General features: G+C 45.1%; 3 protein-coding genes and 1 long non-coding RNA gene across 7 annotated transcripts; 2 read left to right on the top strand and 2 right to left on the bottom strand.

Annotated features, from left to right (window-relative positions):
* The first annotated feature begins 143052 nt into the window (after positions 1-143052).
* Positions 143053-160082, top strand: LOC310835949 (RNA-binding motif protein, X chromosome-like). Of its 3 annotated transcripts, XM_083720913.1 has the most exons (10): positions 143053-143178; positions 143364-143470; positions 144718-144886; positions 145805-145924; positions 146564-146678; positions 151188-151313; positions 151401-151502; positions 154619-154704; positions 155182-157137; positions 159788-160082. In XM_083720913.1, exons 1-9 carry the CDS (start codon positions 143070-143072, stop codon positions 155490-155492), a joined length of 1245 nt encoding a protein of 414 aa, XP_083577039.1. In that variant the 5' UTR covers positions 143053-143069; the 3' UTR covers positions 155493-157137; positions 159788-160082. The 3 variants fall into 3 exon arrangements, with proteins under 3 accessions (XP_083577039.1, XP_083577041.1, XP_083577040.1); XM_083720915.1 differs by lacking the exon at positions 151401-151502; XM_083720914.1 differs by lacking the exon at positions 151401-151502 and having other exon boundaries at positions 154604-154704.
* A 147791-nt stretch (positions 160083-307873) lies between these two features.
* LOC310835950 (uncharacterized protein) lies at positions 307874-758117 on the top strand (the record flags this gene model as incomplete). Its single annotated transcript, XM_083720916.1, has 3 exons — positions 307874-308022; positions 308136-308916; positions 757492-758117. 3 exons carry the CDS (start codon positions 307874-307876, stop codon positions 757729-757731), a joined length of 1170 nt encoding a protein of 389 aa, XP_083577042.1. The 3' UTR covers positions 757732-758117.
* On the bottom strand, positions 752579-979338 carry LOC310835936 (cullin-4B). Of its 2 annotated transcripts, XM_083720891.1 has the most exons (20): positions 978887-979338; positions 973983-974098; positions 972251-972354; positions 968395-968464; positions 964730-964803; positions 961876-962038; positions 961690-961779; positions 959920-960002; positions 958967-959034; positions 939695-939813; positions 938713-938911; positions 797192-797296; positions 795688-795798; positions 774837-774922; positions 774186-774293; positions 771458-771571; positions 761292-761397; positions 761046-761218; positions 755548-755700; positions 752579-753224 (listed from the first exon to the last, which is right to left on the bottom strand). In XM_083720891.1, exons 1-20 carry the CDS (start codon positions 979056-979058, stop codon positions 753129-753131), a joined length of 2310 nt encoding a protein of 769 aa, XP_083577017.1. In that variant the 5' UTR covers positions 979059-979338; the 3' UTR covers positions 752579-753128. The 2 variants fall into 2 exon arrangements, with proteins under 2 accessions (XP_083577017.1, XP_083577018.1); XM_083720892.1 differs by lacking the exon at positions 973983-974098.
* LOC310835994 lies at positions 904352-906077 on the bottom strand. The gene is made up of 2 exons (XR_014559814.1): positions 905016-906077; positions 904352-904943 (listed from the first exon to the last, which is right to left on the bottom strand). It is a non-coding gene; the product is annotated as an uncharacterized lncRNA (long non-coding RNA).
* Positions 979339-1029376: the final 50038 nt, after the last annotated feature.

Genomic DNA, 1029376 nt, shown 5'->3' with positions numbered 1-1029376 from the left:
GGTGAAGGCGCTGCTGGATTCAGGCAGCTCCTGCAATTTCTTCAGCAAGGACTTCGCTCTGGAGCACCAACTCCACCTGCTGCCCCTAGATTTCCCCTTGCAAGTGACCACCATCGATGGCAGAGAACTTCTGGGAGGGGAAGTGACGCACCAGACCCCACCAATGAGAATGAGGGTTTCCAGGCACATGGAGACCATTGCCTTTCACGTAGCCACACTGGCAGGACCCCCAATAATATTAGGGATGAGCTGGCTGGCACTACATGATCCAGTAGTGGCATGGCATCAGCGGACAGTCACCTTTGGGTCAGCTCACTGCTTGGAACACTGTCTAGGGGAAGAAAAACCAAGGATGACCGTGGCCAGGGTGGCTGGGGTGGCTGTGGAGCCAAAAGGGGAGGTGCCACCACAATATGCTGACCTGCAGGAGGTCTTCAGCGAGAATGAGGCGGATAGGCTACCCCCTCATAGGCCCTTTGACTGCCAAATCAACTTACTCCCAGGGGCTCAGCTGCCAGTGGGTAAACTGTATGCCATGTCGGACCGGGAAATGCAGGAGTTGCGGGAATTTATTGACAAGAACCTGAAAAGAGGTTTCATAAGAGAATCAAAGGCAGTGGGAGGCAGTCCGGTGTTCTTTGTGGACAAAAAAAATACTAATCAGCCCAGGCTCATTGTGGACTGCCGGGCCGTCAACCTGGTGTCAGAACCCGTGACCTTCCCAATGCCCAGGATTGATGACATTTTAACACGGGTGAGGCAGGGGAAATTTTTTACCAAGCTGGACCTCAGGGGAGCGTACAATTTGATTAGAATGAGGGAGGGGGACGAATGGAAAACCACCATGTTCACCCCCCTGGGGGCCTTTGAGTACTTAGTTACGCCATTTGGATTACAGTCGGGCTCCGCCTGTTTTCAAGCTTTAATGCACCACGTGTTAGGGTCCCTGCTGTACAAGAACTGCGTAGCCTTTTTGGACGATGTCTTAATCTATTCGGACAATGAGAAGCAACATGTCAGAGACGTCAGAGAAGTGCTAAAGAGACTGCAGAAGCACCAGTTGTGGGTCAAGCTGGAAAAATGCCAATTTCACACAAGGGAGGTCGAGTTTCTGGGGTACAAGTTGTCAGACAAGGGCCTAGCTATGGACCCCAGCAAGGTGCAGGCGGTACTGGAATGGAAGGCCCCCAAGACCCGGAAGGACGTGCAGAGGTTCCTAAGGTTCAGCAACTTCTACAGGAAGTTCATCAAGAACTTCGCCCATTTAACAGCACCCATCACAGACTGTCTCAGTAGCAAAAAGAAGTTCGTCTGGACGGAAGGGGCCCAGCAATCCTTTGAAAGCCTGAAGAAAGTGTTCGCGTTGGAAGAGCAGCTCCTGCACGTGGATCTGGAGAAGCCCATGAGGCTAGAGACCGACGTGTCAGACCGGGCTATAGGAGCCGTACTTTTGCAGCCAGGAACCCAGCAAGACTGGAGGCCGTGCGCCTTTTTCTCGAGGAAGCTGAACAAGTCGGAGCAGAACTACACGGTGTATGACCGCGAACTGCTAGCTATCTATGCAGCGTTTCGCCGATGGAGACATCTGTTAATAGGGGCGCGGCACAAGATCCAGGTTTGCACGGATCACAAGAACTTGGAGTACTGGAGGACTGCGTGAGTACTCAACCAGAGACAGATTCGATGGGCACAAGAGTTCTCCAAGTTTTCCTTCGAGATCCGGTATGTGCTGGGAGAGGAGAATGTTAGAGCCGATGCTCTCTCCCGGAAGCCGGAGTACATGGAAGGAGAGGGACCACCGGAAGCCCGACACATGTTCCCCAAGGACAGATGAGTGTGTGGGGGAGTGTTGGTTGGGAAACGAGAACTAGCCGGTCTCACCAGGGACGACGAGTTCGCCCAAACTAAAATCAGGGAACTACGGGAAGGAAGGGAAAACCATGGAGAGTTTGAGGAAAAGGAAGGGGTACTGTACTATAAGGGAGCACTGTACATACCGGGGGAGACCTTGAGGGGAAGGGTACTCAAACAACTCCACGACAACCCAACAGCGGGGCACTTTGGTCAGCACAAGACCATGCTGCTTGTCACCAGGCAGTTCTGGTGGCCAAGGGTAAGGGAAGATGTACGGGAGTATGTACGGGGGTGCGACCGCTGCCAGAGGGCAAAGGGGGAGAGGGCGGCCCCTGCAGGGTTACTGGAACCCTTACCCACGCCGGGAAGACCCTGGGAGGTGGTGTCCATAGATTTTATGACAGATTTGCCCAAATCAAGGGGGAAGACAGCAGTCATGGTAGTAGTCGATCTACTGACAAAAATGTGCCATTTCATAGCTTGCTCACATGCGGTGACGGCAGAGGAAACGGCTAGATTGTTTGTGGATCACATCTTCAGGTTGCATGGGGCTCCCTCGAGGGTCACCTCAGATCGCGGGAAACAATTTACTTCAAGGTTCTGGAGGAAGCTCATGAGCTTGCTGCAGGTCGAGGTGGGCTTCTCGACGGCGAGACACCCGGAAACCAACGGGCAAGCGGAACGAGCGAACAGTATACTCCAGCAATACCTACGCTGCTACCTCAGCGAGAGACAGAACGATTGGGTAGAGAAACTAGCACTGGCTGAATTTGAATACAACAACGCTGAACACGTGTCCATGGGAATGAGCCCGTTCATGGCCAATTATGGGTGTCACCCCAGGGCCTTCCCAGGGAAGGGGGAGGAAGAGTGGAGCGTACCTGCTGCAGAGCAGTTTGTGGAAGAAATGGAGGCCTTGCACCAGCAACTCCAGATGAATTTGGAGAGGGCCAAAGAAATCTACAAGAGGCAGGCAGACAAGCACCGTCGGGAAGGGGAGACCATACGGGTGGGAGACTGGGTGTGGTTGTCAACCCGAGGGTTACCCTTTAAGGGAGGGTGCAAGAAGTTGCAGCCGAGGCGCCTGGGACCTTTTGAGGTAACTCAGCAGGTGAACCCCGTGGTGTTCAGGCTCAAGCTGCCTGACAGCATGAAGTTACACCCGGCGTTCCATAGGTCCCTACTCTCTCCGTACAGGGAGGGGCAGGAATTCCCGGGACGGGAGGGAGAAGTCACCACACACCCACAGGTAGAGGAGAGGGAACACCACAACCAAGCCACGGAAATACTCGATTCCAGGTGGCGAGGGCGCAAGGTAGAGTACTTAGTAGCGTGGGAGGGAGAACCCCGGTCAGAAGACACGTGGGTTCCCGCAGAAGCAATCAATGACGGGTATCTAGTGGAAGAGTTCCACAGTCAGTTCCCACACAAACCACAACCACCAGCGAGGTTCTGGGAGGAGCACTTTGGCGCCACCGATGACGAGGAGGACTTTGAGGGTTTTCCTGCCTCCGACGAGGAGGGAGGAGAAGCATCGGAGGGGGAGGATTCAGACTGGGAGGCCCAACCCGCGGGGAGAGATCAGATCAGGTGGGAAGCGTGGTTTGAATCCTCTGAGGATGGCGACAGCTCCTTCCAGGGATTCCCTGCATCGTCAGCCGAGGACAGGGACGAAGTTGGATCCAAAGGTCGGGCCGGGGGTGGAGGGGGTTCTGGGGGGGAGATGGATGTCAGGGAACTGCCATCACAACTAGCGGAGGAGGCGAGGCTCCACAGCGATGCTGGAGAGGGGCCAAGTAAGGAGAGAGGCAGGTCTCCGGCTGGGGAAGATAATCAGTGCTACACCAGGGATAGAGGGGGGCCGATGGGGGAAGCAGAGAGGAGGCTCCAGGACTCTTCGCAGGAGACCAGCGAGGAGAGGAGAGCACAGGTCCTCCACTGCCCAAACCCACCCTGTAGGCGGCGACTTGGTGTCAAAGAGCTTCTTTGCTGGAAGAGGTTCAAGAAACGCCCACAGACGGATTCTGCCAGCGACTGAACAGCCACGGAGTGGATGGCTGTCCAGCGAGAAACGGTTTAACCAGGCAACCTAGCCCAGAGAGGCGGTAACTTATGCACAAGCAACCCCATATAACCATTACAGAGCCCAAGGAGTCGTTTTATGGGAAAGGTATTAGACAGGAAGCAAACCTAGAAGCATAAGGGTCATAGGTTCAGGATATTCTGCAGAACCAGAACCAGGAAGCATTCTTCAGAAGGGTTGATTGATTCATAAGCCATAGACGTTCGGTTAGCTGTCCAAGGCTAATTGTTTGTATTGCAATAAATCTTCAGGCTAATTACAACTTGTGTGCTGTATTATCAAGACGGCAGCCTGGGCTTCTGACATCAGCTGGATGTCTGAATGTGGTTCTGCTGTGTGTGTACTTTGCTGTGTGTGTGGTCTATGTTAAAGTTAAGAGCCACTAATTTATTTGTCTCTAAGGAGCTCAAGGTGGCGTCCATGCTTCTCCCCCACTCCTCATTTCGTTCCCACAACAAGTTTGTGAGGTTGGTTAGGATGAGAGGCAGTGGCTGGCTTCACGGCAGAGTGGGAATTCAAGCCCTGGTCTCCCACGTCCTAATGTGACACTCTAATCCTCACAACAACCCTATAGCCTTCATGGCTGGTGTTTTCTGTTCTAGTGGCAGTGAGTTTCACAGATGCAGTGAAGATGTTAGTTGGTGTTGCAGGAATTTATGTATAGGTTGGGGGGGTTGCCCCTCCAGCAGATATCATGCACATGCAGCCCACTACCAAAATCAGCACAATCACTTTTGTGACTTTTGTGATTTGTCCCCACAAAACACTTCATCACAGTTTCTTCCTATCTATTCAAAGGGCCTCTGCTGCACAATACCAAATGTAACATAACAATTCACTGATAAATGTATCTATGTACTGGCTCACTGGGAAAACTTCCGAAATTCATATAGACATGTGAGCTCAGCTACTCAGCAGCCCCTCTGCCTGAGTGATAATTCCTGGCATCCTGATACCTGAGTGCCAGACAGGTAGCCATTCCAGAAATAGCAAACCCAGATGAAGACAAAAGGGTGTGATTAACTTGGCTGGGAAACAGGGAAGTGTAAAAATCTCTTTTGTTACACTTGATGGGTGTTTGGTGGAGGGCAAGGGGAACCATGGGGCAGGGTCCAGGATGCTCAGATTACTGCCACCAGACCGCCCCTTTCATGATGTAACCATGATGTATTAGTGATGTAGTTTGGGGGGGTGTAACATGGAGATTAGCAGCTAATAAAAGTTTGGGTTCTCTTTTGTTCGGGGCTTCTGCTATGTACTGAGTTGAATAGGATCCAAAATGCAGCAGCCTGATTGGTCCTAGAACAATACAGCAGTATGATTGGTCCACAGGAGCCACCCAATCCAGCTCCAAGTGGAAGTGAAGCCACAACCTGATTGGCCTACAGGAGAATCCTGGAATTAGCCAATCACGTGCAGCCCATTGTGTAAATAATGTATATAAAGCAGATATTTGGGGGGAACATTCATTCCTCCTCACCACTATGAGCTGAATAAAAAGCATGAAATCCACTCTTGACTCCAGGTATATTTCACTGACGACGAGGATGGGATCCCGCTGAGCTGACCACCACAAACAGCACCGTCACCTGCCGCACCGCTGCCTCGCACCGTGTATCTGTCAGAATCTCCGCTCGGCTAAGCTGATAAAGCTCATTTTCCTCTAGCAGAGTCCTCCGATGATAATTAACAACCTGAGCCTTTGATGAGGCCTCAGGCACATTCCCGTTCAGCAGAGAATCAAAGCAGCACAGGGAAGTGATGAGATTTATGGCTACATCGCTATGCTTCACTTCTTACTACGCAGGCAGCAAAGAAATATACATTCTCTCTCTATGAAAGCAGAGAGCAACTGCACAACAAAGGAACAAAGGAACAGGAAACCACTAACGTCACATCCCGTCTCCCATCTCCCGTGAGACTTCCAACAGCCTGGACTGTCTCTGGAATGTAAACAGAGTCCTGTGACTCTAAGCAGCTGCACAGTGGCACAAACAGAAACTACCATCCTCCCCCTTTCTGTGAACACCACTGGGCAGTGTGTCATGTACAATCTCAGTACAAACCCAATTTCTGTACATAGGTACAGTGTTGATCCTTCGGAACAACCTTGGACAATAAATCAGCAGGAATTTCATTACCTGGCATGTAGAACACCATTACGAGTCCTTTCTGAACACATTCCCTAGCGTGTTGCAGCTTCAATTGCAAGTGCTTTGTGCTTTGTGCTTTGCTTACAACCTTCAGAAGTCAGCAAAGCCAAACATGCTTTGTTGTCCTGATAAACCTAGATTGGACACTTGACAGGAATTCTCATGTCTTTACACAATTGTAACAACCATTCACAATCCACCAGTGAATAAGACAGTGCATTCAGTTCAGCTTCACAAGAACTTAAGCTTACTGTTGTTTGCTTCTTGCACGACCAATCAAATAGACCCTGGTTGTACATGTAGCAAACTCCAGGCGTGCTTTTCCTGTCTGTTGTGTCACTTCCAGAAGTTGCATCAGCAAATATCACAAGACCACCAGACTTCTGATTGTTAAACCTCAGTCTGTAATGCATAGTGCCTTTCAAATAATGTGCTATGCGTTTCAGAGCTTTCCAATCCTTAACAGTAGGATTGTTGACTTCTGCTTAGCAAATTCGTGCTAACTTCAGGGTCAGGTCTTGAACATCTGGCAATGAAGTTTAGTTTGCCTAGCACACTTCTGTACAGTGTCGTGTCAAAAAATGCTTCTTAAGTATCCTCTACCTGATAACCTGTTGTCATTGGTGTGTCTACAGGGTTAGCATCCATCAGGTTTAGTTTGGTTAACACATCAGCAATTTTCTGTGACTGGTGTACTAAAATATTACCATCTTGGTCTCTCTCTATTTTCAGAGATAGGTAGTTGGTTACCTCACCAAGATCTTTCATGTCAAAGTGCTCCTTCAGTTGAGCTAGGGCGCTATTGTACATCCTTCCAAAAGAAAAGAATATAATCAACATAAAATAAGCATCGTGTTGAGAAACATGTAGATTCTCTTCTGCAGCAAGTTTGAGCATAAGCCTAATGCTCTCATATCTCATGGTGGTCTCGTGATAGTCTTCTTCTGGTACCTGTGAAAAACCTCTGGCTCCCAATCTGGCTTTGTGTCTGACTTTGCTTTGAAGACCCATTTGCTGTCAAGCAGTTTCATCCCTGGAACTGATTGAAGTAGCTCCCATGATTTGTTCCTCTCTAAGCAATCAAGCTCAGCCTTCATGGCAGTTAACCATGGCTCAGCATCCTTCGAGTCCAAAGCCTGCATCTCTTGGAAGCTTGAAGGTTCAAATACCTTCCTGGAGTTATTAACAACAGTTACAGCTTTTGCTGCTTTAGCAAATTCATCAGCAAATCTCTTTGGAGGTCTACCCTTTGTGGCTCTTTCAGACCTGCGAATTAGACGTAAGTCTTCAACGCTCTCCTCTTCTTTCTGAGGAGAAAAGTGGCCTATAGTGAACAGTGGTTCCTCCGATTCTCGATCAGAGCCTTCAAAGGGTCACAGAGAGGCCTTAGCACTCTTGAAATCGTCTGAACCATCTGAGTCAGTTTCAGATTCAGAATCAGAATCTTCATCAGTGGGTGTGGGGTATTGCTGCTGTTTATCCTCAGTCTCTTCAGTGTCATCAGGATAATATTGGAAAATTCCCACATTCCCTCCCCCCCCCCCTTGGCATTGTACTCAACACTTCTAGTGAGCCTAATTGTCCTAGAGTCAGTCATCATTACTCTGTAAGAACCTTTCTGATATCCTAGAAAGACACCATGCAAACCATGTTTGCCTAACTTGGAGATTTGTGGTGTGTGAACCCACATGTCAGAACCAAAAATCTTCATGTGCTTGATGAATGGTTTCTTGCCAAACTTCTTTTCATAGGGGGTACAACCAATCGGTGATGACAATCTGCGATTATAAGCCTAAACAAAACAGCCGAGCGCTTCTGCCGATTGGGATCCCGCAGCAAGGTTTTCAAGCCCTGAAGCAAAGTTTGGCTTGCCCTTTCACAAAGTCCTTTTATCCAAGGAGACCATGGACTTGAAAGGTCATGTTGAATTCCTTTCTCAGTCAGAAAAGCTTCAAACTGCTGAGAAGTGAATTCTCCCCCTCGATCTGTAAATAAATATTTCACCTGTTTATCATGCACATTTTTCAACCAAGCACAGAATTCCTTGAACCTTCTGATTTCTGCTTGAGATTGAACAGATGAATATACCTGGAAAATGAATCATTGAGGACCATAAAGTACTGTGATGGCCTGGGAATCTGATTCAGAAGCTGAATCTGAGGAGTTCCAGCCTGCACAGGAGTCTCCGCCTCCAGGGCCGGCTGAGCTGGGGCAGGGGCTTGAATCTGAAGGGCCTGCACCTGTGCCGGATCCTCAGGAGCAGACACCAGATGCATTCATTCTGGCTCCGAAGGTGATCCTGTGGGAGGAGATAAAGGCCAGTCAGCCCAGTCCCAGGTTGCGGGAGCAACGTCGTTGGAAACCTGTTTCTGCCAGCACCCAGACCTGTTTTTCCGGAGTTCCAGACCACGCCCGGCTTCTTGCTTTGGACCCCGCTTCCCCCTTGGTGGACAGTCTCCAGACCCTCGGCCCAGGACCGGACTTTGACCACACCTCACGGTAACACCCCCCCCCCCCCGGGACCAGCACAAGTACCTGGCTCCACCCAAAGAGGGTGCTAGTGGACCAACTAGATCAGCATGCACTACCTGGTATGGTTCTGTAGCTTGTCTACTAGATACCTTACCCTTTGCAGCCATTTTGACCTTGTTTGCTGCACATGCCTTACACTTCATGTGGTAACTGCAGGGTTTAATAGTCATACCTTCAACTAAGGCAGGCATTTTGGAAACTGCCTCAAAGGTTAAATGACCAAGTTGCCTGTGATAATCATGAATACATCCTGCATGCAAAACCTTGTTAGTATCTGCAATGCAACCAGTTTCATCCTGCACAACATCAACAGAATCATCATAATGCAATACAAACAAACGATCAATATAATCAGCATGCAATACAAAGTCATCTTTCTTGGTGATGGTGCACTTCCTCTTCTTGAAGGAAACGTCTATGTCCTGTTCAGTCAGCTGCGAGATGCTCAATAGGTTTTGTGCAGCATCTGGAACAAAAAGAACATTGCGTATCGATGCATCCAAGCTGTGAAGAACAACCGTCCCGTAGCCTTGACTGGAGATCGTGTGGTCATCTGCTTGGTGAATCGCACCTTCCTGCGGAGTAAAGGACACGAACAGGTGTTTGTCTTTGCAGATGTGCCGGGTCGCTCCCGAGTCAACGATGAAGAAAGATCTAGACGTCTTCTGAACCTGTGGAGTGTAGCATGAGACCATAGCCTTGTGTTGCGTCGTCCTGGACTTCTGACCTTTGCCTTTGCCTTTTCCACGTGTTGAGCTTTTGCTGCGCTGCGCTGCTCTGTTGCCTTGGCCTTGGGATGTTTACATTCCCTCTTCACGTGGCCTAGACGTCCACATGAGTAGCATTTCACTGCCTTCAAAGCTTTCAAATTCAAATTTATTTATTTACGGCTATTAGCCCATAAAATATGTACAAACCTAAAAGCACAGAAACATAAAAACCAATACATCTAACAACAGAAGGGGAACACCACGATGCAAGGGTGGGTCATTGAGCAGTGACAAATAACAGCTTGGGGCCCGGAAAAATCCAAGGGACGGTTCACAGAAAAAGGAGAACTGGAGACGAGATCCGTCATGCACTCTCATCATAACTGTCCGATTAGTTTTTGTTGTTGATGTTGTTTTTTGGTGGTTTTTGTGTGTGAGATAACCGCATTCAGGAATCTCGCCACCTGCAGAGTTACAGAAGGATCTGTATCCTGCAAAAGCAGTGCGGCATGTGACTCAACAGGCCTGCCAACCAAGCGCAGTAAAGCAGGACCCAGGAATTTAGTCCTGGCTATGCTATGTAAGGGACAGTTAAACATTATATGTGGAAGAGATTCAACTGTTTTCCCGTCACACTCGCATAGCGGAGACACCAGACCCTTGGAAAATCTGTGGCTCAGCAGGTTCGATGGAAAAACATTGAACCTTGCACGAATAAATGCAAGTCGGTGTGGTACAGATGAAAGAGATGACATATATGATGGAAGGCCAAGTGGTGGGGTTATTCCATGATACCTGGGGGAGCAGACACCCCCACCCCTGGAGAGGTTGTGTTGATTTTCAATGTCTGCTAATCTTTGCTCGATAAGGCTTTTGGCTGAGCGTAGGTTCATCTTTAAGGAGTCTGCTGGGGAAATTCCGATGCTCAGAAGTTTGGCATGGATTTTTCCTACCCACGGATTAACAAAGTCATCCCGCCAGAGGCACTGAAAGAGGTAATGGTCGGGAAGCCTATGCCAGCTGGACAGCCAGTAGCCAAAGACTCGCTTCCAGATGACAGTCTCCAATGATGCAGTCCTTAGCTCCAGATGTATGGCTGCATTGCTCACACACATAGGGAGTTTCAGGAGGCGACGGAGAAACTGATTCTGCAATGTCCCCAGCGATGTTAAATTGGACCCTGGGGCCCAGAGTGGGGCAGCATAACAGAGGGTGGAAACCACTTTTGCGTGGTACACCTTCAATGCAGAAGGGATGTGGGAGGCTCCGTCGACCGCAAAAAATTGGAGTAGAGTGTAAAGTATTGTTTTCCCTTTGTTCAGTAAATACTGTATCTGTGGCTTCCAGCTTAGGTTGTAGTGAAAAAAGACTCCCAGGTATTTAAATTTGAAAACCTGTTCTAATTGGACTCCATCTAACTTCCAGCTGTAAGTTTTCCGAGACCTGGTAAAGACCAGTACTTTAGATTTTCCATGATTAATTGTCAGATGGTTGAGTTTGCAATAAGCCGCAAAAATCTTTAGAGCTCTGCATAAACCGACTCTAGTGTAGGAAAGGATCGCTGCATCGTCAGCATATAGGAGCAGAGGGCAGCGAAAATCAGCTAGGCGGGGGGCATGAATGTTGGCTTGAGACTCACTCAGAAAGAGCTTCATGTCGCTAATAAACAAGTTGAAGAGGAGTGGGGCCAAAATGCAGCCTTGGCGCACTCCTCTATTTATTGGGACCTCATTGGATAGGTTTCCCGCCGGTGTGAGTCTCACTCTAGCCGACGACCCGTGGTGTAATTGGGTTATAAGCCATAACAGCCTTCTATCTATGCCCCATCTCTCTAATTTCTTCCATAGACAGTTTCTTGGGATACTGTCGAAGGCGGCCTTTAAGTCTATGAAAGCGACACATAGGCGCCCCCGACTCGGGGCAGAATATTTTCTGGCAAGATGATACATAATTACCATATGGTCCGTGGTCGAATAATTGTTCCTAAAGCCCGCTTGCTCATGGCCAATCAAATTTGAGTCGTATGCCCAATGGGACAGCTTAGACAGCAAAAATTTTGCATAGATTTTCCCGATGATAGACAAAAGGCTGATGTTCCGGTAGTTCTCTGGGTCAGCAGGGGGACCCTTTTTATGGACTGGTACGATCACGGCCTCCTTCCATGACCTAGGGATAAGCCCCGTAGAATTAATTGCATCAAAGACTTTGGCCCTTCAAAGCTTTGGCACCATCTAGTGGTTGCACTGCATTCTGGGATGACATCTGTGAGGACTCCCTCTTGGTGATACAGCTGGCACTACGCTGATCCGCTTCATTCAACACCACAGCAGTAACATGCACTACCGTTAGCTGAGAAGTAGGCAAAACAGCAAGCTGGCTGGCAATTGCTTCCCAACTTGAACCCAAATAATGTAGAATCATGAAGGAATACACAGCCTCTGGAAAGGTGATTCATTCCATGCTGTTGCAACTCATGGCTGAGATTCTGCATTTCCATGAGGTGAGCACATAGGTCTGCTCCATCAGCGAGTGCCATATCATGCAACTTGGCATCAAAGAACAAAGAAGCTCCCGCCTCTGTTCTTAAATGTGACTGTTGAAGACTGTCCCACATCTCTTTGGCTGACCCTTTGCCACTCAAAAGACATAACTCTTCAGGAGACACAATAAGCGTCAGAGTCCCCCTTGCTTTGGAATCCTTAGCCTCCCATTCTTCAGACACTGGAGCTGGGTGGGGGGGGCGTCTGATATCACATTAAACAGACCCTCTTTTCTTAGCAGAGCTTCTGCATACTGCACCCAGTCCTGATAATTCCCTTTTGAAAGCTTAGTGTAAGGGTTCCAAGGGGTTGCTCAAGAGCAAGCAGGCAAATACCTCCCTGCTTGGCGGTGAAGCCTTGCTTTTGATGCAAAAATAAACTTTATCTGTCCAGAGTGTCACTCTCCCGTGGCTGGCTCATTCACTGGCAGAATCCGTGAGTGGGCGGTCCTTAAACTTTCCCCAGCAAAGTAATTTCTTGACACCCAGTCTGCGCCTCCCCTCTCGGCACGAAAGCTTACTGCGCAAGGAGGGCATGGGTAACGGAGGACCTCTCTCCTCCCGGCTTTGCCCAAGCAAGGTGTCCTGGCACCGCCTCGCCTCCTCCGAGCCCTGCAGCTCCTCTCCACTGGCAGCGTGGTTACTCTCCTCCGCTGAGGAGGAGCTGCTTCACACGATCTTTGGGGGCTCTCTGTAATCCATCCGGCTTTTCCTCTCTTCCTCCTGAACCGATGGCAGTTCCCCGACACTTAGGAATTGCCATCGCAAATTGAAGAGCTTCTGTCACTCTCGCACTAGCCATCTTGTGTCTTTAAAGCAGGCTGTGTCTGTTTACAAGCAAGCTGCATTCCAAAGGCACACTACTTGAGGCTTTTGCTTTCTCCTGCCGCTGCCGGTAAGTGCTTTGGCTAAAAGTTCAAAGTCCACCCTTATTGACATTAATTAGGGACTGGCAGGCTTTCTGGGGCTTGAGCACATACCTCTCATCAATCTTCTTGACAGGCAGAGAAGATAACCTGCATTCTGTTCTTCTGGGCCCGGAACCAAAAATGTCGGGATCTCCGCTCGGGCAAGCTGATAAAGCTCATTTTCCTCCGGCCGAGTCCTCCGACGATAATTAATGACCTGAGCATTTGATGAGGCCTCAGGCACATTCCCGTTCAGCAGAGAATCAAAGCAGCACAGGGAAGTGATGAGATTTATGGCTACATCACTATGCTTTATTTCTTACTACACAGACAGTAAAGAAATATACATCCTCTCTCTATGAAAGCAGACAGCAACTGAACAACAAAGGAACAGGAAACCACTAACGTCCCATCCGTCTCCCGTGAGACTTCCAACAGTATGGAATGTGTGGAATGTAAACAGAGTCCTGTGACTCCAAGCAGCTGCACAGTGGCACAAACAGAAACTAACATGGACTACACTGACAGGTAGCAGTTCTCCAGAGTTTCAGACCAAGATGTCTCCCAGGCATACCTGGAAATGCTGGGGTTTAATCCTAGTACCTTCCACATGCAAGGCAGATGCTGTATCACTTAGCTACACCCCTTCCCAAAGAGGGCACAGCTGGGGAGATAAGCTGGGAATTCTTCTCCCGGTTGTTTATTTATTCCAAACATTTGCATTCTGCCCTTCATCTAAAAGATTCCAGGGTGATGAGCAACAAGTCTAAATAAATTATTTCTATCATAAACACTAAAATATACAATAAAGACATAGTATTAATAGATAATATGAGGCATCAGTTACAATAATTCAGGAGACAAAGGCATTCCACAAATTAAAGCACGTGGGAAAATTAAAATGTTTTAGCCTGGTGTTGAAAAAACTAAAAAAGGGGGCAATGTACAATACAACTCTTTGGAAAGAGATACAATTCTTTGGAAAGTGCTTGGGTTGTAATCTGAACTGGAGAACAATTCAGGACACCCTTGATACCCACAAATTTTAAGACAAACCCTGAAACTGATAATGGAGCCTGAAGACCTTTGCTGGCAGCCCAATAATAATAATAATAATAATAAATTTTATTTATATCCCGCCCTCCCCAGCCGAAGCCGGGCTCAGGGCGGCTAACAACAATAAACAGTACAAGAGTATAGCACAAACAACACTCTAAAATCATTCATTATAAAATTGATTCAAATCAAGCCACTGGCAACCATTGTGCCAGAGCTCCACGAAGATTGCCGAGGGAGGGAGTCAGGCTGTGCCCTGGCCAAAATGAGTCCTAGATCAGAAGAAATTAACTTTGGCTGCATCATGCAAAGTGATAATATGATTTGCTCTGCTAGTAAAAGAATGAAGAAACACTGGGGTGTACAACTGATGTACCACAGTTTAAAGCTAATTCAGGCCCTGGGTAATTTGATATTTAACAATTTGTGGTTCTATTTTTAAATTTGCGCACAGTGGTTTAAACATATGAGATGCATTTATTTGATACATAGGGGTTGATGAGGTAAATTTATAGAAACAGTAAATATACATACATATTCCCATTAGCCATAGCTGTTATTTTATAAACCCAAATAGCACCAACCTGCTATTTGTTGTTAAATGGCTTCCTTTCAGTTATTACTGTTGCTTCAGTTTATTTTTTATTAGTGTGGGATAATTTTTAACCATAATATGTGCATGATCATTAAAGTGAGCACTGAAACTCCTATATTTGGCTTGAACAAATCATTTGCAACTGAAACAGCAAACTCAGAGTCTGATTAACTAAACATATTCCATTTATACTAGAAGGAGTGGGAGGCTGTGAGCAACAATTCATGGTTCTTGTATGAATTCAATACTTATCAACCTTTGGCATAAATTCAGAATGTATTGTTCCTTGAAACACCAGCATTTTTTGGAGTCCTGTGGAGAACAGTGAGAGGAGAAAGACCAAAATATGTCAGCAAAAAGGTTTCTTGGAAACTGGTGGATCCTATCTGTCATCCTGACCTAAGGTCTTCAAGGTTGCTCTTGAAAGACTTTGTTTCCTTAGTGGCACACCATAAACATGGCAATAGCTATGTGGAGATATTGTTTTATAGCTGATCCATTCCTAAGATTAAAACCAGTTAAGTACATGAAGCCTGCTAGAAGGAACCTGCCCTTTGAACCAATGCTCCCTAGTAAATACCGTATTTTTCGCTCTATAGGACGCACCAGACGATAGGGGGGGAGGAAACAAGAAAAAAAAATTCTGAATCCCAGAAGCCAGAACAGCAAGAGGCTATCCCAGAAGCCAGATCCCTCTTGCTGTTCTGGCTTCTGTGATAGCCGCTGGGATAGCTGGTCTAGCTTTGTACGAAGCCTCTGCAGGGCATGGGGAGCCTACATCCACGTGTCCTGCGGAGGCTTCTGGGACAGCCCGCGAAGCCCCCAGAGGGCAGTGGGATGAAGGCACCCCGCTGCCCTGCGGAGGCTTTGCGCCGCTAACCCCGAAGCTAGAACAGCGAGACGGAGTGCTGCGCAGCGCTCCTTCTCACTGTTCTGGCTTTGGGGACAGCCTTTGAAGCCTCCGCAGCTAACCCTGAAGCCTTTGGAGCGCAGCGGGACCTCGCACTGTGCTCCAAAGGCTTCAGGTTCCTTTCGCTGAAGCCAGGAGAGTCTTGTTCTCCTGGCTTCAGCGAATGGAACCTGAAGCCTTTGGAGCGCAGCACAAGGTCCCGCTGCGCTCTCCAGGCTTCAGCGAAAGCAACGCGTAGCCTCCGGAGCGCGGAGGGAGCTCTCTCTCTGTGCTTTGGAGGCTTCGCGTTGCTTTCACTGAAGCCAAGGAGCCTGCATGCGCTCCATAGGACGCACAAACATTTCCCCTTAATTTTTGGAGGGGAAAAAATGTGTCCTATAGAGCAAAAAATATGGTACATCTAAATGTCTGTGAAGTTTTTTATATATATAATAATATTTATTAACATTTCAAAAAATTACAAACATAAGAAAAAAGTAATAATAATAAAACAAAAAATTACAAAGAACTGAAAAATAAAATTAAAAAACAAATCAATTTTTCCATAGCTTATCTTTCATTTACTTGTTTCTTTGACCTCCTCACACCTTCCTTTTTTGTATTCTAGTTCAATTAGTTAATTCAGCAAATCCTTTCCATCTTTGTTTTTATCTTAATCATTTATCTTAATATGTTATGATTTTACATTCTCACCTCTTGACAACCCATTTTTACATACTCCTTTATAACATTACTGCTAAAACCACATAACTTCATTCCAGCATCCTTCTAACATTCCTTAATTTTGCAATGTTTCTGTAAATAGTCTTTAAACTTCTTCCAACCTTCTTCTACCGATTCTTCTCCCTGGTCTCGGATTCTGCCAGTCATTTCCGCCAGTTCCATGTAATCCATCACCTTCATCTGCCATTCTTCCTTGGTGGGTGAATCTTGTGTCTTCCAATACTTTGCGATGAGTATTCTTGCTGCTGCTGTAGCGTACATAAAGAAAGTTCTGTCCTTCTTTAGCACCAATTGGCCGACCATGCCCAGGAGAAAGGCCTCTGGTTTCTTCAAAAAGGTATATTTAAATACCTTCTTCGTTTCATTATAGATCATCTCCCAGAAAGCCTTAATCCTTGGGCACGTCCACCAAAGGTGAAAGAATGTACCATCGATCTCTTTACATTTCCAGCATTTATTATCGGGCAAATGATAAATTTTTGCAAGCTTGACTGGTGTCATGTACCACCTGTATATCATTTTCATAATATTCTCTCTTAAGGCATTACATGCCGTAAATTTCATACCTGTGGTCCATAACTGTTCCCAGTCAGCCAACATAATGTGTCCAACATCTTGTGCCCATTTAATCATAGCAGATTTCACCGTTTCATCCTGAGTGTTCCATTTCAACAGCAAGTTATACATTCTTGATAAAATCTTAGTTTTGGGTTCTAACAGTTCTGTTTCCAATTTTGATTTTTCCACCTGGAAGCCAATTTTCTTGTCCAAATTGTAAGCCTCCATTATTTGATAATAATGAAGCCAATCTCGCACTTTGTCTTTTAGTTTCTCAAAGCTCTGCAATTTCAATTTGTCTCCCTCTTGTTCCAAAATTTCCCAATATTTCGGCCATTTGGCCTCCATATTGAGCTTTTTCTGAGCCTTCGCTTCCATCGGTGACAACCACCTTGGGGTTTTATTTTCAAATAGGTCTTTATAGCTTATCCAGACATTAAAGAATGCTTTCCTGACAATATGGTTTTTAAATGCTTTATGTGCTTTGACCTTATCATACCACAAATATGCATGCCACCCAAATACATTGTTGAAACCTTCTAAGTCCAAAATGTCTGTGTTTTCAAGAAGCAGCTATTCTCTCAGCCAGCAAAATGCGGCTGATTCATAGTAAAGTTTAAGGTCTGGCAGGGCAAATCCACCTCTTTCTTTTGCATCAGTTAGTATTTTAAATTTTATTCTGGGCTTCTTGCCCTGCCAGACGAATCTAGAAATATCTCTCTGCCACTTCTTGAAGCAGTCCATTTTATCCAAAATTTGCAATGTTTGAAACAAAAACAACATTCTTGGCAATACATTCATTTTCATCACAGCAATACGGCCTAGCAATGAAAGCTTCAGATTTGACCATATTTCTAAGTCCTTTTTCACTTCCACCCAACATTTTTCATAGTTATCTTTAAATAAATTCACATTCTTAGCAGCCATATTGACCCCCAGGTATTTCACTTTCTTAACCAATGTTAATCCTGTCTCCTTCTGAAACCTTTCTCTCTCAGTCTCTGTTAGATTTTTCTTTAAAACCTTAGTTTTTATCTTATTCAGCTTAAAACCCGCAACCTGACCAAATTCTTGAATCAATTCCAATACTCTTTTAGTACTAGATTCTGGCTCCTGTAATGTCAATACTAGGTCATCAGCGAATGCTTTCAATTTGTACTGTTTAGCTCCGACTTGTATTCCTTTAACCAATTGATCCCTTCTAATCATATTTAAAAGAACCTCCAGGACCGATATAAAAAGCAATGGGGAAATTGGGCAACCTTGTCGTGTTCCTTTCTCCATCTTAAGTTCCTCCGTCACTACATTGTTGACAATTAGTTTAGCCTTTTGTTCTGAATATATTGCACCTATACCATTTCCAAAACCTTGACCAACCCCCATCCCCTGTAGGTTCTTCTTCATGAAGCTCCAAGAAATATTGTCAAAAGCTTTCTCCGCGTCTACAAAAATCAAAACTGCTTTGGTATTAATATTCACTTGTAGTTTTTCTAAAATATTAATTATATTTCTCGTATTGTCGGACAAGTGTCTGCCCGGGAGAAAGCCTGCTTGATCTTTATGTATCTCTTCTACTAGTACTTTTTTTAATCTTTTAGCTAAAATATCTGCAAAAATTTTGTAATCCACATTGAGCAGAGATATGGGGCGGTAATTCTTAAGCTGTGTCTTTTCAGACTCTGCTTTCGGTATAAGTGTAATGTAGGCTTCCTTCCATGACTCTGGTGCTTTTTTCCCTTCCAAAATTTCATTACAAACTTCCTTTAATGGTTGTATTAACCATTCTTTCAGGGATCTATAGTATCTTGAAGTTAAACCATCCGGCCCTGGAGATTTGCCCAATTGCATGTTCTGAATGGCACCTTCTACCTCCTGCTCGGTTATATTATAATTCAGCATTAGCTTGTTTTCTTGAGAGATTTTTTGCAATCCATTTGTTTCCAAAAATCAATCAATGTCCATTTCTTTCTGTGTCCCTTGTGTATATAGTTGTTTAAAGTACCTCTGGAAGCACTTTCTAATCTCTACTGGATTCTGTATGTTCTTTCCTTCCACTTCCAAATTTGTAATAGTATTGAGTTTTTGTCTTTTTTTCATTTGCCACGCCAGCAATTTCCCACATTTGTTTGCCGACTCAAATGTTTTCTGTCTCATCTGTTTAATTTTCCATTCTATTTCCTGGTTCATCATTTTCATTTTTTAAAAAATATATTTATCAGCATTTTTTTAATTTAGTTACAATTCCAATAAACAATACCATATAACATATCTTTTAACATAATCTTCTTAACTTCTTTGGACTCCCTCACATTTCCCGCTCCTGCGTTCCTAACCAAGAAGGTTTTTCCAGCAAATTTATCCCCTTATTTCGATTCTTATTATCTAATTTTCCAATATTATATCTCTAATTTTTAATATCCTTTATTCAAATCTAAAAGAATTAAATATAACTTAAATTTTTTCCAAAAATTTATCTTTTCTTAAATTTAACTTATCTTCATATATCACTTCCTCTATCTCAATGGTGCCCAATTGTTTACATTCTAGCATCCTCCTTAACATTCATATAATTTACAATATTTTTGTAGATAGATCTTGAATTTCTTCCAGTCTTCTTCCAACGTCTCTTCTCCCAGGTCTTGGATTCTGCCCGTCATTTCAGCCAGTTCCATATAGTCTGTCAGTTGCATCTGCCATTCTTCCAGCGTGGGTAGATCTTGGGTTTTCCAATACTTAGCGATAAGTATCCTTGCTGCTGTTGTTGCGTACATAAAAAATGTTCGGTCCTTCTTTAACACCTTCTGGCCGACAATACCCAAAAGGAAGGCCTCTGGTTTCTTAGGGAGGGTATACTTAAATACCTTTTTCAGCTCATTATATATCATTTCCCAGAAAGCCTTCACTCTGGGGCAGGTCCACCAGAGGTGAAAGAATGTTCCTTCATTTTCCTTACATTTCCAACATTTGTTATCAGACAAGTGGTATATTTTTGCAAGTTTAACTGGGGTCATATACCATCTGTATATCATTTTCATAACATTTTCTCTCAGCGCATTACATGCAGTAAAATTCAGCCCAGTAGTCCACAACCTCTCCCAGTCCTCAAACATGATGTTATAACCAATGTCCTGTGCCCACTTTATCATAGCCGATTTGACCGTTTCATCTTGTGTATTCCATTTTAACAGCAAGTTATACATTCTAGAAAGTACCTTAGTCTTGGGCTCTAGAAGTTCAGTTTCTAACTTCGATTTTTCCACCTGGAATCCTAACTTTTTGTCAAGTTTAAAAACATCTTTAATCTGAGCGTAATGCAACCAGTCTCGCACTTTATCTTTCATTTTCTCCTGACTCTGCAACTTCCAATTATCTCCATCTTTTTCTAAAATTTCCCAATACTTCGGCCATTTGGCCTCCATATTGAGTCTTTTCCGGGCCTTAGCTTCCAATGGTGAAAGCCACCTTGGAGTTTTACTTTCCAATAAGTCTTTGTATTTTGTCCAGACATTAAACACTGCTTTTCTGACAATATGGTTCTTGAAAGTCTTATGAATTTTAACCTTGTCATACCACAAATATGCATGCCATCCAAAAGCATTGTTAAATCCTTCCAAATCTAGAACATCCGTGTTTTCAAAAAGCAGCCAATCTTTCAACCAGCAGAAAGCTGCTGATTCATAGTACAGCCTTAAGTCTGGCAGGGCAAAGCCCCCTTTTACCTTCGCATCAGTTAGTATCTTAAACTTAATTCTGGGCTTTTTGCCCTGCCAGACAAATTTGGAAATATCTCTCTGCCACTTCCGAAAGCATTCCATTTTGTCCACAATCTGCAAAGTTTGAAACAAAAACAGCATTTTTGGCAATACATTCATCTTTATAGCAGCGATTCGGCCTAACAAGGAAAGTTTCAGTCTCGACCAACTTTCTAAGTCTCTCTTAATTTCTGACCAGCATTTCTCATAATTGTCCTTAAAGAGACTCAGGTTTTTTGCTGTTATGTTTACCCCTAGGTACTTTACTTTTTTAACCACGTTTAACTCTGTCTCTTTCTGAAACCTTTCTGACTCTGTAACTGTCAAGTTTTTCCCCAATACCTTAGTTTTCTGCTTATTCAATTTAAATCCCGCCACCCGACCAAACTCTTGGATTAATTGTAGTACTCTTTTCGTACTGGGTTCTGGCTCCTGTAAAGTCAAAACCAGGTCATCTGCAAAAGCTTTAAGTTTGTACTGTTTCGCTCCGACCTGAATTCCTTTAACCAACTGGTCTCCTCTAATCATATTCAAGAGCACCTCCAGGACTGAAATAAATAACAATGGGGAAATAGGGCAGCCTTGTCGTGTCCCTTTCTCAATTTTAAACTCTTCTGTAACCACATTGTGGTTTAGCCTTTTGTTCTGAATAGATTGCATCTATCCCATTTTCGAACCCCCTACCCACTCCCATCCCTTCCAAATTTTTCTTTTTTTTTTTATACATTTTTTATTGCTTTTTTAAAGATACAGAAATACAGAAAAAAGAATAAAGAATGGTTATATGAAAGAGGGATATAAATAACAAATTTCCATATTCTTTTTCCATCTAACCTATAGGACTTCCTCACATCCTCCGAACCCTGCGTTCTCTGTCTTATAAGGCATCAGCAATTTCTTAACTTATTTCAAAACTTATTGTAACTTCCATTTTATCATGTTCCCTATTTTCAATTTTACTGTCACTCAATTCTTATATGTTTTATATTAAACACAATAAAGTTATTTCATTATTTTACCTCTGAATTCTTGTGTCTTAATTTTCATTCCAATAACTTACATTCGCTGAAGCTAGAATTTCCTGAAAGGTGCATTTTTTTTTTTAACATTCATACAACTTATAGTGTTTTTTCAAATAGTCCTTAAACTTTTCCCAATCCTCCTCGGTTGTTTCTTCTCCCGCGTCTCGGATTCTGCCAGTCATTTCAGCCAGTTCCATATAGTCCATCAACTGCGATTGCCATTCCTCCAGCGTGGGTAAATCTTGTATCTTCCAGTATTTTGCAATCAGGATCCTTGCTGCTGTGGTAGCATACATAAAAAAGGTTCTGTCCTTCTTAAGCACTCTCTGGTCCACCATGCCCAGAAGGAAGGCCTCTGGTTTTTTAGGTAAGGTAAATCTCAATACCTTTTTTAGTTCATTATGGATCACTTCCCAGAAGGCCTTCACTTTCGGGCAGGTCCACCAGAGATGGAAGAATGTCCCTTCCGCCTCTCCACATTTCCAACATTTGTTGTCAGACAGATGATATATCTTGGCTAACTTGACTGGGGTCATGTACCACCGGTATACCATTTTCATAATATTTTCCTTCAAGGCAGTACATGCCGTGAATTTCAAACCGGTGTTCCATAACCTTTCCCAGTCTGCAAACATAATGTTATGCCCCACATCCTGAGCCCATTTTATCATAGCGGATTTGACTGTCTCATCCTGTGTATTCCACTTAAGCAGCAAGTTATACATTCTCGAAAGTAGTTTACTTTTTGGCTCTAACAATTCAGTCTCTAGTTTCGATTTTTCCACCTGGAATCCAACTTTTTTATCTATTTTAAATACCTCTTGAATTTGCGCATAGTGCAACCAATCTCGTACCTTAGTTTTCAATTTCTCCAAACTTAGCAACCTCCAATTGTCTCCAGTTTTTTCAATTATTTCCCAGTATTTAGGCCAATGGGCCTCCATGTTGGGTCTCTTACGAGCCTTGGCCTCCACCGGTGAGAGCCACCTCGGAGTTTTACTCTCCAATAAGTCTTTGTATTTTATCCAGACCCTCCAAATTGCTCTTCTGACAATATGGTTTTTAAACAATTTGTGCACTTTAACCTTGTCATACCACAAATATGCATGCCACCCAAACGCATTGTCAAACCCTTCCAGATCCAGGACATCAGTGTTCTCCAATAAAATCCAATCTTTCAACCAGCAGAAGGCTGCAGATTCATAATATAGCCTCAAGTCTGGCAGGGCAAATCCCCCTCTTTCTTTCGCATCAGTTAATATTTTAAACTTTATTCGGGGCTTTTTGCCCTGCCAAACAAACTTAGAAATATCCCTCTGCCACTTTCCAAAACATTCCACCTTGTCCACGATCTGTAGGGCCTGAAACAAAAATAACATTTTCGGCAATACATTCATCTTTACAGCAGCTATTCGGCCTAACAAGGAAAGTTTCAGTCTTGACCATATATCCAAGTCTCTTGATTTCTGACCAGCATTTCTCATAATTATCTTTAAACAAATTCAAATTTTTGGAGGTCAAGTACACCCCTAGGTATTTTACTTTTTTAACCACATTCAGCTCCGTTTCTTTAGAGAACTCATCTGTTTCTGTAAGTGTCAAATTTTTTGCTAAAACCTTGGTTTTTTGCTTATTTAACTTAAACCCCGCCACCCGACCAAAATCAGAAATTAATTCTAACACTCTTTTAGTGCTGGAGACTGGTTCCTGAAGTGTTAATACCAAGTCATCTGCAAATGCTTTCAATTTATATTGTTTCACTCCGACCTCAATTCCCTGGACCAACCGGTCCTTTCTAATCATATTTAGCAACACCTCCAGGACTGAAATAAACAATAGGGGGGATAGGGGGCACCCCTGGCGTGTCCCTTTTTCAATTTTAAACTCCTCTGTCACCACATTGTTTACTATCAATTTAGCTTTTTGTTCTGTGTAGATTGCTTCTATACCATTTTCGAACCCCCGCCCCACTCCCATCCCTTCCAAATTTTTCTTCATAAACATCCAAGAAATATTATCAAAGGCCTTCTCTGCATCAACAAAAATCAAAACCGCTCTGGTATTCAGATTTGTTTGTAGAAGTTCCAAAATGTCAATAATGTTTCTTGTGTTGTCAAACAAATGCCTACCAGGGAGAAAGCCAGCCTGGTCTTTGTGAATCACTTCATTTAGTACTTTTTTAAGTCTATTTGCCAAAATATCTGCAAAAAGTTTGTAATCCACATTTAGGAGTGAGATGGGGCGGTAGTTCTTAAGTTGGGTCTTTTCAGTCTCTGATTTAGGTACCAATGTGATGAAAGCTTCTTTCCACGTTTCCGGTGCCCTCCCTCCCTCCATTATCTGGTTGCAAACCTCCATCAAAGGTTGTATCAAATAGTCCTTTAAAACTTTATAATATTTGGAGGTTAAGCCGTCCGGGCCTGGGGACTTGCCAAGTTGAAGATTTTGAATGGCACTTTCAATTTCTTGCTGTGTAATATTACAGTTCAGGTTTGTTCTCATTTCCAGGGGTATTTTTTGTAATCCATTAGTTTTTAAAAATTGATCCACCTCTGAGGCTTTTTGCGGCCCTTGTGTATAAAGTTCTTTGAAGTACCTCTGGAAGCACTTTCTGATTTCCTCGGGTTTCTGAACCATTCTCCCTTCAATCTCTAGATTTGTAACCGTATTAAGCTTTTGTCTCTTTTTCAACTGCCAAGCTAGCAGTTTCCCACACTTATTCGCCGATTCGAAGGATCTTTGTTTCATTTGTTTAATTTTCCATTCCACCTCTTGGTTTATCAGTTTTGAATATTGCGCCTGGAAGAATTTCACTTCTCTTAACACGTCCTTCGACTTAGGCCTAGATCTTAATTTTTTCTCACCTTCTCTTATTCTCTCCAATATCTTCTCCTTCTTTTCATTCCAGAGCCTTTTCTTAATCGTGTTTTGTTGTATTAGAAACCCTCTCATGACTGCCTTACTTGCGTCCCAGATTGTTCTTTTTTCCACAGTAGTATTCAAATTTATCTCAAAATAGTCCTTTAGAGTTTTTTGGGCCTTCTTAACAATCTCCTGATCTCTTAGAATAGTGTCATTCATTTTCCATCTAAAGGATCCGGTTGTATTTAGTCTCAATTCCACTTTCAAGGCATTATGGTCGGAGCAGGTTTTTGGGCAGATTTCCACTTTTCTAGTCTTAGGTGCCAGTCCTCTAGTTGTCCAGATTTGGTCGATTCGTGTCCATGTCAGATGAGCTTCAGAAAAGAAAGTCCCTTCTTTCCCTAGGGGGTTCTTAACCCTCCAAATGTCTACTAAGTCCATATTGTCTGTCATTTCAAAAAAAGTTTTGGGTAGTCTGCCGTCTTTCGATATGTTGGCACTTTGTGACTTATCCATATTTACAGACACAACCCCATTCATATCACCCAGCATAATGATGTTACTATAGTCCAAATAATCCAGCATAGTCTCATGCAGCTTCCTGAAGAATTCCGACTTTCCCTCATTTGGAGCATATATTCCTAATATCAAAATTTTTTCTCCTTGCGTCTGTATTTCAATCGCCAAAATTCGGCCATATTCATCTTTAAATAAAAATTTCGGTGACAGGCTCTCCTTTGCGTAAATCACCACTCCTCTCTTCTTAACTTTGTCTGAAGAAATAAATTCTTGGCCTAGTCTTTTGTTAATTAACACTTTTCTATGGAGCCTTGTCACATGTGTTTCCTGTAGGCAGATAACGTCCAATTGTTCCTTTTTCAAAATGTGAAAAACTTTCCTTCTTTTTTCCGGGGAGTTTCCGCCATTTATGTTCCAACTAAGAAGCTGTAGAGACATCCTGAATCAATTGACGGGTTCTACAATGGGGTATCTAAGCTTCCTCCCGATCCCGGGGGAGGTAATGCTGGTCCTGGTCCTGGTGGTATAACTCTTGGAGATGGTCCTGGTGGTGGTGGAGGCCAAGAAGCTGCAGCTCCTTTTTGCAGGTCCTCCTCGTGGTCGTGTAGGAACTTCTGCTGGTCTTCAGGTGATTTAATCTTTATTTTCCTTCCTTTGTAAGTAAATGAAAGTCCTTGTGGAAACTCCCACCTGTAAGGAATTCCGTTATGTCTCAACAATTTGGTCAAATCTATATAGGTAGTCCTAAGTTCCAAGAGATATTTGGGTATATCTCTGTAAATTTCGGCCCTTTTACCTTCTACCTCCAAAGATTTCTTAAAATGTAGGCCTAGTATCTTATCCCTTTCTTCTCTTGATCTCAGAGCAACCAAACAGTCTCTGGGCTTGTCTTTCTTTACTGATTTTCCCAGTCTAAAGGCTGTCACAATTTTAAAGTCCTTTTCTTCCTCAATTCCCCAGAATTTGGAGAACAAAAGTGTCAAAAATCCCTCTAGATTATTTTGTTCCAATTCCGGGATAGCCCTTATCCTGAGATTACTATCTTTACTTTTCAATTCAACCAATGCCAGGTAGGCTTGTTGTTCCCCTACCTGCCTTCTCAAAGGTCTTACCTCTGCTTTAATTTCCTCCACCTTTAAATTCGCCTGTTCTGCTTTTTGATTGGCTTCCACAGCTAATTTAAAGTTTTCTGCCGTAGCTCCTTGCAATTTCTCAATTGCCTGAGTGTGCTGCGAAACCTGTTCAGTTAATTTGCCAATAGAGGATGTAGCTTGGTCAATCTTTGATGTTTGATTGTCCACTTTTTGGTTTAAAACTGCCAATTGTTCCAAAATTTGTTTTAAAACTGTTTCAGATCCTCCAGTTGCCATGTCTTCTGCAGCAGGCTGCACTAGTTCCACCTCCTGTGCTGTCAGCACAGTTGGGACAGATGATCTGCGGTGATGAGTTAGAGTTGTTTGCAAAAGTTGCCCAGATTTTTTCTCTTTTTCTTTATCTTTAGCTTTAGCTGCTCTTGTTCTCCCTGTGCCGCTCATTCCACACCTGCCTCTGTTCAAGGTCAAATGGTCTTTTGTCCCATGGGAAAAACAAGTCCCAAATATAAATAAAAAGAACCACAAAAAGTTTCAATAAAGCTCAGTTCCCATGCAACTATATTTCCACAGTCCTATAGGGGGAGTATTTCAAAGCTTCAAAAAAGAAAGGAACTATTTTCCGCCATTGAAGTTCCTCAATTCCCCATATTAAGTTTTGTAATTCCCAAACACAAAAGGAAGGTTTCCAGAACTTCTAATCTCTTAAAATCCAGCCATAAAGTATCGATACAGGTCCATGCAACAATGTTTAATGTTAGTATCTCAGTCTATGCAACAATTTCGATCTCTGCAACAATGTCGTCAGTTTGACAGCAGTTTGACAGTTCTTTTTCTATGCACTGGCAGCCCGATGACGGGGTTATCTCTTTCAGCCCCGTTTAGCCCAGAAATTGGAGGGTAGTTCTAAAGAATAAAAGTCTATACAATCCACAGTTCTTTCCTTTTTATCTTCAAAATACAGAGTCTCTCAATGCACCCTTTCTTCCACTTTTACAATCCCTTTTTAAGTACTTCAGCTCGTTTCCGAGCCCTTGCTTTGATCTAATTAGCAGAGTCGGGAGGCGGACTTCCTGTTACTCGCCTCCCGCTTTCGGCCGAATTTCTTCAGTTTAGTTAGAAAATTTAGGACCCTTACTCACGGGTATGTTGCTCCAATTCCGATAATTTCAAGAAGAAAGGTCAGCGCTCATCAGCAGCAGCAGCGCGGCTTTGCTTCCACGAAAAGAGCGATGAACTCACAGCGCCGCTCCCCCTTTCACGTTCCGGAGCCTCTTACGAGGCTCCTTCCCCGCTTCTGGGGGGGCTCCAGGCGCCCGCCGAGTCCCACGGCCGCAGGCTCACTCTGCCTGCGGTTTTTCTTGATGGGTCTCCGCTTTGCCGTAGCGGACGACCCTTTTTCGCGGAGCCCCTCTTCACAGCGCAAAGAGGACCGCCATTGCTGTTTCGCGCCGCCTCCGGAAGTCCTTCCAAATTTTTCTTCATGAATTTCCAAGATATATTGTCAAAGGCCTTCTCCGCATCTATAAAGATTAGCACGGCTCTTGTATTAATGTTTGTTTGCAAGAGTTCCAAAATGTCTATAATATTCCTTGTGTTAGCAAACAACTGTCTACCTGGGAGAAAGCCTGCCTGGTCCTTGTGAATTACTTCATTTAAAACTTTTTTAAGTCTCCTTGCTAAAATGTCTGCAAATATTTTGTAATCCACATTTAAGAGGGAGATGGGACGGTAGTTCTTAAGTTGTGTTTTTTCCATTTCCGATTTGGGTATCAATGTGATAAAGGCCTCTTTCCACGATTCCGGCACCTTCTTCCCCTCCAAAATTTCATTGCCTACCGCCATCAGCGGTTGTATCAAATAGTCTTTCAATGTCTTATAGTACTTGGAGGTAAGCCCATCTGGCCCTGGAGATTTGCCCAGTTGCATGTTCTGAATGGCTTGTTCCATCTCTTGTCGTGTAATTCTGCAGTTCAGGATTGATCTATTCTCTTGTGACAATTTTGGTAGCCCATTCTTTGTCAAAAATTGTTCTATCTCAGCCTCATCTTGTGGCCCTTGAGTATACAGTTATTTGAAATACCTCTGGAAACACTTCCTTATCTCCATAGGGTTCTGTACATTTTCCCCTTCAATCTCTAAATTTGTAACTGTATTCATTTTTTGTCTCTTCTTCAACTGCCAAGCTAGCAGTTTCCCACATTTATTTGCCGATTCAAATGTTTTTTGTTTCATTAATTTAACTTTCCATTCAATTTCCTGGTTTATCAATCTAGAATATTGTGCCTGATAAAGTTTAATTTCTCAGAATCGGCTGTGACTTCGGTTTTGATCTTAATTTCTTCTCACATTCTTTAATTTTCTCCAAAATAATGTCTTTTTTCTCATTTTGTACCCTTTTCTTAACAGCATTCTGTTGTATCAAGAACCCCCTCATCACAGCCTTACTTGCGTCCCAGATGGTTCTTTTTTCCACCGTCGTTTTCAAATTTATCTCGAAATAATCTTTCAGAGTTTTTTGGGCCTTCTTGGTAATTTCCTGATCTCGAAACAAGTTGTCATTCATCTTCCATCTGAAAGAGCCAGCTGGTTGTAGTCTCATGTCCATCTTTAGTGCATTATGGTCGGAGCAGGTCTTTGGGCAGATTTCCACCTTTCTGATCTTAGGTGCCAACCCTCTGGATGTCCATATTTGGTCAATTCTTGTCCATGTCAGTTGGGCTTCAGAAAAGAATGTTCCCTCTCTTCCCAAGGGGTTCTTTATCCTCCAAATATCAATCAAGTCCATATTGTCAGTCAGTTTGAAAAAAGTCTTAGGTAGTCTGCCATCCTTTGTTACACTTTGGCTTTGTGACTTATCCATGTTAGTTGATGCCACCCCATTCATATCACCCATCATTATGATGTTGTCATAGTCCAGATAATCCAGCATACTCTCATGCAACTGCTTATAAAATTCTGATTTCCCCTCATTCGGTGCATAAATTCCTAATATTAAAAACTTCTTTCCTTGATATTGTACCTCAATTGCCAAAATTCTTCCTTGTTCATCTTTAAAAATAAATTTTGGTGACAGGCTCTCCTTTGCATAGATCACCACTCCTCTTTTCTTCACTTTGTCCGAAGAAATAAATTCTTGGCCTAATCTTTTATTTATTAAAACTTTTTTATGGAGCCTAGTCACGTGTGTTTCTTGCAGACAAATAATGTCCAGTTGTGCTTTTTTCAATATATGAAAAATCTTCCTCCTTTTTTCCGGGGAGTTGCATCCATTAATATTCCAGCTCAAAAGTTGCAGAGACATCCTGAATAAATCTGTTATTGCCCTGGTGGTGGTATCTTTTTCTCAGGGTCTTCAGGTTCCAAAGGTGGGGGTACAACTAATGGTCCAGGCCCTAGCAGTGTTTCAATCCCTTTCTGAAGGTCCTCTCCGTAAGCAATCAAAAATTTATCTCTGTCTTCTGCTGTTTTAATTTTAACCTTCTTCCCTCTGAAGGTAAAGGATAAACCCTGAGGAAATTCCCACCTAAAGATGATTGAGTTGCTCCTCAACAATTTAACCAATTCAAGATAGGTGGATCTAAGGTCCAAAAGCTGTTTCGGGATATCCTTGTAAATTTCAGCTCTTCTGTCCGAGATATCCAGTGACGTTTCGTAATGAAGGCCAAGTATTTTGTCTCTTTCCTCCTTTGATCTCAGGGTTATCAAGCAATCTCTGGGCTTGTCCTTCCTTGCAAACTTTCCAAGTCTAAAGGCCGACACAATTTTAAAATCCTTTTCCTCTTCTAAAGACCAGAATTTAGAAAATTCTTTAGTCAGGAACTCAATTAAGTTTCCTTGTTCAAGTTCTGGTATCGACCTCAATCTTAAGTTATTTTCCCGGTTCCGAAGTTCTATCATAGATAGATACATCTGTTGCTCGCCTACTTGTTTGTGCAGTGGCTTTACCTCTTGTTCTAAGTTTTCCACTTTTTGGCTAGTTGCCTCAGCCAATTTACGATTTTCAGCAGTGGCTTCAGATAACTGTCCAATTGCTTGTGCGTTCTGGGCCACTTGTCCAGTTATCTTATTTAGACAGGCTGCGTTTTGGTCAATCTTGGCCATTTGCTCGTCTACTTTCTTATCCAAAGTGTCCAATTTTTCCAAAATTTTATCTAAAGTCGAACCCAATGCTCCTGCAGCCATATCTTCCAACTGTGGTTGCTCAGGTTCTTCTTCTCCTGCCACCGGCAGAGTAGGAACGGAAGATCTACGTGCCTGTGAGGCTAAGGCTAAAGTTGTTTGTCTGGTTCTAATTCTGCCCTCTTTCTTTTTTGCGCCACTCATACCAATTTTGTCTAGCAGTCAAGGTCAAGCTGAGTTGTTCCCATGGGAATACAGCAGCCCAGAGAGTAAACAATTAAATAGGAGGAAAGGAAAGAGAAAGTAAAGCTAAGTCACTTCTATAAGTCCAAAATCCTCTAGAGGGAGCTCCTAATGTTATGAGGGAAGAAGCCAAATCAGAAAAATTCAATAAAATCCAATTAAATTCCCAAGAGCCTTCAGTTAAATTGTCTTAGCAGAGTTGGTTTAGAATGTATTACTTTGTCTCTGACAAGTGGCAAAATGATGTTTCAAAGTATCTAGTCCAAGGGCACTCAGATTGTAGCAAGTCCCAATTACAGAGTAACAAAGTCTGCAGTCTGGCAGCTCTATTGTTCAGGCAGTCCCAATACCTGGGTTTCTCAATGTAAATGTAGTTCCAAAAAGAAGAAGTTTAGCACAGTCCATATAAGAAGATAAATCACCAAATTAGGTTAAGTCTTCACTTTAAACAAAGGCAGTTTCAATGGATGCAAAGATCAATCTTTCTTTTAACGCCTCTTCAAAGGCTCCAAACGTCAGAGTCTTTTGCTTTGATGTTTAAGCAGCAGCGGAAGATGGACTTCCTGTTGACGTCTCTCCGCTTTCAGCCAAATTTATCTGTAATTTAAGCTCGAATTTTATAGTCCCCTCTTACTCACGGGTAGTTGTTTTTAAATCCGATCTCTCCAGAAAGAAAGGTCAGCGCTCACCGACAGCAGCTGTGCGGCTTCACTCCACGGGAATAGCGATCGACTCACAGCGCCGCGATACCCCCTCCACGTTCCGGAGCCCCTTACGGGGTTCCTTCTTCGTTTCGGGGGCCGCTTCTGGCGCCCGCCGAGTCCTGGTTCATCATTTTCATATACTGTACTTGATGTAACTTTATTTCTCTCAAAATCTCCTGCGACTTTGGTTTTGCTCTCAGTTTCTTCTCACCTTCCTTTATTTTCTCCAAAATTTTATCTTTTTTTCTCATTTTGAGCTCTCTTCTTTATTGCATTCTGTTGTATCAGAAACCCTCTCATAACTGCTTTGCTTGCGTCCCAGATTACTCTTTTTTCAACAGTAGTATTCATATTTATCTCAAAATAATCTCTCAAGGTTTTTTGGGCCTTCTTGGTCACTTCTTCGTTTCTAAACAAGGTGTCATTCATCCTCCATCTAAAGGAACCAATTGGTGTTAGTTTCATCTCCATCTTCACAGCATTATGGTCGGAGCAAGTTTTAGGGCAAATTTCCACTTTTCTTTTCTTCGGAGCCAGTCCTCTGGTTACCCAAATTTGGTCAATTCTTGTCCATGTCATTTTGGCTTCAGAGAAGAAGGTTCCTTCTCTGCCCAAGGGGTTCTTTACTCTCCAAATGTCAACTAAGTCCATATTGTCAGTCATATCAAAAAACATTTTTTGGTAGTCTGCCATCCTTGGTAACTACCTGTCTCTGTGCCTTGTCCATATTTTAGACACCACTCCATTCATATCTCCCATCAAGATCATATTGTAATCCATATAGTCCATCAAAGTCTCATGCAGCTTCTTAAAAAATTCTGATTTTCCCTCATTTGGTGCATAAACGCCTACTATCAGGAATTTCTCTCCTTGTATTTGAATTTCAATTGCCACAAATCTTCCTTGGTCATCTTTAAATATAAATTCCGGTGATAGGCTCTCCTTTGCATAAATTACCACTCCTCTTTTTTTAACTTTGTCTGATGAAATAAATTCTTGACCCAATCTTTTATTGCTCAATACTTTCCTATGGAGCCTTATCACATGTGTTTCCTGTAGGCAAATCAAGTCCAATTGTTCTAAATGTCTGTGAAGTTTTGTTCCTGCTACACCTAACTAATTTACTATTATGTTTTGTGGGCCTACCTCATCATTGACCCTTTGATGTGTGCAGATCTATGAATTTGTTTAAGCAGTTCAACCCAAAGTTTCATTTATTTCATGTGCATTATTTTTGGATACACATTTTGAGCTGTGCAAGTGGCCACTTTGTCTGCACAATGAAAGTGAAATGAGAAGGAGGAAGACATTGAGAAATCTGCCATTTGTCTTTGAAGTGCAACTGCTTGCTGAGTGTTATAAAGAAAGCTCTGGCAGAGCTTGAGAGCGGCCAGGGGGGAGCCATGTTACTCCTCTGGTCCAAATGTACTGTTTCTAAGACTTTACATTCATTCCTACATCTCTTAGATCAAGAAACCATACAGCCTTATCCTTTGGTCTGTGTTTTTTCTTCCATTTTCATGCTCAACAACATGCAATATGGCTAAACACTATTTTCCATGGAGGTCAACCTGAAATTAATCTTATATTGCATTTCTTTTAGCAAGCTTTATTTACAGAAAAAAATGCATTACATGTGATGGGAGTTATTTATTGGAATTAGACTTTACGTATGGAGGAGAAGGCCTGTCATTGGCTGTGATTGTTAAATGAACCTCTATGTTCAGAGGAAGTCTACTTCTAAATGCCTAGTGCAGCGGACTATCTGGTGATTCCCCTTCATCTGGGCCTGGTCAGTCTCTTCCCCTTCCTTACGTTGCACAAACAGTTGACAGTAATTGAATTAGCTACTTTTCTAATTTGAACCTCATTTCACTATCACCTTCAGCTCCAGCTTGTGAAAGCTCAAAAACATTTATATATCCAGTGCTGAAACGAGAGTAGATGGACTTCCATCATTCCTGACCACAGACCAGGGCTGATGGGTCTTGGAGTCCAACAAAATCTGCCTGGCCCTAATAAGGTCTTTTCTTAGGTTGTAGTTGCAAATCTTATTCTCAGTCAAAAATAAGAGTCTACACTTTCCCACTGAGAATAAGATTTGCAATAAGAACAGCCTTGAAGTTCAGCTATGTTGTATGGAAATGTTCTGTTTACAGCATGAGCTATCAGTGATACGTGGTAGAAAACATAATATTTGGTTGAGCATTATAATGAAGTGTGTACCGTTGAACTCAGTTATGCTTATTCCAAGTAAAAATGTCTACCATTATACCGTATTTTTCGCTCTATAAGACGCACCAGACCATAAGACGCACCTAGTTTTTTGAAGAGGAAAACAAGAAAAAATATATTCTGAATCCCAGAAGCCAGGACAGCCAGCGGGATCGCAGCGCGCGGCCAAGCAAGAAGCCAGGAGAGCCAGCGGAATTGCAGCACTGTGATCCCACTGGCTGTCCTGGCTTATGGGATAGCCGTGCGCAGTCTCCCCTTGCCCGGGAGAGGCTGCGTGCAGCCAAGCAAGAAGCCAGGCTGTCCTGACTTATGGGATAGCAGTGCACTGTGCTCCGGAGGCTTCCGGCGGCTATCCCTGAAGCCAGGAGAGCAAGAGGGGTCAGTGCACACCAATCCCTCTTGCTCTGCTGGCTTCGCGTTGCTTTCGCTTAAGCCATGGAGCCTGCATTCGCTCCATAAGACGAGCACACATTTCCCCTTACTTTTTAGGAGGGGAAAGGTGCGTCTTATAGAGTGAAAAATATGGTAAGTACTGATTATGGATTTGCTGCTGGGAGATTCTACTATAATTAGTTACGAGAATATTGTTGTTGTCAACTTCACTATTGGGTAGTTGAGGAAGTAAATTATAATTGATTGCTAAAGGGAAAGTCTGGCATGAATTACTGGAATCAGCGCAGTTAAAAAGCTGTTCAGAGGAAAACATCACACAGAGCCAAACAAACCCAGTCAGGTTTTTGATAGAAGAATGCAGAGGGAGAGAGGCGGAGGTCAAGCAGAGGAGGTCACAGGACAAATTTGTAGGAGGAAAATGTATGAATCCCTGTGACTCACATGTGTGGGGTAAATTATAAAAGAATCAGCTGGGTGCATGGATTCAAAATGTGGAGCTAAATTCACTCTGAAACAGGAGAGAGCCTCTAGTAGCTGAATTTAAACTCACAAAAGTCAAGCAGCAGTTGGAAGTGTAGGTTATTAAAACTTTTTCATATCCCATTTAGTCTGCTTGCAAAGTGCTCCCTTCTTTTTATCCCTATGTGAGTGACTCTAAGCAAAAGACCTGCAGCACAATACCTTTTTAAAGCAGTTTTCTTCTTCACCTTTCCCCAACCCACATCACCCCCCGCCCCACAGGGCACAGAAGCTTCATGCACAGAAGCTTTATCAACCTCTATTCAGGCTGTTGCAAGTGAACTCAATATTGCCCCCCTGCTAACTTTGTTTTTTCCATGTTTTGGAGCAACTGCCAAACCGACATTTTAAATTATCTATTTTGCACTGGCTTGCAAACAACTCCTCCATTACAGCTCAGAATGAAAAAACATAAGCTGTTACAAGTGTCAAACCACTGCAGCTATCATGTATTCACCCTGCATTATTTTAACGTTGACACTTGCTTTTCCTTTACTGGATTTCCCCCCTCGTGTTCATGGGACTAGTCAAAGCTTTGCAAGATCCGGAGCTGGGCCTCTCTGAACTCGGAGGCTATAGTCACATCAGTGTCACTCTGTAGATCAGACTTCAATTCCTAGCTCATTCCTTTTCAACCTGTCTGTCTCAAAATTCACTTGCATTCTGGATGTGACACTTAGCTGAATTACCATAGATTCCGGTGTATTAGGCGACTGGGCGTATAAGACAACCCCCCAACTTTTGCCTTTAAATTACAGAGTTTGGCCAAGCGCCGCCAGGGGCAGAGCACGCACCCCTCCTCTGCCTCTGCCTCTGCCGTCGCAGCAGCAGCAGCCCGAGGCGAGGCGTTTGGTGGGCGGAACTCCCTCTCTCCCAGCTCCCTCCCTCCCTCCGGGAAAAGGCCGCGAGCGGCTCCCAGCCCTGCGCGATCTGGGGAATCCTCGGACACGTCATCCCCAGGCCAGCCAATCGGCTGGCCCAGGGGGTGTGGCTTGCCTCATTTAAGGCAAGCGCGGCTGAGGAACTCCCTTTTTGGCTCGATGCCCTTGTCATTCAACTGGGTGAAAATGATCTGGCCTACCGGAAGGGCGTCGACTTAATGTGGAACATTTTTGATGATTTTGATGATCTGAGGATTTCTTTCCCAAATTTAGTCATAATTTGGTCATCACTGTTGGAAGGGCGCACTTGGAGGGAGTGCCGATGCCCTATTGCTATAAACAAATCCAGAAAGACCCAGTAATGCTCAGTGGCTCGTAGAGTGGCAGCACTGGGGGGGGGGGCGGGTCATTGACCATCCCAACATCCAGTTCAGCAAGGTGACCCTCTACCGCGAGGATGGCGTGCATCTTTCCAATGCGGGAAATGATGTTTGGTTGGCTGGCATATCTGTGGGGATTAGGGATTGATTGCAAGTCTGAGGGTATTGGCGGCGAGCTTTGCTCGAGTGGCGGTTAGGCATTGGTATGGGTATTGTTATGTAGATGTCTGGGGGGGAGCGCCATCACCTCCCCCGGATATTAAAGGGCAGTCCGGTAAAGGATTCTGGGGGGCGTGGCCCCGTCCAAAGCCTATGGAGGCCAGGGCCCAAGGCACGCCCCCGAGCAGTGACCCTGGGGGAGTGCCTAGTTGATGTGCATCAGCAGGGCTCCCCGTGCTGGTGTTAACCCTTCCCGGTCTTCAAGCAAGCATGCTGAAGCCGGATAGTCAGATAGGACCAATGCCTAAGCCAATACCAGTCATCACCTGTAAGCAATAAAGTTGTGGCCAATTTTAGCCCATTAACCTTAAATTAACAGTGTCTTGTGTCTTTATTCCTACTGGTGGGAGGTGGGAACTTGCCACGCGAAGGGGAAATTGGTCATCCAATGTCATCAATACTTCAGGTGACTGACAGGATGTGGGACCCTACTGCGGGTCAGGGGCTTTGCCAGTAGTCAGAGTCCACCAGCTGGATCCTGTCTTATGTTTTCAGCAGAGGTATGCTCCAGAGAAAAAGACAACCATAAAGAAAGTCTGTCAGGTCCTTGTTCAAGGATGAGTGCCTTTTATAATTCCCTCTTAACAGGGAGGAACAGTGAATGCTGTGATTGTAGCAAGTGAGTGTTGGAGAAAAATCAAGAATTCCCTAAATCTTTAATATTTTTCAAAACTAAAATAAACACACACAAAGCCTCTGGGATAGGAAATAATGCAGCCTGAAATAAACATATAGTGTTGTTGTTTAGGGAGGAAAGGGTCCCAAAAGCTTTAGCGTTGAACTAGAAACAATAGATAAAAGAAGCAACTAGGCTGAGATTAAAAGAAAAATAATAATTCAGGACTATTTTTTAAACCCTATATCTGTAACTCATAGCGTTTATTTGACTTGTGTGACTTCTATAGTTAATAATATACCACACTGCAGTTTGATGGTGAGTGCAGAATAAATAGTCTCTCTGTTTGTGGGCCAGATATTTTCTCATTTCATCCTTTATTTAGAATGCAGAGCAAAGACAGAATAAGTACAAAGCTTTAAAACAGCATACATGGGTATTGTGCTAAGGGAGTTTTTGATACATAAGCATAGTTATAATGACCATTGAAGAATGTTTCCTAGTTGTATAGATGCTAAATTTGGATCTCCGCTGCTTTGTTAGGCAAACAGGAAGATACATTGCAGAAAGATTGTGGAAGATGACATGGAGAACCAATTGGGTTTTTAGGAGGGAAATTCAGCTCCTAATGCCAGCACCTGACTGGCCAGTTAGGAAAGCTGAGGCGTGCATTTATAACATACCTCCTCCCCTGTTGGGCATGCCAAACATTTCCTTGCCTGTTTGCGATTACCTGAAGTCCATTATAATGGTCCTAATGAGTGGCAAAGGCATTTTTCAGCAAGGCAGCTATTTTGATTTTTCCTAAATGCACACCCTTGGTATAACGTTGTCATTTCAAGAGGCAATGTAATTTTGTAGGCTCCATCCAAGTGCTGTGCTGGCAAACAATAGAAGAGGAGATTGGAGATTTCCATTTAAATATATTTCTGACATGTTGCTTGTTCCATTTTTTTCTTTCCTGTTAAATAGCATTCCTTTCATATATGATTGTTCGGGTAATCAATCCCAGTCAGCACGGCCAATGAGCAGGAATGATTAGAGTTGAGTTTCACAACATCTGGAGGCTACTGAATTGGCTGCCCTGATGTAGCAGCAGGAAACCATGTTTTCCTGTCATATTTGAGCCATGCCCGTGGTTTTTCTTGGTTAACCTAGATGTCTGGAATATACATGACAGAAAATGAAGTGTCGCCATTAAAATAACTCTGCGGTCCATCAGGAGTATGATTTTTTATAATAATAAAAAACTGCTAATAAATACATATGAATTAATAGATATTCCACAATGGAGCACCGAAACACATAGATTTAGGTTGCAATTTTAACTTTTTTCTTTTCTTTTCTCAAAAGCTTATACTATAGGAAGTTCACAATGAAAGGAAAGCATAGTGTTGACATCACAGTGAGCATCTGAAGCAAATGTTGCTACCTGAAATATTTACTTCACCAAGTAAGAATGTTGAAAACAATCTGGCTGGGCCCATACTAAAACCCTTGCTTTGCCTGTAATGGGAGCTGGCAACAGCCTGATGAATTGACCAAAAAGGGGCTGGGTTGGATGGCAGTCATGAGATTTAAAGTACAAGATGATGATGGTTGTCTTCCCAGGGGCCCAAATAATTTTTCAACTCGCCTGTGTTTCTCCTTTCTATCCATATTTGCTGTGAACACTCTTGTTTGTTTCATCAAGGTATCTGCAGCTGGGATAGGAAACCTCAGGCCCATGGCCAAATGAGACCCTCCTGTCCTTCCCTATCAAGCCACTGGGACTCGTCCCGGGCCATGTCCCACTGTGGGTCACATCTCCTGTCCTCAGAACACATTCCTTACCCCCTTATCCACTCTCCTTTAGGGCTTTTGCCTTTGATCAACAGGTAGAGGGTGATGAGAGGGGTATCGATGTATAGAACTTTCTGACTCTTGCACAGCTGAGATGGAGCCTGCTGTGGAAAGGTAAAAATCACATTTGATTGTTTTGCCCACTTCCCTCTGCTCCTGGCCACCAGTGGAATACAGTCCCCAGAAGGATGTCCACAGGAGAATGCGGCCCTCAATTTCACCACTCCTGATCCTAAAGAATTCAGATAGCTATTAATGAAATAATATAGTTGGTGTTTTAAATCCAAGAACAATGAAGCAGATGTTTCTAACCATACTGACATGGTCATTCATCATCTCCAGCAGTCATGTATTTTGCTTATCATATCTATACGCCAACCTTCTTTCAAAGAAGGCAGAGTGTCTTGCATAAAGTTTCCAAGCAGTCTTTCATCCAGATAGCTGATAGAGCCAAACCTTTTTAAATGCTACCCTATCTAAGCAAAGTCAAGGTTATTTATTTACTTAGGCAAGTCTGGATTTAAGCCGATCACAAAAGGAAGTCCCTTTTCTGTCTGTGGAAGGCCTTTGATTCAGTGAAGGCAACATTCTGGCAGACTGAGAGAAGAAACTATTTTTGCTTATTCTCCTCTCCGTGTACAGCCTCCTATGTCCCCTAGAAATCTGCCCCAGGTGAATGGGAAGAGCCTCTGGAACAATGCAGGAGGTGAGCCTGGGAGCTGCAAGGGAGAAGTGAAATGTCCTGAGTGACACTCTACTTTGAGGATGCTACTGCCAATGATGGGATAATCTGTACCCAACTGTCAGCTTCCTTCCAGAGCTGACAGAGGCTGGGAATGAGAGCAGACAAAGAGAGATAAGGACACTGGAATGTGAGCTGGAATGTGAGAGGGAGGAGGGGCAGCCTAGCGGCATGGCTTCAGAGAACAGAGAGCAGGCAGCAGATAGCAATGGTAAAGCCACTTCCGAACCTGAGCAGGAGCTGAGGTTGCGGGCTTCACGCCCACCCCACTGTTTTCAGCCCCCGCGAGAGCAGGGGAATCCCGGCCGTGTCGTCCACCCAGCCAGCCAATCGGGTGGCTGGGGGGGCATGGCCTGCCCTATTTAGGGCCCATGCGGGCCGGGGCTTGCCCTCTTTTTGCTGTAGAGGGGTTTTTCTATCCTTCACCAATGCCTTTTCTTCTGCACCAAAATTAAGAAAATAGTATATTGTTGTTTACTAACTTTATGAGAAATCAATGTTCTGGTACAGTATGTGAACACATTCACTTTTGTTGTGGTGTCATATGTTGAAGACTTTTAAAGGAAAAAAAATGAGGTCTGTTAGAGTAAAATGGGTCCTTCAAAAATTATGGTAAATATGTTAGGCTGACATGCACTCAGTAGCCTGTGTGAATTTATTTTCAACCCATCAGCCCATTTCATCAAGATCCTAATTGGGCACTAACTGCTTGGGCAGGTTGGCATGAAATTTAATTTTGCTAATCAGCCCAAGGCAACATTAGCATGAAATAAACAATTTGTGTAGGTTTCATTTTTTTTGTAATGGGCAAAAGATCATCGTCTTGCTTTTGAAGAAATTCTGCTGTTTGAAGCAAAATGTATTTTGGCAAGTGGCATGAAAAATATGCATTAAGGCTAAGGTAATGTCAAATCTGTTCTCAGCAGTTCATTTCATTTTCTCTCTCTCTCTCTTATTTACTCTCAGGCAGCTAACTGCATCCCAAGTCTTACTGAACATTATGAACCTTCTTTGTGCTAATGCACAGAATGAAATTCCAGGAAATGCAACACTTTCCCTTTCTGTAATCATTAAAAACCAGACCCTCAATACTTAAGACTAGAGTACATATATTGGATGGAATCTTATAGTTTATAATTTTGGCAAGGAGTGTTTTAAGTATCGTAACAAGAGGTTGTTTCATCCCCCATACTGACTTAAGTATTTATTTATTGCTAAATAAAATAAGGCACTCTATAAATAAATAAAAAAATATTAATTATCATCACACACAAACATTTGGTTACAGTGGCTCTTTTCATTGCAACATGGCAGCAAGGAGAAAGCCGTATTCAGTAATTGTGAGATAAATATTCCACTGAAAATATGGTGCTTCCCTTTTTAACGTTTCATTTTCTTTTTGTTCCTCCACTGACGTATGACTGCTAGAGTTTTACATTTGTTGTTTTTTTAAAATAATTTTTATTAAGTTTTCCATTTTAACAATCCAATCAGATCACATTAAATATTCCAAATTATACAAATACATATCATAAAGTCCAAATATTTTGCCAAATTATAAATTTTTGTTGGGGCTTCTCATGTTTCAAGTTCAGTGGGGTCCAATCATCTTATGGTTCTACTGCCTTAAGTTTCCAATAGTTCTTTCTTTAAATCTTCCTGCTGTTATCCTTCTTTCTTTCATAGCCTCTGAGTTGTTTCCACAGGTGACCTGAAGTGAGCTATAACATGCTTCTCTGTGAACTTTGTATGACTCTCCTTTTTTTTTGCAGTTGGTAAGTCTTTTATTTTCAGTATGACCTCACACGCTGGTGTTTATGCCGAATCGATCCCAAAGTAATAATAATAATAATAATAATAATAATAATAATAATAATAATAATTTTTTAATTATACCCCACCCATCTGGCTGGACTTCCCCAGCCACTCTGGGCGGCTTCCAAGAAATATCAAATACTGTAATAAACTCAAACATTAAAAGCCTCCCTAGACAGGGCTGCCTTCAGATGTCTTCTAAAAGTCTGGTAGTTGTTGTTCTCTTTGACATCTGGTGGGAGGGCGTTCCACAGGGAGGGCGCCACTACCGAGAAGGCCCTCTGCCTGGTTCCCTGTAACTTGGCTTCTCACAGTGAGGGAACCGCAAGAAGGCCCTCGGTGCTGGACCTCAGTGTCCGGATAGAACGATGAGGGTGGAGGCGCTCCTTCAGATATACTGGACCGAGGCCGTTTAGGGCTTTAAAGGTCAGCACCAACACTTTGAATTGTGCTCGGAGCCAATGTAGGTCTTTCAAGACCGGTGTTATATGGTCTCGGCAGCCACTCCCAGTCACCAGTCTAGCTGCCGCATTCTGGATTAGTTGTAGTTTCCGGGTCACCTTCAAAGGTAGCCCCACGTAGAGCGCATTGCAGTAGTCCAAGCGGGAGATAACCAGAGCATGCACCACTCTTGCGAGGCAGTCCACAGGCAGATAGAGTCGCAGCCTACATACCAGGTGGAGCTGGTAGACAGCTGCCCTGGACACAGATTTGACCTGTGCCTCCATGGACAGCTGTGAGTCCAAAATGACTCCCAGGCTGTGCACCTGGTCCTTCAGAGGCACAGTTACCCCATTCAGGACCAGGGAATCCTCCACACCTGCCCACCTCCTGTCCCCCAAAAACAGTACTTCTGTCTTGTCAGGATTCAACCTCAATCTGTTATCCGCCATCCATCCTCCAACCGCCTCCAGACACTCACACAGGACCTTCACCGCCTTCACTGGTTCTGATTTAAAAGAGAGGTAGAGCTGGGTATCATCCGCATACTGATGAACACCCAGCCCAAACCCCCTGATGATCTCTCCCAGCGGCTGCATGTAGATGTTGAAAAGCATGGGGGAGAGGACAGAACCCTGAGGCACCCTACAAGTGAGAGCCCAGGGGTCTGAACACTCATCCCCCACCACCACTTTCTGGACACAGCCCAGGAGGAAGGAGCGGAACCACTGTATGACAGTGCCCCCAGCTCCCAGCCCCTCTAGACGGTCCAGAAGGATGTTATGGTCGATGGTGTCAAAGGCCGCTGAGAGATCCAGCAGAACTAGGAAACAGCTCTCACCTTTGTCCCTAGCCCGCCGGAGATCATCAACCAGCGCGACCAAGGCAGTTTCAGTCCCATGGTGAGGCCTGGATCCCGATTGGAAGGGATCCAAATGGTCCACATCCTCCAGGCGTGCTTGGAGTTGTTCGGCAACCACCCGCTCAATCACCTTGCCCAAGAATGGTAGATTTGAGACTGGGCGATAGTTGGCCAAATTGGGCGGGTCTAAAGATATTTTTTTAAGAAGCAGTTTAATGACCGCCTCTTTCAGCGGGTTTGGGAAGGCTCCCTCACAGAGGGAAGCATTCACCACCCCACAGAGCCCATCGTCCAGTCCTTCCCAGCTCGCTTTTATCAGCCAGGATGGGCAAGGATCAAGGAGACAGGTGGTCGGTTTCACTTATCCTAGCAGCCTGTCCACATCCTCGGAGGTAACAGATTGGAATTGATTGCCCAAGCAGCCTGTCCACATCCTCGGAGGTAACAGATTGGAATTGATCCCATGTAACAGGAAGCCCATGTAACAGGACTAGACAGAACTCTAGCACTCTCCCACCCTGGCCGATAGATTGCAAACCACCTGAAAAAGTCTCCTGCTGCTGTTTTCTGCAGATACAATGGAGGTGGCGAAGAAGGCCCTCTTCGCCGTCGCCGTCGCCACTTGGTAGGTTCGACGTTGAGCTCTAGCCCGTGTCCAGTCTGATTCAGAATGAGTTTTCCGCCACCAGCGCTCTAGCCGTCTCAACAATTGTTTCATCGCCCTCAGCTCCGGGGAAAACCACGGGGCTATCCAGGCTCCATGCAATCGGAGAGGGCACTTCAGAGCCAGACAGTCAATAGCCCTGTTTAACTCCGCATTCCAGCGGGCCACCAGGGAATCAGCTGAAAGGCCATCAACTTGGGATAAAACATCCCCTACCACTCTCTGGAAGCCAATTGGATCCATTAAGTGGCAGGGGCGGACCATCCGAATCGGTCCCACCTCCCTGCAGAGGGCAAGGGTCGTGGAGAAGTGCAGTTGCACCAGGAAGTGATCTGACCATGGCACTTCTTTTGTTTCGCTTTTAGTTAGTGTCAGATCACCAACATCCGTAGAGGTAAACACCAAGTCTAAGGCATGTCCGCGGCTATGAGTTGGGCCTCTAAACTGTAGTGGTGAGTGCAGGCCCCGCCCCCTAGGCCGGATGGAATTGGCAGGAGAGGGAACGGTTCTCCCAGCAGTCACGAGAGCAGCAGCAGCAATGTCCCGGAGGCCTCTCAAGCTGTGGTGGTGAGTGCAGGCCCCGCCCCCTAGGCCCGATGAAGTTGGCAGGAGAGGGAGCGGTCCTTCCAGCACTTACGCGAGCAGCAGCAGCAATGTCCCAGAGGCCTTGATGGAGGCCCTCAAGCTGTGGTGGTGAGTGCAGGCCAGATGGAGTTGGCAGGAGAGGGAGCGGTCTCCCCAGCACTCATGAGAGCAGCAGCAGCAGGTCAGAATGGCAAGATAGTCAGACACAAAGCCAGATTGGTAGCCAGAGGTTTTTCACAGGTACCAGGTGAAGACTGTCACGAGACCTACGCACCCACTGTGAGATATGAGAGCATTAGGCTTATGCTCAAACTTGCTGCAGAAGAGAATCTACACGTTTCTCATCACGATGTGAATATAGCATTTTTGTACGGAACCTTAGGTGAATCACTTTATATGCTTCCACCTGATGGCGTACAGGTAAAACAGGGATTTGTTTGTTTTCTGAAGAAGTCCCTATATGGTCTCAAGCAAAGTGCACGATGCTGGCACTCTAAACTCACTGAAGTGTTGTTTTCTATAGGTTTTCAGCAAGGTAAAGCTGATCCATGTGTATTTGTCTTTTTTTTTAATTTAATTTTTATTCAAATTTCCAATAACCATTCTGTCAGGGAACTGCCATCGGAAGAACAGGTGGTAGAAAGGCTCCAGGAGAATAGGAGAGACTCTGCAGCAGAAGAGGGAACCAGTAGGGGGAGAGCAGGAGCTCAAAGGGAAAGGGAGTCGGAGGGGAGGCTCTGGGATACTTCCAGTGAGAACAGTGAGGAGGTAACAAGACCCCCTTTAGCAACCCCCACCCCTCGCCGGAAGCTGTCACGCAGAAAGTCCAGGAGGCGCATGTCCGTCAAACAGCTTTTATGTTGGAGTAAGTTCCGTAGACGCCCACTGTCGGATTCTACAAGCGACTGACGGAGTCATGCTTTGGGGGCTCCGTTAGAGACTTAGGTTGGCTGACCAGCCAAAACCCGGAGGGATCAAGCTTTACGCACAAGCAGCTCATTATCCCATCACAGCAATCCGACAGTCTTTGAAAGCAGCTTGTGCAAGCAGAGGGCATCATGAGCGAACCAGCCGGAACCGGAGGAGCAGGAGCTGGAGCTGGAGCGGGTCCAAGCCTGGAAGAAAGGTACAGGGTGTTGGAGGTCCAGCTCGCGCTGCAAACGGCGAGGCTCGAGGAGAGGAGGGCTCAAGATGCGGATAAGGGGAAAACCACCCCACTTGCCAGAAAGGTGCCTGGATTGGTGCAGAAATTTGGGGGGGATCCCAGGAACTATCAAGCCTTTAGAACAGAGATGCAATATGGTCTCAATCTACTGTTTGATGACTTCCCCGATGAGAACTCTAGAGTGGCGTACGTTATTGGCCATCTAGAGGGAGGGGCGAAGGACTGGATTAGACCCCTGATGGCAGCCAACAATGAAATCTTAAAGGACACGAGGAAGTTTTTCCGCGCCATGGACCTGATGTTTTCCAGCGAGATTGAGCAGGGAGTGGTGCGCAGGCAGTTAATGGCGTGTAAACAGGGGAGCCGATCTGTACGTGAGTACTGGACTGAGTTCACCATGTTGATACATAGACTGGGGTGGGACCTAGTGAGTGAACCTATTCAAATGCTGTTTGAAGAAGGGCTCTCTCCGGCAGTGAAAGATGAACTTTCCCGGGCGCCTAGGGCGGAGTCTATGGATCATCTGACTAAATCTGCGCTGTCCATAGGAGCGCGCCAGGAGGCAAGAGCTTTGGAAAAGCGGGAAGGAAAGGGGGAACGTTGGAAGGACTTCCGCATTCCAGAGATTCCGGAGCAGCCTTTCCCGCCAGCAGAGCCGATGGAATTTGGAACAGCGCGCGCGCGCGCAGTTTCAAACACCAGTGAAGGGCGGAGGAAGGAGGGAAAGAGTGCCAAGAAATGTTATCTCTGCCAACAGCCAGGTCACTTTGCCAGAGTCTGTCCGCAAAGGAAGGAATGGCAAGGGATGGCGGGAACTGTTGGGGGGAAGGAGGAAGAAGAAATCAAGGAGCAAGTAAAAGCCAACGCCTGGCTGCCAACATCAGGGCACAGCAGCCAGGCCAAGGAGTAGTGAATGTGCCCACGCCGGAACCTCCAAGACCAGCGCTTGTGATAGAGGTGTTGTTGGAACTGTCAAACGGACACCCACTAAAGATAAAAGCGCTATTGGATTCAGGCAGCTCCTGTAATTTCATGAGTAAGGAGTTTGCAGCTGAACACCAGATACAGACTATCCCATTAAGTAAGCCTTTGCAGGTTACCACGATTGATGGGAGGGAACTGTTGGGCGGAGAAGTGAGCCAACAGACTGTGCCAATGATAATGAGGGTGGCAAGACACACAGAACTGATAGCGTTTAACGTAGCCACTTTGGGAGGAGCTCCTATTATTTTGGGGATGAGCTGGCTGGCACTACATGATCCGCTAGTAGGCTGGCATCAGAGGGTGGTTTCCTTTGGATCAGCACATTGCCTAGAACACTGCAAGGAGGGAGAGGCTCAGGCAGGGGCCAGGGCCACTCTAGCAGGGATGGAAGTGATGGACAAGGGGAGGGTGCCACGACAATACGCTGACTTGATTGACGTATTCAGCGAAAAGGAAGCAGATAAACTGCCCCCGCACAGACCCTTTGACTGTCAAATTACCTTACTCCCAGGAGCACAATTGCCAGTGGGCAAGCTGTATGCGATGTCAGACAGTGAGATGCAGGAGTTAAGGGAGTTCATTGACAAGAATCTCAAGCGAGATTTCATCAGAGAGTCACGAGCGGTGGGGGGCAGCCCAGTGTTCTTTGTGGACAAAAAAAACACGGGTAAACCCAGGCTTGTGTGTGATTTCAGGGCCCTAAATGCAGTGTCAGAACCAGTGACTTTCCCTATGCCTAGAATTGATGACATTCTGACACGTGTGAGAAAAGGGAAAATTTTTACCAAGCTGGACCTTAGGGGGGCATATAACTTGATATGTGTGAGAAAGGGGGATGAGTGGAAAACCACTATGTTCACCCCCTTGGGGGCTTTTGAGTACCTGGTTATGCCTTTCGGATTACAAGGGGGCTCAGCCTGTTTTCAATCATTCATGAATCATGTCCTGGGGCCATTGCTCTACAAGAACTGTGCAGCGTTCTTAGATGACGTCCTGGTGTACTCTGAAAATGAGGAGCAGCATGTGCGAGATGTAAGAGAGGTACTGAGCAAACTGCGAGAAAACCGGCTGTGGGTGAAACTGGAGAAGTGTCAGTTTCATACCAGGGAGGTGGAATTCCTGGGGTACCGGTTGTCTGACAAGGGATTGGCCATGGATCCCAGCAAGGTTCAAGCGGTACTGGAATGGAAAACACCAAAGACCAAGAAGGACGTGCAAAGGTTCCTGGGCTTCGGAAACTTCTATAGGAAGTTCATCAAAAACTTTGCCCATTTAACAGCGCCCATCACGGATTGTCTTAGCAGCAAGAAGAAATTTGTTTGGACGGAAGAAGCGCAGCGGGCATTCGAACGCTTAAAGCAGGCGTTTGCGTCGGAAGAGCAACTTTTGCACGTGGATCTACAACAACCAATGAGAGTGGAGACTGACGCGTCAGACCGAGCGGTGGGGGCCGTGCTTCTCCAGCCGGGAAAAGATACGTCTGAATGGAGACCGTGTGCATTCTTCTCGCGGAAGTTGAACAAATCCGAGAGGAACTACACAGTATACGACCGAGAACTGCTCGCCATTCATGAAGCATTCAGGAAATGGCGGCACTTGCTGATTGGGGCGCAGCACAAGGTTCAAGTCAGAACTGATCACAAAAATCTGGAATACTGGAGAACAGCACGAGTGCTGAACCAGAGACAAGTGAGATGGGCCCAGGAGTTCTCCAAATTCCACTTTGAAATTCGTTATGTGCCAGGCTCCGAGAACGTAAGGGCGGATGCTCTTTCCAGGAAACCTGAGTACTTAGAGGGGGAGGGAGCGCCTGAGGAAAGGCATGTAATCCCTGAGGACCGCTGGGTGTGTGGGGCGGCTTTGGTGGGGCAGAGGGAATTGATAGCGAGTCCTGAGAACGATGAATACGCCCAAGAGAAACTAAGAGAACTCAGGAGGACAGAGGAGAACACAGGGGGGTTTGAAGAAAAGAACGGGGCGTTGTATTACAAAGGGGCACTGTACATACCCGATGGGGAACTGAGGGGCAGAGTACTAAAGCAGTTGCACGACAGCCCCACAGCGGGGCACTTCGGGCAGCACAAGACCATGTGGTTGGTTACCAGGGAGTTTTGGTGGCCCAAGGTGAGGGAGGACGTACGGGAATATGTCAGGGGGTGCGACAGGTGCCAGCGAGCGAAAGGGGAGAGGCTGGCACCGGCGGGGCTATTAGAACCCTTACCCACACCAGAACGGCCATGGGAGGCAGTATCCATAGATTTTATGACGGACCTGCCAAAATCCAAAGGCAAGACAGCGGTCATGGTGGTGGTAGATCTATTAACTAAGATGTGTCATTTTATAGCCTGTTCACATGCGGTCACAGCGGAGGAAACCGCCAAGTTGTTTGTAGAGCATATTTTCAGGTTGCATGGCGCCCCCTTGAGGGTGGTCAGCGACAGAGGGAAACAGTTTACTTCCAGGTTCTGGAGGAAACTCATGAGCTTACTGCACGTGGAAATCAATTTTTCAACTGCCCGGCACCCAGAAACAAATGGGCAAGCGGAGAGGGCAAACGGGATTTTACAACAATACCTGAGGTGTTATGTTCAGGACAGAGAAAATGATTGGGTAGATAAGTTACCTCTGGCAGAATTTGCCTACAACAACGCAGAGAATGTGTCCACAGGGATGAGTCCCTTTCTGGCAAATTATGGGTGTCATCCCCGGGCTTTTCCAGGAGAGGGAGGGGAGAGGTGGAGCGTGCCGGCGGCGGAACATTTTGTTGAAGAGATGGAAGCGATCCACCGTCAGCTCCAACTCAACTTAGAGAAAGCCAAGGAAGAATATAAGAAGCAAGCAGACAGAAATAGGAGGGAAGGTGAAACTATAAGGGTGGGAAACCGGGTGTGGCTATCCACCCAAGGACTACCGTTCAAGGGAGGGAGTAAGAAATTGAGACCCAAAAGATTGGGACCCTTTGAGGTCATACAGCAGGTCAACCCAGTAGCATTCAAACTCAGATTGCCCAGTCACATGAAATTGCACCCAGTATTTCACAGGTCATTACTGTCGCCATACCGAGAGGGACGTGAGTGGGGGGAACGTGAGAGGGAGGTCACCCAAACGCCCGTGATAGAAGAGAGAGAACGCAACATGAACGTGGCGAATCATTGATTCCAGGTGGAAGGGGAATCAGGTGGAATATTTGGTAGAATGGGAGGGGGAAGTAGAGTCAGAAAACACATGGGTACCAGCAGAGGCAGTCAATGACGAGATTTTAATAGAAACGTTTCATAGGCGTTTCCCAAAGAAACCGCAGCCCGTGGCACGATTTAGAAGGGAACATTTCGGGACCACCGATGAGGAAGGGGAGTTTGAAGGGTTCCCAGAGTCAGGGGTGGATGAGGAAGCAGACTCCGACGAAGAAGAGGAAGACGGGGCAAGAGACGGTAAGCCGTGGTAAGAAGTGTTTGAATCCACGGACGACAAGGAGAGTTCCTTCAGGGGCTTTCCACCCTCACCGCCAGTGGGAGAGGAGGCGGGAGGGGGTGAAGGGGGCCCTGGGAGGGAGGTGGATGTCAGGGAACTGCCATCGGAAGAACAGGTGGTAGAAAGGCTCCAGGAGAATAGGAGAGACTCTGCAGCAGAAGAGGGAACCAGTAGGGGGAGAGCAGGAGCTCAAAGGGAAAGGGAGTCGGAGGGGAGGCTCTGGGATACTTCCAGTGAGAACAGTGAGGAGGTAACAAGACCCCCTTTAGCAACCCCCACCCCTCGCCGGAAGCTGTCACGCAGAGAGTCCAGGAGGCGCATGTCCGTCAAACAGCTTTTATGTTGGAGTAAGTTCCGTAGACGCCCACTGTCGGATTCTACCAGCGACTGACGGAGTCATGCTTTGGGGGCTCCGTTAGAGACTTAGGTTGGCTGACCAGCCAAAACCCGGAGGGATCAAGCTTTACGCACAAGCAGCTCATTATCCCATCACACATTCCATTTATAATTTAACATCCAATTTAACTTATACATCTTTTAGACTTCCATCAGCCTATCTGACAATTTTCGTATTTATCACAACTTCTCACATTTCCTAAATTTATGTTGCACTTTAACAATCCTTATTTTATCTTCTCTTTTAAGCGACATTCCTATCTATTCTTTTCACAGAGCTTCCTGAAATCCAACAAGCGTTATTTCCTTATCACAGACAGTTTTGATATACTCTGTAAATTTATTCCAGTCCTCGGTGAATCTCTGATCGCGTTGGTTTCGAATTTTTCCCGTTAATTTGTCCATTTCTGCATATTCCATCAATTTCATTCTCCATTCTTCCCTCGTTGGCATTTCTTCCTGTTTCCACTTTTGGGCCAACAAAATTCTGGCTGCTGTAACTGCATATCTAAATAACTTCACATCTTTCTTTTCAACATCGTTCCCTAATATGCCTAGTAACAATGCTTCTGGTTTCTTAACAAAGGTATATCTCAACATTTTTTTCATCTCATTATAAATCATTTCCCAAAAGCATTTCACTTTCTTACATTCCCACCACATGTGATAAAGTGTTCCTTCTTTCTCCTGACATTTCCAACATTTATTACTAACTTTAAACATCTTTCCAAGTTTCACTGGAGTTATATACCATCTATATATCATTTTCATGACATTTTCTTTTATCGTAGTACATGTGGTGAATTTCATACCCTCTTTCCATAATTTTATCCACTCCTCTAATTGTATGTTATAACCAAGATCTTTGGCCCATTGAGTCATAACCGTTTTTACTTCTTCATCTTTTGTATGCCATTCAAGTAATAATTTATACATTTTTGACAATATTTTTACATCACTATACAAAATTTCTTGATGAAACCTTGGTTTTCTTTCTGAAAAACCTTTTTCTCGCATCTCTTTTTTAAACATTGCATTCAACTGGAAGTAATGCAGCCAATCATTCACCTTTTCTTTAACCTCTTCATATGGTTTCAAATTCAGCTTATCTCCTTCTTTGATTATCAGATTTTCATATGTAATCCAGTTCCCTATCATATTGACTTTTTTCGTACTCATTATCTCCAGTGACGATAACCACATTGGCGTTTTAGGCTCTAATAGGTTTTTATACCTATTCCACACTTCGATTAACGTTCCTCTAAAAATATGGTTTTCAAAACCTTTATGCATTCTGTTCTTATCACACCATAAATACGCATGCCACCCAAATCTATTGTCATATCCTTCGAAATCCAATAATTCCGTGTTCTCTAATTTTATCCATTCTTTCAACCAGCAAAGACACGAAGCTTCATAATATAACTTTAGGTCTGGCAGGGCAAAGCCTCCTCTTTCTTTTGCATCTGTTAATATCTTAAATTTAATTCTTGGCTTTTTGCCCTGCCAGATATATCTTGACACTGTTCTTTGCCATTCTTTAAATATTGTCACACCTTTAATTATTGGTATTGTTTGAAACAAAAACAACATTTTCGGTAGCACACTCATTTTTATCGTTGCAATTCTTCCCCATAGTGATAATCTCATTCTTGCCCATACATCTAAGTCACATTTGATTTTATTCCAGATTGGTACATAATTATTTTGAAATAAGTCAATATTCCTAGGAGTTAATGTAATTCCTAAATATTTTACTTTTTTTACCACATTCATTTCTGTTTGTTGCTGTATTTCTTCTATAACTTCTTGATCTAGGTTTTTAACCATTATTTTGGTTTTTTTCCTGTTTAATTTAAAACCCGACACCTGACCAAAATGTTCAATTTCTTCTAACACCTCTTTAACACTCTGTATAGGATCTTCTATAGTTATAACCAAGTCATCGGCAAAGGCTTTAACCTTGTATTGATTACCACCCACTGTTACATTCTTCTTATGTTCCATTCCACTTCTTTATTAATTATCATTGCAAATTGTGTCTGAAGCATTTTTATACTCTGTTTAACCCTCTCATCATTTGGTCTTATAGTCAATTTCTTTTCATTTTCCATTATTTGTTTTAGAATTTCTTTCTTCCCTTTTTCTCTCATTCTATTTTTAATTGTGTTTTGTTGAATGAAAAATCCTCTCATTACAGCTTTGCTGGCATCCCAAACCGTACTCGTCTTCGTTCCTTTGTTAGAGTTGTTCACAAAATAGTCCATCAAACACTTCTTAGCCATATCCACAGTTTTTTGGTCATCTAGGAGATTTTCGTTTAGTCTCCACCTGAAAGATTTTTCTTCATTCCCTTTTAGAATGGTTTTAACCGCATTATGATCTGATAATGCTTTGGGTTGAATCTCAATCTTTAATATTCTTGTAGTTAATTCACCAGAAACCCAAATCTGGTCAATTCGAGACATCGCTTGGTTGACTTCTGAATAGAAAGTGAATTGTTTTTCTAACAGGTGCCTCAGCCTCCAAATGTCCACCAAATTGCAGTTTTCCGCCATATCAAAAAAGGTTTTCCCTTCTTTCGATTTACCTTTGGCCCGAAGTCTATCCATTTCCATTGAAACCACCCCATTCAGATCTCCCATTATTATTATTTTCTGGTCCAGGTATTCAAATAACTTTTCCTCCAATCCTTTGAAAAATTCTGCTTTGCTTCCATTTGGTGCATAGACTCCAATAATTATTAATTTTTCGCCTTGCCAGTTGACTTGTACTGCTATAATCCTTCCTTCTTCGTCTTTGAATAGTTGTTGTGCCTCTAGTTTACTTTTTATATACAATACCACCCCTCTCTTCTTGCTTTTATCCGATGAAATAAATTCATTTCCCAATTTCTTATTGACCAAAATTTTTCTATGCGCTTTTTTAACATGAGTCTCTTGTAGACAAATAATATCCAAATTCTTCTGTTTTAAATATTGTACCACTTTATTCCTTTTTTCCTTTCATTCAATCCATTTGTATTCCATGTCCATAATTTTAGTGCCATGATGTCTGCCAATTAAATATATATTTTTTCTTCTTGTTACTTCTCTTTCTCTTCCTTATCTTCTTCACTTTCCTCTTCTTCGTCTTGTTTCCCTCCTCTTCCTCTTCTTTTTTCCTTTCTGCTTCGCTCTTCTTCCTCCTCCAGCTCCAGCGAATCTCCCTCGTCACCTCGTGCTCCTACCGCCTCTGCAACTTCTCCTTCTCTGGTCAGTTCTCTGTATCTTCTGAATTTTTTTTCCACATCTTCTAATTTTGTCAATCTGTGCCTCTTCCCTTTGTATATAAATGTCACTCCTTCTGGAAACTCCCTCTTGAATTCTATTCCATTTTTCTTCAATGTTTGTACTAATTGTCTATATTGATCTCTTTTTTTCAACAGCCTCACCGGCACGTCTTTAAAAATAATTATGTAGTTCCCATCAATGTTTAGACGTTTTTCTCTGTTTTTTTTGCAAAATCAGATCTCTCATTTCCCTATCTTTAAAGATAATCAGACAGTCACCAGGGAATTTTTTGGCTTTAGTCGTTCTTGTTTTGATCCTGAAGGCGTTTTGTATCGTTTTCTCCACTTCTTCAATTTTCATGTCCAACCATTGGGCAATTTCTGCCGTCAATTTTTCTTTAATCTTTTCTCCTTGGGTTTCTGGCACCGATCTTAATCTCAGATTAGACTCCCGTTGCCGAAGTTCATTCATCGCAACCGTGTCCCAGAGCTCTTCCTGCGTTCTATTCACTTCTGACATTTCTGCCCTAATTTTTTCCTCTTCCTTTCGGACCTCTCTCATTTCTAATTTTGTCCTTTTCATTCCTTCTTCTAAGTTCTGTGTTCTTTTAACAATTTCAATATTATTATTTTTTGCAATTTCTTTCATTTGATCTTTCAGTTCATTCATTGTTAAATCAATTTTATTGTCCATTTGTTCTAATTTGGTTTCCATATGACCCAATTTACTCTCAAGATTTTTCTCACTACTTTTTATATCTGTCTTGAGTTCTGAGAACATCTTTACAATATCTGCTTTCCATTCCGGTTCTTGTCTTGAACCCTTTCTCTCTCCTGGTGTTGCTCCTTCAGTCTTTTTCTGAATGTGCGACATTTTTACCTTCTCCTCCCCTTTTTAACTTTCACAGAAATAAAGAAAAATAAAACAAAAAAACCAATAATTTTGTTTTTCACGACACCTGATAAATATCAACAAATCAACAAATCAATCAATTTCCCAAATCGTCTAGTTTCTTACACTGTTTTTGTTCAATATGAAACCAAAATAAAATCCTTAAACTTAATATCAATCATATAATTTTCATGTCCTATATATCTACCCCCTAGATGAAATCAACGTACATTGAGTTCTGGTAGAGAGAAGAGTTAATCAATTTGTTAATAAACAACAGAAGAATAAACTGAGAGGCCCTTCAATATCTTCTTGCCACTTGCTTGGCTAAATCCCGGGAGTTGGTTGCGAATTTTAAACTAAAACAGAGACCGCTCCTTTTCTTCTATCTTTTTCCAACAGTCTCTTGCAGAGATCGTATTCTTTTAATCCAATAATCCAAATTCCAAATAGAAGGTGAGGAAGGGGGACACCCCCAGAACCAGTCAGGGAAAAAAACAAAAAAACCCCAAAAAACAGACAAACTGATATTCCTTATGGAGAGGGGGGAAAAGACGAAGCAGAGCAAAACCATATATATCCGCTATAATGAGATAAATAAAGTTCTTTTCCCTGGTAACTAAATAGCCACCAGAGTGTTCTTCTTTGGCAACAAAATGGCGCTTTGTATCCCTTGCTTATAGCTTCAAAGAAACGAGGGGGGGCTACTTCGTGTGAAAAATAAAGGCTTTACAGTCTCAAACTCCTTAAATATCCCAACAGAGAGATAAAAAAAAAAAGGGGTAGGTGTCTATCATCATAAGTCTCTTTTATTACCTGGATTGCACATATTTATATAGTTCCACATCGATGCCTCCGAGTCCGTAACTTTACTACGCAGTTTTTTTAAAAAAAAAAGTGAAAGTAATCTCGCTGTCTTCCTTTCTCCTTACCCCGCTCACCCCGGTAGGCTGTTTTTAAATGCTTCTCCACAGTTCCTTTCCCCTTTTACTTATTACAAAGTCAATCTTTTTGAGAAGCTTCCCCCTCCCTAAAATATCTCTGTAATATCCTTAAAAACTTTGCCGCTTGTCGTAACTTACAGTCTTTCCGCTCCGCGAATTCTTCTTGTGCCAAAATCAGGTTCCCGGCAAGGCTGACCTCCTTTTTAGCACCTTACCACCACGAATTAGTTCAAATTTGTCCAAATCCAGTCTTGAAATTTAGCTTTTTTAAGTCCCAATTCGTTTTCTTCTTGTTTGAGAACAGATTGCTTTGTGCGCAAGCTAGGGGCTTCGCTAAGGAGAGATAGAAATGGCTTCCCGCTGCCGACGTCTCAACCCCGCCACACTCGTCACCTCCAAAAAGGGGGTTACTTGGTGGCCGGGGGAGAATTTAAATGGCAGAGCTGGGACCCCTGCCTCTTGGATTCCTTTCCAAGAGTATTTGGGGGGCTGTGGCGCCCTTGCAAACCCCCCTTTTCTCTCCCGATAGCTGGATGCTCTTGCGAGCAAGAGATCCCACTTGCTTTCACTTCGCGGTCCGCCGGAAGTCCGCCGATCCATGTGTATTTGTCAAAGAGGAAGGGAAAAAGAGACTGTATTGCTTCTTTTATGTTTATGATATACTTTTTTTTTGGAAGGATGTCAAGATGTACAATAGTGCCCTAGCTCAACTGAAGGAGCACCTTGACATGAAAGATCTCGGTGAGGTAAACAACTACCTATCTCTGGAAATAGAGAGAGACCAAGATGGTAATATTTTAGTACACCAGTCACAGAAAATTGCTGATGTCTTAACCAAACTAAACCTGATGGATGCTAATCCTGTAGACACACCGATGACAACAGGTTATCAGGTAGATGACACTGAAGGAGCATTTTCTGACACTACACTGTACAGAAGTGTGCTAGGCAAACTAAACCTCATTGCCAGATGTTCAAGACCTGACATTGCAGTTAGCTGTAATTTGCTAAGCAGACAAGTCAACAATCCTACTGTTAAGGACTAGAAAGCTCTGAAACGCATAGCACACTATTTGCAAGGCACTATGCACTACAAACTGAGATTTAACAATCAGAAGTCTGGTGGTCTTGAGATATTTGCTGATGCGAGTTTTGGAAGTGACACTACAGACAGGAAAAGCACGCCTGGAGTTTGCTACATGTACAACCAGGGTCTATTTGATTGGTCGTGCAAGAAGCAAACAACAGTAAGCTTAAGTTCTTGTGAAGCTGGACTGAATGCACTGTCTTATTCACTGGTGGATTGTGAATGGTTGTTACAATTGTGTAAAGACATGAGAATTCCTGTCAAGTGTCCAATCTAGGTTTATCAGGACAACAAAGCATGTTTGGCTTTGCTGACTTCTGAAGGTTGTAAGCAAAGCACAAAGCACAAAGCACTTGCAATTGAAGCTGCAACACGCTAGGGAATGTGTTCAGAAAGGACTCGTAATGGTGTTCTACATGCCAGGTAATGAAATTCCTGCTGATTTATTGTCCAAGGTTGTTCCGAAGGATCAACACTGTACCTATGTACAGAAATTGGGTTTGTACTGAGATTGTACATGACACACTGCCCAGTGGTGTTCACAGAAAGGGGGAGGATGGTAGTTTCTGTTTGTGCCACTGTGCAGCTGCTTAGAGTCACAGGACTCTGTTTACATTCCAGAGACATTGCAGTCTCACGGGAAAGGGAGATGGGATGTGACGTTAGTGGTTTCCTGTTTCCTTTGTTCCTTTGTTCCTTTGTTCCTTTGTTCAGATGCTTTCTGCTTTCAAAGAGAGAGGATGTCTTTTCTGACTGCATAGCTTAGAAATAAAACTCTTTGCAATGTAGCCATCAATCTCATCACTTCCGCATGTTGCTGGAAACTCTGCTTAATGGATAAGAATGTGCCTTGGAGCCTCATCAAAGGCTCGAGGTCGTTAATTATTCGTTGGAGGCGATTCGAAGGCTCGGCCAGAGAAAAATGGAGCTATATCAGCTTGGCTGAGTGGAGATTCCGACATTTTTAGATCTGTGGTTATGTACAAGATATTTTAATAAAGGGTAAATTTGGGGTTCCCCAATGCAAAAGTATCTGTGCTTCAGAACCACGTTTTTGGGCCATGGTATGACCAGGAAGCCGTGGATTCGAGTTTTTTGTGGTGCAGGCTGTACCCATGGGCATGATATGTGATTTGACAGTGAGTTTGGGGTGGCCCAATGCAAAAGGCGTGAAGATCCATGAGGATCCGTGCTTCAGAACCACGTTTATCGGCCATGGTATGGCCAGGAAGCAGTGGATTCCAGTTTTTTGTGGTGCAGGCTGTGCTCGTGGACATGACGTGTGATTTGACGGTGAATTAGGGGTGGGCCAATGCAAAAACCCTGAGGATCCGTGGTTTGGAACCATGTTTTTGGCTCACGGTGTTGCCAGGAGCTGTGGACCCATGATTTTTGTGGTTGAGGTTGTGCCCATGGACATGATGTGCGATTTGATGGAAAATTAGGGGTGGTCCAATGCAAGAACCCAGAGGACTCATAAGGATCCATGGTTCTAAACCACTTTTATGGGTCCCGGTGATGCCAGGAAGCCATGAATCTGTTTTTGTGTGTGCCCAGGCTGTGCCCATGGTCATGACGTGTGATTTGACGGTGAGTTAGGGGTGCCCCAATGCAAAAACCCTGAGGACCAATGAGTATCCATGGTTCTAAACCACGTTTATGGGTCCCGGTGTTGCCAGAAAGCCGTGGATCCGTGTTTTTTGTGGTGCACAATGTGCCCATGGACATGACGTGTGGTTTGACGGTGCATTTGGGGTGGCCCAAAGCAAAAGCCCTGAGGACCCATGAGGATCCGTGCTTCGAAACCACTTTTATGGGTCCCGGTGTTGCCAGGAAGCTGTGGGTCCGTGTTTTTTGTGGTGCAGGCTGTGCGCATGGACATGACATGTGGTTTGACAGCAGTTAGGGGTGGTCCAATTCAAAAACCCTGAGGATCCATGTTTTGGAACCATGATTTTGGCATACGTTGTTGCAAGGATACCGTGGATCCATGTTTATTGTGTTGCAGGCTTGACCCAATGGTTTGACCCAATGCCAGAACCCTGAAGATCCATGAGGATCCATCGTTTAGAACCATGTTTTTGGCCCACGGTGTTGCTAGGAGCTGTGGACCCGTTTTTTGTGTATGCATGCTGTGCCCGTGGACATGACGTGTGATTTGAACATGAGTTAGTGGTGCCCCAATGCAAAAGCTCTGAGGATCCATGAGGATCCATGGTTTGAAACCACGTTTTTGGGCTATGGTGTCGCCACGAAGCTGTAGATCCGTGTTTTTTGTGGTTGAGGTTGTGTCCATGGACATGATGTGTGATTTGATCTTGAGTTTGGGGTGGCTCAGTTTAAAAACCCTGAGGATCCATGGTTGGAACCAGTTTTTAAGCCATGGTGCTGCCAGGAAGCCGTGGATCCGTGTTTTTTGTGGTGCAGGCTGTGCCCATGGACATGACATGTGATTTGATCATGAGTTTGGGGTGGCCCAATGCCAGAACCCTGAGGACCCATGAGTATCCATGGTTCTAAACCACATTTATGGGTGTTGCCAGGAAGCTGTGGATCCGTGTGTTTTTTTGTGGTGCACGATGTGCCCATGGACATGATGTGTGATTTGATGGTGCGCTTGGGGTGGCCCAATGCAAAAACTCTGAGGACCCATGAGGATCCGTGCTTCAAAACCACTTTTATGGGTCCCGGTGTTGCCAGGAAGCCGTGGGTCCGTGTTTTTTGTGGTGCAGGCTGTGCGCATGGACATGACATGTGATTTGACAGCAGTTAGTGTTAGGATATGTGATGGGATAATGAGCTGCTTGTGCGTAAAAGCTTGATCCCTCTGGGGTTTGGCTGGTCACCCAAACCTAGGCACTAACGGAGCCCCCAAAGCATGACTCCGTCAGTCGCTGGTAGAATCTGACAGTGGGCGTCTACGGAACTTACTCCAACATAAAAGCTGTTTGACGGACATGCGCCTTCGTGACTCTCTGCGTGACAGTTTCCGGCGAAGGGTGGGAGTTCCTAACGGGGGTCTTGTTACCTCTTCACTATTCTCATTAGAAGTATCCCAGAGCCTCCCCTCCGCTGTAACTCCTGCACTCCCCCTGCTGGTTCCTTCTTCTGCTGCAGAGTCTCTCCTATTCTCCTGGAGCCTCTCCACCACCTGTCCCTCCAATGGCAGTTCCCTGACATCCACCTCCCCCCCAGGGCCCCCTTCACCCCCCCCCGCCTCCTCTCCCACTGGCGGTGAGGGCGGAAAGCCCCTGAAGGAACTCTCCTCGTCGTCCGAGGATTCAAACACTTCTAACCACGGCGTACCGTCTCTCTCCTCGTCTTCCTCTTCTTCGTCGGAGTCGGCTTCCTCACCCACCCCTGACTCTGGGAACCCTTCAAACTCCCCTTCCTCATCGGTGGTCCCAAAGTGTTCCCTTCTAAATCGTGCCACGGGTTGCGGTTTTTTGGGGAAACGCTGATGAAATGTTTCTATTAAAACCTCGTCCTTGACTAACTCTGCTGGTACCCAAGTGTTTTCCGACTCAACTTCCCCCTCCCATTCTACCAGATATTCCACCTGATTCCCCTTCCACCTGGAATCAATGATTCGCCACGTTCATGTTGCGTTCTCTCTCTTCTATCACGGGCGTTTGGGTGACCTCTCTCTCACGCTCCCCCCACTCACGTCCCTCTCGGTACGGCGACAGTAATGACCTGTGAAATACTGGGTGCAATTTCATGTGACTGGGCAGTCTGAGTTTGAATGTTACTGGGTTGACCTGCTGTATGACCTCAAAGGGTCCCAATCTTTTGGGTCTCAATTTCTTACTCCCTCCCTTGAATGGTAGTCCTTGGGTGGATAGCCACACCCGGTTTCCCACCCTTATAGTTTCGCCTTCCCTCCTATTTCTGTCTGCTGGTTTCTTATATTCTTCCATGGCTTTCTCTAAGTTAAGTTGAAGCTGACGGTGGATCGCTTCCATCTCTTCAAAAAAGTGTTCCGCCGCCGGCACGCTCCACCTCTCCCCTCCTTCTCCTGGAAATGCCCGGGGATGACACCCATAATTTGCCAGAAAAGGACTCATCCCTGTGGACACGTTCTCCGCGTTGTTGTAGGCAAATTCTGCCAGAGGTAACTTATCTACCCAATCATTTTCTCTGTCTTTTACATAACACCTCAGGTATTGTTGTAAAATCCCGTTTGCCCTTTCCGCTTGCCCATTTGTTTCTGGGTGCCGGGCAGTTGAGAAATTGAGTTCCACGTGCAGTAAGCTCATAAGTTTCCTCCAGAACCTGGAAGTAAACTGTTTCCCTCTGTCGCTGACCACCCTCAAGGGGGCGCCATGCAACCTGAAAATATGCTCTACAAATAACTTGGTGGTTTCCTCCGCGGTGACCACATGGGAACAGGCTATAAAATGACACATCTTAGTTAATAGAGCTACCACCACCATGACAGCTGTTTTGCCCTTGGATTTTGGCAGGTCCGTCATAAAATCTATGGATACTGCCTCCCATGGCCTTTCTGGTGTGGGTAAGGGTTGTAATAGCCCCGCTGGCGCCACCCTCTCCCCTTTCGCTCGCTGGCACCTGTCGCAACCCCTGACATATTCCCGTACGTCCTCCCTCACCTTGGGCCACCAAAACTCCCTGGTAACCAACCACATGGTTTTGTGCTGTCCAAAATGCCCCGCTGTGGGGCTGTCATGCAACTGCTTGAGTACTCTGCCCCTCAGTTCCCCATCGGGTATGTACAGTGCCCCTTTGTAATACAACGCCCCGTTCTTTTCTTCAAACCCCCCTGTGTTCTCCTCTGTCCTCCTGAGTTCTCTGAATTTCTCTTGGGCGTATTCATCGTTCTCAGTACCCTCTATCAGTTCCCTCTGCCCCACCAATGCCGCCCCACACACCCAGCGGTCTTCAGGGATTACATGCCTTGCCTCAGGCGCTCCCTCCCCCTCTAAGTACTCAGGTTTCCTGGAGAGAGCGTCCGCCCTCACGTTCTCGGAGCCTGGCACGTAACGAATCTCAAAGTGGAATTTGGAGAACTCCTGGGCCCATCTCACTTGTCTCTGGTTCAGCACTCGTGCTGTTCTCCAGTATTCCAGATTTTTGTGGTCAGTTCGGACTTGAACCTTGTGCTGCGCCCCAATCAGCAAGTGGCGCCATCTCCGGAATGCTTCATGAATGGCGAGCAGTTCTCGGTCGTATACTGTGTAGTTCCTCTCGGATTTGTTCAACTTCCGCAAGAAGAACGCACACGGTCTCCATTCGGACGTATCTTTTCCCGGCTGGTCTGACGCGTCAGTCTCCACCCTCATTGGTTGTTGTAGATCTACGTGCAAAAGTTGCTCTTCCGACGCAAACGCCTGCTTTAAGTGTTCGAACGCCTGCTGCACTTCTTCCGTCCAAACAAATTTTTTCTTGCTGCTAAGACAATCCGTGATGGGCGCTGTTAAATGGGCAAAGTTTTTGATGAACTTCCTATAGAAGTTTCCGAAGCCCAGGAATCTTTGCACGTCCTTCTTGGTCTTTGGTGTTTTCCATTCCAGTACCGCTTGAACCTTGCTGGGATCCATGGCCAATCCCTTGTCAGACAACCGGTACCCCAGGAATTCCACCTCCCTGGTATGAAACTGACACTTCTCCAGTTTCACCCACAGCCGATTTTCTCGCAGTTTGCTCAGTACTTCTCTTACATCTCGCACATGCTGCTCCTCATTCTCTGAGTATACCAGGACGTCATCTAAGAACGCTACGCAGTTCTTGTAGAGCAATGGCCCCAGGACGTGATTCATGAACGATTGAAAACAGGCCGAGCCCGCCTGTAGACCGAAGGGCATAACGAGGTACTCAAAGGCCCCCAAGGGGGTGAACATAGTGGTTTTCCACTCATCCCCCTTTCTCACACGTATCAAGTTATATGCCCCTCTAAGGTCCAGCTTGGTAAAAATTTTCCCTTTTCTCACCCGTGTCAGAATGTCATCAATTCTAGGCATAGGGAACGTCACTGGTTCTGACACTGCATTTAGGGCCCTGAAATCACACACAAGCCTGGGTTTACCCGTGTTTTTTTTGTCCACAAAGAACACTGGGCTGCCCCCCACCGCTCGTGACTCTCTGATGAAACCTCGCTTGAGGTTCTTGTCAATGAACTCCCTTAACTCCTGCATCTCACTGTCTGACATCGCATACAGCTTGCCCACTGGCAATTGTGCTCCTGGGAGTAAGTTAATTTGACAGTCAAAGGGTCTGTGCGGGGGCAGTTTATCTGCTTCCTTTTCGCTAAAGACGTCAATCAAGTCAGCGTATTGTGGTGGCACCTTCCCCTTGTCCATCACTTCCATCCCTGCTAGAGTGGCCCTGGCCCCTGCCTGAGCCTCTCCCTCCTTGCAGTGTTCTAGGCAATGTGCTGATCCAAAGGAAACCACTCTCTGATGCCAGCCTACTAGCGGATCGTGTAGTGCCAGCCAGCTCATTCCCAAAATAATAGGAGCTCCTCCCAAGGTGGCTACGTTAAACGCTATCAGTTCTGTGTGTCTTGCCACCCTCATTATCATTGGTACAGTCTGTTGGCTCACTTCTCCTCCCAACAGTTCCCTCCCATCAATCGTGGTAACCTGCAAAGGCTTACTTAATGGGATAGTCTGTATCTGGTGTTCAGCTGCAAACTCCTTACTCATGAAATTACAGGAACTACCTGAATCCAATAGCGCTTTTATCTTTAGTGGGTGTCCGTTTGCCAGTTCCAGCAACACCTCTATCACAAGCGCTGGTCTTGGGGGTTCCGGCGTGGGCACATTCACTACTCCCTGGCCTGGCTGCTGTGCCCTGATGTTGGCAGCCAGGCGTTGGCTTTTACTTGCTCCTTGATTTCTTCTTCCTCCTTTCCCCCAACAGTTCCCGCCATCCCTTGCCATTCCTTCCTTTGCGGACAGACTCTGGCAAAGTGACCTGGCTGTTGGCAGAGATAACATCTCTTGGCGCTCTTTCCCTCCTTCTTCCGCCCCTCACTGGTGTTTGAAACTGCGCGCGCGCTGTTCCAAGTTCCATCGGCTCTGCTGGCGGGAAAGGCTGCTCCGGAATCTCCGGAATGCGGAAGTCCTTCCAACGTTCCCCCTTTCCTTCCCGCTTTTCCAAAGCTCTTGCCTCCTGGCGCGCTCCTATGGACAGCGCAGATTTAGTCAGCTGGTCCATAGACTCCGCCCTAGGCGCCCGGGAAAGTTCATCTTTCACTGACGGAGAGAGCCCTTCTTCAAACAGCATTTGAATAGTGTCAGGGTTTCAGGGACAGAGAGCGAGGGGGAGGGGTCCCAGGGCGACGAGGAAGAGGACGACGACGACCCGAGGTTGTCAGTGAGTCCGTCAAGTGAATCCGACGATTCCCAAAAGGGAGCCCCCCTGGTCAGGCCAAGGGGCAGTAGAGAGGGAGGCAGTCAGAAGCAGGGGAACGAAGGGGGAATCCCCAGTGGGGGCTGGAGATCGGGACCGGCCTCTCCGTCGGAACGGAGTGAAGGGGGTGGAGTTGCCAGTGTGTCAGAAAGAGCAGAACAGGAAGCAGAGAGGGGAAGGAGTTCGGAGCAAAACGTCCTGCCGGAAGGGGAGGAGTGTAGTACCGAGAGTAGCGTAACGGTCGAAAGGAAGGTCAGAGGCAACGTACGCGCGCCAAGTTCAAATGTGGAGGCGCGCGGAAATGAGGAGAGCCCTGAGGAGGAGCCTGGTCCCAAAGCACGAAGGAGGGGGGAGCAGGCGGCAGAAGACTCAGCCTCGGGGGAGTCCCGGAGGGAGGGAGCACAGGGGGGCAGGAAGACCCTGCGGAAAAGGAAAGAGAGGAAAAGGTGGAGCAGTACAAGCCTCTTAAGCTGGTGCAGGGGCGGGACTGACTCAGAGGGGACTTCTAACATCTAAGGGTAACAGATGCGGAGCCACGGAGCTTGGATGTAACGACAACAATGTTCTTCAATAAAACCTTTTGTATATAACTTGGACTGGACTTTGGTCTCTTGTGAGCTGGGACCTCGGGTGGCTCTGACAGTAAGTCCCCTCCCAAAGAACGCAAAAATTTTTTTTGCAAAGCTCACAAACGGTGACAGCCATGAGTGCGGAGGATCAGCTGACAGCACTGCGAACTACAGTTTCCGAACTCACCGCTGCAGTCCTTGCGTCTCAGAAGAAGCATGACGAAATGGAGAAGCGCTGCCAAGACCTGCAAACAAGGTGGGAGCATGCAAGCAGGGAAGGGTTCCCAGGGTCCAGATCAGAGGGAATTGGACTTGGAAGGCGGGGGGGCAGCCTAGTCACCCACTTCGATGGGAACCTGAAGCACTACCCCAGTTTCAGAGCAGACGTTTTGTATGCATTGCACTTGCTTCGTCATGACTTTAAAGATGAGGAGGAGAAAGTGGGGTTTATTGTTTCTCACTTGTATGGGGCGGCCAGAGACTGGTTGCGCAATTTGTGGCGTGAAGATGGCCCTGCCCGCCGCGATTCTGATGAATTCATTAAAGCGATGGATGCCTGCTTCCAGTCAACCGTAGATTTGGATCTTGCACGCAGGGAGATATTTGGACTGCGGCAAGGCAAAGCCACTGTGCGTCAGTACCATTCCAGATTTTTTGCTTTACTGACTGCGTTACGCTGGGAGAAAGACTGCACACCTGTGAGGGATTTGTTCTGGGAGGGTCTCAGCGGTCCCATAAAGGACGAACTTGCCAGTGGAGACAGACCTCAGACCCTGGAGGAGGTGGTGCAGAGGGCTCTGGCGATTGGGATACGTCACGAGGGACGTCCTTGGCACAATGAGGAAGAACGTCAGGTGCGTCCACCAGCGAGGACGTCTTCTTTCATCCCCAGGGAGTTCAGTCAGTCACATCCCTTGCCGCTGGGGAGGCAGGGGGAGGAGCCGATGGAACTTGGTGGTGCTAAGGCTCAAGCAACAGCCAGAGCCCCAGCTTCCGGTGCATTAAAGGCCAAACCTCCTAGAGGGACCAGGAAGTGTTACATTTGCGACAGTGCACTGCACATGGCGAAAGAGTGCCCCCAGAGGCTCCAGAAACACACTGCAGCTTTAGCAACAGTAGCAGCAGAAGTGATCCAAGAAGAGGAGCCTCAGGGAAACGAAAGTGCCTGGCTGTAAGCACGAATGCTGGGGCTCAGCCAGGCGGATCTATAGAACAGTCCCCAGCGTCGTTGCAACCCACAGACCCTTTACCACCCAAGCCAGCGGTGCAGCTCACCGCAACACTTCAGTTGCCAAATGGGACCACCCTGGAAGTGCCCATCACGATCGATTCTGGGAGCAACGCCGATTTCGTGGGGATGCAATTCGTCAAGCAGCATCGCATAGCGCTTCTGCCCGCCACAACGCCTCTGAACGTAGTCACGGTGGATGGCAGGAAATTGCTTGGAGGGCAAGTTGTGCAACAGACACCTCCCATGGTGATGCGGATAGGAGATCACCGAGAAGTCATTAGCTTCAATGTCACCCACCTGTCTGACACGCCTATAGTATTAGGCATGAGTTGGCTGGAGAGACACAGTCCTGCTGTAGCGTGGTACCAACGCCAGATCACCTTTTGCTCATCGTACTGTGCTCAAAATTGCATCCAGTCCTGCCAGGAGGAGGGGGCTGAGCAGCAGCTGCGACTTGGCATGGTGCAGGCAGTACCTAGCAAGTACGAAGGGTTCCTGGAGGTTTTCTGCGAGAAGGAAGCTGACCAGTTGCCGCCCCACAGACCTTATGATTGTGCCATCGACCTGGTGCCGGGGGCGCAGTTGCCGACTGCAAAACTGTATTCCATGTCTGAGGACGAGATGCAAGAGCTCAGGGAGTTCATAGAGCACAATTTGAAGCGTGGATTCATCCGGGAATCGAAAGCAGTGGGGGGCAGTCCTGTGTTCTTTGTAAAGAAGAAGGACACGCCCCAAAAAAGACTCATTGTGGACTATAGGTTCATAAACAGTATGACCAAGCCCAAGGCCTTCCCCATGCCCAAGATAGATGATCTCCTAGCAACCGTGAGGAAGGGGAAGATCTTCACCAAATTGGATCTGCGTGGAGCGTATAACCTCATACGCATCCGGGAGGGCGATGAGTGGAAGACGGCCATGTTCACGCCTCTGGGCACGTATGAATACAGAGTTATGCCGTTTGGTCTCCAAAATGGATCTCACGTCTTCCAAGCCTTTATGCATCACGTGCTAGCGGGACTTCTCTACAAGAAATGTGTGTGTTTCCTCGACGACATCCTGATCTTTTCGGAAACGGAAGAGGCCCATGAGAAGGACGTAAAAGAAGTCCTGCAGAGACTACGGGAGAACAGGCTCTACGCCAAGTTAGAGAAGTGCCAGTTTGATGTGACGGAGGTGGATTTCCTAGGCTACAAGCTGCCCGACAAGGGGCTCGCCATGGACAGCGTCAAGGTCCGCGCGGTGTTGGACTGGAAGAGCCCACGCAATCGGAAGGAAGTCCAGAGATTCATCGGCTTCGCCAACTTCTACCGCAAATTCATCAGAGGTTTTGCAAAGGAGACGGCAGCGATCACGGACACTCTGAGTTCCAAGAAGAAGAGGTTCGTGTGGACGGAACAGGCGGAGCGCTCTTTTCGGAAGCTTAAAAGCCTTTTCGCCTCCGAGGAGCAGCTGCTGCACGTGAATCCAGGCAGGCCCATGCGAGTGGAGACCGACGCGTCAGACAGAGCGGTTGGAGCCGTACTCCTGCAAGAAGATCCACATGGAAACTGGAGACCCGGTGCCTTTTACTCCCGAAAGCTCAGCAAGGCGGAGCAAAACTACACCATATGGGCCAGGGAGCTGTTAGCCATTCACGCAGCTTTCAAAGCGTGGCGACACTTCCTCATAGGAGCCAAGCACACAGTACAGGTCCGCACGGATCACAAGAACCTAGAGTATTGGCGCACGGCGAAGCTCCAAAGCCAGAGACACATGCGCTGGGCGGAATTCTTCGCGGATTTCGACTTTCGGATAGAGTACATCCCAGGAGATTCCAACGTTATAGCCGATGCGCTATCCAGGAAACCGCAATATCTCGATGAAGCGGCACCAGTAGCAGCCAAGCACATTTTCGCACCGCAGGCGTGGTCGTGCGCTGCCATCACAGTAGATCTGGACGCGGTGCGACGCGCGTTGCAAGTGGATCAGTTCGCACAGTCCAAAATGGAGGAGTTGCGCAGAGGTGTGCAGAGTGGCGAAGAGTTCCAACTACGCGACGGACTGCTAACTCGCAAAGGTGCCCTCTACGTGCCAAGCGACGAGCTTCGCGCAAAGGTTCTGCAGCAGTTGCACGACGCCCCCAGTGCTGGCCACTTCGGTAAGGAGAAGACAATAGAACTGGTGGCAAGGGACTTTTGGTGGCCCCGGATGCGCGGAGAGGTAGCGGATTACGTCGCCAGGTGTGACACTTGTCAGAGGTTCAAGCCAGTACACCAGAAGCCAGCGGGGCTGTTGGAACCGCTGGAAACGCCACAGCAACCGTGGGAGAGGGTAGCCCTGGACTTCGTTACTGACCTGCCCAGCTCCAGAGGGAAGACGGCGGTACTGGTGGTTGTGGACCTGTTCACCAAGATGGCGCACTTCATTCCGTGCGCAAAGGTGGCGACGGCGGAACAGACTGCCAAACTCTTCATTGATCACGTGTTCAAGGTGCATGGGCTGCCGCAGTCCATCCTGTCCGACAGGGGGCGCCAGTTTGTTTCCAATTTTTGGCAGAAGCTTTTAGGTATCCTGAACGTCAAGATCAACCTTACGTCGGCGAGACACCCACAGACCAACGGCCAAGCTGAGAGGGTCAACGCGATCATGCAGCAGTACCTGAGATGTTACGCCAATCAGCGACCCGCAGCTTGGGTGGACTACCTGCCGATGGCAGAGTTTGCCTATAACAACACGAAGCATGCGTCCACGGGGGTGACGCCGTTCTTCGCGAACAACGGTCGTCATCCCAGAACCTTCCCGGGGTTCGGGGCACCGAGAGAGGGGGTGCCGCAAGAAGCCGACCAGTTTGCAGCGGAGCTGCAGGAGGTGCACGAAGAGTTGCGGAGACATTTGGAGCTGGCCAAGCAAGCATATAAGGTGCAGGCAGACAAAAACAGGAGAGCGGGGGAGGAGATCCAGGTGGGGGACTGGGTGTGGTTAGCGGCCCAAGCGATGCCAGCCAAGTCGTTGGCCAAGAAGAAGCTAGGGCACAGGCAGTTAGGGCCGTACCAGGTGGAGGCTAAGATCAACCCTGTAGCCTTTCGACTAGCCCTCCCCGAAGGTTCCAGAGTGCATCCGGTATTTCATAGGTCGGTGCTCACCCCCTACAAGGCACCGCACAGGTTTCAGGAGTCTGAAACAGTCCCGCAACTACACACTAAGTCACAGGAGAGGGAGAGGGCGCCTAGGGCCGAACCACTCAACGAGGTCACAGAAATCCTGGACTCGAGATGGGGGGAAGAGGGGGTAGAATACTTTCTAGCCACAGAGGGCACTCCAGCCAGTGCCAACGGTTGGGTGCCGGGCTACGCTTTAGACGAACCTCTTCTAAAAGACGAGTTCCATGCCCTTTTCCCGCATAGACCCATGCCAGCCGAGTACTTTGATGACTGGCTCTTTACGCCCACACTCTCAGACAGTACTTTCCGGGGTTTTTCTTCAGCCGAGGAGAGAACGCCAGAATCTAGCCCGCCCAGGGGATCGTGCTCAGGGGTGGACACAGAACCCTCTTATTGGTGGGACGAGCAACCAGAGGAGGACTGGCGCAGGAAATGGCTGACGGGACCTTGGCCGGCAGCACCAGACGAGGTACCAATGGAAGAGGGAGAAGAGAACACTTTGGGTCAAGAACCCGAATTCGAACACTCATACACCGAACTGCAAGCAGAGGATATGGAGGTACACAACCTGTATCCTGCATCCACCTCCGAAGAGCTGCAGCTCCTACAACCTGCACCCGATGGGCGGGAGGGGGGAAGGGGGGGCTTCGAGGGGGGGATGGATGTCAGGGTTTCAGGGACAGAGAGCGAGGGGGAGGGGTCCCAGGGCAACGAGGAAGAGGACGACGACGACCCGAGGTTGTCAGTGAGTCCGTCAAGTGAATCCGAGGAGTGTAGTACCGAGAGTAGCGTAACGGTCGAAAGGAAGGTCAGAGGCAACGTACGCGCGCCAAGTTCAAATGTGGAGGCGCGCAGAAATGAGGAGAGCCCTGAGGAGGAGCCTGGTCCCAAAGCACGAAGGAGGGGGGAGCAGGCGGCAGAAGACTCAGCCTCGGGGGAGTCCCGGAGGGAGGGAGCACAGGGGGGCAGGAAGACCCTGCGGAAAAGGAAAGAGAGGAAAAGGTGGAGCAGTACAAGCCTCTTAAGCTGGTGCAGGGGCGGGACTGACTCAGAGGGGACTTCTAACATCTAAGGGTAACAGATGCGGAGCCACGGAGCTTGGATGTAACGACAACAATGTTCTTCAATAAAACCTTTTGTATATAACTTGGACTGGACTTTGGTCTCTTGTGAGCTGGGACCTCGGGTGGCTCTGACAAATAGGTTCACTCGCAAGGTCCCACCCCAGTCTATGAATCAGCATGGTGAACTCAGTCCAGTACTCACGTACAGATCGGCTCCCCTGTTTACACGCCATTAACTGCCTGCGCACCACCCCTTGCTCAATCTCGCTGGAAAACATCAAGTCCATGGCGCGAAAAAATTTCATTGTGTCCTTTAAGATTTCATTATTGGCTGCCATCAGGGGCCTAATCCAGTCCCTCGCCCCTCCCTCTAGATGGCCAATCACGTACGCCACTCTAGAGTTCTCATCGGGGAAGTCATCAAACAGTAGATTGAGAGCATATTGCATCTCTGTCCTAAAGGCTTGATAGTTCCTGGGATCCCCCCCAAATTTCTGCACCAATCCAGGCACCTTTCTGGCAAGTGGGGTGGTTTTTCCCTTATCCGCATCTTGAGCCCTCCTCTCCTCGAGCCTCGCCGTTTGCAGCGCGAGCTGGACCTCCAGCGCCCTGTACCTTTCTTCCAGGCTTGGACCTGCTCCAGCTCCAGCTCCTCCGGTTCCGGCTGGTTCGCTCATGATGCCCTCTGCTTGCACAAGCTGCTTTCAAAGACTGTCAGATTGCTGTGATGGGATAATGAGCTGCTTGTGCGTAAAAGCTTGATCCCTCTGGGGTTTGGCTGGTCACCCAAACCTAGGCACTAACGGAGCCCCCAAAGCATGACTCCGTCAGTCGCTGGTAGAATCCGACAGTGGGCGTCTACGGAACTTACTCCAACATAAAAGCTGTTTGACGGACATCCGCCTTCGTGACTCTCTGCGTGACAGTTTCCGGCGAAGGGTGGGAGTTCCTAACGGGGGTCTTGTTACCTCTTCACTATTCCCACTAGAAGTATCCCAGAGCCTCTCCCCCGATTCCCTTTCCGCTGGAACTCCTGCTCTCCCCCTACTGGTTCCTTCTTCTGCTGTAGAGTCTCTCCTATTCTCTCCTATTCTCCTGGAGCCTCTCCACCACCTGTCCCTCCGATGGCAGTTCCCTGACAGGATATTTCCGTTCCACCTTAAAAGGGAGCAGGCTTTGTGAGTCACAGAGTCTGCATATTTCCTGTTCACAGGAAGTTTCTCTTTTTGTTATTGCTTTCGTTTCTCTCTGTGCCTGAGACATCGAAGCAGGCAGTCATGTTTTTTTCTTTGTTCTGACCAACGCTGAATAAAGTTGTAAATATGCTCTCCTGAGTGCGCCTTTTGTTGTGCAAACTCTGCTGATAGAGCGTGCACGAGCTCTGGAATGTGGCAAGCTATTTCTGAGGCTTCGTGTCGTTAATTGACTGATACTGTATCTACAGGAGATCAATGGATCGTCCGGCATCGGCGTGGGGGCATGATGGACTTTGTCTCCCTGGCAGTATCCCAACAGTTAGGGGTGGTCCAATTCAAAAACCCTGAGGATCCATGTTTTGGAACCATGATTTTGGCATACGTTGTTGCCAGGAAGCCATGGGTCCGTGTTTTTTTTGTGTTCAGGCTGTGCCCATGGACATGATGTGTGATTTGAACGTGAGTTAGGGGTGCCCCAATGCAAAAGCTCAGAGCCCATTGCCTGCAGGTGCTCCACTCTCAGTCCCGTCTGGGGAAGAGGAGGTTGTTTCTGGGTCCGGTAACCCTCCAGCCTCTCCTGAGCTGCAGAGGCTCAGGGCAGAGAGGCGGAGAGAACTAAGTTCCTGCAGGAGGAGTGCTCGCCTCCAGGCCAGGAGAGGCGAGTCACCTGTGGACCGGGGCCGCCCTATGCCTCGGGGCAGATAAAAGCCAGTCAGCCCCAGTCCCAGGTTGCGGGAGCAACGTTGTTGCTAGCCTGTTTCTGCCTGCACCCTGTTCTGTTCTGCCAGAGTTCCTGACCCCACTCGACTCCCTGCCTTGGACCCAGCTACAGCTTTGACGGACAACCTCTATACCGCACCATTGACCTCGGACTGGACTCGGACCTCACCTCTCAGTAGCCCCCAGGACCAGCACAGTTTGCTCCCGCCACACCCACACTCCCCCTTCGTTGGGGTGCATTCGGGAAGAACCAGAAGCCATGGCCGACCAGGCGGCTGTGCTAGTGGCATTGGCCCAGGAAAACCAGGCCTTGACCCACACCATTCAGCAGCTAAGCGATGCAGTTACGGCGCTTCAGCAGTGTTTGGATGCCTTACCGGCTCCTGGTGCAGACACCCCAGCTTCTGGCAAGTACCCAGTGGCCCTGCCAGAGAAATTCAATGGGACCCCAGCCAGCTTTCCCATGTTTCTTGCCCAGGCCAAGCTGTATATTCAGGGGCGAGGCCAGAATTTTCCTGACGATCACACCAAGGTGCACTTCTTGATCAGCTTGCTGAAGGACCAGGCAGCCAAGTGGGCATTGCTGCTGCTCCGGCAAGACTCTGCCTTGCTGACAGACTATATGGGGTTTTGCAACCATCTGGAGACCGCGTTCGGCAACCCTCAGAAGGGGAGTCAAGCCAATCAGGTGATTCGGCGGTTGAAACAGGACAAGTCCACAGTGGCCGCCTACGCCACGGAATTTCGGCTGTTGGCACAGGACTTGTCCTGGAATGACTCTGCACTTCGGGATCAGTATCTCGAGGGGCTTTCGGACGAGATACTGGACCAGCTGGCCTCGATGGATCGCCCCGCCACGCTGGACGCCCTCATTCAACGGAGCCTGCAGATTGACGATCGATTGGAGGACCGTCGCCAGGCCCGGGACCGCCAGCACTTCCAGCTCTCAGCTCCAGTCTCTTCCAGAGGTCCACGGCCACAGTCGAGTCGCCGGAGGAGCCAACGCAGCTCGGGGCAGCACGGCCTTGCCTGTCCCCCTTGGAGAAGATGTGGCGCCGGGAGGGGAACCTGTGTCTCTACTGCGGTGGGAGTGAACACTACGCCTGATCGTGTCCTGAAAACCGCCAACTGCAAGGAAAACTGCCAACCCCAGTAGCCGATGGTCCAGCCTACCTGGGTTCCCAAACAATGTATGATGGGCCCTCACCGGTGGAATTGCAACACCTCATGGTCCCAGTGCGTCTATACCCCCCTGGCGGGCCCTGGATCCTCACCCACGCTCTGGTGGATTCAGGGGCAACCCGCTCCTATATGGACTCTGCCTTTGCCACCCATCATCAGGTGCCACTCCAGGATAAACCAGAACCGGTACAGGTGGAGGCAATTGCGCTCGGGCGCCGTTACTCAGGAGACCCAGCCCTTGGTTCTGTGTCACCAGCAGCACCGGGAGGTGCAAACTTTGGACATTGCTACCATGCCCCGGTTTTCCCTGGTGCTCAGGATGGCCTGGCTGGAGATTCACAATGTTCAGATCGACTGGGTCAATCGGACTGTGCGCTTCCCAGACCCGTGTCCCCATGCTCGGTCCAAGATGCTAGCGGTTGCCCCCACTGGGGAGGCTGAGTCAACGCTCCCTGCTGTTTACCAGGACTACCAAGACATGTTCGAGGAACAGGGGGCATACCAGCTGCCGCCTCATTGGTCTTTCGACTGCGGCATAGACCTCCAGCTCACGGCGCCCCTGCCTGTGAGTCGCTTATACTCTCACGGAGCCAGAGCATGAAGCTTTGCAGGACGTCCTGGGCAAGAACCTGGAGCGTGGTTTCATTCGGCCTTCTACCTCGCCCACCGCCGCTCCAGTGCTCTTCGTTAAGAAGAACTGTGGGGAGCTTCATCCTTGCCATGATTACCGGGCCCTGAATAAGATTACCATCCCAGACCAGTACCCCTTGCCCCTTATCTCGGAGTTGCTGGAGTGGGTGCAAGGGGCGCAGGTGTTCACCAAGCTAGACCTCCAGGGGGGCTAAAAATTTATTCAGATCCGAGCCGTGGATGAGTGGAAGACAGCATTCGGGACCCGGTATGGGCAGTTTGAATACCTGGTTATGCCCTTCGGATTGTGCAACGCGCCCGCTGTGTTCTAACGGTACATCAACCACGTGTTCCAGGACTTGCTAGACAAGTACGTGGTGGTGTACCTAGATGACATTCTAATTTTTTCCCGCGACCTGGCTCGCCACGAGGGTCATGTCCGGACCGTGCTGCAGCGCTTGCGGGAGCACCACCTGTATGCTAAGCTCAGCAAGTGCGAGCTCCATCAGCAGTCAGTAGACTTCCTCGGTCACCGATTCTCTCCAGATGTGCTGCAGATGGATCCTGGGAAAGTGGCTGCGGTTCAGGAGTGGGCGGCACCCCGGAACCGCAAGGACCTACAGCGGTTCCTGGGGTTCGCCAACTATTACCAGACCTTCATTGCAGACTATGCTCATCGCAGCACCCCGTTGACCCAACTGCTGCGTCCCAAGATGCCATTTTCCTGGGACAAGGAGGCAGAGGAGGCATTTCAGGGGTTGAAAGCCTGTTTCCAGAGGGCGCCGATTTTACAGCATCCTGATCCCTCTCGACCCTTCGTGGTGGAGACCGACGCCTCCAGCACAGCTCTCGGTGCTGTCTTGTCCCAGCAGCACGGACCTGATGCGCCACTGTTACCCTGCACCTACTATTCCCGCCAGCTCCTTTCGGCGGGAACTACTGACCATCAAGGTGGCCTTTGAGGTCTGGCGCCATCATCTTGAGAGGGCCCAACACCCGGTGGAAGTGAGAACCGACCACCGGAACCTGGAGTACCTCCAGACCACCCGCAAGCTGAACCAAAGGCAGATCCGGTGGGCATTGTTCTTTTCCTGGTTCCAGTTCCGGATCCGCTACATCCCTAGCTCCCCAAACCAGAAGGCGGATGCTCTGTCCCGGAAACCTGAAGACGTCGCAGACACGGTACAGCAAGCAGTACCAATAACTATCTTACCACCGGCCACGTTCCTGGCCACTCAGGAGGCTGAGCCACTGCGGGCTCGGGTGCAGGAACAGCAACAGGTCGACACTTGGGCTCGAGAACAACTCCGGGAACTGGCCGAAGGGTCATGCCCTCAGTATCCGGGGCTGGTCTTGCACCAGGGCCTACTGCTGCACCACGGTCGTCAGTACATCTCGCCAGGACCACTGAGGGCTGAGGTTCTCCGGATGTCCCACGATGCCCCAGCAGCGGGACACTTCGGGCGGTATCGTACCACCCATCTGGTAAGCCAGGGGTTTTGGTGGCCCCGCCTGAAGGCTGACGTGGCTTGCTATGTTGCTGGTTGCTACGTCTGCCGGCAGGCCAAGGGCCCTACCGGGCGACCCCCCGGCCTACTCCAGCCGTTGCCAGTCCCACCACGTCCTTGGCACATGGTCTTGCTGGACTTTGTGGTGGACGTACCCCCGTCTTGTCACTGTACCTGCCTCCTGGTTTTCACAGACCATTTCACTAAGATGGTGCACTGTGCCCCCTGCCCATCTGTACCCACGGCTAAGGAAACTGCTCAGCTCTACCTTCAGCACATCTTCCACCTGCATGGCCTTCCCGAGTGTGTGGTTTCCGACCGGGGCATCCAGTTCACATCCCGCTTCTGGCGAGCGTTGCACCAGGCCCTCGGGACAGAGGTCTGTCTGTCTATCGTCAACCTACCACCCACAGACCGATGGCCAGACAGAACAGGCGAACACGGTGCTGGAGCTGTACCTCTGGTGTTACTGCAGCTTCCAGCAGGACGACCACCTAGCATTGGCAGAGTTCGCTTACAACAATGCGGTGAACGCATCCACCCAGCAGACCCTGTTCCAGGCCAGTTACGGTTATCATCCACGGCTGTTTCCGGATGTGTTGCCGGCATCCACGGTCCCTTCAGTGGCAGATTGGCTCCAGGAGCTCCAGTCTCAGCAACAACTATTGATGGAGCAACTGAGCCAGGCCAAGGATGCATACAAGGCCCAGGTCGACCGCCACCGCCAGGTGGGGCCGGAACTCCACGTCGGCGACCTGGTATGATTCTCCATTTGCCACCTTCACCCCTCTCGGCCTTCGCGGAAGCTGGATGCCCGCTTCACCGGCCCATTTCCTATCGTGGATCAGGTCTCGCCTGTGGCATCCCGTCTCCGGTTACCCTCAACCCTGAAGGTTCACCAGATATTCCACTGGTCCCTACTGAGACCGGTGGCCCCGCCCGACGAGTTCCACCCGAACCAGCCACGACCGCAGCCAGTTTTGGTTCAGGGGGAGCCCAGGTACGAGGTGGAGCGCATTCTTGTATCAAGATACCGCAGGGGGAAGCTCCAATATCTCATCGACTGGAAGGGGTATGGGCCCGAGGTTCGTTCCTGGGATCCCACAGACAATGTCCACGCTCCTGCCTCCGTGATTTCCATGCGGAGTACCCCAGCAAGCCTGGTCCGGTCCCTCGGTTGAGGGGGGTCTGGGAGGGGGGATTGTGTGATGGCCTGGGATTCGGACTCAGAGGCTGAACCTGAGGAATCCCAGTCTGCACAGCAGTCCCCGCCTCCAGAACCAGCTGAGCCGGGGCTGGGGCCTGAGCCTGAAGGGTCCTCACCTGTGCTAGATCCTCAGGTGCAGGCACCAGCTGAGTCTGCTCTGGCCCCTGAGGTGATGGAGGGTCCATTTCCTGCAGGTGCTCCACTCTCAGCCCCGTCAAGGGAAGAGGAGGTTGCCTCTGGGTCTGGTAACCCTCCAGCCTCTCCTGAGCTGCAGAGGCTCAGGGCAGAGAGGCGGAGGGAACTAAGTTCCTGCAGAAGGAGTGCTCGCCTCCAGGCCAGGAGAGACGAGTCACCTGTGGACCAGGGCCGCCCTATGCCTCAGGGCAGATAAAAGCCAGTCAGCCCCAGTCCCAGGTTGTGGGAGCAACGTTGTTGCTAGCCTGTTCCTGCCTTCACCCTGTCCTGCTCTTCTGCCAGAGTTCCTGGTCCCACCCGACTCCCTACCTTGGACCCAGCTACAGCTTTGACGGACAGCCTCCATCCCGCACCATCGACCTCGGACTGAACTCGGACCTCGCCTCTCGGTAGCCCCCAGGACCAGCACACCACCATATGTGTTAAAAACTGCCTTTTTCATCCCACATTTCCAACAATTTTTACTTCCTTTTTTATTTTATTATTTATGTTAGTTTGTGTCAGGTGCTTTTGTGGCTGCTCGAGAGTAAACAGGCAAGACTCCGACCTGTCTTTTACAGGCTTTATTCTTAGTGCAAACTATTTACACTGCAGAGCATCGTAAGTTCATGTCTGGCTCAATCGCTAGCAGAATCTGGGAGTGGTCGGTCTTTGTACCTCCCCCAGCATAACAGTCATGTGACCCCAGCCTTCTCCACCCCTCCCTGCGCTGAAACCTACTGCGCAGAATGGGCGCTGGCAAAGGGGTACTTCCCTCCTCTCCGGTTTGCTCAGGCTCCATAAAAAACCAAGACACATTATCGAACGCCTTCTCCGCGTCTATGAAAATTAATGCAGATTGTTTATTTATCTTGTTTTCTAAGTATTCAATTATGTCCAGAATGTTGCGCATATTGTCTTTTAGATGGCATCCTGGCAAAAAACCTGCCTGATCTGAATGAATTTGTAAAGCCATAATCTTTTTTAACCTCTGCGCCAATACATTAGCAAACAGTTTATACCTAGTTGTTGTTCAACAATGAGATCCGTCTAAAAAATTTTACATTTGTAAGATCTGTTCCTTGTTTAGGTATTAGCATGATAAACACCTCTTCCCATTTCTTAGGAATCTGACCTTTCTTCATTATGTTATTCATTACATCCCTCAGTGGGAGAACTAGTTGTTGACTTAGTTTCTTATAGTATTTTATTGGTATACCATCTGGCCCTGGGGCCTTTCCATTTTTCCCTTGTGCAGTTGCTTCTATAATCTCTTCCTCTGTAATCGGCCTTTCTAGTTGTACTGTTCTTTCTTGCAGTATTGCCTTTAAGTTATGTTTCCCTAACTAACTCATCTTGTCCTTATTTTCTTTGGGTGCTTTATATACAGTGGTACCTCGGGTTACATACACTTCAGGTTACAGACTCAGCTAACCAAGAAATATTACCTTGGGTTAAGAACTTTGCTTCAGGATGAGAACAGAAATTGTGCTCCGGTGGCGCGGCGGCAGCAGGAGGCCCCATTAGCTAAAGTGGTGTTTCAGGTTAAGAACAGTTTCAGGTTAAGTACGGACCTCCGGAACGAATTAAGTACTTAACCTGAGGTACCACTGTAATTCTTTATAAAATTTGTAGAAAAGTTTCCTCATTTCTTTAGAATTATCTATTATTTCGTTATTGCCTTTTATTTTATTTATAATATTTTGGCTTTGTTTTTTCCTTAATTGCCAAGCCAGCAGTTTCCCAGTTTTGTTTGCTGATTCAAAATTTTGTTGTTTTAATAGTTTAATTTTCCACTCCACTTCTTGATTTATGATCATAGAAAATTGCATTTGGAACAGTTTAAACACTTGTTTTAATTTTGGATCGTCTGGTTTCTTAACCATCTGTTTTTCTATATCATTTATTTTGTTTAATATTTCCTCTTTGTTCCTTTCCTTTTCCCTCTTGAGAATACAATTCTGTTGCAAGAAAAACCCAGACTACATTGATATCAGTACCTTTATTTAAATTTAGTTCAAAATATGTGTTTAACTTTTATATGCCTGGGACTTCCGGGTTAGCGCCTCGGGTAATGGCAGAATTCCTCTGACCAGGAGGAATTTGCCCCGTGGAAATCCAGGTCTGGCCATCACGGCGAAGGTGGAGACCCATCAAAAATCGCAGGCGGGTGAAGCCTGTGAACGTGGTATTCGGTGGGCACCTTTTGCGGGGAAACCCGGTTTCGGGGATCCGGAGCGACGTGGGGTGAGCGGCGCGGTGCTTCGAATCAACTGCTTCTTCCACGGAGCGAAGCCGCAAAGCCGTTGACGGAGAGCGCTGACTTTTTCCTGTGGACAATTTGATCTAAAAGCAACTACCCGTGAGTAGAGTGAAGAATTGGATTTTTAAAAGTCTTAATTTGGTATCGAAACGGGGAGGCTCAAAACAGGAAGTCCGCCTTCCCCTTTTGTAAATAGACTGAGGCAAAGAGGCTGTAAGCTAGAGTCTTGGAAAGCCTACTGTAAAGGACTAAACTTCCATCAGTAAAAAATATTAAACCCCCCTTGGAAGCAGGAGAAGAGGGGGGAGGATTTGGACTGTATATGCCTGCAGGAGAGAGTGAAGGAAGTTATAATATCACCGCTCAGAACCTGGAAACGGGCTGCTAATAAGACTGACATGCATTGGAACGTTCATTGACTGTGAATAGAACGTTCGCTGACAGCTAGCAAAATAAGAGAGATACTGATTTTATTGATTGGTTTATTACGGCCGTTGGCCCATATCTAAAAACAATACATCAAAATTTATCCATAAACAATACAATTTAAACAGTTCCAAGTTAAAACACCCCTATAAAACCAATTTTACTTTAATTAAGTAAACTATACACAATAAGCTCCCTCTATGTCAACCGCAATTCAAATCCCTCAGATTTTGGGGGATATGCGTCTTAGTTCTGGCACTTATTGATGGTTCTTAAGTTTGGCTAAGCTGTCAGAGTCATACAGTGATCCATTTCTCCTCTTATGAAATAAGACATTAATCAGGTATCTAGCGACTGCAAGGGATCTACTTGAGTCTTCGTCGTTTAATAAGTATATTATTTGGGCTTCCTGAGGTCTGTCAGCTATTCTCGATAAATATGGGGCCAGAAACTTGGACCGTGCAGGACTTCCGGGTCGGCGCCATCGCCGAATGGCGGGCTCCCTCCGAGCTCCGGAGGGAGCCGGCTTGGCAGGGGCTGGGTCCTACCGCACCAGCGATGCGGGGACCCTTAAAAACCACGGCCAGATTGAGGCCGTGGACATGGAGACTCGGCTGGCACCGTTAGCGCTCTCCCGACTCATGAAGGAGCCTTTTTAAAGGCTACGGATCGGGTGCCGGGGAGAAGCGTGGTGCTTTGAGTTCTCTGCTATCCCTGCCGAGCGCAGCCGCATGCCATCCGGCGGAGAGCGCTGACTTCTTCTATTGAAAATTCGGCTCTAAAGAAGAACCCGTGAGTAATTGGAATATGGACTAAAAAAAAAGGGGATAAATTTTTAAAATTCGGAGCGAACGGGGGAGGTGGAAAAAAGGAAGTCAGCCCACCCCTAAATTGTAGAAGAGCCAAAACAAAGGACTGGACAATTAAGATCGAGTGTAACCTTATCTTGCCGAATCAGCAACTTCGCGAGGGAAAATTATAAGATTGAGCTGGAGGAGAAAAGTGGAATTGTTTTAAAAAAAGCAACCCCCCCGGAATCCCTGGAGCGATTCGTGAAACTGCCTGGAGAAAAGTGATGGAGGTTTTGACAGCTGTCAAAGAGCTGTCAAAAAGGAAGATTAAAATAGAGACTTTGTTATGAGGACTTTGCCGGTTATATTTGTTACAAATTGAATACAAACTGTTTTAAATATCGGTCAACAAGCTACTTGGTCTGGTGGATGTGATTCTGGAAGGGAACTTTGTTACTGCAATCCACCTAGAGGAGCCGAGGGACATTGCATGTGTTTTTCACAGGAAATCTGAACAGCTGAATGGAACTTTCAATCTCCTGGGAAACTGCAGGAATGGAACAATATTTTGTCTACAGAGGTCTACACACTACAGGAAACAATGGAACTATTTGTTGGAAAATGAAAGGAACATGATGCAATGCTTTGCTCCATGAATAACAAACCTCTGCAGAGACACTAGAAACTTTTGGAAAAAGAACATTTCTGTGGGAGAACAGAGAAATAAAAAGGAGGAGAATGATTGATAAGAACAAGGAAATAACAAGAACTGGACAGAACTGGGGGAACATTTGGGATATTCAGGTTTGACAAGCTTATGGATACAAAATTGGAGTTTTTACTCCTGGATATAAAAACCTGGATAGAAGAAATGGGCCCTTATTTGATAGACTCCTTCTACGATTGGACATCCGTAATTAAAGACTGGCAAAGAACCGGAGGGACATAGTGTAATGTGGGAACTCCAGGAAGATATTAGAAGTGGAGGGATAGGTGAAACGCAAAGGGGAAAGAGGGGAGGGAAAATTGGAATCCAAAGGCTGTAAAATTATTATTCATATTTATCTTATTTCCATCTGTACTATGTTTGAAAGGGGGAAACTCGTGGAAGGGTATAGATCGATCTTAGGGGATGAGAATTTGGATAAATTGGGTTATTGATGAAGTGTGTAACTTGGGGATAAGAATTTGTTGAATTTAATTGCTTATTTGGAAGATTTGGAACACAAGAGGGGGTAGGGAGGGGAAGTCCTAGTTATTGGCAATAGATTGGATTTAATTTGTTTTGATTTGTTTTAATTTGGAAAACCTTAATAAAAATTATTATAAAAAAAAAAAAGAAACTTGGACCTAGCGACTGCAAGGGATCTACTTGAGTCTTCGTCGTTTAATAAGTATATTATTTGGGCTTCCTGAGGTCTGTCAGCTATTCTCGATAAATATGGGGCCAGAAACTTGGACCGTGAAGCCGAATGTATAGGACAACAGAAGATTATATGATATAACGATTCTGTAGATCCACTTTTACAGTCACAGAGGAGTGAGATCTGTCCGTTGGAGAGTCTGTTACCCAACACATTTGATAGGAAAACATTGAATCTAGCCTTTATAAAGGCGTACCTGTGCATCACCACAGATAAGGTAGTTAAATAAGATGGAAGCTTTGTTGGTGGTGTTAAGCCAAGGTTTATCGGCGAACAGGTGCCACCACCTGTCGCAATATTAAATTGTAAATCCATCTCCTCTAATTTGTGAGTTATAATTCTCTTGGCAGAAATTAAATCCAATTTTAGTAGTTCAGATGGAGATAGTCCTAAGGACACAAGTTTCCCATGTATTATTTTTGCCCAAGGGCTAGGGAAGTCGTCTCTCCAGAGACACTGTATCAAGTGGAGATTTGGAAGTTTATGCCATAATGCCAACCAGTAACAGAGGATGCATTTCCATAATGTGGTTTCTAGAGATGTAACATTTAGTTCGAGACGTATAGCAGTATTGCCTACACACCTGGGTAATTTTAGCAACCTTCTTAGCAGCTGGTTTTGGATTACCTCCAATTGGGTTAGATTAACAAAGGACCCCCATATTGGGATTGCATATGCTATTGTTGCAATCACCTTTGCCTTGAAAACTTTTAACACTGATGGAATATGGAAAGCCCCATCTGAAAAGAAAAAACGCAGTAGCGCAAAGGAAAGGGCTTTAGCTCTATTTAATACATATGCCAGATGGACCTTCCAGCCCATGTTGTGTTGGAGAAGGACTCCCAAGTATTGAAATTTAAAGACTTGGTCAATGGCTTTTCCGTCTATTCTCCAATTATAGGTTTTTCAACTCTTGGTGAAAATTAGAACTTTGGACTTGGCATGATTAATTGTAAAAAAATTAGATTTGCAGTAAGCATCAAAAATTTTCAGTGCCCTCCTAAGGCCTACTCTTGAGAAAGATAGGATCACTGCATCGTCTGCGTAGAGTAGAAGGGGGCAACGATATTGGGCAAGGCGGGGGGCATGGATCGTTTCTTGAGAATCTATCAGAGGCGCCCTCATATCACTTATAAATAGATTAAAAAGGGTCGGAGCAAGGATACATCCTTGACGGACACCTCTATTGATGGTTACTGAATTTGAGAGGTCGCCGGCCGGAGTGATTCTCACCCTTGCGGCTGATCCATCATGCAATTTAGTTATTAGCCACAAAAGTCTTTTGTCTATTCCCCATCGTGCTAATTTTCCCCAAAGTAATCCCCTGGGGATGCTGTCAAAAGCGGCCTTTAAATCAATAAAGGCTGCACAAAGTTGGCCTCTATTTGGGGCGGAATATTTCCGGGCAAGGTGGTATAAAACTAAGACATGCTCAACCGCTGACTGATTCGGTCTAAATCCAGCCTGTTCAGGCCCAATCAGGTTGTTCTCTTCGGCCCACTTAGTAAGCTTAGTTAACAAGAACCGTGCATATATTTTCCCAATTATTGACAATAAACTGATATTCCTGTAATTTCCCGGGTCATCTGTCGAGCCCTTTTTATGAATTGGAATAATAATCGCATCCTTCCATATTCTTGGAACCTTCCCACTGTTGTTTACGGCATCAAAAGTAACGGCCAGGATTTTCGCCCACCAGTGTGCATGAAGTTTTATAGCTTCCGCCGGGACTAGGTCGGGACCGGGGGCTTTTCCAACTTTGAGATTGGAAATGAGTCCGTGGATTTCTTCCGGGTCAGTGGGTGGCCAAAGAGGGAGCTGCTCATAGAATCCATCGATTTTATTAATATTAAGGTCTGGTAAGGCAAAATAGTTCCTTAGAAATGATTCCCAAACTGGGACAGGAATAACGGTTAGTGGGTAACTTTTAGATTTTCTGTTAACCAACAGCCAGAATTTTCGGGAATTACGGGTATTTGAGGCAGCTATAAGTGCATGCCAGCGGTTCAGTAGCAAAATAAGAGAGATACATTGTTTTAACTGTCTCCGTCTGATTTTAAAAAGGAGTAAAAATAGCTGAAAACTGAAACTAACTTTAACTGTGTTTTAAAAGGCGACATTACGGATAAATACAAATAGCAACTGTTTTCCCCTAGAGGAAACTTTTGAAACTGTTACAAGAGCTGGATTAGGGGATTTTCCAGCTGCAAGATAAAAACTGTGTGACTGTGGGACTGACCTTGAATTTCTTAAGTGTTATGGCAGATGGAAAGGAAAAAATAGATTCGTCAATTCCAGAAAAAACAACAAAGTCTGGGAAGACCTGGCAGCAACCTAGGAGAGCCTCAGCTTCTGGCCCCTCTGTTTCCTCTGCGGCTGTACCAGCACATCCCAAACCAAGAGGAATGCTATCAGAAGAGGCCTTAGCGCTTGCATTAAGTAAGATAAATGACTCATTGGAACAGCTTAATAAGAAAGCAGACGTGACAAATACGAAAGTGGATGTTGCAACTACTAAAATTGATCTAAACACAGAAAGTTTAAATAATTTGGGACAAAAGGTGAATACTAACACAGACCGCAGAGGAAGCTAGGGAAAAAGTTGCTGCTGTGGAAGGTAAAGTAACACAACTGGAAAGAGAGAGAGTCCCAGCCCTACAGAGGCAACTTGAGGACCACAAGTTGACACTTTCTATGATTGAGCTCAAGGAAAAACAGACGAATTTGAGGATCAGAGCTTTACCTGAACTGGAGAAGGATAGTTTGATAGACTTTCTCACGCAGGAGTTTGCAGATTTTTGGGACTTGGACTTGGAGCAAGAGGAATTTAGAATTGTGAGGGCCTTCAGACTTGGAAGAGGAGGGAAGAAAGAGAAGAATAGAATAAGAGGCTGTTTGATAACCCTCCGAACTAAGGAAGAGAGAGACAAAATTTTGGGCTGGCATTACCAGAAGACTTTGGAAGTACAACAGTCAAGAATGGAAATATTTAAAGACATTCTGAAACATCTTTTGGACCTTAGGTCTAACTATGGAGATTTGGTTGCCCTGCTGAGAAGGAACAAAATCATCTTCAGGTGGGAATTTCCCCAAGGTCTATCCTTCAGTTTCAAAGGAAGAAAAATAAAAATAAGATCAGTAGAAGATAAAGCAAAGTTTTTGAATAACTACGAAGAAGATCTGCAGAAGGAACTTGGAAAAGAGTCAAGAGCATCGGACAGAAGATCACCAGACAGAGGACTAGAGCAAAGAGCATTGGACAGAAGATCACCAGAAAGAGGAATAGTGGACATAGCAACATTATCCTTTGGACTGGATCGCCTAGTGAATGCGACACCAACACCACCAACAGAAGAAGAGCAAGCATTGGGTGCAGTTGGAGGAAAATCAGAGTAATTACAACATGGTATTGCAAGTATTAAGCTGGAATGTTAATGGACTGAACTCCCCGGAAAAAAGGCGGAGAGTCTTTCATTTATTGAAAAAGGAACAATTGGACTTGATTTGTCTACAAGAAACACATGTGATAAGGATACACAGGAAGATATTGAGCAATAAAAGATTGGGCCATGAATTTATCTCATCAGATAAAGTGAAAAAAAGAGGAGTAGTCCTTTATGCAAAGGAGAGCCTATCACCGAAATTTATATTTAAAGATGACCAAGGAAGATTTGTCGCAATTGAAATCCAATCACAAGGAGAGAAATTCTTGATAGTAGGCATCTATGCACCAAATGAAGGAAAATCGGATTTCTTTAAGAAGCTACATGAGACTCTGATGGACTACATGGATTACAATATGATTTTGATGGGAGATATGAATGGAGTGGTGTCTACAAATATGGACAAGGCACAGAGACAGGTAGTCACCAAAGATGGTAGACTACCTTGCAGAGTCAGGAGAAAATGAAAGACAAAGTGCGAGATTGGTTGCACTACACTCAGATTAAAGAAGTTTTTAAACTTGATAAAAAGTTAGGATTCCAGGTGGAAAAATCGAAGTTAGAAACTGAATTACTAGAGCCTAAGATTAAGGTACTCTCTAGAATGTATAACTTGCTGTTAAAATGGAATACACAAGATGAAACGGTCAAATCGGCTATGATAAAGTGGGCACAGGACATTGGTTATAACATCATGTTTGAGGATTGGGAGAGGTTGTGGACTACTGGGTTGAATTTTACTGCATGTAATGCTTTGAGAGAAAATGTTATGAAAATGATATACAGATGGTATATGACCCCAGTCAAACTTGCAAAAATATACCACTTGTCTGACAACAAATGTTGGAAGTGTAAGGAAAGTGAAGGAACATTCTTTCACCTCTGGTGGACCTGCCCTAGAGTGAAGGCCTTCTGGGAAATGATATATAATGAGCTGAAAAAGGTATTTAAGTATACCTTCCCTAAGAAACCAGAGGCCTTCCTTTTGGGTATTGTCGGCCAGAAGGTGCCAAAGAATGACCGAGCTTTTTTTATGTACGCAACAACAGCAGCAAGGATACTCGTCGCTAAGTATTGGAAAACCCAAGATCTACCCACGCTGGAAGAATGGCAGATGCAACTGACAGACTACATGGAATTAGCAGAAATGACTGGCAGAATCCGAGACCTGGGAGAAGAGACGGTGGAAGAAGACTGGAAGAAATTTAATATTTATCTACAAAAATATTGTAAACTATATGAATGCTAAGGAGGATGGTAGAATATAAACAATTGGGCACCATTGAGATAGAGGAAGTGATATATGAAGTTAAGTTAAATTTAAGAAAAGATAAAATTTTGGAAAAAAAATTAAGTTATATTTAATCTTTTTAAGATTTGAATAAAGGATATTAAAAATTAGAGATATAATATTGGAAAATTAGATAATAAGAATCGAAATAAGGGGATAAATTTGCTGGAAAAAATTTTTTGGCTAGGAACGCAGGAGCGGGAGATGTGAGGGAGTCCAAAGAAGTTGAGAAGATTATGCTAAAAGATATGTTATATTGCATTGTTTATTGGAACTGTAACTAAATGAAAAAATTGCTAATAAATATATTATAAAAAAAACCAAAGATGGTAGACTACCAAAAACCTTTTTTGACATGACTGAAAATATGGATTTAGTTGACATCTGGAGAATGAAGAACCCTCTGGGAAGTGAGGGAACTTTCTTCTCTGAGGCCAAAATGACATGGACAAGAATTGACCAAATTTGGGTAACTAGAGGACTGGTTCCGAAGACCAGCAAAGTGGAAATTTGCCCCAAAACTTGTTCTGATCATAATGCTGTGAAGATGGAAATGAAATTGACGCCAATTGGTTCCTTCAGATGGAGGATGAATGATACTTTGTTTAGGAATGAAGAAGTGACCAAGAAGGCCCAAAAAACCTTGAGAGACTATTTTGAGATAAATATGAATACTACAGTGGAAAAAAGAGTGATCTGGGACGCAAGTAAAGCGGTTATGAGAGGATTTCTGATACAACAAAATGCAATTAAGAAGAGAACTCAAAATGAAAAAAAAGATAAAATCCTGGAGAAAATAAATGAAGGAGAGAAGAAACTGAGAGCAAAACCAAAGTCACAGGAGATCCTGAAAGAGATAAAGTTATATCAAGTACAATATATGAAAATGATGAATCAGGAAATAGAATGGAAGATTAAACAGATGAGACAAAATACATTTGAATCGGCAAATAAGCGTGGAAAATTGTTGGCTTGGCAAACGAAAAAAAGACAAAAACTTAACACTATTACGAATTTGGAAGTGGAAGGAAAGAATATACAGAACCCAGTGGAGATCGGAAAGTGCTTCCAGAGGTACTTTAAACAACTATATACACAGGAGAAGCAGAAAGAGATGGACACTGATCGATTTCTGAAAATAAACGGACTACAGAAAATCTCTCAGGAAAGTAAGTTAATGTTGAATTATAAAATAACGGATCAGGAAGTGGAAGGGGCAATACAGAACATGCAATTGGGTAAATCTCCAGGACCGGATGGTTTGACTTCAAGATACTACAGATCTTTGAAAGAATGGTTAATACAACCATTGAAGGAAGTCTGTAATGAAATATTGGAAGGGAAAAGGGCACCAGAGTCGTGGAAGGAAGCTTATATGACACTTATACCGAAAACAGAGACTGAAAAGACACAGCTTAAGAATTACCGCCCCATATCGCTGCTTAATGTGGATTATAAAATTTTTGCAGATATTTTGGCTAAGAGATTAAAAAGGGTGCTTGTAGAAGAAATCCATAAAGATCAAGCGGGCTTTCTCCCGGGCAGACATTTGTCTGACAACACGAGGAACATAATTAATATCTTAGAAAAACTACAAGTGAATATTAATACTTTTTGTTTGATCTTGTGGTGTTTAATGTCACTGGCTTTTGCCGCAATAAAACTTGATGATGATGATGATGATGATGATGATGATGAATACTAAAGCAGTTCTGATATTTGTGGACGCGGAGAAAGCCTTTGATAATATTTCTTGGAGTTTTATGAAGAATTTACAGGGGATAGAGGTAGGTCAAGGTTTTTAAAATGGTATAGGTGCAATTTACTCAGAACAAAAGGCAAAATTAATTGTGAACAATGTAGTGACAGAAGAATTTAAGATTGAGAAAGGAACACAGCAAGGTTGCCCAATCTCTCCATTGCTTTTTATATCGGTCCTGGAGGTTCTGCTAAATATGATTAGAAAGGACCAATTGGTTAAAGGTATACAAGTGGGAGCTAAACAGTACAAACTGAAAGCTTTTGCTGATGATTTGGTATTGATTTTACAGGAGCCAGAATCTAGTACCAAAAGGGTATTGGAATTGATTCAAGAATTTGGTCAGGTAGCAGGTTTTAAGTTGAACAAGACGAAAACTAAGATTTTAGAGAAAAATTTAACTGTGATTGAGAGAGATAAGTTTCAGAAGGAGACAGGATTAACATTGGTTAAGAAAGTGAAATACTTAGGGGTTAACATGACTGCCAAGAATGTGAATTTATTTAAGGATAACTATGAAAAATGCTGGATTGAAGTGAAAAAGGATTTAGAAATATGGTCAAATTTGAAGTTATCATTGTTAGGCCAAATTGCTGTGATAAAAATGAATGTATTGCCAAGGATGCTGTTTTTGTTTCAAACATTGCAAATTCTGGACAAAATGGACTGTTTCAAGAAGTGGCAGAGAGATATCTCTAGATTTGTCTGGCAGGGCAAGAAGCCTCGAATAAAAGTTAAGATATTAACTGACGCTAAAGAAAGAGGTGGATTTGCCCTGCCAGACCTTAAACTTTATTATGAATCAGCCGCATTTTGCTGGCTGAGAGAATGGCTGCTTCTTGAACACACTGATGTGCTGGACTTAGAAAGTTTTAACAATGTATTTGGTTGGCATGCATATTTGTGGTATGACAAGGTTAAAGCACACAAAGCGTTTAAAAACCATATTGTTAGAAAAGCACTGTTTAATGTCTGGATGAGATACAAGGATTTGTTAGAAAATAAAACCCCAAAATGGTTGTCACCAATGGAAGCAAAGGCTCAGAAAAAACTCAATATGGAGGCCAAATGGCCGAAATATTGGGAAATTCTGGAACAAGATGGAGACAGAATAAAACTGCAGAGCTTTGAAAAATTAAAAAATAGAGTGTGAGACTGGCTCCATTACTACCAAATAATGGAGGCATATAATTCGGACAAAAAACTGGGCTTCCAGGTGGAAAAATCAAAATTGGAAACAGAATTGTTAGATCCCAAAACTAAGAATTTGTCAAGAATGTATAACTTGCTGTTGAAATGGAACACTCAGGATGAAACGGTGAAATCTGTTATGATTAAATGGGCACAAGATGTTGGACACAACATTTTGATGGTTGACTGGGAACAGTTATGGACCACAGGTATGAAATTTACGGCATGTAATACCTTAAGAGAGAATTTAATGAAAATGATTTACAGGTGGTACATGACACCAGTCAAGCTTGCAAAAATTTATAATTTACCTGACAATAAATGTTGGAAATGTAATGAGATTGAAGGTACATTCTTTCACCTTTGGTGGACGTGCCCAAGGATTAAGACATTCTGGGAGATGATTTATAATGAAATGAAAAAGGTATTTAAATATACCTTCCTGAAGAAACCAGAGGCCTTTCTCCTGGGCATGGTCGGCCAATTGGTGTCAAAGAAGGATAGAACTTTCTTTATGTATGCAACAACAGCAGCAAGAATACTCATCGCAAAGTATTGGAAGACACAAGATTTACCAACCCGGGAAGAATGGCAGATGAAGTTGATGGACTACATGGAATTGGCGGAAATGACTGGCAGAATCCGAGACCAGGGAGAAGAGTCGGTGAAAGAAGATTGGAAGAAATTTAAAGATTACCTACAGAAATATTGTAAAATTAATGAATGTTAGAAAGATGTTGGAATGAAGTTACATGGCTTTAGCAGAAATGCTATAAAGAATTAAGTACAATAGATTGTAAATGGATTAAAGGAAAGAATAAAGTTAGAATGTGTTAAGATAAATTATAGGACAGAAAATTGAGGAAGATGGAAAGGATTTGCTGAAACAATTAATTGAAGTGGAATACAAAAAAGGGAGGTGCGAGGAGGTCGCTGAAACAAGTAAACGAAAGATAATAATATTGAAAGTATTGGATGTGTTTTTAATTGTTTTTGTCTTGCTTTGTTATGTATATGTAGTGTTTTTGTTTCTGTATTGTATTGTATTGTTATGTTTAATTCTTTTTCTTTTCTTTTTGTAATTTTCAAATTCTTAATAAATATTATTTAAAAAAAACTTTTATATGCCTGTTGCCTTTGTTCATGGAGTTTTCTTGGCAGGGATACTGGAGTGGCTTGCCGGTTCCTGCTCCAGGTGGATCACATTTGGTCAAAACTCTCCACTATGACCTGTCCATCTTGGGTGGCCCTGCACGGCATAGCTCATAGCTTCTCTAAGTTATTCAAGCCCCTTCACCACGGCAAGGCAGTGATCCATGAAGGGGACTGCAAGAAGATCAAACGCACCCATTCTGAAGGAAATCAGCCCTGAGTGCTCACTGGAAGGACAGATCGTGAAGCTGAGGCTCCAATACTTTGGCCACCTCATGAGAAGAGAAGACTCCCTGGAAAAGACCCTGATGTTGGGAAAGATTGAGGGCACAAGGAGAAGGGGACGACAGAGGATGAGATGGTTGGACAGTGTCCTCAAAGCTACAAACATGAGTCTGACCAAACTGTGGGAGGCAGTGGAAGACAGGAGTGCCTGGCGTGCTCTGGTTCATGGGGTCACGAAGAGTCGGACACGACTAAACAACAACATGTGTTTAACTGTTTAGTTCTTTCTAAAATCTCTATATTATCTAACAAGTTGTCATTCATTCTCCACCTGCACAGTGTTAAATCTTTAACTTTCCATTCTATTGCAGTAGCATTGTGATCTGACATCGTCTTAGGTAAAGTTTCTGCTTTCACCACTCCTGTAGTTAATTCTTTCGATATCTAGATTTGGTCTATCAGACTCCAACTTTGATTTGGTTCTGAATAAAATGTAAATTGTTTTGTTAATGGATTTTTCAACATCCATATGTCTACTTGTTCATTGTTCTCTGTTAGAGATGAAAAGAAATTTGGTAATTTGCCCTGGTTTGTACTCATTTTTCCTTGTTGATCTATCCTTTTCTGTAGAATTTACCCCATTGAAATCCCCCATCAATATAATCTTGTGATCCATATATTCCATCAATATTTCCTCTAATTTTTTATACAAATTTGATTTCCTTTCGTTTGGTGCATATATCCCGACTATAATTATTTTCCCCCTTCTATTTGTATCTCTTGGAACTTTGAAGTGTCAGGCATAGCTCTAATGGCTTTAGCCCAAACGTAGCAGAGTTTTCCTGCACAGCGAAGAAGCTAGTTGAGGTGGAATGACTAGTCAGCTAGACTCAGAATAACTATTTACAGGATTTATTAAAAGGAAAAATAAAACCAGCAGAGTTTCTGCATACAAAACAAAGCAAAATAAATCCTTTCTTTCTCTCTCTCTCTTAACCATACACAGCACTTCTTCTCCTAACACACCCACCTAACACAAACTGTGCTAGCATTCCTAGATAACAGAGTTGAGTGCTGGTCGTTAACCAATCAGAGTAAGTAGCTTCTAGGTCAAGCAGACCTTGGCTTTCTTCCAAGAGTAAATTGACACTGCCTTGAGTTAATTGTGTGAAGCCAGAATCTGTAAGTTTTCATGAGAATCAATTAACAGAAACTGAACAGTATCTGTACTCCTATTATTCTACCTTCATTGTCTTTGAATATTTGTTGAGCATTATACTTATTTTTTACATATATAACCACTCTCTTCTTTTGCACATCTGAGGAGATGAATTCATTTCCCAATCTTTTATTCTTTAAGACTATTGTGTCTCTGTGTTACGAGAGTTTCTTTCAAACAAATTATATCTACCGTACTTTTCTCTCTATAACATGCAGATTTTTTCTCCTAAAAAGTAATGGAAAATGTCTGTGCATGTTATTGAGCGAATGTGTGGTCCCTGGAGCTGACCCTCCTGAGCGCAGGGGCAAAAATCAGGCAAAAATCCAATCACGCGCGTCAGGGAGGAGGGAGCTCCGTAAGAGAGGAAGCTGTTATTTTCCTCCATTCTGCCTCAGGGTCTTACTGCCCACCCTCTTCTGTTTCGGTTGCTGTTTGCTCAAATGGAACAAAGAGCAGGCAAATCCCCTCCCCTCCAGGCAACCCCTCCCCTCCAGGCAAGCAGAGAGGAAAGGAAAGGATTGCGTCCTAATTCCTCTCCGTGCTCCGGTGCTGCTGCATCCAGGGAAGCATTTTAGGGACTCGCAGGCAGCCGGAAAACATGCAGGTGGGAGAGAGAGAGAGAGAGAGAGAGAGAGAGAGAGAGGAGAGGGCTGGCTTGGGTGGGTGTGTGGGTGTGTGTGGGGGAAACTTTTGCCTTCCCTCCCTCCCGTTAAACCCCTCTCCTGCATTCTTAGCCAGCTGCTTCTCTGCACACCCCTCTCCTGCTCCTTGTCCCTTCTGTGTTTTTCCTTCCCTCCCCACTTAAAACGTGGTTACAAAGCACGGATCCACATGGATTCTCAGGATCTTTGCATTGGGTCACCACAAATTCACCATCAGATTACATAGCATGTCCATGGCTACAGCCTGCACCAAACAAATCACGCACCCACTGTTGCCTGGGGCCACAATGGTGCAAAAACGTGGTTACAAAGCACAGATCCACAGGGATTCTCAGGATTTTTGCATTGGGCTACCCCAAACTCACCATCAGATCACATGTCTGTGGCCACAGCATGAGGCACAAAAATGATACATCCACTGTTTCATTCAGAATTCCCCCCCCCTTGTTTTCCTCCTCTAAAAACGATGTGTGTGTTATGGTCAGGTGCATGTTATAGAGCGAAAAATACGGTACTTTTTTTTAATAACACATGTCCAATTTTATTTCTTTAAGCTTTATTGTTCATGCCATTTACATTCCATGATATTGCTTTTATTGTCATTTTAAATTTATTTAATTGAATATATTTTTATTTTGTTGTTTAAAATTATTTTTCTCCCTCTCTTCCCTCTTGTTCTTGTTTGTCTTCTTCACTTTCCTGTTCCACTCCCTCTATCTTCCCCAGCTCTTTATATCTCCTCCCAAATTTCTGCATTTCTTGTACTGTCTTAATTTTAAATTTCTTATCTTTATAATAAAATGACACTCCTTCTGGATATTCCCATCGGAACCTTATTTTGTTAGTATTTAGATTTTTAGTCAATTCCTTAAATACATTTATCTTGAGAAAAAAACGATTTGGGATGTCCTTAAACACCACAATTGTTTTACCATCTATGACCAATTGTTTTTCTCGGCTTTTTCTCAAAATGGTATTTCTTACGTCTATCAAGCTGAGAGTTGCTAAACAGTCTCCTGGATATTTTTTAGCTCTCGCTTGGGGTGAGGTGACTTTTATTCTAAAGGCATTAATTATCATGTAATCTATCTCCTCCTCCTTCATTTCTAACAGTTTAGCAATTTCTATAATTAACCTCTCTCACACATTCTCTCCGTCCATCTCTGGAAGACCTCAAAACTTCAAATTCTGTGCTTTTTGGTTCATTTCAAGGAAAGCTAAATTGTCCAATGTAGTCTCCTGTATTTTGGAGAGTTCTTCTATTTGCCCTTTCAATTTCTCTCCTTTTTTATTTTCTCTCACTTCTTTTATACTCGCTTCAATTGTTCCTGTTTGGATCTTTACTTTCAATTCCTAAATCTGTTGCTACTTCCGCTAGCTTATTTCCAATATTCTTTTCACTTTCCTTTACTTCTCTCCTACTCTCTTTTATCTCAGCCAGTATTTTTGCAAAATCTCCCTCCCCTTCCATTTCAACTTTTGATGACCTACTCTCTCCTGGTGTTGTTACTTTTAATCCTTTACGCTCCATGTTTCCTTTAGGTTAGTGGTTTTTTAAAAAATATTGTTTCATATATCCCCACTAGGGGTCGTTACCTTGTTAGCCAATAAACTCAATAAACTTGTTCTCTTAGCTGCTATTCCCCCTTCCACCAGCGGGTGTCTCTGATCTCCTTTCCTTAACTTCCTCTTAAGTACCTTTTTTAAACATTCCTTCCTCCTTATCGTCTAGATTGTTTCCTTATATTGAATCTCCCCGCTTAGAAAACGCTACACATAATTAAATACCCAAGAACATACATAATAATCACCAATTTGTCAGGTTACAATCTGACTGTATCTAACCCCATATATCCCCCCGGTAGTTCGTCTCCTCCAAGTCCCGAAGAGATCCTCTTTTTTAAAAAATAAAATAAAAAGACATCGAGCACCTCGCCCTCTAAGATCTTCTCTCTTCCCTCAATCTTCAGCCTCTTATTCAGTTTCCATTTACAACCTCCGACTGAGGCAGTGGCGGGGGGGGGGGGATGGACGTTGCACATTCACTGGTTCAGTACCTTCAGTACGGTCTTTACAATGTTTTCAACAATGGTTGACATTGCTGCTGCTGCTGCTGCTCTCGTGAGTGCTGGGAAGACTGCTCCCTCTCTTGCAAACTCCATCGGGCCTAGGGGGCGGGGCCTGCTCTCACCACTACAGTTTAGAGGCCTGAGCAGCTCCCTGCAGAAAGGGACAAAAATGGTTTTAAATGTTTTAAGTGCTTTTAATTTGCTGCACCTTAAATGGTGGTTTTTTTTAAATAATATTATTTTATTTTATTATTTTATTTCTGCTTGGGGTGGGATAAGTATTTAGTCAGGTAGTGAGTAGTTTAATTTGACATAATTGTTTATTGCTTTGTTTTTATTAATTTATTATTCTGTTAAGTTACTATATAGTTTGTATTTTGCTTTTTAAGGGGAAGGGTCAGGGCTGCCTGGGAGTGGGCCTCAGCCAACAGAATGGCTGGGGCAGGTTCCACAGGGGGGGATGTATTGGGACACCCGATCTCAGTGATCACGGGCAGGAGGAGGAGTTAGGCTAAGACCAGACCATGTCATTACCGAGGAGGCAGGTTTAGTTGTTGTTTGAGGACTATCCCTGCCTCCAGGTCTGGTGCTGACAGGAAGGATACAGGAATCAGCAAGGGAAACCCACATGACCGGAAAGTGTTGCTGTGCAATGCCAGATCAATGATGAATAAAACCACTGCCATCCACGACCTGATTGTGGATGGAAGTCTTGACCTGGCATGTGAGACAGAGACCTGGTTGGATGAAGCAGATGGGCCTGTCCTTGCCGCTGCTTGCCCACCAGGTTTCTCTTACGCACAGCAACCCAGGTCATGTGGGCGGGGAGGGGGGGTTGCAGTGATTTTTAGGAAGTAATTGGTCTGCACTAGGCATCCTATTGGGAAGACCCAGTTTTCTGAGTGCATGTTCTGGAAGTTGGGCAATAGGGGCAGTACAGGATTCCTATTGGTGTATCGACCTCCCCGCTGCACCAAGGATTCCCTGCCCGAGCTGCTTCAGCTCGTGGTGGATATGTTCCTGGAGACACCTAGCTTGGTTGTCCTGGGGGATTTTAACATCCATGCCGACACGACCTTACAAGGGGCTGCTCGGGACTTCGTGGAAAGCATGGCCTCCATGGGGCTGTCCCTGAATAAGTTTGGCCCAACTCATGCCTTAGACTTGGTGTTTACCTCTACGGATGTTGGTGATCTGACACTAACTAAAAGTGAAATAAAAGAAGTGCCATGGTCAGATCACTTCCTGGTGCAACTGGACTTCTCCACGACCCTTCCCCTCTGCAGGGAGGTGGGACCGATTCGGATAGTCCGCCCCCGCCACTTAATGGATCCAATTGGCTTCCAGAGAGTGGTAGGGGATGTTTTATCCCAAGTTGATGGCCTTTCAGCTGATTCCCTGGTGGCCTGCTGGAATGCAGAGTTAACCAGGGCTATTGACTGTCTGGCTCCGAAGCGCCCTCTCTGATTGCATGGAGCCCGAACAGCCCCATGGTTTTCCCCAGAGCTGAGGGCGATGAAACAATCATTGAGACGGCTAGAGCACCGGTGGCGGAAAACTCATTCTGAATCAGACCAGACACGGGCTAGAGCTCAACGTCGAGCCTACCAAGTTGCAATGGAGACGGCAAAGAGGGCCTTCTTCGCCACCTCCATTGCATCTGCAGAAAACAGCAGCAGGAGACTTTTTCAGGTGGTTCGCAATCTATCGGAACCACCTGTACCACTGGGGCCTGGTAGGGACCCCAAGATCTCCTGCAATGCTTTTGCAAAGTTTTTTGCAGATAAAGTCACTCAGATTCAGAGGGAGGTAGACTCCACCGTGGGAGCAGGGCCAGGGCGGGAGAGTGCTAGAGTTCTGTCTAGTCCTGTTACATGGGATCAATTCCAATCTGTTACCTCCAAGGATGTGGACAGGCTGCTTGGACAAGTGAAACCGACCACCTGTCTCCTTGATCCTTGCCCATCCTGGCTGATAAAAGCGAGCTAGGAAGGGCTGGACGATGGGCTCTGCGGGGTGGTGAATGTTTCCCTCTGTGAGGGAGCCTTCCTAGACCTGCTGAAAGAGGCGGTCATTAAACCGCTTCTTAAAAAAACATCTTTAGACCCGGCCAATTTGGCCAACTATCGCCCAGTCTCAAATCTACCATTCTTGGGCAAGGTGATTGAGCGCGTGGTTGCTGAACAACTCCAAGCACGCCTGGAGGATGAGGACCATTTGGATCCCTTCCAATTGGGATTCAGGCCTCACCATGGGACTGAAACTGCCTTGGTCGCGCTGGTTGATGATCTCCGGCGGGCTAGGGACAAGGGTGAGAGCTGTTTCCTAGTTCTGCTGGATCTCTCAGCGGCTTTTGACACCATCGACCATAACATCCTTCTGGGGACTTCCGGGTTGGCGCCATCGTTTAACGGTGGATTCCCTCCGAGCTCCGGAGGGAATCAGCTCTGCAGAGACTGGGTCTTACCGCTGCGGCGACGCGGGGTCCCTTAAAATCACAGGCGTAGAAGCCTGTGAGCGTAGTGACTCGGCGGGCACCATTTGCGCCCCCCCAATCCGTGAAGGAGCCTTTTTAAAGGCTTCGGAACGGGGACGGGGTGCGGCGCGGTGCTGAGAGTACTCCTTCATCTGCGGAGTGAAGCCGCGAGCCATTATTGGAGAGCGCTGACTTTTTCCTTGGAACATTTGGACTCTAAAACATCAACCCGTGAGTAATACGGAAATTGGAATCTTAAAGAAAAAATTTTGCGGATCAGGAACGAGCGGGGAAGGGTTAAAAAGGAAGTCCACCCCCCCTCTTTGTAAACAATTTAAAGCAAAGGACCTGCTAGCTAAGGTCGAGAGAATCTTTTCTTTTTTTAGTAAAAGACTTTAATTTCACGGTTTAGACATTATAAGAATTTTTGCTGGAGGATAAAAAGATTAATTTTGGGAGCTGAAGTTTCACCCCCCCCCCCCCAGACCCGGGAGTGTCCCACGAGAGAGCCTGTTGATGAAAGACTGGAAAGTTTGACAGCTGTCAAGTTGGCTGTCGAGACGGAAAAGGAGAACCTAGTTTTTGTTGCTTCTGTTGGTTAATTTGTAATAATTTGTTGAAAATAAGGAAGGGCTGATACAAAATAATCTGACTTTTGGACTTGAGCTGAAGGGAATACTAAGGAACTAAAATCCCCCTAGAGGGGTTTAGTGACATTACAGGAATGGCTGGAGGAAGGAAAATCCAGGATGAATTGGACAGAGCATTTGTTCTCTTGGGAAAGTTACAAGGCCAATCTGATGTTTTGGCTACGAATGTTACAGCTCTGGATTTAGCAGTAAAGAACATTGTTGAACCTGATAAGGACTTGAAACAAGGAGCCTATCCAATTGAACAAATAGAGAAAACGGAGAGCTTTGACAATATGGAGCAGGTGACAGATGTTGTCCCTGAAGAAAAGGAAGGAGGAGCTGAAACTTTGCAGAAGTTAAAGGAGAGCAACATTTTGAAGCCTGACATGATGACAAAAAAGGAAAATAAAAATCTGATGTGGAGAGCCTGGCCTGAACTGGAGGTGGAAGCTGGAGCCTGGGGGACATTTGGACTTGAAAGGAGTATAAAACAAGATTTGAAGTACCCCATAAGCTTTATCCCTAAAAATGGAGGTCTGGCTGGTAGAAATATGGATCCTGTTGGGCCAGAGCTTCTTCGAGATTTGGATCCTGTTGGGCTGGAGCTTCTTCGAGATTTGGAGTTTAACATTAAAGACTACCAAAAAGACCGGCAGAGAGGAACTGAGAGAGAATTGAGAGCCTCGGACGTGAGATCTCCAGGCTAAACACTTGTGCTGGTCCCGGGGGGAAGGTACCGTTACCGTAGACAGAGTTCACAAGATGAGAGGCGAGGTCCAAAACAGGGAGCCGGGCGGGGAACAGGAACGCTGGAAGGTCCGAAGCTGGGAGCCGGGCGGGAACAGGAATGCTGGAAGGTCAGAAGCAGGAGGCCGGGCAGGGAACAGGAACGCTGGAAGGTAAGGAGCAGGAGGCCGGGCAGGGAACAGGAACACTGGAAGGTCTGAAGCCAACAACGACGTTGCTCCCGCAACCTGGGACCGGGCTGACTGACCTTTATCTTCTTCTAAGGCCAGGGGCGGTCCCGGCCCCCAGGAGCCCCGCCTCCCCTGGCCTTAAGGCGAGCACTCCTCCTGGGAGAAACCAGTTCCCTTCGCCTCTCTGCCCTAAGCCTCTGCAGTTCAGGAGAGGCCGAAGGGTTACTAGGCCCCGGAGGAGGCTCACCTGTAGACACTGAGTCCTCAAGCACCTCTGGGGCCAGAATGGTTTCACCTGGTGCCTGCTCCTGAGGATCTGACACAGGTGCAGGCTCCTCAGAATCTAGGCCTTGCCCCAGTTCAGCCGGCCCTGGAGGCGGGGACTTCTGTGCAGGCTGGGATTCCTCTGGTTCAGCCTCTGAATCGGAATCCCAGGCCATCACAACACTATATTGAGACTGATGGATTTTTGTTGAGGACTGAAACCGGGAAAAGGGTGGGTGGAGTTTGGGAATCCAAAGGGTATATAAATATAGTTTGTTTTATTTTTACTTTGCTTTGCTATTGGTATGGAAATTGGGAAAGACGTGGAAGGGAAATTTTGGTCGATTTTAGGAAAATGTTTAAAATGTTTAAGAAAAAATAATGAGGTATTGTCAGGACTGCCGCTAGGTCCCAGCTCACAGAGGACCAACGCCCAGTGGATATTATATACAAAAGTCTTTATTGAAGTTTAGTTTCCATTTCCAAGCTCTGGGCGCGCAGGCCCACGTCTTAACGCTAGACCGGCTAAGTCCCCTCTGACTCACTGCTCCACCCACACCAGTTTAAGATTCTAGCCCGGCTCCACCTCTTGCGCTGCTCTTTCCTGCGTTGGGTCCTTCTGCCCTCTGGGGTTCCCTCCTTCCTGGACTCCTCTGACGCGGAGCCTCCTGAGTCTTGCCCCTCCCTCCGGCGGGCTTTAGGACCTGGCTCCCTTCCCGGGCTCCCCGCTGTGCCGCGCTCCTGTACATTTGAACTTGGCGCGCGCGCCCAGCCGGTGACTTTCCTTCTGACCGTTTCCCCGCTTCCTGATGTGGGTGTTGCCAAACCTGACTCCTCTCCTCCCTCTGGTGGTGAGGACACTGGTCCCGACTCCTGGGACTCCCCCTCCCCACTGCGCTCTGGTGGAGACGCTGGCCCTGATCTCCAGCTGCTGCTCAGGGACTCCCCGCTGGCCCCTCCCTCTTGAGGTTTCTCCCTTGGAATCTCCCTTGCTCTGGCCACCGGCGCTCCCTTCTGTGAGTCCTCCGATTCGCTAGAGAGGCTTGTGGAATAACTCTGGCCACTGTCACTGCCTGCGCCCCCCTCGTACTCCTCCTCCTCACTCTCCATTTGCTCCCCCTCCTGTGTCTCTCCTTCTGAACCCCTGACAGGTATAAATATTGATGTGTAAATTTGGTTAAGTTAAAATTGATCTTTTTTAAAATGGCTAAATTAAATGAAAATAAGGTTTGTAAATATAAATTGAGGAAATGGAAGAAAGAAGAAAAATAAAATAATAATATGTTAGAATAAATTAAATTAAGTTAAAATGGAGAAGTAAATTAAGGATTTGCTGAGCCAATAATTTAAATTGGAATACAAGAAGGGGAGGTGTGAGGAGGTCTGAGAAACAAGTTAAAAGAAAGTAAGTATTTGAACTTTCGGGTGTTTTTAATTGTTTTTATTTTTAAGTTTTGTATTTTTGTATTTTTTGTTTATTTTTGTCTTTGTTGTTATATGTGTTGTTCTTTTTTGAAAATGCTAATAAATATTCATTTTTTAAAAAAGACCATAACATCCTTCCCTGGTCCTGAATGGGGTAACTGTGCCCCTGAAGGACCAGGTGTGCAGCCTGGGAGTCATTTTGGACTCACAGCTGTCCATGGAGGCGCAGGTTAATTCTGTGTCCAGGGCAGCTGTCTACCAGCTCCATCTGCTACGCAGGCTAAGACCCTACCTGCCCGCGGACTGTCTACTGCAACGCGCTCTACGTGGGGCTACCTTTGAAGGTGACCCGGAAACTCCAATTAATCCAGAATGTGGCAGTGTTGGTGCTGACCTTTAAAGCCCTAAACGGCCTCGGTCCTGTATACCTGAAGGAGCGTCTCCACCCCAATCGTTCAACCCAGACACTGAGATCTAGCGCCGAGGGCCTTCTGGTGGTTCCCTCTTTGCGAGAAGTGAGGTTACAGGGAACCAGACAGAGGGCCTTCTCGGTAGTGGTGCCCACCCTTTAGAACGCCCTCTCTTCAGATGTGAAGGAAATAAGCAGCTATCCTATCTTTAAAAGACATCTTAAGGCAGCCCTGTTCAGGGAAGTTTTTAATATTTAACGCTGTACTGTTTTTAACACTTGATTGGGAGCCGCCCAGAGTGGCTGGGGAAACTCAGCCAGATGGGCGGGGTATAAATAATTATTTTATTTTATTATTATTATTATTATTACTATTATTATTATTATTATTGGGAGAGGGTAAACCCTTACCCAAAGTGATATTCCGAAAACTGAGCAGCGGATACAAAGTTCCAAACCTCTCTCGGTTACGCTGAGATTCTTGGGCATTTGAAACATTGTCTTAAGTCCCACAGTCAAATTTATTTTATCCACCTTCTGTCTATGCCTCCTTTTCCACCTTAGGGTACTGAGACTCTTTCCCCCTTATTACTCACTCAGTAGATCTTATAGTATGCTGGCTCACTCATAACGATCTTTTCATGCGTCATTTTCTCCACCAGCATCAGGTAGGATTTCCTTAGTTTCCATGTTTGGAGCAACTTTCCGGACCTCCTTAATACTTCTGCTTCTGTTCTGATTTTTCCTTTTGTTTCTTTAGAGTCCGGAGTTAAATTTTATGCCTCGGAATGCTTCACCGCTTCTCATTCGGAGCTTGTGGCATTGCTTTGCGGGTCTAGAATGGATCCTAGCGTTCATGTCTGCAATCTTGCCTCCTTCCCAAACCCCTGTGGGTTTGGCACACATTCCTGCATAAATTTCAGCAGGATATCCGTGAGTTTGAGAATGTCCACATGGTTAGACCCTGCTCCATAGGCGGGAAACAGCACCCTTTCCACAGTTTCTCCATTTGCAGCCACATCAGACAGGTCCAACAGGGTCTTTTGCTCTCTTTTATTCCTCTGTTGCCCTGCAGGGAGATGTGGGGTAATCCTTAGTCCTGGGATGATATATGCCACAAAGCAAGATCCAGACATGTGAGGGCTAATCCAGGTATACACTCGATGCCCACAGATCCAGAACAAACCATTGAGGAAGGAGTCCATCCTTCTGGAAGCAAAGGCTTGGAGAAGCATGGCGTTGAGGTAATCTGGCTGCCACTTGGCAGGGTGGCCCACGGCCTCCTTCAATGTGCTGGTGAGGTCTGGGTAAGTCCTAGACTGAGTGTTGTTAGAGGCAGTCACTTGCCCTGTGATCAAGATGTCAAGGTTGATGTCACAGGTGCTTTACCCAACAGGGGTTCCCTCCCCTGCGAAGAGGTGGCAGAGGGGTCCCTTTTGTGGGTTCCGTCAAGTACAGGTATTGATGGGTAAGGTTCAGGGCTGTCAGGTTCCAGGAAGTGATGTCCCCAGTGGAGTATTGGTCCAAGGTCACAGCCACTGCTACCAAGGGCAGGCCTTGCTTCTGGTGATTTGGTGTCTGAGCACAGATCCAGCAGTTGGGGTAAGGAGCTTCTCTGGCCACCTTGCTCAACAGTCGGATATTTCCTCCTTGCCCCAGGAGCAAAGATCTTGCTCTGGGTACAAATGGGTTGGGCCAACATGCCTCGGTGCAGTGCCTAGGGGATGCAGAGGGTCATTGATTTTCAGAAGTCTCATGTCCTTGGTGACCCCCCCCCCCGCCCCACACCTCTGAGGCCCAGTGTGGTCCCACTCGGGGTTTTGTGCAGCCCCTGCGGAGTGAAGCCAGCCTTCCAGGTATTCTGGCCCTTCCCAGTCGTTGGTTACTCCAATGTCCCAGAGGCAACAAAATCGCCGTAGGCAGGAACTTCCGGGTTGGCGCCTCCAGACAATGGCGGAATTCCTCTGATCGGGAGGAATTTGCTTCGTGGCAAAGGCGGGGACCCACAAAAATCACAGGCGGGAGAAGCCTGTGAATGTGAGATTCGGCTGGCACCTTTTGCACCTCCCCTACTCGCGGGGAAACCCGGTTTCGGGGATCCAGAGCGACGTGGGGTGAGTGGCGCGGTGCTTTGAATCGACTGCTTTTTTCATGGAGTGAAGCCGCATTGCTGTTGCCGGAGAGCGCTGACTTTTTCCTGTGGACAATTTGATTTTAAAACAACTACCCATGAGTAGAATGGAAAATTGGATTCTTAAACGTCTTAATTTGGCACCAAAATGGGGAAGTTTCAAACAGGAAGTCCGCCTTCCCCTTTTGTAAATAGACTGAAGCAAAGAGGCTGCAAACTAAAGTCTTGGAAAGCCTTTCGTAAAGGATTAAACTTCCATCGGCTAAAATTATTAACCCCCCCTTGGAAGCAGGAGAAGAGGGGGAAAATTTTGGATCGTGTAAGCCTGCAGGAGAGAGTGAAGAATGTCAAATTACCACCGCTCCGTACCTGGAAACGGGCTGCTAGTAAGACACGTTTTGGAAATGCTTATTGACTGTGAATAGATCGTTCGTTGACAGCTAGTTAAATAAGAGAAATACATTGTTTCCATTGTCTCCTTCTGCGTTTTAAAAGGAGTAAAAGTAACTGAAAATTGAAACTAACTTTATTGTTTGAACTGTGCTTAAAAGGATTGATACAAATAGAAGTTTTTCCCCCTAGAGGAAGCCTTTGAAATTGTTACAAGAGCTGAGCTGGGGGAATTCTCCAGCTGCAAGATAAAATACTGTGAGAATCTGGGACTGACCTTGGAGCGCTAAGAATGTTGACAGAAGAAGCCTTAGTGGTTGCATTATGTAAGATAAATAACTCATTGGAACAGCTCCATAAGAAGATGGATGTCATTGTTGGGAAATTCAAGCCCATATCAGCAGGAACTGGCAACAATCCCAGGCACCCGGCTTGATTCCCTGTTGACCTCCCTGGTTGCATTCCCCAGCAAGCGCAGGCTATGTCTCAATCGGCGATTCTTCTCAAACGTGAGAAGAACACACCCTCTTTCCTGCCCCCCCCCCCCCGGCAGGGGAAAGAGATAGACAGAAACGTATTTACATGCCTTTATTTCTGTCTTTGCAGCGTTACAAAAAACATGACTGCTCTCTTCAAACTCCAGCAGTGTTGTAACAAACACTTCCTGTACTTCCTGTACAGCTCATATTACACTCTGAGCTAATTCCGGTGCTTCGCACTGTGAACTGACTGTCCCTTTGTTTCCCACGGGCAGTCTCAACATTCCCATCATGTTTACTTTTCAAGCTAGCACTTTGCAGCCGCATTGCTTCAATATCGTAACATACTCCCCCATATGAATCGATGTGCGCTGCGAACATAGCTTGATCCAGAGAAGAAAACAAACAGTTGTTATACATATAACACTCCCCTGTTGTTTCAGTTCCATCCTTGGAACTACCCGCCACTGGTTTCCCCAATGTACCTCTCTGGTTCTCTGACTTCCAAGGAATGAGTGCATCTGCATTACCTTTGCTAGGGAATGTAGTGTTACGCTTAGCAACTCCCTGTTGTGTCTTTGTCTCTGACTTAGACACAGCTTCAACCTGTCTTGAGTTGTCAACAATCGTAACACATGCAACAGCTGAGTTAGCAAACTCTTTTGAATACCTCTTGGGTGGTACACCCTTTGTAACTCTCTCGGACCTGCGTATGAGGTGCTGATCCTCTCTGCTCACTGGTTCAGTCTTAGGACTCTTCGGAGAACCAGTTCCAATAGTAAACAGTGGTTCATCCTCCACCTGTGAAGGTCTAGCCATTGTGTGAGATTTCCTCTCAATGACTGTGTCAACTGAGCTCTTTGAGCTATCACTGTCACTCTCAGTACCACTGTAGTCAGTAAAATCATCATCACCATCTTAATTGTCCTCAGTGGGAAATGTGTGAACAATTACTCTCTCCTGTTCAGGAGCGCACTCTAGAAATTTTGTGAGAATCACCTGACCAGATCCAGACAAATTTACTCTGTAGAGACCCTTTTCATAACCCACAAAAATGCCTCTGGCATTCTTTACTCCACCTGGAGCTTCAGTCCTGACTTGGGACCCAAAAACCTTAAAATGGGCTACAGAAGGTTTTCTGTGAAATAGTTTTTCAAAAGGAGAACATCCTAAACCTTTTGAAACCTTTCTCAACCACGAGTAACAAAAACACAATAGCGATTCCGCCCAATACTCATGTGGCAAATGTGAACTCAGCAATTGTGCCTTCATGCCATTTTGCAATTCTTTGTTCACTTGCACACAGACACTATTTTGTTCCATACTCCTGCAGAAACAGCAGTCTTGTGCCTTATCCCTTTCTTATCCAGGAAACCCTGAAAATCCTGTAAAAGAAAAACTGGCTTTTCATCTGTGAAAAGACAATCAATGTTAGCATCATGAACAGTCTTAACCTTGTCACAAAACTCTTTAAACCTTTCTAAGGCTTCTTGTGGTTTCTGCAATATGTATATCCACACATAATGAGTGAAATAATCCACACACACAAGATAATATCTTGCATTGCCTCTAGATAGTGCTAGAGGACCAATCACATCAGCATACACTCGCTGAAATGCACTGTTAACTTTGGTCGCCTTCTGGACGTTCCTCGCCATACCTGCAAGAGAAATCATGTTAGATTCAGATGCATTACAATTTATGCAATCACTTTGATCAAAAGTCAACAAATACAGTCCATCTTTCTCTCTGGCAGAAAGATACAGCTCTCCATCTTTGAAGATTTTGCAGCTTTCTCTATCATAGGACAAAGTCAGTCCTTTCTTTGTGATCTGCGAAACACTCAGCAGATTGAACTTTAAATCAGGAACCAAATACACATTGTTAAAAGTCAAGTTCAGACTTTCAAGATACACAGTTCCAAACCCGGTCGCTTCCAGCTCCTGGCCATTGGCCTGTCTCACAATGAAGCTTTGCTTCTTAAACGTTGAAAACAGTCCTTGGCATGACGTCATGTGTTGCGTGCAACCAGTGTCCAAAACAAAAGCGTTCTCCATTGAAAATGCGGCTTTTATTGACAGCAATGCCTTTGCAGGTTTCTTTTTTTATATATATAATTTTTATTAAATTTTCTTTTACAAATTATTCAACACAATCTTATTCTCATATTTTACAATTTTTGAACTTCCACCAGCTCCTCCACCAATCATCCATATTTCTTATTCATTACGCATTTTTCATGTCTTGTATTGCCAGTTAATAGTAACTTAACACTTCTGTTTTTCTTTTACAGTACATCTTTAACAATCACAAAGCCTCTTTAAAACCGATTAACGTTGTCTGTACATCACATCTATTTTCCAGATAATCCGTGAACTTTCCCCAGTCCTCGATGAATTTGTGGTCTTTTTGATATCTAATTTTCCCAGTCATTTTGTCCAATTCTGCGTAATCCATAAGTTTCATTCTCCACTCTTCAAGTGTCGGTAGATCCTCTTGTTTCCATTTTTGGGCCATTAAGGTTCTTGCCGCTGTTACTGCATATTGAAAAAGTTTATAATCCCTTCTGATAATCTCTCTTCCTGTTATTCCTAGCAAAAAGGCTTCTGGCTTTTTTACAAATGTATATTTAAACATCTTTTTCAATTCGTTATATATCATTTCCCAGAAACCCTTAACCTTCTTGCATTCCCACCACATATGATAAAATGATCCTTCTTTTTCTTTACATTTCCAACACTTATTGCATGTCTTATACATTTTTGCTAACTTAACCGGTGTAATGTACCATCTATATACCATTTTCATGATATTTTCTTTTATAGCCGCACATGCAGTAAATTTCATATTTTCATTCCATACTTTTTCCCAGTCTGTCAATTGTATATTATAACCAAAGTCCCTGGCCCAATGTATCATAACCGATTTAACCTCCTTGTCCTTCGTTTGCCATTCCAGTAAAATTTTGTACATTTTTGACATTATCTTAATGTCATTATTTATTATCTCTGTTTGAAATTTCGATTCTTTTTCTGAATATGCCCTCTCTTTTAATTCCATTTTAAACATTTCATTTACCTGAAAGTAGTGTAACCAATCAAACACATAGTCTTTTACTTGTTCATATGGCTTCATTATCCATTCCCCCCCCCCCACACCTTTGGTTACCAAGTCTCCATAAGTAATCCAGTCTCCTCTCATATTAATTTTCTTTACACTCATTACCTCTAATGGAGACAACCAATGTAGGACTTTAGGTTCCAATATGTACCTATCCCAAATTTCTAGTAAGGAGCTCCTGAAAATATGATTCTCAAAACCTTTGTGGCTTTTCTTCTTCTCCAACCATAAATAGGCGTGCCATCCAAATCTGTTATCAAAACCTTCCAAGTCTAATAACTTATTTTTATCCAATCCCTTAACCAACAGAGACAAGACGCTTCATAGTATAGTTTCAGATCTGGCAGGGCAAAACCACCTCTTTCTTTGGCATCTGTTAGTAACTTAAATTTTATTCTTGGCTTCTTGCCCTGCCAGATATATCTTGAAATCATTCTTTGCCACTCCATGAAGATCTTTGTCCCCTTAATTATAGGAATCATTTGAAACAAAAATAACATCTTTGGAAGCATGCACATTTTAATCGTTGAGATTCTACCCCAAAAGGTGAGTTTCATTCTGCCCCAAACTTCCAAATCTTTCTTAATTCCATTCCACACCGGTATGTAATTGTTTTGAAATAAGTCGATATTTTTGGGGTTAGCCAAATTCCCAGATATTTAACCTTCTTAGCCACTTCAATTTCTGTTGTTCTCTGGATATCTTCTACTAAAGTCTGATCCATATTCTTCACCATTACTTTGGTTTTTTTCTTGTTTAATATAAACCCGGCCACCTTACCGAATTGCTCAATCTCCTTTAAAACTTCATTTAAACTGTTTTCAGGGTCTTCCATCGTTATTACCAGGTCATCGGCAAAGGCTTTAACTTTACATTCGTTTCGACCTACTGTCACCCAATGCCTTTGCAGGTTTCATCTGGGACTTAGTACGACTTTTGCCTGACGCCTCAGGCTTTGCAGAGCTCCCCTTAGCTCCTTTCTGTTGACGTGGCTTCTTACAGCTCCGCTGAAGATGTCCAGTCTGTCCACAATTGAAACAACGGACAACGTTCAAAGCAACAGTCTGTTCTTCACTTGCACTAGCAGTGGGGGTGTCAGAACTCCGAATTTCTCTCCCCCTGTCTTTGACATCTATTGCAGCAAGTCTGTCTCTCTCATTGAGAATCACGGCACAAATTCTCTCCGCCGTTAGATCTCTGGCAGGTAGAGAACCCAGCTGACTTGCAACCGTTTTATAAGTCTGATTAAGGCTGTTAATAATCATGAAACAGAATATCTCTTCCTGTAGAGGAAAATTGCGTTGCGCCATCTGCTGGCGTAAGAATTTCATTTCTGTCAGATGCGCTTGCACATCTCCATCAGGCGCTAGCCTAAGATTGGTCAGCTTTTCAAAATGCAGCAATGCTGAAGAACCAGCATCTCTTTGATGTATTCTACGCAGCATTTGCCAAATCTCACACGCGTATTCCAAATCCCCAATATGCACAAGTTGATCATCCGAGACACACAGAATTATGGCCGTCCTGGCTTTCACATTCTGTGAATTCCAACCTGGTGTTGGTGCAGGAGGGATGGGGTTATCAATCACCCCAAAAATCCTCTGATTCTGAAGCAGGGCTTTCATCTTTACAGACCATGAGGCATAATTGTCATTAGTCAGCGGAGGTAGGTAAGGTAAGCCTCCCCCCTTCTTGGTATCCATTTTGAATCCAAGTCTGAGCTCTCACTCTCGAGCCTCTAAAATCCAATAGCTGGCTGTTTACTCTTTGCACCTGGCAGCTAAACGCAGGCTGCTTTGGAAAGTCCCTCCAAGAGCAGTGAGATAGCAGACAAACAAACGCTGTTTTCCCAGTGTTTTCCCAGCCTTTAACACTGTCAGCCGTGTTGGCTAGTAACTTTCCACTTTCTTTTCAAGCTAACTATCTCTGAAGTAGCTGAAAAGACTGACTTCTCGTTGCTTAGCAACTGGACATTCCAGGCTTTGAGCAGCAAACCGTTATCAGTCCCAAGAATGCGAAGAATTTGGCTGTCTCTCAGTGCTGTTTTTCTATCCAAAAAACAGCTTTTGTGAACCAGAGAAGAATCAATCTGCGTCCACTCTTTTAGCCCTTAAATCAGCATACCTTGGGGGTTCCGTAGCTCCTTGCTTATCAGCAAAAACGTCTGCTTCGGTGTTCAGCCGTTCGTTGTAGCCTCCATCCACACGCTACCACAAACTCCTTTATCTCCTTGCAGAGGATGAATACGATCCATCAACCTCTTTAGCTGCTTTCATGGATCGATGCCATCGGCTCCGTGCTACCAGATGTTGGGAAATTCAAGCCCATATCAGCAGGAACTGGCAACAATCCCAGGCACCCGGCTTGATTCCCTGTTGACCTCCTTGGCTGCATTCCCCAGCAAGCGCAGGCTAGGTCTCGATCGGCGATTCTTCTCAAACGTGAGAAGAACACACCCTCTTTCCTGCCCCCCCCCCCCGGCAGGGGAAAGAGATAGACAGAAACGTATTTACATGCCTTTATTTCTGTCTTTGCAGCGTTACAAAAAACATGACTGCTCTCTTCAAACTCCAGCAGTGTTGTAACAAACACTTCCTGTACTTCCTGTACAGCTCATATTACACTCTGAGCTAATTCCGGTGCTTCGCACTGTGAACTGACTGTCCCTCTGTTTCCCACGGGCAGTCTCAACATTCCCATCATGTTTACTTTTCAAGCTAGCACTTTGCAGCCGCGTTGCTTCAATATCGTAACAGTCATGACTATAAAAATTGATATCTTGGGACAAAAAGTGATTAATTTGGGACAAAACGGGAACATTATTACAGAAACTACTCAGGAATCGATACAGGGATCTACTTTGACAGGGCAAATTGTGGAGAAGGCAGGGGAGAAAGTTGTAGTTGATGAACCTAGGGCAGCACAGGTGAAGAGGAAGAGAGCCCCAGCCTTACAGATGCAATTTGATGATTATAAGTTGATGCCATTTATGAGTGAATTTAGAGAAAGTCAGATTTTGAGGATTGAAGCCCTGCTTGGACTGGAGAAGGAAAGTTGGATAGATCCCTTCATGCAGGGATTTACTGACCTTTGGGACCTGGACTTGGGTCAGGAGGAGACTGGAGTTGTGGGGACCTCCAGATTTGGAAGAACTTTGAAATATGTCCTGAAATGTTTTTTGAATTTTAGTTTTAATTATGGAGATTTGGCTGACCTGTCGAGAAGGAATAAAAATATTGCTAGGTGGGAATTTCCCCGAGATCTACTCTTCAGCTTCAAAGAAAGGAAAATAAGAACAAGATCAGAAGAAGACAAAGTAAAGTGCATGCATAAATATGAAGAAGATTCGCAGAAGGGACTTGGAAAAGAGTTAAGAGCCTCGGACAGAAGATCACCAGGTTGATGGACTACATGGAATTGACGGAAAAGACTGGCAGAATCTGAGACCAGGGAGAAGAGACGGTGGAAGAATATTGGAAAAAGTTTAAAGTTTATATATAGAAACAATGTAATATTAATGAGTGTTAGAAAAATGATGGAATGGAATTATATGGCTTTAGTAGAAATGTTATAATGAATTAAGTATAAATAAGTACTATAGTATTAATGGAAAATAAGGTTAAAATATGTTAAGATAACCATATGACAGAAAATGGAGAAAGATGGAAAGAATTTGCTGAAATAATTAATAGGAATGGAATACAAAAAGGGAGGTGAGAGGAGGTCGATGAAACAAGGGGATGAAAGAGAGTATTGAGACGGTATGATGTGTGGTTTTTTTGGGGGGGTTTGTTTAATGTGTTAATGTTGTGTATTGTTTATATATTGTATTGTATTGTTTTTTCTTTCTTTTTCTTTTTCTTTTTTCTTTTCTTTTTCTCCTTTTTGTAAGGTTTAAAAGTAATAAATATTATTTTAAAAACAAAATCGCCATAGGCAAAGTCCTTGTAGGTGGGTTTTCTGGGGCTGAGAGTCCATTTGAAGGCATTGGAACCCAAAAATTAAGTTCTCTGTGGGGTGTTTGGAATCTGTGTAGATATAAACAGCTCACCCATTGTCCACCTCTGTCTAGTTTGGGTGCTTGGTAACTTCCCCTTGGCTGTAAAGGAGGTAGCTACCGTTCGTACATTGCAGGCGATTTTGTTCCAGGGTAAGAATGGCAGTACCCAGGCGGGTGTAATGTCTGTCTCATATAAAAAGTTCCCAATATTGAGTTCCTTGGAGCTGGGGTGTCAGTGAGTGTCTGAGCAAGGCTCGTGACTCAGGCTGGCAGATGTCAAATTCCCCCATTCGATCCATGTTTGACTTGCCCCTACACTCTACAGTGGTCATAGTCAAGAAAGTTGTAGTCCGTTTGTAGACCTGGGCATAAATCCAAGGGGTGTGCACAGTGTGAGCTCCAAGGGAGAAGGATGAGAAGAAGGATGTATTTGTTCATCCTGGAGCAGCATGGAGCAGTATTAGCTTTCAGAGGCAGTGAGCTGTCAAACAAAGAGGTGAGCTGTCAAACAAAGCAGTTGTCAAGGCAAACTGTCAAACGAAGCGGTGGGCTGGCGTTTTAGCTGGAGTTTGATTCCGGCCCCCTGTGGGATGATCTCAGAGGTCCAGATAGTGCTAGGTTCGCAGTGGAGTCTGGTCCGGTCTGTTGGGCCCGACTCTGGCCTTGATCTGGTCCGGTCTGTTGGACCCAACCCTGGTCCCAATCTGGTCCAGTCTGTTGGACCTGATCCTGGTGCCGATCTGGTCCAGTCTGCTGGTCCTCGTCGTTGTCAATGTAGGAGGTTGGAGTGGGCAGAAGTGCAGAAAAAACAGTGTTGGTGTCCTGGGTCTCGTCTTCCTCAGGTGGTTGGACCACTTTGCACCTCGTGTGATGAATACAGACGTTCTTTTCTCCAACCTTAATGGCAGTGGGCAAGGTGAGCAGAATCTGGTACAGTCCTTCCCAGGCTGGTTGCAATAGTTGTTTTTGGTACACCTTCGTAAGGATCCAGTCACCGGGTTGGAAAGAGTGGGCTCAAGCGTCAATGGGCAGAATCTGTCCTTCAATCGCAGCATAGCTGTGAAGGCGATGCAACTGTTTCTGAAGCTGAATAACATAGTAAGTTCTGATTCCCCTACGTCCCATTCTGAGAGGGGAAACTGAGTGTTATAGACCGGAGAGGGTCTCCCAAACAAGAGTTCACAGGGAGACAGTTTCAGGAGGCCTCTAGGAGAGCTGCGGATGTTGTGGAGAACTAAAGGTAGGGCATTTACCCATTTAAGTCCAGTTGCACTACAAATTTCCCGTAGCTGAACTTTTATTTCTTGATTCATGCGCTCTACTTGTCCAGACGAAGCCGGGTGGTATGGTGTATGTAGTTCCCATTTGATACCTAGCACCCATGCAACTTGCTGGATCACCTCCGATGTAAAATGAGTTCCCCTATCACTGTTCAGTCATCGGGGTACCCCATAACACAGGATTAGTTCATGAAGGAGGGCTCTGGCAACTACCTGTGCAGTGGCTCTCCTACAAGGAAACCCAGGAAGAAAATTTATCCACGATGATAAGAGCATGTTTGAACCCTTGGCAAGGAGGTAGAAGTAAGCTTTCGAAGGGAACAAACACCCAGGGTGTGGCCCCTGGGGGGTGATTAGGTTCACATTTGGGATTAAAGATTTGGCATGTGATACAGTTATTTGAGGTGGCTGTGGCCGCAGTAGCCACTTCTGGAGTATACCAACATCTCTGTATGTTGTCTATCATTTTTCCCTTTCCCCAGTGAGTGCATTGATGAAGAACTCTCACATATTTGGGGATCCATGCCTGCGGCATAACAACCCTCCCATTGAGGAGAGACCACGTTCCATTTATTTTTGTGGCTCCTAAGTATTCCCACCTAGACTTCTCCTCCTATGTGGCTACTTGATACATTTGCTCAAAGTCCACATAAGCAGGCATTTGTATTCCCTGAAACTCGGTTGCATCATTGGAGAGGCATATTGCTGTTGCCTGAGCTGCCCTGTCTGCCCTCCTGTTTCCCTTTAAGACTTGGTGTGTGCTTTGCAATGGATTACTGTGATCGCCTTTGGCATGTAGATGGCCGTCATCAGTCTTTCCACTAGGGCAGCATGCGAGATCTGTCATCCTACAGCAGTTAAAAACACACAATCTGTCCTGTTGTATGCCTGGAGGCCTCAAACAACCTTGTGGTAAAATCCCCCCCCCAAAAAGCTCAACAACTCCCCACCCCTTTTTTCTAAATAATTTTTATTAATTTTCCATTAAGAACATCCAATTAAAAACAAATCAAATCATAATCCAATTCAAGGGGAATGAATGAATGAATGAATGAATGAATGAATACATACATACATACATACATACATACATACATACATGCAAATTACAATCCAAATTATTATTAAATTTCACATGGACTTCCCATATTCTGGACCTCTAAAGAATCATCTCACATAATTATATTTCTGCCTTTTCCTTGTTGTTTTCATAATTTCCACATTCTGATCTTAAACTCTGAAAGTCTCCAGTCCCTGGCTAATCAATTCTCAATCATGTTGAACAGTCATGTATCATTTCATCTGGCGAGCACAGCTTAATTTGTGTGTGTGTGTGTGTGTGTGTGTGTGTGTGTGTGTGTATTCCTTTGTCAGTTTGCCAGCACAGCTTTTTATGGCTTACTATTATCTTCCAGTCCAGGCTGTTGTCCAAGTCTGCCATTTTAAGTTTTGTGATGCAGTAAATTCCCGTGTTGTCAAGTTATTATGCATACTGTTCACAGATATATGTAGCAATTGAAATGGAATATTTTCCACAGATATAAATCATTTAGCGATTGATCAGCTTTTCTGGGGACCCCACACACTCTCCTCTGGGCCCTAGAAGGGAGCTGCTAGACACCCGTTTCGCCTTCTCTCTCGCCCATAATGAAGAAAAACCTGCAAACAGATGCACTGTATGTTGTGGGATATTTCCCAAATTATTGTCTCAGATCTTTGTAGAATCAGCCAAAGGATGTTTCCCACTCACACAAAAAAGGGAGGAATACGCTTTTTCCATCCTGTGTCACAACTAGCAAGCACCATCTTTGTTCCTCTCCTTTATCTTTGTGAAGTCCAATTAAAACTGCACAGCTGAATAATCAATTGCAAATAGAAGTCCATCTGTACTCGGTTTTAAAAAATTAGATCTTTTTTAATGAGGCTCGGCATATAAAAGCAAATATAGATATAAAAGAGAGAACGTACCAATCACCTCCGTAAATCCAAGCACCGTGATGAGAATCTCTTTGAAGTCCAAACTTAGACACCAGTGACTGTGCAGTTCCACAGATTTTCCCCCCTTATCTCCATCAGTCCATAATACGCCTGTTTTTCCCCCAAATCTTACTAATTTTTAAGAAACAGGTGTCCCTGCTCAAGAGAATGACTCAAGAGAGTGCCCAGTTTCTGTGCCAGGCTTAGCACCCAAAGTCCTCTGCCCCCACATCTGCCAGATAACGGACTCCACAGGTTAGACAGCCCTCTCCTACCCTGGAGAGAGATTAGCAGGACTAATTACCGTATTTTTCGCTCCATAAGATGCACCTAGTTTTTAGAGGGGGAAGGCAAGAAAAAATATATTCTTTAAAGGGAGCACTGAGTGGAGCCTGTATGCATCCCAGGCTCTGCTCAGCGCTCCCTTTCACGAGCCGCGTGGAGTTTGTGTGCAGCACTTGCAGGCTTTTCCCTGAGGAGGGAGAAGGGGAAAAGCCCCCAAGAGCCACACACACACTCCGTGCGGCTCATGCGGGCTTTTCCAGGAGGTGGGGGAAGGGACAGAGGGGCTAAGCCAGAAGCTAGAACAGCAAGTGGGAGCGCTGTGCAGCACATCTAGACGTCTTCTGGACCTTTGCAACCTTTGGAGTGAAGCGTGAGACCATTGCCTTGTGCTGCGTTGTCCTGGACACCGGACCTTTGCCTTTGCCTTTTCCACGCGATGAGCTTTCGCTGCGCTGCTCTGTCTTGGCCCTGGGAAATCTGCATTCCTCCCTCTTCATATGGCCTAGACGTCCACACGAGTAGCATTTCACTGCCTTCAAAGCTTTGGCGCCATCTGGTGGTTCCACTGCATTCTGGGACGACCTCTGTGAAGACTCCCCCTTACCCATGCAGCTAGCACCTCGGCGGTCTGCTTCATTCAGAATCACGGCAGTAACATGGGCTACTGTGAGCTGAGCAGTTGGCTGAACAGCAATCTGAGTGGCAACGGACTCCCAACTTGAACCCCAAGAATGTAGTATCATGAAGGAATACACAGCCTCTGGAAAGGTGAGTCCTCTCTGTTGCAGCTCATGTCTCAGATTCTGCATCTCCATCAGATGTGTTCGCACATCTGCACCTTCAGCAAGTGCCATATCATGCAGCTTGGCATAGTAGAACAATGAAGCACCAGCTTCTGTTCTCAAATGAGCATCTCTTAAAGTGTCCCAAATTTCTCTGGCTGAGGTCTTATCACGCAACAGACAGAGCTCTTCTGGGGATACTATCAATGTAAGTGTTCCCCTTGCTTTGGAATCCTTAGCTGCCCATTCATCTGTTATTGGAGCTGGGGGGTTGTCTGTAATAACTGTAAACAGACCTTCTTTTCGCAGAAGAGCCTCTGTGTAGAGTACCAACTCCGCATAATTCCTCTTATTGAGCTTAGGAATCCCAAAAGCATCAGCTAGCCTTGCATTAGCCATCTCTGCTCCTTTAATCAAGCTGCTTTCTAGCAGGCTGCGCCTGTGTACAGCAGCTGCATCCAAAAGCCCTTTTAAAAGTACTTCGGTTTTCCAGCCTCTCAAGCCTTTGAGCCTGTGCCACGGCAAACGGCTTTAAAAGTTCAAAGTCCAGCCTTAAAGCCATTAATTAGGAGCTGGCAGGCTGCCTGGAGCAATGAGCACATACCTCTCATCAATCTTCTTGACTCGCAGAGCAGATATCCTCCGATCCGTCCCTCTGCCTCTGCCGGCGTTCCGATCCTTTGTTTCTTTGTTCCTTTGCCAGCAGCCATTCTTCAGTCTGATTCCGTTTTTCTGGGCCCGGAACCAAAAATGTGAGATTTTGACCAGCTTCGGCCCATCTGAAGCTGAAGCTGATACAGGCTCGTCTTATCTTGAGCCCAAGCAGAGCGTCGTCACACACAGCGGAAGGATAAGCAGTATGTGCTACATTCTTAATTTTATTTACACTCTATGCTGAGAGAATACAAACATGCATCTTGCCTCTGCGAGAGCAGAGAAGCAACTCCTCTCGGAAACAAAGAACACCGAGAGAACAGTGAAAAACAGGAAACCAGTGTACGTCACATCCAGTCTCCCATTCCCGTGGGAATCCAGCAGTAACTCTGACTGTGGAATGCAAAACAATGTCTTGTGACTGCAGTTGCTGCTCAGTGAGGGAAATAGAAACCAACAGAAAGAGCAGGTACCATGGCACCGTTTAGGGGAAAGGTTCCTGCTTGTTCCTTTTCATAATGTGAAACTAAATATCTGACCTAGAGCACTAGGAACATTTTAGGGAACACCACGTAGAAGGCTACGACAGCATACAAGCAGCCCAGATAAGAAGTGCCTGATAACTTCCATATTTGAAAATGTAGCACCCTGCTTGTGGTTAACGCTTAGCTATGAAATATTCAACGCAGCAATAGAGAAATTAAAATAATAATTTATTTGTCAGACAAATAAATGAGAGACACAGTGGTATATGGTTACCAAAGCTCTGCCCACTCCAGCCCTGATGGCCAGCACTTATATTTCCTCAGCCCAGCCCCCTTGCTCCTCCTTTGGCTGCCTCTGTCCAATCAGCCTGGTTGAAATTCCTATTGGCTGTTTGCTAGAACCAATCATAAAAGATACACCCATTTCCTATTACCTTTTATGGGAGACAAAGAGCTATATTTCCTTCTATCCATAAATGGCAGACAAGTAGCCATATATCTTACATTTGCCTCGACAAGGCACCTTAATTATCAGATCATCTTTGCCCTATTGCCCTATTCACTCCAAAACAGATGGCTAAAGCAGATGGCTCATGGTTTTAAATTTTTATCTTAAACAGAGATCTTGGGTTCACCTTCTCACACACCATCAATGAAATAAGAATCTAACATAAGAATCTAACATTTCTTACTTTCTAAATCCTTTGCATAATTATAACATATATAGATTTTTAGAAGCAAAGGCCTTTTCAAAGTAAAAAGTAACTTAGTAAAAACACTTTCCAAAAGCAGTCCCTTAAATTTACACCCCCCTTTCAAGCCAGCTGCTGTTTCTATTAGCTCTTGCCCTTTAACCTTATGAAAATATGGCTCAAGTCTAATGGGAGGCACCTAGTATTATTTTCTGTTAACCAATAAATCTCACTATTTACCAACTCTTAATTGTGTTTTTGCAGCTTGATTGTATTCTGTAATATGTATGGTCAGTATGAGCTTTTGCTCACAGCCTGTAATTTCCTTTTACAACTTTGAGAAACGTGTCTCCTGCTACTGTTATAAATCAGAGGGGCCTCTGAGCAGGAAGACAAACAACTGCCAAAGCACCTAGCCAGCTGCTTTATGCCTGGCATGAAACACACAAGCATCTGCAAATATATATTTTAAGCTCATTTTAAAATACAAGTCTTGATCAGATTCCTCATTCCCCCCTTTCAAGCTCAAGGACTTTCATCCCAAGTGTCCTTGATAGCTTGACCTTCATCATATTCCTGAGGTAAAGCTCTGTATAGGGCCATGATATGAGGTAGAGTTTCATTTGAAATCATCTTGCTAATTGTACTTCTAAAACATGAAATGATACATGGCACCATACATAAAACCATTACTACTACCGTCAAGAAAAACAAGCAAGACAATAGTATCCCTTTGAGTCCCGCAACATTAGGTAACCAATTGGTGAGCCACCCCATATCCCATCCTTCCCATATTTGTACTGGGACATGTGCTATACTCTCCATCTTTGTGGCCAACACACAGATTGCCTCACCATTATCAGAAATGTTAAAGCAACAGGCATTCCCTGTCAAGTTCAAGACTCCACATAGGCCTCCCTGCCTGGCAAGTACATAATCCATTCCCATTTTCAGCTGCAAAATGGCGGCTCTACTTTCATCCAACTGTTGTGCAATAAGTCTCAAACTCTGGGCCGTTGCATTGGTTACAAGTTCCACTACTGCTTGCAATCAAATTATTCTGTTTAGATTATAAATAGGATCCCGTGCCCCTTGTATGAGCTCATCAGGATTCCAGGAGGCAGGATCATAATAGGCTATAATGCGCTCTGGTGGCCAATCATCAGTATCGCTCCAACTTTGGGTACTTCCTCCTGCTATATGAGAAATATCAGCGTTTCTTCGTGTACGCTTGGCCGAACTAGTGGGCATAATCCACATTGGTGGTAATACCCATCCCAGGAAACAAGTCCCACTCCATTTGGAAGGGAGTTGCTTGTATGCCCATTCTCCACATATCCACCACAACCATCGGGTCTGAGGTTTTTGGTACGTGGAGTGCATAAGGCGAAATATCAAAAGGGGTATAGAGTTCACAGTGCAGTATGCTAGATTGCCTTTTGCTGTCACAGTTATGTTCCACACCATTTTCCATGCATGAATAAAAGGAGGTGCACAGGGCAAGGTATTCCGAGTTCGATAGGTAGTACCGTTTGCCCAGGTTTGACTATTCTTAATATAATCCCAAGTATAGTGGCAATGAGAAGAGCCTACCATGGTAGAATCAGCTGCATCTGATGATTTATGTACACAGAATTCCCCTTGCACAGGTATAACTCGTATTGGTTTAGTTGAGTTCCATCCGGGGAAATTCTGTACTTCTGTTTGGTGTGGCATTTCGCTTACCATACCAATGGCATTTAATGGTATCGGTAATAAGGGCATACCTCCCTCTGAATCATCTGGCCCAAGAGAGCAAACAAGGCAATTAGTCCTGTTTGTAACATTGGCTACCATCTCAGCTAAGCCTACCCACATATTGTGGTCATGGCGGAATCCATATTTAGCAAATTTGGTCAGATTCAAGGACCCTTCCCCTTCCCAAGGGATCAGGATTAATAATAAAATCATGTTGATGTCTAGTATATGCATTCCTGCGAGATTGTATAGTTGAAGGAAAGAGCCTCTAATAGAGCTTTTGTTTGCTTTTGAAGCTGTAGACATTATTAACACACAAATATTGGGTCGGATCTACCCACTAGTCCTCTAATGGGAGGGGGGTAATTGTATTAGTAAGCACTGAGGTACATCTTGATTCTGCTGTCACTAATGCATTTGACAACTTTGGAGGTTCAGTCAACACAAAGAGCTTCACAATGTCTCCCTTTCTGATATAAGATGTTTGTTTTGGAACACTTTCCACAGCCTAATGTGAACAGGGAAATAAAAATTATTTTGCCTAAGACCTCTCCTGGCATGTACACTCAGAGCCATCTCAATTTTCAATTAATAGATGTCCAAGGAGTATCTTTCATGGGAGGGACATACTAAAAAAAAAACCCCACAAACAACATTCCAGGTCCCTATTCTTGCCGTTAATTTTTGGGTGGTTAGCTGTCCAGCCAGCCAAAAAGAGGGCTGTTCTATAATATATTATATTCTTAATTCAGAATTCAGAATTCTTTAAAAGCTGTTTTTACTCATGAAAACCTCAACCAAGAATCTGATTGCATTTTAACAGCACATGCAAGACTTTGACAACAGTGTGTCGCTGGTCACACACACCCTTTATGCAATTCAGCTTTTACTATATTTAGTAAACTCTCTCTCAATAATACCATCTTAATATATTACTTTCATTAATACTCATCAGCATAAACACTCAACCGTCTTTACATCCCATTACCCAACTTTCCTCCTGTTCCAACATTCTCACTTCTCTACCCTCTACCTCTCACCTACTTTTCTATTTCCCTCTACCTTCTCCCACCGAGACCACTACTTCACCTTCTGCATAACATTTGGGACACAATTGTTCATCCCTTTTACAAATAAAAATTATACGCATTTCAAAAATATATGAGAAGAAAGGTAGTGCAAAAATCAATTTTGGTATCAAATAGTGTGCTCATCCTTATTTTAAACTGAGCTGAGATTTATAATAAAATCTAACTTGCAGAGTTGCTCTGGGGGCTGACATGCCATGCAATATTTAGTAATTTTGTAATTTTCCTGAGTGTTCTTTGCCCCCATTTTCTGTGTTTAGCACACACACACTGCAGGGGTACATTTGTACATTTTTACTTTTGATCAACATTTAACAAGTGGTTTCTAAATCACCCAGGGTACCTATGCAACAGAGTCAATAAGAAACAAACTTTTAACAAAAAATTTAAGATACCAGGTAGCTCAAAGCACAGTGAATTGATGACATTCAAATTCTGAAACCAGTACATGATTACATGATTGTATTAGTAATTGAAACCTTCCCACCTTTAACATGAAAATATAAAATTTGACCTCATGAGCAACTCATGTCACTTTTAATGTTAAAGACGAAATAATCCCTCCCCCTTTTTTATACTTGTACTCTGCAAGATTCTAGGTGTTTTAAGGTCTGTTTCCCAACCCCCTAAGATGCAGCACAGTAGATGTGGCAGAATTGGGAACCCCTTCATGCAGGGTTCTATTCCTGGCGCCTCTTGCGCGTTGGCAGAGCACATATCTCTTTTTCCCGGACCCCACATGTTGGCAATACAACACAAGCCACCTGGACGCACCTATGCTGGTCACTGCCAGAATACAGAAAGGAGCTCACAAGGGTTTTCAACTGGAGCTTGACATTTCCAATTGTCCCCAAAATAAAACACTGCAAGGGGGTCAATTTACTGCAATTTACTGGGACACTCCGACCACCTAATGTAATTATTCACTCAGTCACCTTTCTCCGCGTCCTGTCAGTGGCCTAGACGGACGGACTCGCGTCGCTAGGAAACGCACCTCAAGTACCACACTTCGCTTCACCAGTGGCTTCTGACCCTCGACGTCTCATCCACTCAAAACATTCACTGGAGTGTCCCCACACACAAATAAATGTACATACATACAAATCCCCATACACATAAAAAAAACCCCATGCACCTCCCCAATCCCCTTTACCCATAAACTTCCCAAGACCGGTGGCACTTACTGCTCTTCTACCGGCAAACCAGCGGCACTCTGCTCTCTACTGGTTAAACCCAGCGGCACTTTACTGCTCCTACTGGGCGGGGCTGATCAAACCCCTGACTCCCACAAAACAAGCTGTGGAGCCTACCTTTCCCCTGGGTACCCTTCTCCCGTGCAGCTGCTGTCTTTCTTCCGTCTCTGCTGCATCTCCATTCAAGTACGGGGTGGGGGGCTCCCCCTAGAAAATGTAGGGTGCGCGCTTGGAGCCACCGACGCCGACCGAGCTGTTCACTGAGCAGTGACGCCCCAGTCCTTCGTCCTTGTCTTCAGAGAACGCGAATTCCCGGCCAATGCACCAAGAAATGTAGCCTTATTGGAGTTCACCGATTGGGTCTGCGTTGCTCCGGGACAGGAGGAAGGAAGTCAAAATGACACCGAGGTTGGTTCAAAGAAAGAGTTTATTCTGCTCTCCGGAAAGCAGAAGGCACTTGCGTGTTGAGTCCACAGCAAGTACAAAGAAATGACAGGTTTCATGCAGTTTATATATCCTCCAGGCACCCTCTCACTCCTCCCCTAGGAACCCAACCACGTCGGCCTACGTACGAAGGTTGACATCACATATGTTCCTGCTCTGGTACTCTCAACCATAAAAGGATCTTCCTTCTTGTACTTCTGACCATCAAAGGATCTTCCTCTTCCTACTCTTATCTGGGAAGACGTCATAATCTCCGGGAACACGCTTTTGGCGTTTTTCTCGGACATTGGTCTTGTGCGTATTTTGTGGTCAGCACATAAGATAAAGTTCTGACGTGTTTTCTTTTTCCCCCTGGAGAGCCAAGGCCAACTGTTTATGCAGTTGTGTCCTTATTATGGTTTTGCTCAACAGTTCAAGTTTTACGCATTTAAAAGTGCTCTCTCTTCAAAGAACAAAAGGGGGGGGGGGTTAAGTCAATTTTAAACTTGCTACACAGAAACCCATTCCTTCACTTGAGATTGGATATAGGCTCTCTGGACTTAAAAACGCTGGAAAAACTGCTGAGCCATCCAAAAGTAACAAAGCTACTTCTCAAATTTCAAAGTCATGACATCCCCCTGCTTCTCCCCAAAATGGGTGGCTTCCTGAGTCATTTCCACATTACAGTTAAAAAGGTGTTTGCAGACTTGGACGCTGTACCTCTACTTCCAGCTATACAGAGGCCGACAAGTCGGTTATCTCCTAAGCTACCCCCCGACTCAAGCTCTGCCCCACCTTCAAGATTAAGCCAACGTGGAAATTTTGCAGATCCTCTGATTAACAGTAACACAGCTGCAGTTAATAAAGGAGGACCTCAAAGAGTGACTTTAAAGACATCTCCACTCCTTAGAAATGTTGAGCAAAGAGTAACGATAAACACAACCCCAATTAACTCCATACTAGAGGAAATTGAAGAAATAACAAACAGTATTCAAGATTCAATGCGTGACCTCAACAAACCCCCATGAACCTGCTAACTTGGGCAGCAGGAATACGAATAATGATAGGTCTGGTAAAGAGGAGATACTGGCCTTTCTACAGGAGGAATCCCCGGTAAGAGACTCACCCAACCAAGAAAGGCGTTTACAAACCAAGGGACTGGATCCAACTATATGCCGAATCAACATCTATGACACTATATATAATCCATCCTCACCTCTATCCATAGAACAGACTTTGCCCACAGTTATGGAGGAGGAGTAAGCAAGATCAGAAACTACACAAATATCTGGGGGACTTTTTGAACTCAATCAGAAGATGCACACTAGGAAGCTGGTTACCCCGAGAGCTGAGCTACGATTGCCCCCAGCCGAGGACCAACCAGAAACCTTCCCGATAGATAACATAATGCCAAACCTACCGGATGTATCACAAACTGTTAAGCAACCTATTCTCCCACCTGTGTTCCAGGACTGTCCCAAAGCTCATCTGCAAGAAGTTAACATTTTAATCCATCAACCTTCAACTTGCCCCGCAAATGCTGACTTGGATATGCCGGCACTAGAGGACACCTCAACAGAAGAAGAACTCCCGGGAACGACTTCTGGAACGCACATTCCCGTCGATGCTCTCAGACCTAGTGATCTTGCCCCCCAAACTGGCTACTTGACTTCAAACAAGGAGTTGACAGCAGACAGTTTAAGAAGCGCCGACAATAGGGACCATGAGTCTTCTTTGAGTGAACAGGAATGCTCTTCTGATATTAATCCTTCTGGTAATGTAAACAAATTAAGTGGAAATGTGCTTCCTTTATCGGATTGACCATTAGTATCCGTAAATCATAGATCTCTGCAAACACTTTCTATCATGTCCTGGAATGTAGCTGGACTTTTATGTAAATTAGCTGACCCAGATTTTATAAATTTTCTTGATTCTCATGATATAATCCTTTTGCAGGAAACTTGGTCTCTTAAACTTTAGTTATTCCTAATTTTATTACTTTTAATTTACCCACCACTAAAATGTCAAGAAAAGGACGCCCCAAAGCCAGTTTGATCTGTGGTATTAAACAGTCTTCTAACCTTAAAATTAATTACACTAGAAATATTGGACAGTATGCACAATTGTTATCATTTCCAATTTTCACAAGGAAATTCTTCTTTTAAATATATATTTCCCTCCCATAGAGTCAGAAGCCAGACCACATTATTGTTGGAATATAGTCTTTGAAGAGCTGTACTTAATACGCAGTAAATTCCCAAATATCCCCCTGATTGTAATGGGGGACACTAATGCGCGAATTGGATCAGATAACACAGCTCTCTATAAATGCTATGTCTCTTTTTTTCTTTTTTTTAAATGATATTTTATTAGATTTTACAAAAGTTAACAACAATAAAATTAACTAAAATCACAAAACCAACAAACACACACATCAAAAATACAAACAAAAAGACAGAAAAAAATAAAAGCATAAAGAAGAAAATTCAGCATTAAAAAAAGCTCTGTTTCAAGTTAATACCCTTCCAGAACTTATTTTCTTTGCTTCCACCCGCCTTCCTTTCATGTATTCCACTTTAAAAATTAATTCAGCAATTATCATATTATTCAAATTCATCCTTTATCCTTCCCTTTATACTCTTATTTATCTTAATCACTAGAACCCCTTCATTTCATTTACCCTTAGCATTCATAAATTTTACAATGTTTTTGTAGATAAACTTTAAACTTCCTCCAATCCTCTTCCACCTGCTCTTCTCCTTGATCTCGGATTCTGCCGGTCATTTCTGCCAGTTCCATATAGTCCATTACTTGCATCTGCCATTCTTCCAGGGTTGGTAAATCTTGTGTTTTCCAGTGCTTTGCGATGAGTATTCTTGCTGCTGCTGTGGCATACATAAAGAAAGTTCTATCCTTCTTTGACACCAATTGGCCGACCATGCCCAGGAGAAAGGCCTCTGGTTTCTTTAGGAAAGTATACTTAAATACTTTTTTCAGTTCATTATAGATCATTTCCCAGAAAGCCTTGATCCTTGGGCAGGCCCACCAAAGGTGAAAGAATGTACCTTCCGTTTCTTTACATTTCCAACATTTATTATCGGGCAAATGGTAAATTTTTGCTAGCTTGACTGGGGTCATGTACCACCTGTAAATCATTTTCATAATATTTTCTCTTAAGGCATCATGCCGTAAATTTCATACCGGTGGTCCACAACCATTCCCAGTCCGCAAACATAATTGTCAGGGGCTCAGGAGCAGAGGTACAGGGAAGAGGGGAGATGGAGAGCGAGGGGGAGGAATCCGAGGGGAGCGTAGGAGGGGACAGTGGTCCGAGGGATTCCATGAGCCTCTCCAGCGAATCGGAAGATTCACAAAAGGGTGCGCCAGTGGCCAGGGGCAGGGGGTTCCCAAGGGGAACGCCCCAGGAGCAAGGGGGCAGCAGGGACTCCCAGAGCAGTAGTTGGAAATCAGGACCAGCTTCCCCACCAGAGCAGAGTGGGGGGGAAGAGTCCCAGGTATCGGGGCCAGTGCTTTCCCCACCAGGGAGAGGAGACGAGGCAGAGCTGACCACGCCTCCATCGGAGAGTCAGGCAACGGAGGGGAGGTCAGATCCGGCCAGTGTCACGGAAGAGGGAAGCAGTGATAGAAGCAGTGTAACGGTTAGGAGAAAGGTCACTGGGTTGGCGCGAGAAACAAGTTCAAATGTACAGGAGCGCGGGACAGCAGAGAATGAGGATTGGGAACCGGGTCCTAAAGCCCGCCGGAGGCAGGGGGAGGAGCTAAGCGACTCAGCGTCGGAGGAGTCCAGAAAGGGCAATGTCCCGGTGGGCAGGAGGACCCAGAGGAGGAGAGATCGGCGCAGAAGGTGGAGCAGGGCTAGGATCTTAAACTGGTGCGGAAGGGGAGGTGATTCAGACGGGACTTCGCCGATCTAAGGTCTAAGACGTAGGGCTGCACGCTCTGGCGTTGAAATGGAAACTAAACTTCAATAAAGACTTTTGTACATTACATCAACCTGGCGTTGGTCCTCTGTGAGCTGGGACCTAGAGGCAGCTCTGACAATAATATTATGACCAATATCTTGTGCCCATTTTATCATAGCAGATTTAACCGTTTCATCCTCAGTATTCCATTTCAACAGCAGATTATACATTCTCGACAATACCTTAGCACTGGGTTCTAACAATTCTGTTTCCAGCTTCGATTTTTCCACCTGGAAGCCATTTTTCCTGTCCAAATTATAGGCCTCTCTTACTTGGAAATAATGTAACCAATCCTGCACCTTATCTTTAAGTTTCTCATAACTCTGCAATTTCAGTTTGTCCCCATCCTGTTCCAAAATTTCCCAATATTTTGGCCAGTTCGATCCCATATTCAGTTTTTTCAAGGCCTTAGCCTCCATTGGTGAGAGCCACCTTGGGGTTTTATTCTCAAAAAAATCTTTATATCTGACCCAGACATTAAACAATGCTTTCCTGACAATGTGGTTTTTAAACGCCTTATGTGCTTTGTCCTTACCGTACCACAAGTATGCATGCCATCCAAAAACATTATCATGTCCTTCCAAATCAAGAATGTCTGTATTCTCAAGAAGTAGCCATTCCTTCAGCCAGCAAAAGGCTGCTTCCTCATAATATAGTTTAAAGTCCGGCAGGGCAAACCCCCCTCTATCCTTTGCATCAGTAAGAATTTTGTATTTAATTCTGGGCTTTTTGCCCTGCCAGACAAATCTAGAAATTTCTTTTTGCCACTTCTTGAAACAGTCCATCTTGTCAATTATTTGTAACGTTTGAAACAAAAACAACAATCTTGGCAATACATTCATTTTAATAACTGCTATTCTACCCAGTAAGGAAAGCTTTAAGTTTGTCCACGTTTCAAGATCTTTTTTCACTTCAGACCAGCACTTTTCATAGTTGTCTTTAAATAAATTAACATTCTTCGAAGTCATATTCACCCCTAGGTATTTTACTTTTTTCACCACTGTTAGACCTGTTTCTCCCTGAAACCTTTCCTTCTCCATTGGTGTTAAATTCTTCTCTAAAACCATCGTTTTTGATTTATTAAGTTTAAACCCTGCCACCTGACCAAATTCTTGTATTATTTCCAAAGCTCTTCTAGTACTAGGGATTGGCTCCTGTAATGTCAAGACTAGGTCATCTGCATAAGCTTTCAATTTGTAATGTTTAGCTCCGACCTGTATACCCTGAATCTGTTGGTCCCTTCTAATCATGTTCAGCAAGACCTCCAGGACTGAAATAAAAAGCAAAGGGGAAATAGGGCAGCCTTGTCGTGTCCCTTTCTCTATCTTAACTTCTTCTGTAACTGCATTGTTCACTATTAATTTTGCCTTTTGTTCCGAATAAATCGCCCCTATACCGTTTCCAAACCTTTCTCCCACCCCCATCCCTTGCAGGTTTTTCTTCATAAAACTCCAGGAGATATTATCAAAGGCTTTCTCTGCATCAATGAATATGAGTACTGCTTTTGTGTTGATGTTAATTTGTAGTTTTTCCAAAATGTCAATTAGGTTCCTTGTATTATTTAACATATGTCTGCCTGGGAGAAAGCCTGCTTGGTCTTTATGTATAATTCCTGCTAGAACTTTTTTTAATCTTTTAGCTAAAATATCCGCAAAAATTTTGTAATCCACGTTAAGTAGGGATATGGGGCGGTAGTTCTTAAGTTGTGTCTTTTCTGATTCATTTTTCGGTATAAGCGTGATGTAAGCGTCTTTCCACGACTCCGGCGCTCTTTTCCCCTCCATAATTTCATTGCAAACCTCCATTAATGGTTGAATTAAATAGTCTTTCATTACTTTGTAATATTCGGAGGAAAGCCCATCCGGGCCTGGAGACTTGCCTAGTTGCAAATTCTTAATGGCACCTTCAACCTCCTGTTCAGAAATTTTGTCATTCAGTATTAATTTGTTCTCTTGAGATATATTTTGTAATCCATTTGTTTCTAAAAATTTCTCAATCTTGGTCTCATTCTGTGGCCCTTGTGCATACAATTGTTTAAAGTATCTCTGGAAACAGTCTTTAATCTCCTGTGGGTTTTGTATATTCCTTCCATTTACTTCAAGATTGGTCACAGTGTTTAATTTTTGTCTTTTCTTCAGCTGCCAAGCTAGCAGCTTTCCACACTTATTAGCCGATTCAAAAGTTTTTTGTCTCATTTGTTTAGTCTTCCATTCTATGTCCTGATTAACCAATTTCAGATATTGTGCCTGATATAATTTAATTTCTCGCAGGATCTCCTGTGACTTTGGTTTAGTCCTTAATCTCTTCTCTCCTTCTCCAATTTTCTCTAAAATCTTTTTTCTTTCCTCTTGAAGTCTCCTCTTTATAGCATTTTGCTGGATTAAAAAACCTCTCATAACGGCTTTGCTCGCGTCCCAGATTATTCTTTTTTCCACAGTTGTCTTCAAATTTATTTCAAAGTAATCTTTCATGATTTTTTGGGCCTTCTTGCTAGTTTCAGAGTCCCTAAACAAGGTGTCGTTCATTCTCCATCTAAAGGAACCAATCAGTGTTAATTTCATATCCATTCTCACGGGGTTATGGTCGGAGCAGATTTTTGGGCAGATTTCCAGATCTTAGGTGCCATCCCTCTTGTGATCCAAATTTGGTCAATTCTTGTCCAAGTCATATTAGCTTCAGAGAAGAAAGTCCCCTCTCTACCTAAGGGGTTTTTAGTTCTCCAAATGTCAATCAAGTCCATATTGTCTGTCATTTCAAAAAAAGTCTTTGGTAGTCTTCCATCTTTTGTAACTACCTGTCTTTCAGATTTATCCATGTTTGTTGACACAACTCCATTCATATCTCCCATCAAAATAATGTTCTGGTCCATATGATCCAACAACGTCTCATGCAGTTTCTTATAAAACTCTGATTTCCCCTCATTAGGTGCATAGACTCCAATTATTAGTACTTTCTCTCCTTGTAGTTGTATTTCAATTGCTATGAATCGTCCATGTTCATCTTTAAAAAGAAATTTTGGTGTCAATTTCTCTTTTGCGTATATCACAACTCCTCTTTTTTTAACTTTGTCCGATGAGATAAATTCTTGGCCTAGTCTCTTGTTTATCAATAATTTCCTGTGGAGTCTTGTTATATGTGTTTCTTGTAAACAAATCAGATCCAATTGTTCCTTTTTTAACATATGAAAAATTCTCTTCCTCTTGCTAGGGGAGTTAAGGCCCCGAATGTTCCAGGTTAACATCTGCAGAGACATGTTGTAGTTATTGTAGAGTTCCTCCAACTGCTCCCAAAAGTTGTTCTTCTTCTGATGGTTGTGTCTCTTTCTCTAGTCGGTCCAACCCCAAGGGGTGCCTTTCTAGATCAGGTGGTCCCAGTCCTATTATCTCCAGTTCTTTTGTTCTTGCCTCCCTTCGTAGTTCTTCACCAAAATCTTTCAGGAAACTCACTTTATCTTCCTTTGATCTTATCCTTATTTTCTTTCCTTTAAATGTGAACGAGAGGCCTTGCGGAAATTCCCACCTGAACAAAATGTTGTTCTTCCTTAGTAGGTCAACCAAATCGCTGTAGTTAGTTCTAAGGTCTAGTAGGTATTTTGGGATATCTTTAAAAATTTCAATTCTCTCACTTCCAATCTCAAGTGCTTTCTGGTAATGAAATCAAGCAGTCCCTTGCTCTGTTCTTCCTTTTGACCCTTCCCAGTCGAAAAGCACTCACTATCTTAAATTCTTCTGTATCCAGACCCCAAAAGGTCTCAAATTCCAATGTAAGAAACTCTATTAATTCTCCTTTCTCTGTTTCTGGGACTGCTCTTATTCTCAAATTGGCCTGCTTTTCCTTAAGTTCAATCAAAGAGAATTGTGCCTTGTAATCATCCAGTTTTCTATTTATTGGCGGTATTTTTTCCTCTACCGCCAAAACCCTCTCTTTCGCTTCCTCTGCTGTCTGTTTTGTCTCCTTGGATTCCTGCAGTAACCTGTCAATTGCCTGGGTGTTAGAATTCACTTTCTGTCCTACGTCATTCACTTTTTGTCCAAGGTCTTTAATAGTTGAAGTATTTAAATCTATCTTGGCTGTCAAATTTTGTAAAGCTGAAAGAATCTTGTCCAATGTTGTAGAATCTGGTCCTGCTGGTCCTGCTCCTTTAGGTTCTTCTCTTTCTGTAACTTGTGGGGCAGAAAGACCTGTTACAGATGCTCTTCTGTAATGTTGTTGTTGCTGTGTCAGCAATTGCTGCTGTTGTCTGGTTTTATATTTTATTGCTTTCTCTTGCGCCTTCTCCTGAGCCTTATCTTGTGGTTTGTCTTGATCCATTCCTGTGTCTCAGAAAGTCAAGGTCACTCACACAGTTCTCACAACTCCCAGGTTTGTTTCTCAGCAGTAAGAAAAAAGGACAGCTGCAGTGGAAAATCCCCAGCTATAACACAAAGTTCCTCTAGGGGAGCAGAGTAGCAAGATGTTTCATGGATGATGATTGTAAAACAGTATCTTCATACGTATATCAATGTTATGCAGATAGCAACAGTTACAAGCTCAGATATTCCCTTAAAAAGTTACCATTTTTTTGCAGAGATCTACAGTAATGATTACAATGTCTATAAAACGGTGCATTCAGGGTGACCTTTCAATTGCTTAAGGCAGTCCGAAATCAAAGATTGAGTGGTGGGTTCTGTCCCCCCCTTTCCCTTTTAGGGGAGGCTCTTCTGTCAGGCAATGAGATTTAGCTCTTTATAATAAATCAATTTCCTTGGTTCCAAGCTCCTTTGTCCCTTGCTTTTAAACTGTCTACAGATCGGCAAAGCGGGCTTCCTGTTTAAACTTTGCCAATTTCAGGTTTAAATTCAAGATCAAAGTCCAGGATCAAAGTGTCAAAGTCAAGATCAAATTCCTGGTTCACTTGTATTACGTCTTATTCTTTGATCCTTTCAAGATTCCCCAGTTCTTACTCACGGGTAGATGTTTCAGTTCGATGTTCACAGGAAAAAGGTCAGCGCTCTCCGGCAACTGCTATGCAGCTTCACTCCGCAGAAGTAGCGATCGACTCCCAGCACAGCGCCAAAACCCCGCTCCGCTCCGGAGCTCTTTACAGAGCTCCTTTGACAGTTCGGGGTGCGCTCTGCGTGCCCACTGAGTCCCACGGCCCCAGGCTTCTCCCGCCTGCGGGTTTTTTAAGGGTCCTCCGCTTCGCTGCAGCGGTGGACCCAATTTCTGCGGAGCTTCTCCCTCCGGTTAGAGGGAATCCGCCATTGCCGATAGGCGCCGCCTCCGGAAGCTCCTATAAATGCTATGTCTCAACTCTAACCGAAGATGCTCCACTTCCTTTGAGCATAGGGAGGATTTCAAAAGACATTACTATTAATAAAGCGGGAGGAAAACTCTTACAACTGGTTTTAGAATTTAATCTTGCATTTTTGAATGGCTCAATACGGCCTGATATTCCAGGAGATTTTACCTTCCGCTCCAAAAGAGGCAGGAGTGTAATTGACTATTCCTTAGTCTCCTTAGAAATGTTAGATGAAGTTGCCTCTTTTACAGTTGTACCCCGCTTTGAGAATGACCACTTTCCAATTGTTTTAGAGATGTATAGAAACTCCAGAATTAATGACCCTTGTCCTCTTAGTAGTACCGATAAGACTGGTTATGCCAAAAGAATTTATATAAATGATAAAAATAGGGAGGGTCTATTAGCAGTATTTGAAAATAACCCAGTTATTCTCGAACCTTTGGCTAACCAAAATTTGATACCTTTGGCAGACATTGATTATTATTACAATACTATTCAGGAATTATTTTCTTCTTTTTTAAATCTCTAGTTCAGCAACAAACCTTTAAATAAGTATAACTGTTTTGATAAAGAATGTATTAACCATAAAAAAGAACTTAGAACTTGTCTAAAAGAAGCCTCTATTACTAACTCCCAAGATCTCTGGAAGACCTATTTTGGAATGAAAAACGCTTTTAAGAACATGTTCCTGGGGGGGGGGGGGGATCTGTTTTCACAAACCAAATGGTCCAAAATTGTTACTGCATTAGAAATTAAAGATACCAAAACTCTTTGGTCACTCCTTTCAATAAAAGCTACCACTGATTTCCCTAATATAAGTGATGAAGCTTGGATTACGCATTTTACTGCTGTTTTCTATGATTCCCAAGTTTTTACGAAGGAAATTTTTAACTCTTCTTTGGCAATAACCACACAATTTCAAATTACTGTTGAGGAGATGAAAAGGATAATTCTTTTGTTTAAGCAAGGAAAATCTCCAGGTATAGAGAAAATCTCAATAGACCTGTTGAGATTAAATGTGGAATGGTGGGCCACTAATCTTGTCCCGCTCTTTAATTCTATCTATCACTTAGGCCTTGTACCTAAATCGTGGAAGAATTCAATAGTGGTGCCGATTTTTAAAAAAGGTGATAGGAATTGCCAAGAGAATTACAGGCCTATTAGTTTGTTACCATGCAGAAGCAAAATCTATGCCAAATCCCTGCTTATTAAACTGGAAGAATGGATGCTTACAAAAGGTCTACCTGGTAAGGAACAAGCTGGTTTCAAGGCAGGCTCTTCAACTCTTGACCAGTGTCTAGTGTTAAGTCATCTTGTGGACAAATATGTCTTGAGAAACAAACAAAGACTCTTTGTGGCATTTGTAATTTAAAAAGTGCCTTTGATTTGCTCAATCGTAATAAACTGCCGACCAAATTGGAACACCTCGGTATTGACCCATACCTGCTTACATTGATTAAAAGTTTACACTCTAGTAACCAAATATATGTTAAAGTTTCAAAAGATGGTAGACTTGCAGGTCCAATTCTGAATAACCAAGGAGTTAGGCAAGGCTGTATCTTGGCCCCTACCCTATTTAATCTCTTTTTATCTGACCACCCATTATTTATTCAAAATGCAACCACTCATATCCCTTATTTAAACAATATCCCAGTTTTTTAATTACTTTATGCAGATGATGCGGTAATTATCTCACTTTCCTCTTTGGGTTTAAAAAAATATATTTAAGAATTTCTCAAATTTTTGCTCTCTTAATAACCTCAAAATTAACTATGATAAGACAAAAATTATGCAATTTACAACGAGAGGAAACCCCCAAAATTGGATAATCAATGGACATCTAATACAAGAAGTTAAGCATTTTAATTATCTGGGAATAGGTATTTTAAAATAACATGAATTGGAACACACATATCTGTGCTGTTATAGCTAAGACTAAAGTGACAGCTCACCATATTAAATCTTATTTTTTCCCACCCGTAGGAAATAGATATATTCCAGCTGTATTGCAAGTGATTGATATGAAACTTTGTGCCCAACTTTTATATGGCACCCCAGTGTGGATTTCAGGTGACCTCAAGAGGTTGGATAAATTTCATGCATCCCTTCTGAGGTCATTATTAGGACTTGCAAACTCTGTAAAATATCAATCAATATGTTGTGAGTTGGAAATACGTCCTTTATCTGTAAGAGTATGGTTGAGAACCTTGAAATATTGGATCTTCCTGCATTATAGAGCCTTATCTCCTAATTCTCTCCTTTACGGCCTCTTTTTTTTTTTAATTCTGTTTATTAAGCTTTTACAAAATACATTAAACAACAAGTAGACATAAAAAAGAGCAACAACAGCATTAAAAGACAAAAGCAAAATAAAGAAAAGAAAAGGAAAAGGAAAAAAGAAAAAAGAAGAACAAAAGAAGAAAAAGAACACAGTACAATTACCTCGTTTCACACACAATTACGAACACTTGACCTCCATCCAACCCGGTTTAGATTAAAAACTCTTAAGGTCTTTCTGCAGTTATATGCTGCCAATACTATGGTCTGTATGTTGCGGGTATTAAATTCCATCCACTGTTACTTTGGTGATTCCCAAATTAACTTCAATATAACTTAAAAATTTGTTCCAGTCATTTTTTAATTTAACATTGTTTTGATGCCTGATTCTTTGTGTCAGTCTCGCTAGCTCTATGTATTGAAACAATCTCATCTGCCACTCTTTGATCGTGAGGGTGTTGGGCGTTTTCCAATTTTGCGCCAATAGGATCCTGGCCGCCACCATGGCGTATTGAAAGAAAGTTTGATCCTCGCTCTTGATCTCCTCTCCCACCATACCTAATAGAAACGCCTCCGGTGTTTTGGGGAAATTATATTTCAATATTTTCTTTAGCTCATCATAGATTTGTCCCCAGAATCCTTTCACCACATCACAGGTCCACCACATATGAAAGAAGTTTCCTACCTTATTTTTACATCTCCAGCAGGTGCTGCTTCCGGTTTTGTACATCTTCCCCAGTCTTGCCGGGGTGATGTACCAGCGATACATCATTTTTTCTAAATTTTCTCGGAGGGCAGCACATGCTGTAAACTTCATACCCCTCTTCCAAAGTTTCTGCCATCTCTCATATTCTAGATTGTGTCCCAGGTCTCTGGCCCATTTAACCATCACTCCCTTCACTTCTTCATCCTTAGTTTCCCAGGCCAGCAATTGTTTATACATTTTAGAGAGGAGTTTGGTGTTACTTTCCAGGATTTCCACCTGATATCTCAACTTTTTTTCACTCATCCCTGGTTTTTTATGTTCAAGCCACAGTGCATTAATCTCTCTCCTTTACGACCTCTTAAGTGATAATGTAATTTACAATTTATCATTGATTTGTAGGAGAAAATTGAATTTGATAGGGCTTAATCTAACTGACTTTGAAAATTCTGACCCCAAAGATATTTGGGAAATTATCAGGAAGAATCTTACAGAAAAAAGTGTTCTCTCCACTCTTGAGGTTGCAAAGCACAGCACTTGCTCTCCTCTCTATTTAAATCTCCCTTTGTGTAGAGATTTTCAAAAGGGATACATGACAAATCTGAAGAATCATGAATTGTGCAGGCTGTTTATGTTAGCCAGATTTAATGTTTCCCTCAATGATAGTAAGAGGAAGATATTTAGCTCTCCCAGAATCAGAGCGTCTCTGTAAATGTAGTAAACAGGAACCTGATACTTTGGAGCATATTTTCTTTTCTTGTGATTTTAGCATTTATGCCAGAAGACAATTATTAGAGGCCTTACAACTCAATAGGCTGATTTCTATGCTACCAACGGTTCAGGACCTGCTTTTGGACAGGAATGATCAAATTACTTTAATAGTGGCTGAATTTCTGAGTGCTGTCCATGTAGAAAGACTGGGTCATTATAAAGAGAATCAGTAGTTCTTAACTGATCGGGGAGTCGGTAGGTCTGTATTGTATTATTTATGCAAATTTATTTTCTCTGGAGTTAAAGATCTGTCTGGGACAAACCTTGTTATGTTGAGCTTGTATTTCGCACAATTTGTATACGGTGTCTGTTTGATAATGTGTGGTTTGCTATGCCTAATAAAAGATACTGGATTGTAAGTGTAGATGGGTTCAAGGAGTTAACTCTTTTTATGGTTATGTTGGAAGGGGTGAGGAGGAGTGCTTCATAGTGATACGGAAAGGGGGGCCATGCCTTCCTTCACCCTTCCGCCGGTCACCAGAGGGTCCGAGGCGATGACCTCAAGGGCACCCAGCCCTACAACGACCCCTCAGCCCCCACACCGTTACACAAGCACCACACTCTACCCCAAACCCCATAAATAAAGTGCCTTTCCCTTTCCTACACGGGCGAAATAAGCCCAAATTCTTATGCCTCTTTCCCGCTCTATCTTTACTGTGGGTAGACCATATGAAGCTGTATCCCCCATTCCTTTCAATGGCTGCGTCCTACCCAATCAGAACCATGCATTCGCTTTGCAGAGCTAGCTCAGCGAGCTCCTGCACGCCTCATTTAACCTCTTGACAAGCTGCTGACGGCTCCCCGCTGGGAGAACAATGGAGCCGAAACTTGTGAACTCATAAAAGTGTCAAATCTTGCTACAATGTATCTATTTTGTTTCCAACTTCAATCACCAATATAAAATGGACTAAAAACGGACTAGAAATCCTTAAAATTCGTATAAAATCAACCACAACTCCGATTTTCTTGCTTTTGGTGTCGATCGGCTCAGTCTCTTCAGGACTCCATGACACCTCCCCTGCCTCCATGATCCCTCGAGCGAGGTGTCACGTACTCAGGAAGACCCTAATCCAGTCAAATCGCTCTGCCCAGCCTTTCCTCCGGGCAATGCCAGGTGGCAGACTTTACATACTTGGACTATTGTCTTCTCATCACCGGTACTCAGGAAGTGCTTATCTGCGCATATCTCCAGCTCTGCATATTCCCCCTCCCTCCTCTGTATGTTAATCTGGTGTAACCCAACCTCTCTTTAATGTATTCATGATGTAATCTGTGTAACCCAACCTCTCTTTAATGTATTCATGATGTAACTATGATGTATTTTGCACTGTATTATGGGACATGGAGGGAAGTTTCAAAAGCTCATGTCACCCCTTTCTCGGGGTTCAATCTCGTCTTGAACCTGTTGCGCAATAAACTTGGATCTTCTGCTGCTTGCTCCTGTTTCCGGCTGAGCTCATTTTCCTCCGCAGGGACCCGCGGACTCAGTCCGACGAGCTGGGTGGCAGAGTAGCCTCGCACCCAGATTTTACCGTAACAATAGCGATTTAAGCGTGGATTTGAAAAGTGGTGGCAGCCTTTCAGGGTTAAGAGAGTAGAGACTACATGTGGGACATGGATGGTGACTTCATGACATAGTACTGTCTCTTGCGACTTTTGGAGTAGGATGGCAACAGCAGCAATGGCTCTCAGACATCCTACTGCACCCTTTGCTGTGTTATCTAGGTGTTATGTACTGAGTTGAATAGGATCCAAACTGCAGCAGTCTGATTGGTCCTAGAACAATAGGATCCAAAACGCAGCAGTCTGATTGGTCCTAGAACAATGCAGCAGTATGATTGGTCTGCAGGAGCCACCCAATCCAGCTCCAGATAGAAGTGAATCCACAACCTGATTGGCCTACAGGAGAATTCCGGAATTAGCCAATCGTGTGCAGCCCATTGTGTAACTAATGTATATAAAGCAGATACTTTGAGGGGACTTTCATTCCCTCCTCACCACTATGAGCTGAATAAAGAGCATGAAATCCACTCTCGACTCTGAGTATATTTCACTAACTGTAGGCTATAGTAGGCTACTGGTCTCTGTTGGTCACAGAAAGTTTGGGTTAAACCTCTGGAGGCCACCCCCCATTTGTTCATGAATAAACAGACCTTAATTCTCTTTTGAGGCGTTCAAAGCTTGAGTATGCATCACCGTTCCAGACTAACTCATCGGGATGGTCGTTGGGTCATGGCTGATAGTGGCTTTGTTATTTTGCTGTACCTGGCTATCCAAGCCCTGCAGAATCCTGCCATGCCTAGGAAGCCTCACAGTTGGCACTTGGTTTTTGGCAAGGGGTTTTTAGTTCTGGCTTCTATCTGTGGCCAAGCTCTGGGTGCCGACCCACAGAATGTGTCCCAAATATTTGATTTCTTGCTTACAGTATTGTATCTGGTTAGGGGATACTTTATGTCCTTTGTAAGCTAGTGCTGTGATGAGGTGTTTAGTGTCTGTTTTGCATGCTTCCTTGCAGGTAAAGGTAAAGGTAAAGGTACCCCTGCCCGTACGTACCAGTCTTGACAGACTCTAGGGTTGTGCGCTCATCTCACTCTATAGGCTGGGAGCCAGCGCTGTCCGCAGACACTTCCGGGTCACGTGGCCAGCGTGACAAGCTGCATCTGGCAAGCCAGCACAGCACACGGAATGCCGTTTACCTTCCCGCTGGTAAGCGGTCCCTATTTATCTACTTGCACCCGGGGGTGCTTTCGAACTGCTAGGTTGGCAGGCGCCGGGACCGAGCGACGGGAGCGCACCCCGCCGCGGGGATTTGAACCGCCGACCATGCGATCGGCAAGTCCTAGGCACTGAGGTTTTACCCACAGTGCCACCCGCGTCCTTGCTGGTAGAACATATTAAAAGGTCACCAACGTACTGTAACATCACAGACCCTGCAGGCAGAAGTAGGTCCTGTAGATCCTGATGCAGAATTGAGGAGAATATAGCGAGTGACTCTGCGTACCCCTGGGGCAGCCTTGTCCATGTGAGTTGGCTTGCCATTGGAAAAAAAAATTAAAGTCATATATATATATATATATATATATATATATATATATATATACACACACATATATACATATACATATAAGACAAATGTTCGTAACTGCATATATAAACCACATGTCTGAGACCCCACAGAAAAAGTCCTGAAACCATTTTGTCCCTCCCAAATTGACCTCACATATTTCTCTGCAAGGTCAAAGGAAAATGGAAAAGCCTCCCCATTGTCTTTTCGTTCACAAATCCTGTCTTAAGGGTATGCCTGTGTATGAATAGGGTGAGCCTGTGACCTGGCTCAGGAACTAAGTATTTGTCATTACAAAAGACTGCCCAGGCTCCCCAGGGTATCCAATCAAGTGACCATTAACAGGTTATCTGCCAGACAGGAGATAACCAATGCACTGAGATTTCTGTTGTAGGTATGATGTATCTGGGGGTGGGTAGTCTTGAGCTACACCCCTTCTGTGATGTATGTATGATGTTTCTGGGGGTGGTCTTGGACTCCAGGGCGGGCAATTTAAAATGTCTATATAAGGGTGGGCACACCTTTGTTTGGGGTCCTCCTCCTTTCCTGCGTGTGAGGGGAGCACTCTGTTGCAATAGAATCAATAAAGATCAGGCTTACTAGCTGCTTTGCTTCTCAATATTCTCTGGTTGGCCTCTGTTATTGTGATGGCCTGGGAACCCGATTCAGATGCTGAACCGGAGGAACCCCAGTGTGCTAATCCCCGGGGGGGAAGGTTACCGTTGGCGTAGTCAAAGTCCGGTCCTGGGTCACTAGTCTGGAAGCAGTTCACAAAGAGTGAGGCGGGGTCCGAAGCAGGAAGTCGGGCGGGGACGGGAACACTGGAAGGACAGGTCTGGGCAGGAGCAGGTATTCAAAGACGTTGCTCCCGCAACCTGGGACCGGGCTGACTGGCCTTTATCTTCTCTGAGGCCAGGGGCGGTCCAGGCCCCCAGGAGACCCGCCTCTCCTGGCCTTAAGGCGAGCACTCCTCTTGGGAGAAACCAGTTCCCTTCGCCTCTCTGCCCTGAGCCTCTGCAGTTCAGGAGAGGCTGAAGGGTTACTGGGCCCAGGGGGAGACTCACCTGTAGGTACTGAGTCCTCAACCACCTCTGGAGCCAGAGTGGATTCACCTGGTGCCTGCTCCTGAGGATCTGGCACAGGTGCAGGCACTTCAGATCCAAGGCCCCGCCCCAGCTCAGCCGGCCCTGGAGGCGGGGACTCCTGTGCAGGCTGGGATTCCTCCGGTTCAGCCTCTGAATCGGATTCCCAGGCCATCACACCCAGCCTGCACAGGAGTCCCCGCCTCCAGGGCCGGCTGAGCTGGGGTGGGGCCTTGGATCTGAAGCGCCTGCACCTGTGCTGGATCCTCAGGAGCAGGCACCAGGTGATTCCACTCTAGCTCCGGAGGTGATTGAGGACACAGTGCCTACAGGTGCACCTCTCCCAGCCCTGCCAGAGGAAGGTGAGTCTCCCCCTGGGCCCAGTAACCCTTCGGCCTCTCCTGAGCTGCAGAGGCTCAGGGCAGAGAGGCGGAGGGAACTGGTTTCTCCCAGGAGGAGTGCTCGCCTTAAGGCCGGGAGAGGCGGGTCTCCTGGGGGCCGGGACCGCCCCTGGCCTCAGAGAAGATAAAGGCCAGTCAGCCCGGTCCCAGGTTGTGGGAGCACCGTCGTTGAATACCTGCTCCTGCTGTGCTGGTCCCGGGGGGGAAAGGTACTGTTACCATAGCCAAAGTTCAGTCCCGAGGCACTAGCCTGGTAGACGTTCACAAGATGAGAGGCGAGGTCCGAAACAGGGAGCCGGGCGGGGTCAGGAACACTCGAAGATCAGAAGCAGAAAGCCGGACGGGGAACAGGAACGCTGGAAGGTCCGAAGCAGGAAGCCAGGCAGGAAACAGGAACACTGGAAGGTCCGAAACAGGGAGCCAGGCAGGAACAGGAACGCTGGAAGGTCAGGAGCAGGAAGCCGGGCGAGGAACAGGAACACTGGAAGTTCAGGTCTAGGTCCGGGTAAGAGCAGGTACTCCACAACGACGTTGCTCCCGCAACCTGGGACCGGGCTGACTGACCTTTATCTTCTCTAAGGCCAGGGGCGGTCTCGGCCCCCAGGAGACCCGCCTCTCCTGGCCTTAAGGCGAGCACTCCTCCTGGGAGAAACCAGTTCCCTTCGCCTCTCTGCCCTGAGCCTCTGCAGTTCAGGAGAGGCCGAAGGGTTACTGGGCCCCGGGGGAGGCTCACCTGTAGGTACTGAGTGCTCAAGCACCTCTGGGGCCAGAATGGTTTCACCTGGTGCCTGCTCCTGAGGATCTGACACAGGTGCAGGCTCCTCAGAATCTAGGCCTTGCCCCAGTTCAGCCGGCCCTGGAGGCGGGGACTCCTGTGCAGGCTGGGATTCCTCTGGTTCAGTCTCTGAATCGGAATCCCAGGCCATCACACCTGCCCAGACCCAAACCTGTCCTTCCAGTGTTCCTGTCCCCGCCCGGCTTCCTGCTTCGGACCCCGCCTCGCTCTTTGTGAACTGCTTCCAGACTAGTGACCCAGGAACGGACTTTGACTACGCCATCGGTAACCTTCCCCCCGGGACCAGCACAGTTATTTTCTCTGAGCGATGGGGAACCTACAAAGGACTCCATAAGGGCTCTTGTGTCCCCCATAAGGGAATAAGGAAGATTTTTGTTTATTACACCTTCCAGGTAAAAGCGAAAAGAAACTGACTCTCAGGTGCTAAGGGAATGCTTAAAAATGCTGAGCAGAGATCTGCAGCGCTGTACCAGGTATTTCCTGCCAGGATGGCATTTAGAAGAGAATTTGGGTTGCCAGCAATTATATATGTACAGACCCTCCAAGTGTCCCTATTTTCCAGGGAAAGTCCCAGATTTACAGAAGCTGTCCCACTTTCTGATTTGTTCCTAGAATGTACTGCATTATTATTATTATTATTATTATTATTATTATTATTATTATTATTATTATTATTATTGAATAGGATGTCCGTATTTTATTTTAATTGGAGAAATGTTGGAGGGTATGTATGTACACATGTATCCGTGTTGAGATTGTACGTGCATGTCTCTGTGTGTGCACAAATATTATGATATACTGTTGTAAACAACAAATTGCCCTTTTCCCTTATGGGGTATCCAAGAGCCCATATAGAGTCCTTACATAGGTTCCCTATTGGTAGGAGAGAATAACAGAGGCCAACCAGAGAATATTGAGAAGCAAAGCAGCTAGTAAGCTTGATCTTTATTGATCTGTTGCAACAGGGTGCTCCCCTCACACACAGGAAAAGAGGAGGACCCAGAAAAATGGTGTGCAAAGCCTTATAAAGACATTTGAAATTCCTATCCTGTAGATCAAGACCACCCCCAGAAACATCATACATACATCACAGAAGGCGGTCTAAACAGAAATTTAAATGTTGTTTATCTCTTGTCCTTGTTTATCTCCTGTCTAGCAGGTTACTTGATTGGATTTCCTGGGTAGCCTGGCCAGTCTTTTGTAATGATAAATACTTAGTTCCTGGCCAGGTCACAGGCTCACACCTTATTCAAACACAGACATACCCTTAAGACAGGATTTGTGAGGAAAGAGACAATGGGGAGGCTTTTCCAGTTTGACCTTGCAGAGAAAAGATTTGGTCAGTTTAGGAATCAAAATGGCTCCAGGTTGGCCTTCCTGTGCTGATCTATGTATGTGCTTGGTTGGTACACTTATGAACATTACCATAGATCTAAGACCATAAAATTCCTATTACAATACAATAGTATATAATATTCCTGGGTCCAGTAAGTGCTAGAATTTAAGCAAGTCTCCTGAATCCCAGGATCCAGGAAAAGTTAAAACATAAGACAGGCCAGTTTCCTGATGAGGTAATGACCTGGAAGATGAGCCATCAAGGTTGTATATAGCGTATGTGCAAATTACCCATATATCAGAAAGACAACACAGTGCCTCATTTTCAGAAGAAATCACAGACCCTGTGTAAAACTCCAGGAACCCCCACTCAGAGATTGGGGCGGCATGCAACAATACAGTACAGTCGGGGACCATTTTGCACTGTTATATAGAACCCCCCCCCCCCATTTGATTTTTTTACATATCTTGTGCTTGTGCTGATTGAGCCTTTTCTTTCTTTCTTTCATATGCATGCACACACCCAACTGTTCTCCAGAGAAAGCTGCCCTCCTATCTGAAAAGGCCACGCCTATCTTGCCCGGTGTGTCCCTGTTCCCCCCTTGCCCCGTCCCATTCCTTTTTACTCCTACATCCGGGCTTTTTGGCCTCGAGACGAATGTGCTGACATCAGCTATATAAAGGCCCTCGGCGCCTTTCCTCCTTCTCAGTGCGTTGTTGCTGATGATCTAGCGTTTTGGAGGTAAGTTCGCGCGGGTGGGGTGGGGGGGGGGGAGAGAGAGAAGCGCACGCCTTTCGAATCACCTGCCCTTTACTATCCACACCAATTGTTCTACACCGGCGGCAGTGAGCGTGGGGAGAGATTCGCCTTCTGCGATCTGCCGCTTATTCCTTTTTAATTCCTCATACGCACACACCCTCTCAACGCCCGTTCCTCTCATTCATACGGAGGCACCATTTTAAACCGTGAGGGAGGGGTGGGCGGGGGTCAGTTGCCGCCTTGGACCAGCCCTGAGGGAAAAGTGAGCCGGAGGGGGGAGGAGAAGGGGGGCTGGGCTGGCAGGGAGGGAGTGTCGCCAAAGCCGCCATTTTCCGATCACCTTCAGCCCCTCCTTTGTGGCCCCCTCCCCTTTCCCCGAAGTGCGCATCACGCGCGAGGGCGCCGGGTGGGCGCTGGAAACCGCGACTGCGCAGGCGCGACTCGTTCTTTTCTTGCGTCTTAATGGAATGCGCTTTCACCCCCTCCCCTATTCTTGGCGGTCTCAGCGTCGCGCATGCGCGGCCGCAGGGTTACCTGAATGTGGCCTTTTGTCATTTTGGATATATTCAGTTGCTCGCTTTTCTTTAATTTCTGAGTTTCCCTCTCCCCTCTCTATTGTAGCCAAGAAAGGCTCTGAGAGCGGCTTATAAAATCACTATTATAAAAGCATAAATATTTATGATGGCAGCCGCTGTCCTTGGGCTTAAGAGTCTAAAAATAAATTTTAAAAGGTGTAGGATGGAGGAGGGGAAAGCAAACGCCTCAGGTTCATGTTTAGGGGAAGGGTTGTAGCTCAGTGGTGGAGCATCTGCTTGGCAGGCAGGAGGTCTCAGGTCCTGTCCCCAGCATCTCTAGGCAGGACTGGCAAAGACCCCGGAACCCTGGAGAGCAGACAATACTGAGCTGGATGTACCAATCAGCTTACTGTGTGTAAGTTCCTCAAGTTGTAGTTCATATAACAGAGTTAAGAGCAGTGACTCCTTGTCATTTGGTGTGCTTAAGCACCATAAATTGATTTAAGCTCTCCCTCCCTGCTACGAATTTGGGTCAGCTTGCTACTTCAAAGTATGTGTGGGTAGGATTGGGCTGTTGATGGACCTTGTTGAACACAGTTTTTTTAAATCCTGAAAGTTCCTCACTGAGCCTTTAGCCAATAATGTTGTGATGGTGGAGCATAGAAACATTGCGAAGCATACAACATAGTGGTGATCTAATATATACAGAAGTTGCTTGTTTATATTTTTGTTTAGTGAACTGTTCGGTAGAATTCTGAATGTATTCCTTGTCTCAATAAAAGGGCTAAGTAGTTTCCCCGCCTTCCTTTTAATGGGGGGAAAAATTCAGGTGGGGGGCGGACTTAAATATCCCTGTGGGATATTTCTGTGTAAAATAGCAAAGATAATGAAAATGGATACAAAAAGATGTAAGGAAGTATAAGATAACATAGAAAGAACAAAGTAACAACTATTAGTACAACAGAAAAAAGAAACTGTAAATACAGTGGGGGTGATGGGAAGTCTTATGTATATGAATAATAATGTATGGTGAAAGGAATTGTATAAGTTTGAACGGATTTTTATTTGTATATTTGGACATAACATACAAAATAATGTTTTGCTATTAATCAATTTCAGTAAAGTTCACAAAAAGCAAAATAAATAAATAAACATCCATGTGGGAGACGGCTCCCTTTGTAGTAACCACTGTGGTGCATTTTCAACCTTTTTCAGTTTTTGAAAAATCATAGGGGAGCTGTTGTATTTTATTTCCCTGTGAATGTTTCCTTATCTTAAAGTAGGTTTGCTTTTCTTTTGTAAAAAATTGTAACAGTTTCTTGCATTAGAGCTTTTGCTTGCAGGTAGTAATTAAAGGGCCATTGTTCTGTATTTTGGGGCAATGTGTTTGTAGTGTCAATATTTGTTCTCAATTAGATGCTTTTAAGCAAGGCCTTAGGGGCGTGGTGGGTTAAACCACAGAGCCTAGGACTTGCCGATCAGAAGGTTGGCGGTTCGAATCCCCACGACGGGGTGAGCTCCCGTTGCTCGGTCTCTGCTCCTGCCAACCTAGCAGTTCGAAAGCACGCCAAAGTGCAAGTAGATAAATAGGTACCGCTCCGGCGGGAAGGTAAACGGCGTTTCCGTGTGCTGCTGTGGTTCGCCAGAACTGGCTTAGTCATGCAGGCCACATGACCCAGAAGCTGTATGCCGGCTCCCTTGGCCAATAAAACGAGATGAGCGTGCAACCCCAGAGTCAGCCACGACTGGACCTAATGGTCAGAGGTCCCTTTACCTTTTTAAGCAAGGCCTTGGTCACCACAAAAAGGATGCTGCCATTTCTGTTTAGCAACTATAAGGGCATGGACAAGCTGATAAGGACCATCAAGCCCTAATCAGATTTTCCAATATCTGCATATTGCTGTCTGAGGATTTATCCTGTTGTTTTGTCAAATATTTCCAAAGGACCCAAGCTTCTCCCATTTCAAGTTGAATGTGTGTTGTTCCAGATCCCAAACTGCTGTGTCAAAATGGTTGAAGCAGATCGTCCTGGCAAGCTGTTCATTGGTGGGCTGAACACAGAGACTAATGAGAAGGCTCTTGAATCTGTCTTTGGCAAATATGGCCATATAGTAGAGGGTAAGCACACAGCCTTTTTAGGGCATAATATTAAGTTAAAGGTCTGCTTTAATGAATTTTACAGCTTTGATCAGTTGAAGTGATAGAGCTTATATGTCCTCTAAGAAGTTCTGAGCAGGCTTGTGTACAACTTGGGATGCACCATTCTAAGATGAAAGTGGAATAACACTTTTGTCTTTCTTCAGTTCTCCTTATGAAAGACCGTGAAACCAACAAATCAAGAGGGTTTGCTTTTGTTACCTTCGAGAGTCCAGCAGATGCCAAGGATGCTGCCAGAGATATGAATGGAAAGGTAGGAACTAATGTGTTAATTGCAGAGTGTCAAGCTGAGGGTGATTGGATTGATTGGTTGACAGAGTTGCTTTTATTCAGTTAATGAGACAAGTTCAGCAATGTGTTATAATGGAGTGAATGCTTGGGTAATAGCATTTAGGGATGCTAAGGGAATTTGTTTAAGGATGTTAAGGGTTAGCTTTAAGACAAATAAAGCCTTATGGCTTATTTTCTTCAAGCATGCTAGTATGGGCATTCTATGGGCTACTCTTAAATTAAGAATGAAACTGGATGTCTCAAGAACTGCCTAAATAATACAGCATTGCTTCCTGATTGTGATGGCTCAATCAATTATTTCTAGAAAATACCTGTAGTGACTGTTACTTTTTAATAACATGCACTGTCGGGATCTCTGCTCGGCCAAGCTGATAAAGCTCATTTTCTTCCCCTGAGTCCTTTGGAATCGCCTCCCAACGTGTTTAACGACCTGAACCTTTAATAAGGCTCCAAGGCACGTTCCCACATTAAGCAGAGTATCAAAGCAGCAGAAGTGATGAGATTTATGGCTACATGCTATGCTTTATTTCTTACTACGCAGACAGCAAAGAAATATACATCCTCTCTCCATGAAAGCAGAGAGCAACTGAAACAAAGGAACAAAGGAAACAGGAAACCACCAACGTCACATCCGCCTCTAGTCTCCCGTGAGACTTCCAACAGTCTGGACTGTCTCTGGAATGTAAACAGAGCCTTGTGACTCTAAGCAGCTGCTCAGTGGCAAAACAGAAACTTAACATCCTCCCCCTTTCTGTGAACACCACTGGGCAGCATGTCAGTACAATCTCAGTACAAACCCAATTTCTGTACATAGGTACAGCCTTGTGACTAAGCAGCTGCTCAGTGGCAAAACAGAAACGAATAGGCACATCATGGCAAAACCTTTGCTTCTGAAAATTGGTTTGAATGCACTTGGAAACTAAAGATCTAGAAGAATTGTATGTAAACAAATAAGATTGGCATACTGAAAGCATGTAGCTGTAGAATATGGGTGTTCAATTTTTAAGTTCACCTTGGTTGGTTAAATCCTAGAGTGGTTTACAAAGTGGGGTTAAAGCAATATATTCATTTTTAAAATTATGTTTTTTATCTGCATAATACAAAACCAAACGTATTTGCTAGAAACCACAGCAGGGATAAGAACTGAGGCTCTCTGTCCTACAAAAAGAAGCATTTGCAATTAATGTTAAGTTAGATTCCTTTGTTCAGTCTTTAGACGGAAGATCAATTAAAGTTGAACAAGCTACCAAGCCATCCTTTGAAACCGGTAGACGTGGGCCCCCTCCCCCTCCAAGGAGCAGAGGTCCTCCAAGAGGTTTGAGAGGCGGAAGAGGTGGAAGTGGAACACGGGGTCCCCCTTCAAGAGGGAGTTATTTGGGTATGTGTGTTTTCCCATGTGTAATTGGGCAGCATACAAGACACTGCATAGAGAATGCTGGTTTACAGCCTACTCTCAAAATCAAGACACAATTAGGACTTTGCAGTGTCTGGTTTTCAACATTTTATATATCAGCAGCTAAATATTGCATTATACTGCTACATTCCAAACATCATGATATATCTTAGCTGCCGCTTCTCTCCACCTTAGGGGAGGAATAAACAGCCTAGATACATATGCCCTGCAGTTACGTAAGGCCCCATATTGCCTTAAACTTCTTGGCTGACGGGCAAGAAGCCCCTAAAAATATCTGAAACAGATACTGCGATCTGAATGCCATACTGGTTTCAGACAATTTACCAATATATCGCCCAGCTCTAGACACAATACAAATGATGAATTTCTGGTGGTTATCTTACCCCTTTTGGAAGTTTGGGAAAAGATTGTCGTCCTGCTATTTCACAGGATGAAGTATAGAGATGAAGCTAGCAAACTTGTAGGCTTGCTAAAAACATTGAGGTGTATTTTGGAAATTGGGCCAGGGATTAATCTCATGTTAAGCAAATTGGCAATTTGCCTTAACTGAAATTTTGCAAGTTTAGGCAAAAGTTATTTAATCGGTGTCAGTAACATTTAAAAACAAGTATTGCAATCCCTGTAATAACAAACACGGCAGCAAATAAATAAACAACAAATTCATGAAAACAGAACGGTAAAATCATAGTTATTCAAATTATCGGAAAGAGCTGCTGAGAATCAGTTCTGTTCCAAATGACATTCTCTCTGGGAAGGGACAGTGTAGAATATTCTGTGTGTATCATGGGTACTGCCACAGTGGTACATTGTGCTCCTAGTGAGGCAGAACTGTCTGAGGAATCCTGTTTCTGCTATCTAGCTGGAACATTGCTGCTCTTTTAGGTTCTTCTAGAGGCCCTCTACCGATGAAAAGGGGTCCACCCCCACGTAGCGGTGGCCCACCACCTAAAAGACCTGCTCCTTCTGGACCTGTTCGTAGCAGTAGTGGAATGGGAGGCAGAGGTAATTTTTTAAATCACTTTGATGCCAAACAGCATGTAAATGTAATAAAGTATTTTTTTATTGTCCATTGCATGGATCCACAAATCTGTGGTGGTTGGAGAAAGGCTTTTACAACTGTGCTGAGTTTTACTGGCACTCAGAAATAGCAAGTTAGTTGTGCTGCTTCCAGGACCCTCCAGCAGTGCTATGTTGGGAGCAAGTCCCCGCTAGTGTCTCTGTGTTAGGGCAGATACCCCTTGCTGGATTAAGAGGTATGAATTGACACTCCTTAGTTATGCTGGATGACTTCGGTTTTCAGCATATCTCCACATGTGAGTCCTATGCAACACATTGGAAAAGGATTCTTGAGTTGTAGAGTATGGGCTAAATACTCACTAGTCAGCCCTTGTTGATGTATGCTTAGTTTGACTAGGCCTCTGTTTGGAAGAACTGAAAGCAACCTTTCTTTCAGTATAATGTAGGACTTTGCTATCTCTTCATCTTGCTGATAGAGGTTGTATTGAACTTAAACCACCACAGAAAAGTTTGATTCAGTATGGTGTGGTCTTAGCTCATGGTGGGAACAACTTTCTCTACTAATACCTTGTTTTCAGAAGGCTTTATTTCAAAAATATTTCATTTTTTGCTTGATTACTTAAGCACCCCTCTCACGTGGTAGAGACGGTTATGGAGGACCGCCACGGAGAGAACCACTGCCATCACGAAGAGATGTCTACCTGTCTCCAAGAGATGATGGTTACAGTACTAAAGACAGGTAAAATCAAACTCTGTTGGATATTTTTCAGATCAAGGAACTTAATTATTGAACCTACTGCATTTTGATTGCAGAAGCAGTGATTTAATGGAAAGGGTGTAGGGGGAGCACATCTGGGACATTTTTTGGACTGGGCGTGTCCCATCTGTCAGGACAACCAGACAATTGATTTGTTTTTTGTTTTTGTTTTTTAAATAATATTTATTATCATTTCTGAAAGATACAAATAGCGAAAATACATACATAAAGGGGAAAAAAGAAAAAAATAAGAAAGAGAAAGAAAAAGGAAAGGAAAAAAAGGTTCCACCTTTTAGATCCCATTTTCAATAGCTTCTTTTCTGGACTTCCCCACGCCTCCCCTTCTTGTATTCCATTTCCCATATTTGTTCAGCAAGTTTTTACCTTAATATCGTCACTTATTTTAGCCATTATTTCAATGTTGTATTTACTTTAAATCTAATCAAAGACACTTAAACTATATACCTTATTTATATATAAAAAAGATAGGATAGCAGAAGAGATAAAGAATAAAAATAAAAATACTTTTCCTAAGGTTGTCCGTGGTTCCCATCCACGAATTCCCCGTTTTATTACTAATGAGTGACATAAAAAAAGAAAAGAGAATTTTTACACTGCATAGTGAAAATCAGGCCCCCTTCGGGCTCCCAAACCCTCCTTTTCCATCCCCAGTTTCGACCCCAAACCTAAATCCGTAAGTCTATCTTTTTAGCCCGGTGCCCTTACGTCTGAGGCTCTCAGGTCCTCTTCAGTCCCTCTCAGCTGGCTTCTTTGGAAATCTTTTATGTTAAATACCCAAACTCGAAAAAGTACTTTCTCAATACTGTCAGTGATTTTTTCAACCAAGTCAAGTTGTTTAAATGTGAAACTCCATCTTTGTTTCTTAAGTTCATACATCCCAGATAGTCCAGCTTTCACTCTGGTCGGGTTTGAAGTCATCTTGATAAGTCCTCGGCTCTCATTTGTCTTCTGTATCACTTCGGCCGTCCCTTGTTTAACAAGTGTCTTTTCCTCCTCTTCTTTCTTTAATTTCATTTCTTGTCCAGCTGCCGGTGTTTTGAGTATCAGGCCCTTTTCCATCTCAGTAGCTATCTTTTCTGTTGGTTTCAACTTTGAAGGGCTTGTAGACCAAACATGACCTTGCTCGTACGTCTCTTGCAACTTTCTCATGAGAACGACCAGCTCTTGCAGCTCTGCTCGTATTTCCCGACATATTTCCATCTTGTAGTGTCCGTGAATCCCCTCTAGAGGGATTCTTGTTACTTAGTATTCCTTTCACTTCCGACCCAAAAGTCAATGTTATTTGTATCAATCTTCCTTCGCTTTGAGTTACTTTATATCAAAATAACCGGCTAAAAGTTAAAACTTTCAGTTCTTTCCAGACCTTGACAGCTAAACTGACAGCTGTCAAAGGCTTCCTGTAAGTCCACCACAGGCTCTTTCACAAATTACTCCCAGTCTCAAGAAAAGTGGTATTTAATCCAAACATATAAGCTCTTGCCCTCCAGCACGATAACTTGATCTTTTAAAGTCCGTGGAATTAATATCTTTTATCCAATCACCAAAAATAACCAACAACTCTTCTCACAACCTTAGTTGGCAGAACCTTGCTGTTAGACTGTTTACAATGGGGGTGAGGCGGACGTCCTCTTTTCACCTCCCCCCGCTCGTGCCAGATCCATAAACGAAATAATTTAAAAAGTTCGGTTCCAAATTACTCACGGGTTGTTGTTCTTAAATTTAAGTCCGGATTTTAGACGGAAGAAGTCAGCGCTGTCCGGCAAATGGCATGCGGCTTCACTCAGCAGGGGAAGCAAAGGACTCACAGCACCACGCCGCTCCCCGGCACCCGTTCCGTAGCCTTTAAAAAGGCTCCTTCGCGGGTTGGGAGGGCGCTAGCGGTGCCCGCCGAGTCACCACGTCCCCGGGCATTCGCGCCCGCGGTTTTTGAGGGTCCCCGTGTCGCCGGCACGGCAACACCCAGCCCCCGCTGAGCAGATTCCCTCCGGAGCTCGGAGGGAATCCGCCATTAGCCGATCGCGCTAACCCGGAAGTCCCAGACAATTGATTTGTTCTGGCAAATCAATGAGATAATGAGGCTTCCGGTGTTTACTGTTTATGAACAGTTTGTTATCTGCATAAAGGAAGAATGAGGAGAATCAAAGTGGCTGGATATTTTCTTTCTTTTAATTGAATTTGTACTTAATGCTAGTCATTTAAATTGTAGCAATTAATTGTAGAATTGGTTGTATTTCTTATTTAAAGCTAAATGCTAATCAGAGAAGTTAACTCAGGTTTCTGCAACCCAAGTTTAAGATGCTAGTGGCTACACCACCTTTTGAAGTTCAGTATTCTGTGACTTGTCTTTTTTTTTTTAAAAAAAAATCATTTTATAACACAAGTAAACAACACAAACAGAAAAACAAACAATACAAACATTCTTGTCTTATCCTTATTTTTTCTAAACATTGTTAGGTGGGCTTCCCCAAGTCCCCCCATCTGATTTTCATTTTAACTCATCTTTAGCAGTTTACATATATCATAATTTCTAACTATTTTTTTTATCATCACACTTACTTTAACCATAAAAATATTCACATTTCATTTACAAATAATACTATTTTAAAATACACTAGCTTCTATTTCTAACCCTACAGCCTATATCCACTTCCAGAGCTATTCTAAGATTTAAATATTAACATATTTTTTCAAATATTCCTTAAACTTTTTCCAATCTTCTTCCACTGTCTCCTCTCTCTGGTCTCGGAGTCTCCCAGTCAGTTTGGCAAGTTCCATATAGTCCATCATCTTCATCTGCCATTCTTCGATAGTTGGTAAATCTTGTTTCTTCCAATTCTTTGCTAGCAATATTCTCGCAGCTGTTGTGGCATACAGAAAAAAAGTAACATCCTTTTTGGGGATTTCACCCCCCACTATGCCAAGTAAAAGGCTTCTGGTTTCTTAATAAATGTGTTTTTCAAGACTTTTTCCAGTTCATTGTAAATCCTTTCCCAGAAGTCTTTTACCTTGGTGCACGTCCACCACATGTGATAAAAGGTTCCTTCTTTTTCTTTACATTTCCAGCATTTATTATCATGAGTATGATACATTTTTGCTAACTTCACTGGTGTTAAATACAATCTGTACATCATTTTCATCAAATTTTCTCTTAATACGTTACAAGCTGTAAATTTGATTCCCTTTTCCCACAATTTCTCCCAATCCACCATCATGATACTGTGCCCCACATCCCTGGCCCATTCAGTCATTACAGATTTCACTTGTTCATCTTTCATATGCCATTCCAGCAATAAATTACACATCTTACTTAGGTTTTTTTATTTTGTATCTAGTAATTCCGTTTCCAGATTCAATTTCTCTGTTTGAAAACCGATTTTCTTATCCATTTTAAACACTTCATTTATCTGGATGTACTGGAACCAATCATCTACTTTATCTTTCAACTGATCATAAGATTTTAATCTAAATTGGTCCCCTACTTCCATCAAAATATTATACTTCAACCACGTGTCTTTCATATTCAACCTTTTATGGGTCTTAGCTTCCAATGGTGATATCCACCTGGGTGTTTTCCTTTCTAAACAAATCCTTATATCTCATCCAAACATTGTACAAAGATTTTCTAACTATATGATTTTTAAATCCTTTGTGAGTTTTTATCTTGTCGTACCATAAATATGCATGCCAACCAAATACATTATCAAAACCTTCCAAATCTAAAAATCTGTATCTTCCAATAAAAACCATTATTTCAGTCAGCAAAAGGCTGCAGCTTCAAAGTAAATCCTTAAATCTGGCAGGGAGAAACCCCTCTCTCTTTCACATCTGTTAATAATTTAAATTTAATTCTGGGTTTTCCCCCCTGCCAGATAAATTTAGATAATACATTTTGCCATTCCTTAAAACAATTCAACTTATCAATGATAGGAAGTACTTGAAACAAGAATAACAGCTTAGGCAATACATTCATCTTTACCCAAGAAATTTGGCCCAACAAAGATAGTTTCAACCTTGTCCAGATATACAAATCCCTTTTGATATCTTTCCATAACTTTTCATAGTTGTCTTTGTACAAATTCAGTTTTTTTGCAGTCATATTTACACCCAGATATTTCACCTTTTTCACAAACTTCAGCCCTGTGGTTTCCTCTAAATTAAGTTTTTCATGTATTGTTAATTTTTTTTCTAAAACTTTGGTTTTATTCTTATTCAATTTGAAACCTGCAACTTGTCCGAACTCTTGAATCATCTTCAGCGCTTTAATTGCACTGATCTCAGGGTCCTTTTGAAGTTCAGTATTCTGTGACTTGTCAGCCAAGTCTAATTAGATGTTACACTATGTCTCCTCCACTTTGTGGTAGGGTGTCTGCTGCTGCATTAGGACTCTGCTTGAGCGTATGGCTGTGAGCTGTTATGAGGAGCTCCTGCACTTCACTATCGGAAAAAATACTTTAGTTTTCATTTCCATAGCTATTCAAGTCGGGACTATCCAAGCTCCAGAGAAACAAGAGATTATGCCCCACCGCCAAGAGATTATGCCTACCGTGATTATGGTCACTTCAGTTCACGTGATGAATACCCCTCAAGAGGCTACAGGTAGCTAATGTTTGATTTTGTGTGTTGTTGAACAAATCTCTCATATTCCATTAACAAGCTAGTCAAGCTCATTGTTCAATTGGCAAGTTCCAGAGACAAAAAAGAATATACTCCATCTCCAAGAGATTATGCCTACCGTGACTATGGTCATTCCCGTTCACGTGATGAGTATCCCTCAAGAGGTTACAGGTACTTAACGTTCACTTTTGTGTATTCTCAAACAAATCTTTTAATATTTCATTCAACAAGTTAGGCAAGCTTATGTTTCAGTTTGCAGTGTGCTTCTTTGTACTTGATTCAAACGATAAGCACAATAATATAACAAGTGTTTTGTGGCACCTTGAGCAGCTTCATTATGCCAGAAGGTTTGGTGGACTACAGTCCTTTTCATCAGACACTTCTGAAGTCTTATACCTACTTGCAACTAAGGATAGTACTTCATGTGTCAGGTGAAGTGGACTGTGGTGCATGGAAGCTTATGCCATACTAAATCTGTTTATATTTAAGGTGCTACAAGAACATGTGTATCCCTCTTACGTTACAGAAGAGAAACCAATGAACAATTGTTGGCTTTCTTTAAGCAGTTCTAAAGCCACTAGCCAGCCATGTGAAGGTGGATAATGTAGGTCTATGGGAAGCTATATGTCATTATTTTCTATAGCACCATCTATGTTTATCAGGGATGGGGCAGACTTCAGGCTTTTGGAATATACTTTATTTGGAACTAAAACCTAGGAATCTATTAACAGGAGTCTAGTGTAAATTATGTACTTGGAATTAAAGAATTTTGAGCCCAGGAGTTCAACTGAAGAGCGCTCATGTTCTACGTACAGATCCTTTAATGGTTGCCACAAGCTTTCTACATTTTGCTGCTATAATTGGGAATCACAAATCTTTGCTGATCTACTAATAGATCCAGATCTATCTTCTGACTACCACCCCGATAAGTGAAAGGTCTACCTTACTCTGTGCAAAAGTCACTGTGACCCTTCCCCTCTGCAGGGAGGTGGGACCAATTCGGATGGTCTGCCCCTGCCACTTAATGGATCCAAATGGTTTCCAAAGAGTGGTAGGGGATGTTTTATCCCATGTTGGTGGTCTTTCAGCTGATTTCCTGGTGGCCCGCTGGAATGTGGAGTTAACCAGGGCTATCGACTGTTTGGCTCCGAAGCACGCTCTCCGATTGCATGGACAGCCCCATGCTTTTCAACGGATCTGAGGGCAATGAAACAATCACTGAGATAGCTAGAGCCCCGGTGGCGGAAAACTCATTCTGAAGCTGACCAGACACAGGTTAGAGCTCAGTGTCGAGCCTACCAAGTAATGGGAGCAACAGCGGAGAAGACTTTCTTCACTGCCTCTTATTGCATCTGTAGAAAACAGCAGCAGGAGACTTTTTCAGGTGGTTCGCAATTTAGCGGAACCACCTGCTACATCGGGGCCCAGTACAGGCCACATGATCTCCTGCAATGATTTTGTAAAGTTTTTTGCAGATAAAGTCGCTCAGATTCGGGAAGAGGTAGACTCCACAGTGGGAGCAGGGCTGGGGCGGGGGAGTGCTAGAGTCCTATCTAGTCAAGTTGTGTGGGATCAATTCCAATCTGTTACCTCCGAGGATGTGGACAGGCTGCTTGGACGAGTGAAACCAACCACCTGTCTCCTTGATCCTCGCCCATCCTGGCTTATAAAAGCTAGCTGGGTGATGGGCTTTGCGGGGTGGTGAATGCTTCTCTCTGTGAGGGAGCCTTCCCAGACCCACTGAAAGAGGCAGTTATCAAACCGCTTCTTAAAAAACCATCTTTAGATGTTGTCAACATGGCCAACTATCGCCCAGTCTCAAATCTTCTATTCTTGGGCAAGGTATTGAGAGAGTGGTTGCTGAACAACTCCAGGCACGCCTGGAAGAAGCGGACCATTTGGATCCCTTCCAGTCGGGATTCAGGCCTCACTATGGGACTGAAACTGCCTTGGTTGCACTGGTTGATGATCTCTGGTGGGCTAGGGAGAAAGGTGAGAGCTGTTTCCTAGTTCTGCTGGATCTCTCAGCGGCTTTTGACACTATCGACCAGAACATCCTTCTGGACCGTCTAGAGGAGCTGGGGGCACTGTTATACAGTGGTACCGCTCCTTTCTCCTGGGCTGTGTTCAGAAAGTGGTGGTGGGGGATGAGTGTTCAGACCCCTGGGCTCTCACTTGTGGGGTGCCTCAGCGTTTCGTCCTCTCCCCCATGCTTTTTAACATCTACATGAAGCTGCTGGGAGAGAGCATCAGGGCTTTGGGCTGGGTGTTCATCAATATGCAGATGAAACCCAGCTCAACCTCTCTTTCAAATCAGAACTAGTGAAGGCGGTGAAGGTCCTGTGTGAGTGCCTGGAGGCGGTTGGAGGATGGATGGTGGCTAATGGATTGAGGTTGAATCTTGAAAAGACAGAAGTACTGTTTTGGGGGGACAGGGGGGCTGGCTGGTGTGGAGGACTCCCTGGTCCTGAATGGGGTAACTGTGCCCCTGAAGGACCAGGTGCGCAGCCTGGGAGTTAGTTTGGATTCACAGCTGTCCATGGAGGCGCAGGTTAATTCTGTGTCTAGGGCAGCTGGTACACAGGCTGAGACCCTACCTGCCCGCAGACTGTCTCGCCAGAGTGGTGCATGCTCTAGTTATCTCTCACTTGGACTACTGCAATGCACTCTATGTGGGGCTACCTTTGAAGGTGACCCGGAAACTACAATGAATCCAGAATGCGGCAGCTAGACTGGTGACTGGGAGCATCTGCCGAGACCATATAACACCGGTCTTCAAAGACCTACACTGGCTCCCAGTACGTTTCCGAGCACAATTCAAAGTGTTGGTGCTGACCTTTAAAGCCCTAAATGGCTCCAGTCCAGTATACCTGAAGGAGCATCTCCACCTCAATCTTTCTGCCCAGACACTGAGATCCAGCGCTGAGGGCCTTCTGGCGGTTCCCTCATTGCGATAAGTAAGGTTACAGGGAACCAGGCAGAGGGCCTTCTTGGTAGTGGCACACGCCCTGTGGAACGCCCTCCCACCAGATGTCAAAGAGAAAAACAACTACTCGACATTTAGAAGACACCTGAAGGCAGCCTGTTTAGGAAAGCTTTTAATGTTTAATAGGTTATTGTATTTTAGTGTTCTGTTGGAAGCCGCCCAGAGTGGCTGGGGAAACCCAGCCAGATGGGCGGGGTATAAATAATATATTATTATTATTATTATTATTATTATTATTATTATTATTATTATTATTATAGCAATGGCCTGTACTAAACCCCAGCAGTTATTCTTCTTACAGTAATCGTGATGGCTGTGGAGGGCGTGACCGGGACTACTCTGATCACCCAAGTGGGGGCTCATACAGAAATTCCTATGAGAGTTATGGTAAGTGCTTATTTTGAAGGTCTTCAGGAACTCAATAGGCCTCACTCTTGACTTAATAGACTGCATCTACTTAAGTGGGGAATTGGCATTCTGGGCTTGTCCACTGCAGTGAAAATACACCGTTACTTCATTTTTAACAAAATGATTGAATTACATTTCCCATAAACTAACGAAGCAAAAGTTCAACTGTTCTGAATTGCATCTATCACTGGAGAAAAAAAATGGTGGAATTTCTGTTGTAAAAATAGCAAGCTGTTCTGGAATAATCCCAAAAAGAGCTGCCTTGAGAAATATCGTCTTCAAACAGTCTTTATTTCATTCACTATCCGATACTCCCCTGCCAAATGTATATTAAAACTTTTAGTTAATACAAAAGAGTAACAGACACCATTGATACAAATTCTTTTAAACTTAGATGTAAAGTTGTGGTGATATGATTTATCGTGTTGTCCTATTACCTGACCATTGAACCTGCAGGTAACTCACGTAGTGCTCCACCTGCACGAGGGCCCCCTCCATCTTATGGTGGAAGCAGTCGCTATGACGATTATGGGAACACCCGAGATGGGTATGGTGGAAGTCGAGAAAGTTACTCAAGCAGCAGAAGTGATGTCTACTCAAGTGGCCGGGATCGTGTGGGAAGACAAGACAGAGGCCTCACCCCTTCTATGGAAAGGGGTTATGCTCCTCCACGTGATTCTTACAGCAGCTCCAGCCGCGGAGCACCCAGAGGTGGCGGCCGTGGAGGGAGCCGCTCTGATAGAGGTGGAGGCCGAAGCAGATACTGAAACCTTTAAAAGTGCTGGACCAAATCAGTTTTTTCCTCCAACAAATGAGATGTGGAAGTTCTATCCCCACTCCAGAGGACTACTGAAACATTTGTCTTTATCTTTTTTATTGTTTCTTGTTAAGCTCCCCTCCATTACTTAATATTTTTTTTTTTTTTGGTGAGGAGAAAGTAAACTTGTTTTAATTTCATTTCAAAATTGTTAAGATTTGTCTCAGAATGCAGGTGTTAATGTATGACATTTTTAGCCTGTGTACTAGTGTTGTAACTTAAAGTAAAGGTTAACCCTGAAATGCAACGCTCTCACCTCATCCATGAAACCGGCAACCCTAAGGCTTCCTGTACAACGTGCAGCCATCTAAAATGGCCATGGATCGTTCTACACATGCAAACATGTGCCTTCTTTCTAGCAAACCCATTTTAGCTTTTGGAGGGTGGTGGGATGCGTGCCAGACTAAAATGTTAAAACATCCTCTCCTTGCTGAAATGCACACAATGCTCCAAAATAGAAAATTAGTCTTGTGTAAAAATTCAGGATACCATTCAGTCATTAAATCCAAACGACATACAGATAATGCTGAATGTACATTGTGCCTTTCTAAATACTTCATTTGGGAATTTGCAAGAACCTCACCCCCCAAAATAACCTATTAACCTGTAGTAAGCAAGCTACAGATGTGTAAGAGGTTTGGCCAGTTCCATCAAAGAAGCTGCAAAACAGTACTTGCTCTTACTGTTTCAAATTTTTGCAATCCTGTAGTGTCTCATTTTTAAAGGAACATCTTTGCCGTACATCATGGCAATGGAAGCTCTTTTAAATTTTAAAGCAGCACCCAATAGAAAAACTGCTGGATAGCCTTAGGCGAAGCCTTACAAATTCAACATAACCTTATCTTAGATGAAAATGTATATGGCACAAAGCTTTTGAAAGCAACACTAAGAAAGCAACTCACTGTAGACAAACATTTCTTTAAAGGGTTGGGAGGGGTTATTTTTTGCCCAGTATGTTTCGAGGAAGAATTTAAAAAAACAACTGCTTGTACTATACTATACTAGGAAATTAAAATGCTAGCAAATCAGAAATTGGCTTAAATAGCCAAAATATATACCAGCTTGGGGAATTACAGACAAGCCGTTAATACAAACCTGATGTTTAGTTGGATGCCTAACTTCTTTGTACCAAGTCAGGTGGGCAGTTTTGATACAAATAGCAGAACCTGTGGCAAGTTGTCATGATCCAGGTGCAGCCAGGAAGTCCAAAAGATGCTCTTGAAATGTAGTAAGACTTGAAGACCTCCAAATAAAGTTCTGCTATAATCCTTAAAACATGCCAGTCAGGTTGTGGATTTACCACGAAAAGCACGATTGGAAAGGAAATGAGAATCCATAAGCCATTCCAGTTCATTCCAATCCAGTGAACCTTCCACCTCTCAAACTTAAAGCATCAGAGCTTGAAGCAGGTTAATTGGCAAACACAGGCATTCTTGCTATGTTTCTGGGGGTGGTTAGGGGCTTGGGCAGTTTGTGCTAGAATAATCTTTCATGCCTGTTTTAATTGTTGCAGGATGACAGCGGTCTTTAATATGTGACCTGGTGCATGGCAGTGCTGGTGGACAACATGGATTTCTACTCTAATAGTACAACAGGTAAGCTGTGGATGGACGCAATGTTAGGAACACTGCATACTTTTTGCAAGTTAAAGATGGTGCAGATAGAGTGTACAACTTAAATTGTTGATACCTTCAGTGAAGTTTGTGGTGAGTTCTTGGCTGCTCAGTTTGGGTAAATAAATAACCACCCTGTTTTGGAATCTAGCCTTTGCAAATTTCTGAGGGAAGAGGAGAGAATAAACTAGATTTTTATTATTTTTATTTTTAAATAATTTTTATTAAAATTCCATTTATCAAACCAATCCTATCCAATCATATTCCCAATTATATCAATTCAAATCACAAAGTCCAAATGCTAAGCCAAATTTTATTTTTTTTGTAGGGGGTACCCATGCTTCGAGTTCGGTAGGAGTCCAATCTTCTTGTATTTCTGCTGCTTTGATGTTCACAGTCCCATCTTCTCATCTCCTTGTCATTATCCTTTTAATTTTAATAACCTCCGAGTTGTCTCCACAAGCGAGGTAAAAGAAACACCTTTGTTTATATTTCTGTGTGAACTTTGAAATCCTTTCCCGTAATTCATCTCACATAAATCCATCCAAGAGTCCGTTCAAGCGGCAGTCGCCATTTTAGACAATTCTGATGAAATACAGTCTCAGCGTCCGTTCTTTAATTTTCACAGACCTTATGCACAATAAATCAGCCTTTCCAGGAGGTTTGTTGCCCTTTCAAATTTACGATCCAACCTGATAACAGAACAGTGGCTCATACTCCCTATGACTGGAAATCTTGCAGCAAGGTCTGCCCCTTAATGGCAGATCGCTTTTGTAACTACGCACAAGAAAGCCTCCATTCTTTCCAGATCTCCCACAGAGTAAAACCTTTTATTAGCAGTTTTTGTTTCCACACAGTTTATTTTTCCATCTCACTTGCTGTCAGTCATTGTGGCAGTTCTTCTAAAGGGGGGGGGGTTGTTAGGTAAATCATATTAAAAAGCAGAAAGTTCCCTCCCTTTCCGTTCAGTTTCACATACCAACATAGTTGTGTTTCTTTGATATAGTCCTCACTTCATTCCATCGCTTCATCATTTCAGTGGTAGATTTATTTAGCAGATAACACACTCCTGACCTCGCTTGAAGCATGTGTGTTTACTTCTCCAAATTTTTTTCTTCTTAAGCAACGCAGCCAGTTTCGCTCCTGAAAGTAGCGTCCGGGAGTTCCAGGACTCGCACAAGGGCTTTCCGCCCAGTGCCCCCACCCCCTCCTTCTTTCAAACTCGGGGGTGATTTATGGGCAAACCGCGGGCGAGGCAGCATTTTCCCATCCCCTGGGGAAATGAGGGAGACTGATATACTCCCCCTAATCAGCCTCTAATTACCTCGTGCAAGCCGGAGAGATGGTATTGTCGGCCATCTTTCAAGGCGCCCCTAGCGGCCCCCCGAAAACTAGATTTTTTTAAAAGGCAAGCTGTGAATGGCATTTCAGGAAAAGAATATGCAGATGTCACTGATATGAGTGCAAGCTTTGAAGAGGCTCCACTAGGGATGGTGATTCAATACCAGTTAAATATGCTGTCAGGGTTCAGTTCACTTGTTGCCCTGATACCTGGAATGCCCTTAATGGTGGCATAGAAATCTGTAGACTTTAAACTGGTTAATAGCTTTGACCAGGATTTCAGACATGCTGTTCAGGAGTCTTGGGAGTATTACTATTTTTCACCTTCCACATACGTCCCAAGGTGATGTATGAAATAAAATAAAAACAGCAGAAAAATAGCAAGATGAAATTAAAAACAAAAGACATCCGTGGCAAAGATATACCATAGATTCCAGCATATTAGGTGACTGGGTGTATTAGGTAAAGGGACCATTAGGTCCAGTCGTGGCCGACTGGGGTTGCAGCGCTCATCTCGCTTTATTGGCCGAGGGAGCCGGTGTACAGCTTCTGGGTCATGTGGCCAGCATGACTAATCCGGTTCTGGCGAACCAGAGCAGTGCACTGAAACGCCGTTTACCTTCCCTCCGGAGCGGTACCTATTTATCTACCTTGCACTTTGACGTGCTTTCGAACTGCTAGGTTGGCAAGAGCTGGGACCGAGCAACGGGAGCTCAGCCCGTTGCGGGGATTCGAGTCCTAGGCTCTGTGGTTTAACCCACAGCACCACCCATGTCCCTATGGGCGTATTAGACGACCCCCCCATTAGCAGCTGCAATTTGGGGATTTGTCTTAGAAGCCCAGTCGCCTAATATGCTGGGCAGCTCCAAGCCGGGAGAAAGCCGCCCGGTGCGGAGCTGAGCCTGCCGCTCATTGAGCCTGCCACTGGGGGGGGGGGGGGGGCTCCTCACCGGCCGGCTTTCTCCCAATGCGGAGCTGAGCTCATTAGCAGTGAGCAGAATAAGGCTTTCAGCAACCACATTGCACCTAATAAGGATCCTTGAGTGTCTAATATTTTTGGGTTTGGCTGTGCTGTTTTAGAGGAAGCCTCTTCTATCCCTTAAGGATCATGTGCCCGCTTGTGACTGTAAAATAACACTTTTTCCAAGTAGACCATCGTAGTTTATACAGCCTGTATTTTGAGTTTGTTATCTGCATCAAAGCACACCCATTCATGACTGTCCCTGAGCAAATAATAGTTTTCTGATAACTTCCTTTTGAGGCACTGCTAATGTTACTCTCTTTATCTTAGGTACAAGATTAATTGTGGCTGACATTTGAGGAATGGATGCCCATGGAGAATGCAGCTGCTGAGCAACTTAAATATGTCTACAGTGTTTCATGAAGACATTTCAGAGGGAAGTCAGATCTTAAATGCCAGTGTCAGTCGTTGTTGTGAGCATTGGATGTTCATAGAAGAGAAGAGGAAGAGGCCTAAATGTCAGAAACACCTGGATACAGATTGTTTGTGCCCTCTTACAAATACTGTGTATCAAACGTTAGCATGTAATGTGCTACTCTGGCAGTACAATACTATATGATGACAACTTGTGCAGGAGTTTGGTTCCAGGGGTTCCATGTATATGCAAAAACACTCTCTAGCCTGTGGAACTCCCACACACTTGAGCATCCCAGGGTTTCCAGAGCTGGCATGCCAAGAGGGCTTCAACACCCCCATCCCCAGCAAGGCAGAGAGCTTAAAAACTCTTTGCATTGGGTTTTCCCAATGCAAACAAAGCGCTTTTAAGCTCTCTGCCTTGCTTGCTTTTAACTTTGCAGGATTTCAGCTAGGAGGCTTCAACCATGTATGTTATGTTTTGTTTATTGAAAATTTTAAAAACAAAGTTTGTAAAAATGGCTCAAATCCTGCAAGTTAAATGCTTGTAACATTCTAGCTTGTAAAGGGTCTGTCATGCATAAGTCTAGACATTTCTACACATCTCCATCCAGGCCTACAAGAGGCACGGCTTTGTTCAGCCATGCATTCTAGTAAAAACGCTGGAGAACAGGCCTGGGGAGAGTCTCAGGGGGTTCATAGGTCTGAAGGGCCGCATTCAGTTCCTGAGTCTGAGGTTCCCACCCCTGGTTTAGGGTAACAGAGTGGATCTAAATGTCAATTATCTGTTCATTTTTTAACCTTGCCCAGCATATTTGGGCTGGGTCTGAGTTCCCCTTTAAATTGGGGTTGGATACACATATTTTTGCATTGTGTGAATGTACACTGGCATTCTTTACACACTGGGTAAGGAATCTTAGTTTTGTGTGTTTTGTGAGCTGATGCCTAAAAAACATACATTATTTATTTCAAACTTAAAATTACAGCTGCCTTAAATATAGTTTCTTAAAAGATGGCTGCTGTCTTGAAAGTTATAGCTAACACTTTAACATTTCCTGTGCAGGTCTAGCTGCTGAGCAAAACAGAGTGAGAATGAAGTGACAGGGACTGAGGTAAGGTAAAGGTACCCCTGCCCGTACGGGCCAGTCTTGCCAGACTCTGGGGTTGTGCGCCCATCTCACTCAAGAGGCCAGGGGCCAGCGCTGTCTGAAGACACTTCCGGGTCACGTGGCCAGTGTGACATCGCTGCTCTGGCGAGCCAGAGCTGCACACGGAAACGCCGTTTACCTTCCCGCTAGAAAGCGGTCCCTATTTATCTACTTGCACCCGAGGGTGCTTTCGAACTGCTAGGTTGGCAGGCGCTGGGACCGAGCAACGGGAGCGCACCCCGCCGCGGGGATTCGAACCGCCAACCTTTCGATCGGCAAGCCCTAGGCGCTGAGGCTTTTACCCACAGCGCCACCCGCGTCCCCCAGGGACTGAGGTAGACTTACCTTTATCTCCTCAGGACTGCAGGAGGGGGACCACATTTTTAATTGATTCCTGCATTTAAAGAAAGAGTCCTGCATGTAAAAAGCTAGTGCAGTAAGGTTCAGCCTGGGCTTAACTTGCTTGCTGGTGAGTTTATTATTATTTTTGCACAGGGGAATACTCAAAAAGGGCATCTCCCATGATCCCTTCTACTGGCTCATTTTGCTGCAAGAGTAGTCAAGGTCTCTGTTTTATGTTATGCGGTGTGCAAAGTAAACATTTGAGAGATGCAGGGTAAGGGCATCTCTATACTTACAGCGAAACATCCGCCACAAAAGCTCTCCCCCTTCCTACTTCTTCAGAAATGATCGCAGAAGACCAGAAACCATCATGCAAATGCATACAAACCTGTTCCACCAGTCAGAGGAAAGTCTTTCTGGTAATCCCCCCCCCCCAATCAACCTGTTTGTGGCTTTAAGTGCAGGGCGGTAAGTAACCTCCACTGCTGTTCTGCTCACTCCAGAAGAAGCAGGAAGATACAGTCACAGATGTGGGTTAGGCATCGTTGCATGCAAGGTCTGCAAAGCTGAAGACATTACATCTTCAACCATGAATCCAGAAGAGCAAATCGTAACATGGCTGATTTCTATGGGGGCTTAAAATTCTCCCAAAATGATTATTGGTGACCCTGTGCAGTTCTTGAAAACATCTCTGAAAGATGGGGTTGTTCTGTGTAAATTGCTTCTCCGCCTTCTTCCAGGATCTGTAGGAAAGGTAAGACCATGAAAGTTGTTGTTCACCTGCCCACTGACGAAAGCCTTTATTTCGGGCATTGTAGGAGAGGTACCATTTGGAAGTGATCCTATATACAGTGGTACCTCAGGTTACATATGCTTCAGGTTACAGTCTCCGCTAACCCAGAAATACCGTAGTACCTCAGAAATAGTACCTTTGCTTCAGGTCAGGATGAGAACAGAAATTGTGCTCCGGCGGTGTGGCAGCAGCAGGAGGCCCCATTAGCTTAAAGTGGTGCTTCAGGTTAAGAACAGACCTCCAGAACAAATTAAGTACTTAACCCGAGGTGCCACTGTCTTTTCCAATGCCCTGCTGCAAGGATGTGGCCATTGCTTTAAATCTGAACCCCTGGTTCTTTCCAACAAACTTTAATATTTGCAAGAAGAAAAGAAACTTGATGATAATAAGCATGGTCCTGGTGTACAGTGGTTGTGTTACTCTGCTAGTATGGGAGCGACAACAGGCCTGCTACACTAAGACAACAAGCCCCAGACTACATAGAAGCAGCCAAGGCTTTGTCAACTTGGTTAAAGCTGCTGTCAGAATCTGCCACTAGAGTGGCTAAGGTGTCTTGGCATTAAAAAAAAATGCTTTTCATAACAGCAGTTATGAAACTGCAATAGCCCTATAGAGTAAGCTGCTGCTGCTGCTGCTGCTTTCTCCAAATTGCAGAAAGGAGGTGGGCAGTAATGCAGCTGAGAGAACAGTGGTTTGCCTATTTCTGTCTATTGATTTCATGGAAGGTGGTGATATGAGAATTTGAGACAAAAGCATCTGCTTTATAACTGGTCACATTATTTCCTCGACTAGTAGCTTTCGGGGGCCTCTGGCAGAGACTGCTTTCTTAGTTCTGTTGCCTCTAGGCTGAGGGATCCCAAATGCAACTGATCCCTCCCCAAGACCCACTGGTTGGACACAGCGGTGAACCCTGCTATGTGAGGAAATTGGCTTCTGAGGATTTCAGTAGGGGCAAATGTAAGATTCTACACTTAGGTATGGTGTTGGATTAAATCCTGTGGAGGCCCCTAGGCAGTCGAAATCTCGGGGGGTCCCCCTCTTGTTGGCATAACACTGAACTAAGAAAGCTTGATTGTAATTTTCTTTCAAGATCTAATCAATATTATTTTGATCCATTGTTACGGGGCTCCTAAAAGGCATGGGGCTCATCGACGAGTGTCTATTCTGCCCATTTGATGATCTGGCACTGCTTAGGCAGGAAGAACCAGTTGCACAAATATAAGAAGCAGATCACCGGGCTTGCAAGTTGTACATGTGAAAAGGAGCTGTGGGTTTTAATAGACCACAAGCCTTGCATGAGTCAAGAGAGTGATGCAGCAGCAAAAAAAACCTAATGCAGCTCTAGGCTGCATCACTATGAGTATAGCGTCCAGACTTTTTAAAAATATTTTTTATTGATTTTCCAATAAGAAACATCCAATTAATATATCCAATCATAATACTCCAATTAAAATAACGAAAATAAAAAGACCAAATTATAGTCCAAATTATAATTAATTTTTTGGAGCTCCCCACCATCTGGATCTCTGAAGCTTATTTCCACATCTCAGTCCTGCGTCTCGTTTCCATATCTTCCACACCTCGATTTTAACGCTTTATAATTCTGCGTCCCTGAGGCCATTCTCAATCATGTCAAACCATCAAATACAGCTTTATTAGTATATATTTTTCCAACTGCCTTTTTATCAGCGCAGCTTCCTCTGACTCCATTCCAATCTGGGGTGTTGTCCAAGTCTGTTATCTGAAGTTTAATAGCGCAGCAACTCCCAATCTGTGATGGCCTGGGATTCAGACTCAGATGCTGAACCTGAGGGATCCCAGCCTGCACAGGATTCCCCGCCTCTAGAACCAGCTGAGCTGGGGCTGAGGCATGAGCAGGTGCAGGCATCAACTGAGTCTGCTCTGGCTCCTGAGGTGATGGAGGACCCATTGCCTGCAGGTGCTCGACTCTCAGCCATGTCAGAGAGTGTAACTCCAATCTCTCCTGAGCTGCAGAGGCTCAGGGCAGAGAGGCGGAGGGAACTAAGTTCCCGCAGGAGGAGTGCTCGCCTGCAGGCCAGGAGAGGCGAGTCACCAGAGGATCAGGGTCCCTCTGTGCCTCGGGGCAGATAAAAGCTGGGCAGTCCCAAGTTGCAGGAGCAACATTGTTGGTTGCTAGTTCCTGCCTGAACCCTAACCCGCCCTGGCTCCCTGTTTGCAAGCCTGTTCCTGACTTCACCCGACTTCCTACCCTGCACCCAGCATCAGCTACTGCGGACTGCCTCCATGTTGCACCTTTGACCACAGACCGGACTTTGACCTCGCCTCTTGGGTAACCCACAGGACCAGCACACAATCATTAATTGTCCAAACCTTCCTTTTGAGCTTTATTGAACCAGTACCTTCCAAGTTATCAGGGACGCGGGTGGCGCTGTGGGTAAAAGCCTCAGCGCCTAGGGCTTGCCGATCGAAAGGTCGGCGGTTCGAATCCCCACGGCGGGGTGCGCTCCCGTTGCTCGGTCCCAGCGCCTGCCAACCTAGCAGTTCGAAAGCACCCTCGGGTGCAAGTAGATAAATAGGGACCGCTTACTGGCGGGAAGGTAAACGGCATTTCCGTGTGCAGCTCTGGCTCGCCAGAGCAGCGATGTCACACTGGCCACGTGACCCGGAAGTGTCTTCGGACAGCGCTGGCCCCTGGCCTCTTGAATTTAACCTTCCAAGTTAAATTGTTAGGCAAAACTGTTTGCAATATTGCAAAGTAGATAAACTGTATTCCACAAATATCAGTCATTTGGCAATCGATCAGACTTTGGGGACCGCACTATCCACCCTCTGGGCCTGGGGGTGGGCTGCTAAACACCCTTGGCCTTCTCTCTCCCTCATAATATGAAAACTTCTGCAAACGGCTGCACTGTGTATTGTTCCAAGTTGGTATCTCAAATCGTTGCAAAATCAGCCAGCACATAGCTCCTGCTTCCAAGTCCAAGCTTAAACCCCCAGTGACTGTACACGTCTGCAGGTTTTTTCTTAAGCTTCTTCAATCCAGTCCATGTCTGTTTATTGTCCAAACAACGTTTGTTTGTTGTTCAAACAATGTTCCCGGCTATGAGAATGGCATCGGAGAGTGCCAGCCGTCCCGTACTCTCTGCAACCCAGTGTACTGCCGCTTGTACCTTGATGCAAGTTGGCAATCTCAGACAATCCATGGGTCCTCAGGGTTTTTGCATTGGACCACCCCTAAATCACTGTCAAATCATACGTCATGCCCATGGAGACAGCCTGCAACCCAAAAAACATGGATTCCTGGGGACACCATGGCCCAAAAACAATGGATCCTCATGCATTCTCAGGGTTTTTGCATTGGTCCACCAAAAACTCACTGTCAAATCACACAACATGTCCATGGCCACAGAGTGCTCCACAAAATACACGGATCCACGGCTTCCTAGAAACACCGTGGCTGAAAAACATGGTTTTGGAGCATGTATCCTCATGGTTTTTGCATTGGATAACCCCAAACTTACGGTCAAGTTAAACGTCAAATCTTTGGGCACAGCCTATGCCAAAAGAAACACGGATCCACAACTTGACACCATTGCCGAAAAACATGGTCTTGGGAACGGATCCTTGGGGTTCTTGCAATGGGGCACCCCTAACTCACCGTCAAATCACACGTCATGTACATGGGCATTGTTCGCACCACAAATATCACAGGTCCACGGCTTCCTGGTGACACCAGGGCCCAAAAACATTTCGATGCACGAATCATCATGGATCATCAGCGTTTTTGCATTGGTGAACCCCTAACACACAGCCAAATCAGATGTCATGTCCACGGGCACAGTTCGCACCACAAAAATCACGGATTCCTGGCGACACCGTGGCTGAAAAACGTGGTTCCATACCATGGATCCTCATGGTTCCTCAGAGTTTTTGCATTGGGCCAACCCTAAATCAATGTCAAATCATACGTCATGTCCATGGGGACAGCCTGCAACACAAAAACCACGGATCCACAGCGTCCTGGCAACACCGTGGCGGAAAAACGTTTTGAAGCAGGGATCCTCAGGGTTTTTGCATTGGATCACCCCAAACTTAATGTCAACTTAAACGTGAATTCTATGGACACAGCCTGTGCCAAAAGAAACATGGATCCACGACTTCCTGGCAACACCAGGGTCCAAAAGCGTGGTTTTGAAGTATGGATCCTCATGGATCCTCAGGGTTCTTGCAATGGGGCACCCCTAACTCACTGTCAAATCACACAGACAGCCTGCACCACACCACAAACCCATGGATCCACTTCCAGTTGGTCACCCGGTAATGGCAGACGGGAGCTCTTTCGGCTGAAAGAGCCCCAGCTCAGTGAAGCAAGGGGAGACCGCGAGAGCGATGTGGTCCTCCGGGAAAAAACCTTAGATCAAGCGTTCTGAAGACCTGGTGATCCGGTGGGTTCCTTTTGGCGACTTCCCCACTCCCTGGTAAGCTCGTAAATAGCCCCGAGAGCGAGTGGGGTTGGAGACGCAGCACACTGGAAATGATTGCTTCCTTCACAGCGTGAAGCTCTGAGTCTGGCGATCATGAGCAGCCAATTCCTAAAAAAAAAAAAAGGGATAAAAATTCAGAACTGTGAGTAAAGGATGAAACTTAAATTTGACCAATATTGGGAGAGAAAGGGATTTAAAAACTGAGGTCAATCCCTTTGTTGAACTAAAGGAGAGTCGGTAACCGAGGACTGAAGCCCTAAGAGAGAGAAGACTGTTTGAAAGTTTGCAAGTTAAGTTTAAAGCCCCCCTCGGAAGAGGGGGAAAATTATTTTAAGCTTTATAAACCATGCAAGACTGTGCATTAAGACTAAGAAGCTCCTTCATTCTGAAGCGGACCTGCCAGCAGGGAAAGGCTAGACTCCATTGTGACGTCACAATGGAAGAGGAAACATTCAACTTTCCTTTCCATTGACTCTGATATATTGTATCCTGCTGCTGTCTGGACTTGTTTTTAAGTAGCAAAAAGTATCTGTTACCTCCAGGATTGCCTCTTAAATACAAAAAGGGATTGAATTTTTTTTCTTACAGCCTGCCTTTTAGTAATAAGGAGCTGGGAGGCTGCTGGCTGCCTGAAACTGACTCCTGTGGGATTGCGGGAACCTGTTTTTCTCTTCTTTCCCGCTTATTGTGGGACTGACCTTGAAATGCCTGAGCAACTATGAGTGCTGATCAAACAGACAAGGGACCTGTAAGACGAGGCTCTAAAAGTGCAGCTTTTGAGGACTCTGTAATGCAACTGTTGTCTGAAATTAAAGACAATACGAATCGTGACTCAGAGGGTATAGAAAAACTAAATAAAAATCTTGAAGATTTGAGTGCGGAACTGAAAGAGGTGAAGACTGAGGTTACAACACATGAGACAAGGCTGACACAGCTTGAGACAGAGTTACTGATTTGGAAAGATTACAATATGAAAATTCAAATTTGATTGCATTTCTTCAGATGAAGGAACGGGAATCTCATCTAAGATTGAGAGGTGTCGCTCAACAGGAAGAAGAGCGACTCAAGGAGTGGTTGACAGATCAATTTGTGGCGTGGTGGGACTTGAAAAAAGAAGAAGTAGACTTGTGGATAGAAAAGGCCTATAGATTTGGCCCCAAAAAGGATTAAAAAATCACCTATGATTGTATAGTTGTCTTTAAGACCAAAGAACAAAGAGATACCATTTTGGGACTGCATTACTAAAATTCAGGACAAAGCCATCGTCCTTTTAAAGAGATTCCTAGGCACTTCCTGAGCCTGAGATCCAACTTCACAGATTTGGCAAACATTTTGAGGAGGAAAAATATTTTCTTTAGGTGGGAATTCCCAGAGGGTCTCTCCTTTAAATATGGAGGAAGAAAGCAAAGAATCAAGACTGTTGGAGAGAAAGACAGATTTCTGCAAAAGTACTCAGTGGAACTTGGATTGGAAAGCCCACAGTTGCCAGGGGTGGGAGCAGCTACCCCTTAATTTATCATCATAGCTTTGAGAATTTATTCTTGAAATGTAAATGGCTTAAATTCTCCACAGAAAAGGAGGCAGATTTACTATGTTTTGGCAAAGCAGAATTTGGATGTAATTTGTTTACAGGAAACACATATTACAAGATTACATAGAAATTTTTTATCAAATAAGAAACTTGGTCAAGAATTTATCTCTTCAGACAAAGTGAAAAAAAGAGGTGTGGTTTTCTATGTTTAAAAAAAAATGGAATCCAAAATTGATCTTTAAAGATGAGGAGGGAAGATACATTGCAGTGGAAATTACAGCACAAAGCAAAAAATATTTGTTATTGGGAATCTACGCACCTAATGATGGCAAAGCAGAAATTTTTTTAAGAATCTGGAAACAAGTCTTTTGGAACATTTGGATTATAAATTAATTTTAATGGGAGATTTGAATGGAGTGGCATCTACGTTAATGGATAGAACTCAGAGACAAAAAATATTGAATGCTGGCAGATTACCTAAGACTTTTTCGAAATAACTGATAAATTTGATCTGTCAGATATATGGAGAGTTTGAAATCCAACTGAAAAAGCCTTCACATTCTATTCAGATGCAAATCAATCATTCTTGAGAATTGATTATCTATGGATATCCAGAGACTTGGTTCCTAAAGTATCAAAAACAGAAATTTGTCCTAAAACTTGCTCAGACCATAACACAGTTTTTATGGAAATGAAAATATTTCTACAGGAAACCTTCAGATGGAGAATGAATGATGATTTGTTGAGGAGTGACCAAATTGTAAATAAAGCCCAAAAAGGCCTAAAGGACTATTTTGAAAATAATATGAACCAAGGATTGGAAACAAGGGTTATTTGGGACGCCAGTAAAGCAGTAATGAGAGGATTCCTCATTCAACAAAATTCAATTAGGAGAAAGATACAGAATGAGAAAAAGGATAAATTTTTGGACCAACTGAAAGATAAAGAGAAGATCCTCAGAGGAAACCCAAAGAATTTGCAGACACAAAAGCTCTACAGACTCAATATTCACAGATTATTAATCTAGAAATAGAATGGAAATTAAGGATGATGAGACAAAGGAACTTTGAATCTGCAAACAAATGTGGGAAACTTCTGGCTTGGCAAATACAAAAGAGGCAAAAACAAAGCACTATCACAAGCATTGTATCACAAGGAAAGTCTGTGGAGAACCCTGTGGACATAAGAAGATGTTTTCAGAAATATTATAAACAACTGTACATAAAGGGTAAAGAAGATAATGCTAAAATTGAGCAATTTATTAGAATTAATGGTTGGCAGGAGCTGGGACAGAGCAATGGGAGCTCATCCCATCACAGGGATTTGAACCGCCAATCTTCTGATTGACAAACCCAAGAGGCTCAGTGGTTTAGACCACAGCGCCACCTGCGCTTAATAAGCATGTGGTTGTTCCATGTGGGGTATATTTAAATATCTGAAATGGCATGATAGCCCTAGTTATGGAAAAAGGATAGCCAGCTTGGGGGGGGGGGGAGATTTAATTGGGCTATGTCAAAGAAAGTGTAATGCATTTATGAAAGCATTCAGTATGGAAGATATTGAAGCTTTTTTGTGGGGGTGGGATGGGGAGGGAAAGGGGACTTTGACCAAGAGGAATATCAGGAATATGTATAATTATATTATGATTATTATAAAGGTGCCTGACTCATAAACCTAACAATTCACCTCCGCTTTCCCCCGAGCAGTAAAGCATAGTCTATTAATGCAGTTTTTGTTGCTAAAGTCAACAAAGAGCCTTTTGTACCCTACAACTGAAGGGCATAACGTTGTGTGGCGAGTTCCTGCCTCCCACCAGTGGAAATAACAACACATGACACCATATTTTAGGTTAATGGGCTAAAATTGGCCACAACTTTATTGGTTACAGGTGATGAGCTGTATTGGCTTAGGCATTGGTCCTATCAGACTATCCGGCTTCAGCCTGTTTGCATGAAGACCGGGAAGGGTTAACACCAGCAGGGGGAACCCTGCTGATGCACATCAACTAGGGACTCCCCCGGGGTCACCGCTCGGGGGCGTGCTTTAGGCCCTGACCTCCATAGGCCTCGGACGAGGCAGCGCCTCCCAGAATCCTTGACTGGACTACCCTTCAATATTTGGGGGAGGTCATGGTGCTCCCCCCAATACCTCTACATAATAATACCCCTACCAATGCCTAGCCACCACTCGAGCAAAGCTTGCCGCCAATAACCTCAAACCTGCAACCAGTTCCTAATCCCAGCAAATATATCTGCAAGCCAAACATCGTTTCCCGCATCGGAAAGATGCACGCCATCCTCATGGTAGAGGGCCACCTTGCTAAACTGGATGTTGGGGTGGTCTATGACCCGCCCCCCCCCCCCCCAGTGCTGCCACTCTACGAGCCACCGAGCGCTCCAGGATCTTCCTGGTTTTGTTTACAGCTACAGGACATCGGCAATCTCTCCAAGTGCACCTTTCTAGCAGTGATGACTAAATTACAATTAGATTCGGGAAAGAGATTCACAAATCCTCCAAATCATAAAAAATATTCCACATTAAGTCCACTCCCTTCCGGTAAGCAAGATTTTTTTCACCCAACTGGATGACCAGTGCCTCCGGAGGGCCTTCTGTGGCGGCTCTAGCTTTGACTGCAGGCAGAAATTCCACCCAACGCATTCCACGGCGGGTGATCCATGATATTTCAACATTTTTTGGTAGGTCTAAACCGCCCCCTCATCCACGTCTGACAGCTCTGTTTCTGGCCCAATGGACGATACTATGGCCTATGATCCAAACACGCACAATCGTGCCACCTAAAAGGAAAAGAGGATGGGGGGGGTCAGGGGTGATGCAAACCAGTCAAAAAGTCTTCCGAATGTAACCCTTAAAAGCATCGGATTTCCATCTACCCATGTTCTTTATCCTTTCTGCTGGTAGGCCTAAGTCTACTGCAGTAGTGGCTGCCCCAATTCGAAATGAATGGGCGGCAAATTCCATTGAAGGGAGACTGCAAGCCGCAATTGCCTTACGCATCACGCGTGTAAATTGATATTTAGTGAGGTGGGAGCCATCTGAATGTATGAAAAATGGGCCGGGGGTGTTAGGTCTCACATATAAGTATCATCTTGCATCCTTTACTGGGCATGGACCCTTCTTTTGCATAGCTAAAAGCCGAATTAAAGTCCCTTTTCTTAGTTGGTCGGTTTTAGAGCTCCGAATATGAAGAACCAGATCTAAGGGAGATAACGCTATGTCCTTTAATAGGATCCCCCTCGTGACCGGGTGTGGCTGGTCATGCTGGTCATCGCAAACGACCTTGCCTATGCGCAGGGTGCCAAAGAAGGTGAAGGAGTAAGCTGCCGAGAATAGGCGTGCTTCATACTTTCACCAACAAATTGTCCTTAGTTTTGTATGAATTTGACATAGGATATCAAATGTTATGGGCCTTCTACTATCGGTGCTGGGGGGTTGAAGCCTACGCCAGCCTTCAAGCGCCTTTCGCACCAGGAAGTCAGCACAAGGGTCAATCGAGTACATGGCCTTACAAATGAAGGATATTGCTGCAGACTGTATGTTAAGCATCTTTGCAGCACGACCCAACCCCCACAAATGCACTAGGCATTTTAAAACTTCTGCGCTTGCAGGGGGGGTATTGAGTCTATCCTTCCCCATTTTACTCCGGAATGCTGAAAAGTCAGACCACGCCTTCTTATATGATCTAAGAGTTGATGGTGCCACAGATGCTAATACTCCCTTTAGACCTTCTCGCTCTCAAGGCTCCAAAGGTGCTCCGGAAACGGTTGTGGCAATTGCTGCGCATCCGGTGTCAACGAGTGGAAGTGATCCATCTGGAAACGAAACAGAGCATTCGCAATGTCATTATTAATACCTGGTACAAACTTATCCGAGAAATATTTAGCTTCAGGCATAAGAGGACAAAGGACCGCAGCAAGACTGAAACTCCCGGGGAACGCGAAGACTGCCTAGACAGGACTGACACAACCGACTGCTTGTCAGTCCAAAATCATACCCTGTGATCTTTAAACTGCTCCACCCACAAATGTACCGCAACCACAATAGGAAAGAATTCTAAGAAGGTAAGGTCCCGGGTTATAGGCATACCTTGCCAGTTCGAGGGCCATGGCTGCGCACACCACTGACCTCTAAAATAGATTCCAAACCCTAAGGAACCCGCCGCATTGGACTGCACCTGAAAATCGGCCTGCAGCGACAGGCTGTCCTGCCATAGTGAGATACCGTTGTACGCCTCCAAAAATTCGAGCCAAACCTCTAAATCCGACTTGACCTCCTTTGGAAGTCGCACCCTGTGTTGGGGGGCCTGCAGACCTGCTGACAACCTTGCCAACCGCCCACAAAAAGGGCGGCCCGGGGCCACAACCTGGCAGGCGAAGTTGAGATGACCCAGGAGCGATTGAATTTGCCTTAATGCGACCTTCTTGAGGGGCAGCAGCTATAAAATAAACTCCTTAAGGGCAGTTAACTTTTCCTTAGGGAGGCGAGAAGTCTGAGCGATTGTGTCCAGCTCTATGCCCAAATAAGTCATGGTAGTGACTGGGCCCTCACTTTTGTCATTTGCCAAAGGAACACCGAGCTCCTCTGCCAGGGATGTAAAGGCTTGTAGCAGTGCTAAACAGTCTGGCACATTACTTGCCACGAGAATAAAGTCATCCAAATAATGTCCCACCCCTTCAGAACCGGTTTTAAAGCGAAGAGCCCAGTCCAAAAATGTGCTGAAGGCCTCAAAAGCTGCGCATGCTACTGAGCAACCCATGGGTATGGCTTTATCTATGAAATACGCCCCTTCAAATTAAAAACCTAGCCAACGGTAGTCGTCTAGATGAACCGGAAGGAGGCGAAAAGCAGACTCAATGTCACTCTCCTGAATCTACATACGAGCTTTACCGCTTGGTCAAAGGAAGCGTACTTCACTGAACACAGTTCCTGCGGAATAGCATCATTAACTGAGCCCCCTCTAGGGTAAGAAAGATTGTGTATCATGCGGTATTCCCCAGGGGCCTTCTTTGGAACAATGCCCAAAGATGAGATGTGTAAGCCGTCCATGGGAGGAACTGCAAATGGGCCAGCTACCCTCCCAGCCCTTATTTCTTTTTGTATTTTCTTTTTAGTGATAGCAGGCATGTCTTTTACCGATTTCTGATTAGGGGGGTTCCCAGGGTTAGGTGTGAATGATACTGGGTTTCTAAAGCCAAGGGAAAACCCCTCCAATAGAAACCTGGTGGCTTGTTTATTAGGGTATAAATCTAGGAGAATTTTTAGAGGTTGCAGTTTAATTGGAGAGAAGTCCAGACAAAGGGATGTATTAGTAGCTGTTTCTGGCTGTCCTTTGGGAGGGACCGGGGGCACCTCGGTTTCCCTGGTGAAAGTGCCCCCTGCCACCCTGAAAGGGCTGCTTACCTTTAAAGCAATATGTGGCCGGATGATTGCCCAGGCACTTTTCACATTCATGCAAGTACTTACAACCTGGACACACACAAGTTCCGCGGTTATACTCCCAACACTGCCTACGTCGTTTTAGCTTGACCTTCCCAGACTTAAATGGGTCCTGAGGTTTCTTTTCGACACAAGGACCCACATGCTCCATCCAATAGTTCTGGTCTCTAAGGTCCCAGCGGGTAGTGGGTAGCAAAGAAGCGTTTCTGCGAAAATCTTCATCATAGGTTAAAGCGGCCGCCTCCCCGGCCAGGGCATAGGCCCTTCTTACGTGGGCCAGGTAGGCTGCCAGATGCATACTGTGTTTGGGGTAACAAGCAGAAATTCCTCCCATGAAAACCGTCCAGCCAATTCTCAAAATTGCGCTCTGCCCGTGGCGTCCGGTACCTTCGTTTCCCGTACGTGTACTTCTTTTCCCCCTTCCCTGACACTTTCGTTGGTGGAAGCAGGGTGAACATATCTACATAATCCCCATTTAGAATCTCGGTCCTTTTCCTCTTGGACAGGTGATTGTCCAAAATGAAGTCTGTGGAAACATTAGTGGACGTCTTAACATCCTCCACCAAGGCACCTCCCTTCCATTCCAAGGACCCATTAAATGTTTTACGATGTGAATTAGCCCTCCTCTCATGAACCCGAAGAGGGACCCCAGACATATCCTCGCCCAGGCCCCAGTACTCTTCCAGTGGGGTGTCACTGTCAGAGTCTGAAGATGACGTACCTGACTCGTCCTCAGTGTCAGAAGGCTTACTTTTCTTACTCTTCTTCAAAATGTGCATCTTCTTTGCTTTTCTCTCCCCCCCCCCCCCATGTCTCGCTGACGACCGGGGCCGGCTCAGTGGTTGCAGGCATTTCCTCTTGTGCCTGCGCCTCCTCCTTGGATGATGAACCAGATCTGCCCTCCGTGGGTGTGGGCTGAGACGGTGTGTTCTGAAATATGCTAGGGACATCCAGAACCTGCTGCTGTGGAATAGAACGATTAGACCTAGCCGATTTTGCTCTGCCACCCCCAGAACTGGGGGTAGATTTCTGGGTGCATGAAGACTGAGAACGTGTGAGGGGGTGGTTGCCCGAGCTGCTACTAGGCTGTGCCACACTGGAACCTGATGCTGATGAACCTGGGCGGCCCTGTTCACAAGTGGGGTGTCCGGAATGCAGTCCTGCGTGCATGAAATTGCCACGGAGGTACCTGCGACCGTTGGCCTGCATTGTAGATAGAAGGTTTCAAAAGCAGAAAAGAACTGAGCAAAAGCCTGAGGATTGCAAGAATAAAATTTAAATTATTAACAGATGTGAAAGAAAGAGGAGGCTTCGCCCTGCCAGATATGAAATTATATTACGAAGCAGCATGCCTATGTTGGTTAAAGGATTGGATTAAACTAGAAAATATGGAATTACTAGACCTTGAAGGGTTCGATAACAGATTTGGTTGGCACGCTTACTTATGGTGTGACAAGAAGAAAGTTCATAAAGGCTTTGTGAACCACATTTTCAGGAATTCGCTAATAGAAGTATGAGACAGGTATAAGAGTCTTCTGGAACCGAGAGTCCCACATTGGTTATCCCCGTTGGAGGTCATGTGTGCAAAGAAAATTAATATGAGAGGTAAATGGGCTACGTATGGGGAAATGGTAACTAAAGAAGGAGGAAAATGGAAATCAAAACCATATGAACAAATTAAAGATCATGTATATGATTGGTTGCATTATTTCCAGGTAAACGAAATGTTTAAAAAAGATATAAAGGAAAGTGGTTATGAAGGAAAAGATTCTAAGTTCCAAACAGACATAATAAATAATGAATATAAACTTTTGTCAAAAATGTATAAGATATTGTTGGAATGGTACACGAAAGATGAAGAGGTCAAATCGTTAATGATACAATGGGCCAAAGATTTTGGTTATAATATTCAATTTGAAGACTGGGAAAAATTGTGGAAAGAAAATTTAAAATTTACTGCATGCACGGCGCTGAAGGAAAATGTTATGAAAATGTTTTATAGATGGTACATCACATCACACTGGTAAAACTTACAAAAATGTATAAAACATGCAATAAGTGTTGGAAATGTAAAGAAAAAGAGGGAATGTTTTACCATATGTGGTGGGAATGTAAGAAAGTGAGGAGCTTTTGGGAAGCAATATATAATGAATGGAAAAAGATGTTAAAATATACTTTTGTTAAGAAACCAGAAGCTTTTCTTTTAGGGATTACAGGAAATGAAATAAGAAGGAAAGACTGTAAACTTTTCCAGTATGCAGTTACAGCAGCAAGAATTTTATTGGCCCAGAAATGGAAACAAGAGGAAGTACCGACGATACAAGAATGGAGACTGAAATTAACGGACTATGCGGAACTGGACAGATTTACTGGGAAAATAAGATATGTTTGAAACCAAAAGTTCATCGAAGATTGGGGAAAGTTTGTAGATTATCTGAAAAATGTATGTGATGTGCAAACAACGCTAGTGGGGTTTCAAGAAGCACTGTGAAAGTTTGAGATGTATTGTCAAAAAGAAATAGAAAGGGGACGGAAGACAAATGGCAATACAATGAAGGGAATGCGTATTGAAGAGTAAATATGATTACCAGAGAAGCGGAAGTCAAAAAAGATTAATTTGTTAAAACATAGAGAAAAATGTATAATTGTGTTGGAAAACTAATAAAAATATTTATATATATTAAAAAGCCTGAGGATTGCAAGGTATAGAAGGTACTTGAGAACTGCCCTGAACACCGGAGGGGGCCTGTGAGTTACCCCTGTTAGCCATATTGCCACGGAATTATTTACACAAACCACAAAGAGGCCAATGGAGGTACAGTTCAGTATTGCCTACGCTAACCTTGCCCTACTGGCGCCCTTGTGCCACCTGACAACTACAGAATTTGATGTTGCAACAGAAGGTATCTCTCTTCTGGCAAGTAAGGAACCAGGGTCCCTGGCTAGAGTCCATGCACCTTATATGTACTAGATTTCTCAACATAGAATCATAGAATTGTAGAGTTGGAAGGGAACTCTGGGGGTTACACTAGGCCTTTGGCCAAGGCACAGTCTGACCCCCTCCTTCTGTAATACCCATAGAACTCTAGCCCAATGGTTGCCATTAATTTGACTCTGAACTGATTTTAGAATGTATTTCAATTAATTGATTGTGATTTTATGTAAACTGTGTTATTTTTAGTGTTGCTAGTAGCTCTGAGCCCGGCTTTGGCTGGGTAGGGTGGGATATAAATAATTTTATTGTTGTTGTTGTTGTTATTTAGTCCAACCCCCTGCAATGCAGGAACCTCAGCTAAAGCATCCATGACAGATGGCCATCTGACCTCTGCTTTAAAACCTCCAAGGAAGGAGAGCATTTCATTTTCGATAGGGGATCATTCCACTGTCAAACAGCTCCTAACATCAGACAGTTTTTTCCTAATATTAGCTGGAATCTCATTTCTTGTATTTGAAGCCATTGGTTTGAGTCCTCCCCTCCAGAGCAGGAGAAAACAAACTTGTTTCCTCTTCCATGTGACAACCCTTGAGATATTTGAAGACAGCTATCATATCTCCTCTCAGTCTCCTCTTTTTCACTGTACACATGGAGGTATGGTTACCATGTAATTTCCTTTTCACAAAAACATACAGAGAGCCCTACTGGATCGTACCAAGGGTTTATTTAGTTCAGAGGGCTTTTCACCAATACTGGGCAATCTGGTGCTGCAGGAAGTCCACAAGCAAGTGTGAAAGCAACAATTATTCCCATTAAGTTTTAGCAGTTCAGTTGTAGCACAGGTCTGTATGTGTAAAGTGAGATTTCTTTCACTTATGTAGTTTCTTACTGCACTGATGCTTGTATTTTAGCATGTTTTAGTAGTTCCCTCCTGTGGGAGGAAGGACAGTATACAGTAGGATGATGACAGTGATGGTGGTGGGTAATAGCAGTTGATCAGCCTATACTCCTCCTTTCTTTAACAGTAAGTGGCTATCACAACTTTCAGTGGCAATGAATTCCGTAAGATAACTATAAATTATTAAATTTTGTGTGTTTTGAGTCTACTATTGACCAACCCATTTAGGTGAACCTGAGTTCTAGTACTGTATGAAGAGAACAATATATAACTTTCTACCTCTCCATAACATGATATATTTTTTATAAATTCCCATCAGTTCCTCCCATGGCCTGTCTCATCTCTTCGCTGCCCCAAATGAAGAATCCCTTCACACTTCAGACTTTCCTCTTAGGGAAGGTAGTTGAGCCCCTGAAGCATTTTAGCTCCTTCTCCTTACTCATTTCCTGTTACAATAATGAAGCAATGCTGCTGCAAAGTCCTAGCTTGAAGTGCAAACATGATGGGAATGTTGGGACTGCTGTGGGAACAGAGGGGCAGTCATTTCACAGTGCGCAGCACCGGAATTACCTCAGAGTGTAATATGAGCTGTACAGGATGTACAGGAAGTTTTAGTCACAACACTTCTGGAGTATGGAGAGAGCAGTCATGTTTTTTGTAACGCTGCAAAGACAGAAATAAAAGCATGTAAATACGTTTCTGTCTATCTCTTTCCCCTGCCTGGTGGAGGCAGGAAAGAGGGGTGTGTTCTTCTCACGTTTGAGAAGAATCGCCGATCGAGACCTTGCCTGCGTCTGCTGGGGAATGCAGCCAGGGAGGTCAACAGGGAATCAAGCCGGGTGCCTGGGACTGCTGCCAGCTTCTCCTGAGAAGGGCTTGGATTTCCAACATATGGTAGCAACGAGCAAATGGCATCGATCCATGAAAGCAGCTAAAGAGGTTGATGGATCGTACTTCATCCTCTGCAAGGAGATAAAGGAGTTTGTGGTAGCGTGCGGATGGAGGCTACAACGAACGGCTGAACACCGGAGAAGATGTTTTTGCTGATAAGCAAGGAGTAACGGAACCCCCAAGGTATGCTGATTTATGGCTAAAAGAGTGAACACAGATTGAAACTTCTCTGGTTCACAAACGCTGTTTTTTGGATAAAGAAACAGCACTGAGAGACAGCCACATTCCTCACATTCTTAGGACTGATAAGCCGGTCAGGCAAGTCCAGTTGCTAAGCAAGGAGGCGAGTATGTTTTCCAGCTACATCTGAGCCAGTTAGCTTGAAAAGAACGTGGAAAGTTACCAGCCAACACGGAAGTGAGGCTGGGACTGTGATAGGCAAGAAAAACGACGTCTGTTTTGACTGCTATCTCACTGCTCTTGGAGGGACTTTCCAAAGCAGCCAGCATTTAGCTGCCAGGTGCAAAATATAAACAGCCAGCTATTGGATTTTAGAAGGCTCGAGAGTGAGAGCTCAGACTTGGATTCAAAATGGATACCAAGAAGGGGGGAGGCTTACCTTACCCACCTCCACTGACTAATGACAATTATGCCTCATGGTCTGTAAAGATGAAAGCCCTGCTTCAGAATCAGAGGATTTTTGGGGTGATTGATAACCCCATCCCTCCTGCATCAACACCAGGTTGGAATTCACAGAATGTGAAAGCCAGGACGGCCATAATTCTGTGTGTCTCGGATGATCAACTTGTGCATATTGGGGATTTGGAATACGCGTGTGAGATTTGGCAAACGCTGCGTAGAATACATCAAAGAGATGCTGGTTCTTCAGCATTGCTGCATTTTGAAAAGCTGACCAATCTTAGGCTAGCGCCTGATGGAGATGTGCAAGTGCATCTGACAGAGATGAGATTCTTACGCCAGCAGATGGCGCAACGCAAAAAGGGGAGCTCTGCAAAGCCTGAGGCGTCAGGCAAAAGTTGTACCAAGTCCCAGGTGAAACCTGCAAAGGCATTGCTGTCAACAAAAGCCACATTTTCAATGGAGAACGCTTTTGTTCTTGACACGGGTTGCACGCAACACATGACGTCACGCCAAGGTCTGTTTTCAATGTTTAAGAAGCAAAGCTTCATTGTGAAACAGGCCAATGGCCAGGAGCTGGAAGCGACCGGATTTGGAACTGTGTATCTTGAAAGTGTGAACTTGACTATCAACAATGTGTATTTGGTTCCTGATTTAAAGTTCAATCTGCTGAGTGTTTCGCAGATCACAAAGAAAGGACTGACTTTGTCCTATGATAGAGAAAGCTGCAAAATCTACAAAGATGGAGAGCTGTGTCTTTCTGCCAAAGAGAAAGATGGACTGTATTTGTTGACTTTTGATCAAGGTGATTGCATAAAATGTAATGCATCTGAATCTAACATGATTTCTCTTGCAGGTATGGTGAGAAACGTCCGGAAGGCGACCAAAGTTAACAGTGCATTTCAGCGAGTGTATGCTGATGTGATTGGTCCTCTAGCCCCATCTAGAGGCAATGCAAGATATTATCTTGTGTGTGTGGATTATTTTACTCATTATGTATGGATATACATATTGCAGAAACCACAAGAAGCCTTAGAAAGGTTTAAAGAGTTTTGTGACAAGGTTAAAACTGTTCATGATGCTAACATTGATTGTCTTTTCACAGATGAAAAGCCAGTTTTTCTTTTACAGGATTTTCAGGATTTCCTGGATAAGAAAGGGATAAGGCACAAGACTGCTGTTTCTGCAGGAGCATGGAACAAAAGTGTCTGTGTGCAAGTGAACAAAGAATTGCAAAATGGGATGAAGGCGCAATTGCTGAGTTCACATTTGCCACATGGGTTTTGGGCAGAATCGCTATTGTGTTTTTGTTACACATGGTTGAGAAAGGTTTCAAAAGGACTTCCGGGTTGGCGCCATTGCCGAATGGCGGACTCCCTCCGAGCTCCGGAGGGAGCCTGCTCGGCAGGGGCTGGGTCCCGCCGCGCCGGCGACGCGGGGACCCTCAAAAACCATGGGCGCAGATGCCCATGGACCTGGTGACTCGGCAGGCACCGTTTGCGCCCCCCGACCCGCGAAGGAGCCTTTTTAAAGGCTACGGAGCGGGGGATGGGGGTGGCGTGGTGCTATGAGTCCTCCGCTTCCCCTGCCAAGCGAAGCCGCATGCCATTTGGCGGAGAGCGCTGACTTCTTCCATTGAAAATTTGGACTAAAAACAACAACCCGTGAGTAATTGGGAAATTGGACTTAAAAGGGAAAAAAATTAAATTCAGAACGAGCGGGGGAGGTGCAAAAAGGAAGTCCGTCTCCCCCCTGTTGTAGAGGATTTAAAGCAAGGATCTGACAACTAAGATCGAGAGAAGGGTCTGTTTTTTATTGATAAAAGTTATTAATTTCACGATGGAAAATTACAAGATAGTGCTGGAGGAGAAAAGTGGATCGTGTGAGATAAAGTACAACCCCCCCCCCCCCGGGAACCGGGAGTGATCCGGGAGAGAGCCTGGTGAGGAGATATAAAGATTTTGACAGCTGTCAAAGTAGCTGTCAAAGTTGGAGAACAAAAATAGAACTTTGTTACGATGACTTTGCCGGTTAGATTCGTTACAATTTGGATATAAATTGTTGAAAACAAGGGATAATAACTTAGTCTGACTTTTGGGTGTGATCTGGAAGGAAACAAAGTTACCATAATCCCTCTAGAGGGGGCTTTGGGACACTACAAGAATCGCTGAAAGTGGAAAAATACTCATGGATTTGAACAGGACTTTTTAACTCCTGGGAAAGCTGCAAAAATGAAACACTATTTTGTCTACAGAGGTCTCGACACTAAAGGAGACAATAGATATATCTATTAAGAACGGAAGGGACTGGACGTAAGTTTTTGTTCCTGAATAAATAAAGCCTCTGTAGTGGAACTAGAAGTTTTTGGAACTAGAATGTTTTTGCAGCGGAACAGGAAAAGAAACCTGAGGAAAGTGAGGAAAAAGAACAACAAGAATTGGATAAAGCTGGAACTGGGAGTATTTGGGACATTCAGATTTAAAAAGGTCTAAGAAACAAAATTTGAGTTTTACTCTTAAATATAGAGATCTGGATGTAAGAAAAAATGGACCTTCTTGAGATAGAGCTTTTCCAAGACTGGGTGTTTGAAACTAAAGTACTAAAAAGATGGCAAAGACTACTAAAAAGACGGCAAAGTGGAGCTGAGCGAGATTTGGACATGGATGTGGGGTCTCCAGGCCGACAACAGATAGATTGATGGATATTGGGGATCGAAACCGGGAAAGGGGGGAGGGAAATTCCGAATCCAAAGGATGTAAAATTATATTTTGTTCTTTACTTTGTTATTTCATTCTGTTCTGTGTATTAAAGAGGGGAATTCGTGGAAGGGAACAGGGGTCGATCTGAGGGGGAAAAATATTTTTAAGTGGAAGGACGGTGGAATATATAAGGAAAGTGGTTATATAAGATGAATTAAATTGAACATTGGGTCAATGATAATAACGATAATAAGCTTAAAATTTGGGGTAAGAACTTGTGGAATTAATCTGATGGAAATGGAATACAAGAGGGAGTGGGGTGGGGAAGTCCTGGGAAGATGTTAATGAAAGTAAGGCCTAAATGCAAATGTTTTCTTTTTCTTTTTCTTTTCTTTTTTTTCTTTTTTTGCTTTTATATTTTGTATTTTTCTGGAAATTTCAATAAATATTATTTTTTTAAAAAAGAGAAAGGTTTCAAAAGGTTTGGGATGTTCTCCTTTTGAAAAGCTATTTCACAGAAAACCTTCTGTAGCCCATTTTAAGGTTTTTGGGTCCCAAGTCAGGACTGAAGCTCCAGGTGGGTTATGAAAAGGGTCTCTTTTTGTGGGTTATGAAAAGGGTCTCTACAGAGTAATTTTGTCTGAATCTGGTCAGGTGATTCTCACAAAATTTCTAGAGAGTGTTCCTGAACAGGAGAGAGAAATTGTTCACACATTTCCCACTGAGGACAATTCAGATGATGATGATGATTTTACTGACTACAGTGGTAGTGAGAGTGACAGTGATAGCTCAAGGAGCTCAGTTGACACAGTCATTGAGAGGAAATCTCACACAATGGCTAGACCTTCACAGGTGGAGGACGAACCGCTGTTTACTATTGGAACTGGTTCTCCAAAGAGTCCTGAGACTGCACCAGTGAGCAGAGAGGATCAGCACCTCATACGCAGGTCTGAGAGAGTTACAAAGGGTGTACCACCCAAGAGGTATTCAAAAGAGTTTGCTAACTCAGCTGTTGCATGTGTTACTATTGTTGACAACTCAAGACAGGTTGAAGCTGTGTCTAAGTCAGAGACAATGACATAACAGGGAGTTACTAAGCGTAACACTACATTCCCTAGCCAAGGTAATGCAGACAACCAGAGAGGTACACTGGGGAAACCAGTGGCGGGTAGTTCCAAGGGTGGAACTGAAACGACAGGGGAGTGTTATATGTATAACAACTGTTTGTTTTCTTCTCTGGATCAAGCTATGTTCGCAGCGCACATTGATTCTTATGGGGGAAGTATGTAACGATAATGAAGCAATGCTGCTGCAAAGTCCTAGCTTGAAGTGTAAACATGATGGGAATGTTGGGACTGCTGTGGGAACAGAGGGGCAGTCATTTCACAGTGCGCAGCACCGGAATTACCTCAGAGTGTAATATGAGCTGTACAGGATGTACAGGAAGTTTTAGTCACAACACTCCTGGAGTATGGAGAGAGCAGTCATGTTTTTTGTAACGCTGCAAAGACAGAAATAAAAGCATGTAAATACGTTTCTGTTTATCTCTTTCCCCTGCCTGGGGGAGGCAGGAAAGAAGGGTGTGTTCTTCTCACGTTTGAGAAGAATCGCCGATCGAGACCTTGCCTGCGTCTGCTGGGGAATGCAGCCAGGGAGGTCAACAGGGAATCAAGCCGGGTGCCTGGGACTGCTGCCAGCTTCTCCTGAGAAGGGCTTGAATTTCCAACATTTCCAAGCTGTTAAAATATCCCCTTTAGGTAGAGTGTATTTAATGCTAAACTTTCCAGCTTCAAAATTCTCACTCCACCAGTTCAGTTCGGATGAAAAGAATAATAATATGTGCCTTTTTGCCATTCTGCTCATGATTTTTCTAAGGAGGAATAGAAAGCAGAACTGAAAAATACAGAGCCGCTTCTTTGATACATGTTCCCCATTTCCTTCAGACAACATGATAAAAGCACAATTTCTCAGCTCCCTACAATAGCAGGTGAGGAGACTTGGAGGAAGCAGAGCTGGCTCATTCATCAAGCGAGTTTACTGACTGCAACCCAAGCCACAGGTGCCAAGCTATTTTTGTTCTGGGAGTCCAAAGCTACATAGCCATGGGTGGGGCCAATGGTTGTACCACCACACCAAGAGTAAAATATCTGGGTTGGGGGAAAAAAAATAATGGTGCCTGAAGCCTCTCAAAATATTGGTGCCGTACGTTGCGACACTGCACATGCACCACTGAGCAGTTTGCCCCGCCCCTGTGGGTGGTTCGCCCCGCCCCTCGACACCCCGCCCCCGGTGCCGGAGAGCCTTCCTTCACCCCTGATCTGGCTAACCTGATTCACAACACCCACCCACCCCACTCACACATGGAAACAAAGTTCACCACAGCCAATCACAAATAAACAACCACACCCTAGGCCAACCCCAACCTCTCTCACCACCAAAGGAATACAAGTGAATAGCAAACAGAACCCACACAAGCGACGCTGACACAAAACCCCACACATACACCAAGTAGAACAGAAGCATTGCCACCCAACCCCACCCCACCCACCATTCCCCCTCTCCCTCTTCCCCCTTTTCTTCCTAATGTAACACTAATGTCTCAACAAATGAAACTGATCTGTAGAAAATATAACTTGAAAAAAGAGATCTTGCACATACTTTTGTAAAGCAAGAAATCTTTAATAAAAATATGTTTTAAAAAACATGTTAGGTAGATTTATTGCTTTATTGTTTGGCGTCCAGCCACGCTCCCCTGCCAGTCTCTGCAGGTCGTAAAGCAATTAGCAGATAGCAAAGTTGCACAGCGGTCGTGTGTTGTAAAGGGCAGTAAAATAGTCCCACACGTTTCTTCTGTCCTAAGATCACTTTATTTGCTCAAAAGTAGCATATTTACAAAGAAGAACTTCCATCCGATTTAAGCTGCATCTTCTCCCTCTGTTTGCAGCCGCGTAACAAAGCTGCTTTCACTTTCCACTCAGCTCACAGCATTCCAAGCTGCTTTCGTCAAGTCCTGGCTTACTTCCCTTGTAAGCGCCTCCTCTCAGGCTCGAGGCACAGAAGGTTAACCCTTCACTACACCCAACACCCCCTCTTGTCTCGCGCCTGAGGGGAGAATCGACCCTTGGTTGTCCCAAACCCACACCTTCACAAAACTCCCCATGTCTTTGGAAGGTGAGTGGCTTCGTGAACCCATCAGCTAGGTTCTTGAGAGAGGGACAATACTTCAGCGCAACTAATCCCTCCTGAACACTCTGGCACACATTCCGAAAGCGAATGTCTAAGTGTTTAGTTCTCGCCTTGAACTGACCTGACTCTGCCAAATGTAGGCATGGTTGATTGTCCTCGAAAACACGTATCGGCAGACAATCCACTCCGTAGAGTTCCTGCACCAAGCAAGCATAGAACTCTACCTCTCTGCACACCTCTGAAAGAGCACTGAACTCAGCTTCAGTGGATGAGAGCGCTATAAGACTTTGCTTCTTGGACCTCCATCCAACTACTGAGTTCCCAAACTTCACCACTAGACCAGACACAGACTTGCGATTCTCAAGATTAGCCCAATCTGAGTCCACAAAGCAAGTCAGTTTCACTTCTCCTTGTGCTGGCAACCTAAGACAAAAGTCTTTGGTTTCCTGCAAATACCTCAGAACTCTCTTGATGCCATTCCAGGCTTGCACACTAGGGTTTGAAGCTTCCCTGCTGAGCAGATTGACAGCAAAAGCTATATCAGGTCTGCTCCACTGGGACAAGTACAACAAACTCCCTAGGGCTGACTGAAACACTTCAGTATTTTCGAAGGCAGCGCGTTCTACTTGCTGGCTGTCCTTCACAAAACTAGTCTCCATAAGACTTCTCACTCCTGCACAATCACTCATCCTCATTTTCTGAAGCAATTGTTCGATTTTGCCTTTCTGGCTGAGCAAGAAACTTCCATCCTGTGCACGCTCAACACTGACACCTAGCTCTTTGGCAAACTTTTCTGCCTGTTCATCCGTCTCTGAGAAGAATAACACGTCATCAACCCAAATCAGCAAAAACTCTTGTGTTGCCTCTGAACCTCTCAAATAAAAGCAACTATCCGCAACACTTCTCCTGAAACCTAGCTCTTCTAAGGCTTCATTCAGGCACATGTTCCAGTTTCTGGCAGATTGACGTAATCCGTAGATGGATTTGTGCAATCTCCACACAACATCCTGCCTCAAGTCCTCAAACCCCGGAGGAGGAATCATGTATAGCTCCTCCTGGAGATCTGAGTTAAGGTAGGCAACATCCACATCAAAGTGAAAACAAAAAAATTCCTTCCAGTAGCACCTTAAAGACCAACTAAGTCAGTTCTTGGTATGAGCTTTCGTGTGCATGCACACTTCTTCAGATACACTGAAACAGAAGTTTCCAGACCCTTCTATATAGTGAGAAGTTGGGGAGGGGTATTACCCTCCAGTCTCCCTTCCAGTGGTTTACCTTCCAGCCTCTCTGTGCTGCACAAGCTAAAAGCGTTCTCAGAGTCTCCGCTCGTGACGTTGGTGAATACACCTCCGTGAAGTGTATTCCCTTCCTCTTAGTGAATCCTCGAGCAACTAACCTGGCTTTATACTGTGGCTCTCCAGCGTCAGTGGGTTTCAAGCGGTAAACCCACCTGCAAGTAACAGCCTGCTTTCTTGGTGGCAACTCTGTGAGTGAGAACACACCTAGGTCTTCCATGGACTTCATCTCTTTGTCCATTGCCCTGTGCCACTTATCTGCTTCTTCCTCAGGTAAACTCTGAATATCCTCGAAGGATTCAGGTTCACATCTGGCTGAACCTGCCCAGACGCTTGAAGCATCGTACCGATCAGGAGGCCTCTTTGTCCTCGCTGATCTCCTCAGTGTGAATCCTGGTGACCCTGCTGCTTCACTGGGTCCAGCTAAATCATCCTCAACTTCTGTGTCTTCCCCCTCTGACCTGCTGCGCCTCTTGGGCCTTACAGCTGGTCCAGCAGGTGAAGAAGGCTCACTCTTTGGCTCAAACTTGACACTTGCCTGAGGAGATGTTCTAGGTTCCCCCCTCTGAGGGATCCTGAGCTGTCCCTGCCTTGGACTCTGTTGTTCTGGACAACTCTGACTGTGGAATGTAAACATTGTCTTGTGACAAGCATTTCGCTGCACAGTGAAGAGAGCAGAAACCAACATCCTCCCCCTTTCTGTGAACATCACTGGGCAGCGTGTTCGTACAATATCAGTACAAACCCAACTTCTGCACATAGGTACAGTGTTGATCCCTTGATACAATCTTGGACAATACATCAGCAGGAATTTCATTACCTGGCATATAGGACATCGTTACGAGTCCCTTCTGAATACGTTCCCTAGCATGTTGCAACTTCAATTGCAAGTGCTTCGTGCTTTGCTTACAACTTTCAGAATTCAGCAAAGCCAAACATGCTTTGTTGTCCTGGTAAACCTGGATTGGACATTTGACAGGAATTGTCATGTCTTTGCACAATTGTAACAACCATTCACAATCCACAAGTGAATAAGACAGTGCATTCAGTTCAGCTTCACAAGTACTTAAGCTAACTGTTGTTTGCTTCTTGCATGACCAATCAAATAGACCCTTATTGTACATATAGCAAACTCCAGACGTACTTTTCCTATCTGTAGTGTCACTTCCAAAACTTGCATCTGCAAATATCTCAAGACCACCAGACTTCTGATTGTTAAATCTTAGTCTGTAATGCATAGTGCCTTTCAAATACCGCGCTATGCGTTTCAGAGCTTTCCAATCCTTAACAATAGGATTGTTGACTTGTCTGCTTAGCAAATTACAGCTAACAGCAATGTCAGGTCTTGAACATCTGGCAATGAAGTTTAGCTTGCCTAGCACACTTCAGTACAGTGTAGTGTCAGAAAATGCTTCTTCAGTGTCTTCTACCTGATAACCTGTTGTCATCGGTGTGTCTACAGAGTTAGCATCCATCAGGTTTAGTTTGCTTAACACATCAGCAATTTTCCGTGACTGGTGTACTAGAATGTTACCATCTTGATCTCTCTCTATTTCCAGAGATAGGTAGTTGTTTACCTCACCAAGATCTTTCATGTCAAAGTGCTCTTTCAATTGAGCTAGGGCATTATTGTACATTGTGACATCCTTCCAAAAGAATAAAAGATCATCAACATAAAACAAACAATACAGTTTCTTTTGCCCCTCCTCTTTGACAAATACACATGGATCAGCTTTCCCTTGCTTAAAATCTAGAGAAAACAATACTTCAGTGAGTTTTGTGTGCCAACACCGTGCACTTTGTTTGAGACCATAAAGGGACTTCTTCAGAGCACAAACAAATCCCTGTTTTACCTGTACGCCATCAGGTGGAAGCATATAAAGTGATTCACCTAGAGATCCGTACAGAAAAGCTGTATTCACATCATGGTGACTAATGTGTAGATTCTCCTCTGCAGCTAGCTTGAGCATAAGCCTAATGCTCTCATACCTCACTGTGGGTGAGTAGGTCTCATGATAGTCTTCACCTGGTACTTGTGCAAAACCTCTGGCTACCAATCTGGCTTTGTGTCTGACTATCTTGCCATTTTGATCTGTCTTCGCTTTGAAGACCCATTTGCTTCCAAGCAGTTTCATTCCTGGAACTACTGGAACAAGCTCCCATGTTTTGTTCCTTTCTAAGGAATCAAGCTCAGCCTTCATGGCATTTAACCATGGCTCAGCATCCTTTGAATCCAAATCCTGGATTTCTTGGAAACTTGAAGGTTCAAATACCTTCTTGGAGCTTTTAACAGCTGTTACTGCTATCTTAGCAAACTCATCAGCAAATCTCTTTGGAGGTCTGCCTTTTGTGGCTCTCTGTGACCTACGAATTAGCCTTAAGTCCTCAACACTCTCCTCTTCCTTCTTAGGAGAAAAGTGGCCTATTGTGAACAATGGTTCTTCCAATTCTTGATCAGAGCTTTCAGAAGGTCGCATAGAGGCTTTCGCACTCTTGAAATCCTCTGAATCACCCAATTCAGCTTCAGACTCAGAACCAGAACCTTCATCAGTGGGTGTGGGTTGTTGCGGTTGCTTTTGCTGTTGACTATCCTCAGTCTCATCACTGTCATCAGGATAACATTGGAAAATTCCCACATTCTCCCCCCACTTGGCATTGTACTCAACACTTCTTGTGAGCTTAATTGTCTTAGAGTCAGACATCATTATTCTGTAAGAACCTTTCTGATAACCTAGAAAGATACCATGCAATCCACGCTTGTCTAACTTGGAGCTTTGTGGTGAGTGAACCCACATGTCAGAACCAAAAATTTTCATGTGTTTGATGTATGGCTTCTTGCCAAACATCTTCTCATAGGGGGTACAACCAATCGCTGAAGATAACCTGCGATTATAACTGTAAACAAAACACGAGAGAGATTCGGCCCAATAACTCTCTGGAAGATTGGCATCATGCAGCAAGGTTTTTAACCCTTGAAGCAATGTTTGATTTGCCCTCTCACAAAGTCCATTCTGCCATGGCGAGCGAGGACTAGACAAATCGTGTTGAATTCCTTTCTCAGTCAGAAAAGCTTCAAACTGCTGAGAAGTGAATTCCCCCCCGTGATCAGTGAAAAGAGTCTTTATCTTCTTACCATGCACATTTTCCAACCAAGCACAGAATTCCTTGAACCTTGGAAAAGCCTCTGATTTCTGCTTGAGATTGTAAACATAAATATACCTGGAAAATGCATCAATGAGAACCATGAAGTACCTGTTTCCACCCAAAGAGGGCGCTAGTGGACCAACCAAATCAGCATGAACAACCTGGTATGGTTCTGTAGCTTGCCTACTAGACACCTTACCTTTCGCAGCCATTTTCACCTTGTTTGCTGCGCATGCCTTGCACTTCATGTGGTACCTGCAGGGTTTAATAGTCATACCTTCAACCAAGGCAGGCATTTTAGATACTGCCTCAAAATTCAAATGACCAAATTTCCGGTGAAAATCATGAATACATTCTGCATGGAAACTTTTGTTAGAACCTGCAACGCAACAAGTTTCATCCTGCACATCATCATCAAAATACAAAACATACAAACGATCAACATATTCAGCATGCAATACATAATCATTTTTCTTTGTGATGATGCACTTTTTGTTTTTAAAGGAAACGTCAATTTTTCGTTCATTCAGCTGTCCAACGCTGAGCAGATTATGTTTGGCATCTGGTACATAAAGCACATCCTTTATGGATAAGTCCAAACTGTGAAGAACAACAGTTCCGTAGCCTTTACTGGGGATTGTGTGGTCATCCGCCTGGTGAATCGCACCTTCCTGTGGTGTAAAAGACACGAACAGTCGCTTATCGTTGCACATATGATGGGTCGACACTGAATCAACATCGAAGAAAGATCTAGACGTCTTCTGGACCTTTGCAACCTTTGAAGTGAAGCGTGAGACCATAGCCTTGTGCTGCATTGTCCTGGACACCGGACCTTTGCCTTTGCCTCGGCCTTTTCCACGCGATGAGCTTTCGCTGCGCTGCTCTGTCTTGGCCCTGGGATATCTGCATTCCCTCTTCATATGGCCTAGACGTCCACACGAGTAGCATTTCACTGCCTTCAAAGCTTTGGCGCCATCTGGTGGTTCCACTGCACTATGGGATGACGTCTGTGGAGACTCCCCCTTTCCCATGCAGCTAGCACCCTGGCGGTCTGCTTCATTCTGAATCACGGCAGTATCACAGGCTACTGTGAGTTGAGCATGTGGCTGATTGGCATCAGATTCCCCACTTGCATCAGCCAGCCTTCTGCAGCTAGCCATCATGAGTCTGGCATTAGCCTTCTGCATCATCTCTGCTGCTTTAAACAAGCTGCTTTATACAAGCTGCGTCTCTGCTTTCTGCAGCTGCTTTATTCCAAAAGCAAGTTCAGAAGTACTTTCGATTTCCAGCCTCTGCCTGTGAGCCTGTGCCACTCTTAACTGCAGCTTAACTGCAGCTGCTTCAAACCTCTTTCCAAAGGCAATTTTAAAACTGCTTTCGGTTTCCAGCCTCCCCAAGCCTATAAGCTTGTGCCTTTGAGCCTTTGCCTGGTCGCGGCAAACGGCCCTAAAAGTTCAAAGTCCAGCCATAAAGCCATTAATTAGGAGCTGGCAGGCTGCCTGGAGCATGAGCACATACCTCATCAATCATCTTGACGCGCAGAGCAGATACCGTCCGATCCGTCCCTCTGCATTCCGATCCTTTTGCCGGCACTCCGATTCGACTTCTGAATTCCAATCTTAAGATGACTGCGTTTTTCTGGGCCCATAACCAAAAGTGTTGTTTTTGCAGAGTCTTTTACGCAGTGGAATGATGAGCAGTACGTGCCACATACTTTATTTTACTTTATTTACACTCAATGCTAAGAGCTTACAAACAAGCATCTTGCCTCTGCGTGAGCAGAGAAAAGCATCCTCTCTCCTCTGAAGCACGGAGAGAACAGAGAAAAACAGGAAACCAGTGTACGTCACATCCAGTCTCCTTTCCCGTGAGAAACTCCAACAGCAACTCTGACTGTGGAATGTAAACATTGTCTTGTGACAAGCATTTCGCTGCACAGTGAAGAGAGCAGAAACCAACAGGTCTCCAGCAACAAGTTCCTCTTCCTCCTCGACGTCTGAGTCATAGAACTGCTGTGGAATCACGTCTGGATTAGCGTGCAGACGCTTCCAACCAGCTTGCTCACAGAACTCAGCGCTATTGTTGATAACCAACCTTGACTGGTCTCCACTTGGGTACGCAAACCGCCAGGCCTTTGAGCCAGGCTCATACCCTACAAAGATCATTCTTCTAGATCTTGGCTCACCTTTCTTGCGTAGAGCCTTTGGAATAAGCACCCAAGCCTCACAACCGAACACATGAAGGTAGTGTACCCTGGGTTTCTTTCCATGCAGTAAGAAATACGGGGTATTTCCTACACTGGAGTTGTACACTCTATTCTGGGTATGGACCACATAGCACCAGGCCTCAGACCAATATTTCTGGGATAGCCCTGCGTCCCACAGGATCGCAGACACAGCTTCCTGCACCGTGCTGTTCTTTCTCTCTGCGACCCCATTCTGTTGCGGAGAGTAAGGAGCGGTCAGTCTGTGGCTAATCCCCTTCTCCTTAAAGAAATCCTGCAAAGCAGAACCAGTGAATTCAGAACCTCTGTCACTTTGAAAACCACGAACTTTGGTGGAAAAGGTTACCTCAACTGCGGTGATCCAATCCCTGATCATTTTAGCCGCCTCCCCTTTCGTTTTCAGAGCAAAAGTCCAAGCAGACCTCGAGAAATCATCAATCAAAAGCAGAGAATACTTCGAACCTCCCAGTGACTCAACAGATATGGGTCCACACAAATCTGAATGAATTAATTCAAAGGGTTGTGTGGTCTGCCTCTCTGACTTTGGATATGAGCATGTCACAACTTTCGCCTGCTTACATGCATTGCAATCTAAAAATTTGTCACAAACATTAAATTTGCACCCTTGTGTCAGCTCTGGTGCTTTCTGAAGATATCTCCAATTCAAATGGGCGAAGCGTCGGTGCCAAATATGTGAACAACCATGGTGGGGCGCTACATTCACACATTGGCCCTTCACATCTTCGGTGTCATCCTCTCCTGTGGAAAAAGGCACATTTACAGCAAACAAATTATCTTTAGACTGCACTGTGTACACGTGTTTCCCATCCTTGGAAAACTCACACTTTGTACCTGCAAAAGAAACATGATAACCATCACTGAGTAGATCATGTACACTTAACAAACAGTTGGTTAAACCGGGCACTGCATAAGCTTTGACTTCATGCTTAAGAAAAGGACAGAAGAAGAAACCAGTTTCCGTCAGCCTTTTTCTGCTTCCATCAGCAATCGTCACATATTTCTCAGTTTTTACTGTCCTGCAATTCCTCAAAAGACCAGGAGATGGCACCAGCGTATTTGTCGCTCCTGAGTCGATTATTACAGTGAGAAAGTCTTGTTGTTTACATTCCTGGGTCGCCATGGCAACAATTGTCTCACTACCCCCCTCCTTGGGGCTTCTGCAGATGTCCTCTCTGGTTGTCACGGCAACAGACTCCCCCCGGCAGGAAGACTTGCCCACGACCTTCACAGCTTCCATAGATGCAACTCTCTCAGTTGCCTTGGTGACCGGACTTGTCTCGGCGTTCCCACACAACTCCACAGCTCTTATCTCTCCTTGCTGCAGGTGGCTGGCCTTGAAGCCTCCAGCATGGCTAGGCTTCAGCTCTTGGCATAAACAACTCTTAGCAGCTTTTGGAGAAAGAGACGTCTCTGAGCTGTCACTGCTCACTGCCCCCCCCCCACTACTCACGGGGCTCCCAGGACGTTTGCCTGCACCCCCTCTGGTGGGTAAAGGGCCCCCAACACTTGGCCTCTCTCCTGGCTCCTCACACAGACACGTTGCAGCATCCACACAGCTTCCAGGCTCAGCAAAAGCACTAGCAGCAGTCCCTTCGCCCCCGTGAACACCCAGCTGTGTGTTGACTCTCAAGAATGTGGCCGGCGCCATCTTGCCTCTCCCCTTCGGGTGCAGCCACGTCTTGGCCCTTGCTTCCCACTCCCGCTCCACAAGCTTCTTGGAGTGCTAGCCAAGCGGCCTCTGGCCTTCCTGCATCCAGGACAATCGGCACTAGATGACCATCCACATTCTCTGCCAAAAAAGCAAGCACACGCTTCTCAAATTCACTTTGCTCTGCAGCCCTTTCAGCCTCTGCTTTCTCAGCTGCCTTGTGTGGGGGGTGGACTACGTCCCACAGCTGCTTCCCCACTAGGAAAAGCTCTGCCTGAAAGGTCCACTCCAGCCAATTTTGGCTAGTCAGTTTCTGACATGGCAGCTTAAGCTCAAAGGCATGTTCTTGGGGCTGGGGCTGAGCCATGCTTCCCTTCTGTTGGCCTTTGCAAAAGTACTCACTCAGCAGCCAAACCTGGCATTCCAGAACGACGTGGCTCTCAGCTCCCACTCCGTCAGCCTCCTTCGATCTGTCCTCTGCTCTCTTTGAAGCCTTGGCAGTTGCTCAAGCTGACGTTCAGTCCTTTGAAGTCTTCCAAAGCCCTTTCTCACACGCTTCGTGTCGACCCATAACCATTGTTAGGTAGATTTATTACTTTATTGTTTGGCGTCCAGCCACGCTCCCCTGCCAGTCTCTGCAGGTCGTAAAGCAATTAGCAGATAGCAAAGTTGCACAGCGGTCGTGTGTTGTAAAGGGCAGTAAAATAGTCCCACACGTTTCTTCTGTCCTAAGATCACTTTATTTGCTCAAAAGTAGCATATTTACAAAAAAGAACTTCCATCTGATTTAAGCTGCATCTTCTCCCTCTGTTTGCAGCTGCGTAACAAAGCTGCTTTCACTTTCCACTCAGCTCACAGCATTCCAAGCTGCTTTCATCACGTCCTGGCTTACTTCCCTTGTAAATGCCTTCTCTCAGGCTCGAGGCACAGAAGGTTAACCCTTCACTACACCCAACAATCCACCTGTCAGTGCCACAAAACTCTGCACATACACTATGCAAAATAATTAAAGATCATTATTTCCCCTTCTTTCTCCCACATCTCTTTCTGCCCAACTTCACAATGTCTGTGACAGCAGCACCTCACACTGAATGTAACTGACCTGTAGAAAGGACTCTTTGAATTGAAAACAGAGATGGTATATGAACCATTGTTATCCATAAAAAAAATTCAATGAAAACAAACCAACAAAAAAAGCACACAAGTTGTCTAAGCTACAAATGTCTGTGGTTGTTTTTTTTCTTGGAGGGTGGGGGCAAGGAACATTTGCACTCCCTTTGTTAAAGCCTGCAATAAATTGGCCCAAAGGACATTCCATAGTGAGGGTACCAGTATAGAGAATGCCATGGATAGGGATGTAAGATTACGGAGGTCCGTTCTTAACCTGAAACTGTTCTTAACCTGAGGTACCACTTTAGCTAAAGGGGCCTCCCACTGCCGCCCCCCCCCACTGCCGCATGATTTTTGTTCTCATCCTGAAGCAAAGTTCTTAACCCGAGGTACGATTTCTGGGTTAGCGGAGTCTGTAACCTGAAGCGTCTGTAACCCGAGGTACCACTGTACATTTTGCTACAGTGTACTCTTGGTGCAGTGATCATTAACAAAATGGCTCCTATGCTCTTCAACCAACAACCTTCGGTGCTGTCTCAAAGTGACTTGATCCCGGCTCCCCAGGAGAGGGTGCTACTGACACACCAACAGAAATTTTAAAAATGTAGGGCTGAGCCAAAATTTCCCAGAAAATAATTTTATGACAGGTTTTGCAAATGTTCTTTATCAACCTACCCGCTGGCCAACGTTACCATTCATGAACGTTGTGTGCAGCTGCGGATTCCATTTTAATAATGTTTAATGTTATTTTAATGTGGAAGGGAACAATGGTCTTCACTCCTAGTCCTTCTTGACCATCTCTCTTAGCCCATTGTTTTCTTCATCCACCCATATGAATAAATAATATAGGACATGGTTGCCTAAAGAAAAGAACAAACTGCAGGGGAATTTAACCTCCAATAATTGTAAGCAAAATCTCTCTCTTTTTTTAAAGATATTTATTGAAATTTTCAAAAAACAAGAAAAAAAACAAAAGAAAAATTAAAACACATAGCATTTACATTCCTTATTTTCAATAACATCTTTCCCTGACTTCCCCACACCTCCCCTTCTTGTATTCCAGTTCCAATTGTTAGCTCAGCAAGTTCTTGTCCCCAAATTTTGCCTTATTATATTTAATTCATTTTAATTAACCAATTTTAACTTATAAACCTCAATTTGTACGTCAATGCTCATTCTTTAAACCCTTTTCTAAAGTCGGCCCAAGTTCCCTTCCACGAATTTCCCAGTTTTTATACTGATAACGAAACAGAATAAAAAGAAACAAAATGTAATTGTACATTCCAGCTCCTCCTTCCCTCTCCTCCGGAACAACACGTATCTCTTTCTCCACTCTCTCAAAAATCTCAGATTTCTTTTCTTGTTCAGCTGCATGGGCTTCTTGAGTCAAGTCCTTATCAAATTCAGTGAGTTTATTTACTGTTAAGTTCAAAATTGTAACATTTGTAGCCAAAACTTCACTTTGACCTTGTAACTTTCCCAAGAGAAAAAACATTCTGTCCAGTTCAGCCTGTATTTTTCCACCTGCAGCCATTCTTGTAGTGTCCCTGAACCCCCTCTAGAGGGATTCTGGTTACTTAGTATTCCTTCCAGCTCCAATCCAAAAGTCAAGTTAACTTGTTTCAGTTCTTCTTTGTTTTCAACAGTTTAAAACCAAGTTGTAACAAATATAGCCAGCAAAGACAACAGAAACAAAGTTCTCTTTTTTTCAGCTTTGACAGCTAGTTTGACAGCTGTCAAACTCTTCTATGTCTCCTCAACAGGCTCTCTCGCGGATCACTCCCGGGTCCCGGGGGGTTGCACTTCAGCTTTCAAAATCAACTCTTATCCTCCAGCAAAATTACTTATACTGCCAAATCGTGAAATTAATAACTTTTATCCAATAAAGAAAAAGATGTTCTCTCGACCTTAGTTATCTAATCCTTGCTTTAAATTATCTACAGGACGGGGAGACGGACTTCCTTTTTGCGCCTTCCCCGATCGTGCCTAATTAAAAAAAAAAAAAAAGAAATTTTCCTTTTTAATTCCAATTTCCGTACTACTCACGGGTTGTTACTTTTAGAGTCCAATTGTTCAAAGGAAGAAGTCAGCGCTCTCCGGCCATGGCATGCGGCTTCGCTCCGTAAGAGAAGCAATCGACTCTCAGCACCGCGCCGCTCCCCGTCCCCCGTTCTGTAGCCTTTAAAAAGGCTCCTTCGCGGGTTGGGGGGGCGCAAATGGTGCCCACCGAGTCACCAGGTCCACAGGCTGCAGCGCCTGTGGTTTCTGAGGGTCCCCGCGTCACCGCCGCGGCAAGACCCGTCTTCTACGGAGCCGATTCCCTCTGAAGCTCAGAGGGAATCCGCCATTAGACGATGGCGCTAACCCGGAAGTCTGTAAGCAAAATCTCTTCTCCCCCCCCCCCCCCAATTAACTGCTCACAAATTGTGTGGAGAATTTTGGTAGGCAATTTTCTCTGAGTCCTAGCAAAAAGATTCCAGAAACACAGCTGGGGGCAGGAGCATCCCTAGCTATGATCAGGACCCTTCAAGGGGGACTATAGATCCTTACAGAACATAGCTGTCAATGTTTCCCTTTTTTAAAGGGAAATTCCCTTATTCCGAATAGGATTCCTCGCAAGAAAAGGGAAAAGTTGACAGCTATATTACAGAACCAGTCTACTGTCTCCTAATTCAAGTGAGCCACCCAATGTCAGATTTAGTTTCACTTGGATTGCATTTCAGTCCAAGCTATTAATATAGTGGTACCTCGGGTTACAGACGCTTCAGGTTACAGACGCTTCAGGTTACAGACTCCACTAACCCAGAAATAGTACCTCGGATTAAGAATTTTACCTCAGGATGAGAACAGAAATCACGCGGCGGTGGCGAGGCAGCAGCAGCGGGAGGCCCCATTAGCTAAAGTGGTGCTTCAGGTTAAGAACAGTTTCAGGTTAAGAACGGACCTCCAGAACGAATTAAGTACTTAACCCAAGGTACCACTGTATTTCGGAAGTCGAATGGAATCCGTTCTGGAAGTCCGTTCGACTTCCAAAACGTTTGAAAGTGTTCAGCCAACCGGAAGCCGCGGAAGTCATATCGGACATTCAGGTTCCAAAGAACGTTCGCAAACTGTAATACTCACTTCCGGGTTTGTGGCGTTCGGGAGCCAAAACATTTGACTTGCAAGGCGTTCGGGATCCAAGGTACAACTGTACTTCCAAATATTGGTGAAGAGATTCTATCAGCTGAGACATTTCAGCAAAGGCATCTTTTTTCATCCCTGCATGGTAATCTACACCTGCTAAAAAAATAATAATTCATTAAATGTATTAAATGTACACTGACCACACAGAACAAGTCAGACACTTCTGGCCAATGGATCAATGAAATGCATACTTACCAAAATGCCAAGCAGCCTAATAAAGTTAGAAGTGTATTTTCAGTCCTCATCATATGCACATTGCTCTTAACAAGAGTTTATTCTGCTTTCTGTAGCCAAAATCTAATTTGATCAGGAGCTTTATTAATAATATCAACAGGCACATATATTAATTGAATTCTAGTGATTGTAATGAGTGAGATAATTAAATGTTCTTGTTAGTTTCCTCCCCTGGAAATTTGTGAATTGTGTCTTGTTAATAATACAGCACACATGTTGGATAGTTAAAAGTTTCTCAAAGTTATTTATATGTTTATTTCATAATAAACTCTAGACTTTGTGAACGCCATTAAGAACCTAAAAAGTACAATTCTCAGTGGTCCCTTTGGTTTATCATAAAGTAAATGGAAATTCCAAAATAAGTGGTCTGAGAATTACACTATAAACATTAATTTAAAAGCCGCAGAATTCAGATGCCTTCTCTAGGTATTGTATTAAAATTCTGTCCAAGTGAGTTAAAAGGTTTGCTTGTTCTTATTGAGCATTTGTTAGTCACTTGTTGTTGTTTTTTTAAATAATTTTTATTAGGTTTCTGTTTAACAATAAAGAACACATAATAACATAACATTTTCCAGTATCCACATTTCATACACTTCCTTGGACTTCCTCACACCTCTTGTTCCTGCTTTCTAAACTCAAAAGTTTTAACAGCAAATTATTAACTTATTTTAATTTATATAATAAAGTTTTCCAGTATTAAGGTCTCAAATTTTAAAATTTAGCCACTCTCTTATTAGAGCTTAATTATAAAATATTGTTAATCCAAAATTTACTTTCTTTCAATTACATTCAAATTTATATTCCTTATTACTAATTTATTGGAGCCATGTTAATATAAATCTTACATCTTTCTTAACATTCATACAATTTGCAATGTTTTTGTAAATAGTCCTTAAATTTCTTCCAGTTCTCCTCCACCAGTTCTTCTCCCAGGTCTCGGATTCTGCCAGTCATCTCAGCCAGTTCCATATAGTCCATCAGTTGCATCTGCCACTCTTCCAGTGTGGGCAAATCTTGAGTTTTCCAGCCTTTAGCGATGAGTATCCTTGCTGCTGTTGTAGCATACATAAAAAAGATTCGATCCTTCTTTTGCACACTCTGGCCGACAATGCCCAAAAGAAAGGCCTCTGGTTTCTTAGGGAAGGTATACTTAAATACCTTTTTCAGCTCATTATATATCATTTCCCAGAAAGCCTTCACTCTGGGGCAAGTCCACCAGAGGTGAAAGAATGTTCCTTCAGCTTCTTTACACTTCCAACATTTATTGTCAGACACATGATATATCTTTGCAAGCTTGACTGGAGTCATGTACCACCTATATATCATTTTCATAATATTTTCTTTCAAGGCATTACATGCTGTAAATCTCAAACCTATGGTCCATAACTTTTCCCAGTCAGCAAACATGATGTTGTACCCAATGTCCTGTGCCCATTTTATCATAGCTGATTTGACCGTTTCATCCTGTGTATTCCATTTTGACAGCAAGTTATACATTCTTGAAAGTATCTTAGAGCTGGGTTCTAACAGTTGTGTTTCTAATTTTGATTTTTCCACCTGGAATCCTAATTTTTTATCTAGCTTAAAAACTTCTCTGATCTGAGCATAATGTAACCAATCTCGCACTTTCCCCTTTAGTTTCTCCATAATCTGCAGCCTCCAATTGTCTCCATCTTTTTCTATTATTTCCCAATATTTCGGCCATTTGGCCTCCATATTGAGTCTTTTCGGGGCCTTAGCCTCCATTGGTGATAACCACCTTGGGGTCTTGTTTTCCAATAAGTCCTTATATTTTGACCAGACATTAAACAATGCTTTTCTAACAACATGATTCTTGAAAGCCTTGTGTATTTTGACCCTGTCATACCACAGATATGCATGCCAACCAAAAGCATTATTGAATCCTTCCAAATCTAAAACATCCGTGTTTTCAAGAAGTAGCCAATCTTTCAACCAGCAGAAAGCTGCTGATTCATAATACAACTTTAGGTCTGGCAGGGCAAATCCCCCTCTTTCTTTGGCATCAGTTAATATCTTAAACTTGATTCCATTTGTTAGTCACTTGTTGAACAACCTAGTCCTCAAGGCTATGCAAACTTTCCAAAACTATCAGTATTTTACTTCTTTTAATGTTTTCTAAATTGCCCTTCATCTGGACGGGTTGTAAGCAGAAAACAACAACATATGATATTCTGCCAATGGACAGGGAGGTTCTTTTTTAATTTGGAACACAATGAACACACAAATGGGGTGGAGGCAAAATATTTTATTTACTAACTAGCAGAAAGCTAGAACACTGCAATTCTTTTGCGTCTCTTCTTTTGTTCATTGAGAATCCTGTCAGTGACAGACATGAAACCTGAAACAGGAGCTGGAGTAGGAGCTAGAGTCATGGCTATCCAGAGATAAGGTTCTGACCAGCGGAAGTTTTCATGGAACTTATATATTATTAGGGTTACACAAAGCACATCTGGTACTTGGGATATTATCCATGGCCTTGCTTGCTAGACTGAAGGACTACTTAATGCTTGGCAGGCAGTGAACATAAATCTAACTCCCTATATCAGGAGCCAACCCGGGACCCTGTTCCCACACAGTACCATCTCAGCATATAGCTACCTTTGCCAGGTATACCTGTTGCCCCACCCCAGCATAGAGAAAATTTATGTAGAGGTACAGGTAGAGGGGGCCCCGTGCCGCATGGAGCTTGACACAGGTTCAACTGTATCCATAATCTCGGCAAGGACCTTAAAGAAACTGTGCCCAAGTGGGGGTCCCAAACTCAGGTCGGCCCCATTCACCCCCCAGGACTTCCAGAAACGTAAGGTCTCCACAATGGGGGTGGGGACCTTCAGAGTGCAATACCGAGGGCGGACGCGGCAACTGGACTAGCTTGTGGTCAAGGGCCCCTACGTTAACTTACTGGGATTGGCATGGTTTGGACCACTGGGGTTAGCCGTCACTGGGGTGAACCGCACTAGCTTACAAGTGGACGTGGATGCCATATGCAAGGAATTTCCGGAGGTTTTCAATGGGAAATTGGGAAAGTATACGTCCCCCCCATTGCCCTACAGCTTGACCCCGCAGTATGACGTGTCAGGTTCAAGGCCCGCCGGGTCCCGTTCGCCCTGAAACCCCATATAGACGAGGAATTGGACGGGCTTGTGGAGCAAGGAGTGCTGGAGCCTGTGCCTAATGCCCCCTGGGAAACCCCAATTGTCACACCCGTCAAGCCTAATGGTTCAGTCCGCATCTGCGCAGACTACAAATGTACCATAAACAAGACCCTCATGGCCCATGCATACCCAGTGCCAGTGGGCAGCCATGTCATCGCCACCCTGGCTGGGTCAAAAATTTTCGGTGAGCTGGACTTGGTCCAAGCCTATCAACAGCTGCCGGTGGATGAAGCCACAGCAGAGGCACAGACAATTGTGACGCACACAGGAGCATTCAGGGTAAAGCGGCTGCAATTCGGTGTCAGCGTGGCACCAGGCATATTCCAGAATCTAATGGACTCTCTCCTTAAAGGGATTCCTGGCATCACCCCCTTCTTCGATGATCTGTTGATTGCCGGGCCCATGCCAGAGGAGTTTGAGGACCGCCTCCGCACTGTTCTGCACCATTTCCAGATGACAGGGCTCAAGGTGAAGTGGGAAAAGTGTCTACTAGGAGTGCCTCAGGTGGACTTTCTGAGATTTATGGTGGATGCAGAAGGACTCCACCCAACTGGGGACAAGGTACGGGCCATTTGTGATGCCCCAGCGCCCAAGGGCAAGACTGAACTGCAGGCCTTCTTGGGTCTATTGAACTTTTACCATGCCTTCCTTCCCCATAAGGTGGTGGTAGCGGAGTCTCTACACAGACTCCTGGACAAGCGGGCCCCTTGGGTGTGGGGCCAGCGCCAGGAGGCCGCATTCCAGGCAGTCAAGGACTTGCTTGTCTCAAACTCGGTCTTGGCGCACTTTGATGAGAGGCTGCCGGTGGTGCTAGCTTGCGACGCCTCACCCTACGGCATCAGCGCTGTCCTGGGACACCAACCCCCGGATGGAAGAGAGGTACTGGTGGCATACTTTTCCCAGACACTCGATGCAACCGAGAGGAACTACTCGCAAATCAACAAGGAGGGTCTGGCAATCGTGAAGGGAGTAAAAAAATTCCATGATTTCTTGTACGGGCGGACCTTTACTGTGGTGACGGACCACAAGTCGTTGCTTGGCTTGTTTGCCCCTGAAAAGCAGACCCTCAGTTTTGGACTGATTGGTGGATATCTTTACATCCTCCACCAACGCCCCATCTTTCCACTCAAGCGTCCCATTGAACGTCTTCCGGTGCGAATTGGCCCTTCTTTCATGCGCCCAAAGTGGGATCCCATGATTATCGTCCCCAAAACCCCAGTATCCGTCCATTGTGCCCTCGCTATCAGAATCCGAGGAGGACGTACCTGACTCATCCTCTGTCTCCGATTGCTTACTCCTTTTCTTCTTAGCCGACGTGTGCTTCCTATGGACTTCCTTTTGCCGCCATGCACCTCAATGCTGACCGAGTTCTCGTTGGCCGGTGGCTGGGCAACTTGGGCATTCGGTAGCTCCGCATCAGAATCGGAACCCGAACTACCCTCTGTCGAACTGTGCTGTACCTGAAAAACACTGGGGGTACCTATCGCCTGCGAAGTGACATTGCTGCTGGACCCCTTTGCAGGCGCCTTTCCCTTACTGGCGCCCTTTGTGGGTGCCTTGCCTTTTCCGGCACCTGAGGTGGTTTTCTTAGCAATGGCTGCTTGGGCGCGAGTGTTGGGGCGTCCAATTGCCATGGTTTCTCCTTGGGCGTTGCCCGGCGCAGCGGCTGCTGAGCCCTGCTGCACTTGATTATTAGGGGGAGTATCGGGTATAACATCCTGGGAGGATTCTGGCGCTGGCAGTGCCAGGGCCCTCAACCTACACTGTCTAGAAAAAGTCTCAAAAGCTGTAAAGAATTGAGCAAAAGCTTGCAGATCACAGGGCATAGCCGGCAATTGGGCGCCCCCATGACTCGTGGAGGGTGACAACTGATTGCTTGCGGAGGATGCCTGTTGGTTGCTGCCGGAAGCCATTCCGCACTAAGAAAAACACCCAAGAACCTTCAGATTATTTGCCAACCACTAGTTCAGAATTACCCACACTGGTGGAAATGCGTAGCCGCTGTGAGCTGCTTGGAATAAACCACCGCCTTAGCGTTGCCTAGTTCAGTATTATCTACACTGATTTTAGCTCTCCCTTTGATTATGGGAACCTAGTTCAGTATGATGTACACTGACTTTTTGCGGAAAACTACCAGCTAATTTGGCCTTTCTGGAAGTTACAGAACCTTATCTATTTTATTTATTAATGTCTTTGCTTAATTTTTAAATTACGTAATTGGTAATTATTTATCTATCTATGAGTTCTTAATTATGTATTTATTTATTATCAACTTTGCTATATATCTATATATAGACCTTAATATCTATTTTATATATATATAAACATATATTATTATTATTATTATTATTATTATTATTATTATTATTATTATTTTATTATATATATATATATATATATATATATATATATATATATATATATATATATTTGCTTTCGTAGATTTTCACGGGTACAGGAATGCAGGTTTTGGTGTCCTCGGGTGTCTTCCCGTGTAAAAGTTGGGGTGTCTAGGCGACGTTTCGACGAGGTCTCACTCGTCATCTTCAGGCTGGTGCTTTCGGCTTCTTGTTACTGGAACAGAGCGGAATCTCAATGTTTGAGTTCCTATAAATACTGTAGAGGGGGTGTGGTGTCTAGCCTCCAATGTTCTGGGCAGAGAGGAAGTTCCCAGGCTAGTGTGCCTTTTCTTCTTTTGTTCCTTAATTACTTGAGAGATACCTTGAGTGATTTCTTGAGTGATATCCTGAGTACCACTTAGGTGGGTCATTAGGTGTGGATTAGTTGCTAAAGTCTTTGTGTCTTGACCTCTTGAACTTTGTGAAGAGTTTTCCTGAGAAGATGGCTGTATTGCACTTAGTTGTGCTTTGGCTTGGCTTCGTGTATAGGGGCGAGCTGTGGTTTTGTGGCTTGTGTCAGCCAGATCTGTGTAGGGATTGCAGGGGGGTGCAGCATCCGGAGGTGCCACCATGGATTGGCTACTGGATGGTGTCAGTAATTCATCTGTGGAGAGGGTCTGGGTTTGGGTCTGGTGTGGTTGATTGGTGTTGGCGTTCTGTGTGCCTCTGGATCTGGTGTCAGTTTTTGTGGGGAGGGCTAATTTCCAGATGTCTGGCAAGCGGGATGTGTCGTCACGCTTGTTCATGTTGTGAGGGTGTTTCTCTATCTCGATGGCTTCCATGATTATTCTCTTGTGGTGATGTTCCGTGTTAAAGAGCAATTTGGAATCTGCAAAATTAATTTCGTGTCCTGTTTCTTTCATGTGTTGGAAAAGAGAGGAAGTTTTTTCTTCTTTTTTGACGGCATTCTTGTGTTCTGCGATACGTGCATTTATTCGTCTGTTTGTTTGTCCAATGTACGTGGCTGGGCAGACTTTGCAGGGTATTTCATAGATCCCTTGGTTTTCCAACTGGATTTTATCCTTGGGGTTTCTGAGGATATTGGCTATTTTTTGGTTGGTGCAAAAGGCTGTTTTGATATTGTGTTTATGGAGGATTTTGCTAATTTTATCTGTAGTGCCCTTGATATAAGGAAGGAGGGCCATGCCATTGTTTTCTTCTGTGTCTTGGTTTTTGGGGGGTGTTTCCTTTTGGATTAGCTTCGTAATCCTGTTTTGCTGGTATCCATTGGCAATTAACACATTTGAGAGATTCTGTAACTCAGTTGTCAAGTGGTCTTTGTCAGCCAGGCGTTTGGTTCTGGAGATGAGAGTCTTGGCTACGGAGTTTATTTGTGCAGGGTGGTGGTGTGATTGTGCATGTAAGTAGCGGTTGGTGTGTGTTTTTTTCTGGTAGATAGTGTGTCCTAGGGAGCCATCAGGTTTTTTGTAGATTAGGACGTCAAGGAAGGGAAGTTGGTTGTTGGCTTCTATTTCCATAGTGAATTGTATTTTGGGGTGTAAGTTGTTGAGATGTGTGAGGAAGCTATCCAGTTTTTCCTTCCCGTGTGGCCAAATTACAAAGGTGTCGTCAACATATCTGAGCCAAAGTTTGGGTTTGTGTTCTGACTTGTCTAAAGCATTGGTTTCAAAGTGTTCCATGTACAGGTTTGCGATGACCGGTGAGAGGGGTGATCCCATAGGTGCTCCTTCTATCTGTTTGTATCTACCAGAAAAAAACACACACCAACCGCTACTTACATGCACAATCACACCACCACCCTGCACAAATAAACTCCGTAGCCAAGACTCTCATCTCCAGAACCAAACGCCTGGCTGACAAAGACCACTTGACAACTGAGTTACAGAATCTCTCAAATGTGTTAATTGCCAATGGATACCAGCAAAACAGGATTACGAAGCTAATCCAAAAGGAAACACCCCCCAAAAACCAAGACACAGAAGAAAACAATGGCATGGCCCTCCTTCCTTATATCAAGGGCACTACAGATAAAATTAGCAAAATCCTCCATAAACACAATATCAAAACAGCCTTTTGCACCAACCAAAAAATAGCCAATATCCTCAGAAACCCCAAGGATAAAATCCAGTTGGAAAACCAAGGGATCTATGAAATACCCTGCAAAGTCTGCCCAGCCACGTACATTGGACAAACAAACAGACGAATAAATGCACGTATCGCAGAACACAAGAATGCCGTCAAAAAAGAAGAAAAAACTTCCTCTCTTTTCCAACACATGAAAGAAACAGGACACGAAATTAATTTTGCAGATTCCAAATTGCTCTTTAACACGGAACATCACCACAAGAGAATAATCATGGAAGCCATCGAGATAGAGAAACACCCTCACAACATGAACAAGCGTGACGACACATCCCGCTTGCCAGACATCTGGAAATTAGCCCTCCCCACAAAAACTGACACCAGATCCAGAGGCACACAGAACGCCAACACCAATCAACCACACCAGACCCAAACCCAGACCCTCTCCACAGATGAATTACTGACACCATCCAGTAGCCAATCCATGGTGGCACCTCCGGATGCTGCACCCCCCTGCAATCCCTACACAGATCTGGCTGACACAAGCCACAAAACCACAGCTCGCCCCTATACACGAAGCCAAGCCAAAGCACAACTAAGTGCAATACAGCCATCTTCTCAGGAAAACTCTTCACAAAGTTCAAGAGGTCAAGACACAAAGACTTTAGCAACTAATCCACACCTAATGACCCACCTAAGTGGTACTCAGGATATCACTCAAGAAATCACTCAAGGTATCTCTCAAGTAATTAAGGAACAAAAGAAGAAAAGGCACACTAGCCTGGGAACTTCCTCTCTGCCCAGAACATTGGAGGCTAGACACCACACCCCCTCTACAGTATTTATAGGAACTCAAACATTGAGATCCCGCTCTGTTCCAGTAACAAGAAGCCGAAAGCACCAGCCTGAAGATGACGAGTGAGACCTCGTCGAAACGTCACCTAGACACCCCAACTTTTACACGGGAAGACACCCGAGGACACCAAAACCTGCATATATATATATATATATACTATCAATTTTTTATGTTTATTTTTGTAATATAAGCTTCTGCTCAGGCAGGCAACTCCTGTATTGTAGAGCCACAAACAAGGATCGTCTGAAATTCCAAAACTGGAGCAATATCAAGCAGTGAGGGCGCGAAGCAAACTAGATAAAGGACCTAAAGCCTTTCAGGAAATAGGAAAAACAATGTGTTTTACTTTGGTTTTTATTATTATTATTATTATTATTATTATTATTATTATTATTATTATTATTATTATCTTTGAGGGAACAATTTTTTTTAAGCACTCAGCACTTTGCCTCAACAGAATAACTAAGCAGCTACCTAAAAGCCAAGCAGACAAACCTCCATTTATATTACTGTAAGCGAAAACACGACACTTGTGCACTCAGCACTTTTTGTTTCAGCAGTATATCCACGCCAGCTAATGTACCACGTGCAGGGAATAAAGCGGATCAGCACTCAGGGCAGTATTCGTCCCCTTACCCAGGCGGAAAGGCGTCCGCGATTACCACGCGATTTGTGCCTGCAAGGCTAGCAAGTTAGCAGTATTCCCAGTTTAAACTTTAAAATGCCTAAAGCGAGTTAAAATCATAAAATTACTAAATGCGCCAAAGTATCAACGGTTTAAAGGCACCCCGTGCCACACTCAAGATGGCCGTTCGGGCTACAGCATGTGGACCTCACCAAGATGGCGCTGGCTATCTGCCCTTACCCCAGCCTTACACAAAATGGCCGCCCGCGCTTCCCCCACGTGCCCCTCCTAAGATGGCGACTATTTGCCAGTACTTCAGCCCTCAAGAGATATGGTTGTCCAGGCTATTACGCACGCCCGTAAGAGGCAGGAGCAGCCGTGACCACGGCAACCAACAAGCAAGTCAGGAGAGTAAAGAAAGGTTCGGCGGATAGCAAATCAATAGAGGTGGCTGCTGCACGAAGGCTCCGCGTGCCGGCTCTTCGCCGGAGCAACAAGACTGAGATCGCCAAAGGAAAGAGCGAGAAGCCCCGCGCGGGTCTCGGTGGCTAAACGCGGCAGCGGGGTTGCGATTGGTTAAAAATGCCCGTTTGGAAGAAAATCAGGTCAGGAAGACGGCCAGGGAGGACAAAGAAGACACCCCCCACGGCAAAGAACCCCTTGAGGCTGGAATAGAAGCTACTCACAAAGATAGAAAATTGCCGCTTGAAGCTAGCAAGGAACAGGGGGACAAATAAAGCCGCAGGAGGAGCGACCCGCCATGCTTACTTTACCCTTGCAGATCAGCCAATGGGAAGGCGAACACGCTCCGCACTGAACCGCAGCTACTCTTCTTATCCCCTTTGCCGAAATCCGAAAAGCAGGGAAAATCCAAATAAATCCTGGCCAGCTTCACAAAATGAGCCGCGATTCGGAACAGCACCTCGCCACCTATCGCTCACACAAACCTCGGCCACCAACGGCACGCTCGCAACGCAAGTGATTTCAGCTCTTAAAAAGACCAAGGTCTCTCAAGTAATTTCAGCTCCAGAAGGTAAGCCGGCGACGAGGCAAGGTAGGAATGCGGTGGTGCGAGGAGAAAGAACCAAAACCGGGCAGTAGGAACGGGAGCAAAGAGGGCGGTCCCCGGGCGCCCTGGCCTTAAATGGGGCCAGGCCATGCCTCCCCTGCCTGCCGATTGGCGGGCCGGGTCGCGGGCACGCCCAGGGATTCCCTCTTCTCGCGGGGGAAGTGGCTCTGTGGTGATGGACCACAAGTCGTTGCTTGGCTTGTTTGCCCCCGAAAAGCAGACCCCTCCAAGTGCTGTCTCCTCACGTCCTCAGGTGGTCAATTTTCCTTGCCAGCTACCAGTATGCACTGATTCACCACCCTGGGAAGGCGATGGGCCACGCGGACGCCCTCAGCAGGCTACCACTACCGGAAACAGGCTCCGACCCAGCGCCCGCGCAAGAGGTTATGAGCCTGGAGCTGCTTCCCGACCGCCCCATTCAGGCACAAGAAGTTGCACACCATTCCAAGAAAGATAGTGTCATCTCCCGGGTCCTGGACTGGGTGTGGAGGGGATGGCCCAGCAGCAGCCCCGGGCCAGAATTCGCCGGCTACACAACCTGAAAACATGAATTGTTGGCCCACAAGGGGTGCCTGTTATGGGGAAGCAGGGTCATTGTTCCCCAACCCCTCCGCAAAAGGGTCCTCACAGCCCTACACGAGACACACCCAGGGGTAGTGAGAATGAAGGCCCTTGCCCGGAGTTATGTGTGGTGGCCGGGGATTGACGGAGAGATAGAGGACTGGGTCAAACACTGTCAGGCCTGCCAAGAGTCCCGCCCAGATCCCCCAAGGGCCCCAGTCCAGTCCTGGGAGTCCGCCCGAGCACCATGGTCACGCCTGCACGTGGACTTCGCTGGCCCCTTTCAGGGGAAAACATTCTTCATAGTGGTGGATTCCTACACCAAATGGCTGGAAGTCACACTGGTACCATCCACTTCCATGTCCGCAGCCATCCAGGTGCTACACAGGCTGTTTGCAACCCACGGGCTTCCTGACACTCTCGTCTCAGACAAGGGAACCGCATTTACATCAGGAGAATTCCAGACCTTCACAGTGCAGAATGCCATCCGACACATCCGCTCGGCGCCATTCCACCCTGCCACCGATGGCCAAGCAGAGCGCATGGTGCGGACCACCAAGGACACCCTCCGCCGCATGACACAAGGGGATTGGGAGTACTGCCTTGCCACATTTCTTTTAGCACAGCACAGCACCCGCAGCTCAACGACTGGCCGGAGCCCCACTGAACTACTAATGGGCCGGTGCCTCACAGTCAGACTGGACCGCCTACACTATGACAGAGCTCAGAAGGCAGGAACCCCCGGACCTTCATGGCCCAGGACCCAGTATACACAAATAATTTTGGGGCAGGCCCAGCATGGGTACCTGCCACAGTCACCAGGGTCACTGGCCCCGTGTCATACGAGGTGCTAACGGAGGGGGGGTAATGCTGGCACCGCCACTGCGACCAGATACGGCGACGATTCCCGGGAAAAAACCAGGAGGAGTACAGGTCAGAGGAGTCCCAAGGGAACAGTGGGGAAGTCCCAAGGGAACTAAAAGATTCAGTGGAGGGTCCCCGTGTTAGAAGGGAGCAGAGAGAGAGAATGTTTATTTGTTCCGTCTGTAAATCCCCTGTGATGCCTTTCATCCTGTCCTGGAGGGTCCTTCACCCCTCTGGAGTATATTAGAGGTGGGTGGGTGGGGGAGACAAAGGGCTTCAGGGGGAGGGGACATCAAGCAAAGGGAGGAGCATCCTTTGAGCTAAACTCTGCTCAGGGAATGCTCCCACCAATGGAGGTCCAAATATACAAAAAAATAAATAAAATGTCCAGTAGCACATTAGAGACCAACTAGGTTTGTTCTTGGTATAAGCTTTTGTGTGCATTCACACTTCTTCAGATACAATGAAAAAGAAGTCCAGTTACTTCCACCAATGGAAATCCAGTTAGTATCCAAGCCACAACACACAAACCATGCCAATATATCAGTACTAGCAGTCGATTCCTATGAATGTTTACTCAGAAGTAAATCTCTTAGTATTCAGTGGGGTTCACTTTCAGGTAAGCATGCATAAGACTGTAGCATTAGACTTCCACAGCATATATGTATACAATATCACTTCAAATCTAAAACTCTAGGGGCTCCGCTAGGGGCGCCACGGAAGATGGCCGACAATACCATCTCTCCAGCTCACACGAGGTAATTTAGAGGCTGAGATGGGAGTAATCAGCCTCCCAAATTCTTCCTGGTGGAAGGGAAGATGCAGTCTCATCCGCAGCTGCCCACAAACCACCCCCAAGTTCGTAAAGAAGGAGGGGGTGAGGGCACTGGATGGAAAGCCCTCAAGGGAGTTCGGATCTCCTGGACGTTGTCTCTGTGAGTGCTCCAAGTTGCAGTTCTTAAGATAAAAAATTGGATTTAAGAATTTTGGACATGCTTTGGGCCAAGAAAGGGTAATTAATCTGCCAACTGAGAGTGTGGTGTAGTGGTTAAGAGCGGTAGTCTTGTAATCTGGGGAACCGGGTTCACGTCTCCACTCCTCCACATGCAGCTGCTGGGTGACCTTGGGCTAGTCACACTTCTTTGAAGTCTCTCAGCCCCACTCACCTCACAGAGTGTTTGTTGTGGGGGAGGAAGGGAAATGAGAATGTTAGCCGCTTTGAGACTCCTTAAAGGGAGTGAAAGGCTGGATATCAAATCCAAACTCCTCTTCTTCTTCTTCTTCAACTACAGCCACTGAGGTGCCAAGAGTGACGGGAGGAAGAAAGATAACATCAAAGATAACATATCTAAACCGGTATGTTGGAACGGAACGGAAAGGAGGGGGAAAAAAACTTTTTCTACTACAATAATACCTAACAACCCCCCCCCCAAAGAACCGTCTACATTACTTATAGCAAGTGAGATCAGAAAATATAAACTGTGTGGAAATAATAATATTAATTAAAGCCTTTGCTCTTTGAATTACTTGGAAGAAGATAAAAGACTCTCTTGTGACGCATTATTTAATCGGGATCCGCCATTATGAGACAGACTGAGTTGCAGAGATTAATAGTCATAGGGGGAGGCGAGCTCTTACTTTGTTATTATATCTGTATTTCAGGTCCGATTTGGCAAACCTCCCCTGGAAAGACTAATGTTTGGTGCAACCTGTCTGAGAAAATTAATGAGCAAACGCCTAGACTTTATTTCATCAGAACTGAGAGAAGATGGCGTCTGCCACCAGAGAAGGACCTGAAGCCTCAAAAGGACTGCTCTGCTGCCCAGGAGGACTCCCCTGTGTGAGTGCCTGAGGGCCCTGCTCCTGCCACTCACCACCTGGCCCAGGGCGGGGCCTGAAGCCTCACAAGGACGGTTGCTGTTACTGCTGCTGCTGTCCAGGAGGACTCGGAGGGGCGCAGAGTTCTTTTTAAAATGTTTTTAAAAATTTCTTTTGATTTTTTTGTATGTGGGGGGGTGGGGGTGGGATGGATGTTTGGTTGGGCTTGGGAATTTTTTTGATTTTGATGTTTTGTCACTTTTACAGTTTTTTTGTTTGTAGTGTTTTATTGGTTTTTTTTTTTTAATTTTTAAGGTTTTATTTTGTTCTCAAAGGGAGGGGTCAGGGCTGCCGGGGAGTGGGTCCCAGCCAACAAAATGGCTGGGGCATGTTCCACAGAGGAGGATGCGCTGGGACAACCGATCTCAGTGATCACGGGTAGGAGGAGGAGTTACGCTAAGACCAGATCATGTCATTACAGAGGAGGCAGGTTTAGTCGTTGTTTGAGGACTATCCCTGCCTCCGGGTTTGGTCCTAACCGGACGGATACTAGAATCAGCAAGGGATACGCACATGACCTGAAGGTGCTGCTGTGGAATGCCAGGTCAATGATTCATAAGACTTGATCATGGATGGAGGACTTGGCCTTGTGGGCGGGGAGGGGGGGGTTGCAGTGATTTTTAGGAAGTCATTAGTTTGCACCAGGCATCCTATTGGGAAGACCCAGTTGGGCAATAGGGGCAGTACAGGATTCCTATTGGTGTACCGACCTCTCCGGTGTACCAAGGATTCCCTGCCCGAGCTGCTTCAGGTCGTGGCTGATGTTCTCCTGGAGACACCTAGTTTGGTTGTCCTAGGGGATTTTTTTTAAAAATATTTTTTATTAATTTTCCAACACAAATTAGAGACAAAACAACACACATACATAAACAAACAAAAACATATAAACATGTATAATTTCAAAAACTCTTTTTCCTAAACCTTATTTCTCGGACTTCCCCTTACCTCCCCTTTTCTGCATCCCTGTTTTAAATTTCTTCAGCAACTCTTCACACCCATTAATTAATCACTTATTTTCTTTTTACGCTTCTTCTCATACATAATCATTTACAGCTGTAATTCTATATTTTCCTTTCCTTTGACATTTTAGCACTCATCAATTTTACAACAATTTTTGAGATAAACTTTAAATTTCTTCCAGTCTTCTTCCACCGTCTCTTTTTCTTGGTCCCGGATTCTGCTGGTCATCTCCGCCAGTCCCATATAATCAATCACCTTTGTCTGCCATTCTTCCAGTGTGGGTAGCTCTTGTGTCTTCCAATACTTTGCTAAAAGGATCCTTGCTGCTGTGGTAGCATACATAAAAAACGTCCTATCCTTCTTTAACACCAATTGGCCGACCATGCCCAAGAGAAACGCCTCTGGTTTCTTATGAAAAGTACATTTAAGTACTTTCTTAATTTCATTATAGATCATTTCCCAGAAGGCCTTAATCTTCGGGCAGGTCCACCAAAGGTGATAAAAGGTTCCTTCAGTCTCATTACATTTCCAGCATTTATTATTGGGCAAATGATAGATTTTTGCAAGTTTGGTTGGGGTCATGTACCACCTGTAAAACATTTTCATAATATTTTCTCTTAAGGCATTACATGCCGTAAATTTTATACCGGTGGTCCATAACTGTTCCCAATCCGCAAACATAATGTCATGACCAATATCTTGTGCCCACTTAATCATAGCTGATTTGACGGTCTCATCTAGTGTGTTCCATTTCAGCAGCAAGTTGTACATTCTTGATAAGTTCTTAGTATTGGGTTCTAACAGTTCTGTTTCTAGTTTAGATCTCTCCATCTGGAAGCCAATTTTCCTTGTCCTAGGGGATTTTAACATCCATGCCGACACGACCTTACAAGGGGCGACTCGGGACTTCGTGAAAAGCATGGCCTTCATGGGGCTGTCCCTGAATAAGTCTGGCCCAACCCATAGCCGCGGACATGCCTTGGACCTGGTGTTTACCTCTATGGATGTTGGTGATCTGACACTAAGTAAAAGCGAAACGAAAGAAGTGCCATGGTCAGATCACTTCCTGGTGCAACTGGACTTCTCTGCGACCCATCCCCTCTGCAGGGAGGTGGTACCGATTCAGATGGTCCGCCCCCGCCACTTAATGGATCCAAATGGCTTCCAGAGAGTGGTAGGGGATGCTTTATCCCATGTTGATGGCCTTTCAGCTGATTCCCTGGTGGCCCGCTGGAATGTGGCGTTAACCACGGCTATTGACTGTTTGGCTTCGAAGCGCCCTCTCCGATTGCATGGAGCCCGGACAGCCCCGTAGTTTTCAACGGATCTGAGGGCAATGAAACAATCACTGAGACAGCTAGAGCGCCGGTGGCGGAAAACTCATTCTGAAGCTGACCAGACACGGGTTAGAGCTCAATGTCAAGCCTACCAAGTGGCGGTAGCGACGGCGAAGAAGACTTTCTTCACCGCCTCTATTGCATCTGCAGAAAACAGCAGCAGGAGACTTTTTCAGGTGGTTCGCAATTTAGCGGAACCACCTGCTCCATCGGGGCCCAGTATGGGCCACGTGATCTGCAATGATTTTGCAAAGTTTTTTGCAGATAAAGTCACTCAGATTCGGAAAGAGGTAGACTCCACCGTGGGAGCAGGGCTGAGGCGGGAGAGTGCTAGAGTCCTGTCTAGTCAAGTTGTGTGGGATCAGTTCCAATCTGTTACCTCCGAGGATGTGGACAGGCTGCTTGGGAGAGTGAAACCAACCACCTGTCTCCTTGATCCTTGCCGATCCTGGCTTATAAAAGCTAGCCGGGAAGGGCTGGGTGATGGGCTTCGTGGGGTGGTGAATGCTTCCCTCCGTGAGGGAGCCTTCCCAGACCCGCTGAAAGAGGCGGTTATTAAACCGCTTCTTAAAAAACCATCTTTAAATGCGGCCACGATTGCCAACTATCTGTTGGGATACTGCCAGGGAGACAAATGCCATCATGACCCCACGTTGATTCCGAATGATCCATCGATCTCCCGTAGATACAGTATCAGTCAATTAGCGACACGAGCTTCAGAACTAGCTTGCCACATTCCAGAGCTGGTTCACGCTCTATCGGCAGAGTTCGCACAGCGAAAGACGCACCCAGGAGAGCATATTTACAAGTTTATTCAGCGTTGGTCAGAACAAAGAAAAAAACATGACTGCCTGCTTCGATGTTCAGACACACAGAGAGAACGAAAGCAATAGACAAAACATATACTTCCTGTGAACAGGAAATACGCAGACTCTGTGACTCACAAAGCCTGCTCCCTTTTAAGGTGGAACGGAAATATCCTAACACCCTCCCCCTTTCCGTGTAACCTGTAGTACCTGTGGTTCAACCCAATTTCAACCTCTGTACATAAACCTTAAGTTGTTCTCTGTTAACAACCTTAGACAACAGATCAGCAGGAATTTCATTTCCTGCCATGTAGGACACCTGAATCAGTCCTTTCTGAATACACTCTCTTGCATGATGTAGCTTAATCTGCAAGTACTTGGTTCTTTGCTTGCAACTCTCTGAGTTCAGCAAAGCCAAACAGGATCTATTGTCTTGATACACTTGTATAGGACATTTCACAGAAACTCTGATGTCCTGAAACTGTTGCATCAACCATTCACAGTCCATGAGTGAAAATGACAGAGCATTGAGTTCTGCTTCACAGGAACTTAGGCTTACTGTCGTCTGCTTCTTGCACAGCCAGTCAAACAGACAGTGGTTGTACATGTAGCATACTCCAGAAGTGCTTGTACCATCCGCGGTGTCACTTCCAAAACTAGCATCTGCAAAGATTTCAAGACCTCCAGTCTTCTGACTGGTGAACCTCAGCCTGTAGTGCAAAGTCCCTTTCAAAAAGCGGGCTATGCGCTTCAGCGCTTTCCAATCCTGAACAGTAGGATTGTTGGCATGTCTGCTAAGCAGGTTAGTGCTTACAGCTATGTCAGGTCTTGAGCATCTAGCAATGACATTCAACTTGCCTAGAATGCATCTGTACAGTGTAGTGTCAGAAAACGCTTCAGCAGTACTATGTACCTGGTAACCTGTCACCATCGGTGTGTCTGCTGGGTTTGCATCAACCAAATTCAACCTGGTTAATACATCAGCAATTTTCTGTGTTTGGTGTACCAGAAAATTACCTGCTTGGTCCCTCTCCGCCTGCAGAGAAAGATAGTTGGATACCTCAGCAAGATCCTTCATGTCAAAGTGCTCCTTCAGCTGAGCTAGGGTGCTTTGGTACAAAGCCTGATTCTTCCTCAGTCAGGAAAGCTTCAAACTGCTGAGAAGTGAACTCCCCACATCGAACAGTAAACAAACAGCTGATACGTTTACTGTGAGCATTCTCCAACCAAGCACAGAATGCCTTGAACCTAGGAAACGCTTGCGATTTCTGCTCGAGCATAAACACATGAATGTACCTGGAAAAAGAATCAATTAAAACCATGAAGTACCTTGCTCCACCCAAAGAGTGCGCAAGTGGACCAACCAGGTCTGCGTGGACTAGCTGGTAGGGTTTGGAAGCCTGCCTGCTAGACTCCTTGCCTTTTGGAGCAACCTTCACCTTGTTCTCTGCACAAGATACACATTTCATGTGAAACTTACAGGGCTTGATGTTCAAACCCTGAACCAACTCAGGCATCTTGGCCAGTGCCTGCCAAGACATGTGAGCAAACCTTCTATGTGCCTCGTGAATGCATCCTGCATGAAGAACTTCGTTAGTTTGTGCAACACAACAAGAATCAACATTTGACACAGCAGCACCAATGTCATCATAAATTATACAGAACAAACCATCTATAAATTTTGCATGCAAAATGTCGTCTTTGCCTTTCCTTATGACACAGACGCTCCTCTTGAAGGAAATCTCAAAGCCACGCCCAGTCAGCTGTGGGACACTGAGCAAATTGTCTGCAGAACCTGGAACATAAAGTACATCTCTGATGGTAGTGTGCAGACTTGCCAGTTTCACAGTCCCGAGTCCTGCAATTCGCAACGTCTTTCCATCAGCCTGTTGGATCTCTCCATCTTGAGGTGTGAAGGAGATAAAAAGGTGCCGATCCTTTGTTAGATGGCAGGTGGCTCCAGAGTCAATAACAAACCTGGCCTTGGCCTTTGGAGCAGCTTTTCCAGCAAGCAAAACCTTGTTTTCCACCGGTGTGGGCTTTTGCTGCTTGCCCCCCTGCTCCTGGCCATCAAACTTGCCTTCGGCTTTTGGAGAAGCAGTGCCAGCAAACAAAGCCTTGTTTTTCCCTGGCTTGGGCTTTCCACCCCCCCCCCCCCGCTTCGGGCCATCTGCAGGCATCTGTCTCTGTTTACTTCTGGCCTTCCGGCCTCTGCAAAGACGATGACCTTGGTTCTCATGAGAAACAGAGCTCTCAGCTGCTGACTCCTTGGCTCCCCCTGGAGGCTGGAATGCTGCCTGGGATGACATCACAGTCAGCTCCCCCTGCAGCTTGCAACCGGTGCCCTCAGCATCCCTGCATTCACTCGCATTCTGGGAAACAGCCAGGACCTCCGACGCAGTCAAATTCTGGGCTGGGATGATTGGCAGATGGGCTACTTTCAAAGCATTCCACATCTGACGTGCTGTCGCATTGCCAGCTAGCGTAGCAATTTCCTCCAGAGAAACGGACAAGACAATTACCTCTATGGCCCATGAATCTTGGGCCCTCCATCTATCTGTCAGAGGAACTGGAGGGGCTTCACACACAGTATGCCACACTCCAAACTGTCGTAGTAAACTCTCACACCACACAGCCCAGGTCTCATAATTGTGCCGATTTAACTTTGGGCACTCAGTGCCTTCAGAGGCTTGGAAAAAACTCCATTCCAGGCTTTTACTTGAGGCGTGAGCCTTTATGCCTTCAAAAACTTCTTATCTTGGCAGCTCATAAATCACGAAGCCTCTGGAGCGGCTCCCAGGCCAATTAAGCCAGCCGGACATCAAAGAGGCTGCCGCGGCAACAGAAAAGTCTTACTTTTCCACACATACCTCAGCAGTCTGTCGCAGTCTTACTCTCCTGTAAGTGCCGTGAATCTGGGCCCGAAACCTGTTGTTGGGATACTGCCAGGGAGACAAAGTCCATCATGCCCCCACGCCGATGCCGGACAATCCATTGATCTCCCGTAGATACAGTATCAGTTAATTAACGACACGAAGCCTCAGAAATAGCTTGCCACATTCCAGAGCTTGTGCACGCTCTATCAGCAGAGTTCGCACAACAAAAGGCGCACTCAGGAGAGCATATTTACAACTTGTAATGGTTGTTAGGGGTTACTTGTGCGTAACCTTACTTCAGTTCAGTTAGCTTGCTTGCCCCAACCATGCCCAGGGTCGGAGCTCGCCCTCCATGACCTGTTAGTCACTTGCAGAATCCGAGAGTGGGCGTCTCTTGAACCTCTTCCAGCATAAAAGCTGTTTGACCCCGAGTCTCCTCCTATGTTCTCTGCGCGGAACGCGTCTGCGCAAGTAAGGGGAAGGCAGGGGCGTCCCAGCGCTCTCTCCACTATCGTCGGGGAAAGGGTCTTGGAGCCCTGTCACCAATTCCTCCATCTCCCTCTCTTCTCTATGGGTGTTACGTTGAAATCCTTCCCCCCTGCTCGTCCCCTCTCCGGCATCGCTGGGTGGCCCTGCCTCCGTCTCTCGTTCTGATGGCAGTTCCCTGACACAACTTTATTCAGCGTTGGTCAGAACAAAGAAAAAAAACATGACTGCCTGCTTCGATGTCTCAGGCACAGAGCGAAACGAAAGCAATAACAAAAAGAGAAACTTCCTGAGAACAGGAAATACACAGACTCTGTGACTCACAAAGCCTGCTCCCTTTAAAGGTGGAATGGAAATATCCTAACACTAACTGCTGTCAAATCACATGTCATGTCCATGCGCACAGCCTGCACCACACAAAACACGGACCCACGGCTTCCTGGCAACACCGGGACCCATAAAAGTGGTTTTGAAGCACGGATCCTCATGGGTCCTCAGAGTTTTTGCATTGGGCCACCCCAAACGCACCATCAAATCACACATCATGTCCATGGGCACATCGTGCACCACAAAAAAACGGATCCACAGCTTCCTGGCAACACCCATAAACGTGGTTTAGAACCATGGATACTCATGGGTCCTCAGGGTTCTGGCATTGGGCCACCCCAAACTCATGATCAAATCACAAGTCATGTCCATGGGCACAGCCTGCACCACAAAAAACACGGATCCACAGCTTCCTGGCAGCACCATGGCCTAAAAACATGGTTCCAACCATGGATCCTCAGGGTTTTTAAACTGAGCCACCCCAAACACACAATCAAATCACACATCATGGACACAACCTCAACCACAAAAAACACGGATCTTCAGCTTCGTGGCGACACCATAGCCCAAAAACGTGGTTTCAAACCATGGATCCTCATGGATCCTCAGAGCTTTTGCATTGGGGCACCACTAACTCATGTTCAAATCACACGTCATGTCCACGGGCACAGCATGCACACACAAAAAACGGGTCCACAGCTCCTAGCAACACCGTGGGCCAAAAACATGGTTCTAAACGATGGATCCTCATGGATCTTCAGGGTTCTGGCATTGGGTCAAACCATTGGGTCAAGCCTGCAACACAATAAACATGGATCCACGGTATCCTTGCAACAACGTATGCCAAAATCATGGTTCCAAAACATGGATCCTCAGGGTTTTTGAATTGGACCACCCCTAACTGCTGTCAAACCACATGTCATGTCCATGCGCACAGCCTGCACCACAAAAAACACGGACCCACAGCTTCCTGGCAACACCGGGACCCATAAAAGTGGTTTCGAAGCACGGATCCTCATGGGTCCTCAGGGCTTTTGCTTTGGGCCACCCCAAATGCGCATGCGCGACGCTGAGACTGCAAAGAATAGGGGAGGGGTGAAAGCGCATTCCATTAAGACGCAAGAAAAGAACGAGTCGCACCTGCGCAGTCGCGGTTTCCAGCGCCCACCCGGCACCCTCGGGGAGGGGGCCACAAAGGAGGGGCTGAAGGTGATCGGAAAATGGTGGCTTTGGCGACCCTCCCTCCCTGCCAGCCCAGCCCCCCTTCTCCTCCCCCCCTCCGGCTCACTTTTCCGTCAGGGCTGGCCCAAGGCGGCAACTGACCCCCGCCCGCCCCTCCCTCACGGTTTAAAATGGTGCCTCCGTATGAATGAGAGGAGCAGGCGTTGAGAGGGTGTGTGCGTATGAGGAATTAAAAAGGAATAAGCGGCAGATCGCAGAAGGCGAATCTCTCCCCACGCTCACTGCCGCCGGTGTAGAACAATTGGTGTGGATAGTAAAGGGCAGGTGATTCGAAAGGCATGCGCGCGTGCGCTTCTCTTTTTTATATATATAAATATTTATTAGAGTTTCCAGTTTAATACAGACATAAATACCACAGAAAAGAAACAAATAGTACACAAAAAAGAAAAATACAAAAATATCAAAAAGGGGGAAAAAACCATTTAAAACAAAACAAAGCATAACAAATATAATTCCCATCACTTATTTCCGTTACCTTATGTCTCGGACCTCCTCTCACCTCCCCCCTTTTGTATTCCAAATCAAATCTTATTTCAGCAAATTCTTATTATAACTTAATATAAATTATCTTAGCTTATTACTCAACCTTTACATTACAACTGGGAACCACTTAATTTCAATCCAACATCATTCTAACATTCATTAATTTTACAATATTTCTGTAAATAGTCTTTAAATTTCCTCCAGTCCTCTTCCGCCGACTCTTTTCCCTGGTCTCGGATTCTGCCGGTCATTTCTGCCAATCCCATGTAGTCGATCATCTTCATCTGCCATTCTTCCAGCGTGGGTAAATCTTGTGTCTTCCAATATTTTGCGATGAGAATTCTTGCTGCTGTTGTCGCATACATAAAGAAAGTTCTATCCTTCTTTGACACCAATTGGCCGACCATGCCCAGGAGGAAGGCCTCTGGTTTTTTCAAGAAGGTATACTTAAATTCACGGCACTTAATACCAGATTAATACCGTGAATCTGGTATTAAGTGCTCCTGTAAGTGCCGTGAATCTGGTATACTTAAATACCTTTTTCATTTCATTATAAATCATTTTGTCTTTTTTCTCATTTTGACTTTTCTTCTTTACTGCATTCTGTTGAATCAGAAACCCTCTCATAACGGCTTTACTTGCGTCCCAAATTATTCTTTTTTCAACCTCAGTTTTCATGTTTATTTCAAAATAGTCTCTCAAAGTTTTTTGGGCCTTCTTATAGACTTCTTCATCTCTAAATAAGGTGTCATTCATCCTCCATCTAAAGGTTCCAGTTGTTATTTGTTTCATCTCCATCCTTACGGCGTTATGGTCGGAGCAAGTTTTGGGGCAGATTTCCACTTTCTTTATCTTTGGTACCATCCCTCTAGTTATCCATATTTGGTCAATTCTGGTCCATGTCATTTTGGCTTCAGAAAAGGTTCCCTCTCTTCCCAAAGGGTTCCTTACTCTCCAAATATCCACCAAGTCCATATTGTCAGTCATTTCAAATAAAGTTTTGGGTAGTCTACCATCATTGGTAACTACCTGTCTCTGTGCTTTGTCCATATTTGTAGATACAACTCCATTCATATCTCCCATCAAAATTAAATTATAATCCAAATGTTCCAGTAGAGTCTCATGCAACTTCTTAAAAAATTCAGATTTCCCCTCGTTCGGAGCATAAATTCCGACTACTAAGAATTTTTCTCCTTGATGTTGAATTTCAACTGCCAAATATCTTCCTTGTTCATCTTTAAAAATTAATTTCAGTAAGAGTCTCTCCTTTGCGTATATCACAACTCCTCTTTCTTTAACTTTGTCCGATGAAATAAACTCTTGACCCAATCTCTTGTTGATAAGCAGCTTTCTGTGTTGCCTCATTACATGTGTTTCTTGTAAACAAATCAGATCCAATTGTTCTTTTTTTAGTATGTGAAACACACCTCTTCTCTTTTGAGGGGAATTCAGTCCATTACAATTCCAAGTTAGAAGTTGCAGAACCATGATGGGATTACTTCGTTTCACCTCCAACTGCTCCAAGTAGTTGCACTTCTTCTGTCAGTGGTGTCTCTTTCCCTGGGCTAGGAAGTCCAAATGGTAAATTTGCTATGCCCAAGATTCTCTTTTCCAGTGTTTTTGGCTCTTCTTCCGATTCTGCTTCTTTCTGAAGGTGTTCTCCGTAGTCTCTCAAAAACTTATCTTTGTCGTTTACTGTTCTTATTCTTATTTTCCTTTCTATATATTTAAATGATAGGCCCTGGGGAAATTCCCACCTGAAGAGTATCTTGTTTTTTCTCAGCAAAGCCACGAGATCTCTATAGTAGGTCCTTATATCCAAAATATATTTTGGGATTAAAGGGAAGTTTTCCTTCTGCACACATGTTTTCCCTCTGCACATAACTGTTGCATTATAGGGAAGCATTGCATCTCTTTCTACACATAACTGTGGCCTTATGGGAAGTCTTGCTATGGGAAGTATTGCTTCTTTTCTCTTGCATTCTGGGAAGTCTCGCTTATAATCTTCTCTCTGTTTCTGCACACACTGTACGAACCTGTTCCAAACACCAAGACATTCCCTCATCGCTCCGTTCACCTTAAGTTCATGGTGACTTGTACTCCATGCATAGCTGACCACATCTATAGAACTTGATTATTGTATTCTTTCATGTTATGATCAATCATTAGTAATTGTTTCATGCCATATTAATCTTTAGTTAGGAGGTTTCATGCTTGTCTAGTCCCAACCTCGTTTCCCAGCCTTTAATCTACCAGTGATTAATGTTCACATGTAATTCCCACCCCTCAAATGTAATTCCCGCCTTGCATTTGCATTAACCAATAGGCAATGAGTTTCTTTGTGTTTGTATCAACCAATCAGCCACAACCACACCTGTGGCAATGTTTGTAATATTCAATAAAAGAGAGTTCCCGGGGCTTCCCCGGCAGACGCCTCTCACATGACACCTACTACTCGTCTCCCGTGATTTTCATTCCTACATCTGGTGACTCCGACGTGCCAGATCCCTTACGCAGCCTAGCCCCTGTACTTCACTCGACTGGAAAAGTCTCAGCGCGCTTACTTCGTGAGTATGGGGAACGATTTGACGAAATCGCAGAGAGAACATGCCAGGGAATTGTTTTCTCTAGTTAGGCAGCGGGTTGTGGGTGTTCATGTTTCCTTAAAAGAAATTGAACAACTACTAGGTGAAATCAATTGCCAATATCCGTCCTACCCAGAGACTGGCTCTCTGGAGGTGGAGACTTGGCAAAAGATCGGAAAGACCCTCTTTGCAGAACCAAGGGCTCCGATTCATTGTCTGCTCACCTGGCAGAAATGTGCAGCTGCCGTTGCTAAATTAGGACCCCAGGCGTCTCCTTCGGCCCCTGCCCTTCTGGCTGTAGCAGACAATCCCCCCCCTCCTTATCCTAAGCTTTTGCCTCCATTGCAGCCTTGCCAACCCCTCCCTACACCTCAGCCCACAAACCCATCCACCCCTCCCCTTCCTCCTTTGCCTGCTTTGCCTGCCACAACCCCTGCGTGCTCTCCTACAGGAGCTGTGTGCACCTCACTTTCTCTGGCTAGGGAGAAAGGAATTCTGTCCTTAGAGGAGGAATCTGTGTGGGCTGGGGAATTGCCTTCTGCTTTCCCTATTAGCTCTTTTGTTAATATTAAACAACAACATTCAGAGCCCTACCATCAATTTATAGATAGATTGAAAGAAGCAGTCACCAGGCAGGTTGATAATACTACCGCCCAGAATGAACTGATGAAAAAATTGGCTTTTGAAAATGCAAACACCGACTGTAAGAAGGCTTTGCAGTCAATCATTAACCGTCCTAAATACAATCCGGCTCAGACGATTCAATCCTGTGCGGAAATTGGCAACCAGAGCCATGCCATGTCCTTGCTTGCCGGAGCCAATCCAAATTTGGCAGCCAACCAAATGCTTTTATTTGCTGCTCAATATGTAGTTTTTGAAAGTGAATTTAAGCATAGCGCAGTAGCCCTCTCCTGTTGGATGCCCTTACTGTGTTTATTAATGGAGCCCCCTCCAGGGGGGTCGTTGCATGGCAACAAAATGATAAATGGCACAGCCTCTACATTCTTCCACAGAAGTTTGCCCAGCATTCTGAGCTGGCAACTGCTGTTAAAGTTTTGCATCATTTCTCTACGCAGCCAATTCCATGACCCCATACGTGGCTTCCTTTAATGTTACTTGTGCCCGTATGGTGAACTGCACAAAAACCAACAGTGTGAAAATGGGCGAGGCTAATTTCAACTGTTCTGATTATGTAAATATTTCATATATATATAAATACACAGAGCTGCCTGACGGCTGGTTTTGGTCATGTCCAGGCTTCACGTTTAATTACATTCCTGCAAACATTAGCCATGGCACACCTTGCTGCTTAAGCCGTATGTCTATTATTTTACCAAAAAAGCATCATTTGTCCTGCTCTCGATATTGACGCTCTGTGCAATTGACTAATGATTATAACGATTTTGTTTTTCTCCCTAGCAGATCTGAATATTTCTCTCTAGCTGTCTCTCTTTTAGGAGTTCCTGGATTGGCTGTACGAAATAGCAGGAATATTAACTCTTTAGCTTGCTCTGCAGCAAAGGCTCTGAACTTTACATCACAAGCCCTTCATCTTTTGAATAAAGAGCAGAGTGAACCCCAGCATGGCGTCCTGCAGAACCGCGCTGCTATCGATTATCTATTGATGCTCCATCATTACGGATGTGAACAAGTGGAAAATATGTGCTGCTTTAATATCACTGACAATTTTAAGGCTATTCAAAAACAAATCTCTCATTTGCAAAATCTCACACATCACATCAAACAGGATGTTGGTTTTCCTGCTTTCTGGGATTCTTTCACCCAGTGGCTTACCGCTTGGTTGCCAAACTTTACTTGGCTTCGTAGTCTTTTTCAATATGCCATTGTTATGATACGTATATTAATTTTGTTTTGCTGCTTCCTCCAATGCATTCCTGGCCTCATAAGTCTTTTCTCTCGGCTTCTCTCTCCCCCTCAGCCACCCAATAAAATCCTTGCTGCTTATTTTGCGAAATGGCAACACCAACAGTAAACCAAAGGGGAGATATGGGCAGATTTATTTCGAGCATGCGTTGGCAAACCACGTATCTCGTAGTATCTTCTGTCCCATCCTCCCTGGCGAACTTATTTTGGGCATTTGCTGGCACACCACTAATCCCGAAATATTTTTGCCTTATTTACCCAGTACGCCTCGCAAAAAAGAAAAGAAAGGGGGAGATAAAGGGAAGTTTTCCTTCTGCACATATGTTTTCCCTCTGCACATAACTGTTGCATTATAGGGAAGCATTGCATCTCTTTCTACACATAACTGTGGCCTTATGGGAAGTCTTGCTATGGGAAGTATTGCTTCTTTTCTCTTGCATTCTGGGAAGTCTCGCTTATAATCTTCTCTCTGTTTCTGCACACACTGTACGAACCTGTTCCAAACACCAAGACATTCCCTCATCGCTCCGTTCACCTTAAGTTCATGGTGACTTGTACTCCATGCATAGCTGACCACATCTATAGAACTTGATTATTGTATTCTTTCATGTTATGATCAATCATTAGTAATTGTTTCATGCCATATTAATCTTTAGTTAGGAGGTTTCATGCTTGTCTAGTCCCAACCTCGTTTCCCAGCCTTTAATCTACCAGTGATTAATGTTCACATGTAATTCCCACCCCTCACATGTAATTCCCGCCTTGCATTTGCATTAACCAATAGGCAATGAGTTTCTTTGTGTTTGTATCAACCAATCAGCCACAACCACACCTGTGGCAATGTTTGTAATATTCAATAAAAGAGAGTTCCCGGGGCTTCCCCGGCAGACGCCTCTCACATGACACCTACTACTCGTCTCCCGTGATTTTCATTCCTACATGGGATATCCTTAAAAATCTCCACAAATGAGTCTCCAATTTGCAAAGTTCTTTGGTAGTGCAAATTTCTTCTTTCGTTCACAGAGTGATCAGGCAATCTCTTACCTTGTTCTTCTTCTGTCGTATTCCAATTCTAAAAGCACTCACTATCTTAATTTCTTCCTTCCCCAATTCCTTTTGCCAAAAGTCTGAAAATTCCTTTGTAAGAAAGTCCACCAGATTCTCCTTCTCAATTTCAGGCACCGCTCTAATTCTCAATTTTTTCTCCCTCGATTGTAATTCTATAAGACACAATGCCAAATCATGATCTTCCAGTTTCTTATATGCGGGTAGAATCTTCTCTTCAGCTGCAGATGCAATCTGTTTAGCTTCCTCGGCTACCTTCCGAGTTGTAGCTGATTCCTCAATTAATTTTTCAATAGAATCTGTGTTGGATGTCACTTTCCTTACCAGGTCATTGATACTTGCTGTATTCACATCTATTTTTACTGATGCTGCCACCACCTGTTTTTTGGTGTCCGCCACTTCTTTTGCTAAATTTTCCAAAGAGTCATTAATTTTACTAAGTGCCTGGGTTAATAAATCATCAGTTGACATTGTCTTTGGTTTAGCCTGCATGGCAGCTCCTCCTCCTGGTACTCCAGAAGTTGAAGGCCTTCGCTGGTGGTATGTTTTTCCTGACCTGGTAGAATATGCTGTGTCTAATTTTCCTTTACCATCTGCCATAGCCTTCTCATATGAATTCAAGGTCAATCCCACGCCTGGGAGACTTGTTAAGAATTTGTTTTGAGAAGTGGCGTAGTTGTTCTTGCCAGAGAGGAATTTTCCAGTGGCATAGATGTTATTGCAATAATGTCTCTTTCCCTCTAGGGGGGCAGTATCAATTTGGAATCTTTAGTTACAAATTCAAGCTTCTCTCTCCCCCCCACCCGCGCGAACTTACCTCCAAAACACTAGATCATCAGCAACAACGCACTGAGAAGGAGGAAAGGCGCACATTCGTCTCGAGGCCAGAAAGCCCGGATGTAGGAGTAAAAAGGAATGGGACGGGGCAAGGGGGGAACAGGGACACACCGGGCAAGATAGGCGTGGCCTTTTCAGATAGGAGGGCAGCTTTCTCTGGAGAACTGTTGGGTGTGTGCATGCATATGAAAGAAAGAAAGAAAAGGCTCAATCAGCACAAGCACAAGATATGTAAAAAAATCAAATGGGGGGGGGGTTCTATATAACAGTGCAAAATGGTCCCCGACTGTACTGTATTGTTGCATGCCGCCCCAATCTCTGAGTGGGGGTTCCTGGAGTTTTACACAGGGTCTGTGATTTCTTCTGAAAATGAGGCACTGTGTTGTCTTTCTGATATATGGGTAATTTGCACATACGCTATATACAACCTTGATGGCTCATCTTCCAGGTCATTACCTCATCAGGAAACTGGCCTGTCTTATGTTTTAACTTTTCCTGGATCCTGGGATTCAGGAGACTTGCTTAAATTCTAGCACTTACTGGACCCAGGAATATTATATACTATTGTATTGTAATAGGAATTTTATGGTCTTAGATCTATGGTAATGTTCATAAGTGTACCAACCAAGCACATACATAGATCAGCACAGGAAGGCCAACCTGGAGCCATTTTGATTCCTAAACTGACCAAATCTTTTCTCTGCAAGGTCAAACTGGAAAAGCCTCCCCATTGTCTCTTTCCTCACAAATCCTGTCTTAAGGGTATGTCTGTGTTTGAATAAGGTGTGAGCCTGTGACCTGGCCAGGAACTAAGTATTTATCATTACAAAAGACTGGCCAGGCTACCCAGGAAATCCAATCAAGTAACCTGCTAGACAGGAGATAAACAAGGACAAGAGATAAACAACATTTAAATTTCTATTTAGACCACCTTCTGTGATGTATGTATGATGTTTCTGGGGGTGGTCTTGATCTACAGGATAGGAATTTCAAACGTCTTTATAAGGCTTTGCACACCATTTTTCTGGGTCCTCCTCTTTTCCTGTGTGTGAGGGGAGCACCCTGTTGCAACAGATCAATAAAGATCAAGCTTACTAGCTGCTTTGCTTCTCAATATTCTCAATATACATGTGTACATACATACCCTCCGACATTTCTCCAATTAAAATAAAATACGGACATCCTATTCCATAATAATAATAATAATAATAATAATAATAACAATAACAATAATAATAATGCAGTACATTCTAGGAACAAATTCAGAAAGTGGGACAGCTTCTGTAAATCTGGGACTGTCCCTGGAAAATAGGGACACTTGGAGGGTCTGTACATATATAATTGCTGGCAACCCAAATTCTCTTCTAAATGCCATCCTGGCAGGGAATACCTGGTACAGCACTGCAGATCTCTGCTCAGCATTTTTAAGCATTCCCTTAGCACCTGAGAGTCAGTTTCTTTTCGCTTTTACCTGGAAGTTGTAATAAACAAAAATCTTCCTTATTCCCTTATGGGGGACACAAGAGCCCTTATGGAGTCCTTTGTAGGTTCTCCATCGGTCGGAGAAAATAACTGTGCTGGTCCCGGGGGGAAGGTTACCGATGGCGTAGTCAAAGTCCGTTCCTGGGTCACTAGTCTGGAAGCAGTTCACAAAGAGCGAGGCGGGGTCCGAAGCAGGAAGCCGGGCGGGGACGGGAACACTGGAAGGACAGGTCTGGGTCTGGGCAGGAGCAGGTATTCAACGACGTTGCTCCCACAACCTGGGACCAGGCTGACTGGCCTTTATCTTCTCTGAGGCCACGGGCGGTCCCGGCCCCCGGGAGACCCGCCTCTCCTGGCCTTAAGGCGAGCACTCCTCCTGGGAGAAACCAGTTCCCTCTGCCTCTCTGCCCTGAGCCTCTGCAGCTCAGGAGAGGCTGGGGAGTTACTGGACCCAGGGGGAGACTCACCTTCCTCTGGCAGGGCTGGGAGAGGCGCACCTGTAGGCACTGTGTCCTCAATCACCTCCGGAGCTAGAGTGGAATCACCTGGTGCCTGCTCCTGAGGATCCGGCACAGGTGCAGGCGCTTCAGATCCAAGGCCCCGCCCCAGCTCAGCCGGCCCTGGAGGCGGGGACTCCTGTGCAGGCTGGGGTTCCTCCGGTTCAGCCTCTGAATCGGATTCCCAGGCCATCACACCATCCCCCCTCCCAGCCCCCCCCTCAACTGAGGGTCTGGACTCGGCTTGTTGGGGTACGCCACATGGAAATCATGGAGGCAGGCAGGCGCGTGGACGTTGGCTGCTGGTTCCCAGGAACGGTCCTCAGGTCCATACCCCTTCCAGTCTATGAGATACTGCAGCTTTCCCCTGCGGTATTGGGAGTCCAGAATGTGTTCCACCTCGTACTCAGGCTCCCCCTGAACCAAAACTGGCTGTGGTCGGGGACGGTTCGGGTGGAACTCATCGGGCGGGGCCACCGCACTCAGAAGGGACTTGTGGAATACCGGCTGAACCTTCAGGGTTGCGGGCAACCGGAGACAGAATGCCACAGGCGAGACCTGGTCCACGATGGAAAATGGGCTGGTGAAACGGGCGTCCAGTTTCCGTGAAGGTCGCGAGGGGTGGAGGTGGCGAGTGGAGAGCCATACCAGGTCACCGACATCGAGTTCTGGCCCCACCTGGCGGTGGCGGTCAGCCTGAGCCTTGTACGCCTCTTTGGCCTGGCGCAGTTGCTCCATCAATAGTTGTTGCTGAGACTGGAGCTCCTGAAGCCACTCTGTCACCGCAGGGCCTGCAGATGCCGGCAGAACATCTGGGAACAACCGCGGATTATAACCGTAACTGGCCTGGAATGGGGTTTGCTGGGTGGACGCGTTCACCGCGTTGTTGTAGGTGAACTCCGCCAATGCTAGGTGGTCGGCCCAGTCATCCTGCTGGTAGCTGCAGTAACACCAGAGGTACTGCTCCACCACCGCGTTCGCCCGTTCGGTCTGGCCATCGGTCTGTGGGTGGTAGGCTGATGATAGACAGACCTCTGTCCCGAGGGTCTGGTGCAATGCTCGCCAGAAACGGGATGTGAACTGGTCGCCCCGGTCGGACACCACACACTCAGGTAGGCCGTGCAGGCGGAAGACATGCTGAAGGTATAGTTGAGCGGTTTCCTTAGCTGTGGGTACGGATGGGCAGGGACACAGTGCACCATCTTAGTGAAAGGGTCGGAGAAAACTAGGAGGCAGGTATAGCCACGAGACGGGGGAAAGTCCACCACAAAGTCCAGCGAAACCGTGTGCCAAGGACGCGGTGGGACTGGCAGTGGCTGAAGTAGGCCGGGGGGTTGCCCGGTAGGGCCCTTGGCCCGCCGGCAGACTTCGCAACCAGTGACGTAGCGAGCCATGTCAGCCTTCAGGCGGGGCCACCAAAACTCACGGCTTACCAAATGGGTGGTCCAATACTGCCCAAAGTGTCCCGCTGCTGGGGCATCATGGGGCATCCGGAGAATCTCAGTCCGCAGTGGCCCTGACGGGATGTACAGGCGACCGTGGTGCAGCAGAAGGCCCTGGTGCAAGACCAGCCCCGGATACTGAGGGCATGACCCTTCGGCCAGTTCCCGGAGTTTTTCCTGGGCCCAAGCGTCGACCCGCTGCTGTTCCCGCACCTGAGCCTGCAGTGGCTCAGCCTCCTGAGTGGCCAGGAACGCAGCCGGTAGTAGGATCGTGGTTGGTACTGCTGAGATAAGATGGCGCCCGGCACACTTCCCCTGCGCCGATGGATGCCTGTGCCGATAGAAAAACTTGAGCTCTCTTAGCAGAGTTCTGTAGTGGTAGAAAGTGTTGCCTTGTGTGTGGATAATAAATCAGACTGAATGCAGGCTTCTTGCTAATCTCCAACAGCCTTTAATGAGAAGAAAAACATCATAAATCAGCCCGGCGAGAGAGCGGACATTCTTTCGTCTCTCAGCCAAAAACGAAAGGAAACTCACACACAAAGAAAGATTCCCGTATGTGAATATAACCACGCCTCAGAATGTGAGACGTCACACAGAACTGTTTAACCCTGTAAGTTCTGATTCGCCTCACACCCCCTCTCGTCTCCCATCCTGAGGGAAACTGTGAGTATAACTCACCCCAAACACAACCCTTCACAGAACTCCCCATGTCGCTGGAAGGTCAAGGGTTTGGTAAACCCTTCAGCTAGGTTCTCCCGGCTCGAACAATACTTGAGCCGTATCCAACCTGCCTGGACACTCTGACATACATTCTGGAAACGTATGTCCAAATGCTTGGTTCTGGACTTGAACTGTCCAGATTCTGCCAACCTAAGACAAGGTTGATTGTCTCCCCAAACAGTTATGGGCAAGCAACAATCCCCACAGATCTCTTGGATCAAGCACCGGTAGAAGTCCAACTCCCTGCACAAATCTGACAACGCACTGAACTCAGCCTCAGTGGAAGAAAGTGCAATAAGACTTTGCTTCCGGGACTTCCACCCAACCAGGGATTCCCCAAAATTTACCACCAGCCCAGACACAGACTTCCTGTCCCCAAGAGAAGCCCAATCGCTGTCACTCCAGTACGTAAGCCGTGCGTCACCTTCAGCTGACAACATGAGGCAAAACTCTTTGGTATCCTGCAAATACCTCAACACTCTCTTGATGCCTTGCCAGGCATTCACACTGGGCTTTGTAGCCTCCCTGCTGAGCAGATTCACAGCAAACGCTATGTCTGGTCTGCTCCACTGAGAGAGATACAACAGACTCCCTAGCGCTGACTGAAACACCTCAGGGTTTTGGAACTCAGAACTCTCCCCAAGCTGACTGTCCTTCACGAAGTTGGTCTCCATGGGTGTTCTGACCCCTGCACAGTCAGACATCTGGAACTTCTCAAGCAACTGCTCAATCTTGCCTTTCTGACTGAGCAAGAAACTCCCGTTCTCAGACCTGTCTATCCTAACGCCAAGATAAACCTGAACGAGACCAAGGTTTTTGAGCTTAAACTTCTTACCAAGCTCTTTGGCAAAACCTTGCACCTGTCTACCTGTCTGTGCCACGTACAGAATATCTTTTTTTTAATTTATAAATATTTATTAAGAATTTTTATAAGAAAAAAGCAAAAATAACAAACAACATTGCTTATGTCATACACAAAATTTCATAACTCGTTTGGACTTCCTCACGTCTCCCGCTCCCACTTACACTGTTAAAAAGTTTTTCCAAGCAAATTATCATCTTGTTTACAATCTTATATCCACTCGTTTAAATATAATCTGATAGTTCTCCCAAAGGATTTGCCTTTTCCTTAATCTCACTTATCATCTAATTTCAATCTAGTTTAGTGGTGGCCAATTATTTATGATCAAGCATCCTTCTTAACATTCAATCAAATTACAATATTTTTGTAAATAAGTTTTAAATTTCTTCCAATCTTCTTCCATCCTTTCTTCTCCCAGGTCTCGGATTCTGCCGGTCATCTCTGCCAATTGCATATAGTCTATCAGCTGCATCTGCCATTCTTCCAGTGTGGGTAGATCTTGAGTCTTCCAATTCTTGGCAATGAGTATCCTTGCTGCTGTTGTTGCATACATAAAAAATGTTCAGTCCTTCTTTAACACCCCCTGGCCGACAATACCCAAGAGGAAGGTCTCTGGTTTCTTGGTGAAGGTATACTTAAATACCTTTTTCAGCTCATTGTATATCATTTCCCAGAAGGCCTTCACTTTAGGGCAGGTCCACCAGAGGTGAAAGAATGTTCCTTCATTTTCCTTACATTTCCAACATTTATTATCAGACGAATGGTATATTTTGGCAAGTTTGACTGGAGTCATGTACCATCTATATATCATTTTCATTACATTTTCCTTCAAAGCATTACATGCAGTGAAGTTCAGCCCAGTGGTCCATAACCTTTCCCAGTCCTCAAACATAATGTTATGCCCAATATCCTGTGCCCACTTTATCATAGCAGATTTAACCAATTCGTCTTGTGTATTCCATTTTAACAGCAGGTTATACATTCTTGATAGTACCTTAGTCTTTGGTTCTAACAGTTCTGTCTCCAACTTCGATTTCTCCACCTGGAACCCTAGTTTTTTGTCATTTTAAAAAACTTCTTTAATCTGGGCGTAGTGTAACCAGTCTCGCACTTTACCCTCCATTTTCTCCAAACTCTGCAATTTCCAATTGTCACCGTCTTTTTGTAATATTTCCCAATATTTTGGCCATTTGGCCTCCATATTGGGTCTTTTTCGGGCCTTAGCTTCCAGAGGGGAGAGCCACCTCGGAGTTTTGTTTTCCAATAAGTCTTTATATTTTGTCCAGACATTAAATACTGCTTTCCTGACAATATGGTTCTTAAAGGCCTTATTGATCTTAACTTTATCATACCATAAATATGCATGCCAGCCAAAAGCATTGTTAAAACCTTCCAAATCCAACACATCAGTGTCTTCAAGAAGTAGCCAGTCTTTTAGCCAGCAGAAAGCTGCGGCTTCATAGTACAGTTTTAAGTCTGGCAGGGCGAAGCCCCCTCTTTTATCATCTACGAACACCAGAATTGCCTCCTGTGTCTCTCCTGACCCCTTCAGGTACAGGCAACTGTCTGTAAGACTCTTCTGGAAACCCAAACTTTCCAGAGCTTCATTCTCTACGTGAACCCTCTCTACGTGAACCCTCTGGCTACAAGCCTCGCCTTGTATTGTGGTTCTCCAGACGCTGTGGGCTTAATCCTATAAACCCAACGACAGCTCACGGCCTGCTTGCCCTCTGGCAGCTTCGTGGTGGAGAACACACCTAAGGACCTCATTGAGTTCAACTCCTTTCCCATTACCTCTTGCCACTTCCTGGCCTCTGCTTCAGGCAACTGTTGAACTTCCTCAAAACTCTCAGGTTCGCACTGCGCTAAACTAACCCACACGCTGGTGACCTCAAACCTCTCAGGTGGTACTCCCTTTGTGGTGCGTGTGGAACATCTGAGCACTGTCTCAGGTGCTCCCTCTGACCCACTGGGGCCAGCAAGTGTGTCCTTGTTATCAGAAGACTCCCCCTCTGACTTACTGCGTCTTCTGGCCTTCTGCACTTGACTAACGGGAGACAAAGGCTCACTTCTGGGCTCTCTTTTAACAACCTGTGAAGATGCCTGTCAGAGCTGCCCCTAGGTCCCAGCTCACAGAGGACCAACGCCAGGCTGTCGTTATGTACAAAAGTCTTTATTGAAGTCCAGTTTCCATTTCAAAGCCGCAGCGCGCAGCTCTACGTCTTAAACCCTAGACCGGCGAAGCTCCGTCTGAATCTCCTCCCCTCTGACACCAGTTTAAGATCCTAGCCCTGCTCCACCTCTTCCTCTCCTCTCTCCTCCTCTGGGTCCTCCTGCCCGCTGGGGCATTCACCATTCTGGACTCTTCTGACGCTGAGTCGCCTGACTCCTCCCCCTGCCTCCTGCGGGCTTTAGGACCTGGTTCCCAATCCTCGTTCTCTGCTGTCCCGCGCTCCTGTACATTTGAACTTGGCTCTCGCGCCAACCCCGTGGTCCTCCTCCTGACCGTTACACTGCTTCTATCACTGCTTCCTTCCTTCTGGAAGCTGGCTGGACGTGACCTCCCCTCCGTTGCCTGACTCTCCGATGTAGGCGTGGTCAACCCTGACTCATCTTCTCTCCCTGGTGGTGAATACGCTGGCCCCGATACCTGGGACTCCTCCCCCCCACTACGCTCTGGTGGGGAAGCTGGTCCTGATCTCCAACTGCTGCTCTGGGAGTCCCCACTGGCCCCTTGTTTCTGGATTGTCCCCCTTGGGCCCCCCCTTGCCCTGGCCACCGGCGCCCCCTTCTGTGAATCTTCCGATTCGCTGGAGAGGCTCATGGAATCTCTCGGGCTACTGTCATCTTCTCCTACGCTGCCCTCGGATTGCTCCCCCTCGCTCTCCATCTCCTCCCTTCCCTGTGCTCCCGCTCTTGAGTCCCTGACAATGCCCTTCCCTGTTCTTGAGACCTGGTCCTCATCAACAGGTTAAGCTTCTAACTCTCCCTCCTCAGCAGAATCAGACAGACACTCTGAGAGAAAGTCGGGATTTGCATGGATCCTTGACCAACCACTCTGCTCACAGAACTCAGCACTTCTGCTGACTAGAATCCTGGACTGATCGCCTTCTGGATAGGCAAACCTCCACCCTTTTGTCCCAGGCTCGTACCCACAAAAGATCATTTTCCGGGACCTCGGGTCACCTTTCTTGCATTGAGCCTTTGGCACAAGCATCCAAGCTTCACAACCAAACACACGGAAGAAATGCACCTTGGGCTTCTTCCCGTGCAGCAGAAAGTAGGGTGTGTCTCCTACAACAGAGCTATAGGACCTGTTCAAAGTGAAGCTGGCAGCTTTCCAAGCTTCGGCCCAAAAGCTCTGAGGCAAACCAGAGTCAAACAGTAGAGCGTCAGCTGCCTCAGCTAGCGTTCTGTTCCTGCGTTCCGCTACACCATTCTCCTGAGGAGAAAAAGCAACCGTCAACCTGTGACTTATCCCCTTCTGGCGGAAGTAACTCTGCAGAGCAGACCCGGTGAACTCTTCGCCTCGGTCGCTCTGAAAGCTCTGCACCTTGGTGGAAAACTGTAGTTCCACCGCCACAACCCAGTCTTTGATCAGTTGTGCCGCCTCGTTTTTCCGTTTAAGTGAGAAGACCCAGCCGTTCCTCGAAAAATCATCTGTCAGCGTGAGTGCATACCTGGCTCCGCCCAGACTCGGCACTGGCATGGGTCCACAAAGGTCTGTATGCACTAGCTCAAAAGGCCTTGTGGTTACCCTCTCCGATCTGGGATAACTGCACCTCTTTATCTTTGCTCTTTTGCATGCCCTACAATCCAAAAATTTATCACATGCTTTCATCTTGCAACCCTCAGTGCATTCTGGCAACTTCTGGATATATTTCCAACAGTTATGCGACATTCTCCTGTGCCACAAATGAGCACACGAATCATGTGTGGGAACGTTAGCACACTGCGCCTGTGCTGTCTCAGTGTCCCCCTTACCCTCCAGAGGTGTCTCCAGAACAAAGAGGTTGTTCTGACATGCAACATTAACCAGTTGTTTCCCACCCCTGGAAATAGAACAGACATCATTTTCAAAGCAAACCTTATAACCCTCCTTTACAAGAGCAGATACAGATAAAAGACAACACTTCATTCCTGGCACAACGTAGACTTCCAGCTCTGCTTGTAAAAAAGAAACAAACACATTGCCAACAGTGGTTAATTGTCTCTGTGAGCCATCAGCAAGAGTGACTGTTTTCCCAGTTGAAACAGCCCTGCAGTTCCACATTTCGCCACTAGATGGCGATGGCATCAGGTGATGGCTGGCTCCTGAGTCGATGACCCAACGCAGCATGCTGCCCTCACTGAAGTTGTCCTTCAGCGTTGCCATAGAGGCAGCTAGGTGATAAGAAGAACCGTCCTTCTCACTTCCTCTGTCACGTCCTCCCTTTGCATTCCCACGCTGGCCTCCTCTCCTAGACTGGCTGCCATGGAAACCTGGCTGGCTGCCACAAGGACTTGCCTGACTGCCATGGGAAGCGACCTTGGAGACATCCTGCCCGGCCTCTCTGGCTCTCCTCGGACAGGACCGACGCAGGTGTTCAACAGACACGCAGACAAAACAATGACGAGTGGAAAAAGCCTGAACTGTGCCTTCTGGCTTGGCCCCCCCTCTGTTACCGGCAGGGCACCCTGCGCCAGCTCGGCCCTCTCTGAGACGGCGTTCCTCCTCGTCACACAAACGATCAGTCACATACTGCAGCGTAAGATCTGCTGGATTCATCGATTCCAAAGTTAGACACAAATTGTCATAACTTTTGTCCAAAGAGCTGAGCAAAATATAAACTTTCAGTTCCTCAGAAAAGTTGACTTGCAACAGTCTCATCTTGTTGAAAACAGAGAGCATCTTAGTCACATGCTGTCTGATGCTATCACCAGGATGCAGCTTCAGCTCAAACAAGCTTCTGGTGGTGTGGATCTTTGCCCCAGCTGTGGTCCTGTGGTGCACTCTCTCTAGTGCCTGGTAGGCCTCATGAGCAGTCTCAAGACCCTCCACCAAAGGTAGCTGTGAGCCCTCCAAACTGAGCACTGTAGCTCCTAGGGCTTTCTGGTCTTTCCTCTGTGAGGCTTGGGCAGCTGCAACAACTGCTGCTGCAGCTCCGGCTGCAGCTTGCTGTGGGGGCCCTTGGGTCGCCTCCCACAGACCCTTGGCTACCAGCCAGGCCTTCAGCTTCCTTGACCACTCTTCCCAGTTGCTCCCATTTAATTTTTCAAAGGGGACTGAGAATGACTCCTGTCCATCTGCCATCTTCTCCCCCGGGGCTGAGCCTACTCACGTAACAGCAGCTCCTCTTGGCACCCAGTCCTGAAGATGAGATCCTCCCCAGCAAGCTTTGCTGCTTTAAACGTTAGGCAGGGGCTCCAGCTGGCTTCTCCCACACACACAGGCACAATGTGGCAACAGTTTCCAAAGCTTGGCTAGCTCCCATAACCTGGGCCATAACCTGCTGAGATAAGATGGCGCCCGGCACACTTCCCCTGCGCCGATGGACGCCTGTGCCGATAGAAAAACTTGAGCTCTCTTAGCAGAGTTCTGCAGCGGTAGAAAGTGTTGCCTTGTGTGTGGATAATAAATGTGATGGCCTGGGATTCCAATTCAGAGGACGAACCAGAGGAATCCCAGCCTGCACAGGAGTCCCCGCCTCCAGGGCCGGCTGAACTGGGGCAAGGCCTAGATGCTGAAGAGCCTGCACCTGTGGCAGAGCACCAGGAGCTGGCCCCAGGTGAAACCCTTCTGGCCCCAGAGGGGCTTGAGGACTCAGTGGCTACAGGTGAGCCTCCTCCAGGGCCCAGTAACCCTTCGGCCTCTCCTGATCTGCAGAGGCTTAGGGCAGAGAGGCGAAGGGAACTGGTTGCTCCCAGGAGGAGTGCTCGCCTTAAGGTCAGAGGAGGCGGGGCTCCTGGGGGCCGGGACCGCCCCTGGCCTTAGAAGAGGATAAAAGCCCAGTCAGCCCGGCCCCAGGTTGCGGGAGCAACGTCGTTGTTGGCTTCGGACCTTCCTGTGTTCCTGATCCCTGCTCGGCCTCCTGTTCCTGACCATCCGGTGCTCCTGTTCCCTGCTCGGCCTCCTGTTCCAGCGTTCCTGTTCCCCGCCCGGCTCTCCGCCTCGGACCTCGCCCCTCTTCGTGTGGACTCTGCTTACGCCCACGGTACCTTACCCCTGGGTCCAGCACAATAAATCAGACTGAATGCAGGCTTCTTGCTAATCTCCAACAGCCTTTAATGAGAAGAAAAACATCATAAATCAGCCCGTCGAGAGAGCGGACATTCTTTCGTCTCAGAGCCAAAAACGAAAGGAAACTCACACACAAAGAAAGATTCCCGTATGTGAACATAACCACGCCTCAGAATGTGAGACGTCACACAGAACTGTTTAACCCTGTAAGTTCTGATTCGCCTCACGGGTACTGCTTGCTGTACCGTGTCTGTGATGTCTTCAGGTTGCCGGGACAGGGCATCTGCCTTCTGGTTTTGGGAGTTAGGGATATAGCGGATCCGGAACTGGAACCGGGAAAAGAACAACGCCCACCGGATCTGCCTTTGGTTCAGCTTGCGGGTGGTCTGGAGGTACTCCAGGTTTCGGTGGTCGGTTCTCACCTCCATCGGGTGTCGTGCCCCCTCAAGATGCTGGCGCCAGACCTCAAAGGCCACCTTGATGGCCAGTAGTTCCCGCTCCCACACGGTATAGTTATGCTCCGCCAGAAGGATCTGGCGGGAATAGAAGGCGCAGGGTAAGAGTGGTGCCTCAGGTCCGTGCTGCTGGGACAAGATGGCACCAAGGGCCGGCTGGAGATGTCAGTCTCTACCACAAAAGGTCGAGAGGGATCAGGATATTGCAAGATCGGCGCTCTCTGGAAACAGGCTTTCAACCCCTGAAACGCCTCCTCTGCCTCCTTGTCCCAGGAAAATGGCGTCTTGGGACGCAGTAGCCGGGTCAACGGGGTGGTGTGATGAGCATAATCCGCAATGAAGGTCTGGTAATAGTTGGGGAACCCCAGGAATCGCTGTAGGTCCTTGCGGTTCCGAGGTGCCGCCCATTCCCGAACCGCTGCCACCTTCCCAGGATCCATCTGCACCCCATCTGGAGAGAGTCGGTGACCAAGGAAGTCCACTGACCGCTGATGGAACTCGCACTTGCTGAGCTTTGCATACAGGTGGTGCTCTCGCAAGCGCTGCAGCACGGTCCGGACATGACCCTCGTGGCAAGCCGGGTCACGGAAGAAAACCAGAATGTCATCCAAGTACACCACCACGTACTTGTCTAGCAAGTCCTGGAACACGTGGTTGATGTACTGTTGGAACACAGCGGGCACGTTGCACAATCCGAAGGTCATAACCAGGTATTCAAACTGCCCATACCGGTGTTAGGATATTTCCATTCCACCTTAAAAGGGAGCAGGCTTGTGAGTCACAGAGTCTGCGTATTTCCTGTTCACAGGATGTTTATGTTTGCTATTGCTTTCGTTTCTCTCTCGGTGCCTGAACACGCTAGCAGGCGGTCATGTTTTTCTTTGTTCTGACCAACGTTGAATAAACTTGTAAATATGCTCTCCTGCTGTGCAACTTTTGCTGTGTGAATTCTGCTAATAGAGTGTGCACCAGCCTAAGAATGTGGCGATCTATTTCTGAGGCTTCGTGTCGCTAATTGCTGATACTGCACGTCTACGGGGGATCGATGGACGTCCCAAGTCAGGCTGGAGGCAGTGACTGTCGATGTCTCCCTGGCAGTATCCCAACAACCGGGTCCCGAATGCTGTCTTCCACTCATCCTTGGCTCGGATCCGAATTAAATTGTAGGCCCCCCGGAGGCCTAGCTTGGTGAACACCTGCGCCCCTGCCACCCGCTCCAGCAACTCCGAAATAAGGGGCAAGGGGTCTGGGATGGTAATTTTGTTCAGGGCCCGGTAATCATGGCAAGGGCGAAGCTCCCCACACTTCTTCTTAACGAAGAGCACTGGCGCAGCGGTGGGCGAGGTAGAAGGCCGAATGAAACCACGCTCCAGGTTCTTGCGAAGGAAGTCCTGCAAAGCTTCGCGTTCTGGCTCTGTAAGAGAGTATAAGCGACTCACCGGCAGGGGCGCTCCGGGCTGGAGGTCTATGCCGCAGTCAAAAGACCGATGCGGTTGCAGCTGGTCTGCCCCCCGTTCCTCGAACATGTCGTGGTAGTCCCGGTACTCAGCGGGGAGCGTTGATGCAGCCTCCTCAGTGGGCGCAGCTGCTAGCATCTCGGACCGAGCATGGGAACATGGGTCTGGGAAGTGCACAGTCCGCTTGACCCAGTCAATCTGAACATTGTGAGCCTCCAGCCAGTCCATCCCGAGCACCAGGAGATGTCCAAAGTTCACATCTCCCGGTGCTGCTGGAGACACAGGACCAAGGGCTGGGTCTCCTGAGTAACAGTACCCGAACGCAGGAGCCGTCCGTCAATTGCCTCCACCTGTACCGGTTCTGGCTTGTTCTGAAGTGGCACCTGATGATGGGCAGCAAAAGCAGCGTCCATATAGGAGCAGGTTGCCCCTGAATCTACCAGAGCATGGGTAAGAATCCAGGGCCCACCTGGAGGGTATAGACGCACCGGGACCATAAGGTGTTGCAATTCCATTGGTGCGGGCCCATTCTGCGCTGTTTGGGACCCCAGGTAGCCAGGGCCATCAGCTACTGGGGTTGGTGGTTTCCCTGTGGCTGGCATTTCTCAGGACAGGACCGGGCGTAGTGTCCGCTTCCGCCGCAGTAGAGAAATAGGTTCCCCTCCCGACGCCGTGTCTTCTCTGCAGGGTAGAGGCGTGGCCGCACTGCCCCGAGCTACATAGGCTCTTCCGATGACTCGGCTGTGGCCGTGGAGCTGCTGGTAGAAACTGGCGCCGAGAACTGGAAGTGCCGGCGGCCCCGGGCCTGACGACGGTCCTCCAGCCGATCGTCTATCTGTAGACTCCGTTGAATGAGGGCGTCTAGCATGGTGGGGCGTTCCATCGTGGCCAGCTGGTCCAGTATCTCATCCAGAAGCCCCTCGAGATACTAGTCCCGAAGAGCAGAGTCATTCCAGGTCAAGTCCTGTGCCAGCAGCCAAAATTCCGTGGTGTATGCGGCCACAGTGCACTTGCCCTGTTTCAACCGCTAATTGCCCGGTTGGCTTGACTCCCCTTCTGGGGGTTGCCAAACGTGGACTCCAAATGATTGCAAAACCCCATATAGTCTGTCAGCAAGTGGGAGTCTTGCCTGAGCAGCGGCAATGCCCACTTGGCCGCCTGGTCCTTTAAGAAACTAATCAAAAAGTGCACCATGGTGCGGTCGTCAGAAAAGTTCCTCGCCCCTGAATATACAACTTGGCCTGGGTGAGGAACATGGGAAAGCTGGCCGGGGCCCCATCAAATTTCTCTGGCAAGGCCACTGGGTACTTGCCTGGAGCTGGGGCGTCCACAGGAGCCGGTAGGGCGTCCAACCGCTGCTGAAGTGCCATAACCGCATCGCTGAGCTGCTGCACGGTGTGAGTCAAGCTCAGGAGAGGCTGGGGAGTTACTGGACCCAGGGGGAGACTCACCTTCCTCTGGCAGGGCTGGGAGAGGTGCACCTGTAGGCACTGTGTCCTCAATCACCTCCGGAGCTAGAGTGGAATCACCTGGTGCCTGCTCCTGAGGATCCAGCACAGGTGCAGGCGCTTCAGATCCAAGGCCCCACCCCAGCTCAGCCGGCCCTGGAGGCGGGGACTCCTGTGCAGGCTGGGTGTGATGGCCTGGGAATCCGATTCAGAGGCTGAACCGGAGGAATCCCAGCCTGCACAGGAGTCCCCGCCTCCAGGGCCGGCTGAGCTGGGGCGGGGCCTTGGATCTGAAGTGCCTGCACCTGTGCCAGATCCTCAGGAGCAGGCACCAGGTGAATCCACTCTGGCTCCAGAGGTGGTTGAGGACTCAGTACCTACAGGTGAGTCTCCCCCTGGGCCCAGTAACCCTTCAGCCTCTCCTGAACTGCAGAGGCTCAGGGCAGAGAGGCGAAGGGAACTGGTTTCTCCCAGGAGGAGTGCTCGCCTTAAGGCCAGGAGAGGCGGGTCTCCTGGGGGCCTGGACCGCCCCTGGCCTCAGAGAAGATAAAGGCCAGTCAGCCCGGTCCCAGGTTGCGGGAGCAACGTCTTTGAATACCTGCTCCTGCCCAGACCTGTCCTTCCAGTGTTCCCGTCCCCGCCCGGCTTCCTGCTTCGGACCCCGCCTCGCTCTTTGTGAACTGCTTCCAGACTAGTGACCCAGGACCGGACTTTGACTACGCCAACGGTAACCTTCCCCCCAGGGATTAGCACACTGGGGTTCCTCCGGTTCAGCATCTGAATCGGGTTCCCAGGCCATCACAATAACAGAGGCCAACCAGAGAATATTGAGAAGCAAAGCAGCTAGTAAGCCTGATCTTTATTGATTCTATTGCAACAGAGTGCTCCCCTCACACGCAGGAAAGGAGGAGGACCCCAAACAAAGGTGTGCCCACCCTTATATAGACATTTTAAATTGCCCGCCCTGGAGTCCAAGACCACCCCCAGAAACATCATACATACATCACAGAAGGGGTGTAGCTCAAGACTACCCACCCCCAGATACATCATACCTACAACAGAAATCTCAGTGCATTGGTTATCTCCTGTCTGGCAGATAACCTGTTAATGGTCACTTGATTGGATACCCTGGGGAGCCTGGGCAGTCTTTTGTAATGACAAATACTTAGTTCCTGAGCCAGGTCACAGGCTCACCCTATTCATACACAGGCATACCCTTAAGACAGGATTTGTGAACGAAAAGACAATGGGGAGGCTTTTCCATTTTCCTTTGACCTTGCAGAGAAATATGTGAGGTCAATTTGGGAGGGACAAAATGGTTTCAGGACTTTTTCTGTGGGGTCTCAGACATGTGGTTTATATATGCAGTTACGAACATTTGTCTTATATGTATATGTATATATGTGTGTGTATATATATATATATATATATATATGCTTTCGTAGATTTTCACGGGTACAGGAATGCAGGTTTTGGTGTCCTCGGGTGTCTTCCCGTGTAAAAGTTGGGGTGTCTAGGCGACGTTTCGACGAGGTCTCACTCGTCATCTTCAGGCTGGTGCTTTCGGCTTCTTGTTACTGGAACAGAGCGGGATCTCAATGTTTGAGTTCCTATAAATACTGTAGAGGGGGTGTGGTGTCTAGCCTCCAATGTTCTGGGCAGAGAGGAAGTTCCCAGGCTAGTGTGCCTTTTCTTCTTTTGTTCCTTAATTACTTGAGAGATACCTTGAGTGATTTCTTGAGTGATATCCTGAGTACCACTTAGGTGGGTCATTAGGTGTGGATTAGTTGCTAAAGTCTTTGTGTCTTGACCTCTTGAACTTTGTGAAGAGTTTTCCTGAGAAGATGGCTGTATTGCACTTAGTTGTGCTTTGGCTTGGCTTCGTGTATAGGGGCGAGCTGTGGTTTTGTGGCTTGTGTCAGCCAGATCTGTGTAGGGATTGCAGGGGGGTGCAGCATCCGGAGGTGCCACCATGGATTGGCTACTGGATGGTGACAGTAGACACAGTGACCAAGACACAGAAGAAAACAATGGCATGGCCCTCCTTCCTTATATCAAGGGCACTACAGATAAAATTAGCAAAATCCTCCATAAACACAATATCAAAACAGCCTTTTGCACCAACCAAAAAATAGCCAATATCCTCAGAAACCCCAAGGATAAAATCCAGTTGGAAAACCAAGGGATCTATGAAATACCCTGCAAAGTCTGCCCAGCCACGTACATTGGACAAACAAACAGACGAATAAATGCACGTATCGCAGAACACAAGAATGCCGTCAAAAAAGAAGAAAAAACTTCCTCTCTTTTCCAACACATGAAAGAAACAGGACACGAAATTAATTTTGCAGATTCCAAATTGCTCTTTAACACGGAACATCACCACAAGAGAATAATCATGGAAGCCATCGAGATAGAGAAACACCCTCACAACATGAACAAGCGTGACGACACATCCCGCTTGCCAGACATCTGGAAATTAGCCCTCCCCACAAAAACTGACACCAGATCCAGAGGCACACAGAACGCCAACACCAATCAACCACACCAGACCCAAACCCAGACCCTCTCCACAGATGAATTACTGACACCATCCAGTAGCCAATCCATGGTGGCACCTCCGGATGCTGCACCCCCCTGCAATCCCTACACAGATCTGGCTGACACAAGCCACAAAACCACAGCTCGCCCCTATACACGAAGCCAAGCCAAAGCACAACTAAGTGCAATACAGCCATCTTCTCAGGAAAACTCTTCACAAAGTTCAAGAGGTCAAGACACAAAGACTTTAGCAACTAATCCACACCTAATGACCCACCTAAGTGGTACTCAGGATATCACTCAAGAAATCACTCAAGGTATCTCTCAAGTAATTAAGGAACAAAAGAAGAAAAGGCACACTAGCCTGGGAACTTCCTCTCTGCCCAGAACATTGGAGGCTAGACACCACACCCCCTCTACAGTATTTATAGGAACTCAAACATTGAGATCCCGCTCTGTTCCAGTAACAAGAAGCCGAAAGCACCAGCCTGAAGATGACGAGTGAGACCTCGTCGAAACGTCGCCTAGACACCCCAACTTTTACACGGGAAGACACCCGAGGACACCAAAACCTGCATATATATATATATATATATATATATATATATATGACTTTAATTTTTTTTTCCAATGGCAAGCCAACTCACATGGACAAGGCTGCCCCAGGGGTACGCAGAGTCACTCGCTATATTCTCCTCAATTCTGCATCAGGATCTACAGGACCTACTTCTGCCTGCAGGGTCTGTGATGTTACAGTACGTTGGTGACCTTTTAATATGTTCTACCAGCAAGGACGCGGGTGGCACTGTGGGTAAAACCTCAGTGCCTAGGACTTGCCGATCGCATGGTCGGCGGTTCAAATCCCCGCGGCGGGGTGCGCTCCCGTCGCTCGGTCCCGGCGCCTGCCAACCTAGCAGTTCGAAAGCACCCCCGGGTGCAAGTAGATAAATAGGGACCGCTTACCAGCGGGAAGGTAAACGGCATTCCGTGTGCTGTGCTGGCTTGCCAGATGCAGCTTGTCACGCTGGCCACGTGACCCGGAAGTGTCTGCGGACAGCGCTGGCTCCCAGCCTATAGAGTGAGATGAGCGCACAACCCTAGAGTCTGTCAAGACTGGTACGTACGGGCAGGGGTACCTTTACCTTTACCTTTACCTGCAAGGAAGCATGCAAAACAGACACTAAACACCTCATCACAGCACTAGCTTACAAAGGACATAAAGTATCCCCTAACCAGATACAATACTGTAAGCAAGAAATCAAATATTTGGGACACATTCTGTGGGTCGGCACCCAGAGCTTGGCCACAGATAGAAGCCAGAACTAAAAACCCCTTGCCAAAAACCAAGTGCCAACTGTGAGGCTTCCTAGGCATGGCAGGATTCTGCAGGGCTTGGATAGCCAGGTACAGCAAAATAACAAAGCCACTATCAGCCATGACCCAACGACCATCCCGATGAGTTAGTCTGGAACGGTGATGCATACTCAAGCTTTGAACGCCTCAAAAGAGAATTAAGGTCTGTTTATTCATGAACAAATGGGGGGTGGCCTCCAGAGGTTTAACCCAAACTTTCTGTGACCAACAGAGACCAGTAGCCTACTATAGCCTACAGTTAGTGAAATATACTCAGAGTCGAGAGTGGATTTCATGCTCTTTATTCAGCTCATAGTGGTGAGGAGGGAATGAAAGTCCCCTCAAAGTATCTGCTTTATATACATTAGTTACACAATGGGCTGCACACGATTGGCTAATTCCGGAATTCTCCTGTAGGCCAATCAGGTTGTGGATTCACTTCTATCTGGAGCTGGATTGGGTGGCTCCTGCAGACCAATCATACTGCTGCATTGTTCTAGGACCAATCAGACTGCTGCGTTTTGGATCCTATTGTTCTAGGACCAATCAGACTGCTGCAGTTTGGATCCTATTCAACTCAGTACATAACACCTAGATAACACAGCAAAGGGTGCAGTAGGATGTCTGAGAGCCATTGCTGCTGTTGCCATCCTACTCCAAAAGTCGCAAGAGACAGTACTATGTCATGAAGTCACCATCCATGTCCCACATGTAGTCTCTACTCTCTTAACCCTGAAAGGCTGCCACCACTTTTCAAATCCACGCTTAAATCGCTATTGTTACGGTAAAATCTGGGTGCGAGGCTACTCTGCCACCCAGCTCGTCGGACTGAGTCCGCGGGTCCCTGCGGAGGAAAATGAGCTCAGCCGGAAACAGGAGCAAGCAGCAGAAGATCCAAGTTTATTGCGCAACAGGTTCAAGACGAGATTGAACCCCGAGAAAGGGGTGACATGAGCTTTTGAAACTTCCCTCCATGTCCCATAATACAGTGCAAAATACATCATAGTTACATCATGAATACATTAAAGAGAGGTTGGGTTACACAGATTACATCATGAATACATTAAAGAGAGGTTGGGTTACACCAGATTAACATACAGAGGAGGGAGGGGGAATATGCAGAGCTGGAGATATGCGCAGATAAGCACTTCCTGAGTACCGGTGATGAGAAGACAATAGTCCAAGTATGTAAAGTCTGCCACCTGGCATTGCCCGGAGGAAAGGCTGGGCAGAGCGATTTGACTGGATTAGGGTCTTCCTGAGTACGTGACACCTCGCTCGAGGGATCATGGAGGCAGGGGAGGTGTCATGGAGTCCTGAAGAGACTGAGCCGATCGACACCAAAAGCAAGAAAATCGGAGTTGTGGTTGATTTTATACGAATTTTAAGGATTTCTAGTCCGTTTTTAGTCCATTTTATATTGGTGATTGAAGTCGGAAACAAAATAGATACATTGTAGCAAGATTTGACACTTTTATGAGTTCACAAGTTTCGGCTCCATTGTTCTCCCAGCGGGGAGCCGTCAGCAGCTTGTCAAGAGGTTAAATGAGGCGTGCAGGAGCTCGCTGAGTTAGCTCTGCAAAGCGAATGCATGGTTCTGATTGGGTAGGACGCAGCCATTGAAAGGAATGGGGGATACAGCTTCATATGGTCTACCCACAGTAAAGATAGAGCGGGAAAGAGGCATAAGAATTTGGGCTTATTTCGCCCGTGTAGGAAAGGGAAAGGCACTTTATTTATGGGGTTTGGGGTAGAGTGTGGTGCTTGTGTAACGGTGTGGGGGCTGAGGGGTCGTTGTAGGGCTGGGTGCCCTTGAGGTCATCGCCTCGGACCCTCTGGTGACCGGCGGAAGGGTGAAGGAAGGCATGGCCCCCCTTTCCGTATCACTATGAAGCACTCCTCCTCACCCCTTCCAACATAACCATAAAAAGAGTTAACTCCTTGAACCCATCTACACTTACAATCCAGTATCTTTTATTAGGCATAGCAAACCACACATTATCAAACAGACACCGTATACAAATTGTGCGAAATACAAGCTCAACATAACAAGGTTTGTCCCAGACAGATCTTTAACTCCAGAGAAAATAAATTTGCATAAATAATACAATACAGACCTACCGACTCCCCGATCAGTTAAGAACTACTGATTCTCTTTATAATGACCCAGTCTTTCTACATGGACAGCACTCAGAAATTCAGCCACTATTAAAGTAATTTGATCATTCCTGTCCAAAAGCAGGTCCTGAACCGTTGGTAGCATAGAAATCAGCCTATTGAGTTGTAAGGCCTCTAATAATTGTCTTCTGGCATAAATGCTAAAATCACAAGAAAAGAAAATATGCTCCAAAGTATCAGGTTCCTGTTTACTACATTTACAGAGACGCTCTGATTCTGGGAGAGCTAAATATCTTCCTCTTACTATCATTGAGGGAAACATTAAATCTGGCTAACATAAACAGCCTGCACAATTCATGATTCTTCAGATTTGTCATGTATCCCTTTTGAAAATCTCTACACAAAGGGAGATTTAAATAGAGAGGAGAGCAAGTGCTGTGCTTTGCAACCTCAAGAGTGGAGAGAACACTTTTTTCTGTAAGATTCTTCCTGATAATTTCCCAAATATCTTTGGGGTCAGAATTTTCAAAGTCAGTTAGATTAAGCCCTATCAAATTCAATTTTCTCCTACAAATCAATGATAAATTGTAAATTACATTATCACTTAAGAGGTCGTAAAGGAGAGAGATTAATGCACTGTGGCTTGAACATAAAAAACCAGGGATGAGTGAAAAAAAGTTGAGATATCAGGTGGAAATCCTGGAAAGTAACACCAAACTCCTCTCTAAAATGTATAAACAATTGCTGGCCTGGGAAACTAAGGATGAAGAAGTGAAGGGAGTGATGGTTAAATGGGCCAGAGACCTGGGACACAATCTAGAATATGAGAGATGGCAGAAACTTTGGAAGAGGGGTATGAAGTTTACAGCATGTGCTGCCCTCCGAGAAAATTTAGAAAAAATGATGCATCGCTGGTACATCACCCCGGCAAGACTGGGGAAGATGTACAAAAACGGAAGCAGCACCTGCTGGAGATGTAAAAATAAGGTAGGAAACTTCTTTCATATGTGGTGGACCTGTGATGTGGTGAAAGGATTCTGGGGACAAATCTATGATGAGCTAAAGAAAATATTGAAATATAATTTCCCCAAAACACCGGAGGCGTTTCTATTAGGTATGGTGGGAGAGGAGATCAAGAGCGAGGATCAAACTTTCTTTCAATACGCCATGGTGGCGGCCAGGATCCTATTGGCGCAAAATTGGAAAACGCCCAACACCCTCACGATCAAAGAGTGGCAGATGAGATTGTTTCAATACATAGAGCTAGCGAGACTGACACAAAGAATCAGGCATCAAAACAATGTTAAATTAAAAAATGACTGGAACAAATTTTTAAGTTATATTGAAGTTAATTTGGGAATCACCAAAGTAACAGTGGATGGAATTTAATACCCGCAACATACAGACCATAGTATTGGCAGCATATAACTGCAGAAAGACCTTAAGAGTTTTTAATCTAAACCGGGTTGGATGGAGGTCAAGTGTTCGTAATTGTGTGTGAAACGAGGTAATTGTACTGTGTTCTTTTTCTTCTTTTGTTCTTCTTTTTTCTTTTTTCCTTTTCCTTTTCTTTTCTTTATTTTGCTTTTGTCTTTTAATGCTGTTGTTGCTCTTTTTTATGTCTACTTGTTGTTTAATGTATTTTGTAAAAGCTTAATAAACAGAATTAAAAAAAAAAGAGGTCGTAAAGGAGAGAATTAGGAGATAAGGCTCTATAATGCAGGAAGATCCAATATTTCAAGGTTCTCAACCATACTCTTACAGATAAAGGACGTATTTCCAACTCACAACATATTGATTGATATTTTACAGAGTTTGCAAGTCCTAATAATGACCTCAGAAGGGATGCATGAAATTTATCCAACCTCTTGAGGTCACCTGAAATCCACACTGGGGTGCCATATAAAAGTTGGGCACAAAGTTTCATATCAATCACTTGCAATACAGCTGGAATATATCTATTTCCTACGGGTGGGAAAAAATAAGATTTAATATGGTGAGCTGTCACTTTAGTCTTAGCTATAACAGCACAGATATGTGTGTTCCAATTCATGTTATTTTAAAATACCTATTCCCAGATAATTAAAATGCTTAACTTCTTGTATTAGATGTCCATTGATTATCCAATTTTGGGGGTTTCCTCTCGTTGTAAATTGCATAATTTTTGTCTTATCATAGTTAATTTTGAGGTTATTAAGAGAGCAAAAATTTGAGAAATTCTTAAATATATTTTTTTAAACCCAAAGAGGAAAGTGAGATAATTACCGCATCATCTGCATAAAGTAATTAAAAAACTGGGATATTGTTTAAATAAGGGATATGAGTGGTTGCATTTTGAATAAATAATGGGTGGTCAGATAAAAAGAGATTAAATAGGGTAGGGGCCAAGATACAGCCTTGCCTAACTCCTTGGTTATTCAGAATTGGACCTGCAAGTCTACCATCTTTTGAAACTTTAACATATATTTGGTTACTAGAGTGTAAACTTTTAATCAATGTAAGCAGGTATGGGTCAATACCGAGGTGTTCCAATTTGGTCGGCAGTTTATTACGATTGAGCAAATCAAAGGCACTTTTTAAATTACAAATGCCACAAAGAGTCTTTGTTTGTTTCTCAAGACATATTTGTCCACAAGATGACTTAACACTAGACACTGGTCAAGAGTTGAAGAGCCTGCCTTGAAACCAGCTTGTTCCTTACCAGGTAGACCTTTTGTAAGCATCCATTCTTCCAGTTTAATAAGCAGGGATTTGGCATAGATTTTGCTTCTGCATGGTAACAAACTAATAGGCCTGTAATTCTCTTGGCAATTCCTATCACCTTTTTTAAAAATCGGCACCACTATTGAATTCTTCCACGATTTAGGTACAAGGCCTAAGTGATAGATAGAATTAAAGAGCGGGACAAGATTAGTGGCCCACCATTCCACATTTAATCTCAACAGGTCTATTGAGATTTTCTCTATACCTGGAGATTTTCCTTGCTTAAACAAAAGAATTATCCTTTTCATCTCCTCAACAGTAATTTGAAATTGTGTGGTTATTGCCAAAGAAGAGTTAAAAATTTCCTTCGTAAAAACTTGGGAATCATAGAAAACAGCAGTAAAATGCGTAATCCAAGCTTCATCACTTATATTAGGGAAATCAGTGGTAGCTTTTATTGAAAGGAGTGACCAAAGAGTTTTGGTATCTTTAATTTCTAATGCAGTAACAATTTTGGACCATTTGGTTTGTGAAAACAGATTCCCCCCCCCCCCCCCCAGGAACATGTTCTTAAAAGCGTTTTTCATTCCAAAATAGGTCTTCCAGAGATCTTGGGAGTTAGTAATAGAGGCTTCTTTTAGACAAGTTCTAAGTTCTTTTTTATGGTTAATACATTCTTTATCAAAACAGTTATACTTATTTAAAGGTTTGTTGCTGAACTAGAGATTTAAAAAAGAAGAAAATAATTCCTGAATAGTATTGTAATAATAATCAATGTCTGCCAAAGGTATCAAATTTTGGTTAGCCAAAGGTTCGAGAATAACTGGGTTATTTTCAAATACTGCTAATAGACCCTCCCTATTTTTATCATTTATATAAATTCTTTTGGCATAACCAGTCTTATCGGTACTACTAAGAGGACAAGGGTCATTAATTCTGGAGTTTCTATACATCTCTAAAACAATTGGAAAGTGGTCATTCTCAAAGCGGGGTACAACTGTAAAAGAGGCAACTTCATCTAACATTTCTAAGGAGACTAAGGAATAGTCAATTACACTCCTGCCTCTTTTGGAGCGGAAGGTAAAATCTCCTGGAATATCAGGCCGTATTGAGCCATTCAAAAATGCAAGATTAAATTCTAAAACCAGTTGTAAGAGTTTTCCTCCCGCTTTATTAATAGTAATGTCTTTTGAAATCCTCCCTATGCTCAAAGGAAGTGGAGCATCTTCGGTTAGAGTTGAGACATAGCATTTATAGGAGCTTCCGGAGGCAGCGCCTATCGGCAATGGCGGATTCCCTCTAACCGGAGGGAGAAGCTCCGCAGAAATTGGGTCCACCGCTGCAGCGAAGCGGAGGACCCTTAAAAAACCCGCAGGCGGGAGAAGCCTGGGGCCGTGGGACTCAGTGGGCACGCAGAGCGCACCCCGAACTGTCAAAGGAGCTCTGTAAAGAGCTCCGGAGCGGAGCGGGGTTTTGGCGCTGTGCTGGGAGTCGATCGCTACTTCTGCGGAGTGAAGCTGCATAGCAGTTGCCGGAGAGCGCTGACCTTTTTCCTGTGAACATCGAACTGAAACATCTACCCGTGAGTAAGAACTGGGGAATCTTGAAAGGATCAAAGAATAAGACGTAATACAAGTGAACCAGGAATTTGATCTTGACTTTGACACTTTGATCCTGGACTTTGATCTTGAATTTAAACCTGAAATTGGCAAAGTTTAAACAGGAAGCCCGCTTTGCCGATCTGTAGACAGTTTAAAAGCAAGGGACAAAGGAGCTTGGAACCAAGGAAATTGATTTATTATAAAGAGCTAAATCTCATTGCCTGACAGAAGAGCCTCCCCTAAAAGGGAAAGGGGGGGACAGAACCCACCACTCAATCTTTGATTTCGGACTGCCTTAAGCAATTGAAAGGTCACCCTGAATGCACCGTTTTATAGACATTGTAATCATTACTGTAGATCTCTGCAAAAAAATGGTAACTTTTTAAGGGAATATCTGAGCTTGTAACTGTTGCTATCTGCATAACATTGATATACGTATGAAGATACTGTTTTACAATCATCATCCATGAAACATCTTGCTACTCTGCTCCCCTAGAGGAACTTTGTGTTATAGCTGGGGATTTTCCACTGCAGCTGTCCTTTTTTCTTACTGCTGAGAAACAAACCTGGGAGTTGTGAGAACTGTGTGAGTGACCTTGACTTTCTGAGACACAGGAATGGATCAAGACAAACCACAAGATAAGGCTCAGGAGAAGGCGCAAGAGAAAGCAATAAAATATAAAACCAGACAACAGCAGCAATTGCTGACACAGCAACAACAACATTACAGAAGAGCATCTGTAACAGGTCTTTCTGCCCCACAAGTTACAGAAAGAGAAGAACCTAAAGGAGCAGGACCAGCAGGACCAGATTCTACAACATTGGACAAGATTCTTTCAGCTTTACAAAATTTGACAGCCAAGATAGATTTAAATACTTCAACTATTAAAGACCTTGGACAAAAAGTGAATGACGTAGGACAGAAAGTGAATTCTAACACCCAGGCAATTGACAGGTTACTGCAGGAATCCAAGGAGACAAAACAGACAGCAGAGGAAGCGAAAGAGAGGGTTTTGGCGGTAGAGGAAAAAATACCGCCAATAAATAGAAAACTGGATGATTACAAGGCACAATTCTCTTTGATTGAACTTAAGGAAAAGCAGGCCAATTTGAGAATAAGAGCAGTCCCAGAAACAGAGAAAGGAGAATTAATAGAGTTTCTTACATTGGAATTTGAGACCTTTTGGGGTCTGGATACAGAAGAATTTAAGATAGTGAGTGCTTTTCGACTGGGAAGGGTCAAAAGGAAGAACAGAGCAAGGGACTGCTTGATTTCATTACCAGAAAGCACTTGAGATTGGAAGTGAGAGAATTGAAATTTTTAAAGATATCCCAAAATACCTACTAGACCTTAGAACTAACTACAGCGATTTGGTTGACCTACTAAGGAAGAACAACATTTTGTTCAGGTGGGAATTTCCGCAAGGCCTCTCGTTCACATTTAAAGGAAAGAAAATAAGGATAAGATCAAAGGAAGATAAAGTGAGTTTCCTGAAAGATTTTGGTGAAGAACTACGAAGGGAGGCAAGAACAAAAGAACTGGAGATAATAGGACTGGGACCACCTGATCTAGAAAGGCACCCCTTGGGGTTGGACCGACTAGAGAAAGAGACACAACCATCAGAAGAAGAACAACTTTTGGGAGCAGTTGGAGGAACTCTACAATAACTACAACATGTCTCTGCAGATGTTAACCTGGAACATTCGGGGCCTTAACTCCCCTAGCAAGAGGAAGAGAATTTTTCATATGTTAAAAAAGGAACAATTGGATCTGATTTGTTTACAAGAAACACATATAACAAGACTCCACAGGAAATTATTGATAAACAAGAGACTAGGCCAAGAATTTATCTCATCGGACAAAGTTAAAAAAAGAGGAGTTGTGATATACGCAAAAGAGAAATTGACACCAAAATTTCTTTTTAAAGATGAACATGGACGATTCATAGCAATTGAAATACAACTACAAGGAGAGAAAGTACTAATAATTGGAGTCTATGCACCTAATGAGGGGAAATCAGAGTTTTATAAGAAACTGCATGAGACGTTGTTGGATCATATGGACCAGAACATTATTTTGATGGGAGATATGAATGGAGTTGTGTCAACAAACATGGATAAATCTGAAAGACAGGTAGTTACAAAAGATGGAAGACTACCAAAGACTTTTTTTGAAATGACAGACAATATGGACTTGATTGACATTTGGAGAACTAAAAACCCCTTAGGTAGAGAGGGGACTTTCTTCTCTGAAGCTAATATGACTTGGACAAGAATTGACCAAATTTGGATCACAAGAGGGATGGCACCTAAGATCTGGAAATCTGCCCAAAAATCTGCTCCGACCATAACCCCGTGAGAATGGATATGAAATTAACACTGATTGGTTCCTTTAGATGGAGAATGAACGACACCTTGTTTAGGGACTCTGAAACTAGCAAGAAGGCCCAAAAAATCATGAAAGATTACTTTGAAATAAATTTGAAGACAACTGTGGAAAAAAGAATAATCTGGGACGCGAGCAAAGCCGTTATGAGAGGTTTTTTAATCCAGCAAAATGCTATAAAGAGGAGACTTCAAGAGGAAAGAAAAGAAAAGATTTTAGAGAAAATTGGAGAAGGAGAGAAGAGATTAAGGACTAAACCAAAGTCACAGGAGATCCTGCGAGAAATTAAATTATATCAGGCACAATATCTGAAATTGGTTAATCAGGACATAGAATGGAAGACTAAACAAATGAGACAAAAAACTTTTGAATCGGCTAATAAGTGTGGAAAGCTGCTAGCTTGGCAGCTGAAGAAAAGACAAAAATTAAACACTGTGACCAATCTTGAAGTAAATGGAAGGAATATACAAAACCCACAGGAGATTAAAGACTGTTTCCAGAGATACTTTAAACAATTGTATGCACAAGGGCCACAGAATGAGACCAAGATTGAGAAATTTTTAGAAACAAATGGATTACAAAATATATCTCAAGAGAACAAATTAATACTGAATGACAAAATTTCTGAACAGGAGGTTGAAGGTGCCATTAAGAATTTGCAACTAGGCAAGTCTCCAGGCCCGGATGGGCTTTCCTCCGAATATTACAAAGTAATGAAAGACTATTTAATTCAACCATTAATGGAGGTTTGCAATGAAATTATGGAGGGGAAAAGAGCGCCGGAGTCGTGGAAAGACGCTTACATCACGCTTATACCGAAAAATGAATCAGAAAAGACACAACTTAAGAACTACCGCCCCATATCCCTACTTAACGTGGATTACAAAATTTTTGCGGATATTTTAGCTAAAAGATTAAAAAAAGTTCTAGCAGGAATTATACATAAAGACCAAGCAGGCTTTCTCCCAGGCAGACATATGTTAAATAATACAAGGAACCTAATTGACATTTTGGAAAAACTACAAATTAACATCAACACAAAAGCAGTACTCATATTCATTGATGCAGAGAAAGCCTTTGATAATATCTCCTGGAGTTTTATGAAGAAAAACCTGCAAGGGATGGGGGTGGGAGAAAGGTTTGGAAACGGTATAGGGGCGATTTATTCGGAACAAAAGGCAAAATTAATAGTGAACAATGCAGTTACAGAAGAAGTTAAGATAGAGAAAGGGACACGACAAGGCTGCCCTATTTCCCCTTTGCTTTTTATTTCAGTCCTGGAGGTCTTGCTGAACATGATTAGAAGGGACCAACAGATTCAGGGTATACAGGTCGGAGCTAAACATTACAAATTGAAAGCTTATGCAGATGACCTAGTCTTGACATTACAGGAGCCAATCCCTAGTACTAGAAGAGCTTTGGAAATAATACAAGAATTTGGTCAGGTGGCAGGGTTTAAACTTAATAAATCAAAAACGATGGTTTTAGAGAAGAATTTAACACCAATGGAGAAGGAAAGGTTTCAGGGAGAAACAGGTCTAACAGTGGTGAAAAAAGTAAAATACCTAGGGGTGAATATGACTTCGAAGAATGTTAATTTATTTAAAGACAACTATGAAAAGTGCTGGTCTGAAGTGAAAAAAGATCTTGAAACGTGGACAAACTTAAAGCTTTCCTTACTGGGTAGAATAGCAGTTATTAAAATGAATGTATTGCCAAGATTGTTGTTTTTGTTTCAAACGTTACAAATAATTGACAAGATGGACTGTTTCAAGAAGTGGCAAAAAGAAATTTCTAGATTTGTCTGGCAGGGCAAAAAGCCCAGAATTAAATACAAAATTCTTACTGATGCAAAGGATAGAGGGGGGTTTGCCCTGCCGGACTTTAAACTATATTATGAGGAAGCAGCCTTTTGCTGGCTGAAGGAATGGCTACTTCTTGAGAATACAGACATTCTTGATTTGGAAGGACATGATAATGTTTTTGGATGGCATGCATACTTGTGGTACGGTAAGGACAAAGCACATAAGGCGTTTAAAAACCACATTGTCAGGAAAGCATTGTTTAATGTCTGGGTCAGATATAAAGATTTTTTTGAGAATAAAACCCCAAGGTGGCTCTCACCAATGGAGGCTAAGGCCTTGAAAAAACTGAATATGGGATCGAACTGGCCAAAATATTGGGAAATTTTGGAACAGGATGGGGACAAACTGAAATTGCAGAGTTATGAGAAACTTAAAGATAAGGTGCAGGATTGGTTACATTATTTCCAAGTAAGAGAGGCCTATAATTTGGACAGGAAAAATGGCTTCCAGGTGGAAAAATCGAAGCTGGAAACAGAATTGTTAGAACCCAGTGCTAAGGTATTGTCGAGAATGTATAATCTGCTGTTGAAATGGAATACTGAGGATGAAACGGTTAAATCTGCTATGATAAAATGGGCACAAGATATTGGTCATAATATTATTGTCAGAGCTGCCTCTAGGTCCCAGCTCACAGAGGACCAACGCCAGGTTGATGTAATGTACAAAAGTCTTTATTGAAGTTTAGTTTCCATTTCAACGCCAGAGCGTGCAGCCCTACGTCTTAGACCTTAGATCGGCGAAGTCCCGTCTGAATCACCTCCCCTTCCGCACCAGTTTAAGATCCTAGCCCTGCTCCACCTTCTGCGCCGATCTCTCCTCCTCTGGGTCCTCCTGCCCACCGGGACATTGCCCTTTCTGGACTCCTCCGACGCTGAGTCGCTTAGCTCCTCCCCCTGCCTCCGGCGGGCTTTAGGACCCGGTTCCCAATCCTCATTCTCTGCTGTCCCGCGCTCCTGTACATTTGAACTTGTTTCTCGCGCCAACCCAGTGACCTTTCTCCTAACCGTTACACTGCTTCTATCACTGCTTCCCTCTTCCGTGACACTGGCCGGATCTGACCTCCCCTCCGTTGCCTGACTCTCCGATGGAGGCGTGGTCAGCTCTGCCTCGTCTCCTCTCCCTGGTGGGGAAAGCACTGGCCCCGATACCTGGGACTCTTCCCCCCCACTCTGCTCTGGTGGGGAAGCTGGTCCTGATTTCCAACTACTGCTCTGGGAGTCCCTGCTGCCCCCTTGCTCCTGGGGCGTTCCCCTTGGGAACCCCCTGCCCCTGGCCACTGGCGCACCCTTTTGTGAATCTTCCGATTCGCTGGAGAGGCTCATGGAATCCCTCGGACCACTGTCCCCTCCTACGCTCCCCTCGGATTCCTCCCCCTCGCTCTCCATCTCCCCTCTTCCCTGTACCTCTGCTCCTGAGCCCCTGACAATTATGTTTGCGGACTGGGAATGGTTGTGGACCACCGGTATGAAATTTACGGCATGATGCCTTAAGAGAAAATATTATGAAAATGATTTACAGGTGGTACATGACCCCAGTCAAGCTAGCAAAAATTTACCATTTGCCCGATAATAAATGTTGGAAATGTAAAGAAACGGAAGGTACATTCTTTCACCTTTGGTGGGCCTGCCCAAGGATCAAGGCTTTCTGGGAAATGATCTATAATGAACTGAAAAAAGTATTTAAGTATACTTTCCTAAAGAAACCAGAGGCCTTTCTCCTGGGCATGGTCGGCCAATTGGTGTCAAAGAAGGATAGAACTTTCTTTATGTATGCCACAGCAGCAGCAAGAATACTCATCGCAAAGCACTGGAAAACACAAGATTTACCAACCCTGGAAGAATGGCAGATGCAAGTAATGGACTATATGGAACTGGCAGAAATGACCGGCAGAATCCGAGATCAAGGAGAAGAGCAGGTGGAAGAGGATTGGAGGAAGTTTAAAGTTTATCTACAAAAACATTGTAAAATTTATGAATGCTAAGGGTAAATGAAATGAAGGGGTTCTAGTGATTAAGATAAATAAGAGTATAAAGGGAAGGATAAAGGATGAATTTGAATAATATGATAATTGCTGAATTAATTTTTAAAGTGGAATACATGAAAGGAAGGCGGGTGGAAGCAAAGAAAATAAGTTCTGGAAGGGTATTAACTTGAAACAGAGCTTTTTTTAATGCTGAATTTTCTTCTTTATGCTTTTATTTTTTTCTGTCTTTTTGTTTGTATTTTTGATGTGTGTGTTTGTTGGTTTTGTGATTTTAGTTAATTTTATTGTTGTTAACTTTTGTAAAATCTAATAAAATATCATTTAAAAAAAAGAAAAAAAGAGACATAGCATTTATAGAGAGCTGTGTTATCTGATCCAATTCGCGCATTAGTGTCCCCCATTACAATCAGGGGGATATTTGGGAATTTACTGCGTATTAAGTACAGCTCTTCAAAGACTATATTCCAACAATAATGTGGTCTGGCTTCTGACTCTATGGGAGGGAAATATATATTTAAAAGAAGAATTTCCTTGTGAAAATTGGAAATGATAACAATTGTGCATACTGTCCAATATTTCTAGTGTAATTAATTTTAAGGTTAGAAGACTGTTTAATACCACAGATCAAACTGGCTTTGGGGCGTCCTTTTCTTGACATTTTAGTGGTGGGTAAATTAAAAGTAATAAAATTAGGAATAACTAAAGTTTAAGAGACCAAGTTTCCTGCAAAAGGATTATATCATGAGAATCAAGAAAATTTATAAAATCTGGGTCAGCTAATTTACATAAAAGTCCAGCTACATTCCAGGACATGATAGAAAGTGTTTGCAGAGATCTATGATTTACGGATACTAATGGTCAATCCGATAAAGGAAGCACATTTCCACTTAATTTGTTTACATTACCAGAAGGATTAATATCAGAAGAGCATTCCTGTTCACTCAAAGAAGACTCATGGTCCCTATTGTCGGCGCTTCTTAAACTGTCTGCTGTCAACTCCTTGTTTGAAGTCAAGTAGCCAGTTTGGGGGGCAAGATCACTAGGTCTGAGAGCATCGACGGGAATGTGCGTTCCAGAAGTCGTTCCCGGGAGTTCTTCTTCTGTTGAGGTGTCCTCTAGTGCCGGCATATCCAAGTCAGCATTTGCGGGGCAAGTTGAAGGTTGATGGATTAAAATGTTAACTTCTTGCAGATGAGCTTTGGGACAGTCCTGGAACACAGGTGGGAGAATAGGTTGCTTAACAGTTTGTGATACATCCGGTAGGTTTGGCATTATGTTATCTATCGGGAAGGTTTCTGGTTGGTCCTCGGCTGGGGGCAATCGTAGCTCAGCTCTCGGGGTAACCAGCTTCCTAGTGTGCATCTTCTGATTGAGTTCAAAAAGTCCCCCAGATATTTGTGTAGTTTCTGATCTTGCTTACTCCTCCTCCATAACTGTGGGCAAAGTCTGTTCTATGGATAGAGGTGAGGATGGATTATATATAGTGTCATAGATGTTGATTCGGCATATAGTTGGATCCAGTCCCTTGGTTTGTAAACGCCTTTCTTGGTTGGGTGAGTCTCTTACCGGGGATTCCTCCTGTAGAAAGGCCAGTATCTCCTCTTTACCAGACCTATCATTATTCGTATTCCTGCTGCCCAAGTTAGCAGGTTCATGGGGGTTTGTTGAGGTCACGCATTGAATCTTGAATACTGTTTGTTATTTCTTCAATTTCCTCTAGTATGGAGTTAATTGGGGTTGTGTTTATCGTTACTCTTTGCTCAACATTTCTAAGGAGTGGAGATGTCTTTAAAGTCACTCTTTGAGGTCCTCCTTTATTAACTGCAGCTGTGTTACTGTTAATCAGAGGATCTGCAAAATTTCCACGTTGGCTTAATCTTGAAGGTGGGGCAGAGCTTGAGTCGGGGGGTAGCTTAGGAGATAACCGACTTGTCGGCCTCTGTATAGCTGGAAGTAGAGGTACAGCGTCCAAGTCTGCAAACACCTTTTTAACTGTAATGTGGAAATGACTCAGGAAGCCACCCATTTTGGGGAGAAGCAGGGGGATGTCATGACTTTGAAATTTGAGAAGTAGCTTTGTTACTTTTGGATGGCTCAGCAGTTTTTCCAGCGTTTTTAAGTCCAGAGAGCCTATATCCAATCTCAAGTGAAGGAATGGGTTTCTGTGTAGCAAGTTTAAAATTGACTCAACCCCCCCCCCTTTTGTTCTTTGAAGAGAGAGCACTTTTAAATGCGTAAAACTTGAACTGTTGAGCAAAACCATAATAAGGACACAACTGCATAAACAGTTGGCCTTGGCTCTCCAGGGGAAAAAAGAAAACACGTCAGAACTTTATCTTATGTGCTGACCACAAAATACGCACAAGACCAATGTCCGAGAAAAACGCCAAAAGCGTGTTCCCGGAGATTATGACGTCTTCCCAGATAAGAGTAGGAAGAGGAAGATCCTTTGATGGTCAGAAGTACAAGAAGGAAGATCCTTTTATGGTTGAGAGTACCAGAGCAGGAACATATGTGATGTCAATCTGCGTACGTAGGCCGACGTGGTTGGGTTCCTAGGGGAGGAGTGAGAGGGTGCCTGGAGGATATATAAACTGCATGAAACCTGTCATTTCTTTGTACTTGCTGTGGACTCAACACGCAAGTGCCTTCTGCTTTCCGGAGAGCAGAATAAACTCTTTCTTTGAACCAACCTCGGTGTCATTTTGACTTCCTTCCTCCTGTCCCGGAGCAACGCAGACCCAATCGGTGAACTCCAATAAGGCTACATTTCTTGGTGCATTGGCCGGGAATTCGCGTTCTCTGAAGACAAGGAGAAAGGACTGGGGCGTCACTGCTCAGTGAACAGCTCGGTCGGCGTCGGTGGCTCCAAGCGCGCACCCTACATTTTCTAGGGGGAGCCCCCCACCCCGTACTTGAATGGAGATGCAGCAGAGACGGAAGAAAGACAGCAGCTGCACGGGAGAAGGGTACCCAGGGGAAAGGTAGGCTCCACAGCTTGTTTTGTGGGAGTCAGGGGTTTGATCAGCCCCGCCCAGTAGGAGCAGTAAAGTGCCGCTGGGTTTAACCAGTAGAGAGCAGAGTGCCGCTGGTTTGCCGGTAGAAGAGCAGTAAGTGCCACCGGTCTTGGGAAGTTTATGGGTAAAGGGGATTGGGGAGGTGCATGGGGTTTTTTTTTATGTGTATGGGGATTTGTATGTATGTGCATTTATTTGTGTGTGGGGACACTCCAGTGAATGTTTTGAGTGGATGAGACGTCGAGGGTCAGAAGCCACTGGTGAAGCGAAGTGTGGTACTTGAGGTGCGTTTCCTAGCGACGCGAGTCCGTCCGTCTAGGCCACTGACAGGACGCGGAGAAAGGTGACTGAGTGAATAATTACATTAGGTGGTCGGAGTGTCCCAGTAAATTGCAGTAAATTGACCCCCTTGCAGTGTTTTATTTTGGGGACAATTGGAAATGTCAAGCTCCAGTTGAAAACCCTTGTGAGCTCCTTTCTGTATTCTGGCAGTGACCAGCATAGGTGCGTCCAGGTGGCTTGTGTTGTATTGCCAACATGTGGGGTCCGGGAAAAAGAGATATGTGCTCTGCCAACGCGCAAGAGGCGCCAGGAATAGAACCCTGCATGAAGGGGTTCCCAATTCTGCCACATCTACTGTGCTGCATCTTAGGGGGTTGGGAAACAGACCTTAAAACACCTAGAATCTTGCAGAGTACAAGTATAAAAAAGGGGGAGGGATTATTTCGTCTTTAACATTAAAAGTGACATGAGTTGCTCATGAGGTCAAATTTTATATTTTCATGTTAAAGGTGGGAAGGTTTCAATTACTAATACAATCATGTAATCATGTACTGGTTTCAGAATTTGAATGTCATCAATTCACTGTGCTTTGAGCTACCTGGTATCTTAAATTTTTTGTTAAAAGTTTGTTTCTTATTGACTCTGTTGCATAGGTACCCTGGGTGATTTAGAAACCACTTGTTAAATGTTGATCAAAAGTAAAAATGTACAAATGTACCCCTGCAGTGTGTGTGTGCTAAACACAGAAAATGGGGGCAAAGAACACTCAGGAAAATTACAAAATTACTAAATATTGCATGGCATGTCAGCCCCCAGAGCAACTCTGCAAGTTAGATTTTATTATAAATCTCAGCTCAGTTTAAAATAAGGATGAGCACACTATTTGATACCAAAATTGATTTTTGCACTACCTTTCTTCTCATATATTTTTGAAATGCGTATAATTTTTATTTGTAAAAGGGATGAACAATTGTGTCCCAAATGTTATGCAGAAGGTGAAGTAGTGGTCTCGGTGGGAGAAGGTAGAGGGAAATAGAAAAGTAGGTGAGAGGTAGAGGGTAGAGAAGTGAGAATGTTGGAACAGGAGGAAAGTTGGGTAATGGGATGTAAAGACGGTTGAGTGTTTATGCTGATGAGTATTAATGAAAGTAATATATTAAGATGGTATTATTGAGAGAGAGTTTACTAAATATAGTAAAAGCTGAATTGCATAAAGGGTGTGTGTGACCAGCGACACACTGTTGTCAAAGTCTTGCATGTGCTGTTAAAATGCAATCAGATTCTTGGTTGAGGTTTTCATGAGTAAAAACAGCTTTTAAAGAATTCTGAATTCTGAATTAAGAATATAATATATTATAGAACAGCCCTCTTTTTGGCTGGCTGGACAGCTAACCACCCAAAAATTAACGGCAAGAATAGGGACCTGGAATGTTGTTTGTGGGGTTTTTTTTTAGTATGTCCCTCCCATGAAAGATACTCCTTGGACATCTATTAATTGAAAATTGAGATGGCTCTGAGTGTACATGCCAGGAGAGGTCTTAGGCAAAATAATTTTTATTTCCCTGTTCACATTAGGCTGTGGAAAGTGTTCCAAAACAAACATATCAGAAAGGGAGACATTGTGAAGCTCTTTGTGTTGACTGAACCTCCAAAGTTGTCAAATGCATTAGTGACAGCAGAATCAAGATGTACCTCAGTGCTTACTAATACAATTACCCCCCTCCCACTAGAGGACTAGTGGGTAGATCCGACCCAATATTTGTGTGTTAATAATGTCTACAGCTTCAAAAGCAAACAAAAGCTCTATTAGAGGCTCTTTCCTTCAACTATACAATCTCGCAGGAATGCATATACTAGACATCAACATGATTTTATTATTAATCCTGATCCCTTGGGAAGGGGAAGGGTCCTTGAATCTGACCAAATTTGCTAAATATGGATTCCGCCATGACCACAATATGTGGGTAGGCTTAGCTCAGATGGTAGCCAATGTTACAAATAGGACTAATTGCCTTGTTTGCTCTCTTGGGCCAGATGATTCAGAGGGAGGTATGCCCTTATGACCGATACCATTAGATGCCATTGGTATGGTAAGCGAAATGCCACACCAAACAGAAGTACAGAATTTCCCCGGATGGAACTCAACTAAACCAATACGAGTTATACCTGTGCAAGGGGAATTCTGTGTACATAAATCATCAGATGCAGCTGATTCTACCATGGTAGGCTCTTCTCATTGCCACTATACTTGGGATTATATTAAGAATAGTCAAACCTGGGCAAACGGTACTACCTATCGAACTCGGAATACCTTGCCCTGTGCACCTCCTTTTATTCATGCATGGAAAATGGTGTGGAACATAACTGTGACAGCAAAAGGCAATCTAGCATACTGCACTGTGAACTCTATACCCCTTTTGATATTTCGCCTTATGCACTCCACGTACCAAAAACCTCAGACCCGATGGTTGTGGTGGATATGTGGAGAATGGGCATACAAGCAACTCCCTTCCAAATGGAGTGGGACTTGTTTCCTGGGATGGGTATTACCACCAATGTGGATTATGCCCACTAGTTCGGCCAAGCGTACACGAAGAAACGCTGATATTTCTCATATAGCAGGAGGAAGTACCCAAAGTTGGAGCGATACTGATGATTGGCCACCAGAGCGCATTATAGCCTATTATGATCCTGCCTCCTGGAATCCTGATGAGCTCATACAAGGGGCACGGGATCCTATTTATAATCTAAACAGAATAATTTGATTGCAAGCAGTAGTGGAACTTGTAACCAATGCAACGGCCCAGAGTTTGAGACTTATTGCACAACAGTTGGATGAAAGTAGAGCCGCCATTTTGCAGCTGAAAATGGGAATGGATTATGTACTTGCCAGGCAGGGAGGCCTATGTGGAGTCTTGAACTTGACAGGGAATGCCTGTTGCTTTAACATTTCTGATAATGGTGAGGCAATCTGTGTGTTGGCCACAAAGATGGAGAGTATAGCACATGTCCCAGTACAAATATGGGAAGGATGGGATATGGGGTGGCTCACCAATTGGTTACCTAATGTTGCGGGACTCAAAGGGATACTATTGTCTTGCTTGTTTTTCTTGACGGTAGTAGTAATGGTTTTATGTATGGTGCCATGTATCATTTCATGTTTTAGAAGTACAATTAGCAAGATGATTTCAAATGAAACTCTACCTCATATCATGGCCCTATACAGAGCTTTACCTCAGGAATATGATGAAGGTCAAGCTATCAAGGACACTTGGGATGAAAGTCCTTGAGCTTGAAAGGGGGGAATGAGGAATCTGATCAAGACTTGTATTTTAAAATGAGCTTAAAATATATATTTGCAGATGCTTGTGTGTTTCATGCCAGGCATAAAGCAGCTGGCTAGGTGCTTTGGCAGTTGTTTGTCTTCCTGCTCAGAGGCCCCTCTGATTTATAACAGTAGCAGGAGACACGTTTCTCAAAGTTGTAAAAGGAAATTACAGGCTGTGAGCAAAAGCTCATACTGACCATACATATTACAGAATACAATCAAGCTGCAAAAACACAATTAAGAGTTGGTAAATAGTGAGATTTATTGGTTAACAGAAAATAATACTAGGTGCCTCCCATTAGACTTGAGCCATATTTTCATAAGGTTAAAGGGCAAGAGCTAATAGAAACAGCAGCTGGCTTGAAAGGGGGGTGTAAATTTAAGGGACTGCTTTTGGAAAGTGTTTTTACTAAGTTACTTTTTACTTTGAAAAGGCCTTTGCTTCTAAAAATCTATATATGTTATAATTATGCAAAGGATTTAGAAAGTAAGAAATGTTAGATTCTTATGTTAGATTCTTATTTCATTGATGGTGTGTGAGAAGGTGAACCCAAGATCTCTGTTTAAGATAAAAATTTAAAACCATGAGCCATCTGCTTTAGCCATCTGTTTTGGAGTGAATAGGGCAATAGGGCAAAGATGATCTGATAATTAAGGTGCCTTGTCGAGGCAAATGTAAGATATATGGCTACTTGTCTGCCATTTATGGATAGAAGGAAATATAGCTCTTTGTCTCCCATAAAAGGTAATAGGAAATGGGTGTATCTTTTATGATTGGTTCTAGCAAACAGCCAATAGGAATTTCAACCAGGCTGATTGGACAGAGGCAGCCAAAGGAGGAGCAAGGGGGCTGGGCTGAGGAAATATAAGTGCTGGCCATCAGGGCTGGAGTGGGCAGAGCTTTGGTAACCATATACCACTGTGTCTCTCATTTATTTGTCTGACAAATAAATTATTATTTTAATTTCTCTATTGCTGCGTTGAATATTTCATTCCAGCTAAGCGTTAACCACAAGCAGGGTGCTACATTTTCAAATATGGAAGTTATCAGGCACTTCTTATCTGGGCTGCTTGTATGCTGTCGTAGCCTTCTACGTGGTGTTCCCTAAAATGTTCCTAGTGCTCTAGGTCAGATATTTAGTTTCACATTATGAAAAGGAACAAGCAGGAACCTTTCCCCTAAACGGTGCCATGGTACCTGCTCTTTCTGTTGGTTTCTATTTCCCTCACTGAGCAGCAACTGCAGTCACAAGACATTGTTTTGCATTCCACAGTCAGAGTTACTGCTGGATTCCCACGGGAATGGGAGACTGGATGTGACGTACACTGGTTTCCTGTTTTTCACTGTTCTCTCGGTGTTCTTTGTTTCCGAGAGGAGTTGCTTCTCTGCTCTCGCAGAGGCAAGATGCATGTTTGTATTCTCTCAGCATAGAGTGTAAATAAAATTAAGAATGTAGCACATACTGCTTATCCTTCCGCTGTGTGTGACGACGCTCTGCTTGGGCTCAAGATAAGACGAGCCTGTATCAGCTTCAGCTTCAGATGGGCCGAAGCTGGTCAAAATCTCACATTTTTGGTTCCGGGCCCAGAAAAACGGAATCAGACTGAAGAATGGCTGCTGGCAAAGGAACAAAGAAACAAAGGATCGGAACGCCGGCAGAGGCAGAGGGACGGATCGGAGGATATCTGCTCTGCGAGTCAAGAAGATTGATGAGAGGTATGTGCTCATTGCTCCAGGCAGCCTGCCAGCTCCTAATTAATGGCTTTAAGGCTGGACTTTGAACTTTTAAAGCCGTTTGCCGTGGCACAGGCTCAAAGGCTTGAGAGGCTGGAAAACCGAAGTACTTTTAAAAGGGCTTTTGGATGCAGCTGCTGTACACAGGCGCAGCCTGCTAGAAAGCAGCTTGATTAAAGGAGCAGAGATGGCTAATGCAAGGCTAGCTGATGCTTTTGGGATTCCTAAGCTCAATAAGAGGAATTATGCGGAGTGGGTACTCTACACAGAGGCTCTTCTGCGAAAAGAAGGTCTGTTTACAGTTATTACAGACAACCCCCCAGCTCCAATAACAGATGAATGGGCAGCTAAGGATTCCAAAGCAAGGGGAACACTTACATTGATAGTATCCCCAGAAGAGCTCTGTCTGTTGCGTGATAAGACCTCAGCCAGAGAAATTTGGGACACTTTAAGAGATGCTCATTTGAGAACAGAAGCTGGTGCTTCATTGTTCTACTATGCCAAACTGCATGATATGGCACTTGCTGAAGGTGCAGATGTGCGAACACATCTGATGGAGATGCAGAATCTGAGACATGAGCTGCAACAGAGAGGACTCACCTTTCCAGAGGCTGTGTATTCCTTCATGATACTACATTCTTGGGGTTCAAGTTGGGAGTCCGTTGCCACTCAGATTGCTGTTCAGCCAACTGCTCAGCTCACAGTAGCCCATGTTACTGCCGTGATTCTGAATGAAGCAGACCGCCGAGGTGCTAGCTGCATGGGTAAGGGGGAGTCTTCACAGAGGTCGTCCCAGAATGCAGTGGAACCACCAGATGGCGCCAAAGCTTTGAAGGCAGTGAAATGCTACTCGTGTGGACGTCTAGGCCATATGAAGAGGGAGGAATGCAGATTTCCCAGGGCCAAGACAGAGCAGCGCAGCGAAAGCTCATCGCGTGGAAAAGGCAAAGGCAAAGGTCCGGTGTCCAGGACAACGCAGCACAAGGCAATGGTCTCACGCTTCACTCCAAAGGTTGCAAAGGTCCAGAAGACGTCTAGATCTTTCTTCGTGATTGATTCAGGAGCCATGAGACATTTATGCAATGATAAGCGACTGTTCGTGTCTTTTACACCGCATGAAGGTGCGATTCACCAGACGGATGACCACACGATCTCCAGTCAAGGCTACGGAACTGTTGTTCTTAACAGTTTGGACTTGTCGATACACAATGTGCTCTACGTTCCAGATGCTGCACACAATCTACTCAGCGTTGCGCAGCTAAATGAACGGAACATTGACGTTTCCTTCAAGAACAAGAAGTGCACCATCACAAAGAAAAACGATTATGTATTGCATGCTGAATATGTTGATCATTTGTTTGTTTTGTATTTTGATGATGATGTGCAGGATGAAACTTGTTGCATTGCAGGTCCTAACAAAAGTTTGCATGCAGGATGTATTCATGATTTTCACAGAAAATTTGGTCATTTGCATTTTGAGGCAGTATCCAAAATGCCTGCCTTGGTTGAAGGTATGACTATTAAACCCTGCAGGTACCACATGAAGTGTAAGGCATGCGCAGCAAACAAGGTGAAAATGGCTGCGAAAGGTAGGTGTCTAGTAGGCAAGCTACTGAACCATACCAGGTAGTGCATGCTGATTTGGTTGGTCCACTATCGCCCTCTTTGGGTGGAAATAGGTACTTCATGGTTCTCATTGATGCATTTTCCAGGTATATTTATGTGTACAATCTCAAGCAGAAATCAGAGGTTTTTCCAAGGTTCAAGGAATTCTGTGCTTGGTTGGAAAATGTGCATGGTAAGAAGATAAAGACCTTTTTCACTGATCACGGGGGGAATTCACTTCTCAGCAGTTTGAAGCTTTTCTGACTGAGAAAGGAATTCAACACGATTTGTCTAGTCCTTGTTCACCATGGCAAAATGGACTGTGTGAGAGAGCAAGTCAGACATTGCTTCAAGGGTTAAAAACCTTGCTGCATGATGCCAATCTTCCAGAGAGTTATTGGGTGGAATCTTTGGTGTGTTTTGTTTACAGTTATAATCGCAGGTTATCTTCAGCGATTGGTTGTACCCCCTATGAGAAGATGTTTGGCAAGAAACCTTACATCAAACACATGAGAATTTTTGGTTCTGACATGTGGGTTCACACACCACAAAGCTCCAAGTTAGGCAAGTGTGGATTGCATGGTATCTTTCTAGGCTATCAGAAAGGTTCTTACAGAATAATGATGACTGACTCTAAGACAATTAGGCTCACAAGAAGTGTTGAGTACAATGCCAAGTGGGGGGAGAATGTGGGAATTTTCCAATGTTATCCTGATGACAGTGATGAGACTGAGGATAGGCAAAAGCAGCAGCAACAGCCACAGCTGCCACAACCACCCACACCCACTGATGAAGGTCCTGATTCTGAGTCTGAAACTGAATCGGGTGATTCAGAGGATTTCAAGAGTGCGAAAGCCTCTATGCAACCCTCTGAAAGTTCTGATCGAGATGTATTGGAGGAACCATTGTTCACAATAGGGCACTTTTCTCCTAAGAAGGAAGAGGAGAGTGTTGAAGACTTAAGGCTAATTCGCAGGTCTCAGAGAGCCACAAAAGGCAGACCTCCAAAGAGATTTGTTGATGAGTTTGCCAAGACAGCAGTAGCAGCTGTTAAAAGCTCCAAGAAGGTATTTGAACCTTCAAGCTTCCAAGAAATCCAGGATTTGGATTCAAAGGATGCTGAGCCATGGTTAAATGTCATGAAGGCTGAGCTTGATTCCTTAGAGAGGAACAAAACATGGGAGCTAGTTCCAGTAGTTCCAGGAATGAAACTGCTTGGAAGCAAATGGGTCTTCAAAGCGAAGACAGATCAAAATGGCAAGATTGTCAGGCACAAAGCCAGATTGGTAGCCAGAGGTGTTTTTTTTTTTAAATGATATTTATTCAAAATTTCAAAAAATACATAAGTATATAACAAAGAAAGAAAGAAAAATACAGGAAAATACAACAACAACCAAAAAAGAAAAAGGAATAAAAAGCAAAAATACAAAGAAAAATACAAATCCAAATTGCATCTTTTCATTTGCTTGTTTCTTGGACCTCCTCACACCTCCCTTTTTGTATTCTATCTTAATTCATTATTTCAGCAAATTCTTCCCATATTTCTCAATTTTTATTTAAGTAATTTATCTTAACAATCTGTCTTTTTTATTAACTCAGCGCATCCTTTCCAACTTTTACTATATTCTGGTATTCAATTTGCCGTTAATTTCTTTAACCTTATCTTACCTTAAAAACCATAAAAATTTCAAAATTTAGACCATATTTATACATAACTCCTTCAAACCTTTCTACTAAAGCCAATTAGTTCCTTTCCAGCATATTCCCTGGTATTTCATTAGAAAAATAGAAAGAAATTCTCTTTTTTATAAATTTCTCTAATTTTGTCCAGTGTCCCTTCTTCCTGGTCTCGGGTTATGTCAGTCCTTTCTAACCATTACATCCAGTCCATCAACCTGGTGTTCTTATGTCCGAGGCTCTTAAGTCTCTTCTATGCCCCTTCTGCAGATTTTCTTGTTCTTGTTTGTGCTTACACCCTTCTTTGTCTTTTGTTGGTTTCTTTCGCGGTTTCTTCCCTTTCTCCTTGAGGAGTGGGTTTCCGGGGAATTCCAACCAGAAGTAATCTCCATTTTCTTTCATCAAGCTAGCCCATTCCCCACAGTCCCACTCCCCTACATCAATTTTGTAATCCAAAAAATAGTTATCCCAAAAATAGTTGTCAACCTGTTTCACAGTCCCACCAGAGCTAAGAGCTTCCTTGACTTGGTAGCCAGAGGTTTTTCACAGGTACCAGGTGAAGACTATCACGAGACCTACTCACCCACTGTGAGGTATGAGAGCATTAGGCTTATGCTCAAGCTTGCTGCAGAGGAGAATCTACACGTTAGTCACCACGATGTGAATACAGCATTTTTGTACGGATCTCTAGGTGAATCTCTTTATATGCTTCCACCTGATGGCGTACAGGTAAAACGGGGATTTGTTTGTGCTCTGAAGAAGTCTCTTTATGGTCTCAAACAAAGTGCACGGTGTTGGCACACAAAACTCACTGAAGTATTGTTTTCTCTAGGTTTTTAGCAAGGGAAAGCTGATCCATGTGTATTTGTCAAAGAGAAGGGGCAAAAGAAGCTGTATTGCTTGTTTTATGTTGATGATATTCTGTTCTTTTGGAAAGATGTCACAATGTACAATAACGCCCTAGCTCAACTGAAAGAGCACTTTGACATGAAAGATCTTGGTGAGGTAAACAACTACCTATCTCTGGAAATAGAGAGAGATCAAGATGGTAACATTTTAGTACACCAGTCACAGAAAATTGCTGGTGTGTTAAGCAAACTAAACCTGATGGATGCTAACCCTGTAAACACACCAATGACAACAGGTTATCAGGTAGATGACACTGAAGAAGCATTTTCTGACACTACACTGTACAGAAGTGTGCTAGGCAAACTAAACTTCATTGCCAGATGTTCAAGACCTGTCATTGCTGTTAGCTGTAATTTGCTAAGCAGACAAGTCAACAATCCTACTGTTAAGGATTGGAAAGCTCTGAAACACATATTTGAAAGGCACTATGCATTACAGACTGAGATTTAACAATCAGAAGTCTGGTGGTTTTGAGATATTTGCAGATGCAAGTTTTGGAAGTGACACTACAGACAGGAAAAGTACGTCTGGAGTTTGCTACATGTACAATCAGGGTCTATTTGATTGGTCATGCAAGAAGCAAACAACAGTTAGCTTAAGTACTTGTGAAGCTGAACTGAATGCACTGTCTTATTCACTTGTGGATTGTGAATGGTTGTTACAATTGTGCAAAGACATGACAATTCCTGTCAAATGTCCAATCCAGGTTTACCAGGACAACAAAGCATGTTTGGCTTTGCTGAATTCTGAAGGTTGTAAGCAAAGCACGAAGCATTTGCAATTGAAACTGCAACATGCTAGGGAATGTGTTCAGAAGGGACTCGTAACGGTGTCCTATATGCCAGGTAATGAAATTCCTGCTGATGTATTGTCCAAGGTTGTATCAAGGGATCAACACTGTACCTATGTGCAGAAGTTGGGTTTGTACTGATATTGTACGAACACGCTGCCCAGTGATGTTCACAGAAAGGGGGAGGATGTTGGTTTCTATTTCCCTCACTGAGCAGCAACTGCAGTCACAAGACATTGTTTTGCATTCCACAGTCAGAGTTACTGTTGGATTCCCACAGGAATGGGAGACTGGATGTGATGTACACTGGTTTCTTGTTTTTCACTGTTCTCTCGGTCTTCTTTGTTTCCGAGAGGAGTTGCTTCTCTGCTCTCGCAGAGGCAAGATGCATGTTTGTATTCTCTCAGCATAGAGTGTAAATAAAATTAAGCATGTGGCATGTACTGCTCATCCTTCCGCTGTGTGTGACGACGCTCTGCTTGGGCACAATATAAGATGAGCCTGTATCAGCTTCAGCTTCAGATGGGCCGAAGCTGGTCGAAATCTCACATGTGGCCCCAAAAGATGCACGTTTTGTTGGTGTTTTGCAACTTTGACCTGTTGCAGGACCTTAGCAGAGCATACGCAGAGTTCATGAAAGCAATCAGCTGCAGGCAGGATGGACGAAGCAGGAACCAGTAACTTGTTACTTATAGGTGTATTTATTATTTACAACAGAACTGACTTCAAGTTACTATTTACAGGAACAGAACAGACACACGGATCTTAACTAACTCTCTCTCACCACACGACTCTTAGACTCCACACTGACCAACAAACACATTCCAATCAGTAGGTCATAAATCATTATGCCTGTATGAGGTCTTGACCAATGGTAGAGCTGTTTCCAGGCTCCTATATCTCCAGGCAGAAATTCTCCTTTCTGCTCAGCCATCGTTGGCTGTCTGCCAACTCTTAATTGACTCTGTGTGAAGCTGCACAGAATTGCACGTAGTCAAATTCCCAACACCCCCTCACAGCTCACACAGTGCAATTAACTTCTGAGCACATACAAAGTATTTCAACCAACTTTGTTCTGCAAACCCAAGCATTGACACATTTGCCTGTTTTTTTTACAAAGGACAACGGTTTAGTCAATATGTCAGCAACATTTTGAGCACTCTGAACATATTCCCATGCAATGACATTTCTCTGCACATTACACAAAACATTTTGGAAAACTCATTCTGAATCTGACCGGACACAGGTTAGAGCTCAACGTCGAGCCTACCAAGTGGCGATAGCGACGAAGAAAAAGACTTTCTTCACCGCCTCTATTGCATCTGCAGAAAATAGTAGCAGGAGACTCTTTCAGGTGGTCCGCAATTTAACGGAACCACCTTTACCACCGGGGCCTTGTAAAGACCCCAAGATCTCCTGCAACGATTTTGCAAAGTTTTTTGCAGATAAAATCACTCATATTCGGAAGGCGCTAGAAACCACCGTGGGAGCAGGGCTGGGGTGGGAGAGTGCTAGAGCCCTGTCTGGTCAAGTTGCATGGAGTCAATTTCAATCCATTACCCCCGAGGATGTGGACAGGCTGCTTGGACGCATGAAACCAACCACCTGTCTCCTTGATCCTTGGCCATCCTGGCTAATAAAAGCAAGCCGGGAAGGGCTGGGCGATGGGCTCTGCGGGGTGGTGAATGCTTCCCTCTGTGAGGGAACATTCCCAGATCCGCTGAAAGAGGCAGTCATTAAACCGCTTCTTTAAAAACCATCTTTAGACCCGGCCAGTATGGCCAACTATCGCCCATTCTCAAATGTTCCATTCTTGGGCAAGTTGATTGAGCGTGTGGTTGCTGAACAACTCCAGGCACGCCTGGAAGATGCGAACCATTTGGATCCCTTCCAGTCGGGATTCAGGCCTCATCATGGGACTGAAACTGCCTTGGTCGCTCTGGTTGATGATCTCCGGCGAGCTAGGGACAAAGGTGAGAGTTGTTTCCTAGTTCTGCTGGATCTCTCAGCAGCCTTTGATACAGTCGACCATAACATCCTTCTGGACCGTCTAGAGGGGCTGGGAGCTGGGGGCACTGTTATACAGTGGTTTCGCTCCTTCCTCCTGGGCCGTGTTCAGAAAGTGGTGTTGGGGGATGAGTGTTCAGACCCCTGGGCTCTCACTTGTGGGGTGCCTCAGGGTTCCGTCCTCTCCCCCATGCTTTTTAACATCTATATGAAGCCGCTGGGAGAGATCATGAGGGGGTTTGGACTGGGTGTCCATCAATATGCAGATGATACCCAGCTCTACCTCTCTTTCAAATCAGAACCAGTGAAGGCGGTGAAGGTCCTGTGTGAGTGCCTGGAGGCGGTTGGAGGATGGATGGCGGCTAATGGATTGAAGTTGAATCCTGACAAGACAGAAGTACTGTTTTGGGGGGAAAGGGGGCGGGCTGGTGTGGAGGACTCCCTGGTCCTGAATAGGGTAACTGTGCCCCTGAAGGACCAGGTGCGCAGCCTGGGAGGCATTTTGGACTCACAGCTGTCCATGGAGGCGCAGGTCAATTCTGTGTCCAGGGCAGCTGTCTACCAACTACACCTGGTATGCAGGCTGAGACCCTACCTGCCCGTGGACTGTCTCGCCAGAGTGGTGCATGCTCTAGTTATCTCCTGCTTGGACTACTGCAATGCGCTCTACGTGGGGCTACCTTTGAAGGTGAACCGGAAACTGCAATTAATCCAGAATGCGGCAGCTAGACTGGTGACTGGAGGCGGCTGCTGAGACCACATAACACCGGTCTTGAAAGACCTACATTGGCTCCCAGTATGTTTCTGAGCACAATTCAAAGTGCTGGTGTTGACCTTTAAAGCCCTAAATGGCCTCGGCCCAGTATACCTGAAGGAGCGTCTCCACCCCCATCGTTCTGCCTGGACGCTTAGGTCCAGCACCGAGGGCCTTCTGGCGGTTCCCTCATTGCGAGAAGCAAAGCTACAGGGAACCAGACAGAGGGCCTTCTCGGTAGTGGCGCCTGCCCTGTGGAACGCCCTCCCATCAGATGTCAAAGTGATAAACAACTACCTGACATTCAGAAGACATCTTAAGGCAGCCCTGTTCAGGGAAGTTTTTAATGTGTAATATTTTAGTGTATTTTTGGTTTCTATGGCAGCCGCCCAGAGTGGCTGGGGAAACCCAGCCAGGTGGGCAGGGTACAAATAATAAATTATTATTATGATGATGTTTGGATTTAGACTTAAACTGTTCAGTTTTACTGAGTGTAATACAAGCTTGATTGTCAACATACACTTGAATTGGATAATTGCAACAGCAACTGCTTGTAATACATTAATTCACTGCAGAGCTCACTTAATGCAGCATATTCAGCTTCAGTGGATGACACGCTGACGATACTTTGTTTCCTGGACTTTCATCCAATTAGTGACCCACCAAACCAGAACACTAGCCCAGTAATTGACTTTCGGTCAGGTAAATTTGCCCAGTCGCTATCTGAATAGCACACAAGTATTTCATCACCTGCTGAGCTTAACTTTAAAACACTACCAGCAGTATGCTTCAGATACCTCAGAACACGTTTTACTGCCTTCCAGGCACTCACAGTGGGATTAGACACTTGCCTGCTCAAAATCCCTACTGCGTAGCTGATATCAGACCTACTCCACTGCAATATTTACAGTAAACTTCCAATAGCTGACTGATATAAATCAGGTCGCTCAAACACCAAGCTTTCATCAGCTTGCAGAGACTTAACAAAACCTAAATCCATGGGAGCATTTGCCCCTTTGCAGTCCTGCATTCCATATGCTGTTAGCAGTTTGATTTTCTTTTCCTGGCTAAGCAACAAACTGCCATCATCCACCCAGCACACTTCCAGACCAAGATAACTTCACAGAACCAAGGCCTTTAATAATAATAATAATAATAATAATAATAATAATAATAATAATCTATTATTTATACCCCGCCCATCTGGCTGAGTTTCCCCAGCCACTCTGGGCGGCTCCCAATCAAGTGTTAAAAACATTACAGCGTTAAATATTAAAAGCTTCCCTGAACAGGGCTGCCTTCAGATGTATTTTAAAGGTAGGATAGCTGCTTATTTCCTTCACATCTGAAGGGAGGATGTTCCACAGGGCGGGCACCACTACCGAGAAGGCCCTCTGTCTGGTTCCCTGTAGCCTCACTTCTCGCAATGAGGGAACTGCCAGAAGGTCCTCGGCGCTGGATCTCAGTGTCCGTGCTGAACGATGGGGGTGGAGACGCTCCTTCAGGTATACAGGACCGAGGCCGTTTAGGGCTTTAAAGGTAAGCACCAACACTTTGAATTGTGCTCAGAAACGTACTGGGAGCAAATGCAGATCTCTCAGAACCGGTGTTATGTGGTCCCGGCGGCCACTCCCAGTCACCAGTCTAGCTGCCGCATTCTGGATTAATTGCAGTTTCCGGGTCACCTTCAAAGGTAGCCCCACGTAGAGCGCATTGCAGTAGTCCAAGCGGGAGATAACTAGAGCATGCACCACTCTGGCGAGACAGTCCGCGGGCAGGTAGGGTCTCAGCCTGCGTACCAGGTGGAGCTGGTAGACAGCTGCCCTGGACACAGAATTGACCTGCGCCTCCATGGACAGCTGTGAGTCCAAAATGACTCCCAGGCTGCGCACCTGGTCCTTCAGGGGCACAGTTACTGTTAGGATATTTCCGTTCCACCTTAAAAAGGGAGCAGGCTGTTGTTTGAGTCACAGTCTGCGTATTTCCTGTTCACAGAAAGTTTCTGTTTTTGTATATAGCTGTTGTTTTTCTCTCTCTGTGCCTGGACATCGAAGCAGGCAGTCATGTTTTTTTCTTTGTTCTGACCAATGCTGAATAAAGTTGTAAATAATGCTCTCCTGAGTGCATCTTTAGTTGTGCGAACTTTGCTGAAAGGGCATGCACTAGTCTTGGAATGTGGCATGCTATTTCTGAGGCTTGTGTCGCTAATTGACTGATACTGCGTTTCTACGGGAGATCGATGGATCGTCCAGAGACGGCGTGGGGACATGATGGCCTTTGTCTCCCTGGCAGTATCCCAACAGTTACCCCATTCAGGACTAGGGAATCCCCCACACCCACCCGCCCCCTGTCCCCCCAAAACAGTACTTCTGTCTAGTCAGGATTCAACCTCAATCTGTTAGCCGCCATCCATCCTCCAACTGCCTCCAGGCACTCACACAGGACCTTCAACGGAACCGTGAGGCATCTACCTTGCCCAAGAATGGTAGATTTGAGACTGGGCGATAGTTGGCCAAATTGGCCGGGTCTAAAGATGTTTTTTTAAGAAGCGGTTTAATGGCCGCCTCTTTCAGCGGGTCTGGGAACGCTCCCTCACAGAGTCCATCGCCCAGCCCTTCCCAGCTTGCTTTTATCAGCCAGGATGGGCAAGGATCAAGGAGACAGGTGGTCGGTTTCACTTGTCCAAGCACTCTGTCCACATCCTCGGAGGTAACAGATTGGAATTGATCCCATGTAACAGGACTAGACAGAACTCTAGCACTCTCCCGCCCCGGCCCTGCTCCCACGGTGGAGTCTACTTCCTTCTGAATCTGAGCGACTTTATATGCAAAAAACTTCGCAAAATCATTGCAGGAGAACATGTGGCCCGTACTGGGCCCCGATGTAGCAGGTGGTTACGCTAAATTGCGAACCACCTGAAAAAGTCTCCTGCTGCTGTTTTCTGCAGATGCAATGGAGGCGGCGAAGAAGGCCCTCTTCGCCGTCGCCATTGCCACTTGGTAGGCTCGACATTGAGCTCTAGCCCATATCCGGCCTGATTCAGAATGAGTTTTCCGCCACCGGCGCTCTAGCCGTCTCAATGATTGTTTTATTACCCTCAGCTCCGCGGCAAACCACGGGGCTGTCCGGGCTCCATTCAATCAGAGAGGGCGCTTCGGAGCCAGACAGTCAATAGCCCTGGTTAACTCCGCATTCCAGCGGGCCACCAAGGAATCAGCTGAAAGGCCATCAACTTGGGATAAAACATCCCCTACCACTCTCTGGAAGCCAATTGGATCCATTAAGTGGCGGGGACGGACCATCCGAATCGGTCCCACCTCCCTGCAGAAGGGAAGGGTCGCGGAGAAGTCCAGTTGCACCAGGAAGTAATCTGACCATGGCACTTCTTTTGTTTCGCTTTTAGTTAGTGTCAGATCACCAACATCCGTAGAGGTAAACACCAAGTCTAAGGCATGTCCGCGGCTATGAGTTGGGCAAAACCTATTCAGGGACAGCCCCATGGAGGCCATGCTTTCCACGAATTCCTGAGCGGCCCCTTGTAAGGTCGTGTCGGCATGGATGTTAAAATCCCCCAGGACAACCAAGCTAGGTGTCTCCAGGAGCATATCTGCCACGACCTGAAGCAGCTCAGGCAGGGAATCCTTGGTGCAGTGGGGAGGTCGGTACACCAATAGGAATCCTGTACTGCCTCTATTGCTCAACTTCCAGAACATGCACTCAGAAAACTGGGTCTTCCCAATAGGACGCCTGGTGCAGACTAATGACTTCCTTAAAATCACTGCAACCCCCCCTCTCCACCCACATGACCTGGGTTGCTGTGTGTAAGAGAAACCTGGTGGGCAAGCAGCGGCAAGGACAGGCCCATCTGCTTCATCCAGCCAGGTCTCTGTCACACATGCCAGGTCAAATCTTCCATCCACAATCAGGTCGTGGATGGCCGTGGTTTTATTCATCATTGACCTGGCATTGCACAGCAACACTTTCAGGTCATGTGGGTTTCCCTTGCTAATTCCAGTATCCGTCTGGTCAGGACCAGACCTGGAGGCAGGCATAGTCCTCAAACAACGACTAAATCTGCCTCCTCGGTAATGACATGGTCTGGTCTTAGCATAACTCCTCTCCTGCCTGTGATCACTGAGATCGGGTGTCCCAATACCCCCCCCCCCGCCCCGTGGAACCTGCCCCAGCCATTCTATTGGCTGAGGCCCACTCCCAGGCAGCCCTGACCCTTCCCCTTAAAAAGCAAAATACAAACTATATAATAACTTAACAAAATAATAAAAATAAAAACAAAGCAAAAAACAATAGTGCTCAAATTAAACTACTCCCCACCCTGACTACATACTTATCCCACTCCAAGCATAAATAGAATAATATAATAATATAATAATATAAAAAACAACAACCACCATTTAAGGTGCAGCAAATTAAAAGCACTTAAAACATTTAAAACCATTTTTGTGCCTTGCTGCAGGTAGCTGCTCAGGCCTCTAAACTGTAGTGGTGAGTACAGGCCCCGCCCCCTAGACCCGATGGAGTTGGCAGGAGCGGGAGCGGTCTTCCCAGCACTCACGAGAGTAGCAGCCTTTTGGCTAACTGCGTGGAAAACACTTTGATTTGTTTACCTGTCTTAGAAAGATGGAGCAGATCATCTACAAAGACTAGACAGAACTCTTGTTTGTCATTAGCGCCACGCACATAAAGACAATTGTCTGCAACGCTGCATTGGAAAGCTAGAGAAACCAGAGTCTCATCTAAACACTTGTTCCAATTTCTCGCAGATTGCCGTAAAACATCAGTGCCTTGTGCAACTTGTACATGTTGCCCGACCCAGACTCAAATCCAGGGGGTTCTGCTAAATAGAGTTCCTCACTCAAACTAGCATGTAAATAGGTGGTCTGGATGTCAAAGTGGTTTACTTTTAGCTTGCGTTTTGCTGCAAGTGCCAACAACAGATGCAGGTTTTCACTTCGAGCTGTAGTAGCGAACACTTCGTCAAAATCAAGCCCCGGTCTTTTGGGAAAAACCCTGAGCCACGAAGCATGCCTTGTACTTAAAATCACCAGTGGCTAAAGGCTTGAGCTTGTAAACCCACCTAAAAAAAGTAAAGGACCCCTGACAGTTAAGTCCAGTCGTGAACGAATCTGGGGTTGCGGCGCTTGTCTCGCTTTACTGGCCGAGGGAGCCGGCGTTTGTCCGCAGACAGTTTTTCCGGGTCATGTGGCCAGTCATGTGGCGAAACCAGAGCAGCACATGGAAACACCATTTACCTTCCCGCCGGAGCGGTACCTTTTTATCTACTTGCACTTTGACATGCTTTCGAACTGCTAGGTGGGCAGGAGCTGGGACCGAGCAACGGGAGCTCACTCCGTCGTCACGGAGATTCGAACCGCTGACCTTCCGATTGGCAAGACTATTTTAGCTCCTTTGCGTGGTGGTGTGGGTGTAAACACTTCATGCTCAACCAGAGAATCCATTTCCTCCTGCATGGCACTTTTCCAGAGCAAAATTTGGTCCTCTGGTAACACCAGCACCTCCTTGTAGCTTTGAGGTTCAACAGCTACATGAAAAACATTAGCAGTACCAGGTTTAAAACGATCTGGGGGTACACCTTTATTCTCCCTCTGAGACCTTTTGGGAGTAAAACTGTCTTTGCTTTTACTGTCACCCCCCTCCAATTCTCGCCCCCCCCCCCTTGAGGAGAGTGGAATTCCTCCTGTGGTGAAAACTGACTGCCATTCTCATTTGCCTCAACAGAAGAATCCTCTTCTGTGTCTGTGTCTGGTTTTCTTTTAGCACTCAAAGATTCCCGCTTTGATATCTGAAACCAAACCTCAGAATTGGCATGCAGCTTCTCCCAGCCGCTATGCTCACAGAACGTGGCATTCCACCAGCCCATTTTTACCAACAGCAAACCTGTAACCTTTACCCAAATCTTGGTAACCTACAAAAATAAGCTGTTGTGCTTTGGGATCACCTTTTTTATGCTGTGCTCAAGGCACATGAACCCATGCCTTTACACCAAAAGTACGTACATGATCAACTTTGGGCTTCTTGTTGAACAATTTGAAATAAGGTGTTCCAATTGATTTATGGTATAGGCGATTCTGCAAATAACAAGCCAAAAGATAAGCTTCAGTCCAAAAAGCTTTTGATAGACCAGCATCCTTAAGCACTGAGTACATCATCTCTTGAAGAGATCTGTTTTTCCTCTCTGCCAAACCGTTTTCTTCCGGAGAATAGGGGTTCGTTTTTCTATGACCTATGCCCTTTGTAACCAATACTGAAAAGGTCCAGACAAAAATTCGCCTCCGCGATCAGACTGCAGCTTTTTTACTTTGAAAGAAAACTGCCTTTCAACATAAGTCACCCAGCCTTTGAACTTGGTAAACACTTCACCTTTGTGCTTCATAGGGTAGACCCAACGATCTATGATCGTTAGCACAAAACAGGAATTACCCCTGCTGAGTGCGAAAGGACCCACCACATCAGCATGCACAAGTTGAAATGTTTTTTTTGCTCACCCTCTCACTTCTGGGATAAGACCCTTGGTGGCTCTTGACTTTTTTACAAATATTACAGTCAAGATACTTGTCACAACGCTGTAACTCACACCCGTCACTTAATTCTGGCATTTTGGTTACACTGTGCCAGTGGGCATGACCTAATCTTCTGTGCGATAGATGCAGACATTTTTTATGAAAAGCTTCATTTTTACATACAGGTTGTGTATCATTGCTAGCTAGTACAGACTCTTGAACACAGTTTTTTAGCACAAAGAAACTATTTTCTGCCAGAGCCCTCCCCAATGTCTCTCCGCCTTTCTGGATCTCATAGTAACTGTCCTGGAAAAGCACTACAAACCCAGCTTTCAGCAGACAGGAGACGGACATCAGGTTGCTCCTCAGCGAAGGAACACACAGAACTTTGTCCAGATGCATGCATAGACAGGAGACAAAAACAGAACCACCCGACTCCACGTCAGATTTCCTCCCGTCAGCCAACGCCACCTGGCTCCGTGGTGTAGAAACCTTCTTGGCAAAAAACGCCTCTGAAACAACAATGTGCTGGGAATTCCCTGAATCGATAATCCAGGTGTTTCGCCGACCATGGCCGTCACAAGTTGCGCCGCCGGCTTCTTCTTTGCAAACTTCTTCTGCTGTTTCCGCTGCTTTTGACGCTCAGATACGGCCTCCTCCGGATACTGCTTCCTCAGATGCCGAGTAGAACCACACTAGTAACAACAACGGACAGCAAACGCAGAGGCTTCACCAGCCATAGCTCAGGTACGCTGTTTTGGCTGCTCCTCCTCAGAAATGCTGCCTGTATTCCTCACAAGCCGATCGCTTGTTGAAGCACTCGAAGCTGACAACTGCTTGCTGTCATGCCTCTGCCATTTCTCCAGCAGCCGGCCAGTAACATAATCCAAGGTCAAATCTTGTTCACGCATAGCTTCCAGCGTGAGAACAAGATTGTCCCAGCTATCAGGCAGAGAACTTAGGATAATGCAGACCTTTTCCTCCTCAGAAAAGCCACTTCCACGATAACGAGGAGGTGGGGTTGCGGGCTTCACGCCCCTTCCCCACACTCGCGGGGGCTGGCTCCCACACTCGCGGGGGGGGGGGGGGAGTCCTTGCCACATCATACCCCGGGCCAGCCAATCGGCTGGCTCCGGGGACGGGGCCTCGGCTATTTTTTTAAATTTTTAAAAATATTTTATTAAGTTTTACAGAAGATTAACAATCAACAAAAATCTCAAGAAAAAACAACAAACAACAAACATCAAAAATACAGACAAAACAGAGAAAAGAAAAACATAAAAAAGAAAATTTAGCATAAAAAAACCTCTTTTTCAATTTAATAACCTTCAAAACCTTATTTTCCTTACTTCCACCCGCTTTCCTTTCTTGTATTCTACTTTAAAAATTAGTTCAGCAAGCTCATTCATTATTTATTTTCATCCTTTATCCCTCCCTTTATACTCTAATTTATCTTAATCACTAGAACCCCTTCATTTCATTTTCAATGCCTTCAACATTCATAAATTGTACATACATAAAAAAAAAATGTATGCAACAACAGCAGCAAGGATACTCGTCGCTAAATATTGGAAAACTCAAGATTTGCCCACACTGGAAGAATGGCAGATGCAACTGATGGACTACATGGAGTTAGCAGAAATGACTGGCAGAATCCGAGACCTGGGAGAGGAAACAGTGGAAGAGGAATGGAAGAAATTCAAGGACTATCTACAAAAACACTGTAAACTGTATGAGAGTTAAGAAGGATGAGAGATTTTGAAAACAATTGGGTACCATAAAACTTGGTGAAAGGACTGCGAGAATGAGTGATCATTATGAGAAAAATAAATTTTGAATAAATTTTATGGTAATAGAGATTTAAGACCTAGACAAAAATATTCAAAGTTAGGGACAAAATATGGGAAAGGGAACATTATTAATGGAAATAAGGTGATAATTTGCTGGCTAAGGTTTTATAAATTTGGAAAGTAGGAGTGAGAGACGCGAGGAAGTTCAAAGATGAAAAGAAGGAATATTGTTTGTTTTATGTTATGCTGTTTTTTCTTCCTTCCTTCCTATTGTATTAAAAAAAACAAACCCTTAATAATTTTTTTTTAAAAAAAAACATTCATAAATTGTACAATGTTTTTGTAGATAGGCTTTAAACTTCTTCCAGTCCTCCTCCACCTGTTCTTCTCCTTGATCTCGGATTCTGCCGGTCATTTCTGCCAGATCCATATAGTCTATTACTTGCATCTGCCATTCTTCCAAGATGGGTAAGTCTTGCGTCTTCCAGTACTTTGCAATGAGTATTCTTGCTGCTGCTGTAGCATACATAAAAAATGTTCTGTCCTTCTTTGACACCAATTGGCCGACCATACCCAGGAGAAAGGCCTCTGGTTTCTTCAAGAAGGTATACCTAAATACCTTTTTCAGTTCATTATATATCATTTCCCAGAAAGCCTTAATCCTTGGGCACGACCACCAAAGGTGAAAGAATGTTCCTTCAGTTTCTTTGCATTTCCAACATTTATTATCAGGCAAATGATAAATTTTTGCAAGCTTGACTGGGGTCATGTACCACCTGTAAATCATTTTCATAATATTTTCTCTTAAGGCATTACATGCCGTGAATTTCATACCGGTGGTCCACAACCGTTCCCAGTCAGCAAACATAATGTTATGACCAATATCTTGTGCCCATTTTATCATAGCAGATTTGACAGTTTCATCCTCAGTATTCCATTTCAGCAGCAGATTATACATTCTCGACAATATCTTAGCACTGGGATCTAGCAATTCTGTTTCTAACTTTGATTTTTCCACCTGGAAGCCATTTTTCCTATCCGAATTATAGGCCTCTCTTACTTGAAAATAATGTAACCAATCCTGCACCTTGTCTTTAAGTTTCTCATAACTCTGCAGTTTCAATTTGTCCCCCTCCTGCTCCAAAATTTCCCAATATTTTGGCCAATTCGATCCCATATTAGATTTTTTTCAAGGCCTTTGCTTCCATAGGTGAAAGCCAGCTTGGGGTTTTGTTCTCCAAAAAATCTTTGTATCTAACCCAGACATTAAACAATGCTTTCCTGACAAAAATGGTTTTTAAACGCCTTATGTGCTTTATCCTTACCATACCACAAATATGCATGCCATCCAAAAACATTATCATACCCTTCCAAATCCAAAATATCTGTATTCTCAAGAAGTAGCCATTCCTTCAGCCAGCAAAAAGCTGCTGCTTCTTAATATAACTCTATCCTTTGCATCAGTAAGAATTTTATATTTTATTCTGGGCTTTTTGCCCTGCCAGACAAATCTAGAAATTTCTTTTTGCCACCTCTTGAAACAGTCCATCTTGTCAATAATTTGTAACGTCTGAAACAAAAACAGCATTCTTGGCAATACATTCATTTTAATAACCGCAATTCTACCCAGTAAGGACAGCTTCAAATTTGTCCAAATTTCAAGATCTTTTTTCACTTCTGACCAGGACTTCTCATAATTATCTTTAGATAAATTAACATTCTTAGAGGTCATGTTCACCCCTAAGTATTTTACTTTTTTCACCAATATTAAGCCTGTTTCTCCCTGAAACTTTTCCTTTTCGATCGGCGTTAGATTCTTCTCTAGAACCATAGTTTTTGATTTATTCAATTTAAAACCTGCCACCTGGCCAAATTCTTGTATTATTTCCAAAGCTCTTTTAGTACTAGGGATTGGCTCCTGTAATGTCAATACTAGGTTATCTGCGTAAGCTTTAAGTTTGTAATGTCTAACTCCGACCTGTATACCCTGAATCTGTTGGTCCCTTCTAATCATGTTCAGCAAAACCTCCAGGACTGAAATAAAAAGCAGAGGGGAAATTGGGCAGCCTTGTCGTGTCCCTTTCTCTATCTTAACTTCTTCTGTAACTTCATTATTTACTATTAATTTTGCCTTTTGTTCAGAATAAATCACACCTATACCATTTCCGAACAGCATTTTGTTCAGGTGGGAATTTCCGCAAGGCCTCTCGTTTACATTCAAAGGAAAGAAAATAAGGATAAGATCGGAGGAAGATAAAGTGAGTTTCCTGCAGGACTGTGGTGAAGACTTACGAAGAGAGGCCAGAACAAAAGAATTGGAAATACTAGGACTGGGACCACCTGACCTGGGAAGAAACCCCTTGGGGTTGGACCAACTAGAAAAAGAGACACAGCCGTCAGATCAAGAGCAGCTCCTAGGAGCGGTTGGAGGAACACTGCAATAATCTCAACATGTCTCTGCAGATGTTAACCTGGAACATCAGGGGTTTGAACTCCCCTAGCAAGAGGAAGAGAATTTTCCATATGTTGAAAAAAGAACAATTGGACCTGATTTGCTTACAAGAAACACATATAACAAGACTCCACAGGAAATTATTGATAAACAAGAGACTAGGCCAAGAATTTATCTCATCGGATAAAGTTAAAAAAAGAGGAGTTGTGATATATGCAAAAGAGAAATTGTCACCAAAATTTCTTTTTAAAGATGAACATGGACGATTTGTAGCAATTGAAATACAATATCAAGGAGAGAAAATATTAATAATAGGAGTCTACGCGCCTAATGAGGGGAAATCAGAGTTTTATAAGAAACTGCATGAGACGTTGCTGGACTATATGGACCAAAGTATTATTTTGATGGGAGACATGAATGGTGTTGTGTCGACATATATGGATAAATCTGAAAGACAGGTAGTTACAAAAGATGGAAGACTACCAAAGACCTTTTTTGAAATGACAGACAATATGGACTTGATTGACATTTGGAGAACTAAGAACCCTCTAGGTAGAGAGGGGACTTTCTTCTCTGAAGCCAATATGACTTGGACAAGAATTGACCAAATTTGGATTACAAGAGGGATGGCACCCAAGATTCGAAAGGTGGAAATCTGCCCCAAAATCTGCTCCGACCATAACCCCGTGAAAATGGACATGAAATTTACATTGATTGATTCCTTTAGATGGAGAATGAATGACACCTTGTTTAGAGATCCAGAAATTATCAAGAAGGCCCCAAAAATTGTGAAAGACTATTTTGAAATAAACCTGAATACTAATGTGGAAAAAAGAGTAATCTGGGACGCAAGTAAAGCTGTAATGAGAGGTTTTTTGATTCAGCAAAATGCTATAAAGAGGAGACTTCAAGAGGAGAAAAAAGAAAAGATCTTAGAGAGAATTAGAGAAGGAGAGAAGAGATTAAGGACTAAACCTAAGTCACAGGAGATTCTGCGAGAAATTAAGTTATACCAGGCACAATATTTGAAAATGATTAATCAGGACATAGAATGGAAGATTAAACAAATGAGACAAAAGACTTTTGAATCGGCTAATAAATGTGGAAAACTCCTAGCTTGGCAGTTGAAGAAAAGACAAAAATTAAATACTGTGACTAATCTTGAAGTAAATGGTAGGAATATACAAAACCCACAGGAGATTAAAGACTGTTTCCAGAGATACTTTAAACAATTGTATGCACAAGGACCACAGAATGAAATTAAGATTGAGAAATTCTTAGAAACAAATGGATTACAAGAAATATCTCAAGAGAATAAATTAATATTGAATGATAAAATTTCTGAACAAGAGGTTGAAGGTGCCATTAAGAATTTGCAACTAGGCAAATTTCCAGGCCCGGACGGGTTAACCTCCAAATATTACAAAGTTATGAAAGACTACTTAATTCAACCGTTAACGGAGGTCTGCAATGAAATTATGGAGGGGAAAAGAGCGCCGGAATCGTGGAAAGATGCATATATCACGCTTATACCGAAAAATTAGTCTGAAAAGACACAACTTAAGAACTATCGTCCCATATCCCTTCTCAATGTGGATTATAAAATTTTTGCTGACATCTTGGCCAAAAGATTGAAAAAAGTTTTACTGAAATTAATTTTTATTCAAATTTCCAATAACCAATCCATTTATAATTTAACATCCAATTTAACTTATACATTCTTTTTGACTTCCATCAGCCTATCTGACAATTTTCATATTTCTCACAACTTCTCACATTTCATACATTTATGTTGCACTTTGACATTCCCTATTTTATCTTCTCTTTTAAGCGACATTCCAGTTTATTTTTTCACAAAGCTTCTTGAAATCCTACAAGCGTTATTTCCTGATCACACACAGTTTTCATATACTCTGTAAATCTGTTCCAGTCCTCGGTGAATCTCTGATCGCGTTGGTTTCGAATTTTCCCAGTTAATTTGTCCATTTCTGCGTACTCCATCAATTTCATTCTCCATTCTTCCCTCATTGGCATTTCTTCCTGTTTCCACCTTTGGGCCAACAAAATTCTGGCTGCTGTTACTGCATATCTAAATAACTTCACATCTTTCTTTCCAACATCATTCCCTACTATACCAAGTAAAAATGCTTCTGGTTTCTTTACAAAAGTATATCTCAACATTTTTTTCATCTCATTATAAATCATTTCCCAAAAGCATTTCACTTTCTTACATTCCCACCACATGTGGTAATATGTCCTTTCTTTCTCTTGACACTTCCAACATTTATTACTAACTTTAAACATCTTTCCAAGTTTCACAGGAGTTATATACCATCTGTATATCATTTTCATGACATTTTCCTTTATCGTAGTACATGCAGTGAATTTCGTTCCCTCTTTCCAAAGTTTAATCCACTCTTCTAATTGTATATTATAACCAAAATCTTTGGCCCATTGAATCATAACCGTTTTTACTTCTTCATCTTTTGTGTGCCATTCAAGTAATAATTTATACATTTTTGACAGTGTTTTTACATCACTATTCAAAATTTCTTGCTGAAACCTCGATTTTTTCCCTAAGAAACCTTTTTCTCGCATATCTTTTTTAAACATTGCATTCAATAGGAAGTATTGCAACCAAACATTCACCTTTTCTTTAACCTTTATTAGAGCCCAAAACTCCAATGTGGCTATCGCCATTGGAAATAATGAGTACGAAAGGGGTCAATATGACAGGGAATTGGGTCACATATGAAAATTTGATAATCAAAGAAGGAGATAAGTGGAATCTAAGATTGAAAAAAGTTTTAACAGGATTGATACATAAAGACCAAGCTGGCTTTCTCCCAGGCAGACATATGTCAAATAATATAAGGAACGTAATTGACATTTTGGAAAAATTACAAGTCAATATTAATACAAAAGCTGTTTTGATATTTATTGATGCAGAGAAAGCCTTTGACAATATTTCTTGGAATTTTATGAGGAAAAACTTGCAAGGGATGGGGGTGGGAGTAAGGTTCGGGGCCTCGGCTATTTAGATCTGCTGCAGCCGAGGCTCCTCCTCTTTCCCTTGCTGCAGCTGACCCGGTTTGTATATGCTTGGTATTTTTGATTCTGTAGCTTGGTTCCTTGGTCTTTGCTTGGTTTCTTTTCCTTCCTTTTTTAGGTTTACCCCTTCTGCAGCGTGTTCGAAGAGCAGACTTTAGGCAGCAGGAACAGAGGTTTCTCGTGGCGTGTCCTTTGCTCCCCAGACCGCCGATCAGCTGTTCCCTCGGAGCGGCTTTCCTCAGCCTTGCGGGGAACAAGCGTTGGGCTTTTAAGCCCTCCGCTAGAGGTTCACAGCAAGAGCGAAGTCCGCCGATCAGCTGTTCCCTCGGCAGCGGCTTTCTTGCGGCCCAGCAGGGATCAATCTTCTGGTTTTTGAAGCCCTCATTCAAAGGCTCACAGGGTCTTTGAGCCCTCACCCGGAGGCTCCCAGCGCGACGCAGGGAGACCATTGGTCCACCTGGGTTACCGTTCCAGTTCACGGGTGCCAAGCAGCATAACCCTACTTGTGGATTATACAGTGTCTTCGGTAACGCAGGTTGCTGCAGCCCCCGTGTGAGGTTGGTGACTGGGGTTTAAACATTAACTGGGTCATTTATTTAAAATTTCTTTGCATGAGTGAAAGGGGAGGCAGCTTGTGAAAGGGGGCCAGGGTTTAAAAGTGTAGGCAGCTTGTTTAGTGCGCGCGCGCGAGCCTGAGGGGCAGCTCTAGCCCTGCTTTCTAAAAGAATTGTTTGCCGGTTGCCGTGGTCACCGCTGCTATACGGCGCCATTTTAGCCTGACCACGTGGCAAGGAGGCGGCCGCCATCTTAGGAGAAGCAATTGCCCTCCACTGCTTAGGTCTACTTAAATAGAACTGCCTTATTCGAGTTTTCACCCGGACCTCTCTGTACCGGTTGCTGTAACTTTTTTTGTTTTCAGCAGCACGGCTGACTGTTGCAAATTGCCTGCACAATAAACCGGCACTATAGCTTGTGTTAGTACATCGGGACTTTGCAAGGGGAATCACTACTGTTGCAAACTGCTGGCAGCAAGTTCCTAGGGTGTGTGATTTTTTTTCAGGGAAAATACATCCGAAGTTGGTAAAGTGCTGTGTGCTGTTTCTAAAGTGCTGTCAGCTTGCAAAATTAATTGGTGTAAATAGCAAAATAATTAGCAAACGCTGCAGCTTGTATGTTATGTAGCGCTGCTCTTAAAACCTAAACTCATAAAGGCAATTAAGACTTGCCTGCACTGGGAGTTGCATCTGGTAATTTAAGGACTGCCTCATTAAGCCTTTATTCATAAAAGCAATTAAAGGGCTTATTATTAAAACTGTCTTGGAGCATAGTCTTCTCAGATAATTCAATTCATCCTATTTAACGGGATTCACTGCTCAAATTATCACATTTAATAAATAAATAAAATAAAATAAATAAATAAATAAATAAAAGATTAAATAAGATAAAATACAATAAAAATACAATAAAATAGATAGTTATATACACAAACACACACACACACACACACACACATATAGATATATATGTATATATATATATGTGTGTGTGTGCGCGCGCGTGTGTGTGAATATATATATATATATATGTAATAATAAAAAACCCACATAAATAAATAAATAAATAGAATAGAATAAAATAAGATAAAATAAAACAGAATTTGGATTAGCTGGGACACGGCTGCGTAGTACTTACCAGATCGGGTTTCTTAAATAGGTGCTGGTACGCCTTTTCCGGCATGGCTCACGGGAGGAACCAACAAGCACCTTCCTGCAAAGGGAACAGGGAAGCCAACCAAAACGATTCGCTTATGCCTGTTATGCCGTGTAACCCGCAAGCATTTGCTAAGTTTTTTGCGGCATTTGAGACCTTTTATAGGTAGTGTCGCCCAGGAGCCATAGCACTCCCAGCGCCACCGCCAGCCTCCCAGGATTACATTCCTGACACACTACCCAGTAACCAGGAGCGCCCGAGTACCTCTGCCTCTGGTCCGGGCATAGCCCTTCAACGGGTTCCTGAAATGGAAAGGGGGGTCATTGGTGGAAGACGTAAAAACATCCACCAATGTGTCCACTGATTTCATATTGGGAAATCACTTATCACAAAAGAAGAGGACCAAAATACTCAATGGGGATTACATTGATATATTTACTCTCCTCGCCCTGACTAAAATGGCAGGTAAAAGGGAGAAAAAACGGGCTTGCGTGGCAAGTCCCCTCCCCCATGTGAAATGAAAACACAGGACACATTATTTAAGGTTAATGTGCATAAAAAGGCCACAACTTTTTTGATTACAGGAATAGGAAGGTATTGGCCTTAGGCATTGGCTCCTATCGACTACCCAGCATGCAGACCGGGAAGGGTTATCCACAAGCCGTGGGGGTCCTGTTGAAGTACGCCAACTAGGATCCCACGGGTGTCACCGCTCGGGGGCGTGCCGGAGGCCCTTACCTCCCTAGGTTTCGGACAAGGCAACGCCCCCCGGAGTCCTCTACCGGACTACCCTTTTCATTGGGGGAAGGTGATGGCGCTTCCTTCCCCCTTCATTTGCATAACAATTACCCCTTCGGTTACCAGCCGCGCAGGATAGCGGACCCTGCCCAGTTAGGGATGCGAGGCGTTTCCTCTACTTAAGACCCAATAGCCCTGGCCCTTTCTTAATTCACATGGATGGATCGCTCTTGACCAGACACCAGTTTACATGGGTGATGCGCATGGCTTTGGCAGCATTTCTCCCAGTCGTTTCTGGCTCTTCGTGACCCCATGGACCAGATCCGCCTTAACTTCTTTGGAGAGGCGCACCCTATGCTGTGGTGCCCTGAGACCTGCCGACAATCTGGCCAGGCGGCCTCAAAAGGGCCGACCTGGCACCACTACCCTACAAGCGAAATTTAGGTGACCTAGCAGGGATTGAATTTGCCTTAGGGTAACCTTCTTTAGGGGCAATAGCTGCTGTATCAGTGCCTTACGGGCGAACAGTTTTTCCTCGGGTAACCTAGACGTTTGGGCCACGGTGTCTAACTCAATGCCCAGATAGACCATGGAAGTGGCTGGACCCTCCATTTTCTCGGCAGCCAGTGGCACCTCCAGCTCCCCGGCCAGGGCCGTGAAAGCCTCCAAAAGGGCGGAGCATCGTTGCCTATTATCTGCCACCAAAATAAAGTCGTCCAGGTAATTCGAAATTCCCCTGGGGCATTTTTAGGTACAATGCCCAGAGGGGATAGGTGAAATCCTTCCAGGGGAGGTACGGAAAAGGGGCCCGCTACCCTACCTGCCCTGATTTCTTTCTCTATCTTTTTTCTGACTATCTCGGGCCTTTCCCTAACTGATTTTTTATTTTGTGGGTCCCCGGGGGAAAAGCCATGGGGATTCTGAACCCCAAGGAGAACCCCTCCCAAAGGTATTGTGCGGCTTTTCGATCAGGATATTGGTCTAGAAGGGTTTTGAGGGGCTGAAGACGGATAGGGGAGATGGCAAGACCAAGATACCTATTACTGACAGTTATCGGGACCCTGATGAGAGGATCTGGGGGCACCTCTGGCATTGTTGTTGAAGTACCCCCTGCCCCCCGAAAGGGCTGCTGCTTATTTTTAAAGCACACCGAGGCAGGGTGGTTTCCCTGGCACCGCTCGCATTCATGAAGATACTTACAGGAGGGTCGCGAACACACACCCCTGTTGAACTCCCAGCACTGGCAGCGCCGTTTCGCCTCCGTCTTACCTGACTTGGCAGATTCCTGGTTCTTCTTTTCGATGTAAGGGTTAACGTCCTCGCCCCAGTAATTAGGATCCCTTAGGTCCCACCGGGTGGAGGGCAGGAGAGAAGCATTTCTACGGAAATTCTCATCATATGTTAAAGCAGCAATTTCCCCTGCCAGCATGTGAGCCCGCCTCACATGAGCCAAATAAGCAACCAGATCCATGGAGCGCCTAGGATAAGCCGCGCAAACACCTCCCATGAAAACCTGGTACCCATCCAACCAATTCTCAAAGGTGCGTTCCGCCCTAGGCGTCCTATACCTCCGCTTACCGAAAGAGCGCCTCTTTTCACCTTTCCCCGTGAGTTTAGTAGGAGGGAGAAGGGTAAACATGTCCACATAGTCACCGTTGAGGATCTTATTCCTCTTCTTCTGGGACAAATGGTTCCCCAATATAAAATCGGTGGACTGATTGGTGGAAACCTTTACATCTTCGACCAACGCCCCATCCTTCCATTCCAGTGTTCCATTAAAGGTCTTACGATGGGAATTGGCCCTCCTTTCGTGCGCCCAAAGTGGGATCCCATGATTCTCTTCCCCAAAACCCCAGTAATCATCCATAGGCCCCTCGCTATCCGATTCGGATGAGGACGTACCTGAGTCATCCTTGGTCTCTGACTGCTTGCTCCTTTTCTTCTTAGCCGACGTGTGCTTCTTCTTGGATTTCCTCTTACCCCCTTGCACCTCACTGCTGGCCGGGTTCACGCTGGCCGCTGGCTGAGCCATTTGGGGTTCCATCTGTTCTTCCTCTGAACCGGAACCCGCACTGTCCTCAGTAGAGCTGTGCTGAGGCTGCTGTTCCTGAAAAGCACTAGGAATACCTACACCCTGTGAAATAGAATTGTTGCTGGCCCCTTTAGCAGGCGCCTTCCCCTTGCCGGGACCCTTTGCAGGTGCCTTACCTTTACCAGTGCCTTGGATGGCTTTCTTAGAAATATTAGGGCGACCCACCGTTGCGGTTTCGGACTGGGCACTGACCACTGCAGCGGCTGCAGTGCCCTGCTGCCCCTGATTATTAGGAGGAGTATCAGGTATTACCTCCTGTGATGGTTCCGGGGCTGGGAGTGCCAGAGCCCTTGGCCTACACTGCCTATAAAATGTTTCGAAAGCCATGAAAAATTGAGCAAAGGCTTGAGGATCACAGGGCATGGACGGTAATTGGGCGCCCCCATTACCTGTGGAAGATGCCAGCTGGTTACCGCCAGAAACCATTCCACACTATGAAATACACCAAGGAAACCTCCAAATTATTTGCAAACTACTAGCTCAGTATTGCCCACACTGGTGGGAATGCGTACTCGCTAGCACCTGCTCAGAATCAACAACACCGCTTAAGAGTTGCACCTAGTTCAGTATTATCTACACTGGCTTGGCTCTACCCTGAATCTAGAGAAGCTAGTTCAGTATAATCTACGCTGACTTTCAGCGCAGAACCACAAGGCTAGTTCGGTATTTCCTACTCTAACCACCAGCCGCTAGAGGCTCTGGCTATATACGGTGGAAAAATTAGGCAAATTTCCTTTATTTAATTTTTATTTTATTTTATTTTATTTTTGCTTGTTTTATTTTATTTTACTTTATTTTATTTTTTCTTTACCTATTTTTAATAGGACTATATATATATATATATATATATATATATATATGCTTTATTTGTTTGTTTGTTTGTTTTTTGCGTAATATTAAGCTTCTGCTCAAGCAGGCAGCTCCTGTAGAGGCAGTCCTCTTTGCCAGAACCAACCGCAGTGTAAGCAAGTCCTTTAGTTGCCTTTATGAGTTAACACTTAAACAAAACAAAACAAAACAAAAACAGAGCTGAAATAACATATAAGCCACAGTGTTTGCCAATTGCACCAATCAATCAATTGCACCAATCAACTTTGCAAGCAGTCAGCAAACAGCACTTTAAAACCAGCACTCAGCACCTCCAAGGACCTTCAATTGCCTCTATGAGTTTAGGCTTTTAAAAGCAGAGCTGAAATAACATAAAAGCCACAGTGTTGCCAATTGCACCAATTAATTTCAAAAGCAGTCAGCAGTAAGCACTTTGTTTTTGTTTTTCAAAAGATATTTATTAGAGTTTTACAAAAAGCAAAAAGTTACAGAATAAAAAAGAAGAAAAAAGAAAAATACAAAAAATACAAAAATACATAGAAAAAAAGAAAGAAAAATACAAAATACAGAAAAAATAAAAAGAAAACAGTTAAAAACAAATCAATCTTTTCATATCTTAAATTTCATTAACTTATTTCCCTGACCTCCTCACACCTCCCTTTTTTGTATTCCAGTTCACATGGTTAATTCAGCAAATCCTTACCCTCTTTTTTTTATCTTAATTCTATAACTTAACATATTATAACTTTATATTTTCATCCTTTATCGATCCATTTTTACATATTCTTATTAACCTTGTTGCTAAGGCCGTTTCATTTCAATCCGGCATCATTTTAACATTCATTAATTTTACAATGTTTCTGCAAATAGTAATAATAATAATAATAATAATAAATTATTATTATTATTATTATTATTATTATTATTATTATTATTAATTATTTGTACCCCGCCCATCTGGCTGGGTTTCCCCAGCCACTCTGGGCGGCTTCCAACAGAGATGAAAAATACACTAAAATGTCACATATTAAAAACTTCCCTGAACAGTCTTTAAATTTCTTCTAATCTTCTTCCACTGACTCTTCTCCCTGGTCTCGGATTCTGCCAGACATTTCCACCAGTTCCATATAGTCTATCACTTTCATCTGCCATTCTTCCAAGGTGGGTAGATCTTGTGTCTTCCAATACTTTGCGATGAGTATTCTTGCTGCTGTAGTAGCGTACATAAATAAAGTTCTATCCTTCTTTAACACCAATTGGCCGACCATGCCCAGGAGAAAGGCCTCTGGTTTCTTCAAGAAGGTATATTTAAATACCTTTTTAATTTCATTATATATCATCTCCCAGAAAGCCTTGATCCTTGGGCACGTCCACCAAAGGTGAAAGGATGTACCTTCATTCTCTTTACATTTCCAACATTTATTGTCGGGCAAATGGTAGATTTTTGCAAGCTTGACTGGTGTCATGTACCACCTGTATATCATTTTCATAATATTCTCTCTTAAGGCATTACATGCCGTGATTTTTTTTTATTAAATGTTTATTAGCATTTTCAATAATAAAACAAAAACAAACAAACAAAATAACAAACATACAAAAATAAAAACACATAAAATTTCAATTGCTTATTTTCTTTTACCTTATTTCTCAGACCTCCTCACACCTCCCCTTCTTGTATTCCAATTTAAATTGTTAGCTCAGCAAATCCTTATTACTTATTTCTCAACCTTGACTTAATAATTTATTTTAACATATTATTATTTTACTTTTTCTCTTTAGTCCATTTCCTCAATTTATTTTTGCTAACCTTATTTTCATTTAATTTGGTTCATTTTAAAAACCAGTTTTGCCTTATCCAAACTTAAACATCAATACTTATACATCAATACTCATTCTTAAAACATTTTTCTAAGATCAACCAATATTCCCTTCCACGAATTTCCCACCAATAACAAAACAGAATAAAAACAGAACCAATTATAATTATATCCCCTTTGGGTTCCCAAGCTCCATCCCCCCTTTCCCGGTTTCAGTCCCCAACAAGTGTCCATCAGTCTCAATCAACTATCAGCCTGGAGATCTCACATCCGAGGCTCTTAATTCTCTCTCAGTTCGTCTCTGCCGGTCTTTTTGATAGTCCTTAATATTGAACACCAAATCTCGGAGAGGCTCCGGCCCAACAGGATCCATGTTTCTTCTAGCCAGACCTCCATACTTAAAAGTGGAGCCTATGAGGTACTCCAAATCTTGTTTCTTACTCCTTTCAAGACCAAATGTCCCCAAAGCTCCGACTTCCACCATCAAATTTGTAATCCTTAGGTCTTCAGATCTCCACATAAGGAGATATTTCTATTTTTCAATCTCCAATTCAGGCCAGACTTTCCACATCAAATTTTTATCTTCCTTTGTTGCCATCATGTCAGGCCTCAAGCTCTCCTTTAACACCTGCAGAATCACAGCTCCTCCTTTTTTTTCTTCAAAGACAACATCTATCTCCTTCTCCAAATTCTCAGAGCTCTCAAGTTTCTCTGTTTGCCCAGTTGAATAGGCTTCCTGATTCAAATCTTTCTCAAACTCAATGATGTTGTTTACTGTTAAGTCCAGAGTTGTAACATTTGTAGCCAAAACATCAAGTTGGCCTTGTATCTTTCCCAAGAGAATAAATGCTCTGTCCAATTCCGCCTGGATTTTCCCTCCTCCAGCCATTCTTGTAATGTCCCAAAACCCCCTCTAGAGGGATTTTGGTTCCTTGATATTCCTTTCAGCTCAAATCCAAAAGTCAAGTTAGTTTGTATCAGCTCTTCCTTATTTTCAAATTGTAACAAGTATAACCAGCAGAAACAACAAACACAAAGTTCTCTTTTTCCATCTTGACAGCTAATTTGACAGCTGTCAAACTCTTCGATACCTCATCAACAGGCTCTCTCGCGGGGCACTCCCGGGTCCGGGGGGGTGACACTTCAACTCCCAAAATTAGTTCTTTATCCTCCAGTAAGATTTCTTATACTGCCAAACCGTGAAATTAAAATCTTTGACCAAAAAAAAAAGAGTTCTCTCGACCCTAGTTAGCAGGTCCTTTGCTTTAAATTATTTACAAAACGGGGAGGCGGACTTCCTGTTTAAGCCTTCCCCGGTCGTGCCTAATTCATAAAAATTTTCTTTAAAGATCCAATTTCCGTACTACTCACGGGTTGTTACTTTACAGTCCGATTGCTCACAAGAAGAAGTCAGCGCTCTCCGACAAAGGCAGTGCGGCTTCACTCCGCAGAAGGAGCAGTCTACTCTCAGCACCGCGCCGCTCACCCCATCCCTGTTCCGGAGCCTTTAAAAAGGCTCCTTCACAGCTTGGGGGGGGGCGCAAATGGTGCCCGCCGAGTCACCACGTTCACAGGCTTCACCGCCTGTGATTTTTAAGGGTCCCCGCGTCGCCGCAGCGGCAAGACCCGATCCTGCGGAGCTGATTCCCTCCGGAGCTCAGAGGGAATCCGCTATTAGTCGATCGCGCTAACCTGGAAGTCCTACATGCCGTGAATTTCATACCTGTGGTCCACAACTGCTCCCAGTCAGCAAACATTATATTATGTCCAACATCTTGTGCCCATTTAATCATAGCAGATTTAACCGTTTCATCCTGCGTATTCCATTTCAACAGCAAGTTATAGATTCTTGATAGTATCCTAGTTTTGGGATCTAACAGTTCTGTTTCCAATTTTGATTTTTCCACCTGGAAGCCAATTTTTTTATCCATATTATAAGCCTCCCTTATTTGATAATAATGAAGCCAGTCTCACACTTTATCTTTTAGTTTCTCAAAACTCTGCAATTTCAGTTTGTCACCTTCTTGTTCCAAAATCTCCCAATATTTTGGCCATTTGGCCTCCATATTGAGCTTTTTCTGAGCCTTCGCTTCCATCGGTGATAACCACCTTGGGGTTTTATTTTCAAGTAAATCTTTGTATTGTAGCACCCTGCTTGTGGTTAACGCTTAGCTGGAATGAAATATTCAACGCAGCAATAGAGAAATTAAAATAATAATTTATTTGTCAGACAAATAAATGAGAGGCTCAGTGGTATATGGTTACCAAGCTCTGGCCTGGCCTCTTGCCATCCTGGCCAGCACTTATATTCCCTTAATCCAGCCCCCTTTGCTCCTCCTGTGGCTGCCTCTGTCCAATCAGCCTGGTTGAAATTCCTATTGGCTGTTTGGTAGAACCAATCACAAAAGATACACCCACAAAAGATACACCCACTTCCTTGCCCTTATAAGGGAGACAAAGAGCTATATATGTGACAAATAAGTAATAATATATCTTACATGGAATCTTAATTACCAGCTCACCTCTTGCCCCTCCTTGCCCTATTGCCTTCTAAAACAAATGTTTAATCTTACATTTTTATGTTCAACAGATGTCAAGGATCTTGAGTTTCACATCAATATTGAAAGATTTCCTTCATTTGAAAGTTTCTAAACAAATGCCTGACAACCATATATATCAAGAGTGCTTGGATGGCGTCTTCTGTCTAGCAGGGGGGCTAGGCTGGTGGCTGACTTAATTTCAGGATAAATACAACTCTTACAACCATATGAAATAAGAATCTAGCATTCCTTAAATCCTTTGCATAATTACATTTAAGCCAATATATTTAAGCTAATATATTTCATTCACTTATCATAGGTAGCCTTTTAAAAGAATAAAGCCTTTGTAAAGTAAAAAGGAACTCAGTAAAAAACAGCTTTTAAAAAGAAGCCTCTTCAGTTTACACCTCCCCCCTTTCCCCCTCCTTTCCCAGCCAGCTAGATGCTTCTCCCATTAGCTCTTCCCAACAGCTTTAGAAAATTTCCCAAAAATGCTCTTTTTTCTTCTAGCCAAGCCAGTTGCCTTTTTCACTGCTCTTGGCCTTTCAACCTTGGAAAGAAGATCTGGCTCATTTTACTGAGAGGCACATTGGTATTATTTTACTATTTACCCTTGCCTTTAATTGTGTTTTCTCAGCCTTGGGGCAGCATATGTAATTCTCCCTTTTTTATGACTTTGAGAATTGTTTTTCTACTATAAATCAATGGGGCCCCCTTGTCTTAGGAGAAAAACCTCTTGCCAAGGTTCTTTCTGCCTGGCATGAAACATTTGAAAATCTAAGCCCATTTAATTTAGGAACCTGATCAAGATATAAGCCAATATAAGTCTTGATTAAAAATGCAGTCTATATTCAAATGCCACATTCCCCCCTTTCAAGCTCAAGGACCTTCATCCCAAGTGTCCTTGATAGCTTGACCTTCATCATATTCCTGAGGTAAAGCTCTGTATAGGGCCATGATATGAGGTAGAGTTTCATTTGAAACCATCTTGCTAATTGTACTTCTAAAACATGAAATGATACATGGCATCATACATAAAACCATTACCACTACTGTCAAGAAAAACAAGCAAGACAATAGTATCCCTTTGAGTCCTGTGACATTAGGTAACCAATTGGTGAGCCATCCCATATCCCATCCTTCCCATGTTTGTACTGGGACATGTGCTATATTCTCCATCTTTGTGGCCAACACACGGATTGCCTCACCATTATCTGAAATGTTAAAGCAACAGGCATTCCCTGTCAAGTTCAAGACTCCACATAGGCCTCCCTGCCTGGCAAGTACATAATCCATTCCCATTTTCAGCTGCAAAATGGCGGCTCTACTTTCATCCAACTGTTGTGCAATAAGTCTCAAACTCTGGGCCGTTGCATTGGTTACAAGTTCCACTACTGCTTGCAATCGAATTATTCTGTTTAGATTATAAATAGGATCCCGTGCCCCTTGTATGAGCTCACCAGGATTCCAGGAGGCAGGATCATAATAGGCTATAATGCGCTCTGGCGGCCAATCATCAGTACCGCTCCAACTTTGGGTACTTCCTCCTGCTATATGAGAAATATCAGCATTCCTTCGTGTTCGCCTGGCCGAACTAGTGGGCATAATCCACATTGGTGGTAATACCCAACCCAAGAAACAAGTCCCACTCCATTTGGAAGGGAGCTTTTTGTATGCCCATTCTCCACATATCCACCACAACCATCGGGTCTGAGGTTTTTGGTACGTGGAGTACAGAAGGCGAAATACCAAAAGAGGTAGAGAGTTCACAGTGCAGTATGTTAGATTGCCTTTTTCTGTCACAGTTATGTTCCACACCACTTTCCATGCGTGAATAAAAGGAGGTGCACAGGGCAAGGTATTCCGAGTTCGATAGGTAGTACCGTGTGCCCAGGTATGACTATTCTTAATATAATCCCAAGTATAGTGACAATGAGAAGAGCCTATCATGGGAGAATCAGCTGCATCTGATGATTTATGTACACAGAATTCCCCTTGTACAGGTATAACTCGTAATGGTTTAGTTGAGTTCCATCCGGGGAAATTCTGTATTTCTGTTTGGTGTGGCATTTCGCTTACCATACCAATGGCATCTAATGGTATCGGTAATAAGGGCATACCTCCCTCTGAATCATCTGGCCCAAGAGAGCAAACAAGGCAATTGGTCCTATTTGCAACATTGGCTACCATCTCAGCTAAACCTACCCACATATTGTGGTCATGGCTGAATCCATATTTAGCCAATTTGGTCAGATTCAAGGACCCTTCCCCTTCCCAAGGGATCAGGATTAATAATAAAATCATGTTGATGTCTAGTATATGCATTCCTTCCACAAAAGATTACCTTATTGTGATAGCAAATAATTATTAGCCCCAATATAATTCCCCCAGTGACAGAAATGGGGTACCACCAAGACCAAAACATATATCCCGAGGATCCCCAATGAGTAATATCTCTGATAATTGTTCCACAAGGGGGCAGTCAATCAATTGTATTAGAGAATCTTTCCGTTCACAGTCGCTGGTTCAGACGCTCCTCAAGCTTCAGGCGTGCGCAGGTCAGCCAGCTTCCAGGTTGTGGCTGCAGCAGGCCGGTCGTCAAATGTTGCCCGTGACCTAGCCCGTTCCCGGTAGGGCTAGATACAGGGGTTTTTGAAGAGAGTTAGTTTTAAAGGATTAGAGGGGTCACCTTTGCACGTCCAACTGCCTTCGGACTTCTTCAAACGAGAGTGATGAATCCAGGGGGTCACCTCAGCTACCTTCACCGCTGTTGGAGTAGAGAGCAAGACGGTGTAAGGTCCACGCCACTTTGGTGCAAGTGGATCACGTTTCCACTCTTTCACCCATACGCTATCGCCAGCCTGGAACTCATGAATCGGCTCGGCAATGCTGCACGGCGTGCATTCGAGGGCCCACCTGTTAAGAGAAACAAAAACACGGGAGAGAGATTGCACTTGTCCCTGTGTCACATGATCTCCTATTTGTTTAAGGTCAGCTGGAATATCCTGAACAAAGGAGGGCGGTCTCCCATACAGGAGCTCAAAAGGTGACAACTTAAGTCTTTTTGTGGGTGCACACCGAACACGAAACAGTGTTATGGGTAACACATCTACCCATCCCAATCCCGTTTCCTGGGTTAATTTTGCCAATTGGGTTTTCAGAGTCCGATTCATTCTTTCAGTTTTCCCTGAACTCTGAGGCCTATATGCTGCATGCAGTCTCCATTTTACTTGTAGGACTCGACATACATCTTGTACTACTTGATCAATGAACGCTGGCCCATTATCACTTCCAATGCATCTAGGTAATCCAAACCTTGGGATCGTAGCAGTAATCATTCTGCTGTTTTCAGGGGCTTCAGGGTCAAAAGGAGTCCATATACGATAGGCTTCTTGCAGCCTCTCTAAAAAGTCTCCTGGACTCTCATTTGGTTTCTGTTCTACTTCTGAGACTTTAGACATATTAGTGGGCTTCTGGCATGCCCTGCGGATACCTTGCACAAGTGTCTGGCGGTAGGTGGTAAGTCTGGCCAGGTGAATTCCATTGTTTGGATCCCAATTAGGATCTTCCAAGGGAAAGTTATCTTGGAGATGACGGTCAATATTAAAAATATTTCCCACTCTGGCCTGCTCACGCAAATATATCTGTGCCTTTTCAATTATGTCTCTCCTTTCCTCAGTGGTGAAAAGAGTATTTAGGAGCTGGCGACAATCTGTCCAAGTAGGGCTATGAGTATTTACTATTGAAGTCACCAAGTCCATCATAGCCTGAGGTTTTTCTGCAAAAGATGGGGTGTGTGTTTTCCAATTCATCAGATCTGTAGTTGTGAATGGAATATATTGCAGGGTCGAAGTTCGAGGTGGCCGTGGTCCGGGTTGCCCGTTAACCAGCGCAGGCTCCTCAAGTGCATCAAATACTCTTCTAAGAGGGGCTACTACGTGATCTTTCTCTTCGCTTTGCTCTAGGGGCCTCAAATCATAGGGGATGGTATTTGTCCCAAGGCGTTCTTTTAGCAGCTTTATACGCCTGGCTGTATTGCTTGCTGACCGATTAAGGTCTCCCTGTAACTTCTGTAATATTTCTCTGGGACTTGGATGTACAGGGGTTTGGGGTGGGCAATCAGTTGTTCCACTAAAGGAGACTGTAGATGCAGGTCTATTAGGAGTCACAGGTGGAATAACCACTTCTGCTTGGGCTTTATTATAGGACTCCAATGCCTCCTGAAGATATTTATCATAATCTATCAAGGAATCAAGCTCTGTGACTCCACTCCCATTATTCATTCCACTTTCTTGCCTTGGGGTTACAACTGGCGGAGTGTTTGAATTAAGCTCCCTTCGATGTGGAGCATAGGGTGGAGGTGGAAGCACCTCTTCCTCTGGTCCCTCAAAAATGGGTTTGAGTTTATTTGGCAAGATTCCTTTCCTAGCTTCAGCTTTTACAGCCAATAATTTGCATCGTTTGACTTTGCATTCCCTTATCCATGGAGGATTTTTATTTAATGTGCTCAGCCAGGAATCTATATATGGAAATTGTTCTGGGCACCCTCCAGTTTCTTTGGCGATGTTAGACCAAAGTTTGCTTACTAAATTTATATCAAAAGTTCCCTGAGATGGCCATTCAGTATTTTGTTTCGGCCATTCTAGTTCACATAACGTTCTCAAGCGCTCTGGCGTCATTTTGACTCCATATGCCCCTGAGAAGGCTTTCTTAAAATTATTTAACATACACTCAAGAGGTGTATTTTCCCCCTTTGAACCCCCAACTCCCATTGTATGGCCCTGTGAAGTATCCACTCAGTCACTCGCACACTCAGGTCAGCTACAGATTGCTCTGTACTTTCTCACACATACAATGCGCTAGATACTTCACCACACTCTACCTCCCAATTTTCCCTTTTCCTCCACCAGACCAACATCTGATGTACCCAACCACCTAGCGTACTCAGTTTCCCCTTACTGAGACGCAGAAGTTTGATCAAGACTTCTCTTCCTCCCAATTAATTGGAGGGCCAAAAATCCCTTTGTGCACTTACCCTTGGTTGGTTCCCTGTTTACCCCGGTCCGTCGCCGCCAGTGAGCAGGGTATCAGACAGACGAGTCTTCTGCGTTCCCCCTGGAAAAATTTACCAGTGCGCGCTGGGTAAGCAGTGGTCCTCTCTCTTGTACCCTGCCCAGTAGGGCGAAGGGGCTGCGTTCCAGCAGACCACTTATCCGAGTCACAGTGGCACCATAAAATGTAGCACCCTGCTTGTGGTTAACGCTTAGCTGGAATGAAATATTCAACGCAGCAATAGAGAAATTAAAATAATAATTTATTTGTCAGACAAATAAATGAGAGGCTCAGTGGTATATGGTTACCAAGCTCTGGCCTGGCCTCTTGCCATCCTGGCCAGCACTTATATTCCCTTAATCCAGCCCCCTTTGCTCCTCCTGTGGCTGCCTCTGTCCAATCAGCCTGGTTGAAATTCCTATTGGCTGTTTGGTAGAACCAATCACAAAAGATACACCCACAAAAGATACACCCACTTCCTTGCCCTTATAAGGGAGACAAAGAGCTATATATGTGACAAATAAGTAATAATATATCTTACATGGAATCTTAATTACCAGCTCACCTCTTGCCCCTCCTTGCCCTATTGCCTTCTAAAACAAATGTTTAATCTTACATTTTTATGTTCAACAGATGTCAAGGATCTTGAGTTTCACATCAATATTGAAAGATTTCCTTCATTTGAAAGTTTCTAAACAAATGCCTGACAACCATATATATCAAGAGTGCTTGGATGGCGTCTTCTGTCTAGCAGGGGGGCTAGGCTGGTGGCTGACTTAATTTCAGGATAAATACAACTCTTACAACCATATGAAATAAGAATCTAGCATTCCTTAAATCCTTTGCATAATTACATTTAAGCCAATATATTTAAGCTAATATATTTCATTCACTTATCATAGGTAGCCTTTTAAAAGAATAAAGCCTTTGTAAAGTAAAAAGGAACTCAGTAAAAAACAGCTTTTAAAAAGAAGCCTCTTCAGTTTACACCTCCCCCCTTTCCCCCTCCTTTCCCAGCCAGCTAGATGCTTCTCCCATTAGCTCTTCCCAACAGCTTTAGAAAATTTCCCAAAAATGCTCTTTTTTCTTCTAGCCAAGCCAGTTGCCTTTTTCACTGCTCTTGGCCTTTCAACCTTGGAAAGAAGATCTGGCTCATTTTACTGAGAGGCACATTGGTATTATTTTACTATTTACCCTTGCCTTTAATTGTGTTTTCTCAGCCTTGGGGCAGCATATGTAATTCTCCCTTTTTTATGACTTTGAGAATTGTTTTTCTACTATAAATCAATGGGGCCCCCTTGTCTTAGGAGAAAAACCTCTTGCCAAGGTTCTTTCTGCCTGGCATGAAACATTTGAAAATCTAAGCCCATTTAATTTAGGAACCTGATCAAGATATAAGCCAATATAAGTCTTGATTAAAAATGCAGTCTATATTCAAATGCCACAGTATCTTGTTCAGACATTAAACAACGCTTTCCTGACAATATGGTTTTTAAATGCTTTGTGTGCTTTAACCTTGTCATACCACAAATATGCATGCCACCTGTTATGGTTATATGGGGTTGCTCGTGCGTAAGTTGCCGCCACTCCTGGCTAGGTGGCCTGGTTAAACCTTTCCTGGCTGGTCAGCCCCTCACTTCGTGGCTGTTCAGTCGCTGGCAGAATCCAACAGTGGGCGTTTCTTAATCCTTTTCCAACATAAAAGTTGTTTGACGCCCAGTCTCCTCCTACTCTCCCTGCGCGGAAGTCTTCTGCGCAGGGAGGGCGTGGGTAGCGGAGGACCTGTGCTCTCCCCGCTGGTGTCCAGTGAAGAGTCTCTGAGCCTGCTCTCTGCTTCCCCCATTGGCCCCCCTCCATCCCTGGTGTTGGGCTGATGTTCTTCCCCAACAGGAGACCTGCCTCTCTCCCTAATTGTCCCCTCTCCAGCATCATCGTGGAGCCTCGCCTCCTCCTCTCGTTCCGATGGCAGTTCCCTGACATCCATCTCTCCCCCAGAACCCCCTCCACCCCCGGCCCGACCTCTGGATCCAACTTCGTCCCTGTCCTCGGCCGAAATGCGGGAAATCCTCGGAAGGAGCTGACACCATCCTCAGAGGATTCAAAACCCGCTTCCCACCCTCTCTGATCTCTCCCCTCGGGGTGGGCCTCCCAGTCTGAATCCTCCCTCTCCGACGCTTCTCCTCCCTCCTCTTCGGAGTCAGGAAAACCCTCGAACTCTTCCTCGCCGTCGGTGGTGCCAAATTGCTCCTCCCAGAATCTCGCTAGTGGTTTTGGTTTACGTGGGAACCGACTGTGGAACTCTTCCACTAGATACCCGTCATTGATTGCCTCCGTGGGAACCCACGTGTCTTCGGACTGGGGTTCTCCCTCCCAAGCGACCAAGTACTCTACCTTGTGCCCCCGCCACCTGGAAACAAGTATTTCCGTGGCTTGGTTGTGGTGTTCTCTCTCCTCTACTTGCGGGTGTGTGGTGACTTCTCCCTCCCGTCCCGGGAATTCCCGCCCCTCCCTGTACGGAGAGAGTAGGGACCTATGGAACACCGGGTGTAACTTCATGCTGTCAGGCAGCTTGAGCCTAAATGCCACGGGGTTCACCTGCTGTGTTACCTCAAAAGGTCCCAGTCGCCTCGGCTGCAACTTCTTGCACCCTCCCTTAAAGGGTAACCCTCGGGTTGACAACCACACCCGGTCCCCCACCCGTATGGTCTCCCCTTCCCGACGGTGCTTGTCTGCCTTCCTCTTGTAAATTTCTTTGGCCCTCTCCAAATTCATCTGGAGTTGCTGGTGCAAGGCCTCCATTTCTTCCACAAACTGCTCTGCTGCAGGTATGCTCCCCCCTTCCTCCCCCCTCCCCGGGAAGGCCCTGGGGTGACACCCATAATTGGCCATGAACGGGCTCATTCCCGTGGACACGTGTTCAGCGTTATTGTATGCAAATTCAGCCAGCGCTAGTTTCTCTACCCAATCGTTCTGTCTCTCACTGACGTAGCAGCGTAGGTATTGCTGGAGTATACTGTTCGCTCGTTCCGCTTGTCCGTTGGTTTCTGGGTGTCTCGCCGTCGAGAACCCCACCTTGACCTGCAGCAAGCTCATGAGCTTCCTCCAGAACCTTGAAGTAAATTGTTTCCCGCGATCTGAGATGACCCTCGAGGGAGCCCCATGCAACCTGAATATGTGATCCACAAACAATCTGGCCGTTTCCTCTGCCGTCACCGCATGCGAGCAAGCTATGAAATGGCACATTTTTGTCAGTAGGTCGACTACTACCATGACTGCTGTCTTCCCTCTTGATTTGGGCAAATCTGTCATAAAATCTATGGACACCACCTCCCAGGGTCTTCCCGGGGTGGGTAAGGGTTCCAGTAACCCTGCAGGGGCCGCCCTCTCCCCCTTTGCCCTCTGGCAGCGGTCGCACCCCCGTACGTACTCCCGTACATCTTCCCTTACCCTTGGCCACCAGAACTGCCTGGTGACAAGCAGCATGGTCTTGTGCTGACCAAAGTGCCCCGCTGTTGGGTTGTCGTGGAGTTGTTTGAGTACCCTTCCCCTCAATGTCTCCCCCGGTACGTACAGTGCTCCCTTATAGTACAGTACCCCTTCCTCTTCCTCAAATTCTCCCTGGTTTTCCCTTCCTTCCTGTAGTTCCCTGATCTTAGTTTGGGCGAACTCGTCGTCCCTGGTGAGACCGGCTAGTTCTCGTGTGGAGTTTGGAACTAACAGGGTTAAAACTCCGTGGTGTCCTGTATCTGGGAGGAGCTTGACGCAGACAAGTGAGTCACAGTCTGTGTTACTGTTCAGACTTGCTTTCGCTTCTGGCTGACACGCAGCACAGAAGCTGCGAGAGAGTGCTTTTGGAAAGCACAGAGAATGGCGGAGGTTTCCGATGGATTTACTGCTTTGTAAATAAACGCTACTAGAGATAAGAACAAACTGTCTCTGGACTTAATTTATCCCTTTTCTCACACGGACGCAGGACCGCTGCTACTCTGCTCTCCTGCTAGGTCAGCTTTCCAGCAAAGTCCACGCAGGGAAGAGTGACTGGACGCAGGATTCATTTTATTTACGCCAATATCTCGTTTCCCAACCAACACTCCCCCACACACCCATTTGTCCTCGGGGAACATGTGTCGGGCTTCCGGCGGTTCCTCTCCTTCCATGTACTCTGGCTTCCGGGAGAGAGCATCGGCTCTAACATTCTCCACTCCCGGCACATACCGGATCTCGAAGGAAAACTTGGAGAACTCTTGTGCCCATCGAATCTTTCTCTGGTTGAGTACTCGCGCAGTCCTCCAGTACTCCAAGTTCTTGTGATCCGTGCAAACCTGGATCTTGTGCCGCGCCCCTATTAACAGATGTCTCCATCGGCGAAACGCTGTATAGATAGCTAGCAGTTCGCGGTCATACACCGTGTAGTTCTGCTCCGACTTGTTCAGCTTCCTCGAGAAAAAGGCGCACGGCCTCCAGTCTTGCTGGGTTCCTGGCTGCAAAAGTACGGCTCCTATGGCCCGGTCTGACGCGTCGGTCTCTAGCCTCATGGGCTTCTGCCGATCCACGTGCAGGAGCTGCTCTTCCGATGCGAACACTTTCTTCAGGCTTTCAAAGGATTGCTGGGCCCCTTCCGTCCAGACGAACTTCTTTTTGCTGCTGAGACAGTCTGTGATGGGTGCTGTTAAATGAGCGAAGTTCTTGATGAACTTCCTGTAGAAGTTGCTGAACTAGACAAACAACCTTAGCCTTAGCCTCACAGGCACGTAGATCTTCTGTTCCTACTCTGCCGTTGGCAGGGGAAGAAGAAACTGAGCAACTACAGTTGGAAGATATGGCTGCAGGAGCATCTGGTTCAATTTTAGAGAAAATCTTTGAAAAATTGGAATCTTTGGACAAGAAAGTGGATGAACAAACGGCCAAGATTGACCAAAACGCAGCCTGCCTAAACAAAATAACTGAACAAGTGGCTTTGAACGTACAATCAATTGGACAGTTATCTGAGGCCACTGCAGAAAACCGCAAATTGGCTGAGGCAACTAGTCAAAAAGTTGAAAACCTAGCACAAGAGGTGAAACCACTGCACAGACAAGTTGGCGAGCAACAGATGTATTTGTCTATGATTGAACTGCGGAACCTCTCCTGCGGACTCTCCTGTATGTGAGTGTCTGAGGGCCCTGCTCCTTCTTGCCACTCACCATCTGGCCTGGGGTGGGGCCTGAAGCCTCATAAGGACTGCTGCGCTCGGCTGCCCAGGAGGACTCTCCTGCGTGTGAGTGTCTGAGGGCCCTGCTCCTTCTTGCCACTCACCATCTGGCCTGGGGTGGGGCCTGAAGCCTCATAAGGACTGCTGCGCTCGGCTGCCCAGGAGGACTCTCCTGTATGTGAGTGTCTGAGGGCCCTGCTCCTTCTTGCCACTCACCATCTGGCCTGGGGTGGAGCCTGAAGCCTCATAAGGACTGCTGCGCTCGGCTGCCCAGGAGGACTCTCCTGCGTGTGAGTGTCTGAGGGCCCTGCTCCTTCTTGCCACTCACCATCTGGCCTGGGGTGGGGCCTGAAGCCTCATAAGGACTGCTGCGCTCGGCTGCCCAGGAGGACTCTCCTGTATGTGAGTGTCTGAGGGCCCTGCTCCTTCCTGCCACTCACCATCTGGCCTGGGGTGGGGCCTGAAGCCTCATAAGGACTGCTGCGCTCGGCTGCCCAGGAGGACTCTCCTGCGTGTGAGTGTCTGAGGGCCCTGCTCCTTCTTGCCACTCACCATCTGGCCTGGGGTGGGGCCTGAAGCCTCATAAGGACTGCTGCGCTCGGCTGCCCAGGAGGACTCTCCTGTATGTGAGTGTCTGAGGGCCCTGCTCCTTCCTGCCACTCACCATCTGGCCTGGGGTGGGGCCTGACCGGATGAATACTGGAATCAGCAAGGGATACCCACATGACCTGAAAGTGTTGCTGTGCAATGCCAGGTCAATGATTCATAAGACCACTGCCATCCATGACTTGATCATGGATGGGGGACTTGACCTGGCATGTGTAACAGAGACTTGGTTGGATGAAGCAGATGGGCCTGTCCTTGCCGCTGCTTGTCCACCAGGTTTCTCTTACGCACAGCAACCCAGGTCATGTGGGCGGGGAGGGGGGGGGTTGCAGTGATTTTTAGGAAGTCATTAGTTTGCACCAGGCGTCCTATTGGGAAGACCCAGTTTTCTGAGTGCATGTTCTGGAAGTTGAGCAATAGGGGCAGTACAGGATTCCTTTTGGTGTACCGACCTCCCCGCTGCACCAAGGATTCCCTGCCCGAGCTGCTTCAGGTCGTGGCGGATGTTCTCCTGGAGACACCTAGCTTGGTTGTCCTAGGGGATTTTAACATCCATGCCGACACGACCTTACAAGGGGCCGCTCGGGACTTCGTGGAAAGCATGGCCTCCATGGGGCTGTCCCTGAATAAGTCTGGCCCAACCCATAGCCGCGGACATGCCTTGGACCTGGTGTTTACCTCTACGGATGTTGGTGATCTGACACTAAGTAAAAGTGAAACGAAAGAACTGCCATGGTCAGACCACTTCCTGGTGCAACTGGACTTCTCTGCGACCCATCCCCTCTGCAGGGAGGTGGGACCGATTCGGATGGTCCGCCCCCGCCACTTAATGGATCCAAATGGTTTCCAGAGAGTGGTAGGGGATGCTTTATCCCATGTTGATGGCCTTTCAGCCGATTCCCTGGTGGCCCGCTGGAATGTGGAGTTAACCAGGGCTATTGACTGTTTGGCTCCGAAGCGCCCTCTCCGATTGCATGGAGCGCGGAGAGCCCTGTGGTTTTCCACGGATCTGAGGGCAATGAAACAATCGTTGAGACGGCTAGAGCGCCGGTGGCGGATAACTCATTCCGAATCTGACCGGACACAGGTTAGAGCTCAACGTCGAGCCTATCAAGTGGCGATAGCGACGGCGAAGAAGACTTTCTTCACCGCCTCTATTGCATTTGCAGAAAACAGCAGCAGGAGACTCTTTCAGGTGGTTCACAATTTAGCGGAACCACCTGTAACATCGGGGCCCAGTACGGGCCACATGTTCTCCTGCAATGATTTTGCAAATTTTTTTGCAGATAAAAGCGCTCAGATTCGGGAAGAAGTAGGCTCCACCGTGGGAGCAGGGCCGGGGCGGGAGAGTGCTAGAGTCCTGTCTGGTCAAGTTGTGTGGGATCAATTCCAATCTGTTACCTCTGAGGATGTGGACAGGCTGCTTGGACGAGTGAAGCCAACCACCTGTCTCCTGGATCCTTGCCCATCCTGGCTTATAAAAGCTAGCCGGGAAGGACTGGGCGATGGGCTTCGTGGGGTGGTGAATGCTTCCCTCCGTGAGGGAGCCTTCCCAGACCCGCTGAAAGAGGCGGTTATTAAACCGCTTCTTAAAAAACCATCTTTAGATGCGGCCACGATGGCCAATTATCGCCCAGTCTCAAACCTTCCATTCTTGGGCAAGGTGATTGAGCGAGTAGTTGCTGAACAACTCCAGGCACGCCTGGAAGAAGTGGACCATTTGGATCCCTTCCAGTCGGGATTCAGGCCTCATCAAGGGACTGAAACTGCCTTGGTCGCACTGGTTGATGATCTCCGGCGGGCTAGGGACAAAGGTGAGAGCTGTTTCCTAGTTCTGCTGGATCTCTCAGCGGCGTTTGATACCATCGACCATGACATCCTTCTGGACCGTCTTGAGGGGCTGGGAGCTGGGGGCACTGTCATACAGTGGTTCCGCTCCTTCCTCCTGGGCCGTGTTCAGAAAGTGGTGGGGGATGAGTGTTCAGACCCCTGGGCTCTCACTTGTGGGGTGCCCCAGGGTTCTGTCCTCTCCCCCATGCTTTTCAACATTTACATGCAGCCACTGGGAGAGATCATCAGGACGTTTGGGCTGGGTGTTCATCAGTATGCAGATGATACCCAGCTCTACCTCTCTTTTAAATCAGAACCAGTGAAGGCGGTGAAGGTCCTGTGTGAGTGTCTGGAGGCGGTTGGAGGATGGATGGCGGCTAACAGATTGAGGTTGAATCCTGACAAGACAGAAGTACTGTTTTTGGGGGACAGGAGGCGGGCAGGTGTGGAGGATTCCCTGGTCCTGAATGGGGTAACTGTGCCCCTGAAGGACCAGGTGCGCAGCCTGGGAGTCATTTTGGACTCACAGCTGTCCATGGAGGCACAGGTCAAATCTGTATCCAGGGCAGCTGTTTACCAGCTCCATCTGGTATGTAGGCTGAGACCCTATCTGCCTGCAGACTGTCTCGCCAGAGTGGTACATGCTCTGGTTATCTCCCGCTTGGACTACTGCAATGCGCTCTACGTGGGGCTACCTTTGAAGGTGACCCGGAAACTACAACTAATTCAGAATGCGGCAGCTAGACTGGTGACTGGGAGCGGCCGCCGAGACCATATAACACCGGTCTTGAAAGACCTACATTGGCTCCCAGTACGTTTCCGAGCACAATTCAAAGTGTTGGTGCTGACCTTTAAAGCCCTAAATGGCCTCGGTCCAGTATATCTGAAGGAGCGTCTCCTCCCCCATCGTTCTGCCCGGACACTGAGGTCCAGTTCCGAGGGCCTTCTGGCGGTTCCCTCACTGCGAGAGGCCAAGTTACAGGGAACCAGGCAGAGGGCCTTCTCGGTAGTGGCGCCCGCCCTGTGGAATGCCCTCCCATCAGATGTCAAAGCGATAAACAACTACCTGACATTCAGAAGACATCTGAAGGCAGCCCTGTTCAGGGAAGTTTTTAATATGTGACATTTTAGTGTATTTTTCATCTCTGTTGGAAGCCGCCCAGAGTGGCTGGGGAAACCCAGCCAGATGGGCGGGGTACAAATAATAAATTATTATTATTATTATTATAACCGGGAAAATAACTTAAGATTGAGGTCGATACCAGAACTTGAACAAGGAAATTTAATTGAGTTCCTGACCAAAGAATTTTCTAAATTCTGGCCTTTAGAGGAGGATAAGGATTTTAAAATTGTGTCGGCTTTCAGACTTGGAAAGGTTGCAAGGAAAGACAAGCCCAGAGATTGTTTGATAACTTTCCTTGAAGGAGGAAAGAGATAAGATACTAGGCCTACACTACGGAAAGTCACTGGACATTTTGGATAGAAGAGCTGAAATTTACAAAGATATTCCGAAACAACTTCTGGACCTTAGATCCACCTATCTTGAACTGGTCAAACTGTTGAGGAGCAACTCAATTATTTTTAGGTGGGAATTTCCTCAGGGACTATCCTTTACTTTCAGAGGGAAGAAGGTTAAAATTAAATCACCTGAAGATAGAGACAAATTTCTGATTGCCTACGGAGAGGACCTTCAAAAAGGGACTGAAATACCTTTGGGGCCTGGACCATTAGCTGTACCTCCACCTTTGGAACCTGAAGATCCAGAGAAAAAGATACCGCCACTAGAGAAATAACAGATTTATTCAGGATGTCTCTGCAACTTTTGAGTTGGAATATTAATGGATGCAACTCCCCGGAAAAAAGGAGGAAGATATTTCATATATTGAAAAAAGAACAATTGGACATTATTTGTTTACAAGAAACACATGTGACTAGGCTCCATAAAAAAGTGTTAATAAATAAAAGATTAGGCCAAGAATTTATCTCTTCGGACCGAGTGAAGAAAAGAGGAGTGGTGATTTATGCAAAGGAGAGCCTTTCACCAAAATTTTTATTTAAAGATGAGCAAGGAAGAATTTTGGCAATTGAGGTACAGTATCAAGGAGAGAAGCTTTTGATATTAGGAATTTACGCACCAAATGAGGGGAAATCGGAATTTTACAAGAAGTTGCATGAGAGCATGCTGGATTATCTGGACATTGACAACATCATTATGATGGGAGACATGAATGGGGTGGTATCAACCAATATGGATAAGTCACAAAGTCAAAATGTGACAAAAGACGGCAGACTACCTAAGACCTTTTTCGAACTGACTGACAATATGTTTTTTTTTTAATATAAATATTTATTAAGATTTTTATAAGAAAAAAGCATAAGTAACAAACAACATTGCTTATATCACACACAAAATTTCATAACTTGTTTGGACTTCCTCACGTCTCCTGCTCCCACTTACATTGTTAAAAAGTTTTTTCCAGCAAAGTATCATCTTGTTTACAATCTTATATCCACTCGTTTGAATATAATCTAATAGTTCTCCCAAAGGGTTTGTCTTTTAATCTCACTTATCATCTAGTTCCAATCTAGTTTAGTGGTGGCCAATTATTTATGATCAAGCATCCTTCTTAACATTCAATCAAATTACAATATTTTTGTAAGTAAATTTTAAATTTCTTCCAATCTTCTTCAATCCTTTCTTCTCCCAGGTCTCGGATTCTGCCGGTCATCTCTGCCAGTTGCATATAGTCTATCAGCTGCATCTGCCATTCTTCCAGTGTGGGTAGATCTTGAGTCTTCCAATTCTTGGCAATGAGTATCCTTGCTGCTGTTGTTGCGTACATAAAAAATGTTCGGTCCTTCTTTAACACCTTCTGGCCGACAATACCCAGGAGGAAGGCCTCTGGTTTCTTAGCGAAGGTATACTTAAATACCTTTTTCAACTCATTATATATCATTTCCCAGAAGGCCTTCACTTTAGGGCAAGTCCACCAGAGGTGAAAGAATGTTCCTTCATTTTCTTTACATTTCCAACATTTATTATCAGACGAATGGTATATTTTGGCAAGTTTAACTGGGGTCATGTACCATCTGTATATCATTTTCATTACATTTTCCTTCAAAGCATTACATGCAGTGAAGTTCAGCCCAGTGGTCCACAACCTTTCCCAGTCCTCAAACATAATATTATGCCCAATATCCTGTGCCCACTTTATCATAGCAGATTTAACCATTTCGTCCTGTGTGTTCCATTTTAACAGCAAGTTATACATTCTTGATAGTACCTTAGTCTTTGGTTCTAACAATTCTGTCTCCAACTTCGATTTCTCCACCTGGAACCCTAGTTTTTTGTCATTTTTAAAAACTTCTTTAATCTGGGCGTAATGTAACCAGTCTCGCACTTTACCCTCCATTTTCTCCAAACTCTGCAATTTCCAATTGTCACCGTCTTTTTCTAATATTTCCCAATATTTTGGCCATTTGGCCTCCATATTGGGTCTTTTTCGGGCCTTGGCTTCCAGAGGGGACAGCCACCTCGGAGTTTTGTTTTCCAATAAGTCTTTGTATTTTGTCCAGACATAAAATACTGCTTTCCTGACAATATGATTCTTAAAGGCCTTATTGATCTTGACTTTGTCATACCATAAGTATGCATGCCAGCCAAAAGCATTGTTAAAACCTTCCAAGTCCAACACATCAGTGTCTTCAAGAAGTAGCCAGTCTTTTAGCCAGCAGAAAGCTGCGGCTTCATAGTACAGTTTTAAGTCTGGCAGGGCGAAGCCCCCTCTTTCTTTCGCATCAGTTAATATCTTAAACTTAATTCTGGGCTTTTTGCCCTGCCAGACAAATTTAGAAATATCTCTCTGCCACTTCCGGAAACACTCCGTCTTGTCCACAATTTGCAATGTTTGAAACAAAAACAACATCTTTGGCAATACATTCATCTTAATAGCAGCAATTCGGCCTAACAAAGAAAGCTTCAATTTTGTCCAACTGTCCAAGTCTCTCTTAATTTCAGACCAACATTTTTCATAATTATCCTTAAATAGACTCAGATTTTTTGCTGTTATGTTCACCCCTAGGTACTTTACTTTTTTAACCACAGTTAGTTCTGTTTCTCTCTGAAACCGTTCTGACTCTGTATCTGTCAAGTTTTTCCCCAACACCTTGGTTTTCTGTTTATTTAGTTTGAATCCCGCCACCCGACCAAAGTCTTGAATCAGTTGTAATACTCTTTTTGTACTAGATTCTGGCTCCTGCAAGGTCAAGACTAGGTCATCTGCAAAAGCTTTAAGTTTATATTGTTTCGCTCCGACCTGAATTCCTTGCACCAACCGGTCCCCTCTAATCCTATTCAAGAACACCTCCAGGACCGAAATAAATAACAGAGGGGAAATCGGGCAGCCTTGTCGTGTACCTTTTTCAATTTTAAACTCTTCTGTAACCACATTGTTAAATATCAATTTTGCCTTCTGTTCTGAGTATATTGCATCAATCCCATTCTCAAAACCCCGTCCCACTCCCATTTCATTTAAATTTCCCTTCATAAATTTCCAAGAGATATTATCAAAGGCCTTCTCCGCATCTATAAAAAATAACACTGCTTTTGTGTTTATGTTTGTTTGCAAAAGTTCCAGAATGTCAATGATGTTCCTTGTGTTGGCAAACATATGTCTACCTGGGAGAAAGCCTGCCTGGTCTTTATGAATTACTTCATTTAAAACTCTTTTAAGTCTGCTTGCCAAAATATCTGCGAATATTTTATAATCCACATTTAAAAGGGAGATGGGACGATAGTTCTTGAGTTGTGTCTTCTCAATTTCCGATTTTGGTATCAATGTGATGAAAGCTTCCTTCCACGATTCCGGCGCCTTCTTTCCCTCCATAATTTCGTTACTGACCTCCATCAATGGTTGTATCAAATAATCTTTTAATGTCTTATAATACTTGGAGGTCAGGCCGTCTGGCCCTGGAGATTTGCCCAATTTCATGTTCTGAATGGCTTGTTCAATCTCTTGTCGTGTTATTTTGCTGTTCAGGAGTAATCTATTTTCTTGTGAAAGTTTTTTAAGTCCATTTCCCCCCAAAAATTGTTTAATCTCCGCCTCATTCTGCGGCCCTTGAGTATATAATTTTTTGAAATATTTCTGAAAACACTTTCTAATCTCCACGGGGTTCTGAATGTTTCTTCCTTCAATTTCCAAGTTTGTAACTACATTTAACTTTTGTCTCTTCTTCAACTGCCAAGCCAGCAGTTTCCCACATTTATTTGCTGATTCAAAAGTTTTTTGTTTCATTAGTTTGATCTTCCATTCTATTTCCTGGTTCATCAGTTTAGAATATTGTGCCTGATGGAGTTTAATTTCTCTCAGAATCGGCTGTGACTTCGGATTCGATCTTAACTTCTTCTCTAACTCTTTAATTTTCTCCAAGATCTTGTCTTTCCTCTCATTTTGTGTTCTTTTTTTTTACAGCATTCTGTTGTATCAAGAACCCCCTCATCACGGCCTTGCTTGCGTCCCAAATAATTCTTTTTTCCACCGTAGTGCTCATGTTTATCTCAAAATAGTCCTTCAAAACTTTTTGGGCCTTCTTAATAATCTCCTGATCTCTAAACAAGTTGTCATTCATCTTCCATCTAAAGGAACCGGTTGGTAATAGTGTCATGTCCATTTTCAGTGCATTATGGTCGGAGCAGGTCTTTGGGCAGATTTCCACTTTCCTGACCTTGGGTGCCAGACCTCTAGTTATCCATATTTGGTCGATTCTTGTCCAAGTCAGCTGGGCTTCAGAGAAGAATGTTCCTTCTTTTCCCAAGGGGTTCTTCGTTCTCCAAATGTCAATCCAGTCCATATTGTCTGTCATTTCAAAAAAGGTCTTTGGTAGTCTGCCATCTTTCGTAACATTTTGGCTTTGTGACTTATCCATGTAAGTTGATACGACTCCATTCATGTCTCCCATCATAATGATGTTGTCATAGTCCAGATACTCCAGCATAGTCTCATGCAACTTCTTATAAAATTCCGATTTTCCTTCATTTGGTGCATAAATTCCTAATAGCAGAATCTTCTCTCCTTGGTGTTGTATTTCGATTGCCAAAATTCTTCCATGTTCATCTTTAAATAGAAATTTAGGTGACAGGCTCTCTTTTGCATAAATCACCACGCCTCTCTTCTTTACTGTGTCTGAGGATATAAATTCCTGACCCAGTCTTTTGTTTATTAACACTTTTCTATGGAGCCTAGTCACATGTGTTTCTTGTAGGCAAATAATGTCCAATTGTTCCTTTTTTAATATATGAAAAATTTTCCTCCTTTTTTCCGGAATATTACAGCCATTTATGTTCCAACTCAACAGTTGCAGAGACATCCTGAATAAATCTGGTTATTTTTCTGGGGGTGGTACCTTGTTCGCTGGGTCTTCAGAATCCAAGGGTGCCGGTGCCTCTGGTGCTCCAGGCCCTGAGGGTAATTCAAGTCCTTTTTGAAGGTCCTCTCCGTACACGTTTAGAAATTTATCTCTATCTTCCAATGTTCTAATTTTAATCTTCTTCCCTCTGAAAGTAAAAGATAGTCCTTGAGGAAAGTCCCACCTGAAGATGATTGAGTTGCTCCTCAGCAGTCTTGCTAGTTCCAAATACTCAGATCTAAGATCCAAAAGTTGTTTAGGAATGTCCTTGTAAATTTCAATTCTTTTGTCCAAAATGACCAGTGACTTTCCGTAATGCAGGCCCAGAATCTTGTCCCTTTCCTCCTTTGATCTCAATGTTATCAAACAGTCTCTGGGTTATTCTTTCTTTGTAAGTCTTCCAAGCCTGAAAGCTGATACAATTTTAAAGTCTTTTTCTTCTAAGTTCCAGAACTTGGAAAATATTTTGGTCAGGAACTCAGCTAAGTTGTCTTCTTCCACTTCTGGGACCGACCTTATCCTTAAATTAGTCTCCCTGTTCCGCAATTCAATCATAGAGAGGTAGGTCTGGTGTTCACCTACTTGTTTACTGAGTGGTCTCACCTCTTTTTCTAACTTTCCAAGTCTTTGGCTGGTATCCTCAGCCAATTTCCGATTTTCACCTGTAGCCTCCTTCAATTCTCCAATTGCTTGTGCATTCTGTGCCACTTGTCCAGTTAATCTATTTAGACATTCTGTGTTTTGGTCGATTTTAAATGTTTGCTCATCAGCTTTTTTATCCAAGGATTCAACTCTCTTATCCAAAGATTCCAATTTTTCATAGATTTTCTCTAAGATAGAAACAGTTGTTCCAGAGGCCATATCTTCCAATTGTAATTCCTCAGTTTCTCCTTCTCCTGCCCTTGGCAGGGATGCAGCTTCTTCCTCAGAAAGTAAAATAGGCACAGACGATCTACGTGGCTGTAAGGCTGTGGCTAAGGTTGTTTGTCTAGTTCTTACTCTATATTCCTTTCCTTGGGCTCCTTTTCTTTAGGCTCCTTTTTTCAAACAATATGGACTTGATTGATATTTGGAGGATAAAGAACCCCTTGGGAAGAGAGGGAACATTTTTTTCTGAGGCCCAACTGACATGGACAAGAATTGACCAAATATGGATATCTAGAGGTCTGGCACCTAAGATCAGAAAGGTGGAAATCTGCTCAAAGACCTGCTCCAACCATAATGCAGTAAAGATGGACATGAGACTACTACCAACCGGCTCCTTTAGATGGAAGATGAATGACAATTTGTTTAGAGATCAGGAGATTACCAAGAAGGCCCAAAAAGTCTTGAATGATTATTTTGAGATAAATTTGAACACTACGGTGGAAAAAAGAATTATCTGGGATGCAAGTAAGGCTGTGATGAGGGGGTTCTTGATACAACAGAATGCTGTAAAGAAAAGGACACAAAATGAGAAAAAAGATAAGATTTTGGAGAAAATTAAAGAATGTGAGAAGAAATTAAGATCAAAACCAAAGTCACAGCCGATTCTGAGAGAAATTAAACTCTATCAAGCACAATATTCCAAATTGATAAACCAGGAAATAGAGTGGAAAGTTAAATTAATGAAACAAAGAACATTTGAATCGGCAAATAAATGTGGGAAACTGCTAGCATGGCAGTTGAAGAAGAGACAAAAACTAAATACAGTTACAAATTTAGAGATTGAAGGAAGAAACATTCAGAACCCTGTGGAGATTAGAAAGTGCTTCCAGAGATATTTCAAACAATTGTATACTCAAGGGCCGCAAAATGAGGTTGAGATAGAGCAATTTTTGATAAAGAATGGACTACCAAAACTATCACAAGAAAATAGATCAATCCTGAACTGTAAAGTAACACGATTAGAGATTGAACAAGCCATTCAGAATGTGCAGCTGGGCAAATCTCCAGGGCCAGATGGGCTCACTGCCAAGTATTATAAGACACTGAAAGACTATTTGATACATCCATTGATGGAGGTTGGCAATGGAATTTTGGAGGGGAAGAAGGCGCCGGAATCGTGGAAAGAAGCTTTCATCACATTGATACCTAAATCGGAAACGGAAAAGACACAATTTAAGAACTACCGTCCCATCTCCCTTTTAAATGTGGATTACAAAATATTTGCAGACATTTTAGCAAGTAGATTTTAAAAAGTTCTAAATGAAATAATCCATAAGGACCAGGCAGGCTTTCTCCCAGGTAGACATTTGTTTGCTAACACAAGGAACATTATTGACATTTTGGAACTTCTACAAACAAATATCAATACAAAAGCTGTGTTATTTTTTATAGATGCAGAGAAAGCCTTTGACAATATTTCCTGGAAATTTATGAAGAAAAATTTGGAAGGGATGGGAGTGGGAAGGGGTTTTGAAAATGGGATAGATGCAATTTACTTAGAGCAAAAGGCCAAATTGATAGTCAACAATGTGGTGACAGAAGAGTTTAAAATTGAAAAAGGAACACGACAAGGTCTCCCCAACAGGAGACCTGCCTCTCTCCTTACTTGTCCCCTCTCCAGCATCATCGTGGAGCCTCGCCTCCTCCTCTCGTTCCGATGGTAGTTCCCTGACACCACCCAAAAACATTATTAAAACCTTCTAAATCCAAAATGTCTGTGTTCTCAAGAAGCAGCCATTCCTTCAGCCAGCAAAATGCTGCTGATTCATAGTAAAGTTTAAGGACTGGCAGGGCAAATCCACCTCTTTCCTTTACATCAGTTAGTATTTTAAATTTTATTCTGGGCTTCTTGCCCTGCCAGACAAATCTAGAAATATCTCTCTGCCACTTCTTGAAACAATCCATCTTGTCCAAAATTTGCAATGATTGAAACAAAAATAACATTCTTGGCAATACATTCATCTTTATAACAGCAATTCAGCCTAACAATGAAAGCTTCAAATTTGACCATATTTCTAAATCCTTTTTCACTTCTGACCAACATTTCTCATAATTATCTTTGAATAAATTTAAGTTCTTAGCGGTCATATTAACCCCCAGGTATTTTACTTTCTTAACCAATGTTAAACCTGTCTCCTTCTGAAACCTCTCTTTCTCAATCGGTGTTAAATTTTTCTCAAGAACCTTAGTTTTTAACTTGTTCAGCTTAAATCCTGCCACTTGACCAAATTCTTGAATCAGATCCAATACCCTTTTAGTACTAGATTCTGGCTCCTGTAATGTCAATACTAAGTCATCTGCGAAAGCTTTCAATTTGTACTGTTTAGCTCCGACCTGTATACCTTTGATCAGATGGTCCCTTCTAATCATATTTAACAAAACCTCCAGAACCGAAATAAAAAGCAATGGGGAAATAGGGCAGCCTTGCCGTGTCCCTTTCTCTATCTTAAATTCCTCTGTCACCACATTGTTGACTATTAGTTTATCCTTTTGTTCTGAGTAAATTGCACCTATACCATTTTCAAACCCTTGGCCAACCCCCATCCCCTGAAGATTCTTCTTCATAAAACTCCAAGAAATATTATCAAAGGCTTTCTCCGCATCTACAAAGATTAAGACTGCTTTGGTATTGATGTTCACTTGCAGCTTCTCCAAAATGTTAATTATATTCCTCGTGTTGTCAGACAAGTGTCTACCCGGGAGAAAACCAGCTTGGTCTTTGTGTATCTCCTCCACTAATACTTTTTTTTAGTCTTTTAGCCAAAATATCTGCAAAAATTTTGTAATCCACATTAAGCAGGGATATGGGGCGGTAGTTCTTAAGTTGTGTCTTTTCAGACTCAGTTTTCAGTATAAGTGTAATATAGGCCTCCTTCCACGACTCTGGCGCTTTTCCCCCCTCCAAAATTTCATTGCAGACCTCCTTTAGTGGTTGAATTATCCAATCTTTCAAACATCTATAATATTTTGAGGTTAAGCCATCCGGCCCTGGAGATTTGCCCAACTGCATACTCTGGATGGCACCTTCCACCTCCTGTTCTGTTATTTTATAATTCAGCATTAGTTTATTTACTTGAGAGATTTTTTGTAGTCCATTTGTTTTTAGGAATTGATTTATATCAGTCTCTTTCTGTGGCCCCTGTGTGTATAACTGTTTAAAATACCTCTGGAAACATTTTCTAATTTCCACTGGATTCTGTATATTCTTTCCTTCCACTTCCAAATTAGTAATAGTGTTGAGTTTTTGTCTTTTTTTCATTTGCCAAGCTAGCAATTTCCCACATTTATTTGCCGATTCAAATGTCCTTTGTCTCATCTGTTTGATTTTCCATTCTATTTCCTGGTTCATCATTTTCATATATTGAACTTGGTATAACTTTATTTCTCTCAGAATCTCTTGTGACTTTGGTTTCGCTCTCAATTTCCTCTCTCCCTCTTTTATTTTCTCCAAAATTTTGTCTTTTTTTTCATTTTGAGTTCTCTTCTTTATTGCATTCTGTTGAATTAGAAACCCCCTCATAACCGCTTTGCTTGCGTCCCAGATTACTCTTTTTTCCATAGTAGTGTTCATATTTATCTCAAAATAGTCTCTCAAGGTTTTTTGGCCCTTCTTAGTAACCTCTGTGTCTCTAAACAAGGTGTCATTCATCCTCCATCTAAAGGAACCAGTTGGTGTTAATTTCATCTCCATTCTCACAGCATTATGGTCGGAGCAAGTTTTAGGACAAATTTCCGCTTTTCGAATCTTGGGAAGCAGTAAGCACTTTGAAACCCGTACTCAGGCTTTCCAAAGACTCCTTTATTATAACATTTTTAAAAGCATTTCCCCCAGTAAACCGCACTTTAAAAGCCTGTCATTCAGCCGCTTGCTACAGTAATAGATTCTCCCCTGTAATGCTGCAGACCCGGGAGCCAGCTATGGGACTGCAACAATGTAGCAGCCCAAGCACGGAGCAGCTAGCTTGTGCTGGCAATTTATAAGAAGCGTCGGAGCTGCTGCTAAGAAGGAAGGGTAAAACAAAGTTGCGAATACTAGGAGGAAGCAGCTTTATTTAAAGAGACTGACCCAGCGGAGGGTGAATGCCTCTCCTAAGATGGCGGCTGCCTTTTTTGACCACGTGGTTGAGTTAAAATGGCACCGGATAGCAGAGGTAACCAAGGCAACCGGAAAACAATTTTCTTAGAAAGCACGGCTAGAGCGACCCTGCGATCACTGCCTCCCACCTTTCCTTTAAAACTGACCCTGTTTTAAAGCTGCCCCCCTTTTACTCTTGCAAGGAAGATTTAGAATAAACGACACAAAGTTAAAACCCGGAGAACCCTGAGAAGGTTGAAGCGCGAAATGAGCTGCCTACACTTTAAATCCTGGTCCCCTTTTACAAGCTGCCTCCGCTTTCACTCATGCAAGGAAAATTCTGAATAAACGACACACGCAATGTTAAAAGACCCCAGTCGCCAACCTCACACGGGGGCTGCAGCCACCCGCATTACAGAAGCCACTGTATATTCCGCAAGTAAGATAGAGCTGCTTTGAATTGAGGGCTTAAAAAACCAGGAGATTGATCTTTGCCGGGCTGAAAGAAAGCTGCTGCTGTGGGAACAGCTGATCAGCGGACTTTGGTCTCTCCGCGAGGCTGAGGAAAGCCGCTCTGAAGGAACAGCTGATTGGCGGTGTGATGGCCTGGGAATCCGATTCAGAGGCTGAACCGGAGGAATCCCAGCCTGCACAGGAGTCCCCGCCTCCAGGGCTGGCTGAACTGGGGCAGGGCCTTGATTCTGAAGTGCCTGCACCTGTGCTGGATCCTCAGGAGCAGGCACCAGGTGAATCCACTCTGGCTCCAGAGGCGGTTGAGGACTCAGTGCCTACAGGTGAGTCTCCCCCTGGGCCCAGTAACCCTTCAGCCTCTCCTGAACTGCAGAGGCTCAGGGCAGAGAGGCAAAGGGAACTGGTTTATCTCAGGAGGAGTGCTCGCCTTAAGGCCAGGAGAGGCGGGTCTCCTGGGGGCCGGGACCGCCCCTGCCCTCAGAGAAGATAAAGGCCAGTCAGCCCAGTCCCAGGTTGCGGGAGCAACGTCGTTGTTGAGTACCTGCTCCTGCCCGGACCCAGACCTGACCCTCCAGTGTTACTGTCCCCGCCCGGCTTCCGGCTTCGGACCTCGCCCCGCTCCTTGTGAACTGTTTCCAGGCTAGTGACCCAGGACCGGACTTTGACTACGTCAACGGTAACCTTCCCCCGGGACCAGCACAGTTTGCTCCCGCCACACCCGCACTCCCTCTTCATTGGGGTGCGTTCGGGAAAAGCCAGAAGCCATGGCCGACCAGGCAGCTGCGCTGGTGGCATTGGCCCAGGAGAACCAGGCCTTGACTCACACCGTGCAGCAGCTCAGCGATGTGGTTACGGCACTTCAGCAGCGGTTGGACGCCCTACCGGCTCCTGTGGCTGACGCCCCAGCTCCAGGCAAGTACCCAGTGGCCTTGCCAGAGAAATTTGATGGGGCCCCAGCCAGCTTTCCCATGTTCCTCGCCCAGGCCAAGTTGTATATTCAGGGGCGAGCCCGGAACTTCCCTGACGACCGCACCAAGGTGCACTTTTTGATCAGTTTGTTAAAGGACCAGGCGGCCAAGTGGGCTTTGCCGCTGCTCAGGCAAGACTCCCCCTTGCTGACAGACTATATGGGGTTCTGCAACCATTTGGAGGCCGCATTCGGCAACCCCCAGAAGGAGGGTCAAGCCAACCGGGCAATTAGGCGTTTGAAGCAGGGGAAGTCCACTGTGGCCGCCTACACCATGGAATTTCGGCTGTTGGCGCAAGACTTGTCTTGGAATGACTCTGCACTTTGGGACCAGTATCTTGAGGGACTGTCGGACGAGATACTAGACTAGTTGGCCATGATGGATCGTCCCACCACGCTGGACACCCTTATTCAGCGGAGCCTCCAGATAGACGATCGGTTGGAGGACCGTCGCCAGGCCCGGGACCGCCAGCACCCCTGGCTCCTGGCTCCAGTCCTTCCCAGCAGGTCCACGCCCACAGCCGAGTTGCCGGACGAGCCAACGCAGCTCGGGGCTGCACGACCTCGCCTCTCACCCTCGGAGAAGACGCGGCGTCGGGAGGGGAACCTGTGTCTTTACTGCGGTGGGAGTGGACATTATGCCCGATCCTGTCCCGAGAAGATGCCAGTCACAGGAAAACCGCCAACCTCGGTAGCCGAAGGCCCTAGCAACCTGGGGTCCCAAACCATGCAAGAGGGGCCCTCACCAGTGGAATTGCAACATCTCATGGTTCCGGTGCGTCTCTACCCTCCAGGTGGGCCCTGGATTCTTACCCACGCTCTGGTAGATTCGGGGACAACCCGCTCCTATATGGACGCTGCCTTTGCCGCTCATCATCAGGTGCCACTTCAGAACAAGCCAGAACCAGTACAGGTGGAGGCAATTGATGGACCGCTCCTGCGTTCGGGTGCCGTCACTCGGGAGACCCAGCCCTTGGTCCTGTGTCTCCAGCAGCACCGGGAGGTGCGAACTTTTGACATTGCCTCCATGCCCCGGTTCCCCCTGGTGCTCGGGATGGACTGGCTGGAGGCTCACAATGTTCAGATTGACTGGGTCAATCGGACTGTGCACTTCCCAGACCCATGTCCCCATGCTCGGTCCGAGATGCTAGCAGCCGCACCCACTGAGGAGGCTGCATCCACGCTCCCCGCCGAGTACCGGGACTACCAAGACGTGTTCGAGGAATGGGGGGCAGACCAGCTGCCACCGCATCGGTCTTTTGACTGCGGCATAGACCTCCAGCCTGGAGCGCCCCTGCCGGTGAGTCGCTTATACTCTCTAACAGAGCCAGAGCGCGAAGCTTTGCAGGACTTCCTGCGCGAGAACCTGGAGCGTGGTTTCATTAGGCCTTCTACCTCGCCCACCGCTGTGCCAGTGCTCTTCGTTAAGAAGAAATGTGGGGAGCTTCACCTGTGCCATGATTACCGGGCCCTGAACAAAATTACCATCCCAGACCCCTTATTTCGGAGTTGCTGGAGCGGGTGCAAGGGGCATAGGTGTTCACCAAGCTAGACCTCCGGGGGGGCCTACAATTTAATTTGGATCCGAGCCGGAGATGAGTGGAAGACAGCATTCGGGACCCGGTACGGGCATTTCGAATACCTGGTTATGCCCTTCGGATTGTGCAACGCGCCCGCTGTGTTCCAACGGTACATCAACCACGTGTTCCAGGACTTGCTAGACAAGTATGTGGTGGTGTACTTGGATGACATTCTGGTTTTCTCCCGTGACCCGGCTCGCCGTGCTGCAGCACTTGCGGGAGCACCGCCTGTATGCGCGAAGCTCAGCAAGTGCGAGTTCCATCAGTGGTCAGTGGACTTCCTTGGTCACCGACTCTCTCCAGATGGGGTGCAGATGGATCCTGGAAAGGTGGCAGCGGTTCGGGAATGGGCGGCACCTCGGAACCGCAAGGACCTACAGCGATTCCTGGGGTTCGCCAACTATTACCGGACCTTCATTGCAGATTATGCTCATCACACCACCCCGTTGACCCGGCTACTGCACCCCAAGACGCCATTTTCCTGGGACAAGGAAGCAGAGGAGGCGTTTCAGGGGTTGAAGGCCTGTTTCCAGAGAGCGCCGATCTTGCAACATCCTGATCCCTCTCGACCCTTTGTGGTAGAGACCGACGCCTCCAGTATGGCTCTCGGTGCCGTCTTGTCTCAGCAGTACGGACCTGATGCGCCACTCTTAGCCTGCGCCTTCTATTCCCGCCAGCTCCTTCCAGCGGAGCGTAACTATACTGTGTGGGAGCGGGAACTACTGGCCATCAAGGTGGCCTTTGAGGTCTGGCGCCACCATCTTGAGGGGGCACGACACCCAGTGGAGATGAGAACCGACCACCGGAACCTGGAGTACCTCCAGACCACCCGCAAGCTGAACCAAAGGCAGATCCGGTGGGCGTTGTTCTTTTCCCGGTTCCAGTTCCGGATCCGCTACATCCCTAGCTCCCAAAACCAGAAGGCAGATGCCCTGTCCCAGCAACCTAAAGACAACGCAGACACGGTACAGCAAGCAGTACCCAACACGATCCTACCACCGGCTGCATTCCTGGCCACCCAGGAGGCTGAGCCACTGCAGGCTCAGATGCGGGAACAGCAGCGGGTCGACGCTTGGGCCCAGGAACGACTCCGGGAACTGGCCGAAGGGTCATGCCCTCAGTATCCGGGGCTGGTCTTGCATCAGGGCCTTCTGCTGCACCACGGTCGTCTGTACATGGCCACTGCAGGCTGAGGTTCTCCGGATGACCCATGATGCCCCAGCAGCGGGACACTTTGGGCGGTATCGGACCACCCATCTGGTAAGCCGTGAGTTTTGGTGGCCCCGCCTGAAGGCTGACGTGGCTCGCTACATCGCTGGTTGTGATGTCTGCCGGCGGGCCAAGGGCCCTACCGGGCGACCCCCCGGCCTACTTCAGCCATTGCCAGTCCCACCACGTCCTTGGCACACGGTTTCGCTGGACTTTGTAGTGGACTTACCCCCGTCTCGTGGCTGTACCTGCCTTCTAGTTTTCTCCGACCATTTCACTAAGATGGTGCACTGTGCCCCCTGCCCATCCGTACCCACAGCTAAGGAAACCGCTCAGCTGTACCTTCAGCATGTCTTCCGCCTGCATGGCCTACCTGAGCGTGTGGTGTCCGACCGGGGCGTTCAGTTCACATCCCGGTTCTGGCGAGCATTGCACCAGACCCTCGGGACAGAGGTCTGTCTCTCATCAGCCTACCACCCACAGACCGATGGCCAGACGGAACGGGCGAACGCGGTGCTGGAGCAGTACCTCCGGTGTTACTGCAGCTACCAGCAGGATGACTGGGTCGACCACCTAGCATTGGCGGAGTTCGCCTACAACAATGCGGTGAATGCGTCCACCCAGCAGACCCTGTTCCAGGCCAGTTACGGTTATCATCCACGGCTGTTTCCAGATGTGCTGCCGGCATCCGCGGTCCCTGCGGTGACGGAGTGGCTTCAGGAGCTCCAGTCCCAGCAACAGCTATTGATGGAGCAACTGCACCAGGCCAAGGAGGCGTACAAGGCCCAGGCCGACTGCCACCGCCAGGTGGGGCCGGAACTCCACGTCGGTGACCTGGTATGGCTCTCCACTCGCCACCTCCACCCCTCTCGACCTTCACGGAAGCTGGACACCCGTTTCACTGGCCCATTTCCTATCGTGGACCAGGTCTCGCCTGTGGCATTCCGTCTCCGGTTGCCCGCTGTCGGAAATCTCTTAGCCTAGTCAGAGGAATGTGCCACTCTCCAGGCACCCGGCGTGATTTCCTTGTTGACCTCCCCGTCTGCGATTCCTGGCAGGATACAGGCGAGGTCTCTATCGGCGATCCTCCTCAAACGTGAGAAGAACACACCACTCTTCCCTCCTCCCTGCCTTTCCCAGGGAGGGGAAAGAGACAGACAGAAATGTATTTACATGCCTTTATTTCTGTCTTTGCAGCAGTACAGAGAAACACGTCTGCACTCTCCAAACACCAACAGCAGAGAGAGAGACTCCATCCCTGTACTTCCAGTACAGGTCAGATGACACTCTGAGCTAACATCCGGTGCTCAGTACAGTGAATAGACTGTCCCTTTGTTCCCACGGTACAGTCCCAAACATCAACATCCTGTTTGGCTTTCCAGCCAGCTGCAGCTCGCTGCTGCATTGCTCCTTTTTCGTAACACCCGTGACCTTGAAGAGTCATCCGGTCTTCCACAGGTCCCTTCTGAGTCCGGTGGCCCCACCCGACGAGTTCCACCCGAACCATCCCCGACCGCAGCCAGTTTTGGTTCAGGGGGAGCCTGAGTACGAGGTGGAACGCATTCTGGACTCCCGATACTGCAGGGGAAAGCTACAGTATCTCTTAGACTGGAAGGGGTATGGACCGGAGGACCGTTCCTGGGAACCAGCAGCCAACGTCCATGCGCCTGCCTGCCTCCGAGATTTCCTTTAAAAAAAAAAGAAAGATTTTTATTAAGTTTTTCAAAAGTTATATAAAAACAAAACAAAACAGTAATAAAAATCAGACAAAGAAAACAAGACAAAAGAAAAAACAAGTATAATTTCATTCCCTTTTTTTCTTATAACTTACTTTCCCGACTTCCCCATACCTCCCCTCTCTGTATTCCAATTTCTATTTTATTAATTCAGCAAATCCTTTCCCTTAATTTCGTTTAGTTTTTAACCCTTCTTTTCTTACTACTTATCCAATCCAGCTGGAAACCACATAGTTTCTAAACCAACGTCATTCTAACATTCATTAATTTTGCAATATTTCTTGAGATAGTCCTTAAATTTCTTCCAATCTTCTTCCGCTGTCTCTCTCCCCTGGTCTCGGATTCTGCCAGTCATTTCTGCCAGTCCCATATAGTCTATCACCTTCATCTGCCATTCTTCCAAGGTGGGTAGATCTTGTGTCTTCCAATACTTTGCGATGAGTATTCTTGCTGCTGTTGTAGCATACATAAAGAATGTTCTATCCTTCTTTGGCACGGTTTGGCCGACAATACCCAAGAGAAAGGCCTCTGGTTTCTTCAGAAAGGTATATTTAAATACCTTTTTCAATTCATTATATATCATTTCCCAGAACGCCTCCGAGATTTCCATGCGGCGTACCCCAGCAAGCCGGGTCCAGACCCTCGATTGAGGGGGAGGGCTGGGAGGGGGGATGGTGTGATGGCCTGGGAATCGGAGGAATCCCAGCCTGCACAGGAGTCCCCGCCTCCAGGACTGGCTGAACTGGGGCAGGGCCTTGATTCTGAAGTGCCTGCACCTGTGCTGGATCCTCAGGAGCAGGCACCAGGTGAATCCACTCTGGCTCCAGAGGCAGTTGAGGACTCAGTGCCTACAGGTGAGTCTCCCCCTGGGCCCAGTAACCCTTCAGCCTCTCCTGAACTGCAGAGGCTCAGGGCAGAGAGGCAAAGGGAACTGGTTTATCTCAGGAGGAGTGCTCGCCTTAAGGCCAGGAGAGGCGGGTCTCCTGGGGGCCGGGACCGCCCCTGCCCTCAGAGAAGATAAAGGCCAGTCAGCCCAGTCCCAGGTTGCGGGAGCAACGTCGTTGTTGAGTACCTGCTCCTGCCCGGACCCAGACCTGAACCTCCAGTGTTACTGTCCCCGCCCGGCTTCCGGCTTCGGACCTCGCCCCGCTCCTTGTGAACTGTTTCCAGGCTAGTGACCCAGGACCGGACTTTGACTACGCCAACGGTAACCTTCCCCCGGGACCAGCACAGGCGGATTGCTTCGTGCGCAGAGGAGGGCTGTGGAACAAAGGACACGCAGAAAGAAACCTCTGTTCTTGCTGCCTAATGTCTGCTCTTTGAACTCGCTGCAGAAGGAGTAAACCTGAAAAGGAGAGGAAAAAGAAGCCAAGCAAAAACCAAGAAAACAAGCTATAGACTCTAAAATACCAAGCACGTAAAAAACTGGTCAGCTGGAACGGGGCAAAGAGGGCGGTCCCCGGTTGTGCCTGGCCTTAAATGGACCAGGCCACGCCTCCCTAGCCTGCCGATTGGCGGGCAGGGTTGCAGGCACGCCCGGGGATTCCCTTGTTCTCGCGGGGGGAAAGGGCCAGCCCCCGTGTGTGTGGGAGGGGGTAGCCCGCAACCCCCTCTCCAGTTCGGAAATGGCTTTATGGGCTTGCTATCCCCTCCAGCATCCCTATCACATAGGAGGATTTTAGGCCGGAATCAGCAATGGCTCTCCTTAGTTCTCTCATAACAGAGTAAGGAAGTGTCTTGTACAACACCTGTTGTTGAGCAGTTCCTGGGTTTGTATAGGTGATAGGGAAAGCAGATGGCATTTCACCAGCCCATTCAGACTCTTCCTCTAAGGACAGGATCCCTTTCTGCCTAGCTAGAGAAAGTGCGGTGCGCACAGCTCCTGTAGGGTGGAATGCACCCCGGGTGGAACGCACTTTTGAAAATTGGTTAGATGGCTACCAGATCTTTATGGGTGTGGTTTCTGCGGCTTATCCCAAACGTGTGATGCATGACACACGTGAGAAGGGCCTTTGTACTAGTGGGGGAGAATGCTGCCTTATCTTATGATGAGGATTTCCGTAGAAACGCGTCACTTCTGCCATCCACTCACTGGGACCTGAGGGACCAGAACTACTGGATGGAGCACATAGGTGCCTGTGTTGAAAAGAAATATCAGGATTCGCCAAAGGTGGGGAAGGTGGAGCCAAAACGGTGTTGGCAGTGCTGGAATTTCAACAGGGGGGTCTGTTTACGACCCACGTGTGAGTATGCCCATGAATGTGAAAGGTGCCTTGGTAACCACCCGGGCTCCGCCTGCCTCAAAGGAAAGCAGCCGTTATGGGGCAGCAGGGGGTACTCACACCAAGGCCCTAGGGGTACCTCCAGACACCCACAGGGGACTACGGGAACCGCCAGTAATGTGGCCCTCAGGCTAGCTCTCACACCTATCAAATTACACCCGTTAAAAGCCCTACTAGCTCTATAGCCCAATAAAACACCAGCGAGATACCTCTAGGAAGGGTTTTCCTCAGGCTTTATAATCCCGGTGTCCTTCCCACCCAACCCAACCCAGGCGATCCTCCCAATCAAAAATCAGTGAGGGAAATGCCAGAGATAGCCAGAAAGAAAATTCAAAAGGAAATTGCAGCTGGGAGGGTGGCCGGTCCCTTCAGCCAACCCCCTATCGAAGGGTTACACATTTCCCCCCTAGGCATAGTTCCCAAAAAAGCCCCTGGGGAGTTCCATATGATCCATAATCTCTCATACCCAAGGGGTGGTTCCGTCAATGATGCCATACCTCAGGAGCTTTGCTCAGTGAAATATACGTCATTTGACCAAGCAGTTAAACTGATTCGTAAATTTGGAAAGGGGGCGCTGCTAGCAAAATGTGATATAGAATCAGCCTTTCGCCTCCTCCCAGTGCACCCTGAGGATTTTTGTTGGTTAGGCTTTAGATTTGAAGGGTCTTACTTTGTCGACAAAGCTATGCCTATGTGCTGTTCAGTGGCTTGTGCAGCCTTCGAAGCTTTTAGTACATTCCTGGATTGGGCGCTTCAATTTAAAACAGGTTCCATCGGGGTCTCGCATTACCTCGATGCCTTTATTTTCGTTGCAGCTACAGAACCCCAGTGCACCAATTTGCTGATGGCATTTATCTCTTTAGCTGAGGAACTCGGAGTCCCGTTGGCGGCGGACAAAACTGAGGGCCCTGCCACCAGAATGGTGTACCTAGGCATTGAATTGGACACAATTGCGCAGTCTTCTAGGTTGCCAAAAGAAAAATTAGTTGCCCTTAGGGAATTGATTCAACAGCTTCTTCCATTGAGAAAGGTTACCCTCAGACAAATCCAGTCTCTATTAGGTCACCTAAATTTCACCTGCCAGGTGGCATCTCCAGGGCGCCCCTTTTGTGCCCACCTAGCTAGATTGTCAGCGGGCCTGCGCGCTCCTCAACACAGGGTACGCCTTTCCAAGTTGGTTAAATCCGACTTGGAAGTATGGCTTCATTTTCTGGACAATTACAATGGTATATCTCTGTGGCAAGACACCATGCTGCTTCACGCTGATTTTCAGGTGCAGTCCGATGCGGCAGGTTCGCTAGGATTTGGGGTTTACTTCAAGGGTCAGTGGTGTGCTAAACGCTGGTCCCCCGATTGGCAGGGAAAACCCATCACGAGGGACCTTACTTTGTTAGAATTCTTTCCCATCGTAGTAGCAGTTCATTTATGGGGGGAGGTATTTAGTAACCACAGGGTGTGCTTTTGGACCTACAATCAGGCGGTAGTAGCAGTCTATTTGGCTATTTGCAGTATGGTAGCGCTGCAGAGAGCTTGCTGGGGAGACCATGCATTAAAAAGAAAGGGACTCAAAAATAACTTAAACAAGGTTTTAATTACAAAAACAAAAACTCCTTATACACTAAATACATCAACAACAAACCAGACCCAACCACCAACCCATCCCCCAGGGTAATGGGAGAGCTAGGTGCTGCTCCTTATATACTACACCCAATTGCCAACACAGCTTAATCAGTACAACTCAGCAGCACCTACTATGTTTCACAGCTGTAAAGCTGGGTCTCGTTATCTTGCTCTGGCCCTTGCTCTGGCCCCTTAAAGACATACACATCGGGTGGAACAATGATGAACCTTTACATTTAAAGAAACCATTCAACACTTTCGACGCAATCCTCACGCTCCCCAAGGGTGGGAAGCCGCCTACGTTCGTTTGTCCTGCTATGTCTTCAGCGCAACATCTATTTTTCTGCCAAGTTCGTGCCGGGCGTTAATAATGACATCGCGGATGCTCTGTCTCATTTCCAGATGGATTGCTTCCGCTCGTTAGCGCCAGAGGCGCAACAATTCCCGCAGCCTTTCCTGGAGCACCTTTGGAACTTTGGAAACACGAAATTATGAAGGGAGTATTGGCCGCATTGGCGCCATGCACTCTGAGATCATACACAAAGGCGTGGGCGGACTACCTAAAGTTCCGTAACAGAGCAGGCAACTCGAACACCGCACCCCCCCCCAAAGTTGAAGTCCTAAAATACTTATTACACCTAAAAAACTTAGGCAGAGCATCAAAGACCTTAAATATTCAGTCGGCCGCTATATCCTTCTTTTCTAAAGCGGCTTACTCCATGGACCCCTGTGCAGACTTCGTAGTGTGCAAAGCACTTGAAGGTTGGCGCAGGCTACAGCCCCCCAGCAAGGACAAAAGAAAACCCATTACTTTTGATATCCTTAGCCAAATTCATAGAAAATTAAGAACCATATGTTGGTCAAAATTCGAAGCTCGACTATTCTCAGCAGCCTATTCCATTGCATTTTTTGGAGCGCTTCGGATAGGGGAGGTGGTATGTGAAGGAGGCCAGGATAATGCTCAACGGGATATATTGTTGAATGACCTGACCCTTTCGCGCTCAGACTTGATTTTACAAGTGCGCAGTTCTAAGACCGACCAGCAAGGAAAAGGGGCCCTCATTAGATTACTACCAACTAGGAAGGAAGGAAGGGCCTTGCCCGGTGAAAGATACCAGATGTTTCCTATACTTGAGACCTAGGTTGCCCAGCCCCCTATTAATTCATATTGATGGTGCTCCCCTGACTAGGCACCAATTTACACAGGTGATGCGGATGGCGATCACGGCTTGCGGCCTCAATCCAGCAGAGTTTGCAGCTCATTCCTTTAGGATCAGGGCGGTTACTACTGCTGTACATCTGGGCCTCTCAGCAGAAAGAATTAAGTACATGGGGCGCTGGAAATCTGAGGCTTACAAGACCTATGTTAGAAAGACCCAATGACCGCTGCTGCACTCCTGATCTTTCCTTGTCATTTCATTCCCCGCTGCCATGGCGGGCCTGGGGCCAAGACTGGGTTTACCGCCAAACACAGATGTGATATGGATGGCTAGGAGAGGGATGCGATGGGCCGAGTTCATGCCGATCATCAGGAACAGAGCTGCGATCGAGGGCCCTCCTGACGCCTTAGTGATACAGCTTGGTGAAAATGATCTAGCTTACCATAAAGTCATTTATTTGCAATGGAATGTTTTCGGAGACTTTGAGGAGCTACTCACCTCTTACCCCAGCATTAGCATTCTGTGGTCATTCTTGCTAGAAAGGTGCACGTGGAGAGATTGTCGCTCCCCTGCTGCGGTGAATAGAGCCCGAAAGATCTTGCAACGCACTGTGGCACATAGAGTGGCGGCTCTGGGGGTCATTGACCATCCCGAGATCCAGTATGCCAAGGTGGCCCTCTACAGAGATGATGGCGTACATCTTTCTGATGCGGCGAATGATGATTGGTTGAGTGATATTATATCAGGGATTAGGGATTGGTTACAGATTTGAGGGTATTGGCGGTGAGCCTGGGATCGAGTGGCGGTTAGGCATTGGTGGGGGTACCGTTCTATTGTTGTGCAAATGAACGGGGGAAGGAGCGCCATCACCTCCCCCCAAACAAGGGATAGTTCGGTAAAGGATTCCGGGGGGCGTGACCTTGTCCTAAGCCGAATGTCAGCAGCTTTGAGTTGTGAGCGCTCAGTGGAGATAAAGGTCCAGGAACTCAGCCATATTTTACAAGTTTTATTTTATTTTATTTATTTTTTAACAAATTTTTATTAAGTTTTCCATCATAATAACACAAACCACAAAGCAAAATGATACACAAAAACAAAAACAAAAAAGGGGGGAGAAAAAAGAAAAGAAAAGGGGGGGAACAATAAACAAATATACAATAAAAACAAACTTAATTCTTCCCAAATCCAACTTTTTAAACATCTTAATTGACTTCCTCAAGTCCCTCCCTTCTGAGTTTCCTTGTAATTTAAAAGTAACAGCTTTCCAATATCCTTATTAAACTAAAACAATTTCCAATTATAGTCATCTTATTCACTTTTCTTAACATTCTAAATCCCATTTATTTAATTATAACATAACTTATCCTAGGCCTATTTGTTTCTTTCAAGTAATTTCTAATTTTTTATATTACAATATTTGTTCAAATAGTCCTTAAATTTCCTCCAATCCTCTTGAAACTCCTCTTCTTTCTGGTCGCGGATTCTTCCAGTCAGGCCAGCTAGCTCCAAAAAGTCCATCATCTTCATCTGCCAATCTTCCACTGTTGGTAGTTCTTGTGTTTTCCAATTTTTAGCAAGTAATATTCGAGCGGCCGTTGTGGCATACAAAAATAATTTAACATCTTTCTTGGGCAATTCTAAACCTATTATTCCAAGGAGAAAGGCCTCTGTTTTCTTAATAAATGTATATTTCAACATTTTTTTTCAGTTCATTATAAAGCTTCTCCCAGAAGTCTTTCACCTTGAGACAAGTCCACCACATATGGAAAAAAGTACCTTCTTTTTCTTTACATTTCCAACAAAGGTTATCACTTTTGTGATAAATCTTTGCTAGTTTTACAGGGGTCAAGTACCATCTATACATCATCTTCATAATATTTTCCTTTAACATTGTACATGCAGTGAACTTAACCCCTTTCCTCCATAGCCTCTCCCAATCCTCCATCATTATGTTATGTCTCACATCCCTTGCCCAATCAATCATAACCGATTTAACTTGTTCATCCTTTGTGTGCCACTCTAAGAACAAACTGTACATTTTAGACATATTCTTATCATTAGTATCTAACAACTCCGTTTCCAATTTGGTTTTTTCTGTTGCAAAACCATTTCTCTTATCCATCTTATATAATTTGTTAAAGTGAATTGGTTGCAATATTATCAAATTATCTTTAATTTGTTCAAATGGTTTTAATTTAAAACCTTCCTGATTCTCTAACAACAAATTTGAATACCTCAACCATTTGTTTTCCATATTTAACTTTTTTTGGACCTGTGCTTCCATTGGTGAAATCCATTTTGGTGTTTTTCTTACTAAGAGATCTTTGTATCTAGTCCATACATTGTATAATGCTTTTCTAATTACATGATTCTTAAAACCACTGTGGGCCTTCACCTTGTCATACCATAGATATGCATGCCATCCAAAATGATTATCCAATCCCTCCAAGTCTAAAACATCATCATTCTCTAATTGAATCCAATCCTTGATCCAGCAGAATGCGGCAGCTTCAAAGTGTACCTTCAAATCTGGTAGGGAAAAGCCCCCTCTCTCTTTTATATCTGTAAGTAATTTATATTTAATTCTAGGTTTTTTCCCCCTGCCAGGTAAATTTAGACAATGCCTTCTGCCATTCTTTAAAACATTTAACATTATCAGTGATTGGTAAAACTTGAAATAAAAACAGCATCTTCAGCAATACATTCATCTTAACCACCGATATTCGGCCCATCAATGAAAGTTTTAGGTTTGACCATATGTCAAGATTTCTTTTGATTTCATTCCATAATTTTTCATAGTTATCTTTATAAAGATTCAAATTCTTTACCGATAGGTTCACACCCAAATATTTAACTTTTTCCACAGAAACAAGGCCTGTTCTTTCAAAAAGGTTTTTTCTTTCCTCATTATCTAAGTTTTTTCCTAAAACTTTGGTTTTGCTCTTGTTTAATTTAAATCCTGCTACCTGCCCAAACTCTTGAATCAGCTCCAGTGCTTTTACTGCACTGGTTTCTGGATCTTGTAAAGTTAAAACCAAGTCATCAGCAAAGGCTTTTAATTTATACTGCTTGGATCCTACTACAATGCCTTTAACCTCCTACTCTTTCCTCAACATGTTTAGCAAAACACCCAGAAGAGAAATAAATAGCAGAGGGGAAAGCGGGCACCCTTGCCTGGTTCCTTTCTCAATTCTGATTTCCTCTGAGACCACATTATGATTTTTGCTTTTTGTTCAAAATCGATCGCATTGATACCATTTAAAAATTCCTTGCCAACCTCAATTCTTTCTAGGTTTTTCATCATAAATAACCACGAAACATTATCAAAGGCCTTTTCAGCATCAATAAACATTAACATTGCTTTACAATTTATTTTCGCTTCCAACCTTTCTATTATATCAATTATATTTCTAATGTTATCTTTCATATGTCTCCCAGGCAGAAATCCTGCCTGGTCCTTATGTATATAATTTGATAGAACCTTTTTTAATCTATTGGCCAAAATGTTTGTGAAGATTTTATAGTCCACATTAAGTAATGAGTCTATAATTTTTTACATCAGATCTATCTTGATCTATTTTTGGAATCAGAGTGATAAATGCATCTTTCCAGGTTTCGGGAGCTTTGTCCCCTCTTAAAATTTTATTACACACATCTGGCAACGGTTGAATTAGCCAATCTTTCAATATTTTATAATATTTTGCAGAAAGACCATCCGGTCCCGGGGTTTTGCCTAACTGCATCTTATTTATTGCCATCTCAACCTCCTGTCTTGTAATCATGCCATTTAGTAGGAACCTTTTATCCTCGGGAATTTTCTGCATTTCATTCGCCGCAAGAAATTGCTCAATTTTATCCTTATCTTCTTTACCTTTTTTATACAGCTGTTTAAAGTATTTCTGAAAACATTTTTTTATATCTGCAGGGTTTTCCATAGATTTTCCATCAGATACAATGTTTGTAATAGTACTTTGCTTCTGTCTCTTTTTTAATTGCCAAGCCAACAATTTCCCACATTTATTCGCAGATTCAAAATTTCTCTGTTTCATCATTATAATTTTCCATTTTATTTCCTGGTTAATAATTTGAGAAAATTGAATCTGCAGTGCTTTAATTTCTTTTGGAATCTGTTGACTCTTTGGCATTAATCATAAACTCTTCTCTTTGTCTTTTATTTGAGACAGAATTTTCTCTTTTTTCTCATTCTGTATCTTTTTTCTTATCGAGTTCTGTTGTATGAGGAAACCTCTCATTACTGCCTTACTTGCATCCCAAATGACTCTTGTTTCAACCTCTGTGTTCATATTTAGTTCAAAATAATCTTTTATTTTTTTTTAATAAAATTTTTATTAGGGGTTTTTACAGAATAGAGTACAAAGACAATAAACAACCTTACTTTTATCTCAACAGAGTTTCATAACTTCTTTGGACTTCCTCACATCTCCCGCTGCCATTTTCATCATCATAAATTTTTTTTCCATGCAATTTATCATCTAGTTTGCAAATTTTATAACCGCTTATTTAAATATAGTCCTCTACAAATTTATTTCTCTTAATCTCGCTTTACATCCCATTTCAATCCAATTTTGTGGTGGCCAATTATTTATGATCAAACATCCTACTTAACTTTCCACCAAATCACAATATTTTTGTAAATAAGTCTTAAATTTCCTCCAATCTTCTTCAACCCTCTCTTCTCCCAGGTCTCGAATTCTGCCAGTCATCTCAGCCAGTTGCATATAGTCCATCAGCTGCATCTGCCATTCTTCCAGCGTGGGTAGATCTTGAGTTTTCCACTTCTTAGCGATAAGTATCCTTGCTGCTGCTGTTGCGTACAAAAAGAATGTTCGATCCTTCTTTGGCACCATCTGGCCGACAATGCCCAAGAGGAAGGAACCCTGCAGGTATAATTTCATCTCCAAAACCACTGCATTATGATCTGAGCAAGTCTTAGGGCAAATTTCTGTTTTAGTAACCTTAGGAACCAAATCTCTGGATATCCATAAATAGTCGGTTCTCAAGAAAGATTGATTTGAATTTGAGAAAAAAGTGAAATCTCTCTCCATTGGATTTCGTAGCCTCCATATGTTCGACAAATCGTATTTATCAGTCATATCAAAGAAAATCTTTGGTAGTCTGCCGGAACTTGGATTTTTCTGACCCTGTGTTTTATCCATTAATGTTGATGCTACTCCATTCAGGTCTCCCATTAAAATCAATTTGTAATCTATATAATCCATGTGTTTTAAGTCCAGATTCTTAAAAAAATCCACTTTGCCATCATTTGGTGCATAAATTCCCAGCAAAAGAAATTTATCGCTTTGTGATGTAATTTCAACTGCAATGTACCTCCCTTCCTCATCTTTAAACAACAATTTGGGGTTCCATTTTTCTTTAACATAAAAAACCACACCTCTTTTTTCACTTTGTCGGATGAAATAAATTCCTGCCCAATTTTCTTATTTTGGAGAATTTTCCTATGAAGTCTTGTAACGTGTTTCTTGTAGACAAATTATGTCCAAATTCTGTCTTGCCAGTACGTGATAAACTTGATCCCTCTTAAATCGCGAATTTAGACCATTCACGTTCCAGGAGTAGATTTTCAAAGACATCCATATTATCTCCAAAATGGAATATGAAGGGCTTGCAAATATAGTTAAATACAAATTTGCTTTCTGAATGTAAACAAATATTTGCCAACAGGGCTTCCCTTTTCCCCCAAAGGCATTCATGTTGCTCTTGTTACAAGACAGTGATGTAGTATTAGAGCACTGAGCTTGAGGGCATGTGTGTTGCTTTGTAGGCAAAGAATAACAACACATCTCCCCACCCTGCCCCTCTAGGAATTTGCTATCTGGATCACACCACAATGCAACAGATGACAGTAATTCCAGGTAAGATACAAAAAGAAAAAGAAAAAGAAAAAACCATCACATACTAGGAATGGAGGAGTAATTCTTTCTTTATTTGCATTTTAATAAGAAACTACTTAATTCATCCAGCTCGAACCAATATGCAAACCAGAACACAGCAATGCATACAAAAACAATGTCATTTCAATGGGTGGGGCAATAACCCCCTAGGTGCAATTATTACTGTAAAGTATTCTAATGCCATGGTCTGAGGTCTGACTTTTAAAATATTTCCCTTCTCTTTTTTTGCAGATAAATTGTGACTTCCCTAAAAGAAGTTGCGGTGAGACCTGCAGACTGACCTCCTGGTTGTGGGTGGGTCTATTGGATAGCCACAACACTCGATTGGTAGGTCCCTCGTTGCTGGGTGCAATCTGGCCAATGGGGTGCAGTCTAAACAGATCAAGGGACCTATATAAACCCATGCACGTGTCTCAGAGCTTCCTCTTTCGGCTCGTGCATTGAAACACCCGCCCACCTCTCCCTAATTTTAGGGAATTTTGCGATTGACCTTGCTATGCCGTCGTGTGTTGTCTGTCGTTGGGACAGGGGCACGGCAGGAATTTTCCCCACTTGGCTGATTGGCTGTAGCCATTTGGGTTTTGCCCGCCGTGTAGCAAATCGTCACAACTTGTAAGGTTGCAGATAGGCTCTGGTTCAGGTGATGGGGATGAGAGAATGCTCTCGCCATCCCTATGTGAAGGGTATTCCGTTAAAGGAATCCAGGGACTCAACTTGGTTTGGTCAACCCCCAAGAGGGGGTTGTGCCCGTGCCTGAGTCCAGGGGAGCATCTGGGGAGTGAACAGAGTCTGTTCCTGGGCTTTTCACCTACCTCAGGTGTTCACCCTTGGCTGCTTGGCTGACCTATGCTGGTGCCCTGGGTCAGCGCTACCTGCAAGGGTGCAGGAAGCTAGTCGAGCCAGAGCCTACAGGTGAAACTCGTAAAATTAGAATATCGTGGAAAAGTTCATTTATTTCAGTAATTCAACTGAAAAGGTGAAACTAATATATGAGATAGACTCATGACATGCAAAGCGAGATATGTCATGCCTATATTTGTTATAATTGTGATGATTATGGCGCACAGCTGATGAAAACCCAAAATTAACAATCTCAGAAAATTAGAATATTAAATGAAATCAGCAAAACAAGGATTGCAAATAGAGCAATATTGGACCTCTGAGAAGTAGAAGCATGCATATGTACTCAGTACTTGGTTTGGGCCCCTTTTGCATCAATTACTTCCTCAATGCGGCATGGCATGGATGTGATCAGCCTGTGGCACTGCTGAGTTGTTATGGAAGACCAGGATGCTTCAATAGCAGCCTTCAGCTCTTCTGCATTGCTCAGTCTCATTGTTGGTTTCTGTTTCCCTCACTGAGCAGCTGCTGGTAGTCACAGAACTATGTCTTCATTCCACAGTCTAGATACTGTTGGATTCCCATGGGAAAGGGAGACGGGATGTGACGTTTACTGGTTTCCTGTTTCCTTTGTACTGTCGTTTCTTTGTTAGAGTTGCTCTCTGCTTCTCACAGAGACAAGATGTATATTTGTATGCTCTCAGCATAGCTTAGTAATAAAGCGTAGCAATGTAGCCATACCTGCCTCATCCTTTCATTGCGGGCTCTGGGTGTTTTATACTCTGCTGGGCTCAAGCCAAAATGAGCCGTATCAGCTCGGAGGACCGGAGCTGACTTTATCTAACATGACTGACTTTATCTAATATGTCAAGCCTATATTTGTTATAATTGTGATGATTATGGCGTACAGCTGATGAAAACCCAAAATTAACAATCTCAGAAAATTAGAATATTAAATGAAATCAGCAAAACAAGGATTGCAAATAGAGCAATATTGGTCTTCTGAGAAGTAGAAGCATGCATATGTACTCAGTACTTGGTTTGGGCCCCTTCTGCATCAATTACTGCCTCAATGCGGCATGGCATGGATGCTATCAGCCTGTGGCACTGCTGAGGTGTTATGGAAGTCCAGGATGCTTCAGTAGCAGCCTTCAGCTCTTCTGCATTGCTCAGTTTCATGTCTCTCATCTTTCTCTTGGCAATGCCCCGTAGATTCTCTATGGGGTTCAGGTCAGGCGAGTTTGCTGGCCAATCAAGCACAGTAATCCCATGGGCATTGAACCAGGTTTTGGTACTTTTGGCAGTGTGGGCAGGTGCCAAAGGCCTGCTGGAAAATGAAGTCAGCATCCCCATAAAGCTCGTCTGCGGAAGGAAGCATGAAGTGCTCCAAAATCTCCTGGTAGACGGCTGCGTTGACCCTGGCCTTAATGAAGCACAGTGGATGAACACCAGCTGATGACATGGCTCCCCAAATCTCTTTTCTGATGAGAGCAGCTTTTGCATCTCATTTGGAAACCAAGGACCCAGAGTCTGGAGGAAGAATGGGGAGTCACACAATGCTAGATTCTTGAAGTCCAGTGTGAAGTTTCCACAGTCTGTGTTGATTTGGGGAGCCATGCCATCAGTTGGTATTGGTCCACTGTGCCTGTGGACTTTCCAATCTGAGATCCTTGACATTTTTTTCCAAAAACCTTGTTTTTTCTTTGACGGTCCTAATTCTTTGTATCCTTCCTTGAAATTTGAAGGAGAGGCCCTCTGGAAACTCCCACCTGAAAAAAGATGTTATTCCTTCTCAGAGCTCCAGCCAAATCTGCGTAATTATTCCTTAAGTTCAGAAAATGTTTTAGAATCTCCTTGAACAAAACAATTGGCTTGTCTTTAATCTTCAGGCTTTTTTATAATGTAGACCCAAAATATTGTCCCTTTGTTCCTTTGTCTTGAAAACCGCTATACAGTCATGTACAATTTTTGAGTCTTTCTTAGGCCCAAACCTATAGGCCCTCTCAATGCAAGAATTTAGCTCATCTTTTTCCAGACCCCAACACGCTGCAAACTCCTCAGTTAGCCAGTCCTTAAGATTATCTTGTTCCAATTGGGGCGCGCCTCTCACTCTCAGTTGATTTTCCCGTTCCTTCATCTGTAAGAAAGCAATTGCATTAAGGGCATCCTGTTGGGTCCTCTCCACATCAGGCACTCTCACTGTTTCCAATTCCGTCAATCTTGTTACGTTACTGGCAACCTCTTCCTTGACCTCTTGAATGCCTTTTTTCAAATCTACAAATTCTTGTTTAAGCTCCTGTACATTCTGCTGGGTTCCTCTGACATCTGTTCTTATTTCTGGTGACATTTGCATCACCGTCTCTTCAAATGTTGGTGCTTTGGAGCCTCTTCTGTCTTTAGTTTTACTTTTGTCAGGCTTATCTACACCATTAGCCATAACTATTCCAAAGTGTCAAGGTCAACTCACCCAGACACAGTCCACAGGATTTTCAGTGCACAGACTACAGCAGACAACTCAGCAGCTCCCCCCTTTCAAAGTCTAATTCTTTTTACACTTCTTATTCTTTTTGGGAACCATCTAAAATTAATTTGGGCACTTATATCCAATTCAAGAAGGGTAAGAGAAGCAATGTGTACTATTATAGCAAGCTCAGACAGCAGCAGTTACCTTGTAATCCCCAAATAGGAAAACGAAAGTTGAATGTATCCGCTCCCTTCGTGATGCAATAATGGAGTCTAGCCTTCCCCCGCTGGGAGGTCCGTTTCCAAAAAGCAAGAGTCTATTCCACTGTCAAATCTATCTCATGCAGGGTCTCAATTCAGTCAAATTCACCCTACTTCCCCCTGCAGAAAGAGGGGCTTAAAGTGTTTCCTTGGAAGTTTTAACAAATCTTTTAAATTTACGGCTTCGGTCAGTGATAACTGCTTTTACTTTTACTTCTGCGGAAAGGGATCGACCTCCGTAATTTGAATCCCTTCCAAACCAATTAACAGCCCAAATTAAAATCCCTGACACTCACGATTATCCAATCTTTTATATTTGGTCAGAGAAATTGGTCGCTAACGATCGCCAGACTTTGGAGCTTTGTGCAATGAAGAAAGCGAGTAGATTCCACAGTACCCATGTCTCCAACCCAGCTCGCTCTCGGGGCTCTTATTAGAGCTTACCGGGGAGCAGGGAAGTCGCAAGGGGTACCCGCTGGAACACCAGGTCCTCAGAATGCTCAATCTGAGGTTTTTTTTGGGGGGGGGGTTCCGTCACACTCTCATGGTCACCCCAACCTTCAAAGCGCCGGGGCTCTTTCATCCGAAAGAGCTCCTGTCCGCCATTAATCGTGCGGCCAACTGGGCCCTGGTCTCTTCTGGCAGAGCGTTCCACCAGGCCGGGGCCACAGCCAAAAAGGCCCTGGCCCTGGTTGAGACCAACCTAATATCCCTGGGGCCTGGAACTTCAGGGTGTTGTTATTTGCAGACCGTAAGGTCCTCTGTGGGACATACCAGGAGAGGCGGTCCCATAGGTACGAGGGTCCTAGGCCGTATAGGGCTTTAAAGGTTAAAACCAGCATCTTAAACCTGATCCTGTACTCCACCGGAAGCCAGTGCAGCTGCTATAGCACCGGCTGAATGTGATCCCATGGCGAGGATCCCGTAAGGAGTCTTGCTGCGGCATTCTGCACCTGCTGGAGCTTCTGAGTCAGTTTCAAGGGCAGCCCCACGTAGAGTGAGTTACAATAATCAAGCCTGGAGGTGACCATCACATGGATCACAGTGGCGAGATCAAGGCGAGAGAGGTCAATGTACAGAAAATGGAAGTAATCAGAGATAAAGACTTTATTGGCATGCATGAATGAAAATATTATAAAAGAACCAGGGGAGGGGTGGAGGGAGGTCAGAGGATTCAAGTACTGATTGTGTATATAGTTGTTCTAAATGTTTTATTTTATTTTAAAAAAATATTTTTTGTGTGAAAAATAATAAAAATATTACAAAACAACAACAACAACAACAAAATGGAGAGGACTTTGAGTTGTTGCCAACCATGCTTTACTCAGAATGTTTTACTCAGAATAGCTTTATGGAACTAAGCTAGTCATCATTATTCATTATAATGAATTCACTCTGAGTAGACTAGCACTGGATACTCCACCATTACACTGAACACAGGTACAAGCTGTCTCTGAACATGTACAAGCATTTGTGTGAGAGAGTGTACACCTGTTGATTTGTACTGCTCAGCTATTGTATACACCAACTGCACACTCATTGAATCTTACATGTCAATAACTGTACATGTACACTACTCATCTATCTGCATACACTACTACACTGATTATAGGCTCAATAAATGTAATAGAATCATAGAACTGAAGAGGTGGGGCTCTATTTAGAATAAGAACTTCCTCCTCCAAAGTCCATTGGTGCATATGTGCTGCTACACATTGGTAACACACCACACCAAAGGTTTTTTGATAACAACACAGTTGCATCTAGTGGAGTTGCATCCATTGGGACTGGTGGGGCAAAAGGCAGGGAGGCCAGCAGTAGGTGGCACCAGACCAGAGCCAAGAACAGGCGGAACCAAGTCATTCAAATTTTGCAACTATCCTCTTCCTCACTGCTAAGTTTTACCAGGGCAACTCTGAAACTGAGGAAGAAGCTGCAGGGTGGCTCATCCCGTTTCACTGCCTGGGGCAAAACGGGAATGTGCCACACTGCTGCACTGCCACTGCCTACCTTACATGGGTTGTGTAGTGGTGCATGCAAAGCAACGGCAGCATCAGGTTCCAATGAGATCTCTCGATATCTCCCCAAAATCTCATGAGATCTCAACAGACACTACTCCTGCCAATGGTGCTGCTTTTCCACTAGCAACGGAGGCAGTGGGGCAGACAGGGTATCTGCAGGGATGCTGCCTCTTGGGCTTCTGACACCTGAAGTGACTGCCTCATCCTGCCTCATGGACAGTCGGGCCCTGGGAAGCTGACAGGCTCTGGGCTGGTTGTAAGGAAGGAAGGTGGAAAGGTGAGGGCAGAGTGATGCTGGTAGGACAGTACTTGGTTTGCCTTAATGGGTCAACCTCCATGGTTCCCACAGTGATCACTTTTGAGGGGTATTCTAACTATACACTTGGGTATCGCTTAGTGGTCGGACAGGCACAACAGAACTGAAAGACGCTCCTTGCTCTGTGTCTTCAGAATGGGACGGGCTATGCATTTTTAAGCAGGCCAATTGACAAATTTAAAGAATTCACAAATCAGAGCTGTTTCTGTTGGAGATAAGCAGTGTCCAGTGCACAGCGGAATGATGAAAAGTACGTGCCAACATGCTCTATATTACTTTATTTACTCTTCAAAGCTGGTAATTTACAGGAAAACATCTTCCCTCTGCCGGAGCAGAGAAAGGCATCCTCTCTCCTCTAAAGCACGGAGAGAAATAACACTGAACTGCAAAGAACAGTGAAAACAGGAAACCAGTGTACGTCACATCCAGTCTCCTTTCCCGTGAGAAAACCCAACAGCATTTGACTGTGGAATGTAAACATTGTCTTGTGACAAGCACTTCGCTGCTCAGTGAAGAAAGCAGAAACCAACATCCTCCCCCTTTCTGTGAACATCACTGGGCAGCGTGTTCGTACAATATCAGTACAAACCCAACTTCTGCACATAGGTACAGTGTTGATCCCTTGATACAATCTTGGACAATACATCAGCAGGAATTTCATTACCTGGCATATAGGACACCGTTACGAGTCCCTTTTGAATACGTTCCCTAGCATGTTGCAACTTCAATTGCAAGTGCTTTGTGCTTTGCTTACAACCTTCAGAATTCAGCAAAGCCAAACATGCTTTGTTGTCCTGGTAAACCTGGATTGGACATTTGACAGGAATTTTTATGTCTTTGCACAATTGTAACAACCATTCACAATCCTTAAGTGAATAAGACAGTGCATTCAGTTCAGCTTCACAAGTACTTAAGCTAACTGTTGTTTGCTTCTTGCATGACCAATCAAATAGACCCTGATTGTACTTATAGCAAACTCCAGACGTACTTTTCCTGTCTGTAGTGTCACTTCCAAAACTTGCATCTGCAAATATCTCAAGACCACCAGACTTCTGATTGTTAAATCTCAGTCTGTAATGCATAGTGCCTTTCAAATACCGCGCTATGCGTTTCAGAGCTTTCCAATCCTTAACAGTAGGATTGTTGACTTGTCTGCTTAGCAAATTACAGCTAACAGCAATGTCAGGTCTTGAACATCTGGCAATGAAGTTTAGCTTGCCTAGCACACTTCTGTACAGTGTAGTGTCAGAAAATGCTTCTCCAGTGTCATCTACCTGATAACCTGTTATCATCGGTGTGTCCACAGGGTTAGCATCCATCAGGTTTAGTTTGCTTAACACATCAGCAATTTTACGTGACTGGTGTACTAGAATGTTACCATCTTGATCTCTCTCTATTTCCAGAGATAGGTAGTTGTTTACCTCACCAAGATCTTTCATGTCAAAGTGCTCTTTCAATTGAGCTAGGGCATTATTGTACATTGTGACATCCTTCCAAAAGAATAAAAGATCATCAACATAAAACAAACAATACAGTTTCTTTTGCCCCTCCTCTTTGACAAATACACATGGATCAGCTTTCCCTTGCTTAAAACCTAGAGAAAACAATACTTCAGTGAGTTTTGTGTGCCAACACCGTGCACTTTGTTTGAGACCATAAAGGGACTTCTTCAGAGCACAAACAAATCCCTGTTTTACCTGTACGCCATCAGGTGGAAGCATATAAAGTGATTCATCTAGAGATCCGTACAGAAAAGCTGTATTCACATCATGGTGACTAATGTGTAGATTCTCCTCTGCAGCTAGCTTGAGCATAAGCCTAATGCTCTCATACCTCACGGTGGGTGAGTAGGTCTCGTGATAGTCTTCACCTGGTACCTGTGCAAAACCTCTGGCTACCAATCTGGCTTTGTGTCTGACTATCTTGCCATTTTGATCTGTCTTCGCTTTGAAGACCCATTTGCTTCCAAGCAGTTTCATTCCTGGAACTACTGGAACAAGATCCCACGTTTTGTTCCTTTCCAAGGAATCAAGCTCAGCCTTCATGGCATTTAACCATGGCTCAGCTTCCTTTGAATCCAAATCCTGGATTTCTTGGAAACTTGAAGGTTCAAACACCTTCTTGGAGCTTTTAACAGCTGTTACTGCTATCTTAGCAAACTCATCAGCAAATCTCTTTGGAGGTCTGCCTTTTGTTGCTCTCTGTGACCTGCGAATTAGCCTTAAGTCTTCAACACTCTCCTCTTCCTTCTTAGGAGAAAAGTGACCTATTGTGAACAATGGTTCCTCCAATTCTTGATCAGAGCTTTCAGAGGGTCGCATAGAGGCTTTCGCACTCTTGAAATCCTCTGAATCACCCGATTCAGTTTCAGACTCAGAATCAGAACCTTCATCAGTGGGTGTGGGTTGTTGCGGTTGCTTTTGACTATCCTCAGTTTCATTACTGTCATCAGGATAACATTGGAAAATTCCCACATTCTCCCCCCACTTGGCATTGTACTCAACACTTCTTGTGAGCTTAATTGTCTTAGAGTCAGTCATCATTATTCTGTAAGACCCTTTCTGATAACCTAGAAAGATACCATGCAATCCACGCTTGTCTAACTTGGAGTTTTGTGGTGAGTGAACCCACATGTCAGAACCAAAAATTTTCATGTGTTTGATGTATGGCTTCTTGCCAAACATCTTCTCATAGGGGGTACAACCAATCGCTGAAGATAACCTGCGATTATAACTGTAAGTGAAACATGAGAGAGCTTCGGCCCAATAACTCTCTGGAAGATTGGCATCATGCAGCAAGGTTTTTAACCCTTGAAGCAATGTCTGATTTGCTCGTTCCGCAAGTCCATTCTGCCATGGCGAGCGAGGACTAGACAAATCGTGTTGAATTCCTTTCTCAGTCAGAAAAGCTTCAAACTGCTGAGAAGTGAATTCTCCCCCGCGATCACTGAAAAGAATTTTTACCTTCTTACCATGCACATTTTCCAACCAAGTACAGAATTCCTTGAACCTTGGAAAAGCCTCTGATTTCTGCTTGAGATTGTACACATAAATATACCTGGAAAATGCATCAATGAGAACCATGAAGTACCTGTTTCCACCCAAAGAGGGCGCTAGTGGTCCAACCAAATCAGCATGAACAACCTGGTATGGTTCTGTAGCTTGCCTACTAGACACCTTACCTTTCGCAGCCATTTTTACCTTGTTTGCTGCGCATGCCTTGCACTTCATGTGGTACCTGCAGGGTTTAATAGTCATACCTTCAACCAAGGCAGGCATTTTAGATACTGCCTCAAAATGCAAATGACCAAATTTTCGATGAAAATCGTGAATACATTCTGCATGCAAACTTTTGTTAGAACCTGCAATGCAACAAGTGTCATCCTGCACAACATCATCAAAATACAAAACATACAAACGATCAACATATTCAGCATGCAATACATAATCATTTTTCTTTGTGATGATGCACCTTTTGTTCTTAAAGGAAACGTCAATTTTCCGCTCATTCAGCTGTCCAACGCTGAGCAGATTATGCTTGGCATCTGGCACATAAAGCACATCCTGTATCGATAAGTCCAAACTGTGAAGAACAACAGTTCCGTAGCCTTTACTGGGGATTGTGTGGTCATCCGCCTGGTGAATCGCACCTTCCTGCGGTGTAAAAGACACGAACAGTCGCTTATCGTTGCACATGTGGTGGGTCGCCGCTGAATCAACAACGAAGAAAGATCTAGACGTCTTCTGGACCTCTGCAACCTTTGGAGTGAAGCGTGAGACCATTGCCTTGTGCTGCGTTGTCCTGGACACCGGACCTTTGCCTTTGCCTCGGCCTTTTCCACGCGATGAGCTTTCGCTGCGCTGCTCTGTCTTGGCCCTGGGATATCTGCATTCCCTCTTCATATGGCCTAGACGTCCACACGTGTAGCATTTCACTGCCTTCAAAGCTTTGGCGCCATCTGGTGGTTCCACTGCACTCTGGGATGACGTCTGTGAAGACTCCCCCTTGCCCATGCAGCTATCACCCCGGCGGTCTGCTCCATTCAGAATCATGGCAGTATCACTGGCTACTGTGAGTTGAGCATTTGGCTGATTGGCATCAAATTCCCCACTTGCCTCAGCCAGCCTTCTGCAGCTAGCCATCATGACATTGGCATTAGCCTTTAGCGTCATCTCTGCTGCTTTAAATCAAGCTGCTTTATACAAGCTGCGTCTGTGTACAGCTGCTTCAATCCAAAAGCAAATTCAAAAACAGCCTCTGCTTTGTGAACCTGTGCCTTTCTGCTTAACTGCTTTGCTTATCTGCAGCTGCTTCAAACCGCATTCCAAAGGCAAGTTCAAAAGTGAAAGTTCTCTCTGCTGTCTTAAATTCATGCTGCGACACTGCTGCAGCTGCTTTACTTTCGATTTCCCCCAGCATAGGAAAAATTTATCCTTCTAGCCTTTTGCCTGTGCCACGGCAAAACCGGCTATAAAAGTTCAAAGTCCAGCCATAAAGCCATTAATTAGAAGCTGGCAGGCTGCCCGGAGCTGTAGCACATACCTCATCAAATCATCTTGACGCGCAGAGATATCGTCCGATCCGGCCCTCTGCATTCCGATCCTTTGCCGGCACTCCAATGCTTTGCTCCTTTGTTCCTTTGCCAGGAGCCCGATTTCTGGAGTCCATTCTCAAAACACTGCGTTTTTCTGGGCCCGGAACCAAATATTGGAGATAAGCAGTGTCCAGTGCACAGCGGAATGATGAAAAGTACGTGCCAACATGCTCTATATTACTTTATTTACTCTTCAAAGCTGGTAATTTACAGGAAAACATCTTCCCTCTGCCGGAGCAGAGAAAGGCATCCTCTCTCCTCTAAAGCACGGAGAGAAATAACACTGAACTGCAAAGAACAGTGAAAACAGGAAACCAGTGTACGTCACATCCAGTCTCCTTTCCCGTGAGAAAACCCAACAGCATTTGACTGTGGAATGTAAACATTGTCTTGTGACAAGCACTTCGCTGCTCAGTGAAGAAAGCAGAAACCAACAGTTTCCAATCCCCCTTTTCCATGCTCTGCTTTCCCAGCCCTCAGTAGCTTTGCTTACAAGCAAAGCAGTGACTGCAGAGTCCCCAACAGCAGGTTGCCTTTGTGACTTATTACACTGTCATAACTGTAAATATTACAGTAAATATTACTCCTCCACCAAGGAGGAGACAGGAGACTCCCCTGAGAAGGAGGCTAGTTCACCAACACAGGAGCCAGATATATGGAGAAACGTGACTCAAAGAAGTAGGAGGCCCAGGGTTCGTTCTGATTGTTTAGAAATACACAATCACTTTGAGGTCCTCTCCCCTAGCATGGAAGACGAAGAGCAGACTCCATTTGAGGATCTCTCCCTCATTACAGTCGATCAGGTATATGAAGACGAGCAGCAAAGTCAGTCCTCAGGGAATGTGCAGGCGACCTTGGAACGGACAGCTCACGGAAGAACCCCGACCAGACCTAAGAGGAGGCATGTAGTGGTGATAGGGGATTCCCTACTGAGGGGAACAGAAGCAGTGATCTGTGGGCCTGACAAGATGTCTCGGGAAGTGTGCTGTCTCCCTGGGGCTAAGATCCAAGATGTAACTGAACGACTGCAAGGAATCATAAAACCCAATGACAAATACCCCTTCCTCTTGGTTCATGTGGGAACCAATGACACTGCAAGCAATAGCCTCCAGAAGATCAAAAGAGACTACGAGGCTCTGGGCAGGAAATTGAAGCAATTAAATGCACAAATTGTCGTCTCATCTGTCCTCCTAGTTGAACGACGTGGCCCAGGGAGAGAGGGAAAAATAGTGGAAGTGAACAGCTGGCTTCGCAAATGGTGTAAACAGGAACGGTTTGGATTCTTAGATCACGGACTGCAGTTTCTTGAAGATGGACTTCTGGCAAGCAATGGGCTGCACCTCACAACGGTTGGGAGGAATGTTTTTGCCAAAAATCTCAGAAACCTCATCAGGAGGGCTTTAAACTGACTAATGTGGGGGGAAAACAAAACAAAAATTCTTTCCAGTAGCACCTTAAAGACCAACTAAGTTAGTTCTTGGTATGAGCTTTCGTGTGCATGCACACTTCTTCAGATACACACGGCTACCTATCTGTAATGTGGGGGAGGGAGACAGTGCTCCTGAAGGTAGGAGTCTATCAATTGATGAAGATGATCATCCAAATGTCATAGACCAAATGGAGCAAACAGCACGCAGACCTAGTGGTGGGAGGAAAAAATCCTTAAATAAGAGACACGGGGGAATGATTAATGGACTTCAATGTCTGTACACTAATGTGCAAAGCATGGGAAATAAACAAGATGAGCTTGAGCTCTTGGTACAGCAAACTAAATATGACATAATAGGCATCACTGAAACCTGGTGGGATAAGTCCCACGATTGGAATGTAATCATGGAGGGATACAATCTATTTCAGAGAAACAGACCAGACAAGAAAGGAGGAGGAGTGGCGTTATATGTCAGGGATGTGTATACCTGTGAAGAGATCCAAGATTTAGAACCTCAAAGCCAAAGTGAGAGCATTTGGGTCAAAATTAAGGGAGAGAAGAATAACAGTGACCTCATTGTGGGAGTTTACTATAGATCCCCAAGCCAAATGGAGGACATAGATGATGCCTTCCTGGAACAGATGGCAAAGCATGCAAAAGGAAGGGAGATAGTAGTAATGGGGGACTTCAATTACCCGGATATTTGTTGGATGTCAAACTCAGCCAAGAGCATAAGGTCAAACAGATTCCTCACTGGCCTTGCAGACAACTTCATTGTCCAGAAAGTGGGAGAAGCAACAAGAGGAACAGCCATTTTAGATCTGGTCCTAACCAATGCTGATGACCTGGTTAGTGGGGTAGAAGTGGAAGGATCATTAGGCGCGAGTGATCATGCTCTTCTGAAGTTTACTATACAGCGGAAAGGAGCAGCCAAGCATACTAGGACTCAATTTCTTGACTTTAAGAAAGCCGACTTTATAAAACTTAGGGAAGTGCTGGGTGAGATTCCATGGACAGTAATACTAAAAGGAAAGGGAGTTCATGATGGCTGGGAGTTTGTTAAGAGGGAGATAGTAAAAGCACAACTTCAGGCAATACCAATGAGACGGAAACATGGAAGGTGCCTAAAGAAGCCAGGGTGGCTATCTAAAGAACTTTTAACTGAGTTAAGATTAAAAAAGGATGTGTACAAAAAATGGAAAAGGGGGGAAACCACCAAAGAGGAATTCAAACAAATAGCCAGCACGTGTAGACACAAAGTCAGAAAAGCTAAAGCACAGAATGAACTCAGGCTTGCTAGAGAGGTTAAAAGCAACAAAAAAGGCTTTTATGGGTATGTTCGTAGCAAAAGGAAGAACAAAGAAACCGTGGGGTCACTCAGAGGAGAAGATGGTGAAATGCAAACAGGGGACACAGAAAGGGCTGAACTCCTCAATGCCTTCTTTGCCTCAGTCTTCTCCGATAAAGAAAACAATGCCCGACCTGAAGAATTTGGAGCAAATGATTCAGCAGAGGAAACACAGCCCAGAATAACTAAGGAGATAGTACAAGAATACTTGGCTAGTCTAGATGTATTCAAGTCTCCAGGGCCAGATGAACTGCATCCAAGAGTATTAAAAGAACTGGCAGATGTGATCTCAGAACCACTGGCAGTCATCTTTGAGAATTCCTGGAGAACAGGCGAAGTCCCGGCAGACTGGAGGAGGGCAAATGTTGTCCCTATTTTCAAAAAGGGGGAAAGAGAGGACCCAAATAATTACCACCCTGATGTCAGTCTGACATCAATACCAGGGAAGATTCTGGAGCAGATCATTAAGCAAACAGTCTGTGAGCACCTAGAAAGGAATGCTGTGATCACCAATAGTCAGCATGGATTTCTGAAAAATAAGTCATGTCAGACGAACCTGATCTCGTTTTTTGACAGAATTACAAGCCTGGTAGATGAAGGGAACGCAGTGGATGTAGCCTACCTTGATTTCAGCAAGGCATTTGACAAGGTGCCCCATGATATTCTTGTAAAGAAGCTGGTAAAATGCGGTCTTGACTATGCTACCACTCAGTGGATTTGTACCTGGCTGACTGACCGAACCCAAAGGGTGCTCATCAATGGTTCCTCTTTATCCTGGAGAAGAGTGACTAGTGGGGTGCCACAGGGTTCTGTCTTGGGCCCGGTCTTATTCAACATCTTTATCAACGACTTGGATGATGGACTCAAGGGCATCCTGATCAAATTTGCAGATGACACTAAACTGGGAGGGGTGGGTAACACCCCAGAGGACAGGATCACACTTCAAAACGACCTTGACAGATTAGAGAACTGGGCCAAAACAAACAAGATGAATTTTTACAGGGAGAAATGTAAAGTATTGCACTTGGGCAAAAAAAATGAGACGCACAAATACACGATGGGTGACACCTGGCTTGAGAGCAGTACATGCGAAAAGGATCTAGGAGTCTTGGTTGACCACAAACTTAACATGAGCCAACAGTGTGACGCAGCAGCTAAAAAAGCCAATGCAATTCTGGGCTGCATCAATAGGAGTATAGCATCTAGATCAAGGGAAGTAATAGTGCCACTGTATTCTGCTCTGGTCAGACCTCACCTGGAGTACTGTGTCCAGTTCTGGGCACCACAGTTCAAGAAGGACACTGACAAACTGGAACGTGTCCAGAGGAGGGCAACCAAAATGGTCAAAGGCCTGGAAACGATGCCTTATGAGGAACGGCTAAGGGAGCTGGGCATGTTTAGCCTGGAGAAGAGGAGGTTAAGGGGTGATATGATAGCCATGTTCAAATATATAAAAGGATGTCACATAGAGGAGGGAGAAAGGTTGTTTCCTGCTGCTCCAGAGAAGCGGACACGGAGCAATGGATCCAAACTACAAGAAAGAAGATTCCACCTAAACATTAGGAAGAACTTCCTGACAGTAAGAGCTGTTCGACAGTGGAATTTGCTGCCAAGGAGTGTGGTGGAGTCTCCTTCTTTGGAGGTCTTTAAGCAGAGGCTTGACAACCATATGTCAGGAGTGCTCTGATGGTGTTTCCTGCTTGGCAGGGGGTTGGACTCGATGGCCCTTGTGGTCTCTTCCAACTCTATGATTCTATGATTCTATTACAGCCATATGGATTTTCAATAGCCAAACACCATGCTGCTATTAATATCAAATGCAATAAGATATTTTGTGTGTTTGGATGATTGCAGGCAAAAATTGAGGAAGGGGTAGGTGGGCAGAGAAACCTCCTGATGGCATTGTCTCTTTATTTGCTTGCAACTTCCCACCAGGTAGGATATTACAATGGAATTGGAGTGGATGAGGGATGGGATTCATAATAAATAATGGAACTAATGAAGTTACTAGTCTTTCCTCTTCAGAAGATGTTTGGGAACGGCTTGCTATGAGCCTCACAGTATTTTGAGAAGAGGGATTGCTCACTGCAAATCACTTTGAGGTAATTAAAATATAGGTCATATTGCTGTTGTTGTTTTCTGTTTCCCATCCCACCCCAGAAGTTAATTTGGCATATGATCTCTGTCAGTTGACCAGGCAGGATTATCTTAAATATTTAGCACTTCCCATTGAAAGGATACAACCATCTGAGCAGCTTTTAATGAGTGTTTGTGGTTGGGTGCACAACTGTTCTGATAGGGGGACAGAATGGGGACAGGGCAGGGGTGGAGAATGTAAATCTTACCTTTGCAGGGCAGGCTCATTTCACACCCTTCACACAAACTGTTAAGGATTGGAAAGCTCTGAAACGCATAGCACATTATTTGAAAGGCACTATTCATTACAGACTGAGATTTAACAAACAGAAGTCTGGAGGTCTTGAGATATTTGCTGATGCGAGTTTTGGAAGTGACACTACAGACAGGAAAAGCACGTCTGGAGTTTGCTATATGTACAAACAGGGTCTATTTGATTGGTCGTGCAAGAAGCAAACAACAGTCAGCTTAAGTACTTGTGAAGCTGAACTGAATGCACTGTCTTATTCACTTGTGGATTGTGAATGGTTGTTACAGTTGTGCAAAGACATGAGAATTCCTGTCGAATGTCCAATCCAGGTTTATCAGGACAACAAAGCATGTTTGGCTTTGCTGACTTCTGAAGGTTGTAAGCAAAGCACGAAGCACTTGCAATTGAAGCTGCAACATGCTAGAGAATGTGTTCAGAAAGGACTCGTAACGATGTCCTACATGCCAGGTAATGAAATTCCTGCTGATTTATTGTCCAAGGTTGTTCCAAGGGATCAACACTGTACCTATGTACAGAAATTGAAGGCCATATTTATGGGACAGAAATTGCTTTTGTACTGATATTGTACGAACACGCTGCCCAGTGGTGTTCACAGAAAGGGGGAGGATGTTAGTTTCTGTTTCCTCACTGAGCAGCTGCTTGCAGTCACAGGACTGTTTACATTCCACAGAGTCCAGACACTGTTGGATTCTCACGGGAAAGGAAGACGGGATGTGACGTTACTGGTTTCCTGTTTCCTTTGTTCTGTTGTTCTGTTGTTTCCTTTGTTCAGTTGCTCTCTGCTCTCAGAGAGAGAACATGTATATTTCTTTTCTCTCTGCATAGCTTAGTAATAAAGCATAGCAATAGGAATCGGCTTCAGGAAGAGCTGACTTCACCGAGGGCTCGTGCCAAGTGTTCGGCACCCCCATCTCTCGGATCAGCGTGAACACTGCTGACAAGACAGGATCCCCCCACATCCTGGGGGGTAGGGAAGGCTGCATACTTCCCATAGCAGCCCCTTAATTACCTCGTATGGGTCAGAGAGATGTTATTGTCGGCCATCTTCCAACGCGCCACCTGGTGGCCCCCCACTCCCATCTCAGCCTCTAATTACCCTGTGGGCGCTGGAGCGATGGCATTGTTAGCGATGGTATTGTCAGCCAATTAATAATTACAGACCCATATCATTGCTTAATAATGATTATCAGCTGTTTGCGAGTATTCTAGCAAACAGACTGAAATCAGTTATAAAGGACAATATAAACCAAGATCAAGGAGGATTCCTTCCAAACAGACATATAAAGACAAATATGAGAATAGTGATTGATTTATTGGAATATTTAGAATTAAAAACAAATAAAAGAATGGCATTTATGCTAATAGACGTTGAGAAGGCTTTTGATAATTTAGCAAGGGTATTTCTACAGAAAGTATTGGAACTAGTATCATTGGGCGAAAATTATTGCAGAAGTATAAATGCGATTTACGAGAAGCAGCAGGCTAGTCTAATAATTAATAGTGTCAAGACAGAATGCTTTCCAGTGGAGAAGGGCACCAGACAAGGATGTCCTCTCTCACCTTTACTTTTTATATTGACATTAGAAATATTGTTGTTGGAAACAAGGAAAGACAAAGAGATCATAGGAATAACACTGGGAAAAGAGGTTTATAAGATCAGGGCCTTTGCGGATGATATTTTGTTAACAACAGAAGAACCAGAAGCAAGTATCACTAAAGCAATAAAGATAATACATGATTTTGGCAAGGTGTCTGGCTTTAAAATGAATATGGAAAAGACAAAACTTATGGTAAAAAATATGCAAGAAGAAGAGCAAAAAGAACTTCAGGAAAAGGTTGGCTTACAGATTGTTAAGAAAGCAAAATATTTGAGTATAGATCTAACTATGAAGAATACCAATCTGTACAAAAATAATTATGAGAAAGTTTGGAAAGGAATAAGGAAAGATTTTGAAACCTGGAGTAGATTAAAGTTATCATTATGGGGAAGAGTCTCCATAATTAAAATGAATGTCCTGCCAAAAATGCTATATTTGTTCCAAACGATACCAATTATAAATAAAGAGAATTGCTTTGAAGAATGGAGGAAAGATATAATGAGTTTTGTATGGCAAGGGAAAAAACCGTGGATAAAATATAAATTATTGACAGAAAGAAAGGAAAGGGGAGGATTAGCATTGCCAAATTTAAAATTATATTATGAAGCGGAATGTTTTATTTGGGTAAGAGATTGGATTAGATTGGAAAAAAATAATATATTAGATCTTGAAAATTTTAATAATAGATACGGATGGCATGCGTATCTTAATTACGAGAAAGTAAAAGTCAATATAATAAGAGGTGCATTATATAAAGTTTGGAACAAATATAGATTACATCTGGAACCACAGACACCCTGGTGGATATCATCGCTGGAGGCATATGCTATCAAAAAATTGAATATGAGGACAAATTGGCCAACATATAGACAATTATTGGAAGAGGAACAGGGGAAACTCAGATTAAAATCCTATGAAGACATATGGCAATATGAAGTTGACAGATGGCAGTATATACAACTTAGAAGTATATTCAACTCGGATAAAAAGAAAGGATTTGCAAAAGAGGATTCGTAATTTAACGTCACAGTGATACAGAATAACAACAAATTGTTATTCAAAACATATAATCTTTTATTGGACTGGGAATTGATGGAGGAAGAAGTGAAAGAAACAATGATTAAATGGTCTCAGGATTTCAGACATACTATCTATCTAGAGCAATGGGAGAAACCCTGGCGAGAGGATATACAATTTACTGCCTCATATACAATTAAAGAAAATTTTGTAAAGATGTTCTATAGGTGGTACTTAATGCCAGTGAAGTTGGCAAAGATATACAAACTGAAATCCAACCTCTGTTGGAGATGTGGTGGAGAAATAGGAACAATACATATGTGGTGGAGGTGTGAGGAAATTAAGAAATTTTGGATAGTAGTACACAAAGAACTAAAGAAGATGTTGAAAATATCAATAACAAAGAAACCAGAGACATACTGTTTTTTTTTTGCCCTATAGGACGCACTTTCCCCCCTCCAAAAATGAAGACGCACCTGTAGCCTTATTGGAGTTCACCGATTGGGTCTGCGTTGCTCCGGGACAGGAGGAAGGAAGTCAAAACGACACCGAGGTTGGTTCAAAGAAAGAGTTTATTCTGCTCTCCGGATAGCAGAAGGCACCTGCGTGGTGAGTCCACAACAAGTACAAAGAAATGACAGGTTTCATGCAGTTTATATATCCTCCAGTCACCCTCTCACTCCTCCCCTAGGAGCCCAACCACGTCGGCATACGTACACAGGTTGACATCACATATGTTCCTGCTCTGGTACTCTCAACCATAAAGGGATCTTCCTTCCTGCACTCCTGACCATAAAAGGATATTCCTGTTCCTACTCCTATCTTGGAGCAAGAGGTCACTACTTCCGAGAACATGCTCTGGCGTTAGTCCCAGACTTGGGTCTCTGCATCATTTGTGTTCAGAACATAAGATATGTCTGTGTCTGTTCTACTGGGAGAGCCAAGGCCAGTCTTGCCGTCAAACTGATAAGGGAGATAGCTGTGTTCTTGTTTTGCATTTGCTCAACGGCTGAAGTTTATGCATTTTAGCTAAGGAGAAATGGGGATTTTGGTGCAGTTTAAAAACTGCCTGCACAGTCAGTTTTTGGGTTTTGGAAACCCATTCCTTCATTCCCTACTCTTCTTTTGGACAGCCTTTCGGCTCGTCCCAAGGTACTGGCCGGTATTCTCGTGTCAGTGCTGTAATCTGGGGCCGAATCATTCGTAACATCGTTTATGCATCATATTTTGCAGGCATTGCGTTAAGCAGGGTATACAGGAGCAGAAAAGAAGCAAGCTTAGTCTATTAACATCATTACAAGTCCTCTAAGCCACCCAAGGTTTGGAAGCCACTCAGTCAAAGAAGACATGTCCATCCCTTCCTGGTTGGGACAGGAACATGGGCTACTTTCTCTCTTTCTGTTGCCAGGTGTCGAATAGCTACACCATGGTCAGAGATGTTAAAGCAACAGGCTCCTCCTGTCAAATTTTTAACGCAGCCCAAAATCCGGTGGAACCCAAAATCAGGGCCGTAGCTGAGGACTCATTCCAAGGCACAGGGAGGAGGGGTACTCCTCCCAAAGCATCTGTAGGTCACAGAGTGCGAGAGGTTCCAGGTGCAGACCGTGCAATTGGTTCGGTTTTGCAGAATAGGCTTCCATTTCTGCGTGTTGCGGGCACCCCATTCTCTCATTAGCCGCTGGGTTACCTTAAGTGGTGTGGGCGCGGTGATGGCTAGAAATAAGAAGATCACCATCCCGGCCAAAACCATGTCCCCCCTCAGCCCTACCTGCATCATTTGGGCACAGGGATATATATCTATTTCCTAATACCTTCCTTCTTCTAATACCTGGGGTACCTCCCACAAAGCAATATACAAAGCTACATATTCATTCAAGGGGAAAGAAAAGAAAATGTCCTCTTTTAGTCCACACTGGAATTTTCTCTTGCCATGCATAGAGATGCCAGTTTCCCGGGGTGGCACCAGCAGGGTGGTTGTTTGGTGGGCGCCGAGCCGATGCGGTGAGGAGAAGCATGAGGCGATGTCTGTAGGGCACCGAGAGATGGTGAGTCGAAGGGGTTGGTGTAGATCAATCGTAGCAGTCCAATCTCATACTGCCTGGGGTTTGCTTCATCCTTCAAATCAGGCCTGCTGTAATATATGCAGTCAGGTGTTGGAGGCCCATCCTCTCCCATAGGTAACCAGGTTAAGAGTCTCAGTAATTTGCAGCTGCAACCGTGGGTGCATGGGCAATATAAGTCAGCTGCTAGGCGCTTCATCATCTCTGCTTGGGATAGAAAAATAAGTTCCTTTCATGTCCACCAATGCTGGCACAGCATGAGGAGTGACGCACGTAGTTTCTTGTCCAAAGGTGAACCTGTCAGTTCTCTTTTAGTCAGTGGCAGCCACCACTACTGCTCACATGCAGGGAGGCAAACCTTGTTCCGTAGTGGTTAATTTTTCAGACAAATAGGCTATGGGTTGGTCATCATCAGGGTCTAACAATTACCTTGATAAAATTACCTTGATAAAAACATATTTTGCCATGTGCAAATGGCTTTAGATACCTACTAGGTCCACAAATCACCATATAGCATATATTCAACACACACACAAAATGACAATTTGATCCCAACAAAGGACTGCTGGACCTCCAAAGGGCCCCATTACCCCATTAATGCCTTCTGTTTCTTCAGCCAATTCCCATCCCTGTACTCTGCTGCCCTCAGGACCAAAGGCGCTACACCCACTTTATCGCTATATGATCTTATATCCTGAAGCTCCCTTTTTTACTGTCCTTTTGTCCACTTCACCTCCTTTTCTTAAGTCCTTTCTAAATTATTCAATCCCAACATCATCATCATTATTATTTTCCCTTCTCTCTCTCTCTCTCTCTCTCTCTCTCTCTCTCTCTCTCTTGTTTGTGTGTGTGACACTGACACAAAGATGAAGTACATTAACAAGGTAACACAGGTGATGATCTGGCATCTGAAATCATTCACACAAACAGAAAGCTTAAAAACACACAAAAAAAGCATACCAGATGCTGGCTCTCTTCTCCAGGGTTAAATGTGATTGTAGCATATACACACAAATTGCAAGCAGAAATTAAATCACAAAAGAATGGGATCCTCTTGGAAGGTAGCATATTACCGTGATTACCCTTCCTTTGCCTCTTAAGATATGCTTCTGTTTTAAATTCTTTCTGCAGAATATTTACTGCGAAAGGGTGTTCTGTTGGGCTGCATTTGAAAGTTGATTGAACTTTTGAATAAACTGTAGGACAGTCCTTCCCAGTTTTCCCTATTATTATCTATTATTTATCTGCAAATAATTTAATCCTTGATATCCATATTCATGTACTTAATTGACTTGGGACAGTGGTTCAGTTAAATTAGGGTACAGCAATAGGTTAAGTTCTGCCTGCTGTATGGCTCAATTTTCTTATAAAAAGCATCTGATAACAGTTTGACAGGGTGCAACTCAACTTTTAACACCAATTTTTTCTTCATTTCTATTCAATTCAATCCTATATACATATCAGATGGGGGGTCGGGGGGGGGTTGAGAGAGCAGGTACCAAGACACTGTTTAGGGGAAAGGTTCCTGCTTGTTCCTTTTCATAATGTGAAACTAAATATCTGACCTAGAGCACTAGGAACAGGGCAATGACAGCATACAAGCAGCCCTGATAAGAAGTGCCTGATAACTTCCATATTTGAAACCACAAAGAAAGGCACAAACCACAAACGAACGAATACAGGCAGTGGGGCCTCTTGCTTGGTGTTATTTGCTTTATGAATTAAGGTCCCAGTTTCTCAATACACACACTTGCTATTCACCCCAACACTCTTCCTACATGGATTCACACACACAGAATTCTTATCAAGTAGTTACAAGAATATTAAACTGGAGTGTGCCTGAATTTGCGTCAGTGTAACCATGTTTGGTAATGTCAGGGTTTCAGGGACAGAGAGCGAGGGGGAGGGGTCCCAGGGCGACGAGGAAGAGGACGACGATGACCCGAGGTTGTCAGTGAGTCCGTCAAGTGAATCCGAGGATTCCCAAAAGGGAGCCCCCCTGGTCAGGCCAAGGGGCAGTAGAGAGGGAAGCAGTCAGAAGCAGGGGAACGAAGAGGGAATCCCCAGTGGGGGTTGGAGATCGGGACCGGCCTCTCCGTCGGAACGGAGTGAAGGGGGTGGAGTTGCCAGTGTGTCAGAAAGAGCAGAACAGGGAGCAGAGAGGGGAAGGAGTTCGGAGCAGAACGTCCTGCCGGAAGGGGAGGAGTGTAGTACCGAGAGTAGCGTAACGGTCGAAAGGAAGGTCAGAGGCAACGTACGCGCGCCAAGTTCAAATGTGGAGGCGCGCGGAAATGAGGAGAGCCCTGAGGAGGAGCCTGGTCCCAAAGCACGAAGGAGGGGGGAGCAGGCGTCAGAAGACTCAGCCTCGGGGGAGTCCCGAAGGGAGGGAGCACAGGGGGGCAGGAAGACCCTGCGGAAAAGGAAGGAGAGGAAAAGGTGGAGCAGTACAAGCCTCTTAAGCTGGTGCAGGGGCGGGACTGACTCAGAGGGGACTTCTAACATCTAAGGGTAACAGATGCTGAGCCACGGAGCTTGGATGTAACGACAACAATGTTCTTCAATAAAACCTTTTGTATATAACTTGGACTGGATTTTGGTCTCTTGTGAGCTGGGACCTCGGGTGGCTCTGACAGTAAGTCCCCTCCCAAAGAACGCAAAAATTTTTTTTTGCAAAGCTCACAAACGGTGACAGCCATGAGTGCGGAGGATCAGCTGACAGCACTGCGAACTACAGTTTCCGAACTCACCGCTGCAGTCCTTGCGTCTCAGAAGAAGCATGACGAAATGGAGAAGCGCTGCCAGGACCTGCAAACAAGGTGGGAGCGTGCAAACAGGGAAGGGTTCCCAGGGTCCAGATCAGAGGGCATTGGACTTGGAAGGCGGGGGGGCAGCCTAGTCACCCACTTCGATGGGAACCTGAAGCACTACCCCAGTTTCAGAGCAGACGTTTTGTATGCATTACACTTGCTTCGTCATGACTTTAAAGATGAGGAGGAGAAAGTGGGGTTTATTGTTTCTCACTTGCATGGGCCGGCCAGAGACTGGTTGCGCAATTTGTGGCATGAAGATGGCCCTGCCCACCGCGATTCTGATGAATTCATTAAAGCGATGGATGCCTGCTTCCAGTCAACCATAGATTTGGATCTTGCACGCAGGGAGATATTTGGACTGCGGCAAGGCAAAGCCACTGTGCGTCAGTACCATTCCAGATTTTTTGCTTTACTGACTGCGTTACGCTGGGAGAAAGACTGCACACCTGTGAGGGATTTGTTCTGGGAGGGTCTCAGCGGTCCCATAAAGGACGAACTTGCCAGGGGAGACAGACCTCAGACCCTGGAGGAGGTGGTGCAGAGGGCTCTGGCGATTGGGATACGTCACGAGGGACGTCCTTGGCACAATGAGGAAGAACGTCAGGTGCGTCCACCAGCGAGGACGTCTTCTTTCATCCCCAGGGAGTTCAGTCAGTCACATCCCTCGCCGCTGGGGAGGCAGGGGGAGGAGCCGATGGAACTTGGTGGTGCTAAGGCTCAAGCAACAGCCAGAGCCCCAGTTTCCGGTGCAGTAAAGGCGAAGCCTCCTAGAGGGACCAGGAAGTGTTACATCTGCGACAGTGCACTGCACATGGCGAAAGAGTGCCCCCAGAGGCTCCAGAAACACACTGCAGCTTTAGCGACGGTAGCTGCAGAAGTGATCCAGGAAGAGGAACCTCAGGGAAACGACAATGCCTGGCTGCAAGCAGAATTGCTGGGGCTCAGCCAGGCGAATCTGTAGAACAGTCCCCAGCGTCTTTGCAACCCACAGACCCTTTACCACCCAAGCCAGCGGTGCAGCTCACTGCAACACTTCAGTTGCCAAATGGGACCACCCTAGAAGTGCCCCTCACGATCGATTCGGGGAGCAACGCCGATTTCGTGGGGATGCAATTCGTCAAGCAGCATCGCATAGCGCTTCTGCCCGCCACAACGCCTCTGAACGTAGTCACGGTGGATGGCAGGAAATTGCTAGGAGGGCAAGTTGTGCAACAGACACCTCCCATGGTGATGCGGATAGGAGATCACCGAGAAGTCATTAGCTTCAATGTCACCCAACTGTCTGACACGCCTATAGTATTAGGCATGAGTTGGCTGGAGAGACACAGTCCTGCTGTAGCGTGGTACCAACGCCAGATCACCTTTTGCTCATCGTACTGTGCTCAAAATTGCATCCAGTCCTGCCAGGAGGAGGGGGCTGAGCACCAGCTGCGACTTGGCATGGTGCAGGCAGTACCTAGCAAGTACGAAGGGTTCCTGGAGGTTTTCTGCGAGAAGGAAGCTGACCAGTTGCCGCCCCACAGACCTTATGATTGTGCCATCGACCTGGTGCCGGGGGCGCAGTTGCCGACTGCAAAACTGTATTCCATGTCTGAGGACGAGATGCAAGAGCTCAGGGAGTTCATAGAGCACAATTTGAAGCGTGGATTCATCCGGGAATCGAAAGCAGTGGGGGGCAGTCCTGTGTTCTTTGTAAAGAAGAAGGACACGCCCCAAAAAAGACTCATTGTGGATTATAGGTTCATAAACAGTATGACCAAGCCCAAGGCCTTCCCCATGCCCAAGATAGATGATCTCCTAGCAACCGTGAGGAAGGGGAAGATCTTCACCAAATTGGATCTGCGTGGAGCGTATAACCTCATACGCATCCGGGAGGGCGATGAGTGGAAAACGGCCATGTTCACGCCTCTGGGCACGTATGAATACAGAGTTATGCCGTTTGGTCTCCAAAATGGATCTCACGTATTCCAAGCCTTTATGCATCACGTGCTAGCGGGACTCCTCTACAAGAAATGTGTGTGTTTCCTCGACGACATCCTGATCTTTTCGGAGACGGAAGAGGCCCACGAGAGGGACGTAAAGGAAGTCCTGCAAAGACTACGGGAGAACAGGCTCTACGCCAAGTTAGAGAAGTGCCAGTTTGATGTGACGGAGGTGGATTTCCTGGGCTACAAGCTGTCCGACAAGGGGCTGGCCATGGACAGCGTCAAGGTCCGCGCGGTGTTGGACTGGAAGAGCCCACGCAATCGGAAGGAAGTCCAGAGATTCGTCGGCTTCGCCAACTTCTACCGCAAATTCATCAGAGGTTTTGCAAAGGAGACAGCAGCGATCACGGACACTCTGAGTTCCAAGAAGAAGAGGTTCGTGTGGACGGAACAGGCGGAGCGCTCTTTTCGGAAGCTTAAAAGCCTTTTCGCCTCCGAGGAGCAGCTGCTGCACGTGGATCCAGGCAGGCCCATGCGAGTAGAGACCGACGCGTCAGACAGGGCGGTTGGAGCCGTGCTCCTGCAAGAAGATCCACATGGGAACTGGAGACCCGGTGCCTTTTACTCCCGAAAGCTCAGCAAGGCGGAGCAAAACTACACCATATGGGACAGAGAGCTGTTGGCCATTCACGCAGCGTTCAAAGCGTGGCGACACTTCCTCATAGGAGCCAAGCACACAGTACAGGTCCGCACGGATCACAAGAACCTAGAGTATTGGCGCACGGCGAAGCTCCAAAGCCAGAGACACATGCGCTGGGCGGAATTCTTCGCGGATTTCGACTTTCGGATAGAGTACATCCCCGGAGATTCCAACGTTATAGCCGATGCGCTATCCAGGAAACCGCAATATCTCGATGAAGCGACACCAGTAGCAGCCAGGCACATTTTCGCACCGCAGGCGTGGTCGTGCGCTGCCATCACAGTAGATCTGGACGCGGTGCGACGCGTGTTGCAAGTGGATCAGTTCGCACAGTCCAAAATGGAGGAGTTGCGCAGAGGTGTGCAGAGTGGCGAAGATTTCCAACTACGCGACGGGCTGCTAACTCGCAAAGGTGCCCTCTACGTGCCAAGCGACGAGCTTCGCGCAAAGGTTCTGCAGCAGTTGCACGACGCCCCCAGTGCGGGCCACTTCGGCAAGGAGAAGACAATAGAACTGGTGGCAAGGGACTTTTAGTGGCCTCGGATGCGTGGAGAGGTAGCGGATTACGTCGCCAGGTGTGACACTTGTCAAAGGTCCAAGCCAGTACACCAGAAGCCAGCGGGGCTGTTGGAACCGCTGGAAACGCCACAGCAACCGTGGGAGAGGGTAGCCCTGGACTTCGTTACTGACCTGCCCAGCTCCAGAGGGAAGACGGCGGTACTGGTGGTTGTGGACCTGTTCACCAAGATGGCGCACTTCATTCCGTGCGCAAAGGTGGCGACGGCGGAACAGACTGCCAAACTCTTCATCGATCACGTGTTCAAGGTGCATGGGCTGCCGCAGTCCATCCTGTCCGACAGGGGGCGCCAGTTTGTTTCCAATTTTTGGCAGAAGCTTTTAGGTATCCTGAACGTCAAGATCAACCTTACGTCGGCGAGACACCCACAGACCAACGGCCAAGCTGAGAGGGTCAACGCGATCATGCAGCAGTACCTGAGATGTTACGCCAATCAGCGACCCGCAGCTTGGGTGGACTACCTGCCGATGGCAGAGTTTGCCTATAACAACACGAAGCACGCGTCCACGGGGGTGACGCCGTTCTTCGCGAACAACGGTCGTCATCCCAGAACCTTCCCGGGGTTCGGGGCACCGAGAGAGGGGGTGCCGCAAGAAGCTGACCAGTTTGCAGCGGAGCTGCAGGAGGTGCACGAAGAGTTGCGGAGACATTTGGAGCTGGCCAAGCAAGCATATAAGGTGCAGGCAGACAAAAACAGGAGAGCGGGGGAGGAGATCCAGGTGGGGGACTGGGTGTGGTTAGCGGCCCAAGCGATGCCAGCCAAGTCGTTGGCCAAGAAGAAGCTAGGGCACAGGCAGTTAGGGCCGTACCAGGTGGAGGCTAAGATCAACCCTGTAGCCTTTCGACTAGCCCTCCCCGAAGGTTCCAGAGTGCATCCGGTATTTCACAGGTCGGTGCTCACCCCCTACAAGGCACCGCACAGGTTTCAGGAGTCTGAAACAGTCCCGCAACTACACACTAAGTCACAGGAGAGGGAGAGGGCGCCTAGGGCCGAACCACTCAACGAGGTCACAGAAATCCTGGACTCGAGATGGGGGAAAGAGGGGGTAGAATACTTTCTAGCCACAGAGGGCACTCCAGCCAGTGCCAACGGTTGGGTGCCGGGCTACGCTTTAGACGAACCTCTTCTAAAAGATGAGTTCCATGCCCTTTTCCCGCATAGACCCATGCCAGCCGAGTACTTTGATGACTGGCTCTTTACGCCCACACTCTCAGACAGTACTTTCCGGGGTTTTTCTTCAGCCGAGGAGAGAACGCCAGAATCTAGCCCGCCCAGGGGATCGTGCTCAGGGGTGGACACAGAACCCTCTTATTGGTGGGACGAGCAACCAGAGGAGGACTGGCGCAGGAAATGGCTGACGGGACCTTGGCCGGCAGCACCAGACGAGGTACCAATGGAAGAGGGAGAAGAGAACACTTTGGGTCAAGAACCCGAATTCGAACACTCATACACCGAACTGCAAGCAGAGGAAATGGAGGTACACAACCTGTATCCTGCATCCACCTCCGAAGAGCTGCAGCTCCTACAACCTGCACCCGATGGGCGGGAGGGGGGAAGGGGGGGCTTCGAGGGGGGGATGGATGTCAGGGTTTCAGGGACAGAGAGCGAGGGGGAGGGGTCCCAGGGCGACAAGGAAGAGGACGACGATGACCCGAGGTTGTCAGTGAGTCCGTCAAGTGAATCCGAGGATTCCCAAAAGGGAGCCCCCCTGGTCAGGCCAAGGGGCAGTAGAGAGGGAAGCAGTCAGAAGCAGGGGAACGAAGAGGGAATCCCCAGTGGGGGTTGGAGATCGGGACCGGCCTCTCCGTCGGAACGGAGTGAAGGGGGTGGAGTTGCCAGTGTGTCAGAAAGAGCAGAACAGGGAGCAGAGAGGGGAAGGAGTTCGGAGCAGAACGTCCTGCCGGAAGGGGAGGAGTGTAGTACCGAGAGTAGCGTAACGGTCGAAAGGAAGGTCAGAGGCAACGTACGCGCGCCAAGTTCAAATGTGGAGGCGCGCGGAAATGAGGAGAGCCCTGAGGAGGAGCCTGGTCCCAAAGCACGAAGGAGGGGGGAGCAGGCGTCAGAAGACTCAGCCTCGGGGGAGTCCCGAAGGGAGGGAGCACAGGGGGGCAGGAAGACCCTGCGGAAAAGGAAGGAGAGGAAAAGGTGGAGCAGTACAAGCCTCTTAAGCTGGTGCAGGGGCGGGACTGACTCAGAGGGGACTTCTAACATCTAAGGGTAACAGATGCTGAGCCACGGAGCTTGGATGTAACGACAACAATGTTCTTCAATAAAACCTTTTGTATATAACTTGGACTGTATTTTGGTCTCTTGTGAGCTGGGACCTCGGGTGGCTCTGACAGGTAATAATAAAATTCTGCACATTTATGTAATTCAGACATACAAATTATAATGCACTTTTGCATTCAGTTGGGCCAGTGTTCACATCATCCTGTTTTACTTAGCATATTGGTTTGAAAACCCAAGTTCCACTTTCTCTGCACTTCCTGCAAGATTGTACAGTTGAAGGAAAGGGCCTCTAATAGAGCTTTTGTTTGCTTTTGAAGCTTTAGAAATTATTAACACAAAAATATTGGGTCGGATCTACCCACTAGTCTTCTAGTGGGGGGGTAATTGTATCAATAAGCATTGAGGTATTTGTCTATCAACATCTTGATTCTGCTGTCACTAATGCATTTGACAACTTTGGAGGTTCAATCAACACAAAGAGCTTCAGTATCTCCTTTTCTCATATAAGATGTTTGTTTTGGAACACTTTCCACAGCCAAATGTGAACAGGGAAATAAAAGTTATTTTGCCTAAGACCTCTTCTGGCATGTACACTTAGAAATCAAAAAGGCCCATCTCAATTTTCAATTAATAGATATCCAAGGAGTATCTTTCATGGGAGGGACATACTAAAAAGAGCACAAACAATATTCCAGGTCCCTACTCTTTGCTGTTAATTTATGGATGGTTAGCTGTCCAGCCAGCCAAAAACAGGGCTGTTCCATAATATATTATATTCTTAGTTCTTAATTCAGAATTCTTAAAAGTTGGTTTTTACTCATGAAAACCTCAACCAATAATCTGAGTGCATTTTAACAGCACATGCAAGACTTTGACTAAGTGTGTCGCTGGTCACACACCACCTTTATGCAATTCAGCTTTTACTATATTTAGTAAACTCTCAATAATAGCATCTTAATATATTACTTTCATTAATACTCATCAGCATAAACACTCAACCGTCTTTACAGTCTATTACCCAACTTTCCTCCTGTTCCAACATTCTCACTTCTCTACCCTCTACCTCTCACCTTCTTTTCTACTTCCCTCTACCTTCTCCAGCCCAGACCACTACTTCACCTTCTGCATACACCTCTTTTCAAAAGAAGAGCCTTGTCCGACAGACCACTACTTCACCTTCTGCATACAATTGTTCATCCCTTTTACAAATAAAAATATTATACGCATTTCAAAAATATAAAGGTAGTGCAAAAATCAATTTTGGTATCAAATAGCTCAGGGGGGGGGGGGCCTGGCATGCCATGCAATATTTGGTAATTTGTCATTTTCCTGAGTGTTCTCTGGCCCCATTTTAACCTGGTTTCCAGACTCCACTAATGGCTGCATGTGTTAAACACAGACACTGCAAGGGGGATGATTTACTGCTTTGTCCCCGTAACCCTCTTACTTCTCTTCTCATCTGTCTGAACATGGGATGGGGGGGTTAAAACCCCATCCCTTTTGACAACACTACCTTTTTTCCATACATTTGTACATTTTTACTTTTGATCAACATTTAACAAGTGGTTTCTAAATCACCCAGGGTACCTTATGCAACAGAGTCAATAAGAAACAAACCTATTAACAAAAACATTAAGATACCAGGTAGCTCAAAGCACAGTGAATTGATGACATTCAAATTCTGAAACCAGTACATGATTACATGATTGTATTAGTAATTGAAACCTTCCCACCTTTAACATGAAAACACAAAATTTGACCTCATGAGCAACTCATGTCACTTTTAATGTTAAAGACCAAATAATCCTTTTTTTATACTTGTACTCTGCAAGATTCTAGGTGTTTTAAGGTCTGTTTCCCAACCCCCCAAGACGCAGCACAGTGAATGTGGCAGAATTGAGAACCCCTTCATGCAGGGTTCTATTCCTGGCGCCTCTGCAGAGCACATACCCTTTTTTTCCCCGGACCCCACGTGTTGGCAATACAATACAAGCCAACTGGACGCACCTATGCTGGTCACTGCCAGAATACAGAAAGGAGCTTAAAGGGGGTTTTTCAACTGTAGCTTGACATTTCCAATTGTCCAAAAAGAACAAACACTGCAAGGGGGTCGGTTTACTTTTTCTTTTCTTTTCTTTATTTTCTTTTTCTTTCCCTTAACCTCTGGGACACTCCGTCCACCTAACGTTGTTTCTCACTCAGTCACCTTTCTCCGCGTCCTGTTAGTGGCCTAGACGGACTCGCGTCACTAGGAACCGCACCTTACAAGGACCACACTTCGCTTTGTCAGCGGCTCTGAGCCTCAATGTCTCATCCACTCAAAACATTCACTGGAGTGTCCCCATACAAAAATAAATACACATACATACAAACCCCCATACACATACAAACCCCATGCACCTCCCCAATCCCCTTTACCCACAAACTTCCCAAGACCGGTGGCACTTTACTGCTCTTCTACCGGCAAACCAGCGGCACACTACTGCTCTCTACTGGCTAAACCCAGCGGCACTTTACTGCTCCTACTGGGCGGGGCTGATCAAACCCCTGACTCCCACAAAACAAGCTGTGGAGCCTACCTTTCCCCTGGGTACCCTTCTCCCGTGCAGCTGCTGTCTTTCTTCCGTCTCTGCTGCGTCTCCACTCAGGTACGGGGTGGGAGGCTCCCCCTAGAAGATGTAGGGTGCGCGCTTGGAGCCACCAACGCCGACCGAGCTGTTCACTGAGCAGTGACGCCCGGGTCCTTCATCCTTGTCCTCAGAGAACGCGGCTTCCCGGCCAACGCACCAAGAAATGTAGCCTTATTGGAGTTCACCGATTGGGTCTGCGTTGCTCCGGGACAGGAGGAAGGAAGTCAAAACGACACCGAGGTTGGTTCAAAGAAAGAGTTTATTCTGCTCTCCGGATAGCAGAAGGCACCTGCGTGGTGAGTCCACAACAAGTACAAAGAAATGACAGGTTTCATGCAGTTTATATATCCTCCAGGCACCCTCTCACTCCTCCCCTAGGAGCCCAACCACGTCGGCGTACGTACACAGGTTGACATCACATATGTTCCTGCTCTGGTACTCTCAACCATAAAGGGATCTTCCTTCCTGCACTCCTGACCATAAAAGGACATTCCTGTTCCTACTCCTATCTTGGAGCAAGAGGTCACTACTTCCGAGAACATGCTCTGGCGTTAGTCCCAGACTTGGGTCTCTGCATCATTTGTGTTCAGAACATAAGATATGTCTGTGTCTGTTCTACTGGGAGAGTCAAGGCCAGTCTTGCCGTCAAACTGATAAGGGAGATAGCTGTGTTCTTGTTTTGCATTTGCTCAACGGCTGAAGTTTATGCATTTTAGCTAAGGAGAAATGGGGATTTTGGTGCAGTTTAAAAACTGCCTGCACAGTCAGTTTTTGGGTTTTGGAAACCCATTCCTTCATTCCCTACTCTTCTTTTGGACAGTCTTTCAGCTCGTCCCAAGGTACTGGCCGGTATTCTCGTGTCAGTGCTGTAATCTGGGGCCGAATCATTCGTAACATCGTTTATGCATCATATTTTGCAGGCATTGCGTTAAGCAGGGTATACAGGAGCAGAAAAGAAGCAAGATTAGTCTATTAACATCATTACAAGTCCTCTAAGCCACCCAAGGTTTGGAAGCCACTCAGTCAAAGAAGACATGTCCATCCCTTCCTGGTTGGGACAGGAACATGGGCTACTTTCTCTCTTTCTGTTGCCAGGTGTCGAATAGCTACACCATGGTCAGAGATGTTAAAGCAACAGGCTCCTCCTGTCAAATTTTTAACGCAGCCCAAAATCCGGTGGAACCCAAAATCAGGGCCGTAGCTGAGGACTCATTCCAAGGCACAGGGAGGAGGGGTACTCCTCCCAAAGCATCTGTAGGTCACAGAGTGCGAGAGGTTCCAGGTGCAGACCGTGCAATTGGTTCGGTTTTGCAGAATAGGCTTCCATTTCTGCGTGTTGCGGGCACCCCATTCTCTCATTAGCCGCTGGGTTACCTTAAGTGGTGTGGGCGCGGTGATGGCTAGAAATAAGAAGATCACCATCCCGGCCAAAACCATGTCCCCCCTCAGCCCTACCTGCATCATTTGGGCACAGGGATATATATCTATTTCCTAATACCTTCCTTCTTCTAATACCTGGGGTACCTCCCACAAAGCAATATACAAAGCTACATATTCATTCTCGCTCTCCAGGCTTCAGGCAGCTATCCTCAAGCCTTGGGAGCTCCACGGGAGTTCCCGTGGGGCTCCCAAGGCTTGCGGATAGCAGCCTCCAAACCTGACCCCCACCACCAGCCCCACCAGCTCGGGGGACAGCGGGCAGGCGGAGCGCGTCTTCCCTCTGTTCCCCGACCTGGTTTGGAGGCTGGCAGTGGGGAAAGCAGCGCTTCTCTCCACCGCCAGCCCCATAAGCTCGGGGGACAGCGGGGAGGCGGAGCGCACCTTCCCACTGTTCCCCAACCTGGTTTGGAGGCTGGCGGTGGGAGCTGCCTGCATCCCGAAGCCTGGGGCGCGCTGAGCCACGCGCCCCGGGCTTCGGGAAGATATCCGCAAGCCTGGGGAGACCGCCGCGCCTTCCCGCCGGGCTCCCTAGGCTTGCGGATAGCAGCCTGTTCTGGGGGCTGGGGTTGGGAGAAGCTCAGGCTTCCCCTGCCCCAGCCCTGCACCTGGGGGGAATTTTTGTTTTTTTTTATTCCCCCCCCCAAAAAAAAACTAGGTGCGCCCTATGGGGCGAAAAATATGGTATCTCCTTGGATTGATAGATGATGAGATTGTTGGGATTTCAGTTCCCACAAGCTGCGGGAAAACAGCTGAATTGTTTACATCATGTGATGTGTCTGATGTTTCTGAGCGTGAGACAGGATGTCTGAGCCAGGTCTCATTGTTTCTCAGTGTAACCGGGGTGGAATTACAGGGAGCGTCTTCCGCTTCTGGACTGAAGCAGAGTCGAGTCGCAGACTCTCATGCTGGACTGTTTTGTACAGTCTTAATAAAGTAGTTGTTAGACTACGGACTGCCTCATTCTTCTGTGATGGATTGCCAGAGGTTTGTTAGTGTGTTCCTCTCAGAAGGGAGGGATTGCTTATTTACGGCCTCTCTGGACTGAAGGTGGATTCCTGGGTTCCAGCCAGAGAGTGGCCTCTGGAGAATGCCCCGGACTGCCTGGGAAGCTGGCAACCGTCCCAGGCAGGCATTTTTCCAACATGTGGTAGCAGAGGATGGTTCTGTGATAGCCAGACCTCTGATGTTTTGCCAGCGGATGGCTGGAGGTTGCCTGTTTGCAGATGGGTGCCGATGCGGATCGATGGTCAAAAGGCTTGATTGAATGGTGCCGATCAGATCTCTGAAGTTCTGCAAAAGAAGCTGCTGCTTTGGAACAAAGCACTGCCCAGTTCCTCATTCCGGGGGAGCGACAAGCAGCCTATTACAGCAGTTTGTTTTCCTGCCAGTAGAAAGACAGAAGCCGGGACTGCTTGCAGCTAAAAGGGGAACTGTGAGTAAATCAGCTTTTGATTTATGAGGCTGCTAAACCTCAAAGAGAGAAGCAAGTCAGAATTGAGCAATTAAAGAGGCTCATAGACTGCTTTAAGATTTACAGCTTGTTGCTCAGAAGAAGCTGATAGCTGTTTTAAAGTTGGAGCCAAGATGGATTCTTGGCAAGGGCACGGCAAGATGATCTGCCCCCCCCCCCCCGGACCAATGCTAATTATTTGAGCTGGTGTCTGAAAATGAAAGCAATGTTACAGCGCCAAAGAATATGGGATGTTGTTGAGAACGCAGTTCCTGCAGCCCCGGGAAGGCTATGGAACGATCACGACACCCAAGCAAAGGCTGCAATAATTTTGTGTCTGTCTGATGACGAGTTAATTCATGTGCAGGGTTGTGCGCACGCAAGGCTAATGTGGCAGGCATTACACCGAGTGCACATGCGTGAAGCAGCCAGGACAGCTTTGCTGCACTTTCAGCAGCTCATCAATATGAGGTTGAAAGTGGGAGGAGATCTCTGGGAACACCTCACCAGGATGCAATATTTGCATCACCAGCTGGCGGAGAGGAATTTTCCATTAGATGAGGCTGTGTTTTGCTTCATGTTGATAAACAGCCTAGACCAGAGGTTTGGGACTGTTGCCAGCTGTGGATCTTAATGTCTCAAGGATCTGTGCAGCTCTGATGAATGAGAATGATTGATTGGCTGCACTTGCCGTTTCCAAAGGAGCTAAGGGGAGCTCTGGAAAGGCAGAGGCTGGTAGCAAAAGTCGTGCTAAGCCTCAGACAAAGCCTGCTAAAGCTTTGTTTCTGCCAAAGTCTTTACGGTCGACCTGGAATTTGTTTGTTGCAGACATGGGTGCAACAAACCATTTATCTGGAAGAAGAGGGATATTTTCCACGTTTGAGAGTCGACGTTTCACCGTGAAGCAAGCTAATCGTCAGGAGCTGGAAGCTACTGGATTTGGGACTGTTTTTCTTCAAAGTCTCAATCTGACTATTAACAGTGTGTACTTTGTGCCAGGTTTGGAATTTAACCTGCTCAGCATGTCACAGCTGACAAAGCAAGGACTGGTGGTGTCCTTCAATGAGAGAAGATTTACAGTCTTCAAGGATAAGAAGCCATTTCTTTCTGCCAAAGAAGAAGATGGACTGTATTTGTTGCGTTTTGATAGTACTGATTGTAAAGATTGTAAAACTAACGTGTCTTGTTTTACAGGTTCTTCTACAGAAGGTGCCAAAGGCCACAGGTCTACGAAGGTTACCAAGGTGTTTCAGCGAGTGTATGCTGATGTAATTGGTCCTCTACCGCTCTCTAGAGGCAGTGCAAAGCACTATCGTGTAATGGTTGATTGTTTTTCTCAATATGTCTGGATTTACGTATTGCAGAAGCCGCAACAGACCTTAGCAAAATTAAAGAGTTTTGTGAAAAGGTGGAATTTGTTCATGATGCTAATATTGAAAGTCTTTTCACAGATGAAAAGCCAGTTTTTGTTTCACAGGATTTCAAAGATTTCCTAGAGAAATGCGAGATAGAGCACAAGGTTGCTGTCTCAGAGGCTTCATGGAACAAGAGTGTATGTGTCAAGATGAACACAGAGTTGCAGAAAGGCATGAAAGCACAACTGCTAAGTGCAGATTTGTCCCAAGAGTTCTGGGCTGAGTCGCTGAACACATATTCTTACACGTGGGTAAGAAAGGTATCAGCAGGTATGGAAAGTTCTCCATTTGAGAAACTGTTCCAGAGAAAACCTTCAGTGAAACACTTTAGGGTTTTCGGATCCCAGGTGCATGTGGAGACACCACAGGTAGTCAAAGGTCCTAAGGGCATTTTTGTGGGTTACGAAAAGGGTTACTACAGAGTAGTTCTTCCCGAGTCTGATTGAGTGATTCTGACAAAACATGTAGAATGCACTGGTAGACAGGAGAAAGAGGTTCTCCACTGTTTTCTCACTGAAGTCAATACAGATGTGTATTCTGATATTGAGAGTGACCGTGAAAGCACCACTGAAAGTTCTGATGACACAGTCATTGAGGTGGGTTCACACACAATGTCCAGGCCTACACAGGTTCAGGCTGAACTGGAATTGACAGAACCATTGTTTACTGTTGGGCGTGTTTCTTCCAAAGGTCCCAAGGAAGAATCAGCCAGCAAGGAGGATCTGCACCTCATTTGCAGATCTGAGAGAGTCACAAAGGACGTGCCACCCAAAAGGTACTCTCAGGAGTTTGTTAACTCAGCTATGGCATGTATAGCTGTTGTTAACAGCTCAAGCCAGGTTCAAGGTTTGTCCAGGGCAGAGACAAAGCCATTCCTGGAGGTTGCAAGGCGCAACACAATTCTCCCTAGCCAAGGTAGAGCCGAAGCTCTAGTTCCTTGGAAAGGAAATCACCAGAGGTTTCAACTGGTAGATCCAGTTGCAGGTAGTTCCAAAGGTGGAGCTGGAACAACAGGGGTTTGTTATGTGTATAACAACTGTTTGTCTTCCTTGCTTGATGCTGCTTTTGCTTTCGCAGCTAGTGTGACTCAAATGGGGGAGGATGTTGGGATTTCAGTTCCCACAAACTGCGGGGAAACAGCTGAATTGTTTACATCATGTAAAGTAGTTGTTAGACTACGGACTGCCTCATTCTTCTGTGATGGATTGCCAGAGGTTTGTTAGTGTGTTCCTCTCAGAAGGGAGGGATCGCTTATTTATGGCCTCTCTGGACTGAAGGTGGATTCCTGGGAGAATGCCCCGGACTGCCTGGGAAGCTGGCAACTCTCCCGGGCGGGCGTTTTTCCAACAGAGATACCACGGGGGGGGGGCGAGAATTTTTCTATATGCAAGTACAGCTGCTAGAATAGTGATTGCTGCTAGGTGGAAGTGACAAATTATACCCACAAAGGAGGAATGGATTTGTAAACTAAATTAATATTTAATTTTGGCAAAATTAACTGCTATAATTGTCAGTGTTTGTAAAAAAAAAAGAAAAGGAAAAGAGTTCTGACCTCCCTTTGTCTCCTCAGCCTGGTCCTCAGACCCTTGTCGGCATAAAAGAGTCCACAAGAATATCCTTGCAGAGTGCTTTCTGCTTTTATTCTTAAAAGTCTTTGTGCAAAAGCGACTGACATACAACAACACTACCAGCTTTCACTAATCAACCAACCAACCCCACAACAAACTAACATTTCTCATCTCCAGTGTTTATCACTCACATCCTCCTGCGCTCTGCAAGCAGAGCTGCTGGGGCTTATCAACCTGCAAGAGTTTCCCCAGAATGCATGTGGGTCTTTTCTTGGAGTGGGGAGGGAAGGAAGAAGAGAAAGCGAGTTGAAACAGGATTGGTTCCTCCTCTGGGGCACGGTGGCCTTTTCCAGAGGACAGTTTAAACTTTTTAGAAACAGATGAATATAAGACCCAATAATCCTGTAATGCCAACGGTGGATGAGAAGAGAGGGAGATAATTTCAATAAGGAAGGAATACAGGAGAGGAGCTCCAGCTGCTGAAGTTTCTTCTGCATGTCTCCAGAATTTCATGCTGACAGATTTAGGCCTATGTTCCTTAAACTTTATTTCTCAGTGAATGCCCATAGTGGGCAACACCTGAAAATTCTCAATACGAGGACTTTTGACACCCACAGTGGGTGGGGGGATTGTTCCCATAAGCTCTGCCTGCATGTTCAAAAGTTGCCAGCACATCCTGGAAGAAGACTCAAGCATACCTAATAATAATAATAATAATAATAATAATAATAATAATAATAATAATTTTTATTATTTAATTTTTTACCCATCTGACTGGGTTGCCCAAGCCACTCTGGGTGGCTTCCAACATATATAAAAACACAATAAAACATTGTTATATAGAGGTTGTATAGTTACTTATCTTAACTCCATACTGTCCAACATTTCTCCAATAAAAATAGGGACATTTTACCATACCCTCCAACATTTCTCTGCTGGAAATAGGGATATCCTAAGGGAAAGTGGGACATTCTGGGATCAAATCAGAAACTAGGACGGCTTCTTTATATCCAGGACTGCCCCTGGAAAATAGGGGCACTTGGAAGACCTGCTCAAGGGGCAAGTAATGGGAGTAAGTTCATGTTTATTCATCTGACAATTAATAACCAAATTGCGTAAGTACAAGCAGGTGGGATTGAATTAACATCTATGCAGGAAGTATCAATCAAATTAGCCAGGTGTGTAAACTGCCTCATTCTGTTACTCCCCAGCCAAGAATTGGGAGGAAATGTTCCAACCTGTCCAGCATTCACCAAGGTCTGCCCACTAGGTCTAGAGGACACCCTTTCAATCCCCTGCAGGCTGAAGACAGTGCAAGGTAACTCAAATGTGCCCCATATCTCATAAGGCCTTGCGGGGCTTGCCAATTAGGTTCTGAAATTTCCTTATCTGACTGAACTGAATGCCAAAGATACCAAATACAAGTGTAACAAGGTGTTCAAATGAACCCTACAGTAGTGAGCAGGTGAAAAAAAGGAGTCCCTGGAGCCAAATGGGGATTCCTCCCACATCCTATTCAGTCCCAGCAAAGTGCAACTAAAAACAACAAAATACCTGCCTGAACACCCTCATCCATTGGGCACTCCTGCTCCCATGGCTGTCAGTCTCCCTCCCTTTGTCTTATCACAAAGGTGTGGGAGAGGGGGAGAGAGAGAGAAAGAGAAATTTGCCCCCATTGAAAAGTGGGAGCAGCAAAGTGATTTGTTTATTTCATTTATGAATCACTTCCCATGAAACATTCTAAGAGATTAACTATGAAAACATAAAAGCCTCATGAATAAAGCATATATAAAAACAATCTCAAATTCAATACTGATACAGAATTGCTTATAACTTATTGAACGGCCTGTGCATGTAAAAGTAGATGAATTATGTCAAACATTCAAGACAGGGGGCGGGATGGAGTGTTTGGCAGAATCTGCATCTCCTGTTAATGGGGAGGTGGGGGGGATCTTTTTGATTCCACAGGCTAGATTCTTATTATATCCTGGCTTCGCAGGCCAAATTTGATAGTTGGGCAGGGCTAGTTACCTGTCAATGTGACCTCCCCATGTGGTTTGGGTGCTTTGAAGTCACACAGTCAGGACTTCAAAGCACCACATAGCTCTTGCAGAGAGTCATGCATGGTGCTTTAAAGTTCCTGAGACTGATAGGTGGTAGAGCTGAAGCCTGCTTTTGGCAGGTGTCACCTGAACCATTGCGTTATCACTGGAACCAATCTGTCACACTTCAACTCTACTACCCAACAGCTGTTAGGTGACACAGCTGAAATATTCCCTTTGCACTGGCAGATGTGTCTCTACCTGTCCCACACATGACATCACAGGTGTCATGGTTTCGGGAAATGGGGAACTTGCTAGTGCAGCTGATTCAGAGGGTATTGGCTGTGAAAAGAGTCTCCATATGGGGGGCCGCTAGGGGCGCCTTGGAAGATGACCGACAAAGCATCTCTCCGGCTCACACGAGGTAATTAAGGGGATGATGATGGGAGTAAATCAGCCTCCCGGGGTCTCCTCAGGGGATGGGGAGACACAGCCTCGTCCACGGTTGCCAATAAATCACCCCCAAGTTTGAAAGAAGGAGGGGGTGGGGGCACTGGACGGAAAGCCCTCGAGTGAGCTTTGGATCTCCCTGACGCTGCTTCTGAGAGTGAGCTAGTTGCATTGCTTAAGATAAAATAATTCGATGTAAAAAGTAAATGCACATGTTTCGAGCGAAGGAGAGGGGGTTTTATCTGCTAATCAAATCTACCGCTGAGAAGTTAAGAGTGATGGGATGGATTGAACAGAAGACTACAGCAAAGAATCACAGCTATGTCAGTATGTTGAAACGAAACGGAAGGGGGGGAACTTCTTTCTTTTTCAATATGTTTTACCTAACAACCCCTCCCCTAGAAGAACTGTCACAATGATTTATAGCAAGTGAGACTGGAAAATAAACTGTGTGGAAACAAAGATTAATTAAAGGCTTTGCTTTGTGGAAGATTTGGAAAGGAAACAAAAGGCTTTCTTGGTGACGCAGTCAGGGATCCGCCATTACGAGACAGACTTTGTTGCGAGATTCACAGTCAAAGGGGGAGGTGAGCCATTGTTCTGCTATCTTGTTTGGATGACATCTATTTGGCAATATCCCCCCCTGGAAAGACTGATTTATGGAGCAACTGGTCTGGGGAAATTAATGAGCAGATGCTTAGACTGTGTTTCATCGGAAATGGCGCCTGCTGCGTGAATCAACGTGTAAGCCCACACAGAAACATAATATTGCTTGCTTCATCTCACTTGTGGAAACAACTCAGAGGTTATTAAGAAGAAAAATGATAACAACAAGAAGAGTGGAAGATGGGACTTGTGAAATATCAAAGCAGCAGAAATATGAGATGATTGGACCCTTTCTGAACTCGAAGCATTGGTACCCCCAACAAAAATTTAAAATTTGGCAAAATATTTGGATTTTTATGATATGTATTGATATAATTCGGAGTAATTAATGTGATATGATTGGATTGTTAAATGGAAAATTAATAAAAATTATTTTAAAAAAGAAAGAAAAGAGTCTTCATATGGGGACTTCACTTGCTCACCCAATTCATCAGATTGCAGCTTTACCATCCATAGAACCAAAGTTTGCTTTCCCTTGAAGGGTCTTCTCAGTGCATATAACATCAGGTGTTGGTTAGATGGATGTGTTTTGGGTGAAAACAACCTGTTGGTCCAAATCTGAACCCATGGTGTGTCAATTTTGACACACAGGCTGGAGATTTCCCATGCCAGTCCTGTAAGAACATGGGTTACTGGTGACTCAATGGACTCTATGGGTAAGAACTGACCAATGAACTACAAGTCATGTGCTACCTTGTAAAGAAATCATTGGACACCATTTTGAATCACATGTCGCTGGTGGGCAAAGCTAAAGGAGAAAGTTGGTGGAGCAATGAATGTAAATTTTACCATGGTGCCGTAGGCTAGTTTCTACACACATCTACACACTCCTCTCTGTCCTCCATCAAGGAAAGGAAGATGCTTTACTGGAGTTCAAGGACACAGCCCAGCCAGGCAAAAGCCATTGGGATGTGAAGCAGGACTAGCAAGAAGTGTGGCCTAAGAAGGGGGTTTCTGGCCTGGGGACAGTCCTAAGGGCCAGTTAGACAGGTCTAGAGGGTCACATTTGGTCCCCAAGTCTGAGTTCCCCTCCTCTGGATGGAAAGTGACAAAATGAATGGATCACTCTGGCAGAGAAAGTTCAGTCACTGCAAAGTACTGCTTAGATGTGTTATGACCTACAACGCCCACATTGGAGCTGGCTGATTTTATTCCAGTAGACAAATATCAAGTCTGGCACTTTTCCATCATCCCTACGATTAAGTCCAGCAATCATTTCAAGCATTCTTAAATGTGATGTGTGTGTGTGTGTGTGAGAACTGTGTTGGTATTCGCAGGATACTGGATAAGTCTGCAGGCTTCAACAGGATGATGCAATACTCTGCTGGGTCAGAGTGACTCAGCAGGAGTGTGATTAATGTGATTGGCTATCACCTGTTTTAAAAAGGAAAGCCTGCTCAACAGTGGTTTTGTGGTGGTTGTGCTGTAGTGTGGTGGTGCTGTTGTGGAGAGTATTCGTTTGTAAGTACTCTGTATGGACTGTTTCTTTTGTAAATGCCTGTATATAGCTCACATTAAAAAAGACTGCACTGGAAAAACCTGGAACTCTTAGTGTTTCGCTGAAAGCGCCGCGTGGAATACGCGACAGGGTTATGGGCCCAGCACGCTTCCGCTGCACATGAGTACAGGTGGCAGTTATCTAGCCGTGGGTGCTGGAGGTGAGCTGCAGGGATGGAGCAGTCCAGAACTGGCGTGTTGCTGGAGAAGCTGACGGCCACAAACTACAGCAACTGGTCGGTCCGCATGCAACACTTCCTCAAGCGTGAGGGCCTGTGGAAGGTGGTGGAAGAGCCACCGCAGCCCCCTGAGGAGGATGAAAAGGATGAGAAAGCTTTGGCTACGATCATCCTTGGAGTGGACGACAGCCAGCTAGTCTATGTAGCTGATAAGGTGATGGCAAGTGAGGCGTGGAATGCGCTCAAGGCTTTCCATGTGCGAGAGACAGCTGGCTCACTGATAACACTGACCAGAAGACTGTACCGGTGTCGGAAGAAACCGGGGGACTACCTGGTAAACCACCTAAAATTCCTACAGGCTGTTTCCAGGAGCTAGCCTTAAGAGGGAGGCCTGTGGGGGAAGAGGACAAAGTCTTTATAGTCCTGAGTTCCCTTGATGACAGCTATGATATGCTGGTCAACTTCCTTGAGTCTGTAGAGACTGATAAGCTGACTCTGGAATACGTTACCGGACGGTTGTATGCAGAGGAGGACAGGCGTGCAGAGCGAAAGATGACCTCAGCCCAGCTGTTGGAGCATCCCAGAGGGAACAACAGCCGGGAAGAGCAGAGGTGTCGGGAGCCGGAGAAACAGGCAGGAGGAGCTGCTGCAGACCAGCCAGTGGTCAACAAAGTAAAAAGGTGTTTTTGCTGCAAGTCCAGTGGACATCTGCTGCGGGACTGCCCAAGAAAACAACAAAAACAGCAGAAGCACAAGAGGCAGCAGAGGGAGTCTACCGCTTGGGTGTCTGCGGATGGTCAAGAAAATGAAGAGCTGTGGGTTCTGGACAGTGGAGCTTCTCAAACCTTTTGTAAAAGAAAAGGACTGCTAACTGATGCTAGGGCTTCAAACAAAAACATGTAAGTCTTGCTACGGGCCAGAAAGCTAATGTGGTTTGTGAGGGGGAGGTTATGTTCCCACAGCTGGGACACACATTCAGGAATGTGTTGTGTGTGCCTAGTTTGCAAAACAATCTCCTGAGCATTCCTGACTTGGCAAAAGCAGGCTTTGAAGTAAACTTTTTGGGAGATCAGTGCCAGATAAAGCAAAATGGGGCAGTGTTGGCAAATGCTAATCTTAGAACTAATATATATGTACTGCAGTGTGAGTCTAAGGTTGCGAATGTGCAAAATGTCCCAACCCATGATATGTGTATTCATCTCCTGCACAGGCGTCTGGCTCATGCTAGCTATAAGGTGCTAAACAAAACATTGGAGTTGTGTGTGGGGATGAAAAACATAAAAAGTTGTGATAATTACTTAGACTGTAATATCTGCAAGGAGGTTAAAAGCAGGGCTTGCCCAGTAGCAAGAGCAAGCCAGAGAGAAACCAAAAAACCACTGGAGTTGATCCATGCTGATGTAACTGGCACTTTTCCACCAAGTGTCTCCCGTAACAAGTATTGTTTGATCCTAGTGGATGACTATTCTAGATTTGGCTGGGTCTATCCATTAAAGCAAAAGTCTGACGTTGCCCAAGCTTTGAAGTTCTGGGTAAGAAGGGTAGAAAGGCAACTTGGTGAAAAGGTGTGCTCTATTCAGACAGACAGGGGAGGAGAGTTTATGGCAAGCTCCCTAAGAAACTGGTTGCGTTCCCAAGGGATTAAACATAGGCTTACCAATGTGGCAATGCCTCAGGAGAATGGAGTAGCAGAGCGTAGGGGAGGTGTCTTGCAGACACAAATGAAAGCATTGTTAGCAGATGCAAATCTTCCAATTAAGTACTGGGCTGAGAGTATTAAGACCGCGAATTATATTGGGAATCGCTTGTGGTCAAGGGTACTAGATGACATACCCTATAAAATTCTCTATAACAAAAGTCCCAGTTTGCAACATTTGAGAATCTTTGGGACAAAGGCGTGGGTTGACATACCTTTAAAGAACCGAAGAAAAGGTGGGGAAAGGGCACAGCAGTTGCTGTTTCTTGGGTATGAAAGTGATACGAAAGCCTACAGGTTTGAAGATGATAAAAATCTTTTGAGTTATAGTCGATCAGCCAGCTTTAATGAGCAAAGAAATTGGCCCAAGATACATGCAAACCTGCTGCCAGAAAAAGTTTTACTGCCGAGCATACCTGATAAGGCAGTTAAAACAAAGCTGAGAATTGGCAGCTCTCCCAGAGAAACTGAAAGGGAGGAGGTAAAGGTTGAGCATTTTTCTCCAGCTGCTAGCATGGAGCAGGGGAGAGAAGAAAGTGCAACAGGGACAGGAGGAGGTAAATCTCCAGAATCAATCCACCCCAAAAGCAGTCCTGAAGGTAGCCCAGGGGGTGAGGTTAATGAACCAAGGAGGTCTGCAAGAAGTAATAAAGGTCAGCCTCCAGACCGTTATGGGTTCCCAGCCACCATAAACCAGGTTTGTGTAACTGAGCCAGAAAACTTTGAAGAAGTGCAAGAGTTACCTACTCTAGAGAAAGAGGCGTGGTTAAAGGCAATGCAGGCAGAGTATAACTCTCTGCTAAACAACAATGTGTTTGTCCCTACAGAATTGCCTGAAGGTAAAAAGCCAATTAGCTGTAAGTGGGTTTTTAAAGTGAAAAAGCTGGCTGATGGTAGTTGTCAGAGGAAAGCCAGGTTGGTTGCAAGGGGCTTTACACAAAGGAAGATGATACATTATGATGAAGTGTTTGCCCCAACAGCAAAGGCTGAAACAGTAAAATCAGTTTTAGCAATGGCAAGTCTGAGGGGGTTAAAAGTTAATCATTTTGATGTTGCCTCAGCATATTTAAATGCTCCTATTGACGCCGAGGTGTATTTACAGCAAATACCAGGTTATGAGCTGGAAAAAGACAGCATGGTGTTAAAGCTGCAAAGGGCACTATACGGGTTGCACCAAAGTGCACGTCTATGGCATGAATGCATAGACACAAGTTTGAAAAAGATGGGATTCAAACAAAGCCTGGCTGATTCCTGTTTATATTCAGCAATGGTGCAAGGAAGTGTTTGTTATTTACTTTTGTATGTTGACGATATCTGTCTAATAACAACTACACAAAAGCAAGTGTCTTGGTTTATAAACAGGTAACAAATACAAACTGAAGTATTTGGGAGAGATTCAGAATTACTTAGGAGTAGAGGTTCAGAGAAATGAAGAGGGCGTCTACTCTCTGAGTCAGAAGGAAAAAATCGAAAAGTTGCTGAAGACATATGGAATGGAGAGGGCAAATGAGGTTGACACTCCCATAACTACCCAGTACAAAAATGAACCAGAAGGGCAAAAATGTGAAAATGCAACAGCATTTCATTCTCTGTTGGGTTCTCTGTTATATTGAAGTTGCTGGACAAGACCCGACATAACATTGGCAGTGCACATGTTAAGCCAAAGAAGTGCAGACCCGGCTCAGAGATTGGGTAGCACTTAAAAGAATCCTAAGGTATCTGAAAGGCACAAAAGATTACAAACTGGTGCTGGATACAGGATATGATCAGCAAGTGTATGCATACGCTGATGCCAGCCGGGGGGACAAAGAAAATGGAAAGTCTACCACTGGCTATGCCATATATATTGGAAATGCCCTGGTTCAGTGGAAATCCCAGAAACAAACATTTGTTGCCACAAGTACTTGTGAAGCAGAGTACTCAGCCATAAGTGAATGTGTGTCACAAATAGAGTGGTTTGCTTGTCTAACAAAAGAACTTGGAATACCTTCTGAAATGCCAATCACTGTGCTAAGTGACAACATGGCTGCACAACAGCTGGCTAACCAACAGAACTTTAAAAGCAAGAGTAAACATATTGCTATAAGATACGGAAATGTGAAAAATGCTTTGGAAAGAAATGTGTTAAAGGTACAGCACTGTAACATGAACTGTAATGTGGCAGATTTGTATACAAAATGTTTGGATGCTCCTAAATTTCGAGACTTAAGAGAATTATTAGGTCTCAAGCCTTTAACTTAAGGAGGAGTGTTGGGATTTGCAGGATACTGGATAAGTCTGCAGGCTTCAACAGGATGATGCAATACTCTGCTGGGTCAGAGTGACTCAGCAGGAGTGTGATTAATGTGATTGGCTATTACCTGTTTTAAAAAGGAAAGCCTGCTCAACAGTGGTTTTGTGGTGGTTGTGCTGTAGTGTGGTGGTGCTGTTGTGGAGAGTATTCGTTTGTAAGTACTCTGTATGGACTGTTTCTTTTGTAAATGCCTGTATATAGCTCACATTAAAAAAGACTGCACTGGAAAAACCTGGAACTCTTAGTGTTTCACTGAAAGCGCCGCGTGGAATACGCGACAAACTGTGGCTGATTAACAAAATGCTCTTTGCCCTCAGGTTAATAACAGATTTCTCAGTCCTGCAATGGAGTAATTATTAGTTAAGGAGTTCTCAGCATGAGTTTTTGATACGCTCAAGCCAGCTGGCATCACTATGAATTAACACTAAGATGTAGCTGCTGTGTGTGTATGCAAGCGCACGTGTGCATCATTTTCAAATCTAACTCTGTCTGTTCAACATTCAAAGCACAGATTTCGTGACCCAACCCACCCCAATACAAATTCAGAATTTGAGAAGAAGAAATTATCTACTTGCACCCAAATCCACTTTACTTCTGGTGATAGGGATATTTGGCAGCAGTTTAGAGTTGGAGAACCTACAAACCCCTGAATCTACAAAGTTCCATTTTGAACAGCCTCACAACTGCTGCCAGAGGTATGTTACAAGTGTTTGCATTTCATAGATGGATAACAGAGAAACAGTTGCTGCACTTTAGTGCCCATGGCGTGGCCCAGAGGCTGTACAGGGATAGCTCAGTTGGTAGAACATGAGACCCTTAATCTCAGAGTCGAGAGTTGGGCAGAAGATTCCTGCTTCACAGGAGGTTGGTCTAGATGACCATTGTGGTCCCTTCCAACTCTATGATTCTATGATTCTATAACTCAGTGGTTGAGCATCTGTTTTGCATGCATAAGGCAGATGGCAGGGGCCCAGTCTCCAACATCTCCTGGTAGGGCTGGGAAGGAGCTTAGTCCAAGACCCTGGAGAGCTGCTGTCCATTGTTGTGGATGATTCTGAGCTAGATGGACCAGTGACTCAGTATCATGTAGCATGTGGAGTTTGGTGGTTATAGGGTTAACCTATAGGGTTAACCTTCTGTATGTCCTACATCTGGGGAGGAGCTTCCTAAACAAACGGAAGCTGAAGTTTCTTTGTCTGCGTGAGACACTTTCACTTTTGACCGGGAAGCGAGAGAGGCAAATGCCATGTGTCCGAACTCCGATGGAGTTGTTTGTTGTTTTGCCTACTGATGTAAATAAAGAGCTGTTAGTCTAGAAAGAAACAGTGTATGGACTTTTCCTTTCTCTCACACGTCAAGCACTCACTGCCTGCTCTGCTGCTGCCTGGAAGATTTATGCGGCAGCGGAAACATGCCGGACCCAGGCAGTAATTCCACATAGCATCCTATGTTCCCAAGGCAGCTACATGACTTATTATAACTGCATTTACTTTGTGTTATAACTGTAGGCTTTATTCGGTTAGGGAAGGACTATGGCATCTAGGAGCGGGGCTGTAGGTCCATAGCTGTCAACGTTTCCCTTTTTTAAAGGGAAATTCCCTTATTCCGAATAGGATTTCTCGCAAGAAAAGGGAAAAGCTGACAGCTATGTTTAGGTTAGTGGCAGAGCAACAGCCTTGCGTGCAGAAGCTCCCAGGTTCAACCTCTGGGTAGGGCTTGACACTTGAGAGCCACTGCCAGTAAGCATAAACAAGCTAGATAGACCAGTTATAAGGTGGCTTCCTGTGTCCCTGTGGTCCTACCCCCCCCCCTCTTTCCCTCCCTCCCTGGGGCAGCCCATCCTGTTTGGCCATCCAAGGCGGAATGGGAAGATGGAGTCCCCACACCACCTTGCTGTCGGAGAAGTGAGGAGAACCTGCAGCTTCAGGTGAGATCTCAGGGAACTCTTGTGAGCTCTTGCAGAGCTCTGTGAGATCATGCCAGAAGCTACTGCTGTCACTTCTCCTCACTTCTCCAGTGGTGGCGGCAAGGCTGGGTGGGGCACCGATGGAGGTGCCACCCCATGGGATTCTGCTGCCTGAGACAGCTGCCTCAGTCTTGTGGGTGGCCCTGATCCCACCTTCAGATTTTTTATTTAAAAAGTGTTCATTAATCTGAAAAAGGAACTGAGAAACTGAGAAACAAGCAACAAGAATGACAGACTGACTTGCTCAAGGCCAGTCATCAAGTCCCCCCTACCACACTCCCATTCAATATTTTAGTTAATTTTTCCTTTTTAGGCCTCCAAGTGAAGATATTTCTATTCTACCCAGGTTTTTAATTGTTTTTAACTGCTGGAGTCTTGGAGCACTCGTAAAGGGTCTTGTGTCCGTTGGCATGGCTTTTATTGTTGCTCTTTTTAGCTTTGTTTAATGTACTGCTGCTTTATTGACTTATTTTTTATGTTGCTTAGAATGTACTATTGTGTTTTGCAAATTGTGTTTGTGTGTGCGCGCGCGTGCGTGCGTGCATGTTTGTGTGTTTTATCACAGAAAAAGCAACATGCACATGAAGAACAAGGAAAGCCCAGTTAGTCCAAAATGCTGTTTACTTCCTTTTCTTATATTGAATTTGTATACCGGTCTCCCTCTTGAAGGAACCAGATTCTCACCAGTTTGCAAAGTGGCCAACCAGATGACCCAATAAGAAGCCCAAAGGCAGGACCTGAGCACAACAGCACTCTCCCCACTTGTGATTCTCAGCAACTGGTACTCAGCAACTCAGAATCAATGGAGGTAGAATATAGTCAATGTGGTTTTTGTTGTGGTTCTGGACTGTCAGGAGTTAACACTCCAGGAGCATTCTTATCAACTGGGTGCACTGCCCACATGATCCGTGCTTTTTTCCTTTGATCTGTGCTCTGTGAGGGCTGAGCTCTCTCTGGAGAGCAGTCTGTCTGAAAACGTTAGCAAGGTCGTTTCATTTTTGTTAAGAGGCAGAAAGCTGCGAACATGCAGCTAGATTCTGTAGGTTTTCTTTTCTGTTTTGAATGCTACTAAATAGTGTTAGATTAGAAGCCCTGGTGCCGTGCTGAGTTATTCAAGACACCTAGTTGACACAGACAAGCCATTTTATGCTGCGTGTGAACTCTGCTATTATCTGGCAACTGAGGAGAGTGGCAGCGCGCAGAGTGGAAGCGTGTGGGTGCCGTTGGAAGTTTGTCGGAGTGGCAATAAATCAAATTTATTGCAGGGCCGTTGCAGCAGACTCAGTGGGTCAAAACATATACGACCCAACAAACTTTAACAGGTTATGGTCGGCAGTAACACGCTAATGGCTGAATGTCCTGAGGTGATTGATGGCCAGGACTGGAGTTCTGTGTCTCTGCTGCAGCCGGCAGCTAGAAAGTCCAGCTGGAGGCCTGTTTTCGTGCCATGCTTGAAGGCACAGAACAATAGAAACTCGCTGGTGAAGCAAGCCATTTTTCTGGAGCTGGGAGCTGGGAGCTGGGAGCTGGAAGCTGGAGAGAGCGGCAGCTGTGTGAGTAACACAAGCCCCAGTGGGGGGAAATGGCAGAGGTGCAGGAAAATTTTGTGGCGGCTTTCCCAAAGCTGATGGGGAAGAACTGGGCAGACTGGTCCAAGAAAATGCAGGTCTTGTTAACTGCTAAAGGCCTTTGGACTTGCACGCAGAACCCACCTATGCAGGCCCAGGATGGGGCCGCAGCTGGAGTTGTAGCTCCTGCAGCCAAGGAACTGAGGAGAGAGCAGAGAGCCGTTGCTCACTTGGTCATGGCCATAGACGATGTCCAGATGGTTCACATTGACCAGGCCACCTACGCTCACAAGGTCTCGGGTGCCCTGCAACGCATGCATCAGCAGGACATGGCTGGGGCCCGGATTCATGTCACCAGACAGATATTTGATTTACATTTGCAACCCGGAGGCTGCATCAAAGAGCACATTTCACAGATGCTGGCGTTGTTCAACCGTTTGAGGCAACTACAGATTTCCTTTGTTGTTGTTGTTTAGTCATTTAGTCGTGTCCGACTCTTCGTGACCCCATGGACCAGAGCACGCCAGGCACTCCTGTCTTCCACTGCCTCCCGCAGTTTGGTCAAACTCATGCTGGTAGCTTCGAGAACACTATCCAACCATCTCCTCCTCTGTCGTCCCCTTCTCCTTGTGCCCTCCATCTTTCCCAACATCAGGGTCTTTTCCAGGGACTCTTCTCTTCTCATGAGGTGGCCAAAGTATTGGAGCCTCAGCTTCATGATCCGTCCTTCCAGTGAGCAGTCAGGGCTGATTTCCCTAAGAATGGAGAGGTTTGATCTTTTTGCAGTCCATGGGACACTCAAGAGTCTCCTCCAGCACCGTAATTCAAAATCATCAATTCTTCGGCGATCAGCCTTCTTTATGGTCCAGCTCTCACTTCCATACATCACTACTGGGAAAACCATAGCTTTTAGTATACGGACCTTTGTTGGCAAGGTGATGTCTCTACTTTTTAAGATGCTGTCTAGGTTTGTCCAGATTCCCTTTACTGAGCAGCAAAAAGTCTATATATTGCTGAACTCTTTAGAATCTAGCTATCAGACTCTTTCTCTCATGATGGAAGCTATTCCAGCTCAGGAGCTTAACCTGGAATACGTGTCAGGTTGGCTGCAAGATGAGCAGGATAAAAGGCTGAGAGAGAAAGGAGGGGGGCTGCGAAGGGGGGTTGCTTTGTGCCCAGGAGTGGGAGTGCAGAAGATGCTGGGAGCTCTGTGCAAGTTTTAGCAGCGAGGAGGTGCTACGTTTGCAACTCAGACCAACATCTGCAGAGAAATTGCCCCAGGATCCTCTCCAATAGCAACCGAGAGATCAAACGCAGACCACGTCGTGGGAGGAGAGGCCCAGCGAGAGGGAGCAGAGGAGGAGAGCCAGCAACACATCAGAATGCTGCTACGTATGCTTTTGTTGGACAGGCTGCAGCCAACGGCAAACAGCGTTGGATCATTGACAGTGGGGCCAGCAGGCATCTAGCATCACCTGGTGGCCAGTTGCGATACTGCTGGCAAATTCCAGATGGGACAACAGTCACATTGGCTGATACAACCAAGAGAGCTATTTCAAAAGCTGGTGTTGTTTTTATGCCCTGTTTGAAAGCTGATATTGATGTGTATGTACTTGATGGTATGAAATGTGGGTTACATTCTGTTTATGCTCTTGACAATGCTGGTTTTCAGGTGCAGTTTGGGAACCAGGTATGCACCATTTCCAAAGATGGGGAGCAGTTAGTACAGGTACGAGGCCACGATGGGCTGTACATACTAGAAACAGGTGATGACACTTCTGAGGAAGCACAGGCAAAGTGTGCCAACGTCCCCACTCATGACCAGTGTATGCACTTATGGCATAGAAGATTTACGCACACGAACTGGCGATGTGTGCACAAACAGGTAGAGTGTGCTGATGGCTGTAAAATGAAGGAGTGCTCTAAGTTTCTTGAATGTAGAGATTGTAAAAAAGCCAAAGTGCACACCACCAATTACCCGAGGTGACCAAGAAAGCCTTTGAGCTCGTGCATGTGGATCTTTGTGGTCCGATGTCAGTGGCTAGCTTGTGTAATTCCAGATACATTCTGCGTCTCACCAATGATTTCTCAAGGGTGGGATGGATTATCACACTCCGAGATAAAGGGCAAGCAGCCAAGGAGATCAAAGAGTGGGTGGTGGCAGTAGAACTGGAGTTTGACACCCGTGTCAAAGCGTTTCAGACAGAGGGTCGGAGTTTATAGCCTCTAGTCTGCAAAACTTCTTCCATGTGAAGGGTATTAAGCACAGGAAGACAGCACCTTATTCCCCGCAACAAAATGGAGTTGCGGAGCGCAGGAATCGAACCCTGCAAGAGGCCATGGAGGCTCTTCTGTTTGATTTAGGGCTGCCCAAATGCTATTGGGCCGAGGCTGTGAAGGCAGCGTCGTTCACGTTGAACAGGATGTAAAATTCTGTGGTTGGGAACACGCCCTATTTCATGCTCCATGGAAGGAAACCCGAGGTGCACTACTTTCGTACCTTTGGGGCGGAGGCTTGGGTATTGATTTCTAAACAGCAGTGCAGGAATGGTGGCCCTAGATCGCACAAAATGATTTTCTGTGGATACGAGCCAGGGTCAAAGGCCTGGAGGTTTACGTATCCAAGTGGAGATTACTCACATGTGGTAATCAGCAGGAACGCTGAATTTTGTCAGCAGGCTGGTTGGGACAGGATTCACGGAAACCCCGAAGTGCTCACAGATTTGTTTAGAGGTCTTGGTTCAAGGGATCAACCAATTGCACCTGCTGGCGGAGCTGATGGCAATGCACCTGCTGGCGGTCCTGGCCAAACTGCTGACCACCACCAGGGTGCAGTGTCAGAGGGGGCAATTCCAAAGAGAGAGGTGAAGTCAGAACCCAGGAGTGTACCCTCATCTCCGCAGGCTTGGCCTAGTTGGCACAGGCGCAGAAGGTCTCCCTTGTGTCCCACAGACAAGCGCAGTCCAGAATCGCAACGCAGGCGCAGCAAGTCGCTTGGTGGTTTACCAGATGCCAGGGACTCACAGGCAGAGTCTAGCACGTCTGGGTCAGAGGGGGAGTCCGGCATGGGGCCAAGACGGTCTAAGAGGACCACGAAGGGTAAACCACCTGACCATTTCACAGTCACGAATGTGTGGGCTGGTTTTGCTTAGTGCAAACCAGAAAGCTTTGGTGAGGTTCAGAAGTTACCTCAGGCAGAATCCAGCAAGTGGCAGCAAGCCATGGAAAAGGAGCTTAGTGCCATGAAGTCTCTAGGAGTCTTCATGCTCACAACTGTCAGCTGACCAGCAGGCAGTGAGTTGTTGCTGGGTCTGCAGGTTGAAACCCACTGCAGGTGGAGAGCCACAATATAAAGCCAGATTGGTGGCAAGAGGTTTCAGCCAGCGACGGGGGCTGCACTATTCCCAGGTGTACGTGCCCACGGTCAGAAATGAGACCATGCTATTGCTTTTGGCGATAGCAGCGCAAAGAGGTTCAGAGGTCGCTCATTTCGACACTGATGTTGCCTATTTAAACTCACCACTGCAGGAGGAGATCTACATGTTACCTCCACTAGGGTTTGAGGGTGACAAACCAGGTCTGGTATGGAGACTGCACCGTTCCATTTATGGCTTGAAGCAATCAGCCAGAAATTGGAATTTATGTCTCAACGAAGCTCTGGGGAAGCTAGGGTTCCAGAAGACTCTGGCAGACAGCTGCCTGTACCTGAATGGGACAGGCCAGCAGCAGGAACTGGTTCATATCTTTATTGATGACATTGTATTTGTTGCCAGGAAAGGTAAACAGGTGCAGGAGTTTGCAAGGAAGCTGAAGCAGCACTTCAAACTCACGGAGTTGGGTCATGTGAGCTTATACCTTGGGGTGCAGATTCACAGAGACCAAGATGGCAGTTTTTTGCTAAATCAGAGAGCAAAGATAGAGCAATTACTGCAAAAGTTTAAGATGGCAGACTGCAAAGGTGTCAGAACACCAATGGAAACGTGTTTTCTGAAGAGCCCACATAAGATTGAAGTGGTATTAGGTCTGTGGCTATCTTTAAGTTTTGAAGGATATATTGTGAGAATGTCTCATTTACCTAAGAAGGGTGGGGAGGGAGGAACACCAGGAGATAGAAGAGGGTCAAAACCAGAAGCAGATTTTAAGGCAGAAATTTTGAAAATGTTTGCGGAAATTAGACAGAGCGAAAAGAACATGGAGGACAAATTGGAGCATGTGGATACAAGAATAGAACAGGTAGATACGAGAATTGGGAAAATGGACCAAAAAATTGATGAAACTGTAAAAGAATTGAAAGGGCAAATTAAAGAAGTCTCCAAGAGAACACAATCTTTGGAAGAAGGAATGAAGAAGACAAGAGTAGAAATGAAGGAAGTGAAGTGGGAAGAAGAGAAAATTAAAGCAGGACTATCGGAAGTTAATAAGACACAGGAGGAGATATGGGACGCAATTGCTATGAATGAATTGAGGCAACGGGAGGTGAATCTTAGGCTGAGAGCAGTCCCTGAAACACAAGGTGAAAATATCAGAGAGAAATTGATAACAGGAATAGCACAACGGCTGGAACTACAAAAGGAAGAAGTCGAAAGATCAGTTCAGAATGCATTCAGAATGAGAGTAAGAACAACCAAAACAAGGAAAATGCCTGGAGACTGTCTGATTACTTTTAAAGACAAAGATATGAGAAGTTTAATTCTTAAAAAAATTAGAGAAACAAGATTAAATATCGAAGGGAATTATATAATTATTTTTAAAGACATTCCAGTCAGATTGCTGAAACGAAGAGACCCATATAAGCCACTGGTCCAAATTCTTAAGAAGAATAAAAGTTAGTTAGTTAGTTAACTAACTTATAATAACTTGTCCCTTATAATATTATAAGTCCCTTATAATATTATATAAGTGTATTATATAATATATAATATAATATATACTTATAATATGTATTATATAATATATATAATATATAATATAATATATACTTATAATATTATATAATATAATATATACTTATAATATTATATAAGTATATATTATATTATATAATATAATAATATTATATAATATATAATATTATATATTATAATATATAATATAATATATATTATATAATATAAGTCCCTTATAATATTATAACTTGTCCCTTATAATATTATAAATTCGATCATGGACTTCAAAATTGGAAGGCGTACTGAAAGCGACCATCAGCCATTATCGTTGTCTATTAACTTAAAGGACGAAATCAAAATAACTAAGTACAATATCATAGAACCTTCTCAATACAAACAAATGACCCAATTAAAATGGTCCCAGGAAATGAGTGCAGCAGTGGGGCAAAAACTTACAGCCAACCTGAGAAAACAAGTATTATCCAACTTAAAGTCTACTAATTTCTATAGTGATATTCCGAAAATTTATAATGAAATCTTCCAAATGTTTGTAGAGCTTAGTACTCCACCTAAAGTTTGGGTACTTAAACATAGCGCTAGCCCTTGGTTTGACGATGAATGTTTCCAGCTAAAAAGAAAACTGCGCCAAACATTTAAAAATAACCGCACTAAACTAGAGCCCTCTTATCTTGATGAAAAAAGAAAATATCACTACATGCTGGCCGAAAAGAAACAGAAATACGCAACCCAAAAATGGCTACAATTATTCGACTCAATTCAAAGTAAAAACAACAAAGCGTTCTGGAACCTAGTGTACGGAGGATTGAAAGCCGAAAATCAACTAACTCTACCACCAATTGCAGAATCCAAATGGTCCCAATACTTTACATCTGTATTTAACAATCTACACAGTGAACTTAAAGGAAATGAAACCACTAAAAACAAAATTAATAAACTCCAAGAGTGGCCAAGGGTAGAGGAAGAGGAAATTAGAGCGATAGTTAAAAATTTCAAATCGGGGAAATCTCCTGGGCCAGACGGTCTACCAATAGAATTATTTAAGACCTATATAGATTGGTGGGCAGAACCCTTAGCTCAACTGTTTACTCTTATAGATAAATACGGGATCATACCTGAGATATGGCTAAAATCAATAATTATTCCAATCTTTAAAAATGGCGACCCAAAAGAACCAAGGAATTATAGACCGATAAGCCTACTATCAGTGATAGGGAAAATCTACGCTAAGCACCTCTTATCTAAACTTCTTACCTGGATGAAAAATCTAAACTTACCAGGGAAAGAACAAATAGGTTTCTCCAAAGGTCGCTCTACACTAGACCACTGCCTTATACTTATGCATCTGGTTGAAAAATACAGATCCCAAAGGCAATCTAAGATATATGCTGCTTTTGTAGATTTTCGTGGTGCATTCGACTCAATTGACGGCCCAAAGCTGTGGAGGAAACTCGCAGAATTAAAAATTGATCAGCGCTTATTGATTCTAATGCAAAATCTACACTCTTCCAATACCTGTCAAGTCAAACTCAACACCAAAGGTCACCTTTCATCAGACATCCCAAACACGAAAGGGGTAAAACAAGGGTGTATTCTTGCCCCCTTTCTATTTAATTTATTCTTATCAGACTTGCCAGATTACCTTCAAAAAATAGAATCACATGCCCCTAAACTTAATCAGAAACCAGTTCCTCTTTTATTATACGCAGACGACGCTGTCCTACTATCACTAACAAGCTTGGGTCTGAAACGTCTTATATCTTCACTGATCCTTTACTGCGAATGTAACAAACTCTCTATAAATTATGAGAAGACAAAAATTTTGGTCTTCTCGAATGGTCGGAAATTAGAGAAATGGAAAATAAGAGGGCAAGAAATCCAACAAGTGAAAATCTATAGGTATCTGGGAATCTTATTCCAGAGCAATTTAGGGTGGGCTACCCATCGCACAAATGCCATAAAACAGGCAAAGTGCACCTTATCAGCAGTTGCCCGCTTTTATTATCAGAAAGGTAATCAATTCATTCCTGCGGCCATTCAGATATTTCAAACAAAAGTGCAATCCCAGATACTCTATGGAATCCCGCTATGGGTCCAAGCATATAACAGTGATTTAAAAAAGATTCATTCCAGCTTCCTGAGACGTATTCTTGGACTCCCAGCTGTGATCAAATATGAAACAATGTGTGCAGAAATAGGCATACACACAATGGAATATTGGGCATGGTCTACCTCAATAAAGTACTGGTTACGCTGCCACTTTCGCTGCCCCCCATCAAGTCTGCTCGCTGATTTGCTCAAAGACTCCTATAAATCAAGTTGGTATCAGCACCTTGAAAAAAAGATTGAATCTTTAGGTATCGAGCTGGAGCCCCTGTACAATTCTAATGAGCAATACATTTTTCATAATATTCTAACTAGACTAAAGGATGTCGAGAGACAAAATATTATGGCAGCTGTAAACAAAATTTGCTCCCCCATATTCTATGATTTAAATATCTTAGATAGCAGAGCCAATTACGTCACTAAATTAATAATTCCAGCCCAACGTAGGGCTTTTATGCTGGTCCGTTTGAATGTTTTTCCCTCAGCATTTGTCAGGGGAAGATATCAAAACGTTCCTAGGAACAAGAGATTCTGCAGATGTTCTATGAATGTCCCGGACACTGTTGAGCATATTCTCTTTCATTGCCCACTGCACAGTACGCTCCGTCAACGCGTGCTGTCCCCTCTTTCGGCTGGTCTGGAACCCCAGCAAGGTGAATGTGTGGGACTCTACCTATCCGACGCTGACCAAAGGGTAACGGCGGGGGTAGCCGAGTTTTTGGTAGCAGTCCTCCAAGGAGCAGGTTAACAAGGAAAACCACTGATTCTAGACGTATATATATATATATGTATGTAGCCAACTGCAGCCTTTTTATATATATTTCAAGGCTTTTACATGTTATTTTCTCTTTTATGGTTTTATTTGTATAATGCCTAATAAAGGTTTGATAAGTAAGTAAGTAAGAAGAATAAGATCGAATTTAAATGGGAGTTCCCTCAGGGGATTTCCTTTGTTTATAAGAGCAAGAAACATAGACTCATTAGTCCGGAGGAAACAAGTAAATTCCAGAGGCGTTACAAGGAATTGATGGAAGAAGAAGAGGAAGAAGGAGGAGCGGTAGGAGGAGCTGGTCCGCTGGGGAGGAAGTTTCCGGAAGAAAAGGAGAAAAAAAATGGAGAGATGGATGAAGAAGAAGAAGGAGAAGAACAAGAAGAGGCTAGATTATAATTAAATAAAATAATTTTAATCAGGAAGAAAAGATGGCGCTTAAACTTTGGAATTGGAACATTAATGGAATGAACGATAGGAAAAAACGAAACAAAATTGAACAATATTTAAAAAAGAAAAATCTGGATATCATCTGTCTTCAAGAAACACATGTGGCAAGGAAACACAGAAAAATTTTGATCAACAACAGATTGGGAAATTAATTTATATCTTCTGATAAAGGAAAAAAGAGAGGGGTCGTATTATATGTAAAGAAAAACATTGAAGCTCAACAAATTTTCAAAGATGAAGACGGAAGAATAATTGCAATACAGGTCAAATGGCAAGGCGAAAAATTAATAATTGTCGGGATCTATGCATCTAATGGAAATAAGACTGATTTCTACAAAAATTTGGAAGAAAAGCTGTTCGAGTATATGGATCAAAAAATGATACTTATGGGTGACATGAACGGAGTAGTTTCATTGGAAATGGACAGATTAAGAGAAAAAGAGGTAAGCAGGGAAGGAAAATTACCCAAGACTTTCTTTTCTATGACAAAAAACTGCAACTTAATTGATATTTGGAGACTTAGACACCCATTGGAGAAACAGTTCACGTTTTACTCGGAACCAAATCAGTCAATGTCAAGAATTGATCAAATTTGGGTCTCTAATGAATTAACTCCAAGAATCCGACAAATTGAGATCCAACCAAGAACAATCTCAGACCATAATCCAATAAAAATGGAGATTAAAGGATATGAAGAAAGATCTTTCAGATGGAGACTCAATGATTATCTCTTGGATGACCAAAAAGTCATTCAAGAGGCAAGGAAAAAGTTGATGGAATATTTCATGGACAATATGGACAAAGGTACAAAAATGAGTATAGTCTGGGATGCAAGCAAAGCGGTAATGAGAGGGTTCTTCATCCAACAGAATGCGATTAAAAACAAGAATAGAGAGAAAGGAAGGAAGGAAATTTTAAGACAAATAATGGACAATGAACAAAAATTAATTAAGAAACCGCATAATTTGAAAATAAAACAGAACATCAAAGCCATGCAGACACAATTTGCAATGATCATAAACAAAGAGGTGGAATGGAATATCAAAAGGTTAAGACAAAGAAATTTTGAGTTTGCCAATAAATCAGAAAAGGAAGGAACAAAGTACAATTAACAAAATTATGGTGGATGGAGAAGAAGTAGAAAATCCAAAAGGTATTAGGAAAGGATTCTTGGACTTTTACAATCATTTATATAACAACAGAGAAAAGAACAACATGAAGAAAATAGAAAGATTTTTAAGAGAAAAAAAGGTGCAAAAGATCCCGACAGAAAAGAAAGACAGACTGAATGCTCCAATCGAAAATGAGGAAATAATTGAGATTATAAAAGAATTGAAAAAAGGAAAGGCACCAGGAGCGGATGGTTTTACATCTAGCTATTATAAAGAATTGAGGCACACCTTGACGATACCATTGAAGGAAGTTATGAATAATATATTGAAACAACAAGACATTCCTGAAACGTGGAAAGAAGCCTTTATTACACTCCTTCCCAAGCAAGACTCCGACCTGACACAAGTGAAGAACTACAGGCCAATTTCTCTGCTGAATACAGATTATAAGATATTTGCTGGAATATTAGCAAAAAGACTAAAAAAGATTCTGCAGGAAGTTATACATGCAGATCAGGCAGGTTTTCTCCCAGGCAGACAGATGAAAGATAATGTTAGAAATATAATAAATATCTTGGAATATCTGACTGCCAGGAATGAGAAACAAGCTATATTAATGTTTGTGGATGCAGAGAAGGCTTTTGATAATATATCGTAGGAATTTATGTTAAAAAATCTGGAAATGATGGAAGTTGGAAACAATTTTTATAATGGAATAAGGGCAATTTACTCAGAACAAAGAGCCAAATTGATTGTAAATAATATACTTACAGAAGTTAAGATACGAAAAGGTACCAGACAGGGGTGTCCTCTATCGCCATTGTTATGTATAACAGTCCTGGAGGTCCTCTTGTGTTCAATAAGGAATAATGAAATAATAAAAGGAATGACAGTCGGTCAAAACGCATATAAAGTTAAAGCCTTTGCCGACGACCTAGTAATAACGATTGAAGACCCCCAAAATAGTTTAAATGAGGTGTTAAATGAAATTGACCAATTCGGTAGAATGGCTGGATTTACGCTAAATAAGAGGAAAACCAAAATAATGGTTAAGAATATAGATCAGAGTCTGATAGAAGAAATGCAAAGAGAATCAGGGATTGAAGTGGCTAAAAAGATAAAGTATCTGGGAATTTGGTTGACCCCCCAAAATATTGATTTATATCAGAACAACTATATGTTGTTCGGAATATGTTGTTCGGAACTATATGTGGAACGGAATTAAGAAAGATTTAGAAACTTGGAGCAGAATGAAACTGTCTTTTTGGGGCAGAATATCAACGATCAAAATGTGTGTGCTTCCAAAGATGTTATTTTTGTTTCAAATGATCCCTATAATCAGGGGAACAAGCGTGTTCAAAGAGTGGCAAAGAATGATTTCAAGATATATCTGGCAGGGCAAAAAGCCAAGAATACAATTTAAGTTATTAACAGATGCTAAGGAAAGAGGCGGTTTTGCCCTGCCAGATCTGAAACTATATTATGAAGCGTCTTGTCTCTGTTGGTTAAGGGAATGGATAAAATTTAAAAATAACAAACTATTAGATCTAGAAGGTTTTGATAATAGATTTGGTTGGCACGCTTACTTATGGTTGGAGAAGAAGAAAACTCACAAGGGTTTTGACAATCATATCTTCAGGAGCTCCATAATAGAAATATGGGATAGGTACAAAAATATACTGGAACCCAAAGTTCCGCACTGGTTGTCACCACTAGAGGTAATGAGTGTAAAGAAAATCAATATGAGAGGAAATTGGATAACCTATGGTGAGTTAGTAATGAAAGGGGGGGGGTGGAAAATGAAGCCATATGAACAAGTTAAAGAGCATGTCTATGATTGGTTGCATTATCTTCAGGTAAATGAAAGGTTCAAAATGGACCTCAAAGAGAGGGGATTTACAGAGAAAGAATCTGAATTTCAAACGGAGATAATTGACAATGATGTTAAGATAATGTCAAAAATGTACAAAATACTTTTGGAATGGCAAACAAAAGATGAGGAGATAAAGTCGGTTATGATTCACTGGGCCAGAGATTTTGGTTATAATATACAATTGGATGATTGGGAAAAGGTCTGGAATGAAAACATGAAATTTACTGCATGCACGGCGTTAAAGGAGAATATTATGAAAATGGTATACAGATGGTATATTACACCCGTAAAGTTTACAAAAATGTATAAAACATGTAATAAGTGTTGGAAATGTAAAGAAAAAGAAGGTTCATTTTTTCATATGTGGTGGGAATGTAAGAAGGTAAAGGGTTTCTGGGAAATGATATATAATGAATTGAAAAAGATGTTTAAATATACGTTTGTTTAAAAAGCAGAAGCCTTTTTGTTAGGAATAACAGGAAGAGAGATAAAAAGATGTGATTATAAACTTTTTCAGTATGCAGTAACAGCGGCAAGAATATTAATGGCCCAAAAATGGAAACGAGGAATTACCGATCTTGAACGAGTGGAGGATGAAACTTATGGACTATGCAGAATTGGATAAAATGACTGGAAAAATCAGATACCAGAAAGATCACAAATTCATCGAGGACTGGGGAAAGTTTACGGAATATCTGAAAACTATATGTGATGAACAGATAAAGCTAGTGCGTTTTAAAGAGGCTTTGTGACAATACAAGGTATATTGTAAGAACGAAACAGAGATGGAAGGTTAATATTAAATCGGCAATACTACACAGAAAATGCGTGAAGATAAGAAAAATGGATGATTGAGGGAGGTGCTGGTGGAAGTTCAAAAATTGCAAATTTGTAATCATGGTTGTAAGAATTATTTGTAAAAGAAAAACTTAATAAAAATTTTTATACATATATATATATATATATATATATATATATATATATTTATATATATAAATATATAAAAGGAAACGTGTTTTCTGAAAGACAGCCAGTCTGAGGTAAAGCCAGAATTCGAAAACTGGGAGGTGTTTCAATCTGCTCTGGGGAGTCTGCTATATATATCACAATGGAGCAGACCCAATATAGCCTTTGCTGTTAATCTCCTGAGCAGAGAGGCTGCAAAACCCAGTGTGGTGGTCTGAAATGGCGTAAAAAGGGTCCTTAGGTATTTGCAAGAGACCAAGGAGTATAGCCTCAAACTGTCAGCTCAGGGAGATGCACAGCTTCAGTGCTGGGCTGATGCAGATTGGGCCAATAATTCATCATTATTTTTTTAATGAATATTTATTAGCTTTTTCCACAATAAAACAAAACAAAAATAAACAAAAAATAACAAACATACAAAAATACAAAACTTAAAAACAGTTAAAAAACACATAAAATTTCAATTACTTAATTTCTTTTGACTTATTTCTCAGACCTCCTCGCACCTCCCCTTCTTGTATTCCAATTCAAATTATTAGCTCAGCAAATCCTTATTACTTATTGTCAGGGAACTGCCATCGGAAGAACAGGTGGTAGAAAGGCTCCAGGAGAATAGGAGAGACTCTGCAGCAGAAGAGGGAACCAGTAGGGGGAGAGCAGGAGCTCAAAGGGAAAGGGAGTCGGAGGGGAGGCTCTGGGATACTTCCAGTGAGATCAGTGAGGAGGTAACAAGACCCCCTTTAGCAACCCCCACCCCTCGCCGGAAGCTGTCACGCAGAGAGTCCAGGAGGCGCATGTCCGTCAAACAGCTTTTATGTTGGAGTAAGTTCCGTAGACGCCCACTGTCGGATTCTACCAGCGACTGACGGAGTCATGCTTTGGGGGGCTCCGTTAGAGACTTAGGTTGGCTGACCAGCCAAAACCCGGAGGGATCAAGCTTTACGCACAAGCAGCTCATTATCCCATCACAGCAATCCGACAGTCTTTGAAAGCAGCTTGTGCAAGCAGAGGGCATCATGAGCGAACCAGCCGGAACCGGAGGAGCAGGAGCTGGAGCTGGAGCGGGTCCAAGCCTGGAAGAAAGGTACAGGGCGTTGGAGGTCCAGCTCGCGCTGCAAACAGCGAGGCTCGAGGAGAGGAGGGCTCAAGATGCGGATAAGGGGAAAACCACCCCACTTGCCAGAAAGGTGCCTGGATTGGTGCAGAAATTTGGGGGGGATCCCAGGAACTATCAAGCCTTTAGAACAGAGATGCAATATGCTCTCAATCTACTGTTTGATGACTTCCCCGATGAGAACTCTAGAGTGGCGTACGTTATTGGCCATCTAGAGGGAGGGGCGAAGGACTGGATTAGACCCCTGATGGCAGCCAACAATGAAATCTTAAAGGACACGAGGAAGTTTTTCCGCGCCATGGACCTGATGTTTTCCAGCGAGATTGAGCAGGGAGTGGTGCGCAGGCAGTTAATGGCGTGTAAACAGGGGAGACGATCTGTACGTGAGTACTGGACTGAGTTCACCATGTTGATACATAGACTGGGGTGGGACCTAGCGAGTGAACCTATTCAAATGCTGTTTGAAGAAGGGCTCTCTCCGGCAGTGAAAGATGAACTTTCCCGGGCGCCTAGGGCGGAGTCTATGGATCATCTGACTAAATCTGCGCTGTCCATAGGAGCGCGCCAGGAGGCAAGAGCTTTGGAAAAGCGGGAAGGAAAGGGGGAACGTTGGAAGGACTTCCGCATTCCAGAGATTCCGGAGCAGCCTTTCCCGCCAGCAGAGCCGATGGAACTTGGAACAGCGCGCGTGCACGCAGTTTCAAACACCAATGAAGGGCGGAGGAAGGAGGGAAAGAGTGCCAAGAAATGTTATCTCTGCCAACAGCCAGGTCACTTTGCCAGAGTCTGTCCGCAAAGGAAGGAATGGCAAGGGATGGCGGGAACTGTTGGGGGGAAGGAGGAAGAAGAAATCAAGGAGCAAGTAAAAGCCAACGCCTGGCTGCCAACATCAGGGCACAGCAGCCAGGCCAAGGAGTAGTGAATGTGCCCACGCCGGAACCTCCAAGACCAGCGCTTGTGATAGAGGTGTTGCTGGAACTGTCAAACGGACACCCACTAAAGATAAAAGCGCTATTGGATTCAGGCAGCTCCTGTAATTTCATGAGTAAGGAGTTTGCAGCTGAACACCAGATACAGACTATCCCATTAAGTAAGCCTTTGCAGGTTACCACGATTGATGGGAGGGAACTGTTGGGAGGAGAAGTGAGCCAACAGACTGTGCCAATGATAATGAGGGTGGCAAGACACACAGAACTGATAGCGTTTAACGTAGCCACCTTGGGAGGAGCTCCTATTATTTTGGGGATGAGCTGGCTGGCACTACATGATCCGCTAGTAGGCTGGCATCAGAGGGTGGTTTCCTTTGGATCAGCACATTGCCTAGAACACTGCAAGGAGGGAGAGGCTCAGGCAGGGGCCAGGGCCACTCTAGCAGGGATGGAAGTGATGGACAAGGGGAGGGTGCCACGACAATACGCTGACTTGATTGACGTATTCAGCGAAAAGGAAGCAGATAAACTGCCCCCGCACAGACCCTTTGACTGTCAAATTACCTTACTCCCAGGAGCACAATTGCCAGTGGGCAAGCTGTATGCGATGTCAGACAGTGAGATGCAGGAGTTAAGGGAGTTCATTGACAAGAATCTCAAGCGAGATTTCATCAGAGAGTCACGAGCGGTGGGGGGCAGCCCAGTGTTCTTTGTGGACAAAAAAAACACGGGTAAACCCAGGCTTGTGTGTGATTTCAGGGCCCTAAATGCAGTGTCAGAACCAGTGACTTTCCCTATGCCTAGAATTGATGACATTCTGACACGGGTGAGAAAAGGGAAAATTTTTACCAAGCTGGACCTTAGGGGGGCATATAACTTGATACGTGTGAGAAAGGGGGATGAGTGGAAGACCACTATGTTCACCCCCTTGGGGGCTTTTGAGTACCTGGTTATGCCTTTCGGATTACAAGGGGGCTCAGCCTGTTTTCAATCATTCATGAATCACGTCCTGGGGCCATTGCTCTACAAGAACTGCGCAGCGTTCTTAGATGACGTCCTGGTGTACTCTGAAAATGAGGAGCAGCATGTGCGAGATGTAAGAGAGGTACTGAGCAAACTGCGAGAAAATCGGCTGTGGGTGAAACTGGAGAAGTGTCAGTTTCATACCAGGGAGGTGGAATTCCTGGGGTACCGGTTGTCTGACAAGGGATTGGCCATGGATCCCAGCAAGGTTCAAGCGGTACTGGAATGGAAAACACCAAAGACCAAGAAGGACGTGCAAAGGTTCCTGGGCTTCGGAAACTTCTATAGGAAGTTCATCAAAAACTTTGCCCATTTAACAGCGCCCATCACGGATTGTCTTAGCAGCAAGAAGAAATTTGTTTGGACGGAAGAAGCGCAGCGGGCATTCGAATGCTTAAAGCAGGCGTTTGCGTCGGAAGAGCAACCTTTGCACGTGGATCTACAACAACCAATGAGAGTGGAGACTGACGCGTCAGACCGAGCGGTGGGGGCCGTGCTTCTCCAGCCGGGAAAAGATACGTCTGAATGGAGACCGTGTGCATTCTTCTCGCGGAAGTTGAACAAATCCGAGAGGAACTACACAGTATACGACCGAGAACTGCTCGCCATTCATGAAGCATTCCGGAAATGGCGGCACTTGCTGATTGGGGCGCAGCACAAGGTTCAAGTCAGAACTGATCACAAAAATCTGGAATACTGGAGAACAGCCCGAGTGCTGAACCAGAGACAAGTGAGATGGGCCCAGGAGTTCTCCAAATTCCACTTTGAAATTCGTTACGTGCCAGGCTCCGAGAACGTAAGGGCGGACGCTCTTTCCAGCGAACCTGAGTACTTAGAGGGGGAGGGAGCGCCTGAGGAAAGGCATGTAATCCCTGAGGACCGCTGGGTGTGTGGGGCGGCTTTGGTGGGGCAGAGGGAATTGATAGCGAGTCCTGAGAACGATGAATACGCCCAAGAGAAACTAAGAGAACTCAGGAGGACAGAGGAGAACACAGGGGGGTTTGAAGAAAAGAACGGGGCGTTGTATTACAAAGGGGCACTGTACATACCCGATGGGGAACTGAGGGGCAGAGTACTAAAGCAGTTGCACGACAGCCCCACAGCGGGGCACTTCGGGCAGCACAAGACCATGTGGTTGGTTACCAGGGAGTTTTGGTGGCCCAAGGTGAGGGAGGACGTACGGGAATATGTCAGGGGGTGCGACAGGTGCCAGCGAGCGAAAGGGGAGAGGCTGGCACCGGCGGGGCTATTAGAACCCTTACCCACACCAGAACGGCCATGGGAGGCAGTATCCATAGATTTTATGACGGACCTGCCAAAATCCAAAGGCAAGACAGCGGTCATGGTGGTGGTAGATCTATTAACTAAGATGTGTCATTTTATAGCCTGTTCACATGCGGTCACAGCGGAGGAAACCGCCAAGTTGTTTGTAGAGCATATTTTCAGGTTGCATGGCGCCCCCTTGAGGGTGGTCAGCGACAGAGGGAAACAGTTTACTTCCAGGTTCTGGAGGAAACTCATGAGCTTACTGCACGTGGAAATCAATTTTTCAACTGCCCGGCACCCAGAAACAAATGGGCAAGCGGAGAGGGCAAACGGGATTTTACAACAATACCTGAGGTGTTATGTTCAGGACAGAGAAAATGATTGGGTAGATAAGTTACCTCTGGCAGAATTTGCCTACAACAACGCAGAGAATGTGTCCACAGGGATGAGTCCCTTTCTGGCAAATTATGGGTGTCATCCCCGGGCTTTTCCAGGAGAGGGAGGGGAGAGGTGGAGCGTGCCGGCGGCGGAACATTTTGTTGAAGAGATGGAAGCGATCCACCGTCAGCTCCAACTCAACTTAGAGAAAGCCAAGGAAGAATATAAGAAGCAAGCAGACAGAAATAGGAGGGAAGGTGAAACTATAAGGGTGGGAAACCGGGTGTGGCTATCCACCCAAGGACTACCGTTCAAGGGAGGGAGTAAGAAATTGAGACCCAAAAGATTGGGACCCTTTGAGGTCATACAGCAGGTCAACCCAGTAGCATTCAAACTCAGATTGCCCAGTCACATGAAATTGCACCCCGTATTTCACAGGTCATTACTGTCGCCGTACCGAGAGGGACGTGAGTGGGGGGAACGTGAGAGGGAGGTCACCCAAACGCCTGTGATAGAAGAGAGAGAACGCGACATGAACGTGGCAGGAATCATTGATTCCAGGTGGAAGGGGAATCAAGTGGAATATTTGGTAGAATGGGAGGGGGAAGTAGAGTCAGAAAACACATGGGTACCAGCAGAGGCAGTCAATGACGAGATTTTAATAGAAACGTTTCATAGGCGTTTCCCAAGGAAACCGCAGCCCGTGGCACGATTAAGAAGGGAACATTTCGGGACCACCGATGAGGAAGGGGAGTTTGAAGGGTTCCCAGAGTCAGGGGTGGATGAGGAAGCAGACTCCGACGAAGAAGAGGAAGACGGGGCAAGAGACGGTAAGCCGTGGCAAGAAGTGTTTGAATCCACGGACGACGAGGAGAGTTCCTTCAGGGGCTTTCCACCCTCACCGCCAGTGGGAGAGGAGGCGGGAGGGGGTGAAGGGGGCCCTGGGAGGGAGGTGGATGTCAGGGAACTGCCATCGGAAGAACAGGTGGTAGAAAGGCTCCAGGAGAATAGGAGAGACTCTGCAGCAGAAGAGGGAACCAGTAGGGGGAGAGCAGGAGCTCAAAGGGAAAGGGAGTCGGAGGGGAGGCTCTGGGATACTTCCAGTGAGATCAGTGAGGAGGTAACAAGACCCCCTTTAGCAACCCCCACCCCTCGCCGGAAGCTGTCACGCAGAGAGTCCAGGAGGCGCATGTCCGTCAAACAGCTTTTATGTTGGAGTAAGTTCCGTAGACGCCCACTGTCGGATTCTACCAGCGACTGACGGAGTCATGCTTTGGGGGGCTCCGTTAGAGACTTAGGTTGGCTGACCAGCCAAAACCCGGAGGGATCAAGCTTTACGCACAAGCAGCTCATTATCCCATCAGACTTATTTCTCAACTTTAACTTAATAATTTATCTTAACATATTATTATTTTACTTTTTCTCCTTCATCCCTTTCCTCAATTTATTTTTGCTAACCTTATTTTCATTTAATTTAATTCATTTTAAAGTCCAATTCTACCTTATCCAAACTTAAACATCAATACTTATCCATCAATTCTTATTCTTAAAACATTTTTTCTAAGGTCGACCAAGATTCCCTTCCACGAATTTCCCAATTTTCATACTAATAACAAACAAAATAAAAACAGATTAAATTGTAATTATGAACCCTTTGGATTCCCAAACTCCACCCCCCTTTCCCGGTTTCAGCCCCCAACAAGTGTCCATCAGTCTTGATCTACTATCAGCCTGGAGATCTCACGTCCGAGGCTCTTAATTCTCTCTCAGTTCCTCTCTTTGATAGTCCTTAATATTGAACACCAAATCTCGGAGAAGCTCCAGCCCAACGGGATCCATGTTTCTTCCAGCCAGACCTCCATACTTAAAAGTAGAGCCTATGGGGTGTTCCAAATCTTGTTTCTTACTCTTTTCCAGTCCCAAAATCCCCAAAGCTCTAACTTCCACCTTAATCAAATTTGTAATCCTTAGGTCTTCAGATCTCCTCATAAGAAGATCTCTCCATTTCTCAATCTCCAATTCAGGCCAGACTTTCCACATCAAGTCTTTATTTTCCTTTGTTGTCATCATATCAGGCCTCAAACTCTCTTTTGACATCTGCGAAATTACAGCTCCTCCTTCCTTTTCTTCAGAAGCAACATATGTCTCCTTCTCCAAATTCTCAAAGCTCACGAGTTTCTCTGTTTGTCCAGTTGCACAGGCTTCCTGATTCAAATCCTTATCAAATTCAATGAAATTATTTACTGTTAAATCCAGAGTTGTAACATTTGTAGCCAAAACATCAATTTGGCCTTGTAACTTTCCCAAGAGAACAAATACTCTGCCCAACTCAGCCTGGATTTTCCCTCCTCCAGCCATTCTTGTAATGTCCCAAAACCCCCTCTAGAGGGATTTTGGTTCCTTGATATTCCTTTCAGCTCAAATCCAAAAGTCAAGTTAGTTTGTATCAGCTCTTCCTTATTTTCAGCAAATTGTAACAAAAATAACCAGCAGAAGCCACAGAAACAAAGTTCTCTTTTTCCGTCTTGACAGCTAATTTGACAGCTGTCAAACTCTTCAATGCCTCATCAGCAGGCTCTCTCGCGGAGCACTCCCGGCTCGAGGGGGGGTGACACTTCATCTCTCAAAATTAGTTCTTTATCCTCCAGTACGATTCTTATAATGCCAAACCGCGAAATTAAAGCCTTTTACCAAAAAAAAAAAAAAAAAAAAAGAATTCTCTCGACCTTAGTTAGCAGGTCCTTTGCTTTAAATTATTTACAAAGAGGGGGGGCTGACTTCCTGTTTAAGCCTTCCCCACTCATGCCTAATTCGTAAAAAAAAAAAAATTAGAATCCCAATTTCCTTACTACTCACGGGTTGTTACTTTAAAGTCCAATTGTTCACAAGAAGAAGTCAGCGCTCTCCGACCATGGCAATGCGGCTTTGCTCCGCAGAAGGAGCAGTCTACTCTCAGCACCATGCCGCTCACCCCTTCCCTGTTCCGGAGCCTTTAAAAAGGCTCCTTCGCAGCCCGCCGAGTCACCACGCTCACAGGCTTCACCGCCTGTGATTTTTGAGGGTCCCCGCATCGCCGCAGCGGCAAGGCCCAATCCTGCAGAGCCGATTCCCTCCGGAGCTCAGAGGGAATCCGCCATTAGTCGATCGCGCTAACCCGGAAGTCCCGATTGGGCCAACAATTCAGACAGGAAGTCTATCTCCGGAATGGTTGTAATGTACAGAGATTCTGTAATTGGCTGGAGGTCCAAGAAACAAAGCCTCATTGCTCTGTCATTGACTGAGGCAGAATTCAGCGCTCTTTCAGGAGTATGTAGGGAGCTGGAATTCTACACATGTCTGGTCCAGGAGATATATGGAGATTGTTGCCTACCCATAACAGTGTGGGAGGACAATCAAGCTTGCCTGAAATTGGCAGAATCAGGCCAATTTAACGCCCGGAGGTGTTAGGTTTAACAGTTTTTAGCCATTGATAATCTTGTTCTCCATGAATTTGTCTAATCCTCTTTTGAAGCCATCCGCATTGGGCCATCACAACTTGTGTAGTGCCACTGAAAGCACAACAAGGCATCCCAGTACCTAGTACAGTGGTACCACGGGTTACATATGCTTCAGGTTACATACGCTTCAGGTTACAGACTCCACTAACCCAGAAATAATACCTCGGGTTAAGAACTTTGCTTCAGGATGAGAACAGAAATCGCACTGCAGCAGCAGGAGGCCCCATTAGCGAAAGTGGTGCTTCAGGTTAAGAACAGTTTCAGGTTAAGAAGCTTGAGAGTGGACGGAGCTGTGGACGTGACGGGAAGCACCACCACCCCCGCGTCTGCGATGTCTCTCTGCCTCTACTGCAAAGTGGTAAATCTCCAAAATTAACAAACAGATTTCTTGGTGTTCGGAGAGAGCGTTAATCTTAATACTTGAGAAAAAACATCAAGAGATCTTTGGATGTTAAAGGATTGACTTACAGAGTCCTTTCCTGTATCGGCGAAAAAGATGGCGCAGAGAAAGGAATAATAATAATAATAATAATTTATTATTTATACCCCGCCCATCTGGCTGGGCCTCCCCAGCCACTCTGGGCGGCTTCCATAAAAACCAAAAATACAGTAAAATAGCATGGGAAAGCAAAGACGCTAACGATCCTGCTGAGTGAGTACGAAAGGAAAGCTTTTTGCAACTTTGTTTAAAGACTGAGGGCTAATTTGGACAGAGTTGCAAGAAAAGCGGAGTTGAAACTTTGTTTTATCTTTTTGGCTGTGAAATAAAGGATTACGGAGGCTGCCCTTTCGTTGGAAGAAAGAACTATGGAGGCTGCCCTTTCTCTGGAAGGGGTGAGGTTTAAAGATTTAAGTTTAAGCCTTCTAAAGGAAGCCTCGCTGCAAAAAGGCAATAGAAATTAGACCTGAGAAGCAACAACAGCAAAGATTCACAAACTGAGCTTTAAAAATAACAACAACGTTTTTGTGTTTAAAGAATTTCTAAATTACTATGGGATTATTAGACTATTAATGGCTGCAAATATATGGGTAGTCCTCCCATTTTATGTTTGTTAATTCTGTACACACTCTTGCTTCTTCAGGCTTTTCCAAGATAATGAAATCGAAACAGTGTGGGAGGTGGGTTTAAATTTTACCTCTTTTTAGACTCCTTTCTTTTTTCTCTTTATAACAAATTGAATATTGGACTTATACTACAGCAAATTCACGTGCTCTACTGGCGAACTTCTGGAATTACAGTGACTTAGGAGTGGAGAGCCATTTTCTTGTTTTTCTCTTATGCTTTGCTGTTGCCTTTTCTCTGAACCCTGGATTACAATATCATAACTCTTTAATAAGAAGACAGAATAAAAAAGACCTCTTGGATTACAAATATTTATCTTTGGACTAATAAAAAACTTTTAAATTGATCGGTTTCAATCTGGATTAGGCCTATAAGTGGCTGAAGAGTGCGTAAACCAATTGGGATTAGGCCAGCAAGTGGCTGAAAATTGGAAACTGAGAAGTGGAAAACACATTTGTACTAATTAGACTGAATGTATTATTTGGACAGAAGGAGTATTAATGTGTATTAACTGGATTGATTGTACTAATTTGGACTGAACATTCTGAAACCAAGGTACTGGTCTCTTTGGAACAATTGATTATATGGTTTTTGGATATACGTTAACAAAAATGTTTTACTGATTATATTACATTTAAAATTAATAATTGGCCAATATGAGTACATAATATAAATAAGGAGCTTAAGGAGGAAGGGGTGTAAGATAAAATACAGAGAATTGGAGAAAGTGGCTGAAAAGGGACACTTAATGGTATATTTGGTAAGAGACAGCTTGTTGGTTGGAAACTAGAGAAATAGCATTGAAGCTCTCTGTATTTAGGAATTATAAGAGGTGGATTGTGGGCCCCCTAGGGGCAAAATTATATACTGCACCAGGAACTTTGGTAATTGCTTGAAAATACTGTAATATTCTAAGAAAGTGGGTTCAAAATGTCAGGGGAAAATGGTAAGAAAGTAGGTGGAACGCCGGCGGATAGGAGAGCATCACGACAAGAAGAAATTAAAGATCTGGACGCTCTGTGGTGGAAGATTAAAGAAGAATTCAAGCAAAGGGATCAGCTCTTAGAAAAGAAGTTAGAAGAGGTGCAGGAAAGGTTAGATAAGAAAATAGAGGGGGCAGTTGGTGAACTTTCAACTAAAATAAAGAACCTGACAGTTAGATCAAAAACAATAGAAGAATCAACCAAGAAAATCCAAAAGGAAGTGAAAGAGAACAAAAGAGAGACAGACAAAATCAAAGAGGAATTAGGAGACTTGAGCAAAAGTCAAGACCAAGTTTGGGACAGTCTAGCCATGCTTGAAATGAGACAGAGGCAATTAAACCTGAAATTCAGAGGTGTAGGCGAGGAGGCAAATGAAAACATAAAGGTTAAAATGATTAAAGAGCTAGCTAAATGGCTTAATATGAAAGAAGAAGAGGTTGAATTCACTGTGGAAAATGTGTTCAGAATAAAAGTAAAGTCGCTACAAGCTAAAACAAAGAGGCTACCGGGAGACTGTTTAGTGATTTCCAACTCCTTAGAAATGAGGAATGCGATACTGAAGACAAGCTATCAAAAAAAGTTGTTAATTGATGGTAGACTGATCATCATATTTAAAGAAATACTTACCAGATTCTTACGAAAAAGAGAGGGTTATAAACAGTTGGTGACTGTCCTGAAAAGAAATGGTATACAGTATAGATGGGAGTTCCCAGAAGGGATCTCCTTCTATTACAAAAATAAAAGATTTAGGTTGACAGATATACAAGAAGTGAGGAAATTCTCAAGGAGATATGAGAAGGACCTCGGAAGGATGGAGGATAAAATTGGGGAAAGGGAGCCAGAAGTAGAGGAGAGGAAGAGGAGGAGGGACAGAGAGGAGGAGAAAGAAGGAAGAGGAAAAGAAGAGGATGAGGAGGAAATAGAAGAAGTAGAGGGAGAAGAAGAGGAGGAGGAGGATTTAGAAGACAAGACTACTCGAATCTAATTTTAGTTCTTCTTAGTTTTAGCTTCTGTTGTTAGTTAACTCTGATTAGATAATAATGGCATTAAAATTAATAACATGGAATGTGAATGGTTTGAATGAAAAATCTAAGAGGAATAAAATCGAAAATGAATTGAAGAAAAAATATCTGGATGTAATTTGCTTGCAAGAGACTCATATTGCTAAAAAACATAAGCATATTTTGAAAAATAAAAGACTAGGGGAGGAGTTTATCAGCTCCGATGTGCGTAAAAAAAGAGGGGTTGTTCTATATGTTAAAGCAAAATGGGAACCTAAATTAATCTGTAAAGATGAGGACGGGAGGATATTGGGAGTACAAATTAATGTTCAAGGTGAAAAATTGAATGTGGTCTCTATCTATGCCCCTAATACTAATAAGGCGGAATTCTACAGTGTTGCGTTTGCAAAGGAAGGACTGGACCCTGATTAATAACAAGACGCGAGGCTTTGACCTGCAAGGCTCTCGGAGAAAAGTGCGTAAACCACATCCCTCACCAGGCCATTTTATTAGCAAAAGAATCTTTTACACAGTGCTCATAAGAACCAATCATATTTCCTCTGAGCATTTCATCAAACCCCACGTGGGGAAAAAGTTACACTACAACACTAATTAGCATGCATATATTTTGGGGTAAATATGTTGAGAACTACAAAGGGGTGGTAAATAAGTTGAAAACTACAAAGGGGTGCATCTGGCAACCCCAGAGGTGAGAAATAAACATGATAAGAAGGATGGCCAGAAAGACCAGATCACTACCACCTTCATGTGAGATCTGTTTCCTGGCTCCAAGATTAACATTTTAAGATTATACATAAGAAAACTACATCAAAGTAACTTGCCTACTATCTTTATGGCCCAGGAAGCCTGCCTGGCGAAGCAACTGCTGTGTACTGCTGTGTACGTGACGTGAGGAGAGAGAAATGGGCAGTAGGGTCAAAAGGGGCAGAGGTGTAGATTGATCAAAAAACATATCAAAATAGTTTAAACCCAGTCAACGCAATGCTTTCATTGATGACACAGATGGCTTACTCTGTATCTGTTATAATTCTTCATAACAATCCCACCTGATCACTACATCTCTGGATATTTGCACTCCTACATACAAAAAATTAGAAGAGAGTCTGGTTGAATTAGAAGGTCAAAAAACAATTGTACTAGGTGACTTTAATGGAGTGGTTAAAACTGAATTTGATAGGTCATCAAAGAAAAAGAAAGGTAACCAAGGGAAACTGCCAAAAACTTGGTTTAATCTGGTGGAGAATATGGACTTAATAGATGTGTGGAGAGAAAAAAATCCGGGTACAAAACAATTCTCCTTTTTTTCGGAACCACATCAGAGCTGGGCAAGGATAGATCAGATTTGGGTCTCAAGATGTATAATACCAAGAATTTCAAAATGTGAAATACAGCCAAGAACTTTGTTGGATCACAACCCCATTGGCTTAGAAATAAAAGGTAAAGTACAGAACGCTTACAGATGGAGGATGAATGACTACCTTTTTGAGATCCCCGAGATAACCGAAAAGGCAAAGGCCACCCTGGAAGACTACCTTAAATGGAATTTAAATAAAGATACCAACATTGACATAGTTTGGGACGCAAGCAAAGCTGTCATGAGGGGTCACCTAATACAGCAAAATAGCCTCAGAAGAAAATTAAGAGAGAAAAAGAAAGAAGACATTTTAAACCATATAAGAATATGTGAGAAAAAATTAATGATAAAACCTAAAGATGAACAAAATAAACAAGCTATTAAGATGTTACAAACCCAATATTCAATACTGGTTAATCAAGAGGTAGAATGGAGAATAAAATCCATGAAGCAGAGATTTTGAATCAGCTAACAAAACAGGGAAACTCCTAGCATGGCAGTTGCAGAAAAAACAAAAACAAAGTGTAATAAACAAGATTAAAGTAGAAGGACGGTGTCAGGGAACTGCCATCGGAGCCAAGAGGGGAGGTAAGGCTCCCCAATGATGCCGGAGAGGGAACCAGCAAGGAGAGAGGGAGAGCTTCCGCTGGGGAAGGAAATCAGTGTGATGCCAGGAAGAAAGGGGAGGCTGAGAGGGCTTCGGAGGGAGGGCTCCGAGACTCTTCCAGCGAGATCAGCGAGGAGAGCACAGGACCTCCGCTTGGCACGCCTACTCTGCACAGAAAGCTTCCGTGCAGGGAAGCTAGGCGGAGACTTGGTGTCAAAGAATTTTTATGTTGGAAGAAGTTCAGGAAACGCCCACTGACGGATTCTGCCAGTGACTGAGACAGCCAAGGTGTAAGGGCTGTCCAGCCAGGGAAGGGTTTAGCCATACAACCCAGCCTGGAGCAGTTTGCGACTTACGCACAAGCAACCCCAACTCCCATTACAGACGGCAAATAGAAAATCCGGAGGAAATTATGAGAACATTTCATAAATACTATGAAAACCTATAAAAAAGAGAAAATGAAGACCCAGTCAAAATAAGAAAGTACTTTGAAGATTACAAGGGAAAACACATAGGTGAAGAAGGAAAAATACAGCTGAACAAACCAATTACGAAAGAAGAAGTGAAAGAGGCAATAAACAAGATGAGGTTGGGCAAAGCCCCAGGCCCAGATGGTTTGTCGGCCAAATATTACAAAACACTGGGGGATCAATTAACCCCGGTGCTATGTGAGGTGATGAATAGTATTTTGTAAGGAAGGAACCTACCAGATTCATGGAAAGATGCACATATAACCTTGATTCCCAAGCCAGATACGGACAGTTTGAACATAAAAAATTACAGACCTATTTCATTGCTGAATAACGATTATAAACTTTTTGTGGGAATATTGGCAGACAGACTTAAAAATTGTTTAAAAGATGTCATACATAAAGATTAAGCCGGATTTCTTCCAAACAGAAAGTTAAAGGATAACGTCAGACATATTATAAATATTATTGAATATTTGGAAGTCAAAAATGAAATACCGGCGGCTTTATTGTTTATAGACGCTGAAAAGGCGTTTGATAACATCTCATGGCAGTTTTTGTTAAAGTCTATGGAGGAAATGGGGATAGAGGGTGTAATGGCTTTAGGGGTTGCTTGTGCGTAATTTACCGCCTCTCTGGGCTAGGTTGCCTGGTTAAACCATTTCTCGCTGGACAGCCATCCACTCCGTAGCTGTTCAGTCGCTGGCAGAATCTGTCAGTGGGCGTTTCTTGAACCTCTTCCAGCAAAGAAGCTCTTTGACGCCAAGTCGCCGCCTACTTTCCCTGCGTGGAAGTCTTCTGCGCAGGGTGGGTGTGGGCAGCAGAGGACCTGTGCTCTCCTCGCTGGTCTCCTGCGAAGAGTCCTGGAGCCTCCTCTCTGCTTCCCCCATCGGCCCCCCTCTATCCCTGGTGTAGCACTGATTATCTTCCCCAGCCGGAGACCTGCCTCTCTCCCTGCTTGGCCCCTCTACAGCATCGCTGTGGAGCCTCGCCTCCTCCGCTAGTTGCGATGGCAGTTCCCTGACATCCATCTCCCCCCCAGAACCCCCTCCACCCCCAGCCCGACCTTTGGATCCAACTTCGTCCCTGTCCTCGGCCGACGATGCAGGGAATCCCCGGAAGGAGCTGTCACCATCCTCAGAGGATTCAAACCCCGCTTCCCACCCGCTCTGATCTCTCCCCGCGGGGTGGCCCTCCCAGTCTGAATCCTCCCCCTCCGACGCTTCTCCTCCCTCCTCTTCGGAGGCAGGAAAACCGTCAAAGTCCTCCTCGTCGTCGGTGGTGCCAAAGTGCTCCTCCCAGAACCTCGCTGGTGGTTGTGGTTTGTGTGGGAACCGACTGTGGAACTCTTCCACTAGATACCCGTCATTGATTGCTTCTGCGGGAACCCACGTGTCTTCTGACCGGGGTTCTCCCTCCCACGCTACTAAGTACTCTACCTTGCGCCCTCGCCACCTGGAATCGAGTATTTCCGTGGCTTGGTTGTGGTGTTCCCTCTCCTCTACCTGCAGGTGTGTGGTGACTTCTCCCTCCCGTCCCGGGAATTCCCGCCCCTCCCTGTACAGAGAGAGTAGGGACCTATGGAACACTGGGTGTAACTTCATGCTGTCAGGCAGCATGAGCCTGAATGCAACGGGGTTCACCTGCTGAGTTACCTCAAAAGGGCGCAGCCGCCTCGGCTGCAACGTCTTGCACCCTCCCTTAAAGGGTAACCCTTGGGTTGACAACCACACCCGGTCTCCCAACCGTATGGTCTCCCCTTCCCGACGGTGCCTGTCTGCCTGCCTCTTGTAGATTTCCTTGGCCCTCTCCAAATTCATCTGGAGTTATGGTGCAAGGCCTCCATTTCTTCCACAAACTGCTCTGCTGCAGGTATGCTCCACCCTTCCTCCCCCCTCCCCGGGAAGGCCCTGGGGTGACACCCATAATTGGCCATGAACGGGCTCATTCCCGTGGACACGTGTTCAGCGTTATTGTATGCAAATTCAGCCAGCGCTAGTTTCTCTACCCAATCGTTCTGTCTCTCGCTGACGTAGCAGCGTAGGTATTGCTGGAGTATACTGTTCACTCGTTCCGCTTGCCCGTTGGTTTCCGGGTGTCTCGCCGTTGAGAAGTCCACCTCGACCTGCAGCAAGCTCATGAGCTTCCTCCAGAACCTTGAAGTAAATTGTTTCCTGCAAACTGAGATGACCCTTGAGGGAGCCCCATGCAACCTGAAGATGTGATCCACAAACAATCTGGCCGTTTCCTCTGCCGTCACCGCATGTGAGCAAGCTATGAAATGGCACATTTTTGTCAGTAGATCGACTACTATCATGACTGCTGTCTTCCCCCTTGATTTGGGCAAATCTGTCATAAAATCTATGGACACCACCTCCCAGGGTCTTCCCGGGGTGGGTAAGGGTTCCAGTAACCCTGCAGGGACCGCCCTCTCCCCCTTTGCCCTCTGGCAGCGGTCGCACCCCCGTACGTACTCCCGTACATCTTCCCTTACCCTTGGCCACCAGAACTGCCTGGTGACAAGCAGCATGGTCTTCTGTTGACCAAAGTGCCCCGCTGTTGGGTTGTCGTGGAGTTGTTTGAGTACCCTTCCCCTCAAGGTCTCCCCCGGTACGTACAGTGCCCCCTTATAGTACAGTACCCCTTCCTTTTCCTCAAACTCTCCATGGTTTTCCCTTCCTTCCCGTAGTTCCCTGATTTTAGTTTGGACGAACTCGTCGTCCCTGGTGAGATCGGCTAGTTCTCGTTTCCCAACCAACACTCCCCCACACACCCATCTGTCCTCGGGGAACATGTGTCGGGCTTCCGGCGGTCCCTCTCCTTCCATGTACTCCGGCTTCCGGGAGAGAGCATCGGCTCTAACATTCTCCTCTCCTGGCACATACCGGATCTCGAAGGAAAACTTGGAGAACTCTTGTGCCCATCGAATCTGTCTCTGGTTGAGTACTCGCGCAGTCCTCCAGTACTCGAAGTTCTTGTGGTCCATGCAAACCTGGATCTTGTGCCGCACCCCTATTAACAGATGTCTCCATCGGCGAAACGCTGCATAGATAGCTAGCAGTTCGCGGTCATACACCGTGTAGTTCTGCTCCGACTTGTTCAGCTTCCTCGAGAAAAAGGCGCACGGCCTCCAGTCTTGCTGGGTTCCTGGCTGCAAAAGTACGGCTCCTATGGCCCGGTCTGACGCGTCGGTCTCTAGCCTCATGGGCTTCTCCAGATCCACGTGCAGGAGCTGCTCTTCCGACGCGAACGCTTTCTTCAGGCTTTCAAAGGATTGCTGGGCCCCTTCCGTCCAGACGAACTTCTTTTTGCTACTGAGACAGTCTGTGATGGGTGCTGTTAAATGGGCGATGTTCTTGATGAACTTCCTGTAGAAGTTGCTGAACCCTAGGAACCTCTGCACGTCCTTCCGTGTCTTGGGGGCCTTCCATTCCAGTACCGCCTGCACCTTGCTGAGGTCCATAGCTAGGCCCTTGTCTGACAACTTGTACCCCAGAAACTCGACCTTCCTTGTGTGAAATTGGCATTTTTCCAGCTTGACCCACAACTGGTGCTTCTGCAGTCTCTTTAGCACTTCCCTGACGTCTTTGACATGTTGTTTCTCATTGTCAGAATAGATTAAGACGTCGTCCAAGAAGGCTACGCAGTTTTTGTACAGCAGGGACCCCAACACGTGGTGCATGAAAGCCTGAAAGCAGGCGGAGCCCGACTGTAATCTGAAGGGCATAACTAAGTAATCAAAGGCTCCCAGTGGGGTGAACACGGTGGTTTTCCATTCGTCCCCCTCCCTCATCCTGATCAAATTGTATGCTCCCCTGAGGTCTAGCTTGGTAAAAATTTTCCCCTGCCTCACCCGTGTTAAAATATCATCAATCCTGGGCATTGGGAAGGTGACGGGTTCTGATACAAGGTTCAAGGCCCTAAAATCTACGACTAATCTGGGCTGATTAGTATCCTTTTTGTCCACAAAGAACACCGGACTGCCCCCCACCGCCCTTGATTCTCTTATGAAACCTCTTTTCAGGTTCTTGTCAATAAATTCCCGCAACTCCTGCATCTCCCTGTCCGACATGGCATACAGTTTACCCACTGGCAACTGAGCCCCTGGGAGTAGGTTGATTTGGCAGTCAAAGGGCCTATGGGGTGGTAGTCTATCCGCCTCCTTCTCGCTGAAGACCTCCTGCAGGTCTGCATATTGGGGTGGCGGTGTGATGGCCTGGGATTCCGATTCTGAGACTGAACCGGAGGAATCCCAGCTGGCACAGGAGTCCCCGCCTCCAGGGCCGACTGAACTGGGGCAGGGCCTTGATTCTGAGGAGCCTGCACCTGGGCCGGATCCTCAGGAGCAGGCACCAGGTGAATCCATTCTGGCCCCAGAGGTGGTTGAGAACTCAGTGCCTGCAGGTGAGTCTCCCCCTGGGCCCAGTAACCCTTCAGCCTCTCCTGAACTGCAGAGGCTTAGGGCAGAGAGGCGAAAGGAACTAGTTTCTCCCAGGAGGAGTGCTCGCCTTAAGGCCAGGGGAGGCGGGGCTCCTGGGGGCCGGGACCGCCCCTGGCCTCAGAGAAGATAAAGGCCAGTCAGCCGGGTCCCAGGTTGCGGGAACAGTGTCGTCATTGAAGAGCTGTTTCGGCCAGCGTCGTCATTGAAGAGCTGTTTCGGCCAGCATCCAGTCCTGTTCCTCCAGTGTTCCTGTTCCCTGCCTGGCTTCCTGCTTCTGATCTTTGAGTGTTCCTGTCCCCGCCCGGCTCCCTGCTTCGGACCTCGCCTCACACCTTGTGGACTAATTCCAGGCTAGTGACTCAGGACTGAACTTTGACTACGGTAACAGTAACCTTCCCCCCGGGACCAGCACAGGTACCTTCCCTTTTGGCTCCACAGCCATTCCAGCCACCCTGGCCACTGTCATCCTTGGGGTTTCCCCCCCCCATGCAGTGTTCCAAGCAGTAAGCTGACCCAAAGGTGACTGACCGCTGATGCCATGCCACTACTGGATCATGCAGTGCCAGCCAGCTCATTCCCAGTATTATTGGGGGTCCTGACAGTGTGGCTACGTGAAAGGCAATGGTCTCTGTGTGCCTGGACACCCTCATTCTCATTGGTGGGGTCTGGTGCGTCACCTCCCCTCCCAGAATTTCCCTGCCGTCGATGGTTGTCACTTGCAAGGGAAAATCCAGAGGCAGCAGGTGGAGTTGGTGTTCCAGAGCGAAGCTCTTGCTGAAGAAATTGCAGGAACTGCCTGAATCCAGCAGCCCCTTCACCTTGACTGGGTGCCCATTTGGGAGTTCTAGCACCACTTCTATGGCTATGGCTGCCCTGAGAGGGTCTGGTTGGGGCACTTCTATTGGTTGTTGGCTTGGCTGCTGCCCCCGCTGATTGGCAGCCAAGCTTGGCCGTTTCCCTGGGCCTGATCCATTTCCCCCTTCCCCTCACAGCCAGCAGCCCCCACCATCCCTTGCCAGGCCTTTCTTTGAGGGCAGACCCTGGCAAAATGTCCTGGCCGTTGGCAGAGGAAACACCTCTTGTGGGTTTTCCAATCCTTTCCCTCCCTCTTGCGCCCTTCAGTGGTGTTTGAAACCTCGCGTGCGCACGCCATCTATTTCCATTGGCTCAGCCGGCTGGGAAGGCTGCCTCGGTATTTCAGGAATGCGGTAGTCATGGTAACGTTCCCCTCTCCCTTCGCTCTTCTCCTGAGCCCGAGCTTCCTGTCTTGCTCCAATCGCAAGCACAGCCTTGGTCAGCTGGTCCATCGACTGCGGGTGGGGCACGCGGTAAAGCTCATCCTTGACCGTTGGGGACAACCCCTCCTCAAACAACATCTGAATGGGTTCAGCGTCCAGATCCCACCCAAGCCGGTGGATTAACATCGCAAAGCGCGACCAGTACTCTCTAACAGATTGGCTCCCCTGCTTGCACCCCATCAATTGCCGTCGAAGCACATTTTGCTCCACTTCGCTTGAAAACATTGCATTCATTGCCTGAAAAAAGTTCCTGACGTCTTTCAAGGCGGCATTTTGCGTTGCCATTAGGGGCCTCATCCATTCCCGCGCCCCATCCTCCACATGCCCCACAATGTAGACCACCCTCTCCCCATCATCCGCAAAGTCATCATGCTGCAGTTCCAAAGCGTACTCTATTTTCGTTCGGAACGCGTTGTAGTCCTGGGGCTTCCCCCCAAACTTGTGCACCTTCCTTGCGATGGGGGTGGGTCTGACCTTGGCATCCTGAGCCCTCCGTTCTTCCAGCCTCGCCGTCAGCAGAGCCACATGCTGTTCTAAATCTCGGTTCCTCTCCACCAGATTCTGCACTCCAGCTGCTTGCTCCGTGGCGCCAGCTTCTCCGGTTTGACTCATTATGCTCCCCTGCCTGTCACTGCGCACAAGCAACTTCAGGGACTGACGGATTGCTGTAATGGCTTTAGGGGTTGCTTGTGCGTAATTTACCGCCTCTGTGGGCTAGGTTGCCTGGTTAAACCATTTCTCGCTGGACAGCCATCCAGTCCGTGGCTGTTCAATCGCTGGCAGAATCCGTCAGTGGGCGTTTCTTGAACCTCTTCCAGCAAATAAGCTCTTTGACGCCAAGTCACCGCCTACTTTCCCTGCGTGGAAGTCTTCTGCGCAGGGTGGGTGTGGGCAGCAGAGGACCTGTGCTCTCCTCGCTGGTCTCCTGCGAAGAGTCCTGGAGCCTCCTCTCTGCTTCCCCCATCGGCCCCCCTCTATCCCTGGTGTAGCGCTGATTATCTTCCCCAGCCGGAGACCTGCCTCTCTCCCTGCTTGGCCCCTCTCCAGCATCACTGTGGAGCCTCGCCTCCTCCGCTAGTTGCGATGGCAGTTCCCTGACAGAGGGCAACTTCATAAAAGGTATAAAGGCGATCTACTCTAACCAAACACCTAAATTAATTGTTAACAACAATTTGACAGACACATTCAACATTATGAAGGGAACAAGACAAGGTTACCCTCTCTCTCCTTTACTATTCATAATGGTATTAGAGGTCATAGCAAACAAGGTGAGATCTATGCCAGAGATACGAGGAATTAAAGTTGGTACTAAGGAATATAAGCTAAAAGCTTATGCGGATGACCTAATGTTATCATTAGAAGAACCACAAACAAGCGTCGGTAAAGTTTTGAAACAATTAGATGAATTCGGCAAAGTATCAGGTTTCAAACTAAATAAAACAAAGATTAAAATGTTGGTGAAAAATATAGATAGGAATACAAAAGAGAACATAGAACAGGAATGTGGAATTAAAGTCACAAAAAAGTCAAATATCTAGATATCTGGTTAACCTCAAAAAATATTAATTTAATTAGCGACAATTATACACCTATGTGGAAAGAGATTAAAAAAGATATGGATATATGGAATAGGTTAAAACTTTCATGGTCCGGAAGGATGGCGGCAATCAAGATGAATATCCTCCCGAAAATGCTGTTCTTGTTTCAAACTATTCTGGTAATTAGGGGATCCTCGATTTTTAAGGAATGGCAAAAAAGTCTTTCAAAATTTATATGGCAAGAAAGAGGCCGAGAATTAAGTTCCAAATATTAACAGATAGAAGAGAAAGAGGGGGCTTTGCTGTGCCAAACCTAAGACTATATTATGAGGCATCCAGCTTGTGTTGGCTTAAAGAATGGATTACTCTGGAGAACTTGGATTTGTTAGATTTAGAAGGCTTTAACAATAGATATGGTTGGCATGCTTACTTGTGGCTCAACAAAGGAAAGGTCCATAAAGGATTTTCCAATCAAATTTTCAGAGGAGCATTGCTTGAAATTTGGGGGGGAAATAAGAAACTTTTAGAAAAAAATACTCCTTGGTGGTTATCTCCGACAGATATCATAACGATAAAAAAGTGAATATGGAAGCGAAAAGGTTAACATATGAAGACATACTGATTAAAGCGGAAAAAGGTTGTAAGATTGAATCATATGACGAACTGAAAGATAGATTGACAGGTTGGCTGCAATATCATCAGATAAATGCACTTTGGAATGAGGATAAAAAATTGGGGATGAATGAGAAAAAATCGAGATACCAGATAGAAGTGTTAGAAGGGAAAACTAAACTTTTAGCCAAGATGTATAACTTGTTGTTAGAATGGGACACAAAAGAGGAATTGGTAAAGGAGGTAATGATAAAATGGGCCATGGACATTGGACACAACATAGAGTATGACAAGTGGGAGAGGTTATGGAACAGAGGAATGAAATTTACAGTATGTGTCACGCTAAGAGAAAATTTGGAGAAAATGATGTATCGTTGGTACATCACACCGGTAAAATTGGATAAAATGTATAAAAGTGGAGATGTAAGCAGAAGGAAGGGGATTTTTACCATATGTGGTGGGCGTGTGACAAAATTAAAAAAAATTGGGAGCTCATATATAATGAACTAAAAAAAAAATCTTTAGGTTGACCTTCTTAAAAAGACCAGAGGCATTCCTCTTAGGAATAATTGGGGATGAAATTAAAAGAGAAGACCAGAATTTATTTCAGTATGCGACAACGGCAGCCAGGATATTGATAGCTCAAAATTGGAAATCAGCAGAGACCCCCACGATTATGGATTGGCAAACAAAATTATTTGAATATGCAGAATTAGCAAGAATGACAAACAAAATTAGACATCAAAAAGAAACAAAGTTTATTGAAGAATGGAGTAAATTTGTGGTGTACATTGAAAGTAACTGTAACAATTTAAAAACTACAGTAGGTCTAACATAAACCTTGTTATGCGTAAATCACAGATTTAGAAACTGCAGGAGAAGAAAAAAATGTAAGAAAACCGTAACAGGATAGGAAGGAGGTCAGGACGTGTGTTAACGCTGTGTAAATAAGTGGATGATACTTAACATTGACTAATAAGAGTGTTATCTTTTTTTTGTTTGTTATTTTTTTGTTTGTATGTTTTCTGTTTTTTGTGGAAATTTCAATAAAAAGCAATAAAAAAAAGAGAACAGTTTCAGGTTAAGAACGGACCTCCGGAACGAATTAAGTACGTAACCAGAGGTATCACTGTATGGTATTTGAGTTGAAAGGTACATCTTACTGAACAGGTACACCAATTCTTAAGGCAGGAGGGAAGCTTGCATAATGAAATGCTCCTGGGTGCAAAAAGAAATCATTGCAATTAAAAACTAGCATGCCAGTGAAAGGAAGATGCTAGAACATTCTCCACAACAGGCCAGTTTTACTATGTGCAGAGTAAATCTTTTTGACATGGAAGCACATTTCATCATGTTCACTGCATGTCAAGGCCCCACACCCCCTCCTTTGGTGAATAAAGACACGTGGACACCAGCCTCTGCAGCTCAGGAGAGGCTGGAGGGTTACTGGACCCAGGGGGAGGCTCACCTTCCCCTGACAGGGCTGGGAGAGGCGCACCTGTAGGCAATAGGTCGTCAATCACCTCCGGAGCCAGAGTGGATTCATCTGGTGTCTGCTTCTGAGGATCCGGCACAGGTGCAGGCCCTTCAGATTCAAGGCCCTGCCCCGGCTCAGCCGGCCCTGGAGGCGGGGACTCCTGTGCAGGCTGGGACTCCTCAGGTTCAGATTCTGAATCAGATTCCCAGGCCATCACACCAGGTGATTTCGAACATCTCCTCTCCGCAGACGCTGAAGAATATCGCCCTCTTCTTGGCATCTTCTTCATTGGTGACCCCTTTGGCTTCTAGGAGGAAGGTGAAACGGGAGGCCTACGCTTCCCAGTCTCTGGATGCTGGGTTGAACAGTGAGAAGCTGCTGTCGGTTGCCATTCTGAGTTTCTTGGGTCCCGAAGCTGAAGCCTGGATACATGGTGCGAGGCAGCGGTGCGGCAGGCGGTGGTGCTGCGGTGCTGTGTGTGGCGGTCAGCTCAGCGGGATCCCATCCTCGTCGCCAGTGAAATATACTCAGAGTCGAGTGTGGATTTCATGCTCTTTATTCAGCTCATAGTAGTGAGGAATGAAAGTTCCCCTAAAATATCTGCTTTATGTACATTATTTACACAATGGGCCGCACGTGATTGGCTAATTCCTGGATTCTCCTGTAGGCCAATCAGGTTGCGGATTCACTTCCACCTGGAGCTGGATTGGGTGGCTCCTGCTGACCAATCATACTGCTGCATTGTTCTAGGACCAATCAGACTGCTACATTTGGATCCTATTCAACTCAGTACATAACACAGCCAGATTGGCTGGCTGCGACCGTGACGTGAGGCCAGGACTCCCCAATGGCACAGGGGCAAGACACACCCCCGCTAAGCATGGGCGCCAGCCTGCAACCCCGCCCTCCTGTGAAGGAGAGTGGCTTCCTCACCCACTGAAGTAGTATAGCTCAGCCACAGGTTCACCCCCTGAGTAAAAATAAAACCTGGGAGCCCAGCCTTAGATGGAGGCATCACAATGATAAAGAAAAGGGAGACCACTCATTTTCCATCTTGCACAAGACTAAATTCTGTCTGTCTCCATTTCCAGCATGGAAATGGAGGAAACCGCTGCCCCACCACCATGACCTGGTTTCATTGATATTTTAAGAAAAATCTGCACAAATCCTTTAAAAAACCTGCATATAACTTAATTGTTCGGTTTTTACTTTAAAAGAATATAACAGTTACAAGGTGATCTAAGGGATGCCCCCCCCACTTGTCTCTGCCCAGATCCTTCAGGGCCCCAGACCTCTCCAAAGCCCCATGAGCCTGTTAGGATATAGTTCCGTTCCACCTTAAATGGTCAGGCATGATTGTTGTGTGTCACATGCCTGTTTACTCCCAGCACCGTGTCGCTGGGAACTTCCGTTTTGTATATAGCTTTTGTTCCTGCTGTTTTCCTGGACATGGATGCAAGCAGTCATGTTTTTCCTTTGTTCTGATCTACGTTGAATAAAGCTGTAAATATGCTCTCCTGGCTGAATCTTCTGTTGTGGAAACTCTGCAGAAAGGGCGTGCACGGGTCTTGGAATGTGTCTGAGGCTCGTGTTGCTAATTGACTGATGCTGTTCTCCGGGAGACCGGAGATCATCCGGAGACAACGTGGAGGCCTGCCTGATGCCTCCGTCTCTCTGGAAGTATCCCAACAACAGGTTTCGGGCCCAGATTCACAGTGCTTACAGGAGAGTAAGACTGCTGAAGACTGCGAGTGGTATGTGGAAAAGGGAGGCTTTTCTGATGCCTCGGCGGAGACTTTGAAGTCCGGCAGACTAATTAGGCTGGCAGAGAAATGCAAGCAGGCCTCGTAATTTATGACCTGCCGAGGTAAGGAGTCTTTGAAGGGAATAAGGCTCACGGCTTGTAATGATTATAGGGGTTGCTCGTGCGTAAGTTGCCACCACTCCTGGCTAGGTTGCCTGGTTAAACCTTTTCTGTCTGGACAGCCCTTCACTTCGTGGCTGTTCAGTCGCTAGCAGAATCTGTTAGTGGGCATTTCTTGAACCTCTTCCAGCAAAGAAGTTCTTTGACGCCAAGTCTCCGCCTACTCTCCCTGCGCGGAAGTCTTCTGCGCAGGGTGGGTGTGGGCAGCGGAGGACCCGTGCTCTCCCCGCTGGTCTCTGGCGAGGAGTCATGGAGCCACCTCGCCGATTCCCCCATCTGCCCCCCTTTATCCTTGGTGTTACGCTGATTTCCTTCCCCAGCCGATGAGCTGCCTCTCTCCCTGCTGGGCCCTTCTCCAGCATTGCTTTGGAGCCTTGCCTCCGCCTCTAGCTCCGATGGCAGTTCCCTGACATCCACCTCCCCCCCAGGACCCCCTCCACCCCCGGCCCGACCTTTTGATCCAACTTCGTCCCTTTCCTCGGCCGACGATGCGGGGAATCCCCGGAAGGAGCTGCCGCCATCCTCTGAGGATTCAAAACCCGCTTCCCACCCACTCCGATCTCTTCCTGCGGGGTGGGCCTCCCAGTCTGATTCTTCTCCCTCTGATGCTTCTCCCTCCTCTTCAGAGGCAGGAAAACCCACAAAGTCCTCTTCGTCGTCTGTGGTTCCAAATTGCTCCTCCCAGAATCTCGCTAGTGGTTTTGGTTTATCTAGGAACAGGCTGCGGAACTCCTCCACAAGATACCCATCATTGATTGCCTCCACGGGAACCCACGTGCTTTCTGACCTGGGTTCTCCCTCCCAAGCTACCAAGTACTCCACCTTGCGCCCTCGCCACCTGGAATCGAGTATTTCCGTGGCTTGGTTGTGGTGTTCCCTCTCCTCTACCTGTGGGTGTGTGGTGACTTCTCCCTCCCGTCCCGGGAATTCCCGCCCCTCCCTGTACGGAGAGAGTAGGGACCTATGGAACACCGGGTGTAACTTCATGCTGTCAGGCAGCTTGAGCCTGAACGCCACGGGGTTCACCTGCTGAGTTACCTCAAAAGGTCCCAGGCGCCTCGGCTGCAACTTCTTGCACCCTCCCTTAAAGGGTAACCCTTGGGTTGACAACCACACCCGGTCTCCCACCCGTATGGTCTCCCCTTCCCGACGGTGCTTGTCTGCCTGCCTCTTGTAAATTTCCTTGGCCCGCTCCAAGTTCATCTTGAGTTGCTGGTGCCAAGGCCTCCATTTCTTCCAAAAACTGCTCTGCCGCAGGTACACTCCATCCTTCCTCCCCCCTCCCCGGGAAGGCCCTGGGGTGACACCCATAATTGGCCATGAACGGGCTCATTCCCGTGGACACATGTTCAGCGTTATTGTATGCAAATTCAGCCAGCGCTAGTTTCTCTACCCAATCGTTCTGTCTCTCGCTGACGTAGCAGCGTAGGTATTGCTGGAGTATACTGTTCGCTCTTTCTGCTTGCCCATTGGTTTCCGGGTGTCTCGCCGTCGAGAACCCCACCTCGACCTGCAGCAAGCTCATGAGCTTCCTCCAGAACCGGGAAGTAAATTGTTTCCCGCGATCTGAGATGACCCTCGAGGGAGCCCCATGCAGCCTGAAGATGTGATCCACAAACAACCTGGCTGCTTCCTCTGCCGTCACCGCATGTGAGCAAGCTATGAAATGGCACATTTTTGTCAGTAGATCGACTACTACTATGACTGCTGTCTTCCCCCTTGACTTGGGCAAATCTGTCATAAAATCGATGGACACCACCTCCCAGTGTCTTCCCGTCGTGGGTAAGGGTTCCAGTAACCCTGCGGGTGCAGCCCTCTCCCCCTTTGCCCTATGGCAGCGGTCGCACCCCCATACATATTCCCATTCATCTTCCCTTACCCTTGGCCACCAGAACTGCCTGGTGACAAGCAGCATGGTCTTGTGCTGACCAAAGTGCCCCGCTGTTGGGTTGTCGTGGAGTTGTTTGAGTACCCTTCCCCTCAAGGTCTCCCCCGGTACGTACAGTGCCCCCTTATAGTACAGTAGCCCTTCCTTTTCTTCAAACTCTCCATGGTTTTCCCTTCCTTCCCGTTGTTGTTGTTTAGTCGTTTAGTCGTGTCCGACTCTTCGTGACCCCATGGACCAGAGAACGCCAGGCACCTCTGTCCTCCACTGCCTCCCGCAGTTTGCTCAAACTCATGCTGGTAACCTCGAAAACACTATCCAACCATCTCGTCCTCTGCCGTCCCCTTCTCCTTGTGCCCTCCATCTTTCCCAACATCAGGGTCTTCTCCAGGGAGTCTTCTCTTCTCATGAGGTGGCCAAAGTACTGGAGCCTCAGCTTCACAATGTGTCCTTCCAGTGAGCACTCAGGGTTGATTTCCTTCAGTATGGAGAGGTTTGATCTTCTTGCAGTCCATGGGACTCTCAAGAGTCTCCTCCAGCACCATAATTCAAAAGCATCAATTCTTCGGCGATCAGCCTTCTTTATGGTCCAGCTCTCACTTCCATACATCACTACTGGGAAAACCATAGCTTTAACTATACGAACCTTTGTTGGCAAGGTGATGTCTCTACTTCTCAAGATGCTGTCTAGGCCTGTCATTGCCCTTCTCCCAAGAAGCAGGCGTCTTTTAATTTCGTGGCTGCTGTCACCATCTGCAGTGATCATTGAGCCCAAAAAAGTAAAATCTCTCACTACCTCCATTTCTTCCCCTTCTATTTGCCAGGAGGTGATGGGACCAGTGGCCATGATCTTCGTTTTTTTGATGTTGAGCTTCAGACCATATTTTGCGCTCTCCTCTTTCACCCTCATTAAAAGGTTCTTTAATTCCTCCTCACTTTCTGCCATCAAGGTTGTGTCATCTGCATATCTGAGGTTGTTGATATTTCTTCCGGCAATCTTAATTCCGGCTAGGGATTCATCCAGCCCAGCCTTTCGCATGATGAATTCTGCATATAAGTTAAATAAGCAGGGAGACAAAATACAGCCTTGTCGTACTCCTTTCCCAATTTTGAACCAATCAGTTGTTCCATATCCAGTTCTAACTGTAGCTTCTTGTCCCACATAGAGATTTCTCAGGAGACAGATGAGGTGATCTGGCACTCCCATTTCTTTAAGAACTTGCCATAGTTTGCCGTGGTCGACACAGTCAAAAGCTTTTGCATAGTCAATGAAGCAGAAGTAGATGTCTTTCTGGAACTCTCTAGCTTTCTCCATAATCCAGCGCATGTTTGCAATTTGGTCTCTGGTTCCTCTGCCTCTTCTAAATCCAGCTTGCACTTCTGGGAGTTCTCGGTCCACATACTGCTTGAGCCTTCCTTGTAGAATTTTAAGCATAACCTTGCTAGCGTGTGAAATGAGTGCAATTGTGCGGTAGTTGGAGCATTCTTTGGCACTGCCCTTCTTTGGGATTGGGATGTAGACTGATCTTCTCCAATCCTCTGGCCACTGCTGAGTTTTCCAAACTTGCTGGCATATTGAGTGTAGCACCTTAACAGCATCATCTTTTAAAAATTTAAATAGTTCAGCTGGAATGCCATCACTTCCACTGGCCTTGTTATTTGCAGTGCTTTCTAAGGCCCATTTGACTTCACTTTCCAGGATGTCTGGCTCAAGGTCAGCAACCACACTACCTGGGGTATACGAGACATCCATTTCTTTCTGGTATAATTCCTCTGTGTATTCTTGCCACCTCTTCTTGATGTCTTCTGCTTCTGTTAGGTCCTTTCCACTTTTGTCCTTTATTGTGGAAATCTTTGTACGAAATGTTCCTTTCATATCTCCAATTTTCTTGAACAGATCTCTGGTTCTTCCCATTCTATTGCTTTCCTCTATTTCTTTGCATTGCTCGTTTAAGAAGGTCTTCTTGTCTCTCCTTGCTATTCTTTGGAAATCTGCATTCAATTTCCTGTATCTTTCACCATCTCCCTCGCATTTTGCTTGCCTTCTCTCCCCCGCTATTTGTAAGGCCTCGTTGGACAGCCACTTTGCTTTCTTGCATTTCCTTTTCAATGGGATGGTTTTCGTTGCTGCCTCCTGTACAATGTTACGAGCCTCCATCCATAGTTCTTCAGGCATTCTGTCCACCAAATCTAAATCCTTAAACCTGTTCCTCACTTCCACTGTGTATTCATAAGGGATTTGACTTAGATTGTATCTTACCGGCCCAGTGGTTTTTCCTACTTTCTTCAGTTTAAGCTTGAATTTTGCTATAAGAAGCTGATGATCTGAGCCACAGTCAGCTCCAGGTCTTGTTTTTGCTGACTGTATAGAGCTTCTCCATCTTTGGCTGCAGAGAATATAATCAATCTGATTTCGATGCTGCCCATCTGGTGATGTCCATGTGTAGAGTCGTCTCTTGTGTTGTTGGAAAAGCGTGTTTGTGATGACCAGCTTGTTCTCTTGACAGAACTCTATTAGCCTTTGCCCTGCTTCGTTTTGATCTCCAAGGCCAAACTTGCCAGTTGTTCCTTTTATCTCTTGACTCCCTACTTTAGCATTCCAATCCCCTATAATGAGAAGAACATCCTTCTTTGGTGTCACTTCTATAAGGTCTTGTAAGTCTTCATAGAATTGGTCAATTTCAGTTTCTTCAGCACAAGTAGTTGGTGCATAAACTTGGATTACTGTGATGTTAAAAGGTCTGCCTTGGATTCGTATCGAGATCATTCTATCATTTTTGAGATTGCATCCCAGTACAGCTTTCGCCACTCTTTTGTTGACTATGAGGGCCACTCCATTTCTTTTATGGGTTTCTTGCCCACAGTAGTAGATATGATGGTCATCCGAACTGAATTCACCCATTCCCGTCCATTTTAGTTCACTGATGCCCAGGATGTCAATATTTATTCTTGCCATCTCATTTTTGACCACCTCCAACTTACCCAGGTTCATGGTTCTTACATTCCAGGTTCCTATGCAATATTTTTCTTTACAGCATTGGACTTTCCTTTCGCTTCCAGGCATATCCGCAACTGAGCGTCCTTTCGGCTTTGGCCCAGCCGCTTCATCAGCTCTGGATCTACTTGTACTTGCCCTCCGCTCTTCCCCAGTAGCATGTTGGATGCCTTCCGACCTGAGGGGCTCATCTTCCAGCATCATATCTTTTATATGCCTGTTGTCTTTGTCCATGGAGTTTTCTTGGCAGGGATACTGGAGTGGCTTGCCGGTTCCTCCTCCAGGTGGATCACGTTTGGTCAAAACTCTCCACTATGACCTGTTCATCTTGGGTGCCCTGCTCGGCATAGTTCATAGCTTCTCTGAGTTCTTCAAGCCCCTTCGCCACGGCAAGGCAGTGATCCATGAAGGGGCTTCCTTCCCGTAGTTCCCTGATTTTAGTTTGGGCGAACTCATCGTCCCTGGTGAGACCGGCTAGTTCTCGTTTCCCAACCAACACTCCCCCACACACCCATCGGTTCTCGGGGAACACGTGTCGGCTTTCGGCGGTCCCTCTCCTTCCATGTACTCCGGCTTCCGGGAGAGAGCATCGGCTCTAACATTCTCCTCTCCCGGCACATACCGGATCTCGAAGGAAAACTTGGAGAGCTCCTGTGCCCATCGAATCTGTCTCTGGTTGAGTACTCGCACAGTCCTCCAGTATTCCAAGGTCTTGTGATCCGTACAAACCTGGATCTTGTGATGTGCCCCTATTAACAGATGTCTCCATCGGCGGAGCGCTACATAGATTGCAAGCAGTTCGCGGTCATACACCGTGTAGTTTTGCTCCGACTTGCTCAGCTTCCTCGAGAAAAAGGCGCACGGCCTCCAGCCCTGCTGGGCCCCTGGCTGCAAAAGTACCGCTCCGATGGCTCGGTCTGACACGTCGGTCTCCAGCCTCATGGGCTTCTCCAGATCCACGTGCAGGAGCTGCTCTTCCGAAGGGAACGCCTTCTTCAGTCTTTCAAAGGATTGCTGGGCCCTTTCTGTCTAGATGAACTTCTTTTTGCTACTGAGACAATCTGTGATGGGTGCTGTCAAGTGGGCGAAGTTCTTGATGAACTTCCTGTAGAAGTTGCTGAGCCGTAGGAACCTCTGCACGTCCTTCCGGGTTTTGGGGGCCTTCCATTCCATTCCACCTTGCTGGGGTCCATAGCTAGGCCCTTGTCTGACAACTTGTACCGCAGAACCTCGACCTCTCTGGCGTGAAATTGGCATTTTTCCAGCTTGACCCACAACTGGTGCTTCTGCAGTCTCTTTAGCACTTCCCTGACATCTCTGACATGTTGCTTCTCATTGTCAGAATAGATTAAGACGTCATCCAAAAAGGCCACGCAGTTATTGTACAGCAAGGACCCCAACACGTGGTGCATGAATGCTTGAAAGCAGGCGGAGCCCGACTGCAATCCAAATGGCCTAACTAAGTACTCAAAGGCCCCCAGTGGGGTGAACATGGTGGTTTTCCATTCGTCCCCCTCCCTCATCCTAATCAAATTGTATGCTCCCCTGAGGTCCAGCTTGGTAAAGATTTTCCCCTGCCTCACCCATGTCAAAATGTCGTCAATCCTGGGCATTGGGAAGGTCACGGGTTCTGATACAAGGTTCAAGGCCTGGTAATCTACGATTAATCTGGGCTGATTAGTATCCTTTTTGTCCACAAAGAACACCGGACTGCCCCCCACCCCCTTTGATTCTCTTATGAAACCTCTCTTCAGGTTCTTTTCAATAAATTGCCGCAACTCCTGCATTTCCCGGTCGGACATGGCGTTCAGCTTACTCACCGGCAGCTGAGCCCCTGGGAGTAAGTTGATTTGGCAGTCAAAGGGCCTATGGGGGGGTAGTCTATCCTCCTCCTTCTCGCTGAAAACCTCCTTCAGGTCAGCATATTGTGGTGGCACCTTCTCCTTTGGCTCCACAGCCATCCCAGCCACCCTGGCCACTGTCATCCTTGGGTTCCCCCCCCCAGACAATGTTCCAAGCAGTAAGCTGTCCCAAAGGTGTCCGACCGCTGATGCCATGCCACTACTGGATCATGCAGTGCCAGCCAGCTCATCCCCAGTATTATTTGGGGTCCTGCCAGTGTGGCTACGTGAAAGGCAATGGTCTCCTTGTGCCTGGAAATCCTCATTCTCATTGGTGGGGTGGGGTGCGTCACTTCCCCTCCCAGAAGTTCCCTGCCATTGATGGTGGTTACTTGCAAGGGAAAATCCAGGGGCAGCAGGTGGAGTTGGTGCTCTAGAGCAAAGTCCTTGCTGAAGAAATTGCAGGAGCTGCCTGAATCCAGCAGCCCCTCCACCTTGACTGGGTGCCCATTCGGGAGTTCTAGCACCACTTCCATGGCTATAGCTGCCCTGGGAGGGTCTGGCTGGGGCACTTCTATTGGTTGCTGGCTTGGCTGCTGCCCCCACTGATTGGCAGCCAAGCGTTGTCGTTTCTCTGTGCCTGCCCCTTTTCCCCCTCCTCCTCACAGCCAGCAGCTCGCACCATCCCTTGCCAGGCCTTTCTTTGAGGGCAGACCCTGGCAAAATGTCCTGGCCGTTGGAAGAGGAAACACTTCTTGGTGGTTTTCCAATCCTTTCCCTCCCTCTTGTGCCCTTCACTGGAGTTTGAAACCTCTCGCACGCCATCTATTTCCATTGGCTCAGCCACCTGGGAAGGCTGCCTCGGTATTTCAGGAATGCGGTAGTCATGGCAACGTTCCCCTCTCCCTTCGCGCTTCTCCTGAGCCCGCGCTTCCTGTCTTACTCCAATCGCAAGCACAGCCTTGGTCAGCTGATCCATCGACTGCGGGCGGGGCACGCGGGAAAGCTCGTCCTTCACAGTTGGGGACAACCCCTCCTCAAACAACATTTGAATGGGTTCAGAGTCCAGATCCCACCCGAGCCGGTGGATCAACATCTCAAAGCGCGACCAGTAGCCTCTAACTGATTGGCTCCCCTGCTTGCACCCCATCAATTCCTGTCGAGTCACATTTTGCTCCACCTCACTGGAATACATTGCATCCATTGCCTGAAAAAAATTCCTAAGTTCCTTCAAGGCAGCATTTTGCGTCGCCATTAGGGGCCTGATCCATTCCCGGGCCCCATCCTGTAAATGCCCGACAATATAGGCCACCCTTTCCCCATCATCAGCAAAGTCATTATGCTGCAGTTCCAAAGCGTACTCTATTTCCGTTCGGAATGCGTTGTAGTCCTGGGGCTTCCCCCCAAACTTGTGTACCAGTCCCAGTACCTTCCTTGAGACGGGGGTGGGTCTGACCTGTGCATCCTGAGCCCGCCTTTCGTCCAGCCACGCCGTCAGGAGAGCCACATGCTGTTCCAAATCTCGGTTCCTCTCCACCAGATTTTGCACTCCAGCTGTTTGCTCCGTTGCGCCGGCTTCTCTGGTTTGGCTCATTATGCTGCCTGCCTGTCGCTGCGCACAAGCAACGTCAGAGACTGACGGATTGCTGTAATGGTTATAGGGGTTGCTCGTGCGTAAGTTGCCGCCACTCCTGGCTAGGTTGCCTGGTTAAACCTTTTCTGTCTGGACAGCCCTTCACTTCGTGGCTGTTCAGTCGCTAGCAGAATCCGTCAGTGGGCGTTTCTTGAACCTCTTCCAGCAAAGAAGTTCTTTGATGCCAAGTCTCCGCCTACTCTCCCTGCGCCGAAGTCTTCTGCGCAGGGTGGGTGTGGGCTGCGGAGGACCCGTGCTCTCCCCGCTGTTCTACGGCGAGGAGTCCTGGAGCCCCCTTGCCGATTCCCCCATCTGCCCCCCTTTATCCTTGGTGTTACGCTGATTTCCTTCCCCAGCCGATGAGCTGCCTCTCTCCCTGCTGGGCCCTTCTCCAGCATCGCTTTGGAGCCTTGCCTCCGCCTCTAGCTCCGATGGCAGTTCCCTGACATGGCTGAAGTAAAGAACTGAAATGGAGCTTTTACAAGCCTCAGATGGGGTTCCGTGCCCAAAGCTTAATGGCCACAATTATCAGACCTGGGCAAGGTACTGTGAGGGCCAGTTGAGACAGTTTGGAGTGTGGCACACTGTGTCTGAAGCCCCTCCAGTTCCTCTGACAGATAGATGGAGGGCCGATGATTCAAGGGCCATAGACATAATCGTCTTGTCCGTCTCTCTGGAGGAAATTGTAACACTGGCTGGCAACACGACAGCAGGTCAGATGTGGAATGCTTTGAAAGTAGCCCATCTGGCAGCTTTTCCAGCACAGAGTTTGACTGCGTCGGAGGTCCTGGCTGTTTCCCAAATTGAGAGTGATCGCAAGGATGCCGAGGGCACCAGTTGCAAGCTGCAGGGGGAGCTGACTGTGACGTCATCCCAGGCAGCATTCCAGCCTCCAGGGGAGCCAAGCAGTCAGCAGCTGAGAGCTCTGTTTCCTGTGAGAACCAAGGTCATCTTTATAGAGACCGGAAGGCAAAAGGTAAACAGAGACAGAAGCCTGCAGATGGCCAGAAGCAGAAGGGGGTGGAAAGCCCAGGCCAGTGAAAAAACAAGGCTTTGTTTGCTGGCACTGCTTCTCCAAAGGCCAAAGGCAGATTTATTGTTGATTCTGGAGCCACAAGGCACATCTGTGCAAATCCGCACGTGTTTATCTCCTTCACGCCTCAAGATGGAGAGATCCAACAGGCTGATGGAAAAACGTTGAGAATTGCAGGAGTCGGGACAGTGAAACTGGCAAGTCTGCATACAACCATCAGTGAAGTACTTTTTGTTCCAGATTCTGTAGACAATTTGCTCAGCGTCCCACAGCTGACTGGGTGAGGCTTTGAAATTTCCTTCAAGAAGAGCTTCTGTGTCATCAGGAAAGGCAAAGAGGACATTTTGCATGCGAAGTTTATAGATGGCTTGTTCTTGATAACTTATGATGACAATGCTGTTGATGTGTCTAATGTTGAATCTTATTGTGTTGCACAAACTAACAAAGTTCTTCATGCAGGATGTATTCACGAGGCGCACCAAAAATTTGGTCACATGTCTTGGCAGGCACTAGCCAAGATGCCTGGTTTGGTTGAGGGTTTGAACATCAAGCCCTGTAAGTTTCACATGAAATGTGTATCTTGTGCAGAGAACAAGGTGAAGGTTGCTCCAAAAGGCAAGGTGTCTAGCAGACAGGCTTCCAAACCCTATCAGCTAGTCCACGCAAACCTAGTTGGTCCATTTGCGCCCTCTTTGGGTGAAGTAAGGTACTTCATGGTTTTAATTGATTCTTTTTCCAGGTACATTCATGTGTTTGTGCTCCAGCAGAAGTCAGAAGCGTTTCCTAAGTTCAAGGCGTTCTGTGCTTGGTTGGAGAATGCTCACAACAAACGCATTGGTTGTTTGTTTACTGATCGAGGCGGTGAATTCACTTCTCAGCAGTTTGAAGCTTTCCTGACTGAGAAGGGAATCCAGCACAGCCTCTCAAGTCCTAGATCTCCATGGGAGAATGGACTTTGTGGGGGAGCAAACGAAACTTTGCTGCAAGGCCTAAAAACCTTGTTGCATGATGCCAACCTCCCTGAGAAGTTTTGGGTGGAAGCTCTGTCGACGTTTGTTTATTCCTTTAATCGGAGACTGTCATCACCTATTGGTTGTACTCCCTATGAGAAGATGTTTGGTAAGAAACCTTACGTCAAGCACATGAGAATCTTTGGTTCTGACATGTGGGTACACACCCCACAGAGCAGCAAGCTTGGGAAGCGTGGGGCACATGGTTTGTTCATGGGGTACGAAAAAGGTGCATACAGGGTATTCATGACTGACTCAAAGTCCATTAGGTTCACAAAGAGTGTTGAGTACAATCCTAAGTGGGGGGGGGGGATGTGGGAATTTTCCAGTCATTCACAGGAAGATGATCATGTTGTAAAAAAAGCAGATGATGTTGAGGTAGAAGAGGAAGTTGAGGATGATGATCAGAGTTCGGATTCCAGCTTAGTGGGCGGTGCTGCTGTTGTTGTCAGTGACAGTGATGACACAGCAGACTACAAGAGCTCAAAGGCCTCAATCAGACCATCTGATGCGTCTGACATTGAACTGGAAGAACCACTGTTCACCATTGGCCACTTTTCTCCTAAGAAGGAGGAGATGAGTGCAGAAGACTTGCATCTAGTACGCAGATCTGAAAGGGCCACAAAAGGCAAACATCCAAAGAGATTTGCTGATGAGTTTGCTAAGACAGCAACTGCTGCTCTTGGTAGCTCAGAGAAGGTGTGGGAACCTTCAAGCTTCAAAGAGGTTCAGGAGTTGACCTCTAAAGATGCTGAGCCATGGCTTAATGCCATGAAGGCTGAAGTTGATTCCTTGGATAGGAACAAAACATGGGAGCTAGTCCCAGTAGTCCCAGGAATGAGACTGGTTGGCAGCAAATGGGTCTTCAAGGCCAAGACAGACCAGACTGGCAAGGTTGTCAGGCACAAAGCCAGATTGGTCGCCAGAGGTTTTTCAAAGGTACCAGGACAAGATTACCATGAGACCTACTCACCCACCGTCAAGTATGAGAGCATTAGGCTAATGCTCAAGATTGCTGCAGAGGAGAAACTGCACGTTTCTTATCACGACGTGAACACAGCTTTTTTGTACGGGATTTTGGGGGAGGAGCTGTATATGCTTCCACCTGATGGAGTGCAGATAAAGAAGGGAGTGGTCTGTAAACTACGAAAGTCCTTATATGGTTTCAAGCAGAGTGCCAGGTGTTGGAACACAAAACTCACTGAGACATTGTTTTCTCTAGGTTTTCACCAGGGCAAAGCTGATCCATGTGTGTTTGTCAAGGAGGAGGGGCAAAACAAACTGTATTGTTTATGTTTTGTTGATGATCTTCTTCTGTTTTGGAAGAATCAGGCTTTGTACCAAAGCACCCTAGCTCAGCTGAAGGAGCACTTTGACATGAAGGATCTTTGTGAGGTATCCAACTATCTTTCTCTGCAGGCGGAGAGGGACCAAGCAGGTAATTTTCTGGTACACCAAACACAGAAAATTGCTGATGTATTAACCAGGTTGAATTTGGTTGATGCAAACCCAGCAGACACACCGATGGTGACAGGTTACCAGGTAGATAGTACTGCTGAAGTGTTTTCTGACACCACACTGTACAGATGCATTCTAGGCAAGTTGAATTTCATTGCTAGATGTTCAAGACCTGACATAGCTGTAAGCACTAACCTGCTTAGCAGACATGCCAACAGGCCTACTGTTCAGGATTGGAAAGCTCTGAAACTTCACCAGTCAGAAGACCGGAGGTCTTGAAATCTTTTCAGATGCTAGTTTTGGAAGTGACACCACAGATGGTACAAGCACTTCTGGAGTATGCTACATGTACAACCACTGTCTGTTTGGCTGTGCAAAAAGCAGACGACAGTAAGCCTAAGTTCCTGTGAAGCAGAACTCAGTGCTCTGTCATTTTCACTCATGGATTGTGAATGGTTTCAGGACATCAGAGTTTCTGTGAAATGTCCTATACAAGTGTATCAAGACAATAGATCCTGTTTGGCTTTGCTGAACTCAGAGAGTTGCAAGCAAAGAACCAAGTACTTGCAGATAAAGTTACATCGTGCAAGAGAGTGTATTCAGAAAGGACTCATTCAGGTGTCCTACATGCCAGGAAATAAAATTCCTGCTGATCTGTTGTCTAAGGTTGTTAACAGAGAACAACTTAAGGTTTATGTACAGAGGTTGCAATTGGGTTGAACCACAGGTACTGCAGGTTACACGGAAAGGGGGAGGATGTTAGGATATAGTTCCGTTCCACCTTAAATGGTCAGGCATGATTGTTGTGTGTCACATGCCTGTTTACTCCCAGCACTGTGTCGCTGGGAACTTCCGTTTTGTATATAGCTTTTGTTCCTGCTGTTTTCCTGGACACGGATGCAAGCAGTCATGTTTTTCCTTTGTTTTGATCTACATTGAATAAAGCTGTAAATATGCTCTCCTGGCTGAATCTTCTGTTGTGGAAACACTGCAGAAAGGGTGTGCACGAGTTTTGGAATGTGTCTGAGGCTCGTGTCGCTAATTGACTGATGCTGTTCTAAGGGAGACCAGAGATCGTCCGGAGACAACATGGAGGCCTGCCTGATGCCTCCGTCTCCCTGGAAGTATCCCAACAGAGCCATCAACCACAGTTTGGAGGCCTGCAGCCTCTTATCAACCCCACCATTACTCAGACTATCTTGGCTGGTTGCTTGTTGAGTTGATGATGAGCAAGAGGCAAGTTCAACTGCTTCTTTCGTGCTCTTGTTTTAGTCCAAAAATTGAATTTTCCTTGGTTCTAAGGGGGTGGCTAGCTCATGGGGTTCCTGCCACTGTGTGCATGGAAACAGTGAAAATGTAGCCATAAAGTCCCTCATTACATTGTCTCAAGTCTAAAAGTTATTTTTCAAACAGTACCCCAATACAACTAAGAATATCACAGAATTGTAGAGTTGGAGGGTACCCCAACGGTCATCTAGTCCAACCCCCTGCAAGGCAGGATATGTTTCAAAACAACACCTGAAATCTGAGGCAGAGACTTTTCACCCATTTAGGGGGGGAAATGCCTTCCATTGTTCCTGGAAAGTACAAATAGTGGGCACCTGTCGTATTTCACTGGAGATGCTGCTCCAAAAAAGAAGGGCCATTGTGCTGAAAGCCTTGCTCCGAGTTACTTATCTGGGTGGGCATGTAGCTGTTGCTGAAGCTGAGTCCATTCTGTGGGGCTGGTTCATCGTTTAGGCCTTGTAACATGTGCTTTTAAAACAAACAAAAAAAGCAACCTAAGAAGAATCTATCCCTGTAACATTTATCATCATTTCTGCTTCCTGGCTAATGAACACCTAAAGTGATTTTCTATTGCTCATCATTTATCCAAAATTGTTCTAAATGATAGGAGGAAGCAAATTTACAGGTTAATGTCACCTCTTGCTTTCTGAGGGAGAAGGGAGCTGATTGGGGCTTCAGTGGCCATCCGGGGGTTCTTCAGTTGGGGGGCTGCCCTTGAGACTGACCCAGAAACTCCAGCGGGTGCAGAATGCAGAAAGGTTTAAGGTGCTGGTTTTAACCTTTAAAGCCCTATACGGCCTAGGACCCTTGTACCTACGGGACCGCCTCTCCTGGTATGTCCCACAGAGGATTTTACGGTCTTTAAATAAAAACATCTTGAAGGTCCCAGGCCACAGAGAGGTTAGGCTGGCCTCAACTAGAGCCAGGGCTTTTTCGGCTGTGGCTCCAATCTGGTGGAACGCTCTGTCACAAGAGACTAGGGCCCTGCGGGACCTGACACCTTTCCGCAGGGCCTGCAAGACAGAGCTGTTCCACCAGGCCTTTGGACAGGGCGCAGCCTGACCCCCTCCTCTGGCAATCTAGCCCAATGGTTGCCATCAATTTGATTTGAATTAATTTTATAATGAATGATTTTAGTATGTTGTACTATTTTATTGTTGTTAGCCGCCCTGAGCCTGGCTTCGGCTGGGGAGGGCGGGGTATAAATAAAATTTATTGTTATTATTATTATTATTCGGAATTCAGATAATATAATTGCTGGATTAAGTCAACAATCTGAAGGTTGAAAACAAAAGAGGGGAAGGGGAGGAGGGAAGCAATCAGCAGGCCTGAGGTCAGTGCTTCATTGTGAATTGGACATGGCAAAATGGCCTCTTTCTGCTTATGCAATAAGGGTCCAGTACTGTTAATAGCTGAACATCAGGCAGATATTTCCTCTTCCACAGCTTCATGCGCTTAGTTACTTATCTACTTATCCATTATGAGCCACTCTGAGCACAAACTAGATTGATGGCAAATAGGGAATGGAAAGGAATTCAGTTTGGTTCTGTTGTGAACAAAACCTGCCCTTTTCCCCTTATGGGGTATCCAAGAGCCCATATAGAGTTGATACGCATGCCTTCCTTCACCCTTCCGCCGGTCACCAGAGGGTCCGAGGCGATGACCTCAAGGGCACCCAGCCCTACATCAACCCCTCAGCGCCCACACCGTTACACAAGCACCACACTCTACCCCAAGCCCCATAAATAAAGTGCCTTTTCCTTTCCTACACGGGCTAAATAAGCTCAAATTCTTATGCCTCTTTCCCGCTCTATCTTTACTGTGGGTAGACCGTATGAAGTTGTATCCCCCATTCCTTTCAATGGCTGCGTTCTACCCTATCAGAACCATGCATTCGCTTTGCAGAGCTAGCTCAGCAAGCTCCTGCACGCCTCATTCAACCTCTTGACAAGCTGCTGACGGCTCCCTGCTGGGAGAACAATGGAACCGAAACTTGTGAACTCATAAAAGTGTCAAATCTTGCTACAATGTATCTATTTTGTTTCTGACTTCAATCACCAATATAAAATGGACTAAAACGGACTAAAATCCTTAAAATTCGTATAAAATCAACCACAACTCCGATTTCCTTGCTTTTGGTGCCGATCAGCTCAGTCTCTTCAGGACTCCATGACACCTCCCCTGCCTCTATGATCCCTCGAGTGAGGTGTCACGTACTCAGGAAGACCCTAATCCGGTCAAATTGCTCTGCCCAGCCTTTCCTCCGAGCAATGCCAAGTGGCAGACTATACATACTTGGACCATTGTCTTCTCATCACCGGTACTCAGGAAGTGCTTATCTGCGCATATCTCCAACTCTGCAGATTCCCCCTCCCTCCTCTATATGTTAATCCGTGTAACCCAACCTCTCTTTAATGTATTCATGATGTAATCTGTGTAACCCAACCTCTCTTTAATGTATTCATGATGTAACTATGATGTATTTTGCACTGTATTCTGGGACATTGAGGGAAGTTTTAAAAGTTCATGTCACCCCTTTCCCGGTGTTCAATCTCGCCTTGAACCTGTTGCGCAATAAACTTGGATCTTCTGCTGCTTGCTCCTGTCTCCGGCTGAGCTCATTTTTCCTCCGCAGGGACCCACGGACTTAGTCCGACGAGCTGGGTGGCAGAGTAACCCCGCACCCAGATTTTACCGTAACAGAGTCCTTATGTAGGTTCCCTATTGGTAGGAGAAAATAACAGAGGCCAACCAGAGAATATTGAGAAGCAAAGCAGCTAGTAAGCCTGATCTTTATTGAACTGTTGCAACAGGGTCCTCACTCACCACACACAGGAGGGAGGAGGAACCCAGAACAATGGCACGCAAGGCCTTATATAGACATTTTGAAATTCCCACCCTGTAGATCAAGACCACCCCCAGAAACATCATACATACATCACACAAGGGGTGTAGTTCAAGACCACCACCCCAGATATATCATACCTACATCACAGAAAAGGCAATCTAAATCAGAAATTTGAATGTTGTTTTTCTCCTGTCGTTGTTTATCACCTGTCTGGCAGGTTACTTGATTGGATACCCTGCTTACTTGATTGGATACCCTGGGGAGCCTGGCCAGTCTTTTGTAATGATAAATACTTAGTTCCTGAGTCAGGTCACAGGCTCACACTATTCAAACACAGATATACCCTTAAGACAGGATTTGAGAAGGAAAAGTCAATGGGGAGGCTTTTCCATTTTCCTTTGACCTTGCAGAGAAAACATTTGGTCAGTTTGGAACAGTTTGGGAATCAAAAATGGTTCCAGGTCGACTTCCGGGTTAGCGCGATCGGTGAATGGCGGATTCCCTCCGAGCTCCGGAGGGAATCGGCTCTGCTGAGGACGGGTCCTGCCGCACCGGCGACGCGGGGACCCTTAGAAACCGCAGGCGCGGAAGCCTGTGGACTTGGTGACTCGGTGGGCACCTTAAGCGCCCTCCCCGACCCACGAAGAGCCTTTTTAAAGGCTACGGAGAGGGTACGGAGAGTGGCGTGGTGCTGTGAGTAGACCGCTACTTCAGTGGAGTGAAGCCGCGAGCCATGGCCGGAGAGCGCTGACTTTCTTCCCAAAATTTGGACTGGAAAATAAACAACCCGTGAGTAGAATGGAATTTGGACTGAAAAATTTTCACCTTTGAATTCGGCACGACCGGGGGATGTGCTAAAGGGAAGTCCGCACCCCCCCATCTACAAACGATCTAAAGCAAGGATCGGAGAACTAAGGTGGAGAGATTGTTGTTTTGTCAGATAAAAGATCTTTCCATGAATTTGACAGGAGAAGTCTTTGTGCTGGAGAGAAAGGGAGGAATTTTGGAACTTTTTGTGTAAACCCCCCCCCCCGAACCCGGGAGCGTCCTGTGTGGGTGCCGGAGGAAAAAGAATAAGGAGTTTGACAGCTGTCAAAGGAGCTGTCAAACGGGCGGTTAAAGTTAAGAATTTAGCTATTTAATAACTCTCTGAACTAAAGGTGATACATTTGAATTGAGGTGGTTGGAAACAAAGTAGTAATAAATAATAAAGTAACGGATTGTTGGAAAAGGACTATTAAGCAATTGGAATCCCCCTAGGGGGAACTAGAGACATTACAATGGCTGCAGAGGGAAAATTACTGGCAGAAATAGCAAAAATGTTCTTTCTCGTGGGAATTCTGCAAGAGCAGAGTACGGTTATGAACAAAGAACTTATGACCTTGAACTCTAAAACAAACAACTCTGCTGAGTGCACAAAGGATTCGACTGGCCAAAAATCTGCAGCTGAACCAGAAGAGATATTTTTGGAATGGATGGAGAGGAAAGAAGGAGTGGAGATAGTTCAGGTGGAAAATACCAACCAAATAAATACCAACCAAAAGCCTATATTGTCAGAAAATAAGGAAGAAGATCTTTGGATTACAAATCTGCGAAAGATGAGAAAGATGAAGAAGGAAGTCCCTGGAGTACTTGGAACACTGGAATTTAAAAGAATAAAGAAATATGATCGAGATTTCCTTTTTGAGTATGGGAGAGCAGCTGATCTTTTGCAGCAATTGCTTTTAAACATTTTGGATGGAAGAAAATTTGATGTGACTGTGACAGAACTTCTTCGAGACCTGAGGACCAACAAAAAGGACTACCAACAAAATTGGCAGAGAGAGACTGACAGAGAATTGAAGGCCTCGGATGTGAGGAATCCGGGCTAGGAACTGTTTTTGGACATTTGCTTGGGAAGGGATGGAAACCGGGGTAGGGAGGGAGGGGAGAATAGAATTTCAAAATTTTATGACTTTTGCATTTGGCCAATGTGACCTATAATTAATATAATAAAGGGAGAAATTCGTGGAAGGGAAGTTAGGTCGACCTTAGAAAAAGGATTTAATGTTTATAAGAGAATTGGAAATGGAAAAGTTAAATGTTTATAAGTAAAAAGAGTTAAGTTTTAAAAATAATAACAATATGTTTAAGATGATAGACAAGAACTTGCTGAAATAATTATTGGAATTGGGATGTATGAAGAGGGGGTGGGGGGAAGCCAAGGAAAGAGGGTAAAGAAAGTAAGGTTATGAAATTGTATATGTGTTGTCTTTGTCTTTTTGTGTGTGTGTGTCTTTATAAAATGTAAAAACCCAATAAAATTTTTATAAAAAAACAAAACAAAAATGGTTCCAGGTCAGTCTTACTGTGCTGATCTATGTACGTGGTTGGTTGGTACACTTATGAACATTTAACATATATCTAAGACCTCAAAATTCCTATCACAGTTTGTATTTTAATGCAAAACCACTTGATTTCTGCTTCCTGAAACAATATGTGAAATAAGATGCAGCTACCCTTTGAAATCCACACTCCTCTGAATTTTGCAGAAGCAGTTCTCCCTCCTAAAAACGTACAAAATGAACATACATGGGGAAAGTATTTATAAAGATGCATAAGTTAGTGAAGCTATATACAAAAAATGCTTTAAATTAAGGGCATTGGGAAGAACTGCATACAACAAGGTGCATATTTAGAAGTAATGCAAACTAAAAGGCTGAAGAATCTTCATCGGGACTTAAAAAAAAATTCAAACAGAGAATATATATACCCTCCCCTTGTCAGGGCACAGTGGGAGTGTCTCTCACAGAGTTCTCTCTAGAAAATTTATAGGAAAACTGTGAGCTTCAGCTCCTATCATGTGCCTTTCTAGCAAAACATAAATTGTTGGTTTTGACTGCAGTTTAAATATCCAACACCAAGGTTTCATAGCTGAGTGGGGATTTGAACCCTGATCTCCCAAGTCCTAGTCCAGCACTTTAACCATTACACCATATTGGCTCTATACTGCACAAGTTGGTCAATGGTTTAAGTGACATGGAATCATACAGAGTTCATCATATATCCCACTGGTCATGTGATTGCTCCATCTGCTTGATACTCAGTGCATGTTGACTCTATCACCATCAATCCTTTTATAGCTCCATCATTTCCATCTGGTTGCAGTCTGAGAGAACAGGATGCTGGACTGGATGAGTCATTCTTTTGACTCAATACGATCTTTTTGGTCAGACAACAAACACTGACTGCCATCACTATGTGTGGCATGATGGCTAAACTGTCACCTGTCTGGTGTACAAATTGCCACAGGTGCCTTCCACATAGAAACATACTAATCTGCCTCATACTGATTCAGGTCACTGGTCTTTCTAGCTTAGTATTGTCTACACTGACTGGCAGGGGTCTCTCCCAGACCGATCTGTAAATGGACCATGGGAACTTCTGCATGCAAAGCAGTTGCTCTGTCACCAAGCCAGAGTCCTTCACAGCCTTTTGAGGTATGACAAGTGCGGAGATATCACCAGAAAGCATGACAGGCATTGGTGGTAATAGGGTTCAGCTGGTTCAGGTGAGGTCACAACCATAAAGAAAATGCACAGTTTTCACAGATGCCTAGATATGTCCCAAACTCCCATGAAATAACCACTACAAAAGTCATGGAAGGGTCATAGCCTGAGACGTCAGCTTGAACGGAAGATTGGGGGGCTGATGACATTCGGGGTGGAGCCGAGTGCAACACTGGAGACCTGCTGTGAGTCAGTGTAGATAACACAGAGCTAGGTGGACCAATGGTTTGACTCAGCATAAGGCATCTTCCTATGCTCCTAACAATCAAATAAAGAAAATCAGTCAAAATTAGTATTTGGAAAACCAACCATAAAATTCAGCAGAACAGATAAAACCTAAAGCCAGCTTGCAGATACCAGGTTGAGACAAAATTTAAAAGGTATTCATCTGCTGCTAAGTGACACCAGAGTCAGTGCTGTCCTCTGGAACAGCACCCCACTATGACTAAAAAGACCTTCTCTGAAGTGAACACCTGCCTAACTGCAGGTGGGGAGAGGCAAATCTGAGAAGGGTCCCTCAAGGTTCAGGCAGTGTCAGGAAATGCAGACACATTTATGTGAGGCTGCCCTTTTGTGGTGATTCATCAAACTGCAAGTGGCAGTCTTCATAGTGAAAAACCTTTTGGACTGACTCTGTTCACCTAGGTCCTGGGGTTTTTTTTTTGGGGGGGGGGGTAGGAAGGAGCAGAAATGGCTTCCTTTTCAAGCTCAGACTTGCTTGAGCAAAATGATCCTTCCAGTGCTTTTCTTCTAGAAAACTGCTGCTGGTACTTACAATGAAGTTGTTACAGTTACGTGCCACACTTTTAATCAGTGCCCTTCGTCTAGGAATAAAAGGTGCCAGTACTTTGTACCCTTGAGTACCCCCGGGGGGGGGGAGCACTGATCCTTCTGAGCTCTGGAGTGTTTCTGTATTCTGATTGATTTCTCCTGTCTTATTCTCACAATCCAAAGGAGAAGTCCTTGATTTCATCCCCTAAGAAGAAGAATCTGATTGCAGGAGCATGACTCTGAGGCTGATGGGAGTAGGAGTAAAGGGTGCAGTTTCCCCATTCCTGACATACATTCACATCAAAGAAAATCGAGAGAGAGAGAGAGAGAGAGAGAGAGAGAGAGAGAGAGAGAGAGAGACTCTGAGACTGCTTTATTGCAATGCAGTATTTAATCAGTGCACATTAGCAAGGTGGAGAGAGCCCTGGTGGATCAGATCAGCTAGTCCAGCATCCTGTTTCCCACAGGAGCCAATCAGATGTATCTGGAGAGCCCATAAGCCGGACACCCTTTCTCTGTGTCCTGAATTGTGATGTGGAGAAAGTGGAAAGAGAAAAGTTTTCCTCCCCTTCTCTAATACTAGAAAATGAGATCACCTAGCAGGGCTGAAGGGTGGGAGGCTCAGAATCAGCAAATGGAAGGACTTCTTCACAAAACATGTAGATAAGCTATGGAACTTATTGCCACCATATATAGTGATTATCAGACAGGCAGCTTTAAAATAGTGTCAGACAAATTCAGGGAGGGCAAACTTGTCTGTAGCTAGTAGGCATGATGGCTATGTTCTTGATGTTCATGATGGCTTTGCTATGAATCATGGGTGGTGAGAGTTGCTGTTGCACTCAGAGCCTTCTTGTGGGCATTTCATGGGCACTGGGTTGCAACTCTGCAAACAGGATGCTGGACTATATGGGTCTTTAGTGTGATCCACCAGTGCTCTTATTTTATGATCTTAATATTGAAATGGAATGTGGAGAGGGGAGAGGCACAAAATGTACACAATGAGTTGAAAGCTGAGGCCAATGATTTGCTCACAATGATTTGTATAAAATTCAATTCTATCTTATGAAAATGAATCAGTGGAGGATCCCTAGTGATTAAATTTACTTTGGAAAGATAATAATAATTAATAATAATAATAATAATAATAATAATAATAATCTGGAAAACTGGGGCAAAGATAAAAATGAGGCAGCACTGAAGAAGTCTCCTTGTTTGAGAATACTGACTATTGTTGGGGGGAAAAGCCTATCCGTTGCAAAAAAAAAAAAAAAAAATTGAGAGGGAAGTTAAAACTTTCCCCAAAGCTTGTCCCTCTAAGGATGGTTAGCTTTACAGACTTGTCCCTTAACCCAGCAGTGACACATTAAATTACTAAAGTTTCAATAACTCTTACTGTATCTCCATGGAGACATGCACCATATGGAGTTAATTAGCAGTGCAACAAAACAATCAATTAGTTCCTTAATTAGTTTTCCTGGGAAAATGATAACAAACACAAACAATGTATTCAAACAAATGTCCAATCCTCATTGATGGTTTAGTGGCCCCATGGAAGAGGTTTCATGCTGGGTCCTCTTAGTGGGCTTCGATTTATTCTAGACTATTGAGAGCCAACTTCAGCAGCTTGAACAGCCGTGCCTTTAATCTTGAAGATCAATTCAATACCTGAATGCAATGGAGGAGAGGAAGGTGGGGAACCTCTCATTAAAACGGGGAGGGGGGAAATGAAAGAACAGAGAATACAAAATCCCTTTGGCAAGATGATTGCGGGAAGCTGGGAAGCTGTGGTGCAGCAATTTGTGTCGTGGAAAACATCTTGCAGTGCTGGAATTGACAAAAAAATTCTACACATTATCTCAACATTAGGGATCAGGTGGGATAACTGGACCTTCATTATTCAAACAGATTAAAAAGATCAATAGAGATTGTCTCAGCCATTAATTTAAGAACTAACAGCCGAGTGTTAAGGCATCAAGTCTCCTGTTTGAGGGATGAACTGGGTTGCTCCTTCCTCCTTATAGAATCATAGCGTTGGAAGGGACACCAAAGGCCATGTAGTCCAACCCCCTGCAATGCAGGAATCACAACTAAGTATCCCTGGCAGATGGCCATCCAAACTAAGAACATCCATGGAAGTAGAACCCACCACCTTCCAAGGTAATCTGTTCCAAATGTCAAACAGCTCTTATTGTCAGAAAGTTCTTTCTAATGTTTACTTTCTTGACATTTGAACCAGATGCTCTGGTACTTCCCCTCTGGAGCAGCAGAAAACATGCTTGCTCCTTGTCCATCTGAAAACCCTTAATATACGGTATTTGGCTATCATATCACCTATCATTTATGGATCATGAAAACCACCACTGACATTGGCAAGGAAGGAGGGTAATTACATCAAGTCTTCTCCTGTGAGACTTGTTCTAACTTCTATCATCAGCTGCCTGAGAAAAGAACTGGCTCCCAGGGTGTAGTGATCAGGTGGGATTGCTATGAGGAATTATAAAAAATATAGAGTAAGCCATCTGTGTCAGCAATGAAAGCATTGCGTTGACTGGGTTTAAACTATTTTGATATGATTCTTGATCAATCCACACCTCTGCATCCCTGTTCCATTTCTCTTTCCTGACAAGTCACGTATGCTGACAGAGAGGCATGAGTCCTGGGTTATTTAAGACTATGGGCAGTTTCTTTGATGTAGCTTTTCTGATTGTTAATCTTAAAATGTTAATCTTGGAGCCAGGAAACAGATCTCACATGAAGGTGATAATGATCCCATCTTTCTGGCCATCTGGCCATCCTTCTTATGATGTATTTTTCTCACCTCTGGGGTTGCCAGATGCTCCCCTTTGTAGTTCTCAACTTATTTACCCCAAAATATATGCATGCTAATTAGTGTTGTAGTGTAACTTTGTTCCCACATGGGGTTTGATGAAATGCTCAGGGGAAATATGATTGGTTCTCACGAGCACTGTGTGAAGGATTCTTTGGTTAATAAAATGGCCTGGTTAGGGGTGTGGTTTACGCACTTCCTCCGAGAGCCTTGCCAGTCAAAGCCTCATGTCTTATTTTAATCAGGGTCCAGTCCTGTCCTTTGGCCTCAGAACGCAACACCAGGGTCAGTCCCTAGTGTCTCCAAGTAGATTGGAAATGGAGAGTCTCCTGCTTGGATAGCCACTGCTAATCAATTTAGACAAAATGGACCCAATGTTCTGGGTTGCCACGTGTCCCCTTTTTCCAGGACAAGCCCTCTTTTTCATGGATAGAGTCACCATAGCGATCCATAGTTAAAAGTAGAAGTCAGCAAATATGTCCTCTTTTTTTGCTCTTCAAAATATGGCAACCCTAAATATATCCCTGTGTTCCAAATTAGGTGTAAGTTTTAAAGGGCTTTAGACAGATTCATGGAGGATATCAATGGCTACTGCTGTTCATCTTGATGGCTACATTCTACCTCCGGGATCAGAAGCACCCATACCTTTGAATACTACTTTCCAGGAAACAACAGCCTTCATGCCCTAATTGTTGGACATCTGATTGGCCACCATAGGCAACAGTGTGTTGTACTAGGTAGGCACCTGTCTAATCTGGTCTCTTCTTACGATCTTGTATTATAATCTCTAGTCTGATAGTCTGCAGACAAACCAAAAATCGCCCACAATAGTATATGTTTTGGGGGCTACATGAGCATGATTTGCACCTTCCTTGTGTTGCCTCTTTTCTGGGATGGGAAAGAACCGTGTCAGCATTAGCAGATTTGGAAGCTCATTGGATTGCTCATAGGACTTTAGACAGTCATGTTTCACATTCTACCTATTGTGGTTGACCGAAGACATTTGGCTCCTTGAGGCAAAGGAGAAGGTGGTATCTCTTCCCTTCCATGTACAGAAGCTGACTAGCTTTTTTCTTCTTCCCCTATTATGTTTTTATTGTAATTTTACTGGTGTTAGCCACCCTGAGCCCGGCTCTGGCCAGGGAGGGCGGGGTATAAATAAATTATTATTATCATCATCATCATCATCATCATCATCATCATCATCAGGCTGACCTTCAGCATTGGCAATGGGATAGCATCTTCCAATGTGCCCAGGGACAGTAGGACAGCTTTGGAGATGCATGGCAGGTGTGTGGCACATATATATCTGGTGTCCAAGATAACTCAAGAGTGCTGGCTGCTGCCTGGGATGATTGTCTCACTCTGCTAACAGCAGAGTGCAGGACATGAAACCCAACCTAGATCAAGAGAATCCCATCCAGAATTTCAAGGTGGTTTCTGCTACATCTAAATTCTTCTGGTTTTCTCCTTCCACAATAATTTTGTAATATTCCTAGCAAATTATAATGGGCAAGACTCCTCTATTATGCCTGCACAAGCACCAGGGCCAAACTGGGCCTATTTGGAGTAATTGAGGGCTGTCTCATTTGAATTGAGACAGCCCTAGATTACTACAGGTTGGGTTGAAGGGGCAGAGGCATCCAGAGCTGTCGGGAGACAGGGCATTAGGCAGAAACAAGAGGCAACTTTGACTGAGGAAGAGAAGGTTGATAAACTTCAAAAAGGTGAGCTCTACCAGGCAGCTGTATCTTCACTGGAGAAGGTAGAAAGCTGTCAGGGACTGGAATGAAGAGGTAGAGGCATGGTGTGGATCTCCCCCTCCCCCACTTCTCCTGTAGCTGACAGGGAGGAAGGAGACAGTACTGAATTGTAGCCAAGCTATGAGGAAGATAATGAGACAGAGAGAGGAGAGCAGCCAAGCTATGCTGAGTTAGGAGAATTAAGGGAAGGGAGAGAGCAGCCAGCGAACACTTCAATAGACAGCATAGAGGATCCTCCACCCCCTAGGATGTGACGGTCGCTGAGGATACAAGAGCAATGCATGCAGCAATGTTTGGCAATGGGAGGCTTCCGTAGGGGCCGGTGCTGTTGGGGAAGGGGAAGAGAGGAGGAGCCAGAGTGATCAACTCCATCATGGAGGAAAGACTGCATTTTTTTTTGTCTGTTACCACAGTTACTGAATAAATCCTAATTAAAGCTTTCTTGTTTACTCCTGGCTCCTTGAAACCATCGGGAGGGGAGGGAGAGAATTCCTCAGGCCTGACAGAAGCTATCTCCCCATCAGGTCTCTGCTTCTTCTTACCATGAACCATGTCTCTCCTCTTCCCAGTTCTTCCTGCCCCTTGAAGGATCTGATCCTGCATGGTGCTGCTCCTTTGCAAGCAGTTTTCCTTGTGTGCAGGAAAGCCACTCATGAAGGAGCAGCACCTTGGAGAATTGGATTCTCCCACTCAAAAGGAGGGTCCAATCCTGCATGGTGCTGGTGCATTCCAACCTTTAAAAGAACTTTCATTGCTGTTCGTATGTTAAAATAGTGTTGAAAACCCTAAGAAAAACTTTAGCCTTACCCCTAAATTGCTTCGGGGATGGATGTGGGGGGTGGCCCCCGAGGTACCACAGGGTGAATTGGCCTGATCCTGGGACCACAAATTGGAGCCATAGGTCATATCGGGAGTTCCATGCAGAGCCCTACTGACCACTGCAAGTGCCACATAATATTTGTTCTGCACTTGGAAGGAAAGGATGTTGAGTGTGGCAGCAACTATGCTCTGGAACACTCTGCCTACTATTTTTGGCACTGTTAAAAACTTTTGTTTGGGAAAGGCTTACCCAGACATGTAAAAACAAAACAAAACAAATCCTTCCAGTAGCACCTTAAAGACCAACTAAGTTAGTTCTTGGTATGAGCTTTCGTGTGCATGCACACTTCTGTGCATGCACACGAAAGCTCATACCAAGAACTAACTTAGTTGGTCTTTAAGGTGCTACTGGAAGGAATTTTTTTTGTTTTGACTATGGCAGACCAACACGGCTACCTATCTGTAACCAGACATGTAAAACCAACATGTTATTTTATGAAGTTTTAACTGGGAAATTTATTTATACTGTTACACTCGACCCCAATCTCTGAGTGTTTCCTTTTGGACAATGAGGCACAGTAGAGGCTGTTGTGTCTTTTTGATATGTGGTTTATTTACACATATATACAACCTGAGTCTAGATGTAGCATCAATTTCCAAGGGGTTTCTGTTCTTCTCATGAACACTGCTTTGCAGCCCAGCAGCAAAAATCATGAATCTCTGTGACCCCCAACTTCCTCCTAAGCTTTTATTTCTCTGCCTTTTCTATAGCAACAACAACCACCTATTATTTTTATTTTTTAAAAAAGATATTTATTAAAGTTTTACAAAGAGAAAAAAGTTACAGAAGAAAAAAGAAGAAAAAAGAAAAATACAAAAAGTACAAAAATACATAGAAAAAATGCAAAATACAGAAAAAATAAATAGAAAACAGTTAAAAACAAATCAATCTTTTCATATCTTAAATTTCATTTACTTATTTCCCTGACCTCCTCACACCTCCCTTTTTTGTATTCCAGTTCACATGGTTAATTCAACAAATCCTTACCCTTTGTTTTTATCTTAATTCTATATCTTAACATATTATACCTTTATATTTTCATCCATTATCAATCCATTTTTACATATTCTTTTTAACCTTGTTGCTAAGACCGCTTCATTTCAATCCAACATCATTTTAACATTCATTAATTTTACAATGTTTCTGCAAATAGTCTTTGAATTTCTTCCAGTCTTCTTCCACCAACTCTTCTCCCTGGTCCCGGATTCTGCCAGTCATTTCCGCCAGTTCCATATAGTCTATCACTTTCATCTGCCATTCTTCCAAGGTGGGTAGATCTTGTGTCTTCCAATACTTTGTGATGAGTATTCTTGCTGCTGTTGTAGCGTACATAAAGAAAGTTCTATCCTTCTTTGGCACCAATTGGCCGACCATGCCCAGGAGAAAGGCCTCTGGTTTCTTCAGGAAGGTATATTTAAATACCTTTTCCATTTCATTATAGATCATCTCCCAGAAAGCCTTAATCCTTGGGCACATCCACCAAAGGTGAAAGAATGTACCTTCATTCTCTTTACATTTCCAACACTTATTATTGGGCAAATGATATATTTTTGCAAGCTTGACTGGTGTCATGTACCACCTGTATATCATTTTCATAATATTCTCTCTTAAGGCATTACATGCCGTGAATTTCATACCTGTGGTCCACAACTGTTCCCAGTCAGCAAACATTATATTATGTCCAACATCTTGTGCCCATTTAATTCTTGAATCAGTTCCAATACTCTTTTAGTACTAGATTCTGGCTCCTGTAGTGTCAATACTAGGTCATCTGCGAAAGCTTTCAATTTGTACTGTTTGGCTCCGACCTGTATACCTTTGATCCCTTCTGATCCCTTCTGATCATATTTAGCAAAACCTCCAGAACCGAAATAAAGAGCAATGGGGAAATTGGGCAGCCTTGTTGTGTCCCTTTCTCTATCTTAAATTCCTCTGTCACCACATTATTAATTATTAGTTTAGCCTTTTGTTCTGAGTAAATTGCACCTATACCATTTTCAAACCCTTGACCAACCCCCATCCCCTGACGATTTTTCTTCATAAAACTCCATGAAATATTATCATAGGCTTTCTCCGCATCTACAAAGATTAAGACTGTTTTGGTATTAATGTTCACTTGCAGCTTCTCCAAAATGTTACTTATATTCCTTGTATTGTCAGACAAGTGTCTACCCGGGAGAAAGCCAGCTTGATCTTTATGTATCTCCTCCACTAATACTTTTTTTAGTCTTTTAGCCAAAATATCTGCAAAAAAATTGTGATCCACATTAAGCAGGGATATGGGGCGGTAGTTCTTAAGTTGTGTCTTTTCAGACTCAGTTTTCGGTATAAGTGTAATATAAGCTTCCTTCCACGACTCTGGCACTTTTTCCCCCTCCAAAATTTCATTACAGACCTCCTTTAGTGGTTGAATTATCCAATCTTTCAAAGATCTATAATATTTTGAGGTTAAGCCATCCGGCCCTGGAGATTTGCCCAACTGCATATTCTGGATGGCACCTTCCACCTCCTGTTCTGTTATTTTATAATTCAGCATTAACTTATTTTCTTGAGAGATTTTTTGTAATCCATTTGTTTTTAGGAATTGATTTATATCAGTTTCTTTCTGTGGCCCTTGTGTATATAACTGTTTAAAATACCTCTGGAAACATTTTCTAATTTTCACTGGATTCTGTATATTCTTTGTTTTTTTAATAGATATTTATTAAAGTTTCAAAAATTATATAAAAACAAAACAAAACAACAATACAAACAAACACAAACAAAAAACAAGTATAATTTCATTCCCTTATTTTCTTAGACCTTACTTCCACGACTTCCTCATACCTCCCCTTTCTGTATTCCAGTTTCTAATTATTAATTCAGCAAATCCTCTCCCTTATTTTCCATTTAGTTTTTAAATTTTCTTTTCTATTTACTTAAACCATTACAGCTGGGAACCACATAATTTCTAAACCAACGTCATTCTAGCATTCATTAATTTTGCAATATTTCCTAAGATAGTCCTTAAATTTCTTCCAATCTTCTTCCGCTGTCTCTCTTCCCTGGTCTCGGATTCTGTCAGTCATTTCTGCCAGCCCCATATAGTCTATCACCTTCATCTGCCATTCTTCCAAGGTGGGTAGATCTTGTGTCTTCCAATACTTTGCGATGAGTATTCTTGCAGCTGTTGTAGCATACATAAAGAATGTTCTGTCCTTCTTTGGCAACAATTGGCCAACCATACCCAGGAGAAAGGCCTCTGGTTTCTTCAGGAAGGTATATTTAAATACCTTTTTCATTTCATTATATATCATTTCCCAGAAAGCCTTAATCTTTGGGCACGTCCACCAAAGGTGAAAGAATGTACCTTCAGTCTCTTTACATTTCCAACATTTATTATCAGGTAAGTGGTAAATTTTTGCAAGCTTGAATGTGGTCATGTACCACCTATAAATCATTTTCATAATATTCTCTCTTATGAAATTTACGGCATGTAATGCCCTACCGGTGGTCCACAACTTTTCCCAGTCAGCAAACATAATATTATGACCAATATCTTGTGCCCACTTACTCATGGCTGATTTCACCGTTTCATCCTGCGTATTCCATTTCAACAGCAAGTTATACATTTTTGACAAATTCTTAGTATTGGGTTCTAATAATTCTGTTTCCAATTTTGATTTTTCCACCTGGAAGCCAATTTTCCTGTCCAACCTGTAAACCTCTATTATTTGATAATAATGAAGCCAGTCTCACACTTTATCTTTTAATTTCTCAAAACTCTGCAATTTCAGTTTGTCCCCTTCTTCTTCCAAAATTTCCCAATATTTCGGCCATTTGGACTCCATATTGAGCCTTTTCACAGCCTTTGCCTCCATTGGCGACAGCCACCTTGGGGTTTTGTTTTCCAGCAAGTCTTTATATTTAATCCAGACATTATATAATGCTTTCCTGACAATATGATTTTTAAAAGCTTTATGAGCTTTAACCTTGTCATACCACAAATATGCATGCCACCCAAAAATATTGTTAAAACCTTCTAAGTCCAAAATGTCTGTGTTCTCAAGAAGCAGCCAGTCCTTCAACCAGCAGAAAGCTGCTGATTCATAGTAAAGTTTAAAGTCTGTATATTCTTTCCTTCCACTTCCAGATTGGTAATAGTGTTGAGTTTTTGTCTTTTTTTCATTTGCCAAGCTAGCAGTTTCCCACATTTGTTAGCCGATTCAAATGTCCTTTGTCTCATCTTTTTGATTTTCCATTCTATTTCCTGATTCATTACTTTCATATATTGAACTTGGTATAACTTTATTTCTCTCAGAATCTCTTGTGACTTTGGTTTCGCTCTCAGTTTCCTCTCTCCCTCTTTTATTTTCTCCAAAATTTTGTCTTTTTTCTCATTTTGAGTTCTCTTCTTTATTGCATTCTGTTGAATTAGAAACCCCCTCATAACCGCTTTGCTTGCGTCCCAGATTACTCTTTTTTCAATGGTAGTGTTCATATTTATCTCAAAATAGTCTCTCAAGGTTTTTTGGGCCTTCTTGGTAACCTCTGCATCTCTAAACAAGGTGTCATTCATCCTCCATCTAAAGGAACCAGTTGGTGTTAATTTCATCTCCATTCTCACAGCATTATGGTCGGAGCAAGTTTTAGGACAAATTTCTGCTTTTTGAATCTTGGGAGCCAGTCCTCTAGTTATCCAGATTTGGTCAATTCTTGTCCATGTAATTTTGGCTTCAGAGAAGAAAGTTCCCTCTCTACCCAAGGGGTTCTTTTTTCTCCAAATGTCAATCAAGTCCATATTGTCAGTCATCTCAAAAAAAGTTTTTGGTAGTCTGCCATCTTTGGTGACTACCTGTCTTTGTGACTTTGTAATTATTTTGCTTTTCCTCCAACTGCACCCAGTAGTTGTTCTTGTTCTGTCGGTGGTGTCACTTTCTTTAAGTTGTCCAATCCCAAAGGTAGTGATACTATGTCTAGTATTCCTAGTTTTAATGCTCTTGGTTCTTCTTCAGCTTCTTTTTGCAGGTCTTCTCTGTGCTCTCTCAAATTTTTTTCTTTATCTTCCACTGATCTTATTTTAAACTTTCTCCTTTTGAAGGTAAAAGATAGGCCTTGGGGGAATTCCCACCTGAAAACAGTTCTGTTTCCTCTCAACAGGGCCACCAGGTCTCCGTAATTAGACCTGAGATCCAAAAGGTATTTCGGGATGTCCTTAAATATCTCCACTCTTGATTCATGTATTTCCAAAGTCTTCTGAAAGTGCAGACTCAACATTTTGTCTCTCTCCTCTTTTGTTCGGAGGGTAATCAAACAGTCTCTCACCCTGTTCTTTCTCCCCCCTCTTCCAAGTCTAAAAGCGCTTACTATCTTGAAATCTTGCTTATCTGAGTCTAGGTTCCAAAAGTCTGCAAATTCCTGCGTAAGAAAATCACTTAAGCTATCTTTCTCAAGTTCAGGTACAGCCCTGATCCTTAGATTTGTCTGTTTTTCCTTCAATTCAATCATGGACAGCATCGACCTGTGATCCTTGAGTTGCCTACATATAGGTGGTATCTTTTCCTCTACAGCCAATGCTTTTTCCTTTGCTTCTTCAGCTGTCTTTCGATTCGAAGTAGATTCCTGCAGCAATTTCTCAATAGATTCTGTATTTGAGTTCACCTTCTGCCCCAAATTATTGATGCTTATAGTGTTTTGGTCAATTTTAGTTGTTGCTTCAGCAACTTGTTTGCTTAATTTTTCCAAAGATTCATAGATTTTGCCTAATGCTGAAGCTAGACCCTCTTCAGATGCCATTCCTTTTAGCCCAACTTGAGCAGAATCTTCCCCTAGTGGAGCAGAAGGGCCAGATGCTGATGCTCTTCGCTGCTGCTGTCTAATTTTACCCGATCTTGTTGTTTTTTCCTGAGGCAAGTTTGCCATAACACTTTATCTAGGGATCAAGGTCAATCAGCTGGGTGAGGACTGCAGGGCCTGCTCCCTTCCAGGGCCTTTTCCAACTGGCCCAGGCCGTCTCTCCCAGCTATAAAGGGACTCCTGCTGCAGTGAGGCCTCGGATCATCGGCTGGGTGAGGACTGCAGGGCCTGCTCCCTTCCAGGGCCTTTTCCAACTGGCCCAGGGGGCGTGGCCTAGGTCCTCTCTCCCAGCTATAAAGGGACTCCTGCTGCAGTGAGGCCTTGGACCATCGGCTGGGTGAGGACTGCAGGACCTGCTCCATCCCAGGGCCTTTTCCAACTGGCCCAGGGGGCGTGGCCCAGGCCCTTATTTGGAACAAACTTTTTGGGAAGGGTGGGAAGTGTTTTGCCATTGCTTCCCTGTTCCAGGTGGTTAATGTGCTTTAAAATGTCCTCAAGCAGTCGGTGGCAATTTAAATTTTTATTTCTTTTTTTCCTTTGTTGGGGGTGGGTGGGATGGATATTTGGTTGGGGATTAATTTTAGTATAATTGTTCTGTTCCTTTTGTTGTTGTTGTTTTATTGGTTCTGTATAGTTTGTGTTTTGTTTTTAAGGGGCAGGATCAGGGCACGATGGCTGGGACAAGTTCCACAGGGGGGGAAGCACTGGAACATCCGATCTCGGTGATCATGGGCAGGAGGTGGAGTTACGCTAAGACCAGACCGTGTCATTACCGAGGAGGCAGGTTTAGTCGTTGTTTGAAGACTATCCCTGCCTCCGGGTCTGGCCTTGACCGGATGGATACTGGAATCAACAGGGGAAACCCACATGACCTGAAGGTGTTGCTGTGTAATGCCAGGTCAATGATGAATAAAACCACTGCCATCCACGACCTGATTGTGGATGGAGGATTTGACCTGGCATGTGTGACAGAGACCTGGTTGGAGGAAGCAGATGGGCCTGTCCTTGCCGCTGCTTGCCCACCAGGTTTCTCTTATGCACAGCAACCCAGGTCATGTGGGCGGGGAGGGGGGTTTGCAGTGATTTTTAGGAAGTCACTAGCTTGCACCAGGCGTCCTACTGGGAAGATCCGGTTCTCTGAGTGCATGTTCTGGAAGTTGGGCAATAGGGGCAGTACAGGATTCCTTTTGGTGTACCGACCTCCCCGCTGCACCAAGGATTCCCTGTATGAGCTGCTTCAGGTCGTGGCAGATTTTCTCCTGGAGACACCTAGTTTGGTTGTCCTAGGGGATTTTAACATCCATGCCGACACGACCTTACAAGGGGCCGCTTGGGACTTTGTGGAAAGCATGGCCTCCATGGGGCTGTCCCTGAATAAGTTTGGCCCAACTCATAGTCATGGACATGCCTTAGACCTGGTGTTCACCTCTAGTGACGTGGGTGATCTGACATTAAGTAAAAGTGAAACAAAAGAAGTGCCATGGTCAGATCACTTCCTGGTGCAACTGGACTTCTCCGCGACCCTTCCCCTCTGCAGGGAGGTGGGACCAATTCGGATGGTCCGCCCCCGCCACTTAATGGATCCAAATGGTTTCCAGAGAGTGGTGGGGGATGCTTTATCCCATGTTGATGGCCTTTCAGCTGATTCCCTGGTGGCCCGCTGGAATGCGGAGTTAACCAGGGCTATCGACTGTCTGGCTCCGAAGCGCCCTCTCCGATTGCATGGAGCCCGGACAGCCCCATGGTTTTCTTCGGAGCTGAGGGCAATGAAACAATTGCTGAGACGGCTAGAGCGTCGGTGGCAAAAAACTCACTCCGAATCTGACCGGACACAGGTTAGAGCTCAACGTCGAGCCTACCAAGTGGCGATAGCGACGGCGAAGAAGACTTTCTTCACCGCCTCTATTGCATCTGCAGAAAATAGTAGCAGGAGACTCTTTCAGGTGGTCCGCAATTTAACGGAACCACCTTTACCACCGGGGCCTTGTAAAGACACCAAGATCTCCTGCAACGATTTTGCAAAGTTTTTTGCAGATAAAATCACTCATATTCGGAAGGAGCTAGACACCACCGTGGGAGCAGGGCTGGGGCGGGAGAGTGCTAGAGCCCTGTCTGGTCAAGTTGCATGGAATCAATTTCAATCCGTTACCCCCGAGGATGTGGACAGGCTGCTTGGACGCGTGAAACCAACCACCTGTCTCCTTGATCCTTGCCCATCCTGGCTAATAAAAGCAAGCCAGGAAGGGCTGGGCGATGGGCTCTGCGGGGTGGTGAATGCTTCCCTCTGTGAGGGAACATTCCCAGATCCGCTGAAAGAGGCGGTCGTTAAACCGCTTCTTAAAAAACCATCTTTAGACCCGGCCAGTATGGCCAACTATCGCCCAGTCTCAAATCTTCCATTCTTGGGCAAGGTGATTGAGCGTGTGGTTGCTGAACAACTCCAGGCACGCCTGGAGGATGCGGACCATTTGGATCCCTTCCAATCAGGGTTCAGGCCTCATCATGGGACTGAAACTGCCTTGGTCGCACTGGTTGATGATCTCCGGCGAGCTAGGGACAAAGGTGAGAGTTGTTTCCTAGTTCTGCTGGATCTCTCAGCAGCCTTTGATACAATCGACCATAACATCCTTCTGGACCGTCTAGAGGGGTTGGGAGCTGGGGGCACTGTTATACAGTGGTTTCGCTCCTTCCTCCTGGGCCATGTTCAGAAAGTGGTGGTGGGGGATGAGTGTTCAGACCCTTGGGCCCTCACTTGTGGGGTACCTCAGGGTTCTGTCCTCTCCCCCATGCTTTTTAACATCTATATGAAGCCGCTGGGAGAGATCATCAGGGGGTTTGGACTGGGTGTCTATCAATATGCAGATGATACCCAGCTCTACCTCTCTTTCAAATCAGAACCAGTGAAGGCGGTGAAGGTCCTGTGTGAGTGCCTGGAGGCGGTTGGAGGATGGATGGCGGCTAATGGATTGAAGCTGAATCCTGACAAGACAGAAGTACTGTTTTTGGGGGACAGGGGGCGGGCTGGTGTGGAGGACTCCCTGGTCCTGAATAGGGTAACTGTGCCCCTGAAGGACCAGGTGCGTAGCCTGGGAGTCATTTTGGACTCACAGCTGTCCATGGAGGCACAGGTCAATTCTGTATCCAGGGCAGCTGTCTACCAACTCCACCTGGTACGCAGGCTGAGACCCTACCTGCCCGCGGACTGTCTCGCCAGAGTGGTGCAGGCTCTAGTTATCTCCCGCTTGGACTACTGCAATGCGCTCTACGTGGGGCTACCTTTGAAGGTGACTCGGAAACTACAGCTAATCCAGAATGCGGCAGCTAGACTGGTGACTGGGGGCGGCCACCGAGACCACATAACACTGGTCTTGAAAGACCTACATTGGCTCCCAGTACGTTTCCGAGCACAATTCAAAGTGTTGGTGTTGACCTTTAAAGCCCTAAACGGCCTCAGCCCAGTATACCTGAAGGAGCGTCTCCACCCCCATCGTTCTGCCCGGACACTGAGGTCCAGCGCCGAGGGCCTTCTGGCGGTTGCCTCATTGCGAGAAGCAAAGCTACAGGGAACCAGGCAGAGGGCCTTTTCGGTAGTGGCGCCCGCCCTGTGGAACGCCCTCCCATCAGATGTCAAAACGATAAACAACTACCTGACATTCAGAAGACATCTTAAGGCAGCCCTGTTCAGGGAAGTTTTTAATGTATGATATTTTAGTGTTTTTGGGTTTCTATGGAAGCCGCCCAGAGTGGCTGGGGAGGCCCAGCCAGATGGGCGGGGTACAAATAATAAATTATTATTATTATTATTATTATTATTATTATTATTATTATTATCCCACGGCCAGAGCTTGTTTTGTAGTGGAAAATTCCCCTGGCCAGTTTAGAGTGGAAAATTCCCTGGCCAGTTGTAGCAATTTCAAAGTTCCTCTAGGGGGACACAGTAACAGTCAATACTTGTTGCAATAAAATATATTTTCCAACTTTCCCAAATCCCCCCTTTAACAAAGTAAGCAACAGTTTCAACTTCCTTCAAGTCCGGAGAAACCCTTCAGAATCAAAGTATCTCTCTTGCGGAGTTAACTGTCAAAAAGTTACATTGTCCATAAACAGCGCGATTCACAGTACGGCAATTCTATTGTCCCTTGACAGTCCATTCCCAGGCATTAAGTGGTGGTCTTTGTTCCCTTTTCTCTCTTTTTTTGCAGGCAAAAATACTTCCCCCTTTTCCCTCCCCTCTCCTGCAACACAGGGAGGGAGTTCTCTTATATTGATGTTAGGATTTAAGTCCTTTTAAAGCAATTTTCCAGGTCTTGGCTTAGACAGTCTTTGCTTTGATCTGTTTACAAGAAACGGAAGGCGGACTTCCTGTTTACACCTTCCTGCTTCGGTGCCAAATTAGTACTTTTTTCCCTTATTCTCAGATCTTTAAACTTGACCTACTCACGGGTAGTTGTTTGATAGCCGAATTGTCACAGGAAAAAGGTCAGCGCTCTCTGGCAACAGCTGTGCAGCTTCATTCCACGGAAGAAGCAATTGACTGTCAGCACCGCGCCAGACACCCCGTTTCGCTCCAGAGCTCGTAACCGGGTTCCTTTGCAGATTGGGGGGGGGGCGCTGAAGGTGCCTGCCGAGTCCCACGGTCACAGGCTTCACCCGCCTGTGATTTCAGAAGGGTCCCCGCTTCGCCGTAGCGGCAAGACCCGATTTCCGTGGAGCTAAATCCCTCAGAGCTAGAGGGAACCCGCCATTGCCGATGGCGCCGCCTCCGGAAGTCCCAACCACCTATTATTTTTAATACCCCACCCATCTGGCCAGGTTTCCCCAGCCACTCTGGGTGGCTCCCAACAGAATATTAAAAACACAATAAAACATCAAACATTAAAAACTTCCCTAAACAGGGCTGCCTTCAGATGTCTTCTAAATGTCAGACAGCTGTTTATTTCCTTGACATCAGATGGGAGGGCGTTCCACAGGACGGGCGCCACTACCGAGAAGGCCAAAGCATCACTCCTTTGATGTGCTAATAGATTATTATCCCAAGATCATCACCTCAAAGGAAATTAGGCTGACTCCATTACCCTTTTTACTCATGTTGATTTCCTAGGGTTAAGAAGCGTCTAATACACAACTTGGGAAGTTTGCCTAACTTAATTAGTCTTTCACACAGGCTAATTAAAGGAATAGATGCCTCTGGTACACAGGTCAAATACACACATGGAACTATCTTAAACACACATGAGCCTAGTGATTTTCCAGTTCTAACACACACACACACACACACACACACACACACACACACATTAAATTCTTATGTTTACTGAACCCAGGCCTTTGGCACCCACAAACCTATAACAATATTTTTTCCCCAAGAGAAGAAGAAGAAGAGTTTGGATTTGATATCCCGCTTTATCACTACCCTAAGGAGTCTCAAAGCGGCTAGCATTCTCCTTTCCCTTCCTCCCCCACAACAAACACTCTGCGAGGTGAGTGGGGCTGAGAGACTTCAAAGAAGTGTGACTAGCCCAAGGTCACCCAGCAGCTGCATGTGGAGGAGCGGAGACGCAAACCTGGTTCCCCAGATTATGATACTACCGCTCTTAACCACTACACCACTACACCAATTTGCTTTTAACTTCCAACTTTTATCCAAAATTTTAATGGCTATTTCATATTTGATGGGTTCAATCCAGTGCTAGCCCTACTCAGAGCAGATCCTTGAAAACAATGGCCATCACTAAATTAAATCCATTGATTTCAGTGAGACTACTCGTGTAGAACTTAGTTGGATACAACCCTATGTAAACTACTTAAAGATTTTGAGAGCCAGTTTGGCATCTCCAAGTTCACCAGTCAGTTTGTGTATGTTGTTTAAATGTCCCGTGATGTTCAAGGTTTGATTGGAGACATATGTGCAGCACTCTGTTCCCACGAGGGCACAAACGCCTCCAGTTAAGGCCAAAATATAATCTAAAGCTAATTTATTCTGAATAGCAGTCTGCCTCACTTCCATTAGTTCAGTTAAGATAGACTGGGTGGCTGCGTTAGACTCCTCCATAAATGTCAATAAAATGTCAGTCAGCTTGAGAATATCTACATGATTAGAGCCTGCTCCGTAGGCGGGAAAAAGGGCTCTGCCATAGGTTTCACCATTTGCAGGTACATCTGACAGTTCTGACAGGTCCTTTTCCCTCTTATTGCGTTTCCTTCCTGAGGGGAGCTCGGGGTGACCCTGATTCCAGGTAAAATTAGTCTGAGGTAGCAGGAGCCGCGGGAGTGAGGGCTTGCCCATACATAGCCACAGTGGCCGCACACCCAGAACAGCCCTTGTAGGCAAGAGTCTATGCGGCCTGTGAGAAACGTATGGAAAAAACATTGGGAAATGGGTGAGGGGGTCCAGGAATTGGGTAAGTTCATTACTTGCTTCCAAGCGGACAATAGGTCTGGGTGGACAGTGGGGACGTCATGTTGCCACAAGGTTATTCTACCGGACAAAGTAATGTCAATGGTGTACTTACAGGTACTATCTCTGATCATCCTGTCATCGCCACTGAATTTCCGGCACAGGTCCCCATTGGTAGGTCCAGTCAAGTAAATGTATTGATGGGTCAAGTTCACTGCTGTTAAATTCCAAGATTCCACGTTGGCGGAAAGGTGTTGTTGTAGAGTGAGGGGCACTCCAAGAAAGGGAATGCCGCTTTGGAGATGCGCTGGGGCGTTTGCGCAAATCCAACAGTTGTCTGAGGTCGCTTGCTTAGCAATTTTTGAGACGAGTTTCAAATTTATTATTTTCAGTAGATAAACATAATAAAAAAGAAAAGATTAACAATAATAAAGACAAACAAAAAATAGGAGAAAAAGAGAAAAAGAAAAAAGATACATACAACATATTACCACTTAATTAATTAAAATTAAGTGTCATCCATCATCATAAACATAGTATTTTACTTCCTCAAATCTCTTCCATCCGAATTTCTTAGTAATTATATGTAGCAGTTTCCAATATCAGTGTTTCAAAAGACCATATCATATCACAGTCCTAGTCATATTACATAGCTTTCCTTATCGTACATTTTCTTATTTGTAAATTTAATTCCATTTTAATCCTAGGTCTAGTTGTTTCTTTCAAGTGGTTACATATCTTTAATATTACAATATTTATTCAAATAGTCTTTAAATTTCTTCCAGTCTTCTTGGTGTTCCTCTTCTTTCTGGTCGCGGATTCTCCCGGTGAGGTCAGCCAGCTCCATAAACTCCATCATCTTCACCTGCCATTCTTCTACCGCTGGAAGTTCTTGTGTTTTCCATTTTTTGGCTAATAAAATCCGTGCAGCAGTTGTGGCATACAAAAATACTTTGACATCTTTTTTGGGCAGTTCAGGACCTGTTATTCCAAGGAGAAAGACTTCTGGTTTCTTCATAAATGTATATTTCATCATTCTTAAAAATTCATTATAATTTTTTTCCCAGAAGTCTTTTACCTTGGAGCAAGTCCACCACATATGATAAAAAGTACCTTCCTTTTCTTTACATTTCCAACATAGATTATCACAATTGTGGCAGATCTTCACCAGTTTAGCAGAGGTTAGAATCATAGAATCATAGAATCATAGAATCCTAGAGTTGGAAGAGACCACAAGGGCCATCGAGTCCAACCCCCTGCCAAGCAGGAAACACCATCAGAGCACTCCTGACATATGGTTGTCAAGCCTCTGCTTAAAGACCTCCAAAGAAGGAGACTCCACCACTGCACTGCTTTTGCAGGATACAGATCCTTCTGTAACTCTGCAGGTGGCGAGATTCCTGAATGCGGTTATCTCACACACAAAAACCACCAAAAAACAACAACAACAACAAAAACTAATCGGACAGTCATGATGAGAGTGCATGACGGATCTCGTCTCCAGTTCTCCTTTTTCTGTGAACCGTCCCTTGGATCTTTCCGGGCCCCAAGCCGTTACTGTCACTGTTCAATGACCCACCCTTGCATCGTGGTGTTCACCTTCTGTTGTTAGATGTACTGGTTTTTATGCTTCTGTGCTTTTATGTTTGTACATATTTTATGGGCTAATAGCCGTAAATAAATTTGAATTTGAATTTGACTCCACCACACTCCTTGGCAGCAAATTCCACTGTCGAACAGCTCTTACTGTCAGGAAGTTCTTCCTAATGTTTAGGTGGAATCTTCTTTCTTGTAGTTTGGATCCATTGCTCCGTGTCCGCTTCTCTGGAGCAGCAGAAAACAACCTTTCTCTCCTCCTCTATGTGACATCCTTTTATATATTTGAACATGGCTATCATATCACCCCTTAACCTCCTCTTCTCCAGGCTAAACATGCCCAGCTCCCTTAGCCGTTCCTCATAAGGCATTGGTTAAGTACCATCTATATATAATTTTCATAATATTTTCCTTTAACATTGTACATGCAGTAAACTTAACCCCTTTCTTCCAAAGTCTCTCCCAGTCCTCCATCATTATATTATGTCCCACATCTTGTGCCCAATCAATCATAACCAATTTTACTTGCTCATCTTTTATATGCCACACCAATAACAAACTATACATTTTAGACAAATTTTTAACATTAGTATCTAACAACTCTGTTTCCAGTTTGGTTTTTTCAATTGCAAAACCTTTTCAATCTTAAATAATTCATTCATTTGGTAATATTGAAGCCAATTTACTTTATCTTTGATTTGTTCAAATGATTTTAACTTAAATCCCTCCTCATCTTCAACCAATAAATCTGAGTATCTTAACCACTTATTTTCCATATTAAGCTTTTTTTGTGCCTGCGCTTCCATTTGTGAAATCCATTTGGGTGTTTTTCTTACCAAATGATCCTGATATCTAGACCAAACATTAAAAAGTGCCTTCCTAATTATATGATTCTTAAAGCCACTGTGGGCCTTTATTTTGTCATACCAAAGATATGCATGCCAGCCAAACCTATTGTCCAATCCTTCTAGGTCCAAAATGTCCTCATTTTTTAAATTGATCCAATCTTTAATCCAGCAGAAGGCCGCAGCCTCAAAATATATCTTTAAATCAGGTAGGGAAAAGCCTCCTCTTTCTTTTGAATCTGTAAGTTATTTATACTTAATTCTTGGTTTTTTCCCTTGCCAGATAAATTTGGACAGGGCCTTCTGTCATTCTTTAAAACATTTGACATTATCAATAATAGGTAAAGTTTGAAATAAAAACAGCATTTTCGGCAATACATTCATCTTAACGACCAATATTCATCCCATAAGTGAAAATTTTAAGTATGACCAAATCTCTAAATCTCTTTTTATTTCATTCCATACTTTGTCATAATTATCTTTATACAAATTCAAATTCTCAGCTGTTAAATTCACAAATGCTTCATAAATGCTAGGCCTGTTTTTTCTATTAGGGTTTTTCTTTCATTTTTATCTAAGTTTTTATCGATTACTTTGGTTTGGTTCTTGTTTAATTTAAAACCAGCCAGCTGCCCATACTCCTGTATCATCTCCAGTGCTTTTACTGCACTGGTCTCTGGATCCTATAAGTTTAAAACCAAATCATCAGCAAAGGCTTTTAATTTATATTGTTTCGAACCCACTACAATGCCCTTAACTTTCTCTTCTTTTCTCAAACTGTTCAGCAAGACCTCCAGGACCACAATAAATAATAGAGGGGAAAGTGGGCACCCTTGCCTGTTTCCTTTCTCAATTTTAATTTCTTCCAATATCACATTATTAATAATAATTTTAGCTTTTTGTTCAGAATAGATCGCTTTGATACTATTTTCCATAAAAAAGCAAGAGATATTATCAAAGGCTTTCTCCGCATCAATAAACATTAATAATGCTTTGGTGTTTCTTTTAGCCTCTAATCTTTCCAGAATATCCACTATATTTCTAAACAAAAAAAATCCTTCCAGTAGCACCTTAAAGACCAACTAAGTCAGTTCTTGGTATGAGCTTTCGTGTGCATGCACACTTCTTCAGATACACTGAAGAATCTGAAGAAGTGTGCATGCACACGAAAGCTCATACCAAGAACTGACTTAGTTGGTCTTTAAGGTGCTACTGGAAGGATTTTTTTTGTTTTGACTATGGCAGACCAACACGGCTACCTATCTGTAACTGGCACTATATTTCTAATATTATCTTTCATATGTCTTCCAGGCAGAAAACCTGCCTGGTCTTTATGTATATATTCTGATAAAACCTTTTTCAATCTATTAGCCAGGATATTTGCAAATATTTTATAGTCTACGTTCAGTAGTGAGATTGGTCTATAATTCTTTACATTTGTCCTATCTTGTTCAGATTTCATTATCAAAGTTATAAATGCCTCTTTCCAGGTTGCAGGAGCCCTCCCTCCTTTCAATATCTCATTACAAACCTCTGCCAAAGGTTGAATTAACCAGTCCTTAAAAGTTTTATAGTATTTGGCAGATAATCCATCTGGTCCTGGGGTCTTGCCCAGTTGCATCTGGTTTATTGCCATCTCGACCTCCTGTCTAGTAATCTTGTCATTGAGTAGTGGTTTTTTATCTGCGGGAATTTTCTGCAATTCATTTGTCCTAAGAAATTGCTCAATTTTATCTGTCTCCTCTTTACCTTTTTTATACAGCTGTTTAAAATATTTCTGAAAGCATTTTCTAATATCCCCAGGGTTTTCTACAGATTTTCCCTCCGATACAATATTTGTAATTGTGTTTTGTTTCTGTCTCTTTTTTAATTGCCAAGCCAACAGTTTTCCACATTTGTTTGCAGACTCAAAATTCCTCTGTTTCATTAGTTTTATTTTCCATTCTATTTCTTGGTGTATAATTTGAGAAAATTGAGTCTGCAACACTTTAATTTCTTTTTGTATCTGTTGGCTTTTCGGCTTTGATCTTAAACTCCATACATCACTACTGGGAAAACCATAGCTTTTACTATACGGACCTTTGTTGGCAAGGTGATGTCTCTACTTTTTAAGATGCTGTCTAGATTTGTCATTGCTTTCCTCCCAAGAAGCAGGCGTCTCTTAATTTCACGGCTGCTGTCACCATCTGCAGTGATCATGGAGCCCAAGAATGTAAAATCTCTCACTGCCTCCATTTCTTCTCCTTCTATTTGCCAGGAGGTGATGGGACCAGTGGCCATGATCTTCGTTTTTTTGATGTTGAGCTTCAGACCATATTTTGCACTCTCCTCTTTCACCCTCAATAAAAGGTTCTTTAATTCCTCCTCACTTTCTGCCATCAAGGTTGTGTCATCTGCATATCTGAGGTTGTTGATATTTCTTCCGGCAATCTTAATTCCGGCTAGGGATTCATCCAGCCCAGCCTTTCGCATGATGAATTCTGCATATAAGTTAAATAACCAGGGAGACAATATACAGCCTTGTCGTACTCCTTTCCCAATTTTGAACCAATCAGTTGTTCCATATCCAGTTCTAACTGTAACTTCTTGTTCCACATAGAGATTTCTCAGGAGACAGATGAGGTGATCAGGCACTCCCATTTCTTTAAGAACTTGCCAGAGTTTGCTGTGGTCGACACAGTCAAAGGCTTTTGCATAGTCAATGAAGCAGAAGTAGATGTCTTTCTGGAACTCTCTAGCTTTCTCCATAATCCAGTGCATGTTTGCAATTTGGTCCACATACTGCCTGAGCCTTCCTTGTAGAATTTTAAGCATAACCTTGCTAGCGTGTGAAATGGGTGCAATTGTGCGGTAGTTGGAGCATTCTTTAGCACTGCCCTTCTTTGGGATTGGGATGTAGATTGATCTTCTCCAATCCTCTGGCCACTGCTGAGTTTTCCAAACTTGCTGGCATATTGAGTGTAGCACCTTAACAGCATCATCTTTTAAAATTTTAAATAGTTCAGCTGGAATACCATCACTTCCACTGGCCTTGTTATTTGCAGTGCTTTCTAAGGCCCATTTGACTTCACTCTCCAGGATGTCTGGCTCAAGGTCAGCAACCCCACTACCTGAGGTGTACGAGACATCCATATCTTTCTGGTATAATTCCTCTGTGTATTCTTGCCACCTCTTCTTGATGTCTTCTGCTTCTTGATGTCTTCCTTACCACTTTTGTCCTTTATTATGGCAATCTTTGAACGAAATGTTCCTTTCATATCTCCAATTTTCTTGAACAGATCTCTGGTTCTTCCCATTCTGTTGTTTTCCTCTATTTCTTTGCATTGCTCGTTTAAGAAGGCCTTCTTATCTCTTCTTGCTACTTTTTGGAAATCTGCATTCAATTTCCTATATCTTTCTCTATCTCCCTCGCATTTTGCTTGCCTTCTCTCCCCCGCTATTTGTAAGGCCTCACTGGACAGCCACTTTGCTTTCTTGCATTTCCTTTTCATTGGGATGGTTTTCGTTGCTGCCTCCAGTATAATGTTGCGAGCCTCCATCCATAGTTCTTCAGGCACTCTGTCTAGCAAATCTAAATCCTTAAACCTGTTCCTCACTTCCACTGTGTATTCATATGGGATTTGACTTAGATTGTATCTTACCGGCCCAGTGGTTTTTCCTACTTTCTTCAGTTTAAGCTTGAATTTTGCTATAAGAAGTTGATGATCTGAGCCACAGTCAGCTCCAGGTCTTGTTTTTGCTGACTGTATTGAGCTTCTCCATCTTTGGCTGCAGAGAATATAATCAATCTGGTTTCGATGCTGCCCATCTGGTGATGTCCACGTGTAGAGTCGTCTCTTGTGTTGTTGGAAAAGCGTGTTTGTGATGACCAGCTTGTTCTCTTGACAGAACTCTATTAGCCTTTGCCTTGCTTCATTTTGCTCTCCAAGGCCAAACTTGCCAGTTGTTCCTTTTATCTCTTGATTCCCTACTTTAGCATTCCAATCCCCTATAATGAGAAGAACATCCTTCTTTGGTCCAATGCTGTAAAGAAAAATATTGCATAGGAACCTGGAATGTAAGAACCATGAACCTGGGTAAGTTGGATGTGGTCAAAAATGAGATGGCAAGAATAAATATTGACATCCTGGGCATCAGTGAACTAAAATGGACGGGAATGGGCAAATTCAGTTCGGATGACTATCATATCTACTATTGTGGGCAAGAAACCCGCAAAAGAAATGGAGTGGCCGTCATAGTCAACAAAAGAGTGGTGAAAGCAGTACTGGGATGCAATCTCAAAAATGATAGAATGATCTCGATACGAATCCAAGGCAGACCTTTTAACATAACAGTAATCCAAGTTTATGCACCAACTACTGGTGCTGAAGAAACTGTAATTGACCAATTCTATGAAGACTTACAACACCTTATAGAAGTGACACCAAATCCCTGGTAATCCATTGGTAATCGTTTCGTGAAAATGTTTGGGACGAATTTGAGAAAAAAGTATAGTCTTTCTCTATATTTGTCTGCCATATCAAAGAACAATTTTGGAAGTCTGCCTGCATTTTGCACTTTCCGCTCTTGTGATTTATCCATAAATGTGGAGACTACCCCATTCAAATCTCCCATTAGTATTATTTTATATTCCAGATAATCATTAAGTTTAGAATCCAAATTTCTGAAAAATTCTACTTTTCCATCATTTGGTGCATAAATTCCCAATAAACGATTTATCGCCCTGTGCTGTAATTTCCACGGCAATGTATCTTCCTTCCTCATCCTTAAACAACAACGTGGGGTTCCATTTTTCTTTAACATAAAAAACCACTCCCCTTTTTTTAACTTTGTCTGATGAGATAAAGTCCTGACCAAGTTTTTTATTCTGTAAAATTTTTCTATGCAATCTTGTAACGTGTTTCTTTTGCAAGCAAATTATATCCAAATTATGTCTTGCCAAGATATGAAAGACTTGGCCTCTTTTTTTCCAGAGAATTTAAGCCATTAACATTCCAGGAGTAAATTCTTAAAGACATCTTAATTTTTTAGGGCCCTTCGGCCCCAGCACCCAAAGGAGGGGAACTTTCCAAACCAAGTTCTTTTGCGTTTTTCTCCAGAAATCTCTCCTTCTCTCCAACAGTTCTGATTTTTTGTTTCCTCCCTTGGAATTTGAAGGAGAGGCCCTCTGGGAATTCCCACCTAAAGAAGATATTTTTCTTCCTTAGGGCAGTTGCCAGATCTGTATAATTATTTCTCAAAGATAAAAAATGTTGTGGGCCTCCTTGAAGAGAATGACAGCTTTCCCATCTACCTTTAGACTTTTTTTATAGTGGTGTCCCAATATCGTGTCTCTTTGTTCCTTTGTTTTAAAAATCACCATGCAATCATTTTTAGAATCATTTTTAGGACCAAATCTGTATGCTTTGTCAATCCACAAATTTAATTCTTCTTTTGTGATCTTCCAATAAGTTGAAAATTCTTCAATAAGCCAACCCTTCAAATTGTCCTGTTCCTTCTGGACTACTTCTCTCAATTTCAAATGGGCCTCCTTCTGCTTTAATTCAAGAAATGCAATCGAATTTAACGCCTGCTGCTGGACAGTCTCTAAGTCCCGGACCTTTACCGTTTCCAGTTGTGAAATTCTTTCCTCATGTGAAGTAATATCATACCTCACTGTCTTCAGGTCCTCTTGCAATTCAGAAAAGTCATTCCTCAAGTCCTGAATAGTTTTTTTGATTCCCTCTTACTTCTGTTTTAATTTCCTGAAGAAGTTGCTGTTGGAGATAAGCAGTGTCCAGTGCACAGTGGAATGATGAAAAGTACGTGCCAACATGCTCTATATTACTTTATTTACACTTCAAAGCTGGTAATTTACAGAAAAACATCTTCCCTCTGCCGGAGCAGAGAAAGGCATCCTCTCTCCTCTAAAGCACGGAGAGAATCACACTGAACTGCAAAGAACAGTGAAAAACAGGAAACCAGTGTACGTCACATCCAGTCTCCTTTCCCGTGAGAAAACCCAACAGCACTTGACTGTGGAATGTAAACATTGTCTTGTGACATTGTCTTCGCTGCTCAGTGAAGGAAGCAGAAACCAACATCCTCCCCCTTTCTGTGAACATCACTGGGCAGCGTGTTCGTACAATATCAGTACAAACCCAACTTCTGCACATAGGTACAGTGTTGATCCCTTGATACAATCTTGGACAATACATCAGCAGGAATTTCATTACCTGGCATATAGGACACCGTTACGAGTCCCTTTTGAATACGTTCCCTAGCATGTTGCAACTTTAATTGCAAGTGCTTCGTGCTTTGCTTACAACCTTCAGAATTCAGCAAAGCCAAACATGCTTTGTTGTCCTGGTAAACCTGGATTGGACATTTGACAGGAATTTTCATGTCTTTGCACAATTGTAACAACCATTCACAATCCTTAAGTGAATAAGACAGTGCATTCAGTTCAGCTTCACAAGTACTTAAGCTAACTGTTGTTTGCTTCTTGCATGACCAATCAAATAGACCCTGATTGTACTTATAGCAAACTCCAGACGTACTTTTCCTGTCTGTAGTGTCACTTCCAAAACTTGCATCTGCAAATATCTCAAGACCACCAGACTTCTGATTGTTAAATCTCAGTCTGTAATGCATAGTGCCTTTCAAATACCGCGCTATGCGTTTCAGAGCTTTCCAATCCTTAACAGTAGGATTGTTGACTTGTCTGCTTAGCAAATTACAGCTAACAGCAATGTCTGGTCTTGAACATCTGGCAATGAAGTTTAGCTTGCCTAGCACACTTCTGTACAGTGTAGTATCAGAAAATGCTTCTCCAGTGTCATCTACCTGATAACCTGTTGTCATCGGTGTGTCTACAGGGTTAGCATCCATCAGGTTTAGTTTGCTTAACACATCAGCAATTTTACGTGACTGGTGTACTAGAATGTTACCATCTTGATCTCTCTCTATTTCCAGAGATAGGTAGTTGTTTACCTCACCAAGATCTTTCATGTCAAAGTGCTCTTTCAATTGAGCTAGGGCATTATTGTACATTGTGATATCCTTCCAAAAGAATAAAAGATCATCAACATAAAACAAACAATACAGTTTCTTTTGCCCCTCCTCTTTGACAAATACACATGGATCAGCTTTCCCTTGCTTAAAACCTAGAGAAAACAATACTTCAGTGAGTTTTGTGTGCCAACACCGTGCACTTTGTTTGAGACCATAAAGGGACTTCTTCAGAGCACAAACAAATCCCTGTTTTACCTGTACGCCATCAGGTGGAAGCATATAAAGTGATTCATCTAGAGATCCGTACAGAAAAGCTGTATTCACATCATGGTGACTAATGTGTAGATTCTCTTCTGCAGCTAGCTTGAGCATAAGCCTAATGCTCTCATACCTCACGGTGGGTGAGTAGGTCTCGTGATAGTCTTCACCTGGTACCTGTGCAAAACCTCTGGCTACCAATCTGGCTTTGTGTCTGACTATCTTGCCATTTTGATCTGTCTTCGCTTTGAAGACCCATTTGCTTCCAAGCAGTTTCATTCCTGGAACTACTGGAACAAGGTCCCATGTTTTGTTCCTTTCCAAGGAATCAAGCTCAGCCTTCATGGCATTTAACCATGGCTCAGCTTCCTTTGAATCCAAATCCTGGATTTCTTGGAAACTTGAAGGTTCAAACACCTTCTTGGAGCTTTTAACAGCTATTACTGCTATCTTAGCAAACTCATCAGCAAATCTCTTTGGAGGTCTGCCTTTTGTTGCTCTCTGTGACCTGCGAATTAGCTTTAAGTCTTCAACACTCTCCTCTTCCTTCTTAGGAGAAAAGTGACCTATTGTGAACAATGGTTCCTCCAATTCTTGATCAGAGCTTTCAGAGGGTCGCATAGAGGCTTTCGCACTCTTGAAATCCTCTGAATCACCCGATTCAGTTTCAGACTCAGACTCAGAACCTTCATCAGTGGGTGTGGGTTGTTGCGGTTGCTTTTGACTATCCTCAGTTTCATCACTGTGATCAGGATAACATTGGAAAATTCCCACATTCTCCCCCCACTTGGCATTGTACTCAACACTTCTTGTGAGCTTAATTTCCTTAGAGTCAGTCATCATTATTCTGTAAGACCCTTTCTGATAACCTAGAAAGATACCATGCAATCCACGCTTGTCTAACTTGGAGTTTTGTGGTGAGTGAACCCACATGTCAGAACCAAAAATTTTCATGTGTTTGATGTATGGCTTCTTGCCAAACATCTTCTCATAGGGGGTACAACCAATCGCTGAAGATAACCTGCGATTATAACTGTAAGTGAAACATGAGAGAGCTTCGGCCCAATAACTCTCTGGAAGATTGGCATCATGCAGCAAGGTTTTTAACCCTTGAAGCAATGTCTGATTTGCTCGTTCCGCAAGTCCATTCTGCCATGGCGAGCGAGGACTAGACAAATCGTGTTGAATTCCTTTCTCAGTCAGAAAAGCTTCAAACTGCTGAGAAGTGAATTCTCCCCCGCGATCACTGAAAAGAGTCTTTACCTTCTTACCATGCACATTTCCCAACCAAGCACAGAATTCCTTGAACCTTGGAAAAGCCTCTGATTTCTGCTTGAGATTGTACACATAAATATACCTGGAAAATGCATCAATGAGAACCATGAAGTACCTGTTTCCACCCAAAGAGGGCGCTAGTGGTCCAACCAAATCAGCATGAACAACCTGGTATGGTTCTGTAGCTTGCCTACTAGACACCTTACCTTTCGCAGCCATTTTTACCTTGTTTGCTGCGCATGCCTTGCACTTCATGTGGTACCTGCAGGGTTTAATAGTCATACCTTCAACCAAGGCAGGCATTTTAGATACTGCCTCAAAATGCAAATGACCAAATTTTCGATGAAAATCGTGAATACATTCTGCATGCAAACTTTTGTTAGAACCTGCAATGCAACAAGTGTCATCCTGCACAACATCATCAAAATACAAAACATACAAACGATCAACATATTCAGCATGCAATACATAATCATTTTTCTTTGTGATGATGCACCTTTTGTTCTTAAAGGAAACGTCAATTTTCCGCTCATTCAGCTGTCCAACGCTGAGCAGATTATGCTTGGCATCTGGCACATAAAGCACATCCTGTATCGATAAGTCCAAACTGTGAAGAACAACAGTTCCGTAGCCTTTACTGGGGATTGTGTGGTCATCCGCCTGGTGAATCGCACCTTCCTGCGGTGTAAAAGACACGAACAGTCGCTTATCGTTGCACATGTGATGGGTCGCCGCTGAATCAACAACGAAGAAAGATCTAGACGTCTTCTGGACCTCTGCAACCTTTGGAGTGAAGCGTGAGACCATTGCCTTGTGCTGCGTTGTCCTGGACACCGGACCTTTGCCTTTGCCTCGGCCTTTTCCACGCGATGAGCTTTCGCTGCGCTGCTCTGTCTTGGCCCTGGGATATCTGCATTCCCTCTTCATATGGCCTAGACGTCCACACGAGTAGCATTTCACTGCCTTCAAAGCTTTGGCGCCATCTGGTGGTTCCACTGCACTATGGGATGACGTCTGTGAAGTCTCCCCCTTGTTGATGCAGCTAGCACCCCGGCGATCCGCTTCATTCAATATCACGGCAGTAACATAGTCCACTGTTAGCTGAGCAGTTGGCTGTACAGCAATCTGAGTCGCAACAGACTCCCAACCTGAACCCAAAGATTGTAGTATCATAAAGGAATACACTTCCTCTGGAAAGTTGAGTCCTCTCTGTTGCAGCTCATGTCTCAGATTCTGCATCTCCATCAGATGTATACGCACATCTCCACCTTCAGCAAGAGCCATATTATGCAGCTTGTTAAAGTAAAACATTGTGGACCCAGCTTCTGTCCTCAAGTGAGCCTCTCTCAAAGCGTCCCAAATTTCTCTGGCTGAGGTCTTATCACGCAACAGACAGAGCTCTTCTGGGGATACTATCAACGTAAGAGTTCCCCTTGCCTTGGAATCCATAGCTTTCCATTCATCTGTAACTGGAGCTGGGGGGGTCTCTGTAATAACTTTAAACAGACCCTCTTTCCGCAGAATAGCCTCTGCATAGAGAACCCAGTCCGCATAGTTCTTCCTATTGAGCTTAGGAATCCCACAAGCATCCTGAAGGGCCATCATGACTTTGGCATTAGCCTTTAGCGTCATCTTTGCTGCTTTAAATCAGGCTGCTTTATACATGCTGCGTCTGTGTACAGCTGCTTCAATCCAAAAGCAAATTCAAAACAGCCTCTGCCTGTGAACCTGTGCCTTTCTGCTTAACTGCTTTGCTTATCTGCAGCTGCTTCAAACCGCATTCCAAAGGCAAGTTCAAAAGTGAAAGTTCTCTCTGCTGTCTTAAATTCATGCTGCGACACTGCTGCAGCTGCTTTACTTTCGATTTCCCCCAGCATAGGAAAAATTTATCCTTCTAGCCTTTTGCCTGTGCCACGGCAAAACCGGCTATAAAAGTTCAAAGTCCAGCCATAAAGCCATTAATTAGAAGCTGGCAGGCTGCCCGGAGCTGTAGCACATACCTCATCAAATCATCTTGACGTGCAGAGCAGATTCCGTTCCGATCTGTCCCTCTGCATTCCGATCCTTTGCCGGCACTCCAATTCTTTGCTCCTTTGTTCCTTTGCCAGGAGCCCGACCTCTGGAGTCCATTCTCAAAACACTGCGTTTTTCTGGGCCCGGAACCAAATGTTGGAGATAAGCAGTGTCCAGTGCACAGCGGAATGATGAAAAGTACGTGCCAACATGCTCTATATTACTTTATTTACACTTCAAAGCTGGTAATTTACAGAAAAACATCTTCCCTCTGCCGGAGCAGAGAAAGGCATCCTCTCTCCTCTAAAGCACGGAGAGAATCACACTGAACTGCAAAGAACAGTGAAAAACAGGAAACCAGTGTACGTCACATCCAGTCTCCTTTCCCGTGAGAAAACCCAACAGCACTTGACTGTGGAATGTAAACATTGTCTTGTGACATTGTCTTCGCTGCTCAGTGAAGGAAGCAGAAACCAACAGTTGCATTACTGATTCTTCAAATGTTGGTGTTCTAGAGTCTCTTCTTGGTTTAATTTTTGCCCTCTCTAATCTCTCTGATTTTTCTGTCTTGTCTCCTTTGTCTCCCCCATCCATAGGTTTTTTTTTTTTCCAAGGTCAGCTACAGTCACAAGGGGGAGATAGTATGATAAACAGACTGTTTCCCAGCTGCAGTAATCCCCACTCCAAAGTAAGAGTCTTTCCTCACCACAGTCTTTCAATCTGACAAATACAAGTCTTTAGAAATCTTTATATTTACTCCTTTAATCAAATCCCCCAAAATTTGTTTCAAGCCTTTGGCTTAGTAGCAGAAGGTGGAGATACAGTGCCAAATATTTTTTGAGCTCTGGCAGCTGTAGTTACTTTGTATTTTTTCAAAGCGGTAAACGAAAGTTGAAAGTATCCAATCCCTTTGTTACATCACAATGGAGTCTAGCTTTCCCTCACCCCGGGAGGTCTGCTTCCACAAAGAAGATATAATAGTTCAAACAGATCCCCAATTCTTCTGCAGGGAAGTTTACTTTTTGTCTCCCCTCCCCCCTCCTGCTAGAAAGGGGGTGCAGGAAACACTTGAAAGTTTCTAAAAGAATGAAGTTAAAGTTGTGGCTTTTCGTAATGTTAGCTGCTTTCACTTTTCTTCAGTGGAAGGGACCGACCTCCGTTTTTAAATCCCTTTCCTTCCCAATTTGTAGTTCCAAATTAGATCGCTTTACTCACGGTTTTCAGAAGAATTAAGTCCACATTTCTTTTTCTTTTTTTCCCTTGGAGGAATTGGCCACTCACGATCGCCAGACTCAGAGCTTCTCACTTTGAAGAAAGCGAGTTGATTTGCTTGTGCCACCGCCTCCAACCCCGCTCACACTCGGCATTCTTTTTCAGAGCTTACTGGGGAGCAGGGGAGTCGTTCCTGGCACTTGCAGGAACTCCAGGTCCTCAGAACGCTCGATCTGAGGGTTTTTCAGGGCGCCGCTGCGCTCTAGTGGCTCTCCCCTGTCTTCAAAGCACCGGTGCCCTTTCTGCGAAAGAACTCCTGTCCGCCATATTGGGCGAGCCAACCCAGAAGTTTAATTTTTGAGACGAGTTTTGTTAGGATATTTCCGTTCCACCTTAAAAGGGAGGTCTGCTCGGAGAAACTGCATGTTTCCCATCATGACATTAATACAGCTTTTTTGTACGGGATTTTGGGGGAGGAGCTGTACATGCTTCCACCTGATGGAATGCAGATACAGAAGGGAATGGTCTGTAAACTGCGGAAATCCTTATATGGTCTCAAGCAGAGTCCCAGGTGTTGGAACACAAAGCTCACTGAGACGTTGCTTTCTCTAGGTTTTCACCAGGGCAAAGCTGATCCATGTGTGTTTGTCAAGGAGGAGGGGCAAAACAAACTGTATTGTTTATGTTTTGTTGATGATCTTCTGATGTTTTGGAAGAATCAGGCTTTTTACAAAAGCACCCTAGCTCAGCTGAAGGAGCACTTTGACATGAAGGATCTTGCTGAGGTATCCAACTATCTTTCTCTGCAGGTGGAGAGGGACCAAGCAGGTAATTTTCTGGTACACCAAACACAGAAAATTGCTGATGTATTAACCAGGTTGAATTTGGTTGATGCAAACCCAGCAGACACACCGATGGTGACAGGTTACCAGGTAGATAGTACTGCTGAAGCGTTTTCTGACACTACGCTGTACAGATGCATTCTAGGCAAGTTGAATTTCATTGCTAGATGCTCAAGACCTGACATTGCTGTAAGCACTAACCTGCTTAGCAGACATGCTAACAATCCTACTGTTCAGGATTGGAAAGCTCTGAAGTGCATAGCCCGCTATTTGAAAGGGACTTTGCACTACAGGCTGAGGTTCACCAGTCAGAAGACTGGAGGTCTTGAAATCTTTGCAGATGCTAGTTTTGGAAGTGACACCACGGATGGTACAAGCACTTCTGGAGTATGCTACATGTACAACCACTGTCTGTTTGACTGGTTGTGCAAAAAGCAGACAACAGTAAGCCTAAGTTCCTGTGAAGCAGAACTCAATGCTCTGTCATTTTCACTCATGGATTGTGAATGGTTGATGCAACTGTTTAAGGACATCGGAGTTTCTGTGAAATGTCCTATACAAGTGTATCAAGACAATAGATCCTGTTTGGCTTTGCTGAACTCAGAGAGTTGCAAGCAAAGAACCAAGTACTTGCAGATTAAGGTACATCGTGCAAGAGAGTGTATTCAAAAAGGACTGATTCAGGTGTCCTCCTTTTTGAATACACTCTCTTGCACAATGTAGCTTAATCTGCAAGTACTTGGTTCTTTGCTTACAACTCTCTGAGTTCAGCAAAGCCAAACAGGATCTATTGTTGTGCTGGTCCCGGGGGGAAGGTTACTGCTACCGTAGTCAAGGTTCAGTCCTGAGTCACTAGCCTGGAAATAGTCCACAAGATGAGAGGCGAGGTCCGAAACAGGGAGCCGGGCGGGGACAGGAACACTCAAAGATCAGAAGCAGGAAGCCGGGCGGGGAACAGGAACGCTGGAAGGTCAGAAGCAGGAAGCCAGGCAGGGAACTGGAACACTGGAGGAACAGGACTGGATGCTGGCCGATACAGCTCTTCAATGATGACGTTGCTCCCACAACCTGGGACCGGGCTGACTGGCCTTTATCTTCTCTGAGGCCAGGGGCGGTCCCGGCCCCCAGGAGCCCCGCCTCCCTTGGCCTTAAGGCGAGCACTCCTCCTGGGAGAAACCAGTTCCCTTCGCCTCTCTGCCCTAAGCCTCTGCAGTTCAGGAGAGGCTGAAGGGTTACTGGGCCCAGGGGGAGACTCACGTGCAGGCACTGAGTCCTCAACCACCTCTGGGGCCAGAATGGATTCACCTGGTGCCTGCTCCTGAGGATCCGGCCCAGGTGCAGGCTCCTCAGAATCAAGGCCTTGCCCCAGTTCAGCCGGCCCTGGAGGCGGGGACTCCTGTGCCGGCTGGGATTCCTCTGGTTCACTCTCAGAATCGGAATCCCAGGCCATCACAATTGTCTTGATACACTTGTATAGGACATTTCACAGAAACTCCGATGTCCTTAAACAGTTGCATCAACCATTCACAATCCATGAGTGAAAATGACAGAGCATTGAGTTCTGCTTCACAGGAACTTAGGCTCACTGTCGTCTGCTTTTTGCACATCCAGTCAAACAGACAGTGGTTGTACATGTAGCATACTCCAGAAGTGCTTGTACCATCCGTGGTGTCACTTCCAAAACTAGCATCTGCAAAGATTTCAAGACCTCCAGTCTTCTGACTGGTGAACCTCAGCCTGTAGTGCCCCTCCTCCTTGACAAACACACATGGATCAGCTTTGCCCTGGTGAAAACCTAGAGAAAGCAACGTCTCAGTGAGCTTTGTGTTCCAACACCTGGCACTCTGCTTGAGACCATATAAGGATTTCCGCAGTTTACAGACCATTCCCTTCTGTATTTGCATTCCATCAGGTGGAAGCATGTACAGCTCCTCCCCCAAAATCCCGTACAAAAAAGCTGTATTAATGTCATGATGGGAAACATGCAGTTTCTCCTCTGCAGCGATCTTGAGCATCAGTCGAATGCTCTCATATTTGACGGTGGGCGAGTAGGTCTCGTGGTAATCCTTTCCTGGTACCTGTGAAAAACCTCTGGCAACCAATCTGGCTTTGTTTCTGACAACCTTGCCATTCTGGTCTGTCTTGGCCTTGAAGACCCATTTGCTGCCAACCAGTCTCATTCCTGGGACTACCGGTACCAGTTCCAAAGTTTTGTTCCTGTACAAGGAATCAACTTCAGCCTTCATGGCATTTAGCCAAGGCTCAGCATCTTTAGAGGTTAACTCCTGAACCTCTTTGAAGCTTGAAGGTTCCCACACCTTCTCTGAGCTACTAAGAACAGCAGTTGCTGTCTTAGCAAACTCATCAGCAAATCTCTTTGGAGGTCTGCCTTTGGTCGCCCTTTCAGACCTGCGTACTAGACGTAAGTCTTCTGGATTCATCTCCTCCCTCTTAGGAGAAAAGTGACCAATGGTGAACAGTGGTTCTTCCAGTTCATTGTCAGACGCGTCAGATGGTCTGACTGAGGCCTTTGCGCTCTTGTAGTCTGCTGTGTCATAACTGTCGCTGACACCAGCAGCAGCGCCACCAACTGAACTGGAATCCGAACTCTGATCATCATCATCATCATCCTCATCCTCAGCTTTCTCAACTTTGTCTGTTTTTTCCACATCACCTTCATCCTCCTCTGGGTAACTCTGGAAAATTCCCACATTTCCCCCCCACTTAGGATTGTACTCAACACTCTTGGTGAACTTAATGGACTTAGAGTTAGTCATCCATACCCTGTATGCACCTTTTTCGTACCCCATGAACAAACCATGTGCCCCACGCTTCCCAAGCTTGTTGCTTTGTGGGGTGTGTACCCACATGTCAGAACCAAAGATTCTCATGTGCTTGACGTTCGGTTTCTTACCAAACATTTTCTCGTAGGGAGTACAACCAATAGGTGATGACAGTCTCCGATTAAAGGAATAAGTAAACGTCGACAGAGCTTCCCCCCAAAACTTCTCAGGGAGGTTGGCATCATGCAACAAGGTTTTTAGGCCTTGAAGTAAAGTCTGATTTGCTCGCTCTGCAAGTCCATTCATCCATGGCGATCTAGGCGTTGACAAGTCATGCTGGATTCCCTTCTCAGTCAGGAAAGCTTCAAACTGCTGAGAAGTGAACTCCCTGCCCCGATCGGTAAAGAGGCAGCCGATACGTTTACCATGAACATTCTCCAACCAAGCACAGAATGCCTTGAACCTAGGAAACGCTTGCGATTTCTGCTCAAGCATAAACACATGAATGTACCTAGAAAAAGAATCAATTAGAACCATTAAATACCTTGCTCCTCCCAAAGAGGGCGCACGTGGACCAACCAGGTCTGCGTTCACTAGCTGGTAGGGTTTGGAAGCCTGCCTGCTAGACTCCTTGCCTTTTGGAGCAACCTTCACCTTGTTCTCTGCACAAGATACACATTTCATGTGAAACTTACAGGGTTTGATGTTCAAACCTTCAACCAACCCTGGCATCTTGGCCAGCGCCTGCCAAGACATGTGACAAAATCTTCGATGTGCTTCATGAATACACCCTGCATGAAGAACTTTGTTAGTTTGTGCAACACAACAAGAATCAACATTAGACACAACAGCATTGTCATCATCATAAGTTATACAGAATAAACCATCTATAAACTTTGCATGCAAAATGTCCTCTTTGCCTTTCCTGATGACACAGACGCTCCTCTTGAGGGAAATCTCAAAACCACGCCCAGTCAGCTGTGGGACACTGAGCAAATTGTCCACTGCACCTGGAACAAAAAGTACATCTCTGATGGTAGTGTGCAGACTTGCAAGTTTCACAGTCCTGACTCCTGCAATTTGCAACGTCCTTCCATCAGCCAGGTGGATCTCTCCGTCTTGAAGTTTGAAGGAGATAAACAGGTGCTTATCCTTTGATAAATGGCGGCTGGCGCCAGAGTCCACAATAAACCGGGCCATCTGCAGACATCTGTCTTTGTTTACCTCTGGCCTTCCGGCCTCTGCAAAGACGATGACCTTGGCTCCCACGAGAAACAGAGCTCTCAGCTGCCGACTCCTTGGCTCCCCCTGGAGGCTGGAATGCTGCCTGGGATGACATCACAGTCAGCTCCCCCTGCAGCTTGCAACCGGTGCCCTCAGCATCCCTGCATTCACTCGCATTCTGGGAAACAGCCAGGACCTCCGATGCATTCACACTCTGGGCATTCAGACTCTGAGCTGGGATGACTGGCAGATGAGCTTTCTTCAAAGCATTCCACAGCTGTTGTGCAGTCACGTTGCCAGCAAGCGTTTTAATTTCCTCCAGAGAGACGGACAAGACGATTAGGTCAATAGCCCGTGAATCTTGGGCCCTCCATCTATCTGTCAGAGGAACTGGAGGGGCCTCACACACAGTATGCCACACTCCATATTGTCACAGCAAGCTCTCACAGTACACAACCCAGGTGTCATAATTGTGCCGATTTAACTTTGGGCACTCTGCAGCTTCTGAGGCTTGTAAAAACTCCATCTCAGGTCTTTACTTGAGCCCGAGTTTCTTCCTTTAACTCAAAGACTCCTTATCTTGGCTCCCATTAATCACGAAGCCTGCTTGGCTCGGCTCCCAGACCAATTTAGCCCTGCCGGATATCAAAGACTATTTGCTGCGGCCCAACAGAAAAGCCTCATTTGCTTCTGCCTTTGCACACATACCTCAGCAGTCTGTCGCAGTCTTACTCTCCTGTAAGTGCCATGAATCTGGGCCCGAAACCTGTTGTTGGGATACTGCCAGGGAGACATCGACCGTCACTGCCTCTAGCCGGACTCCGGACGTCCATCGATCCCCCGTAGATGTGCAGTATCAGCAATTAGCGACATGAAGCCTCAGAAATAGTTTGCCACATTCTTAGGCTGGTGCACACTCTATCAGCAGAGTTCACACAGCGAAAGTTGCACAGCAGGAGAGCATATTTACAAGTTTATTCAGCGTTGGTCAGAACAAAGAAAAACATGACCGCCTGCTAGTGTGTTCAGGCACCGAGAGAGAAAACAAAAGCAATAGCAAACATAAACATCCTGTGAACAGGAAATACGCAGACTCTGACTCACACAGCCTGCTCCCTCTTAAGGTGGAACGGAAATATCCTAACAGGAGAACTCAGGTCTCTGGTAAGCAAAAGTCAAAGTCACCCAGGCAACTTCCGGGTTGGCGCCTCCGGCAATGGCGGAGCTCCTCCGATCGGGAGGAACTTGCTCCGTGGAAAGCAGGGTCTGACCGCCACGGCAAAGGCGGAGACCCACTGAAATCACAAGCGGGAGAAGCTTGTGAACCTGGGATTCGGCTGGCACCTTTTGCGACTCCCCTACTCGTGGGGAAACCCTGTTTTGGGGATCCGGAGCGACGTGGGGTGAGTGGCGTGGTGCTTCAAATTGACTGCTTCTTTCACGCAGTGAAGCCGCATTGCTGTTGCCGGAGAGCGCTGACTTTTTCCCGTGGACAATTGGACTTTAAACAACTACCCGTGAGTAGAACGGAAAATTGGATCTTTAAATACCTTAATTTGGCACCGAAGTGGGAAGGTCTTAAACAGGAAGTCCGCGTTCCGCTTTTGTAAATAGATTGAAGCAAAGACGTCACAAGCTAAAGTCTTTGAAAGTTTTTCGCAAAGGATTAAATCTCCATCGGTTAAAATTACAAAAACCCCCTTGGAAGCAGGAGAAGAGGGGGGGAATTTTGGACCTAGAGAGCCTGCAGGAGAGAGTGAAAAATCAAAATACCACTGCTCTGAACCTGGAAACGGGCTGCCAGAAAGAGTTCATTAATTGTGAACAGAACATATTTGACAGCTAGCTAAATAAGAGAAAGATACTGTTTCCATTGTCCTCTTCTGCGTTTAAAAAGGAGGAAACGTAACTGAAAATTGAAACTATTTTTATGGTTTGAGTTGTGTTTGAAAGGATTGATACAAGTGGAAAGTGTTTCCCTCTAGAGGGAGCTTTTGAAACTGTTACAGGAGTGTAACTGGGGAATCACCAGCTGCAAGATAAGGAATTGTGAGAACCAGAGATTGACCTTGGACCATTTAAAAATGTTGACAGGCGAAGCCATAGTGACTGTATTATGTAAGATAAGCTATTCGCTGGAACAGCTTCATAAGAAGACCGATGACATGACTTTTAAAATTGATAACTTGGAACAGAAAGTGATTAATTTGAGACAAAAAGTGAGCACCAACACAGAAATAATTCAGGACTTGGTACAGGAATCTATTTTGGCAGGACAAATTGTGGAGGAGAAGGAGAAAGCACCTAAAGCAATACAAGCAGGATCCTTAGTTTTACAGAAGCAAATTGAGGGCTACAAGTTGAGGCCTTTTATGATTGAATCTAGAAAAAGTCAGATTTTGAGGATTGGATCCCGGCTCGGATTGAAGAAGGAAAGTTGGAAAGATCCCTCTATGCAGGGATTAACTGACTTCTGGGACATGGACTTGGGTCTGGAGCAGATTGAAGTTTTGGGGGCCTTCGGATTTGGAGGAATCTTGAAACATGTCCTGAAATACTCTATGGATCTTAGCTTCAACTATGGAAATCTGGCTGACCTGTCCAGAAGGAATAAAAGTATTGTTAGGTTGGAGTTTTCCCGAGATTTGCTTTTTAGCATTAAAGAATATGAAGAAGACCTGCAGAAGGGACCTGGAAAAGAGTTAAGAGCCTCGGACATAAGATCTCCAGGTTGATGGACTATATGGAATTGACGGAAAGGACTGGCAGAATCCGAATCCAGGGAGAGGAGATGGTGGAAGAAGATTGGAAAATTTAAAGTTTATATATAGAAATATTGTAAAATTAATGAGTGATAGAAAAATGGTGGAATGATACTTTATGGCCTTAGCAGAAATGTTATAAGGAGTTAAGCATATATAAGTATTTTAGTTTTAATGGAAAATAAGGTTTAAAAAATATGTTATTTATAATATGATAAAAATAGAGAAAGATGGAAAGGATTTGCTGAAACAATTAACAGAAGTGGAATACAAAAAGGGAGGTGAGAGGAGGTCAAGGAAACAAGGGAATGAAATATAGAGTGTGAAAATGATGTGATGTATGTTTTTAAATTGTTTTTTTTCTCATTTAGGGTTAGGGTTAGGGATTGGGTTTTGTTTAGTTTAGTTTAATGTGTTTAGTTTAATGGGTTTAGGTTGTGTTTTGTATTGTCTATATATTGTATTGTCTTTCTTTTTTCTCTTTTGTCTTCTTTTCTTTTCCTTTTTTGTAATCCTTAAAAGCAATAAATATTATTATTATTTTTTAAAACAACAACAACAACAAAGTCACCCAGGCAGTCTAACGACCCTTTCTTCACCATGTCCACAATTCCAAAATCGAGGTGTCCTTGTTCAACTTGTAATCCTGGGCACGAGAGGTGTTGGGGTTGTGTGGATATGGCAGTCTTGGAGTTGGGAAGAAGGGTACAGTGGTGCCTCGCAAGACAAAATTAATCCGTTCCGCGAGTCTCTTTGTCTTGCGGTTTTTTCGTCTTGCAAAGCACGGCTATTAGCGGCTTAGCGGCTTAGCGGCTATTAACGGCTTAGCGGCTATTAACGGCTTAGTGGCTTAGCGGCTTTAAGAAAAAGGAAAAAAACTCGCAAGCCCATAGGGAAATTCGTCTAGCGAAGCGACGCAAAAACCGAAAAACCCTTTCGTCTTGCACGTTTTTCGTTTTGCAAGGCATTCATCTTGCGGGGCACCACTGTACTGAAAATGTAGGATATGAGGAGAAAGGACAAGGGGAGAAATGGGCTGGTGTCGGTAGGATTCATAATTGTTGTAAGGTGTGAAAGTGGTGAGGTGTCAAATGCAAGCTGTCAAAGTGGCAAGCTGTCAAAGTGGCAAGCTGTCAAAGCGGCAAGCTGTCAAAGCGGCAAGCTGTCAAAGCGGCAAGCTGTCAGACGCAAGCTGTCAAACGGGAGCTGTCAAGGCTGCAAGCTGTCAAAGTGGCAAGCTGTGAGACACGAGCTGTCAAAGTGGCAAACTGTCAGATGGGAGCTGTCAAAGCGGCATTGTTTTGTGGAGTCGGAGGCGAATTGGGGGTCTCCCTTGATCGTCTGCTGTGGGAAGTATTTTGGATGTCCAATGAGTCGTCACTGTAGGTGGAACTGGTCTGGTCTGTTAGGCTCGATTCGTGCCCCAAACTGGTTCGGTCTGTTGGGGGTCCTCGGAGTCGCTGTCATTGTCCCTGGGTTGCGGTGGGGTGGTGTAGGTTGTAGGGATGTCGTCCCGGTCTGTGACGTCAGTGGGTGGAAGGGCAGCTTTACAGTGTGTGTGGTGAAACCAAGCTGACTTTTCCGCTACCTTAAGAGAAGTGGGGGTAGTCAGTAATACCTGATAGGGTCCCTCCCAAGTGGGCTCCAACGGCACCTTGTGGTAGGTCTTCGTCAGTACCCAGTCGCCTGGCCAGAAAGAGTGGATATTCTCATCCAGGGGTATATTTTGACTCCCAGCTGCATACCTGTGAAAAGTAATCTATTGCTTCTGGAGCTGGATTACATATTGGGTTAGTTCTGATTCCCTCACCTCTAGTTCAGAAGGGGGAAATTGGGTGTTGTACACAGGAGAAGGTCTCCCAAAGAATAACTCATACGGAGAAAGGTTCAGGTTGCCCCTGGGGTGTCCTCTTATGTTATGTAGTACCAAAGGGAGGGCACTGACCCACTTCAATCCGGCGGTTTTGCAAAGTTTCCCTAATTGTGACTTGAGTTGCTGGTTCACCCTTTCAACCTGACCAGAGGATGGGGGGTGATAGGGGGTGTGTAGTTTCCATTTAATTCCCAATGCTTTAGCTATTTGTTGAACCACATCTGATGTAAAATGAGATCCTCTGTCACTGTCTATGTGCCTTGGGACCCCAAAGCGTGGTATGATTTCATGTAACAAGGCTTTTGACACTACCTGCACTGTGGCCCGGCGGGCAGGGAAGCACTCAATCCAGCCTGACAGCTGATCAATGAAGACAAGGGCATATCTGTAGCCCTGGCAAGGGGGTAAGTCTATGAAGTCTACTTGCAGGCTTTCAAACAGAACGAAAGCCCACGGTCTGGCTCCTGGCAGGCTCCTAGCAGTGTGTTTTGGGTTGAAGGTCTGACAGGTATGGCAATTTTTAACTGCAGCCTTTGCAGTGACGGCTAGTCCCGGTGCATACCAGCGACGTTGAATGCTATCCACAAGTGTGTCCCTTCCCCAATGAGTACATTGATGTAATATTCTCAGATGCTTTGGTACCCAGAGTCTTGGCATCAAGAGTCTTTTATCGGGGAGGTACTAAATGCCATCTTTCAAGGAAGCCCCCTGTTCCCTCCATCCCTCCAGTTCTTCTGGGGTCACTGTTTTATACATCTGTTCGAAATCAACATCCGAAGGTATTTGTGCTCCCTGGAATTCATTGTCTGGTAGCAGGGGCTGTAGAGCTGCTTCCTGTGCCTCATGATCAGCACAGCGGTTTCCGACAGAGATCGGATCCTTTCCTTTGGTGTGGGCTTTACAGTGCACCACCGCTATAGCTTCGGGAAGGTGTATAGAGTTCATCAGCCGCTCGACTAAAGCTGCATGGGCAAAGTGTGTACCTGCAGCTGTTAAGAAACCCCTCTGGAGCCAAATTTGACCTGTAGCATGCACCAGTCCAAAACAATATCTTGAGTCCGTGTAGATCGTTATTCTTTGTCCCGCCCCCAGTTCACAGGCTTTGATTAGGGCAATTAATTCTGCTGCCTGTGCACTATATTTGGCATGAATGGGGCGTGCTTCTAGAATGTCCATGTCAGTTACCACTGCATAACCACTTTTACGTTTTCCTCCCACTACTTTGGAGTTCCCATCCGTATATATGATGAGGTCTGGATCTCTTGGAACTTTGAAGTGTCAGGCATAGCTCTAATGGCTTTAGCCCAAACGTAGCAGAGTTTTCCTGCACAGCGAAGAAGCTAGTTGAGGTGGAAATGACTAGTCAGCTAGACTCAGAATAACTATTTACAGGATTTATTAAAAGGAAAAATAAAACCAGCAGAGTTTCTGCATACAAAAACAAAGTAAAATAAATCCTTTCTTTCTCTCTCTCTCTCTCTCTCTCTCTCTCTCTCTCTTAACCATACACAGCACTCCAACTCCTAACACACCCTCCTAACACAAACTGTGCTAGCATTCCTAGATAACAGAGTTGAGTGCTGGTCGTTAACCAATCAGAGAAAGTAGTTTCTAGGTCAAGCAGACCGTGGCTTTCTGCCAAGAGTAAATTGACACTGCCTTGAGTTAATTGTGTGAAGCCAGAATCTGTAAGTTTTCATGAGAATCAATTAACAGAAACTGAACAGGATCTTCCAAGGGAAGGTAGTCCAGGTCCTCTCATGGTTTTTCAGCATGGTGAACTACTTGGGACCAATCATGGTGTGGCGACCTGTCGTCAGGGAGGGGTAGGAGAGTTGCTGGGTTAAGGGAATTTACCCTTTTGATCGTTACGTTCAAGGGGCTGAGGAGGATAGCTTCATACCTATTTAGTCTCTGTATGGTAAAACGTTGGCACCCCCGTAGGTTAATGAGGGTGGCCACAGTGTGGGGAACGTTTATGGTCAGGTCGCGTCCTAATACAGTTTCTTGTGCCTTCTCTAGAAATAGTGCAGCTGCTGCTACTGCTCTGAGGCACCCCACATTCCCCATTGCAGTGGTATCTAACTGGAGGCTGTAATAGGCAACTGGTCTGTTTCTTCCTTGGAATGGGTGTGTGAGGACACCTGAGGCTACCCCTTTATTTTCATGTACGAACAAGGAGAAGGGCAACCGATAATCAGGGAGTCCGAGGGCAGGGGAGGATCTTAACTCCCGTTTGATGGATTCAAAGGATTCAAGCGCCTCTGCAGACCACTCAAGTTGCTCTGGGGTGCTGTCATGAGTCATAGCAGTGAGGGGACGGGTGAATTCTCCGTATCGGGGAATCCAGGCGTGGCAGAGCCCACTCATTCCAATGAAGCCTCTAAGTTGTCTTTTTGTCTTGGGGAGGGGTAATTTTGTTATGGCCTCTATTCTGTCTGTTGTTAAAGCACGGGTTCCTTCTCCTAGGATGTGGCCAAGGTATTTTACTTCCTTTTGGCAATACTGTATTTTCTTTGGGGATACTTTGTGTCCTTTATACACTAATGTCGTGAGAAGAGCTATGGTATCCAGTTTACAAGATTCTAAGTCCCGCCCACATAGTAAGATGTCATGAACGTAGAGGATAAGGGCAGAGCCTTTTGGAAGGGTGACGTCTAGTAGATTTTGATATAGTATGGCGGAAAAGATTGCTGGAGATTCCACGTAGCCCTGGGGCAGCCGCGTCCATGTTAATTGTCCAGTTTGCCAGGTGAAGGCAAAAAGGAATTGACTCTTCATCCACTGGGATGCTGAAAAATGTGGAGCACAAGTCTATGACTGAGTAAACTACAGTTCCCTCTGGGATTGAGCTCAGGAGGTGATGAGGATTAGCCACCACAGCGTGGCGGGGAATGACAAAGGAGTTCACGAGTCTCAGGTCCTGAACCAAGCGCCATTTGACAGGGTTTGTATGGGGCTTGCGGACAGGGAGCAGGGGGGTGTTACAAGGAGATGCACAGGGAACTAGAACTCCAATTTTTAAGAAGTCTTCAATCATCAGAGTGAGACCCTCTATTGCTTCCTTTGGTAGTGGGTATTGTTTGGTGCAGGGAAAAGGCAGATCTTTCCTGTAGTTCACCTTTACTGGGGTGGCGGACTTCAGGAGTCCAACCAATGTGGATTCAGTTCCCCACTGCTGGGGGGGGGGGGGACACCCCGTTTAGGAGCTCGGAGGGAAGATCCAGGTCTCTATTATCAGTCTCCTGTAAGATTCCTTGGAGGTTGAAGATAGATTCATTGGGCATATGCAGGTAAATTTCTTCCTGCCCACATTGGATGGTGGCATTTAGTTTACATAGCAGATCCCTCCCCAAGAGGTTGACAGGGCTAGAAGTTAATAAGAAAGTGTACTTAACAGACAAAGGTTCAGCTGACACCTTGGCAGCCTTGGAAAGAGGGCAAACTCTAGGAATCCCGTCCAGTCCCATTACAGTCCTAGTTTCTTCTCCAGGGGTCAAGTGACTATTTGTGAGAGTAGAATAGTGTCTAGCAGGCAGTCGTAAGATTGTCTGTCTATCTGCATGGTGCAGATAGGATCAGAAGATGATAGTTGTAGAATTGGACAGAGGAAAGGAAAAGAGGCAGGATCTGCTTCTAGTTGTCAATAGTCATCAAATTCTTCCATTACCATCTCATTGGAAGGGTTTGCAGAGCGGTTTGGATGGTTGAAAGGTTTGTTGTTATTGAGGAGATTCCTAGGTCATGGTAAAGGAGGAGACGGTGCCCTTTGGGTCTGCATTTGGGAGGATCCATAGTCAGGAGTTGATTCCCTGAATCTGGTGTTGGCTGGTTCCCTGTATTCCGGCCTCAGTGTCCTTGGCTCTCTATAGTCTGATTTCCTGGATCCGGACTCCTGGTGGCTGGTTAATAATGGGCAGTATCTTTTGATGTATCCTACTTCATCGCATTTGAAACAGACGGGCCTCTCTGGTTGCTCGTGTCCCCTTCCTTTCTGCTTTTCCCTGGGAGGGGGAACCCCGGTTGTGTAGGCTAGCACTCGTGGGGATTCTTCTTTCTGGTCCTTTCTTTTTCGTTTATCCCTTGAATTAAAGACTGACTTGGCAATGGAGAGGATCTCATCTATTGTTTTCCCATCATAGCCGAGGTGTGCGTTTAACGCCTTTCGTATATCAGCCATGGCTTGGTCTTTAAAGAATCCCTTAACAATAACCTCATGTTCTTGGAATAACAGGTTTGGAATTGCCCAAGAAAGATGTTAAACTGTTTTTGTATGCTACAACCGCAGCAAGAATTTTGTTAGCTAAGAATTGGAAAGCACCAGAAGTCCCAACAGTGGAGGAATGGCAGATGAAGATGATGGACTTTTCGGAGCTAGCCGACCTGACTGGAAGAGTCCACGAACAGAAGGAGGAGGAGTATCAGGAGGAATGGATGAAATTTAAAGACTATTTAGTTAAATATGTTAAGATAATTTAATTGGAAAAGCTTGCACATACCAGATAGGCTTAGGATTTAAATATGTAATGTTAGAGATTAATATGTTTAAAGTTAAAATAGAAAGAAAGAAAGATGTTAAGTGATTAAGTTAATTTCATGAGAAAATTGGTTTTTGAAAACTGTTATAATGATACACACTGAAATTCAACTTGGGGGATTTGAGGAAGTCACTTAACAATGTTACTAAGATTGGTTTAAATACAGTTGAGATTTATGTTTGTTTGTTTAATTTTTTTTGGAAAATAAATTAAAAAAAATTGGGGGGGAAATAACCTCATTTTGCGGGCTTTCAGGGTCGATCCCACCCCATGTTTTGATTGCAGACACCAATTGGGTATAATAATCGGAAGGGTGTTCATCGGGTCCTTGTAGGACGGCTTGGACTTTAGTCCAGTTCACTGTTCGCTATCCTGCAGTTTACAAGCCATCTAGGATAGCTTTCTTAAATATCTTCAAACCCCATGTACTCTCGGTTGTGTTATAATCCCAGGCGGGGTCATTGAGGAGGGTCTGGGCTGTCAGTGGGGGAAAATCAGCGGTTTTGACTGCTTGATAGTTAGGTATGATGAGGCTTCCCCTGCTTTCGCTAATATCTTTCTCTTCTCAGCTTCATTAAAAAGGGCTCCTAACAAAATGTGCATGTCAGCCCACGTTGGGTTGTGAGTGGAGAAGATAGTGGTTACTTGTCGATGGCATTTATCGGGGTCATCTGGGAGGGAGGGCAATTTATCTTACCAGTTCATTAAATCAGAGGTGAGGAAAGGCTGGTGGGTGAAAACCATGCGAGGCGTATCTCCTGCTCTTGCCGGGGGTATGGGCAGCGCTCTGAGGGGAAATACATTCTCTACTTCTCCATTGACTAGGTTATTCCTGTTACAAGTTCGTTTAGATATCGGTTCTTCTCCCTCCTCGTCCAAAGGGGGGCCCTCAGGTAGAGCATTGGGGTTGGGGTCAGCTTGTATCCCCCCCCCCGCATTCTGGAGAAGGTTATTTTGTGCTGGGAGCTGTAGGTTCTGGGACAAATAGGGGGCGGGATTCCCTGGGCTGTCCACGCCTCCTGCCCCGGCTCTGGCTCCTAGCCTGGGTGGCGGGGGTCCCATTGGTTCAAGGTAAGAAAAGGGGATGAGGGATCTTTCTAGTTGTTCCTCTTGTATCCTGATTTCATCATAAGGAGGGGGTCTGACGGTCCCCAGTACAGCCATCTGCTGAACAATCTGTGCTTATTTGCATTTAAAGAGTTCGCGGGCTTCCACAAAGGCATTCAGGTAGTAGAGCTGTTGAGGCTTTTCGTCAGCTAAGTAGGATCTAAGTGCTTGCATCTTTGTAACATTAAAGGAGCCTTGAAGTGGCCATTGAGACCTTGCCTCTAGGTGATGGGTAAAAACCACCCATGAAAAGTTACAAAGGTCTCTCAATTTGGACTTGGAAAGACCCTTTCACCCCTTTAAATCTTTCCAGTTGGAGATGAGAAACTGGAGAGGTGTATCAGAATCCTATCTGGTGCAAAAAGGCTTCATGGAAGCTTTGTTTTGCCAGGAGGAGTCCAGCTATGGTGTTTCCCTTTTATACCGGGGGGGGGGGGTTGCTCAAGAGCAGGCTACATGAAGAAATGAGCAAACAGAAATACAGGAGAGACGGGGGGGGGGGAGAGAAAAGAATATCCTATCAGTATTATTCAACCTAACACTCGGGTGCCTCTCTGGTCCTCTTTGGCCTCAGTCTGACGGATCGGACTGGACAAGCAGGTAGAAATCTAAACCTGAAGAATCCTGCCTACAACTAAAACCACAGGCAGCTGACCTGGAAACCATGGGTCTCTTAACCCAGAAAAAAACCACGGATCCGGAATTCACTTAGCGCTGTTCACAAAACTAATCCTAGTGCGGGGCCCCGTTCTTCCGTGAACCTCCCATTTTATCATCCACGACAGCCCCCTGCCTGACCTCAAATCTAGGTTCGGGATTCCCTACTGGACGGTTGCGCAGTGCAATGCCAGATTGAGACCTGAGAAAACAAAAGTTTGGAAGGGAACAAACGACCTTGCGTTCTCACGTACATGAGTCATCCCCAACAAGGATCTTTGTGCCAGAGATGCGGCTTCGTTTGATAGGAGATAGAAAGAAGTGTATAGGTAAAGCCCCTTCCACATTTTCTGGCTGTACTCTGAGGGATCGAGTCGAAGGTATTGTTCAGAAAATTAGTGAAAGTGTCCCACGACCCTCTCTGGCCACACTCCGAGGGATCGGGTCGGAGAGAGAAGGAAGCTTTCCTGCAACCCTTTCTGGCCACGCTCCGAAGGATCGGGTCAAGGAGAGAGAAAGAAGGAAAGGTTCAGCTGTCATGGAGACGTTATCCTTCCACTCCACTCCCAGTGCACTAATTTCAAACCATACTCACGTCCTAGGAATGTCCCTCACGGATCCTGGGATCCTTAGTTAGCCGGCTTGACCTTGCTTTTGCTCCTCCTGGCTGAGCCTCTAGTGACGGTTGATTACTGCTTGCAAAAGGAAGGCGGGGAGAGGAAAAAGGATCCCTGGGCTAAGGCTGCCCAGTGGCACCCAATCCCCTCTATCTCCCCCCTCACCTTCACAGGAGAACCAAGAGTCCCTTCGTGGTCGCCAAACTGTTAACGGAGAAATTTGAGGGCTCCCTTGGACAAAAAGCAAGGACACCAACCAGGACAATTGGAGCAAAACAGCAGCCAGTAGGCTTGGTCTTTATTAAGACTGTCGTGACAGGACTCCAACTCACTGCAAGGCGAAGCAAGATGGAAGCCCCGAACAAAAGAAGACCCCAACTTTTATTAGCTACTAATCCCCCATGCTACACCCCTAAGACTACATCACAACTACATCATAACTACATCATTGACACATCACAAAAGGAGGGGTTTGTTGGTTTCTGTTGGTGCCACTGTGCAGTGCTTGGAGACACACCAATGACAACAGGTTATCAGGTAGATGATACTGAAGAAGCATTTTCTGACACTACACTGTACAGAAGTGTGCTAGGCAAACTAAACTTCATTGCCAGATGTTCAAGACCGGACATTGCAGTTAGCACTAATTTGCTAAGGAGACATGTCAACAATCCTACTGTTAAGGGTTGGAAAGCTCTGAAACGCATAGCACGCTATTTGAAAGGCATTATGCACTACAGACTGAGAATTAACAATCAGAAGTCTGGTGGTCTTGAGATATTTGTTGGTGCGAGTTTTGGAAGTGACACTACAGACAGGAAAAGCACGTCTGGAGTTTGCTATATGTACAACCAGGGTCTATTTGATTGGTCGTGCAAGAAGCAAACAACAGTTAGCTTGAATTCTTGTGAAGCTGAACTGAATGCACTGTCTTATTCACTTGTGGATTGTGAATGGTTGTTACAATTGTGTAAAGATATGAGAATTCCTGTAAAGTGTCCAATCCATGTTTATCAGGACAACAAAGCATGTTTGGCTTTGCTGACTTCTGAAGGTTGTAAGCAAAGCACAAAGCACTTGCAATTGTAGCTGCAACATGCTAGAGAATGTGTTCAGAAAGGACTCGTAACGGTGTCCTACATGCCAGGTAATGAAATTCCTGCTGATTTATTGTCCAAGGTTGTTCCAAGGGATCAACACTGTACCTAGGTACAGAAACTGGGTTTGTACTGAGATTGTACTGACACACTGCCCAGTGGTGTTCGCAGAAAGGGGGAGGATGTTGGTTTCTGTTTGTGCCATTGTGCAGTGCTTGGAGTCACAAGACTCTGATTACATTCCACAGACATTCCATACTGTTGGAAGTCTCACGGAAGACGGGAGACGGATGTGATGTTTACTGGTTTCCTGTTCCTTTGTGTTCTCCGGTTCCTCTCTGCTTTCACAGAGACAGGATGTATTTTCTTTCTGCGTAGTTAGAAATAAAATTCTTAGCAATGTAGCTCATATTTCTCGTCCTTTTGTTGTTGTTTTTTATAAGATATTTATTAAGATTTTATAAACAGAAAGCAGTTACAGAATAAAAAAAGAAAAAAATAAGAAATAAAAAAATACAAGAATACAAATGAAAAATACAAAATACATAAAAAATAAATGATAAGTAAAAAAGCACAATTAAAAACAAATCAATCTTTTCATGTCTTAGGTTTCATTGACTTATTTACCTGACCTCCTCACGCCTCCCTTTTTTGTATTCCAGTTCACATGGTTAATTCAGCAAATCCTTACCCTCTTTGTTTTTATCTTAATTTTATATCTTAACATATTGAGCTTTATGTTTTCATCTAATTATCAATTATCAATCCATTTTTACATATTCTTTTAAATTTGTTGCTAAAGCCTCTCATTTCAATCCTACATCATTTTAACATTCATTAATTTTACAGTGTTTCTGCAGATAGTCTTTAAATTTATTCCAGTCTTCTTCCACCTACTCTTCTCCCTGGTCTCGGATTCTGCCAGTCATTTCCGCCAATTCCATATAGTCTATCACTTTCATCTGCCATTCTTCCAAGGTGGGTAGATCTTGTGTCTTCCAATACTTTGCGATGAGTATTCTTGCTGCTTTTGTTGCATACATAAAGAAAGTTCTGTCCCTCTTTGGCACCAATTGGCCGACCATGCCCAGGAGAAAGGTCTCTGGTTTCTTCAGAAAGGTATATTTAAATACCTTTTTCATTTCATTATAGATCATTTCCCAGAAAGCCTTAATCTTTGGGCACGTCCACCAAAGGTGAAAGAATGCACCTCCATTTTCTTTACACTTCCAACACTTATTCTCGGGCAAATGATAATTTTTTGCAAGCTTGACTGGTGTCATGTACCACCTGTATATCATTTTCATAATATTCTCTCTTAAGGCATTACATGCCGTGAATTTCATACCTGTGGTCCACAACTGTTCCCAGTCAGCAAACATTATATTATGTCCAATATCTTGTGCCCATTTTATCATAGCAGATTTAACCGTTTCATCCTGAGTATTCCATTTCAACAGTAAGTTATACATTCTTGATAATATCTTAGTTTTGGGATCTAACAGTTCTGTTTCCAATTTTGATTTTTCCACCTGGAAGCCAATTTTCTTGTCCAAATTGTAGGCCTCCCTTATTTGATAATAATGAAGCCAATCTCGCACTTTATCTTTTAGTTTCTCAAAACTCTGCAATTTCAATTTTTCTCCTTCTTGTTCCAAAATCTCCCAATATTTCGGCCATTTGGCCTCCATATTGAGCTTTTTCTGAGCCTTCGCTTCCATCGGTGATAACCACCTTGGGGTTTTATTTTCAAGTAAGTCTTTATATCTTATCCAGACATTAAACAGTGCTCTTCTGACAATATGGTTTTTAAATGCGTTGTGAGCTTTAACCTTGTCATACCACAGATATGCATGCCACCCAAAAACGTTATTAAAACCTTCTAGATCCAAAATGTCTGTGTTCTCAAGAAGCAGCCATTCTTTCAACCAGCAAAATGCTGCTGATTCATAGTAAAGTTTAAGGTCTGGCAGGGCAAATCCACCTCTATGCTTAGCATCAGTTAATATTTTAAATTTTATTCTGGGCTTCTTGCCCTGCCAGACAAATCTAGAAATATATTTCTGCCACTTCTTGAAACAATCCATTTTGTCCAAAATTTGCGATGATTGAAATAAAAATAACATTCTTGGCAATACATTCATCTTTATTTTATTTTTTTTATAATAATTTTTATTGATTTTTCATTTTAAAACAAACAAAACAAACAAACACATACAAACATGTATATTTCCATATCCTCCTTTTCATAAACCTTCTTTCATGGACTTCCCCATACCTCCCCCTCTCTGCATCCTTATTTTACAGTTTTTTCAGCAACCCCTTAGTCCAGTTTATATTTATAACTTATTTTTCCTCAATTTCATCTTAATTTATCAAACAATTTCAGCTGCAATTCTGCATCTTCTTTCCCCTTAACATTTTAGCACTCATCAATTTTACAACAGTTCTTGAGATAAACTTTAAACTTCTTCCAATCTTCCTCCACCGTCTCTTTCTCTTGGTCACGGATTCTGCCGGTCATTTCTGCCAGTCCCATAAAATCGATCACTTTCGTCTGCCATTCTTCCAGTGTGGGTAATTCTTGCGTCTTCCAATACTTTGCTAGAAGTATCCTTGCTGCTGTGGTAGCATACATAAAAAAAGTCCTGTCCTTTCTTGACACCAACTGGCCAACCATGCCCAAGAGAAATGCCTCTGGTTTCTTATGAAATGTACATTTAAGTACCTTCTTAATTTCATTATAAATCATTTCCCAGAAGGCTTTAATCTTTGGGCAGGTCCACCAAAGGTGAAAAAAAGTACCTTCAGCTTCCTTACATTTCCAACATTTGTTATTGGGCAAATGGTAGATCTTTGCAATACATTCATCTTTATAACAGCAATTCGACCAAACAAGGAAAGCTTCAAATTTGACCATATTTCAAGATCCTTTTTCACTTCTGACCAACATTTCTCGTAATTATCTTTAAATAAATTTAAGTTCTTAGCAGTCATGTTAACCCCCAGGTATTTTACTTTCTTAACCAATGTTAAACCCGTCTCCTTCTGAAACCTCTCTTTCTCAATCAGTGTTAAATTTTTCTCAAGAACCTTAGTCTTTAACTTGTTCAACTTAAATCCTGCCACTTGACCAAATTCCTGAATACTAATACTCTTTTAGTACTAATACTAATACTCTAATACTCTTTTAGTACTAGATTCTGGCTCCTGTAATGTCAATACTAAGTCATCTGCAAACGCTTTAAGTTTGTACTGTTTAGCTCCGACCTGAATACCTTTGATCAGATGGTCCCTTCTAATCATGTTTAGCAAAACCTCCAGGACCAAAATAAAAAGCAGTGGGGAAATTGGGCAGCCTTGTCGTGTCCCTTTCTCCATCTTAAATTACTCTGTCACCACGTTGTTAACTATCAATTTAGCCTTTTGTTCTGAGTAAATTGCACCTATACCATTTTCAAAACCTTGACCAACCCCCATCCCCTGAAGATTTTTCTTCATGAAACTCCAAGAAATATTGTCAAAGGCTTTCTCCGCGTCAACAAATATCAAAACTGCTTTAGTATTAATGTTCACTTGCAGCTTCTCTAAAATGTTAATTATATTTCTCGTGTTGTCAGACAAGTGTCTACCCGGGAGAAAGCCAGCTTGGTCTTTGTGTATCTCCTCAACTAGTACCTTTTTCAGTCTTTTAGCCAAAATATCTGCAAAAATTTTGTAATCCACGTTAAGTAGGGATATGGGGCGGTAGTTCTTAAGTTGTGTTTTTTCGGACTCAGTTTTCGGTATAAGTGTAATATAAGCTTCCTTCCACGACTCTGGCGCTTCCCCCCCCTCCAAAATTTCATTACAAACCTCCTTTAGTGGTTGAATTAGCCAATCTTTCAGAGATCTATAATATTTTGAGGTTAAACCATCCGGCCCTGGAGATTTGCCCAACTGCATATTTTGGATGGCACCTTCCACCTCCTGATCTGTTATTTTATAATTCAGCATTAATTTATTTTCTTGAGAGATTTTTTGTAATCCATTTATTCTTAAAAATTGATCTATGTCGGTCTCTTTCTGTGGCCCTTGTGTATATAGTTGTTTAAAATATCTCTGGAAGCACTTTCTAATCTGTATATTCTTTCCTTCCACTTCCAAGTTTGTAATGGTATTAAGTTTTTGTCTTTTTTTCATCTGCCAAGCCAGCAGTTTCCCACATTTATTAGCCGATTCAAATGTCTTTTGTCTCATCTGCTTGATTTTCCATTCTATTTCCTGATTTATCATTTTCATATATTGTACTTGATACAGCTTTATTTCTCTCAGAATCTCTTGCGACTTTGGTTTCACTCTTAATTTCTTCTCTCCTTTTATTTTCTCCAAAATTTTATCTTTTTTCTCATTTTGAGTCCTCTTCTTTATTGCATTCTGGTGGCTTCCAACAAAATATTAAAATACAGTAATGCATCAAACATTAAAAGCTTACCTAAACAGGGCTGCCTTCAGATGTCGTCTAAAAGTCTGATAGTTGTTGTTCTCTTTGACATTTGGTGGGAGGACATTCCACAGGGCGGGTGCCACTACCGAGAAGAATAGTAATATCCTAGCCACTGTTGTAGCATACATAAATAGTTTCTTCCACTCTTTTGGCAGGTCTTGGCCTATAATACCTAGCAAAAAAGATTCTGGTCTTTTAACAAAGGTTGTCCTAAACATTTTTTTCATTTCATTATAAATCATTTCCCAATAGCTTTTGGTTACTTTACAGTTCCACCACATGTGATAAAACATGCCTTCTTTCCCTTTATACTTCCAACACTTATTGGAACTTGTTCTATACATTTTTGCCAATTTAACTGGAGTAATATACTATCGATACATAACTTTCATATAATTCTCTTTCTATAATTTTCTCCAATCTTCCATTATGTCCTAAATCTTGTGCCCATTTAATCATTACACATTTAACTTCTTCGTCTTTGGTTTCCCACTCTAACAGTAAACTGTACATCTTCTTCAGTGTTTTAGCGTTATCATCTATACTTTCTCTTTGAAATCTGGATAAAGTATAACTGAATCCTTTCTCATTATCTTCTTTAAATACCTCATTTAATTGATAATACTGCAGCCAATCATTTACATGTCCTCAAATCTCTTCGAGCTCTTTCAATTTTATTTTCCCTTTCCTATTTATTTATTTATTTATTTTATTGATGTTGCTTCCATTGGTGACAACCACCACAGAGTTTTTTTGTTCCAATATATCTTTATATCTTTCCCAAACTTTTAAAAGTGATCTCCTAATTATATGGTTATAAAATCCTTTATGTACTTTCCCTTTATCATACCACAAATACACATGTCATCCAAATCTGTTATCATGTCCTTCAAGACCTAACATATCCATATTGTCTAATTTGATCCAGTCCTGGATCCAAGTGACACAAGCAGCTTCATAGTATAGTTTAAGATCTGGAAGGGTGAAGCCTCCTCTGTCTCTGATGTCTGTAAGTAATTTGTATTTTATTCTTGGCTTCTTCCCTTTCCATATAAATTTTGAAATATATTTTTGCCATTTTTTGAAACACGCTAGGTCACTTATTACTGGCACTCACTGAAACAAAAATAACATTTTTGGCAATGCGTTCATCTTAATCGCTGCAATTCTCCCTAATAATGATAGGTTCATTCTTCCCCATATTTCTAAATTCCTTTTTATTTCATTCCAATTTTTTTTCCATAATTGTCTTTAAAGATATTGATATTCTTGGTTGTAAGCCAGATTCCTAAGTATTTAACTATTTTATGAATCTCTATTTCTATACTCTGATGTAATTCTTTTTTATCCATTTCTGATAAAAAAAATTACTAACAGCTTTGTCTTGTTTTTATTTAATTTGAAGCCTGCCACTTGCCCAAATTCATTTTTCTTTTAAAAGACTTTTGGAAAAGTTTGTAGGATCTTCCACTGTAATTACAAGGTCATCAGCCTATGCTTTTAATTTATATGTCTTTTTCCCTACCATAATTTCTCTGATGTTTTCATCTACCCTTAGATTTCTCGCTAGGACTTCTAGGACCAAAATGAATAATAAAGGTGATAAAGGACATCCCTGTCTTGTTCCCTTCTGTATCTTACATTCAGCTGTTACCACCAGAGCTTTCAAACAGAAAACATAAGAAGCGAAACTGTTGGGCCATCTAGCTAAGCATTGTTGACAATGACTGGCAGCAGCTCTCCAACTCTGGAATGAAATCTTAGAAAAATTCCTAGTTAAACTGTAATTTGTGACCTGTGCAACACAGGGTAAAGTGAATTTACAGATTAAAAAATGGAACAATAAACCACATCCCTAGCTAACAATGGATGAATCGGCTTATTTCTGTTCCATATGAGTTCCAAATGTGCTCCGTTGAAGAACCATTTTGTCCCTTTTTTAAATGCACCCACTCAACCCACACACAAATCACACAAATACATTTTTATATCCTGTGAACACTTGCCCCAAAGTATGCATTTTTGTAAGTTTATTGATACATTTCTCTGTGCATGTTTTTTCTGAACTGAAATTGCATCACAAAATTTGGATGTGCATAATCCAATTTATATGTGTGTGTGTTCTAGTCCACATGTGAGTCTGTGACCAGTGGATTTAAGTTAGTTCACTTCAAAGTAATCTATATTTCATTAGGTATTTAGTTTTGTTTATAAACTATTCCTTATAAAATACTGATACTCTTATAAAATTCCTGATACTCTCATCTCTTCAGTGCCTCATCTGTGGCTAGGGATGTTGGCCCACGTACTAAGTCTGAGTCACAGCTCAGACTCCAATTCTAATCTAAACTATATGTCTGTAACTACATTTTAAGTCTGCCTCAAGACTGCTACTGTGAAACTGGGTGAGTATTTTTTTCTTTATTTATAAGAAGATTGTTTTGCATGATTATTGTTTTGAAAGGGAGAAAGGGGGAAATAAATGTGTTAAAGCATCCTGGATTACTTAAACAAAAGGCTAAAACTAGCTTATCAACAGCTTCCTCATTTTTGCTGCAAGGGGTGTACTCTGCTAAATAAATAAATTAATAATAATAATAATAATAATAATAATAATAATAATAATAATAATAATTTATTTATACCCCACCCATCTGGCTGAGTTTCCCCAGCCACTCTGGGCAGCTTCCAATCAAGTGTTAAAAATAATACAGCATTAAATATTAAAAACTTCCCTAAACAGGGCTGCCTTCAGATGTTTTTTAAAGATAAGATAGCTGCTTATTTCCTTCACATCTGAAGGGAGGGCGTTCCACAGGGTGGGCGCCACTACCGAGCAGGCCCTCTGTCTGGTTCCCTGTAACTTCACTTCTCGCAATGAGGGAACCGCCAGAATTAACCTGTGCCTCCATGGACAGCTGTGAGTCCAAAATGACTCCCAGGCTGCGCGCCTGGTCCTTCAGGGGCAAAGTTACCCCATTCAGGACCAGGGAGTCCCCCACACCCACCCGCCCCCTGTCCCCTGTCCCCTCAAAATAGTACTTCTGTCTTGTCAGGATTCAACCTCAATCTGTTAGCTGCCATCCATCCTCCAACCGCCTCCAGACACTCACACAGGACCTTCACCGCCTTCACTGGTTCTGATTAAAAAGAGAGGTAGAGCTGGGTGTCATCTGCATACTGATGAACACCCAGCCCAAACGTCCTGATGATCTCTCCCAGCGGCTGCATGTAGATGTTGAAAAGCATGGGGGAGAGGACGGAACCCTGAGGCACTCCACAAGTGAGAGCCCAGGGGTCTGAACACTCATCCCCAACACCACTTTCTGGACACGGCCCAGGAGAAAGGAGCGGAACCACTGTATAACAGTGCCCCCAGCTCCCAGCCCCTCTAGGCGGTCCAGAAGGATGTTATGGTCGATGGTGTCAAAGGCCGCTGAGAGATCCAGCAGAACTAGGAAACAGCTCTCACCTTTGTCCCTAGCCCGCCGGAGATCATCGACCAGCTCGACCAAGGCAGGTTCAGTCCCATAGTGAGGCCTGAATCCTGATTGGAACAGATCCATATGGTCCGCATCCTCCAGGCGTGCCTGGAGTTGTTCAGCAACCACTCACTCAATCACCTTGCCCAAGAATTGAAGATTTGAGACTGGGCGATAGTTGGCCATATTGGCCAGGTCTAGAGATGTTTTTTTAAGAAGCGGTTTAATGACCGCCTCTTTCAGCGGGTCTGGGAAGGCTCCCTCACAGAGGGAAGCATTCACCACCCCACAGAGCCCAATGCCCAGCCCTTCCTGACTTGCTTTTATCAGCCAGGATGGACAAGGATCAAGAAGACAGGTGGTTGGTTTCACTTGTCCAAGCAGCCTGTCCACATCCTCGGAGGTAACAGATTGAAATTGATCCCATATAACATGACTAGACAGGACTCTAGCACTCTCCCGCCCCGGCCCTGCTCCCACGGTGGAGCTCCGAATCTGAGCAACTTTATCTGCAAAAAAACTTTGCAAAATCATTGCAGGAGATTTTGGGGTCCCTACCTGGCCCCAATGACGAAGGTGGTTCTGATAGATTGCAAACCACCTGAAAGAGTCTCCTGCTGCTGTTTTCAGCAGATGCCATAGAGGCGGTGAAGAAGGTCCTCTTTGCCGTTGCCATCGCCACTTGGTAGGCTCGACGTTGAGCTCTAACCTGTGTCCGGTCTGATTCAGAGTGAGTTTTCCGCCACCGGCATTCTAGCCGTCTCAGTGATTGTTTCATCACCCTAAGCTCCGGGGAAAACCACGGGGTTGTCCATGCAATCGGAGACGACGCTTCGGAGCCAAACAGTCAACAGCCCTGGTTAACTCCGCATTCCAGCGGGCCACCAGGGAATCAGCTGAAAGGCTATCAACATGGGATAAAGCATCCCTTACCACTCTCTGGAAACCATTTGGATCCATTAAGTGGTGGGGGCGGACCATTCGATGTTGGAGCTCTGTCCAGGAGATGGAAGGAGAAATGAATGAAAAGGTGGAGAAAGATTTGAGTTTTGTTGAGGTTGCAGTAGGGAATTCGGGACCTTACATGACAAAGTGAGAAGCTGTGATGGCTTAAGCGTTTTGGTGAAGGTCCTGGCAGTTTCACGGCAATTGGAGAATATGTGAGCGACTAACAATTCTGGCTTCTCTCAGTTTCTCATTTTCCCAGTCTTAAGTTCAGGTCTCCATATTTCTTCATCAGTTTGTGAAAATTTATATATGAAAATGTATCAGCATTTCAGTGCAATTTCCACCGCTCTGCACATTTGTATGTGTGCAATCTTTCCAATATACACATTGCTACAATACTGTTTTCTCTAATATGCTGGATTTTGCATGCTAATATTATTTATTTATTTAATTTTCACACCACCCTTCACCTGAAGTTCACAAGGTGACTCACAACAGAAAAATACAAAATGAGAACACAAAATACACTAGAAACCTAAAACAAAAAGCAAACCAATAACCCACTTATCTCCCTCTCCCCACAACCTGCTCTTTCTATGCACATGCACACAAATTTCCTTGAACATTTTAAGGCTTATTTTTTAAAAATAGCATTTCTGTGCAAATTTTTCCTAATATACACATTTGTATGCAATTTTGCCTTATACACATTTTTGCTAAGTAATCCCCCCCATATAATGCACCTTGCATGTCATATTCACTAATATATCTATTTATATGCAGACATTCCCTTAGTTAAAGCTATGATTTTCCCAGTAGTGATGTATGGAAGTGAGAGCTGGACCATAAAGAAGGCTGATCGCCAAAGAATTGATGCTTTTGAATTATGGTGCTGGAGGAGACTCTTGAGAGTCCCATGGACTGCAAGAAGATCAAACCTCTCCATTCTTAAGGAAATCAGCCCTGAGTGCTCACTGGAAGGACAGATCCTGAAGCTGAGACTCCAATACTTTGGCCACCTCATGAGAAGAGAAGACTCCCTGGAAAAGACCCTGATGTTGGGATAGATGGAGGGCACAAGGAGAAGGGGACGACAGAGGACGAGATGGTTGGACAGTGTTCTCGAAGTTACCAGCATGAATTTGACCAAACTGCGGGAGGCAGTGGAAGACAGGAGTGCCTGGCGTGCTCTGGTCCATGGGGTCATGAAGAGTCGGACACGACTAATTGACTAAACAACAACAATTCCCTTAGTATATGCATTTTTGTATACATTACTTGGCTGGAGAACTGCATGGCAAAATTCAGTGAGTTTTGAAAAAGGTCTTTGTTTAGTTTTGTATATTGTTTCAGAAGGTGCAATTTGGATAGGTTCACCTTTAAATGCAAACTGAATTAAATTTCTCCCCCAATTCTACTTTGTGGAACCCCAAGTTCTGTAGCATAACAAATGCAAAAAAAAACCTTTTTTGGGGGGAGGGGGACTCTAAGCAGAGAAGGAACCTCCAAATCAGCTACATTACGTAAAGCTCTGTAAGGAGAAGGGGAAAAAAGAAAATCCTTGGGGGGAAGAGAGAAATGGAGTTTCCACCTGCATTATATACTTAAAGCAGTATCATATCAATTTAACCAGCCACAGCTTCCTTCCAAGAATCATGACCAGAAAAAGAGAGGGGACCACAAAAAGTTGGCGTCATCAATGTGGGGAAAGGCACTTGTATCAGCCACCCTGCTGTCTATTACAGAGAGAAACTGTTTGCACCTCTCCTTTGTTTAGAAAAGGATAGAGGGTGGGTGTCAAATTGTGACACCCAATGAAATGTAGACATGCATAAGGGTTTGTAGCCAATATAGGAAAAGCCAAACAGAAACAGAGCAGGAAGAGTGAACAGTAAGTTGTGCTTTCTGAATTTCTGAGGGGATATTTACTGAAGTGCTCCATAGGCATTACCAGTGAGCACAGTGGTGCACACAGGAACCATGCTGGCTACCCACAAGGCCAGGTGTACATACACACACACACACACACACACACACACACACACAGCTGCAATAAAAATTATTCAACCCCCATTGCAAATCGGGTTTATTATCAAAATTTACAGACTTTCAGCTGTTTGCAATCAGCAAATCAAACAAAAGAAATTGAAATAGCTCAACACAACAAATGCTTAAAGTGAATCCCCCAAATTCAGCTGAAAATGCAACAAGCTGGGTTTTTTCTTTCAATTACATCCTCCACGGGTCTTGTCTTTGTCTTTGGCGATCACTTGTAGCCGAGTAAGATTGTCTTCCATAAACACAGTTTTAACAGTTTCCTTAAGTGACTGTGGAGGCCAATTCCACACAATTCTGATGGAATCTTTTGAGGTGTTGGAGTTGTCATTTAGAAGCGGTCCATGTTCCACAAGTATACAGTAAGGTTGGTAGTACTATAGCTTTGTAAACAAGCATTTTGGTTTCCCTGCAAATGTCCTGGTCCTCAAACACTCTGCACTTCAATTAGGAGAAAGCCGCACTCGCAGAGCTCGGGTGATGCTGGATTTTGACATGAATGTCTGCCCTTGTGACCAACATTTTCCAACATTACACCATTGAGTTGGATTTGTGGTGCTGCAGAGGGGTTGTTTTGTGCTTCTTGGTTGTAATGGCTTGGCTCTCCCACAGAAGCGAGACACCGGTCGTAATTATCTCAGGTTTATTGCTCAAACATATAAATCACTCTGGAGCTCCTTCACTCCGTGTCTGACTCCATGTTCGCAGTTGCCAAGTCTAAACTCCGCCCCTTCCTCTTCTTCCAACAGAGGAAAAAACCCTTTTGCTTCCACTCTTTCCCCCTCCTCTCACTGACCTTTTCACACCTTCGAGTTTTTGGGCTGGCTATTCCTGGCCCCTCTCCATCTGTTTCTGAGCTAAGAATGATATTTTGTGTATCTCTGCTCTGGCTCCCCCTTCCTTGGTCACTATGCTCAGGGATCAGATTATCATTGCTATCTGCTGCCTGCTCTCTGTTCTCTGAAGCCATGCCGCTAGGCCGCCCCTCCTCCCTCTCACATTCCAGCTCACATTCCAGTGTCCTTATCTCTCTTTGTCTGTTCTCATTCCCAGCCTCTGTCAGCTCCAGAATGAAGCTGACATTGGTGCGGGCTTCCGGTTTAGCACGGGCATCAAGGAGAAGCACGGAATGACTGCTCTGGTCATTCCGAGCAGCGCGGGGTTTTTTTAGAGGTCTGTAAGGTCTCTACAGACCTCAAAACCTCAAGTCCAGTTAGAGGGAATCCGCCATTACCGATAGGCACCGCCTCCGGAAGCCCCTGTGTGCTGGACCCGGGGGTAAGGTACCGTGGGCGTAAGCAGAGTCCACACGAAGAGGGGCGAGGTCCGAGGCGGAGAGCCGGGCGGGGAACAGGAACGCTGGAACAGGAGGCCGAGCAGGGAAAAGGAACACCGGATGGTCAGGAACAGGAGGCCGAGCAGGGAACAGGAGCACCGGATGGTCAGGAACAGGAGGCCGGGCAGGGAACAGGAGCACCGGATGGTCAGGAACAGGAGGCCAAGCAGGGATCAGGAACACAGGAAGATCCGAAGCCAACAACAACGTTGCTCCCGCAACCTGGGGCCGGGCTGACTGGGCTTTTATCCTCGTCTAAGGCCAGGGGCGGTCCCGGCCCCAGGAGCCCCGCCTCCTCTGACCTTAAGGCGAGCACTCCTCCTGGGAGCAACCAGTTCCCTTCGCCTCTCTGCCCTAAGCCTCTGCAGATCAGGAGAGGCCGAAGGGTTACTGGGCCCTGGAGGAGGCTCACCTGTAGCCACTGAGTCCTCAAGCCCCTCTGGGGCCAGAAGGGTTTCACCTGGGGCCAGCTCCTGGTGCTCTGCCACAGGTGCAGGCTCTTCAGCATCTAGGCCTTGCCCCAGTTCAGCCGGCCCTGGAGGCGGGGACTCCTGTGCAGGCTGGGATTCCTCTGGTTCGTCCTCTGAATCGGAATCCAGGGCCATCACACCATCCCCCCTCCCAGGCCCCCCCCCTCAACCGAGGGTCCGGACCCGGCTTGCCGGGGTACGTCGCATGGAACTCTCGGAGGCAGGCAGGTGCGTGGACGTTGGCCGCTGGTTCCCAGGAGCGGTCCTCCGGTCCGTACCCCTTCCAGTCAATGAGATACTGCAGCTTTCCCCTGCGGTAACGGGAGTCCAGGATGCGTTCCACCTCGTACTCAGGCTCTCCCTGAACCAACACTGGCTGCGATCGGGGACAGTTCGGGTGGAACTCGTCGGGTGGGGCCACCGGACTCAGAAGGGACCACCGGATCTGTCTTTGGTTCAGCTTGCGGGTGGTCTGGAGGTACTCCAGGTTCCGGTGGTCGGTTCTCACCTCCACCGGATGTCATGCCCCCTCAAGATGGTGGCGCCAGACCTCAAAGGCCACTTTGATGGCCAGTAGTTCCCGCTCCCACACAGTATAGTTACGCTCCGCTGGTAGGAGCTGGCGGGAATAGAAGGCACAGGGTAAGAGTGGCGCTTCAGGTCCACTCTGTTGAGACAAGACGGCACCGAGAGCCGTACTGGAGGCGTCTGTCTCCACCACAAAGGGTCGAGAGGGGTCAGGATGTTGTAAGATTGGCGCCCTCTGGAAGCAGGCCTTCAACCCCTGAAACACCTCCTCTGCCTCCTTGTCCCAGGAAAATGGCATCTTTGGGCGCAGTAGCCGGGTCAACGGGGTGGTGCGATGAGCATAATCTGCGATGAAGGTCCGGTAGTAGTTGGCGAACCCCAGGAACCGCTGTAGGTCCTTGCGGTTCCGGGGTGCCGCCCATTCTCGAACCGCTGCCACCTTCCCAGGGTCCATCTGCACCCCATCTGGAGAGAGCCGGTGTCCAAGGAAGTCCACAGTCCGCTGATGGAACTCGCACTTGCTGAGCTTTGCGTACAAACGGTGCTCACGCAAGCGCTGCAGCACGGTCCGGACATGTCCCTCATGGCGAGCCGGGTCACGGGAGTAAACCAGTATGTCATCCAAGTACACCACCACGTACTTGTCTAACAAGTCCTGGAACACGTGGTTGATGTAGCGTTGGAACACAGCAGGCGCGTTGCACAAACCGAAAGGCATAACCAAGTATTCGAACTGCCCGTACCGGGTCCCAAACGCTGTCTTCCACTCATCCCCGGCTCGGATCCGAATCAAGTTGTAGGCCCCCCGGAGGTCCAGCTTGGTGAACACCTGTGCCCCTTGCACCCGCTCCAGCAACTCCGAGATAAGGGGCAAGGGGTACCGGTCTGGGATGGTAATTTTGTTCAGGGCTCGGTAATCATGGCAAGGGCGGAGTTCCCCACATTTCTTCTTAACAAAGAGCACTGGTGCCGCGGTAGGCGAGGTGGAAGGCCTAATGAACCCACGCTCCAGGTTCTTGCGCAAGAAGTCCTGCAAAGCCTCGCGCTCTGGCTCAGTTAGAGAATATAAGCGACTCACTGGTAAGGGCGCTCCGGGCTGGAGGTCTATGCCGCAGTCAAAAGGCCGATGAACTTAAGGGTGAACTTAACATCAAAAAATGTGAACCTATTTAAAGATAACTATGAGAAATGTTGGTTGGAGGTGAAGAAAGATCTCGACATATGGTCTAGGTTAAGACTCTCCTTGTTAGGCCGAATTGCTGTTATTAAGATGAATGTATTGCCGAGAGTGTTGTTTTTATTTCAGACATTACAAATTTTGGACAAAATGGACTGTTTCAAGAAGTGGCAGAAAGATATATCTAATTTTGTCTGGCAGGGCAAAAAGCCCAGAATAAAATTTAAGATTCTAACTGATGCAAAGGATAGAGGGGGCTTTGCCCTGCCGGACTTAAGACTTTATTATGAAGCAGCAGCTTTTTGCTGGCTGAAGCAATGGCTACTTCTTGAGAATACAGACATTTTAGATCTAGAAGGATATGATAACAACTTCGGTTGGCATGCATATTTATGGTATGACAAGGTAAAAGTGCATAGAGGCTTTAAAAACCATATTGTCAGGAAAGCATTGTTTAATGTATGGAATCGTTATAAAGATTTGTTGGAAAATAAAACCCCCAGGTGGTTGTCACCCCTGGAAGCTAAAGCGGTAAAAAAACTTAATATGGATTCAGACTGGCCAAAATACAGTGAAATTTTGGAATATGATGGTGAAAAGCTCAAATTACAGAGCTTGGAGAAATTAAAACCTAAAGTCAGAGACTGGTTACATCACCAGCAGATTAATGAAACGTTTAAGCAAGACAGGAAAGTAGGATTTCAGAAGGAGAGGTCAAAGTTAGAAACGGAACTATTGGAGCCCAATACTAAGAATTTGTCTAGAATGTATAATTTGCTGCTGAAATGGAACACCCAAGATGAAACAGTTAAATCAGCAATGATTAAATGGGCACAAGATATTGGTCATGACATTATGTTTGCGGACTGGGAAAGGTTATGGACCACAGGCATTAAATTCACGGCATGCACTGCCTTAAAAGAGAATATAATGAAAATGATCTATAGGTGGTACATGACCCCAGCCAGGCTAGCAAAGATATATCATTTGCCCAATAATAATTGCTGGAAGTGTAATGAATGTGAAGGAACTTTTTACCACCTTTGGTGGACCTGCCCAAAGATTAAGGCCTACTGGGAAATGATCTATAATGAAATGAAGAAAATTCTCAAGCGGACATTTGCTAAAAAACCAGAGGCTTTTCTCTTGGGCATGGCCGACCAAATGGTACCAAAGGAAGACAGAACATTCTTCATGTATGCAACCACAGCAGCAAGAATTCTACTAGCAAAATATTGGAAGAAGCAAGAGCTACCCACTCTGGAAGAATGGCAGACCAAGGTGACAGAATTTATGGGATTGGCAGAGATGACCGGCAGAATCCGTGACCAGAGGAGAGAGACGGTGGAAGAGGACTGGAGAAAATTTAAAGTTTATCTTAGGAACTGTTGTAAAATTTCGGAATGCTAAAATGTCAAGGGATATAAGATAGAGAATTATAGCTGTTAAATCTTAAATCTAAATAAAATATAAAGAGAATCAGTTATGAATTGGAATGAAGGATTGCTAGAAATGCTGTCTTAAAAAAAAAAAAAAGGGTGCAGTGAAGGGAAGGCTTGGGGAAGTCGTGTTATGTATGTTATTGTATGTTATGTTTTAGTATGTTATGTTATGTCATTGTATGTTATGTTATGTTTTTATTTTGTTATATTTGTGAAAATGAATAAAAAATATTTAAAAAAAACAAAAAACAAAAGGCCGATGCGGCGGCAGCTGGTCTGCCCCCCGTTCCTCGAACACGTCCTGGTAGTCCTGGTACACGGTTGGGAGCGTGGGTGCTGCCTCCTCCGTGGGCGCGGCCGCCAGCGTCTCGGATTGAGCATGGGAACATGGGTCTGGGAAGTGCACAGTCCGTTTGACCCAGTCAATCTGAACGTTGTGAGCTTCCAGCCAGTCCATCCCGAGCACTAGGGGGAACCGGGGCATAGAGGCAATGTCCAAAGTTCGCAACTCCCGGTGCTGCTGGAGACACAGGACCAGGGGCTGGGTCTCCTGAGTAACGGCACCTGAACGCAGAAGCCGTCCGTCAATTGCTTCCACCTGGACTGGTTCTGGCTTGTTCCGAAGTGGCACCTGATGATGGGCAGCAAAAGCAGCGTCCATATAGGAGCGGGTTGCTCCTGAATCTACCAAAGCATGAGTAAGAATCCAGGGCCCACCTGGAGGGTATAAACGTACCGAAACCATAAGATGTTGCAAGTCCATGGGTGCGGGCCCATTCTGCGCTGTTTGGGACCCCCGGTAGCTAGGGCCATCAGCTACTGGGGTTGGCGGTTTCCCTGCGGCTGGCGTTTCTCAGGGCAGGACCGAGCGTAGTGTCCACTTCCGCCACAGTAGAGACATAGATTTCCCTCCCGACGCCGCACCTTCTCTGCGGGGGTAAGGTGTGGCCGCACTGCCCCGAGCTGCATAGGCTCCTCCGTCAACTCAGTTGTGACCGTGGGGCTGCCGGAAGAAACTGGTGCCGAGAACTGGAAGTGTCGGCGACCCCGGGCCTGACGACGATCCTCCAGCCGGTCGTCTATCTGCAGACTCCGTTGAATGAGAGTGTCTAGCGTGGTGGGGCGTTCCATTGTGGCCAGCTGGTCCAGTATCTCGTCCGAAAGCCCTTCGAGATACTGGTCCCGCAGTGCCGAGTCATTCCAGGTCAAGTCCTGTGCCAACAGCCGAAACTCCGTGGTATATGCGGCCACCGTGGACTTGCCCTGTTTCAACCGCCAAATCGCCCGGTTGGCTTGACTCCCTTTCTGGGGGTTGCCGAACGCGGCCTCCAAAATATTGCAAAACCCCGTATAGTCTGCCAGCAAGGGGGAGTCTTGCCTGAGTAGCGGCAACGCCCACTTGGCCGCCTGGTCCTTTAACAAACTAATCAAAAAGTGCTCCTTGGTGCGGTCGTCAGGGAAGTTCCGGGCTCGCCCCTGAATATACAGCTTGGCCTGGGCAAGGAACATGGGAAAGCTGGCCGGGGCCCCATCAAATTTCTCAGGCAAAGCCACTGGGTACTTGCCAGGAGCCGGGGCGTCGGCCCCAGGAGCCGGTAGGGCTTCCAAGCGCTGCTGAAGCGCCGTAACCGCGTCGCTGAGCTGCTGCACGGTGTGAGTCAAGGCCTGGTTCTCCTGGGCCAAAGCCACCAGCGCAGCCGCCTGGTCAGCCATGGCCTCTGGCTCTTCCCGAACGCACCCCAACGAAGGGGGAATGCGGGTGTGGCGGGAGCAAACTGTGCTGGACCCGGGGGTAAGGTACCGTGGGCGTAAGCAGAGTCCACACGAAGAGGGGCGAGGTCCGAGGCGGAGAGCCGGGCGGGGAACAGGAACGCTGGAACAGGAACGCTGGAACAGGAGGCCGAGCAGGGAACAGGAACACCGGATGGTCAGGAACAGGAGGCCGAGCAGGGAACAGGAGCACCGGATGGTCAGGAACAGGAGGCCGAGCAGGGATCAGGAACACAGGAAGGTCCGAAGCCAACAACGACGTTGCTCCCGCAACCTGGGGCCAGGCTGACTGGGCTTTTATCCTCTTCTAAGGCCAGGGGCGGTCCCGGCCCCAGGAGCCCCGCCTCCTCTGACCTTAAGGCGAGCACTCCTCCTGGGAGCAACCAGTTCCCTTCGCCTCTCTGCCCTAAGCCTCTGCAGATCAGGAGAGGCCGAAGGGTTACTGGGCCCTGGAGGAGGCTCACCTGTAGCCACTGAGTCCTCAAGCCCCTCTGGGGCCAGAAGGGTTTCACCTGGGGCCAGCTCCTGGTGCTCTGCCACAGGTGCAGGCTCTTCAGCATCTAGGCCTTGCCCCAGTTCAGCCGGCCCTGGAGGCGGGGACTCCTGTGCAGGCTGGGATTCCTCTGGTTCGTCCTCTGAATCGGAATCCCAGGCCATCACACCCTGCTTCTCGGGTTTTTAAGTTAGAATCCGAGGACGGGATAGAGCTGCAGGCGCGAAGGGGAAGCACCTCGGACCTCGCGCTGTGCAGTCTCAGGCTTCTGTGGTAAACTTCCACGAGAAAACTGAATTCCAAGAAACAAGATATATTTAAAATCTGACTATTGGAAGGAATTCAAGGAATTTGGTCAGCTGAGGGACGTAAAAAGGGAGTCTGTCCCGGCCGCGGTGTTAAGATGGCACAGAGAACAAAGACATGAGAAAGAAGAAGGGAGTGAAAGTTTCCTGCTGAGTAAGTGTAAGCTGAAAGTCCTCAGAGGCAGTGCACTGAGGCAAGTATCATTTTACAACACTGGAAGAGAGATAAGAGCTTAAAAGGAACTTTGTTTCTCCTCTTCTTTTGCGAAGACTTGGTGACTTGGCTAGAGAAACAGTAATGTGTTGAACCTCAGCCCAGAGATTTAGATACTTTGTATAAATCCTTGTTACAGCTAAGGGGAGAAGTTGGCAACATCGGAAGGGACTGACAAAGGAAAGTGGAGCAGCTAGAGATTTAAAGTGCTGCAGGAATACTTATGTTTTTCTACTTTCCTTTGACTAAATGGGTACAGAAGAGGCTTGAAAATTGAAAATAAATTGTGACTATTCTCATATCCCCACTGGAGTACAAAGGGAGGACGGAAGATTAACTGGGGAAAACACTTTATATTTAAATACTCTGTGAGGATTAAGCCTTCCAGTGGCTAGAAAATTAACGTCCTGGCTTCCTGATTGGATTACAGTTATAGTTGGATTTATTTGGATTTATATGGATTTGTATGGATGTTTATTTGGATTTATATGCTGAATTGAGCCCACAAGAGGAGGAAGAAAAGAAGAGGACAGAAGAGGACCCTCAAACTGAAACAGTATCTGAGTTATTACCAGATGGTCAATCTATGCTGGATTAAACATTTAGGATTGAGTTTATAAATGATGAAAGTTTAGAAGGGGACATCTGGGACAATGTCTATATATTTTTGTTCCATTTCCTGTTTCTCTCCTCTTTCTTTTCTTTGAAATAATATTTGATATACAGTTGATATATGTTTAAAGGGGTGAATTTTGAGTAATGTGGTTAAGACAAGAGCTAAAAATCACTGTGAAGAGAAGGGAAAGAAGGACCCCATGGGGCCATTGTTTAAACTATAATTGGTGACAAATACGATTTCTAGCTCTCTGGTGTAACTGCTCCCCCTAGTGGAGAAAGTATATAACATTGAGTTATTTTGTTTAAAAATGTCAGGGGAAAATGGGGGGGGGGGGGAATTGGAGGAACTCCAGGTGACCGAAAACAGTCAAAACAGGAAGAAATTAAGGATTTGGATATCCTTTGGCTAAAAATAAAGGAAGAATTTAAACAAAATGAACAACACATGGAGGAAAAATTTTGCAGAAGTGCAAGAAACCCTGGATAAGAAAATAGAGGGAGTGGTGGGGGAATTGTCAAGTAAAATCAAAGATTTAACGGTTAGATCTTAAACAACAGTAGAGCTAGCGAAACGAACTCAGAAGGAAGTTAAGGAAAATAGAAAAGAGACAGATAGAATTAAAGAGGAACTGGTAGAGGTTAGTAAAGTACAAGAACAGATCTGGGACAACATAGCTCTGATGGAGATGTGGCAGAAACAGAAAAATATAAAATTTAGAGGGGTAGTAGAAGAAGCAAATGAAGATATTAAAACAAAAATGATTAAAGAACTGGCAAGATGGATGGATATGAAGGAAGAAGAAATTGAGTATACAATTGAGAATGTGTTTAGAATTAAGGTGAGATCGGTAAAAGCCAAAACCAAAAAACTACCTGGAGATTGTCTGATGATTTTTAATTCGTTAGAGATGAGAAATGCAATTCTGAGAATGAGTTACAATAACAAGTTATTAATTGATATTTAAAGAGGTTCCTATTAGATTTCTACGAAAAAGAGACGGGTGCAAACAATTGGTGACTTTACTGAAGAAAAATGGAATCCAACATAGGTGGGAGTTCCCTGAAGGAATCTCTTTTTACTACAAAGATAAAAGATATAGATTAACAGACCCATAAGAGGTAAAGAAAATCTCCAGAAGATATGAGAAAGAATTAGGTAAGATGGAAGGAAACCTTGCTGGGCCCAGATCTACCGGAGCAGACCTCTACGTCGAAGAGGAAAACAAAAAGAAGAAAAAGAAAGAAAGAAACAAAGAAGAGGAGGAAGAAGAAGGAGAGGGAGAGCAAGGAGAAGCAGAAGAGGAGGAAGAGGAAGAAGAAGAGGACGGAGAGGACACTAACAAACCCACCCAAATTTAACTTTCTCTCTCTGTAACAAAATTATTAAGGAAATGACGTTGAAATTGATAACTTGGAATATTCATGGGTTTAACGAAAAATCTAAACGAAATAAAGTTGGACATGTTTTGAAAAAAAATGTTGATGTAATCTGTTTACAGGAAACTCATGTTGCTAAAAAACAGACATATTTTGATTAATATAAGACTGGGTAGAGAGTTTGTAACTTCCGATGTTAACAAAAAAAGAGGGGTGGTGCTATATATAAAGGAGAGATTAGATCCTAAATTGATCTCTAAAGATGAGGAGGGCAAAGTGATTGTGGTACAAATAACATTGCAGGGTGAGAAGATCATTCTTGTGGGAATATATGCTCCTAATGGAAATAAAGTGGATTTTTTTTAAAAGACTAGAGGAAAGACTGATGGCATTTATGGATCAGAAGATAATTCTGATGGGAGACTGTAATGGAGTGGTAATGCTGGAAATGGAAAGAATGCCAAAGAAAAAAAACATAAATGAGGGTAAACTCCCTAAGACTTTCTTTGGTGGAAATTGGTGGAAATACCCAATTACAAAACAGTTCACTTTTTTCTCGGAGCCAGATAGATTATGTTTGGGTATCTAAAGAATTAGTCTCTAGAGTAAACAAAATTGAGATTACCCCACAAACTCTATCTGCTTATAACTCAATCTATTTGGAATTAAAAGGTAAAGAACAATCCTCTTTTAGATGGAGGATGAATTATACATTGTTCGAGAACCCAAAAATAGTAGAGAAAGCGAAAGAGACAATAAAGGAATATTTTGACTGGAACCTATATAGAGAAACTAGTTTGGATACTGTGTGGGACGCGAGTAAAGTGGTCATGAGAGGTTCCTAATTCAGCAAAACAGCCATAAAAAAAAGAAAGAGAAAGGAAAAAAGAGGAAGTTCTGATTCAACTCATGGAAAATGAGAAAAAATTGGCAACAAAACCAAAAGATGAACAAACTAAACAGGTTATTAAAATGTTACAAACTCAGTATTCCATGCTGGTGAACCAAGAAGTGGAAAGGAAATTAAAACTAATGAGACAGAAATACTTTGAATCAGCAAACAAAACTGGGAAGCATGGCAGCTAAGAAAGCGGCAAAGTCAAAATATAATCATCAAAATCAGGATAGGGGAACAGCTGACGGAAGACCCAAAAGAAATAAGAAGAGCCTTTCAAGGATTTTATAAGGAGTTTTACAGGAAAGAAAAAGAAGATATAAAAAAGATAGAAAGATGCTTGGAAATACATAAAGGGAAACAGATTTCACCAGAAGAAAGAGAACAACTAAATGCCCCAATAACAAACCAGGAAATCCAAAGGTCAGTAAAGAAGATGAAACAAGGCAAAGCCCCAGGACCGGATGGGCTCACCACTAAGTATTACAAATCACTTAGCGAACAGCTGATACCGGTTCTAGGGGAAGTAATGAATGCTATTTTACAAGGAAAAGGAAAAATACTGAACTCCTGGAAGGCGGCATATATAATGTTGATCCCCAAACAAGACACAGACCATCAGAGTGTCAAAAACTTTAGACCCATATCATTGTTAAACAATGATTATAAACTTTTTGCGGATATTTTGGCCAACAGATTGAAGACAATACTAAATGAATTAATTCATAAAGACCAAGGAGGTTTCCTACCAGGCAGGCAATTAAAAGATAATGTGAGACATATCATTAATATATTGGAATACCTGGAGGTAAGAAATGATAAGCCAGCCGTACTAATGTTCATCAATGCTGAAAAAGCATTTGATAATGTATCTTGGTCATTTATGAAAAAGAGTATGGAGAAGATGGGGATCTGTGGCACCTTCTTAAGAGGAATTGAGGCAATTTACTTGGAGCAGAAAGCGAAATTAATTGTGAATAACACCTTGACAGATTCATTTGATATTACAAAGGGTACCAGACAAGGGTGCCCACTGTCTCCACTACTGTTTATTATAGTGTTAGAAGTATTAGTAAATTGCCTGAGAGGAACATCAGAGATAAAAGGGGTCACAATAGGTGCCAAGGAATTTCAACTTAAGGCCTACGCAGATGATCTGGTATTAACCCTAGAAGAACCCCAAGAAAGTGTTAAAATAGCATTGGAAGAAATGGGAAAATTTGGACAATTGGCAGGATTTAAATTGAATAAGACAAAGATGAAAATGTTGGGCAAAAATTTGGGAAAGAGCGAGGTAGAAAGGTTGGAACAAGAAAGTGAAATTAAGGTGGTCAAAAAAGTAAAATATTTGGGAATTTGGATGACAGCAAAGATTATAAACCTATTTAATGATTCAGTTACAGATAGGTAGCCGTGTTGGTCTGCCATAGTCAAAACAAAACAAATTCCTTCCAGTAGCACCTTAAAGACCAACTAAGTCAGTTCTTGGTATGAGCTTTCGTGTGCATGCACACTTCTTCAGATACACATATTTAATGATAATTACCAACCAGTGTGGAAGGAGATTAAAAGAGATTTAGAAATATGGGATAGTTTAAAGCTGTCAATGAGTGGAAGAATGTCAGCGATTAAAATGAATTTACTACCGAAAATGTTATTTTTGTTCCAAACGATCCCGATAATTAGAGGTTTAAGACAATTCAAAGAATGGCAAAAGACTCTCTCGTGCTTCATATGGCAAGGGAGAAGACCAAGAATTAAATTTAAAATATTGACGGACAGGAAGGAAAGAGGGGGGTTCTCAGTACCTGACTTGAAACTTTATTATGAAGTGGCTTGTTTATGCTGGATAAAGGATTGGATAACCCTGGAAAACCCAGACTTGTTAGACCTGGAGGGACACAATAATAGATATGGGTGGCACTCTTACCTCTTGTATGGTAAAGCAAAAGTGCATAGAGGGTTTACAAACTATGTGATATGGGGTGCTCTTTTTGAAGTTTCGGACAGAAATAAGAACTTGCTGGAAAGGAAAACACTGTGGTGGGTGTCACCAATTGATATGTTAACGGTCAAAAAACTGAACATGGAAGGGAGAAGAGGAGATTCTGATGAAATCTGAGAAAGGTTGGAAATTGAAGCCCTATAATTGTATTGCAGAAAAATTGACAGGATGGTTGCAATGATGTTCTTAAAGATGATAAAAAATTAGGATTTGAAGATAAGAAATTGAAATTCCAAACAGATATTATAGAAAGTAAGCTCAAACCACTCTCGAAAATGTACAATCTTTTATTAGAATGGAACATAAAAGATGAATTCATAAAAGAGGCCATGACAAAATGGGCTATTGACTTGGGATGTAACATAGACTATGATGCATGGGCTAAACTTTGGAACGAGAATCTAAAATTTAAATATACTTTTCCAAAAAAGCAGGAAGAATTTTTGCTAGGCTTGGTGGGAGAAGACATTAAGAAGACAGACCAAAGCCAGAGTTTTGATAGCCCAAAAGTGGAAGTTACAGGAGCTTCCGACTGTAAGGGAATGGCAGATAAAGCTGGTCGAAAACGCTGAAATGACAAAATTGACACACAGCATTCGCAATCAGGAGGAGACGAAGCACCAAAAAGAATGGAGTAAATTTATGGTTTATATAAGTGAGAACTGTAGAAATAGAAAACGTTGGCAGGATTGAATTAAATCTTATGTCACGATGTAATTTTTAACCAATGAAACTGTGAATTATAGATTGAAATAAGAAAATTTGGGGAAGGGAAGGGCGGAAGTCAACGGCTCTATGGAACATAAAGCAGGATATATGTAATAAGACTTGATGTTTTTGTAGGTTGGTGTTGGTATACTTAAATCTCAATAAAAAGCATTTGGGGAAAAAAGAAGCTGACATTGGTGCAGCACTTTGGTTTTTTGGATGTTAAGCACTAGGCCAAGCTTTTTGTAAGCTTCTGCAAAGATATTTAGAATGGTTTGGAGGTCATCCTCTGAGTGTTTGCACACTACGTTGTCATCAGCATACTGAAGCTCTATGATGGAATTTACTGTAACCTTACTCTTTGCTTTCAGTCTACTCAGATTAAAGAGCTTTCCATCTGTTCCAATATATGATTTATACCCTGGTGGGGAGTTTCCCTTCGACAATGTGAAGGATCATGGAAATGAAGATAATGAATAGAGTTGGGGCAATAACGCAACCCTGTTCAATACCTGATCCCACTATGAATGGTTCACTTTGAGAGTCATTGTTATCTGCAATTGTTGCTGTCATATTTGTCGGAATCTCCTCTACGAACGAGCTGAAAAGCTCATTCTCTGGTCGAGTCCTCCAGAATCTCCTCCAACAGTGATTAACGACCTGAGCCTTTGATGAGGCTTCAAGCACGTTCCCCATTCAGCAGAGTATCCAAAACAGCAGAAGGACGAGAAATATGAGCTACATCACTATGCTTTATTTTCTAACTATGCAGACAGTAAGAATTTACATCCTCTCTCTGTGAAAGGCAGAGAGCAACTGGAAAACAAAGGAACAGGAAACCAGTAACATCACATCCGTCTCCCGTCTTCCGTGAGACTTCCGACAGTCTGGAATGTCTGAAATGCAAAACAGAGTCTTGTGACTCCAAGCACTGCACAGTGGTGATAAACAGAAAGCTAACAATATTATCATGGAGGAGCCGAATGATGTTCACAAATTTATCTGGGCAGCCCATTTCAGAAGAACAGTCCACAGGGCATTACAGTGTTGAAGGCCTTGGGTCAATAAACGCCATATACAGGGGTTGATTTTGCTCTCTGCATTTTTCTTGAAGCTGTTGAGTGGTGAAAATCATGTCCACTGTCCCCCAGAAGGTCTAAAACCATTTTGGGATTTAGGAAGGGTTGCCTCAGATATTGTTAACAGACGGTTTGCTATGATCCTTGTAAGAATTTTGCCAGCCTCAGCTAATAAAGAGATGCCTCAAAAGTTTCCGCAATCCATTCTGTTACCTTTTTTAAAAGAAACTGAAAATTTTGGCATTCCTAAAGTCTGCTGGGATCTCTTCTCTCTCCCAGGTTTTTTTGATGAGCTTGTGAAGTTGTTGTGCAAGTTCAATTCTGCCCACTTTGAAGACTTCGGCAGGTATCCCATCAGGTCCAATGGCTTTGTTGTTTTTCATTTGGTTAATAGCTGTACACAGCTCTCCCAGATTTGGAGATACTGCAAGCTCATCTCTAATTTGTTTTTGTGGAATTTGTGAGAGGACCTTAGCAGCTATGGGGGAGTTACGGTTGAGGAGATGCTGGTAATGTTCTTTCCAGCGCAGTGCAATAGCTTCTTTATCTTTTAGAAGTTTGGTACCGTCTGTTGAGCATAGGGGGCATATGCCATGATTTATTGGCCCATAGACGGTCTTTGTGGCTTTAAAGAAACTCTGTGCATCATGAGTGTCGGCTAAGTGCTGGATCTCTTGAGCTTTTCTTTATCCACCAGGTGTTCTTTACTTTGAACCTCAGCCTTAGCATAGGTTTTTTTTCTTAGTGCCACAAATTTGTATCTCTTTGCCAAATCTGAAAGGCCTTCCTTTTCTTGTCAGCAATGCATTCAATCTCACTGTCATTCTCATAAAACCAGTCCTGGTGTTTATTTTAGCTTGGTACAGTGTTCCCTGAAGTTATGAGGGAACTCCAAAAGTAATATAATAATAATAATTTATTATTTGTGCCCCGCGCATCTGGCTGGGTTTCCCCAGCCACTCTGGGCGGCTTCCACAAAGACCAAAAATACAGTAATATGTCATACATTAAAAACTTCCCTGAACAAAAGTTGATGGCCCTTAAGAGTCATTTGGAAGCAGTCTCACTTAATAGGATGTTGAAGGGCTTGAGTGTTCATTTTGCGCCTTGGTTTCCTTTGTGGAGCATTCATCATAGCTCTGGTAAGAAGCACATCACGGCGATCTTCAGCTCAGACAATTACATAGCTCACTGGTCAACAACAAATTTGTTGTCTGCGTTTTTTTCAGTTGATTTAGGACGAATCTGATGCGCTGAATCCAAAAATCACATTGGTTTTGCTCAGTCAAGTTTTTGAGCTATGGCCACATGTCTTTTTTTATGTTTTTGTTCACATGTACGCTTGTGTGGAGCATTTTAGAAGAAGTCGGTGGGGGTAAAATGCCATGTCGAATAATTGTTTTGATTGGAAATGATTATTTTAATGACAAGAAGTATTCAGGTCCGATAGTTCTGGGCGATTATGTCGAAAAGGGATCAGTTTGAAGTCATAAAACCACAAAATATTACATAAATTGGTGCGGCAAAGCATAAAGTTGGGGGATCAAAACTAAGTTAATGGGGCAGCTGCCCCACGAAGTGTATAGGAAACTCCACCCAGGCATGCGCCAACTTATGACTAATTTGTACCTATTTTTGTTTTGTAGGTGAATGAGATGACTTCGGCCAGAAAATTGTGCAGAAATAAGCCCGACGTGTTCTGCTACATAGGAAACCTGCTGTGAACTTTTACTGCAGCTGAGTGAGTATAACTCCCTAAAAGAAAAGAACGTGACTAGAGAGAAATCCTGGGGAGGAAGAAAAATCGCTTACCTGATAAGGGCCTGGGAGGCCTTGGAACCTCTCCCTTTACCCAAAACTGCTTTGCGGAGAGCCCTGTGATGGAGCTAATGATCTTAGTTTAGTTTAATTAAGTTTTTAACTCAAAGTCTTAAGGTATTAGGGACGCAGGTGGCGCTGTGGGTTAAAGCCTCAGCACCTAGGACTTGCAGATCGAAAGGTCGGTGGTTCGAATCCCTGCGGCGGGGTGCGCTCCCGCTGCTCGGTCCCAGCGCCTGCCAACCTAGCAGTTCGAAAGCACCTCCGGGTGCAAGTAGATAAATAGGGACCGCTTACCAGCGGGAAGGTAAATGGCGTTTCCGTGTGCAGCTCTGGCTCGCCAGAGCAGCGCTGTCACGCTGGCCACGTGACCCGGAAGTGTCTCCGGACAGCGCTGGCCCCTGGCCTCTTGAGTGAGATGGGCGCACAACCCCAGAGTCTGTCAAGACTGGCCCGTACGGGCAGGGGTACCTTTACCTTTACCTTAAGGTATTGAGACCCTGAAAGAAGATATATATATATATATATATATATATATATATATATATATATATATGCAGGTTTTGGTGTCCTCGGGTGTCTTCCCGTGTAAAAGTTGGGGTGTCTAGGCGACGTTTCGACGAGGTCTCACTCGTCATCTTCAGGCTGGTGCTTTCGGCTTCTTGTTACTGGAACAGAGCGGGATCTCAATGTTTGAGTTCCTATAAATACTGTAGAGGGGGTGTGGTGTCTAGCCTCCAATGTTCTGGGCAGAGAGGAAGTTCCCAGGCTAGTGTGCCTTTTCTTCTTTTGTTCCTTAATTACTTGTATATATATATATATATATATATATATATATATATATCCTTTTTAAGCCTCTTGATTATTACCGGGGAAGTACCAGAGCCTCTGCGGTAATCACTTGGTAGCAATTGAAGAAGTAGACTCCCCCCTGCTTCTCCACCACGTTGTCTTTCTTCTCTTTTACAAATACCTCCTGTCCATTTATCTCAGTCAATGCATTGTAGCATGTTTATCACAACAATAAAGAAATAATTTACAACTTTAAAGAAACAATGGTGGCGACCAGGAGTGGCTGCAAAACCTCAGGCTTTTCTCTGAAGGCTGTAAGACCCACCTTTAAAAGAGCCACTCTAAAGAAAGCACAAACAAAAATCACTCACTTCTACATGAACAGAGCAAAATGTGGAACAAATGAGGAAACGACTGAAAGGAATGAGAACAAGAAGGGAAGAGAAACTCTACTCTCTCCTACCAATCTCTCTTACAGCTATAGTGAAGGACTGGTTATGCAAAGAAAGGAGTGTACTAAAAGCAGTGATAAAAGCCTGAACATATTGGAAGCAACACAAAATATCCTTGATACAGCCGATGAAGCATCCCCGAAACTGAAAGCCAAGTCCCAAGTTCCCCCCGAACCATCGTTAGATCAAAAAATGGAGGAACTAATGTTAAAACAAATTTTGGAATTGGCCTCGGGAAATATTAAACCTTCGAAAGACTCTTATCCTCATTCCCACGAGACAAATGACGAGGGTCGCTCAATCATCAAATGGCTAGTGCTCCTTACTGAGGACATTGAATCCATAAAGTCCTACTTGGACATTTGCACAAAAATTCTTACCATCATGGCTGACTCCTGTAAAACTCTCTGGAGAAAACCCATCGGAATGCCTGCAGAATCGGAAAGTAATCATGGCCTCGCCTCCACCCTTTGTAGGAGTGGCCCATTAAGGAAGGGTAAGAAAGCCTGCAGAACTAATGCTTGTAAAAGGAGATCTATAGTTGTAAAAAATGTTTTAAAAAGTAAAAACGTAAAAAATCTTAAGACAGTGCATTATAAAAAAATGGTTTTTAAAAAGCTTTTCAACCTACTCGAGAGCACAACAGCCTCTGGGACTAGAGGGAACCTGGTGAAGTCTTTAGCCAAGAAGTCAGTTAAACAGGATTTGCCCCCAAACGTCTGTGCTGATAAAGCTCTGGATTGTCTAAAACCTTCAGCGCTTGCTCCACCACCAAGCTCTAAGCAAGATTTATTGCCCCAAGATCCATGGTCCTACGTTTTAACCATAGACAACTCCAAATCCAATAAGGAGAGCTGGTGTTGCTTCAAAACAAGCTTGTTTTTTCAAGCTATCCTAAGCCTCCAGGATTTTTATCTCAAGAGGATCGCAAAGTCCATCTACTGAAATTCCTTAAGGCATACATGCCAGGTACTTTGAGTAATCCCTCGGAGTTGGACCATGTGGAATATCTATATTTTGATGGCTTGCTTGCCAGGGCGGTGGCTACATTCCATGACTGGAGATTGGCAAAACTGATATATAAACACAGAGGATACCTAAAGACAAGTGGTGTAAAAATATCAAGGTACTTTAAAAATGAGGCCTCTCCTATCCCACTATTCCCCAGTTCGACTGCAGCACCTCATCAAAAGGCTGAATACCACACTTTAATTGATATAAAAGCCACTGAGGACTCGCCTAATCACCACCCAGAGTTACTTACTAATGATCTTCAAAGACCAGACTCTCCCGGGACTTTATATGAGGCGAGCCAAGGTAACGGGTTCGAAAGTTTTGAAAATAACTTAATTTACTCCTACTGTGCTCTCCCCCAAGAAACTCAGAACAAAATACTTTATAGACTGAATAACCTCCGTTCTTGTCTGACAAATCTGACGAAGGACCAACCGGGACCACACAACCAAAACATATCTGAATATGTCCCAGATCAGGCTTCATGCTTCTATCGTCACGAGCTGGATTTATGGGTCGGGAAACCCTCCGTTACCCCAGGCCAATTGGTTGCTGCGGAGATGAATCCATCCTCTCAGATCTTGGAGCCGAAACGTCCCTCCTATAACCCAGCTCGCATGCAATCCATCCCAGAGGCAAACCTGGTCACTACATTAGCATGGGATAAAATGAGAGAATTAAATGAGACTGAATTGGGCTCCCCAAATAAAGTGCCCAGCATGGGTGCGCCAGGTTGCAACCCTAGCATCCCACCATCCTCAAATGTGAGCATACTGAATACATCTTTAAACATCATTGAATTAGCATCTGAACTGTCTGAACCCGCTGAAAGGGCTAATAGTAAGAACCAGAGGAACTTGGTGTGACATCCGGAATGCACCATGCATACCTCACTAGCACCCTTAAATCAAAGATCTCTCCAAACTCTTTCTATTATGTCCTGGAATGTAGCTGGACTCTCATGTAAATTAGCTGATTCTGATTTTATAAATTTTCTTGAGTCTTATGATATAATACTTTTGCAGGAAACCTGGTCTCTTAAACCTTTAAATATTCCTAATTTTATTACTTATAATTTACCCGCTACTAAAATGTCAACAAAAGGTCGCCCTAAAGCCGGTTTGATCTGTGGTATTAAACAGTCTTCTAACCTTAAAATTAATTATATCAGAAATATTGGACAGCATGCACAATTGTTATCATTTTCCATTGTTTACAGGGATATTCTTCTTTTAAATATATATTTTCCTCCCATAGAGTTGGAAATTAGACCAGATTATGGTTGGAATATAGTCTCTGAAGAGTTGTATTTAATACGTAGTAAATCTCCAAATATCCCCCTGATTGTAATGGGAGACACCAATGCTCGAATTGGATCAGATAATACGGCTCTCTATAAACGCTATGTCTCAAATCTAGCTGAAGATGCCCCACTTCCATTGAGAATAGGGAGGAATTCAAAGGACATCGTTATTAATAAAGCGGGAGGAAAACTTTTACAATTGGTTTTAGAATTTAACCTCTCATTTTTGAATGGCTCAATGTGGCCGGATATTCCAGGAAATTTTACCTTCAGCTCCAAAAGGGGTAGGAGCGTAATCGACTATTCTCTAGTTTCCGTTGAAATGTTAAATGAAGTTGCCTCTTTTACAGATGTACCTCGCTCAGAGAGTGACCACTTCCCAATAGTTTTAGAGATGTACAGGAATCCTAGAAATAATGATATTAGTCCTCTTATTAGTATTGATAAGACTATTTATGCCAAAAGAATTTATATAAGTGATAAAAATAGGGAGGATCTACTAGCAGCATTTGAAAATAACCCAGTTATTCTTGAACCTGTGGCTAATCAAAATTTGATGCCCGTGGAGGACAATGTTTGTTCTTATAAGACTATCCAGGAATTATTTTCTTCTTTTTTTGACCCTCAGTTCAGCAACAAACCTTTAAATAAGTATAACTGGTTTGATAAAGATTGTATTAACTATAAGAAAGAACTTAGAACTTGTCTAAAAGAAGCCTATATTACCAACACTCAAGGTCTCTGGAAGACTTATTTTGAAATGAAAAATGCTTTTAAGAACATGCTCCTGGAAAAAAAATCTGAGTTTGCACTAGCCAAATGGTCTAAAATTGTTACTGCATTAGAAATTAAAGATACCAAAACTTTTTGGTCACTTCTCTCAATAAAAGATATCACGGATTTCCCTAATATAAGCGATGAGGCTTGGATTTCACATTTTACTGCTGTTTTTTATGATCACCAAGTTTGTAAAAAGGAAAATTTTAAATTTTCTCTGGCAAAAACCACACAATTTCAATTTACTCTCGAGGAGATGAAAAGGATAATTTTTTCGTTTAAGCAAGGGAAATCACCTGGTATGGATGGCATTCCAATAGACCTGTTGAGATTAGATGTAGAATGGTGGGCCATTAAACTTGTGCCGCTTTTTAATTCTATCTATCACTCAGCCCTTGTACCTAAGTCGTGGAACAACTCAATAGTGGTACCGACCTTTAAAAAAGGTGATAGGAATTGCCAAGAGAATTACAGGCCTATAAGTTTGTTACCATGCATAAGTAAAATCTCTGCTTATTAAATTGGAAGAATTGATGCTGACAAAAGGTCTACCTGGTAAAGAGCAGGCTGGTTTTAAGGCAGGCTTGTCAACTCTTGACCAGTGTCTAGTATTAAGTCATCTTGTGGATAAATATGTCATGAGAAATAAACGAAAACTCTTTGTGGCATTTGTGGATTTAAAAAGTGCCTTTCATTCGGTCGACCGCAACAAACTATGGACTAAACTAGAACACCTTGGTATTGACCCACATCTACTTACACTGATTCAAAGTTTACATTCTAATAACCAAATATATGTTAAAGTATCAAAAGATGGTAGACTTGCAGGTCCTATTCTGAATAATCGAGGAGTTAGGCAAGGCTGTATCTTGGCCCCTACCCTATTTAATCTATTTTTATCTGACCTACCATTATATCTTCAAAACGCAACCACTCATACTCCTTATTTAAACAATAGCCCACTCTTTTTATTACTTTATGCAGATAATGCTGTAATTATTTCACTCTCTGTTTTGGGTTTAAAAAAATTATTTAAGAGTTTCTCAAACTACTGCTCTCTCAATAATCTCAAAATTAATTATGATAAGACAAAGATTATGCAATTCGGAAAGAGAGGGAACCCAAAAGGCTGTATAATTAATGGACATCTAATACAGGAAGTTAAGCACTTCAACTATCTGGGAATCACATTCAAAAATAATATGAATTGGAATACACATATATGTGCTGCAATAGTTAAGGCCAAAGTGACAGCCCACCACATTAAATCCTATTTTTTTTCTCCAGTAGGAAACAGATTTATTCCAGCTGTATTGCAAGTGATTGACATGAAACTTTGTGCCCAACTTCTATATGGCATACCAGTGTGGATTTCAGGTGACCTCAAGAGGTTGGATAAATCTCACGCATCCCTTCTGAGGTCATTATTAGGACTTGCAAACTCTGTAAAATATGAAACAATATGTTGTGAGCTGGGAATATTGCCTTTATCAGTAAGAGCATGGCTGAGGACCTTGAAATATTGGATCTTCCTCCATTATAGAGCCCTATCCCCTAATTCTCTACTTTACGATCTTTTAAGTGATAGTGCAATCTACAATCTATCATTGATTTGTAGGAGAAAACTGGATTCGATAGGGCTCACTCTAACTGACTTTGAAATCTCTGATCCCAAAAGTGTTGGTGGGTGAGATTCATAAGGACCAGGCTGGCTTTCTCCCAGGAAGACATTTATCAGACAATGTGAGAAATATAATAGACATTATGGAGTTATTAGAAAATAATATAAACACTAAGGCAGTATTGATATTTGTGGACGCGGAGAAAGCCTTTGATAATATTTCCTGGAGTTTTATGAAGAAGAATCTACAAGGGATGGGGGTAGGCCAAGGTTTTGAAAATGGTATAGGTGCTATATATTCTGAACAAAAGGCAAAGTTAATTGTAAATAATGTGATAACTGAAGAATTCCGGATAGAAAAAGGGACACGACAGGGGTGCCCAATATCCCCATTACTTTTTATATTGGTGCTGGAGGTTTTGTTAAATATGATAAGAGGGGACCAGCTGGTTAAAGGGGTTCAGGTCGGAGCTAAACAATATAAATTGAGGGCTTTTGCAGATGACTTAGTACTTACCTTACAAGAGCCAGACACTAGTACGAAAAGAGTTTTAGAGTTAATTCAAGTATTTGGTCAAGTAGCAGGATTTAAGTTAAATAAACAAAAAACTAAAGTACTGGAGAAAAATCTAACACTGGAGGAAAGGGAGCGGTTTCATAATGAAACTGGATTAACTATAGCCACGAAAGTAAAATACTTGGGGATTAATATGACATCTAAGAATGTAAACTTATTTAAAGACAATTATGAGAAATGTTGGACAGAAGTAAAGAAAGATCTAGAAATATGGTCAAATTTGAGACTTTCCTTGTTGGGCCGAATTGCTTTTATTAAGATGAATGTTTTGCCTAGAATGTTGTTTTTGTTTCAAACATTACAGATTGTGGACAAAATGGACTGTTTCAAGAAGTGGCAGAAAGATATATCCAAATTTGTCTGGCAGGGCAAAAAGCCAAGAATAAAGTTCAAGATATTAACTGATGCAAAAGAAAGAGGGGGATTTGCCCTGCCGGACTTAAAATTGTACTATGAATCAGCAGCGTTCTGCTGGTTGAAAGACTGGCTACTTCTTGAGAATACAGACATTTTAGATTTAGAAGGGTTCAATACTAGGTTTGGTTGGCATGCATATATATGGTATGACAAGGTAAAAATTCATAAAGGCTTTAAAAACCATATTGTTAGGAAAGCTCTATATAATGCGTGGATTCGTTATAAAGATCTGTTGGAAAATAAAACCCCAAGGTGGTTGTCGCCAATGGAAGCCAAGGAGGCGAAAAAACTTAATATGGAATCTAAATGGCCGAAATATGGGGAAATTGTAGAACAAGAGGGTGAAAAAGTCAAATTACAGAGTTATGAGAAATTGAAGTTCAAAGTACGACATTGGCTCCATTTGTTGGCTCCACAACAAACCTGGCCTTGGCCTTTGGAGCAGTTTTTCTGGCAAGGAAAACCTTGTTTTACACCGGTGTGGGCTTTTGCAGCTTGCCCCCTGCTCCTGGCCATCAGCCTTGCCTTTAGCCTTTGGTGAAGCAGTGCCAGCAAACATAGCCTTGTTTTCCACTGGCTTGGGCTCTTCACCCTCCCTCTGCTTCGGGCCATCTGCAGGCATCTTGCTCTGTTTACCTCTGGCCTTCCGGCCTCTGTAAAGGCAATGACCTTGGTTCCCACGAGAAACAGAGTTCTCAGCTGCCGACTCCTTGGCTCCCCCTGGAGGCTGGAATGCTGCCTGGGCTGACATCACAGTCAGCTCCCCCTGTAGCTTGCAACCGGTGCCCTCAGCATCCCTGCATTCACTCGCATTCTGGGAAACAGCCAGGACCTCTGATGCATTCACACTCTGGGCATTCAGACTCTGAGCTGGGATGACTGGCAGATGAGCTTTCTTCAAAGCATTCCACATCTTACGTGCAGTCGTATTTCCAGCTAGCGTTTTTATTTCCTTCAGAGAGACGGACAAGACGATTAGGTCTATGGCCCTCGAATTCTGGGCCTCCCATTTCTCTGTCAGAGGAACTGGATGGGCTTGAGACACAATATGCCATACTCCATACTGACGCAGCAAACTCTCACACCATTTTGCCCAGGTCTGATAATTTTTCCCATTTAACTTCAGACGCTTGGAAAAACTCCATTCCAGGTCTTTACATGAGCCCGAGTCTCTTTCTTTACCTCAAAGACTCCTTTGGCTCGGCTCCCAGACCAATTTAGCCCTGCCGGACATCAAAGGCTCTTTGCCGCAGCATTCAGAAAAGCCTCTGCTTTCGAGTTCCCACATACCTCAGCAGTCTGTCGCAGTCTTACTCTCCTGTAAGTGCCGTGAATCTGGGCCCAAAACCTGTTGTTGGGATACTGCGAGGGAGACATCGCCCGTCACTGCCTCCAGCTGGACTCCAGACGTCCATCGATCTCCCGTAGACGTGCAGTATCAGCAATTAGCGACACCAGCTCCAGAAATAGATTGCCACATTCCTGGGCTGATGCACACTCTATCAGCAGAATTCACACACACAGCAAAAGTTGCACTCAGGAGGGTATCATTTAGAATGTTTATTCAGCGTTGGTCAGAACAAAGAACAAACATGACTGTCTGCTAGCGTGTTCTGGCGCAGAGAGAGAAAACGAAAGCAATAGCAAACATAAACATCCTGTGAACAGGAAATACGCAGACTCTGTGACACACAAAAGCCTGCTCCCTTTTAAGGTGGAACGGAAATATCCTAACAGAAGGATGTTATGGTCGATGGTATCAAACACCGCTGAGAGATCCAGCAGAACTAGGAAACAGCTCTCACCTTTGTCCCTAGCCTGCCGGAGATCATCAACCATTGCGACCAAGGCAGTTTCAGTCCCATGATTAGGCCTGAATCCCGACTGGAAGGGATCCAAGTGGTCCGCTTCTTCCAGGTGTGCCTGCAGTTGTTCAGCAACCACTTGCTCAATCACCTTGCCCAAGAATGGAAGATTTGAGACTGGGCGATAGTTGGCCATCGTGGCCGCATCTAAAGATTTTTTTAAAGAAGCGGTTTAATAACCGCTTCTTTCAGCGGGTCTGGGAAGGCTCCCTCACAGAGGGAAGCATACACCACCCCACGAAGCCCATCGCCCAGTCCTTCCCGGCTAGCTTTTATAAGCCAGGATGGGCAAGGATCAAGGAGACAAGTGATTGGTTTCACTCGTCCAAGCAGCCTGTCCACATCCTTGGGGGTAACAGATTGGAATTGATCCCATACAACTTGACTAGACAGGACTCTAGCACTCTCCCGCCACGGCCCTGCTCCCACGGTGGAGTCTACCTCTTCTCGAATCTGAGCGACTTTGTCTGCAAAAAACTTTGCAAAATCATTGCAGGAGATCATGTGGCCCGTACTGGGCCCTGATGGAGCAGGTGGTTCCGCTAAATTGTGAACCACCTGAAAGGGTCCCCTCCTGCTGTTTTCCGCAGATGCAATAGAGGCGGTGAAGAAAGTCTTCTTCGCCGTCACTATCACCACTTGGTAGGCTTGACATTGAGCTCTAACCCAAGTCCGGTGAGCAACAGAATGAGTTATCTGCCACCGGCGCTCTAGCCGTCTCAATGATTGTTTCATCGCCCTCAGCTCCGGGGAAAACCATGCATGGGAAAACCATGCAATCGGAGAGGGCGCTTCGGAGCCAAACAGTCAATAGCCCTGGTTAACTCCACATTCCAGCAGGCCACCAGGAAATGAACTGAAAGCCCATCAGCATGGGATAAAACATCCCCTACCACTCTCTGGAAACCATTTGGCTCCATTAAGTGGCAAGGGCGGACCATCTGAATCGGTCCCACCTCCCTGCAGAGGGGAAGGGTCACGGAGTCCAGTTGCACCAGGAAGTGATCTGACCATGGCACTTCTTTCGTTTCGCTTTTACTTAGTGTCAGATCACCAACATCCATAGAGGTAAACACCAGGTCCAAGGCATGTCCGTGGCTATGGGTTAGGCCAGACTTATTCAGGGACAGCCCCATGGAGGCCATGCTTTCCACGAAGTCCCGAGCGACCCCTTGTAAGGCCGTGTCAGCATGGATGTTAAAATCTCCTAGGACAACCAAACTAGGTGTCTCCAGGAGAACATCCGCCACGACCTGAAGCAGCTCAGGCAGGGAATCCTTGGTGCAGTGGGGAGGTCGGTACACCAATAGGAATCCTGTACTGCCCCTATTGCCCAACTTCCAGAAAATGCACTCAGAAAACTGGGTTTTCCCAATAGGACGCCTGGTGCAGACTAATGACTTCCTAAAAATCACTGCAACCCCCCCCTCCCCACCCACAAGGCCTGGGTTGCTGTGCGTAAGAGAAACCTGGTGGACAAGCAGCGGCAAGAACAGGCCCATCTGCTTCATCCAACCAAGTCTCTGTCACACATGCCAGGTCAAATCCTCCATCCACGATCAAGTCATGGATCACAGTGGTTTTATAGATCATTGACCTGGCATTGCACAGCAGCACCTTCAGGTCGTGTGGGTATCCCTTGCTGATTCCAGTATCCATCCGGTCAGGACCAGACCTGGAGGCAGGGATAGTCCTCAAGCAACGACTAAACCTGCCTCCTCGGTAATGACATAGTCTGGTCTTAGCGTAACTCCTCCTCCTACCCGTGATCACTGAGATTGGTTGTCCCAGTGCATTCCCCCCCTGTGGAACCTGCCCCAGCCATTTTGTTTGCTGGGCCCCACTCCCAGGCAGCCCTGACCCCACCCCTTAAAATCAAAATAAAACCTATACAAAAAAACAAACCAATAGAACAATAAAAAAACAAAAAACAGAAAGTTACAAACACAACATAATTAAATTAAATTAAACAAATTCCCACACCCAAGTAAACACCCACCCCACACACGCGAGGCCTCCTTGAAGCTTTATAAGCTGCGCTGGTGAATATGGGCCCCGTCCCCAGGCCCAAGGTGCAAAATGGGCTTCAAGGGGGAGCGGTCCTCCCCAAGACTCATCCACAAAGCGGCAACAGCAATGTCCCGGGCCTCCTTGGAGCCTTATATGCTGTGGTGGAGTATGGGGCCCGCCCCCAAGCCCAAGGTGGAAAATGGGCTTCAAGGGGGAGCGGTCCTCCCCAAGACTCACTGGCAAAGCGGCAACAGCAATGTCCCAAGCCTCCTTGGAGCCTTATATGCTGTGGTGGAGTATGGGGCCCGCCCCCAAGCCCAAAGTGGAAAATGGGCTTCAAGGGGGCGCGGTCCTCCCCACAAACTGATAGCAGAGCGGCAGCAGCCTGAAACTGACACAGGGACAAACAGAAGAAGACACCTTCACCCCGGTATGGCTCCCCTTTATCATATACACAGCCCAACAAGACAATGACAATAATCCACCGACAGCATACAAATCAATATGGTCCTGATCCAAAACACCCACCCACCCCACTCACACACAAAAACAAAGATCACCACAGCCAATCACAAACAAACAATCACACCCTAGGCCAACCCCAACCTCTCTCACCACCAAATGAACACAAGTGAACAACACAAGCAACGCTGACACCAAACTTTACATACATTAAGCATAATAGAAACATCGCCACCGGACCCCACCCCCATCCATCTTCCCTCCCTCCACCCCCTTTCTTTCCCCCCTTTTTTTTCCTTCTCCCCCTAATGTCTCAACAAATGAAACGGATTTGTAAAAATGTTACACGAAAAAAAATACGAGGCATTACACTTACTTCTGTAAAACAAGAAAATCCTTAATAAAATAATTTTTAAAAAGAAAGAAAGAAAAAGGTGCATACAGGGTATTCATGACTGACTCTAAGTCCATTAGGTTCACAAAGAGTGTTGAGTACAATCCTAAGTGGGGGGGAAATGTGGGAATTTTCCAGAGTCACTCAAAGGAGGATGAAGATGATGTGGTAGAAGATGTTGATGAGGTAGAAGAGGAAGATGTTGATGAGGTAGAAGAGGATGTTGATGAGGTAGAAGAGGAAGCTGAAGATGATGATCAGAGTTCGAATTCCAGCTCAGTGGACGGCGCTGCTGCTGTTGTCAGCGACAGTGATGACACAGCAGACTACAAGAGCGCAAAGGCCTCAATCAGACCATCTGATGCGTCTGACACTGAACTGGAAGAACCACTGTTCACCATTGGCCACTTTTCTCCTAAGAAGGAGGAGATGAGTGCAGAAGACTTGCGTCTAGTATGCAGATCTGAAAGGGCCACAAAAGGCAAACCTCCAAAGAGATTTGCTGATGAGTTTGCTAAGACAGCAACTGCAATTAAGATGGCGTCCGGCACGTTTCCCCCTTCATACTGTGCTTCTGTGCCGATAGAAAACATTTTCAGCTCTCTCAGCTTAGTCCCAGCAGAGTTCACACAGCGGGGAAAAACTGTTGCTGTGTGTGGAAAATAAATCAAACTGCAAGCTGGCTTTCCTCTTATCTGCAATAGTCTTTTATTGCGTAGCTAAACATCGTAAATTTAGCCCGGCGAACAAGCAGGCATCTTTCGCCTCTCCTCTCAGTCAAAACCGAAAGAGAACTCACACAAAGGAAAATTCCCGTATGTGAACATAACCACGCCTCAGAATGTGAGACGTCACTCAGAACTGTTTAACCCTGTAAGTTCTGATTCTCCTCACACCCCTCTCGTCTCGCATCCTGAGGGAAACTGTGAGCACACATCTACAGACCTCTTTGAGTTCAACCCTTTCCCATTGCCTCTCGCCCCTTCCTGGCTTCTGCTTCAGGCAACTGTTGAACCTCCTCAAAACTCCCAGGTTCGCACTGCCCGAAACCAACCCACGCACTGGTGACCTGAAACCTCTCAGGTGGTACCCCCTTTGTGGTGCGTGCAGAACGTCTGAGCACTGTCTCAGGTGCTCCTTCTGACCCACTGGGGCCAGTAAGTATGTCTCTGACACCAGAAGACTCCCCCTCTGACTTACTGCGTCTTCGGGCCTTCTGCACTTTGCTAACGGGAGACGAAGGCTCACTCTTGGGCTCTCTTTTAACAGCCTGTGGAGATGCCCAACCCTGTTCTTGATCCTGGTCAGAGACCTGGTCCTCATCAACAGGTTCAGCTTCTGCCTCTCCCTCCTCCTCAGAATCAGACAGACATTCTGAGAGAACGTCAGGATTCACATGGATCCTTGACTTCCGGAGGCGGCGCGAACGGCAATGGCGGTCCTCTTCCTTCTGTGAAGGGGAAGCTCCGCGGAAAACGGGTCGTCCGCTACGGCGAAGCGGAGACCCGCACCGAAAACCCACAGGCAGCAACAGCCTGTGGTCCTGGGACTCGGCGGGCGCCAGAAGCGGCCCCCGAAACGAGGAAGGAACCCCGTAAGGGGCTCCGGAACGTGGAGGGGGTATCGCGGCGCTGTGAGTCGATCGCTACTTCCGTGGAGTGAAGCCGCACAGCTGCTGTCGGTGAGCGCTGACCTTTCTTTCTGGAGAGATCGGATTCCAAAACAACTACCCGTGAGTAAGAGGGGACTATAAAATTTGAGCTTAAATTAAAGACAAATTTGGCTGAAAGCGGAGAAGACGTTAACAGGAAGTCCGTCTTCCGCTGCTGCTAAACATCAAAGCAAAGAATTTGACACTTGGAGCCTTTGAAGAGGCGTTAAAAGAAAGATTGATCCCTGCATCCACTGAAACTGCTTTCGTTTAAAGTGAAGACTCAACCTAATTTGGGGGTTTATCCTCTTATATGGACTGTGCTAAACTTCTTCTTTTTGGAACTGCATTTATTATTGAGAAACCCAGGTATTGGGGACTGCCTGAGCAATAGAGCTGTCAGACTGCAGATTTTGTTACTTTGTAATTGGGACTTGCTACAATCTGAGTGCTTTTGGACTAGATACTTTGAAACATCATTTTGCCACTTGTCAGAGACAAAGTAATACATTCTAAACCAGCTCTGCTAAGACAATTTAACTGAAGGTTTTTTGGAAATTTAATTGGATTTATTGAACTTGTCTGATTTGGCTTCTTCCCTCATAACATCAGGAGCTCCCTCTAGAGGATTTTGGACTTATAGAAGTGACTTAGCTTTACTTTCTCTTTCCTTTCCTCCTATTTAATTGTTTACTGTCTGGGCTGCTGTATTCCCATGGGAACAACTCAGCTTGACCTTGACTGCTAGACAAAATTGGCATGAGTGGCGCAAAAAAGAAAGAGGGCAGAATTAGAACCAGACAAACAACTTTAACTTTAGCCTCACAGGCACGTAGATCTTCTGTTCCTACATTGCCGGTGGCAGGAGAAGAAGAACCTGAGCAACCACAGTTGGAAGATATGGCTGCAGGAGCATTGGGTTCGACCTTAGAGAAAATCTTGGAAAAATTGGACACTTTGGATAAGAAAGTAGACGAGCAAACGGTCAAGATTGACCAAAATGCAGCCTGCTTAAATAAGATAACTGCACAAGTAGCCCAGAACGCACAAGCGATTGGACAGCTATCTGAAGCCACTGCTGAAAATCGTAAATTGGCTGAGGCAACTAGTCAAAAAGTGGAAAATCTAGAACAAGAGGTAAAGCCACTGCACAAACAAGCAGGCGAGCAACAGATGTATCTATCTATGATAGAACTTCGGAACCGGGAAAATAACTTAAGATTGAGGTTGATACCAGAACTTGAACAAGGAAACTTAATTGAGTTCCTGACTAAAGAATTTTCTAAATTTTGGTCTTTAGAAGAGGAAAAGGATTTTAAAATTGTGTCGGCCTTTAGACTTGGAAAGACTGCAAGGAAGGACAAGCCCAGATATTGCTTGATAATCCTGAGATCAAAGGAGGAAAGAGACAAAATACTAGGCCTTCATTACGAAAAGTCACTGGATATTTCGGACAGAAGAGCTGAACTTTACAAGGATATCCCAAAACAGCTTTTGGATCTTAGATCCATCTATCTTGAATTGGTTAAACTCCTGAGGAGCAACTCAATCATCTTTAGGTGGGAATTCCCTCAGGGTTTATCCTTTACCTTCAGAGGGAAGAAGGTTAAAATTAAAACAGCAGAAGACAGAGATAAATTTTTGATAGCTTACGGAGAGGACCTTCAGAAAGGGATTGAAACACCCCTGGGGCCTGGTCCATTGGTTGTACCCCCATCCTTGGAACCTGAAGATCCTGAGAAAAAGATACCACCACCAGAGCAATAACAGATCTATTCAGGATGTCTCTGCAACTTTTGAGCTGGAATATTAATGGATGCAACTCCCCGGAAAAAAGGAGGAAGATTTTTCATATATTGAAAAAAGAACAATTGGACATTATTTGTCTACAAGAAACACACGTGACTAGGCTCCATAAAAAAGTTTTAATAAATAAAAGATTAGGCCAATAATTGATTTCTTCGGACAAAGTGAAGAAAAGAGGAGTGGTGATTTATGCAAAGTAGAGCCTGTCACCAAAATTTATTTTTAAAGATGAACAAGGAAGAATTTTGGCAATTGAGGTACAATATCAAGGAAAGAAGTTTTTAATATTAGGAATTTATGCACCGAATGAGGGGAAATCGGAATTTTATAAGAAGTTGCATGAGAGTATGCTGGATTATCTGGACTATGACAACATCATAATGATGGGCGATATGAATGGGGTGGCATCAACTAACATGGATAAGTCACACAGTCAAAGTGTAACAAAGGATGGCAGACTACCTAAGACTTTTTTCGAACTGACTGACAATATGGACTTGATTGATATTTGGAGGATAAAAAACCCCTTGGGAAGAGAGGGAACATTCTTTTCTGAAGCCCAACTGACATGGACAAGAATTGACAAAATATGGACATCCAGAGGGTTGGCACCCAAGATCAGAAAGGTGGAAATCTGCCCAAAGACCTGCTCCGACCATAATGCACTAAAGATGGACATGAGACTACAACCAGCTGGCTCTTTCAGATGGAAGATGAATGACAACTTGTTTCGAGATCAGGAAATTACCAAGAAGGCCCAAAAAACTCTGAAAGATTAATTCGAGATAAATTTGAAAACAACGGTGGAAAAAAGAACCATCTGGGACGCAAGCAAGGCCGTGATGAGGGGGTTCTTGATACAACAGAATGCTGTTAGGAAAAGGGCACAAAATGAGAAAAAAGACATTATTTTGGAGAAAATTAAAGAATGTGAGAAGAAATTAAGATCAAAACCGAAGTCACAGCCGATTCTGAGAGAAATTAAACTTCATCAGGCACAATATTCCAGATTGATAAACCAGGAAATTGAGTGGAAAGTTAAATTAATGAAACAAAAAACATTTGAATCGGCAAATAAATGTGGGAAACTGCTAGCCTGGCAGTTGAAGAAGAGACAAAAAATGAATACTGTTACAAATTTAGAGATTGAAGGGGAAAATGTACAGAACCCTGTAGAGATTAGGAAGTGTTTCCAGAGGTATTTCAAACAACTGTATACTCAAGGGCCACAAGATGAGGCTGAGATAGAACAATTTTTGATAAAGAATGGACTACCAAAATTGTCACAAGAGAATAGATCAATCCTGAACTGCAGAATTACACGACAAGAGATGGAACAAGCCATTCAGAACATGCAATTGGGCAAGTCTCCAGGGCCAGACGGGCTTACCTCCAAGTATTATAAGATATTGAAAGACTACTTGATACAACCACTGATGGAGGTAGGCAATGAAATTTTGGAGGGGAAGAAGGCGCCGGAATCGTGGAAAGAGGCCTTTATCACATTGATACCCAAATCGGAAATGGAAAAAACACAACTTAAGAACTACCGTCCCATCTCCCTCTTAAATGTGGATTACAAAATATTTGCAGACATTTTAGCAAGGAGACTTAAAAAAGTTTTAAATGAAGTAATTCACAAGGACCAGGCAGGCTTTCTCCCAGGTAGACAGTTGTTTGCTCACACAAGGAACATTATAGACATTTTGGAACTTTTGCAAACAAACATTAATACAAGAGCCGTGCTAATCTTTATAGATGCGGAGAAGGCCTTTGACAATATTTCCTGGAAATTCATGAAGAAAAATTTGGAAGGGATGGGAGTGGGTCGGGGGTTCGAAAATGGGATAGATGCAATTTATTCAGAACAAAAGGCTAAATTGATAGTTAACAATGTGGTTACAGAAAAGTTTAAAATTGAGAAAGGGACACGACAAGGCTGCCCTATTTCCCCATTGTTATTTATTTCAGTCCTGGAGGTGCTCTTGAATATGATTAGAGGAGACCAGCTGGTTAAAGGAATTCAGGTCGGAGCGAAACAGTACAAACTTAAAGCTTTTGCAGATGACCTAGTTTTGACTTTACAGGAGCCAGAACCCAGTACGAAAAGAGTATTCCAATTAATCCAAGAGTTTGGTCGGGTGGCGGGATTTAAACTGAATAAGCAGAAAACTAAGGTATTGGGAAAAAACTTGACAGTTACAGAGTCAGAAAGGTTTCAGAAAGAGACAGAGTTAAACGTGGTTAAAAAAGTAAAGTACCTAGGGGTAAACATAACAGCAAAAAACCTGAGTCTTTTTAAGGACAATTATGAGAAATGTTGGTCAGAAATTAAGAGAGACTTAGAAAGTTGGTCAAGACTGAAACTTTCCTTGTTAGGCCGAATTGCTGCTATAAAAATGAATGTATTGCCAAAAATGCTGTTTTTGTTTCAAACTTTGCAGATTGTGGACAAAATGGAATGTTTTCGGAAGTGGCAGAGAGATATTTCTAAATTTGTCTGGCAGGGCAAAAAGCCCAGAATTAAGTTTAAGATACTAACTGATGCTAAAGAAAGAGGGGGCTTTGCCCTGCCAGACTTAAAGTTGTACTATGAATCAGCAGCCTTCTGCTGGTTGAAAGATTGGCTGCTTCTTGAAAACACTGATGTTCTAGATTTGGAAGGATTTAACAATGCTTTTGGATGGCATGCATATTTGTGGTATGACAAGGTTAAAATTCATAAGACTTTCAAGAACCATATTGTCAGAAAAGCAGTGTTTAATGTCTGGACAAAATACAAAGACTTATTGGAAAGTAAAACTCCAAGGTGGCTTTCACCATTGGAAGCTAAGGCCCGGAAAAGACTCAATATGGAGGCCAAATGGCCGAAGTATTGGGAAATTTTAGAAAAAGATGGAGATAATTGGAAGTTGCAGAGTCAGGAGAAAATGAAAGACAAAGTGCGAGATTGGTTGCACTACGCTCAGATTAAAGAAGTTTTTAAACTTGATAAAAAGTTAGGATTCCAGGTGGAAAAATCGAAGTTAGAAACTGAATTACTAGAGCCTAAGACTAAGGTACTCTCTAGAATGTATAACTTGCTGTTAAAATGGAATACACAAGATGAAACGGTCAAATCGGCTATGATAAAGTGGGCACAGGACATTGGTTATAACATCATGTTTGAGGACTGGGAGAGGTTGTGGACTACTGGCTTGAATTTTACTGCATGTAATGCTTTGAGAGAAAATGTTATGAAAATGATATATAGATGGTATATGACCCCAGTCAAACTTGCAAAAATATACCACTTGTCTGACAACAAATGTTGGAAGTGTAAGGAAAGTGAAGGAACATTCTTTCACCTCTGGTGGACCTGCCCTAGAGTGAAGGCTTTCTGGGAAATGATATATAATGAGCTGAAAAAGGTATTTAAGTATACCTTCCCTAAGAAACCAGAGGCCTTCCTTTTGGGTATTGTCGGCCAGAAGGTGCCAAAGAAGGACCGAACTTTTTTTATGTACGCAACAACAGCAGCAAGGATACTCGTCGCTAAGTATTGGAAAACCCAAGATCTACCCACGCTGGAAGAATGGCAGATGCAACTGACAGACTACATGGAATTAGCAGAAATGACTGGCAGAATCCGAGACCTGGGAGAAGAGACGGTGGAAGAAGACTGGAAGAAATTTAAGATTTATCTACAAAAATATTGTAAACTATATGAATGCTAAGGAGGATGCTAGAATATAAACAATTGGGCACCATTGAGATAGAGGAAGTGATATATGAAGTTAAGTTAAATTTAAGAAAAGATAAATTTTTGGAAAAAAATTTAAGTTATATTCAATCTTTTAAGATTTGAATAAAGGATATTAAAAATTAGAGATATAATATTGGAAAATTAGATAATAAGAATCGAAATAAGGGGATAAATTTGCTGGAAATTTTTTTTTGGCTAGGAACGCAGGAGCGGGAGATGTGAGGGAGTCCAAAGAAGTTGAGAAGATTATGCTAAAAGATATCTTATATTGTTTTGTTTACTGGAACTGTAACTAAATGGAAAAATTGCTAATAAATATATTATATTAAAAAAAAAGGATTCGCATGGATCCTTGACCAACCATTCTGCTCACAGAACTCAGCATTTCTGCTAACTAGAAGCCTGGACTGATCACCATCTGGATATGCAAACTTCCACCCCTTTGTCCCAGGCTCATACCCACAAAAGACCATTTTCTGGGACCTCGGGTCACCTTCCTTTCGTTGAGCCTTTGGCACAGGCACCCAGGCTTCGGAACCAAATACACGGAAGAAATGCACCTTCGGCTTCTCCTGGTGCAGCAAGAAAAACGGGATGTCACCTACCACTGAATTGTAGGACCTGTTCATCGTGAAATTGGCTGTCTTCATCGCCTCCCCCCAAAAACTCTGAGGCAAACCAGAGTCAAACAGTAGAACGTCAGCAGCTTCAGCCAGTGCCCTACTCCTGCACTCCGCCACGCCACTCTCCTGAGGAGAAGTAGCACCCGTCAACCTGTGACGTATTCCCTTCTGGCGGAAGAAACTCTGCAGAGCAGACCCAGTAAACTCTGCGCCTCGGTCACTCTGAAAGCCCTGCACTTTGGTGGAAAACTGTAGTTCCACCGCCGCAACCCAGTCTTTGATCAGTTGTGCTGCCTCGCTTTTCCGTCTCAGCGAGAAGACCCACCCGTTCTGGGTAAAATCATCTGTCAGCATCAGTGCAAATCTGGCCCCGCCCAGACTCTCTGGCATGGGCCCAAAAAGGTCTTTGTGCACAAGCTCAAAAGGCTTTGTGGTTACCCTCTCCAACCTGGGATAACTGCACCCTTTTTCCTTTGCCCTTCTGCATGCCCTACAATCTAGGGATCGGTCACATGCTTTTATCTTGCACGCTACAGTGTACTGGGGCAACTTTTGGATACCTTCCCAACAGCCATGTGACATTTTCCTGTGCCACAAATGAGCACATGAATCATGAGTGGGAACGTATGCACACTTCGCCTGTGCTTCCTCGGCGTCCCCCTCACCCTCCAGAGGTGTCTCCAGAATAAAGAGATTGTTCTGACATGCAACACTGACGAGTTGTCTCCCACCCCTGGAAATAGAACAGACATTGTTTTCAAAGCAAACCTTGTACCCCTCCTGTAAGAGACAAGATACAGATAAAAGACAATGTTTCATCTCAGGCACAACGTAGACCTCCAGCTCTGCCTGTAAGAAAGAAACAAACACATTTCCAACAGTGGTCAAATGTCTTTGTGACCCATCAGCAAAAATAACTGTTTTCCCAGTTGAAACAGCCCTGCAGTTCCACATTTCAACACCAGGTGGCGCTGGCATCAGATGATGGCTGGCACCTGAGTCAATGACCCAACGCAGCACTCTGCCCTCACTGGAGTTGTCCTTAAGTGTTGCCATGGCAACAATCTTCTAGCTGCCCCCGTCCTTGGGGCCTCTGCAGATGTCCTCTCTGGTTGTCACAGCAACAGACTCCCCCCGGCAGGAAGACTTGCCCACGACCTTCACAGCTTCCATAGATGAAACTCTCTCAGTTGCCTTGGAGATAAGACTTGTCTCAGCGTTCCCACACAACTCCACAGCTCTTATCTCTACTTGTCTCAGGTGGCTGGCCTTGAAGCCTCCAGCACGGCTAGGCTTCAGCTCATGGCGTAAACAACTCTTGGCAGCCTTTGGACTTTCACCGCTCACTGCCCCCCCCCCACTGCTCCCAGGGCTCCCAGGACGTTTTCTTGCACCCCCTCTGGTGGGTAAAGGGCCCCCAACACATGACCTCTCTCCTGGCTCCTCACACAGACACGTTGCAGCATCGGCACAGCTTCCAGGCTCAGCAAAAGCACCAGCAGCATTGCCAGCAATAGCAACAGTCCCTTCGTCCCCCCGTGGGGGCTCCCAGCTCCTCCCAGCTGTGTGTCGGCTCTCAAGAATGTGGCCAGCGCCATCTTGCCTCTCCCCTTCGGATGCAGCCACATCTTGGCCTTTGCTTCCCACCCCAGCTTCACAAGCCTCACGGAGTGCTAGCCAAGCAGCCTCTGGCCTTTTAGCATCCAGGACAATCGGCGCTAGATGAGCATCCACATTCTCTGCCAAAAAAGCAAGCACACGCTTCTCAACTTCACTTTGCTCTGCAGCCCTTTCAGCCTCTGCTTTCCCAGTTGCCTTCTGTGGTGGCTGGACTATGTCCCACAGCTGCTCCCTGGCTAGGAAAAGCTCTGCTTGAAAACTCCACTCCAGCCAACTTTGGCTACTCAGTTTCTGACATGGCAGCTTAAGCCCAAAGCCATATTCTCGGGGCTGAGCCATTTCTCCCCCGGGGCTGAGCCTACTCACGTAACAGCAGCTCCTCCTGACACCCGGTCCTGAGATCCTCCCAGCGAGCTCCTCTGCCTCAAAACGTTAGGCAAAAGCTCCAGCTGGCTCCGGCTCATCTGGCTTTCCCCACACACACAGGCACAACGCAGCAACAGCTTCAAAGGCTTGGCTGACCTCCATAACCTGTGCAATTAAGATGGCGTCCGGCACGTTTCCCCCTTCATACTGTGCTTCTGTGCCGATAAAAAACATCTTCAGCTCTCTCAGCTTAGTCCCAGCAGAGTTCACGCAGTGGGGAAAAACTGTTGCTGTGTGTGGAAAATAAATCAAACTGCAAGCTGGCTTTCCTCTTATCTCCAATAGTCTTTTATTGCGTAGCTAAACATCATAAATTTAGCCCGGCGAACAAGCAGGCATCTTTCGCCTCTCCTCTCAGTCAAAACCGAAAGAGAACTCACACAAAGGAAAATTCCCGTATGTGAACATAACCACGCCTCAGAATGTGAGACGTCACTCAGAACTGTTTAACCCTGTAAGTTCTGATTCTCCTCACAGTTCTTAGTAGCTCAGAGACGGTGTGGGAACCTTCAAGCTTCAAAGAAGTTCAGGAGTTGACCTCTAAAGATGCTGAGCCATGACTTAATGCCATGAAGGCTGAAGTTGATTCCTTGGATAGGAACCAAACCTGGGAGCTAGTCCCAGTAGTCCCAGGAATGAGACTGGTTGGCAGCAAATGGGTCTATAAGGCCAAGACAGACCAGACTGGCAAGTTTGTCAGACACAAAGCCAGATTGGTTGCCAGAGGTTTTTCACAGGTACCAGGACAGGATTACCACGAGACCTACTCACCCACTGTCAAGTATGAGAACATTAGGCTAATGCTCAAGATTGCTGCAGAGGAGAAACTGCACGTTTCTCATCACAACGTGAACGCAGCATTTTTGTATGGGGTTTTGGGGGAGGAGCTGTATATGCTTCCACCTGATGGAATGCAGATACAGAAGGGAATGGTCTGTAAACTACGGAAGTCCTTATATGGTCTCAAGCAGAGTGCCAGGTGTTGGAACACAACTCACTGAGACATTGCTTTCTCTAGGTTTTCACCAAGGCAAAGTTGATCCATGTGTGTTTGTCAAGGAGGAGGGGCAAAACAAACTGTATTGTTTGTGTTTTGTTGATGATCTTCTTCTGTTTTGGAAGGATCAGGCTTTGTACCAAAGCACCCTAGCTCAGCTGAAGGAGCACTTTGACATGAAGGATCTTGGTGAGGTATCCAACTATCTTTCTCTGCAGGTGGAGAGGGACCAAGCAGGTAATTTTCTGGTACACCAAACACAGAAAATTGCTGATGTATTAACCAGGTTGAATTTGGTTGATGCAAACCCAGCAGACACACCAATGGTGACAGGTTACCAGGTAGATAGTACTGCTGAAGCATTTTCTGACACCACACTGTATAGATGCATTCTAGGAAAGTTGAATTTCATTGCTAGATGTTCAAGACCTGACATAGCTGTAAGCACTAACCTGCTTAGCAGACATGCCAACAATCCTACTGTTCAGGATTGGAAAGCTCTGAAGTGCATAGCCCGCTATTTGAAAGGGACTTTGCACTACAGGCTGAGGTTCACCAGTCAGAAGACTGGAGGTCTTGAAATCTTTGCAGATGCTAGTTTTGGAAGTGACACCACGGATGGTACAAGCACTTCTGGAGTATGCTACATGTACAACCACTGTCTGTTTGACTGGCTGTGCAAGAAGCAGATGACAGTAAGCCTAAGTTCCTGTGAAGCAGAACTCAATGCTCTGTCATTTTCACTCATGGATTGTGAATGGTTGATGCAACTGTTTCAGGACATCAGAGTTTCTGTGAAATGTCCTATACAAGTGTATCAAGACAATAGATCCTGGTTGGCTTTGCTGTACTCAGAGAGTTGCAAGCAAAGAACCGAATACTTGCAGATTAAGTTACATCGTCCAAGAGAGTGTATTCGGGAAGGACTCATTCAAGTGTCCTACATGCCAGGAAATGAAATTCCCGCAGATCTGTTGTCTAAGGTTGTTAACAGAGAACAACTTATGGTTTATGTACAGAGGTTGCAATTGGGTTGAACCACAGGTACTACAGGTTACACGGAAAGGGGGAGGATGTTAGGATATTTCCGTTCCACCTTAAAAAGGGAACAGGCTGTTGTGTGTCACATGCCTGTGTACTTCCTGCTCACTGGGAGTTTCTGTTTTGTATATAGCTTTTGTTCTGGCTTTTTTCCTCGACATGGATGCAAGCAGTCATGTTTTTTCCTTTGTTCTGATCAACGTTGGAGAAAGCTGTAAATATGCTCTTCTGTTTGAACCTTCTGTTGCGGAGTCTGCTGAAAAGGGCGTGCATGAGTCTTGGAATGTCTCTGAGGCTCGTGTTGCTAATTGACTGTTACTGTTCCAACCGGAGGAGGAAGAGGAGGAGGAGGAAGAGGAGGAGGAGGAGGAGGAAGAGGAGGAGGAGGAAGAGGAGGAGGAAGAGGAGGAGGAGGAAGAAGAAGAAGAAGAGGAGGAGGAGGAGGAGGAGGAGGAAGAAGAGGAGGAGGAAGAGGAGGAGGAGGAAGAGGAGGAGGAGGAAGAGGAGGAAGAGGAGGAGGAGGAGGAGGAAGAGGAGGAGGAGGAGGAGGAGGAGGAGGAAGAAGAAGAGGAGGAGGAAGAAGAGGAGGAGGAGGAAGAGGAGGAGGAAGAAGAAGAAGAGGAGGAAGAGGAGGAGGAGGAAGAGGAGGAGGAGGAGGAAGAGGAGGAGGAGGAAGAGGAGGAGGAGGAAGAGGAAGAGGAGGGGGAAGAGGAGGAGGAAGAGGAAGAGGAGGAAGAGGAAGAGGAGGAGGAGGAAGAGGAAGAGGAGGAGGAAGAGGAGGAGGAAGAGGAGGAAGAGTTTGGATTTGACATCCCGCTTTATCACTACCCGAAGGAGACTCAAAGCAGCTAACATTCTTCTTTCCCTTCCTCCCCCACAACAAACACTCTGTGAAGTGAGTGGGCCTGAGAGACTTCAGAGAAGTGTGACTAGCCCAAGGTCACCCAGCAGCTGCATGTGGAGGAGCGGAGGCACGAACCCGGTTCACCAGATTACGAATCCACTGCTCTTAACCACTACGCCACACAAGAGCCCTTGCACCACTTCTCACATACCGTTACAAAATTCCTCTTGCCTCTTTTACTTGCATTTTACTTTTTGGCCAACGTCCTTCCTCATAAAAATAGGTTAAATCTCAACACCTCTTTAAATCCATAGTCTCTTCCACCCCCCCTTTTTTTGGGGGGGGATAAGCTCTAGTTTTCCAAAGCCATCCATCAAAACAACAAGGCTCTCCCGCCTTCATTCCTTACAAACCACACACAGCTTTAAACATTTTAAATCTCAGAATTACACAGTACATTGAACCATCCTCACCTGTATATTTTTAACACTTGTATTTGGAGAGGGTTGCCAAATCAAAGTATGGAACTTCCATAATATAAATAAAATAATAATAATAATAATAATAATAATTTATTTATACCCTGCCCAATAATACATCAAACATTAAAAGCTTCCCTAAACAGGGCTGCCTTCAGATGTCTTCTAAAAGTTTGGTAGTTGTTCTCTTTTACATCTGGTGGGAGGGCGTTCCACAGGGCGGGCGCCACCACCAAGAAGGCCCTCTGCCTGGTTCCCTGTAACTTCGCTTCTCACAGGGAGGGAACCGCCAGAAGGCCCTCGGTGCTGGACCTCTGTCTCCGTGTAGAATGATGGGGATGGAGACGCTCATTCAGATATAATGGACTGAGGCCATTTAGGGCTTTAAAGATCAGCACCAATACTTTGAATTGTGCTCGGAAATGTACTGGGAGCCAATGTATGTCTTTCAAGACCGGTGTTATATGGTCTCGGCGGCTGTTCCCAGTCACCAGTCTAGCTGCCGCATTCTGGATTAGTTGTAGTTTCTGGGTCACTTTCAAAGGTAGCTCCACGTACAGCACATTTCAGTAGTTCAAGTGTGCTGGTCCCGGGAGAAGGTTACCGTTGGCGTAGTCAAAGTCCGGTCCTGGGTCACTAGCCTGGAAACAGTTCACAAGGAGCGGGGCGAGGTCCGAAGCAGGAAGCTGGGCAGGGACAGGAACACTGGAGAGTCAGGTTTGGGTCCGGGCAGGAACAGGTACTCAACAACGACGTTGCTCCCGCAACCTGGGACCGGGCTGACTGGCCTTTATCTTCTCTGAGGCCAGGGGCGGTCCCGGCCCCCAGGAGACCCGCCTCTCCTGGCCTTAAGGCGAGCACTCCTCCTGGGAGAAACCAGTTCCCTTCGCCTCTCTGCCCTGAGCCTCTGCAGTTCAGGAGAGCCTGAAGGGTTACTGGGCCCAGGGGGAGACTCACCTGTAGGTACTGAGTCCTCAACCACCTCTGGAGCCAGAGTGGATTCACCTGGTGCCTGCTCCTGAGGAATCAAGGCCCTGCCCCAGTTCAGCCAGCCCTGGAGGCGGGGAGTCCTGTGCAGGCTGGGATTCCTCCGGTTCAGCCTCTGAATCGGATTTCCAGGCCATCACACCAAGCGGGAGATAACCAGAGCATGCACTACTCTGGTGAGGCAGTCTGCAGGCAGATAGGGTCTCAGCCAGCGTACCAGATGGAGCTGGTAAACAGCTGCCCTGGACACAGAATTGACCTGTGCCTCCATGGACAGCTGTGAGTCCAGAATGACTACCAGGTTGCGCACCTGGTCCTTCAGGGGCACAGTTACCCCATTCAGGACCAGGGAGTCCTCCACACCCGCCCGCCTCCTGTCCCCCAAAAACAGTACTTCTGTCTTGTCAGGATTCAACCTCAATCTGTTAGCCGCCATCTGTCCTCCAACCGCCTCCAGACACTCACACAGGACCTTCACCGCCTTCACTGGTTCTGATTTTAAAAAGAGGTAGAACTGGTTAGCATCTGCATATTGATTGATGAGAGGTATGTGCTCTTGCCCCCGGAAGCCTGACAGTTCCCAATTAATGGCATTAAGGGGTGGACTTTGAGCTCTTTGAACTTTTAAGCCAAAGCATTAACCGGCTATGGCAGAGGCTCAGGAGAAAGTGAAAATGTGCTTTTGGAATGCAGCTGTAAACAGACGCAGCTTGCATTAAAGACACAGAGATGGCCAGTGCAAGACTAGCAGACGCTTTTGGGATTCCAAATCTCAATAAAAAGAATTACACGGAGTGGGTGCAGTATGCAGAGGCTCTGCTACGAAAAGAGGGTCTGTTTAATGTCATAACAGACGCGCCCCCCCCCCAGCTCCTGTAACAGATGAATGGAGAGTTAAGGATTCCAAAGCAAGGGGAACTCTGATGCTGATTGTGTCCCCTGAAGAGCTATGTCTTTTGCGTGACAAGGCCTCAGCCAGAGAAATGTGGGACAGTTTGAAAGACTCACATTTGAGAACAGAGACGGGTGCTTCTTTGTTCTTTTATGCCAAGTTGCAAGATATGGCACTTGTTAAAGGTGCAGATGTGCGTGCTCACCTGATGGAGATGCAGAATCTCAGACATGAACTGCAACAGAGAGGAATCACCTTTCCAGAGGCTGTGCATTCCTTCATGATTCTACATTCTTTGGGTTTGAGTTGGGAAGCGATTGCCAGCCAGCTTGCTGTTTTGCCAACTGCTCAGCTAACGGTAGTGCATGTCACTGCTGTGGTATTGAATGAAGCGGATCGCCGTAGCGCTAGCTGCAACACTAAGGGGGAGTCTTCACAGACGTCATCCCAGAATGCAGTGGAACCACTAGATGGCGCCAAAGCTTTGAAGGCAGTGAAATGCTACTCGTGTGGACGTCTAGGCCACGTGAAAAGGGAATGCAAGTATTCCAAGGGCAAGGCAACAGAGCAGCGCAGCGAAAGCTCAACGCGTGGAAAAGGCAAAGGCAAAGGTGTCCTGGACAACGCAACACAAGGCAATGGTCTCACGCTTCACTCGAAAGGTCCCAAAGGTCCAGAAGACGTCTAGATCCTTCTTCATCGTCGATTTGGGCGCTACCAGGCACATTTGCCGGGACAAACGTCTGTTCGTGTCCTTTACTCCGCAGGAAGGTGCGATTCACCAGGCGGATGACCGCACGATCTCCAGTCAAGGCTACGGAACTGTTGTTCTTCACAGCTTGGATGTGTCGATATGCAACGTTCTCTATGTTCCAGATGCTGCACACAACCTATTGAGCGTTGTGCAGCTGACTGAACAGAGCATAGACGTTTCCTTCAAGAAAAGGAAGTGCACCATCACCAAGAAAAACGATTATGTAATGCATGCTGATTATGTTGATCGTTTGTATTGCATTATAATGATTCTGTTGGTGTTGTGCAGGATGAAACTTGTTGTATTGCAGGTACTAACAAGGTTTTGCATGCAGGATGTATTCATGATTTTCACTGGAAATTTGGTCATTTACACTTTGAGGCAGTTTCCAAAATGCCTGCCTTGGTTGAAGGTATGACTATTAAACCCTGCAGGTACCACATGAAGTGTAAGGCATGCGCAGCAAACAAGGTCAAAATGGCTGCGAAAGGTAAGGTGTCTAGTAGACAAGCTACAGAACCATATCAGATAATGCATGCTGATCTCGTTGGTCCACTATCGCCCTCTTTGGGTGGAGCCAGGTACTTCATGGTCCTTATTGATTCATTTTCCAGGTATATTTATGTGTTGAGTCTCAAGCAGAAATCAGAAGCGTTTCCTAGGTTCAAGGAATTCTGTGCTTGGTTGGAAAATGTGCATGATAAGCAGGTGAAATGTTTGTTTACAGATCGAGGGGGAGAATTCACTTCTCAGCAGTTTGAAGCTTTTCTGACTGAGAAAGGATTTCAACATGATTTGTCAAGTCCACGGTCTCCTTGGATGAATGGAATTTGTGAAAGGGCAAGCCAAACATTGCTTCAAGGCTTGAAAACCTTGCTGCATGATGCCAATCTTCCAGAGAGTTATTGGGCAGAAGCGCTCAGCTGTTTTGATTATTCTTTTAATTGCAGATTGTCATCACTGATTGGTTGTATCCCCTATGAAAAGATGTTTGGCAAGAAACCATACATCAAGCACATGAGAATTTTTGGTTCTGACATGTGGGTTCACACACCACAAAGCTCCAAGTTAGGCAAACGTGGTTTACATGGTGTCTTTCTAGGGTATCAGAAAGGTTCTTACAGAGTAATGATGACTGACTCTAAGACAATTAGACTCACTAGAAGTGTTGAGTACAATGCCAAGTGGGGGGAGAATGTGGGAATTTTCCAATGTTATCCTGATGACAGTGAAGAGACGGAGGATAAGCAACAGCAACACCCCACACCCACTGATGAAGGTCCTGAATCTGAATCTGAATCTGAGACTGAATCGGATGCTTCAGAGGATTTCAAAAGTGCGAAAGCCTCTCTGTGACCCTCTGAAGGCTCTGATCGAGAATTGGAGGAACTAATGTTCACTATAGGTCACTGTTATCCTAAAAAGGAAGAGGAGAGTGTTGAAGACTTACGCCTAATTCGCAGGTCTGAGAGAGCCACAAAAGGTAGACCTTCAAAGAGATTTGCTGATGAATTTGCTAAGACAGCAAAAGCTGTAACTGCTGATAATAGCTCCAAGAAGGTATTTGAACCTTCAAGCTTCCAAGAGATCCAGGCTTTGAATTCAAAGGATGCTGAGCCATGGTTAACTGCCATGAAGGCTGAGCTTGATTCCTTAGAAAGGAACAAAACATGGGAGCTAGTTCTGACAGTTCTAGGGATGAAACTCCTTGGAAGCAAATGGGTCTTCAAAGCAAAGAGAGATCAAAATGGCAAGATAGTCAGACACAAAGCCAGATTGGTAGCCAGAGGTTTTTCACAGGTACCAGGTGAAGACTGTCACGAGACCTACTCACCCACAGTGAGGTATGAGAGCATTAGGCTTATGCTCAAGCTAGCTGCAGAGGAGAATCTACACGTTAGTCACCACGATGTGAATACAGTGTTTTTGTACGGATCTCTAGGTGAATCACTTTATATGCTTCCACCTGATGGCGTACAGGTAAAACAGGGATTTGTTTGTTCTCTGAAGATGTCCCTATATGGTCTCAAACAAAGTGCACAGTGCTAGCACTCTAAACTCACTGAAGTATTGTTTTCTCTAAGTTTTCAGCAAGGTAAAGCTGATCCATGTGTGTTTGTCAAAGAGGAAGGGCAAAAGAAGCTGTATTGCTTGTTTTATGTTGATGATATTCTTTTCTTTTGGAAGGATGTCACAATGTACAATAACGCCCTAGCTCAACTGAAGGAGCATTTTAACATGAAAGATCTTGGCGAGGTAACCAACTACCTATCTCTGGAAATAGAGAGAGACCAGGATGATAATATTCTAGTACACCAGTCACAGAAAATTGCTGATGTGTTAAGCAAACTAAACCTGATGGTTGCTAACCCTGTAGACACACCAATGACAACAGGTTATCAGGTAGATGACACTGAAGGAGCGTTTTCTGACACCACACTGTACAGAAGTGTGCTAGGCAAACTAAACTTCATTGCCAGATGTTCAAGACCAGACATTGCAGTTAGCACTAATTTGCTAAGGAGACATGTCAACAATCCTACTGTTAAGGGTTGGAAAGCTCTGAAACGCATAGCACGCTATTTGAAAGGCATTATGCACTACAGACTGAGAATTAACAATCAGAAGTCTGGTGGTCTTGAGATATTTGTTGGTGCGAGTTTTGGAAGTGACACTACAGACAGGAAAAGTATGTCTGGAGTTTGCTACATGTACAATCAGGGTCTATTTGATTGGTCATGCAAGACGCAAACAACAGTTAGCTTAAGTACTTGTGAAGTTGAACTGAATGCACTGTCTTATTCATTGGTGGATTGTGAATGGTTGTTACAGTTGTGCAAAGACATAAGAATTCCTGTCAAATGTCCAATCCAGGTTTATCAGGACAACAAAGCATGTTTGGCTTTGCAGACTTCTGAAGGTTGTAAGTAAAGCACGAAGCACTTGCAGTTGAAGCTGCAACATGCTAGGGAATGTGTTCAGAAAGGACTCGTAACAGTGTCCTATATGCCAGGTAATGAAATTCCTGCTGATGTATTGTCAAAGGTTGTTCCAAGGGATCAACACTGTACCTATGTACAGAAGTTGGGTTTGTACTGATATTGTACGAACACGCTGCCCAGTGATGTTCACAGAAAGGGGGAGGATATTGGTTTCTGTTTCCCTCACTGAGCAGCTGCTGGTAGTCACAGAACTATGTTTTCATTCCACAGTCCAGATACTGTTGGATTCCCACTGGAAAGGGAGACGGGATGTGACGTTTACTGGTTTCCTGTTTCCTTTGTATTGTCGTTTCTTTGTTTGGATTTGCTCTCTGCTTCTCACAGAGACAAGATGTATATTTGTATGCTCTCAGCATAGCTTAGTAATAAAGCCTAGCAATGTAGCCATACCTGCCTCATCCTTTCGTTGCGGACTCTGGGTGTTTTATACACTGCTGGGCTCAAGCGAAGATGAGCTGTATGAGCTCGGAGGACTGGAGCTGAATTTATCTAACAATGGACACCCAGCCCAAACCCCCTGATGATCTCTACCAGCAGCTGCATGTAGATGTTGAAAAGCATGGGGGAGAGGACAGAACCCCGAGGCACCACACAAGTGAGAACCCAGGGGTCTGAATACTCATCCCCCACGACCACTTTCTGAACACGGTCACGGAGGAAGGAGCGGAACCACTGTATGACAGTGCCCCCAGCTCCCAGCCCCTCTAGACGGTCCAGAAGAATGTTATGGTCAATGGTATCAAACACCGCTGAGAGATCCAGCAGAACTAGGAAACAGCTCTCACCTTTGTCCCTAGCCCGCCAGAGATCATCAACCATTGCGACCAAGGCAGTTTCAGTCCCATGATGAGGCCTGAATCCCATCTGGAAGGGATCCAAATGGTCCACTTCTTCCAGGCGTGCCTGGAGTTGTTCAGCAACCACTCGCTTAATCACCTTGCCCAAGAATGGAAGATTTGAGACTTGGCGATAGTTGGCCATATTGGCCGCATTTAAAGATGTTTTTTTAAGAAGTGGTTTAATAACCGCCTCTTTCAGCGGGTCTGGGAAGGCTCCCTCATGGAGGGAAGCATTCGCCACCCCACGAAGCCCATCGCCCAGCCCTTCCTGGCTAGCTTTTATAAGCCAGGATGGGCAAGGATCAAGGAGACAGGTGGTTGGTTTCACTCGTCCAAGCAGCCTGTCCACATCCTCGGGGGTAACAGATTGGAATTGATCCCACGCAATTTGACTAGACAGGATTCTAGCACTCTCCCGCCCCGGCCCTGCTCCCACAGTGGAGTCTACCTCTTCCCAAATCTGAGCGACTTTATCTGCAAAAAACTTTGCAAAATCATTGCAGGAGATCATGTGGCCCATAGTCGGCCCTAATGGAGCAGGTGGTTCCACTAAATTGCGAACCACCTGAAAGAGTCTCCTGCTCCTGTTTTCCGCAGATGCAATAGAGGTGGTGAAGAAGGTCTTCTTTGCCGTCGCTATCGCCACTTGGTAGGCTTGACATTGAGCTCTAACCCGTGTCTGGTCAGCTTCAGAATGAGTTATCCGCCACCGGCACTCTAGCCGTCTCAGCGATTGTTTCATTGCCCTCAGCTCCGAAGTACACCACGGGGCTGTCCGGGCTCCATGCAATCGGAGAGGGCGCTTCGGAGCCAAACAGCCAGTAGCCCTGGTTAACTCCACATTCCAGCGGGCCACCAGGGAATCAGCTGAAAGGCCATCAACATGGGATAAAAAATCCCCTACCACTCTCTGGAAACCATTTGGATCCATTAAGTGACGGGGGTGGACCATCCGAATCAGTCCCACCTCCCTGCAGAGGGGAAGGGTCGCAGAGAAGTCTAGTTGCACCAGGAAGTGATCTGACCATGGCACTTCTTTGTTTTTGCTTTTACTTAGTGTCAGATCGCCAACATCCATAGAGATGAACACCAGGTCTAAGGCATGTTCGCAGCTATGAGTTGGGCCAGACTTATTCAGGGACAGCCCCATGGAGGCCATGCTTTCCACGAAGTCCCGAGCAGCCCCTTGTAAGGTTGTGTCAGCGTGGGTGTTAAAATCCCCTAGGACAACCAAACTAGGTGTCTCCAGGAGAACATCCGCCACAACCTGAAGCAGCTTGGGCAGGGAATCCTTGGTGCAGCGGGAAGGTTGGTACACCAAAAGGAATCCTGTACTGTCCCTATTGCCCAACTTCCAGAACATGCACTCAGAGAACTGGGTCTCCCCGATAGGATGCCTGGTGCAAACTAATGAGCTTCCTAAAAATCACTGCAACCCCCCCTCCCCGCCCACAAGGCCTGGGTTGCTGTGCGTAAGAGAAACCTGGTGGACAAGCAGTGGCAAGGACAGGCCCATCTGTTTCACCCAACCAAGTCTCTGTTACACATGCCAGGTCAAGTCCTTCATCCACGATCAAGTCATGGATGGCGGTGGTCTTATGGATCATTGACCTGGCATTGCACAGCAACACCTTCAGGACATGTGGGTATCCCTTGCTGATTCCAGTATCCGTCCTGTCAAGACCAGACCTGGAGGCAGGGATAGTCCTCAAACAACGACTAAGCCTGCTTCCTTGGTAATAGAGCAGAGGGCTCCCCTCTCTGGAGGCAGCAGTTCTTCTGAATACCCATTGTTGGAAAACACCGGAGTGGTGTGTTCTCTTGTACTCAAATCCTGTTTGCTGGTTTCTCACAGGCATCTGGTAGCCACTGTGAGAACATGATGCTGGACTAGAAGGACCATTAGCCTTAGCGCTATTTTTCTAGAAAAAGAAGCACCAAAACTCACTATGAACACCTCCCTTGTTCTCTTATATCGGCAATGGCGCCCAAGTGAGAGGTGCCGGAGCTGAGTTCCAGTGAGTTGTGGCTGAAAAAAAGCCCTGGTTAGCCTTATCCAGCCAGGGTCTTCCTGTGTGCTTATGTTCTTACCATTACACCAACCTTAGTCTGAACTCATGACCTCAGCCTCACACACACCTGCCTAGCTTCTTACTAACAGCTAGTCCAGGGAGTGGCTCTGCCTGCCACCTTTCTCCTTCTTAGTCTCAGTATTCTTAGTCTCAGTATTGACCCTTGTAGAACTCAGCAGGGAGGAGGATGGGGACAAAACTGACTCCCTGTCATTTTCTCTGGCTCCACCTACTTTTAGTCTTCCTACCATCCACCCAAGCAATCGCAATGGGCACCAGCCACCACTGTTTAGTGGGGGAAGGAAGTCATTCTGCAGATGGACAGCCCCTGGATGGAGTGTAGAGCAATCTTTACAGCCCTGTCACCACTACAGAAACAGGGCAGGATCCAGCACCTTGGGGTGGGCAAGAGTGCCCACTTCAGTTTTACTGATCTTCTCCTTATTTCCTGTCTTCAGTTCAGTTGTCTGTATTTCCACATCAGTTTGCATTAAAAAAAGAAGGGGGGACACACCATCAATATTCATCAAAATTTAAGTGCAGATTTATCCTAATAGCCACTCGGGCTGTGTATGGACCCTCTAAGCCACTCTATGGCTCAGATCTGTGACCCCACAGATTAGGGTGATTTACACTGTGCCTCCCCAAGTCACCCTATCCTGGATCCATCCTTGAAACTATCTGGAAGAGGGCCTTAAACCCTTAAAACCAACCATAAAAGGTGTGGCACAATACAGGATCAGTCATCCTGTTTAACAGCTGATAAGCAGAAGGATCCAATCCTGTGTGGTACTTTACTTCATGCAAGGGAAGCTGTTCATGAAGGAGAAGCAGGCAGCTCCACACAGGACTGAAACCTCTCACTTAACAGCAGTTAAGTGCAGACCCTCCTAGTGCCCCTAATTTCCAGGGACGTCCCTGATTTACAGAAGCCATCCCGGTTTCTGATTTGATCCCAGAATGTCCCACTTTTCATTAGGATGTCCCTATTAAACTGGAGAAGTGTTGGAGGGTTTGGAGTTATGTTACCCCTGAGCCTTCAGAAGGCAATCCTGTATAGGGAAGTTTTTTTTAATGTTCAATGTTTTGTTATGTTTCTATATATGTTAGAAGTTGCCCAGAGTGGCTGGGACTACCCAGTAAGATGTGGGGAGTATAAATAGTAAAATTATTGTTATGAAATGTGGCATCCCTATTTTCATCAGAGAAATGTTGGAGGGCATGTAAAGTGGAAGGATCTGATCCTGTGAGCAGTGGTGCGTGTGGTTCCCCTGCACTGGGTGCAGAGCTGAGGGGGTGCAAAATTTAAAAAGCAACTATACCAAATTGAATTATAAAGAAAATAAGAAATCTTCAGGGAGGGGTGCAAACTTTTGGCCCTCCTCGAGGCGCCATGTTACCAATGTCTACCCTGCTACAAGGTGCTACTTTGCAATTGGCTTTCCTATAGAAAAGCTTCTTGCAAAGCACAGTCTGCACCACACAGAATCAATACCCATTCCACAGCTCTGGCAGGAAGGAGAGTCACATCGTTGAGCCTACTTTCTCCTGGGCAGATGCAGCTGCCGGTTAGTGAGGTCTCAGCCTTTTTCACAGAGTTTTCCTGCCCCGCCTCTCCTTCCTGCTGAAGATCCTTGCCTCTGGCTGCTTTGAGGCATTCTGGACAAACTCAACCTGATTCACAATGATCTCTGGTTGTATGTACCCAGCATAAATGAGACCTTCTGAATATGGACTGACATTTGCATTTTTGCAAAGCATTTCCCCCTAGTGCAATTCATTTTTCCATATTATTTTCACAAATATTTGTTCCTATATTACACTATTGTATATGCACTTCTGTAAACTTCCGGTTAAGGCAGCATGGTGGATGCCACGGCAACGAGCAGCTCCTGAAGCCAGCCAGAACTTACAAAGCTACCTGGCTGGCTCCTGGGCTGCTGGAACTGATGCTGCCAGCGCCTCTGGTGCCGATACCAGCACCAATACTGGAGAGGAACTGGGGGGCGCCTGGAACAACTGCAACCCCCCCATGACCTTGATCCAGCACCCGGCCACCCGGAGCTCTGAGGTCAGGAGGATCTCGGAGCCAGCACGGAAACAGGAAGCAGGAGGGGAAGGAGATAAAGAACCCCGGACCCCACCGCTTCTGCCTCCACCGCCATCAGGGAAACCGGGACATCTGGTTGCCTACTGAGGGAGCCACAGCCTCCCCCCCACACACACACTACAAGCCAGCGGAGCTCCAAGGCTGGAGGGACCTTGGAGCCAAAGCAACAAAGGGAAAGGGGGGGGGAGAAAAGAGGAGGAAGAGAGAGAGGAGCCCCAACCTTGCCGTCACTGCCAAAGAAAGAAGAGGAGAACCTGTTTGTCGGTCTGTTTTTGAAGGGGGAGCCCTTTCTCTCCCTCCCCACCCCCTCCTTTAAAACAAAACTTTCCCCCACGCCACTGCCACTGCTACAGTTACCTCTCCCTCCCCCATCCCCCTCTCCTTCTTTCCATCTCTCCTCTTCCTTCTGTATTTTTCTCTTCCCCCTCCCTCTGTCCCTTCCCTTCCCCTTCTTTCCCCCTCTCTCTCTTTAAACAAAACACATACATACTGTCGGGATCTCCACTTGGCCAAGCTGATAAAGCCTCATTTTCCTCCGGCCGAGCCTTCGGAATGGCCCCCGACAAATAATTAACAACCTGAGCCTTTGATGAGGCCTCAGGCACGTTCCCGTTAAGCAGAGTTCCAGCAGCATGCGGAAGTGATGAGATTTATGGCTACATTGCAAAGAGTTTTATTTCTAAGCTACACAGACAGAAAAGACATCCTCTCTCTATGAAAGCAGAGAGCAACAGCAACAAAGGAAACAGGAAACCACTAACGTCACATCCTGTCTCCTGTGAGAATTCCAATAGCCCGTAATCCCTGGTGTCAGGGAACTGCCATCGGAGCCAAGAGGAGAGGTAAGGCTCCCCAATGATGCCGGAGAGGGAACTAGCAAGGAGAGAGGGAGAGCTTCCGCTGGGGAAGAAAATCAAGGTGACACCAGGAAGAAAGGGGAGGCTGAGAGTACTTCGGAGGGAAGGCTCCGAGACTCTTCCAGTGAGATCAGCGGGGAGAGCACAGGACCTCCGCTTGGCACGCCTACTCTGCGCAGAAAGCTTCCGCGCAGAGAAGCTAGGCGGAGACTTGGAGTCAAAGAATGTTTATGTTGGAAGAAGTTCAGGAAACGCCCACTGACGGATTCTGCCAGTGACTGAGACAGCCGAGTTGTAAGGGCTGTCAAGCCAGGGAAAGGTTTAGCCATACAACCAGCTTGGAGCAGTTTGTGGCTTATGCACAAGCAACCCCAATTCCCATTACAGCAATCCGTCAGTGCTTTAAGTTGTTTGTGCGCAGAGCAGAAGAGGCAGCATCATGAGTCAAGCCGGAGGAGCAGGCGCCGGAGAGGGGGCCAGGGGAGGACCAACTCTGGAGGAGAGAAACAGAGATTTGGAACAGCAGCTGGCTCTACTAGCGGCGCGGCTCGATGAAAGGCGGACTCAGGATGCCCAGGGGAAGCCCACCCCCATCTCAAGGAAGGTACCGGGACTAGTGCAGAAGTTTGGGGGCAATCCCAGAGATTATAATTCATTTAAGACAGAGGTGCAGTACACACTGGACCTGCAGTATGATGACTTTGTGGACGATGGGGGGAGAGTCGCTTTTGTGATAGGGCATCTGGAAGGCGGTGCCAGAGAATGGATCAGACCCTTAATGGCATCGGAGAATGCTGCCTTAAAGGATTTGAGAAAAAATTTTAGCGCCATGGACCATATGTTTTCGAGTGATGTGGAACAGAGCGTGACGCGCAAGGAACTGATGGGGTGCAAACAAGGGAACCAATCAGTGAGAGAGTACTGGTCGCGTTTTGCGATGCTTATCCACAAACTAGGTTGGGAACTGGGTTCAGAACCAGTGCAGATGTTATTTGAGGAAGGCTTATCCCCTTGGGTAAAAGACGAACTTTCCCGCTCGCCCCGCCCACAATCGATGGACCAGCTGACTAAAATGGCGCTTGCTGTGGGAGTACGCCAAGAGGCGCGCACTCTAGAAAGGCGGGAAGGGAGAGCAGAGCGTTGGCATGACAACCGCATTCCTGAAGTGCCGGAGCAACCTTCGCCGCCCGCGGAACCCATGGAGATTGGAGGGGTGCGCGCGCACAGGGTTTCAAACTCCGGCGAGGTTCGCAAAAAGGAGGGAAAAACGACCAAGAAGTGTTTTCTCTGCCAACAGCTGGGACATTTTGCCAGAGTCTGCCATCAGAGAAAGGCGTGGCAAGGAATGGTGGGGGCAGCTGGTGGTGAGCAGGAGGGGAATAAGGAGCAGGGAAACGCCAATGCTTGGCTGCAGAAGAGCGGGCACAGCAGCCAGGTGAGCAACCAGTAAAAGTGCCCAAGCCAGACCCGCCCCCCCGGGCAGCCATAGCCATAGAGGTAGTGCTAGAACTCCATAACGGACACCCAATTAAGGTGAAGGCATTGCTGGATTCAGGCAGCTCTTGCAACTTCTTTAGCAGGGATTTTGCACTAGAACACCAGCTCCACGTGGTGCCTCTAGAACCCCCCTTGCAAGTAACGACCATTGATGGGAGAGAACTCCTGGGGGGGGGGGAGTGACCAGGGTGGCAGGGATGGCGGTAGGAGAAAAGGGGAGAGTACCACCTCAGTACGCGGACATGGAAGAAGTCTTCAGTGAGAAGGAGGCGGATAGACTACCCCCTCATAGGCCCTTTGACTGTCAGATCAACCTACTCCCAGGGGCCCAGCTGCCAGTGGGTAAGCTGTACGCCATGTCGGACAGGGAGATGCAGGAATTGCAGAAGTTTATTGACAAGAACCTGAAGAGGGGTTTCATACGAGAATCAAGGGCGGTGGGGGGCAGTCCAGTGTTCTTTGTGGACAAAAGAGACTCCAAAGAGCCCAGATTGGTCGTAGATTACAGGGGGTTGAACCTTGTGTGAACCAGTGACCTTCCCAATGCCCAGAATTGATGACATTTTGACCAGGGTAAGGAAGGGGAAGGTTTTTACCAAGCTGGACCTTCGGGGGGCGTACAATTTGATAAGGATGAGGGAGGGGGATGAATGGAAAACTACCATGTTCACCCCTCTGGGGGCCTTTGAGTACCTAGTTATGCCCTTCGGATTACAATCAGGCTCAGCCTGCTTTCAAGCTTTCATGCACCACGTGTTGGGGTCCCTGCTGTACAAGAATTGCGTGGCTTTCCTAGATGACGTGCTAATCTACTCGGAGAACGAGGAGCAGCATGTTAAGGACGTCAGGGAAGTGCTGAAAAGGCTGCAGGAGCACCAGCTGTGGGTCAAACTGGAGAAATGCCAATTCCACGCCCGAGAGGTTGAGTTCCTGGGCTACAGGTTGTCGGACAAAGGCTTAGCCATGGACCCAGGCAAGGTGCAGACGGTGCTAGAATGGAAGACTCCCAAGAACCGGAAGGACGTGCAGAGGTTCCTGGGGTTTGGGAACTTCTATAGGAAGTTTATCAAGAACTTCGCCCACTTAACTGCACCCATCACCGATTGTCTCAGCAGCAAAAAGAAGTTCGAATGGACAGAAGAGGCACAGCAATCTTTTGAAAGGCTAAAGAGGGCGTTCGCTTCGGAAGAGCAGCTCTTACACGTGGATCTACAGAAGCCTATGAGGCTGGAGACCGACGTGTCAGACAGAGCGGTGGGGGCCGTACTGCTCCAGCCGGGAAATCAGTCCGAGTGGAGGCCGTGCGCCTTTTTTTCAAGGAAGCTGAACAAGTCAGAACAGAACTACACGGTGTATGACCAGGAACTGCTTGCAATTCATGAAGCTTTTCGACGCTGGAGACATTTTCTAATAGGGGCGCAGCACAAGATCCAGGTGTGCACGGACCATAAGAACCTGGAATATTGGAGGACTGCACGGGTCCTCAACCAGAGACAGGTGCGATGGGCACAGGAGTTTTCCAAGTTCTTTTTTGAAATTCGGTACGTGCCGGGGAAGGAAAACGTCAGAGCAGACGCCCTCTCCCGGAAACCGGAGTACTTGGAAGGAGAGGGAGCGCCGGAAGTACGACATGTGATAACCGAGGACCGATGGGTGTGGGGGGGAGTGGTGGTAGAGAGACGAGAACTAGCCGGGTTGATGACGAATGATGAGTACGCCGAAACTAAAATCAGGGAGATCAGAGACGCAGAAGGAAATCAGGGGGGTTTTGAGGAAAAGGAAGGGGCACTGTACTATAGGGGAGCATTGTACATACCAGAAGGGGACTTGAGGAGAAGAGTACTCAAACAACTACATGACAACCCCACGGCGGGGCATTTTGGTCAACACAAAACCATGTTGCTTGTCACCAGGCAGTTCTGGTGGCCAAGGGTGAGGGAAGATGTGCGGGAATACGTACGGGGGTGCGAACGCTGCCAGTGGGCTAAAGGGGAGAAGGCAGCACCCGCGGGGTTACTGGAACCCTTACCCATCCCGGAAAGACCATGGGAGGTGGTATCCATAGATTTTATGACCGATTTACCCAAGTCCAGGGGGAAAACAGCAGTCATGGTGGTAGTTGACTTGTTGACCAAAATGTGCCATTTCATTGCTTGCTCGCATGCAGTGACGGCAGAGGAAACAGCTAGGCTGTTTGTAGATCACGTCTTCAGGTTGCATGGCACCCCCTTGAGGGTTTTGTCCGACAGAGGAAGGCAATTTACTTCCAGATTCTGGAGGAAGCTCATGAGCCTGCTGGACGTCGAGGTGAGCTTCTCGACGGCCAGACACCCGGAGACCAACGAACAAGCAGAAAGAGCTAATAGCATACTCCAACAGTACCTACGCTGCTACGTCAACGAAAGGGAGAACGATTGGGTGGAAAAACTAGCGCTGGCCGAATTTGCATACAATAACGCTGAACATGTGTCCAAGGGGATGAGTCCGTTCATGGCCAATTACGGGTGTCACCCCAGGACCTTCCCAGGGGAGGGGGAGGGGAGGTAGAGTGTGCCGGCGGCCGAGCAGTTTGTGGAAGAAATGGAGGCTTTACACCAACAACTTAAGGTTAACCTGGAGAGGGCGAAGGAAGCGTACAAGAGGCAGGCAGACAAGCACCACAGAGAAGGGGAGACAATAAGGGTTGGGGACCGGGTGTGGTTGTCAACCCAAGGGCTACCGTTTAAAGGGGGTTGTAAGAAATTACGGCCAAGGCGACTGGGACCTTTAGAGGTAACACAATAGGTGAATCCTGTGGCCTTTAGACTCAACTTGCCCACCAACATGAAACTGCACCCGGTGTTCCACAGGTCCTTACTCTCACCGTACCAGGAAGGGAGGGAATTTCTGGGGCGAGAAAGAGAGATCCCCATGCACCCACGGGTGGAGGAAAGGGAACTCAGTGGTCAAGCCGCAGAAATTCTCGATTCAAGGTGGAGAGGGAGAGGGGTGGAATATTTGGTGGCTTGGGAAGGGGAGCCCGAGTCGGAAAACACTTGGGTTCCTGCAGAAGAGATCAGGGATGAGTATCTGCAGGAGGAGTTTCATTGCAGGTTCCCAAGGAAGCTGAAACCACTAGGGAGGTTCTGGGAGGAGCAATTTGGCACCACGGATGATGAAGAAGAGTTTATGGGATTTCCGGCCTCCGAAGAGGAGGAAGGGGGGGTATCCGAGGGAGAGGAATCCGACTGGGGAGATTCAGCAGCGGAAAGAGAGAGCAGCAGGTGGAGAGCGGTGTTTGAATCATCTGAGGAAGGGGATAGCTCATCACCCATTCCCACCACCCTTCTGAGTAATACCCCTCCCCACCTTCTCACTATATAGAAGGGTCTGGAAACTTCTGTTTCAGTGTATCTGAAGAAGTGTGCATGCACACGAAAGCTCATACCAAGAACTAACTTAGTTGGTCTTTAAGGTGCTACTGGAAGGATTTTTTTTTGTTTTGACTTAAGCTTACCGTTGTTTGCTTCTTGCACGACCAATCAAATAGACCCTGGTTGTACATATAGCAAACTCCAGACGTGCTTTTCCTGTCTGTAGTGTCACTTCCAAAACTCGCATCAGCAAATATCTCAAGATCTCCAGACTTCTGATTGTTAAACCTCGGTCTGTAATGCATAGTGCCTTTCAAATAGCATGCTATGCGTTTCAGAGCTTTCCAATCCTTAACAGTAGGATTGTTGACTTGTCTGCTTAGCAAATTAGTACTAACTGCAATGTCAGGTCTTGAACATCTGGCAATGAAGTTTAGTTTGCCGAGCACACTTCTGTACAATGTAGTGTCAGAAAATGCTTCTTCAGTATCATCTACCTGATAACCTGTTGTCATTGGTGTGTCTACAGGGTTAGCATCCATCAGGTTTCATTTGGTTAACACATCAGCAATTTTCTGTGACTGGTGTACTAAAATATTACCATCTTGGTCTCTCTCTATTTCCAGAGATAGGTAGTTGGTTATCTCACCAAGATCTTTCATGTTAAAATGCTCCTTTAGTTGAGCTAGGGCGCTATTTTACATTTTGACATCCTTCCAAAAGAAAAGAATATCATCAACATAAAACAAGCAATACAGCTTCTTTTGCCCTTCCTCTTTGACAAACACACATGGATCAGCTTTACCTTGCTGAAAACTTAGAGAAAACAATACTTCAGTGAGTTTAGAGTGCCAGGATTGTGCACTTTGTTTGAGACCATATAAGGACTTCTTCAGAGAACAAACAAATCCCTGTTTTACCTTTACACCATTAGGTGGAAGCATATAAAGTGATTCACCTAAGGTTCCGTACAAAAATGCTGTATTCACATCATGATGAGAAACGTGTAGATTCTCTTCTACAGCAAGTTTGAGCATAAGCCTAATGCTCTCATATCTCACGGTGGGTGAGTAGGTCTTGTGAGAGTCTTCTCCTGGTACCTGTGAAAAACCTCTGGCTACCAATCTGGCTTTGTGTCTGACTATCTTGCCATTTTGATCTGTCTTTGCTTTGACTACCCATTTGCTGTCAAGCAGTTTCATCCCTAGAACTGTTGGAACTAGCTCCCACGTTTTGTTCCTTTCTAAGGAATCAAGCTCAGCCTTCATGGCAGTTAACCGTGGCTCAGCATCCTTTGAGTCCAAAGCCTGGATCTCTTGGAAGCTTGAAGGTTCAAATACCTTCTTGGAGCTATTAACAGCAGTTACAGCTTTAGGTGCTTTAGCAAATTCATCAGCAAATCTCTTTGGAGGTCTACCTTTTGTGGCTCTTTCAGACCTGCGAATTAGACATAAGTCTTCAACGCTCTCCTCTTCTTTCTTAGGAGAAAAGTGGCCTATAGTGAACAGTGGTTCCTCCGATTCTCGATCAGAGCCTTCAGAGGGTCACAGAGAGGCCCTAGCACTCTTGAAATCCTCTGAATCATCTGATTCAGTTTCAGAATCAGAATCAGAACCTTCATCAGTGGGTGTGGGGTTTTGCTGCTGCTTATCCTCCGTCTCTTCACTGTTATCAGGATAACATTGGAAAATTCCCACATTCTCCCCCCACTTGGCATTGTACTCAACACTTCTAGTAAGTCAAACTGTATTAGTTTCCGTCATCATTACTCTGTAAGAACCTTTCTGATACCCTAGAAAGATACCATGTAAACCACGCTTGCCTAACTTGGAGCTTTGTGGTGTGTGAACCCACATGTCAGAACCAAAAATTCTCATGTGCTTGATGTATGGTTTCTTGCCAAACATCTTTTCATAGGGGGTACAACCAATCAGTGATGGCAATCTGCAATTAAAAGAATAATCAAAACAGCTGAGCGCTTCTGCCCAATAACTCTCTGGAAGATTGGCATCATGCAGCAAGGTTTTCAAGCCTTGAAGCAATGTTTGGCTTGCCCTTTCACAAATTCCATTCATCCAAGGAGACCGTGGACTTGAAAAATCATGTTAAAATCCTTTCTCAGTCAGAAAAGCTTCAAACTTCTGAGAAGTGAATTCTCCCCCTCTGTAAACAAACATTTCACCTGTTTATCATGCACATTTTTCAACCAAGCACAAAATTCCTTGAACCTAGGAAACGCTTCTGATTTCTGCTTGAGATTGAAAACATGAATATGTTGGGATACTGCCAGGGAGACAAAGGCCATCATGCCTCCACGTCGTCTCAGGACGATCCATCAATCTCCCGTAGATACAGTATCAGTCAATTAGCGACACAAGCCTCAGAAATAGCTGTTCACATTCCAGGACTCATGCACGCCCTTTTCACAGAGTTTCCACAACGAAAGATGCATATTTACAACTTTATTCAGCGTTGGTCAGAACAAAGGAAAAACATGACTACTGTCAGGGAGAGGCAAACGGGAAAAGATTCAAGAACAGAAACCAGCACTTATAGAGAGCCTAAAGAGATCATTAGCAGCCTGTCGTCTGACAGCGAGTCTGACACAGGGAGGGAGGAGGATGAGCCTGGAACAAGTCAGTCTGTACACAGAGGAAGTCAGGGGCGGGGTTTCAGCAGACTTGCATGCTGGGTAAAGAAAAGGGGGAAAAAGTAGATGCGGTAACTGTGCCCTAAGGGTAGGACATAAATTGAAACGCTGGAGATTTACTTTTGAACTTTGTCAATAAATCAAATAGATTGGAACTGGCCGTGAGCCCGGAGTTTTATCTATTCCAGCTTGACAGCATAAAGCCTCTGACAGCTTGCCGCGTCTCCCTTTTTTTGCTGCTGGAAGGCTGCTGGAATAAGGAAATAGCCTCAACATGGAAAAGGAGGTGTTGGAGCTGAAAAAGCGAAATGTCGCTCTGGAACAAAGATCGGCCGACCTGCAGAGCCGTTTGGAAGAAGCCAGGGCTGCTCAGAGAGGAACCCAAGGTGGGCTATCGGCAGAAGGGGGCAAGTGTGGGTGGGTGTAACGGTTCCAGGGCGATCCAGAAAGTTACTTGGATTTCAAAACAGAGATGCGATATTTTTTAGAACTTGAAGGAGCCAAGTTTCAGAACGATGCAGCAAGAGTTGCTCACATCATTAGACACCTGGCGGGAGGGGCTAGAAGCTGGATCAGGCCGTTAACAGCCTCGGGGAATGAAGCCCTCAGAAATGAGGCCAAATTCTGGCAAGCTATGGACTTTATCTATGCAGATCAAAGTTTAATTGACAAAACGCAGGAGGAGCTGCTGGCTTTGAAACAAGGCAAATCCATGGTACACAGTTATTGGTCCAAATTGTGAAAAAAGGCGTGGCGTGTCTAATTGGTTTACGACCCCAATTAGCCCCAGCTTACAGCGATCTCCGGGTCCGGCACGTTTCCCTCAAGCTGCGCCGATCCTCAGCCACGACATGCAGAGTAAACACAGCAGAAAGCTGTTGCTTCTCGGTGTATAAGATCCAAACACACCTAGGCGTCTGTGTGTTTACATAACAGTCTTTATTACAGCAGTAAAATACAAAACAGCACTTCTCAGATTTCTCCTGGACTTCTAGCGCTCATGGCTGCTACCGTCTCCCTCGGAAGCAGAGACGGAACAGTGAGGAACAACTCCTCCCTCCTTCTGAGTCACGCGACAGGAATTAAGGGACGTCACACAGAACTCTTTAACCCTGTGAGTTCTGAAACCATTAACACCCCCTCTTCCCTCCATTCCTGAGGTGACTTGGGTATTTACCTTTGCAGACCTCTGTGAGATCAATCCCTTCCCCAATGCCTTGCGCCTTCTCTTGGCGTTCCTGTCAGGCACCTGTGGAACATCCTCACAACTCTCAGGTTCGCACTGTGCGAAACCAACCCACACCCCTGTGGCCTGATACCTCTCAGGTGGAATGCCCTTTGTTGTGCGACTAGACCGCCTGGGCACAAACTCAGGTATTTCCTCTGACTCACTGTTGTCAGCAGGTGTGTCCTCTGCATCGCGGGATTCCCCCTCTGACTTAAAGCGTCTTCGAATTCTCTGCATTACGCTAACAGGAGACGCAGGCTCACTCTTGGGCTCCCTTTTGACAACCTGTGGAGACGCCCCATCCTGTACTTGACCCTGGTCATCGACCTGGTCTTCATCAACAGGTTCAGCCCCTGGCTCTCCCTCATCCTCATCAGAATCAGACAGGCATTCTGAGAGAACGTCACGCCTTGCAGGAGTCTTTGACCAACCATCCTGCTCATAGAACTCAGCACGTTTACTGACCAGAAGCTTACTCTGATCACCTTCTGGATATGCAAACCGCCATGCTTTAGAAGCTGGTTCATACCCACAGAAGATCATTTTCTGGAACTTGGGTCCACCTGGCTTTTGCAAAGCCTTTGGCACTGGCACCGAGGCCAGCGACCCAAACGAACGAAGGAAATGAATCTGAGGTTTCCTTCCGTGAAGCATGAAGAACGGGGTGTCACCTACCACTGAATTGTAGGACCGATTCCAGGTGAAATTCACATTCTTAATTGCCTCCATCCAAAAGCTTGGAGGTAACCCAGAGTCTGACAGCAACACCTGTGTAGCCTTAACCAGAGCTTCACTTCTGAGCTCTGCCACCCCCCTCTCTTGAGGAGAAGTCACCTTGTGACGTATCCCTTTCTGGTGAAAGAACTTCTGCAGAGCAGACCCAGTAAACTCTGCACAACGGTCACTTCGAACTCCCTGTACCTTGGTGGAGAACCTTAGTTCCACCTCCTCAACCCAACTTTTAATCAGTTGTGGTGCATCTTCCTTGGATTTCAGAGCATGTGTCCAGGAGTTCTGGCTAAAATCATCCTGCATCGTCAGCAGAAACCTGGCTCCTCCCAGACTTGGCTCTGCCATGGGACCCAACAGATCTATGTGAACAAGCTCAAAAGGTTTTGTGGTTACCCTGTCCACCCTGGGGTAACTGCACCCTTTTACCTTTGCCTTTCTGCAAGCCTTACAATTTATGGACCTTCCACATTCCTGAATTTTACAGCCTTTAGTGCACTCAGGTAACACCTGGAGTTCTTCAAGAGAACTATGGGCTGTCTTCTTGTGCCATGTACATGCACATGAAACATGAGTGGGAACTGTAGCACGCATAACTTGTGTCCTCTCAGCCTCCAGAGGCGTTTTAAGAACAAAGAGATCATTCTGCCCCTTTTCAACTCTGACTAATTGCTTCCCTCCCTTGGAGATTGTACAAGCATCATTTTCAAAGTAAACCTTAAACCCCTTTTGCAACAAATAAGGCACAGATAAAATACAGTGATGCATCCCAGGTACAAAGCAAACTTCCATCTGCTCCTGCAAAACAGAAAGATAGACATTTGCAACATTAGTCACATTTTTCTTTTCTCCATTTGCAAACTGAACAGTTTTTCCAGCCGGAAATGCCTTGCAATTCCACATCTCGACAGTAGGGGTCTCAGGAATCAGGTTTCGGTTAGCTCCTGAGTCGATGACAAAGCATAGGTCATTGTCTCTCTCAGAGCTGTCCTTCAACATCGCCATAGCAACAAACGTCTCGCTGCCCCCTCCCTTTGGGCTTCTGCAGCTGTTCTCTCTGGTTGTCATGGCAACCAACTCCCCCTTGTTCAGGACCTTGGCAGTTTCCGTAGAAGCAACTGCCCCCGTTGCCTTGGAGACCAGACTGGCCTCTGCGTTCCCACGCAACTCTGTAGGGCTTATCTGCACGTTGTGCAGGTGGCTGGCCTTGAAGCGTATAGCTCCCCGCAGCTTCCCAGACCTCGGCTGACGACGAAAACAACTCTTGGCTGCCTTTGGAAAACAAGCCGTTTCTGAGCTTCCACCGCTCACTGCCCCCCCCCACTGCTCTCAGGGCTCCCAGGACGTTTTCCTGCACCCCCTCTGGTGGGTAAAGGGCTCCCAACGCTTGGCCTCTGTCCTGGCTCCTCACACAGGTACGGTGCAACATTCATACAGCTGCCAGCAATAGTCCCTTCATCCCCCTCTGGGGGCTCACAGCTCCCCTCAGCTGTGTGTCGGCTCTCAAGAATGTGCCCAGCGCCATCTTGCCTCTCCCCTTCGGATGCAGCCACGTCTTGGCTTTTGCTTTCCACTCCTGCTTCACAAGCCTCACGGAGTGCCAGCCAAGCAGCCTCAGGCCTCTCAGCATCCAGAACAACTGGCTTCAGAGCAGCACTCACATTTTCTGCCAGGAAAACAAGCACACACTTCTCAGCTTCACTCAGCTCTGCAGCCTTTATAGCTGCCCCAGCCGCTGTCTGTGGCGGCTGGACTGCTTCCCAAAGGTTTTTCCCGACCAGGAAAAGTTCTACGTGAAAGCTCCACTGCAACCAGCCCTCGCACGTCAACTTCTCACATGGCAGCTTAAGCTCAAAGCCATGCTTCTGGGACTGCGTCATTTTTCTTCCCGGGGCCCCAGCTGTACTCACGTAACCAGTCAGCTCTTCCAGCACCCAGTTTTCAGCCGCTCTCAGCTCTCAGCTCTCAGCTCCTCTGCCTCTCAGCGTCAGGCAGGACTCAGCGTCTTCCCAGCTGACTTCAAAACACACCGGCACACTTCGCAACAGCTTTATAGCAGTAATTAGTCCCATAACCTGTGAAAAAAGGCGTGGCGTGTCTAATTGGTTTACGACCCCAATTAGCCCCAGCTTACAGCGATCTCCGGGTCCGGCACGTTTCCCTCAAGCTGCGCCGATCCTTCGCTCAGCCACGACATGCAGAGTAAACACAGCGGAAAGCTGTTGCTTCTCGGTGTATAAGATCCAAACACACCTAGGCGTCTGTGTGTTTACGTAACAGTCTTTATTACAGCAGTAAAATACAAAACAGCACTTCTCAGATTTCTCCTGGACTTCTAGCGCTCATGGCTGCTACCGTCTCCCTCGGAAGCAGAGACGGAACAGTGAGGAACAACTCCTCCCTCCTTCTGAGTCACGCGACAGGAATTGAGGGACGTCACACAGAACTCTTTAACCCTGTGAGTTCTGAAACCATTAACAAATTTGCTATGCTCGTGCAGAAACTGGGTTGGGATTTAGAGACTGAGCCAGTACAAGCAATGTTTAAAAATGGACTTAACCCAGAAATTAAGGATGAGCTTGCAAGGGGGGGCACGACCTAAAAATATGGATGAATTAACAAAGGGGTGGGTTTGAGACAAGAAGCCAGATGGCGGGAAAGGAAGCAAGGCAGAGAGTGGAGTTTCCATGGTGACCGCATTCTTGAGATGCCTGCAGCTGCCTCAGAATGTCAACAAGAGCAGGAGCCTATGGAGATAGGCATGGCCAGGGCGCGGGAGAGTTTGAAAGCCCAACGGTCTGGCGGGAAGGAGAAAAAAGACTGGCAAGCGGCAAAAAGATGTTTTGTGTGTCAGAAGACTGGGCACTTTGCCAGAGTGTGTCCAGAGCGTCGTAACTGGCAGGGAATGGTGGGGGCCACCCAGCAGGCAGAGGCAAAGGAGCCCTAGCATTCTGGAAATGAAGAAGCCTGGCTGGTGGTGAACCGGGGCAACAGCCAGGTGGGAGCAACACAGAAAGTCCTTGGCTTGGGCACCCCAAAGCAAGCATAATGTTGAAGGTGGGTGCTAGAACTCCCAAATGGACAGACAGTGGAGGAGTTGGCGCTCGTTGATTCGGGTGCCTCAGCCTCCTTTTTTAGCAAGGAGTTTGCTGTGTGGCACCAATTGAACCTGAGGCCTTTGGATTTTCCGCTGCAAGTGACCACAATTGATGGAAGAGAACTGCTGGGAGGTGAAGTGACGCATCGAATACCTCCAATGCGAATGCTTGTGGCCACCCACTCCAAGGTCATTGCCTTTCACGTTGCCACACTGGCGGGTCCGCCTATCATATTGGGCATGAGCTGGTTGGCATTGCACGATCCGGTGGTTTCCTGGCATCAACGGTCCCTGACATTTGGCTCGACGCACTGCATGGAGAACTGCCTGGCTCAAGGGCTATCTCGACAAAGCGAGGGCAGGAGGGCAGCAGCATGCAGAGCGGGGACGAGCGAGATTCCGTTGTGTTACAGGGATCTACAGGAGGTGTTCAGCGAGAAAGAGGCTGACGCGTTGCCGCCACATCAGCCATATGACTGTCAGATCAACCACGTTGCCGGTGGGGAAAACCTATTCCATGTCGGAGGGAGAGCTCAAGGACCTAAAGGAGTTTATTGAGAAAAACCTAAGAAGGGGGTTCATCAGGGAGTCCAAGGCGGCAGGAGGGAGTCCCGTGTTATTCATTGACAAGAGATTGACGAAAGAGAGACGCCTGGTGGTGGACTTTAGAGTTTTGAACAGCCAGACGGAACCGGTGGCTTTCCCTATGCCAAGGATCGACGACGTTTTGGCACGGGTGCGGAAGGGGAAGATTTTCACCAAACTGGACCTCCGGGGGGCTTACAACCTCATCCGAGTACGAGAAGGCGATGAGTGGAAGACCACCATGTTCACCCCGATGGGGGGGTTTGAGTATTTAGTTATGCCCTTCGGTTTGCAGTGTGGAAGTCACTGTTTCCAAGCCTTCATGCACCACGTGCTAGGACCTTTGCTCTACAAAAACTGCATTTGCTTTTTGGACGATTTGCTTGTGTACTCAGAATACAAACAACAGCACGTGAAGGATGTACGTCAGGTCCAGAGCAAACTCAAGGAGCACCGCTTGTGGGTCAAGCTGGAGAAATGTCAGTTCCACGCAAAGGAAGTCGAATTCCTGGGGTACCAACTGTCGGACCAGGGGTTGGCCATGGATCCGGAGAAAGTGAAAGCAGTGGTGGAATGGGAGAGTCCCAAAACCAGGAAAGATGTTCAGCATTTCCTGGGTTTCAGCAATTTCTACAGGAAATTGATAAAGTATTTCACAAAATTGACGGCGCCCATACCGGACTGTCTCAGTGTCAAGAAGAGGTTTCAGTGGACGCAGGCGGCCCAAGAGGGGTTCGAGAAGCTTAAGAGGGCTTTTGCTTCGGAGGAGCAACTGATCCACATCGACCCTGCTCAACCACTATGGGTGGAAACAGATGCGTCGGATCGGGCGATTGGGGCAGTGCTGCTGCAGCCAGATAGAAAGGGGGAGTGGCGTCCGTGTGCTTTTTTTCACGGAAACTGAACAAATCAGAGCAGAACTACACCATCTATGATAAGGAATTGCTTTCGATCATAGCTGCTTTCAAACAATGGAGGCACTTCCTGGTTGGGGTAAAGCACCAAATTTTGGTGCGCACTAACCACAAAAACTTGGAGTATTGGCGTACGGCACGGGTGTTGTGCCATGAGACAGATAAGATGGGCAGAGTTCTTTGCCAACTTCAACTTCAAGATCCAATACGTGCTAGGAGAGCAGAATGCAAGGGCGGATGCGCTCTCCCAGAAACCCTAGTATATGATGGGGGAAGGGCCTCCTGTGGCAAGACTGATGTTCCCGGAGAGCAAATGGATGTGCGGGGGGACATTAGTTAAGGACAACGAACTGATGCAACTGCTCAGAGACGATGTCTTTGCCAAACAAAAAATGGGGGAGTTAAGAGAAAAAGGGGGTGCCAAGGGGGGTTTTGAAGTGAAAGGGGGGCTACTGTACCACAAAGGGGCCTTGTATGTTCCAGGAGAAAACCTTCATTTTTCCTTCACCCTTTGCCTATATTCTGTTTTGTCTGGTCCTGTTCCTGAACACATTCCTAACCCCACCTTCCACCTTAATTGGACCCTAGTACCCCTTTTGCATATATGAGTGCGCAGGCGTGTACACACGGGTGCACCCACAAATAACCCCCCCCAACACACATTTCCCCTGGCCCCACCCCTCTGGTCTCTCGCATCTCTACCTGCTACCCCCCCCCCCTTTATGTGAACTTTCTGTCTGTTGGTCTACCCGCCTGTCAGTTTATCTGCTCCCCAATCTGACGGCACCGCTGAGGCGACCACGGAAACCCCAGAAAAGTTCTTAAAACACAGCCTAGACTTGGCACAAATGGCCACATAATCCGAACGCTCTGTAAAAGCCACCAGTCAACAATGCCTGTTCAGCTCAGCAACCCAACAACATCCAGGAACCACCACCACCACAACTCCTAACTGCAACACGCCCTACTCCAAGAGGACGCCAGGTAGACCTCAAACCAAAACCATTAGGGAGATTGAGATGACACCAACCAGGAAGATGGCAAATAGCACTGAGACCACAACACCCCTTCAAGATGATGACCACCCAGTAACGAAACGAGATCTGAGGGAAATGGAAGCGAGATTAGCAGAAACACTGAAGTCCAGAGTGGCTCCCCTGCAGATATTAATCAATGATCTAACCTCCAGAATGAAAGCTCTAGAGAAAAAGAACCAAATGCAAGAAAGAATAATAGAGCAATACCGGGAGGAGAACGCACGCATTAATAAGAAATTGGATGAACTGGTAAATCACCTGGAAATAGAAAGCACAGAAATTAGAATCAAACAAGCAGACATCGAAGATCGCAATAGACGTTGCAACATCTGCTTCCGCAACTTTCTTGAAAAAGCAGAGGAGAAAAGCCCAGCAGACCTAATTGTACGCTAGTCTAGTCAAATTGCGTGGGATCAGTTCCAATCTGTTACCTCCGAGGATGTGGACAGGCTGCTTGGATGAGTGAAACCAACCACCTGTCTCCTTGATCCTTGCCCATCCTGGCTTATAAAACCTAGCCAGGAAGGGCTGGGCGATGGGCTTCGTGGGGTGGTGAATGTTTCCCTCCGTGAGGGAGCCTTCCCAGACCCGCTGAAAGAGGCGGTTATTAAACCGCTTCTTAAAAAACCATCTTTAGATGCGGCCACAATGGCCAACTATCGCCTAGTCTCAAATCTTCCATTCTTGGGCAAGGTGATTGAGCAAGTGGTTGCTGAACAACTCCAGGCAAGCCTGGAAGAAGCGGACCATTTGGATCCCTTCCAGTCGGGATTCAGGCCTCATCATGGGACTACTCCATACTAAGGAAACACAACTCCTCCAACCTTAATAACACAACCCACAAACAGGCTAAAATCTGATACCCAACCAGCACAATGGTGGCGCCAGAGCGTACCAACACCCACATCCCCGCCCCAACACACCAACGATGTTGCTAATAACATTGGCAAAATTGCTTATGAACCCTATACCCAACATTGGCGTCACAAAGACGCTTCACACCGTCCCACTGATCATCCCCTATTGCAAACGACAGAGGGGATGGCCTGTCCCTGTACATGGCCCTCCACACCAGCGGAGACCTAGGACCAACCGGCTAAATGCCAAATGGCCCAAAATACCCCAAACAAAAGCCTATATGACTATATATAGGAAACTCTCTACAACCTACCCCCATTGGAAAAACGCCCCCAGGGAAGGGTGCCACCTTCCCAAGACACCGAGGCGACTCTCCAGTGGTCACTCTCTGGCTGGAAATTGCCCTCAGTCCAGAGAGACCGGTAATAAGCGACCCCTCCATCCTGAGAGGAGCACACTCGTCTTCTGGTATCCCATCACAGAAGAAAGAGACAGTCAGTAGTCTACACACTACTTTATTTACAGAATGTACATGGAGCTCTCATCCGACATGTCTGCTCTCCTGAGCAGCAAGCACAGAAGTACGACTCGACACCCACTTCACTCAGAAGCGAAAGTAACTTTCCAGTTACTTGAGAACAAGCAGAGACTTCCTGTCTCACGCTAACAGACATCACATGATGTCAACAACCATTGTGCTGCTCCTTGCAGCTGGTGAGATATAAAAATCCCAACATACTCCCCCATTTTTAGGTAACACTAGCTGCGAAAACAAGTGCAGCTTGAAGAGACAAAAACAAACAGTTGTTATACACATAGTAAACCCCTGTTGTACCAGTTGCATCTTTGGAACTATCTGCAGCTGGTTCCACCAGTTCAAACCTCTGGTTACCTGTGTTCCATGGGACTAGAGCTTCTGCTCTGTTTTGGTTTGGGAAAACTGTGTCGTGTCTTGCAACCTTCAGGTGTGGCTTTGTCTCTGTCTTGGACAAACCTTGAACCTGGTGTGAGTTGCCAGCTACAGCTATATATGCAACAGCTGAGTTAGCAAACTCATGAGAGTACTTCTTGGGTGGAATGCCCTTTGTGACTCTCTTAGATCTGCGAATGAGGTGCAGATCCTCCTTGCTGGCTAGTTCTTCCTTGGGACTTTTAGGAGAACCACATCCAACAGTAAATAGTGGCTCTGACAATTCAAGTTCAGCCTTAACTTGTGATGGCCTGGACATTGTATGTGTACCTCTCTCAATGACTGTGACATCTGTACCAGAACCCTCAGTGGTGCTTTCACTGTCACTCTCAATATCAGAATTCACATCTGTATTGATACTTGTGGGAAAACTGTTGAGAACCTCTCTCTCCTGTCTTTCAGTGCATTCTACACACCTAGTAAGAATCACTGTGTCAGACTCAGACAATACTACTCTGTATAAACCTTTCTCATAACCCACAAAAATGTTGGGATATGAGTGCTCACCAGCTGCGAACCAGCAGCTCATTGTTTACATCATGTGATTCATCTGATGTTACTAAGCGTGAGACAGGATGTTCTTCGCTCTTCTCAAGGTTGTGTTCTCGGTGTAACTTGAGACCTTCCTGTTGTTGCTGCAAAGGAGGAGTGAGAGAGTTGTACGGAGGTTTCTGAGAGAGCAGACATGTTTTGTACTAGCTCGTGTGCAGTGTACAGTCTGGGAATAAAGTAGATTGAATCAAACTACTTTCAGACTGTCTTCTTTCTTCTGCTGAGATGCAAGGGAAAGGGAGTGTGTATCTTCCAAGAGGGAGGTGTCGCTTATCACTGATCTCCCTGGACTGAGCCAAGAGCAGCCAGGGGCAGATCACCAGCAACAGGCCCCAGTGCCTGGGAAGAGGAGTCAGCCTTTCCCGAGGGGGCCGATCGTCAACAAGTGGTAGCAGAGCGGGATGGTTGTGTCGATTCCATGGACGTCTGCCAGTTCCTGATGGATGGCTGCCTGATGAACGCGGATCGAAGGCTTCTCCGGTTCATCGAAGCTCAGCTGCTGTTTTTCTGCTGCTTGTTTTTGGATTAAAACACAGCAAAAGTCAAGTTCCTACATTCCGGGGGAGAGATGTTTACCCTGCCAGTGGAGTCGGATGCTTTTTGAAGCTAGCCGTCAAGGAACTGTGAGTACTCTGTCCTGATTTATGGGCTCATTAAGCCTCAAAGGAAAGAGATATGCAAGCCAGAGTTGAGTAGTTAAGGCTCAAAGGCTGTTGGAATTTTACAGCTTGCTTGCTGCCAAGATTTACAGCTAGTGGCTGATAGCTGTTAATTAGGGCTCAAGATGGATGCCAAACAGGGGGCTGGGCTGCCCTATCCACCACCATTAACAGATGGGAATTATTCCAGCTGGTATCTAAAAATGTAGGCGCTGCTCGAGAGACAGAGAATATTTGGAGTAATTCAAAATCCCATTCCTGCTGCACCAACAAGAGTCTGGAATGACTCTGACATGCAGGCAAGGTCTGCAATCGTCTTGTGTGTAGGAGACGACCAGTTGGTGCACATTGCTGATTTGGATCACGTGAGGGACATGTGTTTTGCTTTGAGACGTATACATATGTGTGAAGCAGCTGGGACTGCTCTGCTGCATTTTGAGAAGCTCACAAACTTGAGACTGAAGCCGGATGGAGATCTTCAGGTGCATCTGACGCAGATGCAGTTTTTATGCTGGCAGATGGCAGAGCGAAATTTTCCACTTGATGAAGCTATCTTTTGTTTCATGGTCATAAGTAGCTTGGATCAAAGATTTAAGACTGTTGCAAGTCAGCTGGGTTCACTCCTTGCTAAGGATCTGACGGTGCAGCGCATGTGTGCTGTTTTGCTTAATGAGAATGACAGATTGGCTGCCATTGCTGTTGCTGATGGGGCGAGTGAAGCTGCCAGTGCTACCCCCATGGTTGCTCAGGAGGAGCAGGCTGTAGCCTTAAATGTCATTTGATGCTACAATTGTGGTCAGGCTGGCCATTTACAGAAGAACTGTAAAAAGAGCTGTGTTTCCAAAGGAGCCAAGGGGAGCTCAGGAAAGCCAGAGGCTACAGGCAAGAGTCGTGCCAAGTCTCAGGCGTGGCCTGCCAAAGCTTTGATGTCACCAAAGGCTTCATCACTGATTGGGAATGCTTTTGTAATTGACGCTGGAGCCACAGAGCACCTGGCAGGACGACAAAGTTTGTTCTCGGTGTATGAGAATCAACGCTTCACTGTGAAACAAGCCAATGGTCAGGAAATGGAAGCAACTGGAATCAGGACTGTATTCCTGAAAAGTCTTAATTTGACTATAAACAACGTTTACTTTGTCCCAGGTTTGGAGTTCAACTTGCTGAGTGTATCTGAGATGACAAAGCAAGGATTGGTGATATCCTTTGATGAGAAGAGATGCAGGATCTTCAAGGACGGAAAGCTGTATCTTTCTGCCAAAGAGGAAGATGGACTGTATCTGTTATGTTTTTATAAGTCTAATTACAATGATTGTAATGCTTGTGAAAGTAAGATGTCTTCTTTTATAGGTTTTTCCACAGGTGCCAAAGACAAGACGTCTGTGAAGGTTACTGTCAGGGAACTGACATCGGAGCCAGAAGTGGAGGCAGGGCTCCCAAGCGATGCCGGAGAAGGGCCCAGCAGGGAGAGAGGGAACTCATGGGCTGGGGAAGGAAATCAGCATAACACCAGGGATAAAGGGGGGGCGGATGGGGGAATCGGAGAGGGGGCTCCAGGACTCTTCGCCGGAGACCAGCGGGGAGAGCACAGGTCCTCCGCTACCCACACCCACCCTGCGCAGAAGACTTCTGCGCAGGGAAAGTAGGCGTAGACTTGGCGTCAAAGAACTTCTTTGCTGGAAGAAGTTCAAGAAACGCCCACTGACGGATGTTGCTAGTGACTGAACAGCCACGAAGTGAAGGGCTGTCCAGCCAGGAAAGGTTTAACCAGGCTACCTAGCCAGGAGTGGCGGCAACTTACGCATGAGCAACCCCATATAACCATTTCAGCAATCCATCAGTCCCTGAGGTTGCTTGTGCACAGCGACAGGCAGGCAGCACCATGAGCCAAACCGGAGGAGCCGGCGCCACGGAGCAAGCAGCTGGAGCGCAAAATCTGGTGGAGAGGAACCAAGATTTGGAACAGCATGTGGCTCTGCTGACGGCGCGGCTAGACGAAAGGCGGACTCAGGATGCACAGGTCAGACCCACCCCCATCGCAAGGAAGGTACCGGGACTGGTACACAAGTTTGGGGGGAAGCCCCAGGACTATAACACGTTCCGAACGGAAATAGAGTACGCTTTGGAACTGCAGCATAATGACTTTGCTGATGATGGGGAAAGGGTAGCCTATATTGTCGGGCATCTACAGGATGGGGCCTGGGAATGGATCAGGCCCCTAATGGCGATGCAAAATGCTGCCTTGAAGGACCTTAGGAATTTTTTTCAGGAGATGGATGCAATGTATTCCAGTGAAGTGGAGCAAAATGTGACTCGACGGGAATGGATGGGGTGCAAGCAGGGGAGCCAATCAGTTAGAGACTACTGGTCGCGTTTTGTGATGCTGATCCACCGGCTCGGGTGGGATCTGGACTCTGAACCCATTCAAATGTTGTTTGAGGAGGGGTTGTCCCCAACGGTGAAGGACGAGCTTTCCCGCGCGCCCCGCCCGCAGTCGATGGATCAGCTGACCAAGGCTGTGCTTGCGATTGGAGTACGCCAGGAAGCGCGGGCTCAGGAGAAGGGCGAAGGGAGAGGGGAACGTTGCCATGACTACCGCATTCCTGAAATGCCGAGGCAGCCTTCCCAGACGGCTAAGCCAATGGAAATAGATGGCGCACGGGAGCGCGAGGTTTCAAACTCCAGTGAATGTCGAAAGAAGGAGGAAAAGGATTGGAAAACCACCAAGAAGTGTTTCCTCTGCCAACGGCCAGGATATTTTGCCACGGTCTGCCCTCAAAGAAAGGCATGGCAAGGGATGGTGGGAGCCGCTGGCTGTGAGGAGGAGGGGGAAAAGGGGCAGGCGCAGGGAAACGCCAACACTTGGCTGCCAGTCAGCAGGCACAGCAGCCAGGCCTGCAACCAATAGAGGTGCCCCAGCCAGACCCCCCCCCAAGGCAGCTATAGCCATAGAAGTGGTGCTAGAACTCCCTAATGGGCACCCTGTCAAGGTGAAGGGGTTGCTGGATTCAGGCAGCTCCTGCAATTTCTTCAGCAAGGACTTCGCTCTGGAGCACCAACTCCAGCTGCTGCCCCTGGATTTCCCCTTGCAAGTGACCACCATCGATGGTAGAGAACTTCTGGGAGGGGAAGTGACGCACCAGACCCCACCAATGAGAATGAGGGTTTCCAGGCACACGGAGACCATTGCCTTTCACGTAGCCACACTGGCAGGACCCCCAATAATATTAGGGATGAGCTGGCTGGCACTACATGATCCAGTAGTGGCATGGCATCAGCGGACGGTCACCTTTGGGTCAGCTCACTGCTTGGAACACTGTCTGGGGGGGGGGGACCCAAGGATGACCGTGGCCAGGGTGGCTGGGATGGCTGTGGAGCCAAAAGGGGAGGTGCCACCACAATATGCTGACCTGCAGGAGGTCTTCTGCGAGAAGGAGGCGGATAGACTACCCCCCCATAGGCCCTTTGACTGCCAAATCAACTTACTCCCAGGGGCTCAGCTGCCGGTGGGTAAACTGTATGCCATGTCAGACCGGGAAATGCAGGAGTTGCGGGAAGTTATTGACAAGAACCTGAAAAGAGGTTTCATAAGAGAATCAAAAGCGGTGGGGGGCAGTCCGGTGTTCTTTGTGGACAAAAAAGAGACTAATCAGCCCAGGCTCGTTGTGGACTACCGGGCCGTCAACCTGGTGTCAGAACCCGTGACCTTCCCAATGCCCAGGATTGACGACATTTTAACACGGGTGAGGCAGGGGAAAATTTTTACCAAGCTGGACTTCAGGGGAGCGTACAATTTGATTAGGATGAGGGAGGGGGACAAATGGAAAACCACCATGTTCACCCCCCTGGGGGCCTTTGAGTACTTAGTTATGCCATTTGGATTACAGTCGGGCTCCGCCTGCTTTCAAGCATTCATGCACCACGTGTTGGGGTCCTTGCTGTACAAGAACGACGACGTCTTAATCTATTCTGACAATGAGAAGCAACATGTCAGAGACGTCAGGGAAGTGCTAAAGAGACTGCAGAAGCACCAGTTGTGGGTCAAGCTGGAAAAATGCCAATTTCACGCAAGAGAGGTTGAGTTTCTGGGGTAAAAGTTGTCAGACAAGGGCCTAGCTATGGACCCCAGCAAGGTGCAGGCGGTGCTGGAATGGAAGAACCCCAAAACCCGGAAGGACGTGCAGAGGTTCCTAGGGTTCAGCAACTTCTACCGGAAGTTCATCAGGAACTTCGCCCACTTGACAGCACCCATTACAGATTGTCTCAGTAGCAAAAAGAGGTTCGTCTGGACAGAAAGTGCCCAGCAATCCTTCAAAAGGCTGAAGAAGGCGTTCGCTTCGGAAGAGCAGCTCCTGCACGTGGATCTGCAGAAGCCAATGAGGCTGGAGACCGACGCGTCAGAACGAGCCATCGGAGCGGTACTGTTGGAGCCGGGGCCACCCAGCAGGCAGAGGCAAAGGAGCCCTAGCATTCTGGAAATGAAGAAGCCTGGCTGGTGGTGAACCGGGGCAACAGCCAGGTGGGAGCAACACAGAAAGTCCTCGGCTTGGGCACCCCAAAGCAAGCATAATGTTGAAGGTGGGTGCTAGAACTCCCAAATGGACAGACAGTGGAGGAGTTGGCGCTCGTTGATTCGGGTGCCTCAGCCTCCTTTTTTAGCAAGGAGTTTGCTGTGTGGCACCAATTGAACCTGAGGCCTTTGGATTTTCCGCTGCAAGTGACCACAATTGATGGAAGAGAACTGCTGGGAGGTGAAGTGACGCATCGAATGCGGTAGTCATGGCAACGTTCCCCTCTCCCTTCGCACTTCTCCTGAGCCCGTGCTTCCTGTCTTACTCCAATCGCAAGCACCGCCTTGGTAAGCTGATCCATCGACTGCGTGCGGGGTGTGCGGGAAAGCTCGTCCTTCACCGTTGGGGACACCCCCTCCTCAAACAACATTTGAATGGGTTCAGAGTCCAGATCCCACCCGAGCCGGTGGATCAACATCGCAAAACGCGACCAGTAGTCTCTAACTGATAGGCTCCCCTGCTTGCACCCCATCAATTCCCGCTGAGTCACATTTTGCTCCACTTCACTGGAATACATTGCATCCATTGCCTGATAGAATTTCCTAAGGTCCTTCAAGGCAGCATTTTGCGTCGCCATTAGGGGCCTGATCCATTCCCAGGCCCCATCCTGTAGATGTCCGACAATATATGCCACCCTTTCCCCATCATCAGCAAAGTCATTATGCTGCAGTTCCAAAGCGTACTCTATTTCCGTTCGGAACGCGTTATAGTCCTGGGGCTTCCCCCAAACTTGTGTACCAGTCCCGGTACCTTCCTTGCGACAGGGGTGGGTCTGACCTGTGCATCCTGAGTCCGCCTTTCGTCCAGCCGCGCCGTCAGGAGAGCCACATGCTGTTCCAAATCTCGGTTCCTCTCCACCAGATTTTGCACTCCAGCTGCTTGCTCCGTGGCGCCGGCTCCTCCGGTTTGGCTCATGGTACTGCCTGCCTGTCGCTGTGCACAAGCAACCTCAAGGACTGACGGATTGCTGTAATGGTTATATGGGGTTGCTCGTGCGTAAGTTGCCGCCACTCCTGGCTAGGTTGCCTGGTTAAACCTTTTCTGGCTGGACAGCCCTTCAGTTCGTGGCTGTTCAGTCGCTAGCAGAATCCGTCAGTGGGCATTTCTTGAACTTCTTCCAGCAAAGAAGTTCTTTGACGCCAAGTCTACGCCTACTTTCCCTGCGCGGGAGTCTTCTGCGCAGGGTGGGTGTGGGTAGCGGAGGACCCGTGCTCTCCTCGCTGGTCTCCGGCGAAGAGTCCTGGAGCCCCCTCGCTGATTCCCCCATCTGCCCCCCTTTATCCCTGGTGTTATGCTGATTTCCTTCCCCAGCCGATGAGCTCCCTCTCTCCGTGCCTGGCCCTTCTCCAGCATCGCTTGGGAGCCTTGCCTCCACCTCTGGCTCCGATGGCAGTTCCCTGACAAAATCTTCAGGACAGAAATGGCTGTGTGCCTGGAGCGTTATCTCTGCTAGTTTGGGCAGCATTAACTCCTCACGGTTGATTACGATCGACTGAATCAAAGGCACTTTTTAAATCTACAAATGCCACAAAGAGCCTTTGTTTGTTTCACAAGCCATATTTGTCCACAAGATGACTTAACACTAGACACTGGTCAAGAGTTGAGGAACCTGCCTTGAAACCAGCTTGTTCCTTACCAGGTAGACCTTTTGTAAGCATCCATTCTTCCAGTTTAATAAGGAGGAATTTGGCATAGATTTTACTTATGCATGGTAACAAACTAATAGGCCTGTAATTCTCTTGGCAATTCCTATCACCTTTTTTAAAAATCGGCACCACTATTGAGTTATTCCACGATTTAGGTACATGGCCTAAATGAGTAATAGCGTTAAAGAGTGGGAGAAGATTAGTGGCCCACCATTCCACATTTAATCTCAGCAGATCTATTGAGATGCCGTCCATACCAGCAGATTTTCCTTGCTTAAACAAAAGAATTATCTTTTTCATCTCCTCAACAGTGATTTGAAATTGTGTGTGTCAGGGAGAGGCAAACGGGGAAAGAGCTGAGGGGAGAAACCAGCACTTACAGAGAGCTGAAAGAGATAATTATTAGTCTGTCGTCTGACAGCGAAGAGGAGGCAGCGAGGGGGGAGGATGAGCCCAGAACTAGTCATTCTGCAAACAGGGGAAATCAGAGGCATGGTTTCCGCAGACTTGCATGTTGGGCAAAAAAAAGTAAAAAGAAAACAGACACGGTATCTTTCCCGACCGGGTCGGACATGATTTGAAGCACTGGAGATGTTCTTTTGAATTTTGTAAATAAATCAAAGAGATTGTAACTGGCAGCGAGCCCGGAGTTTTTATCTATGCCAGCTTGGCAGCACACACCTCTTACAGTGTGGTTATTGCTGAAGAAGATTTAAAATTTTCCATCTTAAAAACTTGGGAATCATAAAAAAGTGGTAAAATGCGTAATCCAAGCTTCATCACTTATATTAGGAAAATCAGTGGTAGCTTTCATTGAAAGAAGTGACCAAGAGGTTTTGGTATCTTTAATTTCTAATGCAGTAACAATTTTAGACCATTTGGCTTGTGAAAACACAGATTTTTTCCCCAGGAGCATGTTCTTAAAAGCGTTTTTCATTTCAAAATAGGTCTTCCAGAGACCTTGGGGGTTAGTGATACAGGCTTCTTTTAGACAGGTCCGACTCTAGGGTTGTGCGCCCATCTCACTTAAGAGGCCGGTGGCCAGCGCTGTCCGGAGACACTTCCGGGTCACGTGGCCAGTGTGACGAAGCTTCTCTGGCGAGCCAGCACCAGCGCAGCAACGGAAACGCCGTTTACCTTCCTGCTATAAAGCGGTACCTATTTATCTACTTGCACTTAAGAGTGCTTTCGAACTGCTAGGTGGGCAGGAGCTGGGACCGAACAACGGGAGCTCACCCCGCCGCGGGGATTGGAACCGCCGACCATACGATCGGCAAGTCCTAGGCACTGAGGTTTTACCCACAGCGCCACCCGCGTCCCTATAGCGTTTATAGAGAACTGTATAATTTGATCCAATTCGCGCATTGGTGTCCCCCATTACAATCAGGGGGATATTTGGAAATTTACTGCGTATTAAATACAGCTCTTCAGAGACTATATTCCAACAATAATCTGGTCTGGCTTCCGACTCTATGGGAGGGAAATATATATTTAAAAGAAGAATTTCCTTGTGAACATTGGAAAATGATAACAATTGTGCATACTGTCCAATATTTCTGATGTAATTAATTTTAAGGTTAGAAGACTGTTTAATACCACAGATCAAACTGGCCTTGGGACGTCATTTTATTGACATTTTTCTGGCAGGTAAATTATAAGTAATAAAATTAGAAATATCTAAAAGTTTAAGAGACCAAGTTTCCTGCAAAAGGATTATATCATAAGAATCAAGAAAATGTATAAAATCTGGGTCAGCTAATTTACATGAAAGTCCGGCAACGTTCCAACAAAGAAACGACAGAACAAGGAAAACAGGAAACCAGGAAACGTCACATCCCGTCTCCCTTTCCCATGGGAATCCAACAGTATCTGGACTGTGGAATGAAAACATAGTCTTGTGACTACCAGCAGCTGCTCAGTGAGAGAAACAGAAACCAACAAACTAGGCGAAGCCTGTGGAGATGAGCGTACACTCCTGGGTTCTGACTTCACCTCTCTCTTTGGAATTGCCCCCTCTGGCACTGCACCCTGGTGGTGGTCGGCAGCTCGGCCGGGACCGCCAGCAGGTGCAATTGGTCGATCCTCTGAACCAAAACCTCTAAACAATTCTGTGAGCACTTCGGGGTTTCCGTGAATCCTGTCCCAACCAGCCTGCTCACAAAATTCAGCGTTCCTGCTGATTACCACACGTGAGCGATCTCCACTTGGATACGTAAACCTCCAGGCTTTTGACCGAAGAACGGTACACTCCTTCTATCTGGGATGGTCGTCCTCTTCCACCGAGCGCGCAGCTTCGGGAGGGACGCACATGGAGCGGTGAGGGAGGAAGGGGACACCCGCCTAGCCAGCCAGATCAGCCGAATCAACCCTGGCGATCAATGGGGTGACAGATGTCGCAGCCAGATCGCCCTCACATCTCCCTACTAGGGTTACCTACCTGTGTTTCCAACACAGCCATTAGGCTGGAGGTAGGTCAACTCCCTATTAATGCCAGGATATGGATCCTGAAGATTCACTTCTGGCTAAAACTCATATTTTTCCCAGTGGGAGTGGCTCCATTGACTCTATTAGACCCGTTCCAGTCTAAATGGAGATTGTTGCTCTATGAAAAATTGAAGGGCCTGGGGCTTTCCCCACAAGAACTTATAGCCTCAGGTTTTGAAAAGGCTAAAAGGATGGTGAGCCAGCGAATAGGAGATGTAGAGCTTCAGGACCATATGAGCAAGATAGATAAATATCCAGCCACCCAAGATTATGGAAAAGGGTTCAATCTAACACCATATTTGCTGGATTTACAAATCGCAAAATACAGGCGGGCGTTTACCCTTACCAGATTTGATGTACTGCCATCTGCCTTATTAAAGGGCAGATACGTGGGCAAACCCTATGCTGAACGAGTCTGCCCATGTGGTCTGAAAGAGGTGGAAACGGCTTCACATGTGTTGCTACACTGTGACCTCTATGGGGATATCAGGTCACTGTTTATTTCCCCTATCGTTCAGAAATTTCCAGGTCGATCTGAATCTCAGCAGCTGAAAATCCTACTAGGAGATAAAAACCCAGAAGTAACACTGAAAGTGGCCAAATTTTCTGCGGCTGCGATCAAGCGGAGGGCATTAGCTGTAAAAAAGTAAAAGACTTGACCCCTGGACAAGCCCCCCCATTTTTTAAGTCTATACATACATTGTAGTGCGTGTGTGTGTGTGTGTGTGTGCATATGTGTATTGCTTTTATGTATAATTTTACAATTTTTAATTGACACCATTACTCCCCTTGTAAACTATCGCTGTTGTTTTTTCTGGTCTATGACCGTAATAAATTCATTCATTCATTCATTCATTCATTCATTCATTCATTCCAGGCTTTTGATCCTGGCTCGTATCCACAGAAAATCATTTTGCGCGATCTAGGGCCACCTTTCCTGCACTGCTGTTTGGGAATCAATACCTAAGCCTCCGCCCCAAAGGTACGAAAGTAGTGCACCTTGGGTTTCCTTCCATGGAGCATGAAATAGGGTGTGTTCCCAACCACTGAGTTATACGTCCTGTTCAACGTGAACAACGCTGCCTTCACAGCATCGGCTCAATAGCTTTTGGGTAGCCCTGAATCGAACAGAAGAGCCTCCATGGCATCTTGCAGGGTTCGATTCCTGTGCTCCGCAACTCCATTTTGTTGCGGAGAAAAGGGCCCTGTCTTCCTGTGCTTAATACCCTTCACACGGAAGAAGTTTTGCAGACTAGAGGCAATAAATTCCGACCCTCTGTCTGTCTGAAATGCTTTGACATGGGTGTCAAACTGCAGTTCTACTGCCACCACCCACTCTTTGATCTCCTTGGCTGCTTGCCCTTTATCTCGGAGTGTGATAATCCATCCCACCCTTGAGAAATCATCCATCAGACACAGAATGTATCCGGAATTACCCAAGCTAGCCACTGGCATCGGACCACAAAGATCTGCATGCACGAGCTCAAAGGCTTTCTTGGTCACTCTTTCAGACCTTGGGTAATTGGTGGTGTACACTTTGGCTTTTTTACAAGCTCTACAGTCAAGAAACTTAGAGCACTCCATTTTACAGCCATCAGCGCACTCTACCTGTTTACGCATGTATCTCCAGTTCGCATACAAAAATCTTCTATGCCATAAGTGCATACACTGGTCATGAGTGGGGACGTTGGCACACTTTGTCTGTGCTTCCTCAGAAGCGTCATTACCTGTTTCAAGTATGTACAGCCCACCGTGGCCTCGTACCTGTACTAACTGCTCTCCATCTTTGGAAATGGTGCATACCTGGTTCCCAAACTGCACCTGAAAACCAGCATTGTCAAGAGCATAAAATGGCTTGTCTGTGTCGACATGGTGTCTTGAATAACTCAGCTCGACTTTTCTGAAAACTCACCCAGTTCTGCCAAGTAACAATTGAAAATTAGCACTTTCCTATCTGATGTGGACCTTATTGAAACCCTTAAAGGCATACCAACAGTGAATAATTTTGAGAACTTAGATGTGAGTTCAACCTGCACCCCCTTGCCAGTAAAATACAGAGTTTCTGGCCATGCCTTGGAATGCCCGGATACGTTGCAAGACTCACAATCTTTTTTATCGTGCTGCTCGCAGGGAGAAGTATTAAACTCCACTGCTCATTCCAGTGATAAGAACCTTCCAGCTAACTCAGCTGAAGGAATTATTTTATTGGCCCAGCAAACAACTAATTTTTAGAACAATATCTAATTTGCACAAGCAATTGAATACAATCCAGATTAAATTGGAAGAAGTTCTTAAAGCTGTCTCCTCCTACCCAAATGGACGAAATGTAAATGCCACTAGTGGGAGCTCTAAGACTAATATGCCCACTCAACAGGTCTCTTCTGCCAATGCAAATAAAAATATTTGCCACTCTTCGCCACAAAAGGCATTGAATAAGCAAGCTTTAAACAAAACCTATAAATCTCTTAAATCAAATTTGATATTTCAGGACTGAAAAGTGGTATTTTTATTTGGAAATAATATGGACAATGTTAAGAGGTGGGATAGTAAATGGAAAATAATCCACGCACTATCACAAATTCTGCAACGCAATATTTCACCCTCTGAACTGGCAGAAATCACCTGGTTATCAAGGGGCATCTTTCTGAAAAGGATAATTATTACCTTCAGCTCCCCTACTCTTCCCTCACTTTTAATTCAAAAGAACTTTTATATGAGAAGATGGAATATCACTTTTAAAAGACATTTTAAAGACAGTAACATCAGACCTCTTATTACTCCCGTAAAGAGTGCCGAGGCTTCTAGACTTGAGTTGGAGAGTGCAGCACAGGAGCGTGCTCTGCCAGAACGATTGCCAACAGATAATACACGGAGCGACTTTCCAGCCCAGCATTCCAACCCTGGCTCTCTGATTGATTTTCATTCTTCTCTAACGCAAATGACTAAAGGGACATCAGCTGATGATAACATCAAGTTGCCAAAAACAGATGACAAACCCCAGCTGTTAAAGACCCAGAAGGTTGATGAACTTCTTGTAATGACATGGTCTTCTTTGCCTGAACTGGAATGCTCTTCTGATATTAATCCTTCTGGTGACGTAAATAAATTTAGTGGAAGTTTTCTCCCCCTATCGGATTGACCATTAGTATCCGTAAATCATAAATCTCTGCAAACTCTTTCTATTATGTCCTGGAACGTTGCCGGACTTTCATGTAAATTAGCTGACCCAGATTTTATACATTTTCTTGATTCTTATGATATAATCCTTTTGCAGGAAACTTGGTCTCTTAAACTTTTAGATATTTCTAATTTTATTACTTATAATTTACCTGCCAGAAAAATGTCAATAAAATGACGTCCCAAGGCCAGTTTGATCTGTGGTATTAAACAGTCTTCTAACCTTAAAATTAATTACATTAGAAATATTGGACAGTATGCACAATTGTTATCATTTTCCAATGTTCACAAGGAAATTCTTCTTTTAAATATATATTTCCCTCCCATAGAGTCGGAAGCCAGACCAGATTATTGTTGGAATATAGTCTCTGAAGAGCTGTATTTAATACGCAGTAAATTTCCAAATATCCCCCTGATTGTAATGGGGGACACCAATGCGCGAATTGGATCAAATTATACAGTTCTCTATAAACGCTATAGGGACGCGGGTGGCGCTGTGGGTAAAACCTCAGTGCCTAGGACTTGCCAATCGTATGGTCGGCGGTTCCAATCCCCGCGGCGGGGTGAGCTCCCGTTGTTCGGTCCCAGCTCCTGCCCACCTAGCAGTTCGAAAGCACTCTTAAGTGCAAGTAGATAAATAGGTACCGCTTTATAGCAGGAAGGTAAACGGCGTTTCCGTTGCTGCGCTGGTGCTGGCTCGCCAGAGAAGCTTCGTCACACTGGCCACGTGACCCGGAAGTGTCTCCGGACAGCGCTGGCCACCGGCCTCTTAAGTGAGATGGGCGCACAACCCTAGAGTCGGACACGACTGGCCCGTACGGGCAGGGGTACCTTTACCTTTACCTTTTTATAAACGCTATGTCTCAACTCTAGCCGAAGATGCTCCACTTCCGTTGAGAATAGGGAGGAATTCAAGGGACATTACTATTAATAGAGCAGGAGGAAAACTCTTACAATTGGTTTTAGAATTTAATCTTGCATTTTTGAATGGCTCAGTATGGCCTGATATTCCAGGAGATTTTACCTTCTGCTCCAAAAGGGGCGGGAGTGTAATTGACTATTCCTTAGTTTCCTTAGAAATGATAGATGAAGTTGCCTCTTTTACAGTGGTACCACGGTCAGAGAGTGACCACTTTCCAATTGTTTTAGAGATGTACAGAAACTCTAGAAATAATGACCCTTGACCTCCTATTAGTACCGATAAGACTATCTATGCCAAAAGAATTTATATGATAAAAATAGGGAGGATCTATTAGCAGTATTTGAAAATAACCCAATTATTCTCAAACCTTTGGCTAACCAAAAACTGATGCCTTTGGCAGACATCGATTATTATTATTATTATAACACTATTCAGGAATTATTTTCTTCCTTTTTAAATCTCCAATTCAGCAACAAACCTTCAAATAAGTATAATTGGTTTGATAAAGAATGTATCAGCTATAAGAAAGAACTCAGAACCTGTCTAAAAGAAGCCTGTATCACTAACTCCCAAGGTCTCTGGAAGACCTATTTTGAAATGAAAAACGCTTTTAAGAACATGCTCCTGGGAAAAAAATCTGTGTTTTCACAAGCCAAATGGTCTAAAATTGTTACTGCATTAGAAATTAAAGATACCAAAACCTCTTGGTCACTTCTTTCAATGAAAGCTACCACTGATTTTCCTAATATAAGTGATGAAGCTTGGATTACGCATTTTACCACTTTTTTATGATTCCCAAGTTTTTAAGATGGAAAATTTTAAATCTTCTTCAGCAATAACCACACTGTAAGAGGTGTGTGCTGCCAAGCTGGCATAGATAAAAACTCCGGGCTCGCTGCCAGTTACAATCTCTTTGATTTATTTACAAAATTCAAAAGAACATCTCCAGTGCTTCAAATCATGTCCGACCCGGTCGGGAAAGATACCGTGTCTGTTTTCTTTTTACTTTTTTTTGCCCAACATGCAAGTCTGCGGAAACCATGCCTCTGATTTCCCCTGTTTGCAGAATGACTAGTTCCGGGCTCATCCTCCCCCCTCGCTGCCTCCTCTTCGCTGTCAGACGACAGACTAATAATTATCTCTTTCAGCTCTCTGTAAGTGCTGGTTTCTCCCCTCAGCTCTTTCCCCGTTTGCCTCTCCCTGACACACACAATTTCAAATCACTGTTGAGGAGATGAAAAAGATAATTCTTTTGTTTAAGCAAGGAAAATCTGCTGGTATGGACGGCATCTCAATAGATCTGCTGAGATTAAATGTGGAATGGTGGGCCACTAATCTTCTCCCACTCTTTAACGCTATTAATCATTTAGGCCATGTACCTAAATCGTGGAATAACTCAATAGTGGTGCCGATTTTTAAAAAAGGTGATAGGAATTGCCAAGAGAATTACAGGCCTATTAGTTTGTTACCATGCATAAGTAAAATCTATGCCAAATTCCTCCTTATTAAACTGGAAGAATGGATGCTTACAAAAGGTCTACCTGGTAAGGAACAAGCTGGTTTCAAGGCAGGTTCCTCAACTCTTGACCAGTGTCTAGTGTTAAGTCATCTTGTGGACAAATATGGCTTGTGAAACAAACAAAGGCTCTTTGTGGCATTTGTAGATTTAAAAAGTGCCTCTGATTCAGTCGATCGTAATCAACCGTGAGGAGTTAATGCTGCCCAAACTAGCAGAGATAACGCTCCAGGCACACAGCCATTTCTGTCCTGAAGATTTTGTCAGGGAACTGCCATCGGAGCCAGAGGTGGAGGCAAGGCTCCCAAGCGATGCTGGAGCAGGGCCAGGCACGGAGAGAGGGAGCTCATCGGCTGGGGAAGGAAATCAGCATAACACCAGGGATAAAGGGGGGCAGATGGGGGAATCAGCGAGGGGGCTCCAGGACTCTTCGCCGGAGACCAGCGAGGAGAGCACGGGTCCTCCGCTACCCACACCCACCCTGCGCAGAAGACTCCCGCGCAGGGAAAGTAGGCGTAGACTTGGCGTCAAAGAACTTCTTTGCTGGAAGAAGTTCAAGAAATGCCCACTGACGGATTCTGCTAGCGACTGAACAGCCACGAACTGAAGGGCTGTCCAGCCAGAAAAGGTTTAACCAGGCAACCTAGCCAGGAGTGGCGGCAACTTACGCACGAGCAACCCCATATAACCATTACAGCAATCCGTCAGTCCCTGAGGTTGCTTGTGCACAGCGACAGGCAGGCAGCACCATGAGCCAAACCGGAGGAGCCGGCACCACGGAGCAAGCAGCTGGAGTGCAAAATCTGGTGGAGAGGAACCGAGATTTGGAACAGCATGTGGCTCTCCTGACGGCGCGGCTGGACGAAAGGCGGGCTCAGGATGCACAGGTCAGACCCACCCCTGTCGCAAGGAAGGTACCGGGACTGGTACACAAGTTTGGGGGAAGCCCCAGGACTATAACGCGTTCCGAATGGAAATAGAGTACGCTTTGGAACTGCAGCATAATGACTTTGCTGATGATGGGGAAAGGGTGGCATATATTGTCGGACATCTACAGGATGGGGGCCTGGGAATGGATCAGGCCCCTAATGGCGACGCAAAATGCTGCCTTGAAGGAACTTAGGAAATTCTATCAGGCAATGGATGCAATGTATTCCAGTGAAGTGGAGCAAAATGTGACTCAGCGGGAATTGATGGGGTGCAAGCAGGGGAGCCTATCAGTTAGAGACTACTGGTTGCGTTTTGCGATGTTGATCCACCGGCTCGGGTGGGATCTGGACTCTGAACCCATTCAAATGTTGTTTGAGGAGGGGTTGTCCCCAACGGTGAAGGACGAGCTTTCCCGCACACCCCGCACGCAGTCGATGGATCAGCTTACCAAGGCGGTGCTTGCGATTGGAGTAAGACAGGAAGCACGGGCTCAGGAGAAGTGCGAAGGGAGAGGGGAACGTTGCCATGACTACCGCATTCCTGAAATACCGAGGCAGCCTTCCCAGGTGGCTGAGCCAATGGAAATAGATGGCGCGCGAGAGAGAGAGGTTTCAAACTCCAGTGAAGGTCGCAAGAGGGAGGGAAAGGATTGGAAAACCACCAAGAAGTGTTTCCTCTGCCAATGGCCAGGACATTTTGCCAGGGTCTGCCCTTAAAGAAAGGCCTGGCTAGGGATGGTGGGAGCCACTGGCTGTGAGGAGGAGGGGGAAAGGGGGCAGGCGCAGGGAAACGACAACGCTTGGCTGCCAATCAGCGGGCACAGCAGCCAGGCCAGCAACCAATAGAAGTGCCCCAGCCAGACCCCCCCAAGGCAGCTATAGCCATAGAAGTGGTGCTAGAACTCCCAAATGGGCACCCAGTCAAAGTGAAGGAGCTGCTGGATTCAGGCAGCTCCTGCAATTTCTTCAGCAAGGACTTCGCTCTAGAGCACCAACTCCACCTGCTGCCCCTAGATTTTCCCTTGCAAGTGACCACCATCAATGGCAGGGAACTTCTGGGAGGGGGAGTGATGCACCAGACCCCACCAATGAGAATGAGGGTTTCCAGGCACACGGAAACCATTGCCTTTCATGTTGCCATGCTGGCAGGACCCCCAATAATATTAGGGATGAGCTGGCTGGCACTACATGATCCAGTAGTGGCATGGCATCAGCGGACGGTCACCTTTGGGTCAGCTCACTGCTTGGAACACTGTCTAGGTGGGGGGGGGGGAACCCAAGGATGACCGTGGCCAGGGTGGCTGGGATGGCTGTGGAGCCAAAAGGGGAGGTGCCACCACAATATGCTGACCTGCAGGAGGTCTTCAGCGAGAAGGAGGCGGATAGACTACCCCCCCATAGGCCCTTTGACTGCCAAATCAACTTACTCCCAGGGGCTCAGCTGCCGGTGGGTAAGCTGTATGCCATGTCGGACCGGGAAATGCAGGAGTTGCGGGAATTTATTGACAAGAACCTGAAAAGAGGTTTCATAAGAGAATCAAACAGGGGCGCCGACTTATAAAAAATATTGGGGGGGCCCATACCGGGGTCCTGCCCCGGGAAGTTTTCTAAATTTTAGATGAAAATTAGTGAGTTTTAAAGTTTTTTAAAAGTATTTTAGAGTCATATGATTAACATTAGAACCCCGAAAACTCGACTCTCTATAACTCCACACTCCGGGAAACTCGACAAGCCTGAAACACTTTTTGGCTTTGAAAAAAGAAACAAAACATAAACACGCACGGTATTTTCGTAAAAAGCTAATTTAATTTGCAGTAACAATTATGCTTATAGACTATTACAGAGCAGTGAATATATAGCTCTGAAAAGACTGAAATGATATTTAAATAAATCCTAAACTATCATTAAAAGAATAAAACATAAAATATTGCTGTCGCACAGTAATAGCACTTTGATTAATAAGTGAAATAGCTAATTTAAGCTTACTTTGAATAAGGCTGAGGGTTCATTAAATAAAAATAATATCTCAAAGTTAATGCTTTAATACAGTTAATAAAGTTAATACAGTATGCCTAATACTGTATGTAAATACTGTAATACTGTATGTAAATAACGGGCTTTAATTGGGTCTTACACCCTAAAAATATTTAAGTATTTGAAAATAACTAATACAGTACTATAGTAATATAGAAATACAGTACTAAACTAGTACTAATACTTCAAAACTGAAAATTTAACATTCTGTATGTATTTAATTCTCTATTTTATAAAGATTTTTAATATCTGACAGTGAGTTTGGAGTAGCCCAATGCAAAAATCCTGAGGATCCATGTGGATCCGTGCTTTGTAACCACGTTTTTGCACCACTGTGACCCTAGGCAACAGTGGGTGCGTGATTTTTTTGGTGCAAGATGTAGCCATGAACATGCTATGTGATCTGATGGTGAATTTGGGGTGACCCAATGCAAAAATCCTGAGGATCCATGTGGATCCGTGCTTTGTAACCACGTTTTTGCACCATTGCAGCCCCAGGCAACAGTGGGTGCGTGATTTTTTTGGTGCAAGATGTAGCCATGGACATGTAATGTGATCTGATGGTGAAATTGGAGTGACCCAATGCAAAAATCCTGAGGATCCATGTGGATCCGTGCTTTCTCACCACGTTTTAAATGGGGAGGGAAGGAAAAACACAGAAGGGACAAGAAGCACAAGAGGGGTGTGCGGAGAAGCAGCTGGCTAAGAATGCAGGGGAGGAGTTTAACGGGGGGGGGAGGAAAGGAAGGCAAAAGTCCCCCCCCAGCCAGCCCCCCCTCTCTCTCTCCCACCTGCATGTCCCTAGAGCACAGAGAGGAGGAGGTGGTGGGCTGGAGCCTGCACGCAGTGTGACTAGGAAAGAATTAGAAGGAAGGACTCGATCCTTTCCTTAACCCTCTGCTTGCCAAGAGGGCAGGGGATTCCCTGCTCTTTGTTGAGTTTGAGCAAACGCAGCAACAGAAGCGGGTGGGCAGTAAGACCCTGAGGCAGAATGCAGGAAAGCAGCAGCTTCCGCCTTCCCTCCGCCCGCCCGATCTTATTTTTGCCTGATTTCTGCCTATTTTTGCTCCTTCACTCCGGCGAGTCAGCTCCAGGGACCACACATTCGCTCAATAACATGCACAGACATTTCCCCTTACTTTTTAGGAGAAAAAAATCTGCGTGTTATAGAGCGAAATTTACAGTAATAATTTTCTTAGATTATTGGGGGGGCAGAGCCCCCCCCCAAACGAATTTTCGAGGGGGCTCGGGCCCCCTCAGGCCCCATGGAGTCGGCGCATATGGAATCAAAGGCGGTGGGGGGCAGTCCGGTGTTCTTTGTGGACAAAAAGGATACTAATCAGCCCAGGCTCGTTGTGGACTACCGGGGCGTTAACCTGGTGTCAGAACCCGTGACCTTCCCAATGCCCAGGATTGACGACATTTTAACACGGGTGAGGCAGGGGAAAATTTTTACCAAGCTGGACCTCAGGGAAGCATACAATTTGATTAGGATGAGGGAGGGGGACAAATTGAAAACCACCATGTTCACCCCCCTGGGGGCCTTTGAGTACTTAGTTATGCCATTTGGATTACAGTCGGGCTCCGCCTGTTTTCAAGCTTTAATGCACCACGTGTTGGGGTCCCTGCTATACAAGAACTGCGTAGCCTTTTTGGACGACGTCTTAATCTATTCGGACAATGAGAAGCAACATGTCAGAGACGTCAGGGAAGTGCTAAAGAGACTGCAGAAGCACCAGTTGTGGGTCAAGCTGGAAAAATGCCAATTTCACACCAAAGAAGTCGAGTTTCTGGGGTACAAGTTGTCAGACAAGGGCCTAGCTATGGACCCCAGCAAGGTGCAGGTGGTGCTGGAATGGAAGACCCCCAAAACCCGGAAGGACGTGCGGAGGTTCCTAGGGTTCAGCAACTTCTACCAGAAGTTCATCAAGAACTTTGCCCACTTTACAGCGCCCATCACAGATTGTGTCAGTAGCAAAAAGAAGTTCGTCTGGACAGAAAGTGCCCAGCAATCCTTTGAAAGACTGAAGAAGGCGTTCGCTTCGGAAGAGCAGCTCCTGCACGTGGATCTGCAGAAGCCAATGAGGCTGGAGACCGACGCGTCAGACCGGGCCATTGGAGCGGTACTGTTGCAGCCAGGGGCCCAGCAGAGCTGGAAGCCGTGCGCCTTTTTCTCGCGGAAGCTGAGCAAGTCGGAGCAAAACTACACGGTGTATGACCGCGAACTGCTTGCAATTTATGCAGCATTTCGACGATGGAGACACCTGCAGCACAAGATCCAGGTGTGTACGGATCACAAGAACTTGGAATACTGGAGGACTGCGCGAGTACTCAACCAGAGACAGATTCGATGGGCACAGGAGTTCTCCACGTTTTCCTTCGAGATCCGATACGTGCCGGGAGAGGAAAACGTAAGAGCAGATGCTCTCTCCCGGAAGCCGGAGTACATGGAAGGAGAGGGACCGCCGGAGATCCGACACGTGTTCCCCGAGAACCGATGGGTGTGTGGGGGAGTGTTGGTTGGGAAACGAGAACTGGCCGGGCTTACTAGAAACGACGAATTCGCTCAAGCAAAAATCAGGGAACTCCGGGACGGAGGGGAAAACCATGGAGGGTTTGAGGAAAAGGAAGGGGTACTGTACTACAAGGGGGCGCTGTACGTACCGGGGGAGACCCTGAGGGGAAGGGTACTCAAACAACTCCACAACAACCCAACAGCGGGGCACTTTGGTCAACACAAAACCATGTTGCTTGTCACCAGGCAGTTCTGGTGGCCAAGGGTAAGGGAAGATGTACGGGGGTGCGACCGCTGCCAGAGGGCAAAGGGGGAGAGGGCTGGCCCCGCAGGGTTACTGGAACCCTTACCCACGCCGGGAAGACCCTGGGAGGTGGTATCCATAGATTTTATGACAGATTTGCCCAAGTCAAGGGGGAAGACAGCGGTCATGGTAGTAGTCGATCTGCTGACAAAAATGTGCCATTTCATAACTTGCTCACATGCGGTAACGGCAGAGGAAACAGCCAGGTTGTTTGTAGATCACATCTTCAGGCTGCATGGGGATCCCTCGAGGGTCATCTCAGATCGCGGGAAACAATTTACTTCCCGGTTGTGCTGGACCCGAGGGTAAGGTACCGTGGGCGTAAGCAGAGTCCACACGAAGAGGGGCGAGGTCCAAGGCGGAGAGCCGGGCAGGGAACAGGAACGCTGGAACAGGAGGCCGAGCAGGGAACAGGAACACCGGATGGTCAGGAACAGGAGGCCGAGCAGGGAACAGGAGCACCGGATGGTCAGGAACAGGAGGCCGAGCAGGGATCAGGAACACAGGAAGGTCCGAAGCCAACAACGACGTTTCTCCCGCAACCTGGGGCCGGGCTGACTGGGCTTTTATCCTCTTCTAAGGCCAGGGGCGGTCCCGGCCCCCAGGAGCCCCGCCTCCTCTGACCTTAAGGCGAGCACTCCTCCTGGGAGCAACCAGTTTCCTTCGCCTCTCTGCCCTAAGCCTCTGCAGATCAGGAGAGGCCGAAGGGTTACTGGGCCCTGGAGGAGGCTCACCTGTAGCCACTGAGTCCTCAAGCCCCTCTGGGGCCAGAAGGGTTTCACCTGGGGCCAGCTCCTGGTGCTCTGCCACAGGTGCAGGCTCTTCAGCATCTAGGCCTTACCCCAGTTCAGCCGGCCCTGGAGGCGGGGACTCCTGTGCAGGCTGGGATTCCTCTGGTTCGTCCTCTGAATCAGAATCCCAGGCCATCACACCATCCCCCCTCCCAGGCCCCCCCCTCAACCGAGGGTCCGGACCCGGCTTGCCGGGGTACGTCGCATGGAACTCTCGGAGGCAGGCAGGTGCGTGGACGTTGGCCGCTGGTTCCCAGGAGCGGTCCTCCGGTCCGTACCCCTTCCAGTCAATGAGATACTGCAGCTTTCCCCTGCGGTATCGGGAGTCCAGAATGCGTTCCACCTCATACTCAGGCTCCCCCTGAACCAAAACTGGCTGCGGTCGGGGACGGTCCGGGTGGAACTCATCGGGTGGGACCACCGGACTCAGAAGGGACCTGTGGAATACCGGGTGAACCTTCAGGGTTGCGGGCAACCGGAGACGGAATGCCACAGGCGAGACCTGGTCCACGATAGGAAACTGGCCGGTAAAACGGGCGTCCAGCTTCCGCGAAGGTCGAGAGGGGTGGAGGTGGCGAGTGGAGAGCCATACTAGGTCACCGACATGGAGTTCCGGCCCCACCTGGCGGTGGCGGTCGGCCTGGGCCTTGTCCGCCTCCTTGGCCTGGCGCAGTTGCTCCATCAATAGCTGTTGTTGGGACTGGAGCTCCTGGAGCCACTCTGTCACCGCAGGGACCGTGGATGCCGGCAGCACATCCGGAAACAATCGTGGATGAAAACCGTAACTGGCCTGGAACGGGGTCTGCTGGGTGGACACATTCACCGCGTTGTTGTAAGCGAACTCCGCCAATGCTAGGTGGTCGACCCAGTCATCCTGCTGGTAGCTGCAGTAACACCGGAGGTACTGCTCCAGCACCGCGTTCGCCCGTTCCGTCTGGCCATCGGTCTGTGGGTGGTAGGCTGATGAGAGACAGACCTCTGTCCCGAGGGCCTGGTGCAAAGCTCACCAGAACCGGGATGTGAACTGAACGCCCCGGTCAGACACCACACACTCAGGTAGGCCATGCAGGCGGAAGACATGCTGGAGGTACAGCTGAGCGGTTTCCTTAGCTGAGGGTACGGATGGGCAGGGAGCACAGTGCACCATCTTAGTGAAATGGTCGGAGAAAACTAGGAGGCAGGTATAGCCACGAGACGGGGGTAAGTCCACTACAAAGTCCAGAGAAACCGTATGCCAAGGACGTGGTGGAACTGGCAACGGCTGAAGAAGGCCGGGGGGTCGCCCGGATGGGCCCTTGGCCCGCCGGCAGACATCACAACCAGCGACGTAGCGAGCCATGTCAGCCTTCAGGCGGGGCCACCAAAACTCACGGCTTACCAGATGGGTGGTCCGATACCGTCCAAAGTGTCCTGCGGCTGGGGCATCATGGGTCATCCGGAGAACCTCAGCCCGCAGTGGCCCAGGCGGGATGTATAGGCGACCGTGGTGCAGCAGAAGGCCCTGATGCAAGACCAGCCCTGGATACTGAGGGCATGACCCTTTGGCCAGTTCCCGGAGTCGTTCCTGGGCCCAAGCATCGACCCGCTGCTGTTGCAGCACCCGAGCCTGCAGTGGTTCCACCTCCTGGGTGGCCAGGAAAGCCGCCGGTGGCAGGATCGTGGTAGGTGCTGCTTGCTGTACCGTGTCTGCGTTGTCTTCGGGTTTCCGGGACAGGGCATCCGCCTTCAGGTTTTGGGAACTCGGGATGTAGCGGATCCGGAACTGGAACCGGGAAAAGAACAACGCCCACCGGATCTGCCTTTGGTTCAGATTGCGGGTGGTCTGGAGGTACTCCAGGTTCTGGTGGTCGGTTCTCACCTCCACCGGGTGTCATGCTCCCTCAAGATGGTGGCGCCAGACCTCAAAGGCCACCTTGATGGCCAGTAGTTCCCGCTCCCACACGGTATAGTTACGCTCCGCTGGAAGGAGCTGGCGGGAATAGTAGGCGCAGGGTAGGAGTGGCGCATCAGGTCCGAACTGCTGAGACAAGACGGCACCGAGAGCCGTACTGGAGGCATCGGTCTCTACCACAAAGGGTCGAGAGGGATCAGGGTGTTGCAAGATCGGCGCTCTCTGGAAACAGGCCTTCAACCCCTGAAAGGCCTCCTCTGCCTCCTTGTCCCAGGAAAACGGCGTCTTGGGGCGCAGTAGCCGGGTCAATGGGGTGGTGCGATGAGCGTAATCCGCAATGAAGGTCCGGTAATAGTTGGCGAACCCCAGGAACCGCTGTAGGTCCTTGCGGTTCCGAGGTGCCGCCCATTCCCGAACCGCTGCCACCTTTCCAGGATCCATCTGCACCCCATCTGGAGAGAGTCGGTGACCAAGGAAGTCCACTGACCGCTGATGGAACTCGCACTTGCTGAGCTTTGCATACAGGCGGTGCTCTCGCAAGCGCTGCAGCACGGTCCGGACATGATCCTCGTGGCGAGCCGGGTCACGGGAGAAGACCAGAATGTCATCCAAGTACACCACCACATACTTGTCTAGCAAGTCCTGGAACACATGGTTAATGTACCGTTGGAACACAGCGGGCGCGTTGCACAAACCGAAGGGCATCACCAGGTATTCGAACTGTCCGTATCGGGTCCCGAATGCTGTCTTCCACTCATCACTGGCTCGGATCCGAATCAAATTGTAGGCCCCCCGGAGGTCTTGCTTGGTGAACACCTGCGCCCCTTGCACCCGCTCCAGCAACTCTGAAATAAGGGGCAAGGGGTACCGGTCTGGGATGGTAATTTTGTTCAGGGCCCGATAATCATGGCAAAGGCGGAGCTCCCCACATTTCTTCTTAACAAAGAGCACTGGCGCAGCGGTGGGCGAGGTAGAAGGCCTAATGAAACCACGCTCCAGGTTCTTGTGCAAGAAGTCTTGCAAAGCCTCGCACTCTGGCTCTGTAAGAGAGTATAAGCGACTCACCAGTAGAGGCGCTCCGGGCTGGAGGTCTATGCCGCAGTCAAAAGAGCGATGTGGCGGCAGCTGGTCTGCCCCCCGTTCCTCGAACACGTCGTGATAGCCCCGGTACTCAGCTGGGGAGCGTAGATGCAGCCTCCTCAGAGGGCGCAGCTGCTAGCATCTCGGTTTGGGCGTGGGAGCTTGGGTCTGGGAAGTGCACAGTCCGTTTGACCCAGTCAATCTGCACATTGTGAGCCTCCAGCCAGTCCATCCCAAGCACCAGGGGGAACCGGGGCATGGAGGCAATGTCCAAAGTTCGCATCTCCCGATGCTGTTGGAGACACAGGACCAAGGGCTGGGTCTCCTGAGTAACGGCACCTGAACGCAGGAGCCGTCCGTCGATTGCCTCCACTTGTACCGGTTCTGGCTTGTTCTGAAGTGGCACCCGATGATGGGCAGCAAAAGCAGCGTCCATATAGGAGCGGGTTGCCCCCGAATCCACCAGAGCATGGGTAAGGATCCAGGGCCCACCTGGAGGGTATAGACGTACCGGAACCATAAGGTGTTGCAATTCAATTGGTGCGGCCCCATTCTGTGCTGTTTGGGACCCCAGGTAGCCAGGGCCATCAGCTACTGGGGGTTGGCGGTTTCCCTGTGGCTGGCGTTTCTCAGGACAGGACCGGGCGTAGTGTCCGCTTCCGCCACAGTAGAGACATAGATTCCCCTCCCGACGCCGCACCTTCTCCGCGGGGGAGAGGCGTGGCCGCACTGCCCCAAGCTGCATAGGCTTCTCCGATGACTCGGCTGTGGCCGTGGAGCGGCTAGTAGAAACTGGCGTCGAGAACTGGAAGTGCCAGCGGCCCCGGGCCTGGCGACGGTCCTCCAGCCGATCGTCTATTTGCAGACTCCGTTGAATGAGGGCGTCTAGCGTGGTGGGGCGTTCCATTGTGGCCAGCTGGTCCAGTATCTCGTCTGAAAGCCCCTCGAGATACTGGTCCCGAAGAGCAGAGTCATTCCAGGTCAAGTCCTGTGCCAGCAGCCGGAATTCCGTGGTGTATGCGGCCACAGTGGACTTGCCCTGTTTCAACCGCCTGATTGCCCGGTTGGCTTGACTCCCCTTCTGGGGGTTACCAAACGCGGCCTCCAAAAGATTGCAAAACCCCATATAGTCTATCAGCAAGGGGGAGTCTTGCCTGAGCAGCGGCAACGCCCATTTGGACGCCTGGTCCTTTAACAAACTAATCAAAAAGTGTACCTTGGTGCGGTCATCAGGGAAGTTCTGAGCTCTCCCTTGAATATACAACTTGGCCTGGGCAAGGAACATGGGGAAGCTGGCCGGGTCCCCATCAAATTTCTCTGGCAAAGCCACTGGGTACTTGCCAGGAGCCGGGGCGTCGGCCCCAGGAGCCGGTAGGGCGTCCAACCGCTGCTGAAGTGCCGTGACGAATATATTGCACCGTGACGAATATAGTGCAATATATTCGGAACAAAAGGCAAAACTAATTGTAAATAATGTGGTTACTGATGAACTTTCCATAGAAAAAGGGACACGGCAGGGATGCCCAATTTCCCCGCTACTTTTTATATCAGTCCTGGAGGTTTTGTTGAATATGGTAAGGGGGGACCAGCTGGTGAAAGGGGTTCAGGTCGGAGCCAGAGAGTACAAATTGAAGGCTTTTGCAGATGACTTAGTTTTGACCTTACAAGAGCCAGACACTAGTACAAAAAGAGTTTTAGAATTAATTCGAGTTTTTGGTCAGGTTGCAGGATTTAAACTGAATAAGCAAAAAACTAAGGTTTTGGAAAAAAAATTAACAAATGTGGAAAGAGAGAGGTTCCAAGAGGAAACTGGATTAATTATGGTAAAAAGAGTGAAATATCTGGGAATTAACATGACATCTAAAAATGTGAACTTATTTAAAGACAATTATGATAAGTGCTGGATAGAGATAAAGAAAGACTTAGAAATATGGTCGAACTTGAAGCTTTCCTTGTTAGGCCGAATTGCAGTGATTAAAATGAATGTGTTGCCTAGAATGTTATTTTTGTTTCAGACACTACAAATTGTGGATAAATTAAATTGTTTCAAGAAGTGGCAGAAAGATATATCTAAATTTGTCTGGCAGGGCAAAAAGCCCAGAATAAAGTTTAAGATACTTACTGACGCAAAAGAAAGAGGGGGTTTTGCCCTGCTGGACTTAAGACTATATTATGAAGCGGCAGCTTTCTGCTGGTTGAAAGACTGGCTACTACTTGAAAATGCAGACATTCTGGATTTGGAAGGTTTTAACAATATGTTTGGTTGGCATGCATATATCTGGTATGACAAGGTTAAAGTGCACAAGGGTTTCAAAAACCATATTGTCAGGAAAGCACTATATAATGTTTGGATTCGGTATAAGGATTTGTTGGAAAACAAAACTCCCAGGTGGCTATCACCAATGGAGGCTAAAGAGGTGAAGAAACTTAATATGAGAACTAATTGGCCAAAATATTCTGAGATTTTGGAACTAGAAAGTGGTGAATTTAAATTACAGAGCTTTGAGAAGATAAAGTCCAAGGTACGAGATTGGCTCCATTATTTTGAAATAATGGAGGCCTTTAAACAAGACAGGAAAATTGGATTCCAGGTGGAAAAATCGAAATTAGAAACTGAATTGCTAGAACCCAATACGAAGAATTTATCAAGGATGTATAACTTGCTGTTGAAGTGGAATACAATTGATGAGACAGTTAAATCAGCCATGATTAGATGGGCACAGGACTTAGGTCATGATATTATGTTTGCTGACTGGGAACAGTTGTGGACCACAGGTATTAAATTCACGGCTTGTAATGCCTTAAGAGAAAACATTATGAAAATGATTTACAGGTGGTACATGACCCCAGCCAAGCTTGCGAAGATTTACCATTTGCCCAATAATAAATGCTGGAAATGTAATGAGACCGAAGGTACCTTTTTTCACCTTTGGTGGACCTGCCCAAAGATTAAGGCCTTCTGGGAACTGATTTATAATGAAATTAAGAAAGTACTTAAATGTACTTGTCAGGGGTTCAGGAGCAGAGACACAGGAGATGGAGCAAATGGAGAGTGAGGAGGAATCCAAGGGGGGTGTAGGCAGTGACAGTGGTCAGAGAGATTCCACAAGTCTCTCCAGCGAATCGGAAGATTCACAGAAAGGAGCGCCGATGGCCAGGGCAAGGGGGGTGCCAAGGGGGAAACCCCAGAAGGAAGGGGCCAGCGGTTGGAAATCAGGACCAGCTTCCCCACCAGAGCGCAGTGGGGGGGAGGAGTCCCAGGCATCGGGACCAGTGTTCTCACCACCAGAGAGAGGAGATGAGTCAGGATTGACCACGCCTCCATCGGAGAGCGGGGAAACGGTAAAGAGGAAAGTCACAGGCTGGGCGCACGCACCAAGTTCAAATGTACAGGCGAGCGGCACAGCAGGTAGCCCGGATAGGGAGCCAGGTCCTAAAGCCCGCCGGAAGGAAGGGCAAGACTCAGGGGGGTCAGCGTCAGAAGAGTCCAGGAAGGAGGAAACCCCAGGGGGCAGAAGGACCCAGAGGAGGAAGGAACAGCGCAGGAGGTGGAGCCGGGCTAGGATCTTAAACTGGTGCGGAAGGGATAGTGACTCAGAGGGGACTTCGCCGATCTAGAGTCAAGACGTAGGGCTGCACGCTCTGGGGTTTGAAATGGAAACTAAACTTCAATAAAGACTTTTGTACATTACATCAACCGGGCATTGGTCCTCTGTGAGCTGGGACCTAGAGGCAGCTCTGACAGTAAGTCCCCTCCCATCACCTTTTAAAACCTCGCAACGTGAGGGAACGCAGCGAGGGGCGAAGATAGGTGCTTCGCGAGCTCACGAAAAGGAGGCAAAATGACTACCGAAGAACACATAGCCAGTCTGCGGAACGCAGTAACACAACTGAACGCGGAAATTTTGGCATCCAGGAAAAAGGAGGCGGAAGCAGCGGCTGCCTGCCAGGATCTGCGAGCCAGGTTAGAAGCGTTGACTACACAGGGGCTGCCGGGACCCAGACCAGAGGGGATTGGCCTGGGGAAGAGAGGAGGGAGCCTGGTGTCTCATTTCGATGGGAATCTGCAGCAGTATCCCAACTTCAGAGCAGACGTGATTTATGCGCTAAAGTTGCTGGAGAAGGACTTTAGAGATGAGGAGGAGAAAGTAGGCTTCATAGTCAGTCATCTCCATGGAGAAGCTAAAGCATGGTTGCGCAATCTCTGGAGAGATAAGGATCCAGCCCTCCAGAAGGCGGATGCCTTCATTAAAGCGATGGATGCGTGTTTTTTGTCAGAGATTGATGTAGATATCGCCAGGAAAGAGGTGCATGGACTGAGACAAGGCAGAGCCACTGTGAGACAATATCACTCCCGTTTTTTCGCATTGGTCAACGCACTGGGGTGGGAGAAAGAGTCAGCTGCCGTCAGGGACCTGTTCTGGGAGGGGCTGAACGGTGCTGTGAAAGACGAAATCGCAAGGGGGGAGAGACCCCAGACCACCAAAGATGTGGTGCAGAGGGCGCTAACGATTGGGGTGCGCCTGGAGGAACGCCCTTGGAGCAAGGAGGAAGGGCGTTGGGGACGCACGCCAGCAAGAGCACCGCCCCCCTTTCCCAGGGAAACAGCGCGCGCTCAATCCACGCCTCCGCTAGGAGGGGGAGAAGAGCCGATGGAGATAGGTGGTGCTAAGGCTCAGTCAGCAGCCGGAGCCCTAACACCGGGAGCAGTCAAAACGAAGCCTCCTAGAGGGAACAGGAAATGTTACATCTGCGACAGTGCTCAGCACATGGCGAAAGAGTGTCCCCGGAGGATTCACAAGCACACTGCAGCCTCAGCAACAGTAACAGAATCAGTTCAGCAGAATGCACCACAGCAGGGAAACGGAATGATCTGGCTGGAATCGGAGGCACTGGGGCCCAGCCAGACAAGTCAGTGAAGCAGTCCCCAGGAATTTTACAGCCCACAGACCCCCTCCCACCCAAACCAGTGGTGCAGCTCACCGCATCCCTCCAGCTTCCCAATGGGCTCACCATGGAAGTCCCTATTACCATTGACTCTGGCAGCAATGCAGACTTTATCGGAGTGGATTTTCTCAAACAACACAACGTGGCGCTCCTGCCGGCCGCGATGCCCCTGAAAGTAGTCACGGTGGACGGCAGAGAGCTACTAGGAGGGCAAGTGCTGCAGCAGACACCTCCAATGGTGATGCGAATTGGTAATCACCGCGAAGTCATCAGCTTCAATGTCACCCACCTGTCAGACACGCCCATAGTGTTGGGCATGAGTTGGCTGGACAGGCACAGCCCGGCATTAGCATGGTACCAGCGTCAACTGACCTTCGGCTCCTCCTACTGCGCAGAACACTGCATCCTCGCTAACGCGGAAGAGGAGGGGCACGAGGATGGACTACAGCTTAACTTAGGCACGTTGCAAGCAGTACCCAACAAGTACAAAGAGTTTTTGGAGGTTTTCTGCGAGAAGGAAGCGGACAAGCTGCCTCCCCACAGACCCTACGACTGCAAAATTGACCTCCTGCCGGGGGCGACGCTGCCGACGGGGAAACTGTATTCCATGTCTGAGGATGAGCTGCAGGAACTCAGGGAGTTCATAGATCACAATTTGAAGCGGGGATTCATCCGAGAATCCAAGGCGGTAGGGGGCAGTCCTGTGTTCTTTGTGAAGAAGCGGGACACGCCCCAAAAGAGGCTGGTAGTTGATTTCAGAATCTTGAACTCGAAAACCAAGCCCTCAGCCTTCCCCATGCCCAAGATCGACGACCTGCTGGCGACGGTGAGGAAGGGTCGCATCTTTACTAAGTTAGATCTACGCGGAGCGTACAATCTCACACGAGTGAGGGAAGGTGACGAGTGGAAAACGGCCATGTTTACGCCGCTGGGCACCTATGAATATAGAGTTATGCCTTTTGGATTGCAGAATGGTTCCCACTGTTTTCAGGCCTTCATGCACCACGTCTTAGCGGGTCTCCTCTACAAGAAGTGCGTCTGCTTCCTGGACGACATCCTGATCTTCTCGGAGTCGCAAGAGGCCCACGAGAGAGATGTCAAGGAAGTTCTGCAGCGGCTGAGGGACCACAGGCTTTATGCCAAGCTGGAGAAGTGCCAGTTCGACAGGACGGAGGTGGACTTCCTGGGCTACAAGCTGTCCGACAAGGGACTCGCCATGGACAGCGCCAAGGTCTGCTCGGTGCTGGACTGGAACAGCCCGCGCAATCGGAAGGAGGTCCAGCGGTTTGTCGGCTTTGCCAACTTCTATCGCAAATTCATCAAGGGTTTCGCTATGCAGACGGCGGCCATCACCGACACCCTCAGTTCCAAGAAGAAGAAGTTCATCTGGACTGAGCAGGCGGAGCAGTCCTTTCAGAAACTCAAGCGTCTCTTCGCGTCTGAAGAACAACTACTACATGTGAACCCCACCAGGCCCATGAGGGTGGAGACGGACGCCTCAGACAGAGCCGTGGGGGCCGTCCTGTTGCAGCAAGACCACCAGGGGGACTGGAGGCCGTGCGCTTTCTACTCCAGGAAACTCAGCAAGTCGGAACAGAACTACACCATTTGGGACAGGGAGTTGCTGGCCATTCATGCAGCCTTCAAGGCGTGGCGGCACTTCCTCATCGGAGCCAAACACACGGTGCAGGTCCGCACGGAGCATAAGAACTTGGAGTACTGGCGCACGGCGAGGTTCCTGAACCAGAGGCACATCCGCTGGGCGGAGTTCTTTGCAGATTTCGACTTCAGGATAGAATACATCCCGGGAGACAGCAACATCATGGCGGATGCGCTATCCAGGAAACCGCAGTATCTAGAGGAAGAGGCACCGGCGGCGGCCAAGCACATTTTCACACCGGAAGCGTGGGCATGCGCCTCAGCCACGGTGGACCTGGACGCGGTACGTCGCGCGCTGCAGACGGACCCCTTCGCTCGAGCCAAGATGGAGGAGGTGCGCAGCGGCACAGCGAGGGGCGGTGAGTTCCAGATAAGTGACGGACTGCTCATCCGCAAAGGGGCCCTCTACGTGCCGGGAGACGACCTCCGAGCGAGAGTACTGCAACAGTTGCACGACGCGCCCAGTGCTGGGCACTTCGGCAAAGAGAAGACGGTGGAATTGGTAGCCAGAGACTTTTGGTGGCCCAAGATGCGGGGGGAAGTCGCGGATTATGTCAATAGGTGCGACACCTGCCAAAGGGCCAAGCCGGTACACAAGCCACCGGCGGGGCTGTTGGAACCGCTACAGACACCGTTCGAACCGTGGGAGAGGGTGGCTCTGGACTTTGTCACTGATCTGCCCAGCTCGAGGGGGAAGACAGCGGTACTCGTGGTGGTAGACCTGTTCACCAAGATGGCCCACTTCATTCCTTGCGCGAAGGTGGCCACAGCGGAACAGACAGCCAAGCTGTTCATAGACCACGTGTTCAAGGTGCACGGCCTACCACGGTCTATCCTGTCCGACCGGGGGCGCCAGTTCATCTCCAACTTCTGGCAGAAGCTGATGGGCATCCTGAACGTCAAGGTCAACCTGGCGTCGGCGAGACACCCGCAGACCAACGGACAGGCAGAAAGGGTCAACGCCGTCATGCAGCAGTACCTGAGATGCTACGCGAACCAGCAGCCATCGACCTGGGTGGACTACCTACCGCTGGCCGAGTTTGCCTACAACAACACGAAGCACGTGTCCACGGGGGTGACACCGTTTTTCGCCAACAATGGGCGGCATCCCAGAACCTTCCCGGGTTTAGAGAAGGTGAGGGAGGGGGAGCCGCAGGGAGCAGAGGCCGTGGCAGCGGAGTTACAGGAGGTCCACGAACAGCTCAGGAGGCAGTTGGAGTTAGCAAAACAAGCTTACAAAGTGCAGGCAGACCGACACAGGAGAGTTGGGGAGGACATCCGGGTGGGGGACTGGGTCTGGTTAGCAGCCCCGGCAGTCCCGGCCAGATCGTTAGCCAAGAAGAAGCTCGGGCACAAGCAGCTAGGGCCTTACCAAGTCGAGGCACAGATCAACCCGGTGGCCTTCCGGTTGACACTCCCGGAGGGATCCAGAATGCACCCGGTCTTTCATAGATCAGTGCTAACGCCCTACAAGGCACCTCACAGGTTTCAGGCGCCAGGGACAGCACCAGAACCGCTCAGGGGGGCACCTGAGAAGGGGGGGTCGCCGGGAGAGGAGCCACTCAATGAAGCCACAGAGATTTTAGACTCGAGGTGGGGGGAGGAAGGGATAGAATATCTCCTCGCCACAGAAGACACCCCAGCCAGCGCCAACAGGTGGGTGCCGGAGTATGCAGTGGAGGAGCAGTGGCTCAAGGAAGAATTCCATACCATTTTCCCGCACAAACCCATGCCAGCGGATTATTTCGACGAATATCTTTTCACGCCCACACTCTCAGCCAGCACTTTCCAGGGTTTCTCATCAGCTGAGGAGACGACTCCGGGGACTAGTTCCCCAGAGGGATCACTCTCAGGGTTTGGCACGGGAGGGTCTTATTGGTGGGAGGATCAACCCGAAGTGGGCTGGCGCAGAGACCTGCCGAAGGGACCTTGGCACGCAGTGTCGTCCCAGGAACCAGGGGAAGAGGGGGTCTTGGGGGATCTGGGGGTGGCTCCAGGTTTCGAACACGCCTCCCAAGAGATGGAAGCAGAGGAGATCGCCGTCAATGAGCCCATGCAGGACTTCCCGGACTTATCCCGATGGCGGCACGCCACGGGGGACGAACTGTATCCAGCGCTCACCCCCACAACACTGGAGCTCCCGGAACCCGCACCTGAAGAGGGGGAGGGGGAAGGGGGGGCTTCGAGGGGGGGATGGATGTCAGGGGTTCAGGAGCAGAGACACAGGAGATGGAGCAAATGGAGAGTGAGGAGGAATCCGAGGGGGGTGTAGGCAGTGACAGTGGTCAGAGAGATTCCACGAGTCTCTCCAGCGAATCGGAAGATTCACAGAAAGGAGCGCCGATGGCCAGGGCAAGGGGGGTGCCAAGGGGGAAACCCCAGAAGGAAGGGGCCAGCGGGGACTCCCTGAACAGCAGTTGGAAATCAGGACCAGCTTCCCCACCAGAGCGCAGTGGGGGGGAGGAGTCCCAGGCATCGGGACCAGTGTTCTCACCACCAGAGAGAGGAGATGAGTCAGGATTGACCACGCCTCCATCGGAGAGCGGGGAAACGGTCAAGAGGAAAGTCACAGGCTGGGCGCGCGCGCCAAGTTCAAATGTACAGGCGAGCGGCACAGCAGGTAGCCCGGATAGGGAGCCAGGTCCTAAAGCCCGCCGGAAGGAAGGGCAAGACTCAGGGGGGTCAGCGTCAGAAGAGTCCAGGAAGGAGGAAACCCCAGGGGGCAGAAGGACCCAGAGGAGGAAGGAACAGCGCAGGAGGTGGAGCCGGGCTAGGATCTTAAACTGGTGCGGAAGGGATAGTGACTCAGAGGGGACTTCGCCGATCTAGAGTCAAGACGTAGGGCTGCACGCTCTGGGGTTTGAAATGGAAACTAAACTCCAATAAAGACTTTTGTACATTACATCAACCGGGCGTTGGTCCTCTGTGAGCTGGGACCTAGAGGCAGCTCTGACAGTACTTTTCATAAGAAACCAGAGGCATTTCTTTTGGGTATGGTCGGCCAATTGGTGTCAAGGAGGGATAAGATCTTTTTTATGTACGCCACAACGGCAGCAAGGATCCTTCTAGCAAAGTATTGGAAGACACAAGAGTTACCCACACTGGAAGAGTGGCAGGCGAAAGTGATCGACTTTATGGGATTGGCAGAAATGACCGGCAGAATCCGTGACCAAGAGAAAGAGGCTGTGGAGGAAGACTGGAAGAAGTTTAAAGCATATCTTAAAAATTGCTACAAAATTCAGGAGTGTTAAAGTGTTAAGGGAAAGGAAGATGTATAATTACAGCTATATATATCTTTTGATTTAAAGTGTAATTGAAAGGAGAATAAGTTAAACTATAATTGGCTAAAAGGGTTGCTGAAAAATTCTGAAATTAGGATGCAAAAAGGGGAAGGTACGGGGAAGTCCGAGAAAAGAGGCTTATGAAAATGAGGTTAAGAAAGCAAAAATGTATGTATGTGTCTATGTTTGTTGTTGTTTGTATTGTTTGGTGTTGTTTCGTTGTTAAAATTGGAAAATTAATAAAAATTATAAAAAAAATAATAATGAAGTGCCGTGACCACATCGCTGTGCTGCTGCACGGTGTGAGTCAAGGCCTTGTTCTCCTGGGCCAAAGCCACCAGCGCAGCCGCCTGGTCAGCCATGGCCTCTGGCTCTTCCCGAACGCACCCCAACGAAGGGGGAGTGCGGGTGTGGCGGGAGCAAACTGTGCTGGACCCGGGGGTAAGGTACCGTGGGCGTAAGCAGAGTCCACACGAAGAGGGGTGAGGTCCGAGGCGGAGAGCCGGGCGGGGAACAGGAACGCTGGAACAGGAGGCCGAGCAGGGAACAGGAACACCGGATGGTCAGGAACAGGAGGCCGAGCAGGGAACAGGAGCACCGGATGGTCAGGAACAGGAGGCCGAGCAGGGATCAGGAACACTGGAAGGTCCGAAGCCAACAACGACGTTGCTCCCGCAACCTGGGGCCAGGCTGACTGGGCTTTTATCCTCTTCTAAGGCCAGGGGCGGTCCCGGCCCCCAGGAGCCCCGCCTCCTCTGACCTTAAGGCGAGCACTCCTCCTGGGAGCAACCAGTTCCCTTCGCCTCTCTGCCCTAAGCCTCTGCAGATCAGGAGAGGCCGAAGGGTTACTGGGCCCTGGAGGAGGCTCACCCTCTGGGGCCAGAAGGGTTTCACCTGAGGCCAGCTCCTGGTGCTCTGCCACAGGTGCAGGTTCTTCAGCATCTAGGCCTTGCCCCAGTTCAGCCGGCCCTGGAGGCGGGGACTCCTGTGCAGGCTGGGATTCCTCTGGTTCGTCCTCTGAATCGGAATCCCAGGCCATCACACCGGTTCTGGAGGAAGCTCATGAGCTTGCTGCAGGTCGAGGTGGGCTTCTCGACGGCGAGACACCCGGAAACCAACAGGCAAGCAGAAAGAGCAAACAGTATACTCCAGCAATACCTATGCTGCTACGTCAGCGAAAGACAGAACGATTGGGTAGAGAAACTAGCGCTGGCTGAATTTGTGTACAATAATGCTGAACACGTGTCCACGGGAATGAGCCCATTCATGGCCAATTATTGGTGTCACCCCAGGGCCTTCCCGGGTAGGGGGGAGGAAGGGTGGAGCGTACCTGCGGCAGAGCAATTTGTGGAAGAAATGGAGGCCTTGCACCAGCAATTTAAGATGAACGTGGAACGGGCCAAGGAAATCTACAAGAGGCAGGCAGACAAGCACCGTCGGGAAGGGGAGACCATACGGGTGTGAGACCAGGTTTGGTTGTCAACCCAAGGGTTACCTTTTAAGGGAGGGTGCAAGAAGTTGCGACCAAGGCGGCTGGGACTTTTTGAGGTAACACAGCAGGTGAACCCCGTGGCATTCAAGCTCAAGTTGCCTGACAGCATGAAGATACACCCGGTGTTCCATAGGTCCCTACTCTCACCATACAGGGAGGGGCGGGAATTCCCGGGGCAAGAGGGAGAAATCACCACACACCCGCGGGTAGAGGAGAGGGAACACCACAACCAAGCCACAGAAATACTCGATTCAAGGTGGCGAGGGCGCCAGGTGGAGTACTTGGTAGCTTGGGAGGGAGAACCCGGGTCACAAAACACGTGGGTTCCCGCGGAGGCTATCAATGATGGGTATCTTGTGGAGGAGTTCCACAGCCTGTTCCCAGATAAACCTAAACCATTAGCGAGATTCTGGGAGGAGCAATTTGGAACCACAGACGATGAAGAGGATTTTGTGGGTTTTCCTGCCTCTGAAGAGGAGGGAGGAGAGGCGTCAGAGGAAGAGGAATCAGACTGGGAGGCCCACCCCGCGGAAAGAGATCGGAGCGGGTGGGAAGGGGGTTTTGAATCCTCAGAGGATGGCGACAGCTCCTTCCGGGGATTCCCCACATCGTCGGCCGAGGAAAGGGACGAAGTTAGGTCAAAAGGTCGGGCCGGGGGTGGAGGGGGTCCGGGGGGGGGGAGGTGGATGTCAGGGAACTGACATCGGACCCAGAGGTGGAGGCAAGGCTCCCAAGCGATGCTGGAGAAGGGCCCAGCAGGGAGAGAGGGAGTTCATCGGCTGGGGAAGGAAATCAGCGTAACACCAGGGATAAAGGGGGGCAGATGGGGGAATCGGAGAGGGGGCTCCAGGACTCTTCGCCGGAGACCAGCAGGGAGAGCACGGGTCCTCCGCTACCCACACCCACCCTGCACAGAAGACTCCCGCGCAGGGAAAATAGGCGTAGACTTGGCGTCAAAGAACTTCTTTGCTGGAAGAAGTTTAAGAAATGCCCACTGACGGATTCTGCTAGCGACTGAACAGCCACGAAGTGAAGGGCTGTCCAGCCAGAAAAGGTTTAACCAGGCAACCTAGCCAGGACTGGCGGCAACGTATGCAAGAGCAACCCCATATAACCATTACAGATTTATTGCCAAAAGTTCAAAACGGTTACAAGAGTTCAAAAGTCACGTCCATGCCTATCTCAGTCAGATGCCTCGAATGACGATCTTTTACTCCTCCTCCCCCAGCAGGCCCATCGCCGCAATGCACGCCTCCTACTTCCTCTGTTTTGTGAGTAGCTAGTTCCGGGCACTGATTCCCCCCTCCCTATTTCCTCCTCTGAGTCAGATGAGAGGCTGCTGATAAGCTCTTTCGGCTCTCTATAATTGCTTGTCTCCCCCCTCGGCTTTCTAGCCATTTCCACTTCCCTGACATCCACCTCGTCCTCAAAGGCCCCCTCCCGCTCGGGAGACTCGACCGTCCCCATTTCTCCCTTCTCCGGGGTGGCAGGAGAGAAACCTGGAAAACTACCCACTTCCTCATCCGTATCTTCGAAAACCTCCCTCAAACCCGCAGTTCCTCGTGTTCCCCAATAGACGCCTTCTTCTTCCTTCCTTCCTTCTCGTCAGATGGTAGGAATCCCTCGAACTCCTCTTCATTGTCCGTTGTCCCGAACACCTGTTGAAAAAACCTACCCCAGGGTTTGGGTTTGTCAGGGAAGAAATTGTGGAACTCCTCCACTAGGCCCTCGTCGGTGATACAGCTTCCCGGGACCCAGGTATTCTCTGAACTCGGGGCCCCTTCCCACGCCACCAGATACTCCAACTGTTCCCCATTCCAGCGAGAATCCAGTATTTCCGTCACCTCGTTGCACTGCTTCCTTTCCTCCATTTCGGGTGGTGGGCGTTCCCCCTCCCCACTACCCTGCCTCCTTCCCCCTTCCCTGTAGGGGGACAGCAGTGACCTGTGAAACACCGGATGGATCCTCATGCTCTCAGGCAACCTTAACTTAAACGCCACCGGATTGATTTGCTGGATTACCTCAAAAGGCCCCACCCTCCTGGGCTTGAGCTTCTTGCAGCCTCCTCTCTAAGGCAACCCTTGCGTGGACAACCACACCTTGTCCCCAACCCGGATGACCTCCCCCGGCCGCCGATGCTTGTCGGCCTCCCTCTTGTAGACCTCCTTAGCCCTTTCCAAATTCAACTGAAGCTGCCTGTGGATCGCCTTCATCTCCACCACAAACTGTTCTGCTGCAGGCACACTCCACGACTCCTCGCCCCTCCCCAGGAATGCCCTTGGGTGACGCCCATGATTGGCAAAGAACGGAGTCATCCCTATGGATACACTCTCCACGTTATTGTAAGCAAACTCTGCCAGGGCTCCGATTGCATGGAGCCTGGACAGGCCCATGGTTTTCCACGGATCTGAGGGCAATGAAACAATCGTTGAGACGGCTAGAGCGCCAGTGGCAGATAACTCATTCTGAATCTGACCGGACACAGGTTAGAGCTCAACGTCGAGCCTACAAAGTGGCGATAGCGACGGCAAAGAAGAATTTCTTCACTGCCTCTATTGCATCTGCAGAAAACAGCAGCAGGAGACTTTTTCAGGTGGTTCACAATTTAGCGGAACCACCTGCAACATTGGGGCCCAGTACGGGCCACATGTTCTCCTGCAATGATTTTGCAAAGTTTTTTGCAGATAAAATTGCTCAGATTCGGGAAGAAGTAGACTCCACCGTGGGAGCAGGGCCAGGGTGGGAGAGTGCTAGAGTTCTGTCTAGTCAAGTTGAGTGGGATCAATTTCAATCTGTTACCTCCGAGGATGTGGACAGGCTGCTTGGACGAGTGAAACCAACCACCTGTCTCCTTGATCCTTGCCCATCCTGGCTTATAAAAGCTAGCCGGGAAGGACTGGGCGATGGGCTTCGTGGGGTGGTGAATGCTTCCCTCCGTGAGGGAGCCTTCCCAGACCCGCTGAAAGAGGCGGTTATTAAACCGCTTCTTAAAAAAACCATCTTTAGATGCGGCCACGATGGCCAACTATCGCCCAGTCTCAAATCTTCCATTCTTGGGCAAGGTGCAGTGGCGTAGCGTGGGTTGTCAGCACCCGGGGCAAGGCAAGTAATTTGCACCCCATAACCCATGGATTGAAGAACGGAGGACAAGTACAAGTAGATCCAGAGCTGATGAAGCGGCTAGGCTAAAGCCGAAAGGACGTTCAGTTGCGGATATGCCTGGAAGCGAAAGGAAAGTCCAATGCTGTAAAGAAAAATATTGCATAGGAACCTGGAATGTAAGAACCATGAACCTGGGTAAGTTGGATGTGGTCAAAAATGAGATGGCAAGAATAAATATTGACATCCTGGGCATCAGTGAACTAAAATGGATGGGAATGGGCGAATTCAGTTCGGATGACCATCATATCTACTACTGTGGGCAAGAAACCTGCAAAAGAAATGGAGTGGCCCTCATAGTCAACAAAAGAGTTGCGAAAGCAGTACTGGGATGCAATCTCAAAAATGATAGAATGATCTCGATACGAATCCAAGGCAGACCTTTTAACATAACAGTAATCCAAGTTTATGCACCAACTACTGGTGCGGAAGAAACTGAAATTGACCAATTCTATGAAGACTTACAACACCTTATAGAAGTGACACCAAAGAAGGATGTTCTTCTCATTATAGGGGATTGGAATGCTAAAGTAGGGAACCAAGAGATAAAAGGAACAACTGGCAAGTTTGGCCTTGGAGAGCAAAATGAAGCAGGGCAAAGGCTAATAGAGTTCTGTCAAGAGAACAAGCTGGTCATCACAAACACACTTTTCCAACAACGCAAGAGACGACTCTACACGTGGACATCACCAGATGGGCAGCATCGAAATCAGATTGATTATATTCTCTGCAGCCAAAGATGGAGAAGCTCTATACAGTCAGCAAAAACAAGACCTGGAGCTGACTGTGGCTCAGATCATCAGCTTCTTATAGCAAAATTCAAGCTTAAACTGAAGAAAATAGGAAAAACCACTGGGCCGGTAAGATACAATCTAAATCAAATCCCTTATGAATACACAGTGGAAGTGAGGAACAGGTTTAAGGATTTAGATTTGCTGGACAGAGTGCCTGAAGAACTATGGATGGAGGCTCGCAACATTATACAGGAGGCAGAAACGAAAACCATCCCAATGAAAAGGAAATGTAAGAAAGCAAAGTGGCTGTCCAGTGAGGCCTTACAAATAGCGGGGGAGAGAAGGCAAGCAAAATGTGAGGGAGATAGAGAAAGATACAGGAAATTGAATGCAGATTTCCAAAAAGTAGCAAGGAGAGATAAGAAGGCCTTCTTAAACGAGCAATGCAAAGAAATAGAGGAAAACAACAGAATGGGAAGAACCAGAGATCTGTTCAAGAAAATTGGAGATATGAAAGGAACATTTCGTTCAAAGATTACCATAATAAAGGACAAAAGTGGTAAGGACCTAACAGAAGCAGAAGACATCAAGAAGAGGTGGCAAGACTACACAGAGGAATTATACCAAAAATATATGGATGTCTCGCAAACCCCAGGTAGTGGGGTTGCTGACCTTGAGCCAGACATCCTGGAGAGTGAAGTCAAATGGGCCTTAGAAAGCACTGCAAATAACAAGGCCAGTGGAAGTGATGATATTCCAGCTGAACTATTTAAAATTTTAAAAGATGATGCTGTTAAGGTGCTACACTCAATATGCCAGCAAGTTTGGAAAACTCAGCAGTGGCCAGAGGATTGGAGAAGATCAGTCTACATCCCAATCCCAAAGAAGGGCAGTGCCAAAGAATGCTCCAACTACCGCACAATTGCACTCATTTCACACGCTAGCAAGGTTATGCTTAAAATTCTACAAGGAAGGCTCAGGCAGTATGTGGACCGAGAACTCCCAGAAGTGCAAGCTGGATTTAGAAGAGGCAGAGGAGCCAGAGACCAAATTGCAAACATGCGCTGGATTATGGAGAAAGCTAGAGAGTTCCAGAAAGACATCTACTTCTGCTTCATTGACTATGCAAAAGCCTTTGACTGTGTCGACCACAGCAAACTATGGCAAGTTCTTAAAGAAATGGGAGTGCCTGATCACCTCATCTGTCTCCTGAGAAATCTCTATGTGGGACAAGAAGCTACAGTTAGAACTGGATATGGAACAACTGATTGGTTCAAAATTGGGAAAGGAGTACGACAAGGCTGTATATTGTCTCCCTGCTTATTTAACTTATATGCAGAATTCATCATGCAAAAGGCTGGGCTGGATGAATCGCAAGCCGGAATTAAGATCGCCGGAAGAAATATCAGTAACCTCAGATATGCAGATGACACAACCTTGATGGCAGAAAGTGAGGAGGAATTAAAGAACCTTTTATTGAGGGTGAAAGAGGGGAGCGCAAAATATGGTCTGAAGCTCAACATCAAAAAAACGAAGATCATGGCCACTGGTCCCATCACCTCCTGGCAAATAGAAGGGGAAGAAATGGAGGCAGTGAGATATTTTACTTTCTTGGGCTCCATGATCACTGCAGATGGTGACAGCAGCCACGAAATTAAGAGACGCCTGCTTCTTGGGAGGAAAGCAATGACAAACCTAGACAGCATCTTAAAAAGTAGAGACATCACCTTGCCAACAAAGGTCCGTATAGTAAAAGCTATGGTTTTCCCAGTAGTGATGTATGGAAGTGAGAGCTGGACCATAAAGAAGGCTGATCGCCGAAGAATTGATGCTTTTGAATTATGGTGCTGGAGGAGACTCTTGAGAGTCCCATGGACTGCAAGAAGATCAAACCTATCCATTCTTAAGGAAATCAGCCCTGAGTGCTCACTGGAAGGACAGATCGTGAAGCGACCCTGATGTTGGGAAAGATGGAGGGCACAAGGAGAAGGGGACGACAGAGGACGAGATGGTTGGATAGTGTCTTCGAAGCTACAAACATGAGTCTGACCAAACTGCGGGAGGCAGTGGAAGACAGAAGTGCCTGGCGTGCTCTGGTCCATGGGGTCACGAAGAGTCGGACACGACTAAACGACTAAACAACAACATCAACAACAACAACCCATGGATTTCCACCCCCTAACCCATGGATTTGCGCCCCCTACCCCTAACCCCCAGATGTTGCGCCCGGTGCAGCCGCCCCCCCCCTGCACCCCCCCACGCTATGCCATTGGCAAGGTGATTGAGCGAGCGGTTGCCGAACAACTCCAGGCATGCCTGGAAGAAGCGGACCATTTGGATCCCTTCCAGTCGGGATTCAGGCCTCATCATAGGACTGAAACTGCCTTGGTCGCACTGGTTGATGATCTCCGGTGGGCTAGGGACAAAGGTGAGAGCTGTTTCCTAGTTCTGCTGGATCTCTCAGCGGCATTTGATACCATCGACCATAACATCCTTCTGGACCGTCTTAAGGGGCTGGGAGCTGGGGGCACTGTTATACAGTGGTTCCGCTCCTTTCTCCTGGGCCGTGTTCAGAAAGTGGTGGGGGGGGTGAGTGTTCAGACCCCTGGGCTCTCACTTGTGGGGTGCCTCAGGGTTCTGTCCTCTCCCCCATGCTTTTCAACATGTACATGCAGCCGCTGGGAGAGATCATCAGGAGGTTTGGGCTGGGTGTTTATCAGTATGCGGATGATACCCAGCTCTACCTCTCTTTTAAATCAGAACCAGTGAAGGTGGTGAAGGTCCTGTGTGAGTGTCTGGAGGCGGTTGGAGGATGGATGGCGGATAACAGATTGAGGTTGAATCCTGACAAGACAGAAGTACTGTTTTGGGGGGACAGGAGGCGGGCAGGTGTGGAGGATTCCCTGGTCCTGAATGGGGTAACTGTGCCCCTGAAGGACCAGGTGCGCAGCCTGGGAGTCATTTTGGACTCACAGTTGTCCATGGAGGCACAGGTCAACTCTGTGTCCAGGGCAGCTGTTTACCAGCTCCATCTGGTACGTAGGCTGAGACCCTATCTGCCTGCGGACTGTCTCGCCAGAGTGGTGCATGCTCTGGTTATCTCCCGCTTTGACTACTGCAATGCACTCTACTTGGGGCTACCTTTGAAGGTGACTCGGAAACTACAACTAATCCAGAATGCGGCAGCTAGACTGGTGACTGGGGGCGGCCGCTGAGACCATATAACACCGGTCTTGAAAGACCTACATTGGCTCCCAGTACGTTTCCGAGCACAATTCAAAGTGTTGGTGCTGACCTTTAAAGCCCTAAACGGCCTCGGTCCAGTATACCTGAAGGAGCGTCTCCACCCCCATCATTCTGCCCGGACGCTGAGGTCCAGCGCCGAGGGCCTTCTGGCGGTTCCCTCATTGCGAGAAGCAAAGCTACAGGGAACCAGGCAGAGGGCCTTCTCAGTAGTGGCGCCCGCCCTGTGGAATGCCCTTCCAGCAGATGTCAAAGCGATAAACAACTACCTGACATTCAGAAGACATTCAGGGTGCCAAAGAAGGATAGAACATTCTTTATGTATGCTACAACAGCAGCAAGAACACTCATCGCAAAGTATTGGAAGACACAAGACCTACCCACCTTGGAAGAATGGCAGATGAAGGTGATAGACTATATGGGACTGGCAGAAATGACTGGCAGAATCCGAGACCAGGGAAGAGAGACGGCGGAAGAAGATTGGAAGAAATTTAAGGACTATCTTAGGAAACATTGCAAAATTAATGAATGTTATAATGATGTTGGTTTAGAAATTAAGTGGTTTTCAGCTGTAATGATTAAGTAAAAAGAAAAGAAAGGTTAAAAATTAAATGAAAATTAAGGGAGAGGATTTGCTGAATTAATAATAGAAATTGGAATACAGAAAGGGGAGGTATGAGGAGGTCAGGGAAGTAAGTATAAGAAAATAAGGGATTGAAATTATACTTGTTTTTGTTTGTGTTCTGTTTGTATCATTGTCTTTTTTTCTATATAATTTTTGAAACTTCAATAAATATTTTATAAAAAAAACAACAGAAGACATTCAGGGAAGTTTTTAACGTGTGATATTTTACTGTATTTTTGGTTGCTATGGAAGCCGCCCAGAGTGGCTGGGGAGGCCAGATGGGCGGGGTATAAATAAAATAATAATAATAATAATAATAATAATAATAATAATAATAATAATTATTGTCTACCCAATCATTCTGCTTTTGACTGACGTAACACCGCAAATACTGTTGCAAAACAGCATTCGCTCTCTCTGCTTGCCCATTGGTCTCAGAGTGCCTCGCCGTAGTGAAGCTCACCTCCACCTGCAACAAACCCATGAGCTTGCGCCAAAAACGTGAGGTGAATTGAGTCCCCCTATCCGAAACCACCCGTGCAGGTACCCCATGCAACCTAAACACATGCTCTACAAACAACTTGGCTGTTTCTTCCGCCGTCACGGCATGCGAACAGGCTGCGAAATGGCACATTTTGGTTAGAAGATCCACCACCACCATGATAGCGGTCTTACCCTTAGACTTAGGCAGATCAGTAATAAAATCCACCGCCACCACCTCCCATGGCTTTCCTGGTGCGGGCAAAGGTTCCAGCAAACCTGCTGGTGCCGCCCTCTCCCCTTTGGCCCTCTGGCATGTGTCACACCCTCGCACATATTCCCTTACATCCTCTCTCACCCTTGGCCACCAAAATTCCCGGGTGACCAGTAGCATGGTCTTGTGTTGCCCAAAATGCCCTGCCGTGCAGCTGTCGTGGAGTTGCTTGAGAACTCTGCCCCTAAGGTTTTCACCTGGAACATACAAGTCCCCCCGATAGTACAGGAGCCCCCCTTTCACTTCCAAACCACCCTCGGCACCTCCCTTTCCCCTTAACTCCCCCATCTTTTGTCTCGCAAAGTCATCGTCTCTGAGCAGTTGCATCAGTTTGTCGTCCTTGACCAACGCCCCCACACACATCCATTTGCTCTCGGGGAACATCAGTCTAGCAACTGGAGGCCCTTCTTCCGCCAGATACTCCGGTTTCCGTGATAGTGCATCCGCCCTCGCATTCTGCTCTCCTGGCACATATTGGATCTTAAAGTTAAAGTTGGCAAAGAACTCCGTCCATCTTATCTGTCTCTGGCACAACACCCATGCCGTACGCCAGTACTCCAAATTTTTGTGGTCGGTGCACACCAAAATTTGGTGCCTCGCTCCAATCAGGAAATGGCGCCATTGTTTGAATGCAGCAACGATCGCAAGCAATTCCTTATCGTAGATAGTGTAGTTTTGCGCCGATTTAATCAGTTTCCACGAAAAAAAGCACATGGCCGCCACTCCCCCTTTTGATCTGGCTGCAGCAACACCGCCCCTATCGCCCGATCAGAAGCATCCGTCTCAACTTGCAGTGGTTGATCGGGGTCGACGTGGAGCAGTTGCTCCTCTGATGCGAAGACCCTCTTAAGTTTCTCAAACCCTTCTTGTGCCGCCTCCGTCCAACGAAACTTCTTCTTAGCACTAAGACAGTCCGTTATGGGCCCCATCAGTTTCGCGAAACCCTTGATGAACTTCCTGTAGAAATTGCTGAAGCCCAGGAAACGCTGAACATCTTTCCTGGTCTTAGGGCTCTCCCATTCCACCACCGCCTTCACCTTCTCCGGATCCATGGCCAAACCCTTGTCCGACAGCCTGTAACCCAGGAACTCAACCTCTTTCACGTGGAACTGACACTTCTCCAACTTCACCCACAGCCGATGCTCCTTAAGTTTGCTCAGGACCTGACGTACGTCCTTTACGTGCTGTTTCTCTTTGTCCGAGTACACTAGCACGTCGTCCAAGAAACAAACGCAGTTCCGGTACAGCAAATGCCCTAGCACGTGATGCATGAAGGCTTGGAAACAGGGGCTTCCACACTGCAAACCGAAAGGCATGAGGAGATACTCAAACGTCCCCAGCGGGGTGAACATGGTGGTTATCCACTCATCGCCCTCTCGCACTCTGATGAGGTTGTACGCCCCCCCCGGAGGTCCAACTTGGTGAAAATTTTCCCCTTCCGCACCCTGGCCAGAACATCGTCGATCCTCGGCATTGGGAAGGCCACGGGTTCCGTCAGGCTGTTCAGGATTCTGAAATCCACCACAAGTCTCTTCTCGTTAGTCGATTTCTTGTCCACGAAGAACACAGGGCTCCCCCCTGCCATCTTGGATTCCCTGATGAATCCCCTTTTTAGATTTTTCTCAATAAAGTCCCTCAGGTCTTTGATCTCTCCCTCTGACATGGAGTAGATCTTTCCAACCGGCAGTGTGGCCCCCGGGATCAGGTTAATCTGACAATCATATGGTTGATGCGGCGGCAACATGTCAGCCTCCTTCTCACTGAACACCTCCTGTAGGTCCCTGTAATACGAAGGAATTTCGGTCATCCCTGCTTTGCATGCTGCTGCCATCCTGGCCTCCGTTTGTCGAGGTTGCTCTAGACCCAGGCAGTTCTCCATACAGTGCGTCGAACCGAACGTCAGGGACCGTTGACGCCAGGAAACCACCGGATCGTGCAAGGCCAACCAGCTCATGCCCAGTATGATAGGCGGACCTGCCAACGTGGCCACGTGAAAAACGATGACCTCGGAGTGGGTAGACACCCGCATCCTCATTGGAGACGTTCGATGGGTCACTTCACCTCCCAACAGTTCTCTCCCATCAATTGTAGTGACTTGCAGTGGAAAATCCAAAGGCCTCAGGTTCAGTTGGTGCTGCGCTGCAAACTCCTTGCTGAAAAATGACGCCGAAGCTCCTGAATCAACTAAGGCCAACTCCTCCACCGCATGGCCCGGGTCCACCACCAGCCAGGCTTCCCCGTTTCCCGAAGTCTGGGGTTCCTCTGCCTCTGCCTGTTGGGTGGCCCCAACCATTCCCTGCCAGTCATGACGCTCCGGACAAACTCTGGCAAAGTGCCCTGTTTTCTGACAGAAAAAACATCTCTTGGCCGCTTGCCAGTCTTTTTTGTCCTTGCCGCCCGACCGTTGAGCTTTCAAACTTTCCCGCGTGCGGGCTGAGTCTATTTCCATGGGCTCCGGCTGTTGTTGACCTTCTGAGGCAGCTGCCGGCATTTCAGGAATGTGGTTACCATGGAAACTCCGCTCCTTGCCCTGCTTCCTTTCCCACAGTCTGGCTTCCTGCCTCAGCGCCACCACAAGCGCAGCCTTCGTTAACCCATCCATATCCTTTGGGGGGGGCCCTAGCAAGCTCGTCCTTGACTTCAGCGTTCAATCCAGCCTTAAACAAAGCTTTCACAGGCTCTGATTCTAAATCCCATCCCAGTTTATGCACAAGCATGGCGAATTCTGACCAGTAACTATGCACCGTGGATTTGCCTTGTTTCAAAGCCAAAAGCTCCTCCTGCGTCTTGTCAATTAAACTTTGATCTGCGTAGATAAAGTCCATCGCTTGCCAAAACTTCGGCAGACTTTGAAGCGCTTCATCACTAGAGGCTATTAACGGCTGGACCCAACTTTTACCCCCCCCCCCCGGACAGGTGACTAATTATGTGAGCAACTTTCTGAGCATCGTCGGCAAACTGAGCTGCTTGCAGCTCCAAAAAAATCTCATCTCAGTCTTAAAATCCAGGCTCGCCATTAAACTTTTCCACCCATGCAGCTTTGCCCCCTGCCAGTAGCCCACCTGTGGCTCCCTTCTGAGCAGCTCTGGCTTCCTCCAGACAGGACAGCAGGTCCGAAGTGCGGGCTTCCAGTCCGGCATTTCTCTTCCTCAGTTCAGAAATCTCTTTCTCCATTCTTGGGCTATTTCCTCTTTTCACTAGCCTTCAGCAGCAATGGATTCGAGGCATGCTGTGAGGTGTTAATGCTGCCAAAACTAGCAGAGATAACGCTCCAGGCACACAGCCATTTCTGTCCTGAAGATATATTGCCAAAAGTTCAAAACGGTTACAAGAGTTCAAAAGGCACGTCCATGCCTATCTCAGTCAGATGCCTCGAATGACGATCTTTTACTCCTCCTCCCCCAGCAGGCCCATCGCCACAATGCACGCCTCCTACTTCCTCTGTTTTGTGAGTAGCTAGTTCCGGGCACTGATTCCCCCCTTCCTATTTCCTCCTCTGAGCCAGATGAGAGGCTGCTGATAAACTCTTTCGGCTCTCTATAATTGCTTGTCTCCCCCCTCGGCTCTCTAGCCGTTTCCACTTCCCTGACATAAAGTGTGGACCAAATTAGAACACCTCAGTATTGACCCATATGTGCTTACATTGATTCAAAGTTTACACTCCAATAACCAAACATATGGTAAAGTTTCAAAAGATGGTAGACTTGTAGGCCCAATTCTGAATAACCAAGGAGTTACGCAAGGCTGTATCTTGGCCCCTACTCTATTTAATCTCTTTTTATCTGACCTTTCATTATCTCTTCAAAATGTAACCACTCATATTCCTTATTTAAATAATATCCCAGTTTTTTATTACGTTATGCAGATGATGTGGTCATTATCTCACTTTCCTCTTTGGGTTTAAAAAAAATATTTAAGAGCTTCTCAAACTTTTGCTTTCTTAATAATCTCAAAATTAACTACAGTGGTGCCTCGCAAGACGAAAAGAATCCGTTCCGCGAGTCTCTTCGTCTTGCAGTTTTTTCGTCTTGCAAAGCAACCCCATTAGCAGCTTAGCGGATTAGCGCTATTAGCGGCTTAGCGGGGTTAGCGGATCAGCTGATAAGCGGTTTAGTGCCTTAGCGGATCAGCTGTTAAGCGGCTTAGCGGCTTAGCGGATCAGCTGATAAGCGGCTTAGCGGCTTGGGGAAAAGGGGGGGAGGAAAAAAACCCCGCAGGAACTCGCAAGACATTTTCGTCTTGCGAAGCAAGCCCATAGGAAATTCGTTTTGCGAAGCACCTCCAAAACGGAAATATACCATTTGTCTGATAATAAATGTTGGAAATGTAAAGAAACAGAAGGAACATTCTTTCACCTCTGGTGGACCTGCCCTAGAGTCAAGGCTTTCTGGGAAATGATATATAATGAGTTGAAAAAGGTATTTAAGTATACCTTCCTTAAGAAACCAGAGGCCTTTCTTTTAGGCATCATTGGTCAGAGGGTGTTAAAGAAGGACCGAACATTTTTTATGTATGCAACAACAGCAGCAAGGATACTAGTCGCCAAGCACTGGAAAACCCAAGATTTACCCACACTGGAAGAATGGCAGATGCAACTGATAGACTATATGGAGTTAGCAGAAATGACCGGCAGAATCCGAGACCTGGGAGAAGAGGCCGTGGAGGAGGACTGGAAGAAATTCAAGGACTATTTACAAAAATGTTGTAAACTGTATGAGTGTTGAGAAAGATGCAAGATTATAAATAATATGGCACCATTAAATTAGTTGAAAGGGATATGAAGATAAGTGAAAATATATGAAAAGTTAAATTTTGGTTAAATAATATGTTAAAATTAAGTTTTTAAGATTGGGGTAAAATTATTTAACATTTGGGACATAATATTTGAAAGTTATAAAATAAGATTTGAAACAAGGTGATAAATTGCTGGACAAAGTTTGATAAACCTGGAACGCAGGAACGAGAGACGTGAGGAAGTCCAATGAAGTGAAGAAAGTAAGATTATTTTAAAGTTATATGTCATTTTGTTTGTTTTTTATATTGTATTAAGAAAATCTTGAATAAATATCTTATAAAAAAAAAACGGAAAACCCTTTCGTCTAGTGGGTTTTCCGTCTTGCGAGGCATTCGTCTTGTGGGGCACCACTGTATGATAAGACAAAAGTTATGCAATTTTCAAAGAGAGGGAACCCCAAAAATTGGGTAATCAATGGACATCTAATACAAGAAGTTAAGCATTTAAATTATCTGGGAATTGTATTTAAAAATAACATGAATTGGAACACACATATCTGTGCTGCAATAGTTAAGGCTAAAGTGACAGCTCACCATATTAAATCCTTTTTTTTTCTCCTGTAGGAAATAGATATATTCCAGCTGTATTGCAAGTGATTGATATGACACTTTGTGCCCAACGTTTATATGGCACCCCAGTGTGGATTTCAGGTGACCTTAAGAGGTTGGATAAATTTCGGACTTCCGGAGGCGGTGCCATCGGCAATGCCGGATTCCCTCTAGCTCTGAGGGAGTAGCTCCACGGAAACTGGGTCTGGCCGCTACGGCGAAGCGGGGACCCCTATGAAAATCACAGGCGGGAGAAGCCTGTGACCATGGGACTCGGCGGGCACACTTGGCGCCCCCCCCTACTTGAGAGGGAACCCTGCAAGGGGCTCCGGAGCGAAACGGGGAGTCTGGCGCAGTGCTGAGAGTCAACTACTTCTTCCATGGAGTGAAGCCGCACAGCTGTTGCCAGAGAGCGCTGACCTTTTTCCTGTGACAATTCGGCTAACAAACAACTACTCGTGAGTAGGTCAAGTATAAAGATCGGGGAATTCAAGAAAAAAAAGGATTAATTTGGCACTGAAACGGGAAGGCGTAAACAGGAAGTCCGCCTTCCGTTTTCTGTATACAGATCAAAGCAAAGACTGTTTAAGCTAAGACCTGGAAGTTGCGTTTAAAAGGACTTAAATCCTGACTTCCGGGTCAGCGCCAACGATTAATGGCGGATTCCCTCCGAGCTCGGAGGGACCAGCTCCGTGGGATCGGGTCTTGCCGCTGCGGCAAAGCGGGGACCCTTCAAAAATCGCAGGCGGAGGAAGCCTGCGAGCGTGGGGACTCGGCGGGCACCATTTGCGCCCCCCCCCAAGTTGCAAAGGAACCCACTTAAGGGCTCCGGAGCAGGAAGGGGGTTGAGGCGTGGTGCTGAGAGTTGACTGCTTCTTCCACGGAGCGAAGCCGCACAGCCGTTATCGGAGAGCGCTGACTTTTTCCTGGGACATTCGGACTCAAAAAGTAACTACCCGTGAGTAGGTTTATTGAACTAATTGGAGAAAAATCAGAGAAATTTTGACTAAATTGGATGCCGAAACGGGAAGGCATAAACAGGAAGTCTGCCTTCCCGACTTGTAAATAGATCAAAGCAAAGAGACTGTAAAGCGGAAACTTGGAAACTTTGAAAGACTTTTTAAAAGATGCAAATCTAGATATCAAGAAGGTTGATTCCCCTCCAGATTGCAGGAGTGGAGGGGAAAAAGAACTGAGAATATTTATCTGAAGAAAAGGGGGGAAAGAAAGTTAATATCCGCTGCTTAAAACCTGGGAACGGGCTGCCCCCAGACAGGGAAAGCCGGCCAGTGGAAAGCCTGTCAGCAAGTTAAGAACTTGAGAATTGACTCTGCGAAAGGGATACAGTGTTTCTGGACTTCTCCTGATTTTAAAGTAACATTGAATTACATTGAAACTGTTGTCTTTCAAGGGAGTTGGGGGACTTTAAAGGACTATATTTGTTTCAAGAAAGCTGCAAATATTGGACTGTAACTTTGTCCCCCTAGAGGAACATTGCCATTGTTGCAACAACAACTGGGCTTTAGGAAATTTTCCATTCAAAACAATCTCCACCAGCTGTGGGAGTGACCTTGGACTCTCATGAGAGTGTTATGGCAAATGATAAAGGAAAATTAGAGCTGACACAGGAAAAGACGACGAGGTCTGGCAGACTGTACCGAACTGACACTACACATCAGCGCAGGGCTTCAACATCTGGAGCACGTGGTACATCAGGGGCTGCACCTTCACAGGCTAAAATAAAAGTTATGTCTGAAGACGTTTTGGCACAGTCACTTGGAAAAATTAATGCATCTTTGGAAAATTTGGCTAAGGAAGTAGCTGAGACAAATAAACAAGTAACTGAAGCATCTGCCAAAATTGATGTGAACACTACAAGTATTAATAATTTGGGACAGAAAGTGAACTCCAACACACAGTCTTTCGAAAAATTACTAGAAGAATCTGCCTCAACCCAAAAGGTAGCTGAAGAAGCAAAGGAAATTGCAACGGCTACTCAAGAGAAGATACCACCAGTATACAAAAAATTGGAGGAACACGATCTGACACTTTCTATGATTGAATTAAGAGATAAAGAAAGGAATCTAAGAATCAGGGCGGTACCAGAAAGTGAGAAAGATAATTTGACTGACTTTCTTACACAGGAATTTACAGACTTTTGGCAACAGGAATTAGAGAAAGAAGAATTCAAGATAGTGACTGCATTTAGACTTGGCAAAGGACAAAGGAGGAACAAAGTAAGAGACTGATCACTTTTCGAACAAAAGAGGAGAGAGATAAAATTCTGAACCTGCACTATCAAAGAGCTTTGGAAATTGGAGATTCGAGAGTGGAGATTTTTAAGGACATTCCAAAACAACTTTTGGACTTAAGAACAAACTACGGAGATTTAGTTGCCCTGCTGAGAAGAAACGGAATCCTCTTTAGGTGGGAATTTCCTCAAGGCCTATCTTTTAAATATAAAGGAAGAAAGACAAGAATAAGAACAGTTAAGGATAAAGACAGGTTTTTGAATGACCACGGAGAAGACCTGCAAAAAGAAGTAGAATCCGGAGAAGACCCAGGAGCATTGGAAAAAGAAATAATTGATATAGCAAACTTATCTTTCGAACTGCACAGTCCAAGGAAAGAGGCGCCACCGACAGAACAAGAACAGCTACTCAGAGCAGTAGGAGGTAAAGTGAAGTAACCCCATCATCATGGCTCTGCAACTTCTAAGCTGGAATTGTAATGGTTTGAACTCACCCCGGAAGAGAAACAGCGTTTTTCATATATTAAAAAAAGAACAATTGGACTTGATTTGCTTACAAGAAACACATGTGATGAGGTTACATAGAAAAATACTTATTAATAAGAGATTGGGACAAGTGAGAGAATCATTTTGGGGTAGGGATGAGAACCACCAAGTGTCATTTTGTATATCAAAGGGATCATGACAAACAAGAACCAAGGATTTCACCTATTGATACCTGTTGAGTTAGGCAAAAGGAAGAAACATTGAGGGTTTTTGCAAAAGATTCCCACACATTTATTGGTGTGGAATCACTGCTGTTAAAAGCAGAAGCAGAGAGGGGCAAAAACAAAACACTGAAAATGAGCACTATCATGGAATTTATATTAAGGCATGAAATGAGGCACAGAAGCAAATTATCATTTCCCACTTTTCTTTTCTTTTTGACGAAGGTGGGGGTATTATCCGTCAGGGGGTCTGCATTGTTTAGCAAAATGAGCTGGGTGCTTACAGTTAAACAGTTACCAGTTGGCTTATTGCCAGCCTGGATGGCACCGGCAAGCAAGGACATTGCATGGCTCTGGCTTCCAATTTCTGCACAGGTTTGAATCATATCTGCCAGATCGAATTTAGGAGGATTAATGATTGACTGCAAAGCCTTCTTACAGTCGGTGTTTGCATTTTCAAAAGCCATTTTTTTCATCAATTCATTCTGGGCTGTAGTATTATCAACCTGCCGAGTGACTGCTTCTTTCAATCTATCTATAAATTGATGGTAGGGTTCCGAATGTTGTTGCTTAATACTAACAAAAGAGCTCAGGGGTTGCCCTGAGACAGGGACTTTCCGAAAGGTGCTGTGCAGGAACAGAATTTCCCTTCAGAAATCTGCCCAAAAACTTGCTCCGACCATAACGCTGTAAGGATGGAGATGAAGCAAATAACAACTGGTTCCTTCAGATGGAGGATGAATGACACCTTATTTAGAGATGAAGAAGTGTATAAAAAGGCCCAAAAAACCTTGAGAGACTATTTTGAAATAAACATGAAGACCAATGTTGAAAAAAGAGTAATCTGGGACGCAAGCAAAGCTGTTATGAGAGGGTTTTTGATTCAACAGAATGCAATAAAGAAGAGAAGCCAAAATGAGAAAAAAGATAAAATACTGGAGAAAATAAAAGAAGGGGAGAAAAAATTGAGAGTAAAGCCAAAGTCGCAGGAGATCCTGAGAGAAATAAAACTATTTCAAATACAATATATGGAACTGCTGAATCAAGAAATAGAATGGAAAATTAAACAAATGAGACAAAAGACTTTTGAATCAGCGAATAAATGTGGGAAACTGCTGGCTTGGCAAATGAAAAAAAGACAAAAATTAAACACCATCACAAATTTGGAAGTGGAAGGAAAGAACATACACAATCCAATCGAAATTAGGAATTGCTTCCAGAGGTACTTTAAACAATTATATTCACAAGGGCCACAGAAAGAAATGGACATAGACCGATTTCTGAAGACAAATGGATTACAAAAAATCTCTCAAGAAAGTAAATTAATGTTGAATTATAAAATATCTGATCAGGAAGTAGAAGGTGCCATCCAAAATATGCAACTAGGCAAGTCTCCAGGACCGGATGGGCTGACTTCCAGATATTATAGATATTTGAAGGAGTGGTTATTACAACCCCTGAAGGAAGTCTGCAACGAAATTTTGGAAGGGAAAAGGGCACCAGACTCGTTGAAAGAGGCGTATATCACACTTATACCAAAAACTGAGACTGAAAAGACTCAACTTAAGAACTACCGTCCCATATCGTTATTAAATGTGGATTACAAAATTTTTGCTGACATCTTGGCCAAGAGAATGAAAAAAGTATTGATGGAAGAGATTCACAAGGATCAAGCGGGCTTTCTCCCGGGAAGACATTTGTCTGACAATTTGAGGAACATAATTGACATTCTGGAAAAGCTGGAAATGAATATAAACACTAAAGCTGTTCTGATATTTGTGGATGCGGAGAAAGCTTTTGACAACATCTCTTGGAGCTTTATGAAAAAGAACCTACAGGGTATGGGGGTAGGCCAAGGGTTTGAAAATGGTATAGGTGCAATATACTCTGAACAAAAGGCCAAATTAATTGTAAATAATGTGGTTACGGAAGAATTTAAGATAGAAAAAGGGACACGACAGGGGTGCCCAATTTCCCCATTGCTTTTTATATCGGTCCTGGAGGTCCTGCTGAATATGATTAGAAGGGACCAGTTGGTTAAAGGTATACAGGTCGGAGCCAAACAGTACAAATTGAGAGCATTTGCAGATGACTTAGTATTGACGTTACAGGAGCCAGAATCTAGTACTAAAAGGGTTTTGGAACTAATTCAAGAGTTTGGTCAAGTGGCAGGATTCAAATTGAACAAGTTAAAAACTAAGGTTTTAGAGAAAAACTTAACATCGATTGAAAGAGAGAGGTTTCAGAATGAAACAGGTTTGACTGTGGTTAAGAAAGTGAAATACCTGGGGATTAACATGACAGCTAAAAATGGGAACTTATTTAAAGATAATTATGAAAAATGTTGGACGGAAGTGAAAAAAGATTTAGAAATTTGGTCAAATTTGAAGCTTTCCTTGTTGGGTCGAATTGCAGCTATAAAGATGAATGTACTGCCTAGAATGTTGTTTTTGTTTCAAACATTGCAAATTGTGGACAAGATGGACTGTTTCAAGAAGTGGCAGAAAGATATTTCTAGATTTGTCTGGCAGGGCAAGAAGCCCAGAATAAAATTTAAGATATTAACTGATGCAAAGGAAAGGGGTGGATTTGCCCTGCCAGACTTCAAACTTTACTATGAACCAGCAGCGTTCTGCTGGTTGAAAGACTGGCTGCTTTTTGAGAACACAGATATTTTGGACTTAGAAGGTTTTAACAATGTTTTTGGATGGCATGCATATTTATGGTACGACAAGGTCAAAGCACATAAAGCATTCAAAAACCATATTGTCAGGAAAGCATTGTTTAATGTTTGGATAAGATATAAAGACCTATTGGAAAATAAAACCCCAAGGTGGTTGTCCCCAATGGAAGCGAAAGCTCAGAAAAAGCTCAATATGGAGGCCAAATGGCCAAAATATTGGGAAATTTTGGAACAAGAAGGAGATAGATTGAAATTGCAGAGTTTTGAGAAATTAAAAAACAAAGTGCGAGATTGGCTTCATTATTACCAGATAATGGAGGCATATAATTTGGATAAGAAAATTGGCTTCCAGGTGGAAAAATCAAAATTAGAAACAGAGCTGTTAGAACCTAAAACTAAGATTTTGTCAAAGATGTATAACTTGCTGCTGAAATGGAACACTCAGGATGAAACGGTGAAATCTGCTATGATTAAATGGGCACAAGACATTGGACATAACATTATGTTTGCTGACTGGGAACAGTTATGGGCCACAGGTATGAAGTTTACGGCATGTAATGCCTTAAGAGAGAATATTATGAAAATGATTTACAGGTGGTACATGACCCCAGTCAAGCTTGCAAAAATTTATCATTTGCCGGATAACAAATGTTGGAAATGCAAAGAAAATGAAGGTACATTCTTTCACCTTTGGTGGACGTGCCCAAGGATTAAGTCTTTCTGGGAAATGATATATAATGAAATGAAAAAGGTATTTAAATATACCTTCCTGAAGAAACCAGAGGCCTTTCTCCTGGGCATGGTCGGCCAATTGGTGCCAAAGAAGGATAGAACTTTCTTTATGTATGCTACAACAGCAGCAAGAATACTCATTGCAAAGTACTGGAAGACACAGGATCTACCCACTCTGGAAGAATGGCAGATGAAGGTGATGGACTATATGGGATTGGCAGAAATGACTGGCAGAATCCGAGACCAGGGAGAAGAGTCGGCGGAAGAAGATTGGAAGAAATTCAAAGACTATTTACAGAAATATTGCAAAATCAATGAATGTTAGAACGATGTCGGATAGAAATTAAGTGGTTTCCAGCTGTAATGTTTTAAGAGAATATGGAAAAACGGTTTAGAAGCAGGTTAAAGTTTATTGATAAGGATTTGCTGAACTAACAATTTGAATTGGAATACAAAAAGGGAGGTATGAGGAGGTCTGGGAAATAAGTTAAAGGAAAATAAGCTATGGAAACTTTGTGTGTTTTTAATTATTTTTATTTTTGTATTTTTGCTATTTTTTTCTTTTTTCTTTTTGATTTTTATTGTATTAATATTGAAAATTCTAATAAATATCTTTAAAAAAAAAAGAATTAAGCAGACAGTGGCAGCTCCCCAGCTGTTGTCCTGTTGGAGGACAGAATTGTGGCTGCTACGTGGCCTGCCCTGAGACTGCCAAGTTAGCTTGCTGCCCCCATTCAAGTACCAGTCATGTGAAATCTCAATAATGTTGAAATTAACAATTAGGAAAAGGTTGGGGAAATGGAATAAACTGCCATGTGAATGCAAAAAAAAAAGGACTTAAATCCTAACGTCAGATTAAAAGAATTCCCTCCCTGAATTGCAGGAGAGGGGAGGGAAGAGGGGAAAGTACTTTTTGCCTGCAAAAAAAAAGGAGAGAAAAAGGAATAAAGACCACCACTTAATCCTTGGGAACGGACTGCCAGGATTAATAAAACCGCAGTACTGAGAGTCGCACTGTTTATGAACAATGTAACCTTTTGACAGTTAACTCTGCAAGTGAGATACTTTTATTCTGAAGGGCTTCTTTGGACTTGAAACTGTTGCTTATTTTGTTGAAGGGGGACTTTGGAAAGTTGGAAAGGATACTTTATTGTAATACCATTGATTGTTACTGTGTCCCCCTAGAGGAATACCGAAATTACTAGAACTAGTTGGGGAATTTCCACTGCAAAACAAGCTTTGGCCGTGGGACTGACCTTGATCCTCAGATAAAGTGTTATGGCAGACTTGCCTCAGGAAAAGACAACAAGATCGGGCAAGGTTAGACTGCAGCACACCAGCGTAGTATCGCAGCAGCGCAGCGCAGAGCATCCGTATCCGGCCCCTCTGCAGCACAAGGAAAAGATCCTGCACAAGCTGGGTCTAAAGGAATGGCATCTGAAGAGGGATTCACTTCAGTATTAAGTAAAATTTATGAAACCTTGGAAAAATTAAGCAAACAAGTTACTGAAGCAACAACTAAAATTGACCAAAATACTACTAGCATCAACAACTTGGGGCAGAAGGTGAACTCAAACACAGAATCCATTGAAAGACTGCTGCAAGAATCTACTTCGAATCAAAAGGCAGCTGAGGAAGCAAAGGAAAAAGCTTCGGCTGTAGAGGAAAAAATAACACCAATATGTATACAGCTTGAGGACCACCGGGCGCGTTTGTCCATGATTGAACTTAAGGAAAAACAGACTAATTTGAGGATCAGGGCGGTACCTGAACTTGAAAAAGACAACTTAAGTGACTTTCTTACGCAGGAATTTGCAGACTTTTGGAACCTGGATGCTAAGCAAGACTTTAAGATAGTAAGTGCTTTTAGACTTGGAAGAGGAGGGAGGAAAAACAGGGTGAGAGACTGTTTGATTACCCTCCGAACGAAAGAAGAGAGAGATAAAATATTGAGCCTGCATTTCCAGCAGACTTTGGAGATACAAGAATCAAGAGTAGAGATCTTCAAGGATATTCCGAAATACTTATTGGATCTTAGGGCTAACTACGGAGATCTGGTGGCCCTGCTGAGAAGAAACAGAATTGTTTTTAGGTGGGAGTTTCCCCAAGGCCTTTCTTTTACCTTTAAAGGGGAAAAAAACCAAAATAAGATCAGTGGAAGACAAAGAAAAATTCTTGAGAGACCACGAAGAAAACCTATAAAAAGAAGCTAAAGAAGAAGAAGGGCCAAGAGCACTAAAACCAGGATTACTAGATTTAGTAAACCTTTGGGATTGGACAAACCAGAGAAAGAGACACCACCGACAGAAGAAGAACAATTACTTGGAGCAGTTGGAGGAAAAGCAAAATAACCACACCATGTCTCTGCAACTACTAAGTTGGAACATTCATGGTCTCAACTCCCCGGAGAAAAGGAAAAAGGTTTTCCATCTATTGAAAAAGGAACAATTGGACTTGATTTGCCTACAGGAAACTCATGTGATAAGGCTACACAGGAAAGTACTGATCAATAAAAGATTGGGCCAAGAGTTTATTTCGTCAGACAAAGTTAAAAAGAGAGGAGTTGTAATCTACGCTAAAGAGAGCCTATCACTGAAATTTATTTTTAAAGATGACCAAGGAAGATTTGTAGCAATTGAAATACAAATTCAAGGAGAGAAATTTTTGATAGTAGGAGTTTATGCACCAAATGAGGGGAAATCTGAATTTTTTAAGAAGTTGCATGAGACATTGTTGGACTATATGGAATATAACATTATTATGATGGGAGATATGAACGGAGTGGTGTCCACAAATATGGATAAGTCACAAGGACAGGTAGTTACTAAAGATGGCAGACTACCAAAACCTTTTTTTGACATGACTGATAACATGGACTTAATTGACACTTGGAGAACTAAGAACCCCCTGGGTAGAGAGGGTACTTTCTTCTCTGAAGCCAAAATGACATGGACAAGAATTGACCAAATTTGGATAACTAGAGGACGTAATTTATGGCTGTTTGTGTGACCTTTGCAAGCAGCCTAAGCCCGGCACGCTTCCCTGTCCGGCTCTGCTTTCTGTCAGCCACTTCTAGCAGAGTAAACACAGCGTAGAAACTGATGCGGTGCGTGTGTGATAAATCAAGCTACTGACGAGCGTTTGGCTTAGCTCTTCTCTTTAATCGTGTAGAAAAACATACGTAACTCAGACAGAAGTTAGACCCGGTGAGCGAGCACACATCTTGCTTCCACCGTCTGGAAACAGAACAACAGACTGAACACACAGAGTAAGAACACTCCCCTCTGTGAACACTGGCCACGCCTCAGGAATGTGAGACGTCACTCAGAACTTCTTAACCCTGTAAGTTCTGATTCTCTCCACATCCCAAAATTCAAAAAGCGGAAATTTGCCCTAAAACTTGCTCCGACCATAATGCTGTGAGAATGGGGATGAAATTAACACCAATTGGTTCCTTTAGATGGAGGATGAATGACACCTTGTTCAGAGACGCAGAAGTCACCAAGAAGGCCCAAAAAATTCTGAGAAACTACTTTGAGATAAACTTGAATACAACGGTTGAAAAAAGAGTAATCTGGGACGCAAGCAAAGCGGTTATGAGAGGGTTTCTGATCCAACAGAATGCAATAAAGAAGAGAACTCAAAATGAGAAAAAAGATAAAATTTTGAAGAAAGTGAGAAGAAATTAAGAGCGAAACCAAAGTCGCAAGAGATTCTGAGAGAAATAAAGTTATACAAAGTACAATACATGAAAATGATAAATCAGGAAATAGAATGGAAAATCAAGCAGATGAGACAAAAGACATTTGAATCGGCTAACAAATGTGGGAAACTGCTAGCTTGGCAGATGAAAAAAAGACAAAAACTTAATACCATTACAAATTTGGAAGCGGAAGGAAAGAATATTGTTGCTATCAAAGGGTTAAAAGGTAGCAGAAACGCTCTAATCACTGAGCAGCTGGAAGTCATTAGGCTTCCAGGAACATGAGTTTGTATAAATAGTCTCCCGTGTGTTTGTTCTTCCCCTCTCTCCCCTTTTGGGCGTGTTTGCTGATATGTGTGGTTCGTCACCAGGGGTTTTTTTCTTTTGTAAATCTTTCTTTGAGTTCCAAAACCGCTTGCTCCAAGACTCCTCTTTGAAAGAAATACTGCCTCTCCTGCCCTTCTTAAACTGCTGCGCGAAATGCTCTGCTGTAGTAGGACTTGTGACGATGGAAGCGCACTGGGCAATTACATTAAACTAATTAAAGTTTAATGGGACAGGTTATGGTTGTTTGTACGTCAAGAAGGAGATAAGGAGTGCAGTTCAGAGTGATTTATGCAAGGACTGGAGCATAAATCACTCTGAACTGCCACGCCCTTTGGAAGCTATGCCTTCAACTGAATTAACCCTTGAATACATTTCATCTCGGCTTGCAGATGAACAGGATAAAAGGCAAAGAGAAAGAGGTTTGTCTTTAAAGGGGAGTTATGCTGTGCCTAAGAGTGTTGATGCTGAGTTTGAGCACACAGTAAATGCTTTTGCAGCTAGGCACTGTTTTCGCTGTGGTTCCCCTTCCCATCTAATCAGGAATTGCACACGTGAACCTGGTCAAGACAGCACCAAGGCCGTTGTCCCCTGGAACTCCTTGTCTGGTAACTAGGGGTGTCGAAGAAGAGGAGGAGGTCGTGGCTACTCCCACAGCACACAGCACATGGCTTCAGCAATGGCGTTGATGCAAGGGCGTGGCCAAGGCAGCAATCTACGCTGGTTGATCGACAGTGGTGCATCTCACCACCTGGTGGCGCCATCTAGTGTCCGTTTGCAGAATTGCAGACATTTGCAAACCCTTAAAGTTGTGACAATGGCAGATTCAACTAAACGTTCCTTAGAGACCGTAGGCACAGTGTTCCTGAATTGTTTGCAAACAGAAATTGATGCCTACGTGCTAAAGGGAATGAAGGGGTGTATTTTGTCTGTGTCAGAACTTGATAGAAATGGGTTTAAAACTGTGTTTGAAAATGGGGTTTGCACTATTTCAAAGAATAACGTATCTCTTTTGCAGATGGAATGCAGAAATGGGTTATATTATTTTGAGACAAGTCCAGATGAAGTTGAACAGGTTCATGCTGGTTGTGTGAACTCGCCTACCCATAATTCTTGTGTTAATTTATGGCACCGCCGTTTGGGACATATTAATTTTCAGTATGTTAAAAGGCAACCTGAATTATCAGAAGGGTGCAAAATGAACAAATGTACTAAGTATTTGGATTGTACTGCATGCAAAAGGGCGAAGGTTCATAGATGCAGCTATCCCAGTTCAGATAGGAAATCTGACAAAGTATTCCAACTTGTGCATATGGACCTATGTGGCCCAATGCCTGTTGCTAGCATGGGAGGTTCGAGGTATGCACTGTGTCTCTCGGATGACAAAACGAAGGTTACATGGTTTTTTCCTCTCAAAACAAAAGCAGATACTGCAGAAACAGTGAAAAAATTGGGTTCATGCAGTATAACTTGAATTCGGTACTAGAGTACTTGCTTTTCAGACAGACAGAGGGTCAGAATTTACCGGGTCTGTGTTGCAGAATTTCTTTAAGAAAAAGGGAATTAAGCATCGTCTGTCTACACCTTATTCCCCCCAAGAAGGAGGCGTGGCCGAACGTAAAAACAGGGTTCTGCAAGAGTTGGCAAACTCTATGTTGTTTGATGCTAAACTCCCTCAAAGTTACTGGGCGGAAGCTTGGCAGGCGGCTACTCATATTCTGAATCGAGTATATAATTCTGTAATTGGCACTACCCCTTATTTTGCTTTATATGGGAAGAAGCCCAAAATTAATTACTTTCGGGTGTTTGGATGTCAAGCCTATGTACTTATCCCAAAAGCGTTAAGGAAAAAGGGAGGTCCAAGGGCTAGGAAACTCATCTTTTGTGGGTACGAACCACACGCCAAATCTTGGAGGTTCGTGAACCCAAATGGGGATACTACAAGAGTGGTCCTCAGTAGGAGCGCTGAATTTTGTGAGCAGTCCGGATGGACTCACTTACATGCTAACCCTGACATTTTGAGAGATGATTTAGGCATTCATGCTGAGAATGAAAGTCCAGAGAGTAGTGAGCCAGAAGAGGATGGTGCACATGGTTCAGATGCAGATTCTGGTTGTTTTTGTTTTTTTTTAATAAAAGAAATACATAGATAATAAACAACATTACTTATATCATAACAAAATTTCATAACTTGTTTGGACTTCCTCACGTCTCCTGCTCCCACTTACATCGTTAAAAGGTTTTTTTCAAGCAAATTATCATCTTGTTTGCAATCTTATATCCACTCATTTAAGTATAGTCTAGCAATTCTCCGAAAGGTTTATGTTTTCCTTAATCTCACTTATCATCAAGTTCCAGTCTAGTTTAGTGGTGGCCAATTATTTATGATCAAGCATCCTTCTTAACATTCAACCAAATTACAATATTTTTGCAAATAGATCTTAAATTTCTTCCAATCTTCTTCAATCCTTTCTTCTCCCAGGTCTCGGATTCTGCCAGTCATCTCCACCAATTGCATATAGTCCATCAGCTGCATCTGCCACTCTTCCAGTGTGGGTAGATCTTGTGTTTTCCAATTCTTAGCGATGAGTATCCTTGCTGCCGTTGTTGCATACATAAAAAATGTTCGGTCCTTCTTTAACACCTTCTGGTCGACAATACCCAGGAGGAAAGCCTCTGGTTTCTTAGTGAAGGTGTACTTAAACACCTTTTTCAACTCATTATATATCATTTCCCAGAAGGCCTTCACTTTAGGGCAAGTCCACCAGAGGTGAAAGAATGTTCCTTCATTTCCTTTACATTTCCAGCATTTATTATCAGACGAATGGTATATTTTGGCAAGTTTAACTGGGGTCATGTACCATCTGTGTATCATTTTCATTACATTTTCCTTCAAAGCATTACATGCAGTGAAGTTCAGCCCAGTGGTCCACAACCTTTCCCAGTCCTCAAACATAATGTTATGCCCAATATCCTGTGCCCACTTTATCATAGCAGATTTAACCATTTCGTCTTGTGTGTTCCATTTTAACAGCAAGTTATACATTCTTGATAGTACCTTAGTCTTTGGTTCTAACAATTCTGTCTCCAACTTCGATTTCTCCACCTGGAACCCTAGTTTTTTGTCATTTTTAAAAACTTCTTTAATCTGGGCGTAATGTAACCAGTCTCGCACTTTACCCTTCATTTTCTCCAAACTCTGCAATTTCCAATTGTCACCGTCTTTTTGTAATATTTCCCAATATTTTGGCCATTTGGCCTCCATATTGGGTCTTTTTCGGGCTTTAGCTTCCAGAGGGGAGAGCCACCTCGGAGTTTTGTTTTCCAATAAGTCTTTGTATTTTGTCCAGACATTGAATACTGCTTTCCTGACAATATGGTTCTTAAAGGCCTTATTGATCTTAACTTTGTCATACCATAAATATGCATGCCAACCAAAAGCGTTGTTAAAACCTTCCAAATCCAACACATCAGTGTCTTTAAGAAGTAGCCAGTCTTTTAGCCAGCAGAAAGCTGCGGCTTCATAGTACAGCTTTAAGTCTGGCAGGGCAAAGCCCCCTCTTTCTTTCGCATCAGTTAATATCTTAAACTTAATTCTGGGCTTTTTGCCCTGCCAGACAAATTTAGAAATATCTCTCTGCCACTTCCGGAAACACTCCGTCTTGTCCACAATTTGCAATGTTTGAAACAAAAACAACATCTTTGGCAATACATTCATCTTAATAGCAGCAATTCGGCCTAACAAAGAAAGCTTCAATTTTGTCCAGCTGTCCAAGTCTCTCTTAATTTCAGACCAACATTTTTCATAGTTATCCTTAAATAGACTCAGATTTTTTGCTGTTATATTTACCCCTAGGCACTTTACTTTTTTAACCACAGTTAGTTCTGTTTCTCTCTGAAACCATTCTGACTCTGTATCTGTCAAGTTTTTCCCCAACACCTTAGTTTTCTGTTTATTTGGTTTAAATCCCGCCACCCGACCAAAGTCTTGAATCAGTTGTAATACTCTTTTTGTACTAGATTCTGGCTCCTGCAGAGTCAAAACTAGGTCATCTGCAAAAGCTTTAAGTTTATATTGTTTCGCTCCGACCTGAATCCCTTGCACCAACCGGTCCCCTCTAATCCTATTCAAGAGCACCTCCAGAACCGAAATAAATAACAGAGGGGAAATCGGGCAGCCTTGTCGTGTACCTTTTTCAATTTTAAACTCTTCTGTAACCACATTGTTAACTATCAGTTTTGCCTTCTGTTCTGAATATATTGTATCAATCCCATTCTCAAAACCCCGTCCCACTCCCATTTCTTTTAAATTTCCCTTCATAAATTTCCAAGAGATATTATCAAAGGCCTTCTCCGCATCTATAAAAATTAACACTGCTTTTGTATTTATGTTTGTTTGCAAAAGTTCCAAAATGTCAATGATGTTCCTTGTGTTAGCAAACATATGTCTACCTGGGAGAAAGCCTGCCTGGTCTTTATGAATTACTTCATTTAAAACTCTTTTAAGTCTGCTTGCCAAGATATCTGCAAATATTTTGTAATCCACATTTAAAAGGGAGATGGGACGATAGTTCTTGAGTTGTGTCTTCTCAATTTCCGATTTTGGTATCAATGTGATGAAAGCTTCCTTCCACGATTCCGGCGCCTTCTTTCCCTCCATAATTTCATTACTGACCTCCATCAATGGTTGTATCAAATAATCTCTTAATGTCTTATAATACTTGGAGGTCAGGCCGTCTGGCCCTGGAGATTTGCCCAATTTCATGTTCTGAATGGCTTGTTCGATCTCTTGTTGTGTTATTTTGCTGTTCAGGAGTGATCTATTTTCTTGTGACAGTTTTTTAAGTCCATTTTTTTCCAAAAATTGTTTAATCTCAACCTCATCCTGCGGCCCTTGAGTGTATAATTTTTTGAAATATTTCTGAAAACACTTTCTAATCTCCACGGGGTTCTGAATGTTTCTTCCTTCAATTTCCAGGTTTGTGACTATATTTAACTTTTGTCTCTTCTTCAACTGCCAAGCCAGCAGTTTCCCACATTTGTTTGCCGATTCAAAGGTTTTTTGTTTCATTAATTTGATCTTCCACTCTATTTCCTGGTTCATCAGTTTAGAATATTGTGCCTGATGGAGTTTAATTTCTCTCAGGATCGGCTGTGACTTCGGATTCGATCTTAACTTCTTCTCTAACTCTTTAATTTTCTCCAAGATCTTATCTTTCCTCTCATTTTGTGTTCTTTTCTTTACAGCATTCTGTTGTATCAAGAACCCCCTCATCACGGCTTTGCTTGCGTCCCAAATGATTCTTTTTTCCACCGTAGTGTTCATGTTTATCTCGAAGTAGTCCTTCAAAACTTTTTGGGCCTTCTTAATAATCTCCTGGTCTCTAAACAAATTGTCATTCATCTTCCATCTAAAGGAACCGGTTGGTAATAATGTCATGTCCATTTTCAGTGCATTATGGTCGGAGCAGGTCTTTGGGCAGATTTCCACTTTCCTGACCTTGGGTGCCAGACCTCTAGTTATCCATATTTGGTCGATTCTTGTCCAAGTCAGCTGGGCTTCAGAGAAGAATGTTCCTTCTTTTCCCAAGGGGTTCTTCGTTCTCCAAATGTCAATCCAGTCCATATTGTCTGTCATTTCAAAAAAGGTCTTTGGTAGTCTGCCATCTTTCGTAACTGTCAGGGGTTCAGAAGGAGAGACACAGGAGGGGGAGCAAATGGAGAGTGAGGAGGAGGAGTACGAGGGGGGCGCAGGCAGTGACAGTGGCCAGAGTTATTCCACAAGCCTCTCTAGCGAATCGGAGGACTCACAGAAGGGAGCGCCGGTGGCCAGAGCGAAGGGGGCTCCAGGGGGGAAGCCCCAGGAGGAAGGGGCCAGCGGGGAGTCCCTGAGCAGCAGTTGGAGATCAGGACCAGCGTCTCCACCAGAGCGCAGTGGGGAGGGGGAGTCCCAGGAGTCGGGACCAGTGTCCTCACCACCAGAGGGAGGAGAGGAGTCAGGTTTGGCAACGCCCACATCAGGAAGCGGGGAAACGGTCAGAAGGAAAGTCACCGGCTGGGCGCGCGCGCCAAGTTCAAATGTACAGGAGCGCGGCACAGCGGGGAGCCCGGGAAGGGAGCCAGGTCCTAAAGCCCGCCGGAGGGAGGGGCAAGACTCAGGAGGCTCAGCGTCAGAGGAGTCCAGGAAGGAGGGAACCCCAGAGGGCAGAAGGACCCAGCGAAGGAAAGAACAGCGCAAGAGGTGGAGCCGGGCTAGAATCTTAAACTGGTGTGGGTGGAGCAGTGAGTCAGAGGGGACTTAGCCGGTCTAGCGTCAAGACGTGGGTCTGCGCGCCCAGAGCTTGGAAATGGAAACTAAACTTTAATAAAGACTTTTGTATATAACATCCACTGGGCGTTGGTCCTCTGTGAGCTGGGACCTAGCGGCAGTCCTGACAGTAACATTTTGGCTTTGTGACTTATCCATGTTAGTTGATACGACTCCATTCATATCTCCCATCATAATGATGTTGTCATAGTCCAGATACTCCAGCATAGTCTCATGCAACTTCTTATAAAATTCCGATTTTCCTTCATTTGGTGCATAAATTCCTAATAACAGAATCTTCTCTCCTTGATGTTGTATTTCGATTGCCAAAATTCTTCCATGTTCATCTTTGAATAAAAATTTAGGTGACAGGCTCTCTTTTGCATATATCACCATGCCTCTCTTCTTTACTATATCTGAAGATATAAATTCCTGACCAAGTCTTTTGTTTATTAACTCTTTTCTATGGAGCCTAGTCACATGTGTTTCTTGTAAGCAAATAATGTCCAATTGTTCCTTTTTTAATATATGAAAAAATTTCCTCCTTTTTTCCGGAATATTACAGCCATTTATATTCCAACTCAACAGTTGCAGAGACATCCTGAATAAATCTGGTTATTTTTCTGGGGGTGGTACCTTGTTCGCTGGGTCTTCAGAATCCAAGGGTGCCGGTGCCTCTGGTGCTCCAGGCCCCGAGGGTAATCCGAGTCCTTTTTGAAGGTCCTCTCCGTACACGTTCAGAAATTTATCTCTATCTTCCAATGTTCTAATTTTAATCTTCTTCCCTCTAAAAGTAAAGGATAATCCTTGAGGAAAGTCCCACCTGAAGATGATTGAGTTGCTCCTCAACAGTCTTGCTAGTTCCAAGTACTCAGATCTAAGATCCAAGAGTTGTTTAGGAATGTCCTTGTAAATTTCAATTCTTTTGTCCAAAATGTCCAGTGACTTTCCGTAGTGCAGGCCCAGGATCTTGTCCCTTTCCTCCTTTGATCTCAATGTTATCAAACAGTCTCTGGGTTTGTCGTTCTTTATAAGTCTTCCAAGCCTGAAAGCTGATACAATTTTAAAGTCTTTTTCCTCTAAGTTCCAGAACTTGGAAAATATTTTGGTCAGAAACTCAGCTAAGTTGTCTTCTTCCACTTCTGGTACCGACCTTATCCTTAAATTAGTCTCCCTGTTCCGCAATTCAATCATAGAGAGGTAGGTCTGGTGTTCACCTACTTGTTTACTGAGTGGTCTCACCTCTTTTTCTAACTTTCCAAGTCTTTGGCTGGTATCCTCAGTCAATTTCCGATTTTCACCTGTAGCCTCCTTCAATTCTCCAATTGCTTGTGCATTCTGTGCCACTTGTCCAGTTAGTCTATTTAAACATTCTGTGTTTTGGTCAATTTTAAATGTTTGCTCATCAGCTTTTTTATCCAAAGATTCCACTCTCTTGTCCAAAGATTCCAATTTTTCATAGATTTTCTCTAAAATAGAAGCAGTTGTTCCTGAGGCCATATCTTCCAATTGTAATTCCTCAGTTTCTCCTTCCCCTGCCCGTGGCAGGGATACAGCTTCTTCCTCAGAAAGCAAGATAGGCACAGACGATCTACGTGACTGTAAGGCTGAGGCTAAGGTTGTTTGTCTAGTTCTTACTCTAGATTCCTTTTCTTTAGGCTCCTTTTTTCTTGCACCACTCATTCCAAAGTTATCTAAAAGTCAAGGTCAAGCTGAGTTATTCCCATGGGAAAGAGACGGCCCAGATGGTAACAGTCAAACAGGAGGCCGGGAAAGAGAAAGTAAAACAATGCCACTGCTGTAAATTCCAAGACCTCTAGGGGGAGCTTAAAATGTCTTTCGGGAAGAGATCAATTCCAATAAAATTCATAAAATCAGAATTAATGTCCAAGAACCTTCAAATAATAGATTTTAGCAGATTTGGTATTAAAAGAACACAATGTCTCAAATAGTGCTTGCTGGTATTCCAGATGGTGCCTCAAAGTAGCAATTCCAAACCCCCTCAGATTGTTTCCAAATTTATATTCAAAGTATCCAGATCTGCAGACTGACTGCTACAGTTATTCAGGCAGTTCCAGCACCTGGGTTTCTTACTTAAATTGTAATTCCAATAGAAGAAGATATCACAGTCCAAATCAGAAACACAAAATCCAATGCTTACAGTCCTATTCTGCTTCAAAAGAAGTTCAATGGGTGCTCAGATCCATTAGGTTAAAAGTTCACTCTCTGCCTCCACTCCTCCTGCTCTTTGCTTTGAAGTTCAGTAGCAGCGGAAGACGGACTTCCTTTTTATCGTCACTCCGCTTTCAGCCAAATTCCGTAACTTTTAAATCTTTAGATTTTTTAAAAGTCCTTGTTACTCACGGGTTGTTGCTTTCCGAAACACAAATTCCAGGAAGAAAGGTCAGCGCTCACCGGCAACAGCTACGCGGCTTCGCTCCGTTGATTGCGGAACGACCCTCAGCGCCGCTACCCCCTCCGCGATCCGGAGCCCCTTACGGGGTTCCTTCAACGTTTTGGGGGCAGCTCCTGGCGCCCGCCGGGTCCCAAGACCACAGGCTTCTGCCGCCTGCGGTTTTCCGATGTGGGTCTCCGCTTCGCCGTAGCGGACGACCCGTTTCAGCGGAGCTTCCCTCTCCTAGTTAGAAGAGGGCAGCCATTACCGTTCGCGCCGCCTCCGGAAGTCCAATATCCAGATGCAGATTCTGACCAGGCACAAGGTTCTTCTCCTAAGGTAGAAAAGCCAGAATCTAGGAGTGTTCCAACATCGCCAGTCAGTAGGCCTAGCAGACAGCAAAAGCGAAGCAGGTCACCTGCAACACCAAGCCCAAGGGAGGTATCTAAACGGAGGTCTTTATCCCTAGGGGCGCATCCAGACGTAAAGTCTGAGACAGATTCTGACAGCCAACGGTCAGAGGGGGCACAAGAGGAACAATTGCGCAGGTCAAACCGTGCCACAAAGGGCAAGCTGTCAGAGCGGTTTAAGGTGACAAGTGTATACGTAAATATGGCACCGTGTGAGCCAGATAGCTATATGGATGTACAACAGCTTCCAAGCTCAGAAGCCGTAAAGTGGCAGGAAGCAATGGAAAAAGAGATGGCTTCAATGAAGTCTCTTGGTGTGTTTACAAGTACAGAGCTTCCGAAAGGGCAACAAGCTGTAGGTTGTCGATGGGTATATCGTTTAAAGCCCACAACTACTGAAGAGTTGCAATATAAAGCCCGACTAGTTGCAAAAGGGTTTTCGCAGCGCAAAGGTGTTCACTATTCTCAAATCTATGCCCCTACTTCAAGATCGGAGTCACTAAGAATGTTTTTAGCCTCTTCAGCTAAGAAGGGAAATAAGCTGTTTCATTTTGATGTCAATGTGGCTTATTTAAATGCAGACTTACAGGAGGAAGTCTATATGACACCACCACTGGGTTTTGAAGGAGACAAGCCAAACCAGGTCTGGCGCCTACACAAATCCATTTATGGGTTGAAACAGTCCGCCCGTAATTGGAATTCCTGCTTAAACGATGCTCTAGAGAGCATGGGGTTCAGAAAGAGCGCAGCAGATGCGTGTCTTTATCTAAAAGGCTCGGGATGTGAACAAGAAGCAGTCTTGATATTCGTTGACGATTTATTATACAGTGGAAAGGATGATAAACTTGCACAACAATTTGCCACAAAGCTTGGAGAAAGGTTTCAGATAAAATCACTAGGCAATGTATCTGTTTATCTAGGAGTTAAAATTCAGCAAGATGAAAATGGGAACTTTTGGCTCAGCCAAGAAGCTAAGATCCAGCAGTTGCTGGAAAGGTTTAAAATGGACAACTGTGCTGGTGTTAAAACCCCAATGGAGTTAAGTTACATAAAGGATGCTCAAGCCGAGCAACAGGCAGAGTTCTCTAATCCCGGGATTTACCAGTCAGCGATAGGCAGTCTACTCCACATTGCACAGTGGACTCGGCCCGATATAACATATGCTGTCAACATGCTGTGCAGACAAGCTGAAAAACCATCAATGCATGCTTGGCAAGGAGTAAAAAGAGTTTTAAGGTATCTCCAAACTACCAAAAGGTTTCGCTTAAAACTATCAGCAGAGGGCAGCACGCAACTTGAATGTTGGGCCGACAGCAGTTGGGCAGATGCTGGACCAGATAGAAAATCAGTGTCAGGAATGGCGATAAAATTTGGAAATGCACTAATTGGTTGGAGATCAAGAAAGCAGTCACTTATAGCTTTAAGTTCAACTGAATCTGAGTTTAATGCATTATCAGATGTATGTAGAGAACTGGAATTTTATAAGCAACTGGTACAAGAATTGTTTGGAGAATGTTCCCTACCTATCAGAGTGTGGGAAGACAATCAACCTTGTATTAAACTAGCTAAATCAGGTCAATTCAAGGCACACACAAAACACTTGGATATCCGTTATCAAAATGTATGCCAAAGTGTAAAACAAGGTTTAATTGAACTAAAGTATTGTCCAAGCCAAGAAAACCTTGCAGATGGTTTTACGAAAGCTTTGAGTCCGCAATCTCATAAATGTTTCTGTTCAGGTTTAAATTTGAATTAAGGTTGGTACAGCTCAGTGTTACGAGCAAGAGGGGGTGTTGCTATCAAAGGGTTAAAAGGTAGCAGAAACGCTCTAATCACTGAGCAGCTGGAAGTCATTAGGCTTCCAGGAACATGAGTTTGTATAAATAGTCTCCCGTGTGTTTGTTCTTCCCCTCTCTCCCCTTTTGGGCGTGTTTGCTGATATGTGTGGTTCGTCACCAGGGGTTTTTTTCTTTTGTAAATAAACCTTTCTTTGAGTTCCAAAACCGCTTGCTCCAAGACTCCTCTTTGAAAGAAATACTGCCTCTCCTGCCCTTCTTAAACTGCTGCGCGAAATGCTCTGCTGTAGTAGGACTTGTGACGATGGAAGCGCACTGGGCAATTACATTAAACTAATTAAAGTTTAATGGGACAAATATACAGAATCCAGTGGAGATTAGAAAGTGCTTCCAGAGATACTTCAAACAACTATATACACAAGGGCCACAGAAAGAGACTGATATAGACCAGTTTTTAAGAACAAATGGATTACAAAAAATCTCTCAAGAAAATAAATTAATGCTGAATTATAAAATAACAGAGCAGGAGGTGGAAGGTGCCATCCAGAATATGCAGTTGGGCAAATCTCCAGGGCCGGATGGTTTAAACACAAAATATTATAAATCTTTGAAAGACTGGTTAATTCAACCACTAAAGGAGGTTTGTAATGAAATTTTGGAGGGGGGAAAAGCGCCAGAGTCGTGGAAGGAAGCTTATATTACACTTATACCAAAAACTGAGTCTGAAAAAACACAACTTAAGAACTACCGCCCCATATCCCTACTTAACGTGGATTACAAATTTTTTGCAGACATTCTGGCCAAAAGACTGAAAAAAGTATTAGTTGAGGAGATACACAAAGACCAAGCTGGCTTTCTCCCAGGTAGACACTTGTCTGACAACATGAGAAACATAATTAATATTTTAGAGAAGCTACAAGTGAACATTAATACTAAAGCAGTTTTGATATTTGTTGATGCGGAGAAAGCTTTTGATAATATTTCTTGGAGTTTTATGAAGAAAAATCTTCAGGGGATGGGGGTTGGTCAAGGATTTGAAAATGGTATTTACTCAGAACAAAAGGCCAAATTGATAGTTAACAACGTGGTGACAGAAGAATTTAAGATGGAGAAAGGGACACGACAAGGCTGCCCAATTTCCCCATTGCTTTTCATTTTGGTCCTGGAGGTTTTGCTAAACATGATTAGAAGGGACCATCTGATCAAAGGTATTCAGGTCGGAGCTAAACAGTACAAACTTAAAGCGTTTGCAGATGACTTAGTATTGACATTACAGGAGCCAGAATCTAGTACGAAAAGAGTATTAGAATTGATTCAGGAATTTGGTCAAGTGGCAGGATTTAAGTTGAACAAATTAAAGACTAAGGTTCTCGAGAAAAACTTAACACCGATTGAGAAAGAGATGTTTCAGAAGGAGACGGGTTTAACACTGGTTAAGAAAGTAAAATACCTGGGGGTTAATATGACCGCTAAGAACCTAAATTTATTCAAAGATAACTATGAGAAATGTTGGTCAGAAGTGAAAAAGGATCTTGAAATATGGTCAAATTTGAAGCTTTCCTTGTTTGGTCGAATTGCTGTTATAAAGATGAATGTATTGCCAAGAATGTTATTTTTATTTCAATCATTGCAAATTTTGGACAAAATGGACTGTTTCAAGACGTGGCAGAGAGACATTTCTAGATTTGTCTGGCAGGGCAAGAAGCCCAGAATAAAATTTAAAATATTAACTGATGCAAAGGATAGAGGTGGATTTGCCCTGCCAGACCTTAAACTCTATTATGAATCAGCAGCATTTTGCTGGTTGAAAGAATGGCTGCTTCTTGAGAATACAGACATTTTGGATTTAGAAGGTTTTAATAATGTTTTTGGGTGGTGTCAGAGCCACCCGAGGTCCCAGCTCACAAGAGACCAAAATCCAGTCCAAGTTATATACAAAAGGTTTTATTGAAGAACATTGTTGTCGTTACATCCAAGCTCCGTGGCTCAGCATCTGTTACCCTTAGATGTTAGAAGTCCCCTCTGAGTCAGTCCCGCCCCTGCACCAGCTTAAGAGGCTTGTACTGCTCCACCTTTTCCTCTCCTTCCTTTTCCGCAGGGTCTTTCTGCCCCCCTGTGCTCCCTCCCTCCGGGACTCCCCCGAGGCTGAGTCTTCTGACGCCTGCTCCCCCCTCCTTCGTGCTTTGGGACCAGGCTCCTCCTCAGGGCTCTCCTCATTTCCGCGCGCCTCCACATTTGAACTTGGCGCGCGTACGTTGCCTCTGACCTTCCTTTCGACCGTTACGCTACTCTCGGTACTACACTCCTCCCCTTCCGGCAGGACGTTCTGCTCCGAACTCCTTCCCCTCTCTGCTTCCTGTTCTGCTCTTTCTGACACACTGGCAACTCCACCCCCTTCACTCCGTTCCGACGGAGAGGCCGGTCCCGATCTCCAGCCCCCACTGGGGACTCCCCCTTCGTTCCCCTGCTTCTGACTGCCTCCCTCTCTACTGCCCCTTGGCCTGACCAGGGGGGCTCCCTTTTGGGAATCCTCGGATTCACTTGACGGACTCACTGACAACCTCGGGTCGTCGTCGTCCTCTTCCTCGTCGCCCTGGGACCCCTCCCCCTCGCTCTCTGTCCCTGAAACCCTGACATCCATCCCCCCTCGAAGCCCCCCCTTCCCCCCTCCCGCCCATCGGGTGCAGGTTGTAGGAGCTGCAGCTCTTCGGAGGTGGATGCAGGATACAGGTTGTGTACCTCCATATCCTCTGCTTGCAGTTCGGTGTATGAGTGTTCGAATTCGGGTTCTTGACCCAAAGTGTTCTCTTCTCCCTCTTCCATTGGTACCTCGTCTGGTGCTGCCGGCCAAGGTCCCGTCAGCCATTTCCTGCGCCAGTCCTCCTCTGGTTGCTCGTCCCACCAATAAGAGGGTTCTGTGTCCACCCCTGAGCACGATCCCCTGGGCGGGCTAGATTCTGGCGTTCTCTCCTCGGCTGAAGAAAAACCCCGGAAAGTACTGTCTGAGAGTGTGGGCGTAAAGAGCCAGTCATCAAAGTACTCGGCTGGCATGGGTCTATGCGGGAAAAGGGCATGGAACTCGTCTTTTAGAAGAGGTTCGTCTAAAGCGTAGCCCGGCACCCAACCGTTGGCACTGGCTGGAGTGCCCTCTGTAGCTAGAAAGTATTCTACCCCTTCTTCCCCCCATCTCGAGTCCAGGATTTCTGTGACCTCGTTGAGTGGTTCGGCCCTAGGCGCCCTCTCCCTCTCCTGTGACTTAGTGTGTAGTTGCGGGACTGTTTCAGACTCCTGAAACCTGTGCGGTGCCTTGTAGGGGGTGAGCACCGACCTATGAAATACCGGATGCACTCTGGAACCTTCGGGGAGGGCTAGTCGAAAGGCTACAGGGTTGATCTTAGCTTCCACCTGGTACGGCCCTAACTGCCTGTGCCCTAGCTTCTTCTTGGCCAACGACTTGGCTGGCATCGCTTGGGCCGCTAACCACACCCAGTCCCCCACCTGGATCTCCTCCCCCGCTCTCCTGTTTTTGTCTGCCTGCACCTTATATGCTTGCTTGGCCAGCTCCAAATGTCTCCGCAACTCTTCGTGCACCTCCTGCAGCTCCGCTGCAAACTGGTCGGCTTCTTGCGGCACCCCCTCTCTCGGTGCCCCGAACCCCGGGAAGGTTCTGGGATGACGACCGTTGTTCGCGAAGAACGGCGTCACCCCCGTGGACGCGTGCTTCGTGTTGTTATAGGCAAACTCTGCCATCGGCAGGTAGTCCACCCAAGCTGCGGGTCGCTGATTGGCGTAACATCTCAGGTACTGCTGCATGATCGCGTTGACCCTCTCAGCTTGGCCGTTGGTCTGTGGGTGTCTCGCCGAAGTTAGGTTGATCTTGACGTTCAGGATACCTAAAAGCTTCTGCCAAAAATTGGAAACAAACTGGCGCCCCCTGTCGAACAGGACGGACTGCGGCAGCCCATGCACCTTGAACACGTGATCGATGAAGAGTTTGGCAGTCTGTTCCGCCGTCGCCACCTTGGCGCATGGAATGAAGTGCGCCATCTTGGTGAACAGGTCCACAACCACCAGCACCGCCGTCTTCCCTCTGGAGCTGGGCAGGTCAGTAACGAAGTCCAGGGCTACCCTCTCCCACGGTTGCTGTGGCGTTTCCAGCGGTTCCAGCAGCCTCGCTGGCTTCTGGTGTACTGGCTTGGACCTTTGACAAGTGTCACACCTGGCGACGTAATCCGCTACCTCTCCACGCATCCGAGGCCACCAAAAGTCCCTTGCCACCAGTTCTATTGTCTTCTCCTTGCCGAAGTGGCCCGCACTGGGGGCGTCGTGCAACTGCTGCAGAACCTTTGCGCGAAGCTCGTCGCTTGGCACGTAGAGGGCACCTTTGCGAGTTAGCAGCCCGTCGCGTAGTTGGAAATCTTCGCCACTCTGCACACCTCTGCGCAACTCCTCCATCTTGGACTGTGCGAACTGATCCACTTGCAACGCGCGTCGCACCGCGTCCAGATCTACTGTGATGGCAGCGCACGACCACGCCTGCGGTGCGAAAATGTGCCTGGCTGCTACTGGTGTCGCTTCATCGAGATATTGCGGTTTCCTGGATAGCGCATCGGCTATAACGTTGGAATCTCCGGGGATGTACTCTATCCGAAAGTCGAAATCCGCGAAGAATTCCGCCCAGCGCATGTGTCTCTGGCTTTGGAGCTTCGCCGTGCGCCAATACTCTAGGTTCTTGTGATCCGTGCGGACCTGTACTGTGTGCTTGGCTCCTATGAGGAAGTGTCGCCACGCTTTGAACGCTGCGTGAATGGCCAACAGCTCTCTGTCCCATATGGTGTAGTTTTGCTCCGCCTTGCTGAGCTTTCGGGAGTAAAAGGCACCGGGTCTCCAGTTCCCATGTGGATCTTCTTGCAGGAGCACGGCTCCAACCGCCCTGTCTGACGCGTCGGTCTCTACTCACATGGGCCTGCCTGGATTCACGTGCAGCAGCTGCTCCTCGGAGGCGAAAAGGCTTTTAAGCTTCCGAAAAGAGCGCTCCGCCTGTTCCGTCCACACGAACCTCTTCTTCTTGGAACTCAGAGTGTCCGTGATCGCTGCCGTCTCCTTTGCAAAACCTCTGATGAATTTGCGGTAGAAGTTGGCGAAGCCGACGAATCTCTGGACTTCCTTCCGATTGCGTGGGCTCTTCCAGTCCAACACCGCGCGGACCTTGACGCTGTCCATGGCCAGCCCCTTGTCGGACAGCTTGTAGCCCAGGAAATCCACCTCCGTCACATCAAACTGGCACTTCTCTAACTTGGCGTAGAGCCTGTTCTCCCGTAGTCTTTGCAGGACTTCCTTTACGTCCCTCTCGTGGGCCTCTTCCGTCTCCGAAAAGATCAGGATGTCGTCGAGGAAACACACACATTTCTTGTAGAGGAGTCCCGCTAGCACGTGATGCATAAAGGCTTGGAAGACGTGAGATCCATTTTGGAGACCAAACGGCATAACTCTGTATTCATACGTGCCCAGAGGCGTGAACATGGCCGTTTTCCACTCATCGCCCTCCCGGATGCGTATGAGGTTATACGCTCCACGCAGATCCAATTTGGTGAAGATCTTCCCCTTCCTCACGGTTGCTAGGAGATCATCAATCTTAGGCATGGGGAAGGCCTTGGGTTTGGTCATACTGTTTATGGTTCTATAGTCCACAATGAGTCTCTTTTGGGGCGTGTCCTTCTTCTTCACAAAGAACACAGGACTGCCCCCCACTGCTTTCGATTCCCGGATGAATCCACGCTTCAAATTGTGCTCTATGAACTCCCTGAGCTCTTGCATTTCGTCCTCAGACATGGAATACAGCTTTGCAGTCGGCAACTGTGCCCCCGGCACCAGATCGATGGCACAATCATAAGGTCTGTGGGGCGGCAACTGGTCAGCTTCCTTCTCGCAGAAAACCTCCAGGAACCCTTCGTACTTGCTAGGTACTGCCTGCACCATGCCAAGTCGCAGCTGCTGCTCAGCCCCCTCCTCCTGGCAGGACTGGATGCAATTTTGAGCACAGTACGATGAGCAAAAGGTGATCTGGCGTTGGTACCACGCTACAGCAGGACTGTGTCTCTCCAGCCAACTCATGCCTAATACTATAGGCGTGTCAGACAGTTGGGTGACATTGAAGCTAATGACTTCTCGGTGATCTCCTATCCGCATCACCATGGGAGGTGTCTGTTGCACAACTTGCCCTCCTAGCAATTTCCTGCCATCCACCGTGACTACGTTCAGAGGCGTTGTGGCGGGCAGAAGCGCTATGCGATGCTGCTTGACGAATTGCATCCCCACGAAATCGGCGTTGCTCCCCGAATCGATCGTGAGGGGCACTTCTAGGGTGGTCCCATTTGGCAACTGAAGTGTTGCAGTGAGCTGCACCGCTGGCTTGGGTGGTAAAGGGTCTGTGGGTTGCACAGACGCTGGGGACTGTTCTACAGATTCGCCTGGCTGAGCCCCAGCAATTCTGCTTCCAGCCAGGCATTGTCGTTTCCCTGAGGTTCCTCTTCCTGGATCACTTCTGCAGCTACCGTCGCTAAAGCTGCAGTGTGTTTCTGGAGCCTCTGGGGGCACTCTTTCGCCATGTGCAGTGCACTGTCGCAGATGTAACACTTCCTGGTCCCTCTAGGAGGCTTCGCCTTTACTGCACCGGAAACTGGGGCTCTGGCTGTTGCTTGAGCCTTAGCACCACCAAGTTCCATCGGCTCCTCCCCCTGCCTCCCCAGCGGCGAGGGATGTGACTGACTGAACTCCCTGGGGATGAAAGAAGACATCCTCGCTGGTGGACGCACCTGACGTTCTTCCTCATTGTGCCAAGGACGTCCCTCGTGACGTATCCCAATCGCCAGAGCCCTCTGCACCACCTCCTCCAGAGTCTGAGGTCTGTCTCCCCTGGCAAGTTCGTCCTTTATGGGACCGCTGAGACCCTCCCAGAACAAATCCCTCACAGGTGTGCAGTCTTTCTCCCAGCGTAACGCAGTCAGTAAAGCAAAAAATGTGGAATGGTACTGACGCACAGTGGCTTTGCCTTGCCGCAGTCCAAATATCTCCCTGCGTGCAAGATCCAAATCTACGGTTGACTGGAAGCAGGCATCCATCGCTTTAATGAATTCATCAGAATCGCGGCGGGCAGGGCCATCTTCACGCCACAAATTGCGCAACCAGTCTCTGGCCGGCCCATGCAAGTGAGAAACAATAAACGCCACTTTCTCCTCCTCATCTTTAAAGTTATGACGAAGCAAGTGCAATGCATACAAAACGTCTGCTCTGAAACTGGGGTAGTGCTTCAGATTCCCATCGAAGTGGGTGACTAGGCTGCCCCCCCGCCTTCCAAGTCCAATGCCCTCTGATCTGGACCCTGGGAACCCTTCCCTGTTTGCACGCTCCCACCTTGTTTGCAGGTCCTGGCAGCGCTTCTCCATTTCGTCATGCTTCTTCTGAGACGCAAGGACTGCAGCGGTGAGTTCGGAAACTGTAGTTCGCAGTGCTGTCAGCTGATCCTCCGCACTCATGGCTGTCACCGTTTGTGAGCTTTGCAAAAAAAAAAATTTTGCGTTCTTTGGGAGGGGACTTACTGTCAGAGCCACCCGAGGTCCCAGCTCACAAGAGACCAAAATCCAGTCCAAGTTATATACAAAAGGTTTTATTGAAGAACATTGTTGTCGTTACATCCAAGCTCCGTGGCTCAGCATCTGTTACCCTTAGATGTTAGAAGTCCCCTCTGAGTCAGTCCCGCCCCTGCATCAGCTTAAGAGGCTTGTACTGCTACACCTTTTCCTCTCCTTCCTTTTCCGCAGGGTCTTTCTGCCCCCCTGTGCTCCCTCCCTCCGGGACTCCCCCGAGGCTGAGTCTTCTGACGCCTGCTCCCCCCTCCTTCGTGCTTTGGGACCAGGCTCCTCCTCAGGGCTCTCCTCATTTCCGCGCGCCTCCACATTTGAACTTGGCGCGCGTACGTTGCCTCTGACCTTCCTTTCGACCGTTACGCTACTCTCGGTACTACACTCCTCCCCTTCCGGCAGGACGTTCTGCTCCGAACTCCTTCCCCTCTCTGCTTCCTGTTCTGCTCTTTCTGACACACTGGCAACTCCACCCCCTTCACTCCGTTCCGACGGAGAGGCCGGTCCCGATCTCCAGCCCCCACTGGGGACTCCCCCTTCGTTCCCCTGCTTCTGACTGCCTCCCTCTCTACTGCCCCTTGGCCTGACCAGGGGGGCTCCCTTTTGGGAATCCTCGGATTCACTTGACGGACTCACTGACAACCTCGGGTCGTCGTCGTCCTCTTCCTCGTCGCCCTGGGACCCCTCCCCCTCGCTCTCTGTCCCTGAAACCCTGACAGGTGGCATGCATATTTATGGTATGACAAGGTTAAAGCACATAAAGCATTTAAAAACCATATTGTCAGAAGAGCACTGTTTAATGTCTGGACAAGATATAAAGACTTACTTGAAAATAAAACCCCAAGGTGGCTATCACCGATCGTAGCGAAGGCTCAGAAAAAGCTCAATATGGAGGCCAAATGGCCAAAATATTGGGAGATTTTGGAACAGGAGGGTGACAAACAGAAATTGCAGAGTTTTGAGAAATTAAAAGATAAAGTGCGAGACTGGCTTCATTATTATCAAATAAGGGAGGTTTATAACTTGGACAAAAAAATTGGTTTCCAGGTGGAAAAATCAAAATTGGAAACAGAATTCTTAGATCCCAAAACTAAGACATTATCAAGAATGTATAATTTGCTGTTGAAATGGAATACTCAGGATGAAACGGTCAAATCTGCTATGATTAAATGGGCACAAGATGTTGGACATAACATAATGTTTGCTGACTGGGAACAGTTGTGGACCACAGGTATGAAATTCACGGCATGTAATGCCCTAAGAGAGAATATTATGAAAATGATATACAGGAGGTACATGACACCAGTCAAGCTTGCAAAAATATATCATTTGCGTGGCAAGTCCCCTCCCCCCATGTGAAATAAAGACACGGACACTTTAATTAAGGTTAATGGGCGTAAAAGGCCACAACTTTATTGATTAAAGAATTGAAGGTATTGGCCTTAGGCATTGGCTCCTATTGACTACCCTGCATGGTGACCGGGAAGGGTTGCACACAAGCCGTTGGGGTCCTGTTGAAGTACGCCAACTAGGATCCCACGGGTGTCACCGCTCGGGGGCGTGCCAGAGGCCCTACCTTCCAGGTTGCGGACAAGGCCACGCCCCCGGACATAACATAATGTTTGCTGACTGGGAACAGTTGTGGACCACAGGTATGAAATTCACGGCATGTAATGCCCTAAGAGAGAATATTATGAAAATGATATACAGGAGGTACATGACCCCAGTCAAGCTTGCAAAAATATATCATTTGCCCGATAATAAGTGTTGGAAATGTAAAGAAAATGAAGGTACATTCTTTCACCTTTGGTGGACATGCCCAACGATTAAGGCTTTCTGGGAGATGATCTATAATGAAATGAAAAAGGTATTTAAATATACCTTCCTGAAGAAACCAGAGGCCTTTCTCCTGGGCATGGTCGGCCAATTGGTGCCAAAGAAGGATAGAACTTTCTTTATGTATGCAACAACAGCAGCAAGAATGCTCATCGCAAAGTATTGGAAGACACAAGATCTACCCACCTTGGAAGAATGGCAGATGAAAGTGATAGACTCTATGGAACTGGCGGAAATGACCGGCAGAATCCGAGACCAGGGAGAAGAGTTGGTGGAAGAAGATTGGAAGAAATTCAAAGACTATTTGCAGAAACATTGTAAAATTAATGAATGTTAAAATGATGTAAGATTGAAATGAGACGGCTTTAGCAACAAAGTTAAAAGAATATGTAAAAATGGATTGATAATTAGATGACAATATGAAGCTTAATATGTTAAGATACAATATTAAGATAAAAACAAAGAGGGTAAGGATTTGCTGAACTAACCATGTGAATTGGAATACAAAAAAGGGAGGCGCGAGGAGGTCAGGAAAATAAGTAAATGATATATAAGATATGAAAAGATTGATTTGTTTTTAATGTTTTTTATTTTTCATCTATTTTTTTTCTATGTATTTTGTATTTGTTAATCTGTATTTTTGTATTTTTTCTTTTTCTTTTTCTTTTTTATTTTTTATTCTGTAACCTTTTCTGTCTATAAAATCTTAATAAATATCTTTTTTTTAAAAAGAGGTTGAATAAATTTCATGCATCCCTTTTGAGGTCATTATTAGGACTTGCAAATTCTGTTAAATATGAATCAATATGTTGTGAGTTGCGAATACTTCCTTTATCAGTAAGAGTATGGTTGAGAACCTTGAAATATTGGATCTTCCTGCATTATAGAGTCCTATCTCCTAACTCTCTCCTTTACGATCTCTTAAGCGATAATGTAATTTACAATTTATCATTGATTTGTAGGAGAAAATTGAACTCAATAGGGCTTCATCTAGTTGACTTTGAAAATTCTGACCCCAAAGATACTTGGGAAATTATCAGGAAGAATTTTACAGGAAAAAGTGTTCTCTCCACTCTCGAGGTTGAAAAGCACAGCACTTGCTCTCCTCTCTATTTAAATCTCCCTTTGTGTAGAGATTTTCAAAAGGGTTACATGACAAATCTGAAGAATCATGAACTGTGCAGGCTGTTTATGCTAGCCAGATTTAATATGTTTCCCTCAATGATAGTAAGAGGAAGATATTTAGTCTGAAGATTTATTGCTCAAAGAGAAAAGGTCCGGCAGGCTTCTGCTGCGCAGCACGCATTCCAAAGCTCTGAGCAAAGCAGAGTCACACAGCAGAATTATTTACAGCAGAATCTAGCCATTATCCAGCAACGCATGGAACTCCCGGACAAAAGCGAAAGCAGACAGAAGTGAGAGTCTCTCCACCCCACAATAGGCAGGGCGCACACTCTGAGCTGTTTAACCCTGTAAGCTCAGGTTCTCCTCACATTTAGCTCTCCCGGAAGCAGAGCGCCTCTGCAAATGTGGTAGGCAGGAACCTGATACTTTGGAGCATATTTTCTTTTCTTGTGAGTTTGGCATTTATTCCAGAAGACAATTGTTAGAGGCCTTACAACCTAACAGGCTCGGTTCTATGCCGCCAATGGTTCAGGACCTGCCATCGGACAGGAATGATCAAATTACTTTGATAGTGGCTACATTTTTGAGTGCTGTCCATGTGGAAAGACTGGGCCATTATAGAGAGATTTAGTGGTTCTTGATTGGTCGGTGATGTGGTAGTGTTAGACTGTGTTATTTATGCAAATTGCTATGCCAAATTCGTATTTTCCACAAGCTGTATACGCTGTTTGTTTTATAATGTGTGGTTTGCTATGCCTAATAAAGGATTGATTGATAAAGAACTCAGCTTGACACCAGTGCTTCTAATCTAAAACTCTTTATTTAGTAGCATTCAAAACAGAAAAGAAAACCTACAGAATCTAGCTGCATGTTCGCAGCTTTCTGCCTCTTAACAAAAATGAAACGACCTTGCTCACATTCTCAGACAGACTGCTCTCCAGAGAGAGCTCAGCCCCCACAGAGCACAGATCAAAGGAAAAAAGCACGGATCATGTGGGCAGTGCACCCAGTTGATAAGAACGCTCCTGCACTGTTAACTCCTGACAGTCCAGAACCACAACACCTTTCAGCACTTTTATTAGTATCAAACAGAAATACACAGAGACCATGCAATGTACTCCCTCAAGCTTGAGCTGTTACCCAGAGTGCCTGCTCCCCCCCCCCCCGGCAGCTAACTTCCTAGCTCTTAGACCCCTCCTGCTGTCTACTCTTGGGAGACATAGTGTCAATTGGCTGCTGTATTATTTCTAACACATCTGACTTCTGTCTCTGTTCATGGCTAGTGCACCTACCAGCTCGCTCCTGTTCTTCACTATCCATAATTTCCCAGCTCTTTTCTTTTTCTTGGGTGTGTCCTGTCTCCCACCACCATGAACCTGGGTCCATATTCTCTGCACCTGCCCCCTGACTGGAAGCTTTTTGTTGTTGTTTTTCAGATCTTTATTGAATTTTTAGTTACATACTATACATACACGTACATTATGTTTCACATTTGTTCTTGCTCTCCCGAGCTGACTTCCCTCCTTCCTCCTTCCGGCTTTTTTATGTCGTCTTTAACTTTTCGCATTGTCTTTGTCCATTTTATATATAATTGTTCTGAGGCATCTGATCAAGGCCTATATTTTAAAAATAAGCTTAAAAGATGTTTTTATGCCAGGCAGAAGACCAGCTGGGTTTGGCATATGTTTATCTTCCTGGACAAGGGCCCCCTGATTTATAAAGGTAAAGGTAAAGGTACCCCTGCCCGTACGGGCCAGTCTTGACAGACTCTGGGGTTGTGCGCCCATCTCACTCAAGAGGCCAGGGGCCAGCGCTGTCCGGAGACACTTCCGGGTCACGTGGCCAGCGTGACATCGCTGCTCTGGCGAGCCAGAGCCGCACACGGAAACGCCGTTTACCTTCCCGCTGGTAAGCGGTCCCTATTTATCTACTTGCACCTGGAGGTGCTTTCGAACTGCTAGGTTGGCAGGCGCTGGGACCGAGCAGCGGGAGCGCACCCCGCCGCAGGGATTCGAACCGCCGACCTTTCGATCGGCAAGTCCTAGGCGCTGAGGCTTTAACCCACAGCGCCACCTGCGTCCCAATTTATAGCAGGAGCCAAAATTTTCAAAGTTGTAAAAAGGGAATTACAGGCTGAGAGTAAAGGTTACTAGGTTACTGACCCTACAGAATACAATCAAGCTGCAAAAGCACTCATTGTTTAACAAAATATAATACCATGTGTCTTCCATTAGAGACTTGAGCCACAGGTTAAATGGCAAGAGCTAATGGGAAAAGCAGTTGGCCAGGAAAAGGGGGTTTGCTTTTGGAAAATGTTTTTACTAAGTTCCCTTTTACTTAGAAAAGGCCTTTGCTTCTAAAAATCTATATATGTTATGTATGAAATATATTGGCTTAAATGTAATTATGCAAAGGATTTAGAAAGTAAGAAATGTTAGATTCTTATGTTAGATTCTTATTTCATAGAATCATAGAATCATATAGTTGGAAGAGACCACAAGGGCCATCGAGTCCAACCCCCTGCCAAGCAGGAAACACCATCAGAGCACTCCTGACATATGGTTGTCAGGCCTCTGCTTAAAGACCTCCAAAGAAGGAGATCTTTCATTGATGATGTGTGAGAATGTGAACCCAAGATCTCTGACATCTGTTTAAGATAAAAATTTAAAACCATTAACCATCTGTTTTGAAGGGCAATAGGGCAAGAGGTGAGCTGGTAATTAAGGTTCCTTGTTGAGGCAAATGTAAGATATATGACTACTTATTTGCCATTTATAGATAGAAGGAAATATAGCTCTTTGTCTCCCATAAAAGGTAATAGGAAATGGGTGTATCTTTTATGATTGGTTCTAGCAAACAGCCAATAGGAATTTCAACCAGGCTGATTGGACAGAGGCAGCCAAAGGAGGAGCAAGGGGGCTGAGCTGAGGAAATATAAGTGCTGGCCATCAGGGCTGGAGTGGGCAGAGCTTTGGTAACCATATACCACTGTATCTCTCATTTATTTGTCTGACAAATAAATTATTATTTTAATTTCTCTATTGCTGCGTTGAATATTTCATTCCAGCTAAGCGTTAACCACAAGCAGGGTGCTACAGTTCTTCAATTTTTTCCATAAAGTGTCTGTAAACAAATACATCTTTCTATATATACAATTCTTGTTGTCTGTCTATATTCATTTACAAATATTGTTCAACAATAGTCCTAATATACATTTTAAATTCATTTTGATATTATTATTCAATAAATTTCTTGTGTTTTCTTGTTATAAGGTTTATTTTAGTTGCGTGGCAATTCCCCTCCCCCATGAGAAATGAAGACACTGGACACATTATTTAAGGTTAATGGGCATAAAAAGGCCACAGCTTTATTGATTACAGAATTGGAAGGTATTGGCCTTAGGCATTGGCTCCTATCGTCTACCCGGCATGGAAACCGGGAAGGGTTGTCCACAAGCCGTGGGAGTCCTGTTGAAGTGCGCCAACTAGGATCACACGGGTGTCACCACTCGGGGGCGTGCCGGGGGCCCTGACCTCCCTAGGTTTCGGACAAGGCAACGCCCCCCCGGAGTCCTCTACCGGACTACCCTTTCCATTGGGGAAGGTGATGGCGCTTCCTTCCCCCCATTCATTTGCATAACAATTGACCCCTGCCAATGCCTAACCGCCACTCGAGCAAAGCTCGCCGCCAATACCTTCAAACCTGTAACCAATTCCTAATCCCTGCTATGATGTCCCCCAGCCAAATATCATTTCCAGCATCTGACAGATGCACGCCATCTCATCTGTAGAGGGCCTCGTTGCTGTACTGGATGTTTGGGTGGCCAATGGTGCACCCACCCAGAGCCGCCACTCTATGTTCCACAGCCCACTGCAAAACCTTTCTTGCTTTATTGATTCCAACCGGGCTCAAACAATCCCTCCATGTCCTCCTCTCCAGCAACGAGGACCACAATATGGTAATGTTAGGATAAACTGCCATCAGATCAGCCAGATCATCAAAAATGTTCCATCTCAAGTCAATAGCTTTGCGGTAAGCTAGGTCGTTTTCCCCCAACTGGATAACCAAAGCATCCGGGGGGCCCTCAAAGGCGGCTCTCGCCAACACAGCTGGCTTGAATTCACTCCAGCGCATCCCTCTTTGCGCTATCCACGCCAGCTCGACATTAGCAGGCAAGTTCAAGTTTTGCCCCAACCCGGTAGTCATGGCACGATTCCTGGCCCAATGCACAATGCTGTGGCCCACCAACCAATGCGACCTTCCTGCACTCTGAAAAGCAAATCGAAAGAAAAAACCAAGGTCAGGGGTACAGTGGATAGTCATAGATTCTTTCTTACATAAGCCCTGTAAGCATCGGATTTCCACCGCCCCAGATCCTTTATTCTCTCCGCGGAGAGCCCGAGGTGGACAGCAGTGGTAGCGGCCCCGATCCGAAAGGAGTGAGCCGCAAATTCAGCCGCGGGCAACCCACATGCTGCCAACGCTCTGCGCATCACCCGTGTAAACTGGTGTCTAGCCAACAACGATCCATCCGCGTGAATAAAAAGGGGGCCAGGGCCACTGGGTCTTAAGTATAGGAAACGCTTTGTATACCTCACAGGGCAGGGACCCCTGCCTTGTGCTGCTGGTAACCGTACGAGGGCACCCCTACCCTGTTGATCCGTCTTGGAACTCCAAACTTGAACTATCAAGTCGCTCCCAGATAGGGTCAGATCACTTAAGAGGATGCCCCTTTGGCAGTGGGTAACCCCTCCCTCACAAACTAGCTCCCCTATGCGGAAGGCACCAAAGAAGGCTATGGAATAAGCATCGGAAAATAGGTGAGCTTCATATTTCGACCAGCATATTGCACATAATTTTTTGTGTATCTGGGTCAGAATATCATAAGTTATGGGCCTCCTCTTGTCCGAGCTGGGGGGCTGGGTCCGGCACCAACCCTCTAAGGTCTTACGCACTATAAATTCGGCGCACGGGTCAGTGGCAAAAAAGGTTTTACAAAAATATGAGATCCCAGCAGACTGAATATTGAGAGTCTTTGGTGCCCTGCCTAGCTCCTTCAGATGGGCCAAGTAGTGAAGGACCTCCCTTGTTGAGGGAATAGCGTTCTGCCTCGAGCTGTGCATTCTATTGCGGAACTTTAAGAAGTCAGCCCACGCTTTCTTGTAAGATCTCATTGTGGAAGGGGCGACTGCACCGAATACTCCCTTCATCACTTCTTGCTCCCTAGACTCCAGAGATGCTCCGGGAAAGGCATCGATGATTGTTCTGCATCCGGCGCTAATGAGTGGAAGCGCTCCATCTGAAAGCGAGACAGAGCATCCGCGATGTCATTATTGATGCCAGGTACAAATTTGGCCGAAAAATATATATTCTGCTCGAGACATAGGAGGACAAAGGACCGTAACAAGTTTCCCACCCTGGTGGAACATGCGGACTGTCTGGAAAGAACCGCTACTACTGCCTGGTTATCTGTGTTGAAACAAACCCTATGATTACGGAACTGCTCTGCCCACAGATGTACTGCCACTACAATAGGGAAAAATTCTAAAAAATGTAAGGTCGCAAGTGATGGGCTGGCCCTGCCAGTCTGCGGGCCACCTTTGGGCACACCACTGTTGGGGACCCCACAACAGCGGGAGATCGTTGGCAAAGGAAAAACAAGAATGATTGAGGGTAATTAACCTTGCAAATCCCCCCCCCCCCCGGACAGGAGGGAACAGGCTTCACTTGCAATTCGTCTTGGTACCTGGCTCTCGCTCCGGCATGGATTGCAGGAGGCAGGGAGGCGCTGAGTGCAAAAGTACTTCGCCTGCTGAAAGCCCTCCTATTTAGAAGCAGAGGTTCTCCTGTTAATTAGCATTTAATTGGACTAAAGTACAGGCATGTGCTAGAAGAGATGAGGTCACAAACTGTGGAACAAAACCAACTGCAAGGACTTTAAAGTTTGAATTTGAGATAAGACTTAATTCAGTGCAAAAGATGGTGTGGGGGGGAGGAGAGCCTACGGTTTCTTTATTTAAAGTTTTCGTCTCTACATTTATGACTTGGCAACCTTCCTTTGAATGTTAGTTCAAATTAAATATGAGAGCCAGTGTGGTGTAGTGGTTAAGAGCGGTAGTCACGTAATCTGGTGAACCGGGTTCGTGTCTCCGCTCCTCCACATGCAGCTGCTGGGTGACCTTGGGCCAGTCACACTTCTCTGAAGTCTCTCAGCCCCACTCACCTCACAGAGTGTTTGTTGTGGGGGAGGAAGGGAAAGGAGATTGTTAGCCGCTTTGAGACTCCTGAAGGGGAGTGAAAGGCGGGGTATCAAATCCAAACTCTTCTTCTTCTTCTTCTACAAGGGAGGGCAGAAGAAATTGGATTATAGATATGGAATATAACATTAAACAGAACTGTGTGTGTAAAAAAGAGGAAAAGGGGAGGGAAAGCTATTTTGCAAAGGGTTTACGATGGAAACTTAGAGCTGACTCTCCCCCATCCTTTATTATTTACGGGGGACTTTGAATTTAATTTAATTGGAAGTATAATTGCTCATTTATCTTCAGTTGGATGGAAGGATGAAAGGAGTCTCTGAACTTGCCATGGAACTGATAAGGTTCATTACTGAGTCATCTGCCATTCGACAGACTGCTCTTCTTCCCAGGCTGAGAGGGAAAATGGTGACAACAGCTTATTTATTGGGACAGAGTGACTTTTGCAGCTATTGTTAAAGTTGCAAAACAACGAAGCATGGGATAGAGCAACGGAGAAATTTCTGAAACAAAAATGGGATAGCAGTTCCATCCAAGGCATGTTGGATAACAGCAACAACCGGGGTAAAGAAAGACATAACATCTTACAAGAACAGGAAGAAACATGACGGACAGAATAATTGCCACACACACAAAGAACAAGGATATAGTCTGAGTGCCTCTCTTGTAGTTTTATAAATCATTTAATGTGTCAACACATATACAAGTTATTAATATTGCATAAGGGATTATTACTATGACTGGAATGTAATTGAAATTAATAAGATTTTGGAATGCAGAAATAAGGAAAATCATCAAACCATCAATTCTAGCACACGGGGGGACCACCTTTTCTAAATTATATAATTTGGTTTTGTTGGGTTTTTTAAGTAAATCTTTATTGGTTTAAAATATAAACATACAAACGTACAATGAAGGTAAGCATAGAAAAGTTAAATACAAAAAGAATAGAACATCAAGACATAAAAACAAGAAAAAAATTAAAAAGACAAAAAGAAAGAAAAGAAGGGGGCAGAACCAAAAATTTATATAACATCATGTCTATCAAATAAAATTTTCTGTATGAAACTTCCAATCGTTCTCATTACACTTTTTCTATTGTCATGGTTTTGTTGCAGTTTTACTTTGTATCCTTTTTCATACATTCCACTAAAGTTTTTGTTTCATTTATTTTTGTTTACAAGTATCATACAAGTTCTGCTAAGATGGTATCATTTTTACAATATAATCTTATATATTCCTTAAATATTTTCTATTCTCCATATGTTTTCTGGTTTAAGGCTCCCCTGACTTTTCCCGTCAGCTTTGCTAGTTGGAAATACTCTATCATAAGTGTCTGCCAATCTGTTATTGTTGGTGTTGTTTCACTTTTCCAGGTTCTTGCTACAAGTATTTTTGCTGCCGTAATTGCGTACATAAACAGTGGTCTTTTTTTTCCTATTGGTAATATTCCTAATAAGAAAATCTCTGGTCTTTTTTTGACGGTAAATTTAAATAATTTCTTAAATTCTTTGTAGATATTATTCCAAAATTCACATATAATTACACAAGTCCACCACATGTGATAGTATGACCCTATCTCCTTCTTACATCTCCAACATGTTAGTGACCTGCCTTTATACATTTTAGTAAGTTTTAACGGGGTATGGTGCCATCTATATAGCATCTTCATGGTGTTCTGCCTAAGGTTATAACAAGCTGTAAATTTAATATCTACCCGCCACAATCTTTCCCACTGTTCCATATAGATATTATATCCAAAGTCTTGTGCCCACCTTACCACTGAGGTTTTAACTTGTTCTTCTTTTACTTCCCATTCTTAAAGATAATCATACATTCTTGAAATGTACTTTCCTTTATTATAAATTAGTTCTCTTTCAAAATTGGAAGTTTCTTTTGCAAGACCTTCTTTCTTATCTGTACCCAATTTTTTATTTAACTGGAAATATTGTATCCAATCCAACAGATGGCATTTGATTTCATCGTATTTTTTTAAGGTTGGCTTAGCTTTATCTATTTCTAGTAACATTCGATATGTGGGCCACTCTCCTCTCATATTTCTCCTCTTGACTGCTATGGCTTCTGCTGGAGATGTCTACAAGGGTATCTTTGGCTCCAGTATTCCTTTATATTTACTCCATATCTTATAAAGTGATTTCCTTATCACATGACTCAAAAAGCCCTTCTGGACCTTCACTTTCTCATATATTAGATAGGTGTGCCACCCAAACCAGTTATCATGGCCCTCAAAGTCCAACACATCCGTATTTTTTAGTGTGATCCATTTTTTTAGCCATACCAATTCCGCTGCTGCATGGTACAATTCCAAATCTGGTAGTCCAAATCCTCCTCTCTCCCTTTTATCTATCAGCACCTGATGTTTAATTCTAGGTTTATTTCCATTCCTTTTTTTTTTATAATATTTTTTATTAGTTTTATGAAATACAGAAAAAAGAATAAAGAGCATATTATAAAAGTAGAGAAAGAAAGTTACAAATTTTCTTGTTCTTTTTTCCAAATCTACTGGACTTCCCCACGTCCTCCCAACCCTGCATTCTCTGTAATACATTACATCAGCAATTTGTTAACTTGTTTCAATACTTGTTGTATCTTTCATTTTATCATGTTACCCAATTTCAAATATATTATGACCCAAATCATGTACGTTTTCATTTTAACACAATAAAGTTGTTTCATTATTCTATCTTTGACTTCTTGTACCTTAATTTCCATTTCTTTAGTTTAACATTACTGAAGCTAGAATTTCCTAAAAGGTGCGTTTTTTAACATTCATACAACTTATAATGTTTTTCCAAATAGTCTTTAAATTTTTTCCAGTCCTCCTCGATTGTTTCTTCTCCCAAGTCTCGGATTCTGCCAGTCATTTCGGCCAGTTCCATGTAGTCCATCAACTGCGTTTGCCATTCCTCCATTGTGGGTAAATCTTGTGACTTCCAATATTTTGCAATCAAAATCCTTGCTGCTGTGGTGGCGTACATAAAAAAAGTTCTATCCTTCTTAAACACCCTCTGGTCCACCATGCCCAAGAGGAAGGCCTCTGGTTTCTTAGGTAAGGTAAATCTAAGTACCTTTTTTAGTTCATTATGAATCATTTCCCAAAAGGCCTTCACCTTCGGGCAGGTCCACCAGAGGTGAAAGAATGTCCCTTCCGCCTCCTTACATTTCCAACATTTATTATCAGACAGGTGATATATCTTAGCAAGCTTGACTGGGGTCATGTACCACCGGTATATCATTTTCATAATGTTTTCCTTCAAGGCACTACATGCCGTAAATTTCATTCCGGTGTTCCATAACCTTTCCCAGTCTTCAAACATAATGTTATGCCCCAAGTCCTGCGCCCACTTTATCATTGCGGATTTGACTGTCTCATCCTGAGTATTCCATTTAAGCAGCAGGTTATACATTCTCGAAAGTAGTTTACTTTTTGGCTCTAACAATTCTGTCTCTAGTTTCGATTTTTCCACCTGGAATCCAACCTTCTTATCTACTTTAAAGACCTCTTGAATTTGTGCATAATGCAACCAATCTCGCACCTTGTTTTTTAGTTTTTCCAAGCTCTGCAACCTCCAATTGTCTCCAATCTTTTCAATAATTTCCCCATATTTAGGCCAATTGGCTTCCATATTAGGTCTCTTACGTGCCTTGGCCTCCACCGGTGAGAGCCACCTCGGAGTCTTACTCTCCAATAAGTCTTTATATTTTGTCCAGACCATTAAAATTGCTCTCCTGACAATGTGGTTTTTAAACAGTTTGTGCACTTTAACCTTGTCATACCACAAATATGCATGCCACCCAAAAGCATTGTCAAACCCTTCCAGATCTAGGACATCAGTGTTTTCCAGTAAGATCCAATCTTTCAACCAGCAGAAGGCTGCGGATTCATAATATAACCTCAAGTCTGGCAGGGCAAATCCCCCTCTTTCTTTCGCATCAGTTAATATCTTAAACTTTATTCGGGGCTTTTTGCCCTGCCAAACAAACTTAGAGATATCCTTCTGCCACCTTCCAAAACATTCCACCTTGTCCACGATCTGTAGGGTCTGAAACAAAAATAACATTTTTGGCAATACGTTCATCTTTATAGCTGCTATTCGGCCCAACAAGGAAAGTTTCAATCTTGACCACGTTTCCAAATCTCTTTTGATTTCTGACCAACATTTCTCATAGTTGTCTTTAAACAGATTCAAATTTTTGGAGGTCAGATACACCCCTAGGTATTTTACTTTTTTAACCACATTTAATTCTGTTTCTTTCACGAACTCATCTGTTTCTGTAATTGTCAAATTTTTTGCTAGAACCTTAGTTTTTTGCTTGTTCAACTTAAATCCCGCCACCCGACCAAAATCCGAAATTAATTCTAACACTCTTTTAGTACTAGAGACAGGCTCCTGCAATGTTAATACCAGGTCATCTGCAAATGCTTTCAATTTATATTGTTTCACTCCGACCTCAATTCCCTGTACCAACCGGTCCTTTCTAATCATGTTCAATAGCACCTCCAGAACTGAAATAAACAATAGGGGGGATAGGGGGCACCCCTGCCGTGTCCCTTTTTCAATTTTAAACTCCTCTGTCACCACATTGTTTACTATCAATTTCGCTTTTTGTTCTGAATATATTGCTTCTATTCCATTTTCAAACCCCCGCCCCACTCCCATCCCTTCCAAATTTTTCTTCATAAACATCCAGGAAATGTTGTCAAAGGCTTTCTCCGCATCAATAAAGATTAGCACCGCTCTAGTGTTAAGCTTTGTTTGTAAAAGTTCCAAAATATCAATAATGTTTCTTGTGTTGCCAAACAAATGCCTACCAGGGAGAAAGCCAGCCTGGTCCTTATGGATCACTTCATTAAGCACTTTTTTAAACCTACTTGCCAAAATGTCCGCAAAAATTTTGTAATCCACATTTAGGAGTGAGATGGGGCGGTAGTTCTTAAGCTGGGTCTTTTCAGTTTCTAGTTTGGGTATCAATTTGATGAAGGCTTCTTTCCACGTTTCCGGTGCCTTCCTCCCCTCCATAATCTGGTTACAAACCTCCAACAAAGGTTGTATCAAATAGTCCTTCAGAACCTTATAGTATTTGGAGGTAAGTCCATCAGGGCCTGGAGATTTGCCTAATTGGAGGTTCTGAATGGCGCTTTCAATTTCTTGCTGTGTGATATTACTATTCAGGATTGTTCTCATTTCCTGAGGTATTTTCTGTAATCCATTGGTTTTAAGAAATTGGTCCACCTCCGAATCTTTCTGTGGCCCTTGTGAATAAAGTTCTTTGAAATATCTCTGGAAGCACTTTCTAATTTCCTCGGGTTTCTGAACCATTCTCCCTTCAATCTCTAGATTTGTAACTGTATTAAGTTTTTGTCTCTTTTTCAACTGCCATGCTAGCAGTTTCCCACACTTATTTGCTGATTCAAAAGATCTTTGTTTCATTTGTTTAATTCTCCATTCCACCTCTTGATTTATCAGTTTCAAATATTGTGCTTGGAAAAATTTCACTTCTCTCAGCACTTCCTTCGACTTGGGCCTAGATCTTAGGTTTTTTTCTCCATCTCTTATTTTTTCCAATATCTTCTCCTTCTTTTCATTCCAGAGCTTTTTCTTGATCGTGTTTTGTTGTATTAGAAACCCTCTCATAACTGCTTTACTTGCGTCCCAGATTATTCTTTTTTCCACAGTAGTATTTAAATTTATCTCAAAATAATCCTTTAAAGTTTTTTGGGCCTTCTTAACAATCTTCTCGTCCCTTAATAAGGTGTCTTTCATTTTCCATCTGAAGGATCCGGTTGTATTTAGTCTCAATTCCATTTTCAAAGCATTATGGTCGGAGCAGGTTTTTGGGCAGATTTCCACCTTTCTAGTCTTGGGTGCCAGTCCTCTAGTTATCCATATTTGGTCGATTCGTGTCCATGTCAGATGAGCTTCAGAAAAGAAAGTCCCTTCTTTTCCTAGGGCGTTCTTAACCCTCCATATGTCAATTAAGTCCACATTGTCAGTCATTTCAAAAAAAGTTTTAGGTAGTCTGCCATCTTTCGTTATGTTAGCACTTTGCGACTTATCCATATTTACAGACACAACCCCATTCATATCACCCATCATGATGATGTTGTTGTAGTCTAGGTAATCCAGCATAATCTCATGCAGCTTCCTGAAAAATTCCAATTTACCTTCATTTGGGGCGTATATTCCTAATATCAGAAATTTTTCTCCTTGTGTCTGAATTTCAATCGCCAAAATTCTGCCGTGTTCATCTTTAAATGAGAATTTCGGTGACAGGCTCTCCTTCGCATATATCACCACTCCTCTTTTCTTCACTTTGTCCGAAGAGATAAATTCTTGGCCTAGTCTTTTATTAATTAGCACTTTTCTGTGGAGCCTTGTCACATGCGTTTCTTGCAGGCAAATAATGTCCAATTGTTCTTTTTTCAAAATATGAAATACTTTTCTTCTTTTTTCCGGAGAGTTTCCGCCATTTATATTCCAACTAAGAAGCTGCAGCGACATCCTGGTCTAATTGGTGGGTCTACAGTGGGGTGTCTAGGTTTCCCTCCGATCCCGGAGGTGGTAATGCTGGTCCAGATCCAGACGGTGTAGGCTTTGGAGATGGTCCCGGTGGTGGTGGAGGCCAAGAAGCTGCAGCTCCTTTCTGGAGGTCCTCCTCGTGGTCGTGTAGGAACTTCTGTTGGTCCTCCGGTGTTTTAATTCTTACTTTCCTTCCTTTGTAGGTAAATGATAGTCCTTGCGGAAACTCCCACCTATAAGGGATTGTGTTGTATCTCAACAGTTTGGTCAAATCTGTATAAGTGGTCCTAAGATCCAAAAGGTGTTTAGGTATATCTCTGTAAATTTCAGCCTTTTTACCTTCTATCTCCAAAGATTTTTTGAAATGTAGGCCTAGTATCTTGTCTCTTTCCTCTCTCGATCTCAGAATAACCAAACAATCTCTGGACTTGTCCTTCTTTATCAGTTTTCCCAGTCTAAAGGCAGTCACAATTTTAAAGTCCTTATCTTCCTCAATCCCCCAGAATTTGGAGAACAAAAGTGTTAAAAATCCCTGTAGATTTCCTTCCTCCAGTTCTGGGATAGCCCTTAATCTGAGATTATTTTCCTTACTTTTCAATTCAACCAATGACAGGTAGGCTTGTTGTTCCCCTACCTGTCTTTTCAGAGGCCTTACTTCCCCCCTAATCTCATCAACCTTTTTGTTCGCCTGTTCTGCTTTTTGACTAGCTTCCACAGCAAGTTTATAATTTTCAGTCGTTGCCCCTTGCAATTTTTCAATTGCCTGAGTATGATGAGAAACTTGCTCGGATAATTTACTAATAGAGGATGTAGCTTGGTCAATTTTTGATGATTGATTGTCCACTTTTTGGTTTAAAATTGCCAGTTGTTCCAAGATTTGTTTCAGGACTATTTCAGATCCTCCAGTTGCCATATCTTCTGCAGCAGGCTCTGCAGCAGGCTCTTCAATTTCCACCTCCTGTGCTGTCAGCACAGTTGGGACAGATGATCTTCGTTGATGAGATAGGGTTGTTTGAACAAGTTGCCCTGGTTTCTTTTCTTTTTCTTTAGCTTTAGCTGCTCTTGTTCTCCCTGTGCCGCTCATTCCACACCTGCCTCTGTTCAAGGTCAAATTTTCTTTTGTTTCATAAGTTAGACAAGTCCAGAGTGTAAACAATTTAACCACAGAGAATCACAATAAAGTACAGTTCCCAGGCCTCTATGTCTCCACAATCCTCTAGGTGGGGGTATTTCAAAGTTTCAAGGAAGGAGAGAGCTCTTGTCCGCCATTGAAGTTCTTATATTCCCTATGTTAAGTCTTTAGTAGTTCCAGAGCACAAAAGGAAGTTTCCCCAGGCTTTCTTTTTCTTGAAGAAAGGCCACAAGGTGTCAAGAAAGGTCCCAGCAACAATGTTTAAACGTTAGTGTCTCAGACTATGTATCAGTTTAAGCTCCAATAACAGTATCAGCAGTTTGACAGTTCTCTTTTGCACACTGACAGCCCGATAGCTGGGTTGTCCCTTTTAACTCCACATAGCTTAAAATTAGGAAGAAGGTCCCAAAAATAAGATCCACAAATTTTGCAAAGATTTCCTGCTTGTCTTTTCACTACAAAGTCTGTCAAATACACCCTCGTTTTACTTTTACAGTCCCTTTTAAGCGCTTCAGCGCTCTTCTGAGCAGTTGCTTTAATCTGGTTAGCAGGATCGGGAGATGGACTTCCTGTTACTCGCCTCCCGTTTTCAGCCGAATTTCAACCAAATTCCCAAGTTTTTCCGATGTTTAACTCCCCTTACTCACGGGTATGTAGCAGCCAATTTTGATGTTTTCAAGAAGAAAGGTCGGCGCTCATCAGCAGCAGCAGCGCGGCTTTGCGTCCACGAAAAGAGCGATGAACTCACAGCGCCGCTCCCCCTTTCGCGTTCCGGAGCCCCTTACGGAGCTCCTTCTTCGTTTCCGGGGGGGCTTTGGGCGCCCGCCGAGTCCCACGGCCGCAGGCTCACTCTGCCTGCGGTTTTTCTTAATGGGTCTCCGCTTTGCCGTAGCGGACGACCCTTTTTCGCGGAGCCCCTCTTCACTGAGTAAAGAGGACCGCCATTGCTGTTTTGCGCCGCCTCCGGAAGTTCGGTTTATTTCCATTCCAAACACATCTGGCTAGTTCCTTTTTCCATTCCTTAAAACATTTCATTCCTCCCAAAATTGGTATTGTTTGAAACAAAAAAAAATCATTTTGGGCACAATGTTCATTTTTACTACCAAGATTCTTCCCAAAAGGGAGAGATGGAGTCTGGTCCAATTTTCCATATTCTTTTTTATGTTTTTCCATGTTTTGATATAATTTTCTACATAAAGATTTATATTTTTAGTTGAAATCCAAATCCCCAGGTATTTAACCTTTTTTTAAATTTCCAGACCTCTTCTTTCTTGTAATTCAATTTTCTCTTCCTGTGTTAGATTTTTAGTCAATAATTTTGTTTTTTGGTGGTTTATCTTCAGGTGCATTAATTTCCCATATTTTATAATTAGATCAATAGCGACTGGAACACTTTGATTTGGGACCTGTGTTATGATTATATCATCAGCAAATGCTCTAATTTTGTAAGATTTCTTCCCAATTGTTATTCCTTTTATACTTTCCTCTTTTCTAATGTTTTGTAACAGCGGTTCCAAGGCTAATATAAATAACAGGGGTGACAAAGGGCACCCCTGTCTAGTCCCTTTAGTGATCAGGATATTGTCTGTTAGATTGCCATTTATTACTAGTCTTGCTTTCTGTTGTTCATATATTGCCTCTATTCCTTTTCTAAATTTTGTTCCTAGACCCATTACCTCTAACAGTTTTTTCATATAATATCACGAGACATTTTCGAATGCCTTTTCTGCATCAAGTAATAATAAAGCTGCTTTTTATCATTTTTGGCTTCTAGATATTCTAATATGTCAACAATATTTCTGGTATTCACCGAGATTTGTCTTCCAGGGAGAAACCCGGACTGGTTTGGGTGTATAATTTCTTTGATGGCTTCTTTAAGTCTATTTGCCAATATATTGGTGTAATGGTTGTGAGGGGTTACTTGTGCGTAAATTGCCTTCAGTTTAGTTAGTTTGCTTGCCCAACCATGCTTAGGGTCAGAGCTCGCCCTCCGTGACCTGTTAGTCACTTGCAGAATCTGAGAGTGGGCGTCTCTTGAACCTCTTCCAGCATAAAAGCTGTTTGACCCCGAGTCTCCTCCTATGTTCTCTGCGCGGAACGCGTCTGCGCAAGTAAGGGGAAGGCAGGGGCGTCCCAGCGCTTTCTCCACTAGTGTCGGGGGAAGGGTCTTGGAGCCCTGTCACCAATTCCTCCATCTCCCTCTCTTCTCTATGGGTGTTACGCTGAAATCCTTCCCCCCTGCTAGTCCCCTCTCCGGCATCGCTCAGGAGCCCTGCCTCCGTTTCTTGCTCTGATGGCAGTTCCCTGACATCCACCTCCTTCCCAGGACCCCCTCCACCCCCGGCCTGACCCTGTGACGGGACCTTGTCCCCTTCTTCAGCCGACGATGCCGGGAACCCCCGAAAGGAGCTGCTGTCGTCGTCCGTGGACTCAAACCCCACTTCCCACCTGCTCCAATTTCTCACGGGCGGGGCTTCCCAATCTGATTCCTCCTCTCCTGACGATTCTCCTCCTTCCTCCTGGGAAGCCGGAAAACCCACGAAATCCTCATCATCATCATCGGTGGTGGCAAATTGCTCCTCCCAGAATCTCTCAAGGGGTTTGGGCTTCCTCGGATACCTGTTGTGGAACTCTTCCACCAGATATCCATCATCTATTTCCCCCGCAGGAACCCACGTGTTTTCTGACTCGGGTTCCCCCTCCCAAGCCACTAGGTACTCCAAGGCCCCTAGGGGGGTGAACATGGTGGTTTTCCATTCATCCCCCTTCCTCATTCTAATCAGATTGTATGCTCCCCGGAGGTCCAGCTTGGTGAAGATCTTACCCTTCCTCACCCTAGTCAGAATATCATCAATTCTGGGCATTGGGAAGGTCACGGGTTCCGATACGAGGTTCAATTTTCGATAGTCCACGACTAGCCTAAGCTGATCCGTGTTTTTCTTGTCTACAAAAAACACAGGGCTCCCCCCTACTGCCTTAGATTCCCTTATAAACCCCCTTTCTAGGTTTTTGTCAATAAAGTCCCGCAACTCCTGCATCTCTCGGTCCGACATGGCATACAGCTTACCCACCGGCAGCTGCGCCCCAGGGAGTAGGTTGATTTGGCAGTCGAAGGGCCTATGGGGCGGCAGCCTGTCCGCTTCCCTCTCGCTGAAGACTTCCTGTAAGTCCGCGTACTGTGGCGGCACCTCCGCTCTCTGCTTCGGTGTAGTTGCTGCCACTCTGGCCAACCTCACCCTGGGCTTCTCCCCCCCCAGACAGTGTTCCAAACAGTGCGCTGACCCGAAGGTGACTGTCCGTTGATGCCAAGCCACCCCTGGATCATGTAGCACTAGCCAGCTCATGCCCAATATTATCGGGGGTCCCGCCAGTGTGGCCACGTGAAAGGCAATGGTTTCGGTGTGCCTGGACACACTCATTCTCATGGGTGGGGTTTGATGTGTTACCTCCCCTCCTAGCAGCTCCCTGCCATCTATCGTGGTCACTTGGAGTGGGAAATCAAGTGGCAGCAGGTGGAGTTGGTGCTCTAGTGCAAACTCCTTACTAAAAAAATTACAGGAGCTGCCTGAGTCCAGCATTGCCTTCACCTTGACTGGGTGTCCATTTGGGAGTTCTAGCACCACCTCTATCGCTATAGAAGCCTTGGGTGGGTCTGGTTGGGGCACTTCTGTTATCTGTTCGCTTGGCTGCTGCACCCCCCTGTGGGCAGTCAAGCGCTGGCGTTTCCCTGCACCTTTTCCTCTGCCCCCTCCTCCTCGCTTCCAGCGGCTCCCACCATCCCTTGCCAAGCCTTTCTTTGTGGACAGACCCTGGCAAAGTGTCCTGGCCGTTGGCAGAGGAAACAGTTCTTGGTGTTTCTCCCAGCCTTTCCCTCCCTTTTGACTCCTTGGTGGGCGCTCGGAGCCTCGCGGGCACGCGCCCCATCAATTTCCATTGGCACCACGTCACCGGGAGACTGCTTTGACATCTCAGGAATGCGGTAGTCAGGGCAACGCTCTCCTCTCCCTTCCCGCCTTTCCAAAGCGCGCGCTTCCTGGCGAGCGCCTATCGCCAGCGCAGCTTTCGTCAGCTGATCCATAGTCTCCGGGCGGGGCGCGCGGGAGAGCTCATCTTTAACGGTTGGGGACAACCCCTCCTCAAACAGCATCCGTATGGGAGGGCTATCCAGATCCCATTCGAGCCGGTGTATTAGCATCGCAAAGCGGGACCAGTAGTCTCTAATGGAAAGCTCCCCCTGCTTGCATCTCATCAACTCCCTTTGGTTCACACTCTCCCCCAATTGGCTAGAATACATAGCGTCCATTGCCTGAAAAAACTTCCGAACGTCCTTCATGGCGGGGTTCTGCGTGGCCATCAGGGGTCTAACCCATTCCCTCGCGTTGCCCTCAAGGTGCCCCACGATATACGCCACCTGCGCTACCTCGTCAGCAAAGTCATCATGCTGCAGCTGCAAGGCGTACTCTATTTCCGTTCGGAATCCATTATATTCCCCCCAAATTTGTGTACTAGTCCGGGCACGTTCTTTGCCACTGGGGTGGGTCTAACCTGCGCGTCCTGGGTGTGCCTCTCATCCAGCCGCGCCGTCAGCAGGGCTATATGCCGTTCCAGATCCTGGTTCCTCTTCACCAGGTCCTGCACCCCCGCAGCTTGCTCCGCTGCCCCGGCGCCTCCAGTCTGGCTCATGTTTCCACTGCTTGCGCACAAGTAACGTAAATGACTCTCGGATTGCTGTAATGGTTGTGAGGGGTTACTTGTGCGTAAATTGCCTTCAGTTTAGTTAGTTTGCTTGCCCAACCATGCTTAGGGTCAGAGCTCGCCCTCCGTGACCTGTTAGTCACTTGCAGAATCCGAGAGTGGGCGTTTCTTGAACCTCTTCCAGCATAAAAGCTCTTTGACCCCGAGTCTCCTCCTATGTTCTCTGCGCGGAACGCGTCTGCGCAAGTAAGGGGAAGGCAGGGGCGTCCCAGCACTCTCTCCACTAGTTTCGGGTGAAGGGTCTTGGAGCCCTGTCACCAATTCCTCCATCTCCCTCTCTTCTCTATGGGTGTTACGCTGAAATCCTTCCCCCCTGCTAGTCCCCTCTCCGGCATCGCTCGGGAGCCCTGCCTCCGTTTCTTGCTCTGATGGCAGTTCCCTGACAATTGGCAAAAAGTTTATAATAAATTTAAAGTGATATTGGCCTATAATTAGATATTGACTCTGGATCACCTCCCTGCTTGGTATTAATGTTACGTAAGCTTCCTTCAATGAGTCTGGGATCTTTCCTTCATTGAGAATATTATTCATTACTTCAGTTAGTGGAAATATTTGGATTTCCTCCATTTTTTTGTAAATTTCTGCTGGAAGGTTGTCTGGGTCAGGTGTTTTCCCTATTTTAATTTTCTTGATTGCATTTCTAATTTCTAGTGCTGATATCGGGGAGTCTAACATCTGTATTTTTTCTTTTTATATAGGTTTTCATAATATTTTTAAATTTTTGTATTATTACTTTTGGATCGTCTATAATTTTCTCTCCTATTTTTATTCTGTTTATTTCTATTTCATTTTGCCTATTTCTAAGTTGCCACACCAGAAATCTGCACGGTTTATTGGCAAGCTCAAAATTGTTCTGTTTCCTCATTTCCACATTCCATTCTGTTTCTTGCTCTATTTTCGACGTATATTCTGTCTGTGATAGTTTAATTTCTTTTTTAATTTTATCATTATTTGGTCGTTTAATTAGCTCTTTTTCCTTTTTCCTTATTTCTTCCAATAATTCCATTTTTTCCTTTTCACTTTCCTTTCTTATTTTTACACCTTGTTTTATAAAGTATCCCCTAATCACTGCTTTACCAGCATCCCAAAGTGTTCTAACATCATTAACCTGTTTGTTATTCAATTCAAAGTATTCTTTTAATGTATTTTTAGCTTCCTCTATTATTTTTTCATCTTTCATTAAGGATTCATTTAATTTCCATCTATGTATTCCTGTTTTCCAATCTGGTCATAACTTTAACAAAATTGGGTTGTGATCCGAAATTGTTTTTGGTAGATTGTTTTGTGATTCTTCAGTCTTTCTAAGCAAGTCTAACAAGACCCAGATGGCATCTTTCCTACTAGCTGTTTTATTTGGTTCAGAAAAATATGTGTACTCTCTCTCTAATCTATGTTTATATCTCCAAGAATCCTTTAGATCTAAAATTTCTGTCATCTTGGCAAATGTAGGTGGTAATTTTCCTTGTCCTTTATTTCCTTCAGCTCTGTCTACCTGTGTATCAGTTATTGCCGGCTCCGTTCGTCCGAGCTGATAAGGCTCATCTTCCTCCAAGCCCTCCCAGCAAAGCATCAAAAAAACACAGTGGAAGAATGAGATAGGTATGAGCTACATGCCATGCTTTATTACTAAGCTATGCAGAGAGCAAAGAAATATACATCTTCTCTCTATGAGAGCAGAGAGCAACTGAGCAAAGAAAACAAAGGAACAAAGGAAACAGGAAACTACTAACGTCACATCCCGTCTCCCTTTCCCGTGAGACTCCAATAGTCTGGAATCCCTGGAATATAAACACAGTCCTGTGACTGCAAGCAGCTGCACAGTGAGAAACAGAAACTAACATCAGTTACTCCATTAAAGTATCCAAGCAGTATTATTTTATCTTTTACATGTTCCAGCAACTTTTCTAAATTCTTGTAAAATGCTGATTCCCCCCCCCCAATTTGGTGCATATATCCCTACTATTATATTTTCTCCTTGACTTTTAATTTTTAACATCACTATTCTTCCTTTAGGGTCTGAAAATAACAACTCTGGTTCTAGAGCAGGTCTGGCATAAATCACTACTCCCCTTTTTTAATGTTATGTGCAGCGATAAATTCTTTTCCTAATTTGGGGTTAATTAGATCATGGGCTGTGGTGAGGACTTCAGGGACTGCTCCCTTCCAAGGCCTTTTCCAGCTGGCCCAGGCCCTCACAATCCCGGCTACAAAAGGACTCCTGCTGCAGTGAGACCTTGGACCATTGGCTGTGGTGAGGACTGCAGGGCCTGCTCCCTTCCAAGGCCTTTTCCAGTTGGCCCAGGGGGTAGGGCCCAGGCCCTCACTCTCCCAGCTACAATAGGACTCCTGTGGCAGTGCCTAGAGAGTGGGCTGAACTCATTTGGAACAAACATTTGGGGAAGTGCAGGGTTGCTCTGCTATTGCTTCCCTGTTCCAAGTGGCTTGTTGTTGTTGTTTAGTCGTTTAGTCGTGTCCGACTCTTCGTGACCCCCTGGACCAGAGCACGCCAGGCACTTCTGTCTTCCACTGCCTCCCGCAGTTTAGTCAAACTCACGCTGGTAGCTTCGAGAACACTATCCAACCATCTTGTCCTCTGTCGTCCCCTTCTCCTTGTACCCTCTGTTGTAATTGCAGACTCCTGTACACAGCGGAAGGATGAGCAGTACATGCCACACGCTTAACTTTACTTTCTTTACACTTCAATGCTAAGAGATTACAAACATGCATCTTGCTTCTGCGAGAGCAGAGAAGCAACTCCTTCTCCTCGGAAACAAAGAACACCGAGAGAACAGTGAAAAACAGGAAACCAGTGTACGTCACATCCAGTCTCCCATTCCCGTGAGAAACCCAACAGTGCTCTGACTGTGGAATGCAAAACATTGTCACGTGACAAGCACTTCGCTGCACAGTGAAGGAAGCAGAAACCAACATCCTCCCCCTTTCTGTGAACATCACTGGGCAGCGTGTTCGTACAATATCAGTACAAACCCAACTTCTGTACATAGGTACAGTGTTGATCCCTTGACACAATCTTGGACAATACATCAGCAGGAATTTCATTACCTGGCATATAGGACACCGTTACGAGTCCCTTCTGAATACATTCCCTAGCATGTTGCAATTTCAATTGCAAGTGCTTTGTGCTTTGCTTACAACCTTCAGAATTCAGCAAAGCCAAACATGCTTTGTTGTCCTGGTAAACCTGGATTGGACATTTGACAGGAATTTTCATGTCTTTGCACAATTGTAACAACCATTCACAATCCTTAAGTGAATAAGACAGTGCATTCAGTTCAGCTTCACAAGTACTTAAGCTAATTGTTGTTTGCTTCTTGCATGACCAATCAAATAGACCCTGATTGTACATGTAGCAAACTCCAGATGTACTTTTCCTGTCTGTAGTGTCACTTCCAAAACTTGCATCTGCAAATATCGCAAGACCACCAGACTTCTGATTGTTAAATCTCAGTCTGTAATGCATAGTGCCTTTCAAATAGCGTGCTATGCGTTTCAGAGCTTTCCAATCCTTAACACTAGGATAGTTGACTTGTCTGCTTAGCAAATTACAGCTAACAGCAATGTCAGGTCTTGAACATCTGGCAATGAAGTTTAGCTTGCCTAGCACACTTCTGTACAGTGTAGTGTCAGAAAATGCTTCTTCAGTGTCATCTACCTGATAACCTGTTGTCATCGGTGTGTCTACAGGGTTAGCATCCATCAGGTTTAGTTTGCTTAACACATCAGCAATTTTCCGTGACTGGTGTATTAGAATGTTACCATTTTGATCTCTCTCTATTTCCAGAGATAGGTAGTTGTTTACCTCACCAAGATCTTTCATGTCAAAGTGCTCTTTCAATTGAGCTAGGGCGTTATTGTACATTGTGACATCCTTCCAAAAGAATAAAATATCATCAACATAAAACAAACAATACAGCTTCTTTTGCCCCTCTTCTTTGACAAATGCACATGGATCAGCTTTCCCTTGCTGAAAACCTAGAGAAAACAATACTTCAGTGAGTTTTGTGTGCCAACACCGTGCACTTTGTTTGAGACCATAAAGGGACTTCTTTAGAGCACAAACAAATCCCTGTTTTACCTGTACGCCATCAGGTGGAAGCATATAAAGTGATTCACCTAGAGATCCGTACAAAAACGCTGTATTCACATCGTGGTGACTAACGTGTAGATTTTCCTCTGCAGCTAGCTTGAGCATAAGCCTAATGCTCTCATACCTCACTGTGGGTGAGTAGGTCTCGTGATAGTCTTCACCTGGTACCTGTGCAAAACCTCTGGCTACCAATCTGGCTTTGTGTCTGACTATCTTGCCATTTTGATCTGTCTTCGCTTTGAAGACCCATTTGCTTCCAAGCAGTTTCATTCCTGGAACTACTGGAACTAGCTCCCAAGTTTTGTTCCTTTCTAAGGAATCAAGCTCAGCCTTCATGGCATTTAACCATGGCTCAGCTTCCTTTGAATCCAAATCCTGGACTTCTTGGAAACTAGAAGGTTCAAATACCTTCTTGGAGCTTTTAACAGCTGCTACTGCTGTCTTAGTAAATTCATCAGCAAATCTCTTTGGAGGTCTGCCTTTTGTGGCTCTTTGTGACCTGCGAATTAGCCTTAAGTCCTCAACACTTTCCTCTTCCTTCTTAGGAGAAAAGTGTCCTATTGTGAACAATGGTTCTTCCATTTCTTGATCAGAGCTTTCAGAGGGTCGCATAGAGGCTTTCGCACTCTTGAAATCCTCTGAATCATCCGATTCAGTTTCAGACTCAGAATCAGAACCTTCATCAGTGGGTGTGGGTTGTTGCGGCTGCTTTTGCTTATCATCAGTCTCATCACTGTCATCAGGATAACATTGGAAAATTCCCACACTTTGCATTGTACTCAACACTTCTTGTGAGCTTAATTGTCTTAGAGTCAGTCATCATTATTCTGTAAGAACCTTTCTGATAACCTAGAAAGATACCATTCAATCCACGCTTGTCTAACTTGGAGCTTTGTGGTGTGTGAACCCACATGTCAGAACCAAAAATTCTCATGTGTTTGATGTATGGTTTCTTGCCAAACATCTTCTCATAGGGGGTACAACCAATCGCTGAAGATAACCTGCGATTATAACTGTAAAGAAAACACGAGAGAGATTCGGCCCAATAACTCTCTGGAAGATTTGCATCATGCAGCAAGGTTTTCAACCCTTGAAGCAATGTTTGATTTGCTCTCTCGCAAAGTCCATTCTGCCATGGCGAGCGAGGACTAGACAAATCGTGTTGAATTCCTTTCTCAGTCAGAAAAGCTTCAAACTGCTGAGAAGTGAATTCCCCCCCTTGATCAGTGAAAAGAGTCTTTATCTTCTTACCATGCACATTTTCCAACCAAGCACAGAATTCCTTGAACCTTGGAAAAGCCTCTGACTTCTGCTTGAGATTGTACACATAAATATACCTGGAAAATGCATCAATGAGAACCATGAAGTACCTATTTCCACCCAAAGAGGGCGATAGTGGACCAACCAAATCAGCATGAACAACCTGGTATGGTTCTGTAGCTTGCCTACTAGACACCTTATCTTTCGCAGCCATTTTCACCTTGTTTGCTGCGCATGCTTTGCATTTCATGTGGTACCTGCAGGGTTTAATAGTTATACCTTCAGACAATTGGAAATTGCAGAGTTTGGAGAAAATGAAGGATAAAGTGCGAGACTGGTTACATTACGCTCAGATTAAAGAAGTTTTTAAAAATGACAAAAAGTTAGGGTTCCAGGTGGAGAAATCAAAGTTGGAAACAGAATTGTTAGAACCAAAGACTAAGGTACTATCAAGAATGTATAACTTGCTGTTAAAATGGAACACACAAGACGAAATGGTTAAATCTGCTATGATAAAGTGGGCACAGGATATTGGGCATAACATTATGTTTGAGGACTGGGAAAGGTTGTGGACCACTGGGCTGAACTTCACTGCATGTAATGCGTTGAAGGAAAATGTAATGAAAATGATATACAGATGGTACATGACCCCAGTTAAACTTGCCAAAATATACCATTTGTCTGATAATAAATGTTGGAAATGTAAAGGAAATGAAGGAACATTCTTTCACCTCTGGTGGACTTGCCCTAAAGTGAAGGCCTTCTGGGAAATGATATATAATGAGTTGAAAAAGGTATTTAAGTATACCTTCACTAAGAAACCAGAGGCTTTCCTCCTGGGTATGGTCGACCAGAAGGTGTTAAAGAAGGACCGAACATTTTTTATGTATGCAACAACGGCAGCAAGGATACTCATCGCTAAGAATTGGAAAACACAAGATCTACCCACACTGGAAGAGTGGCAGATGCAGCTGATGGACTATATGCAATTGGCGGAGATGACTGGCAGAATCCGAGACCTGGGAGAAGAAAGGATTGAAGAAGATTGGAAGAAATTTAAGATTTATTTACAAAAATATTGTAATTTGGTTGAATGTTAAGAAGGATGCTTGATCATAAATAATTGGCCACCACTAAACTAGACTGGAACTTGATGATAAGTGAGATTAAGGAAAACATAAACCTTTCGGAGAATTGCTAGACTATACTTAAATGAGTGGATATAAGATTGTAAACAAGATGATAATTTGCTTGAAAAAAAACTTTTTAACGATGTAAGTGGGAGCAGGAGACGTGAGGAAGTCCAAACAAGTTATGAAATTGTGTTATGATATAAGAAATGTTGTTTATTATCTATGTATTTCTTTTATAAAAAAAAACCTTAATAAATATTTATAATAAAAAAAAAATAGTCATACCTTCAACCAAGGCAGACATTTTAGATACTGCCTCAAAATGCAAATGGCCAAATTTCCTGTGAAAATCATGAATACATCCTGCATGCAAACTTTTGTTAGAACCTACAATGCAACAAGTTTCATCCTGCACAACATCATCATAATACAAAACAAACAAACGATCAACATATTCAGCATGCAATACATAATCATTTTTCTTTGTGATGGTGCATTTCTTGTTCTTGAAGGAAATGTCAATTTTCCGTTCATTCAGCTGCGCAACACTGAGTAGATTGTGTGTGGCATCTGGTACGTAAAGTACATCTTGAATCGATAAGTCCAAACTGTGAAGAACAACAGTTCCGTAGCCTTGACTGGGGATAGTGTGGTCATCCGCCTGGTGAACCGCACCTTCCTGCAGTGTAAAAGACACGAACAGTCGCTTATCGTTGCAAATGTGGTGGGTCGCTGCTGAATCAACAACGAAGAAAGATCTAGACGACTTCTGGACCTTTGCAACCTTTGGAGTGAAGCGTGAGACCATTGCCTTGTGCTGCGTTGTCCTGGACACTGGACCTTTGCCTTTGCTTTGGCCTTTTCCACGCGATGAGCTTTCACTGCGCTGCTCTGTCTTGGCCCTGGGATATCTGCATTCCCTCTTCATATGGCCTAGACGTCCACACGAGTAGCATTTCACTGCCTTCAAAGCTTTGGCGCCATCTGGTGGTTCCACTGCACTCTGGGATGACATCTGTGAAGACTCCCCCTTACCCATGCAGCTAGCACCCCGGCGGTCTGCTTCATTCAGAATCACGGCAGTAACATAGTCTACTGTGAGCTGAGCAGTTGGCTGAACAGCAATCTGAGTGGCAACAGACTCCCAACTTCAACCCAAAGAATGTAGTATCATGAAGGAATACACAGCCTCTGGAAAGGTGAGTCCTCTCTGTTGCAGCTCATGTCTCAGATTCTGCATCTCCATCAGATGTGTACGCACATCTCCACCTTCAGCAAGAGCCATACCATGCAGCTTGGCATAGTAAAACATAGAGGAACCAGCTTCTGTCCTCAAGTGAGCCTCTCTCAAAGCGTCCCAAATTTCTCTGGCTGAGGTCTTATCACACAACAGACAGAGCTCTTCTGGGGATATTATCAATGTAAGAGTTCCCCTCGCTTTGGAATCCATAGTTTTCCATTCATCTGTAATTGGAGCTGGGGGGTTGTCTGTAATAACTTTAAACAGACCCTCTTTCCGCAGAATTGCCTCTGCATACAGAACCCAGTCCGTATAGTTTTTCTTAATGAGCTTAGGAATCCCAAAAACATCAGCCAGCTTTGCATTTGCCATCTCTGCTGCTTTAAATCAAGTTGCGTCTGTGTTCTGCAGCTGCTTAATTCCAAAAGCACTTTTAAAAGTACTTTCGGTTTTCAAGCCTCCCCCAAGCCTCAGCGCTTGTGCTTTAGAGCCTTTGCCTGTGCCGTGGCAAAACGGCCTTAAAAGTTCAAAGTCCAGCCATAAAGCCATCAACTAGAAGCTGGCAGGCTGCCCGGAGCATGAGCACGTACCTCTCATCAATCAACTTGACGCGCAGAGCAGATAACACCGTTCCGTTTCTCTGTTCCTCTGCCGGCATTCCGACTCGGCTTCTGGAGTCCATCCTTCAGTTTGATTGCGTTTTTCTGGGCCCGGAACCATAAATGTTGTAATTGCAGGCTCCTGTACACAGCAGAAGGATGAGCAGTACATGCCACATGCTTAACTTTACTTTATTTACACTTCAATGCTAAGAGATTACAAACATGCATCTTGCAACTCCTTCTCCTCGGAAACAAAGAACACCGAGAGAACAGTGAAAAACAGGAAACCAGTGTACGTCACATCCAGTCTCCCATTCCCGTGGGAAACCCAACAGTGCTCTGACTGTGGAATGCAAAACATTGTCCCGTGACAAGCACTTCGCTGCACAGTGAAGGAAGCAGAAACCAACACCCTCCATTTTCCCCAACATCAGGGTCTTTTCCAGGTGCCCGCCCTGTGGAACGCCCTCCCATCAGATGTCAAAGAGATAAACAACTACCTGACATACAGAAGACATCTGAAGGCAGCCCTGTTCAGGGAAATTTTTAATGTGTGACAGTTTAGTGTATTTTTGGTGTTTGTTGGAAGCCGCCCAGAGTGGCTGGGAAAACCCAGCCAGATGGGCGGGGTACAAATAGTAAAATTTTTTTTTATTTATTTATTTATTTATTTATTTATTTATTTATTATTATTACTATTAATACTATTTTGTGTTCTTTTGTAACATGAGTCTTTTGCAAACAAATGACATCAATCTTTTGTTTAATCAGTATATGCTCTATTTTTTTTTTTTTAGCATTTAATCCATTAACATTCCATGACAAAAAATTTAAGTTCATCTTTATTCGTTAATATATATTGTATCACAAAATTAATTTACATTTTTTATATTTGGCAGTTAGGTATGTAACTTTTTGTTAGGTGTTTACTCACTCTCTGAACTGTGTTCTGAGTTTGTGTTTTTTGGATTTTGTTGGCTGGACTCTTTCTTTTAAATATCTATCGCCCCCTAATTCATTTTTGTATGTTCTATAAAATTTTCTGTGGCTTCCACCATTTCCAGTCTTCTTCTTTTTCCTTTTAAATTAAAGGAAATTCCTTCCGGAAATTCCCATTTAAAAAATATTGACTTCATTTTTAGGACTCTTGTCAGGAATTGGTATTTTTCTCTCTTTTTAAGCAAACGAGGAAGGATCTCCTTCAAAATTATAATTTTCTCTCCCCCAATTTTAAACTGTTTTTTTCCTTCCGTGCAATAGTATCCTGTTCCTTAATTTATTTGATGTAAACGTAATTAGACAGTCCCATGGCCATTTATTCATCTTTGCTTTCCTGGAATTTACTCTGAATAGACTTTCCGTATTATCTGCAATTTCATTTTCTTTTATTTCTAACCAATTGGCTAGTTCTTTTATAATAGTGTTTTGTACATTCTCTTCCAGATTCTCTGGGACACCACGTAGCCTGAGAGTTCTTTCTTTAATTTGCATTTGAAGAATAGATAGTGCATCTCAGGTTGCTTCCTGAGTAACTTTAGTCATCATTTTCCTTTTTGACCTTGTCCCATTCTCTCTTGCTTTCCCTTAAATCTTTAGAGGATTTCTTAGAGAATTCTTCTAAATGTTGCGTTTTTATTTTAAGTTCCTGAACCATTTTTGTTAACTCTTTCTTTTCCTCTGAGAATTCCTTTGCTTGTCCTTTCAGTTCTATAATTGATTTTGTATTATCATCTATTTTCCCCATCTTATCTAATTTGTCATCTATTCCTTTCACTTTATTATTCATTTTCAGCTTGTGATCATTAAATTCTTTCTTCATTTCTCCTATATCATTCTTCAAGCTTAATTTAAGATCTCTCAAACCCATTTCTTGTTCAAGTCCAGAATTCCTTTTACCTTGCTGGTTATAAGTTGGACCTATATTGTGTTTTCTGTTTGATGACATGAGATCCTTTTCTTTTGTATCTTATAGGATTGTTAAATTTAATTCTTTAGTTATCTATTTTTTCTTTAGATGAGATTTTTTACACCAGATATCAATTGACACATGAAATTGCAAAATTACAGAACCACCTTCCTCTGTCCCACCAATTTATTTGCACAAAACATCAATTAGCACATGAAATTGCAGAGCTACCAAATCAACTCCCTCTTTCCCATCAACTATTCCCCTGGAATAGTTAAAGCCATGGTTTTCCCAGTAGTGATGTATGGAAGTGAGAGCTGGACCATAAAGAAGGCTGATCGCCAAAGAATTGATGCTTTTGAATTATGGTGCTGGAGGAGACTCTTGAGAGTCCCATGGACTGCAAGAAGATCAAACATATCCATTCTTAAGGAAATCAGCCCTGAGTGCTCACTGGAAGGACAGATTGTGAAGTTGAGGCTCCAATACTTTGGCCACCTCATGAGAAGAGAAGACTCCCTGGAAAAGACCCTGATGTTGGGAAAGATGGAGGGCACAAGGAGAAGGGGACGACAGAGGACGAGATGGTTGGACAGTGGTCTCAAAGCTACAAACATGAGCCTGACCAAACTGCGGGAGGCAGTAGAAGACAGGAGTGCCTGGCGTTCTCTGGTCCATGGGGTCACGAAGAGTCGGACACGACTAAACGACTAAACAACAACAACATTCCCCTGGATTGCTGGATAAATCTATTAATCTGAAGAGTATTTCCAAATTTTGTATATACCAGTTCTTTTCGATTTCAATTACCTCTCCCTAAGGAAAAAAATTCTATTTGTTATGTTTCAGATTTCTTTTTATAAGATTTTTCTTGTATTTGTTATACCCTTCTAATTTTTATTAATCTGAAAAAAAATCCTTCCATTTTCTTCACCTCTATATTTTATTCTAAATTCAATTAAAGCATGGCACAATTTTTCCCTTATTAATACCCACCAATTCCTTATTAATATGTATCAAAGAGAACCATCCTTTTTACACTCACAGTCTCTTGCAATACACAATTGTTCAGGCAAAGTTAAAGTTCAATGAAATTAGATGATTTTCTGCTGTTCACCACTTGGTGTCGCTGTCTCTGTTTTCTGAAGTCTTTGTGGAGAGCTGTCTGTCTTTAACTTTATAGTCCTTCTCCTTTTTAGTCTGGTTCCATCCCTCCTTGCACTGCTTTTCTTCTCTTCCTGAGTCTTCAATTAGTCCAGCCCTTTCTCCTAAACCACGCTACGTCATATTTGCCATCCTTATAGGTTAGTGTTTAACCTAAGTTCAAAATTAAAAGTGTTGCCTTCTCTTTCTTCCTTTGTTTTCCTGTATCTTTCCCTTTCCCTCTGCTAGCAGCACTGACGGTTTAATTCCTTTAATTCAGCTTCTTTCACTGGGCTAACATCGCTGCAGAGTGAAGCATGAAAACTATTCTCCTTTTCTTACTGGTACTTGCTGGAGATTTCTGCACTGTCATTTAAGTATAATAAGAAGGATTTCCAATGTATTTAAAATAAAGTCTCCCAAACTTTACTCTTTATGCGCTGATCCTTCAGGGTCTGTTTAAAATACTAGGCAGGTCGCTTTATATATGTAGACCTCACAGACCCTCTTCTCCTTAATCTCTCCTTATTAGCTTTGTCCTTAGTTAAGGGGATTGAGGAGGTTGGAAATTTTGCCGCCGTTCTTACCATTTGGGGTTTTGAGGCTTGCTGTTGAGGATTGCTCGTCTCCTCGCGTCTGGGTACTCTCCATTGACTCGCCTCCTAGATGGGATGCAAGCTTCAGAGGGTTCCCTTTTCTGACACTGCCGGACAGTGTCGGTTCTGGGTCACCCCCAGAGCCTTTTGGGGGGTCGCAGAGCCTCCGCAGAACCCCCTAAAATTTCCTCTAACAGCTGCTGAGCACGGAGAACCCGCAGAGCACACCCGCAACGGAAAGCAGAAAAACTGGAAGCCACATATAATTTGGCATTTCAGTGATTGGCATTCGTAATTGTTGTATAATTTGGTATTGTTATAATGAGGCTATTATTGGATTGTAATTGAAAACTAATAAAACATTATTTAAAAAAAGATCAAGGGCCTAGTGGCTGCTGATTTTACTGCTGGATTGTTTAAGGAGGTTTGTAGTTAGCCAGGATATTAGGGTGTCCCCTAGTTTGTCTTGTATTTCTTGTGTCAATATGTGTTTGTTAGTTAGGTGGTATAGGCCTTTGGCTTGCCAAGTTTTTATTTGGAAGCTTTGTGCTGCGTGGTGGAATAGTGGGTGATAAGCTAGGGGAGTTAGTTAGGATGGGGTTGGAGACAGTTTTCCTACTTTTTCCTTCCATGCTTTGAGCATGGACTGTGTGAACCTGTTTAGATTTTCCTTTGTTTGTTTTGGAGGAATGGACATGCTGTGGTGGGCATGTTTTCAATTGTGTCTATCTCCAAGTGTATCCGTTGTTTTGTCTCGTCTTCTAGAATATATGGGATTATGTGGCACACCTGGTTGATGATGTAGTATAATTCTGTGTTGGAAATTCCCCTTCCTCGAATTTGTGTTCATTTCATGCAAGATGGTGCTAGATCTGTAACTGGACCAGATAACTTGCAAGCAAGTAATGGCTAGCTAGCTGTCTGCTTGCCATAACTTTATTCCTTCTAGAATGCATGGTGCATGACTATGCTGTAATTAAGCAGGTGTTAATGAAAGTGTCATTCAGAACTGCAGTGTTCAAGTTGACTTCATGTCAGTGACCGTGCTGAGGAGGGCTGCACTGAGGAGGAATGGTGGAAGCCACCCCTCCCCCTGATCCTGAATCTTCCCAGGAGCAAAAGGACAGTATAGATTTGGAACAGTGTTTTGCAGAGGCGCATAGTTCAGAAGGCAGAAGCTGGGAAATACTGGATGAGAACAGCTAGGAGAAGAAACACTGGAAGAGAGAGGGTTAACAGATTCACAGTCATTGGACAGCATTTTTCCACCGCTCTCCCCAACGTCAGGAATAGCTCAGAAAGTGTCAGAACAGAAAGCGCAGAGGGTATAAGCTCAGCTTACAAGACGTAGGAGTGACGTAGATTAATAGGGACGGAGGGGGGAGTGAGCCTTAATTGGGAGCACCGCCATTCCTAGGGAGTCGTGTTCTCTTGTCTCTCACTGTGATTATTAAAGAGCCTAACTGGTAAGACGTTCCTTTCGTTTGATCTTATTTACTGCTACAGGGGGAGGAAGCCGATTCCCTGAAGCCTGACACTTCATCCTCTTAGGAGGGAAGACCAGAATTTCAGGGTAATTACCAGACTGCTGGGCTTTGCTCAGCTCTGTGTCCCCAGTACTCAAAGTCAATCTGTATCACAAAGGACTGTTCCTGGGGGTTCTGCTCATTTCCCCTCCATGTATGTACTGAAAGTGGGGGTTGCTGCAATCATCCTCTGTTCTCTCACACAATAGAGTTTTAAACAGAACAAAGCAAGCACCTAGTCCTCGGGTGCAGAACCTTTTTCAGACTGAGGGATGCATTGCCTTCTGGGGGCCACATACCAGGGGTAGGTGGTGCCAGAAGCAATAAGGGGCAGAGCAGTTAATATAAAAAATACCTCTGGATGTAATAATACTTCCTACACACAGACACACACCTCTTTATCCTCAGTTCAAGCAAGCCAGAGTTTAAAGACTTATTCCAGCCAGGCAAAAATCAGTCAAGGAGAATGTGAAGTAAGGCTGAAGTAAGGTGTGTGAGCAGGGGATAGTGCCAAGGGCCAAAGAGGGGCCTGGAGGGTCACGTTTGGCCCCCAGATCTGAGGTTACACCCTGTAATGGTTATAGGGGTTCCTCGTGCGTAAGTTGCCGCTGCTCCTGGCTAGGTTACCTGGTTTAACCCTTTCTGTCTGGACAGCCCTTCACTCCGTGGTTGTTTCAGTCGCTGGCAGAATCCATCAGTGGGCGTTTCTTGAACTTCTTCCAGCAAAGAAGTTCTTTGACGCCAAGTCTCCGCCTACTTTCCCTGCGCAGAAGTCTTCTGCGCAGGGTGGGTGTGGGTAGCGGAGGACCTGTGCTTTCCCCGCCACCCTTTCCCCATCATCAGCAAAGTCATTATGCTGCAGTTCCAAAGCGTACTCTATTTCCGTTCGGAACACGTTGTAGTCCTGGGGCTTCCCCCCAAACTTGTGTACCAGCCCCGGTACCTTCCTTGTGACGGGGGTGGGTCTGACCTGTGCATCCTGAGCCCGCCTTTCGTCCAGCCGCGCTGTCAGGAGAGCCACATGCTGTTCCAAATCTCGGTTCCTCTCCACCAGATTTTGCACTCCAGCTGCTCGCTCTGTTCCTCCGGCTTCTCCGGTTTGGCTCATTATGCTGCCTGCCTGTCGCTGCACACAAGCAACGTCAGAGACTGACGGATTGCTGTAATGGTTATAGGGGTTGCTCGTGCGTAAGTTGCCGCCGCTCCTGGCTAGGTTACCTGGTTGAACCCTTTCTGTCTGGACAGCCCTTCACTCCGTGGCTGTTTCAGTCGCTGGCAGAATCCGTCAGTGGGCGTTTCTTGAACCTCTTCCAGCAAAGAAGTTCTTTGACGCCAAGTCTCCGCCTACTCTCCCTGCGCGGAAGTCTTCTGCGCAGGGTGGGTGTGGGCAGCAGAGGACCCGTGCTCTCCCCGCTGGTCTCCGGCGAGGAGTCCTGGAGCCCCCTCGCCGATTCCCCCATCTGCCCCCCTTTATCCCTGGTGTTACGCTGATTTCCTTCCCCAGCCGATGAGCTCCCTCTCTCCCTGCTGGGCCCTTCTCCAGCATCGCTTGGGAGCCTTGCCTCCGCCTCTAGCTCCGATGGCAGTTCCCTGACACACCCCCACCCCTACTGTAACTTAACAAATATTCTTGCTGGGCCAGTAGCTGTTGGGTGGGTTGATTTCAGGCAGGTGGGAGACAACAGTGTCAGGTTTCTTCTAGGAAATAAACTTGGCACAGGCAGCTGTGCAACTTTGGGAACATCACAGTACAGTCTTATCTGTATGTTATGCCAAAATAAATAATAGGTGCCAACAATTCTGGGACAAGTATCCAGGTGATTTGCTTTACCCACATTCATTGATTTCTGTCTGCAGTTGATGTTTCCAAAGAGATATGGAAGCCAGCCCCAGTGGTGTTCCAACGGACATAGGGAATTGACGCTATGTCTCTTTTGCTATTTTAGAATTACAGATTATAATGGCTGGAAATGTTAGCTGAAAAGGCTATGTATTTGATTGGCCCTTTGACCCTGGGCAGAAATCATCTGTATCTATTTTTTTTTAAAAAGCAGCAACTTTGTTTACCTACAGTCTCATTTTACAGCCTGAAGACAGCATCAAAGTGATCAGCACAGCTGAGCACACTGCTTCTCCCAATCACACAATCACAGTAGCATTACAATACTTTCTGGCATGGGCCTCCTTGCATCCAGCAACCAAGAATAGAGGACAACTTTACAAGGCTATACAAGCTTTAGGAAAGAGACAAAGGCTTGAGTTACCTGTAACAAGTCATAGTTTGGCATGGCATGAGCAAGTCTGGAACTTGAGTGGTGCTTCCCGTTCCTTTTGCAACAAAGCACAGTTTGAAATTACAGTTGATTCGTAACTTGCGTGGGAGTTAGGTTCCAAGGACTGCACATAAAGCTGAAATTGAGTATAGCAAGAACTACCCCAGAACAGAAATGGCATACTAAAGATAAGGAGGTAAAATCAGTAATGATACATTGGGCTAAAGATATTGCACATAATATACAGGTGGAAGATTGGGAGAGGTTATGGAATGAAGGTATTAATTTTATAGCATGCAGTACGCTTAAAGAAAATGTTATGAAAATGATGTACAGGTGGTATTTAACACCAGTTAAACTGGCCAAAATGTATAGAACAAAAAATGAATGTTGGAAATGTAAGGAAAAGGAAGGTACTTTTTACCATATGTAGTGGACATGCAAACAGGTAAAAGCTTTCTGGGAAATGATATATAATGAGTTCAAGAAAATGTTTAAAAACACTTTTGTTAAAAAAAAACCAGAAGCTTTCTTATTGGGTATAGTGGGTAGAGAGATACCGAGACAAGATAAAAAAATTGTTCTCATATGCAACAACTGCGGCAATAATGTTGTTAGCCCAAAGATGGAAACAACAGGAGTTACCAACAAAAGAAGAGTGGCAGATGAAAATGATGGACTTTGCAGAACTGGCGAAACTGATGGAAAGAATCTGGAACCAGTGAGACCAAGCATTCCCAAAGGACTGGAACAAATTTATATTATATTTGAAAGACAACTGTAAGCAATTAACATCATTAGCAGGGTTATCTGAAGATTTGTAAGATGAAATTGCTACCTATTCAGGTTGAGTAATATAATATTTTAGGTAATGCTATAACAAGGATAGGAAATGAAGTGAAATGTAAAGATGTAAAGTTTAATTTTGTAAACTATCAGATGGGGAGGGAAGTCGTTAGGCTCAGTTGAGCCAAAGAGATAAAATAAGAGGGTACGATGTTACGTAATGTGATTATATGTAAAACCAATAAAAATCATTTATATTAAAAAAGAACTACCCCAGAATAGCCCCTATGTGACCACCCCTACCTTTCTGGAACACCAAGTGGGCCTTGACTCTGCCTTGTTTACCAGGTTCTGGGAAGGTCTCACATGGGCTCTGCGGGCCTTTGCAGGATTTCAGGCAGCCCTGCAAGATCTCTCAAGGCCTTCCCAAAGCCCAGTAAACAAAGCAGAGAGCTTAAAAGCTCTTTCTGTACCAGGAAAACCCAGCACAGCAAAAGCTTCTCCACCTTGTGTGTGCATTTGTGTGATTATGTGCTGGCCGGCCACAAAGCTTGTAAAGCTGTAATCGTGCAAGTTAAATGTGTGCAAGTTGCAAGCCTACTATACTTCCAAAATGGTAAACTATGGTTGACCCATTCCCTCCAAAGCAAAATCAAACTGTGGTTTGCATTCTGGTTCAGTGGGAAAGAAACACAAACCATAGTTTGGTAGCTTGGATGGAACTATGGTTTGCTGTGAAGGAGGAAGTGCAGGGAAGGAAAGAGGGCAGGAGGGTGTGCATGAAGCTGAAGCTGATATGTAAAGTCAAATTGATTTAGTGCTATATTTGGGCTGGTTCAGCTGCAATTTTTTTGGCTCTGAGAACTCTTACAAATTTAGAAGAGGTCAAGAGAAAATGACACATTTAATACACCCAAATGTACATGGAACACATTCCACACCACATGGCAAAATGAAGCCTTTTAGCAACAGAAAGCTGTTTAATCTTTATTAAATGACACAAAATACCTGTATAATACTCACTTTTTTAAAAGGACATGTATTTACATTATTTACCAAAGAAGAGAGACTCTGTACCCACTCACCAACTTCTTATGAAACATTTGAAAAAAATCATTATTATTTTGTTTGCATTTAAGGACACAGTGCTGACATGTCCCATTTACAGATCTGTGTAAGTAGAATATTTATATGAAGTGAACAAGCACATATTATAAACAACCTACTGAAGAGTTTTCTTTAAAAGGAACGGGGTCATTTCTTCCTCCCACGCTTGTCTACCCTTCCCTCCTGCAAACTCCAAAGGTACTCTTCTGAAGAATGTTGTTGTTGTCGTTCAATCTTCTTACTTGTGCTTGACTCTCCGTGATCCCATGAACCAGAGCATGCCTTGGAATTTCTTCTCAAAGCTTCTACTTTTGTCCGTGGAGTGTTCATGGCAACTGAAAAATGTATTTATACAAAAAGTAGATGATTATTATTATTTTAAATTCAGTTTTTATTTATTTTTATTATTACACATACACATAGAATACATACACTCATCATACTTTATCCATCCACCTAAGCCTTAAGCTCTGCCGAGCTTCGGACTTCCCTCCGTCTCTTCGGTAAGTATCATATAGTTATAACATCGCGTATTCTATCTAATACTATTTTGTCTTATGCTGTTAGAGTTACTCCAACCCTGCCAGTGTCTTTAAAGTTTTACAATTTTCTCTTACACATACCAAATATTTACTCCAATTTTCAGCAAACCTCTTTTCATCTTGGTCCCGTATTTTTCCCGACAATCTAGCCAATTCTGCGTAATTCATCATTTTAGTCTGCCATTCCATGATTGTAGGTATAGTATCAGTATTCCAGTTCTGGACCAACATAGTTCTAGCTGCTGTCGTGGCGTACAGGAAAAGATTTTTATCCTTCTTTTTAATTTCCTTCCCTGTCAATCCCAATAAAAAGGCTTCAAGTTTTTTTTAGAAAAGTGTACTTAAAGATTTTTTTAAGCTCATTATATATTGATTCCCAAAAACCCTTCACTTTCCCACAAACCCACCACATATGATCTAAATCTCCTTCTGCCTCACCACACTTCCAACACTTCCTATTTTTTATTCTATACATCTTTGCCAATTTTACCGGTGTGAGGTACCACCTATATATCATTTTCCACATATTTTCCTGTAAAGCCGTACACTCCGTAAATTTCATATTGACATTCCATAATTCACGCCACGCTTCTAATTCTATATTATATCCAAAATCCATGGCCCACTTAATCATGGCTTCTTTTACCTCCTCATCTTTAGTAAACCAGTCCAGTAATAAGTCATACATTTTGGACAAAATTTTGTTGTTACCTTCTATAATATCGATTTGAAATTTTGATTTCTTTTCCTCAAATCCCAATCTTTTTTTATCCTCTTTTAGTATCTCATTAACTTGGTGGTGTTGTAACCACCCTGTCAGTAGGTTCTTTATTTCTTCATACGCCTTTAACTTAATCCCCTGCTTCATTTTAATAACAAACTCTTCATAAGTAGCTCTCTTTCCCTCCATATTAGGTTTTTTGTAATTAATACGTCAGTTGGTGAGATCCACTAGGGGGTTTTCTTTTCTAACAAATTTTTATTTCTTTCCCAAACATCATATATAGGTCCTCTAATTATATGATTTAAGAAACCCCTGTGGACTTTTGCTTTACCATACCACAGGTATGAGTGCCACCCATAGGTAAAAGGTAAAGGTACCCCTGCCCGTACGGGCCAGTCTTGCCAGACTCTGGGGTTGGTGCGCCCATCTCACTCAAGAGGCCAGGGGCCAGCGCTGTCCGGAGACACTTCCGGGTCACGTGGCCAGCGTGACATCGCTGCTCTGGCCAGAGCCAGAGCCAGAGCCAGAGCCGCACACGGAAACGCCGTTTACCTTCCCGCTAGTAAGCGGTCCCTATTTATCTACTTGCACCCAGGGGTGCTTTCGAACTGCTAGGTTGGCAGGCGCTGGGACCAAACGACGGGAGCGCACCCCGCCGCAGGGATTCGAACCGCCGACCTTTCGATCAGCAAGCCCTAGGCGCTGAGGCTTTTACCCACAGTGCCACCCATACCTGTTGTCAAATCCTTCTAAATCTAGAAGGTCCGTATTCTCTAGTTTTATCCAATCTCTTATCCATATTAAGCAAGCTGCTTCATAATAAATACTCATGTCTGGCAAGGAAAAGCCGCCTCTTTCTTTTTTGTCCACTAAAATCTTCATTTTTATTCTTGGTCTCTTTCCCTGTCAGAGAAATCTTGCCAATATTTTCTGCCATTCTTTACATTGTTTCAACCCTTTGATCATTGGTACTGTTTGGAATAAGAATAGCATTCTAGGTAAAACATTCATTTTAATCACTGATATTCTCCCTAAAAAAGAGAGTCTCAGTCTATTCCAAATATCCAAGTCTTTCTTAATTTCTCTCCATGGGGTCTCATAGTTATCTTTATATAGATTTATATTTTTTGCTGTCAACCATATTCCCAGATATTTGACTTTCTTAGCCGCTGTGATTCCTGTCTCTTATTGCAGTTCTTCTGTTTCTTCTTTGCTTATGTTCTTCACTAACATTTTAGTCTTGTTCTTATTAAATTTAAACCCCGCTACTTTGCCAAATTCTTCTATTTTTTGTAGTGCTTCTTTTAAGCTTTTCTTTGGATCTTCCAAAGTTAATACTGTATCATCCGCAAACGCTTTTATTTTAAATTCTTTATCCCTTTAATTTCTGGATTTTCTCTCATGGTCTTGTTGAGTACCTCTAGTACAGTTATAAACAACAGGGGGGATAGAGGACACCCCTGTCTCGTCCCTTTTGAGATATCAAAAGTCTCCGAAACATTATTATTTATAATGAGTTTGGCTGTTTGATTGTGATATATGGCTTCTACACCCTTCATAAATTCCTCTCCTATCCCCATTATTTTTAAGTTCTTTTTCATAAATCGCCAGGAGACATTATCAAATGCTTTCTCCGCGTCAATGAAAATCAATGCTGCTTGTTTATCAATTCTGTTTTCTAAATATTTGATAATATCTACTACCATTCTCACATTATCTTTCAGCTGTCTCCCCGGTAAAAAACCAGCTTGATCTTTATGGATTACTTTGTTTAGAAGCCTTTTCAGTCTTTCTGCCAAAACATCTGCAAATAATTTATAGTCATTATTCAGTAATGAAATGGGCCTGTAATTTCTAACCTCTAGGCCATCACTATCTTTTTTTGGGATTAGGGTTATATAGGCTTCTTTCCACATATTTGGGATTTTGCCTTTTTTCAAGATATTGTTCATAACCTCACATAATACTGGTGTTATTTGATCACATAATATTTTATAATATTTAGCCGATATTCCGTCTGTACCTGGAGATTTCCCAATCTTCATCTTCTTTATTGCCTTTCTGACTTCTTCTTCTGTGATTAACTGGTTCAGTTGTTCTCTTTCTTCTTTTGTAATTTGTTGTAATTGATGTTTTTGTAAATAGTCCTCTATTCTATGATCGTCTTCTTTCTCTTTCTTGCATAACTCTTTATAGTATTTCTGGAAAGCCCTTATCTCTTTGGGATCTTCTATTATCTTTTCTCCCTCTCTTATTTTACATATTATATTATATTTTGTTTTTGTCTTGCCTTTAATTGCCATGCCAGATATTTTCCTATTTTGTTAGCAGACTCGAAGTTATTTTAATTTTATAATGAATGATTTTAGAGTGTTGTTTGTGTTGTACTTTTGTATTGTTTTATTGTTGTTAGCCACCCTGAGCCCGGCTTCGGCTGGGGAGGGCAGGATATAAACATTTATTATTATTATTATTATTATTATTATTATTATTATTATTATGTCTCATCATTTTAATTCTCCACTCTACTTCCTGATTCACCACCGTGGAAAACTGAGTTTGCAACATCTTTATATTTTGTTTTATTTTTTCATCTTTTGGTTTAATTGTTATCAATCTCTCATTCTCCACGAGGTGTGCTAAGATTTCCTCTTTTTTATTTTCTCTCCCCCTTCTTTGATGACTGTTTTTTTGGGTGGGTGAGAAAGACAAAGTATGAAGGTTAACCATCAAAATATTTTTTTGTCTTGAGTTAGTTGTGGGCAGCTTTGGAAGGTCACCTGTGGTAAGCAATAATTGCTTCATGCCCTGATAGAATTGCTCAGCTTTTATTAAACAAGAGCTGCATCAGAAGCCTGAAGAGAACGGCAAGAATAAATACCATTTGCGTGGCTATTCCCTCCCCCCCCCCACAAGTGGAATAAATGAAGACACAGGACACGGGTATTTAGGTTAATGGGCGAAAATGGCCACAACTTTATTGATTACAGGTAAGAGAAGTATTGGCATTAGGCATTGGCCCCTATCCGACTATCCGGTCTAACCGGGAAGGGTTAAACACCAACAGGGGGAGCTAACCCGAGATGCATATCCCTAGGCGCTCCCCGAGGGGTTACCGCTCGGGGGCGCGCTTTAGGCCCTAGCCTCCGTAGGTTTCGGACGAGGCGTCGCCCCTCGGAGTCCTTTAACAAACTACCCTTCAGGCATTGGGGGAGGTGATGGCGCTCCTCCTCCCCCCCGATCTCATTTGCATGACAATACCCCTGCCAATGCCTACCGCCACCCGAGCCGCATTAAGCCGGCTCGCCGCCAATACCCTCAGACCTGTAACCAATCCCTAATTCCCTGAAAAATATCCGCCAACCATATATCATTGCCAGCATCAGACAGATGCACGCCATCCCAGCGATAGAGCGTATCCCTGCTATACTGAATTTCAGGGTGCTTGATGACCCGACCGCCCAAAGCGGCCACCCTACGCGCAACTGTACGCTCCACAATCCTCCTGGCTTTATCCACCGCCGCGGGTTTCTCTGCATCCCGCCAAACTCGCCTTTCCAGTAAAGAAGACCAGATTATTGTGATGTTTGCGTGGGATGCCCTCAACACCTCCAAGTCATTGATAATATTCCACATTAAGTCCACCCCTTTTCGATAAGCCAGGTCGTTCTCGCCCAGCTGTATGACCAAGGCATCCGGCGAACCTTCATCCGCAATTCTTCTGGATATCGCCGGGAAGAATTCTTCCCAACGCATACCGCGTCTAGCAATCCAAGACACTTTGACATTGTTAGGTAATAGAAGGTCAGCATCCCAACGCCTATGCTCAGCGCGTCGTTTTGCCCAATGTACGATACTGTGGCCGACAATCCACAATCTCACCAAAACTGCACCTGGAAGGATAGAATAAGAAAGCCGGGTCAGGAGGAGTGCACGTAAAGATTAGGTGAAGAAAGGGGAGGGGAGGTTAAAAGACTACCGGATGTAACCCTTGTAAGCATTAGATTTCCATCGCCCCATGTCCATAATCCTTTCGGCCGGCAAACCCATATGAGCGGCAGTGGTTGCCGCCCCAATACGAAAGGAGTGCGCGGCGTACTCTTCTTGCGGAAGACCAATAGCCGCAATCGCTTTGCGCATGACCCTCATGAACTGATGTTTAGAAAGGAGGGATCCGTCGTAATGCAAGAAAAAGGGGCCGTTCGAATTTGGTCTTACACACAGGTATTTCCTGGCATCCTTTACTGGGCAAGGGCCAGCCCTCTGCGATGCCTGGAAGCGAACCAAGGCTCCCCTGCCACGCTGATCAGTCTTGGAACTACGGATTTTTAAAATCACATGCGAGCTGGCTACCGTTACGTCCTCCAACAACAGCCCCCTATTGGCCGCACGGTCCTCGCAGACCACCTCACCTATGCGCAAGGCACCAAAGAATGCAAAGGAAAATGCGGCAGAGAATAATCTGGCTTCATATCTAGACCAACAAAGGACCCTTAACTTCCTGCGGATTTGGGTGAGTATGTCAAGTGTTATGGGCCTTCTACTATCTAGACCCTAAGGTCTGGACCTGCGCCAGCCCTCCAGCATCTTTCGTACCACAAAATGTGAACAGGGATCAACGGAGAATAGGGCTTTAGAAAAGAAGGATATTGCCGCTGAATGGATATTGAGGGTTTTGGGAGCTCGGCCTAGATCTCGAAGGTGAACCATATACTCAATGACTTCCGACTTAGATGACGGCCTGCCTGGCTTAAACTGCTCCTTCTTCCTGTGGAAAGATGTAAAGTCTAGCCAAGCCTTATTATAAGATTTAAGGGTAGAAGGTGCCAGTGCAGACAATACTCCCTTTATTGCTTCTCGTTGCCAATACTCCAGAGGTGCTCCGGAAACGGTTGCAGCTGCTGCTGCGCATCCGGCGCCAATGAGCGAAAGCGCTCCATCTGGAAACGAGACAAAGCATCCGCAATGTTATTATCTATACCCGGGACGAATTTGGCGGAAGTGTGAAGGTTCAACCGCAGGCATGACAAGACGAAATATCGCAAAAGCGAGGCTACTCTAGGGGACTGTGCAGACTGTTTATTCAAGACCGAGACAACCGCTTGGTTGTCCGTCCAGAAACAGACCCTATGGTTTTTGAACTGATCTTCCCATATGTGGATTGCGACTACAATGGGGAAGAATTCGAGAAATGTCAAATCACGAAGTATAGGTTTTCCTTGCCAAGAGGAGGGCCAACGCTGAGCACACCACTGACCCCTGAAGTAAACACCGAAACCCAAGGACCCGGCTGCATCCGAATGTACCTGGAAATCCGACTGTAAGGCCAAAGTATCCTGCCACAATGATACGCCATTAAAACCATCTAAGAATTGCAACCAAATTTGAAGGTCAGCCTTTACTGTCTTAGGAAGGCGTACCCTATGATGTGGGGACCGTAGACCCGCGGACAGCTTAGCTAGTCGGCCACAAAAAGGACGGCCGGGGGAAACCACACGGCAGGCAAAGTTGAGGTGACCCAGGAGGGATTGAATTTGCCTCAAGGTGACCTTCTTTAAAGGCAGCATTTGGCCAATAAGCTCCCTTAGGGCAACCAACTTGTCTGCTGGTAAGCGCGACGTTTGGGCGCGAGTGTCAAGTTCTATACCCAGGTAAGTCATGGTCGTAACAGGACCCTCGGTCTTTTCGCTCGCCAGAGGTACCCCCAGCTCGCTGGCTAAGGACTCGAAAGCCTGGAGCAGGGTCTTGCACTCGCCAGCGCTACTCGCCACCAGGATAAAGTCATCCAGGTAGTGCCCCACCCCTCCGGCGCCAGTTCTAAATTTTAGGGCCCATTCCAGAAATGTGCTGAACATCTCGAAGGCGGCGCATGCAATAGAACAACCCATGGGCATGGCTTTATCTATGAAGTAAGCTCCTTGAAACTTGAAACCTAACCAGCGAAAATCGTCTGGGTGGACCGGGAGAAGGCGAAACGCAGACTCAATGTCGCATTTCGCCAGAAAGGCACCTCTGCCAAATCTCCTTACCAACTTAACTGCCTGATCGAAAGATGCATATTTAACCGAGCACATCTCGTGGGGAATGGCATCGTTAACTGAGGCTTCCTTAGGGTAGAATTTCGGTATGAATCATCCGAAATTCCCCAGGGGCCTTCTTAGGGACAATACCAAGCGGGGAAATATGCAACTCATCAATGGGGGGAGTTGCGAAGGGGCCGGCCACCCTCCCCGCGGTTATTTCCTTTTGGATCTTTTTGACGGCAATGTCAGGTCTTTCTAAAACTGATTTCTGATTGGGGGGCAACCAGCATTGGGGGTAAAGGCAACTGGAATTCTAAAACACCTGGAGAACCCTTCCTCTAGCAGACGAGCAGCTTGTCTATTTGGGTAAAGCTCCAGAAGTGTTCTCAAGGGCCGCAATTTTATCGGAGAGTACGCTAAACTAAGGGAAGGATTAGTAACGAGACCCAGTTGGTCCCTGGGGTGGTCCCGAAGGTCCAGCCTGAGCACCTCGGCCACCCCGGTTAAGGTGGCCCCTGCCTCCACGAAAGGGCTGCTGTTTTCCCTTGAAACAGTTGATGGCCGGGTGGCTGCCCAAGCACCTGTCGCATTCGTGTAAATACTTACAGGCCGGACGTTGACAGGTCCCCTTATTGAAATCCCAACACTGTCTCCGGCGCTGAGCCTCCGCCTTACCAGATTTCGGCTGATCGAGGGTTTTCTTTTCAATGTTAGGCCCCACGGTTTCCATCCAGCAGTTGTTGTCCTTCTGGTCCCAGCGTGTTGAGGACAGAAGCGAGGCATTCCTCCGAAACTCCTCATCATACGCCAAGGCCGCCTCCTCTCCAGCCAACTCCCGAGCCCTCCGCACGTGGGCCAGGTAGGAGGCGAGGTGCATGCCACGTTTGGGATAACACCCAGACACTACTGCCATGAAGACCTGATACCCGTTAAGCCAGTTCTCAAAAGTTCGCTCTACCCGAGGTGCCCTGTACCTCTTCTTACCATTGTATCTTCTTTTCTCACCTTTACCCTTAGTTTGCGCCGGGGGCACTAATGAAAACATATCAACATAATCTCCATTCAATATCTTATTCCTCTTCCTCTTAGAGAGTTGATTCCCTAATATAAAGTCAGTAGCGGAGTTGGTAGAGACCTTAACGTCTTGGACCAGGGCACCATCCTTCCAATCAAGAGTGCCATTGAAGGCTTTCCTGTGAGAATTGGCCCTCCTTTCATGGACCCACAGGGGAAGCCCTGTGTCCTCCCCCTCCCCCAATACGTTTCCATAGGAACATCACTATCCCCATCTGAAGAAGAAGTACCTGTTTCCTCGTCGGAATCGGAAGAGTCTCTTTTCTTGCTCTTCTTAGACCGATGCTTCTTCTTCGCTTTCCTTTTCCCGCCACGTGATCCGCTGTCCCGCGGGGCTGAGTCATTGAGGGCTGGGGCCTCCTGTTGAGGAGGCAGCTCTTCGTCCGACGTTGACCCTTGCGAAGAGCTCTGCTGCGCTGGGTTGTCCTGAAAGACACTAGGAACATCGATTGCCTCCTGCCGTGGGATGGCAGGGGATGCGGATGCTGGCCTGGCCTTCTGTGTGTTAGTCTTGGGTTTTTGTGTGGTTGCCTTACCCTTCACGGGACCAGACTTAGATTTTTGAGCACGTGCCGTTTGCAAGCGTGTCCGGGGCCTGCTAACGGCCTGCTGAACCGTGGTGGCTGCACTAGTGGAGGGACCATCCTGACCCTGCTGACTGGGAAGGGTGTCAGGTATGCAATCCTGTGACACTTCCACTATGTTCGGAGAGGGGGTGATAGGCGTCCTGCACTGCGCGTAAAAGGATTGCAGCGCGGAAAAAAGCTGAGCCAGTGCTTGGGGATTGCAAGGACCTGTTGAGAGCAGGGCATTACTTGGCTGAGGTGCATGGGGATTGCTTTCCATGTTAAAGCGAAACTCGGCGAGGGGGCGCTAATCAGCTTACCGGCTCACTTCCCCCTTATTCAATTAGCTATTTGTTTATTTAAATTGATTACTCGCTGTCAGCTTATTCTTTGTTTGACTTTAATTGTTTAATTATTTATTGACAGTATTTTATATATATATATATGTATATATATATATATATATATATATATATATATATATATGCAGGTTTTGGTGTCCTCGGGTGTCTTCCCGTGTAAAAGTTGGGGTGTCTAGGCGACGTTTCGACGAGGTCTCACTCGTCATCTTCAGGCTGGTGCTTTCGGCTTCTTGTTACTGGAACAGAGCGGGATCTCAATGTTTGAGTTCCTATAAATACTGTAGAGGGGGTGTGGTGTCTAGCCTCCAATGTTCTGGGCAGAGAGGAAGTTCCCAGGCTAGTGTGCCTTTTCTTCTTTTGTTCCTTAATTACTTGAGAGATACCTTGAGTGATTTCTTGAGTGATATCCTGAGTACCACTTAGGTGGGTCATTAGGTGTGGATTAGTTGCTAAAGTCTTTGTGTCTTGACCTCTTGAACTTTGTGAAGAGTTTTCCTGAGAAGATGGCTGTATTGCACTTAGTTGTGCTTTGGCTTGGCTTCGTGTATAGGGGCGAGCTGTGGTTTTGTGGCTTGTGTCAGCCAGATCTGTGTAGGGATTGCAGGGGGGTGCAGCATCCGGAGGTGCCACCATGGATTGGCTACTGGATGGTGTCAGTAATTCATCTGTGGAGAGGGTCTGGGTTTGGGTCTGGTGTGGTTGATTGGTGTTGGCGTTCTGTGTGCCTCTGGATCTGGTGTCAGTTTTTGTGGGGAGGGCTAATTTCCAGATGTCTGGCAAGCGGGATGTGTCGTCACGCTTGTTCATGTTGTGAGGGTGTTTCTCTATCTCGATGGCTTCCATGATTATTCTCTTGTGGTGATGTTCCGTGTTAAAGAGCAATTTGGAATCTGCAAAATTAATTTCGTGTCCTGTTTCTTTCATGTGTTGGAAAAGAGAGGAAGTTTTTTCTTCTTTTTTGACGGCATTCTTGTGTTCTGCGATACGTGCATTTATTCGTCTGTTTGTTTGTCCAATGTACGTGGCTGGGCAGACTTTGCAGGGTATTTCATAGATCCCTTGGTTTTCCAACTGGATTTTATCCTTGGGGTTTCTGAGGATATTGGCTATCAAAACAGCCTTTTGCACCAACCAAAAAATAGCCAATATCCTCAGAAACCCCAAGGATAAAATCCAGTTGGAAAACCAAGGGATCTATGAAATACCCTGCAAAGTCTGCCCAGCCACGTACATTGGACAAACAAACAGACGAATAAATGCACGTATCGCAGAACACAAGAATGCCGTCAAAAAAGAAGAAAAAACTTCCTCTCTTTTCCAACACATGAAAGAAACAGGACACGAAATTAATTTTGCAGATTCCAAATTGCTCTTTAACACGGAACATCACCACAAGAGAATAATCATGGAAGCCATCGAGATAGAGAAACACCCTCACAACATGAACAAGCGTGACGACACATCCCGCTTGCCAGACATCTGGAAATTAGCCCTCCCCACAAAAACTGACACCAGATCCAGAGGCACACAGAACGCCAACACCAATCAACCACACCAGACCCAAACCCAGACCCTCTCCACAGATGAATTACTGACACCATCCAGTAGCCAATCCATGGTGGCACCTCCGGATGCTGCACCCCCCTGCAATCCCTACACAGATCTGGCTGACACAAGCCACAAAACCACAGCTCGCCCCTATACACGAAGCCAAGCCAAAGCACAACTAAGTGCAATACAGCCATCTTCTCAGGAAAACTCTTCACAAAGTTCAAGAGGTCAAGACACAAAGACTTTAGCAACTAATCCACACCTAATGACCCACCTAAGTGGTACTCAGGATATCACTCAAGAAATCACTCAAGGTATCTCTCAAGTAATTAAGGAACAAAAGAAGAAAAGGCACACTAGCCTGGGAACTTCCTCTCTGCCCAGAACATTGGAGGCTAGACACCACACCCCCTCTACAGTATTTATAGGAACTCAAACATTGAGATCCCGCTCTGTTCCAGTAACAAGAAGCCGAAAGCACCAGCCTGAAGATGACGAGTGAGACCTCGTCGAAACGTCGCCTAGACACCCCAACTTTTACACGGGAAGACACCCGAGGACACCAAAACCTGCATTCCTGTACCCGTGAAAATCTACGAAAGCAAATATATATATATATATATATATATATATATATATATGTGAGTATATATACTGTTTGTATGTGTTTTTTAATTTATTTTATTTTTTTAAAAAATTATTATTATTATTTTTTATTTTTGGGGGGGGTATTTATTTATTTATTTATTTATTTTGTGTTTATTTATTTTAATTTATTTTCTTATATTAATACTATTATTTAAAAGTGAGGACAATGTACTGGCAATCAGGATATTACAATTTGTTATTACTCTATATCAGCCTAACTCCCTGGCTATGGGGCGAAAGCACTCGCAAGTGGCTGCTATCTATGTGATAAAGAAAAGAAGGGGAAAAGACCTATGTGCCACTAATCGCTGACTGCCAAGGCTAAAAGGAATAAAGGCAAAACGGGATAAGAGGCAAACAAAATGGACAGGCTAACAACAGAACAAGGTCAATGAAGGAATAAGGCCTAATTAAATCGCAAAGGGGCTTCGCGCCACACCTAAAATGGCCGCCGGGGCCTCGTGCCACACCTAAAATGGCCGCCGGGGCTTCGTGCCACACCTAAAATGGCCGCCGGGCTTTGTGCCACACCTAAAATGGCCGCCGAGACTTCGAACCACACCTAAAATGGCCGCCGTGACCCGCAGGGGCTTCAAAACGTGGACCTTACCAAAATGGCGGCCGCTATCAGCCTTTTCCCCTTATTCACTGCCCTTACCTAATCCCTTAACATAAATGGCGGCCGCGGCTTCTAAACACACGCCTAAGAAGGCGGGGGCTCCAGTGTCTGCGGCAAGCCGGCAAAACAATCCCAGCTGAAGAAAGCAACGAGGATGAGAGGGGGAAACGCGGAGACAAATGCCTGGCACCCGAGGTGGAAGGGGAGCAACCGGAGCAACTGGTAGGGGGGATTTCCCGACGGAGGAGGGGCAGCTGGGGCCACCGATCTGGAGCTGTAGTCTGGCACTAGCAGAGAGCAAGCAGGGGAAAAGCAGGGGAGGTAGCTGAGGAAGGGAATCGGGGAGGGAGGAAGGGAAAAGACCGCTGAGAGGCACTCAACCACCAGCCGGGGGAAGGAAGGAGCGGGGGGGTGCCACGGGTACTTTACCCCTCTTCTTCTCCCAACGCAAGCGCAACGCTCCCAGCGCTGCCTGTGCCGGCACACCTTCGCAGCACCAGTGATTTCAGCTCAAGAGGAGACCGTGGTCTAAACAGTGAAGCTCAGGCGGGCAGAAGGTGATGCTGACCGCAGTAATAAGGAAAACCTCTCAGCTGTGAAACCGGGTCCGCTGCGAAGGAGAAAAGGGGCGAGCCAAGGGCTGCCCCGACCTTAAGTGGCCTCTAGAAGGCCCGCCCCTGCCGCCAGCCAATTGGCTGGCGCGCGGGGATACCTACAGAGGGCCCGCAACCCCACCTCCTCCTGAAGCTCGGTAGTGGCATTGTAAAAAAAATGTTCCAAAAAAAGCATTGCATGTCGAGACCCCGAGGCCACCCCCCTTTGATGAATAAGACACAAGGACACAAATATTAGGTTAAAGCAGGCATAGGCAAACTCCAGCCCTTCAGGTGTATGGGACTACAATTCCCATCATCCTTAGCTAACAGGACCAGTGGTCAGGGATGATGCAAATTGTAGTCCCAAACATCTGGAGGGCCGGAGTTTGCCTATGCCTGGGTTAAAGGTTATTAGGCAAATTTAGGCCACAACTTTATTGGTTACAGAATGTTAGCAGTATTGGCTTAGGCATTGGAATTGATCCAACTATATCTGACTCCTGCCCGCCCTGCAGGGAGTCCTGCAAGGGTCACCAATCAATAGGCAAGCACTGTCACACCAAACGCATCTCTCCAAGAGTAGAAACCAAATAACAGTCACTTTTGGGAACTCCAATGCAAATTCGTCTAAGTCTCTTCTGATGTTCAAAAGCAAGTCCACGCCTTTCCAACAAGGTAAATCGTTTTCTCCCAGCTGCAAAACCAAGAAGTTAGGAGGGCCCTGTGCAGCAGCCCTGGCCTTCACAATCGGCAGCATCTCATCCCAACGCATTCCATGCCTCAATATCCAGGAAACTCTGATGTGCTCAGGCAAACCCAGCTGGCACCCCAGGCCACTGCCAGCCACACGCACACAAGCCCAATGATGTATCCCACAATTCAAATCTTAATGCTCTTTGCCTCTGGAAAGTAAGAAATGACAGTGACAGATTAGAATTGGCATGCCTCAGATTACAAGCTGTCACGGATATAGCCCTTGAAAGCATCAGACCGCCACCGCCCCATGTCCTTTATCCTGTCTGCTGGCAAACCCCAGTGGGCTGCCATTATGGCGGCTCCAATCCTAAAAGAATGATTGTGCACAATATGTTCTTGTAGGACCTGAGCAAAGAGGGTGCAACTGAAGCCAATACTCCCTGCATCACATCTCATTTCCAAGGCTCCATAGATGTTCTGGGATGTTAAACTGCAGGCACCACAAGACGAATAAGCAAAGCAAACACGAAACCCTTTCAGAACGTGATGACTGCCTAGCCAGGGCATTGACTACGGACTGGATATCGGTCTAAAAGTAGGCATGGTGACCTCTGAATTCCTCAGTCCATAGGTGAACTACTACTAATATGGGGAAAATTCCAAGAACATTAAATCACAGGTAATGGACTTACCATGCCAGCCAGCGAGCCATTGCTAGTGTGCTGGACCCGGGGGGGGGGGTTACCGAGAGGCGTGGTCAGAGTCCAGTCCTGGGTTGAGGGTCTGGAGACTGTCCACCAAGGGCGAAGCGGGGTCCAAAGCAAGAAGTTGGGCGTGGTCGAGAACTCCGGAAGGACAGGTCTGGGTGCTGGCAGAAACAGGTTTCCAATGATGTTGCTCCCGCAACCTGGGACTGGGCTGACTGGCCTTTATCTCCTCTGAGGCCAGGGGCGGTCCCGGCCCACAGGTGACCCGCCTCTCCTGGCCTTAAGGCGAGCACTCCTCCTGAGAGAACCCAGTTCCCTCCGTCTCTCTGCCCTGAGCCTCTGCAGCTCAGGAAAGGCTGGAGGGTTACTGGACCCAGGAGCAGCTTCACCTTCCCCTGACAGGGCTGGGAGAGGCGCACCTGCAGGCAATGGGTCCTCAATCACCTCCGGTGCCAGAGTGGATGCATCTGGTGTCTGCTCCTGAGGATCCGGCACAGGTGCAGGCCCTTCAGATTCAAGCCCCTGCCCCAGCTCAGCCGGCCCTAGAGGCGGGGACTCCTGTGCAGGCTGGGACTCCTCAGATTCAGCTCCTGAATCAGATTCCCAGGCCATCACACCTAGGCGCACCAGCGGCCTTTGGAGAATACATCAAAGCCCCGGGATCCTGCTGTGTCCGAATGAACCTGAAAATCTGTGGATAGCCTTAAAGCGTCCTGCAAAAGGGATATCCCATTGTATTTTCCCAAAAACACTAGCCAAACCTGAAGGTCCCATCTTACTGACTTGGGGAGGCACACCCTGTGATTGAAGCCCCGCAGATAGCCTAGCCAGACGTGAGCAGAAAGGACATCCGGGGGCCACTACATGAGAAGCAAAGTTCAAAATGTCCCAGCAAGGATTGAATTTGACTGAGAGTAACTTTTTAAGTGGGGGAAATTGAGAAACTGATGCCTTAAGGGCACAAGGATCCGAAATCCCAGGGAGAAACCCATCACAAAGGTTATAAGCTGCTTCCTTATTTGGGTAAATGTCCAAAAGGGGTCTTAAGTGCTGGCTGCCTGATGGGTGAAAATGCGAGGGTAAGGGATTACTGCCTACAGGCACCTGTGGGTGCAAGGGGGGGCACCCCATGCATTCTGCTGGTGATACCCCCTGCCCCCGAAAGGACTGCTTACCTTTGAAGGACACTGACGGGTGGCTACCTAGGCATCTGTCACACTCATGAGAGTACCTACAATTCTGCCTCTGGCAGAGGCCTTTATTGAACTCCCAACATACTATGTGGCGGGGTCCCTTCTGGCATCTGATTTGCCTAATTTACTAGGGTCCCTTCTGGCATCTGATTTGCCTAATTTACTAGTTTCCAGTGGTTTCTTTTCAATATGAGGCGCCACAACCATGAGCCAAATATGCTGGTCCACTCAATCCCAGCGTGCACTAGGTAACAATGCAGCATTCCTGCAGAAAGTCTCATCATTTGTTATTGCAGCTGCCTCACCCAAAGCATAGGCCATCCGCACATGTGACGGGTAGACAATTAGGTGCAAGGCTCGCTTTGGATAGGCCGCCTCCACTATGCACAAAAACACTTTGAAAGCCATCTAACCACTTTCCAAAAGTCCTGTCAACTCTGGATGTCTTAGATTTACGCTTCCCATAACCACGCTTCTTTTCAGCTTTACCCTGAAACTGCTCAGGTGGGACTAATTTTAAAATGTCAACGTATTGGCCAGTCAATATTTTTGCCATGGTTTTTGATAAAAGGTGGTTACCAAGGATAATGTCCCTGGGTGTGTTAGTGGACATCTTAACATCCTCCACCAGGGCCCCATCCTTGCATTCCAAAATTCCCCCAAACTTTTTGCGATGCGAATTAGGTCTCATATTCCAGACCCATAATGGTAAACCAGGAACTCCCTCCCCTTGACCCCAGTGAAAATCTTGTGACTCATCACTATCAGAGTCGGAGCTGAAAGAAGTAACTGAATCCGTATCCGAGTCGTCATCCCTGGGCCTCTTGCTCTTCTTACTGGAATGCTTCTTATGCAGTCATTTTCTGGGGGCCTTGGCGGCGTCTGGAAGTGGGAGCTCATACCCCCCCCCCCAATGTGTATGAGCCCAGGACCTGTGACACAGCATCAGCCTGTGCGAGACTAGAGGAAGTTAAAGGGAGTTGCCAACTAGAGGACGACTGGGAAGGAGGGGGAGAAGCAACCTTACGAGTGGATCGGGTGACCCTGGCACGCGGATGCCGTGTCTGCGCTGCCACCCCCAGCTGGGCATTGGAAGTATCTATAGTGTAAAGCTGCTGCAACGCGGTAGAGGGCGGATTACCATGGGTTTTTGTTGCCACTGACCTAGGCTGGGATAACCAGCCAGAAAGCTGTGAGTCACTAAATAAAGCTGGGGATGTACTAGGCAGGTCCTCAGATTCATCGCAGGTCTGAGACAAACTGGAGGCACTGGTTATGGTGCCCAGTATAAAATCAGGGGTAGGCTGTAAGTCGACAGCTTGGCTCGTAGCCTGAGGCCTAAACTGATCCATCAAAGTATCAAATTCTGCAGGTCTTTGGCCATACCCACCAATGCAAACCCTAATTGCCCTACCGCCTGTCCTGCAAGTGAAGAAGAACCTCTACCCAAATGGGCAGACTGTGACTGGGACCTGGTCGCAGGTACACGTTTTGACCCAGTGCCGGGGGTTGCTGTTGCCTGCTTCCTTCTGGGCACCATGAGACAACAACTAAAAACCACAGTTCAAGAGTAGCCAAAGAAAACCTTTTCGCTTTGATTAGCCCAGCACCACCTGCACTGGCAAGCCTAGTTCAGTATTGTATACACTGCCAGCAATTGGAATATAAAGGCAACCACGTCTGCCCCCACAGATTAGTGAGCAACTCTGAGCTAATATGTATTGACAAGGAGTTTAAACTTTAAATAAGCAATATCAATTGAAAGGCACTATATCCCAATATTATTAAGCTGCCAAATACCCCGAATGAATTTCTAAAGCAACTGCAAACTTAACCAAATTAACCAATAAAATTACTGAGTAAATAGAATTAAATGTTGCATTAAAGAAATGAACTCTTAATAAACTTAATAAATTCTCAGGAGCAACCAACCAGCAGATAAACCTTCCAGTGAAAGAGCAAAATAAGGAAACTAGTTAACAGCAGATGAATAAATAAGCCAGGCAGGGCAAATAGCAACTCCCAGGCTGCTAGTGATTAGCAGAAATTAATTGCTCCAAATGCTGTTAAAAGGCAGCAAATATAAACACAAAGCAATAGCAGCTGTTATAAACTAAAAGGCAGTGAAAGTATAAAATCAAAGCGGTATTAATACTGCAATAAACTGAGACAGCAGAGTCTGTGCAATGAATTAAACCACAGATGGGAGCTGGGTCAATAAATAAACTCCAAGTAAAGATATAACGTATTATTTGTTTGCCTAGTTCTTGCGTTGTTAATAAACAGGGCAGGGCACTAGAGCAATAACAATGGATGTTTCTGCCCATGTGGTCCCACTATGGTGGCCATGGTGAATAGTGTGACCAAATTAAGATGGCGACTGGTGATCGAGTGGCCGCAGCTAAGATGCCGGCCCCCTCGGACCCAGCACCTAACAACAACAAACTAAAGCAGCAGACCCGAGCTAGTGAGTGTGCAATTGTAAAAGCAAGCAACTGGCATCCAAACCGCACCCCACGAAGCCCTGCTGCTTGGTTGAGTGGGAGTGATAAAGGGTGTTGTTGTTGTTTAGTCATTTAGTCGTGTCCGACTCTTCGTGACCCCATGGACCAGAGCACGCCAGGCACTCCTGTCTTCCACTGCCTCCCGCAGTTTGGTCAGACTCATGTTTGTAGCTTTGAGACCACTGTCCAACCATCTCGTCCTCTGTCGTCCCCTTCTCCTTGTGCCCTCCATCTTTCCCAGCATCAGGGTCTTTTCCAGGGAGTCTTCTCTTCTCATGAGGTGGCCAAAGTATTGGAGCCTCAGCTTCAGGATCTGTCCTTCCAGAGAGCACTCAGGGCTGATTTCCTTAAGAATGGATGCGTTTGATGTTCTTGCAGTCCAGTCTCAAGAGTCTCCTCCAGCACCATAATTCAAAAGCATCAATTCTTTGGCGATCAACCTTCTTTATGGTCCAGCTCTCACTTCCATACATCACTACTGGGAAAACCATAGCTTTAACTATACGGACCTTTGTTGGTAAGGTGATGTCTCTGCTTTTTAAGATGCTGTCTAGGTTTGCCATCGCCTTTCTCCCAAGGAACAGGCGTCTTTTAATTTTGTGACTGCTGTCACCATCTGCAGTGATCATGGAGCCCAAGAAAGTAAAATCTCTCACTGCCTCCATTTCTTCCCCTTCTATTTGCCAGGAGGTGATGGGACCAGTGGCCATGATCTTAGTTTTTTTTATGTTGAGCTTCAGACCATATTTTGCGCTCTCCTCTTTCACCCTCATTAAAAGGTTCTTTAATTCCTCCTCACTTTCTGCCATCAAGGTTGTGTCATCTGCATATCTGAGGTTGTTGATATTTCTTCCGGCAATCTTAATTCTGGCTTGGGATTCATCCAGCCCAGTCTTTTGCATGATGAATTCTGCATATAAGATAAATAAGCAGGGGGACAATATACAGCCTTGTGGTACTCCTTTCCCAATTTTGAACCAATCAGTTGTTCCATATCCAGTTCTAACTGTAGCTTCTTGTCCCACATAGAGATTTCTCAGGAGACAGATGAGGTGATCAGGCACTCCCATTTCTTTAAGAACTTGCCATAGTTTGCTGTGGTCGACACAGTCAAAGGCTTTTGCATAGTCAATGAAGCAGAAGTAGATGTCTTTCTGGAACTCTCTAGCTTTCTCCATAATCCAGCGCATGTTTGCAATTTGGTCTCTGGTTCCTCTGCCTCTTCTAAATCCAGCTTGCACTTCTGGGAGTTATCAGTCCACATACTGCTTAAGCCTGCCTTGTAGAATTTTAAGCATAACCTTGCTAGTGTGTGAAATGAATGCAATTGTGCGGTAGTTGGAGCATTCTTTGGCACTTCCCTTCTTTGGGATTGGGATGTAGACTGATCTTCTCCAGTCCTCTGGCCACTGCTGAGTTTTCCAAATTTGCTGGCATATTGAGTGTAGCACCTTAACAGCATCATCTTTTAAAATTTTAAACAGTTCAGCTGGAATATCATCACTTCCACTGGCCTTGTTATTAGCAGTGCTTTCTAAGGCCCATTTGACTTCACTCTCCAGGATGTCTGGCTCAAGGTCAGCAACCACACTACCCTGGGGTATATGAGACATCCATTTCTTTCTGGTATAGTTCCTCTGTGTATTTTTGCCACCTCTTCTTGATGTCTTCTGCTTCTGTTAGGTCCTTTCCACTTTTGTCTTTTATTATGGAAATCTTTGTACGAAATGTTCCTTTCATATCTCCAATTTTCTTGAACAGATCTCTGGTTTTTCCCATTCTATTGTTTTCCTCTATTTCTTTGCATTGCTCGTTTAAGAAGGCCTTCTTGTCTCTCCTTGCTATTCTTTGGAAATCTGCATTCAATTTCACTATCTCCCTCGCATTTTGCTTGCCTTCTCTCCCCCGCTATTTGTAAGGCCTCATTGGACAGCCACTTTGCTTTCTTGCATTTCCTTTTCATTGGGATGGTTTTAGTTGCTGCCTCTTGTATAATGTTATGAGCCTCCATCCATAGTTCTTCAGGCACTCTGTCCACCAAATCTAAATCCTTAAACCTATTCCTCACTTCCACTGTGTATTCATAAGGGATTTGACTTAGATTGTATCTTACCGGCCCAGTGGTTTTTCCTACTTTCTTCAGTTTAAGCTTGAATTTTGCTATAAGAAGCTGATGATCTGAGCCACAGTCAGCTCCAGGTCTTGTTTTTGCTGACTGTATAGAGCTTCTCCATCTTTGGCTGCAGAGAATATAATCAATCTGATTTCGATGCTGCCCATCTGGTGATGTCCATGTGTAGAGTCGATTCTTGTGTTGTTGGAAAAGCGTGTTTGTGATGACCAGCTTGTTCTCTTGGCAGAACTCTATTAGCCTTTGCCCTGCTTCGTTTTGATCTCCAAGGCCAAACTTGCCAGTTCTTCCTTTTATCTCTTGACTCCCTGCTTTAGCATTCCAATCCCCTATAATGAGAAGAACATCCTTCTTTGGTGTCACTTCTATAAGGTGTTGTAAGTCTTCATAGAATTGGTCAATTTCAGTTTCTTTAGCACCAGTGGTTGGTGCATAAACTTGCATTACTGTGATGTTAAAAGGTCTGCCTTGGATTCGTATCAAGATCATTCTATCATTTTTGAGATTGCATCCCAGTATGATTGTCAGAGAAGTTGAAGGAATTCCAAAAGTATGGAATTTGTGAAAATTTGGATTAAAACTGTATATTTATGTTAAAAAATCAATAAAAAGTATTGTTAAAAAAAGAGATTGCATCCCAGTACAGCTTTTGCCACTCTTTTGTTGACGATGAGGGCCACTCCATTTCTTTTACGGGATTCTTGCCCACAGTAATAGATGTGATGGTCATCCGAACTGAATTCGCCCATTCCTGTCCATTTTAGTTCACTGATGCCCAGGATGTCAATATTTATTCTTGCCATCTCATTTTTGACCACTTCCAACTTACCAAGATTCATGGTTCTTACATTCCAGGTTCCTATGCAATATTTTTCTTTACAGCACTGGACTTTCCTTTCGCTTCCAGGCATACCCGCAACTGAGCGTCCTTTCGGCTTTGGCCCAGCCGCTTCATCAGCTCTGAATCTACTTGTACTTGTCCTCCGCTCTTCCTCAGTAGCATGTTGGACGCCTTCCGACCTGAGGGGCTCATCTTCCAGCGTCATAATTTTTATATGCCTGTTGTCTTTGTCCATGGAGTTTTCTTGGCAGGGATACTGGAGTGGCTTGCTGGTTCCTGCTCCAGGTGGATCACGTTTGGTCAAAACTCTCCACTATGACCTGTCCATCTTGGGTGGCCCTGCACGGCATAGTTCATAGCTTCTCTGAGTTATTCAAGCCCCTTCGCCACGGCAAGGCAGTGATCCATGAAGGGTAACCCCTCACTAAGAGTGCCCTGCCTTTGGGCATCCTTAAACAAAGGGAGCTGGGAGCGCTCAATAAGCAAGCAGGAAGGAGCTGAACATTTTTTATTTTTTATTTTTTAGTAAGCCTCCTGCAAAGCTGGCACTGAACGCCTGCAAAGGGAACTCGTTGCTCTGTTCGGCACGCACCCACCCATCCGCTGAACTAGGCACAGGGCACAGGGCACACGCATACGTGATAGCACACAAACAACCTGATATTTAAATGGGAAATCCCCTTCGAGCGCCTCCGCCTCTGAGCAGTCGAACAGCTGCAGAGCGGCCAATTGCTGGTCTCTCCAGCGCACGAGCCAGCTGTAACACTGGGTTGGAGCAGCTGTGTCTCGCATGCTGAGCACTCCCCTGGGTAGCAACAAATTAAAGTGGCAAAGTAAAGTCAGCGAAATACAGCCATGAGGAGAGGGAAAGGTGGGGGTCAGGGGAGCGGGAAGGATCGATAAAATCAGAACAATAAATGTAGTTTCCCAGAAACAGAAGTGACACAACACTACAGTACACTCCCACAATAAAACAGACCCCTGCACAAGGCAAGCAATGCGAGCACCAATCACAGCACGCTCAGAAACACACTCCCGACTTATCGGAACCCAGCGAAACCACAAGAGGGTGAGCAACAAACACCCCTGCTCCCCCCCACACACACCCCAGCTGAGGAGACCCCCGCAGGAAGGCAATACGAATGTGAACCCTGAGCAGATGTAATTGAAAGCGGAGGAACTAAAGCCCAAAGGTCTCCGGAACACGTGGTGCCTCAAGTCGCTTTAAGGGGTCCAACAATGGAGAGAAGGGATGAGATGTGAGCAGATTGTGAAACTGAGCCAGAAGGAAGTTCCCTGGATCGCAGCTAAGTTTAAATTGGTCCCAGCCAGTGGATTGGCTGGCCGGAACTATGATGCTGCTGGGACCTCAAGGTGAGGCAGGACGCCGCCCCCGCCCCCGGATCAGAGTGGGTGGCCAAAAGATCCATCGCAACTCCTCCCCCACTGGGAAGTGGAGCGGATATCTTGAAAGAAGAAACCTGAGAGGAATGGTGACCTGAAGATCTTTCTGCTAGTTCCGGTTGATATCGTGATTAATAATATAGCCTGGCTATATTACTCGCTCTGGAGATAAGAGCGATCTGGGATTATGCTCATGAAGCTTGATAAAAGCTGTTGTTCTGCTGTCTGTACCTTGCAGCTGGACGTGAGTTTACAACAAGGTGGCAGGCAGAGGAAAATACCATTATGCCTGACTGCCATGTAATAGCCTGGTAAAAGGCTTGCACCCTCTCTATTTTTAAACCTATCAAAATATCTCTGGGATGATGAGATTCTAATGAGAGAAATTCCTCTCTCATTAGAAACCTGGGCATACCAACATCTTTCACCAAAAAGCCAGAAAGGAAATTTAAGTGTTAAAGTGTCTAAAGTATAACAGAAAACTTGAATTATGGTGAGCATGAAATATTAAAAACCTACAATAAAAATCCTGGTACCATTTTTATGTTTGTTTCCTGCCACTAAACAGATAATTGAAAGTGGAGTAACTATTATTCACCATGAGAATGAATTTGGCCTGAGATACCAGCTGCAGCTGACTGTCTTTCTTTTAAGGAGGAACATTAAGGTGAACTGAGTAGCCAATAATATTCGGCACATTGAAACTATCCTGTATGGATCTACTAGTGATAATTGGAATTGTACAACAGATGTTTGCTGAAAAGCTAAAAATGTTCAGATCAATGTTTGATGAGGATGAAGATGATGATGATGATGATGATGATGATGATGATAATAATAATAATAATAATAATAATAATAATAATAATAATAATAATAATAATAATTTGTTTATTTGTACCCCGCCCATCTGATGAGAAAAGTGAGCCAGAGGAGAAAGAATATTATGAGGTATAAAAAAATGGAAATGGTGAATATGCAGAGGTGTCAGAACAAATTGATGAAAAGTTGGCAGGACTGGATCAAGAAATAACCAAACTGAAGGAATCAGATGACCACGTGGAAATGGAAGTAGAAGATAATATTACAAACAGTGATTTTGAGACATATCTGGATATGGTGTTGATGGAACTGAAAGAAAGTGCTCACTTGTGGGGTACCTCAGGGCTCTGTCCTCTCCCCCATGCTTTTCAACATCTATATGAAGCCGCTGGGAGAGAACATCAGGGGGCTTGGGCTGGGCACCAGTATTTGGATTATACCCAGCTCTACCTCTTGTCTAAATCACAACCAATGAAGGTGGTGAATGTCCTGTGTGAGTGTCTGGAGGCAGTTGGAGGATGGATTGAGGTTGAATCCTGACAAGACAGAAGTATTGAGGTTGAATCCTGACAAGACAGAAGTATTGTTTCTGGGGGACAGGGGGTGGAGAGCAGTGGCATGCAGTGAAATTTTTCGTAGGGGAACAGTTAGGGCGAGAGGCACCAACTTGCAAGGGCAATGGGGGTGGGGGGCTGATGTCATGCCCGTGAGCATCGGCACCTCCTTCCCTAAGTCAAGCAAAATCTTCCCAAGCTTTGGGAAGGCTGCACCAAGCCTCTGACAGGATGCTAGAGCCCTGCTGCCTCCTTCCTAAAGCTAAGTGGGCTTTGGGAAAGTGGTGGGAGGGCTCTTGGACACATCAGAGCATCACATCTTCTTCCCTAAGCCAGATAGAAGTTTCCTGGGCTTTGGGAAGGGGCCAAGGTTTTCAACCTTTTTGAGTCCACGGCTGCCTTGACCAACTGCATTCTTTCCGTGGCACTCTTGTGGGGCTCAGGAGCCCAGTTATGTCACACCTTACCTGCACAGCTGGCAGCCTCTCACACTTTTTTGAACATCCTCCCTTGTGGCTTTTTCCCTCAGTCTCCTCTTTTCTCCCCTCTCCTTGTAAGTCTTCTGGAAAGCTGCTGCTATCACCCCCTGGTCTCTGAGCTGCACCCCCTGCCCCAAAGAGAGGTGCTTCCTCATGCCACACCCCAAGGGGCCTGGGAAAAGGATGCCTTCAGCCTTAGCGGCCTGATGGAGACTAGCCAAAGGTGAACATGAGGCCAGCACCTTATCTTGGGAGGCAGCAGTGGCAGCAGCTGGCACTACCAGGCTTGCATGGCAGAAAGACTCCCCTTCTTCACCAGGCACTCAGCTGCAACACAGCTGACACAAGAAAGGCCAGCATGCCTACCTGGCCTCCCACTTGTTTGTCCACTCCCAACTGTAAGGGCTGGTGAACTGGCTGGCTGGGCTCCCTCGCCTGCTTGCTTGCTTACTCGAAGGCCACCTCAGCTCCTGGCAACCAGCACCCCCTGGTGAGCCCCAGAAGCACCATTCACCTGGGGAGCTTGTAGCCAGGGCTGCAGCAACAAACAGCTGTAGAAGCCTTTTGGAGGCTGTTATGTACTGAGTTGAATAGGATCCAAAATGCAGCAGTCTGATTGGTCCTAGAACAATAGGATCCAAAATGCAGCAGTCTGATTGGTCTTAGAACAATGCAGCAGTATGATTGGTCTGCAGGAGCCACCCAAGCCAGCTCCAGATGGAAGTGAATCCACAACCTGATTGGCCTACAGGAGAATTCCGGAATTAGCCAATCACGTGCAGCCCACTGTGTAAATAATGTATATAAAGCAGATATTGTGGGGGAACTTTCATTCCTCCTCACCGCTATGAGCTGAATAAAGAGCATGAAATCCACTCTTGACTCTGAGTATATTTCACTGGCGATGAAGGTGGGATCCCGCTGAGCTGACTGCCTCGCACCGTGTATCCAGGCTTCAGCTCCGGGACCCAAGGAACTCAGAATGGCAACTGACAGCAGCTTCTTGCCGTTCAACCCAGCATCCGGAGACTGGGAAGCGTATGCCTCCCATTTCACCTTCCTCCTAGAAGCCAAAGGGGTCACCGACGAAGAAGACGCCAAGAAGAGGGCAATATTCTTCAGCTTCTGCGGAGAGGAGACATTTGAAATCGCCCGGGCTCTCCTTGCGCCTGAAGATGTCACTACTGTTCCATACAAAACAATAATGGAACAACTGAAGGGGCACATTTCGCCGCAGCCCTCAGTGGTGGCTCGTCAAAATGCCTTCTACGCAAAGCAGCAAGCCCCTGGGGAAACCATAACAGGGTTTGTGACCTCTCTCCGCCAAGCCGCCCGGTTCTGCAACTTCTCAGAGTTGGAGAACATGCTTCGTGACCGCCTCGTCGGTGGCCTGAAGGATGAGAAGCTGCAACAACGCCTCTACGCTAAGAAGGACCTAACGTTCCAGGTCGCTCTGGAGGAGGCAACGGAAGCTGCCGAGAGGTTGACGCAAGAGGCATGGCCGAGCCTGGCAACGGAAGCTGCCGAGAGGTTGACGCAAGAGGCACGGCCAAGCCTGCCGTCCCAACCAAGGGTCCACCACGAAGACCTCACCGACGACTCAGGTTCTGACAGGGAGGAGGTGCACAGAGTACAGCAGCACACTCAAGCAGCGCACAGACCACAGCTGCCTTGACGAGAAGGAGGAAACTGCGCAAGCTGCGGGGAGAGTCACGAGAGGAGGACCTGCCGTTTTCGTAACGCAGAGTGCAGGCAGTGCAGAAAATTGGGACACATCGCCCGGGTGTGTCGGGCTCGGCCCACCCGACACCAGGCATCAGAGGACCGATCCAAGAGCCCCAGGTCCCGGGGCCCAATGCACCAAGGCAACTCGACGAAGCTCACGGACTGTCAGGTATACCAGTTGCCCCACCCCAACGCAGAGAAAATTTATGTTGAGGTACAGATAGAGGGGGCCCTGTGCCGCATGGAACTTGACACGGGTTCAACTCTAGCCATAATCTCGGCAAGGACCTTAAGGAAACTGTGTCCTAGTGGGGGTCCCAAACTCAGGCCGGCCCCATTCACTCTCCAGGACTTCCAGAAACGTAAGGTCCCCACAATGGGGGTGGGGACCTTCAGGGTGCAATATCGAGGGCGGACGCGGCAACTGGACTTGCTTGTGGTCGAGGGCCCCTACATTAGCTTACTGGGATTGGCATGGTTTGGACCACTGGGGTGAGCCGTCACCAGGGTGAACCGCACTAGCGTACAAGTGGACGTGGACGCCATATGCAAGGAATTCCCAGGGGTTTTCGATGGGAAATTGGGAAAATATACGGGGCCCCCCATTGCTCTACAGCTTGACCCCGCAGTACGACCTGTCAGGCTCAAAGCCCGCCGGGTCCCGTTCGCCCTGAAACCCCGTATAGATGAGGAATTGGACCAGCTTGTGGAGCAAGGAGTGCTGGAACCTGTGCCTAATGCCCCCTGGGAAACCCCGATCGTCACACCCGTCAAGCCTAATGGTTCGGTCCGCATCTGCGCAGACTACAAATGTACCATAAACAAGGCCCTCACGGCCCACGCATACCCATTGTCAGTGGTCAGCCATGTCCTTGTCACCCTGGCTGGGTCAAAAAAATTTGGCAAGCTGGACTTGGCCCAAGCATATCAACAGCTGCCAGTAGATGAGGCCACAGCAGAGGCACAGACGATTGTGACACACAGTGGAGCGTTCAGGGTAAAGTGGCTGCAATTCAGTGTCAGCGTGGCACCAGGCATAGTTCAGCATCTAATGGACTCTCTCCTTAAAGGGATTCCTGGCGTCACCCCCTTCTTCGATGATGTGCTGATTGCTGGGCCCACGCCAGAGGAGTTTGAGGTCCGCCTCTGCACCGTTCTGCACTGTTTCCAGATGGCGGGTCTCAAGGTGAAGCGGGAAAAATGTTTACTAGGAGTGCCTCAGGTGGACTTTCTGGGATTTATGGTGGACGCAGAAGGACTCCACCCAACTGGGGACAAGGTACGGGCCATTTGTGATGCCCCAGCGCCCAAGAGCAAGACTGAACTTCAGGCCTTCTTGGGACTATTGAACTTTTACCATTCCTTCCTTCCCCACAAGGCAGCGGTAGCGGAGCCCCTACACAGACTCCTGGACAAGCGGGCCCCTTGGGTGTGGGGCCAGCGCCAGGAGGCCGCATTCCAGGCAGTCAAGGACTTGCTTGTCTCAAACTCGGTCTTGGCACACTTCAACGAGAGGCTGCCAGTGGTGCTAGCATGCGATGCCTCGCTCTATGGCATCGGTGATGTCCTGGGACACCAACTCCCAGATGGAAGAGAGGTGCTGATGGCATACTTTTCCCAGACACTCGACGCAACCGAGCGGAACTACTCGCAAATCAACAAGGAGGGTCTGGCAATTGTGAAGGGAGTAAAAATAATCCATGATTTATTGTACGGGCGGCCCTTTACCGTGGTGACTGACCACAAGTCGTTGCTTGGCTTGTTTGCCCCCGAAAAGCAGACCCCCCAAGTGCTGTCTCCTCACGTCCTCAGGTGGTCAATTTTCCTTGCCAGCTACTAGTATGCACTGATTCACCGCCCTGGGAAGGCGATGGGCCACGTGGACGCCCTCAGCAGGCTACCACTACCGGAAACAGGCCCCGACTCAGCACCCGTGCAAGAGGTTATGAGCCTGGAGCTGCTTCCCGACCGCCCCATTCAGGCACAAGAAGTTGCACACCATTCCAAGAAAGATAGGGTCATCTCCCGGGTCCTGGACTGGGTGTGGAGGGGATGGCCCAGCAGCAGCCCCGGGCCAGAATTCGCCGGCTACACAATCCGCAAACATGAACTGTTGGCCCACAAGGGGTGCCTGTTATGGGGAAGCAGGGTCGTTGTTCCCCAGCCCCTCCGCAAAAGGGTCCTCACAGCCCTACACGAGACACACCCAGGGGTAGTGAGAATGAAGGCCCTTGCCAGGAGTTATGTGTGGTGGCTGGGGATCGACGGAGAGATAGAGGCCTGGGTCAAACACTGCCCAGATCCCCCAAGGGCCCCAGTCCAGTCCTGGGAGTCTGCCCGAGCACCATGGTCACACCTGCACGTGGACTTCGCTGGCCCCTTTCAGGGGAAAACATTCTTCATAGTGGTGGACTCCTACACCAAATGGCTGGAAGTCGCACTGGTACTGTCCACTTCCACGTCCGCAGCCATCCGGGTACTATGCAGGCTGTTTGCAACCCACGGGCTTCCTGACACTCTCGTCTCAGACAACTGAACCGCATTTACATCAGGAGAATTCCCAAACCTTCACAGCGCAGAACGCCATCCGCCACATCCGCTCGGTGCCATTCCACCCTGCCACCAATGGCCAAGCAGAATGCATGGTGCGGACCACCAAGGACACCCTCCGCCGCATGACGCAAAGGGATTGGGAGTACAGCCTTGCCACATTACTTCTAGCACAGCACAGCACCCCCAGCTCAACGACTGGCCGGAGCCTCACTGAACTACTAATGCCTTGCAATCAGATTGGACTGCCTTCACCCCGATAGAGCTCAGGATGAGGTAGTGGTGGGGGAAGGCAGGAACCCCCGGACCTTCGTGGCCCAGGACCCAGTGTACGCAAAGAATTTTGGGGCAGGCCCAGCATGGGTACCTGCCACAGTCACCAGGGTCACTGGCCCCGTGTCGTACGAGGTGCTAACAGATGGGGGGCAATGCTGGCGCCGCCACTGCGACCAGATACGGCTACGATTCCTCGGAGAAAACCAGGAGGAGGACAGGTCAGAGGAGTCGCAAGGGAACAGTGGGGCAGTGAGGCCCGTAGAACAGGAGGGGCCAGCAGGAGAGGCAGAATCAGTAAATACAGAGAGGACCCGCTTGGCCGAAAGGACACTGGAACCAGAACCACGACTGAGCGAGCCAGTTGCACCAGACCAAATGGCCCCATCACAGCCAGCATCCTTGGAACACGAGCCAGAACCTGAACCCAGGACCAGGGAACACCCCAGGCCGAAACACACACGTAGGCCGCCGGCATACCTTGATGACTATGAATGCGACCTCCCGGGCAGGACTGGAACTTAGAGGGGAGGGGTGTTATGTACTGAGTTGAATAGGATCCAAAATGCAGCAGTCTGATTGGTCCCAGAACAATAGGATTCAGAATGCAGCAGTCTGATTGGTCTTAGAACAATGCAGCAGTATGATTGGTCTGCAGGAGCCACCCAAGCCAGCTCCAGATGGAAGTGAATCCACAACCTGATTGGCCTACAGGAGAATTCCGGAATTAGCCAATCACATGCAGCCCATTGTGTAAATGATGTATATAAACCAGATACTTTGAGGGGACTTTCATTCCTCCTCACCACTATGAGCTGAATAAAGAGCATGAAATCCACTCTCGACTCTGAGTATATTTCAGAGGCAGAGACACGAGAGGGCATCAGAGGAGGGAGGGAAAGAAAGAAAGAGGGACAGAGGACAGTGTTGCCTGCGGCACCCCTGACTATCATTCAAGGCACCCCATAGTTGAAAATCACTGATTTAGGGGACTAGCCTAGTCCCCCAGTCCAATGACTGCACGCCACTGGTGGGCAGGTGTGGGGGACTCTCTGGTCCTGTATGGATTTGAACATACTGATATTGGGATCTGAAAACCATTTGAAAAGACAGAAGTACAGTGGTACCTTGGGTTACATATGCTTCAGGTTACACACTCCACTAAGCCAGAAATAGTGCTTCAGGTTAAGAACTTTGCTTCAGGATAAGAACAGAAATCAGGCTCCAGCGGCGTGGCGGTAGCAGGAGGCCGCATTAGCTAAAGTGATGTATCAGGTTAAGAACAGTTTCAGGTTAAGTACGGACCTCCGGAACGAATTAAGTACTTAACCCGAGGTACCACTGTACTGTTTGGAGGGGACAGGCAGGTGTGGGGGACTCCCTGGTCCTGAATGGGGTAACTGTGCCCCTGAAGGACCAGGTGTGCAGCCTGGGAGTAATTTTGGACTCAAAGCTATCCATGGAGGCACAGGTCAATTCTGTGTCCAGGGCAGTTGTCTACCAGCTCCATCTGCTTGTGCACTGGTTCACCAGAGTGGTACATGTTCTGGGTATCTCCCACTTGGACTACTGCAATGAGCTCTACATGGAGCTACCTTTGAAGGTGACTCAGAAGCTACAACTTATTCAGAATGCAGCAGCTAGACTGGTGATGGAGAGCAGCCACTGGGACCATATAACACCAGTCCTGAAAGACTTACATTGGCTCCTAGTATGTTTCCAGGCACAATTCTAAGTATCAGTGCTGACTTTTAAAGCCCTAAACGGCCACAGCCCTGTATACCTGAAGGAGCATCTCTACCCGCATCGTTCAGCTCACACACTGAGATCCAGCTCTGAGGGCCTTCTGGCAGTTCCCTCACTGAGAGAATTGACGCTACAGGGAATCAGGTAGAGGGCATTCTCGGTAGTGGCACCCACCCTGTGAAATGCCCTCCCATCAGATGTCAAGGAAATTAGTAACTATATATCCTTTAGAAGACATCTGAAGGCAGCCCTGTTTAGGGAAGCCTTTTAATGTGTGATATTTTATTATGTTTTTATATATGTTGGAAGCTCCCTAGAGTGGCTGGGACAACCCAGTCAGATGGGCGGGGTACAAATGTTGTTGTTGTTGGTGGTGGTTGTTCTAAAAGGCTTTGGGATTTCAGTCCTGACCTTTTTTTAGCCTTAGCAGAGAGAAAAGACTCTGCTTACAATCTGGAGTGAATCCAAAGTATGTTTCTATTAAAGCTATGGTATTGCCTCTGGAAAAATATTGAAAAAAATGAAAGTGGAAGGGCCTAAAGAGGAGATTGGGATACCATTGTAAAAGCAACAGGATATGGAATTGGGTATACAGAACTGGAAATTAATTAGGAGATATGTAATGAGAAATTAAAATGGAATAATACAATAAGAAATAGATGGGACTGGATCTGAACAAGTGGATAGATAATGAGAAACAAAAATGGAATATTGGTCTAAATATGTGATCATAGTGGAGAGAGTTTAATATGGACACAGACAGAAAAAAAATACTATTCAATACGGAGTAATGGTGGGAATCAATATAAGTAAAATAAAAAGAAAAAAATGGTTAACATTAATAATAAAAATAAGGGAATCTATCTTGGACTTTCTGTGAGAGAAGGAAATGAATGACTGTGAGACACTTTAACTTAAGATGAAATATTGTTTACAAGAAAGTGAAGTAAATAGATGTTCACAAAATATATGTTTTAAATACAGTGAGGGGGGAAAAGTATTTGATCCCCTGCTAAATTTGCCCATTTGCCCTCTGACAAAGAAATGACCAGTCCATAATTTTAATGGTAGGTTTATTGTAGCTGTGAGAGACAGAATAACAACAGGAAAAACCCCAGAAACACAGAAGACAAAAGTCAGAGGTTGATGTGCATTATAATGAGTGAAATAAGTATTTGATCCCCTGTCAACCAGCCAGATATCAGGCAACCTGGTATCTTCACTGTATGTAAGGAGCTGAGATTAGAAGCACCTGCTGTAAGGGAGATGTCTTACCTGTAATCCCAGCTCGTTACAGTACCTGTACAAAATACACCTGTCAACAGAAGCAATCAATCCAGCAGATTCCAAAGTAGCCACCATGATCAAGACCAAAGAGCTGTCCAAGGATGTCGAGGACAAGATTGTAGACCTGCACAAGGCTGGACTGGGCTACAAGACTATTGCCAAGCAGCTTGGTGAGAAGGTGACAACAGTTGGTGCAATAATTTGCAAATGGAAGAAACACAAAATAACTGCCAACCTCCCTCAGTCTGGGGCTCCATGAAAGATCTCATCCCGTGGAGTTGCAATGATCATGAGAACGGTGATGAAGCAGCCCAGAACTACACAGGGGGAACTTGTCAATGATCTCAAGGCAGCTGGGACCATAGACACCATGAAAACAGTTGGTAACACACTATGCCGTGAAGGACTAAGATCTTGCAGAGCCCGCAAGGTCCCCTTGCTCAAGACAGCACATGTACAGGCCCATCTGCAGTTTGCCAATGCACATCTAAATGACCCAGAGGGAAACTGGGTGAAAGTGTTGTGGTCAGATGAGACCAAAATTGAGCTCTTTGGCATCAACTCAAATTGCCATGTTTGGAGGAGGAGGAATGCTGCCTACGACCCCAAGAACATCCCCACTGTCAAACATGGAGGGGGGCATATTATGCTTTGGGGTGTTTTTCTGCTAAGGGGACAGGACACATTCACTGCATCAAAGGGACGATGGACAGGACCATGTATCATCAAATCTTGGATGAGCACCTCCTTCCCTCAGCCAGGGCATTGAAAATGGGTCGAGGATGGGTATTCCATCATGACAATGACCCAAAACACACGGCCAAGGCAACAAAGGAGTGGCTCAAGAAGAAGCACATTAAGGTCCTGGAGTGGCCTAGCCAGTCACCAGACCTTTATCCAATCGAAAATCTGTGGAGGGAGCTGAAGGTTTGAGTAGCTACTTTAAGTATATATTCCTCTAGTACATGACCGGCAGATGAAAAATCAGAGTCCCTCTTTTGGAATTTTTGTTAGTACATCTCCATTTTTGCTTTATTTGATTCTTTTTTTTCCTCTTCTCTCTCCTTATCTCTATTATTTCTTTCACTTTCTCTTTTGCTCCCCCCCCCCTCAATTTTTTTGTGTTGTGTGTGGTGCCCGACTCAGGGTTAAGGGGTGGTTAACATGCAGATGAAGGTGAGGATTAGCTGATGAAGGACCCTGCATGAGAGGCAGGGAAGGGAAGGCGGGAGAATAGGAGAAGAAAGAAAAGCTCCCAGGTGAGGGCTGGGAGGGTTCACCTTTCTCTGTTATGATTGATTGATTGATTGATTGATTGATTGATTGAAGCTAAGATCTACCTGTGAAGGATGACTTTATATTCTTTCCCCCTTTTCTTTCTTGATTCTTTGTTTTTGTTTAGATTAGGTTGTTATTTTATTGTAATATATTATGAAAAGTCTTAATAAAATCTTTTTTAAAAAGAAGAAAAAGAAAAAGTGATCTTGCAACACAGTGTAACACACAATGCAGTGTTGAGGATTTAAGAAAAACAACAGCAAAATTAATGTTGTTCAGTTTACAGGTGTAAAGGGGGTGGGGGGAAAGTAACTCCCCAGTCAGTGAGAGGTTGCAGTGTTTTGAAAACGTAATTTTGTTACCTTTCAGAACTTAGAGCAACAGAACTACAGCAGAAGAAAGGACGCCAAGGGTCATCTAGTCCAACCTGCTGCAATGCAGGAATCACAGCTAAAGAATCCCTAGCAGATGGCCATCCAATGGCTGTTTAAAAATCTCCAACGAAGGAGTCCACCACTTTCTAAGGCAGTCTGTTCCACTGTCCAACAGCTCTAAACATCAGGAAATTCTTCCTAAAGTTTAGGAGGAATCTCCTTCCTTGTAATTTGAATCTATTGATTTGGGCCCTACCCCTCTGGAGCAGCAGAAAAGTGTGGGGGGGGGCTGTAGCCCAGGGCACATAATTTTCAGGGGGTGCAAACTAGACCCCCTCTCCACAGGGATCCCCATCCTGTCCTGCCTGCCACTGGGGGTTTCTGGGCCCCAGCACCTGACCTGGTCTTGCCCCTCACTGAATGGCCATCAGGCCAGTGTTGGGAGGATGCACTCACCAAGGGCAGTGTCGGGAGGCCGGGCTCCCTGCTGTCTGGATGGACAAGTGGCACAACACAGCCCTGTGAACACTCCATGACCCACGCCTGCCCGGCGGCATCAGCAGTAAGGGCTGGACTGGTGCAGCAGGTTTTGTTCACCCTCTGCACCCCGCCCTACCTGGCACACATGTGCGCACGTGTGCATGCCCTGGGCACTGACAAACAGCACAATGCTGCTGACCAGAAGAAGGTGGGGTGTGACCAGGCTGAGGCTGGAGCTGTGTGTGGTGGAAGAGAAGTCAGCTTCATGTTTTCGCCCAGCATTCCAGAGCTTGTGGAAGAGGGAAAAGGCCTGGGCACAGCAGAGCTGCTTCTCCTTAGTTTGTGCTTTCCCAGAAGTGAAGGATGGAAATGCAGAGCCATGAGTCTGAATGTGGAGGAGGCGAAGTTGAAGCAATGCAGCTGTCAGCTGTGAGGAGGGGAGAGCAAGATCAGAGGGGAAAGACACGGAGGAATGACTGAACAGCTGCCAAACCTGCACAGGTCCTGAGCCTGAGCAGCAGCAGTGAAGAGGAGCAGGAGGACACCAAAGAAGCCATGGAGGAGGAGGCAGAGAGAAGACGAATGAGGGGTGAGAAGTTCAGAAGCCAGAGAGTTAGTCCCCCAAGAGAGTGCAGGTTTATTATTCTGCAGAGAGATTGGATCGTGGCCTCCAGTGGCTGAAGATGGAGCACCTACCTGCAGAGAACAGAGGCAGTAGGTGATCAAGCTGCAGGGAGCTGGCTTGGAGGAGCATTTGCAATGCCTGAAGGACACACTATGAGGGTGGGAGGTCCTCCTCTGAAAGAAACACTTGAGTGTTAAAGGAAAGGAGCATATCCTGGAGTTGGGTCTGAGCCTCATCCAGCCAGTGCGGGAACTGCAGCAGAGAGGCAGATACACTGGAATAGGAGCCAAGAACACAAGAACAGGCCCTGCTTGGCTCCTCCACCAGCCATCCCCAGCCCAAGGGAAAGCAGACTGCAGGGTGGATGGAAGCACATAGTGCAGTGCCAAGGAAAGGCCAGCCTGACCTGGCCAAAGAGATGGAAGAGAAGGCAGCCATGGATGATAGCCTTCTGAGAGATGCCACAGAGCAAGTTTCTTGGAGCAGGGAAACACGAGGCTGAAACCCAAGAATCCACAAGAACGGCAGGACCAGCCCTGGGGGCAGACAGGCACACTGCAGTTGTCAGGGGTGCAGGTCTCTCCCAGGGGACAGGTAATGGGGAAGCAACACAGCAGGGAGAAAGGGGGTGGCAACAAGGAGGGCAACTTGCTGTGTGAGGTAGCCAGCCAGCAGTGGCAGAAGGAGCCAAGGAGGTGCCACAGGAGGAGGAAGTGGCACAAGAGGAAGCGGGAAGTGGGGCATCTGGAAAGGGGAGTTGGAGCTGATAAGTACAGTGGAGCTGTTGCTATATACCTCCATTTTGCTCATTGCCTCCCTATAGGAGAGGCCACCCTGTTGGGAGATTCCATTCCACCTTTAGTTGCAGACATGGGATTGTTACGTGTCATATGTCTGTTTACATTCCAACACAGTTTGCTGGCATAAGCGGAGCTTCCACTGTATTGCTTTTGTTTTGACTCTCCGAGAAGATGGGAAGGAGAGACAACATGTTTCTTTGTCTTGATTTATGATTAATAAATCCGTAGTTTTTAGTAGGTATCCACAAGCCTCAGCCTCTTCTGTTGCGCAGTTCACATTGCTGAGTATAGTGTGCTCAAGTCTGGGAGGCTTGAGTCACTGATTTGTTGGAGCCAGAGTTTGATGGATCTTCGCAGCGGCACGGCTGAGAAGGAGACGATCCAACTGGGGGCTAGCTAGCTGGCCTTTTGACCCCCGGAGGCCGACAACAAGGCTTTACACCAGAGTAGGACTGCTGTTGGCTGCTGCAGCATTCCAGGAAGGAAAGAGGTAATGTGGATCGTACTTTGACCGTGATGGCAGGGAGGCTTTGAAGTCCATGCCAGGCAATTAAAGCCGAGAAAGGCAGGCACTCCCGATTTACGAGCTGCCAGATAACAGACTGTAATTGACTATTTTCCTGGCTGAAAGAAAGAGCAGGAAAATGGATCCTTTGCAGGATGCATTGGGGAGCACCCAATGTCCCCAGTTAAATGAGGGGAATTATCAGACCTGGGCTGTCTATTGCCAGGCTTTGCTGAGGAGGGCTGCAGTGTAGCACACGGTCACAGATGATGCACCTGCTCCAGTGACGGCAGAATGGTCTGCTGCTGATTCAAAGACCATGGGCCTGATCCTCCTGTCTGTGTCTCTGGACTACATTGATTTTTATGCAGTATTTGACTGTGTTCTTTCCTTTTGGTTTTGAGAAAGAGAGGGGGAAGAGAGAGATATTTAGTGGCAATAGAAAATTTGATATTTTGTTTTTTCTCTGACTCCCTTTATTTCTTGTAGTGGGTGATAAAATATTTGATGTGAGATGGCGGGGGGGGGGGGACCAACCTCGACTCCAGCTACAGTGCAGGGGAGAAGGGCCTCAACTCAGGAATTAGATCCTAAGTCTGAGATTGCAGAACTGATTTCAGAATTAAGGAAGGATTTAACTAAGGAAATAAGGGAGAATGCCAAAACATTGGCATCCCAAATGGATCAGAATGGATCAGAATGCAAAATTGGTTTTAGACTTGACAGGACAAATTAAAGAACCACAGAACTGGGACTATCAGTACAGGATCTCAAAACTAAAACACAGGGACAAGAAGAAAACAACAAAGAAGGTACAGACTATGGGGAGGGACTTGAAAAGGGACCAGGAAAAATTAAGAGAGGAGATGGTGGTGGTGGCTAACGCCTCCCAGGAAGCAACCTGCGACATGATAGTGGTTTTAGAAATGAGACAGAAAGAAATGATTCTCCGTTTTCAAGGAATCCCAGAGAAACCAGAGGAAGATTATTAAGGAGTTGTATGACTGGTTAGAAGTACCGTGAGAATTGATCAAAAATTTGATTGATAGAATTTTCAAGTTTTGCAAAGACAAAAAAGTTACCAGAAGACTGTCTGGTAATTTTTAATTCACGTCCAGTTAAAGACAGAATAATACAAATGAATTATCAAAGCAGGCTACAGACAGGAGGAAAAAACATTATTCTAAAGGAGATTCCAACACGCCTTCTTAAAAAATGAGCCAATTAAAAATTCCAGACAGACGCTCTGAGAAACAAATACCATACAGATGGGAATTCCCAGAAGGAATCTCATTTACCTATAAAAGTAAGAAACAAAGATGTCAGGGATTGGTTTGCAGGGGAGGGGGAGAGACAGTAATGTACAGAGAGCCTCCCCCTCTGCTGAGCAGCTGTACTTCGTTAGAATCGGGGGAGGAGAAGCTTTCAGGAGACATGGAAGATGAGAGAGGGAGGAACCCAAAGGCTGCTACCAAAGAGAGAAAGGAGCAGTTTCCGTCGCTTAGTTTTCCACGTAAGGAAAGAAAAGAAGGGGGGGCTTCCGGGTTTTTTCTGCTGGGGGGGAGAAGCCAGCGTGGACCACTTCCGGATTCTGCTAGCGATTGAGGCAGACATGCTTTTGAAACCTCTACACTGTACATAGTTTTGCACTCAATAAATCCTGTACAAGACAGGCTGGAGTCCCGGGCTGTTATCTCCGCAAGCAGCCACATTCTTTTCTGACACAAAGATGCAGAGATACAAATGAGGCACAAAAGTTTTGGAAAAACTATAAAAAAGAACTAGGAGATGGGAAGCCTGTGACAGGAGAGGGAGAGGGAGAAGAAACTCCTGAGGATATTACTGATAAACAGGAAGAAGTGAAAGAGAACTAAGACTCATAATTAAATAGGTATATAAAATTTTAAAATAGACAGAATGGCGGACCTAAAAATATTAACTTGGAATGTAAATGGTTTAAATAGCAAAGCAAAAAGAAATAAAATATAACACGTATTGCGGAAACAAAATTTAGATATAATTTGTTTACAAGAGACACATGTTGCTAAAAGACATAGAAGAGTCTTGATAAACAAAAGGATTGGGTTGGCATTTATAACATCAGATACTACAAAGAAAAGAGGCGTTGTACTATATAGTAAACCCACACTAGACCCGAAACAATTATTTAAGTATGACAAGGGAAGAATGATTGCAGTACAAATAACGACACAAGGTGAGAAAATAGTTTTAGTTGAAATATATGCACCAAATAAGAAAAAAATGGAATTTTATAAAATGTTAGAAAACAATCTGTTGGAATATATGGATCAGAAGATTATACTAATGGGAGATACAAACAGGGTAGTCTCTCTAGAGATGGATAGAACAATAAGGAAAACTGATTCAAAGGGAGACAACTTGTAACATTTTTCAAAATGGTGGAGAATTTAAATTTAGTAGATATATGGAGATTTAAACACCCACTGGACAGGAAATACACCTTTTTTCCCCTCAGAAGTACACTGATCTAGTGGAAGAATCGACTCGGTTTTGATCTCTAAAGAATTATCAATATTGGCTAAAAAAGTAGAGATACAACCATGAACGCTTTTGGGCCACAATTCAATAATCCTTTAATTAAAAGGAGAGAAAAATACCCTATTTAAATGGAGATTAAATGAATAATTATTAGATACACAAAAAGCCGAAAAAGCCCTGAAAGATTATTTTGAATTAAATTTAAATCAAGAAAATGAGAAGAGGACAATTTGGGATGCCAGTAAGGCGGTAATGAGAGGTTTCTTTATTCAACAAAATACTTATCAGAAAAAAGTTAGAGAAGAAAATAGAGGTATTGGAGGATTAAAAATGAGAAAGAATTAATTAAAAAAACTGGAAAAGAATCAACAAAACAGGCAATAAAAATGTTACAAACACAATATTCAATGTTAATTGTAATGGTTCTAGGGGTTGCTCGTGCGTAAGTTGCCGCCACTCCTGACATCCACCTCCTCCCCAGGACCCCCTCCACCCCCGGCCCGACCTTCTGATCCAACCTCGTCCCTTTCCTCGGCCAACGATGCGGGGAATCCCCTGAAGGAGCTGTCGCCCTCCTCTGAAGATTCAAAACCCGCTTCCAACCCGCTCCGATCTCTTGCCGCGGGGTGGGCCTCCCAGTCTGATTCTTCTCCCTCGGACACCTCCCCTCCCTCCTGTTCGGAGGCAGGAAAACCCACAAAGTCCTCTTTGTTGTCTGTGGTTCCAAATTCTTCCTCCCAGAATCTCGCTAGTGGTTTTGGTTTATCTGGGAACAGGCTGTGGAACTCTTCCACCAGATACCCGTCATTGATCGCCTCAGCGGGAACCCACGTGTTTTCTGACCTGGGTTCTCCTCCCAAGCTACCAAGTACTCCACCTGGCGCCCTCGCCACCTTGAATCGAGTATTTCCGTGCCTTGGTTGTGGTGTTCCCTCTCCTCTACCCGCGGGTGGGTGGTGACTCCTCCCTCCTGCCCTGGAAATTCCCGCCCCTCCCTGTACGGTGAGAGTAGGGACCTATGGAACACCGGATGTATCTTCATGCTGTCGGGCAACTTGAGCTTGAATGCCACAGGGTTCACCTGCTGTGTTACCTCAAAAGGTCCCAGCCGCCTTGGCTGCAACTTCTTGCACCCTCCCTTTAGGGGTAACCCTTGGGTTGACAACCACACTCGGTCTCCCACCCATATGGCCTCCTCCTCCCGACAGTGCTTGTCTGCCTGCCTCTTGTAAACTTCCTTGGCCCACTCCAAGTTCATCTGGAGTTGCTGGTGCAAGGCCTCCATTTCTTCCACAAACTGCTCTGCCGCAGGTACACTCCATCCTTCCTCCCCCCTCCCCGGGAAGGCCCTGGGGTGACACCCATAATTGGCCATGAACGGGCTCATTCCCGTGGACACATGTTCAGCGTTATTGTACACAAATTCAGCCAGCGCTAGTTTCTCTACCCAATCGTTCTCTCTCTCGCTGACGTAGCAGCGTAGGTATTGCTGGAGTATACTGTTCGCTCTCTCTGCTTGCCCGTTGGTTTCCGGGTGTCTCGCCGTCGAGAAGCCCACCTCGACCTGCAGCAAGCTCATGAGCTTCCTCCAGAACCGGGAAGTAAATTGTTTCCCGCGATCTGAGATGACCCTCGAGGGAGCCCCATGCAGCCTGAAGATGTGATCCACAAACAACCTGGCTGTCTCCTCTGCCGTCACCGCATGTGAGCAAGCTATGAAATGGCACATCTTCATCAATAGATCGACTACTACCATGACTGCTGTCTTCCCCCTTGACTTGGGCAAATCTGTCATAAAATCAATGGACACCACCTCCCAGGGTCTTCCCGGCATTGGTAAGGGTTCCAGCAACCCTGCGGGGGCAGCCCTCTCCCCCTTTGCCCTCTGGCAGCGGTCGCATCCCCGTACATATTCCCGTACATCTTCCCTCACCCTTGACCACCAGAACTGCCTGGTGACAAGCAGCATGGTTTTGTGCTTTCCAAAGTGCCCAGCTGTTGGGTTGTCGTGGAGTTGTTTGAGTACCTTCCCCCTCAAGGTCTCCCCCGGTACATACAGCGCCCCCTTATAGTACAGTAGCCCTTCTTTTTCCTCAAACCCCCCATGGTTTTCTCTTCCGTCCCGGAGTTCCCTGATTTTAGTTTGGGCGAACTCGTCGTTTCTAGTAAGCCCGGCCAGTTCACGTTTCCCAACCAACGCTCCCCCACACACCCATCGGTTCTCGGGGAACACGTGTCGGATCTCCGGCGGTCCCTCTCCTTCCGGGAGAGAGCATCTGCTCTTACATTTTCCTCTCCTGGCACGTATCGGATCTCGAAGGAAAACTTGGAGAACTCCTGTGCCCATCGAATGTGTCTCTGGTTGAGTACTCGCGCGGTCCTCCAGTATTCCAAGTTCTTGTGATCCGTACAAACCTGGATCTTGTGCTGCGCCCCTATTAACAGATGTCTCCATCGGCGAAACGCCACATTGATCGCAAGCAGTTCGCGGTCATACACTGTATAGTTTTGCTCCGACTTGCTCAGCTTCCTCGAGAAAAAGGCACACGGCCTCCAGCCCTGCTTGGCCCCTGTCTGCAAAAGTACCGCTCCAATGGCTCGGTCGGACGCGTCGGTCTCCAGCCTCATGGGCTTCTCCAGATCAACGTGCAGGAGCTGCTCTTACGAAGCGAACGCCTCTTTCAGTCTTTCAAAGGATTGCTGGACACTTTCTGTCCAGGCGAACTTCTTTTTGCTACTGAGACAATCTGTGATAGGCGCTGTCAAGTGGGCGAAGTTCTTGATGAACTTCCGGTAAAAGTTGCTGAACCCTAGGAACCTCTGCACGTCCTTCCCGGTTTTGGGGGCCTTCCATTCCAGCACTGCTTGCACCTTGCTTGGGTCCATAGCTAGGCCCTTGTCTGACAACTTGTACCCCAGAAACTTGACCTCTCTGGCGTGAAATTGGCATTTTTCCAGCTTGACCCACAATTGGTGCTTCTGCAGTCTCTTTAGCACTTCCCTGACGTCTCTGACATGTTGCTTCTCATTGTCCGAATAGTTTAAGACGTCGTCCAAAAAAGCTACGCAGTTCTTGTACAGCAGGGACCCCAACACGTGGTGCATGAAAGCTTGAAAACAGGCGGAGCCCGTTTGTAATCCAAATGGCATGACTAAGTACTCAAAAGCCCCCAGGGGGTGAACATGGTGGTTTTCCATTCGGCCCCCCCCCATCCTAACCAAATTGTACGCTCCCCTGAGGTCCAGCTTGGTAAAAATTTTCCCCTGCCTCACCAGTGTTAAAATGTCGTCAATCCTGGGCATTGGGAAGGTCACGGGTTCCGACACCAGGTTGACGGCCCGGTAATCCATGACTAGCCTGGGCTGATTAGTCTCTTTTTTGTCCACAAAGAACACCGGACTGCCCCCCACCGCCTTTGATTCTCTTATGAACCCCCTCTTCAGGTTCTTGTCAATAAATTGCCGCAACTCCTGCATCTCCCGGTCAGACATGGCATACAGCTTACCCACCGGCAGCTGAGCCCCTGGGAATAAGTTGATTTGGCAGTCAAAGGGCCTATGGGGGGTAGTCTATCCGCCTCCTTCTCGCTGAAGACTTCCTTCAGCTCAGCATATTTTGGTGGCACCTCCCCTTTTGGTTCCACAGCCAGCCCAGCCACCCTGGCCACTGTCATCCTTGGGTTCTCCCCCCACCCCCAGACAGTGTTCCAAGCAGTAAGCTGACCCAAAGGTGACTGACCGCTGATGCCATGACACTACTGGATCATGCAGTGCCAGCCAGCTCATCCACAGTATTATTGGGGGTCCTGCCAGTGTGGCCACGTGAAAGGCAATGGTCTCCATGTGCCTGGAAACCCTCATTCTCATTGGCGGGGTCTGGTGTGTCACTTCCCCCCCCCCAAAAAAAAGTTCCCTGCCATCGATGGTGGTCACTTGCAAGGGAAAATCCAGGGGCAGCAGGTGGAGTTGGTGCTCCAGAGCGAAGTCCCTGCTGAAGAAATTGCAGGAGCTGCCTGAATCCAGCAGCCCCTCCACTTTGACTGGGTGCCCATTCGGGTGTTCTAGCACCACTTCTATGGCTATAGCTGCCCTGGGTGGGTCAGGCTGGGGCACTTCTATTGGTTGCTGGCCTGGCTGCTGCCCCCGCTGGTTGGCAGCCAGGCGTTGTCGTTTCCCTGCGCCTGCCCTTCCTCCCCCTTCTCCTCACAGCCAGCAGCTCCCACCATCCCTTGCCATGCCTTTCTTTGAGGGCAGACCCTGGCAAAATGTCCTGGCCGTTGGCAGAGGAAACACTTCTTGGTGGTTTTCCAATCCTTCCCCTCCCTCTTGCGACCTTCACGGGAGTTTGAAACCTCGCGCACGCCATCTATTCCCATTGGCTCAGCCGCCTGGGAAAGCTGTCTCGGTATTTCAGGAATGCGGTAGTCATGGCAACCTTCCTGTCAGGGAACTGCCATCGGAGAGTCAGGTGGTGGAAGGGCTCAAGGAGGCTAGGAGAGCTTCGGATGCGGAGGAGGGAACCAGTAGGGGGAGAGGGAGAGTTCCTGCAGAAACTCAATCGGAGGAATGGCTCCAAGATGTTTCCAGTGAGAACAGCGGGGAGGGCTCAGGACCTCCGCTGGGGACGCCCACTCTGCGGAGGAAACTGTCACGCAGAGAATCCAGAAGGAGAGTTTCCGTCAAGGAACTCTTATGTTGGCGTAAATTCCGGAAACGCCCACTGACGGATTCTGCCAGCGATTGAGGTAGCCACGCACCCATGGCTCCTCGGACTGGGAAAATTTAGGAACTGATGGTAAAGCTTGGAGGATTTAAACGCTTACACACGAGCAGCCCCCTTTTCCCATTACAGCAATCTGTCAGACCCTGACGCTGCTTGTGCGAAGGAGAGGCATCATGAGCAACCCAACCGGAGCCGGAGGAGCAGGAGGAGCTGGAGGGGGACCAACTCTGGAGGAGAGAAACAGAGCTTTGGAGCACCAGCTGGCACTGTTAACGGCGCGGCTCGAGGAAAGGAGGGCGCAGGATGCACAGGTGAAACCCACTCCCATCGGAAGGAAGGTACCTGGGTTGGTACAGAAATTTGGGGGTGATCCAAGGAACTACCAAGCCTTTAAGACAGAGATGCAGTATGCACTAAACCTGCAACACGATGACTTTGCTGATGAGGAATCGAGAGTGGCTTTTGTGATTGGATACCTCGAGGGAGGGGCTAGAGATTGGGTGAGACCCCTGATGGCAAATAATAATAACGCCTTAAAAGACTTGAGGAAATTCTTTGGTGCGATGGACTTGATGTTTTCCAGCCAGATTGAACAGGGCGTGGTACGCAGACAGTTAATGGCGTGCAAACAGGGAAATCAATCAGTCAGAGAGTATTGGACACAGTTTACCATGCTTATACATAAATTGGGGTGGGATCTGTCTTCGGACCCGATACAAATGCTGTTTGAAGAAGGCCTAGCCCCAGCGGTAAAAGATGAACTTTCCCGCGCGCCCCGTCCGGAGTCCATGGATCAGCTGACCAACGCAGCGCTTGCGATTGGTGCGCGCCAGGAGGCGAGAGCGCTGGAGAAGCGGGAAGGGAGAGGAGAGCGTTGGAATGATTTCCGCATTCCTGAGATGCCAGCGCAACCTTCCCCGCCAGTGGAACCGATGGAGATTGGAGGAGCAAGCGCGCGCGGAACTTCAAATGTTAACGAAGGGCGGAAGAAGGAAGGGAAGAGTGCCAAGAAATGTTTCCTTTGCCAACAGCCAGGACATTTTGCCAGGGTCTGCCCGCAAAGGAAGGGATGGCAAGGAATGGTGGGGGCTGTTGGGAGTGAGGAGGAGGGGGTTAAGGAGCAAGTAAAAGCCAACGCCTGGCTGCCAACGACAGGGCACAGCAGTCAGGCCAAGGATCAGTGAACGTGCCCAAGCCTGAACCCCCAAGAGCTGCTCTCGTCGTGGAGGTGCTGCTAGAGCTACCCAACGGACATCCACTCACTGTAAAAGCCCTCTTAGACTCAGGCAGCTCCTGCAATTTTATGAGTAAGGAGTTTGCGTCAGAACACCAAATACAAACACTGCCCTTAATTCCTTCCTTGCAGGTGACAACGATTGACGGGAGGGAACTGCTGGGAGGGGAAGTGAACCAACAGACGGTCCCCATGACAATGAGAGTGGCAAGGCACACGGAAGTCATTGCATTTCATGTAGCCACACTAGCGGGACCTCCCATCATCTTGGGAATGAGCTGGCTGGCGCTACATGACCCACTAGTGGGATGGCACCAGCGGACAGTCTCTTTTGGGTCAGCGCATTGCCTAGAGCACTGCAAGGGAAGAGAAATGCAGGGGCTGGCTAGGGCCAGTCTTGCAGGGATGGCGGTGGGGGAAAAGGGAGAAATACCCCAACAATACGCCGATCTGAGTGACGTCTTCAGTGAGAAGGAAGCAGATAGACTGCCCCCGCATAGACCCTTTGACTGTCAAATCAACCTACTCCCGGGAGCCCAGCTACCAGTGGGCAAGCTGTACGCCATGTCAGACAGGGAGATGCAGGAGTTAAGGGAGTTCATAGACAAGAACCTGAAACGAGGTTTCATCAGGGAGTCAAGAGCGGTGGGGGGCAGCCCAGTGTTTTTTGTGGACAAAAAAGACACTAATAAGCCCAGGCTTGTAGTGGACTTTCGGGCCGTCAATTCAGTGTCAGAACCAGTAGCCTTCCCCATGCCCAGGATTGACGACATTTTGACCAGGGTGAGGAAGGGAAAGATTTTTACCAAGCTGGACCTGAGGGGGGCGTATAACCTGATACGGGTGAGGAAGGGGGATGAATGGAAAACTACCATGTTCACCCCCTTGGGGGCCTTTGAGTATCTCGTTATGCCCTTCGGACTACAGGGGGGCTCAGCCTGTTTCCAATCATTCATGAATCATGTGCTGGGACCTTTGCTCTATAAGAACTGTGTAGCCTTCTTAGACGATGTGTTAGTCTACTCAGAGGACGAAGAGCAGCATGTCCGAGAAGTCCGAGAGGTCCTAAGCCGACTGCAAGCAAACCAGCTGTGGGTCAAGCTGGAGAAGTGCCAGTTCCATACTAGAGAGGTGGAATTCCTGGGGTACCGTTTGTCAGACAAGGGATTGGCCATGGATCCTAGCAAGGTCCAAGCGGTACTGGAATGGAAGACACCCAGAACCAGGAAGGACATGCAGAGATTCCTGGGGTTTGGAAACTTCTATCGGAAGTTCATTAAAAACTTTGCCCACTTAACGGCTCCCATCACCGATTGTCTCAGTAGTAAGAAGAAATTTGCATGGACGGAAGAGGCGCAGCGAGTGTTTGAAAAGCTAAAGAAAGCGTTCACTTCGGAAGAACAGCTCTTGCACGTGGATCTACAGAAACCGATGAGGGTGGAAACAGATGCATCAGATCGAGCGGTAGGGGCGGTTCTGCTCAAGCCGGGGAAGGATGCGTCGGACTGGAGACCGTGTGCCTTCTTCTCGCGGAAGTTGAATAAATCCGAAAGGAACTACACAGTGTACGACAGGGAACTGCTCGCCATCTATGAAGCGTTTCGACGATGGCGGCACCTGCTAATAGGAGCGCAGCACAAGGTCCAGGTGTGCACGGACCACAAGAACCTGGAATATTGGCGAACTACCAGAGTACTGAACCAGAGACAAGTGTGATGGGCGCAGGGATTTTCCAAATTTCATTTTGAGATTCGCTATGTACCGGGACCAGAGAATGTGAGGGTGGACGCTCTCTCTCGAAAACCAGAGTATATGGAGGGGGAGGGAGCGCCCGAAGAGAGACATGTCATCCCCGAGGACCACTGGGTGTGTGGGGCAGCATTGGTAGGGCAACGAGAACTAGTAGAAGGGACAGAGAACGATGAATACGCCCAAGAGAAGCTCAGAGGGCTTAGGAGAGCCGGGGAGTTCACCGGGGGGTTTGAAGAAAAGAACGGGGCGTTGTACTACAAGGGGGCCTTGTACATACCAGAAGGGGAATTGAGGGGTAGGGTACTCAAACAACTGCACGACAGCCCCACTGCGGGGCACTTTGGACAACACAAAACAATGTGGTTAGTTACCAGGCAATTCTGGTGGCCCAAGGTGAGGGAAGATGTACGAGAGTATGTAAGGGGGTGCGACCGCTGCCAGCGAGCAAAGGGGGAAAGGGCGGCACCAGCGGGGTTGCTGGAACCATTACCCACACCTGAACGGCCATGGGAGGCAGTTTCCATAGATTTCATGACGGATTTACCAAGATCCCAGAGGAAAACTGCGGTAATGGTAGTGGTAGACCTGTTAACCAAGATGTGCCACTTTATAGCTTGCTCACATGCGGTAACGGCGGAAGAAACCACCAGGTTGTTTGTAAAACACATTTTTAGGTTGCATGGCGCCCCCTTGAGGGTGGTCTCAGATCGAGGGAAACAATTTACGTTCAGGTTCTGGAGGAAGCTCATGTGGAGATCAATTTCTCAACCGCCAGACACCCAGAAACAAATGGGCAGGCGGAAATGGCAAACAGTATTCTGCAACAATATCTGAGGTGTTATGTAAATGACAGGGAGAATGATTGGGTAGAGAAATTAGCCCTGGCCGAATTCGCGTACAATAATGCGGAAAATGTGTCCACGGGCATGAGTCCATTTTTGGCTAATTATGGGTGTCACCCCAGGGCGTTTCCAGAGGAAGGGGGGGAAAGATGGAGCGTACCGGCAGCGGAACATTTTGTGGAAGAAATGGAAGCAATACACCAACAGCTCAAAATGAATTTGGATAGGGCCAAGGCAGAATACAAGAAGCAGGCAGATAGGAGCAGAAGGGAAGGAGAGACCATAAGGGTGGGGGACTGGGTGTGGTTGTCAACACAAGGGTTACCGTTCAAGGGGGGTTGCAAAAAATTGCGGCCAAAACGACTGGGACCCTTCGAGGTTATACAGCAGGTCAATACGGTGGCCTTTAAACTCAGGCTGCCAGACAACATGAAACTGCATCCAGTATTCCATAGGTCATTACTATCAACATACAGGGAGGGGCGAGAATTTGGGGAACGCGAAAGTGAGGTTCCTGCGGCACCGCAAGTAGAAGAGAGGGAGCGGAGCAGTCATGTAGCAGAAATTCTCGACTCTCGGTGGAAGGGGAGACAGGTGGAGTACTTAGTGGCATGGGAAGGGGAACCGGAGTCCGAAAATACCTGGCTACCGGCAGAAACGGTCAAAGATGAGGTTTTAGTAGGAACGTTTCATCGCCAGTTCCCGAGGAAGCCCCAGCCCTTGGCTAGGTACTGGGAGGAACACTTCGGCACCACTGATGAGGAAGAGGAATTTGAGGGGTTCCCAGAATCAGGACAGGAAGAGGAAGAAGAATCAGATGGGGAAGAGTATGGGGGAAGAAGGGATAGTAGTAGGTGGAGGGCGGTTTTCGAGTCATCCAAAGATGAGGATTCTTTCAGGGGGTTCCCAGCCTCGCCACCCAGAGAAGAGGGGGAAATGGGGGTTGAGGGGGGTCCTGGAGGGGAGGTGGATGTCAGGGAACTGCCATCGGAGAGTCAGGTGGTGGAAGGGCTGAAGGAGGCTAGGAGAGCTTCGGATGCGGAGGAAGGAACCAGTAGGGGGAGAGGGAGAGTTCCTGCAGAAACTCAATCGGAGGAATGGCTCCAAGATGTTTCCAGTGAGAACAGCGGGGAGGGCTCAGGACCTCCGCTGGGGACGCCCACTCCGCGGAGGAAACTGTCACGCAGAGAATCCAGAAGGAGAGTTTCCGTCAAGGAACTCTTATGTTGGCGTAAATTCCGGAAACGCCCACTGACGGATTCTGCCAGTGATTGAGGTAGCCACGCACCCATGGCTCCTCGGACTGGGAAAGTTTAGGAACTGATGGTAAAGCTTGGAGGATTTAAATGCTTACGCACGAGCAGCCCCCTTTTCCCATTACACTTCCCCTCTCACTTCGCGTTTCTCCTGAGCCCGCGCTTCCTGCCGCACTCCAATCGCAAGCACAGCCTTGGTCAGCTGATCCATCGACTGTGGGCGGGGCGCGTGGGACAGCTCGTCCTTCACAGTTGGGGACAACCCCTCCTCAAACAACATTTGAATAGGTTCAGAGTCCAGATCCCACCCGAGCCGGTGGATCAACATCGCAAAGCGCGATCAATAGTCTCTAACTGACTGGCTCCCCTGCTTGCACCCCATCAGCTCCCGCCGAGTCACACTTTGCTCCACTTCACTGGAATACATTGCATTTATTGCTTGGAAAAATTTCCTAAGGTCCTTCAAGGCATCATTTTGCGTCGCCATTAGGGGCCTGATCCATTCGCGTGCCCCATCCTCCAGATGTCCCACAATGTAGGCTACCCTCTCCCCATCATCAGCAAACTCATTATGCTGCAGTTCCAAAGCATACTCTATTTCCGTTTGGAATGCATTGTAGTCCTGGGGCTTCCCCCCAAACTTGTGTACCAGCCCCGGTACCTTCCTTGCGATGGTGGTGGGTCTGACCTGTGCATCCTGAGTCTGTCTTTCGTCCAGCCGTGCCGTCAGGAGAGCCACATGCTGTTCCAAATCTTGGTTCCTCTCCACCAGATTTTGCACTCCAGCTGCTTGCTCCATCTCTCCAGCTTCCCTGGTTTGGCTCATCGTGCTGCTTCTGTGGAGCTGCGCACAAGCAACGTCGGTGACTGACGGACTGCTGTAATGGTTCTAGGGGTTGGTCGTGCGTAAGTTGCCGCCACTCCTGGCTAGGTTACCTGGTTGAACCCTTTCTGTCTGGACAGCCCTTCACTTCGTGGCTGTCTCAGTCGCTGGCAGAATCCGTCAGTGGGCGTTTCTTGAACTTCTTCCAGCAAAGAAGTTCTTTGACGCCAAGTCTCCTCCTACTCTCCCTGCGCGGAAGTCTTCTGCGCAGGGAGGGTGTGGGCAGCGGAGGACCCGTGCTCTCCCCGCTGGTCTCCGGTGAAGAGTCCTGGAGCCTCCTCTCCGATTCCCCCATCTGCCCCCCTTCTCCACTGGTGTTATGCTGTTTTCCTTCCCCAGCAGATGGGCTGCCTCTCTCCCTACTGGGACCCTCTCCGGCATCCCTCTGGAGCCTTCCTTCCGCCTCTAGCTCCGATGGCAGTTCCCTGACAATAATTAACCAGGAAGTAGAGTGGAAAATAAAAAGGATGAAACAGAATTTTTTTAATATGCTAATAAGCCAGGTAAATTACTGGCATGGCAATTTAGGGAAAAAACAGGGCATAAATTTAATAAACAAATTAAATATAGAGGGGAAGGTAACTGACAGTCTGAAAGATATAAAACAACTTGTAAGATATTACACGGATCTATACCAAGCCGGTCCTGAAAAGAAAGAGGAAATTGAAGAATATTTAGAACAAAATTACCACAAATTACAAAATAAAAATTGGTTTTACTAAATGCAACAATAATGAGATCTGAGGTGCTAAATGCAATTAAGCAAGCTAAGACAGGTAAAACGCCAGGGCCCGACAGTTTGTCAGCAAAATATTATTTAAAATTGCAGAATTTACTGGTACAACCATTGAAAGACGTAATGAATGAGATTTTAAATGTAAGTAAAATACCAGAGAATGGGAAAGAGGCCTTTATCACACGGATCCCAAAGCAAGATGCAGATCTACTTTTAGTAAAAAATTGTAGGCCAATTTCTTTATTTAATAATCATTGCAAATTATTTGCTAATATATTGGCCAATCGATTGAAAAGAGTTTTGGTAGAAATATTTAATCACAATCATACTGGTTTCCTACTAGGACACTAGATGAAGGATAATATAAGAATTATAATTGATATCATAGACTACCTGGAGGTCATGAATGAGAAGCAAGCGGTTTTAATGTTTATAAATGAAGAAAAGGCCTTTGATAATAGTTCATGGGCCTTCATGAAGAAGATGATAGAAATGATGAATTTTGGGGAGGCTTTTGTGTCAGGTTTGGTGTCTCTCCCACACACGACAGATAATTATTTCAGATTTATTGGTCAATTACAAATGCCCTGGTTGGAGCTCAGATAAAACATTCCTTGCTTGATGATCCAGCTGCTGAAACTGGGCTCCTCCTCTTCCATCCCCAACAGGAAAGTCCCCACCTTCTCTTTCTCCCAGGCCCTCGTTTTTCTGCTAGCCTAGTTAATCTACAAGTGCCAGGCAATTCTACTCCCCCTATCTCTTCCTCTATGTCTGTTGTGTCATTATCAGAGCTTGCAAGCTGCATTCCTGCAAGCTGTGCCTCCCTGTCTTGCTCTCTGTGTACAGGGGTCAAATACTGCTGCTAACTGCTTCTCCCCCCTCCCTTAGAAATTCTCTCTCTTCTTCTGCTGTGTTTGCCTCTTCTCCGCTTGTCAGTAATGGAACGTTTCTGACATTTTGGTAGAGGCATTGAGGCAATTTATTCAGGTAGGCCATGCTGATTGTGAATACAGTGGTACCTCGGGTTAAGTACTTAATTCGTTCCAGAGGTCCGTTCTTAACGTGAAACTGTTCTTAACCTGAAGCACCACTTTAGCTAATGGGGCCTCCTGCTGCTGCCGCGCCGCCGGAGCATGATTTCTGTTCTTATCCTGAAGCAAAGCTCTTAACCTGAAGCACTATTTATGGGTTAGCGGAGTCTGTAACCTGAAGTGTATGTAACCTGAAGCGTATGTAACCTGAGGTACCACTGTAATGGGATTACGGGAAAATGTAAAATAACAAAGGGGAAAAGGCAGGGTTGCCCCCTGTCACCATTATTATTTATTTTGGTATTAGAAACCCTGTTTTGCCAAGAATGTTATTGCCAAGAATGTCAATCCTGGTGATAGGCGGTACTGAATGTTTTAAAGAATGGCAAAAAGATATTTCTAGATTCATCTGGCAGGGGAAGAATGAAAGGATAAAATATAAACTATTATCAGATGCTAAAGAGAGTGGGGATTTCACCTTGCCAGATTTGAAATTATATTATGAGGCATCCTGCATTTGCTGGATCCAGGAATGGATAATATTGAAAAATGGAGATATTTTAGATCTAGAAGGACATGATAATAGATTTGGATGGCATGCATATTTACAGTATGAAAAAGCAAAAGTACACAAGTACACAAAGGATTTCAGAATCATAAAGAAGAAAATCAATTTTTAGGGTATGGGAGAAGTATAAAGACTTATTAGAACAAAAAACAAAAAACACCATTGTGACTCTCCCTGTTAGAAGCAATATCTTTGAAAAAATTGAACATCAGTGCTAATTGGCTGACATATAGAGAGATGTTAATCAAAGTAGAAAATCAGGTAAAATTAAAAGACTTAAAGAGATAAGGGAACTGGTAACAGACCCGTTACAGTATCATCAATTAAATGATATTTTTAAGACAGATAAAAAGAAAGTTTTTAGTTATGAGTTATCAAGATTACAAAAAGATGTTTTAGAAAATAATATAAAATTATTGTTGAAAATGTATAATTTGCTCCTTGAATGGCATACAAAAGACAAACAGGTTAAATCTGTAATGATACACTGGGCAAAGGATTTGGGGCATAACATTCAGATTGCAGATTGGGAAAGGTTATGGAAAACAGATTTGAAATTTATGGCAAGTTGTACGCTGAAAGAAAATTAAATGAAAATGATGTACCGGTGGTATTTTTACTCCTAGTACTTTTTATCATATGTGGTGGATGTGTAAAGTAATTAAAATTTTCTGGGAGATGATATACAGTCATACATTGGGTTACAGATGCTTCAGGTTGTTTGTTTTCGGGTTGCGCACCTCGCCGAACCCAGAAGTACTGGAACCGGTTACTTCCGGGTTTTGGTGCTTGCGCAGAAAAACCAAATCATGACCCACGCGTGCACAGACGTGGCTCTGCGGGTTGCGAACACTGTGGGTTACAAACGTGCCCCCTGCACGGATCACGTTCGCACCCCGAGCGTCCACTATATAATCAAATGAAAACATGTTTAAAATAACTTTTGTTAAAAAAACCAGAAGCTTTTTTATTAAGAATTATAGGTACCGAGATTCCAAAGGTTTATGTACGTGACAACAGCCGCACAGATGCTACTAGTCCAGAGATGGAAGAAACAGACAACCCCGACCAGAGAAGAATGGCAAACCAAGTTGATGGACTATGCAACAATGGCAAAATTAACTGGGAAACTCAGAAGTCAAAACTTAAAATGAAACTTAAAAGGAAACCAAGGAGTAATTAATAATTGGATTAATGAAGAAAATGCAGTTGTCAGAGCTGCCCCAAGGTCCCAGCTCACAGAGGACCAACGCCAGGTCGTCGTTATGTACAAAAGTCTTTATTGAAGTTCAGTTTCCATTTCAAAGCCGCAGCGCGCAGCTCTACGTCTTAAACCCTAGACCGTCGAAGTCCCGTCTGAATCTCCTCCCCCCTGACACCAGTTTAAGATCCTAGCCCTGCTCCACCTCTTCCGCTGCTCTCTCCTCCTCTGGGTCCTCCTGCCCGCTGGGGCATTCCCCTTTCTGGACTCTTCTGACGCTGAGTCGCCTGACTCCTCCCCCTGCCTCCGGCGGGCTTTAGGACCTGGTTCCCAATCCTCATTCTCAGCTGTCCCGCGCTCCTGTACATTTGAACTTGTCTCTCGCGCCAACCCAGTGACCTTCCTCCTGACCGTTACACTGCTTCTGTCACTGCTTCCCTCTTCCGGGAGGCTCGCTGGACTTGACCTCCCCTCCTTTGCCTGACTCTCCGATGGAGGCGTGGTCAGCCCTGACTCACCTTCTCTCCCTGGTGGGGGATACGCTGGCCACGATACCTGGGACTCTTCCCCCCCCCACTATGCTCTGGTGGGGAAGCTGGTCCTGATTTCCAACTGCTGCTCTGGGAGTCCCCGCTGGCCCCTTGCTCCTGGAGTGTCCCCCTTGGGAACCTCCTTGCCCTGGCCACCGGCGCCCCCTTCTGTGAATCTTCCGATTCGCTGGAGGGGCTCATGGAATCTCTCGGGCCACTGTCATCTTCTCCTACGCTCCCCTCGGATTCTTCCCCTTCGCTCTCCATCTCCTCCCTTCCCTGTGCTTCTGCTCTTGAGCCCCTGACATCCATCCCCCCCTTGAAGCCCCCCCTTCCCCCCTCTCCCTCTTCAGGTGTGGGTTCCGGGTGCTCCAGTGTTGTGGGGGTGATTGCAGGATACAGTTCCTCCCCCCTGGTGTGCAACCAGCCGGCTGGATCCTGCCAGTCCGTGGCGGGCTCGTCGACGTCGATCTCCTCTGCTTCCATTTCTTTGCAGGTGTGCTCGAACACAGGATCCTCCCCCAACACGTCCATGTCTCCCTCTCCCCCTGTCGCCTTGGGTGACGTTGCATGCCAGGACCCTCCCGGCAGTTCCCTGCTCCACCCCACCTCCGATTGAGTGTCCCACCAATAAGAGCGGTCTGTGCCAAAACCTGAGATTGATCCCTCTGGAGAGGTGGTTTCTGGCACCGTTTCCTCCGCTGATGAGAACCCCTGGAACGTGCTGGCTGAGAGCGTGGGTGTGAAAAGATATTCATCGAAATAATTTGCCGGCATGGGTCTGTGTGGGAAAAGAGCATGGAACTCGTCTATGAGATAGTGCTCCTCCACCGCATAGTACGGTACCCACCTATTGGCGCTGGCCGGGGTACCTTCCCTGGCGAGGAGATATTCAACCCCCTCTTCCCCCCATCTCGAGTCTAAAATCTCCGTGGCTTCGTTAAGTGGCGCCGCCCTCTGGGACCCCCCCCCCCTTGTTGGCGATTTGCTGGGTGGGTCTGGTGCGTTCCCTGGCGCCTGAAACCTGTGGGGTTCCTTGTAGGGTGTGAGCACTGATCTATGAAAGACCGGGTGCATTCTGGATCCCTCCGGGAGTGTCAACCTGAAGGCCACTGGTTTGATCTGTGCCTCGACTTGGTAAGGCCCTAGCTGCTTGTGTCCGAGCTTCTTCTTAGCTAACGATCTGGCCAGCACTGCCTGGGCTGCTAACCAGACCCAGTCCCCCACCTGTATGTCTTCCCCAACTCTCCTGTGTCTGTCTGCCTGCATTTTGTATGCGTGTTTTGCTAGCTCCAATTGCCTTCGGAGTTGCTCGTGGACCTCCTGTAACTCCACTGCCAAGGCCTCTGCTCCCTGTGGCTCCCCCTCCCCCACTCTCTCTAATCCCGGGAAGGTTCTGGGATGCCGCCCATTGTTGGCGAAGAACGGTGTCACCCCCGTGGACACGTGCTTCGTGTTGTTGTAGGCAAACTCGGCCAGCGGTAGGTAGTCCACCCAGGTCGAGGGCTGTTGATTCGCGTAGCATCTCAGGTACTGCTGCATGATTGCGTTGACCCTCTCCGCTTGTCCGTTGGTCTGCGGGTGTCTTGCCGACGCTAGGTTGATCTTGACGTTTAGGATGCCCATCAGCTTCTGCCAGAAGCTCGAGATGAACTGGCGCCCCCAGTCAGACAGGATAGACCGCGGTAGGCCGTGCACCTTGAACACGTGGTCTATTAACAGCTTGGCGGTCTGTTCCGCTGTGGCCACCTTCGCGCAAGGAATGAAGTGCGCCATCTTGGTGAACATGTCTACTACCACGAGTACTGCTGTTTTGCCCCGCGAGCTGGGCAGATCTGTGACAAAGTCCAGGGCCACCCTCTCCCACGGTTCGAGCGGTGTCTGTAGCGGTTCCAGCAGTCCCGCTGGCGGTCTGTGTACTGGCTTGGCCCTTTGGCATGTGTCGCACCTAGTGACGTAATCCGCGACTTCTCCCCTCATCTTGGGCCACCAAAAGTCTCTGGCTACTAATTCCACCGTCTTGTCTTTGCTGAAGTGCCCGGCGCTGGGCGCGTCGTGTAACTGTTGCAGTACTTTCGCGCGGAGGTCGTCTCCCGGCACGTAGAGGGCCCCTTTGCGGATGAGCAGTCCGTCGCGTATCTGGAACTCGTCGTCCTTCGCTGTGCCGCTTCGCACCTCCTCCATCTTGGATTGTGCGAAGGAATCTGTCTGCAGCGCGCGACGTACCGCGTCCAGGTCCACGGTGGCTGAGGCGCATGCCCACGCTTTCGGTGCGAAAATGTGTTTGGCCGCCACCGGTGCAGCTTCCTCGAGATACTGCGGCTTCCTTGATAGCGCATCCGCCATGATGTTGTTGTCTCCCGGGATGTATTCTATCCTGAAGTCGAAATCCGCAAAGAACTCCGCCCAGCGGATGTGTCTCTGGTTCAGGAACCGCGCCGTGCGCCAGTACTCCAGGTTCTTATGGTCCGTGAGAACCTGCACTGTGTGTTTGGCTCCGATGAGGAAGTGCCACCACGCCTTGAAGGCTGCATGGATGGCCAGCAACTCCCTGTCCCAGATGGTGTAGTTCTGCTCCGACTTGCTGAGTTTCCTGGAGTAGAAGGCACACGGCCTCCAGTCCCCTTGCGGGTCTTGCTGCAACAGGACCGCCCCCACGGCTCTGTCCGAGGCGTCCGTTTCAACCCTCATTGGTCGGCTGGGGTTGACGTGTAGCAGCTGTTCTTCGGACGCAAAGAGACCCTTGAGTCTCTGAAAAGACCGCTCCGCCTGGTCCGTCCAGATGAACTTCTTTTTCTTGGAGCTGAGGGTGTCTGTGATGGCCGCCGTCTCCATCGCGAATCCCTTGATGAACTTGCGATAGAAGTTGGCGAAACCGACGAACTTCTGGACCTCCTTCCTGTTGCGTGGGCTCTTCCAGTCCTACACCGAGCGGACCTTGGCGCTGTCCATGGCGAGTCCCTTGTCGGACAGCTTGTAGCCCAGGAAATCCACCTCCGTCATGTCAAACTGGCACTTCTCCAGCTTGGCGTAAAGTCTGTGCTCCTGTAGTCTCTGCAGAACTTCCTTGACGTCCCTCTCGTGAGTCTCCTGCGATTCTGAGAAGATCAGGATGTCGTCCAGGAAGCAGACGCACTTCTTGTAGAGGAGTCCCGCTAACACGTGATGCATGAAGGCTTGGAAATAGTGTGAGCCATTTTGTAAGCCAAACGGCATAACTCTATATTCATAGGTGCCTAGGGGCGTAAACATGGCCGTCTTCCACTCGTCGCCCTCCCGCATGCGTATAAGGTTGTACGCCCCTCATAGATCCAACTTGGTGAAGATGCGGCCCTTCCTCACCGTCACGAGCAGGTCGTCGATCTTGGGCATGGGGAATGCCGTGGGCTTTGTCCTCGAATTTATGACCCTGTAATCCACTACAAGCCTCTTTTGGGGCGTGTCTTTTTTCTTCACGAAAAACACGGGACTGCCCCCCACTGCTTTGGATTCTTGGATGAATCCCCCCTTCAAGTTGTGATCTATGAACTCCCTGAGCTCTTGCAGTTCGTCCTCAGACATGGAATACAGTTTCCCAGTCGGCAGCGTCGCCCCCGGCAGGAGGTCAATCTTGCAGTCGTAGGGCCTGTGGGGAGGTAGCTTGTCCGCTTCCTTCTCGCAGAAGACCTCCAAAAACGCCTTGTACTTGTTGGGTACCGCTTGCAGCATGCCCAAGTGTAGCTGTGGTTCATCCTCTTGCCCCTCACCTTCCTGGTTAGGCAGGATGCAGTGTTCTGAGCAGTAGGAGGAGCAGAAGGTCAATTGACGCTGGTACCATGCTAATGCCGGGCTATGCCTGTCCAGCCAACTCATGCCCAAAACTATGGGCGTGTCCGACAGGTGGGTGACGTTGAAGCTGATGACTTCGCGGTGATTTCCGATTTGCATCACCATTGGCGGTGTTTGCTGCACCACTTGTCCTCCCAGTAGCTCTCTGCCGTCTACCGTGACGACGTTCAGGGGCATCGTGGCTGGTAGGAGCGCTATGCGATGTTGCTTGATAAAGTCCACTCCTACAAAGTCTGCATTACTGCCACAGTCAATGGTAATAGGGACTTCCATGGTGAGCCCATTGGGTAGCTGGAGCGATGCGGTGAGCTGCACCACTGGTTTGGGCGGGAGGGGGTCTGTGGGCTGCAAGATCCCTGGGGACTGCTTCACTGACTCGTCTGGCTGGGCCCCAGTGCCTGTGTCTCCAGCCAGACTCCGTCGTTTCCCTGCAGTTGTTCCCCCTGCTGAACTGCTTCCTTTACGGTTGCTGAGGCTGCAGTGTGCTTGTGGAGCCTCTGGGGACACTCTTTCGCCATGTGCTGAGCACTGTCGCAGATGTAACACTTCCTGTTCCCTCTAGGAGCCTTTGTCTTGACTGCTCCTGGTGTTTGGGCTCTGGTTGCTGTCTGAGCCCTGGCACCACCTATCTCCATCGGCTCTTCTCCCCCTCCCAGTGGAGGCGTGGACTGGGCGCGCACTGTTTCTCTGGGAAAGAAAGGAGGTGATCTAGCTGGCGTGCGTCCCCAACGTCCTTCATCCTTGCTCCAAGGACGTTCTTCCAGACGCACCCCTATCGCCAGCACTCTCTGGACGACTTCCTTAGTGCTCTGGGGTCTCTCCCCCCTCGCAATTTCATCTTTCACAGCCCCATTCAGCCCCTCCCAGAACAGGTCCCGGACGGCAGCTGAGTTCTTTTCCCATCCCAGCGCATTAACCAACGCAAAAAAGCGGGAGTGATATTGTCGCACAGTGGCTTTGCCCTGTTTCAGTCCATGAATCTCCCTCCTGGCAACATCCACATCTACTGCAGATTGAAAACAAGCGTCCATAGCCTTAATAAAGGCATCTGAATTTTGGAGGGCAGGATCATTGTCGCGCCAAAGATTGCGCAGCCACGCTTTAGCTTCCCCATGCAGATGAGTTAGTATGAAGCCTACTTTCTCCTGCTCATCTCTAAAGTCCTTCTGCAGCAACTTGAGCGCGAATACTACGTCTGCTCTGAAGTTAGGATACTGCTGCAGGCTCCCATCGAAATGAGACACGAGGCTGCCACCCCTCTTTCCGAGACCAATCCCCTCCGGTTTGGCACCTGGCAGCCCCTGCTTGCTCAACATTTCCAACCTGGTTTGCAGATCCTGGCAGACAGTGGCTGCTTCATCCTCTCTCTTTCTGGATGCTGCTATTTCCATGGTAAGCCTTGTGACTGCGTCTTGCAGGGCTGCCATTTTTTCGTCTGTATTCATCCTTCCTGATCTTCGTGAGCTCGCAAAGCACCAAGCTTCGCCCCTCGCTGCGTCAACTCACGCTGCGAAGGTCTTTGAGAGACAGGACTTACTGTCAGAGCTGCCCCAAGGTCCCAGCTCACAGAGGACCAACGCCAGGTCGTCGTTATGTACAAAAGTCTTTATTGAAGTTCAGTTTCCATTTCAAAGCCGCAGCGCGCAGCTCTACGTCTTAAACCCTAGACCGTCGAAGTCCCGTCTGAATCTCCTCCCCCCTGACACCAGTTTAAGATCCTAGCCCTGCTCCACCTCTTCCGCTGCTCTCTCCTCCTCTGGGTCCTCCTGCCCACTGGGGCATTCCCCTTTCTGGACTCTTCTGACGCTGAGTCGCCTGACTCCTCCCCCTGCCTCCGGCGGGCTTTAGGACCTGGTTCCCAATCCTCATTCTCTGCTGTCCCGCGCTCCTGTACATTTGAACTTGTCTCTCGCGCCAACCCAGTGACCTTCCTCCTGACCGTTACACTGCTTCTGTCACTGCTTCCCTCTTCCGGGAGGCTCGCTGGACTTGACCTCCCCTCCTTTGCCTGACTCTCCAATGGAGGCGTGGTCAGCCCTGACTCATCTTCTCTCCCTGGTGGGGGATACGCTGGCCCCGATACCTGGGACTCTCCCCCCCCCACTATGCTCTGGTGGGGAAGCTGGTCCTGATTTCCAACTGCTGCTCTGGGAGTCCCCGCTGGCCCCTTGCTCCTGGAGTGTCCCCCTTGGGAACCTCCTTGCCCTGGCCACCGGCGCCCCCTTCTGTGAATCTTCCGATTCGCTGGAGGGGCTCATGGAATCTCTCGGGCCACTGTCATCTTCTCCTACGCTCCCCTCAGATTCTTCCCCTTCGCTCTCCATCTCCTCCCTTCCCTGTGCTTCTGCTCTTGAGCCCCTGACAGCAGTGTTATAAACTAGGAGAAAAAAAGAAACCGCAAAAGGGGGGAAGTCAAAATATGTTTATTATAATATTGGATTTGTAAAAACTGAAAATTATATATATCTCAGATGAGCATGAAGCTGATGTTTATTATTCAAACTAATGTGTGAAAACACACCCAACATTTTTATACAGCAGTTAAATGTGCATGCAGTTTATGCATTTTTAAAGACTACTTTAAGAAAAGGAAAAAGTTTATATTTTACCCTTACATTGTTTCAAGATGGAAAAGGGACAATCGTCATATACTAAAGAAGGGCTGCTTTAAACCAAGTGCCCAATGGTATCACAAAGACCAGATACTTCCTTACAGTTTTCTGCACATCATACCAAACATCATGCAAAGAGTTCAGCAGCATTATTCTTAAAATGTAATTTCTATTCTTAAAATGGGCATGTTAAATCCAGTGAGAAAGTCCAGTCTACTATGTACCCTCCTCCCCCGGTTACGTTGCTTTCATTTCCATCACTGGTAATAGAAAAGGTTTAATGGGATCAACAGGCCAAGTAGAACATCAAGTGTGCAGAAAAGAAAGAAAAAGACACATTGTGTATTTATGCAATATAGTTGTACTGGTTTGGATTCTCCTTGTCTCTTTCCATGTAGTCCCTGTCAATTAGCGACTCTATTCTCTTCTTAAGGTCAGTGGGCTGTGAAAGCAATTCAGGAAGTCAGTAATGATTTGTGAATATTTTTTGCATTAAAATATGTATATAATGATCATTCAGCTTTTACTTGATATCAGGCTCAACCCTATTCCTTCAAGTGGGTGTCACGGTTTGTAAACAGAAAGGGGTTAAGGGGATCATTCAGTTGTTTAGAGTGTGGTGCTGATAACACCAAAGTTGCAGGTTCAATCCCCCTATGCAGTTGCATATTCCTGCATTGCAGGGGGTTGGACTAGATGATCCTCAGGGTACCTCCCAATTCTATGATTCCTAAGATTCACAACTCCATTCTATTTACATCACAAGTAGCTTCTTTGGATATGCACTCCACTATGTCCACAAAGTATTCCTATCCTGGAGGGCAAATTCTGACAACACACAGCATACAGGTTCATGTTTTGAGTGCTTAAAATGACAGCCATCCTTGAAGCTTTCTTTGCTAGGCCGTATCGCTGCTATAAAAATGAATGTATTGCCAAGAATGTTGTTTTTGTTTCAATCATTGCAAATTTTGGATAAAATGGACTGTTTCAAGAAGTGGCAGAGAAATATTTCTAGATTTGTCTGGCAGGGCAAGAAGCCCAGAATAAAATTTAAAATACTAACCGATGCAAAAGAAAGAGGTGGATTTGCCCTGCCAGACCTTAAGCTTTACTATGAATCAGCAGCATTTTGCTGGCTAAAAGAATTGCTGCTTCTTGAGAACACAGACATTTTGGATCTAGAAGGTTTCAATAATGTATTTGGGTGGCATGCATATCTGTGGTATGATAAGGTCAAAGCACATAAAGCATTTAAAAACCATATTGTCAGGAAAGCACTGTTCAATGTCTGGATAAGATATAAAGATCTACTTGAAAATAAAACCCCAAGGTGGTTGTCACCAATGGAAGCAAAGACTCAGAAAAAGCTCAATATGGAGGCCAAATGGCCGAAATATTGGGAGATTTTGGAACAAAAAGGAGATAAATTGAAATTGCAGAGCTTTGAGAAACTAAAAGACAAAGTGCGAGATTGGCTTCATTATTATCAAATAAGGGAGGCTTACAATTTGGACAAGAAAATTGGCTTCCAGGTGGAAAAATCAAAATTGGAAACAGAACTGTTAGATCCCAAAACTAAGATATTATCAAGAATGTATAACTTGCTGTTGAAATGGAATACTGAGGATGAAACGGTGAAATCAGCTATGATAAAATGGGCACAAGATGTCGGACATAACATTATGTTGGCTGACTGGGAACAGTTATGGACCACAGGTATGAAATTTACGGCATGTAATGCCTTAAGAGAAAATATTATGAAAATGATATACAGGTGGTACATGACACCAGTCAAGCTTGCAAAAATATATCACTTGCCCGATAATAAGTGTTGGAAATGTAAAGAAAATGAAGGTACATTCTTTCACCTTTGGTGGACGTGCCCAAGGATTAAGGCTTTCTGGGAGATGATCTATAATGAAATGAAAAAGGTGTTTAAATATACCTTCCTGAAGAAACCAGAGGCCTTTCTCCTGGGCATTGTCGGCCAATTGGTGTCAAAGAAGGATAGAACTTTTTTTATGTATGCAACAACAGCAGCAAGAATACTTATAGCGAAGTATTGGAAGACACAAGATCTACCCACCTTGGAAGAATGGCAGATGAAAGTGATAGACTATATGGAACTGGCGGAAATGACTGGCAGAATCCGAGACCAGGGAGAAGAGTCGGTAGAAGAAGATTGGAAGAAATTTAAAGACTACAGAAACACTGTAAAATTAAGGAATGCTAAAAGGATGTTGGAATGATGTAATGTGGTTTTTGCAGTAATGCTATATAGGGTTAAGGAAGAATGGATTGTTAATAGGTCAGAATGTAAAGTTACAATATATTAAGATAAATTAGTAAGATAAAAACAAGAATGGAAAGGATTTGCTGAAATAATCAATTGAACTAGAATACAAAAAAGGGAGGTGTGAGGAGGTCAAGGAAACAAGTAAATGAATGACAAGACATGGAAATATGGATTTTTTTAAATTGTTTTTACTTTTTCTGTATTTTGTATTTTCTGTTTTTCTTTTTCTTTATTTTTGTAATTTTTTTGAAACTTTAATAAATATTATTTTAAAAAAATAAAAAAATAAAATGACAGCCATCCTAATTTATTCTGTACTGGAATTCTTTATCATTGGCTGACTAAACCAATGAAGTTGCCTCATCGGACATTCTCAACAATTTTTCACTTGAAAGTACTGTCACAATAAAAGTATTGTAGGAATAAATTACTGCCAACAAGTAAAGGAAGAACATCCATACCACACCTTTACTGGGAATTTCAGTTGGTTGTATACTTCAGACACAAGAAGATTGTGGCTCAAAGTCTTGTGCATTTTCATGATTCTCACAATTGCGGCATCAATTTGGTATTGCCGATCCTGAAATACCCTCTCTGTAGTGCTTGCTTGTTCTTCTACCTGCAGGAGCAGGAATTTGGAAAAGAAAGTATATCAGAAATTGAAAAAGCCTGTCTTTGCCATCCCTCAAGTGAATGGATTAATTTCAATCAGTAGTGTAGTGTGGGCGTGGACAGGATTTTTGTTGGGGGTGGGCAGGACTTCTGTTGGGGGGGCTGAACTGATGTGATTGGTCAGTTAGCTAAGTATTTATATTGTTTTACTTGATCTGGGGGGAGATGCCCCCCCCCCCGTGGCTATGTCCATGTAATGTAGTTAATTTGGGTTGAGTGGATGAAATGGTATTGGTGTTCTTGGGGTACTACTTCTGATAAGTAAGGCCCTCCCCTTAAAACCACATATGAGAGTCCTTGCTTGTCATCATTGTAAAGGGGGAAAGCATCCTTTAGACTCCATCCACCTCACCATTTCACTATGCAAACTTTTGAAATAAATGTACAGAGCCAGAGGCAATTATGCTGCTTAAGGTCACAGTCTTGTATCCTAAGACACCTACTTACAAACAAGCCATGTCTGTTCATCAAGGTCATCTTAAGAGGACTGTCTTTTGGTGTCCCCACCTACTGAGGTCAGGCAGGCAATGACTGAGGATTAGGCTCTCTGAGTAGGAGCACACTGGCTTTAGAGTAGGGTTTCCCAAACTTGGGTCTCCAGCTGTTGTTGGACTCCAACTCACATCATCCCTAGCTAGCAGGACCAGTGGTCAGGGATGATGGAAACTAGTCCAAAAACAGCTGGAGTGTCAAGTTTGGGAAACCATGCTTTAAAATACCCTTTCCATGACTGTGACTATTCTCATGAGTTTTAAGAACCAGGTGAAAAAGTTTTAGTTTGTCCAGGTCTTTTCAATAGGATGCCATATTTTATTTGATGGATGCTTTTTGTAGTTGATTGTTCTTAGCCAAGTAAAAAGCAATACAATAAACAGGAGTTCTGCTAAATCAGACCAAAGGCCAGCTAGTCCAGCAATGTGATCTCACAGTGGCAAATTGGATGCCTCTGGGAAGCCCAAAGCAGGACATGAGCACAACAGCCCTCTACCATTCAGAGCCCTCTACTAGTATTCAGAGGCATACTGCCTATGCTACTGGAAGTAGTACATAGTTCTCATGCCATTGACAGTAGCCACTGGCAACCTTAGCCTCCATAAATTTTCTAATCCCCCTTTAAAGCCATCCAACTTGGTGACTTACCATTACATTGATTCAAAAGGCGTTTTACAGTTTTATGACCTTTATGCCTTTTTAATGCTGTACTGTTTAATTGTAAGCTGTCTTGATAAGAAATTTCATTTAAAAGCAAGATTAAAAAAGATTTCCATAAAAGAAAGTCATTTTGGGGTCAATGGGAAGGCTACACATTTTACAATGTGTAAGGTCAGATCACTTCCTGGTGCAACTGGACATCTCAGAGACTCTTCCCCTCTGCAGGGAGGTGGAACTTATTCGCATGTTCCGCCCCCGCCACTTAATGCTTCCAGAGAGTGGTAGGGGATGTTTTATCCCACGTTGATGGCCTTTCAGCTGATTTCCTGGTGACTTGCTGGAATGCAGAGTTAACCAGGGCTATTGACTGTCTGGTTCCGAAGCGCCCTCTCCGATTGCATGGAGCCCAGACAGCCCTGTTGTTTCCCCCAGAGCTGAGGGCGATAAAACAATCATTCAGACGGCTAGAGTACCGGTGGCGGAAAACTCATTCTGAATCAGACCGGACACAGGTTAGAGCTCAACACTGAGCCTACCAAGTGGTTATGGTGACGGCGAATAGGACCTTCTTCACCTCCTCTTTCAGGTGGTTCACAATCTATCAGAACCACCTTCGTCATTGGGCCAGGTAGGGAACCCAGGATCTCCTGCAATGCTTTTGCAAAGTTTTTTGCAGATAAAGTCGCTCAGATTCGGAAGGAGGCAGACTCCACCGTGGAAGCAGGGCCGAGGTGGGAGAGTGCTGGAGTCCTGTCTAGTCATATTATATGGGAACAATTCCAATCTGTTACCTCCAAGGATGTGGACAGGCTGCTTGGACGAGTGAAACCAACCACCTCTCTTCTTGATCCTTGCCCATCCTGGCTCATAAAAGCAAGCCGGGAAGGGCTGGGCAATGGGCTCTGCGGGGTGGTGAATGCTTCCCTCTGTGAGGGAGCCTTCCCAGACTCGCTGAAAGAGGTGGCCATTAAACCACTTCTTAAAAAAACATCTTTAGGCCCGGCCAATATGGCCAACTATTGCCCAGTCTCAAATCTTCCATTCTTGGGCAAGGTGATTGAGCAGGTGGTTGCTAAACAACTCCAAGCATGCCTGGAGGATGCAGACCATTTGGATCCCTTCCAGTCGGAATTCAGGCCTCATCATGGGACTGAAGCTGCCTGGGTCACTCTGGTTGAGGATCTCCTGTGGGCTAGGGACAAAGTTGAAAGCTGTTTCAACTTTGATACCATCGACCATAACATCCTTCTGGACCATCTAGAGGGGCTGGGAGCTGGGAGCAGTGGTTCTGCTCCTTTCTCCTGGGCCGTGTCCAGAAAGTGGTGTTGCGGGATGAGTGATCAGACCCCTGGGCTCTCACTTGTGGGGTGCCTCAGGGTTCCATCCTCTCCCCCATGCTTTTTAATATCTCTATGAAGCTGCGGGGAGAGATCATCAGGGGGTTTGGGCTGGGTGTTCATCAGTACACAGATGATACCCAGCTCTACCTCTCTTTCAAATCAGAACCAGTGAAGGCGGTGAAGGTTCTGTGTGAGTGCCTGGAGGCGGTTGGAAGATGGATAGCGGCTAACAGATTGAGGATGAATCCTGAAAAGAAAGAAGTACTGTTTTATAAGGACAGGGGGCGGGTGGGTGTGGGGGACTCCCTGGTCCTGAATGGGGTGACTGTGCCCCTGAAAGACCAGGTACAAAGCCTGGGAGTCATTTTGGACTCACAGCTGTCCATGGAGGTGCAGGTCAATTCTGTGTCCAGGGCAATTGTCTACCAGCTCCATCTGATATGCAGGCTGAGACCCTACCTGTCCACAGACTGTCTCGCCAGAGAGGTGCCTGCTCTAATTATCTCCCGCTTGGACTACTGCAATGCGCTCTACATGGGGCTACCTTTGAAGGTGACTTGGAAACTGTAATTAATCCAGAATGCTGCAGCTAGACTGGTGACTGGGTGTGGCCGCCGGGACCATATAACACCGTTCCCGAGAGACCTGCATTGGATCCCAGTACATTTCCGAGCACAATTCAAAGTGCTGATGCTGACCTTTAAAGCCCTAAATGGCCTCAGCCCAGTATACCTGAAGGAGTGTCTCCACCCCCATTGTTCAGCTTGGACACTGAGATCCAGTGCCAAGGGCCTTCTGGCGGTTCCCTCACTGTGAGAAGTGAGGTTACAGGGAACCAGGCAGAGGGCCTTCTTGGTAGTGGCACCTGCCCTGTGGAATGCCCTCCCATCAGATGTCAAGGAAATAAGCAACTATCCTACTTTCAAAAGACATCTGAAGGCAGCCTTGTTTAGGGAATTTTTTATGTTTAATGCTGTAATGTGTTTATAATATTTGATTGGGAGCTGCCTAGAGTGGGTGGGGAAACCCAGCCAGATGGGCAGGGTATAAATAAATTTATTATTATTATTATTATTATTATTATCACAACACCAAGAACAAATAAAAATATGTTCAGAGTCTAAGACCTGGCTCAGAGTAAGCTCTAATTTAAACATTTACAACAAAAAACGATTTCCATCCTCTTCCCTATCTTCCAAAAGACTGCTTGGCAACAGGAAGAAAATGGAAGTACAAGGAGATATTATAATAATTATGAAAAATAAAAAATAGTATTCAAAAGCAGCTTCTCCCAGGTAAAATGGGTGCTGGATGGCCATAACCTTGAACAGATCAAATACTTCAGTTATCTAGGGCTCACATTCCATCATACAGGATCTTGGAAGCACCACTGGCAAACCTCCCTTCAAAAGGCGGAGATCACAAAGCTAGCCATACTCAGATTCTTTTTCACAAAGGGCAGCAAATATGTTCCAGCAGCCTTAAGGGTTTTCAACGCAAAACCCGTTTCCCAACTCCTGTACGCAGCAAATGTCTGGCATAATGGGGACGTGCCTAAGCTAGACGGCTTTCAGGTAAAATTTCTACAATCTCTACTGCAGGTACTCAACTGTGTCCCCAACTCCATACTTATGTTAGAAGCTGGTGAATGCCCAATTTTAACTAAAGCATGGTGGGCTGCCCTAAAACATTGGCTCAGGATTGCAGTGTTTGATCTAGGGAAGGGTTTGTATCAACACCTGACCAATGAGGAGTTTGTCAGCAATTGACAGAAAACCATGGCTAGAAAAGCCACCTCTATTAGTCTGTCACCCCCCCCCCCCCAACTCTATTACCTGGGTTATGAAGGCACCCTAAAGACGTTAAAGCAAAGATTATGGGATAATGCACACAGTGACTTGCGATCTCGATCACACACAGTCTGTAGTCCGCTGGCAGTAGGAGTACACTATGGGCATGTCTTTAAGTTAACACCTTACATTCAAAACCTGACAGTACCAAATTACCGAAGGTTATTCACCAAAGCCAGACTAAACGTTTTTTCTTCTGCAGTGTTGGATGGCAGTTTGAGAGGAGTTCCCTACCAGGACAGACTTTGCTCGTGTGCCCAAGACATCAGTTCTATAAAACATATTTTGCTGCACCGTGCGAAATACAAGCAATCCAGGGCTGAATTGATATTACCCTTCCTAGTACCTTTCCCGGGAAAATCAGAGGCTCACTATGTCAGGTTCCTATTGGAAGACCGGACATACGCTAGAACATTAGCAGTGGCAAAGTTTTTATCGGTGGTTGCAAGAACCAATGATCCCTAACTTTAAGTCTGAACAAAATGCTTGTTTAACCTGGAGGTAGGCTGTCTGAATTGTGTATTGCTTTGTAATGATTTGTTGGGTCTCTGGACTGTAATAAAGATTGATTGATTGACAACAATAAGCTACAGCTAACAAGTCACCCAGCATGCAACTCCTAGCCATAAAAACCTGAACCACTAAGCATTCAATGTAAATAGATACTTAACCAAAAGCTAGGGAAATAAAAATCTAATTTAATGTAGAAAACAGCTCACATTTCTTATAATGTGACAAGTACAAGTGTCTTGATGTCCCAATCTCAGGAAGAGAGGTTTTTGTAACCCATGCCCCTGGCATATAAAATGGCTCAGGATGACTCAAGCAGTATAAATTGAAAACTGGAGCCAAAATAATTGCCACTGAATTGCTTCTGGGTGATTCAGGGCATTGCCCAGGCACCCAGAAAATATACGACAGTAATCTGAAGGGGAAAAAGAACCAGAGACCGTTTCTTTCATCTGGATCTGATTGATTTTTATCCTGAATAGCTTATGTCTGAAGTCATCATTGCAAATAAATTTGTCGCCATCTTCCACATCTTTGCCTCTGGGGCTTTTTGTTAGCACTCTGGCCTTGCCGCAGGCTAATGACTGGAGGGTTCGTCGAAGGTCTCCATCCTCTAAAACAGAAAGAGATGGTTTAGTTTTTTAGCCACTAGCACACAGAAGCCACAAGGAACATCCAATACGGACCTATTCCAGTAGCTTGTTTTATCTCCTCTAAACTGAATTCTTCACCTTCGTTAAACATAAGCAGCACTAAAGTCTGGAACAATGAGACCTGTAGCTCTTTTTTGCCCTGTCAAGAACAAAAAAAAGTGATAAAAACACTTCTGCATTTACTTATAAAATGTAAATAATTTGTTTAACAATAGTTCTAGATCCATGCACAGGGAGGTCCTACACTTTGCAGTTATTTAACATTCATTCCATATAAAAGGAAATAATATCCATATGATAGCTGTGTTATCTTTATAGCAGAGTGCTTATACCTTAGGAACACACTATGTGTAATCATGTTTGCCTTTTTAAACTACAGTTAAGAACTATATCTGAAACACTTCAACCACAGTTTAGCATTGGCCATGAATTTAACCACGGTTAAATCTACATTGAACAAACCCTTGTTAGGACAGTTTCCCTGATTCTCTAGCCAATCTGTTTGCAAGGTGATAAACAGATCTTTCTGGTGTTTCCTTATTTCCAAGACCAATTCAAAGTGCTGTTTTTAAAGCCTTATACAACTTGGATGTAAATACAAGTCCATGGTCACCCAGCAAAAAGGAATTTTTTTTGCAAATATATTTATGTAAGCCAATACAAATGGGCCCCTATTTACACCTGAAATTGGATAATTTTGATGGAACATGGAAAGTATTGTTCTTGGGGTGGATGGTTCATGAAAGGATGAAGGTTTCGTGAAAGGATGGATGTTTCATGCAAATGATAGCACAGGATGTTGGTGGCAGAACTGATGGAGAAACAAAATCAAATGAAATGTGTAGGAATGAAAATCACGGGAGACGAGTAGTGGGTGTCACGAGAGGCGTCTGCCGGGGAAGCCCCGGGAACTCTCTTTTATTGAATATTACAAACATTGCCACAGGTGTGCTTGTGGCTGATTGGTTGATACAAACACAAAGAAACTCATTGCCTATTGGTTAATGCAAATGCAAGGCGGGAATTACATGTGAGGGGTGGGAATTACATGTGAACATTAATCACCGGTAGATTAAAGGCTGGGAAACGAGGTTGGGACTAGACAAGCATGAAACCTGACAGGCATGATTGATCATAACATGAAAGAATACAATAATCAAGTTCTATAAATGTGGTAAGCTATGCATGGAGTACAAGTCACCATGAACTTAAAGTAAACTGAGCGATGAGGGAATGTCTTGGTGTTTGGAGCAGGTTCGTACAGTGTGTGCAGAAACAGAGAAAAGATTATAAGCGAGAGTTCCCAGAATGCAAGAGAAAAGAAGCAATGCTTCCCCATAATGCAACAATTATGTGCAGAGGGAAAACATATGTGCAGAAGGAAAACTTCCCTTTATCTCCCCCTTTCTTTTCTTTTTTGCGAGGCGTTCTGGGTAAATAAGGCAAAAATATTTCGGGATTAGTGGTGTGCCAGCGAATGCCCAAAATAAGTTCGCCAGGGAGGATGGGACAAAAAATACTACGAGATACGTGGTTTGCCAACGCATGCTCGAAATAAATCTGCCCATATCTCCCCTTTGGTTTACTGTTGGTGTTGCCATTTCGCAAAATAAGCAGCGAGGATTTTATTGGGTGGCTGAGGGGGAGAGAGAAACCGGGAGAAAAGACTTATGAGGCCAGGAATGCATTGGAGGAAGCAGCATAGTAAGATCAACATGCAAATTATGACAATAGCATATTGAAAGAGATTATGTCAGGGAACTGCCATCGGAGGGACAGGTGGTGGAGAGGCTCCAGGAGAATAGGAGAGACTCTACAGCAGAAGAAGGAACCAGTAGGGGGAGAGCAGGAGTTCCAGCGGAAAGGGAATCGGGGGAGAGGCTCTGGGATACTTCTAGTGAGAACAGTGAGGAGGTAACAAGACCCCCTTTAGCAACCCCCACCCCTCGCCGGAAGCTGTCACGCAGAGAGTCCGTCAAACAACTTTTATGTTGGAGTAAGTTCCGTAGACGCCCACTGTTGGATTCTACCAGCGACTGATGGAGTCATGCTTTGGGGGCTCCGTTAGTGCCTAGGTTTGGGTGACCAGCCAAACCCCAGAGGGATCAAGCTTTTACGCACAAGCAGCTCATTATCCCATCACAGCAATCCGACAGTCTTTGAAAGCAGCTTGTGCAAGCAGAGGGCATCATGAGCGAACCAGCCGGAACCGGAGGAGCTGGAGCAGGTCCAAGCCTGGAAGAAAGGTACAGGGCGTTGGAGGTCCAGCTCGCGCTGCAAACGGCGAGGCTCGAGGAGAGGAGGGCTCAAGATGCGGATAAGGGAAAAACCACCCCACTTGCCAGAAAGGTGCCTGGATTGGTGCAGAAATTTGGGGGGGATCCCAGGAACTATCAAGCCTTTAGGACAGAGATGCAATATGCTCTCAATCTACTGTTTGATGACTTCCCCGATGAGAACTCTAGAGTGGCGTACGTGATTGGCCATCTAGAGGGAGGGGCGAGGGACTGGATTAGGCCCCTGATGGCAGCCAATAATGAAATCTTAAAGGACACAATGAAATTTTTTCGCACCATGGACTTGATGTTTTCCAGCGAGATTGAGCAAGGGGTGGTGCGCAGGCAGTTAATGGCGTGTAAACAGGGGAGCCGATCTGTACGTGAGTACTGGACTGAGTTCACCATGCTGATTCATAGACTGGGGTGGGACCTTGCGAGTGAACCTATTCAAATGCTGTTTGAAGAAGGGCTCTCTCCGTCAGTGAAAGATGAACTTTCCCGGGCGCCTAGGGTGGAGTCTATGGACCATCTGACTAAATCTGTGCTGTCCATAGGAGCGCGCCAGGAAGCCAGAGCTTTGGAAAAGCGGGAAGGAAAGGGGGAACGTTGGAAGGACTTCCGCATTCCGGAGCAGCCTTTCCCGCCAGCAGAGCCGATGGAACTTGGAACAGCGCGCGCGCGCGCGCGCAGTTTCAAACACCAGTGAGGGGCGGAAGAAGGAGGGAAAGAGCGCCAAGAGATGTTATCTCTGCCAACAGCCAGGTCACTTTGCCAGAGTCTGTCCGCAAAGGAAGGAATGGCAAGGGATGGCGGGAACTGTTGGGGGAAAGGAGGAAGAAGAAATCAGGGAGCAAGTAAAAGCCAACGCCTGGTTGCCAACATCAGGGCACAGCAGCCAGGCCAGGGAGTAGTGAATGTGCCCACGCCGGAACCCCCAAGACCAGCGCTTGTGATAGAGGTGTTGCTGGAACTGGCAAACGGACACCCACTAAAGATAAAAGCGCTATTGGATTCAGGTAGTTCCTGTAATTTCATGAGTAAGGAGTTTGCAGCTGAACACCAGATACAGACTATCCCATTAAGTAAGCCTTTGCAGGTTACCACGATTGATGGGAGGGAACTGTTGGGAGGAGAAGTGAGCCAACAGACTGTACCAATGATAATGAGGGTGGCAAGACACACAGAACTGATAGCGTTTAACGTAGCCACCTTGGGAGGAGCTCCTATTATTTTGGGAATGAGCTGGCTGGCACTACACGATCCGCTAGTAGGCTGGCATCAGAGAGTGGTTTCCTTTGGATCAGCACATTGCCTAGAACACTGCAAGGAGGGAGAGGCTCAGGCAGGGGCCAGGGCCACTCTAGCAGGGATGGAAGTGATGGACAAGGGGAAGGTGCCACCACAATACGCTGACTTGATTGACGTCTTTAGCGAAAAGGAAGCAGATAAACTGCCCCCGCACAGACCCTTTGACTGTCAAATTAACTTACTCCCAGGAGCACAATTGCCAGTGGGCAAGCTGTATGCAATGTCAGACAGTGAGATGCAGGAGTTAAGGGAGTTCATTGACAAGAACCTCAAGCGAGGTTTCATCAGAGAGTCACGAGCGGTGGGGGGCAGCCCAGTGTTCTTTGTGGACAAAAAACACACGGGTAAACCCAGGCTTGTGTGTGATTGCAGGGGTATAAATGCAGTGTCAGAACCAGTGACGTTCCCTATGCCTAGAATTGATGACATTCTGACACGTGTGAGAAAAGGGAAAATTTTTACCAAGCTGGACCTTAGAGAGGCATATAACTTGATACGGGTGAGAAAGGGGGATGAGTGGAAAACCACTATGTTCACCCCCTTGGGGGCCTTTGAGTACCTCGTTATGCCCTTCGGTCTACAGGCGGGCTCGGCCTGTTTTCAATCGTTCATGAATCACGTCCTGGGGCCATTGCTCTACAAGAACTGTGTAGCGTTCTTAGATGACGTCCTGGTATACTCAGAGAATGAGGAGCAGCATGTGCGAGATGTAAGAGAAGTACTGAGCAAACTGCGAGAAAATCGGCTGTGGGTGAAACTGGAGAAGTGTCAGTTTCATACCAGGGAGGTGGAATTCCTGGGGTACCGGTTGTCTGACAAGGGATTGGCCATGGATCCCAGCAAGGTTCAAGCGGTACTGGAATGGAAAACACCAAAGACCAAGAAGGACGTGCAAAGATTCCTGGGCTTCGGAAACTTCTATAGGAAGTTCATCAAAAACTTTGCCCATTTAACAGCGCCCATCACGGATTGTCTTAGCAGCAAGAAAAAATTTGTTTGGACGGAAGAAGCGCAGCGGGCGTTCGAACACTTAAAGCAGGCGTTTGCGTCGGAAGAGCAACTTTTGCATGTAGATCTACAACAACCAATGAGAGTGGAGACTGACGCGTCAGACCGAGCGGTGGGGGCCGTGCTTCTCCAGCCGGGAAAAGATACGTCCGAATGGAGACCGTGTGCGTTCTTCTCGCGGAAGTTGAACAAATCCGAGAGGAACTACACAGTATACGACCGAGAACTGCTCGCCATTCATGAAGCATTCCGGAGATGGCGCCACTTGCTGATTGGGGCGCAGCACAAGGTTCAAGTCCGAACTGACCACAAAAATCTGGAATACTGGAGAACAGCACAAGTGCTGAACCAGAGACAAGTGAGATGGGCCCAGGAGTTCTCCAAATTCCACTTTGAGATTCGTTACGTGCCAGGCTCCGAGAACGTGAGGGCGGACGCTCTCTCCAGGAAACCTGAGTACTTAGAGGGGGAGGGAGCGTCTGAGGCAAGGCATGTAATCCCTGAAGACCGCTGGTTGTGTGGGGCGGCATTGGTGGGGCAGAGGGAACTGATAGAGGGTACTGAGAACGATGAATACGCCCAAGAGAAATTCAGAGAACTCAGGAGGACAGAGGAGAACACAGGGGGGTTTGAAGAAAAGAACGGGGCGTTGTATTACAAAGGGGCACTGTACATACCAGATGGGGAACTGAGGGGCAGAGTACTCAAGCAGTTGCATGACAGCCCCACAGCGGGGCATTTTGGACAGCACAAAACCATGTGGTTGGTTACCAGAGAGTTTTGGTGGCCCAAGGTGAGGGAGGACGTACGGGAATATGTCAGGGGTTGCGACAGGTGCCAGCGAGCGAAAGGGGAGAGGGTGGCGCCAGCGGGGCTATTACAACCCTTACCCACACCAGAAAGGCCATGGGAGGCAGTATCCATAGATTTTATGACGGACCTGCCAAAATCCAAGGGCAAAACAGCTGTCATGGTGGTGGTAGATCTATTAACTAAGATGTGTCATTTTATAGCCTGTTCCCATGCGGTCACCGCGGAGGAAACCGCCAAGTTATTTGTAGAGCATATTTTCAGGTTGCATGGCGCCCCCTTGAGGGTGGTCAGCGACAGAGGGAAACAGTTTACTTCCAGGTTCTGGAGGAAACTTATGAGCTTACTGCACGTGGAACTCAATTTCTCAACTGCCCGGCACCCAGAAACAAATGGGCAAGCGGAAAGGGCAAACGGGATTTTACAACAATACCTGAGGTGTTATGTAAAAGACAGAGAAAATGATTGGGTAGATAAGTTACCTCTGGCAGAATTTGCCTACAACAACGCGGAGAACGTGTCCACAGGGATGAGTCCTTTTCTGGCAAATTATGGGTGTCATCCCCGGGCATTTCCAGGAGAAGGAGGGGAGAGGTGGAGCGTGCCAGCGGCGGAACACTTTTTTGAAGAGATGGAAGCGATCCACCGTCAGCTTCAACTTAACTTAGAGAAAGCCAAGGAGGAATATAAGAAACAAGCAGACAGAAATAGGAGGGAAGGTGAAACTATAAGGGTGGGAAACCGGGTGTGGCTATCCACCCAAGGACTACCGTTCAAGGGAGGGAGTAAGAAATTGAGACCCAAAAGATTGGGACCCTTTGAGGTCATACAGCAGGTCAACCCAGTAACATTCAAACTCAGACTGCCCAGTCACATGAAATTGCACCCAGTATTTCACAGGTCATTACTGTCGCCGTACCAAGAGGGACGTGAGTGGGGGGAGCGTGAGAGAGAGGTCACCCAAACGCCCGTGATAGAAGAGAGAGAACGCGACATGAACGTGGCAGGAATCATTGATTCCAGGTGGAAGGGGAATCAGGTGGAATATCTGGTAGAATGGGAGGGGGAAGTTGAGTCGGAAAACACTTGGGTACCAGCAGAGTTAGTCAAGGACGAGGTTTTAATAGAAACATTTCATCAGCGTTTCCGAAAAAAACCGCAACCCGTGGCACGATTTAGAAGGGAACACTTTGGGACCACCGATGAGGAAGGGGAGTTTGAAGGGTTCCCAGAGTCAGGGGTGGGTGAGGAAGCCGACTCCGACGAAGAAGAGGAAGACGAGGAGAGAGACGGTACGCCGTGGTTAGAAGTGTTTGAATCCTCGGACGACGAGGAGAGTTCCTTCCGGGGCTTTCCGCCCTCACCGCCAGTGGGAGAGGAGGCGGGGGGGTGAAGGGGGCCCTGGGGGGGAGGTGGATGTCAGGGAACTGCCATCGGAGGGACAGGTGGTGGAGAGGCTCCAGGAGAATAGGAGAGACTCTACAGCAGAAGAAGGAACCAGTAGGGGGAGAGCAGGAGTTCCAGCGGAAAGGGAATCGGGGGAGAGGCTCTGGGATACTTCTAGTGAGAACAGTGAGGAGGTAACAAGACCCCCTTTAGCAACCCCCACCCCTCGCCGGAAGCTGTCACGCAGAGAGTCCAGGAGGCGCATGTCCGTCAAACAACTTTTATGTTGGAGTAAGTTCCGTAGACGCCCACTGTCGGATTCTACCAGCGACTGACGGAGTCATGCTTTGGGGGCTCCGTTAGTGCCTAGGTTTGGGTGACCAGCCAAACCCCAGAGGGATCAAGCTTTTACGCACAAGCAGCTCATTATCCCATCACAGATTACGAAGCCAAGTAAGGTTTGGCAGCCAAGCAGTAAGCCACTGGGTGAAAGAATCCCAGAAAGCAGGAAAACCAACATCTTGTTTGATGTGATGTGTGAGATTTTGCAAATGAGAGATTTGTTTTTGGATGGCCTTAGAATTGTCAGTGATATTAAAGTAGCACATGTTTTCCACTTGTTCGCATCCGTAATGATGGAGCATCAATAGGTAATCGATAACAGCGCGGTAAGAGTCCATGACGCAATTCACTCTGTTCTTTATTCAAAAGGTGAAGAGCTTGTGAAGTAGAATTCACGGCTTTTGCTGCGGAGCAAGCTAAAGAGTTAATATTCCTGCTATTCCGTACAGCCAGTCCAGGGACTCCTAGAAGAGAGACAGCTAGAGAAATATATTCAGATCTACTAGGGAGAGAGACAGAATCATCGCAATCATTATTCAATTCTATAGCGCGTCGATATCGAAAGCGGGATAAATGATGCTTTTTGGGTAAAATGATGGACAAGCGGCTTAAACAGCAGGGTGTGCCATGGCTAATGTTTGCAGGAATGTAATTAAACGTGAAGCCTGGACACGACCAAAACCAGCCGTCAGGCAGCTCTGTGTATTTATATATATATGAAATATTTACATAATCAGAGCAATTGAAATTATCCTTGCCCATTTTCACACTGTTGGTTTTTGTGCAGTTCACCATACGGGCACAAGTAACATTAAAGGAAGCCACGTATGGGGTCATGGAATTGGCTGCGTGGAGAAATGATGCAAAACTTTAACAGCAGCTGCCAGCTCAGAATGCTGGGCAGACTTCTGTGGAAGAGTGTAGAGGCTGTGCCATTTATCATTTTGTTGCCATGCAACGACCCCCCTGGAGGGGGCTCCATTAGTAAACACAGTAAGGGCATCCAACGGGACAGGGCTACTGCGCTATGCTTAAATTCACTTTCAAAAACTACATATTGAGCAGCAGATAAAAGCATTTGGTTGGCTGCCAAATTTGGATTGGCTCCGGCAAGCAAGGACATGGCATGCTCTGGATGCCAATTTCCACACAGGCTTGAATCATCTGAGCCAGTTCGTATTTAGGACGATTAATGATTGACTGCAAAGCCTTCTTACAGTCGGTGTTTGCATTTTCAAAAGCCAATTTTTTCATCAGTTCATTCTGGGCTGTAGTATTATCAACCTGCCTGGTGACTGCTTCTTTCAATCTATCTATAAATTGATGGTAGGGCTCTGAATGTTGTTGTTTAATATTAACAAAAGAGCTCAGTGGTTGCCCTGAGACAGGGACTTTCCAAAAGGCGCGCTGTACACAAGTCGCGGTGCGGCTAAAATGTACAGGTGTCAGCGTCGCCTGGGCTGTTATAGTATCAAACGGACCAGCACCATAAAGTTCATCAGCTGTATGCTGAGGATCTGACAGGGCTGAAGCACTAAGGCGAAATTCACTGTCAAAGACAACATACTGGGCTGGTGAGAGCAACATGCGCATTAAGTCTTTCCAGTCTTGGGGTAGCATTGTATACCCAGACGCAATCCCCTGCAGCATCCCTGTGACATAGGAAGATTTTAAGCCAGAACCAGCGATGGCTCTTCTCAGTTCCCTCATAACAGAGTAAGGGAGTGTCTCATACAACACCTGTTGCTGAGCAGTACCTGGATTAGTATAAGAAATTGGGAAAACAGATGGCAATTCCCCCGCCCACTCAGATTCTTCCTGCAAGGACAAAAGCCCTTTCTGTCTTGCCTGAGAAAGTGCAGCACGCACGGCTCCAGCAGGAGCAGGCAAAGGAGGAGGGGGGGAAGGGGGATGGGGGGGTGGAAGCAGGTTGAGATGAGTGAGAAGCAGGGGGGGGGGGTTGGCCGGGCTGCGAAGGAGAAGGAGGCAGAAGCTGTGGATAAGGGGGATAAGGGGGGGGATTGTCTGCTGCAGGCAGGAGAGCAGGGGCCGAAGGAGACGCCTGGGGGACCTGAGGTCCAAACTTTGCAACGGCCTCTGCACATTTCTGCCAGGTGAGCAGACAATGAATTGGAGCCCTCGGTTCTGCAAAGAGGGTCTTCCCGATCTTTTGCCAAGTCCCCACCTCAAGAGACCCCCTTTCGGGGTAGGAGGGACACTGGCAAGCGATCTCACAAAGCAGTTGTTCAATTTCTTTTAAGGAAACATGAACACCCACAACCCGCTGTCTAACTAGAGAAAACAATTCCCTGGCATGTTCTTTCTGCGATTTAGTCAAATCGCCCCCCATACTCACGAAGTAAGCGCGCTGAGACTTTTCCAGTCGAGTGAAGTACAGGGGCTAGGCTGCGTAAGGGATCTGGCACGTCCGGGGTCACCAGATGTAGGAATGAAAATCACGGGAGACGAGTAGTGGGTGTCACAAGAGGCGTCTGCCGGGGAAGCCCCGGGAACTCTCTTTTATTGAATATTACAAACATTGCCACAGGTGTGCTTGTGGCTGATTGGTTGATACAAACACAAAGAAACTCATTGCCTATTGGTTAATGCAAATGCAAGGCGGGAATTACATGTGAGGGGTGGGAATTACATGTGAACATTAATCACCGGTAGATTAAAGGCTGGGAAACGAGGTTGGGACTAGACAAGCATGAAACCTGACAGGCATGATTGATCATAACATGAAAGAATACAATAATCAAGTTCTATAAATGTGGTAAGCTATGCATGGAGTACAAGTCACCATGAACTTAAAGTAAACTGAGCGATGAGGGAATGTCTTGGTGTTTGGAGCAGGTTCGTACAGTGTGTGCATACATACAAGGCGGGAATTACATGTGAGGTAAGAACAATTCACAAAAAGTAAGAACAATTCACAAAAGCTGAACAAAACCTAGAGACCAATATTTTAAAATGGGAATGACCACTTAAAAATCCCTGCTACATTCCACATCTACTAAATCGCTTTAACAAGTGATTAACAGTATACCAGAAAGCAAACAGTACCTCTTTAAATTCTGCTTTGAGTACGCAGTGTCCTAATGCTGATTGCCACTGTAGTTTCCTGCCACTGTGCTTTCCTAGATAAAATGTCTTGAATATCTCCTGCAGTTTTATCATCTAAAGAGAAGAGAGATATGAGCTTCAAGTACAGGGTTGCCATATTTCAAAAAAGGTTTGCTGAATTTTGTTCGGCAAAATTTCCCCATGTGCCATTTTTACACCTGAAAACCAGGACATGTCAGGAAGTTTCCTGACGTATGGCAAGTAAAAATAATCAACTAGTACAGTCTTATCTATGCTGAGCCATTAAAGGCTTTATAGGTCAAAATCAGCACTTTGAATTGGGTCCAGAAGCTATTTGGAAGCCAGTGCAGTCAGGCCAGGATTGGTGTGAGATGATCAAACCGTCTTGTCCCAGTGAGCAACCTGACTTTATTTTTAAAAGTCACCTTTATCCCAAATTGTTCTTTTAACCATTTTTTTTAAAGTACAATAAGTTTTAATCTTTTTGTATAGTGCTGCAACTACAAAGGGAGAGGCCCACAAATTACTTACTTAAACTATTTAACTTAAGTAATTCTCCCCAAATATCAAACCCAAAGGCTGATGCCAGAGGTTTCTTGGCAATTTGCCTAAGTTTTCCAATTATTAGATAAAGAAATTTTAATTTTAATCAGTAGTATATAGCAGTGGTTTTCAACCAGCGTGGCGTGGCACCCTGGGGTGCCTTAAATGATGGTCAAGGGTGCGTGCAACGGGGAACACTGGCCTCTCTCCCTCTTTCTTCCCCTGTCTCCTCTGATGACCTCTCATGTCTTTGCCTCCGAAATGCTTGCACAGTTGTTTGTTGCAGTAGCCCTGGCTACAAGCAACTGGTGCCTCTGGGGCTGACCAGGGGATGTTGGTTGCCAGAAGCTGAGGCAACCTTGGAATAAACAAGCAAGTGGGCGAGGGAGTCCAGCCAGCCAGGCCACCAGCCCCTGCTGTTGGGAATGGACAGACAAGTGTGAGGCCAGGCAGGTAGGCAGGCACCGTGCTAGCCTTTCTTCTACTTGCTGTGTGCAAGGCCTACCAGGGAGCAGAGTGCCCAGTGCTGAAGGGGAGCCTTTCCACCATGCAGGCCCAGCAGCACCCACTGCTGCCACCCAAGGTAAGGTGCTGTCCTCAAGTTCATTTTTGGCCAGTCTCTGTTGGGCTACTAAGGCTGGGAGCATCCTCTTCCCAAGCCCCTGTGGCAGTGTGAGGAAGCACCTCTCTTTTGGGGGGGGGGCTCAAAGACCAGGGGCAGAAGCAGTGGCTGCCCAGACGACTCCCAAGGAGAAGGGAGAGGAGAGGAGGCTGAGTGAACACTCCACAAGGGAGGGTGTTGGGAAAAGGGTGAGAGGTTGTTCGCTCTGCAGGCAAGGGGCGACATAACTGGGCTCCTGAGCCCCACAGGGGTGCCGCAGGAAGTATGCAGTGTTAGGGAATCATTCTGGCAGAAACAAGTAGACAGTTTCTAAAATGTTCCAGGTTTCCTTTATATATGGGAGTGGCACTCTGAGCTTAATTAGCATCAGCTGGAAGTGCCAATATGAAGAAAACCACACCGCTTCATTTTTGCAGATGTCTGATGGCAGATGTCTGACAGAAGAGTAAAAGTAAAGGTAAAGGTAAAGGGACCCCTGACTGTTAGGTCCCATCGCAGATGACTCTGGGGTTGCAGCGCTCATCTTGCTTTATTGGCCGAGGGAGCCGGCGTACAGCTTTCGGGTCATGTGGCCAGCATGACTAAGCCGCTTCTGGCGAACCAGAGCAGCGCACAGAAACGCTGTTTACCTTCCCGCCGGAGCGGTACCTATTTATCTACTTGCACTTTGACGTTCTTTCAAACTGCTAGGTTGGCAGGAGCAGGGACCGAGCAACAGGAGCTCACCCCATCGTGGGGATTCGAACCACCGACCTTCTGATCGGCAAGCCCTAGGCTCAGTGCTTTAGACCACAGCACCTGCCTGTAAAATCTGCTGAAGGACTGTTCCTGTAATTTACGACGTGTGGGAGATAAGAGAGCATTTGTTTGAAGTAAAGGTAAAGGTACCCCTGCCCGTACGGGCCAGTCTTGACAGACTCTGGGGTTGTGCGCCCATCTCACTCAAGAGGCCAGGGGCCAGCGCTGTCCGGAGACACTTCCGGGTCACGTGGCCAGCGTGACATCGCTGCTCTGGCGAGCCAGAGCCGCACACGGAAACGCCGTTTACCTTCCCGCTGGTAAGCGGTCCCTATTTATCTACTTGCACCCGGAGGTGCTTTCGAACTGCTAGGTTGGCAGGCGCTGGGACCGAGCAGCGGGAGCGCACCCCGCCGCAGGGATTCGAACCGCCGACCTTTCGATCGGCAAGTCCTAGGCGCTGAGGCTTTAACCCACAGCGCCACCTGCGTCCCTATTTGTTTGAAAGTGTGCTGTTAATTGCAGTTTATTTTAACAGTCGAAAATATATTTGCTACCGTAATGTTTCCACAGAGTTTGTGAGTCATCTTTAAAACAACTTCTGTTATTGTCCACTGCTTCTGGGAAGATTAAGATTGCTCTGCTAAACAGTTTAAAGAGGTTTTACCTAAAAGTGTGTGGATGGTAACTTCTAATGGTTAAGGGAGCCATGGACTCAAAAAGGTTGAAAACCTCTGGTCATCAGTATCAAACAAGAGTAATAAAAAGTTATTCCATTTTGGATGTGTTGTCCCGCTATCTTACCTCTGATGGCAGGTGGACCTCCATAGGCACGTAGGTTGGCCAATAGCCCATAGTCAAGATATTCACTGTGAGTTCAATGTTACCAGGTACATTCTGATTTTGCATATACTACAGCAGAATCAAAGTGACAGAATAACCATATGAAACTACAAACAAGTTAAAGGCACTGTTAACTGCACACCTCACATTAAATCAGTATTTGGATTCTGTCCTCCCTCCAAGGAGCTTAGGGTAGCATAAATCAAATCCCCACCTTTAATCCTTACAACCACCCTTAGATTAGCTGAGAGATGGAAACTGGGCCAAGGTCACCCTGTGAGTTTCTGAGTTTGGGGAAATTCAAACCCAGGTTTCTCCAGCCAGATTTCCTTATCTAGTGCTCCACCATTCCACCCAATAACAAAGAGCTATAAGAGCATTACCAATTTGGCATACAGAAAGCAAAGCACATTGATGGAACTAACATAAGGGGTAGCTAGCCCTGTTGTGAGGAAGAAGGAAAATGGAATATTTGCAATGTCCTTTTCAGATGTAACTGCACGTGCTTAATTTATTTTGCCAAAATACCCAAAACGTAATCCAATTAAAGGATAACCCAGAAGCCAAAATACACCCAGAAAGAAATATTGATGCCAGGTTTTATACCCATACCTGCTTAAACTGTATCATGATGTCTTTAGAAAGCTCCATGTCTTTAAACATTCCTTCAAGTTTGCTTGTGAAAGCAGCTCCACATTCTATAAAATGATAGAAATTGCAGTTAGATATTTGAAATTGAAATTGCAGTTAGATATTTTGTCATTGTCAACAAAAGATTTAAAGTGCATCAATAACCAGATAGCAGAGAGGTATTTCCTGTTTCAGATAAAGGTAAAGATTACAACAGTATTGCAATTCTGCTCAGGAGTGGCTGGCTTGGTGGGCAGCTGTTGCAAATTGGTTCTGTTGGTGTGCCCTTGCTGCCCTGTCCTGGTAAAGCAGCAGTGATGCTGCTGCTGGAAGGCAAACTCTGTGGTAGCCAGTGGCATAGCAAGGTCAGATGGTATCCGGTGTGAAAAATTTCTTGTCACCCCCCCCCCCCCCCCAATTGACATTATTAAAAGAAGGAAAAATAAGATACAGTCGCAAGTCTTATTTTCTGGTTTATTTACTTTTTTTTTAATTGATTTTAATTCGTTTTGCTACATCAAACATTAAAACAAACAAAAGAAACATACATAACACATACACACAAAAAAGAATTACATAAAAAAGAGAAATAATAATAACGAAAACAAAAGAAAAAACATCTCCTAACATAAGATACCAACAAATTAACTTACATTTACTAAATAACACACAACACTGATTGACTTCCCTTCATCTCGGTTTCAGAATATATTATATGATTTTTTATCTGCAGTTTCTTTTCCTCAAAAAACTCTTTACATCACAAGTGTTACGTCACACCTACTCTGATTTTTAGATTTTTTTACCTCTGTTTCCATGTATGTCATAAATTTGTTCCATTCTTTGTTAAACTTTTTATCTTTTTGATTTCTTATTTTCTGTGTCATTTTTGCCAATTCTAAATAATCAAATAGTTTGGATTGCCACTCGTTTATAGTTGGGATTTTTGATGTTTTCCAATTCTGCGCTATTAGAGTTCTGGCAGCCACTGTCGCGTACTGAAAGAGTGTTTGATCTTCCTTTTTGGTTTCCTCTCCAATTATCCCCAGCAAAAAGGCTTCGGGTTTTTTTATAAAGGTATATTTGAAGATTTTTTTTAGTTCATTGTAAACAGATTCCCAGAATTTTTTGATAGGCTCACACAACCACCACATATGATAAAAATTGCCCTCCTTGATCTTACACTTCCAACATAATTTATCACCAGTTTTATATATTTTTTCCAATTTTACGGGCATTACGTACCACCTGTACATCATTTTATACATATTTTCCCTGAGTGTTGTGCATGCCGAGAATCTCATACCCTTGTTCCATAATGCCTTCCATTTGTCAAACTCTATGTTATGTCCGAAGTCCATTGCCCATCTCACCATTACCTCCTTTACTTCTTCATCCTTGGTGTCCCATTCAAGTAACAGGCTATACATTTTTTATAGGAGTTTTGTTTTATTTTCTAGTATTTCGATCTGGAATCTAGATTTTTTCTCACTTATCCCATTCTTTTTGTCTTCAGTCCATATAGAATTAATTTGGTGAAATTGGATCCATCCTGTCAATTTGTTATTTATTTCTTCATAAGGCCTAATCCTCCAACCGGTCTCTGTTTTTACTAGCAAGTCTTCATAGGTCCATCTTTCTCCTTCGATGTTTGTTTTTTTTATTGTCAGGATATCAATTGGCGATAGCCACCAAGGGGTCTTCTGTTCCAATAATTTTTTGTTTCTTTCCCACACTTCCAGCAGTGGTCCTCTAAAAATGTGTTTAGAAAAACCTTTATGAACCTTTCCCTTGTTACGCCATAGGTAAGCGTGCCAACCAAATCTTATATTAAATCCTTCTAGGTCTAACAGGTCTTTATTTTTAATAACAATCCAATCTTTAACCCAACAAAGACACAAGGCTTCGTAATACAACTTTAAATTTGGAACTGCGAATCCTCCCCTATCTCTTTGATCTGTAAGTAATTTGAATCTAATTCTGGGCCTTTTTCCTTGCCAGATAAATTTAGAGAGCATTTTCTGCCAATCTTTGAATACTGAGGTTCCCCTGATTATCGGTATATTTTGGAATAGGAATAACAGTTTCAGTAATAAACTCATTTTAATCGCCGCCATTCTGCCCGACCAAGAGAGTTTTATTCTATTCCAAGTATCTAAGTCCTTCCTTATTTCTTTCCATGTGGTTATGTAATTATCTTCCATCAAATTTATATTCTTCATCGTTAACCAGATTCCAAGGTATTTTATTTTTTTAGTTACTTTAATACCAGTTTGAGATTCAAGATGGTTTTTTACCTCCTCTTTCACATTTTTAGTCATCATTTTAGTTTTTGTTCTATTTAATTTAAAACCAGATAATTTTCCAAATTCTTCTAACAAATCTAACACCTTACTAACACTCTCTTTTGGATCCTCCAAAGACAACATAAGATCGTCAGCATATGCTTTCAATTTGTATTCTTTCACTCCAATTTTTATTCCGCGTATCTCTGAGGTTTTCCTTATCTTATTTGTAATTGTCTCTAACATCATGATAAACAAAAGAGGTGACAGGGGGCACCCCTGTCTTGTACCCTTCGAAATTTCAAAGGGTTCTGTTAAGTTATTATTAATAATTAATTTAGCACTTTGTTGTGAGTAAATTGCTTTTATTCCTTCAAGGAATGTGCCCTCTATCCCTGTCTTTTCCAAACATTTTATAAGAAAACGCCAGGATACATTGTCAAAAGCCTTTTCGGCGTCAATGAACATTAAAGCTGCGGGGATTTCATTTTTGCATTCTAAGTATTCAATAATGTTTATTGTATGTCTTATGTTGTCTTTTATTTGCCTATTAGGTAAAAAACCAGCCTGATCGGTATGGATGAGGTTAACTAAACACTTTTTAAGTTGGGTCGCCATTACGTCTGCGAAGATCTTATAATCATTATTCAATAATGAAATCGGTCTGTAGTTCTTAATAATCAGTCTATCCGAGTCAGGTTTCGGTATCAATGTAATGTATGCTTCTTTCCAGGACGCTGGTGTTCTTCCTCCTTCTAGAATCTCATTCATAGCACAGGTGTTATAAGTTCTTCTAGGACTTTATAGTACTTGGCCGATAAACCATCTGGGCCTGGGGCTTTCCCCAGTTTCATCCTCTTTATCGCCTTTTGAATTTCCTCTGCTTTTATGGGTTTATTTAATAAACTTCTTTCCTCTTCTGATATGCTGTTAATTCTGTTTTCTTCTAGATATTTTTCTATTTCTATGGCATCTTCTTCTTCTCTTTTATATAGGTTTTCATAGAATTTGAGGAAGCTCTTTTTTATTTCATTAGGGTCCTCCAAGATTTGTTCTTCTACTTTTATTTTATTAATAACATTTTGTTTTTTCCTTTTTCTCAGTTGCCACGCCAGAAACTTTCCAGTTTTGTTTGCCGATTCGAAAAGTTTTTGTTTCATTAACTTAATTCCCCATTCTACCTCTTGATTTATTAATGTTGAATATTGTGCTTGTAATATCTTGTACAGTTGCTTGTTCCCTTCATCACTCGGTTTTTCTATCAAGTTCTTTTCACATTCTCTCAATTGGGTAATTAAATCTTTTTTTTGTTCTCTCTCCTTTCTTCTTTGACTATTTTGTTGTATCAGAAAACCTCTTAGGTAGTATCTCACATTTCGGCCCTCTTATTGTTAATTCTCTTGATACCCATATCTGGTCCAACCTGCTCCAACTCTGGTGCGGCTCTGAGAAGTGAGTGAATTGTTTTGTCATGGGGTTTTTGTATCTCCATATATCTATTAAGTCTAAATTTTCCTCGAGGTCATTAAATGATCTCGGAAGTTTCCCTTGATTTAAATTCTTCCTCTTTGAGCTTCTGTCTAGTTCTGGTTTCAGCACTCCATTTAAATCTCCAAGTAGGACCAATTTATTATTCTCTAGATTTAATAAGACTTGTTCCAATTTTTTGAAAAACTCCATCTTATTTGTATTTGTATTTGGCACATAGACCGTCACCACGTTGAGTTTTTCTCCCTGATAGTTGATTTGCACTCCTAAGATTCTTCCTTCCTCGTCCTTACATATTAATTTAGGTTCTAATTTCTCTTTCACATAAATTACTACCCCTCTTTTTTTCTTAGGATCTGAATTAATGAATTCTATTCCCAACTTTTTATTTATTAAAATATGTTTGTGTTTTTTGGCAACATGTGTTTCTTGGCAACAGATCACATCAATATTTTTTTTCTTTATGATTTTCTCAAATTTATTTTCTGGTTTATTTACTTAACACTGTGAGCATAAGCACTTAAAAACTTTTTTTCGCAATGGGAATTTCTTATGAATGAAATTTTTTACTTAATTTTGCAGATTTGGCTTAACGTATGATGATCACAATGAATCAAGGAACTAAAAAATGTAACAAAAATAAATTCAGCACGGCACTTATAAGCTTCAGCAATGATGCACAACTAACTCAACAGAATGACGTGGTGTGACTGACCGGCATGGCAGCGGATAGGATTGGTTGCGGGTTGGGTGATGCTGAGTTACTGGTTGTTTACGTCTCGCTCAAGTATAAACTGTAGAGACAGACTGCGGCGAATCGGTAGAAAGAAACACCCACTCCCCTTCCTCATCCATATGCTCTCCACTATACAACATCAAGTTCAGCCGCGTTTCATTGCATTTGTTGACTAAACTAAAAAGTTTCAATACGTATTATGTTGACTTGTTGAGGTTAATTAATTGTCAGACGAAGTTATTAAACTCGTTTTAAATAATTTTTTTCAAAAACGTGTTGTGAGCCCCCCCCCCCATTTATTTATTTTTTGCCATTTATACTGAAGACTCTTTTAAAAAGAATGTGGGCCAAATTCTTAAATTGCTATCTATCCAGTTCAACTCCCAAAAAAGTAGCTACATGCAAGCTATGCATGTTTAAAAAGTGGCCTGCACTGCATTAAAATATTCACACACTGATTTTGTTATGGCACTTGCAGTTTATTGTGTTATGGCACTTGCAGTTTATTGCTTACTTTAGATCAGAGGTTCCCAAACTTATTTGGCCTACTGCCCCATTTTCAGGGAAAAAATTACTCAGCGCCCACCTGAAAATCTGCCTTCTTTAAGCGAACAAAAAGAAAGATGCAGTGACAAATTTGCATTCTTTAATGTATCTATATTTCTACCTACATCCTACAACCTAGTAAAGAAGGATAATTTTAAAATAAAAAATATAAATAATATCAAAATAATTCTAATGAGAAGAATGAACCTGGTGTGCTGCTATCAATTTATTAACGTTTGGCTCTATTTTTGTCAGCAGGATTCTTAAATCACCACAATTAGCTATTTTGGGGCAGGTTCTGTTTTCAGTTAACAGATTTTTGACAGCACTGAACCCACATTCCACTAAATATGATGAAGGAAATATTGGCAAAACCTATTTGGTGTTTCGCAACTTTCTGACTAGTTGCAGGACCTTAGCCAGACCTAGCAGAGTACACGCAGAATCCACGGAAGCAATTGGCAACTTGGCTGCAGACAGGATAGACGAAGCAGGAACCAGGAACTTGTAGTTAGGTGTTTATTATATACAGTGGACTATTTACAGGAACAGAACACGGATCTTATGCTAGCTCTCTCTGACACGACTGACAACTCCTACACTCACTGACACACTGAACCACTCAACTCCAAACTCTGAACTAACAGTTAGTAGGCCATTAATTATCACTCCCTTGAGAGAGCTGCTGCCTGGACAATGAGGCAGCTGAAGCCCCTCGCAAAAGAGGGGGAAGCAAGCCGGGAGGCGTTAGTTACAGGGGTCCCTCACACCTATATTAAGTCTCTAATTGGGAATGTCTACACAGGTAGGACTTGAATGCACTCATTCAGTGCATTCAGTCTCTGTAAGAGTGTAAGCTAACTAGGAGGGGATGTTTTATCCCATGTTGATGGCCTTTCAGCTGATTTCCTGGTGACCTGCTGGAATGCAGAGTTAACCAGGGCTATTGACTGTCTGGCTCCGAAGCGCCCTCTCTTTTTTTAAAAAAAAATAATATTTATTAAAGTTTCAAAGAAGTTACAAAAATGAGAAAGAAAAAATGAGAAAAAAAGAAAAGAAAAAAACAAAGAATACAAAATACAGAAAAATAAGAACAGTTAAAAACATTTCCCTCTTTCCATGTCTTGTCTTTCATTTACTTATTTCCCTGACCTCCTCACACCTCCCTTTTTTGTATTCCAGTTCAATTAAATATTCCAGCAAATCCTTTCCAGCTTGGTTTTTATCCTAATAGTTTATCTTAATGTGGTATAATTTTACATTCTTGTCTTTCAACAGTTAAAAAATCAATTTTTACCTACCGTATTTTTCGCCCTATAGGACGCACTTTTTCCCCTCAAAAAATGAAGGGGAAATGTGTGTGCGTCCTATGGGGCGAATGCAGGCTTTCGCGCACAGACCCCTCTCGCTCTCCAGGCTTCGCGCACCTCTCCGCAAGTGGGGGGAGCGCTCCCGCCGCTTGCGGAGAGGTGCCTACATGCGGAAGCCTGGGCGCACTGAGATCAGCGCGTCCAGGCTTCGCGGACCTCTCCACAAGCGGGGAGAGCGCTCCCGCCGCTTGCGGAGAGGTGCCTGCATGCCGAAGCCTGCGCGCGCTGAGCTCAGCACGTCCAGGCTTCGCGGACCTCTCCGCAAGCGGCGGGAGCCAGCCCTGGGCTCCCACGGCTTGCAGAGAGCTGCCTGTTTGGGGGCTGGGGTCAGGGGAAGCTCCGGCGGGCCTCCCCCGCCCCAGCCCTGCGCCTGGGGGGGAAATAATTTTTTCCCCTTTATTTCCCCCCCAAAAAACTAGGTGCGCCTTATGGGACGGTGCGTCCTATAGGGCGAAAAATACGGTAAGACCACATTACTTCATTCCAACATCCTTCTAACATTCCTGAATTTTACAATGTTTCTGTAGATAAACTTTAAATTTTCTCCAATCTACTTCCACCAACTCTTCACCTTGGTTTCGGATTCTGCCAGTCATCTCCGCCAGTTCCATATAGTCCATCACCTTCATCTGCCATTCTTGTGTCTTCCAGTGCTTTGCAATGAGTATTCTTGCTGCTTTTGTTGCATACATAAAAAAAGTTCTATCCTTCTTTGGCACCAATTGGCCGACCATGCCCAGGAGAAAGGCCTCTGGTTTCTTCTGAAAGGTATATTTAAATACCTTTTTCATTTCATTGTAGATCATCTCCCAGAAAGTCTTAATCCTTGGGCATGTCCACCAAAGGTGAAAGAATGTACCTTCATTTTCTTTACATTTCCAACATTTGTTATCGGGCAAATGATAGATTTTTGCAAGCTTGACTGGTGTTATGTACCACCTGTATATCATTTTCATTATATTCTCTCTTAAGACATTACATGCCATAAACTTAATACCTGTGGTCCATAACTGTTCCCAGTCAGCTATCATAATATTATGTCCAACATCTTGAGCCCATTTAATCATAGCTGATTTCACCGTTTCATCCTGAGTATTCCATTTCAACAGCAAGTTATACATTCTTGACAAATTCTTAGTTTTAGGATCTAACAATTCTGTTTCCAATTTTGATTTCTCCACCTGAAACCCAATTTTCTTATCCAAATTATAAACCTCCATTATTTGATAATAATGAAGCCAATCCCGTACTTTGTTTTTTAATTTTTCAAAACTCTGCAGCTTTAATCTATCTCCTTCTTGTTCCAATATCTCCCAATATTTGGCCAATTGGCCTCCATATTGAGCTTTTTCAGAGCCTTTGCTTCCATTGGTGACAACCACCTTGGAGTTTTGTTTTCAAGCAAATCCTTGTATCTTATCCAGACATTAAACAGTGCTTTCCTGACAATATGGTTTTTAAACGCTTTATGTGCTTTGACCTTATCATACCACAAGTATGCATGCCAACCAAATACATTATTGAACCCTTCCAAATCCAATACATCAGTGTTTTCAAGAAGTAGCCATTCCTTCAGCCAACAAAATGCGGCTGACTCATAATAAAGCTTAAGGCCTGGCAGGGCAAAACCACCCCTTTCTTTAGCATCAGTTAGTATTTTAAATTTTATTTGGGGCTTCTTGCCCTGCCAGACAAATCTAGAAATATCTTTCTGCCACTTCTTGAAACATTCCATTTTGTCCAAAATTTGCAATGTTTAAAACAAAAACAACATCCTTGGCAATACATTCATTTTTATCGCTGCAATTCGGCCTAGCAATGAAAGCTTCAAATTTGACCATATTTCTAAGTCCTTTTTCACTTCCGTCCAACATTTTTCATAATTATCTTTAAATAGGTTCACATTCTTAGCAGTCATGTTAACCCCAAGGTATTTCACTTTCTTAACCAATGTTAATCCTGTCTCTTTCTGAAACCTCTCTCTCTCAATCGGTGTTAGTTTTTTCTCTAAAACCTTAGTTTTCAACTTATTCAACTTGAAACCTGCTACCTGACCAAATTCTTGAATCAATTCCAATACTCTTTTAGTACTAGATTCTGGCTCCTGTAATGTCAATACCAAATCATCCGCAAATGCTTTCAATTTGTACTGTTTAGCTCTGACTTGTATGCCTTTAACCAATTGGTCCTTTCTAATCATATTTAGCAAAACCTCCAGGACCGATATAAAAAGCAATGGAGAGATTGGGCACCCCTGTCGTGTTCCTTTCTCAATCTTAAACTCTTCTGTAACTACGTTGTTCACAATCAATTTGACTTTTTGTTCTGAATAAATTGCAACTATACTGTTTTCAAAACCTTGGCCTACCCCCATTCCCTGTAAATTTTTCTTCATAAAACTCCAAGAAATATTGTCAAAGGCTTTCTCCGCGTCCACAAATATCAAGACTGCTTTTGTGTTGATCTTCACTTGTAATTTTTCTAAAATGTTAATTATATTCCTCGTATTGTCAGACAAGTGTCTCCCCGGGAGAAAGCCCGCTTGATCTTTATGGATTTCTTCTACCAGTATCTTTCTTAACCTTTTAACCATAATATCCGCAAAAAATTTGTAATCCATATTGAGCAATGATATAGGGCGGTAGTTCTTAAGCTGTGTCTTCTCAGACTCTGTTTTCGGTATAAGTGTAATATATGCTTCCTTCCACGACTCTGGTGCCTTTTTCCCTTCCAGTATTTCATTGCAAACATCCTTTAAAGGCCGTACTAACCATTCTTTCGAGGATCTGTAATATCTTAAGGTCAAGCTGTCCGGCCCTGGGGATTTGCCCAATTGCATGTTCTGAATGGCTCCTTCAACCTCCTGGTCTGTTATTTTATAATTCAGCATTAGCTTATTTTCTTGAGAGATTTTTTGTAATCCGTTTGTTTTCAAAAATTGGTCAATGTCCATTTCTTTCTGGGTCTCCTGTGTATATAGTTGTCTAAAATACCTCTGAAAGCACTTCCTAATCTCCACTGGATTCTGTATATTCTTTCCCTCCACTTCCAAATTGGTGATAGTATTAAGCTTTTGTCTTTTTTTCATTTGCCAAGCCAGCAATTTCCCACATTTATTTGCCGATTCAAATGTCTTTTGTCTCATCTGTTTGATCTTCCATTCAATTTCCTGGTTGATCAATTTCGTATATTGTACTTGATATAACTTTATCTCTTTCAGGATTTCCTGTGATTTTGGTTTTGCTCTCAGTCTCTTTTCTCCTTCCTTTATTTTCTCCAGAATTTTATCCTTTTTTTCATTTTGGATTTTCTTCTTAATTGCGTTCTGCTGTATCAAAAACCCTCTCATGACTGCTTTACTTGCGTCCCAGATTACTCTTTTTTCAACTGTGGTGTTCAAATTTATCTCAAAATAGTCTCTCAAGTTCTTTTGAGCCTTTTTAGTCACTTCTTCATTGCTAAACAAAGTGTCATTCATCCTCCATCTAAAGGAACCAATTGGTGTTAGTTTCATTTCCATCTTCACCGCATTGTGGTCGGAGCAGGTTTTAGGACAAATTTCCACTTTTCTAATCTTCGGGGCCAGCCCCCTAGTTACCCAAATTTGGTCAATTCTTGTCCATGTCATTTTGGCCTCAGAATAGAAAGTTCCTTCTCTTCCCATGGGGTTCTTAGTTCTCCAAATGTCAACTAAGTCCATATTGTCAGTCATATCAAAGAACGTCTTTGGTGGTCTACCATCTTTTGTTACTACCTGTCTCTGTGCCTTATCCATGTTAGTAGACACTACTCCATTCATATATCCCATCAAAATCATATTATAGTCCAAATAGTCCATCAGAATCTCGTGTAGCTTCTTGAAAAATTCCGATTTCCCCTCATTTGGTGCATAAATACCTAATATCAAAAATTTCTCTCCTTGTGATTGAATTTCAATTGCAACAAATCTTCCTTGATAATCTTTAAATAAAATTTTCGGTGAAAATTTCCTTTGCATAAAGTACTACTCCTCTTTTCTTTACTTTATCTGATGAAATAAATTCATGTCCTAATCTTTTATTACTTAGAATCTTCCTGTGTAGCCTTATCACATGCGTTTCTTGTAAACAAATCAGGTCCAATTGTTCTTTTTTTAATAAATGAGACTCTCCGTCTGTTTTCCGGGGAATTGAGTCCATTCACATTCCAGCTTAATACTTGCAGTGCCATGATGTAGTTACTCTGCTTCTCCTCCTTCAGCACCTAGTGCTTGTTCTAGTTCTGACAGTGGTGTTGGTTTCCCTCTTTTTGGTGAACTTCTGTCCAAAGCTCCTGGCTCTTTTCCAAGTTCTTTCTGCAGATCTCCGTGATCTCTCAAAAACTTGTCTTTTTCCTCAACTGATCTTATTTTTATCTTCCTTCCTTTAAAACTAAAGGATAGACCTTGGGGGAATTCCCACCTGAAGATAATTTTGTTCCTCCTCAGAAGGGCAACCAAATCTCCAAAATTGGACCTAAGATCCAAAAGATGTTTCGGTATATCTTTAAAAATTTCCACTCTTGACTGCAGAATTGTCAAAGGAGTCTGAAAGTGCAAACCCAAAATTTTATCTCTCTCTTCCTTAGATCGGAGAGTAATCAGACAATCCCTTATTTTAATCTTCTTTCCTCCTCTTCCCAGTCTGAAGGCCCTCATGATTTTAAAATATTCTTGTTTCAAATCCGACTTCCAGAACTCTGCAAATTCCTGTGTCAAAAAGTCTATCAAACTGCCCTTCTCCAATTCAGGTACTGCTCTAATCCTTAAATTCGTCTGTTTTTCCTTGAGTTCAATCATAGAAAGCGTCAATTTATGGTCCTTAATTTGCCTCTCTAAATCTGGGACTTTCTCTGTTTCCAATTGAGTTATCTTAAATTCCACGGCAGCAGCTTTCTTCTTGGCTTCATTTGCGGTCTGTCGGGTCAGAGTAGATTCCTGCAGCAATTTCTGAATAGATTCTGTATTGGTGTTCACCTTTTGTCCCAAACTATTTAAACTTTCTGTATTTAAGTCAATTTTAGTGGTTGCTGCATCTACCTTCGCTTTTGTCTCATCCACTATCGCCTTTGTCTCTTCAACCCTCTTATTTGTCTCTTCGGCCCTTTTATTAAGTTGCTCCAAAGATTCATTGATCTTAGCCAGTGCAGCCGCCAGATTATCTTCTGATGACATTCCACTAGGCTTAGATTGTGATGGTACAGTCACAGATGAAGTGGGAAGACCAACAGCTGATGGTCTTCGCGCCCAATTCTTCCCAGACCTTGTTGTTTTGTCTGGGAATTGTAAATCTACTTTTTCTTTCCCATCTGCCATAACACTTAAACAATAGAGAGGCCAAGGTCAATCCCAGCTACGCAGTTTGTCTTTACAAGTGGAAAATTCCCCTGGTAACAGTTTGACAGTTTCAGAATCTTCCTCTAGGGGAAAACAGCTGCAATAGTCCAAGAAAACTCCTTTTAAACTCAGACAATAAAAGAAATAAACAGTTCCAATTTTTGCTACTTTTCAGTTACTTTCCCTCTTTCTTAAGAACAGAAGAGGAAACTGACCACAATGTATCTCTCTTGCTGGACTAGCTGTCAGCAAGTCGTCTATTCCCAGTTAATATGCAGTTCAAAGCACAGCAGTCTTTGTCTATTGGCAGCCCGTTCCCAAGTTTTGAGCGATGGATTTTAAGTTCTTTCCCTCTCTCTTACAGGTATATACAGTCCAAAACTTTCCTCCTCCTTCCCCTGCTTCCTTGGGGGGGGGGGGGTACGATACTTTTGTGTTAGAAATTTAGTCCTTTCCAGTCAATTTTCCCAGGCTTTAGCTTGTATTCTCTTTGCTTTGATCTATTTACAAAAGCGGAAGGCGGACTTCCTGTTTAGACCTTCCCCGCTTCGGTGTCAAATTAAGTCTCTCTTATACTTCCAAATTTCCCCTACTCACGGGTATTTGCTTTTATGGTCGAATTGTCACAAGAAGTCAGCGCTCTCCGGTAACGGCTGTGCGGCTTCACACCGGGGGAGAAACAGTCGATTCACAGCACCGCGCCACTCGACCGCTTCGCTCCGGAACCCGTAGTCGAGGTTCCCCGCGAATTGGGGGGGCGCAAAAGGTGCCCGCCGAATCCCACGCTCACAGGCTTTGCCCGTCTGTGTTTTTTGAAGGGTCTCCGCTTTCGCCATAGCAGTAAGACCCGATTCCCCTGAGGCAAATCCCTCCTAGTCAGAAGGATTCCGCCATTACCAATGGTGCTTAACCCGGAAGTCCCCGAAGCGCCCTCTCCAATTGCATGGAGCCCAGAGAGCCCTGTTATTTCCCCCAGAGCTGAGGGCAATGAAACAATCGTTGAGATGGCTAGAGCACCGGTGGCGGAAAACTCATTCTGAATCGGACCAGACACAGGTTAGAGCTCAATGTTGAGCCTACCAAGTGGCAATGGCGACGACGAAGAAGACTTTCTTAATCGCCTCTATTGAATCTGCAGAAAACAGCAGCAGGGGACTCTTTCAGGTGGTTCACAGTCGAATGGAACCACCTTCGTCATCGGGCCAGGTAGGGAACTCAGGATCTCCTGCAATGCTTTTGCAAAGTTTTTTGCAGATAAAGTCGCTCAGATTCGGAAGGAGGTAGACTCCACCGTGGAAGCAGGGCCGAGGTGGGAGAGTGCTGGAGTCCTGTCTAGTCATATTATATGGGATCAATTGCAATCTGTTACCTCCAAGGATGTGGACAGGCTGCTTGGACGAGTGAAACCAACCACCTGTCTTCTTGATCCTTGCCCATCCTGGCTCATAAAAGCAAGCCGGGAAGGGCTGGGAGATGGGCTCTGCGGGGTGGTGAATGCTTCCCTCTGTGAGACCCACTCAAAGAGGTGGTCATTAAACCGCTTCTTAAAAAAGCATCTTTAGGCCCAACCAATATGGCCAACTATTGCTCAGTCTCAAATCTTCCATTCTTGGGCAAGGTGACTAAGTGGGTGGTTGCTGAACAACTCCAAGCATGCCTGGAGGATTCAGACCATTTGGATCCCTTCCAATCGGGATTCAGGCCTCACCATGGGATGGACTTCATTACAGACTTACCAGCCTCAAGGAAACAGACAGTAATATGGGTGGTGGTAGACTTGTTTACTAAAATGGCGCACTTCATGCTGTGCCAGAAGCTGCTATCGGCCTAAGAAACCGCGCAGATGTTTGCAAAACATGTGTTTAAGTTGCACGGGTTGCCGTTGAGAGTGATTTTGGAAAAGGGGGCACAATTTACCTCGCAGTTTTGGAGGAAGTTAATGCAGCTTTTGGACGTAGAGGTGTGCTTGACCTCGGCTAGGCACCCACAAACCAATGGCGAGTCAGAGAGAACCAGCGCTACGTTGCAACAATACCTTCGTTGCTTTGTGAAATATCAGGAAGAAGACTGGGTAGACAAGTTGGGACTGGCAGAGTTCGAGTACAGTAATGCAGTAAATACGTCTACCCAGCAGACTCAATTTATGGCAAACCACGGAAGACACCCAAGAGCATTTCCAGAGCCATGAAGCAACTTGTCGGTGCCAGCAGCGGAGCAGTTCATGGAGGAAAAGCAGGCTCTACAGGAACTGCTGAGGGAGAAACTGTTGGTTTCTATTTCCCTCACTGAGCAGCAACTGCAGTCACAAGACATTGTTTTGCATTCCACAGTCCAAGTTGTGCTCTGATGAAATCCCTTTATGGTCTCAAACAGAGTGCACGGTGTTGGCACACTAAACTCACTGAAGTATTGTTTTCTCTAGGTTTTAAGCAAGGGGAAGCTGATCCATGTATATTTGTCAAAGAGGAAGGGCAAAAGAAGCTGTATTGCTTGTTTTATGTTGATGATATTTTGTTCTTTTGGAAGGATGTCACAATGTACAATAACGCCCTAGCTCAACTGAAAGAGCACTTTGACATGAAAGATCTTGGTGAGGTAAACAACTACCTATCTCTGGAAATAGAGAGAGATCAAGATGGTAACATACACCAGTCACAGAAAATTGCTGATGTGTTAAGCAAACTAAACCTGATGGATGCTAACCCTGTAGACACACCAATGACAACAGGTTATCAGGTAGATGGCACTGAAGAAACATTTTCTGACACTACACTGTACAGAAGTGTGCTAGGCAAACTAAGCTTCATTGCCAGATGTTCAAGACCAGACATTGCTGTTAGCTGTAATTTGCTAAGCAGACAAGTCAACAATCCTACTGTTAAGGATTGGAAAGCTCTGAAACGCATAGGTCGCTATTTGAAAGGCACTATGCACTACAGACTGATATTTAACAATCAGAAGTCTGGTGGTCTTGAGATATTGCAAGTTTTGGAAGTGACACTACAGACAGGAGAAGCACGTCTGGAGTTTGCTACATGTACAATCAGGGTCTTTTTGATTGGTCATGCAAGAAGCAAACAACAGTTAGCTTAAGTACTTGTGAAGCTGAACTGAATGCACTGTCTTATTCACTTAAGGATTGTGAATGGTTGTTACAATTGTGCAAAGACATGAAAATTCCTGTCAAATGTCCAATCCAGGTTTACCAGGACAACAAAGCATGTTTGGCTTTGCTGAATTCTGAAGGTTGTAAGCAAAGCACGAAGCATTTGCAATTAAAACTGCAACATGCTAGGGAATGTGTTCAGAAGGGACTCGTAACGGTGTCCTATATGCCAGGTAATGAAATTCCTGCTGATGTATTGTCCAAGGTTGTATCAAGGGATCAACACTGTACCTGTGTGCAGAAGTTGGGTTTGTACTGATATTGTACAAACATGCTGCCCAGTGATGTTCACAGAAAGGGGGAGGATGTTGGTTTCTATTTCCCTCACTAAGCAGCAACTGCAGTCACAAGACATTGTTTTGCATTCCACAGTCCAAGTTACTGTTGGGTTCCCACGGGAAATGGGGAGACTGGATGTGACGTACACTGGTTTCCTGTTTTTCACTGTTCTCTCGGTTTCTTTGTTAGAGAGACAGGTTGCTTCTCTGCTCTCACAAAGGCAAGATGCATGTTTGTATTCTCTCAGCATAGAGTGGAAATAAAGTTAAGAATGTGGCACATACTGCTTATCCTTCTGCTGTGTGGACTACTCTGCTTGGGCTCAAGATAAGACGAGCCTGTATCAGCTTCAGATGGGCTGAAGCTGGTCAAAATCTCACAGAAACTAGGCGCGGCTAAGGCCATGTACAAGAAGAATGCTGATGAACATAGGCAGCAGGGGGAGGAGATCGAAGTGGGGGATAAGGTGTGGATGTCAGCTAAAGACTTGCCAACTAAGGGGAAATGGAAGAAGCTAGAGCCAAGAAGGCTGCGGCCATTTCAAGTGGTAGAGCAGGTAAATCCTGTATTGTTCAAACTTAAATTGCCTGCCTCAATAAAGACACACCCTGTATCCCATAGGACTCTTCTGTCACCATTTGTTCCTGCACACCAGTACCAGAAACGTAAGCAGGCACCTCCACCTCCAGTCATGGTGGAAGCCCAAGCGGAGTATGAGATCCAGGAAATATTGGATTCGAGGATTTGCAGAAGGCAGTTGAGGTATTTAGTGTCCTGGAAAGGTTATGCTGCTGAAAATTCCTGGGTACGAAGCAAGGATTTGCATGCCCCTGACTTGCAGAGGCAGTTCCACCGTAGGTACCCCCACAAACCCAAACCCAGAGGGTGGAGGGAGGAGGCCGAACCCAGTGAGGAAGAAGCTGAGGAGAATGAAGAATGGTGGGAACCTGCATCAAGAGAGCCCTCCATGGCAGGCAATGAAGCAGAGGAGGAGGAAGGGGGGCTTAGAGGAGGGGGTGATATCAGAGAAGCGGCTATTCTGACAGGCAGAGAAGAGTCAGAGGGAGAAGAATCAGAGAGCAGCAGGAATCTGCTTTCTTCACACACAGAGAGTAAGGGAAGCTTATCTCTCCCAGGAATACAGCCTGGCAGCTCTATTAATAGAACAGAGCAGAAAGAACAGACACAACAGAGGGGGAGGAAGAGATCAAGGGGGTAGAGACTGCAAGAACCCGTAGTGTCAGGAAACTGACGTCGGAGCCAGAGGTGGAGGCAAGGCTCCCAAGCGATGACGGAGAAGGGCCCAGCAGGGAGACAGGGAGCTCATCGGCTGGGGAAGGAAATCAGCGTAACACCAGGGATAAAGGGGGGCAGATGGGGGAATCGGCGAGGGGGCTCCAGGACTCCTCGCCGGAGACCAGCGGGGAGAGCACGGGTCCTCCGCTACCCACACCCACCCTGCGCAGAAGACTTCCGTGCAGGGAAAGTAGGCTTAGACCTGGCGTCAAAGAACTTCTTTGCTGGAAGAAGTTCAAGAAACGCCCACTGACGGATTCTGCTAGCGACTGAAACAGCCACAAAGTGAAGGGCTGTCCAGCCAGGAAAAGGTTTAACCAGGCAACCTAGCCAGGAGCGGCAGCAACTTACGCACGAGTAACCCCATATAACCATTACAGCAATCCGTCACTCCCTGACGTTGCTTGTGCACAGCGACAGGCAGGCAGCACCATGAGCCAAACCGGAGGAGCCGGCGCCACGGAGCAAGCAGCTGGAGTGCAAAATCTGGTGGAGAGGAACCGAGATTTGGAACAGCATGTGGCTCTGCTGACGGCGCGGCTAGACGAAAGGCAGACTCAGGGTGCACAGGTCAGACCCACCCCCGTCGCAAGGAAGGTGCCGGGACTGGTACACAAGTTTGGGGGGAAGCCCCAGGACTATAACGAGTTCCGAACGGAAATAGAGTATGCTTTGGAACTGCAGCATAATGACTTTGCTGATGATGGGGAAAGGGTGGCATATATTGTCGAGCATCTACAGGATGGGGCCCGGGAATGGATCAGGCCCCTAATGGCGACGCAAAATGCTGCCTTGAAGGACCTTAGGAAACTCTATGGGGCGATGGATGCAATGTATTCCAGTAAAGTGGAGCAAAATGTGACTCGACGGGAATTGATGGGGTGCAAGCAGGGGAGCCAATCAGTTAGAGACTACTGGTCGCGTTTTGCGATGTTGATCCACATAACCCCATATAACCATTACACGTAGATTGAGTCGAAAGGCGCATGTCAGGGAAAAGGAGGAAGTGGAGGCTTTCCTGTGTTGGCCAGAAAAGGAAGCCAAATCCAGCAACTGACTCAACGGGCAAGGAATGATTAATGGAGCTCCGACCGGGAGTTATTTTAATTGACCAATAAATCTGAAATAATTAACTGTCAGAGGTCGCGTCATGTGTGAGAGAGACATCAAACCTGACACTGCAATGCGCTCTACGTGGGGCTACCTTTGAAGGTGACCCAGAAAGTGCAATTAATCCAGAATGCAGCAGCTAGACTGGTGACTGAGTGTGGCCGCCGGGACCATATAACACCATTCCTGAGAGACCTGCATTGGCTCCCAGTATGTTTCCGAGCACAATTCAAAGTGTTGATGCTGAACTTTAAGGCCCTAAACGGCCTCGGTCCTGTATACCTGAAGGAGCGTCTCCACCCCCATCGTTCTGCCCGGACACTGAAGTCCAGCGCCGAGGGCCTTCTGGTGGTTCCCTCACTGCAAGAAGCAAAGCTACAGGGAACCAGGCAGAGGGCCTTCTCGGTAGTGGCGCCTGCCCTGTGGAACACCCTCTCATCAAATGTCAAGGAAATAAGCAGCTATTTTACTTTTAAAAGACATCTGAAGGCAACCCTGTTTAGGGAAGTTTTTAATGTTTAATGTTTAATGCTGTAATGTGTTTTTAATATTCGGTTGGGAGCTGCCCACAGTGGCAGGGGAAACCCAGCCAGATGGTTGGGGTATAAATAATAAACTTATTATTAATTTATTATTATTATTATTAATCATCATCATTATCCCTTCAGTTCTTTCTGATAGGCCAGAATTGCAAAGTCAACACAGGTGGAAGAGTCCACATGACGAAAGGGGACACAAAACTCTGCAACACGGACACTTTTTTCTGGTAGTACATTTTTAAGGTGTCATGCCTAGGCAATGGATTCTTTCTTGCAGGGGGTTGGACTACAGGACCTTTGGATGCCTTCCAAAACTACAATTCTATAATTCTGTCTTCTTCTTAGGAAATACAGTAACAATCCTTCATATGCAAAGCTATCATTTTTAAAACACTTTCTACAATATGGATGTATTGGAAACCCACTCTGATTTCTAAAGAAAGAAACATCTTGAGTTTCTGCACATTTTGATATACTAGGCTAGAGGAGTGGTGTTGATGTTGGAGAGAACATAAAATAGACAGCAAGCAATACATTAGAAAAAAATGCAAAAAACGTTACCAACAAAGGGAGATTGGCAAAACAAGCTGTGTATCTGAAATTGGCAGTGGAAATTAGACAACAACCAAACCAAAAACTTAAAAAAGAGTGGGAAAGTGTAAAAAAATATTTGGCATAACATTGTTCTCAAATCAAACCCTTGATGTATTTCAAATAAATTTCACAAAGTCAAAATGCAGATAAACAAGTTATTTATTATGTATTAAAAAGACAATAAAGGTAAACAACACAATTGAAAGGAAAAATAAGATAGAAAAAGCTGCAGTGAGGTGGTGGGTAGTCACGGGTGAATAAATATGGATATTGTTTGGTTTACTTATGTATACATTATATGTTAAATTATGGATTGGAATATGTAAATAATTAACAAAGGAAAATTTAATAAAAAGCATTTTAAGAAAACACCAAAAAACAAAACTGCAACCCTTCCATACTGTTGAGGTTCCTTTAATTACTGTTAAGTAAACTCTGGTGCACGTGCTTCCCTTATCTTGCACCTGCAGGTCTTACAATTAGTGTTTGAAAGTCACTGTGACCTGACAACAGGCCAAGGGTGTGGTCATTCTTGAGTATATTGAGAGGGGGCTGTACATTGCCTGTTTGCTTTGGTGCAAGGAAGCTCTGCCAGATTGATACTGAACTCTGTGCTGTATGTATGCTGTGAGGTGTACTTCTTTGCATTTGAAGCCTGTACTTTATGTATATAGTGTATATAGTAAAAAGGTAAAGGGGACCCCTGACCATTAGGTCCAGTCATGGCTGACTCTGCGGTTGCGGCACTCTTCTTGCTTTATTGGCCGAGGGAGCCGGCGTACAGCTTCCGGGTCATGTGGCCAGCATGACTAAGCTGCTTCTGGCAAACCAGAGCAGCACACAAAACGCCGTTTACCTTCCCGCCAGAGCAGTACCTATTTATCTACTTGCACTTGGATGTGCTTTCGAACTGCTAGGTTGGCAGGAGCAGGGACCGAGCAACAGGAGCTCACCCCGCTGCGGGGATTCGAACCGCCAACCTTCTGATCAGCAAGTCCTAGGCTCTGTGGTTTAACCCACAGCGCCACCCGCCTCCCTTAGTGTATATAGGAAACTGCCTTAATGCTTTGGATCCATCAGTAAAGGACTGAACTGACTGAAAAGCCTCAAAGCCTTGAAATAAAAAGCCAGGAAGCTCCCTCCCCACCTCAACACTGTGATCTTTTAACTCTTTATTTTACATTAGAAATGGAGATAAGTATGTGGAGGGTGGGTGAGGATTTCTAGATAATGGAGAAACTACTGAGGAACTTGCGAGCCCGTTTTGTGGGAGAGCTGGCTATTCCTTTTCCTTGATAATAAATGGGTGGTGGTGACAGTGGCAGGTGAGAGGAAGAAGAGGAGGACCTGGAGTTTTGTAGATTTGTAGAATTGGAAGGAACCAAGAGCCCTTCCACGATTCTCTCTCCCTACACACACACTGCATTGCCAAAGCAGCCAGCAGACTGAGACGGGCTCAGGAAAGACTATGGGAACGGACAAAGTGTGGGCTGCACAGATTGCAGAAGCTCCTTTTCCCTGCTTCCTCTATGCTGCTCCCAACCCAGGCTGCCTGCCTCCCCTCTGCTCCAACAGCTCCTTTGCAAGCACGGGGAAGCTGTGGCAGCCTCTGCAGCAGCAGCCACTCTTCCTCCTCTTCCCTCCGTGCCTCTTCTTCGTCATCCATTTGCTACCCACACACCACCATGCAGTGGCCTTCCTCTGGCCCAGGCAGCCCCTCCATCCTCCTCCGTTGTCCCCCTCTCATTTCCTTCAAGACCCCAGCCCTGCACTGGGTGGGCTCACCAGCAGCCAAACAAGAAGCAACTGCCCTTGCAGCACAGCACAAGGCTGGCGTGAGGATGCAGCAGGTGTCCCTCCAAAAATGTGCCTCTAAAAAAGTGCACCTGGGGCCACAGCGATGGTAGCTCCGCCCACGCTGCAAATAACTTTTAATGTAAATAGCATAAAGTATGCACATCATAATATGTAAATAATATTCAAGTGTCTTATCCTTTACAAACACAGGTTGGGGAGCTGCTATGACAGTGAACATAGAAAAAATTACAGAGGACTAAACCAAGCAACTTACCATGTTTGAGCTTGGAAAGCATAGATTTTTCAGCATCTACTGATGCACTTTTGCCTACCAATAACCGCTTTGCTAGATCTTTTTTGTAAAATGCCTCAAAAACATCCTTTCCTGTAGAAGACAAGTTTATTTAAAGCTCAGTTTGAAGTCTACATTACAACTGTCTCTCTTTAAATTACAGATCAGCAACTTGTGATTCCTGGATTCCATTTTAGCTCCCTAAGGCAGAGGTTTGCAACCTTTTTGAGTCCACGGCTCCCTTGAACAACTGCATTCTTTCTGCAACTCCCCTGTGAGGAAATGTGCTCTGAGCCTCAGAAGCCCAGTTATGTCACCTCTTGCCTGCAGAGCCAGCAGCCCCTCATCCCTTTTCGAACACGCTCCCTTATGGAGTGTTCCCTCAGCCTCCTCTCCTCTCCCTCTCCTTGGGAGTCCTACAGCAGCCATCGCAGCCACCCCTGGTCTCTGAGCTGCTGCCCCCAGCCCCAAAGAGCTGTCTTCTCATGCCACCCCACAAGGGCCTGGGAAGAGGATGCCCCCAGCTTTAGCAGCCTGACGGTGACTGGCCAAAGGTGAATGCGAGGCCACCATTTTATTCACCTAGGGAAGCAGTGGGTGCCACCAGGCCTGCATGGTGGAAAGGCTCCCCTTTGGAACAGGGCACTCAGCTCCCAGGCAGGCATTGCACACAGCAAGCACAAGAAAGGCCAGCATAGCGCCTGCCTGGCTGGCCTCCCACTTGTCCGTCCGTTCCCAACAGCAAGGTCTGGTGGACTGACTGGCTGTGGTCTGAGTTCACCTCAGCTCCTAGCAACCAGCACTCCCTAGCCAGCCCCAGAGGCACCATTCGCCTGGAGAGCTTGTAGCCAAAGCCACTGCATCAAACAGCCATGCAATCCTTTGGGAGGCAGAGACATGAGAGGGCATCAGAGGAGGGAGGGAAGGAAAGAGGGATGGAGGTCACTGTTGCCCGTGGCACACCTGATCATCATTCAAGGCACCCCAGGTTGTCACGACACACTGGTTGAAAACCACTGCCCTAAGGGGAACCATTGAGCATCAACCATTCCCAAACCAACTCAGATGTATGGGCTTCCTAGCAGCTTACTTTGAGAAACGGAAGGGTGAATGGGAGTGGAGTGTTTGACTCCAAATCCTTATTATTTCCTCAAAGTAGCTCTACAATACAAGTAGCTGCTGTCCATGCATTCCACCTCATCCCCACCAACTCTTTAACAAGCTAAATAGCTTACAGATTCATAAAACACCTATGTGTATACAGTCATCCCTGTGAGTTAAGGGCAAGGAACCAATGTTATGTGACCTTGAGTAGTTAACTAGGGCTTAACCCTCATTTCTGCAGATCTAACCCAAAATAAAAGCCATTCTACTAGCTAAGAAACTGGGAGAATAGCAGTTAAACTTTGAATTCATTCAGCCTTATTGAGCCAATTTTTGCTGATATGTGCAGGTGTCTAATGCAAATAGGAAGTCCAGCTCTTACCATAGATGAACCTAAATATAATCATAATTTTATCCAACATCTTTTCAAGCTCTTCATCAGTAGCCTCTTTGTTTCCTGCACGAAGCTTTGAATCCACATACTTAGCTGAAGGAAAAACAAAAACAAAAAGTGATCAGATTTGAAATTGCATGCTTAAACAAAGTCTTAGTCTTACTCTAGACAAGGCTAGTGCTCTGCAAACTCTACTGGCCCATTGCCAGGTCTAACAGACAAGTGCCATGCAGACAACAGACTTGCCGTTCCCAAATGTCACATCATTGTGAAAAACAAAACAGAAGTTAATTCTCTGACCATTCGAAAGCACCATAATCTTCAGCCTCCTTCCTTGCTTGTAAGTATACCCTGTTGGGATGCAGCCAAGGAATCAGAGGCAATTGGCAGGCCCCCAGCTGGCCCCAGCCCACCGGTCGAACTCCACTCCTTGGATCAGCATGAAACTACAACCTGAGCTTCAGAAGCTTTCAGAAGCTGAGCATGCAAGCCAGCAGAGTAAAACACTTCGCAACAGAAGGGAAGGGAGAGGCATATGTGAGCATATTTACAGTTTTATTCAGCATACATCAGGACAAAGGAAAACATGTCTTCTCCCCTTCGTGTCCAAAGCAAGGCAGGAAAACAATAGCCATTGTGATGGGATGATGAGCTGCTTGTGCGTAAAAGCGTAGTCCCTCAGAGTTTGCCCAGATTAGCAAAGCTCTGTCTATAGCGGAGCCCCTTAAGCATGGCTCCCTCAGTCGCTGACAGAATCCGACAGTGGGCGTTTGCGGAATCTCTTCCAACATAAAAGCTCCTTAACGGAAACGCGTCTTCTGGACTCTCGACGCGACAGTTTCTATTAAAACCTCGTCATTGACTTCCTCTGCAGTTACCCAGGTATTTTCTGACTCTGGTTCCCCTTCCCAAGCTACCAAATACTCCACCTGATTACCCTTCCACCTGGAGTCAATGATTTCTGCCACATGGTTGTTGCGTTCCCTTTCTTCTATGACTGGTCACTGTGTGAACACGTCCCCCTCTGTACGGTGACAACAATGACCTGTAGAATACTGAGTGTAGTTTCATGTGGTTCGGTAACCTGAGTTTGAACACCACCGGATTGACCTGTTGAATGACCTCAAATGGTCCCAATCTTTTGGGTCTCAATTTCTTACAACCCCCTTTGAACGGCAACCCTTGGGTCGACAGCCACACCTGGTCCCTCACCCTTATGGTTTCACCTTCCCTTCTATTCCTGTCTGCCTGCTTCTTGTATTCTTCTTTGGCCCTTTCTAGGTTGAGTTGGAGCTGACGGTGGATCGCTTCCATCTCTTCTACAAAATGTTATGCTGCCGGGACGCTCCATCTCTCCCCTCCTTCCCCTGGAAATGCCCTGGGATGACACCCATAGTTGGCCAAAAAGGGGCTCATCCCTGTGGACACATTCTCCGCATTATTGTAGGCAAATTCTGCCAGAGCCAACTTTTCTACCCAATCATTTTCTCTGTCATTGACATAACACCTCAAGTATTGTTGGAGGATACCGTTTGCTCTTTCCGCCTGCCCGTTGGTTTAAGGGTGTCGGGCAGTCGAAAAATTAACCTCTACGTGCAGTAAGCTCATGAGCTTCCTCCAGAACCTGGACGTAAATTGTTTCCCGCGGTAGGAGACCACCCTCAAGGGGGCGCCATGCAATCTAAAAATGTGTTCTACAAACAATTTGGCTGTTTCTTCTGCCGTGACCGCATGTGAGCATGCTACAAAGTAGCACATCTTGGTTAACAGGTCTACTACAACTATGATGGCTGTTTTTCCCTTGGATTTCGGCAGATCCGTCATAAAATCTATTGATACTGCCTCCCATGGTCGTTCTGGTATGGGTAGTGGTTCTAATAACCCCGCCGGCGCCCGCCTTTCCCCTTTTGCTCGCTGGCATCGGTCACACCCTCTTACATACTCCTGTACATCTTCCCGCACCTTGGGCCACCAAAATTCCCTGGTAACCAACCACATGGTTTTGTGTTGCCCGAAGTGCCCCGCTGTGGGGCTGTCGTGCAACTGTTTGAGTACTCTCCCCCTCAATTCTCCTTCGGGTATATACAGTGCCCCCTTGTAATACAATGCCCCGTTTCTTTCCTCAAACCCTCCCGGGTTCTCTCCCTCCCTCCGAAGACCTCTGAGCTTATCCTGGGTGTATTCATCATTCTCAGTCCCCTCTACCAGTTCTCTTTGTCCCACCAATGCCGCCCCACACACCCAGTGGTCCTCTGGGATGATATGTCTCTCTTCTGGCGCCCCCTCCACCTCCAAATATTCTGGTTTACGGGAGAGAGCGTCCGCCCTGACGTTTTCCGGGCCTGGCACGTAACAAATTTCAAAGTGGAATTTGGAGAACTCCTGGGCCCATCTCACTTGTCGTTGGTTGAGTACTTGTGCCGTTCTCCAATACTCTAGATTCTTGTGGTCAGTGCACACTTGGACTTTGTGTTGTGCACCAATTAGTAAGTGCCTCCATCTCCGGAACGCTTCATGAATGGCGAGTAGTTCTCGGTCATACACGGTGTAGTTCCTCTCGGATTTATTCAGCTTTCGCGAGAAGAAGGCACACGGTCTCCACTCCGACTCACTCTTCCCCGGCTGCAGAAGCACCGCCCCTACCGCTCGGTCCGATGCATCCGTTTCCACTCTCATCGGTTTTTGTAAATCCACATGCAGGAGCTGTTCTTCAGACGCGAATGCTTTCTTCAGCTCTTCGAAAGCTTGCTGCACCTCTGCCGTCCAAACAAATTTCTTCTTGCTGCTGAGACAGTCAGTGATGGGGGCCGTCAAGTGGGCAAAGTTCTTGATGAACTTCCGATAGAAGTTTCCAAACCCTAGGAACCTTTGCACGTCCTTCTTCGTTTTCGGGGTCTTCCATTCCAGTACCGCCTGAACCTTGCCGGGATCCATGGCCAATCCCTTGTCTGACAAGCGGTACCCCAGGAATTCCACCTCCTTGGTATGAAACTGACACTTCTCCAGTTTCACCCACAGCTGGTTTGCTTGCAGCTTGCCCAGCACTTCCCGGACGTCCCTTACATGCTGCTCCTCGTTCTCTGAGTATATCAACACGTCATCTAAGAAGGCCACGCAATTCTTGTAAAGCAAAGGTCTCAGGACGTGGTTCATGAATGATTGAAAACAGGCCGATCCTGCTTGTAGACCGAAGGGCATAACGAGATACTCAAAAGCCCCTAAAGGGGTGAACATGGTGGTTTTCCATTCATCCCCCTTCCTCATCCGTATCAGGTTATACGCCCCCCTCAGGTCCAGTTTGGTAAAAATCCTTCCCTTCCTCACTCGTGTCAAAATGTCATCAATTCTGGGCATGGGGAAAGCCACTGGTTCCGACACGGCATTTAGGGCCCTGTAATCAACTACAAGCCTGGGTTTATCCGTGTTTTTTTTGTCCACAAAAAACACTGGGCTGCCCCCCACCGCTCTTGACTTTCTGATGAAACCTCGTTTCAGGTTTTTGTCAATTAACTCCCTTAACTCCTGCATTTCCCTATCGGACATGGCGTACAGCTTGCCCACTGGTAGCTGGGCCCCAGGGAGTAGGTTGATTTGACAGTCAAAGGGTCTATGCGGGGGCAGTTTGTCTGCTTCTCTTTCGCTGAAGACGTTACCCAGGTCGGCGTATTGTCGGGGCACCTTCCCTTTATCCGTTACTTTAGTCCCTGCTAGAGTGGCCTTGGCTCCTTCCTGAGCCTTCCCCTCCTTGCAGTGTTCTAGGCAATGTGCTGACCCAAAGGAAACTACCCTCTGGTGCCACCCCACTAGCGGATCATGCAGCGCTAGCCAGCTCATCCCCAAAATAATGGGCGCTCCTCCCAAGGTGGCCACATTAAACGCTATCAGTTCTGTGTGTCTTGCCACCCTCATTATCATTGGGACAGTCTGTTGGTTAACTTCTCCCCCCAACAGCTCCCTCCCATCAATCGTGGTCACCTGCAAAGGGTTACTTAAAGGGATAGTCTGTATCTGGTGTTCGGCTGCAAACTCCTTACTCATAAAATTACAGGAGCTGCCTTAGTCCAATAGCGCCTTTATCTTTAGTGGGTGTCCATTTGGCAGCTCTAGCAACACCTCTATTACAAGCGCTGGTCTTGGGGGTTCCGGCGTGGGCACATTCACTGCTCTTTGGCCTGGCTGCTGTGCCCCGATGGTGGCAGCCAGGCGTCGGCTTTTACTTGCTCCTTAACTCCCTCCTCCTCCCCCCCAACAGCTCCCGCCATCCCTTGCCATTCCTTTCTTTGCGGGCAGACTCTGGCAAAGTGACCTGGCTGTTGGCAGAGAAAACATTTCTTGGCGCTCTTTCCCTCCTTCTTCCGCCCTTCACTGGGGTTTGAAACTGCGCGCGCGCTGTTCCAATTTCCATCGGCTCTACTGGCGGGGAATGCTGCTCGGGAATCTCTGGAATGCGGAAATCCCTCCAACATTCCCCCTTCCCTTCCCGCTTCTCCAAAGCTCTTGCCTCCTGGCGTGCTCCTATGGCCAGCGCGGATTTAGTCAGCTGGTCCATAGACTCCGCCCTGGGCGCCCGGGAAAGTTCGTCCTTCACCGCCGAAGATAGCCCTTCTTCGAACAGCATTTGAATCGGTTCCGCCGACAAGTCCCATCCCAATTTATGGATCAACATGGTGAACTCAGTCCAGTACTCACGGACAGATCGGCTCCCCTGTTTACACGCCATTAACTGTCTGCGCACCACTCCCTGCTCAATCTCGCTGGAAAACATCAGATCCATGGCGCGAAAAAACTTCCTCGAGTCCTTTAGGGCGTCATTATTAGCTGCCATCAGGGGCCTCACCCAGTCTTTCGCCCCCCCTTCGAGATGGCCAATCACAAACGCTACCCTCAATTCCTCATCGGGAAAGTCATCAAACTGCAGATTGAGAGCATATTGCATCTCTGTCCTAAAGGCTTGATAGTTCCTGGGATCACCCCCAAACTTCTGCACCAATCCTGGCACCTTCCTTGTGAGTGGGGTGGTTTTTCCCTTTTCTGCATCCTGAGCCCTCCTCTCCTCGAGCCTTGCCGTTTGCAGCGCTAGCTGGACTTCCAACACCCTGTACCTTTCTTCCAGGCTTGGACCCGCTCCAGCTCCTCCTGCGTCTCCGGCTCCGGTTGGGTTGCTCATGATGCCTCTCCTTGCACAAGCGGCTTTCAGGGACTGTCGGATTGCTGTGATGGGATGATGAGCTGCTTGTGCGTAAAAGCGTAGTCCCTCAGAGTTTGCCCAGATTAGCAAAGCTCTGTCTATAGCGGAGCCCCTTAAGCATGGCTCCCTCAGTCGCTGGCAGAATCCGACAGTGGGCGTTTGCGGAATCTCTTCCAACATAAAAGCTCCTTAACGGAAACGCGTCTTCTGGACTCTCGGTGCGACAGTTTCCGGCGAGGGGTGGGTGTCCCTATAGGAGGTCCTGAAACCTCCTCACTGTTTTCGCTAGAAGTGTCCCTGAGCCATCCCTCCGACTCACTTTCCCTCGGAGCTCCTTCTCTCCCCCTGCTGGTTCCCTCCTCTGCTGCTAGGTCTCTCCTAGCCTCCGTGAGCCCTTCCACCACCTGCCCTTCCGATGGCAGTTCCCTGACAGCCATATACAAACGGAAGTTCCCAGCAAACTGTGCTGGAGTGTAAACAAGCATGTGACACACAACAGTCATCCCTTTTAAGGTGGAATGGAATATTCTAACATACCCAACTATTAAATAACAGGTCTGATTGGAGGTTGAGCCCCGCACTCCATCTCAAATTCAGTTAAGGGGATGCAAAGCTCCATCAGAGGAACTGGACTGATTTGTTAAACTTTGAAATATAGCCTTGTACAAGATATCTGTTAGTTATAATAAAGTTAACTGACAGTTCGGTTCTTTAGTTTATTGTTCTACCCAGAGGCCAAGACAAACTTGTAGCAATAGTATTTAACAAAATACAGAGCATACACCCATAATATAAGCCGACATCCATGACGTAAGAGAGAAACCAGAGATACCCAAAAGCAAAAATCTAACTTAATTTCAGTTTAAACATCTGAATCACCAAAACAACTTATAGCAATTTTATCTATTTCATTTTGCAGCCAGTGCATAGAGAGCCAGTCTACATTACAAAGCTATTATTATCACTCAAAAGAAACTGAATCATTTCTGGGACTTCCTGAGAGGAATCAAGTAGGTTGGTCGCAGCTTTTGGAGCTCCCCCAAAGCTGTAATTAAGCGGTGACTAATTACAACAAAGGGACGCGGGTGGCGCTGTGGGTAAAACCTCAGCGCCTAGGACTTGTCGATCGTCAGGTCGGCGGTTCAAATCCCCGTGGCGAGGTGCGCTCCCATTGCTCGGTCCCAGCGCCTGCCAACCTAGCAGTTCGAAAGCACCCCCGGGTGCAAGTAGATAAATAGGGACCGCTTACTAGCGGGAAGGTAAATGCCATTTCTGTGTGCTGCGCTGGCTTGCCAGATGCAGCTTGTCACGCTGGCCACGTGACCCGGAAGTGTCTTCGGACAGCGGCCTCTTAAGCGAGATGGGTGCGCAACCCCAGAGTCGGACACGACTGGCCCGTACGGGCAGGGGTACCTTTACCTTAAGTACAACAAAGTTACAGAGATAACAAGAATAAACTCCTAGGTACTCCAAATGGATTGCTCACTGAAGAGGGATAGAGAAATCCCATCAGAAGGGTGAGTGAACCAGAAGTTCAGGTCAGGTGAGTTTGCTGGCCAATCAAGCACAGTAATCCCATGGGCATTGAACCAGGTTTCGGTACTTTTGGCAGTGTGGGAAGGTGCCAAGTCCTGCTGGAAAATGAAGTCAGTATCCCCATAAAGCTTGTCTGCGGAAGGAAGCATGAAGTGCTCCAAAATCTCCTGGTAGACGGCTGCGTTGACCCTGGACTTAATGAAGAACAGTGGACCAACACCAGCTGATGGCATGGATCCCCAAATCTCTTTTCTGATGAGTGCAGCTTTTGCATCTCATTTGGAAACCAAGGACCCAGAGTCTGGAGGAAGAATGGGGAGGCACACAATGCCAGATGCTTGAAGTCCAGTGTGAAGTTTCCACAGTCTGTGTTGATTTGGGGACCTGAACCCCACAGAGAATCTATGGGGCATTGCCAAGAGAAAGATGAGAGACATGAGACCGAACATTGCAATACAATACAAAATGAGAAGCAGAGACTGGAGGGTGGAGCAAGGCAGGTGGAAGGAGGCCTTGCCTGATGAAGTCTCTCCCCTCACCCTGGTCTTCCATAACACCTCAGCAGTGCCACAGGCTACGCCGCATTGAGGCAGTAATTGATGCAAAAGGGGCCCAAGCCAAGTACTGAGTACATATGCATGCTTCTACTTCTCAGAAGTCCAATATTGCTCTATTTACAATCCTTGTTTTGCTGATTTCATTTAATATTCTAATTTTCTGAGATTGTTAATTTGGGGTTTTCATCAGTTGTATGCCATAATCATCACAAATATAACAAATAAAGGCTTGACATACCTCGCTTTGCATGTCATGAGTCTATCTCATATATAAGTTTCACCTTTTCAGTTGAATTACTGAAATAAATGAACTTTTCCATGATATTCTAATTTTCCAAATTTCACTTGTATTTTTGAAACTGCTATAAACCACTAAAGTAATTAAATAACTACTCAACTGTCGATAAACATGTCAATCTGAAATATGACCCTAAAGCTGGCTCAAAAAGAGTAGTAATTGAAGGCTGATTGTAAAACTGCTATCCAATAGTCTAATTTATTTATGGTAATGAGAATTAATGGTGGCATTGCACTAGCTGTGGCAAATGGAATGCTAAGGAGTGTAGGAATGTGTTGACTTTGAGCAAGTTCCTCTAGCAGCACCCATGATTGCAAGTATGTCAACTGCGGTGGATTTGCAAAAATTACTTCATGGGCAGAAAAAACAATTAAGAATTGAGATGCAGAAGATAATAATAAGCAAATCTCTGAATGAGTGAGGAAGTACAGCCCCTGAGAAAAATTATTGGAGATTTGTCAGATCAGGAAGAAGGTCTTACACAGTTCCCTGAGGGTCACAGCCATGCCTAGAGGATGGCTCAGTGCCACTGGAAGTACAATCTGGAATGATTTTAGAAGACAAAGCAACTAAGACTCCTGCAGTAGCTGGAATGCTGGAAGGATCAATGTAATGCTGGAGCCAGGATGTTTAGAGCCAAGATGTTGAAGAACAAGATGTTCCAGGACTTCCGGTCGGCGCCAGCGCTTAATGGCGGTCCTCCCTTCGAGCTCCGGAGGAGGACTGCTTCACGAGTTCGGGTCTGACCGCTACGGCGAAGCGGGGACCCCCAAAAATCACAGGCGCAGAAGCCTGTGAGCAAGGAGACTCGGTGGGCACCATTTGCGCCCCCTTTACTGCAAAAGAGCCTTTTTAAAGGCTCCGGAGCGGCATCGGGTGTGCGCGCGGTGCTGAGAGTCGCTACCCAGCCTGTGGAGTGAAGCCGCGTCGCCATGAGTGGAGAGCGCCGATTCCTTCCTGAAATTGGAAACTGAATTTGAATGCCCGTAAGTAGGATTGAAAGGCTTACTGGGACTTTAAACTTCATTTAAAAATTTGGCCGAAAATGGGAAAGGTAATAATTAAGGAAGTCTGCCTTTCCCAGACTGCATGACAGCTAAAGCAACGAAACTACAAAGCTGCAATTGGGTGAAAAATTGATTTGAAAATTGTAACCTGGACATTGAACTTGAACCTCCCCCTAGCAAGCAGGAGCAAGGGGGAAGATAAGTGGATTTTGTTTAACCTGCATGGAAGAAGTAAAGGGAAAAAAAGGTTTCTGCCGTTTTAGACTCTTGGAACGGACTGCCTGAGTAGGGCACCGAGACACTGAACTGTCATCTGAGATTTGCTACAAAGTTGGGACTTTATTTGTTACAAGTTTGAGACTTTCACTTGAAACTATTAATTGACAGTTTTGATACATTGGAGGATTGTTGCTAAAAACTTTTTCTTTGGAGACTCTCCATTTCTTTGTTCTCGTGTTTATTGGATACTTTGAATTACCCCCTCTAGAGGGCTGAGGGGTAACAGTTGCAAAACAGACTGTAAAAAAAACAAGTCAGTGGATTTTTCCATCTAAAAGCTGCTCCTGTGGGAACGACCTTGGGACATGAGTGGCCCACCAGAAGAGATAACAACAAGAGCTAAAAGTAAAATCGCACAAAAGAAAAGGGGCTCAATATCAAGCCTACTGCCAGCAGGTGCAGCCGGGCAGGAAAAGTGACAAATATACCCATGGATCCAGTGACACAAGCATTACTTAAAATAAATGAATCTTTAGAAGTTTTGACAAAGCAGAGTACAGAAAATACCAAACAGCTGACAGAACTTTCAACAAAACTAGATCTGAATACTAAAAGTATTACATCTAATACAGAAACTATAAATAAATTGATTGAAGAAAATGCCATAACTCGGAAAATTGCTGAAGAAGCTAAAACTACTGCTGAAACGACACAGGAGAAATTGGAACCAGTCTGTAAAAAGTTGGATGAACATGATGCGACCTTGTCTTTGTGGGACCTACAGAGGAAAGAGAGAAATTTGAGATTAAGATTAGTCCCTGAAAGTGAAAAAGATAACTTGGTGGACTTTCTCACAAAAGAGTCTTCGGAATTTTGGCAGGTAAACTTGAAGGAAGAAGAATTTAAGATAACAGCTGCCTTCAGACTGGGCAAGAGACAAAACAGAAAGAGCCCAAGGGATTGTCTGATAACTTTAAGATCCAAAGAGGAAAGAGACAAAATATTACATCTACATTATCAGAAAACTTTAGAGATCGAAGACGCTTATGTGCAGATCTACAAGGACATCCCTAAATACATTTTGGAGGCGAGAACTCACTACAAAGACCTGGTTGACCTGCTGAAAAGTAACAATCTACCTTTCAGGTGGGAATTTCCACAAGGTTTGTCCTTCAACTACAAAGGAAAGAAAGTAAAAATAAGAACAGTGCAAGACAAAGAACAATTCCTGCAAAGAAACGAGGAGGACCTTCAGAAGGGAGTGGTGGAACTGACTTCAGAAGCAGATATTCTAAATTTAACATTTGGACTGAAACCACAGACAGAGGAAGAACAGAAGCAGGGAGCAGCTGGAGGAGGGCCTAACTAAACAACAAGATGTCTCTGCAATTTCTAAGTTGGAACTGTAATGGCTTGAACCTTCCCAGAAAAAGGCGTGAGGTTTCTCACATTTTGAAAAGAGAACAATTGGACTTGATTTGCTTACAAGAAACCCACGTGACCAGGGCACACAGAAAATTGCTTATAAATAAAAGATTAGGACAGGAATTTATTTCATCAGACAAAGTTAAGAAAAGAGGAGTGGTGATCTACGCAAAGGAAAAGTTGGCCCCAAAGCTGATTTTTAAAGATGAACAAGGAAGATTTTTGGCAAGGAGAAAAATTTTTGACAGTTGGAATTTATGCACCAAACGAAGGGAAGGCAGAATTCTTCAAGAAGTTGCATGAGACTTTAATGGACTATTTGGATTATAATGTAATTATGATGGGAGATATGAATGGTGTGGTCTCCACAAACATGGATAAAGCACAAAGACAGGTGGTCTCCAAGGATGGGAGATTACCAAAGACTTTCTTTGAAATGACTGAAAATATGGATTTGATTGACATTTGGAGAACAAGGAACCCTCTGGAAAGAGAGGGAACCTTTTTCTCTGAAGCAAACATGACATGGACAAGAATCGACCAAATATGGGTTACTAGTGGGATGGCTCCAAAGATAAAAAAAGTAGAAATCTGCCCAAAGACTTGCTCCGACCATAACGCCGTAAAGATGGAGATGAAATTAACAACAGCTGGCTCCTTCAGATGGAGAATGAATGACACCCTATTTAGAGATGAAGAGATTTACAAGAAGGCCCAAAAAACTTTGAAAGACTATTTTGAGATAAATCTGAGGACAGATGTCGAGAAAAGAATAATCTGGGACGCAAGTAAAGCCGTGATGCGAGGTTTCCTAATACAACAGAATTCTTTAAAGAGGAAGAAACAAAACGAGAAGAAAGATAAGATCTTGGAAAAGATGAAAGAAGGAGAAAAGAAATTGAGGTCAAAACCAAAGTCTCATGAGATTTTAAGAGAAATTAAGTTTTACCAGATGCAGTATATGGAATTGATGAATCAAGAGATAGAATGGAAAATTAAGCAAATGAGACAAAGGACATTTGAATCAGCAGACAAATGTGGGAAACTTCTAGCATGGCAATTGAAGAAGAGACAAAAATTGAACACAGTTACAAGTTTGGAGGTGGAAGGAAAGAACATTTATAAACCAAATGAGATTAGTAACTGTTTTCAGAGCTACTTTAGAAGATTATATGCAAGAGGGCCGGAGAATGAAGGAGAAATAGACGATTTTCTTAAGAAATATGGTTTACAAAAGATTTCACAACAAAGTACAATGGTTTTGAATGAGAAAATAACAGAACAAGAAATAGAGGGTGCCATTCAAAATATGCAATTAGGGAAATCTCCAGGACCAGATGGGTTGACCTCCAGATATTAGAAGGCTTTGAAGGAATGGTTAGTACAACCGCTGAAGGAGGTCTGCAATGAAATTTTAGAGGGGAAAAAGGCACCGGAATCGTGGAAAGAAGCATTTATTACACTTATACCAAAAACTGAGACTGAAAAGAACCAGATAAAGAACTACCGCCCTATATCATTACTTAATGTGGATTACAAAATATTTGCTGACATTTTGGCAAAAAGATTAAAGAAGGTGTTGGTGGAAGAGATTCATAAGGACCAGGCTGGCTTTCTCCCAGGGAGACAATTGTCAGATAATGTGAGAAATATAATTGACATTATGGAATTGCTAGAAGTCAACATTAACACAAAGGCGGTATTAATATTTGTGGATGCGGAGAAAGCTTTTGATAATATTTCCTGGAATTTTATGAAGAAGAATCTCCATGGGATGGGGGTAGGCCAAAGGTTTGAAAATGGTATAGGTGCAATATATTCTGAACAAAAAGCGAAATTAATTGTGAACAATGTGGTTACTGAAGAACTTCCTATAGAAAAAGGGACACGACAGGGGTGCCCAATATCCCCACTACTTTTTATATCTGTCCTGGAGGTTTTGTTAAATATGATCAGGGGGGACCAGCTGGTTAAAGGAATTCAGGTCGGAGCTAAACAATACAAACTGAGGGCCTTTGCAGATGACTTAGTATTAACTTTACAACAGCCAGACACCAGTACGAAAAGAGTTTTAGAACTAATTCAAGTTTTTGGTCATGTAGCAGGATTTAAGTTGAATAAGCAAAAAACTAAAGTTTTGGAGAAAAACTTAACAAATGCTGAAAAAGAGAGATTTCAAAGTGAAACTGGATTAATGGTGGCAAAGAAAGTGAAATATTTGGGGATTAACATGACATCTAAGAATGTGAACCTATTTAAAGATAATTATGATAAATGTTGGACAGAGATAAAGAAAGATCTAGAAATATGGTCAAGTTTGAGACTTTCCTTGTTAGGCCGAATTGCTGTAATTAAGATGAATGTATTGCCTAGAATGTTATTCTTGTTCCAAACATTACAGATTGTTGATAGAATGGACTGTTTCAAGAAGTGGCAGAAAGATATATCTAAATTTGTCTGGCAGGGCAAAAAGCCCAGAATAAAATTTAAGATATTAACTGATGCAAAAGATAGAGGGGGGTTTGCCCTGCCGGACTTAAAACTGTACTATGAATCGGCAGCTTTCTGCTGGTTGAAAGACTGGCTACTTCTTGAGAATACAGACATTTTGGATTTGGAAGGGTTTGATAATAGATTTGGTTGGCATGCATATATATGGTATGACAAGGTAAAAACTCATAAAGGATTTAAAAACCATATTGTCAGGAAAGCACTATATAATGTTTGGATTCGATATAAAGATTTGTTGGAAAATAAAACCCCTAGGTGGTTGTCACCAATGTAAGCTAAGGAGGTGAAAAAACTTAATATGGAATCCAAATGGCCAAAATATTGTGAAATATTGGAGCAAGAGAGTGGAAAAATCAAATTACAGAATTTTGAGAAAATGAAGTCTAAGGTACGAGATTGGCTTCATTACCATCAAATAATGGAAGTGTTCAAACAAGACAGGAAAATTGGCTTCCAGGTGGAGAGATCAAAACTAGAAACAGAACTGTTAGAACCCAATACTAAGAATTTGTCAAGAATGTATAACCTGCTGTTGAAATGGAATACATTAGATGAGACAGTCAAATCAGCTATGATTAAGTGGGCACAGGACATCGGTCATGATATTATGTTTGCTGACTGGGAACAGTTATGGACCACCGGTATAAAATACGGCATGCAATGCCTTAAGAGAAAATATTATGAAAATGATTTACAGGTGGTACATGACCCCAGTCAAGCTTGCAAAAATTTATCATTTGCCCAATAATAAATGTTGGAAATGTAACGAGACTGAAGGTACCTTCTACCACCTTTGGTGGACTTGCCCGAGGATTAAAGCCTTCTGGGAAATGATCTATAATGAAATTAAGAAAGTACTTAAATGTACATTTCATAAGAAACCAGAGGCATTTCTCCTGGGCATAGTCGGCCAAGTGGTGTCTAAGAAGGATAGGACGTTTTTTATGCATGCCACCACAGCAGCAAGGATTCTTTTAGCAAAGTATTGGAAGACGCAAGAGCTACCCACGCTGGAAGAATGGCAGACGAAGGTGATTGACTATATGGGACTTGCGGAGATGACCGGCAGAATCCGTGACCAAGAAAAAGAGACGGTGGAAGAAGATTGGAAGAAATTTAAAGTATATCTTAAGAACTGTTGTAAAATTGAAGAGTGCTAAAATGTCAAGGGAAATGGAAAATATAGAATTATAGCTGTAATTGATTAAGTATGAGAAGAAGCTAAAAAAGAAAATAAGTAATCAGACAATTGGTGTGAGGAGTTGTTGAAAAAACTTTAAAATAGGGATGCAGAAAGGGAGAGGTAAGGGGAAGTCAGGGAAGTAAGGTCTATGAAAAGGAGGTTTGAAAGTATACATGTTTATATGTTTTGTTTGTTTATGTATTGTGTGTTGTTTTGTTTTTAATTTGTGTTGGAAAACTAATAAAAAAAATTAAAAAAAAGAACAAGATGTTCCAGAGGGGGAAGAGACATGTGGTAGTGATAAGTGACTCTTTACTGAGGGCAACAGAGGCAGTAGTGTGTGGAGGAAACAGGATGTCACGGGAGGTGTGTTTTCTGGGTGCAAAGATTCATGATGTAACAGAGTAGTTGCCAAGTCTTATAAAGCCCAATGACCACTACCCCTTCCTTCTGATTCACGTGGGTACTAATAATATTGCCACACACAGCCTGCAACACATAGCAAGGGACCATGAGACACTGGGCAGGTAACTGAAGAGACGTGGGGCACAGGTAGTCTTTTCATTACTCCTTCCTGTTGAAGGTTATGGCCCAGGAAGAGAGAGGAAAATACTTGACGTAAACCACTGGCGGCAAATGTGGTGTCATCAGGAAGGCTTTGGCTTCTTGGATCATGGTTTCCGCTTCCTTGTGGAGGGACTTCTGGTGAGAGATGGGCTGCACCTCACAGCAGTTGGCAACAATGTGTTTGCTAAGAGTCTCGATAACCTGATCAGAACTTTAAACTAGATCTTGAGGGGGAGGGAGACAACATTACAAACGACAGAAGAGCACCTGGCACTGAGGAAAATAGCTTCACTGATGCACAGAAAACTGAGGTGCTCTACAAACCTGCTAAAGGGCAAGCAACTACAGAAAGGAAGGAGCTGGAGGGAACAACCCATGGTTTCAGTTGTCTCCGCACAAATGCACAGAGTATGGGAAACAAGCAAGACAAACTGAAGCTTTTAGTACAGGATGGCAAATATTGTTAGGAAATCAATTAGCCAAGTCAGAGGAATGTGCCACTCTCCAGGCACCCGGCGTGATTTCCTTGTTGACCTCCCCGTCTGCGACTCCCGGCAGGATACAGGCGAGGTCTCTATCGGCGATCCTCCTCAAACGTGAGAAGAACACACCACTCCTCCCTCCTCCCTGCCTTTCTCAGGGAGGGGAAAGAGACAGACAGAAATGTATTTACACGCCTTTATTTCTGTCTTTGCAGCAGTACAGAGAAAACATGTCTGCACTCTCTAAACACCAACAGCAGAGAGAGAGACTCCACCCCTGTACTTCCAGTACAGGTCAGATGACACTCTGAGCTAACATCCGGTGCTCAGTACAGTGAATAGACTGCCCCTTTATTCCCACGGTACAGTCCCAAACATCAACATCCTGTTTGGCTTTCCAGCCAGCTGCAGCTCGCTGCTGCATTGCTCCTTTTTCGTAACATGCTGCCCCAAAAGAATCAATGCGTGTTGCGAGCAAAGCGTGATCCAGAGAAGAAAACAAACAGTTGTTATACATATAACACTCCCCTGTTGTTTCAGTTCCACCCTCGGAACTACCCGCCACTGGTTTCCCCAGTGTACCTCTCTGGTTGTGTGACTTCCAAGGAATGAGTGCATCTGCATTACCTTGGCTAGCTACTCTCTGTTGTGCCTTTGTCTCTGACTTAGACACAGTCTCAACCTGTCCTCGGTTGTGTACAACAGCAACACATGCAACAGCTAAGTTGGCAAACTCTTTTGAGTACCTCTTGGGTGGTACACCCTTTGTAACTCTCTCAGACCTACGTATAAGGTGCTGATCTTCTCTGCTCACTGGTTCTGCCTCCGGACTCTTTGGAGAACCAGTTCCAATGGTAAACAGTGGTTCGTCCTCCACCTGTGAGGGTCTAGCCATTATGTGAGATTTCCTCTCAATGACTGTGTCAACTGAGCTCCCTGAGCTACTACTGTCGCTCTCAGTACCACTGTAATCAGTAAAATCATCATCATCATCATCATCCGAATCGTCCCCTGTGGGAAATGTGTGAACAATTACTCTCTCCTGTTCAGGAGCACCCTCTAGATATTTTGTGAGAATCACCTGACCAGATTCAGACAAAATTACTCTGTAGAGACCCTTTTCATATCCCACAAAAATGCCTCTGGCATTCTTTACTCCACCTGGAGCTTCTGTCCTCACATGAGACCCAAAAACCTTGAAATGGGCAACAGAAGGTTTTCTATGGAACAGTTTCTCAAAAGGAGAACTTCCCAACTCTTTTGAAACCTTTCTCAACCACATATAACAATACGACATTAACGACTCTGCCCAGTACTCATGTGGCAGATGTGAACTAAGCAATTGCGCCTGCATCCCCTTTTGCAATTCTTTGTTCACCCGTACACAGACACCCCTGTTCCACGCTTCCGCTGAAACAGCAACCTTGTGTCTTATCCCTTTCTTCTGCAGGAACTCCTGAAAATCCTGTAAAAGAAAAATTGGCTTCTCATCTGTGAAAAGACAATCGATGTTAGCATCATGCACATTTTTAACCTTGTCACAAAACTCTTTAAACCTTTCTAAGGCTTCTTGTGGTTTCTCTAACACATATACCCAGACAAAATTAGAGAAATGATCCACACACACAAGATAATATCTTGCATTGCCCCTAGATGGTGCTAGAGGACCAATCACATCAGCATACACCCGCTGAAATGCCCTGTCGACCCTTGTGGTCACCTCCTGGACCTTCTTGGTCACACCTGCGAGAGAAATAACGTTAGAATCAGAAGAATTACATTTCATGTAATCACTTTGATCAAAAGTCAACAAATACAGTCCATCTTTCTCTCTGGCAGAAAGATACAACTCTCCATCTTTGAAGATCTTGCAGCTTTCAGCATCATAGGACAGTTTCAGTCCTTTCTTTGCAATCTGCGAAACACTCAGCAGATTGAACTTCAACTCAGGAACCAAGTACACATTGTTTATAGTCAAGTTCAGACTTTCAGGATACACAGTTCCAAATCCAGTCGCTTCCAGCTCCTGACCGTTGGCTTGCTTCACAGCGAAGCTTTGCTTCTTAAAAGTTGAAAACAGTTCTCTGTGTGGGGACATGTGAACTGTGCAACCCGTGTCAATTACAAACGTGTTCTCAACATCTGTCGTGGTTCCTTTCGACATCAAAGCCTTTGCAGGTTTCACCTGAGACTTGGTATGACCTTTGCCTGACGCCTCAGACTTTGCAGAGCTCCCCTTGGCTATAGGCTTCTTACAATTCCTTTGAAGATGCCCCTTCTGTCCACAATTGTAACAGCGGACAACGTTCAAAGCTACAGCATTCTCTCCAGTAGCAACATCAGTGGGGGAGTTAGAACTGTTGGTTTCTGCTTCCTTCACTGTGCAGCGAAGTGCTTGTCACGGGACAATGTTTTGCATTCCACAGTCAAAGTACTGTTGGGTTTCCCACGGGAATGGGAGACTGGATGTGACGTACACTGGTTTCCTGTTTTTTCACAGTTCTCTCGGGGTTCTTTGTTTCCGAGGAGAGGAGGTTGCTTCTCTGCTCTCGCAGAGGCAAGATGCTTGTTTGTGATCTCTCAGCATTGAAGTGTAAATAAACTAAAGTTAAGCATGTGGCATGTACTGCTCATCCTTCCGCTGTGTACAGGAGTCTGCAATTACAACATTTTTGGTTCCGGGCCCAGAAAAACGCAATCAAACTGACGGATGGACTCCAGAAGTCGGGTCGGAATGCCGGCAGAGGAACAGAGAAACGGAACGCTGTTATCTGCTCTGCGCGTCAAGTTGATTGATGAGAGGTATGTGCTCATGCTCCGGGCAGCCTGCCAGCTTCTAGTTAATGGCTTTAAGGCTGGACTTTGAACTTTTAAAGCCGATTTTGCCGCGGCAACAGGCAAAGGCTCTAAAGCACAAGCTCACAGGCTTGGAGGCTTGAAAACTGAAAGTACCTTTACAAGTGCTTTTGGAATGAAGCAGCTCCAGAACACAGACACAGCTTGATTAAATGCCGCGGAAATGGCAAGTGCAAGGCTGGCTGATGCTTTTGGGATTCCTAAGCTCAATAAGAAAAACTATACGGACTGGGTTCTGTATGCAGAGGCAATTCTGCGGAAAGAGGGTCTGTTTAAAGTTATTACAGACAACCCCCCAGCTCCAATTACAGATGAATGGAAAGCTATGTATTCCAAAGCGAAGGGAACTCTTACATTGATAGTATCCCCGGAAGAGCTCTGTCTGTTGCGTGATAAGACCTCAGCCAGAGAAATTTGGGACGCTTTTGAGAGAGGCTCACTTGAGGACAGAAGCTGGTTCCTCTATGTTTTACTATGCCAAGCTGCATGGTATGGCTCTAGCTGAAGGTGGAGATGTGCGTGCACATCTGATGGAGATGCAGAATCTGAGACATGAGCTGCAACAGAGAGGACTCACCTTTCCAGAGGCTGTGTATTCCTTCATGATACTACATTCTTTGGGTTCAAGTTGGGAGTCTGTTGTCATTCAGATTGCTGTTCAGCCAGCTGCTCAGCTCACAGTAGACTATGTTACTGCCGTGATTCTGAATGAAGCAGACAGCCGGGGTGCTAGCTGCATGGGTAAGGGGGAGTCTTCACAGACGTCATCCCAGAGTGCAGTGGAACCACCAGATGGCGCCAAAGCTTTGAAGGCAGTGAAATGCTACTCGTGTGGACGTCTAGGCCATATGAAGAGGGAATGCAGATATCCCAGGGCCAAGACAGAGCAGCGCAGCGAAAGCTCATCGCGTGGAAAAGGCCAAAGCAGAGGAAAAGGTCCAGTGTCCAGGACAACGCAGCACAAGGCAATGGTCTCACGCTTCACTCCAAAGGTTGCAAAGGTCCAGAAGACGTCTAGATCTTTCTTCGTTGTTGATTCAGCAGCGACCCACCACATGTGCAACGATAAGCGACTGTTCGTGTCTTTTACACCGCAGGAAGGTGCAATTCACCAGGTGGATGACCACACGATCTCCAGTCAAGGCTACGGGACTGTTGTTCTTCACAGTTTGGACTTGTTGATAAACGATGTTCTCTACGTTCCAGATGCTGCACACAATCTACTCAGCGTTGCGCAGCTGAATGAACGGAACATTGACGTTTCCTTCAAGAACAAGAAGTGCACCATTACAAAGAAAAACGATTATGTTTTGCATGCTGAATATGTTGATCGTTTGTTTGTTTTGTATTTTGATGATGTTGTGCCAGATGAAACTTGTTGCATTGCAGGTTCTAACAAAAGTTTGCATGCAGAATGTATTCATGATTTTCACAGGAAATTTGGTCATTTGCATTTTGAGGCAGTATCTAAAATGCCTGCCTTGGTTGAAGGTATGATTATTAAACCCTGCAAGTACCACATGAAGTGCAAAGCATGCGCAGCAAACAAGGTGAAAATGGCTGCGAAAGGTAAGGTGTCTAGTAGGCAAGCTACAGAACCATACCAGGTTGTTCATGCTGATTTGGTTGGGCCACTATCGCCCTCTTTGGGTGGAAATAGGTACTTCATGGTTCTCATTGATGCATTTACCAGGTATATTTATGTGTACAATCTCAAGCAGAAATCAGAGGCTTTTCAAAGGTTCAAGGAATTCTGTGCTTGGTTGGAAAATGTGCATGGTAAGAAGATAAAGACTCTTTTCACTGATCGCGGGGGGGAATTCACTTCTCAGCATTTTGAAGCTTTTCTGACTAAGAAAGGAATTGAACACGATTTGTCTAGTCCTCGCTCGCCATGGCAGAATGGACTTTGCGAGAGAGCAAATCAAACATTGCTTCAAGGGTTGAAAACCTTGCTGCATGATGCAAATCTTCCAGAGAGTTATTGGGCCGAATCTCTCTCGTGTTTCCTTTACAGTTATAATCGCAGGTTATCTTCAGCGATTGGTTGTACCCCCTATGAGAAGATGTTTGGCAAGAAACCATACATCACACACATGAGAATTTTTGGTTCTGACATGTGGGTTCACACACCACAAAGCTCCACGTTAGGCAAGCGTGGTTTGCATGGTATCTTTCTAGGTTATCAGAAAGGTTCTTACAGAATAATGATGACTGACTCTAAGACAATTAAGCTCACAAGAAGTGTTGAGTACAATGTAAAGTGGGGGGAGAATGTGGGAATTTTCCAATGTTATCCTGATGACAGTGATGAGACTGATGATAAGCAAAAGCAGCCGCAACAACCCACACCCACTGATGAAGGTTCTGATTCTGAGTCTGAAACTGAATCGGATGATTCAGAGGATTTCAAGAGTGGGAAAGCCTCTATGCGACCCTCTGAAAGCTCTGATCAAGAATTGGAAGAACCATTGTTCACAATAGGTCACTTTTCTCCTAAGAAGGAAGAGGAAAGTGTTGAGGACTTAAGGCTAATTCGCAGGTCACAAAGAGCCACAAAAGGCAGACCTCCAAAGAGATTTGCTGATGAATTTGCTAAGACAGCAGTAGCAGCTGTTAAAAGCTCCAAGAAGGTATTTGAACCTTCAAGTTTCCAAGAAATCCAGGATTTGGATTCAAAGGAAGCTGAGCCATGGTTAAATGCCATGAAGGCTGAGCTTGATTCCTTAGAAAGGAACAAAACATGGGAGCTAGTTCCAGTAGTTCCAGGAATGAAACTGCTTGGAAGCAAATGGGTCTTCAAAGCGAAGACAGATCAAAATGGAAAGATAGTCAGACACAAAGCCAGATTGGTAGCCAGAGGTTTTGCACAGGTACCAGGTGAAGACTATCACAAGACCTACTCACCCACAGTGAGGTATGAGAGCATTAGGCTTATGCTCAAGCTAGCTGCAGAGGAGAATCTACACGTTAGTCACCACGATGTGAATACAGTGTTTTTGTACGGATCTCTAGGTGAATCACTTTATATGCTTCCACCTGATGGCGTACAGGTAAAACAGGGATATGTTTGTGCTCTGAAGAAGTCCCTTTATGGTCTCAAACAAAGTGCACAGTGTTGGCACACAAAACTCACTGAAGTATTGTTTTCTCTAGGTTTTCAGCAAGGGAAAGCTGATCCATGTGTATTTGTCAAAGAGGAGGGGCAAAAGAAGCTGTATTGTTTGTTTTATGTTTATGATATTTTATTCTTTTGGAAAGATGTCACAATGTACAATAGCGCCCTAGCTCAACTGAAAGAGCACTTTGACATGAAAGATCTTGGTGAGGTAAACAACTACCTATCTCTGGAAATAGAGAGAGATCAAAATGGTAACATTCTAGTACACCAGTCACGGAAAATTGCTGATGTGTTAAGTAAACTAAACCTGATGGATGCTAACCCTGTAGACACACCGATGACAACAGGTTATCAAGTAGAAGACACTGAAGAAGCATTTTCTGACACTACACTGTACAGAAGTGTGCTAAGCAAGCTAAACTTCATTGCCAGATGTTCAAGACCTGACATTGCTGTTAGCTGTAATTTGCTAAGCAGACAAGTCAACAATCCTAGTGTTAAGGATTGGAAAGCTCTGAAACGCATAGCGCGCTATTTGAAGGGCACTATGCATTACAGACTGAGATTTAACAATCAGAAGTCTGGTGGTCTTGAGATATTTGCAGATGCAAGTTTTGGAAGTGATACTACAGACAGGAAAAGTACGTTTGGAGTTTGCTACATGTACAATCAGGGTCTATTTGATTGGTCATGCAAGAAGCAAACAACAATTAGCTTAAGTACTTGTGAATACAAGTACTTATTCACTTAAGGATTGTGAATGGTTGTTACAATTGTGCAAAGACATGAAAATTCCTGTCAAATGTCCAATCCAGGTTTACCAAGACAACAAAGCATGTTTGGCTTTGCTGAATTCTGAAGGTTGTAAGCAAAGCACAAAGCACTTGCAATTAAAATTGCAACATGCTAGGGAATGTATTCAGAAGGGACTCGTAACGGTGTCCTATATGCCAGGTAATGAAATTCCTGCTGATGTATTGTCCAAGATTGTGTCAAGGGATCAACACTGTACCTATGTACAGAAGTTGGGTTTGTACTGATATTGTACGAACACGCTGCCCAGTGATGTTCACAGAAAGGGGGAAGATGTTGGTTTCTGCTTCCTTCACTGTGCAGCGAAGTGCTTGTCACGGGACAATGTTTTGCATTCCACAGTCAAAGTACTGTTGGGTTTCCCACGGGAATGGGAGACTGGATGTGACGTACACTGGTTTCCTGTTTTTTCACAGTTCTCTCGGGGTTCTTTGTTTCCGAGGAGAGGAGGTTGCTTCTCTGCTCTTGCAGAGGCAAGATGCTTGTTTGTGATCTCTCAGCATTGAAGTGTAAATAAACTAAAGTTAAGCATGTGGCATGTACTGCTCATCCTTCCGCTGTGTACAGGAGTCTGCAACTACAACAAGAACTCCGTTCCTCCCTCCCCCTGTCCTTTACTTCCAGTGCAGCAAGTCTGTCGTGTTCATTCAGGACCACGGCACACACCCTCTCCGCGGTCAAATCCCGGGGCGGTAGGGAACCAAGCTGACTGGCAACCGTTTTATAAGTCCGATTTAGGCTGTTTATCATCATGAAGCAAAACACTTCCTTCTGTAGACGGAAATTGCGTTCCACCATCTGTTGGCGCAGAAATTTCATCTCCGTCAGGTGCGCTTGAACATCTCCATCAGGCGCAAGCCTCAGATTGGTCAGCTTCTCAAAATACAGCAACGCTGAAGAACCAGCATCTCTCTGATGTGTTCTACGCAGCGTCTCCCAAATCTCTTGCGCGTATTCTAAATGCTGAATATGCACTAATTGACAATCTGAGACGCACAGAATTATAGCCGTCCTGGCCTTTACATTCTGTGATTCCCAACCTCACGTTGGTGCTGCAGGGATGGGGTTCTCAATCACCCCAAAGAGCCTCTGATTCTGCAGCAGGGCCTTCATCTTTATAGACCAAGATGAATAATTGTCATTAGTTAGGGGAGGTGGATAAGGTAAACCTCCCCCCTTCGTGGCATCCATTTTGAATCCAACCCTCAGCTCTCACTCTCGAGCCTGTAAAATTCCAAGAGCCTTCCTGGTTGTTTACCGCCTACTCTGGCAGGCAAACTGCAAGCTGTTTCAAAGTCCTTGCACAACAGCGAAGATAGCCAAAACAACTTTCGCTTCCCAGGCTCTCACTGAGCCAGCCCCTTAGTCAGTTACTTTCCACTCTCACTGACTTTACGTTGCTTAGCAACTGTGCATACCTCTGTTATCTAGGTATGCAAGGTATGCAGCTGTCTTCCACAGTGCTGGTTTCTCTCAAACGCAGACACTTTTCGTGAACCGAAGATTTTATTCTTTACGCGTTCACTTCACAGCTATAAATCCACCATACCTTTGGGCTACGTTGCTTGGCATTCACCTCGTCTCAATGCCGAGCCGTCTGTTCAGCGTCCAGCTGGTCGCAGACGTTATCTTCTTTCCTTTGGTGCAGAGGATGACAAACGATCTATCAACCTCTCATTCAGATTCCCATGGATCAGAAACCATCAGCGTTGCTACCAGATGTTAGGAAATCTCTTAGCCAAGTCAGAGGAATGTGCCACTCTCCAGGCACCCGGCGTGATTTCCTTGTTGACCTCCCCGTCTGCGACTCCCGGCAGGATACAGGCGAGGTCTCTATCGGCGATCCTCCTCAAACGTGAGAAGAACACACCACTCCTCCCTGCCTTTCCCAGGAAGGGGAAAGAGACAGACAGAAATGTATTTACATGCCTTTATTTCTGTCTTTGCAGCAGTACAGAGAAAACATGTCTGCACTCTCTAAACACCAACAGCAGAGAGACTCCACCCCTGTACTTCCAGTACAGGTCAGATGACACTCTGAGCTAACATCCGGTGCTCAGTACAGTGAATAGACTGCCCCTTTATTCCCACGGTACAGTCCCAAACATCAACATCCTGTTTGGCTTTCCAGCCAGCTGCAGCTCGGCTCGCTGCTGCATTGCTCCTTTTTCGTAACAGGTAGACATTACTGAAACCTGGTAGGATGAGACTCATGACTGGAATGTAGGAATTGAGGGGTATAACCTGTTCAAAAGGAATAGACCAAATGTGAGAGCTGTGGGCGTCTCTCCTCTGAGTTGTAAATTCTGTTGCCATAAATTCTGCAGAGTCATTTTCTCTTCCCCGTGAAGAGAGGCAGGCCAGCAGAGATACTGTGAGAGCTGTGGGCGTCTCTCCTCACCACAAACGCCACAGGAGCCTCTTGAAGTTTTTATATTCTTTATTTACAGTATTTACAATGGGTCATTAGCACATCGTTCATCCATCAGTGTCAGTCAGTTCAGATCTCTGCTGAGGCCTGTGTTTGCCTCTCCAACAGCTCATAAAATGATGAAGTCTCCCGCCTCGCTTTTCAGCCATCTTTTCCCTGCATCTTGTGAGAGCAGCCGTAAATCTCTCCCCAATTCTGAGCTCGAGCTTAACCCTTGTAGTTCCTGTGAACTTCCAGGCTCACTAGCCCTTCCTGGGCTTATTCCAATAGCTCTCTCCTCATCACCTCCCTCCACCTTGGGCACCTCATCCACTTCTTCCATTCCCAGGCCTCCCCTTCCCTCTGAGGAACTTGAAGCTGGTTCGTCCCTGACACCAAACAGGAAGGGAGAAGGAGTAGCATTATATGTAAAGGATGTGAAAAGCAGATTGAGAGTATATGGGTAAAAACTGTAGGAGAGAAGGAACAGTGACCTTACTGTAGGTGTTTGCTATAGACCACCAAGCCAGACTGAGGACTCAGATGATCCCTTACTAGAGCAGATTACCAAACATTCAAAAAGAAGAGATATAGTAATCATGGGAGACTTCAGCTTCCATGATATCTGTTGGGACTCAAACTCTGTCAAGAATGTAAGATCTGGAACTTCCGGAGGCGGCGCGAACGGCAATGGCTGCCCTCTTCTAACTGGGAGAGGGAAGCTCCGCTGAGAACGGGTCGTCCGCTGCGGCGAAGCGGAGACCCACTTTGAAAAACCACAGGCGGCAGAAGCCTGTGGCCTCGGGACCCGGCGGGCGCCAGGAGCGGCCCCCGAAACGTTGAAGGGACCCCGTAAGGGGCTCCGGATCGCGGAGGGGGTAGCGGCGCTGTGGGTCATCTCGCAATCAGCGGAGCGAAGCCGCGTTGCTGCTGCCGGTGAGCGCTGACCTTTCTTCCTTGAAACTTCTGATTCGGAAAACAACAACCCGTGAGTAACAAGGACTATACAAAACCTTAAGATTTAAGAATATTGAATTTGGCTGAAAGCGGAGTGACGAAAAACAGGAAGTCCGTCTTCCGCTGACACTGAACTTCAAAGTAAAGAGCTGGAGGAGTGGAGGCAAAGAGTGAACTTTCAATTTAACTGATCTGGGCACCCACTGAAATTAATTTTAAGCAGATTAAGGACTCTAAGTAATTGATTTCATGATTTCTATGGGATTGTGATACCTTTCTTCTATTTGGATTACAATTTAAGAAACCCAGGTGCTGGAACTGCCTGAGTAGCTGAGCACTCAGCCTGCAGATTTGGATACTTTGAACTGAAACTTTGAAATAATCTGAGGGAGTCTGGACTTGCTATTTTGAAGCACCTTTCGGAATTCCAGTAAGCACTGTCTGAAACATTGTGGCTTTTTAAATACTAACTCTGCTAAAATCTATTTTAGTGAGGGTTCCTTTATATTGAATTAGATTTTATTTTATTGGAATTGATCTCTTCCCCAAAGACATTTTAAGCTCCCCCTAGAGGATTTGGGACTTACAGCAGTGACATTGTTTTACTTTCCTTTTCCCGGCCTCCTGTTTGACTGTTACCATCTGGGCCGTTGCTTTCTCATGGGAACAACTCAGCTTGACCTTGACTTTTAGATAACTTTGGAATGAGTGGCGCAAAAAGAAAGGGACCAAAAACCAGACAAACAACTCTAACAACTTTAACCGCAGCCTCACAGGCACGCAGATCATCTGTGCCTACTTTGCCTTCTGAGGAAGAAGCTGCTTCTCTGCCACGGGCAGGGGAGGGAGAAACTGAGGAACTACAATTGGAAGATATGGCCTCAGGAGCAACTGGCTCTATTTTAGAGAGAATTCTTGAAAAATTGGAGTCTTTGGATAGAAAAGTTGATCAGCAAACAGCCAAAATTGATCAAAATACAGAATGTTTAAATAGACTAACTGGACAAGTTGCACAGAATGCACAAGCAATTGGAGAACTGAAGGAGGCTGCAGGTGAAAATCAGAAATTGGCTGAGGATACCAGCCAAAGACTGGGAGAGGTAGAAAAAGAGGTAAGACCACTCAGTAAACAAGTAGGTGAACATCAGACCTATCTTTCTATGATAGAACTTCGGAACAGGGAGACCAATTTAAGGATAAGGTCGATACCAGAAGTGGAAGAAGGCAACCTAGCTGAGTTTCTGACTAAAGAATTTTCCAAGTTTTGGAACCTAGAGGAAAAAGACTTTAAAATTGTATCAGCTTTCAGGCTTGGAAGACTTATAAAAAAAGAGAAGCCCAGAGACTGTTTGATAACATTGAGATCAAAGGAAGAAAGGGACAAGATTTTGGGCCTGCATTACGGAAAGTCACTGGACATTTCGGACAAAAGAATTGAAATTTACAGGGACATCCCTAAACAACTGTTGGACCTTAGATTTGACTATTTGGAACTAGTAAGATTGTTTTTTTTTATAATATTTTTTATTAGTTTTATATAATACAGAGAAAAGAATAAAGAACGTATTATAAAAGTAAAAAAGAAAGGTTACAAATTTTTCTTACTCCTTTTTCCAAATCTGTTGGACTTCCCCACGTCCTCCCAACCCTGCATTCTCTGTGATGCATAACGTCTGCAATTTGTTAACTTGTTTCAATACTTATTATATCTTCCTTTTTATCATGTTACCCAATTTCAAATATATTATAACCCAAATCATGTACATTTTCATTTTAACACAATAAAGTTGTTTCATTATTCTATCTCTGACTCCTTGTACCTTAATTTCCATTTCTTTAATTTAACATTACTGAAGCTAGAATTTCCTAGAGGGTGCGTTTTTTAACATTCATACAACTTATAATGTTTTTCCAAATAGTCTTTAAATTTTCTCCAATCCTCCTCGAATGTTTCTTCTCCCAAGTCTCGGATTCTGCCAGTCATTTCGGCCAGTTCCATATAGTCCATCAACTGCGTGTGCCATTCCTCCAGTGTGGGTAAATCTTGTGTCTTCCAATATTTTGCAATCAGAATCCTTGCTGCTGTAGTAGCATACATAAAAAAAGTTCTGTCCTTCTTAAACACTCTCCGGTCCACCATGCCCAGAAGGAAGGCCTCTGGTTTCTTAGGTAAGGTAAATCTCAGTACCTTTTTTAGTTCATTATGGATCATTTCCCAGAAGGCCTTCACTTTCGGGCAGGTCCACCAGAGGTGAAAGAATGTCCCTTCCGCCTCTTTACATTTCCAGCATTTATTATCAGACAGGTGATATATCTTAGCAAGCTTGACTGGGGTCATGTACCACCGGTATATCATTTTCATAATGTTTTCCTTCAAGGCACTACATGCCGTAAATTTCATTCCGGTGTTCCATAACCTTTCCCAGTCTTCAAACATAATGTTATGCCCCAAATCCTGCGCCCACTTTATCATGGCAGATTTGACTGTCTCATCCTGAGTATTCCATTTAAGCAGCAGGTTATACATTCTCGAAAGTAGTTTACTTTTTGGTTCTAACAATTCTGTCTCTAGTTTCGATTTTTCCACCTGGAATCCAACCTTCTTATCTACTTTGAAGACCTCTTGAATTTGTGCATAATGCAACCAATCTCGCACCTTGTTTTTTATTTTTTCCAAGCTCTGCAACCTCCAATTGTCTCCAATCTTTTCAATGATTTCCCCATATTTAGGCCAATTGGCTTCCATATTAGGTCTCTTACGTGCCTTGGCCTCCACCGGTGAGAGCCACCTCGGAGTCTTACTCTCCAATAGGTCTTTATATTTTGTCCAGACCATTAAAATTGCTCTCCTGACAATGTGGTTTTTAAACAATTTGTGCACTTTAACCTTGTCATACCACAAATATGCATGCCACCCAAAAGCATTGTCAAACCCTTCCAGATCTAGGACATCAGTGTTTTCCAGTAAAATCCAATCTTTCAACCAGCAGAAGGCTGCAGCTTCGTAATATAACCTCAAGTCTGGCAGGGCAAATCCCCCTCTTTCTTTCGCATCAGTTAGTATCTTAAACTTTATTCGGGGCTTTTTGCCCTGCCAAACAAACTTAGAAATATCCCTCTGCCACTTTCCAAAACATTCCACCTTGTCCACGACCTGTAGGGTCTGAAACAAAAATAGCATTTTTGGCAATACATTCATCTTTATAGCTGCTATTCGGCCCAACAAGGAAAGTTTCAATCTTGACCATGTTTCCAAATCTCTTTTGATTTCTAACCAACATTTCTCGTAGTTATCCTTAAACAAATTCAAATTTTTGGAGGTCAGATACACCCCTAGGTATTTTACTTTTTTAACCACATTTAATTCTGTTTCCTTCACAAACTCATCTGTTTCTGTACTTGTCAAATTTTTTGCTATAACCTTAGTTTTTTGCTTGTTCAGCTTAAATCCCGCCACCCGACCAAAGTCCGAAATTAATTCTAACACTCTTTTAGTACTAGAGACAGGCTCCTGCAATGTTAATACCAGGTCATCTGCAAATGCTTTCAATTTATATTGTTTCACTCCGACCTCAATTCCCTGTACCAACCGGTCCTTTCTAATAATGTTCAATAGCACCTCCAGAACTGAAATAAACAATAGGGGGATAGGGGGCACCCCTGCCGTGTCCCTTTTTCAATTTTAAACTCCTCTGTCACCACATTGTTTACTATCAATTTCGCTTTTTGTTCTGAATATATTGCTTCTATTCCATTTTCAAACCCCCGCCCCACTCCCATCCCTTCCAAATTTTTCTTCATAAACATCCAGGAAATATTATCAAAGGCTTTCTCCGCATCAATAAAAATTAACACCGCTCTAGTGTTTAGATTTGTTTGTAAAAGTTCCAAAATGTCGATAATGTTTCTTGTGTTGCCAAACAAATGCCTACCAGGGAGAAAGCCAGCCTGGTCTTTATGGATCACTTCATTAAGCACTTTTTTAAATCTACTTGCCAAAATGTCTGCAAAAATTTTGTAATCCACATTTAGGAGTGAGATGGGGCGGTAGTTCTTCAGCTGAGTCTTTTCAGTTTCTAGTTTGGGTATCAATGTGATGAAGGCTTCTTTCCACGTTTCCGGTGCCTTCCTCCCCTCCATAATCTGGTTACAAACCTCCAACAAAGGCTGTATCAAATAGTCTTTCAAAACCTTATAGTATTTGGAGGTAAGTCCGTCGGGGCCTGGAGATTTGCCTAATTGGAGGTTCTGAATGGCACTTTCAATTTCTTGCTGTGTGATATTACTATTCAGGGTTGTTCTCATTTCCTGAGGTATTTTCTGTAATCCGTTGGTTTTAAGAAATTGGTCCACCTCCGAATCTTTCTGTGGCCCTTGTGAATAAAGTTCTTTGAAATATCTCTGGAAGCACTTTCTAATTTCCTCGGGTTTCTGAACCATTCTCCCTTCAATCTCTAGATTTGTAACAGTATTAAGTTTTTGTCTCTTTTTCAACTGCCATGCTAGCAGTTTCCCACACTTATTTGCTGATTCAAAGGATCTTTGTTTCATTTGTTTAATTTTCCATTCCACCTCTTGATTTATCAGTTTCAAATATTGTGCTTGGAAGAATTTCACTTCTCTCAGCACCTCCTTCGACTTTGGCCTAGATCTTAATTTTTTCTCTCCATCTCTTATTTTTTCCAATATCTTCTCCTTCTTTTCATTCCAGAATTTTTTCTTGATCGTATTTTGTTGTATTAGAAACCCTCTCATGACTGCTTTACTTGCATCCCAGATTATTCTTTTTTCCACAGTAGTATTTAAATTTATCTCAAAATAGTCCTTTAAAGTTTTTTGGGCCTTCTTAACAATCTTCTCGTCCCTTAATAAGGTGTCATTCATTTTCCATCTGAAGGATCCGGTTGTATTTAGTCTCAATTCCATTTTCAAAGCATTATGGTCGGAGCAGGTTTTGGGGCAGATTTCCACCTTTCTAGTCTTGGGTGCCAGTCCTCTAGTTATCCATATTTGGTCGATTCGTGTCCATGTCAGATGAGCTTCAGAAAAGAAAGTCCCTTCTTTTCCTAGGGGGTTCTTAACCCTCCATATGTCAATTAAGTCCACATTGTCAGTCATTTCAAAAAAAGTTTTAGGTAGTCTGCCATCTTTCGTTATGTTAGCACTTTGCGACTTATCCATATTTACAGACACAACCCCATTCATGTCACCCATCATGATGATGTTGTTATAGTCTAAGTAGTCCAGCATAATCTCATGCAGCTTCCTGAAAAATTCCGATTTTCCTTCATTTGGGGCGTATATTCCTAATATCAGAAATTTTTCTCCTTGTGTCTGAATTTCAATCGCCAAAATTCTGCCGTGTTCATCTTTAAATAAGAATTTCGGTGACAGGCTCTCCTTTGCATATATCACCACACCTCTTTTCTTCACTTTATCCGAAGAGATAAATTCTTGGCCTAGTCTTTTATTAATTAACACTTTTCTGTGGAGCCTTGTCACATGCGTTTCTTGCAGGCAAATAATGTCCAAATGTTCTTTTTTCAAAATATGAAATACTTTTCTTCTTTTTTCCGGAGAATTTCCGCCATTTATATTCCAACTAAGAAGCTGCAGCGACATCCTGATCTAATTGGTGGGTCTACAATGGGGTGTCTAGGCTTCCCTCCGATCCCGGAGGTGGTAATGTTGGTCCAGATCCAGGCGGTGTAGGCTTTGGAGATGGTCCCGGTGGTGGTGGAGGCCAAGAAGCTGCAGCTCCTTTCTGGAGGTCCTCCTCGTGGTCGTGTAGGAACTTCTGTTGGTCCTCCGGTGTTTTAATTCTTACTTTCCTTCCTTTGTAAGTAAATGATAGTCCTTGCGGAAACTCCCACCTATAAGGGATTGTGTTATATCTCAACAATTTGGTCAAATCTATATAAGTAGTCCTAAGGTCCAAAAGGTGTTTAGGTATGTCTCTGTAAATTTCAGCCTTTTTTCCTTCTATCTCCAAGGATTTTTTGAAGTGTAGGCCTAGTATCTTGTCTCTTTCCTCTCTCGATCTCAAAATAACCAAACAGTCTCTGGACTTGTCCTTCTTTATCAATTTTCCCAGTCTAAAGGCAGTCACAATTTTAAAGTCCTTATCTTCCTCTATCCCCCAGAATTTGGAGAACAAAAGTGTTAAAAATCCCTGTAGGTTTCCTTCCTCCAATTCTGGGATAGCCCTTAATCTGAGATTATTTTCCTTACTTTTCAATTCAACCAATGACAGGTAGGCTTGTTGTTCCCCTACCTGTCTTTTCAGAGGCCTTACTTCCCCCCTAATCTCATCAACCTTTTTGTTCGCCTGTTCTGCTTTTTGACAAGCTTCCACCGCAAGCTTATAATTTTCAGTCGTTGCCCCTTGTAATTTTTCAATTGCCTGGGTATGATGGGAAACTTGCTCAGATAATTTAGTGATAGAGGATGTAGCTTGGTCAATTTTTGATGATTGGTTGTCCACTTTTTGATTTAAAATTCCAAGTTGTTCCAAGATTTGCTTCAGGACTATTTCAGATCCTCCAGTTGCCATATCTTCTGCAGCAGGCTCTGCAGCAGGCTCTTCAAATTCCACCTCCTGTGCTGTCAGCACAGTTGGGACGGATGATCTTCGTTGATGAGATAGGGTTGTTTGAACAAGTTGCCCTGGTTTCTTTTCTTTCTCTTTAGCTTTAGCTGCTCTTGTTCTCCCTGTGCCACTCATTCCACACCTGCCTCTGTTCAAGGTCAAATTTTCTTTTGTTTCATAAGTTAGACAAAGTCCAGAGTGTAAACAATTTAACCACAGAGAATCACGATAAAGTACAGTTCCCAGGCCTCTATATCTCCACAATCCTCTAGGTGGGGGTATTTCAAAGTTTCAAGGAGGGAGAGAACTCTTGTCCGCCATTGAAGTTCTTATATTCCCTATGTTAAGTCTTTGATAGTTCCAGAGCACAAAAGGAAGTTTCCACAGGCTTTCTTTGTCTTAAAGAGAAGCCACAAGGTGTCAAGAAGGGTCCCAGCAACAATGTTTAAACGTTAATGTCTCAGTCTGTGTATCAGTTAAGCTCCAATAACAGTATCAGCAGTTTGACAGCTCTCCTTTGCACACTGACAGCCCGATCGCTGGGTTGTCTCTTTTAACTCCACATAGCTCAAAATTAGGAAGAAGGTCCCAAAAATAAAATCCACAACTTTTACAGAAATTTCCTGCTTGTCTTTTCGCTACAAAGTCTGTCAAATACACCCTCGTTTTACTTTTACAGTCCCCTTTCAGCGCTTCAGCACTCTTCTGCGCAATTGCTTTAATCTGGTTAGCAGGATCGGGAGACGGACTTCCTGTTACTCGCCTCCCGTTTTCAGCCGAATTTCAACCAAATTCCCAAATTTTCCGATGTTTAGCTCCCCTTACGGGTATGTAGCAGCCAATTTTGATGTTTTCAAGAAGAAAGGTCGGCGCTCATCATCATCAGCAGCGAGGCTTTGCATCCACGAAAAGAGCAATGAACTCACAGCGCCGCTCCCCCTTTCGCGTTCCGGAGCCCCTTACGGAGCCCCTTCTTCGTTTCCGGGGGGGCTTTGGGTGCCCGCCGAGTCCCACGGCCGCAGGCTCGCTCTGCCTGCGGTTTTTCTTAACGGGTCTCCGCTTTGCCGTAGCGGACGACCCTTTTTCGCGGAGCCCCTCTTCACCAGGTAAAGAGGACCGCCATTGCTATTTTGCGCCGCCTCCGGAAGTCTGGAACTAGTAAGATTGTTGAGGAGCAACTCAATTATCTTCAGGTGGGATTTTCCCCAAGGATTATCTTTCACTTTTAGAGGGAAGAAGATTAAAATTAGAACACAGGAAGATAGAGATAAGTTTCTGACTGCATACGGAGAGGACCTTCATAAAGGACTTGAACTACCCGCGGGGCCTGAACCACCAGGGGTACCTGCACCCTCGGACCCTGAAGACCCGGAGAACAAAGTACCACCCCAAGGAAAATAACCAGATTTATTCAGGATGTCTCTGCAACTTTTAAGCTGGAATATAAATGGCTGTAACATTCCGGAAAAAAGGAGGAAAATTTTTCACATATTAAAAAAGGAACAATTGGACATTATTTGTTTACAAGAAACACATGTGACTAGGCTCCACAGAAAAGTATTAATAAATAAAAGGCTTGGCCAGGAATTCATATCTTCGGACATAGTAAAGAAGAGAGGTGTGGTGATATATGCAAAAGAGAGCCTTTCACCCAAATTTCTATTCAAAGATGAACATGGAAGAATTTTGGCAATCGAAATACAACATCAAGGAGAGAAAATCCTGATATTAGGAATTTATGCCCCAAATGAAGGTAAATCGGAATTTTACAAGAAGTTGCATGAGATTATGCTGGACTATCTGGACTACAACAACATCATTATGATGGGAGATATGAATGGGGTCGTATCAACTAACATGGATAAGTCACAAAGCCAAAACGTAACAAAAGACGGAAGACTACCAAAGACCTTTTTTGAAATGACAGACAATATGGATTGGATTGACATCTGGAGAGTGAGAAACCCCTTTGGGAAGAGAAGGAACATTTTTCTCTGAAGCCCAGCTGACTTGGACAAGAATCGACCAAATATGGATAACTAGAGGTCTGGCACCCAAGGTCAGAAAGGTGGAAATCTGCCCAAAGACCTGCTCCGACCATAATGCACTGAAAATGGATATGACACTATTACCAACCGGTTCCTTTAGATGGAAGATGAATGACAATTTGTTTAGAGATCAGGAGATCATTAAGAAGGCCCAAAAAACTTTGAAGGACTACTTTGAGATAAATATGAACACTACGGTGGAAAAAAGAACTATTTGGGACGCAAGCAAAGCCGTGATGAGGGGGTTCTTGATACAACAGAATGCTGTAAAGAAAAGGACACAAAACGAGAGGAAAGACAAGATTTTGGAGAAAATCAAAGAATTAGAGAAGAAGTTAAGATTAAATCCGAAGTCACAGCCGATTCTGAGAGAAATCAAACTTCATCAAGCACAATATTCTAAACTGATAAATCAGGAAATAGAGTGGAAGATTAAACTAATGAAACAAAAAACCTTTGAATCGGCAAACAAATGTGGGAAACTGCTAGCGTGGCAGTTGAAGAAGAGACAAAAATTAAATACAGTTACAAATTTGGAAATTGAAGGAAGAAACATTCAGAACCCCGTGGAGATTAGAAAATGTTTTCAGAAATATTTCAAAAAATTATACACTCAAGGGCCGCAGGATGAGGTTGAGATTAAACAATTTTGGGGGGAAAATGGACTTAAAAAACTCTCACAAGAAAATAGATCACTCCAGAACAGTAAAATAACACGACAAGAGATTGAACAAGCCATTCAGAACATGCAATTGGGCAAATCTCCAGGACCAGACGGGTTGACCTCCAAGTATTACAAGACATTAAAAGACTATTTGATACAACCACTGATGGAGGTCAGCAATGAAATTATAGAGGGGAAGAGGGCGCCGGAATCGTGGAAGGAAGCTTTCATCACATTGATACCCAAATCGGAATCTGAAAAGACACAACTCAAGAACTATCGTTCCATCTCCCTTTTAAATGTGGATTACAAAATATTTGCAGACGTTTTGGCAAGAAGATTTAAAAAAGTTCTAAATGAAGTAATCCATAAAGACCAGGCAGGCTTTCTCCCAGGTAGACACATGTTTGCTAATACAAGAAACATTATTGACATCTTGGAACTTTTGCAAACAGACATAAACATAAAAGCAGTGCTAATTTTCATAGACGCGGAGAAGGCCTTTGATAATATCTCTTGGAAATTTATGAAGGGAAATTTAAAAGAAATGGGAGTGGGACGGGGTTTTGAAAATGGGATTGAAGCAATATATTCAGAACAAAAGGCTAAATTGATAGTTAACAATGTGGTTACAGAAGAGTTTAAAATTGAAAAAGGAACACGACAAGGCTGCCCGATTTCCCCTTTGTTATTCATTTCGGTTCTGGAGGTGCTCTTGAATATGATCAGAGGGGACCGGTTGGTGCAAGGGATTCAGGTCGGAGCGAAACAATATAAACTTAAAGCTTTTGCAGATGACCTAGTTTTGACCCTGCAGGAGCCAGAATCTAGTACGAAAAGAGTATTACAATTGATTCAAGATTTTGGTCGGGTGGCGGGATTTAAACTAAATAAACAGAAAACTAAGGTGTTGGGGAAAAACTTGACAGATACAGAGTCAGAACGGTTTCAGAGAGAAACAGAACTAACGGTGGTAAAAAAAGTAAAGTACCTAGGGGTAAATATAACAGCAAAAAATCTGAGTCTATTTAAGGACAATTATGAAAAATGTTGGTCTGAAATTAAGAGAGACTTGGACAGTTGGACAAAATTGAAGCTTTCTTTGTTAGGCCGAATTGCCGCTATTAAGATGAATGTATTGCCAAAGATGTTGTTTTTGTTTCAAACATTGCAGATTGTGGACAAGACGGAGTGCTTCCGGAAGTGGCAGAGAGATATTTCTAAATTTGTCTGGCAGGGCAAAAAGCCCAGAATTAAGTTTAAGATATTAACTGATGCGAAAGAAAGAGGGGGCTTTGCCCTGCCAGACTTAAAGCTGTACTATGAAGCCGCAGCTTTCTGCTGGCTAATAGATTGGCTACTTCTCGAAGACACTGATGTATTGGATCTGGAAGGTTTTAACAATGCTTTTGGTTGGCATGCATACTTATGGTATGACAAGGTTAAGATCAATAAGGCCTTCAAGAACCATATTGTCAGGAAAGCAGTATTTAATGTCTGGCTAAAATACAAAGACTTATTGGAAAACAAAACTCCGAGGTGGCTTTCTCCTCTGGAAGCTAAGGCCCGAAAAAGACCCAATATGGAGGCCAAATGGCCAAAATATTGGGAAATATTAGAAAAAGATGGAGACAACTGGAAATTGCAGAGTTTGGAGAAAATGAAGGATAAAGTATGAGACTGGTTACATTACGCTCAGATTAAAGAAGTTTTTAAAAATGACAAAAAGTTAGGGTTCCAGGTGGAGAAATCGAAGTTAGAAACAGAATTGTTAGAGCCAAAGACTAAGGTACTATCAAGAATGTATAACTTGCTGTTAAAATGGAATACACAAGACGAAATGGTTAAATCGGCTATGATAAAGTGGGCACAGGACATTGGGCATAACATTATGTTTGAGGACTGGGAAAGGTTGTGGACCAATGGGCTGAACTTCACTGCATGTAATGCTCTGAAGGAAAATATAATGAAAATGATATACAGATGGTACATGACCCCAGTTAAACTTGCCAAAATATACCATTCGTCTGATAATAAATGCTGGAAATGTAAAGGAAATGAAGGAACATTCTTTCACCTCTGGTGGACTTGCCCTAAAGTGAAGGCCTTCTGGGAAATTATATATAATGAGTTGAAAAAGGTATTTAAGTATACCTTCACTAAGAAACCAGAGGCCTTCCTTCTGGGTATTGTCGGCCAGAAGGTGTCAAAGAAGGACCGAACATTTTTTATGTATGCAACAACGGCAGCAAGGATACTTATTGCTAAGAACTGGAAAACTCAAGATCTACCCACACTGGAAGAGTGGCAGATGCAGCTGATGGACTATATGCAACTGGCTGAGATGACTGGCAAAATCCGAGACCTGGGAGAAGAGAGGGTTGAGGAAGACTGGAAGAAACTTAAGATTTATTTACAAAAATATTGTAATTTGGTTGAATGTTAAGAAGGATGCTAGATCATAAACAATTGTCCACCACTGAATTAGATCTGAATTTGACGATAAGTGAGATTAAGGAAAATATAAATTTTTGGAGAACTGCTAGATTCTATTTAAAGGAGCGGATGTAAGATTGTAAACAAGATGATAATTTGCTTGAAAAGATTTTATAACGATGTAAGTGGAAGTGGGAGACGTGAGGGAGTCCAAAGAAGTGATGAAACTATGTTATGATATAAGTAATGTTGTTTGTTATTTATGTTTTATATTCAAAAAACCTTAATAAATATTTATATATATATAAAAAAGAATGTAAGATCTGGCAAATTCCTTCATTGCCTCGCTGACAATTTCATATCCTAGAATGTGGAAAAGGCAACAAGGGGATCATCTATCTTGGAACTAGTACTCACCAACAGGGAGGAACTGATTGACGAAGTGGAAGTACTCAGAAACTTGGGAGGAAGTGATCGTGTTCTACTGGGTTTCATGATACAGAGGCAAGGGAAAACTGAGTGTAGTAGGACACGCACTCTGGACGTTAAGAAGTCCAATTTCAAAAAGTTTAAGGAGCTACTGGGTGTGATCTCATGGTCAGAAAAACTCAAAGAGAAGGGAGTACAAAAAGGATGGAAGTTTCTAAAAGGAGAAATATTGAAGGCCCAAAGGGAGACAATACCAACAGGAAAGAAAAGTGGGAGGCATCTAAGAAAACCAGTGTGGCTGCATAAGGAGCTTACAGATGAGCTGAGTTAAGAAGGGCATGTATAAGAAATGGAAGAAAGGGGGAAATGTCAGGGGTCCAAGTTCCCAGCTTGATAACACAGTAAGTGAAGGTAATTAAAAGTGAGGATTTATTGCAAAAACAAACAGATAGCTCCAGACAGCTGTAACGCAGCCGCCGGCATTATCACTCAAGATGACCCTTCTAAAGAGTTATTCCTGCGCCTTCAGCAGATATTGAACTTACAACCCCTACTTCTCTTGTTTTGCTTCCTATCTAACAACCCTCCCCTTCACCAACTCCTTGGACTGATTGGATCAGCTCCAACTTCTTCCGGGTCTGAGAGGGGTTTGTTCACACCTGATTGTGTTCCAGAAGAGCTCTGGCTGTGTTTCACCCTGCTCCCAGCTACAACCTTATCATCCTGCTCATCGAGGTCAGGAAAAGCTGACGGCTGCAGCTGCTGGCTCTGCCCTGTCTGAGTCAGATCAAAGCCTCCCTGTTCCTGGCTGCTTTCTGACTTTGGCTGTAAATCTTCACTTGGAGCTGGCTCATTCCTGACACCACCCCCTCCTCTAGGTGTTGGGATTTCAGTTCCCACCAGCTGCGGAGAAGCAGCAACATTGTTTACATCATGTGATGTGTCTGAGCGTGAGATAGGAAGTCTTACTCAGTTCTCAGAGTTCTCAGTGTAACTGGGTGGAGTTACTGAGAGCCCCCTTCTGCTTCTGGATAAAAGCAGAGTCGAGTCGCAAACTCTCACGCTGTACTGCTGAAGGCGAGCAGACATGATTTGAACAGTCAAATAAAGTAGCTGGTTAGACTACAGACTGTCTTCTTTCTTCTGTGATGCGATGCCAGGAGGAAGTGAGTGTGCTCCTCAGAGATTTTAGCCAGAGAGTGACCTCCGGAGAATGCCCAGGAGTGCCTGGGATGCTGGCAACCCTCCCGGGCGGGCGTTTTTCCAACATGTGGTAGCAGAGGATGGTTCTGCAATAGCCAGACCTCTGATGTTTTGCCAGCAGATGGCTGGTGGTTGCCTGTATGCAGATGGATGCCGATGCGGATTGATGGTCGAAAGGCTCGACTGAATGGTGCCGATCGGATCTCTGAAGTTCTGCAAAAGAAGCTGCTGCTTTGGAACAAAGCACTGCCCAGTTCCTCATTCCGGGGGAGAGTTTTTGAAGCAGCCTGTTACAGCTGTTTATCCTGCTGGCAGACAACGGAAGCCGGGACTGCTTGCCGCTAAAAGGGAAGTGTGATTAATCAGCTTTTGATTTATGAGGCTGCTAAACCTCAAAGTGAGAAGCAAGTTGGAATTGAGCAATTAAGAGGCTCATAGACTGCTTGAAGATTTACAGCTTGTTGCTCAGTAGAAGCTGATAGCTGTTTAATTGGAGCCAAGATGGATTCCTGGCAAGGGGAAAGGAAGATGATTTGTCCCCTCCTGACCAACGATAATTATTCAAGCTGGTGTCTGAAAATGAAAGCAATGTTACAGCACCAGAGAATATGGGATGTGGTTGAGAACGCGGTTCCTGCAGCGCCTGGTAGGCTATGGAACGATCACAATACCCAAGCAAAGGCTGCAATAATTCTGTGTCTGTCAGATGACCAGTTAATTCATGTGCAAGATTGTGCACACGCAAGGCTAATGTGGCAGTCATTACGCCGAGTGCACATGCGTGAAGCAGCCGGGATGGCTTTGCTGCACTGTCAGCAGCTCACCAATATGAGGTTGAAAGTGGGAGGAAATCTCCAGGAGCACCTCACTAAAATGCAATATTTGCGTAACCAGCTGGCGCAGCGGAATTTTCCACTAGATGAGGATGTTTTGCTACATGATGATAAACAGTCTAGACCAGAGGTTTGGGACTGTTGCCAGTCAGCACCCTGCCAGCTACAGATCTGAACGTCTCAAGGATTTGTGCAGCTCTTATGAATGAGAATGATCGATTGGCTGTATTTGCCGTTTCTGAGGGGGAGAGTGGAGCTATGTCAGCTTCCCCCACAGTTGCTCAGGAGGAGCAGGCAGTTGCCTTAAACGTCATTCGTTGCCACAGGTGTGGCCTTCTCAGCCATGTGCAGAAGAACTGCAAAAGCCGTGTTTCCAAAGGAGCCAAGGGGAGCTCTGGAAAAACAGAGGCCAGTAGCAAGGGTCGTGCTAAGCCTCAGACAAAGCCCGCTAAAGCTTTGTTTTTGCCAAAGTCTTCATCGTCGACCTGGAATTTGTCTGTCGCAGACACGGGCGCCACAAACCACCTCTCAGGAAGAAGAGGATTATTTTCCACGTTTGAGAGTTGACGTTTCACCGTGAAGCAAGCTAATGGTCAGGAGCTGGAAGCTACTGGGTTTGGGACTGTGTTTCTTAAGAGTCTCAATCTGACCATTAGCAAGGTGTACTTTGTGCCAGGTTTGGAGTTCAACCTGCTCAGCGTGTCACAGCTAACAAAGCAAGGACTGGTGGTGTCCTTTGATAAGAGAAGATGCACAATCTTCTCTCTCCTGTTGTGCAGTGAATTCTACATTCCTAGTAAGAATCACTGTGTCAGAATCAGGCAATAAAACTTTGTATTGACCGTTCTCATAACCCATGAAAATGCCCCATGCACCTTTTGCACCTTGTGGTGTTTCTAACCACATGTGAGACCCGAAAACCTTTAAGTGCTTGGCAGAAGGTTTTCTCTGGAACAGTTTCTCAAAAGGAAAAGTTTCCATACCTGCTGAAACCTTTCTTACCCACATGTAAGAAAAAGCGTTCAGCGACTCAGCCCAAAACTTCTGGGGCAAACCTGCACTTAGCAGTTGTGCTTTCATGCCTTGTTGCAACTCTGTGTTCACCTTGACACATGCACTCTTGTTCCATGAAGCTTCTGAGACAGCATCTTTCTGCTCAATCTCCTGTTCACCTAGGAAATTTTGAAATTCCTGTGAAACAAAAACCTGCTTTTCATCAGTGAAAAGACTTTCAATATTAGCATCATGAACAAATTTCACCTTATCACAAAATTCTCTGAACTTTGTTAAGGTTTGCTGGGGTTTCTGCAAGATATACACCCATATTGAGAAAAACAATCAACCATTATCAGGTACAGTGGTGCCTCGCAAGACGAAATTAATTCATTCCGCAAGTTTTTTTTCTTGCGAGTTTTTCGTCTTGCGAAGCACGGTTTCCCATAGGAATGCATTAAAAATCAATCAATGCGTTCCTATGGAGACCGTCCGGGGACAGAGGGGAAGCGCTGCGCGCCTTCCCCTCTGTCCCCGGACCTGTTTTAAAGCATGGGGCAGCGGGGAGAAGATTGCTTCTCCCCGTTGCCTGCCCCGCAATTTCCGGGGACAGAGGGGAAGGCGTGTCCCCGGACCTGTTTTAAAGCAAGGGAAGGGGCAGCGGGGAGAATCGCTTCTCCCCGTTGCCGCCCCTTGGTTCAAAAGGGGTCCGGGCGCGAGCCTTCCCCTCTTTTGAAGCAACGGGCAGAGGGGAGAAGATCGCTTCTCCCCGTTGCCGCCCCTTGGTTCAAAAGGGGTCCGGGGAGAGAGGGGAAGGCGTGCATGCCTTCCCCTCTGTCCCCGGCGATTGTGGGGCTGGCAACGGGGAGAAGCGATCTTCTCCCCGCCGCCCCTTGCTTCAAAAGAGGTCCCGGGACAGCGGGGAAGACGCGCTGCGCTTCCCCGCTATCCCCGGAGCTTGCGGGGCAAGCTTCATTTTGCGAAGCAAGCCCATAGGGAAATGCGTCTTGTGAAGCGGCTAAGAAAACGAAAAACTCCTTCGTCTAGCGAGTTTTTTGTCTTCCGAGGCGTTCGTCTTGCGGGGTACCACTGCAGTACTTGGCTTTGCCTCTAAAAAGTGGTAGAGGTCCAACCACACCAGCATACACACACTGGAAAACTCTGGTGACTTTGCCAGGCTTCTTGCCTGTGGGACCTGTAACACAAGATACAGCAACACCATCACAATTCTTACAATCAGTACTATCAAAGGAAAGCAAATAAAGCCCATCTTCTTTGTAGGCATAAAGAAGTGGTGTCCCATCTCTGGAGATCACACATCTCTCCTTGTTGCAGGATATCTCAAAACCCTGCTCAGTCAGGTGTGACACACTCAACAGGTTGTACTTTAAACCTGGAACAAAATAAACATTGTTAATGGTGATTTGGAGACTCTCAAGAAACACTGCTCTAAACCCAGTGGCTTCCAACTCATGACCGTCTGCTTGCTTGATGGTGTAATGCCGATCCTCGAAAGTGGTAAACTATCCCTTGCGTCCAGTCAGATGGACTGTGGCTCCTGTGTCGACAACAAAAGCATTCCAAGTTGACGCTGTCTTCTGTGTAATCAAAGCAAGACCTTGCTTGGACTGGGGCTTAGCACGCTCTCTGCTACCGGCCCCTCCTTTCTCTGAGCTCCCCTTGGCTCCTTTGGAAATTTGGTCCTTTCGACAGTTTTTCTGTAGATGGCCAACAATTCCACAATTGTGACACCAAATGGCCTTAAGAGCAACTGCCTGCTCTCCTTGAGCAACTGTGGGGGTGACTTTGAAGCTCCACTCTCCCCCCGAGACGTAGCAATTGCAGCCTGTCGATCACTCTCATTCAAAAGTGGCACAAATCCTCGGTACCATGAGATCTGCAGCAGGCAACATGCAAGCTGTGACGCAACAGTCATAAATCTCTGATCCAGACTGTTAATCAACATGAAACAGAACACAGGCTCCGGCAGTGGAAAATTCCTCTGCACCAACTGACTGTGCAGGAATTTCATCTGCGTCAGGTGCTTTTGGGGATCCTCTCCTTCCTTCAGCCTCAAATTTGTGAGCTGTTGGAAATATAGCAAAGCTGTCCCAGCTGCTTCTCGTATATGAATGTGACGTAATGCTTCCCACATATCGCATGTGTGGGCCTGATCCTGAATGTGGATCAGTTGCTCATCTGATGCACACAGAATTATTGCAGCTTTAGCTTGCATGTCGCGATCATTCCACAACCTCCCAGGTGCTGCCGGAATGGCGTTCTGAATAACATCAAATATTCTCTGACGCACAAGCACGGCCTCCATTTTGAGAACCCAGCTTGCATAATTCCCACCTGTGAGGGGAGGGCAAGACAACAACCCTACTCCCTGTTTTGGATCCATCTTGGCTCCAATTAACAGCTCTTCAGCTCCTTCTAGGTAGCAAGCTGTAAATCTTCAAGCAGGCTCAAGCAATTAAGACCTACTTCTTTGAGGTTTTATGGCCTCAGTAAATCAAACTGGTTACTCACAGTTCCAAGCGGCAAGCAGCCAAAAGCCTCCGTCTTTGTCCGGCAGGAATGCAGCTCTCCATAGCTGGACCAAGGTGTTAGGATATTTCCGTTCCACCTTAAAAAGGGAGCAGGCTGTTGTTTGAGTCACAGTCTGCGTACTTCTGGCTCACAGGAAGTTTCTCTTTTGTATATAGCTTTTGTCTCTCTCTCTCTCTCTCTCTCTCTCTCTCTCTCTCTCTCTCTCTCTCTCTCTCTCTCTGTGCCTGGACATCGAAGCAGGCAGTCATGTTTCTTTCTTTGTTCTGACCATCGCTGAATAAAGTTGTAAATAATGCTCTCCTGGGTGCATCTTTCGCTGTGTGAACTCTGCTGAAAGGGCGTGCACTAGTCTTGGAATGTGGCATGCTATTTCTGAGGCTTGTGTCGCTAATTGACTGATACTGTGTTTCTACGGGAGATCGATGGATCGTCCGGAGACAGCGTGGGGGCACGATGGCCTTTGTCTCCCTGGCAGTATCCCAACAACAGGTTTCGGGTCCAGATTCACGGCACTTACAGGAGAGTAAGACTGCGACAGACTGCTGTGAGGTATGTGGAGAAAAGTAAGGCTTTTTGTTGCCGCGGCAGAGCCTTTGATGTCCGGCTGGCTAATTGGCCTGGGAGCCGCGCCAGAGGCTTCAAGATTTATGAGCTACCGAGATAATAAGTTTTTGAAGGCATAAAGGCTCACGGCTCAAGTAACAACCTGGAATGGAGTTTTTACAAGCCTCAGATGATGGCACTCAGTGCCCAAAGTTGAATGCCCACAATTATGAGACCTGGGCAAGTTGCTGTGAGAGCTTGCTGCGACAGTTTGGAGTGTGGCATACTGTGTGTGAAGCCCCTCCAGTTCCTCTGACAGATAGATGGAGGGCCCAAGATTCAAGGGCCATAGACGTAATAGTCTTGTCCGTCTCTCTGGAGGAAATTGTAACACTGGCTGGCAGCACGACAGCTCGTCAGATGTGGAATGCTTTGAAAGTAGCCCATCTGCCAATCATCCCAGCCCAGAGTTTGACTGCGTCGGAGGTCCTGGCTGTTTCCCAGATCGAGAGTGATTGCAGGGATGCCGAGGGCACCGGTTGCAAGCTGCAGGGGGAGCTGGCTGTGATGTCATCCCAGGCAGCATTCCAGCCTCCAGGGGGAGCCAAGGAGTCAGCAGCTGAGAGCTCTCTTTCCCATGAGAACCAAGGTCATCTTCGCAGAGGCCGGAAGGCCAGAAGTAAACAAAGACAGAAGTCTGCAGATGGCCCGAAGCAAAAGGGGGGTGGAAAGCCCACGTCAGGGAAAAACAAGGCTTTGTTTGCTGGCACTGCTTCTCCAAAAGCCGAAGGCAAGTTTGATGGCCAGGAGCAGGGGGGCAAGCAGCAGCCCAAGCCGGTGGAAGACAAGATTTTGCTTGCTGGAAAAGCTGCTCCAAAGGCCAAAGCCAGATTTGTTGTAGATTCTGGCGCATCAAGGCACATTGCCAACGACCGGCATCTCTTTATCTCCTTCACACCTCAAGATGGAGAGATCCACCAGGCTGATGGAAAGACGTTGCAAATCACAGGAGTCAGGACTGTGAGACTGGCAAGTCTGCACACAACCATCAGAGATGTACTTTCTGTTCCAGATTCTGCAGACAATTTGCTCAGTGTCCCACAACTGACTGGGCGTGGCTTTGAGATTTCCTTCAAGAGGAGCGTCTGTGTCATCAGGAAAGGCAAAGAGGACATTTTGCATGCAAAGTTTATAGATGGTTTGTTCTGTATAACTTATGATGACAATGGTGCTGCTGTGTCTAATGTTGATTCTTGTTGTGTTGCACAAACTAACCAAGTTCTTCATGCAGGATGTATTCACGAGGCGCACCGAAGATTTGGTCACATGTCTTGGCAGACACTGGCCAAGATGCCTGAGTTGGTTCAGGGTTTGAACATCAAGCCCTGTAAGTTTCACATGAAATGTGTATCTTGTGCAGAGAACAAGGTGAAGGTTGCTCCAAAAGGCAAGAAGTCTAGCAGGCAGGCTTCCAAACCCTACCAGCTAGTCCACGCAGACCTGGTTGGTCCACTTGCACCCTCTTTGGGTGGAGCAAGGTACTTCATGGTTCTAATTGATTCTTTTTCCAGGTACATTCATGTGTTTATGCTGCAGCAGAAATCAGAAGCGTTTCCTAGGTTCAAGGCATTCTGTGCTTGGTTGGAGAATGCTCACAGTAAATGTATCGGTTGTTTGTTTACTGATCGAGGCAGGCAATTCACTTCTCAGCAGTTTGAAGCTTTCCTGAGAAGGGAATCCAGCATGACCTCTCAACACCTAGATCTCCATGGCAAAATGGACTTGTTGAGCGAGCAAACCAGACTTTGCTTCAAGGCCTAAAAACCTTGTTGCATGATGCCAATCTCCCTGAGAAGTTTTGTGGGGAGGCTTTGAACACGTTTGTTTATTCCTTTAACAGGAGGCTGTCATCACTTATTGGTTGTACTCCCTATGAGAAGATGTTTGGTAAGAAGGACTTCCGGTTGAGCGCGAACTCGTCGCAAGCGGGGATTTTTCCAAGCGGAGAATCCCGGGTTTTTCGGAGGAAATTTGGGGTGCCACAGGGCACAGTGGCTCCCAGGAGTAGTATCTGGAGGGTGTCCAGGTACTCTGGTTCCTGCTGAAGCCGAAACGCAGACCACCCGGCCGCCAGGTAACTCCCGGTGGAGCGAAGAGTGCGGCAGGGGGGGGGGGAGAAGCGGGCTGAAGGGAAGCCATAGCTACCTCCGGAAAACGAAGCCCCGAGCTTGCAGGGTAAGCGCTTAATTCTCAATCGCAAGAAATTCGGACCCAAAAGTGATTTTAAAAGACTGATTTTAACATTTGGAAGGATTCGGATACAAAAGGAATAAATACGGAGGTCAGCTGTCATCTGCAATCAGCTTAGACGCATTAACAAAAGCAAAGCGGAGAAAGTGAAAGTGAGTTGCCGCTAGCGGCTTTTTTTCTTTCCCCCTTCTAACTTGTAAAGAAATAACTTTTTGAGAAGAAGATATAGTAACGCAAAGCGCAACAAAGTTAAAAGGGGGGACAGAGGGATAAATATTGGAATTTGAAGGTCCTCTTTGTAACTGTGAGAGAAAGGAAAAAGGGAAAACGTTCCCAGTTGCATTTTTTTAAAAAAAAAAAAACTGCGCAATGGAACAGGAGCTTCCGACTCCATTGTTTCTTTTCATAGACAGACGGAGGTAATTGTGGAAGAGAAAGCATATTCCTTTTCTACATTTTGGACACTTTTGCCCACTTTTTGGAGGGTTAATAAATGAAAGAATTCTTTTTATTTTCTGCTGGACATTATTATTATCTGGAATCTAAATTTACAAGTAAAATTTGAAACTTTTAGTTCTTCTGGTGTTCTTGCCTCTGGTGGTCAGAAGAGAAATTACAACTTGTTTTTTTTCTCCGTTCCTTTTGTTTTTGGCTTGTTCCTGCAGTGGTGATAGGTTGTTTTTCCCCCCTCTCTCTTCCTGGACTTCCTTTACTCAATTTCAATTTTTTGACTCCTCTAAAGTAGTCATTTGGATGTTTCTCATCAGGATGTATTGGATGTATATGGATATAAGTTTGATTCAATTTTGAAAAGGACTATTTTATTTTACGCTGGGAGATAAAGATTAGAAGATTATTTTTCAACTTCCAATTTTTTAATTTTAAATAATTATAAAACTAAATTGGATTATAAAATAAATTGGATTAAAAGTGGAATATAAAAGCCAAATTGGATTACAAATTGAATTACAGCTGGATCATAAAGATTCGGAAAGGATTAGCCTAATTGGTGGCAGAAGATTTTTTATTATTGGTGCATATTGGAATACAATTGGATTATAATTGGACTATAACAGGTTTCCATAAGGAGTAGCCTAATTGGTGGCAAGAAGAATATCTATATTTGGGCCTTTGTTTTAAAACTCTGCTGTAAGCGTAAGGATTGGATTGGGCTAAAGATAATTGAACTATAAGTGGAGATCGGGAATTGGAACATACAAAGAACTGAACTAAAAATCCAACACTATACATTCTTTTTTGGCATAAATTATTGAGTTTGAATTGAAGGGTATAAGATTAATAGATATTATCAATTGGATAAGAGTTAATAGAGATTTGTGTTCTGGGAAGTAGAGGTGGGATTTAATTTGGAACTGTTTATAAGAGGTATATAAGCATATTTGGGGAAGTGTCTCACCAATCGAAGAAAGGAGGTGAGGGGGGAACACCAGCAGACAGAAGGGGGTCGAAGCAAGAATCAGACTTTAAAGGAGAAATATTAAAAATGTTTGTGGAAATAAGGCAAAGTGAAAAGAACTTAGAAGAGAAATTAGGACAAGTAGATACGAGACTTGGTAAAATGGACATCAAAATTGATGAGACAGTAAAGGAACTGAAAGGGCAAATTAAAGAGGTGTCTAAAAGAACACAATCCCTGGAGGAAGGGATGAAGAAGACAAGAACTGAAATGAAGGAAGTGAAGCGCGAGGAAGAGAAAATCAAAGTGGGGCTATTGGAAATTAATAAGTCGCAGGAGGAGATATGGGACGCTATTGCCATGAATGAACTAAGGCACAGGGAAGTGAACCTTAGGCTGAGAGCCGTACCTGAAGTTCAAGGAGAGAATATTAGAGAGAAACTAATAACGGAGATAGCACCATGGTTGGAGATACAAACTGAAGAAGTGGCAAGAACAGTACAGAATGCATTCAGGATGAGAGTAAGAACAACTAAATCAAGAAAAGTTCCAGGAGACTGTTTAATCACCTTTAAAGATAGAGAAATGAGAAATTTGATACTCCAAAAAAAACAGAGAAACAAAATTATTAAACATCAGCAGGAATTATATAATTATTTTTAAAGACATCCCAATCAGATTATTGAAATGAAGAGACCCATATAAACCATTGGTACAAATTCTTAAGAAGAATAAGATTGAATTCAGATGGGAATTCCCAGAGGGGATTTCCTTTCCTTACAAAAGCAAGAAACACAGACTTACAAGCCCAGGGGAAACAGGTAAAATTCAGAGAAGATACAAGGAATTAACAGTTACAGATAGGTAGCCGTGTTGGTCTGCCATAGTAAAAAAAAAAAAAAAATTCCTTCCAGTAGCACCTTAAAGACCAACTAAGTTAGTTCTTGGTATGAGCTTTCGTGTGCATGCACACTTCTTCAGATACACTGAAACAGAAGTTTCCAGACCCTTCTATATAGTGAGAAGTTGGGGAGGGGTATTACTCAGAAGGGTGGTGGGAATGGGTGATTGGCAGATAGCTGTGATGAGCCTGTTGACGACTCTTAACGACTGCAATAGGTCTTACAGGAAAAAGCAAGGGGTGAGAAGGTGAAAAATGGCTTTGTCATGTATAATGAGATAAGAATCCAAGGTCTTTGTTCAGACCAGGTGTCTCCATGGTTTTAAGTTTGGTGATAAGTTGCAATTCAGCAGCTTCTCTTTCCAGTCTATTTCTGAAATTCCTTTGTAGTAAAACAGCTACTTTGAGATCTTGTATAGAATGTCCTGGGAGATTGAAGTGTTCTCCTACTCGTTTCTCTGTCTTGTGATTCCTGATGTCCGATTTATGTCTGTTTATTCTTTGGCGTAAGGTCTGGCCTGTTTGTCCAATATAGAGAGCTGAAGGACACTGTTGGCATTTGATGGCATAAGACCTATTGCAGTCGTTAAGAGTCGTCAACAAGCTCATCACAGCTATCTGCCAATCACCCATTCCCACCACCCTTCTGAGTAATACCCCTCCCCACCTTCTCACTATATAGAAGGGTCTGGAAACTTCTGTTTCAGTGTATCTGAAGAAGTGTGCATGCACACGAAAGCTCATACCAAGAACTAACTTAGTTGGTCTTTAAGGTGCTACTGGAAGGAATTAACAGCAGAGGAGGAAGAAGAAAAAGGAGCAGTAGGAGGTGCGAGCGCCACTGGGGGGACGCATATGGAAGAGAACGAGGAAGAAAAAGAGGAAGGGACAGAGGAGGAACAAGGAGAAGAAGAAGTGGACAGATTCCCCCATCTGCCCCCCTTCTCCACTGGTGCTACGCTGATTCTCTTCCCCAGAAGATGGGCTGCCTCTCGCAATCCCGGGACGCTCTCTGGAATCCCTCTGGATTTTGCTCTCTCCCTCCGGCACTGATGGCAGTTCCCTGACATGGACAATGAACAAAAACTAATTAAGAAACCAAATAATTCAAAAATAAAACAAAGTATCAAAGCTTTGCAAACACAATTTGCAATGATAATAAACAAAAAGGTGGAATGGAATATCAAAAGGTTAAGACAAAGAAATTTTGAATTCGCCAACAAGTCAGGAAAATGGCTTGCGTGGCAAATTAAGAGAGGGAAGGAACAAAATACAATCAATAAAATTATTGTGGATGGAGAAGAGATAGAAAACTCGAAAGGTATCAGAAAAGGTTTCTTGGACTTTTATAGATACTTGTACAGAAATAAAGGGAAGAACAACATGAGGAAAATAGAAAGATATCTAAAAGGAAAAAAGGTGCAAAAGATCCCGACACAAAAGAAAGACAGACTGAATGCCCCAATTGAGAACGAGGAAATATTAGAGGTTATAAAAGAATTAAAAAAAGGAAAGGCCCCAGGACCAGATGGATTTACGTCAAGTTATTATAAAGAACTGAGGCACACCCTGACGGTACCGTTGAAAGAAGTGCTGAATAATATTTTGAAGGAAAAAGACATACCTGAGACTTGGAAAGAAGCATTTATTTCACTCATCCTGAAACAAGACTCCGATTTAACACAAGAACTACAGGCCGATTTCATTGTTGAATACAGATTACAAAATTTTCTCAGGCATATTAGCAAAAAGATTGAAAAAGGTTTTGCAAGAATTTATCAATGAAGATCAAGCAGGGTTTCTCCCAGGCAGACAGATGAAGGAAAATGTTAGAAATATAATTAATATTTTGGAATATCTGACTGCCAGGAATGAGAAACAAGCTATCTTGATATTTGTAGATGCTGAAAAGGCCTTTGATAATATATCATGGGAATTTATGTTGAAAAACTTAGAGTATATGGAGGTGGGGAGTGATTTTTATAATGGAATAAGGGCAATTTATACGGAGCAGAAAGCAAAATTGATTGTGAACAATGTAATTACGGAAGAAGTGAAGATTTCGAAAGGTACAAGACAGGGATGTCCTCTTTCGCCATTGTTATTTATAACGGTCCTGGAAGTCTTTTTAAGGTCAATTAGACAAAACGAACTAATAAAAGGGGTAACAGTAGGTCAGAACGAATATAAAGTTAAAGCCTTTGCAGATGATCTGATAATTACGATAGAAGATCCTCTAAAAAGTGTAAATGAGGTGTTGGAGGAGATTGAACAATTTGGTAATGTGGCAGGATTCAGAATAAATAAGAAAAAAACTAAAGTGATTGCAAAAAATATGGAGTACAGAATGATAGATGAAATGCAACAACAAACAGGGATTGAGGTGGCGAAGAAAGTAAAATATCTGGGAATATGGTTAACTCCTAAAAATATTGATTTATTTCAAAATAATTATATACCGGTGTGGAATGAGATTAAAAAAGATCTGGAGGTGTGGGGAAGGATGAAACTTTCTTTCTGGGGTAGAATTTCAACGATTAAAATGAGTGTGCTTCCAAAGATGTTATTCTTATTTCAAATGATCCCAATAATTAAAGGGACAGCGATTTTTAAGGAGTGGCAAAGAATAATTTCAAGATATATATGGCAGGGCAAAAAGCCAAGGATACAATTTAAGTTACTAACAGATTTGAAGGAAAGAGGAGGCTTCGCCCTGCCAGACTTGAAATTATATTACTAGGCGTCGTGTCTCTGTTGGTTAAGAGAATGGATAAAATTAAAAAATACTAAATTGTTGGATTTAGAAGGATTCGATAACAGATTTGGATGGCAAGCGTACTTATGGTCAGAAAAGTTATAAAGGCTTTGAGAACCATATCTTCAGGAGATCTTTAATAGAAATATGGGATAGGTATAAAAAGCTATTAGAACCAAAAGTTCCACACTGACTGTCTCCATTAGAGGTTATGAGTATAAAGAAAATCAATATGAGAGGGAGTTGGGTTACATATGGAGAACTGATAATCAAAGAAAGAGGAAAATGGAAAATGAAGCCATATGAACAAGTAAAAGAATATGTATTTGATTGGTTGCATTATTTTCAGGTAAACGAAATGTTTAAAAAGGATTTTAAAGAGAGTGGATATGCAGAAAAGGAATCAAAATTTCAAATGGAAATAATAAATAATGATTTTAAGATACTGTCTAAAATGTATAAAATGTTGTTGGAATGGTATACGATGGATGAGGAAGTAAAGTCGGTTATGATATACTGGGCCAGAGATTTTGGATACAATATACAATTGGATGATTGGGAAAAAGTATGGAATGAAAATATAAAATTTACAGCATGTACTGCGTTAAAGGAAAATATCATGAAAATGGTATATAGATGGTATATCACACCGGTTAAGTTAGCAAAAATGTTTAAAATGTGTAATAAGTGTTGGAAATGTAAAGAAAAAGAAGGATCATTTTATCATATGTGGTGGGAATGTAAAAAGGTGAAGGGTTTCTGGGAGATGATATATAATGAGTTGAAAAAGATGTTGAAATATACATTTGTAAAGAAACCAGAAGCCTTTCTGTTAGGAATAACAGGAAGTGAGATAAATAGAAGGGACTATAAACTCTTTCAATACGCAGTAATGGCAGCAAGAATATTAATGGCCCAGAAATGGAAACAGGAGGAACTACCGACCCTTGAAGAGTGGAGAATGAAACTTATGGACTATGCAGAGTTGGACAAACTAACTGGGAAGATTAGATACCAATGGGATCACAAGTCCATTGAGGACTGGGAAAAATTTACAGAATATCTGAAAAGTATATGTGATGAACAAACAACGCTAGTGGGATTTAAAGAAGTTTTGTGAAAGCTAGAGGAATATTGTTAAAAAGAAACAGGATAGTAAGGGTATGCTAAAAGGCAATATTATATTCAGAGAATGCGAAAAGTATGTAAAAAATATGGATGATTTGCAGAGAAGCTGATGGAAATCTAAAAAGTTGAAATTTGTGAAAAAATTAGATATGGTGAATTTGTATAATGGAAAAATTAATAAAAATTATTATATATATAAAAAAGAGAAGATGTTTGGTAAGAAACCTTACGTCAAGCGCATGAGAATCTTTGGTTCTGACATGTGGGTACACACCCCAAAGAGCAACAAGCTTGGGAAGCGTGGGGCACATGGTTTGTTCATGGGGTACGAAAAAGGTTCATACAGGGTATGGATGACTGACTCTAAGTCCATTAAGTTCACAAAGAGTGTTGAGTACAATCCTAAGTGGGGGGGGGGAGGGAATGTGGGAATTTTCCAGATTTACCCAGAGGAAGATGAAGGTGTGAAAAAAGCAGATGATGAGGTAGAAGAGGAAGCTGAGGATGATGATGATGATGATTAGAGTTCGGATTCCAGCTCAGTGGGCGGCGCTGCTGCTGGTGTCAGCGACAGTGATGACTCAGCAGACTACAAGAGCGCAAAGGCCTCAGTCAGACCATCTGATGCGTCTGACAATGAACTGGAAGAACCACTGTTCACCATTGGTCACTTTTCTCCTAAGAAGGAGGAGATGAGTGAAGAAGACTTGCATATACTATGCAGATCTGAAAGGGCCACAAAAGGCAAACCTCCAAAGAGATTTGCTGATGAGTTTGCTAAGACGGCAACCGCTGTTCTTAGTAGCTCAGAGAAGGTGTGGGAACCTTCAAGCTTCAAAGAGGTTCAGGAGTTAACCTCTAAAGATGCTGAGCCTTGGCTTAATGCCATGAAGGCTGAAGTTGATTCCTTGAATAGGAACCAAACTTGGGAGCTGGTACCGGTAGTCCCAGGAATGAGACTGGTTGGCAGCAAATGGGTCTTCAAGGCCAAGACAGACCAGAATGGCAAGGTTGTCAGACACAAAGCCAGATTGGTTGCCAGAGGTTTTTCACAGGTACCAGGACAGGATTACCACGAGACCTACTCACCCACCGTCAAATATGAGAGCATTCGACTGATGCTCAAGATTGCTGCAGAGGAGAAACTGCATGTTTCCCATCACGACATTAATACAGCTTTTTTGTACGGGGTTTTGGGGGAGGAGCTGTATATGCTTCCACCTGATGGAATGCAGATACAGAAGGGAATGGTCTGTAAACTTTGGAAATCCTTATATGGTCTCAAGCAGAGTGCCAGGTGTTGGAACACAAAACTCACTGAGACATTGATTCTCTAGGTTTTCACCAGGGCAAAGCTGATCCGTGTGTGTTTGTCAAGGAGGAGGGGCAAAACAAACTGCATTGTTTATGTTTTGTTGATGATCTTCTGATGTTTTGGAAGAATCAGGCTTTGTACCAAAGCACCCTAGCTCAGCTGAAGGAGCACTTTGACATGAAGGATCTTGGTGAGGTATCCAACTATCTTTCTCTGCAGGTGGAGAGGGACCAAGCAGGTAATTTTCTGGTACACCAAACACAGAAAATTGCTGATGTATTAACCAGGTTGAATTTGGTTGATGCAAACCCAGCAGACACACCGATGGTGACAGGTTACCAGGTAGATAGTACTGCTGAAGCGTTTTCTGACACTACGCTGTACAGATGCATTCTAGGCAAGCTGAATTTCATTGCTAGATGCTCAAGACCTGACATAGCTGTAAGCACTAACCTGCTTAGCAGACATGCCAACAATCCTACTGTTCAGGATTGGAAAGCTCTGAAGCGCATAGCCCGCTATTTGAAAGGGACTTTGCACTACAGGCTGAGGTTCACCAGTCAGACTGGAGGTCTTGAAATCTTTGCAGATGCTAGTTTTGGAAGTGACACCACGGATGGTACAAGCACTTCTGGAGTATGCTACATGTACAACCACTGTCTGTTTGACTGGCTGTGCAAGAAGCAGACGACAGTAAGCCTAAGTTCCTGTGAAGCAGAACTCAATGCCCTGTCATTTTCACTCATGGATTGTGAATGGTTGATGCAACTGTTTCAGGACATCAGAGTTTCTGTGAAATGTCCTATACAAGTGTATCAACACAATAGATCCTGTTTGGCTTTGCTGAACTCAGAGAGTTGCAAGCAAAGAACCAAGTACTTGCAGATTAAGCTACATCGTGCAAGAGAGTGTATTCAGAAAGGACTCATTAAGGTGTCCTACATGCCAGGAAATGAAATTCCTGCTGATCTGTTGTCTAAGGTTGTTAACAGAGAACACCTTAAGGTTTATGTACAGAGGTTGCAATTGGGCTGAACCACAGGTACTACAGGTTACACGGAAAGGGGGAGGATGTTAGGATATTTCTGTTCCACCTTAAAAAGGGAGCAGGCTGTTGTTTGAGTCACAGTCTGCGTACTTCCGGCTCACAGGAAGCTTCTCTTTTGTATATAGCTTTTGTCTCTCTCTCTCTCTGTGCCTGGACATCGAAGCAGGCAGTCATGTTTCTTTCTTTGTTCTGACCATCGCTGAATAAAGTTGTAAATAATGCTCTCCTGGGTGCATCTTTTGCTGTGCGAACTCTGCTGAAAGGGCGTGCACTAGTCTTGGAATGTGGCATGCTATTTCTGAGGCTTGTGTCGCTAATTGACTGATACTGCGTTTCTACGGGAGAACAAAGAAACAGTGGGGTCACTCAGAGGAGAAGATGGTGCAATGCAAACAGGGGACACAGAAAGGGCTGAACTCCTCAATGCCTTCTTTGCTTCAGTCTTCTCCGATAAAGAAAACAATGCCCGACCTGAAGAATTTGGAACAAATGATTCAGCAGAGGAAACAGCCCAGAATAACTAAGGAGATAGTACAAGAATACTTGGCTAGTTTAGATGTATTCAAGTCTCCAGGGCCAGATGAACTGCATCCAAGAGTATTAAAAGAACTGGCAGATGTGATCTCAGAACCACTGGCAGTCATCTTTGAGAATTCCTGGAGAACAGGCGAAGTCCCGGCAGACTGGAGGAGGGCAAATGTTGTCCCTATTTTCAAAAAGGGGAAAAGAGAGGACCCAAATAATTACCGCCCAGTCAGTCTGACATCAATACAGTACCAGGGAAGATTCTGGAGCAGATCATTAAGCAAACAGTGTGTCAGCACCTAGAAAGGAATGCTGTGATCACCAATAGTCAGCATGGATTTCTGAAAAATAAGTCATGTCAGACTAACCTGATCTCGTTTTTTGACAGAATTACAAGCCTGGTAGATGAAGGGAACGAAGTGGATGTAGCCTACCTTGATCTCTTTTTTTAAAAACAAAAGAAATTCCTTCCAGTAGCACCTTAAAGACCAACTAAGTTAGTTATTGGTATGAGCTTTCGTGTGCATGCACACTTCTTCAGATACACTGAAACAAAAGTTACCAGACCCTTCTATATAGTGAGAAGGTGGGGAGGGGTGTCCGTTTATTCTTTGGCGTAAGGTTTGGCCTGTTTGTCCAATATAGAGAGCTGAAGGACACTGTTGGCATTTGATGGCATACACAATGTACATTGTGTATAAACGGACATAAATCTGACATCAGGAATCACAAGACAGAGAAACGAGTAGGAGAACACTTCAATCTCCCAGGACATTCTATACAAGATCTCAAAGTAGCTGTTTTACTACAAAGGAATTTCAGAAATAGACTGGAAAGAGAAGCTGCTGAATTGCAACTTATTACCGAACTTAAAACCATGGAGAGACCTGGTCTAAACAAAGACATTGGATTCTTATCTCATTATACATGACAAAGCCATTTTTCACCTTCTCAACCCTTGCTTTTTCCTATAAGACCTATTGCAGTCGTTAAGAGTCGTCAACAAGCTCATCACAGCTATCTGCCAATCACCCATTCCCACCACCCTTCTGAGTAATACCCCTCCCCACCTTCTCACTATATAGAAGGGTCTGGTAACTTTTGTTTCAGTGTATCTGAAGAAGTGTGCATGCACACGAAAGCTCATACCAAGAACTAACTTAGTTGGTCTTTAAGGTGCTACTGGAAGGAATTTCTTTTGTTTTGACTATGGCAGACCAACACGGCTAACTATCTGTAACTCTTTTTTTAAAAAAAAGATATTTATTGAAGTTTCAAAAATTATATAAAAACAAAACAATAATACAAACAAAACACAAACAAAAACAAGTATAATTTCAATCCCTTATTTTCTTATAACTTACTTCCCCGATGTCCTCATACCTCCCCTTTCTGTATTCCAATTTCTAATTATTAATTCAGCAAATCCTCTCCCTTAATTTTCATTTAATTTTTAACCTTTATTTTCTTTTTACTTAATCATTACAGCTGAAAACCACTTAATTTCTAATCCAACGTCATTCTAACATTCATTAATTTTGCAATGTTTCCTAAAATAATCCTTAAATTTCTTCCAATCTTCTCCCGCCATCTCTCTTCCCTGGTCTCGGATTCTGCCAGTCATTTGTGCCAGTCCCATATAGTCTATCACCTTCATCTGCCATTCTTCCAAGGTGGGTAGATCTTGTGTCTTCCAATACTTTGCGATGAGTATTCTTGCTGCTGTTGTAGCGTACATAAAGAATGTTCTATCCTTCTTTGGCACCAATTGGCCGACCATACCCAGGAGAAAGGCCTCTGGTTTCTTCAGGAAGGTATATTTAAATACCTTTTTCATTTCATTATATATCATTTCCCAGAAAGCCTTAATCTTTGGGCATGTCCACCAGAGGTGAAAGAATGTACCTTCAATCTCTTTACATTTCCAATATTTATTATCAGGCAAGTGGTAAATTTTTGCAAGCTTGACTGGGGTCATGTACCACCTATAAATCATTTTCATAATATTTTCTTTTAAGGCATTACATGCCGTAAATTTCATACCGGTGGTCCACAACTGTTCCCAGTCAGCAAACATAATGTTATGACCAGTATCTTGTGCCCGCTTGATCATAGCTGATTTAACCGTTTCATCCTGCGTATTCCATTTCAACAGCAAGTTATACATTCTTGACAAATTCTTAGTTTTGGGTTCTAACAATTCTGTTTCCAATTTTGATTTTTCCACCTGGAAGCCAATCTTCCTGTCCAACTTATAAGCCTCCATTATTTGATAATAATGAAGCCAGTCTCGCACTTTATCTTTTAATTTCTCAAAACTCTGCAATTTCAATTTATCCCCTTCTTGTTCCAGAATTTCCCAATATTTTGGCCATTTGGACTCCATATTGAGTCTTTTCACAGCCTTTGCCTCCATTGGCGACAACCACCTTGGGGTTTTGTTTTCCAGCAAGTCTTTGTATTTAATCCAAACATTATACAATGCTTTCCTGACAATATGATTTTTAAAAGCTTTATGAGCTTTAACCTTGTCATACCACAAATATGCATGCCACCCAAAAATATTGTTAAAACCTTCTAAATCCAAAATGTCTGTGTTCTCAAGAAGCAGCCAGTCTTTAAACCAGCAGAAGGCTGCTGATTCATAGTAAAGTTTAAAGTCTGGCAGGGCAAATCCCCCCCTTTCCTTTGCATCAGTTAAAATCTTAAATTTTATTCTGGGTTTCTTGCCCTGCCAGACAAATTTAGAAATATCTTTCTGCCACTTCTTGAAACAGTCCATCTTGTCCACAATTTGCAATGTTTGGAACAAAAACAACATTCTAGGCAATACATTCATCTTTATAGCTGCAATTCGACCACACAAGGAAAGCTTCAAATTTGACCAGATTTCTAAGTCTTTTTTCACTTCTGTCCAACATTTCTCATAATTATCTTTAAATAAATTCACATTTTTAGCTGTCATGTTAATCCCCAAATACTTCACTTTCTTAACCACAGTTAGACCTGTCTCATTCTGAAACCTCTCTTTTTCAATAGCTGTTAAATTTTTCTCTAATACCTTAGTTTTTGACTTATTCAGTTTAAATCCTGCTACTTGACCAAACTCTTGAATTAATTCTAAAACCCTTTTAGTACTAGATTCTGGCTCTTGTAATGTAAGTACCAGATCATCTGCAAATGCTCTCAGTTTGTACTGTTTAACTCTGACCTGTACCCCTTTAACCAGCTGGTCTCTTCTGATCATGTTCAGCAATACCTCCAGGACTGATATAAAAAGTAGTGGGGAGATTGGGCACCCCTGACGTGTCCCTTTTTCTATCTTAAATTCTTCCGTAACCACATTGTTTACCATTAGCTTAGCTTTTTGTTCAGAGTATATTGCACCTATACCGTTTTCAAACCCTTGGCCTACCCCCATCCCCTGGAGATTCTTCCTCATAAAGCTCCAAGAAATATTGTTGAAGGCTTTCTCCGCGTCCACAAATATCAAAACTGCTTTAGTGTTTATTTTCACTTCTAGCTTTTCCAAAATGTCAATTATATTCCTTACGTTGTCTGACAAATGTCTTCTCGGGAGAAAGCCCGCTTGGTCCCCATGAATCTCCTCCATCAAAACTTTTTTCAATCTCTTAGCCAAAATGTCAGCAAAAATTTTGTAATCCACATTTAATAACGAAATAGGGCGGTAGTTCTTAAGTTGAGTCTTTTCAGTCTCTGTCTTCGGTATAAGTGTAATATAAGGCTCTTTCCACGATTCTGGTGCCCTTTTCCCCTCCAAAATTTCATTGCAGACTTCCTTCAAAGGTTGTAATATCCACTCCTTCAAAGCTTTATAGTATCTGGAAGTCAGCCCATCCGGTCCCGGAGATTTGCCCAATTGCATGTTTTGAATGGCATCTTCTATTTCCTGTTCAGTTATTTTCTGATTCAAGACTATTTTGCTTTCACGAGAGATTTTTTAAAATCCATTTTTCTCAAGAAATTGGTCTATGTCCAATTCTTTCTGCGGCCCTTGTGAATATAGTTGTTTAAAGTATCTCTGGAAGCAATTTCTGATCTCAATTGGATTATAAATGTTCTTTCCTTCCACTTCTAAATTTGTAACCGTATTTAATTTTTGTCTTTTCCTCATTTGCCAAGCCAATAGTTTACCACATTTAACTGCTGATTCAAAAGTCTTTTGTCTCATTTGTTTAATTTTCCATTCTATTTCTTGATTCATCAATTCCATGTATTGTGTTTGATATAACTAAATTTCTCTCAAAATCTCTTGAGACTTTGGTTTTGATCTTAATTTCCTTTCCCCTTCTTTTATCTTCTCCAAGATCTTATATTTCTTCTCATTTTGGCTTCTCTTCTTTATTGCATTTTGTTGTATCAAGAATCCTCGCATAACAGCTTTACTTGCGTCCCAGATTACTCTTTTTTCAACATTGGTCTTCATGTTTATTTCAAAATAGTCTCTCAAAGTTTTTTGGGCCTTTTTATACACTTCTTCATCTCTAAATAAGGTGTCATTCATCCTCCATCTGAAGGAGCCAGCTGTTATTTGCTTCATCTCCATCCTTACGGCATTATGGTTGGAGCAAGTTTTTGGGCAGATTTCCACTTTTTTTAAATCTTTGGTGCCATTCCTCTAGTAACCCATATTTGGTCAATTCTAGTCCATGTCATTTTGGCTTCAGAAAAGAAGGTTCCCTCTCTCTCAAGAGGATTCTTTGTTCTCCAAATATCAATCAAGTCCATATTGTCAGTCATTTCAAAAAAAGTTTTTGGTAGTCTTCCATCTTTAGTAACTACCTGTCTTTGTGCTTTGTCCATATTTGTAGATACTACTCCATTCATATCTCCCATCAGAATTAAGTTATAGTCCAAATAATCCAACAAAATCTCATGCAACTTCTTAAAAAATTCAGATTTCCCCTCATTCGGTGCATAAATTCCTACGATCAAAAATTTCTCTCCTTGAACTTGAATTTCAATTGCCAAGAATCTTCCTTGTTCGTCTTTAAAAATTAATTTCGGTAACAATCTTTCCTTTGCGTATATCACCACTCCTCTTTTTTTAAATTTGTCAGATGAAATGATTTCTTGTCCCAATCTTTTATTAATAAGTATTTTCCTATGTGACCTCATCACATGTGTTTCTTGTAAACAAATCAAGTCCAATTGTTCTTTCGTTAGTATATGAAAAACACTTTTTCTCTTCCGGGGCATGTTCAAACCATTACAATTCCAGCTTAGAAGTTGCAGAGCCATGATGGAGTTATTTATTTTCCCCTCCTACTGCTCCAAGTAGTTGTTCTTCTTCTGTCGGTGGTTTCAGTCCAAATGATAGATTTGCTATGTCCAGTATTCCTTTTCCTGATGGAATTGGCTCCTCTCCAGATTCCGCTTCTTTCTGAAGATCCTCTTCGTGGTCTCTCAGAAACTTGTCTTTATCACTCACTGTCCTTATTCTTATTTTCCTTCCTTTGTATTTAAAAGATAGGCCTTGAGGAAATTCCCACCTGAAAAGTATGCTGTTTCTTCTCAGTAAAACAACCAGATCTCTATAATAGGTTCTTACATCCAAAATATGTTTCGGTATATCCTTGAAGATCTCCACATAAGAATCTTCAATTTCCAAAGTTTTTTGGTAGTGCAAATTCAGAATTTTATCTCTTTCTTCTTTTGATCTTAAAGTTATCAAACAGTCTCTTGCCTTATTCTTTCTTTGTCTTGTGCCGAGTCTAAATGCACTCACTATCTTGAATTCTTCCTTCTCCAGGCCCTGTTGCCAAAAATCCGAAAATTCTTTTGTAAGGAAGTCCACCTAGCCTACCTTGATCTCAGCAAGGCATTTGACAAGGTACCCCATGATATTCTTGTAAAGAAGCTGGTAAAGTGCGGTCTTGACTATGCTACCACTCAGTGGATTTGTAACTGGCTGACTGACCGAACCCAAAGGGTGCTCATCAATGGTTCCTCTTCATCCTGGAGAAGAGTGACTAGTGGGGTGCCACAGTCTTATTCAACATCTTTATCAACAACTTGGATGATGGACTCAAGGGCATCCTGATCAAATTTGCAGATGACACCAAACTGGGAGGGGTGGCTAACACCCCAGAGGACAGGATCACACTTCAAAATGACCTTGACAGATTAGAGAACTGGGCCAAAACAAACAAGATGAATTTTAACAGGGAGAAATGTAAAGTATTGCACTTGGGCAAAAAAAAATGAGAGGCACAAATACAAGATGGGTGACACCTGGTTTGAGAGCAGTACATGTGAAAAGGATCTAGGAGTCTTGGTTGACCACAAACTTGACATGAGCGTGAAATGACAGACAATATGGACTTAACTGATATTTGGAGAACTAAAAAACCCCTAGGTAGAGAGGGGACTTTCTTTTCTGAAGCCCAAAAGACCTGGACAAGAATTGACCAAATCTGGATAACCAGAGGAATGGCTCCAAAGATTCGAAAAGTGGAAATTTGCCCTAAAACGTGCTCCGACCATAATCCTGTGAAAATGGAAATGAAACCAACAATGACTGGTTCCTTCAGATGGAGGATGAATGACACCTTGCTTAGAGATCCAGAAATTATTAAAAAGGCTCAAAAAATTATGAAAGACTATTTTGAGATAAATTTGAAGACCCCTGTGGAAAAAAGAGTAATCTGGGATGCAAGTAAAGCTGTAATGAGAGGGTTCTTGATCCAGCAAAATGCAATAAAAAGGAGAATTCAAGGTGAGAAAAAAGAAAAAAAATTGGAGAAAATAAGAGAGGGAGAGAAGAAGCTTAGAATTAAACCAAAGTCACAAGAGATCTTGAGAGAAATTAAGTTATATCAAGTACAATACATGAAAATGATAAATCAGGATATTGAATGGAAAATTAAACAGATGAGACAAAAGACCTTCGAATCAGCTAATAAATGTGGGAAGCTGTTAGCGTGGCAGCTGAAGAAGAGGCAAAAATTAAATACAGTTACAAACCTTGAAGTGGATGGAAAGAATATACAGAATCCGCAGGAAATTAGAAATTGCTTCCAGAGATATTTCAAAAAATTATATACACAAGGGACACAGAACGAGACAAAAATTGAACAGTTTTTGAAGATTAACGGATTACAAAAAATTTCTCAAGAAAATAAATTATTATTGAATCACAAAATAACAGAACAAGAGGTGGAAGGTGCGATTCACAATATGTAATTGGGCAAATCTCCAGGGCCTGATGGACTAACCTCCAAATACTATAGAATTTTGAAAGACTATTTAATTCAACCATTGAAGGAGGTATGCAATGAAATTATGGAGGGGAAAAATGTGCCTGAGTCGTGGAAAGAAGCCTTCATCACACTTATACCGAAAACTGAGTCTGAAAAGACACAACTTAAGAATTACCGCCCCATATCCCTACTTAATGTGGATTACAAAATTTTTGCAGATATTTTGGCCGGAAGACTGAAAAAAGTACTGGCAGAAGTGATACATAAGGACCAAGCTGGCTTTCTCCCTGGAAGGCATCTATCGGACAATATGAGGAACATAATTAATATCCTAGAAAAGCTGCAGGTGAACATTAATACGAAAGCACTTTTGATATTTGTAGATGCGGAGAAAGCCTTTGACAATATTTCTTGGAGTTTTATGAAGAAAAATCTACAGGGGGTGGGGGTTGAAATTTTTTGAAAACGGTATAGGTGTGATTTACTCTGAACAAAAGCCAAACTGATAGTAAATAATGTGGTGACAGAAGAGTTTAAAATAGAGAAAGGGACACGACAAGGCTGCCCAATTTCCCCACTGTTATTTATTTCGGTTCTGGAGGTTTTGCTGAATATGATCAGAAGGGACCACTTGATTCAAGGTATTCGGGTCGGAGTTAAACAATACAAACTTAAGGCTTTTGCAGATGACTTAGTTTTAACACTACAGGAGCCAGTATCTAGTACCAAGAGGGCCTTAGAAACAATCCAGGATTTTGGTCAAGTGGCAGGTTTTAAATTGAATAAATCAAAAACTAAGGTTTTGGAGAAAAAATTGACGCCGATAGAGAGGGAGAGGTTTCAGAAAGAGACAGACTTAACAATAGTAAAGAAGGTAAAATACCTAGGGGTGAAAATGACTTCTAAGAATGTAAATCTATTTAAAGATAATTATGAGAAATGTTGGGCAGAAGTGAAAAAAGATTTAGAAATTTGGACAAACTTGAAGCTTTCCTTGCTAGGTCGAATTGCTGTTATAAAGATGAATGTACTGCCGAGAATGTTATTTCTATTTCAATCATTGCAAATTATTGATAAGATGGATTGTTTCAAGAAGTGGCAGAAAGATATATCTAGATTTGTCTGGCAGGGCAAAAAGCCCAGAATAAAATTTAAGATACTGACTGATGTTAAAGATAGAGGAGGGTTTGCCCTGCCAGACTTTAAACTCTATTATGAATCAGCGGCTTTTTGCTGGCTGAAAGAATGGCTACTTTGTGGTATTTGTGGTATGGCAAGGTTAAAGCACATAAGGCATTTAAAAACCATATTGTCAGAAAAGCATTGTTTAATGTCTGGACAAGATACAAAGACGTTTTGGAGAGCAAAACCCCAAGGTGGCTTTCACCTATGGAAGCGAAAGCACTGAAAAAACTTAACATGGAGCCCAAATGGCCAAAATACTGGGAAATTTTAGAACAGGAAGGTGACAAATTGAAATTGCAGAGTTATGAGAAGCTTAAAGAGAAGGTGCGAGACTGGCTGCACTATTTTCAAATAAGAGAGGTGTATAATTTGGACAAAAAAATCGGTTTCCAGGTGGAAAAATCAAAGTTAGAAACAGAATTGTTAGAACCCAATGCTAAGATATTATCAAGAATGTATAATCTGCTGCCCAAGGATTAAGGCTTTCTGGGAGATGATCTATAATGAAATAAAAAAGGTGTTTAAATACACTTTTCTGAAGAAACCAGAGGCCTTCCTCCTGGGCATAGTTGACCAAACGGTGTTAAAGAAGGATAGAACTTTTTTTATGTATGCCACAGTAGCAGCAAGAATTCTCATCGCAAAGCATTGGAAGACACAAGATCTACCCACGCTGGAAGAATGGCAGATGCAATTGATGGACTATATGGAACTGGCGGAGATGACTGGCAGAATCCGAGACCAGGGAGAAGAGTTGGTGGAAGAAGATTGGAGGAAATTTAAAATTTATTTACAGAAGCACTGTAAAATTTTTGAATGTTGATGGTATTGATTTGAATTGAAGGGGTTCTAGTAACAAGGTTAAGATCGGACTTATAACAGATAAATAGATAAACTAAATAATTAAATTTAATTAATTTGCTGAAATAAATTTTAAAAGGGATACAAAAAAGCGAGATGTGAGGAAGTCAGGATTATAAGTTAATCAAAGATGTGAAACTAAAAAAGAGGGATTTTTGTCTTTTCTTTTTTTCTTGTATGTGCTTTTTTAGTTTTATCTCTTTCTTTTTCATACTTTAATGTTTGTATTTTTGTATTTTTGTATTTTTGTATTTTGTGATTTTGTATTTTTGTTTTTTTGTTTTTTCTGTATTTTTCTAAATCTTTTATTCCTAAAATCTAATAAAATATTATTTAAAAAAACAAACAAACTTGACATGAGCCAACAGTGTGACGCGGCAGCTAAAAAAGCCAATGCAATTCTGGGCTGCATCAATAGTAGTATAGCATCTAGATCAAGGGAAGTAATAGTGCCACTGTATTCTGCTCTGGTCAGACCTCACCTGGAGTACTGTGTCCAGTTCTGGGCACCACAGTTCAAGAAGGGCACTGACAAACTGGAACGTGTCCAGAGGAGGGCAACCAAAATGGTCAAAGGCCTGGAAACGATGCCTTATGAGGAACGGCTAAGGGAGCTGGGCATGTTTAGCCTGGAGAAGAGGAGGTTAAGGGGTGATATGATAGCCATGTTCAAATATATAAAAGGATGTCACATAGAGGAGGGAGAAAGGTTGTTTTCTGCTGCTCCAGAGAAGCGGACATAGAGCAATGGATCCAAACTACAAGAAAGAAGATTCCACCTAAACATTAGGAAGAACTTCCTGACAGTAAGAGCTGTTTGACAGTGGAATTTGCTGCCAAGGAGTGTGGTGGAGTCTCCTTCTTTGGAGGTTTTTAAGCAGAGGCTTGACAACCATATGTCAGGAGTACTCTGATGGTGTTTCCTGCTTGGCAGGGGGTTGGACTTGATGGCCCTTGTGGTCTCTTCCAACTCTATGATTCTATGATTCTAGTAGCTCTAAACTACTTTATTTACAGTCTATATACAAAGAATCCATCAGCATGTCTGTGCTCTCTCAGCAGCAGTACAGAACAGCATCCCACACAGAAGTGAAACTAAACTCTCCAACAGTACTGAGACTTCCTGTCTCACACTCTCAGACACTCACATGATATAAACAACATAGTGCTACTTGCTGAGCAGCACGGTGGATAAAAATCCTAACAGAATTTTCCTCATCCCCATACCCCTTTCAAGACACTAGATAATGCAGTCTCCCCCCTCCAGCAATTGCAAGGATTTGTATTGTCCAAAATGTCCTGCCGTGGGGCTGTCATGGCACTGTCTCAGAACACTGGCATGGAGCTCACCCTCTGGGAAATATAGCGCTTCTCCCTTACATAACAATCCTCCTCGCTCCACAAAACCTTCAGCATCGCTATCCCTCTTCTGTATTGCTTCTCTCTTCTTCTTAGCAAAGTCATCCTCTACAGTTTGCTTCAGGAATTCGGGTGGCTCAGCTACAGAAACCGCTGCTAGCTGTATCTGTTCCGGCTTGAGGATGTGCCTCTGCACCAGGGCAGCTTCCTCTCCATGATACTCCGGCTTCCGTGACAGGGCATCTGCTCTTTGGTTCTGCAGACCCAACACATACTGCACTCTAAAATTAAATCTGGAGAACTGCGCCCACCTTATCTGCCTCTGGTTAAGGTGTCTAGCCGTCTGCCAGTATTCAAGAGTCTTTGTCAGTGTTTGTAAAAAACAAAAAAGAAGGAAAGGGTTCTGACCTCCCTTTGTCTCCTCAGCCTGGTCCTCAGACCCTCGTCAGCATAAAAGAGTCCAGAAGAATATCCTTGCAGAGTTTTATTCTTAAAAGTCTTTGTGCAAAAGCGACTGACCAACTGTACAAACCAACACTACCAGCTTTCACCAACCCCACTCAACCTCAGCAACCAAACTAACATTTCTCACTCTATATATACAACTTGGTGCAGACCGCTGAGTCATGCTGACCCAGCTTTATTCGCATAAAAGAAACAGCGGCCATTTTAGCTGTGACACCCCTTCTGTTTCTTAAATGTGAAAAACCCCAACAAAACAGTACATACAATACATACACTATATACATAAACCCAGTTTTGTCATCAATTCATTATGGCATGTTGCTGGCAAAGGCTTGGTAAACAAATCAGCAATATTATCTTGTGATTGACAATACTCCAGTTTGATTACCCCATTCTGTACAAAATCTCTAACATTCGCATGACGGATAGCAATATGTTTTGATGAGGATTTCATTATTTCCGAGCCCGCTAATGCAATGCACGATTGGCTATCTTCATACACTTGGATAGGCAAATCTACTTTACAATCTAAATCTTTTAGTATCTGTATAAACCACATGATTTCATTGCATGCTAGCGACAGGCTCCCATATTCTGCCTCACAGGATGAGGTCACAACAAATCCTTGTTCCTTTGACCTCCATCCAATTATGGAATTGGCAAACATCATAACCATTCCACTTGTAGATTTTCTAGTAGCTACACAGCTTCCCCAGTCCGCACCAACAAATACTTCTAGTTTTTCATCTTGTGTACTGGATATCTTCAAACATACATTTAATGTCCCCTTTAGATATCTGATAAGCCTTTTCAAAGCACACCAATCGGCAGTACTGGGTTTAGATACACGTTGGCTCAGAACATTTGTAGCACATGCAATGTCTGGCCTTGACCACTGGCTTAAATACAACAATGATCCTATTTTTGAGTGATACAACTCAGGCTGATCAAATTCATCATCACACACTGTCTTTGGGAAATCTGGTGTCATGGGAGTCTGAACTGGCTTGCAGTTTTCCATGCCAAACTGCTCTATCAAACGAAGTATTTTCTCTTTCTGGCTCAATAGGAAGCTTCCATCAGCTTCCTGCCTTACTTCTACTCCCAAGTAATTGCTTACAGGCCCTAAGGCTTTAAGCTTAAACCTCTTTTCCAGTTGACTTGTGAGCTTCTGGATCTCATCTGTGGAACTCCCTGCTACAAGCAAGTCATCAACAAAGACTAAGAGCATTAGATATTTGTTGCCTGTCCCCTTGGTGTACAGGCATGGATCAGCCACACTCCTTTTAAAACCAAGTTTTACGAGGGCTTCATTTAAACACTGGTTCCAACACCTTCCACTTTGATTGAGACCGTAAAAAGCCTATTTCAAACGCCAGACTGCACCATTCCCCTCTTCAAACCCAGGGGGTTGTCTCATTAACACTTCATGGTCTAAATTTACATGCAGATATGCAGCATCAACATAAAAATGGTGCACTGCTAGTTGTCTTACAGCAGCAATGGAAAGCATTAAACGAAAAGTTTCACTCTTTACAGTGGGAGAAAATACTGCATCATAACTCTCCCTTTTAATCTGAGTGAACCCTCTGGCTACTAATCTGGCTCGAAAACGTGGTTCCCCAGATGCAAGGGTTTTCCTTTTGTAAACCCACTTGCATGACACCACTCTGCCACCAGGTGGCGGCATTATGACCTCAAACACTTTGTTACGTTTAAAAGAGTCCATTTCTTCTTTCATGGCTTGTTGCCACAAAGCACGTTCCCCAGGGGGTAAGTCTAAGACTTCATTATAACTTTGTGGTACCACAAAACTCCTCCTAGGGTCAAACGCTGAGGAGGTACACCCTTGTTTGAACGCTGGGAGCGTCTAGGCACAACTACTACTTCTTCCCCCCTTATCTCTGGCTCTTCTTCCTCTTCCTCTAGAGCAGTATTATCTACTGCCACATCTTTTGGGGAAATCTGTGCCTTCTCCTCCTGCTGCTTTTGTGTTGCCAATGGCTGAGAAGAAGCCTCTTCTCTTACTTGCAGGGGCAGTAGGCAATCTGGGTTGGCATGGATCACAGTCCATCTGTCCTGGTCAGCAAAGTCTGCGCTTTGTGACAGAACCTGGGCGTAAATTGAAACGCCATCCTTTGCCATAGGACTGGTATCCCACAAACCGCAGTCTCTGCGCTCTAGCGCCCCCTTTCTGACGCTGAGCTTTGGGGATATTTACATGTGCCCAAGAACCCCAGTTATGGAGCATTGTCCACTCTGGTTCTTTCCCAAACAATACACGATATGGAATATCTTTTATAGAGCTAGACCAGGTTCTATTAATCAAAAAGTTCGCTGTAAGGAGAGCCTCGCCCCACAGCCTATGGTTGTGACCCAATCCTGCATCCACTAGCAGGCAGTCCTTTACTGACTGTATTACAGCCCCACGCCTTTCACAAAGACCATTTTCAGCAGGGCTATAAGGGTTAGTCAAACGGTGAGTGATCCCCTTACGTCGCAACCATGTCCCAAATTGTTTGTTCAGAAATTCTCCGCCCCTATCTGTTTGCAACTGCACAACAGGGCGAGCGAAGAGCTTTTCAGCTTGGGCAACCCATTCTCTGAATGTGGGGAAACACTCAGATTTCTGCTTTAACAAAAACAACCAACTAAAATGTGATTTATCATCTATTACCAGAAAAGCATATCTGGCGCCCCCTTCAGTCTTCTGTGGAAAAGGGCCTATCACGTCACAATGGACAAGTTCTAAAACCTCTTTAGATACTCTGTCGCTTTTAGAAGCCACAGGCTTCCTCTTAGATTTGGCCATTTTACATACATTGCAATCTAGGAAACAGTTACAGCTATTTACTTTTAGGTTTTTGCACACCTTTTGCATCTCTGAAAGCACACAGAAATTGGCGTGACCCAGTTTCCTGTGCAGTTCATGTACACACCCCTTATGAACTGGTAAATTATCCTGAACCACCTGGGCTACCTTAACAGGCTTGTCCTGCATTACATATAACCCATTCTCCATCTTTCCATTCTTTATCAGCCATCCTGCATGAACTTAACACTATACCCTGCTTTAATCAAACAGCTTACAGACAGTAAACAATAGTCCAAACTGCTGACAAACAGAGTCTCTGGTAGAGTAGTGTTCAAGCACTGCAGGAAACATGTTCCCTGGCCATCAATCTTGCTTCTACGACCATCAGCAAGATAGATTGAGTCTTTTCCATCAGCTGGCTTCCCCAGGGTCTTAAAGTCCTCCCGACTATTGCAGATAATCCTACTGCTCCCAGAGTCCAGCAACCATGTTCCTCGAGGTACCTTCCTCTCCTCCTGAGAAAATGCAGACACAAACTGAGCTGAACGCGTGTTCTTCTTCCCTGAAGAGAACCCCTTCTGCTTACGTTTCTGCGTCGATTGCTGCCTTTGCTCCATGTTGTCTTCTGGAAGTCTTGCCCTGCATTGACGTTGGAGATGCCCGGGTTGGTTGCATCTATAGCACCTCCTCACTGCCATGGCCAAGTCCAAACCTTGGCGTTGCTCCATTGGCAGATTCTGCTGCTGGCCCCCTCGGCTGTAATTCCTCCGTTCTTGGAGTTCAGCCTGTCTATCTGACCTTCTTTCTGCTTCTTCGGTTAATCTTCCAACCACATACTCAAGGGTCAGATCTCGGGGACGCATACTCTCCATGCTGTTAATCACAGGCAACCAGCTTTCAGGCAAACTTGAAAGGATAATGTATGTTTGGTCAGTCTCATCATAACGCTTACCTCTCTGCTGTAGTTGAAGAAACAGAGATTTCAGCATTTGAAGATGAGTTGCCAAACTCTCACCTTCTTTCATAACAGTCCTGAACAGCCTTCTGGTCAGAGAAATTATAGTTCTAGCAGTTTCTCTGACATGCATTGCCCTTAATAAATTCCAGCACTCAAACACTGTGCTGGCATTTGCTACATGCAATAACTGAGAGTTGCTCAAAAACAGCATAATTTGGGCACGAGCCCTTTCATCTAGCCGTTTTTTCTCAGCAGAGTCCCATCTCAAAACCTCAGTTTCAACACAGTCCCACAGTCCATCTCTCCTTAACAACTGCTGCATTTTAATTGACCAACTCAGCCAGTTGCTTTCTGAGAGAAGTTCAAAAGGGATGCCTCCCCCAATATTTACAACTTGGGAAGACTGGAAATCTGCCATCTCTGCTGGTGCTTGCTGAGCCCCTTCTGTGGGGCCTCCAGCAATCTCTCCTGACTCTCTCTTTAGGGTCCGACTGGACAGTCCTGGCTGGCACTCACCGGCTTCTAGCTGCTGCCTCTGTTGACCCTCAGGTCCCGCCTGGCTCTGCAACTGGTGTAGCCGCTCTGTGAGTCGCCTACTGTGGTATTCTAGCAGTTCAAACTGTTCTAGTAGCCGACGCTGAGTGCTTTGCTGATCCTCAGATCCTAGCCACTCCAGCGTCACTGCAGACAGTTACAGCTTGCCACCAACTGCTCCAACGCACAGCCACTGGCTCCATACACCACCAGGACTCACCAGCTCCCTGCTGAGATGCTTTCAGTCATTTTGCACTCTGCACATGCTCAGAAACACTGGGCCCATAACCTGTCAGTGTTTCTAAAAAGCAAAAAAAAAGGAAAAAAAAGAAAGGGTTCTGACCTCCCTTTTTCTCCTCAGCCTGGTCCTCAGACCCTCGTCGGCATAAAAGAGTCCAAAAGAATATCCTTGCAGAGTTTTATTCTTAAAAGTCTTTGTGCAAAAGCGACTGACCAACTGTACAAACCAACACTACCAGCTTTCACCAACCCCACTCAACCTCAGCAACCAAACTAACATTTCTCACTCTATATATACAATTTGGTGCAGGCTGCTGACTCATGCTGACCCAGCTTTATTCGCATTAAAGAAACAGCGGCCATTTTAGCCGTGACAGTCTTGTGGTCGTTGCGCACTTCCACTTGGTGCTGTGCCCCCTCTAGGAAGTGGCACCACACCTCCAGAGCGTCCCGAATAGCAAGCACTTCTCGTTCCCAAATGGTGTAGTTCTGCTCTGATGGATTCAGCTTGCACGAATGAAAGGTCTCAGGTCCCCATTCTCATCCTCTTGCAACAGAACCGCTCCTAGCGCCCTATCGGATGCGTTGGTCTCTATCATTGGCTTGTGCGAGTCAGAATGTGCTACGTACTCCTCTGAGACAAACATGGCCTGGAGTCTCTTGAATGTTCTCTGGGCCTCTTCTGTCCATCAGAACGGTCTCTTGCCCCTTAAACAATCCGTGAGTGGAGCAGTCAGCCCCGAGTATCTGGGTATAAACTTACGGTAGTAGTTCGTGAAACCCTTGGTTCTTGGAAGCATGGGGTATGAACAAATGCCTACATAAATCCACAGACACTGCGTGGACCACTTGAATGAATCAGGCGACGGCCTGAGAAGCCACAGTTTGTGCTGTCTGGCAGTGGTTCCCGCAGTTTCAGACGGGCTGAGGTAAAGTACCATATTTACGCGGCTCTAATGCACCCTCAAATCTAATGCAGACCCTAATTTTCACGATGTAATTTGGCAAAAAAGGTGTGTATTACATTCAAGTAAGTACGATATCTAAAACAACAGCAGGCTTAGGAGTGACAGTGAAAGATCTAGCAGCTAAAATATCACAGATAGAGGATTCAATGAAAAAATTATTAGGAGAAAATAAATAATTCAAAAAAAGAACAAGAAAAGATTAAAGAGGAAATAGTGTCAAATAAAGTCCAACAAGAGATTCTTGCAGCTCAAATAGCTATCTTAGAATTATATCAGAAAGAACGTTTGTTACGTTTTAGAGGGGTTCCGGAAGAACAGGAAAGAGATTTGGGAAAAGATAGCAAAGCAACTGGCAATACTAACAGAATTACAGGAGGAGGATATGGTCAAGGCGATAGACACAGTCTATCGAGTAAAATCAACTTTCACAAAATCTAAAATACTCTCAGGTTCCAAAACAGTGAAAGACAAAGTGTTACAAGGCCACTATCAGAAAATAAATTTAAGGAAATTCCTTCCAGATTACTGAATTAAGAGAAGAAATTACAAGTTACTGAGGCACTAAAGAGGAACACAATTCCATTTAGGTGGGATTTTCTTTCTTTCTTTTTTAATAATTTTTATTAACCGGCCAATCAAATCAAATTAAATCACATCACATAAATTCCGAATTACAAAGCCGAATTTTAAATTTTGTTGGGGGGGACACATATTTCAAGATCCGAAGGGGGATTCTGATCATTTTCTTGCCACTACGTTAATGTCCAAATCAATCCAAATCAGTCCAAACAGAGTTCACAATTCTATCCAGTCTTATCTTGCTGTTTCCACATCACATCTTGTTCATATATTTTCTCTTTTTTCTTTATGATCTCTTCTGATAGTCTCCTTAAGCCGATAAACACCAATAATAATCCTGTGTGAATTTTCCATTCTTCCAATCCTCAAATCGAGATGGTTTCCATATATCATCACCTTCATAGATAACATCGCTCTTTCCATCATTGATCTCGTAAAACTGTCGCTCTTAAGTCCCTCTGAGGAGTTCCACCCACAATATATAAACAGCTCTATTTCTCTCTTTCTCCTCCCAGACTCAAGACTTCTGACAGAACTTCCCAATATGGCGACGGCATTTTTAACTGCGTCATTCCAAAGCTCTTATACATTCCACGCTCTTCCTAAAACATGCTTTGGTTCAAAAGTTTATCTCCACACAGCCTTAAATCCACAGCTTAAGTGTTGGAATTCTGGCCCGGTCAGAGGTATGTGCCTATCTGTGCAGGCACCGGCTGAATTCCTTTGACCTCCCTCCGGCGACTCCCGGCAGGAAAAACACACGAGGTCTGTTGCGGCGATTTTCCTCAGACTGTGAGAAAAACACACCAACTGCTTCTTCTCCTCCCTGCTCCCTGCATATCCCCAGGGAGGGGAATCAGACTCAGACAGAAATGTAACTACATGCTTTTATTCCTGTCTTTAGCAGTCATACAGTAAAAAAAAGTCTGCTCTCTTCAACAAACAGAGAGAAACTCCAAACTCCACCCATGTACATCCTGTACAGGTCATATGACACACACTGAGCTCACATCCTGTGCTCAATAAGGAGAATGGACTGCCCCTTTGTTTCCATGGCAACAGTCACAAACATCCTGTTTGGCTTTCCAGCCACAAGCAACTGACTGAGCTGCTAGAGCCTTTGCTTGCTGCAGCATTGCTGCTTTAGAATAACATTAAGTCCTTAAAACGACAATTCTGACTCGTGAGGGGAGGGGATTCTTGTTTAATCACATAAGGAAAGAAAGGAAAGTTTTTTCCCCTCCCCCATCAGTCATTTGCCATACTATATCTTGGCGTATCTTCTCATGTTTTATTCTTGTCTTGTTTTATCAGAGATCTCTTCTGTTAGCAGTCTTTACTCCCCCTGCTTCCTTGCAATATGTGCATTCCTTCATCCAAATTGTTTCTTTTGAAGTTCTTGCAGCTAGTGGCGCGGATCAGGGACGGCGTCCAGGAGTGCCGGAATCCCACAGGAGGGCTTTGTGCCTAGTGCCCCCATCCCCACAAATTTGGGGGTGGTATAGGGCACAGCAGGCAAGGGCAGTCCCCCCCACCATCCTGGGGGGGGGGTAGGGAGGCTAATTACTCCCATCATAGCCTCCAAATTACCTCATGTGGGTTGGAGAGATGTTATTGTCAGCCATCTTCTGATGTGCCCCCTAGTGGCCCCCCCTAGGTGGGAGTTTCTGGACGGGTTGACCTTCTCATATAAAGGGAAGAGACGTAGTATTACCAAACCTGTAAAGGCAGAAGAGTTTTGGAGAAGATACAGTGGTACCTTGGTCTACGAAGGGCCTAGTTCACAAACTATTTAGAACATAAACACTTCAAAACCAGAAGAAGGTGTTCCGGTTAGCAAACTTTTTTTGGAATCTGAATAATAATAATAATAATAATAATAATAATAATAATAATTTATTATTTCTACCCCGCCCATCTGAATGTACTCTGTTCGGGGGTGCACTTCTGTTTTGAGTGCTACACTTCCGTTGTCCAGCAGTGGAGAAGGGGGTCGTCACGGCATTTCCCACAGCAGGGAGGGAGGGAAGCTGCATGCCCGCAAACCAGCTGCCTTGCAGGTGCGCAACTCCCCCCGTGCCGCTATGCGCCCACAAACCAGCTGGTTTGTGGGTGCACAACTCCCCCCATGCCGCTGTGGGAAGTGCGCACTCTAGGGAGCATTTCCCGCAGCAGCATTGGGGGGGGGGGGAGTCTGTGTGAATCCCAGTTCAGCTACTGATTGATTGATGAGACTACAGAAGTGGATTAAAGCCCCCCATCCAAACAATGACTATCATCAGTGCAGGTAAGAATTTTTTTTTATTTTAATTTTTATCATCTACAATGCTGTTTTATTTATTTTATAGTACAGAACACTGATTATTGCTTTCATTTTATGGATCAATGGTCTTGTTAGATAGTAAAATTCATGTTAAATGGCTGTTTTAGGGGTTGTTTTTAAAAGTCTGGAACAGATTAATCCAGGAGTGAGCAACCTTTTTCAGCTGTGGGCTGGTCCACTGTCCCTCAGAGCATGTGGTGGACCGGACTATTTTTTTTTTTTGGGGGGGGGGGAAATGACCGAATTCCTATGCCCCACAAATAACCCAGAGATGCATTTTGAATAAAAGCATGCATTCTACTCATGTAAAAACAAAAGGCATACCCCACAAATAACCCAGAGATGCATTTTGAATAAAAGGACACATTCTACTCATGTAAAAACACACTGATTCCCAGACCGTCTGTGGGCCGGGTTGAGAAGGCGATTGGGCCGCATCCGGCCCCCGGGCCTTAGGTTGCCTACCTCTGGATTAATCCATTTTGCATTACTGGGAAAGTGCACCTTGGTTTAAGAACACTTTGGTTTAAGAGTGGACTTCTGGAACGGATTAAGTTTGTAAACCAAGGTACCACTAGTATTGGAAAGCACTGGGAGAGGTTGAGGACGAACAAGAACAAGAGTAGATGATATACAGCGAAAATGAAAGAACTAAGATTTTTATCTTGGAATGTAAATGTTTGGAATGTAAAGTCAAAAAGAAACAAAGTTATTGAAGCAGAAGTTGGATGTAGTATGTTTGCAAGAAACACATAAAAAGGAAACAGATTATTAATAAACGAAGAGTTGGAATAGTGTTTATTGCTTCCAATAAAGTTTTTAAAAAGAGGGGTTGTGATATATGGCAACCCTAAATTGGATCCCAGAAATGAAACTTTTCAAGGTGTATAAGGGCAAACTAATAATAGTGGGAGATTTCAATGGTGTAATTTCATTAGAACACGACAAAGCGGTCAAGCAAGGTGTATCTAAAGAGGGGAAATTCCCTAAGACATTTTTTAAAATGGTTCAATCTATGGATTTAATAGATAGGTGGAGACACAGGACCTCCACTAAGCATGAGTTTACCTATTATTCCCATGCCAAAAAGGTTAATTCCAGAATATATATGATTTGGTTATCAAAGGAGCTCACAACAAGAATTTTAAAAATAGAAAATCATCCTGTCCGACCACAACCCAATCAAAATGTTCCTAAAGGGTGAAGAAAAGTCAGTGTTCAGGTGGAGATTAAATGAGAATCTCCTAAAGAATGAAGAAGTAATACAAAAAGGGCCAGAATGGGCTTCCGGAGCAGCGTGCTCAGTGACCGGGTGAGGAACTGCGTTCCTGGCAACTCAAGGCATACCCAACGCCGGAGAGAGACTACAGGGAAGGAGAGGCGTAAGTTACCCCGACCTCAGGTGGGGATCCTGAGGGCAGAGCCCAAAGCGGCGCATCAAGGGGTTTCCCCAAGTTTCCGCTCCTTTGCTATTTAAAACATTTACCAGTGGAGACGGCACGGGGGAGAACCTCAGCGCAAATCGGCAGAACCACTCTCCGATGCTATCGCCTCAAAACCTGGCAAGTCAGCGCTGAACTCTCCATTAATTTAAAACTGACAACAAAGAGGGGGCTCCCCCTGAAGTTAATATACAACTGAAATAATGCAGTGAGATGCAGCGGAATAAAGGGGGCAGCGTAAAAGTTTCAAAAACACAGTGAAAACTTTGAAAGCTGTGAGGGGTTCACTCCCCACAACACATGTAGTATCTGTCACATTGCTTCACGAGGGGTCCCTAAAAGACTTGAGTAGCACACCAAAGTTTCAGCGACCAGTAAAATAAACTCAATCGACCTCCCGTACTCCCCTGAAAGCTACAGCCTCAAACAAAAACCTTTTAATTAAGGCATAAAATCCTGGGTTAAGTAAAGCCTTACCACGAGGAGACTTCAAGGCAGGAGACTGCCGGGCTTTGTGTGGAGGAGTGAATGAGTCAGCATAGTGAGGCATAGTGAGGTGCCGCCATAGCGGAAGTGCCAGCAAACACAACCAGGGAAAGACGCCAAAGAGCAAGTTTGCAAAACAAACTAGCAGAACAAAGGAAGTGAAGAGGAGAGAGAAACACAGTGACTACTAGTGGCCAGTCAAGAAAGGACTTACAACTAATTACAGAACAACTGGGCTGCAACGCCACCTATGGGGCAAATTTGAAATTGCAACAATAAAAATTAAACAAATGAAAAGAGTGGAATAAGCAGTGATTGGGAATTATAGACATAGGGAAAATTTTAAACCTCTATTTTAATAAATTGTAAAAAAGCCAGAAGAAAGCTATATACATCCAGAAGTGAAGGGAAATATAATATATGTCAGCTTCGTTCCGGAGCTGACAAAGGCTGGGAATCTAAGCAAGCCGAGGGAGATAAGGACACTGGAATGCAGACTGGAATGTGAGAGGGAGGAGGGGCAGCCCAGTGGCAGTGTTTCAGAGAGCAGACAAGCAGAAGATAGCAAAGCCCTAAACACCAATCTTAGCTCAGAGACAGAAGGGGAGAGGCTGGGAATAGCTAGCCCAAAGACTCGAAGGCGTGAAAAGGTCAGTGAGAGGAGGGAAAAAGAGCGGAAGCGAAAGGGTTTTTTCCACTGTTGGAAGAAGAGGAAGGGGTGGAGTTTAGACTTGGCAACTGCTAACTTGGAGTCAGACACGGAGTGAAGGAGCTCCGGAGTGATTTATGTGTTTGAGCAATAAACCTGAGATAATTACTGCCGGTGTCTTGCTTCTGTGGAAGAGCCAAGCCATTACAGATTGCCGAGTCTCATCTTAATCTCTCACGCCGGAGGACATCAAAGACTGTGATGGATGGGCAAGTACCGGATGTGGGAAGTGAGGCTGGGGGAGCAGCTGGGGGGGGGGGGCAGGAGAGCCCAATGACCCCATAACAGAATTAAGGAGCTACACGTGACAGCTCAAAAGCCAACTAGACATTTTGGCAGGAGCACTGCAGGAACAAAGGTTGACTTCAGAACAGGAAAGGAACCTCAGAGCCAGCAGGGGCTACATTTTGGACTTGAGATCAGCTGAATTCAGCTCAGATAAGCAGTGTGTTGCATGTCTGATCAGTTGGCTGGGGGGAACAGCTAAGGACTGGGCTATCACCCTTATGGAGACCCAACACAGTGCTCTAGGAAATCTGCAGGAGTTCTGGAGACTGATGGATGCCATGTTCAAGAGCCCACTGAAACATGCCACTACAGAGCAGCAGCTACTGAATTTGCGACAAGGGGGTGACTCTGTGGCCTCTTACTGGACTACCTTCAATTCACTAGTGCACAAGGTGGGCTGGGGACAGAACACAGGGCTCCTTGCAGCCATGTATCGTGCAGGGCTGAGTCCTTCGATCCTGGATGAGATGGCGAAGATGCAACCCATGCAGTCATTGGAAGAGATAGTTCAAGCGTCCTTACAGCTAGGGCTACGCCAACAGCAGAGGAAGCTAGAGAAGAGGGGGGCAGGGGGACCCTTGGAGGTAAGGGCCTACACTCCCAACAGGGGGTTGGCAGCACACGTAGTCAGGGAGAAGCTGTTGAACCGATGCAGATTGGATTGGTGGAAGGGGAGAGAACCAAGAAGGTATGGAAGGAAGCGTTGGGAGACACGCACTTGCTTCGTGTGTGCTAGGCAGGGGCATTTGGCTAAACAATGTCCTGATAGGAAGACAGAGGGATTCCTTTCAGGGGCCAGGGTGGAGGAAAAGCCCAAACCCCAAGCAGAACAGTCGGGAAATGGCCAATCCCAGCCCTTAAGAGAGGCCAGGGGCTGGGAGACAAATCAGTAGAGGGGCCTCAAATGGAAACAGCCATTCCTGGGATAGCTCTGCCCATGACGCTACAACTCCCAGATGGTTGCAGGGTGCAAGGGCAAGCGTTGGTGGATTCGGGGGGCTTCTCTAGACTTTGTCGATGCAGATTTTGCGAAGCAACACAACCTTGGGACACAGCAACTAGACTCCCCAATCGAGGTACAGATGATAGATGGTAGACCCTTAATGGGGGGGGGGGGAGGTGGTTCAAGCCACACAACCGTTAGGGGTGGAGGTGGTGGGGCACAAGGAGACAATGAGGTTCCATATCACTAAGTTAGCGACACACCCCATAGTCCTAGGAATGACGTGGCTCACAAAACACGATCCTGTCGTGGCCTGGTTCCAACGCTCCTTAACGTTCACATCAGCCTTTTGCCAAGCGAACTGCTTGAGGCTTGAAGTACCTAGAGATGTGGGAGCAAAGGGGGTGGAGGTAGGAGGGAAACTCACGGGAGAAGAGAGTTCCATACCCCCGAAGTATAAGGCCTTCAGAGACGTGTTCTGTGAGAAGGAGGCAGACCAGTTACCCCCACACCGCCCTTATAACTGCAAAATAGACTTGGTGCCAGGGGCCAAGATACCCACCAGTCGCCTCTATTCCATGTCAGAGACAGAGCTAGCTGAGCTGAGGGAGTTCTTGCAGAAGAATTTGGCAAGGGGTTTTATCCGACCAACAAAGGCACTAGGGGGAGCCCCAGTTTTCTTCGTAAGCAAGAGGGACACCCCGGAAAAAAGGCTCGTTGTGGACTACAGGAGGACAAACAAGCTCATGATTCCCAGCCGATACCCCTTGCCACGTACTGGGGATCTGCTGGAGAGGTTGAGATGAGATCAGCGAAAATTTTCACCAAGTTGGACCTGAGGGGGGCCTACAACCTGATACGGGTGAGGGAAGGCGATGAGTGGAAGACGGCCTTTAATACAAGATATGGGACTTTTAATTATTTAGTGATGCCGTTTGGGTTGCAATCGGGCACAGCCACCTTCCAGGCCTTCATCAATCATGTTTTGGCAGACTTGCTAGACAGGAACGTGGTATCTTACCTTGATGATCTTTTGATATACTAAGAAAGTCCAGACTTCCAATTTACACGCAGACACAGTAGGAGTGAGGAAAATCGCTCTGCGGTTTTCCAAGCGGCACGGGGGTTTAGGGGTGACGCAAGGGCACTGCGCTCCCCCAAAGCTCAAGGGGAGAAGCCTTGAGGGACAGGGCACCCAGCGACATTGAAGCAGCACCCCTGCTTTTTTGGGTTTTTTAACAAGAAGCTCGAGAGCGGACGGAGCTGCAGACGTGACAGGGAAGCACCACCACCCCCGCGTTTGCGATGTCTTTTTGCCTCTACTGGAAAGCGGTAAATCTCCAAAGTTAACAAATAGAATTCTCAGTGTTCAGAGAGAGCGTTAATCTTAATATCTGGGAAAAAACACTGAGAGATCTTCAGATGTTAAAGGATTGAAAAAATGGCGCAGAGAAAGGAAGTAGCAAGGGAAAGTAAAGACGCTAACGATCCTGCTGAGTGAGTACGAAGGAAAAACTTTTTGCAACTTTGTTTAAAGACTGAAGGCTAATTTGGACAAAGAGTTGCGAGAAGAGCTGAACTGAAACTTTGCTTTATCTTTTGGGCTTTGGAAGAAAGAAAGAAATGCGAAAGCTGCCCCTTCTTTGGAAGGGGTGAGGTTTAAAGACATAAATCTAAGCCCTCCAAAGGAAGCCTTACAGAAAAAAGACAAGCAAAGATAAGACCTGGGAAGTAACAACAGCAGAGATTTATGAACTGAGCTCTAAAATTGATTCATTTATTTATTTATTACGGCCATTGGCCCATATCTAAAACAATACATCAAAATTTATCCATAAACAATACAATTTAAACAGTTCCAAGTTAAAACACCCATATAAAACCAATTTTACTTCAATTAAGTAAACACTATACACAATAAGCTCCCTCTATGTCAACCGCAATTCAAATCCCTCAGATTTTGGGGGATATGCGTCTTAGTTCTGGCACTTATTGATGGTTCTTAAGTTTGGCTAAGCTGTCAGAGTCATACAGTGATCCATTTCTCCTCTTATGAAATAAGACATTAATCAGGTATCTAGCGACTGCAAGGGATCTACTTGAGTCTTTGTCGTTTAATAAGTATATTATTTGGGCTTCCTGAGGTCTGTCAGCAATTCTCGATAAATATGGGGCCAGAAACTTGGACCGTGAAGCCGAATGTAAAGGACAACAGAAGATTATATGATATAACGATTCTATAGATCCACTTTTACAGTCACAGAGGAGTGAGCTCTGTCCGTTGGAGAGTCTGTTACCCAACACATTTGATGGGAAAACATTGAATCTAGCCTTTATAAAGGCGTACCTGTGCATCACCACAGATAAGGTAGTTAAATAAGATGGAAGTTTCGTTGGTGGTGTTAAGCCAAGGTTTATCGACGAACAGGTGCCACCACCTGTCGCAATATTAAATTGTAAATCCATCTCCTCTAATTTGTGAGTTATAATTCTCTTGGCAGAAATTAAATCCAATTTTAGTAGTTCAGATGGAGATAGTCCTAAGGACACAAGTTTCCCATGTATTATTTTTGCCCAAGGGCTAGGGAAGTCGTCTCTCCAGAGACACTGTATCAAGTGGAGATTTGGAAGTTTATGCCATAATGCCAACCAGTAACAGAGGATGCATTTCCATAATGTGGTTTCTAGAGATGTAACATTTAGTTCGAGTCATATAGCAGTATTGCCTACACACCTGGGTAATTTTAGCAACCTTCTTAGCAGCTGGTTTTGGATTACCTCCAATTGGGTTAGATTAACAAAGGACCCCCATATTGGGATTGCATATGCTATTGTTGCAATCACCTTTGCCTTGAAAACTTTTAACACTGATGGAATATGGAAAGCCCCATCTGAAAAGAAAAAAACGCAGTAGCGCAAAGGAAAGGGCTTTAGCTCTATTTAATACATATGCTGAGCTCTAAAAATAACAACAATACTTTTGAATTTAAAGGACTTTCAAACTACTATGAGATTATTAGGCTATTAATGGCTGCAAGTATATGGAGAGTCCTTCCACTTTAAGTTCATTACCTTTGCTCACACTCCCTCTTTTTTGATTTTTCCAAGAGAAAAAAAAATTGAAATACAGTGGGAGGTGGGTATAAATTTCTCTTCTTTCTGGATTGCTTCTTTCTTTTTCCTTATAATAAATTGAATAGCGGATATACACTGCAGCATATTTTTGTGCTCTACTTGAGACCTTCTGGAAGTACAATGACTCAGGAGTGGGGAACCATTTTCTTGCTTTTCTCTTGTAATGTATTGCTGCCTCCTTCCTGAACTCCATGTCCTGATTTGGATTATAATATCATAACTCCTTAATAAGAAGACAGAACAAAAGAAACCTCTTGGACTATAAATACATATCTTTGGACTACTAAAAACTTTTTAAATAGACCGGTTCAATCTGGATTAGGCCTACAAGTGGCTGAAGAGCATTTAAATTAAATGGGATTAGGCCGCCAAGTGGCTGAAAATTGAAAATTGAAAGACACATCTGCATTAATTAGACTAAGTGGGTTAATCGGATAGAAGGAGTACTAAACTGTATTAATTGGACTGGGTTTACTAATTTGGACTGAACTCTTTTAAATTAAGGCACTGGTCCCTTCGGAATAACTGTTTATATGGTTTTTGGAAACATGTTAACAAAAGTGGGCTATTGGTTATATTAGATTTAAAAACAAGACTTAGTCAATAGGAGAATATAACATAGATAAGGAGTCCAAGGAAGAAGGGGATCAAATTAAAATATAGAGAATTGGGGATAGCGGTTGAAAAGGGACACATAGTGGTATATTTGCAATAGACAGCTTGTTGGTTGGATATTAGAGGAAACAGCGCTGAAGCTCCCTATATTTAGGAATTATCAGAGGTGGACTGTAGGCCCCCTAGGGGTAAAACTATATACTGCACCAGGAATTTTGGTTACAGCTTGAAAAATATTGTAATAATTTAAGGAAGTGGGTTCAAAATGTCAGGGGAAAACGGTAAGAAAGCAGGTGGAACGCCGGCAGAAAGGAGAGCATCACGACAAGAAGAAATCAAAGATCTGGATGCTCTGTGGTGGAAGATAAAAGAAGAATTCAAGCAAAGTGATCAGCTCCTAGAAAAGAAGTTAGGGGAGGTACAGGAAAGGTTAGACAAGAAAATAGAGGGGGCAGTCAGTGAACTCTCAAATAAAATAAAAGACCTGACAACTAGATCAAAAACAATAGAGGAATCAACTAAGAGAATCCAAAAGGAAGTGAAAGAGAATAAAAGAGAGACAGATAAAATCAAAGAGGATTTAGGAGATTTGAGTAAAAGTCAAGACCAAGTTTGGGACAGCCTAGCCATGCTCGAAATGAGACAGAGGCAATTAAACCTAAAATTCAGAGGTGTAGGTGAAGAGACAAACGAAAATATCAAGGTCAAAATGATTAAAGAGTTAGCTAAGTGGCTGGGTATGAAAGAAGAAGAGGTTGAATTCACTGTGGAAAATGTGTTCAGAATAAAAGTTAAATCCCTACAAGCCAAAACAAAGAGGTTACTGGGAGACTGCTTAGTGATATTTAACTCTTTAGAAATGAGGAATGCGATATTGAAGACAAGCTACAAAAAAAAGTTGACAATTGACGGCAGACCAACAATCATATTCAAAGAAATACCGACTAGGTTCTTACGAAAAAGAGAGGGATATAAACAGCTGGTGAGTGTCCTGAAAAGAAATGGTATACAGTACAGGTGGGAGTTCCCGGAAGGGATCTCCTTCTATTATAAAAACAAAAGGCTGGACCTCTCCAGTCAAGTAAACCAATTAACTACAAAAAAACAAAGAACTGGATGAGACGATCCAAGAGGTAAAAATTAAGACACAAAAACAAGACGAAACCATGAAAAAATCCAGGTAGACCAAAAGGAAACAAGGAAGTCTCAAGAGAGAAATAAAGAAGAGATTGGTGAACTGAAGAGAATACAAGAGCAGACCTGGGACGCTCTTGCCGTCCTCTAGATGAGACAAAGAGAAATGATTCTTTGCTCTCACTGAAACAAAGAGGACCAAAATGAGGAAATATCAACGAAATTACAGAAAGACCTGGTGGATTGGCTAAGAGTACTGGAAGAGGACTTGTCTCCAGATATTGAGAAAATATTTAGAACAAGAGTGAATAAGTAAAAAAACAGGAAAGGACCGGGTGACTGTCTAGTATTTTTGAACTCGAGGCTACTCAGAGACAAAATCTTGTTGAAGGGCAGAGCGAACCCATTGTGTATAGATGGGAAACATATTGAGATAATGAAAGAAGTCCTGACCCATCTGTTAGAAAAGAGAGACAATTATAGTTTTTTGACATTGGCGCTTAAGAAAAACAAAATATTATTCAAATAGGAATTCCCTGAGGGACTCACCTTTACATATAAAGAGAGGAGAACTTTCAGATTGGTAGAAGAAACCAGAATCTTCTGGAGGAAATACAGGGAAGAGTTAGGAGGAGAGAAGCTTCAAGAGTGAGAAAATGAAAACAAGATAAGACTAAGGCTTTTAATTACGATTTCTATTTTTTGTTTTCCTTTATTTTTTTCCTCTTTCTATCACTGCTTGATTACTTAAGTAAGACTTGACAAATTTAATAAAATTGTATGGCTTTTAAATGTATCTCCTGGAACGTGAAAGGGCTGAACAGTAAACTAAAAAGGAATAAAGTAGAATGTATATTAAAGAGAAAAAATTGGGACATTATATGCTTACAAGAGACCCATATATCTAATAAGCATATAAGGGTTTTAAAAAATAAAAAACTGGGTCTAGAGTTTATACCATCAGGTACGGAGAAAAAGAGGGGAGTGGTCATCTACACAAAACCAATCCTAAACCTGCAACTGCTATTTCAAAATGAAGAAGGCAGAGTCCTAGGGGTAGAAATACAAATAAAAGAAGAAAAAATAATTTTGGTGGGGATTTATGCCCCAACAATAACAAATTAGAATTCTATAGAAATTTGGAAGAGAGACTCTGGGACTATGCCAGTGAAAATATAATAATTATGGGGTACTTAAATGGAGTTATATCCATGGAAATGGATAGAACGGACAGTGATAGGCTATCTAACTCGGGTAGATTACCACTCTTCTTCCAAATGACAGAAAATTTCAATCTTTATGATACTTGCGAGAATTAAACATCCTAACGTAAAAGATATCACTCATTTTTCTGAAGTTAAAAAATCAGGTGGGAGAATTGATGCAATCTGGACTTCGAAAAAATTGACACTGAGCTTGGAGAAAACAGAAATTTTGAATAGATCCCTGTCAGACCACAACCCAGTAATAATACGTATGAAATTTAAAAACGTACAAGGGGGAGGTGGAGGATGAATGATTAATTGTGGAGAGATGATCAAAGGGTAATTAAAGCCAAAGAAGTGCTGAAAGAATTTTTTGAAATAAATGAAAAACAAGATACAGATAGGAAAATAATCTGGGATGCAAGCAAAGCCTACATGAGAGGCTTTGGAATACAACAAATGGGGAGGATCAGGAAGAGTAAAGAGAATACTATAATGGAAATAAATAAAGAGATTAGAGAAAATGAAAAAGAGTTGGTAAAAAACCCTAAAAATGAGAAAATACTCCAAAACATAAAAATTTTACAATCCCATATATCCAATGTAATAAATAAAGAGGTGAAAAATCAAATCAAATGGACTAAACAAAGAAATTTTGAATCGGCTAATAAACCTGGAGGGACGCAGGTGGCGCTGTGGGTTAAAGCCTCAGCGCCTAGGACTTGCCGATCGAAAGGTCGGCGGTTCGAATCCCTGCGGCGGGGTGCGCTCCCGCTGCTCGGTCCCAGCGCCTGCCAACCTAGCAGTTCGAAAGCACCTCCGGGTGCAAGTAGATAAATAGGGACCGCTTTCTAGCGGGAAGGTAAACGGCGTTTCCGTGTGCGGCTCTGGTTCGCCAGAGCAGCGATGTCACGCTGGCCACGTGACCCGGAAGTGTCTCCAGACAGCGCTGGCCCCTGGCCTCTTGAGTGAGATGGGCGCACAACCCCAGAGTCTGTCAAGACTGGCCCGTACGGGCAGGGGTACCTTTACCTTTACCTTAACAGAACACTCAAGAAGAATTTGATTAGATTCCGGTGGGAATTTCCTGAGGGCATCACCTTCACATATAAGGACAGAAGAAAAACTTTTAGATCAGTAGATGAGCTGGGAAAATTCTGGAGGAAGTACAAAAAAGAATTAACTGGAGAGCCAACATTGGAACGAGAGGAAACATCGCAGACACCACAAGAAGCATAGAGAGACAAGCGCGTATTAAGTGTGGGGGGGGGGGGGGAGAGAGTCTGTCAAGACTGGCCCGTACGGGCAGGGGTACCTTTACCTTTACCTTTAATAAACCTGGCAAGATGCTGTTCTGGATAACAAAGGAAAGACAAGTGGAAAGAGTTATAAAAAAAATAACAGACCAGGGAAAATAAATTACTGACCCAGATCAAATTAAAGATAAATTTATGAATTATTACAAAAAAAAATATGAACGACTTCCGGGGTGGCGCCATCGGAAAATGGCTGAGGCATCGAGTAAAATTTACCAAAATACCACAAGTATTAATCAAAACACTACAAGCATTAATAATTTGGGTCAGAAGGTAAACACTAATACTGAGACTATTCAGAAATTACTACAGGAATCAACTTTGATACGAAAGACAGCTGATGAGGCAAAAGAAATTGCAACCAATACAGCCACCGTTGTAGAAGAGAAGATACCACCGATACACAAACAACTACAAGACCACAAATCAATATTGTCTATGATTGAGTTGAGGGAGCAACAAGTAAATTTAAGGGTCAGGGCGGTTCCTGAATTGGAGAAAGATAATTTGATTGAATTTCTTACACAGGAATTTGCAGACTTTTGGAATCCAGATTTGGAGAAGGACAGCTTCAAGATAGTGAGTGCTTTTAGACTCGGAAAAGGAGGGAGAAAGAACAGGGCAAGAGACTGTTTGATCACCCTCCGGACAAAAGAGGAGAGAGACAAAATCCTGAGTCTGCACTTCCAGAAGACTTTGGCAATACATCAGTCAAGAGTGGAGATATTTAAGGATATTCCGAAACATCTTTTGGACCTTAGGTCCAATTACAGAGATTTGACTGCACTGCTGAGAAGTAACGGAATCTTTTTTAGGTGGGAATTCCCCTAAGGCCTGTCTTTTAGTTACAAAGGCAAGAAGATAAAAATAAGATCAGAGGACGACAAAGTTAAATTTTGGAGAGACCACGGAGAAGACCTGCAGAAGAAAACTGAAGGAGAGTTAAGAGCACTTGTAAGTGAAACTTTGGATATACCAGATTTACCTCCTGAATTAAAAGAAGGTGATACCACCAACAGAACAGGAACAGGCACTGGGTGCAGTTGGAGGAGAAGCATAGTAACTACATCATGGCTCTGCAACTACTAAGTTGGAATTGTAACGGTCCAATTACAGAGATTTGACTGCACTGCTGAGAAGTAACGGAATCTTTTTTAGGTGGGAATTCCCCTAAGGCCTGTCTTTTAGTTACAAAGGCAAGAAGATAAAAATAAGATCAGAGGACGACAAAGTTAAATTTTGGAGAGACCACGGAGAAGACCTGCAGAAGAAAACTGAAGGAGAGTTAAGAGCACTTGTAAGTGAAACTTTGGATATACCAGATTTACCTCCTGAATTAAAAGAAGGTGATACCACCAACAGAACAGGAACAGGCACTGGGTGCAGTTGGAGGAGAAGCATAGTAACTACATCATGGCTCTGCAACTACTAAGTTGGAATTGTAACGGTTTGAACTCCCCTCAGAAAAGGAGATCTGTGTTTCATTTATTAAAAAAGGAACAATTGGATCTGATTTGTTTACAAGAAACTCATAACAAGGCTACACAGGAAACTATTGATTAATAAAAGACTTGGTCAGGAGTTTATTTCATCGGACAAGGTAAAAAAAAGAGGAGTTGTGATTTACGCAAAAGAGAGATTACAACCGAAATTTCTATTTAAAGATGACCAAGGAAGATTTGTGTCAGTTGAAATTCAAATACAGGGAGAAAAACTTTTGATAGTAGGTGTTTATGCACCAAATGAGGGGAAATCTGATTTTTTAAAAAAGTTGCATGAGATCCTGATGGATTATTTGGATTACAATGTAATTTTGCTGGGAGACATGAATGGAGTGGTATCTACACATATGGACAAGGCACAAAGACAGGTAGTCACCAAGGATGGTAGACTACCGAAAACTTTTTTTGAGATGACAGACAACTTGGATTTAGTTGATATTTGGAGAATAAAGAACCCCTTGGCTAAGGAGGGAACCTTCTTTTCTGAAGCCAAAATGACATGGACTAGAATTGACCAAATATGGGTAACTAGAGGAATGGCACCAAAGACTAGAAAAGTGGAAATCTGCTTAAAAACCTGCTCCGACCATAACGCTGTCAAGATGGAAATGAAACTAATATCAACTGGTTCCTTCAGATGGAGGATGAATGACACCTTATTTAGAGATGAAGAAGTATTAAAGAAGGCCAAAAAAACCTTGAGAAACTACTTTGAGATAAATATGAACACCAATGTGGAAAAAAGAGTAATCTGGGACGCCAGCAAGGCGGTTATGAGAGGGTTCTTGATACAACAGAACGCACTAAAAAAGAGAATCCAGAATGAGAAGAAGGATAAAATTTTGAAGAAAATAAAGGAAGGTGAAAAAAAAATTGAGAGCAAAACCTAAGTTGCAGGAGATTTTGAGAGAAATAAAGTTATATCAAGTGCAATTTATGAAAATGATGAACCAAGAGATTGAATGGAAAATTAAACAAATGAGACAAAAGACATTTGAGTCGGCTAATAAATGTGGGAAACTGTTGGCTTGGCAAATGAAAAAAAGACAAAAACTAAATACAATTACAAATTTAGAAGAGGAAGGAAGGAACATACAGAACCCAGCTGAGATCAGAAACTGCTTCCAGAGGTACTTCAAACAATTATATACACAAGGGCCACAGAGAGAAATCGATGTAGACCGATTTTTGAAGGAAAATGGATTACAAAAAATTTCTCAAGAAAATAAATCAATGTTGAGCTATAAAATAACTGAACAGGAGATAGAAGGTGCCATTCTAGATGCTACAGATCCTTAAAGGAATGGTTAGTACAACCTTTGAAAGAAGTCTGTAATGAAATAATGGAGGGGGAAAAGGCACCAGAGTCGTGGAAAGAAGCATATATCACACTTGTACCGAAAACAGAGACTGAAAAGACGCAGCTCAAGAACTACCGTCCCATATCACTGCTTAATGTGGATTACAAAATTTTTGCAGATATTTTGGCTAAAAGACTAAAAAGAGTGTTAGTGGAAGAGATACATAAAGACCAAGCAGGTTTTCTCCCAGGAAGACATCTTTCTGACAATGTGAGAAACATAATTAATATTATAGAGAAACTACAAGTTGTCAGGGAACTGCCATCGGAAGGGCAGGTGGTGGAAGGGCTCACGGAGGCTAGGAGAGACCTAGCAGCAGAGGAGGGAACCAGCAGGGGGAGAGAAGGAGCTCCGAGGGAAAGTGAGTCGGAGGGATGGCTCAGGGACACTTCTAGCGAAAACAGTGAGGAGGTTTCAGGACCTCCTATAGGGACACCCACCCCTCGCCGGAAACTGTCGCACCGAGAGTCCAGAAGACGCGTTTCCGTTAAAGAGCTTTTATGTTGGAAGAGATTCCGCAAACGCCCACTGTCGGATTCTGCCAGCGACCGAGGGAGCCATGCTTAAGGGGCTCCGCTATAGACAGAGCTTTGCTAATCTGGGCAAACTCTGAGGGACTACGCTTTTACGCACAAGCAGCTCATCATCCCATCACAGCAATCCGACAGTCCCTGAAAGCCACTTGTGCAAGGAGAGGCATCATGAGCAACCCAACCGGAGCCGGAGACGCAGGAGGAGCTGGAGCGGGTCGAAGCCTGGAAGAAAGGTACAGGGTGTTGGACGTCCAGCTAGCGCTGCAAACGGCAAGGCTCGATGAGAGGAGGGCTCAGGATGCAGAAAAGGGAAAAACCACCCCACTCACAAGGAAGGTGCCAGGATTGGTGCAGAAGTTTGGGGGTGATCCCAGGAACTATCAAGCCTTTAGGACAGAGATGCAATATGCTCTCAATCTGCAGTTTGATGACTTTCCCGATGAGGAATTGAGGGTAGCGTTTGTGATTGGCCATCTCGAAGGGGGGGGGGGGCGAAAGACTGGGTGAGGCCCCTGATGGCAGCTAATAATGACGCCCTAAAGGACTCGAGGAAGTTTTTTCGCGCCATGGATCTGATGTTTTCCAGCGAGATTGAGCAGGGAGTGGTGCGCAGACAGTTAATGGCGTGTAAACAGGGGAGCCGATCTGTCCGTGAGTACTGGACTGAGTTCACCATGTTGATCCATAAATTGGGATGGGACTTGTCGGCGGAACCGATTCAAATGCTGTTCGAAGAAGGGCTATCTTCGGCGGTGAAGGACGAACTTTCCCGGGCGCCCAGGGCGGAGTCTATGGACCAGCTGACTAAATCCGCGCTGGTCATAGGAGCACGCCAGGAGGCAAGAGCTTTGGAGAAGCGGGGAGGGAAGGGGGAACGTTGGAGGGATTTCCGCATTCCAGAGATTCCCGAGCAGCATTCCCCGCCAGTAGAGCCGATGGAAATTGGAACAGCGCGCGCGCAGTTTCAAACCCCAGTGAAGGGCGGAAGAAGGAGGGAAAGAGCGCCAAGAAATGTTTTCTCTGCCAACAGCCAGGTCACTTTGCCAGAGTCTGCCCGCAAAGAAAGGAATGGCAAGGGATGGCGGGAGCTGTTGGGGGGGAGGAGGAGGGAGTTAAGGAGCAAGTAAAAGCCAACGCCTGGCTGCCACCATCGGGGCACAGCAGCCAGGCCAAAGAGCAGTGAATGTGCCCACGCCGGAACCCCCAAGACCAGCGCTTGTAATAGAGGTGTTGCTAGAGCTGCCAAACGGACACCCACTAAAGATAAAGGCGCTATTGGACTAAGGCAGCTCCTGTAATTTTATGAGTAAGGAGTTTGCAGCCGAACACCAGATACAGACTATCCCTTTAAGTAACCCTTTGCAGGTGACCACGATTGATGGGAGGGAGCTGTTGGGGGGAGAAGTTAACCAACAGACTGTCCCAATGATAATGAGGGTGGCAAGACACACAGAACTGATAGCGTTTAATGTGGCCACCTTGGGAGGAGCGCCCATTATTTTGGGGATGAGCTGGCTAGCGCTGCATGATCCGCTAGTGGGGTGGCACCAGAGGGTAGTTTCCTTTGGGTCAGCACATTGCCTAGAATACTGCAAGGAGGGGAAGGCTCAGGAAGGAGCCAAGGCCACTCTAGCAGGGACTAAAGTAACGGATAAAGGGAAGGTGCCCCGACAATACGCCGACCTGGGTAACGTCTTCAGCGAAAGAGAAGCAGACAAACTGCCCCCGCATAGACCCTTTGACTGTCAAATCAACCTACTCCCTGGGGCCCAGCTACCAGTGGGCAAGCTGTACGCCATGTCCGATAGGGAAATGCAGGAGTTAAGGGAGTTCATTGACAAAAACCTGAAACGAGGTTTCATCAGAAAGTCAAGAGCGGTGGGGGGCAGCCCAGTGTTTTTTGTGGACAAAAAAAACACGGATAAACCCAGGCTTGTAGTTGATTACAGGGCCCTAAATGCCGTGTCGGAACCAGTGGCTTTCCCCATGCCCAGAATTGATGACATTTTGACCCGAGTGAGGAAGGGAAGGATTTTTACCAAACTGGACCTGAGGGGGGCGTATAACCTGATACGGATGAGGAAGGGGGATGAATGGAAAACCACCATGTTCACCCCTTTAGGGGCTTTTGAGTATCTCGTTATGCCCTTCGGTCTACAAGCAGGATCGGCCTGTTTTCAATCATTCATGAACCACGTCCTGAGACCTTTGCTTTACAAGAATTGCGTGGCCTTCTTAGATGACGTGTTGATATACTCAGAGAACGAGGAGCAGCATGTAAGGGACGTCCGGGAAGTGCTGGGCAAGCTGCAAGCAAACCAGCTGTGGGTGAAACTGGAGAAGTGTCAGTTTCATACCAAGGAGGTGGAATTCCTGGGGTACCGCTTGTCAGACAAGGGATTGGCCATGGATCCCGGCAAGGTTCAGGCGGTACTGGAATGGAAGACCCCGAAAACGAAGAAGGACGTGCAAAGGTTCCTAGGGTTTGGAAACTTCTATCGGAAGTTCATCAAGAACTTTGCCCACTTGACGGCCCCCATCACTGACTGTCTCAGCAGCAAGAAGAAATTTGTTTGGACGGCAGAGGCGCAGCAAGCTTTCGAAGAGCTGAAGAAAGCATTCGCGTCTGAAGAACAGCTCCTGCATGTGGATTTACAAAAACCGATGAGAGTGGAAACGGATGCATCGGACCGAGCGGTAGGGGCGGTGCTTCTGCAGCCGGGGAAGAGTGAGTCGGAGTGGAGACCGTGTGCCTTCTTCTCGCGAAAGCTGAATAAATCCGAGAGGAACTACACCGTGTATGACCGAGAACTACTCGCCATTCATGAAGCGTTCCGGAGATGGAGGCACTTACTAATTGGTGCACAACACAAAGTCCAAGTGTGCACTGACCACAAGAATCTAGAGTATTGGAGAACGGCACTCAACCAACGACAAGTGAGATGGGCCCAGGAGTTCTCCAAATTCCACTTTGAAATTTGTTACGTGCCAGGCCCGGAAAACGTCAGGGCGGACGCTCTCTCCCGTAAACCAGAATATTTGGAGGGGGAGGGGGCGCCAGAAGAGAGACATATCATCCCAGAGGACCACTGGGTGTGTGGGGCGGCATTGGTGGGACAAAGAGAACTGGTAGAGGGGACTGAGAATGATGAATACGCCCAGGATAAGCTCAGAGGTCTTCGGAGGGAGGGAGAGAACCCGGGAGGGTTTGAGGAAAGAAACGGGGCATTGTATTACAAGGGGGCACTGTATATACCCGAAGGAGAATTGAGGGGGAGAGTACTCAAACAGTTGCACGACAGCCCCACAGCGGGGCACTTCGGGCAACACAAAACCATGTGGTTGGTTACCAGGGAATTTTGGTGGCCCAAGGTGCGGGAAGATGTACGGGAGTATGTAAGAGGGTGTGACCGATGCCAGCGAGCAAAAGGGGAAAGGCGGGTGCCGGCGGGGTTATTAGAACCACTACCCATACCAGAACGACCATGGGAGGCAGTATCAATAGATTTTATGACGGATCTGCCGAAATCCAAGGGAAAAACAGCCATCATGGTTGTAGTAGACCTGTTAACCAAGATGTGCCACTTTGTAGCATGCTCACATGCGGTCACAGCAGAAGAAACAGCCAAATTGTTTGTAGAACACATTTTTAGATTGCATGGCGCCCCCTTGAGGGTGGTCTCCGACCGAGGGAAACAATTTACGTCCAGGTTCTGGAGGAAGCTCATGAGCTTACTGCACGTAGAGGTTAATTTTTCGACTGCCCGACACCCTGAAACCAACGGGCAGGCGGAAAGAGCAAACGGTATTGTCAGGGAACTGCCAGGGACAGGTGGTGGACAGGCTCCAGGAGAATAGGAGAGAATCTGCAGCAGAGGAAGGAACCAGCAGGGGGAGTGCAGGAGTCACAGCGGAGGGGAGGCTCTGGGATACTTCTAGTGAGAATAGCGAAGAGGTAACAAGACCCCCGTTAGGAACTCCCACCCTTCGCCGGAAACTGTCACGCAGAGAGTCACGAAGGCGCATGTCCGTCAAACAGCTTTTATGTTGGCGTAAATTCCGTAGACGCCCACTGTCAGATACTACCAGCGACTGACGGAGTCATGCTTTGGGGGCTCCGTTAGTGCCTCGGTTTGGATGACCAGCCAAACCCCAGAGGGATCAAGCTTTTACGCACAAGCAGCTCACTATCCCATCACAGCAATCTGACAGTCTTTGAAAGCAGCTTGTGCAAGCAGAGGGCATCATGAGCGAACCAGCCGGAACCGGAGGAGCAGGAGCTGGAGCTGGAGCAGGTCCAAGCCTGGAAGAAAGGTACAGGGCGTTGGAGGTCCAGCTGGCGCTGCAAACGGCGAGGCTCGAGGAGAGGAGGGCTCAAGATGCGGATAAAGGGAAAACCACCCCACTTGCCAGACGGGTGCCTGGATTGGTGCAGAAATTTGGGGGGGATCCCAGGAACTATCAAGCCTTTAGGACAGAGATGCAATATGCTCTCAATCTACTGTTTGATGACTTCCCCGATGAGAACTCTAGAGTGGCGTACGTGATTGGCCATCTAGAGGGAGGGGCGAAGGACTGGGTTTGGCCCCTGATGGCAGCCAATAATGAAATCTTAAAGGACACAATGAAGTTTTTTCGCGCTATGGACTTGATGTTTTCCAGCGAGATCGAGCAGGGGGTGGTGCGCAGACAGTTAATGGCGTGTAAACAGGGGAGCCGATCTGTACGTGAGTACTGGACTGAGTTCACCATGCTGATTCATAGACTAGGGTGGGACCTTGCTAGTGAACCTATTCAAATGCTGTTTGAAGAAGGTCTCTCTCCGGCAGTGAAAGATGAACTTTCCCGGGCGGCTAGGGCAGAGTCTATGGATCAGCTGACTAAATCAGCGCTGTCCATAGGAGCACGGCAGGAGGCTAGAGCTATGGAAAAGCGGGAAGGAAAGGGGGAACGTTGGAAGGACTTCCGCATTCCAGAGATTCCGGAGCAGCCTTTCCCGCCAGCAGAGCCGATGGAACTTGGAACAGCGCGCACGCGCGCAGTTTCAAACACCAGTGAAGGGCGGAAGAAGGAGGGAAAGAGCGGCAAGAGATGCTATCTCTGCCAACAGCCAGGTCACTTTGCCAGAGTCTGTCCGCAAAGGAAGGAATGGCAAGGGATGGCGGGAACTGTTGGGGGGAAGGAGGAAGAAGAAATCACGGAGCAAGTAAAAGCCAACACCTGGTTGCCAACATCAGGGCACAGCAGCCAGGCCAGGGAGTAGTGAATGTGCCCACGCCGGAACCTCCAAGACCAGCGCTTGTGATAGAGGTGTTGCTGGAACTGGCAAACGGACACCCACTGAAGATAAAAGCGCTATTGGATTCAGGTAGCTCATGTAATTTCATGAGTAAGGAGTTTGCAGCTGAACACCAGATACAGACTATCCCATTAAGTAAGCCTTTGCAGGTTACCACGATTGATGGGAGGGAGCTGTTGGGAGGAGAAGTGAGCCAACAGACTGTACCAATGATAATGAGGGTGGCAAGACACACAGAACTGATAGCGTTTAACGTAGCCACCTTGGGGGGAGCTCCTATTATCTTGGGTATGAGCTGGCTGGCGCTACACGATCCGCTAGTAGGCTGGCATCAGAGAGTGGTTTCCTTTGGATCAGCACATTGCCTAGAACACTGCAAGGAGGGAGAGGCTCAGGCAGGGGCCAGGGCCACTCTAGCAGGGATGGAAGTGATGGACAAAGGGAGGGTGCCACCACAATACGCTGACTTGATTGACGTATTCAGCGAAAAAGAAGCAGATAAACTGCCCCCGCACAGACCCTTTGACTGTCAAATTAACTTACTCCCAGGAGCACAATTGCCAGTGGGCAAGCTGTATGCAATGTCAGACAGTGAGATGCAGGAGTTAAGGGAGTTCATTGACAAGAATCTCAAGCGAGGTTTCATCAGAGAGTCACGAGCGGTGGGGGGCAGCCCAGTGTTCTTTGTGGACAAAAAAAACACGGGCAAGCCCAGGCTTGTATGTGATTTCAGGGCCCTAAATGCAGTGTCAGAACCAGTGACTTTCCCTATGCCTAGAATTGATGACATTCGAACACGGGTGAGAAAAGGGAAAATTTTTACCAAGCTGGATCTTAGGGGGGCATATAACTTGATACGTGTGAGAAAGGGGGATGAGTGGAAGACCACTATGTTCACCCCCTTGGGGGCTTTTGAGTACCGGGTTATGCCTTTCGGATTACAAGCGGGCTCCGCCTGCTTTCAATCATTCATGAATCACGTCCTGGGGCCACTGCTCTACAAGAACTGCGTAGCGTTCTTAGATGACGTCCTGGTGTACTCAGAGAATGAGGAGCAGCATGTGCGAGATGTAAGAGAGGTACTGAGCAAGCTGCGAGAAAACCGGCTGTGGGTGAAACTGGAGAAGTGTCAGTTTCATACCAGGGAGGTGGAATTCCTGGGGTACCGGTTGTCTGACAAGGGATTGGCCATGGATCCCAGCAAGGTTCAAGCGGTACTGGAATGGAAAACACCAAAGACCAAGAAGGACGTGCAAAGGTTCCTGGGCTTCGGAAACTTCTATAGGAAGTTCATCAAAAACTTTGCCCATTTAACAGCGCCCATCACGGATTGTCTTAGTAGCAAAAAGAAATTTGTTTGGACGGAAGAAGCGCAGCGGGCGTTCGAACGTTTAAAGCAGGCGTTTGCGTCGGAAGAGCAACTTTTGCACGTGGATCTACAACAACCAATGAGAGTGGAGACTGACGCGTCAGACCGAGCGGTGGGGGCCGTTCTTCTCCAGCCGGGAAAAGATACGTCTGAATGGAGACCGTGTGCATTCTTCTCGCGGAAGTTGAACAAATCCGAGAGGAACTACACAGTATACGACCGAGAACTGCTCACCATTCATGAAGCATTCCGGAAATGGCGGCACTTGCTGATTGGGGCGCAGCACAAGGTTCAAGTCCAAACTGACCACAAAAATCTGGAATACTGGAAAACAGCCCGAGTGCTGAACCAGAGACAAGTGCGATGGGCCCAGGAGTTCTCCAAATTCCACTTTGAGATTCGTTACGTGCCCGGCTCCGAGAACGTGAGGGCGGACGCTCTTTCCAGGAAACCTGAGTACTTAGAGGGGGAGGGAGCGCCTGAGGCAAGGCATGTAATCCCTGAAGACCACTGGGTGTGTGGGGCGGCATTGGTGGGGCAGAGGGAACTGATAGAGGGTACTGAGAACGATGAATACGCCCAAGAGAAACTCAGAGAGCTCAGGAGGACAGAGGAGAACACAGGGGGGTTTGAAGAAAAGAACGGGGCGTTGTATTACAAAGGGGCACTGTACATACCCGATGGGGAACTGAGGGGCAGAGTACTCAAGCAGTTGCATGACAGCCCCACAGCAGGACATTTTGGACAGCACAAAACCATGTGGTTGGTTACCAGGGAGTTTTGGTGGCCCAAGGTGAGGGAGGACGTACGGGAATATGTATGGGGTTGCGACAGGTGCCAGCGAGCAAAAGGAGAGAGGGTGGCGCCAGCGGGGCTATTACAACCCTTACCCACGCCAGAAAGGCCATGGGAGGCAGTATCCATAGATTTTATGACGGACCTGCCAAAATCCAAAGGCAAAACAGCTGTCATGGTGGTGGTAGATCTATTAACCAAGATGTGTCATTTTATAGCTTGTTCACATGCGGTCACAGCGGAGGAAACCGCCAAGTTGTTTGTAGAACATATTTTTAGGTTGCATGGCGCCCCCTTGAGGGTTTTGAGCGACAGAGGGAAACAATTTACTTCCAGGTTCTGGAGGAAACTTATGAGCTTACTGCACGTAGAACTCAATTTCTCAACTGCCCGGCACCCAGAAACAAATGGGCAAGCGGAAAGGGCAAACGGGATTTTACAACAATACCTGAGGTGTTATGTAAAAGACAGAGAAAATGATTGGGTGGATAAGTTACCTCTAGCAGAATTTGCCTACAACAACGCGGAGAACGTGTCCACAGGGATGAGTCCCTTTCTGGCAAATTATGGGTGTCACCCCCGGGCATTCCCAGGAGAGGGAGGGGAGAGGTGGAGCGTGCCGGCGGCGGAATATTTTTTTGAAGAGATGGAAGCGATCCACCGTCAGCTTCAACTTAATTTAGAGAAAGCCAAGGAAGAATATAAGAAGCAAGCAGACAGAAATAGGAGGGAAGGTGAAACTATAAGGGTGGGAGACCGGGTGTGGTTATCCACCCAAGGACTACCGTTCAAGGGCGGGAGTAAGAAATTGAGACCCAAAAGATTGGGACCCTTTGAGGTCATACAGCAGGTCAACCCAGTAGCATTCAAACTCAGGCTGCCCAGTCACATGAAATTACACCCAGTATTTCACAGGTCATTACTGTCGCCGTACCGAGAGGGACGTGAGTGGGGGGAGCGTGAGAGAGAGGCCACCCAAACGCCCGTGATAGAAGAGAGAGAGTGCGACATGAACGTGGCAGGAATCATTGATTCCAGGTGGAAGGGGAATCAGGTGGAATATCTGGTAGAATGGGAGGGGGAAGTAGAGTCGGAAAACACTTGGGTACCAGCAGAGGTAGTCAATGACGAGGTCTTAATAGAAACATTTCATCAGCGTTTCCCAAGAAAACCGCAACCCGTGGCACGATTTAGAAGGGAACACTTTGGGACCACCGATGAGGAAGGAGAGTTTGAAGGGTTCCCAGAGTCAGGGGTGGGTGAGGAAGCCGACTCCGACGAAGAAGAGGAAGACGGGGAGAGAGACGGTACGCCGTGGCTAGAAGTGTTTGAATCCTCGGACGACGAGGAGAGTTCCTTCAGGGGCTTTCCGCCCTCACCGCCAGTGGGAGAGGAGGCGGGAGGGGGTGAAGGGGGCCCTGGGGGGGAGGTGGATGTCAGGGAACTGCCATCGGAGGGACAGGTGGTGGACAGGCTCCAGGAGAATAGGAGAGAATCTGCAGCAGAGGAAGGAACCAGCAGGGGGAGTGCAGGAGTCACAGCGGAGGGGAGGCTCTGGGATACTTCTAGTGAGAATAGCGAAGAGGTAACAAGACCCCCGTTAGGAACTCCCACCCTTCGCCGGAAACTGTCACGCAGAGAGTCACGAAGGCGCATGTCCGTCAAACAGCTTTTATGTTGGCGTAAATTCCGTAGACGCCCACTGTCAGATACTACCAGCGACTGACGGAGTCATGCTTTGGGGGCTCCGTTAGTACTTCGGTTTGGATGACCAGCCAAACCCCAGAGGGATCAAGCTTTTACGCACAAGCAGCTCACTATCCCATCACAGGTATCCTCCAACAATACTTGAGGTGTTATGTCAATGGCAGAGAAAATGATTGGGTAGAAAAGTTGGCTCTGGCAGAATTTGCCTACAATAATGCGGAGAATGTGTCCACAGGGATGAGCCCCTTTTTGGCCAACTATGGGTGTCATCCCAGGGCATTTCCAGGGGAAGGAGGGGAGAGTTGGAGTGTCCCGGCAGCAGTACATTTTGTAGAAGAGATGGAAGCGATCCACCGTCAGCTCCAACTCAACCTAGAAAGGGCCAAAGAAGAATACAAGAAGCAGGCAGACAGGAATAGAAGGGAAGGTGAAACCATAAGGGTGGGGGACCAGGTTTGGCTGTCGACCCAAGGGTTGCCGTTCAAAGGGGGTTGTAAGAAATTGAGACCCAAAAGATTGGGACCATTTGAGGTCATTCAACAGGTCAATCCGGTGGCGTTCAAACTCAGGTTACCGAACCACATGAAACTACACCCAGTATTCCACAGGTCATTGTTGTCACCGTACAGAGGGGGACGTGAAGGGGTGTTCACACAGGGGCCAGTCATAGAAGAAAGGGAACGCAACAACCATGTGGCGGAAATCATTGACTCCAGGTGGAAGGGTAATCAGGTGGAGTATTTGGTAGCTTGGGAAGGGGAACCAGAGTCAGAAAATACCTGGGTAACTGCAGAGGAAGTCAATGACGAGGTTTTAATAGAAACGTTTCATCAAAGGTTCCCAAGGAAACCTCAGTCTGTAACGAGGTTCCGGAGGGAACATTTTGGCACCACCGACGAGGAAGAGGAGTTCGAAGGGTTCCCGGAATCGGAGCTGGAAGAAGGAGTAGACTCCGATGAGGAGGAGTACTCGGGGACAAGGGATAGCAACCAGTGGAGGGAAGTGTTCGAGACTTCAGAAGATGAGGGAGGTTCTTTCAGGGGTTTTGCATCCTCACCGCCCATGGAGAAAGGGACGGGAGGGGGTGAAGGGGGCCCTGGAGGGGAGGTGGATGTCAGGGAACTGCCATCGGAAGGGCAGGTGGTGGAAGGGCTCACGGAGGCTAGGAGAGACCTAGCAGCAGAGGAGGGAACCAGCAGGGGGAGAGAAGGAGCTCCGAGGGAAAGTGAGTCGGAGGGATGGCTCAGGGACACTTCTAGCGAAAACAGTGAGGAGGTTTCAGGACCTCCTATAGGGACACCCACCCCTCGCCGGAAACTGTCGCGCTGAGAGTCCAGAAGACGCGTTTCCGTTAAGGATCTTTTATGTTGGAAGAGATTCCGCAAACGCCCACTGTCGGATTCTGCCAGCGACTGAGGGAGCCATGCTTAAGGGGCTCTGCTATAGACAGAGCTTTGCTAATCTGGGCAAACTCTGAGGGACTACGCTTTTACGCACAAGCAGCTCATCATCCCATCACACAAGTGAATATAAATACTAAGGCGGTTTTGATATTTGTGGATGCGGAGAAAGCTTTTGACAACATTTCTTGGACTTTTATGAAAAAGAACTTACAGGGTATGGGGGTAGGCCAAGGTTTTGAAAACGGTATAAGTGCAATATATTCAGAACAAAAGGCTAAATTAATTGTAAACAATGTGGTGACGGAAGAATTTAAAATAGAAAAAGGGGCACGACAAGGTTGCCCAATTTCCCCATTGCTTTTTATATTGGTTCTGGAGGTGTTGCTGAACATGATTAGAAGGGACCAGTTGGTTAAAGGTATACAGGTCGGAGCCAAACAGTACAAACTGAGAGCATTTGCAGATGATTTAGTATTGACGTTACAGGAGCCAGAATCTAGTACTAAAAGGGTTTTAGAACTGATTCAAGAATTTGGTCAGGTCGCAGGGTTTAAACTGAATAAGTCAAAAACCAAGGTTTTAGAGAAAAATTTAACACTAATTGAGAGAGAGAGGTTTCAGAACATGACAGGTTTAACAGTGGTTAAGAAAGTTAAATACTTGGGGATCAATATGACAGCAAAAAATGGGTATTTATTTAAAGATAACTATGAAAAATGCTGGGGTGAAGTGAAAAAAGATTTAGAAATATGGTCAAATTTGAAACTTGAAGGGAAATTCTGTTCCTGCACATAACTGCGGCATTATGGGAAGTCTTGCTTCTTGCTTCTTTTCTCTGGCATTCTGGGAAGTCTCACTCATAAGCTTTTCTCTGCTTCTGCACATACTGTACGAACCTGTTCCAAACACCAAGACATTCCCTCCTTGCTCAGTTCATCTTAAGTTCGTGATGACCTGTTCTCAATGCATAGCTGACCACATCTACGGAACTCGATTATTATATTCTTTCATGTTATGATCAATCATTAGTAATTGTTTTAGTTATGCTATATCAATCTTTAGTTATAATTTAATTAGGAGGTTTCATGCCTGTCTAAGTTCCAGGCCCGTTTCCCAGCCTTTAATCTATTGGTGATTAATATCTATATGTAATTCCCGCCTTGTACTTATGTTAACCAATCAGCAACAAGTTGCTTTGTGTTTGTATCAACCAATCAGCCACAAGCACACCTGTGGCAATGTTTGTAATAATCAATAAAAGAGAGTTCCCGGGGCTTCCCCCAGCAGACGCCTCTCGTGACACCTACTACTCGTCTCCCGTGATTTTCATTCCTACATCTGGTGACCCCCGACGTGCCAGATCCCTTACGCAGCCGAACCCCTGTACTTCACTCGACTGGAAAAGTCTAAGCGCGCTAATTCGTGAGTATGGGAGGGGAATTGACTAAATTGCAGAAAGAACATGCCAGGGAATTGCTTTCTCTAGTTAGACAGCGGGTTGTGGGTGTTCATATTTCCTTAAAATAAATTGAACAATTGCTTTGTGAGATCGCTTACCAATGCCCTTCCTATCCCGAGACTGGTTCTTTGGAGGTGGAGACTTGGCAAAAGATCGGAAAGACCCTCTTCGCAGAACCGAGGGCTCCGATTCATTGTCTGCTCACCTGGCAGAAATGTGCAGAGGCCGTTGCTAAATTTGGACCCCAGGTCCCCCAGGCGTCTCCTTCGGCCCCTGCTCTTCTGGCTGTAGCAGACAATCCCCCCCCCCTTATCCAAAGCTTTTGCCTCCTTCTCCTTCGCAGCCCGGCCGACCCCTCCCTGCCTCTCAACCGTCTCAGCCTGCTTCCACCCCCCATCCCCCCTTCCACCCCTCCTTTGCCTGCTCCTACTGGAGCTGTGCGTGCCACACTTTCTCAGGCAAGGCAGAAAGGGCTCCTGTCCTTAGAGGATGAGTCTGAGTGGGCTGGGGAAATGCCATCTGCTTTCCCTATCTCCTATACAAACCAACAGGTAACTGCTTCAACTGTAAGCGCCCAGGTCATTTTGCTAAACAATGCAGACCCCCTGACGGATAATACCCCCATCTTCATCAAAAAGAAGGGGGAAAAAGAAAAGAAAAGTGGGAAATGATAATTTGCTTCTGTGCCTCATCTCATGCCTTAATATAAATTCCATGATAGTGCTCATTTTCAGTGTTTTGTTTTTGCCCCTCTCTGCTTCCGCTTTTAACAGCGGTGATTCCACACCAATAAATGTGTGGGAATCTTTTGCAAAAACCCTCAATGTTTCTTCTTTTTGCCTAACTCAACAGGTATCAATAGGTGAAATCCTTGGTTCTTGCCTTATCCCTGTTTGTCATGATCCCTTTGATATACAAAATGACACTTGGTGGTTCTCATCCCTACCCCAAAATGATTCTCTCCGCACCCTTGGTTATGCCAGTTACCAACTCTGGGGTAACCAAGTGCGCCGACGCCCATCTTTGGCCATTGATTTATTAACCCCGTACATGGCATCTTATAATATTACTTGTGCCCGTATGGTGAATTGTACAAAAGCCAACTGTGTGCAAATGGGCAAGGCTAATTTCAATTGCTCTGATTATGTAAATATTTCATATATATATAAATACACAGAGCTGTCTGACGGCTGGTTCTGGTCGTGCCCAGGCTATACGTTTAATTATATTCCAGCAAATATCAGCCATGGCACACCTTGCTGTTTAAGCCGTTTGTCCATCATTTTACCCAAGAAGCATCATTTATCCCGCTCTCGATATCGACGCTCTGTAGAATTGAGTAATGATTGTGACGATTCTGTCTCTCTCCCTAGCAGATCTGAATATATTTCTCTAGCTGTCTCTCTCTTAGGAGTCCCTGGATTGGCTGTACGGAATAGCAGGAATATTAATTCTTTAGCTTGCTCTGCAACAAAAGCTCTGAACTTTACCTCACAAGCCCTTCACCTTTTGAACAAAGAGCAGAGTGAACTCCAGCATGGTCTCCTGCAGAACCGCGCTGCTATCGATTATCTATTGATGCTTCATCACTATGGATGCGAACAAGTGGATGTCATGTGCTGTTTTAATATTACTGACAATTCTAAGGCTATTCAAAAACAAATCTCTCATTTACAAAATCTCACACATCAAACAGGATGTTGGATTTCCTGCCTTCTGGGATTCCTTCACCCAGCGGCTTACCGCTTGGCTGCCAAACCTTACTTGGCTTCGTAATCTCTTTCAATATGCTATTGTGATAATTTGTATACTGATTTTACTATGCTGCTTCCTCCAATGCATTCCTGGCCTCATAAGTCTTTTCTCTCGGTTTCTCTTTCCCCCTCAGCCACCCAATAAAATCCTTGCTGCCTACTATGCGAAATGGCAACACCAGCAGTAAACCAAAGGGGAGATATGGGCAGATTTATTTCGAGCATGCGTTGGCACACCACGTATCTCGTAGTATTTTTTGTCCCATCCTCCCTGGCGAACTTATCTTGGGCATGCGCTGGCAAACCACGTATCCCGAAATATTTTCGTCTTATTCACCCAGAATGCCTCGCAAATAAGAAAAAAGGGGGAGATGAAGGGAAATTCTGTTCCTGCACATAACTGCGGCATTATGGGAAGTCTTGCTTCTTTTCTCTGGCATTCTGGGAAGTCTCACTCATAAGCTTTTCTCTGCTTCTGCACATACTGTACGAACCTGTTCCAAACACCAAGACATTCCCTCCTTGCTCAGTTCATCTTAAGTTCATGATGACCTGTTCTCAATGCATAGCTGACCACATCTACGGAACTCGATTATTATATTATTTCATGTTATGATCAATCATTAGTAATTGTTTTAGAATTAATATTCCTGCTATTCCGTACAGCTCCGAGGGAAAGTGAGTCGGAGGGATGGCTCAGGGACACTTCTAGCGAAAACAGTGAGGAGGTTTCAGGACCTCCTATAGGGACACCCACCCCTCGCCGGAAACTGTCGCGCTGAGAGTCCAGAAGACGCGTCAGGGAGAAGAGTCAGTGGAAGAAGACTGGAAGAAATTTAAAGACTATCTACAGAGACATTGTAAAAGATTGTTTTTAACAACTTTTATTTTGTACTTTTTCTTTTTTCTTTTTCTATTTTGTAATGTAAAAATCTTAATAAAAATTTTATAAAAAAACAGCAACAAAAAAATATGAACTAGAACATAAAGATGAAAATAAAGTTTAAAAATATCTGATGGAAAATAAGCTGCCGGAGATTGAGGAGGCTAAATATAGCCTACTAAACTCAAATATAGAAACAGATGAAATTAAAGAAGTAATAAGGAAAATCAAAGTTGGAAAATCGCCAAGTCCGGATGGGATTTCAATAATATAAAAAACTAGAAGAAATAGTTATCCCTAAGCTTTTAAAAAATCATGAATGAGATATTGGAGAAAGGGAAAACGCCAGAATCCTGGCATGAAGCACTAATAACACTCTTACGAAAACAAGGTACGGATCTGAAGCTTATTATGAACTATAGAACAATTTCACTACTAAACATGGATTATAAAATATTTACAGGTATCCTGGCTAACAGGCTGAAAAAATTCTTAAATGGGATAATAGGAAATGACCAAGCCATGACCAAGCCATCTTGTTGCCGGGGAGGCAAATAAAAAATAATACAAGAATAATTATTGACTTACTGGAATATACAAAAATGAAACCAAGCAAAAAGGTCGCAATGCTACTGGTAGATACGGAGAAGGCTTTCAACAGCGTATCGTGGAACTTCTTAATTAAAACTTTTGAGAGCTTGAGAATAGGAAACAGCATCATGAATGGAATTAAGGCAATTTATGACAACCAGAAAGTCAAAATAATTATAAATAATGAAATCACTGAAGAATTTAATATTGAAAGAGGGACTAGACAAGGTTGTCCCTTGTCCCCACTCTTATTTATTACAATGTTGGAGACACTCTTAATAGCAATAAGGAAAGACCAGGAAATACGGGGCGTCAATTTAGGTAGCTGATATTACAAGGTGAAGGCATTCGTTGATGATGTGATTATTACCACCGAAAACCCAATTGAAGGTATACAAAAAGCACTAGCGAAAATTAATGAATTTGGCAAGGTCTCAGGATTTAAACTGAATAAAGATAAATCTAAATTATTAACAAAAAATATGGGAGATAAGGAACAAGAAGACCTAGAAAGAATAACGGGTCTAAAGACCACAAACAAAGTAAATTATCTGGGGGTCTGGATTACAAATAAGAACACCAATTTATTTAAAGATAATTACACCAAAAACTGGAAGGAAATTAAAGGAAATTTAGAAAATTGGAGTAAATTGAAGTTGTCATTATGGGGCAGAATATCAATGATTAAAATGACTTCCCAAAATCCTCTTTCTCTTTCAGACAATTCCAATAATTATTGGGACAAAATGCTTTAAAGAATGGCAGAGGGATCTGGCCAATTTTATTTGGCAGGGTAAAAAAGCAAGAATGAAATTTAAATTGTTGATGGAACCCAGAGAAAGAGGAGGGTTCGCGGTCCCGGACCTCAGAATGTATTTTAAGGCTGCATGCTGGACTTGGCTGAAAGACTGGATGTTGCTTAGGAATACTGAAGTCTTGGACCTAGAGGGCTGGGACAAGGTTTTCGGGTGGCATGGCTACTTATGCCACGATAAAATAAAAGCACATAAGGGCTTCACGAATCACCTAGTGAGGAAGGCCTTATTCGAAGTTTGGGAGAGGAATAAATCCAAAGTTATAACAAAAAACCCTTGGTGGATATCACCTATAGAGTCAACTGCCATCCATAAGAATAACATGAACAATAACTGGCCAACTTACAGAGACTTGGTGGATGAGATAAATCATTGCCGCAAACTGAAAAGGTTTGAAGAACTCAAACAACTTGGGGTAAGTTGGTAGAATACTACCAGCTTAGGGCGACCTTTGAAAAGGATAAGATGTTAAAAGGGTATAATAATAAAGTATCAACTTTAGAGAAGGAGGTTTTACAGAACAACCAAAAGACTCTCTCCAAAATGTACAAGCTGTTACAGAATGCTCAAATAGAAAAAGAGGAAAAGGAAAAGGCCATAATAAGATGGGAGCGGGACTTAGGTTATGTAATTGAATATAAAGAGTCGAAAAAACTGTGGACAAAGAATGTAAATTTTACAGCATGTTATTTAATAAGAGAAAATTTCCTGAAAATGCACCATAGGTGGTATTTAGCACCGGAGAGATTGGCTAAAATGAACAAATCGCTTAGTAATAAGTGTTGGAGATGCACAAAGCAGATTGGAACCTTCTACCATATGTGGTGGACATGTCCAGAGATCAGAAAGTTCTGGGACATGATCCATGAAGAAATAAAAATGTTACTAAGAACTTCACATAGTAAAAGAAAAGAAACATATATTTTGAGAATATTGAACAGTGATATTCCAAACGAAAAAACTAATTTTTTTCTGTACGCGACATCAGCAGTGAGAATTCTGGTGCCTAAGTACTGGATGGGTAACCAGGTACCGACAAAAATGGAATGGTTATGTAAATTATTTGAATATTTGAAACTGGCCAAATTGACAGATATAATAAGACTAAAGCCAATGAATACAGTCAAGAAGGAACGGAATTGCTTGAATGACTGTTTAGGAAGACAAGGTTCTAATGTAAAAATTTGGCTGTGTCTAGAATGACCTCGTGAATGGAAAAGGGGAAATATACATATATAGACATTTATATATTAAGATGAAAATATTAGTGAAATACAGATAAAATATAAAAGGTGAAAGAAAGTGTTGTGAGAGTGATGGAAGTCTATTATTATTATTATTTTGTAAAATAGTGTTTATTGTATTGAAATATACTTTTCTCTATTCTTTTACTGTCTACTTTTCTTTTCATTTTTTCTTTTTCTTCTTTACTTTTTCTTTCTTTCTGTTTTATTGGATATTATTCTTTATGTATGGTTTTGTTTGGATGTATCTACTTTGCAATATAATAAAGAAGTAAAAAAAGGGGGGGCAGAATCGATAATATTTTGAACTGAATTCAAATAAAGGGACGAGCCAAGAGGTAGTATGGGATGCCAGTATGTGGGAGTCATAAAGCCATGGCAGAGGTTTGTAAATACTGCAGGGTGCCCCCTGACATTCCTCTGGGCAATGATTACCTTATATGGTAAAGGGGCAATAAAAGCTTGACTGGATGAGGTAACATGAGATTGGCAAATGGCCATGCGGCTGGACAGAACAAAGGAGAATAAATCGGAGAAGGGCAGACAGAGGGGCTGCTCTCTCTTACTATGGAAATATTGCAGGCTTTCCGTGTCTTTATTTTATACTAAACAAGTTCCACTTGTGATGGCTGGCTCCAACAAGTGGTGCCCTCTCTGAGGCTCAATTAAAAGAAGAGGAAAACTTAAAAGAAAGCAGTGTGAGACAGACTTCAAAGAGAACCGTGAGAAGCAACGTAAAGGAAACAGTCTGAGGCAGACTAAGAGGATTTTAAAAGACACTGTGAGAGGACTTTCGATCCAAGCAGTGGATATCATCGGCTCACCACGTCCGGCAAGGATTTCAAAGCGCTTTTACATCTTTAAAAAAAGATCCCGGTGAGTTTGATCCCTTTTCTATTGATTTTAGAAATATGGGCAGCTCCCTGTCATCTCCGCAACAGAAATTTTTAAGAGACTTAAAATTTCTCCTCTCCTCCAACAAATTGGAAGTTCCAGAGGGTGATTTGATACAGCTCATTCTGGCCATCGATGAACATTGTCCCTGGTTCCCTTTGGATGGAACAATGGAAATAAAACATTGGGATACGATCGGGACTCATTTTCATGGACATCCCAGCATAGGAATTCGAATTTTAAATGCTTGGTGTAAAATTCGATATGCTATGGGTTCTTTATCACCAAAAAATATCTCCATGGCTGTATTGCCAACACAAGCTTCAGCTTCTTTAATTCAGCCTGCTGTCCTGCCATGTGTTCCAGCACTTGCTTTGCCAGCACCCCCAGACCCCAAGCCTCCAGACTACAGTTCCTCACCAGAGGACCCAATCCTGCAAAAATACAGTGGTCTGGCTGGAAATGACCCTGCTCTTTCAGTAACAGAACCAGTTACCCCTTTTCAACGTGCAGTCCTTGCCTGTTCCTTATCTCAGGATACCATGGCATTCCCTGTTATTGTGCCCCCTGCTAGTGCTCCAGCAGGAACTCAAGCCCAGCACCAACCTTTTGACTTTAAAATCTTGAAAGAGCTCCAATTGTCGGTTAGGACAAATGGACTTCAAGCACCATTCACACAGGCTCTTTTAGAAGCCACATTAGCCCAGCTGTTGGTGCCAGATGACATCAAGCTTTTGGCACGTACAGTTTTACCCCCATCAGCAGGTGTACTGTTTGCCCACAAATGGGAAACTGCCTGCCGTGGTTATGCTCCAGCGTTGTTACAACAAATAAGAGGGAATAATCCAAATCTTACCCTTGCAGATATGATGGATGCTATGATGGGGCATGGGCCCTTTGATCAGGCTTCAGTGCAAGCCACACTGCTGCAGGTCTTATTGAGGGATACTGCTCTTGCTGCTCAACAAGCAATGAGAAAAATCCCAGAACCCACCAGTATCCAGTCTAGGTGGGGTTCAATCAGACAAGAACCTAGAGAATCATATTCCTCCTTCATGGATAGGCTGCTTACAGCAGTGAGTCGCCAAATTGAAAATCCTGAAGCCAAACAAATAATTATCAAACAATTGACCTTTGAAAATACAAATGAGGATTGTAAGGTTGCGTTGCGCCCGATAATACACAATCCTGCCACAGACACAGCAGTCATGCTTCGCATTTGTCAGTCTGTAGGTACAGCAGCTCATCTGCTGGTAGCAGCGCAAAATAAAAACCAGCCTGTAGCCATTGATACGACGTTTCCAGCGTGGCAAACCAAGATCACCGATACCTCAGTGTGGGGAGAAAAATGGCCTCCACCAAAAGAAAAATCCGCAGCAATGGCACCATCTCGTTTTTGAACAGCTTATTTCTGAACAATTGACTTTCGGCCACATTGAACCGTCTTCATCCCACTGACCACAGCAGACAGGAACGGTTTGCTTTTACATTGCCAGTATATAACAATTCTCAACCCACCCAGCAATATCAGTGGGTTGTCCTGCCTCACAGCATGCGGAACTCCCCTACACTTTGTCAGCATTTTATGGATGAAGCATCGAAACCTTTCCGCATGCGCCACCTAGAGGTGCTGAACACCAGCTGCATCTGGCAGTGTTTGCTACACCATTGTTGCCAACAGGAATTTTATATGCTCAGACGGACAAGAAGAAGACTATCTGCATTATACCCCTCCAAAGAACATTTATTCAGTAATTGAATCCACATCAGACATTGTTATTAAAGGACGTTCACCTGCTATGGCTTTGAGCGGTTTTGATGTTGCATCAATTTATTTGCCTTTTTCACAGACTGAACAGCAGCATTTATTGATCACAAATGCTGCCGTGCAAATTGCTTTGGCTGATTTTATAGGTGTCATCATTTTTAACCCCCCAAAGGATGACCGTTTGACATTTTTGACACAGGTCACCTATGTTCTGGCTACCCCCTTGTCTCTCACACCTCTCCCCTCTGCACTAACCCTTTTCACGGATGGAACAAGAAGTAGGGGAGTAGTGACGTGGGAGGAGGGAGGAAAATGGAAATGTTTATTTATCCCTCCACAGTCTTCTGCCCAGCAAGCTGAGCTAGCGGCTGTGATTCTTGCCTTTCAATCCTTTCCTACTCAAACTTTCAATCTTATTGTGGATACTCAATATGTATATCGCCTTTTTGCTATTTTACCAATATCTTATATAACTCCTTCCTTGGATTCTGACTTATTTTCCTTGTTTCTTGCCCTGCAGGCTTTACTTCAGCACAGAGCGTTCCCTTATTATGTTGCACATCTTCGCTCCCACACATCGCACCCAGGGTATTTAGCAGAGGGCAATGCAAGAGCAGATGCAGAGTTGAAGAACATTTCTGCCTTTTCTCTATTTTCTGATCCTATACTATGTCATAACACTTTTCATCTTCCTGCGAAAGCATTGGCTAAGCAGTTTTCTATTCCCTTGGCCCAAGCAAGGGATATAGTTTCCCTATGTGCTACTTGTTCTAAATCTCAGCTGGCCGTTCCTTTTGATGCTGTCAATCCTAGGGGGACGTCTGCATTGGCGTGTTGGCAGATGGATGTCACACACACACCTGTGTTGGCTCCACTCTCCAAGGTTCACCTCACGGTGGCCACCCACTCTGGATTCATATGGGCTACGCCCATGAGGGGGGAAACAGCTCGTCATGTGATTCAGCACACCATTCGCTGTTTCTCAGTCATGGGTAAACCTGCGCGCATCAAAACTGATAATGGTCCAGCATATATTTCTAAAACATTTTCGGAATTTTGTATGTTGTGGAATGTGAAATTAACTCATGGTATACCCTTTAACTCCACAGGGCAAGCGATAGTGGAAAGAGCGCACCTGACGTTCAAAACACTATTGCTTAAACAGCTTGGCGGTCGAAGTATACCAACAGCAGACATCCCTTTGGCTGTTCACCAAGTTCTTTTTGTGCTTAACCATTTCTTATATCCACATAACAGGACCCATACCCCACTGAATTGCATTTTAGGAAGTAAGAGGCACTCCCCCGCCCCTTGGTGGTGTACCGACGCTTGCCTGATCCCGCATGGCATGGACCTGCCCCGCTGATTACGTGGGGACGAGGATACGCGGCAGTGGACGTAGAGGACAAGCCTTTGTGGGTTCCAGCTCGATGCGTGCGGCCATGGCGAGCATCTTCAACCGTGGAAGCGCCTTCCTAACCATTTGCCTTGCCATCCTTTGCTGCACCGTTATACAAGGAAGAGAAGCAGACGACCTAGTCCAGTTGAAACCACCATATTTCACCTTATCAGCTGGCAAGCCGCAGTCGTCAGAATCCTACTCAGGCTGGCAGTTTCCACGGCTCAGCCACTCTCGAACTAGAAGAACTGTATTGTTGAATAATACTTTTAGGGGAGAAAATTATCATAAGATATGGAGGAATAATATTTTTGTGCAAGATATGATTAAGTTTTATTGCATGCTTCTAAATGTTGGGTGTGTATGCCTGCCCCCGTTTGTTTTCAAATTAGAGAGGGGAAAGAATCATGGGGCATATATCCAAACTGTCAATATACATTGAAATTCATGTTTAATAGCTCTTGTTCTCTTACAGGAACATACAGTGACCAATCTCAGTGTTATAGGAGTGACATCAGTGCATGGCTAATAAACTAGAAAGGAAGCCTACCATGCAGCTTGGAATCAGAATTCTTATATTCTTGGCTTCCGAATGGAAGTTGGCTTCGACATTTATTGATTTTAGTGATTATTATAGTAGTTACTTGCATTATTTTGTGTTGCTATATACAATGTATTCCTTCTTTAATTTCTGTATGTACTGCATGGTTCTCCGGTTTCACAAGAGTCGCTTATCGCACTCGATATAACCATATTGGAACGGACATTTAGATTAATAAAATAAAGAAAGAGGGCATGTGGGAGTCATAAAGCCATGGCAGAGGTTTGTAAATACTGCAGGGTGCCCCCTGACATTCCTCTGGGCAATGATTACCTTATATGGTAAAGGGGCAATAAAAGCTCGACCGGATGAGGTAACATGAGATTGGCAAACGGCCATGCGGCTGGACAGAACAAAGGAGAATAAATCGGAGAAGGGCAGACAGAGGGGCTGCTCTCTCTTACTATGGAAATATTGCAGGCTTTCCGTGTCTTTATTTTATACTAAACAAGTGCCACGTGTGATGGCTGGCTCCAACACCAGTAAAGAGGTTGTAAGGGGTTTTTTTAACCAACAAAATGTTTATTATAAAAAGAAGAGAGAGGAAGAAAAACAGAAAATAATGAAGGAAATGTTAATTTAAGGGGGGGGGGAATACTGCTGGAAAAACCAGGAAATCTAAAAAAAATACTCCTGAAACAATTTGCCATATTAATGCAAAATTAAGTAGAGCAGAAAACAAAATCTCTGAAACAGAAAGAGTTTGAATCTGCAAATAAACCTGGAAAACTCTTAGCATGGCAATTAAAAAAGGGAAAGAAACCCAATACTATAAATAAAATTGCAGTAAGGGATTGAGTAATATCATCATCAATCTTAATTACAGTCCAGAGACCCAACAAATCGTTACAAAGCAATGCACAATTCATACAGCCTACCTCCAGGTTAAACAAGCATTTTGTTCAAAAGATAGGGATCATTGGTTCTTGCAACCACTGATAAAAACTCCCTCGCTTTTCAAAAGAACAAACAGAACATCTTAATGAACCAATTTCAATGGTGGAGATTGACACAACCATCAAGCAAGCGAAAACAGGGAAATCAGCTGTCCCTGACAGACTTACAGCTATGTATTATAAAACTTTTCTGGAGATGATAGCAGCACCACTGAAAGATGTGATGAATGGAGCTCTGCAATGAAAAGTTATGCCAGCATCATGGAGGAAGGCATTCATAAGGTTAATTCCCAAGCAGGATACCAGTATACCCCAATCAAAAAATTTCATGCCGATCTTTTTACTAAATAATGACTACAAACTTTATACTGCAATATTGGCTAAAAGATTGAAAGAAGTATTAAACGTATACATTCACAAAGATCAAGCAGGTTTCCTACCAGCAAGACAAATAAAGAACAATATTAGAAATGTCTTAAACATAATCAAATATTTAGAAAAAATAAGTGACAAAGAAGAAGGTGCTGCTATTTGTAGATGCAGAGAAGGCATTTAATCATATTTCATGGTTGTTTATGTTGAAGATTCTAGAAATTATGGAATTTGGAATGACCTTAATCTTAACGGGATTAAAGCAATATACTACAAACAATGGGCAAACTTAAGTGTTAACGGCAATGTATCAGGAGAGTGCAGTATTCAAAAAGGCACAAGACAAGGATGCCCTTTGTCATCACTGTTATTTATCTTGGTCAGGGGTCCTCAAACTTTTTCAGCAGGGGGCTGGTTCACTGTCCCTCAGACCTTGTGGGGGGCTGGACTATATTGTTAATAATCGAAGCTAGCCACGTGAGAAAGCACAAAATGGTGGCCACAGGTAATCATCCCAAACAAAAACAAACTCCAAGCATGTGACAGGAAAATTTGTTGGCCACGGCAAAGGAAACTATGGAGTAGCGAAGCAAGCCACTAGGGAGGTTTAAACCGGCACCAAAAGAGCAGGAATACAAAACAATATGCGGGGGCGTGCTCTATTTGTTTGTTTGTATTTTTTAGAACCCCTTCATGGATCACTGCCTTGCCGTGGCGAAAGGGCTTGAAGAACTCAGAGAAGCTATGAACTATGCCGAGCAGGGCACCCAAGATGAACAGGTCATAGTGGAGAGTTTTGACCAAACGTGATCCACCTAGAGGAGGAACCGGCAAGCCACTCCAGTATCCCTGCCAAGAAAACTCCATGGACAAAGACAACAGGCATATAAAAGATATGACGCTGGAAGATGAGCCCCTCAGGTCGGAAGGCGTCCAACATGCTACTGGGGAAGAGCGGAGGGCAAGTACAAGTAGATCCAGAGCTGATGACACGGCTGGGCCAAAGCCGAAAGGACGCTCAGTTGCGGATATGCCTGGAAGCGAAAGGAAAGTCCAATGCTGTAAAGAAAAATATTGCATAGGAACCTGGAATGTAAGAACCATGAACCTGGGTAAGTTGGAGGTGGTCAAAAATGAGATGGCAAGAATAAATATTGACATCCTGGGCATCAGTGAACTAAAATGGATGGGAATGGGTGAATTCAGTTCGGATGACCATCATATCTACTACTGTGGGCAAGAAACCCGTAAAAGAAATGGAGTGGCCCTCATAGTCAACAAAAGAGTGGCGAAAGCTGTACTGGGATGCAATCTCAAAAATGATAGAATGATCTCGATACGAATCCAAGGCAGACCTTTTAACATCACAGTAATCCAAGTTTATGCACCAGCTACTGGTGCTGAAGAAACTGAAATTGACCAATTCTATGAAGACTTACAACACCTTATAGAAGTGACACCAAAGAAGGATGTTCTTCTCATTATAGGGGATTGGAATGCTAAAGTAGGGAGTCAAGAGATAAAAGGAACAACTGGCAAGTTTGGCCTTGGAGATCAAAACGAAGCAGGGCAAAAGCTAATAGAGTTCTGTCAAGAGAACAAGCTGGTCATCACAAACACGCTTTTCCAACAACACAAGAGACGACTCTACACATGGACATCACCAGATGGGCAGCATCGAAATCAGATTGATTATATTCTCTGCAGCCAAAGATGGAGAAGCTCTATACAGTCAGCAAAAACAAGACCTGGAGCTGACTGTGGCTCAGATCATCAGCTTCTTATAGCAAAATTCAAGCTTAAACTGAAGAAAGTAGGAAAAACCACTGGGCCGGTAAGATACAATCTAAGTCAAATCCCTTATGAATACACAGTGGAAGTGAGGAACAGGTTTAAGGATTTAGATTTGGTGGACAGAGTGCCTGAAGAACTATGGATGGAGGCTCATAACATTATACAGGAGGCAGCAACGAAAACCATCCCAATGAAAAGGAAATGCAAGAAAGCAAAGTGGCTGTCCAATGAGGCCTTACAAATAGCGGGGGAGAGAAGGCAAGCAAAATGCGAGGGAGATAGTGAAAGATACAGGAAATTGAATGCAGATTTCCAAAGAATAGCAAGGAGAGACAAGAAGACCTTCTTAAACGAGCAATGCAAAGAAATAGAGGAAAGCAATAGAATGGGAAGAACCAGAGATCTGTTCAAGAAAATTGGAGATATGAAAGGAACATTTCGTACAAAGATTTCCATAATAAAGGACAAAAGTGGAAAGGACCTAACAGAAGCAGAAGACATCAAGAAGAGGTGGCAAGAATACACAGAGGAATTATACCAGAAAGAAATGGATGTCTCTTATACCCCAGGTAGTGTGGTTGCTGACCTTGAGCCAGACATCCTGGAGAGTGAAGTCAAATGGGCCTTAGAAAGCACTGCAAATAACAAGGCCAGTGGAAGTGATGGTATTCCAGCTGAACTATTTAAAATTTTAAAAGATGATGCTGTTAAGGTGCTACACTCAATATGCCAGCAAGTTTGGAAAACACAGCAGTGGCCAGAAGATTGGAGAAGATCAGTCTACATCCCAATCCCAAAGAAGGGCAGTGCCAAAGAATGCTCCAACTACCGCACAATTGCACTCATTTCACACGCTAGCAAGGTTATGCTTAAAATTCTACAAGGAAGGCTCAAGCAGTATGTGGACCGAGAACTCCCAGAAGTGCAAGCTGGATTTAGAAGAGGCAGAGGAACCAGAGACCAAATTGCAAACATGCGCTGGATTATGGAGAAAGCTAGAGAGTTCCAGAAAAACATCTACTTCTGCTTCATTGACTATGCAAAAGCCTTTGACTGTGTCGACCACGGCAAACTATGGCAAGTTCTTAAAGAAATGGGAGTGCCTGATCACCTCATCTGTCTCCTGAGAAATCTCTATGTGGGACAAGAAGCTACAGTTAGAACTGGATATGGAACAACTGATTGGTTCAAAATTGGGAAAGGAGTACGGCAAGGCTGTATTTTGTCTCCCTGCTTATTTAACTTATATGCAGAATTCATCATGCGAAAGGCTGGGCTGGATGAATCCCTAGCCGAAATTAAGATTGCCGGAAGAAATATCAACAACCTCAGATATGCAGATGACACAACCTTGATGGCAGAAAGTGAGGAGGAATTAAAGAACCTTTTAATGAGGGTGAAAGAGGAGAGCGCAAAATATGGTCTGAAGCTCAACATAAAAAAAACTAAGATCATGGCCACTGGTCCCATCACCTCCTGGCAAATAGAAGGGGAAGAAATGGAGGCAGTGAGAGATTTTACTTTCTTGGGCTCCATGATCACTGCAGATAGTGACAGCAGCCACGAAATTAAAAGATGCCTGCTTCTTGGGAGAAGGGCAATGACAGGCCTAGACAGCATCTTGAGAAGTAGAGACATCACCTTGCCAACAAAGGTTCGTATAGTTAAAGCTATGGTTTTCCCAGTAGTGATGTATGGAAGTGAGAGCTGGACCATAAAGAAGGCTGATCGCCGAAGAATTGATGCTTTTGAATTATGATGCTGGAGGAGACTCTTGAGAGTCCCATGGACTGCAAGAAGATCAAACCTCTCCATTCTGAAGGAAATCAGCCCTGAGTGCTCACTGGAAGGACAGATCGTGAAGCTGAGGCTCCAGTACTTTGGTCACCTCATGAGAAGAGAAGACTCCCTGGAAAAGACCCTGATGTTGGGAAAGATGGAGGGCACAAGGAGAAGGGGACGACAGAGGACGAGATGGTTGGATAGTGTTTTCGAGGTTACCAGCATGAGTTTGACCAAACTGCGGGAGGCAGTGGAGGACAGAGGTGCCTGGCGTTCTCTGGTCCATGGGGTCACGAAGAGTCGGACATGGCTAAACAACTAAACAACAACAACAATTTTTTAGAAGCAGAACGATTCAGAGCAGTGCCATGTGCTGCAAAATCACCCTACCCCAAGCGGCAAGCCGTTTGCTGCAAACCCACGCTCTTTATGTAAAAGCAGTATAAGCAGCGCAGAACATGTAAAAGACCCCCTCAGTGGACACAGACCCCAACACACCCACATGGCAGGATAACGTTCAAGAGTGCCAAAGCTGTGTAGGGGGGGGGGGGTTATAATGGAGTCCCACACACAAACAGCTATTCCTGCTCAGCGCAGCAGCGCACAAAAACTTTGAGAAAACTGCCTGTCCAGTGCGTTTCCCTGCGCAGAAAATACTGCTTTTCCTTCTGCACAATCTTCTGGGAAGAACATCACCTAAGGCAGGTTAGCAGAGGTGCAGCGTTGCCTCCGTGTGGAAGGAGAAGGAAAGAGTCCAAACACTGTACTTCTATTCTACAGCGTTTATTTACAAGCAATGAATCAGTCTATACACCATCAGAACTTTCCGGCATCCTCTCTCTGTGCTCAAAGCACGCTCAGACTGTCTGCAGCAGCTCTCAGCCTAAAACTGAAAGTACATCTCACAGACAAAGAGATGACGTGACTTCCCATCATGACTTCCCGTAGAAGTCCCTCCCAGGCACAGGGCATACCAGAGGTTAACCACCAAACTCCACAAAAACTACCCAGCTAAGGCAAAATCAACCCCCCCTTATTTCTTTCTTACTTAAATTTTAATGCAAGGAGGGAAAATTGTCCACTAATGAGGGCCACACTTAACTGAACACAAGCAAACAAAATGACACACAATTCCCGCACAATTCAAGTAACAAACACACACAGAAAGAAGGGTAGCCAGCGGTAACAATTCAACCAGAACGAGAACAGCAAACGACCACGCTCTTGCCCCCACTCTCTCACCACACGCACACAATACCAGCTCAGTCGACACGATCGGAGGGGAAGGACGGCCACAGATTCCTTACCTGCAGGACAGTGTGTAGGTGAAGAGGAAGTGGCAAGCGCCGTTAAACCCGACAGCTGCGTCATGGGGAGGGAAGGCTGCACACTCACCAGCCATGTTGTGAAGGGACGACCCTGCCATCATCCGGGTGCTCAAAGGAGCTTAATGGGGAGAGCGAGCAGAAGCGGCCGCAGTAGCAGTGGAAACAGCAGTGGGAAATGGCGGCCGCTTGAGCACTCACGCCGCTGCTGCTGGCACCAACCAAGCCAAGCCCCCTTCCACTTGGCTCTAGGCAGGGCGGGGAGAAGCCAGGAGGAGGGAGGGAGGAGGAAAGAAAGCTGCTGGCACCAATTAGAAGGAAAGAATCCTGCTGGCACCAATCAAAGCCCAGCCCCCTTCCTCCTCTAGGCAGGGCGGGGAGAAGTCAGGAGGAGGCGCCGCCGTCGCTGTGTGACGGAGAGGAAAAGAACACGCACGCTGGCGCAGCCCAAACAAACAGATCCACGCCGATTCCCGGACCGTTAAGCGGGCCGGATTTAGAAGGCTATTGGGCCGGATTCGGCCCGTGGGCCTTAGTCTGCCAACCCATGATCTTGGTGCTGGAAGTACTGGCCAAAAAAAAAATTGAGAGAAAACCAAAAGTAAAGGGATCCGAGTAGGGCAAAGAAGCTACAAACTTAAAGCCTTTGCGGGTGATGTAGTTTTAATATTAGAAAATCAGATGAAGAGTGTACCGAAGGCCTTAGAAGTAATAACATCATTTGGATAACTCACTGGTTTTTACATTAACAAAGAAGAGACTAAGATGATTACAAAAAATATGGAAAAGACAAAATAAAATTTAGAAAGGACATTGGGAATCAAGGGGGGGGTAGTTAAATATTTGGGAGTATGGCTTACTCTTAAAAAATCTAAATTTGATCCAAGACTTAATGGACTTAATGGATTTCATATTGCAAGGGGGAAAACCTAGGATTAAATAAAAAATTTTAATAGATGCAAAGAACAGGGGGGATTTGCTCTCCCTAACATGCAAATGTACTATGAGGCAGCATGTTTGGTATGAATGAAGGAGTGGGTGGAACTGAAAGATGAGGGAATTTTGGACTTAGAAGAATTCGATCTAGCATTTGGCTGACATGGTTATCTGTACTATAATAAGACCAAAGCGCATAAAGGTTTTTTTAAATCATGTGATTAGAAAGAGCCTGTATAATGTCTAGGTAAGTTATAAAGAACTTTTAGGGGGGGAAACCTCAAGCTGGATGGAAAGAAAGTGGGGAACATATAAAGACCTCCTCAAATTCAAAAAGGGCTCTATAAGACTTTTAAAAAGGGAAGAAGTAGCAAGTATAATAAGTGACTGCTTCCAGTACCTTCAAGTAAATGAGATTTTTAAGGAGGACAAAGGTGGGTGAAGGTGGGTGAGAATTCAAAAAAACAATATTGGGAAACAACAAAAAATCTAGTATCTAAAATATACAAAATATTGTTAAAATGCGAAACTAAAGATGAGCTCGTCAAGGCTGCAATGATACACTGGGTGTCAGATATCAGACATAATACTGAATTGGCAGCATGGGAGAAACTATGGAATAGAATGATAAAGTTTTCAGCCTGTTATTTGATTAAAGAGAATATCCAAAAGGTGGTTTATAGATGGTATCTGATGCCCAGTAAACTTGCTAAATGTATAAGAAAGGATCAAATCTCTGTTGGAAGAGCTCAGAATAAGAAGGCTCTTTAATACATATGTAGTGGTTATGCAAACTTGCCAAGAAATTTGGGGAGATGCTATACAAGGAATTTTTTAAAATGTTTAAATTCACTTTTTAAAAAAAACCAAACGGAAGCCTTCCTGCTGGCAATAACAGGAGAGGAGATTCCAAAGAAGGTTCACAATTTGTTTCTATACACAACAGCAGCTGCAAGATTAGCCTATGCAAAGAACTGGGAAGAAAACATGATCCCAACAAAAGATCAAAAGTTACACAAACTAAAAGAGTTCGCAGACACCTAGCTACAACACCTAGCTATAAATCCACCTAACAGTTACCTCGTTCAACCCACATTTTACCAGCTTTCTCACGAGAATATCAAGGGGGAATTTGTCAAAAGCCTTACTGAAATTAATATACAGTGGTACCTCGGGATACAGACACTTCAGGTTACAGACGCTTCAGGTTACAGACTCTGCTAACCGAGAAATAATACCTCGGGTTAAGAACTTTGCTTCAGGATGAGAACAGAAATTGTGCGGCGGCGGCACGGCAGCAGCAGGAAGCCCCATTAGCTAAAGTGTTACCTCAGGTTAAGAACAGTTTCAGGTTAAAAACGGCCCTCCACAATGAATTAAGTTCTTAACCCGAGGTACCACTGTACACTATGTCCACAGCACTCCCCTGATCCACCAAGTTCATAATTCCATCCCCCCCCCAAAAAATTGAATTGTTCGCCATTACTTGTTTTTGAGAAAACCATGTTGAGTCTTACTAATCACAGCATTCTTTTCTAAATGCTCACAGACTGACTGTTGAAATCTGTTCTAGGACCTTCCCTGGTATCGATGTCAAGCTCACCGGTCGGTAGATACCCGGATCTTCCTTTATTCCCTTTTTGAAGATGGGGACAGCATTTGCCTGCCTCCAGTCTGTAGGGACCTCCCCTGTTCTCCAAGAATCCTCAAAGATCATAGACAAAGGCTCTGAAATTACATCCCAAGCTCATTTAGTACCCTTGGATGCAGCTCATCCGGCCTTGGAGAGTTGAATTCATTTAATCTAGCTAGGTGTTTCCTTACTACCTCTTTTACTATATTGGGCTGCAGCTCCCTCCTTACTCTTTTATTTCAACCTCTGTCTCATTTCCTGCTTTATATAGCTTATTATAATATATTATATAGCTTATTATAATATTTTGTAAAACACTTTTTAATTTCCTCAGGGTTATCTAAAGTTCTCCATCTTTTATTAGTTTTCTTGTGTTCCTTTAATTCTAATGTGACTGGGTTGTGATCTGTAATAATTTTGGTCTGTATTTCTGCTTTTTTAATTTTAGTTGTTAAGTTATTTGATACCCATATGCTGTCAATTCTGCCGGCTGATTTTTTAACTTCCGAGAAATGTGTATACTGTCTTTCTCCTGGGTTTTTATATCTCCATATATCAATCAAATTTAAGTTTTCTACCATCTGGAAGAAGGTGTCTGGGAGTCTGCCTTTTTTGGATTTTCTTTCTCTCTCTGTCCTGTCTAATTCTATTGATGTGACACCATTTAGGTCTCCCATCAAAATAATTTCCTCTTCTATAAATTCCAGTAGATTAGCTTCTACTTTTCTGAAGAATTCTGTTTTGTTACCATTCAGTGCATAAACTCCTACTATAATTAAATGTTCTTTACCTTTTGTTATTTTTACCCCTAGTAATCTACCCTCATCATCCTTAAAGATTTTTTTTGCGTCTAGTTTAGGGTTCACATAGATCACAATTCCCCTTTTCTTTTTTACACCTGAGGATATAAATTCTTGACCCAATCTTGTTTTCTAAAACCCTTCTATGGTTTCTAGTCACATGGGTCTCCTGCAAGCATATAATATCCCATTGTTCTTTCCTCAATACATGTTCTATTTTATTTCTCTTCCTCTTATCATTTAAACCGTTAACATTCCAAGATATAATTTTTAGATTCATTAATTTTTATTTATTATCTACAGTAGTTTCGTTGAGTAAATAAAAAAAGAAAAGAAAAAAAGAAAAAAACTCAGAAATTTTAGGATTTTGATAATCTGCTTCTTCCAATCTCCCCCCCCCCCCCCACTTAATACGCGCTTGTCTCTCTATGCTTCTTGTGGTGTCTGCGATGTTTCCTCTCGTTCCAATGTTGGCTCTCCAGTTAATTCTTTTTTGTACTTCCTCCAGAATTTTCCCAGCTCATCTACTGATCTAAAAGTTTTTCTTCTGTCCTTATATGTGAAGGTGATGCCCTCAGGAAATTCCCACCGGAATCTAATCAAATTCTTCTTGAGTGTTCTGTTAAGGTAAAGGTAAAGGTACCCCTGCCCGTACGGGCCAGTCTTGACAGACTCTGGGGTTGTGCGCCCATCTCACTCAAGAGGCCAGGGGCCAGCGCTGTCCGGAGACACTTCCGGGTCACGTGGCCAGCGTGACATCGCTGCTCTGGCGAGCCAGAGCCGCACACGGAAACGCCGTTTACCTTCCCGCTGGTAAGCGGTCCCTATTTATCTACTTGCACCCGGAGGTGCTTTCGAACTGCTAGGTTGGCAGGCGCTGGGACCGAGCAGCGGGAGCGCACCCCGCCGCAGGGATTCGAACCGCCGACCTTTCGATCGGCAAGCCCTAGGCGCTGAGGCTTTAACCCACAGCGCCACCTGCGTCCCACCTGAGTGTTCTGTTACTGTCTTATAATTCTGCCTTTTCTTCAGAATTCTTTTTGGGATTTCCTTAAATATTTTGATAGGCCTATCATCTATTACTAACTTCACTTGTCCTTTTTGATGTAATATTTTGTCCTTTAAAAGTCTTGAGTTGAAAAAAATTAAGCAATCTCCTGGCCCTTTATAAGTGTCCGATCTTTCTGATTTGATCCTGAAAATTTTATCAATATCCAATAGCATCTCTTCTACCTCTACTCCCAACCAGTTTGCAATCTCCTGTGATAGTTTCTCTTGAATTTGTTCATCATGGGTTTGTGGGACGCCTCGGAAGCGGAGAACCATCTCCTTCTGACGCATCTCCATCAATGATATATCATCTAGCAGCTCTTCATGGGCTCTCTTTAGGTCATTTATTTCTTCCTTCGTTGAGTCTTGTGATTTTTTAATGTCCTTATTTTCCATTTGCAATTTCTTCGTCATTTCCTCTTGTTTGGTAGATTTACTCTTAAGTTCTTGTACAGATTTATCCAGTTCTTTATTTTTAAGTGAGAGGTCACTTATTTGTGTTGTTAGGTCTATTATTAGCTTTGAGTTTTGTTGGATGTTGCCAGCTAGTATGTCCAGCTTATCATTCAGGCTCTTTTCCATCCCCATTATAAGGTCTTTTATGTCAGCATTGGGGTCTGTTTCAGCTGTTGATTGTCTTCTCACTTGTAGACCTGACCCAGATGTCAGTGTAGTTTGGTATTTTTTAGAACCCATATTTTTCATTCTTCCTTTTGGTTCTGATCTAGATATCTTTATTTCAAACCAAGAATATATATATTCCTAAACTTTGAAAATGCTCTGTTTATAGTCTATAATTTGGTCCTTTTACCTGATGGGATTGAAAGTCAGTTAAGGTTCCGGTGGTTTTACCCTATGTTGTTATCAGATCATCTCAAATATTAAAAAAAAGAAAAGTAAAAAAAAAAGTCCAAGTTTTAATAAAAAATTAGTTAAATATCTTTAATTACTTTGGCAATTTTTTTAAAGAAATATTAAATAGTATGTTTATTTATTTTTTTAAATAATATTTATTAAAGATTTTCAAATATAACAAAAAAAGAAAAACATCCAAATTTAAGACCTTATTTTCATTGGCATCTTTCCAGGACTTCCCCTCCCCTCCCCCTCTTGTATTCCAATTATTTCAAATAAATTCAACAAATTCTTACCCCCAATTTTAAACTTATTATCATTGACCCAATTTAAAAATATTTTCCCATCCCCTAAAATCGACCTGTTCCCTTCCACGAGTTCCCCTCTTTAATATGCAATACAGATTAGAATAAAAAAAAAAAGAAAAAGAATAAGATATAATTTAACACCCTTTGGATTCCAAATTTCCCTCCCACCTTTCCCGGTTGCGTTCCCAATGTCCATCAATGTCTACTGTCATCCTGGAGCTCCCACACCTAAGCCATAGTCCTTCACCAGTCCGCTTTGCTGTCTTTTTAATAGTCTTTGCCGTCTTTTGGTCATTTTTAGTTTCGAATGTCCCATCTTGGAAGGAGTCTGTCTCAAAAAGGTCCATTTTTTCCATCCAGATCTTTGTATTTAAGAGTAAAAACTCCAATTTTATTTCTTTAGACCTTTCAAATCTGGATGTCCCAAATGTTCCCACTTCCAACTTTGTCCAGTTCTTGTTATTCTTGTTGTTCTTGTTGATCTCTCTCCTCCTTTTCCCCCCCTGCTCTCCTGCACAAATGTTCTAATTCCAAAAGCTTCTAATTCCTCTGCAGAGGCTTTGTTATTCAGGAACAAAACATTACGTCAAGTCCCTTCCATTCTTCAATAGATAAATCTATTGTCTCCTTTAGTGTATAGACCTCTGTAGACAAAAGAGTGTTCCATTTCTGCAGTTTCCCAGGAGATAAAAAGTCCTATTCAAATTCCATGCCAGCAATACTTGTAGTGTCCCACAGCTCCTCTAGAGGGATTATAGTAACTCAGTTTCCTTCCAGATCACACCCAACAGTCAAAGTAACTTGTTATTCCTTGTTTTAAACAATTTATATCCAATTTGTAACAAATGTAACTGGCAAAGTCCTTGTAACAAAGTTCTCTTTTTGTTCTTCCGCTTTGACAGCTCCTTTGACAGCTGTCAAAACCTCTATTTCTCCTCTCCCGGCGCTCTCGCGGATCGCTCCCGGGGTTCGGGGGGGGGGGTTGCATTTTAATTCACATTCCACTTTTCTCCTCCAGCCCAGTCTTATAATTTTCCATCGCGAAATTAATAACTTTCTTAAAATAAGGTTGCACTCGATCTTAGTTGTCAAATCCTTTGCTTTAACTCCTCTACAACAGGGGGGAGGCTGACTTCCTTTTTGCACCTCCCCCGCTCGCTCCGAATTAAAAAAAAAATTCTCCTTTTTAATCCAAGTTCCAATTACTCACGGGTTATTCTTTTAAGGCCAAATTTTCAATGGAAGAAGTCAGCGCTCTCCGTCGAATGGCATGCGGCTTCGCTCGGCAGGGGAAGCGGAGGACTCATAGCACCACCACCCCTGTCACCCGCTCCGCAGCCTTTAAAAAGGCTCCTTCGCGGGTCGGGGGGCGCAAAAGGTGCCCACCGAGTCACCATGCCCATGGGTTTCAGCGCCCATGGTTTTTGAGGGTCCCTGCGTCGCCGGCGCAGTAGGACCCAGCCCCTGCCGAGCAGGCTCCCTCCGGAGCTCGGAGGGAGTCCGCCATTCGGCGATGGCGCCAACCCGGAAGTCTACTTTGGCAATTTTTAATTACTTTGGCAATTATCAGAGAAAAAAATCCTTCGCAGTACTTAACATCCATCTTAAGAACTTATTTTCTAGAAGCTGAACTTGGTATTTCAAATGTCCTTTCGTGTATAGCTAGTTTTCTTTATGGTTGTACTTCAAGCCTGTGTCTTAGCAGCGTTTTTTTTATAATTATGGGAGTAATTTTATTTTCCGCCACTAGGTGGCGGGGTTTTCCAATTTACTTGTGAGGTGGTCCTTCTTGTTTTGTTTCTCTAGCCTCTCTTTGTTGCAGTGACTGTTTCCGCCTCTATTCTTCTTCCGGCTTTTTTCCCTTCTGAGGGCGATGACTCACTCTCCCCCCCCCCCCCCGAGCCATTTTCGCCAGCTGCCTTCTTCCCTATTCCAGTCTTTTCCTCCTTCTTTCTCTCCCTTTGTATATCTCTTCCTCTTCCCTTTCACTTCTTTATCTTAATCTTTATCTTCCCACCGCTGCCTGGTCTTCAAATCTTTTCTATTCCTTCTCTTTTTCCACTGTATCCTCCACGTTTCTCCCCCTCCTTTTCCTTTTTCACTCACCCCTTTGTTTTACGCTGATCTCCTTCTTAATGGCCGCTGCTTTGTTGTCTCCGCTGCTGCTGCTGCTGCTGCTGCTGCTTGCTATTTCAGCTCCTTGTCTCTCTCAAGAGAGCGTCCCCATGTATAAGCAGGTACTCAGTATGTCTCAGTTTTTATTTTCTGCCTCTTTACAAGGCTTATTTTCCACAACTTGATAAGTCTCAGAATGCTGAAGCTCCTCTCTCCATTAGCTTTACTGTCCTTTATAATATTAAGTTAGTCCGTACTCCTTTTATTTTAATATAAACCAGCGTTATTACCTTGTTCCTTCAGGAGTACTCTTGATTTTACAGTTCTAGTTTGGAGCAGCCTGGTGCTTTCTCATTCGGGTCTCAGGGGCGTCTCACGGTCGGGTGTGCGATCTTTTCTGCGCTGAAGTTCTTCTACCTCCCTCCACTTTTTGTGCTGGGACGGCAGAAAACCCCTTTATGCGCTGCTTGGATCTGTTTTCTTCAGTCTGGAACCTCCTCTCAGACCTCTTCAGGGTTTGCGTCGCCCTCGCTTCCCCGTCTTTTTATCGCGTAACCGTGATTGGGAGCGCTCTTACTGCAGCAGAGCGCTTTCCCTGACCCGACGCTGAGCGCACCACGCCAGGAAGTCCCTAACCTCCCTTTCTGAACTTGGATTGACTTTACTCCTCTGGTGGTTATTTCTTTTTTGGGTTTTTTTTTTGCGGAAGAGTCTTATAGGATTTATTTTTCCTCCTTGGGGTTTTTTATCAGGATTAAAAAATTTAAAAGATTTTAAATTGGGAATTTTTATGCTTACTGGCAGAGTGGTTTAGAATTTTAAACAGAATTGGATTTGGCCATCCAAGTGGCGATTAGAAGTATTAGATTTTTACTTTTTATTTTTTATTTTATTTTATTTTTTTGTCTCCTTTTGGATAACATCTGGCTAAATAGTTAAAGAACACCCTCTAGTGGATAACCATATAAATATTGTAGTTACAGAACTGAAATTGATTTTAGGTTTGCACTGCCCCCTGGTGGATAATATTATTGGTGCATTAATTTTTAATTTATAAGATGACTCACACGCAGAAGAAAGGAGAAGGAGGGGCAACAGCAGAAAGAATGAGTTCCAGACAAGAATCTGATATTAAAGGAGATTTAGTAAAGATGTTTACAGAACTCAAATCTGATCTTAAACAAGAAATACAAAAAAATGAAAAAAATATTGAGACAAAATTGGAACAGATGGATAAAAAAATAGATGTGACTGTGAAAAAAATTGATGAAACAGTTAATGAAATAAAGGGGCAGATGAAGGATATGACAAAAAGGACACAAAATTTGGAAGAAGGGGAGAAAAAGATTAGAACGGAAGTCAAAGAGATTAGAAAGCTAGAAGAGAAAACCAAAGCGAAAGTAGTAGAGATCAATAAGTCACAAGAGGAACTGTGGGATGCAATTGCGATGAATGAACTGAGGCAGAAGGAAAATAATCTGAGATTTAGAATGGTCCCGGAGGCCCAAGGAGAAGAAATAAAGGAGAAATTGATTAAAGAAATTGCTATGTGGTTAGAGATACAAGAAGAGGACGTCGCAAACACAATACAAAACACTTTTAGAATTAAAGTAAGATCAACAAAAGCAAAGAAATTCCCAGGAGACTGTTTGGTTATATTTAAAGATAGAGAAATGAAAAATTTAATTTTACAAAAGAACAGGGAGAAAAGACTGAATATTGACGGGAATTATATAATTATTTTTAAAGACGTCCCACTTCAGTTGTTGAAAAAATATCAACTGTTGGTGCAAGCGCTGAGGAAAAACAAAATTGAATCCAGATGGGAATTCCCAGAAGGAGTATTGTTTGCTTACAAGGGGAAAAGACAACAAGGTTGGATGAAATGGATAAATTTTTGAGAAGATATAAAGAGCTGGGAGGAGAAGATGAAGAGGCAGCGCTGGCGGAGGCAGGAGCTGGAGGAGGAGGCCCACAAGATTCAGAAAAGGAAGAAGGGGAGGAAGAAGAGGAGAAATAAGATTTTAAGACTATAATTTAAATTAATTAGAAATCAATATGGCGTTGAAAATTTGGACGTGGAATATTAATGGGATGAATGAGGAAAAAAGAGAAATAAAATTCAACAATATTTGAAAAAACAAAATTTGGATATCATTTGTTTACAAGAGACTCATGTGATGAGGAAACAGAAAAAAATTTAATAAATAAAAAACTGGGAAATGAATTTATTTCATCGGATAAAACTAAAAAGAGAGGAGTGGTACTATACATCAAAAACAAATTAGAAGCACAACAAATTTTCAAAGATGAGGAGGGTAGAATAGTGGCAGTACAAGTTAAATGGCAAGGAGAAAAAAAAAATATTGTCGGAGTATACGCACCAAATGAAAACAAAATAGACTTTTTTAAAGATTTAGAGGAAAAATTATTTGAATATTTGGATCAAAAGACAATAATAATGGGTGATATGAATGCAGTTGTTTCAATGGAGATGGATAGATTAAGAGCAACAGGTAAATCTAAAGAAGGGAAATTACCAAAGACATTATTTTCAATGATATTTGGAGACTAAAACACCCATTAGAAAAACAATTTACCTATCATTCAGAGGCAAATCAATCAATGTCAAGAATCGATCAAATATGGATAACTAATGAGCTTACAACAAGAATTACAAAGATTGAAATTCAACCAAAGGTACTCTCGGATCATAATCCAATAAAATGTATTTTAAAGGGATATGAAGAAAAATCTTTCCGGTGGAGACTAAATGAAAATCTCTTTGATGATCAAAAAGTTGCAGAAGAAGCACAAAAGTGCTTAAAGGACTATTTTCTAATTAATATGAATCAAGGAACTAAAATAAGTACTGTTTGGGACGCTGGTAAGGCGGTAATGAGAGGTTTCTTTATTCAACAGAATTCAATCAAAAATAAACTTAGAGAAAAGGGGGGGGGGAGAAATCTTTAAACAAATAATGGAAAACGAGAAGAAATTGGTTACCAGACCTGAAGATAAAAAACTCAAATTGAACATCAAAGCATTACAAGCACAATTGGCAATGATAATAAATAGAGAAGTAGAATGGAACATTAAAAGAATGAGACAAAGGAACTTTGAATTTGCAAACAAATCTGGAAAATTGTTAGCTTGGCAGATAAAAAAAAGGAAAGAGCAAAATACCATACATAAAATAATTGTAAAAGATAGAGAGATTGATGATCCGAAGGGGATAAGAAAAGGATTTGTGGACTTCTATAGACAACTATATAAGAGAAAAGAAAAAGGGAATATTAAAAAAATAGAAGAGTATCTAAAAGAGAAAGGGGTGCAGAAGATTCCGACAAAAGAAAAATGTAAACTAAATAAGATGACAGAATTAGAGGAAATAAGAACTGCAATTAAAGAATTAAAAAGTGGAAAGACACCTGGACCGGACGGATTTAGTGCAAGATTTTATAAAGAAATGAAGGACATCCTACTTGTACCGTTGAAAGAAGTTATGAATAACATTTTAACAGAGAAAGAAATACCAGAAACTTGGAAAGAAGCATATATTACTTTGATACCCAAGCAGGATTCTGATTTAACGCAAGTTTAAAACTTTAGGCCGATCTCACTTTTGAATAATGATTATAAGTTATTTGCAAATATATTAGCAAACAGGTTGAAAAAAGTTTTGAAGGAGTTATTACATAAAAACCAGGCCGGTTTTCTTCCAGGCAGACAAATGCAAGATAATATCAGGAATGTAATTAATGTTATAGAATACTTGACTGCCAGGAATGATAAACAAGCTATGTTAATATTTGTGGATGCAGAGAAGGCCTTTGATAATATTTATTGGGATTTTATGTTAAAAAACTTTGAAATGATGGAGATGGGACAAATGTTTTTAAATGGTATTGTCAGGGAACTGACATCGGAGCCAGAAGTGGAGGCAGGGCTCCCAAGCGATGCCGGAGAAGGGCCAAGCAGGGAGAGAGGGGACTCATCAGCTGGGGAAAGAAATCAGCGTAACACCAGGGATAAAGGGGGGTGGATGGGGGAATCGGAGAGAGGGCTCCAGGACTCTTCGCTGGAGACCAGCGGGGAGAGCACAGGTCCTCCGCTACCCACACCCACCCTGCGCAGAAGACTCCCGCGCAGGGAAAGTAGGCGTAGACTTGGCGTCAAATAACTTCTTTGCTGGAAGAAGTTCAAGAAACGCCCACTGACGGATTCTGCTAGCGACTGAACAGCCACAAAGTGAAGGGCTGTCCAGCCAGGAAAGGTTTAACCAGGCTACCTAGCCAGGAGTAGCGGCAACTTACGCACGAGCAACCCCATATAACCATTACAGCAATCCGTCAGTCCCTGACGTTGCTTGTGCACAGCGATAGGCAGGCAGCACCATGAGCCAAACCGGAGGAGCAGGCGCCATGGAGCAAGCAGCTGGAGTGCAAAATCTGGTGGAGATGAACCGAGATTTAGAACAGCATGTGGCTCTGCTGACGGCGCGGCTAGACGAAAGGCGGACCCAGGATGCACAGGTCAGACCCACCCCCGTCGCAAGGAAGGTACCAGGACTGGTACATAAGTTTGGGGGGAAGCCCCAGGACTATAACGCGTTCCGAACGGAAATAGAGTATGCTTTGGAACTGCAGCATAATGACTTTGCTGATGATGGGGAAAGGGTAGCCTATATTGTCGGGCATCTACAGGATGGGGCCCGGGAATGGATCAGGCCCCTAATGGCGACGCAAAATGCTGCCTTGAAGGACCTTAGGAAATTTTTTGGCGCGATGGATGCAATGTATTCCAGTGAAGTGGAGCAAAATGTGACTCGCCGGGAATTGATGGGGTGCAAGCAGGGGAGCCAATCAGTTAGAGACTACTGGTCGTGTTTTATGATGCTGATCCACCGGCTCGGGTGGGATCTGGACTCTGAGCCCATTCAAATGTTGTTTGAGGAGGGGTTGTCCCCAACGGTGAAGGACGAGCTTTCCCGCGGGCCCCGCCCGCAGTCGATGGATCAGCTGATCAAGGCTGTGCTTGCGATTGGAGTACGACAGGAAGCACGGGCTCAGGAGAAGCGCGAAGGGAGAGGGGAACGTTGCCATGACTACCGCATTCCTGAAATGCCGAGGCAGCCTTCCCAGCCAGCTGAGCCAATGGAAATAGATGGCGCGCGAGAGGTTTCAAACTCCAGTGAAGGTCGCAAGAAGGAGGGAAAGGATTGGAAAACCACCAAGAAGTGTTTCCTCTGCCAACGGCCAGGACATTTTGCCAGGGTCTGCCCTCAAAGAAAGGCATGGCAAGGGATGGTGGGAGCCGCTGGCTGTGAGGAGGGGGGAAAGGGGCATGCGCAGGGAAATGCCAACGCTTGGCTGCCAATCAGCGGGCACAGCAGCCGTACAGCAACCAATAGAAGTGCCCCAGCCAGACCCCCCCCCCAAGGCAGCTATAGCCATAGAAGTGGTGCTAGAACTCCCGAATGGGCACCAGACCCCACCAATGAGAATGAGGGTTTCCAGGCACACAGAGACCATTGCCTTTCACGTAGCCACACTGGCAGGACCCCCAATAATATTAGGGATGAGCTGGCTGGCACTACATGATCCAGTAGTGGCATGGCATCACCGGACGGTCACCTTTGGGTCAGCTCACTGCTTGGAACACTGTCTGGGGGGGAACCCAAGGATGACAGTGGCCAGGGTGGCTGGGATGGCTGTGGAGCCAAAAGGGGAGGTGCCACCACAATATGCTGACCTGCAGGAGGTCTTCAGCGAGAAGGAGGCGGATAGACTACCCCCCCATAGGCCCTTTGACTGCCAAATCAACTTACACCCAGGGGCTCAGCTGCCGGTGGGTTAACTGTATGCCATGTCTGACCAGGAAATGCAGGAGTTGCAGGAATTTATTGACAAGAACCTGAAAAGAGGTTTCATAAGAGAATCAAAGGCAGTGGGGGGCAGTCCGGTGTTCTTTGTGCACAAAAAGGATACTAATCAGCCTAGATTAGTCGTAGATTTCAGGGCCTTGAACCTTGTATCAGAACCCGTGACCTTCCCAATGCCCAGGATTGACGACATTTTAACACGGGTGAGGCAGGGGAAAATTTTTACCAAGCTGGACCTCAGGGGAGCGTACAATCTGATTAGAATGAGGGAGGGGGACGAATGGAAAACCACCATGTTCACACCCCTGGGGGCCTTTGAGTACTTAGTTATGCCATTTGGTTTACAGTCGGGCTCCGCCTGTTTTCAAGCTTTCATGCACCACGTGTTGGGGTCCCTGCTGTACAAGAACTGCGTAGCCTTTTTGGACAACGTCTTAATCTATTCGGACAATGAGAAGCAACATGTCAGAGACGTCAGAGAAGTGCTAAAGAGACTGCAGAAGCACCAGTTGTGGGTCACGCTGGAAAAATGCCAATTTCACGCCAGAGAAGTTGAGTTTCTGGGGTACAAGTTGTCAGACAAGGGCCTAGCTATGGACCCCAACAAGGTGCAGGCGGTGCTGGAATGGAAGACCCCCAAAACCCGGAAGTACATACAGAGGTTCCTAGGATTCAGCAACTTCTACCGGAAGTTCATCAGGAACTTCGCCCACTTGACAGCGCCCATCACAGATTGTCTCAGTAGCAAAAAGAAGTTCGTCTGGACAGAAAGTGCCCAGCAATCCTTTGAAAGGCTGAAGAAGGCGTTCGCTTCGGAAGAGCAGCTCCTGCACGTGGATCTGCAGAAGCCAATGAGGCTGGAGACCGACGCCTCGGAGCGGTACTGTTGCAGCCAGGGGCCCAGCAGAGCTGGAGGCCGTGCGCCTTTTTCTCGAGGAAGCTGAGCTAGTTGGAGCAAAACTACACGGTGTATGACCGTGAACTGCTTGCAATTTATGCAGCATTTCGACGATGGAGACATCTGCTAATAGGGGCGCAGCACAAGATCCAGGTGTGTACGGATCACAAGAACTGGAGGACTGCGCGAGTACTCAACCAGAGACAAATTTGATGGGCACAGGAGTTCTCCAAGTTTTTCTTCGAGATCCGGTACATGCCTTGAGAGGAGAACGTAAGAGCAGATGCTCTCTCCCGGAAGCGGGAGTACATGGAAGGAGAGGGACCGCCGGAAGTCAGACACGTGTTCCCCGAGAACCGATGGGTGTGTGGAGGAGTGTTGGTTGGGAAACGAGAACTAGCCGGGCTTACTAGAAACGACGAATTCGCTCATATAAAAATCAGGGAACTCTGGAACGGAAGGGAAAACCAGGGAGGGTTTGAGGAAAAGGAAGGGGTACTGTACTACAAGGGAGCACTGTACGTACCAGGGGAGACCTTGAGGGGAAGGGTACTCAAACAACTCCACGACAACCCAACAGCGGGGCATTTTGTTCAACACAAAACCATGTTGCTTGTCACCAGGCAGTTCTGGTGGCCAAGGGTAAGGGAAGATGTACGGGAATATGTACAGGGGTGCGACCGCTGCCAGAGGGCAAAGGGGGAGAGGGCTGCACCCGCAGGGTTAGTGGAACCCTTACCCACGCCGGGAAGACCCTGGGAGGTGGTATCCATAGATTTTATGACAGATTTGCCCAAGTCAAGGGGGAAGACAGCAGTCATGGTAGTAGTTGATCTGCTAACAAAAATGTGCCATTTCATAGCTTGCTCACATGCGGTAACGGCAGAGGAAACAGCCAGGTTGTTTGTAGATCACATCTTCAGGCTGCATGGGGATCCCTCAAGGGTCATCTCGGATCGCGGGAAACAATTTACTTCCCGGTTCTGGAGGAAGCTCATGGGCTTGCTGCAGGTCGAGGTGGGCTTCTCGACGGCGAGACACCTGGAAACCAACGGGCAAGCAGAAAGAGCGAACAGTATACTCCAGCAATACCTACGCTGCTACGTCAGCGAGAGACAGAACGATTGGGTAGAGAAACTAGCGCTGGCCGAATTTGTGTACAATAACGCTGAACATGTGTCCACGGGAATGAGCCCGTTCATGGCCAATTATGGGTGTCACCCCAGGGCCTTCCCGGGGAGGGGGGAGGAAGGGTGGAGCGTACCTGCGGCAGAGCAGTTTGTGGAAGAAATGGAGGCCTTGCACCAGCAACTTAAGATGAACTTGGAACGGGCCAAGGAAATTTACAAGAGGCAGGCAGACAAGCACCATCGGGAAGGGGAGACCATACGGGTGGGAGACTGGGTGTGGTTGTCAACCCAAGGGTTACCTTTTAAGGGAGGGTGTAAGAAGTTGCGGCCAAGGCGGCTGGAACCTTTTGAGGTAACACAGCAGGTGAACCCCATGGCATTCAAGCTCAAGTTGCCTGACAGCATGAAAATACACCCGGTCTTCCATAGGTCCCTACTCTCACCATACAGGGAGGGGCGGGAATTCCCGGGGCAAGAGGGAGAAGTCACCACACACCCGCAGGTAGAGGAGAGGAAACACCACAACCAAGCCACGGAAATACTCGATTCAAGGTGGCGAGGGTGCCAGGTGGAGTACTTGGTAGCTTGGGAGGGAGAACCCGAGTCAGAAAACACGTGGGTTCCAGCAGAGGCTATCAATGATGGGTATGTTGTGGAGGAGTTCCACAGCCTGTTCCCAGATAAACCTAAACCACTAGCGAGATTCTGGGAGGAGCAATTTGGAACCACAGATGATGAAGAGGATTTTGTGGGTTTTCCTGCCTCCGAAGAGGAGGGAGGAGAGGCGTCAGAGGAAGAGGAATCGGACTGGGAGGTCCACCCCGCGGGAAGAGATCGGAGCGGGTGGGAAGCGGAGTTTGAATCCTCAGGGGATGGCGACAGCTCCTTCCAGGGATTCCCCGCATCATCGGCCGAGGAAAGGGACGAAGTTGGGTCAAAAGGTCGGGCCGGGGGTGGAGGGGGTCCTGGGGGGGAGGTGGATGTCAGGGAACTGACATCGGAGCCAGAAGTGGAGGCAGGGCTCCCAAGCGATGCCAGAGAAGGGCCAAGCAGGGAGAGAGGGGACTCATCAGCTGGGGAAGGAAATCAGCGTAACACCAGGGATAAAGGGGGGCGGATGGGGGAATCGGAGAGAGGGCTCCAGGACTCTTCGCTGGAGACCAGCGGGGAGAGCACAGGTCCTCCGCTACCCACACCCACCCTGCGCAGAAGACTTCTGCGCAGGGAAAGTAGGCGTAGACTTGGCGTCAAAGAACTTCTTTGCTGGAAGAAGTTCAAGAAACGCCCACTGACGGATTCTGCTAGCGACTGAACAGCCACAAAGTGAAGGGCTGTCCAGCCAGGAAAGGTTTAACCAGGCTACCTAGCCAGGAGTGGCGGCAACTTATGTACGAGCAACCCCATATAACCATTACAGGTATTAAGGCAATATATATGGATCAAAAAGCTAAATTAATAGTTAATAATGTGTTGACAGAAAACATAAATATAACTAAGGGTACAATACAAGGTTGTCCTCTATCACCACTGTTATTTATCGCGGTCCTGGAAGTCTTTTTAAGGGCAATTATAAGTAATGATCAAATAAAAGGGGTAACGGTGGGTCGAAAAGAATATAAGGTTAAAGCTTTTGCAGGTGATTCAGTATTAACTCTGGAAGACCCCATGACTACAGTAACAGAAGTGTTGAAAGAAATTGATCAGTTTGGTCAGCTGGCAGGATTTATTTTGAACAAGAAAAAAATTAAAGCAATCATTAAAAACATAGATCAAGAGGCAATTAATAGACTACAGCAACAAACAGAGATAGAAGTGGTCAAGAAAGTTAAATACTTAGGAGTATGGTTAACCCCCAGGAGTATTGATTTGTTTCAGAATAATTATGTTCCAACTTGGAATAAGATTAAAAGGGACCTAGAGGTGTGGGGAAGAATGAAATTGTCATTTTGGGGAAGGATTGCAACAATTAAAATGAATGTGCTACCGAAGATGTTATTCTTATTTCAAACGATTCCAGTAATCAAAGGGGCAGCAATTTTTAAAAATTGGCAAAGAGAAATTTCAAGGTATATCTGGCAGGGTAAGAAGCCGAGGATAAAATTTAAGATATTGACAGATGCGAAAGCAAGAGGAGGCTTCGCCCTGCCAGACTTGAAACTGTACTATGAAGCATCCTGCCTCTGTTGGTTGAAGGATTGGATGAAATTAGAAGATATTGATTTGTTAGATCTGGAAGGTTTTGATAATAGATTTGGGTGGCATGCATATTTATGGTATGACGTGTACATAAAGGATTTGAAAACCACATCATAAGAAGGTCTCTGATTGAAGTGTGGGAAAGATATAAAAACTTGTTGGAACAAAAAACTCCATATTGGTTATCGCTGTTGGAGGCGATGTGTGTGAAGAAAGTCAATATGACTGGGGGATGGGTGACATATGAGAAGCTAATAAGTAAAAGAGAAGGTAAATGGAAAATGAGACCATTTGAAGAAATTAAGGAATATGTTAATGATTGGTTGCATTTTTTTCAGATCAATGAAATGTTTAAAAAAGATTTGAACCAAAGGGGTTTTGCAGACAAAGAATCAAAATTTCGAACAGAAATATTGAATAATGATTTTAAAATTCTAGCAAAAATGTATAAGATATTATTAGAATGGTGTATAAAGGATGAGGAGGTAAAATCAGTTATGATTGATTGGGCCAAAGACTTAGGACACAATATACAAATGGAAGATTGGGAAAAATTATGTCATCATGACATCAGTTTCACCGAAAAGTACCAGGTACCATCTGTGGTAAAAGCAGCACCTGTTCCAGTGGTGGGGCTGGATGGGACCCCCCTCACATCAGGACCCATTACCCATGAAACCTGCCCACTGGCCATGTTGGTGGCAACCCGGCACCAGGAACTATTAACACTTGAGCTGGTTCAGACCCCACATTTTTTGGTGGTCCTCAGGAGCATCTGGTTGGTCCAGCATGACCCCACCATTTCCTGGGCGCAACAGACATTGTGTTTCTCGTCATCATTCTGCCACGACGTCTGTGCCCAGCCCATGTTGCCTCCATCGCAGCTGGAACCCGCGTAGTCCCACCGACTGGCCCCCAGTTCTTCCACTTTGCATAGGACTGCCCCAGATGGGACAGGGCCACCGGACGCCAGCCTAATCCCCGAACACTAGCGGGAATTAACTAACGTATTTGAGAAGGGGCTGAGGTGTTGCCACCCCATCGGACTTACGATTGCCCTATTGACTTGCAACCGGGAGCATAGATTCCCTTCGGCCACATTTATGCCCTGTCGGCTCCTGAGCTAGGGGCCCTTTGAGAGTACCTAGAAGACAACCTTGCCAGGGTTATCTTCTTAGTTAAAAGGACGGTGGGCTACGTCCATGTACTGACTACCGAAAGCTGAACCAGGTTACCATCAAGAATCGCTACCCCTTGACGTTAATTCCTGGATTGTTTGAGAGGCTGCAGGGTGCAAAGGTTTTTACCAAGTTGGATCTACATGGGGCATACAACCTGGTTCGGATCTGGGAGGGGGACGAATGGAAAGCAACGTTCCGAACCCGGTACAACCATTTCGAGTACCGGGTCATGCCCTTTGGACTGTGCAATGCGCCGGCCACGTTCCAGCACTTCGTAAATGATGTTTTTCATGACTTACTGGACTTACTGGTTCGTGGTCGCATACTTGGATGACATATTGATATTTTCAGTGCCCCAGAAGAGCATCACCAGCATGTCCATCTGGTCCTGCAGCGTCTTAGGCAGCACCGGCTGTATGCCAAGCTGGAAAAGTGTGCGTTCCACCAGGAGTTCCTGGGTTACATCATCTCCCCTGCAGGCCTCCAGATGGATCCCCGAAAGGTGCAGGCGGTGCTGGACTGGAGGCCCCCCCCCCGGGATGTAAAGGGGGTGCAACGGTTCATTGGGTTTGCCAACTTCTACCGCTGCTTCATCCAGGGGTTTTCGCATGTGGTTGCCCCCATCTGCGCCCTGGTCCGGAAGGACACCGTGTTCCAGTGGATGCCAGCAGCACAAGAGGCCTTCGCGCTCCTGAAGGAGGCTTTTACCTCTGCCCCCATTCTGGCCCATCCAGACTCAGCTCCCCTTTGTGCTCGAGGCGGACACCTCAGACTGGGCGATAGGGGCCGGGCTGTCTCAAAGACAGGGGCCACAGCAGTTGCTTTCTTCTCCCAGCAGTTTACTTCTGCGGAGCGGAATTATGATATTTGGGACCGTGAACTCCTCACCATTAAAGTGGCGTTCGAGGAATGGCATCACTTGCTGGAAGGGGCCCAGCACCCAGTTCAGGTTCTCACGGATCATTGGAACCTCGAACATTTCCAATCCATGAAATGCCTCAAGCCACGCCAAGCACGCTGGGCCCTGTTCTTCACGCGCTTTAACTTCCAGGTCACCTATCGTCCCAGTGCCCAGAATGGGAAGGCTGACACTCTCTCCCAGAGGGATTCGGGCTCAGAGGGTGATGGTTCAGAGCCAACGCCCATGTTGACCCCGACCAATTTCCTCCAAGGAACCTGGGAGCAGGACTTTCAGATGCAGGTTCGCCTAGCCATGCGCCAGGATCTGTTTGCCAAGGACTGGTTAGATACCGTCCTGGTTAGACTGGTTAGATACCGTCCTGGTGCCTTCGGGACCAGGGGGTGGGCCGCTTGATGTCCAGGATGGGTGTATGTACCATTGCGGCCGGCTCTCAATTCCGGAGGGGCCACTCCGGACCCAGGTCCTTGAGCAGTGCCACGACGCGCAAACCGCCGGACATGGGGGGTACGTGAAAACACTGCAGCTACTGTCCCAGGCCTTCTGGTGGTCATGGGTTTGGTTGGACATTAAAAAACACGTGTGCTCCTTTTACGATGGAAAGAGCAATGTTATCTATGAAGGAGATATAAGGAAACCATCTGGACTTAGTGGAGGAACAGGAAATCCACACAGGAATATTATACTTGCTATCGGCTTAAGGAGACTAACAGAAGAGATCGTAAAGGAAAAAGAGAAATTATATGAACAAGATATGATGCGGAAACACCAAGATAAGACTGGATAGAATTATGAACTTTGTTTGGACTGATTGGGACTGATTTGGACATTAACGCAGTAATAAGAAGATGATCTGAATCCCCCTTTGGATCTTGAAGTATGGGTTCCCCCAACAAAATTTAAAAATTTGGCTTTGTAATTTATATGATGTGATTTAATTTGATGTGATTGGCCAGTTAATAAAAATTATTTTTTTAAAAATAAAAATAAAAATAAAATACGTGTGGTCCTGTGGGATTTGCGCTCGGACGACAGAGACCCCTGGGACTCCTCCAGCCATTACCCACTCCCCAAAGGCCATGGTCAACACTTTCTATGGACTTCATCGTGGACCTGCCAAGGGATGGTGTCTGGTGGTGGTGGATTCACTCACCAAGATGGCACACTTTATTCCGGTCCGAAGCCTCCCCACAGCGCAACAGACGACCCGTCTGTTTCTTGAACACGTATTCTGGCTACATGGGCTCCCAGACACGGTGATCTCAGACAGGGGCCCCCAGTTCGCGTCCCAGTTCTGGGCCGCCTTTCTCAAGGGACTGGGTATCGAAAGGCGACTCTCCTCTGCGTATCACCCACAGACAGACAGCCAGACAGAGAGGGTTAATCAAGTTCTGGAACAATATCTCCGCTGCTTCCTGAGCTACCATCAGGACAACTGGTCGGATCTGCTGCCATTGGCTGAGTTTGCCTACAACGACGCCTGCCATGCCTCCATGGAACAGAGCCCTTTCTATGCCAACCTCGGGTACCACCTGCGCCACCACCCCTGCACAACGGAGGCGTCTCTCGTGCCTTCCGCCAGTGATCCGGTCTCCCACATTCAGGAGACACAAGCCAACCTGGTACGGCACCTAGAGAGAGCCAAGGCCGATTATAAGGCACAAGCTGACCAACGGCATCAGAAGGGGCCCACGTTCCAGGTCAGGGACAAGGTCTGGCTGTCCTTGGAGCACCACCATACCAGACATCCCTCGGCTAAGCTAAGCTGGACATTTCCTTATCCTGCAGCAGATCAATCCAGTCGCCTACAAGTTGGAGCTTCCCCCCTCTCTGAAGATCGACCCAGCTCAAGCCCTGCCATGCAGACTATTTTCTGGGTTGCGTCGCCCTGCCACAGCCGCCGGTCCAGGTTGACGGCCATGAGGAGTTCCAGGTCCCCCAGTTCCTGGACTTGAAACGGCTCCGTGGCAAACTCCACTAATTGACTGGGTGGGCTATGGGCCTGAGGAAAGATCATGGGATCCGCCCGACTTCGTGCATGCACCTGCCAAGGTTCGCGCATTTCACCGGAGGTTCCCAGAAAAGCCAGGACGGGGGGGGGGGGGAGTACTGTCAGGAGTGGGTGCAGGAGCCAGGCCCTGTGACTGGTAGGGCCTCGCAGAACTGGGGCCTTCCTAAGTTTGGCCTGGAAGGACAAGGCACGGCCACACAGATGAGGCTTGACAGAAGTCTCGTAGCACCTGGTAGCAAGGGCCGGGAAGGGATATATAAGACCAGCATTTTCCTCTGGCTCTTTGCCACAACAACACGCTACCCACCTAGCTGTGCTTCGGCTTCCTGACTCCTGGTATCCTGACTCTTGGACCCTTGGCTTCCTGACCCCTGGACTGCTGACCCTGGACTGCTGATTCCTGCTTCCCAACCTCTACCCCAGTCCCGACGTACCAAGCCGGGACTCCGACTGCCCGTAACACATCCGTCTGTCCAACTGAAGATAAATGATGTTATACTGCTAAGAAAATTAAATTCCAAGTCCTTTTAGGGTTATTTAGTTCACTCCGTAAATAATAAAAGTTGGGGAAGAGTCAGCTGTAAGTTTCCATTGTAAACCCTTTGCAAAATAGAGCTTCCCTCCCTTTCCCCATTTTTTTATACACACAGTTCCGTTTAATGTTATATTCCGTATCTATAATCCAATTTCATCCCTCCGCACTTGTACATATATAATTTGAACTAATATATGTAGAGAAAAAAACTTTTTATAAAGAAACCGTAGGCACCGCCCCACCGTCTTTTGCATCAAATGAAGTCTTCTCTTAAGTTCAAACCTTAATGACCTTGCAGCTGGTTCAGTTCCACAGTTTATGATCTCATCTCTTCTAGCATGTGCCTGTATTTTAGTCCAAATTAAGCTCTAATTAACATGAGAACCTCTGCTTCTTAATGGTGGTGTAAGAGGGTTTTCGTGGGGACGCGGGTGGCGCTGTGGGTTAAAGCCTCAGCGCCTAGGGCTTGCCGATCGAAAGGTCGGTGGTTCGAATCCCCGCTGCGGGGTGCGCTCCCGTTGCTCGGTCCCAGCGCCTGCCAACCTAGCAGTTCGAAAGCACCCCCGGGTGCAAGTAGATAAATAGGGACCGCTTACTGGCGGGAAGGTAAACGGCGTTTCCGTGTGCAGCTCTGGCTCGCCAGAGCAGCGATGTCACGCTGGCCACGTGACCCGGAAGTGTCTCCGGACAGCGCTGGCCCCTGGCCTCTTGAGTGAGATGGGCGCACAACCCCAGAGTCTGTCAAGACTGGCCCGTACGGGCAGGGGTACCTTTACCTTTACCTTTAAGAGGGTTTTCGGTAGGTGAAGTGCTTTTGCACTCAGTGCCTCCCTGCCACCCCCATTCCATGCCGGAACGAGAGCCAGGTACCGAGACGAACTGCAAGTGAAGCCCATTCCCCTGCCCCCCGTCCCTGGGAGAAACTTGCAAGGACAATTATCCTGATTTTTCCTTCGTCAACAATCTCCCGCTGTCGTGGGAGCTGCCTCCATTAAGGCAGATTGGACCCGGAAGCCCTGTATTTTATGCTTTAGAAACATATGAAAAGCCTGCGGGATAAGGCCAATGGTCCATCTAGCCCAGCATCCTGTTTTCACAGTGGCCAACCTGATTGCCTACAGGAAGTCCACAAGCAGGACCTGAGTAAAACTCTACGCATTTGTGATTCCCAGCAATTGGTATTTAGAGGCATACTGCGCCTCTGACAGTGGAGGGTTGCCATATGTCCTCTTTTTCTAGGACACGTCCTCTTTTTCATGCATATGTAAAATGAGTCGTCATAGCGATCCATAGTTAAAAGTAGAAGTTGGCAAATGTGTCCCTTTTTTTGCTCTTCAGAATATGGCAACCCTTCTATGAATTTGTCTACTCCTATTTTAAAGCCACCCAAGTTGGTGGCCATCACTGCCTCCTGTGGTAGCAAGTTCCATAATTTAACTATATGCTGTATGAAGTACTTTTGTCTGTCCTGAATCTTCCAACGTTCAGCTTCATTGGATGTCCACGAGTTCTAGTGTTATGGGAGAGAGACAGAGAATGCAAACTTGTCCCTATCCACTTTCTCCATGCCATGCGTAATTCTATACACTTCTGTTATGTTTCCCTCTTACTCGCCTTTTCTCTAAACTAAGAAGTCCCAAATGCTGGGAATGTCACTCCATCCCCTTAATCATTTTGGCTGGCCTTTTCTGAACTTTTTCCAGCTCCACAATAACCTCTTTGACGTAAAGAGACCAGAACTGTATACAGTACAGTATTCCAAAAGCGGTTGCACCATATATTTGTATAATGGCATTATGATACTGAAAGCTTTATTTTCAGTTCCTTTCCTAATGACCCCCAGCAAGGAACTCAATTGTTTTCACAGCTGCCACACACTGGGTCAACATTTTCATTGAGCTATCAATTACATCTTGAGACTATTATTAGAAGGAGTTTGACAAGTTGAAATAATAATAATAGTAAATACCTGTACCTATAAGTTCAGCAGGTTTATTTGGTCTTTTGTTGATGAACGTTTCAAAGGCTTCTTTCATGGCATTGACAAACTTCTCATTCTTCAAAAAGCAAATGTCAATTATATGATCAACTTTATCCTTAAAGTCCAGCAGTTCTTGGACCATGGTTTTGTCTTTTTCTGGATTTATTACTATGGTGCTTCCAAATATCTACAAAGAAAAAAAATGTTATTTAGAAACAATTCTGTTGATTGCCACACACAGCTCGTGTAAACAAGACCCAGTTTGTAAGCAAAAACACTGCATGTTTTAGACATAAGCAGTTAGCTCCAGCCAATTCAATGTCTGTTTCATTTATATCCTGCCCTTCATCCAAGGAGCTCAAGGCAGTGTAAACTGTTTCCCCCAAGATTGGATTACTACCACAATTAAATTAGGCTGATACAAAGGCAGTCAGTGAGCTTCATTGCTGAGTGGAAATTTGAATTTAATATTTAATGTATGCATATACTGCCTTTCTGCCCAAATACCCAAGGTGGTTATTTCGCCGCCACCCCCCAAAAAAATTGAGTTGTAGTTTTCTTTGTACTAAAGCTTTGTACCAGGACAAACATAACCACCAGTAATCTATAGTAAAGATTTGGGAACATTTTAAAATCAGATATAAAACCAACCTAGTACTATAAACATGGGGAACAGTATCATTTGGGGATAGGAAAACATCCAAAATAAAGCATTTATTAGGCACCCAAGTAATCAGAATGTTATGTCAAGAAAGAAAATCCAATGCACCCAATGGATATGATAGTTCCCCACTGTAATTTTGATATGTTGGTGCAAATTTGCACAGGCTGTATTTTAGAAGACTATGACAACTTCTTAACCACATAATTTCCATATATAGGCCTATTTTACAACTTTACAGGCATCTTCCCCCACTTTAAAGATTTGTTCCTCCTAGATAACCTTTGGATATCAGCCACACATTGCTACCTTTATATACTCAATCCACTGCTGCAAGAGAGCTTGTACTCCATTTTTCACCTTACTGAACAACTGATATAATAGAGACAAGTCCTTAATTCGGTTTTCATCTAGGAGGTGATTTAAACCTGCAAGATAAAGGTGTGTTACCAATTACTCCAAATGATTGCATCTTCATCCAAACAAAACAAAAGTTTCAAACTTCAGCTTAACCAATTAATAAATAATAATAATAATAATAATAATAATAATAATAATAATAATTGTACCCTGCCCATCTGGCTGGGTTTTCCCAGCCACTCTGGGCAGCTCCCAACAGAATATTAAAAAGAGTATAAAACATCAAACATTTAAAAATTCCCTAAACAAACAAACCATTCCTTCCCATTACCATTTTGACTACATAAAGTTTATCAGAGCAAAACATGAGGAAAATGGCATAGATATACTCATTCTGTTACTGCTGCTGTCTCTTTTTTTGTTGTTGTTGACAGATTCTGGGGAAGCCATTAAAGTTTAGAATATTTAAGGAACTTTGTGTCAAAAAGGAAATAAAAAATGGATAGGAGGAAATGGATAAATGGAGACAACACATTAGCCCAGTCTGGATGTAATGCTAAGCAATTTAGTGAAGTAGGAGAGTTGAAAATACTGCCAATATATTTCACATCTGGCAACCAATGTGCCCCTTTGGTTTCAGATAGTACATGGGTAGAAGAGTCTAAAAATCCCGGGACACAAATTTTCACACCTCTCTAGCAGCTATGGTGGCTCATTTACCAGAAGTAATGTTTTTACCATTAACTCTGGAAATGTATTCTCAATTCTGATCAAACTAAGCCTCCTGATGTATATTTTGCTCTAGGACAGATTTTATTTACAGCTGACTCAATGTTTTGTTTTTCAGTATCCCTTAATCTAATTTGGATATTGGGATAAATATATTGCTCAGTAGAATTTTACAATAATTCCAAGTCAATATCAATAGATCTAATTTTGCTGTGTATGAGTTGGAGCCATCTGGATTTATAGAAGTCCTTAAGTAAATCGGAAAGCAGACTCAAAGGTTGGGAACGAAAATGGCAATGCAGCCAGTATTTTATAGTGTGAATCCACACCCAATATTCCACCATGTGTATACCTAATTCTGCATACATCGTCTCATACTTGATTGAATTTGGGAGCCCAAGGATACATCTCAGGAAACTTGAGTGTATCTTATCAAAATCACTATTATATGCTTATATCCATATTGGGATCGCAAAAAGTAGATGATGATACTTTAGCTTGAAAAATCTCAATGGCAGCTGGTATAAATTGGTTACCTTTCTGAAAATAAAAGCATGCTGCTGCTGAGGAGGTACACTTTGCCTGTTTTATAGCACTTGTGCGATGGTTTGACCAACCTGAGTTGCTCTGGAATAAAAGTCTGAGATTTTCATTCTTTCCCATGCTGCAGAGTGTGTGTGACTACTAGATCACATGCTCTGTGTGTTGACAGTCCATTCTTTGGAAGCATGGGGATGGAAGGAGCTCTGTGCCACTTCCATCTTCTTTGTTCTGTTCTGTTGTTGTTCTCTCTCGGAGACATGCCATAATGGCTCTGTTCTTTATTTCGATCCTGTAAATAAATCACTAAACCAAGATGCTAGGTATCCTCAGTCTCAGCTTCTGCTAAGCTCTGCTGCTTGCTTGAATGTCCGGAGGAGTGAATGCTGTGCTATGCGTTCCGGACCAGTGCCGGGAGAAGGCCGTCTCCCACCGAGAAGCACCAACAAATGGTTACAGGGCCCAAAGAAACAGGCGTCTGATGCTCGGAGCCAGAGACTGTGTGATTTACGAGTATGGAATGTTGGACACATTGCGAGGTATGTGGCTCGGGTTACTGCAGGAAGCACTGCTAGCTTTCGCTTTTCAGAAGCAGGAAAACAGCGGCAGTTCACTGCTCATGATTTACGACTGCTAGCAGGTTTTCAGCAGCAGTTAAGGATTACCCAGAGCATGAAAGGGGTGTAGCCTTCCCCAAATTAATGCAGGGAATTATCAAACCTGGGAAATTTATGCGAAGGCATTTCTATGGAAGGAGGGAGTGTGGGAAACAATGGAAGACCCAACCCCAGGAGATCATTCAGCCACTTGGAAGAAAGTGGATTCCAAGGCAAGAGGCTTATTAAACCATGCAGTATCTCCTGAAGAATTACTCCTTCTGAGAGACAAAGGTGTTAGGATATTTCCGTTCCACCTTAAGAGGGAGCAGGCTGTGTGAGTCAGAGTCTGCGTATTTCCTGTTCACAGGATGTTTGTTATTGCTTTCATTTTCTCTCTCGGTGCCTGAACACGCTAGCAGGCGGTCATGTTTTTCTTTGTTCTGATCAACGCTGAATAAACTTGTAAATATGCTCTCCTGCTGTGCAACTTTCGCTGTGTGAATTCTGCTGATAGAGTGTGCACCAGCCTAAGAATGTGGCAATCTATTTCTGAGGCTTCGTGTCGCTAATTGCTGATACTGTGTCTACGGGGGATCGATGGACGTCCGGAGTCCGGCTGGAGGCAGTGACGGTCGATGTCTCCCTGGCAGTATCCCAACAACAGGTTTCGGGCCCAGATTCACGGCACTTGCAGGAGAGTAAGACTGCGACAGACTGCTGAGGTATGTGGAAAAGCGAAAGCAGAGGCTTTTCTGAAAGCTGCGGCCAAGAGCCTTTGATGTCTGGCAGAGGCTAAGTTGGTCTGGGAGCTGAGCCAAGCAGGCTTCGTGATTAATGGGAGCCAAGATAAGGAGTCTTTGAGGTAAAGGAAGAGACTCGGGCTCAAGTAAAGACCTGAGATGGAGTTTTCACAAGCCTCAGAAGCTGCAGAGTGCCCAAAGTTAAATCGGCACAATTATGACACCTGGGTTGTGTACTGTGAGAGCTTGCTGCGACAATATAGAGTGTGGCATACTGTGTGTGAGGCCCCTCCAGTTTCTCTGACAGATAGATGGAGGGCCCAAGATTCACGGGCCATATACCTAATCGTCTTGTCCATCTCTCTGGAGGAAATTAAAACGCTTGCTGGCAACATGACTGCACGACAGATGTGGAATGCTTTGAAGAAAGCTCATCTGCCAGTCATCCCAGCTCAGAGTCTGTATGCCCAGAGTGTGAATGCATCGGAGGTCCTGGCTGTTTCCCAGAATGCGAGTGAATGCAGGGATGCTGAGGGCACCGGTTGCAAGCTGCAAGGGGGAGCTGACTGTGATGTCATCCCAGGCAGCATTCCAGCCTCCAGGGGGAGCCAAGGAGTCGGCAGCTGAGAGCTCTGTTTCTCGTGGGAACCAAGGTCATCGCCTTTGCAGAGGCCGGAAGGCTGGAAATAAACAGAGCAAGATGCCTGCAGATGGCCCGAAGCAGAGGAAGGGTGAAGAGCCCACGCCAGTGGAAAACAAGGCTTTGTTAGCTGGCACTGCTTCACCAAAGGCTAAAGGGAAGTTTGATGGCCAGGAGCAGGGGGGTTTTGCTTGCCAGAAAAGCTGCTCCAAAGGCTAAGGCCAGGTTTATTGTGAACACTGGCGCCAGCCGCCATTTATCAAAGGATAAGCACCTGTTTATCTCCTTCACATCTCAAGACGGAGAGATCCACCTGGCTGATGGAAGGACGTTGCAAATTGCAGGAGTCGGGACTGTTAAACTTGCAAGTTTGCATACAACCATCAGTAATGTACTTTATGTTCCAGGAGCAGCTGACAATTTGCTCAGTGTCCCACAGCTGACTGGGTGTGGTTTTGAGATTTCCTTCAAGAGGAGCGTCTGTGTCATCAGGAAAGGCAAAGAGGACATTTTGCATGCAAAGTTTATGGATGGTTTATTCTGTATAACTTATGATGACAATGCTGTTGTGTCTAATGTTGATTCTTGTTGTGTTGCACAAACTAACAAAGTTCTTCATGCAGGGTGTATTCATGAAGCACATCGAAGATTTTGTCACATGTCTTGGCAAGCGCTGGCCAAGATGCCTGGGTTGGTTGAAGGTTTGAACATCAAACCCTGTAAGTTTCACATGAAATGTGTATCTTGTGCAGAGAACAAGGTGAAGGTTGCTCCAAAAGGCAAGGAGTCTAGCAGGCAGGCTTCCAAACCCTACCAGCTAGTGCACGCAGACCTGGTTGGTCCACTTGCACCCTCTTTGGGAGGAGCAAGGTACTTCATGGTTCTAATTGATTCTTTTTCTAGGTACATTCATGTGTTTATGCTTGAGCAGAAATCGCAAGCGTTTCCTAGGTTCAAGGCATTCTGTGCTTGGTTAGAGAATGTTCAAGGTAAACGTATCGGCTACCTCTTTACCGATCGGGGCAGGGAGTTCACTTCTCAGCAGTTTGAAGCTTTCCTGACTGAGAAGGGAATCCAGCATGACTTGTCAACGCCTAGATCGCCATGGATGAATGGACTTGCTGAGCGAGCAAATCAAACTTTGCTTCAAGGCCTGAAAACCTTGTTGCATGATGCCAACCTCCCTGAGAAGTTTTGGGGGGAAGCTCTGTCGACGTTTGTTTATTCTTTTAACAGGAGACTGTCATCACCTATTGGATGCACTCCCTACGAGAAGATGTTTGGTAAGAAACCGAAAGTCAAGCACATGAGAATCTTTGGTTCTGACATGTGGGTACACACCCCACAAAGCAACAAACTTGGGAAGCGTGGGGCACATGTTTTGTTCATGGGGTACGAGAAAGGTGCATACAGAGTATGGATGACTAATTCTAAGTCCATTAAGTTCACAAAGAGTGTTGAGTACAATCCTAATTGGGGGGGAAATGTGGGAATTTTCCAGAGTTACCCAGAGGAGGATGAAGGTGATGTGATAAAAGCAGATGATGTTGAGAAAGCTGAGAAAGCTAAGGATGATGATGATGATCAGAGTTCGGATTCCAGTTCAGTTGGTGGCGCTGCTGCTGGTGTCAGTGACAGTGATGACACAGCAGACTGCAAGAGCGCAAAGGCCTCAGTCAGACCATCTGATGCGTCTGACAATGAACTGGAAGAACCACTGTTCACCATTGGTCACTTTTCTCCTAAGAAGGAGAAGATGAGTCCAGAAGACTTGCGTCTGGTCCGCAGGTCTGAAAGGGCAACCAAAGGCAGACCTCCAAAGAGATTTGCTGATGAGTTTGCTAAGACGGCAACTGCTGTTCTTAGTAACTCAGAGAAGGTGTGGGAACCTTCAAGCTTCAAAGAGGTTCAGGAGTTAACCTCTAAAGATGCTGAGCCTTGGCTTAATGCCATGAAGGCTGAAGTTGATTCCTTGAACAGGAACCAAACTTGGGAGCTGGTACCGGTAGTCCCAGGAATGAGACTGGTTGGCAGCAAATGGGTCTTCAAGGCCAAGACAGACCAGAATGGCAAGGTTGTCAGACACAAACCAGATTGGTTGCCAGAGGTTTTTCACAGGTACCAGGAAAGGATTACCACGAGACCTACTCACCCACCGTCAAATATGAGAGCATTCGACTGATGCTCAAGATTGCTGCAGAGGAGAAACTGCATGTTTCCCATCATGACATTAATACAGCTTTTTTGTACGGGATTTTGGGGGAGGAGCTGTTTATGCTTCCACCTGATGGAATGCAGATACAGAAGGGAATGGTCTGTAAACTGCGGAAATCCTTATATGGTCTCAAGCAGAGTGCCAGGTGTTGGAACACAAAACTCACTGAGACACTGCTTTCTCTAGGTTTTCACCAGGGCAAAGCTGATCTGTGTGTGTTTGTCAAGGAGGAGGGGCAAAACAAACTGTATTGTTTATGTTTTGTTGATGATCTTCTGATGTTTTGGAAGAATCAGGCTTTTTACAAAAGCACCCTAGCTCAGCTGAAGGAGCACTTTGACATGAAGGATCTTGCTGAGGTATCCAACTATCTTTCTCTGCAGGTGGAGAGGGACCAAGCAGGTAATTTTCTGGTACACCAAACACAGAAAATTGCTGATGTATTAACCAGGTTGAATTTGGTTGATGCAAACCCAGCAGACACACCGATGGTGACAGGTTACCAGGTAGATAGTACTGCTGAAGCATTTTCTGACACTACGCTGTACAGATGCATTCTAGGCAAGCTGAATTTCATTGCTAGATGCTCAAGACCTGACATTGCTGTAAGCACTAACCTGCTTAGCAGACATGCTAACAATCCTACTGTTCAGGATTGGAACGCTCTGAAGCGCATAGCCCGCTATTTGAAAGGGACTATGCACTACAGGCTAAAGTTCACCAGTCAGAAGACTGGAGGTCTTGAAATCTTTGCAGATGCTAGTTTTGGAAGTGACACCACAGATGGTACAAGCACTTCTGGAGTGTGCTACATGTACAACCACTGTCTGTTTGATTGGTTGTGCAAAAAGCAGACAGTGAGCCTAAGTTCCTGTGAAGCAGAACTCAATGCTCTTGTCATTTTCACTCATGGATTGTGAATGGTTGATGCAACTGTTTAAGGACATCGGAGTTTCTGTGAAATGTCCTATACAAGTGTATCAAGACAATAGATCCTGTTTGGCTTTGCTGAAATCAGAGAGTTGCAAGCAAAGAACCAAGTACTTGCAGATTAAGCTACATCGTGCAAGAGAGTGTATTCAAAAAGGGCTGATTCAGGTGTCCTACATGCCAGGAAATGAAATTCCTGCTGATCTGTTGTCTAAGGTTGTTAACAGAGAACAACTTAAGGTTTACGTACAGAGGTTGCAATTGGGTTGAACCACAGGTACTACAGGTTACACGGAAAGGGGGAGGATGTTAGGATATTTCCGTTCCACCTTAAGAGGGAGCAGGCTGTGTGAGTCATAGTCTGCGTATTTCCTGTTCACAGGATGTTTATGTTTGTTATTGCTTTCGTTTTCTCTCTCGGTGCCTGAACACGCTAGCAGGCGGTCATGTTTTTCTTTGTTCTGATCAACGCTGAATAAACTTGTAAATATGCTTTCGCTTGTAAATATACTTTCGCTGTGTGAATTCTGCTGATAGAGTGTGCACCAGCCTAAGAATGTGGCAATCTATTTCTGAGGCTTCGTGTCGCTAATTGCTGATACTGTGTCTACGGGGGATCGATGGACGTCCGGAGTCCGGCTGGAGGCAGTGACGGTCGATGTCTCCCTGGCAGTATCCCAACAACAGGGTCAGCCAAGGATATTTGGAAAGCTCTGTGGGATGCCCACCTGAGAGTAGCAGCAGGAGCATCACTACAGTGGTACCTCAGATTAAGAACTTAATTCGTTCTGGAGGTCCGTTCTTAACGTGAAACTGTTCTTAACCTGAGGTACCACTTTAGCTAATGGGGCCTCCCGCTGTCGCCGTGCCGCAGCTGCACGATTTCTTTTCTCATCCTGAAGCAAAGTTCTTAACCCGAGGTACTATTTCTGGGTTAGCGGAGTCTGTAACCTGAAGCATCTGTAACCTGAAACATCTGTAACCCGAGGAACCACTGTACTCCATTTCAGGAAGCTGCACAGAATGGCCTTACAGCCAGGGGGTGACGTGCGTGCCCATTTGATGCAGATGACGACTCTGAGGCAAGAGCTGATACAGAGACAGACTGAGATCCCAGAATCTCTGTTCTGCTTTCTGATTCTGGACTTGTTGGACAGTTCGTTTGGTAGCATAGCGTCACAGCTGGCTGTCTTACACACTGCCGATCTGACGGCGCAGCATGTATGTGCAGTTCTCCAGAATGAGGATGATCGCAGGAAAGCTGCAGGTCGTGTTCCGGGGGAGTTGACTGTCATGTCACCCAACTAGCGATGCAGGCACTAGATGGCGCCAAAGCTCTGAAGGCAGTGAGGTGTTTCTCATACGGCAGAATGAGGCACATGCAGAGGGATTGAGGCATTGCAGTCAACGCCCAAATGCTAAAGAGGAAACCAGCAAAGGCTCTAAAGGTGCAAAGAGCAAGAGCAAGAGCTCTGGCAAGCCTAAACCTGCGCAACACACTGGTCCAGTCCAACAGCCCAGAACGATTTCGTCACAGATTCTGGAGCAACAAAGCACCTGTGCCGCGATAGACATTTGTTTGTCACATTTACGCCACAGAAGGGAGCTGTGCAGCAGGTGAATGGTCAGTATTGCAAGCAGAAGGAGTTGGATTTGTCTCGCTTCTGAGGACCTTAATTCGTGATATGCTTTTTGTTCCAGGTTTGGCGGACAATTTACTGAGTGTCTCTCAGCTGACAGCGCAAGACTTTACTGTTATCTTCAGTAAACAGAGATGCACCATCAGGAAGAATGGAAAAAACATTTTACATGCTGACTGTGTTAATGGCTTGTTCTTATTGTCTTATGATGATGCTGTTGATGTTGATATGCAAAGTGAAGTGGCATGTTGTGCTATGTCTACTAACAAAATTTTGCATGCAGGTTATGCCCACGACCACCACAGGAGGCTTGGCCACCTGAACTTTCAGGCTATTGCCAAGATGCCTGATCTGTTCCAGAGGATGACCATTAAACCCTGCAAATTTCACATGAAGTGTAAGTCATGTGCAGAACACAAGGTCAAGGTTGCTCCAAGGGTAAGGTATCTGGCAGGGAAGCCAAAGAGCCCTACCAGATTGTGCACACACACCTTGTTGGTCCACTAAAGCCCTCATTAGGCAAGGCAGAATTTTTCATGGTACTGATAGATCAGTTTTCCAGATATATTCATGTTTTCGTGCTCAAGCAGAAGTCAGAAGCATTTCCTAGGTTCCAGGAATTCTGTGCTTGGCTGGAGAACGTCCACAAAAAACAAGTGGGTTGTCTTTTCACTGACAGGGGTGGGGAGTTCTGTTCTCAGCCGTTTGAGGCTTTTCTAGCTGAGAAGGGAATCCAGCATGATGTTACCAATCCCAGAGCACCATGGCAGAATGGTCTCTGTGAAAGGGTAAATCAGACTCTCCTACCAGGCATGCAATCTCTTTTGCATGATGCTAATTTGCCTGATTCTTATTGGGCTGAAGCTTTGAACTGTTTTTCTTATGTGTATAACAGGAGAATTTTTTTCACCAATAGGATGCACTCCCAATGAGAAGCTGTTTGGTAAGAAACCATTTGTCAAGCACCTGGGAATTTTTGGTTCTGACATGTGGGTTCACACTCCTCAGAGCGGCAAGCTCAGCAAACATGGTTTGCATGGTATTTTTGTGGGATACAAAAAAAGGGCATACAGAGTGTTAATGTCCGACACGAAGACAGTAAGATTCACCAGAAGTGTTCAGTACAATGCAAAGTGAGGAGACGATGTGGGAATCTTCCAATGTTATCCTGATGCTAATAACGGTGAGGAATCTGAGGAGGAGGGGGGTTTAGATGCCAGTTCAGTGGGAAGTGGTAGTGCTGTGGACTCGGATGACACAGCGGACTACAAAAGTGCAAAAGCCTCTCTCAACCCATCTGACGAGTCTGACACTGAATTGGAGGAACCACCGTTCACCATAGGCCACCATTCTCCTAAAGAGGAGAAGCCTAGCATGGAAGACTTGCGTATAGTATGCAGATCTGAAAGAGCCACAAAGGGTAAACAACCCAAAAGGTATGCTGAGGAGTTTGCTAAATCAGCCAAAGCAGATACAGCTGTTGTTAGTAACTCAGAGAAGGTTTAGGAACCTTCAAGCTTCCAAGAGGTCCAGAGTTTAACCTCAGAGGATGCTGAGCCATGGTTAAATGCCATGAAGGCTGAACTTGATTCCTTAAGAGAGGAACAAAACATGGGAACTAGTTCCATTGGTACCAGGGATGAAGCTGGTTGATAGCAAATGGTTCTTTAAGTCCAAGACAGACCAGAATGGCACAAAGCCAGATTGGTCACCCGAGGTTTTTCACAGGTACCAGGTCAAGACTATCATGAGACCTACTCACCCACCGTCAAGTATGAGAACATTAGGCTTAGGCTCAAAATTGCTGCAAAGGAGAAACTGGACATTTTGTATCACGATGTGAACACAGCATTTTTGTACGGGGACCTGGGTAAGTCAATTTATATGCTTCCACCTGATGGAGTACAGGTACAGAAGGGATTGGTTTGTGCTCTCAAGAAATCCCTGTATGGTCTCAAACAAAGTGCCCGTTTGTTGGAACTCTAAACTAACAAAGACATTGTTTTCTCCAGGTTTTCACGAAGGCAAAGAAGATCCATGTGCAAAAGAGGAGCAAAACAAACTGTATTGTGTATGTTTTGTTGATATTTTTCTTTTCTTTTGAAAGGATCAGGTCTTATACAATGGTACCCTTGCTCAACTGAAGAAGCATCAAGTTTGTTGCTCAAAACACACAAATCACTCTGGAGCTCAGTCACTCAGCGTCTGCTTCCAAAATAGTTGTTGCCAAGTCTGAGTTCTGCCCCTGCCTCTTCCCACATTTAAAGCACCACTTTCGCTTCCTTTCCTGTTCACGCCTCACATTAATTCTTGAGCGCCTATGCATCATGGGATGGGCTATTTCCAGTGGCCCTCCCTCTGAGTCCGAGCTTAAACTGTCAGTCTGTGTCTTCTCCCCTTCCTTTTCCTTGTTCTCGGAGCTCAGGCTTCTACTGAAACTAGGCTGCTTCTCCCTCGTTCCGCATTCCTGCCTAATTACCTCCTCCTGTCTCTCCACACTCTCCCCCTTTGTCAGCAATGGGACACAGCTGACAGAGGGGATATTTTGGTACACCAATCACAGAAAATTGCTGATGTATTGACCAAACTGAACTTTGTTGATGCTAATCCTGTAGATACACCAATGGTAACAGGTTTTCAGTTAGATGACACCGATGAAGCATTTTTTGATGTTACACTGTACAGATGTGTTCTAGGCAAGCTGAATTTCATTGCCCAGTGTTCAAGACCTGATATTGCAGTCAGCACAAATTTGCTGAGCAGACACGCTAACAATCCTACTGTTCAGGATTGGAAAGCTCTGAAGAGCATAGCATGCTACCTAAAGGGTACTCTGCAGTACAGACTGAGATTTACCAATCAAAAGTCTGGAAATCTTGAGATATTTGCAGAAGCAAGTTTTGGAAGTGACATCACAGATGGTAAAAGCACTTCCAGAGTGTGCTACATGTACAAACAGTGCCTGTTTGGTCGTGCAAGAAGCAGACAACAGGGAGCCTAAGTTCTTGTGAAGCTGAACTCAATGCTCTGTCATATTCACCTTTGGATTGTGAATGGTTGTTGCAACTGTTTGAGGACATGAGGGTTAATGTAAAGTGTCCTATACAGGTTTATCAAGAAAACAGGTAATGTTTGTCTTTGCTCACTTCTGAGGGATGTAAGCAAAGAACCAAGTACTTGCTGTTAAAATTACAGTGTGCAAGAGAGTGTATGCAGAAAGGACTCATTCAGGTGTCCTACATGTCAGGAAAAGAAATTCCTGCAGATCTGTTGTCAAAGGTTGTTAACAAGGAACAACTTCAGATATATGTACAGAAGCTGCGGTTAAGCTAAACACAGCAGCAACTATTACCATGAAAAGGGGTAGGATGTCAGGATTTTCATTCTCTCCTGTGCTGCAGAGTGTCTGTGACTACTAGATCACATGCTCTGTGTGTTGACATTCCATTCTTTGGAAGCATGGGAACGGAAGAAACTGTGTGCCACTTCCGTCTTCTTTGTTTTTTGTTCTGTTCTGTTGTTCTCAGAGAAGAGACACGCCATAATGGCTCTGTTCTTTATTTCTATCCTGTAAATAAATCACTAAACCCAGATGCTACGTATCCTCAGTCTCAGCTTCTGCTAAGCTGCTGCTTGCTTGAACATATGGAGGAGTGAATGCTGTGCTATGCGTTCTGGACCGGTGCCGGGAGAAGGCCGTCTCCCACTGAGAAGCACCAACAATCTATGCATCTTTACTTGAGGAATTTCTTGTCCACTTATTTTCCATTTCTCTAGATTCCGGGAATTAGAGAAGACCAGAATTTATGCCTTCTCATAATTTAAAGAGCATTTGTTAATTTCGCAGTAAGAAACCAAGGAGAGTAAAAGGCAATTCAAACCTATCCTCGTCAGTGATAATAAGGTTGCATCATCCACATACAGTAAAAGTGGAACTGGGTTTTGGTAGATTTGGGGGGCATGTGATTCTATTTTTTTGATGTGCTCTGGAAGATCTGATAAAAATAAATTAAAAAGAAAAGGGGCAAGAATACACCCTTGTTTTAAACCTTTCGTGTTAGGGATATCAGAGGAGAGGTGACCTTTGATATTTTCATTTGACAGATGTTAAACGACTATAAATTCTATCTTAAGATCAACAAATGTTTATCAGTCCCTAACTCTGCAAGCTTCTTTAACAATATCATACAATTAACTGAATCAAAGGCAGCATGGAAATGTACGAATGCTGCACAAATCTTGGATTGATTTTGAAATCCGTATTTTTCAACCAAATGCGTAAGTATGAGACAATGGTCTAAAATGGAGCAGGCTTTGGAAAAACCTATTTATTCTTTCCCTGGTAAGTTTAGATTTTTCATCCAGGTAAGCAGTTTAAGTATAAAGTGCTTAGCATAGATTTCCCCTATCACTGAAAGTAGACTTATCGGTTATATTTATTAATAAGAGTAAATAACTGAGCTAGGGGTTCGGCCCACCAATCTATGAAAGTCTTAAATAATTCTATTGGTAGACCATCTGGCCCTGGTGACTCGACCAATTTAAAAGTATTAACTATCTCTCGAATTTCCTCCTCTTTCACCCTTGGCCACTCCTCCAGTCTCTCCAGTTTGTTATCATTGGTCTCCTTTCCAATTCAATTCACAGTGCAGGTCACTAAATATGGATATGAAATACTGGGTCCATTTGGATTCTGCAATTGGTGGAACAACTAAATGGTTGCCAGCTTTCAGGCTTCCATACACTAACAACCAAAACTCTGTTGTTTTTGTTTTGGATGGAGTCAAGAAATTGGGACCATTTTGGGGAGGCATATTTTTGTTTCTTTTCAGCCAAAATATTATGATATTTTCCTTTTTCATCAAGGTAGACAGGTTCTACTTTAGTATGGTTATCTCTGAAAATTTGGCGCAATTTTCTTTTAAGTTGAAAACATTCGTCGTTGAACCAGGAACTAGTTCTGTATTTAAATGCCCTGACATTTGGTGGAGTGTTGAGCTCTTCAAACGTTTTGAAAATTTCAGTATATACTTTCAGAATACGAGAATTTATATTCTTTAAATTAGAGAGTACCTGATTTCTAAAATCAACTGTAAGTTTTTGCCCCACTACTACTCATTTCCTGAGACCATTTTAGTTGGATCATTTGCTCATGTTGGCAAAATTTTGTGTTATTCCAATTATTTGTTTCAAACCTAAATTTAAATTTATAGACATCAACAGTGGTTGGTGATCACTTTCAGTATGCATCCCAATTTTGAAATCCACTATCAGATTTACAATATTGTAAGGGACCAACATTTAATCAATGACACTACATCCTCAAGGGGAAAACTATGAGAATTCCACTTATCTATCCCCATCTGTTGAGCCATTCACAATTTGTAAATTAAAATTGTTACACAGCTCGAGCAAACATATACCTTCCCTGTTTATAACCTTGTCTCTAGGGAGTCTTCCTATTTTCATTGAATATGCAATATCATCGGTGGTATTCCAATTTAAAGTAGTAAATAATTGTTCATTATCAATTCCCACCCTAGCATTGAAATCGGCTGCTACTATTGAGGTGTTTACTGTAGGTTTTATCAGTAATATTTTCTATGTAAGAGTTTAATTGTGACCAATTTTCAGCAGAGATAATGTTTGGTGGTGTAGGGGGGGTATAGACATTTACAAGCAACAAGATATCATTTTTAGTAGTTAAAAGTAGAACTTGTGCAAGTGATGAGAATTTTTTTAACTGTTTTGACTTCAAACCCTAGATGGTCTTTAATCAGACAGCAAAAACCTGCTTTGGGCCAGCTCTTAGAATTAGGTTTCAATGCAGGAATCATATAAGAGGTAAAACCATTAATTTTGATATCTCTAGTAGGCCAGGTTTCTGGTAAAATAATTATATCAAAACCTTCGATGAAATTCATTAAATCTGGGTCTCCACCTTTGCTTCCCCACCCAGCAATGCTCCAGGACAGCAGGTGTAAAGTCTGATTTTGAGTTTGTGACTGGTTGGAAAGATTTAGTCAATCAAGTTCAGTTATTTGATTCAGAGAAATATTTTGTTCTGTGTAAATAGTTTTAACTGTGAAAATGCACTCCTGGCCACTGCGGAAACCTGGGCACCCAGGCTCAGGGTTGAGTCCAGGAGCACACCCAAACTGTTACCCCATCCAACACAGGCTGAATCCCTATGCCCTGTTCTGCATTTTTCCTGTCCAAGAGCACCTCTGTCTTGTCAGGATTAAGTTTCAATTTGTTTACCCTCATCCATTGGGATTTGTTTACCCTCCCTCATTGGGATTTAAAATGGAGATGAAGTATGTACTTGAACTGGAGGGGGCTGAGTTTGCTAACGATGCTCAAAGGGTGGCCTTCCTAATTAGCCATTTATCGGGCCCGGCCAAAGATTGGGTCAGGTCACTGATAGCAGCAAATAATGAAGCACTGCGGAATTTGGCAAAGTTCTGGGAGGCAATGGACATCATGTTTTCACATGAAAGCCAAGTAGATATGACTCAGCAGGAGCTCCTGGCTTTGAAACAAGGGAACTTGACTGTGCGTAGTTACTGGTCGCAGTTTGCCATGCTTGTTCACAAATTGGGATGGGAGTTGAATTCAGAGCCGGTGCAGGCTATGTTCAAAGCTGGGCTGAACTCTGAAGTGAAAGATGAGCTTGCCAGGGGGCCCCGTCCCAAAGATATGGACACGCTAGCGAAGGCTGCCATATCGTTGGGTTTGAGGCAGGAAGCCCGGCTATAGGAGAGAAAGCAGAGCAGAGGCCGGCGTTTCCATGGTGACCACATTCTTGAGATGCCGGCAGCGGCCACTGCAGGAAATTGACTCAGCCCACACACGGGAAAGTTCAAAGGCCCAACGGCCGAGCAGTAAAGAGGGAAAGGACTGGCAGACAGCCAAGAAATGTTTTTTTTATGCCAGAAGCCAGGACACTTTGCCAGAGTGTGTCCGGAGCATCGTAATTGGCAGGGAATGGTGGGGGCTACTCCACAGGGAGAAGAGGAGGTACCCCAGGTTCAGGGAAACGAGAGGGCCTGGCTGGTGGTGAACCGGGGCAACAGCCAGGCGGCAGCAGCTGTAAAAGGCCCCAGCCAGGACACCCCAAACCAAGCATAGTGTTGGGGGTGGTGCTGGAACTCCCGAACGGCCATGCGATGGAGGTCCATGCATTAGTGGACTCAGTAGCGAGTGCCAATTTCTTCAGCAGGGAGTTTGCTGCGCAGCACCAATTGCATCTACAGCCTTTGGATTTTCCGCTGCAAGTGACCACTATTGATGGAAGGGAACTATTGGGAGGGGAAGTGACCCATCAGACCCCTTCCATGAGGATGCGGATTTCCACGCACTCCGAGACCATCACTTTCCACGTAGCCTTGTTGGTGGGCCCACCCATTATTCTGGGCATGAGCTGGTTGGCCTTGCACGATCCGGTGGTTTCCTGGCATCAGTGGTCCCTGACGTTTGGGTCAGCGCACTGCATGGAGAACTGCCTGGGCATAGAGAGACCTCGACTGTTAGAGGCCAAGATGGCGGCAACGTGCAAAGGAGGCAAGGGCGGAATCCCTCCTCAATACCGGGACTTACAGGAAGTGTTCAGCAAGAGGGAGGCTGACACGTTACCTCCGTACCAGCCATACGATTGCCAGATCAATCTGATCCCGGGGGCCAAACTGCCGGTGGGGAAGCTGTATTCCATGTCGGAGCAAGAGATGCAGGACTTGAAGGACTTTATCGACAAAAACTTAAAAGGGGGATTCATCAGGGAATCTAAGGCGGCAGGTGGGAGCCCGGTGTTCTTTGTGGACAAGAAGTCAACGAGCGAGAAGAGACTTGTAGTTGACTTTCACATTTTGAACTCCCTGACGGAACCCGTGGCCTTCCCCATGCCGAGAATCGACAACGTTTTGGCAAGACAAGAGTGCGGAAAGGAAAATTTTTCACTAAGCTGGACCTCCGGGGGGCGTACAACCTCATCAGAGTGCGAGAGGGCAACGAGTGGAAGACCACCATGTTCACCCCGTTGGGGGCGTTCGAATATCTAGTTATGCCTTTCAGCTTGCAGTGTGGGAGCCCGTGCTTTCAGGCTTTCATGTACCACATGCTGGGGCCGTTGCTGTATCTTAATTGTGTTTGTTTCCTGGATGATGTACTGGTGTTCTCTGACAACGAAGAGCAGCACGTAAAGGACGTGCGTCAAGTCCTGAGCAAGCTAAAGGAGAATCGTCTGTGGGTGAAGCTGGAGAAGTGCCAGTTCCACGCGACGGAGGTCGAGTTCCTAGGCTACCGGTTGTCTGATAAGGGCCTGGCCATGGAGCCAGAGAAAGTGAAGGCTGTGCTTGAATGGGAGAGCCCTAAGACCAGGAAGGATGTTCAGCAATTCCTGGGCTTCAGCAACTTCTACAAGAAATTCATCAAAAACTTTGCGAAGTTGACGGCGCCCATAACAGACTGTCTTAGTGGTAAGAAATAGTTTATGTGGACGGAAGCGGCGCAAGAGGGTTTTGAGAGACTTAAGAAGGTTTTTGCGTCCGAGGAGCAACTACTGCACGTCAACCCCGATCGACCGCTACGGGTGGTAACGGATGTGTCAGATCGGGCCATCGGGGCTGTTCTGCTGCAGCAAGATGAAAAGGGGGAGTGGTGGCCGTGTGCCTTTTTCTCCCGTAAGCTGAAGAAGTCGGAGCTAAACTACACTATCTACAACAAAGAATTGCTTGCGATTGTGGCTGCGTTCAAACAATGGAGACATTTCCTGATTGGTGCTAAGCACCAGATTCAGGTGTGCACGGATCACAAGAACCTGGAGTACTGGCATACGGCACGGGTGCTGTGTCAGAGGCAGATACGCTGGGCGGAGTTTTTTGCCAATTTCAACTTTAAGATTCAGTACGTGCCAGGGGAGCAGAACGCGAGGGCGGATGCGCTTTCTCGAAAACCAGAGTATCTGGCGGAGGAGGGACCTCCGGTTGCGAGATTAATGTTCCCCAAGAACAAGTGGACTTGGGAGGGCATTGGTGAAGGACGATGAACTGATGCAACTAATCAGAGATGATGCTTTTGCAAGGCGAAAGATGGACGAGCTAAGGGAAAAGGGGGGAGCTGAGGGGGGTTTTGAAGTGAAAGGGGGGCTTCTGTACTATCGGGGGGCATTGTATATTCCATGGGAGACCCTGAGAGCCAGAGTCCTCAAGCAACTTCACGACAGCTCCACGGCAGGACATTTTGGGCAACATAAAACCATGCTGTTCGTTACCAGGGAGTTTTGGTGGCCCAAGGTGAGGGAGGATGTAAGGGAATATGTAAGGGGGTATGACACCTGCCAGAGGGCCAAAGGGGAGAGGGCGGCTCCGTTTTACAACAGTATTTGCGGTGTTATGTCAGTCAGAGGCAAAACGACTGGGTGGACAAACTAGCTCTGGCGGAGTTTGCTTACAATAACATGGAGAACGTATCCACAGGGATGACTCCGTTCTTCGCCAATCACGGGTGTCACCCCAGGGCCTTTCCGGGGAGGGGAGAGGAGTCGTGGAGTGTGCCTGCCGCAGAACAGTTTTCGGAGGAAATGGAGGCAATTCACCAACAGCTCCAGTTGAACTTGGAGAGGGCCAAGGAAGTTTACAAGAGGGAGGCAGACAAGCATCGGAGACCAGGGGAGGCCATCTGGGTTGGGGACAAGGTATGGTTGTCCACGCAAGGGTTGCCCTGGAAAGGGGGGTGCAAGAAACTCAAACCCAGGAGGGTGGGGCCCTTTGAGGTGATCCAGCAGATCTATCCAGTGGCATTTAAATTAAGGTTGCCTGAGAGCATGAGAATCCATCCCGTATTTCACAGGTCACGGCTGTTGCCCTACAGGGAAGGGGGCATGAGGCAAGGTAGAGGGGGAGGGGAGCTTCCACTGCCCGAAGTTGAGGAGAGAGAGCAGCGCAACAAGGTAACTGACATACTGGACTCTCGTTGGAACGGGGAGGAACTAGAGTATCTTGTGGCTTGGGAAGGCGCCTCCAGTTCAGAAAACACCTGGGTCCCGGCAGATTGCATCACCGATGAGTATCTGGTGGAGGAGTTTCATGATTTATTTCCCGACAAACCCAAACCCCAGGGTAGGTTTTTTCAACAGGTGTTCGGGCCGACGGATGATGAAGAGGACTTCGAGGGATTCCCACCATCAGACGATGAGGAGGGGAACCTGGAAGAAGACTACCGAAACGGACGGAGAACTGCGGGTTTGTGGGAGGGTTGGAGGGAGGTTTTTGAAGATGAGGGAGGAACGGGAACGGTCAACTCTCCTGAGGAGGAGGAGGAGGGGCCTTTGGGGAGGGGGTGGATGTCAGGGAATTGGAGGCAGAGGAGGAGAGGGGGGAGAGAATGGGCACTTACAGAGATCCTGTGCCTTTAATTAGCAGTTGCTCTTCTTCGGATGAGGAAGGAGACAAAGGGTTGTCGGGAGAGAATGAATTTGAGGGGGAGGGCCATTTCCGGGACCCAGCCACTCTCGGAGCAGAGGTAGAAGGGGGGCTGGGCTTAGGAGGTGGATCTGCCGGGGGAAGAAGCGGAAAGAGCCATTTGAGGCAACTGACTGATCGTGATGGTGTCGTTCTTTGAACTCTTGTAAATACTTTGAAGCTGCCAATAAATCTCTGTATATATGGCTGGATTCTGGGATTCTTATCTCAGCTAGCATTCACACCACATTCTCTAACAACTGGTTAGATGCTGTCTACATTAACAGCCATTCAGGAAAAGCAGCTTTCACTCTCTTTGAAAAGCATATTGTCTTTTGGAACACAAAGTGATTTATTACACAGTTTAAAAAGGCAGGAAAGTGAAGTATTTGCTGTTTGCAGAATGTAGCAGTTGATCTGATTCACCCCTTGCCCTCCACAGAAAGATGACATCTGTACTGAAACAACCTGCCTCTTAAATGCCATCTAGAGTTGACATGTTATCATACATACACCCTGCACCCATATTTGCTGTTTTTTGTTTTTAACATCATCAAGTTTTCATTCTGAAAAACATCTGAAGCCACTACTGTGGCTTACCTTTATGATCAGGGTAGGCAAAGGGGATTTTAAAAGTGGCAGCTGAATGGGTTAGTTCCATTCAGCATAGGGAACTGAAAACCCTGAAGAAGCAGTAAACAGAAATATTTCTATAAAAAAAGATAGGTTACCTTTCTGTAGAATGGCTGTTAAATGTTCACCTAGCAGCTGCTTTTCTACAGTAGCAATTAGTGGTTTCCTATCGGAAAAAAGTGTTTAGATTTACATTCCTTTTGCTTGCCCTTTAACCACTTTCAACCCAACTTGAACATCAGGTTGCTTCAAACAGCAACATTCCCAACTACTTCTAACAATGTGTTTATGGCTCACGTGATTTTTGTGTGTGTGTAAAAACTGCTTTTGGTCTCTCCTACCTTCTTTAAAAAATGAAGCTTGATCATCTTCTAGATTCTAGAACAAAGGTAGCCAACATGATACCCTCCACATTTTGAGGGGCTACAACTCCCATCATCCTTGACCACTGGCTATGCTGGCTGGGGCTGATGGGAGTTGAGAATCCAACATCCAAAAGGCACCACTTTGGGTATCCTCAATCCACAGCTAGTAGCAGCTGAAGAGACATAACACTACTGGGTGGTGCTTTGCAGGGTACAATACAACCAGGCCCATCCAAGGAATGTACAATTTTACCACTCGGAGCTCCTTTGAGAGGAAGGGCAGGACAGAAATTTAATAAATAAAATTTCCATATAGAAGATAGCAAAAGGAGAGGCAAGAGCAGGGCCTAAGATTTGAGTATGGCAGCCATATGATGAGTTTTGGAACAACTATGGACACAAATAGGTATTTTTAAATAAAGACATGAATATGGAAGCAAGATTTGGTAGCATCCAATTTATTCTCAGAGCTTGTTTAAGTTTTGCATGGTTTGAATTGATGGAGTCAACTCTTCTTCTTTTGGAAACTATACTATTTATGTGAACAAACCCATGTAATGTGGCCTTGTCTGACATTATTCTTTACATATAGGAAATGATCCCACACTGGCAAAAAGCAGTGGTGGAATGAGGAGTCCAACATGAACAGCTTTAACACACCAGGTTGAGGGTGTCTACACACTTACTGAGTGCTTTGATCCAAGTAAGTGATAATCCTGTCTGTTTCTTCCTCCAAGCGTTTGTTGACATGATGGAGGTATTCTGGAACCTGTCAGAGTCAGTAAGTTATGGAGAAAAGCTAAATAAGACAAATCCTTTGGAGGGGATTTATTATATCTGGTCATATTAGTGCTGTAATACTTTGCAGGCATACCTAGTTTTATTGTGCATCATTTTATTGTACTTCACAGATGACGTTCATTATGAGGACGCAGCTGCAGGCAGCCCGGCTGCTTCCAGGGAAAGGAAGCCCTCTGCTGCCACCACCCCTCTTCTGGCCATGGGAGTGGAGCTTAATCCGCTCCACTTCCCAGTGGGGAGGAGTTGCGGTGGACCACATGGCCACCCACTCCCCTCCGGGGACGGGGGACAAAGTCCTGCATCCCCCGGAGGTTCTCAGCCATGTCATTCGCCTGCCAGCCAATCCGCTGGCTGGGGGGCGTGGCCGGGCCCCATTTAACTGAGGCACAAGCCTGAGAGCTTCCTCTTGGCTCACTTCCTCTATCTCCCGCCCTCCCTCCCTCAAATTTGGCCTTGCTATGGACCTTGGTTGGTCGCTGTTGAGGGGCCTGGTAGGAATTTTTCCACATGGCAAATTGGCATGGGCCATTTGGTTTTCGCCTACCTCGTAGCAATCGTCACAACTTTGCAAGGATTGGCAGTTAGGCATTGGTTGATCTTATAATGGGGGAGGGGAGGTGTGGCCAACAACTGCCCCTCCAAGCTTAATGGTATTCCGTTAAAGGAAATTGGGTGTGTGGATCTTGTCCGAAGTCCAGGGCTGGGCTAGGGCCATGCCACGACCCCATCGGGAACCCAGGGGGAGCTTGAGTTGGTTTGCATCGACGGGGCTCCTCCTACCAGTGGTTGACCCTTACTGGACTCCCTGCGTGACAGGCAAGAGTCAGATATAGTCGGGTCAATTCCAATGCCTAAGCCAATATCGCTCACATTCTGTAACCAATAAAAGGTAAATGTAAAGGGACCCGTGACCATTAGGTCCAGTCATGACCGACTCTGGGGTTGCGGCGCTCATCTCACTTTATTGGCTGAGGGAGCCGGCGTACAGCTTCCAGGTCATGTGGCCAGCATGACTAAGCCGCTTCTGGCGAACCAGAGCAGCGCACAGAAACACCATTTACCTTCCCACCGGAGCGGTACCTATTTATCTACTTGCACTGACATGCTTTCGAACTGCTAGGTTGACAGGAGCAGGGACCGAGCAACGGGAGCTCACCCCGTCGCGGGGATTCGAACCGCCAACCTTCCAATCGGAAAGTCCTAGGCTCTGTGGTTTAACCCACAGTGCCACCCGCGTCCCTCTGTAACCAATAAAGTTGTGACCTAAATTTGCCCAATAACATTATCCTAATATCTGAGTCCTAGTGTCTTATTCATCAATGAGGGGGTCGTCTCGGGGTCTCGACATGCAACTAGGGCTGGAGGCGGGATTTTCTCCTCCTGAGCCAAGAGTAGAGGGGCTGGCTTAATAGACTACAGTATAGTGTAAGCATAATTTTATATGCACTGAGAAACAAAAAAATGTGTGACTCACTTTATTGTGCTATTCGCTTTATTGTGGTGGTGTGGAACTGAACCCACAATATATCTGAGTTATGCCTGTATTGTAGTCCCTATCAGCAGGGCAAAACACATCATGGGAGCTCCTGTTCTGCCCTCATAATCAAGAGATTAATATCCTCATGGTGCCCATGAACAGTAAGGTAATAAAATACCTCTCTCTCTTGCATAAGCCTCTGTCCTTCTGCTGCATATAAGCAATTCGTTTCTTCTAAGAATCTGTACTCAAAAGAATCCTGATAAATCTGGGGAAAACAGAAATGAGTCATTTCCTTAGGATGCTCTCATACTTTCCTTTGAAATATTATACAGGTTAAACATGGTGGGGATCCCTGACTCACCTGAAGATCTGAAAGCATGCTGAGGAGGCTGCGAAGCAGGCTCCTGTCAATAGCCTCACCATTTCTCTCTCGCTTAGTCAACAGAAGAATGCCATCAATGGTCTTGTTTTGGACTTTCTGATCGCTAATTATATGTGCCCTAAACAATTCTAGCCCCATATCCCTGAAAATAAAGAAATAATGATAAAGAATCAAAGTTCAACACAGGGAGGCAGCATATTGGATACCTTTGCATCCATTTATTCAGGACTGATCAGGTGTTACTTTCTGAATACTGTGTAAGAAAAAGTAAGTTCCTGGCTCTTTTGTGCACACATGACCTGACCCGATTATCATGCCTTCTCATATTGGGTTCAGCAACTTGTGTCTGACCAGGCGTCAGTCATTAATTATGCAGACTTTTAACTGATCTACACAAATGTCCATAGCAAGCTCTTACTAGAGGGAACAATCTTATTTGCACATTTTCCTGAGAACCCCAAAATGTGTGTAAATCCAGTTAAGGGGCATCTATATATGTATTCATATAAATTGAAATTTGGATAAATACATAAACACTAAGAACTATTCCAAGGTTAAATTGTGAATGGGCTTTAAAAGATTTAAAAAACAGTTGGTTGGGGGAGAAAACAACAGGAGTCCTCCCGGAACTTAATACTAGTAGCAAATTCAAGTTTAATGCAAACAATAGGGTTGGAACACAACTTAGTTTGTTGCTTCCGTGAGTGGTATGATAAACTGAGGTCCAGCCCAATGTGTACCACTTCTAGAGATACTGCACTGGTAAAACAAGGCTCTAAACCAAACTCTAACACAGAGTGTTCCTGTAAAACTAATTGTGGAAAAGATTTTAAATAAATACATAGACAATATGCAGAGTGCTGAGGGCATTACCCAAAGATCTGCATTTTGTTAAGCATACATAATTACAAAGTAAAAAACAACAACAGTCAATTGTTTCAGATTTACAGCATTCTACATTGGCATCACCTGTTTTAAAATCTCAGACTAAACTGCTATTTGTTTTTGTCCATGGCCCTGTTTATACTTCATAAAGGTAAAAGTACCCCTGACCATTAGGTCCAATCGCGGATGACTCTGGGGTTGCGGCGCTCATCTTGTTCTATAGGCTGAGGGAACAGATGTTTGTCCGCAGACAGCTTCCAGGCCATGTGGCCAGCATGACTAAGCTGCTTCTGGCGAATCAGAGCAGCACACGGAAATGCCTTTTACCTTCCCGCCGAAGCGATACCTATTTATCTACTTGCACTTTGACATGCTTTCAAACTGCTAGGTTGGCAGGAGCTGGGACCGAGCAACAGGAGCTCACCCCATCGCAGGGATTCGAACCATAATTAATGGTTGATTGTGAACACCTAAATCTTGATTGTTTTGTTCCTGGCTGGCTGTAAGTGCGCAGAGGAAACAAACCACAATTCCTTTCTTAGCATTATACCTGAACCAGAGATTATGGTTTGTTTTGCTCAAACAAACCATGTTTGAGAAGTCAATAACAAAAGACACAACACTGACTGTGGTTTGTTTCTCTCCACTGCTAGCAGAGAAATATGAAGCAAGTGTAATTGGCTCATTCGTGACAAATGTGTGGTGTGTGGCTTATTCTTATATATGAACATGGTGTCTGAAGACAGAGACAGTTTTGCCAAGCTGGTTCTTGATGGCTCAGTCATTCCCAACATGTAGCACTGCTGCCATTCTTGGTCTCCAATCAATATACACAATGACCTCCTTCACTGCCATGGAGATTCTCTATACTTTCCAGATCTGAGCTTCTTGGTTTAGCTTAACTTTATCTTTAAAGTACCACACCCACATCCTTTATGAAAATCTGGGGGTGAGACAGCAAAGAAAACACATAAACCAGCCATGTTGCAAAGATTCTCTATTCCCTGTCAGTTTGTCATCTATCAGAATGAAAGGGAATAATTTAAGAAGAGCCTGCTGAATCAGGCCCATAACCCATCTAGCCCAGCATCCTGTTCCCACAGTGGCCAACCAGATGCCTGCGGGAATCCCGCAAGCAGGATTCAAGCACAAGAGCATTCTCCTCTCCTCTGGTTTCCAGCAACTGGTATTCAGAAGCATTGCTGCCTCCAACTGTGGCGATAGAGCATACCCATTGTGGCTAGTAGCCATTGATAGCCCTCTCCTCCATGAATTTGTCTACTCCTCTTTTAAAGTCATCCAAGTTGGGGGCCATCACTACTTCCTGAGGGAACAAGTTCCATAGTTTAACTAACAACATTCAGCTTCATTGGATGTCTATGAGTTCTAGTGTTACAAGGAAGATAAACTTCTCCCTATCCACTTTCTCCATGTCATGCATAATTTTATAAATTTCTATCATGTCACCTCCTACTTGCTTTTTCTCTAAACTAAGAAGTCCCAAATGCTACAACCTTTATTCATAGGGGAGACACTCCATCCCCTTTAATCATTTTCTGAACTTTTCCCAACTCCATAATATCATTTTTGAGGTGAGGCAACCAGACTTGTACACAGTATTCCAACTGTGGTCGCCCCACAGATTTGTATAAAGGTATTATGATACTGGCAGTTTTATTTTCAATTCCTTTCCTGATGATCCCTAGCATGTAATTTGCCTTTTTCCACAACTGCCGCATAATGAGTAGACATCTACTGATACTTGAGGGGACTCCATTTTTTCCTTCTTTCCATTCAGAGAACTGTTCAATTATTCTTATTTTTTGCTTCCTGCAACTTAACCAATTCCTGATCCCCAAGAGGACCACTCCTCTTATTCCTTGACTGAATACATATTTTAACAGAGCATCTAAAAGTCTAACATCAATACTTCTCTTTTCTTCCTCACCAAATTGATGGCAGCGTTGAATTTTGAAGAACATATGTTCGATCCAGGAACAAAAAGATACTTCTAATCATTATCTACAAGAGAGGAGGGAAAACAAAAATCAAGCCATAAACACATTGACGAGTTTTAAATGCTATGTCTACCATTATGTATCCATCTCAATATCATTCTTGTGCCCCAATCCTAAATATGCTTACTTGGAAGGAAAGGCCACCAATTTTAACGGGACTTGCTTCCAAATAGGCCTGCTTACTGACTGCAACTTTAGAAAGTCAAGTATATGAACTGACCACCTCCTCCCTCTTGCTCTATTCATGTTCTTTAAGATGAATGGTGCACATCGTCTTAATTGCCCCATCAATGTGTATGCTTCCACAACCAGGTCAGGTTAAGAGACAATAGCTGCCCCACTTCCCTTCACCAGGAGAAACTTCATTCCCTCCACATACTGAAATGTGGATAAATTTTAATCTATTTCTTCATATGATATCTTAATGAAATGCTTCTTCAATATGCTTTTATGGCATTGCCTTTTTAAGCTGCTGAGATCCGTCCCAATAAAGGTTCTCTTAATAAGACTGAAATATGCTGCATAACTCCTAGGGGTTCTATGTTCCCTGGCTGTATAACAGAGTCTGTATTCTAAGTCACACAAACTGTCTCTAAGAGTTGCAAAATGAATGCCCAGCCATCAGGTCACAAAAGCAATACAACAAAAAATAAGTCTTAAATACAAATTGCAAGCATCATTACCTGACACTGGTACAAAACAAAAAGTTGTATTTGCCTAAATATCAGTGAGCAGAAAGCTTGTGTGTGTCAGTATTGTAATGTCTCATTCTCACATTGCATAATGTTGTTGGTTGCTTTTAATTACTTAATTGATGTATGAGTATGGGAACTATTTAAATGTTTCCTCCCTCTCTCTGCTCTCTGCTCCTCTGCTGAAAAAGAGGGATGTGAGAGTTGTCTTGCTGTTTTGTTGTTTGCTTTATAAATAAAACCTTTGATGTTACTATTCCAACCACAGTTGCTTCTGCTGCATTCTGCTGTAAAGGACTGGGTTTACTACAGTGATACCTCGGGTTACATATGCTTCAGGTTACATACAGGTTAAACTCAGAAAATTAGAATATTGTGGAAAAGTTCATTTATTTCAGTAATTCAACTTAAAAGGTGAAACTAATATATGAGATAGACTCATGACATGCAAAGCGAGTTACGTCAAGCCTTTATTTGTTATAATTGTGATATTATGGGGTACAGCTGATACAAACCCCAAATAAACAATCTCAGAAAATAAGAATATTGTGAAAAGGTGCAGTAGCTATTCAATCCATAACACCTGCAATGGGTTCAGTAGGAAGCACAATCATGGGGAAGGCTGCTGACCTGACAGTTGTGCAGAAAGCCATCATTGAGACCCTCCATAAGGTGGGAAAGCCTCAAACGGTAATTGCAGAAGAAGTTGGATGTTCCCAAAGTGCTGTATCGAAGCACATTAATGGAAAGTTATGCGGAAGGGGAAAGTGCGGAAGAAAAAGGTGCACAAGCAGCAGGGATGACCACAGCCTGGAGAGGATTGTCAGGAAAAGACCATTCAAATGTGTTGGGGACTTTCACAAGGAGTGGACTGAGGCTGGAGTTAGTGCATCAAGAGCCACCACACACAGAAGGATCCTGGAGATGGGCTTCAAATGTCGTATTCCTCTTGTCAAGCCGCTCCTGAACAAGAAACAACGTCAGAAGCATCTTGCCTGGGCTAAAGAAAAAAAAGAACTGGTCTGTTGCTCACTGGTCCCAAGTCCTCTTTTCTGATGAGAGCAGCTTTTGCATCTCATTTGGAAACTAAGGACCCAGAGTCTGGAGGAAGAATGGGGAGGCACACAATGCCAGATGCTTGAAGTCCAGTGTGAAGTGTTGATTTGGGGAGCCATGCCATCAGCTGGCGTTGGTCCACTGTGCTTCATTAAGTCCAGGGTCAACACAGCCGTCTACCAGGAGATTTTGGAGCACTTCATGCTTCCTTCTGAAGACAAGCTTTATGGGGATGCTGACTTCATTTTCCAGCAGGACTTAGCACCTGCCCACACTGCCAAAAGTACCAAAACCTGGTTCAGTGCCCATGGGATTACTGTGCTTGATTGGCCAGCAAACTCGCCTGACCTGAACCCCATAGAGAATCTATGGGACATTGCCAAGAGAAAGATGAGAGACATGAGACCGAGCAATGCAGAAGAGCTGAAGGCTGCTATTGAAGCATCCTGGTCTTCCATAATACCTCAGCAGTGCCACAGGCTGATCACATCCATGCCATGCCGCATTGAGGCAGTAATTGATGCAAAAGGGGCCCAAACCAAGTACTGAGTACATATGCATGCTTCTACTTCTCAGAGGTCTAATATTGCTCTATTTGCAGTCCTTGTTTTGCTGATTTCATTTAATATTCTAATGTTCTGAGATTGTTAATTTGGGGTTTTCATCAGCTGTACGCCATAACATCACAACTATAACAAATAAAGGCTTGACATATCTCGCTTTGCATGTCATGAGTCTATCTCATATATTAGTTTCACCTTTTAAGTTGAATTACTGAAATAAATGAACTTTTCCACGATATTCTAATTTTCCGAGTTTCACCTGTACGCTTCAGGTTACAGACTCCACTAACCCATGAAATTTAAGGACTATCTTAAGAAATATTGCAAAATTAATGAGTGTTAGAATGGCGTTGGTTTAGAAATTGTGTGGTTTCCAGCCAATTGGATAAGTAATAAGAAATTAAATTGAATTGAATTAAATTAAATTAAATATAATAGAAACTGGAATACAGAGAGGGGAGGTATGGGGAAGTCGGGAAAGTAAGGTATAAGAAAAAAAGGGAATGAAATTATACCTGTTCTTTTTTGTTTCTTTTTTTTTGTCTGTGTTTTATTATTGTTTTATTTTGCTTTTATATAACTATTGAAAAACTTAATAAAATTCTTTTTTTTTTAAAAAAGACTTCACTAACCCAGAAATATTACCTCGGGTTAAGAACTTTGCTTCAGGATGAGAACAGAAATCGTGCAGCGGCGGCACAGCGGCAGCAGGAGGCCCCATTAGCTAAAGTGGTACTTCAGGTTAAGAACAGTTTCAGGTTAAGAACAGACCTCCAGAACGAATTAAGTTCTTAACCCGAGGTACCACTGTATCTGCAAATGGGCATTTAATCCTCAGTGTGTGTGTTTGTGCGTGTCCAATTATCTTGCCCCCCCTGCAGCTATCTCTGACCCTTGGAAAGCTGCTCAGGATAGTCTATGGACCCCTAGAGCCAGTTTTCAGGGAGCTGCAGATGGGGGGGGGGAGCCATCTTTGGATCCAAGCTCACATACCGAATTTTTTGCTCTATAAGACTCACTTTTTCCCTCCTAAAAAGTAAGGGGAAATGTGTGTGCGTCTTATGGAGCGAATGCAGGCTGCACAGCTATCCCAGAAACCAGAACAGCAAGAGGGATTGCTGCTTTCACTGCACAGCGATCCCTCTTGCTGTTCTGGCTTCCGCGATTCAGAATATTTCTTTTTCTTGTTTTCCTCCGCCAAAAACTAGGTGTGTCTTGTGGTCTGGTGCGTCTTATAGAGCGAAAAATACGGTAAATATTATTTGAAAGAAAAATAAGCCTTACCATTTGTCTACAGTGGTCTTGCCAACATTTGTCTATTTTCTTGAGAAAAAGAACACTGTCCAATGAATCCATGAGGAAGAAGTTAAGAATATTTAACACAATAATTGAGACAACACCAACACCTGATTATACTGTTCTTCTGCATCATAGCTAGAAAATTCATTTTGAAACAAAAGAAACTGTCAAACCCTATTTTAAAGCCTTTGTTAGTTTAGGATATGACTATGCAAAAGATGTTCACCTAAAAACAGCTAAAAGCATAGAGACCAGAACAATTACCCCACAATTCAAATCTAAAGGTGTACTATGTTGGTGGCACGTTGCCACTAAAATCAGTAGTAGAGTCATGAAATAAGTTAGCTAATCTTCCAAGGTATTTGTTTATTCAAAACTTTGTAATCCTGCAATATTGTAAGCATGCGCACAGCCTCAGGGTTATGAACATCAAATCCTGCCTCCCTTGCTCCTTATTGTTTCAAAAGTCCTTGTATTAGAGCCCAAACAGACTTTTAAGACCCATCCTACAGTTTAACAGGGGAGATGCTCAGATGGAAAGAGAGAAACAATGATGTGTGCATCTCTCTGGATTTCAGCCATTTTAAAAATGAAGGTCAAAGAGGCTCTTTAGGTACTGAAAAGTCAAGGCTTCCTGGAGCTTTTGGCTGAACACAACCCCAATACTACAAATTCCTATATTTTAAAACTTCAGGGAACATGTCCTTATGAAGCTTGGGGGTATGCAGCTTGGGGGTACTTCCAGATACATTGCTGTCACTGGAGGTTCAGGTGGCCTTGGTGGTACAGACTGCCTTCCATCAGCTGAACCCAGCTGAACCCCTATCTAGACAGGGATAGCATAATTTCTGTTGTCTATGCTCTGGTAACATCTAGGTTAGATTGCTATAACATGTTATATGTGGGGCTGCCTCTGAAGACAGTTAAGAAACTTCAGCTGGTGCAGAATTCAGTGACCAGTTTGCTCACCGGGGCAAGACAGTTTGAGCATATAATGCCAATCCTGGCCCAACCGCCAATCCGTTTCCAGGCCCAATTCAAAGCGCTGGTTTTGACCTATAAGCCTGAAATGGCTCAGGACCACAATACATCAAGGACCGCTTCTCCCCATATGAACCGACTCAGAAAATCTGTGGCCCGTTTTTGAGTGCCTGCTTCTTGTGCTGCCACCCTCCAGGCAATGGGACTTTTCCGTGGTGGTTCCCCATTTGTGGAATGGTCTCCCCATATCTTTAAGTGCCAGGCAAAAACACTGCTTTTCAACAAGGTATTTGGCTGTTCAACAAACTATGGGATCTCAATGTAGTCCAGCAAGGCCAAAATTGTCATTATTATTTTTTTTAATTTCAAACACTCATAACTCAAAAATGGGATGAGATATAAAAATTAACATTTTAGATTTAAACTTAGTTCTGATCGTTATCGTTCAACAAGTGCACAAATTTTTAAGAAAATTGGACATGATGTAAAAAAAAATCATTAAAAAAATGGACCACTTGATATGGAATGACCCTGTTATACATTTTGTGCTTTTATGTTGCAAACTGTCCTGTGATCTTTGGATGAAGGGTGATAGGTAAATTAAATAGATAAATAAAAACAATAATGTTAATAATAATAGAGGTTCGCATAGTACAAGTAACAAACAACAAGAACCCAAACACACACACTGCGTGTATAGAGTGACATGCATGTTTCTCTGAATTGGGACTTATATTGGTAGGAAAATTATTACAAAAACATGCTGTATAGAAGGCTGCAGAGTGGCTTGTTACCAAAAGTAGATCTGTCTCCTGTTGAAACATTAAAACAAACAATTTGAATATTAATCTCTTCAAGCTTCCTTTGTTTAACCCCTATTTCAAGCAACTGTAATGGATAGTAGTGGGTGGCATTGCCAGTATCTCAGATAATAAGGTTAACTAGGGTTGCCATATGTCCGGATTTTCCCAGACACACCCTCTTTTTCAGGCTTAAAATTTATGTCTGGGCAGAATTTTAGAATGTGGCAAAATGTCTGGGTTTTTTTGTCAACATCCTCCAAGCCTCGTCCCTTGGAGTGCGAGCACTCTCTTGCCCATCCCATCCCTAGGTGTGCCAGCCTGTGTGTTTGTGTGCATGTGAGTGGGGAAGGGGGAGGGGGAGGGGGAAAGAGCAGGAGGAAGGGTAAAGGAGAGACAGTCAGCCACCTCTCAGCACCCGACTGTGGCATCACTTCCCAATCAAAGCCCCCTAGGACAAAATCAGTAGCAGCCTTTCTCTCTCGGGCTCTGTCCCCTCCCTCCCCAGGCACACGTCCTCCACAATCCCCTTCCCCCACTCTCTTTTTCCATCCAACAATCCCTCCCCACGCCGCACAACCACCCTTCTACCCCCTTTTGGGGGGCACCCTCCCAAAAACAAGGCTATCTTTGCCTCAGGGAGACCCTCCTTTCCCCAAAGTGGGATTTTTTGATTTCATTATCCCCCCTCCCTCCTTTACTTGCATCTCTGCTGCACATTTTTCCCTAAGTGGGTTTTCTGCTGCAATTTCTGATAGCTCCCCCCTCGCTTGCTCTCCCTTTCTCTGCTGCTGCATTCCCTTGCCCCCCCCCCATTGTGTGGCTTTTTCAGTCCTTTGCCTCCTGCCTGCAGTCCCCCCCCCCACAAGCACTCTCCTTCTCTGGACCCTCTTCCTTTCCTTCCCTCTCTCTCCTTCTGTCAGGCTCCATCTTCCTTTATCTCTCCTTTCTCCACTTCCCCGACTCCCTCATCCCTCCAAGGGCTTCCCCCTCCCCCCTCCTCTGTGTCCCTTTTCTCCCCCCTTCAAGTCCAGCGTTCTACCCCCTACGGTGCCTGCCCAGCCTCTGCCTAATGACTTCCTGTGAGTGAGAGCCTCATCCAGGGTCTGTCCATCTCTTTAAACCTCTCTCTGCTCATGCGATCTTCTGTTTATTTTAGGGCCATAGTTTAGTGGCAGAGCATCTGCTCTTAATGCAGAAGGCCCCAGATTCAATCCCCGGCATCTCCAGGTGGGTCTTTGGAAAAGAGTCCCTGCCTGAAACCCTGGAGAGCTGCTGCCAGTCAGTGTAAACAATATTGACCTAGAAGTCGGCAAATTTTGCTCTTCAAAATATGGCAACCCTAAGGTTAACCAACCCTCCCCATTCTGTTTTATTTCTAACCAACAGAATAGTTCAATATTTTCTAATCAGTCTACTACTACTAATAATAATAACTTTTATTTATACCCTGCCCTCCCTGGCCAGAGCCAGGCTCAGGGCAGCTAACACCAGTAAAATTACAGTAAAAACATAAGGGGGGAATCAATTTAAAATACAGGTTAAAATGCAATTTAAAATGCATCCTCATCAAAAACATAAGGGGAGGGAAACATAAGGGTCAGACTGAGTCCAAACCAAAGGCCAGGCGTAACAGCTCTGTCTTGCAAGCCCTGCAGAAAGATGTCAAGTCCCGCAGGGCCCTAGTCTCTTGTGACAGAGCGTTCCACCAAGTCGGGGCCAGTACTGAAAAGGTCCTAACCCTAGTTGAGACCAATCTAACCACTTTGCGACCTGGGACCTTCAAAATGTTGTCATTTGTGGACCTGAAGGTCCTCCGCAGGGCATACCAGGAGAGGCGGTCCCGTAGGTATGTGGGTCCAATGAGCCTTATGCTACCCCTTTTCAAGGGCCCAGAGTTACATCAGTCATGACACAACCAGCATAAGAATTCACAAGTAATGACTTTGAATGGTTCTTAATCCATGCGATTCTCATATTGCATTTTACAGGACTACAAAGTGACACACTGAGTGGTGAAACTCTTTTCAGCCACGTTACTTACTACTCAAAAAGGATATTCTCTTAACTGATGGATCTGTGCTTTGATATGGTCTTCACAAATCTGTCTTAATTGCTTGTACAAATTTTCAGAAATCTTATATGAGCAGAGATTTTCAACAGCCTAAAAAAAGAAAAGGATATATGAAAGTAATCCACAAACATTTGCAGAACTCCATGTGCAATATATAGCTTTTTATTTACACGTCAGCTCTCAAAAGAACACAAGCTGAAATTATTTCTTCCAGGTGAGTTTAAAAAAAACAGACCTACCTGATGTGGGGGCATCACCAGACAATTACAAGATCAAAGTTAAGAGTTGTATTCAACACTAGTCCTACTCAGAGCAGACCTACCGAAGTTAACGGATTTGGCTTAGTTTCAGGAATTTCAATGGGTGTGTTCTGAGTAGGACTTAGTTGACTATCACCCTTTGTCAGCAAATGTCTTTACAATATCGCCACTAAAAATTATACAGACCTAACTTGAAATACAAACAGTAACAAAGAAATATAACAGGTTTTGAGCTTACAGAACTGTTTGTAGTCAATGAAATATATACTTGAGGCACTGATCTAGAGAAGCACAATCACAAGTAACATAATTTCAAACCATAGCAAAATATCCCTTGTTATTGGCCACTATCCTGAAAATTCTGAGCACACGGGGTGTGATCCAGATACGTTTTTGAGTAAATACAAGGCACTGCTACTTGCATAAATGGAGAAACATGCTCCTCTGATTTTTCCACTGCCTACACCTTGGTTGCAGCTTTCGACACTACTTCTGATGCCATTCCAAAGCAGAGTGATAGCTTGCTGTTGCATGATAGAATTAATGCTTTGAAAGAATTCTGAATGAATAATAATAAATTTTATTTATAATGAATTTATATTTATATTTATTTATATTATTTATAATGAATTTACTTTATTACGTTCACAGACCAGCATAAGCAAAACATCTAAATAAATAGCATAACTGTATCTCTAAGTGGATAATTATTAAATTAATTGGGAGCAAGGACCAAACGTAGATTAAAACATATACATAGAATACTTGATTAAGCATAGATAATGGATGAATAAAAACCAATAAGGAAAATTTAAGAGAGATCAGTTAAAAAAGAACAGCTATATGGGGTGGGCTTCAGAAGTGCGGATATAACAATATGGGCCTTCTATTTAGGTCTGATTAGTAACATAGACCATCCTTCGGCGAATATCTCTCATGGCGGTGCAAAATCTGGCGACGAAATATGTCACTTCTGGGCTTTCGTCCTATAGTAATGTAGTGTTGTTCTGAATGCCCAGGGAACTTACATAGGATGGGCTGGATAAACCTGGCTCAAATGTCTATGTTATACTGGCAATGAAGAAGGGCATGCTCCGTTGTTTCCTGCTGCCCAGAACCACATGGGCATTTCCTCTCGTCATATGGCATCTTCCTATAATGGCCTTCTTGTACTGCTGAAAGGAGGGCCTGACAACGGGTCAAGGTGAAAGCCCTTGGTTGTTTTGGTATTTCAAGATTAGCCATGTATGGCATTTGGGAAGTTGAGCTCTTGTTGGTCATCTGAAATGCCATTTGTCCAACCTGAGGTCACACCTCACTGAGTGATTATGAGATCATTCCTACTCGAAATCAGGATCTTGTTTGAGGCCCTACAAAGTGGCCTAAAAACATCAGGATTGCTTTCAGTCATGTAGGACTTTACCTATGGTTCTGAACACTACAAGTTTTGACACTTACCTGATAGAGCTCTTCTAAGTTGTACTTAATGGAAGTACTGTTTTGAATAGCTTCTACAGCTTCTTTCAGTTTTTGCCAGGTTTCATCTGTGTAATTTTCAGGCAGTTTAGGTTTATCTGGAAGATATTTTTTTTAAAAGTGTCTTTTTTAAGAACATAAGAACAGCTCTTCTGGATCCAACCAAAGGCCCATTTAGTGAGCTTTCAATAGTGACCCACAAGATTTACTTCTGTGTCACTGGGCTACTGCCTGGACACAGCAGTGATCTTGAATCCTGGTAAGATGGAGGCACTGTGGGTTAGTTCATGTCTGAAAAACTGGCCAATTGCCTACCCTGGATGCGGTTACACTCCCTCAAGGAGGTTTGCAGTTTGGAGGTGCTTCTGGATCCAGCTCTGTCACTGGAGGTTCAAGTAGTCTCAATGGCTAGAAGTGCCTTTTACCAACTCCAACTGGTTTGACGGCTACAGCCATTCCTAGACCAAGAGAGCCTGGACACAGCATTTCATGCAGTGGTTACTTTGGGATTGGATTACTGCAATGTGCTCTTGGGCAGGGGGGTTCCCTTGTACTTTATCCAAAAGCTGCAGTTAGTACAGAATGCTGCAGCACAACTGCTGGCAGGAGTGAGGCCTTATCAGCATATAACACCTGTGCTTAGAGGTCTGAACTGGTTGCCGATTTGCTGCCAGGCCAAGTTCAAGGTGTTACTATTAGTATAACGGTAAAGGGACCCCTGACCACTAGGTCCAGTCATGACAGACTCTGGGGTTGTGGCGCTCATCTCGCTTTATTGGCCGAGGGAGCCGGTGTACAGCTTCCGGGTCCTGTGGCCAGCATGACTAAGCCGCTTCTGACGAACCAGAGCAGCACACGGAAATGCCTTTTACCTTCCCGCCAGAGTGGTACCTATTTATCTACTTGCACTTTGATGTGTTTAAGAACCGCTAGGTTAGCAGGAGCAGGGACCGAGCAACGGGAGCTCACCCCGTCGCGGGGATTCGAACCGCCGACCTTCTGATCGGCAAGTCCTAGGCTCTGTGGTTTAACCCTCAGGGCCACCCGCGTCCCTCTACTATTAGTATATAAAGCCCTTAATAACTTGGGATCAGTTTACTTATGAGATCACCTTACTCATGTGCCCACTCAACCACTTCATTTGGCAGAATTCAGTGTTTTACAGGTGCCATATAATACCCACACTTCTGTAAGACATCAATCATTTAGGTTTTTTCTACTATCAAGCAGTACATAAATTTGATGTAATAAATAAATAATAAATAAAACTCATAACCTAGGAAGAATGTCTGTTTATATGGTTTCTACTGTAAGGGGTTTATGTTTTATTGCTGTAAACTGTTGGGGTTTTTTTAAGATAGCAGCAGTGCTATTTTTCTAGAAAGAGAGGTGCCAGAACTCACCATGAATGCTTCCCTTGCTCTCTTATAATGGCAATAGTACCAACCTGAGAGGTGCAGGAACTGAGTTCCTGTGAGTTCCAGCTGAAACCGGAACTCTCTCCCATCAGTAGCTAAAGGTAGAAGTTCTTTAGTGTTGCAATTTATTTATCCACAGTGGTGACTTCCAAGTAAAACAAATTAAAACCAAACATTAACTCTTAACAGCACAGACCTCTACCAAACTATGACCCCATCAGAGTGGTGAACCAGTTGAATTGGGGAGGACAAAAGAACCATCAAGCCAACTGATTGCAGATCATGAGGACATTCACACTGAACTTGACAGCTTTGCTAATTACATAGGTGTCCTGTAGAAAACTAGGATGCCAATTTTCTTTCATATTCAGACCTATAAAGCATTTATGCCTTCAGAAATATTCTACTATAATGTGCTGTATGCAAAGCTTCTCTTGAGGATTTTTCAGAATCTTCAGCAGGTAGACAATGTAGCAGTCTGTCTCATGGCATGGATCTATCACCAGATGCACATTAGACAAGTACTCCAATACATGATTTTAACTTTAAACCAGTTTCAGGCAATGTATCAATACATGTGACCTGAACACCAGATTTTCTAGTACAGTTGATATCACTACCAATTCCAGAGCTACCAATTCAGCTAAAGAAATATCCTCATCCTCAGACGTTTGCACACTCTTCAGTTGTGGTAAGAGTGGTGTATATAGAGCAGGCATGTCCAAAGTCCATTTCAGGGGCCTAATCCGGCCCACCGGTCAATTTAATCTGAACCCCATGGAAGTACATGTCTTGGGGTAAAATCCTAAAAAAAAAAAAACCCTCAGCAACATCAATCCTAAGAAAAGCTCGAGAACTTTGGGGTAAAATTGTAAAAAAAAAGTTCAACAATTCTGGGGTTAAATCCTAAAAATGTCCAACAACTTCAGTTCTAAAAGCAACTTTGGTTGGCCCTCACTCATGTTCACTTCATCAAATCTGGCCCTCTGATATAGAGGAAGGAGAAGACACAGACTAGATATGCAAATTCACAGCAAATGCATGGTACCATTAATTTGACACTGAGACATTTGCCAAAAAGGAGCAAAGAAAGAATCAAATAGGTGCTCAATAAGAACTGAATTTACATATGAGTCAGGAAATATATCTGCAGGATTCACATTTACCAGTCAGAAGCAGAATTTTTTTTTTTAAATGAGTGGAAGTGTCTGGGAAAGGCAAACATTGTTTAACAAAAGGCAACTTGATATGCACTTCTAGGGTACACAAACAGGAATGTGCTTATGATGGTGAGGCCAAAATTACAAAAATAAGGACCACCTGTATTGCCTTTTTTAACAGAGTGAAGGAAAGAAACAAACCACCAAGATATTCTAATTAGCTGTCATTCCCTGAAATAAGATACTTAAGATACTTTCTTTTAAAACAAATAAGTTAACTAATATGCTTAAGAGGCAAAACTGTCTTATGAGACATATTTAAAGACACAAGGGCTTTTTGCAAACAGGATACAACAACCTCTTCAATGCCAAAGAAAAACATATTCACATCTGCTTTACAGGTATGAGCAGGTATCACTCTAAGCTTTCCCCCTCTTACCCATAAAGGTACAGTGGTGCCCCGCAAGACGAACGCCTCGCAAGACGAAAAACCCGCTAGACGAAAGGGTTTTCCGTTTTGGAGGCGCTTCGCAAAATGAATTTCCCTATGGGCTTGCTTCGCAAGAAGAAAGCCCATAGGGAAATCTCCGGGGACCTCTTTTAAATGCTAGCGGTGGGGAGCAAAGCCTTTCCCCCCCCCTCCGGCCTTCAGAAGAGGTCCAGGAAGGCCGGCAGGGGCCGAAAGGCTTTGCTCCCCACCGCCAGCATTTTAAAAGCAGTCCGGGATAGCAGGGAAGCGCTTCCCGCTATCCCGGACGGCTTTTGAAGGCAGGCGGGGGGGAGCAAAGACTTTTGCCCCCCGCCCGCCTTCAGAAGAGGTCCTGGACCTCTTCTGAAGGCTGGCGGGGGGCAAAAGTCTTTGCTCCCCCCTGCCTGCCTTCCCGGGAGAGCGGGAAGGCAGCGCTGCGTTTCTCCGCTCTCCCGGGAAGGCAGGCGGGGGGGAAGCAAAGACTTTCGCCCCCCGCAGGCCTTCAGAAGAGGTCGGGGGACAGACTGTCCCCGGACCTGGTCTGAAGGCGGTTTCCATAGGAACGCATTAATTGATTTTTAATGCATTCCTATGGGAAACCGTGCTTCGCAAGACGAAAAACTCGCAAGACGAAAAGACTTGCGGAACGAATTAATTTCGTCTTGCGAGGCACCACTGTACCAGAATTAACCAAAGAATAGCAGTTCATGGTCTTTTATTAGCTAAAGTTCAATTTATCGAAGGAACTCCACATTCCCAATTTAACAACCTAATTACGTCATGCTGTAAAATTCTGAGGGTTCAGCCAAGATCAACTTCAGCTCCCTCTCATTTTCTGCCTGTCTTTTACCTGGGACTCAACCAAACACCAGAGGGAATATTTTTGCATCTGTCCATATTTTGTCACTTTAGAAGATCCTGACAGGTTCTCAAATTATGGAGGCAGACAAATCTTGGGGAACAAAAAATTCCAGAAAAGGATAGGCTCCTTCCCTTCCCCACAAGATGAATTGCCTCTGGCAAACAACTGTGCTTGATTCAAATTACATTTGTAGAGATAATTGTATCTCTAATGTTTTACCCCAAACCAGCTGAGGAAGAAGGAAACGAATGAAGTGCTGCCACCTCATTTCCTGTGTATGGTTTTAGGAGAGGGTCAAGGATGTTCTGCACTATTCTGTGTAAGTACTGTACTACTACTCCAGAGCAGAGGTCCTCACATGCATGATGCAGCCGCAGGGAATGGCACACAGCTTTGCTTGAGACGCTCCACCCACTAACTTATGGAACAGAGCTGTAAAGCTTCACAAAAACTTGGTTTTTCCAAGTTACAATTTCTATCTATAACTATCTAAAATTAGGCTGCTCTTGACTTTTTCTCTTTTTGTTGTACTTTTAAAAACTTCACATTCCATTACACACTAAAACTGCAGCAAGAAATGGAACCTGGAGCAGGGATGTATAGTGAAGAGGTGTGGCCATGTTGAGGAGGACTGGCTTAATTCTGAATGCCATTGGAGAAGAAAAAACAATCCCTGTTCCTCCCCCTCTAGTCACCAGTTACATGGAGATTTAACCCCACAGAGCATGCCTCTTTTGTGCATTCTATATGAAAGAGCAGCTGACAGTTTTTTGGTTTAGCAAAAAAGAAAGGGCTACACTTGGAGATAAAGTTGTAACAGAGACCTGGTAAGTGGCCTGGCTTCCTCTAACAAAGGATTCCATGTCACAGTGTAATGAATAAGCCCTCACCCATGCAAGATTTCTGCAATATACTGTACAGGCCATCCCTCATGTAGATACATATTTCAGAGATAAAGAATGGCATCATCATGTTACCTTTAAAGTTCTTGATCACTAACTTCTTGGATGACCCAGGTTTACCATTGGCAAAACTGGAGACAGTAGAGGAGGCAGCTTTGGTCAGGCCATTTGTGTGATGTCCCACAGCTACAGAGGAAATTAAGAGACTTTTGTTTTTGAGCTGCTGCTGGGAAGACTCTTCGGCCATCTTCACATCAAGTCCAAAAAGATCCAATGAGTCCTTAAAGAACAACTTCTTCTGCAGGTGATGGTTGGAAGAGACCCCAGATGAAAAAAGGGAGGTGGTAGTAGTAATAATAGATGATATGGAGGAGTTGCTTCTGAAAAGAAGGGAGGAGCAAGAGGAGATGGATTCAACTTCTCACTCGATACTGTTGCTATTTAGTTTTCTCTTCTTGGAGTTGCTGCTACTAACATCAGTGGCAGGTCTGACCTCCTGAGCTGCGGCTCCTGGGGGAAAGAGAAACCCGTGGGGAACATAAACACCAGTGAGGTGAACAGGCTGAATGGCATCAAATCCTTCTGCTGTAAAGGACATGCAAAAAGAGCCCCAGAGCAGGTCAGATTACCTCTGCCTTGTGGTCCAGGTCCAAAGAGAGAACAGCTGCTTCCTTGTTAACGGATCCCCTCCCTTGTCTTTCCTCTCAGGAGGAACCCTTATTGGCCGTTCTGTCTAAGATGTTTGCTTCCCCCAAAGGGGCGGGAAGGTCTCCCTGGCAACCCTACCCCGACTCTTGCAAGGTTCTATCAGCAACTCATGGCCCCTCCGCAGCTCCTAGAAGGAGGATTCTTTCAGTCTCTGCCTGGTTCCTTGTCCGAAACCGCCTCTCTCCTGAGGGGGCAGCGGAGAAAGGAGTCACGCCCCCTTTCCCCCCACCTCTTTCGCGATCCAGAGAGGGGAAGGAGGTAGCTCTGCCTCACTCCTTGTTACTGTCAAAACATCAGCGCAGTGACAAGTGAGTCTAAAGGATGGCGGCACATCCGGCCGCTCGGCATACTGGGAGTCCACCCTCCCCAGAAACATTTGCCGGGTAGCTCGAAAAAAGCTTCAGGTTTTTCGGCCACAATCTCACTTAGGGTGTGGAGAAATGCAGTGGGCAAGCCGGCTCCTGCCCTCTTTTCCGCGCTCATCCGCTCACTCAAACAAACAGACATTAACTCGCTCGCTTCTGCTTTTTCACCTACCTTCTGACCTACCGGAAGTGATCATATTACCGGGCGTCTGCTGTTGGTAGTGGTGCGGATCTCTCGAGCCCAGTGATGAGGCTCCGGTTCGTTGGGAAGCCTCACGCTCCAGCCCGTTGAAACGTTTCTTTACGTAAAGAGGTGGGGCTACCGCCGCGCTGTGGCTCTTCCGCAAAGTGTTGGTAGTGGGTATCATGAGGCACATCGCATGCTGTAGTAGCAAGCGTGGTATTGCTCGTACTGCTAGCTGCGATCCTTCCTCTCTTTCTTTTCCTCCTCCCTACCACTCGAATTAAGCCCTGTGGGTTTTCTTAACTGAGTGGATAAAAGCAAGGGAGGAGGGCTGGGCTATTTCTTGAGAGCAGCTTCTTTCCCTGCCTAATCTTCGCTTTCTCTTTGTTCATTTCTGTGGGTAGAGTGAAGAGATGTGTCCCATACCCCCTTAATTTCCTGGGCAGGAATGGGTTAAGAGGAAATGGGGAGGGCCGTATATACAGATTCTTAGCCAATACAGTGGTACCTCGGGTTAAGTACTTAATTTGTTCCGGAGGTCCGCTCTTAACCTGAAACTGTTCTTAACCTGAAGCACCACTTTAGCTAATGGGGCCTCCTGCTGCCGCTGCTGCACGAGGTAATATTTCTGGATTAGCGGAGTCTGTAACCTGAAGCGCATATAACCTGAAGCGTATGTAACCCAAGGTACCACTGTATAAGATACTTACAGATGGAAAAGATAGAGGCGGTTTTGCCCTCCCAGACTTTAAATTATATTATGAAGCTGCATGCCTGGTATGGATTAGGGACTGCATGAAGCTGAAAAAGCAAGAAGCATTAGGATTGGAAGGACATGACAATAGCTTTGGCTGGCACGCATACTTAAGGTATGGGAAAGGGAAGGTATATAAAAGTTTCTATAACCATATAATTAGGAAATCAGTAATGAGAGTATGGGAGAGATATAAAGATCTCTTAGAACAGAAGACCCCTTGGTGGCTTTCACCACATGAAGTTTTACTGCTCAAACCACTTGGAAAGAAAGGAAAGTGGCTTACGGAAAATGGAAATTAAGAGATTATGAGGAAATAAAAGACCACTTTCAGAGTTGGCTACACTATTGGCAATTACATGAAATATACAAAGAAGACAGTTTTTTATACGACATCTAGATTCCAAAAGGAAGTTGTAGAAGGGAAGGTGAAGCTGCTGAAAGGTGCATAGAGTATTCTGCTAGAATGGGAAACAAAAGATGAAGAGGTGAAATCAGTTATGATTAAATGGGCACAAGATATATGTCACTATAATGTTTGAAGACTTTTGAATTATGGTGCTGGAGGACACTCTTGAGAGTCCCATGGACTGCAAGAAGATCAAACCTATCCATTCTGAAGGAAATCAGCCCTGAGTGCTCACTGGAAGGACAGATCCTGAAGCTGAGACTCCAATACTTTGGCCACCTCATGAGAAGAGAAGACTCCCTGGAAAAGACCGTGATTTTGGGAAAGATGGAGGGCACAAGGAGAAGGGGACGACAGAGGACGAGATGGTTGGACAGTGTTCTCGAAGCTACCAGCATGTGTTTGACCAAACTGCTGGAGGCAGTGCAAGACAGGAGTGCTTGGCGTGATTTGGTCCATTGGGTCACGAAGAGTCAGACATGACTAAACAACAACAACAACAATCGCCTGTTTAACTGACACTTTATTTGCTTTCTTTGACAATTGTTTCTCCTTATCCGCAATTTCATCCAAGATACCTTTTTTCCTTTTTCCTTTCAATTTATTTTAAAATAAGTTTTGTTATATAAACAGTCCTCTCATTACCGCCTTACTTGCATCCCAGATTGTCTGCAATTTTGTCTGTCCTTGAATGTTTATTTCGAAATAGTCACTCAAAGCTTTTTTAACTTTTTCTATAAATTTTTGATCATCTAATAAATCTTCATTCAATCTCCATTTAAATGAAATTTGACTTTCTTTTTGTATTTCCATTATCAAGGAATTATGATCTGAAAATGTCCTGGGATTAATCTTGATTTTTTTAACTTGAGCTTCCAACTCTTTTGAAATCCATAAAGAGTCTATTCTTGAACTACTTTCATCAACATCACTATAATAAGTGAACTCTTTATCAAACAAATGTCTTGTTCTCCATCAGATTTGAAGTTTGAGCCAAATCAAAAAAGGTACAGTGGTACCTCGGGTTACATACCACTGTATTTTATCCTTGGCCTTCACCCCCCCCCCCCGATAAACTTAGAGATTTCTTTCTGCCATTTTTTAAAACATTCATCTTTCACAATTACTGGGACTAATTGGAAGAGGAATAGCATTTTTGGCAGCACATTCATTTTGACCGCCGCTGTTTTTCCTAGCAATGAGAGATTCAATTGCTCCATATTTCTAAATTTCTTTTTATCTCAAGCCAAATTTTTCATAGTTGTCTTTGTATAAATTTATATTTCTTGATGTTAGCCATATCCCTAAATACTTAATCTTTTTGTGGACTTCTATCTCAATATTTAGCTCCAATTCCTTTTTTTTTCTTCTTCCTTCAAGGTTTTAACTAGTAGTTTTGTTTTATTCCTGTTTAATTTAAGTCCTGCCACTTCCCCAAATTTCTGAATCTTTTCTATAACTTTAGGGAGTGAGGTTTTTGGGTCTTCCACAGTTATCACTAAGTCATCAGCATATGCTTTTAATTTAAACTCACTTTTCCCAGTTTTTATGCCTGTAATCTATTTATCTATTTATCTGCTCTTATGTTTCTGGCAAGTACTTCCAGTACCAGGATGAACAACAATGGTGGAAATGCACATCCTTGTCTAGTTCCTTTTTGTATCGTACATTCGTCCGTTATCACCTGATTTATAATTAGTTGTCCTTTTTGCTCTGAGTAAATTGCTAATATTCCTGGCAGTGGTGGTTGCTCGTGAGTAACCAGGCAGGACTCCGACCTGTCTTTTACAGATTTTATTTGGTGCAAAACTATTTACAGTGCAGAACCACAAGTTCATGTCTGCCTCTATCACTAGCAGAATCTAGGATTGGCCTCTTCTGGGTTCTTCCCCCAACATAAGAACTTAGTGACCCCCAGCCGTTTCCTTCCTTCTTTGCATTTTACCGCTCTGCGCAAGGTGAGCGACGGAAGAGGCATGTTTCCCTCCTGGCCGGCTGGGGCTCCCAGCAGCATCCTCTAGCCCTTTCCCCTCCTTTACCCTGGAGGTGTGGCTTTCCCCACCGCAGGAAGAGGAACTGCTTCGCAAGATTTTCAGAGGTTCCCTGTATCCCAACGGCCCCTCTGCCTCCCTTCCCTGTTCCGATGGCAGTCCCCTGACAGGACCACATTTAATTTATTTGAGTAACTTTGTCATGAATTTCCGAGAGACATTGTCAAAAGCTTTCTCAGCATCAATAAGCATCATTGCTGCTTTCTTTTCATTTTCAACCTCCAGGTATTCTATTATATTCAGAATATTCCTTATATTCTCCTTCATTTGTCTACCTGGAAGAAACCCTGCCTCATCTTGATGTATATACTCATTTAGTTTTTTATTCAATCTATTAGCTAATATGTTTGCAAACAATTTGTAATTGTTGTTTAACAAAGAAATAGGCCTGTAATTTTTAATTTGCAGCAAGTCTGCATCTTGTTTTGGGATGTCATGTAGGCCTCTTTCCATGTTTCTGGGATTTCACCTGTAATCAATATCTCATTCATGACATCTTTCAAGGGATTCACTAATTGCTCACTTACCTTTTTGTAATATTTTGCCGTAAGTCCATCCGGGCCTGGTGACTTGCCATTTCATTCTGCTTCCCTTGAACCCCTTCCAAGGTTCCCATAATCCCTTTTTGTTCCTCAATTCTCCTACCTCCTCTTTGGCCTTTTCTGGTTTGTCTACTTTGGTTTCCAACTTGTTGACCTTGTCTCCCAATATCCCAAATTGCTCTTTCAGTAGTCTATTTGAGTTTTCAATGTCTCTATGAACTTGTTCAATCAATGTTTGATTAGATTTTTCCATATCCATGAACCTGTTGTGTAAGGTTTTGCATCAACTGAACAATTTCTTTCCTAAATTCCAAAAGTTGCTGTGCAAGTAAATCTGTCTGCTCTCTCCCCCCTTTATGAGGCAGTCCTCTTGGACACTGGGCCTTCTAGCTGCAGCCACAGCTGCAGCTTTTCTGGTTACTGTTCCTTCCTGTTTACCCGACATGTCTATATCAGTTGCTTCCCAGTGTTATTTTGAATTATTCAAGGTCACACCTGCAAAGCCCAACTCTGTCCAGCCGTGAGATGGTTTCCCACCTCCCATACTTATTTTCCACTTTCCCTTTCCCTTTTGTCTGCCTTCTCCCTCCCCTCTGCAGCAAATCATACAGTCATACAATAACAAAAAGAAAGAGCAGAGAGGAAAAGGAGCAGCCAATAAAATTTAAAGACTTAAAATATACAGTTGAAAGGGAGAAACAAAAAATAAAATTAAAAAGTCCAAAAAGAAAAAATCAGGGCAGTACAATTTCAGTTTTATGTCTTTAAGAGCAAGGTTGTACTTAATTTGTACTTTTGTTGTTGTTGTTTAGTCATTTAGTCATGTCCGACTCTTTGTGACCCCATGGACCAGAGCACGCCAGGCACTCCTGTCTTCCACTGCCTCCCGCAGTTTAGTCAAACTCATGCTGGTAGCTTCGAGAACACTGTCCAACCATCTCGTCTTCTGTCGTCCCCTTCTCCTTGTGCCCTCCATCTTTCCCAGCATCAGGGTCTTTTCCAAGGACTCTTCTCTTCTCATGAGGTGGCCAAAGTATTGGAACCTCAGCTTCACGATCCATCCTTCCAGTGAGCACTCAGGGCTGATTTCCTTCAGAATGGATAGGTTTGATCTTCTTGCAGTCCATGGGACTCTCAAGAGTCTCCTCCAGCACCATAATTCAAAAGCATCAATTCTTTGGCGATCTGCCTTCTTTATGGTCCAGCTCTCACTTACATTCATCACTACTGAGAAAACCATAGCTTTAACTATACGGACCTTTGTTGGCAAGGTGATGTCTCTGCTTTTTAAGATGCTGTCTAGGTTGGTCATTGCTTTTCTCCCAAGAAGCAGGCATCTTTTAATTTTGTGGCTGCTGTCACCATCTGCAGTGATCATGGAGCCCAAGAAAATAAAATCTCTCACTGCCTCCATTTCTTCCCCTTCTATTTACCAGGAGGTGATGGGACCAGTGGCCATGATCTTCGTTTTTTTTGATGTTGAGCTTCAGACCATATTTTGCACTCTCCTCTTTCACCCTCAATAAAAGGTTCTTTAATTCCTCCTCACTTTCTGCCATCAAGGTTGTGTCATTGCATATTTGAGGGTGTTGATATTTCTTCTGGCAATCTTAATTCCGGCTAGGGATTCATCCAGCCCAGCCTTTCGCATGATGAATTCTGCATATAAGTTAAATAAGCAGGGAGACAATATACAGCCTTGCCGTACTCCTTTCCCAATTTTGAACCAATCAGTGGTTCCATATCCAGTTCTAACTGTGGCTTCTTGTCCCACATAGAGATTTCTCAGGAGACAGATGAGGTGATCAGGCACTCCCATTTCTTTAAGAACTTGCCATAGTTTGCTGTGGTTGACACAGTCAAAGGCTTTTGCATAGTCAATGAAGCAGAAGTAGATGTCTTTCTGGAACTCTCTAGCTTTCTCCATAATCCAGCGCATGTTTGCAATTTGGTCTCTGGTTCCTCTTCCCCTTCGTGCATAAACTTGGATTATTGTGATGTTAAAAGGTCAGCCTTGGATTCGTATAGAGATAATTCTATCATTTTTGAGATTGCATCCCAGTACAGCTTTCGCCACTCTTTTGTTGACTATGAAGGCCACTCCATTTCTTTTATGGGATTCTTGCCCACAGTAGTATATATGATAGTCATCCGAACTGAATTCGCCCATTCACGTCCATTTTAGTTCACTGATGCCCAGGATGTCAATATTTATTCTTGCCATCTACAATCTCCCAAACTTGTACTTGATACAATGTATGTGGAGAGATTATTTCCAGAGCCCATGGGTAAAAAATTTACAGCTGAAAATAACGGCAATGGGAATCTCCCCATCCAAATTACTAGAGCAGGACTGCAGCAATGGCGGTGGCAGAGGGGCAGCCGCCTGTCTTGACCCTCAACCACCACGCTTCCCCTTCCTCTGAAGCTTCTGTCTCCTTTCTCCATGATCCTGGGCAGCCCCTGAGTTGTTGGTTCTTTGGTGGTGTTGGTGGGATGCAGGCATGGAAGGCGGAGAAGGAGGGCCGAGAGCGGCAGCTTTGGGCAGCACGATGCCTCCCTTCCCATCTGAGCAGCCCCAATCCCATTCCTACTTGCGTGCAAGCAGGAGGGGGGAGGGATCTCTCAGGCAGCGCAATGCCTCCCTTCTCATTGGAGCAGCCCCGATCCCATTCCTACTTGGGTGCAAGCAGTATCTTAAGGGAATTGCCGATGATATGATTGAAGCCAAACTGAGATATCTACTAATTGATGATGACCCCCTAAAATCACTCATGGTTGTGAGATTCCTGATCAGCGTCCTATCCTTAAAGAAGAGAAACGGTCTCCTGTGTGATTCGGATAACCCCTTTAAACCATGACCTATGTTTTAGGTGATATCACCATTGTTTTAAACTATGATCTATGTTTTAGGCGATATCACCATTGATATCCTTGATTAATTTATGAGCAGAGTTCAATGTATAGGTTACAAATTTATTGTAATGTATGATGGTGGTTTTTGTTTTTGTTTTGCTTCGGTTACTGTTTGTCTTTTGTAAGTTTTGGCAATTTTAAATTTGGAGGTTTAAGTATAATATGTTGGTATGGGAAACTGTTGTGTAATGGGCCAATGGCCGTAATAAAGATCAATCCAATCCAATCCAATTCTTGCCATCTCATTTTGACCACATCCAACTTACCCAGGTTCATGGTTCTTACATTCCAGGTTCCTATGCAATATTTTTCTTTGCAGCATTGGACTTTCCTTTCGCTTCCAGGCATATCCGCAACTGAGCAACCTTTCAGCTTTGGCCCAGCTGCTTCATCAGCTCTGAATCTACTTGTACTTGTCCTCCGCTCTTCCTCAGTAGCATGTTGGACGCCTTCCGACCTGAGGGGCTCATCTTCCAGCGTCATAACTTTTATATGCCTGTTGTCTTTGTCCATGGAGTTTTCTTGGCAGGAATACTGGAGTGGCTTGCCGGTACCACCTCCAGGTACTCTCTAGCTTTCTCCATAAACTAGCGCATGTTTGCAATTTGGTCTCTCGTTCCTCTTCCCCTTCGAAATCCAGCTTGCAGTTCTGGGAGTTCTCAGTCCACATACTGCTTGAGCCTGCCTTGTAGAATTTTAAGCATAACCTTGCTAGCGTGTGAAATGAGTGCAATTGTGCGGTAGTTGGAGCATTCTTTGGCACTGCCCTTCTTTGGGATTGGGATGTAGACTGATCTTCTCCAATCCTCTGGCCACTGCTGAGTTTTCCAAATTTGCTGGCATATTGAGTGTAGCACCTTAACAGCATCATCTTTTAAAATTTTAAACAGTTCAGCTGGAATATCATCACTTCCACTGGCCTTGTTATTAGCAGTGCTTTCTAAGGCCCATTTGACTTCACTCTCCAGGATGTCTGGCTCAAGGTCAGCAACCACACTACCTGGGGTGTACGAGACATCCATATCTTTCTGGTATAATTCCTCTGTGTATTCTTGCCACCTCTTCTTGATGTCTTCTACTTCTGTTAGGTCCTTACCACTTTTGTCCTTTATTATGGAAATCTTTGCACGAAATGTTCCTTTCATAGCTCCAATTTTCTTGAACAGATCTCTGGTTTTTCCCATTCTGTTGTTTTCCTCTATTTCTTTGCATTGCTCATTTAAGAAGGCCTTCTTGTCTCTCCTTGTTATTTTTTGGAAATCTGCATTCAACTTCCTGTATCTTTCACTATCTCCCTCGCATTTTGCTTACCTTCTCTCCCCTGCTATGTGTAAGGCCTCGTTGGACAGCCACTTTGCTTTCTTGCATTTCTTTTTCACAGCTCAAGTAAGAGGCATTAAATGGCGACAGCTCAAGTAAGAGGCATTAAATGGTCTATGAAACAGGCCCAGAGTACTTGCAGGCCAAAATTGCTTACAAACAGGCACAGAAGTCAGCCAAGCACGAGTGGCAGCTAAGACGCTGGCAAGCGCTGATTGCTGCCTCTAAGCCTTGCAGCTCTTGTGGTTTTTGGAATTTAATCAACAAAAGATCGAGGAAATACCCATTGACGGTTATCCCAGCCCTGACATGGGAACAATTTCTAAGAAAATATTTCTCCCAGACAGATATCTCTAACACTCAATCTGATACTCTTTCAAGTCACTTGCCCATATGGCCAGATACTGACCCGGAGGAAATAGTAGATTTAATTGCTAAACTGAAAACTGATAAAGCCCCAGGGCCCGATCTGATCCCGGCGGAAGCTATTAAACAACACCCAACATGGTGGGCTAAAATTCTTGCAAAAATCTTTGATGCAATCAATGCCACGGGCCAGATACCTAGATCATGGAAGGAGTCCATCATAATTTCTATATATAAAAAAGGACCACCAGAGGACCCAGGAAACTATCGTAACATCAGTTTATTATCAATCATCGGGAAAATCTATACTCGCTTCCTGCTAACCAGACTAACCCAATGGGCCGAAGATTCCAATCTGATAGGCCATGAACAGGTCGGGTTTAGACCAAATCGCGCTTCTATTGACCATGCTATAATTCTATATCATTTGGCGCGGAAGTATTCTTCCCCTACTCATGGTCTTCTATGTGCCGCTTTTATAGACCTGAAGGCGGCTTTTGATAGTATCTCTAGAGAGCTGTTATGGGAAAAACTGGCAAATTGGGGCATAGATAAAAGGCTGTTGTGGCTTATGATTAAATTACATGAAGGGACGGCCGCTAGGGTGAGGTTAACACCTGAGGGCGATCTCACAAACTCTGTACCAATAAATAAGGGGGTACGATAAGGGTGCATCCTTGCCCCCTATCTTTTTAACCTCTATATTAGTGACATGAGAACGCCCCTAGCTGAGGCCCAAACCTCCATTCATGCACCCAGGCTTGCAGACTATCGCTGCCCCTTATTATTGTACGCTGACGATGCGGTGATCCTCTCTTATTCTCGAATCGGTTTGAGGAGGGCCCTTAAGATTTTTGCGTTATACTGCCAAACAAATTTACTTACTATTAACCATTCCAAATCTAAAGTCCTAATTTTTTCCAGGAGTCGTAAACTGTATAGATGGGAACTCGAGGGGAAGCCAATTGAACAAGTTTACAAATTTCAATATCTAGGAATTTACTTCCAGTATAATATGGGATGGAAAGCGCATATCACATATTTACAAAATAAGGTTAAAGCCCTTATCTATGCTCTATTACGCTTCTTCTTTACGGAGGGGGCTATGCATGTTCCATCCGCCTTAAAAGTTTATAGTGCGAAAGTGGTTGCAACTATGGCCTATGCGGTCCCTTTATGGGGCGCCTTTGTAAACCTCTTGCCTCTGGTGACATTGCAAAATCTTTTTCTAAGACGCCTTTTGAAACTACCCTCCTGTGTAAGCAACTCTGCCATTCGCCTAGAACTTAAGATCCCCTCCCTAGAGATTCTGATGTGGAGACATGCCTTTAATTATTGGCTGTCCCTTTGGCATAAATTGCCAAACTACCATCTTATTCAGTGCCTTTGGAGAGATGAATTCACCAGCCCATGGGCAACAAAAATCCATTCCAAACTGTTGTCTTATGGAATCTCTCCTTCCGATATACTTAATTTAGATCTAATTACAGCTAAAAAGGTCATCAAACAAAGATTGGAGAAGGTAGATTTGCAACAAAATCTTACGACAGGTGGAGGTACATGTTCCCCGATAAATCAGGGCATTACATCTATGTCCCAGATACCTCAATATCTGTCTACTTTATCGGCTGCGTCGCATAGATTCGCATTTGTTAGAGCCAGATTTAATGTGTTCCCCTCAAATGTGCTGAGCAATAGATTTTCTAACGGTAAAACCTCTGTTTTATGCGCATGTGACAACAAATCAATAGAATCTCTCTATCATATCTTGTTTAATTGCCCCTTATACGTTGTTCCCCGATCAAGGATCCTGAGTTCAATCATTCTGGAAATTGCTGCTAAACCACCTGAATTACATCTAGCTTATCTACTCCAGGACATTGACTCTTATAGAACATTACAGGTTGCTAGATTCCTGATTTCAGTTCTTTCATATAAAAGACTTCATGGAATGCTGCATGACTATTAAAAATCCAGTAAACTCTATGCACCATCTTGATCTTCAAGGCCATAACACGGTACATCTAGAGATTGTAAGTAATGTGAAGGAGATTATGCGTTGAAATATTTTAGTTGATATTTTAGATTGTAAAATGCTATTTTATCTATTGATTTGTTTTACCTTGTGGGCTTATAGCCAAATAAAGTATTATCTATCTATCTTTCATTGGGATGGTTTTTGTTGCTGCCTCCTGTATAATGTTGCGAGCCTCCATCCATAGTTCTTCAGGCACTCTGTCCACCAAATCTAAATCCTTAAACCTGTTCCTCACTTCCACTGTGTATTCATAAGGGATTTGATTTAGATTGTATCTTACCGGCCCAGTGGTTTTTCCTACTTTCTTCAGTTTAAGCTTGAATTTTGCCATAAGAAGCTGATGATCTGAGCCACAGTCAGCTCCAGGTCTTGTTTTTGCTGACTGTATAGAGCTTCTCCATCTTTGGCTGCAGAGAATATAATCAATCTGATTTTGATGCTGCCCATCTGGTGATGTCCATGTGTAGAGTCGTTTCTTGTGTTGTTGGAAAAGAGTGTTTGTGATGACCAGCTTGTTCTCTTGGCAGAACTCTATTAGCTTTTGCCCTGCTTTGTTTTGATCTCCAAGGCCAAATTTGCCAGTTCTTCCTTTTATCTCTTGACTCCCTACTTTAGCATTCCAATCCCCTATAATGAGAAGAACATCCTTCTTTGGTGTCATTTCTATAAGGTGTTGTAAGTCTTTATAGAATTGGTCAATTTCAGTTTCTTCAGCACCAGTGGTTGGTGCATAAACTTGGATTACTGTGATGTTAAAAGGTCTGCCTTGGATTCATATCAAGATCATTCTATCATTTTTGAGATTGCATCCCAGTACAGCTTTTGCCACTCTTTTGTGGACGATGAAGGCCACTCCATTTCTTTTATGGGATTCTTGCCCACAGTAGTAGATGTGATGGTCATCCAAACTGAATTCGCCCATTCCCGTCTATTTTAGTTCACTGATGCCCAGGATGTCAATATTTATTCTTGCCATCTCATTTTTGACCACATCCAACTTACCAAGGTTCATGGTTCTTACATTCCAGGTTCCTATGTTGGTATGGGAAACTGTTGTGTAACGGGCCAATGGCCGTAATAAAGATCAATCCAATCCAATCCAATTCTTGCCATCTCATTTTTGACCACATCCAACTTACCCAGGTTCATGGTTCTTACATTCCAGGTTCCTATGCAATATTTTTCTTTGCAGCATTGGACTTTCCTTTCGCTTCCAGGCATATCCGCAACTGAGCAACCTTTCAGCTTTGGCCCAGCTGCTTCATCAGCTCTGAATCTACTTGTACTTGTCCTCCGCTCTTCCTCAGTAGCATGTTGGACGCCTTCCGACCTGAGGGGCTCATCTTCCAGCGTCATAACTTTTATATGCCTGTTGTCTTTGTCCATGGAGTTTTCTTGGCAGGGATACTGGAGTGGCTTGCCGGTTCCTGCTCCAGGTGGATCACGTTTGGTCAAAACTCTCCACTATGACTTGTCCATCTTTTGTACTTATCTGCTTGTAATTGTCCCTAACAGTGGTGACTTGCAATAGTTCCAAAGTCTATGTCTCCACTTTATTCCTTATTTGTAATCCCATGGCATTTTGACTTGATGTTTAATTCACAAACAGGCTGGAGTTCCAATTGGCACGTCTTTCTTGGCAGGCACTTGCAGTCTTTTGGGGCAGTAAAGTTACTTTGGAAGCTGTTCCAGGCTCTTTCCCACTTTCTGGGGTTTCCCCACAGAAGTTCCAAGAGTTCCCTGCTAGCTCCCCTTTTATGCCTCCAGACCCCAGAGTCTGGGATTTTTCTTTCCCCTTTTGCTCTTCAGGTTCCTCCAGCTGTCAGTACGTTTTTTACTTTGTAACTCAATAGGCAACTTGATACAATTATTCTAGTATATATCCGTTAGAATGTAACCATCCTCCAAGTCAGAGTTAAATGTTTCAACTCTCTGTTGCTGTAAGCAGTCTCTGTGTCCCATTCACAAAAATTCCCTTTGCAGAGCTCGTCCGCAGAAACCGGAAGGTGGCTTCCTGTTTTGCTTCCCTTTCGCCAAATTGCCTTATTAGCCTCTAATTTTAAGTTTTAAATGTTTTATTTGACTTTTACCTCTAATTGGAAGATCTACTGCTTCTGGTGACGGTTCGTGGCTTTGGCAATATGGTACGATGAAGCCGTGAGTGAACTCAAGCCTCTTCCCCTCCCCCCCCCCCACAGCAGCGGCCGGAAGATGTTGGGGGGGGTGAGTTTTCTTTGCTCCGCTGGAGCCTTAGGGTCTCCACTCTTCCATGGGGGGGGGGGTTGTTGGGGGTGCGTCGAGCCCTGGCAGCACTCTCAGCCCCTAATTTGCCTAATTATTAAATACTCAAATAATAGTTCAAGAAGTGGTAGAGGAAATAAAGTGGACAAAGAATGGCAAGTTTCCTGTCAGCGTTGAGTTATGAGTGCTCAGCGAAGATAAGAGTCTGGGAATCCAGCCATATTTATAAAGGTTTATTGCCTCTTTGAAGCTATTTACAGAGCAGTTCAAAAGTGCGACTCAATCATGGTCGGTTAGTTGTCCTGACTGTCTTGCTTTCGTTTTTGGCCAGCACAGCCACCTCCGGAACCCGGCCCCCCTCCTTCCTCTCTGACGAGAGGCACTTGGCCCAGGAAATTCCTCCTCCCTCTCAGATTCACTCCCCTCTGACCCCCCTTCTTCTTCTCTCTCTTCCGAAGACGAACAGCTGCTTATTAAAGGAACTTTCTCCCAGTAAGTTCCCATTCCCTCCCCCTTCTTTGGCTCCAGTTCCCTGACATCTCCAGACCCAGATGGGTTAAAGGCAAAGTATTATAAAAAAATAAATGAACAATTGGTAAACCCATTGAAGGATGTCGTGAATGAGATATTGATTACAGGTGAAATTCCAGAAACACGGAAAGAGGCTTTGCCAGGGAACTGCCATCAGAACAGGGGCGGGAAACAGAGGGGCGGTTGTGTTACAGGGAGCCTCCGAAAATCTTGCGAAGCAGTTCCTCTTCCGGTGATGAGGAAAACCCCACCTCCAGTGGGGAAGATGTGAAAGGACCAGAGGATGCTGGTGGAAGCCTCAGCACCACGTCTGGCAAAGCCGGCCAGGAGGGAAGCACACCCTCTCCTTCTGACAAGCTTATATCACAGTAATTCCAAAACAAGATTCAGATTTGCTGCAAATTAAAAATTATAGGCCTATCTCATTGTTAAACAATGATTATAAATTATTTGCAAACATTTTAGCAAACAGAATGAAAAAAAATATTAAATGAGTATATACATCAATATTGGGCAGGATTTCTTCCAGGTAGACAAATGAAGGAGAATTTAAGAAATATTCTGAATGTAATTGAATAGCTGGAGGTTAAAAATGAAAAGAAAGCAGCAATGATGCTTATTGATGCTGAAAAAGCTTTTGACAACGTTTCTTGGAATTTTATGACAAAATTACTTGAAGAAATTAATTGTGGATCTAAATTTTTAAAGGGAATACAAGAAATATATACAAGGGAATACAAGCAATATATTCAGTTTGGAAGATGGCGTCGTTAGTGGTAGCTCCGCATCAGTTGATGCGGTTTTTATTATTTTTATCAATCTTTTATTAGCTTTTATCAGTCACAGTATTTTATCCCTGTCATTTGGCAGCTATTATATTCACAAAGCTTGAGTTAAGGGCTTGAGTTAAAAGTCTTAGAGAAAGTCTTGGAAAGTCTCAGAGAAAGCCTTAATTAGCTCCAGCTCAACTAAACCTACCAACTACCTATCAGCGGGAGTGGAGATTAAACACCCTATCTTGGGAGGACGCCGAGCTTCCTAATTTATGGCAGAAATTAGTAGCGCCTCTCTCTCTGGGAAAATGTCTAGGAAAAAGAAGCAACCGTCCTCATCTCCACAAGTGAGCCCACAGCAGAAGAGCAAGCAGAGTAAAATGGATGATTTTGTAAGAGCACAGAACTCAGAACCTACTACATCAAATAGAACTCATTACCAGGTAGGTGGGGATGCTTTAATGGGTGGAGATCACCCAGGGGAGAATGCTGAGATGAGTGCTCATGAACTATCCCATGATCTACTATCTGAGGGGGCACTGCTCTATGCGGAAATACTAGCGGACCACTGTCTGCTGACAGCAAGAACAGTGGAGGAAATTAACATCAAATTAGAAAAGGTAACGTCTCTCCTGATGGAGTTGGTGCTTCTGGCGGCCAGAAATAGCTCCCTCAATACTAAAGAGCCTGACCACAGTGCTGCCCTCCCCCAAGACCATCGTGTACAGGGGTGTAACCGGTCTGGACTTGATAACTGAGAGACTACAAATAATAAAAACAACAAAAGCAAAAGTAGGGATCTGATCCTACAAAGCACTCAAGTAGCTCTCGATATATATTCTTTTAATGGTATGCTGCCTTACTGGAAATCAATCGACAGTGTGAAGAGAAACTTTAAGCTTTTACTAAATATCCATTGCAACACTCTGATCACGATAAACTTGCTTTGCACGGACCCCCAGCACACTAGGCTCATGCTGACATTTTCCAACTCGGCTACCCCTAAAAAGCTCCTGAAATATAGGGCCCTCTTATAGGACTATAATATTGAGTTGAGGCGTGTTTTTAAAGACACAGAACGAAAACAACTACTGCCAAACTTGTTGTATAGCCGGACCGACCCCAAGCAATCAACGCCCTCTCTGCTGAAGGGCTTTCGCCATAGGGCCATGATTCATTCAGAAGGGCCATCAAAAATGGATATGTGCAGTGAACCCAGCTGTAACACTCCCTTGGAGAGGAAAACGTCAGAGCAAAAAGGCCAAACACAAAAAGAACGCCAGCCCAATCTAGATAATTCAAAGATAGGACACTCCATTACGCCTTTGGCAGATCCAGAATTTCACCACTCTTTACCCCGGCTGGAATCTGATCAGCCAATGCCAAGTGACGCTCCTCCCAAGGGAAATGTGACACACAGAAAGCCAGAGACTGATTTAATTATCTTTGACGAAGACCCCCCCGATGGTCCCATCAATTCAGATAACACCGTCGATGCCGGGAAATCGGGAAAATGCTGCAACTCAACCCCGAGAAAACAACACTGTGCATATCCTAAGAACGGTTGCATCACTACCGAACCAGTGGGAGAGCTGATAACAATTTCCTCACCACAATGAAGCCAAGCCAATTATGAAACGTGCAGCATTAACATTTTCTCATGGAACATAGCGGATTGGGCCAACAAACTAGGGGCCGAGCCATTTCGTGAATATATAACGTGTTTTGACATAATAATGCTGCAGGAAACCTGGGCAACTGACAACATAGTTCTCAACAGTTACCATGCCTATGAAATCAAGACCTCTAAACCACTTGGAAGGGGACGACGGGGGGGGGGGGGGCTAGTAACTCTGGTTTCCACTAAATTGGCGTCATTTTCTTGTTGTTATCCTATATTCCTTTCTTTGTGATCTCTGATAATCTTCACAAGCGGGTTGAAAACAAACATATCCTGTGTGGATTTTACACTCTCCAAGAGCCATATCACATAAAGGACAGACGCCATTTCCACACCTCCATAAAGAACATTCCCACAGTCTGTCCGTTGATTTCCACAGGCCTGTCAATCTGTATCTCAGGGGGCCCTGCCAGGTCAAATTCAAATTCCGGTAACCATACATTCACATTCCGATGACCATGGTCCTCCTTCCCCTCGTCCTCCTGTGGGCAGGCCTGTCTTAACGAATCTCCATTTGTAACTGCGTCACAAAGCTTTCTTTCCATTCCCGATGATTCGCACCAGTCCTCTCTTTGATCAGTAATTCATTTCCACACAGATAATTCCACTACTATAAAAATACAGGATGGGCGCATAGACACCACCTTATACCGTAAGCCAACTGACCGACAAACATATCTACATGCCTCTAGCTACCATCCCAAACATACCAAACAGTCCATTGTATATAGCCAGGCACTACGTTACAGCCGCATCTGTTCCAATTCTACAGACAAAGACTCTCACCTAAGAGATCTACAGCAAACCTTTTTAGAACTAAAATACCCAGCAGATGAAGTTAGACAACAGATCAACAGAGCCAGACTGATACCCAGAGAGAACTTGCTGCAAGACAGACCCAAAAAAGAAAATAACAGAACACCTCTAGTCATCACATACAGCTCCCAAGTTAAAACAGTACAACGCATCATCAGAGATCTACAACCTCTCCTGGACAATGACAGTTCTCTTTCTCAAGCTCTGGGAGGAAGACCTTTCATTGCCTACAGACAGCCACCCAATCTTAAACAACTCCTAACCCACAATAATACTACAACCAGACCTAACACAGACACTGGCACCAGAGCCTGCAATAAACCCAGATGCCAACTTTGCTGCCACATACACCCGGACAACACCATTACTGGCCCCAACAATATCACACATACCATCTCGGGACTATTTAATTGCTCATCGTCTAACATTGTGTATGCCATCAAATGCCAACAGTGTCCTTCAGCTCTCTATATTGGACAAACAGGCCAGACCTTACACCAAAGAATAAACGGACATAAATTGGACATCAGGAATCACAAGACAGAGAAACAAGTAGGAGAACACTTCAATCTCCCAGGACATTCTATACAAGATCTCAAAGTAGCTGTTTTACTACAAAGGAATTTCAGAAATAGACTGGAAAGAGAAGCTGCTGAATTGCAACTTATCACCAAACTTAAAACCATGGAGACACCTGGTCTGAACAAAGACCTTGGATTCTTATCTCATTATACATGACAAAGCCATTTTTCACCTTCTCACCCCTTGCTTTTTCCTGTAAGACCTATTGCAGTCGTTAAGAGTCGTCAACAGGCTCATCACAGCTATCTGCCAATCACCCATTCCCACCACCCTTCTGAGTAATACCCCTCCCCACCTTCTCACTATATAGAAGGGTCTGGAAACTTCTGTTTCAGTGTATCTGAAGAAGTGTGCATGCACATGAAAACTCATACCAAGAACTAACTTAGTTGGTCTTTAAGGTGCTACTGGAAGGAAAAATTTTTTTCATTTCCACACAGTTATTAATCTCCTGCATGTGATTAGCAATTTGCAACGATTCTTTCTCTCTGGGGGGGAGGGTTATTGGGTACTCACATAAGACAAAAAAAGAAAGGTTTTTTCCTCCCCCCCCCTTTCCCTTTCGCTCCGACATACCGATCTTTTAATGATGAGTCTTCACTTAATTTATTGTCCAGCCCTGAAGGAAAGCCTTGCTTCTGCACATGACTGTGGCCTGATGGGAAGTCTTGCTTCTAAGCTTCGCTTCTGCATATGATGCTGCGCAAACCGTTCTAAGCTGAAACATTCCTAGAATGTTCAGTTCACATTGAGTTCGTACCTGACCTGTTCTTAATGCATAGTTGACCACATCTACGGATGAATGCTATATCAATCACTAGTAAAAGTTTAATAAGGAGGTTTTCACGCTTGTCCAATTCTGTGTTCCCTTTCCCACCCTTTAATCTATTGGTGATTAATGCTTATATGCAACCATTGCTTTGTACTTGTGTTAACCAATCAGCAATAAGCACATACGTGGCAATGCTGTAATATTCAATAAAAGAGGTACTTTAAACAATTATACTCACAAGGGCCACAGAAAGAAATGGACATAGATCGATTTCTTGAGATAAATGGATTACAAAAAATTTCCCATGAAAGCAAAATAGTGTTGAATCATAAAATAACTGAACAGGAAATAGAAGGTGCCATCCAAAACATGCAATTGGGCAAGTCTCCGGGACCGGATGGGCTGACTTCCAGATACTATAAAGCTTTGAAGGAGTGGTTATTACAACCTTTGAAGGAAGTCTGCAATGAAATTTTAGAGGGGAAAAGGGCACCAGAATCGTGGAAAGAGGCTTATATTACACTTATACCGAAAACAGAGACTGAAAAGACTCAACTTAAGAACTACCGCCCTATTTCGTTACTAAATGTGGATTACAAAATTTTTGCTGACATATTGGCTAAGAGATTGAAAAAAGTGTTGATGGAGGAGATTCATGGAGACCAAGCGGGCTTTCTCCCGGGAAGACACTTGTCAGATAACGTGAGGAATATAATTGACATTTTGGAAAAACTAGAAGTAAATATAAACACTAAAGCAGTTTTGATATTTGTGGACGCGGAGAAAGCCTTTGACAATATTTCTTGGAGCTTTATGAAGAAGAATCTTCAGGGGATGGGGCCAAGGGTTTGAAAACAGTATAGGTGCAATATATTCTGAGCAAAAAGCTAAACTAATTGTAAATAATGTGGTTACAGAAGAATTTAAGATAGAAAAAGGGACACGTCAGGGGTGCCCAATTTCCCCACTACTTTTTATATCAGTCCTGGAGGTTTTGTTGAACATGATCAGAAGGGTTGGTTAAAGGTATACAGGTCGGAGCTAAACAGTACAAATTGAGAGCATTTGCAGATGATCTAGTACTAACATTACAAGAGCCAGAATCTAGTACTAAAAGGGTTTTAGAATTAATCCAAGAGTTTGGTCAAGTAAAGGTAAAGGTAAAGGTAAAGGTACCCCTGCCAGTACAGGCCAGTCGTGTCCGACTCTGGGGTTGTGCGCCCATCTCACTTAAGAGGCCGGGGGCCAGCGCTGTCCGAAGACACTTCCGGGTCACGTGGCCAGCGTGACAAGCTGCATCTGGCGAGCCAGCGCAGCACACGGAAACGCCGTTTACCTTCCCGCTAGTAAGCGGTCCCTATTTATCTACTTGCACCCAGGGGTGCTCTTGAACTGCTAGGTTGACAGGCGCTGGGACTGAACAACGGGAGCGCACCCCGCCGCGGGGATTCGAACCGCCGACCTGACGATCGGCAAGTCCTAGGCACTGAGGTTTTACCCACAGCACCACCCGCGTCAAGTAGCAGGATTCAAACTGAATAAGTCAAAAACTAAGGTTTTAGAGAAAAACTTAACAGCTATTGAAAAAGAGAGGTTTCAGAATGAGACAGATTTGACTGTGGTTAAGAAAGTGAAATATTTGGGGATTAACATGACAGCCAAAAATGTGAATTTATTTAAAGATAATTATGAGAAATGTTGGACAGAAGTGAAAAAAGATTTAGAAATCTGGTCAAATTTGAAGCTTTCCTTGTCTGGTCGAATTGCGGCTATAAAGATGAATGTATTGCCTAGAAGGTTGTTTTTGTTTCAAACATTGCAAATTGTGGACAAGATGGACTGTTTCAAGAAGTGGCAGAAAGATATTTCTAGATTTGTCTGGCAGGGCAAGAAGCCCAGAATAAAATTTAAGATTTTAACTGATGCAAAGGAAAGGGGGGGATTTGCCCTGCCAGACTTTAAACTTTACTATGAATCAGCAGCATTCTGCTGGTTGAAAGACTGGCTGCTTCTTGAGAACACAGACATTTTGGATTTAGAAGGTTTTAACAATATTTTTGGGTGGCATGCATATTTGTGGTACGACGAGGTCAAAGCTCACAAAGCATTTAAAAATCATATTGTCAGGAAAGCATTGTATAATGTCTGGATTAAATATAAAGACTTGTTGGAAAATAAAACCCCAAGGTGGTTGTTGCCAATGGAGGCAAAGGCTGTGAAAAGACTCAATATGGAGTCCAAATGGCCAAAATATTGGGAAATTTTGGAACAAGAAGGGGACAAATTGAAATCGCAGAGTTTTGAGAAATGAAAAGATAAAGTGCGAGACTGGCTTCATTATTATCAAATAATGGAGGCTTATAAGTTGGACAGGAAAATTGGCTTCCAGGTGGAAAAATCAAAATTGGAAACAGAATTGTTAGAACCAAAAATTAAGAACTTGTCAAAGATGTATAACTTGCTGTTGAAATGGAATACGCAGGATGAAACGGTTAAATCAGCTATGATTAAGTGGGCACAAGATATTGGTCATAACATTATGTTTGCTGACTGGGAACAGTTATGGACCACAGGTATGAAATTTACGGCATGTAATGCCCTAAGAGAGAATATTATGAAAATGATTTACAGGTGGTACATGACCCCAGTCAAGCTCGCAAAAATCTACCATTTGCCTGATAATAAATGTTGGAAATGTAAAGAAAATGAAGGTACATTCTTTCACCTTTGGTGGACGTGCCCAAGGATTAAGGCTTTCTGGGAGATGATCTATAATGAAATGAAAAAGGTATTTAAATATACCTTCCTGAAGAAACCAGAGGCCTTTCTCCTGGGCATGGTCGGCCAATAGGTGCCAAAGAAGGACAGAACATTCTTTATGTATGCAACAACAGCAGCAAGAATACTCATCGCAAAGTACTGGAAGACACAAGATCTACCCACTTTGGAAGAATGGCAGATGAAGGTGATAGACTATATGGGACTGGCAGAAATGACTGGCAGAATCCGAGACCAGGGAAGAGAGACGGCGGAAGAAGATTGGAAGAAATTTAATATCTTGGGAAATATTGCAAAATTAATGAATGCTAGAATGATGTTGGTTTAGAAATTAAGTGGTTTTCAGCTGTAATGATTAAGTAAAAAGAAAAGAAAGGTTGAAAATTAAATGAAAACTAAGGGTGAGGATTTGCTGAATTAATAATTAGAAATTGGAATACAAAAAGGGGAGGCATGAGGAGGTCTGGGAAGTAAGTTATAAGAAAATAAGGGAATGAAATTTTTACTTGTTTTTAAACTGTTTTTAGTTTTGTATTTTTTATATTTGATATGTCTTTTTTGTGTTTCATTTTTTCTGTATAATTTTTGAAATGTTAATAAATATCTTTAAAAAAAATTCAATAAAAGAGACTCCTCGAGACTTGCTCGAGAGATGCCTCCCATATGACACCTGCTACTTGTCTGTCGTGATTTCAACCCAACACAGCCCGTCGCTCCGCATCACAGAGATCCCATTAATCAGCAGTCTTTACTCCCAATCTTCACTTGAAGTATGTGCATTTGCTTCTTTTTCCAATTACCGTACTTTTCTCTCTATAACACACAGATTTTTTTCTCCTAAAAAGTAAGGGGAAATGTCTATGCGTGTTATTGAGTGAATGTGTGGTCCCTGGAGCCGACCCTCCCGAGCGCAGGGGAAAAATCAGGCAAAAATGCAAGCGCGCGCGTCAGGGAGAAGGGAGCTCCGTGAGAGAGGAAGCTGTTGCTTTCCTGCATTCTGCCTCAGGGTCTTACTGCCCACCCTCTTCTGTTTCGGTTGCTGTTTGCTCAAACGGAATAAAGAGCAGGCAAATCCCCTCCCCTCCAGGCAAGCAGAGGGGAAAGGAAAGGATCTCCGTGCTCCGGTGCTGCTGCATCCAGGGAAGCATTTTAGGGACTCGCAAGCAGCCGGAAAACATGCAGGTGGGAGAGAGAGAGAGAGAGGGCTGGCTTGGGGGGGGTGTGGGGGGGGGGAACTTTTGCCTTCCTTTCCTCCCTCCCGTTAAACCCCTCTCCTGCATTCTTAGCCAGCTGTTTCTCTGCACACCCCTCTCGTGCTGCTTGTCCCTTCTGTGTTTTTCCTTCCCTCCCCACTTAAAATGTGGTTACAAAGCACGGATCCATATGGATCCTCAGGATCTTTGCTTTGGGTCACCCCAAATTCACCATCAGATCACATTGCATGTCCATGGCTACAGCCTGCACCAAACAAATCACGCACCCACTGTTGCCTGGGGCTGCAGTGGTGCAAAAACGTGGTTACAAAGCATGGATCCACATGGATCCTCAGGATCTTTGCATTGGGTCACCCCAAATTCACCATCAGATTACATAGCATGTCCATGGCTACAGCCTGCACCAAAAAAATCACGCACCCACTGTTTCCTGGGGCCACAATGGTGCAAAAACGTGGTTACAAAGCACAGATCCACAGGGATTCTCAGGATTTTTGCATTGGGCTACCCCAAACTCACCATCAGATCACATGTCTGTGGCCACAGCATGAGGCACAAAAATGATACATCCACTGTTTCATTCAGAATTTCCCCCCTTGTTTTCCTCCTCTAAAAACGATGCGCGTGGTATGGTCAGGTGCGTGTTATAGAGCGAAAAATACGGTATATATTTCGAGCTGATGCAAACCAGTGCGCGATTAGAGACAGCATCCAGGAGAAGCTGACCCCACCCAAGGGCTTCGTGCCTAGTGCCCTCACCCCCTTCTTTCAAATCCGGGAGTGAATTATGGGCACAGCAGGCAAGGCAGTGCCCCCCATTCCCTTGGGGGGCAAGGGAGGCTGCATACTCCCATATCAGCCTCTTAATTACCTTGTGTGGGTCGGAGAGATGTTATTGTCGGCCATCTTCCAATGCACCCCCTGGTGGCCCCCCTTCTGGCAGCACTTTTTACGGTAGTAAATAACTTGGGTAAAGTACCATATAACTGGAAACATGCTATAGTAGTCCCAATCTTTAAGAGAGGCCACCCAAATGTACCCTCCAATTATAGGCCAATTAGCCTGCTTTCAATAATTGGGAAGCTGTATGCCCGATTCCTCAGTAGCAAACTGACAACTTTTCTAAATGAACATAATATACTATCTGAAGCCCAGGCAGCCTTTCGTGAGAACCATTCAACATCAGACCACTGTCTAATGCTGTCCTTCTTAGCTGAGAAGTATACCAGGCCTCTACAGGGTAAACTCTTCATGGCCTTCATGGAACTGAAATCAGCGTTTGATTCCATCCCCAGATCCCAGCTATGGTCCAAATTAAATCTGATTTTGCAGGACAAACGACTCCTCTTTCTTATAAAAGTACTGTACAATGGAACCAAACTGCAAGTCCGATGCGGTCGGCAGGGACAGTTATCGAACAGTATCAAGATGACTAGGGGGGTGAGACAGGGATGCATTTTGGCCCCCACACTGTTTTGCCTATTCTTAAATGACCTAAAAGGGAGCTTAATGGACCCAGATGGACACCTTCCAAAAACAGGAATGAGAAGGACCCCCTTGTTGTTATATGCGGATGACGCAGCCATCATCTCACATTCCAGACCGGTTTGAAATATCTACGATCTCTGCTGCAGGTACCCAACTGTGTCCCCAACTCCATAGTTCTGTTAGAAGCTGGTGAATGCCCAATTTCAACTAAAGCATGGTGGGCTGCCCTAAAACATTGGCTCAGGATTTCAGTGTTTGAGCTAGGGAAGGGTTTGTACCAACACCTGACCAATGAGGAGTTTGTCAGCAAATGGCAGAAAACCATGGCTAGAAAAGCCACCTCTATCGGTCTGTCACCCCTCCAACTGTATTACCTGGGTTATGAAGGCACCCTAAAGATGTTAAAGCAAAGATTATGGGATAATGCACACAGTGACTTGTGATCTCGATCACACGCAGTCTGTAGTCTGCTGGCAGTAGGAATACAATATGGGTATGTCTTTAAGTTAACATCTTACATTAAAAACCTGACAGTCCCAAATTATCGAAGGCTTTTCACCAAAGTCAGACTAAACGTCTTTCCTTCTGCAGTGTTGGATGGCAGGTTGAGAGGAGTTCCCTACCAGGACAGACTTTGCTCGTGTGCTCAAGACATCGATTCCATAAAACATATTTTGCTGCACTGTGCAAAATATGAGCAAGCCAGGGCTGAACTGATACTACCCTTGCTGGTACCTTTCACGGGAAAATCAGAGGCTCACTATGTCAGGTTCCTATTGGAAGACCGGACATACGCTAGAACACTAGCAGTGGCAAAGTTTTTATCAGTGGTTGCAAGAACCAATGATCCCTATCTTTTGAACAAAATTCTTGTTTAACCTGAAGGTAGGCTATATGAATTGTGCATTGCTTTGTAACGATTTGTTGGGTCTCTGGACCGTAATAAAGATTGATTGATTGATTGATTGATTGATAGATATTAAGAACAGAAAGCTAAATTAATTATAAATCAGGTGATAACGGATGATTGTAAGATACAAAAAGGAACTAGACAAGGTTGTCCACTATCACCGCTTTTGTTCATTCTGGTCCTGGAAGTACTTGCCAGAAATATAAGATAAAAACTGGGGGAAGTGTGTACAAACTGAAAGCATATGCTGATGATTTAGTGATTACAGTGGAAGATCCAAAAAATTCTCTCCCTAGAGTTATAGAAAAAAATCAAAAAATTGGGGAAGTGGCAGGATTTAAATTAAATAGAAATAAAACTAAGTTGTTAGTAGAAAACTAAGTTGTTAGTAGAAGAAGAGAAAAAAGAGTTGCAGCAAAGTATTGAGATAGAAGTCTATAAAAAAGTAAAATATTTAGGGATATGGTTAACTGTAAAAAATATAAATATTTACAAATATTTACAAAGATAATTATGAAAAAGTGTGGCTTGAGATAAAAAGAAATTTGGAAATATGGAGTAGAATGAACCTCTCCCTACTAGGAAAAATAGCAGAGGTAAAAATGAATGTTCTGCCAAAAATGCTCTTTCTCTTCCAGACAGTCCCAGTAATGGTGAAAGATGACTGCCTCAAAAGATGGCAGAAGGAAATTTCCAAGTTTATCGGGGGGGGGGGGGGCAAGGATAAAGCATAGGATATTTACAGACACAAAAGAAAGAGGCGATTTTGCTCTCCCAGCTGCATGTTTGGTATGGCCAAACACTCTGAATCATTCTAAAAGTTTATTAAATTTGTGAGGTCCATGCCTTTACACAAAATACCATAAAACATTATTAAAAGATAAACAATAAAATTATAAAAATAAGCTAAAATTCAAGCCTTGCTGTCCCAGCAAGGAAACTACCCCCCCCCAAAAGAAACACCCCACCATTCAGGAAAGAAGATACAGCAACAGGTTAGGAGAGCAATGGGAGGGACCTCGCCTTTTCATCCAGGAACCATACTCTAGTTTTCATAGCCTTCACCACAAAGACCGCTACCACGTGAGAAATCCGTGGATCAGCGTCCACCAGTAAAAACTTTACTTGGTCCTCAGAGTTGACTATTGATTTGGGAATAGTTTGTAACATCGCATCCCTGAAGGCCGAATAGATGGGACAATACAACATGTAATGTGTGAGATCCCCTTTGGTTCTCATATGACAAGGACATATACGCTGCTCTACTGGGATTTTTGCATATCTGCCTGACAGATAGGCTGTAGGAATGGTTTGAAAACGGGCCATGGTGAAAGCTCTCCGAAGGGTGGGATTGGTGATATTCGCCAAGTAATTGGCGCAGGTTTTGACTGTTTTCAGTCGGGGAAACCAGTGGGAGGACCCTGGGTTCTGTATTTTTGTGATATCTAACAGAGCGTCTCTCTCCAGGATCCATTCCCGAACTTCGTCCGGGCTCCACAGTTTGAGAATATTAAACTCCGGAAGGGTGTATCTAACCAGGATCTCAGATAGGTTTTGACACCAAGTGGTGTTCTTTTGAAGAGATACAAAGGATCCAAGATGGCGTCGTTGGTGGTAGCTCTATTTTGTGCTCCGCGTTGATAATATAGATTTATCAGTACTTTCTAGCACTTTTAAAGCTTTTTTTTTTTAACTGAGCTTAGTAGTTTTAAACTATTATCTTTTTTTATTAACTGCCAAAGGCCTATTTTTATCCAAAAGAGGTTCGGCAAGCCGCCCTATCTTCACGAAGCTGGTAATTAGCAGACGGGGGAGTCAGCTACTCCTCTGGAAGGACGCCGAGCTTTTTATCCATAAAAAAAAAACACAAAAAGGAAGGAACTGAAGCAGCTACAACTCCAAGAAACACAAGGCAAGTTCAACTCGATAATTATTCCAAGGGACTTTTGTTTTTTTTTTTTTCTGTTATACTGCCTAGCTACTTTACCGGTTACGCCGTGAGGCTGCTGAATGAGGGAGAAAGACCTAGTTGAATTTTAAAAGAAACAAGTTATAGTATGAAAGCCTAGGACCAGTAATATTTTCCAACATTTTAAATGATTGATACCTCACAAGCCCCGATGTAAATTGCTGGAGAAACTAACAAGTTGAAGAGGTTGGAGAGGTCTAGAGGCAACTTCCACAAATCGGCATTTCTGCTATTGATTACTCCAGCTTAGAACAAAAGATAAGTCGCCGTTAAGCAAGCACCCCCTACCATATATCCATATATACCTATATACCCACTATGGTCCTCACCAGGAAAAAATACAAGGACCAAGGAATCTTGCCTAATTCACCACAGAGCCCGATGGAGCGCCGAAGGAGACAAAGTAAAATTACCAGCTACTTTCCTCAAAAAGACTCGAGTAAGAGAACTCAGAATGAGAGTATTCTAGAGGTAGCTATGCCTTTGCCACTCACAGTGTTGGATTGGTCAACACAGCTAAAGGACTTGCAAACAAACAACAAGAGGATAAACCATCCAACAAATTTGGCCCAAGAACTTGCCATAGCAGAGAATGCTACAAAGGCTAATACAGCCAACACACCTGATGCTAATCCTCATTTGTCACTGCTGGAACCTGGAAGCAACCTTTCAACCCACTGGTTGAAAGCCAATGACAGCGGAACAGAAATGCGGGGTGATTATCTTCAGGAGCAGATATACCAGATTTCTACGGATCTCCTTAACGTCAAAAATTTCTTATCGATAACAAACGGGCTTCTCCTGACCCTAGTGGATAATTTCAAACAACATGTGAGCGCTTCAGTCCAGAATACAAATCCCCTAGCCAGCCCGGATCTACCACTCCCCAGCAAACCCCGGAGGAAAAAAGCCGAGCCTAAGATGAAGAAAAGCAAAAATATGAAAAACCTAAGGCGGCTTAAGACTACTCACCGTACCTGTAAAAAATATTGGCAGAAGCTCTTTAACCTTCTTCCATCCCTTTCTACAAATGGAACAAACAAATCCAACTCGAGTGCCATCAAAGAGACACGTAAAGTAGATACACTCACAAAAGAATCTAAACCAAGCTTTGAAGAACCAACACCGAGCTGGGACAAAGGAACTAATCCATCTACAGTTATACCGCCCCAGAGTCCTCTTATGGCCAGCACAGAATCTGTAGACAGAGGTGAGCTGGCGACCCAAGCTATTGAGGGGAACCACTCCTCTCAAGCTCGACAGATGTTGTGTCCCAAAAGAGAATGGAGTTTAGTCCTAATCCCACAAAAGCTTGTCTTTGCTAATTACCCTAAACCGCCTAGATTTTATGCAGGGTCGGACCGTATAGACCACTTTTTGTCCATCATAAGTGGCATTTTACCGGGGGTAGTAAAAGCAATTGACATAGCCGCTATAGAGTATCTACATCAAGATGATTGCTCGGTACGAGCACTGATTACTTTTTTAGATCATAGTCTGGCCAGCTTTATTTTTAGAGCTAAAAACCTATTCAAAAAAGAAAGAATAGTCCTATTAAGAATATTTGAAAATAGAGCACCTTTAACCTCTCTGATGGGGCCCAAGGGCATAGGAATGGAAGTTCACAAAAGGGAAAAAACCAACCACCAAAACCATCAAAATAGAAAGCATAAGTTCCAGCAGGATCATCTCCATCAAACAGTGCCAAATGAAAAAAAGGAAGCTCCACATCCAACTGGCGTCTGGCCTCTCACGTGTGATAGTGAGGACTCCGTTTTGGAGGAAGAACTCTCACTGATAAAGCGATTCTGGTCACTGCACTCTCCAGCTCAAACTGAGATCCTGAAAAGACTTGATTTACTTCGAAGCAGACTAGAAAAAAAGGATGACCAAGGTGAGACAATGAAGGACCCTTATGTGCAGCCCATATCTCCCAAATGTCTAGTGGATAGGAGGACGGTGGGAGGCACCTTTAAATGTGTAGACGTGGAATTACAATCTGAGCCCCCTGTGATGTACAATAAAGTAAGACCAAATCAAGGTGTGAAATCTCAAAGCGCCTGGCACACCTATCTTAAATTGTCTCCGAATGAATTAGCTTCCCCCCCAACTCCAAAATCTAGCCCCAAATCACCAAGAAGAGAGGATCATTACACTCTCTCCAAGCAGTCATCCTCGAAAAGAGCCAATGGGTGTGTTTTTTTAGACACCAAAGAATTGCTGGACGTGGTGGTGACATAGATCCAGCTCCCCGAAGGGCCCGGGGCCTAAAAGTGCTGTCTTGGAATATCGCGGGTTGGCACGCCAAGAAAAACAACCAACAATTTTTGTGCTACCTTAAGCAATTTGACATCATCTTCTTTCAGGAGACATGGCAGAATGACCCTATATTTCTCAATGGGTATAACTGCCACTACCTGCCTGCCTCTCCATCTTTAAGGGGCGGCAGATCTAGTGGTGGCCTAGCTTGCTTCATTTCCACGGAGCTGGCGCATTCTCTAACAGCCCTACCCAGCTGCAATTCTCTAGCAACAGCCGCTCTACTTAGCTTCAAGAGAACTACTCTTTTGCTGGTCAATGTCTATATTCCCCCAGGCCAAAAAAACCCCGCGGTCAAGGCTATTTGGGCTGAGCTAGAGGCGTTTTTAGAGCCTTTCGAATCTACTTACCCGTCTGCCCTGACTATTGTGTGTGGAGACTTTAACGCTAGTATAGGAACAGATGACAACAGTCTATACACTCACTTCAACCTATTTATGGACCCTGAAGAACAGACGGATATTGGTGCGACACGACTGTCCAAAGATAGAAGAAGTAATTTTTCAGGTCTCTGCTTAGTGCAGGCTGCCAGACGGAGGGAACTGCTGATATTAAACGGCAACATAGAGGGGGATCGCCCCGGGGAATATACCCATTTTTCCAAGGCTGGGGGAAGCGTTATAGATTATATTCTAATCTCAAGATTTGCTCACAGCTTTGTAAGGAAGTTCCAAGTGGGCCACAATACTCTGAGTGATCACCTACCTCTAATTTTAGAGCTTGCAGGTCGGCCTTTTGACTATTCTATTGCCGAGCCACAATATATACCTTCTGTAAATTTGGGTATACCTGCTCCCAAAAGACTCAAATGGTCCCCAATACTGAATGAAAATCTAACCCTCCTTCTTCAGTCAGCGGAGTTAAAGCTTATTCGCTCCGCTATTGTGTCAGGCAATTCAGTAGATGCGATTATGGAACGCTTTAAATTACTTTTGGAAAGATTGAAATCCCATTTAACAACAGTGATACATAGCGCCGCTACAAAGAGGGCAAAGGACGGAGCTAGCTGGTTTGACCTGGAGTGCAGGCAAACAAGGAGACAAATGAGAACAGCCTACCAGAGATATAGGAAATCAGGGACTGCCCTCCTACTTAATGCTTATATTTATCTGAGAAGGTCTTACAAACAATTACTAAGGAGAAAGAAACTGGAAGCTGAAAGAGCCGCATGGCACAGTCTGGTTAAGGCATCGCACGAGAAAGATACTACTTGCTTTTGGCGAACCATATCTGGTCTACTGGACCAGGAGCGTACTAATTCCATCTGTACAGTGGAACCAATGGAGTGGTTGCGCCATTTTCAATCTTTGTTCTATGACCAGGAAGCCCAACACTACAAATTATGTATTCAATTGGAGGACCTACCTCATTGGCCACCAGTAACTGTAAAGGAAGTTGAGAACTTAATCGCACAATTAAAGAACAACAAGGCCCCAGGGAATGACTACATCCCTGCCGAACTTCTGAAGTCCAACATTGGCTGGTGGGCCCCCCTGCTGGCGTCTTTATTTTCTTGGATCGACTCAACGGGTTTACTCCCAGATGGTTGGACTGAGGCAATAGTTATTCCAATCTATAAAAAAGGACCTATGCCAGACCCGGCGAGTTATAGACCAATCAGTCTTCTGCCTATACCCAGCAAACTATATGCCAAACATCTTTATATTAAGCTAACTAGCTGGCTCGAAACTGAAGCTATTCTAGCGGAAGAGCAAGCGGGTTTCAGGCAAGGCAGGTCCACCATAGACCATTGCTTCACCCTAGCCTATTTAATTGACAAATATGCCAAAAAATCCCGTGGGGTGCTATATGCAGCCTTTATCGATCTAAAGGCTGCTTTCAATTCAATTCCACGTGCAAGACTCTGGGATAAATTGAGCACATCAAGTATAGACAAAAGACTATTATTTCTGATCAGCTGTTTATATAAAGACACGGTGCTGCATGTAAGAACTTCGTCAAATGGCCATCTTATAGGACCAGTTCCTGTCTGCAAGGGGGTCAAGCAAGGTTGCATCTTGGCCCCAGTTTTATTCAACTTTTACATCAATGATATGGTTAATTGTTTGTCATCTCCGGACTTCCACGCCCCCAAACTGGCTGACAAATCAATATCAGTACTTTTGTATGCTGATGATGCGATACTCCTATCTCGAACAAGAATAGGCTTAAATAGGCTCATAGGTGAATTTTCAGCATACTGCAGGAGAGAGCAACTGGTAATAAACTATCAGAAAACCAAAATTATGGTTTTTGCAAGGAAACACAGACAGTACAGCTGGAGGATGGATAACCAGACAATTGAACAGGTTAAAGCCTTCAAATATCTGGGTATCGTTTTCCAGTCGACCGGGTCCTGGGATGTCCATCAAAAATGTGCCAAAGAAAAAGCAGCTCAAAGTATTAAGATGCTGTCTCGCTTCTTTTATACGAAGGGGGGCAGATACATCCCAGCAGCCTTTGAAGTTTTTCAAGCAAAACCTCTGGCGCAGTTACTGTATGGGGCACAAATCTGGACGGGGAACCACTGCTTCAGTCTTGAAACTGTTCAGTCTAAATTCCTAAGGCAGATATTCGGCGTCCCCTCCTGTGTTCCAAACGCAGCATTACGACTCGAGGCCTGCCTTCCATCTGTAGAAACTCAGACCTGGCAAAGAACATTCAACTACTGGCTTCGTCTTAATCTAAATCCACCTGGTCTACTGCCTCTAGTAATGCAAGACCCCCACAAAAGCAAGTGGTTCAAAACTGTGCATCAAAAACTTCTTACATGCGGTCTGCATTCACAGTCCCTACTATCAATGGGCCTCATTAAAGCAAAGAGTCTAATAGGCCAGCGACTGAAAGACATTGAACGGCAAAACAACCTGACTATCTTAAAGAAACTGTGCCCATGGTATACCTACTTTCCCCCCTCTCATTTTAACTCTCCAGCTTCATATTTGTTTAAATTAACCATCCCAAAATACAGACGTGCCTTTACATTGGCTAGATGGGATGTTCTCCCTTCTGCCGTACTCGAAGGTCGCTACCAAAAGACTCCATTTGAAAAACGACTCTGCCCATGTGGAGATGGTAACACGGAAACAGTGTCCCACGTCTTCCTATCCTGCCCCCTTTACAAAGACCTAAGGAATGAGATTATTACTCCACTCATTCTCTCCAACCCCGGCCGTTCACCAGACATCACACTGTATTTCCTCTTATCTGATACGGATAGTCAGATAACAGAGAAGGTCGCGAGGTACATCGAAAGAGCTATGAAATTGAGGGCCACCATCTGAGTGACAGACTTGTTCATCTGACGGACCTCCTTTTGCTTGTTCTTTTCTCCCTTTTATCCTTATTTCTATTTTTAATTCTTGTATAGCTGTGGCCTGTTGGCTTTGCTAATAAAGTTTTGATTGATTGATTGATACAAAGGCTTGTTTGGCCAATAAGATGTTTGAAGTGTTTGCAAGGTTGATGTAGAATCGTAGGAATCTTAAGTGGGCCCTGGCAGACACAGAGGGTAATCCAACCTCCACCCTCAAGAAAGCTGCTGGGGTTCCTTGAGGAAGGCCTAGAATCCTCTTGAGATAATAATTTTGCAACATTTCAAGCCGTTCCAACAGCCTCTGGTTCCACCCCCAGAGTTCTATCCCATATAACATCTGGGGAATAGCTTTCCCAACAAAAGCTCTTAATGCCGGGATCACCAGTTAACCTCCCCGGGTATGGAAGAAACTAAGCAGGACCCCAATTGTTCTTCGTGTTAGGATGGTTACAGCCTTATAGTGGGCTAACCAACTAGATGTAGCCTGGAATGTAACACCCAGATATTTAAAAAAAAGGGCACTGTTCAATCACATGATCGTCTAAAGACCATCTAAAGGCGTGGCGAGCTCTACTGAACACCACAATTTTTGTTTTGTCATAGTTTATCTTTAGTGAGTTATGGGAACAGTAGGCTGCGATCCCCTCCAGCATGCTGCGTAAGCCTCTTCAGGTGAGTGCCATTAAAGCCATGTCATCGGCATATAGCAATATATTCAGACGTTTACCTTCAAGGGCTGGAGCCGATGACTTGTACTTTGCCATGTACTGGACAATGTCGTTTATATAGAAGTTAAAAAGAAATGGGGCTAGCAGGCATCCCTGTTTGACCCCTTTCCCCAATGGCAGTGGGTCCGTAAGAGTTCCCGATGGGCCAGTTCTGATTTTGACTGTAGTATCTGTGTGTAACTCTCTGAGAATTTTTAAAAGCCGTCTATCAATGTCTGTTTCATATAATTTTTTCCATAGTCTATCTCTACAGATTGAATCAAAGGCAGATGTCAAGTCAACGAAGGCCACAAAGAGTCTGCTCTTATACGCTTTTGCATATTTAGCTACCAGAGTCTGTAGTACCATACAGTGACCTATCGTATTGTGGCCCTTTCTAAATCCTGCCTGTTCCTGGTTGAACAGGTTAGAATGGTCCGCCCAGTCTACCAACTTGTTTAATAAACACCGGGTATAAAGTTTGTATGCGATGTCCAGAAGGCTTACAGGGCGGTAGTTTGCTGGATCTTGAATATCTCCCTTCTTGTAGATAGGGGCTACCACACTTAGTTTCCAGTTTGCTGGAATTTTACATGTGTTGTTTATTGCCGTAAAAAGTTTGGCCAAAAAGATGGCCCACCATTGGGCATTTGATTTAAATACCTCAGGGGGGATCATATCCTCACCAGGAGCTTTGCCATTTTTTAATGTTTTAATTAGCTGTAGGCACTCTAATTCCGTAACAGGATCCCAACTAGCTAGATGGTCATTCTTCAATGGGAGGGACGTACTCGAATTAGCAATATTTGAGGGTGTGTATAGCTGGGGAAAGGGTTGAAACCACACATCGGATGGAATACTGTTGTTTACAATTTTTCCTTTGGATGAGACTCCCTGTGCTACTATTGCCCAAAATTTTCTATCGTCTCTCAAATTTTCTATCGTCTCTCAATTTAATTGCCTTATCAAGTGCCTCCCATTGTTCCTTCCTATAAAGGGATTTCTTGAGTTTTAAGGTGTTTTTATAGTAAGAGCGCCATCTGTGGAAATTTACCATAGATGCCAGAGTCCTCTCCTGTTTTACCTTGTTTTGTTGTTTCCTAAGCAGGGATCTTAGCTTCCGGCAGTCTTTGTCAAACCAGACCCCCGATTTGTTATGTTGTTTGGGAGGCCTGGTGTTTATAAGCAATGGAAAAAGAGACTCTGAGACCCGCTGATATAGTGAAAAAGGATCAAAATTAGGTAAAAGACACTGGTCTCTCAGAACCAATAAGTCTGGAGAGTGCAGGTGTTGTTTAATTTTAAGCTCCAGCTCGCTGTTCCATTTACGCCTGCGTGGGGCCGGTGCTTGAGGAGGGACTGCACAATGTAGATGTTGTAATCCCCCTGATTTGAGGGGAGTTAGTGAGATTGCTCTAGGAAGATGGTCGCTCTCAGTTCTGTTAAAAGTGCTGAGACCCTGTGCCCTCTCCAAAATTGTTGGAGAGACCAGGATATGGTCAATCACACTTGCACCACGAGGGCCAATAAAAGAAAAGAAACCTCCTGACCTATCCATGTAAGTACCATGCAGGTTGTACAAATTATGCTTAAAGGCAATCTCCAGTAATGTATTACCTGCCTTATTCAGGACCTTTTCATCAGAACTCCAAGGGATAAACCAGTCTGCCTCTGGTAAAAACTGGGTTTTGGAGCCATATGAATTGATGTCACTGCCTATCCTAGCATTAAAGTGTTCAGTTTCTGTTAATTGATTCTCATGAAAACTTACAGATTCTGGCTTCACACAATTAACTCAAGGCAGAGTCAATTTACTCTTGGCAGAAAGCCAAGGTCTGCTTGACCTAGAAACTACTTACTCTGATTGGTTAACGACCAGCACTCAACTCTGTTATCTAGGAATGCTAGCACAGTTTGTGTAGGGTGTGTTAGGTGTAGAAGTGCTGTGTATGGTTAAGAGAGAGAGAGAGAAAGTAAGGATTTATTTTGCTTTGTTTTGTATGCAGAAACTCTGCTGGTTTTATTTTTCCTTTTAATAAATCCTGTAAATGGTTATTCTGAGTCTAGCTGACTAGTCATTTCCACCTCAACTAGCTTCTTCGCTGTGCAGGAAAACTCTGCTACGCTTGGGCTAAAGCTATTAGAGCTATGCCTGGCACTTCAAAGTTCCAAGAGGTTATGGGTATTGTGCTGCCAGCCTGAGTTGTGGTGGTGTCAGCATCAACGGTGTTGGTTCCAGTAGTTCCAGAAGTTGTTGTTCCTGTTGGTGCAGCAGATGGACACTGGCTGGTTCCTGACTGCTGTGAGCTGGTGACGCAGTGGACACAAGGACAACAGCTGCAGCGGGCTAGTGCTGAGTGCTGTGGTTCCTGTTTTCTCTCTCGGTGGTCGTGAGTAGCTGGTTCCGGGTTCCAGGGACATCGCTCTCAAGATGGCCTCACAACCAGTTCAGATGGCTTTTGAGCGTCTGAATGACTCCAATTACTTGCTGTGGTCGGAACGCATGCAGGCAGTGCTGCAGAGGGATCGTCTCTGGCAAGTGGTGAGTAAGTTTCCTGCGAAGCCTGATGATGAAGACCTCGATAAAGACCAAAGAGCAAGGGCCACAATTGTCTTGGGGCTGGAAGATTCCCAGTTGCCGTATGTGAGGGGAATCAAGACAGCTAGAGGTGTGTGGCAAGCAGTGAGACAGCGGTTTCCAAGCTGTTCATTCGCAAGGCATTGTACAAGGCAATGTTACAGCCTGGGGTTACAATGCAGGAACACCTACACAGTTTACAGTTAAAGTTTGCTGCGCTACAGGAAAGAGACTGTGTGTTAGACCAGCAGGAGAAGGTGGCTATTATTTTGAGTTCTCTCCCGGGAAGCTGGGATAATTTAGTTTTGTCTCTAGAAGGCATACAGGAGCGTGATTTATCAGTCAGTTACGTTACTGGGCGTTTGATTGAAGAATGGCAGAAGAGGCAAGAAAGGTCGTTTGCTGCAGAGGCTTCTATAGGCGGGCGGTTTGGAGGGAGTTCTCATGCCGTGCCAGAGGTGAAGCAAAAGCAGCGTACCGGTGAGGAGTCAGCGTTTGCTGTTAGACGTTGTTTCCGATGTGGGTCTTCAGCGCATCTAAAACGACAATGTCCGGAGTTGGTCAAGTCTCAGTGGCCGGTGCAGGAGCAGAGACGAGATCAGCAGCAGCAGCAGCAGCAGCAGTGTAAAAGGAAATTCTTTAAACGAAAACAGTCGGCTCAGCTGGTGACCGCCGAGGTCAAGATTGCTGATGAGAAACAAGCTGTCTGGATGGTCGATTCGGGAGCGTCTCGGCACATCGTAAATTCAGATGAATTGTTTGCTTCCAAGAACTCAGCACAGCGCAGCCAGGTGGCCCTAGCAGACGGAAGTACTTCCAAAGAGATTTCGGGGGGTGCAGTTTTTGTTCCTTGTCTTCGTGAATGCCTGCAAAATGTACTTTGTGTGCCTTCATTAAGGAGCAATCTGATGTCTGTAGATTGTTTGCTAAAAACTGGGTTTAAAGTGTATTTTGAAGGAGACAGTTGCATTATTAAGAAGGCTGGTGAGATTTTAGGCACTGCTAAGTCAGAGGGAGGCTTGTTTTGGCTTAAAGCAGGATCTCAAGTTGCAGCAATAGTCAGTAAATCTCAGCCTGCAGTGAATAACAAAGCTATACATGACAACTGTGTGCACTTATTGCATAGGAAAATGGGGCATGCTGGCTGGAAAAGTGTACTAAAAATGTCTGAATTGGCTGATGGGGGTAATTTAAAGAGTTGTAACAAGTACCTTGATTGTAATGTTTGTAAAAAGGTTAAAACCCACAGAGTCTCTTACCCCAGAAGTGACAGAGTTAGTGAGTCACCGCTACAGCTGGTTCACATGGACGTAATTGGTCCATTTGCTGTAAGCAGGGGTGGATCGCGTTTTTCATTAACAATTGTGGATGACGCCACACGTTACTCTTGGGTTTTTCCCATGAAGAATAAGGGTGACGTGTTCACTAAGTTTAAAGGCTGGGTGGCATCTGTGGAAAGATTTCTGCCCATTAAACTCAGAAGGATTCAGACGGACAGAGGTGGCGAATTTATGTCAAATGCTTTTAGAGATTGGTTACAAAAGCGTGGCTTCCGGTCGGCACCAGCGTTAATGGCGGTCCTTGCTTCAAGCTCCGAAGCAGGACTGCTCCACGAGTTCGGGTCTGACCCGCTACGGCGAGCGGGGGACCCCTAAAATCACAGGCGCAGAAGCCTGTGAGCAAGGAGATTCGGTGGGCACCTTTGCGCCCCCCGGTACTGTGAAAGAGCCTTTTTAAAGGCTCCGGAGCGGCACCGGGTGTGAGCGTGGTGCTGAGAATCGCTACCCAGCCCGTGGAGTGAAGCTGCGTCGCCATCAACAGAGAGCGCCGATTCCTTCCTGAAACTAAAGATTGACAACTTCACCCGTGAGTAAGAACAAGAGAATAAGATTAACGGGACACTACAAATTTTGACATTCGGCTGAAAACGGGAAAGGTATAAATCAAGGAAGTCTGCCTTCCCGATCTGCATGACTAACAAAGCAACGAAAAAGCAAGCTGTATTTAAAAGGGAAACTTTTCTCTAATCCAGCGAACCTGACATCGAACGTAGACCTCCCCCCATCCGGCAGGAGAAGGGGGGAAGACAATTGGGACATTGTTTAACCTGCATTAAATAATTTGGATGGGAAATCTTTCACTGTCAAATCCTCTGACTCGGGCTGCCTGAAGAAGGCACCGGGAAAGCGATCTGTCAGACGGATTTTGGATACAAAGTGGGACTTTATCTGTAACAAAATTATGGGACTTTAGTGGATTTACACTGTTGAATTTTGAACTGAAACAAAGTAAGGATTTACAATTGGACTTTTGAACTTTTTCGTCGCTCTATGCTTTCTTGTTTCTTTGTGGCTTATTCCTATTTGGATACAATGTGCTCCCTCTAGAGGGTTTCAAGGGAAACAGTTCCATTGAGGAAGAAGCAGTGGGATTTTCCACTTGTAAATATTTCCTGTGAGAACGACCTTGGATATGAGCACCCCAGTGGAGGAGATATCAACTAGATCAAAAACAAAGCAAGCACAAGCACAAAAGAAAAGGGGCTCTATGTCAGGAGCAGTACCAGCTGCACAGGAAAAAGTAACAACTGCATCAATGGATTCTATGACACAGGCACTGCTTAAGATAAATCAATCGTTGGAAGCATTGACAAAGCAGTCTACTGAAAATTCTAAAAAATTGACAGAACTGACAGCGAGATTGGACTTGAACACGGCAACTGTGACAAGTAACACAGATTCCATAAATCGATTAATACAAGAAAGTTCAGAAACAAGAAAAATCGCTGAAAGTGCTAAAAGTACTGCAGAGGAGACAAGGGAAAGGTTTGTGCCAATTGCAAAAAAAGTGAATGAGCATGATGCAACTTTGGCCTTAATGGAACTGGAGAGGAAAGGGAAAAATCTGAAACTAAGACTGGTTCCTGAAAGTGAGGGGGACAACCTTGTGGAATTCCTTACAGAGAACTTTGTGGAATTTTGGCAAGACGAACTGGAGAAAGAGGAGGAGTTTGTGATAACTACAGCCTTCCGGTTGGGCAGGAGACAGGGCAAGAAACCAAGGGATTGCCTAATCACGTTGAGATCCAAGGAAGAAAGAGATAAAATATTGAATCTACATTATCAAAAGGCACTGGTGATCCAGAATTGTCAAATACAGATCTTCAAGGACATCCCTAAATACATTTTGGAGGTGAGAACCTTCTATAAAGACCTAGTCGACCTGCTAAAGGAAAATACTATCCCATTTAGGTGGGAGTTCCCACAAGGACTGTCCTTCAACTTTAAAGGTAAGAAGATAAAAATAAAAACAATTCAAGACAAAGAACAGTTTTTGGAGAGATATTTAGAAGACCTGCGGAAAGGAACGGGAGGAGAGAGAGAAACAACTGACATTGCAAACTTATCATTTGGACTTAACCCAATACCAACCGAGGAGGAACCAAAGCTTGGAGCAGTCGGTGGAAAAGGTACCCAGTAACAAGATGTCTCTGCAACTGCTGAGTTGGAATTGTAACGGTCTAAACCTTCCCCGAAAAAGAAATCAAGTTTTTCACATTTTAAAGAAAGAACAGTTAGATATAATATGCCTACAAGAAACCCATATCGCCAGGATACACAGGAAACTTCTGACAAATAAGAGATTGGGACAAGAATTTATATCATCAGACAAAGTCAAGAAAAGAGGTGTGGTGATCTATGTAAAAGAAAAATTGGTTCCAAAAATGATATTTAAAGATGAACAAGGAAGATACCTGGCAGTTGAAATTCAAATTCAAGGAGAAAAAGTTTTGATAGTAGGAGTATATGCACCAAACGAAGGGAAGGCCGAATTCTTTAAGAAGCTGCATGAGACATTAATGGACTTCTTGGACTATAAAATCTTAATGATGGGAGATATGAACGGAGTTGTCTCCACAAACATGGATAAAGCACAGAGACAAGTGATTTCTAAGGAAGGGAGACTACCAAAGACTTTTTTTGAAATGACTGAGACTATGGATTTGATTGATATCTGGAGAACAAGGAACCCTCTGGAGAGGGAGGGAACCTTCTTTTCTGAAGCAAAGATGACATGGACAAGAATTGACCAAATATGGGTTACTAGTAGCCTGGCGCCAAGAATAAAAAAAGTAGGAATCTGCCCAAAAACCTGCTCCGACCATAATGCTGTAAAGATGGAAATGAAACTAACAACAACTGGATCCTTTAGATGGAGAATGAATGACACCCTATTCAAAGATGAAGAGATTTACAAGAAGGCCCAAAAAGCAGTGAAAGATTATTTTGAGGTAAACTTGAGAACAGATGTGGAGAAAAGAATAATTTGGGACGCTAGCAAAGCCATGATGCGAGGTTTTCTAATTCAACAGAATTCTATAAAGAGGGAAAAACAAAATGAGAGGAAAGAAAAAATCTTAGGAAAAATAAAAGAAGCAGAAAAGAAATTGAGGTCCAGACCAAAGTCTCAGGAGATTTTGAGAGAAATAAAGTATTATCAGACGCAATACATGGAACTGATGAACCAAGAAATAGAATGGAAAATAAAGCAGATGAGACAAAAGACATTTGAATCAGCAGACAAATGTGGGAAACTTCTGTCATGGCAACTGAAAGAAAGGCAGAAACTGAACACTGTGACAAGTTTAGAAATGGATGGAAAGATTATCCACAAACCCAACGAGATAAGTAATTGTTTTCAAAGCTTTTTTAGGAAACTGTATGCACAAGGGCCAGTAAATGAACAAGAAATAGAAGAATTTATTAGAAAATATGGTTTACCAAAAATTTCAGAACAAAGCAAAATGATTTTGAATGAAAAGATAACAGATCAGGAAATAGAGGGTGCCATTCAGAACATGCAATTGGGAAAATCTCCAGGACCAGACGGTTTGACTGCTAGATATTACAAAGCGTTGAAGGAATGGTTAATACAACCATTGAAGGAAGTTTGTAATGAAATTATGGAGGGGAAAAAGGCACCTGAATCGTGGAAAGAGGCTTTCATCTCACTTATACCGAAAACAGAGACTGAAAAGAACCAGGTTAAAAACTACCGCCCTATATCCTTACTTAATGTGGATTATAAAATTTTTGCAGACATTTTGGCAAAAAGACTAAAAAAAGTACTGATAGGGGAGATTCATAAAGATCAAGCTGGCTTTCTCCCAGGGAGACATATGTCAGACAATGTGAGGAACATTATAGACATTTTGGAGTTATTAGAAGTTGACATTAACCGAAAGGCGGTTTTGATTTTTGTGGATGCGGAGAAAGCCTTTGACAACATTTGTTGGAGTTTTATGATGAAGAATCTCCAAGGGATGGGGGTAGGCCAAGGTTTTGAAAACGGTATAGGTGCAATATATTCTAAACAAAAAGCAAAGCTAATGGTGAACAATGTGGTAACGGAAGAAATACCTATAGAAAAAGGTACACGACAGGGGTGCCCAATATCCCCTTTGCTTTTTATATCTGTCCTGGAGGTTTTGTTAAACATGATTAGAAAGGATCAGTTGGTTAAAGGAATACAGGTCGGAGCTAAACATTATAAATTAAGGGCATTTGCAGATGACTTAGTGTTAACGTTGCAACAGCCAGACACTAGTACCAAAAGAGCATTAGAATTAATTGAGATATTTGGTCAAGTAGCAGGATTTAAACTGAATAAACAGAAAACGAAAGTGTTGGAAAAAAATTTAACAATGGAAGAAAAAGAGAGATTTCAGAGTGAAACTGGTTTGGAAATAATGAAAAAAGTGAAATACCTAGGGGTGAATTTAACATCTAAGAATGTGAACTTATTTAAAGACAATTATGAAAAATGTTGGACAGAAGTTAAGAAAGATCTAGAAATATGGTCTAGGCTGAGACTTTCCTTGTTAGGCCGAATTGCTGTTATCAAGATGAACGTATTGCCTAGAATGTTATTCTTATTTCAGACCTTACAGATTCTAGACAAGATGGACTGCTTCAAGAGGTGGCAGAAAGATATATCTAAATTTGTCTGGCAGGGCAAAAAGCCCAGAATAAAATTTAAGATCTTAACTGATGCAAAAGATAGAGGGGGTTTTGCCCTGCCGGACTTAAGACTCTATTATGAATCAGCGGCTTTCTGCTGGTTGAAACACTGGCTACTCCTTGAAGACACAGACATTTTGGACCTAGAAGGGTATGATAATAACTTTGGTTGGCATGCATATCTATGGTATGACAAGGTAAAGGTGCATAAAGGCTTTAAAAACCATATTATTAGGAAAGCTTTGTATAATGTTTGGATTCGATATAAAGATTTGTTGGAAAGTAAAACCCCTAGGTGGCTGTCACCAATGGAAGCCAAGGCGGTGAAAAAATTAAATATGGAACCTAACTGGCCAAAATATTGTGAAATCCTAGAACAAGATGGCGAAAAGTTTAAACTCCAGAGTCATGAGAAGCTAAAGTTTAAAGTTCGAGATTGGTTACATTACTATCAGATAAATGAGACATTTAAGCAGGACAGGAAATTAGGATTTCAGAAGGAGAGGTCAAAGTTAGAAACAGAACTGCTAGAACCCAATACTAAGAATCTATCTAGAATGTATAACTTGCTGTTGAAATGGAATACACAGGAGGAAACAGTTAAATCAGCTATGATTAAATGGGCACAGGATATCGGTCATGACATTATGTTTGCTGACTGGGAACAGTTATGGACCACCGGCATTAAGTTTACGGCATGTAGTGCCTTAAAAGAGAACATAATGAAAATGATCTATAGGTGGTACATGACCCCAGTCAAGCTTGCAAAAATCTACCATTTGCCCAATAATAAATGTTGGAAATGTAATGAGTCTGAAGGTACCTTCTATCATCTTTGGTGGACCTGCCCAAAGATTAAAGCCTTTTGGGAAATGATCTATAATGAAATCAAAAAAGTCCTTAAGTGGACATTTATAAAGAAACCGGAGGCTTTTCTCTTGGGCATGGTTGGCCAGTTGGTGCCAAGGAAGGATAGGACTTTTTTTATGTATGCGACCACAGCAGCAAGGATCCTGTTGGCAAAGTATTGGAAGATGCAAGAACTACCTACTCTGGAAGAATGGCAGACAAAGGTGATTGACTTTATGGGACTGGCAGAGATGACCGGCAGAATCCGTGACCAGGGGAAAGAGACAGTGGAAAAGGACTGGAAGAAATTTAAAATATATCTTAAAAATTGTTGTAAAATTGAGGACTAATAAGATGTCTGGGGGTAAGAAATAGAGAATTACAGCTGTAAACATTAACATTAAGGAAATTTAAAGAAAACTACTAGAGAAATTGACTGAAGGGTTGCTAAAGAGTTGTAAAACAAGGATGCAGTGAAAGGGAGGTATGGGGAAGTCATGTTTTAAATGTTTTTTATATGTTTTTGTTTTGTGTTTTGTTTGTCTTTTTGTTAAAAAACCAATAAAAATTATTATTAAAAAAAAAAAAGCGTGGCATTGGGCATAGAAAAACGAACGCTTTTCCCCCAGAGGAGAATGGCGTTGCAGAGCGAAAACACAGATCTTTACAAGATATGATGTTTGCCATGCTTGATGATGCTGATTTGCCCATGTCTTATTGGGGGGAGAGCATGCTCACCGCGTGTTATCTCCAAAATAGGCTCTTTCATCAAACAATAGGTACAACTCCGTACTTTAAATTGTTTCAGAAAAAAACCAAAATTGACCATTTGCATGTGTTTGGATCAAAAGCCTGGGTATTAATTCCAAAACAAATGAGAAAGAAGGGAGATCCTAAGACCAAACAGTTAGTGTTTGTGGGCTACCAGGAGCTGGGAAAAGGTTTCCGCTTTGCTGAAGGGACAAATGGCATTGTGATCTCCAGGAATGCCAATTTTTGTGAACATAGTGGCTGGGAGAGACTACATGCCAATACTGAGGTTTGGTTTGAACCTTCCCAGGAGCTTCATGACTCTGAAGGTAAACATAGAGAATCAGAGTCTGAGGGGGAGGAAAGTTCAGATAAGAGCTCTCAAGAAAGTGGAATTAGCCAGAGACCAGTTGCTAAGCAACAAAAGAGAGGTCATAGTTCTGAGGAGGAAAGTGGGTCAGAAGAAAAATTTTCTCCCAGAAGATCTAAAAGACAAAACAAAGGAGTGCCTCCGGTGCGTTTTTCTCCAGATACTGCAAATGTGTTTAGTGTAATTGCAGAGCCCAAGAGTTTTCAGGAGGTGTTAAAATTACCAAAAGAGGAGGCAGAGCTCTGGAAACAGGCAATGGAGGAAGAGATATCCTCTCTGAATGAGCACAAGGTCTTTACACCAGTAGCAGCGCCTGAGGGGGCAAAGATTGTAGGCTGCAAGTGGGTGTACAAACGTAAACCTCTGGTGACAGGAAAGTACAAATACAAAGCTCGTTTAGTGGCTCAAGGATACTCTCAGAGGCCTGGAAAAGATTATGACGAGACTTTTTCCCCTACTGCTAAGGGGGACAGTGTAAGGCTGATTCTAACGCTTGGAGCAAAGAGAAAACTCCCGTTAAACCATTTTGATATCCAGACTGCATATTTACATGCATCAATATCAGAAGACCTGTATCTAGCCGAACCGCCTGGTTATGAGACAGGTTCCAATAGAGTGTTGAAATTAAACAAAGCTCTATATGGTCTCAGACAGGCTGCAAGATCTTGGAACAAATGTTTCCATGAGGCCTTAGTGTCATTTGGTTTCAAGCAGAGTACAGCTGACAATTGTGTTTATGTACGTGGTACAGGCAGTGATCAAGAGTTTTGTCTGATTTATGTAGATGATGTATTGTATGCTTGCAAAACAGATAAACAAACTAAAAGGTTTGCCAAGCAATTGTCCAGTAAGTTCAAAATGAAAGACTTAGGCCCGGTGAAGACATATCTAGGGTTGGAAGTGTGCTGGGCCCAAGATGGCAGCTGCCTAATTAGTCAGCAGAACAAAGTTAAACAACTACTGACTACATACAGGATGCAGGATTGCAAAGGAGCAGTGGTGCCTATGGATCCAGGTTTCATAAAAACACTTCATATAGATGAGAGTCCTGAATTTGAACATCCTGATGTATATCATTCTGTAATTGGAAGTTTATTGTATCTAGCACAGTGGTCCAGACCTGATATTAGCTACGCAGTAGGCATATTAAGTAGATTGGTCTCAAAACCCACACTAAATGCTTGGAAAGGGGTAAAACAAGTTCTGAGATACCTCAAACAGACAATTGGCTATATGTTACAATTAAATTCTTCAGAGGATGAAATGTTGAGTTGCTACTGTGATAGTGACTGGGGAAATTTGCCAGATAGAAAATCCGTCACAGGACTAGTCATAATGGTCGGTGGAGCTTTAATCAGCTGGCGGTCACGCAAGCAAGACGTTGTAAGTGTGTCATCAACGGAATCCGAGTACGCCGCATTGAGTGAATTGTGCAACGAGGTGATTTATTTCAAGCATTTGTTAGCAGATTTAAATGTAAATTGTGGAGAACCAGTACGAGTTTACATTGATAATCAGGCTTGTATAACCTTAAGTAAAACAGAGGGTTTCAAATCACGTTCCAAACATATCTCTGTAAAATACCAAAATGTACGTTGCTGTGTACAAGACAATATAATCACATGTACTTATGTATCAAGTGAAGAAAATGTAGCAGATGTATTAACTAAACCATTGGCAAAGATAAAGAACAAGCAAATGTGCAAGGGTTTAGGTTTGCTGGAAAAATAATCTCTTACATAGGTGTTATTTGATGTTAATTGTCCAGCAGAATCTGTGAGGGGGTGTTCAGTTTCTGTTAATTGATTCTCATGAAAACTTACAGATTCTGGCTCCACACAATTAACTCAAGGCAGAGTCAATTTACTCTTGGCAGAAAGCCAAGGTCTGCTTGACCTAGAAACTACTTACTCTGATTGGTTAACGACCAGCACTCAACTCTGTTATCTAGGAATGCTAGCACAGTTTGTGTAGGGTGTGTTAGGAGTAGAAGTGCTGTGTATGGTTAAGAGAGAAAGTAAGGATTTATTTTGCTTTGTTTTGTATGCAGAAACTCTGCTGGTTTTATTTTTCCTTTTAATAAATCCTGTAAATAGTTATTCTGAGTCTAGCTGACTAGTCATTTCCACCTCAACTAGCTTCTTCGCTGTGCAGGAAAACTCTGCTACGCTTGGGCTAAAGCTATTAGAGCTATGCCTGGCACTTCAAAGTTCCAAGATAAAGTCACCTGCCAGCAGGATGTTCCAGTCAGGAAATTCTATTTTGGCCTTCTCCAAGCATGACTCCAAATCTTCCCAGATTTGTATTGACTGAGAGGAAGTACACACGGGGGGAATATAAACGTTGAAACATAGAAAATCTCCCCCTGTGTTATTGGAGATAAGTAAAATCTGAAAATTGTTGCTCTTCATCCACTGCAGTTGTCGCACCCTGTACCCTTGCTCTATAGGAATAAAAGTGACCAAACCGCCACTAGGTCGGCCACGGTTATTTAGTTTTTTCGCAGGGGTAGCAAAAGCCACATAGCCCTGTAAGTAAGGGAGATGAGAGTCTAGGCACCAGGTCTCTTGTAAACAAATAATCTGGAATTTTGAGAGGAAAACCAGAAAATCAGCATCGCCCTGCTTAGACAGCCAGCCCGCCACATTCCACGATAAGATGTGGAAATATGGTGGTGAGGGGAACAAAGGTAGACTCCTCCATTTGTTCTTTAGGATGATGGAATGAATGTTTTTGTAGAGATGGTGTGAGCTGTTAAGATCATTTATGGTAGGTACTAGCCTAGTGAGTTTTGTTTCCCTGGCATGGTGTTCCCTCGCTGTATCTGTCTTTCAATCCTCCACCTGAATGTCATCTAAGGATCCTGAGGCGTCCACAAAGATTGAACCGTTCCTACTCATCGGCATGGCAAGATCTACCTGGTGTGTTGTTGTTTGAGGTATTAAGGGTTGTGTGGGAGAACCCACTTCTTCGGGGGACAGGAACCGGCACTGCGTCCAGTCTTCGTTGGATAAGGGCTTTGTTGTGTTAGTAGCAAAATTAAATTCCAAAGGAGCAGAAAAGCCTTGGGGGAGTAAGGATTTTTTAATGGTTTGTAACCTAGCTATTAACGCATCCTGGGACTGTTGAATCTGCTCAAGGGAGGCTAAAAAAGACAACTCCTTTTCGTTTAAGATATCTTTTTTGGATTCATTGGAAGGGAGTAAAAATTTTTGGAGCTTAGCCTTCTGTTTGGAAATTTTGGCTGCCTCCGGTTGGGCTTGTTTGTAGTTTTCAGAAGCCATTTCCAATTCTGTGCGCAGACTAGTAGGCTTGCGTGTTCCTAAGAGGGATGGTGGAACGCCGGAGTCTTCGTTTTTTTTTTTATAATATTTTTTATTGCGTTTATAAAGTACAGAAAAAAGAATAGAAAACAGATTATAGAAATAAGATAGAAAAGTTACAAATTTTCGTGTTCTTTTTTCCATCAAATCTACTGGACTTCCCCACATCCTCCCAACCCTGCATTCTCTGTAATACAGAACATCAGCAATTTGTTACCTTGTTTCAATACTTATTGTATCCTTCATTTTATCATGTTACCTAATATCAAATGTGTTATACCCCAAATCATGTACCTTTTCATTTAAACACAATAAAGTTATTTCATTATTCTACCTCTGACTTCTTGTGCCTTAATTTCCATTTCATTAATTTATCATTGCTGAAGCTAGAATTTCCTAAAAGGTGCATCTTTTAACATCCGTACAGCTTATAATGTTTTTTTCAAATAGTCCTTAGGTTTTTTCCAATCCTCCTCGATTGTTTCTTCTCCCAAGTCTCGGATTCTGCCAGTCATTTCGGCCAGTTCCATATAGTCCATCAACTGCGTGTGCCATTCCTCCAGCGTGGGTAGATCTTGTGTCTTCCAATGCTTTGCAATCAGGATCCTTGCTGCTGTAGTGGCGTACATAAAAAAAGTTCTATCTTTCTTAAGCACTCTCTGGTCCACCATGCCCAGGAGAAAGGCCTCCGGTTTCTTAGGTAAGGTAAATCTAAGTACCTTTTTTAGTTCATTATGAATCATCTCCCAAAAGGCCTTCACTTTCGGGCAGGTCCACCAGAGGTGAAAGAATGTCCCTTCCGCCTCATTACATTTCCAACATTTATTGTCAGACAGGTGATATATCTTAGCAAGCTTGACTGGGGTCATGTACCACCGGTATATCATTTTCATAATGTTTTCCTTCAAGGCACTACATGCCGTAAATTTCATTCCGGTGTTCCATAACCTTTCCCAGTCTTCAAACCTAATGTTATGCCCCAAATCCTGCGCCCATTTTATCATGGCGGATTTGACTGTCTCATCCTGAGTATTCCATTTAAGCAGCAGGTTATACATTCTCGAAAGTAGTTTACTTTTTGGCTCTAACAATTCTGTCTCTAGTTTCGATTTTTCCACCTGGAATCCAACCTTCTTATCTACTTTAAAAACCTCTTGAATTTGTGCATAGTGCAACCAATCTCGCACCTTGTTTTTTAATTTTTCCAAGCTCTGCAACCTCCAATTGTCTCCAATTTTTTCAATTATTTCCCCATATTTAGGCCAATTGGCCTCCATGTTAAGTCTCTTACGTGCCTTGGCCTCCACCGGTGAGAGCCACCTCGGAGTCTTACTCTCCAATAAGTCTTTATATTTTGTCCAGACCATCAAAATTGCTCTCCTAACAATGTGGTTTTTAAACAATTTGTGCACTTTAACCTTGTCATACCACAAATATGCATGCCACCCAAAAGCATTGTCAAACCCTTCCAGATCTAGGACATCAGTGTTTTCCAGTAAGATCCAATCTTTCAACCAGCAGAAGGCTGCAGATTCATAATATAACCTCAAGTCTGGCAGGGCAAATCCCCCTCTTTCTTTCGCATCAGTTAATATTTTAAACTTTATTCGGGGCTTTTTGCCCTGCCAAACAAACTTAGAAATATCCTTCTGCCACTTTCCAAAACATTCCACCTTGTCCACGATCTGTAGGACCTGAAACAAAAATAACATTTTTGGCAATACATTCATCTTTATAGCTGCTATTGGGCCCAACAAGGAAAGTTTCAATCTTGACCATGTTTCCAAATCTCTTTTGATTTCTGACCAACATTTCTCGTAGTTGTCTTTAAACAAATTCAAATTTTTGGAGGTCAGATACACCCCTAGGTATTTTACTTTTTTAACCACATTTAGTTCTGTCTCTTTCAGGAACTCATCTGTTTCTGTAGTTGTCAAATTTTTTGCTAAAACCTTAGTTTTTTGCTTGTTCAGCTTAAATCCCGCCACCCGACCAAAGTCAGAAATTAATTCTAACACTCTTTTAGTACTAGAGACTGGCTCCTGTAATGTTAATACCAGGTCATCTGCAAATGCTTTCAATTTATATTGTTTCAACCCGACCTCAATTCCCTGTACCAACCGGTCCTTTCTAATCATGTTCAATAGCACCCCCAGAACTGAAATAAACAATAGGGGGGATAGAGGGCACCCCTGCCGTGTCCCTTTTTCAATTTTAAACTCCTCTGTCACCACATTGTTTACTATCAATTTGGCTTTTTGTTCTGAATATATTGCTTCTATTCCATTTTCAAACCCCCGCCCCACTCCCATCCCTTCCAAATTTCTCTTCATAAACATCCAAGAGATATTGTCAAAGGCTTTCTCCGCATCAATAAAAATTAACACCGCTCTAGTATTAAGATTTGTTTGTAGAAGTTCCAAAATGTTGATAATGTTTCTTGTGTTATCAAACAAATGCCTACCAGGGAGAAAGCCGGCCTGGTCCTTATGGATCACTTCATTAAGCACTTTTTTAAACCTACTTGCCAAAATGTCTGCAAAAATTTTGTAATCCACATTTAGGAGTGAGATGGGGCGGTAGTTCTTAAGCTGGGTCTTTTCAGTTTCTAGTTTGGGTATCAATGTGATGAAGGCTTCTTTCCACGTTTCCGGTGCCTTCCTCCCCTCCATAATCTGGTTACAGACCTCCAACAAAGGTTGTATCAAATAGTCCTTCAGAACGCCGGAGTCTTCGAATAGGCGGGTCACCAACAGGCCAGCCCTCTGGAGCCTGTCCCTCCTGTCCAAGATTTGTTTAGTTACCGACTAGTCCTTAAAGGTCACCACAACTCTGTTTTGGGCCTTATCAAAAGGAAGAAATTTCACGCTGACAATGTTTTCTGCTGGAATAAGGCCTCTGATGACTAAGTCAATTTTCTTAAGT

The sequence above is a fragment of the Podarcis gaigeae genome (genome assembly GCF_964106915.1).
Source record: "Podarcis gaigeae genome assembly, chromosome: W".
Classification (NCBI taxonomy): Eukaryota; Metazoa; Chordata; class Lepidosauria; order Squamata; family Lacertidae; genus Podarcis; species Podarcis gaigeae.
Note: the sequence above shows the minus strand (reverse complement) of the source record. Positions and strands in the feature narration are given on the sequence as shown.

Bases quoted from the DNA above. Each gene is read 5' to 3' on its own strand.
- LOC310835949 (XM_083720913.1), top strand. From the start codon at position 143,070: ATGGTTGAAGCAGATCGTCCTGGCAAGCTGTTCATTGGTGGGCTGAAC. The intron at 146,679-151,187 runs GTAAAATCAAAC...TCATTTCCATAG, and splicing joins GGTTACAGTACTAAAGACAG to CTATTCAAGTCGGGACTATC. The intron at 151,314-151,400 runs GTAGCTAATGTT...TCAATTGGCAAG, and splicing joins TACCCCTCAAGAGGCTACAG to TTCCAGAGACAAAAAAGAAT.
- LOC310835936 (XM_083720891.1), bottom strand. From the start codon at position 979,058: ATGGCCGAAGAGTCTTCCCAGCAGCAGCTCAAAAACAAAAGTCTCTTA. The intron at 968,465-972,250 runs ATATCCTTTTTG...CTTCTTCCTCAT, and splicing joins CAGATCCATCAGTTAAGAGA to GGATTCATTGGACAGTGTTC. The intron at 797,297-938,712 runs GTATTTACTATT...TTTTTCCTTCAG, and splicing joins TGCTGAACTTATAGGTACAG to CTAAGTATGTGGATTCAAAG.